The following is a 1,153,433-nucleotide window of genomic DNA, read 5'->3' on the forward strand; positions in this document are numbered from 1 at the left end:
ATTTCTACTTTTTAAGTGGTGTCTGGAATTACTATTTATAATAATCAATATACATTATGTCACTCCCCTATTAAAATACTTATTAAATTATGATCAGTACATATGCACATACAGAGTTGACTATAAAGCTTCTATGAGGAGTGGAAGTGCTAGAGAGTGGGCTGCCTACACTTAACGTTCTAGCAGGTACAGTGCTATGTAAAGTGTCTACCATTGAGCTGTATCTCAAGGCCAATACAGAAAATTCAAATATAAAAAAATAAGCCATTACAGTGGAAAAGCATTGAAAAGTCTTTATTTTCTCTGAAAATTCCCTGTTACAGTATGCAAATTATTATAGACTCATGCCTTTTTAAATACGTAAGAACTTTTACTGAGCAAAAGACAAATTATTCAATACCAGTAGCACATAAGTATTTGCAAGAAAATGTTTTTTTAAATTCCTTTAAATGATTGCTACTATTAGGAACTAGATAACAATACTAGGGCAGATAATTCTAGAAACAATCTTGCCAGAAGTTAATAATTATTAATTAACATTATAATTATAGATATTATGTTAGAAATGTCCACTAGTCTAGAAGTTACCCATGGCCATTTTATTATATAAAAATAGAAACTGACATTTATTATATATGCTTTCTTAGACAGGCACACCAACTAGAAAAATATACAAAAGCAACATAGGATTAGTTATTGGATCTTATCACTTAATGATATACCATTTTTCGTTTCCAGAAACAGGCATGCATATTTAAATACTTTCAACAAACAAATAAAAAAATTTTGATACCAGCAACTTCAAAATTTAAAATTACTGAAATGTTTGCATTGTGTAAAACAGCAAACATTGTGTTGTAAGGTTTTATAATACAACCTTAAGGTTTGTTGTTGGTATTGTTTTGACCTTAATACAGTAAAACCAAGTATTAAGCAATAATTAAGAAAACAAAAGAAAATGCTCTTCAAAGGTTTAGTATGACACTCTGAGGCAACAAGAAATAGGTCTGTCTACAATTTTGAAAACAATTTTGTGGTATTTCAGTCATTATTAATCATATTCAGGAGCTTTAAGCATTTTAATAATATACTCAGTAAATGACCTGGAAGAGAGTTTTTTTTTTTTTTTTTCTGATTGCACCAAAAGGATGAAAAAAAGATATTGTGTACGCTGGGCCATGAAATAAAAAATAGTTTCTGTGTTGTTCTACAATGTACAGAGCTGCAGTGTCCAAAGGTGTCTAGTTCTTCTAATTATTCTAACCCTATCTAGCTTAATAGTCTCCTTAGATAAATGTGCATTCTACATTTAGGAGGCCTTAACTCTAAGATTATAACAAAGTATAACACTTTTACTGGTGTGACATAACTGTGATTGTATTCCAACTTAACGTCCCCATCCAAGAGAAACTTTCATATTGCTGGTATGGAGAGGCAGGGCCAGTACCTGGTGCATTACAGGAGCGTACTTGGCATTTAGTGCATGCCCTAGGTGGGCTTCAGGAAACAACAGCTGACATAAGAGCTGAAGCTTTGTGACAAAGTAGGTTATAAAGTGATTCTGTCCCTGATTTGTGTGACATTATAAAAAGGATTGGATACCCCAGAGGAGAGAGCTGTACAGCGGGAGGTACAGGCAACCTGAGAGGAACAGCCTGGAAGTCTGGGAAATTTTTCCCATTTTCTCAATCCAACTCCTTCTTCAAGGGTCAGCAAGAGCTACATTCCTTGGATTTTTACATTTCTTATGAATCTGTGCTGGGAGCTTTAACATCGCTGAAACCTGGCCAGGTTAGGGAAGCAGCTGCACATGGAGAATTCTGTGCTTTTCCTTGGAGCCATGGCTCCCTGACAGGAAGCATTGCGTTTATTTATTGTTTATTTATTTATAGGCAGTTCTAGGTCTAAACTATTGCTCAAGAAAGTAGACCATCAGAGCTTAGAGACATTTAAATGTAGGCATTGCAAATAGGTTTTCTGTCAATGGATAGCCCTCATTTTTCTCATGTAAAATGTATATTACAGGTTATTAATTGCTACACTCTGTTCAGGTCTTGATGGTTTTGTTGCCAGAAGAGGAACGTTAATTTATAAAGTATTCCTAAGACTTCAAGAACTACCATTCCACCTGTTATTAATGAGTTTAGGAAACAGACTGGCATTAAAAATTTACTGCAATAAATATAACACTGTGATCATGAGGTTGGTTTGATATTTTTCCACAGATCAATGTCCAGAAGAACCATTCTAATGTTAGTGCTGCATTGATCTTCAAGACTGCTCTGTTATAGGAGGCATGTTTCACTTCATATCTGGAGAAACTGAAGATAAGTTTAACAATTTGCCTAATATTTTGAGTAACACAGCTATGATGAAATTAGTTCTGTGGATAAGGACTTAGTGCTTCCGTTGACTCAGTAGAATCATCCTATCAAATGTTTGCTTGTATTCTTCTATTTCTTAATCTTTGAAGTTTGGCCAATTGTGTATGTGATTTATATACAAATCACTAATTACTAAGAAATTAAAATTAGCAAAATGTCTAAACACCTTAGTATTAACATATTCAGCTTTTAACATAGGAAATAAAACCAACTTTTACTCCAAATATAGGCTCCTGGCCAGTTCATGATAGTTTAGCTTTATTCTACCGTATTTACACATGCTTTTATCTGTTATATCATGCTCAGATTGAAAATATAATTCAAATAACCAAAATAAGTATGTGAGCTGACTCTCCAGATGTGGCTTTCAACAACAACAACAACAAAAAGATCACAATTGGCGAACAAATTTCTGTGAACACCACATAATTGTTAACGAAGCATAGGACCCCTTTCCCATCATAACTACATTTCTGGGAATCAGTCCTTTCATATTTTTCACCTGCTAATCTCACAGGTTTGGTATGTTAAAACAGGTAAGTTAATGTGCTTTATAAGTGTTTTATGTTTCTGGAAATGCCCTTGTTGAAAAAATTCCTTTTTGGATTTCTGGAACCTGTTTCTCCTAATTTTTCCTAATAAATTGGTTGTTGCTTTTTGAAAGATTTCAAATATTCCTTCTATCAAGAAGACTGTGAAGGCGACAGGAATTTCCAAATAGAATGTTATGTCTGATGCACATCCACTATTCAGAGGGCTCTTCTGAGTCTCCTAGGACTGTACTTTCCTTGGGAGTTTCTGAGTTGGTTTCTGGTATGACACTGGATTCTGAAACTTCTTGTTGTGAGCTGTCTCCATCAAGAATAATATCTTCAGGATTTGGTGGGGCTGGACAGAAGTCTTCATTTGGGCAGATTTTCTGGAAAACTGTTTCCGCCTAGCGAAGGAGGTAAGGACAAATTAAGTTTTGGACATCAGCAGCTTAAATATATGTGCATTTTTAGTACTATCTAAAAAAATAGTATCCTTAAAAATTAATGTAATCAGGTTTTAACAAATACATGTGGCTGAGCTTAGCAGGACAGCATAAGAGAATAAAAAAGCAGACATGATGCTAATAATAAGCAAATAGATAGTGAATGTGGCGAGTGACAATAATCCACCTCACAGCTGTGTCACAATAGGGAACTTCTACTCTTGGCAACTGGTGAGAAAGTAAAATGATAAGGTAGCAAAAAACATAATGGTTTCCTACACTGCTTCAACTTACTTCATAATGCACATACAAGGTCCTCTATTTGGCCAAATGTCCAACCTAGGCCACCTCTTCCTTTTGTAAATAAAGGTTTATTGGAACACAGTTGACATTAGTTTACCTACTATCTATAGCTGTTTTTTCTCTTTTAAGGGCAGAGTTGAAGAGCTGCAATAAAGGGTACACAAGCTTTACAACCTGAATTATTCAGCATCTGGACACCTTCACCAGATGAGTTTGGTGGAAGGATAATAACAGAAACTTTGTCTGTAGAGGCTAGACAACAACTTCTAGGAGTTGGTTCTCTCCTTCTGACTTGGTTCCTAGGATTCAGATCAGGAGCTACAGATCAAGCATCACCAACAGAACACAAGAAATAGAAGAGAGAATCTCAGACGCAGAAGGTACCATAGAAAATACAAAATACTGACACTTCAGTCAAAGAAAACACAAAATGTAAAAAGCTCCTAACCCAAAATGTCCAGGAAATTAAGGACACAATGAAAAGATCAAACTGAAGAATAACAGGAATAGAAGAGGGTGAAAAATCCAACTCAAAGAGCTTTTTTGTCCAGGACTCCATTCTATTTGTAGGAGTTCTTCCTCCCCTTTACTCCCTCAGAAACAGTTGCCAAATCATGGGCGTGTCACTTTTTGTTTCTTAAACTCCATTCTTTTCCCACTGACAAAGTTCTAGCATGCATCATCTGTTAAGCTGGCATATTCTGGCTCGGACCATAGTCCCTTCAGTAGGGTTTATGGAAAAGAAAACTTTCTTTATGCCACTTGCCAGCTTAAAACCACCCTGTTACCGACACGAGAAGATGCACAGTTGTAACTATTTCATGATAAAATCCTCCAGGCCTACCTGCTTACCTGCTGTCACTTCTTCCAAACTCTAGCTCTCCCGTGGCTTGCTTCACTAAGAAGCGGTTATTTGGACTTTATAATGTTTATATCCTGTGCAGGGCAAGATGCTATTCTCTCCACTGGTACCGTCTGTCTATTTTTTATTTGAATGGGGCATGTTCCTCATCTATCGTGTTTCACCATAGGTTTTCATTACCACTACATGTATTTGACCTGGTGGCTTCTAAGGACAGATCAGGCAGGTAGCAAGATCAATGTGTGGGTCTTCTGTGTATTTTAAAATCATAAGCTGTCACATATGCATACAAGAAAGTGAAACTACATACTCAAGTCTCTATGCACTAACAAGAAAGAAAATGTGCAAAATTTCCAAGTGCTAAAATGTAAAATTTTATTTGAAAAAAGAAAAAAAAATACAACTCTTCAGGGGCCTGTATTTTCTACACAGACAGAGCCACAATAATATTTGGAGAGCTTTCATGACTATCCTTATTCTGAAAGCACAAATTGCCAATAGTTGATTGAGATAACCACATGATGATATACTGGAATTAGCTAAATTTTAGCTGAACAAACTGGCAACTTACAAATATTATTGATGTTTTTTAAAGAGAACATATTTTCCTCAAGTGATTATATGATGCAACATGTTAATGAGCAGACAAATGAAAATTAATGCTGATTTCTTTATTATATTTCATGTAGCATATGAAAGTTATCTTTTGTGATGCAAATTACTGCAAACGATTACCCATTAACTGTAATCTTCTAGTATGCAGGATATAGATCACAAAAGCTCTTGCATTACAACTCCTTTTGTTTACTCAGGAAAAAAAAATCTCACCCTAAGCTAATTGGTTAAAAGCCTTATTTGAAATTTTCATCTTTTAAGGAAACTGGGTTACCAAAGTATAAATGAAGTTATTAAGTTGCAAATGCAAATCCCCAGCCATGGACAAGAGTTGTCAATCCCTGCTCGTTTGACATCATTTAGAGCCTAGAATGATTTTCTAGGACGAATATTAGACTCTAAATATGAAATATAAAATATGACAAATTCCAGACATTGTTCATAGCAATGCTGCTGTGACTACAAAAACAAAAACAAACAAACAAAAACACTGTAAGAAACAAACAAAGTCACTTGGTACAAAACGATTCTAGCTACTGGTGGGAATACAACTGGATCCATGTCACCTGTGCTCTTAGAGTCATCCCCTCCCCATAAATCTCAGGGAATGCAGAAGACAGGGTGGAGAGAAGATGGGGCAAATGTCTGTGAAATCCTATCTTCCAAGTAAGAAAGACACAGTCATGACAACCACGAACTCACAGCAGCTGTGTTTACAGAAGTTGGGACCTCATAATTGTCAGGTATAGAAAGAGATGGGCCTCAAGGTGATCTACCACAGTGCTGAGCTACTAGAGGCAGAATATGTGCTTGTATAGCCAGTAGTCCATGCTCTCCACATTAGTTTCAAACTTGAGTCACATATTTGGCCCTAATAAAACTATGTAAGGGCATTAAGCCAAATAAAAACTAGTAAATAAGGGGATGAGATATAATGTGTGTGTGTGTGTGTGTGTGTGTGTGTGTGTGTGTGTGTGTGTGTGTGATTATTGACAGGATTGGCAAGGAAATTGCAATGAATAGATGAAGAGTAATCAGAATACACAATACACATACATGAAATTATTAAAGAACAGAACTTACTAAAAATACAAGAATAGTATTAAATTATCTACTTGTTGATTCAAACATGGATGTGCCAAAATGCATTTGAGAAAAGTATACATGTTTGTCTCAAAACACACCTTCTCTTCTTTTCTTCCTATCCAGGTAAAAAAGATGTGTATTCTACTGTGTCCTATTAATCTTCTGCTCAATGGAATCAAAGTGTGCTTTTGGCACCTAGAATTAGCATGTACCTCTTCACAGCTCTACCTAGGACTAGCCCACTTGAATTTCACATACTTCTTGCCAACTACAATGGCAGCCTTGAGTTTAGTTTGAAACTCAAACGAGCACTGGTTTGAGTCAAAACATTGATGGTGTTATGTTAGCTATGTAAAATAAGATTATTCATTTTTTCCAAGATTAAGAAATGCATCACACCACTGTAAAATTATATCTTATATACTTTACTAATTATATCCTTCTAGAAATGGCTAAGGTTGTTGGAGGACAACATCTATGTTTTCAAAAAATGCACCAATAATCTAACTGCTTATATTAGAAGTAATATTTAAAAATACTGGCACTTTAAATTCATTTTTAAGAACATATATATTTTTTTCAACTTCATTCTTTATTCTCACAGTACAACTCATAAATAAGTCTTTACAATTTCTTCTATAATTCAAGGAAGTGAAATATCTGGTAAAGTATATTTATAGTACCACTGCAGTTCACAGTAGTTCTTTTCCCTCCTCCTACAAGGACAACCCCCACCCCCATGTATCCCAGCACATCAATTTGTTAATACAAAACTGAGGAACACCAACACCTTACCTGTTGGACTGCATTATCATTTCCTAGATTACAGTCAGGGCCAGAGCACACATAGACATTGGACGGTAAATCATTATAACAATCTCTGCTGATATCCGAAGAGTCTCTCATATTGAAGTAGAGTGCCCATAGAATTCTTGGCTTTTCAACCTGTTCATTTTCTAATGGTAGAAATAAATTTTATTACATTGAAAAACATAATTTACTACACTATGTGACCAAATACCAAAAAGGCATAATTAGACGTTATAGTCAATAAGACATTTATATATAAGCATTTAGTGAATGTGAAAATAAAAACTCTAAGGTAAGTATATGGTATTTCAAACAATGAAAGCCTTTCAATCCAGCACTAGTTAGATTTTAAAAATTATTTTGAAAGGTTGGCAAGACGGCTCAGCAGATTAAGACATTGATTATCAAGCCTGAAGACTGGTATGCAATTGCTGGGACTCACATGATGGATGGAGAGAAACAACTGCTGAATTGTCCTCTGACCAAATGTGCAGTGTTGCATGCACATGAACACACAAACAAATAAATAAATGCAACAAAACATTAAAGTTCCTACAATCATACCCACCCCTAAATTATCTCCCAAGGTGAAAAGACAGCATAAATCATGTTTCACATAGAAAAACAACTTAATATGTATATAGTAACTTAATACATATGAGATGTTAATTATATTAAAAAGACATTATTTAGAATAAGCAAGCACACAGTGAATAGAGGGGATTAATGGTTACTCAGAGTTTAGAAACAGGGGTTGGGGACAAAGGTTAGGTGGCTGTTGATAGGTATGAGGTTTCTTTGGCAGAGGTCAGACATAGAAACATTTTATATTTCTTTCTAGAAATGTTTAGATGTTTCTCTGAATATACCTTTTAAAATTTGGAGTTTTCACCTGAAATGTGAATTTTTTTTCATATATGAATGATGTCTCTAAAATAGTATTTAAGATAGTGTACACAGAATTTAAAATGATATATTCTAACTCTCACTCTAATGCTGTATGTTATTGGATTATAAAATTAATGGGAACCAACAAACAAAAAACAATTAGCAAAAAATGAGGCCGGCAGATTGAATGTCATTTTGAGTACAAGCTCTGTCATTTAACAGCAGGCATCCATTATGTATGGTAGGTAACGACAGGTGTAGTAGACTTAGTTCTGATTCTCTTGTTTTTAAATTTTTTCTCCTGATACAGGGCTTGGTACACAAAAGACATTCACTAAGTAATTTATGAATTGATTTTAGTCCTATTCTCAATAACCAAAATATCAAGTATTTATAGAAAAGTCCAGTCTTGTTAGCCTCAATTCCTACAGCCTATTTCTTATTATAGTGATGATCATTTCTCTGCCTCTTTTCTTTTAAAATGTTATAATTAAATTATCATTCATTGAAGAAAATATTGCTGTTAATATATGTATTGACTATAGTTTTCTCCAGCTCAACCCTGCCTCAAATTCAAATTTTGCACAATCATAATACAAAAATGTTTACTACAATAGTCTGAACCTAAAGAAAATGCTAAAGGTATAATTATCCAATTACTGTTCATATCGAATTAGTAAATGATATAGAATGATTTTTAGCTAAATATGCTATTCAGTTAATCAGAATTCCCTAGTCTCCAGGATAAATAAATTTTATTTAATTTAAAATATCTATACTGCAGGAAGAGTAAATATGCCATTTCTCTTGTTTGTCCTGGACAATTGATAATTATTAGTGGGAAAAGATAAGAAATTGAGTAAAAGAAGTGATCTTCTAAGGAGTCTTATTTTTATTTAACTTTTTAAGATAATTATTTATTTTATGTGGATAAGTAGGTGTTTTGGCTGCATATATGTCTATGAACCATGTGCATGCATGTTACCTTAGGAAGCTAAAAGAGTGCATGCAATCTTCCAAGAACTGAGTCACAAACAACTGTGAGCTGACATGTGAGTGCTAGGAATTGAAGCTAGGTTCTTAGGAAGAGAGGTTATTCCTAACCACTGAGCCCCCTCTCCAGTTCCAAGGCGTCTCTTTCTGGTGCTAAGTGAGATTTGGGCCTGATGTACCACTAATTCATGTAAGCGTCACAAACTACTTAGGAACAAAAGAATGCAAGAAACGGATATGCTGCAGCTAAGATCACATGGTTATTATTAACTGACTAGTGAGTTTAGCTTCACTAAACTGTGAGAATGTGCTGGTAAACACCACCTACAAGTCATGCATCAAATATCACAGGAAAAGGCCACCTGATTGTGACTGCATCAAACACTGCAGCAAGGAAGTGAGCTAAGGTATGGAGGATCTTAATGGGGCCCAGGGCATGTCTAGGTGTATATTAGGTGAGCCTATCTTGTAGTTCATAAATGTTCTCTGTCTCAGAGGACAGCTTTCATTCAATACAAGATGGGGCAAATGAATAGTCCAACAGAGTTTAGGGAAGAGATTTCACAAAGGTTAAAGCTTTGACAAAAACTATGAGGAAAGAGAAAATTGACATAGCCACAAGATCAATGGTCTGGATACAAGGGAGCCATCAAGCTTTGACCTTAGAACCTTCCAAGATACAAGTAATTGCTTCATCTTTCCTGGGGGTCAGCTAGAGGCAGGGAGAGAGTAAGAGCTCGAAAAATAACATGCACTCTGAAGCTAATAATTGTCAAAACTATTAAAGCTGCCGAGCAATCGCTCATTTCTATCAGTTGGATGATATGATAGAAAAAGAAGTAATGGGTAAAACAAAGGAAGATTTTGTTAATTAGACAAGAATATCCACTGAATAAAGCATGGAACAGAAAAGTACTGAAGGCAAACTAAATAAAAGCAAGAAATGTCTCCAGGTGCATGCCACAAGTAGGGAGCAAATAAGGTAATTTAGTTACACTGCTTCAGCCCTGGAATATGTAAAAGGGAAAGAAAAAATAAGAAATTAAGATACGGCATTTGATTTCCTGATACAACAAGTATTTAATACCCCTAAAAGCCACCAAATGCACACATTATGAAGGAAATGTGTTTCTAGGAAGCACCGCTCTTAGAGAGAGAAATGACAATAGAATGAGAGGCAATGCAGATGAAGCTGTGATGATGCTACATGCTAGACACTTAAAAGTACTGGACTAACAAAATGCTGTTTTACCTTGTATTGAAAATTCTATTTCCGGGTAAAATAAGTAATCAGGGAAGTTCTGCCACAGAGACTCACATACCACTTCCATAAACACCTCTCTGAGTTTACAAGGCTATTCTAGACTCTACATAAGGAAATGAACTGTAAGTGATCATCTCATTTTCTAATGTACAGAATGAGGCTCATTAAGTATAAAACATCTGATATTTCTTTAGACTACAAAACAGAGAAGAATTTAGAGGCATTTGATGTGTTTAAAGGAGCCTGGTAGGTGGGGAAGCATACTGCATACTGTTATTTCTTTGGAGAGGACAGTTCTGAAGAGTTCTAGCTGATACCCATGAACTGAAACGGTAAGAAAGACAGGGGGTCTTAAGAAGCTTACTACAATTCTCCACATACATGCTCAATCAGTCTTATAGTGGTAGGAAGAATATGATCCTTTGCATGAAATGAACCTCCTTGTATGATGACTAGGCTGATTTTCATAAAGGCTGATGATGCATAACACCATGTAGAATGTAGAACTCAAATGGAAAAAAAAAATTAAACAAGGCCATACAGCATTATTCTGTGTTTCAGCAAAAATATAATACTTTAAACCACAAAGTTTCAGATGACGGTCAAATAATCAAAACACAATAAAAGCCTGTGAAAATGGAAGCTTTTGTTCGAGAAGACTGTGTTTTAATGTATTAAAAGTTCATATTGCTCATAAAGTTCTGTGTCCCTCATTTAGGCAGGAAGATGAATTGAGTTCTCCTCTGCAGGTGACTTTTCCTCTTTGACCTGCCATGGCCCAGTGCTCAGTTTATCTGGTGATTCATTTTCAATAACGCCAACAGTATTTGTTCTGACATTTTAATTAAAATATGACCACTACCTCATCCTGATGATAAAAAGGCCCATGTGTCAGTGAAAACTAGCTTTGTAGTGCCTCGGTGCACCTGAGGACCCCTCTGGCATAGTTCTTGCTAAAGGATTTCACTCAGGTTTCAAACAATACATCATTTCAAACTCGGATCACTTTCAACATTAAGATTAATCTTAAAAATCTAAAATGGCTAGTGTGGATGCCAGTTAACGAACATGTAATTTCCGTGAGCTTGATTTTGCAAACCAGAAAATTAAATGCATTTAGAAAGTGAAGAGTAATTATATGTTTAGTGTATTATTTGGCACAGTTACAAACTGAAATTATAACAGGGACACTATGAAATATTTCAGAAAGGAAAACAGTATTCATGGTTCTTATGAACAAGTTACAGATGCAATTAAAATCTAAACATAAAACTATGACTTTATATTAGGTTGAAGAATACAGCTGCTTATTCATTATAACATTGCAATCAAAGTCTTAATTCAAACATTTACATGATAGTTTCAAATAAAAAATGTAAACAAAAAAATAAATCTAAACCAAAGTGAAGTTTTTTAGATTGAAGGAATGTATTCACCTGTGGATTGTATGGAGAAATCACATTTACATTAACGCTATAAGTGGAACCCTTTGTCTTATATGTAAATGTTTATGTCCCACTATGTAACATCTCTGCATTAAGAAAGTAGACAAAATCCGGAGATTAAATAGAACCATTAGGGGTAAACTAATGGCTGGCTATCTGAATAAAGGATCATTTAAAGAAAATGTCAGTGTAAGAATAGAAGACAGTGAAAGGATTCAAGGGAAGCTGAAAATGCTTGAAATGAAAATGATCTTCAGTGCTCACACGTGGAGAGGGTCTCTCAGGCTGTATTTTTGATCACATCTATGAAGAAGACCTGCCAGGTTATATTCTTGACTGCTCATATGATATTTGTTTCAGAGATACTATTTACTTGTACCCTCTTTATGAGGGAGGGGGATGATTTTTAAAAATTCCAAGTGGAAAAACATTCTTTACCTATTAGTAAGAAACACATAATTTGTAGAGCTATGTATTTGGCATATAAGTAACATTTAAAGATAATTATTTAATCATTGGGACTTATATATGTGCCAATTAATATTGGCAATATTTATATCTTCAAAAAGTTAAATAAACTTATTTTATAAATAAAACTTGATAAAGGAAAATAGGATTCTTTCATAAAGATCCTGTAAAAAAAACACAATTATAAAAAAAGGGCCCATAATCCCAGCACTCGGGAGGCAGAGGCAGGTGGATTTCTGAGTTCGAGGCCAGCCTGGTCTACAGAGTGAGTTCCAGGACAGCCAGGGCTACACAGAGAAACCCTGTCTTGGGGAAAAAACAAAAAGACCCGTAATCCTACAAAAATTGAGAAATTTTCCAACAATCTTTCTTTTGCTCCCCTGGGCATGTAAGTCCACATGCATATAAATGCATATTTTGACAATTATGGGGGGTTGTCTATACCTGTGTTTATTTTCCTTAAAACTAAGAACATTAAAGAATAAACATTTCTCTTATGTATGCAGTGACTGTGCTCAAACTCCCTTTCAGTAATTAAGTATGTGAGAGTTATGTCTAAGTAGTATTCTTTAGTTCACCTTCAGTTCCGGTCAATATCTAAGGGGAATCCCATGTTACATTAACTTTCCAGCACAAACAATCCATTTTCTTACCTGCTTCGATTTCTGTATATGGAGTAAACAATTTCTGGACTACTCGTTCTAAATCTTCTCTTGCTGTTTTAGAAGACATGCAAGTCAAATGTACCAAGTCTGGAAAAGACAAAACAAGACCTTCTGACTTCCTGCTCGTTGTAACTGTTGTACTCATATTCAAAGCACTATTTTGGGTAGTAGTGATTAGGGAAATCATGGTTCCTCTGTTCAATGAATTTAGAATCTAGTAATGAGGGGACCGGTGAAACCACTATTATTATGTTATACAAAAATTAAATGTGTTTGAATGATAGTTATAAGAAAAATCACATTAAGACCCAAGTAGCAGCTAAATCTAATTTTGAAGCTTAAGAAATCATTTGTACATGCATGCCCATGTACACACACACACACACACACACACATACACACACACACACACACACACACACACACACACACGAGGATTTGGGAAGGAGTTAAATAGAGCACTTTTTAGCTCAAAGAAGAATCCATTATATACACTTGGTTGATAATCATCTATTCATTACAGTGATTTCATAAACCTTTTTGGAGGAAATTCTACTGCCTTAGTTTGAATCATAAAATGTGTACAGGGATAAAATAACAGCAAAAAACCCAATCTAATAGAGAAAAGAGAGTGCCAAGAATTTCTTTTTGTAATACACCACTAAAATGTATTTCTATTTCTTCTCTAAGAGTTAATTTCAAAATAGTAGAATTATTTAAAACCCTGGAAAGGTATTTCAAATTTTATAATGAAAGCCCAAATCAAAACTCATCATTAAAATTCATTCTGCATCCATAGATACAGAAAACATAGCATAGATGCACACTAGAACTTTATCCATCCACAAAGAAAGAACCAAGTCATGTGATCTATAGGAAAATGCATGGAGTTTGCTTTGCTAAAGTAAGTCACACTTAAAAGACAAACATCTGGAGGATTAAGCGCATCTTCCACTGAGGCCAGACTAGGCCTTCTTCTGTTATATATGTGCTGGGAGCCTCGGACCAGCCTGTGTATGCTGTATGGTTGGCGGCTCAGTCTCTGGGAGCTCCCTGGGATCCAGGTTAGTTGAGACTGCTGCTCTTGAGGCCACTCTCTCCTTCAGCTTAATCAATCCTTCGCCTCATTCAATTGCAGTGGTCCAACTTTAGTCCAATGGTTGGGTGTAAGTATCTGCTTCTGTCTCAGTCAGCTGCTGGTAGAGCCTCTTAGAAGAGGCCTCATGGGGGAAGGGCATCCTCTCAGAGGCACGGGGGGGGGGGGGGAGGAATGGGAGAAGGAACTGTGGTGGGGGGACAACAACTGGAATGTAAATAAATAAAATAATAATAAAAAAGCCAAACATCTCTTTTTGTCATAAGTGAAAGTTCAGGGGAAGGACATGAAAACTAAAGTGGGAGTGTTAGGCTGTAAGAAGGAAAGGGAGAGAGGAGCACTAAGAAGAGCAGTGAGTGTGTGTGTATGAATATTACCAAAGCACATGACATGAGTATATGCATGTCACAATGAAATCTGGTCCCTTGCATAATACTATATACTAAAAATCAGTTCCACATGCAAATGATATAAAATACCTATGAATAAAATGGGGGAACTCTGTGTGTATCTGTCTATGAGAGAATGTGTGAAATATACGTGTGGAAGAGGACCTGAGCTCCCCTGTGAGGATGGGTTGAGGCCAGAGGCTGACATCCAGATGTCCTCCTCAAAAGGACTTTAATTTCTGAGACAGTCTCTTTGAGGTTGGGGGCTCTCTGTTTCATCTAGAATGGATTGCCAACCAGCCCTAGGGATCTGGCTCTGGCTCTCAGCACTGAAGCATGGGGCCCCACTGGGCTTTCAAATTCAAGTCCTTGTTTTGTTTTGTTTTGTTTTGTTTTGAGACAGGGTTTCTTTGTGTAGCCCTGGCTGTCCTGAAACTCACTCTGTAGACCAGGCTGGCCTTGAACTCAGAAATCCGCCAGCCTCTCCCTCCTGAGTGCTGGGATTAAAGGCGTGTGCCACCACGCCCGGCTCTTCTTAAAACTTTTAATTAGTCAGTGTTTCATGAACATTTGTTGCTAGTAAAATTTTCTTGTCATGAGCAGGCATTAATCTTTACCACTGTTGAAGAGATGTGTGTACACATCAGTGCACCTGCATGTACACTTATGATATGAGTAAAATATAACTGGTTTCTATATGAAATGCAGGAAACTGATCTACCAAGACAGAAGGAAAAGTACAAAGAGATTTTACCATCCTCAAATTAAATCTGCCAAGAAATACTCAAAAAATTATTATACATTTTTAAAATTCTTTTTTTTTTGTTTTTTTTTTTGTTTGTTTTTTTTAAAGACAGGGTTTCTCTGTGTAGCCCTGGCTGGCCTTGAACTCACTCTGTAGACCAAGCTGGCCTTGAACTCAGATATCTGCCTGTCTCTGCCTCCCAAGTGCTGGGATTACAGGTGTGCGCCATCACTGCCCGGCCATTTTTAAAATTCTTAATGAATTTTAAACATCTTAGAACTGTCGTATTACAATTACTATATGCATGTTATAAATAATATTTTATACAACTCATATTACAACACTATGATTTTCTAATTGAGGAAACACATAGATGGTGAGATGAAACAGATTTCTCAAAGGTAGTAAAAAGCAGCAGGCTGCCTGTGCTAGATCTGATCAGACTATATACTGGTGGACCATCTGCCTTCTCTACTCTTATGAAAAGCTATAGCGTGACTGTCACCATCTATAGAAACTACACACAGCCATTAAGATCAGCGATGCTCCTCATAATAAGAAACACTTCATACAGTGTGGTAACTACATGGAAGTCACTATATAGATGCTCAACCCTTGCTTCTTATAAAACACCAAGTGATAGATTTCAGTAAGTCTTACTTTTCTGTTTATATTTTAAAAGTGTCATACAATAATGGCATTTGGATTGAGATGTAAAAATTATAGCATCTATTCAACCCAAAAGAAATTTAATTGTTTAAATAGTTAAAAGTTTACAACCCTGTGAAATTCTCAAAAATTCTATTCCATATGCTCTTATAATATATGCTTACTAATTAGATTCCAATGAATACATTTATAGGCTATTATAGTTGTGCTAGCATGAATAAATATTAATACTGTTAGAAATAACAGTATTTGAAATTATTTGAGCCTTATGAAAAACTGCATTTGTAAACATAGCTGTGTTCAAAGGATGCATAATGAAAAATATGTGACTGTGTTAACATGTAAAATATATTGTCATATTTCTCCTCTTCTCTATAAAACACTCACATTTCATGAGTTTAATTTTTCTCCAAGGAATTATCTCACTCAATAAATGTGAAGAAATTAAATCAGGCAGGGTAAACACTTTCCTAAAAGCATTATATTTAACTAGCTCCTATTGACAACTGTTACTAACATTATACAATATGTAATACATGTTGCAACATTCCCCACAGGCATCATGTGAAATTATTACTGTGAGATTTACAAACTATATTCCTCTTACTTTATTCACAAACTGGTTGAAGGTTTACTGGGCTAAAAAGAGAACTCAATGTATTTCATTCTTGTGATAATAATACATATAGACTTGTATTGACATTAAGAAATCATATTTTAAAATAACATTTAATTCTCAGGATGCAATAATAACCCTTCTAAAACCGGTTACTAATCCCAAGTTTTCACTGAAAAAAAAAAAAAGAAAAAGAAAAAGAAAACAAAACAAAACAAAAACCTAACATCTAAAGTCAAAGTTATTTCAACACAAAACCAGAAACAACTACTCATAAAATTTGTTTTGGAAAACTGCTATCACTCACAAGGTATTTAGGAACACATGGGGTTTCCACTAAGCAGTACACAGAAAGACACAGCTGATTGAGACAGTCTACCTGGACTCTTTCGTTTTTCTGCTTTCTATATGTGTAATGCGAAGGCAGTTTCTCTCTCAGGCCTCAGTGTCCTGATGACTACGCAGGGGAGTAGTGTTAGGTCATCTGCCCAAGCAGTGCTAAGTCTTAGGAAGCCAACCCCTACTTAAAACCATATTTAAAAATGATAGCAGGGGGACTGGAGAGATGGCTCAGCAGTTAAGAGGTCTTCTGGAGTTTCTGAGTTCAAATCTCACATGGTGGCTCACAACCATCTGTGATGAGATCTGATGCCCTCTTCTGGTTGAGTCTGAAGACAGCTACAGTGTACTTAGATATAATAATAAATAAATCTTTAAAAAATGATAATAGACGTTTCAACCAAAAATGGATAGCATTAATACCTGAATATTAACCATGAATAAGTAAATGGCTATTGAGAAAGGTTCTGAAGTTAGAATGCACTGAAGGTGGAATTAGGTCGAATTCACTACCTACAAGCCCACAAAGCTGTTCCAAAGATTTTTAAGGGATTTTGCATCATAGGCTAGTCAACAAAGTGTGTTTTGTTGTATAAGCAAAGAAATCATAATTTATATGTATAGGGGCTGATGTGGCTCATAACTTATCTTTCACATGTAGTCATAAAGCCAGCTGTAATTTATGTAAGATAGCACAAATAAGAATACATGGCTGTGTCCATAAAAGGGAAAGGGTCAGAAAACATATTTCCTTTATAGTGCCAAATGGGGAACTGAGTTTGACATATATCACACAATTTAGTTCCAAAATGCAACCTTGAAAAACTTGACCCAACTTGCACTTTCAGAGAAAGATTTCAGGTCAAAAAAAAATTCCAGAATGTTAACCTAAGATCAAAAAGAAAAAAAAAAGTTATGATTGCTGTAAAATAAAATCTGTGCTTTGTAACGATACTAATAAAAGCAATTTGAAATATCACATTTTCAAGCAGCAACTGAAAAATGAAAGAAGACACTGAAAACTTTTAAATTATCTAAACTCATTTTATAAAAGGTATGTAACATTTTCTCATTAGGGTTGTAAAAGCAGAAAGATGTATACAAACAAGACCCTACATAAAACTTTAGATTATTCATTATTATATGTGATATTCACAAATCTATAATCATATAACAGATAAATAACTTCCTGTAACATAAATTCCCAGAATAAAACAGCTGTTGCTGCCTGATTATTATGTATGGAAAAAATTTCAAACTGCATAGCATATGAATAACAACTATAAAAACATGAACTTGAATGTCAAACAGAAAGGTTACAGAAATGATGTTTGCTCATTCATAAGTGATCTTAGGGAAAAAACACCCTTCATTTAGTATATAATACAACTTGTTTGGTTTTACAAAATACAATGTCAAATTCTAAACTATCCCAGTAGCAGAAAATGAAATTAGCGAAGAGAACATGAATTTGAGTTAATGTAAGTATTTTTAGAAATGTAATATTACTCCTTTACAAACAATATATTAACTCCCTAATCAAGGCTATGAAATAGACAGCTTTAAGCACTGGTCTCTTGTTATCAATGCAAGTACAATACTGTGCCACTTATCCAAGGGATTTTTTTCACATAGTCGAAAACCAGGAAGTATAAGCACCTAAGACATTACAAAATTTACTGCCCAATTTCTTGCTAAAGACTTTCTTATGCTAATAGTAGAGGTATTATAGGCAAGTTTATTTATCATGTTTTCTGACCCTCTGCATATTATGAATAGCAGATAAGATATTTTGGGAGAGATACCAGTGTTCCAAACAAGTTTTGTGAACAGTTATTTCTGGTTTGTGCTGAGAAAATTTTAACTACTAAATGTTACATTTTTGTTTTCTTTTCTTTTTTATTCAGTACATTATGTGGACAGAAAGAGCTTGCTGACAGGTGCAGTGAGACAGCCTGACAAGAAGAAGGGAGACGCAGGAATGACAACAGCACAGTAGAGAAGCACGGGCCTAACCACCTCAGTAGCCTTCAAGGGCACTGATGACTTACAATGGACTGTAATAAACAATGATTGTGATACCTGTAAATTTTAATATAGCATAGCAAGCAAGTGGGAGATATGTGCTTAAAAGGTAATTAACGATAGTTAAAACAAAGTTTTAGTTCTAAAAGAAACTAGCCGAGGACACACACCACTGCATAGTAGAGTGTGCTGAATAAAGGACACGTGACTGAAGACATTTGTAACCAGTGGTTAACCTTTTCCTATGAGACCCCCTTCTAAAGTACTGAAAACGAATTCAATAAGATATCAAAAACATTTTTATTTTGAATGAAGGAATCTCTCGTTTCCTTAGGAGCTAAGTCAGCTTTAGTCTTGTTTTATAAAAGTTACTTTAATTTTACATATATATGTGGAATAATAGTACAGTAATTCAATAAAACATGCATGCAATGCATAATGACCAAACCAAGATAACTGGCATTTCCATCTCCTTCAGCATGGCTTTGTGTATGTGATTAATACATGATAATTTTATATATTTGTGAGGTACAATGGTATTTCAATACATGTAAAACAAATAAAGATTAATGGTTAGTTATATATATATATATATATATATTCTCTTCTCAACTACACATACAAACATACACACACACACACACACACAACTTTTAAAAGTCAGCATTATGGGAACACAAAATAAAAGTCATAACCAAGGGTAGAAGAGGAGAAAGACACAATCATCCAAGTGTGAAGAGTTTTGGTTGGACAGGAGCAACAGGCTTAATGATTAGTTTACATTTGGGGCACTACATTACAAAATTTACTGACTGTACTGCATGAACAATAGATTTTTCAAAGTGTGTGTATGTGTATGTATGTATGTGTGTGTGTGTATATATATATATATGTATATATGTATATGCAGTGATGGATATGTTAATCATTTCAACTATAGATTTTACAATGTATATAGATCATAATATCATATTTTGTTCTTATATAATTATTTTCAAAAATTTGAAAGGTAAAGACTACCATTAAAGTATAAAAAGATCTTTAATAAAGAGTTAACGGCTTTTTTTCTGAAAGCAGTAAGTTTGTATAACGCATATGTTAGAAGAACAAACAGATTTTATCTCAAAATCTTTCAACACTTAAATCTTTGCCCATCTTTACAATAAAAGTCATCATTTTGTATTAAGTGCATCTTACATACAACTTGATTGGCTCTTGGGTAAACTCTGGAATATTTAAAATGCATTTCTTTAACAACCATAACTTAAGTCACCAAAGTTCACAGAATTTACTTTCTATAAATCTCATTTTGTTTCCTCTGAGGAACGGATACAGTCCAGCCTCACTGGAATATATATGGATTACATCTGATTTCCTCTGGTATAACTACATTAGTTACAGTGCTTGCCAACATTTGTCAAGTGATTCTTCCAATAAGAAGAATGATGAGTTTCACTCAGGATTCCGTCATTACAGTCTGGTTTCAGGGCAAGTACAGGTGCTTTGTTCCATTTATCTGGCTGTGTGTGTGTGTATGTGTGTGTGTGTGTGTGTAAGTGTGTGGGTATAGATTATTATCATCTAGAAATGTGCTTTTCTACTAATCGTGCACAGGAAAAACAAGTCATTTCAAAATTCCTTTATAGTTAAATGCCTGAAAATACATCAAGTTTGCATGTATAGAATTATTTTGGGGTACTATTTTAGTTTTTGATAGCTATATATTACAAGCAAACTGGAATATCATTCACAGTTTACCATAATTAGAATATGGGAAATCCAGAAAAGAGAATCCAAAATGTGAGCTCTTAACACATAACATAGTTCTATTTAGCATTTTCTTGACAAGAGAAAGAATGAAAATGTTTCTGAATTAGACTGAAGAAATAATTATGTTAATTTTGAGAACACGTTCTATTGTGTCCATGATGTGCTTTATTCAGAGGTTTAGGAAGAAAGAGAAAACCTTCAGAAGACACTGGGCAGTAGTTTGGAAGACAGTGATGGTGGACATTCAGAATGAAGTAATATGCTTATCATTGGGAAGCTTCAAATGAGAAAAATAAATGAGGCAGAAGCAGGTTTGCATATGTAAAATAAAAGCACAGTATATTTGCCTGTGTTTTCCCCTGACTTGAAATAGATGTGAGAGAGAGAGAGAGAGAGAGAGAGAGAGAGAGAGAGAGAGAGAGAGAAAGAGAGAGAGAATGAGAATCAGACACATGGAAGCTTTCTGTGATATACTCAGACTAATTCTATTTTAGAAGACTGATGAAGAACAGAACAACTTGAAACTATATACAATTTGAAACTATATAGAACATCAATGCATCAATGACTCTTAAGTAAGGGAGCAACAGGAAATAAGCCATTAAAGACCTTTTAATATCTGAGCTATAAATTGCTCCTAAATGTCTGTGAACAGGCTAAAAGCATAAGAAAAGAAGAAAAATCAGAAGCCAAATATCAGTTAAGTAATAGTAAGTAAATGATAAATATATCAGTTTCTATCTCAGTATCTTTCTTGTCTTGTTATATAGTATGTCAAGCTATTAACTCTATTACCTTTAAATATAATACATACTGCATAATGAATGAAAAGATTTAAAGTGATCAAAAACTTCTCTTTTTCTCTGGTACAAGGCAAAGCATAAGTAATGAGCTCAAGCTTACGTCTTTCAGGCTAGGAGCAAGAGAAAAACAGCCAGGTTGTCTACATTCTCAGTATTAAATTGATATAAAGTCATCAAGCTATAGTAAAAACCACAGAGAAAATTGTATAAGGTAGAAACAAGTAAGGCAGCAAGGGATTCAGAAGCCAAATGACCCTGGCCACCAGTCTTCTTAAAAAATACAGCCAGGGCTATACAGAGAAACCCTGTCTCGAAAAAAACAAAACAAAACAAAACACCAAAAACATAAAACAAAACAAAAATCCTGTCATATATTACAAAACAAAAGTGCCTGCGTGACTCGGGGCTTCTGGAGGCTTGTGCAGCTCCATCTCTCTAAATATCATTTAGGCTAATTCCCAGGCTGAGTAGGGGATATTGCTAGGATGTAGCTCAATTGTTTTAAATACCCATTCCTATTACCACACATACACATCCACAAACAAAATTAAATAGCAGAATCTTCGAGTGAAGAAACAAGACACAGTAAGCTAAAAAATGGAACCAATCCGAAGGAACTAAATGGAGTTAATTCTGTAGAAGCTTGAACCAAAGTTCTTTTTATAATACTAGTGTTCTCTTTACATTTCCTATGGAGTCAAGAGAGAAACCCACCCCCAGAAGGTCAGGTATATGAGACCAAAACAGCTTACTTAAATACATTTTCCAGTTTCAATATTTTTCAGCTTCATTACTTATGAAGACACGGTTCTTTACAATTTTTCATTTTTCATTTGCTAAACCTAATGGGTACACTCCTTACAAACTGTAGAGATTGTCATTTTTAAAACAAGAATGATACCTGCTTACTGCATTAGAACAATTTAATAAAGCTGAGTAACAAACCCTTTATCACATGCTGTTACATTTTTATAAAAGTGTAACTATGTTTATTTTCATTTTTAATGGGGCTAAGCATGAGTATTACATGCTTAAGGAATATATAGATAGTAAGCCATAATTCTGTTCTTTCCATTTTGAAGAAAAACATCCCATCTATAGTCATGTTAGAATTTCTTTGAGAAGCAGTATAGCACAGTGATTAAAGTGTAGATTTAAAATGTTGTGCAAATTCTAAGTTCAAATCCTGCTTATTCTGTCTGTCACCCTTAAGACTATTTTGTTTTTGATGCTCCGTTTGTCTAGCTAAAACTATAGAATGTACATGGGGCTGTATCTATCTTAGAATTGATATAAATTGTAAAAAAAAATATAGTCAATCATGATACAAGCATATATCTGGTACTTAGTATATATCATTTATTATTATAATCACTAATGTGGAATAAACAGTAAATAATATGAAATTGCTAATCTATAGAGAAATGCAGGGCTCTATCTAAACAATGGTACAAATGTGTCACTGCAGGAATGAGCCACTAAAAGAAACACAGTACGATCTGAGTTACAATCTGAAGGATGAAGGATTTAAATAATTATCAAGGTCATTCTAGTTGAAAGGAATCATATACACAAAGGCATAAAGGCACAAGACAAAATAATCAGAGTAGTTACGTAACTCCTAAGGGAGAAGGGGAGAAGAGGAAATCTACCAAAGAGGAAAAAACAGTGCTGTGGAACATTAAATGGGAAACTTCTCTAGAAGGGGAAAGAGAAGGGGATGGGAGATCACGGTAAAGGAGGGAATATGGGAAGGGACAGCAGCTAATACTAAAGGCCTTTTGAAAAAGCACAAGGAAATTTATTAATGTAGAGGCTTGCTAAGATAATGGAGGAGACAGCATCCCAGCTAGACATTTTACGCTACCAAGTAAAAGCTCCAAGTGACAGGAATAAGTTACAGCTTACTGAATCATTGGCCAAAGAGGTTCCACAGATGCTCCCACCAAACATCAAAGCTTACTGCCATGGTTACTGGTTGTTCTCCACAACCTGATGGTAAAGTCCTATTTCTGAAGACAACACCTGTGCCATTGAACACTGAGATTTGGTGCCCAACTAGAAGCTGCACCCCAACTGATGAACGTTCATGGTGCTAAGAAGTAGGTCGTCTGTAGAGTACTGGAGGAGAGAACTAATATTAGTATCATCCATCTATACACCCTGTGGCCCCCTGTGACCTAGAATAGAGACTAGACTGCAATATATACTGATGTTATTGTGGCCCAAATGTTATGGGAGCGAGCAACCGCCTTTTGATTGGATTTGAGGTCTACTTCATGAGATGAAAACAATACCTAAATGTTCTTTAACTGACAATAAAAATGTGTTTCATATGAACTATGAAATACTATTCAGTTGAAAAGAAAAAGGAAATCATAAACTCTGCAGGGAAATGGATAGAACCAGAAAAGGTCACACTGAATTGAGGTAACCCAGGCTCAGAAAGACAAATGTCACAGTTCTCTCTGATCTATATTTGTTGAACTATGATAAAGAAAAAAAAAGTCACATGTCACAATCATGTAAAACATTTATACATCACAGAGATTTAAAAATAAATGCTCCACATGGTAAACTGAATCACATGTTATAGTTTGGACATGAAGTATGTGCCACAGTTCTGTGTACTGAACACTTGCTTCCAAGCTGTGGCGCAATTTTGCTACGGTCTGGAAACTTGAACTCGCACCTACCTAGAGAAAGTGAGACACAGAAGGGAAACCCACTTCTCCCTAGGGTACTGGGCAAATATTAAGCACTGTAAAAATCACTATTAAGGTTAATGTCAAGTTCTTTAAGTCCATACGGTTATCACTCTTGATGGTCATTTTCTGCAAATAAGCAAAGAAATTGTGTTAAAGTCAACAATGAATATGAAGGCTGAAGTTGTGGCTCTGCACTACATCACCCAGCGTACAAGAGGCTGCATGTTCAGTTCCCAGTATGATAGAAAGAAGGGAGAAGTATATCTTTAAAAAGATGCACATCCGCATTCATTGCTTCTATTCACCACACTGGTAGAAGTCCTAGCTAGAACAACTGGACAGGACACGATTTTAATAAAAGATATCCATACTGGTAAAAGCTGGAGTTCATCACTGTTTGCAGATGACAAGATTTTCTGCATAGAACCTTCCAACATTAAGTAATACATCATACAACGTATATATGTATCAAAACCTGTATTGTGTCTAATATAGATTTTCTGTATTATATAATCATTAGAAATTTTAATAACTAAGTTTTCAAAGAAGCACGTAGGGGAGAGAGAGAGAGAGAGAGAATGAGAACGAATGAATATGAGAATACTGTTCTTACATGTGCCTTTCATGCATGTCATTGTTGAAGAGCATAACTCAATGACTCGAACAGCAAAACTTCCTGACTCTTCTGCTGGCACTGTCAAAATGGAGACCTGAAAACCAGGAATACATAACAGAAATAACTGTTAGGTCTCTTCCATTTTGCTCTCTTGATACAGCTAACTTCCAAGTTCCCAAATATCCTTTGATATTTGAAAACAAATTTGGCTTATAATGATTTTATTTGGAGTAAAATATAAAAGATGCAACACACATGTCTCAATATCCAATTTCTTCATTATTTATTGTTTATATGATCCTCCTCAACCACAAATAATTCAAAATTTTAAGACTGATTTCATCCATCACATATCATATACTATTCAGAAAGGAATGCAACTGTAACATTACTGTCAAAATAAGAGCACTCTGCTCCTTGAAATCAGATTATATCCATAAGTGACCTTATCTACTATTTATGTTACATGGCTCAGATTATAAAGGCTTTACATGGCTACCAGACCAATGTTTCTCTGTAGAGTTAAGGTTTCAGTGTTTCTCCTCTATCAAGTCTTCAATCTGAGAAAATTATATCCTCTTAAAGAAATGCTAGCAAAAGAGAAAGCACCATCTTCCCTTTTCCCTACATGTACCGTGGTGACAATTTGATTAGGATGGCCATATTCATACCCCAAAAAGGAAGCAACTACAACACATTTTTAAAATAGAAATTGTTTTGATAGCAATACTGTCCTATTTGCTATCTATTTTGGGGCTTATGATATCTCAAAAACAGGTCTCCATGTTCCTTTTTACTCCCTCTGCTGCTATTAAGGATAGAAAATGTACTTTAGCATCAAAGAGAGAAACCACCAAGACATTGAACACTGTGAAATAATGAAATGACTAGGACTAAAAATATGGCCATAACTGAAAATGTTCCTTTAATTACTCAACCAACAGAGAAGAATTTCTTTTGGCTCCTGCAATTATCATGATTTATTACTGAGATACAATCAGTATTGTTCCACTGGAGCACCTCCCTCACCTGAAAGCTGAGATGTTGGCTGCCTGGTGTTTCACAGAGGAGATGTTAAGGGAGAACTAGTCAGCCCTCTACTATCACCATGAAGTGTGCCTGGACTGTCTTCTTGTTTTTCTCTGTTCTCTACGCTTCTTAGTTCTACCTTCGATTCAAAGTGAAGATATAAAGAGAAGTGGGAAGAGTGCAAGAAAAAGAGAGGAAGGGAGGAAGGGGCTGGGGGTAATAAAGGACTGTTAACTGTCTCAGATACATGGAGGGAAGACTGGTCTGAAAAAGACTGATGTGAAGCAGGGTGACCAGTTACAAGGAAGATGGTATACATGGGAACAGTAAATAAACCATGAGAAAAGGAAAGAACTGAGACAATATTTATGAAGTACATGGGTACTGTACTGGCTAGTTTTGTGTCAACTTGACACAGCTGGAGTTATCACAGAGAAAGGAGCTTCAGTTGAGGTAATGCCTCCAAGAGATCCAGCTGTGGGGTATTTTCTCAATTAGTGATTAAGGGGGAAAGGCCCCTTGTGGGTGGGACCATCTCTGGGCTGCTAGTCTTGGGTTCTATAAGAGAGCAGGCTGAGCAAGCCAGGGGAAGCAAGCCAGTAAAGAACATCCCTCCATGGCCTCTGCATCAGCTCCTGCTTTCTGACCTGCTTGAGTTCCAGTCCTGATTTCCTTGGTGATGAACAGCAGTATGGAAGTGTAAGCTGAATAAACCCTTTCCTCCCCAACTTGCTTCTTGGTCATGATGTTTGTGCAGGAATAGAAACCCTGACTAAGACAAAAAGGTAGAGGAGATGTCAGAGAGAAGGAAGTTTGTGAGGCTCGAACAGTATCAGGTCTATTCTCCGCAACAGTGAGCACAAGATGACAAGCAGTGGGACAACAGAAGACAGTGGCTTCACCTTTAAGTGAAGAAATCTCTTGACAGAAACCCAAAAAACCTTTGACATATGGTTCTGGTACCACTCAGGCCTCCAGGAGGTGGCCTCCAGCATTCATGTGAAGTTGAGACTATGGGGACACACAAAATTATTTGTTGTGTGTGCAGAGAGAAGTATAATGTAGATGGATGAAGGGAGAATTTTGATATTAAATGATAGGATAAAAAAGAGCTTCAGATATGCAGAGAAGAAACTGTCAGTGTTATGAGGAAGGCACAGGGCATGGAAGCCAAAGATAGCAAAAAAATATTGTCAAAATCATCAGGAAAGTTCTGGCAGAAAAATTAAAAAGTGTCAGAGCCTGACAAATCCAGAGGTGGATGCTCGCAGCAGGGATCAACAGTGTCAACAGGCTAGACCCCCTGGAGCTCTGGGAGACTGGACCACCAACCAAAGAATACACATGGAGGGACCCATGGCTCTGGTAGCCTATGTGGCAGTGGATGGCCTTGTTGAACATCAATGAGAGGAGAGGCCCTTGGGCCTGAAGGTGCTCAATGCCCCAGTGTAGGGGAATGCTGGGCTGAAAGTTGGAAGTGGGTGGGTGGGTGGGTGGGGTGAACACCCTCATAGAGGCAGGGGGAGGGGGAATGGGATAGGGAGTTTCCAAAGGGGAGACCTGGAAAGGGGAAAGCATTTGAAATGTAAATAAAGAAAATATCCAATAAAAAATATATAAAAAAAGATTTATTTGAAAGGAAAAAAGTTCTTCCTGACACTAACTATCATAGTTTTTAATATATTCAGTAAGAAAAATTTTAGTGGAAGTGTATGGGCAGAAGCCGCATCGTGGTTTAGAAATGACTGAATTTAGGAGCTGGAAGCAGCAAGAGTCTTGTACAGAAAATACTATTTAAAGGGGGAGAGAATGAGCACTCAATACAGATGGAGACAGAGTCAAGAGAACAGGTTGTTTTCTTTGTTTGTAATTTAAAAACTCAGTGGATGTGTCTGTATGTGTATATGAAAGAGTGAGTTTTATATATGTATGCTCACTCAATTGCTCATGTATGTATCAAAGGTACCTGTGAAGGAGGTTACTAAAAGACAAGGGAGAGACAGATTTCTCAGTCATGTTACACACATATCATGGAATGTAGGGCAGACATCCAAATTCCTTTGTGCATGGTGGGTATTTAATTTTACCCAGAGAAACAAGAAGATGAACAGAGCAGGTTAGAAAGTGAAGACGGGTACTAGCCATGGAGGTGAATGAGCAAGTGATCAAAAACCAATGGGAGAATTTGTAAGGCGAACAGGACCCAGCTCAGTTCAGCTGAAACTGCAACTATGTGGGAGGGCCAATCTGTTTGGTTACATAGTTTTCTTTCTTTCTTTCTTTTTTATTTTTTTTAGTTTTTCTAGACAGGGTTTCTCTGTATAGCCCTGGCTGTCCTGGAACTCACTTTGTAGACCAGGCTGGCCTCGAACTCAGATCCACCTGCCTCTGCCTCCCGAGTGCTAGGACTAAAGGCATGCGCCACCACGCCCGGCCATAGTTTTCTTAATTGGCCCTCACTGATACAGATACAATTAATAACCAGACATGGGAAAGAGGAGTTTCTCTGTTGCTGCAGAGGAAGGCTCTAGCAACATGGGAACTGCAGGTGTTAGGATACCCACCATTGCATCTATGGCAAAGGAAAGGAAGAAAGTAGAAGATAGATGATAATATTCAGAAGATATAGGGGGATAATGGTTTATATGTCTATGAACAGACAGAATGGTAATAAAAGATTAAAAGAGATGAGAGGGCTGGAGCAGATTCATGATCCTGTAAGTCTACAATCTTCAGACTTGACTGGACCATTGGTGCTGCTTAAGAAAACATACATAGAACAGTGCACTCCATGAAGTGATTAACGGCATGTTTTTCTTTGAAGTTTGAACTTGCTTGTAAGCATCATACTTGAGAGAGGACTTCACTTGTAATTTAAAGATCAGAATTCGTCAATTCCCAAACTTAGTCTCATTTTCATCCTCTTATTTCAATATAAGTCACATTTCTAAGGGCAGTCCTTTGCCTGGTTCATCTCTGATTTTGGTTGGACTTCAACACATAAATTACTCTTTCTTACCTGAGTAGGTCAACTCCTTTGCTGACTGTTTAAACAGATAAAATACAAAGCAACTTTCTAGAGATAGCCCTCGTCGCTTCCACATCACTCTTCAGAGGCTATATTTCACAGCCTAGCTTTTTCCAAAACTTGCCTCTACTTGCTCCCTTTGTAGTTCTGTCTCCCTGTCACCCTGGGATATATTCACAAACCCTATGGTTTAATGGAAGACCCAGACCTAGCAACCAACAGTGGCAGACCAATGTGCGAAGTGAAACATCAATTGCTATATTATTTCCTTAAACTATAGCACACGAATCCTTGTCACACTGAACTGCACTTCCTATTTGTCTGTATCTGTACCCCTAGGCTGTGTGGTATTTGAAGGCAGACATGCTCTCATAGGTATCAGTGTCTTTTCGGAGGCCAGGACTCGGGCTGCTGAGCAAAAGGCACTTGTTTGCCAAGTAATTAAATGAAAGCTCACTCTTACAGATTTAACACACAGCATAGGGGCTGTGGTTACAAATGCTATAATATGAATGTAAAATCTGCTAAGAGTGGGCTTTCACTGTTCTTGCCATAAAAATGCTATGTAAAGACAGACATGTTAATTAGTGCAGGAATAAATTCACATGTACATGCATTTCTTAAGATATACAGCTTTTATACTAAGAAGAAAAGCAAACAGGACTGAGTCACCTGTTGATCAGAATCGGGTTTTAGTACTGATCCATCTGTAATCAGGACTGCCCTGGAAATTTGCCTGTAATGCACAAAAGAGGAAAGCCATGATTGAGATTCCACGGATAAGTTTCATTTATTGTTATGTAACCAGCAGAAGGCATGTTTCAAAGATTTAAGTAAGGATAAAAGTGTCAAAACCCAGTCAAGTTCGGCTTTAATCTTTTCTTGGCTCAAGAAAGAAGGACGCATGACCTACAGACAAACTCCAGCTGAGGCAAAGGAGAAGAAATTCTGCTGGGCTCCCCTCAAAACAGAACCAAGTAGGGAAGGATGGTAAGAAATACGAGTATACCTTTGCTTTCGCAAACCTCTGCATAGTACTTGAAAAACAGAGTTCTCTGGTTTTATGTGGAGGTCCTTGATCCACTTGGACTTGAGCTTTGTACAAGGAGATAAGAATGGTTTGATCTGCATTTTTCTACATGCTGACCTCCAGTTGAACCAGCACCATTTGTTGAAGATTCTGTCTTTTTTTCACTGGATGATTTTAGGTCCTTTGTCAAATATCAAGTGGCTATAGGTGTGTGGGTTCATTTCTAGGTCTTCAATTCTATTCCACTGATCTTCTTGCCTGTCTCTGTACCAGTACCATATAGTTTTTAACCAATATTTCTCCGTAATACAGTTGAAACTTATAGAGGAGAAAACGGGGAAGTTGAACACATGGGCACAGGGGAAAATTTCCTGAACAAAACACCAATGGCTTGTGCTCTAAGATCAACAACTGACAAATGGGACCTCATAAAATTGCAAAGCTTATGTAAGGCAAAGGATACTGTCAATAGGAAAAAAACTGCAACCAACAGATTGGGAAAAGATCTTTACCAATCCTACATCTGATAGAGGGCTAATATCCAATATGTACAAAGAACTCAAGAAGTTAGACTCCAGAGAACCAAATATCCGTATTTTAAAAATGGGGTACAGAGCTAAACAAAGAATTCTCAACTAAGGAATACTGAATGGTTTAGAAGCACCTAAAGAAATGTTCAACATCCTTAGTCATCAGGGGAATGCAAATCAAAACAACCCTGAGATTCCACCTCACACTAATCAGAATGGTTAAGATCAAAAACTCAGGTGACAGCAGATGCTGGTGAGGATGTGGAGAAAGAGGAACACTCCTCCATTGTGGGTAGGATTGCAAGCTGGTACAACCACTCTGAAAATTAGTCTGGTGGTTCCTTAGAAAATTGGACATAGTGGTATAGCTTAGGACCCAGTTATACCACTCCTCAGCATATACCCAGAATAATCTCCAATATATAACAAGGACACATGCTCTACTATGTTCATAGCAGCCTTACTTATAATAGTCAGAAGCTGGAAAGAACCCAGATGTCCCTCAACAGAGGAATGGATACAGAAAATGTGGTACATTTACACAATGGAGTACTACTCAGCTATTAAAAACAGTGAATTTATGAAATTCTTAGGCAAATGGATGGAACTAGAAAATATCATCCTGAGTGAGGTAACCCAATCACAAAAGAACACACATGGTATGCACACACTGACAAGTCAATATTAGCCCAGAAACTTGGAATAGCTAAGATACAATTCATAGTCCACATGAAGCTCATGAAGGAGGAGGACCAAAGTTTGGGTGCTTTGGTTCTTAAGAAAGCCGAACAAAATACTCACAGGAGGAAATACGGAGACAAAGTGTAGAGCAGAGACTGAAGGAAAGGACATCCAGAGCCTGTCCCACCTAGGGATACATCCCATATACAGTCAAAACACTTTTGTGGATGCCAACAAGTGCTTGCTGACAGAAGCCTGATATAGCTGTCTCCTGAGAGGCTCTACCAGTGCCTAACAAATATAGAGGTGGATGCTCTCAGCCAAACATTGTGATGAGCACAGGGTTCCCAATGGAGGAGTTAGAGAAGGAGCAACCCCATAGGAAGAACATCAATATCAACCAACCAGAACCCACAGACCTCCCAGGGACGAAACCACCAACCATGAAGGGACACATGGCTCCAGCTGCAAATGCAGCAGAGGATAGCCTTGTCAGGCATCAATGGGAGGAGAGGCCCTTGGTCCTGTGAAGGATGGATGCCCCAGTGTAGGGCAATTTAAGGGCAGGGAGGCAGGAGTGGGTGGGTGGGGGAACACCCTCATAGAAGCAGGGGGAGGGGGATAGAATAGGAGCTTTTGGGGGGAGCGAGAAAGGGGATAACATTTGAAATATAAATAAAGAAAATATCTAATAAAAAAGAAAAACAGAACCATGAGGATGGACGGAAGTTTTCTCTTCCCTTGTGTAATGGGGTGTAGGACACCTTACCTGTACTGTACACCGGAACATGTATTCTCAGAAAGGTAACTGTCTTCAATAACGAAATGTTTAGAGATTATCCTTTGACCAAACTGATCTACAATTGCTTTACATCTATAAAGAAGATAAGCATAGAGAAAAGATCATATTAATGAAATAATTGAGAAAATTAAATAATGAACTGCTGGTTCTGAATTTGAAACCTTGTAAAGCTTAAAAAAATTGCCAACTCCTCTACATTTTCTGACACTGAACTAGACATATTCCGGCTGTTATTCTGACACTTTTTAAACTGTAAATAAATGTATTGCCATTAGTCTGTAAGTGTAAGTCCAGTAAAGCATCATTACATAATTCCAAGCTTTCCTCACATTTGGAAACATAGAAGCTGTTTCTTTGTTTAGAAAATCGGCTTTCTTTTTTACCACCTTTAACAGTTCTAAGAGGAAAAGAAAGCTGATTAAATACCGTGTTGTATCATTCACAGCCTGTAAAAGCCACTAAAGGCTTTTATTTTTCTGTTAAGTGTTGCTTTCTCTTTTGTTCAAGAATAGCTATCTGGTCATGCGTTTGATAATGTTTTAAACAGAAAAAAGGGGATAGAGCTTCTTTTAATATCTGTTTCCACTTTACTTCAAAGGATAATCATGGAAAGATTTCTTTCAAGTGCTCTTTCCAAATAAGGAAAACACTTATGCATGGACATTCTCAGGTCTCTGTCATCTGATATGTGTTGGGACAATGAATCATATAGAACCCTCCATTGACCTTCTTTCAATGTGTCTAGATAAAAGGATGAAAATTAGAATCCATCTCCTTGCAGTGCCACAAGTTATAAATGTACTTTATAGGGCTCATTATCCAAACTAATGGACTAAGGGCGACATCCTTGAAACGGACTTACCAGCACTGACAAAGCCTCTATGCAATATTTCAGGAACTATATGCAGATGACTGTTATGTTTGCTATATCTTTTTATTATGGAAATATCAATTTGCTTTTGTCACAGCTTCTTTTGGTACCAGAATTATTTTATTAAAAATAAACTTATATGCTGGTCCTCATAAAAATGTAAGCAAATGATTTCACATTCATATCATATATAAAATATTCTGCTATAAGCTAGGTCTTCATGTGGATCCCCCAACAAGTGGAGCAGGGGCTGTCCCTGAGACTGTTGCCTGCCTGCCTGCCTATGCATCTCACATCCCTAAATGGACCACCTTGTCTGGCCTCAGTGGGAGAGGATGATCCTGTAGAAACTTGATGTGCGTGGGGAGTTGTTTGGTGGAGGTGAGATCCAGAGGGGAGCTTTCCCTTCCCAAAAGTCTTCCCTTTTGGTAGAATGGGGCAAGAATTTGTGTGAGGGGTACTGGGAGGAGAGGAGGGGGTGATATTGGGTTGTAAAGTGAATAAAGTTAAAACTAAATAAAATATTCTGCTATAAATTGAAGTATCTTCAATTGCTCTAAATAAGCAAAATAAGGGATTTATTAACAGGCAGAATTAAAATTAAAATCAAGGAACTGAATTTGTATTTCATTGATACTATTGAGGAAATGGCATACCACTGCTGGCAGGTTAGACAATTATGTTTAGTGATGTTATATACATACATCTAAACATTTAAGCAATTTTAACATAAATCTGTGGTATTAATAATTACATGATTTCTCCATTTACCTACACTTCAAATCTCCTGCATTTCCTTAAACTAGAGCTCATTTTTTTTTTGGTTTTTTTTTTTTTTTTTTTTTTTTTTTTTTTTTTTTGAGACAGGGTTTCTCTGTATAGCCCTGGCTGTCCTGGAACTCACTCTGTAGACCAGGCTGTCCTCGAACTCAGGAATCCGCCTGCCTCTGCCTCCCAAGTGATGGGATCAAAGGCGTGCACCACCACTGCCCGGCTAACTAGAGCTCATCTTATCTACAAAATACTAAATTAGCACAAAGGACTTACATTAAATATTGGCCAAGATAACTTTTGAAAAGTGGAAAGATCAGTTTCTTAAGCATTCATAAACCTTTTAAAAATCAAAGGACTTGAAAAAAATGGAGAAGAGGTATCTGCTGAATTGTCATGGTACATTGATTATATTTGTCCTGTGTATTTCTCATTGGCAAGCATTTCTTACTTTAAGAAGTTACAGAAATTGAAGGGGGGATAATGCAGGCAGGAAAATAAATGGGAATATAACGTCCTGTGTATTGATAGGACTTGGGTATACATATTTGTCTTTTGTTTGACCTCAACTGGTGAGTACTTAAAATGGGATGCAACCATAATTATATTTCAAAAGACAATGGAAAACACTGATCTATAGATCAGGATGTTCATATTAAAATGTTAGGGTGAAATTTACTGATATCTGACAGTTACTATGGAACGCATAAAAGATGAATCAATAGATGGCTCAAGGAGTGGGGATCTGTGAAGATGTATGAAGAAGTAGGTAGATTGTGACATTCATTATAGAAATTGAGCAGAAGATATAACAGGTTTTACTTTAAACTCAATGTTGGCAAAGGCTTGAAACTTTTCATGTATAATGTTGGACTAAAACTGAGAAAAGAGTGTTCTTCATATAAATCTTGAACCTTAGTGCCTTTTCAAAGAACTCCCATTATCAAACATACAAACAAACAAAGCAACCCAGAAATGAACCTAGCCTTCAAGTCAAGTTTATGAAGTCTTTGCTGCTTTGTTTGCTTCCAAAGTCTAATAGAGATCCCTTGGTGACTGGCAGACACTGGTTTCAGGTGTTACAGCATTAGAAAGAATTGATGTAGATAATGCAGAGAGTAACTAATGCAAGCTCAACTAGGCAGGGATAAGATGCTAATGAATGTGCTTGTTTATGCAGAAGCTTCAGATGAAACTGATTTCCAAGGGAGGAGGAGGAGGAGCAGGAGAGGGAAACAAATCAGAATCACACCTGGGGGACTTTTCAAATACTAAGTACCCCTGGAGATTCTGATAAGCTTCCGAGTCCCAAGAAAGAATCATAGTGAAGCCTCTGCTACTCCTGCATCTTTATGTTGTGTGACAAAAGTAAAGAGCTACAGATCGAGAGAAATGATGCACATCTGTACAAAGGGAGGTGACAGTTATGGAGGCTCAGTCTTAGTCAGTCCGGTAACAAGATGACTCACCTGTTAGCCTCATTCTTGCCCTCAAGTACTGAGGCAGTAGGCCTAAGCAAAGCTCTGCAAACCAAGGCATGTTAAGCAAGTGGTAAGATTTGTTTTCCCTCAGATACTTGACTTATTGTCATATATTCAGCCTAATTGGGAGAACAATGAAGAACGGATATTGATTTGGGACCTACTCTTAATCTGTATTATAAAGATTAATATAAAAATTAGATGACATTCGCTTAATGGAAAACAACAAAATGAAACAGTGCTGCCAGACACATTAAAATACCCTCCTGCCTACTCCTCCCACATAAACCTGAGGAAGCCATTAAGATTAACAGCATTTCGGACTTAGCAGAGGGCCTTGCTGAGCCTCATAAATAGTAAATTGAGAAGGAGCATGATAGGAGTTCCTAGTTACAGGGACACAATGACCAAGCTGATCATAAGAATCAGTGAAGCCAGGCCGAACATTTCATGGGCAAGGCTTTCTAAATCAACAAACCACAGCACTTACTCAGCTCTTGGTTCACTCATATGAGAGCATTCATAGCAAACTGACAATAAGGGAGGGGAAAAAAAAAACCTCAGCAAGACTAACACAAAACATCTGGAACTCAGTCAAGAAGAGACGAAACAACAGTATTCCCAGGTATGCAATCCCTTTGAAATTAAAAATGAAATAATAAAAAAGAAAAATGTTAATTAAGGAAATGATAAGATTCCTAATCACGGAAAGAAACGAAACAGGTGTTCCTATTGGACACAGTTTGTGAGTGTTCTCAAAGGCATTAGGTTCCAGTTTTACATTTTTCAAAAAATGGTTTCAAAATATTCACAGTAGTTCTGGGCTGAACATCTACTACAGTCATTTCAACCCATTAACAAGATTGGAATCTTAGTTGTTGCTCTGACCTTTTCATAAGATGGCTATCATCTTTTAAATTATTCACTAATTTGTTCTTTCTTTATAGAGTCTACTTAATCTTTTAAGAATACCTAATTGGTAAATAAAAACTATATATACTCAAGGAATACAATGTGATAATTTGGTGTATTATACACTGCGTAACGAATAACAGAATCACATTAACATACCCAGTCACCACCCACAGTTACCACTGGGGAGCAAAGATGGTTAAAATCTGTTCTTATCATGTTTCAAGTACACAATTAAGTTATCATTACCTACTTCCTTTATATATCTAGCATGATATGTTCCAATGTGACTTTATCACAGCCCTGCATCTGTCTTCCTCCCTTGTAATCTCTCTATCAAGTACAGCTTTAACCAGCAATTATACTTTTTCCACCCAAATCTCTCTTCATAGCTAATCTGCTACTTTTGTAGATTCCACCTTAAAATATTTCTTGTAATTAGCCTCTTCTCTCTCACCCCACTGCTACTGCCTTAGACTCTAGTTGCATTTAATAAGGAAGTGGAAGGCTAATAAGCTGATACCTCATTTAATCAACATAAAAATATGGCAAGTACCTGTGCCAAGTTCTGTTCCTATAGGTAATAATGAAGATGCAGACACAGGCAATTTAAAAATAATAGTATTGCTCAGCGGTAAGGTGAGGAAAGGCCATTGCAGAGTACTAAGTGAGGTATCTAACTCAGCTTTGAACAAATTGGCAGAGTATCAGGGAATGTAGTTTGGTGGCAGTGCTACATTCACAATGTTTTTATGGATCAAACAGAGTTAAGCAAATAAATATGAGAATGTCTCAGGTACAGAAACACACAATCACTTCAGTGTTATCTGTCAAGGTGAAAAACAAAAAGGGGAAAGAAATGAGTGCCAGACAGTGGTCAACTGTCTCCTGGAAGACCTCCAAGTTTATCTGCAGATGATACAAAGCCATGAAGGCACTGGGCGTGGTGGAGTACGCCTTTAATCCCAGCACTTGGGAGGCAGAGGCAGGCGGATTTCTGAGTTCAAGGCCAGCCTGGTCTGCAGAGCGAGTTCCAGGACAGCCAGGACTACACAGAGAAACCCTGTCTCAAAAAACAAACAAACAAAAAAATGCCATGAAGGCTGTCTGTATTTCCTCTTCATAGAGGAAAGTTTGATCTGCAGGCCAAACAAAAATCCTGATTGTCTTGTTCTCATCTGCATTCCCAGTGCCTGGAACATAGAAAACAGCTAGTACTTGCATGAATTGGAGAGAGGATGGACAACTGAAGTATTCTGTGAGAGCAAACAGTATACAGACAAGAAAAGGGCACACAATGGTGATTCTGAAGGTAAAGAGTCTCTTCATTCTGTTCCTTCCAAATCATTGCTCAAATTACTGAACACTATTTAAAAATTCTAAGTCACATTTCTGGGCAAAACATAGAACACAACGGGCCTTCTTCTTTATGGCATGCCAAGGTGGTTCCAAGGTTCAAATTACATATACTACTAAACTACCTGTATGTGTAATCTATGGTTTTTTGATGTTTATCTGCTCTGGTAATATTACAACAACCATACAAGGTATGGCTTGTCAGCCACTCCACTTTTTGTAATAACATTGAGGCACAGAGGGGTTAAACCTCTTGCTTAGGTTCACAGAGATTGAAAAAATATCAATGTCAGAATTCAAATACAGTCTATGTGACATTGAAGGCCGCACTGTTCCCTTGAATCCCACATTACAAACAGAGGACCTATATTTTATTTACTTTTTGGCCATATCATATCATACCATAACAACTAGCATGGGAGTTGGTAAAGGGCAAGCATAAAAGAGGCACTGTGCTAGTTGCTTAAAAACAATAGACACAATAAAGTGTTCAATTTGTTTCTAATTTCTCAATGCCCAATAATGTGACAACTGACCCACACTTCAGAATATGAAACATTTTAAGATCACTTATTTCTACAGGTTAAAGAAGAGCCAGTTATATACTTTCCAGTATTTAATGTAACCAAATAATAGGTCAAATCTAAAAGAAGACTCAATGACTATTTCTGAATTCTTCTAAACTATCTTACAAATAACGGAATTTGCCATATAAAGGACTTGCTATCATTCACAGCACTAATATTATTCAATAACCCCTCTTATTGCAGGATTGGTTTTTGTTAATAAATATGGTGCTTCGGGACTTGTGTCGATGATACAAAAGACTTTAAACTAGAAGCAACTTGCCTACTACGTAAAGTTCATACTGCCAGTATATCAGACAAGTACATCTAGACAAAGCCTTAGAATAAATTAATATTAGGATTCCCAAGCTCATCATGGAATACAGTACTCTTGCCGAAATCTTTAAATTCACCCTACAGAGCACCGTTTCTCAATGCCATCGAAAACAATCTACATTAGCGCCTACTGGGATATTGCTTATAACTAGTTTTCCATCCAAAAGTGGTAACAAGCACCTGTGATCTGAGGTACACTGTGAAAACCTATCTCAAAACTGCAAACAAACCAACCCAACAGAAAATTAATTCCTGGTGATATTTAAAAGAATAGTCAATTTCCTTGTCACTTTATAGTTTTAAAATTGCCAGTCTGGAGGTTCTTATGATATCTAAGACCTTTAGTCTTCACCTATCTGTTCTAACTAGAATCAGTATAAGTTCATGAAAGTAGATCGTTTGTTTAGAATATTTCATAAATGTAAGTCAGAGGTAAGGTAAATGCATCCTTTATTTCAACAAATGCTATTACAGTACTAGCATACCTATTTTAAGAAAGCAAGCAAGCAAGCAAGCAAGAAAGAAAGAGCCAAGAAATATGATCCATGCAAATTCTTCATGTCACTGAGACTAACATGTGGTACTGGAATAGTGCCCAAAGATGATAAAAATGACCTAAGCAAATAAACACCAAACAAGCAAGTCGTTATCTGCCTTTCTGTCACAGGGAAGCCTTCTTGTTTCAAAGTCACTGTATGAGGAAAAACAAACTGTGAGGCATAAAGACAGCCGCTCCTTCATTACCTTACATGCCAAAATCTGAATATCTAAAGACTTTAGTGATAGTCCCTTGTATACTGTCACCTCTTTTACTTAGATAGTATGATTCTGTACTGTTGCTAATGATACTTTATAAGAAGTTAACATCATGTGTCAATTTTTACAGCATAAAGCTGGAAAGTTCCTCTGTATTACTTATTTCTAGAACTAAATCTTAGCTAAATTAACTCCTTATAACACTATAGTCCACTTATGAGAAATTAATGGCCAATTTATCCCATTTAGACTCTACAAAATTACTACATAAAGAAACAAGTCATTTAAGATTTTATATTATAATTTTAACAACACTTTTAATATAGTCCTAAAATAATTATCTATAAAATATAAGTCAACAGGTACTTGAGAATGTCTAAGGAAGAAGAAAAACAACAGTTTTAACAGCTCCTAAAACTATACAGTTGAGCCTTTTCTTTTTCAAGGTACTACTTAGAAATTGTAAAATGGTGTTTTACCTAAATTTAATTCAGACAAGAGTATGTATTAGTAAATAATAATAAGTTCTAGAAAAAATAATTAAATACAAAACATGTAAATAGATGGTGCTCAGCTATTGTAAGAAAGTGGGTAAACTCATACTTTAGCCCTCATCCAGCTTGTAGGCTGATTCTGTTGTAAAAGAATTTATCCTCAGATAACAGGGCAGCATAGTTTATGACAACAATCTACCTAAAAACTCATTAAAGTCTTTTCTCTTGAAGTGACATGCATTATCAGCAGAGATTAATCTGATGAGTCTTTAGGTGAGCTCCATTTTTAAAAATGCAATAACAGAGGGCTTTGTTGTCATCTGATGAAAATCAATTAGAGGAGGTAAGGCCACAAGGAAAACTAACATCACTCATCACCTACCCCCGGCAGCTGAAATGATTTGTCTTCCAAGCTTGAATGATCAGGAGCTATAGTCATATTGCAGGGGAATTAATTTAGTTTCTATATTCTGAACTCACTTTACTTGTTCTGGAAGACCTAAACACAAATTACTTTTAATCAAGGTTGATATGTTATTAATACCAAGGAGGATCTTTCAAGAATCACTTTTAAAAAAGCAACTTCTATATTTTTCACCGCTGTCTGGTGTTTAAACATAAGAAGGTTACTTATAGCATCCTTACTTTCTGGATTCTTTGTCCACTACAAGGCACTGTACTGAATGGCGAAGACAATAGATTCCACCAAACACAGCACACATTCTGGAAAGAGAACAGAAAAATGAGAATTAGGATAATTTGGTTGAAACTAAGGAAAAAATATTTAGGTATCTAACACATATTAATTGGCATTACAAAAAAAAAGAAATCTGATCATATATAATGTTCACTATCTATATTAAAATTTCTCAGATGTAATGTAATTACAATATTAGCAATTTCTTTATGCAACAAAGGAATCCCTATTAATAATATAATATTGATATCTAAAATTGTCACCAAGTGGAAAGTGTTCCTAAGCAAGAGTTAAATGTCCCCCTAAAATGAGCTCCTGCAATTTCTAAGGTGCATAAAGTACAACTATCCTTCAGAGGAGATACATGAGACACTCAGAGAAGGGGAAAGAAAGGCTGAGCAAGGAAGGCTTTGGAAGGTATCAGGTACTATAGAGGTAAGCAAATCTCTAGGAGCCAGAGCTAACTAGAAACTAAAACCTCAGAACACAGCATGAGCGAGTGCAGCAGATGCTGTAAGGAGTACACTGGGTCAGTTGGCTGTTCAACAGCCATTTAGGAAGAACAAGCTTGAAGATCTGGACAGGACACAGAGCAGAAAAGGAAATCATCTTTCATGACATTTGATTAGTTATAGAAATACACCTCTGTAAAATGACCGAGGAAAGACATGACCTCCCTACTGGGGCAGGGAGAGAAACAGAATGCTGATCTGTCTAAGCTCAGGGTAGAGGAAGCTTATACCTCTGTATTAGAATCAGGGTGCTACACTCACAGACGACATAAATTTGAAATTACACGCATTACCAAGAAAATATCAAGAAAAATGGCTCTGGGTAAATGATAATTCTGGATTTCAACTACTTTCACAGTTTAGAGTCCCACAGTGATGACTTTTAAACCCTACAATTACACAGCACAGAAAGAAACATACCAAGCCTTAAGTGAGAATTTGTAGACACAAGTTAAAGCAGGGCTCAAGGTCTGAGTCCTTATTTAGACAAAATAGAGGTTATAGGTATGCTTAAAATAAATTAATCAAAAATGTGAAAAAGAACAATGCAATATCAGGAAGTATGGTAGACTGAATATTTACACCAGTACATGTCCACACCCTAATTGTAGAGATTGCACGGCGTCAAGGACTTTGCAAGTACATAACATTGGGGTTCCTGCAATCAGATAATCCTGGTGAGCACAACACAATTACAAGGGCTTCAAAAGAAGAAACAAGAAGGTTAAAGTCAGACACATGGACGTGCAGATGATTGTAGAGGTCAGAGTGATGCTGTTTGTATAAGGTGGTCACATGCCAAAGAATGCAGGTGGCCTTTTTAAACTAGAAAAAGAAAGGAACAGAGCCTTCCTTCATGCCCTAAGAAGGAATGCAGCCCTGCTGGTCTCTTTCAGACTGCTGACCTCCAGGAATGTAAGATAATAAATTGGTGGTGTTTTATCCTATTGAGTCAGTTAGAGCAGACAAAGCAAGTTAACATATAGGTATATGTATACATGGAAATGATTGTGAAAGTAGTAGTACTATGAATCAGGGTAAAATGGGCCGTGGCAAAAAGATTTGGGGACAACGGGTTATATTTATCAGAAGAATCATCTCTGATTCACACTGTGTTCAGAATCAATTCCAGGAAAAGTACAAGTGTTAAGTATGAGAAGCAACACTAGACAAGAACATAGGAAGATATGAGTCAGAGACAGATTCTCCAATAAAACGTAAAACTCAGCCTACAATCGACAAAATATAGAACTTGAAACATTTAAACATGTAAAAAAAGAAAGGTAAAAGCTAAGTACTAGTTAAGAAAAGATGTATAGATGCAATAGAAGTTATTAAATCTTTCAGTAAGAATAAAAATTTGTTACAGTAAAATTGAAGATGAATACTTTTCAGAGTAGCAAATCTTACTGCTACTTAAATATGTAAGGTAATCCTAGTTATACGCATGGAAGAAGATATGTACAACTTTTTCTTTCTTCCTGCACATTTTAGGCATAGGGGTTAAGGGAGAATTTTGACTGCCTGGCTTCATATGCCAACTATGCCACATACCAGCTGTGTGACCATGGAAACAGGATAATGAGCTCCACACCAGCCCTATATTGCCACTTATTCACATAAGCTTCTTTTGAAGAATAAACAAAATAACATTTGTAAAGAAGATATAAAGTATATGATATGCGGAATTACACATAGGTTCATTTTAAAATAGTGGGTTTATGTACCAACATAAATCCAACATATCTAGAGGAGAATTCACAAACAAATGAACATTCATATGTGCAATAAATAATTTTAGTTTAACTAAAGAAGATCTAAGATCTAGCCATGGTCTCCACCTTCTGGGGGGGGGGGGGTCATCTCTATGCCCTCTAAATGTCAGGCCTGAAAGGAGTGGTTTTTTGTTTGTTTGTTTGTTTGTTTGTTTCCCTAGAGATACTGGTTCAAAAGATAGCTTTAAGTAACCAATTTAGGGACAGGACAGGGAGGACCAGATAGTTTTAGGATGGGAGTGGTCAGGTGTTTAGGATGGGAGTGGTCAGGTCAACAGTTTGATTTGGAGTGAGAACTTTGGGTCATTTGATAAATATCAACTAAACTCCAAATGGGTGGATATTGATCTCAGCTACAAGGGAAGGTGTGCCTAAGTTTTGAAGTTTCAGAAAAAAAAAGTTGAAAAAACTGATGGTCAAGTTGAGTTTTCTTGGTTGACCATACATATTGGCCATATACCTGCATTAGGAGAGATATAATATTCTCATCTTTCAGTGAGGAAACATGCTAGAAACTACAATTTGGAATTCCCCATAAGCCTTGCATAACTTAGTTCTATATCCATTCTCTCTAATGAACAAAACTATTATATACCAACTTTTAAGAAGTTCATCAAACTAAGTATTATACCTGAGGTCAACCTTGCAAAACTAACAACTATGCATTTGGCTTTAGAAGTGTGAATAGTTTGTGATGACTATAACCTATAAACATACAAACAACTGTCCAAATTCTCATATCATACAAGGGAATATCATAAATAATAAAAATTCATGAAAGCTAATCTCTTCTACTAGTTGTTGTATTTTTAAAATGCAAAAGCTGATTAATAACAGAAATTTTGGAAAGAACACTTCTGACTGGCATCACTTATTTAAAGAAAATCAACTTCATATGCAAAAATCTTGCTATACATCAAAATGACACACAAATATGTAATGTACAAAACACTTAAGAGGAAACTAGAAGTAAATACACTGGAGTAGTATCTAGGAAAGTACAGAATGAATGTTACAGTGAAGAAAATCAGTTGCTTAGTTTCTTTACTGTTCTTTCAGAGGTTTGGTTCTCAGCACCTACATCAGGAGGCTCAGAACCATTTATAACTCCAGTAGCAAGGCCATCTGATACCCTCTTTTAGTCTCCCCAGAAAACTACATGCACATGCTGCAAATATGGAGGCACACAGATATACATAGAAATAAAAATGAGTAAAGCTTTAAAAAGTAGTTAAAGTAAATGCAGCCACATTTTGAGATTTGGCAAATCTTGAGTATATTGATGTCATTTATTTTAGTCTGTGTTGAAAAGTAGTTCATAATCTATAGTAGTTCATAATCTATACATAATGAAAATTATCAATGGTGGAGGTAAACGACATTCATTGAATAGGATTTAATATTTTCCTGTCTTTCCAAATTGAATTCTTTTAGATGCACATAAGCAGTTAAGCCACAGTAGAGTAGGGGTTAGGTAATATTCTTCTGGTATACAACATCAGTGCACAAGAAAACCTGTATTTATTTTTACACTGAGAAAATTAGAATAATGCAATTAAGGGCATAATAGAGCCACTAAGCAAAATTCCACATGGTTAAGAACCTGTAGACTATACATTTTATGTAGGACAGTCTTTCTTCCTGTTAATTTTGCTCACCAATAGGATGACAAACTGTGCAGTAATATTTGTTAGTATATCTGATGTTAAGACATTATAATCTAACAGATTCTAATGAGATTTAGAAAAAATAATCTTCCTGGTGGTGGACTGTTTAGCTGCATTTGCCATGTGCTATTCAGCCTTCTGATTTTGGGAAGAGAGTACTGATACACAGGAAATCATAACCAAGGTGGCTGACACCATCTTCACTGTCGATTTCCTGCAAATAATCAAAGAGTTCACCACATGAAACATCACTGGTCTACTTCCCACAGATAAGCTGAACTAGACTCAAAGCCCAAATGAATGTTCTTCGTTTGGGGAAATTTAGGCTACAAGAGGCCTCCATATTTCATCAAAAATTACCTGGTTTTCAACATGGTATGATTTGTTAACTGTTGTTCTACATACTGTAAGAAAGAAACATAGAGAGTGCATGGGCTGTTCCAAGGCCCCCAGCACATATGTAGTAGAGGATTGCCTTTTCTGGCCTAGTGGGAGCCTCTAATCCTGTAGAGACGTGATGCCCTAGGGAGGGGGATGTGGGAGGGAACCCTCTCAGAGGTGAAGGTGAGGAGGAATGGGGAGAAGAACTCTGTGAGGGGGGACTGAAAAAAGGGGGCAACATATGGTTTTCTTTCTACATATGCTAAACTTATATATAACTTCAACTGAAGATAGCATAATTATAGTAGAAATGCTTGTCTTCAAAGTTCCTAACAAATAGTGAATACTTTGCAAAACATATTTTTAAAAAATGTTGTAAAGGACATTGGTTAAGTAGAAATTTTAAATATAGTACTCTGAGCAGAAACTGAACATTTTACAATGAGATATATTTGTAAGAAATATGGCTTAATGTTTGATTTTAGCGTATGAAATAGGAACCCAGTGATGTAAATGTTAATGCATTAATGCTGAACAGAAGCAGCAAGTATCAAGACTTCTTTTTGGTGCAACTTTATAGTTGCATTGTGAGGTCTAAAAGAACGTGTGGCTCTGCTATACCTACTTGCTGTAGTGTAGTAGATATTATAAGAACAGTAAGTGTATAGGTATTGAGGAACTAAAGGAAAAATCTACTGACATACTTTTTGGATCTTTTTACTCCTCCAAAAAAATTAAACTTTCCTTGTTGAACACATATCATGTCATTTGCAAAAAGGATAGAAGAGAAAACCCTAACCATTGATCACTGTCAGTGTACCTTAGCTACACCCAGATTGCATAGTACATTGATAAAACCACAATTCCCCTAAGTATGTCTCCTAAATATCATGATATATAATTCAGCACTGTGTCTGCACAACATTTGACAGTGTTTCTTCTAACTGCATGCATAGATAAACATGTATTAGAGCAATATATTTAAAACAACACACAGAGCTTTCTATCATGTTCACCGCATACAGGCCAGTCTGAAACATGAGTGTAGAAGAGAACTACATGGACGTGTGTCTACTTTATATACACGTACATAAGAGGACAAAAGTCTCAGTGCTTCTTATATTTACATACCTCTAGTCTTACTATATATTATACACCACATGGCACGTGTATGGATTATATACAACAATGTGTATGTATACAACTACATTGTGCTTACTGATTCAAATTATACTACTTATTGCAATCTCAATTATACCATGATTCTTAACTTCTTACCCTTTCCTGGCATTTAGTGTCCTTCCAGCTGGAAGGACAGCAGGTGTCGCAAATGAATGCTCCATATGTTTGTTGCTGTGGGTCTCTCTTCCAGAAAGGTAAAAATGGGTAAGATGAGAGGCACAGCACCATTTCTCCCCAAAATTCCATCTAATATTTAAGCCACTTTTCACCCAGCCCAACTTTGAACTTCCTATTGCCCTAGAATCAAATGTAATCCCGCAAGAAAAACAATCTCTAAAATCCTACCCTAGTCTCCATCTTTTACTGTCCATTATTGACTAAATTCAGCAGGATAAAAAATGAAAGCAAAAAGAAATAATGATGTCACCAACAAAAACATTCAACTATGTGTTCTATTCACAGCAATGTAGTATAGCAAAACTGACAAGCCACTCCTAATATTGATCAAACTGACAGAACCTGAAGGCAGCTGGTTTGTCAAGCAATAGTCATCATCATCAAAACTTTCAGGTCATCAGGAATCAAGTGTCCAACTGTAGTCACAATATGCAAATCACACAGAGATCAGCTTTTGGAGATGGCTATGGAATCAATACGGACATCAGCTATGGAGTCACAGTGTCTGTGTCCTCTTTGTTTCTCATTTACTGGTTCTGTGACTATGTTTCAGTTCTCGAGATAACAAAATGGCGATCATAACTTATCACACAGAGTTGTTTACAGAGTTGAATGCATTAAGGCAAAGTGGGGTGCCTTGAACATCCTAAGTGGCCACTATATTGCAGCTTGTTAGCTGCTACCTCCTGAAGTGAAGACAACAAAGTTTTCAGATTCCATGACCTATGGTGAATTGCTGGCCTCCATTGATCTAAGTGTGTAGAAATCTGCTTAAGTTGTTCATGGTCTGTATTTTCTCTCCTACTAGCATTTAAACAACATAGGCACCTGGTCAATGCAACCATCTTCCAGAAAGAGATATGTGATGGGTTGATGGGTACTGTTTGTGCTGATCACAACATGCACTGCCATTTGTCTCTTCATTCCCAAGTATTTATGGAATTAGGCCTACTGTCCAGTAGATATGATCCTAGTCAGTTAGGATACAAAACCAAAAACAAAGCTGTCCCTGATGGTATGTAACTTTTCAAGTGTACAAAACCGGCAATGAAACAACTAGATTCCTGACAGCATTGAAACAATTTAAGATGAATATGCTTTGGAAACGAGAGCATGAGACAAGCTGAACTGATATTTGAGCAAAGAATCAAATAAACAGAAGCATGTGACCATGTGAAGATGTGGAGGAAGACTATTTCAACCAGAGCAAATCGCCACCAGTGCTTGAGGTATAACATGGCTCAATGTATTTGAGAGAGCAAAAAATGACTAATAGGGCTACAATATAGGGGATAAAAATTATATAAAGTGATATCACAAAAGAAGCAAGGGATCTGATAATGCAAGGCCAGAATTGGGGCATTTTTTTCCTTCCTTATTGTCGCCACCCAAAAGTTATCCATGTTTCTACAGATTAACCCATCATTGATGTTTGTAAAAGCAAACCCAATTAAATCTACTGATTCCATTGTGTTAACCTTGGGAGGGGAGAGATTCATATTTCGGTCTGACATTGGTACCCTTTCTGGGGTAAACAGACAGTTGTTTATTTCTTCTCAGGAAAAAAATATTGGATTTCTAGTTAGTTTGTCTGCTTTTTAAAGATGGTCTTTGCTACTTAATGAAAAAAAAATCATCAAAAGGATGAGAGAAGGGGGAGAGGCTAGTGATGTCATCCATCAGTGGAATGAGTGATGAAGACAATCTGAAGCATAGTAGTGATGATGGAGACAAGGAAGTAGAGAGACCGGGGCCACAGATAAGTAAGATACATCTGCTGAAGAACTGGATATAGAATGTTGATTCCCAAAGAACAGTTCAAAGCAACGAATAAAGTTCTAAGCATAGTGTCTCCCTTGAAACATGTACTAATTAAATGCACCTTCTCAAGCTGATCACCCTCCTGCACAGGCACTGCTGTGAAGAAGCATCTAGGGACACTTACTCTAACCTTCTACCCAGCCATGAGCGATTACTAGAGAAAGTTAACGCCTACCATTACCAATAATTTATCAACATCAGTACTTAACACTGTACTTACACTCATTTCCAGATGGGGTATACACAGATTAGTTGATGTTCTTTGAAGAAGTCACCATGGGTTAGGAAGAATACAGAATTCTTGATAACTTAATAAATTATCAGGTACATGTATTTTGATCCAGTGGGGCTGCTCAGACAGATTTCAGTCCCAAGAAAATCAGGCCGTGGGCAAACAGGCTGCCCCTTAGTCACTGCAGTCACTCTTACAAGGCATAATCATCATGCTTAACTTAGAAAAAGCTGCCCAAAGAGAATGCAGAGCCTTCAAAAAACTCACTCCCAGAAACTGTCTTTATTTCATACATCTTAGCCATATATCTTGCGTCTTCTGTTCTTGGTGCCATTCTGTAGATGATATATTCACTTTTTGCCCAGCTTTTCCAGCTGTCCTTAAATTTAACCTTCTATAGGAAAGTCACAATAAAACTATGTATTGGATGACAGAAACAGATCTCTATTAATAACTGCACCAGGGGTTCAGAATAACTTAGCATAAATTATAGAACACTAGTCATCATTCAAGCCTTAAAAAATAAGGCCTTTCAAAAATTGGGGGTCAATTTGTATGCTTCGATCATAAGCTAGGCTACAGATCTTCAGTTCAGATGCTTGTACAAGTGCTCCAACTCTCACAACTTAGTAAACTCTCACAACTTAGTAAAGTCCTTAATATAGCTTATTATAGTGATACCAACAGGAGTAGAAATACTCTTAGTAATATTTAACCTATCAGTCAAAACACCTATCACTAACAGCATCATAGTTTTATAGTTGCAGATGTACTAAAAATTATTTTAAAGAACTTTTAAATTCAAGTTTATAAAAAAAAAACTCCACAGACTAATATTCAATTGCCTTTGGTCAGTATCTTCTCTCTGAGTCTTTCTCAGGTATGGCAGTGTACAGGATAAACCAGTACATTTCTGGTTTGAGTAATCCCTATGTGAAACTTTATTTTCCATTTTGCTAACTGGTGATCCAAATTTGAGTGCAGAAACAAAAATGACCTAAGCTATATGACAATTAAATTTCCCTGTATATATGCACCACATTTATTATCTGCTGATCTGCTGCTGGACATCTAAACCTATTTATTTCCTATTGTGAGCAGTACAATAAAAACAGGCATATGTAGGTAGCTCTGTGATATTTTAGTTTAATAGTCCTTCAATTATATATTCAAGGGTGTTAGAGTTGAATGATAGTTCTACTTTCAGTTTTTTTTTAATTTTTAAAATTTTGAGAACTTCATACATAAATACTATTAACATCATCCCCACCATTTTTCTCCCCCCCTCTACCTCTTTTATCCCCCCTGACTCTTTCTCAATTTCATTAGCTTTTATTACTGTGATGCCTGTATTCTCTCTCACTTATGATACTTTCTCTAATGATTACTACATATATACCCATGAGTGTGCATGCGCGTGTGTGCACACGACAGAGGGGGGGCATCTGTTTACTGTTACTCATATGCATATGATTTAACAGATAGCCACTTAGTACTGGTTAACCAATTAAGGGGCTCTTCCTAGAGAAGACTGGTTGTCTCTTTCTCAGCAGTCACTAACTGCCATATGTTCTTTTATGTTCAGTTTCTTAAGGAACCTCCATCCTGACTTACACAGTGGCAGTACATATACATTTCCACCAGCAATGCATATAGGTTATTCTTTCCTACATCCTCCCAGGCATTGTTTGTTATGTGCTTTGCTTATGGCAGCAGGAAAATGGGCAGTTTGAGATCATTTTGTTAAGTGTAGTTTGCCAGATGCAGAAAGATAAATATCAATACTTTTCCTTAGATAAATATAAATTTAATATTGTGTATGCATGCAGTTGTGTGCATGCATGTGCAGGACATACAAGTAAAAAGGAGGCTACGAGATCAGAGAAGAGCTAATGAAGTTGGGAGGGAAAGGCCAGGGTAAGGGAATCTATGTAACAGGAGAGCAGACATGGAACTCTATGGGTGACAAGGAATTAGCAGCAACAGAAGGCAGGGAGGGAGGCAGTGGGGAATGAAGAAAAATAAGTACAATGTATAATTCCATATTTTTCTTAAAATGCTACAACAAAATCATGATTTTGTATGTTAAGTTTAAACTCTTGATAAAAAAATTAAATAAAAATTTGGTGATTAGCCAAAACTCCAATCTTCTGGCCTGTATAATACCTTCCAGGTCCCTTTCACTATTCGGAGGGTGTACAGAGAGCTGTTCATGTTATTTTCCTACCTATTCCACATGGTACTTGCGAAATCATCTGTTAGTTAATATTCCTCAATTTTGAAATTTACTATGTCTATAATTAATCTCTATGTTTTGACTATAAACTGGGAAGCAGATAACCAGTTCAGTGGGAAGTTACGATGCTAACACCCTATCATTTAGAAAAATAGTTCATAATAAAAAAAAAAACAGTAAACATTGTTTCTATAAAAGGCTCACGGTGCAAGTAGTAATAGCTCAATTAAACCATCCCCCCCCCTCCCTCCCTCCCTCCCTCCCTCCCTCCCTCCCTCCCTCCCTCCCTCCTTCCTTCCTTCCCATGTCTAAACCAGATCTATATGCATGAACATTACCCCCAACCCCATGGTGAGAGAGCATTTATTTTTAAATGTGGTCTTTGATATAAAATGTTATCAAAGGTGTTTTGAAAATTCAAATGTTCACTGGCTCCCTGTTCGTCACACCTTATTTACCCATGTCAAAGAACTTTTGGAATGTTAAAGTATAATTCTCTCACAAAAACCTTTCCTCCTGTGGATTCTACATTCAAGAATTTCACTCTTCGGTTATTTATTAGAAAACTGACTCTCATGCTCAATTAATTGTTTTCCTTAATGCTCTATCATTCCTGGGCAATTTCTTGAAAGTATATACCTTGTATAACTTTTCTACCCATATGGCAACTCATTTCCTTTAACCGACCTCTCTCAAAGCAGGAGTTCAAAACAATGTTACCATATTAAACTGAGATGATTCAAAACTCCATCAGGACCCAGATGTTTGTTTGTGACCCCAGACACAGTATTTTCATGTTTTATCCTTTAATAGCATACATGAAGTTATATAGTCAAAGAAAAACAAAGAGTGTCCAGCTGTGTTAGGCAAATCCTAGTTAAGGCCTTCAGACCTCCTTAGCCAGGGACTGAAATGACAGAGGTCAGATACTATTCACCTATGGGTGGACATTTGTCTGAAAACAAATCAAGCAGTTACTCCTTACTACCCTGCCACAGTTTCTCAACTCTTCTAACTTTAGAATGAGTATAAAAATGAACCCACACACCTATGGTCACTTGATCTTCGACAAGGGAGCCAAAACCATCCAGTGGAAGAAAGACAGCATTTTCAACAATTGGTGCTGGCACAAATGGTTGTTATCATGTAGAAGAATGCGAATCGATCCATACTTATCTCCTTGTACTAAGGTCAAATCTAAGTGGATCAAGGAACTTCACATAAAACCAGAGACACTGAAACTTATAGAGGAGAAAGTGGGGAAAAGCCTTGAAGATATGGGCACAGGGGAAAAATTCCTGAACAGAACAGCAATGGCTTGTGCTGTAAGATCGAGAATTGACAAATGGGACCTAATGAAACTCCAAAGTTTCTGCAAGGCAAAAGACACTGTCTATAAGACAAAAAGACCACCAACAGACTGGGAAAGGATCTTTACCTATCCTAAATCAGATAGGGGACTAATATCCAACATATATAAAGAACTCAAGAAGGTGGACCTCAGAAAATCAAATAACCCCCTTAAAAAATGGGGCTCAGAACTGAACAAAGAATTCTCACCTGAGGAATACCGAATGGCAGAGAAGCACCTGAAAAAATGTTCAACATCCTTAATCATCAGGGAAATGCAAATCAAAACAACCCTGAGATTCCACCTCACACCAGTGAGAATGGCTAAGATCAAAAATTCAGGTGACAGCAGATGCTGGCGAGGATGTGGAGAAAGAGGAACACTCCTCCATTGTTGGTGGGATTGCAGGCTTGTACAACCACTCTGGAAATCAGTCTGGCGGTTCCTCAGAAAATTGGACATAGTACTACCGGAGGATCCAGCAATACCTCTCCTGGGCATATATCCAGAAGAAGCCCCAACTGGTAAGAAGGACACATGCTCCACTATGTTCATAGCAGCCTTATTTATAATAGCCAGAAACTGGAAAGAACCCAGATGCCCCTCAACAGAGGAATGGATACAGAAAATGTGGTACATCTACACAATGGAGTACTACTCAGCTATTAAAAAGAATGAATTTATGAAATTCCTAGCCAAATGGATGGACCTGGAGAGCATCATCCTGAGTGAGGTAACACAATCACAAAGGAACTCACACAATATGTACTCACTGATAAGTGGATACTAGCCCAAAACCTAGGATATCCACGATATAAGATACAATTTCCTAAACACATGAAACTCAAGAAAAATGAAGACTGAAGTGTGGACACTATGCCCCTCCTTAGAAGTGGGAACAAAACACCCATGGAAGGAGTTACAGAAACAAAGTATGGAGCTGAGATGAAAGGATGGACCATGTAGAGACTGCCATATCCAGGGATCCACCCCATAATCAGCTTCCAAATGCTGACACCATTGCATACACTAGCAAGATTTTACTGAAAGGACCCAGATGTAGCTGTCTCTTGTGAGACTATGCCGGGGCCTAGCAAACACAGAAGTGGATGCTCACAGTCAGCTAATGGATGGATCACAGGGCTCCCAATGGAGGAGCTAGAGAAAGTACCCAAGGAGCTAAAGGGATCTTCAACCCTATAGGTGGAACAACATTATGAACTAACCAGTACCCCTGAGCTCTTGACTCTAGCTGCATATGTACCAAAAGATGGCCTAGTCGGCCATCACTGGAAAGAGAGGCCCATTGGACACGCAGACTTTGTGTGCCCCGGTACAGGGGAACGCCAGGGCCAAAGGGGGGGAGTGGGTGGGTAGGGGAGTGGGGGTGGGTGGGTAAGGGGGACTTTTGGTATAGCATTGGAAATGTAAATGAGCTAAATACCTAATAAAAAAAATGATACCAGTTATTAAAAAAAAAATAAAAAAAAAAATAAAAAAAAAAATAAAAAAATAAACTTAAGACAGCATATCACCACCCATTGGTCTAGTGTCCAGTGGCTAATCTATAAAAAAAAAAAAAAAAAAAAAAAAAAAAAAAAGAATGAGTATAAAAGAATAATTCATAGGTTTAGCTTTCTGGTAAGCATAAGAAAGATGGTGTTCATGTAATAATTAGAGGAATACTAAAGACGAAACTCTCAGGACTTGTTGTATAGTCCTGATTACACAAGGCAGTTTAGAGAAAAAGGGAGTCAGTATGCATTCAGTAGAGGAGTTACAGAATTTAAGAAGAAAAGGAAACTTTTGAAAAGGTTCTCTATTATAGAGCCTGCAAGAGCTTAATCTGCTTGCCTAAAAAGTAGATTGTTTCTAATGGTCAGAGATTGTTGAAGACCTAAGAAGTAGAGGAATTTGAGACGAGAATTGATTCAGTAGAGGGACAGAGTTTGAAAAGCTGGAAAGGCCAGGCATGGTGTACGCCTTAATCCCAGCATTCAGGAAGCAGAGTTAGCATGGTCTCTGTGAGTGGGAGGACAGCCTGGTCTCCAGAGAGTTCCAGGACAATCAGGTCTGCATCATGCAGGGCCTGCCTCAAAGTCAAAAATAAAGAAGTAAAGGAAAATAAAATAAAAAGCAGAAAAACATAAGAAAAGGTGCAAGTGTTTTAGGCAAATGGATACTTGAATGATGCATGAACTGGGAAAAAAAATCAAAGAGATGACGTGTGTATTCACTTAACTATCTTTGAAAGACTTAGAAAGGGGGCTGGGAAGATGGTCCCAACTGCTTTCTGACTAGGTAACCATCATGTCCCAAGTTTGAGACTTGTCTCAAAAAATGAGGTGAACAGGGACACAGAAAGACACCAGATACAGACCTGGGCTCCCACCTGACCACCAACATATACATGATACAAATAAACTTAAAATATATAGAAATAGAAAAGTGTGCTTTATGCCCTGAAATGGCCATTTTTTTCTTTTTTTTAATGAAAAATCAATAGGGATTTTTCATATCCATTCTATTCTAGCAATAAAGGACTTTTAGAAACGTCCATGATTTCTGACTTAAATCATTTTTTCTTTAGATTAAAAAAAATCTAAGATTAATTAAAATTTAAACTTCATTATGAATCTATACCTATTTAGAATGTTCACACATTTCAAATTATCTTAAAGTTACTTTTTTAGTTACCTGCCAGTTAATATCAAAACACACTTTACATAAGTTTTACAGTTCTCAAATTAGCACAAAGCTACTGAAACAGAGAGCAGGATACTGAGATCTCTCAAATGTATGTTTCTCACTAAGGACAACAAAGTACAGAAATTCTTCTTCGCTTGTGAGCAGGGCTTTCTTTGTAAAAATTTCCATTTAAAAATGCCATTTTCGAGCATATACAACACTCATATCACACATTTACTCAAAAAAAAAAAAAAAAACAACAAAACCATTTGTTTTCTAGTTTCCCAAGCCTTGGCCTTTTTTCAAAACCAAATTCAGTTCATTTTAATAGATTCTGGCAGAACGTAATGCTTGACTGCACAGAAATATTACCAGGGCTAATTTTTCAGTATAATCAACTCTATGACAAGCGTGGTCAACATCTACTGTTCCATACGTGAAACAGACACAGCTCAGCCCCAAGAATTCTCAGTGAGAATTTCTCACTTCTCTCATTATAATAGAAGTTAAGAACGCAGAAATTGTTTCAGGAAAACAGGAAAAATTCAAATTTAGAGATTGGTTCAGTTATTAAGCTGCCACTACAATTAAGAGCTGAAAGAAAATACACAAAGCAACATAATATCCATCCAATATATTCTTCAGATGATTGTGTATATTTGGAGTACATCCGAACCCTTTGATGTTATTAACCCCAAAGAACGGACAGTAAAGTAATATAAGCTTAATTAGTAGAGTACAGTTCCAACAATGAGTCAGATTTTACTGAAACTGCCTACCAACATTGGACTGAATTTCAACTTTGCCCTGGTGACATCAAATAGTATTATAGATCAATTAAGAGTCATGAAACATTTTGGCTTGTAGCCCTCATCGTACATAGCCTTTAAAAAAGCAATTTCAGTTCCTATCAAGGTAGGAATCAGCAGTTGTAATTTTTTAATACAGCTGCAAAACAATAGGACCCATTAATAGCTGAACTTTTGACAGCACTATTCAAGATGATTTATGAGTTTGTATATAATTTGATTATTCTATTAATTCTGCTGATTACTGCTTCAGCTAATAAAGTGAAGGTCACTTCTAAAATAAATCTTCATTACATTTCACAGAAAGTAACTGCCTCCAACTAGTTGTTTTCTTTAATTAAAAACTAATGTAACAAGAAAGAAGATAGGCTTCAGGGTCATTCATCTGTTGTACTGTGTGGATATAATATACACAAGACAAGTCCAGTGTAATACAAAGTATCCCTTCATCAAATACCTTACTTACAAAAGCATTATATTTATTTATACTAATACTGAAATTATAAAACTCAACTGTATTAAGTGTTTTAAAATGAAAAACATACAAAGAATATCTGAAAATAGTCCCTAAACACATATTATAAAATGTAAAGTAGTGTTTTCACTTCTAAAACTATGTATGTGCGGTTCTGCACGGGGAGAAGGAACAGCGGGTCACTGCTTTAACCACATCTTTCCTGGAGGTAGAAAGAGACTGTCTATGCTCCATAAGATAAGTAATGGGCACAGGGCCCTGAGAGGTTGGAGAGAGATCAGAGGAAAAAATGGTCAGGGCTCATATTAATACATTATTCTTATTTAATCTATTTTTACACACAGAACATTCTGTGTCCTAGATTTAATGCTTCATTTTATTATTTTTTAAAGTTCCCCAGCCCTTCAGCTTGAGGTCTGATCATCAAAGCTGATGAATCATACAACCGCATCAAACCAATAAACAAATTAAATGATGCATATTTTCCCACAGAAGTAAAAAGCAATCCTCAAACTCAGGAAATAATATTTCAAAAGACTGAAAGTTTAAATATAATAAATTATAGAAGTGCAGTGATACCACAAAGAAGTAGGCAGCAACAACTTTCATGCAGCCTCCATTGGGCTTTTACCACATATTACACTAGTGTTTAACTACTCTGATGTGCTCTGACCCCGCCCCTGTGTATATGAAAAGATTTCTTAGCACATTTGTGTGTGTGTGTGTGTGTGTGTGTGTGTGTGTGTGTGTGTGTGAGAGAGAGAGATCAAGAGCATGTGCATGAGGGAAGCACAACTGAAAAGCATAAGTACTTGTTTTACTTCGATTGCCTCTGAATATCACCAGGGTTCAGTGAATTTACTGAAGCAAAAAAGGAATACCATAATTCCAAATTTACATGTCCCCCAGGAAAAATAATATCTACTTAAGTAACTATTTCAGAAATAGAACAAGATTTCTATGTAAGCTGTGGTGTCATTTGGCCTCTACTATAAAATAAAAACTATATCACTGTTAGGTGATGCGTTGTCTTTTACAGTAAACTATAAAACTAGAAGATCAAGCACGTCTGGCCATACTTGATTAATCCGTATGCTATAGGCCTTCCCTTAGTTTGCTGGTTTCAAGCATCAGCGCAATTATGTCGAAAAAATACAGTAAATAATACTTTACTGCTCCACTGGGGTTCCTGCCTGGCTATGGGAGGTAGCCTCGTCAGGTTCCATATTCCAAATGTAGCAAGTTACAGCTAAGGTTACCCCTATTGATTCTTAGGCACCTACCTTATTCCAGGTCTCTATCTCCTCCTGGAGAAACTCCCTATATCCTCACCCCTGTAAGTTACAGATTTCCATTCATTTTCATGGCCATCTAGCCATTTCTCCTATTCTTCTTCACACCTTATACTAAATGGCCCCATTCCCTTCCCCATCTCCCTCTTTCTCACTTCCCTTCCTATATCTGCCTCTTATGACTATTTTATTCCTTCTTCTAAGTGTGATCCAAGCTTCCTTGCTTGGGCCTTACTTCTTGTTTAGCTCCTTTGGGCCTGTGGACTGTAACATGGTGCCTGTATTTTATGGCTAATATCCACTTGTGATGGTTTGTATATCCTTGGACCAGGGAGTGGCACCATCTGGAGGTGTGGCCTTGTTGGAATAGGTGTGACCTGGTTGAGATGGGTGTGTCATTGTGGGTGGGGGCATAAGACCCTCACCCTATTTGCCTAGAAGTCAGTCTTCCACTAGCAGTCTTTGGATGAAGATATAGAACTCTCAGCTCCTCCTGTGCCATGCCTGCATGGATACGGCCATGCTCCCACCTTGATAATGGATTGAACCTCTGAACCTGTAAGCCAGCCCCAATTAAATGTTGTTTTTTATAAGACTTGCCTTGGTCATGGTGTCTGTTCACAGCAGTAAAACCCTAACTAAGACACCACTTATGAGTGAGTACATACCATGCATGTAATTGTGGGACTAGGTTATCTCAGGATATTCTCAAGCTCTACCATTTGCCTACAAAATTCATGATGTCCTTGTGTTTAATAGCTGGATAGCATTCCATTGTGTAGATGTACCACAGTAGAGCAAAAGGGACAGCAACTCACCCACAAAACTTTCAAGCCAAAGTTTATCCTGTGTGTAAGAAGTACAGGCATAGGAGATGAGATAGAGACTGGGGAAATTACCAACTAATCACCTGCCCTACACTTGTGACCCATCCCATGTGCAAGCACCAATCCCTGACACTATTAATGATATTGTTATGCTTGCATACAGGAACATGCTGTCCTCTGAGAGGATCCACCCAGCATCTGACTCGGACAGATTCAGACACCTACAGCCAAACAGTGGATGGAGCTTAGAAACTCTTATGTAAGGAGGAAAGATTACAGGCCCTGAAGCCAATAGAAACTCCACAGGAAGACCAAGAGTCAACTAACCTGGACCCTTTGGGCTCTCAGACTCTGACCTACCAATCAAAGAATATATAAGGGCTGGACCTAGGCCTCCCCGCACATACGTAGCTTGGCCTTCATGAGGGTTGCAAACAACTGGAACAGGTCTATCCCAAAAGCTGTTGCCTATAGGTGGGATATGTTCTACTATCTGGGCTACCCTGTCTGACATCAGTGGGAGAGGAAGTGCTCAGCCTCACAGAGATTAAATGTGGAGGGTGAGGGGGGAGACACCCTACCTGCCCAGAGGAAAAGGGGAGGGGGTATAGGGGAAGGGTTTTATGTGTGTGTGAGTGTGTGTGTGTGTGTGGGGGGGTAACGAGGAGGGTGGCAGTGAGTGGAATGTAAAGCGAATAAGTAAAAAAATAAAATTCAATAAAAAATAAAACAAAAAAATAATACTTTTGCTTTTGGCATGCAAAAAAGGTAATATTTTCACCTACATATACTAGCAAAAGAAGTACATGACGATACATATATGAACAAATTATGGGGAAGAATATAGTCCAACTTCACAAATGATAAGCAAAGAGTGCATTCCAATGAGAGGAAGAAGTACTTACTATAAGGAGATATGAGACTGCAGCAGCTCCAATCAAGGTACCTTAGAGCTACTGTGGTATGACTATTAAATATTCATTATGAAATATCAGGAAGGACAGAAACACTGCAGTCAGAATGTTGGCCCTTGAAACATTAGGCACTTTGGTCATTTCTATTTAAAAAATCAACATTCATACACCATCACCACAATATAACTTGGAGATTATTTGTATTAAAACTACTCAACATACAAGATACAATTTGCAAAACATATGAAAGTAAAGAAGAACGAAGACCAAAGTGTGGACACTTTGCCCTTCTTAGAATTGGAAACAATCACCCATGGAAGGAGTTACAGAGACAAAGTTTGGAACTGAGACAAAAGGATGGACCATTTAGAGACTGCCATATCCGGGGATCCATCCCATAACCAGCCTCCAAACGCTGACACCATTGCATACACTAGCAAGATTTTGCTGAAAGGACCCAGGTATAGCTGTCTCTTGTGAGACTATGCCGGGGCCTAGCAAACACAGAAGTGGATGCTCACTGTCAGCCATTGGATGGATCACAGGGCCCCCAATGGAGGAGCTAGAGAAAGTACCCAAGGAGCTGAAGGGATCTGCAACCCTATAGGTGGAACAACAATATGAACTAACCAGTACCCCCCCAGAGTTCGTGTCTCTAGCTGCATATGAAGATGGCCTAGCTGGCCATCAGTGGGAAGAGAGGCCCATTGGTCGTGCAAACTTTATATGCCCCAGTACAGGGGAACGCCAGGGCCAAGAAGTGGGAGTGGGTGGGTAGGGGAGTAGGGGGGAGGGTATGGGGGACTTTTGGGATAGCATTGGAAATGTAAATGAAGAAAATACCTAATTAAAATTTTTTTTAAAAGTACTTTGGTGTTTGGCTACTGTTGATTTGTGTGTCAGGTACATTGTAAGAGCTTTACAAATATCTGTTTCCTTAATCCTTTTAAAAAAAAACCTCTGTTAAGTACATAATTTAAAGCATAAGAACATAAGACTAGAGACAAAGTTAATCATTCACTAAACAAACAAGGTTATTTTAGAGATAATTTCCTCTAGATACATTTTAAGAATATCAGTATATGCATAAAAAAACCAAGATTACTGTAGGTTAAGAAAAGACTATTTTAAAATTCTATAAATTTATTTTAAAATAGTGACACTGTTGTTTAAAACAACAACAACAAAAGCACCCTAAAATGGCAATGCAAAAAGCTTGAAAGGTTCAGGTGTTTGCAGACATCTGTGCATCGGTAGAGTAAATCTAATCTTCATGAAGTCACTGAAGACCAGTTAAGTGCTCATTATAAAATCCTGCTTAACAACTTCCATGTGGTTTGTGTTACCACACAGAACATAACTCAAAGATGACAGGAATCACTTAGAAGTAATTCAAAGTAGTCTAATTTCTTAATAGGTTAAGATAGGAGATGGTTGTACGCCTTCCTGCTCATGTCTTTTATTTGTTTAGCAAACTGTTTACATACAGAGTATACAACAATACTATTTAAACTGTTATAAATGAACAAAAAAATTTGAATGATAAAATTCAAATCAGGCAAATTTTATGAGATAAAAGTATTTTGGGATTTTGTCTATGTTCAGAACTACTTACACTTGCATATATATGGAGGCCAGAGGTCAATTGTGGGTGCTGTTCTTCATTTCTTGATGTAGTGTCTCCCACTGAGATGTGCTGGCTACACTGACCTGCCAATGAACTCTGGTGATCCACCTACCTCTGCCCCTCCCCACTAAGGTTACAGGTACAGGAGACTATGTCCATATTTTTACAAGGATATTAGAGAATCTGAACTTGGGGTGTTCACACTTGACTGGCAGGCAGTTTCACTAGTAAACTATTTCTCAAACCCTACAAATAGCTTTTACATGTAGGTTCTTAGAATCAAACTCAGAGCCTAATATTTGCATGGAAACCACTCTACTGAGTTATCTTCCCAGTCAAGAACAAGTTTTTACTCTACTTCTTCATTATCATTCTATTTGCAGGAAGAAAAAGGGCTTAAAGAATTAAGAACAAGCTAAAAGCTACATTAACTATCTCAGCCTCAAGCGAGGTGTCTTATACCTATCTAATGAATAAAAGTAAAATAGTTTTTGTACTGCAGAATTTGTTTTTTATAATTTCTAGTCCAATTAAAATATTTAACTTGTTAAATATATACCCATTGTGTAACTGTTTTTTTTTTCAGAGACCAAAACATTCTATCCTGAGGGAAGCTCCTAAATAGGTAAACAATTCAAACCAGCTTTAGGAAATCCCTGAAACTGAGCAGATTCTTTAGGCCCATCCCCGCAGGAGTAAACAATAAAAGCTGACAGTCTCACTCAAAGAAGACAAGCTACAGAGATGACTCTCAGACAAGCCAAGCTGCAAAGACTCTCAAATGAGAAAAATCTATAAAGATTCAGACCAGAACAGCTGCCTGGAAGTTTAGACCGGAATTGTAAGGGATACTTCCCAACCTGTTTGCTGCTTGCAGGCTGTGCAGTGTACTCCAGGTTCTCAGATTTTATGAGATGTTGCCCATGCTGGGAGAAGGAGGTCTTGGTGGCTTTAAGTCATTCCTACTCCGATAAGTAACCCGGTAACTATATTCCCATAAGTGACCCCAACAAAATGCATTGGTTCACCAAGTTGAATTTTGGTGGAATCTGTGCTTTAGTGTGTTGTAGAATCCCCAACTGGGGTAAGTAGACATGTGTACTGTGTCGCCATAGGAAAAGTTTTGTCTCACAACATTACCAATGAGAGTTCTAACTGTAAAAACGTATGAGCAAAACATAAAAATTCAACAACAATAAAAACTGCTAGGGCATCCATTTTGTGATAGGAACTACATAGAGATAAAGATGACTGAGTTTTAACATACCAAGCATAGCTATCAACATATATAAATTACTGGGTTATTACATTATTGAATTTTAATGGCAGATCCAGTTTATATCACCTGAAAAAAAGGCTACTATATCTAAATTCATTGCACAGTAGTCACCAAAACATTCATAAGTACCAGGACTATAAATTTATACAACTCTGAAATAACAATAATCTATATTCACTTTATATAATACAGTTATGTTCTCTTATATCATTACATTTGAGTGTTAATATATCCAAGGGTAAGAGCTGGGGAGATGGTTCATTCATTAAGGATACTGGCTGTTCTTCTTAAGGACCAGGGTTCGATTCGCAGCACCCACATGGCAGTTCACAACTCTCTGTAACATCAGTTCCAGGAAATCCAATTCCCTCTCCATGGACTACATGGGCACCAAGCAAACACATACTGCAGGTATTCATGCAGGCAGAACAACCATACACATAACTTTTATTTGTTTATAATTTAAATAATCTAAAATTATTACCTTTGCCTTTTCCATAATATAAGGAAGGCTACTGAAGTATTTTGAATTTAAAAGAAAAGTTCAGTAATAAACAATTACAAATAATTTGAAAGATAGTCAGAACTGAATTTGGAGACTGTCTTTGTTTTTGGTTTCTTGTTTTACTTGTGTTTTGCTTCATGTTGAATGACAACCTCTAATTTATATTTAAAATAATCACACTTTATATACTATTTCTATCACACTTATAGGGAGATAGGGTTATTCCAAAGAGATGGTAAATGTGGTTTTGAATATTATTTTTAAAGACTTGTAGATTAATACTGTGTTACCTTCCAGTTCAATCAAATTAAAATTTTAGTTTCACACACTGGCCTTCTTTGAAATATCACCCTTACTCAGGAAGGAACCAGTTATATTTGATCCTAACATCTATTCCTGGAAGTATTTTAAGATCTGGAATATTATACCTATCTAATAATAAGAAGAAATGAGCTTGGGTAAGTTCTCATACCTACTATCAGTATAATCTATTACCTGAATCAGAATTGCAGTGGGCTATTTCTAAAAATAGAAGCTTACTGTATCACTTAGCCAATGAAGCACCAATAAACTCTTAAGGGTTATAATGGAGTCCCGTCTCCCCCCCCCCCCACAATATACTTAAATATTAGCAAGAGGTTATTCACATTAATTCTTTCCCTGTCAAAATCTGAAGAGTAATATAGGCAGGAATACAAAGCATTCCATTGCTTTATTAACAGCAATGCTCACTGATCTGTGAATAACCTGGAAAAAGAATGAAGATTATTGAGTTACTTTATCAATCTATCCATCCATCACTACAGAACAGGTTTCAGAATGATGGATTATCTCAGCACCCTGGTGTTGATCCCACACATTGTCTCCTCAAGGGAGAAACCCACAACCATTCAAACATAACCATGCTTACTCTATATCACTCCTATGACAATGTAAACTAGTAACTAGGAAGAAAGCTGTTCTTAAAATAATATACAACTGATTCAGAAAATTATGTATATTGCTGATTTATTTTATCTTCCAGAATTCTAGAGTCTATACTAATTCTTGAAATATAGCTCCTTAACTTTCCAGAAACTTTTTTTAAATAATCTATTCCACATTGTTCTTGTGATTTAATGAGAATAATTCTCAATTGAGTGTATCTTTGTAGTTTTTATCATTTGCACAGGGTGCAGACTGACAATCATAAAGATTTTTTAAGGCACTCAGAGATTTTGTAAATAAATACAGTTACATATATTATTCAGATAAAATTAGACATGCGATGTCGCAGTATCCCAAAATTTGTAAAAATTTAAGCAAATGATGACAAACTAGATTTGAAGTTACCAGTCGGTCAGGGATTTGGCAAATTCCTTTGCTCTATCAAGGCTTTTGCTATTTTTTATTTTAAACAGAGATTTGCTTTTTAAATGATGGCTTTAAGTTTGTGGTATAGTTGAAAGTCAAATACAAAAGAGTAAGAAAATTATAATCATATATATTCTTTTAGATTTACAGACTGAGCAGATAGAAAAGAAAATATACCAAAATATTTAATGTGATAATGATAATAGGTTACAGAAGCCATGCATCGCAGTTTATGATTATAATCGTAGCACTTAAGAAGCTCTGGCAGAAGTATCCGTAAGAATTTGAGGTCAGCTTTGGCTACATAGTAAGTTTAAAACAAGTCTGGGCTACACAGCAAAAAGAAACTAAAAAAGTAATGCAATTTGATTATTTCCTTTCTTTCTTATTTATTTTTTGTGGTGCTGGTAATGGAACCCAAAATTGTGTATAAAAACTATCATGTAGCTACAAGCAGAGGGTTCTAATTCTTTTAATAATAAATAATGGGTTTGTTCTTCTTTATGAAAAATTTCCCACAATATTATACTTCTTATATAGTAAAGACCATATTAGGATTTATTTGTTGGTGTCAACAAGGGGAATTACTAAATTATGGTGTATATATCCATATAGTAGGTTATTTCACCATTTAAAATTTAAAGTATATGTATATATACACCCATTTACACATCGGCATCCATACAAGCATAGAGTAGGTGAGAGATACACAATCACCTTATTCTATAGAAGATATGGAATTCAAGAATGGGGATAGTACTTCTTCATGAAGTCACAGATTTGTGTTCCTTTTGCGCCCTCAGATGTTTATTTTCCCCCTAAATATGAAGATCTTTTGTTGCCCAATAGTTCACTTTTTAATATATATTTAGAATCTCCTATGCTAAATGTCCTACTTAAATTGTTCTATTGATTTAAATGCTAAGGTATGTTAGACTGCTCTACTCCTTAAAGAAATTTTATATTGTTCCAAATTACATCATTGAAACAGTACAAAATGATTTTTAATACTGGACAGAAACTTTTAGTCTCACTCTTTCAACATGTAACTAGTACAGGGGCTCATTAGAGTGCTCATTTTGTTATATTATTGTGCTACTCAGAAAATTTAATACACCCTAAATTGGATGCATTTGCCTAAATGGAACATTCAAAAATATCTCAAGGCTTTTTTTTTAAAAAAAAAATCGATTTTGTCTGCTACAAATTAGTAGAGAAAAGTAGTAGTGGTGTTTAATGGGTAGAGATCAATGATGCTGTTAAAACTTCTGCAACACAGAGGACAGCTGCTCCCCAAACCAAAAGGATCATACTGACATCAATATCTCTAATTGGGAACCTGAAAAACTGTTCTATAAAACACTTTGTGTATTTTACATTTATATATCACAGTTAATTAAAACAGGTTCAGACAAGTCCACCTCACTTTTGTTCTGGGATCATTCAATAAAAGCAGTAGTAAAGGTCATTAATAACCATAGTAACAATAACAGCAACAGTAACAACAGCTAATATTTCCATAACACATAAATATATAGTACTATAAGAATTTCCCAGATATTAGCCATTGTAATACAACCCATGAGGTAGACACCATTATTATTCTAACTAGATAGCTGATCAAATATTCATAGCAAGTAAACAGCAGGGCCGTCATTTGACCTCAGGAGTCCCTGTCACCCAATTCACTATAATCACTTTTATCCACATGACCAGGGCATTAAGTAGCCATTTGTATCCAACTGGAGAAGCACATTCCGATTACTCTTCCAGTAGTAACACATTCCAAGTTTTCTGTGTCCTGACCCACATCATATATCTTAATAAATCTTGGAAGCACTCTCATAATTCACTCCTTGCGACCTTTTGCTTTTATGATCTCTCAACAAATATTAAATTATGAAAATACGTATCAGTGGCTCAATTCTTTTAAATCATAGCTGCCTTTGAAAATCTAATGAAACTATGGACTCCTTTTATAAGAAAACACATGTAGGATATATCATATATACAAATTCCAAGGATTAATGTACTGTAGATTAAGAAGCTTCGATATATCTCCTTTTCCAGAAAAAGATATTCTAACTATTGTCCAGTCAATGACCCACAAGAAATGCATTAGGAAATCTGTATTCAAGCCCCATATCCTTTCACTTGAATTCTCCTCATTTGTAAAATCAAACAACCAATCAAAACAATTTCTATGAACATTTCCCCCAGGTCTATTTTTCCCAGAATTACAGTTTGATCTTTTTCTTTTCTGTATAAAAAGAGATTAAGGATTAAGGGGATTTTGGTTAAAGGAAAAATCTAAGGCTTATTTGTCATTGGCAATACAAATGAGGCAGACATCAAAAACCTTTATTTCATTCTTTCTGATTTCTTATGCAACTGAAGTATATGTTCAGTTTCTCAAAAATTTAATCTCTGATCATTTAAGACTTTTCCCTGATTTTCAGATAGAGTCATCCAAATTAACAAGTGGCACCTATGATTCTAAAAATTACCTAGAGGGAAAAAGAAGTCCTGGCTATTAGAGAATGACACGAGTAGATTACTTTGGTCAAAAATGTGTTTTCAACTATGATTTTTCCAAAAGAAACTATAAAACATTAAGCAAAATGCATTGATGTACTGATCTAACATTGAACTCCAGACTGAAGAAGGCTTTAAAAGATAAAAATGATACAGCAACAGCAAATATCTCAGTCTATATTAAACCTTCAAACCAATGGTTACCATCAAATAACAGCAGCATTTGTGTGCCCCATTTGGGGTTCATTTCTGACATTACTAATTGAATGCATTCAATGGAAAAGTCCCTTTCCTTTCTGTTACTTTCTGTTACTGTTGCTCCAATAATCTCAAATAAAGTTGTTAAATATGTACATATCCATTCACATATTTTGTACATTTGGGTCTCACTCATGCTCTGTTTTAAAAATCATTAATTCAGAGATCAGCTTCAGGTCTGTAATTTTCCTGTAATAACAGGCAACTTTCCATACATATTATATTGAAATTACTTGATATTTTACATATAGCATGCAGGGAAATGCTGAGTCTGAACACTCAGCAAAAATATTTGCTGGTGATAATTTATTTGGGTGTTCCAAAAAAAAAAAAAAAAAATTTATTTGGGTGTGTGTGGTTATACACACACATATACATGTATATGTTTATGCCTATGTGCTAAAACTGAAACATTCCTATTCATCTTTAAATCGTTTTTCACATTGGAAAGACTGAATGACTGGATAAACTAACAGCTAATTACCCTCTTCTTATTTCCATTCTCCCCTCAAACAAAACTCCCTGGGAAGTCCCAGCCTAATTATGAAAACTGTGAAATCTGCTTGCTAATGCTGGTGAGAGGGCTCAACAGGTAAATCACTTGCTGCCAAGCATGATACAGAAATTTGATTCCTAAGACCTCATGGTGAAAGGAAAGAAGAGATCCCTGCACGTTGTTCTTTGACATGGACCAGCATGCAGCGGCACTTGTGTGACACATGCACATACACATACAATGAATTAATGAATGAATACATTAATTTTTTAAAAATTAAAATTTGTTTATACTGTGCTGCTCCATTTCTCAGATTGTAGACAACATGACAGAGTTTATAAAATTCATTCTGGACTAGAAAGTAGTTCCAAAACTTATTATATCACCAACTATACAGATGGCAGTAATAAATTACTAAAGTTAGAAGCAGAAAAAGAACTTACATTTAGAAAATAAACTGTTTAAAAATCTATATACTACACAAACATTCTGTCCATTCTGGCAGAAAAAAATATTAAGCAACTAATTATATTAAAAAAAATTTTGTAAGGCTTGCAAGACTTGAAAATACATAGGTTTCGAAGACTTTCTTTCCAATATGGTCCCAATTATATGCTCTGACATATTAATGTCTACTAGGTAGCGCAATAAATAAGCTTCATTTTCATTGCTAAAAAAATATACCTATTTAAAATGATAAAAGCCTCAAATGGCATTTATTCATGGAAGTTATCTCTAGTAGTTAACATGTTATACTGCTTACACAGAATTCATTTAGGATGCAAGGATATGACTTACAAATGTCTTTGAATCCTTCACATAAATATGCATGCACACCATTTATAACAGTAGCCTTGATGAGAACACGTTGTAACTGGCTGTGAGAAATGCTTAAGAGGCTTATATTAAACCAGAATACAGAATGGAGGTTAGAAATCACAGAACAGGTGACACCTTATTCTGATAACCTGGTGATAAAAAGCGTAGGCGATGATGTATAGATAGTGGTTGTGTGAGTAGTTTAGGATATAAACAGATCAATACTTACATGAAATCATAGTTCATTATGCAGTAAATCCATTAAAAACTTAGAAAATAGTATCCCCAAGCCAAGTTAATACACTTTTACCATAATTCACACAGTCCCATTATAAAATACAATTAAGAACTCAGTTGTGATAATTACCAAAGGACTACTTACAAGTTTGATATAATACTTCAAGCAAAAGAGTTATTTGTTGTTTCCAGTACGCATACATTTCATTGTACCAGTCCTGGAGAAACTAGTTCAAGTTGGAGATCAAGTATAATTTACATAAAAAATATCAAAGTTGAACCACAGGCATGATACTGATAACTCAGTAGAAGATTAAATAAATAAAGTTCTGATGACATTTTGGCCTTAAAAAGATCAACCACCAATGTAGAGAAAATGCTCCTGTTTGTCTAGGACATTATACATATATCTCTTTCTGAAATATTTTCATATTTTGGAATATTTGCAATACATAAAAAGTAACAAGGTATCTTAATGAAGAGATCAAAAATTTGAACATTAAATTCATTTGTGTTTAACATACACCTAATAAAACATCTGAAGATAACTTTATAGAATATGTTTGCTGCATGAGTTTTTGACTATGACCTACAAGAGGTCACATACAAAATTTCCTACTTGTGGTATTGTGACAGTCCTCACAAATTTCAGACTTGGGCATATAAATAAGATTTCAAATTTTTAGGAAAAGACTACTACGTTTTGTATGATTATTTTTAGAATCTCACTATGTAACCCAGGCTGGCCTCAAACTTAGGGTGATCCAAGATTGGAACTGTGTGACTTGACACTAGGTTGCTGCTTTCTATTTGTATAAAGTATCAATAAGGAAGTCAGTGAGCTGCAGATGACTTCACGGGGAACTTTTCATTCTATCCCTGGTCTTCACCTAGTGTGGGAAGAGCAAGTGTGGCAATATAAGAAAAGACAATATAGTTTCTGGAAAAAAAGGAAACAGCAACTAAAGGTGAATTTCCCTAATTTTTTTGAACACACATTTTATTTAGGGTTTTACTGCTGTAAAGACACTGTGACCAAGGCAACTCTTATAAGAACATTTAATTGGAGCTGGCTTACAGGTTCAGAGGTTCAGTCCATAATCATCAAGGCGGGAGCATGGCAGTGTCTAGGCAGGCATGGTGCAGGAGCAACTGAGAGTTCTAAATCTTCATCTGAAGGCTGCTAGCAGAATACTGGATTCCAGGCAGCTAGGATGAGGGTCTTAAAGCTTAAACCCACAGTGACACACCTATTCCAACAGGGCCACACTTTCTAGTAGTGCCACTCCCTGGTCCAAGTATATACAAACCATCATAGACACCAACTGAATATTGGTGATAGAAATTATTGTTAACTGTTTAGAGGTCTGAATGGTGTTGAATTATGATTTTTGGAAGAATTTCCCTATTTTTTAACCTTTATTTTTTTTTATTTTTGAGATTATATTTAATATGTTTCTCCTTTCCTTTTCCTCCGTCCAAGCCCTCCTATGCACCTCTTCTCATTCTCCTTCAAATTCATGGCCTTAATTTTTTTTTTTTTTTTACTAACTGTTACGGAATGCATATAAGTGTTTGTATATACATATATATATTCCTAAATATAATCAGGGTGGCACACGCCAGTAGGATATGCTAAAGAGGCAGACTTAGGAGGATCTCAAGTCCCTCTGTAATTTCAATTGATGCGACGAACTATGGTCTTAAGGATCCAACACTCTGTCATTCATCTCTATCTTTTTTCCCTATTCAGAAGGAAGAAAGAGACCTATAATATTCAGAAATTAGCTACTTCCATTCTTACACTGAAGGACTTAGGAGATATAAGTGTGAGAATACATGCTTCCATTGATACTGAAGGAAAGAACCCCTCAAACACATACAAGACTAGGGTTGAAATCAAAGCTTCAAGCAATAAGCACTTGGACAAAACAATAATGTGTTCAAATGTTTTGTGCCAGTATTACTATGGAGCTATATACTGGGGTCTATACCTAAGTGAAGGTACTGGAAAGGAAATACGAACACCTCAAGTGTGCAGTACCTTGACAAAACCAAGTAATTCCAGCAATATAAAGTATCTAAAATTCCGAGTGCTCAGGTCAAAGGAAGCACTCCAAAAGAAAATATGACGCTAAAATGAATCCACAGAACTAACACAAGGAACTAATCAACCACGTGAAAGTTAAATATTAGAGGAAACAGAACATATATACATATACATACACACACAGTAATATATAATATTTTAGGTTCAAAATCAGGCTAAATTGGATATACCACTTAGATGGAGAAGTAAACATTAAATCACTTACAAAAAATAAAATGAACTATGTGTGCATATACTCACTCTTCACCGGACTTATTTTAAGATAGGAGCGTCAATAACTCAGCCTAGCCTCAACATGCTATGTAGCCAAGAGCGGTCTTCACACCACATGGTAGGATTACAGGGATACATTACCCAGCTCCCTTCTGTCTTATTTTCATGTTATGTTTTCCATACAACTCTTTTAGAAGATATAAATCATAACTTACCTGCAAAAACACTGTGGAAGTTCTCCTTGGCCATATAAAGGAAACAGAAATGGAGTGTTGCCATACCGCCCAAGACACTGAAGAAACTTTTTAGTAGCTTTGAGACCATCTACAGTACTGCTTGTTGTCTCTGATGTCATTGCAATTGAGTGCAGGACAAAATATTGTAGGTTGGGGGTTAATTTTTGAGTTTTTAAGTATTCAGAAAATGTAGTTTCCTCGTATGCTATGAAAAGATGAAAATTTATCGATTAAAATCAAGTTTAATATCTATTTAAAAGCACCCTACATTACTAGAGCCAGGCCTGTTAAAGATTTCAAACAGGACACAAGTTGTCCTTATTACTACAGTTTGGAAATGAACTATTTATTGGTCTTAAGGACAAAATATGAAATAACTCCACTATCCTAAATGAATCAATAATAGTTTTTAAAGCTTTAAACAATGAATCTTTATTTAGTAATTTATTGATGTGAAAATCCACGGAGGTATTAAATAACTCAATGTGTTTCTGTGGATGCCAATAACCTCAATTCATTAGCATTTAAACTATACAGTAATGTCAACATTTATATCTAAAAATATTAAAGATAAAATGGAATGAAGTGATAAAATACATTAATAAAAATGTCACTTTTGTTACATTTTGCATCATACTTTCGTTCATCAAACGTAGGATAAAAAGTTTTACTAAATTAATGAAACTAATATGTCTGTGGCTGCTAGAATCTAACATACTGACAATCACACATCAAATAATAAGGAAGACCTATCAAACTAATTAATCCTTTCTGTTAGTAAGAGAGAACAAGTAAAACTAGTGGGAGGACCCAGTCCTGTGCCAGAAAACAGGCCTTTATGGAAATATTAAATGATAGAAACGAACTTCCTGAGAGTCTCTAAGTCCAGGTACTGCAAAGAAAAAGCTGGTATTCACTGCCTTAAAGCTATAATAGCAAGAATTAGAATCTCATAATTCCATCAAAACAAATCATGATGTAATTCTCAATGTAATTTTATATATTATCAACAAAGTACTTTAAGTTTGCACAATATTTCCATCCCAATGTACTTAGAAAATAGCTGACAATAAAATAATGAAATCAATTTTGAACAAGCTAAAATGGCTGGCCTTAAGAATACAGTAAGAAGACAAACCTCAGCTTCTCTAGATCTGGAGGTTTCCCTATACATGACACAGCACTTATGTCAATCAAATGAATAGCTCAATTTTCCAAGTAAAAGCAGTCTAGAAAAATGACATCTAGCAAGTTATTACTATAGTAGTAGTAATAGTAGTAGTAGTAGTAACAAAACAACAACATATTAAAGGTTAAATAACAAAAAAGGCATGTCATATCAAGAATCAAGTAATATACTATATCATGAGCCAAGTCTTCACTTCAATTACTAGTGCCATACATATAATGATTAAATAATCAGTTAACAGTATTTAATTTTTAAAAAATTATAAAGGGGAGATGGCATGACATTCTTGCAATGTTGAAAATATTTGCATTATAGCTACTACCTACATAGAGGTACTAAGTACTTGAAATATGTCTAGCATGACTGAGGAACAAATTTCTTCAGTATTTCATTTAAATGAATTCAAATAGCCTGCTTCTATAGCTTACTAGATCTAGGAGTTAAAATGCATTTTAGAATAATCAGTTGTTTTCCAACCTGAGGAAGCATATTAAAATTACAATCTCTAATAATCAGAAAATACAAGTTAATGGAAAGCAATACCTTTGTACTCATCGGGATGGTCTTCATATTCCACACAAAATGTAAGAAATTTCATAAGCATTCGCTTTTCTACCATAGTAAGTTGTTTGCTATTGAAGACATCTGCTCTGGAACAGGGGACCTGAAAGGCATTTGAAAGTGAAGGTTTCAAAGTACTTCCTATTGACACAAGTATTCCAGGATTCCACGTTTTAGTCCTTTCCTCATTACAAGGTTATCATTTCCATTCCATTCTCGCTGCTTCATGTCACCTTTCATCACTTCTAATAGCATCTCTCTTAACTACAGAGATAATTAACTTGAGAGCTCTGTTACTTAATTCTGCCAAGTTGTTCTTCATGCCTTTAAAAGGGCAATGGCACGTCACCCCTAATAGCAAAGAAATGACAATTCAAATATGGTACTGCTGACTGAAACTAGCATTTCCTCAACATTAAAATCAACCTGAGGAATAAATGTTCAAAAACAAAACAGAAGTTTTAATGGGGCTCATTTTGTATTTAGATTTATAAACCACCATGCAAAGTTGAAACTCAGCCTTACTAGGAAATAGTAAGTGTTGCTTATCCTTCCAACATGAGTAATAGTAACTTGTCTCAGAGAGTTGAGCAGCACAGTACCTGTTCCACAGTTCCTTCTCGAAATGCAAGAATCCTCGTAATGTTTTTAAACTCTGCATACCGACTAACATTTGATTTGATTAGAAGATCAATTAGTAATCCCCGAGAATAGAGAAGCTGTAGACAGAAAGTATTTTAGAGAATAACACCAAAAGCAAATCAAATAAAAATGGTAACTGACATGCATGTGCATGAACATGTGTGCGTGCACGTGCGCGCGCGCGCACACACACACACACACACACACACACACACACACACCTGTTAGAATTTAAGTTAAATATACATTTTAAAATGTAGAAATATTATATATAATATACTATAATATAAGACAATTCATTAAATGTTCACAATTCATTATGGAAATTCAAACCAAAAAATGTTTAATCTAATAGGTTTCTTTGTAACTCATTTTGGCAGTAAAACCAGATCCAAACTCCTACATAGTTCTGCTACTCTTGCCTAGACATATGAACATTTATGAATTTCATTAAAGAAATGTTAATGCATTTAGTTATGAAGTCTCTTCTCAGCGCTGGTAAGAATGTTTCACTGCACACAGTACATTAACAATTCCTTCGTATTTCCTCCTAAATTATCCTCGATATCTGAAAGATATGATAGCCTAGGATCCCAATGTCTAAGGTTGATACAAGATTTTGAACTGGAAACAGACTGTTGCTTATAAGAGATAAGTACAGTGGACCACCCCATGCCACCAATACAGACAAACGAAACTCAAAGAAAATAACCACTCATGACTTTGTGATACATTTGCAATACAGAATCAAATTCTCTCATAATCTAAGTTTATATGACATATGACCTTTTCAAGAAGTGAACAGTTTTATTATCAATATATCTGTGAAGGACTGATTTAATCTTTCAGCATATCTCGAAATTAATAGCAGAGATGAAAATAAGAAAAATTTAAACACTATTATCAAGGATGTTTGAAATTTAACCATATGGATGAATATTATACAATTTACTATTTCCTATGATCAGTATACTTATAATCTATAACTCAATATATTAAAATATAAAAGCTATATTTATAATAACTAGAGAAAATTAAATAAAATGTTTGACTACACAAATAATGGCATCCCTAATTTTTTCTCAATTATTAGTTTGAACACACAAGAAGATGATCTTTAAGTTAATAGAAATTATGTGCAATTTTATAACCTATCAGATTAGTTTACCATTGGGTCAACCAGAGTTAACACATTTTTAGAAATTAATCTAAATACTCTGACTAAATAAATATGCCATGTTATTTGATTACATCATTCCTAACAGAGTATACAACTGATACACCCTACTTTGTTTTTTTATTTACAAGTCTTAACTTTATAAAATAAAGTGGTATTTTATTTGTTTAAAATCATTTCTGATTTAATACTCTACCAACAGGTACAATTTTATAAATATTAATATATTTGTACCCAAAATTATTTCTTGTAAAGTCAAATAAACCTTAAAGCAAGTTAGTTTCAGTTATCACTAAAGAGTAAAACCAAACTTCAATTAAAATGATCTTAAGCTTAAGTTTTGAAAGCATGAAAATAATACAGGCACCATATGAAATCATAAGCCTTTTTTTTTTTACAGCGTCACCTACTTGATCTACCATAGTAATTTCATGCTGATGAGAGTTTTGAAACAAATCTGTAATTACATTAAAATAATAAGAAGCTGTTTTAAACATGTTTTGGTCTATGTGGCATACTGGCTCCATAGTTGAGGTATATAAGCTTACTTTAAATAGGTTTAAATTAGAACAACAACAAAAAAAGCCTTTATGTTGATTTTTTTCTAGTATTCTGAATAGTATAATCTTTTGTGTGGTAAAATATTCAAATTTCCATACACTAAATTCAAAGCAAATAGGGAACCACACATATCAGATTTCATCAACAAAATGTAAGCCACATGAATCCTTCCCTTTCTTTTATCACATCTTTTAAGGCAATGTCTGATTGGAATATTTTATTACTGTTTTAAACAAACATAGACTTACTTCTTTTTTTTAAATTATAATCTTTTTTATTATATATTTTTTATTACGTATTTTCCTCAATTACATTTCCAATGCTATCCCAAAAGTCCCCCATACCCCCCCCCACTCCCCTACTCAACCATTCCCACTTTTTGGCCCTGGCGTTCCCCTGTACTGGGGCATATAAAGTTTGCAAGTCCAATGGGCCTCTCTTTCCAGTGATGGCCGACTAGGACATCATTTGATACATATGCAGCTAGAGTCAAGAGCTCCGGGATACTGGTTAGTTCATAATGTTGTTCCACCTATAGGGTTGCAGATCCCTTTAGCTCCTTGGGTACTTTCTCTAGCTTCTCCATTAGGGGCCCTGTGATCCATCCAATAGCTGACTGTGAGCATCCACTTCTGTGTTTGCTAGGCCCCGGCCTAGTCTCACAAGAGACAGCTATATCAGGGTCCTTTCAGCAAACGCTTGCTAGTGTATGCAATGGTGTCATCGTTTGGAGGCTAATTATGGGATGGATCCCTGGATATGGCAGTCTCTAGATGGTCCATCCTTTTGTCTCAGCTCCAAACTTTGTCTCTAACTCCTTCCATGGGTGATTGGTTCCAATTCTAAGAAGGGGCAAAGTGTCCACACTTTGGTGTTCGTTCTTTAGTTTCATGTGTTTTGCAAATTATATCTTATATCTTGGGTATACTAAGTTTCTGGGCTAATATCCACTTATCAGTGAGTACATATCATTTGAGTTCTTTTGTGATTGTGTTACCTCACTCAGGATGATGCCCTCCAGGTCCAACCATTTGCCTAGGAATTTCATAAATTCATTCCTTTTAATAGCTTCTTAGGAACCCAGTTCAACTGTGAAGCTTCCTATGGTCCAGCATCAGATATTATAATGAGCTAATGTTAGAGTTAGTTATGGAAACTCCAGCAAAGACAAAAGAATTCTTCCTGTACTCTACCACCAGTAAGAAGGTATACTCCAATGTCCACAAACCTGACCATTAAAATTTCAAAAATGCATTGGTTTATTTAGGTTAAATTTTATGAGGGCTAAGGTATGTTTATATAAAACCTTTTGCAAAGAACATGAAGTTTGAACACAAATGTTGGATACAAATAGAATTTTTCTTCTAATGGATAGTGCCCATGCATTAGAATATTAGGATGCCTAATACCTACCCTAATACAATAGCATTCTTCACACACAAAACAATATTTAGTTGAGTTTAAAAGCACATTAAGTGTATTAATACTAACATCTTTATTTAACTTATATTTAAAGAAAGTATGTGGTTACCCAATTATATAACCTTGTTTACTATCATTATATAAAGCAAAATGCTCTACAACTCAGAAGCTAAAAGGAAAAAAGTATACTTAGAGGTCCAGATGCTTTTTTCAATGAATTAAAAATTATCGTTATTTTATGTTAAGATGCATAAAATTGGTACTTACTTTTGATACTAAATCAATGTTAAATCTTCGGCCTTCTTTAATAATCTGTGAGTAAGTAATTACATTTCTCTTTGGTGTCTCTGTGTTGTCTTGTACTTTAGGCAAAATTTCACTTGATTGTTCTGTTGAACTTTTTGCATCACTCTGAGTTTCTTTCTCTCCTACTTCAGCATCATTTACTTGTGGTGAACTCTCTGGCCCCGTGCACTGACTTTGTTCTGCAGGTAGTTCACAGCTCCTCGTGCTTAAGGACTCCTCTGCAGTAGGAAGGCAAGCGGCCTCTGCAGCCTCTGTGGCCTCTGCAGCCTCTGCGGCCTCTGCAGCCTCTGCGGCCTCTGTGGCCTGTGCGGACATCACTGAAGCAGGATTTTTCTGCAGTGCACCAGCTTCTTCAACATCTTTGTGCAAATCCTGACTAATAAGAAATTATGATAATAATTAATACCATGCTTCCAATAGTTCTAGCCTGCTGCAATTTACTCTTTTACAATTTTCACAGCAAAAGGAATTTTATTCCTATATCCTTTTTTGTCTTAAGTTCAGGGTACATATTGTCTCACGTGACCCATACATTAAACCACCATCTGTTAAAGTTTCAATGCAATATGAAACACTAAGATATGAAACCCATAAAAAATATTTTAACGTTAAAGAGACCATAAACACGAACTTTCAAAAGCATTTACAGAAGACAGAGGAATCTTATTTTAAAAGCAAACCAAGAGGGTAGCTGCCAGCGGACTGGCCCGACACCCGCACGGGCCCACACAGGATTCCCCACGGGATCCTAAGACCTCTGGTGAGTGGAACACAGCGCCTGCCCCAATCCAATCGCGCGGAACCTGAGACTGCAGGAAATAGGGAAGCAGACTACCCGGGCATGACCTGGGGCAGAAGCCCCTTCTGCTCCACTCGAGCCCCAGGGTTCCTTGCCAGCAGAGTCGCCTGACACCCACAAGGGCCCACACAGGATTCCGCACGGGATCCTAAGACCACTAGTGAGTGGAATACAACTTCTGCCAGGAGTCTGGTTCGAACACCAGATATCTGGGTACCCTCCCTGCAAGAAGAGAGCTTGCCTGCAGAGAATACTCTGCCCACTGAAACTAAGGAGAGAGCTACCCTCCCAGGTCTGCTTATAGAGGCTAACAGAGTCACCTGAAGAGCAAGCTCTTAACAGTGACAACTATAACAGCTAGCTTCAGAGATTACCAGATGGCGAAAGGCAAACATAAGAATCCTACTAACAGAAATCAAGACCACTCACCATCAACAGAACGCAGCACTCCCACCCCACCTAGTCCTGGGCACCCCAACACAACCAAAAATCTAAACCCATATTTGAAATCAATTCTCATGATGATGATAGAGGACATCAAGAAGCACCCCAACACAACCAAAAATCTAAACCCATATTTGAAATCAATTCTCATGATGATGATAGAGGACATCAAGAAGGACTTTCATTAGTCACTTAAAGAATTACAGGAGAGCACTGCTAAAGAGTTACAGGCCCTTAAAGAAAAGCAGGAAAACACAACCAAGCAGGTAGAAGTCCTTAAAGAAAAACAGGAAAACACATCCAAACAGATGATGGAAATGAACAAAACCATACTAGAACTAAAAGGGGAAGTTGACACAATAAAGAAAACCAAAAGCGAGGCAACGCTGGAGATAGAAACCCTAGGAAAGAGATCTGGAACCATAGATGCAAGCATCAGCAACAGAATACAAGAAATGGAAGAGAGAATCTCAGGTGCAGAAGATTCGATAGAGAACATCGACACAACAGTCAAAGAAAATACAAAATGCAAAAGGATGCTAACTCAAAACATCCAGGAAATCCAGGACACAATGAGAAGACCAAACCTACGGATAACAGGAATTGATGAGAATGAAGATTTTCAACTTAAAGGGCCAGCTAATATCTTCAACAAAATAATAGAAGAAAACTTCCCAAACATAAAGAAAGAAATGCCCATGATCATACAAGAAGCCTACAGAACTCCAAATAGACTGGACCAGAAAAGAAATTCCTCCCGACACATAATAATCAGAACAACAAATGCAGTAAATAAAGATAGAATATTAAAAGCAGTAAGGGAGAAAGGTCAAGTAACATATAAAGGAAGGCCTATCAGAATTACACCAGACTTTTCACCAGAGACTATGAAAGCCAGAAGAGCCTGGACAGATGTTATACAGACACTAAGAGAACACAAATGCCAGCCCAGGCTACTATACCCGGCCAAACTCACAATTATGATAGATGGAGAAACCAAAGTATTCCACGACAAAACCAAATTCACACAATATCTTTCCACGAATCCAGCCCTTCAAAGGATAATAACAGAAAAGAAGCAATACAAGGACAGAAATCACGCCCTAGAACAAGCAAGAAAGTAATCCCTCAACAAACCAAAAAGAAGACAGCCACAAGAACAGAATGCCAACTCTAACAACAAAAATAACAGGAAGCAACAATTACTTTTCCTTAATATCTCTTAACATCAATGGTCTCAACTCCCCAATAAAAAGACATAGACTAACAAACTGGCTACACAAACAAGACCCAACATTCTGCTGCTTACAGGAAACCCATCTCAGGGAAAAAGACAGACACTACCTCAGAGTGAAAGGCTGGAAAACAATTTTCCAAGCAAATGGTCTGAAGAAACAAGCTGGAGTAGCCATTCTAATATCGGATAAAATCGACTTCCAACCCAAAGTTATCAAAAAAGACAAGGAGGGACACTTCATACTCATCAAAGGTAAAATCCTCCAAGAGGAACTCTCAATTCTGAATATCTACGCTCCAAATGCAAGGGCAGTCAAATTCTTTAAAGACACTTTAGTAAAGCTCAAAGCACACATTGCACCTCACACAATAATAGTGGGAGACTTCAACACACCACTTTCATCAATGGACAGATCGTGGAAACAGAAACTAAACAGGGACACAGTGAAACTAACAGAAGTTATGAAACAAATGGACCTGACAGATATCTACAGAACATTTTATCCTAAAAAAAAAGGATATACCTTCTTCTCAGCAACTCACGGGACCTTCTCCAAAATTGACCATATAATTGGTCACAAAACAGGCCTCAACAGATACAAAAATATTGAAATTGTCCCATGTATCCTATCAGACCACCATGGCCTAAGGCTGATCTTCAATAACTATATAAATAATGGAAAGCCAACATTCACGTGGAAACTGAACAACACTCTTCTCAATGATACCTTGGTCAAGGAAGGAATAAAGAAAGCAATTAAAGACTTTTTAGAGTTTAATGAAAATGAAGCCACAATGTACCCAAACCTATGGGACACAATGAAAGCATTTCTAAGAGGGAAACTCATAGCTCTGAGTGCCTCCATGAAGAAACGGGAGAGAGCACATACTAGCAGCTTGACAACACATCTAAAAGCTCTAGAAAAAAAGGAAGCAAATTCACCCAAGAGGAGTAGACGGCAGGAAATAATCAAACTCAGGGGTGAAATCAACCAAGTGGAAACAAGAAGAACTATTCAAAGAATTAACCAAACGAGGAGTTGGTTCTTTGAGAAAATCAACAAAATAGATAAACCCTTAGCTAGACTCACTAGAGGGCACAGGGACAAAATCCTAATTAACAAAAGCAGAAATGAAAAGGGAGACATAACAACAGATCCTGAAGAAATCCAAAACACCATCAGATCCTTCTACAAAAGGCTATACTCAACAAAACTGGAAAACCTGGACGAAATGGACAAATTTCTGGACAGATACCAGGTACAAAAGTTAAATCAGGATCAAGTTGACCATCTAAACAGTCCCATATCCCCTAAAGAAATAGAAGCAGTTATTAATAGTCTCCCAGCCAAAAAAAGCCCAGGACCAGACGGGTTTAGTGCAGAGTTCTATCAGACCTTCAAAGAAGATCTAATTCCAGTTCTGCACAAACTATTTCACAAAATAGAAGTAGAAGGTACTCTACCCAACTTATTTTATGAAGCCACTATTACTCTGATACCTAAACCATAGAAAGATCCAAAAAAGATAGAGAACTTCAGACCAATTTCTCTTATGAATATCGATGCAAAAATCCTCAATAAAATTCTCGCTAACCGAATCCAAGAACACATTAAAGCAATCATCCATCCTGACCAAGTAGGTTTTATTCCAGGAATGCAGGGATGGTTTAATATACAAAAATCCATCAATGTAATCCATTATATAAACAAACTCAAAGACAAAAACCACATGATCATCTCGTTAGATGCAGGAAAAGCATTTGACAAGATCCAACACCCATTCATGATAAAAGTTTTGGAAAGATCAGGAATTCAAGGCCCATACCTAAACATAATAAAAGCAATCTACAGCAAACCAGTCAACATCAAAGTAAATGGAGAGAAGCTGGAAGCAATTTCATTAAAATCAGGGACTAGACAAGGCTGCCCACTTTCTCCCTACCTTTTCAACATAGTACTTGAAGTATTAGCCAGAGCAATTCGACAACAAAAGGAGATCAAGGGGATACAAATTGGAAAGGAGGAAGTCAAAATAACACTTTTTGCAGATGATATGATAGTATATATAAGTGACCCTAAAAATTCTACCAGAGAACTCCTAAACTTGATAAACAGCTTCAGTGAAGTAGCTGGATATAAAATTAACTCAAACAAGTCAATGGCCTTTCTCTACACAAAGAATAAACAGGCTGAGAAAGAAATTAGGGAAACAACACCCTTTTCAATAGTCACAAATAATATAAAATATCTTGGCGTGACTCTAACTAAGTTAGTGAAAGATCTGTATGATAAAAACTTCAAGTCCCTGAAGAAAGAAATTAAAGAAGATCTGAGAAGATGGAAAGATCTCCCATGCTAATGGATTGGCAGGATCAACATTGTAAAAAAGGCTATCTTGCCAAAAGCAATCTACACATTCAATGCAATCCCCATCAAAATTCCAACTCCATTCTTCAACGAATTAGAAGGAGAAATTTGCAAATTTATCTGGAATAACAAAAAACCTAGGATAGCAAAAACTCTTCTCAAGAATAAAAGAACCTCTGGTGGAATCACCATGCCTGACCTAAAGCTTTACTACAGAGCAATTGTGATAAAAACTGCATGGTACTGTTATAGAGACAGACAAGTAGACCAATGGAACAGAATTGAAGACCCAGAAATGAACCTACACACCTATGGTCACTTGATCTTCGACAAGGGAGCTAAAACCATCCAGTGGAAGAAAGACAGCATTTTCAACAATTGGTGCTGGCACAACTGGTTGTTATCATGTAGAAGAATGCAAATCGATCCATACTTATCTCCTTGTACTAAGGTCAAATCTAAGTGGATCAAAGAACTTCACATAAAACCAGAGACACTGAAACTTATAGAGGAGAATGTGGGGAAAAGCCTTGAAGATATGGGCACAAGGGAAAAATTCCTGAACAGAACAGCAATGGCTTGTGCTGTAAGATCGAGAATTGACAAATGGGACCGAATGAAACTCCAAAGTTTCTGCAAGGCAAAAGACACCGTCAGTAAGACAAAAAGACCACCAACAGATTGGGAAAGGATCTTTACCTATCCTAAATCAGATAGGGGACTAATATCCAACATATATAAAGAACTCAAGAAGGTGGACTTCAGAAAATCAAATAACCCCATTAAAAAATGGGGCTCAGAACTGAACAAAGAATTCTCACCTGAGGAATACCGAATGGCAGAGAAGCACCTGAAAAAATGTTCAACATCCTTAATCATCAGAGAAATGCAAATCAAAACAACCCTGAGATTCCACCTCATACCAGTCAGAATGGCTAAGATCAAAAATTCAGGTGACAGCAGATGCTGGCGTGGATGTGGAGAAAGAGGAACACTCCTCCATTGTTGGTGGGATTGCAGGCTTGTACAACCACTCTGGAAATCAGTCTGGCGGTTCCTCAGAAAATTGGACGTAGTACTACCGGAGGATCCAGCAATACCTCTCCTGGGCATATATCCAGAAGATGCCCCAACTGGTAAGAAAGACACATGCTCCACTATGTTCATAGCAGCCTTATTTATAATAGCCAGAAGCTGGAAAGAACCCAGATGCCCCTCAACAGAGGAATGGATACAGAAAATGTGGTACATCTACACAATGGAGTACTACTCAGCTATTAAAAAGAATGAATTTATGAAATTCCTAGCCAAATGGATGGACCTGGAGGGCATCATCCTGAGTGAGGTAACACATTCACAAAGGAACTCACACAATATGTACTCACTGATAAGTGGATATTAGCCCAGAAACTTAGAATACCCAAGATATAAGATACAATTTGCTAAACTCATGAAACTCAAGAAGGACGCAGACCAAAGTGTGGACACTTTGCCCCTTCTTAGAAATGGGAACAAAACACCCATGGAAGGAGTTACAGAGACAAAGTTTGGAACTGAGACGAAAGGATGGACCATCCAGAGACTGCCATATCCAGGGATCCATCCCATAATCAGCTTCCAAACGCTGACACCATTGCATACACTATCAAGATTTTGCTGAAAGGACCCAGATGTAGCTGTCTCTTGTGAGACTATGCCGGGGCCTAGCAAACACAGAAGTGGATGCTCACAATCAGCTAATGGATGAATCACAGGGCTCCCAATGGAGGAGCTAGAGAAAGTACCCAAGGAGCTAAAGGGATCTGCAACCCTATAGGTGGAACAACATTATGAACTAACCAGTACCTCGGAGATCTTGACTCTAGCTGCATATGTATCAAAAGATGGCCTAGTCGGCCATCACTGGAAAGAGAGGCCCATTGGACACACAAACTTTATATGCCCCAGAACAGGGGAACGCCAGGGCCAAAAAGGGGAAGTGGGTGGGTAGGGGAGTGGGGGTGGGTGGGTATGGGGGACTTTTGGTATAGCATTGGAAATGTAAATGAGCTAAATACCTAATAAAAAATGGCAAAAAAAGCAAACCAATACAGTGTAATCTTCAAAATGAAAAAGTAGGGCTATAAACCACAACACCACTTCTAATTAACTCTCTAGTCCTATAATATGCAGGGATAATAGAAGCTATCATCAATCTCGTCTAAAACTAAACTAACACGTTGCCTGCAAAGAGCCCAGCATTGTACCTGGAGCAGAGCAAATGCTCAATAGTGGTAATTATCAAAGAGGAGTAATATGAAGGTCTTTGGATTTAATAGTGTGACAGACTACCTTGAGTCCAGTGGAGAAAATCTTGCAGGAAAAGAAAACAATCAAACAAACAAACAAACAAACAAAAGTTTTCCTATTATTCTATGGTACCTACCAGGATCTTTTCACACTGTTTCTTATTTATTCTTGATATTTGTTACTCCACTGAAAGTTTCATTTCCAAAGTTATTACTATAACACGTAGTTTTAGTCTAATGTTATCTTGATGCAATAGACTCACATTTGGCTGGCCTATATTGTACATTTCTCTTCCAGAAAATGAACTCTTCTCACTGAGCTGCCTTTTTGTTCAACACCTGGGCCCAATGCCCTGTATTTGATCTGTCTGTTAAGTGAGAATATGCTAACTGGGTGTCAAAAGCTAACATTAGCCCTTCCACTATCAAAACTAAACCCTACTCCCCCGAAATATCTTCCTTCCAAAACAAATATCTATCTTCTTTACTAATACTTTCATCTCATTGAAAATGCTTTCTCACATAGCATCTCTACCATCCAATTAATCAACTCAAGTCCCCACATCCCCATATTCTTTTTTTGTTGTTTTCTTTGTTTTTTGTTTTGTTTTGGTTTTGTTTTTCGAGACAGGGTTTCTCTGTATAGCCCTGACTGTCCTGGAACTCACTCTGTAGACCAGCCTGGCCTTGAACTCAGAAATCTGCCTGCCTCTGCCTCCCAAGTGTTGGGACCATATTTTTCAGTTACTACATGTAGTTTAATATATGAATACAGTTTATTTTGCATGAATTTATCAATACCTTTCTAATTACCCATTGGTTGTTCAGTACAGATTGATCATACATACTTAAGCTACATGGTAGATATTAAACGTTATCAAATCCAAAACCTTAAACTCGGAAACAATCCTGAAGCCCTTCTGTTTCCAAGCATGGAGGTCTGAATGAAAAACATTTCCCTATGGCCTCAGGTATCTGATTATCTGATTTGCAGTTGGCTGAAGTCTGGGAAGTTTGGGAGGGGTGGTATTCTCTCACTGACAGTGGGCTTTGAGAGTTGAATGCCTCAGTCCCACTCCCTGTTTGCTCTGTCTGCTACATGGTTGTGGTTCAAGAGATGAGCTCTCCTAACTAAGGAAGTGAAAGATCTGTATGACAAGAACTTCAAGTCTCTGAAGAAAGAAATTAAAGAAGATCTCAGAAGATGGAAAGATCTCCCATGCTCATGGATTGGCAGGATTAATATAGTAAAAATGTCTATCCTGCTGAAAGCAATCTAGAGATTCAATGCAATCCCCATCAAAATCCCAATTCAATTCTTCAACAATTAGAAAGGGCAATTTGCAAATTCATCTGGAATAACAAAAAACCTAGGACAGCAAAAACTCTTCTCAAGGATAAAAGAACCTTTGGTGGAATCACCATGCCTGACCTAAAGCTGTACTACAGAGCAATTGTGATCAAAACTGCATGATACTGGTATAGTGACAGACAAGTAGACCAATGGAACAGAATTGAAGACCCAGAAATGAACCCACACACCTATGGTCACTTGATCTTCGACAAGGGAGCTAAAACCATCCAGTGGAAAAAAGACAGCATTTTCAACAAATGGTGCTGGCACAACTGGGGGTTATCATGTAGAAGAATGAGAATTGATCCATTCTTATCTCCTTGCACAAAGCTCAAGTCTAAGTGGATCAAAGAACTTCACATAAAACCAGAGACACTGAAACTTATAGAGGAGAATGTGGGGAAAAGCCTTGAAGATATGGGCACAAGGGAAAAATTCCTGAACAGAACAGCAATGGCTTGTGCTGTAAGATCGAGAATTGACAAATGGGACCGAATGAAACTCCAAAGTTTCTGCAAGGCAAAAGACACCGTCAGTAAGACAAAAAGACCACCAACAGATTGGGAAAGGATCTTTACCTATCCTAAATCAGATAGGGGACTAATATCCAACATATATAAAGAACTCAAGAAGGTGGACTTCAGAAAATCAAATAACCCCATTAAAAAATGGGGCTCAGAACTGAACAAAGAATTCTCACCTGAGGAATACCGAATGGCAGAGAAGCACCTGAAAAAATGTTCAACATCCTTAATCATCAGAGAAATGCAAATCAAAACAACCCTGAGATTCCACCTCATACCAGTCAGAATGGCTAAGATCAAAAATTCAGGTGACAGCAGATGCTGGCGTGGATGTGGAGAAAGAGGAACACTCCTCCATTGTTGGTGGGATTGCAGGCTTGTACAACCACTCTGGAAATCAGTCTGGCGGTTCCTCAGAAAATTGGACGTAGTACTACCGGAGGATCCAGCAATACCTCTCCTGGGCATATATCCAGAAGATGCCCCAACTGGTAAGAAAGACACATGCTCCACTATGTTCATAGCAGCCTTATTTATAATAGCCAGAAGCTGGAAAGAACCCAGATGCCCCTCAACAGAGGAATGGATACAGAAAATGTGGTACATCTACACAATGGAGTACTACTCAGCTATTAAAAAGAATGAATTTATGAAATTCCTAGCCAAATGGATGGACCTGGAGGGCATCATCCTGAGTGAGGTAACACATTCACAAAGGAACTCACACAATATGTACTCACTGATAAGTGGATATTAGCCCAGAAACTTAGAATACCCAAGATATAAGATACAATTTGCTAAACTCATGAAACTCAAGAAGGACGCAGACCAAAGTGTGGACACTTTGCCCCTTCTTAGAAATGGGAACAAAACACCCATGGAAGGAGTTACAGAGACAAAGTTTGGAACTGAGACGAAAGGATGGACCATCCAGAGACTGCCATATCCAGGGATCCATCCCATAATCAGCTTCCAAACGCTGACACCATTGCATACACTATCAAGATTTTGCTGAAAGGACCCAGATGTAGCTGTCTCTTGTGAGACTATGCCGGGGCCTAGCAAGCACAGAAGTGGATGCTCACAATCAGCTAATGGATGAATCACAGGGCTCCCAATGGAGGAGCTAGAGAAAGTACCCAAGGAGCTAAAGGGATCTGCAACCCTATAGGTGGAACAACATTATGAACTAACCAGTACCTCGGAGATCTTGACTCTAGCTGCATATGTATCAAAAGATGGCCTAGTCGGCCATCACTGGAAAGAGAGGCCCATTGGACACACAAACTTTATATGCCCCAGAACAGGGGAACGCCAGGGCCAAAAAGGGGAAGTGGGTGGGTAGGGGAGTGGGGGTGGGTGGGTATGGGGGACTTTTGGTATAGCATTGGAAATGTAAATGAGCTAAATACCTAATAAAAAATGGCAAAAAAAGCAAACCAATACAGTGTAATCTTCAAAATGAAAAAGTAGGGCTATAAACCACAACACCACTTCTAATTAACTCTCTAGTCCTATAATATGCAGGGATAATAGAAGCTATCATCAATCTCGTCTAAAACTAAACTAACACGTTGCCTGCAAAGAGCCCAGCATTGTACCTGGAGCAGAGCAAATGCTCAATAGTGGTAATTATCAAAGAGGAGTAATATGAAGGTCTTTGGATTTAATAGTGTGACAGACTACCTTGAGTCCAGTGGAGAAAATCTTGCAGGAAAAGAAAACAATCAAACAAACAAACAAACAAACAAAAGTTTTCCTATTATTCTATGGTACCTACCAGGATCTTTTCACACTGTTTCTTATTTATTCTTGATATTTGTTACTCCACTGAAAGTTTCATTTCCAAAGTTATTACTATAACACGTAGTTTTAGTCTAATGTTATCTTGATGCAATAGACTCACATTTGGCTGGCCTATATTGTACATTTCTCTTCCAGAAAATGAACTCTTCTCACTGAGCTGCCTTTTTGTTCAACACCTGGGCCCAATGCCCTGTATTTGATCTGTCTGTTAAGTGAGAATATGCTAACTGGGTGTCAAAAGCTAACATTAGCCCTTCCACTATCAAAACTAAACCCTACTCCCCCGAAATATCTTCCTTCCAAAACAAATATCTATCTTCTTTACTAATACTTTCATCTCATTGAAAATGCTTTCTCACATAGCATCTCTACCATCCAATTAATCAACTCAAGTCCCCACATCCCCATATTCTTTTTTTGTTGTTTTCTTTGTTTTTTGTTTTGTTTTGGTTTTGTTTTTCGAGACAGGGTTTCTCTGTATAGCCCTGACTGTCCTGGAACTCACTCTGTAGACCAGCCTGGCCTTGAACTCAGAAATCTGCCTGCCTCTGCCTCCCAAGTGTTGGGACCATATTTTTCAGTTACTACATGTAGTTTAATATATGAATACAGTTTATTTTGCATGAATTTATCAATACCTTTCTAATTACCCATTGGTTGTTCAGTACAGATTGATCATACATACTTAAGCTACATGGTAGATATTAAACGTTATCAAATCCAAAACCTTAAACTCGGAAACAATCCTGAAGCCCTTCTGTTTCCAAGCATGGAGGTCTGAATGAAAAACATTTCCCTATGGCCTCAGGTATCTGATTATCTGATTTGCAGTTGGCTGAAGTCTGGGAAGTTTGGGAGGGGTGGTATTCTCTCACTGACAGTGGGCTTTGAGAGTTGAATGCCTCAGTCCCACTCCCTGTTTGCTCTGTCTGCTACATGGTTGTGGTTCAAGAGATGAGCTCTCCTAACTAAGGAAGTGAAAGATCTGTATGACAAGAACTTCAAGTCTCTGAAGAAAGAAATTAAAGAAGATCTCAGAAGATGGAAAGATCTCCCATGCTCATGGATTGGCAGGATTAATATAGTAAAAATGTCTATCCTGCTGAAAGCAATCTAGAGATTCAATGCAATCCCCATCAAAATCCCAATTCAATTCTTCAACAATTAGAAAGGGCAATTTGCAAATTCATCTGGAATAACAAAAAACCTAGGACAGCAAAAACTCTTCTCAAGGATAAAAGAACCTTTGGTGGAATCACCATGCCTGACCTAAAGCTGTACTACAGAGCAATTGTGATCAAAACTGCATGATACTGGTATAGTGACAGACAAGTAGACCAATGGAACAGAATTGAAGACCCAGAAATGAACCCACACACCTATGGTCACTTGATCTTCGACAAGGGAGCTAAAACCATCCAGTGGAAAAAAGACAGCATTTTCAACAAATGGTGCTGGCACAACTGGGGGTTATCATGTAGAAGAATGAGAATTGATCCATTCTTATCTCCTTGCACAAAGCTCAAGTCTAAGTGGATCAAAGAACTTCACATAAAACCAGAGACACTGAAACTTATAGAGGAGAATGTGGGGAAAAGCCTTGAAGATATGGGCACAAGGGAAAAATTCCTGAACAGAACAGCAATGGCTTGTGCTGTAAGATCGAGAATTGACAAATGGGACCGAATGAAACTCCAAAGTTTCTGCAAGGCAAAAGACACCGTCAGTAAGACAAAAAGACCACCAACAGATTGGGAAAGGATCTTTACCTATCCTAAATCAGATAGGGGACTAATATCCAACATATATAAAGAACTCAAGAAGGTGGACTTCAGAAAATCAAATAACCCCATTAAAAAATGGGGCTCAGAACTGAACAAAGAATTCTCACCTGAGGAATACCGAATGGCAGAGAAGCACCTGAAAAAATGTTCAACATCCTTAATCATCAGAGAAATGCAAATCAAAACAACCCTGAGATTCCACCTCATACCAGTCAGAATGGCTAAGATCAAAAATTCAGGTGACAGCAGATGCTGGCGTGGATGTGGAGAAAGAGGAACACTCCTCCATTGTTGGTGGGATTGCAGGCTTGTACAACCACTCTGGAAATCAGTCTGGCGGTTCCTCAGAAAATTGGACGTAGTACTACCGGAGGATCCAGCAATACCTCTCCTGGGCATATATCCAGAAGATGCCCCAACTGGTAAGAAAGACACATGCTCCACTATGTTCATAGCAGCCTTATTTATAATAGCCAGAAGCTGGAAAGAACCCAGATGCCCCTCAACAGAGGAATGGATACAGAAAATGTGGTACATCTACACAATGGAGTACTACTCAGCTATTAAAAAGAATGAATTTATGAAATTCCTAGCCAAATGGATGGACCTGGAGGGCATCATCCTGAGTGAGGTAACACATTCACAAAGGAACTCACACAATATGTACTCACTGATAAGTGGATATTAGCCCAGAAACTTAGAATACCCAAGATATAAGATACAATTTGCTAAACTCATGAAACTCAAGAAGGACGCAGACCAAAGTGTGGACACTTTGCCCCTTCTTAGAAATGGGAACAAAACACCCATGGAAGGAGTTACAGAGACAAAGTTTGGAACTGAGACGAAAGGATGGACCATCCAGAGACTGCCATATCCAGGGATCCATCCCATAATCAGCTTCCAAACGCTGACACCATTGCATACACTATCAAGATTTTGCTGAAAGGACCCAGATGTAGCTGTCTCTTGTGAGACTATGCCGGGGCCTAGCAAACACAGAAGTGGATGCTCACAATCAGCTAATGGATGAATCACAGGGCTCCCAATGGAGGAGCTAGAGAAAGTACCCAAGGAGCTAAAGGGATCTGCAACCCTATAGGTGGAACAACATTATGAACTAACCAGTACCTCGGAGATCTTGACTCTAGCTGCATATGTATCAAAAGATGGCCTAGTCGGCCATCACTGGAAAGAGAGGCCCATTGGACACACAAACTTTATATGCCCCAGAACAGGGGAACGCCAGGGCCAAAAAGGGGAAGTGGGTGGGTAGGGGAGTGGGGGTGGGTGGGTATGGGGGACTTTTGGTATAGCATTGGAAATGTAAATGAGCTAAATACCTAATAAAAAATGGCAAAAAAAGCAAACCAATACAGTGTAATCTTCAAAATGAAAAAGTAGGGCTATAAACCACAACACCACTTCTAATTAACTCTCTAGTCCTATAATATGCAGGGATAATAGAAGCTATCATCAATCTCGTCTAAAACTAAACTAACACGTTGCCTGCAAAGAGCCCAGCATTGTACCTGGAGCAGAGCAAATGCTCAATAGTGGTAATTATCAAAGAGGAGTAATATGAAGGTCTTTGGATTTAATAGTGTGACAGACTACCTTGAGTCCAGTGGAGAAAATCTTGCAGGAAAAGAAAACAATCAAACAAACAAACAAACAAACAAAAGTTTTCCTATTATTCTATGGTACCTACCAGGATCTTTTCACACTGTTTCTTATTTATTCTTGATATTTGTTACTCCACTGAAAGTTTCATTTCCAAAGTTATTACTATAACACGTAGTTTTAGTCTAATGTTATCTTGATGCAATAGACTCACATTTGGCTGGCCTATATTGTACATTTCTCTTCCAGAAAATGAACTCTTCTCACTGAGCTGCCTTTTTGTTCAACACCTGGGCCCAATGCCCTGTATTTGATCTGTCTGTTAAGTGAGAATATGCTAACTGGGTGTCAAAAGCTAACATTAGCCCTTCCACTATCAAAACTAAACCCTACTCCCCCGAAATATCTTCCTTCCAAAACAAATATCTATCTTCTTTACTAATACTTTCATCTCATTGAAAATGCTTTCTCACATAGCATCTCTACCATCCAATTAATCAACTCAAGTCCCCACATCCCCATATTCTTTTTTTGTTGTTTTCTTTGTTTTTTGTTTTGTTTTGGTTTTGTTTTTCGAGACAGGGTTTCTCTGTATAGCCCTGACTGTCCTGGAACTCACTCTGTAGACCAGCCTGGCCTTGAACTCAGAAATCTGCCTGCCTCTGCCTCCCAAGTGTTGGGACCATATTTTTCAGTTACTACATGTAGTTTAATATATGAATACAGTTTATTTTGCATGAATTTATCAATACCTTTCTAATTACCCATTGGTTGTTCAGTACAGATTGATCATACATACTTAAGCTACATGGTAGATATTAAACGTTATCAAATCCAAAACCTTAAACTCGGAAACAATCCTGAAGCCCTTCTGTTTCCAAGCATGGAGGTCTGAATGAAAAACATTTCCCTATGGCCTCAGGTATCTGATTATCTGATTTGCAGTTGGCTGAAGTCTGGGAAGTTTGGGAGGGGTGGTATTCTCTCACTGACAGTGGGCTTTGAGAGTTGAATGCCTCAGTCCCACTCCCTGTTTGCTCTGTCTGCTACATGGTTGTGGTTCAAGAGATGAGCTCTCCTAACTAAGGAAGTGAAAGATCTGTATGACAAGAACTTCAAGTCTCTGAAGAAAGAAATTAAAGAAGATCTCAGAAGATGGAAAGATCTCCCATGCTCATGGATTGGCAGGATTAATATAGTAAAAATGTCTATCCTGCTGAAAGCAATCTAGAGATTCAATGCAATCCCCATCAAAATCCCAATTCAATTCTTCAACAATTAGAAAGGGCAATTTGCAAATTCATCTGGAATAACAAAAAACCTAGGACAGCAAAAACTCTTCTCAAGGATAAAAGAACCTTTGGTGGAATCACCATGCCTGACCTAAAGCTGTACTACAGAGCAATTGTGATCAAAACTGCATGATACTGGTATAGTGACAGACAAGTAGACCAATGGAACAGAATTGAAGACCCAGAAATGAACCCACACACCTATGGTCACTTGATCTTCGACAAGGGAGCTAAAACCATCCAGTGGAAAAAAGACAGCATTTTCAACAAATGGTGCTGGCACAACTGGCGGTTATCATGTAGAAGAATGAGAATTGATCCATTCTTATCTCCTTGCACAAAGCTCAAGTCTAAGTGGATCAAAGACCTCCACATAAAACCAGAAACACTGAAATATATAGAGGAGAAAGTGGGGAAAAGCCTCGAAGATATGGGCACAGGAGAAAAATTCCTAAACAGAACAGCAATGGCCTGTACTGTAAGATCAAGAATCGACAAATGGGACCTCATATAATTGTAGAGCTTCTGTAAGGCAAAAGACACTGTCAATAAGACAAAAAGGCCACCAACAGATTGGGAAAGAATTTTTACCAATCCTGAACCCAATGGGGGACTAATATCCAATATATAAAAAGAGCTCAAGAAGCTGAACTTCAGAAATTCAAATAATCCCAATAAAAATGGGGTACAGAGCTAAAAAAAAGAATTCTCAACTGAGGAATACAGAAGGGCTGAGAAGCACCTGAAAACATATTCAACATCCTTAATCATCAGGGAAATGCAAATCAAAACAACCGTGAGATTCCATCTCACGCAAGTCAGAATGGCTAGGATCAAAAATTCAGGTGACAGCAGATGCTGGCAAGGAAAGAGGAACACTCCTCCATTGTTGATGGGATTGCAAGCTTGTACAACCACTCTGGAAATCAGTCTGGTGGTTCCTCAGAAAACTGGACATAGTACTACCGGAGGATCCCACAATACCTCTCCTGGGCATATATTGTCAAAATGTATTGTCAAAATGTAATGATAACTTCAATGAAATTTAATTTAAATAGCAACTAATATCATTGATGATACAGCAACACTTTTCCTAAGTAGGTAACAATAGTGGAGAAAGGACTTAAGTTCTATTACCTCATATCTCATCACTTGAAAGATCTTAGGCAAGACACTTAATATCTCCTATGAAATAGGTGTAAGTCTATTTACAGTGCCTTTCCTAATAGTTATAAGATGAACTAACTTATGTGAAAAGTATTTAAGAAAGCTCAAGCTTCCGCCCAGTCCTTTCTGCTGGAGCAGACACTTGACTGGTCTGCTCCAGTGAAGACACCATATCCTGACCCATCCTAGAGATCTTGCTGCACGCAGAGCAGTTGAGGACCCGCTAAACTCAGAGCAGTTGAGGATCAGCTGCACTCAGAGCAGTTTGGACAACAGCTTGACAGCTCCACTAAAGACTCAACAGTTTGAAGGCCTCCCAGGAGATCTACTACAGCTGGGGCAACAGATCAGTAGCTTCTCTGATCCTCTGAAGAGCCCACAGTTGGAAGGCCAACAGGTGGTCTCAAATAGCCAGGGGCACAGGCCTACCTGGAGACCTGAAGCAACCCAGGGACAAAAGAGGCAGACTCCAATCACCCAGAACAACAAACACCAGGGATATCCATAAAGGCATAAACAACAGAAGCCAATATACATGTGCATCATCATCAGAACCCAGTTCTCCCACCACAGCAAGCCCTGAATACACCAATACACCTGAAAATCAGGAATCTGTCCTAAAATCCTATCTCATGAAGATAATAGAGCCCTTTACAGAAGATATACATAACTCACTGAAAGAAATGCAGGAAAACACAGGCAAACAGGTGAAGGAATCAAATAAAGTGATCCAAGACTGAAAAGAGGAAGTAGAAACAATAAAGAAAACACAAATGTAGGCAAACCTGGAAATGGAAAACCTAGGAAAGAGGTCAGGAAATACAGATGTTAAGTATCACCAACAGAATACAAGAGATAGAAGAGAGAATCTCAGGTGTAGAAGAGAGGGTAGAAGAGACTGACACAACTGTCAAAAGAAAATTCAAAACATAAAAACCACCTAAACAAAGCATCCAGGAAATTCAGGTCACAATGAAAAGAGCAAATCTAAGAATAATTGGAATAGAAGAGAACAAAGATTCCCAGGTCAAAGGACCTGAAAATGTCTTCAACAAAATTATGGAAGAAAACATCCCCAACCTTAAGAAAGAGATGGCCATAAAGGTATAGGAAGCCTATAGAACACCAAATAGATGGGACCAGAAAAGAAAATCCTCTCGTCACATAGTAATCAAAACACTAAACGCACAGAGCAAAGAAAGAATGTTCACATGTCTGAATTTGATTTCATTTTGAAAATCAATAAAACTAAGATGACAACTTTCATCAAAAGTTCCATGCCTAAAGATTAAGCTAAGAAGTGACAGGATAATTAATTACACTGCACAGATAAGATGGGATATGGCAACTTCTTTTATTACAGACTATGATGAGAACAGCATGAAAATTGAGCATAGCAACTGATTTACTCAGTAGCTATCTCGTACATTAAGTAAAAGAGGTATTCTGTAGTAAATGAAATCCATTATCCAGTTCTGGACAATCTGAAAGCTGAAAGTCAAAACATTTCATTAAAGGTATAATCAATGGTTAAGTAAATTTAATACTGTGGGGGATATGTAAAGAAAGAACTTCTCTTTTGGAAGTTATCCTACTTTGACAAAGTACTAAATACAATGTTTTCAATATCACCATTTGGTGAAGTTCCTAGTTCTATAGGAAACATAGAAGCGTAGTTCTAGCTAGCTGGTGAAATTCCTAGCTCTATAGAAGCATAAAAACATACTACTATTCCCAATTTTTGCTAAAAACCAAAGTATTTTTGGAGTTCCACCAAGTGTAAAGCTGATATTTAAAAGTAATCAAGAACTAGAAACTCCTAGATACCCACATAATTTCTCTGTAAAGAAAATTCTTTTAACCAAAAGGACAATATTCCCATGAAATTAAAACCTTATATTGTGGTTCATATATAAGCAGCATTTTGTAAAAAGATATTCCACTGCCAAATAAAACTTTAGAATAACAGTGCAATTTTAGTACCTCAAATGTATTTGAAAACCATGAAAATGTATCTGCTAGATAAAAGACATTAGTGGATTGTAAGCCCTCAAAAGAAGCTTTTAATTATAAAATACTAAAATGATTTTAACACATAAAGGAAAAATATCAGCATCAATAGTTTTTATAAAATGTTTACTATCAAAGTAGATTACACAAACTAAGTCTAATATCACTTATAGTGCTAATTTGGATTTCGAGGACCATTATAGATGGACTGTACTTTTCAAAAATGTATCCTAACTAAAAAATGCTGACTGCTTTGTATAAGTGCATTTGCTTTAATAATTGTCAAAATGTATCTGTAACTTAAAGAGCTTGCAGATGTTAATTCTATTATTATCTAATATCACTCATCAATTAATGGTAATAAACAGGGAGCATTTCCAAATGAATATGCCACATTAATACCCTGTAATCCTGCACATAAGTTAAAAAAACAAAACAACAACTGCCAACAGCTGGTTAAGTTATTCAGCACGGTGTTCACTATTTTTCACCTTTTGCACATTTTCTTCCCTAATATAGCATAGTACAGAAAGTGTGTTTTTACTTTTAGATATAATTTTGTTCTAAGCCCATCCATTTTAATTTGCATAGTATATTATACTTTCCAGATGTTTAAACCTAAAATACATAAATACTCCATGACTACTCAAAAGAATTATAGATCAGACTGCACAAACTGTTCCAGAAAATTATATTAACCTTGAATTTTCTGTAAAATATATTGTAGAAATGTCTCCAGTTGTGTCCAATTTAAATGTTTTTTGCACAGTATAGAATACAGCTGAAGTATCAGGATTTCCTTAAATCTATCCCAGAACAAAACTTCACATGGTTAGCAGCAGGTAATGCCAGCTCCCTACTCAACCATTTGGTCCTTCTTCCTTCCTATGAGATAAACTGAGTTCATGACAATTTATCAGACAGAAAGGTTCCCAGTCCTAGGAATGAATCACAACTGACCAAAAATTTTTGTTGTAACTGTATTTCATATTTGGTGTGATGAATTTAAAAGTGTGCACATACGTACTTTAGTTTTACCTAGTTAAGGCAAACTCCTTTGAAGACTCTTGGTAAAAACTGTCTATAATAATAATGGTTACAATAATGATCTCCCATTTCCTTTTCTGTACAGAGGTTTTTGGCACATGTGAGAACTTGGCTGGACTAATGCCAACTATCTAGATAGTAACCATCCAGCGACCCTGGATGGAAAACTAAAATACTCTAACATGCAGAAGCTAAACAAGCTACAAATCCTCTGTCGACCTGCCCAATTCACTCCTATCTACCAACTTGTTTCAACAACTTTTAATTGTCATGCTTTTACGCCTAAAACAAACCTACTCTACACCATGATAAACAACTTGCTAGAAACTGAAGGAATGTATCAGATGTATTTTTTATTTCTTTCTTCCTAGTGGACTAATGCCACTGATAATATTGTTCAAGAGGTTTATTGTTTGTTTTTAGAGTTCAAAATGCAGAAGTGGAATTTCAGATTCCTATCACAATAGAATATTCGGTTTTGGTATCATTATCAACCTACTAAAAAGTTTGTTCATTTAAATTTAAGAAACATTTTCATTCTAGTTTAACTGCATATCAAAAATGGGAAAATGATAGTCATTAATATTCAAAAATAGAGACAAAAATAACATGTTGTTGACATAGGTTTAGAATAATAAAATTCCTTCTTACTAGACTCAGTGAGCAAAGGCCACTTGCAGCTAGCCAATACTGACAACCTGAGTTTGATCCCTGGCACTATATGGTAAGAAAGAACGAACTGACTCACAAAAAGTTTTTCTCTGATTTCCACACATGTGCAGGCAATTACACACACACACACACACACACACACACACACACACACGCAAAGAGAGAGAGAATAAAAAGTTTATTTTCTTACTAAAGAAAAAAACGTGAGCCGGGTGTGGTGGCGCATGCCTTTAATCCCAGCACTTGGGAGGCAGAGGCAGGCGGATTTCTGAGTTCGAGGCCAGCCTGGTCTACAAAGTGAGTTCCAGGACAGTCAGAGCTACACAGAGAAACCCTGTCTCAAAAAACCAAAAAAAAAAAAAAAAAAGAAAAAAAAAAAAAAGAAAAAAAAAACGTGAGTATGAAATTAACATGCAATACTTTTTTATCTAAGAATTATCTGCATTTGTGTGACCTAAGTCTATACAAGATTTAAAGCTACATATAATGGCATCTTTACTTCCCTGGTATAAACTAAGAAATATTCCCGCGCATATAAACTACAATCACAACAAACCAAAGATACTGGAATTTCATCCGTTCTCATGAGTTCAAGCCACAGTGCTGGGTGGAATAGCAAGATCCTGTCTCACAAAACCAAAACTCAAACTGACAAGAGGTTCAGTGAGCAGAGCAGAGAACTCGGACTTAGAGGGCTATGAGTTCAATCACCCACACTATGACCTCCACCGCTCACTACAGTTCAGTTCATCCTCTTGTAATAACTCTTGCAGGTGAATGTAGCATTATAAAGAAAGGAAGGCTATAGCGAGTGCTACAAAAATAACAGCCAACAGCTGCATGGACGTTTTCTTCCTTCCCTTTCATTAGTTAGTTGTTAACTTCAAAAGATCATGTAAAGGAGAGACAACCTTTGAATAGCAAAAGCATTAGAAGGGTCCAAGAGGCAGGATGCAGAACAAACCTCTGACAAAGCAATCTCCAAACTTTCCTAGAGTCCTACGTTGACATGAATGATGTTCTGAGGAGTGAGAATATCAACCTAATCCTCGTATCTCACACAGAAAACACTCAAAATGGGGCATGGAAAAATATGCATAATTTGTAACTACAGGAAGCACTTTTCAACCAGAGAAGTCTCCTGGAAGAACACCCAAATGAAGATATCTCATACTCAATGCAAAAACATAATCCAAGAAGGGAAAATGAATAAATGGCACCTTATTCATATCTGTCAAACCTGTTGGGCAAAATATCCTGATTAAAGAGGACGAAAAGACAAGTTACAGATAGAGGAAAGCATTCTGAAACTATACTGACCAAAGAACACATATCTACAAAAACAATTCTGGGGCTGCAGAGGTGGCTCAGCGGTTAAGAGCACTGACTGCTCTTCCACAGGTCCTGAGTTCAAATCCCAGCAACCACATGGTGGCTCACAACCATCTGTAATGAGATCTGATGCCCTCTTCTGGGGTGTCTGAAGACAGCTACAGTGTACTTACATATAATGAATAAAATATTTAAAAAAAAAAGAATTCTGTAACCAACAAGAAAAAAAATCAATTCTTTAAAAAAATATGTAAAAGGCATCAAGAATTCAGCCAAAACACATATGAATGCCACATAACTACAGAAAATGATATACAAAAGAAGCCATCCGTGAAATACATCCTAACTTCAAAAAAGTGGGCTGAGATGTAGCTCACCTGGCAGAGTGTGATCCCTAGCATTGCATCAACACAGGAGGGATACACACCTGTAATCTCAGCTCTCTGGGAGGATGAGGCAGGAGGGCCGACAGGAGCTCAGGGCTAGCCTAAGCAAAATAAAAAGATCTAGTACAAAGTATTCAAAACTGAGTTAAAAATAAAAATCAACAGTGCTGTCCCATTGCTCTACCTCATGTCCAAAAAGAGTAAGAGACCGACCCCTTGCAATGGATAATGGGAACATAGAAAGCTAAAAAGCCTGTGTATAGCAAAGAAAACTGTCAATCAAGTGAAGAGGCAGCCCACAGAATAGAAGAAAACCTTAGCCAACTGTATTCCTGACAGTATTAGGATAGTGTACAAAACAAAGTCAAACAATTTAACATCAAGAAAACAAACCTAATTTTAAAATAAAGCATCTATTGCTAGTTTATTTGAGAAGCATCTATATTGACTTCCATAGTGGAACACACAACAGTATATAAAAATTGTTTTTTGTCTACATTCTTTGTATTTTTCTTAAGAACTTATTTATTGTACGTGTGTGAGTGTTTTGCCTGCATGTATATATCATGCACACCTGGTGTCCAAGGAGGTAAAAAGAAGACATCAGAAATCTTATAACTGGAGTTAGGGATGGTTGTGAGCCACCATGTTGATGCTGGGAATAAACCCTGGGTCCTCGTAAGAGCAGTGAGTGCTCTCAACAACTAAGGCACCTCTTCAGCAGTCAGCCTACTTTCTAATACCACTCAGGACCACCTGGCCAAGGATGGCACTGGCCCCTGTGAGCTGGTCCCTCCTAAATCAATCACTAAATAACAAAATGCCTGCATAGACTGGCCTACAGGCCTAGAGGCATTTTCCCAATTGAAGTTGGGAAACCCCTCTGGAGATTCCTATAGCTTGTGTGGAGCTGACAAACTAACAAAAACAGCCCTACTATAACACAGGATTGTTACAAAGAGAAAATGAAGTGCATGACATTGATGTTAGATGTTATTATAGCAAAACCAGAGAACACTGAGGGTTAGAGCTGAAAAAGGGGGGAAAGCCAATGTATCGATTTCACTATTTGCAGCATCCTTATTACTCAGGTCTCCTGAAGAAGTGTGAAAAGGGGGAAAATAATGCTACGTAAATGATTTTCATACCTGGCATAACAAAATACTTCTACATGTTGAATTGTTTTGTCCTTGCTACTAAGAAGAATAGCTTCTTCGTTTTCAAGTATCTGTTCTTGCCACATTGAATTTTCAGTCACAACATCACTATTTTCCTAAACAAAACACAGAAAAGGAGTTTTAACTAAATTGAAAGGTATGAACTAAAAATTCCCAAGAGAAATTGTATCCTGTCTTAAATTCATGTTTTTATTTGTAATCACATCAAAATTTAATAGCTTCCGAATAACTGAACTGACTCCAACAGTGTGCCAGCTTCAAAGGAGGCAGGAACAAAAAATGCATAAAATGAATCAAAAGCTAGCTTTGGTATACAGGTGTCTATGATGCCCTGCTGGGTCTGGAAAATGCTGTTCTCCTCAAGTTATTCACTACCTCTGGCTCTTACATTCTTTCCGTTCCCTCTTCTGCATAGATCCCCAAGCTTTGATGGGAGAGATGTGATATCATAAAGACATCCCACTTAGGGCTGAACACTTCATAGTCTCTAACTCTCTGAATGGTGTCCAGTAGGCCACACCCACTTCATGCAACAATATTTGATCTATAACCTCACTGCAACTTTATCACCCATACTTTTGTCTTCAGGAGAGCTACTGCTGAGATACTCTATTAAGTCAGTGAAAGCAAGCACCATGCTTATTAGACTAATTGAATGCTGTAAACAACAATTCTTAGCTAACTGAATAGTTTCCTGGAATACTAACATCTCTTTTCCCAACCTTCTCAACTTATTTGAGAGACAGCAGGTTCTAAGTTATGTAATATAGTCTCCGGAAAAGTTTCATTTCAAGCCACATATACCATTTACATAAAACAAGTCTTATATTAAACATTAAACTATATAAATAGCATGAATAAATCTCTACACTGTATAGCCAGATAGCTCTAAAACTCTTCTTTATAGTGGGTACTTAGCTGTAGTATTAAGAAGACACTTTAGAAATAAAATTTCTGAAAGTCAATTTTTTTTTCTCTTTCGCTTAAAAGATTCTGCCACATGATAGAAGTAAGCATACAAACCAGAGACTATTCCACAGTTTTCTTCTTCAAATAAATGATAGTATATATAACATCATAAAATATCATAATACAAAGAACAACTAATAAAAATTGAAATTTTGAGATTTTAGAACGGCTGGTGAAATTTCTGTGAATGATTTTGTAGAAAGTCTTTCCTTATATAACATTAGCTTAAGAAGTAATTGCATGTACTTTTGTCAAATAGGTGAATGAAAATAAGGTATCTATCTCACATGACAGAAACAGAAAATATTTCATCAATGAATGGACATTATATGACACAAAATATAACATAGCGATTTGCAGTATCCCATCACAACTTTACCTGGTATTCCTTTAGCCAGGACAACAGTCCTGAAAAGCTGAAACTGGCCCAGTTTCCTCCATAGTAGCTTCTTCTGTAACAATGCAAATAAAAAGAATGTAAAAATCAATTCACCGATCTCCATAAACTAAGCCATCATTAACCTTTCACCTCACATTATTTTCCAATATTGCTGTCCCAAGTATTCCAAAGAATATTGTTGAAATAAGAGGAAATGGTAAATGGGAGGAAATGGTTATTTTCAGATCTCAAAGGCAACTTTTTCTGATATAACAGCTTAAAAATTCCTTGCCTTCCAAAGAAATGAAAGTTGTTTTCTTCAGGAGTCATAGGAAAACTCAGTTTCAAATGACCAGCATAGTGAGTTCCAGTATTGATCCACTAGAATAGTTAAGAGTCACAATGCTGGGAACTGATGGGATGATATCTGAAGGTTGATAAACTTTCAAAAACATATGTCAGCTTCTTTTAAAATGATACAATTACCCTATGATCAGCACCTGTTTGCTTAAGCAATCACATAAGAGAAAAACATAATTTCAAAAAAATGTCTTTTCATCAAATTATTAGACCCAAAGTGATAATAGCATTAACAGGAAAATGTGTAAACAAGTTCAGCTATATCCACAGATCATATAATTTTTACCAACGTAAAAAGATAAAATGCTGACATGCACAACAACATAGGTCAATCTCAAAATTATTATTCTGAATGAAACCTTAAGCCACAAGGAATATATTCCATAATTCCATAAATGTGGCATTCAAGAACAAGCTAAATTAATCTATGATTAAAACAATACATGAGTGTTTGCCTCAGAGTGGGAATGTTAAGGTTTAAATTATATAAATAGATACATCTTAAAAACATTTCTAAATGATATACTAAAATCTGTACATTTCACACTATGTAGAATTTAACTTTGAAAAGAACCATAAGCAAATATTAAGTATTTATTAATAATGTGAATGCTAAAATTCTGAGTGAAATAGATTAGTAAAATATACAAATCACTAAGACTGAAAGATGTATGGACCTCAGAATGTGTATGTGGATCATTATGTGATGCAGAGCAATTACATCCAAATGGCAACCACAGAACCTCTGTAGTGGACTCATGGGTGCTCATAGTACACTGGCTTTGTTTTGTTTTTCAAGTTTTCTTACACTTGAAGCTTATTAGGGTAAAATATAGGAAAAACAGAAGCAATCTGAGTTTTTGAGCACTGACTACAATGTGTCAATTTCCGAAGTATTTTCACCTAATTATGAAGAGACTAAGAAAACTCTCAGTAGAGCCACTCTGGTGTCACTATTAAGTGACTTGAGGTCAGTTCCTGGTCAAAGCCTATTTTTCTCTCCTACACTTGCTCAAACGGTTTTTGACAGAGCTGTAACTGGCCCTCATATTTTTCCCTGAAGCTCCCATTTTCAACTTTTCCTGTTGATTTGTTCCTAACATCAACATCTGGTGATCTCATCCAATTATGTATGTAAAAGGGGAAGCATGGTTTCCATTACTGGGGTCTCTCTGACAAAACACGGCAAGACAAATATTAGAAAACTCACTATAAAACCAGAATATTCTGGCAAAACTCATTTTGATATCTCTATGGTTTTAAATATGATTTATGACATCTCTTAAAGATATTACATATCAATATCAAGAAGACCGAAAGAAATAGAAAAAAATCAATATGACATTCCAATATGATCTCTGGAGCAAACTACAATAGACATGATGGAAATTAAGGCCACTGGATGTTTTGTTTTACCTTCAAAGATATGGCTTTAGAACTGTGACATTTAAATCTAATTTATAAAATGTTTTTCCATTATGCTTAAAACTGATTCTACAGGGGGAAATAAGACTAGGTTACTAGTTTAGATTTTTAAGCCTCAGAGACATTATTTAAAGACAAAGTGAGGATGAGGGGAAAAATAGTACAGCATGTTTCTGCCAATTTTGTATCATTACTGCCTCTGCACATCATGTAAAGGAGAAAGCACTTGACAAGGGAAAACAAAGTATATTTCTGCTGTTAGGAACAGTTTCTGACGGTGAAAAAGACTCCCTAAAACTAGAGTCTCTGGAAAATCAGAACATATATATTCATGATATTGAAACAGGAAACAGAAAGCTAGATTCTAAAGTCCTCTAATGTCCCAATAAAATTAAGTGTCCTAAAAGTCTTTAGCAAAAATAAATAGACATAAAGGTATAAGACAGCCCCCTGCGTTATAGTACTATATGTGAAATGTTGATCTTAGAACTGTACAAAATATCATTTTAATTTTTCTATAGTTTCATACAGCCTACTCCAAATACCAGCTAAGTTTTTCTAGATAAAAATGAAAAGATCTCAATAACTGTATCAATTAATACCAATCAATAAATAAGAATGCTGATGACACAATAATTCAGGACATTTCTTCAACTTTCCATAGGTTTTATATTACTTTGCTTCATTTTATCCAACAGAAAATATATAACAAGCAGAGATGATGACCATTAAATACATTAGTTAGGCTTCATTAATTAAGCACCAACCCCTTTCTTTTCCATTTGCCATAATTATAATTCTTTACTGACTATTCAGTAGTAGAAACAACCACAGGACGCTATATTACAAACAGCTTCTATAAACAAACCCCAAAACACTGACAAAAGACAGAGCTACTGGCATTCAGACACATTCATCTGGGAATCATTTTACTTAAGAAACTCACTGTGGAAAATACATTCAGACAGGTAGGCAAGAGGTTTTAAGATTGCTCAGTGAGAAAGGGGGCCAGCCTAGCTCAACTCTAATAATATCCCTCTCTCTCCCAATATCTCACAACTCCTTTTCCTAGGGCAAGACTAATAGCACTTTCCTTTGACAGCATTTTATCTTTCCAGGTTTGTTTTCAGAAGTATTGTCTCTTGGATCTCCAGCACTTTATGAGAAAATACAAAATGCTTCTTCATTTTTATAGGTGAGCCCAATGAGACTTGCGACCAGTCAAGGCAGCACAGCCCCGAATGACAGAACTGATATTCAAACTCAGTTCTCCCAATTACTAAGCCTGTCCATACCAACACACAAATCAGCAACTTTTAGACAAGGAAACATTAGTTAGTCCTCAAGACAATGGAGCTAGGGTAAAGACTAACACTTACATACTGAAATGCAGCCTTCCTCTAATTCTAAATTCTACTTCTACAAAATGAAACACGGACTGGCTACTAATAGTTGTCTCAAAGGAAAAAGGCCTAATGACAAAATGAAAATGGAAAACACTAGGTTTCAAAACCTTAACAAGAAATGGTTTTCTAGTGCCATGGCTTCTCAACAGTATTCACTGTTACACTATCTGCTTTCCAAGAGAGAAGACAGCTCTATAGAGCATATCAAAGTGTAAAATGAACAATGAGCGCATTTTTTGAGAATTTTGAAGGAAGGGCATTTAACAACACATTTTGAGAAACATTAGCTGAATTCATATTAAGGGGAAGGAAAGCCCATATACATTGCACTTGGCATTGTATATTCACTCTTTCACTTAAGTGCTTTGTCTAATTCAGTCAGCTAAGAAATAGCAAAGTTGGAACTTGAGCCCATGGTATAACTATCCCAAAGCTTATCTCTGTCCCATAAATATTATCTACTATAAACTACAGGTTTCACATCTTTAAAATTACAAACATAAGTAAACCCTAGACTGTCTTACAAGGAAAAGCAATGGTATCTGTTTACAAACTTCCAGATGGCACAAAGTCTAGTTTTGTTTTGTTTTGCTTTGCTTCATAAAAACAGTATAATAATCTCAACACTGTCTATTTCTAATGTCAGAGCTGGGAGGACTATTTATTTATAGTACCCAAAATTTGATTTGGTCTCTCAAATTCAGAATGCACAAACAGAAAAAAAAAGCAATTTTTGCCAGCTAGTATTGGTTTGCTAGCTATTAATGAGTACAATGTGCCCTGTAAATTAAAAAATGGATCAAACCTCCCTCCTTAGAACAGTAGGCAGTGTCAGTCTCAGCAAAAAAGGCTCAGTTCCATTTAAATTTGTTGGAATCCTACAACATCATGGCATGCCAATATCATCCTGTAAACAAACGACATGCCATAATTCTAGGACATAGAAAATATATTGATCTTGATCCCTAATAACACAATACTTCATTTAGCAAAATTTCAACATACATGCCATACAGGGAAGTTGTCCTCCTTCCACCATTCCCTACATTCTTGGACAACTAGGTTGGACCTCCATGATAAACTGCAGATTAATTCTAATATTAGAAGATGTCCTGGCCTTTTCTTCATTGTTTGTGTTTGCAGAAACAAAAATTTTATGCACTTATCATATCACTTATCACTCCTCTACTGATGACTCATAAATTGGTACTCCAATCTGGGCCCCTCTGCTTATCTCCAAACTCAGATCTGAAAATGCAAACTATGAGCCATCAGCTTATTACACATCTCCCGTTCTTAAACTGCCAGCATATGCTTCAATTCGATAGATCCAAAGGGCAAAAATTATTTGTCAACAGCCCCAACTGAGTCTTTTTTCTTTCCTCATTTTAACAAACAAACAAATAAACAAACAGAAAACCAACAAAAACAATGGCACTATTATAGTTTTCGATGACAGAAAAAATAAACTTGAACTTCCAAAATATTTTTTCAAGTATCAACTGTAATTAGCTTGTGAAACGTCTTCTGTCCTTCCCAACCTTCCCTTCTAGTGTCTTACTCTAATACTCCAGGTATGCACTTACCTGTCTTAATGTATTAGTCTCACCAAAGCTTTTCCTACCTCTAGCTTCTTTCAATCCAACTTCAACACTAAGGCCACTGTGATCTGTCTGGAGAGACTCCATTGTGTCTTTCTCAGGTTTAAAGATGTCTGATGGCTCAGTAATGTTTATGGAACCAAGTACAAAATCATTGGGATAACAAAATGGTTCCCAAGGTAATAGCAACTTCACTCTATATGTATCAGTCACAAATTCATATTTAGCGCCAGCAATGCCTGACTGAGCCAATGCCTCCACGCTGCTTTTATTTGTAATATTGATTGCCTATACCCTGCCAATATTCTAGTCCATCACCATCACAGTACTAGCCAAGCTATTCTGAATTATCACCTCTTCTGTGCAGCCAGAAGTTCTCCAGCATAAATAATCACAAGAACTGTGTGCTCCCATAACTTTGCACTTACTTGTATAAGAGTTCTGTTACAGTGGTCTTTTATATATATAAATAACAGTTTTCTTCTTAATGTGGTAAAGTTTTCTCTATTTTCCTGGCTGTTTCTGGCATAATTTTATTCACAAAACCTTCAAAATATATAAATTTGTGCTATCAGAGTCAAATATCTCTATTTTGGTAGAGAAAATTGACTTATACTTTTCTATACTGTCTAATTTATCTATAGTAATGTTAAGACAGAAACTAATATGATCACTCCCATTGCAGTAGTCACTATAAGCAGTGGTTCTCACTGTTAATCCCCTTCCTTTTTTTTCTTTTATTTATTTTTTTGAAAATTTTTTTCATATAATTTATTCCGATTGCATTTTCTCCTCCTCCAAGCCCTCCTAGACCCCACCACCTCCCTACCACCCAAACCCATACCCTTTCTTATTCTTTCTCATTTGAAAACAAATAGGCATCTTTTAAATAAGGAAGGAAAATAATAAGGCAAAATAAAATAAAAACAAATGAACCTGCATAGGAAAAATAAAAACAAAAACAAAAGAAGAGAAAAATGCCAAAGAAAAACCACAAGAAAAACATAGACACAGGGACACACATATTCACAGAGAGAAAGCCCATAGAGACAAAAAAAAAAAAAAAAAAAAGGAAACCATAATATGTAGCAAAATGCTTTCAGAGAAGAAAAAATATGGACTTTGTTTCGGACATCTACTGCTGGGGTCTGAGCTTAAGTGTGTTTTGCATACCACAGTGAGACTCCTTAAAGAAACTAATTTTCCTTTGTGAGTGCTTATCAATAAAAGATACCTTCTAGGTTAGGGATAGGAGCACAAAAGCAAACAAGCTAACTTTGATTTCCACAGAGGAATGCTACTGCAACGAAACTTCACAGTAGAAGTAGGTTTTGAATCAATACTGCTTTCCTTTTTGACGAGTCAATAATCATTGACCACCTAGAGGATTCTTCTTCTTTCATTAGAGAAGTAACACATTATTTTATTTAACTCTGTTCATGTACAATTTAATTCCAGAGCAGAAAAATAAGCACAAAATTAATTTGACAGACAATTGCAGATGCAATATCTGAGGTGATTCAATGAAGTAAAATTATATTAACAAAACCTGTCTCTAGTAAGAAATCCACCATTTTCCATGAAAGGAGTAAGGCAGACCTGTCAATGCCATCTAGAGTGTCTTATATCCAAGGTAAAATAAAGTCAGTGGGGACTGGAATGACCAGCTCTACTCATTGAGCTCTCCAACCACAAAATCTAAATGATGTTATGTTTTATTATTCTGCAATAACTCTGATTTCTTCTTCATGGAGTATTATTAAATTTAAGATGTTTAAAATCCATATCTGCTTACTATGGTTAAAAGCCAATAATGAAGGCAGAAGTTCCCCTCATGGTTTCCAAGGACTGGAAATCTACATGATGAGTTAAGTTGGTTTTATAACCAGCTTCTTCTATGTATTTCTTGAGAAGCTGTAAGTCTTGACAAAGCAGAGGTGCTTTCTCACAGTGGTGCCACACCTACTAATAACTATGTTGAGAAGACATGCTGATTCAGTGATAAGGAAAGAATGAACACAAATGGCCACACTAGTATCTATCTCTCCTAGCCTTAGAAAGGTCTGGAGGTAAACATCCTAACTCGAGAGGTGGAGAAGTTATCAGAAATACTGATAATTTTACATGGCACAATGAAGATTGAAGCCGCACTCTGGTTTTTTGTTTGTTTGTTTGTTTTGCTGGTTTGCTTGTGTTTTCTTTCTTTTTAAAATTAAATTATTTTATTTACATTCCAAAAGTTACCTCCCTTCCTGGTCCACCATCCTGACTTCTTCACCCCATTCTCCATCCTCCCCCATGCCCTCTCTGCCTCTGCGACAGTGCTCCCCAACCAACCCACACACCCTCACCAGCATCCCTCTTCCCTGGGGCATCAAGTTTACACAGGACTAAGGGAATCCTCTCCCACTGAGGCCATAGAAGGGAGTCCTCTACTACACATGTGCCTGGGGCCATGAACCTGCCCATGTATAAAGACCAACTCTGAAATGACAAACGGCCAACATTGCATTAACTTCTAAGATATCAAGTGAGAGCAATTTTCCTTATAAGTCCCCACATGATCTCATTTAGTTGTATAGTTTGGGTCAAATATTTACCTATTTTAAAGGCTCCTTTTTATTGTTCCATCATTGTCAGTTTCCAGAATAATAGCACTATATATTCTGATATATATACTGTAACACTGCTAAATTTTATTCATTTATCAAACAGTCAGTGAAGAATTGCTATGTTCTAGATATTCTTAGGCTGTGAGGATGTATACATGAACAAAGAATGACCCCCTGAATACCTACAAATAATTATAACATGTGAAATTTTTATATTAGAAATGTTACAATCTAAGCATACAACATCCAGGAAATGTGGGACACTATAAAAACACAAAACCTATGAATAATAAAAAGAGCAGAAGAAACCCAGCTCAAGGAGATTGAATATATATATTTGGTCTTTTGAAGCAGGATTTCTCTGTGTAGCCCTGGCTGTCCTGGAACTCACTCTGTAGACCAGGCTGGCCTGGAACTCAGTAATCCATCTGCCTCTGCCTCCCAAATGCTGGGATTAAAGGCGTGCGCCACTACTGCCCGTAAAAATATTTTCAATGAAGTCATAGATGAAAATTTCCCTAACCTCAAAAAAGGAGATCCCTATCCAGGTATAAGAAGAAAACAGAACACCAAATGAACTGGAGCAGAAAAAAAAATCCCATGGATCCTGACCTAGCCCAGCCAACCAAGACAGCAGGAAAAAAGGTTCCAGAGAGATGGCCCTGATGAGTGTGGAATTGCTGACATAACCCCTCATATGCCATGTGGTGGAGTGGGGTGAAGGAGAGCTGCTCGCCCCTACGCCACCCATCATAGCACTTCAGGCAGAAGAGCTGGACCTGCCCCTTGCTGGCTCACAAGAGTGCTCCCTGTACCTTGCCTGAGCAGCATAGCAGAGTTGACCCTGGTGGCATGGAGGTGGGTGAGCAGGCCCTTAAGGGCATGAGAGTTAGAAAGTGCCAGCTATGACACTAGATGAGCTAGCAAGGGCAGAGCTGGAGAGCTTGCCCTGGTGTTGTGGGTATGGAACAGATGGTGGGCTGGCCAGCTCAGCTACCACCCAGACCCAGATCCAGATCCAGGGCTTTGAGTTGGCCCACCGTAACATCTAGCCCATCACTGAACTTCTGGAGCATATGAAGGTGCTGGACCTGCACAGCCAACGGGATCACCATAACACTGGGCAACAAGAGGCTATCCGAGGAGTCCTGTTGAAGATCCAGTATTGATAACGTTGCAGAAGCCAGATGCCTTGAACCAGACTGACAACTCCTTGCAATGAACATTTAAGTAAAGATGTGTGGACAAAAATGTATACTGTGTGACAAACTGTGACACACTACAGCTTCCGCAACAAGATGCTTTTTCTTTTGGGGGGAGGTTGTAAGAGTGAAGGGCAGCTATGGGGGGACAGAGAGATGAGTGGGATTGGGATACATGATGTGAAATTCACAAAACAGGAATAAAAAGTTAAAAAAGAAAAGAAAAAAGAAAACCCTTATGGTACATAATAATCAAAACATTAAATGCACAGAACAAAGAAAAGATATTCTAAGCACAAGGAAAAAAAGACCAAGTAACACATAAAGGCAGAACCATTAGAACAGCACTTCTCAAACTGTGGTCTAACATCAGAAAATACAGATATTTACATTATAATTCATAAAACTAGTAAATTACAATTATAAAGCAGCAACAAAGATAATGTTATGGTTAGGTTCCACAACATGAGGAACTAGATTACAGGGTCACAACATTAGGAATGTTGAGAACCACTACATTAGAGTAAAACTTGACTTCTCAAAGGAGACTCTTAAAAATCAGAAGGACCTGAATAGATATTCTATAAGCTATGAAAGATCACAGACACCAGCCCAGACTATTATACTCAGAAAATGCATTAATTGCAATCAGTGGGTTTAACCACTAACCAAGAAGCTATCTGCAGCTGATACTTGAAGGAAAAGGGAAACTGAGTTTTCTCCAATGGTAACTATCAACTGCACTTCAGGGCAGGCCCCACACCCAGGAATAGTTGGCTAACACAAAATGAATTCAATGGTATTTTTGTGGACATCATTTCACTTGGATTTCCTTAAGCGTTCACTTTATTTGCTTTTATTATTATTACTATTATTATTATTTTGATTTCCATTTTGTGGAAGTTTTTACATTTCTTGGTGTGTGTGTTTGTGTGTGTGTGTGGTGTGTCCATTTTTGTTTCTTGAAACACAGAGAGAAAGATAACAAGATGTTGGGTGGGGTGGGGTTGGAAGAATATGGGGAGAATTGGAGGAGAGAAAAAAATATAATCAAAATGTATTGCATGAAAAATTTTTCAATTAAAAAAGAATGAAAAATTCAACATTTATAATGAATGAAGGCATGTGACACTGAAAATGTCAGAGACATTAGACTCTCTATAAACTTTTTATAATATACATTTGTTTTAATGAAAGAATTGGAACTGGAGAGATGGCTCAGTAGGTAAGAATGCTTGAGTACAAATATGAGAACTTGAGTTTGAATTCCAGGGAACCCATAAACAAACAGGTATGCAGCACACAAGCACACACATACTCACTTATGACCCCAGTGCTTTGAGGGATAGAGAAAGGAGAATTTTCTCTTGTTGGTGACCAGTCTGAAAGAGCCTGCCTCCAAGGCAGAGACTAAGGAGAGTGGGTCTTCTGATGACCATCTCTACATATCTATGACCTCTATACATGTACAAACAGACAAAAGCACACAAACATATTATCATACATACACATATTCTCTCTGTGTATGCGTGTCTGTCTGTGCCCCACTTCTCTCTCAGAATCAAGGAAAGAAAATGAAAGCTTTTTTTTAAAAAAAAAAGAACCAAACTGGAAGCACTAAAGCTGACACAAGAGAAACACCAAGTTCAAAGCCAAATTGGGCTACTCAGTGACCCTGAGCCAAGCACTGGGATATCTAGTAAGACCTGCCTGGTTTCAAAAATAAACAAGCAGAATCCTCTCCAGAAGCGAGTGTCACTTTATAAAAATTGAAAGCTATATTATCTATAAAGATGCATCTTAAAAACTATTAAATTTAAAAAGATACCTGTAACATAATTTATGAAGTGCTAGACACTCATTATTATTGGCTCTGCAGGCCATGTGATCCCTACTACATGTGGCTACTTCGATTATGAAATGTGTAAACATGTATAAGCATATACAAAAATGGTCACATATACAATAATAACACTTAAAAGTAGCCAACCTATAGGCCACAGCTAGCTTGTAACTACAAAACAAGATAATAGGGAAGATATTATCCAAAATGTAACATTAAAAGGATAAAAATGAAAATAGAAAGATACTTTAAGAGGAGTGAAAACGATAGTATGAACCTGTATGTGAAATCAGTTCATGGCCCCACACCTCTGGCCTCCTCTGCAAATGGGCAGGCTGTACCCTGTTTCTACTTACCCCAGAGCTGTTCACCAACCTTTAAACAAGATCATGAAGCTACCACATAGCATTTCACAAGATAAACTATCACTTGGCTTCTACTTCCAACGATAGCACCCAAAGAAGTGCTAAGACCTGCAGTGATGCCACCTGCTACCGGATGAATTTTCACACAGCCTCCATGGTCACTGAGAAATGGAATTATTTCCCAGATTATCTACTCTTCCTTCATAGCAATATGAAATATTCCATTCCAGGACCAATAAAGGAGGCTGCAATAACCTTCCCCATACCACCAGCAGAATGATCAGCCTGACTCAGGAAGCGAACAGTAAGTCAGCCTGGCAAAGCCAATGCCAGACCTCCATCTTTAACTGAGTGGCCATAACCAACCCCAGGATACCAGCTGATAGGCATATAGGGATATAGCTCAACCATACCCCTCCCTGTCTACCCCACAAACTAGGCATCTAGAAGAATGAACAGAAGTAACATTGAATTCTTTCATATCCAGAGAGCAAATACCAAAAAAAAGATATCAAGAGTACCTACTCTTTGCCCTCTAAGCCACAGGCAAGTGTTTCTAATCTCTATTACTATTTCCCTTGTTCCAAGTAGAAAAAGAAACTACCATCAGCCAACACAAGATGGAAAGAAAGCATCCAGTGATTTGACAATATGCTTAGAGCTCTCTGGAAATGTAGTTTAAAGACAAAGGACCATACAGGGTACATCCCTGGAGGAATAGAACTCAGTAAATAAAATATAAATAAAACAAGTTAGATATTAGTACTTGCTATTCATAAACAGGACCAGTTCAGATATTGTCTGTTTGCCTGGAGTGCTTTAAAATACTGCCAGCCTAAAAGCAGGCTGTCATGTAATAAATGTGTTTGCTTTGGTGGAGACATTCTTTAGATTCTCTGAATTGGAGTTATAAGGCTGATATTAAAAATCAAATCTGTTCTATTTGTACTTTCTAATTCTGACTGAACTTGTAACTCTGGATAAGTAATGAAAAAAATCAAACCCATGTCTGGAGACAAAATGATATAATTTGTACTTCTTGGATAATCGCTAGTCTATCTTTGTTCTGTGAAACCAGTGTAAATAAAGAAGCAATCTGACTGCTAGTCAAACAGAGCTGCAAGATTTCCCTAACCATAGCAACTGACTCGCTTCTCTCTCTTGGACTCCTTATCTCCTCTAGAGAGACTATAACAATGGTCAGGGCTGGCCCCAAACAGAAAGAGGTCAACATTGAGTATATTCATTAAAAGGCTGAAATGATAAAAGATAGAAAAAAACAATGGCAAAGCTAAAAAATAACACTGCAGAAATATATCTGAATATTACTGAGTTACAACATAAAAATCAACAAGATGCAGTTTAAAGACAAATTGTCAAACGAAGGCAACAAACATCAGGACAGAAGTTGTAGCTTGCCAGTTGACCATGTGCCTATTATACATAAATCCCTTAATTAGATACAAAGCAATTTCCCTACCCCCCCCCCCACTCACACACATACACACAGGGGAGGAAGGGAGGGAAAAAGAGAAACATGTGTGCACACTGTGTGTGTCATCTACTGCTTTTTAAAAACGGTACACGGTTCTGCTTTCTTTTCTATGGTGATAAAACCCTGACCAAAAGCAACTTAAGGGCAGAAAAGGTTCATTTGGCTCCTATTTCCAGATCATAGTCCATCGGATAGGGAGGTTAGGACAGGAGCTCAAGGCAAGGACCTGAAGTCAGGCTAGCTTATGAGTCCATGCATTACCTAGTAATAGCAAAGGCACTCACAGACAAGGCAGTACAGCACAAACTAGAGAGGAATGCTGCTGGTTGACTCAACCACAGACCCATGTTTAGCTGGCTTTCTTAAATAACCCAGAACAACCCGCCCAGGGAATGGTTCGGCGCACAGTAGTCTGGTGCTCCTATCAAAGCAATCCCAATTCTGATCTGATCACTAGCCGTTACGGAAAAATGAATTAAAGCTATGATAAGTTGTCACTATACAACTACCAAAATCATTGAAAAAAGAAAAACAGTGGCATTACCAAATTCAACCAAAGACACAAATTGGATCGTTCATGCATTGTGAGGAAAAAATCTAAAATGGTATAGGTACTCAGAAATAGTTTCTCAATATTTCTAGAAAGCTAAACATGAAATTAATATATGGCCCAGAAAAGGCTATCCTGAGAAAAGACCTTGTATTCACATATTCTCTCTCTCTCCCCCTGTCTGTCTCTGTGTGTCTCTCTCTGTTTCTCTCTGTCTCTTTCTCTCTGTCTCTCTGTCTCTCTCTCTCTCTTTTGCTCTGTGTGTGTGTGTGTGTGTGTGTGTGTGTGTGTGTGTGTGTGCCTATGCATGTGCACATGCCTTCACACGGCAATTTTATCTGATCTCTGGAATCAGCTCAGATGCCCATCACCAAGTGGATATTTAAACAAGCGATTACACACACATAACAAAGAATACACTCTTAGTCACTGTTCAATTGCTGTGAAGAAACACCGTGACCAAGGCAACTCTTACAAAAGAAGTAATTTATTTGAGGCTGGTTTACAGTTTCAAAGTGTTAGTCCATGATCATCAAGGCAGGAAGCATAATGACAAGCAAACAGGCATGAAGCTGAGAGCTTACATCCTCATCTACAGAAAGGCAGAGAGGCGAGCAGGCAGACAAAGAGATTACCACTGGGCCTGGTGTAAGCTTTTGAAACATAAAAGTCCACCCCCAATAACACACCTCCTCCAGGACCACACTGACTCCAATAAGGCCACATATCCTAGCCATTCCTAAGCAATTTCACTACCTGAGCACTAAGCATTGAAACAGATGAGCCTAAGAGAGCCATTCTCATTCAAACAATCACAATTACTAAAAGATTTTTTTTAAAAAAACAAATTATTGGAAACATACAACATAATAAGATGCAGGGAATTATGCTGTCTAAAAAGGGGCAACATCCCGAATTTACCGCCAAAACCAGATTAGTGCTCTTTAACCACTACACATAGATAAATACAGTTTTTATTCAATAAAGTTCATTTAATAGTCTATGTAAGGACATAAAGCAGGTAACAGCAGTAAGCCAGATAGAATGGCATACATCTGAAATCCTAGTACTCCTTAGGATGAGGGGAGTGAAATCCAAGTTTGAGGCCTGTCTGAGCTATATAGCAAGATGCTGTCTCAAGCAAAAACAGAATAAAAGGTAATGGTAACTGCTTCTGAAAGGTGAGACTGGTGGGATACAGAGAGGAAAAACAGAAAGATGCACCAATACTTCCTTTACTTTTCTTTGATCTTTAGTCATGAGAGTTGTAAAAAAAAAAAACCTACCTCAACATGGTGAAGAATGGTGTGTGTGTGATTCTTAAACCACACCTCTAAGTAATCAATATAAAGAATGCTCATAACAGGTATTAGAGAACATTAAGAATTTATATACACAGTTAGTATGGATATGATAGAACTCTATGGTGGTGACTGAATATACTAAGGAAAAAGCATGGCATAAAATAAAGTTAAGCATTTAAATCAAGAAGTTATAAAAAAAGCTGGGCGTGGTGGTGCACGCCTTTAATCCCAGCACTCGGGAGGCAGAGGCAGGCGGATTTCTGAGTTCGAGGCCAGCCTGGTCTACAAAGTGAGTGCCAGGACAGCCAGGGCTACACAGAGAAACCCTGTCTTGAAAAACAAAACAAACAAAAAAAAGTTATATATATATATATATATATATATATATATATATATATATAAATAAATAAATAAATACTGGCTCCAAGCTTTAAAAAAGTCAAGGACAGAAAATATAAAGATAAAGGTAGATATTTGGTAGAAAAGAATATCACTGAACAAAGAAAAGGTTGTTTTATTTTTGAAGAATAATAAAGTAATTTACCGCAAGTAATATCAATTCAATCTTAGAGACTCCTATGGTGGAAAGAGAAAACCAATTTCCACAAGTTATCCTCTAACTTCCATATGCATACTATGGTACATATACAAATGCACAGACATACACATGCAAACATACATACATATCAGGAGGGAATCTATTCCCAATGTCTCAGACTGTAATTTTAAACAATTATTTAATTAAAATTTAACAATAACCTCAAATCATGAGCTGAACAGATTAAAACATAAGATCAAATTATTTGTTTCTCCAAGAAACTTAAGTTACTTATACAGAGAGATCTATAAACTTAATGGCTATAAATCAACTTACAAAGCAAATGGAAGCTGAAAACAAGCTGGTGTAGCTATTCTGGTACATGATAAGTCTTCAAACCAAAATTAGTCAGATTTAAAGAAGGCCAGTACATATATTTTAAAAATACAATTTATTAAGAAGAAATAACATTTTTAAACATATATGCTCAGAACATTAGAGTTCCTGATTTCATATAACAAATACTAATGAGCATAAACAGTCAGATTCTGAAACATTAATAACGGGTGAGTTTATAACCTTACTCTCACATTTACAAAGATAATCCAAAGTATACATCAACAACGACAACAACAACAAACTTCAAAATTAAATTACAACGTAAGTCAATGAGTCTTTAACCATGCCTATAGAGTATAACAGCCAAGTCACATCTTTCTCTGTTGAGACATCCTGCCTCATGGACTAGACATCTACCAGATTCTGGATCTCTAGAGTGTAAGGCAGCCATTGCTGGACTCCATGGGCCATATCTCATAAGCCACATTTATAAATCCCCTTTTAAAATACATATATTCATTGTATCCATCCTGTTCCTTTAGAGAACCCTGACTGAGACAAAGAGGTAACATTAATAATCAACAAAGTAGAATGAAACAGAAAGATAAAATATGATCAAGTTTGTTTTATAAGAATAGTAAGAAAACCACAACCTAATTTTGCTAATAAACTAGGATATTTACAAATCTCAATAAAATGCATGTAAACCAAAATTAAAAACAACTAAAAAGATACTATACCATGACTAAGATGGTTTCATCCCAGGGGTGTAAAACAGGATCAACACAGACCAATCAATAAATGCACCATATAAAACAGACCTAATGCCAAAAACCACATGACAGCTTCAGTACACTAAGAAGAGAGATTTGACAAACTTAAACATCCCTTCACGATGAAAGCTTTGGGAAAATTGTGACTACTGGAAACATATCTCAACATAAAGGAAACGTAGAGCCAATATTATCTATACTAAGTGGAAAAATGTCATGTCCTCTAAAATCTGGACCGAGAAAATGGTACATCTTTTTTCCACTCTTACCAATGTAGAACTCAAAATCCTAGCTATATCAATAAAAGCATGAAATGAAATGGACCCAAATTAAGAAAATGTCAAATTATTCTTACTTCATGATAACATGATTCTATATTTAAGAGATCAAAAGACGTCAGCAAAACCTCTCAGAGCCAATGAGCACTTACAGTACAGTACAGTACAGGATACAAAATCAACACAGGGAAGCCACTACCCTTTCTATAGCACAGTAACAGATTTGTAGAGGGAGAAATTAGAGGAAAATAAATTCACAATAGCTTCAAAATAGAAGACTTAGGAATATATTTTTTTGTTTTGTTTTTTTGAAACAAGATTCTTTTTGTATAGCCCTGGATATCCTGGAACTTAGTCTGTAGACCAGGCTGGCCTCAAAGTCACAGAGACCTGCCTGCCTCTACCTCTCAAGTACTAGGATTAAAGGCATGGCCTGCCACCACCCAGGTAGGAATAAAACTTTTAAAAGAAGCGAAAGATCACAAGGATTAGCCTGAAAACTAAAATTTAAAGCTGGGTGTCAGATGGCTCCTGTCTGCTAATCCCAGCCCTTGGGTAGCTACGGGAGGAGAATCAGAAGCTTAACCTGTGCTATGAGGCAGTGTCTCCAAAAATTAAATATAAATATACATTTTAACAGAAAAACTAAGAAGAGAGGGTAAAAAGACATCCCACCTACATGAAATGGCAAAATTCATATTGTAAAAATAGCTATATTACTGAAAATGATATGCAATAAATAAAATACATTTCATGCGAAATTCTCAATTACATTCTGAAGAATATATTTTAAAAGCATACAAAATTTCACATAAAAGCAAAAGCGACCCAAAATAGGCAAATAAATTTGTTTTAGTTTACTTTCTATTGTCAGGACAAAACCATCTTGGGAAGGAAAGAGTCTACTTCATTTTAAAGTGTACTTACTGTCCATCATTAAAGGAATCAGGGCAGGAACCTGAACACAGGAACTGGAGCAGAGACCATTGTAGGAATGACTACAGCTTACTGGCTTGCTCCCCATTGCTTGCATGGTCTCCATAATCCAGATCACCCGACATGAGCTAGCACTTCAATTATTAATCAAGAAAATGCCTCACAGACTTGCCTACACATAACCATCTGATATGGGCATTTTCTCAATTGATGTTCCCTCTCCCTAAATAACTCTCGTGTGTATTACGTTGATAAAAACTAACCAGCACACAATCTTAGAATGAAGATGGTCTGTGGAGAGAAAGAGATACAGAGAGACAGAATGTCATAAACTAGAAAGGAAGGCATAAAAGGGTAAGAAATTATCTGAAGGGAGGCAACAGAGCAGGTAAAGAAGATAGCTGAAAGGACAAAGACGGGACAGGGACACAGAAAGGGGTCACTGGAGGGAGGGACTCAGTAAGAAGTGGATTAATGGGTCAGGGGAGGAAAAGGAGCATGAATAAGAACAAGGTATAATGACATACATACATACATATATGAAAATGCAAACATAAATCATACTCATGTGACGACAAATAAATTATAAAATATTAAGTATGAATTAATGAATGCTACTTTTTACAGTATGAGGGAAGGGAGAAAGGGAGAAATGGGTAACCACTATACACTATATCTAGTGCTACTTTGTTCTCTAGCACTCTGGAAAACACTGTAGTTAATATCGTCTAGAAAACAGAATAAATTCACTCATACTCTTCTGAGTCATTGAGACACATTGAAAAAGAGTAAGCCGGGCGTGGTGGCACACGCCTTTGATCCCAGCACTTGGGGAGGCAGAGGCAGGCGAATTTCTGAGTTCGAGGCCAGCCTGGTCTACAAAGTGAGTTCGAGAAACCCTGTCTCAAAAAACCAAAAAAAAAAAAAAAAAAAAAAAAAAAAAGGTAAACATTTATTGTCACACTTAAGGTCTGTTTTCAAGAAGCATGGGAATTAAGATTTAAGTTATACATCAAGTTGTTTACCTTTTCCATTTTATTCATGCTTTTAAGAGAAAAGTATTCTAGATAGTTTTTTAATTAGATATTTTCTTTATTTACATTTCAAATGCTATCCCGAAAGTTTCCTATACCGCCCCCCCTCCCCCTGCCCTGCTCCCCTACCCACCCATTCCCACTTCTTGGCCCTAGCATTCCCCTGTACTGGGGCATATAAAGTTTGCAAGAGCAAGGGGCCTCTCTTCCTAATGATGGCCGACTAGGCCATCTTCTGTTACATATGCAGCTAGAGATATGAGCTCGGGGGATACTGGTCAGATCATATTGTTGTTCCACGTATAGGGTTGCAGAAGTTCAAATGTTGATATCCATCTATTCATATCTACTGGCTATATATTATAATAAAACATGGAGCCTAAAAAAAATACAGTACCAAATAAATGTGGTACACACTCACAGACACATATACATTTACATAACAAAAGGTACGCCTGAGGTTATCAAGCCTATTAAAGAATTACTTATTTTCAGAACAAGCTCACTCCTGAGGGGAAAAATAAATTAAATTCATTTAGTTTACTCTTATATGACAAAAATCCTTATTTAAAAGAATAGACTAAGAAACCTTATATTGCATGTTTTACAAATTATTGATGAAAATGAAAGTAATTCCAGTGCTTCTTCTATGCTATGAAATTTCACATGGCACATACATAAACACATAGACATATATGTGTGTTAAATGCTACTAGGGTTAAAACTTACGAATCAACATGCAGAACCCTCTGGCCACTCCTTGAACATGCAGCTGCAATGATGGATTCAGGCAGACCTACAAAAACACACACCTATATCATTTAGAATGTAGATAGATAGATATGTATTTTATAGAAAATGTTTAATTCATACTACTGCAGCAATTTTAAATAAAAGTATTTTCTTTTTTTAAGTATTTTCAATAAAATTTATAATTTTTGAAATTACAAATCTTATATTAATGATAGATATTTCCTAACCATGCAAAACTAAAACTGAGTTGGTTTAGGTAGAAGAGATACTTTTTAATAAGACAAGTCTTTGGAGTCTTTTCATCTGTAAATTATCATAAATGGACAACTGTTTGAAAAGGGAGGGGCTTTGTTATTCAGGAACTAAGTTAGCACACAAGCTAATCAGATCTTCCCAAAGGCACTGATAAGCATCTGCACCTGTGAAACAACAAAGACACTGACCTGAACTTACTCCTGACAAGCTCCAGAGTTGACATCTAAACTCAGATCTAACTCCAAAGTCACAAAGCCTCTAAGTGAGAACGAAAGACATTTTTTTAAGTTAAAAGTTATGTTACTGTTTGTAACATATGTATGTTATGTTTTGTTATGTTTGTTATGTTTGTTGGTCACTATAGCAGATTGGGAAGAATATATTATTCCTTTGGAATCAAATGTAATCATATCATAAAGTTGATTATGTTAAAATGAAATATAATTTACTACTAATAATATAAATAAAAAATTTAAATTACCAAACTCAATTGTTATACTAAAGACCAAGTTTTCTGCAACATTAATAAAATGTCTTGTTATACGGTCAAGACTCTGCCACAAGTTTCATCATTGGATTTATCACTTCAAAAGAGGTCAATTGGTCCTATATTATCAGTCATACAGATAAAGCGTATTTTAAAAGTTTAGTATGTGCCTGTAGAACCACCCCCACCATGATAAATCATGGTTGTTCAGCATTTTTATCTAGTAATATAGATAAGCACCTTTCTTTGATGAGCATTTAAAGTACTCACCAAGAATCAAAGATTTAAAACAAACCAAAAAAAAAAAAAAAAAAAAAAAAAAAGAGCAGTTAACTTCCTTATGTACAAATGAAGCAGAGAGCTGGGGCCCCACTAAAGGGGCCTGCTGCCAAGTCTGAGAACCGGAGTTTGACCTCCAGAACCCAGACTATAGACCAAAAGAAAATCAATTCTACAAAGCTATCCTCTGCCTCCCTCCACATACCCAGCAAGTAAACACACACACACACACACACACACACACACACACACACACAAAGTGGATTTTAAAAGCAGTTTCAAAGTAATACACACATGGAAGCAGTTGATATAATCAGTCTTCAGCTAAGAACCACATTAAACACAAGCACCAACCACCTTCATAAAGAACTATTTTTCTAGTGTTGAATATTTTGTGGGTATATAATGTCTGGTTCAAAAAAAGAAGTTGTGACCAAATGTACAGAATATAACCATTACATAACAATTATAGGAATCATGCCATCCTAAAATTTTAACCTTTCCTTTGAATATAACCAGAAAAATAATGAATTTTTTTCTTAGAATAGAGAGAAATGGAAGTTTCAAATACCTACACAAACTATATTCTTCTGTTAAAACTATTATTCTAATGTTTCTTACAATGATCTGAACTTTTTGCTATACCTAAATAACTCTCCTTGCTAAAGAAATGTAATCAATTTTAAAAGCTGATAAGCAAAGAAATATTACAAAATAGAATTATGTTTAAAAGTAGTTTTCTATATAATAATGATAGTATTAAAATGGTATGTAGTCAGTTTTATACTTAGTACCATATTTATACTTATAATCTCATTTATTTATCAGTGTCATCATGGACAATACTATCTAAGGGACACAACAAGCCAAGGGAATACAAGGGAATTTCACCTCTCTAGTTCAAATAACAGCAGTTGTTCACTACCTCCAACTTGACCTAAGCTGGAGAATAGGCTAGAAGGATAATATAGGTAATGCAATGAAATGAGGATCATCATGTTCACTGAGACCTGGACTGGATTCACTGGTTCACTTAGAGTGCAACTGCAGACAAGTCAGAGTTACTGTGCTGCTTTTTCCTTCTATCAGTGACAATAGTCATAGGATTATTTACTTATTAGCAAGACTACCAGTGTCGGCAATATTCTTCTTTTAATTATTTTTTTTGAGATTATGATAACTAAATCATTTCCCACTTCCCTTTCCTCCTTCTACAAACACCCCTTCACTGCACTCTTTCAATGCACTTATTTTCATTAATTGATATTACACACACATACACACAAGCACGCACGCATGCATGTATATATATATATATATATATATATATACACACACACACACACACACACACACATTCACACATTTGTGTTTATATATACTCATAAATATTCCTAAATACACAAACTATAACCTAGAAGAAAATATTCTTAGCATCCTTGAGGATTGTTTAGAAGCATCAAGCTTTCATTTGATATCACACTAAGCATACACCTCTTTACACCAAATGCCATCACCAATTGCAGACAATATCACTCTCCTCTATTTCACCCAAATTAACAATTCTTTTGGGTAGGCAGATATGTGTGTGGAAATGACTATGCCTGAAATCAACAATCAGAAGTCAAGACTGCTGACAATGGAAAGCCAAAATGGTTTTCAATATGGAATGTGATCTGAGTCCAAACTACATAAAACCAAAATAACTATTATTTATGATTTTCCTTAATTCTTCTATCCAGATATCACCACAAGTTTGTGAAATCCATAGGCTACTCCAATGTTAAATGCCAAGGGTCCATTATTTTATGCTTAGAATTATTAAAATAACAAGCTACAAAGACAGTTAGCAATGTCTTTGTGACCAAGGTTACATTTTTTGCTTCACCCAGACAATAAATAGTTTCTGAGGAAAGGGCAGAGCAAAAAGAAAATGTTAGGATATATATTATTTTAAACATTTTTACAATAAAGCATCATTTTTTTCAAAAAGAGTAGTTGGAGCCAAATTGGCAAATATGAATGCCATTCTTTGAGCAACACGGAGTTTGAAAATGATTTCAGTGAGAAAAGCAGTTCCTAAGTTAGTATTTAAAGTAATACTTCAACACGGAGCTGGAGAGATGGCTCTGTAGTTAAGGGCACTTCTTGCAGTGGACCCATGTTCAGTTCCTGGCACCGACATGGAAGCTCAGAACCACTTAGTCCCTGTTCCAATGGATCTGATGCCCTCCCTATCTGACCTTCATAGGTACCAGGAGTACAGGTGGTACACATAGATGCATACAGACAAAATGTTCATATGAATAAAATAAATGAATCTAAGAAGAAAATTAACTGTCGTTCTAGTCACAGCAGAAAATAAACTTTGATAAAGTGGGAGCTTTAAGTTTAAAAAGACTTAAAAGAAAAAGAAACACGATTAAAACTTTGTTTTCAATCACTTAATAAAATGGCTGCTTGCTTTAATATAGGGGGTAGGGAAAAAGACCCAGTGGAGCATGGCCTTGATAGGGACAGAGTTACAAGGTTCCTGCACCTGGGACAGGGTCCCAATGTAAGCCTCCACAAGTGTTGGTGGATGCTATGAGTGTAAGGCTTCTTTGTGTAATCATGTACATATTTTCTGGACCCACTAGCAGTGGAGGACTCTTTCCTTCTGAGGAATGTCCTCCCTGTTAATGACTTCATGATGACTAGAAACATCATGAATTCAGGAGTGGAGGGTGTGGTTATGTCTTAGCAAAAACACTGGGACCTTCAGGACGGCCCTTGAGGCTATAGGAAAGAGTTCTAAATACATGAGTTCGAAAATATATAATTTCTCAACTATGCAAAAATACAAGGTTGCAATATGAAATATGAATCTAAAAGAACACTATGAGCAAGCTTGTCAGAAAGATACAATGATAGGCAGATATAAATGCAGGTCAGCCTGGGACACAGCCAGTGCAGGCCCAGGTATGGTAGAAATGGTAATTTCAGGGCAAGGTTCCACCCAACTAGTTTATCTTCTGTGATTAACAAAGGCAGACAGATCTCTGAATTCTTTTTCAATACTATATATATATAGGCTTGCTGTCTCCTAACAATGAAAGGACTGAGATTACGGGATGCTGATTCATAAGATAATCAAAAGGAAACCTGGAGTACATGACTGGATTGATACATAAAATAAAAGACTGGACCAGTGCAGGAGATGAGCTTTCCAGAGAATTTTTTTTAGGATAAAAAGAGAGTAGAATAAGGAAACTGCCCCACCTAGAGATCCATCCCATCTGCAGACACCAAACCCAGACACTACTGCTGATGCCAAGAAGTACTTGCTGACAGGAGCTGTCTCTTGAGAGGCTCTGCCAGAGCCTGACAAATACAGAAGTAGATGCTTGCAGCCAACCATAGGATTGAGCCTTGGACCCCAATGGAAGAGTTAGGGCAAGGACTGAAGAAGCTGAAGAGATTTGCAACCCCATAGGAAGAACAATATCAATTAACCAGACCCCCCCCCCCCGCAAGAGTCCCCAGAGACTAAACCACCAAACCAAAGAGTATACATGGAGGGATCCATGGCTCCAGATACATATGTAGCAGAGGATGGCCTGATGTGGGAAACCACATGTGCCGTTGCAGGGTGGCGCTGGCTACCGCTGGACACCACGCACACATAGGCAGTAAAGTTTTTTTGCCAAGATGAGGTTTTGAGAATTAACCAATCAGATGAGAGACAAGTTAACCAATCAAATGAGAGACAAGTTAACCAATCAGATGAGAGACAAGTTAACCAATCAGATGAGAGACAAGTTAACCAATCAGATGTGAGACATGCAAATGAAGTGGTAAGCATAACCCATGCATAACCAATCCGGTTGTGAGACACGCCTCTCCTAGGCCTATATAAGCAGCACCAGTTCTAGGCTTGGGGTCTCTTTGCTTCTGCAATCAAGCTCTCCCAATAAACATGTGCAGAAGGATCCTGTTGCAGCGTCGTTCTTGCTGGCGAGCCAGGGCGCGTGCAAGAGCCTTATCTAACATCAGTGGGAGGGGAAGCCCTTGGACCTGTGGAGACTTGATGTCCCAGCGTAGGGGAATGCTAGAGCATGCTAGAGCAGTGAAGCGGAAGTGGATGAGTGGGTGAAGAAGCACCCTCATAGATGCAAAAGGGGAGGGGGAAGATGGTTTTTTCTCTGCTCCCAGACAACCATTCTCTCAGAACCCTCTCCAAGCCGAGGCTAGTCCTTGACAGGAAAATATGTGCCATGATGCACGTGTGAAGGTGGGAGGACAACTTGCTGCAGTAAGTTCTCTCCTTCCAACCTTGTGGTCCTGGGAATAGAATTCAGGTCGTCAGACTTAGCAGTAAGCACTTTACCCACCAAGCTACCTCTCCAGATTTTTTGTTTTTATTTTGTTTAAATATGGATCTACATGTGTGGTTTTCTGCGCGCGCGTGTGTGTGTGTGTGTGTGTGTACGTGTGTGTTCAGCCTTAATGTCACATCCCTACCCTGCTGGTGGGAGTGCAAACTATACAACCACCCTGGAAACCAATTTGGTGGGTTTTCACAAAATTAGGAATAGTTTTATCTCAAGACCCAGCTATACCTCTCCTGGGCATATACCCAAAAGATATTCCACCATACTGCAAGGATTACAGCTTTATTCATAATAGCCAGAAACTGGAAAAAACCTGGATGTTCCTCAACTGAAAAATGGGTAAAGAAAATGTGGTTTATTTACACAATGGAATACTCAGCAATTAAAAACAAGGACATCATAAAATTTTCAGGCAAATAGATAGAACTAGAAAATATCATCCTGAGTAAGGTAAGTCAAACCCAAAGAACATGCTTATTAGGCATCACTTATTACAAGATATTAGCCATACAATGCAGGATACTCACACTATAATCCACAGACCCAAAGAAGCTAAATAACAAGGGCCCAAGAGAGAAGGCTAGAATCTCACTCTAAAGGGAAAATAAAATAGATATAGGAGGTGGATGGAGGGGGGATATGGGAGAGAGAGGGGATGGGAAGAGAAGTGGGGGGGGGAGCGGCAATCAGGTATAGGAAGAAACGGAGAGAGGACCAGGAAAGTGAAGAGAAAATGGGGGGAGGGGCATTTCTAGGATGTGCCAGAGACCTGGGATGGGAGAAGATCCTGGAAGTCTTTGAGGCTGACTCTAGCTGAGACTCCTAGAGATGAGTGGGGGAGGGGGGCAGTATGGAGCCTGAAGTGGCCACCTCCTGTAGCCAGGCAGGACTCCCAGTGGAAGGATAAGGAAACCAACCCACCCACAAAACCTTTGACCTAAAATGTGCTTTGTGTATAAGATGTACAGAGACAAAGAACAGACACTGAGGGAATGGTCAAACAGTGACTGGCTCAATTTAAGGCCCATCCTATGAGCAGGCACCAATCTCTGACACTATTAATGATATTCTGTTATTCTTGCAAACAAGAGCCTTGCATAACCTCTGAGAAGCTCCACTGTACTGGCTAGTTTTGTGTCAACTTGACACAGCTGGAGTTATCACAGAGAATGGAGCTTCAGTTGAGGAAATGCCTCCCTGAGATCCAACTGTAAGGCATTTTCTCAATTAGTGATCAAGGGGGAAAGGCCCCTTGTGAGTAGGACCATCTCTGGGCTGGTAGTTTTGGTTCTATAAGAGAGCAGGCTGAGCAAGCCAGGAGAGGCAAGCTAGTAAAGAAAAACCCTCCATGGCCTCTGCATCAGCTCCTGCTTCCTGACCTGCTTGAGTTCCAGTCCTGACTTCCTTGGTGATGAACAGCAGTATGGAAGTGTAAGCTGAATAAACCCTTTCCTCCCCAACTTGCTTCTTGGTCATGATGTTTGTGCAGGAATAGAAACCCTGACTAAGACAAATTGGTACCAGCATAGTGGGGTATTCCTGTGACAACTTGACCATGTTTGGGGGAGAACTGTGGAAGGACTTTGGAACTTTAGGCCAGAAGATCCATTCGCTGTTAACTCTGTGGGATGTTGTGTAGGAGCTTGGAAGACAATGTTGACAACAGTGCAGAAGATGGAGGCCTGGCTTGTGAAATTTCAGAGGGAAGATTAAAGACTCTTTTCAGGGCATTGCTAGTTTGATTGTGAAGATTCTGTAGTTCTGGTTAGCTGGGGCTGAAGAATCAGCTGTGATTAACAAGATACCAGAACTACTAAAGCAAAAACTTTGCATTACTGGGGCTATTGATGCTGGTTAGCTGGAGCTAAGAAATTAGCAGTGATTAAGAAGAGACCAGCATCATTGAGGTGACATCTTCTGGGAAGTGTTTTCTGAAAGCACAAAGAGGCTGTGTTCCAGAGATAGCCAAGGTTGTACTCCTACTGCAGCGGGACTTGGTAATGTGTAAGGGTCACCCAGGTGGTACTGGTTTTGAAGGCATGAAGGGGTCATGAAGGACAGCTGAGGCTCGTCACTGTAAGAGGCCATGGAAGGCCATTGGTGAGGGTGCAGCCTCAGTTGCAATTGGCAGCCCAGGACTGAAGGGGTCATGCAGTGTTTTGGAGATGCCAGTACCATGAGATGACCACCAAGAGCAGCAGCAGTGGAGTACAGGCATCTGGAGCCTAGAGGACAACACGTGTGCTACAAAGGACATGGCTGGAGAAGTGACCCAAGCCCTTGGAGGAGCCCAGAAGATCGTGAGTTGGATCCCAGACATTGGATGGTTGGAGATTGATTTTTGCTTTTGATTGTGACTGTGCCCTGATATTTTCCCTCTTGAAGCAAGAAACTATTTTAGTGGAGCCCACAGTTAAAAGACTTTTAATTGTAAAAAGACTTTGGATTTTAAACGAGATGGATATTTTAAAGAGATTGAAATTTTAAGAATATGTAAGGAATGTGGGACATTTAAAGTTATTTAGACCTTGGGGATGAATAAGAATGTAAGGGTTGAGGCTTACTAGTGATGTGTTTGTGTGTCAAGTTGACAAGGGGTCAATTGTACAGGCTAGTTTTGTGTCAACTTGACACAGCTGGAGTTATCACAGAGAAAGGAGCTTCAGTTGAGTAAATGCCTCCATGAGATCCAACTGTAAGGCATTTTCTCAATTAGTGATCAAGGGGGAAAGGCCCCTTGTGGGTGGGACCATCTCTGGGATGGTAGTCTTGGTTCTATAAGAGAGCAGGCTGAGCAAGCCAGGGGAAGCAAGCCAGTAAGGAATATCCCTCCATGGCCTCTTCATCAGCTCCTGCTTCCTGACCTGCTTGAGTTCCAGTCCTGACTTCCTTGGTGATGAACAGCAGTATGGAAGTGTAAGCCAAATAAACCCTTTCCTCCCCAACTTGTTTCTTGGTCATGATGTTTGTGCAGGAATAGAAACCCTGACTAAGACATTGGGAATGGTCAAACAACTGCCTCAATTTAAGACCCATCCAATAGGCAGGCACCAATCTCTGACACTATTAATGATATTCTGTTATTCTTGCAAACAAGAGCCTAGCATTAACAGGTCCTCTGAGAAGCTCCACCTAGCAGCAGACCTAAACAGATGCAGAGACCCACAGCCAAAGATTAGACAGAGCTCCAGAAGTCTTGTGGAAGATTTGGGAGAAGGATTGGGGAACCCGGGGGAGATAGACATTCCACAGGAAGACCAACAGAGTCAACAATCCTGGACCCTTGGGGCTCTCAGAGCCTGAACCACCAACCAAAGAGCATATATGGGCTGGACCTAGGCTTCCCATTACATATCTAGCAGATGTACACCTTGGTCTTCATGTGGGTCCTGAACAAGTTGGGAAGGGGCGTGCACTATCCCAAAAGCTATTGCCTTCTGTGGGATGTGTTCTTCTGGATGGGATGCTTTGTCTGGCCTCACTGGGAGAGATAGCACCTAGTCTTGCAGAAACTTGATGTGATAGAGTTAGAGGATACCCAGAGGAGCCCACACCCACTCACAGGAGAAGGGAAGAAGGAATGGGGTAAGGAGTATAGGAGGGGGTGACTGAGAGGGGGCACTGTGTGGGATGTATATAAAGTGAAGAAACTTTAAAAATTTATAAATGTTTTAAAATGACATATAAATTGTATATGCAAATATATAAATATCTAAATACATATTTATAAATGTATTAAATATAAATAATATATTATATAATATATAGTTATACTTATTACATATAAAATATATAAATAAACTTAAGTGTTTAATATACTAAAAATTTTAAATATATGTATTTCATAATTATACAATGTTTTATTAGTTATTATTGAAGTTAACCTTGTTTATAAAAAGCAAATAAATATTTTTTATATTCTTCAGGAGATCCTCAAATATTTAATATAATTTAAATATTTCTCTTTACCTATAATTATTAATTAGTTGAGGCTGTTACAAAGAATCTGCTCTGCCATTCAACTATAGGAGATATGCATAATTCTTACATAAGAACAACTTTGACTGAAAAGACATTATTAAAAGCAGGTAAGTATAAGGTAAGAAAATTACTTTTCTTAAGTTGTAATGGAGAATCTGGAATGTTGGTCATCAGATCTTCTCAGTTAACATTCTACTACATAGATGCCAGCTAAAAAATTGTATCTGAGGAACTTCTGGATTGTTATCTGATCACACACTATCATAAATAGTCCCATCTTTTCCGATTTTTCAAACCCAATTAAATAAAGATATTTAATAATCAAATGAAGACTCAAGCTTAAAATTAGGGTCACAGTTATAAAGCGAATATTTTCAAAAATATTATCTTAAATATTTATAGGAATGAGAAAGTTATTGATTTGATGTCAAAATCATCTTTAATCTAAATCATCAATGTTTAAACTCATCCTTTAAAACTATAATATTTAGGTTAGTTCTCTATGATATGTTCTTAAAACCATATTTGTATTTGTAACTGATTTTTCCTAACAGTATCCTTACATAAGGAAAACATAAAATAAAGTACTTACACCAGTCCTAGTGAATCAAACAATAAATAATAGATTCCCCTGACAGGACTTTGATGACCTGGCAAAGCCCGAGTGCTTTCAGCCCAAATCATATGAAACCATAAATCACTCTTTATTTTATAGAACATTTCAAAATGGATTCCTGCTTTCTACCTTGAAAGTCATTTCATGTGTTATTTATAACTAGTGAAGACCAGAATGGAAAGAAAATTACATAGAACTAGAAAATTTACTGTGACTGCTTTTATGAAGAACAATTTCTTTCTTTTCTTTTTTTTTTCTTTTTTTTTTAGGAAAAGAAACAGGATGAATGGCAAGAAGCAACTTGTGAGTACAACAAGCTTTTAGTGGGCCATGGCTTTTTCTTTACTACTTAAACAACCCTATGTAGAGCCCTGCACTATCCCAAACAAAACAGAAGCAACATTAAGTACAGAAATGACTAGAAAGCAATGCAAGGGTCAGACTCTATACTTGAGTGGTTACAACCACTCAAAAAAGATGACCTAAATTAAGCAGAAACTCAATTCCAACTGAAGCTCAAGTCATTTTGTTTATTCCTAATTTAAGTTTTACGTTCAAAATACTTTTAGTGGATACTTTAAAATGAAAAGAGAAGAATGCCAGTGAAACAACCCACGGAACCACAAAAACAGATAAAAAATAGTGTTCATAAATTCAAAATTAATTCACATTAATCCCTCACAAAATATCAAGTACATTATTAATAAATTGTTTAAAATATAATGAATGTCTTTCTTGTAAAAATATTGTGTGTATAATTTTTCAGCATTTAAAAATTATACCACCTATTAAAATATTAATGCAAATCCCATATAATAGAAGGGTTTAGGACTGGCTAATAATAAGAACACTGTACCAGGACTCAGAGTGCTGAGTGCTGAACCAAGCACCAAGAGAACTGGTTTGTGTTCTTTTCAGGTTTATATTAAATAGCTTTGACATTGGGAAAGCAATTGCCATTCCCTCCCTGGAATTACCTCTTACACATACCCTTATTAGAAGAAAATGAAGGGCTTAGAAGGTTTATTTTAAACTGTAAAAAACATGAATGGTAATACTTATATAGGCCAATATTTTTAGACAAATGATTTGAAATGAAAAAGTAAAATAAAATAAAATTACTGGAAGACCACAGGAGCAAAAAAGTTGATGAATCTCCCTGAAGACCTCCAAAGTATCAAACCCTACAACAAAACCTGGCAATACATTATCATCATAAACCTCAAAATATAAGTGGGTCAATCTCAACAGCCAATAGCTATAAGAAAATGAGGGTAAGGCAAATCCATCACCTTAAGAATTAGAAGACCTCCAAATTGACATCATATACTGGCTAGAAGGTTTTCAGGGTATTCTGAGACTAGGGAGGAAAAGCAGGAGATGCTGAAGGTTTTAATGATGAGTAAATGGGTATATAAAAACGGGTCAGAATCCTGATAAACTGAGAAATCAAACTCTTCTGAATTGTGTGCTAGGGGGCTAAGTATACATAGAAAGAGGGATGAGAGACTAAGAAAAAGGGGTAGGTAGGGAAAGGTAAAACTAACACTAAGATGTTTGAAAAAAAAAACATATGGAAAACATTCCTCCCAGAAGCCAAAAGCTGTCAAATTAAGTCTAGTACTTTGGGGGTATGGAATACCTCCCTGTGACAGGACTTTCCCTGTCCAATCACATTAAAAATATTAGTGCAGCAGGACGCCTGTGATTGGACAGGGAAGAGGAGGTGGAGCTAAGAGTTGCAGCGTCAGAGAGCAGCTCGAAAGGAGGAGGAGGAGGAGGAGGAGGAGGAGGAGGAGGAGGAGGAGGAGGAGGAGGAGGAGGAGAGGGGGAAGAAGAAAGAAGAAGAAGAAGAAGAAAGAAGAAGAAGAAGAAGAAGAAGAAGAAGAAGAAGAAGAAGAAGAAGAAGAAGAAGAAGAAGAAGAAGAAAGAAGAAGAAGAACAAGAGGAGCAGCAGCCGCCGCCGCCGCCGCCACCGCCGCCGCCAAGATGGAGGCAGATGACCAAGAAGAACCCGAACCAGCATGGCTTTAAATAGCCACAGGTAGTTATGATATCATAAAGGTTAGAATAATTGGGATAATTTGTCTAATCTAGGTGGGCAGCTTGTACTATTATCAGTTAGTCCTAGAATTATTGTATTGGCATCTTGAGAATTGAGAATCTATTGATAAATAAATCTTACTTGTTAATTATAAGCTTCTAGAGTTTTGATTCTACCGGGTTGCTGGGTGTTATGGCGGCTGACCTTGGGGTGAACAGTGGTTGCGTGGGACTGGCATGGCAGCAAAGGGAACTTGGGAGTTCCTGTCCCGCTGGAGAGTTGGTAGGCAGAGAGTAGCCAGCACCATGACAGAGAGTGGCTGGCAGTAGCGCGGGAAGCCTGCCAGTCATTTTTAATATTTCCCGCAACACCTTCCTTCAAGTTTTTAATTAGGGGACAATCTCAGAGAACCCTACCCTAAAAAAAAAAAAAAAAACCCAGAATGCAGGCTACTGTCACTGTTTGGTGTTAAGACCTTACTGGTAAGATCCTACACAATTTTGACTCAGGACTTGGAGATATCACATTGATAATGATCCTACTTGCTGGCTTACTAGAAGGTGCTATACAGACTGCTAGGGGAGAAAAAAAAATCAGCACTTTTACCAATGTATGACCCTGTGAACTATAATAATGGCTGTTATGGCAAGATATGCAGCAAGATATGCCACAATGGTGTGAATGTTATTTGGGATAGCCAACCACTCTCAGGATGTCTTTAAGGCCCATCCTAGAGAAGGAAACTCATGCCTGGTACTGTAAAGCTGGCCAAGAAAACAGTGGCTGGAACTTGGGCCTTAGGGTTGAAACAACTTTCATTGTTCTAAATGGATATAGCTTCAAATTGTGTGTTCTCTCTTCCCCCATATATATGGAGGAAGTAACCTGAGAAGTTGAAGAGGGAAGTGGAGAGTGTGGTCAAATACTGTCACTGTGTAAATTTCCCAACGAATAAAACATACTAGATTAAGAGGAAGAAGTAACTGCAGTAAACATCTTCCAAATCCACCAAAATGGATAAAATAAGGGACAAGAAAGGGAAAGACAGGGCTGGAGAGATGGCTCAGAGGTTAAGAGCACTGACTGCTCTTCCAAAGGTCCTGAGTTCAATTCCCAGAAACCACATGGTGGCTCACAACCATTTGTAATGAGATCCAATGCCCTCTTCTGGTGTGTCTGAATACAGCTACAATGTACTCATATAAATAAAAATAAATTTTAACAAAGAGAAAAAGAAAAAAAAGAAAAGATAAAACTGGCCAAGGGAAATAGTCAACAGATCTCAGACCCCAGGATGTTTGCTCACTGTATGAATTCAGGCTGGACAAACAACAGGAACAAATGAGGAACAAACCAGTAAGCAGCACTTCTCCGTGACCTCTTTATCAGTTCTGACTTCAGCTTCCTGTCCTGAGTTCTGGCCCTGACTTGCCACAGTGATGGAGTGTAACCTGTAAGTTTTAAGAGCAAGTCAACCCTTTCCTCTCCAAGTTACTTTGGTCATGGGGTTTTATGACAACAGAAATCCTAAGACAGACTTAAATCAGTTAGAAAGGAAGTTAAAAAAAAAAAAAAACTCGTTTCAGAAATGAAAACTAAGCTAGATATTACACAAGGAAAGAAAATCAATGAAAAAACTGATAATGCAAAAGAGTATCAGATGACAGTACTACACTTGTAAAGAGAACCTTTATCTTTCAAATACTTGTTGAAATTGTATTTATAGATAAGATGATGTTCTATCTAGAAGTTCTTTCTAAGTCATCTGGAGTTGGATGGTGACATGAGAGAGAAGGTAGAGACTACAGAGAAAACAAAAGTAGCTATGATAACTTGATAACTGATACCTGGGAAGATAATTATAATGCTTCATTATTTTTATAATTCTTGATAATAAAACTGAGTCTACAATAGATGATGAAATAGACTGAGTGCTCATTTCAAGACCTATAAAATCAAAATCTGTTTTTATTTTTTACTTTAATTTTTGAGATTATAATTACATTTCTTCCTTCATTTTCCTCCTTCCAAACCCTCCCAATATACCTCTCCCTACTCTCTCTCCTTCAAAGATCGTGGTTTCTTTTTTCATAAATTTTTATTATGTATATGCATGTGCATATATATTCCTATAACATGTTCTGTCCATATGTTATTTGTATATACCTTTTCAAGGCTGACTGTTTGGCACTGGACAACCAAATGTGCTCTTCCCAGGAGACAGAGTTTTAACACAGACATATAGCAGGGTACCACAATGAATGAATGAATGAATGAATGAATCTCCTTACAAACTTTCTTTTTTAAAAAAAATACATATTTACTTATTATATGTAAGTACACTGTAGCTGTCTTCAGACACCCCGAAAAAGAGCATCAGATCTCATTACAGATGGTTGTGAGCCACCATGTGGTTGCTGGGATTTGAACTCGGGACCTCTAGAAGAGCAGTCAGTGTTCTTAACCGCTGAGCCATCTCTCCAGCCCCAAACTTTCTTTTTTAAGTGCAGGTTGAGCCAGAGTGATGGCTCAGTAGGGAATGATACAGCCTGACAATTTGAGTTCGATTCCTGGAACCTGTGATGGAATCAGAGAATGGACTTGTGAAAGTCTTCCTCTGTATGTGTTGTAACACATGCATGCTCATACACATATACAAAATAATCTTTTTAAAAATGAAACGAAAGTCCAGATTGAATACCCCTTATCCAAAAATCTTGGGAATAGAAATGTTTAAGATCTGGGATGGCTTTTTTTTTCAGATTTGGGAATACAGGTTGTCTATAATATGATATCTATGGATACAAAAGCCAAATATAAATACAAAAGAAATCATGTTCTACATATACCATATACCTATAATCTACAGGCAATTTAATTTTTGCTTTTGAGACAATGTCTCACCTGAGAGACTAGCCTGGTCTTATACTCATGGCAATCCTCCTGCCTTAGGTTCCAAAGTGCTAGTATTGTTAAATGTGAGCACCACACCCACCTATCTGCCTATGCTTGTCTAGCAAATACAAAACCCCGTTTTGACCTCCATCACTTCAACTAACTGATTATTTAAAATGTAAAACCATCAAATGATAAATTTTTGTCTAATTAAAATTAGCTTTAGTGCATTAACAACTTCATACTACATTTTCAAGAATGATACATCAAACTAGTATTTTTACCTACTCTGCAAATGCCAGAAACCAGAGAAGAAAATCTCTAATGGAGGGGCTGGAGAGATGGCTCAGTGGTTAAGAGCACTGACTGCTCTTCCAGAGGTCCTGAGTTCAATTCCCAGCAACCACATGGTGGCTCACAACCATCTGTAATGGGATCTGACGCCCTCTTCTGGTGTGTCTGAGGACAGCAACAATGTATTTACATGCATGATCTTTAAAAATAAAACTTATAAACTTATAAAAAAAAATCTCTGATAGACTAGAAATGTGAAACTTATACATCTCCACATGGGATATCTCCATAAACATAAGGCACGATTAAAAATCAAATATGGCAATTAAAAAACACACATACAAAATGCCAGTATTCCAACAAACCAAATTCAAGGACACAGTAAGTAAAACTATACAATCATCACTCACCAAGGAACCACTGGAACTAATTAATTATGAAACTCAGAAAAACTCAAAGACACAAAAACAACAGACAAGTATCAGTTAGTATCCTGAGACACTAATAGTGAATTATCTGAAAAAAAAGAAAAAGAAAACCTACAATCTCAATTACAATGCCTATAAAAATAACAGATCAAGGAGTAAGGAAATACAAATTCATAACATTTCCATATAAGACATTACCATAAAAATAAAAGACACACTTAGAAATTGAATATAACAAGAACACACACACACACAAGTCAATATCCTTAAAGAACAAAAGAAAAAGAGGTGAGAGATCTCTACAAATATCATTTAAAAAGATTAAAGAAACTGAAGAGGACATCAAAAAGAGGGCATGGAAGGATGGGTGGGTGTGGTTGGCCAACACCTGGGGGTGGCAGAGGCACAAACAGGAATAGCTCTGTGAATTGCAGACCAGCCTGGTCTACAAAGTAAGTTTCAGGCCAGCCAGGGCTAACTCGAGGAAGAAAAAGAGAAGGAAAGTAACAGAACACAATGGAAAGGAAAGGAAAGAGAGAAAAAAAAGATATCACATGTTTATTAGAAGAATTAATCTTGTTAAAATAACTATCCGACATCATCCACAGAGTCAATATAATCTCTATCAAAATTTCAATATTGTTCACAGATTCAGAAACAGAACCATAAAAGACCTCAAATATCCAAAGCCTAATAAGGCAAAAAGAATCAAGTTCTATCTTACTTTAACATCACAAACTAATATTAACTAAAACAGTATGATGTTAGCAAAAGCCAAAACTAGACAAACCAATGCAACAGAAGTGAGAGCAAAAATTCAAACCGCCAGCTCCAGTTACAGCTAACTGACTTTGACAAAAAGAGCCAAGAACACGGCAGGAAAGGGGCAGACTTCTCCGTAAGTTTCCAGGGAAAATAGTATCAATGTGCAGAAAAATGAAAGCAACCCCACAGCTCCCACTACTCCCAGCTATCAACCCAAAGGAAACTAAAGACATCTGAAAGGCCCAAGTCTGTGAGTTTGCAAAAGCAAACATGAAAACGACTCACAGGCACTGGTATCCGTAAAGAGTAGTTTGGAAATGACCCCAACTGTGCAAGCGACAAAAAACTGAAACTGAAAAATAAGTTCCTATCAACTTAGAAAGCTTCTCCACAACAAAAGACACCACCAAAACTGAAGAGCAAGGCTTGGTAACAGAGTGCTTACATAGCATACGTGATAGCATGGGATCAGTTGGCCTTCACTGGGAGTGGGGAATGACTGAAGAGACAGGTAATATAACTAATAGGACCGGAGAAAATATCTGCAAACTCTACATCTGACAAGCAGTTACATTAATAAACAGAATACACAAAGAACTGGACTTATTAGCAAAAAAGAAAATCCAATTAAAAAGAGACTAAAGAACAGATTAGGCATTTGTTTGCTTGCTTGCTTTTCGAGACAGGGTTTCTCTGTGTAGTCCTGGCTGTCCTAGAACTCTTGGAGTCCAGGGTATTCTGGAAGTCAAGAAATCCGCCTGCCTCTGGCTCCTGAGTACTGGGATTAAAGGTGTGCCCCACCACAGGCCAGCTTCAGATTGGGCATTTCTTAAAACAAATAGCCAAAAGATACGTCAGAAATCGCTCAACTAGGAAATGCAAATTTAAAAAAAGAGTTATAACTTTATCACAATAACTGAAAAGACCAAAAAAAAAAAAAAAAAAAGATGAGGATAGAGAAAAAAGAAACTTTTATACACTGTTAATAAAAATGTAAATTTGTACAGCCAGTAAAATAAAAGGTATGGGGGGGGGCTGGAGAGATGGCTCAGAGGTTAAGAGGTCCTGAGTTCAATTCCCAGCAACCACGTGGTGGCTCACAACCATCTGTAATGGGATCTGATGCCCTCTTCTGGTGTGTCTGAAGACAGCTAGAGTGTACTCATCATATATATCAAATAAATAAATAAAATCTTTTTTTAAAAAAAGAGGTATAACGATTTCTCAGAATACTAACAACAGAACTACTGTTATTTCTAGCCTTCCCACTACTGGGTATATACCAAAAGGAACCCATCTTCATGTTAAAGAGACAAGTACATTCTTTTTTGTCTTTGCTTGTTTTTTAATTCTTCTTTCATATATTGTGTCCTGACCACAGTTTCCCCTCCTCACCACATCCCAGTCCTCCCCACCTCCCCTGTCCCCCAGATCAACCTCTTCCCCACCTCCCCTCAGAAAATAAGCAGCCCCCCCGCAGGGACACCAACCAAGGAGCAAGTACATTCTTAACTGCAATTTAATTCACAACAGCCAAGGTACAGAAACTAAAATGTCTGTCATGTGATGAATGAATAAAGCGAATGTAATACACAGGCACAATGGAAGCATATTCTGCCATTAAAAACAGAAGAATGAAAACAGGGCTTGGAGATATAGCTCAGGGGTTAAAAGCACTTGTTGCTCTTCCAAAGGAACAGTGTTCAATTTCCAGCACGCACGTGGTGATTCACAGCCGTCCACACATAATGCCAGTTCTAATCCCCTCCCCAAGCTCCTTGAGTTTGCGCCTGGTACACATACACATATGCAAGCAAAATACTCATACATAAAATAAGTTTTCTATAAAAGAATGAAATCTTGCCCCCTGGAACAACATAGTATGTGAAGTGAAAGAAGTCCATGTGACCTTTATGGAATCCACAACATGAACTCACAGGAGTTAAGAGAACAGTGATATAACAGAAACTGGAGAAAGGTGAAAGAGGAATGGAGGGAGGTTGGTCATCAAGAAGAGTCAGTTCTGGTGACCTATGACATACCAAAATGAATAAACCATATTTTATATTAAGCAATAATAAGAAGTGATTTCAAGAATGTGGATAATAAACAAATAATAAAAGTCTAAAGTGATGGCGGATATTATAACAAGTATGCACATTATACAAGTATGTGCTACTCAAAATAACAATGGTACTTGAACACGTGAAAAAAAAATTAAAAGTTAATTAATCACTACATATTTATAATAAGACAGGTAATGATCTAATGAATAGGTTAAGGCAATTCACAAAAGAAATGTAGTGGCCAAATTACATAAATATTCAGACTTATTTATCATAAAATACAAATTCAAACAAGAAATATTATTTGTGTGTTAAGTATGTGGCCAAAATATAATATTTATCAAGTTTGTTGTTATACAGATAGCCTGTAAGGCTTTCATCAAGGACAAACCTGTGACTCAGTTAATCCTCCCCATGGGTGATCACATGTCTTTGCAGAAAACTGCATTGCCATCTGATAAACCAAGGAAAATGCCTTTAGGTGAACCATTTTGGAGAAGTCTGTTCACTAGTTCTGAGCCCTTATGGCCTGACTACCAGTAACCCTGTTCCATCCTTTCATTATACCAAACTGTAAAATAAAGTTGTTCCTTTTTTATTAGTAAAAGAAACCCAAAGAGCCTGTGTGTCTTTCTGTATGCATCATAGCTCTTCTCTTCCAAGAACACCAAGTTTTAGCATTTGCTGTAATGACTGCAACTGCAAAATACGTTGACAATAATGAAAAATAAGCCATGAACACCAATACTGAAAGATGAATCATTCTCAGAACCACATGTGATTGCAAATCGTGGAATGAATGAATTCAACTGAAACAACATGTATCCTAAAACATGACTAAATTTTCTGCTCTCATTGCTTTAGTGACTCTAATTCTCCGGCTTGGGGTTTGGGTTTTTTTTTTTGGGGTGGGGGGGGTGGGGGGGAGGGAATGAAACGTAACTAGGTCATCCTGTTTGCCTCAATGTAAAGGTTTACAAGCTGAATCCAATGTCATAATGTTGTCAATAATTAAGGACCAGACATGAAGCCATTGTTGGCATCAGTTAGAAAAAAAAGCCAACCACAAACCTAGAACGCGCTAATCTAATCTTCAGAGTATATGGTGTTTCTTTTCACTTGAAAAAAAATCAACAAGCTCAATTCAGTATTTCAACTTTAGTTGACAATGACTTGTCTAACCTATCCAACCTAGATCAAAGTTGGCTAAATCTAAGGTTTTACACTTATATGAGGTGAGATAATATTTACTCCAGACATGGTAGTACTAAGAAACCAAATATTATACCAAATTGGTGTGGACAAGCATAGTACTAGAAAACACTAGTGAGGGGAAAATAGATCCTAGAAAATCAAACCAGCCTACATGCTTTGTGAAATCTAATTTGAGATGAGATAAATTAAGTTGCCTCTGTCTCCTCCACTATTTGTAATCTGTTTAGGTTTTTTTTTAAGAGATTGCTGTTTGTTTTGTTTACTTGTTTTCCCTATCTGCCTCAATATGAAAACATGTCAACTCTTATTATCATGTTCCAATAAATCACTATGGTAAATTATTGTCTCGTTGTATATTAAACTATTAGGAAAACAAAAAGTAAATCTTTAGAAAAGTATCCCTATTTTACTAGCAACACGTCCTCCAAATTCCAAATCTTTCTATATTATGGATTATACACTGGGCATAGACATCAACTTTAAGGCTTTATACACATAACAGGCACAGCCTAACTTCTCAGTTTGCACTGAAACTGAATGGCAGATGATTTCACATGAGTTACAGGTCAATTATATGGAATTATAATTGTTTCTGTGCATTGGGATTTTATGTTAAACATGAGAATGTGAGGTTGAGCAACCACATTTGATTTTAATTGCTGTAGCCTGAGTTATCCAAAACATCATGAGAACACTGGAGAAAATGAGAAAATGACAAGCAGCACGGGAGATGAAAATGATGCTGTCCAGGGAACGCTAGTAACAGATGCGGCTCTCTCTCTGAGGGACCGGCTCAAATTTATGATTTACAGAGCAGCTCAGAGAATCCTCGGAATTAAATAAATCCTCCTTACTTTGTTAGGTCTCGAAAGAAGAAAAAATGATTTAAAAAAAAAAAGCTCAAAGAAGTACAAACTAAAACAGCAAGCTCTGTAGGCTTTCTTTAGCTCCTACAACATCTCTACGCAAAGAAAAGCACATCACACTAGGTTCCCAATTAAAATGAATAATAAATCTATTCAAAACAGATTATACATAATTGAAACTGGTGGAACAAGCTCAGAAATAAAAAAAGGAATATCTGTAAACTACCAACCAGATAAAAAAACTAATTAAAAAAAAAAAAAGTGGCAATAAGCAAAGGTCTTTCCAAGCAAGTAGCCAATGAGAAGAGGGAGATAATGGACCTTACATTACCATCCTTCCAGGACATTCCATGAAAGACATGAGCTCTTCCTTGGTGCCATTCAGGCAATACTAATGATAATAAAAAGCGCCTTAGTATGGCTTTTCAGGCCATAAAAAAAAATCACCCACATTATGTAAGCACTTTATAGGAATTATTTCTTCAATATTTAACACAGGTCATCGTATTTAGAAATAAGGTGAAACATAAGAAGGGCTGAGGATGTACCTAACATGGCACAGGAAGCATATGTGGGATTCAAATTCTACCAATCACCTTATTATACTGCTCAAATGAGATACGTGCATGTAAAAGTATACAAAATATATGGAAAGTGTCTTGGTTAAGGTTTTACTCCTATGAACAGACACCATGCCCAAGGCAACTCTTATAAGGACAGCACTTAATAGGGGCTGGCTTATAGGTTCAGAGGTTCAGTCCAGTATCAAGGCAGGAACATGGTGGCATCCAGGCAGGCATGGTACAGGAGGAGCTGAGAGTTCTACATCTTCATCTGAAGGCTGCTAGAATACTTGCTTCCAGGCAGCTAGGACAAGGCTCTTAAAGCTGCACTTCCTCCAACAAGGCTACACCTACTCCAAAAAGGCCACACCTCCAAATAGTACCACTCCCTGGGCCAAACATATTCAAACCACTACAGTCTAACACTGATGAATCTAAAGGACTTTTGAAATGCTACTTTCAAAGCTGGGTGTGGTGGCGCACACCTTTGATCCCAGCACTCTCGAGGCGGAGGCAGGTGGATCTCTGAGTTCAAGGCCAGCCTGGTCTACAAAGTGACAGTACAGCCAGGGCTACAGAGATACCCTGTCTCGAAAAAAAAAAATACTACTTTCAATTTTATATACTATTAATTAAGTTGCTTACTGTTTTCTAGGCATTATTTTTTGTGTGTATAAAGATAATATATTTATTATATGCATTTCATCGTTTATTATATGTATTATGATATACTCCATTTAAGGGCTAGCATACATTCATGAATTACAGAGAAGTACCAACTTGCAATTTAAAAACAAAAGCCATTCAGTAGGTATAAGAATGGAGATATAGGGAAGGAATATGTGCCCATTGTGATAACAGAACCACACACAAACATCCTAAATTGTAAGTATGGGAAGTCACTTGTATTGAGCCTAGCTTCCATGCAATTTAGCAAATATCAGTTTTTAACACCATTTCCTGCAAAATTATTATCCCTCAAGGTTTAGAAATGGTACCCTGTTGCTATCAGAAGTATTAAAAATCCTTGAATGAGAGGCCAGACAAAATTAACTACATCAATGTTGCAATTTGAAACATCAAGAATGGTACTGTACTGTCAACTGGCCAGATCCTCCCACCCCAAGCTCCAGGAAAATGGACTACCAACCAAAGAGTACACATGGAGGGACCCATAGCTCTGGCCGCATATGTGGCAGAGGATGGCCTTGTTGGACATCAGCGGGAGGAGAGGCCATTGGGCCTGAGGGTGTTCAATGTCCCATTGTAGGGCAAAGCCAGGGTAGGAAGACAGGAGTGGGGGGAGGTGGGTGAACACCCTCACAGAGGCAGGGGGAGGGGGATGGGATAGGAGATTTCCAAAGGGGAGACCTGGAAAGGGGAAAACATTTGAAATGTAAATAAAGAAACTATACAAGGAAAAAAAAGAATGGTATTGTACTATTTACATGAACATTCCTAAAAAGGCAGCTATATATAAATTATATATATAATTTATACACACACACACACATACACACACACACACACATATATATATATATATATATACATATATATATATATATATATATATAGTTTTACCTACATACAATTCTAACTCCTTTAGAGAAGCATTAGCTACACAGTTCTTCAATAAGGCTGGGGATGTAACTCAGTACAGGACATCCATAGCATATGCAAAGGCCCAGGTTCAAGGACCACTGGTACAAGACTGAAGGGAGGGAGTGGAAAAAGAGAACAGATCTATCTTCTTTAAGGAAATATCTAAGAAATTAAATAAGCTAGCTTACATAGTATCTTAGAGGTGGAATTTCTGTCCAAAGATAAAGCATCATAGTTAAGAAAGAATAACATGCAGACCAAATTCCTACATGGTGTGCTGAAAGCATAAATAACCAATGACATGAAATTTTCCATGGATTTAAGAAAAAATTTAGAATTTTAACTCTGAGAAAGTCCAAAAAGTTCCTAAGAAAAGACAATATGTTAAATATTACAACTACAACAAGAGTAGGTACTTGATAGCAGTCAAGTATCACAAATATTGATCATGTGTATTTGTGTGTGTTTACACTAATAAATGTCAAACTGTTACGCCACTTCATGTAGTCACTTTCTTATATAGACAGAAACTGTCAGTCAGTTGTACATCTAACAGCACCACCCAAACATATTCTTGATAACCATATATGCCTCCAAATGAGGTGGTTATAGTATATTCTAAGCATGCTAGAATTCTTTCTAAAATAATAATATATTCCAAGAGCTGAAGAATGCCCCTGTAGATGACATATATCAATATTATCATATAACCCACCCTTATAACGTAGATTCCTTGTGCACTTGTAACTTCTTGGCTTTGCTGGAGGTAATACAAGTTACCAGAAAATCACCTTCAGGATCTGTACCCAATGATAACTTTTCCACACCCCACAAAATTGTCACGAAAATTACACTTTAAATGCCAAGCTATTCTGAAATGACAATTATGTACCGAAGCCAAAGATCACATTCTCCGAATTTTATGTCCTTTTCCCTCCCCATTGAGATTCCAATTGGTTTTCCTCTAATCTATTTTCTTTTAATCTTCCCCACACAATTCAAGTACTGTATCTTAATTCTCTTCCTTTAGGTATTGTGATCTAATTTTCCCATAGTATCTTGAAAATATGACCTTAAAGGAAAGCTTTAAACAATGTCATGCAAAAAGTAAATATGTAATAAGGTTGACAAACTTAAAATGTTCTTGGATGATTCTACTTGATGAATGTCTTTTGATGACATTTTAACTAAAAATTGCTAACAGGGAGATACAACTCACAGCCTATGCCTTTACTCTTTCTTATAATGACATCCTTTCATTCTGCTTTTGATAACAGAACTGAAGTTATAAAATACTGCTTTTCCTATAAGTTACCTAAGTACTAATTTAATAAAGCCAATACATTTAAAGTCCATCCTCGATGATGTATTTGAGAAAGAAATCACAATGCTTTAAAAATGAAGTCAATTAAAAGCAATGATTGAAATCATAAGAATGATTCTTATTTTAAAAATGACTTTCAACAAATGTTTCCACTTTTAATGGATCTAAAAGAATTAAAATATTTAATAAAAATAACACACATCACCCAAATAAATATAGACTTCAAGTATAATTTTGAAAAGACTTATTCTAAAATGGATGGCATTTTCAGTTTTAGGCAAGCAGACTGGGGAGAGTGAGGGTTCTACTGAGTCTTTCAAGGTCTCCTTCAACATCTCCTCAATGCAGGTCCAACCAGGTTGGCTGCTGCAATGCAGCTATCTTCAGGCTGGGAGTACACCCCCCATCCCCACTGTTTTGAGAACTATTAGAGGGACATCTAGAATAGGAGAATTTGTGTTCTCAAGAACACCTTAAAGGCTATCAGATTTACCTTCCTTATATTCAAGATTGCGGACATTGAAAGGCTGTGTGTATCTGACTCTCCCATTGCATGATGTCTGGTATTTGTGATAATAGTTCAATTTTTAGTCAAAAAAAAAAAAAAAAACCCGAAATCCATTTCTTGGATTGTACTGGCCTTTGGACATTTACTAGCTGTGTGATTTTAGCAAGTTGAGACTTCCAGGCTGCTTCTCTTCTCTGTACTGAAAAGATTACCAATTTTAGCAAGGTTTTTGTCCGTATTATATTATGTGCTTAGTCCATTGAGTAGGGAATGGAAAGCATTCCAAAATGGGTTGCTATTATTTTTACTCTAAACCTGAAAATGTGGCTGTTCTTACTGTTTGGTAAGAAAGCAAACAGAGTTCATTAACACAATGGACAGGACCCCATTCACCAAAGCTTCTGTGGCCTACCACATTCTAAGACAGTAGACTCCCCGCCCTCCCCAAACTCTCTCTTTTATCCTATGCAAACTACATCCCTTATAGTTAAGAAAGAATTGCTAATTGTTGCCAAGTGTTATTAGGATAACTAGTCAACTAGAAGCTGAAAAGGATTTCTGGCTCCACCCAAAACATGGAGAGCTAATGATGGAAAAGCAAGGAGAAGCTGAGGTCAGACACGGAATGTGAAAAACTGGAGCTTACTCTCAGAACATCTAGTTGTGGTGTATGGATGGGTGACAGGAAACAAGATGCTTCCTGTCTGCATCATAAACTAGGATGCTTTAAACTTCGTAATGCAGGAATAGGGGCTACCTCAAGAAAAAAAATTAAGCTACCCAAGACGACAGAAAAGAATACGTTTCCTTTCCTTTAATAAAAATACACACGGATAACGACTGAGCATCATTCTTATAAAACTGTAAATTAAGCTTCATTTGAGCTGCAAAGTACCCTAGAATCATGTAAGTATATGGGGGCGGGGGTGTCCTAAGAAATGGCGACACGAAACGATAGGGAATATAACCTTGAAATCAACAAGGAGGGAAGGTGGTAATTATTTGTGCCGATGGCGTCTCCATTGATCAAATCCCGACCCTCCATTCTCATGACACTGCAAACCCACCCTCCTCTAAGGAAATTAACAGGAATCACCGCACCAACCAACCTCAGCAATCGGCATCGACCAGATCGACCCCTACTCAAAAGGCGCAAAACACCGCGGGTCCAAGCCCCTCCCTGGAGCTGCCAAGTCCTGCGCTGACTCCACACTACCTCACTTCCTTTCTGTCCTCCCTCCCAGGCTCGACCCCCGCCGTTTCTCGCCAACCCTCACCACTGACAGAGAAAATAAAAAGCGAGAATGATCTCCTATATTTTGTCCAGGAAAAATCAGGGCCACACATACCCGTCCCTATTACGATCACATCAAAGTCCGAAGGGAGATTATCCGCCATCTTGACAGGAAACGTGTCATGTGACTGTAGTTTGTAGATGTGAATTTCTAAGGCACTCCCTAGGTAGAAAGCGGAAGGAAAAACAGTGCATTCTGGGTGTTGTAGTTCTAGAGACGCGGGTGCAGGTAGGCGACAACAGAGTAGTTTTTAAAATGTTATTGCGAATGTTAAAAGTTCTATTTATTTCACAGACTTCAGTGAAACACCTTATTTATCCTAGAGGTTTGATATGGAAAAGAAATGTAAGTATTCGACTCCTCAAGCAAGGATGAATGAGGCAAGTCTGTATACCCCTTTGACAATTACCAAGCAAAAATTGGTCAGAGACGCTCAGTCAGTAATCAATTCAAAAGGGCTCACTTTGAACAAAGGAGTCATTCAGGCCAGGAAAACTGTTACCCTAGAGTGTGTTTGTATTTTTAGAGCCTGAGACCTCTCTTTTCATTTTATACCAGTACTGTCCAATTATTGTATTTGTGCCTTCTCAGTGAAAGAACCAAACCAAAAAAGAAAAGAAAAGAAAAAAAAAAGAAAAAAAGAAAGAAAAAAAAAAGAAAAGAAAAAAATCGTTGCCTAGTTTCCACAGAATGAAATTCCTCATGGAATTCCAAAGAGCCTCCTAGCAATGTAAGTTGCAACATTAACTTTGCTTTAGAGATGGAGGTGAGAGTGGGGGACTGGGAGTGTAAAGAGTATTAAAGAATAGTAGACGGTTAATAAATCTTTTGTTTCAGAATCTGACTTTCTGCCAAATTAAGAAAAACCCAAACAAGTTTCTCCTACGACGTTGCAGAGAAATGATTAAAATAAAATAGACTTAATATAGAAATGGGTATATTTGATAAGGGAGCTTAAGACTGTCTATGCCAAGCAGTTAATATAACTCTTATGAGCATTTTCAAGGTCTGTCAGCTCCCATTCTACCTTATTTAAAAAGTATGTTTGTCTGAAAATAGTAAAGCAAAAAAATAGGCAGAGGGGTACACTGGAGTAAGTAAAGTACTTTTTTTAATCTGAGGAATTATTCCTATAGTTATTTCCAAGAGTTTCAAAATAAATTTGAATGCAAGATGTGGTACTGTGACAATCCTTTAAACCATCTACTATCTGGGATGTCATCTACTTATCGTTCTCCATACACTGTTTTCTTCTCAATCTCTGTGACCTCCACACTCTAGCTTTTCCCTCAGCAAGGAATGATCTCCTCAACTTCTAGGTAATATGCTTAATAACAAGGAAGGGATACATTAAACATTATTAAAGCATTAGCTAATGTATATGTTTCAAAAGAACACATGATTCCACAGAATTATGCACAACTCTATGTATCAGTTAAAAATAATAAAATAAAGGAGAGTATAGAAATGTAGCCCAATAATTAAGATCACAGACTACACCCATATGGCAAGCTTACAACCTCCAATTCCAAGGGATCTACCATCCTCTCCTGGCCTCCCAAGGCACCATATGTACATACTACACAAACACACTGCACATTAGATAAACAAGCTTTTTAGAATAATAAACATAAAAAGAAAAGCAAAAAACTTTGGGGGCAAAGTAAACAAAATTTTAAGAGTTTCTTTTTTTTTTTTTTTTTTTTAGGACAAGGTATCATAAATGTAGGTTAGGGCAGCCTAGAATGCTCAGCTTTCTAAGTCCTGAAATTACAGATTTACAGCTAGCAAAGGCTTTGGGATACTATAAGAAAGGTTTAACTCAACTTCTATTTTATCTTTTACTTCTTCCTAATATTGTACTACTTCTACTTTATCATATCCTGTTACATTGCACTAAAGGTTATGTATGTTGGCTCCTATATAGTACTCATATCCCACACATACACACAAAAATGCACAGATATGTAGTTTTATAAAGTGTAAACTCTAGCCTGTCAGACATCATTATTACCCAGTGCACTTAATCGAGACTTGTTTTCACAGTAAGAATTCAACAAATATTTCCTGAACTAAAATTAATAATGACTTCTTTAACAGATAGTGAGATAAAGACAAACTATATCAATTTACCTTGATATCTACCTGCTACTTTAAAAGTCGTTTTTATTTGCCTGGTATAATTGTCATCTCTGAAGCTTACTGCTCAATAAGATTACCCTTTCTAGTTCTTTCTGAATCTGGCTGGCTGGTTCAACTCAGCTGTTCTCGCTCAAATTGCTCTCCAAGCTGACTGTTTCAATACGGTTTCTCTCAACTTCTCCTCACTGAATTGCTCTGTTTGGCCTCAAGCTAACACTGGCAATTTGTTCTAAGCTTTCTGGCTCCTTATGTTCTGGCTTCAACTGCTTCTGCTGACTTGCAGTGAATTGCACTAACTCATGAATGAACTCAACTGACATAACTGAACTCATCTGAACTCCCTGTGCTGCTCATAAATAGCTTCTCTTTACTGTACTGTTCTCATGAGAGTTGGGCATCTCCTACTTCTGATTCATTCTGTCAAATCTTTCTCTGATTCTTCATGACATTAGATAGACATCACTTTCAATCTTAGCTGTTTTATTCTACAAACTAATTTTACCTTAAAAATGTGTACTAAGTGTATGTCTGTATTCCAGCCAGAGGGATTAAACATGTGTGGCATGTCTGCATTCCAGCCGGATCACACTGACCTAAATCTTTGAATGTGATCCCTTGCCAGAGTAGCCATGTTGCTGGATTAAAATTCCTCTACATGCCATTTTTAAGATATTTGATAAATTTCTTAATTTTAAAAGTTCCATGAGAACTGTTTTAAAATAGATTTTTATAGATATATATTGTACTTTTGTACATTTTGGTACAATATCAACATTGTAGTTTTCTTAATTTTATTTATGGATTAACTTGTTATACTACAGCATTCTCTTGTGGTATGATTCAATAAGGAGTATGTATCTCTTGCAAAACAGATTGCTTAAAAGGTACAATATATTATTTGCTAAGTCTCTACATTATTTGCCTTGCCATGACAAGAAAGTTTTAAATATTATCAGAACTAAAATAGATGTTATCTGTGAAGTGCCCAATATACCAATAGATATGTAAATTAAAACAACCCAGAGAAAATACAGCAACCTTTTCAAAATCTCTGACAGTGAGAAACCACAGAAAGATAGAATACAAACAAACAACAGAATATAAGCAAACACCATTACGTTTCTCTTAGGTGATATATGGGTATACATTCATGCATGCACATAGTATGAGCACATTTTATTCTTTTAAATATGAATAACTTACTATGATTCAGAAAATGTTCTAACAATCACAGTGTGGAAACAGAAGTCACTAATAAAATTGTTCTTTAAAAATTAATTAATCTTCTAGTAAGTGGATGGGTTATAATCTAAAATGCTCTGATATAAACAAATAATAGACAAAGGTCATGTCTTCCGAAGGTTTATGTGTAGTTCTGCTGAATTTCTATTCTCTCTTGCCTCATATTTGAAGTTGTTTTTCCCCTTGAAGATCAAAGCATGGTTTTCATGAAGATAATATTACCAACATGTTTAGCTGTATAAAATAATTACTGTATTATAAAAACAAAAATATTCTTAGTGAAAATCTTTTAAAATAAGTATTGTTTACATTTTATGCAAATTGACAATGTCAGGAAATGGCATAAAGCAAAACAACTAGAAATTGCTGGCTGTTGTTCCAAGGACATCTATTTTTGAGAGCTGAAATATTTTGATAAATGACAGTTGGGGGTTGGAGAGATGGCTCATCTGTTAAGAGCACTGACTGCTTTTCCGAAGGTCCTGAGTTCAAATCCCAGCAACCACATGGTGGCTCTCAACCATCCTTAACGAGATATGACTCCCTCTTCTGGAGTGTCTGAAGACAGCTACAGTGTACTTACATATGATAAATAAATTTAAAAAATAACAGTACAATGAATTTTATCTAAGAAATAAGTACCTATTAAATCATAACACTAATTTTGTTCATAAATGTTTTCTGAATTGAAAGCAATACTTTCTTATATATTTATTGTGTTTAAAAGTACATTCTTCTATGAAAAGACTATCTTTTTACATTAATAATTTAATGGGTTTTCCTCTCTAGGATCTTTCTTCTCATCCCTAGAACTATATTAAACTCCTGACTCTCTTTTCATAATGTCCACTACTGATAATCTCTTACCTTAGATATAGTTCCACCTTCTACACACTTAAGTCAAAATTTCAAGAATCACCCTGAGCACATCTTTTTCTTCTACCCTTAAACCATGTCAACAACTCATACCAGATTTGCCTTTAAAATACACTGCAAGGGTTTGGGGTACACTTTACTGCACCAGATATTAGTTGCATCTTGTGAATCAGTGCCTAAATCCAATCAGAAAGTGGTTGGCTACTCCCAGAACATTCATGTCACTTTTGCACCAGATGCCATATCTTGACAAGACACTCATTATTGTAGTTCACGGGGTTCACAACAGAGTAAGTTGTTTTGTTTTTTGTTTGTTTGTTTGTTTGTTTGTTTTATGGCTGTTTCTCCTCTGGTAGCAGAAATAGAGCTCTTAGGCACTGGGAAACCTACTCAGAAGAGATAAAGTTACCATTGCAAATACCAGCTTTATTTCTCTGTGTCCTATAACTAATATGTGGCAAAGGTCTTAGGGGAGAACCCAATTCTGTTGTCATACTTAATAACATAATATTAAACTTTCCCCTAGATGCTTTATTGGTGCACCTCTCAACCCTCATCAAACAAACTTCTTTTTGTAGTATATAGCAATTAATACAGAGACCTACAGCTGATCAGTGTGCAGAAAAAAAAAAGAGTGTATGAAGTGTTCAACTCTAAATTTGAAATATATGTAACCCTCCCTGACCCCAGGCTCTATCATTGCAGAAGAAAGGGCAGAAAGATTGTAAGGGCCAGAAGTAGTAGACATCAACAGCCAGTATTATTTACTTGATTTGACAGGCCACTGCACATATGAACTCATAATAGCTGTGACTACATGCACAAGATCAAGCCACCCAAAATTCCAAAATGGACACTGAGGTGCTCATGACTTGCTACTCTTAGCTGAGAATCTGTTGACAGGTGATGGATGTAAAAAAAAAGAAGGGAGTCAATTTCTTCAGATATGTGGTCACTAAGAGGTTTCCCATGCTTCAGTAGATGGTCCTATATCCATGCATATAAAGGTAGAACAATGTCCATTCAGTAGGTTTGAGAAACAGTGGAAGAGGGAGAAGGAGAGGGGGAGGGGAAGGGAGGGGGGGGAAGGGAGGATAGGGAGTTAAAAATAAAAAATAATGGGTGATGGAGAGGAATTGAAAGTAAAGGACTGGGGTGGGTTTGATTGTAACATATTGTATACATGCATAAAATTCTCAATTAAAAATAAATGCATATATTTATTTCTCTTAATCTGGGTTACCACCATGGATTATGCCTGGAAAACTGAAGTAAGTCCTGTTTAAATGCATTATTCATACTTGCTTTTCTACAGCCCACTGTTCACAATATTAGTAAACATCTTAATTCAAATTTCACTATGTCTTTGTTTATCCTAAACCACTCATGAGTTTGCATTGCTCTCAAAATACACTCAATTTTCAGTCTTGAATCACTGTTTTTGCTTTCCCTCTGTAGGCTACAGTCATATTACACTTTCTTCATTTGCCAAATTGGTTGTGTTCTTTCTTGTTTCAGATTTTTCACTCATGGTCAGTCTTATGTGTGACTGAAGTATACCTCTGCCTTTTTCCTCCCACTTTCTTCTGTCATATGCCTACTCATCCTTTATGTTAATTCAAAAAATTCATGCATTCTGGCAAATCATTGTTGAGGACAGTTTTAGGTTTAAATTCTATCATTTTTTAGTTCCCCCTTGTTGAACATCATTGGAAATAGCTAAATAGTTACTGAATACCTTGTTTTATATGCTTAGAAGGTAAGATCTTCAGAGAAATGGTGTGTACGTTGTACTAATCTTTCATTCCCAGTACGTGCTGCAGTGCCCAGCACATAGTTATACAACACCAACTGCTGCTTGAACAGCTGAATAATAAAGTTCTTAAAGGCTTGAGGAACAGCATATGAGTTGCAATAATTAATATTAGGTAAAGAAAATATCATTTTTACTCAGTAATTTACTTACATTTTGGGGTTTCTGTGTGTTATTGAGCAAATATCAAATAGATAAGTAGTACAAAATCCAAGAAGCACCAAGGATGACTGATATGCTAATAATTCTTTCTACCCTTCTGCTTCCCCAAATTTTTCCCTATAAATAAACACTAGTGTTTGTAGTTTTTGTACACTGTGCTGGAGATTGTACGTGTGTATTATAAATCACATCATATTATAGACATTTATACTTTACACTTTTATTTACTATTGTCTTAACTTGGATATCTGCTCTTATATAAAGAGATTTTCATTTCTTTACAATAATTTCCTACAATTCTATGTATGGGTGTATCATAATTGATTTTACATTCATTTCATAATTGATATTCAATATTTTATGGTATATTTCTATGAAAAGTATACTATAATAAACATTTTGTGTAGAAATGCAGTATAAGATAATTATTATACATTAAGATTCATGTGAAGATTACCAAAACTTCATTCCAGTTCCATTACTATCAACTGAATGTCCTTGAGCAAGTTATTACAACTTTTTGCAACTTCAACTCCTTAGTCCTTAATTTAGCAATGAGAATATAACTTACTTCCAAGGTATAGATAAGAAGCAAAAAAGTTAAATAAGCTACTTAGATTATATTTCTACTAATGTGCATATTCAGTAATATTGTTGTTATTAATAGTGACAGTTTTCATGAAGATATAGGATATAACAATTTTAATCTATCAGATTATAAAGGTTGGAAGTATTTGAGAACACACAGTATGAATAAAAGAATATGCAAGCAGGCACAATGCGCATACTACCATTAGATGGTAGTTCCAAAATATCTGTCAACATGTTACATTTATGTACATGACAATTTACCACCTCATATTTGGAATTTATCCTACAGACTCCCAAATGTGATTTAGTGGTATTTGTAAAGATAGATACAACACTATTTATCATTTCAATATTTTCTGCTCTTAGGATTTTAAATCTCTGCTATCAAGAAATAATTTTTCATGTTGGTAGTTATTTTGACATTTAGTACCACAATGTAGACAATCTTTGTTTAAATCAAATATGAGTGCTTTACACACAAGATGGCCTAGATTTAAGCATATAAACATATCTTATCTGTTAAGCATATTTTAGAAAGTCTTATATTAACATAGGCATCTGAAAGAGTGCCTATAATAGAATATAATAGTAAGTAATTTCTTGAATGTGAAAGACAGAGACATATAGTACACTCTTGTGAAACCTTTTCTTACCACTGTGGTCACTTTTCTTTTCCCCCGAGCCATTTTTCTAAATGACTAGGCTACAAGAAAATAATACTGCAAGATAGTAGCAGGTGTTTCATAATCAAATACATTTTTGCAGCAATTAAAGAATAGGATTCTCTAAGAGTGTTTTATAATGAACATACATATGAGCCATGAGGGTTTCATAACTTGCTAACTGTAGGAAACTCTAGGCTGGACTATTAGGATGCTCAGGAAGTATATTTCTCAATTTTTAGTAAATGATGTCCTTGTCATATCAGTATGGCAGACACAAAGAAAATGTTTTTTGTGAGTGACACTAAACCAGATGGACCAGAATGATTGCACACTTTTCTCAGATGACAGCATTAGTAGAGTGATACAGTTTATGCTCCAGACCACCTAGTTTTCCTTCCATTTGCACACATCTATTAACCCCACCACCAGAGAACCCCATTGGCACTGCATTAAAACTACTAAGCTAACAAAACACTTCTTTCTGCATAAACAAAAGCACCAGTGTCAAATGAATCACTGTCTATCTGAGGTCTTCAAGTTAAAGAAAATGTGTTCAAAATTGGTTATGTGTATAGTAATGTGAGTCTCTTAACACCATGAACAATAAACACTGGCAATGCGAAGGGAAGCTTATTCAACATAATATTGGAAGTTACATATTTACAAAGGAAATTATAGTTAATGCAGAACTACTGTCATGGCTTCTTTGAATTGAAATCTTTCTGCTGTGAAGCCATTGTTAGTGGTGGTGATTAAAATCTTCAAACACAAATGTTCTGGGTAACTGAATATAGCTAAAAATAGAGAAAGTTCTGTCTACTGTAGAAAAATTTCATATTACATAAAGTTTGTGTAACTTGAATCAGCTTTAATCTTTTCATTTCAAATACATAGAAATACTAAGCCTTTATCTGTTTTCTGTTTATAAACCTCATTCTTGAAGTGCATGTACATTGCTGTTTTTACAAGATAATCAATGTCAAGGCAGCATTCATTACACCACATGAGAAATATGTTTTAAGTGCCAGTTTTAGTAACAAAATGATTATTTGTACTGTCATCTTTGTCAGTTTATTCAATACAGAAGTATTTAGAACACATTTGCATTTTCATGGTCCTTGCAAAGCAAACAAAACAGAAAACTACAAATAACTTTGTGGGAATTTTATGAACTTTTACTGAAAAGCTGGCTCTTCTTATTTTAGCTATTTAATTATAATGTCATATTAACAGAAAGCAGCATACCTGATTCTGCATGGATGAATAAGCACATTCAATAAGGAAGGATTGAACAGAGTAAATAAAACACGGGATTAAACGTTTTCTGCATAACAGACCACAAAATGGGCATTCATTTTACCAATGGATCCTTGGCATTAGAAGCAAAAAGAAGTGCATACCAACATAATTAAACAGAATGTTCGGTGGCCCAATTGCAAAATTCCTGATATTTTATCAAATTAACATCCATTTAATCAGAGTTTCCTAAATATAGTCAAGAGAACACACTGGAAAATTAAATAAAAAACATTCATTTTCATTTCATTGGTCAATAAATTGTTTCATTCTGTATTGTTGTCAATGTTTAAACCATGGTGTTTTCTGTATTTGGTTTCACAAAGTAAAAAAGCTCAAACACATAGCAGTTCTCCATAATTTTTGTTTATGATGCTGGGAATCAAACCCAGTATCTCATGCTTATGAACACTTATTCTTCAATAAACTACAACTGTAGCCTTTCTAATTTTTAGCATTAGGTTTGGAATTAAAGTGTTATATTTATATCAACATCACATTACATACAATTTCATCTACCATCTACAAATAATGATATCAATATAAGTATGGGATTATAAAGGCAAATAAGGGGTTTCCTTGGTCTTTTGAAGAAGGAAACAAAATGCTAATGTAAAAGCAAACACTATGGAATTATCCAATGCATATACTATTATCAAGCCATGAAAATACAGTAATGGAAACGTCAATCACACTTCAAACTGCCCTTCCTCAAAGTATGAATAAACTTTTTTTAATCAAAAAATATATGTAAAAACCTATGGCAGCCAGCTACCAAGATGGCCCTCATGGTCTTCATATCATGGGGTTGACACCCTTATATAGTTCCTTAACACATTATCACAGAGGACTATTCTTCAAATAAGATTTTGTGACAATAGCAGAATGTGACTGCATAAGACAGATCATCAATGTTATTATATTTTTACCCTGAGTTTATTTATTTATTTATTTATGTCCCAAATTTTGCCCTCCTTCCAGTCCCCCCTCACAGAGCTGTTCCTTCCATCTCCCTTCGCCATCTCCTCTGGAAGGGCAGCTTCCTGCCCCCATCCCGCCCTCAGCATTACCCCACCCTGGTGTGTCAAGTTTCTGCAGGATTAGGCACATGCTTTCCCACTGAAGCAGGACAAGGCAGTCCTCTGATACATATGTGTTATGGGACTCAGACCAGTCTATGTATGTTCTTTGGTTGGTAGCTCAGTCTCTGGGACCTTCTAGGAATCCAGGTTAGTTGACAATGTTGGTCTTCCTGTGAGGTGCCATCTCCTTAAGGGGCATCAATCCTTTCCCTAACTCTTCCACAGAAGTCCCCAAATTCCAACCAATATTTGTCTGTGGGTATCTGCATCTGTCTCAATTAGCTGCTGGGTAGAGACTTTCAGAGGACTGCTATGCTAAGCTCCTGTCTGCAAGCTCAGCATAGCATCATTATTAATGTTTTTTTTTTAAAATTGAGTGACAAATTTTATTTTTTTTCCATTTTTTATTAGGTATTTAGCTCATTTACATTTCCAATGCTATACCAAAAGTCCCCCATACCCACCCACCCCCACTCCCCTACCCACCCACTCCCCCTTTTTGGCCCTGGCGTTCCCCTGTACTGGGGCATATAAAGTTTGCAAGTCCAATGGGCCTCTCTTTCCAGTGATGGCCGACTAGGCCATCTTTTGATACATATGCAGCTAGAGTCAAGAACTCCGGGGTACTGGTTAGTTCATAATGTTGTTCCACCTATAGGGTTGCAGATCCCTTTAGCTCCTTGGCTACTTTCTCTAGCTCCTCCATTGGGAGGCCTGTGATCCATCCATTAGCTGACTGTGAGCATCCACTTCTGTGTTTGCTAGGCCCCGGCATAGTCTCACAAGAGACAGCTACATCTGGGTTCTTTCAATAAAATCTTGCTAGTGTATGCAATGGTGTCAGCGTTTGGATGCTGATTATGGGGTGGATCCCTGGCTATGGCAGTCTCTACATGGTCCATCCTTTCATCTCAGCTCCAAACTCCGTCTCTGTAACTCCTTCCATGGGTGTTTTGTTCCCAATTCTAAGGAGGGGCATAGTGTCCACACTTCAGTCTTAATTCTTCTTGAGTTTCATGTGTTTAGCAAATTGTATCTTATATCTTGGGTATCCTAGGTTTGGGGCTAATATCCACTTATCAGTGAGTACATATTGTGTGAGTTCCTTTGTGAATGTGTTACCTCACTCAGGATGATGCCCTCCAGGTCCATCCATTTGCCTAGGAATTTCATAAATTCATTCTTTTTAATAGCTGAGTAGTACTCCATTGTGTAGATGTACCACATTTTCTGTATCCATTCCTCTGTTGAGGGGCATCTGGGTTCTTTCCAGCTTCTGGCTATTATAAATAAGGCTGCTATGAACATAGTGGAGCATGTGTCCTTCTTACCAGTTGGGGCATCTTCTGGATATATGCCCAGGAGAGGTATTACTGGATCCTCCGGTAGTACTATGTCCAATTTTCTGAGGAACCGCCAGACTGATTTCCAGAGTGGTTGTACAAGCCTGCAATCCCACCAACAATGGAGGAGTGTTCCTCTTTCTCCACATCCACGCCAGCATCTGCTGTCACCTGAATTTTTGATCTTAGCCATTCTGACTGGTGTGAGGTGGAATCTCAGGGTTGTTTTGATTTGCATTTCCCTGATGATTAAGGATGTTGAACATTTTTTCAGGTGTTTCTCTGTCATTCGGTATTCCTCAGGTGAGAATTCTTTGTTCAGTTCTGAGCCCCATTTTTTAATGGGGTTATTTGATTCTCTGAAGTCCACCTTCTTGAGTTCTTTATATATGTTGGATATTAGTCCCCTATCTGATTTAGGATAGGTAAAGATCCTTTCCCAATCTGTTGGTGGTCTTTTTGTCTTACTGACGGTGTCTTTTGCCTTGCAGAAACTTTGGAGTTTCATTAGGTCCCATTTGTCAATTCTCGATCTTACAGTACAATCCATTGCTGTTCTGTTCAGGAATTTTTCCCCTGTGCCCATATCTTCAAGGCTTTTCCCCACTTTCTCCTCTATAAGTTTCAGTGTCTCTGGTTTTATGTGAAGTTCCTTGATCCACTTCGATTTGACCTTAGTACAAGGAGATAAGTATGGATCGATTCACATTCTTCTACACGATAACAACCAGTTGTGCCAGCACCAATTGTTGAAAATGCTGTCTTTCTTCCACTGGATGGTTTTAGCTCCCTTGTCGAAGATCAAGTGACCATAGGTGTGTGGGTTCATTTCTGAGTCTTCAATTCTATTCCATTGGTCTACTTGTCTGTCTCTATACCAGTACCATGAAGTTTTTATCACAATTGCTCTGTAGTAAAGCTTTAGGTCAGGCATGGTGATTCCACCAGAGGTTCTTTTATTCTTGAGATGAGTTTTTGCTATCCTAGGTTTTTTGTTATTCCAGATGAATTTGCAAATTGTTCCTTCTAATTCGTTGAAGAATTGAGTTGGAATTTTAATGGGGATTGCATTGAATCTGTAGATTGCTTTTGGCAAGATAGCCATTTTTACAATGTTGATCCTGCCAATCCATGAGCATGGGAGATCTTTCCATCTTCTGAGATCTTCTTTAATTTATTTCTTCAGAGATTTGAATTTTTTATCATACAGATCTTTTACTTCCTTAGTTAGAGTCACGCCAAGGTATTTTATATTATTTTTGACTATTGAGAAGGGTGTTGTTTCCATAATTTCTTTCTCAGCCTGTTTATTCTTTGTATAGAGAAAGGCCATTGACTTGTTTGAGTTTATTTTATATCCAGCTACTTCATCGAAGCTGTTTATCAGGTTTAGGAGTTCTCTGGTGGAATTTTTAGGGTCACTTATATATACTATCATATCATCTGCAAAAAGTGATATTTTGACTTCCTCTTTTCCAATTTGTATCCCCTTGATCTCCTTTTGTTGTCGAATTGCTCTGGCTAATACTTCAAGTACTATGTTGAAGAGGTAGGGAGAAAGTGGGCAGCCTTGTCTAGTCCCTGATTTTAGTGGGATTGCTTCCAGCTTCTCTCCATTTACTTTGATGTTGGCTACTGGTTTGCTATAGATTGCTTTTATCATGTTTAGGTATGGGCCTTGAATTCCTGATCTTTCCAAAACTTTTATCATGAATGGGTGTTGGATCTTGTCAAATGCTTTTTCTGCATCTAACGAGATGATCATGTGGTTTTTGTCTTTGAGTTTGTTTATATAATGGATTACATTGATGGATTTTCATATATTAAACCATCCCTGCATCCCTGGAATAAAACCTACTTGGTCAGGATGGATGATTGCTTTAATATGTTCTTAGATTCGGTTAGCGAGAATTTTATTGAGGATTTTTGCATCGATATTCATAAGAGAAATTGGTCTAAAGTTCTCTATCTTTGTTGTGTCTTTCTGTGTTTTAGGTATCAGAGTAATAGTGGCTTCATAAAATGAGTTGGGTAGAGTACCTTCTACTTCTATTTTGTGAAATAGTTTGTGCAGAACTGGAATTAGATCTTCTTTGAAGGTCTGATAGAACTCTGCACTAAACCCGTCTGGTCCTGGGCTTTTTTTGGCTGGGAGACTATTAATAACTGCTTCTATTTCTTTAGGTGATATGGGACTGTTTAGATGGTCAACTTGATCCTGATTCAACTTTGGTACCTGGTATCTGTCCAGAAATTTGTCCATTTCGTCCAGGTTGTCCAGTTTTGTTGAGTATAGCCTTTTGTAGAAGGATGTGATGGTGTTTTGGATTTCTTCAGGATCTGTTGTTATGTCTCCCTTTTCATTTCTGATTTTGTTAATTAGGATTTTGTCCCTGTGCCCTTTAGTGAGTCTAGCTAAGGGTTTATCTATCTTGTTGATTTTCTCAAAGAACCAACTCCTCGTTTGGTTAATTCTTTATATAGTTCTTCTTGTTTCCACTTGGTTGATTTCACCCCTGAGTTTGTTTATTTCCTGCCGTCTACTCCTCTTGGGTAAATTTGCTTCCTTTTTTTCTAGAGCTTTTACATGTGTTGTCAAGCTGCTAGTATGTGCTCTCTCCCGTTTCTTCTTGGAGGCACTCAGAGCTATGAGTTTCCCTCTTAGAAATGCTTTCATTGTGTCCCATAGGTTTGGGTACGTTGTGGCTTCATTTTCATTAAACTCTAAAAAGTCTTTAATTTCTTTCTTTATTCCTTCCTTGACCAAGGTATCATTGAGAAGAGTGTTGTTCAGTTTCCACGTGAATGTTGGCGTTCCATTTATGTTGTTATTTATGTTGTTATTGAAGATCAGTCTTAGGCCATGGTGATCTGATAGGATACATGGGACAATTTCAATATTTTTGTATCTGTTGAGGCCTGTTTTGTGACCAATTATATGGTCAATTTTGGAGAAGGTCCCATGAGGTGCTGAGAAGAATTTATATTTTTTTTTTGTTTTAGGATAAAATGTTCTGTAGATATCTCTCAGGTCCATTTGTTTCATAACTTCTGTTAGTTTCACTGTGTCCCTGTTTAGTTTCTGTTTCCACGATCTGTCCATTGATGAAAGTGGTGTGTTGAAGTCTCCCACTATTATTGTGTGAGGTGCAATGTGTGCTTTGAGCTTTACTAAGGTGTCTTTAATGAATGTGGCTGCCCTTGCATTTGGAGCTTAGATATTCAGAATTGTGAGTTCCTCTTGGAGGATTTTACCTTTGATGAGTATGAAGTGTCCCTCCTTGTCTTTTTTGATAACTTTGGGTTGGAAGTCGATTTTATCCGATATTAAAATGGCTACTCCAGCTTGTTTCTTCAGACCATTTGCTTGGAAAATTGTTTTCCAGCCTTTCACTCTGAGGTAGTGTCTGTCTTTTTCCCTGAGATGGGTTTCCTGTAAGCAGCAGAATGTTGGGTCCTGTTTGTGTAGCCAGTTTGTTAGTCTATGTCTTTTTATTGGGGAGTTGAGACCATTGATGTTAAGAGATATTAAGGAAAAGTAATTGTTGCTTCCTGTTATTTTTGTTGTTAAAGTTGGCATTCTGTTCTTGTGGCTGTCTTCTTTTAGGTTTGTTGAGGGATTACCTTCTTGTTTTTTCTAGGGCATTGTTCCCGTTCTTGTATTGGTTTTTTTTTGTTATTAGCCTTTGAAGGGCTGGATTCGTGCAGAGATAATGTGTGAATTTGGTTTTGTCGTGGAATACTTTGTTTTCTCCATCTATGGTAATTGAGAGTTTGGCTGGGTATAGTAGTCTGGGCTGGAATTTGTGTTCTCTTAGTGTCTGTATAACATCTGTCCAGGCTCTTCTGGCTTTCCTAGTCTCTGGTGAAATATCTGGTGTAATTCTGATAGGCTTGACTTTATATGTTACTTGACCTTTTTCCCTTACTGCTTTTAGTATTCTATCTTTATTTAGTGCATTTGTTGTTCTGATTATTATGTGTCGGGAGGAATTTCTTTTCTGGTCCAGTCTATTTGGAGTTCTGTAGGCTTCTTGTATGTTCACGGGCATTTCTTTCTTTAGATTTGGGAAGTTTTCTTCAATAATTTTTTTGAAGATGTTTGCTGGTCCTTTGAGTTGAAAATCTTCATTCTCATCCACTCCTATTATGCGTAGGTTTGGTCTTCTCATCGTGTCCTGGATTTCCTGGATGTTTTGAGTTAGGATCTTTTTGCATTTTCCATTTTCTTTGATTGTTGTGCCGATGTTCTCTATGGAATCTTCTGCACCTGAGATTCTCTCTTCCATCTCTTGTATTCTGTTGCTGATGCTGGCATCTATGGTTCCAGATTTCTTTCTTAGGGTTTCTATCTCCAGCTTTGCCTCACTTTGGGTTTTCTTTATTGTGTCTACTTCCCTTTTTAGGTCTAGTATGGTTTTGTTCATTTCTATCACCTGTTTGGATGTGTTTTCCTGTTTTTCTATAAGGACTTCTACCTGTTTGGTTGTGTTTTCCTGTTTTTCTTTAAGGACTTGTAACTCTTTAGCAGTGTTCTCCTGTATTTCTTTAAGTGAGTTATTAAATTCCTTCTTTATGTCCTCTACCATCATCATGAGAAATGCTTTTAAATCCAGGTCTACCTTTTCAGGTTTGTTAGGATGTCCTGGACTGGGCGAAGTGGGAGTGCTGGGTTCTGATGTTGGTGAGTGGTCTTGGTTCCTGTTAGTAGTATTCTTACGTTTACCTTTCGCCATCTGGCATCTCTGGAGTTAGTTTAGAGATTGTTCCTCTGTTGATTTTGTTACCCTCTATCAGCAGACGTGGGAGACTAGCTCTCTCCTCTGAGTTTCAATGGTCAGAGCAGTCTCTGCAGGCAAGCTCTCCTCTTTCAGGGAAGGTGCACAGTTATCTGGTGTTTGGACCTCCTCCTGGCTGAAGATGAAGGCCCAAAACAGGATCTTTCCCAGAAGCTGTGTTGCTTTGGCCAGGAAGGTGGCTGGTTGTCTGCAGCCGAAGGTGGCGCCGCCTCAGAAGCTCTCTGGCTCTCGTCTGTCCCAGAAACGGCTGGCCTCTGTATTCCACACTGTCACCCGTGCAGCCTGCCCTCCGCGGAGTCCTGGAGCCAAGGAGACTCCCGCCGCCGGGGCCTGAGGCACAAACTTCTTGGGGCCGGGCGGAGCCCTGTGCACTCACCAAGAAGGTGGCCTGTTGTCTGGAGCCTTCGCATCATTATTAATGTGAGCGAATGATGCCTACCTGCCCATGGTATGAGTCTCAAAAGGGACCTGTCACTAGTTGGTCATTCTATCAGTCTCTGCCCAATGTTTGTCCCTGCATTTCTTTTAGACAGGGCTAGTTTGCAGTCAAAGTTTTGTAGGTTGGTGCCCCCATCCCTTGACTGGGGGTCCTGTCAGACTGCTGGAGGTGGTCTTTTCAAGTTTCATATACCAACTGTTGGACTGTTCTGCTAAGGTCACCTGCATTGACTCCTGGGAGCCTCCCTTATCCTAGGTCTCTGGAACTTTCTAGAGAATCCCCCCCCCCAACCCCCTGATCCCAAACCCCTGGCAGCTGCATATTTCTATTTATTCTCCTGGCCTTCTGGGACTTTTGCCTGTGTCTCCCCATGCCTGATCCTAACCCCTATTCCTCTATCTCTCCTCTCAAGAGCCCTTTGTGATAAAATCTAGGAAAGAGCAGGGAAATGAGGGACATACTTAACCACAATAAAGACAATATACAGTAAGCCAATAGCCAACATCAAATTAAGTAAAGAGAAACCTAAAGCATTTCCACTAAAATTGAGGACAAGGCAAGGCTGTGCACTCTCCTCATATCTGTTCAGTATAGTACTTGAAGTTTTGGCTAGAGCAATAAGACAACTAAAGGAAATCAAGGGGATACAAATTGGAAAAGAAGAAGTCAGATTATTGCTGTTCACAGATGATATGTAGTATACATAAGTGACCCCAAAATTTCTACCTGAGAACTCCTACAACTGCTAATCAGCTGCCTCTCAGAAAACCCAAATCCCAGTTCATGAAAATTCGAAAACAACTTTTTGAAGACTTTTATGTGACCAAGCATGGATAGAAAGCCTCTTGCTAATAGACATTGGTGTGAGCTACCTTCAGAGGAATTATCAGAAACACAATGAAATTACTCTACATTTCCTCATAGAAATGTTGAGATAAAAATAAGACAGCATTTTCAACAAATGGTGCTGACACAACTGGCGGATATCATGTAGAAGAATGAGAATTGATCCATTCCTATCTCCTTGTACTAAGGTCAAATCTAAGTTGATTAAGGAACTCCACATAAAACCAGAGACACTGAAACTTATAGAGGAGGAAGTAGGGAAAACCCTTGAAGATATGGGTACAGGGGGAAAATTCCTGAATAGAACAGCAATAGCTTGTGCTGTAAGATCGAGAATCGACAAATGAGAACTCATAAAATTGCAAAGCTTCTGCAAGGCAAAAAAACAACATCAATAAGACAAAAAGGCCACCAACACATTGGGAAAGGATCTTTACCTATCCTAAATGAGATAGGGGACTAATATCCAATATATATAAAGACCTCAAGAAGGTGGACTCCAGAAAATCAAATAACCCCATTAAAAAATGGGGCTCAGAGCTAAACAAAGAATTCTCACCTGAGGAATACCGAATGGCAGAGAAGCACCTGAAATAAATGTTCAACATCCTTAATCATCAGGGAAATGCAAATTAAAACAACCCTGAGATTCCACCTCACACCAGTCAGAATGGCTAAGATCAAAAATTCAGGTGAGAGCAGATGCTGGCGTGGATGAGGAGAAAGAGGAACACTCCTCCATTGTTGGTGGGATTGCAAGCTTGTACAACCACTCTGGAAATTAGTCTGGCAGTTCCTCAGAAAGTTGGACATAGTACTCCCGGTTGATCCTGCAATACCTCTCCTGGGCATATATCCAGAAGATGTTCCAACCTGTAAGAAGGACACATGCTCCACTATGTTCACAGCAGCCTTATTTATAATAGCCAGAAGCTGGAAAGAACCCAGATGCCCCTCAACAGAGGAATGGATACAGAAAATGTGGTACATTTACACAATGGAGTACTACTCAGCTATTAAAAAGAATGAATTTTGAAATTCCTAGACAAATGGATGGACCTGGAGGGCATCATCCTGAGTGAGGTACCCCAATCACAAAAGAACTCACACATATGTACTCACTGATAAGTGGATGTTAGTCCAGAAACTTAAAATACCCAAGATATAAGATACAATTTGCAAAACACACAAAACTTAAAAAGAACAAAGACCAAAGTGTGGACAATTTGCCCCTTCTTAGAATTGGAAACAAAACACCCATGGAAGGAGTTACAGAGACAAAGTTTGGAGCTGAGACAAAAGGATGGACCATCTAGAAACTGCCATATCTGGGGATCCATCACATAATCAGCCTCCAAACGCTGACACCATTGCATACACTAGCAAGATTTTGCTGAAAGGACCCAGGTATGGCTGTCTCTTGTGAGACTATGCCGGGGCCTAGCAAACACAGAAGTGGATGCTCACAGTCAGCTATTGGATGGATCACAGGGCCCCCAGTGGAGGAGCTAGAGAAAGTACCCAAGGAGCTAAAGGGGTCTGCAATCCTCTAGGTAGTTCAACAATATAAACTACCCAGTACCCCCCGGAGCTCATGTCTCTAGCTGCATATGTATCAGAAGATGGCCTAGTAGTCCATTAGTGGAAAGAGAGGCCCTTTGGTCGTGCAAACTTTATATGCCTCAGTACAGGGGAATGCCAGGGCCAAGAAGTGGGAGTGGGTGGTGGAGCATGTGGGGGACTTTTGGTATAGCATTGGAAATGTAAATTAAATAAATACTTAATTAAAAAATTCATGATTTTATAGTGCTAAGTTTTAGATGATTTCTGTTTAGCAGTACACACCTTGAAAGGTTTTGCAAAAACATTAAAGCACAAGAGTGTTTTAGTAAAGTAAATCTGACTTTCAAGTTTCCAGCTCTACTTAGTTTTGCTACTTCTCTATGTTTACAGTACCGTTCAGCAAAGATGCTCTCTTCACTAATACCTAAATGCATATATGCCTTCATGTCTTTGTTCCAATTGTTTTCTCTGACTAAAAAGCATAATTTTTTCTTTCCTTTTTTACCATAACCTTGATGTAGAAAATCACATGAGTGGGAACAGAGAGATGATTTTGATAAGCAAATAAACAAACACATACATACATACATATGTACATACATACATATATACGTACATAACAAGACACACTTCTCACAAAAAGCCTAAAATATGAGTTTAATTTTTCAGACCCCAATTAAAATGACAGAATCAGCTCCCAAAAGTTGTCCCTGACTCCACAGACATGATATGGTGGAAATACACACACACACACACACACACACACACACACACACACACACACACACACACTTTTAAATAACCTTGTCTCCATCTCTCTCTTCCTCAATCTCTGTAGTTTGACAGAGTTGAAGAAAAATGAAGAATTAATCAGTCATAATGAAAGGAAGAGGGGCATGATTTTTACCCTGATGCAAGATAAAATAAACTGTATAAAAAGTTATATGCTCCTAGAGAGGACAACCATAGGGAGAAGGCCACCTGACTTCAGGATTTACTTATAGCCAAATTCATAGCAATCATGTATAGAAAAGAACTACAGGAGTAAATACACTTGCCTCTTGTTCCTTCCTTCCTTCCTTCCTTCCTTCCTTCCTTCCTTCCTTCCTTCCTTCCTTCCTTCTTTATCCATGGTCCCATTTTTATGAATTCTACAGAAGACAGAAAGGTATTACAGAGTTAAAAGGATGCTTAATGGCCCTAAACTTACAAATGAACAAATATTCAGTTCATTAACTTGGGCCAAGTGTCTAAATGTAGACCAATCTCTGTGGTCCAGGACATGATAGGATGATTGTCTAGCTTAGGTGATGTGATCACTGAAGGAGTGGAATTAAGTGGATATTGCACAATAATAAAGCCCTCCTGACTGAAAGTTCACATGAATGTTGCACAGCCAAAGAAATGATAATATATATGAACATATCCAATCCAATCATAATGCTGCACTAGATTCTTGGGAGCATTTACTGAATTAATACTGAAAATATATTTAGTTCCTACTGGACAAATTCTATTTTTATATTGAAAGTTCAAAAAAACAAAAATTTACTCATTTATATAAACAATCGTTTTTAATTTTAGTGTGACCACTAACATAGTTTTCAAAAATTTGCATAATCTCTTAAACAAACCATGTACCCTTTGTCTATTCTCTTTCTTCTGTCACTGTCCTCCAGTCCCAGACAATTACTAGCTTACATTTTAATCTTTTTATGTTTTCTCTTTTGGAAATTTTGTATTGGCTTCTTTTACATTAGCATTGTGTATTTAAGGTTTAGCCACTATTCTATTGTGTTGATGCACAACAGTTTGTTTGTCTATTTATCAATTAGTGAACTTTGAATTGTGTCATCTTTGGGCTATTAGGAATAATAGAACTACAAAAATTTCTGAAAAAAAAACTTTTTAGAAGGCCCACTTTCATTATTATTGGATATATATTAGCAATCAAAATGGGTTGGTTATGTATTAAATATATTTACTTGCTTGAAAAACTGACAGAATTTTCTACTAAGTGATGTTACCATTTATCATTGCTACAAGAATTGTGTGAGAGTTCTGGTTTCTCCTACCTGTTGTTTTAATTCTGACCAGGCTTGTGATGTGAAGCAATATCTCCTTGTATTATGGTTTCACACACTCCTAATGACTAGTTTTTGAAGCAAAATTTCAAAATTGGCGATATTCTTTGTTGATACTGCTGTGTTTTATTCTTAATGTCAGCTTACTTAAGATGTATCTACCATGCCTCTTTGATTATGTAAATGATATAGGAATGGTACATTGATAAGTGTACAGCTTATATGAAGTAAGAGCTACTATGCACAAGACACTAGCAGACGGTATAATGATGAATAAGAAATTGATGCATCTTTATCTGAAAGGAGGATGTATATGTAACTTATTTTGTTTGGTGTGTCATTTTATTGTTGTTTTGGGTTTGGGTTTGGGTTTCTTCCTTCCTTCCTTCCTTTCTTTCTTTCTTTCTTTCTTTCTTTCTTTCTTTCTTTCTTTCAATGGCTCACTATGTGCATTGGTTAGGGTTCTCTAGAGGAATAGAATTTGATAGAATGAATACATATTTGTAGGGAAATTTATTAAATTGTCTTTTATGCAGACTGCAGAAGCAACATAGCTTCTGGGACAGGCCCATTTTGAGCCATGATCTTCAGCCACAAAGCAGATCTGAACTCCAGCCCCCTGTGCTCCTTCCCAACCAGAGAAGAGATGGCTGCCAGGGACAGCTCTAACCACTGGAGCAGGTGAGAGAGCAATCTTGTATCCTGGGTCACCTTAGAGCCCAGTCTGCACAGGAAAGCCTGCTGACTGCAGAAGCAACATAGTTTCTGTTTCGGGCCTTCATCTTCAGCCAGGAAGCAGATCTGAACTCCAGACATCTGCGCTCCTCTCCTGTCAGAAGGTAGGTGGCCTGCAGAGAGTACTCTGACCACTGAGACTCAGGAGAGAGTTGGACTCCCAGGAGTGCTGACATAGAATCACATAGAGTGCTAACAGAATCACAGGAGGAACAAGCTCAACCAGAGACAGCTACAACAACTAACACCAGAGATTACCAGATGGCGAAAGGCAAACATAAGAATATTACTAACAGAGACCAAGTCCACTCACCATTATCAGAACCCAGCACTCCCACCTCAGCGAGTCCTGGATACCCCAGCACACCAGAAAAGCAAGACTCGGACTTAAAATCATATCTCATGATGGTGGTAGAGGATTTCAAGAAGGGCATTAATAACTCACGTAAAGAAATACAGTAGGGAGACGAAAGGATGGACAATCTAGAGACTGCCACACCTGGGGATCCATCCCATAATCAGCCTCCAAACGCTGACACCATTGCATACGCCAGCAAGATTTTACTGAAAGGACCCTGATATAGCTGTCTCTTGTGAGACTATGCTGGTGCCTGGCAAACACAGAAGTGGATGCCCACAGTCAGCTTTGGATGGATCACAGGGCCCCCAATGGAGGAGCTAGAGAAAGTACCCAAGGAGCTAAAGGGGTCTGCAACCCTATAGGTGGAACAACAATATGAACTAAGCAGTACCCGCAGAGCTCACATCTCTAGCTGCATATGTAGCAGAAGATGACCTAGCCGGCCATCATTGGGAAGAGAGGCCCCTTGGTCTAGCAAACTTTATATGCCTCAGTACAGGGGAACACCAGGGCCAAGAAGTGGGGGTGGGTGGGTAGGGGAGTGGAAGGGGAGGGTATGGGGGACTTTGGGGATAGCATTTGAAATGTAAATGGAGAAAATTCCTAATTAAAATATTGGAAATGAAAAAAAAAGAAATACATTAGAACACTGCTAAACAGGTGGAAGCTCTTAAAGAATTACAGAAAAACACTGCTAAACAAGTAGAAGCCCTTGAAGAAACACAAAAATCCCTTAAAGAATTACAGGAAAACACATACAAACAGGTGATGGAATTGAATAAAACCATCCAAGATCTAAAACTGGAAGAAGAAACAATAAAGAAAACCCAAAGGGAGACAACTCTAGAGATAGAAACCCTAGGAAAGAAATCAGGAACCATAGATGCGAGCATCAGCAACAGAATACAAGAGATGGAAGAGAGAATCTCAGGTGCAGAAGATTCCATAGAGAACCTGCACACAACAATCAAAGAAAATGCAAAATGCAAAAAGATCCTAACTCAAAACATCCAAGAAATCCAGGACACAATGAGAAGAACAAACCTATGGATAATAGGAGTAGAAGAAAATGAAATTTTCAACTTAACGGGCCAGCAAATAACTTCAACAAAATTATAGAAGAAAACTTCCCTAACCTAAAGAAAGAGATGCCCATGAACATACAAGAAGCCTACAGAACTCCAAATAGACTGGACCAGAAAAGAAATTCCTCCTGACACATAATAATCAGAACAACAAATGCACTAAATAAAGACAGACAGAATATTAAAAGCAGTAAGGGAAAAAGGTCAAGTGACATATACAGGCAGGCCTATTCGAATTACACCAGACTTCTCACCAGAGTCTATGAAAGCTAGAAGATCCTATACAGATGTTATACATACCCTAAGAGAACACAAATGCCAGCCCAGGCTAATATACCCAGAATAACTGTCAATAACCATAGATGGAGAAACCAAAGTATTCCATGATAAAACCAAATTCACACAATATCTTTCTATGAATCCAGCCCTTCAAAGGATAATAAAGGGAAAACACCAACACAAGGATGGAAACTACACCCTAGAAAGAGCAAGAAAGTAATCCATCAACAAACCGAAAAGAAGACAGCCACAAGAACAGAATCCCAAGTTTAATAACAAAAATAATAGGAAGCAACAATTGTTTTTCTTTAATATATCTTAATATCAATGGACTCAATTCCCCAATAAAAAGGCATAGACTAACAGACTGACTACACAAATAGGACCCAACATTTTGGTGCTTACAGGAAATCCACCTCAGGAAAAAAGACAGACACTATCTCAGAGTGAAAGACTGGAAAACAATTTTCCAAGCAAATGATCCGAAGAAACAAGCTGGAGTAGCCATTCTAATTTCGAATAAAATTGACTTCCAACACAAAGTTGTCAAAATAGACAAGGAGGGGCACTTCATACTCATCAAAGGTAAACTTTTCCAAGATGAATTCTCAATACTGAATAGTTATGCTTCAAATGCAAGGGCAGCCACATTCGTTAAAGAAACTTTAGTAAAGCTCCAAACACACAGTGCACCTCACACAATAATAGTGGGAGACTTCAATACCCCACTCTCATCAATGGACAGATCCTGGAAACAGAAACTAAACGGAGACACATTGAAACTAACAGAAGTTAATTGAAAGAAATGGATTTAACAGATATCTACAGAACATTTTATCCTAAAACAAAAGGATATACCTTCTTCTTAAAACCTCATAGTACCTCCTCATAAATTGACCTTATGATCAGTCACAAAACAGGCTTCAACAGATACAAAAATATTGAAATTATCCCATGCATCCTATCAGATCACCATGGACTAAGGCTGATCTTCAATAACAGCATAAATAATAGAAAGCCAACATTCACGTGAAAACTGAACAACACTCTACTCAATGATACTCAAGGAAGAAATAAAGAAAGAAATTAAAGACTTTTTAGAGTTTAATGAAAATGAAGCCACAACATACTCAAACTTATGGGACACAACGCAGGCAGTCCTAAGAGGAAAACTCATAGCTCTGAGTACCTCCAAAAAGAAACTAGAGAGAGCACACATTAGCAGCTTGACCACACACCTAAAAGCTCTAGAATGAAAGGAAGCAAATTCACCCAAGAGGAATAGACGACAGGAAATAATCAAACTTAGGGCTGAAACCAACCAAGTGGAAACAAAAAGAACTATTAAAAGAATCCACCAAACCAGGAGCTGGTTCTTTGAGAAAATCAACAAGATAGATAAAACTTTCGCCAGACTAACTAGAGGGCACAGGGACAGTATCCTAATTAACAAAATCAGAAATGAAAATGGAGACATAACAACAGAACCTGAGGAAACCCAAAGCATCATCAGATCCACCTACAAAAGGCTATACTCAACAAAACTGGAAAACCTGGATGAAATGGACAATTTTCTAGACAGATACCAGATACCAAAGTTAAATCAGGATCAGATTAATGATCTAAACATCCCCATATCCCCTAAAGAAATAGAAGCAGTCATTAATAGTCTCCCAAACAAAAGAAAAGCCCAAGGCCAGATGGGTTTAGTGCAGAATTCTATCAGACCTTCAAAGAAGACCTAATTCCAATTCTCCTCAAACTATTCCACAGAACAGAAACAAAAGGTACTCTACCCAACTCATTCTATGAAGCCACAATTACTCTGATTCCTAAATCACACAAAGACCAACAAAGAAAGAGAACTTCAGACGGATTTCCCTTGTGAATATCAATGCAAAAATACTCAATTAAATTCTCACAACCTGAATGCAAGACCACATCAAAATGATCATCCACCATGACCATTCCAGGGATGTAGGGATGGTTTAATATAAGGAAATCCGTCAACGTAATCCACTATATAAACAAACTCAGAGACAAAAAAAAAAAAAAAAACCAAAAACAAACAAAAAAAAACCCACATGATCATCTCGTTAGATTCGGAGAAAGCATTTGACAAAATCCAACACCCATTCATGATAAAAGTCTTGGAAAGATCAGGAATTCAAGGCCCATACCTAAACATGATAAAAGCAATCTACAGCAAACCAGTAGCCAACATCAAAGTAAATGGAGAAAAGCTTGAAGCAATCCCACTAAAATCAGGGACTAGACAAGACTGCCCATTTTCTCCCTACCTATTCAATATAGTACTGGAATTCCTAGCCAGAGCAATTCGACAACAAAAGGATATCAAGGGGATACAAATTGGAAAGGATGAAGTCAAAATATCACTATTTGAAGATATATGATAGCATATATATGTGACCCTAAAAATTCCACCAGAGAACTTCTAAACCTGATAAACAGCTTTAATGGAGTAGCTGGATATAAAATTAACTCAAACATATTAGTGAACTTTTTATACACAAAGGATAAAGAGGCTGAGAAAGAAATTAGAGAAACAACACCCTTCACAATAGTCACAAATAATATAAAATAGCTAGGTGTGATTCTAACTAAGGAGTGAAAGATCTTTATGATAAGACTTCAAGTCTCTGAAGAAAGAAATCAAAGAAGATCTCAGAAGATGGAAAGATCTCCCATGCTCATGGATTGGCAGGATCAATATAGTAAAAATGACTATCTTGCCGAAAGCAATCTACAGATTCAATGCAATCCCCATAAAAATTCCAACTCAATTCTTCACTGAGTTAGCAAGGACAATTTGCAAATTCATCTGGAAAAACAAAAATCCTAGGATAGCAAAAACTATTCTCAACAATAAAAGAACCTCTGGTGGAATCACCATACCTGATCTCAAGCTGTACTACAGAGCAATTGTGATAAAAACTGCATGGTACTGGTACAACGACAAACAGGTAGATCGATGAAATAGTATTGAAGACTCAGAAATGAACCCACACACCTGTGGTCACTTGATCTTTGACAACGGAGCTAAAACCACCCAGTGGTAAAAAGACAGCATTTTCAACAAATGGTGCTGGCTTTACTGGCGGTTATCATGTAGAAGAATGTAAATTGACCCATTCTTATCTCCTTGTACAAAGCTCAAGTCTGACTGGATCAAGGAATTCCACATAAAACTAGAGATTCTGAAACTTATAGAGGAGAAAATGAGGAAGAGCTTTGAAGACATAGGAACAGGGGAAAAATTCTTGAACAGAATAGCAATGGCTTGTGCTGTAAGATCAAGAATTGACAAATATGACCTTATAAAATTGCAAAGCTTCTGTAAGGCAAAAGACACTGTCAATAAGACAATAATGCCGCCAACATATTGGGAAAGGATCTTTACCAATCCTAAATCTGATAGGGGACTAATATCATATATATATATGCTCCACTATATATATATATATATATATATATATATATATATATATATATATATGTGTGTGTGTGTGTGTGTGTGTGTGTGTGTGTGTGTGTGTGTGTGTGTGTGTGTTGGACTCCAGAAAAACAAATAACCCTATTAAAAATGGGATCCAGAGCTAAACAAAGAATCTCAACTGAGGATTACCGAATGGCTGAGAAGCACCTGAAATAAATGTTCAACATCCTTAATCATCAGGGAAATGTAAACCATAAAATCCCTGAGATTCCACTTTACACAAGTCAGAATGGCTAAGATCAAAAATTCAGGTGACAAAAGATACTGGTGAGGATGTGCAGAAAGAGGAACACTCCATCATTGCTGGTGGGACTGCAAGCTGGTACAACCACTCTGGAAAGAAGATCCTGCAATACTACTCCAGGGCATATATCCAGAAGATGTTCCACAATAAAGAGGACACATGCTTCACTATGTTCATAGTAGCTTATTTATAATATCTAGAAGCTGGAAAGAACCCAGATGTCCCTCAACAGAGGAACTGATACAGAAAATGTGGTACATTTAAACAATGGAGTACTATACAGCTATTTAAAACAATGAATTTATGAAATTCTTAGACAAATGGATGAAGCTGGAGGATATCATCTTGAGTGAGGTAACCTAATCACAAAAGAACACACATGATATGCACTCACTGATAAGTGGATATTAGCCCAGAAGCTCAGAGGGAGCAAAATACCCATGAAAGGAATTACAGAGACAAGGTTCAGTGCAGAGCCTGAAGGAATGACCACCCAGAGACTGCCCCACTTGGGGATCCATCCCATAAACAACACCAAACCCAGACACCAGGCAGATCCCAACAAGAGCCTGCTGACAGGAGCCTGATATAGCTTTCTCCTGAGAGGCTTTGCCAGTGCCTGGCAAATACAGAAGTCTATGCTCACAGTCATCCATTAGATGGAGCACAAGGTACCCAATAAAGGAACCAGAAAAAGTACTCAGGGTGCTGAATGGGTCTGAAGCCCCATAGGATAAACATCAATATGAAGTAACCAGTACCTCTCCGAGCTTTTTGGAACTAATCCACCAATCAAAGAAAACACATGGTGGAACTTCTGGCTCTAGCTATATATGTAGCAGAGGATGGCCTAGTCAGTCATCAGTGGGAGGAGAGGCTCTTGGTCATGTGAAGGCTCTATACCTCAGTATAGTGGAATACCAGGACTAGGAAGTGGGAGTGGATGGGTTGGGGAGCGGGAGAAGGGGGGGAGGGGATAGGGGATTTTCAGAGGTGAAACTAGGAAAGGGGATAACATTTGAAATGTAAATAAAGAAAATATTTTTAAAAAATAAATAAAATATTAAGTACAGTATTAGAGAGATGACTCAGCCCTAAAAGCACCCGCCTTTTAAGCATGAAGACCTGAATTCAGATGCCCAGAACCCACAAAAAGGACTAGTGTGGTGGGAAGCACCTGTAATTATAGTAGTAGTGGGATGGAAAGTGGAGTTGGGCGAATCCTCAGAAGCTCGATAGACAGGTAGTCTATCATATATGGCTAAGTTCTGAGCCAAGGAGAGATCTTATCTCAACATAAGGTAGAAGACACTTGCAGAATGACATGTATGCACACACAGAAATAAAGATAAAACAAAACTACAACTTCAAAGTGTAATTAATGTTTCTAAAATGCAAACATAGGCTTCCTAAGTAATTTTTTAACTTCACAGAAATATTCTTCATTATTTACTAATAGGATCTCTTACTCATTTCAAATCCTTTCAAATGATTTGCTGATCAAAGAGGAGAACATTATGTACATAGTCTCCCACATTTTACCCCCAGACAAGTTGTTTTTTTTAACCTGCTCTTAGTGTCTTCTAGCTCCTAATTCTGTCAACTGATATGTTCAACTTGTCTTGGGTAAGCATTCTACTTTGCTCTAAGTACTTATATGCCTTTGAACTTTTCCAGGATTTTTTCTTCAGAACATTATGGTGACTAGAGTAAGGTACAAGTGGACAGAGCTCACAACTTATTATTCTTCACAAACTTAATGGTAATGCATTTTATCAGACAGAAAATCAAACTCCTTGAAGTCAAAAGGAGAATTTATTGCCTTGTGTAAATGAATATTAAGGAGGATGACTCTGAAATGCCTGTAGCATGTACATTCCCATCTTCAGCTCTGAGCTTTATAATGGCTACTCGCTTTCTCAGAAGGTGGTGGCCCTCAGTTACTCTAGGCTTTTTCTTTCTCCTGACAAGATAACTTTCAGTAGAAAAGATTACTTCCTGACTTCTCTGTTTCTGTCTCTGTCTTTGTCTCTGTTTCTCTCCTCCCTCTGTCTCTGTCTCTGTCTCTCTCTTTCTGTGTGTGTGTGTGTATGTGTGTGTGTGTGTGTGTGCCTGTGCATGTATGTGTGCCAACTTCTCACAAACTAGAGTTATCTGGAAAGAGCTACCTCAGCTGAGAAAATACCTCCATCAAAACTATAAGCAAGTCTGTAGGGTACTTTCTTGACTATTGGTTGATGTGCTCAGGCTGAGCTTGCTGAGCTGGCTGAGCTGATGAAGGACAGTACTACCTCTAAGCAAGAAGCCCTGAGCAGTGTGAAAAGGCAAGCTGAGCAAACCATGAGAAGCAAAACCAATAAGTATTCCTTCATGGCTTCTGCTTCCGTTCTTGCCTCCAGGTTCCTACTTTGAGTTCTTGCCCAGATTTTCCATCAAGATGGATTGTGATTCAGATGGGTAAGACAAATAAATACTTTCTTCCCTCATCTTCCTTTTGGTTATGGTGTTTATTATAGTAATAGAAACTGAACTAAAACACCTGCCTTTCAAAATTCATATCAGAGAAAGTCTCTCTATTTCAAGTGAGGCCATGTCTCCATCTTCCTCTGATTACATTAGTTGTAAAAAGTTGATGTTCTGGATGTAAAAATTAAGTGATATGTGTGTATTCTAGACTACAGAACTAAAATCAGAAGAGATACCAGTCATTACAAAACTATTATGGTATATTTGGTCATACAACTAGTGATGATTGAATTATTCATCAACAAAATAGATGAGCACTACAGAATGTACTTGGTTATGTTTTCTATTTTGTTGACATTTAAAATGGACATGTAATTTATTTTCTTTAAAGCCCTGATAGCCGCACACTTCAGAATTTATGTACTATACTAAACTAATTAACATTAATTTGTGGAATTTCTAGAGCTTTATAGTTTAAGATTTATTTTCTTCACTACTCAATATTCATGATACATGAACATGTATGCTATATTCTTGTGATATATTGGACAGGATAAGCTGAGTTAATTTGATATTACATGTATAAGTGAAATTGTGCAGTGAGTTTCTCATTCTAGGCTGGGTTTACTTCACGTAGTATCATTAATTTTTTTCTCCTCAGAAACCCCCTTTCAGATCCTCCCACCACCCAGCTTTTTTTAAAGTTAGTTTAATATACCTTTGGTACAAGACTTGGGAAGTATACTCCACAGCCATAGTGACTGCCGAGTAGAACCCTGAGGAGTCTTCCAAAAATGACCCTGGATTCCCTGAAGCTTTGGAAGCCTTGAAGGAGAGAGAGAGAGAGAGAGAGAGAGAGAGAGAGAGAGAGAGAGAGAGAGAGAGAGATAGTCTCACTTCTCTTCTAGGTATCAAAGCAGAGACGGCATGTCACAGGAATTCTGACTCCTTAGCATAGGCTCTTTTTGTTAATGTTCTTTCAACTTCCTTGTTGGGGCAGGGGGCTGTTGGGTTTTTATGTCTATCAATGGTACATTAATAATAAACCTAGGTATTCCCAAGGGAAAAAAAGACAAGTCTTCTAGACACCATAAATTTTCATGTCTTTATATTTATATATTCATCTCTAAAAAACATAGCTATTCTACAAAATCACAGTACTTGTATTATGTCTATACAAATGAAAAATAACTTATGTGGTGTCTAATGGTTTATATAAGTTATTTCTTGAGGTTAAAATGTGTGTTTACATAAGCATTTAACTAAAATCCATAAAATACATTTGATGGATATGCTTCTTGTTCTCTCTGAAACTACAGTACTATAATATTGCAATCTTTGTTTTCTCTACCAGTATCTTTTTGGAGATGCCACATTAATTGTTCCTATGGACTATGTTACTATATTAAATTTACTCATGTTTCCTTCCTAGAAATACCAATGCACTTGTCTTCTAATTTTTCATATTTCTCTGAATAAATGTTTACTCTGATGTCAGTTTCTAGATAACCCAACATTTTTGGTATTTCCTTTAAACCGGAAGTCTTACCCTTAAAACACATAGCCAAAGCTTGCACATAGATCCATTTGAATTTAAGGGTCAGTTATTTCTTGTTTCTTTACACAGTAATATTTCCTTTAGTAACTGAATGGGAAAAATGTTTCAGGGCTGTTATAAATCAGAGGTGGAAAAATAGGAGATCAAAATGCATCCTGTTTTAAGGGATATTTTCTTACACAAGATAGCTTTACTCATTTATATTACCCTTTTTGTCCCTGTAAAAGAAATTTTAAAAATATTTTTGAAATATAATTGCATAATTTCCCTATTCCCTTTCCTCATTCCAATCCCCTTCCATATACACTTCTCTGCTCTCTTTCAAATTCAAAGCCGCTTTTTTCACTAATTGTTAAATGTGTTTTGCATATGTATATAGAGATGTAATTCATACAGATACATGTATTCCTAAATACATAAATACTAAATGATTAGCTCTGAAAATGTACATACATGCAAGTGTTGTTTTATAATTCCTTATAAGCAGATATACCAAATCTCTACTATCAAACTGGCTCTGTGTAATCAGCTCAAATAGACTGAAACCATACACAGCTCAAATAGACTGAAACCATACACAATGTGTTTTGGTGTTCTTAAAGTTCTACATCAGAGCATAGCAAAGATATAATTTGAACCCTTGCTTTCCCCTCCACTAATAGCTCCAAATAACCATCCTGCAAAATGAAAGTAACCATGACAAAATGTTTGACATTGTCCAAAATTTGGAGCTGAAAATTTTGTTTTAGGAATTTTACTTTATATTTTATCACAAAACTAAAAGAGTTTAAGGTGGTCCATAAAACCTAAAGTCTTGATGGCTCCCACATGCGATATTTTAACTTGGACATTTTAAAGGGAATCCATAAACAAATGACCATAAAGATATCACATGAAATGATGTCTTAAAAACTCATATTTGTTGAGGAAGACACTCCAAATTCACAAGGGATAAAAACAAATATGAAACTTTAATACTCATAATGATGAAAAACATAAGTTACAGGTTAAATTTCATGTTTCGAGTTCTTTCAGAAACAATTTATTTATGTGGTGTCTAAATTGAGACAGAGGAAGTCAGAAGGAGAGGAGAATAACCAGAAGAACATGTTATAAGTATCCTCTTTGAGATTGTTTTCAAAAGCTTTTTAAACTGGGTGTGTAAGTTAAAGCTGCTTTTAGCACTTCTTTGAAAAATCACCTTAGATTTTCTTAAATTGGCAGCTTTATATGAGCTATATTTTTACATGGATGCACTCTTGCTGAACAGAATGCAGTTGACAGAAACAAGTTTTTCTTTTTACTCCATATACATGTGTGTTTTTTCTTTCTATAATAAACAGCAAGATAACACTCACTATTCTGGATTATCCTTCTAAAATTCCCACTTAGCTAGGAAACAAGTTTGTCTTTTTTTTTTCTTTTTTCTTTTCATGGTTTGGAGAAGTGTTTTTACCTTTTTAAGAGAATGCAACAATTTCCCCCCCCCACAGGAAGAATTTTACATTATCTGATTTGAATTATTCCCTCCCCCTCTCTCTCTTTCTCTCTCTCTCTTTCTTTCTTTCTGTCTTTCTTTCTTTCTTTCTTTCTTTCTTTCTTTCTTTCTTTCTTTCTTTCTATCTGTTTTTGCCTATCAAGTCTTTTTTTCTGTTTACTTGAATTATTAAGTGAGATTAGTAATATGTTTTACACAATTTAACATTTATTATAATTTTAACTTGCATTATTTTGTTTTATAGATTAAATCTGTTTGTATACCATAACCAGATCAGTAGAAGACTTTATTTTGTTGTTATGATATAGAAAAGAGTCTAGAAGGTACCAAGAATCAAAGTTTTGCCTGAAAGTCTTTCAAGAGTTTGTCTATTTTTATACTCTATCCTCTTCCAATGAACAGGTTGTCAAAAAGCAGAGACAAGTTATTGTAATAGGCTAAAATCTTAATAAAGTAAAGAAAACACATTTTCAGGCTACATTTAAACTATGTATTAAAATACACTATAAGCTTTATTCTAGTGGTGTATATATATATATACACAGATAAAATTTCATATCTTCCTCAGAGATTAAAGCATCTACTGAAAACTTTGGCACAGAATGAATTACTCTTCTCTTCCTCATTTTGGCAGAGGCATTTAGGAGAAAGCTAATAAAAACACCTGCTTGCTTTGAGATGGTTATATCTCTATTAGGAAGAGAAATCTGTTTTTTGTTTTTTTTTTGGTTTTTCGAGACAGGGTTTCTCTGTATAGCCCTGGCTGTCCTGGAACTCACTCTGTAGAACAGGCTGGCCTCAAACTCAGAAATCCGCCTGCCTTTGCTTCCCAAGTGCTGGGATTAAAGGAGTGTGCCACCACCGCCCGGCTGAGAAATGTGTTTTTATATTGATAAAGAAAATAAGTAAGTTACAATGTTATTTCAGCTTGATTACTGTTATCACACTAATCATTTCTTGGAAGCTTTAGTGACCAATTTATAATGTAGTGTTAATTAATTTTCTATTTTTTAATTCTTTACCATCATACTTTTCTTTAAGAAATTGTTTAACCTCTGAACTATTCAAAGATTCTCATCCTTTTTAATTCATATGCCTCTATTATTCACTATTAAAATATAAAATTGAGGCAGATATTTTATGCTAAAACATGTTACATTACTTACAAGGATTTATTTTAGATATATAAGCATTTTTACTACCTGAATGTATATCTAACATGAGTGTGCCTACTGTTAGCCAAGGTCAGAAGAGATCATCAAATCCCCAGTATTTACTACTCTAGTTGGTAGTGGGCCTGCAAGAGTGGGGCTGAAAAGTGAAGCAGGTTAAAGCCTCATGCAATAGCCAACTTTATTCAAAGCATCAGACCATTTATACTGTGATAGTTAAGAAGAGCCACACGGGCAAAGTATATAATCACAAGGGCAAGCTGCATGTGGCAGGCAAACCACAAGACTTGAAAAAATGTTTTTCTATAGAGGCATATAAACAAATAGCTATAGCCAGTTTTAATGAGTAATCTGAAGTAAACTCCTATCCACTACACCTAGGAGGGGCACAAAAGCTTAATCCAAGAACATTTTTTGTTGTTGTTTTTGAGGAAATTGAGGTCACAAGACTCTTGTCTGATTTTCATAGGATTTTTGTATAACTATTTTGATCATAAAAAGATAAAGAAATATAAGAATATGTTCTATGGAGGTGTGGTGAGGTGTGAGGGAAGGGGTTGCAAGGCAGGCCCATGCCAAGGCATCACTTTCCCCACTTAGGGTCCAGCCACATAGTATAGTACAGAATAGAGTTTATTTAGGGCATGTGGAAGGAAGTTAAGAGAGTAGTAGAGGCAGAAAGAAAGGCAGAAAAGAGGAGAGAGTAGAGAAGTAGAGGCTGGCCAAGACCCCATGGAGAGAGGGGAGAAGGGAATGGGGAGAGAGGGGACAAGAGGGAAGCAAGAGTAAAAGAGAGAAGAGAGTATGATCAAGAGGGAGGAGGGGTCAAGCAACCCCTTTTATAGTGGGCCAGGCCTACCTGGCTGTTGCCAGTTAATTGTGGGGAGGAGCATACCTTGCTGCTGCCTGGCAACTGTGGGGGTGGAGTCCAGACAGAATACCAACAATAACCACTTAGAATTCTCCTCAGAAAACTTGGGCTGCATTCTGTCACCTGAAGCACTGAGGTTAAAGATGGTGTCATGTGGGTGCTGGCAACCAAACCTGGGTCCTATTCAAGAAAAGTGCCCACAACCGTGGGAAAAACTGACTAATTAAGGTGGAAGTCTACCATGACTGGACAGTTGCTTTGAGCTCTGCACAAAACAGAGAATTTCCTTTACTGACAGGGCTTCCCTTTTCTGACCTTGTTTGTGGATTCCATCTCCCCACACTCTCTTTAGCTGGGGAAGGTTGAGTAGTCCTTGGCAAACCTACAAACTTCCTCTCCTCCCAACTTAAGGACCAGCCCCACAAATACCTGGGATTCCTGGAATACCTTTCCATACAAATGAGGCATTTTCAGAACTTTAAACTATATGATTATTTTCCTTTATCCTGAAAACTCCTTCCCATTTTCCAAGGTTCATATGTACCGGTTTTACCCTGAATAAAGTGTATGAATACAAGGCCACCCTGAATAAAAGTATGTGCACAAGTAAGGTCATATAAGAGAATGGTTTCATTGAAGACCATTGGAGAAGGCCACACTTCCCATCCCCCACCCTCACCCCCAATCTTCCATCCCATATCCAGACCGGATAATGCAAAACCCCACTCTTCACAGACTTCACTTCATCCTTCCAGTACAGTGTGCAGCAACATCTGGGTACCCTAAGAGGGAAGAAGCAGAGGATGCAGAACCACAGCTGGAGCCAAAACCGCATACCATAAAAGAGTATATTTTAACCACTGAGATGTTTTTCCAGCCACATTTTCATCATTTTTTGCTGGGAAAAGTATCTTCTTGAAAGAACTACAATGTGAGGACTCCCCCACATTCTGACTCAGGAGAGGCAACACCCCAAATCACTCACAAGAAAAAGTCTTGCTGCAAACTGCAAGAGGACTTTTATTCAAGCACGCTCTCGGGCCCACAGTCATACACCACACAGGGGTAGAGGACCATGGCGCCCCGAGTAGCTGGGTCAGGGGGTATTTAAAGGAAGAAACCACAACTCAAGGAGGTGGGGAGGGCGTTGTTGGAAAATACCAAATATACCAGTTAAGAGTTACAAGGATCCTGAACAGAACAGCAATGGCTTGTGCTGTAAGATCGAGAATTGACAAATGGGACCTAATGAAACTCCAAAGTTTCTGCAAGGCAAAAGACACCATCAATAAGACAAAAAGACCACCAACAGATTAGGAAAGGATCTTTACCTATCCTAAATCAGATAGGGGACTAATATCCAACATATATAAAGAACTCAAGAAGGTGGACTTCAGAAAATCAAATAACCCCATTAAAAAATGGGGCTCAGAACTGAACAAAGAATTCTCACCTGAGGAATACCGAATGGCAGAGAAGCACCTGAAAAAATGTTCAACATCCTTAATCATCAGGGAAATGCAAATCAAAACAACCCTGAGATTCCACCTCACACCAGTCAGAATGGCTAAGATCAAAAATTCAGGTGACAGCAGATGCTGGCATGGATGTGGAGAAAGAGGAACACTCCTCCATTTTTGGTGGGATTGCAGGCTTGTACAACCACTCTGGAAATCCGTCTGGCGGTTCCTCAGAAAATTGGACATAGTACTACCGGAGGATCCAGCAATACCTCTCCTGGGCATATATCCAGAAGATGCCCCAACTGGTAAGAAGGACACATGCTCCACTATGTTCATAGCAGCCTTATTTATAATAGCCAGAAGCTGGAAAGAACCCAGATGCCCCTCAACAGAGGAATGGATACAGAAAATGTGGTACATCTACACAATGGAGTACTACTCAGCTATTAAAAAGAATGAATTTATGAAATTCCTAGGCAAATGGATGGACCTGGAGGGCATCATCCTGAGTGAGGTAACACATTCACAAAGGAACTCACACAATATGTACTCACTGATAAGTGGCTATTAGCCCCAAACCTAGGATACCCAAGATATAAGATACAATTTGCTAAACACGTGAAACTCAAAAAGAATGAAGACTGAAGTGTGGACACTATGCCCCTCCTTAGAATTGGGAACAAAATACCCATGGAAGGAGTTACAAAGACAAAGTTTGGAGCTGAGATGAAAGGATGGACCATGTAGAGACTGCCATATCCAGGGATCCACCCCATAATCAGCATCCAAATGCTGACACCATTGCATATACTAGCAAGATTTTGCTGAAAGGACCCAGATGTAGCTGTCTCTTGTGAGACTATGCCGGGGCCTAGCAAACACAGAAGTGGATGCTCACAGTCAGCTAATGGATGGATCATAGGGCTCCCAATGGAGGAGCTAGAGAAAGTACCCAAGGAGCTAAAGGGATCTGCAACCCTATAGGTGGAACAACATTATGAACTAACCAGTACCCCGGAGCTCTTGACTCTAGCTGCATATGTATCAAAAGATGGCCTAGTTGGCCATCACTGGAAAGAGAGGCCCATTGGACACGCAAACTTTATATGCCCCAGTACAGGGGAACGCCAGGGCCAAAAAGGGGGAGTGGGTGGGTAGGGGAGTGGGGGTGGGTGGGTATGGGGGACTTTTGGTATAGCATTGGAAATGTAAGTGAGCTAAATACCTAATAAAAAATGGAAAAAAAAGAGTTACAAGGAAGTACAAAGTCACAAGAGTCACAAGGAATACCTGGTAATTGTGAGGGTTATTTCTCAAGACAGTTTCTAAGAGCCCCTAACAATAGCACATTTGCATAGCGGGTTCCAGCAATGGTCAGGGTAGGTCAGGGTGACTTTCTTTGAATGAACACCCCTTGAACCCAGGAAGCAGGTGACTGGAGGAATGTTGCTATCTGTTTTATGATTAGCATACCTTGGAGCATTGAGTCATAGAGGTCACATTCTCAAGCCTGGGCCTAAATGCCTAGAATTTTGCTTTTACGTTATATTTTTTCATTCTTACAGACAGAAACTTGGTATACTGAGATACCGATTGATGCTATAGTATATGAAAGTATTCTACACAAAGTGACATAGTAAAAAGTGTGAATACAACCGGGCATGGTGGCACACGCCTTTAATCCCAGCACTTGGCATGTAGAGGCAGGCGAATTTCTGAGTTCGAGGCCAGCCTGGTCTACAGAGTGAGTTCCAGAACAGCCAAAAATCCTGTCTTGAAAAAAAGAAAGAAAGAAAGAAAGGAAGGAAGGAAGGAAGGAAGGAAGGAAGGAAGAAAGAAAGAAAGAAAGAAAGAAAGAAAGAAAGAAAGAAAGAGAGAAAGAAAGAGTGAATACATATGAATATGTGATTTCAGACTTCTCGAAACCTATGAAAGAATAGTTTTATAGTGATTCTGAAAAAGTATAACATAAAATCGAAATTCTAGACCGTCTATTATCATTTATCTTTGGGCATTTTTATGTATTTGCTCTGATTCCTTAGATAATCTAATGTACATTAAAATGATCTGTTTCACCTCCAATTATTTTTGTGGTTTCTGTAGCTTCTATTATTGGTTTCTAGCTTTATTGCATCATTTTGTGATTAAAAAACAATAATTTTTCTCCTTTTTAAATTTGTTGACACTTGAGTCTTCTGAGGTCATCAGTTTTGAGATGGTTACACCTACTGCTGAGAAAAATGTCTGTCTGTTGAATGCAATATTCTGTATATATTTGTTAATTCCTATACATCCATAGTACATTTTTGCTCTGAAGATTTTTTTTTATTTTTTAAATTTTAGATTATCTAAATAAATTTGAGAGTGGAGTATTGAAGTTCCCCACTATTATTATGTCAGGGCCTATGTGTTCTTTTATGTCTTTTACAGTTTATTTTATAAAATTAGAGGCTCCAATAATTGGTGCTTAAAGGTTACACACACACACACACACACACACACACACACACAAATTAGTGAGTAGTGTCTGGGGTTTATCTCTTCTAACTCCTTTTAGTTTGAAGTTGCTTTTGTCTGATAGAAGGATTGCTACATTAGCATGTTTACATTTTCTGTTTGTTTGGCAGTCTGTTTTTTTTAAATCCTTTAATATTATAATATTGGATATCTTTAAGTTTTTGTATTTTTAGAGAGAACATAGAGTCGGTTCATACTTTTTTTCTTCCAGAAATATTTTAATAAAAATTGACCTTTTTCCAAGAAACACCACTGCATGTCCATCAGTAAAAATGAACCATAACAAAATAGAAAATTTACCATATGGCTATGATTTAAAGAAAAAAAAATGCAGACCCTAGAGCACGTTAGCCAAGTCCGATATTCAACCAATTTTTTTCTTCTCTCCCACCAGGAACCCTGACAGACAGCAGAGTAGAGCATGGCACACCAAGCCACTGAGGCCACAGGCCTCACAGAAGCACCTTCCTCAACAGCATCCCAGTTTGAGGCATGGTTTTAGGATAAAGCAGAACAATGTTAACATGACACATACATGTGGTCAAAAAAAAAAAAAACCTACAGTTACTCCACATACTCTGAAAACAAATTTAGAATGTTTATTACTTTTCTTTAAACAATTGAGAACCAGAATCAAAAATAAATAGAAGGCACAGTTTTGCTTGGTTTTGTTATCAGATTTGGGGGTTTGTTTTGTTGTGGAAATTTTTTGTCCTTTTTTCTCTATTTCCCTTATTTTATCTTAATTTTTACAAATTCAAATAAAACATGAAAAACTCTACCTCAAAAACAAATAAGCAAGCAAGCAAGCAAACAAACAAACAAAACAGTTCAACAAAAGTCCTTACTTGTGTTCTAGACACTGACAGGCTACATCACAGTTTAAAATCCAATGGTGAAAATGGAGGTTTAGAGTTGTTTTGTAGTCACATGTCAAAAGAACAAAGTTCTTGAGACACCTTTTATTCAGTTAGCCACACCAGCAGGGACCCAGTGGTAGTTGCCAAAAGGCAATTTTTCCACACCAGAAAGGAGTTGTGGCTTGATTTTTCCTGCTTCCAAAAATGTTTATCAAATCCTGTGTCTCACAACAAATGAAATGTCCGCTGTCAGTGAAATGGAGATGCTCGCCTCTGGGAAATGGCCATGAAACTCCAGCCTGTTTATGCAGCGTGATCAGGAAGGCCAGTCTTTCCTCTTCTTCTTTACAGATCTCTTCCTCCGAAACTATCATTCCAGAAAGCTGGAAATGAGGGGCTAAAAGGTGAAGGGAGGAAAGGGGGTTGGGAACATTCACCATGAACACAAGTCAAATTAATATTGTACAAACTCAAACAGTTTATAATGGTCTGTTCAGAGACTCCAAAGGCTGGTTGAAGGAATTCACCACTCTGCAGGAGCCGAGGTATATGCGGTGTGGAGATTTGGCCCAAGCAATTCACTGCCTTTCAGTTGTAATCCCTGTGCCCACGTCAAAGCCTGGTTTCTGCACCATGCCTCCAAGGGGAGGCCTTTCATCTCAAAGCTCAGTGCACTTTGGGGGCCTCCGGGTCCTCAAAGGTGGTTATTTCTGTGGTCACTTTTCCTGGCAGCTCAGTCTTCTTCTCTTACACATACAGAAAGGACCACATCTTGGATCATGATGGGTCTATTACTAAGCACCTTCTGAATAGGTTGACACAACTAATCTGAAATTGGGTAACTTCCCACCACTGTTGATGCACAGCTCTACCACATTCCCATAATTTTGAGGGGAAAAATCCTTCAGTTCCTCTTGTGGATTGCCCTGGAGCTAATTATATTTGATGTTAATTCCATTCTCCAGAGAGAATGGCTGTGTACAAGGAATGAGTCAGCACTTAGGTGATTTCCTGTAAACCTCTTCCCACCTTTATTTGTAAAATAAAGGAGAGCTGATGATTGGGCAGATAAAAGGGAAGGTGGAGTGGAAGGTGGGGAGAGAAGAAGGAGAAAATGGAAGAGGGAGAGGACACAAAGGAGGAGGAAGAAGAAGAAAAGCAGAGCAGAAGCCCATGGCCTGGAGAAACAGCAAGTTCTAAGGGGTCTCATTGATGTGGAAGATGGTAGTGTAGTGGTAGATCTGCCCAATCTAGGAGCATAACATGTATTCATATTAACTGAGTCATGTTTTCATTGCCAGGCCTTATTTGGGTTGGAGATTTACAGCAACAAGTTCCAACTTGTCAACCTCATGTGGCAGGTTCCCGATGAAAAGCTGGCGACTGTCAGGGTGCCTCCCCATCCTTAGAGGTTCCTAGTTCACCAGCCTCACAGATTGGCCAGGGTCCTCTCTGAGAATGGATATTGATCGCTTTCTCTCAAACTCTGATATCTCTGATGCCTTTGTGGTGGAATCTAAGAGTCAGGCTTAGAGTCTGGACAGGGCTTTGATGGTGGAACTTTGATTACATGAGATGGTATCCCCTCACTGGACAGCCCCACTGGGAGGAAGTCAGATGCCCAAGAAAATAACCCTAAGTCCTCCTGTGCTGGGGCCACGTCTGTCAGGGCAAGGGTAGCCCTCTTCTGCATGTCCTCAGGAGCAGGTTCCTCCAATGCTGGCTCAGTTTTGTCCTCTCAGGTGTCAGGCACAGGTTCCAGCTCTGACTCTGGCTCAGGCTCTGGTTCTGATACTACAACAGGCTCCTCTAAATGCTCCTCCAAGTCATTGCTGACAGTCTGACCATAGAGAGTTCCAGAGTCATCAGACATCACCTCTGGTGTCTGCTCTCTTTCTTCAGGTTCCTCTACTACTTCCTCGGATTCCTCTTGAGGATCTGTGACAAAGCCACCAAAGGCCTCATCTTGGTATCTGAAGATGTCGTTGTGAACATAGAATGTGTTGGCAACAGAGCCCTCAGGTGCAAGGACAAAGTTCTTCATGAACCTCCGCAGAGCCTGGTTGTTGTTGGACCATAGCCCCATCACTTGGAACACCACCCTGCCATTCAGAGTTGTGTGAGCATCCACAAGGCAGATCTTGGTGTAGCAGTTGGTGAAGTTTTGTGACATCACTTTCCTGTGGATTTCTTTCTGCCTGTAGACTGCTGCTGGCTTCCCATTGGAATCCAAGCCCTTGTGTGCATAGGAAGAGTTCATTCCATAAAATCTGTGCAGTGTGTCTGGGGCCTGGTTCAGCAGGGTGTAGCACTGCCACACAGACTCCCCTCAGACCAGCAGGGGACTAGGCTTCTCCATAGCGATCTCTTTGGTAGAGTCAACCTACTGAGCTGAGCAGGAGGACAGGGCTGCTGCGTGGGAGGAGGTGGAGGCTTCCTTTGCGTGATGGTTCATACTTCTTTTAAAAAATAATTTTATGTATATATGTATTTATTTATTTATTTACTTATTGGATCTTTTGTTTATTTACATTTCAAATGTTATTCCCATTCCTGTTTTCCCCTCCAGAACCCCCCTATTCCATCTCCCCTCCCCTGCTTCTATGAGGGTGCTACCCTACCCAACCAACAAATCCCCCCTACTCCTTGCTCCTACATTGGGGCAACGAGCCTTCCCCTGACCAAAGGCCTCTCCTCCCATTATACCAGATAAGGCCATCCTCTGCTACATATGCAGCTGGAGCCATGGGTCCCTCCATGTGTACTCTTTGGTTGGTGGTTTATTCCCTGGGAGCTGCAAGGGTGGGGCGCTGGGGGGGGGGTCTGGTTGATTGATACTGTTGCTCTTCCTGTTCCTTCAGTCCTTCCCCTAACTCCTCCATTGGGTCCCTCTGCTCAGTCTGATGAATGGCTGTGAGCATCTGCCTCTGTATTTGTCAGGCTCTGGCAGAGCCTCTCAGGAGACAGCTATATCAGACTCCTGTCAGCACGCACTTGTTGGCATCCACAATTGTGTCTGGGTTTGGTAACTGTATATGGGGTGGATCCCCCTGTGGGGCAGTCTCTGGATTCATACTTTTTTTTATTACATATTTTCCTCAATTACATTTCCAATGCTATCCCAAAAGTCCCACACACACCCCCCCCCACTCCCCTACCCACACTTTCCCATTTTTTTGGCCCTGGCGTTGCCCTGTACTGGGGCATATAAAGTTTGCCTGACCAATGGGCCTCTCTTTCCATTGATGGCCGACTAGGCCATCTTTTGATACATACTCAGCTAGAGTCAAGAGCTCTGGGGTACTGGTTAGTTCATACTGTTGTTTCACTTATAGGGTTGCATATCTCTTTAGCTCCTTGGATACTTTCTCTAGCTCCTCCATTGGGGGCCCTGTGATCCAGCCAATAGTTGACTGTGAGAATCCACTTCTGTGTTTGCTAGGCCCCGGCCTAGTCTCACAAGGGACAGCTATATCACGGTCCTTGTAACAAAGGCTTGCTAGTGTATGCCATGGTGTCAGCGTTTGGAGGCTAATTATGGGATGGATCCCTGGATACGGCAGTCTCTAGATGGTCTATCCTTTTGTCTCAGCTCGAAACTTTGTCTCTGTAACTCCTTCCATGGGTGATTGTTTCCAATTCTAAGAAGGAGCAAAGTGTCCACACTTTGATCTTCCTTCTTCTTCAGTTTCATGTGTTTTGCATCTTGTACCGTATATCTCGCTACACTAAGTGTCTGGGCTAATATCCACTTATCAGTGAGTACATTTCATTTGAGTTCTTTTGTGATTGGGTTACCTCACTCAGGATGATGCCCTCCGGGTCCATCCATTTGCCTAGGAATTTCCTAAATTCATTCTTTTTAATAGCTGAGTAGTACTCCATTGTGTAAATGTAACACATTTTTTGTATCCATTCCTCTGTTGAGGGGCATCTGGGTTCTTTACAGCTTCTGGCTATTATAAATAAGGCTGCTATGAACATAGTGGAGCATGTGTCCTTCTTACCGGTTGGGACATCTTCTGGATATATGCCCAGGAGAGGTATTGCGGGATCCTCCGGTAGTACTATGTCCAATTTTCTGAGGAACCGCTAGACTGATTTCCAGAGTGGTTGTACAAGCTTGCAATCCCACCAACAATGGAGGAGTGTTCCTCTTTCTCCACATCCTCGCCAGCATCTGCTGTCACCTGAATTTTTGATCTTAGCCATTCTGACTTGTGTGAGATGGAATCTCAGGGTTGTTTTGATTTGCATTTCTCTGATGATTAAGGATGTTGAACATTTTTTTCAGGTGTTTCTCAGCCTTTCGGTATTCCTCAGGTGAGAATTCTTTGTTCAGCTCTGAGCCCCATCTTTTAAGGGGGTTATTTAATTTTCTGGAGTCCACCCTCTTGAGTTCTTTATATATATTGGATATTAGTCCCCTATCTGATTTAAGATAGGTAAAGATCCTTTCCCAATCTGTTGGTGGTCTTTTTGTCTTATTGACGGTGTCTTTTGCCTTGCAGAAGCTTTGCAGTCTCATGAGGTCCCATTTGTCAATCCTCGATCTTAAAGCACAAGCCATTGCTGTTCTATTCAGGAATCTTTTCCCTGTGCCCATATCTTTGAGACTTTTCCCCACTTTCTCCTCTATAAGTTTCAGTGTCTCTGGTTTTATATGAAGTTCCTTGATCCACTTAGATTTGATCTTAGTACAAGAAGAGAGGAATGGGTCGATTAGAATTCTTCTACATGATAAAAACCAGTTATGCCAGCACCATTTGTTGAAAATGCTGTCTTTCTTCCACTGGATGGTTTTAGCTCCCTTGTCGAAGATCAAGTGACCATAGGTGTGTGTTCATTTCTGGGTCTTCAATTCTATTCCATTGGTCTACTTGTCTGTCTCTATACCAGTACCATGCAGTTTTTATAACAATTGCTCTGTAGTAAAGCTTTAGGTCAGGCATGGTGATTCCACCAGAGGTACTTTTATCCTTGAGAAGAGCTTTTGCTAGGTTTTGCTAGGTTTGCTAGGTTTTTTGTTATTCCAGATGAATTTGCAGATTGCTCTTTCTAATTCGTTGAAGAATTGAGTTGGAATTTTAATGGGGATTGCATTGAATCTGTAGATTGCTTTTGGCAAGATAGCCATTTTTACAATGTTGATCCTGCCAATCCATTAGCATGGGAAATCTTTCCATCTTCTGAGATCTTCTTTAATTTCTTTCTTCAGGGACTTGAAGTATTTATCATACAGATCTTTGACTTCCTTAGTTAGAGTCACACCAAGATATTTTATATTATTTGTGACTATTGAGAAGGGTGTTGTTTCCCTAATTTCTTTCTCAGCCTGTTTATTCTTTCTGTAGAGAAAGGCCATTGACTTGTTTGAGTTAATTTTATATCCAGCTACTTCACCGAAGCTGTTTATCAGGTTTAGGAGTTCTCTGGTGGAATTTTTAGGGTCACTTATATATACTATCATATCATCTGCAAAAAGTGATATTTTGACTTCATCTTTTCCAATTTGTATCGCCTTGATCTCCTTTTGTTGTCGAATTGCTCTGGCTAGGACTTCAAGTACTGTGTTGAAGAGGTAGGGAGAAAGTGGGCAGCCTTGTCTAGTCCCTGATTTTAGTGGGATTGCTTCAAGCTTCTCACCATTTACTTTGATGTTGGCTACGGGTTTGCTGTAGATTGCTTTTATCATGTTTAGGTATGGGCCTTGAATTCCTGATCTTTCCAAGACTTTTATCATGAATGGGTGTTGGATGTTGTCGAATGCTTTTTCCAATCTAATGAGATGATCATGTGGATGTTGTCTTTGAGTTTGTTTATATAATGGATTACATTGATGGATTTTCGTATATTAAACCATCCCTGCATCCCTGGAATAAAACCTTCTTGGTCAGGATGGATGATTGCTTTAATGTGTTCTTGGATTCAGTTAGCAAGAATTTTGTTGAGTATTTTTGTATCGATATTCATAAGGGAAATTGGTCTGAAGTTCTCTATCTTTGTTGGATCTTTCTGTGGTTTAGGTATCAGAGTAATTGTGGCTTCATAGAATGAGTTGGGTAGACTTCCCTCTACTTTTATTTTGTGGAATAGTTTGTGTAGAACTGGGATTAGATCTTCTTTGAAGGTCTGGTAGAACTCTGCACTAAACCCATCTGGTCCTGGGCTTTTTTTGGCTGGGAGACTATTAATGACTGCTTCTATTTCTTTAGGAGATATGGGACTTTTTAGATCGTTAACTTGATCCTGATTTAACTTTGGTACCTGCTATCTGTCTAGAAATTTGTCCATTTCTACAGGTTTTCCAGTTTTGTTGAGTATAGCCTATTGTAGAAGGGTCTGATGGTATGTTGGATTTCTTCAGCATCAGTTCTTATGTCTCCCTTTTCATTTTTGGTTTTGTTAATTATAATGTTGTCCCTGTGCCCTCTAGTGAGTCTAGCTAAGGGTTTATCTATCATGTTGATTTTCTCAAAGAACCAACTCCTTGTTTGGTTTATTCTTTGAATAGTTCTTCTTGTTTCCACTTGGTTGATTTCACCCCTGAGTTTGATCATTTCCTGCTGTCTACTCCTCTTGGGTGAATTTGCTTCCTTTTTTTCTAGAGCTTTTAGATGTGTTGACAAGCTGCTAGTATGTGCTCTCTCCTGTTTATTCTTGGAGGCACTCAGAGCTATGAGTTTCCCTCTTAGAAATGCTTTCATTGTGTCCCATAGGTTTGGGTATTTTGTGGCTTCATTTTCATTAAACTCTAAAATGTCTTTAATTTCTTTCTTTATTCCTTCCTTGACCAAGGTATCATTGAGAAGAGTGTTGTTCAGTTTCCACGTGAATGTTGGCTTTCCATTATTTATGTTATTATTGAAGATCAGTCTTAGGCCATGGTGGTCTGATAGGATACATGGGACAATTTCAATATTTTTGTATCTGTTGAGGCCTGTTTTGTGACCAATTATATGGTCAATTTTGGAGAAGGTCCCATGAGGTGCTGAGAAGAATTTATATTTTTTTTTTGTTTTAGGATAAAATGTTCTGTAGATATCTCTCAGGTCCATTTGTTTCATAACTTCTGTTAGTTTCACTGTGTCCCTGTTTAGTTTCTGTTTCCACGATCTGTGATCTGTCCATTGATGAAAGTGGTGTGTTGAAGTCTCCCACTATTATTGTGTGAGGTGCAATGTGTCCTTTGAGCTTTACTAAAGTGTCTTTAATGAATGTGGCTGCCCTTGCATTTGGAGCGTAGATATTCAGAATTGAGAGTTCCTCTTGGAGGATTTTACCTTTGATGAGTATGAAGTGTCCCTCCTTGTCTTTTTGATAACTTTGGGTTGGAAGTCGATTTTATCCGATATTAGAATGGCTACTCCAGCTTGTTTCTTCAGACCATTTTCTTGGAAAATTGTTTTCCAGCCTTTCACTCTGAGGTAGTGTCTGTCTTTTTCCCTGAGATGGGTTTCCTGTAAGCAGCAGAATGTTGGGTCCTGTTTGTTTAGCCAGTCTGTTAGTCTATGCCTTTTTAATGGGGAATTGAGTCCATTGATATTGAGAGATATTAAGGAAAAGTAATTGTTGCTTCCTTTCATTTTTGTTGTTGCAGTTGGCATTGCATAAAAGCAGTAAGGGAGAAAGGTCAAGTAACATATAAAGGCAGACCTATCATAATTACACGAGACTTTTCACCAGAGACTATGAAAGCCAGAAGAGCCTGGACAGATGTTATACAGACACTAAGAGAACACAAATGCCAGCCCAGGCTACTATACCCAGCCAAACTCTCAATTTCAATAGATGGAGAAACCAAAGTATTCCACGACAAAACCAAATTCACACATTATCTTTCCATGAATCCAGCCCTTCAAAGGATAATAACAGAAAAAAGCCAATACAAGGAAGGGAACCTCGCCCTAGAAAAAACAAGAAAGTAATCCCTCAACAAACCAAAAAGAAGACAGCCACAAGAACAGAATGCCAACTTTAACAACAAAAATAAAAGGAAGCAACAATTACTTTTCCTTAATATCTCTTAATATCAATGGACTCTATTCCCCAATAAAAAGACATAGACTAACAGACTGGCTACACAAACAGGATCCAACATTCTGCTGCTTACAGGAAACCCATCTCAGGGAAAAAGACAGACACTACCTCAGAGTGAAAGGCTGGAAAACAATTTTCCAAGCAAATGGTCTGAAGAAACAAGCTGGAGTAGCCATTCAATATCTAACAAAATCGACTTCCAACCCAAAGTTATAAAAAAAGACAAGGAGGGACACTTCATACTCATCAAAGGCAAAATCCTCCAAGAGGAACTCTCAATTCTGAATATCTACGCTCCAAATGCAAGGGCAGCCACATTCATTAAAGACACTTTAGTAAAGCTCAAAGGACACATTGCACCTCACACAATAATAGTGGGAGACTTCAACACACCACTTTCATCAATGGACAGATCATGGAAACAGAAACTAAACAAGGACATAGTGAAACTAACAGAAGTTATGAAACAAATGGACTTAACAGATATCTACAGAAAATTTTATCCTAAAACAAAAAGATTTACCTTCTTCTCAGCACCTCATGGGACCTTCTCCAAAATTGACCATATAATTGGTCACAAAACAGGCCTCAACAGACACAAAAATATTGAAATTATCCCATGCATTCTATCAGATCACCATGGACTAAGGCTGATGTTCAATAACAACATAAATAATGGAAAGGCAACATTCACGTGGAAATTGAACAACACTCTTCTCAATGATACCTTGGTCAAGGAAGGAATAAAGAAAGAAATTAAAGACATTTTAGAGTTTAATGAAAATGAAGCCAAAACATACCCAAACACTTATGAGACACAATGAATGCATTTCTAAGAGGGAAACTCATAGCTCTGAGTGTCTCCAAAAAGAAACTAGAGAGAGCACACACTAGCCACTTAACAACACACTTAAAAGCTCTAGAAAAAAAGGAAGAAAATTCACCCAAGAGGAGTAGACAGCAGGAAATAATCAAACTCAGCGGCGAAATCAACCAAGTGGAAACAAGAAGAACTATTCAAAGAATCAACCAAATGAGGAGCTGGTTCTTTGAGAAAATCAAGAAGATAGATAAACCCTTAGCTAGACACAGGGACAGCATCTTAATTAACAAAATCAGTAATGAAAAGGAAGACATAACAACAGATCCTGAAGAAATCCAAAACACCATCACATCCTTCTACAAAAGGCTATACTCAATAAACCTGGAAAACCTGGACGAAATGGACAAATTTCTAGACAGATAGCAGGTACCAAAGTTAAATCAGGATCCAGTTAACGATCTAAACAGTCCCATATCCCCTAAAGATATAGAAGCAGTCATTAATAGTCTCCCAGCCAAAAAAAGCCCAGGACCAGATGGGTTTAGTGCAGAGTTTTACCAGATCTTCAAAGAAAATCTAATTCCAGTTCTGCACAAACTATTCCACAAAATAAAAGCAGAAGGTACTTTACCCAACTCATTCTATGAAGCCACAATTACTCTGATACCTAAACCACAGAAAGATCCAACAAAGATAGAGAACCAAATACCAATTTCCCTTTTGAATATCGATACAAAAATACTCAATAAAATTCTCGCTAACTGAATCCAAGAACACATTAAAACAATCATCCATCCTGACCAAGTAGGTTTTATTCCAGGGGATGTAGGGAAGGTTTAATATACGGAAATCCATCAACGTAATCCATTATATAAACAAACTCAAAGACAAAAACCACATGATCATCTCCGTAGATGCGGAAAAAGCATTCAACAAGATCCAACACCCATTCATGATAAAAGTCTTGGAAAGATCAGGAATTCAAGGCTCATACCTAACCATGATAAAGGCAATCTACAGCAAACCAGTAGCCAACATCAAAGTAAATGGTGAGAAGCTTGAAGCAATCCCACTAAAATCAGGGACTAGACAAGGCTGCCCACTATTTCCCTACCTATTCAACATTGTACTTGAAGTCCTAGCCAGAGCAATTCGACAACAAAAGGAGATCAAGGGTATATAAATTGGAAAAGAAGAGTCAAAATATCACTTTTTGCAGATGACATGATAGTATATATAACTGACCCTAAAAAGAGGCCCATTGTACTTGCAAACTTTATATGCCCCAGTACAGGGGAATGCCAGGACCAAAAAGGGGGAGTGTGTGGGTAGGGGATTGGGGGGGTGGGTATGAGGGACCTTTGGTATAGCATTGAAAATGTAAAGGAGGAAAATACCTAATAAAAAAAAAATTCCACCAGAGAAGTCCTAAACCTGATAAACAGCTTCGGTGAATAAGCTGGATATACAATTAACTCAAACAAGTCAATGGCCTTTCTCTACACAAAGGATAAACAGGCTGAGAAAGAAATTAGGGAAACAACACCCTTCTCAATAGTCACAAATATTATAAAATATCTCGGCGTGACTCTAACTAAGGAAGTCAAATATCTGTATGATAAGAACTTCAAGTCTCTGAATAAAAAAATTAAAGAAGATCTCAGAAGATGGAAAGATCTCCCATGCTCATGGATTGGCATGATCAACATTGTAAAAATGGCTATCTTGCCAAAAGCAATCTACAGATTCAATGCAATCCCCATCAAAATTCCAACTCAATCCTTCAACGAATTAGAAAGAGCAATCTGCAAAATCATCTGGAATAACAAAAAACCTAGTATAGCAAAAACTCTTCTCAAGGATAAAAGAACCTCTGGTAGAATCACCATGCCTAACCTAAAGCTTTACTACAGAGCAATTGTGATAAAAACTGCATGGTACTGGTATAGTGACAGACAAGTAGACCAATGGAATAGAATTGAAGACCCAGAAATGAACCCACACACCTATGGTCACATGATCTTCGACAAGGGTGCTAAAATCATCCAGTGGATGAAAGACTGCATTTTCAACAAATGGTGCTGGCACAACTGGTGGTTATTATGTAGAAGAATGTGAATTGCTTCATTCCTATCTCCTTGTACTAAGGCCAAATCTAAGTTTATCAAGGAACTCAGCATAAAACCAGAGACACTGAAACTTATAGAGGAGAAAGTGGGGAAAAGCCTCGAAGATATGGACACATGGGAAAAATTCCTGAATAGAACAGCAATGTTTTGTGCTGTATGATCGATTATTGACAAATGGGACCTCATGAAACTGCAACACTTCTGTAAGGCAAAAGACACTGTCAATAAGACAAAAAGGCCACCAGGAGATTGGGAAAGGATCTTTACCTATCCTAAATCAGATAGGGGACTAATAGCCAATATATATAAAGAACTCAGGAAGGTGGACTCCAGAAAATCAAATGACCCCATTAAAAAATGGGGCTCAGAGGTAAACAAAGAATTCTCACCTGAGGAATACCAAATGGCTGAGAAGCACCTGAAAAAATGTTCAACATCCTTAATCATCAGAGAAATGCAAATCAAAACAACCCCGAGATTCCATCTCACACCAGTCAGAATGGCTAAGATGAAAAATTCAGGTGACAGCAGATGCTGGCGAGGATGTGGAGAAAGAGGAACACTCCTCCATTGTTGGTGGGATTGCAAGCTTGTACAATCACTCTGGAAATCAGTCTGGCGGTTCCTCAGAAAATTGGACATAGTACTACCAGAGAATCCAGCAATACCTCTCCTGGGTATATATCCAGAAGATGTTCCAACTGGTAAGAAGCACACATGCTCCACTATGTTTATATTAGCCTTATTTATAATAGCCAGAAGCTGGAAAGAACCCAGATGCCTCTCAACAGAGGAATGGATACAGAAAATGTGGTACATTTACACAATGGAGTACTACTCAGCTATTTAAAAGAATGAATTTATGAAATTCCTAGGCAAATGTTTGGACCTGGAGGGCACCATCCTGAGTTAGGTAACCCAATCACAAAAGAACTCAAAAGATATGTACTCACTGATAAGTGGATATTAGCCCAGAAACTTAGCAAACCCGAAATATAAGATACAATTTCTAAAACTCAGGAAAATAAAGATGAACAAATACCAAAGTGTGGACAATTTGCCCCTTCTTAGAATTGGGAACAAAACACCCATGGAAGGAGTTACAGAGACAAAGTTTGGAGCTGAGACAAAAGGATGGACCACCTAGACATTGCCATATCCAAGGATCCATCCCATAATCAGCCTCCAAACGATGACACCATTGCATACAGTAGCAAGAGTTTGTTGAAAGGACCCAGATATAGCTGTCTCTTGTGAGACAAGGCCGGGGTCTAGCAAGCACAGAAGTGGATGCTCACAGTCAGCTATTGGATGGATCATGGGGCCCCCAATGGAGGAGCTAGAGAAAGTATCCAAGGAGCTAAAGAGATCTGCAACCCTGTAGGTGCAACAACATTATGAACTAACCAGTACCCCGGAGCTCTTGACTCTAGCTGCATATGTATCAGAAGATGGCCTAGTCGGCCATCACTGCAAAGAGAGGTCCATTGGACATGCAAACTTTATATGTCCCAGTACGGGGAACGCCAGGACCAAAAAGGGGGAGTGGGTGGGTAGGGGAGTGGGGGGAGGGAGGGTATGGGGGACTTTTGGGATAGCATTGGAAATGTATTTGAGGAAAATACCTAATAAAAATATTAAAAAAAATAGAAGATAAAAATTGAAGATGTTGAAAGGGAAAACTATAGGAGATAACAGACATTATATATGCTCCTGGATTAGTATAATTAACATTCTAAACTGACTACAGTACCAAAATTTATTTACATATTTTATGCAGTATCTATCTAGGTTCCTTTATCACATTTCACAGATTTAGAAGAAGTAATACAGGCATTCAATTGGAACAAGGAAAAACCAAGAATGGTCAAAGCAACTGTCATGAGTAAGAGCACTGTGGGGAGAATTTCAGTGCCCTACCTAAAATTATACTACAGGCCTATAACTATAAGCAGAGCCTGGTACTGGCATAAGACAGACAAGACAATCAATGAAATAGAATTGAAGACACAAAAATAAAAAGGCTGTGCTCACTTAATTTTTGACAAAGGAAGTGAAAATATACATTGGATAAAAGATAACTTATTCAACAAATGGTGCTGGTAAAACTGGATTTTTACCTTCAGAAGAATAAAATTAGATTCTTACCTTTAATTTTGTACAAAAATCAATTCAAAATGGATCAAAGACCTCAGTGTAAAGCTTGAAACACTGCTATCTCTAGAAGAAAACAGGAGATAGCTTCAAGATACCAGAATAGCTAAGGTTTTTTTTTTTTTTAAATAGAACACCAAAAGTACACAAATTTTTCTTAAGTACCTATAGAAGGGACTACATGAAAATAAAAAAATGTTTCTCTATAACAAAGAGTAGAGTATAAAGAGAGGCCCCCAAAATTAAAAAAAAAATCTTTATTAACTATACTTTATCAGACAAGGAACTAATATCTACAGTTTACAAAGAATTTCAGAAATTAAATACCAAATGAAACAAAACTGTCAATCAACAACTTACAATAAATGCACAGATGGTTTTTAAAAAAGAAATATGAATTCCCTGCAATTAGTTTAAAAAATATTTAATGTCCCTTGCCTCAAGGAAATGCACTTTAAGATGACTTTGAGATAGATGACCCAGTTAGATTGTCAGTCATCAATAAATATGACATGAGTTAGAGAGAAAATGAACCATTTTTTTCACTGTTGGTCGAGGTGCAAATTAATATAGCCACTGTGGAAATCAGCTAAAAGATTTATTTAAAAAATAAAAATAGAACTACCATATTGACCCCTCTATTTCACTCTGTAAATATACTCCGAGAGTACTGGACCATAGAGATATTTACTCTTCCATATTTAATACTGTTTTACTCACTGTATCAAGGATTTGGAACAGTCAGTAATGGTGCATGCCTTTAATGCCAGAATTTAGAAGGCAGAGTCAGGCAGCTCTCTGTGAGTTTAAGGCCAGTCTGGTCTACAGAGTGAGTTCCAGGAAAGTAAAGGCTATACAGAGAAACCTATCTCTAAAAATAAAAACAAAACCAACCAATCAAAAGCAACAAAAAAAAGAAAATAGTTGGAATCAACCTAATTGTCCATGAATAGATGAATTGATAATGGACATTTGGAATGTAAGTGCAATGGAATCCTATTTGGATCTAAAGAAAAATGAAAGCACAATTTTATAGGAAAATTAATGGACTTAGAATATGAAATATTAAGTGAGTCACACAATCTCAGAAAGAAATACAAGAGATCTTTTCTCCTATTCCTCCGCATGTGTGATCTAGAAAATGGTCATATACACAAAACTCATACATGTGTGTACAGTATAATATGAAGAAAACAGAACAAGGCTAAGTACTAGGAGATAAGGAAGGGCTGAATGCAGGCAAAGAACATGAGTTATAAAAAGAGATTATAAAGCTAAGCTTTTTTCTAATTCTAACTCTATCATGGATTTTTGGGCTTAGTGGTATATAAGTATATAAAATTATATTTGGCCCTGGCATAGTCTCACAAGAGACAGCTATACCTGGGTCCTTTCAATAAAATCTTGCTAGTGTATGCAATGATGTCAGTGTTTGGAAGCTGATTATGGGATGGATCCCTGGATATGGCAGTCTCTACATGGTCCATCCTTTCATCTCAGCTCCAAACTTTGTCTCTGTAACTCCTTCCATGGGTGTTTTGTTTCCAATTCTAAGGAGGGTTACAGAAGTGGATGCTCACAGTCAGCTAATGGATGGATCACAGGGCTCCCAATGGAGGAGCTAGAGAAAGTACCCAAGGAGCTAAAGGGATCTGCAACCCTATAGGTGGAACAACATTATGAACTAACCAGTACCCCGGAGCTCTTGACTCTAGCTGCATATGTATCAAAAGATGGCCTAGTCGGCCATCACTGGAAAGAGAGGCCCATTGGACTTGCAAACTTTATATGCCCCAGTACAGGGGAACGCCAGGGCCAAAAAGGGGGAGTGGGTGGGTAGGGGAGTGGGGGTGGGTGGGTATGGGGGACTTTTGGTATAGCATTGGAAATGTAATTGAGCTAAATACCTAATAAAAAATAGAAAAAAATATATTTGGTAGTGACAGTATAAAATTCAATGTATGGCTCCATAGCTACTGTGCTGAGTACCTACTGTAACTATATAGAAGTCAACTGAGTTGCATAGAAATTGGATAAGGTTTCCACTTGTGCTATTTCTTCATTTGAAACTTTATAAATAATAAAGTTTAAAATAAAAATTTAAAACTAAAAAGGTTCTTGCTATCTATTTTCATCTAGCTGACTCATGATTATGCTTTAATGCCTAGGTCAAGATCTACTTTTCTCTTTCTTTCTTTCTTTCTTTCTTTCTTTCTTTCTTTCTTTCTTTCTTTCTTTCTTTCTTTCTTTCTTTCTTTCTTTCTTTTTAAAAGAAAACCTTTCCTAAAGCTTAATCTACACATCCATAAAATATTATGTCTAAACTATATCATATTTCTCAAAGTATATATTATAGCATAGTAATAATAATTTTACAAAAATATTGAAAAATAAAGTATACAAGTATTTGTCATATGCACATAAATGTATTATTTATAGTGTGTGCAGTGTTTACAACAATCAGATTAATTAGCACATTCATTACTACTCATGTTGTAAATTATAGCCACAGAATTTATTTATTCTTTTACTGAAAGTTTATATGCTCAGAGCAATATCTCTACCTTTTCTTCACAGGAACATCACTCTAGCCAATGGCAGCTATCATTCTACTCTCTTGCTTCTTAATTTCATCTTTTAAATAAATTATTTTATTTATTTACACTTTAAATGTTGTCCCCCCTCCTGGCCCCCCTCCATGATCTCCCACCACCTTTCTCTTCTCCATCACCTTTAAGAGGGTGTACCCCCAGTCACTTACCCACTCCTATCTCACCCCTCTAGTAACCCTCTTCTCTGGGTCATCATGCCTCCACAGGACCAAGCATATCACATCACACTGATACCAGACAAGGCAGTCCTCTGCTACACATGTAGCAGGGGCTACCCACGAGCCCATGTAAGCTCTTTGGTTGGTGGGTTTAGGCTCTGGGAAATCTGAGGGGTCCTGTTAGTTAACACTGTTGTTCAACCCTGGAGAAGCTTAATTATCCCTCTCTTCTCAGCCATTAATTCGCTACCAGACTTAATTTAGAGGTAGGGCCATGTGAGAATTCTTCCACCCACCCTGGAATGTCAACTGATATTGAACAGGTCTGATTTAGGTGACCATGTTGTTAAGATTTAATGAGTACAGCTCCCTAATATAAATAGAAGACACTATCTTTAAGCAGATGTCTTTGCCCTGTGGTTTTCACAATCTACAATCAACATTCGTTCTGCCTGCTCATTTGTGATGTTCTCCAAACTGTATGTGTATGTGTTGTGTTTTAGATGTATCAATTAGAGATGGGCACCCCATGGTGGGTTGCTCTCTGCATTTTGACTAGTATTGAATTTTATTTTCCTTTTGCTCAACTTAATTACATTAAAAACCCTTTTCAAACAAATAAAAACACATAGAGGAATTTTAATCTAGAAACATGACTACTCTGGCAAGCGATCACATGTAAAGACATCCACCTGGAATATAGATGTGCCCTTAATGCACACCTTTAACCCCAAACAATGACATTTATTTGAGGAGCAGGCAAAGTGATGAATCAGATAAACATTTGACAGATGAGTCAGAGAGTTAAGATATGCCCAACTCTCACCAGGATAGGAAACAAATGCTGTTTAAGAGCAGGGCACGGAGAGAAGTTAAGCTGAATTTAGTTAAGTTGGGCACAGTTCAGTTGGATGCAGTGGAGTTCAGTCAATTGAGGCAATGGAGTTGAGTTCAGTGAGTCAGTGCAGCAGAGTTGAGTTGGTGCAGTTCCATGCTGGTCAGCAGAAGCAATTGTAGCCAGAGTATAAGAAGGAGCCAGGAGATTAGAACAAATTGCCAGGGTTAGTTTGAGGCTAAGCAGAGAAACTCAGGAAGAAGCTGAGAAAAGCTAGATTGAATCAGTCATCTTAGAGAGGAGTTTGGCCAGAACAGCTGAGTTGAACCAGCCAGCCAGAGTCAGAATAAAATAGAAAGGTGAGCTTATTAAGCAGTAAGCTTTTGGGACAACAATTATATCTGGTGAATAAAAATTACATTTTCTTAAGACAGGAACAATTCTGGGTTAAAAATTTTGAAGATGGCTGAGTGGCCCCTGTCTCAATTGGAGGCCATGTTGATCTACTGGAGGTGGTCTCTTCCAGTTCCATCTTCCCATTGTTAGGCATTTTGGCTAATGTCATTCCCATTGAGTCCCAGGTCTCTGGGACTTTCTAGAGGTTCCCATTCCTCCTAATTCTCATTGCTCCATATTTATTCTTCTGGCCTTCTGGGTGTCTATCCTGTTTCTGCCCATACTTAATCCTGCCCCTCCATTTCCCATCCCTTCTCCCCTCTCCCACCCAGTTTCCTCCCTCCTTCTAACTCCCATGATTATTTTGTTCTCCGTCTGACTGGGTTTTAGGTATCCACACTTGGGTTTTCTTGTTAAGCTTCCTATGGTCATGGGTATTCTGAACTTTTTGGCTAATATCCACTTATCAGTGAGTACATGCAGAGACTGGAAGAAAGACCACCCAGTGACCGGCCCAACTTGGGATCCATCCCATGTACAATCACCAAATCCTGACACTATTACTGAGGCCATATTGTGCTTGCAGATAGGAGCCTGCCATGGCTATTCTCTGAGAGGCTCTACCAGCAACTGACTGAGAAAGATGCAAATACTTACAGCCAACTATTGGACTGAGGTTGGGGACCAGTATGGAAGAGTTAGAAGAAGGAGTGAAGGAGCTGAAGGGGATTGCAACCAACCCCATAGGAAGAGCAACAATGTCAATTAGCCTGGGCCCCTTAGAGCTCCCAGAGACTAAGCCAAAAAAACAAGGAACATACATGGGTTGGTAAATGTCCCCAGGCACATGTGTAGCAAAGGACTGCCTTGTATGGCTCAATGGGAGAGGATCTACTTAATCCTGTGGAAACTTGTTACCTCAAGGAAGAGGGATGCTGGTGGGGGTGAGGTGGGCGTGAGTGGGTGGGTGGGTGGGTGAGCACCGCTCAAAGAGAGGGTGGATGAGGTGAAGAAGTCAAAGAGGGAAGACCAAGGGGGGAAACTTTTGGAAAGTAAATAAATAATTTAATAAAAATTTATATTTTCAAAAACATCACACTAAAATTAATCAGATCAAATGTCTATATAACTAAAACAAATTCTATAGTTAGAATAGGGTTTTATAACTGATGTTTCACATTAAGTTTTAATCTTAATTATTGAATATATTTTATTCACCTTTATTCCATTAAGACAGGCAATTCCATCAAAGAATTATAATTATAAAGAATTAGCATTGTATTTTATTTCACAACTTATGTCCCTTACCTGTTTTCAATCTTTTGTCATCCCATAGTATTTAATCTTTCTTGTTATAGTTTCTTCATGTTATGTGGTACCCATATGTACATTTGTTTACACAGATGCACATATTACCATTTAGATTCCATGTATAGCAGAATGTTCATCTTTTTACTTTCTGAGGCTGTATGACCTTGCTTAATATTAGATGTTCTAAGTCTATTTTACTACAAATTTTATCACTGCAAATAGACATGATCATGGAAGAGACTCTCCACATGTATTATTATTAGGAAGTCAAAACTACAAAGTAAAGGAATAACCCTAAAAGCAGAATGAGAAAAATTACAACTAGAATAAAAAGGCAGAAATATCAGAATTATCTCAGACCTTTCATCAGCAACTATAAAAGCCAGAAAAGCATGGGTTGAAGTATTTCAAACTGGTTTCCCTAGCAACCTGAAAGCCATGCTGACCAGGAATGCAGGTAGGACCATTTCAGATCTTCAGCTTTCTCTTCACTTCTACAAATCCAATTTGGGGCAATTTCACCACTAGCCCTGTAGCATATTACATGCTGTGGCCTCCCCTTTCTCTCTGACCCCAGTTCCAATAAATCAACCAGAACTTATCCTCCAAACTTCCTGCCCACTCTTTCCATTTTCTCAGCCCCCCAAGACTAGCAAGCATTTCCTGGGATCCACCAGCCAAACCTATGAGAGAAGCAGGAAGTCTGGCTAGGCAGGCAGCTGAGCTTTAACGTTTACTCTCACTTTTCTTTTTTTTTTTCTTTCCATTTTTTATTAGGTATTTAGCTCATTTACATTTCCAATGCTATACCAAAAGTCCCCCATACCCACCCACCCCCACTCCCCTACCCGCCCACTCCCCCTTTTTGGCCCTGGCGTTCCCCTGTTCTGGGGCATATAAAGTTTGTGTGTCCAATGGGCCTCTCTTTCCAGTGATGGCCGACTAGGCCATCTTTTGATACATATGCAGCTAGAGTCAAGAGCTCAGGGGTACTGGTTAGTTCATAATGTTGTTCCACCTATAGGGTTGCAGATCCCTTTAGCTCCTTGGGTACTTTCTCTAGCTCCTCCATTGGGAGCCCTGTGATCCATCCATTAGCTGACTGTGGGCATCCACTTCTGTGTTTGCTAGGCCCTGGCATAGTCTCACAAGAGACAGCTACATCTGGGTCCTTTCAATAAAATCTTGCTAGTGTATGCAATGGTGTCAGCGTTTGGATGCTGATTATGGGGTGGATCCCTGGATATGGCAGTCTCTACATGGTCCATCCTTACATCTCAGCTCCAAACTTTGTCTCTGTAACTCCTTCCAAGGGTGTTTTGTTCCCACTTCTAAGGAGGGGCATAGTGTCCACACTTCAGTCTTCATTTTTCTTGAGTTTCATGTGTTTAGGAAATTGTATCTTATATCTTGGGTATCCTAGGTTTTGGGCTAATATCCACTTATCAGTGAGTACATATTGTGTGAGTTCCTTTGTGAATGTGTTACCTCACTCAGGATGATGCCCTCCAGGTCCATCCATTTGGCTAGGAATTTCATAAATTCATTCTTTTTAATAGCTGAGTAGTACTCCATTGTGTAGATGTACCACATTTTCTGTATCCATTCCTCTGTTGAGGGGCATCTGGGTTCTTTCCAGCTTCTGGCTATTATAAATAAGGCTGCTATGAACATAGTGGAGCATGTGTCCTTCTTACCAGTTGGGGCATCTTCTGGATATATGCCCAGGAGAGGTATTGCTGGATCCTCCGGTAGTACTATGTCCAATTTTCTGAGGAACCGCCAGACGGATTTCCAGAGTGGTTGTACAAGCCTGCAATCCCACCAACAATGGAGGAGTGTTCCTCTTTCTCCACATCCTCGCCAGCATCTGCTGTCACCTGAATTTTTGATCTTAGACATTCTGACTGGTGTGAGGTGGAATCTCAGGGTTGTTTTGATTTGCATTTCCCTGATGATTAAGGATGTTGAACATTTTTTCAGGTGCTTCTCTGCCATTCGGTATTACTCAGGTGAGAATTCTTTGTTCAGTTCTGAGCCCCATTTTTTAATGGGGTTATTTGATTTTCTGAAGTCCACCTTCTTGAGTTCTTTATATATGTTGGATATTAGTCCCCTATCTGATTTAGGATAGGTAAAGATCCTTTCCCAATCTGTTGGTGGTCTCTTTGTCTTATTGAAAGTGTCTTTTGCCTTGCAGAAACTTTGGAGTTTCATTAGGTCCCATTTGTCAATTCTCGATCTTACAGCACAAGCCATTGCTGTTCTGTTCAGGAATTTTCCCCTGTGCCCATATCTTCAAGGCTATTCCCCACTTTCTCCTCTATAAGTTTCAGTGTCTCTGGTTTTATGTGAAGTTCTTTGATCCATTTAGATTTGACCTTAGTACAAGGAGATAAGTATGGATCGATTCGCATTCTTCTACATGATAACAACCAGTTGTGCCAGCACCATTTGTTGAAAATGCTGTCTTCCACTGGATGGTTTTAGCTCCCTTGTCGAAGATCAAGTGACCATAGGTGTGTGGGTTCATTTCTGGGTCTTCAATTCTATTCCATTGGTCTACTTGTCTGTCTCTATACCAGTACCATGCAGTTTTTACCACAATTGCTCTGTAGTAAAGCTTTAGGTCAGGCATGGTGATTCCACCAGAGGTTCTTTTATCCTTGAGAAGAGTTTTTGCTATCCTAGGTTTTTTGTTATTCCAGATGAATTTGCAAATTGCTCCTTCTAATTCGTTGAAGAATTGAGTTGGAGTTTTGATGGGGATTGCATTGAATCTGTAGATTGCTTTTGGCAAGATAGCCATTTTTACAATATTGATCCTGCCAATCCATGAGCATGGGAGATCTTTCCATCTTCTGAGATCTTCTTTAATTTCTTTCTTCAGAGACTTGAAGTTTTTATCATACAGATCTTTCACTTCCTTAGTTAGAGTCACGCCGAGATATTTTATATTATTTGTGACTATTGAGAAGGGTGTTGTTTCCCTAATTTCTTTCTCAGCCTGTTTATTCTTTGTGTAGAGAAAGGCCATTGACTTGTTTGAGTTAATTTTATATCCAGCTACTTCACCGAAGCTGTTTATCAGGTTTAGGAGTTCTCTGGTGGAATTTTTAGGGTCACTTATATATACTATCATATCATCTGCAAAAAGTGATATTTTGACTTCCTCCTTTCCAATTTGTATCCCCTTGATCTCCTTTTGTTGTCGAATTGCTCTGGCTAATACTTCAAGTACTATGTTGAAAAGGTAGGGAGAAAGTGGGCAGCCTTGTCTAGTCCCTGATTTTAGTGGGATTGCTTCCAGCTTCTCTCCATTTACTTTGATGTTGGCTACTGGTTTGCTGTAGATTGCTTTTATCATGTTTAGGTATGGGCCTTGAATTCCTGATCTTTCCAGAACTTTTATCATGAATGGGTGTTGGATCTTGGCAAATGCTTTTTCTGCATCTAACAGGATGATCATGTGGTTTTTGTCTTTGAGTTTGTTTATATAGTGGATTACATTGATGGATTTTCGTATATTAAACCATCCCTGCATCCCTGGAATAAAACCTACTTGGTCAGGATGGATGATTGCTTTAATGTGTTCTTGGATTCGGTTAGCGAGAATTTTATTGAGGATTTTTGCATCGATATTCATAAGAGAAATTGGTCTGAAGTTCTCTATCTTTGTTGGATCTTTCTGTGGTTTAGGTATCAGAGTAATAGTGGCTTCATAAAATGAGTTGGGTAGAGTACTTTCTACTTCTATCTTGTGAAAAAGTTTGTGCAGAACTGGAATTAGATCTTCTTTGAAGGTCTGATAGAACTCTGCACTAAAACCGTCTGGTCCTGGGCTTTTTTTGGCTGGGAGACTATTTATAACTGCTTCTATTTCTTTAGGGGATATGGGACTGTTTAGAATGTCAACTTGATCCTGATTCAACTTTGGTACCTGGTATCTGTCCAGAAATTTGTCCATTTCGTCCAGGTTTTCCAGTTTTGTTGAGTATAGCCTTTTGTAGAGGATCTGATGGTGTTTTGGATTTCTTCAGGATCTGTTGTTATGTCTCCCTTTTCAGTTCTGATTTTGTTAATTAGGATTTTGTCTCTGTGCCCTCTAGTGAGTCTAGCTAAGGGTTTATCTATCTTGTTGATTTTCTCAAAGAACCAACTCCTCGTTTGGTTAATTCTTTGAATAGTTCTTCTTGTTTCCACTTGGTTGATTTCACCCCTGAGTTTGATTATTTCCTGCCGTCTACTCCTCTTGGGTGAATTTGCTTCCTTTTTTTCTAGAGCTTTTAGATGTGTTGTCAAGCTGCTAGTATGTGCTCTCTCCCGTTTCTTCATGGAGGCACTCAGAGCTATGAGTTTCCCTCTTAGAAATGCTTTCATTGTGTTCCAAAGGTTTGGGTATGTTGTGGCTTCATTTTCATTAAACTCTAAAAAGTCTTTAATTTCTTTCTTTATTCCTTCCTTGACCAAGGTATCATTGAGAAGAGTGTTGTTCAGTTTCCACGTGAGTGTTGGCTTTCTGTTATTTTTTTTGTTATTGAAGATCAGCCTTAGTGCATGGTGATCTGATAGGATACATGGGACAATTTCAATATTTTTGAATCCGTTGAGGCCTGTTTTGTGACCTATTATGTGGTCAATTTTGGAGAAGGTACCATGAGGTGCTGAGAAGAAGGTATATCCTTTTGTTTTAGGATAAAATGTTCTGTAGATATCTCTCAGATCCATTTGTTTCATCACTTCTGTTAGTTTCAGTGTGTCCCTGTTTAGTTTCTGTTTCCATGATCTGTCCATTGGTGAAAGTGGTGTGTTGAAGTTTCCCACTATTACTGTGTGAGGTGCAATGTGTGCTTTGAGCTTTACTAAAGTTTCTTTAATGAATGTGGCTGCCCTTGTATTTGGAGCATAGATATTCAGAATTGAGAATTCCTCTTGGAGGATTTTACCTTTGATGAGAACGAAGTGCCCCTCCTTGTCTTTTTTGATGACTTTGGGTTGGAGGTCAATCTTATCAGATATTAGGATGGCTACTCCAGCTTGTTTCTTCATACCATTTGCTTGGAAAATTGTTTTCCAGTCTTTTATTCTGAGGTAGTGTCTATCTTTTTCTCTGAGATGTGTCTCCTGTAAACAGGAAAATGTTGGGTCTTGTTTGTGTAGCCAGTTTGTTAGTCTATGTCTTTTTATTGGGGAGTTGAGACCATTGATGTTAAGAGATATTAAGGAAAAGTAATTGTTGCTTCCTGTTATTTTTGTTGTTAAAGTTGGCATTCTGTTCTTGTGGCTGTCTTCTTTTAGGTTTGTTGAGGTTTTACCTTCTTGTTTTTTCTAGGGCATTGTTCCCGTTCTTGTATTGGTTTTTTTCTGTTATTAGCCTTTGAAAGGCTGGATTCGTGCAGAGATAATGTGTGAATTTGGTTTTGTCGTGGAATACTTTGTTTTCTCCATCTATGGTAATTGAGAGTTTGGCTGGGTATAGTAGCCTGGGCTGGAATTTGTGTTCTCTTAGTGTCTGTATAACATCTGTCCAGGCTCTTCTGGCTTTCATAGTCTCTGGTGAAAAATCTGGTGTAATTCTGATAGGCTTGCCTTTGTATGTTACTTGACCTTTTTCCCTTACCGCTTTTAGTATTCTATCTTTATTTAGTGCATTTGTTGTTCTGATTATTATGTGTCGGAAGGAATTTCTTTTCTGGTCCAGTCTATTTGGAGTTCTGTAGGCTTCTTGTATGTTCATAGGTATCTCTTTCTTTATATTTGGGAAGTTTTCTTCAATAATTTTGTTGAAGATGTTTGCTGGTCCTTTGAGTTGAAAATCTTCATTCTCATCCACTCCTATCATCTGTAGGTTTGGTCTTCTCATTGTGTCCTGGATTTCCTGGATATTTTGAGTTAGGATCTTTTTGCATTTTCCATTTTCTTTGATTGTTGTGCCGATGTTCTCTATGGAATCTTCTGCACCTGAGATTCTCTCTCCCATCTCTTGTATTCTGTTGCTGATACTCAAATCTATGGTTCCAGATTTCTTTCCTAGGGTTTCTATCTCCAGTGTTGCCTCACTTTGAGTTTTCTTTATTGTTTCTACTTCCCTTTTTAGGTCTAGTATGGTTTTGTTCATTTCCATCACCTGTTTGAATGTTTTTTCCTCTTTTTCTGTAAGGACTTCTACCTGTTTGATTGTGTTTTCCTGTTTTTCTTTAAGGACTTGTAACTCTTTAGCAGTGTTCTCCTGTATTTCTTTAAGTGATTTATTAAAGTCCTTCTTGATGTCCTCTACCATCATCATGAGATATGCTTTTAAATCTAGGTCTAGGTTTTCGGGTGTGTTGGGGTGCCCTGGACTGGGCGAAGTGGGAGTGCTGGGTTCTGATGATGGTGAGTGGTCTTGGTTCCTGTTAGTAGGATTCCTACGTTTACCTTTCGCCATCTGGTAATCTCTGGAGTTAGTAGTTATAGTTGACTCTGTTTAGAGATTGTTCTTCTGGTGATTCTGTTACCGTCTCTCAGTCTCTCAGCAGACCTGGGAGACAGATTCTCTCCTCTGAGTTTCAGTGCTCAGAGCACTCTCTGCTGGCAAGCTCTCTTACAGGGAAGGTGCGCAGATATCTTGTTTTTGGACCTCCTCCTGTTCGAAGAAGAAGGCCCAAAACAGGGCCTCTCTCAGAAGCTGTGTTGCTTTGGCAGTTCCCAGAAGCTGTCAGCTTCTGTGGTGCAGACTCTCACCTGTGCAGACTAAATTCCTAAGTTCCAGGGAGTCCTGGAACCAAGATGGCGACCGCTGCTCCTGAGGCTGAGGCCGCCTCCTGAGCCAGGCGGACACCTGTCCTCTGGTCCGGATGGTGGCTGGCTGTCTGCAGCCTGCAAAGGGTACTGCCTCAGCGGCTCTGTGCTTCTGTCTGTCCCAGAAGCTGTCTGGTTCTCTGGCGCACCCTCTAACCTGTTCAGACTAATTTCCTAGGTCCCGTGGAGTCCTGGAACCCAGATGGCAACCGCTGCTTCTGAGGCTGAGGCCGCCTCCCAAGCCAGGCGGACACCTGTCCTCTGGTCCGGATGATGGCCGGCTGTCTGCGGCCCGCCAAGGGTGCTGCCTCAGCGGCTCTGTGCTTCTGCCCGTCCCAGAAGCTGTCCGGTTCTCTGGCGCACCCTCTAACCTGTTCAGACTAATTTCCTAAGTTCTGCTGAGTCCCGGAACCAAGCTACTCTCACTTTTCTAATAAAAATTCAATCCTGTCATCTGATGCCTGCTGAAAACCTCATGCTGCAGCCTCTCCAGGCTTTCAATCCCCTTTTCCAATTGACTAAGCAGATCCTGGTGGAGCATTCTGCTTTCCTTGTTCCTATGGACATCTCCAGTTTTCTCTACCTCTATTCCATTCTTAAGTGTCATCACCAAATACCTAAAAGCACATTTTACAATGGACCCACAGTGGTCAAATCTGGCAGTATACCAAAAGAATTTCCTATCAGGCAACACACAGCTATCTTAAGAATTTGAGAGGACAATAGAAACTATGGTAGGAAAAAATATCCGACAAAGAAAGGACAGGATATCAACCTATAATTATAACCATCCCAAATCCAATGCCTGGATGCCAATATAAAAACATAATCCATAAGAGGCAGAACAATATATCTTCACTACAGCCAGGCAACCCTAACAGCAGACCCAAGAAATGCAACATAGCTGAAGCACAAGACAAAGATCTTAAAATAACTTTTTTGAATATGATAGAGGCCCTTAAAGAGGAAATTAGTAAATTCCTTAAAGAATTCTATGGAAGCACAAACAAGCAGTAGAAGGACCTGCGCAAGACCTGAAAGTGGAAAAGTGGAAAAAGAATCTATAAAAAAATAGAAACAAACAAACAGGTAATTAAATCTGGCAATGAAAAATTTAGGAACTCAATCAGGAACTGCTGAGGCAAGTCTAGGCAATACAGTGCAAAAGATGGAAGAATTAATCTCAGATATTGAAGATAAGATAGAAGAAATGTATTCCTTGTTCAAAGAAAATGTTAACTTTTTAAAACTCCAGGTACAGAATATCCAAAAAATCTGCAACACTATAAAAAGACAAAAGTCAAAGAATAACAGGGACAGAGAAAGGATAAGAGATCCAGAACAAAGACACAGAAAGTATTTTCAACAAAATCATAGAAGAAAAATTTCTAACCTAAAGAAGGGGGTAACTATCAAGCTGCAAGAAGCATACACAACAACAATGAGACTGGACAAGAAAATAAACTTGCCTTGAAACATAATAATCAAACACTAAACACACACAAGAAGAAACACTATTAGAAGGTGCAAGGGAACTGGGTGGTGGTGGCGCATGCCTTTCATCCCAGCACTTGGGAGGCAGAGGCAGGCAAATCTCTGAGTTCCAGGCTAGCCTGGTCTACCAAAGTGAGTTGCAGCACAGCCAGAGCTACACAGAGAAACTCTGTCTTGAAAAACAAAACAAAACAAAACAAAACAAAACAAAACAAAACAAAACAAAACAAAACAAAACATTTACAAGAGGAAAAGACCAACATATAAAGACAGACCTATTAGAACACCTGACCTTTCTTTTTTCTTCTTTTTAGTTTTTTTTTTTTTTTCATTTTTTATTAGGTATTTAGCTCACTTACATTTCCAAGGCTATACCAAAAGTCCCCCATACCCACCCACCCCCACTCCCCTACCCACCCACTCCCACTTCTTGGCCCTGGCGTTCCCCTGTACTGGGGCATATAAAGTTTGCAAGTCCAATGGGCCTCTCTTTCCAGTGATGGCCGACTAGGCCATCTTTTGATACATATGCAGCTAGAGTCAAGAGCTCCGGGGTACTGGTTAGTTCATAATGTTGATCCACCTATAGGGTTGCAGATCCCTTTAGCTCCTTGGGTACTTTCTCTAGCTCCTCCATTGGGAGCCCTGTGATCCATCCATTAGCTGACTGTGAGCATCCACTTCTGTGTTTGCTAGGCCCTGGCATAGTCTCACAAGAGACAGCTACATCTGGGTCCTTTCAATAAAATCTTGCTAGTGTATGCAGTGGTGTCAGCGTTTGGATGCTGATTATGGGGTGGATCCCTGGATATGGCAGTCTCTACATGGTCCATCCTTTCATCTCAGCTCCAAACTTTGTCTCTGTAACTCCTTCCATGGAAACAACACCCTTCTCAATAGTCACAAATAATATAAAATATCTTGGCGTGACTTTTTAGTTTTTTATTGGTTATTTTATTCATTTACATTTCAAACATTATCCCCTTCCCAGTTTTTCCTTCACAAAACCCCTATCCCCTCCCCCTCCCCTGTCTCGATGAGGGAGCTCCCTCACCCACCCACCCTCTCCTTCCTTAGCACCCTAGCATTCCCCTACCCTGGGAGCTTCCATAGGACCAAGGAGATCCCTTGCCAGTGATGCTTGATAAGGCAATCCTTTGCTACATATCCAGCTGGAGCCATGTGTCCAGTCTAAGAGCAGAAGGATCTGGAGAGATAGATGTGTTGCAGACTCTAAGACACCACAGATACCAGCCTAGATTACTATACCCAGCAAACCTTTCAATCACAATAGATGGAAAAATATGTACTAGTATCTATCTATAAATCTAGCCTTATAGAAGATATTAGAAAGAAATCTCTAACCTAAAGAGTTTAACCACATCCCAAAAATACAAGGAATAAATAATTCCAGTCTAGAAAAGCTAAAGAGGAGCAAAAGCATACTAACGCACACACATACCCCTATGCATGCACACACATAAAATAACAGTAATCAAGCTGGGCCATGGTGGCATACGCCTTTAATCCCAGAACTTGGGAGGCAGAGGCAGGCAGATTTCTGAGTTCGAGGCCAGCCTGGTCTACAGAGTGATTTCCAGGACAGCCAGGGCTACACAGAGAAACCCTGTCTCGAAAAACAAAACAAAATAAAACACCAAACAAAAAACCAAACAACAAAAAAGGCTAGTAATCTACTGTAGCAATGAATTAGTTAACTGCTTTGGCTCTCTGTGGGTCTTATGTACTACACCTGCCAAGAGCTCTGGATTTGCAAATGAAAAGCAAACTCCCCCTCCCTTTCTCCCTCCCCCTCTTTCTTCCCCTCTCCCTCTCCCTCCCCCTGCCCCTTCTCTGTCTCTCTGTCTCTGTCTCTCTCTGCCTTTCTCTGTCTCTCTCCATCTCTGTCTCTCGGTCTCTCTATCTCTCTGTCTGTCTGTCTCTCTCTCTCTGTCACACACACACACACACACACACACACACACACACACACACACACTGGGCACTTCTAAACCTCCCTGTGGCTAACACACACTCCCTTCTGGTATTCCTGAGTTAATATGTTTTAAAATCTATATTTCACCTCTGCTACCTTGTTACCTTCTAGGGAGCTCCCCCTATCCCCAGGGCCACATTTTCTTTCCACTTAATATTGCTGGATGGTTCCTTCCCTCCAACTTTTAAATCTGCCTCTCTGCCTTGGAGTCATGGTGATTCTCCCTCTCCTTCCCTCCCTCTCAGTCCCTTGCTTGCTCCATCTAAAAGTCCCGCCCCCATCTCCTTGCCCAGCCATTGGCTGTATGACAATTCTTTATTATTAGTCAATGGCAGCTGGGGGCAGGGACCCTCTGGTCTGGAAGAGTAGCTTTTAGGAGTCAAAATAAGACAAAGCATTAGAACCAATTCCCAACAATCAGCAATCATTGTTTATTGATAACTGTCAAAATTAATGGTCTCAATTTGCCAATAAAAAGACTAACAAAATGGATGCAAAACAGATTCCATCTTTCTGCTGTATCCAAAAAAAACACATCTTATCATCAAGGATAGGAATCGCCTCAGGGTAAAAGGATAGAAAAAAATATTCCATGCAAATGGATCTAAGAAGTAAGCCCCTGTAACCACATTAATATATGACACAGTAGTCTACAAACCAAAGCTAATCAGAAGAGAAAGAGAAATATACTACATATTTATCAAAGGAAAAGTCCAGCAAGATGATATTGTAATTCTTAACATCTATGCACCAAACACAAGAGTATTCAAGCTTGTAAGAAACATTACTACAGTTTAAAAAGCACATAGCATCGCTAAGTGATAGTGGGAGACTTCTGGAGGTAACTGATGTTATGAATCAAATGAATTGAACAAATACTTACAGAACAATTCGCCCAAATACAAAATAATATGCTTTCTTCTCAGAATATGAAGGAAATTTCTCCAAAATTGATCACATACTTGGACCAAAGCAAGCCTCAACAAATACCAGAAAATTAAATAATAGACTGAATCCCATCTGACCAGAACAGATAAAAGCTGGATATCAGAAACAACAGAAAATAAACAAACAAACAAACAAACAAACAACAAAAAGTCCAGAAAGCTTATAAATAGTCAAACTCAGCTCTGAGATCAATAAAATTCACATATACCTTGCAAAAGCTTTTCAGTTTCATGAGGTTCCCATTCATTAATTGTTGATCATAGTCCCTGAGCTATTAGTGTTCTGTTCAGGAAATTGTTTCCTGTGCCAATGAATTCAAGGCAGTCCCTTACTTTCTCTTCTATTAGATTTAGTGTGACTGGTTTTATGTTGAGGTCTATGATCTACTTGGACTTGAGTTTTGTGCGGGGTGATAGATATGGATCTATTTGCACTTTTCTACATTCAGTTAGACCAGCACTATATGTTGAAGATGTATTCATTTTTCCATTGTATAGTTTTGACTTCTTTATCAAATATCTAGTGTTCGTAGCTGTGTGAGTTTATTTCAGGGCTTTTGATTAGATTCTGTTGACAGATTTGTCTTTTCCTATACCAATACCATGAAGTTTTTAAATTACTATTGCTCTGTTGTACAGCTTGAGATCAGGGATGGTGAGACCTCCAGAAATATCAGAATATTTTTAGCTATCCTGGGTTTTTTGTTTTTCCATATCAAGTTGAGAATTTTTCTCTCAAGGTCTGTAAAGAATTGCGTTGTAATTTTGATGATAATTGCATTGAATCTGTAGATTGCTTTTGATAAGATGATCATTTGAAATATATTAATCCTACTGATCCTGATGTTTGAAGGCAAATGGATGGAACTTGAGAATATCATTCTGAGTGAGGTAATAAAGACCCAGAAAGACACCTATTGTATTTATTTACTTATAATTGGATATTAGCCATAAAGTTCAGGATAACCATGTTACAATGCACAGATTCAAAGAAACTGGATAATAAGGAGGGCCCAAGGGAGGATTTGTGAACCTCATTCAGAAGGGGAAATAAAATAATCATCAGAGGTAGATGAAGAGAGGGAAGTGGATGGGAGATGGGCTGAGAAGGGGTATGGGAATGGTGATCAGGTGTATGAAAAGGGGCAGGGAGAGGGTGGGAGTGAGAAGAGAAATAGGTGGAGGTATCTCTGGGACTAGCTAGAGACCCGGGACAGGGGTGGCTACTGGGAGTCAATGGTGGTGACCATCTCTGAGATTCCTACCAGTGGGGGATATAGAGACTCAAGAAGTGTCCACCTTCTGTAGCCAGGCAGGACTTCCAGTGGAAGGACATGGACATCAATCCACCTCCAAAACCTTCAACCCAATTTTTTTTTTCTGCCTATAAGATGCAAAGGGATAAAGATGGAGCAGAGAGTGAGGGAATGGCCAACCAATCACTGGATCAACTTGAGTCCCATTCCAAGGGAGAGAGCCAACCCCTGACACTATTAATGATATTCTGTTATGCATGCAGACAGGAACTCAGCATAACTGTTTCCTGAGTGGTTCCATCCAGCAGTGGATGGAAACAGATGCAGAAACCCATAGCCAAATCTCAAGTGGAGCTCAGGGAGTCTTGCATAAGACTGGGGGATAGAATTGAGTCAGATGCAGGGATCAAGGACACCACAGGAAGACCTGCAGAGTTGACTGTTCTGGACCCAGGGTGCTTGAAGAGACTGAACCACCAACCAAAGAACATGTAGGGGCTGGACCTAGCTCCCCTACACACACATTTGTAGCAGAGGTGCAGCTTGGTTTTCATGTGGGTCCACAACAATTGGAGCAGGGGCTGTCTCTGACTCTGTCACTTGCCATTGAATCCCCTTCTCCTATGTGCACTGCCTAGTTGGGCTTCAGTGGGAGAAGAGGTGATTGGTCCTGCTGGGAATGGATGTCCAGGGTGTGGTGGTATCTGGCAGGGGAGGGTGGGCTTCCCTTTCTCTGAAGAGAGGGGGAGGGGTAGTGGGAAGAAGTATTTGTTGTAGAGGGACTGTGAAGAGAGGTGAGCTGCTATAGGGATGCAATGTGAAAAAATATGAGAAAAAGAAACACACACACACACCAAAAAGTCAGTAAAACCAAGAGTTGAGTTCATTGAGAAAAATAATAAGTTAAGTTAGCCAAACTGATTAAAAGACATTTGAAGGTCCAATAAAAAAAATAGAGATAAAAAGGAGGACATAGTAAGAGAAACTGAGGAAACCCAGAGAACCATTAGGACATAGTTAAAAAACGTGGCCTCCATCAAATTGGAAAACCTAAAAAGAAATAGAAAATTCCCCAATTCATTCTATTTACCAAGAACGTATCAGATAAGCAATTTAAACAGACTCATAACCCCTAGTTAAATAAAAGCAGTAATTAAAAGTCTCCCATGTGCTCCAACCCCCCAAAGAAAACCCAAGGCCAGATTGTTTTAATGCAGAAATCTACCAGAATTTCAATGTGGGTTAATACCATCAAAATTGTATAAAGAATGTTTTAAAAACTGAATATCAAGAAAACAACCCAATTATAAGTGGGATAGAGATCTAAACAAAATTATTTTTTTCTTTTTTCTTTTTATTTATTCTTCTGTCAGGCAATACATTATGACTGCAATTTTCCCTCCCTCCAATCCTCCCACTCCCATCCCCAACCGCACACTTCCTCTCCCTCAGATCCACTGCTTCACTTTCACTTCAGACAATAACCGGTTTCCCATGAATATCAAACAGAGCATAACAAGATACAACAAGGTTATGTACAAACCCTCATCTGAAGGTTGGGCAAGGCAATTCAGTAGGAGCAAAAAGGTCCCAAGAGCAGGCAAAAAGAGTCAGAGACAACCCCCACACTCACTATTAAGAGTTCTATAAAAACCCCAACCTAAACAACTATAATATATAAATAGAGGACCTAGTTCAGGTCCATGCATGGTCTGTGATTGTTGCTTCATTTTATGTGAGCTCCTATGAGCCTTGCTAATTAATCCTGTGAACCATGTTCTCCTGGTGTCCTTGACCTCTCTGGCTTCTGGAAGCTTTTGTTTCTCCATTCTGCAGGTTCCATCTGAGATGCATATATCTACCTAACAGTTGGCTCTGTGTTTTTATGTCTGCTTCTATCTGCAAATAGAGGAAGCCTCTGTGATGTCAACTGGGCTAGGCAGTGATCTATGAGTATAGCAGAATATCACTAGGAATCATTTCATTGATTTTTTCCCCCAATTGTATTTGTCTAGGTCTCTGGGATATCAAACCTCTGGTTCCTGGCCATCTAGGTAGTGTCAGGGGTAAACTCCCTCTCTTGGATTAACCCTCGAGTTGAACCAGTCATTGCTTGGCCAGTCCCACATGTTCTGAGCCAACATTGTCCCAGCATATCTTGCAGGCAAGACAGATTGTAGGTCAAAAGTCTGTGGTTGGCTTGGTGTCCTAGTCCCAACACTGGAAAACTTGTCTGATCACAAAAAAGGCCTGTTCCTGGATTTGGGGAGAACTTGGAGGAAGGTGATGTAAAAACCTAGTGCAGTGGAAACTTCCTGGAATCTATGCAGGTGATCCTAGTGAGAATTACTAGTAATGGAGGATAAAATCACCAAAAAAAAACCCCAAATAACCCAATCAAAAATGGGGTATAGAACTAAACTGAGATTTCACAATTGAGGAATGTTGAATGGCTGAGAAGCACCTAAAGAAATGTTCAAAGTCCTTAGTAATCAGAGAAATGCAAATCAACCTGACCCTGAGATTTTACCTTGCATCAATCAGAATGGCTAAGATCAAAACCTTGGGTGACAGCACATGTTGGAGAGGATGTGGAGAGAGAGGAATCTCATTCCTGATGGGATTGCAAACTGGTACAACCCCTATGGAAATCAATCTGGAGGGTCCTCAGAAAATTGGAAATAGATCTACCTGAAGACCCAGCAATAACACTCTTGGGAATATACCCAAAAGATGCCCCACCATGCTACAGGGGCACGTGTTCCACTATGTTCATAGCAGCCTTATTTGAGATAACCAGAAGCTGGAAACAACCTAGATGTCCCATGACAGAAGAATGGATACAGAAAATGTGGTTCATTTACACAATGGAATACTACTCAGCTTTTAAGAACAAGGACATCTTGAGTTTTGCAAACAAATGGATGGAACTAGGAAATATCATCCTGAGTGAGGTAACTCAAACCCAAAAGGACATGCATGGTATATACTCATTGATAAGTAGATATTACCTCCCCCCAAAAAAAGTACAGAATACCCAAGGTACAGTCCACAGAACTCAAAAAGGTCAAAAAGCTGAAGGGCCCAAGAGAGGATGCCTCAGTCCCACTTGGGAGGGAGAAGAAAGCAATCACAAGTGTGGAGGGAGAAAGGTACCTGGGAGGGAAAGTGGACAGGAGAGGGGAGTGAGGTGGTGGTGGTGGAAAACCTGATCTGGTATTGGGTGAGGGAAAAGGACTGAAGCCCTGAGGGCCAGCAGAAAGAATGGAAACAAGCAATCTAAGGAAATAGGAGGTTGGGCAAACCCCTAGAATGCACCAGAGATCTGGGAGGTGAGAGTCTCTCAGGAATCAAAGGGAGGGACCTTAGATGGAATACCTGATAGTACTGACAGTAGGGATAAGGAACTTATAGAGCCCATCTCCAGCAGGAAGACAGAACATCAAATGAAGGAGGGTGGGCCATCCCACAGTCACAACTCTGACCCATAATTGTTCCTGTCTAAAAGAATTATAGGGGTGGAAATGGAGAGGACCCTGAGGAAAAGAAGGTCCAGTGACAGGCCCAAAATGGGATCCAGCTCCAGGGTAGGTCTCAAGGCCTCACACTATTACTGAGGCTCTGGAACACTCACAAAAAGGGACCTATCAGGCATGGTGGCGCATGCCTTTAATCTCAGCACTTGGGAGGCAGAGGCAGGTGGATTTCTGAGTTCGAGGCCAGCCTGGTCTACAAAGTGAGTTACAGGACAGCCAGGGATAAAAAGAGAAACCCTATCTTGAAACAAAACAAAACAAAACAAAACAAAACAAAACAAAACAAAACAAAACAAAACAAAAAAAGGGACCTATCATGACCGCACTCTAGAAGACCCAACAAGCAGCTGAAAGAGTCAAACACAGATTATTTACACCCAGTCAATGGGCAGAAGCTTCTGACCCCTGTTGTTGAATTAGGGAAGGCTGAAAGAAGCTGAGGAGGAGTGTGACCCTGTAGGAGGACCAGCAGTCTCAATTAATCTGGACCCCTGAGATATCTCAAACACTGGACCACCAAAAAGACAGCATACACCAGCTGATATGAGGCCCCCAACACACATACAGCAGAGGACCGTCAGGTCTGTGTTCATTCTGAGATGATGCACCTAACCCTCGAGAGACTGGAGGCCCCAGGGAGTTTAGAGGTCAGGTGGGTTGGGGGTGGGGTGGGGACATTGATGTGGAGATAGGGGTATTGCATTTTTACCTGTCAGAATGTCTAACAGCAATAAGATAAATTACAGCTCATGTTGGTGAGGATGTTGAGCAAGGGAAACAGTCCTCCATTGTTGCTGGGTGTACAAAGTTGTACACCCACTGTGGAAATTGCATTGTTGGTTACTTAGGGGGATGAGAATAACATAAAGATTCAGCTATACCACTCTTATGTATATATACAAAGGATGCTCCATTCTCAACAGAGAAACTTGCTCAGCTCAACCATGTTCACATCCACTTTCTTCATAATATCCAGAAACTGGAAACAAACTAGATGTCCCTGAGCAGATGAATGGATAAAGAAAATGAGGTATATTTACAGTTTAGAGTACCACTTAACTATCAAAAAAATGAAATCATGAAATTCAAAGGCAAATTGGTAGAATTAGAAAAAGATCATCATTAGTGAGGTAACCCAGACACAAAAAGACAAAGATGGTATGCATTCACTTTTATGGAGATATTAACTGTTAAATCAATGATAAGCAAGCTATAATCCATATAACCACTGTGGTATTAACTGTGAAATCAATGATAAGCAAGATATAATCCATATAACCACTGTGGTTAGCTATAGTTTAAGGAGCTGAATGATTTGTGGGGAAAGAGAAATAGAATAGATAACTATTGACATATGATGGGAGGACCTGGAATAACTGGATAAGTCGGAAGGAGAGGCAAAAAGGGGACACAGGAGGGTGTATAGGAAAAGAAAGTTAAACTTAAGGGCCACTATGGGGGGTAATATGAAAATCTAGTACAGTAGCAGCTTCATGAAATATATACATACATGTACGAAGGTGATCTAAATGAAATTGCCAAACCATGAAGTGACAGATGTTCCAACTGGATATCTCTTGTCACCAAAATAAGCTTCTAATATTGGGATTGGGTTAAATCTAATTGAGTTGTTGGCCAAAGGGGGATCTCATACGAATCCCAAAACAACCCAGGCTGTTGACAAGACTATAGGCTGCTCTCCACAAAGTGACTACAAGGCTCTGTTGTTGAGAATACCCACACAACTCATTGAACATGGAGAAGTTGAGTTAGTGCCTACACAGAGCCTTCACATACAGAAAGGTATTTTGTACGCTACCCAAATAGAAATATAAACACTATGCCAGTCATAAACCCCTTCACCTGCAATGGTGCCCTCTGTGCAAGTAAACTTGTAAACTTGTAAACTTGTAGGAGTAACCAACCAATATCAGATTTGAATCACCACCCACTACACAAAATAGAACTATTGCAAGATATTTCTCTGGTGACCAAAACCTGAGACTAGATAGCCCAGGTACCAATGAAAAAACCAAATACGACTCCTCTACTAAAGAAATGTGACAATAAAATGACTTCTTGTGGCCTGGTAGCTATGGAGCCAAGGGGAGCAGGCCCAGAGCAAGAGTGAGACTGAGTCATATCCAAACCCAGGGAATCTTTTCCTGAGATCGGAAGGAGTAGGACCCCACCAGCACTGCCATGGGCCTGCATGTCCTGGTGCATATAGCCCTATGCCCCCACCTTTGCTCCGAGAGGAGGCCAAATAGCATAGTAGCCAGGTTAAACTTCCTCTCCCCTTATAAGATCATGTCCAACTACACCTGGAATTCCTCCTTATGCAAATAAAGCATTTCTGTACCCTGGTCCTCGCCAATGATGTTCACTTACTTAGAAAGCCCCTACGCACCTCCGCCAAAGGTTTAAATAGCCTTTGCTATTCTCATAAAACGAGTTTTCTCACTGAAGCTGCTTCCTGAGAGCCGCCAGAGGTCACTTAGCTCCTGGAAGTCCTGCCTTGTTTCCTCTCTCTGGATCTACCAGTTGTGATTCATAGGCCAATCAGGCTGTTATGAGTAGGGAAGTGGAACCTGAACATCGACTTCTAATGACATTCTGCTGTATCCATAGATCAGTGTTTATCTCAGCCATCATAAGAGAAGCTTCCTCCTTCAGCAGATGGGAACAGATGCAGAAACCCACAGCCAGACATTATGCAGAGAGTGAGAGACCTTGGAACACTCAGCCCTAAATGTGATGTCTTCACCAAATCTCTCCTTTCAGGGATCAGTAAAAAAAGACTGTTGAAGGGAGGCACAGAGTGTAAGAGCCAGAGGGGCTAGAGAACACAAAGAAAACAGGGTCTTCTTAGACTCAAGATGACAGATGAACATATGAACGCACAAAGACTGAGCTAGCATGCTCAGGGGCCTGCACAGGTCTGCACCGGAATGGGTCCTAGAGCTAAAAGGGAAAGTGAACACATGCTCCTATTCCTCACCCAGAAGCTATCTCTAATTGGCAACTACTTGCAAGTGAAAATTTAGTTTTCTTCTAGGGAGTCTCACTGGGGAAATGAACAGCTCTTAAGGATTAGGCTGTATGCTCAACAGTAGATGGCCAACAGAAAATGAACCCAGTGGCATCTTTTGAGGTTTCTCTTTCAGAATATTAAATCATGGCTTTAAAAAAATTAACTTATTTTTATATTATTTTATTTACTTTTTCTTTTCTTACCCTACAAATCTTTGATGTATATATTATGGGATTATGGGTTCCTAACTGTGCAAACAAGTGTTTGTTTCTGGTATCTTTTCTTGGGCTCTTTACCTTTTGCTTGTTAAGTTTCATTTTTTTTATTCAGTTGTGTTTGTCTTTGTTTTATTTCATTATATTTTATTATTGTCCCGTAGACACCTATTTGTTTTCTAATGAGAGACACAAAGTGGATGGATCTGGATGGGTGGGAAGGTGGGGAGGAACTGAGGGGGGGTAAAGGGAGAGAAAAGCATAATCAGGATATATTATATAAAAATATCTATTTTCAATGAAAGAAAGAAATACTTCAATCTATAAACAACTTTGGGTATAAACACAGGTATCTAAAATGCAATTGAGAATCATCCTAGTTTAAGAAACTGGCAGTAGTATGTTCTTCTGTTGGTCCATGACCAGTCACAGGTATGAGGCCAGGGCTATTACAATACTGAGTATGAATTCCATCTTACTGAGTGAAGCTTCTCCAGTTTGGCAGATCTAAGTTAGCCCTAAGATATATGTGCTACTTTTGTACACTTGAATATATCTTTTAAAAAGTAACCTACTGAGTCCTATTCATGCAGTCCAAATACTCATGTGTTGAGGACTATCAACTGGAACATGGTTAACTTACCAGATGCAACACCCTTAACAAATTCTATTTTGTTTCACTTTGGCCTTTTGTTGTCTGTCTTTTCCTTTGTCCCCGCCCCCCTCCCAGGGGAGTAGGTTGGGAAGTGGAAACATGAAAAATATGTAAATAAAAAGAGAAAAGAGCACTGATCCTGCTGTGTCCTAAAGACACTGCTTCAGTTTAGTCCTCCTCATCCTCTGTTCCTAGACCCTTCATTCCAAGAATAAATAGAGAACTCAGTTCCTGTAGGGGTTTGAAAAATGAATTTCAACTATTCTCTGAAGGCTTTTTTATTTTAAAAACTTGGTACTGGTAGTGAAAATAAACTTACAAATTGGGCTGGAGAGATGGCTCAGGGGTTAAGAGCACCGACTGCTCTCCAAGAGGTCTTGAGTTCAATTCCCAGCAACCACATGGTGGCTCACAACCAACTGTAATGGGATCTGATGCCCTCTCCTGGTGTGTCTGAAGACAGCTACAGTGTATTCACATACATGAAATAAATAAATCTTAAAAAAAAACTTGCAAATTATTTCCATCTTCAAATACTCCTGTACATGGTTCAATTAATATTTATCAAACTTTTATAATAATTGTAAACTAAACAAACATGTTTCATTGGTCTTTGGCACTGTAGCTAAATTGAGATGCACTGAAGGCACCCAACGTTTCAAGTCAGATTATCAAAATTTTGGTGGTTTTATTGGCATGATTTGATAAGGAAATTGCTTCTCATCTCAAGTTCTTTCCCCCTCTGTTTAGTTTACTTGCTGTTCTTGTTGTGTCAGGAGTAATTTCACATCCCTTTGCAGAATGAAACTTACTGAGCTTGTATTTCTTTTGCCAGATCTATAATTTCTATTTTTCCATCCTTGGGGATTGCCTGTTCACATTAGTGGGAGCTGAGTAAACATATCAAGCAAACAAAAACATTCCCTTTACTTGTGAACCAAGTAACATGGGTGCAGTTATCACTGCTAGTAATATTTTATCTCAAGGATAATTTAAAGGATTGCTTTTAATTATGACTAGAGGGCTAAGCTTGATAGCATATTACATATCTGAATCATTTATAAAATCGTAAGTCCCTTTGCAAACATTTGGGGAAGTTGATTTGTACATGGTAGTTTTATCATTAAGTGTATTTAAAATATTGTTAATCACATTTTGTCAACAATACTAAGAACTTGAAATCACTGTGATGAGAAAAAAGCCCTTGGCATGTATTCCTAAGAAGGCAACACAGCACTTTTTCACCTGGAATTTTAATTTGCAAGTCCAATATCTTTGTCTAAACAAATGCAATATAACTTCTTCCTATAGATAACATCACAGCTAGATGCTCCAAATTAGATCAAAATCCATCTCAGCCATCTATTAAATATTGCTTGAGGGCTGACAGGATTTCTTTGCAGTTTGGTATTTGACACTGTTGGCATTTACCAGCGATTTCAAATAATTCCTTAGATCTTAGATCTTCCTATTAGATCTAAACATTAAGCAAATTTCCATACTTCCCAAAGGCAGTGCTAGTCATTATTGAAAAGAAAAGCATTAAGATTTCTGTTTTGGATTTATTCCCTTTTATACATTTACTTTACACTTTTAATCCCCCTCCCCAAAGGATAGACTGTATCTACTACATAACAGGTACAGAGTGTAATTTAAGTGCTTCATCAGTCATTTCTTTTTGTGCATCATTACTAGAAACATTTTGATGGCTATTTAACAAGTGACCACAACCCAAGAAAGGTTATATTAGGGAAATATACTTAAATGGTCTAGTGGGAGAGGGACATGGCATATAAAGCCCCATGCAAATAAAATAATTTTATGATAACCAGTAGATACTCCTTTGAGACAAATAACCTTATACAAAGATTCATTTTCCAAGTGTTATCTGCCTAAATTGCTTTTGATGCTACCACAAGGGAACAATAAATAATTCCTTCATGCAAGAAGGCTATTGCTTCTCCTCTACTGAGAGTTTGCGTTGATAAACAGTTATTACTGATAAGAGTTTGGACTGCCAACTAGCAAAATTCTACTTAGGCTATGCGGTGAATACATATAAGGCTATTCTATGAATTATTAGATTTGAAATAAGATAGCTTTCACTGATTTTCCTCACCTCAATATGATTTCTCATAAGGTCAAAAGAGAGCTATAGGTGAATATTTGTAAGATTGCTTGCTGTGGCCAATGAAGGATATGCATACCATTGTTTTTCTGGTTCAACGAATCTCTGTATTTCATTGATATTATTAGTATCAGTTATAATTTTTAAGAATGTGTTATAACTTCTTAAATATTCTAAAAATGTCTTCATTTATTTATTACAAGTTTTATAATAAAAACCTCTAATTTCCTTACACACTTACAAAAAGATACAAAAGACAAATGTTTATGTAATAATTAGTTTCATACTTCAAAATAACTAGGAAAAGGTTTTGAATGTTTCTAACACAAAGAAATGACAAATAGTTTCACTATGGGTTATACTAATCACCCCAATATGGTCAGTCCTTGTCAGGTTGTGCCTGTTTTGGTTGAATGAGGCTTACTCCAGAGACCCAGTAGAAAATTCTACAAGGGATGGAACAGTAAGCCATATTCCCAGAGACAGGTGCCTGACACCACAGAGCCCTCAAATCCATAATTCTGTGACTATCAGTCACGCAGATAAAGCCCCAAGCTCCTGGAATTCTAGCTAGACTCCACCCACAGTTACCTGACAATAGCCAGATATGCTCCTCGCAACAGTTACCTGGCAACAACAAGGTAGCCCAGCCCATTATAAAAGGAGCTGCTTGACCCCTTCTCGCTCTCTTTAAGCTCTCATCTTTCTTTCTCTCATCTCTTGCTCTCCTTTCCCCCTCTTCTTCTGCCCTCTCCTCTCTTTGGCCCTGGGGATGATTGAGCCACTCTTGGGGCTCCCATTTTTTTCTCAGCTCTTCTGCGGTGTCCAGGGGGGCATCTAGGAAGACCGAGGCTGAGAACCTGTTTTTTCTGGCCTCCGTGAGGCCCAGAGACCTTGGACTGCCCCTTGTCCACCCCCCGACATGCTATGTTCCGTGACTTCCCACAGGCAGACACCCATGGGGGCAGTGTGGAACGTGTCGGGCAGTCCTCCCTTGTCCGTCCTCCCAGAGCACCAGAACTCTGGCGGGACATGGGTTTTCTTCCATTCCCTTTATTCAAACATACCCATTGCCCAACAAGTCCTCAGTGCACCTTTATTATAATGTCACCTTTACTCATAACCCTGTACAGCTATTAGGTAGAAATTAAAACATATTACATATGAAAGAATTGAGGGACAATAAATATTTCATTCTTCTTTTTTCTTTTTCTTTTTAAATTTACATCAAACACTTCTGTCCTGATTCCCCCCCCCCCCTCACAGAGACCCACCTCTCATCCTCCTTCCCATTCTATGAGAAGGTGGGGCTCTCCCTGGGGGTCCCCCTACCTTGGCATACCAAATTTCTGCTAAGGTATGTGTGTACTCTCTCACTGAGGCCAGACAAGGCAGCCAGGCTACAACTTTATGGAGAGCCTCCAGTTGTTTGGAAGCCCACATGGATACTGAGCTTCATGTCTGCTACATATGTGCCAGGGAACTCATTCAAGTCGACACTTTGGTTGCTGGCTTAGTCTCTGAGAGCTTCCAGAGGTCCAGGTTAGTTAGTCTGTTGGTCCTTTTGAACATACATGGTATGTACTCACTGATAAGTGGCATTAGCCCCAAAACTAGGAATACCCATGATACAGTTATAGACCACATGAAGCTCAAGAAGAAGGAAGACCAAAGTGTGGGTGCTTCAGTCCTTATTAGAACAGGAAACAAAATACTCAATTCAAAATACTCAAGGGAGGAAATACAGAGATAAAGTATGGACCAGAGTCTGAAGGAAAGGCCATCTAGAGACTGCCCCATCTGGGGATCCATCCCATTCACAGATACCAAATCCAGACACTATTGCAGATGGCAAGTAGTGCTTGTTGACAGGAGCCTGGCATAGCTGTCTCCTGAGAGACTAGTCCAGAGCCTGACAAATACAGAGGTGGATGCTCTCAGCCCATCATTGGACTAAGCATGGGGTCCCCAATAGAGGAGTTAGAGAAAGGGCTGAAGAAGCTGAAGAGATTTGCAACCCCATAGGAAGAAGCACATTATCAACTGACTAGACACCCGCAGATCTCACAGGGACTAAATCAAAGATTAGACATGGAGAGACCCATGGCTCCAGCTGCTATATAACAGAGGATGGCCTTGTGGGACATCAATGTAAAAAGAGGCCTTTGGTTCTGTGAAGGCTTGATGCCCCTGTCTAGGGGAATGCGAGGGAGTGGAGGTGTGAGTGAGTGGTTGGGTTGAGGAGCACCCTCATAAAAACAGGGAGAAAGAGGCTCAGATAGGGCATTTCTGAATGGGAAACCAGGAAAGGGGATAAGACACATGCTCCACTATGTTCATAGCAGCCTTATTTATAATAGCCAGAAGCTGGAAAGAACCCAGATGCCCCTCAACAGAGGAATGGATACAAAAAATGTGGTACATTTACACAATTGAGTACTACTCAGCTATTAAAAAGAATGAATTTATGAAATTCCTAGGCAAATGGTTGGACCTGGAGGGCATTATCCTGAGTGAGGTAACCCAATCACAAAAGAACTCAAATGATATGTACTCACTGATAAGTGGATATTAGCCCAGAAACTTAGAATACCCAAGATATGAGTTACAATTTTCAAAACACATGAAACTCAAGAAGAATGAAGACCAAAGTGTGGACACTTTGCCCCTCCTTAGAATTGGGAACAAAACACCCATGGAAGGAGCTACAGAGACAAAGTTTGGAGCTGAGACAAAAGGATGGACCATCTAGAGACTGCCATATCCAGTGATCCATCCCATAATCAGCCTACAAACGCTGACACCATTGCATACACTAGCAAGATTTTGCTGAAAGGACCCTGATATAGCTGTCTCTTGTGAGACTATGCCGGGGCCTAGCAAACACATAAGTGGATGCTCACAGTCAGCTATTGGATGAATCACAGGGCCTCCAATGGAGGAGCTAGAGAAAGTACCTAAGGAGCTAAAGGGATCTGCAACCCTATAGGTGGAACAACATTATGAACTAACCAGTACCTCGGAGCTCTTGACTCTAGCTGCATATGTATCAAAAGATGGCCTAGTTGGCCATCACTGGAAAGAGAGGCCCATTGGACTTGCAAACTTTATATGCCCCAGTACAGGGGAACGCCAGGGCCAAGAAGTGGGAGTGGGTGGGTAGGGGAGTGGGTGGGGGAGCGTGTGGGGGACTTTTGGGATAGCATTGGAAATGTAAATGAAATAAATACCCAATTAAAAAAAAGGAAAAAAAAAAGCAGTGAGGCCTAATGGAAGTTCAGTTGCTGACTCTGGTGGTTTGTAAGAGAAATGTTCTCTGTGGTCTTAGGAATTTGCAAAATTTGTACCTGGTTGGTTGTGTTGTTTTGGAATGTTTTGGTTGTGTTCCTGTGCTGGAGTAAGTATGTCACTGGGAACAGAATTTGTTATTAAAAGTCTTTTTCAATTTCTGGTTTGCTTTCTGTGTTTTGTGTTTTGGTCAGGTGAGTTCCCATGTTGTTCCCACTATTACGTACTCAAATTTTCTGAAACCACAAGTCAGTACGAACCCTTTTTTCTTTATGAAGACTTTGTCACTGTGGGTTTTCTGTTGTTGTTATTATTGTTTTTAAAACATTCATTTCTTTTTCTATTTTATTTTTCTTTTATATCCTTACTGCATTTCCCCCTTCCCCCGTCTCCCTTCTGTCCACCCTACCTCCCAGTTGAGCAATACTGCATCGTGTAAGTGTACCACATTTTCTTTATTCATTCTTTGGTTGAAGGACATCTAGGATGTGTAATTCTGATATGTTTGCCCTCATATGCTACTTCGTCTATTTTCCTTTCAGCTTTTAATATCCTTTCTTTATACATTTAGTGTTTTGACTATTATTTATTGGGGAAACATTTTTTTTCTGCTCTAGTATATATTTGGTGTTCTCTATGCTCCTTGTCCCTTTATAAGCATGCCCTTCTTTTTGAAATTCACTCTACATCCCAATCGCTGTCCCCCATCCTGTTTACCTCCTCCCACAGTCCCTCCTTCCATCCCCCTCCCCTTCTTTCTTGAGAGACTGAAGACCCTCCCTGTATATCCACCCACCCTAGCAATTAAGTCTTTGAGGGCTAGGTGCTTCTTCTCCTACCAAGGCAGACAAGACAGTAGATTTCGGGGGGGGGGGGCAGATTCCACAGACAGGCAAAGGCTTTAGGGAATGCTCTCTTTCCAGATGTTCATGGCGCACATGAAGACCAAGCTGTACATCTGCTACATATGTTTGGGAGGCCTATGTCCAGACCATGTATACTCTTTTATTCAGTCTCTGAGAGGCCTCAAGACTCCAGGTTAGTTGGCTCAGTGGGTCTTCCTGTGGAGTTCCTATCCCCTTCAAGCCCTTGATTCTTTCCCCAACTCTTCATTAAGAGTTCCCAAACCGGAGGTGGTGGTGCACACCTTTAATCCCAGCACTTGGGAGGCAGAAGCAGGCGGATTTCTGAGTTCAAGGCCAGCCTGGTCTACTGAGTGAGTTCCAGGACAGCCAGGGCTGCTCAGAGATACCCTGTCTCGAAAAACGAAAAAAAAAAAAAAGAGTTCCCAAACTCTGTCCAATGTTTGGGTGCAGGTCTTTGCATCCCTCTAAGTCAGCTGCTGGGTTGAGCCTCTCAAAGGACAGCAATGTTAGACTCCTGTCTGCAAGCATAAGAAAGTATCATTAGCAATGACAGTGACTGATACTTGCCCATGAGATGGATCTCTAGTTGGGTTGGTTGTTGCTTGACTATTCCCTCAGTCTCTGTTCTATCCACTGACCCTGCATTTCTTATAGGCAGGATAAATTTGGGGTTGAAACTTTTGTGGGTAGATTGGTGTCCCTATCACTGCACTGGTGTTCCTGCAAGCTATAAAAGGTGGCCTCTTCATGATACATATCCCCACTGCCATGAGGATCTGCTAAGGTCACCACCACTGATTCTTGGACTCTTCCTCTATACCATGTCTGTGGCAAGTGAGATTCCCTCCCCCTTTGCCCCATTCCTGCCAGCTGAAGGTTCCATCCAGTTTTATGGCCATCTGGCCATCTGCACTGTCTCTCCTCACACCTTATCTGGAAAACCCTGTCCCCCATTACCCATTCCATCCCTTCTCCCATCCAGTTCCTCTCTCCATCTGCTTCCTATGACCCCTTTCTAAATGAGATTCAAGGATCCTTGCTTGGATCTTTTTTCTTGTTTAGCTCTTTGGATCTATGGAGTATAGTATGGGTATCTTGCATTCTATGGCTATTAATCACTTATAAGTGAGTACTTATATGCATGTCCTTTGGATCTGGGTTACCTCACTCAGGATGATTTTCTCAAGTTCTATCCATTTGCCTGCAAATGAATATTTTTAGAAATGATAAAGCCCAAGGATATCTCAAACAAAAACAACAACAACAACAGCAACAACAAAACCAAACTGTATAGAAAATACTAAAACTAAAGTACTATAAATAAATCAAGACTCCAAAATAACGTAACAAGAACAAGTATTGACAGAGAAGCTGGGGGGTAGCTTAAAGGAATATAATACAGACTTTAGAACTAGATCCAGGCTGGAGAGATGGCTCAGTGGTTAAAAGCACCAACTGCTCTTCTGAAGGTCCAGAGTTCAAATCCCAGCAACCACATGGCGGTTCACAACTATCCATAACAAGATCTGATGCCCTCTTCTGGAGTGTCTGAAGACAGCTACAGTGTGCTTACATATAATAAATAAATAAATAAATAAATAAATTAATTAATTAATAAAATCTTTTTTAAAAAAAGGAAAAAAAAAAGAAGTAGGTCCATATACCGAGGGTCATATCATTTATGAAGAAGAACTACACAAAGGAGGAAGAAATGTTTTACCCCTGAGATCGTTATTGTATACTTGGCCCAGGGAGTAGCACTATTTGGAAGTGTGGCTTTAGAGTGGGCGTGTCACTGTGGGTGTAGGCCTTCAGACCCTACTCCTAGCTGCTTAGAAGCCGGTATTCTGCTAGCAACCTTCAGGTGAAGATGTAGAGCTCTCAGCTTCTTCTGCACCATACCTGCCTGGATGCTGCCATGTTCCTGTCTTGATGATAATAGACTGAACCTCTGAATCTGTAAGTCAGCCTCAGTTAAATGTTGTCCTTTATAAGACTTGCCTTGGTTGGTCATGGTGTCTATTCAGAGCAGTAAAACACCCAAAGTGAATCGTTTTGATATCTATCCCTAAAGGCATTTATAATAATACTATCAAAAGAAACCAATTCTTCAGTGCTAGAAAAGTGGATTAGTGTTTAGCAGTTAGAGTACTTGCTGTTTTTCTGGAGGATGTGAGTTTTGTTTCCACATTGTGCCTCACAGCCATCCGTAACTCTAGTCCCAGGGGATCCAACACCTTCTTCTGACATCCTCTGAAACCAGACTTGAGCATATTGCACATAAATACATGAAAGGAAAACACTCATAGACATAAAATATTAAAGAACAAAACAAAAAACAAACTGTCGTTCTAAATAAATGGAAATTTGTGTGTGAGAAAACAACCAGTCTCATAGAATAGAAGAAATATTTTTATGATAATGTGGATAAGTAACATTTCCTTACGCAAAACTCAAGAGGATACAGGCAGTGGTGGCATATGTCTTTAATCCCTTCCTGTTTATAATCCTTTCTATTCATTCCGTATCTGCATGGTCTCCTGTGGTTGGTTACACTAAACCTTGGGAACACTGGCCTATGTCTTCCAGTGTGGGATAGACACCAAGAGAATATAGGGCTGATTTGCCATTTTAATGTTTAAATTTGCAGAATCTGTTTTGTGCTCTGCAAAGTATTTTTAACATACTATGTCATTGTTTTACAGATGTTATTTGTCTCAGCATAGTATGTATTACTTTCAAAGTTTTATACTGAGCTATGTTTTTTCTACTTTAAATTCTTATGTTTAATTTGGCCTCTGTTTTTCTTATACCAGAGGCCTTCCTAAAATATTTGCTTTTGCATTCATTTAAAAGTGTCTTTTATTCATTATCCAGAAAGAGACTGGAGGATATGTTCTCACCAATACAAAGGAGTAAATCAGTAAAAAAAAAAAAAAAAAAAAAAAAAAAAAAAAAAAAAAAAAAAGATTAAAGGACCAGGGGAAACAGTGCAAGAAACTACCAGCACAACAGGTATTCAACAAGCCTGGGGATGCTTTCTTTATACACAGCTTTTTCAAAGGAATTTTTAATGGTTTGAATTTTTGACTTCATAGTTCTCATCATTTCCTTGTCATAGTTTTTCTTATAATACATAAATATGTGTATCTATGCCACTGAAAACACTTGTTTTTACAATGTTTGTGTTTTCATCCTTTGGGAAAATCCTTTTATAGTTTAAGATCATCCATGAATTGTCTATCTGGCCATATCTTCTTTAGATTTATTCTCCGTGTTCTGTACTTAGAGTGTATTTATTTATGTATGATTCATTCATTTATGCACTGACTTTCTTAGGTTGCTCTGGAATTTGCAATCCTTGGCTTCAGCCTCTAAGTACTGGTATTATTAGTGTTCACCACTACCCTTTGAATTTACAAATTCTTTGAGTTGTATATTGGGAATTTAATTTTTGAGAACTACTTCACACACACACACACACACACACACACACACACATTCATTTGTTTTAGGAGATGGGTTTACAATGTTTTCTTTGAACTTAATTGCTTAATATCACTTAGATTTTAAATTTTTGTCTTTGCCTTAAATGTGAAAATAATTTCTCATTCTTGATTTTGTCTCTCTTGTGATGACATAGAACACAATAATTTAGAGTCTCTTAGACTGTCTAGGAAGCCATGACAATATTCCTGTCTTCAGGGTTTCCACATAAGGGGTTTTTATCTAATGGATTACTATAACTGAACTTCTGCTCTACAAACTTAGATTAAATAAGAAATTTTGAATTAATCTACAGTCTCAGTGGGAAACATCTTTCCTTGACTTTTTTTGAGAAATAAATAATTTAATTACTACTCATTTAATTTTTATTATAAAATTCACATTTATGACTATTAAAGACCTCTAAACAAATGATTTATTTAGGTTGGTAAATGTAAGTGGTGTGTGTGTGTGTGTGTGTGTGTGTGTGTGTGTGTGTGTGTATGCCTATAGCTGGGAATTCATCTCAGAGTCTAGTACCTGCTAAACAAGAACTCTACTACTGATTGCATTACTCTTCTGAAACTTTATATTCTGGTATTACAGATGAAGAAATGGGCACAAAGAAATCAATTGAATGAAGTATACTAGTCTTTAAGGCATCGTGGTTACACTAAAATTGATGTTATTTCAATTTTTACATTCATCATAAAACTTTTAACTTTTTAAATATATAGGCAAGTTCATAACTCATGTTTTAAATTTTATGTACTTGAGAGGAATATTACACTGATGTTATGTCACTGATACTTAACTTCTTTTTTAATTAGGTATTTTCCTCATTTACATTTCCAATGCTATCCCAAAAGTCCTCCATACCCTCTCCCCCACTCAACTACGCACCCCTCCCACTTTTTGGGCCTGGCGTTCCCCTGTACTGGGGCATATAAAGTTTGCATGTCCAATGGGCCTCTCTTTCCAGTGATGGCCGACTAGGCCACCTTTTGATACATATGCAGCTAGAGTCAAGAGCTCCGGGGTACTGGTTAGTTCATAATGTTGTTCCACCTATAAGGTTGCAGATCCCTTTAGCTCCTTGGGTATTTTCTCTAGCTGCTCCATTGGGGACCCTGTGATCCATCCAATAGCTGACTGTGAGCATCCACTTATGTGTTTGCTAGGCCCCGGTATAGTCTCACAAGAGACAGCTATATCTGGGTCCTTTCAGCAAAACCTTGCTAGTGTATGCAATGGTGTCAGCATTTGGCGGCTGATTATGGGATGGATCACTGGATATGGCAGTCTCTAGATGGTCCATCCTTTTGTCTCAGCTCCAAACTTTGTCTCTGTAGCTCCTTCCATGGGTGTTTTGTTCCCAATTCTAAGAAGGAGCAAAGTGTCCACACTTTGGTCTTCATTCTTCTTGAGTTTCATGTGTTTTGCAAATTGTAAATCATATCTTGGTTATTCTAAGTTTCTGGGCTAATATCCACTTATCAGTGAGTACCTATCATTTGAGTTCTTTTGTGATTGGGTTACCTCACAAAGGATAATGCCCTCCAGGTCCAACCATTTGCCTAAGAATTTCATAAATTCATTCTTTTTAATGGCTGAGTAGTACTCCATTGTGTAAAGGTACCACATTTTCCATATCCATTGCTCTGTTGAGGGGCATCTGGGTTCTTTCCAGCTTCTGGCTATTATAAATAAGGCTGCTATGAACATAGTGGAGCATGTTTCTTTCTTACTAGGTGGAACATCTTCTGGATATATGCCCAGGAGAGGTATTTCGGGAATTCTCCAGTAGTACCATGTCCAATTTTCTGAGAAACTGTCAGACTGATTTCCAGAGTGGTTGTACAAGCTTGCAATCCCACCAACAATGGAGGAGTGTTCCTCTTTCTCCACATCCTCGCCAGCATCTGCTGTCACCTGAATTTTTGATGTTAGCCATTCTGACTGGTGTGAGATGGAATCTCAGGGTTGTTTTGATTTGCATTTCCCTGATGATTAAGGATGTTGAACATTTTTTCAGGTGTTGCTCATTCGGTATTCCTCAGGTGAGAATTCTTTGTTTAGCTCTGAGCCCCATTTTTTTAATGGGGTTATTTGATTTTCTGGAGTCCACCTTCCTGAGTTCTTTATATATATTGGATATTAGTCCTCTATCTGATTTAGGATAGGTAAAGATCCTTTCCCAATTTGTTGGTGGCCTTTTTGTTTTATTGATGGTGTCTTTTGCCTTACAGAAGCTTTGCAGTTTCATGAGGTCCCATTTGTCAATTCTTGATCTTACAGCACAAGCCATTGATGTTCTATTCAGGAATTTTTCCCCTGTGCCAATAACTTCGAGGCTTCTCCCCGCTTTCTCCTTTATAAGTTTCAGTGTCTCTGGTTTTATGTGGAGCTCTTTGATACACTTAGATTTGACTTTAGTACAAGGAGGTAGGAATGGATCAATTCACATTCTTCTACATGATAACCACCAGTTGTGCCAGCACCATTTGTTGAAAATGCTATCTTTTTTCCACTGGATGGTTTTAGCTCCCTTGTCGAAGATCAAGTGACCATAGGGTGTGGGTTCATTTCTGAGTCTTCAATTCTATTCCATTGGTCTACTTTTCTGTCACTATACCAGTACCATTCAGTTTTTATAACAATTGCTCTGTAGTAAAGCTTTAGGTCAGGCATGGTGATTCCACCAGAGGTACTTTTATCCTTGAGAAGAGCTTTTGCTAGGTTTTGCTAGGTTTCCTAGGTTTTTTGTTATTCCAGATGAATTTGCAGATTGCTCTTTCTAATTCGTTGAAGAATTGAGTTGGAATTTTAATGGGGATTGCATTGAATCTGTAGATTGCTTTTGGCAAGATAGCCATTTTTACAATGTTGATCCTGCCAATCGATGAGCATGAGAGATATTTCCATCTTCTGAGATCTTCTTTAATTTCTTTCTTTAGAGACTTGAAGTTCTTATCATATAGATTTTCCGCTTCCTTAGTTAGAGTCACGCCAAGGTATTTTATAATATTTGTGACTATTGAGAAGGGTGTTGTTTCCCTAATTTCTTTCTCAGCCTGTTTATTCTTTGTGTAGAGAATGGCCATTGACTTGTTTGAGTTAATTTTATATCCAGCTACTTCACCGAAGCTGTTTATCAGGTTTAGGAGTTCTCTGGTGGAATTTTTAGGGTCACTTATATATACTATCTTATCATCTGCAAAAAATAATATTTTGACTTCTTCTCTTTCAATTTGTATCCCCTTGATCTCCTTTTGTTGTCGAATTGCTCTAGCTAGGACTTCAAGTACAATATTGAATAGGTAGGGAGAAAGTGGGCAGCCTTGTCTAGTCCCTGATTTTAGTGGGATTGCTTCCAGCTTCTTACCATTTACTTTGATGTTGGCTACTGGTTTGCTGTAGATTGCTTTTATCATGTTTACATATGGGCCTTCAATTCCTGATCTTTCCAAGACTTTTATCATGAATTTGTGTTGGATTTTGTCAAATGCTTTCTCTGCATCTAACAAGATGATCATGTGGTTTTTGTCTTTGAGTTTGTTTATATAATAGATTACATTGATGGATTTTCGTACATTAAACCATCCCTGCATCCCTGGAATAAAACCTACTTGGTCAGGATGGATGATTGTTTTGATGTGTTCTTGGATTCGGTTAGCAAGAACTTTATTGAGGATTTTTGCATCGATATTCATAAGGGAAATTGGTCTGAAGTTCTCTATCTTTGTTGGATCTTTCTGTGATTTAGGTATCAGAGTAATTGTGGCTTCATAGAATGAGTTGGGTAGAGTACCTTCTACTTATATTTTGTGGAATAGTTTGTGCAGAACTGGAATTAGATCTTCTTTGAAGGTCTGATAGAACTCTTCACTAAACCCATCTGGTCCTGGGCTTTTTTTGGTTTGGAGACCATTAGTGACTGCTTCTCTTTCTTCATGGAATATGGGACTGTTTAGATCGTTAACTTGATCCTGGTTTAACTTTGGTACCTGGTATCTGTCTAGAAATATGTCCATTTCATCCAGGTTTTCCAGTTTTGTTGAGTATAGCCTTTTGTAGAAGGATCTGATGTTGATTTTGGATTTCTTCAGGGTTTGTTGTTATTTCTCCCTTTTCATTTCTGATTTTGTTAATTAGGATGCTGTCCCTGTGCCCTCTGGTGAGTCTGGATAAGGGTTTATCTATCTTGTTGATTTTCTCAAAGAACCAGCTCCTCCTTTGGTTGATTCTTTGAATACTTCTTCTTGTTTCCACTTGGTTGATTTTGCCCCTGAGTTTGATTATTTTTTGCTGTCTACTTCTCTTGGGTGATTTTGCTTCCTTTTTTTCTAGAGCTTTTAAGTGTGTTGTCAATCTGCTAGTGTGTGCTCTCTCTAGTTCCGTTTTGGAGGTACTCAGAGCTATGAGTTTCCCTCTTAGAAATGCTTTCATAATGTTCCATATGTTTGGGTATGTTGTGGCTTCATTTTCATTAAACTTTAAAAATTCTTTAATTTCTTCTTTATTCCTTCCTTGACCAAGGTATCATTGAGAAGAGTGTTGTTCATTTTCCACGTGAATGTTTGCTTTCCACTATTTATGTTGTTATTGAAGATCAGCCTCCGTCTATGGTGGTCTGATAGGATGCATGGGACAATTTCAATACTTTTGTATCTGTTGAGGCCTGTTTTGTGACCAATTATATGGTCAATTTTGGAGAAGGTACCATGAGGTGCTGAGAAGAAGGTATATCCTTTTGTTTTAGGATAAAATGTTCTGTAGATATCTCTTAGATCCATTTGTTTCATAACTTCTGTTAGTTTCACTGTGTCCCTGTTTAGTTTCTGTTTCCATGATCTGTCCATTGGTGAAAGTGGTGTGTTGAAGTCTCCCACTATTATTGTGTGAGGTTCAATATGTCCTTTGTGCTGTACTAAAGTTTCTTTAATGAATGTGGCTGCCCTTGCATTTGGAGCATAGATATTCAGAATTGAGATTTCCTCTTGGAGGATTTTACCTTTGATGAGTATGAAGTGTCCCTCCTTGTCTTTTTTGATAACTTTGGGTTGGAATTCGATTTTATTCAATATTACAATGGCTACTCCAGCTTGTTTCTTCAGACCATTTGCTTGGAAAATTGTTTTCCAGCCTTTTACTCTGAGGTATTGTTTGTCTTTTTCCCTGACATGGGTTTCCTGTAAGCAGAAGAATGTTGGGTCCTGTTTGTGTAGCCAGTATGTTAGTCTATGTCTTTTTATTGGGGAATTGATTCCATTGATATTAAGAGATATTAAGGAAAAGTAATTGTTGCTTCTTATTTTTGATTTTTGTGTTGGCATTCTGTTTTTGTGGCTGTCTTCTTTTTGGTTTGTTGAGGGATTATTTTTTTGCTTTTTGTAGGGCGTGGTTTCTGTCCTTTTATTTTATTTTTTTTGTCATTATCCTTTGAAGGGCTGGATTCATAGAAAGATAATGTGTGAATTTGGTTTTGTCATGGAAAACTTTGGTTTCTCCATCTATGGTAATTGAGAGTTTGGCTGGGTATATTAGCCTGGGCTGGCATTTGTGTTCTCTTAGGGTCTGTATAATGACTGTCCAGGATCTTCTGGGTTTCATAGTCTCTGGTGAAATGTCTGTTGTAATTCTGATAGGCCTGCCTTTATATGTTACTTGACCTTTCTCCCTTACTGCTTTTAATATTCTATCTTTATTTAGTGCATTTGTTGTTCTGATTATTCTGTGTCGGGAGGAATTTCTTTTCTTGTCCAGTCTATTTGGAGTTCTGTAGGCTTCTTGTATGTTCATGGGCATCTCTTTCTTTAGGTTTGGGAAGTTTTCTTCTATAATTTTGTTGAAGATATTTGCTGGCCCTTTAAGTTGAAAATCTTCATTCTCACCTACTCCTTTTATCCGTAGGTTTGGTCTTCTCATTGTGTCCTGGATTTCCTGGATGTTTTGAGTTAGGATCTTTTTGCATTTTGTATTTTCTTTGATTGTTGTGCCGATGTTCTCTATGGAATCTTCTGCACCTGAGATTCTCTCTTCCATCTCTTGTATTCTGTTGCTGATGCTTGCATCTATAGTTCCATATTTCTTTCCTAGGTTTTCTATCTCCAGTGTTGCCTCACTTTGGGTTTTCTTTATAGTGTCTACTTCCCTTTTTAGGTCTTGGATGGTTTTATTCAATTCCATCACCTGTTTGGTCGTGTTTTCTTGCAATACTTTAAGGGAGTTTTGTGCTTCCTGTTTAAGGTCTTTTACCTGTTTAGCAGTGTTCTCCTGTATTTCTTTAAGTGAGTTATTAAAGTCCTTCTTGATGTCCTCTACCATCATCATGAGATATGCTTTTAAATCCGGGTCTATTTTTTCAGGTGTGTTGAGGTGCCCAGGACTGGGTGGGGTGGGAGTGTTGCATTCTGAAGATGGTCAGTGTTCTTGGTTTCTGTTAGTAAGATTCTTACGTTTGCCTTTCGCCATCTGATAATCTCTGGAGTTAGTTGTTGTAGTTGTCTCTTGTTAGATCTTGTTTCTCAGATGTTTATTTTAGCCTCTATCAGCAGATCTGGGAGACTAGCTCTCTCCTGAGTTTCAGTGCTCAGAGTACTCTCTGCATGTAGGCTCTCCTCTTGCAGGGAAGGTGCCCAGATATCTGGTGTTTGAAACTGCCTCCTGGCAGAAGTTGTGATCCACTCACAGAGGTCTTAAGATCCCGTGGAGGGTCCTGTGTATACCTTACGGTTGTCTGCAGACTCCAAGCCCAAGGTACCCTTGTGCAGCGTGGGCCGGAAGTGACTTGCGCCCCTGCTTCCCTAACTAATGCAGTCTCAGGTCCCACGCGATTCGATTGGAGCAGAAGCTGTGTTCCTCTCACCAGAGGTCTTAAGATCCCTTGGGGGGTGTTGTGGGTAGCTTGCGGGTGTCAGCCAACTCTGTGCCCTAGCTACACTGGTGCTGGCTGGACCAGAAGGGCGATACTTAACTTCTTTTAACTTAGATTTCACTTCCAGACCTAAATAATATACAAGAGAATTAGCAGTATGATCAAGAACAAAAAGTATTTTATATTACTTTGAATGCTTTGCATGACATGAATATGTTAGCCTTTATAATTCTTCAATAACAGAATAATTGATGCAGCATTACATATATATAATTACAAGCTATTTAAAAGAAGATGACCAAGTTAGCCATCATCGGGAAGAGAGGCACATTGGTCTTGCAAACTTTATATGCCCCAGTACAGGGGAACGCCAGGGCCAAGAAGTGGGAGTGGGTGGTCAGGGGAGTGGGGGAGAGGGTATGGGGGACTTTTGGGATAGCATTGGAAATGTAAATGAAGAAAATACCTAATAAATAAAAAAAGAATAAAGAAAAAAAGAAGAATGTTGTAGTTTAAAAAAAAAAGCAAAAACCATAATCTAACCACAGACCAAATAGTCCTGCTGAATTGAATTCTAATGTTCCCAGTACTATGACTGAAATATCATTAAGGCACCTTTCAAATTTAAGCCTGATATTCAATTATGAAAAATCTAAACCTCAGAAGTCTATTAGGTTTGTTTTTCTTTCTAGCCCAGATATAGAAACTGTTGTTTGACACACAATTCAATGTGACCCCTATAACTTTTTACAAGACATAGATTAATGAGATTTAGTTCTAGTGACTCTGGGAATGATAAGTGGCTGCTAACCTAGAGACCCAGAACTTACCCATTCATATTTAAAGATTTTCCTAACTTGTAGACATAAAAGAATTAGCCCAAGCATCCAAGAAGTTCTTTAACTAGATGGATGATTAAATTGTCTGTTTGGCATGTTCAGTGTCTATGGTAGATGTTTTCATACTGTTCCTGTGGGAAATTTGAATGAAATCCAAACATTATGTATAACACATTGTATTTTTAAGTTGCAAAACATATGATATTTTTGGCAGTGCTAAGGATTGAATCCAGGTCTTCACACATGCTAGACAAATATCTTATCCTGTGGTACATATCTAGCCCTTAGATAATTTCAAATGAATACTATCTATTACTGAATAATAGGTCTTTAACAGACAAAACAAAACTGCAAATACTCCTGTGGATGTTTTCTTTTGAGGTGAGTAGGGCTCCATTTGATTCTTGAGAAAGCAAATTAAAACTTTTTAATTTCTGTTTTCTAGTTTAAATAAAAGGTCACTTTCCTTTCACACAGAGGTTACTATGTGTGTGACTCTGAAAGATGATAGCAGTTCACTGTTAAAAAAGTAAATAAACAACTCCTATCTTCTACAAAACTGGGATACACACACACACACACACACACACACACACACACACACACACCAGAGAGAGACAGAGATAACTAATTGAGTACATGATTTATGAAACAATGTAAAATATTTGACCAAATGTTAACATTTTTTCCTTCAAGACAATATTTATATAGTCATGAATACAAGGAAATCATTAATGAAAACATCTCAGGAACCTGCACACACAGAAACTTCTCAAGATAAGAGCCACAGATGTCAGTAAAATTTATAAAAATATAAAATTGTTATTATTGGCAACAATCAGTAAGCCAATAAAAAGAAAAATTGTTTTAGCATAGAGTTTCAGCTGTTTTCAAATACAAAGTACTATATAATCTGCATGTCTTAGATGTTCATCAGTAAATAAAATCTTAACATACAAGAAACCTAGACCTCCATTTTTTTGAAATCAGAAAGTTTTAAGTTATAGTCAAACAATGACCTAACAGATATTTTAGATTGATTATCTCTAATAGTTTTATCTTCTGGTTTTTACTTTTTTATTTTTCAAAATTGTATGCAATTTAGTTTTGAAAAATAGAATGATTAAATACATGATAAAAACATGTCAAAAACTTTCCACATGAAGGGAAGTAGGAAAATGGGGGTTGACTGAGATTTTGCTGGTGATACTAAATGAAGTACCTCTCTATGAAAAAAAAAAATGTGTGTCTGCTTGTGACTCTTCTGAGAAAATGAGTCTTCCCTCTTGGGTATTCCGCCAACCTGACACATCAAGTCTCTTCAGAGCTAGGCACATCTCTCCTTTGAGGTCAGATGAGTTAGCCCAGTTAGGGGAAAGGGATTTACAGACAGGCAACAGCTTTAGGACAGCCCTTGCTCCAGGTGTCGGGGAACCCACATAAAGACCAAGCTTCACATCTGCTACATATGTGCAAGGGTGCTAGGTCCAGTCGATGTATACTCTTTGGTTGGTTATTTAGACTCTGAGAGCCCGCAAGCGTCCATGTTAGTTAACTCTGTTTGTCTTACGTTGGAGTTCTATGGGGGTGACTTTAGCTGAGACTCCTAGCAGTGGGGGTATGGAAACAGAATTCCTGTGACATCTTTTGGGGATGAATTTAACTGAGACTCCTAGCAATAGAGATATGGAAGACCCATTCTTTGATTAGCACCAATCTCTGACACTATTAATGGTACTCTTTTATGCTTACAGACCAGAAACTAACATGACTGTCCTCTGAGAGTCTGCAACTAGCAGCTGACTCAGACAGATGCAGAAACCCACAGCCAAACATTGGATGGAGCTCATGGACTCTTATTATAAGAAATAAGAGTTAGGAGAAGGATTGAAGGTCCTGGTGAGGATAGGAAAATATATTCACAACTGAATGTGAATGAATCATGAGGCATAGTTTGTATGAATGTTCTTTATAAGACAACATAGAGAATGATGTAATAAAATAAAGGCTATATAATAAGAGATTTTAGTCAGTAGCACAATAAACAAATTATATTTAAAACAAAACATTTCAGCAGTCAAGAATGAAACAAGATAAAACCAACAGTTTACATTAAAATACATCTTATTCCCTCATCCAGTATCAGTGACACATTCCCAGTTACCACACTCAAATTTCCTATTTGATAGTGATAAAGTTACATTAAGATCAGACATCCTGAAACATGTAAACAGTTGCATAGAATGAAGAATGTGGTGCTTTTGAAGAAAAAAAAAGAAAATGAAATAATTCCTTAAGTTAAACAAACAAACAAACAAACAAATAAACAAAAAAACAAACCTAAAGGCATTAGCTTTCACTGTGCAAGAGGACATGTTTTGGACATCCTGAGAAATGAGGAAGAATTTTGTGTAGTACAGAGAGCTTTGTATGTTTTTATAAAGAACTGTTTTGAACAATTACTGCTGCTTTATTCTTGTTAGACCTTACTGTGAACTTGGAGACAAAGGTTGAAGACTCAAGTAACAGCACACCTCTTTGTCTGATTATCATTTTGAGATGTACTAGAAAATAAGCTGAAAGGCTCACAGGGCTCCCTGTGGATTGGCCATAGTTACTATTGTATTTCAAATTAGCAGTGAACAATATCCTGTCTTAAATATTGTACCATGAATTTTCATTTGCTAAATCCATTTTTACTTCCTTAGTCACTACAACTTCTAATTACTAGCCTATTGATGTGACAAAGAAATCTAAGAAGAATTATTTATTTGTGAAGAATGATTTTTTTCCTTAATATTGTTACTGAAAACTGAATGTGAGCTAAATGTAAGAAGGAACACCTAATCAATACTTCCATTAGGACACTTTGAAGATACAACTATGCTTGCCAATCTCTGAAAATATCTCTAGAAGTTCCTTGTTTTGCTTAATAACGGATATTTTATCTTTAAAACATTAAAACCAGATGTCACAGCATTATTACACTGGTGATGTATGCAATAGAAATTACACACTAATTAATTTAGTGCAGTATAAATGTACTGATTATTTATTATGGCTGACAATTGAATTATGAAAACATTCAATTATAATCAGTGGTAATTATGTTTATTGATTTCATATTATACACACATTAAAGCAAAACATTAAATTATTCAGAAAAGTAGATCTTTTTTTGTTGTTGTTGTTGATACATGGACATTTGAATTTTCAGTTTTCCTTTAAAAACAAACAAAATATTTGACCAGTAAGCATTGATCCAAACTAAAATAGAATATATTTTAAATATTTATATAAAGCTGACTTGGAGTCCCCTTTAAAAGACTGACTAAGAAACATGAGCTTCAGAGTAAAACTGTGTTAGTTAGTGTTTTTGAGACAGGATCAGCCCAAGCCTCCTGAGTGCTGGCCATCCAAGTGTGCATTGATGTACCTTGAAACGTTGTATTCATTTAAATATACTTCTGAATTTAAATACATCCCTGGAGTGGTAAGTAGTCCACATCATCCAAAATGAATGCACACATTGTGAAGCATCGCATCAAATGTTTTCTATGTAGTATAAATGTAACAAATATTTGCTGCTGAAAATCTCAACTCCCATCCAGATAAGAAAAGATAATATTCTAATGATGGGAATGTATTAGCTAGTTTTTTTTGCCAAGGTGTTTTTTGTTTGTTTGTTTGTTTGCCTATAACAGTCAGTAAAGAAGATTTAAGGCATACTAATAAATCTGCAAGATAGATTTTGTAAGATAAGAGAGAGAGATAGGAATAGAATGAGAGGGATAGAACTTTAGAAAGAGGATCGTAGGCAAAGGAACAGCATATGAAAAGGCTCAGGGGAGTAATGAAAAGAAAATATGATAATTCACTGAACCTGATGGAGGTACACACTGGAATCAGTCAAATATCTGGAGGAAGGTTGTTTTAAAGGAAACAAATTCTATTCTTTAGCAAAATATTCTATATAATCAATCCTTCAAACTTCTAATAGGCCTAGAGTAGTGATCAAATTGTTGTGTATAAATGAATTTTTAAAATCAAATCATTCTGTTTAATGTAGGTTGTTACATGTAGCTATGAGTTTGTTCCTTTTTTACAATTTAAGAAGATATTTCTCCTATGTTGATGGTTTCAATTAAACTGGGTAAGACATTACTATCAAATTGCTTTTTAACATAACAGGAAAAGCCACAGTTTTCTTTTTAGTTCTGGAAGGTGATTTTTTTCCCCACACTTTCTTTTAGTAACAAACAGTGGATTATCTCTAGGTATAAAGAAGATAGAAATATGCATTCTACTTGAAAAATGTAAGAGGAGAATTATATACTTACTTCAATTTTCTTTCACTTATTTGTGTGTACCTAAGTCTCATATAACTGTAAAAATACAAGAATCAAGTGCAATTATTTTAGTAACCTCTTTCTTTTTTCCTATATGCTTTACAATGTATCAATAACCTGGTATAGAACACTATCTACAGAAACATACCTACACACAGAAAATGCATACACATCAGGTTCTCATGAAGGATACTGAGTGGAGTACTAGTGAACTGGGGCAGTGAAAACTTTTGTGTAACCGGAACCTATACACTGTTTACTCTGCTGTATTTATGAAGTCAACATTACTCTAAGGTACAGACAATATGCTCTAAGGCTTCCTACATAGTAACAAATGTGAACAGATGGATTAAGGATGTAGCTTAGGAATAGAGTGCTTACTTATATAAAACATTGGGCTTAAGTGCCAATATTGAAAAACAAAATTAAGAAGTTAAAGCCTAAATGGGTAAGAGTAGGCCTAGTAAGCAACCCGGTAGTCAGGCACGGGATCTATGTAGGGTTCCTTTTTTATGGAATATTTTCCTGGGGAGTTATTTTTCAAGCTTTTTTGTTATTAAGTAAAATTCAAGCAGCAAATATACTTTATTTTGTGTGTATGAGTAGTAACTTCCATTGTCATATGATATTCTTTGAAATTATGGACATGAAGTAATAACAGGAAAGAAGTGAAATACATGGATTCTTCTTCACTGGTGAAACCAAAGTTCTCCAGCATTTTTTTTCCATTTTTTATTAGGTATTTAGCTCATTTACATTTCCAATGCTATACCAAAAGTCCCCATACTCCCCCCACTCCCCTACCCACCCACTCCCCCTTTTTGGCCCTGGCATTCCCCTGTACTGGGGAATAAAGTTTGCAAGTCCAATGGGCCTCTCTTTGCAGTGATGGCCGACTAGGCCATCTTTTGATACATATGCAGCTAGAGACAAGAGCTCCGGGGTACTGCTTAGTTCATATTGTTGTTCCACCTATAGGGTTGCAGTTCCCTTTAGTTCCTTGGGTGCTTTCTCTAGTTCCTCCATTGGGGGCCCTGTGGTCCATTCAATAGCTGACTGTGAGCATCCACTTCTGTGTTTGCTAGGTCCCGGCATAGTCTCACAAGAGACAGCTATATCTGGGTCCTTTCAGCAAAATCTTGCTAGTGTATGCAATGGTGTCAGCGTTTGGAAGCTGATCATGGGATGGATCTCTGGATATGGCAATCACTAGATGGTCCATCCTTTTGTCACAGCTCCAAACTTTGTCTCTGTAACTCCTTCCATGGGTGTTTTGTTCCCATTTATAAGGAGGGGCAAAGTGTCCACACTTTGGTCTTCGTTCTCTTGGGTTTGATGTTTTTAGCAAATTATATCTTATATCTTGGGTATCCTAAGTTTCTGGGCTAATATCTACTTATCAGTGAGTACATATTGTGAGAGTTCCTTTGTGATTGGGTTACCTCACTCAGGATGATGCCCTCCAGGTCCATCCATTTGGCTAGGAATTTCATAAATTCATTCTTTTTAATAGCTGAGTAGTACTCCAGCATTTTTAATAGAAGTCAGTTTTGAGCAACTCACAGTGCTAGATATCCAGAGTTAGAAAGACTGAATTCATGCCCACACCTACAAAGCTCTTAAAGACTTTGAGTGCGTAGCTTCTAATTGTCAGAGCGTACCCTATACAACCTCCTCTCTTTAAACTATGTTTTTAGAGAGTTCTAAGTGTATTGTACAAAGACGCTTTTGACCTATATTACCAATTTTCCTGGCCAGCCAGAATTTGTCAGCCATCTCTAAGTTTACTCTCTTCCAATTATACTGTTTGAATTTTCTTAGGGACGCCTCTGAGCAAGACACAATTGTGTTAGATTACAGATCAGAAAACTGAGGCACAAAATAGCTAAGTATTTTGCTTAAGATCACTCATGTAGTAAATTGGAGAAGCAGGCTTCGGATCCCTGAAGTCTGGTTGCAGATTTGACTTCTGGAAGCAATCTGCTAGACTGCATTCTCAGACAGAAATAGCTAAATTTGACCTGAAGGAATCTTGTAGTAGTGAAGAGATTGCTGTGCTCAATGAAGAAGCCAGTGAACTGTAAAGAAACAAAATGTACGAGTACTGCTCATGCTGCAATTGAGATAGCTTGTGTTTGTGTTCATTTTCATAAAGTGTTCCTCTTCACTGGTGGAGGAAAGACAAGCTTTGAATTTGTGAAACGTAAATAAAGTAACCAATAAAAAGTTTCTAACATACACACACACACAGAAGTTCTCAGTAATTTGGAACGTGTATATACAGTTTGGCACTATTTTCTTTTCAGAAGTTAAGGGTTAAAAAATGTAAACATTTAAAGTTGTTGTGTTAACATTTCAAAAAACCTTAAGCCTATAATTTATGTTTTGTGCCACATTATATAGAATGAGTTCATAATGGCTTAAAATTAAAGAATAAAATCTAGAATGCAAATTCAGAATACTTCTCTAATGCTTCAGCACTTCATTTATTGACACACTTTTCTACCTTATTTAATACATTTGGACTTAAATGTATTTTAGAAATTTACTATAGAACGATTTTTGTTTGTTTGTTTGGTTTTCGAGACAGGGTTTCTCTGTGTAGCCCTGGCTGTCCTGGAACTCACTCTGTAGACCAGGCTGGCCTCAAACTCAGAAATTTGCCTGCCTCTGCATCCCAAGTGCATACACCACCACGCCCGGCCAGAACAACATTTTTTTTTTTTTGAAATGAAGAAGTATATTGGAATGGTTAAGAATGATGCCTTAGGATAGCTCTCTAATTTGACTATAGGTCGTCTAACTTAAAATTGAGTGATCATAGACAAAGTAATCACTGTTCATCTGAGATATGGGGAAAATAATAGTATCAATTTCATAATGATGCTATGAAGATACAAAAAGGTCTCATATAAAGTTCTTAGCACATCCACAAAGATGCAATTTTTCAGTAAAAGCTAAGAAAGCAACTTCATTACATTAAAAAAAAATCACCCAGCTTTCTGGTTAGATCAGGTAGGAGGCACAGCTCCCAGTACTATTTGCATGAAATTAAACAAAAATGCTGCAGTTATTCTCTTCCAATGAGTCTTCATGCAGGTGTGAACTTATCTCTCTTGTTTCCCTTTGCAGAAGAAAAGCAACAAAAATGAAATACTATAACTCCTCTGATCTGCTGAGTATCTCCCCCTTCATCCCCCTGTTCACCCAATCAGATAAATGTACCTTTTTTTCCTCACCCAGTTATAAAGAAGATGGATAATCTTTTTCTCTTTTCTCAAATCTGAGCTGGGTATTTTACAAAAGGTAAATATAAATTTCTACTTTTGCTTTGTGCATTTTAACTTCTCTCAGCAGTGATTTTTAAATACTTACTCCATTGACATCACGTGGACGAACTTCCCGAGTTAATGTACTCTAATATAAAACATGAAAATAGATATATTTAATAAATTTCCAACAGATTTAAATACCTTTTATTAAAAATGTATCACGTAATTAAACTAAGTGTTTTTCTTTGGGGAAAGTAAGAAAGTATAATTTTATAACATACTCATTGCAGAGTTGTAAGAAATAAATTCCACAAGACTCAGGTAATAACAGCAATGCATCCTGGTAATCTTCCTCTATTCATGGTGATAGGGTGTAACTTTTGAAACACATGTGGCACAATATAAAACATTATAAGATTACTTATACATGCATGCATGAGTTTATAATTTACACTCAGTAACAGATGAATAACTACAATAATAAAACAGGAAAATTTAGAACAACGTACCATACTAAAATCCATGTTAGTGTGGTCTGTCTTGTATTTCTCAAACTTAAAAAATTCGTCTTAACTGCATCAGCTGACATCTTTTTTCTTTATTAAAATTTTTCACCTTTCCTTTTAAGGGTCTTATCTCTGGCATGTTCAATTTGCCAACATTATTGTGTTTGTACCTTGGGACTATTATTAAGGAAAATCAAGGTTATTTGAACACAAGCATTGCAATATTTTGGCAGTCAATATGAGAGCCAAGATGGCTGTTAAGTTACTAATGGGGTACTAGACTAGCATACAGCCTGAACGCACTAAACAACAGATGATTCAAATCCTAGGTGGGATCATATCGGATTGAGCAGAATGGCAGGAGATTTCATCATCTTACTGAGACGACAAGCAGTTTAATACTCATGAATTGCATGTTTCTGAAATTTTCCATTAATATTTTTGGATTCCAATTGACTGTGGGTAGCTGAGACTGCAAGAAGTGAAACCAGAGGGGAGGAGGAGTGCTATATAAATATATCATGCTTAAAATAACCATTTTGAGAAAATTAATGCTTAGGTAAAGAAAATTGAAATAATTCTTGAATAATCTGAAAGAGTAGTTATTACCAAGAGATCCTGAAAAATACTGGTTATTAAAATAATCATCCTCTTAATCATGAAAATTAAATTTTTGATATATGACAAACACATAGACTCTGCTTTAGAATTAGCAATAACAATCATTCATATAGCTTAACAGATCATATAAGGCAAAATTTATAAACAGAGCAGATTTGGTTCCAGACCACCACATACAGCAAATCTTGTGATTAAAAGAGTCATAGAAATATTTTTCATTTCCCAATACATATAAAAGTTATTTTTATGCTATAATGCACAATCAAGTGTGTAGTATTATATTTTCTAAAAGTAATACATAAAGTAAGCATGTGTTGCTAGGAAAACAACAGCAACAACAACAACAACAACAACAAAATTTACTTGATGCAAGGTTCCCACAAACATTTAGTTTCTGAAAATCACATGATAAAGCAAATTTACTAAATGAGATGCCATTGTATAATATTAATTAATTAATTTATTTAAGAAACATGAATTAAAAGCAACTATAGGCCAGGCAAAAGTAGTTGGCCCTTGAAGTATCATATAGATCAATATAAAAATGATCCCTAATCTGGTTTAACCTGATTCTAAGTCATGACCTAAGACTGTAAGTTACAATTCCACATGCTTTCAGAGAGTCACAAAATACCATGAAAGTTCAGAGAGAGTGGGGGTACATCCTATTTCTGACTGGGAATAAAAGGAATGAGATTGTATTTTATGGCAGTGTATTGGAATTTAGTTTTAAAGTATGGATAAGTTTCGGATAAATAGAAATGGGGAAGTGTGCAATAATGTACTCAACATAGAAAGATGATAGCTCCAAGCATTAGCACCAGGTTGGAAACATTGTAAGAAGCTTTATAATCGTGACTTGTGATACCAATCTATTTGTGTTCAATCCACATGTCACTGACTACTTGAGGAAATGACAGATTAAACAATTAACATAATTCTAAAGAATTGGACATTTATCTGATATTCAAATAGGGCAATAATGAAGATTTTTAATAAGATTACAGCAACATTTCATTAACAAATAGTGTGGTCTGGCATGGAGGCCTGTTTCTGTAATCCTAGTATTTGGGAGGCTGAGGCAGGAGGAATAGAACCTGAAATCACCTGAAAATGTTGGTAGATCTTGTCTGAAAAGAATATGACATCAAAAAGTAAAGAATGTAGACAAAAGAAAAATAAATTCATCTCATATCCTTTGCAAAACTGGAAAAGGAAGCACTGGAAGTAATAAGATTGAGAGGCAATTATTGTAATAATACAAAATATTATGGATTAGCAAAATTGTTGACATTGAAAATAGAAAGGTGTGGAAGAGGAAAATGCTGAGTATGACTTCACAGTGACTGATAAAGGAATGTATAATGGTCAGAGAGAAATCATAGGATTCTCTCCAGTAACTATGAAAGTTAGGTGCATCGAGACAGCTTTTTAATTTACTGGAAATGAACCCAATGTGGCTGTGGAGATGGCTCACTGGGTTAAAACACTTGTGAATGCACTTGCACACACACACACACACACACACACACACACACACACACACATTCACACATATCCATACACATGTGCACCAATGCACATTAAACACATATGCATATATTATACAACAGAAATCTAAATGAAGTTAGACATGGTGGCATACTCCTGTAGCCTTACTAATGAAGGCAAGGCAAGGAAATCACTAATTTGAGGCAAAACTGATTAGATAGATTGTTAGATAGACAGGCAGAGATCAGAAACGAAAAACAAAGAACAGATTCACAAGAACTATAGTAATTAATTCAGTTTTGGGCATTTTAAATTTGAGGATACCATAGGGTATTCTATTGGAGACATTTTTTTCATATTTCAAAATAAAAGATTTATGTTTTAATTATGTGCATCTCTGGGTGAATATGCGCACATAAGTGCAGATGCCTACAGGTGCCATGAGAGGGCATCAGAGCCACAGTAGCTGAAGTTGTGGGCTTTCATTAATTCCATTATATTAGAGGACTGCTCTATTAGAAGAGCTATATTAAAGGAGAGTTCTTTTTTAAAATGATAAAAATAAGAACTGGAGAAGTCCCTTCTGTTGGTGGTGTTGAAGCTAAGAAAACTGATGAAATTATGATTAGTAATGATAGTGTACACATAAAGAGCTTTATATCTCCAGTGTCAAGAACAAGGATATGAAAATGGGAACGATAAGAACTCTACTAGTGTCATATGCTTTAATTACTGAAGCATTCAAAGTTGTCTTCTCAGAAAAGAAGTTGTGAAATAATGTACACTTCAACTACTAGAGAGTAGTACAACAAAACTCCTGATCTATTGATTGTTCTATTAGGTGAGTTAATCTTTCATTATTGTAAAGCCATTGCAAAGGGCTGTACAACATTTCTCTTCATGCTGTTTTACTTGAGACTGAATAGTGAAGATATTATTTTGATGATTATTAAGAAAATGGTGATTTTAAAGATTCTCAAACTAAATGGAAAATATCTTCTTTTAGATTTAAAAAATATTTGGAAGAAGAAAAATATTTGGTTGTTGCAAAGTCAGAAAGCCAAGAGATAAGAATGATCATTATTTAAAGAGAGCAAAGATGGATATATGGGATGGTTTGGAGGGAGGATAGGGAAGGGGGAAGTGATGTAATTATATTGTAATCTCAGAAAATTAATGAAATATTAATAATTAAAAATATAGTACAGATAGATCCAGAATATTAAAGGATGAAGATTTAAGGAAACAAATTTGGGTTGTTATTTAACAACACATTGATCATGTTTGGTATAGTAATTTCAACTCTGTGTTATGAAGAATTTAATTGCAAAGGGTTAAATTCAAAAGTATAGTAAGGTGAAAAATGATTGTAAGAAGCTAAGATTTTCAAAAAGTTTGAAAAATCATCAGCGAATTTCAATAGTTTGCCTTCATCAGAATCATCTATAGGTTTTGTTAAATCTCAAATTTCTGAGCCCCATCTCTTAGAGATTCTGTTTTGTAGGTGTTGGCTATGGTAAAACACTTTATATTTCTGCAAAGTCCCCGGAGGATGCCGATGCCGGGAGTCAGGGGACAGTACTCTGAGAATTATTAGTGAATGTTTGGAGACTGTTTTTGTTTGTTTTCATTCAAAGCTTTGTGGTTTATTTTAATAATAAAAGAAATAAGATTAAGCAGAGAGGTATACACTACAGACTCAGAAGAGAGGGGACTAGGGAATAAAAGTGATTCATGGCCTGAGGGACAGTCAAAAATGTCAAGGAAGACAGTGGAAGAAGTTCTATATTTTCTGAAGGACCCTGGGAGTATAAGAAGATCAGAAACATTATGGAGAAAATCTGTTTCAGAATAAAGAAGGGAGGTTTGAAAGACTCTATTACTTTGTGGTAAAATTATACAGAAATGGAAGGCAGCAACTGATGAGAGTGTAGGGGACTGTGCCTTCTAAAGGTTGGAGCAGACACTTCAGTGAATTCTACAGGGAGTCAGCAAAATGAATTAAATCATATCTAGTACTGGTAGGAGTCCAGATGAAGTTCAAATGGCTCTAGCCCGAACAATCAAAAAACTACAGTTTTAAAAGGAAACATATATTGTGAAGTGTCAATGGAATTTAAATTTAAAGAAGACATATATCTTCTCCTAGACTGTGTAATATGGGGCCTTATATATTAAAAGGATGGAATTAGACATGTATTTTATGAGTACTTTAAAAGCTTACTTTTAATTTCAATTAGAGAACAATCCTTTAGGCCTCTAATATTTAGCTGTTAACTCTTTTTCTTCCTTCCTTCCTTCCTTCCTTCCTTCCTTCCTTCCTTCCTTCCTTCCTTCCTTCCTTCCTTCCTTCCTTTCTCTCTTTCTTTCTTTCTTTCTTTCTTTCTTTCTTTCTTTCTTTCTTTCTTTCTTTCTTTCTTTCTTTCTTTCTTTTTATTTTATGTATTCACCATTGATCTCTTCAGACACACCAGAAGAGGGAATCAGACTCCATTACAGATGGTTATGAGCCACCATGTAGTTGCTGGGAATTGAACACAGGACCTCTGGAAGAGCAGTCAGTGCTCTTAATCACTGAGCCATGTCTCCAGCCCTGTTAATTCTTTCAACTGACAAATTATTTTCTTGTCCTAAAAGCTCATATTTTCCATTTTTTCCATTCTTTAGAATTTGTCTTCAATGGAAAAAAAAGGCACATTGTATATAATCACTGTGTAGCCAGTTTTCTGGGAATAGATTAACCATGTCTGTGTTTCTGTGTATACGTGTGTGTGTGTGTGTGGGGGGGGGTACTCTTAGAGGGTTTCTCTGTGGGTTTCAAATAATTCCATTACCTTAGGATGTTCTTAAATGTCTCTTCTAAAAAAATTCCCTTCAAATATTTTTGGATATTTTGCAGTTCTAGTCAAGCTTGTGTGTGTGTGTGTGTGTGTGTGTGTTGTGTTGTGTGGTGTATGTGTGTATGCATATACAATGTGTGCATATATGTGTTTATATATGTATAAAATCATTGTATAGGGTATAGGGCTTCATGCTCCAGTCGACAGCCCTATATCATGGACATATATGGTGGTAATAGTAACTGGACTTATTGGGTTAAAAAAAGAAGATATGAAGCTGGCAGAAGGATGTGGTAGTGGTGGTCTGGGAAGACTTGGATGGAAAGCTAGATGGTAGATAGTCAAAATACATTGTACACGTGTATCAAATTCTCAAAGGATAAATAAAAATATTAAAAATATTAAAAATATAGATGACTTATAAGATGGCTCAGCAGGTAAAGGCACTTGTGCCTGAGGACTTGAGCTGGATTGCTAGGACTCACATGGTAGAAGGAAAGAACTGACTCTGAATGCACACACACACACACACACACACACACACAATAACATGTAATAACATTAGGAAAATTAGGGATGAAGAAATGGATTGACAGTTAAGAGCACCTGCAAAGTTCCCAAGTTTGATTTCCAAATCCCACATGGCTGCTTACAACTGTTTGTAAGTCTTGTTTGTGTGGAATCTAATGCCCCATTCTGGCTTCCATGAGTGTGCATATAGTGTACATACATGCAGAGACACACAAAATAAATCAACAAACCTTTTAAAAAATAATTTCTATTCATTAAGGTATCTTTTTATAGGCTATCGCAAAAAAGTGGAACATTTGCCTATGTTTATAAATGAGCACCCTACTCTTCTAATTGAATGTGAATTAGGATAAAATGTAAATTTCTAATTAAGGTCAGGAAGTTCTGTTTTAAGACTCAAATTATTGAATCATTCTATTAGAACTGGTGTCATCTACAACTTTTTCTTATAAGGTATGCTATCTTCTTACATCAATTTTATTCATATTTATTCCAGTGGCTAATTCCTATCTTATATTAATTCGCAAACCTAGATATTTCCCTATTGTTCATGCACTGCATCTCATCTACCAAAGGTGGTGTTGAAATTAGTGTTCTAAGAAGCCCATATAAAAGACACACATTCCAGATATTTTATTTAAAAGCCAAATGACTAGATTGGGCAGATCAATGGCTATTCTAACTTATTCCTTGTTATGAAGTCCCTTGCTACTTGCTGTTTTCTCCTGGCCACTCAGATCTGGTCCATGGAAGTTTTCTCTCAGTCAGTCCTCCTTTCTCACCCACCTCCAACCTCCTCTTGAACATCCAGTCCCACCTTATTCCCTCCACTGCCCAATATCAGGCTCTAGCTTTTTATTGACCAGTTAAATTGGGGAGAAGGTTCACATGGCGTCATTTGAGTACTTGAGCAACCACATTTGGAGGAACCAGTTTTAGCTATAGAATACAAGCAGCATCAGACTAACCCAGTACACATGGGCACTCTGTTTGCTACAGCCATTACAATTTTATACGCCTTCATAAAGTTCCAAAGTTACAGGGTATTGACATGTAAAGTTTCCTCCAGTCTTGCAGAAAGCCAGGCTTCTTTAGAAATATGTTTGTCTGACGGACGATATTCAAATCAAAAAGGAATAAATGTCTGTATGTGGAATCTGATAATGTCAGTCTCAAACCATAGATAGTAGTAATAGAAATACATTCATCAAAGCGTCAAGAAACCCAAGGACACAGTATCTGAAGTCTTGATCTAGATGTTTTTAAGTTGCAAGTATCACTTAAAATTAATTCACATGGTAATTTTCTACAGGAACACAATGGAAAGGAAGTCAAGTAATGAAACCAAAAGTATTTTCTATATTGAAGGCTTATAAGAGCTGTTAATCCTTCAATGATTACCAGTCAATTTGAGGTTTTATCAATTCTACTTGAATTTTAGCATTAATATTTGATAATTACAACATTGCTATAAACTTGATAGACACTTTAAATGTATAACATTTAATTTGTGTCTTTTCTAACACCAAAATGCATTTGTTTTTCTAATATAAGAAATGATTACAGTCTTAGTGAATGTTCTACCTGTTTCATTTTATATCATATTTTTAAAATATAAAACATCCAAACATCTGAGCCCATTTGTGAGAGAGAAAAAAGCCACCAAGTTCAGAGTGTTAAACTCTATTCTTATAAACTCTATACTGTTTTGAGTCTTTTGGTAATGTTAGGGCAAGACTAAGGTATGGTGGGCTCTCGTGTACCTGTACACACATCCTTATAGTATCTTATTGCTAAAAACCTCCAATTACTGTAAAAGGAAGCCTTTTATATTGTAGTTGCAGCCATACACAGGGAAGTGCTTGATCTTAGGATCATCAGTGTAGAGTTTTCTCAAATAAAACTCGGCATAAAATGTATTCTTTTGGAAGTTTTTATTGCAACAACACCAGAGGTACATTTCAACATATTGTTTAATAGACATCCCATTCAAACACCTCTTGTACAGATTTTAGGTTTCTTTTTGTTTTTTGTGTTTTTTTTTTAATAAAGGAACAATTAGTAAATACTAAAAAGTATGGTGGTGCTGTTATATTGTCTTTGCAAACCACTGCATTCTCTGGGAACCTTTTCTTTCTCTTTCTATCTTTTTGGTGCCCTTATTTCTTCTCATTTTTCTCCCAAGATCGTAGCAAGTAAGCAGAAACAATTTCATGCCTTTAAAAATGATTTGTGATTGAATGTATTCCAATCTATTATGTTAGAGTTGCTTATTCCTGTATTCCAAAAGCCACTGTCATCGTGAGATCTTCACATTTTGACCTCATTCAATTTGAAATAGAACACTATGAAGAAACTCAAAAGGAAATTTGTAATACTTGCTTAATGAAATGACAGAAGGAAAAAAACAAACAAATGGTAGAAAGAGAGACATATATACCTTCCATAGGACATTTTCAACTTAGGACGTGGGGAAAAAAACACACTCACTTGCCCTGCTCAGCATGTTTCTAAAAGTATTTATGCTCTGGAAGAATATCAGAGAAGTTATGTAGCTATGAGGGTGGTAGCTTTTGTAAATAAATGTAACCTGAATTTAATGCACTGTATAACTACCAGCTCCTCTAGAAGATAGTAAAGGAAATACCTTGCAGCTCATTAAAACCTTGACAAAGAATTTAAAACAACTTGGCTAAGGTGACTTAAATATGATATGTTGTATGGAAATGACTATGCTTTTCTTCAGGCAGGTACCCTATTCAGATATTTCCTTCAATGTGTATTATGTACTAAGTGTGGGAGGTTTGGTAGGTAGGGGAAGAAGAATCATGAGGAACCATTTAAGATATAAATAAAGCCTTTGGAATGCCTGGGCCATTCACTGGTTTAGGAGACCTTTGTGAGGGAGAAAAATATACAAGTTCAGAGTGTTAAACCCTATCCTTATAAATTATATACTGTTTTAAACCTTTTGGTAATGTTAGGGCAAGGCTAAGTAAGGTATGGTGCACTTTCGTGCACATGCACACACACACACACAGACACACACACACGCACACGCGCGCACGCGCGCGCGCGCGCGCGCACACACACACAACCCTAGTCTGTTTCAGAGAGTGGCGGAAGTGTTGTAAAACAATCCACCCATCTGTTACAGAGGCTTCCCACCGCGCTTCCTAAACCTCCTTGAGCAGTAACAGGATCTCAACCAGCAACTCTGATATGAATGCAAGAATTCTGGGGAGCGGTCCTGTGGACGCTGGATAAGGAAGATATTACAGCCAGTGATCTAAGTGGGTAAGAGAAAGGCCGAGTTGTTCACTTGTGAACTCTCTGGACTCTTTCTCCAGGATACTGGGAGAAGCCACCTTTTCTTTCCGCTGAGTTTAGGGGAAATGTGCAAGTTGAATTAGAGCTAAGTCACTTTCATGCGAGATGGCTCTGGGTGTGTGGTGAATGAAACACACTTGTGAGTCCCGTTTGTGACCCTTCTAATCCTCCACTTAGGAGAAGACAGGCTGGAAGCATGGTCCCCCTCAGAGACCTGACAATTGGACTCTCTGCTCTGATCTCCAGGCAGTGAGCAAGGCTGCACACCGCCCCCTTCTCCCTTCTTGTGTTCCACCTCCATTCACCGAAAGTCCCACACGGCTTCAGGTAGGCAGAGGCTGGCTAGGGAGTCTCCACCCCTAGCTGGCGGCAGCCATTCTGCGGGCTCGGGCGCTGAGGGGGTGGGGCCCATTGGCTGGGGGGCGCTGCCAGTCTCGGGAGGGGGTGTGGTGAGGGTGGGCTCTTGGGCCGCCGCGGGTCGAGGCTGCTCACAGTGTGTAGGGTGGTGGATGAGCTGGAGCCGGAGCCAGCGCGCTTCAGACTTGAGAACAGTTCAGAGAGTCAGAACGTGCCTGAAAGAGAGAGAGAGAGAGTCAGCGAGTGAGCGCAAGGGGACCTAAAGGAGTCAGGGAGAGAAAGCTAGGGCTCTAAGAGCTAGGCTCAAGACAGAGTGACCATGGCTGTCTCTGCACCTCCGGTGATCTCTGCAACTTCCAGCAGCGCCGGCGTCCCGGGGGGTTTATTCCGGGCTGAACCCCTGTATTCGTCTCCAGGAGAGCCCCCTCGCCTAACCCCTAACATGATCAACAGTTTCATGGCCAATAACCATAACGGCAGTGTCTTGGGTGGCGGGATTGGTGGTGGCAGCGGTGGCAGCAGCAACACCAACACAAACGAGTGCCGGATGGTCGACATGCACGGGGTGAAGGTAGCTTCATTCCTGATGGATGGCCAGGAACTGATCTGCCTGCCGCAAGTCTTTGACCTTTTCCTCAAGCACCTGGTGGGAGGGTTGCACACAGTGTACACTAAGCTGAAGAGACTCGACATATCTCCGGTGGTGTGCACTGTAGAGCAAGTTCGAATCCTCCGTGGGCTGGGGGCCATCCAGCCAGGGGTGAATCGTTGCAAGCTCATCACCAGGAAAGACTTTGAAACTTTGTTCACCGATTGCACCAACGCCAGGTGAGACACTCATTGCTTGCTTGCCTTTCTCTCTTTACCCCTTAGCCCTCTTCTGCATGTCTCATCCAACTTGGTCTGTAGAGGTTGAGTTCTGCTTCTTTGCATTGTAATCGGCGGGGTTGAGAGAACTAGGAGGGCTCATAAATTAATTGCCAGTCCTTTCTAGGCTGCTTTCAGTGGTAGGGCTTCAATTTGAAAAAGTCCCGCACAAACTTCAGTAGCAATCATCCACTGAAACTTTACAGCCGTTCGCCTACATTTTGCATGGCTTTTTGGCTGTTGTGGTAGTTATTTTCTTTATTTGCTTTTCTTTCCTGCTCTTTTGTGGCCATACGGGTCGGATAGTTTTTCTTCTGAACACGGGCATCAAGGGCTTTCTTGGGTATGGGGGCTGGCTGAGCTGTAACCTGGGCTCCTAAGCTGGCAACCGAGAAAAAGGCATTTAGGGGGTGCAAGGGAACGGAAGTCTAGAATCCATCCCAGAGGGTGATTCGATCCCCATCCTGTATGTTTGTTGTGAGAGTGTTTGGGATGTGTGTGCTGTGGTGGTGAAGGTGGTGTGTGTGTGTGTGTGTGTGTGTGTGTGTGTGTGTGTGTGTGTGTATGCTTGTACAAGTGCCTACAAGGACATATGCTCATGCCTGCTGCGCAAAGCTCCCTGGTGCATGGTAAAGTAGATGATGAGTCCTATTTAAAAACAAAAACCAAAAAACAAAACAAACGATGAGGACAGATGCCACTTTCCTGGAATCCTACCTCCTGGGCCACCTGCCGAGGTTAATGTGGGGCACGAAATGCTGAGGCTCAGGCTAGGCTGAGGCTTGGTGTAAAAGTTAGTAGGCTTTGTTGTTGTAGTAGTTGTTTTTTGTTTTTGTTTTTTTGTTTTTTGTTTTTTCTTTTTAGAGGATGAGCCAGCTCCTCCACCTCAGACAAACCAGTTAGTTGAAAGGATCCCATTTCCCCCAAGAGAGGATTGTTTAAATAATAATAGCCACCTTCCCAAGTCATAAGTGTACCTCCTTGATATCACAGTTTAAACGCGCATCAGACTCTGTTCATGTGCACTTAGAAGCAACTTGAGTTTGATGTTTTGAATAAAATTTTAGGAAAGGAAACCGTTGAGAATTATTTGACATTCAAAAATACGAATTAGTAATCTTAGTGTTTCATCTCCAGTCTGGTAATATCTCAGAAAAGGAATCATTTACAGACAAGATTAGTGTACAAATCAGGAAATTGCAATGAAAAAGGAGCAAAGAGCTTTGCTGTAAAGCAGCAGCATGGTTGATCATTTTATAAAGAACTTCTGAGGTCTAGTCTCATAATACAACTTTAAATGATGGCGTTTCTGGGTCTGAGGAATGAACCTGCAACTACAGGGTCATGTCTGTTGTAAAATCTAAATTGCTGTCTTTAGCGGAGATGTATTGACGATAACTAATAGGCAAACTGTTGCTTACTAGTGCAATAAGCAAAATATTGCTATAGAGCTTACAAGAGAACCTTTTCTTGTTCCTTCTGAGCAACTTTTGTGTTCAAGCAACTAAACAGAACCAGTTCAGAGGGAAACTCCTACCGGATTCCCATGTAAAGCTTAAAACCCTGGCTTATAAAGTGGAATTTCTTAAGGTAGATGCAGTAAAACACAAAGGGTAAGAGCCTCTCTCAATGCAAGACAAAATTATGGGTTTAAAAAAATAGAAATATTTTATAGAAAATAGAAAATTTTCACTTTGATTACAAAGAATATTACTAATACATGGACTCAGTGAGTTACCAGAACTTCTAATGGAAGCCATGTGATTCATTTATTGATATCAGATACACTGACTTAAAAATGATTGCAGAGAGAAAAAGCCATATTCATCTTTTCTCTCTCTTTCTCCCTCTCCCTCTCTTTGTTTTTTTTTCCTTCCCTTTTCTTCTTCATCATTCTCCTCCCCCAAACTGTTATTCCTAGTGTGAAAATTTTATACAGGGACCCTTCCCCCCTTTTTTCAATAATTAATATTCTCATTCTTGAGAAATATTTATAAGTTTCACTCTTAGAATAAACAGATTGTTATTTTATTATGAGTTTGATATTTAGTCTAGAAATAAGAACTTTAAAAATTTTTTAATGAGACATGCCAAAGAGATAAATAATAAATTATTTAGTTATATTGAGATAGGTTGTTCTATACTATTTTGGAATCCTGTTTTAATGTGTTTAGGTTCTTGTTTTAGTCTGATTAAGCTTTATTTATTCCTTTTCATTTGTATAGCTAACATTTCTATTTGATTTTTTTGTAAAATTGTGATAGAAAAGTATTAAATATAAAAATATATTTGTGGTACAATTTATAATGTATGTTTTGAATAATTGCCTTGTGAATATTGAAATATATAATTATAAAAATTATGAAACCTATTTTATGATTATAACACATAAAGAAGTGAGGAAAGCCACTAGACAGAAATAAACATAGTACATATATAGTAAAATTTAAATGGAGGAAAAGTACAATTACTTGAAAAATATAATTTGTGATAATATAACATTAGTAAATTCTCTTGCTGCAAACACTCTCATGAATATGTTAATAAAATTGCAAAATATCATTCTTATAAAAATGCTTCATTACTCTAGGTAACATTGTTTATAAAATCTGTGGTTTTAAATGCAATCTGAAGTTAGTGTTTAGGTCAACACTAGTTCTGTCACTCTTTAGTTCAGTAATAAGAGAAGTGAGAGGTATACAAAGGCACTAGGTTCAGGATGAAAGCATAAAGTAGGTGAGACAAACGGTAAGAAAAGTGAAATGCAGTAAAGAGCAGAATTTTGTCATAGGAGAAGAAGATGGAGGGGAAGATCCTATAAACATACCCAAGAAGATAGTGATGTTCTCAATGTAGACTTTCTTAAAGAGGTTTGTTCATAAAGATTCATGACTTACCTCTTTGAGCTAAAGGTGGGGGAGGAGAAAAGTACAAGATAAAGAGTGCACATTCAGTTGAGTGGAAACTCATTTTGATGGATAAAATTTTGTAAGATACTGTTGAAGTCCTATTTTTGTAATGGTACTATTGGCTATTATCTTTTTCTGATTTTCAAATATATTTCTCCTTCTTTGTCAAATGCATGGTGAAAAGTATGTGTCCTGACTAGAGTGTTTTTAATTTTTAATGTTTTCTATGTTATCTCATATAAAATGGATCATTTTCAAATTTCTTATTTTCACAAACCCTAATATATTGCTTGAGATAGCTTTTTGATATAGTTTAGTGCAATTCACACTGAAGAAATGTGATATACATATATGTATACATATATACATATCTATACATTCATACACACACATATATGTATAATCATTTCCTTCATAGTACTGAGTCATGATAAGAACGATAAGAACTCTATTAGTGTCATATGCTTTAATTACTGAAGCATTCAAAGTTGTCTTCTCAGAAAAGAAGTTGTGAAATAATGTACACTTCAACTACTAGAGAGTAGTACAACAAAACTTCTGATCTATTGATTGTTCTATTAGGTAAGTTAATCTTTCATTATTGTAAAGCCATTGCAAAGGGCTGTACAACACTTCTCTTCATGCTGTTTTACTTGAGACTGAATAGTGAAGATATTATTTTGATGATTATTAAGAAAATGGTGATTTTAAAGATTCTCAAACTAAATGGAAAATACCTTCTTTTAGATTTAAAAAAACATTTTTTGTTTCATCATTTTACAGGAAATCTTGGAAATTTTAATGCCAAAGAAAGGCAAATTCAGATAGCATATGTCTAAAGTCTTCATTCTGTGTACTGGATCTTCCTTACTAAATTGCCTCAAGTATACCAGCAGTCATACACTAAGTGAAAAATCATTCTTAGTAAATATGCAAATCAACCAATATATTTTAGTGATATCTCTTTTTAATCTACTTGCCTACATAAAAGTTACATTGTCAGGTTTCAGGATCAGCAGTTTGTTTCATTTCGGAAGCATTTAATTACATGCTATTCAGTCTCAAGTATAGTCAAATAGATGATTGTAGAAATAAGAGTGTATGATTAAGACAACATTGTAATAATTATTTGGAGACATGATTTAACATTATTCAAATATAAGTTTGCTTTTGCAATTAAAATTCACAAAGTTCACTTATATTTTATTTGACAGTATATAAAGTGAACATATAGGTGTTTTGATGTTTGAATAGTTTTATGTGAATTTATTGACACTTATAATATTTAAATTATTCTTAAACATGAGAAAGATGTTTATTATAAGCACTCAATGAATTTAGCTTTGCACTCAAGCTTGATGTATCCTTTAGAGTTCATGATCTGTATAGTAACATAGTTTACTTGAAACTGTTGCTTTGCATTTATAATAAAATTAAGCATCACCAAGTTTTTAAAGAGCTTGTATAACTTTACTATACTGGTACTCTATATTAAAGACACTTTCACAAATAATAAAATGTTATAGAAATAAATCTGGACAATGAATACATATCTTTTATTTCATAGAGTGGCGATGAGGCAGTTATATTGTCTCTTAAAAGCATCCAGATAACCAAAAATTCTCAGTGTTGTATTAGAAGAATGGTGCTAATATAAAAATTATAGCAATACAGTCATATATCAGTGTGCAAAACTTTAATGATTACCTTCACTTTAATCATACACTTCTGCTTATATTTTTTATTTAGCTAGATACTCCAGTAACTGATTGACTGCTCATGTTTACCTTAAAAACCTTTCTTTATCTTAGATGATGCTCATGATAGACTAGTACATATTTGGAGTTTTATGCATGATATTCTCAGTACACACATGGTACATGATTGATAATAGATTACTAGAATGTTATTGTCTTCTGACATTAATATTTTATATGCTTTTATGGAAGAAATTCTTAATACTTGAAGTAGAAGTTATCAAATTTGAGTTATTTGGTTATTTGGTTCTATTTCAAGTACTCTTATTTTGTGTAGATGCTTAAAAACAAAACTTCTTGCAGATGAGTATAATTGTGAGAATCCCTAATCACAATACATTTCAGTTGGCAATATACATCTCCATTTGCACTTTATCTTGTTTGCAAAGATACATATGATTTGGATTTATTCACTCTACATTATTTCAAATATCTTTAAAAATAACTCAGTTGATATAAAACTGACTATATTGTGTTTATGGCTAAAAGTAGTCCCCAAAGGAAAACAATTAGGTATTAATGATATTCTTGTTGCATATTCAAAAGGTCTCTAGTAGCATTTTTCCTTCCTTTTTTCTTTTTTTCATTTTACCAGCTCAACCTGCAAAACTCTTCACTGTCACTTCAGATCACACAATTCTACAAAGATAAAACAACATTTAAACACATTTGCTTTGGAAAGGAAATTGAACATTTGCACCCAATAAGCCTGATTGTGGAACTGAATGCAAATTGTGTTTTGATTTATCTCTTTTACACTTTTTTCCATTTGAATTGATCTTGCATTAATTTCACCAAGCGGCTCTGTGAGGCTGCAGATGTTGCCCCGTGTTTAATAAATCAATGAGACAGATCTGAATGAATCACTTCAGATGGATTCTCTGCTCGGTTTGATGTCTAGATGTTATTCTTAGCTTGTTATCATGACAGATGCATTAATGTTCCCATACACTGCCAGCAATGTCAAAGAGATTGAAGCTTTTAAAGTGGCGGCATCCCTTTTCCCATTTTCTGCTAGAACAACTACATTTATATTATTTTACTTAGAAATCAGAGTAAAACATCAAAGCAGCCATAAGATTTCTGTGAAAAGATTTTTAATTTTTATATTATATTTTAATAATTCTGAAATGGTGAAACCCAATATATTATAAACCCAAGTGAAGGGAAGCTGCTTAATAATGCCAGTCTATTAATATTTAATCATGAAACAAAAAAAGGAGAATTAGCAATATATGATTGGAACACATTGAAAATGCCATTATAAATAGAATAATACTGTATCCAAATTGATTATAGAAGGGTGTCAGTTTTTAAGACCTTACTAATAAGCTTTTTGTTGGCTTAATGCAGCTGCAATATAGCTTTACCAAGGGATTTGGAACCTTTCAGCATTTAATATTTTTTTAAGTAGGAAGGAGAAAGTCTGTCTATTGTATATTAATCATGTCATTAGCTTGTAATACTGAAAAATATTAGAAAAATGTTTTATCTTAGCATTTATAATTTATTTATATTCAAATTATGTGCAAACCATAAAATATTTTATAACCATAAGTGTCATCTCTATAACATAATTTTTAAACTGGAGAAGAACATATATGTAAACCTATAGGACCTTCATATAAATATAGTGACATTACTTGCCTTCATTAAGTAGTATACATCCCATACTTTTTTTACGTTTTATGTCTTGCCTTCTTATGTTGGTTTTCAGAGAAAAGCAACAATGTCAATTGACATGAAATATGTATGGTCTAATATTTTAATAGCTAGAGTTTTAAGTTAATATTAAACATATGAAAATGAAAACAATCAAAGAAGATTCAATCTTTAATTTGTTTATTTTATTTTTTTGAAGAACATATGTTTTAAGACAACAGCATTTATGGCTTGATATAGCTTGATGACATACCACTTCCCTAGCATGTGAAAGGGCCTATGTTTCATCAAAAGCATATAAAATGAATAGAGATTTAGAAGTAGTGTGTCTTTATAGAAATTTACAACATTCTTTAAGCACAATTCTATTGTTACTTAGATTAGGACATCAAGAAATACTCTTAAATGACAAGGTTCAGATTGTCAATATTTCAGAAAAAAATTATCTTCAGGTAGTCATTTTAGAAGCTCAAGATATGGCTTATCATGTGCAGTCAAGTATGAACAGAAAGTTATGCATTTGACTGAATTCAGTATAGTTAACTAGATTTTTATATAATTTTGTTTAAAACCTCTGCAGGTCTTCACAGTGAAGTCTCATCTCTTTTGTAATGCTAAATTTATATATATAATATAATAAGTAAAATATTATAACAAGATAGAGAATATAAGATTCAATACAAATTATTTCATATAAAATTGGATATGACATATCTACAAAGTAACTGAATTTATTACACACAATAAAAACTTAGATATATGTAAAATATGTGTATTTTTATTATATTGTCTTAGAAACCAATTTTAACATCAGTAATATTAATTATAAAACATCATAAACCTACTATTTTTATATGTTAGGTATCAAATTGAAATTGGCTGAGTGAATACAATCATACACACATTTATTGTTTTTACATAATTACATCGACTTCTGCTCCTTACATAACTGCTACATAATAGTTACATGAAGTGTGCAGTTGTTAGACTTAATCCTGAAATTTTAACTCTAGTGTTAAATCGTTTGTAATCATGCCATAAGCCTTTCAGAAATACATATACAAAGGTATCAAAACCTAATATGCTGAATTAGATTCTTTGACATGAATTATGTTCCGATATAAATTATGACTTCTTAGTGTTTACTTTTACTAAAAGCCCGGGGGAGATGTTGTAATGTTCTAAATAGGCAAGAATTAATAAGTGAAAGAAGACTAATGGCACAAAATTATTCTTAGTTATTTAGACTGGTACATCTGCATAATGCAAGTGGTATATGACTTGAGATCTTTTTTGCTGAACAGAAAAAATCTTTTCTAAAAGGACTTGATAAGAAGACAAGATTCCTTCATTTTTTCTAGAATGGAAGTAGAAATACACTAAGAAACACGATTCATTATTTTTCTGAGCAATCTGAAGTTTCAAAGAAATATTCAAACTCAAATTTACATGATGTATCTTCCACACTACCTAATTAAAAGAAGAATGTATTTTATCAGGTATAATTAATTTTGAAAAGTAAAAATTACTTTTATCTAGGAACTTTGAGGTTGAAATTATTTCTATCTATGCACTGTTTTGAGCCATTGTGTTTATTTAGTATAGTAGTGAAAACTGCAGTGAAAACTTTTTAATTGCACTACAAGAAAAATAGCATTGGAAAGTTCAAAAAATAACGACATACAGTGTTTTAATTGCTGTATGACCTTTTTGTTTTTTCACACATTTGTTGCTTAGTATATAATGTACTTTGTATGCTAAGGTATTAAACATTCAATTGCAATTGTGTCCAATGATCTTATCAGGTTGCTGGCAACTGTTAGCTGATAACAGTATTTAGGCTACATTTAGTCTATGCTAGTTATGTGATGGGTTAAAAAGAAAAAAATAATATTGATCTGTCTTTGGATTAAAGTTTGAAACGGGCAACAGCCCGAACACAAAGGGCACTTTTTTTTTTTATGATTTCTCAGCTTGCCATTGATCTTCTAGTTTTATTGCATTCATTATTTATTAAAAGAATTTGCAAGCTAAACATAACGTTAAGCTAGTTTGCACACAGGGACCGCACTTAGGAAATTGAATGGAAATTGCATTAGAGATGAACATCTGTGCTATTTTTCCACTCATGTGTTTATGGGTTTGTATAAAAGGTGTATTGGATTAACAGTTATACGCATTATAGCTTACAGCAATATGCTAGAGTTTGAACTTTCAGTTATTTTGGAAGAATTCTGTTTTCCACATTTGTCTAAATAACATCGTACTGTCATAGCGAACTGTGGATAAATTTAGGTTACTATAGCACTAGTGCATCATTTATATTCCCCTTTTGTGTGATCCTCTGTTGTACTAAAATATAAACATTAAACGTACCCCACAATTATTGAGTAAAACTGTATCATCATCATCTCTTCCTGGTCTTCAGTAGTACAGTAATAAATGCAATTGACATAATTCTTAGCTAAGAATCTTGAGTCAGTTTATTTCCTTTTTTTTTTTTCTCCCCAGTAGTAGTGTGGATTGACCTAAGAGTCTCATACTTGTGAGGCAAGTGCTCTACCTCTGAGCTCTACCCTCACTGGAAGAAACTGGAGTTTAATGCCATATTAGGTCATTCATAAGAAAGCTAAACTAAACACCCATAAGATGTTATTTTGCATGTATGCTATATCATGATCTATCTGAAAGTATATACATACATACATTGAATACTACTATCAATATTAAGGAAATCTGGCTTCTATACAATTCCTCTGAATGTTCAGTGCCAAGAAGTTTAGTTCCACTTAGTTGTTATCCCCTGAAAGTTCTTTTAAGGACATATGTCAGACCTCAGGGACTCTCGCTTTCAAATTATTGCCTTTAACTTGAAGGCATTTGTAAAATTAATCCCTTATTTAAGTTTTGTGTTTTCAATAAACAAAAAAATGCTTTCTCAATCACTTTGATCCATCATCATTGATCAAATTTATTATGTTGTGTGTTCAGCACTTATTATGTATCATGTGATTTTAAAGCATATACCATGTGATATATAAGCAAGAGCCACCATTCTTGTAGATGTATTTTGTACTCATCATATCTTTATCTCAGGTATATCAGATGTAATCACATTATGCCTCATTGTATCCACTAATTTAGTATTTGTGATAAGTGTTTTGCAATACCAGTTGTCAAATAGTCCCACATTTCCATAGACATATCTGAGTCATATGTATATGAGCAAACACTGGAATGCTTTGCAATCTTTAGAATTATATTAAAGAGGTCAAGCTAAAATAGTGGGAGTTACTAAACATATAATTATAGATGAAAATTTTGCTTTTATGTGGAGAAAATTCATTTTCAGATCTAGTTCAGACCTTTATTGCTGGCACATTGTCTTGTATAAGATTAGATTTCAAAAATTAAAATGAAATAAAAGCATAAATATACATGCAGCATATATATCACAGCTAACAAAAGGGGACTGGTTCAAATTGGTTAGTGAACCACTAACAGTGTATTTTTCTTGAATCTACTCTTATGTTGTCTGTGGAAAGATCTATGATCTTAAATGATATTGTACTCATCATAGACTGTTAGCATGCCATGAATTTGCCAAATTCAATGATGCCCATTGTTAATTTTAACATGTGTCCTGAGCTTAGAAACTCTAAATGGCAATCTTCTATATGTTAAACATTTGAGATTATTATGACTTACAGGTCAAAACACAATAGATGAATATAGCTTGAAATCAGAGTTTTAAGGAGTATTTTCACTCTATGGAAAGAATAATTAATTCTCAATTTGTAGTTCTTGAAAGAAACAATACGATCCCAATGTTGCTTATGGCCAGAAATATCAGTTATTTTAACATGAGCTTAAGTAGAATGTTATGACCTATGAAGAGTATAGTAACTGTTGCAGAGCTTAATTTTTTAAAGTACTTTTGATATAGATTTATTCTCATATTTGTAGTTGTTTTGGAATGGCCCTTGTCACAAGAGAGGACTCATGGGATTTTTTTTTGTTTGTTTGTTTTAGGAGCATTCCCTTTTCCATGAGTTTGTATATTTCTGTAATAGCAGAAGGGTTACTCTCCCAGAGCCTATGGCTCTATGTCTTTTGCAGTTATTTTAAATCAAATGATGTCTTTGCTGTGTACTCAGTTTGGTATTTTTGTTTTATATTGTTCTTTGGATTTTTGTTTATTTCTAAGTGCACTGTTAGTTTCTAAATACACATTAAAAATAAATTTCTCTGTTTAGGTCTCTTTTATGTTAGTGAGACAAATGTAAACGTGTTTGACATAAACAGATTCAAGAATAAGCAGTAGAATTCAACATTTTTATTCCAATTAGCCTCATGATGTCAAAGAAGGCTGGACTGTATTTGGCTCATGCTATTATTGTCATAGGTTTATTTGAACACAGGCAAAGGAATTGAGCTATTAATAAATAAGAGCATAGAGAACCTGATACAACAATTCTCATGCAAAAATAGTATAAAATAAGGTATAGACAGACAGAATAGAATGCATTGATGGAGGCTTTTTCATAGAGTTTCTGAATGAATCTCTCATGCCCATGGATTATTCCCAGTGTCTTATGCATGCTGAGTAAATGCTTTAACACTGAACTTTATATTGCCCCTGAATATCTTTTTAGGTTTTTGTCATTTTTTGTAGTGATGAGCTTAAACAGATTCATGTACTAGAAGTATAGGCATAAAAATACCAACTGTGAATGAATCTAGAAATTCTAATGGCAAAGTATTCAAATATTTTTATACCTGAAGCCAAATGGTGGTGAAGGAGTGACAATAGAACATTTGTATGACTGTTGTTATAAAAATCTACTATTCTAAGTGAATATTAGCCCAGAAACTTAGAATATCCAAGATACAATTTGCAAAACACATGAAACTCAAGAAGGAGGAAGACCAAAGTGTGGATACTTCGTTCCTTCTTAGAATGGGAAGCAAAATACCCATGGAAGGAGTTACAGAGACAAAGTTCGGAGCTGAGACGGAAGGAAGGACCATCCAGAGACTGCCCCACCCAGGGATCCATCCCATATACAACCACAAAACCCAGACACTATTGCATATGCCAGAAAGAGTTTGCTGACAGGACCCTGATATAGCTCTCTCTTGTGAGGCTAAGACAGTGCCTGGCAAATACAGAAGTGGATGCTCACAGCCATCTATTTGATTAAACACAAGGTCCCCAATGAAGGAACTAGAGAAAGTACCCAAGGAGCTAAAAGAATATGCAACCCTATAGGAGGGACAGCCCAGAGCTGTGTCTCTAGTTGCATATGTAGCAGAGGATGGCCTAGTCGGCCATCAATGGGAGGAGAGGCCCTTGGTCTTGTGAAAATCATATGCCCCAGTACAGTGGAATGCCAGGGCCAGGAAGTGGGAGTGGGTAGGTTGGGGAGCAGGGTGCAGGGAGGGTATAGGGGACTTTTGGGATAGCATTTGAAATGTAAATGAAGAAAAATATCTAATAAAATAGTACTATTCTTGTCATGTATGGTGACTGTCTTACACCTTTAATCCCACTTTAGGGAGGCAGAGGCAGGCAGGTCTGTATAAAGAATTTCAGGCATACATAGTAAGACCTTGTCTCAAAGAAATAAACACCCAAAACCAAAAGACAACAACAAAAACAGCTTAACATTCTTGAAAATGTCACTTTAAAAAAATGCTACAGTATTGATTTGTGTATCATTTTTTTAATTATTAGGTATTTATTTCATTTACATTTCCAATGCTATCCCAAAAGTCCCCCACACCCTCCCATACCCACTCCCCCCACACAACCACTCCTACCTCTTGGCCCTGGTGTTCCCCTGTACTGAGGCATATAAGGTCTGCACGACCAATGGGCCTCTCTTTCCAGTGATGGCCAACCAGGCCATCTTCTGATACATATACAGCTAGAGACACGGGCTCTGGGGAGGGTACTGGTTAGTTCATATTGTCGTTCCACCTATAGGGTTGCAAATGCAACCCTATAGATGTTATGGGCTGTGTAGTAGTAACAAATGGAGATAAACAAACTAGAAGCAGAAACACTACCCAAAAGCTTTACGATAATATCCTTAAGGTTTTTGCACTTATAGAAATACTGACATTTAATTATGTTGTTTTCAGAAATACAGTAACAAAATTCCTTTGGATGGATCTTCTTTCCATCTTTCCCTCCCTCCCTCCCTCCCTCCCTCCCTCCCTCCCTCCCTCCCTCCCTCCCTTCTTTCTTTCCTTCCTCCCATCCTTCCTTAGTTCTCTCATTCTTTCATTCTTTCTTTTAACAGGATTGCATTATGTAGCCTGGATAGGCATGGGAATTTGCTATATAAATCAGGGAAGCTTTGAAATCATAGAGATCAGCCTGGCTCTGTTTCCTCAGTACTGGAATTAAAAGAATGAGCCACATGCCTGGAAAGACTTATTTATTTATGCATTCATGAAAAGGCTGGAGAATCACCAAAATATTAAATTCTGACTTGAAAATAGAAAGGAGCAATAACCTAAGAAATTAATGTAATAATTCATCCAATAATAATATTGAATTTCTGAAATACAATAATTATCTTTTCTGTTTACATGCCATTATGTGATGTATGAGTGTCTTCAGAGAGCTTTGAATTCTACTATGGATAGAATGTATGAAAATATAGAGAAATTATTTCTGTTCTAGTTACCTTTCACTGTCTACTTGATACAGTCTAGAGTCAAATAAGAGGGGAGCCTAGTGTTGCCTAGATAAGAGTAGCTGTAGCCATGTCTTTGGGGAGTTATTTTGACTGAAGGTTGATGTAGGAGGGTATAGCCTTTGTAGGCTGTACTATCTCTAGGCAGGTGGGTCTGGGCCATACAAGAAAGTTATGAGCCAGATAGTGAACCAGAGAGACAGTGTTCCTCTATGGTTTTGAATTTAATTTTCTGCTTGAGTTCTTGAGTTGACTTGCCTCAATGATAGACTAAAACCTGGATATGTAAACTTAAGTTGCTTTTGGTCAGAGTGTTTTGCACAGCGATAGAGATTAAAACAGACTCCCACCCTTCCCTCGTTTCCTTCTTTCCTCCCCTTCTTCACTCCCTTCCTTTTTTCTTTCCATTCTTCTTTACCAAATAGACATGAGGTATTCTCTTCTGTTCAGTTTTCTTCCTTGTGTACATTTAAAAAATAAACAAGTGGAGTGTACCGCATCAAAGCAGATTATATTGCACGTTAGAAGGTAGTAAGCACTGTGGATAAAAACAGATCAGGGAAAGGAGAGTTAACACAAAAGAATTCAGGGAAAGAATGCCAAAGGTTGAGGAGATATTCTTGACCCAAAGTCTTAAAACAGCAGCATTTCCAGCACATTTGAAGAACATTAAAAATACTAGTATGGCTATAGTGGAGTAAGGGAAGAGAACTGGAAAGAGAACATACTGGTAATGAAGAAGTTTGTTTATACATATCCTTAGAGTCATCTTTAAGATTTTGCCATGAACTTATATAATGGAGAGAGATTCACATGTAGGGTTTTAAGAAGGGGTATAAAATGAGATAGATCATCACTTGAAAGTAAGGGTTAGAAAAAGAGGTCTGGAAAGGTGGCAACAGGAGGAAGGATTTATAGGGAAAATTTGAGATAGCCATTGGAGTAACTAGGAGAATCTACTACTGAAAGAAGGCAGTTGTCATTACAAGCCCATTGATACTTATGCTCATAAATTTAAAAAGATCAATGAGATTTTGTGTTTCTATTTTACCAGGTAGAACTGCCTGAATACTGATGCAAAGTCGTTAGACAATCTAATTTTACAAGAGCTGTGGTTTTGTCATCGAGGTGCTTTCATAACAAAGTAAAAGGCAAGACAGTTGAGTATAATTATCTTTGTAATAGATAATTATAACACAGGAAAATGTACTGTAAGTTGTTGGATAGCATGATGAGAGACAGTGAAAGATTAGAAATTGCAGGAAAGGTTCAAAGTGTTTTCAGCTTTGGAGTACTAGAATGAGCGAAATGTGATGGTCATGGAACTAGAGATAGTAAATGCAGTTATGTTTGTCACAATGTTGAAGGTCATGACGCATGGCTGAATGTGGCAAGGTTGCTGGAGAAGATGCTGAGAGGCACAAATACTGGCATGATGCTTTGTAACATGTCCATATGCATTTTTACTAAAGTTGGTAAGTATTAAGAAAGGAGTCAATATATACTACTTATAGTTTTCTATTATATATAGTTGTGCTATCTGGGTTAGTTTTGTTAAAAGAAATCACTCTTATTTCCTAAAATCTTAAACTTCTTGAAATTTAAAAGTATTTGAACTCAACCTGCTCAAAAATTGTTTTAAAAGCAAACCATATGCACTATATCATGAGAATTTGGATACTGAAACAAGTAACCCATGATTTCTCATGCATGTGTCATATTAAAACAATATTGTGAAATGTGACATTTTCTAAGTCATTGATATAGTGTTTGGTTTCTATTGTATAGTGTTAATGTTATCTGACAACGAAAGCTAAGATTAATTTTATTACAAACTGTTTCTCTAACAGAAATTCTATGTTCCACGGTGTGTATTTATTGAAGGTATTAGTGTACCGTCTATTCATGAAGATTAAATTAATACTTTCAATCAACACATTACTTTTTTTTTGAAAAATACTATACATAGCCCATCACAGTGCATAACTACAAAGTAGCCACCATTATTTACCTATGGTTAGGTCATAATGTATTCAAAGTGGCATAAGCCAGATAGATATCTACTTAACACCTGCTGTTTTGGACTCATGCATTAGAAACCTTGCAAGGAAGCTACTTAAGAAGCCCCTGCTCTAGTTACCATTTTTAAAAACTCCACATAGTCTCCTTTCAGGGGCTCTTTGACCTTGAATGTTTGATGATGAGCAAATAGTTAAGCTTTCAATCAGGTTCTCATGTAAAATCATTGCTGAGGAAAGCTAAGAAGTTGGTGACCTCTATCTTAATTCTTTGCTAATTACCTAGGAAACAAATTTGCTCTGGTGGGGCTTGTCCAGCCGTTCACCTGGCATCCTAACAGAGTAGTTGGGAAGAAGGATTTGGTCAGCATTTGCAAACTCCCATTAGGTCCTGTCATGGATTCTGAGTGAGTTTTAATTTCTGCAGATGGAGAATAACAAGGGAAGCCAGATGTAGTAACATCTGCTATTAAGACTCTTGTTTAAGGGTGAAAAGGCAATTCCATTGTTAGAATTTTATTTTAGCTCTGTTGGATTGGATTCAAAAAAAATCTTGTTTCCCCCTTTTATTTAGCATTGGAAAAAGATGTATGAATATACTAAAACTGGGCTATCTCAATTAGGAAAAACAATTCAAAACATCATAGTGAGAATATTTTTAGGTAAATGGACCTTAATATCTAATGCAAGAAAGAAAAGGAGAGAAACATGCCAACACACATCTAATGTTTCAAGTCTGAAGAAATGAAACCTTCAAATGAAGATTTTATTCAACATGAATCATTGGTAAGATGACACCAATAGATATGCAAAAGTGGGTAGGGAAAACATCCAAAAGGCCTTAACTCTATACAAAGAACTATGGGCATCTAAGGAATGCTAAGAGTTAGAGAAACAGTCTTTTTCTAGGGGAGAGAACCCAAATTGGTTGTCCAGTTAAAAAAGGCCAGTCCTTAAATTGTACGAGTAACCTACAGAATACTGAACATGTTATATTTAGAAATATATACGCACATATATATGCAATAGCAATAAAAGAAGCCATGAATTTGAGAAAGAGCAAGGGGAGGATGTGAGAGTGTTTGAGGGGAGGAAAGGTAAGGGAGAAATGATATATCCATATCATAATTTCCAAAAATAAAAATGAAATAAAAAGCTGAATGAAAGTACAATGATATAATATAAACACTTCAAGGAAACTGATATCAGAAAACAACAACGTTGAGATTCCTTCCTAAGAATAATTGCTCTATTCAAGATCTTGTTGAAAGCAGTGGTATTTTAAACATATACTTGAAGAGTTACCTCTGGAGAGAGAATTCTCTCACTCACGTTCAGTGATCTTTCTAAATTTATATTTGCAGGACATCTGTCTTCTCACAAGAATGCATGTGTGCATACGTGTGTGCATACGTGTGTGCATGCATGCGTGTGTGTGTGTGTGTGTGTGTGTGTGTGTGTGTGTGTGTGTGTGTTGGTGGGTGTGTATACAAATGCTCAAGTTTTAAGGTGTTCATGCTTTCTTTTTCCCCAAAGTAGCAGTAGCTTGTGAGGTACTCAACTTTAAAAACATTCTGATGTGTCGTTTTATGACTCAGAGTACCAAACACTTTATGTGGTTGTTTAAGTACTCAAAATGTTTTCAGTTTGTTGTTTCCTTGGTGCAACTATGAGTTATTATAATGAAATGTATTTACTTTTGGAAACGTTTGATTTTAGGGAGATTTATTGTTTTACTTTTTGAGTATATTATTATGACTTTGATTGACAGCTACTCTTGAAAAATGGACGCTCAGGGAATTTTCATTGTCTTGGACACTTCATCCTCTTTTGAGTACTTTATCTAGATGTACGACCTTCCAAGCCTCAGGTTTTCATATGAGAATATGCTAAATGTTAGTGACAGAACTCCCAGGATTTCTAACATTAATTGACATAGTGTATACCAAGTTCTTAGCACATTAAATAGCTTTGTAGATGTTAGCTCTTGACAGTACTAAAGTGGTGTTCATAGTAATAAATGTATGTATACTAACATATGTATATAATACTTTCTGAGTAGAAGCAAAAGATAAAAATTCATAGTAAGATGAAGCAGTTTCCAGTAACTTTTGTAATGAGGTCTCAATTAACTGGTTGACTGTGACTGACATAGTATGCAATTCAGTTTCTAAGAAATTCCTGTGTGCTGACTTCTTAGGCTGATATGGCAGCTGGTAGGTCATTTATTACTAGTTCTATTTTGGTGGAAAATTCAGCCTTGTGTGTCATTTAGAGTTTGTGACACATGTACCCTCCCAAGGCTTAATGAGTTGTCTGCAGATGGGCTGTTATTTATTACAGTCATGTAGAATAAAATTGATTGTCTTCTAAAATTAATTTTTCATTTGCCTCCAGCCTTGCTTTAATAGAGGACACACAGTTGCCTGTTTGCAGAAATACTGTTTAATCACATTAATATCTCAGCCCCCCAGGCTGAAGAAGATAATTGTACAAACGAACAGCAAAATCTGTATCTTTAACTTCTTTTTATGATTAAATTATGCAAATGACTTATCTCCTGCCCTTCCAAGCACTAATCATCTAATTAGGAATGATGTGTTAAAGGGACGGTTTTGAATCAAGAGAGGGACAAATGCAGGAAACAGAATGGGAGCTGACAGTGAAACCACTGAATATACAGGAATATGTAGTGGAGGAAATCTGTGTGGTTCACATGAAAAGAAACAGGAAGACATTACATACCTTCTATATACTTGACATGTTTGCTCTGTTGGCAGGAAAAAAAATAATTCTCAAGTTTTGGTGCGATATTCTCTAAGATTAAGTCACCAGTAAGGGTTTTCCATCATACCCAGTAAAGAGCTATCTTGTGATATGAATCCTTGTTAGATAACCTATATCAAAGTAGTTTAAAACACCATGATGTAAACTAAGATTTTTAGATTTCTCCTTTCAAAAAAACAATAATTTTCTCCTGAAAACTTGAAGAAAGTCTAGACATACAAGCCCATAATAAACATACTTTTCCCAATTCTCAGATGATAATTCAATATTAAATCATAAACCATATTAAAAAAATCTTACCATGATTCTGTACTTCAACCTTCAGAAATAATTGTAAAACCTTTTAAGTATCTAGGCATGGTGAAACCTGCTTGGACGCACTGGAAAGGCCAAGAAAGGAGGACTGCAGTGGATTCGAAGGCAATCTGGGCAATAAACTATGTCCTAGGCCAATCTGGCAACATGGAAAGATACTGGTGTCAATAAATGAAATCCAAGCGAACCAAATGAAACCAAAGAACTTTCAGCAACGGAGTCATATGTTTTTGTTATCACTCTAGTCCATGTAATATAGACGTTATTATTAAATAACAACAATGAATGAGTGTAGCAAGTTCAATAAATAGCATTATTATTTCTTAGAACCTTTGTCATTTGTGAATGAACATGGTTATTATAATAGTATAAAACAAATAATGAAAGTCATTGAATGAAGTTTATTATGGATACTATAGAATATCCTAGTCATACTTCTTTGAGGTATAACTTTATAAGACAGAGACCATGATGTTTGTATTTCATTGATTGCAGTGCTATGCTTTAGCTTTTTAACAGTCAGCTTCAGGATATTTGCTCTACATAATGCAAATAATTTCCTCAAGCATTTGACAACAAATGCTCAAGAAATCTATCCTAAATGTAGTACAAACAAAATTAGACTTCTCTTGCTATTTTAAGTTTAGGTTATTTTCCTTCATTTATAGTTCAAGTCACTGGTCATGTCTAGCCTCTATTTTCTGTTGAAATATATCAGATCCTACTGGATCTGCATGTTTATTCATCATCTTTGCTTGTTAAGAGAAGATATCAAGCTATGGTTTCTCTGCTTTTGATGGAAAAAATGATGAAGTTCTTTATTCAGACAATTGAAGCCAGTTATTTTAACTTATTAAAGCTTTTTTGTTAACTGTTTTGAACATTGTTCTGAATTTTGTATTCCTGAAGATTATTTATTTATTTATAAATTTAGAGAACACAACCTTAATATTATACAAAATTCATAATTTCCAAGTTAATTTGTGGATGTAAAGCTTGGGTTCTGAGAATCTATTCTATTGCTTTCTCCTTTTCTTTTGGAGAGTTAATTTTTTTCCAAACAAAAGCATAATATTACTGAATTATATGATTAAGAACATGCTTAAAATAACTGACTGAACCCCTGTTAATACATTTAATTTTAGAGGATTGAATATATTCTCAGAGAAATTTCTGTGGTTTTGTAGTCTAAATAAGTTAAAGATACATTCCTTTGGTATTAAAGGAGTCAACGAAGAATGATTTCAATATTTGCAAATAACAGTATGTGATTTTTAATCCCCAGGTTCTAATAAGTTTTCCACATAACATTTGTAGATGGAGTGGAACAAATTCCTATTATCTTCTTATAGTAAAATTAATGTTTTTATTAGTTATATAAATAACTTAAGCATATCTGCTTTCCTTGGCCGTGAGAGCTCCCAGATCTCTTAAGATGGAGACACACTATCAAGTGCTTTCCACATCTTTTGTGTTCTTAAAAAAATTTTATAGAATGCTAGGATTATGAGAAACAGATTTTAAATCACAGTATGGAGCAATTAAGTACTTTATGCCTGTCATCAGGAACACTGAAAAAAAAAAAAACACTGAACCTAAAGTTCCAGTATTTTTCTTCATTCAAATGCTAAAATGAGAATTTTAGAAACCAAGATGATTATCTATCAGGAGGGATAGAGGCATCCTCTACACAGCAAGCCTATATTCTCTGAGAAAAGAAGACACCTCAAAAAAGTTTAGTATTTGTTTTTTCTTCATAACCAGAATTATGATCTTGTTTTCTTCCAATTCTAAGTTGAAATGCTGTGGTTTTAATCACATTGAAGAAAAGAAAATATACAAGATTAAAGTTCCACTATCTTATTTTTCTCTCCATATCCACCAATTGGGATAAGTTAGTGATCTTCAGAAAAACTTCAAATTGATGTACATATATGGCAAATTGATACATATAAAAGCTGGATAAAAGATTTAGAGTCAATGGCCTATTTGCCTCTCGTAAACACTACCTGTATAGGCAATCCCAGTTTCTTCAAACTGTAGGGAAGCAAAGTCAATACCTTTCTTTAGTATCCCTGTCAGCTCTGTGATTTTCATTTCCTTTTCTCCATTTATTTATTCAGTGTGGTGAGAGAGAATCTTAATGAGACAGGACAGGGTCTGACCTGGGGCCATAATTTCTAGGTAATTAGTTCAAGAGGCAGAGGCAGCAGAAGAACATGGTTTTTAGTTTGCTAAAGGGCCTCATTCTTTCCCTAATACACGCTTTGCCTTCTGGCATGCTCAGTTCTCAAGCATCTTTCCCTTAGTTGATACCAGTTCACTGGAAGTAATTAATTTCTGTCTTCTCAGTAAGGGTCTTTGAAGTTTATTCACCCAACTCCATTAGAGTATCTAGAGTGACATTTATTAACTATAGATTATCTAGGCTTCTTTCATACATGTTCCATGTATTATGATCACTAAATAAATTTTCAATAACCTTCTAACTATACCAGTATTTACTGTCAAAACATGATGCGTTAAGTCATTCCTTACTGTGCAACTACACACACACACACACACACACACACACACACACACTACTACTAGTATAATAATGCAATTAAAATCTATAAAGTCATGGTATTAGTTTCTGTGTTTTGGTCATCATATATGATCCAGATACTATGATCATGATTTTTGTACATTATTTATTTTGATTCCTATAACTACATTAGAAGTTAGTCATTGTTAGTCTATTTTTATAGTGGATAGAATCAATGATCAAAGCAATTAGTTAAATTGTCAATAATAAAAAAATGTCAATAATAATAGCTCATCAATGGAGACACAGGAGTTCTTTGACAACAAACTTATAATTCTACTGTACAATTCTGAACTATCCAACACAATGTATTAACTAAAAATCTGCAAATTAAGGCATCATGGATTTAGGCTTTAGGTAAGGGTGTTCGAATCGGGAACAGAAAATTTCAATTAGCTCATATTTTTCTTAGTAAGATAGAAAACACATTTTGAACATTTTATATATAAACATATTTTCAGAGAGGTGGCAAATAAATGTTAATGAAAAATATGAAAGGACCCAGATATAGCTGTCTCTTGTGAGACTATACCGGGGCCTAGCAAACACAGAAGTGTATGCTCACAGTCAGCTACTGGATGGAACACAGGGCTCCCAATGGAGGAGCTAGAGAAAGTACCCAAGAAGCTAAAGGGAACTGCAACCCTATAGGTGGAACAACAATATGAACTAACCAGTACCCCGGAGCTCTTGTCTCTAGCTGCATATGTATCAAAAGATGGCCTAGTTGGCCATCACTGGAAAGAGAGGCCCATTGGACTTGCAAACTTTATATGCCCCAGTACAGGGGAACGCCAGGGCCAAAAAGGGGGAGTGGGTGGGTAGGGGAGTAGGGGTGGGTGGGTATGGGGGACTTTTAGTATAGCATTGGAAATGTAAATGAGCTAAATACCTAATAAAAATGGAAAAGAAAAAAATTTTTGAAAAGAAAAATATGATTATAAGATGGGACAACAATTTTCACCTTGAATAATGAATATAAGTTTATTTTAACAAGCAATTTATCCACTGAAATAATAAAATAATTATAATAAAAAGAATATATTTCAGGTTATACCAAAATTATTGAAGCTACCATTGTTCTCTTTCTTTTGTATATTGCCTTTTAAATGATAAAATTGTATTTTGAAGATAGGTAATAACAATCCCTTAAAAATAATTTTTGCTGTTGAATGTTAACTATGATGTTTATGGAGAGTTATAAAGTAAAAAAAGTCTTACATCTCTGAAGCATAGTATTTAATTATGCAATTTGCTGTGACTCTAAGGACAATGAGATCATGTTTCATATAATATCACAAGGGAAGTATATTGAGGAAAGTTGTAATCAGAATCAGCACAAATTCTGGTTCATACACCTGGCAAAGGTTCAAAGGCATAGAATATTTTAGTCATTTAATATTTCTTCTAATGATGCATAAGGATTCTTTTTTCTCTCTCTTTTACACACACACACACACACACACACACACACACACACACACACACACACACACACGCACACACACGCGCACACACACACAATTACCGCCACCTCTACCACCACAACCAAACAACAATGACAAAAAACAGAACCTAATTTAAGAAGAATTATGACTTATCTAAGATAAACTATAATGGTGGAAAAGAAGAGAGGTTTACTTATTTCAATTTTACTTTGAGTCTGCTATTCATTGGATACTGTTTTTTTTATATCATTTTATTATCATCTGGATTCATTTGGGGACCCTGAATTTGCTTATTAACAGTAGTTAATGAAGTGTTATAGTTATTCAGGATAACAATAAAATTTCATGAGCTGAGTGAGATATTTAACTGTATGTTGTATAACATGGTCAGAAGTCCCAGCTGCCTGTGTCAGAAGTCCCAGCTCCCTCTATCTTATAATGTACCGAACTAAAAGGAAATTCTTCTGCAATATTTGGTATGACATGTACTATTAGAATGCACAGAAATCATTCATATATGACACATATTTCTAGATGCTATCATGTACAGAAAAAAGTAAAATATTTAGTTGACATCAAACCCCTTTTATTAATAACCAATAATATGTCTTCTTATCTAATTTGGATCGAATATGAGAAACACATTCATAAAGCCATCTTTTTAATTCAAGACTACAAAAGTTTTGGGATGTATCTGAGTTTGAAATTCTCATACGAGAAAGAGGAAGTTTTACGACATATAATATCAAGTCTCATGGTAAGTGTTAGACAAAGATAGATTAAGTACAGAAGGTAGAGAGCCAGCAGAACCTTGTATTTGAGTAATTATCACCTATTACTATCACACTTTACACAGAACTACTGCCATACAATCCAGGGATAAATAACTAAGGCATGGTGCCCATGTAATGAAGTGAGCTAGTCTACTTATTAGGTAACCTACCTAACACAAAGAACACAAGCTTGCAAAATTTTATGTTGGCTGGCATATTTTATACTTTTATCTCTATAGTTAGTAAAAGAAACGGACCTCTTGAGTCCTTTCCCTTTCTATTAATGAAATGTTGACAAGCCCCATCTTATGAGGGTCTTGGGTGCAAAATCACAGCTTCAGTGAGTTTATGAGGGTAACAGCCATGCCATATCCAGAAGACATCTGTTTTGCAGCATACCTTCATATCCTTTCAGTCTTGCACTCTATATATCCCATCATCTGAAGTATTTACTGAATCTTTGAGGGACACATAGACCTATTTGGTGCCAAGGAGTCCACTACCCTTTATTCACAGCACTTTGACCAGTGACTCACTTTTATGTTACCCACTACTCACTTTAGGAGGAAGCTTCTCTGATGCTGCTGAGAGTAGCACTGATCTCTTCCCCTGTTTCTTTTGGAAGACAGTCAATTTAGTAAAACAAAAGCAGTAAACTGAGGGACCATCAACATCCCAACTGGGATTTTTTTAAACAGAATTTTCATGACCATGCATGCGTTCTCACCTGTTGAAATAAGTCTCAAATCCAGTCATTGGTTACCCCATAAAATATGTGATACTATTGCTCTAATGGGCCCATCTTGCTGTGCTCATAATCATTGTATTCTATTGTTTTAAAATTGTGTGTGTGTGTGTATGTTTGTATGTATATGTGTGCGTGTCTGTATGTGTGTTTTAACAACCACAGGAAGACTCAGTAATTAAATCCACTGCCTGTTCTTCTATAGGACCCAGGTTTGATTCCTAGCACCTAAAAGGGGGGGCTCATGTCCATCTGTGACTCTATTCACGGGGTATCTGATAATCTCTTCTGGCCTCTGTGAGCAGCAGGTATGAATGTGGTAGATAAGCATACATACATGCATGCAAAAGTCTTGTTCACATAAAATAAATAAAATAAAAAACCATATGTATTAAGTATTTGATTTTTTCACAAAATAATGACTTACTAATAAATACTAGGTATGAAATAAGTATTCAACTTAATTAAAACATCAAAATTACAACTTTATTATTAAACCACACACATAAGTGGTTTTAATTCTTACTATTTAATCTGTTTCTTACAAGCTTAGCATTAACAGTGGAAAATACTTTCCTGACACATGTCATAGTAAAATTTTGATATGTTTGCAAAGTGTGTGTGTGTGTGTGTGTGTGTGTACACTATCATAGGTCTTATTGCATATTGAATATTCACTGAACGGTACCTAACATTAACAGTATTTGCAAATGATCTAGCCTTTCATTATGGGTAATAGAATAGAAATTTAGTGCACTATTATTACTTTGTTAATTATGCAATCTTCTAATACAACATTCCACTACTAAGACTATATTTAGTATTAGGACAGGTATAGGACTCCCAAGAAAAAAATGGATTTTCCTGTTTGCTACCTTTAAGGAAGCCTAACAAAATGTACACGTGGTAGAAAACAGAAGTGTGCACTTCTAAAAGAATAGAAAAGTTAAAGATATACTGTAGAGTTTTCAGTTCTATAAAAGTTTAGAGAGGGGAGCTATCTTAATATTTTATGGAACTTGGTACCATATGGAGAATTGCAGCTTCCTTTGTCACAGCATATATACCATTCATAACAATTTTGATATTATTTTTCTTTTTTGAGGGGTGTGTCTTAGGATTTTTTAAAAGCCAGTAGAGCACAGATATTATTTTTCTATGCATTATGGTGCCCTCTGGTAAATGTACATTCTAGTAAAAGAATTTTGTTCTATTGGCTTTAAAAAAAGTGTTTATTTTGTGAAGTATTGCAACAAAATAAATTCTATTTACCCATAAATTTTGTAAAATTATGGCATATTCAATAAAATAAAAAAACAATATTCTTGTTTTTAATTAAAATTTTTAAATGATTGTAACTTAAGTCTGTGTAGATTTCTTTTAATCACTACATACATAAAAATTCATCTGTCCTCTTCAATTATCCTCATAGGTGAGAATTAAGTTAATCTGTTTGTATATTGGAAAGTTTATATGGTGCTGTTTGCCTTTTTAAAGATCCAGAAGTTGTTTGATGACACATCAGTGAAATAGAAACAAGCAAAGGACAGTATTATTCTACATGAGAAAACATTTGATTTATAGTCTCAAACACCATGTGTCAAACTACGTTGTACAATTTACCTCCTTTAAAACCACCTTTTACGTTAAACCATTTAAAAACATGCTTGCAATGGAACATTTATTTCATTATTTTCTGGACATGACTGGCAACTAGTTTGTGTTTAAAATGGTCCTGTAATAGTATAGCAAGTCAGGGTTAAATATATGTTAGATAGATATATTTTAACAAGCCTGGATATAGACCATTACCTTTCAGTTTAATTCTTGACCTTTCTCTAGGAGTGAAACCACAGTTAGTTCAAATAATAATGCAGCTAACTTTATTGAGCAGTCATTCTCACAATTTTGAGATGGCAGGTTTCACTGTATTGTTCAGACGTGCCTGGATCTCCTAGACTCAGTGAATACTCCTGCCTCAACCTCCTCAGTATCTTACATACAGGCACTGGGAATTTCAATGGCTTCTTACCATTATTCCCTTCAAATTCTAAGGACAAATATATCTTTCAGATAATTTAAAAAATATGATGACATATGTTCAGATAACTGTGGGCTTCATTCACTTATGGTATGATACTTTGTTATTAAAGAGACTTCATTTTGTCACTGAAAAGATATTTGTATCTTTTTTTTCTAAGTAAAAATTGAGTTTAAGAAAAATATATTGAGCATTTTGCTGTGTTTTTGTAAGCAAGCTTTCTTGTGCACGTCATTGTGATGTCATCTTTCTGCCCTACTGGTGCCTTCTTTGCATATCTCTTGAAACATTTTCTGAATTGTCATTTTGAAAAAATATGTTGAAAATTCTGTATGATGTAGAAATAAAGAAGGCTACTCCAATGAAGATAATTTTATTGAAGGACAATAAGTATCATCAAGATATCCTTTGCCTAGGTATCAACATATAGAATTTGATCCACAGTAATACTCATATGTAGGCATGTGCTACATTTTGCAAAATCACTTGCAAAATTTTCATGAGAAAATTCACAGGATTAACTAAGTAGAAAAGAGTCACAAATGTCATTTTATTGATTCAGCCAAAATCAATCATTTGTTTAACTGTGGTGTTCATTCTTTTAAAAGATTTATCTATCTATCTATCTATCTATCTATCTATCTATCTATCTATCTATCTATCTATCTATCTATCTATATGAGTATACTGTAGCTGTCTTCAGTCACTCCAGAGGAGGGCATCAGATCCCATTACAGATGGTTGTGAGCCACCATGTAGTTGCTGGGAATTGAACTCAGGACCTCTGGAAGGGCCTTCATTGCTCTTATCATCAGTGCTCTTAACCACTGAGCCATCTCGCCAGCCTCCTGGTATTCACTCTTATATACTTTGTTATTTAATCTATTATGCTACTTTTCAACAGAAAGTAGTTATAGACTGATAATGAGAAATTATATGGTACCAAATTATATATACATATATATGTACATATATATAAAACAGTAAAATTTTGCTTTACTAGATTATCTTTAATTTTATTTGAGTATGGTTTATATATCATTGTTCATGATCCCTATAAAATGCAGTGTAACCTCAAATTATTACTTGTTTCTTTTTTTCTAATATTTTGTGTGACATAAGACAAGTCATTATTATTTTCTCAGCTCTTTTTATCTATACTTTGCATATCTTCCTGATTAGTTGATGATTTGAATTAAAACGTGACAATATGTTTTTTGTGATTTATCAGTTAGATTTATATCAGAAAATTCTCAACCAACAAAATGCCAACACAATAAACTCAGAGCCCATAGGTACTGATATAAATGGTTCACCTTGATGAGTCAAATTGTCCTGTCATTATCCATCCCTTATATGACATAGCTACCTGTGGCTATTTAAAGCCACTAGGATCTCCCCCCCCCCATTTTATTAGGTATTTACTTCATTTACATTTCAAATGCTATCCCAAAAGTCCCCTATACCCTCCCCATGCCCTGCTTCCCTACCCACCCACTCCCACTTCTTGGCCCTGGTGTTCCCCTGTACTGGGGCATATGAAGTTTGCAAAACCAAGGGGTCTCTCTTCCCAATGATGGCTGACTAGGCCATCTTCTGATACATATGCAGCTAGAGACACGAGCTCTGGGGGTACTGGTTAGTTCATATTGTTGTTCCACCTATAGGGTTGCAGACCCCTTCAGCTCTTGGGTACTTTCTCTAGCTCCTCCATTGGGGGCCCTGTGTTCCATCCAATAGCTGACTGTGAGCATCCACTTCTGTATTTGGCAGGCACTGGCATAGCCTCACATGAGACAGCTATATCAAGGTCCTTTCAGCAAAATCTTGCTGGTGTATGCAATAGTGTCTGCGTTTGGAGGCTGATTATGGGATGGATCCCCCGGTGGGGCAGTTTGTGGATGGTCCACCCTTTCATCTCAGCTCCAAACTTTGTGTCTGTAACTTCTACCATGGGTGTTTTGTTCCCAATTCTAAGAGGAGGCAAAGTGTACACACTTTGGTCTTTGTTCTCCTTGAGTTTCATGTGCTTTGCAAATTGTATCTTGGGTATTCTAAGTTTCTGAGCTAATAGCCACTTATCAGTAAGTGCATATAATGTGAGTTCTTTTGTGATTGGGTTACCCCACTCAGGATGATACCCTACAGATCTATCCATTTGCCTAGGAATTTCATAAATTCATTCTTTTTAATAGCTGAGTAGTACTCCATTGTGTAACTGTACCACATTTTCTCTATCCATTCCTCTGTTGAGGGACATTTGGGTTCTTTCCAGCTTCTGGCTATTATAAATAAGGCTGCTATGAACATAGTGGAGCATGTGTTCTTATTACCAGTTGGAACATCTTCTGGATATATGCCCAGGAGAGGTATTGCTGGATCCTCCAGTAGTACTATGTCCAATTTTCTGAGGAACTGCCAGACTGATTTACAGAGTGGTTGTACAAGCTTGCAATCCCACCAACAATGGAGGAGCATTCCTCTTTCTCCACATCCTCGCCAGCATCTGCTGTCACATGAATTTTTGATCTTAGCCATTCTGACTGGTGTGAGGTGAAATCTCAGGGCTGTTTTGATTTGCATTTCCCTGATGATTAAGTATGTTTAACATTTTTTCAGATGCTTTTCAGCCATTCGATATTCCTCAGTTGAAAATTCTTTGTTTAGCTCTGTGCCCCATTTTTAAATGGGGTTATTTGATTTTCTGGAGTCCATCTGCTTGAGTTCTTTATATATATTGGATTTTAGTCCCCTATCTGATTTAGGATTGGTAAAGATCCTTTCCCAATCTGTTGGTGGCCTTTATGCCTTATTGACAGTGTCCTTTGCCTTACAGAAGCTTTGCAATTTTATGAGGTCCCAATGTGACAATATTTTCAAAACATCAATATGATATTTTTACCCCTCCTTCCACTAGGCTATAGGCTGCTTATGGTTAGAAACCACATCTTATTCTATTATCCAAATTTTAATGTATGAAATATGATGAGATGGTAGACCCTGATGCAGCTACATGAAATCAAAATGATTAGGACCAATTATTTGGGATAGAGGCAGTAACATGCCAAAAGTTCACAACTAGCTGGTTTATTTAGTCAATTTCAGGTTAGTCAGGATTATATAGCTAAATCCTGTATCAGAAAACAGTCTCAAAATTTGCAAGAATGTATACTTTCTGATATAGGAGTAGGGAATTGAAAGAGCAGAAGTTGTTGATTAATTGTGATTGTCAACTTGATAGGCTCTATAAACAAGTAGGAGACAAGCTTCCAGGCATGTCCATGCTTGTAAGAAATTATTTAGATTAAGTTAATCTTTGGGCAAGTGTATGAGAATGATAATTTCTATTACATTAAATGAGATAGGAACATGTGGTGTAAGAGTCGGGGCCAACATTCTCTTGCCTTGGATACTGGACTGCATTTAAAGAAAACTAGTTTAGCACCAGCATTTACCATTCTCTGCTTCCTGACTTTGGATACTAACTATGTAGTCAAGTGCCTCAGGCTGCTACTGCTGCAAAGACTTTACTACTATGTACTATACAGTTAAACAGGGATCTTAAATTTATCTTTTTTTTCCTCTTGTTGCTTTTCTCAGGGTGTCTTGTCACAAAATGAGACAAGTAGTTAATACACGAGTATTTATTCAAGAGCCAGAGGCATAGGAACAATAGAGAAAGTGCCACGGGAGTGGAGAGGGTGTAGTTAATGAACTTCCACAATTTCCCAGAGGTGATCATTTTAGAATGTGATTTTGAACCAAAGTTAGGGTGACAGGGAATCCTGAATAGGAATTAAGAACCCAAAGAAAATGCACACACATAGATATATTTTTTGTGTTCTGAAGAGACTGTGCAAGTTGCCATTATTAGGATATAATTTTAGGTACAGGGTGAACTGCCTATAAAAAAACTTAGAGAAAATATCTGAAGAAATATTGGAAGAAAAAGGAGACTAGATTATCTAAAAGACTAATGTGATGCTCTGAGGAAAAAAATGCTTGGAACTTGACAATGCCAATAGAATGAAGAAAGGTTTGTTTTAAAGTGGTATTGAAATGATTTAATGATTGAGTGTAAAATGTAAGAGGCCTCCTCTGGGTAAAGAAGATGAACATTTTTAGTGATTCTAGTGCCTTGTGCCTATTAGGAAGTCATTTAAATTTTGTCTAATTGTATTATTGGATTGATTAAAGCTTTTCACTAGTGAAAGATATTCATATTATTATTATAAAAATCAGTTTTTTTCTTTTTTCTAGTTTGTCACTTCAGTACACTTTAAGAGTGCTAAATTCACTGCAAAATGAAGATGGGAGTGGGTTGGTAGGTGGGGGAGCTCCTCATAGAGGCAGGGGAGGGGGATGGCATGGGGTTTTTTTGGGGGAAGGAAACTGGGAAGGAAGATATCATGTGAAATGTAAATTAATAAAAAATTCTCTAAGGGCAAGCAAACAATTCTATTTTTCTTTTCTTTACTTTTTATTTTTATTTTTTGGAGGTTGAGCAGTTTATCAAGATATGGTTTATCTGTGTAACCCTGGCTATTCTGGAACTTGGTTTATAGACTAGACTGGATTCAGACACAGAGATTTGCCTGCCGCTGCCTCCAAAGTGCTGGCATTGAAAGTGTGCACCACCATTGTGCCCAGTAACAATTCTATTTTTCAAGCAAAAGCATAGCAATTTTTTGGACTGGCTTTTTTGTCACTGAGGACAGAAGAAAATAGGTTTTGCTATTTAAAAATACTGCTACCATTATTTAAATAAAGTCAACCTTTTAATATAGCCCACTAGAGAGACAGGCAAACATTTATAATTTTTAATTGGATATTTTATTTGTTTATATTTCAAATGTTATCCCCTTTCCCTGTTTCCCCTCCCCTCTGCAAATTGCCTATCCCATTCCCCAATAACACTGCTTCTATGAGGGTGCTCCACCACCCACCCATCCACTCCTGCCTAACTGATCTAGCATTCCTCTACACTGGAGCATCAAGCCTTCACAGGACCAAGGGCCTCTCCTCCCACTGAAGCCAGATAAGGCCCCTTCAGCTCCTTCAGACCTTCCCCTAACTCCTCCATTGGGGTCCCTGTGCTCTGTCTGATAGTTGGTTGCAAGCATCCACATTTGTATTGGTCAGGATCTGGCTGAGCCTCTCATGAGACAGTTGGTATCAGGCTCCTGTCAACAAGAACTTCTTGGCATCAGTAATAGTGGGTTTGGTGTCTGCATGTGGAATGGATCCCCAGGTGGGGCAGTCTCTGGATGGCCTTTCCTTCAGTCTTTGCTTCACTCTTTGTCCCTGTATTTCCTTTAGACAAGGGAAATTCTGGGTTAAAATTTTGGAGATGGGTGGATGGCCCCTTCCCTCATGGTGGGGGGGGCATGCCTAACCTCTGGATATTATCTTGACAGGTTCTCCCTCTGCTTTGTGGTATATTTTAGCTAATGTCGTCCCCATGGTGTCCTGGGAGGCTCTTGCTTTCCTGGCATCTGGGACTTTCTAGTGGCTACCCCCAGTTACCCATCCCCCATTGAACACATTTCTGTTCAATTTCCTGACCCTTTGTAAATCTCCTCCATCTGATCCCATACCTGATTCTGCCCCTCTTTTCCCCCTCTTCCTCCTTTCTTCCTCCAAAGTCCCTCCCACCCTCTACTTCCCTTGATTATATTTTTTCCCCTTCTAAGTAGGACTGAAGCATCCACTCTTTGGTCTTCCTTCCTCTTGAGCTTCATGTGGTCTGTGAGTTGTATCATGGGTATTCCATGCTCTTTGCCTAATATCCACTTGTGGGTGCCCTTGCATTTGGAGCATAGATGTTCAGAATTGACAGTTCATATTGTCAGATATTTCCTTTGATAGTTATGAAGTGGCCTTCCTTATCTTTTGTGATAACTTTTAGTTGAAAGTTGATTTTATTTGATATTAGAATGGCTACTCCAACTTGTTTCTTGGAACCATTTGCTTGGAAAATTGTTTTCCAGCTTTTTACTCTGAGGTAGTGTCTGTCTTTGTTACTGAGATGTATTTCCCATATGCAGCAAAATGCTCAGTCCTGCTTATTCATCCAGTCTATGTCTTTTTATTGGGGGAATTGAGTCCATCGATGTTAAGAGATATTAAGGAATAGTGATTGTTGCTTCCTGTTATTTTTGTTGTTAGAGGTGTGCTAGGCTGTCGGTGTAGGGGAAGAGGGGGAAGGGAGAGAGCCCACATCCGGCCAGAATTCCTGTGCTCTGGACAGGTGGATGCGGGAGGACTGCCGGACTCTTTCCATGAGTGTGAAGCCACTGACCCCACATGGCGGGGGGAGGACAAGGGGCAACCCATTCTGGATACGGCAGAGGAGCTAAGAACAGAATAGGGGCCCCAGGGCAGCACCAGGCCCCAGAGATACAGGAAGAGGGCAGAGGTTCCCATGCAGGAGAGAGTCCTTAGTCCGGGCCTTGATTAACAGAGACAGTCTATGGTTTTAGAGCTTTATTATAGAAAGGCAGGAGGAAAGAGAAAAGGTAAAAGAGAAAAGAGAGAGAGACTGGCCATGGCCATGTGGAGAGAGGGAGAAATGGAAAGAGAGAGAGTTAGAGAGTAAGAAAGGTAAAGGCTGAGAGAGAGAGAGAGAGAGAGAGAGAGAGAGAGAGAGAGAGAGAGGTAAAAGCTTAGAGAGTAAGAGAGAGAGAGAGAGCAAGAGGGAGAGTAAGGAAAGTAAAAGCTTAAGAGAGTGAGGAGGGGCCAAGCAGCCCCTCTTATAGTGGGCTTGTTATGTTGCTGTTGCTAGGTAACTGGAAGAAGTCTAGCCTGAAGGTCAGAAGCTTGGGACATTGAGTATGTAACTGAAAGCCATTAGCCTCTCCTGTGGGGGCTGTGGGGCCTGTGGGGGTGGTAACTTCAAGAGGAGCCAGGGGTCCAGGAGACATGAGGGAATGTCTACGGTCCAATGTAGGTGGGAATTACCACCCATCCAGGTTCAGACCTCAACTCGACTGAAGACCAGCCTGTCTGTACATAGCCCATTGCCCCACAGAGATGGAAATATGTTTGTGTTTCTATCTTCTTTTGGGTTTGTTGAAAGAAGATTACTTTCTTGCTTTTTCTAGGGTGTAGTTTCCTCCTTGTGTTAGAGTTTTCTATCTATTATCTTTTGTAGGGCTGGATTTATGGAAAGACATTGTGTAAATTTGTTTTTGTCATGGAATATCTTGGTTTCTCCTATGATAATTGAGAGTTTTGCTGGGTATATTAGCATGGGCTGGCATTTGTGTTCTCTTAGGGTCTGCATGATGTCTGGCCAAGATCTTCTGGCTCTTAGAGTCTCTGCTGAGAAGTCTGGTATAATTCTGATAGGTCTGCCTTTATATGTTACTTGACCTTAAACACAGTGGCTAGATGCCATGAAGAAGTTGGCAATGCCTAAACAGTATGTGTGTTGTTAGGCCCAAGGGCCTCTTCCATCCCTGTCAAGGGGAGTGCTTACCTTTTATCCTTTCATACAACACCAGATTTACATTCTTAATGAATAGATTCTGTTTACACAACAGTTTGTGTAATAATTGTGTAATTATTTTTTTTAAAGACGTTCTCTGAAATTGCCAGAAAATAATATATCCATATTGTAGTGGAAGTCTTAAAGTCAAGTGCATAATGTTTAAAGTCAAGTGCACACATTTCAGCAAAGGAAAGATCACTTGATATGTTCACTGTTTTATTTTTAAGAACCTAGAAACATGTCTTGAACAGATATTGCAAAAGTCTCTGTTAAATTTATTCTTCTACAGTTGACCTATTCTAAATCTAAACCTTGGTTGCAGCTTTTCTAAAATTGGAAATATATTACCATTATCTATGTTTGATCCTATTGTGCAATAGTGTAGTAAAACTTGTTTCTAGAACCTCATAAAAACTGAGTGCTGGGCGTCAGTCCACAAGCTTTTCTCTTCATCTCTTTCCCTCTTCTGTCCTCAGTATCTGAGAAATACTATTTAAGTATTGATTTGTATGAAATGATTTTTTCATATTTCACATAAGTAAAATCAAGTATTCAATTCTTTTGTTGTTCTACCTATTTCATTTAGAATGATGTTTTGTTTTGTTTTTTGTTTTGTTTTGTTTTGTTTTGTTTTCTTGTTTTTTGAGACAGGGTTTCTCTGTGTAGTCCTGGCTGTCCTGGAACTCACTTTGTAGACCAGGCTGGCCTCGAACTCAGAAATCCACCTGCCTCTGCCTCCCGAGTGCTGGGATTAAAATCGTGCGCCACCACGCCCGGCAGAATGATGTATTTTTTTAAATCAAGTAATTGAATTATATTTCATATGAAATATACTTTTTTAGAGTGGCACAAGACTAATGATTTAGAATGAGTTGTTTCAATAGGCTTAAAGTATTGAAAAACAGCAAAATGACACCCAAAGGATAATTATACTATCTTAAATATGATTTCATCTTGACAATGTTTAATTTATGGAAAATTTCATATGATTGTTGTTAGGATCAATTCAAGAGCCTTGCAAATCCTAAGTATTTATCTTCTGAGCAATAATTTATCCCTATGTAGTAAAATTTTAAAGCAAAATAAATCCAGAAACATTTCTCACATTAAATCAAGACAGAATACTATTAATGGGGGTGGTGGCAATCTTCCTAATATCCTCACTCTAATAATAGATAACAGCAAAATTATTAAATATACTTAGAAAATATATCCCCATGCTTTATTTTACTGTTTTTTTAAAAATGATACATCCATTTATGTGTAAGAAAGTTGAAGCTGAAGAAAATAAGTTGAGTTATCCAGGGCTACATAGTAGGTAAGAGTTGTGTTCTATTTCTCTAAAGTATAATGTCTTCAGGCACACACCATAGAAAACAAGTTTTGAGAGTTTTACAAGATTTCTTTCCTTCTTTAAAATGAGACACTTTCCACTTTCAGTCTGTATATACTCAATTCAATATCTTTCCCCCACTTAATCTGGCCAATGGGAATTTCCCTTTCAGTTCATACTTCTTTCTGTACTGGGCTTTTCTTTGTTTCTCAGGTTGGTATCCTGTCCTCTTAGACTCTATCAGTTAGGCCTCTGTGTAGCTGAGACTGAGGGCCAGTAGCTGGGAGTTGAGGTATGCACCCAGATGCTCAATTCTACATTAATTCTTATCTATACTTCTGCTTTTGTTACCAAGAAGGAGCATTCAGCCTTTGTGTAATACTTTGTATCATATTATTTAGTACTGGTGGCAGAATTTTTTAGTAGATGTATTACATCTATAAGTTGCCAGTTTAATAGTAACAAATCTGTTTTGGCTGCTTCATTGAACAGGTATATTCTAAAACATTTGAATACTGAAATATTGATTCTTAGAGTTTTATTGCCCACACCATCATGACATGGGACACTAAGGAATCTGGAATGTTAAAGTCAATATCAAACCAGTATTTGCAAATAAAGCTACTGTTCATTGTGTGCTTCTGTAAATATAATGATAAAGCATATGGTTTGGTTTTGCTAATGTTAAACAAGGGGGCATATTGAAGGTAGATATGTGACCTAAAAGAGCTAGATTTTTCCTTTAATTGTTTTCTTACAAACTTAGAAAAGAAACAAAAATTTTTATTTCACAAAACATATAGTTTTTAGATAAAATGATCTATTTAAGATTTTATTTTGTTTTCACATAAAACACTTTTGATTATTTTGTAGAAGTCTTATAACTTACTGTGTTTGCTTCAGGCTAAAGAAACACAGACACCTCAGGCCTGTCTACAGGGCACTTCTCTAGGGCCATTTTCCCAATTGAGGTTCCCACTATTAAAAAATCCTCCAGTGTCAAGTTTACATAAAGGTAGCCAGGACAATTTCTTTGTGGTAAAAGTATTTATGATAAAAAGGTCATCACCCTTTATACTAGATCTGAATATGTATGTCATACTGTTTCTTGCTTGGAAATAGGACTTTTTTTTTAACTTCGAGTACTTTTTTGGGGTTTTGATAGTATGGTTTCTTATCTCTATCTATTTGTGGGTTGGTATTCCTGGCCAAGCAGTGTATTTGTATAGAATTTTGAACTGCTATCAGAGAATATATTTTGTTATCGTGGCATGATCAATAAAACTGGTGAAATGGCTTGTGTTAGGAATGGAGGATCAGGGTTCATGAATTATATTATTAGTTTCATCATAAACTTCCTATTTGACTTTTAACATCCAACTTCATACCTATTGTTCTTGAATTTACCTTCTGTAAAGTGTTATAATATTTAACTACCTCATAGAGAATGTTATGGAGCTTAGCTTTCCATTTTTGAGAGTCTCAAATACAAAGGACCATAACAGTTATTAGCATTACTTTATTCTGACTGGCATATTTGTGGGCAGTTTTAGCATAGCATGTATAAATAACTGAGGGCAGCTCCGTTTCTTCTCTGTAGTGTGTAGTTACATCATTTTGTCTGCCTTTTCCTCCTATTTCGCAGGGAAGACTCTTGAGGTGCTTGCTTTTATAAATGTGAGACTGTCATATAGGATGTGGAGATTTGTTTATTTTGACTGTATTCTTTAGACAGCTAAGATTGAGAAGACATGTTTTAGAGGAAAGATTTCCTAATATCCTTTAATAAACGACAACTTTTATAACATGTACAAATAGAGATAGTAAACTTGGTGATCTCATCTAGCCTACTGGAAAAAAAAAAACTTTTATACCAAGTGTGTTTTCTTCTTGGCTTATTCTTTTCTTTTTTTTTTCCATTTTTTATTAGGTATTTAGCTCATTTACATTTCCAATGCTATACCAAAAGTCCCCCATACCCACCCACTCCCACTCCCCTACTCACCCACTCCCCCTTTTTGGCCCTGGCGTTCCCCTGTACTGGGGCATATAAAGTTTGCAAGTCCAATGGGCCTCTCTTTCCAGTGATGGCCAACTAGGCCATCTTTTGATACATATGCAGCTAGAGTCAAGAGCTCCGGGGTACTGGTTAGTTCATAATGTTGTTCCACCTATAGGGTTGCAGATCCCTTTAGCTCCTTGGGTACTTTCTCTAGCTCCTCCATTGGGAGCCCTGTGATCCATCCATTAGCTGACTGTGAGCATCCACTTCTGTGTTTTCTAGGCCCCAGCATAGTCTCACAAGAGACAGCTACATCTGGGTCCTTTCGATAAAATCTTGCTAGTGTATGCAATGGTGTCAGCGTTTGGATGCTGATTATGGGGTGGATCCCTGGATATGGCAGTCTCTACATGGTCCATCCTTTCATCTCAGCTCCAAACTTTGTCTCTGTAACTCCTTCCATGGGTGTTTTGTTCCCACTTCTAAGGAGGGAACAAAAAAAAAAATAAAAGCTGTCGACCAAAGCGGTTTTTAGTATGTGATAATCTAGAGTGTTAAGTGAAGGCGAAAGTAAAACTTTTATTTTCAAATATCTGGCTTCTTGCGATCTACCACATCTTTCATAGGCAAATTTATGTTTCTCAGAATATTCCTATTGTTGGTACTCTACCACAGAGTCCTCAGAAAATACTTGCATAATTTCCATACAAGGCAGATTACACAGGCATCCTTAAAGTCTGAACTTTGAATGTGGTTTTTCTTTCTCCTTTCCACCTGAATGTGTGGCAAGAGGCTTGTGGACAAGGCAGGCATTCTACCCTCTGGGCATCATGGACCAACAACTGAATACTTTAGGCTAATATTCTAAAATCCAATTTACTCAAACGTTGGCCTCTGAGAGCAGGCGAATCAGTATACAATAATGACAGAGGGATAGATAAAGAATTTTCATTGAAGCAAAAACTATTGCAATTTTGAATGAATGCTCAGAAGATGATGTCAGCATTCATAATCCATTGCATGCTTTTTAGTTTTGTGGTTATTAAAAAAACAAAACAAAAGAAGTTAGCAGTGTTTAATTCAAATGTTATTGTGACATAAGGAAATACACTTACTTAGATGCTAGAATTAAGTTCCATGAAAATTGTGGCATTAATTTAATAAACCCCTCTTGAACCCACATACTTATCATTATAGGTAGTGCAAGTTAGTAGTGATCACTGCACAAAGCCATCCAAAATTTTACTGAGTAGAGTAATACAGTTGCTAGTTTTGCTTTTCTTCACAATATTACTTCACTGTGAACACAAAAAGTCTAATAATGTCAATTTTGTTTAAAAAATGTGATTACTATTAACCTTTTAAAATCATATGTATATAATGTATATATGTATGATATCTCAGATTTTACGTGGGAGTAGTGGGTGGGTGGGTAGGGGAGCACCCTCTTAGAGGTTAAGAGGAAAGGTATGGGATGGGGTGTCAGGAAAGGGGACATTTGAAATGTAAATAAATAAAATAATAAAAATATGTGTGTAGGTATGTTTATGCACATGTGAGTATTAACTACTGGTGTGTACATTTGAGGGTACATGTATGAAGGACAACAACCTCTGGGGGTAGCTAGTCCTTGCCTTCTACCTTGTTTGAGATAAGCATATCTTCTTTGTTTGCAGCTGCGTGCAGTTTCAAGGGAATCTTCTGTTTCTGCCTCCTGTCTTGTCATAGGAACACTATGTAGTAGATGCATACTACTGGATTTGAAATCAGGTCCTTTTCTTTGGATGGCAGGAGCTTTACCCAGGGAACCATCACCCCAGTCCACCATTAATATTTTTCTTGAATTGCATATTAAGCAGTAGTTACAAAAGCTAGTTTGGATTAAAATACAAGTATGATAACTGCTCCCCTCCAGTGTCTTCTGTTTCCCTGTATATTCATATAAAACCTGAAAGACAAGCGACAGCCTTAACCTTAGGAATGCTGTTTACCTTCTTTAAGATAGGGTCTGTTATTGGCCTGGAGCTCTACAATTAAGTTAGAGAGGTCCAACCTGTGAGCCACTGGGATACTGGGATTCTCTCTCTCTCTCTCTCTCTCTCTCTCTCTCTCTCTCTCTCTCTCTCTCTCTCTCTCTCTCTCTCTCTCTCCTGCTAGAATGACAAGTGCCCCTCCACTCTGTCTGGGATTTCTACATGGATCCTGGGCTTAATATCAGGTTCTTCTGCTTAAGAGGCAGGAACCTTACTGACAGAACCATTCCAAACTCTGAATGCATGGATTTTTCTGTTAACATATGTGTTACCTTCAAGTACAAGGTTCAAAGTTCTTTTTTAACAAGCCATAATTTATCATGAAAAAAAAATCTCAAAAATCAAAGGAATGTGTTACTAGTAGATTCATGTAAAGACTTGTGTTCTTTAAACATCTAACAATACATCAGTAGAGAATTGAGTTAAAAGTACATAAAAGACAGGAAATCCTGACATCAGCTCAAAAGTTTTTTTCCTGACTTAATTAACAAAGCTTTAAACGGCTACTAGTATTCCACCTGCAATCAAGGGTAATAAACCTTCACGGCAGAAGTCAAATTCTAGGGAAAAAGTTGGAAGCTCACACTTACACCATAAAACCTTGTTTATTGCAACCATTAGTCTTCTAAGATATGCCCCACAATGGGATTTGGTAAAGCCATTACAAGGTACCGTATGAGTTCCATTTGCCTACAGTAAATAGAATGTCAGAAGTGTCAGGGGGAAATAAATATCGGGCTGGTTAAAAGGGAGCAGAGATGGCTCAAAGCATCATTGAGAGGATTGATTTATCTGGCGTGCTGTAATGACTGCAGATGTGGATCTGTTATTCTAGATGAGCAATGAATTTGATGAGCTGATAACACAGGGCCAGAGAGGCCTGGTTTTAATTACTGATGAGGAATTTATTTGTGAAGCACTGTGATTTACTGAAGGTTTGTTCTGTTATTGACAGGTGACCTTGGAGCTTTCCTCTCCTGATGAATCCCCAAAAAGGAGCTTTTAAAAGAAATAATCAAACAAAAAGTATTTTATCTTTACTTAGAATACAATGAAGTCATTCGAGAGACATTGTTAGAGTTGAAGCTACATTCTTGCTCACATAAAACGTGTGCTGCTTTGGTTGTTTTCTGCTTGCAATTGAATGCTGATTTGTACTGCTAAGTATAGGTTATATTTTTCCTCTTAAGCCAACCTTACGTCTCTGACTAGATGTGTCATTTATCAGTCTCCTTTTGTGAACTGTATGAACTTTTGGGCCAGATCTGGATGGAGATTTGGGATGTCTAACACTGTTGCTTCATTAAGTTATAGCTAATTTGTGTAATATGAATTGGGAGTCATAGGGGACTTTGTGGCTCAAACACAGCTCTGATGATGAGTACCCTTTTCTTGTTTTTATGAATGATATAGAATATCTAAATTAAAGAACACAGTGTCAAAAGACCAGTATTCATTTGCATTCATTTGTATTTACTGTGTAACTCCTTTTTTATATGTTTCGGAATTGCCTCAAGTTAACAAAATGATAATTTTGAATATTTGTAATTCCATTAATACAGCTTTTTATCATGGCTGAGTAGAGTTGGTAAGGCAAGTCCTTGTTTTTTTTAATTTAAATAATACATGTAGACTTTGTTTTGCAATGTAAATTCAAAAGAGAGTTTCTAATTAACACTTGCCTATTTTATTTCAATTGGCTGCTGAGACACGTGATGCAGACTTTTGTGACAACCACACTAATGTCTGTATGTGCACACTGTTAAGAGTTAATAGCAAAAAGAATTGACCCTGTCCAGTTTATGGATACAGTTTATGTTTACAAGCTATTAAAGTCACTAAAGTAAGAAAATATCTGGACTTCAAAAGCTGTGAAAAAATGCATGCATTGCATTGGATGGCATTAATGTGCACTGAATTGCTACATGTTTGTTTGGCAAAAGCCAGGGATCTCGTCAGTTTTGAGAGAGTCAACAGATTTCCTTTTGTAGCTCTTACACTTTCTTGCAATTCTTTCTTATGTTGTTTTTGTTTCTAAGGAGCTACGAAGCAGTGACCCTGCACTTTCTTTGTGAGAACTGTAATGCTTTCTGCAAAATTATACAATCTAGTATGCTGGAAACCACAAAACTGTGTATGACAAAAATATTTTTTTGTATTTCATGCATGTAATAATTGATTATTTTATTTGCAGTGATATTTTTATTAATTTGCATCTTGAGTAGTTTAGACTGAGAAAAATATTTAACAAATATGAGTGTTTTATAATGAATTTATAATTTAATTATCTTTAATCGTATTATTTTACGATGTATCCAATATATATTTAGAAGTTGTGGTATTTTTGATGCATGAAACTAGTTGATTCTTTTTAAAGTTGAAGACTAAAAGTCATTCTATAATAGCAAATTATTTTCTTTTTATGGTTTTATAGTTTTAGTCTGAAAATATTCTTTTCATTTCTCACATTTTTTCCTGATTGTTTACAAATGTAAACTATGTATAGATTCTCATATAGTCTTATTAACTGGAAGCGTTACTTCTCATATTACTGACCCTGCATAAGTTATGAACCAATAAACTACTGTCAAATATGTCTCTAATACAGTAGCAAACTTCTATCAATCACAGTTCAACGATATTTATTTTGCCAATTTTAAATCATGGTACTTGATAGATCATGGATGAAATTAATTTTCATATCAAAACTTTTACCTAGCAGACACAGAAGCAGCAGTGCTCTCAAGGCATGCGGCTTATTTACTTTAATACATCCTTTAGACCCTTGAGGCCAATCTCCTAACAGAATTCTATTACTGATTTTTAAAAGAAATTCAAAGAGAAAAAATTAGTAAGAAGAGGTATAATATAATGCCTCCAGCTTACTTGGTGCCTGAGATTTACCAAGTAAATTAGTAACAGTGTTATACACACCAGTTCTCTCTCTTGTAGTGATATAGAGAGTCCAAAATTGTGTATTTTATGTAGCAAATATCCCATGACACCACTAGTATTTGTATGGGTGTACCCATCAGTAAAAATAAATTTGATTTCAAAAATTGAAAAATAAAGTTTATCTAGCGAAGGAATTGACACGAGCGAAAGTCCGTTGTTAGTTAAAAAATAAAGATGATTAAGTTGAAGAATGAGATCACTCGGCAATATGCTTGCCACACATGCTAAGAACCTATGTATAACACCGGCACATAAATAAAATACAGGAAGAACAATGCCATGTATTGGAAATGATAGAGGAAGGAGATATGAGAGGATCCTTGGTGTTCACTGACAAACTAGTCTTGCCAAATTGGTGAGCTCCAGGTTCAAAGAGAAATCTTCCTCAAAAACTGAGATAGAAATTGATAGAGGAAATGATTTGATTTTGATATTGATGCCTGGCTTCCATAAGCAAGCATGTGTGTATGTGTGGCATGCATGTACGTGTGCACCCACACACACAGTACATACACAAAAGACACACAAGCACACATACTCACACAAATACACAATATACCCTCCACACTGTGCACATACGTAAAAAAGTACACACACACACACACACATGTTAAAATATATTTAGTTTTTAATTGCTACATAAACACATGAGAAGTTACATGGTAAAATCATTCCAATGTGAAAATTGTTTTTATCTCTCTGGATAGGTATAAATGACAGATCAGTTTTCAACCTATACCCTTGTGGCTAGGTATTCCTTCTTTTCTTCCTTCCTTCTTTCCTTCCTTCCTTCCTTCCTTCCTTCCTTCCTTCCTTCCTTCCTTCCTTCCTTCCTTCTATAACAAAATAAAATATGAGAAAAACACAATTACATCAAAGTTGGACAAGACAAGCTTACTGAAACAAAATAATCCAAGAGAAGGCACACGATCATAGCCCCACTTGTTCAAGCACTGAGGAATCCGATAGAAACCCTAAACTGGAAACCATAAGTGCAGAGGATCTGGTGCAGCCCCAGGCAGGCCCTGTGCATGCTGCCCCACAGGTTTTGTGAGGTCATTATGAGCTTTGCTTATGTTTATTTAGAGGATCTTGTTTTCTTGGTATTTTTCATTCCTTCTTGCTCTTACACTCTCTCTGGCTCCTCTTCCATAGGGTGTGGCTTCCCTGAGCCCTGAGGGGGAAGGATTTGATAGAGACATCCTATTTAAGGCTGAGTGTTCGAACATCTCTTACTGTGTAATATCTGGCTATGGGTTTCTATATTTATTTCCATCTACTGCAAAAGAAAGCGTCTCTGGTGATGGATGAACAAGACACTAATCTATGAGTACAGCAGAATATTATTAGGAGTCTCTTTATCACCACATGTTTTAGACCAGTAGTATTTGATTTCACCCTACTTCCCTGGGCTATGTAGTCTCAGGCTCTTGGTCACCTTAGCAGTGTCAGGTATGGGTTCAATTTCATGTTCTGGTCCTTAAGTCAAATCAGATATTAATTACTCCCATAAGCTTTATGACACCACTCCCTAGCATTATGTCTAGGCAGAACACCATGTAGATCAAAGGGTTTGTGGCTGGATTGCCATTTATATCTCTCTTTTCATAGCAAGCTGAGTACATTCCTTCATATACCAAAGATGCCAGAACACAGACAGAAACTAAACAGGGACACAGTGAAACTAACAGAAGTTATGAAACAAATGGACCTGACAGATATCTACAGAACATTTTATCCTAAAACAAAAGGATATACCTTCTTCTCAGCACCTCATGGGACCTTCTCCAAAATTGACCATATAATTGGTCACAAAACAGGCCTCAATAGATACAAAAATATTGAAATTGTCCCATGTATCCTATCAGACCACCATGGCCTAAGACTGATCTTCAATAACAACATAAATAATGGAAAGCCAACATTCACGTGGAAACTGAATAACACTCTTCTCAATGATACCTTGGTCAAGGAAGGAATAAAGAAAGAAATTAAAGACTTTTTAGAGTTTAATGAAAATGAAGCCACAACGTACCCAAACCTATGGGACACAATGAAAGCATTTCTAAGAGGGAAACTCATAGCTCTGAGTGCCTCCAAGAAGAAACGGGAGACAGCACATACTAGCAGCTTGACAACACATCTAAAAGCCCTAGAAAAAAAGGAAGCAAATTCACCCAAGAGGAGTAGACGGCAGGAAATAATCAAACTCAGGGGTGAAATCAACCAAGTGGAAACAAGAAGAACTATTCAAAGAATTAACCAAACGAGGAGTTGGTTCTTTGAGAAAATCAAAAAGATAGATAAACCCTTAGCTAGACGCACTAAAGGGCACAGAGACAAAATCCTAATTAACAAAATCAGAACTGAAAAGGGAGACATAACAACAGATCCTGAAGAAATCCAAAACACCATCAGATCCTTCTACAAAAGGCTATACTCAACAAAACTGGAAAACCTGGATGAAATGGACAAATTTCTGGACAGATACCAGGTACCAAAGTTGAATCAGGATCAAGTTGACCATCTAAACAGTCCCATATCACCTAAAGAAATAGAAGCAGTTATTAATAGTCTCCCAACCAAAAAAAGCCCAGGACCAGATGGGTTTAGTGCAGAGTTCTATCAGACCTTCAAAGAAGATCTAATTCCAATTCTGCACAAACTATTTCACAAAATAGAAGTAGAAGGTACTCTACCCAACTCATTTTATGAAGCCACTATTACTCTGATACCTAAACCACAGAAAGATCCAACAAAGATAGAGAACTTCAGACCAATTTCTCTTATGAATATCGATGCAAAAATCCTCAATAAAATTCTCGCTAACCGAATCCAAGAACACATTAAAGCAATCATCCATCCTGACCAAGTAGGTTTTATTCCAGGGATGCAGGGATGGTTTAATATACGAAAATCCATCAATGTAATCCATTATATAAACAAACTCAAAGACAAAAACCACATGATCATCTCGTTAGATGCAGAAAAAGCATTTGACAAGATCCAACACCCATTCATGATAAAAGTTTTGGAAAGATCAGGAATTCAAGGCCCATACCTAAACATGATAAAAGCAATCTACAGCAAACCAGTAGCCAACATCAAAGTAAATGGAGAGAAGCTGGAAGCAATCCCACTAAAATCAGGGACTAGACAAGGCTGCCCACTTTCTCCCTACCTTTTCAACATAGTACTTGAAGTATTAGCCAGAGCAATTCGACAACAAAAGGAGATCAAGGGGATACAAATTGGAAAAGAGGAAGTCAAAATATCACTTTTTGCAGATGATATGATAGTATATATAAGTGACCCTAAAAATTCTACCAGAGAACTCCTAAACCTGATAAACAGCTTCGGTGAAGTAGCTGGATATAAAATAAACTCAAACAAGTCAATGGCCTTTCTCTATACAAAGAATAAACAGGCTGAGAAAGAAATTAGGGAAACAACACCCTTCTCAATAGTCACAAATAATATAAAATATCTTGGCGTGACTCTAACTAAGGAAGTGAAAGATCTGTATGATAAAAACTTCAAATCTCTGAAGAAAGAAATTAAGGAAGATCTCAGAAGATGGAAAGATCTCCCATGCTCATGGATTGGCAGGATCAACATTGTAAAAATGGCTATCTTGCCAAAAGCAATCTACAGATTAAATGCAATCCCCATCAAAATTCCAACTCAATTCTTCAACGAATTGGAAGGAGCAATTTGCAAATTTGTCTGGAATAACAAAAAACCTAGGATAGCAAAAAGTCTTCTCAAGGATAAAAGAACTTCTGGCGGAATCACCATGCCAGACCTAAAGCTTTACTACAGAGCAATTGTGATAAAAACTGCATGGTACTGGTATAGAGACAGACAAGTAGACCAATGGAATAGAATTGAAGACCCAGAAATGAACCCACACACCTATGGTCACTTGATCTTCGACAAGGGAGCTAAAACCATCCAGTGGAAGAAAGACAGCATTTTCAACAACTGGTGCTGGCACAACTGGTTGTTATCGTGTAGAAGAATGCGAATCGATCCATACTTATCTCCTTGTACTGAGGTCAAATCTAAGTGGATCAAGGAACTTCACATAAAACCAGAGACACTGAAACTTATAGAGGAGAAAGTGGGGAAAAGCCTTGAAGATATGGGCACAGGGGAAAAATTCCTGAACAGAACAGCAATGGCTTGTGCTGTAAGATCGAGAATTGACAAATGGGACCTAATGAAACTCCAAAGTTTCTGCAAGGCAAAAGACACCGTCAATAAGACAAAAAGACCACCAACAGATTGGGAAAGGATCTTTACCTATCCTAAATCAGATAGGGGACTAATATCCAACATATATAAAGAACTCAAGAAGGTGGACTTCAGAAAATCAAATAACCCCATTAAAAAATGGGGCTCAGAGCTGAACAAAGAATTCTCACCTGAGGAATACCGAATGGCAGAGAAGCACTTGAAAAAATGTTCAACATCCTTAATCATCAGGGAAATGCAAATCAAAACAACCCTGAGATTCCACCTCACACCAGTCAGAATGGCTAAGATCAAAAATTCAGGTGACAGCAGATGCTGGCGTGGATGTGGAGAAAGAGGAACACTCCTCCATTGTTGGTGGGAGTGCAGGCTTGTACAACCACTCTGGAAATCAGTCTGGCGGTTCCTCAGAAAACTGGACATAGTACTACCGGAGGATCCAGCAATACCTCTCCTGGGCATATATCCAGAAGATGCCCCAACAGGTAAGAAGGACACATGCTCCACTATGTTCATAGCAGCCTTATTTATAATAGCCAGAAGCTGGAAAGAACCTAGATGCCCCTCAACAGAGGAATGGATACAGAAAATGTGGTACATCTACACAATGGAGTACTACTCAGCTATTAAAAAGAATGAATTTATGAAATTCCTAGCCAAATGGATGGACCTGGAGGCCATCATCCTGAGTGAGGTAACACATTCACAAAGAAACTCACACAATATGTATTCACTGATAAGTGGATATTAGCCCCCAACCTAGGATACCCAAGATATAAGATATAATTTGCTAAACACATGAAACTCAAGAAGAATGAAGACTGAAGTGTGGACACTATGCCCCTCCTTAGATTTGGGAACAAAACACCCATGGGAGGAGTTACAGAGACAAAGTTTGGAGCTGAGATGAAAGGATGGACCATGTAGAGACTGCCATATCCAGGGATCCACCCCATAATCAGCATCCAAACGCTGACACCATTGCATACACTAGCAAGATTTTATTGAAAGGACCCAGATGTAGCTGTCTCTTGTGAGACTATGCTGGGGCCTAGCAAACACAGAAGTGGATGCTCACAGTCAGCTAATGGATGGATCATAGGGCTCCCAATGGAGGAGCTAGAGAAAGTACCCAAGGAGCTAAAGGGATCTGCAACCCTATAGGTGGAACAACATTATGAACTAACCAGTACCCCGGAGCTCTTGACTCTAGCTGCATATATATCAAAAGATGGCCTAGTCGGCCATCACTGGAAAGAGAGGCCCATTGGACTTGCAAACTTTATATGCCCCAGTACAGGGGAACACCAGGGCCAAAAAGGGGGAGTGGGTGGGCAGGGGAGTGGGGGTGGGTGGATATGGGGGACTTTTGGTATAGCATTGGAAATGTAAATGAGTTAAATACCTAATAAAAAATGGAAAAAAAAAGAAATAAAGGCTCTTTGTAGGCACTAGCTCTACTTCTCCAAGTTCAATGAGTTGTGTGGGTGATGTCTTAAGTAATGACTTGCTGTCAGTTTATGGCGAGAAAAGTATAGACTTGGCAACAACTTGAATTGTTCAGAGATTCCCGTGTGACCACTTTGGCCAATAACTCAATTTCATGTAACCCAATCCTCATATTGGAATCTTTATTTGGTTACAAGAGATGGCCAGTTGGGACTTTGTCTCCTGTAACATTTAGAGATTTCATTTAGATCACCTTAATGTACATGTGTATATTTTATGCAATTTTTACAGTATTAGGTTTTTTTTTTACCCCTTAAATGTCGCTTGGTTTTAGATGTCATTCCCTGTATTCCATTCCATAAACTTCTCTCCCCTCCCATGTAATCTTCCAATTCCAGCCCCCCAATAAATATCTCTCTATTCTATTTCCCTTTTATAATGAGATATGTTCCTTCTAGTCCTTTATTCTTCCTACCCTCTGTGGTTCTATGTACTGTAGCTTGGCTTTCATTGACTTAATTGCTAATACCCATCTATAAGGATATTTATACCATATTTGTCTTTCTGAGTCTAGGTTACCTCACTCGGGATGATTTTTCTAGTTCCATCCATTTGTCTGCAAATTGCATGATGTAGTTTTTAACAGCTGAGTAGATTGTGTAAACAACCTGAATATATTTTATCCATTCTTCTGTTGAGGGACATACAGATTGTTTCCAATTTCAGGCTCAAGAGATGGCTGAGCTGTTAAAGGCTAGGCTCACATCTCTGGGTCTATAGATTATAGCTTGGTTATCATTTACCTCATAGCTAATGTTCATATATAAGCAAATACATGCCATATTTGTTTTTCTGGGTACCTCACTCAGGATTATTTTTTTCTAGTTCTATATACTTGTCCTCAAGTTTAATTTTAGTGGTTGAGTAATACTTGATTGTGTGAATGTATCACATATTCTTTTATCAATTCATCTGTTGAGGGGCACCTAGGCTGTTTACAATTTCTGGCTATGATTTAGAAAGGAGAAATGAGCATAGTTTAGCAAGTGTTCCTGTGGTAGGATGAAGTGTCCTTTGGGTAAATAGCCAAGAACAATATAGCTGTTTTTTGAGGTAGGTCAATTCTCATCATCTTGATGAACTGCCTCACTAGTTTCCATAGTGACTGTATGAGTTTGTACTCCTACGAGCAATTCTTACTCCACATTTCGCCAACACTAGCTGTCACTTGTTTGGTTGATCTTATCCATACTGACCAGTGTAAAATGAATTCTCAAAGTGATTTTGAATTGTATTTCCCTGATGGGTAAGGATGCTGAACTTTTCTTTGTTTCTCAGTCATTTGTTTTTCCTCTAGTGAGAATTTTTGTTTATCTCTGTACCCTATTTTTAAATTGAGTTCTTTGTTTTCTTGATATTTAGTGTCTTATGTTCTTTATATATTTTGGATATTAGTCCCCCATTGACTGTGTAGTTGATAAAACATTTTCTCATTCTATAGGCTGATGATTTGTCTGAATGAAGTTGCTTTTCAGTTTCATGAGGTCCTATTGAAAGATTTTCTAATCATTTGGTTTTCTTCCTTTCCTCACCCTTCCATTCCCATTCCTTCCTACCTCTCCCTTCTCCCCCTTTCTTCTTTCCTTCCATTCTCTCAAACTCTCTCTGTTTTTTCCTCTTTTTATGTTTTATTATGTCTTTATGTAGCCAAGATGGATCTGGAACTTTTGATCCCCCTTTCTCAATATCCATACTCCTACCCATTGTGCTGCTATTACAGACAGGTAGCACCCTGGCCTACTTCTTTTCATTCCGTTTTCAAATATATATAGTGGTAGTGGCAGTCTGTCTTCTTTATGTTGGATTACATAACATCAAAAATTGGTGAAAATTTTATTTTAATTCATTCTTGATGCTTTTGAATTTCCTATAGCCTTTGAAAAAGTTTCAGAATCCTTTTTTACATTCACCTTCTGTGTCATTTTAATGTTCTATTTCTCTTTACTTCCTGAATCATCTGTGGGGTCTATTGGATCCCACACCTAAATCAAAACAAAAGTGTGTCCTTCATTTTCTATTATTCTTTTTCAATTCACTGTCCTGAAACATTTGTTATTAAGCATCACCACTTCAGAAATCAACTACAAACCCCAGAAACAATGGCTTTTTTCTTTAGCTCGCTCACTGATTCATTAGCATTTCCTCCAGATTTCTCACACTGAAGTTAAAGTATTCTTTAATACAGAGTTCATACTTGTACATTTTGACTGCACATAAAATAAATATATCCTTTCAAATTTTTGTATAATGTCTCTGTGGTTCCTATTTAAAAATCTTAAAGTTTTCATTTAGTTGAATTTGGATTCCATTTTATGAGTATTTACTTTATTTTACTCAGATTTTTCTTTCAATGTTTTAAAAACTATGTTTTCCCTTTTTCCTTCCCCTTGCCTAGTTTCTATTTCTGGCCAGTTCCCATCATACCCCTAGCATGTTTCAATAGCTTTCTAGCTCTTTTCCATGTATTATTAGGATTTATTACTTACATTGCTTTTGGATAAGCATTCTAAAATTTTCATACCATGCTATTGTTAAGAAACTCTAATGAACCCTGTTCTTCCTCTCAGATTGCTCTTAATATCAAGTTTGAAACTGCTGAACATTCAGTGCTTTAGTTCATTACTTTGTACTTATAAAGAATCATTTGACCTTCAGAATATTGATTCTCATAGCTTTGGGTAGAACAAATGGGCTTGGGTTTCCTTAATCAATATTTTCAGTTTCATATAGTAGAAGGAGAATAAAAAAGGTTAGTTGGTCAAATAAATTGGACAAATTAGAGCTTTCTATGGTTTATTTAAATGACAAATTCTAGAACAAAAATACTCTCTTTATATAAAACCATTTAGAAATAACTTGTTATTTCCATGGAAAAAATATATAGTGAAGTTCAGATAATTTAATAATTAGCCATGAATGCATTCATATTCAGTTGATTATAATATCATGTTCTCAAACTTGATTATAATATCATGTTCTCAAACTTTATACAAAAGTTGTTTGTTAAGACCAAGTCTCAGTAGAGTTAAAGGCTTATGTATTTCTAGACGTTATCTTGGTTTCTCTAAAATCATATTCTTGATTTATCCTTTCCTGTTTCATCTCATTTGACAAGTAATGATTGCATATACTTATTAGTTATAATGTGATACTTGGTATATGTATTTTTTGAAGCTTCAATCATGCTATACCTTTACTAAATTATTTTTGAAGTAGGAAAAATGAATTCCATTATTTTTAAATATGTTAAACATACTACACTATTGTTACCTGTGTTGCTTTAGTCTCTCTTTTTTGTTTGTAGCACAGCAAAAATACTCTTGGTGTCCCTCATATACGTGTATTTTTCAGATAAAAAAATCAACTGATAGCATATGATAGTACAAAACTCTTTCAGTACTTTCATGAATACAATAATTAGAAAGGATTCTCAGGGCCAATAGTTAGAGAGACAATTGTTTTAAATGCCCTGTCGACTGTTTAATGAAGGTGATAATTTTTTTCATTTTTTTCTATTTTATTTATTCATTGACAATTTAATATATACATATATTGTATATATATACATATATAATATACATATTATGATCTTGTCTACCTGTAATTTCCCCAATTCCAGCTCTCTCAACCCTCCTCCACTACGTTCTAAATCCTTCCAAACTGTAAGTTATCTTCTTTTTTTCTTTTTTTTCTTTTTACTAGATATTTTCTTCATTTACATTTCAAAAGCTATCCCCTTTCCTAGTTTCCTCTCTGAAAGTCCCCTATACCTTTCCCCCGTCCTGCTCCCCAACCCACCCACTCCTGCTTCTTGGTCCTGGCATTCCCCTGTACTGGGGCAGATAATCTTCACAAGACCAAGGGCCTCTCCTCCCATTGATGGCCGACTATGCCATCCTTTTGTACATATGCAACTAGAGACAGAAGCTCTGGAGGGTACTGGTTAGTTCATATTGTTGTTTTAGCTCCTTGGGTACTTTCTCTAGCTCCTCCATTGGGGGCCCTGTGTTCCATCCAATAGATGACTATGAGCATCCACTTCTGTATTTGCCAGGCACTGGCATAGCCTTACAAGAGATAGCTATATCAGGTTTCCTGTCATCAAAATCTTGCTGGCATATGCAATAGTGTCTGGGTTTGGTGGTTGTTTATGGGATGGATTATATGTTACCCAACCAAAAGTAAAATTTGATTTTGTTGAGGCAGAGGCCAGAATATTACTACTCTAGATTTAAGTATATGTAACCCATTCTTGAGTTATTAAAGCTGGTCAATACAGGTTCACAAATGGTTAGAGATTAATGCAGCCTAATTACATAAAGCAGCTTCATAAAAGTTAAAAACTATGTTCTTTGAGAGAAACTTTAATATGCTTCCTCTCAATGAAATCCATAGAACTATCTATAGATGAATTGCAATGGCAACCATGTTTGCAACCTATGTCTCAAACTATAGATGAGCACACAGGAATTTCATATGTCCTTGTCCTTCTCGTGCAAGTGTTCTTATGGGAGGCACTGTGGATGGCCACAAGTAGGGCCATGAAAGCATGAATTTAGCATTGATAGATAGGTTTGGAACAATATATAAATATTCAAAGAAAATTCTAGTGTTAGCAATAGGAAAATACTACAAAAACACATTCAAGTATATTGTTCATTGTGAATTTGATACATATTTGGACTAGCATATATGGACAGATTATGACCACTTAATTTTGCATGGAAAAAGCATGGGATGAAGGTAAATGGTTTTCATGTTATTTTTGGCAGTGGTGGTTTTATTTATTATAATATTGATTGGCATTAATGCTGGATTTAATATATGCTACTCCAAGACGTTTTCAAAATTATTTGGAAAACATCAATGATTAAAAAGAGGCAGAAATAGCAAAATGAGTAGCTATAGATATAAAGAGTTTAAAGTACCAAAAGGAAAATAGATATAATGGAACTATTAACTTCAGCATATTCTTAAAATGCAAGATTTTGCTTATGAACAATTTAACATTGAAAAATGCAAAAATGTAGTAGAAATAGCAAAGAGGTAAAAATTGAATACAGATATCAACTAAATGCCATATATGTATTATATGTATCCTGTTTCACATGATAATTTACACTAGTCTTAATCTAATACCAAAATCAAAATATTTCAAATAACATGATTATCTACTAGAAGAACAATTAATAAGTTATAAATTCACTACTAATAAGAAAAAGATCATATTTTCCTTATACATAGAGCCTAGTTTTAAAAACTTGTGTGTGTGCCTCTGTGGGGTGTGTGTGTATGTGTGTGTGTGTAGGTTAGAAAACAAGAAGGGGATAACAAGGGAGGAGGGAAGGATCTTATAGGAGATGGGAAAGATGAATTACGAGGGGTTGAATGGGGTAGAAAAGCAGAAGTGGAAGACCAGCTGGTGGAAGGAAGGGAATCAGCTGGAGAGAACTTACAGGAGGGCATTGGAAAGAAGAATAAGAAAGAACAAAGTACAATAACACATAAATGTGAAGACGTCATGCTGAGATTTATTAATTTGTGCACTAATCTAAAAAAAAAGAACGAAGAAAAAAGGTTTTGAGAGGTGAGAGGGTGCGCCAGAGAACCTGACAGCTTCTGGAACAGGCGGAAGCACAGAGGCGCTGAGGCAGCACCCTGCGTGGGCCGGGGACAGCCGGCCACCTTCCGGACCAGAGGACAGGTGCCCACCCGGCTGGGGAGGCGGCCTAAGCCACAGCAGCAGCGGTCGCCATCTTGGTCCGGGACCCGCTGAACTTAGGAAATTAGTCTGAACAGGTGAGAGGGTGCGCCAGAGAACCTGACAGCTTCTGGAACAGGCAGAAGCACAGAGGCGCTGAGGCAGCACCCTGTGTGGGCCGGGGACAGCCGGCCACCTTCCGGACCAGAGGACAGGTGCCCGCCCGGCTGGGGAGGCGACCTAAGCCACAGCAGCAGCGGTCGCCATCTTGGTCCCGGGACTCCAAGGAACTTAGGAATTTAGTCTGCTTAGGTGAGAGTCTGTACCACCTGGGAACTGCCAAAGCAACACAGTGTCTGAGAAAGGTCCTGTTTTGGGCCTTCTTCTTCGGCCAGGAGGAGGTCCAAATACAAGATATCTGCGCACCTTCCCTGTAAGAGAGCTTGCCAGCAGAGAGTGCTCTGAGCACTGAAACTCAGAGGAGAGAATCTGTCTCCCAGGTCTGCTGATAGACGGTAACAGAATCACCAGAAGAACAATCTCTAAACAGAGTCAACTATAACTACTAACTCCAGAGATTACCAGATGGCGAAAGGTAAACGGAGGAATCTTACTAACAGGAACCAAGACCACTCACCATCACCAGAACCCAGCACACCCACTTCGCCCAGTCCAGGGAACCCCAACACACCTGAGAACCTAGACCTAGATTTAAAAGCATATCTCATGATGATGGTAGAGGACATCAAGAAGGACTTTAATAAATCACTTAAAGAAATACAGGAGAACACTGCTAAAGAGTTACAAGTCCTTAAAGAAAAACAGGAAAACACAATCAAACAGGTAGAAGTCCTTACAGAAAAAGAGGAAAAAACATACAAACAGGTGATGGAAATGAACAAAACCATACTAGACCTAAAAAGGGAAGTAGACACAATAAAGAAAACTCAAAGCAAGGCAACACTAGAGATAGAAACCCTAGGAAAGAAATCTGGAACCATAGATTTGAGCATCAGCAACAGAATACAAGAGATGGAAGAGAGAATCTCAGGTGCAGAAGATTCCATAGAGAACATCGGCACAACAATCAAAGAAAATGGAAAATGCAAAAAGATCCTAACTCAAAATATCCAGGAAATCCAGGACACAATAAGAAGACCAAACGTACGGATAATAGGAGTGGATGAGAATGAAGATTTTCAACTCAAAGGTCCAGCAAACATCTTCAACAAAATTATTGAAGAAAACTTCCCAAATCTAAAGAATGAGATGCATATGAACATACAAGAAGCCTACAGAACTCCAAATAGACTGGACCAGAAAAGAAATTCCTCCCGACACATAATAATCAGAACATCAAATGCACTAAATAAAGATAGAATACTAAAAGCAGTAAGGGAAAAAGGTCAAGTAACATATAAAGGCAAGCCTATCAGAATTACACCAGATTTTTCACCAGAGACTATGAAAGCCAGAAGAGCCTGGACAGATGTTATACAGACACTAAGAGAACACAAACTGCAGCCCAGGCTACTATACCCAGCCAAACTCTCAATTATCATAGAGGGAGAAACCAAAGTATTCCACGACAAAACCAAATTCACGCATTATCTCTCCACGAATCCAGCCCTTCAAAGGATAATAACAGAAAAAAACCAATACAAGAACGGGAACAACGCCCTAGAAAAAACAAGAAGGTAATCCCTCAACAAACCTAAAAGAAGACAGCCACAAGAACAGAATGCCACCTTTAACAACTAAAATAACAGGAAGCAACAATTACTTTTCCTTAATATCTCTTAACATCAATGGTCTCAACTCGCCAATAAAAAGACATAGACTAACAAACTGGCTACACAAACAAGACCCAACATTTTGCTGCTTACAGGAAACTCATCTCAGAGAAAAAGATAGACACTACCTCAGAATGAAAGGCTGGAAAACAATTTTCCAAGCAAATGGTATGAAGAAACAAGCAGGAGTAGCCATCCTAATATCTGATAAGATTGACTTCCAACCCAAAGTCATCAAAAAAGACAAGGAGGGACACTTCATTCTCATCAAAGGTAAAATCCTCCAAGAGGAACTCTCAATTCTGAATATCTATGCTCCAAATACAAGAGCAGCCACATTCACTAAAGAAACTTTAGTAAAGCTCAAAGCACACATTGCGCCTCACACAATAATAGTGGGAGACTTCAACACACCACTTTCACCAATGGACAGATCATGGAAACAGAAACTAAACAGGGACACACTGAAACTAACAGAAGTGATGAAACAAATGGATCTGACAGATATCTACAGAACATTTTTCCCTAAAACAAAAGGATATACCTTCTTCTCAGCACCTCATGGTACCTTCTCCAAAATTGACCACATAATAGGTCACAAATCAGGCCTCAACAGATTCAAAAATATTGAAATTGTCCCATGTATCCTATCAGATCACCATGCACTAAGGCTGATCTTCAATAACAAAATAAATAACAGAAAGCCAACATTCACATGGAAACTGAACAACACTCTTCTCAATGATACCTTGGTCAAGGAAGGAATAAAGAAAGAAATTAAAGACTTTTTAGAGTTTAATGAAAATGAAGCCACAACGTACCCAAACCTTTGGGACACAATGAAAGCATTTCTAAGAGGGAAACTCATAGCTATGAGTGCCTTCAAGAAAAAACGGGAGAGAGCACATACTAGCAGCTTGACAACACATCTAAAAGCTCTAGAAAAAAAGGAAGCAAATTCACCCAAGAGGAGTAGACGGCAGGAAATAATCAAACTCAGGGGTGAAATCAACCAAGTGGAAACAAGAAGAACTATTCAAAGAATTAACCAAACGAGGAGTTGGTTCTTTGAGAAAATCAACAAGATAGATAAACCCTTAGCTAGACTCACTAAAGGGCACAGGGACAAAATCCTAATTAACAAAATCAGAAATGAAAAGGGAGACATAACAACAGATCCTGAAGAAATCCAAAACACCATCAGATCCTTCTACAAAAGGCTATACTCAACAAAACTGGAAAACCTGGACGAAATGGACAAATTTCTGGACAGATACCAGGTACCAAAGTTGAATCAGGATCAAGTTGACCTTCTAAACAGTCCCATATCCCCTAAAGAAATAGAAGCAGTTATTAATAGTCTCCCAGCCAAAAAAAGCCCAGGACCAGACGGGTTTAGTGCAGAGTTCTATCAGACCTTCAAAGAAGATCTAACTCCAGTTCTGCACAAACTTTTTCACAAGATAGAAGTAGAAGGTATTCTACCCAACTCATTTTATGAAGCCACTATTACTCTGATACCTAAACCACAGAAAGATCCAACAAAGATAGAGAACTTCAGACCAATTTCTCTTATGAACATCGATGCAAAAATCCTTAATAAAATTCTCGCTAACCGAATCCAAGAACACATTAAAGCAATCATCCATCCTGACCAAGTAGGTTTTATTCCAGGGATGCAGGGATGGTTTAATATACGAAAATCCATCAATGTAATCCATTATATAAACAAACTCAAAGACAAAAACCACATGATCATCTCGTTAGATGCAGAAAAAGCATTTGACAAGATCCAACACCCATTCATGATAAAAGTTCTGAAAAGATCAGGAATTCAAGGCCAATACCTAAACATGATAAAAGCAATCTACAGCAAACCAGTAGCCAACATCAAAGTAAATGGAGAGAAGCTGGAAGCAATCCCACTAAAATCAGGGACTAGACAAGGCTGCCCACTTTCTCCCTACCTTTTCAACATAGTACTTGAAGTATTAGCCAGAGCAATTCGACAACAAAAGGAGATCAAGGGAATACAAATTGGAAAAGAGGAAGTCAAAATATCACTTTTTGCAGATGATATGATAGTATATATAAGTGACCCTCAAAATTCCAACAGAGAACTCCTAAACCTGATAAACAGCTTCGGTGAAGTAGCTGGATATAAAATTAACTCAAACAAGTCAATGGCCTTTCTCTACACAAAGAATAAACAGGCTGAGAAAGAAATTAGGGAAACAACACCCTTCTCAATAGCCACAAATAATATAAAATATCTCGGCGTGACTCTAACGAAGGAAGTGAAAGATCTGTATGATAAAAACTTCAAGTCCCTGAAGAAAGAAATTAAAGAAGATCTCAGAAGATGGAAAGATCTCCCATGCTCATGGATTGGCAGGACCAACATTGTAAAAATGGCTATCTTGCCAAAAGCAATCTACAGATTCAATGCAATCCCCATTAAAATTCCAACTCAATTCTTCAACGAATTAGAAGGAGCAATTTGCAAATTCATCTGGAATAACAAAAAACCTAGGATAGCAAAAACTCTTCTCAAGGATAAAAGAACCTCTGGTGGAATCACCATGCCTGACCTAAAGCTTTACTACAGAGCAATTGTGATAAAAACTGCATGGTACTGGTATAGAGACAGACAAGTGGACCAATGGAATAGAATTGAAGACCCAGAAATGAACCCACACACCTATGGTCACTTGATCTTCGACAAGGGAGCCAAAACCATCCAGTGGAAGAAAGACAGCATTTTCAACAATTGGTGCTGGCACAACTGGTTGTTATCATGTAGAAGAATGCGAATCGATCCATACTTATCTCCTTGTACTAAGGTCAAATCTAAGTGGATCAAGGAACTTCACATAAAACCAGAGACACTGAAACTTATAGAGGAGAAAGTGGGGAAAAGCCTTGAAGATATGGGCACAGGGGAAAAATTCCTGAACAGAACAGCAATGGCTTGTGCTGTAAGATCGAGAATTGACAAATGGGACCTAATGAAACTCCAAAGTTTCTGCAAGGCAAAAGACACTGTCTATAAGACAAAAAGACCACCAACAGACTGGGAAAGGATCTTTACCTATCCTAAATCAGATAGGGGACTAATATCCAACATATATAAAGAACTCAAGAAGGTGGACCTCAGAAAATCAAATAACCCCCTTAAAAAATGGGGCTCAGAACTGAACAAAGAATTCTCACCTGAGGAATACAGAATGGCAGAGAAGCACCTGAAAAAATGTTCAACATCCTTAATCATCAGGGAAATGCAAATCAAAACAACCCTGAGATTCCACCTCACACCAGTGAGAATGGCTAAGATCAAAAATTCAGGTGACAGCAGATGCTGGCGAGGATGTGGAGAAAGAGGAACACTCCTCCATTGTTGGTGGAATTGCAGGCTTGTACAACCACTCTGGAAATCAGTCTGGCGGTTCCTCAGAAAATTGGACATAGTACTACCGGAGGATCCAGCAATACCTCTCCTGGGCATATATCCAGAAGAAGCCCCAACTGGTAAGAAGGACACATGCTCCACTATGTTCATAGCAGCCTTATTTATAATAGCCAGAAACTGGAAAGAACCCAGATGCCCCTCAACAGAGGAATGGATACAGAAAATGTGGTACATCTACACAATGGAGTACTACTCAGCTATTAAAAAGAATGAATTTATGAAATTCCTAGCCAAATGGATGGACCTGGAGAGCATCATCCTGAGTGAGGTAACACAATCACAAAGGAACTCACACAATATGTACTCACTGATAAGTGGATACTAGCCCAAAACCTAGGATACCCACGATATAAGATACAATTTCCTAAACACATGAAACTCAAGAAAAATGAAGACTGAAGTGTGGACACTATGCCCCTCCTTAGAAGTGGGAACAAAACACCCATGGAAGGAGTTACAGAAACAAAGTTTGGAGCTGAGATGAAAGGATGGACCATGTAGAGACTGCCATATCCAGGGATCCACCCCATAATCAGCATCCAAACGCTGACACCATTGCATATACTAGCAAGATTTTATCGAAAGGACCCAGATGTAGCTGTCTCTTGTGAGACTATGCCGGGGCCTAGCAAACACAGAAGTAGATGCTCACAGTCAGCTAATGGATGGATCACAGGGCTCCCAATGGAGGAGCTAGAGAAAGTACCCAAGGAGCTAAAGGGATCTTCAACCCTATAGGTGGAACAACATTATGAACTAACCAGTACCCCTGAGCTCTTGACTCTAGCTGCATATGTATCAAAAGATGGCCTAGTCGGCCATCACTGGAAAGAGAGGCCCATTGGACACGCAGACTTTGTGTGCCCCGGTACAGGGGAACGCCAGGGCCAAAGGGGGGGAGTGGGTGGGTAGGGGAGTGGGGGTGGGTGGGTAAGGGGGACTTTTGGTATAGCATTGGAAATGTAAATGAGCTAAATACCTAATAAAAAATGGAAAAAAAAAAAAAAGAAAATGACCAAATGACCAATGGGAAAACGGTAACAAAAGTTACTTCACGTAAAGAGAATCTCCAATTTCAGAAATATTTTAAAGTCCTTTACACATCCCTTCTGTTGCTAAAGAAAATATAAATAATACAGATTTAAAGAAGTTAAAAATAAGATTTTACTCAGTGTATGTACTACAGAAAACCAGAGTTTGTTAGTATAAAACAATGTAGTCTATTATGTTGCACATTTTGATATTTGGTCTTACTTCAGTCATTGGAATAAATTTAATTTTCATGACAAACATCTACAAAAAAAAAAAAAAGGTTTTGAAAAAGAAAACTACAGAAAATGTCATTTATCAGTGTAAATATTTACAATGATAGCTTAAGAAAGTGTTAAGTATTTAGAGAATAAAATGTGAAATTATTTAAAGAGTACAGGAATGGTTCAGTGAGCATATCAAGACACATACAAAATGCATAAATATTTGTTAAGCCAATACTTAAATCTGTCTATTAAATAGATGAGCCTGAATTTGAGAATAGCAGAGAAATCATCATAACTGCAGCATTAATAATGCAGAGATCCTTGGGAGATGTAAAAGTCTTAAAAATACTAGTGCTCTAGAAAACGAAATATGTTTATGATGAATAAATTTATAGAAGAAATGATATAGATGGAGAAAAACTCACAATAAAAGCATAAAAGTTATTCAAGTGTAAAATGATAGCAGAGGGAATACAAATTAAAAATCGGATCCCATGCGTGCATTGCTATTACACGTCTGTAACTGGATGTGGTCGTTCCTGAAGCTCACCATGTATAGCAGTTCTTTACATTCTGCTTCTCCAAGGAGAACTGTTGACATGGCTCCTCTGTGTTTCTTGTTTTCACACTTTGTTTAGATATCCTTATATTTTACATCACTTTCTAGATAGGTAAAATTAATAAAATAAAAACAAAAACAAACAAACAAAGGTTAGAGATTTCCTCGGGAATCATGTGCAGAGCCATGAACATTACAGCCATGAACATTACAGCCATGAACATTACAGCTATGAACATTACAGCCATGACCATTACAGCTATGAACATTACAGCTATGAACATTACAGCCATGAACATTGCAGCCATGGACATTACAGCCATGACCATTACAGCTATGAACATTACAGCTATGAACATTACAGCCATGAACATTACAGCCATGAACATTACAGCTATGAACATTACAGCTATGAACATTACAGCTATGAACATTACAGCCATGAACATTACAGCCATGAACATTACAGCCATGAGCATTACAGCTATGATAGTGGGTAAAGGAAAGCCTGTGAGAAAGATGAAGTCACCATACTTCAAAATTATTTAAGTATCAACTTTTTGTTTCTAAGTCTTTGATATTTTCATAAAAGAAATGTTACCGTAAATACCTCTCATTAAATAGTCTTTGGCAAATACTACTCAAATACTTAGAGAAAGTACCCAAGGAACTAAAGGGATCTGCAACCCTATAGGTGGAACAACATTATGAACTAACCAGCACCCCGGAGCTCTTGACTCTAGCTGCATATGTATCAAAAGATGGCCTAGTCGGCCATCACTGGAAAGAGAGGCCCATTGGACAGGCAAACTTTATATGCCCCAGTACAGGGGAACACCAGGGCCAAAAAGGGGGAGTGGGTGGGTAGGGGAGTGGGGGGGTTATGGGGGACTTTTGGGATAGCATTGGAAATGTAAATGAGGAAAATACCTAATAAAAATATTTAAAAAATAAGTTAAATTACGTATGAATTTTACTAATTTTGGAAATATTCATCTTAGGTTGATCAAGAGAAAAAGTTTCCCTGACATTGGTCATTGCATTAGTTGATTCTTAAGTAACTCATCAGCAGTATCATATTTCTTGTAAGGTGAAAGCTTTCCAATGATTGTTTGTGAGTAGATGTTCCAAGTGGAGTATACAACTGCAATAGATAATATATCACAATTCAATGAATCAAAAACTGCATTTGACTTGTGAAACTTTGATATTATTAAGGCCTTCCACTGCCCTATTAGTTTTTTCTTCTGATCAGTACAGTTTATAAAATAAACTAAGGACAATGGATTAATCATGTATTTATATTATTTGAATTCTATATACTATGAATAAAATTCCATTTACTAATTAGAGCCAAAATTTTTTAAGGGGAGTCAGTTCTGTGGTTCTGAAGTTTTATTAATCTAAGATTTTGCCTATAATATAATTAATGCAATGTGATAAAAAGTTATTTAAAGAAAAACCAAAAGGGCTAGGCTGTTTTCAAGTCTTCTGTGACATCCTGATATATTGTATAAATTAACTTCAATATTCATCAAATGTACAATAATAGAATTAAGATTTCTGATTTTTACATCTTTTATTTTTAATATGTGATTTTATTAATAACTATAATTATTGCAAAATGAATAAATATTAGCTTTATGTCTTACAAACTACAGTGCACAAAGACTGTGAGTTGATGTCTTTTGAATGTTAGGCCCATCTTCATGGTTTGTTTATTAATGGGAACATTTTGTAGGAAAAGGATTCTTGTGTTCTCAACTGCAGAGAAGAGGGGTTATTCTCCCTAAATTATTTTTATTGATGTAGTATTAGTCAAGATATAGAATTATATAGTACATTAAAATAAAAAATTAAATAACAATTCACTATTGTACTGAATTTCAGTTTTGTTTCTTAAGTTTTTCTGACAAAAGTATATGTGTGAATTTATCATTATGATTTTTGGTTAAATTTACAAGTAAAATGCTTATAGTGAAAAGACATCTGTATTTATGCATAGGGATACATAATAGTTTTGCCAAAGTCTATTTCTCATATAAAAATCTATATACATATTTGCATAAAATTAGAAAGATCTGAAAATCTGCATACACACATGAAATCATCACCCCAATCATATCTATAACAATTTTCCTCCTCCTGTTTTGTGTATGTTTGAAAATTTAACTAGAAGTCACACGCTTTAAGAAAAATTAAGGATATAGTACATAATGCTTATTATAGGCACTTTGTTGTACAGCAGATCTCTTAATCATCTTGTGCAACCAAAACACAGCCCACTGAAAAGCTGTTCATTTTCTTTCTCCTCAGAACATAGCAGCTAACATTTCCCTCACTACTTGTGTGCGTTGCTCTGGGTTATCACATAAATGGAATGTGTCATGTTTCTCTTCTGTGGCTAGCTTATTTTACTTAACTAATGTCTTCGAGTTTTCTCTATCTTCTGATATATGACAGAACTTTTGTCTGAATATTATTCCATTGTATATATGTGTATGTCCCACAGTTTTCTTATTTATGCATCCACTGATGAACTTTTGGATCACCTCCCTGGTTTGGCTAATGTGAAAAATTCTTCTATACACATAGGTATGTAGATAACTCTTCAAAATTATTATTCTGTACTTCTCAATATATAATAGTAAAGTGGTGACTATATCATGTGATAGCTTCATTTTTGTTTTTACTATATAAGCCTATTTTATTATTTTTTGAGAATTTTATGTATAGGTATTGTCCTTATATCATTTATACCCCCTCTTCTTCCTTTAACTCCTCCTGTGCTTCTGAAGGGAGAGAGATTTGTAGTCTCCTTTTCTTATACAGGCATTGGCCACATTAATTAGAGAATTATCCTTATGACCATATTTAATTTTAATTAGTTCTTTAAATAGAATATCTCCACATATATTCATATAAGAGGTTAAGAAATCAACATATTAATTTGGGGTAGACACAATTTAGTTCAATAAACTTGTAATGATATCATTTTTGTGTGGTAGTGCTATATTAACTTTGTTTAAAACATGTCAAAATAAGTTTTCTCAAACATTCGCAAGATTTGGAACCCTGAAAATTATTCCTTCAGATTTATATAGCCTGATATAACAGATCAATTCTAAATGATAGTATGATTCATAAAGTTATGAATTTTAAGCAATATTAGTAGAACATTCTGGAAGTCCAGAATGAGCAAGATCTAGCTTAACAGTACCTCATGGACTAATGACCTAAGTCTCCAGTACAAGGTGATGTTTATGATAGGTTGTGATTAGGTATTTTTAGAAATTTTATACAAAATAACCATACTGAGCATAGAGTTCCAGGTCCATGGAATTGTTCCTAGATGGTATTTCTCAGATTATTAGGGAATCTAGAACAGTGACCATAGTCCAGGGTGTGTTCTGCTGACAGTAGCATATTGGCTGAAGAACCTCAGAAGGAAGATTCAATTTCACATTTTATTCAGTGGTGTTAAAAAGAAGTCTAGTGAAGAGAATACATCACTAGTCAATTTGACAAAAAAGCTATTTATCCACCCAGAGATTACTCAAAGGAAACAACATCTACCAAGAGGTTTCTGGAGAAGAGGAATAATGTGAAAACTGCCAAAAGAATAAAAAGGGAAATTTCAATATCCCTGTCTGAGAGGGACCAGAGCTGAAAATGACAGATGGAGAAAATTTCCCAAAGCAAATGATAAAAAGGTGACATTTGGAAGAATATTCAGAGAAGATGATACAAACACCAAGTTATGATACAATGTAACCTTGTCAAAAAATTTGCAAGCCATATCCCTATAGTTTTCCTTACAAATTGATGGCTGTGCACACAAATGTGCATTATTGTTTGAAATGTAACTCATGGACAAGATAGTAATAAAAATAAAAATTCAGAATCATTTAAATGCTACTCAATCACAGGACTATAGGACAATAGAGGACTGAAGTATGGCCACACCATGAGCACCAAATACTGCATGTGTGCTCCTTTTTTAAATGTGAGATATCAAAGGAAAATTTCTTTCTTCTTTTAACTTATATCTTTTGATTTCTCTTATTTTCTGTATTTTTGTAAAACACTTTTCTGTGTTAATACTCCTGTAAGAGTTTGAAATCCCAGTAATGAACAAATTTTAATCATTGAATTCAAGGAAACTTTGCATTCTGGTGCTAAAAAATAACCTTGCATAATTATCTGTATTAAATAAATGTATGTTCCTTTTGTATGTTTACATAGTAAAGAGCACACCCTTTAAACTTTCCATCATTTATTTGATGTCAGATGAAAGAAATTCCTATTTTTCTTGTATTTGAAAATAGAGTTGGGAGATGTCTTTATAATGAGGAGCTTGCTATCAGTTCATAGATCATCCTGACAACTTTTGTTTTCCAGGAAAGGTGCAAACTATAAGGGACATCACAGTTTGTCTCTCTGCCAAAGGGACATATAGACCTTGGAGAAATAGCCCTTTGCTGTTCATTTGACTGTTGAAGTTGTAGTTATTTATTGTCTTTTGTGTACACATTCTAAAGTATTGAATGTCAGACTGATGTTCACATTTTGACATGCCTAGAAGTAAGGCCTTGAAAGAAGTGCATTCCTTTGCAGCTTGTATGTCTTCATGACACAGAAAGGTGGTTCTTCATTTATCAAGTGCATTTTCTTTGAAATTCTACTTGTGGACCTTTCTTGACTAGTCTCTTTCCTGAATTTGGAATGCCATTTCTGTTTTGCATTTGGGCTATTGACCTGATCTTTGCTCTTTCCAGAGGAAGGAAAGCTGTCACTCAGAAACAATAACGTGTTGCTAAATTAGTCACTGTTTTTCACTTAAAGGATGAACATGGATAGAGATGTTCACATTTATGTAGAAGTGGGTGCAACTTTAAGAATTTAGTCAAGAACATATGTATTTCTAAACTATATTTAACTCTTCTAATAAACAAAAATCTTGAGAAGTATATTAAGTTATTTGTTTATTGTGTTTGTATGCACCAGATTACTCACTGTTTCCTTGATGAGAATTCTCCTTCCATACTGAATTTCAACAATGGTAGCATATGATCCTGATTACATAGAAATATCAAATTAAAGTAACCATTCTTATTCTTTTAAAAGTGGCTGTTATCTCTTAAACATTGATATTGTATAGGGCTTTTTAGTAGTAGAGCTTTGTAATATTTCTTGGAAACAATTTTAGAAAATATAATTTATAGAATATCAACAAAGTACAAAGAATTATTTCAGATCCTGGGAAGAAAGGATTTTCAACTGTATTGGTTTTTTTGTCCATTACCACCTAAACTACTCAGAGAGTATGTTTCTGCCTATAGCAATAGTCTTCAGAGAGTTCGAAGTAATTGCTTAGAGCAGGAATGCTGATAATCTTGAGAAGGGTGTTGTTCTTTGTAATCAAAGTCAAAGTTAAATGGTTTCTTATTTCTTTGGCTTGCTAGTTCTCTATTCAAAACATTTTACATTCACATTCTTTTCCCTCCCTCCCTCCCTCCCTCCCTCCCTCCCTCCCTCCCTCCCTTCCTCCCTCCCTCCCTCCTTCCTCCCCCCCCTGTCTGTCTGTCTGTCTTGTTTTTTCCTTTCTTTTTTCTTTTTGTTTTTGTTCCCCTCCCAGTCAACCCTCCGACTCTTCCACATCACATACCTCCTTCCTGTCCCTCTGTCTCCCCAAGGATGTCCCCATTCCCCAACCTCCACCCCACCAGACCTCTAGACTCCCTGGGGCCTCCAGTCTCTTGAAGGGTAGGTGCATCTTCTCTGACTGAATCCAGACCCGGCTGTCTTCTGCTGTATATGTGTAGGGGGCCTCATATCAGCTGGTGTATGCTGCCTGGTTAGTGTTCCAGTGTCTGAGAGATCTCGAGGGTCCAGACTAATTGAGACTGCTGGTCCTCCTACAGGGTCGCCCTACTTTTCAGCTTCTTTCAGCTTTCCCCTAATTCAATCACAGGAGTCAGATGCTTCTGTCCATTAGTCGGGTGCAAATATTTGCATCTGACTCTTTTAGCTACTTGTTGGGTCTTTCAGAGGGCAGTCATGGTAGGTCCCTTTTTGTGAGTGCTGCATAGCCTCAGTAATAGTATCAGGTCTTGGGGCCTCCTCTTGAGCTGGATCCCACTTTGGGATTTCACTGAACTTTCTTTTCCTCAGGCTCCTCTGCATTTCCATCCCTGCAGTTACATTCACATTTTTAAAATTCATGATCATCTTTTTTTTTCTTCCATTTCAAAATTTACTTATTTATTTATTTATTTATTTATTTATTTAATTTATTACCACTCCTTGTCTTATTCCCCACTCCCATCTACCCTCAGACTGTTCCACATCCCATACCTCCTTCCCACGCCCCTGTCTCCACATGGATGTATCCACCCCACCTGACCTCTAAACTCCCTGGGGCCTCCAGTCTCTTTCTTCCTTCCTTCCTTCCTTCCTTCCTTCCTTCCTTCCTTCCTTCCTTCCTTTCTTTCTTTCTTTCTTTCTTTCTTTCTTTCTTTCTTTCTTTCTGTTATGTTAATTTTTTAGGTTAGGTGCATCTTCTCTGAATCAACACAGACCCGACAGTCCTCTACTGTATATGTGTTGGGAGCCTCATATCAGCTGGTGTATGCTGCCTGTTTGGTGGTCCAGTATTTGAGAGATGTCGGGATCCAGATTAATTGAGACTGCTGGTCCTCCTACAGGATCACTCTTCTTCTCAGCTTCTTTCAGCCTTCCCTAATTCAACAACAGGGTTCAGCTGCTTCTGTCCATTGGTTGGGTGCAAATAGCTGCATCTGAGTCTTCTGGCTGCTTTTTGGGTCTACCGGAGTGCGGTCATGCGAGGTCCCTTTCTTTGAGTGCTCCATAGCCTCAGTAATAGTGTCAGGCCCTGGGACCTCCCCTTGAGCTGGATCCCACTTGGGGCCTGTCAGTGGATCTTCTTTTCCTCAAGCTCTTCTCCACTTCCATCCCTGTAATTCTTTCAGACAGGAACAATTACTGAAATTAGACTTGAGTATGCGCTTCCGAATACAATAATCACCTGCCTTGAGAAGTTTAGTTAGCTTAAGTATATTCTGGATTCAAGTTCCATTACAATTTTATTGTGATTTTTGTTTCATTTCAAAATGGTAAAAGATTCAGTCCTACCACTAGGAACTAGGACTTCTGGGAAAAAAAAACAAACTTGAACTAGTATTTTCACATGAATCGTAAGATTAAAATATTGGCATGCTTTTATTTCCACTTCAGCCTAGAAATTGCCTAGTTTTAAGAATTTACCAAAGAGATTTTTTCCCATTACTTTTTTTTTTAACGTAAACTGAGCTCAGTTTATAAAATATTCTGAAACATTCTTCTAAGTGGAGAATGTTTTTATCCACTTACTTTTAAGTCTTTAAATATTATCTGCTAAGTCTTTTAGTTCATAATTTTTCTCCTTAAACAAAAACAAGTATCTTGATATAAACTAGCCAGTTTTTACTAAAACATATGCAAAGGAGGAAAAGGGTATCAGAACAATGGTTAACAACAACAAACATCCCTTTGAGGGTTTCATTCTAGGGTAATGGCTGCTAAAATTGTTTAGAGTAGTTGAAATGAAATAAGATCAATTAAAGAACATGAAGGAGAGCAAGCAGGACGTTTTATTGCTTTTTTTTTTTTGACGACACATAGCTGCACTCTGTCTCTTTTTGTGTAGAGGATATTTAAAGTCCTTATGCTGAATACCATACTAGCTAAATGGAGCTGTAAATCCAAAGGGATGGGGCAAAGTTCTACAGCTAAAGCAGTATGCCAACAATTCTACTTCTCATATTATTTTAACTGATAAATATTATAATTGATGAAACAAAAGAACCCACAAATTTTCCCCCACTTAGATAAATGTCACGTGGAACTGAAAGAAATCTTATCTTACTAAAAACATAGTAAAGATGGATATAAGACAAAGGATTATAGAAGTCACAACAGCCTTTTCTTTCTAGACTGTTAAAAGGTTTTGCTGAGAACTCTATAAAGATGATGGCAACCTGAATGTATGAAATAAATAAAAGATAGGCCTTGTGATAGATAGGTCTTGTGATTCAATTAAAGATATTCATATATGTATTTTTCAGTGAATTCAAATTTGACTGTTAAATGACTGCTGGCTTGCATCTATCATTGTAAAAATTTCATGGACTGTTATGTAGCTTATAAAACACTTGCTTTTATGGTGTTGTTACACAGCTGAAAAAATAAAGTGTCATATCAGTATGGGGCCACATTTATCCAAGGAAAACTAACATAAGGATATCTTTTGTCAACATAGGGGATGAGCTGTATGATAAAGGCAAATTTTACTCTCTGATCTACCCTTCTTTCATGTAAGTGACTGGAGATTAAAGCTTCAGTCTGGAGTCACATTACTATTATATATATTTCAAATAAAGGAATTTTTTAAAGAGAAAAATTCTGACAATAGGAGTTACAAGTATTTTCTTAAGGAATCTCAGGTCCATTTATAATTCTGTATTTTTCTTTCATAGAAATGGACTTATACATAAAAGAAAAGCCAAGTTTTACAAGAATTTGTGTATAGGTATAACATATGCTTTCAATATGCGTATATTCATGATACGATATGTGGGAGAATAATTTTAAGGTTAAATATACATAAATCCTTTTCCAAGCTTTTGGGGAATTGTCATTAATGTTTTTATTGTAGTTCTCATTTAGTCATTTAGTTTGGTGGGAAAACATCCCACCTAATCTTTAATATATTGACATAAGTACTCTTTCATCTGTGTACCTCAAAGGAAGTAGTTTAATGAGAGAAATGGTTGGATATTTAAAAATAACAGTCTTAATTTGTTAGACATACTTATTTTCTAAGAGACAATGTGTAGTTTAGATGCAAGCTCAATATTTGAAAATGATTTCATGATGTATGATACAGAATTATCTTTTCAGTATTTTTATTTTGCCACATCTATTTTTAACCTCTTGTTTTATACTAAATATTGTTTGTATGCATGAAAAAATCTCATGTTCATTTTTAAAGTTTTAGCTTCCTGCCTTTATTAACATATTTCTCCCATATCTTTACATATATTTCCTTAACTTCTTTTTTTATTAGATATTTTATTTATTTACATTTCAAATGTTAACCCTTTTCCCAGTATCCCCTCCAGAAACCACCTATCCCATCCTCCCCCGCCCAGCTTTCATGAGTGTGCTCCCCAGCCACTCACCCACTCCCAACTTCCCTCCCTGGCATTTCCCTACAGTGGGGCATCGAGCCTTCACAGGACCAAGGGCCTATTCTCCCATTGATATCCTACAAGGGCATCCTCTGCTACGTATGTACCTGGAGCCATAGCTTCCTCCATGTGTACTCTTTGGTTAGTGGTTTAGTCCCTGGGAGCTCGGGGGGATCTGGTTGGTTGACGTTGTTATTCTTCCTATGGGATTGCAAACCCTTTCAACTCCTTCAGTCCTTCTCTAACTCCTCCACTGGGGTCCCTGTTCTCTGTCCAATGGGTGGCTGTGAGCATCTGTCTCTATATTTGTCAGGCTCTGGCAGAACCTCTCAGGAGACAGCCATAGCAGGCTCCTGTCAGCAAGTACTTCTTGGCATCAGCAATAGGGTCTGGGTTTGGTGTGTGAATATGGAGTGGATCTCCAGGAAGGGCAGTGTCTGGATGGCCTTTCCTTCAGTCTCTGCTCCACACTTGGTCTCTGATTTTGCTCCCATGAGTATTTTGTTCCCTTTCTAGGGACTGAAGCATTCACACTTCTTTCTTTTGGTCTTCCTTCTTCTTGACCTTAATATGGTCTGTGAATTGTATCTTGGGTATTCTAAGTTTCTGGGCTAATATCCACTTATCAGTAAGTGCATATCATGTGAGTTCTTTTGTGATTGGGTTACCCCACTCAGGATGATACCCTCCAGATCTATCCATTTGCCTAGGAATTTCATAAATTCATTCTTTTTAATAGCTGAGTAGTACTCCATTGTGTAAATGTACCACATTTTCTGTATCCATTCCTCTGTTGAGGGACATTTGGGTTCTTTCCAGCTTCTGGCTATTATAAATAAGGCTGCTATGAACATAGTGGAGCATGTGTCCTTGGTATATATTGGATAATATTTTGGGTATATGCCCAGGAGTGTTATATCTGGCTCTTAAGGTCATACTATGTCCAGTTATCTGAGGAACCACCACACTGATTTCCAGAGTGACTGTATCAGTTTGCAATCCCACCAACAATGGAGGAGCGTTCCTCTTTCTCCACATCATTGTCAGTATCTGCTGTCACCTGAATGTTTGATCTTAGCCATTCTGACTGGTGTGAGGTGGAATCTCAGGATTGTTTTGATTTGCATTTCCCTGATGTCTAAAGATGTTGGGCATTTCTTTATGTACTTCTTGGCCATTCCTTTATGTACTTCTTGGCCATTCAATATTTCTCAGTTGAAAATTCTTTATTTAGTTCTGTACCCCATTTTAATCTCTGGAACCTAACTTCTTGAGTTCTTTGTATATATTAGATATTAGCTCTTTATCAGATGTAGGATTGGTAAGATCTTTTTCCAATCTATTGGTTTGCATTTTGTCTTATTGATAGTGACCTTTGCCTTACAGAAGCTTTGCAATTTTATGAGGTCCCATTTGTCAATTCTTGATCTTAGCACATAAGCCATTGGTGTTCTGTTCAGGAAATTTTCCTCTGTGCCTATGTGTTCTAGGTTCTTCCCCACTTTCACCTCTATAAGTCTTAGTGTGTCTGGTTTTATGTGAAGGTTGGTCCTTGATCCACTTGGACTTGAGCCTTATACAAGGAGATAGGAATGGATCAGAATTTTCATTCTTCTACATGCTGACCTCCAGTTGAACTAGCACCATCTGTTGAAAATGCTGTTCCCCCCCCCACCCCCACTGGATGGTTTTAGCTCCTTCATCATATATCCAGTGACCATAGGTGTGTGGGTTCATTTCTGTGTCTTCAATTCTATTCCACTGATCTTCCTTCCTGTGTCTGTACCAATACCATGCAGTTTTTAATCACTATTGCTTTGCAATACAGTTTGAGGTCAAGGATGGTGATTCCCCCAGAAGTTCTTTTATTGTTGAGAATAGTTTTTGCTATCCTGTGCTTTTTGTTATTTCAAATGAATTTGAAAATTGCTCTTTCTAACTCTATGAAGAATTGAGTTGGAATTTTGATGCGGATTTTTTAAAATCTTAATATAATTAATTATACTAGTGTCTTCCTTCCCTGTCATTCCTTCAACCATTCCTATGGTCTCCCTTCATATCCTCCTAGTTTTATGGCATATTTTATTACAATTTTTACATACACATACAAATACAAATGTGTAACTATATAAATACAATGAACTAAGTTCCTTTTTTTTTTAAGTTCCTTTAGTGTTACTTGTCTGTATATGACTTCAGATCTGACCACTTCATATCAGCTAACCAATTAGTGAGCAATTCCTGGAAAAGATTGATTCACTCTCTCTTAGCAATCATTACTTGCCTGTAGTTCTTTGTCTAGGAGTGGAACTTTATGAAATTTCCTTCTATGCTTGCATGTCTATTAATATTATCCATGTTCAGATTTTCTTTATCTGGCCATATTATGTTATTATGGATAAATGTACCCTATCAGTTCTAGGAGAAATGATCCAACAGATTACTTCCTGGTCTTCTAGACCTTACAGCCTTTCCTCTTACATGATGTTCTCTGAGTCTTAGGTGAGGGAGTTGTGTTGTATAAGTATAGATGCACCAGTTAAGGCTGGGTTTCCCATGATCTGTTGATCAATTAATTTGATCTGTGTGGTTTTCTGAATTGGTATGTGTTATAAAGAAAGGTTTCTTTGATAAGGGCTAAGAGTTACCCTTATCTGTGAGTAAAGGATGTATTTAGATTGCAATTATGAATTATGTTGGTTTAGTAAATTGATGCTAGTAGGCTCTCTTCTAAAATCTATGACTTCACTATTCCTAGGTTGTTGGTGATGTTTCTAGTACCAAACATGATTTTCCTTCTGTTGAATGGGTATTAATTCAATTAGACAGGTATGAGTTACTGCCCAGATATGAATGTTACTGTTGCACGATTGTGTATATCTTGTCATAGTGGTCATTGCTATAATACATTGATATAATAACTTTGTTGGAGGCTATTAATTGCTTCTCATCCTTGTCAAATTGCATAGTACTTCGGGTACTTTGAAATTTAGAAAACAGGAAGGACTCTTTCCTGTTAAAGCTAGCTTATATCTTCTGAAACCTGTGTCTTAAGTGTGCAGTGGCTTATCTTTTCCCTTATGGGCAACAAAGGACAACAGAAACAGTATTATTTTAGGGAGTTTGTTAGACTATCTTGACCAACAATTTCAATGGAAGATCTTCATGTTTAATTGTCGGGTATTTGTTAGATGGTTTAAAGATCTCATGGGAGCATTGCCAGTCCAAGTGACATAATTTCTTTCATATCTATCTATCTATCTATCTATCTATCTATCTATCTATCTATCTATCTATATCTATCTATCTTTGTGTGTGTGTGTGTGTGTGCATCTGCCCCACCTGGGGATCCATCCCATATACAACCACCAAACCCAGACACTATTGCATATGCCAGAAAGATTTTGCTGTCAGGACCCTGACATAGCTCTCTTTTGTGAGGCTATGCCAATGCCTGGCAAATACAGAAGTGGGTGCTCACAGTCATCTATTGGATGGAACACAGGGCCCCTAATGAGGAAGCTAGAAAAAGTACCCAAGGAGCTAAAGGGGCCTGCAACCCTATAGGAGGAACAACAATATCAACTAACTGGTACCCCCGAGAGCTGTGTCTCTAATTGCATATGTAGCAGAGGATGGCCTAGTCAGCCATCAGTGGGAAGAGAGGCCCTTGGTCTTGTGAAGATCATATGTCCCAGTAGAGGGGAGTGCCAGGGCCAGGAAGCAGGAGTGGGTGGGTTGGGGAGCAGGGCAAGGGGAGGGTATGGGGGGGGGGGCTTTGGGGATAGCATTTGAAATGTAAATGAAGAAACTATCTAATAAAAAATAAAAAAAATATATAAATAATTTTAGATAAGTATAAAATGATTCCTTGAGGATTGATCAAACATCCTTGGTATTATTTGTGAACATAAAATAATTTGTTTTATTTAAATATAAACAAAGTAAATAAGTGAATTATAAATTTAAAATACAACACTTGCATGTGTCTTACCCAGGTTCTCTGCGTATACATTATGGCTGTTAGCTTGTTGTTTATATGGGACCCATAACTATAGGAGTGGGTGTGTCTCTGACACTTTTGCCTACTCTTGGGACTTTTTGTCTCATTGGGTTGCCTTGTCCAGCATTGATACGAGGAGTTCTGCCTTGTTTTATTCTGTCTTATTTTGTTTTGTTTGGCTGTCATGTCTTGGAAGCCTGAACTTTTCTGAAGAGGAAAAGAAGGTGATGGGTGTCTAGAGGAGAAGGGAGGTGGGTGCAGCGCTGGGCAGAGTGGAGGGAGGGGGAACTCTCTTTGGGATGTATTGTATGAAAGAAGAATCTATTTTCAAAAATATAAATAAAATAAATATTTAAAAAATACAATTTCATTTAATTATTTTTCCCATAATTAACAACTAAAATTGAGGCTTGGGTTGGGGAGTACTTCAGTGGTGTAACACTTGCCTAGCATGTCTGACTGAAGTCCATGGTTCCATTCCTACCCTGTTTAAAAATAGTCATAAAGCATATTAACATGATATATTTAGACCTTTGGTGAAAACTGGAGGAAGTAACTTTGGTGACATTTCTTTAGGGTGCACATTCTCCCATTTTTCTCTAATTGTCATTAATATGCAGAAATATGACCTTGTGAATCTTGGGGTCCTGTGTTAATTTAAATTAATTTGGATAAAAATTTGAAACAAAAGCAATCAGCTTAATTATCAGGCATTCATATTTTGCTTACTCACAGTAGCCTATCTTGTCATCTATCTGGCTATGAAATTTTATTACATACTATGTGACAAAAACTTCAGTGAACTCAGAAAATAAAGATTAGTTTTCAGTCTTAACTATTTGTTCCTAATGAGTATTTTAGCTTTATTGACCTTATTGTTGTATATCTTTACATGCAACTGGGCAAGGTTTCTTTCTTAAATGTCATCACGGTATTCTTGGTATGAGAAACATACATTTATCTTCTGTTTATAGTAATCAGAGCAAAAATGTGACATTATTCTTCATTTAACAATGTCTTTTCTGGTCTGCCTAACTTTTAAATTTAGCTTTATTTATCCTTTTGAAGTCCATTAAATATTTTCACAGCATTAACAAATACTAAACAAAGAAGCAAATGCTACACTCCAGAGGAGGGCATCAGATCCCACTACACATGGTTGTGAGCCACTATGTGATTGCTGGGAATTGAACTCAGTACCTCTCTTACCCTGAGCCCAGAAGCAAATTCTAAACTAAGAAAAAAAAATGTTTAATGGTTATCAAACTTATTCTTTATATTTTATTTTTTTATTAGGTATTTATTTCATTTACATTTCCAATGCTATCCCAAAAGTCCCCCACCCGCTCTTCTACCCATTCCGGCACCCACCCACTCCCACTTCTTGGCCCTGGCTTTCCCCTGTACTGAGGCAGATAAAGTTTGCATGACCAATGGGCCTCTCTCTCCACTGATGGCCAACTAGGCCATCTTCTGATACATATGCAGCTAGAGACACGAGCTCTGGGGGGGGTACTGGTTAGTTCATAATGTTGTTCCACCTATAGGGTTGCAGATCCCTTTAGCTCCTTGGTTTCTTTCTCTAGCTCCTCCGTTGGGGGCCCTGTGATCCACCCAATAGCTGACTGTGGGGATCCACTTCTGTGTTTGCTAGGCCCCAGTATAATCTCACAAGAGACAGCTATATCAGGAAATTTCAGCAAATTCTTCTAGTGTATGCAATGGTGTCAGCATTTGGAGGCTGATTATGGGATGGATCCCTGGATATGGCAGTCTCTAGGTGGTCCATCCTTTTGTCTCAGCTCCAAACTTCTGTCTCTGTAACTCCTTCCATGGGTGTTTTGTTCCCAATTTTAAGAAGGGGCAAAGTGTGCACACTTTGGTCTTTGTTCTTCTTGAGTTTCATGTGTTTAGCAAATTGTATCTTATATCTTTGGTATTCTAAGTTTCTGGGCTAATATCCACTTATCAGTGAGTACATATTGTGTGAGTTCTTTTGTGATTGTGTTACCTCACTCAGGATGATGCCCTCCAGGTCCATCCATTTGCCTAGGAATTTCATAAATTTATTCTTTTTAATAGCTGAGTAGTACTCCATTGTGTAAATGTACCACATTTTCTGTATCCATTCCTCTGTTGAGGGGCATCTGGGTTCTTTACAGCTTCTGGCTATTATAAATAAGGCTGCTATGAACATAGTGGAGCATGTGTCCTTCTTACCAGTTGGAACATCTTCTGGATATATGGCCAGGAGAGGTATTGGGGTTCCTCTGGTAGTACTATGTCCAATTTTCTGAGGAACTGCCAGACTGATTTCCAGACTGGTTGTACAAGCTTGCAATCCCACCAACAATGGAGGAGTGTTCCTCTTTCTCCACATCCTCGCCAGCATCTGCTGACATCTGAATTTTTCATCTTAGCCATTCTGCCTGGTGTGAGGTGGAATCTCAGGGTTGTTTTGATTTGCATTTCCCTGATGATTAAGGATGCTGACCATTTTTTTCAGGTGCTCCTCTGCCATTCGGTATTCCTCAGGTGAGAATTCTTTGTTCAGCTCTGAGCCCCATTTTTTAATGGGGTTATTTGATTTTCTGAAGTCCACCTTCTTGAGTTCTTTCTATATATTGGATATTAGTCCCCTATCTGATTTAGGATAGGTAAAGATCCTTTCCCAATCTGTTGGTGGTCTTTTTGTCTTATTGATGGTGTCTTTTGCCTTGCAGAAGCTTTGCAATTTAATGAGGTCCCATTTGTTGATTCTTGATCTTACAGCGCAAGCCATTGCTGTTTTATTCTGGAATTTTTCCCCTGTACTCATATATTCAAGGCTTAATCTCATATGTTAGTAGAAATACTTATAATGTTCCAGTAAAAGTCATTGTCTGCTTATTAAACTATTATGACACTTACTTTATGTAATGAAAATTTGACATTTAGATTAGATTTACCATAGTAAAATTGTTCATTGCTTTTTTCTGATTATGTCCATACTCAGTCTCATGAGGAAGTCAGACACCATTATAATGTGGAAGACAGTGAATGGATGTGTGGCTTTATCAAAATATAGAATTATTTAAAACAAACCATGTAATTTTTCCTGTGTGTTTCTTTTTTTCCAGTATTGGTTGTATAATTTCTTCTTTGGTTTTTGTTGATTATTGGGATCATTCATACTAAAAGACTCTTTAATTCAATAAAAATTGTTTTCATGTAAAAATATCCACACTGTTTTTAAACAAAGCAAATGAATGGAAATCTTGATATTGTGAACAGGATGGCTTTAGTGTGTGTATAACTGCTAAAAACTGAGATGTACTAAAAGTCAAAGTGAAAGAAAGTTTCTTTCTTTTTTTTATTTAGCTAGTGAACCACTTCTTTACTAACAGAGGAACTGGTAAGGTCATACTGCCAAACCTTATCCTCTGGTTTACACCATCCTTGATGTAGGCCTGGCGAAGATAATGATAAACTCATATAATCACAACTTTTAGTGTTAGGTTTGAGGTAATTGATTTAGACCATTCATTTTCTTTTCAGTTTGTTTTAGCAAAATTATATACATCTAAGAGTGCATAAATCATAAGTATCCTATCTGATTATTTTTCACAATGTCCCTGACTTGTTATCAACCAAATCAAGAATCAGAACACTGTGGATATCATCAAAAGAAAACTTTGATTTGATTTGATTTGATTTGATGAGTCTTAGGCATCAGACAGCTTTGACTCCCAAGCCAGGCATCAACCTATGATGAATAAAGGATTGGCATCTTCTCTGCCTCTAACTGATACAAGAACACCAATACCAACAAGGTGTCTCTTTGACACTTACTGTGCATTAATATTTTTATCTTGTCCATTAAAATTAAAAAGCAAATACTCTTTAAAGCTGATTATATTTAGACCCCCATTCAAAGCCAGCTTATTAAGTTGTTAAGAAACATGCAATTTAAAATGGTATTTTAAAATTATCTTTGCCTAACCCAATTCATAATTGCAAAGATACATGCACTGCACCAGACAATTGAGTCGATTTTGAGAGATCAAAAATTGTACAAGGAGATAAGAATGGGTCAATTTGTCTTCTTCTACATACGGACCTCCACTTAAGCTAGCACCATTTGTTAAATATGCTCTCTTTTTTTTCCCACTGGATGGTTTTAGCTTCATTGTCAAAACCGTTCTTATCTTCTTGTACAAAGCTCAAGTCCAAGTGGATCAAGGATCTCCATATAAAACCAGATACACTGAATCTAGTAGAAGAGAAAGTGGGGAAGAGCCTCAAATACATGGACACAGGAAAATTTCCTCAACAGAAAACCAATGGCTTATGATCTAATATCAACAATCAACAAATTGGGACCTCTTAAATTTGAAAAGCTTCTGTAAGGCAAAGGACAATGTCAGTAGGACAAATGGCAACCAACAGATTGGGAAAAGATCTTTACCAAATCTACGTTAGATAGAGGGTTGATATCCAAAATATACAAAGAACTCAAGAAGTTAGACTCCAGAGATTAAAATAACCCTATTATAATGGGGTATAGAGATAAACAGAGAATTCTCAACAGAGGAATCTCACATGGCTGAGAAGCACTTAAAGAAATGTTCAACATCCTTAATCATCAGGGAAATGCAAATCAAAACAACCCTGAGATTCCACCTCACCCTAGCCAGAATGGCTAAGGTCAAAATCTCAGGTAGCAGCAGATGATGGCAAGGATGCAGAGAAAGAGGAATACTCCTCCATTGCTGATGGGATTGCAAGCTAATACAACCACTCTGAAAATCAGTCTGGTGGTTCCTCAGAAAATTGAACATAGTACTACCTGAGGTTATAGTTATACCATTCCTGGGTATATACCCAAAAGGTGCTACAACATGTAACAAGGAGACATTCTTCACTGTGTTCATAGCAGCCTTATTCATAATAGCCAGAATCTGGAAAGAACACAAATGTCCTTCAACAAAGCAATGTATATAGAAAATGTGGAACATGTACGCAATGGAATAGTACACAACTATTAAAAACAATGACTTCATGAAATTTGCAGGCAAATGAATGGAACTAGAAAATATCATCCTGAGTATGATAACCAAGTCACAAAAGAAGACACATAGTTTGTACTTACTGATAAGTGGATAGTAGGAAAAAAGCTCGTAATACCCATGATTCAACTTACAGACCATATGAAAGTCAAGAAGAAGGAAGACCAGTGTGTGAATACCTCAGTCCTACTTAGAAGGGAGAACACAATAGTCCTGGGAGGGAGATGGTAGACAGGACTTGGGAGGAGAGAGGAGGGAGAGGAAAAAAGGGGGGCCACAATCGGGTGTTGAAGGAAGAGGAGATGTATAGAGGATCAGGAAATTCAACAGAGGTGTGTAGCAATGGGGGATGGGGACCTGGAGAATAGCCAACAAAAAGTCCCAGATGCCAGGAAAGCAAGAGTCTCCAAGGTCTCCACGGGGATGACAGCTGAAATACCCAACAAAAGGGAAACAGAATCTGTAGAGACCATATCCAGAGGTTAAGCATGGCACTTGCTTGAAGGGTGGGACCACCCATCTCCAAATTTTAACCCAGAATTGCTCCTGTCTAAAGGAAATACAGGGACAAAGAGTGGAACAGAGACTGAAGGAAAGGCCATCTAGAGTCTGCCCCACCTGGGGATCCATCCCATCTGCAGACATCAAACCCAGACTCTTGCGCGCGCTCAACAGGCCAGGAAGAACGACGCTGCTACAGGATCCTTCTGCACACATTTATTCAGTCCTGTTTCTTCTTTCTCTATATCTCCCCTGTTTATATCTCCCCTGTTTTTATATCTCCCTTGTTTATATCTCCCCTGTTTATATCTCCCCTGTTTATATCTCCCTTGTTTTTATATCTCCCTTGTTTTTATATCTCCCCTGTTTTTATATCTCCCTTGTTTTTATATCTCCCCCGAACCCTGGGCCTCTCACTCCTTTTATACTCTCTCTCATCCACGCACTGCAGGCCACACCCCCTCGCCAGTCACGAGGCTTCAGCTAATCAGGGCAGCAGGGGCAAATCTCCACCAAATTGGATTCACCTGTATCCTGGTACACCTGCCCAGCACTCAAGATGTTTGTGTCTTATATGAGGAAGTCAGGTGCAAGTCATATGACTTAGCTGCAGTCCCTGGCGCCTTTGGGACTACCGCCACACCTGCTCCTCACACCAGACATTATTGCAGATGCCAAGAAGTGCTTGCTGACAGGAGCCTGATATGGATGTCTCCTGAGAGGCTCGGCCAGAGCCTTATGATACAGATGTGGATGCTTGCAGCCAACCATTGAACTGAGCATGGGGACCCCAGTGGAGGAGTTAGAGAAAGGACTAAAGGAGCTGAAGTGGTTTTCAACCCCAGAGGAAGAATAACAGCATCAACCAATCAGACCCCCCCCCCCCAGAGCTGGCAGGGACTTAATACCACATGGCTCCAGCTGCATATATAGCAGAGGATGGCCTGTTATCAATGGGAGGAAAAGCTCTTGGTCCTGTGAAGGCTTGATTCCCCAGTGTAGGGGAATGCTATGGCTGTGAGGCAGGAGTGGGTGAGAGGGTGGTGGAGTACCCTTGTGGAGGCAGGAAGGCATGAGATGGGAGCTTCTTGGAGAGGATACTGGGAAGAGGGATAACATTTGAATTATAAATAAACAAAATAACCAATAATTTTAAAAAATTGGTTGAATTTTGCAAAGCCATGATATTTCTGAAATGTTTAAGATTTTACCGTCAAATTAATTTCTGTGTTATAACACATGCAGTTGAATTCCAGAAAGAATATATTCATCACCATGACTATTACATTAGGGTATTATAGTAATATTTTTGATAATTTATATTTTCCAAAACTGTTTCTAAAACTATGTAACAATGGAGAGATTTTTTTTCTCTCAGTGATAGTTTTCTATTCATTACCTCTTGCAGAATAATTATTATTTTCTGATTTAAATAGGTTGTTCATTACTCAGAAAGAATTAAACAAGATCATTAGTTATTTCTAAAGTGGAGTTATTTTCAGAGTCATAGAAACAATCAATATTTTCTGTCTAAAATTGTCAAATTATACACATTTGTACTACATTACACTTATATTAGTAAATTGCCATTTTTATATTAAATACCTTAATATGTAATGTAACTTTTTGTGATTGTTTTGAATCATTTTTATTTTCCTGTAAATGTAACTTGTGTCTCAGATGTAATTGTCTTCTCAGAGGCTTACTGTTGAATAAATCAGTCCTTTCTAGTTCTTTCTGAACTTTGGCTGCCTGGTTCAACTCAGTTGTTCCGGCTCAAACTCCTTTCCATGCTGACTGCTGACTGATTTAAGCTGGTTTCTCTAAGCTTCTGATTGAATTGCTCTGCTTGGTCTCAAACTAATTCTGACAATCTGTTGTAATCCTCTGGCTCCTTCTCCTTCTCTGGCTTGTTCTGTCTTCACCTACAACGTAACCTGTCTGTGTAAAACTATCTTGGTAAAACTACCTCTGTTGACCTGCAGGGAACTGCAGGAACTCCACTGCACTGACTGAACAGAATTCAACTGTTCTTCACTCTGAAGAGCACCAAAGTGACTCCATTCTACCGTACTCTCAACTCAACTCTCTCCCTGAGATGTCCTTAAGTAGCCATTCTTTCCTTCCTTGTGAGAGTTGGGCATATCCTATCTCTCATTCTGTCAAATCATTCTCTGATTTGTCCCTTTGTCTGCCTTTCAATTAGATGTCACTTTCAAACATAGCTGCTTCCTTCTACAAACTAATTTTATCATCATTAATTAGGGATTAAAGATGTGAACTAAGGACATGTTTGTATTGCATCCAGAGGGATTAAAAGTGTGTGTCATGTCTGCATTCCAGTTGGATCACACTGTAATTCCAATGTGATCCCTTGCCAATGAAGGCATGTTGCTGGATTAATTTTTCCCATACATCTTTATTTGGTTATCTAGGAAACTCAGTGAATCTTTCAATCCACAAAGCCATAATTGCAGGTAATGATATAACTTCAATACTTTAAAATCTTGATTATTTTGTGGGATACTGAATCAATAGGATTGCTCCAACTATTAAGTTTGTCTTAGCTATGCTTCCTGTTTGTGGCAAAAATCAACAGCAAGTTCTTTATTCTACATTAATATGTGGGCTTATTATAAAAAGGCTTTTATGTGTTTTAGGGTTCTAAGTGAGGCTACATTGTAAAGTCAGACAAGAGCATTGATGGCATAAGTGTTTATTGAATATCTGCAATGATTTTGAATATATTATAGAAATGATTTTATTGTATAGTAAACCTCTGAATTGTTTTATTTTTCTTTTTTCTCTTTTTAAAGCTAGATTTTAAAATAAAGATTTATATATTTTATATAAATGAGTTCTCTATCTGCCTGTATAACTGCATGGCAGAAGAGAATATCAGATCACATTATAGATGGTGTGAGCCACCATGTGGTTGCTGGGAATTGAAGTCAGGACCTCTGGTAGATCAGCCAGTGCTCCACACTGATCCATCTCTCCAGGCCCAGTTTATTTTTCTCTTCTTCCAATACTGGTTAAAAATTCTGGGAAAAAACAATAATAAACTGCTGGAATAAGGTATGGTGTTGGACTGAATCGAGGTTGAAGCAGTGTCTTGTAACAATGGATTAGGCAACAGAAAAATTTTAGTTTTGTGTTGGGTTGACTGAGTCCTTTCTGTTATCATGCCAATCATTGAACTTCTCTAGAGCTTATGTTCCTCATGTTTAAAACATGGAGAAATACTCACTTTTGCCAGGTGTGGGTAGTACTTATGTGATCCTACCAATTTAGAAGCTGTGGTAAGATGGTATGTGTGAGTTTGGGACTAGCTTCATGGGTTTCAGGTTGCCCTGTTTGATTGTGATCCTGTGAGACTGTGGTCTTGTGTATTTAAAATCATTTCACATTTACCATTTTCTATGTCAAAAACAAGATTTAACATATTTTTAAAATTTGTAATGTTCTATAAATGTAAATGTTCTACAAATAATAAATATTATTAGGATGTCACATATCTAAGAAAAGTTGCCACCAAAGCTTATAACAGGAGGAAACAAAAATATGGCTCCAAATTATATGTCATATATAATCTCTGACAAAATTATTAAAAAACATAGAAAAATGCATTCATCAACTTATATTATACATAGATTACACTGTCTTGTTTAACAAGATTTTGTGCGCTCCTAATATATACTTTGATTAAGATTAGACTTTAAAATAAAAATAACTAACAACTCATAGAGAATAAAGGGGAGTATAATGTGATAAATATGTACTATAAATGTTAAACCACTGTGTGAGGTTTTTTTAAAGTAAATATATCCTGTGAATATTTTTGAACAGAGTGCCACTGTGGAACTAATCTTGGTCTCAAACTCATGATTCTCTTACTTCAGCCCCCAGTCTCTTGGGGATAGAAATATGGTCAATAACCTCCAGCTTAATACACTGTTTACATGTTCTTATTTTGAGTGAAAACCGAAAAAAGAAAGCTAACTAAATTTGTCATTAGTGGGGTCATTTTATATACAGTAGCTGTGCATAGTTGAGAATTCAGTCAATTATTCTGGTATAACAAGGCAATTATCAATATGTGTCAACCACTTGAAGATTTCTAACTTAATCAAAGAATTACTTATTTTTGGAAAATTTGTCCCTATTATTATACGGTTGTACATAAAATTAATTTCAGTTATAAAAACAAGCACTGATACCACATATTTCATGATATTTAATAGTACTTCAGAGTTCTTTTTATGTATCTTCTTATTCTCTTCATTAAATGGATTATAAATTTTTGGAATGCTGTCTGAGTTCTCTACTTTCCTATTACAAATTGCCTTTGTAGATTGCCACAAAATTCCAAGGGTAGAGAAAATAGGCTATATCATTCTAAATAATGTTTATTTGGTTTTTAAGTTAACACCATTGATAAAACTCTGCAATACAATTCAGTGAATCCATAATAATTGTACGGCAAATGCACAAAACCTTATAATATTGATCCTTTTGGTTTATTACAGCTGCCCTTAAGGTAAATAAGGCAGTAACACCTGAGACCACAGAATTGATCATAACATTTATTGTAAAAACAGTGCTGCCATCAATTTACTTTTAAGATTAAAAAAAAAGTTTGGGCTACCTTTAAGTCAATTGATCAACATACTGGGACTGAAGTGTCAGGTTTCAATTATTTTTCACAAAGCACATTTCCCTGTAGGCATACCTTACACCTAACTTGGCTAGACACTACAGGCATCACATGCTGGTTTGCATTAGTTTCCAGCACTGCAATATGACCATATCTCCTCTAAATAGTAAAAACTTAGGTAGTCATGATTGTGTGTCAAGATGTGAAAATACTTTAAATGATACTTTTGAAGTGGTCAGTCTCATGGAAATATCAAAGGTACAAAAGTAGCAAACCTATTTAGTTCATTATAATAAGAAGTGTTCCAGCCTGTTTGGAATCTTCTCTGTCATTCATTGACAATTCTCTCAATTATTTTTTAAAATTTTTTATTAGGTATTTTCCTCATTTACATTTCCAATGCTATCCCAAAAGTCCCCCATACCCTCCCCCCCACACACTCCCCTACCTACCCACTCCCACTTCTTGGCCCTGGCATTCCCCTGTACTGAGGCATATAAAGTTTGCACGACCAATGGGCCTCTCTTTCCAATGATGGCTGACTAGCCATCTTTTGATACATATGCAGCTAGAGAGATGAGCTCCAGGGGTTACTGGTTAGTTCCTACTGTTGTTCCACCTATAGGGTTGCAGATCCCTTTAGCTCCTTGGTTATTTTCTCTAGCTCTTCCATTGGGGGCCCTGTGATCCATCCAATAGCTGACTGTGAGAATCCACTTCTGTGTTTGCTAGGTCCTGGCATAGTCTCACAAAAGACAGCTATATCAGGGTCCTTTCAGAAAAATCTTGCTTGTGTATGCAATGGAGTCAGCGTTTGGAGGCTGATTATGGGATGGATCCCCGGAGGTGGCAGTCTCTAAATGGTCCATCCTTTTGTCTCAGCTCCAAACTTTGTCTCTGTAACTCCTTCTATGGGTGTTTTGTTCCCAATTCTAAGAAGGGGCAACTACCAGAGGATCCTGCAATATGTCTCCTGGGCATATATCCAGAAGATGTTCCAACTGGTAAGAAAGACACATGCTCCACTATGTTCATAGCAGCCTTATTTATAATAGCCAGAAGCTGGAAAGAACCCAGATGCCTCTCAACAGAGGAATGGATACAGAAAATGTGGTACATTTATACAATGGAATACTACTCAGCTATTAAAAAGAATGAATTTATGAAATTCCTAGGCAAATGGATGGACCTGGAGGGCATCATCCTGAGTGAGATAACCCAATCGCAAAAGAACTCACATGATATGTACTCACTGATAAGTGGATATTAGCCCAGAAACTTAGAATATCTAAGATATAAGTCTTGGAAAGATCAGGAATTCAAGGCCCATACCTAAACATGATAAAAGCAATCTACAGCAAACCAGTAGCCAACATCAAAGTAAATGGTGAGAAGCTTGAAGCGATCCCACTAAAATCAGGGACTAGACAAGGCTGTCTGCTCTCTCCATACCTATTCAACATTGTACTTGGTCCTAGCCAGAGCAATTCGACAACAAAAGGAGATCAAGGGGATACAAATTGGAAAGGAAGAAGTCAAAATATCACTTTTTTGCAGATGATATGATAGTATATATAAGTGACCCTAAAAATTCCACCAGAGAACTCCTAAACCTGATAAACAGCTTCAGTGGAGTAGCTGGATATAAAATTAACTCAAACAAGTCAATGGCCTTTCTCTACCCAAAGAATAAACAGGCTGAGAAAGAAATTAGGGAAACAACACCCTTCTCAATAGTCACAAATAATATAAAATACCTTGGCATGACTCTAACTAAGGAAGTGAAAGATCTGTATGATAAAAACTTCAAGTCTCTGAAGAAAGAAACTAAAGAAGATCTCAGAAGATGGAAAGATCTCCCATGCTCATGGATTGGCAGGATCAACATTGTACAAATGGCTATCTTGCCAAAAGCAATCTACAGATTCAATGCAATCCCCATCAAAATTCCAACTCAATTCTTCAACGAATTAGAAAGAGCAATCTGCAAATTCATCTGGAATAACAAAAAACCTAGGATAGCAAAAACTCTTCTCAAGAGTGGTTTCTTTTTTACAACAAAATTTTTTATTAAATATTTTGGAATTCCATACAATGTACTACCATCACACTCACTTTCCATTTCTCCCAGGTCTTATCAAGTCTGCTATCTATCTATCTATCTATCTATCTATCTATCTATCTATCTACCTACCTACCTACCTACCTATCTATCTATCTATCTATCTATCTATCTATCTATCTATCTACCTATCTATCTATCTATCTATATCTATCCACCCATCCACCTATCTATCTCTATCTACACGCTAATGTATGGATCCAATATTTTAAATCTCTTTTCAAACTTTGGTGAGATTCAAATGTAACATCTAACTAGCTCTGGCATATAGAATTCTAAGCCATTTTTGTCGGAAGAGGTAAATAATAGACTTTCATGGCTTAAGTTCAGAAATTCTTTAGGGAGCTTAGTATAAACATGCTACTCACTGACAGATGTGCTACTTGTCTGCATTTTTTCCCTTACACTCTATTTCTATTTGTTTTTAACTTAAGAACCAGATGGAACTTCGAAAACCAGATAGCTGTGGGATGGAGGGAAAAGTTAAAGATAAGCTTAATCTGTAAATACTCTATAAGCCACCTGGATATCTGATTGGATTCTACAAGTTTACTTCATGTTGGCTGAATGAAACTGGAAAGAAATTGACAAAGCTAACTGCATAGTATGCTATTTGTTCCTTTGATGCTGTGTTCACTGCGTTTCCCACATTTGTAGGAAAATGTTCCAAATCCTGAGAAACATCTTATAAGATTCACTGTATTTTAAGTGAGTTTTATGGATAACACAAAGCAGGGGGTTTAGTGTTAAAAGGAACCAGATCCTAAGACACACTTGCTATAGGGATGGGGGTGTCAATCCTTTTTGTAATACTTTTACTAAAATGTGTTTTACTTTCAGTACAGTATTTACATTTCAGAACAAGGAGAAATTGGCTTTTCTCATAATTGGCTATTTCAATCTCATGTTTCAATGAATTGGATCATGTTATAGTTGATCCTACAAAGAAGTGCAACAGTAGCACTTTAATATTTTTAATATTCTTGTTTCTTTTCCATACAAAAGTAAAAACAGTCTCCAGGATTGTTTTCCACTGCCTCAGAGTTACCATTAATCAATCACCCTTTCTATTATTTATTACTGTCAGAGGAACTTGAGGTTCTCTCTTTTCTTTTGCTTGCCCTTAATATTATTTGAAATAAAAAAGCCCATATCAGTAAATAGTTTACATTATATTCAAAAATCAAACATGACATCTAAATGAATTCAACTTTGGCAAGTAGGTTTATGTAACAAAAATGCCTTGTGTTTATGTTAGTGACTCCCCAAGATAATTAAGCCATATTTGCTTTGCTATTCCTCAAATATTCTAAAAATGATGCTTTTCTAGTAGCTTTTAGTTATACATCATCAGGACTGAAGAATCAGTTTTTAAAAAGTGAATGAAGATGAGCGAATACAAAGATAGTCTGTGAAGTGTATAATATGCCATTGAAATTTTTATTAATATATAAACACATATGCGTAGTATATGCATATGTATAGTAAAGGAAGTGTTCAGTAAAACAAAAGGAGGAGGTCTGTAAAAACAGAAACTGTTGGAAGTATGTTTTTGCAGTCTGCTTAAGGAACTGACAAAACAAGCTTTTTTTGAGATAAAGATGAAAAATGTCCATAGGGGCAGATGTTGCCATTTGCCCTCCTGTTGGGACTGACAGATCAGTGCTGAAGCAACATCAGGGCAAAGAGGCATCAGCTTCAGTAATGGAGAGTTGTCTAGGGGAAAGATTGCTCTATCACAGTGATGGGCTCCTGCATGTTATAAATCGAAGATTGTTCTTTCCTGCCACTGAGATGAGCAGCTCTTTCGCCTTTTCAGAATGAAATGTTGGAAGAGACAAGGAACGGATGAAAACAAAAAAAGTGGGAGAAAGTTTTATCTCTTCAACATAAATCTCCACTGGAAACAGACAGGATAGTGCCAATCTCTGGCTTAAACATGAGGTGAGGAAAATGCTTCCTTTTAGCAATTCCTTCTCAACCCAGCAAATAGAACAGGTAGATTATGATAATTCTTTGCATCTTTTGATCTAACTTGGTTCTAACTTTCTTTTCTAAATTAGTACTATACAGCTTTAAAAAAAATCAAATTCACACTCTGGGTTTCCAATGAAAAAGAAATTGAACTGTCTAAATATTCATTTACAGGGATTAGAGAAATCATGGAGAGCCCAAGATTTGGTATATGGAGAACCAGGTCTTCCAAATAAATAAAGCTTTGTTTTGTGACTAGACACCTTCTTTGAGGATAGGTCTGATAAATAGGCTCAGAAAAATAATACTTATCTCCCAAGTGAGCTGACAGTCCAGAAGAACATAGCACTATGATTTAAGTATAACACACTGTTTAAAAATGTTAGCATCCTTCCAAACTAGTCTGTGTTACTCTATGTATCCACTATTTGCCTTTTCTTAAAGCCTATTTAAAATGGTAAAACTTTTACAGATAAAAGTTTTCTGTAAAATATATTCAACTACATTTTTATATTAGTGAACATTTTTGAGGCACCATAAATAATCAGATGAATTGCATGTAAAGTAACAAAATACAAGGAAGCATACCTATTTTATAAAGACAAAAATTCCAGTTAAGAATCCATGGTAAATTAATTATACTGTGAGGGTTCCAAGTTTATCATCATCACTTAAGTCACAGATCAATTACATGACCTGCCTAAAGGCCCAGGGGAGTTTATTAGTAGAGGTAGAAATGAACAGTAAAACTCTTCTGTTAAGCATCCAAGCTTTTATTTTATATTGTTTGTTTCTGGGAGGATTACAGTCACATATAAATGTACTTTAAGTGGAAAAGAGTATAACATATAATAGTATGTGTAATTTGTCAGGGAAAGCATGTACTATTGAGTGAGATGTGTTTGTAGGGAAGTTTAGAACATTAGTGAAAATACTAATTGATCAAATTTATCAACATACTTGTCAGCAACTAATGCCAAATTATAACTTCCCAAAGAGCAGCATGGTTTTCCTTTGCCCATTTTATTTTGGTGAGAGAGAGAGGGGGGGAGAGGGAGAGGGAGAGAGGGAGAGGGAGAGGGAGAGGGAGAGGGAGAGGGAGAGAGGAGATGTTACTGATCTCCATCATAATATAATTATAGGGAAAATCCTCATAAGATAAGGAATTAAGGTAGTAATTTTCAAACTATCATTATTTAATGTGGTCCTGGAGTCCCCTAAAATGCATCCAATGGGAACCCATAACACCTTTTTTTTTTTTTACAAACACATATATGTAAGGATAGCTTTCTCAGTGAATATGGAACAAAAGAGCAAAATAATCCATCAGATTGAATGTAAAAACAGTTGTGAAAATCTAGGTGTCTTCTGGATATATATATAAATATAATTTATATATAATGCCAGCCTTTATAGATGGTGCAGCCATTAAACGTTAGGCTCACAACTTAAAAAGGCTCAAATATAACATATTGCCATTTATCTTGCTAAGTAATGTTGTTACTTGTTTTTCTAAAATTTATATTGCAATTATAAGTTTCTTTTTTAAAACAATTTTTATTAGATATTTTCATCATTTACATTTCAAATGCTATCCCGAAAGTCCCCTATACCCTCCCCATGCCCTGCTCACCATCTCACCCACTCCTGCTTCCTGGCCCTGGCATTCCCCTGTACTGGGGCATATAAAGTTTGCAAGACCAAGGGCCTCTCCTCCCAATGATGGCCAGCTAGGCCATCTTCTGCTACATATGCAGCTAGAGACACGAGCTCTGGGGGTACTGGTTAGTTCATATTGTTGTTCCTCCTATAGGGTTGCAGGCCCCTTCAGCTCCTTGGGTACTTTCACTAGCTCCTTCATTAGGGGCCCTGTGTTCCATCCAATAGATGACTGTGAGCACCCACTTCTGTATTTGCCAGGCACTGGCATAGCCTCACAAGAGATAGCTATATCCGGGTCCTGTCAGCAAAATCTTGCTGGCATATGTAATAGTGTCTGGGTTTGGTGGTTGTATATGGGATGGATCCCCAGGTGGGGCAGTCTCTGGATGGTCCATCCTATTGTCTCAGCTCCAAACTTTGTCTATGTAACTCCTTCCAGGAGTATTTTATTCCCTATTCTAGGGAGGAATGAAGTATCCACACGTTGGTCTTCCTTCTTTTTGATTTTCTTGTGTTTTGCAAATTGTATCTTGGGTAGTCTAGGTTTCTGGGCTAATATCCACTTATCAATGAGTGCATATCAAGTGAGTTCTTTTGTGATTGGGTTACCTCACTCAGTATGATATCCTCCAGATCCATTCATTTGCCTAAGAATTTCATAAATTCATTGTTTTTAATAGCTAAGTAGTTCTCCATTGTGTAAATGTACCCCATTTTCTGTATCCATTCCTCTGTTGCGGGACATCTGGGTTCTTGCCAGCTTCTGGATATTATTCTTAAGACTCCAATTATGCTGTACTCACTGTGCTAAATCCTTTATGCTTTATTATATTTAACCCATATTTGGAATTTCTAGGTATTTCTTCTGTAAAGATTCTCCCTATTAATTCCTATATCTTTCTTTTCTTGCCACCAGTTCTCGTTCTCATTGATTTACCATGTGTAAAAGGGAACAACATACATTGGTCCTCTTGCTCTTGACATGTAAGAAATAAAGGCAAGTCAGCTAATCTAATTACTGTATGGCAACACATTATAATGTACAATGCCTCTGTTAAGTATTGAGGATCTGGTTCTATGCTCTGATTTCTGTTCCTGTGCTTCTCTTTCCCCATGATTTCGATTCAGGATTCTTGGTATTTTGGAATGTGCTGTAGTTTGTTTCGAAATTCCACAGATACAGATTCAGATCTGATAGGGCCCAGATGCTTTTAAATATACACAATATCACAAATGCAAAATGCACCAATGCTGCCAGCTTTTTAAAAATTGTATATTTTATTTATTTACATTTAAAGTGTTATTCCCTTTTCCAGTTTCCCCTCCAGAAACCACCTATCCCATCTTCCCCCTCCCATTTTTATGAGTGTTCTCCCTCAGCCACTCACCCACTCCCACTTTCCCTCCCTGGCATTTTCCTACAGTGGGGCATCGAGCCTTCACAGGACCAAGGGCCTCTTCTCTCATTGATACCCTACAAGGCCATCCTCTGCTACATTTGAAGCTGGAGCCATGGGTCTCTCCATGTGTACTCCATTTATATAGATACATTATAAAAGGACCAAATAAGAGGAAACAGAAAGCATACATGTATTGATTTAGGTGTGACTCTCTGTGAGACAGTATTCTTTCTATGAATTTAAAATGTCTTATTTTACACTTTGAGTGATACTGGCCACCCAAATGAATTGGTTAGAGAATTCCAGATCTGTGATTTACTTCTCATCTGCAAGAGTCATTTCAATTGAAATGAGTGACAGTTTTCATTGTAATCTTGGTTATCAACTGTAAGTATGTTAATACTATTTTATATTGTAGGATATATAATAAACATTTTAAAATCTAGTGTTTTAATCTAGTGTTGTAGATAGAACAGCTAATGTAGAGACAGTGCTAATTTTAATTTTTTTTTACATCCCAACCACAGTAGTTTCTCCTTCCTGCTCTCTGCTCAATCTCTTCCCAGACCTCTCCTCTGCATCCCCCATTCACCCCTTCTCAACTTCCCTTCCAAAATGGGTAGGCCTCCCATGAATATCAACCAAACATGGCATATCAAGTTTGAGGAAGACAAAGCACCTCCCCACATATTAAGATTGGATGAGGCAACACAGTACTCAAAAAGAGTCAGCGGCAGACCCTGTTCCTACTGTTGGGAGTCCCACAAGAACTCTAAGCTACACAACTGTAACATATATGTAGAGGTCGTAGGTCAGTCTCATGCTAGCAGGCCCCCTCTTGTCAGTTCAGTCTCTCTAAGCACCTATGAGCCCATGCTGGTTGATTTTTGTGGGTTTCCTTGTGGTGTCTTTGATCCCTCTGGCTCCTACAATCCTTCCTTTCCTGTAGGTCTCCGCATGTTTCCATCAGTTGCTGGATGCAAGACCTCTCTGATGACAATTGGGTTAGGTTCCAATCTATGAGTATAGGAGAAAATCATAAAGAATCATTTCATTGACTTTTTTGGCCAGTTTTGTTCAGTTCTGTCCTAGGTCTCTGGGTCTTGTCCCTCCAGGCATTGTCAGGGGTGGCTAGTTCTCAGGCTGGACCAGTCATTGATTGGCCACTCCCACAATTTCTGTGTCACCTTTACATCTTTAGGCAATACAAATTGTAGTTCGAAGGTTTTTGTGGCTGAGTGGTGTCCTATTTTAAAAGGAATGCTATATATATATATATATACACACACACACACACACATATATACATGAAGGGACATTATTACTAAACATATTTTACTTGTATATTTTTACAGGTCAGCTTTATGTTCAAAGTAGTTTTTTGAATAACTTGCTATTTATAGAAAAATAATTTTTAATAGACAACCATATTGTTAGTGGAATGACTCATTAAACATCAAATAGTTTAAATCTGCATATCATTAAAATACTCATAAACTTGCTTTATCTTATTTATGAAGCTATGATATGTTGAGTGCGTTGAGAAGCTTTTTTTGTGTACTTTTTTAATGAGTTTGCTGTAATTTCACCTTTAGGGAATCTTTCACTTTTTCTTTCATGGAGGCACATTAAAAAGAACAGTATTTCTGTGGCTCGTCATGACAGAAACCTTTTAAGAAGGAAATGTTTAATGAAATCATGAATAAATGGAAACAGATTTGTCTGTCAAAATTAAACAGCAGTGTTCTTTGATTAATATAAAAATCTGATCTAAAGTAGTTTAAGCTGCTTCATACAGGTGACATCTGTGTTTAAATATAATTTTCTGTCCCTGCTCTGGCATGGCTGTTAATTATTTATTCAATGTAGTTCAACATTTAGTTAATAAATATGTCAAGCTTTTACCATGCTGTTCTTTTTGCAGAGTTGTGAATTTGCAATTAGTTTTAGATTTACAACATGGTGACAGACAGTGCTGTATAAATAGAGGTTAAACACACAATTTACATATTAATTTCATGATTCATTTATTCAATGATTTATGTGGATATAGATTGTATTTAATCTCTGTATTGTAGCTGTTTCAGGCTTGACGAAAGGAATCACTATGCTAGCAGAGAAGTAATGATGTCTGTATTGGGCTACAGGATCTTGAGGGGGAAATTTTTAAAATAAGATTTGGAAACACAGTGGTTTCTTGCATTTAATATTCTGAAATGCAATGGAAAAGCAATAGTGAGAGTTCCTAAAGGATGACATTTGGTAACTGAGAGTGAATGAGAGGCATTAACCAGCTAGCACAGTAACTTGAATGTGGTATACTGCTACTAAAATATTTGCTAAATTGGAATGACTTAAAGTTAAGGATCATAATAAAAATTTAAGAGTAAGTAAAATTTGAGGAGTTTTAAGCAAATTCCATCATCCAACTTCTATTACATTTCCAGAAGCTCAAATAACCTCTACACAATGTTATTTAAGAATTTCACATATGCACATAATGCATTTTTTGATTAACAAACACCCTCCAGATCAGCGAGCCCCTGAAACAAGTGTCTTTTCCTCACCAGTTCTGGGATTACAAGTATACTTATTCACCAGTTTCTTTCTCTCTCTCTCTCTCTCTCTCTCTCTCTCTCTCTCTCTCTCTCTCTCTCTCTCTGTGTGTGTGTGTGCGATCTCTCTGTGTGTGGTCTGTGTGTCTGTGTGGTATTTGTATGTACATATGCAAGTGGAGAGTCAATGACAACTATCAGGGGCTATTTTCCTTCCATTTTGTTGAGGCAAGATCTTTTGGTATTTTTTCTGTTGTGCTATATAATTGAGGTAGCTGGACTCTGAGGTTCCATGTGATTCTTTTGTCTCCATCTCCTGTCTCTCAGTAGGTATACTGGGATTGTTGATGTATGACAATATATTGTTTTTTTTTAATTGAAAAAGGCTTTCTTAAAATATATTTTATTGTGTTTTCCCCTCCCCCCAAGTCCTAGCAGATCCCCTAAACCTCCATATCCACCCAATCTTATGTTCATTATCATTCTATAAAACAGACAGACAAACGAACAAACACAAGAACCAAGCAAAACACCAAAAAGGCATAACAAAAAAGCCCAAACAAAGCAAAATGAAAAGAAAGTCTTGAACATTGGATTCACTTGTCAACTCCCAATGTTTTTACATGTGATCTAGGGATGGAGTTATCATTCAGCTTATGCATCTGGTACCTTCACTCATCAAATCATGTCCCTAGTCCAAGGTCCTTTTAGATACTCTAAGGAACTCATTTAAACCACACTTCCTCAATATTGTTATACCCATTTTGGGAATGTAAATATGAACAAGATTCAGAGTCATTTTATGAATATTTGAACCCAAAGATTTCTGCCTCCAAAGACTTACCCCTCATTTTATTTCCTCTTTTTTTTAGGGATTGAGGTAACATAATTGAAAGGCAAAATGAGTTATAATGTGCATTTTATGAAGAAAAGAATGGGTAACAATCTACTACAGGGCAATCAAACTTTATCTTGTACAAGATTAGTTTAACTATTATTTAATGATACTGTCTATCATCATCTATAATTCTGTTGATCTTTCTTGCTTTTCTTTACGGTCAGAATTGATTAGATTCATTGTCTTATTACCCTTTGTCATGGGTTTAAATCCAGATATTCTTTATATTCAGAGCTCTTGTACTTCAGTAAAGTTCTTCTAGCCAAGAAATTAAATACTAGTAAATAATGTTCAGGCATTTTTATACTGGTTTTCTTGAATCACATACTTTCTTATGATTTCAAAAGACATGACATCTTTTGTCCAGTTAAGGCAATATGTAAATATGTGATGTGTACTGAATCTCTGAGATAAGAGACAATCTGATAACATATCTAAGGGGATTTAGTGGAAAACAAAGCCATAGCATTAAAGCATTGTAAATGCAAACCATATTCTGTTGGTGAATCCTTTAGTTTCTCTTCTGCTAATGGTTCTAAGCTTTTTACTTCTTCATCCCATTTCCCACAATTTTGCTGCTTTCTAAAGAGGAAATTAGAGACTATGACTTGATCCAATCTAGAGAGAACATGTAACTTTTAAACTCACAGCAAAAAGGCTTTGCATATAAAATTATTGAAAGTGACTAGAGAGTGGAGGATGGAGAGGAATTTCTGGGAGGAAAATAGTTAATGGAGTACATTGTATTGAGGGGCACATACTTGAAATGATGGCTATCTCTTCTTGAGCATTTAGTAGGAACTTTTAAACGGGTTAATGAGGGTAGTTTTAATAAGCCCATTCACATTAAGAAAACTTAGCATATTATGGCTTTTTGTAATGTGAGCTGCCTTCTCAGACAATGAACAATACTATCTGCATATAGAGGAAAAATTTTTAAAAAATGTTTTCAACAGTAGATTACCTAGAAAAGGGCAATTCAATGAATTAAGAGGCCGGAATTTGTTTGCTACTTTTTAGCAAAGGTCTCAAAAATAAATTCATGGAAGATGGTGCAAAAAGAGATGCGGAAATTTGTGTATTTTTTTTTACTGCCATAAAACCCACGGAAGTGAGTCACTTATACTTTAACTTACTTAAATAATTGGCTTATATCAGCCACGTATTCCCCTTTTGAGTTGTATATGAGGTTTTTGCTTATTGGACATAGTCACATCTCACTTTTAAACCCCTTACACTTTTAATATGATGAGTATATGACTATAAGGAGCAGGTGTCAAACAATATTTAAATGACATCCTCAACAAAATAAATATTGAACCACCCTGTCACACTGGTGATAGAATATCAAAAAAATCCCCTTCATTGTCTGCTGCCTCTGACATTTGTTCTTCAGGAATTATTTGCAGTTTATCTTCTGAGCTGGAGCCTTTTTATCAGCACAGCAGTTGAACTACACTGTAAAAAAATGGTAATTGAGTATTTTATCAAATGCTTCTAACAAAACGGACTTTGCAAGTCGTAAATGAAGATTAAAACCATTGCTTGTGGGCATGAACAAATTGGAATGATTTATTATCTGAAACATCAATATGTCACTGTTCAGAAATAAAACGAAAAGAAACAAACAACCCAGCTCCCTTCCACAGCAGAACTTCCTCTGTCCCACCCCCTTACATTTGTACCCAGAGCATTCTTAGTTTCCGCAAAAGAAGTGGAAGGTAAGTACGTTTTAATTATTTGTGCTATGAAAACTACTGGAAAAAAGACTGGAGAAAAGCATGATAATAATAGGCCATCTGCTGCAGGACATTATGTAGGGAAAAGAGACAGTAATAAAAGAACCCTGTCAAAGGAAAGCAACTATGAATGTGTACTTCAGTGCTCCTGATTACAGAAGGAGAATTAAATATAATAAATGGGGGCAATTTAGAAAAGTGAATTTACTGTCTGTGTTTAACACCTAAGTAGCCAGTGCTCTTCAAATGGGCTCTAGCTCACTTGTCTAAAAATAGCATTGAAGAAAGATATTGGAATAATACGTATTGCAGAAAAATCCTAATTATTCTAATTTGAGGGTAATTTGTATTAAACTCATCATATGTGGATTTTCACAATGTAGCAATCAAGTAGAGTTAAAAACATAAACATTAAAAACTCCTTATAAGTAGCTTGATAAGATTTTCCCAATTTTATTGAATTTAATATTGTTATCTTAAAAGAAAACAGTGAAAGTGAACCAGTGTAGGACAAACTCTTCTTTTGATAATTCAAGCTGCTAAAAATGGTATATAACCTCACATGTTGTTGAATAAGAATGTTAGCTTCTTTCAGGTTGCCAGCAGAATGCCATTGTCTCCGCCGTTCATTCTCTGTGTGAATCTGAAAGCATGCTGCTCTCACCCATGACAACTCACTGAGTTCCAATCAAATGAGTTTGTAACAGGTAGAAATCCAAGCTGGGGCCTTTGAAAAACGAAACAATTAAGTACAGCTTCTTTTGGTTTGAATAAAAGGACCTTTATGTTCTTCTACAAGTGCTCCCCAATCTTCCATTTCTTTTAGTTCTATGGGACATAAAATTCAGGAGACAACTGACTATTCAACTTAGTGTCATTTTATAAAGATGTCATAGACCATTGAGTATTTAAAAATACAAATAATTTTCTTCCTTGGTTTTTAGTCATAAAGATACAAAGTTGTTTCGTGAACAACATTTAAGTATATAACATGTGCTTAAAATACTTGTTTTAGATACAATAAAATAGAAAACAAGAAATACATCTAAAAGGATATATCCAGGTTTGAGGAAAACTATCAAATTGTCTGAATACAAAACCAACAAGGAAACATCAGATTACTAATGTGTAAGAAGGATAAGCGATTATGACCTAGTGTAAAATGGGAGGTTGAATTTGATCATTACGTTCTGACTGAAAATACCAGAATGAGCACTATATATACACAATTACTAAATGCAAATAAAATGTATATAAAGACAAAATTGTTTGAGTTACAGGATATTTTAATGGAAATTTTAAAATCTAGTTTCATTAGCTTAAATTGACCTTTTCTGGTAGTCATATTTGCATCCACTTATTTTAGGCAAGTTCTCTCAGTTGAGTTAATTATTAAGCCAACTTCTGAATTGAAACAAAGGTGAGTTAAGCAATCTACCATGGATCTACATCTCTAGCCCCTGTGTTGCCAGGTTTTAATAGATATGGTTGCATTTATTTATGCGTGCAAAAAGGTGATGCTGTTATAAGGCAAGGGAAGTGTAAAAGTAGATTCTTCTAGTCTTCTTACGGCCGAGGAGGTTTCCTTTTAACTACTCAGGTTTATTTACCTTGAATAAACAGTATATTAACCATCTAGAAGACTAATGTCATGGTTTATATTTAAAAAAAAGTTGTGCCCATTTTCACCTATTAGTTACATCATTTCTCATAGAGTACAGGTGAAAAAGGAATATAATCAAAATTAGAAAACATTATTTATTATTTCCATTTGATAAACATTTTATTTTCAGTAGCTATTGTCAGCAAGATGGCTCAAAATGTGGATTCATTTGATACAAAGTGAATCTACAACCTATTTTTCTACCTTAGCAACCCACATGGAAAGAGACAACAAGTTCCCACAGGTAGTCTTCTGACTTGTCTATATACCCTGTGGTATGTGTGTCCATACATGTGCAAATACACACAGAAAACAAATACATGTTAAAAACTAAAAAACAAAATAGAATGATGTGATAGAAATATTATCTTGAAGTAAATTATGAATACTGATTGTATTGTGAAAACAGATAACAAATGAGTAAAGTTTTGATCTTTGCTTTCAAATACTTTTTAAAAAAATTTATTAAATTATTTTATTTATTTACATTCCAAAAGTTGTCCCCGTTTCTTCTGCCTCCTTACCTCTGAGATGGTACTCCCCCCACCTGCCTACCAATGCCCACCTCACTCTGCTAGCATCTTTTCTCCCTGAGACTCAAGTTTCTACAGGATTAAGTGCATCCTCTCTCACTGAGGCCATACAAGGCAGTCCTCTGCTGCACGTGCAGGGGCCACAAAGCAGCCCATGTGTATGTTCCTTGGATTTTGGCTTAGTCTCTGGGAGATCTGAGTGGTCCAGGTTAGTTAATACTGTTGTTCTTTCTATGGGGTTGCAATCCCCTTCAGGTCCTTCAGTCAGCTGCTGGTAAAGCCTTTCCAAGGACAGCCATGCTAGGCTCCTGTCTGCATGCAAATTTTGGCCTCAGTAATAATGTCAGGATTTGGTGATTGCACATGGGATGGATCTCAAGTTGGGGCAGTCACTGGGTGGCCTTTCTTTTTGTCTCTGCTCCTTTCCCCCCCTGCATTTTCTTTACACGGGAACAATTTTGGGTCAAAAATTTTGAAGGTAGGTTGGTGACATTATCTCTTCACTGGGGGCCTTGTCTATCAACTGGAGGTAGTTTCTTCAGGTTCCATCTCCCCACTGCTGGGCCTTTCAGGTAAGGTCATCCTCATTGAGCCCTGGGAGCCTCTTACATTCCAGGTCTCTGGGGCTTTATAGAGGTCCTCCCATCTCCCTAATTCCCATTGCTGCATATTTCAATTCATTCTCCTGGCCCTCTGGATATCTGTCTTAGTTAGGGTTTTATTGCTGTGAACAGATAACATGACCAAGGCAAGTCTTATAAAGGACAACATATATTTGGGGCTGGCTTAGAGGTTCAGTGGTTCAGTTCATTATCATCAAAGTGAGAGCATGGCAGAATCTAGGTAGGCATGGTACAAGCAGAGCTGAGAGTTCTACATCTTCATCTGAAGACTGCTATTGGAAGACTGGCTTCCAGGAAGCTAGTGTGATGGTCTTATAGCCCACATCCACAGTGACACGCCTACCCCAACAGGGCCACACCTTCTAATAGTGCCACTCTCTGATCCCAGCATATGCAAACCAGCACAGTATCTCTCCTGTCTCCCCCCATACCTTATCATTCCCCTCCTCCTCTTCATTTACCTCTCCCACCCAGTTTCTTCCCTCCTTCTGCCTCCCACGATTATTTTGTTCCCCTTACAAGAGGGTTTCATGTATCCACACTTGGGCCTTCATTCTTGTTAAGCTTCATACACTCTGTGAGTTGTATCATGGGTATGCTGAAATTTTTGATGAATATCCACTTATCAGTGAGTAAAAGCCATGCATGTCCTTTTGGGTCTGGGTTACCTCACTTAGGATGATATTTTCTAGTTCCTTCCATTTGCATGCAAATTCTATGATGTTTTCATTTTTAATAGCTGAATAGTACTCCATTGTGTAGATGAACATTTTCTGTATCCATTCTTCTGATGAAGAACATCTGTGTTGTTTCCAGCTTCTGGTTATTACAAATAAGGTTGCTAGGAACATTGTGGAGCATGTGTCCTTGTTATATGTTGGAACATCTTTTGGGTATATTTGCAGGAGTGGTATAGCTGGGCCTTCAAGTAGAGCTATATCCAATTATCTGAGGAACCACAAGATTGATTTTCATAGTGGTTGTACAATTTTGCAATTCCACGAGCAATGGAACAGTGTTTCTTTTCTCAATATCCCCACCAGCATGTGCTGTTGCTTGACTTTTTTTTTTTATCTTAACCATTCTTATTTTTAAATATTTTTATTAGGTATTTTCCTCATTTACATTTCCAATGCTATCCCAAAAGTCCCCCATACCCCCCACCACTCCCCTACCCACCCACTCCCACTTTTTGGCCCTGGCGTTCCCCTGTACTAGGGCATATAAAGTTTGCAAGTCCAATGGGCCTCTCTCACAAGCGATGGCCAACTAGGCCATCATTTGATACATATGCAGCTAGAGTCAAGAGCTCCGGGGTACTGGTTAGTTCATAATGCTGTTACACCTATAGGGTTGCAGATCCCTTTAGCTCCTTGGGTACTTTCTGTAGCTCCTCCATTGGGAGCCCTGTGATCCATCCAATAGCTGACTGTGAGCATCCACTTCTGTGTTTGCTAGGCCCAGGCATAGTCTCACAAGAGAGAGCTATACCAGGGTCCTTTCAGCAAATTCTTGATAGTGTGTGCAATGGTGTCAGCGTTTGGAAGCTGATTATGGGATGGATCCCCAGATATGGCAGTCTCTAGATGGTCCATTCTTTCATCACAGCTCCAAACTTTGTCTCTATAACTCTTTCCATGGGTGTTTTGTTCCCAATTCTAAGAAGGGGCAAAGTGTGCACACTTTGGTCTTCGTTCTTCTTGAGTTTCATGTGTTTAGCAAATTGTATCTTATATCTTGGGTATCCTAAGTTTCTGCGCTAATATCCACTGATCAGTGAGTACATATTGTGTGAGTTCCTTTGTGATTGGGATACCTCACTCAGGATGATGCCCTCCAGGTCCATCCATTTGCCTAGGAATTTCATAAATTCATTATTTTTAATAGCTGAGTAGTACTCCATTGTGTAAATGTACCACATTTTCTGTATCCATTCCTCTGTTGAGGGGCATCTGGGTTCTTTACAGCTTCTGGCTATTATAAATAAGGCTGCTATGAACATAGTGGAGCACCATGTGTCCTTCTTACCAGTTGGGACATCTTCTGGATATATGCCCAGGAGAGGTATTGTGGGATCCTCCGGTAGTACTATGTCCAATTTTCTGAGGAACCGCCAGACTGATTTCCAGAGTGGTTGTACAAGCTTGCAATCCCACCAACAATGGAGGAGTGTTCCTCTTTCTCCACATCCTTGCCAGCAGTTGCTGTCACCTAAATTTTTGATCTTAGCCATTCTGACTGGAGTGAAGTAGAATCTCAGGGTTGTTTTGATTTGCACTTCCCTGATGATTAAGGATGTTGAACATTTTTTCAGGTGCTCCTCTGCCATTCGGTATTCCTCAGGTGAGAATTCTTTGTTCAGTTCTGAGCCCCATTTTTTAATGGGGTTATTTGATTTTCTGAAGTCCACCTTCTTGAGTTCTTTATATATGTTGGATATTAGTCCCCTATCTGATTTAGGATAGGTAAAGATCCTTTCCCAATCTGTTGGTGGTCTTTTTGTCTTATTGACGGTGTCTTTTGCCTTGCAGAAACTTTGGAGTTTCATTAGGTCCCATTTGTCAATTCTCGATCTTACAGCACAAGCCATTGCTGTTCTGTTCAGGAATTTTTCCCCTGTGCCCATATCTTCAAGGCTTTTCCCCACTTTCTCCTCTATAAGTTTCAGTGTCTCTGGTTTTATGTGAAGTTCTTTGATCCATTTAGATTTGACCTTAGTACAAGGAGATAGAAATGGATCAATTCACATTCTTCTACATGATAACCGCCAGTTGTGCCAGCACCATTTGTTGAAAATGCTGTCTTTTTTCCACTGGATGGTTTTAGCTCCCTTGTCAAAGATCAGGTGACCATAGGTGTGTGGATTCATCTCTGGGTCTTTAATTCTGTTCCATTGGTCTACTTGTCTGTCACTATACCAGTACCATGCAGTTTTGATCAGAATTGTTCTCTAGTACAGTTTTAGGTCTGGCATGGTGATTCCACCAGAGGTTCTTTTATCCTTGAGAAGAGTTTTTGCTATCCTAGGTTTTTTGTTATTCCAGATGAATCTGCCTATTGCCCTTTCTAATTCGTTGAAGAATTGAGTTGGAATTTTGATGGGGATTGCATTGAATCTGCAGATTGCTTTTGGCAAGATAGCCATTTTTACAATGTTGATCCTGCCAATCCATGAACATGGTAGATCTTTCCATCTTCTGAGATCTTCTTTCATTTCTTTCTTCAGAGACTTTAAGTTCTTATCATACAGATCTTTTACTTCCTTAGAGTCATGCCAAGATATTTTATATTATTTGTGACTATTGAGAAGGGTGTTGTTTCCCTAATTTCTTTCTCAGCCTGTTTATCCTTTGTGTACAGAAAGGCCATTGACTTGTTTGAGTTAATTTTATATCCAGCTACTTCATTGAAGCTGTTTATTAGGCTTAGGAGTTCTCTGGTGGAATTTTTAGGGTCACTTATATATACTATCATATCATCTGCAAAAAGTGATATTTTGACTTCTTCCTTTCCAATTTGTATCCTCTTGATCTCCTTTTGTTGTCGAATTGCTCTGGCTAGGACTTCAAGTACAATGTTGAATAGGTAGGGAGAGAATGGACATGCTTGTCTAGTCCCTGATTTTAGTGGGATTGCTTCCAGCTTCTCACCATTTACTTTGATGTTGGCTACTGGTTTGCTGTAGATTGCTTTTATCATGTTTAGGTATGGGCCTTGGATTCCTGATCTTTCCAAGACTTTTATCATGAATGGGTGTTGGGTCTTGTAAAATGTTTTCTCCGTATCTAACAAGATGATCATGTGGTTTTTGTCTTTGAGTTTGTTTATATACTGGATTACGTTGATGGATTTCCATATATTGAACCATTCGTGGGATGAAACCTACTTGGTCAGGATGGATGATTGTTTTGGTGTATTCTTGGATTCAGTTAGCGAGAACTTTATTGAGGATTTTTGCATCTATATTCATAAGGGAAATTGGTCTGAAGTTCTCTATCTTTGTTGGGTCATTTTGTGGTTTAGGTATCAGAGTAATTGTGGCTTCATAGAATGAGTTAGGTATAGTACCTTCTGTTTCTATTTTGTGGAATAGTTTGTGAAGAACTGGGATTAGATCTTCTTTAAAGGTCTGATAGAACTCTGCACTAAACCCATCTGCTCCTGGGCTTTTTGTGGTTGGGAGACTATTAAAGACTGCTTCTATTTCTTTAGGGGATATAGGACTGTTTAGATCATTAACCTGATCCTGATTTAACTTTGTTACCTGGTATCTGTCTAGAAATTTGTTCATTTCATCCAGGTTTTACAAATCAATTTTTATTGACTAATAGGCTAAACATATTCAACTTATGGGCGATATGGTAGAAAAATATGTGGCTTTTAGGAAAATGAATAGGAATCAATTTTTCTTTAACTCTTTACATTGATGAATCAAGATAAAAATTTTAAAATAGTTAACTACCAACATGTGTCTTAAAAAAAATCCAATGATTCATCAGTTGGATTGTGTTAGCTTTAAATAGACGATATATGTAAGTTGTAGAAATTAATATTTTCCACATGGGTGTGATTTGGTCTTAATAAAGGTGAATAAATTACTGAAGTTTTACAGGATGCTATCAAAATTTAATTATGATTACTAATATAATTTTCTCCTTAGACTTTGACACACAAATAAATTTTTACATGTTAAAGCATGTATGTCAACTTTTACACAGAACATAGAAAAGAAATAAAAGCCTAGAATGATGGCTCAGCTATTAAAAGCACTGGCTATTTTTCTAGAAAGAAAATAAAAAATCTGTGTTTGATTCCCAGCACTCACATATTGGCTCACAACTGTCTGTAACTCCAGTTCCAAGGGATCTGACACTTTCTTCTGCCCCTTACGGATACTAAGCATACATGTTGTATGCAAACATAAATGCAGGTAGTATACACATATACATAAATTAAAAGTAAGTAAATATTTTTACAAAGTAAAGAAAAAAATGACATACCACTTTTTGAGACTCTTGCAAGGCAACTCTAAGAATGGAGCAAACTGGAAAGAAAAATGAGACAATAACCATTACTCATAGTTCTCTACATACTCACTTATGAATCTCTTGCTTTTTATGAAATGCTGGTGAAACAATTGCTACATGCCACCTCCTCCTGAAGTCACTTGGATTAGAAGACACAATTAATGAGAAATGGGATTAGTTTTATGTCTGATTTTCTAACATTTATATGTGTTAATTCTTCATTATTCATTTATTTCAATCATTCCAAGTTATTATATTCAGATAATAGAAAAGAGGGTGTAGCATATCAAAGACAGCAATATTTAAAATATACCTTCTCATTTTATTCATCACTGTGCTGATTTTTATCTCTATCAATAATGTTCAGATATAAATTTGGAGTACTTCAGTTTTTAAATTTACATAAATTTAGATTTATGAAATCTTCCCTTTGAATCCAGGGAACAGGTTTTTATCATGGCCTTTTATTATGTGCAGATTATAAAATAGACTGTATATTTGTATTTTACAGGAGATTTGTAAGAAATATATAATTTTTTGTACCTAGAAAGTTAATATTCTCTTATAGGAGCAATGATAAAATTTAGAGTCTAGAAGAACCATACAGCTAACGAATACAAATTGAACATTATAAAGACATGCTTGTTTGATCCTCTGAGCAAGTTGAAATTATTTCTTTTCATTATAAGTTATTTCTTTATAGGAATATTTCTTCCTTTAATGTTACTTGCTTAAATTTCTATTTGTAATATATCATTCAATTCAAACCTTTTCAAATTGGATTTTTCTTTTCAGTACACAGAATATTATAATATGGTAGTTTTGTCATTTTGTCTTGTGAGTCCATTATAATACTTTGATTTCTTTAAGACAGAGTCTCAAGAAGTATTTAATTTAGACACTGTTATTAAGAATGAAAATTTAAAAAAATATTTATGAAAGTTGAATAGGTTTATTCAGGTACCAGAGAAGTGAGAAACATAACCCTGAAGAGATGTGTGAGATGATGTGAAAACCACAGTGAAATGTACATTTGATTTGAATTTAAGTAGTTTCAAACCTTTAGCCCAACAACAAAGAGATTTTAATTTAGTAACTTAAAGGGGCTACCTTACATTTTGTCATAATCTTGCTAAGATGGTTTTATCAAACGACTGACTGCATTTTTACATATTTCTTCTTAAAATAATGCCCAATGTGTTAAATATGCTGTTTATCCAGATGATAAAAGTTGAAAAACTGAAGCAAATAATCAGGATGGCAATATTTAGATCAGATAGAATTGTATAGGCCTGACTGAAGTAGCTAACATTTTTGTGAATTTAAAGGGAGATAACAGCCACAACAACAACACAAAGAACTGTGACAACCCAAATGTGTTTGTGTTACTAAGATAATTGTAGATCAGATAGTTTTGAGATTCAATGAAAGGAATAGACAGGCCCTTAGTTTTCCCTCATGCAGGGGAACAGAGAGTACAACAGTGCCATTGATAAGCAACTAAGTTTAGACTTCTGTTAAATTGTACAAATCAGCATAGAAGTCAATCTAAATAAAGTGGCATATGTGGAAAGAACAAGTCTCTGTAAAGGTATACTGGATGAGTCTACACCATAAATTGAAAACCTTATTTGAAATAAAGTAACATTTCCATAACATTGTAAATACTGCCAGATTTCACAATGGGATAATGGATTCTTTTGTTTTCAATCAATATATCAGCAAGTCTGAAGCTCTCTTGGTTTCTGTTGTATCTGTTGACTGCATTGTAATCATTTTTTCAGGGGGAGAGAGGTCTAAAGATTTTTAATACTGACAGGCCCACAAAAGAGCTTCTCCTCCTTCCCACTTGGTTGTCTCTCTTTGTAACAAAGATGACATCCAAATGAGTCATGCAAATGACCCCATGCCACTCAAGAAACCAATTATTTGACAATAGGAAGGTTTTGCTTTTGTAAAAAAAAAAAAAAATCTATGCATTCATCTTTGGGTTACCATTCGCAGACTTTTCTGTAGTACTCTAGTTATCCATATGTATATTTCAGGACAAATTATAGAAATAAAAGAGTGCAGTTTCACCAATAATAATGTAGATCATATCTGCTTTCCAAAGATTTTAATTCTCTTTACCTTTTAATTAACCTATATAGTAATATCCTAATTGTTTACACAAAACATGGTATTTATTCTTTGCTGAAGCCTCCAAGTTTAATTTAATTTGTTTATTGAGGTTATACTGAGACAAATATTCAAAGCGATCTAGTGGATCCCAGAAATAATATGTGTGTTTTAAAAATCAATTTCAGTGGCAAGGATGTATTTTTTGATCATTCCAGAACATCTAATTTAGATCTCAGTGTCAAGGTATATATATATATTCATATTTTTCCTTTAGGGAATATTATTTTATGAGTACTGGGATAGACGGTTCAAGGTTAGTATTTCTTGCACAGTTGTAATGTTCCCAACAGAAAGATAGATATATATTGACTGAGGCTGGAGTTCTAGTTCTTTCTGTTGCTGAAGGTCAACAGCCCCTTAGAGGTCCTTTCTAACCTTCAGATGTCTATAGGCTAAATTACTGATGAATCACTGCACTTTTCTAAATGGAAGAAACTTACACTGTGCTGAGAAGCATCCCAGTGTAGTTTGCTTTCTGACTGATATAATTTTGAAAGAGATGGGAAGCAATTTCAATCCAGGCCCCATTCCAAAACTTTATGGAAATGACAATAAACCTGACCACTTGGGCTGAATGTACTTGCCAATAAGATTTAAGTGCACCATTCTCTCACACCCCAACCTGAATTGTAACATTGTGTAAGGATCGATTTAGAATGAGCTGACATTTTACATTATAAATCATTTAAACATTTCAACTATGTAGGTACTGAAGGAATACAGTATTGATAAGGTTGTGACACTTGTTCAAATAGGTAAAAACAAGAGTGTCATCTTCAATGAATAAAAAAGGGTTTGAAACCTTAGAGATGCAAAATGCTGAAGGCATTACAGAAGAATAGTAAAATACATTGAATGAGACACTCGACTTTGTATGTACCTACCAGCACATGTTAGAGCACATGACCACTGCAAGTCAGGGCTGAAAAACCTAAAGAAGCAGAACACAAAATATTACATTTGAGAAGTTACTTAATTCCTTCCCACTCTGATATATATTTAATAAAAAAATATAATTTGAGGGGTTTATAACTACAGACTTCATTATGGAATTTAATACTGTGAAATAAAATATTAATGTGATAATTGTGTTCTATCTTAGTCTTTCAAAATGATTTCATTTTGAGGACTTAAATTCCAATTGCAGTATTATATTAATACACAATAATCAACATTTTATATGGAATAATGATTTAAGTTACTAGAGTTTGAAAATAGGACTCTAACACTGAGCTGCCCCTTCTACCCAAGTTATCTGTTAAAGATATATATGAAGTACATGGAATTATTTCCAACACATATATAACTTGTGATATGTATACTTGTGACTTCAAACTATATGTCAAATTTAATGTCTACTCTCTGTAGATCCCATGTCTGAATTTATCTAGCTAGAGTCTTAAATAAACTTATTCAAAATGTGTCATTTAAAAAAATTAAGTTTCATATTGGATGGATCCCCAAGTGGGGCAGTCCTTGGATAGCCTTTCAGTGTCTGCTTCACTCTTTCTCACTGTATTTCCTTTAGATAGGAGCAATTCTGTGGTAAATTTTTGAGAATAGTGGATACTATTGCTGATGCCAAAAAGTGCTTGCTGACAGGAGCCTGGTTTAAATGTCTCCTGAGAGACTCTGCCAGAGCAGAGTGGTACAGTAGAGAGGTGGATGCTCACAGTCATCCATTGGACTGAGCAGGGGCAGGCCCCAATGAAAGAGTTAGAGAAAGGACTGAAGAAGCTGAAGGGGTTTGCAACCCTATAGGAAGAACAACAATATAAACCAAGCAGACCCCGCCCCCAGCTCCCAGGAACTAAGCCACCAACCAAGGAGTACACATGGCTCCATCCACGTATATAGCAGAGGATGGCCTTGCCGGGCATCAATGTGAGGAGGTCTTTGGTCCTGTGAAGGCTCAATAGATGCCCCAGTGTAGGGGAATCAAGGGCTGGGAGGTGGGAGTGGGTGGGTAAGTGGAGGTACACCCTCATAGAAGCAGGGGGAGGGGGATAGAGGAGGGGATAGGGTGTTTCCAAGTGTGAGAAAACAGGGTAAGGGGATAATATTTGAAATGTATATAAAGAAAATATACACTAAAAAAAAAAAAAGCTTTGAGATGGGTGGGTGGCCCCATCCCTCGACAAGGGGTCATGCCTATCTCCTGGATGAGGTCTATACAGGTTCTATCTCTTCTTCTCTGCTTAAATCATGCCCATTGGGTTCTGGGAGCCTCTTGCTTCCCTGGTATCTGAGATCCTCCCGTGGATCTCCCCATTACCTCATTTCCCCCTGCTACATATTTTTATTTGATTAAACAATCATATAATATAGTGAACGGTAGTTCAATTTTCAGAATACTATGAAGCTAAAGGTAAGAAAAAGAGGTTTGCCATTCCTAGCTATGTTCTTCCTAAATACCAAGGAATAAAAAAGACAAGAACTCACAGTCCTTAGTTCATATTTGTTTCCCAATATGCTTCCATACAACCTCTCTCATAAGTGCCTATAGAATTTTTTTTGTTTTGTTTTTGTTTTTGTTTTTTAATAATGTCAAATACTAATTTGATAGGTATGTTGTTTTATAAGCAACTTCCTTAATGCCAAAGCATATAGTAGCTGCATTAGTAGACATCAGTTATGGTGGAATAGATGGACTTGGGTTGTCTGATTTAATTTTATGTAGAACATTTCAGATAATTTTAAAATATCTTTTTTGACAAGAGTAGTGAAAAATTTATTGGAATTGAGTCACATTGTTTTGCTTATTTAATTACTATGAGTAATTCAGGGGCTAAATGTATTAAATGGTGCTACCGAATTGTGAGTAATAATGTCCAGTGGTTATTGCATATTAGGTTGGCTCTGAAACTGCTCCATGCTTTGTTCATACTTGTGTGAAGGATAATTGCTGGATAAAGAAGGAAGTAAGTTGTTTCTGCTAATAGATACTTGCAAGTATTTAATATGTAGTCAATGGGATAGATGTAATTCATAATCATTAGTGTATTAACTTATAATTAAATTAATGGAAATATAATTCTTTCCAAGTTGAATATCTGGGGATGAGAAGGATTTGATGAACACATACTATGTGAAATTTCAACAAAGACTGTTAATAATTACATTGGAGCTAGAGGTATATCCCAGGAAGCACGTTTTTACCAAAGTAGGCTATACATTCACTCTAAGAATAAGTTCTATAAGTATGCAGTGTAGTTTCTCAGAGAACTCCGACTTAGCTGATAATGAAACTTCTTGATATCTTCTCAAAAGCAATGAACTAATAATGATATGAATGATTACTTTGCTAGAATATCCCTTTTATGGAGGGATTATAGAGAATGGTTCCTTGCATAGTATTTATATGGGTTTTCCATTTGACTTTCCAAAGTTGAAAAAGTTATTTTGGTTCCCAGTTTGCTTGATGGAAGTGCTGGGTACAGGGGTTCACATTCAAAATGATACACTGAAGTAATTCATAATTTGCTCATGTATTCTGACCCTTCTCTTATTCCAGTTTCTGTTTCTTTTTTCAAACTTATGACAAATAATTTCTAATCTAGGAAAACATGTTCTATTTTACTTCTTGCTTCTTCAAACCTAGGTGTTTTTTTTTTTTCACCCAAGCAACACAAATATTGCTGTTTAAGGTGAAGTTTGAGAGATACCTGTGACTATTCTCTTTGGTGTTCTCAGAGCTTACTGTGAACTTCTTTCCTTCCTTCCTTTTTTTTTTTTTTTTTGTTATTTTAGTGGATTTAAGCTTTATCTCAGTAAAGCACACAGAAGTTATCTGTGGATTGTACATTTTGAAGGAAAATAAGAAATGCTGGGTACCTTTCAAAATTAGGTTACTATGGATTAACCTTTATGTGATAAATATACAAGAAATGATCTACATATGTATGTCAAACTGTGAAAAACTTCTCTGTATTTCTCATGACTCAACATGGGCATTTTTTCTAAGTCTCCTTTCTTATATTTAGTGATGTGTATGTACAGATCATTTGAGCAAAGTGGCTGCAAAAGTGATCAGTACTAAGCAGACATTTGGCACTTTGCTTATCCGTACAACCAGAGTATATAATTTATGTTTGTCTCTGAAAAAAGGAGCTCAAGATATGATTACTTAAGAAATAGTTAGAATAATTGGGAATTTTTTTTTACTTTTTTTAATTTATTTTTTAATTAGATATTTTCTTTATTTACATTTCAAATGTTATCCCTTTTCCTAGTTTCCTCTCTGAAAATCCCCTATCCCCTTCCCCCTCCTCCTGCCCCCCAACCCACCCATTCTCACTTCCTGGTCCTGGCATTCCCTTATACTGGAGCATAGAATCTTCACAGGACCAAGGGCTTCTTCTCCTATTGATGGCCGACTAGGCCATCCTCTGCTACAGATGCAGCTAGAGATATGAGTCCCACCATGTGTTTCCTTTGGTTAGTGGATTAGTCCCAGGTAATTCTGGGAGTACTGATTAGTTCATATTGTTGGTTCTCCTATAGGGCTGCAAACCCCTTCAGCTCCTAGGGTACTTTCTCTAGCTCCTTCATTGGGGACCCTGTGCTCTGTCCAATGGATGACTGTGCGCATCCACTTCTGTATTTGCCAGAATGGTTGCTTTAGACCAAGATTTGCTACTTGTACTGAGAGAAAAGGTAATCTACCTCCCAGAAATTTATTCTGTATTTTGAGAATCAGGCTATTCCAGAACGCAAAAAGCGAGTGGCGATGCTAATTCAAAATAGGGACTTGAACATTTCCCAAATAGCATGCATCACAAAAAGCTTGGCTTATAATAATGGCCATTTGTTCAATATCTCCCTTTTGGCTTTCTTTATCAGTAAGTTTTTGGAGATGTATGTATGCACTTGGATGGAACAATTCTTTCTGTAATGTTCATTTTTCTTTAAAAAATCTATTTAGAAATTATATATTTGTTTTTGTTGTTGTTGTTGTTGTTGTTGTTGGTGGTGGTGGTGGTGGTGGTGTGTGTGTGTGTGTGTGTGTTTGTAGGAGGATGGCTTTGGAAAAGAGTCCATTTTCAATTCTACAATATAGATTATAGGGACCATTCAGGTTTCCAGGTTTCAGCAGCAAGTTCCTGCACTTGCTGAGCCATCTTACTGACGCCAAAATTCAGTTTTCTTAGAAAAAATGTGTTTTTTAAAATATAGTTTTGTATATTTTATATATAAATATGCCATAGACTGAGTACTTAAAGAAAAAATCCTTGGAAGATTGTGAAATGATAAAAATAGTCTGTGAAAAATGTGTCTTGAATTTAGTATGATAATGTAGATTTTAGATGGGATTTTCTTTTGCTGGCAGAAATATTCACTTTATGGAAGGAAGTTTTATTTTGATCCTGAGAAGTCTACAGTTTTAAAATGTATCTTTTACAAGTTTAATATGTTTAACTTAAAAATACTTTTGCTACCTTCAATAAGAATCAACAAATTAAAATTAAGATAGAACTGAACAATTTAGTAGCTTTATAGTTAAACTTGACTATATAGCTTATAGGAATCTTAAGATATGACACATGAAATTTATATTTTTGCCAGTTTTGTGCTCATTCACTCTCCAGTGCTATATTTATTTATTAAATTTCAACTTATCAAAATTGAACAGATATTTAGACTCAGATAACAAAAGTTGTCTTTCAAGCTCAATGAAAATGCTCACATAAGTATTAAAGATGTAGTACAAAGTCATTGCTTTTAGTGGCCCATTTGTTATGGATAGTAACAGGAATAGGAAGAAGAAACACAGCGTGTGTATCTTATGTGACCTATATTGCTTTTACAATATTGAACTAACATGTTGGATTGGATGATGGCAAGAGGAATAATGATCATAAGCCATGTGCAAGCATCTATTATTTGTAGCTTCCAATTATTTCAGTCATAGAAAATTAGACTCGGCAGATAGAAGAGATAGGATTATTCTATATATTGTAGAAGGTTAATGATGAACATGATAAAATTTGTTAATATTTTTACTGTAACACAATGGGATATGCAATAGATGCAATTAATTTGGCAGAATATTCTTTGTTATAGATGTGTCAAATATAGGTTAATAAATGCAATTGTAAGCATTCTAATTTTTGTAAACCTTGTCTTTATGCTTCAGTGCTAAAATTGTTTTTGAAATATAAAAAAATTAGTCTGGAAATATAAAGAAACTATTTCGTGGTCAATGATAGTCTTAACTACTTGTCAATCAAAGGCAGAAGTTTGTTGAGACATTTAATTACAAGATAATGTAGTCATCAAAATGTCGTTGTGGTAACTGACAGCTCATTTTGGTCTGAAAGCATGCTACTACCTCCCTTGAGGTCAGAGATGTTCTGAGGTTAACTTAGTAATGACAAGTCCTTTATTATCATGTTATGACATTGAAAAAAATTGCAATTATACTAATAAATTAATAACAGTAATAAAATGACAGTCATAATTGCATAATATACAAGTTGTCAACTGCAGTTTTGTTACATGGTTGGAATTTTTATCTTATCAGTATATGTACATTATGTTAATGCACAGACAGAATGGTTTTTCAAACGACTTCTCTGCACATATGGGATGCTAGTGTATCGATATTTTGATCTCACCTTTTTTCTTCTAGTTTCTCTTCTGCTGCTTTACAGTGTCTTAAATGGAGAGAAATACTAATTATCACCTGATTAACTTAGTTTTAATGTGTAATTAACATCTTTATTACTTCATGAATCTTGCTTTTTTGTAATGCTAAGTAGAATTGTTTTAGTACATCTTTTTTTTTTTTTTTTTTTTTTTATTGGTAATGAATCCAGAAAAATATAAATGGAAGTTGCCAGGGCTTTATACTTTTATTTCACCATCCCTTTTACATTGAGGAAGATTGAGAACACTATATATATATATATATATTCAGATATTTTACATATATAATTTATAGAATGGATGCACTTACTGTAAAAGAAATGTTGGTAAATTATTCTAAATATCTATAGATATGAATTCAATATTTAGAGGAATATAAATGTGTTGACATAATTTTTGATTTCTTAGCATAAATATAAAAAATAGATTTCTTATGTATATGCCATATTCTAATGTGAAATTCTCCAAGTAACCCTAATTTAAGAATGAATAGGCACCTTTAGGAATTTGTTAGTAACAGATTTATGAGTGGAGTGATATAGGCCTGAGTTTGTAGAGAATTTATGAAGAAAATGGTTAGATAGCTGCTGCTTCTTTTTCTTATCTTTTATCTATCATTTATCTATCTATCTATCTATCTATGTATCTATCTATGTATCTATCTATCTATCTATCTATCTATCTATCTATCTATCTATCTATGTATGTATCTATGTATGTATCTATGTATGTATCTATGTATGTATGTATGTATGTATGTATGTATGTATGTATGTATCTATCTATCTATCTATCTATCTATCTATCTATCTATCCTCCAGATTTTATTCCCCACTCGGTCCACCCTATGATTGTTCCACAACCCATATCTCCTCCCAACCCCCCCTGTTTCCATGAGGATGTCCCCACCCCACCCCAAGCCCACTTGACCTCTAAACCCTAAGGCCTCAAGTATCATGAGGGTTAGGTGCATCTTCTCTGACTGAACCAGACCCGGCAGTCCTCTGCTGTATGTGTGTTGGGGACCTCATATCAGCTGGTGTATGCTGTCTGTTTGGTTGTTCAGGGTTTGAGAGATCTCAGGGGTCCGGATTAATTGAGACTGCTGGTCCTCCTAGAGGGTTGCCCTTTTCCTCAGCTTCTTTCAGCCTTCCCTAATTCAACAACAGGGATCAGCTGCTTCTGTCTATTTGTTGGGTGCAAATATCTGCATCGGACTCTTTCAGCTGCTTGTTGGGTCTTTCGGAGGGCAGACATGATATGCCCCTTTTTGTGAATACTTGATAGACTAGTAATAGTGTCAAGCCTTGGGGCCTCCCCTTGAGCTGGATCCCAATTTGGGCCTGTCACTGGACCTTCTTTTCTCAAGCCCCTCTCCATTTCCATCCCTGCAGTTCTTTCAGACAGGAACAATTATGGGTCAGAGTTGTGACTGTGGAATGGCAACTCGACCCTTCACTTGATGCCCTGTCTTTCTGCTGGAGCCGTCTCTACAAGTCACCTCTGTAGGGTATTTCATCTAAGGTCCTTCCTTCCCTTTGAGTTCTGAAAGTATCTTACCTTCCAGGTCTCTGGTATATTCTGAAGTGTACCCCTCCTCGCCAACCTCCTACCTCCTGAGGTTGTCTGTTTCCATTCTTTCTGCTGGCCCTCAGGGTTTCTGTCCTTTCCCCCCTCCCAATATTAGATAATATTCCCCTCTTCCTCCCCCGTGTCCAATTTCCTACCCAGGTTCTTCTCTCTCACCGTCCCAACCCCCTTGTGATTGCTTTATTCTTTCTACCAAGTGGGACTGAGTTGTCCTCACTTGCGCCCTTCAGGTTGTTGACCGTTTTGAGTTCTGTGAACTGTATCTTGGGTATTCTGTACGTTTTTATGGCTAATATCCACTAATTAGTGAGTACATACCATGCTTGTCCTTTTGGGTCTGCATTACCTCACTCAGGATATTTTTTAGTTCCATCCATTTGCCTGCAAAACTCAGGATGTCCTCATTCTTAATAGCTGAGTAGTATTCCATTGTGTAAATGAACCACATTTTCTGTATCCATTCTTCTGTGGTGGGACATCTTGGGTGTTTCAAACTTCTGGCTATCCCACACAAGGCTTCTATGAACATAGTGGAACACATGCCCCTGTGACATGATGGGGCATCTTTTGGGTATATTCCTAAGAGTGGTATTGCTGGGCCTTCAGGTAGATCTATTTTAAATTTTCTGAGAAACCTGCAGATTGATTTCCAGAATGGTTGTACCAGTTTACAATCTTACCTGCAATAGAGGAGTGTTCCTTATTCTCCACATCCTCTCCGACATGTGTTGTCACCTGAAGTTTTGACCTTAGACATTCTGATTGCTGTAAGGTGGAATCTCAGGATCTTTTGATTTGCATTTCTTTGATCACTAAGGATGTTGAACATATCTTTAAGTGCTTCTCAGCCATTCGAGATTCTCTGTTGTTAGTTCTCGGTTTAATTCTATACCCCATTTTTTGATTGGGTTGTTAAGGTTTTTTTGGTGGTTAGTTTCTTGAGTTCTTTATATATTTTGGATATTAGCCCTCTATCGAATGTGGGGTTAGTGAAGTTTTTTTCCCCAATGTATAGGTTGCCGATTTGTCTTATTCACTATGTCCTTGCCTTATAGAAGCTCTCAAGTTTCATGAGGTCCCATTTATCAGTTCTTGATCTTAGAGTGTGAGCCATTGGAGTTCTGTTTAGGAAATTTCCCCCTGTGCCAATGAGTTCAAGGATCTTTCCCACTTTCTCTTCTATTTAGATTCACTACATCTAGTTTTGTGTTGAACCACTTGGACTTGAGTTTTGTGCAAGGTGACAAATATGGGTCTATTTTCATTTCTCTACATACATACAGCCAGTTAGACCAGCACATTTTATTGAAGATGTTTTCTTTGTTCCATTGTATATTTTTGGAGTCTTTGTCAATGGTCAAGTGACTGGTAAGTGTGTGGTTTCATTTCTGGGTCTTCAGTTCTATTCCATTGATCAACATATCTGTCTCTATACCAGTACCATGCAGTTTTTATCACTATTGCTCTGTAGTACAGCTTGAGGTCAGGGATGGTGATTCTCCCAGCTGTACTTTTTTTTATTAGGTATTTTCCTCATTTACATTTCCAATGCTATCCCAAAAGTCCCCCATACCCCCCCCAATCCCCTACCCACCCACTCCCCCTTTTTGGCCCTGGGGCTGTACTTTTATTGTTAAAAATTGTTTTCACTATTCTGTTTTTTGTTTGTTTGTTTGTTTGTTTTTTTGCCTGTCCAGATGAATTCCTTTATCCATGTTTTTGAAGAATTGTGTTGGGATTTTGATGGGGAATGCATTGAATCTGTAGATTGCCTTTGGTAGGTTGGCCATTTTCACTATGTTAATTCTGCCAGTCCATGAGTGTGGGAGATCTCTCCATTTTCTGAGATCTTCTTGGATTTCTTTCTTGAGAGACTTGAAGTTATTGTTGTACAGATCTTTCACTTGTTTGGTTTGAGTTAGCCCAAGGTATTTTATATTATTTGTGGCTATTTTAAAGGGTGTTGTTTCCCTAATTTCTTTCTCAGCCTGTTTATCATTTGTATAAAGGAAGGCTACTGATTTATTTGAGTTAATTTTATATCCAGCCTCTTTGCTGAAGTTGTTTATCAGCTAGGAGAAGTTTTCTGGAAGAATTTTTGGGGGTCACTTATGTATACTTATCAAATCATCTGCAAATAGTGATATATTTCTTCTTTGCCAATATGTATCCCCTTGTTCTCTTTTTGTTGTCTTACTGTTGAATCAATCTCAACTAAATTTGGAGACAAGCAAGGATACCCAGTCTCCCCATATGTATTCAATATAGCTTCTGCTTCTTTACATAGGGCTAATCTAATGCTTTTGCAATTTTTCTTCTCAGGAGAATGGAAGCTTGTATGCTGTTTTTCTCCTTTTAATTTGTAATTACAACTCTTTATATCTCCTCCTTAGTATACTGAAAAACCTCTGGGTTTTAGAAGAATTAAATGTTTGCTCTTTGATAATTAATGGTACAAAATTTGCTCAAGCCTCTTTAGAGTTAAAACATAAATAAACTCTTTGAAGGGGGGAAACATGAAAGTAGTATGCAAAAGGTCACAAATCCTGTTTAATACATATAAGGTATACAAACTGGGAGTCTTACATTGTTTTATTTCCTTAATGTGTAGTTGCAAATTTTTGAACAATAATACTGATTACCGTAATAGTATTTTATTTGGTAGAGTTTGCTGTGTTTCTTGCACTTTGTTTTTTTTTTTTTTTTTCCTTCTTTTTCTGAGGGTGGCGATATTTTACATGGTAGCACATAAAACCTTCCTAAAATACATGAGAGATATACTATGAAATGATGACATTAAGGTGATGGGATAGATGGCAGAAATAATTCATTAAAATGTAGAGATGGAATTAAAATTTAGGTTATCTTTCTCAAGATTTTTTTTAAACTGCCAAGTTTATTTCATGACATGTATAGAGAGCTCTCTGTTAGGAAATAGGACGTGCAAAATTTAGCCTTTTCCATTTTTGGTCACACAGGACATAGAACATATGGCCTAACTCACACTAGTATGTACTATATCATTATGATAAAAATTTGGCCACAATCCTGTTTTATTGTTACTAAACGTGTCCTGTGACAGGGAACAATGTTCTTTCTTGCTTCGTGCTTCTTCCTTTAAAAAATAGGTAAATTTCTAATCTGTATTGTGGGAAATTCAAAAGGAAAGTAATTCTCTTAGTTTCTACTTTTTAACCATATAGGTTTTTTTTTGCATGAATATACAGCAATTTTAAGTTGACAATATAAAGTAAAATATATTTTGATCAAGTAGAGCTTCTTATTTTGAGGTATCTGTTGTTGAATAGACTGATTTACATAGGGTTACACTTACTGAGCATCAAGTGAAAATTTCTTAAGTATAGATCAACTGTGTACTGTGTGAAGTACTTAAGACAGCATGACTTAATGTCAGCTGGGCAATGGAAAGACTAGATAATTTTTATATTCTATTATACTTTGAGATTTTATGTTTCTACAAATATCACAGCCGTTTCTTTAATTTATTTAATAGAGTACACTTCCACTATGTGTAAACATACACACACACACACACGGGGAGGGAGGGAGGGAGAGAGAGAGAGAGAGAGAGAGAGAGAGAGAGAGAGAGAGAGAGAGAGAGAGAGAGAGAGAATTTGGCTTTAGATTGAGTGTTGCACACATTTTATTATCGATTAAAAAGCTTGTGACTATAGAAGGCACTTGTACATATTTTAATTAGACATGGCTACACTTGTACATACTTTAAACAGACATAATATGTAGTTTCTGGTTAGAAAGACTATGATTTATAACATCTTTGCTCAAGAAGGTTCAGATCCATGCTAGGCAGACGTTTTAGAATGTAGTAAATCCTACTAGATGAAACTGCATGAGGGATGGTTGCATAGAGGATTTTTGTTCCTCAAACAATTGGGTGCAATCAAATACAGACTCAAGAGAAAGCAAAAATAGTACTGGTTCTACTATTACTATATGCGAGAATTAGGAGGAAATTTAAATATCTGTGAACAATTGTAGGAAAAGGTCGTTAGTTTGTTTAGTGTTTATAAATCAGTATTGTTATGTGACTTTCCAGTGTACATGAGGTATCTATATTTTAAATATTTATCAGTGGCTCATCCATAAATGAACACTTTGCCATTTCTATAAAAAGTTTAAAAATGAGTGAGATGACAGAAAGATTGAACATCTAGTAATTACGATCTTTCAATACCATTTTAATAACAAGTTATATAACTCAAAACATAACTATAATACAGTATCTAAATATCCTTGCATATTCTACCACAGAATTGTGATTGAATTTTTGGTGAGGTCAGGTTTATTGAAAAGTGAACTAGTTTTAGTCATATGAATAATAAATTTGAATTCATTTTAATTAAACTTTTTTCCAATTAATTTTATTTTATCATTGCCATTTTATTACCTTCTTTCTTTCTTTCTTTCTTTCTTTCTTTTCTTTTTCTTTTTCTTTCTTTCTTTCTTTCTTTTTTTTTTTTGAGACAGAGTTTCTCTGTGTAGCCCTGGCTGTCCTGGAACTCACTTTGTAGACCAGGCTGGCCTTGAACTCAGAAATCCACCTGCCTCTGCCTCCCAAGTGCTTAAAGGTGTGTGCCACCACCACCCGGCTTATTACCTTCTTATTCAAGTTGTATCTTTACCATTTTATGTAAGAACGTTGTTTAGTCAAATTATTGCCATATTAGACAGTTATTTGCTATTTATATCCAGATTTTTATCATTTGCAAATTGAATTTTTTTCTTTTTACATTTCAAACATTGGGAGTAATATAATCTGATTTGGGAAAAGAACTTAGTTATAAAGACAGAATGCATTTGGATAAGTTATATCAGTATCAAAAGTAGACAATTTGGGGATTACTGGCTATTAGTATCTTAGTGGAACATTGGAAATAGAGATGACATAGATGTAATCCTTGATTTGAAACTCCCTAGATATTGTTTTAGGCAAATTACTTTGTTTCTGTAAGTTGTATGTTTTTTTTTAATTCTTCACTTGCATTGACAGTCTCTCTCTAAATGAGTTATTTGAATACTTCATATAAGATAACTACAAAGTGTTTGCATACAAATATCTATTTATTATTTTAATCATTTTATTCATTTATATATCTATTTGTAAAGAGTTTCAACTTGTCTCTCTGCCAGAATGTTCCTTTGAAAGATTTCTGTGTAATTTAAACACAATGCAGCATGAATGGGGCTTCTCAGAGGTGTGAAATTTGTGGCCCTTGTTAGCATTTAAACATTATACTTCCTTTATTTTATAGAGAAAAATATGATTGAATTTTAGATTGAATGTATACAGGACAATTCCAAATACCACCATTTTCTGTGAACAAGAGGGAAACAACCGTCAATTTATTTATCATTTACTCATTCATTCATTTACCAAATATTTTTCAGAAATGGGCTGTGTATATCATCATAGTCAATCATCTCTGTGTTAAGTGGATGCAAATAGAATATACGTTTAAAAAACAATCATAAATAAACCTATGCAGGAATGAATTTACCCAATTTTATTTTTATATGTACTTAATATCTTTAAATATTCCATACACGAGTACTATATTTGCACTATTTCTACGCTACTCTGTCCTCTGTTCAACTCCTCCCAAATCTTACCACTCCCTTTCAAATTCATGGCCCCTTCTTCTTTAATTGTTCTTGCTACATACACACATGTACATGTATGTATTGATATAGTTGCTGATTCCATTTAATGTTGTTCATATGCATAGATGTGAGTGGATGACTACTTGGGACTGGATAACTCATCAGAGGACTCATCCCCTGGAAAGGCCTATTCTCCTTTTCTTGATGGTCCTTAATTTCCAGTATTTCTTCATCTAGTGATAGGACCTTGTGAGATTTTCCCCATCTACACTGGCATATCAACTGGTACTATAATTATTTAGGTCTTGTTAAGGCAAAGGTATTGTTAAGATTTCATGGGTCTAGTTGATGTCATATATAGAACCCACATTTTGAAGCAGATGTCTCTCACAGTCTTCCTGTCCAGATTGCTTCATGTCTTATGTCCTCTGAGACTTAGTTGTATAAGTTGTGGTATATATTTATCTGTTGTGGTTGGGGACCATCCCCCAAAGATTCAATTGTTCACTTTAGTTTGATCAGTTGTGGCTTTATGTAATGGTCTCTGTCTGCTGCAAGCAGAAGCTACATTGATGAGGGAGAAGAACTACATTTTTCTCTGTAGGTACAAGTATAAGCATTCTGAATGAAATTAGGCATTGTATTGGCTTAGGCAAGTAGATGTAGTAGGTTCTCCTCTAGATTCCATGGACTCACCAGATACTAGTAGTTAACTAGGTTTCTAGGACCAGGAATGAACTCTTGTCTATTAAGTAGGCCTTAAGTACTATTAGATGGTCTCTGATTAAAGCTAGGATATAAGAGCTACTATTGCACCCTTGAGACAACTAGAGTTTTATTTATTTATTTATTTATTTATTTATCTATTTATTTATTCATTTATTCATTCATTTATTCATTTATTTATTTCTTATGTGTATGGGTGTTTAGCTTGTATGTATGTCCTGTGAACTATGTTTATGCTTAGTGCCCACAGAGGCCAGAAGAAGACATTGTACCTTGGAATTTGAGTTACAAGTTGTTTTGAGCTGCTATGTAGGTGATAAGAATTGAACCCAGATCCTTTATAAGGCAAAAAGTACTCTCAATAATGAAGCCATCTTATCAGCTCCTGAAGCAATTTTATTTTAAATACATTTCTTTATAGAAGATTCAAATCAGGTAATTGCATACCATATGGAAAGCCATTGACTTGAATAGTTTCATTCACTATCAACCATAAAGTCTTAGTTGGAGACAAAATATATGAAACTACTCACTTAAAATCAGATTTTCAAATAAGAATTCTGAGCCCAAAAGCTCAGAATACCTATGATACAACCCACAAACTGTATGGAGCTTAAGAAGAAGGAAGACCAAAGTGTGGATGCTTCAATTCTACATAGAAGGGGGAACAAAATAATCACAAGAGGCAGAGAAAAGGAGGGACCTGGGAAGGAGAAAGGAGGGGGAGGGAAAAAGAGGGGAACAGAATCAAGGGTTGGAAGGGACAAGAGAGAAGTACAGAGGGTCAGGAAATTGAACAGAGGTACACAGCAGTGGAGGATAGGGAACTGGGGGTAGCCACTAGGAAGTCTCCAAAGCCAGGGATGTGAGAGGCTCCCTCTAGGATGACTTTAGTCAAAATACCCAACAAAGGGGAGATAGAACCTGTAGAGACCATCCAGTAGATAGGCATGGCCCCCAGTTGATGAATGGGGCCACACAACCATCTCAAAATTTTTAACCCAGAGAAGTTCCTGTCTAAAGGAAAGATTGGGACAGAAAATAGAGCAAAGACTTAAAGAAAGGTCATCCAGAGATTGTCCCACTTAGGAATCCATCCCATCTGCAGACACCAAATCCAGACACAATTGGTGACACCAAGAAGCACTTGCTGATAGGAACCTGGTGTGGCTGTTTCCTGAGAGGTTCTACTAGCATCTGACCAATTCAGATGTAGATACTCACAGCCACACATTGTACTAAGCCCAGGGACCCCAATGGAGGAGGTAGGAGAAGGACTGAAGGAGCTGAAGGGGATTGTAACCCCATAGGAAGAACAATATCAACTAACTGGACCCACCCAAGAGCTCGCAGGGACTAAACCACCAACCAAAGACTATACTTGGAGGGATCCATGGTTCCAGATATATATGTAGCAATGGATGACCTTGGGCAGTGGGGCAGAAGTAGGTGAGTGGGTGGAGGCACACTTTCATAGATGCAAAGAGGGGGAGAGGGAAATAGTATGGGGAGTTTGTAGGGGGAAACCAGGAAGGGGTATATCATTTGAAATGTAAATAAATGAAATAATAAATAAAAATAATAAGTATTTTTGGACTTTTTATTTACCATGATGAACAAAATCATCTAAATATTTGTACTTAAGCAGAAATTAAGAAATGAAAATCAGAGAGAAAATGTCATTTGATTTTTGAGACCTGAAACTTGTCCTTTCCTTTGATTTACTAACCAGTAGGCTTAGTCCAATGATCTTGGAAAGATTTTCCCTATATTCATTTGGCTTTCAATTTGCTTTTTATTCCTAAGCTGCAATTTGAAACATAGCTTTCTGACTTGCTCTCATTTTCCTTCGTACATCTTAAGACAGCAATTAAAAAAGGTTGGGTGCATAGGTTACTATTTTATCTATCTCTATTACTCTGGCTGAGGGAGATATTTAATAAAGACAAAGTGTAATTTTTTTTATATCTGATGCCCTATTTATGCTCTTTGCCCTGGAGAAGAGCTTCATTCAATATCAGAGTGTTGTTTCAAATCACTGAAAAATAATAATTGGTTTGAGTAGTCCACAGTGATACAATTCCTTCACAAAACAGGTTTTTCTGTTTATATGTGAATGGGGAGGATTATTCATCTTGGAAGATTAAAGTGGCATGGTGGGGTGAAAGAACTATGCATAAATTACTGCTATAGCACAGTTGAGAAGCAGGAAGAGAAGCTGAGCATCTCTATGATAAACGCTCTTATAATTAGCAAGATCATTAGCATGGACAGAATATACTTTAGTAATCACAAAGAAGTCTTTAAGCAGTTAGCTTCACGATGTAGAGGGGAAAGAACAGAAATAAGCTATATCCAGCTGAATAGGCTTTTTAGAATCTCCAAGGAGGTGACTTGTCTGTTGATGGCCAGTGGGGGTGCAAGAGTGGAATAATTACTTAGCAGCCTGTAAACAATGTGAGATGTGAAGTATGTGTCCCCCTCCCCCACTTTTCATTGAGAGAGTTTCTTGTTGAGATGGCTCCACAGGGACAGGCAGCAGAGAAATTTGATTAAATGGATGCCTGGGGTCACGACCCTGTCTAAACATGGTGCAGCTCTCAGCATTAATCAAAGATTTTTTTTTTCTTACTTAAAAAAATATTCTGACCTTGTTCTATGTGAGTACGAGTGAACAGTGAATTTGGTTGTTGTTGAACAGGAGGCTGTCTAAGTTTGTGGACATTTTTGTTTACAGAAAGAGAACAGCAAGAGGAGACCGTCTTCTAGCAAAATAGTACTTCTAACCTTATTTTAGATCGGGTTATGGGACTCTAATTTGCTGATAACTTATCAACAGCTAGTGGAAATTTGAGTTCCATTAGAATTCATGAGGACTCGTTTATTACAGACCAATGTTGACAACGGTCTGAGTGTTCAGAAGTTTACAACATTGTGGTTAGTATGAGATTCCTATATTTTAGGAAATCTCTTAGATTGGCTTTACTTTGGGCTAGTGTTTTAGAACTGTTTTCAAATTATTTTTCAGGAAAATGTTGAAAACTATAGGGTTTTAGAATCACTAGAATAGAGTTCCCTGGTGACTCACATAAAGCCAGGAAAATTAGAATGTGCATGTGGCATTTTATTAAATTTGCTTATGGTGATATACTTTTCCATTAACATTTCTTTGAAGAAAGAAGCCAAATTGGATCCAGTTAGGTGGCTATTTTCTTTATAGGAGTGTAATTCCAAGAATATATACTTGATTCTAGAGCATCAAAATCCTTTTTGTTACTACAAATATGAATGCTTTTGTAGAATGTTGTCTGTTTACAGCAGAAGCCCTCTTTCTTTCCTCCTCTTTCGTTTTTGCTTTTGTTTTTGTTTTTGGTTTTTTTTTTGTTGTTTTTTTTTTTTTTGTTTTTTTTTGAGATAGGGTCTTACTATTTAGCTCTAGCTGTCCTGGAACTCACTATGTAGAGGACTCTGGCCTTAACCTCCCTTGCTTTACAAGTGCTGGAATTACAGGTATGCATTTTTAAGCCTGGTTTACAACAGAAATCTTAATAACAACTATAAAGTAAGGGTATTCTAACTGATTTAAGTTCAACAGATGCTTGTGTTGGTAATTTATATTAAAAAATCATTTCACAACATGTTGACTTATTTGATGATCTGACTTTGTGACCATGGAAAAAAACAAACAAACAAACAAACAACAAACAAACAAACAAAAACCCCAAAACCACTAATCAAAAGATTGATTCTAGTGATGATCTTTGATTATCGGTTATAATTTTTATCATATTTGATTCTATAGCAATGTGAATAAATTATAGGTTATGTGGAAGCATAGTTTTCCTGTGTACTATAATATGCTTGGAAGTCAGTAATGTGCTCCAAAAATGATCATAATAAAAATAATAAAGTTTTTGTTTTTGCTAACAGTATGTAGTTAAATAAATCCTGTTGACTGAATGTGGTGATCAATTATAGATCATAAAGACATTTTAAGTTTAGCATTCTTTGGATGGCTGTTTATAAAATACAGTTTGTACTTGGTTTTGTGAAGTAAGAAACATTGTTACAGTTCTGTTAGATGATAACTTATGGTAATTGAAGAAACATTGAACTGGAAAGCACTTTCCATTGAGGTCGAAGTATTATAAATGAAAGCAGATCATTTGAATTCATCCACAACCAAGTGGGTTTAATGTTTCATGCAATATTTCAGCACTAACAGAGAACATGATTTCTGTTTAAACAGTTTATTTCAATTATACATATGTTTAATGCTTGAAAATTTGCTTTTATAACCAAAAATGTAATGATATACTGAGAATACCCAAGGAAAGATATATTTTTACTACAGAATTGTGATTCCACCAAATTAGACTATAAAGAATAAAACATTGACCTTGAAAGTGAATATTCAAAGCCTTCACATTGCTCTATGGAGTTTGGGAATGTCAAAACAAGTTGATTTTGGTGTAAAGTTTCACTGGATGAAATGTTTAGCAAGTTTCTACAATTGAGACAGTTGTAGGAAGTGAAGATTTCTGTGTGAATAAATACAAGCCCTCATCAATAATAATGAACCAAATATAGTTATACTGTTTGATGCCAACTGGGCTTAAAAATATTAAATTTTCCAGAGTGATAGCTCTGTGTGCAACTGGGATTGCTGTCAACCTGATCACCTGACTTAGATCTTTGGTACGTACATAGTGGAAATAGGGAGTCAACTTCAGCAAGTTTTACTCTGACTTCCACATGTGCACTGTGACACACATACAGCACATGTATACACACACACAACACACAACATACACACACACAAATACATAAACAAAATTTAAAAAAATATGAAAGTTCCTTACAGAACATATGACAGAAAGTCTAGATTCTGATATTTTACTACCTTTTGCCTTAGAATAACAAATACTTTAAATTGCAATGTAAATCCATGAAGATATAAACACAAGTTTGTTTGTCTAATCATAGACAGGTGCTTGTCTTCCAGTCTGACATTAATATTATGGAGTTATTGTTAATTCTACTTCAATTTATGAGTAAGTAAAAGAAAATATGCATATCAAATCATTAGTGTGGAGCTATTCATACTTCTATTTATTGAACATGGTGTTATGCCATGAAATATCTACTCTCATTCACAGTTTAAACAATGTACTATTATTGATATAAACACTTGATTTGCAGTGTGTGCATGTTGTGGTTATAGTTGTAGAGAAAGAGAAGAGACATATCACAATTCCAGGGCCTTACTTTCTATAACAGAAAGCTGCTTGTATTAAGACTGATACATATGTAAACAAAGCAAAATTAAAGAAAAGTTAGAATTGAGTCGTTTTTATCTGAGCTTACAAGCTCCAGTTTGAAAGGCTTTTAGCAATATAGGAACTTTTGATTTAATGATTGGTTAAACTAAACATCAAGGTAAGTAAAGGACTGCATTTTCCTGAGTAGAATAGAGTGAAAGCAGCTTGTTGAGAGGCTGCAGAGGAGCAGGCAGAGGGAGGTCACTTGTTTGCAGTTTTGAAAGCTTGGAAGGACACTGTGTGCTGGGGTTAAGAAAAGGAAAGAGTTTCCAATTAATTTGTAGGTAGTGTTTTGTACTTATGGTATTAGAGTCACTAAATTTGGTAGCTAGAAAACAACGCAGATAGTTAGTAATGGTTTTATGGCATATTGTATAGCACCTTGCTAGTCTGACCTATTGATTTTTGTTTTACTTCTTTTTTTTGTTTGTTTGTTTTTTTTTTTTTTTTTTTGGATGCAAAAGCAAGAGGTTTATTTTCCATTGCATCAGGGTCAACCCTACATCAGTCCCTTAAGGCGAGTAACAAGAAGGTGATCCTGAATGGCTATTGCAAGCAGATTTTATACTTTTTAGGGGCACAGGTTATATCAGTAAGGTTATAGTTCAAACTTACTGGCTAAGCATATTTTTTCTTTCTTTCTTTCTTTCTTTCTTTCTTTCTTTCTTTCTTTCTTTCTTTCTTTCTTTCTTTCTTCTTTTTATTTGCTTTTTAAAAAATAGGTATTTACTTCATTTACATTTTCAATGCTATCCCAAAGGTCCCCCATACCCTCCCCCCCACACTCTCCTACCCACCCACTCCCACTTCTTGGACCTGGCATTCCCCTGTACTGAGGCATATAAAGTTTGCAAGACCGATGGGCCTCTCTTTCCACTGATGGACGACTAGGCCATCTTCTGATACATATGCAGCTAGAGACATGAGCTCCGGGGTACTGCTTAGTTCATATTGTTGTTCCACCTATAGGGTTGCAGACCCCTTTAGCTCCTTGGGTACTTTCTCTAGCTCCTCCATTGGGGGTCCCGTGTTTAAAAACATACAATGTTTCATTTTGAAAATGCCTCAATTAAAACAAATTTATGTACTTATTTTTGGATATATGTGTATTTGTCCATTGTGTGTGTGAGACATGTATTATTCTTGAAATGTGTGAAGGAGATTTATTACTCTTTATTTCCTATTGGCATAGTACTTCATATTTGGATGTATTAATACTGTTAATAGTTCATTTTAGAATATTTTAAAAGAAACTTTTCTTAAAATATTTATTTATTTTAAAAAATTAAGGCTTAAATCATTGTGATTTAATGCTTCTAGATGCAGATTTCTTCATTCAATTTTATTGCTTTATACATCTTAATTTACATTTGTGAAGCATTAGTTCTCAGCAATAACCATTTAATGCTATTTCCTGAATTCCCAAATAAATCAAAACTTTAAAAAGATGTAGTACTGCATTTTTAAAATATCATGTATAGATCTGTTCTCCCAAATTCTTTTGCTCTGATCACTTTTAAAAATCAGTACTATAAATAATAATTTATTGATTACTAAGTATTGTAATCGATTTTTAAGAAATAGTACCAGTTTTAAAGATATCCCCTGTTTAATGCTGTCATAAACTCTTAAAAGGGATGTTCCTGCTGGTTAATTTCTTAAGGCTGTGTCATTGAACACTTCCATTATATGGCAGGGAAGATGCAATAGAAGCTTACCCCGAATCTTTGTCTGAATTCTCCAGTGAGTCTGTTTAAAGGAATGACATTGTTGACCTTTTCACACTCCTGACAGTAGCAAGTGTGGTCATTTAGTCTGAACTGGAAGCAAGGGGGTTGTAAAGAGAGACCGAAAGCTAACAATGAGAATTAGTAACTACTGGACAAGCCTAAATGTAGGAGAAAAGTACTCTTAATTTACATCAAACAAGCTTGTCACTTCTTTATATAGCACTCTTTTAGCAATACTGATCAAAGAGCAATAGATAATTGGGAGAAAGCATGGAGATGTGAGATTTCATAGGATTAATCTAGATTAAAAATGTTAGCACTTTGATAATTAGTTCAAAAATAAATTGAAAAGAATATTAATCAACTTGTAATAGATGACATAAAAAAACAGGGGATGTCTTTAAAGCTGGTACTATTTCTCAAAGATCATTTATGATACTTAGTAACCACCAAATTATTCTTTATTGTACCTTTTAAGATTTTTTTTCTGTTTAGTCTCTGCTCAACCCTGTCCCCTTATTTCTAGGTTAAAAGTTTTAAGGGTGAGTGACCACATCCCTCAACAGGGGGCCATGCCTAACCTCTGGATATGGTCTTGACAGGTTCTTTCTCCAATTTATTGGGCATTTCAGCTAATGTCATCCCCATTGGGTCCTGGGATCCTCCTGCTTTCTTGGCATCTGGGACTTTCTGTTGGCTACCCCCAGTTCCCCATCCCCCATTACTATACACCTGTGTTCAATTTCCTGACCCTCTAAACATCTCCCCTGTCTCCTCCCATATCTGATCTGGTCCCCTCTTTTTTTCCTCTCCCCCTCCTCTCTTCCTCCCAAGTCCCTCCCACCCTATACCTCCTTTGATTATTTTATCCCCCTTTCTAAGTAGGACTGAAACATCTACACTTTGGTCTTCCTTCTTCTTGAGCTTCACATGGTTTGTGAATTGTATTGTGGCTATTCCAAGCTTTTTTGCCAATCCATTTATCAATTAGTGCATACCATGTGTGTTCATTTGTAACTGAGTTACCTCACTCAGGATGATATTTTCTAGATCCATCCATTTGCCTGTGAATATCTTTTTTTGTTTGTTTGTTTTTTTCGAGACAGGGTTTCTCTGTATAGCCCTGGCTGTCCTGGAACTCACTTTGTAGACCAGGCTGGTCTCGAACTCAGAAATCTGCCTGCCTCTGCATCCTGAATGCTGGGATTAAAGTCGTGCACCACCACCACTCAGCTTGAATTTCATGTTTTTAATAGCTGAGTGGTACTCCAATGTGTAAATATACCACATTTTCTGTATCCATTCTTCTGTTGAGGGACATTTGGGTTGTTTCCAGCTTCTAGCTATTATAAATAAGGCTGGTATGACCATAGTAGAGCATGTGTCCTTATTACATGTTGGAGCATCTTCTGGGTGCATCTTCTGGCTCAGGAGTGGTATAGGTATAGCTGGGTCTTCAGGTAATACTATCTCCAATTTTCTGAGGAACCTCCAGACTGACTTCCAGAGTGGTTGTACCAGCTTGCAATCCCACCAGTAATGGAGGAGCATTCCTCTTTCACCACATCCTCTCCAGCATCTGCTGTCACCTGAGTTTTTGATCTTAGCCATTCTGACTGGTGCGAGGTGGAATCTCAGGGTTGTTTTGATTTGCTTTTCCCTGATGACTAAGGATGTTGAACATTTCTTTAGGTGCTTCTCAGACATCAGTATTCTTCAGTTGAGAATCCATTTAATTATCTATCTATCTATCTATCTATCTATCTATCTATCTATCTATCTATCTATCTATCTATCTATTTTTAATCCAGATTTTGTCCCCCCCATGTCCACCCTCCTACTGTTCCACATCCCATACCTCCTCCCCACTGCACTGTTTCCAGGAGGATACCTCCAGCCCACAGCCCAATCCATGTGACCTGTAAACACCCTGGGGCCTCCAGTCTCTAGAGGGTTGTGTGCATTATCCCTAATTGAACCCGGACATGTTTCTGTTTAGCTCTGTACTTCATTTTTAGTAGGTTTATTTGGTTCTTTGGCATCTAACTTCTTGAGTTCTTTTTAACATTGGATATTAGCCCTCTATTGGGTATAAGATTGGTAAAAATCTTTTCCCAATCTGTTGGTTGTCATTTTGTCCTATTGACTGTGACTGTGTGTAAAATTGCTTTGCAATTTTATGAGGTCCCATTTGTCAATTCTTGATCTTTGAGCATAAGCCATTGGTGTTCTGTTTAGGAATTTCCCCTGTGCCCATGTGTTCGAGACTCTTCCTCATTTTCTCTCCTATTATATTCAGTGTATCTGGTTTTATGTGGAGGTCTTGGATCCACTTGGACTTCAGCTTTGTACAAGGAGATCACTTTGCATTCTTCTACATGCCAATCACCACTTGAGAGAGATCAGAACAAGAAAATTCTGTACACCAGATTTAAACTGTTTTTTGTAATTTCACATAAGAGATTGTATATTCTTTATGTCTATATGGCAAATGAAGCAAATTCATTTTCATGTTATTATAATGATAATTGATTTATCAAAATCTTTTTTTATTTTATTAGATATTTTCTTTATTTACATTTCAAATGTTATCCCTTTTCCTGGTCTCTTTCTGATAACTCCCTCCCCTTTTTCCCTCCCCCTTCCCCCTGCTCACCAACCCACCCACTCTGGCTTTCTGGCCCTGGCATTCCCCTACACTGAGGCATAGAGCCTTCACAGGACCAAGGACCTCTCTTCCCATTGATGACCAACTAGTCCATCCTCTTCTGCACATGTAGCTGGAGAGATCACTTCATGTGTCCTCTTTGGTTGGTGATTTCGTCTCTGGGAGCTCTGGGGGTACTGGTTAGTTCATTTTGTTGTTCCTTCTATGGAGCTGTAAACTCCTTCAACTCCTTGGAATTTATCAAATTCTTAATGATAACAATATTTGTGTCCCTTATTATTATAACTAAATTTTATTTCGGTATAAGATCTAATTATTTATATATAATGTTTACATATTATTTAGGTAAATAATATTATGCCTATTATTATACCCCAAATCCCTAAAATATGAATTATTATTACTATTATTATTATCATTATATACTAATAGTTATTACTACTACAATCATTGCCATTTTATACACCAATATACCAGGTCTGAACATGATTCTATTACTCAATTTATAAGATTTTGTGGTATCTTATAAATAAAGTCTTACCATCAAGTTTTGGAGAGTAATCAAGGGAAATTACAATAGTTTATAATACTTGGGGTTGAGGGGACTGACTGACCAACAACTAAAAATCAGTTAATCCTTTCCTGGCACTGTACTTTTTATTAGATAACTTATACTGTCTGGGAGATGAACTGACCATCTGTTATAGATTGAATCTATTCAATCTCTTTTTACACATGTATATATTTTACAAAGCTTCTAGAGTAGTAGATTTCCATATGGACTTTTTGAAGCTCTTCAACATTAGTTATCCTTCCTGATACAGCTTCCTCTACCTGACCTCTCATCTTCCACTTAACTTTCCTTGCCTGATTGATCACATTACCACTTCATATCAACAGTATCTTTTCTCACCACTCTTGAAAGATCCTCTCCTTCGAATCTTTTATAGTTTTCTGACTTGTATGGTTATTCAAATTTAATCACAAATATCTGCAAATTTAAAGATAACATACAGGTACAATAAAAAATGTGGCATTTGTTTTTCTGAATCTCTCTTACCCAAGAATGATTATTTTCAGCTCAATGCATTTACTTGCAAATCTAATTATTTCATGTATCTTAACAGCTTAATAATATTTTATTATGTAAATGTAGCATTTTTGCTATCTGTTCTTCTGTTGATGGATGTCTACGTGGTTTGCATTTTCTGGCTATTAATATATCAGTAAACATGGTGGTCAATTATCTCGGTACTTCTCCACAGTGTTTTTCATAGTGATTGAAATCAATTTTCATTTTCAATCTATTTTAATATTGTGTTAATTTTCTCTCCTACCAATAAAGAGCTTTTAGTGATACCTCTGCTTGTGGTTTTAGTGTTTGTTTTGGATATCATGTATTTCTTTGTTTCCATGTGAATTTAAAGATAATTTTCTCTCAATTTCCATGAAGAGTTATACTGGACTTTTGATGCGATTGCATTGACTCTGGAGCTGATTTTTATAGAATTCTTGTTTTGTTTTGGGTTTTTTTGTTTGTTTTTTTGTTTTTGTTTGTTTGTTTGTTTACCATATTAATCCCACTAATCCATGAGCAAAGTCTATATTTTTCTTGTTCTCTATTTGGTTTAGAGATCAGGATAGAGCTAGCTTGATGAGGATATTTTAAAAGTATCCTTTTCTGTTCTATTTTATAGAATAGTTTGATAAAAAATTGGTTATAGTTATTCCTTTAAGGCATGGCAGAATTTTGCAGTAAGTCCATCTGGATCTGGGTGTTCTTTTAAAAATTAGTAATTGTTTTATTGCTGATTCAGTCTTATTGCTTGGGGCAGATGGTATGTCATATGCATCTTTACATGGTTCCAATTTGGTGGAATAAAGGTTTTGGAAGTATATCTTTACATTTTTCTGCATTCCATTTTAAGTGTTATTTTGTGTTTACTTTTGCAATACTGTCTATTCAATTCCATTTTCAGATCTTGAATTGTTAGTTGTTTTTATTATTTCTTTCAGTTGTTTCTTTGCGGCATTTACTCTTCAGTACAGCATTTATTTATATTCTTTGTGTTTTTCAAACACAGTTATGATTGCTATTTTGAAAATATTGTCTTGTGTGTCATCTAAGTTGCTTTTCTCAGGAAAATTTTCTCTGAGATTTCTGGTTTTTGGTGGAGACACATTTTATGGTTTTTCCTGTTTATGGATTTTTGTGATGGCACCTAGACATCAAGAATTAACTCATATTGGTATTTTCAATATGGTTTTCTGTCCCACTTTTATTGCATGTTTTGATATTTGCTGCTATCCCAATTTCTTAGGTCTTTAGCTAAAAAAAATTTCATGTTTAGTCTTGAGGCCTCTCAGTGTTAAGATATGAAATAGAAGTAGTCTTTGCTCTGCAAGTGCTAAGTGCCACATTTGAGAACAAGAGCAAATTTTCGGTAGAGCTAGTTATTGTTACAGATCATTAGAAGACTGCAGAAGGTACTGAAGGTTTCATTTTGATGGGGTTAGGATCTGTGTGGGCAGGGTGGTGTTACCTGTGGGTAATCTATGATACCCTTGAGAGGTTCCTAGGTGGTAGGGTTGTCAAGAACCAGGAAGTAGGCTGTGCTACTTGGTGAAGATGTGAATAACCCACTTGGCAGGGCTGTGGTCCTCATGTGATTGAGTGGTGCTACCCATGGAAGTTGCCTGAGATTCTGTCATCCACAAAGTGCAGGGAGGTGGAATTGTGGTAAGAGTGGGAGGAAAGATGTGCTACATAGGTGATGTACACTGGGCAAGGAATTGTCATCAGGTGGGTGGGCTCAATATATGCTGTTTCTATTTCTGTGTCTATGAAGGCTAAAGGTCAGAACATTGTTTGTTATAATAAATACTTATTGGCAAAAATTTTGTGAGTTTGGTTGTGTTTCCCTATTCCTGATATCCACAGAAGAATTAACTTCCATATCTCATAACAAATATCAGAATCATTTATTTTACCATCATAATATAAACTGATGTAAATTACAGATGAGAGTATCATTTTACTGAACTAAACTTTAGAAAGAAGTCTTCTGATCATGTGGTTAGGAACAGTGTACATTTCTTCTTCTTTTTTGTGGGGGGCTTTGTTTGTTTGTTTGTTTGTTTTTTGAGGCAGGGTTTCTCTGTCTAGCCCTGGCTGTCCTGGAACTGACTCTGTAGACCTTGAACTCAGAAATCCACCTACCTCTGCCTCCCAAGTGCTGGGATTAAAGGCATGCACCACCACTGTCTGAATCATTTTTTTCTTCTTAAGATAAGCATCTACTAAAATCAAGTATCTGACTTCTTGTAGGATATTTTGCTCTCTCTCCTAAAAATTTGTTTCTTCTATTAAGTTATATGTGAAAGCTTAGTTCATGACAAATCTTTAAAAATTTCTTTCCCTCTCCACTAAAATAACATTACTTTCTTTTTTCTCTTCTTCCTCTTCTTCCTATTCCTCCTCCTCCTCCTCCTCCTCCTCTTCTTCTTCTTCTTTTCTTCTTCTTCTTCTTCTTCTTCTTCTTCTTCTTCTTCTTCTTCTTCTTCTTCTTCTTCTTCTTCTTCTTCTTCTCTCTTCTTCTTCGTCTTATTGTTCTTGTTCTTCTTGTTCTCATTATTCTTGTTCTCGTTCTTCTTCTCCTTCTTGTTCTTGTTCTTCTTGTTCTTGTTCTTCTTGTTCTTGTTCTTCTTGTTCTTGTTCTTCTTGTTCATGTTCTTCTTGTTCTTGTTCTTCTTGTTCTTGTTCTTCTTGTTCTTGTTCTTCTTGTTCATGTTCTTCTTGTTCTTGTTCTTCTTCTTGTTCTTGTTCTTGTTCTTCTTCTTCTTCTTCTTGTTCTTCTTCTTCTTCTTCTTCTTCTTCTTCTTCTTCTTCTTCTTGTTCTTCTTCTTCTTCTTCTTCTTGTTCTTCTTCTTCTTCTTCTTCTTCTTCTTCTTCTTCTTCTTCTTCTTCTTCTTCTTCTTCTTCTTCTTCTTGTTCTTCTTCTTCTTGTTCTTCGTCTTCTTCTTCTTCTTCTTCTTCTTCTTCTTCTTCTTCTTCTTCTTCTTCTTCTTCTTCTTCTTTTTGTTTTGTCTTGTTTTGTTTTCGAGACAGGGTTTCTCTGTGTAGCCCTGGCTGTCCTGGAACTCACTCTGTAGACCAGGCTGGCCTCCAACTCAGAAATCCACCTGCCTCTACCTCACAAGTGCTGGGATTAAAGGTGTGCACCACCACTTCCCAGCTATAGCATTACTTTCTAAAGATGAACAAATATTTGTATTTCTAATGTGCAACATACATATTTGTTGGTAGTTTTCTGCTCTGAGACCTTGTGGGAAAAATCTGACCAAGTAAAATCACCCAGACACAGACCATTTCATTTGAGAATCAAGGTTTCCTATTGTTTCTTTAAATAAGTAATCATGTCATTTACACAACATAATATAAAATTAGCAAAGAGAAAATGATTTTATATGCAATATTTTATATTTTGTTTTCAGTACTTAAAAGTTTACTGCTGTCCAGTTATAGTGTTTTTATAATATTTCTGAGATTGCCTTAATTCACTTAGTGTTGCTTATCATTAGCCACATAAATTTTTTTGCAAATGATTTTTCTGGGTATAAATAACTCTATTGTTTGTATATACCACATTTCCTCATCCATTATTCTGATGTTTGAGATATAGAATGGTTACATAATTTATTTATTTTACAATAATTTTGCCATGTATTTTCTGGCTGAACATTGTAATCCCAGTTGTCTCCTGACTCATGGAAATTCTTTAGTTCTTCTGTTAGTATCCTTAGTGCTGGGTTTATGGGTAAAGGTGGCTATACCTATGTTAATTTTATTCTTGCTCAAGACATTCTAGCTACTAAAATTGGTTAAAAATAAAATAAAAGAGTCAAGGGTGAGGGAAACCAACAATATGCACATCATCATTGCTCCTTAATATTTTTGTTGACTCTTTTGTGAAGGATTTTTCTCTGATTTAATTGATTTTAATTTCTCTTACAGTATGAAAGAAGCATCAACTCACCTATAATAGAACAGCTGAATTAGTCATTAAAGACCATATTACCTCAATCTCATGCCCTAATCCACATGGCTATATTCACACACACACTCGCGCGCGCACACACACACACACACACACACACACACACTTTATCTCTTTGGGCAAAGGTTCACTCCAGGAGATGTTTTTCCTTCTAATTAGATACACATTATCCACTCAGTCTGATTGTGAAGTTTATAAGTTGATTCCCTCTCACTTTTTCTCTTGTCTTCAGTGTCTTAAACCAGACAATGAAAACAAAGATACAGTAGAACTCATTTTCTCATTATTGATTTCATGCACCAGCTGCCAGCTGTTTTAGCTCGTTCATTTATATAACCCTCTGGGCAACTTTTTAAAAGTACTTTTCTTTGACCATCTGCTAAATACGATTGGTTTAATAATTAAAGACTCACCATCCCCTTTCAAAGAAACATAAATGTTGCTATTGAAGCTAAGATATCAGCATTTTGAATTAAAAGACAGAGGCAGCTTTCATTCTGTACATGGGCATTGAACACTTTGAGACACTAGTTTTTTGTGCTTTCTTTTTCTATCCTTCTCTGTACATAACATTAATGTGAAAAATATCCCAAATCTTACAAGATTTTTGCTTAAAAATTCCTATTCCATCTCTTTATATTTTGCCTTCAGTTAATAAGAGTTGATTCCTAAGCTTGATGAAACTACAATTTTATAAATACACAAGTGGCTTTGGATAAGGCACATTAGCTGGATTCATGGACAACATGACCCATTATAATGAATGCAGATATATTTCCAGAGAGATTCAAGTTCATGCATGCAATGTAGCAAAGCTGGAAATAAGTCAGTATCACTCATGTACAACAGCATCATGGTTTAAACTTTTGGCTTGGACTCTTCATTTTCTAAAATATTACTTTCACAAAAGCAGCAACATTAGTAGTGTCAGAAGCTACATGCATAAGTCTCACCAACATGATTGCCTAACAAAAGAGATGAATGAGCAAGTGTGGCTCTAATAGACATACCAAAAGTGGATGGGGTAAGTCCACAGGCTTCAACCCTACTTAAAGACCACAGGCAACTAAGGAAAGCTAAGAATGGGAGAAATAATCTTCCTCAAGAATGATTACAGCAATTAGTTATCCAATACAAAATGGTCATCACTAAAAATACACATACAGGATATATATGTAGAAAAAGCAGGCTGTATTTAGAAATATATAATATAATATAATATAATATAATATAATATAATATAATATATATCCATGTAATGATAATGTCAAAAAGCTACGATTATGAAAGAGAATGAGGAGGCATATATGGAGTATTTGGAGGGAAAAAGGGAAAGGAGAAGTGATGTAATTGTATTACAATCTCAAAATAAAAGTAACAAATCTATATCTATCTATCTATCTATCTATCTATCTATCTATCTATCTATCTATCTCTATGTGTGTGTGTTTTATCTATGTGTGTCTGTGTATATCTGTGCCACATGTGTGTGAGTGCCAGTGAAGACCAGGAAGAGGGTGGCATATACCTTGGACATGGTAGAGGCAATTGTGAGCCATTCAATGTGGGTTATGATAAGCAAACTAGGGTCAGCTTTCCAATACTTTGGAATGTTTCTAAAACTTACAGCTTATATCTCTAACTGAACTTTAATAAGTCAGTGGTTTTGCAATACATATAGTATTCTTTTGAAAATACTCCATCAACCATTGGACCAAACACAGGGTCCCCAATGTAGGAGGTAGAGAAAGGAGTGAAGGAGCTGATGGGGTTTGCAACCCTATAGGAGGAACAACAATATTAACCAACCAGATCTCCTAGAGCTCCCATGGATTAAACCACCAACCAGGGAGTACATGTGGAGGGACCCATGGCTCCAGCTGCATATATAGCAGATGATGGCCTTGTGGGACATCAATGGGAGGAGAGGTCCTTGGTCCAGTGAAGGCTAGATGCCCTAGTGTAGGGGAATGCCAGGACAGGGAAGCAGGAGTAGGTGGGTTGGTGAGCAAAGGGAGGGGGACCGAATAGAGGGTTTTTGGAGGGGAAACCAGAAAAGGGGATAACATTTGAAATGTAAATAAAGTAAATTTCTAAGAAAAAAGAAAATACTTTAAAAAATGAAATACATTGCACTTTATTTCAAGGATACAATGAGACTGACCTGTAAAATTATAGTTGTATATAATGAAAACTGTATTTCATTTTAATGACAATATTTTACTGTTATTAATTGAAGGACCAAGTAGCAAGTAGCATATGAGCTGAATTTGTGCAATTTGAAATTGTCTGGTCAGACATTTTTTGATCAGCTACCCTATTCTCCCTCAACCTCATCTCTTTGAGTTTTTTGTTTGGGTTGTTTTGTATTTCTTGAGGTTATTGTTTCATGATTGTCATCTGAAAAGACTTAAGTGTAGTGTATTTAATACTTGAATACAAATCTTTCCAGGATTAAAAGAAATCTCTTTAGAAATATTTCCATGTTTTAGCCAAGTTTCAAAACAGGAAAAATATTCTGAAAAATATCTATTCTTGCAAGTGGTCTTCTTCCTATTAGTACTCTTTGGTATATATATATATATATATATATATATATATATATATATATATATATGACTTTTGCTCCTTATTTTGTAATATTATTCAAAAGACATTAAATTGAGATAAAAATGTGTTTTCCAAACTATACCTTCCAATATTCTTGCACACACACCATTCCCAACTCCTCACACCACAGTTTGGCAGCAATAATATCTTAGCAAGGCCATTCTTACCTTGTTGCCAACTCATTATTCTCTTACAGCCTTATTACAATTGTGCTATCTGCAAATGCCACTGTGCAGGCTCTTCAGATAGAATGAATAGCCAGTGAAAATGACAACAGATAAAACTTTCTCCAATCTCATCTTTGATCATTCTTGATTGGTAAGAGAGAGGGAAAATACTAGTTGGATTTGTAAGTGAAGGGATGCTATAGATGTGCTACTTAGACTGATTTTCTCCACTCTCTGTTCTTTTCTCTTTCTTTTCTTTCCTCTCCCTTTCCTTTCCTTTCCTTTCCTTTCCTTTCCTCTCCCTTTCCTTTCCTTTCCTTTCCTTTCCTTTCCTTTCCTTTCCTTTCCTTTCCTTTCCTTTCCTTTCCTTTCCTTTCTTTCTTTCTTTCTTTCTTTCTTTCTTTCTTTCTTTCTTTCTTTCTTTCTTTCTTTCTTTCTTTCTTTTCTCCCTCCCTCCCCTTTTCTCTTTTTTCTTTTCTTTTTTCTTTTGGTTTTAAATACATCCCAACAGTAGTTTTGCCTCCCTCCACTCCTCCCCATTTCTGTCCCACCTCCTCTCTCCTCAAGATCCACTCCTCTGTTTCCCTTCAGAAAAGAGCAGGCCTCCCAGGAACATTAGCTGAACTGCTCTTAAGACTGTATTTTGTTGTTGTTGTTTTTGTTTTTTTGATGCAATGTCTATAGAAGGCTAGCTTTTCAGTATTATGTTTTTAAACATTTTTTGAGAACTTTAGACAGTATGCCTTGATAATACTTACTTGTACAACTTCCCATAATTGCTCTGAGGTACACCTCAGTTTCCTACCCCTTCCTAACTTCTTGTTCTCCACTTTTTTGTAATAGTCCATTGATACCAGTTTATATAGGAAGAGTCCTTTTATTGTTTTGTACTTAGCATATTCTGATAATATTACAATTAATGGAAGTTAACTGATCTTGAAATGTTCTGATAAGATAGACCTTTAAAACTGAAATTTTCATTAAAAGCTTAAATAGCATTCTACAATGATGGTTTAGTGTTATCTAAACAAGCATGGCTACTGGAAATTGAAATGTGTTAATGCATGTTTTATATTGGTTAAAAACAGGTTACTCTGAGAACAGGAAGAATTGTGTAGTGTGGTTGTATATATTGAATTAAAATTATGCATTTAGCTTCTTGGGGGGTATTTCTATATAGTTGACATTGATTTATATTTTTATGCTAAATATAAATGTTATTATCATAACTAAAATTATAGTAATACTTGAGAAATTATCAAAGCAAAGAAACATAGTTTCATGATAAGTTCTTGAAAAATATCGCAATATCGATTTATATGAAATGGTACCTGGGACAGGAGATATATTTCAGTACTATAAACTAAAAAAAAAAAAATCTGTAGCGTGAAATCTTTGACATTTCTGTTATGATAGAGTAAATGCATCGTTTTTTAACCCTATTTATAATGTAGATCAGAGAAAGAAAGCATACTGTTTTATTGTCATATAGAACAATAAAAGGAAGATTAAGAAAGGTTAAATTCTGATTTCAGCACACCAGAAGTGTAGATTCATTTGAGTCTTCTTTTTATTTTATAACTGTTGTTTGCTTAAGATAATTTTGTCTCAAATTAATTAATCAGCCTTACACACAGTGTGCTATAGATTTATCTTTTGTTCCTCTAGACAGTATAAATCTTGGCATGTCAATTACGTGAAATAGTACATTCCACATTATATTGCTGAAGGAAACTTTTTTGCGGTTTTGTTCATTGTATCACAAAGTTCCATACTGCTGATCACATTTCTGTGAAAACCCCTGAGAGTTATATATGGAGTATTAAGGTAAATACACACACATTCAAACACATAGCCTAAAATAGAAATTTATTATTAACTTTTTTCCTCTAATAAAACAAGGTCATTGAATATATGAATGTTTTAGAACATACAAATATTTATGGGGAAAATACAGCTGTAACATTTGTCATAACAACACAATGTGTGATTTCATTTAACTTTTAAAGTTCTATAGTGTTATGTTATAACATATCAGTCATTTGAAGCCTTATAGCTAATATGTGCATTCTTTTTTGATCTGAGTATATTTCCTTACTTTCCTGAGAAAAGACTGCATCTTTATTATCTCTTTGGTAAGAAAAATTTGCTATAAGTCAAATCTTAAATAATTTAAGAAGAAATTTTAAATTTAGAAATTAAATTAATAAATAACTTATTAAGATTTTTACTTTGATGACACCAAGGAATCAAACATGAGTTAAATAATAGCTTTGAAGTATTTTAGTGCTTAGCTTTGAGTAATGATGAAGAATGTACACTTATTGCTCCTGAGCATATAAGGGTGATGGTATATATTTTACTTCTTTTTCTGGGGGAACTATCTAATCCTGTCAACACAAATATTATTGAGCCTAAACACATAGAAAACCTTAAATAAACTTTCAGAAATAAATGAATGGCTTTCCTTTTATTCTGTCACATACAACTACCAGCTAAAACTTGGAAATTCTTTTACTGTTAAATATTTTAAGCAATTTTTAGTAAACATTACAGTGTATAATTACCTGGGGATTATGTTTTCCATATGATATGCTACCTTTTTCGTTTTGATTAATATAAACTACAGTATACTCATTTTATTAAGTCTTCAACAACAAACTATAACATTGTGAATGTATGAGTCTTTATTTTACACTTCCAAAAAGCAAATACCATAATCTTCTTACTATTTTATATGATTTAGTGCTTTTTTTAAAAGTGATTTTAGTGGTGGCAAAATAAAAAAAAATCATAATTAACTGTGTTATTTAGACTTTTGAAAATTTTCTTATACAGTATATTTTGGCTATGTGCTTTCCCCTTCCTAAACTCTTCCAAGTTCTTCCCACCTTTCTGACAAGCCAGCTCATGTTATTTAACTCTCAAAACAGAACCAAACAAAACAAGCCACCCCCACCAAAGCAACAACAAAAACAACATGTGTTAGCCAAATATTTCTGGGCATCAAGTCTGCCCAGCAGTATGACTAAAACTTCATTGGAGAAAACTGACTTTTCTTTGTCAGTGGGGATTAATTGCAAATAATGTCTTAGTTAAGGTAAGATAGGTTTAATCAAATAGGTGCTGCAAAAGCTGACTTTAAAAGTTTAATAAAAGGAAAAACGTTTAAACTATTACATTGATATAATTGTACTAAAAGATTTCTGGTTGAAAAGTTTAATAAAAGAAAAAACATTTAAACTATTACATTGATGTAATTGTAATAAAAGATTTCTAGGTGAAATCATTTAATGCAATATGCAGCTTGTGTTGAACATATCATTTGATTAATACCAAATGATTCAGTTGAACGGGAGGCAAATATATATATATATATATATGTGTGTGTGTGTGTGTGTGTGTGTGTGTGTGTGTGTGTGTGTGTGTGTATATATATTCAAAATAAATTCAAAATAAGAAAATTAAATTAAATTTAAAATAAGAAAATTACCTTGCCACACATTATCTTGAAGGTTACAATTTGTGGTAATTTTCAAAGACTAAGCAAACATCAAATCCATAGTAGTAAATCTTTAAAGTCTGTAATTGATCATACCTATAGCAAATCATACTGAGACTGTGTCAGAAAAATCCTGGGTTTATTTTTGCCTTAGGGTGGTAAAATGTGTGTATTAAGATGCTTTAACACATGCTCAGCTTTAGAACAGTATTCACATAAATTGCCAGTTAGAGATATTGTATAGAAGTCAGTATATCGCTGTGAAAAGATTCATGTGGGGTTTGGAATTCAGGATTCCTATTATACTTAGAAGTATGAATTCTAAAATAATTAGGAATGTTGCCTTCCAATTCCTTTTCACATTAGAAATTATTACAATTTACATGCCACATACAGTTCTCATTTTAATAAATATGCTTATTTTTAATTTTGATAATACTTCTGTTCCAGATAGCACAGACAAGAATATCAGCATTAACATTTCTCTGTTTCTGGTAATTTGACTACTTCCAATATAGGGATATAATCCTAGAATCTAAACTATATTATTGACCAAATTTCACCCAATTAAAATAGGTTTAAGGAACCAACCAGAACCCCCAGAGCTCCCAGAGACTAAACCACCAACCAAATAGTCCACATGGAGGGACTCGTGGCTCTAGCTGCATATGTAGCAGAGGATGGCCTTGCTGGGCATCAATGGGAGGAGAGGTCCTTGGTCCTGTGAAGGCTCTATGCCCCAGTATAGGGGAATGCCAAGACCAGAAAGTGGGAGTGGGTGGGTTGGTGAGCAGGGGAAGTGGGGAGGGAATAGTGGGGTTTCAGAGGTGAAACCAGGAAAGGGGATAACATTTGAAATGTAAATTTAAAAAATGTAGAAAGAAAGAGTAAAATAATATTTAGCAGGTGATTTAGATTGCATAGAATTTATTCCTATTAGTAGCATATTATATCTTTAATTTTTAGCTTAGTTATATATATTATATACTAAATTACATCTTAAGAAACTAAAAATATAATAAATAGAATAATTTACTTGATTTATTTAGGATCAGATGGTTATTAGTTAAAGAGATAGTTTAGAAGAAAGTGTCCTTAAGCCATGCTCTTTTTAAAAGGTGTTTTTGATAATTCATGTATAAGGAAAATATCATTTTCTTCTCAAGTGACTATCATTGATGTTTTCCCAAAATACTATATGATTAGCATTAAACAATTTCGATTACATCAATGATCATATTAATTTTTTATATGACAACACAGTGAAGTAAGTCATATAAGCTTAATGTTTTGGTGACATTGAACTGAATTTAGGGCCTTGTTCCACCTCCACTGAACAATATCCTCATCAATTTAGCCTTTAAACCATTGTCAAATATTTATTATACTGCATTTTCAACATGTCATCTACAAAAACTGCTTGTTTACACTCATGTATAAGTATACATGCGTTCCCTCATTTGTTTCTTTATTTTCCTTGTAGCGTGTATTGTGATAAATTAAAGCTAAAAACCTAATGTTTACAATGAATAATAAAATTGCATTTACCTCTGAAAAACTGTTGAGCAAAATCAAGGGGTCTATTTTTAACGTTTTGTTTCTCTACAGAGAACACATTGACACGTACTTATATGTAGATTTGCATATTGTGTTCAGCACATGAAAAGTCTATACCACATAGTAATTGCAGAAAACAGAAATGCTATTTGATTTCTAGTCTTATATAATTTACAGAACAATTTTCTTATGTATAGTAATTGTTCTTGTGCTACTACTATGACTCTATTCTATTTTATTTATTAATTGTTTTTAGTTTCAGCACCAAGAGACTATTGAAAGAGGATACGAATTACTTTTCTATTTAAAATTTGTAAAGGCAAAGATGATTTAAATAATAAAGTCAAGGCTTTCAACATCTTTTTTGAGTTCTTTGTTCCTATTCACTAAATGCTCTGTAATTTGTATCTAAAGAATTTAAGACCTATTTAGTGTCTCCTTGCTATTGATTTTTTTTTATTTTCATTTGTTCTGATTGTGGTGGGTAAATGGGGAGTGTGAGGTAATGGGGGCATGTTATTTGTCAGTATAGCCAAAATGTATTGTTTCCCACTACAAATGCACCTTCAGAAAGAACTGGGTGGTCTTTCATTGACACTTGATGTGTTTTATTTTAAAGGAGGGCATTCAAAAATACAAAGACATTCCTTAAGATGTGATCATTATACACCAACAGCCTAACAAATAAGCAGAGTAAAAGACCAAGAATCTCATATTGGATTTGAACAATAGGCAAGAAGGGGGGAAAAAGAAAGCCTAGTTGTCTTAGACAGATTTTCGGTGTGAAGATTGCTAAAATTTATTCTGTGTGGAAGACAAATAATGTAAGGTTGAGAGACATAAGGAATGCATGATGCGATGGGTAGGAAGGATCTATAAGTCATATCTGGAGAGTAATACCGTTCTCTCTATTAACAAGTATTTACTTTCACAACACGATCATGGGTGAGTTCTTTCTCTTTCATTTTCTTTTGATTTACAAAGAATTCTTTCCACAATTGGATGAATTAAAAAACAAAAACAAAAAAACCTAAACGATGGGAAGGATTTTCACCAAAAACATTTGAGATGACTTTTGGGAAATATTTAGGAAAAATCTATGGTGGTAGTATTTTAGGATGAAAATGACAAACATTAGAGATGATGTTATATACAGGGACATTTTTGAATAAAGAAATATTTACATATTACTAGAGAAGTAATCTAGCCATTATTATGAGATAAAGAGAAAAGAAGAGCTATGCAGTAGAAAAGTATCCACAATTTCTGCAAAGGAGAAAAACAGTAGCAGTTTAGACAGACAGAAAGGCCAAGAAGAAATCAGTCTTCAGATCTGAGCATTTAGTAATAATCATAACTTTGTCAAAGTTTTAGCTAGAGCTTTGGATAAGCTTCTGGATACACATATGATATTGGAAATTTTAATTGGAGACTTGGGTTTTTTGATTTTACTAAAACATTATTGTAGATATCTAAGATAGAACAAAATATTTATTTATTCTAACCAAGAGGAAATTGCTTTGCATTTCATTGGGAACAAGAGATAAAGGCAAGAGTAAAATTTTAGATGAGCAAAAGAGATTGTTTAGAAAGCAAAAAAAAAAAAAAGTTCACAAATTAAAAAAATAGGAATGGAAGGACCACAATATTCTTTAGCAGAGGTAATTTCAGTTTCAGTCAATTCTCTAATCCCAAAATTTTAATCTTGAAATGAAATAGTATTATTCATATAAGAAATTGTAAAATAACTCAAAAGTCTCATAATCAAATATCATGCATAAATCTGTGGGAGATAATACAAATAAAGTAATACCGACTTTAAACTTTTACTAAAATATATACATACATGTCAAACTATTCAGACTGAAGTTGTATTTATGTATTTATATGTAGAAAGGGAAGGGGATAAATAATATACTTTTGTTGTAACTTAAAAATAAAGAACTATTATAAAATACTTTATTTTAGTAAAACCTAGAAAGAAGACCTGGAACTAATGAGGTTTCATCTAGAAAATTTCCTTTGAATACAATTACTCCAAAGACTTGTTAGCCAACACCTCGCTTCTAAAGACTTTTCAACTGTCCTATAATGTTGGACAGTCTTGTTATCTCTGGGATGTTTTAATAGTAAGGTTTTGTTGTTTGTAAAGAATGTCAGCCTAGTGATTACAACAAGCCCATAATTGTACCCTAAAGGCACACAAAAAGTACCCATTGAACCGAGAGTAAGAAGGTAGAACTCGGGCTCTTTGCTTTCTTTAAGTGACCAGTGTTAATATTAATACAGTAATAATTATTATAAAAGAGTCTAGAGAAGAATGAAGTAGTTGGAAGACAGCAATTTTCACTAGACAATTGTTCTAACACTTTGTATATATTTATAGAAATTTTCCAATCTGAAAGTCCAAAGTAAAGCTAATTGTTTGGAGGAGAAGTGAAACTAAGAATGTCTTAAAAATAAAATTTAGCCTGATTTTTACCTACATGTATGGCTTTAAAAAACAACCCTATCTACAGGTATGTGATGATTGCCTCATTTTGTATATAATTCCACTTATATTATTATGTTTAGATCTAGTATATATGCATACATATGTGTATACAAAGTGTTACATTTATATATTATGACACATTTTATATTGATATATATCTACATATATATAATATTTGAATGCATCATTTAAAAGGAAGGATTGGATTGACTTTAACATTATAAAATATGAACTGTAAAGAAGACAGGATAGATTTCTGAGTTCTATCTTTTTTAAACAGTAAAGGTTGAAGAACATTTCATAGAAAATATACCAATTCAGTATACATATGAAGAGAGGATATCAATTACATTTCTTATAATACAAATATTGTGAGGCACACATTTCATGAGAAGAGAAACCTGCCAAAACAAACATCTGAGTTTCTTAGCTTTTCTACTTCATTTTTCTGTAGCAAGCAAAGAGATTAAACCTCTACCACTTTTTTTAGTTGGGAAAATATTTGAGTTTTTTTTGGTCAGTGTTTTCTGAAAGACAGAAAGGATATGCCTCTTAGCTAAATATTGCTAACAGCTATTGCGGTAACTCTTTATGTTTTAGAAGGGAAAGACTATGCCTCAGGTATGCTAATTCCTATCAATGCCAAAAACTTCTCAGAGGGATTTTAATTTGATATAAGTGAATGTTAGGTAGGTTTCAACAATTTAAGAAGAAGGCAATTAACATATTTTGTGGCTAAAGTGGTCAGCTTATATAGCTTGGTTTTACAAGTAAACATACTATGTTCTACAGGGAGAAAGCAATTTGCATATAGTCACATAGGCAGGTACTTGTTCCCTTTGAACAAGTAATTCAAAGTTGTAAGCCTTGTTCAACATCTTTTTCCTTTACCAGTGTTAGATGTTGTTTAAAGTAGACTTGTGACATTATTTCATGAACTTCAAATATAATATTTATCGGTAATAAAATAACATTACACTGATCCATGTTCCATTCTGTGCTGTTTCCAGGGTATGTTTTTACTTATGATCATGCTAGCTTGAGACTTTCAATGGAAAGTTTTTTTTTTCATTTTTTCTTTTATCTTCACTTGCTTTTGACAACATCCCCAGCCATCTCTTCCTCACCACATAGTCTTTCAATGCATTTTCTATACCTTGTCAGTTTTGTTTCCTAAAACATGGTTCTTTTTGAGTCTTTGTTCTTCAAAACTTACCTTTGAATATCCAAATCAAATTTACACTTAACAATTAATATATTACTGACCACTTCAAGTAAAGATGATAATGTTCATCAGAAAATTCTTATAGAATTTACTTCACTAATCTATTCATTATTAATAGCATATCTTTGGGTGAATACTGTATGTCAAGAAATCAAGTAACAGTTGTTACCTTTGGTTCTATATCTTTCTAGATTGTAATATTCATGATGCTAGACACTGTGTTTGAAGATATTTATTTTCTTCATAGTTCATAGCACATAGCTATTTGAACATAGCTGATGATCAGTAAGTACTTGTACAATAAATATTGACTCCAGAAGCAGTTGTGACAGTGTGAGGCCTCTATGGTATCCATATGCAGACTGTGGCATATCGAGTATGTTCGAAAAATTTTCCTCAATTCCTAAAGAAGTTTATTGTTTTCAAAACTTAAAAATCACAAACTTTACCAAGGCTAATACTATTTCAGTCCCATTCACATAGATAAATGTCAATTAGAAGTACAAGAGCACATTACACGCTAAAGCTTTGTTTATAAAAGCTCATTGATGATTCATACTCACATATGCTAAATTCGACAGTTGCATTATTTGATGTTTAGGCAATGCTCTATAAATGCAGAAGGAAGAATCAATACTATTTAGATATGAGATTGGTAAAGTGTAAAGCAGCTCTGTCTAGTTTCTCAAAAGTTAATACTTTGTAATTTGAAGTGCCTGACTCTATTTTTTAATTAGTAAAGAATATGCATTTTATTTATCTTTAAATAGTAGAGTGGTCCTTGTAAAGGATTAAGTCATGGGATGAGCATAAAGGATTTAACAGACTTTCAAAACAGTAATCCTCTTTATTCGTACTCGGGCCCCCACCCTCAGCGGTACAAGTACAATCCTGTCCAGGATTCCTTTGCTTTGACCCTGCTTGGTTTTCTTTATCTGCAGCTTGACTAACCCAGAGAGGATTACCAGAATAATTAATTGGCAAACGAATTTATTTTCTTAGGAACCACTCAGTTGAGTATTAGACAAATAAGACAAATGTGAGAAGAAAGTCTAATAATGAAATAATTCTGTGCTCATCAATAATCAATATATATTATTCCATTGAATTACATTTAGACATTTAGACTTAAAAGTTTTACATGGGCTTTGATTTCAAAGAATATTCACTCAACTTGCAAAGAGTGATGGTTGTTATATAAATCATGTTCTGCAACAATTGATGTGCATAGCAAAAATAGATTCTTAAAATATGTTTTATGAAAATGATATTGAAGGTGATGAAGTGATGATCTTAATAATTTAAAGTGTTCCTCCACATGAAAATATTAATTTATTTAATTTGATAAGTATTTCTTGATGATTGTTAAAAGGTGACATCTGCCTTAGGTATTAGGTATTATGTGATGATTAATAGTGAACAAAAAGCAAAATATGGTCTTTCATGAATTGATAGGTTTTTTAAAAGGAAAATATATTAAAAATAAAAATAATAATTGCACATCATGATGTTACATGATGAAGGATACACTTTAGTTATCAAATTCAAAGTTAAGTTTGGTTTTATAGTCCTCATATAGACACTATAATATTTACAAAGCAAACCAGTTTTCAGTTTCATATCATATTATGATCTTAGTACCAAGTAAAGGTCAATTAAGCAGCATTTGTATCCAAATACCTAAAGGAATTGAATAGCTTTAAGTCAGCTGCTACAGAACACATTGAGATATAAAGTGCATGAAAGAAGTTATGAGCCAAGTATGAAGAAAATCCCATATAAGATTCAAACAATGGTAATACAATAGGTAATGTGATCTGATCTCCACAGACAACTTTAAAAGATTTTTAATATATATTTCCTATTAATTTATCTTCTTTATCAATGACAATTGTTGGGATGGGAAGAAATTGCTTCATTCTATTTATTTACTATATTTTTCTGAGTAAAGATTAATATACTGTATTAGAGACACAAATGACAAAATTGGAAGACTTTAAGAAGCAGCCTATTTAAGCAGTTCCACCAAAATATAGATTTATTGTAAGTTGATAACTGAATCCCCCTTAAAAGTATAATGACCATTTTCACTGGAATTTAAATATATACTTATTATTTTAATTCAATATTATAATTTCTGTGAGCATAATCAAAGTTCTTTTTAGTGTCCTGGTTTGCTTCTTGGCTGTTGTGATAAAATGCTAACCAAAAAAAAAAAAAAAAAAAAAAAAAAAAACCAACTTGTGGGAAGACAGGTTGGTGTGGCTCAATTGTTAGAGTCTTTAATGGAAGGATACTAAAGTAGTAACTAAGTGCAGGAATCTGGATGTAGGAACTGAGACAGAGATCACAGAGAAACAATACTTATTGGCTTGCTCAGCAGGTATTCTCAGTGTTGCACATCCTAGCAAATAGATAGTACTCTATGCAGTGGGCTGGGCTCTCCTATGCCAATAGAACACCCTCATATAGGCAGGGGGAGGGGGTTGGGATAGGGGGGTTCCGGAGGGGAAACCTGGAAGGGGATAACATTTGAAATGTAAATAAAAAAAACTAACCAGTACCCCCCCAGAGCTGTGTCTCTAGTTGTATATGTAGCAGAGGATGGCCTAGTGGGCCATCAGTGGGAGGAGAGGCCCTTGGTAGTATGAAGATCATATGCCCCAGTACACGGGAATGCCAGAGCCAGGAAGTAAGAATGGGTGGGTTGGGGAGCAGGGTGGGGAGAGGGTATAGGGGGCTTTGGTGATAGCATTTGAAATGTAAATGAAGAAAAATCTAATAAAAAGAAGAAAAACCAAATAAAAGAAAAAAAAATAAAGAAATCAAGTAAATACCCTGGAAACATTCCCACAGGCCAATCTTATGAAAGCAATTCTTTCTTTTTTTTTAAAGTATAGAATAGTTTAATTAGTTCATGGGGAAGGGAGTTAAGAGGGTAGTTGAGGCAGAGAAAGGCAGAGAGAGGGAGAGAGTAGAGAAGTAGACACTAGGCATGGCCATGAGCACATAAAGAGAGGGTGTGAAGGGAATGGGAAGAGAAGGGGAGCAAGAGGGCAAGAGGGCAAGAGGTAAGAGAGAAAGACAAGAGCATGAAAGCAATTCTTTAATTTAGATTCCTTTTCCCAGATGTGTGTAAGTCTGTGCACCATTGACAGAATCTAATTATGATCTATGGAATCTGTCTTCATCTGAACAGCCTGCATTAAGTACACTTCTGTAAATGACAGTGGCAACTTCAAGGGTCAAAGGGGTGTCTTCCTTTATTACATAAAGATCATAGATTTTTTCTTTAATAGATAATCAATCTAGTACTTTTAAATGAATACCCCATCAATAATATACATATACTGGAATTTCCAGCTACCCTAAACTTCATATGAGAAAATTGTCTTATATTTGGGTATATCATACTTCAGAACTTTAAAATATTTTTTATACAACTCAAACTCAAATTTCTACTAATACTAGAGGGATAACATAAATTCTTCAGGAAGTCATAGTAGTAGATCATGGGTTATTGTAGGGAACAACATAATGCTGCTTATTGTTTGTTTATTTATCATTGACTGATTTAAAAAATTCCTTGTTAAAACATAACCTTAAAATTCAAATCTTATATAATTCAGCTCTTTATAATATAGTCAAAATATATTTCCCAAACTGGGTTTGCCACCTTACTGACAGTACAGAATTAGCAAGAGAATCTGGTCTCTTCTACTTTTTACTTACTCATGTAATGTTTGTTCACTATATTATATGACCTGAAGATAAAATACATTTCATAGTTTTGAGCAGAAAAATTTTAAATACAACAAATTTAGAATTAGCAGTCATTATGAATTAGATTAGCAGATTTCTAATACTGACTTATTCTTTGACCTAGGCCAAATAATCTCAGAGACTAATTTCTCCATGACATATATGGTGATGGTACTGAGGTAGTTCATACACTAAAGCTACCCTACTTATCCAAACATATTGTATAGGAAGAATTACATTAATTACAGGGATGAAAGGAATGGTTTCTTTTTGTCTTTCATTTCACTACACACCAAAAGTTTTACTAAACTTTAGAAGCCCAAAGTAGTTAATCCCGAAAAGTTAATTTTACCTTTAAAATATTATTAGGTACTTTTCACTGTTTGAAGTATTCGAACGGAATAGCTTCCTTAATTACACCTCTGAGGTTGGACTCAAATTTATATTAGTATCTTCAGTTTATCCTCAAAATGATTAAGATACTTTAGCTAAGTGAAATTGAGTTTTTAAAGTATATGTTTTTGTTGATTATCTGAGACTTCCATAAGACATATTTTTCATTGTATTCATCACTCTTTCCATTGGTTCTCAGATCCATTCTACTTCTCTATTCTTCAACCTCATATACTCTTTTTTGAAAGTAATCCGTAGAATCCATTTTGTCCACTAGAGCATGGTAAACCTACCAGGGACCACACCCTTATAAAATAAAACTGGCTCCCCTTCCAACTATCAACTGTCCAGAGCTCTTAGTTATGGATGGGAAGTAAAGAACTAGTTCTTCCATACTAGAATAGTGCCTGTCTTGATCATGGGTATGTCGATAAGCACAGATGTTGTGAGTTCAGAAGGGCAGTATTGCTATTACAATCAGAAGATACTGATTTGTTTCAGTACCCTCTGACTTCTGGCTCTTCCAATTTTTCACTCCTTCTTCTTACAATTTTTCACTCCTTCTTCCTTAGTCTTTGCAGTTTAATCAGTTGTGAATTTCTGCATTAACTACTACCCACTGCACAAAGAACCTTCTCTGACAAGTTGTGAGAGGTATGGATACAAAGATTAAAAATTTACAGGGATGTTTGCTACTGTGTCATTATAGCAGAATAGTAGTTGGTTTACTATTGGGACTTTTGAACTCCCCAAACATGGGTTCTTTTCCAGACTTACAGTATCAGGAAAGTGATTTTTCTATGGTCTAAGTATTAGGTTTCAAGAAGGAGAATTTCTATCTTTGAGAGTTCTATGAAACTCAATCCAGTTAAATTTGGATATTTCACAGCAATCAGTGGCTTTAATTTTGTTGAGCTTTGCATTCACAGCCCCAAAGCTGGAATAATAAATGCATGAAAATTTATTAATCAGTAAGGTACAATGTAAAATGGTCTCAATTGCAATGAAAATGTGCTGTTCATTATTATTATATTTTTTCCTGATTGATATGCTAAAATTGCATATACACTGTTGTAATGAAGTGCAGCAATGGTGATGGTTAGAGATGATCCATTACTATTATTACCACCAAATGTTAGGGACCTCTGTGATTAAAAAAAAAACTTAGTTTTGTACACAAAAGAAAGACAGGTCATTGATTAAATAGAGAAAAGCCCTAGAATCTAGTGATAGATTGCCTATTGGTTTAAGGAAGTGTACAGTAACAGTTATTTGATACTTAGTGTATTCTATTTACGAGAACATCTTTTCAAAAAGTGAAGTGACAGAATAGAAAGATAGATGCAAAGAGCTTATTTTATTCCTTTGTCTTCACCCTAGTAACCCTAGATATATGTTTGCATTTGTTATTTATTTATACACCCTTTCACAGATCTTTGAAATAAGGAAGCAGTGGCTAGAAAACAAAAACAAAAACAAAACAAACAAACAAACAAAAACACCCTGAAATGTATTAAGTAAGAAGGTCATTAGAAAAAAAAAGTGGCAATGAAGTGGCTTCTCTTTCATTTTAGTTTTGAGATGTATTTTTATTATGTTTCTCCTTTCCATTTTTTCCCTCCAAACTCTCCCATGTTCCCTTTCTCTGTATCCTTCAAATTCATGGGCCCTCTTTCCTCCAATTTTTATCACATTTGAATTGTATAATAATATATACCCTCCAATATAACCTGGTGAATCCATCTAATGTTACTTTATGTATCTTTTCAAGGCTGTTTGGTATGATTGTGTGTGTATGTATGCACATGTGTGCGCATGAATGTTACCCTTGTGAGGATAATATAAAAAAGTTCAGTCTTACTCCAGAAATAATTATATAGATAATTATATAATTAACGGCTCCATGTTTAGAAAATAAGTAAAATGTTTCATCTTCTGGTTGGTCATATAAAATAAGAAAAATCATAAGTCTCCCCCACCCCCAGAAAAGTGGTGGAATGAATACCCAATGGGATAGGAAAGAAAGTTTTTAGAGAACGGGAAAAGATATCACATTGCTGAATCTTTTTTTTTTTTTTTGAATTGTTATGACCCAAGGCCATTTTCTTTAGCAGAAACCTGTAACTTGACTTCCTTTCCTTCAAATAATAGAGGAGAGCCCTAAACCATGTGACATGTTCACATTATACACAGTGGGAATTAGACCAGAAACAAAACAAAATTTCCAAATATTTAAAGCACGATCTAGAAGAAATTCAGGCTTTCCTATCTTCCTTGTGGTCTTCCCTTCTTGTGTTTTATTGTGTGTAAACTATCTAAAATTTCTGCACAATTTAAGAGATATTTTGTGAAAATAATAAAGCCTTGAATAATTGGAATCTGACTAACTAAAATTCTCAATTAACCAGTTTTATTTATTTATTTTTTGCTACACTCTCCTTTTAGAAGGAAGAGGCAAATGACAAGGAAACAAGCTGTTAACAGGTATTTATGTATTTATTTTTTAAAAATCAACTCCCTGGGAATGTCTTGGAGCCTTTACAGATTCAGCCCAATTTCCATAATCTTGTTCTCTATATTATACTTGTGAAGACAGGAAAGGGAAGCCATTAAAAATCTCAGCATCAAGCCTGTAATTTTGCTTACTGATAAAAAAAAGTGAAATCCGGATGGTTAATTAGAACCGATCTATCCATATGACGTTTCTTGTCAATTGGGGTTTCCATGATTTCACTATTTCCTATTAGTGATCATTTATATTTATGAATTGGGATTGGATCATAAGATTGCACAGAATAGTGATAGAGTACAAAGTAACAAATGCCCTTCATGTGACTGAAAGTAGAAGTTAGAGAAAAGTCAAAAGTGGATGGAGATTGAATGAGAGTCAGTGCCATAAAATGTATGTGTAACATTTGTGTAAAATAATAGGATGGTAATTGAAGTGCCTACCTACATTTTGACTGTGGAATTCTTAGGAAGGTACACTCACTTTTGCAGGGCAACACAGGTTAATAAGTGTGCTATAGCAATATTAGAAGATAACCTCAGCTATTCTATCAGGCATGGGAATATGTTTGTATGATTAACAGTTCTTAAGTGCTTGAAATTCCTTCCTGTCTGATAAGAAATTTAAAAAAACATTTAATTGACAAGATATATCTGAAATTTCCTAAAACAGGTATGACAGTTTCATTTAAGTTGAAATGATCTGTAGCATGTTGGAGTCTCCCATGTTTTAGGGTTTATTGTAGGAAAGAGTAACAATGACAAAGCACGTTTTGATATTGCCTGGTAGTATTGTCTCTTCTTTACTTCCATGTGCACTGTTTAAGTGAAATTTATTTTTTGATGAGGTTTCCCTCCTTCCTTGTGGGCCCCATGTTTTCTATATGTGTTTTATAAGAAAAAGCATCCTAGGACATTGAGGGAGATATAGAAGACACTGTGTAATGTGCCCTATATTTTCAATACAGAAAATGAAAATTGCTTTGATTGTTTTTCTAATATCTGGAAAATTTTCTGTACTAAAAATTAGTTTTCAATGCCATACATATAAAATAATATCCACATGACCTGAAGCAGTGTGTGTACCTCCTTAAGCGTTAAACTTTGTTTTTGACTATGACATCCATGTAGAAAAGACTAGTACCAAATAGACTTTAAAAATGAATAATTTCGGGAAAGGGGATGAGATAGAGGATTTCAGAGGGGGAACCAGGAAAGGGGAAATATTTGACATGTAAATAAAGAAAATATCCAAAACAAACAAACAAACAAACAAACAAACAAAAAATGCCCAGAAGTACTGCATGTATTTTGTAGGTGATGTTTATTCTAAGAAATTTTCCTTTTGTCTTCCTATAAAGACACATTTACCTCCTACGGTATTTAAAGGTAAATGTCTATGGGAAATGTAAGAGTAACACATTTCTGGTTATTAGCACAGAGAGTAGCACGCAGGCATGTGCATTGTACTGTGATTTGAGTAGTGTCTATGTTAAAGTACTTTTCTTTCAGCTATAATAAATTGAACTGTGTAATGTGAAAAAATTTCTGTGAAAACACATAAAAGTAATGACATACAAAAATGAATAATTTTAACTGAAAAAAATGGATTAAGTTTTTCATTTGGGTTTGTTTCTTGAAGGTTCTGACTTTAAATTACTGGGAGAGAACTTAGGTATGAAAATCACTTTCATCTTTCAGTTTCTAGTAACTTGGCATGCAAATCATTCCAAAAATTTTAATTAAATTAATGATGGTTTATAACTATATCAACTTATTTATGGATAACAAAGTATCCCATTTTGGATGTTTGTGATAAAATTTTACGTTTACTGAAATCTGAGAAATATCTTGAATTGATTTTTGAAAGTGTATGTGTTGATTCAGCCATATAAACTATAGAGAAACTAAGAGGATCAAAACTAAAATGCTTATGGAAATGAGGATGGGAATATAAATGAAAGAGCATAAGCAATATGGAATAGTAAGGAGTAGAGTGACCTAGAAAGTATAGTTTTACTAATGGTAGTGGATACTATTTATGCCGGCAGATTGATACCGTATAAGGCTACATATAGGAGTTTATTTTTAAGGTTCTTAAGAGAGGCTGGGTGTCTATAATTTCATGTAACACTTTCCAACTATTAAAAGGTGCTTACAAATTCAATGTAAAAGGTGAAAAATTAGGATGTTTTTGCTAGCTGTTCTCTAATTTTAAATCCTCAATTACTTCACTTACCAAAGAAATCATAGTTTTACACTATGTCCTAGTAGTGATGATAGAAAATTGATGTAAATAAATGGAGTGCTTGTCATATTTTCAACATAGTAACTATGTACTTCATGATATTTTCACTTTGTAAATGTGGTCAATAGAGTTATTCTTCAAATAACTTGACAATTAAAATAAAATTATAATTTTCTCACTTTCATGTTAATTAATCAAGTGCACTTTTGGTTCAGCCCTACCATTTCCAAAAGAGAATATTTAAGCAGTGTTCTGTCACCTAATATAATCGAGATTTCATTTGGAAGCCCATTTGTTTTTTCTTTAATGAGACAAAAGACATGTGTATAACATATGCTGTTTTATTGAAAATTGGCTTGCCTTTAAATAAATTCCCAATCCCAACTAGTAAAGTAGTTTTGTTTTTACAAATAGTTGAAAAAAGAAATATAAGACATCTAAGTAGTTAACACAACATAACTCTTGCTTGGCATTGAAAGAGAAAAAACAAAAGTCAGTCCTCGGAGATTTTATTTGATGTTAACTGACTACTGTGAGGGTTTGCTTGTTTGTCTGTCCTGCCCTAGACCTAAGCACATGACCCCACTGTGTGCTAGTGTTTTGACATCATACATTTCTTTCATCACTGGTCATCCAAACTCATATTTGTTTTAAAAAGAAACAATCAAATCTCATTCTTTTGAGGAAAAAAAAAACAGTAAGAAAAATATCGAAGTATGCCTACTTTGCCAACCCTTATGATCGGCACCATAAATCCCCAATCAAGATATTACTAGTATCATTTCTCAGCGTACTTTACAAAGTAGAAAGAGGAAGAATAAGAATGTGCAATTTTAAGTCATTAGTACATGAGATAACATCATTTTGATGATAGAAATGAAGACTTAATATAGTCACTATGGAAGATAAACAATTTTTAAATGTATAAGATTAACATATAGGATAATATAGAAACAATGCTTATTTATCTTTCTATCAAACATTGAACTATTGGACTACATGTAAGATGTTGTGTGATAGGATTCAATGCATTTAAATATATTAATTGGTCAAATAAAATTGTCAACTAATATTTTATCAGATTTGACATAAACAAGATAATTCAAAGCAAAATTTTGAAGAGTAATGGACTCTTTTGTCATAAAAAATACATAACAAGTATCCAATGATCTAATGTGATTTTCTCTGTGTTAGTTCATCTTACCAGACTGGGAAGTAGGTGATATTAAAATCTTTATTTTACAGTGATGATGCTGAGGCCAGGAGAAGAATATATAACTTGTCTGAAAACATACCACCAATATTTTTCAGGGCCAGTATGTAAATGGTGTTAATTTTTAAAGTAAATGTGCTTTTGATCTATATTTTGTAACCTGTGACTTTTGAAATTAGTCTAATTATAACATTATATCTATATGTATATCTATATGACTATACATATAAGCTCATATTTATTACCCACAGAAAATAGTATCTCTATCTAGAAATCAGGTTTTGTGATATCACTTTAATTGTGTAAAATTAAGAAGAATAATTAAAATAAAGTTCAAATGGAGCAGGAAAAATGAGAAATACTAATTAAGACCCCATATTTTGGAAAAACCCCATTTGTCAAGCATTAATGCTATAAGTATCAAGAATCTCCTTTCTATATTGCATCAGATTCAAAGTTGTCCTAAAGTTTATATGCGTCATTGCTTTTCATTTAAAACTATTATTGTATTTATGCATATACAATATTCTGTGGATAGTGGGAGAGATATTAAATAATATCTCAGTGTTATAAAGGACAAGACAGTGGTACAACACCATTTTGAGACTATGTTCAGGTTTTACCACTCTAAACATTATATTGCAATGCTTGAATAGAGTGAATTGCCAACCATTATTCTTTATGACTGTGTCTGCTTTCTTGCATGTTTATATTTGGAAAAGAAATTACTCAAATATTTTTTTATTCTGCAAGTTATTTTAAGAGAATTCAGGTTGACTGCTCAGTAATTTAATTCACTGCTTCTTTTTAGATAAGGTAGTAATTGGATTTTGCGTTCTGGAAAGACTTGATTAGGATGATCGGGATCTTTACCTTAAGAATTAGTGCAGAACTATCAAGGTTTCCTATATTCAGTGTCCTAGAAAAATCCATTTGAAAGTGTCTAATATGGTAAGAGGCCAAACTAGAAAAGAGAAATAGTTAAAATTGATTTTATTTAATTTACCAGAGTTGCAAATGCATCAAATGTCCACAACCAGTAGCTATTCTCCCAGAAATATATCCTCTTGTAGAACAAAGGGCCTATTATTTTAAAAGACCTCATTGTCTAAATGTCACAAGAATCCCAGAGAATCCTTTTGAGAGTTTTTACTCATTTTGGCTTGATTGTGACCTAATTGAATGGCTCGGATTTAAGAACATTCATCCTGTTTTCAGTTAAAATCAATCCTAACAACCGTTACTATTATTTTTTTTTAATTTACCATTTGCACTAGTTTAGTAAAGAGAACTTATACCAGATGAATCTAGACTATTTTTGCTCAGCTCTTTTTTATACTATATGGTAGTTTAAACAAAGTATCCAACTTTTAAATTAAGCAGTGGACCAATCACTAGAAACATTGCATGTCAAAATTTGAGGTTAGAGTCACATAGATCAGAAAATATTCAATATTTCATTCATTAAACAGACAGTTCATTAACAGGGAGAAAAGACAATTAAAACTATATATGTTCTTTCATTTAAAAATATTGTAGTTGCTCTTATTTGTTATAAAAACCGAAAACCAGAAAGTGTAAACTGTGTTGTGTTGTATTTATCAAGCACATTTCCAAAAACAATACAATATATTTGAGATATTGTTTCCTTATTTACAAAACCAATTGCAATCATTCCATGGCATTCATATTTGTAAATCAAAAAAACTTTGACAAGCAACATTTATTCTCTTCTTTACCACAAAACTTCTATACCGTGTACACTTCCATTTGTAACAGTAGCTTCAAATATATTTATGTTCTTTGCTATAGACAGTATTTATACAGTAACACATTAATATTAGTACAGAAAATGCTGGATTTCTTTTCTTTTATTAAAAATTCAGTCTGAACCTTAAACAAGTCATTTACAAGTTGTTTCCTTGAGATTACCTACATTCTTGTCCATCTGACCTTGTAATTTTGCTCACAGTTGGAAATGTAATGCAGAGTGACTAAGATAATGTTGTTTACACAGACTTTAAGTGGAGTGACATTATAGTCAAGCAAGTGTCACATCACCCAAAGTGAAGGAAGACTTAATTACCATAATCCTGTGAATACTAAAATTTCTTTGCCATGTGTAGCATAATAATGTAATGTTCTGCGTGGTATATTTAATAATGCGAAGGGAAAAGGCACATTAGGCCACAGACTGTGATTCTTTAAAAGTGAACAGAGTAGAATTATTGAAAGACAGTAGAATTTTAAAGTAGGATGCTTGTCCTAATATTCAGGTGAAGTTTTTCTTTCTTTCAAACCCTGAAGAGTTGCCTAGTGATACGAAAATGAAAGGAGTGCTAAAATATCCATAAATCTAGACACCAGTGAGTAGGGTAAATTTCCTGGAGGGTGCAGGGTAGTGTTAACTAAATGACTAAGACAGGATAAAGAGGAAAGGCTGATAACAACCTATTATTGTGCAATGGGGAATATAATCATTAATTTACAAAGAGAGTGGTGACATTTTCTAAGATTGTATAGCCCCATTCTTAAAAGTTTGTCAGTGTAACTAATTAGTTGCTAAAATGGAGTTGATTCTAAGACTCAGCATGAATGCATTTAGAAAGGCAAGGCATTGTCCATAAATTGGTATGGTGTGTAATACATCTTGATGAATGGTGCAAAATAGTGTTAAGAAATGGGACTATTATGCCAAAATGGCCGTTCATTGGTTTGTAGTACTTGAAGGAATTATGTTCCATGGCAACGTGCTCTAAATTCCTACAGATAAACATGAAGTACCCCAAAGACATGTCCTGTTTTCTGTCTTTGATAACACTCAGTTTTCAATACAATGAATTCATTCTCTGTAATCTTTTTCACTGAATTATAACTATAAAACATACCATTACTATAGATTATTACTTGGATTTAATTGTTCTTAACTAATTTATTGTTTTCAGTAAGGAAAGTATAAAACCAATCAGCAGTAAAATGTAAAAGTAAGATTTAAAGGTCTTAGAAAGTTGATATATTGCAAATGTATTTCTCAATCAATAGATTCATGCTACTGGTGGGTTATTAACAATTTACCAATCATCATACTAGATCAGCTAATATGCACTGTGTTCCAGCATTTGTAAAAAATACATGTAAAACCATATATGCAAATATCATACAGAATCACACAAATATCAGCCTTGTTTTATAACTGGGAGAATGTGAAATGTCCATGAAAGTTATTATAAAATATGACAATATGTTATATAAAAACATATAGTTACTGTTAGATTTTCATCTAGATATTTTCAATTTATTTAGGATTCCCTTCACTTAGGTTTAGCGAAACAGCATGTTACTATTGGGAAACAGTGGACCAACAGATCTGAATTTCATGATGCTTTAAGAACAAATTTATTTTAAATTACAATATTTATTTTGTTAATAAATTTTACAAGTTCCCACTCAGTTTGCATATTGATTTAATTAACATGATATTTAAAAATTAATAAACAGCACAATAACATTTTTAACATGGATACCTACTGATAAAGCATACAGTATTAGCAAAATGTCATTATAGCAGATGCTCGCTTAAACTGATCCTAGTAAACTACATTATTATTTATTCATGAGTCATTATAGATTCGTTGTTTTTTTCCTCTTTAGAAAGGATTCTAGAAGTTAAATGAAATTGAAAAATAGGGAATTCATATAAAAACAAATAAGTACATGTTTCTCTAATGTAGTTTTTTTAAGTCCATAATTCGTTTTACAAATTTTTCCGTTAGTATCAAATAATTAAAAAAAATACAGGAACCTAATACTCGTTGAACATTTTAAATGTATGGTATTTTTATTCACCACTTTTAGAACTGTTTATTTAAATCTTCCTCAATTTTTTATTTACATTCCAAATGTTTCCCCCCTTCCTGGTTCTCCCTCCCTGAGTTCTTCACCCCATCTCCCCTCCTCACCACACCACTGAAAGGGTGATCCCTTCTTTACCTGTTCAACCCTCCCCCCACCACCATCAATGAACTTTTTTTTTTTTTAGGGTTTGCCCAACTACCACCAGAGGTTGCCTGTTTCCATTCTTTATGTTGGTCCTCATGGCTTCAGTCCTGTTTCCCCCTAATACCTGATCAGGTTCCTTTTTCCCTTCCCTGTCCTCTCTCCCACCCATGTCCCTCCCTCCCTCCCCCTTCCTGTGATTTCTTTCTTCTCCTCTGAAGTAGGATTGAGGCATCCTTACGTGGGCCTGCCCTTCTGCTTGTTAATCTTCTTGAGTTCTGAGGATTGTATCCTGGGTATTCTGTACTTTTTGTCTAATACCCATTTATGAGTGATAACATACCTTCATGTCCTCTTGGGTCTGAGTTATCTCACTCAGGATGATATTTTCTATTTCTGTCCATTTGCCTGCAAAACTCATGATGTCCTTGTTCTTTTTTTCTTTTTTAACTGTAATTTTTGTGGGATATTTTCTTTGTTTACATGTCAAATGTTATCAATTTCCTGGTCATCCCCGAAACCTTCTATCCCGTCTCCCCTCCCCCTGCTTCTATGAGAGTGTTCCCCCACACACCCATTCACTCCTTCCGCCCTACCCTGGCGTTCCACTACACTGGGACATCCAGTCTTCACAGGACCAAGGGCCTTTCTGCCCATTGATGCCCAACAAGGCCATCCTCTGCTACATATGCAGGGGGAGCCATGGGTACTCTTTGATTGGAGGTTTAGTCCCTAGGAGCTCTGGGGGATCTGGTTGTTTGATATTGTTGTTTTTCCTACTGGTTGAAAATCCCTTCAGCTCCTTCAGTCTCTAACTCCTCCATTGGGTACCCTGTGCTCAGTCCAATGGTTAGTTGCAAGCACCTGCCTCTGTATATGTCAGGCTCTGGCAAAGCCTTTCAGGAGACAGCTATATCAGCTCCTGTCAGCAAGCACTTCTTGATATCCACAATAGTGTCTGTGTTTGGTGACTGTATATGAGATAAATCCCCAGGTGGGGCAGTCTCTGGATGGCCTTTCCTTCAGTCTCTGCTCCATACTTTGTAACTCTATTAAAAATGGGGTACAGAGCTAAATAGAGAATTCTCAACAGAGGAATCTCGAATGGTCGAGAAGCACCTAAAGAAATGTTCAATATCCTTAGTCATCAGGGAAATGCAAATCAAAACAATCCTGAGATTCCACCTCACACCAGCCAGAATGGCAAAGATCAAAAACTCAGGTGACAGCAGATGTTGGTGAAGATGTGGAGAAAGAGGAATACTCTTCCGTTGTTGGTGGGATTACCAGTTGGTACAACCACTCTGGAAATCAGCCTGATGGTTCCTCAGAAAAATTCAACATAGTACTACCTGAGGACCTACTTAGACCACTCCTGGGCATATACCTAAAAGATTCTCCACTATGTTCACAGCAGATCTATCTAGATTTATAATATCCAGAAGCTGGAAAGAACCCAGATGTCCTTCAGCAGAGGATTAGTTACAGAAAACGTGGTACATTTACACAACAGAGAACTACTCAGCTGCTAAAAACAACGACTTCATGAAATTCTTAGACAAATGGATGGAAATTGAAAATATCATCCTGAGTCATGTAACCTAGTCACAAAAGAACATACATGGTATGCACTCACTGATAAGTGATATTAGCGCAAAAGCTCAGAATACCCAAGATACAATTCATAGACCTCATGAAGATCTAGAAGAGGGAGTTACCAATGTGCAGATGCTTTGGTTCTTCTTATATGGGGAAACAAAATACTCATGGGAGGAAATGTGGAGATAAACTGTGGAGCAGCGATGTTCTCATTCTTAATGGATGAATAGTATTCCATTGTGTAAATGAACCACATTTTCTATATCCATTCTTTTTTTGTTTTCTTTTTCTTTTTTTTGTTGTTGTTTTGTTTTGTTTTGTTTTTTGGTTTTTCGAGGCAGGGTTTCTCTGTATAGCCCTGGCTGTCCTGGAACTCACTTTGTAGACCAGGCTGGCCTCGAACTCAGAAACCCACTTGCCTCTGCCTCCCAAGTGCTGGGATTAAAGGAGTGCGCCACCACCACCCGGCCTATATCCATTCTTTGTTTGGGGGACAGCTGTGTTGTTTCCAGTTTCTGGCTATAACAAATAAGGCTACTATTAACATGGTGAAGCACATGCTCTTGTGGTGTGGTGGGGCATCTTTTGGGTATATTCCCAGGAGCAGTATAGCTGGGTCTTTAGGTAGATCTATTTCCAACATTCCGAGGAACCTCCAGATTGCTTTCTGGAGTGGTTGTACCAGTTTGCCATCCCAACAACAGTAGAAGAGTGTTTCTCTTCCTCCACATCCTCACCAACATGTGCTTCTCAGCCACTGGAGATTCCTCTGTTATGAATTCTCTGTTTAGTTCTATATCATTTATTGATTAGGTTGTTTGGGTTTTTTGGAGGTTAGCTTCTTGAGTTCTTTATATATTTTGGATATTGGCCCTCTATTGGATGTGGGGTTAGTGAAGTTTTTTTTTTCTTCCTAGTCTGTAGGTTGCCAATTTGTCTTATTGTCTATATCCTTTGCCTTACAGAAGCTTTTCAGTTTCATAAGGTCTCATTTATCAATTCTTGATCTTAAAGACTGAGCCATTAGAGTTCTGTTTAGGAAATTTCCCTCTGTTACAATGAGTTTGAGGCTCTTTCCCACTTTCTCCTCCTCCTCCTCCTCCTCTTCCTCCTCCTCCTTCTTCTTCTTCTTCTTCTTCTTCTTCTTCTTTTTGGTTTTTCGACACAGGGTTTCTCTGTGTAGCCTTGTCTGTCCTAGAACTCACTCTGTAGACCAGGCTAGCCTCGAACTCAGAAATCCACCTGCTTCTGCCTCCCAAGTGCTGGGATTAAAGGCATGCACCACCACTGCCCGGCCCACTTTCTCTTCTGTTAGATTCAGTGTATCTGGTTTTATATTGAGGTCTTTGATGCAGTTTTTATCACTATTTTTAATCAATGAACATTTTTTATAAATACTTTTATAGTGTTAATAGTCATAAATTTGTAGTTAGAAATCATGTGCTCAATCCTTTAGTTTCCCATTAACTAGTCTTATGATCACAGATAGGACACTTGACACCTACAAGTCTCTACTCCATAGAAGAGACCTAATATTAATTCTTGGAGGGAGAGTGTTGTAACAAGACAAACCAGCAAATGCAAAAGTTTGTAAAAACTCTGTGAAAATGTTCAGTGATTATTTTAGAACTGCCTTGAATGTGGTAATGATGTTTTGACTTTCTTTTTTTTTTTTTTAAAGATTTATTTATTTATTATATGTAAGTACACTGTAGCTGTCTTCAGACACTCCAGAAGAGGGAGTCAGATCTTGTTATGGATGGTTGTGAGCCACCATGTGGTTGCTGGGATTTGAACTCTGGACCTTCGGAAGAGCAGTCGGGTGCTCTTACCCACTGAGCCATCTCACCAGCCCATGTTTTGACTTTCTTAGTGTATTTCTAGAATTTAGTGTATTTCATGGTGTTAGTATTCAATAATCAATAAATACTGACAAATTGAATATATTATCACATTCTTTTCTTTTCTCCCCAAGTAAAGTATCATATGGTAGCTTATGATAACTTATAACATATTTTTGAAATAATATATCAAAAGATAGGAAGAATCATGTAGCCAAACTGGCTGTTATGTATATGCAAAAGGTACCTACTTTTTTTTTTTTTAATTTTAGCTTTTGTTTTGCTGGGATGTGCTTCTATTCAATGGCTGACTGCCTTCTGATTAGATTTCAATTTCTTTAAGCTGACCAGATTTTCCTTTGAAATAAGGGTACTGGAGCTTTCACCTCATCACTGTGGTGATGTGAAATCCCTGCTGCAGAGTCACTGAGCTAGTGCTAGAAGAAGAGGAGCACCTGTGAGCACAGGCTGTCAGAAGGCCCTCAGAGTCTTGGTTTCTTGAGGGTACAGCTGCTACACTGAGAAGTGGTTGGATGCACTTTGCCATTCCTTCTGCAACCACAGCAGACTGCCTAAAGGATCTCTACTTTTTTTTTATGTATAATGTGCATTGATTAACAATAGTTAAGAGAAGGGTCCATTTTAGACTACTGAAGACTAACTGGCTCTGCGAGGAAAGTGATATGGCAGACTCTGTTAAGTAAAAATATTTTGATGAGAAGAGTAGTGTGACCTCACAGCTTCCATTTTGTCTAAATCTCCATTCAATTATGTGTTCAGTAAGGGTTGCCAGAAGAAAGTGGGACTAGGTTGAAGCTTTTCTTTTCCAAAAATCAATTGGAGTTATTATATTAAAATTTGACATGTTTCCAGATTTCCTAGAAATGCTAGGAGAACATCTGAAATCTACGAGGTCCCCATCCAGCTTCGGATATTGGAAAATCATTTAAGCCAACTCTAGGCTTTAGGGTTTGTGAGACAGTGGGAAAGATCAGTTTCAGGGTCTTTTTTTTTTCCTTTGGGTTTTTTGAGACAGGGTTTCTCTGGCTGTCTTGAAACTCACTCTGTAGACCAGGCTGGCCTCAAATTCAGAAATCTGCCTGCCTCTGAGTGCTGGGATTAGAGGTGTGCACCACCACGCCTGTCAGGTTCTTTTTTAAACATGTAATAATAATGATGCATAATTTGGTCTGTCTGATAATTCATGAACTCTAAAATTGAGAAAGAATGTTTGAGTTAAACAAAACTTTCTGTGGATTAATGTTGTCCTGGTCATTTCTAAAAGGAGTTAATCAAAAATTTTCTGATGGCAGTTCAATCACATTTATAGTATTGCTTTTATTTACACTATGGAATAGTAGGGAATTCTTTTACCCGTTTTTTGTTCTGTTCAAAAGAAAGTGTAGAATTTAATAATTGGAAAATATATGTAGCGGATGGGAAAGAGAAGAGGGTTTAATATTAGATTATGTGTACTATGACTGAATACTTGTAACGATTACTATTTTTCTCCCAGAAACCACTACTTTCTCTCAAAACATGGAGTGTCCATTTAGAATTATCAATTTGAGATTTTATTGTATTAGCTATTTCAGCTTTTGTTCAAATATACAGGGTGTTATTTAATTGAATAAGAAGACTCTCATGTATTTTGAGGAGAATGAAGCTAATTTGTTATGTAGAATCTAATCATAATTTTTAAAAAATGAGCAATTACAGTGAGCTTTAAAACAGATCTTTCAACTTTATTCTGTAAGTTACATTTAAGACACTTTTCTTGTATAAACATACTGAGTTTACCAATCTTTAACCAATAAATTCCAGCACGGCAAAATAATTAGTGAAATTAAGTTGAAAATGTAAACAAATAAAGTTATTACTCATTCTGTACCAAACTACAAATGTGGGAGAATATTTTAAGTGATAAATTAAGCATGAACTGCTTGAATCTGTAAGCTGAACATGTTAGCAAATGGCTTGTGTTTGTAATTAGTATTTATGGCCACAGGAGAGTGCCTCTATTAAAAAGAGTGACAGGAAATTGATCAGTTTAGGTTGCCATAGAAACCAAAAAAGTTCCATTGCTTGTGTTGAGCTTAATCTATCAGGTTATATATCTACGCTTAGAAATATTTTTATTAACTGAAAAAATAAACTATTCAATAATGCAAAAGAGGTTAGGCTACTGAAATGATTAACAAAGTCCAGATGAACACTCGACTACTTAATAACAAGCTTAAGTGTTCTATGGTTGTCATGACATTTCTTCTACAAAGAAAATGATGTCTTCCAAAAAAAAATCTTAAAACTCGATGAAAATGCAAATCTCTTTATGACAGTATGTGGTTGTCACAATTATAATGAGAGACAATAATTGATGATTTATGAGATAATACCATGGCAACAAAGTCTTTCATCATTGGCACCCCTCGGTCACTCTTTTTAAATAGATGCTTGTGAGTGCCTCTGAAAAGTTTTCACCATGAAATACAAGAAGATCTAGTCAGATATGAATCTTTTAGATCTAATTTACAACGCAGAGGAGGTGTTGACAATCTGAGAATCAACAACATAAAAGCTGACAGTGCCTTATTAAGAAAAACTCCAATAAATTAGTAAACATGTTTAGTAGCTGAAAATGGACAGACTTGACTTTGTTACTTAACCTTTCAAGCAAGTCTTTACTGCGTCACCTAAATTTGGAGAGCAAGCTGTTAGTCTTTCAAAGTTATGTTGTCTGGTAATAACCTTTTATAATAGATGAGAGGAGAGGATTCTTGCTTTGAATTCATATGAAATAACTTTTTAAAACTTGACTTTAATATTTTTATTAATCTGAAATAAATGTGTTACTGGATATTTTATAATGGCTTTAGTATTTTGGTAGATCAAGAAATAAATTTTTGGCTTATTTAGAGGTGATTATGCATCAGTATTAATCTGTAATATTCTGTTCCAGATTACTAGTCATATTGGAAAGCTGTGAACTTTCCATATTAATTTTAATGATAGTTCATGAAAATGAGATCTTTAACATTTTTTATATTTAGGAAGATCCTTGAATTATTTAACTACTTGTGTAATTGAAAGAAAATATTAGCTAACGTTTTTAAGTCCTTTCCAGTGAAATATGACAAAGATTAATAAAGAGTTGTAGAATTAGCAACAATTGGAGATAATCTAATACACCAAAGGTATCAGATTTAAAGCCAAGAATATAATGGGATCCTAATATAAAACTAAATATAGGCTTCTGTATGTAACATTCATAAATATGTAGAACATTTTCAGTCCTTATTGCTTTTATGTGTCAAGAGTTTTACAGGATAAAATTCTGTAATACACATATCCTTCGGAAATTTATAGAAGCCAATAATACAAAATAGGATTTTTGGTTATTGTTTTTATTTATATATTTGTTGCAAAAGTTGTGCAACCCTACTCAGCTTGAGGTGACATGACTCTGAGAGGTTTGTGATTTTTTTTTCCCCAACTAAAATGTAAGAAAATGGAGTCTGTCCATGAACGTAATGACTTATCCCAGCTAATATGAAAATATAAATTAATTGTGATTCTGAATATTTTCCTTGATTGTTGAGAAACCTCATTAAAATATGATTATCTTGAAGGGAAACATATTATTTATTATTTATTTAAAAGGAGAGTATAATCTTCAGCATATATATATATATATGTGTGTGTGTGTGTGTGTGTGTGTGTGTGTGTGTCTGTGTGTGTGTGTGTGTGTGTGTGTGTCTGTGTGTGTGTGTGTCTGTGTGTAATGTATGTATACATTATTCCCAATGTTCTTTCCTTCTATTTATTTCTTTCTTTCTTTCTTTCTTTCTTTCTTTCTTTCTTTCTTTCTTTCTTTCTTTCTTTCTTTTTCTTTCTCTCTCTTTCTTTCTTTCCCTTCCTTCCTTCCTTTCTTTCCTCTTTCTTTCTTTCTTTCTTTCTTTCTTTCTTTCTTTCTTTCTTTCTTTCTTTCTTCGTCTACATTCCAATTGAAACCCCCTCAATCCTCTCCCCACAGCCCCACCCCCATACCCCTTCTCCCATTCCCCAATACCCTTCTCAGAGAAGAGTACCTCTGAGTACAAACCAGTACCAGCACATTGTCTCATCAGGAGTTCATCCACTCCAACTGAGTCACAGCAAAGCAGTCCAGCTAGGGGAACAAAATCCAAGGCAGACAACAGAGTCCAAGTCAGGGACAGTCCCCTCTCCAGTGGTTGGAGAACCCATATTAACCTATAATGCTAAGGTGCATCTGCTACATATGTGTAGGGATCCTGGGTCCATTCCATACATGCACTTTTGTTAGTGGTTCAGTTTCCCTGAATCTCCATGTGCCCAGGTCAGTTGACTCTGTAGATGTCCTTGTTGTTTCCTTGACTCCTTGGGCTTCCTCAATCCTTCCGCTGGCTCTTCCACAAGATTCCCTTAGTTCTGCCTAATGTTTGGCTATGGGTCTCTGCATCTGTTTTTATCAGCTGCTGAATGAAGCCTCTAAGACTCCATTTGTGCTAGGTTCCTGCCTGTAAGCATAGCAGAGTTACCATTAATTGTGTCAGGGGTTCATACTCTCCAATGGGGTGGGTCTCAAGTTGGGCTTGTAATAGGTGGTCATTTCCTCAACATCTGCTACATCTTCCTGCATATTTTGTAGGCAGGGCAAATTTGGGGCTAAAGTTTTTATGGGTGGGTAATTGTCCTCCTCTCTCCACTGGAAATTCTGACTGGCTACAGAAGATGGTCATTTCAGGCCCCATATCCCTGGCTGATAGGAATCTCAGCTAGGGTTACCCCCCATATCCTCTAAGGGACCTCCTCCATACCAAGTCTCTGAATTGTTCCAGAGATTCCCCCAACCAATTTTCTTTCTCTCTTTCAATTATCTCACCCTTCACCCCTGCTCTCTCCATACCTGATCCCCACTCTAGTCTCTTGAGGGGTAGGTACATCATCTCTGAATGAACACAGACCCGGAAGTCCTCTGCTGTATACGTGTTGGGGGACTCATATCAGCTGGTGTATGCTGTCTGTTTGGTGGTCCAGTGTTTGAGAGATCTTGGGGGTCCAGGTTAATTAAGACTGCTAGTCCTCCTACTGGGTTGCCATCCTCCTCAGCTCCTTTCAGCCTTCCCTAATTCAACAACAGGGGTTAGCTGCTTCTGTCCATTGGTTGGGTGCAAATATCTGCACCTGACTCTTCCAGCTGCTTATTGGGTCTTCTCTAGTATGATCATGCTAGGTCCATTTTTGTGAGTTCTCCATAGCCTCAGTAATAGTGTCAGGCCTTGGGAGCTCCCTTTGAGCTGGATCCCACTTTGGACCTGTTGCTGCACCTTCTTCTCCTCAGGCTCCTCTCCATATCCATCCCTGTAATTTTTTTCAGAAGGAACAATCATGCATCATAGTTGTCACTGTGCGATTGCAACCCCATCCCTCACTTGATATCCTGTCTTCTTGCTGGAGGTGGGCTCTATAGCTTCCCTCTCCCTACTGTCTAGCATTTCATCTAAGGTTCGTCCTTTTGAATCCTGAGAGTCACTCATATCCCAGGTCTCTAGTGCATTCTGGAGGGTCCCCACAACCTCCTATCTCTCGAGGTTGCCTCTTTCCATTATTTCTGCTGGCCTTCAGGGCTTCAGTCCATTTCCCTCACCCAATACCAGATCAGGTTCCCTTCTCACCAGCCACCTACTGTCCACTTTCCCTCTCAAGACACTCACTCCCTCCTCACTTATGATCAGTTTCTTCTCCCTCCCAAGTGGGACTGAGGAGTCCTCACTTGGGCCCTTCAGCTTGTTGACCTTTTTGAGTTCTGTGGACTGTATCTTGGGTATTCTGTACTTTTTTTTTTTTTTTTTTTTTTTTTTTTTTTTTTTTTTTTTTTTTTTTTGCTAACATCTCCTTTTGGGTCTGAGTTACCTCACTTAAGATGATATTTTCTAGATCCATCCATTTGCCTGCAAAACTCAGGATGTCCTCATTCTTAATTGCTGAGCAGTATTCCATCATGTAAATGAACCACATTTTCTGTATCCATTCTTATAATAGGGGACATCTAGGTTGTTTCCAGCTTCTGGCTATCACAAATAAGGCCACTATGAACATAGTAGAACACTTGCCCCTGTGGCATGGTGGGGCATTTTTTGGGTATGTATATTCTCAAGAGTGCTATAGCTGGGTCTTCAAGTAGATCTATTTTCAACTTTCTGAGGAACCTCCAGGTTGACTTCCAGAGTACCAGTTTGCAATCCCACCAGCAATGGATGAGTGTTCCTTATAGAGCATACAAAGTATTTATGAGTACTTGGTTAACAATGTGTATATAGCCATCAAAAATATATCAACTTAAAGCCAATACTGTTTATTATAAATTAGATTGATATTGACTTTAGAAGTAAAGACATTATTTTGGATCATGGACAGATATTTAGCTTTTGTTGATTGTTGAATTGAAATCAATTCCTTGTGATGGAAAGAGCTTCCAAATTAAAATAGTACAGATACAGTGATAAGCTGCAACATATGGATTTTTTTGCATTTGTGAGATACTTACATGTGTGGGTAATATGTGTGCATATATGAGTGCTCACGATTGTGGAGACTTGAAGTTGGCGTTGGATGCCTTCCTAGGTTATTCTCATCCAAATATATTGAAATAGGGTCTCTCACTCTGTCAAGATCTCCCTGCTTTGTCTATCTTTCTAGTCTGTTCCAGGGATGCCCTTCTCTCATTCTTTCAAGTACTGGGATTGTAGGTTGGGTGTGCCATACCATTTGACATTTATTCAGGTTCTAGGGATCTTAAATCTGTTTATCGAATCATGCTCTCATGCTGTTGTCAAAATATTATAGGTAAGTTGAGGCATTTTTTTTTTCAGGAACTTGTGGGCCAAATGTTTTGCGATCCCAAAAATTACAGGCAAAAGCATTACATAAAACATTAACTCTCAAATATCAACAATTATTTTGTCAGATTAGAACATTTCTTCAGAGCAATTTGGACTAATTTGTTAGTTCATTTATTATTTTCTATTAATCAATTTATTCATTTACGTTTGAAATGATATTCCCCCTTACAGGTTACCCCTCCTCAAACCTCCCCTCCTCTCCCCTTCCCTCCTCCTCCCCTTTACCTCTATGAGGGTGCTCCTCCACCCACTCACCTACTCCCATCTCACTGCTCTAGGATCCCCTTACCCTGGGTCATCAAGCCTCCCACCCCTCCCATTGATATTAGATAAGGCCATCCTCTGCTACATATATATTTGGAGCCATCGAACCCTCCATATATACTCTTTCGCTGGTGGTTTAGTCTCTGGGCTCTCTGGGTAGTCCAGTTAGCTGATATTTTTCCTTCTATGGGGTTGCAATACCCTTCAACTCCTTCAGTCCTTCCCCTAGCTCTTCCATTGGGGCCACTGGACTCAGTCAGATGGTTGGCTGTATCTCTGTCTGTATTGGTCAGATGCAGGTAGAACCTCTCAGAGAACAGCCATACTAGACTCTTGTCAGCAAGTGTTTCTTGGCATCAGCAATGGTGTCAAGTTTGGTGTTTGCAGATGGGATGGATCTCTAGGTGGTGCATCTCTGGATCGCCTTTCCTTCAATCTCTGCTCCAGTTTTTGTTCTGCATTTCCTTTAGATAGAAACAATTCTTGAGATGGGTGGGTGGCATATCATTCAACTGGGGGCCTTGCCTATTGACTGGATATGTTCTCTACAGGTTCTATCTCCCCTTGTTAGGTATTTTGGCTAATGTCATCCCTGTTGGGTCCTGGGAATCTCTTGCTTCACAGGCATCTGGGACTTTCTAGTGGCTACCATCTGTTCCCCATCCCCGACTGCAACATATTTTATCCAATTTCCTAACCTTCTGTACTTCTCTCCTGTCTCTTTCCATATTTGATCCTGTACCCTTTTTTCCTTCCCCCTCCCTTCTACCTCCCAGGTCCCTCCCTTCCTCTACCTCCTGTGATTATTTTGTTCCACCTTCTATGTAGGACTAAAACATCCACACTTTGGGCTTTCTTCTTCTTAAGGTTCATATGTTTTGTGGGTTGTATTGTTTAATAATAGTTATATACTTATTCTAAATTCTGTTCTACAATACATTTTGTTGTTCTCAAACCATCAGTTTCTAAAGATATCGCAGTTAAAAGGGGAGTGAAGTGATTTTCATACTTTTCTTACAGTTGAGAAAGTTTTGTAACCTACTAATGGCCCATCTGGGAATTCAATGCATATCATGTGACAGGATGTATAGTATTTCATTGCATTGCACAACTGAGTGCTATGTGGCCATAGTACACTAGGTTTAATAGTAATATAGTTAGTTTGAAGTGTATACTAGGAAATAGTGATGGACTCTAAACTATACCTATTAGAAACTAGAAATGTTAGTGTTATGGCTCTGGTACTGTAGAAACAAGAGATAGGTTTTCTTCCTATCTTAAAGCCAGGGGAAAAAAGCCTCAAACACAAATCCTTATAATTCTCATGGAAATATTATTGTGGTATAATTGTTTGCTTTGATACAAAGGATAGCAACTATGTCCTTTAGCTAAAATTAGGGGCGGAACCTGAGACTGCAGTACATAGGGAAGCAGACTACCCAGGCCTTACCTGAGGCACAAGCCCCTTCTGCTCCACTCGAGTCCAGGCTACCTTGCCAGCGGAGTCGCCTGACACCCGCAAGGGCCCACATAGGATTCCCCACGGGATCCTAAGACCTCTGGTGAGTGGAACACAACTTCTGCCAGGAGTCCGGTTCGAACACCAGATATCTGGGTACCTTCCCTGCAAGAAGAGAGCTTTCCTGCAGAGAATACTCTGCCCACTGAAACTAAGGAGAGTGCTACCCTCCCAGGTCTGCTTATAGAGGCTAACAGAGTCACCTGAAGAACAAGCTCTAACAGAGATAACTATAACAGCTAGCTTCAGAGATTACCAGATGGCGAAAGGCAAACGTAAGAATCCTACTAACAGAAATCAAGACCACTCACCATCATCAGAACTCAGCACTCCCACCCCACCTAGTCCTGGGCACCCCAACACAACCGAAAATCTAGACACAGATTTAAAAACATTTCTCATGATGATGATAGAGGACATCAAGAAGGACTTTCATAAGTCACTTAAAGAATTACAGGAGAGCACTGCTAAAGAGTTACAGGCTCTTAAAGAAAAGCAGGAAAACACAGCCAAACAGGTAGAAGTCCTTAAAGAAAAACTGGAAAACACATCCAAACAGGTAATGGAAATGAACAAAACCATACTAGAACTAAAAAGGGAAGTAGACACAGTAAAGAAAACCTAAAGCAAGGCAACGCTGGAGATAGAAACCCTAGGAAAGAGATCTGGAACCATAGATGTGAGCATAAGCAACAGAATACAAGAAATGGAAGAGAGAATCTCAGGTGCAGAAGATTCCATAGAGAACATCGACACAACAGTCAAAGAAAATACAAAATGCAAAAGGATCCTAACTCAAAACATCCAGGAAATCCAGGACACAATGAGAAGACCAAACCTACGGATAATAGGAATTGATGAGAATGAAGATTTTCAACTTAAAGGGCCAGCTAATATCTTCAACAAAATAATAGAAGAAAACTTCCCAAACATAAAGAAAGAGATGCCCATGATCATAAAAGAAGCCTACAGAACTCCAAATAGACTGGACCAGAAAAGAAATTCCTCCCGACACATAATAATCAGAACAACAAATGCATTAAATAACAATAGAATATTAAAAGCAGGAAGGGAGAAAGGTCAAGTAACATATAAAGGAAGGCCTATCAGAATTACACCAGACTTTTCACCAGAGACTATGAAAGCCAGAAGAGCCTGGACAGATGATATACAGACACTAAGAGAACACAAATGCCAGCCCAGGCTAATATACCTGGCCAAACTCTCAATTACCATAGATGGAGAAACCAAAGTATTCCACGACAAATCCAAATTCACACAATATCTTTCCACGAATCCAGCCCTTCAAAGGATAATAACAGAAAAGAAGCAATACAAGGACGGAAATCACGCCCTAGAACAAGCAAGAAAGTAATCCCTCAACAAACCAAAAAGAAGACAGCCACAAGAACAGAATGCCAACTCTAACAACAAAAATAAAAGGAAGCAACAATTACTTTTCCTTAATATCTCTTAATATCAATGGACTCTATTCCCCAATAAAAAGACATAGACTAACAGACTGGCTACACAAACAGGACCAAACATTCTGCTGCTTACAGGAAACCCATCTCAGGGAAAAAGACAGACACTACCTCAGAGTGAAAGGCTGGAAAACAATTTTCCAAGCAAATGGTCTGAAGAAACAAGCTGGAGTAGCCATTCTAATATCAGATAAAATCGACTTCCAACCCAAAGTTATCAAAAAAGAAAAGGAAGGACACTTCATACTCATCAAAGGTAAAATCCTCCAAGAGGAACTCTCAATTCTGAATATCTATGCTCCAAATGCAAGGGCAGCCACATTCATTAAAGACACTTTAGTAAAGCTCAAAGCACACATTGCACCTCACACAATAATAGTGGGAGACTTCAACACACCACTTTCATCAATGGACAGATCGTGGAAACAGAAACTAAACAGGGACACAGTGAAACTAACAGAAGTTATGAAACAAATGGACCTGACAGATATCTACAGAACATTTTATCCTAAAACAAAAGGATATACCTTCTTCTCAGCACCTCACGGGACCTTCTCCAAAATTGACCATATAATTGGTCACAAAACAGGCCTCAACAGATTCAAAAATATTGAAATTGTCCCATGTATCCTATCAGACCACCGTGGCCTAAGACTGATCTTCAATAACAACATAAATAATAGAAAGCCAACATTCACGTGGAAACTGAACAACACTCTTCTCAATGATACCTTGGTCAAGGAAGGAATAAAGAAAGAAATTAAAGACTTTTTAGAGTTTAATGAAAATGAAGCCGCAACGTACCCAAACCTTTGGGACACAATGAAAGCATTTCTAAGAGGGAAACTCATAGCTCTGAGTGCCTCCAAGAAGAAACTGGAGAGAGCACACATTAGCAGCTTGACAACACATCTAAAAGCTCTAGAAAAAAAGGAAGCAAATTCACCCAAGAGGAGTAGACGGCAGGAAATAATCAAACTCAGGGGTGAAATCAACCAAGTGGAAACAAGAAGAACTATTCAAAGAATGAACCAAACGAGGAGTTGGTTCTTTGAGAAAATCAACAAGATAGATAAACCCTTAGCTATACTCACTAAAGGGCACAGGGACAAAATCCTAAGTAACAAAATCAGAAATGAAAAGGGAGACATAACAACAGATCCTGAAGAAATCCAAAACACCATCAGATCCTTCTACAAAAGGTTATACTCAACAAAACTGGAAAACCTGGACGAAATGGACAAATTTCTGGACAGATACCAGGTACCAAAGTTGAATCAGGATCAAGTTGACCATCTAAACAGTCCCATATCACCTAAAGAAATAGAAGCAGTTATTAATAGTCTCCCAGCCAAAAAAAGCCCAGGACCAGATGGGTTTAGTGCAGAGTTCTATCAGACCTTCAAAGAAGATCTAATTCCAGTTCTGCACAAACTATTTCACAAAATAGAAGTAGAAGGTACTCTACCCAACTCATTTTATGAAGCCACTATTACTCTGATACCTAAACCACAGAAAGACCCAACAAAGATAGAGAACTTCAGACCAATTTCTCTTATGAATATCAATGCAAAAATCCTCAATAAAATTCTTGCTAACCGAATCCAAGAACACATTAAAGCAATCATCCATCCTGACCAAGTAGGTTTTATTCCAGGAATGCAGGGATGGTTTAATATACGAAAATCCATCAATGTAATCCATTATATAAACAAACTCAAAGACAAAAACCACATGATCATCTCTTTAGATGCAGAAAAAGCATTTGACAAGATTCAACACCCATTCATGATAAAAGTTTTGGAAAGATCAGGAATTCAAGGCCCATACCTAAACATGATAAAAGCAATGTACAGCAAACCAGTAGCCAACATCAAAGTAAATGGAGAGAAGCTGGAAGCAATCCCACTAAAATCAGGGACTAGACAAGGCTGCCCACTTTCTCCCTACCTTTTCAACATAGTACTTGAAGTATTAGCCAGAGCAATTCGACAACAAAAGGAGATCAAGGGGATACAAATTGGAAAAGAGGAAGTCAAAATATCACTTTTTGCAGATGATATGATAGTATATATAAGTGACCCTAAAAATTCTACCAGAGAACTCCTAAACCTGATAAACAGCTTCGGTGAAGTAGCTGGATATAAAATAAACTCAAACAAGTCAATGGCCTTTCTCTATACAAAGAATAAACAGGCTGAGAAAGAAATTAGGGAAACAACACCCTTCTCAATAGTCACAAATAACATAAAATATCTTGGCCTGACTCTAACTAAGGAGGTGAAAGATCTGTATGATAAAAACTTCAAATCTCTGAAGAATGAAATTAAAGAAGATCTCAGAAGATGGAAAGATCTCCCATGCTCATGGATTGGCAGGATCAACATTGTAAAAATGGCTATCTTGCCAAAAGCAATCTACAGATTCAATGCAATCCCCATCAAAATTCCAACTCAATTCTTCAACAAGATTAGAAGGAGCAATTTGCAAATTCATCTGGAATAACAAAAAACCTAGGATAGCAAAAACTCTTCTCAAGGATAAAAGAACCTCTGGTGGAATCACCATGCCTGACCTAAAGCTTTACTACAGAGCAATTGTGATAAAAACTTCATGGTACTGGTATAGAGACAGACAAGTAGACCAATGGAATAGAATTAAAGACCCAGAAATGAACCCACACACCTATGGTCACTTGATCTTTGACAAGGGAGCTAAAACCATCCAGTGGAAGAAAGACAGCATTTTCAACAATTGGTGCTGACACAACTGGTTGTTATCATGTAGAAGAATGCGAATCGATCCATACTTTTCTCCTTGTACTAAGATCAAATCTTAGTGGATTAAGGAACTTCACATAAAACCAGAGACACTGAAACTTATAGAGGAGAAAGTGGGGAAAAGCCTGGAAGATATGGGCACAGGGTAAAAATTCCTGAACAGAACAGCAATGGCTTGTGCTGTAAGATCAAGAATTGACAAATGGGACCTAATGAAACTCCAGAGTTTCTGCAAGGCAAAAGACACCGTCAATAAGACAAAAAGACCACCAACAGATTGGGAAAGGATCTTTACCTATCCTAAATCAGATAGGGAACTAATATCCAACATATATAAAGAACTCAAGAAGGTGGACTTCAGAAAATCAAATAATCCCATTAAAAAATGGGGCTCAGAACTGAACAAAGAATTCTCACCTGAGGAATACTGAATGGCAGAGAAGCACCTGAAAAAATGTTCAACATCCTTAATCATCAGGGAAATGCAAATCAAAACAACCCTGAGATTCCCCCTCACACCAGTCAGAATGGCTAAGATCAAAAATTCAGGTGACAGCAGATGCTGGCGTGGATGTGGAGAAAGAGGAACACTCCTCCATTGTTGGTGGGATTGCAGGCTTGTACAACCACTCTGGAAATCAGTCTGGAGGTTCCTCAGAAAATTGGACATAATACTACCGGAGGATCCAGCAGTACCTCTCCTGGGCATATATCCAGAAGATGCCCCAACTGGTAAGAAGGACACATGCTCCACTATGTTCATAGCAGCCTTATTTATAATAGCCAGAAGCTGGAAAGAACCCAGATGCCCCTCAACAGAGGAATGGATAGAGAAAATGTGGTACATTTACACAATGGAGTACTACTCAGCTATTAAAAAGAATGAATTTATGAAATTCCTAGCCAAATGGACGGACCTGGAGGGCATCATCCTGAGTGAGGTAACACATTCACAAAGGAACTCACACAATATGTACTCACTGATAAGTGGATATTAGCCCCAAACCTAGGATACCCAAGATATAAGATACAATTTGCTAAACACTTGAAACTCAAGAAGAATGAAGACTGAAGTGTGGACACTATGCCCCTCCTTAGATTTGGGAACAAAACACCCATGGAAGGAGTTACAGAGACAAAGTTTGGAGCTGAGATGAAAGGATGGACCATGTAGAGACTGCCATATCCAGGGATCCACCCCATAATCAGCATCCAAACGCTGACACCATTTCATACACTAGCAAGATTTTATCGAAAGGACCCAGATGTAGCTGTCTCTTGTGAGACTATGCCGGGGCCTAGCAAACACAGAAGTGGATGCTCACAGTCAGCTAATGGATGGATCACAGGGCTCCCAATGGAGGAGCTAGAGAAAGAACCCAAGGAGCTAAAGGGATCTGCAACCCTATATGTGGAACAACATTATGAACTAACCAGTACCCTGGAGCTCTTGCCTCTAGCTGCATATGTATCAAAAGATGGCCTAGTCGGCCATCACTGGAAAGAGAGGCCCATTGGATAAGCAAACTTTATATGCCCCAGTACAGGGGAATGCCAGGGCCAAAAAGGGGGAGTGGGTGAGTAGGTGAGTGGGGGTGGGTGGGTATGGGGGACTTTTGGTATAGCATTGGAAATGTAAATGATCTAAATACCTAATAAAAAATGGAAAAAATAAAATAAAATTAGGGCATATACTCCAATTGGAAAGTAGTTACAATAACGACAAAATATAAGGTAATTTTTGTATGTAAAATTAACTTTATTGATTTAGCCTGAATTTTTTTATCAACATAATAATGTGATGTGAAGATGAAATGGTAAAACTTGAGAATTAAGGCTTGGATTGAAATGGCATAGGAAAAAATCTAGGAGTACTCCTCTTTCTAGAATTCATCTTTTCTAGACAATCTGTTCAGTTCTTGTACCACCTGTAGTTTCATGTACCATATATGTTTTGTTTTCCTAACTATCCCATGACCTTTTAGACCAATAGGACCAATAGTGTCATTAATTTATTTTTATATATACCAAATATTGTTCTCATCATTAGGTGTTCAAATAATAATTGTAAAAAGACTTGTAAATTAGTGAGTAAGTAGGGATAATATAAAAATAATTTTCAACTACTACACAAAGTAATATTAAATAGAAATAGATAAAATATTTCTGGTTGCTCAGTAGTTTAACTTTGTCCCTTCAGAATTGCCTAGGGACATGGATTAATTTCTGATACTAATAAAGGGACTCTAACATTTGGACAGCTATTTATTGACTAGAGATGATTTGCCAAGTTCACCTTGCAAATATTAATATCTGTCTTATTTGTATGGCCCTTACACATTCCATGTTATTTTTCCAGGTTACATCAATTTAGTGTGTAGGACAACTGTTGAAGATACTGCTAAGAATCATTTATTAATTACTAAACATTTGGAATAGTGCATGGATACAGTGGCAATAAACAATGATATACAATAGTTAACAGGAAATGTTGGGACAGAAGTAAAACTGGCAGTTTTCAGTTGACCTATAGCCTATTTCAAAATGATAGCTTCCATCTGTCCAAACAACAACAATGCCTAACGAAAGCAAGTGAAACTAGCCCTTAAGCAAACAGGTGAACCATATGTAAGACAAAGCAGCACCCCAAAGGCATTTGTAGTACACAGTCATTATTTAACCCTTGACAAAATAAACAATGCTGACAGAATGTGTTGAACAGCTATGATGTATGAACAGTGTCAATTCAGTAGGCTGATAACCTATAGCTTGACATTCTTATCTATTAATTTCTGACAGAGTCATCATTTTGTTTTTGTTACTTTATTAACTTGCTCCTTTGATAGAAAAAGATAACATTTCTACTTTATAATGTAGAACTACATTACTAAGTGAGAGCTTTGGGGAAATACTGATGAAGATCTGGTTTTACTAATGAATGATCCTTCACACTTAGGTTTGTATTCTGTAGATGTTTCTCAGTATGAGATGACTTTGTTTGCATATCAACAGCAGACAATAAACTGTCATATCATTAAATTACTTATGCCAAATAATCATGATAACTTCCTTTTAAAAATAATACTTCGCTAGAAAGTGTACTATTTTTCCAAATTAAACATTGCTGCTTAATAAATTAATATTTTGGTCTTGTGAATTGTAATTGGAAAATAACAGCTGTTCCTGGTTGGAACCCAATATTTGCTTTTCTAATAGTTTCTCTTTCATTGTGAATATAGCAGGAATTTCACAAGCCTTCAAAAAAAGGGGGGAGTAAATTAGTCTCATTTCGTGTGCCTGGGAATTAGAAGAAACTAATGTTTTAGTGACAACTTTTCAAACAATTTGCTTTTACTTGGTAGATTGCTTTCCATTACTATGATTATGTTCACTCATAATAGATTAATTAACAGTGTCAACTTGAAATTCTTATCTCAGATCCCAAATTAAATGTTTTTGGAGCTAGTAAGCCAATACTGATTGTTCTTATTTCATTCATTGTTTTTGTTTTTGTTTTTTTTCCCCTTCTTTCCCAAGGGACAATCTCTTTTTACAATGTTTCCTCTAAAGAACAACCCCTCTATTCTGACCTCCACTGTGTCCTTGTTCTATTCTGTTTCTAGGATCTTAAATTAATTGTCCAGCCCATTTTTCTGCCACACTTGCTGTGTCTGTCTATCCATATTAATCATGCAGTTTATTGTCAAACTCGTGCTTCAGACTTGAGAATGATTTCATGAGCTCTCCGGCATTTGGCAGCTGTATCAAGTGTTAGGCACCAGGATGATTTTCTTGTGTAGATTTATTGCCAATATGCCCTGAGCACCTGTGTCTTATAAACTAAAATACCATTAATGAAAAAAAAGCCAGGACTTAAAAGCAGATTAGATCTTTTGGACTCTTATAGCTGGGATATTATCTTTCTTTTATTCAGTGCAGCGCTCACTTCTGGAGAAATAGTTAGATGTACTTGGTCAAGGTTGTCTACTTTCTTTACTCTTCTCTGTAGTGTGCATTAGTCAATAGAAACACAGCTCTCACAGAAATAACACTTTCTAATTAATTTTCTTTGCTTAATTCCATTTTCCTTCATCTTTTTCCTATAAGAAACAGATAAATAAGCTTTCCATTCATATTCTATATCACCCTAATTTCAAATAATATAAAGTCATCATTATGAATTAATTTTAAAAAATTATTTTATTTATTTACATTCCAGTCATTGTCCCCTCAGTCCTCGCTTCCACAGTTCCTCATCCCATTCCTTTTCCCCAGAGTTTTTAACATGTATTTAAAGAACTTCCTTAGAGGTCTGGATGGCTCTTAACTTTTCCCCGAGGTCTCTACTCATTCTCTCTTTTCCCTTTTCCCTGTTCTTGTGCAGACATTTACTTTTGGATCTTCTTAAAATTTCTTAAACACATTTCTCTAAATATTCATGTAACAAATGCAATATGTCACCTGAGTAGTTATTTTTTGTCTCCAAACTCTCTGAGGAGAAATAAAAATGATGTTGTACATTGTCTCTAGTTAACAATTTCTAGTCAGAGGGAAATTACTGTATATTCTCTAATCAAGCAGAAATACTAAGAAGTGAGAATGCTATATTTAGGAGTACATACATACATACATACATATCCATATAATAACAATTAGTGAAGAAAGAAGAGACCATGAAATTGAAAGAGAATGGGGAGAGATATTTTCAAGTATTTTGAGGGAAAAAAAGGAAAGAAGAAATGTAATTATAATCCCAAAAATAAAATAGAAAAGTAACAAAAAATAAGGAGTAAAGGGGGAATTCTGTGTCTAAGTCTGTGCAAAGAACCCTGCATGTACTAAGCATGTTGAAAGACATATGTTTAGAAATTCAATTAAATTGCACCCATTGAGAACTATATTTTGAATCCAAAAGGAAAATCCAGAGGGATAGCGATGAGACTTCTATTTTTTGAATAAGAGAATGGTCAGTATAACTTCTAAGAGCTTACATGTGCTATGTAGTGTAGGATGAATACAACTCAGCCAATTAACTTCAGTATTATCTGCAAGTCATTTGTCCTCTGGTTTTACTACCTTCAGTGCCGGGAGTTGCTTTTGCTGAATATATGCCTATATTCAATGTGTTCTTTCTTACAATTTTATATAGTATTTTTATTTTATTATTTTAAATTTTTCATATAATATATGTTGATTATCTTCATTCCCTCCCTTGCACTCCCCCCACATTCTCTCTCCTACTCATCTGATACCATATTAAGACTAGAATTATGCAAAGGATCTATCTATCTATACATATGCATGAATTTATCATAAATGATATTTATTTAATTGGTTGTTTTCAAGTTATATTTATTGGCAAAATTAGAGAGATGTTCTTTTCTGCTAAGAGTGAGCATAGTAAATTTACTTAATCTTTACAAAGAATATTATCTCACTCTAAGTCATTGTGCCAAGAGATGGAAATTCCTGAAAGTGTAGTTGTAGAGGGAAATTATGTAGGGTTATATCATCAAGAGATAGATCGGTTTTTTATAGGCAATCTCCTGATTCTTGAATTAAAAGTAGGTTACCATAAACTGCACAAATGATTACTGGCTTCAGTAGGCAGCATGTCTAGGAGAAATGTCCCAGTCTTTGTCATAACAGAAACTGTTGTTAAAATCCGAGTATTATTTCTTTAAGCTATTTTGACCTGGAACTACTGTCTGAAACTTTATGAACTCAGTATTCTTAGCTACAAAACTAAAATAAAATTATCTTGGAAGGCCATTTTAGAAATTAGAGACTTGACTGCACAGTGAATGGAAGACTCATCTGCAGTGATTATCACCAGTGAGGGATTTTTCTTTTGGCTTTAGGTCCCAATGGAGAAGAAAACCTGCTAAGGAATAAAGGAAACTGGCTAGTGAATCACAGGTACCTCAGTGATGGGAAGGCATGCCAGCAAAGGCACAGTGCCAGTACCATATGCCAATTAAATAAGCAAGTGCACTTTCTCTGTGTCTATATTTTAATATGCTCTAGGTCCCTGAATAAGATAGTTTTCTTTTGACCAGAAATAAACATCACTGATGACTTTATTGTCTTGTGATGCATAAATGAGTAGTCAGACTGTTAATAAATTTTTTGTGACAGACGCAGACATGCACACTTCCTTTTCCTTACAGAATTATAAATTAACATCTCTACCGAGGCCTCCCTTAAAATATTCCATGGAGTTTATGCCTTGTCTAATAAAATCACAAGTACTGTACATGTATTTGTGCCTAAGCATTTTTCTTTTTGTAACAGAACACATTTACATGAACAAAAAACAGAACCTGTCACATTCCCCAGAAGCTTATTTTTATGCTATAATTGTGTTTCAGAAAATTTACCCTCTGTGTAACCCTTAATCATATTCACATGCACCTAAAGTGTATTGCTTAATGTCACAAGTTAATAATAATAATAATAACATGCCTCATTTACATTTATGTAAAATTGAAAGAACACAAGGAATTGTAAATGTTTAAAATTATTTGCTTCATTAAGACATGAATTAATAAGGGTTTGTGCATATAAATTCTCTCACATTTTAATAATTTGGATCATATTTACTTATTCTTTACCCAGAGAACATGTTGAGAAATTTCAAAGATTAGTATATTGAATGCTGCTTTTTACAGCGTTTAAATAACTTTTTATATAATAAATCAAACCCAAAGGAAAATGTAAATAATTACATATTATGTATGAGCTTTAGAAACTGATAGTATAAAGCTAATTTTCATGCACTTATACAAGCATAAAACATCTTTCTGTTCTAGACTGTTCTTTTTATTTCTACTTATTATGCACAAAAGTACATAGTACTTTACAATGCATACTTGTACTCAGATTTTTTAGAATAATGGTAGATTATGAAGGCAAACTTTATGGCACTTCTTATGAAGCTTTAAAATAAAGAAACTATTTTATGGTTATGAGCAAATGCTTTCATTCTTGTACCAAACACGTATTTTAAGTGCTTACAATACCAGTTCACAGTTGTACACTGCTTCATAATCTCACATGAGCTTTAACTCATTTTATCTCATTGTGTTTCTCCTGTGTATCTCATGCAGCCTTAGGAAGTAGAGTCCCGTATGAATGGTTCAACAAGAATGTCAAGATTATTTGAGAAAGTAATATTTTCTTATTATTTGAGTCGGTTCTTGGAGAATGATATATTTGACTAGGTTTCGGCCAGGATTGAGGATATTCCAGATGGGGAAATGACACAAATAAAAAGTGAGAAAACATAGGTATGCCTGAGAATTTTGTAAAATTATATTTTACTAGAAATAAAAGAAATGGAATGAAGTGGTTTTTTTAATGACAAATAATAGAAAAAAATTTTTTAAACTTTCTGAATCTTTAGATTCAAAATCCCAGTGCTTGCTCTTATTATCTTAAAGAGCAAGATTTGGTTAGGGAAATTTTATTTGATTCACATAATTAGTTTATAAATTAACTAAAATTGCTATATAACAGCATTTGTATCAACTTTCCTTGATAAATCTACTTGTATTATAAAATCATTCTACTTTTGAAAAAATTTTTGAAGACATTTATGAAAGGAGAGAATTTTTAGATATGTGGAATACTTAACTCCTTGTTAGTTTAGCTGCCTTTATTAGCAACAAAGCTTGGCTTGTTATATAGTATACATTTCAAAATACTTAACAACAAAAATAAGTTTATAGTTTCATAGAGAGCACAAATGAGACAATGCTCCCCTGGAGAGTAAAAACCATGGGACAAAATATAGCTGCAAGAATTATGTTTGTGCCAATAATGTGCATATATGAATGACAATAGCAATTGAAAAAAATCTTCTTACAATGTAAATGTAGTTCATTGTTTGGTGGGGCTAAAGGACATGTCATCCTTCTAATTAGATGTTTTAGAAGTTCCCATAGAGCCAAAAGGAGCTGTATACAGAATACACTAGGAAATAAGGGAAATAGGTCTTCTACAAGAAGCAAAACTTCATATTTAAGTTCCTGTTCATTGTTGCTGTTGTTCCGAATCAATTGAAAGTAGATTTTAAAAACCTATTTTTTTTCTATTTAGATTTAATTATTTACTGCCATGATATAAACTGGTCAACATTTCAGCTATGATTTATTTATTTTTTAAATTTTTATATAATCTTTTTTTTCAGACCAGATTTTATCCCCCTCACGGTCCACCCTCTGACTGTTCCACATCCCATACTCACTCCCCTCAAACCATGTCTCCATGACGATGTCCCCCACCCACCCCACCAGACAAAATTTAATGATGTGAAAAATTATTTTTATCTCCCACTTATACTTTATATATCTTAGTTGTTAGAATTACTAGTAATTTTATCTGTTGCTGGAGGTGACATTATATATGAACAAGAGCAGCACCAATACCTTTCAAAGCTTTTATAGACTCAGTTAGAGCTATCTCTTTTGCTTCACTTCTGATGTGTGATGTGGATGCTTCTCCTACTTAGTAGCACAACAAATTTGAGTGTTCATATGCCTATGTTGTTTAGTGTTATTCTTAGATTTTTTTTTATTGTCAGGAATTTTGCAAACGTACCCACCCCACTCTCTTTCACTGTGTGTGTTCTAAATTCATGATTGTATACAGACAGAGAAGGCAGAGGATGGCCAGTATCCTGCCCCAAAACTTTCCCCAGTTTCTTTCCTGTAGCTGGACTAGATGGTCAGCCAGGAAACCCCGTTGACCCTCTTAACTTCAGCTCCTACAGATCTGAGGTTATAAGCATATGCTTGGCCATGACCAAATTTTTGCATAGATGCTAGAGATTTGAAATAAGGTTTGAACAGTTGTTCAATAAACACTCTTACCTGCTGATCCATTTCTCTAGCTCCTATCATCAGGGTTTATCTTTTTTTTAAATACATTTTTAATTGAAATAGAATTATGTCACTTCCTCTGCTCCCTCTCCTCCTTGCAGTCCCTCTGAGATACTTTCTCTTAAACCTCTCATATACCTCCCCACTCTCAAGTTGATGACCTATTTTCTTTGATTATTTTTGTTGCATCAATGTATATGAATGATAGCCTATATGATAAATACAATATTTGCAGTCTGTTATTGTTGTTTGTGTGTATATAGTTTCAAGACTGACCCATTCTGCATTTGATAATCAGTAAGGTAGCTCCTGCCAGGGAAAGGCTCTTTTCCCCATCAGTCATTGCTTGACTGAAGTTCTTTCTGTATAGATGGGGCCCTGTGAAAATTTCTCTCTTCTATGTTATCATGTCTATCACAGTGCCATTATTCCAGTTTTGTTTATGCAGCCAGTTCATGGAGAGACTCTTTTACCACACATGTCCTGGTATTCTAGATTTAAAAATCTTTCTTATTCCTTCTTTCTTAATGTTCCCTGAGACATAGATTTAGGAGATGTGATACAGATGTATGCATTACTGCTAGGTTCCCCATCATTATTCCTTGTTCTCTGCACTATGTCCAATTCTGGTTTTCTGTGATGATCTCCATTTGCTCTACAGAGAGATTTCTTTGATGTGGGATTATATCTATATTTATCTATGAATACAAGGATATGATTTCAAATATACTTAGAATTTATGAAGTTCTAGCAAACTGACAGTTAAGTAGGAGCTTTTCTAAAGAGTCCATGCACTCACTACTTTTTGAAAGCTTACTAGGATTCTGTGCTAGGAATGATTTCTCTTTTCTTGAGTGGGCCTTAAGTCCATCTTTATAGCAATTAGTTGCCACCAACAAGAAGAAATTTTAAATATTTATTTTTATTATTTTTAATTGTCTGTATCTGTTTGTGTCTGTGGGCCGTGCACATGTCCACAGAGGCCTGAGATATTAGGTTCACCAGAGATATAAGCAGTTGTCAGTAACCTCGCTTGGATGGTGGGGATGGAAATCAGAATCTGTGCAAGAACAGAATGCATTCTTAGGTGCTGAGCCATCTCCCAGCCTGTAGAAAGAACTTTTAAAAATGATTTAATTGTCAAAGGAAGTTTCAAAAGAACATCCATTAGAAAAATGTATGTGAATAATCTAGACTATGCTTGAGTAGTTTGGGTAAATAGAATCAGAAGTGTGCACTTGCCTTGGTTCTAGATGCTTAGTTGCAGAATATGAAGACATTGCACTTTTATTTGCCAGTCTGCCTCCAAACATTTATTTCAGAGAGAGAATATTTTTCTTTATTCCTTGTACTCCAATTCATTATGCTTAACAGAAGGTTTCCCTGTAGAACCAACTTCCTCATTCTTTCCTTTATTCTTCACTTGGCCCAAATGAAACAAAACAAAGGATCCTCCCTAAGCCACAATACATTTTCCACTTTCTGTTATATAGATTACATAATAGAAAAAGTTTAAATGTGTTTTAATCAGAAACAGTGGATATGTCTTGGTAGGTAGCTTGTTGTAGCATGCAAACACCTGCATGTTTGTGTATGATCTAAATGATCAAATGCAGGCAGATAAGTTGAGGACGGCCAATGTCCTGCTCTGTATCCTTCCACATAGGCTCTCAATAGTTTCTTACTGAACCTGGAATTAGACTATCAGATTATCACATAAACCACTATGATCCTCTTATCTTGAGCAAGTGGTAATAAAGCAAAGGGGAAATTGAAACAAATGTCTCAACTAGAAAGTTGTACTTAATGGAGTACTACTCAGATATTAAAAAGAATGAATTTATGAAATTCCTAGGCAAATGGATGGACCTGGAGGGTATCATCCTGAGTGAGGGAACCCAATCACAAAAGAACTCACATGATATGTACTCTCTGATAAGGGGATATTAGCCCAGAAACTTAGAATACCCAAGACACAAGATACAATTTGCTAAACGCATGAAACTCAAGACAAACAAAGACCAAAGTGTGGACACTTTGCCTCTTCTTAGAATTGGGAACAAAAAACCCATGGAAGGAGTTACAGAGACAAAGTTTGGAGCTGAGAGGAAAGGATGGACCATCTAGAGACTGCCATACCCAGGGATCCATCCATAATCCGCCTCCAAACGCTGATACCATTGCACACACTAGCAAGATTTTGCTGAAAAGACCCTGATATAGTTGTCTCTTGTGAGGCTATGCTGGGGCCTAGCAAGCACAGAATTGGATGCCCACACTCAGCTATTGGATGGATCACAGGGCCCCCAATGGAGGAGCTAGAGAAAGTACCCAAGGAGCTAAAGGGATCTGCAACCCTATAGTTGGAACAATATGAACTAACCAGTAACCTGGAGCTCTTGACTCTAGCTGCATATGTATCAGAAGATGGCCTAGTCGGCCATCATTGGAAAGAGAGGCCCATTGGTCTTGATTCAGTATAGGGGAACGCCACGGCCAAGAAGTGGGAGTAGGGCGAGGTAGGGGGTGGGGGGAAGGTATCGGGGACTTTTTGGGTAGCATTGGAAATGTAAATGAAGAAAATCCATAATTAAAATAAAATTTAAAAAAAGAAAAAGAAAAAGAATGAAACTGGGCATGGAGACAAAGTTACAGCACTTGGTAGCTGTGGTGTAAAACCTCAAATTCAAGGTCAGCCTGGAATTCTTGGTGAGACCTTGTCTCCAGAAAAGAAAGCATCTGTAATTGATGTCTTTTAAGACATTTTCTATTCAGCATCAAATTGCTGGGCTTATAATCCAGATGTCTCCCACTGTTCTCATCTATTATTACACTAACGAAATAAGAGGTGAAGCTGGGATTCAATGTCATGTGTATCCAATAAAAACTTTAGATGTTTTGAAAAAAAAAAAAGAAAAAGAAAGTTGTACATAAACTTTATATGCCCCAGTACAGGGAAATGCTAGGGCCAAGAAGCGGGAGTGGATGGGTAGGGGAGCAGGACGGAGGGAGGGTATATGGAACTTTCGGGATAGCATTTGAAATGTATATAAAGAAAATATCTAATAAAAAATAAATAAAAAGAATGAAATGTACTGAAGTTCAACAAAAAGAAAGAAAGAAAGTTGTGCTTAAAGAGATGTACTTACCACAATATTTGGCCTAATAGTCAATAATTTTAAGTGAGAGTGGTATAAATTTTTGAGAATGTGTATTAAACTGGAATTATGAAAGAACAAATGTAGTTTGTTAATAGGATTATTAGTGTAAATAATGATAGAAAGTAGTGATAGGGATAAAATTATTGATGAGCCTGAGTGCCATATACAGAATGATTCAGCTCTTCCATTATAACACATGAAGAAAACATAGGAGTAATAATGAATTAATACACCAATGTTGTAACAAGCATAGTATAAGTAGTTCCTATATACTCCTTTGAAATCTGAATGATTATATTTCTTAGTTAAGACAACAGTCGTTGGCTAATTTGCAATAGAAATATGGATTATTTTATTAATTTTATAATATTTATCTATTTATGCCCTTCTATAAATTCATTAATTTACACTTGTATATATAGTTTTGATTAGTATAATTATGTTAAATCTTGAAATATAACATTTTGGCGAAGACAGTGTTAAAGATGACCTTTTGATAGTATGAGTTCAATATGATGTCGGTGAAAAAGAAAATTTCTTCTTTCAGGGTGGCCAATATTGTAATTAGGAAGTTTTAAGTACCAGAGATAGTTATATATATATGTTTAGTAGCACGTACATCTCTTTGTAACATGGCATGTTTTCAGAAAATCTACAGATTATACAAACACAGCTGAAATGGTAAACAAGTGTAGCATAATATTGGAACACTGAATATCCAGAAAAAAAACAGGTTTTAAAATTTTAAATTTTTGTTTATAGGAATAAAAGGAATCTAGTGTATATTTATATTTTCCTATTTGTGCTGACATTTTTGAAAATAGATTGCAGAGTAAAATACTAAATTAATAGCATTAGATGAGCTTAGAATTCTCAATGTTCTCTTGCACAAAGTGACAGTAATCCTTTCTGACAAAAAGCGGGCTACTGCCAGTGCTTAATCCTGTTACAGAATTCTCTCTATAGTCTGTAGTATACATTCTTAAAAATGGATAAGTTCAGAAATGCTAGATGGGAAAAAAAGGTGTTCACCTTAAGCTTAGAGAACCACTCAAGTGTCCCAGATATTCACAGCAGATATTTTTGATATTAAACATGTTAGTTTTAGGGCCTAGGTTACATGTAATACCATACTGTGCATTATAGAATTAAAGTAGTATGTCTTATTTATATAATGGATTTTTTTACTTTAAAAAACAGTTTATTCATCATATGTGTGTGGAGATCAAAGGATAACTTTTTGGAGGCAGTCCTATCCTTTTACCATGTGAGTCCTGGGGATTGAACTCCTATTGTCAGGGTTGATGGCATATGCCTTTACTTGCTGAGCCATCTTATGAGTCTTTGTATGAACTTCTGTATAAGGCAGGCTGGTCTTGGGTCCAGATTCTAGATTTATCAATATAAAAAATCCCATTTATTAATTTTATTTAAATTTCAATTTATTTTTGAAATTAATTTAAAAATTTTAAAAAGCTCAGCTTTATTTGTTTTATTTTATGTGTTTGTGTTTTGCTTGCATGTATGTCCATGTAGCATGTGTGTTCCTAGTGCCCATGGAGGTCAGAAAAAGGAATCAGATCTTAGACTAGAGTTTGAGACTATTTTGAGTTGCCATGTAGAAGCTGGGAATTGAATCCCAGGTCATCTGGAAAAGCAGGCAGTATTCTTTGTTAAAGAGCCATCTCTCCAGCTTATTATGAAATTTCTTCCATCTGGAGATGATTCCTTGTTTATTTTTGAGAAACTCTTGATATGTGTCACATTACTGAGAATTATCTAGACCATATAGATTAGGCATAAAGAAGGGAGAGAGGCCGAGTCAATGTTCAGCACTAAAAAGCTAGAATATAAAAAGTTATTTTTTCCATTTATTGAGCTATGGATACCAAATGTCAATATATAAACATCTCCACACTTGAGTTATTTCAGACATCTAGCTGTCATATTGACTCCTTAAATATAATTACAATTATTTCACAGATGAGAAAATGAAGACAGAAAAGTATCAGCAAGTTTTCTGAAGTATCATGTCCTCTTTAAACCATTTTTTTTTTCAAAATTGAGCTTACTGGACTCAACCTATCAACAAATAATTGCTGCTAACTATAAATATTTAAATTTTATCCTTTCTGCTAGAACTCCCTGCTTGTGTAGAACAAATGTTCATTTGATTGTGATATGGAGTATTCATTTATTTATTCTTTCCCTTTTATTGAAATTAGATTTTTCTCATATAATATATACCTGTTCTACTGCTTCCAGTTTCTTCCCACCTCCTTTCCCCTCCAGACCCACTCCCTTTCTAACTCTCATTAGAAAATGCAAGTCCTAAGAGATAGCTACAAATAACAAAGTAAAATATAATAAGATAAAACAAAAAATTAGACAAGGGAAACCAAAAGAAGAAAAAAGGGCTCAAAAGAAGGCAGAGAAATCAGAGTCACAGTGATGCTCATGCTCAGTAGTTCCATAGAAATACTAAACCAAGATTAGCTGAGTGTAAGCTGAAAGCAAGAAAGCAGTATGAGGCATGCTCGTTTCTCTCAGTTGGGCTATGAGTGTGGCATAGCTGCATGAGTTCCTGCCTTGACTTCTTGGAAATGTTAGACTCTAAACTGACTATATTGCTTGTTGTCAGTATATTTGATCACTTATTCTCTCTCTCTCTCTCTCTCTCTCTCTCTCTCTCTCTCTCTCTCTCTCTCTCTCTCTCTGTCTCTCGGCTGGCAGTTGGTCTTTGTATTTGCCTCTATCTGCTATAGGATGAAGATTCTCTTCTCTGATGATGGCTAAGGAAGGCACTGATCTAGTAGTAGTTATTTTATCATTACTTTTCTTCTCTTTTTTGTATTATTTTTTACAATCCAGTCATTACCTCTCTTCCGGTTCTCCCTCCCGCAGTCCCTCAACCCATTCAACCCATTTTTCCCCCTACCTGTCTCCAAGAGGATGTTGCCCCCCACCAGGGGTTCCCACGCCCTGGGGCCTCAAGTCTCTCAAAGGTTAGGAGCCTCTTCTCCCACTGAGGCCACATCATGTATGAGCATGTCAGGGGACCTGGGAACAGCTCCTATATGCTGCCTATCTGGTGGCTCAATGTCAGAGAGAAATCAGGGGTCTGGGTAAGTTGAGACTGTTGGTCTTCCGATGGGATCTCCCTCCTCTTCAGCTTCTTCCAGCCTTTCTCTAATTTAACCACAGGGGTCTCCAACTTCAGTCCATTGGTTAGGTGTAAGTATCTGCTTCGGTCTCAGTCAGCTGCTTGTTGAGTATCTCAGAGGATAGTCATGCTAGGCTTCTGTCTATAAGCACACCATAGTATCAGTAATAGTGTTAGGCCTTGAAGCCTCTCCTTGAGATGGATCCCAATTTAGGCCTGTCACTGGATCTCCTTTCCCTAGGGCTCTTCTCCATTTTTGTCCCTGCAGTTCTTCTAGACAGGGACACTTTTGGGTCAGAGTTTTTGACTGTGGGATGGCAACCCCATCCCTCCACTTGATGCCCTGTCTTTCTACTGAAGGTGGACTCTACAAGTTCCCTCTCCCCACTGTAGAGCATTTCATCTAAGGTTCCTCCCTTTGAGTCCGGACAGTCTCTCACCTCCTAGGTCTGGTACTTTCTAGAGGGTCCCCCCACTTTCCACTCCACCAGGCTGCATATTTACATTCATTTTGCTGGCCCTCGGGGTTTCCCTCCTGTCCCTCATACTGATCATGTTCCCCCTTTCCCCTGTCCCTTCTCTCTCCCAAACAGGTCCAATCCCTCCCTCTGCCTCCCATGATTACTTTGTTCTCCCTCCTAAGTGGGATTGAAACACTTTTTCTTGGGCCCTTCAGCTTGTTAACTTTCTTTAGTTCTGTTGATTTTATTTTGGGAATTCTAGTTTGGGTTTAGTTTAATTCCATCAATTTGCCTGTAATTCTCATGATGTTCTAATACTTAATAGCTGAATAGTATTCCATTGTGTAAATGAATCAGAATTTTTGTATTCATTTCTCCTTTCTGGGACATCTAGGTTGTTTCCAGCTTCTGGCTATCACAGATAAGGCCCCAATGACCGTAGTCGAGTACATGCCCCTGTGGTATGATGGAGCATGTTTTGGGTATATTCCCAAGAGTGGTATTGCTGGGTCTTTAGGTAGATCTATTTCCAGTCTTCTGAGGAACCTCCAGATTTATTTCCTGAGTTATTGTATCAGTTTACAATTCCACCAGCAATGGAGGAGTGTTCCTCTTTCTCCACATCCTCGCCAACATGTGCTGTCACTTGAGTTTTTGATCTCAGCCATTTTGACTGGTGTAAGGTGGAATCTCAGGGTTGTTTTGATTTACATTTCCCTGATGACTAAGGACTTTGAACATTTCTTTAAGTGCTTCTTTTCAGCCATTTGAGATTCCTCTGTTGTGAATTCCTTGTTTAGCTCTATATCCCATTTTTTGGTTGGGTTGTTCATTTTTGGAGGTTAGCTTCTTGAGTTCTTTATATATTTTGGATATTAGCCCTCCATCAGATGTGGGGATAGTGAAGATCTTTACCCAATATGTAGGTTTCCAATTTGCCCTATTGACTATGTACTTTGCCTTACAGAAGCTTTCCAGTTTCATGAGGTCCCATTTATCAATTCTTGATCTTAGAGCCTGAGTTATTGAAGTTCTGTTTAGGAAATCTACCCCACATGTGCCAATGAGTTCACACTACTTTCTTTTAAAAGACCAGTAGCATTTGGTTTTACCATTGGTCTTTTGTTTTTGGTGACCCAAGTAGTATCAGGTATGTGTTCCATATTGTAATGTAAGCCTAAAGTCTAATCAGACATCTGTTAATTCCTGCTACAAGTTGCCCTAGCATAATTTACAGGCAGGACATCATTGTAGATTAGAGTTTCTGGTTAGTTTGTTGTTTACATTTCTCTTTTGGTAGCCTGCAGAGTACCTCTAGTACCAAAGACACTAAAACTTAGGGGTGAAGGTTCTATGTAGGCACCAACTCAACCTCTCTTTCTTTTGATGAATTATGTGGGTGTTATCAGCAAACAGATCTTGGTGTCAGATTGTGGATAACAACCTATTCTATTGTCTCTGCAACAGACTAGAATGTTTGGGGATTTCCATGGTATAGATTCATTTATTTACTTTGAATTTTATTTTATTCTTGATAATATTATACATTGTGTACTGAACATATTTATTTTCTTTCCAAAATCCACCCTCTGCCCTCCCCACAGTTACATCTTCTTTTTATTTTATTTTGTATAAGTCTGTAATGTCCAATTTGTGCTCCCTGTATATACTTGGATGTGTGACTTTCTACTGAAGCACGGTTAACTTACAAGTAAACCTCATTCTGTACATGGACAGTACATACATTGTAAGTGTCTTTTTACTTCATGACTGCCACTAGTGAATAGCAAACGCTAACTCTAATTCATGAATTCATAAGTTTCTGTTTCCTAAGCATCATCTACAAAAGCCTTGCTGAGGTGTCGAATTGTTTAAGTACGCAAACTTGGCTATAGTATTATTATTTCTATGATAATTTCACTGGTAGCTTCAAGTTACCTATTTTATATTTCTTAAGCTATTTGCAAATCAATAATATCTTGGTACAAAAAATGAGTAGGAAATTCTCTATTTTTTTAGTGATGATTTCCCATATTTGCAAGGTGCTTTTTGTTTTTTTTCTTGTCTCATCCACATTGTGTATACTAGCCTGTATGCAGAGCAGTTAGAACCTTCAGTAGAGTAGACATAAAGAACATGAAATGAAGCCAGACTCTAAAGTATAATACTATCAGATCTATCCATAAATTGAAAAAAATTGTGAAGTCAAGAAATAAAATCAACACTTTAAAATTAAATTTACACTCGGGTGTGGTGCTGTACGCCTTTAATCCCAGCACTTTGGAGGCAGAGGCAGGCGGATTTCTGAGTTCGAGGCCAGTCTGGTCTACAAAGTGAATTCCATGACAGCCAGGGCTACACAGAGAAACACTGTCTTGAAAAACAACAACAACAAAAATAAATAAATAAATAAATAAATAAATAAATAAATAAATAAATTTACAAATACCAATAAAGCTAGAGTTAAGGTGCTACAGAACTGTAATTCCAGAACTCAGAAGACTGAGGTATCAAAACCATGTTTATATAGTTTAGTCTAAACAATCCAGTCTTTCCGGTTAAAAAGAATAAATATTTGTCATACAGGTGAGATATTTGACAAGGTATCAGATACATGAGCAAATGCTGAGCTGTGGGCCAAATCACAGTCGCTAACAGACTCTACATGATTCACATGACTTAATTCTAGAATATTGAATAATGAATAATCTCTCTCTCTCTCTCTCTCTCTCTCTCTCTCTCTCTCTCTCTCTCTCTCTCTGTGTCTCTCTGTGTGTGTGTGTGTGTGTGTGTGTGTGTGTGTGTGTGTGTAGTGAATATTTTATATCATTCATTAAACTTTATGGATGCCAAGAATGCATGAATAATGATACATGTTGACATGCCAATAAGGATGGGGAACTCTCACAAGACTTTTCCCTTAGAGAAAAAACTGCTGAGAGAGAAATACTCTTCTTCAGATATTACCCTACTAATTAGTTATTTAATATCAAGTTGTGGTCCCTAAAATGTATACATGCAATCAATAATAAATGAACACAACAGATTATATTTATAAATTTCTAATATATATATATATATATATATATACACACACATATGTGTATATCTATCTGTGTCTACATATCATCTATCTATCTATCTATCTATCTATCTATCTATCTATCTATCTATCTATCATCTATCTATCAATTATCTATGTACCTACATATCAGTTACACAATGAGAAGTGACATGAAACAATATATTTCATGGGACTGTGACTAATTATAAGTAATTGAGAACTGATAGACAGTTGGGAATTATATCATATTTAAATAAGTTTTATGATCAAAAACATCAAAGCAGATATCAATAACTTTGGGACAGTTTTTCAATAGGGGTGGTCCATATAATGCCTCTCTAATAAGATGGACTTTGACCCTAAATAAAGTGGATAAGTAGCCTAAACAGTAAGCATTTTAGCCAGAGGAAATAGCAAGGGTTAAGTTTTAGAAGCTCCCATTTTAATGTTAAATCTTGTGGGAGACCAAAATGGTTTGTCTATTGATGTTTGTATACTGATTAGCAGATTTCACAATAGGGCTTATTTATAGGACTATTTACAAATGGCATCTATGAAATACAAACATTACATAGTTTAAATATAGTTCTTTTTAAATTTTTTATTAGGTATTTTCCTCATTTACATTTCCAATGCTATCCCAAAAGTCCCCCATACCCTCCCCACCACTCCCCTACCCACCCACTCCCACTTCTTGGCCCTGGCGTTCACCTGTACTGAGGCATATAAAGTTTGCACCACCAATGGGCCTCTCTTTTTAGTTAACTCTAGAGCATTTTGAGAAATGGGATTGACACATTTATTCATGGACTATCTTTGTTTTGGTTTTTTTTTTGAATCTAAATATAGAAATTATGTTTTTGATCTCTATTTTTAGGAAAATGATTGTACCACTTTTTGTATAATAAAGCCTTATTTTAATGAGTAAATGTTCATAAGAGCTCTAAGTCAAAATTGACTCCTAAATTTGTCATTCCTGATAGGAATGATAGGTTTGAAAACTGGACTAGATTAAGACACTCTTGTTAATGGGAAAATGGTAACGCACAATCTGGCAACAAAGTTGAGGCCTCAGCATCAGTGCCTGATAGAATCTAATTCCTAGAGATAATGGACTAAAGAAATAGAGCAACAGAAGACACTTGTCTTGACTGAAGTTACTTTTTGATGCAAGCTAAAAAAAGTTTTAATTATTAGGAAAATATAACAGTGGGTCATTTTAAAATTTCTGCTAGTGAATATATGGTATGAAACAATGTAGCATTCTGTTTGCAGTGAATACTCCATTTATATAAATATGACACATAATAGATTGTAGAATTTCTAATAGAAGCGACAAATAGAATATAAATAGAAACATTTATAAATATTTCTTAAAGGTGAAGGTTTTAAGTATGTTAATGTATAGTAGTAATAGCTTAAGACGTTAAACTATGTAAATGTAAAATCATCAACATGGGTTCTTTTGTAATAAATGACCAGTTTCAAGTTGTTTAACCATTCATAAAAGAAATAATTTGTTTTCATAACAGATAAAAATAATTTGTTTCTTCATTGTTTTATAGTATATACTTTACACATTAAGAACTTCCATGTAAAGCTTGAGTTGTAGCTTGAGAGAGTTGTTTACTGAAGCTATATCAAAGCTCAAAGACAAATCTGGGGTTTTGGCATGTGGGTTGAAAGCAGTCTTGTTTCACGTGCTTTATTTTTTTCACATGCAGAATCCTGGTTGGGAAAAAAAATAAAACCTCAAATTGATACTTCATTATGTATCTGGATCCATTTTCTTGGGTTCAACTGTTTGGAGAGTTGATTCATGGAGCTTCCTAAAAATTAGGGAAAATGCCTATGCACTTTAATTATAGCTTAAACTCAGCTTATAAGGGTCAAATCTTTAACTTTCTTTACTATTATTTAGCTTTCTTGACATATTAGATCTATTAATATAACAATAATTAAAAACAGCATAAACAGCTTAGATACATTAGTACTTGTTCAGTTGTATTGTGAAGTGCTTACTATTTCTTTTTTTTTTAAGTTGGATATATAATTATTTTTAATTAGGTATTTTCCTCGTTTACATTTTCAATGCTATCCCAAAAGTCCGCCATACCCATCCCCCCAATCCCCTACCCACCCACTCCCCCTTTTTGGCCCTGGGGTTCCCCTGTACTGGGGCATATACAGTTTGCAAATCCAATGGGCCTCTCTTTGCAGTGATGGCCAACTAGGCCATCTTTTGATACATATGCAGCTGGAGTCAAGAGCTCCGGGGTATTGGTTAGTTCATAATGTTGTTCCACCTATAGGGTTGCAGTTCCCTTTAGCTTCTTGGGTAATTTCTCTAGCTCGTCCATTGGGGGCCGTGTGACCCATCCAATAGCTGACTGGGATCATCCACTTCTGTGTTTGCTAGGCCCCGGCATAGTCTCACAAGAGACAGCTATATCTGGGTCCTTTCAGCAAAATCTTGCTAGTGTATGCAATGGTGTCAGCGTTTGGGAGCTGATTATTGGATGGATCCCTGCATATGGCAATCACTAGATGGTCCATCCTTTCGTCACAGCGCCAAATTTTGTCTCTGTAACTCCTTCAATGGGTGTTTTGTTCCCATTTCTAAGAAGGGGCAAAGTGTCCACACTTTGGTCTTCATTCTTCTTGAATTTCATGCGTTTAGCAAATTGTATCTTATATCTTGGGTATCCTAAGTTTCTGGGCTAATATCCACTTATCAGTGAGACATATTGTGCGAGTTCCTTTGTGTTTGGGTTACCTCACTCAGGATGATGCCCTCCAGGTCCATCCATTTGCCTAGGAATTTCATAAATTCATTTTTTAATAGCTGAGTAGTATTCCATTGTGTAAATGTACCACATTTTGTGTATCCATTCCTCTGTTGAAGGGCATCTGGGTTCTTTCCAGCTTCTGGCTATTATAAATAAGGCTGCTATGAACATAGTGGAGCATGTGTCCTTCTTACCGGTTGGGACATCTTCTGGATATATGCCCAGGAGAGGTATTGCTGGATCCTCCAGTAGTACTATGTCCAATTTTCTGAGGAACCGCCAGACTGATTTCCAGAGTGGTTGTACAAGCTTGCAATCCCACCAACAATGGAGGAGTGTTCCTCTTTCTCCATATCCTCGCCAGCATCTGCTGTCACCTGAATTTTTGATCTTAGCCATTCTGACTGGAGTGAAGTGGAATCTCAGGGTTGTTTTGATTTGTATTTCCCTGATGATTAAGGATGTTGAACATTTTTTCAGGTGCTCCTCAGCCATTCGGTATTCCTCAGGTGAGAATTCTTTGTTCAGCTCTGAGCCCCATTTTTTAATGGGGTTATTTGATTTTCTGGAGTCCACCTTCTTGAATTCTTTTTATATATTGGATATTAGTCCCCTATCCGATTTGGGATAGGTAAATATTCTTTCCCAATCTGTTGGTGGCCTTTTTGTCTTATTGACAGTGTCTTTTGCCTTGCAGAAGCTTTGCAATTTTATGAGGTCCCATTTATCGATTCTCGATCTTACAGCACAAGCCATTGCTGTTCTACTCAGGAATTTTTCCCCTGTACCCATATCTTCAAGGCTTTTCCCTACTTTCTCCTCTATAAGTTTCAGTGTCTCTAGTTTTATGTGGAGTTCCTTAATCCACTTAGATTTGACCTTAGTACAAGGAGATAGGAATGGATCATTTCGCATTTTTCTACATGATAACCGCCAGTTGTGCCAGCACCATTTGTTGAAAATGCTGTCTTTTTTCCACTGGATGGTTTTAGCTCCCTTGTCAAAGATCAAGTGACCATAGGTGTGTGGGTTTATCTCTGGGTCTTCAATTCTGTTCCATTGGTCTACTTGTCTGTCACTATACCAATACCTTGCAGTTTTTATCACAATTGCTCTGTAGTACAGCTTTAGGTCAGGCATGGTGATTCCACCAGAGGTTCTTTTATCCTTGAGAAGAGTTTTTGCTATCCTAGGTTTTTTGTTATTCCAGATGAATCTGCCGATTGCCCTTTCTAATTCGTTGAAGAATTGAGTTGGAATTTTGATGGGGATTGCATTGAATCTGTAGATTGCTTTTGGCAAGATAGCCATTTTTACAATGTTGATCCTGCCAATCCATGAGCATGGGAGATCTTTCCATCTTCTGAGATCTTCTTTAATTTCTTTCTTCAGAGACTTGAAATTCTTATCATACACATCTTTCACTTCCTTAGTTAGAGTCACGCCAAGGTATTTTATATTATTTGTGACTATTGAGAAGGGTGTTGTTTCCCTAATTTCTTTCTCAGCCTGTTTATCCTTTATGTACAGAAAGGCCATTGACTTGTTTGAGTTAATTTTATATCCAGCTACTTCATTGAAGCTGTTTATCGGGCTTAGGAGTTCTGTAGTGGAATTTTTAGGGTCACTTATATATACTATCATATCATCTGCAAAAAGTGATATTTTGACTTCATCCTTTCCAATTTTTATCCCCTTGATCTCCTTTTGTTGTCTAATTGCTCTGGCTAGGACTTCAAGTACAATGTTGAATAGGTAGGGCGAGAGTGGACAGCCTTGTCTAGTCCCTAATTTTAGTGGGATTGCTTCCAGAGGAATTTCTTTTCTGGTCCAGTCTATTTGGAGTTCTGTAGGCTTCTTGTATGTTCATAGGCATCTCTTTCTTTAGATTTGGGAAGTTTTCTTCAATAATTTTGTTGAAGATGTTTGCTGGTCCTTTGAGTTGAAAATCTTCATTCTCATCCACTCCTATTATCTGTAGGTTTGGTCTTCTCATTGTGTCCTGGATTTCCTGGATGTTTTGAGTTAGCATCTTTTTGCATTTTCCATTTTCTTTGATTGCTGTGCCGATGTTCTCCGGAATCTTCTGCACCTGAGATTCTCTCTTCCATCTCTTGTATTCTGTTGCTGATGCTTGCATCTATGGTTCCAGATTTCTTTCCTAGGGTTTCTATCTCCAGTGTTGCCTCACTTTGGGTTTTCTTTATTGTGTCTACTTCCCTTTTTATGTCGTGGATGGTTTTATTCAATTCCATCACCTGTTTGGTTGTGTTTTCCTGCAATTCTTTAAGGGATTTTTGTGTTTCCTCTTTAATGTCTTCTACCTGTTTGGTTATGTTTTCCTGCAATTCTTTAAGGGATTTTTGTGTTTCCTCTTTAATGTCTTCTACTTGTTTAGCAGTGTTCTCCTGTATTTCTTTAAGTGAGTTATTTAAGTCCTTCTTAATGTCCTCTACCATCATCATGAGATATGCTTTTAAATCGAGGTCTAGCTTTTCAGGTGTGTTGGGGTGCCCTGGACTGGGCGAAGTGGGAGTGCTGTGTTCTGATCATGGTATGTGGTCCTGGTTTCTGTTAGTAAGATTCTTACGTTTACCTTTCGCCATCTGGTAATCTCTGGAGTTAGTTTTTACAGTTGTCTCTGTTTAGAGATTGTTCCTCTGGTGATTTTGTTACCCTCTATCAGCAAACCAGGCAGACTTGCTCTCTTCCCTGAGTTTCAGTGGTCAGATCAGTCTCTGCAGGCAAGGTCTCCTCTTTCAGGGAGGTGCACAGTTATCTGGTGTTTGGACCTCCTCCTGGCCGAAGATGAAGGCCCAAAACAGGATCTTTCCCAGAAGCTGTGTTGTTTTGGCCTGTCACAGAAGCCGTTGTTTCAGTAGTCCACACTCTCACCTGTGTAGACTACTTTCCGTGGAGTCCCGGAACCAAGGTGGCTCCTGTGGAACGTGAGGCAGAAGCCTCTCGGGCCGGGTGGACACCTGTGCTCTGACCAGGAAGGTGGCTGTTTGTCTGGAGCAGAAAATGGTGCCCTCTCGGGCCGGGTGGACACCTGTGCTCTGACCAGGAAGGTGGCTGTTTGTCTGGAGCAGAAAATGGTGCCGCCTCAAAGGCTCTGCAGCCCTTGCCTGTCCCAGAAGCCGCCGGCCCCCGTGTTCCGCACTTTCACCTGCAGACTGCTCGCGGTGGAGTCCGTGCTTACTATTTCTATCATTAAATTATTTTTATTTCTAAAATTCTTTTATACTTTAAGTCATCACATGAAGCTCACTTTACTTAATTAATTTTACTTGCTATGTAATTTCTATAAGCATATCTAGATATGCTAAAAATGTGTTTCTGTAATCAAAATGGTCATAATGAGTTATTTTTGGATATCTAAATTTCTCCTCTTTTCATTTTTATTAATATACTTCTTAGCAACTTTTTATTTTCATAAGAGTTTATTGCTAAAAATTAAAACCATTCAAAAGTTGAAATTTTCAGCCTGTTATAACTAGATAAAAACATGATAAGCATAATTTTCTTTTCTTAAAGAAAGAAGCTGATTATGGGATGGATCCCTGGCTATGACAGTCTCTAGATGGTCCATCCTTTCCTCTCAGCTCCAAACTTTGTCTCTGCAACTCCTTCCATGGGTGTTTTGTTCCCAATTCTAAGAAGGGTCAAAGTGTCCACATTTTGGTCTTTGTTCCATCCCATAATCAGCTTCCAAATGCTGACACCATTGCACACACTAGCAAGATTTTGCTGAAAAGACCCAGATATAGCTGTTTCCTGTGAGGCTATGCTGGGGCCTAGCAAACACAGAAGTGGATGCTCAGTCTGCTATTGGATGGGACACACACAGTGCCCCCGATGGAGGAGCTAGAGAATGTACCCAAGAGCTAAAGGGATCTGCAACCCTATAGTTGGAACAACAATATGAACTAACCAGTACCCCTGCCCCCTCAGAGCTCGTGTTTCTAGCTGCATATGTATCAGAAGATGGGCTAGTCGGCCATCATTGGAAAGAGAAGCCCATCGGTCTTGCAAACTTTATATGCCTCAGTACAGGGGAACGCCAGGGCCAATAAGTGGGAGTGGGGGGAGGGGAATGGGGAGGGAGGGTATGGGGGAACTTTTGGGATAGCATTGGAAATGTAAATGAAGAAAATACCTAATTAAAAAAAAAAGAAAGAAAGACGCCTAATTAAAATGCATTCTAATATTTAAAGGGCCAGTGTAATGATTTAATAGTTACAGAGTGCATGATGTCAAGATTAACAATCTGAGTTGAATCTCCAGAAACCACATGGGGGAGGAGAGAATGACCTACTGAAAAATTTCCTAGGATATACAAAACATAAACACACACACACACACACACACACACACACAGAGAGAGAGAGAGAGAGACAGAGAGAGACAGAGAGACAGAGAGACAGAGAGACAGAGAGACAGAGAGACAGAGGGAGACAGAGAGAGACCAAATAAATATAATAATGGAACATTAATTTAATACATGTAATCAGAGGAGAAAATATTATTGTTTAGTACCTCTACTTTCCAAATTTAGACTTCTAAAGGTACTATTTTTTGTGTAGTATAATCAAACACGTGTTTTCTTTGATGAATTGATGTAATGTGACATAGAGTCTAAGGAATGTGTGACAAAAAGTTCTTACCATCTTTTTTTTAATCACACATACCAATTCAGAATACAAAGACTAAATGTGTATGAAGTACCTGTTGACATAAATACATTTGTCAGAATTATTTAGTTAGTATTTTCTGATTGAATTCTGAATAGAGGTAACATTCTGTAGAATTATTTTTTAAAAGGATCAATACGAAACCATTCAATTCAAAGCAAATTGATCTTGGAAAGGTTTCTCCTATTGTACTCCACTCTAATGTTTGGAGAAAAATGTGATGTAAATACAAGCATGAAGAGTAAAGGATTTTTTTCTTCCTTTAGTCATGGCCTGAAAAGTTTAATGGTGTTTTAGAAGTGATATTACACTTCAGAAAAAGGGTAATGCATCTTTAAAAGCTAAACTACATCTTCTTTACTTTTATCAAATTCTCTATAAATCTTTCATGACAGTTTATTTAACAAAGTGCCATTGAAACTGTATAGATGATTGATGTGACCCATGTAAGATCAACATGAAATGTTTGTAAATGTCAGCAAAATGTGACCATCTAAAAGCATATAAGGAGTTTCTATGAAAGTGAAAAACCAACAGAAAAAAAAATGTTTATCTTATTCTTTGCTTTCTGGCATGCAATTACAAATTCATAGAAGTCAAATTGTATTTGATTTTCCTTGGCACTCATGCGATCTGAGGACTAATTTACTTTTGACATTTACCCTCTCAAAGCTCTGGTTCATACTCATTGGATAAGTTTTCTCTATCATCTATGTGAACATAATACAGGCTCAGAATTTCTTAAAAATGATAATTATTTATGAAACCATTAGTAAAACCTTGAAAAGACTCTTTATGTAGAAATCTAGGATGTACCAACATTGAAATGTCATCATAGAGCAGGTATTATCCATATGTCTATGCAAAAAACCTCTTTGATCTTTATACATTTGAAAACATTAATGTTGTAAAAGCAAATACAATGGGAAAAGGGAAGGAAATAATAAGATAACAAATAAATACTTTGTTACAAAAGTAGAGTAGTGGCATACTCTAGAGTCTGAATGTTTCTTTTTAAAATTTCTCTTTGACTTTACTTTAGAATAAAATAAATATTATGTTTAGTGTAGAACATATTCTGCGCTTCAGGGTTATATTTTGATATATGTTTTCACTTATTGACCCTACAGCAGAATGTGTAAAGTGAAATCAATGCAGCTTATGAATGGACAATAAAGACTAAAGATACAAATTTGAAACTTGAAAATCAGTAGGAATTCCTACTGAAATGAAAATATTTTCAATGGAGGAGGGGTACTTATACAAACATCATTCATCTAAATACTACACTCTTCATTCTTACTTGCAAGGAATTTTGAAGAATCTACAAAGAATTTCACAATGCTAATACTTAGCAAATGCTATTTTCCATCCCAATGGATATGTATATTTACTCACAAAGAATGTTTTTAAATGGTGTCTTGATGCTTTATGGGTGGAAAATATTTGATAATTGTACAGCGAGGCCATAAATAACTAGAACACTATGTTAAGGCTCCCAACTAAATAAGCTCGTCTCGGGAGTCATACTTAGTTTTCAGGAGGATATGACAAGATGAAACAATTCAAGAAGCATCTTGAGACAAGAACATACTTCCTTTTATTTATTTATTTTTGCATCTCTAGTATGGCACAGTGGATTGCTATATTAGAGTGATTTGTCATCTGAGACAGTTTCCATTTAATTTAAGCTTGGACTTACACCAGTAGGAAATTACTATAATGAAGTTTGAGAAGATAATGAATTATAGGGACTTTGGTATAAATTTTCATTTTGAAGCAATTCTAGTGGCAAATCTATATATGACAGCTATTCAATACAGTATCCTCTTTTCATATTATTAAAGTTTTAAACGATTTTATTTTAAAAATGTGTATGTATGCTGTTTGTGAGTACTATCAAAATCCAGGAGAGGGTGTCAAAGTCCTGTTGTTGCCTTACTTGGATCCAGGGGAACAGAACTCAGGTCCTCAGGAAGGGCAGCAAATGCTGCTATCTGCTGAGTCATCCCTCTAGCTCCTTAGTCATTATAGTTTAAACAACATGTACATTTCAATGTATTTTTAAGAATGATTATGCTTTTACCCATAGAATAATATTTTAGAGAACTTTAGAGCCATTGTGAGAATATAGTAAATAGGGAAAGATAAATCCTTGTGTGATTCTTAAATATAATATGAAGCAGAGAAATAACTCATATAAGTATCTGTATCTGTCTCAGTCACCTGCTTGTAGAGCCTCTCAGGACAGTCATGCCAGGCTCCTGTTTGTAAGCACAACATAGCCTCAGTAATAGAGTCAGGCTTGGTGCCCACCCTTGAGATGGATCCCCAGTTGGGGCAGTCACTGGACTGCCTTTCCTTCAGTCTCTTCTCCATTTTCGTCCCTGCAGTTCCTTTAAGCAGGAACAACTCTCAGTCAAAAAAAATTGAAGGTAGCTGGGTGGCCCCATCTCTTCACTGGGGGGCCATGTTTATCTACTGGAGGTGGTCTCTTCAAGTTTTCTCTCCCCACCATTGGGCATTTCAGCCCAGGTCATTCCTTTGAGTCCTGGGAGCCTCTCACATCCCAAGAGGTCTCTGGAACTTTCTAGAGGTTTCCCCATATCCCCCTGCCCCCCGTGCAGCTGCATATTTCCACTCATTCTCCTGGCCCTCAGGGCTCTTCTTCTGTCTCCCCCATACCTGATCCTGCCCTCCCTTTCCCCCTCCCCTCTCCCCCACTACGTTCCTCCCTTTTCCTACCTCCCATAATTATTTTCTACAAATGTTAATACTACAAAATGTTATTTAAAAATTAGTTTGTTCTTATTGTTTGTATGAAAAAAACACTAGTGCTTTGCTTTAGATTTTTCTTTTCGTCCTGCATGTATGCATTCATATATGTATGTATTTGCTTTATACTTTGCTATGACAGCTTTAAATTCAGAGAGAACAAATTGCACAATATTGGATAATGCCATTATTTTCCAATAATCAAAAGCAGGAATGCTGACTTTTTATTGTATGTGGAATTAACTTCCATGTAAAGAAAAGATAGAAGAACAGACAGGTCCATAGACACTCCCATCAAAAAAAAATGGAAGAGTTGAACTATTCTTTTTCTTTAAGAACCCTAGGTATTCACAATCCCAGGCATCAAACTTGTGTGATTTCTTTAGTTTTGCTTTGACAGGAGCTACAATTTACATGTGATATTTAAATATTTGGGATAGTCATGATAATGGTGGTGGCATTCCTACAATGTGATAATCTTATCTACTTACCATAGCTTATGTCAGATACTTTGAAGTATAGGTTTCCAACTCTAACATCACTATCTACAATCTTTCGAGGACTGAAGAGATATGTTCAAAATACTGTGGAATGTCAAGTTGATGGCTATAATTTTATTTTGCCCTACTATGAGTGTTAATGTCACGTGCACGTGTATGTGTGTGAGTGTGAGATCATGCATTTGGGTGTGTGAATGTATATGCGGAGATGTGTTAGTCTTTGGCTTCCACTCTGTTTGAACCAAAGTTTCTTGTTAACTACTGTGTACTCTACGTTGTTTGGCTGACAAGTTTCCAGGGATTCTATTTTCTATTCCTGGACCTTATCTCTTAGAAACAGTGGCAAGATTATAAATACTTGTGTTACCACCTTAGCTTTTTATGTGTGTTCTGATGATTTGAACTCAGGTCCTCACACTTGCCCAGATGGAACAATTTAAACACATTTCTCTCATAGTCATCTTTTAAGCTATGAGACATAATAAAACTTTTTTTTTCTTACTCAGAACATAGAACCCCATCCTTTTATATCTAATAGAATGTTTATTTTGGTATATTGAAGACTTTGCAGATGGAATTCTACAAGATAATGTGTTTATTTTGACTAAATGTTATTGATATAATGACCACTGAAATCAACCCTGAAGAGCCTGGCATACTAATTTTAGTTTGTTACTTTTCTACAAGATGTTTTCAGAGATTCTTCACTATGGTGTGCTCAATTCCATAAGTGTGCTTTCTATACATATAACCATGTAGAGAAGATGTGTAGTAGGCTTTGTTGCTGAATTATGAGTAGTCTAGGTAGACAAGGTATCTCCACATTGATAGGGCTTAGATTCTATGCCTTCTTTAAACTCATAATTGTCCTGTTAATTTTTATGTGTTTTGGGGACTTGCTTCAAAAGCTTTATAGGAAATTTCAGAGAATAATCTAAAAAGTATAACCATGTAGCTGGTGAGGGTCACTCTAGACAGTATTTTAATGTAGAAAACTTTGGATAATGAAGCAAAAGAGAGCTTAAGTAAAACACTGTGAAATATAAAAGCCACTGGTTTTAATTTGGTATTAGAGTAGTGCCATCACAGTAATGTTCTACACCCTCTGCTCTTCCCTGAACAGTGCTAATCTTCCTTTAATTAATTAATTGTGGTGGAGAAAGTTAGTTTTCACTTTACTCATACAATCATTCTTTTGCTCTTATTTCTTGCTGTTCTGACTTCCATATATGTCCTTCCATGGATCATTCATTTATTTCATTCTAGTTGTATTTTTTAAGGTGTTAGGAACTCTGTCATTTTGATATCAGTTGAAAAGGTGGGCACACTTCCAATCACTTTTGTAACTTCTTGCTAAAACTATATACTTTTCCATTTTCATGAAGACATCCACAGAGAATTACTCTATTTGATAATTCCAAATGTGCTATTGCCAAAGGGTTATGTGCCATCAACATTAGGGGATAGATCTTAGCATATTAAAGCCTTGTATCCAAATTTTGAAATGCCTATTTGTACAATCATTATGGAAAACACTATGGGGCCCCCTCTAAACCTAACACATAATTCAGTAATTGTATATTGATGAATGGATAAAACATATGTAATAAGTATGAACAATAAAATAGTATCCAGTCTAACAAAGAAAGGAAAGTCTATCATTAACTATGAGGGTTTTATGTTACATAAAATAAACAAAGCATGAAAAATACCACATGATTTCCCTTTCATGCTGTGCAAGCAGTTGTACTTCTAGAAACAGAAGATAAAATGGTAGTTCCTAGTGGCTAGTGAGTATTAGGAATACAGCTAACTACTGTTCCCAGGACCCCAGAAATATTATTAGAAAGAATTACATATATAAAAACTGCAAACACATTTGATCTTAAGTGTTCTTACCACAAAACAGTATTTGAGATAAGCATATATGTTAAGTAACTTGATTTGAACATTCTATAGTATAAAATATATCAAACTGTTCTGTGGTATACCCTGTCTTTACACAATTTTATCTGTCACTATAAAAAGTTCAACAACTAAAAGCCACTTGTAATTAGCCTACTAGGCTATTCTGATAAACAAATATATATGTACAAATTATATATGATGTGTTTATCAAGTTTATGAATTCTTCTAGATGTATAATAAATGACTATCAACAGCAAATATTAGTAATTCAGTATTATCTCTGTCAAGCTGAACTGAGAGCATTAGTTTTTGCATTTTCCTTTAACCTTCAGACCTAAAAGTGCCCCTTTCTATCCTGACAGAGGCTCCTAGTCAGTTGCAGATATCATTGATATTCTGGTGTGGTACTGTTGATCTTATTTTGATTGAAACAGGGTTCTAGACAGCAAAATTGATGAGTGTTTTTTATGGTAAGAGTGTTGCAAAGAAAAGTGATAAAGGGCTTCATATTTAGGCATGCCTGGGGCAAGAATTATGACCTTCGTTAAACTCGTTATTTAGAAAATATTAAACATATCATGCTTCTTTTAGCACAACATAGGTTATCAACCTAATAACTTAAAGTCCTTCATTAACTACATTTTGATAGATATATCTCTGGTCATTTTCATTTTTTTTTCTATCTAAGTAGCGTATGATAGAGTTTCATGTAGGACAAGACATTTATCTTTCTTATTAGGTGAGGTCTTTTCTATCATAATAACAGCAAGTCAGTTATGTTATATAATGATGTCATCATGTTTATGGAGACAATTTACATGGGAGATACTTTTTATATAAATCAAGTTTAAGGACATTTAGTTAGATATGGATAATGTCAGAAATAAATTAAAAATTAATATGGTATGGAAGAATACTATATTTAAGGAAAATATACAGCAGATGTCAAAGATAAATTACATTTTTTGTAATGCAATAATTTAGTCACTAGTAAAGCACTTGGATTTTTTTAATTAGATATTTTCTTTATATAAATTTCAAATTTCAAATGGTATCCTGAACTTTCCCTATAACCTCCCCTGCCCTGCTCCCCTACCCACCCACTCCTGCTTCTTGGTCCTGGCATTCCCCTGTACTGAGACATATAAAGTTTGCTAGACCAACGGGCCTCTCTTCCCAGTGATGGCCGACTAGGCCATGTTCTGCTACATATGCAGCTAGAGACACGAGCTCTGAGGGTACTGATTAGTTCATATTGTTGCAGACCCCTTCAGCTCCTTGGGTGCTTTGTCTAGCCTCTCTATTGGGTTCCATCTTATAGATGACTGTGAGCATCCACTTCTGTATTTGCCAGGCTTTGGCATAGCCTCATACAAGACAGCTATACTAGGGGCCCTTCATCAAAATCTTGCTGGCATATGCAATAGTGTCTGGGTTTGGTGGCTGATTATGGAATGGATCCTCAGGTGGGGTAGTCTCTGGATAGTCCATCCTTTCTTCTTAGCTCCAAACTTTGTCTCTGTAAAACCTTTCACGGAGTACTTGGCTTTTATCTAAGTATTTTTTTTAAAGTAGCCAACAGATAAGATTTTGTTTATTTAGATTAATTAATTAAAGTATTTAATACCGGAAATGTATTTTTTTATTAAAAAGCTATTTCAAATATTTTCCTTTATTATATTATTTAAAACATCACCAAGAAGTTATATTTAGTCTTCTTGTATTCTAGATATTTTAAATGTGTTTTTTATAATTTACTTAATTTTTTTCCATTTTTATTAGGTATTTAGCTCATTTACATTTCCAATGCTATACCAAAAGTCCCCCATACCCACCCACCCCCACTCCCCTACCCACCCACTCCCCCTTTTGGCCCTGGCGTTTCCCTGTACTGGGGCATATAAAGTTGGGGTGTCCAATGGGCCTCTCTTTCCAGTGATGGCCGACTAGGCCATCTTTTGAGACATATGCAGCTAGAGTCAAGAGCTCCGGGGTACTGGTTAGTTCATAATGTTGTTCCACCTATAGGGTTGCAGATCCCTTTAGCTCCTTGGGTACTTTCTCTAGCTCCTCCACTGGGAGCCCTGTGATCCATCCATTAGCTGACTGTGAGCATCCACTTCTGTGTGTGCTAGGCCCCGGCATAGTCTCACAAGAGACAGCTACATCTGGGTCCTTTCGATAAAATCTTGCTAGTGTATGCAATGGTGTCAGCGTTTGGATGCTGATTATGGGGTGGATCCCTGGATATGGCAGTCTCTAGACGGTTTTATGTGAAGTTCCTTGATCCACTTAGATTTGACCTTAGTACAAGGAGATAAGTATGGATCGATTCACATTCTTCTACATGATAACAACCAGTTGTGCCAGCACCAATTGTTGAAAATGCTGTCTTTCTTCCACTGGATGGTTTTAGCTCCCTTGTCGAAGATCAAGTTACCATAGGTGTGTGGGTTCATTTCTGGGTCTTCAATTCTATTCCATTGGTCTACTTGTCTGTCACTATACCAGTACCATGCAGTTTTTATCACAATTGCTCTGTAGTAAAGCTTTAGGTCAGGCATGGTGATTCCACCAGAGGTACTTTTATCCTTGAGAAGAGTTTTTGCTATCCTAGGTTTTTTGTTATTCCAGATGAATTTGCAGATTGATCTTTCTAATTCGTTGAAGAATTGAGTTGGAATTTTGATGGGGATAGCATTGAATCTGTAGATTGCTTTTGGCAAGATAGCCATTTGTACAATGTTGATCCTGCCAATCCATGAGCATGGGAGATCTTTCCATCTTCTGAGATCTTCTTTAATTTCTTTCTTCAGAGACTTGAAGTTTTTATCATACAGATCTTTCACTTCCTTAGTTAGAGTCACACCAAGATATTTTATGTTATTTGTGACTATTGAGAAGAGTGTTGTTTTCCTAATTTCTTTCTCAGCCTGTTTATTCTTTTTGTAGAGAAAGGCCATTAACTTGTTTGAGTTAATTTTATATCCAGCTACTTCACCGAAGCTGTTTATCAGGTTAGGAGTTCTCTGTTGGAATTTTTAGGGTCACTTATATATACTATCATATCATCTGCAAAATGTGATATTTTGACTTCATCTTTTCCAATTTGTATCCCCTTGATCTCCTTTTGTTGTCAAATTTCTCTGGCTAGGACTTCAAATACAATGTTGAATAAGTAGGGAGAGAGTGGACAGCCTTGTCTAGTCCCTGATTTTAGTGGGATTGCTTCCAGCTTCTCACCATTTACTTTGATGTTGGCTACTGGTTTGCTGTACATTGCTTTTATCATGTTTAGGTATGGGCCTTGAATTCCTGATCTTCCAAGACTTTTATCACGAATGGGTGTTGGATCTTGTCGAATGCTTTTTCCACATCTAATGAGATGATCATTTGGTTTTTGTCTTTGAGTTTGTTTATATAATGGATTACATTGATGGGTTTTCGTATATTAAACCATCCCTGCATCACTGGAATAAAACCTACTTGGTCAGGATGGATGATTGCTTTAATGTGTTCTTGGATTCTGTTAGCGAGAATATTATTGAGTATTTTTCATCGATATTCATAAGGGAAATTGGTCTGAAGTTCTCTATCTTTGTTGGATCTTTCTGTGGTTTAGGTATCAGAGTAATTGTGGCTTCATAGAATGAGTTGGGTAGAGTTCCCTCTACTTCTATTTTTTGGAATAGTTTGTGCAGAACTGGAATTAGATCTTCTTTGAATGTCTGGTAGAACTCTGTCATAAACCCACCTGGTCCTGGGCTTTTTTTGGCTGGGAGACTATTAATGACTGCTTCTATTTCTTTAGGGGATATGGGACTGTTTAGATCATTAACTTGATCCTGATTTAACTTTGGTACCTGGTATCTGTCTAGAAATTTGTCCATTTTGTCCAGGTTTTCCAGTTTTGTTGAGTATAGCCTTTTGTAGAAGGATCTGATGGTGTTTTGGATATCTTCAGGATCTGTTGTTATGTCTCCCTTTTAATTTCTGATTTTGTTAATTAGGATGTTGTCCCTGTGCCCTCTACTGTGTTTAGCTAAGGGTTTATCTACCTTGTTGATTTTCTCAAAGAACCAACTCCTCATTTGGTTCATTCTTTGAATAGTTCTTCTTGTTTCCACTTGGTTGATTTCACCCTGAGGTTGATTATTTCCTGCCATCTACTCCTCTTGGGTGAATTTTCTTCCTTTTTTTCTAGAGAATTTAGATGTGTTGTCAAGCTGCTAGTGTGTGCTCTCTCCAGTTTCTTATTCGAGGCACTCAGAGCTATGAGTTTCCCTCTTAAAAATGTTTTCATTGTGTCCCATATGTTTGGGTACGTTGTGGCTTCATGTTCATTAAACTCTAAAAAGTCTTTAATTTCTTTCTTTATTCCTTGCTTGACCAAGGTATCATTGAGAAGAGTGTTGTTCAGTTTCCACGTGAATGTTGGCTTTCCCTTATTTATGTTGTTATTGAAGATCAGCCTTAGGCCATGGTGGTCTGATAGGATGCATGGGACCATTTCAATATTTTTGTATCTGTTGAGGCCTGTTTTGTGACCAATTATATGGTCAATTTTGGAGAAGGTCCCGTGAGGTGCTGAGAAGAAGGTATATCCTTTTGTTTTAGGATAAAATGTTCTGTAGATATCTGTCAGATCTATTTGTTTCATAACTTCTGTTAGTTTCACTGTGTCCCTGTTTAGCTTCTGTTTCCACGATCTGTCCATTGATGAAAGTAGTGTGTTGAAGTCTCCCACTATTATTGTGTGAGGTGCAATGTGTGCTTTGAGCTTTACTAAAGTTTCTTTAATGAATGTGGCTGCCCTTGCATTTGGAGCATAGATATTCAGAATTGAGAGTTCCTCTTGGAGGATTTTACCTTTGATGAGTATGAAGTGTCCCTCCTTGTCTTTTTTGATAACTTTGGGTTGGAAGTTGATTTTATCCGATATTAGAATGGCTACTCCAACTTGTTTCTTCAGACCATTTGCTTGGAAAATTGTTTTCCAGCCTTTCAATCTGAGGTAGTGTCTGTCTTTCCCCCTGAGATGGGTTTCCTGTAAGCAGCAGAATGCTGGGTCCTGTTTGTGTAGCCAGTCTGTTAGTCTATGTCTTTTTATTGGGGAATTGAGTCCATTGATATTAAGAGATATTAAGGAAAATTAATTGTTGCTTCCCTTTATTTTTGTTGTTTGAGTTGGAATTCTGTTCTTGTGGCTGTCTTCTTTTTGGTTTGTTTAGGGATTACTTTCTTGCTTTTTCTAGGGCGTGATTTCCGTCCTTTTATTGTTTTTTTTTTCTGTTATTATCCTTTGAAGCCCTGGATTCGTGGAAAGATAATGTGTGAATTTGGTTTTGTCGTGGAATACTTTGGTTTCTCCATCTAAGGTAATTGAGAGTTTGGTTGGGTATAGTAGCCTGGGCTGGCATTTGTGTTCTCTTAATGTCTGTATAACATCTGGGCAGGCTCTTCTGGCTTTCATAGTCTCTGGTGAAAAGTGTGGTGTAATTCTAATAGGCCTTCCTTTATATGTTACTTGACCTTTCTCCCTTACTGCTTTTAATATTCTATCTTTATTTAGTGCATTTGTTGTTTTGATTATTATGTGTTGGGAGGAATTTCTTTTCTGGTCCAGTCTATTTGGAGTTCTGTAGGCTTCTTGTATGTTCATGGGCATCTCTTTCTTTAGGTTTAGGAAGTTTTCTTCTATAATTTTGTTGAAGATATTTGCCGGCCTTTTAAGTTGAAAATCTTCATTCTTATCAACTCCTATTATCCGTAGGTTTGGTCTTCTCATTGTGTCCTGGATTTCCTGGATGTTTTGAATTAAGATCTTTCTGCGTTTTGTATTATCTTTGATTGTTGTGCTGATGTTCTCTATGGAATCTTCTGCACCTGAGATTCTCTCTTACATCTCTTGTATTCTGTTGCTGATGCTCGCATCTATGGTTCCAGATTTCTTTACTAATTTTTCTATCTCCAGCGTTGCCTCACTTTGGGTTTACTTTATTGTGTCTACTTCCCTTTTTAGGTCTAGTATGGTTTTGTTCATTTCCATCACCTGTTTGGATGTGTTTTCCTGTTTTTCTATAAGGACTTCTACCTGTTTGGTTGTGTTTTCCTGTTTTTCTTTAAGGACTTGTAACTCTTTAGCAGTGTTCTCCTGTATTTCTTTAAGTGAGTTATTAAAGTCCTTCTTGATGTCCTCTTCCATCATCATGAGATATGCTTTTAAATCCGGGTCTAGCTTTTCGGTTGTGTGTTGGGGTGCCCAGGACTAGGTAGGGTGGGAGTGCTGCGTTCTGATGATGGTGAGTGGTCTTGATTTCTGTTAGTAGGATTCTTACATTTGCCTTTTGCATCTAGCATTCTCTGGAGCTAGTTGTTATAGTTGTCTTTGGTTAGATCTTGTTCCTTAGGTTATGTTAGCCTTATGTTAGCCTCCTTATGTTAGCCTCTATCAGCAGACCTGGGAGACTAGCTCTATCCTTAGTTTCAGTGGTCAGAGTACTCTCTTTAGGCAAGCTCTCCTCTTGCAGGGAAGGTGCCCAGATATCTGGTGTTTGAACCTGACTCCTGGCAGAAGTTGTGTTCCACTCACCAGAGGTCTTAGGATCCCATGGCTGATCCTGTGTGGGTCCTTGCGGGTGTTCGGAGACTCCCTGGGCCAGGGATCCCGGTGCTGCAGTGGGCCGGAAGGGTTATCTAAGTATTTAAAATAAACAAAACAGACTAAAGCCTTAGCAAGGCCCAACCCTTCAAATGAATGTAACCATTTTTACATATATGTGACTAGGAAAGGCACCTTTTCAAAGTATCCTTTAACTTGAGATTCATATTTTAGTATACACATTTCTGATATGATATTTTATATTTTTATAATGTATTTAGCAGAAACATAAAACACTGTTATTAATTTTCCCAATCTGATTTCTATTTATAGTACCTTAGACAAATGCTATTTATTTTTTGACAATTTATTATATTAGTACTATAGTTAGATTATTTCCTTCTCTTCTTTCCTCTAACTCCTTCTCTGTCCCCCTTGTTACACAAATGAATGGTATCTCATTCTTTAATTATATATATATAATATATATATACATGCATATACTATAATGAATATAATTGACCGAGTCTATTGTTTTGCCTATATGTGTTCAGAGATGAACTTTTGAAATTGGCTAACTTATTAGGGAACCCATTCCTAGAGAAGACAGATTTTCCCTCTCTTAGCAGCCTTTAATTGCCCATTAGTACTGTCCTTTTGGGAGTCCTCTTTAGTCCATCATGTTATTGAAAGTTTATTGAGCTCAATATCCCTGTCATATGTAGAAGACATCTCAAAGCAGATATCCTGGTCTTCTGGACCATATTATAATCCTTATACCCTCTCTTCCATGATGTTCCATAAGCCTTAGCTCTAGGGATTGTATCAGTTGTATCAGTTGGGCCTAGAAACTCTACTCTTACTTGTTTTCTGAATTTGACCAGTTGTTACATTCTGTAATGATTGGTCTGCTGCAGCAAAAGGAAGCTTCTTGAGGCTGTGTGGGAGTTACATTTATCTGTAGTTAAAGTGGCAAGTTTTAGAATGCAATTCTAGTGGTTTAAGGAAGTGGCCATAGTCGATTTCTCTCCTAGTGTCCATGACCACATCATTTATTCTTAGCGGCCTAGTTTTACAGCACGTGGTATGAATTACCTTCTGTTGAGCAGGACTTCAGTCCAGTTACATAGCTATTGGTTCATACCAGAATATAAGTACCACTATTGCACTTTTGGGGGTTATCTTAGCATTCTGGTCTATTTTGATGTTCACAGACACTGCAACACAGTAGAACTACAGATTGCCTTTCTCTTTTGGCAGCTTACATAGTCCTTGTGACACTGCAAGCTAGGATTCTTCGAGTTCAGATCCAAATAAATTCTTCAATGGCTTCTGTCTGAAGTGTGTGCTGTTTTCACGAAGAGAAATTACAGTTTCTAAGAGTCAGCTAAGGAAAATGGCAATACTCATTTGAGGATCTCTTGGGATTCCTTGACTGTGTTTTTCCATGCATGGAACTCTGGGCTTTGTTAGATATCTATGGCTCTTGGAGGGAACATTGTCACTTAAGTGGCACAAGTTCAGACACACACACACACACACACACACACAATGTATGTAATTTTAAATAAATTCTTCTGTTTATTTAACTAAATAAACTCTTCTGTTTATTTATAAAAACAGAGCTCTTCTCCGTTTTTATCTCTGTAGTTCTTTTAGACAGAAACAATTTTGGGTAAGAGTTTTTAACTGTGAGATGACAACCCCATCCTTCCACTTGATGCCCTGTATTTTTACTGGAGGTGGACTCTACACATTCGTTTCCTTTGTAATGATATAGTCTCTCTTTATAGTACTAATAAGGGCTAACATACTACATGTTAGATCATTTCTAATGTCATTAGTGTCCAGAACAGCAAATGCAATAAATAAAGACAGAATATTAAAAACAGTAAGGGAAAAATGTCAAGAAACATATGAAGGTAGGCCTATTAGAATTACTCCAGACTTCTCACCAGAGACTATGAAAGCCAGAAGATCCTGGACAGATGTTATACAGACACTAGGAGAACACAAATGCCAGCCCAGTCTACTATACCCAGCAAAACTCTCAAGTACCATAGAGCGTGAAACCAAAGTATTCCATGACAGAACCAAATTCACACAATATCTTTCCATGAATCCAGCCCTTCAAATGATAATAAAAGGAAAACACTAACACAAAGATGGAAACTACACCCTAGAAAAAGCAAGAAAGTAATCCTTAAACAAAAATAAAATAAGAGCCACAAGAACAGATTTCCAACTTTAACAACAAAAATGACAAGAAACAATAATTACTTTTCTTTGATTTCTCTGAACATCAATGGAATCAATTCCCCAATAAAAAGACATAGACTAACAGACTGGCTACACAAACAGGACCCAATATTTTTCTGCTTACAGGAAACTCACCTCAGGGATAAAGACAGAGTGAAAGGCTACAAAGCAATTTTCCAAGAAAATGGTCCAAAGAAACAAGCTGGAGTAGCCATTCTAATATCGAAAAAAATTGACTTCCAACCTAAAGTTATCAAAAAAAGACAAGGAGGGACCCTTCATACTCATCAAAGGTAAAATCTACCAAGAGGAACTCTCAATTCTAAATATTTATGCTCCAAATGCAAGGGCAGCCACATTCAGTAAAGAAACTTTAGTAAAGCTCAAAGCACAGATTGCACCTCACACAATAATAGTGGGAGACTTCAACAACCCACTCTCACGAAAGGACAGATCCTGGAAAGAGAAACTAATCAGAGACACATGGACACTAACAGAAGTTATGAAACAAATGGATTTAACAGATAACTACAGAACATTTTATCCTTAAAAAAAAAAAAGGATATACTTTCGTCTCAGCACCTCATGGTACCTCCTCCAAAATTGACCACATAATCTCTCACAAAACAGGCCTCCAGATATATAAAAATATTGAAATTATCCCATGCATCTTATCAGATCACCAAGGACCAAGCCTCATCTTCAATAACAACATAAATAATAGAAAGCCAACTTTCACGTGGAAACTGATCAACACACTACTCAATGATATCTTCCTTGGTCAAGGAAGAAATAAAGAAAGAAATTAAAGACTTTTTAGAGTTTAATGAAAATGAAGCCACAACATACCCAAACTTATGGGACACAATGAAAGCAATCCTAAGAAGAAAACACATAGCCCTGTGTGCCTCCAAAAGAAACAAGAGAGAGTATACATTAGCTCTCTGACAGCACATCTAGATCAAAAGGAAGCAAATTCACCCTAGAGGAGTAGACAGCAGGAAATAACCAAACTGGGGGCTGAAATCAACCAAGTGGAAACAAGAAGAACTGTTCAAAGAATCAACCAAACCAGGAGCTGGTTCTTTGAGAAAATCAACAAAATTGATAAATACTTAGCCAGACTACCTAGAGGGCACAGGGACAGTATCCTAATTAAGAAAACCAGAAATGAAAAAGGAGACCTAAGAACAGAACCTGAGGAAATCCAAAACATCATCAGATCCTACTACAAAAGGCTATACTCAACCAAACTGGAAAACCTGGATGAAATTGACAACTTTCTAGACAGATACCTGGTACCAAGGTTAAATCAGGATCAGGTTAATAATCTAAACAGTTCTATATCCCCTAAAGAAATAGAAGCAGTCATTAATAGTCTCCCAACCAAAAAAAGTCCAGGACCAGATGAGTTTAGTGCAGAGTTCTATCACACCTTCAAAAAAGACATAATTCAAACTTTCCTCAAACTATTCCAGAAAATAGAAACAGAAGGTACTCTACCCAATTAATTCTATGAAGCCACAATTACTCTGATATCTAAACCACATAAAGTTCCAACAAAGAAAGAGAATTTCAGACCATTTTCCCTTATGAATATCAATGCAAAAATACTCAATAAAATCCTTGCAAACCAAATCCAAGAATACATCAAAATGATCATCCATCATGACCAAGTAGGCTTCATCCCAGGGATGCAGGAATGGTTTAATATTCAGAAATCCATCAATGTAATCCACTATATAAACAAACTCAAAGACAAAAACCACATGATCATCTCGTTAGATGCTGAGAAAGCATTTCACAAAATCTAACTATAGGTGGAACAACAATATGAACTAACCAGTACCCCGGAGCTCTTGTCTCTAGCTGCATATGTATCAAAAGATGGCCTAGTCCGCCATCACTGCAAAGAGAGGCCCATTGGACTTGCAAACTTTATATGCCCCAGTACAGGGGAACGCCAGGGCCAATAAGTGGGAGTGGGTGGGTAGGGGGGTGGGGGGTTGGGTATGGGGGACCTTTGGGATAGCATTGAAAGTGTAAAAGAGGAAAATACCTAATTAAAAAAAATAAATAAAACAGGGTCTTGTAAAAAAAAATTAATGAGCTAATATTAACATAGTTTTGGGAAATGTAGTGGTTTGAATATGCTTAAACCATGGGAAGCAGCACTATTAGGAAGTGTGGCCTTGTTGGGATAGGTACGGCTTTGTTGGAGGAAGTGTGTTGCTGTATAGCAAGCCTTGAGGTCTAGTGCTCAAACTCTCCCCAGTGCAGAAGAGAGCCTCCTCCTGACTGCATGGGGAAGAAAGGCTCCTTCTGGCTGCCTTCAGGTCAAGATGTAGAACTCTCAGTCTCTTCTTCAACAACATGTCTACCTGTATCACTGCCATGCTTCCTATCATGATGATAATGGACTGAAGTCTGAAAATGTAAGCCAGACCCAATTAAATGTTTTCTTTTATTAAAAAAAAAGTCATGGAAAAATCAGGAATTCAAGGCCCATGCCTAAACATAATATAAACATTCTAGAGCAAACTAGTAGCCAACATCAAAGTAAATGGAGAGAAGATGGAAGCAATCCCACTAAAATCAGGGACTAGACAAGGCTGCCCACTTTCTTCCTACCTATTCAATAAGGTACTTGAAGTCCTAGCCAGAGCAATTCGACAACAAAAGGAGATCAGGGGATACAAATTAGAAAGGAAGAAGTCAAAATATCACTAATTGTAAATAATATAATAGTATATATAAGTGATCCTAAAAATTCCACCAGAGAACTCTTAAACCTGATAAACAGCTTCAGCGCAGTAGCTAGATATAAAATTAAGTCAAACAAATCAGTGGCCTTTCTCTATACAAAAGATAAGCAGGATGAGAAAGAAATTAGGGAAACAACATCCTTCACAATAGTCACAAATAATATAAAATACCTTGGTTTGACTTTCTCTAAAGAAATGAAAGATCTGTATGACAAGAACTTCAAGTCTCTGAAGAAAGAAATTGAAGAAGATCTCAGAAGATGGAATGATCTCCCATGCTCATGGATTGATTGGCAGGATTAATATAGTAAAAACGGCTATCCTTCCAAAAGCAATCTACAGATTGAATGCAATCCCCATCAAAATTTCATCTCCATTCTTCATGGCCTTTCAAACCTTGAGTTAGAAAGGGCAATTTGCAAATTCATCTGGAATAACAACCTATGTTAGCAAAAAATATTCTCAACAATAAAAGAACCTCTAGGGAAATTACCATGCCTGACCTCATGCTGTACTATAAAGCAATTGTGATAAAAACTGCATGGTACTGGTACAGCAACAGACAGGTAGATAAATAAAATAGAATAGAAGTCCCAAAAATGAACCCACACACCCATGTTCACTTTATCTTTGACAACGGAGCTAAGACTCTCCAGTGGAAAAAATACAGCATTTTCAACAAATAGTGTTGGCACAACTGGCAGTTATCATGTAGAAGAATGAGAATTGATCCATACTTATCTCCTTGTACAAAGCTCAAGTCTAAGTGGATCAAATGACTCCACATAAAACCAGAGACACTGAAATTTATAGAGGAGAAAGTGGGGAAAACCCTTGAAGATATGGGCACAGGGGAAAAATTCCTAAATAGAACAGCAATGGCCTGTGCTGTAAGATTAAGAATTGATAAATGGGACATCATAAAATTGTAAAGCTTCTGTAGGGCAAAAGACACTGTTAATAAGACAAAAATGCCACCAACAAATTGGAAAAGGATCTTTACCAATCCTAAATCTGATAGGGGACTACTATCCAACATATACAAAGAACTCAAGAAGCTGAACTCCAGAAATTCAAATAACCCCATTAAAAAATGGGCTACAAAGCTAAAGAAGAATTCTCAACTGAGGAATAACAAAGGGCTGAGAAGCACTTGAAAAAAATGTTCAACATCCTTAATCATCAGGGAAATGTAAATCAAAAAGCCCCTGTGATTCCACCTCACACCAGTCGGAATGGCTAAAATCAAAAATTCAGTGACAGCAGATGCTGGCGAGGATGTGGAGAAAGAGGAATGAACACTCCTCCATTGCTGGTGGGATTGCAAGCTTGTACAACCACTCTGAAACTCAGTGTGGAAGTTCCTCAGAAAATTGGACATAGTACTAATGGTAGATCCAGCAATACCTCTCCTGGATATATACCCAGAAGATGGTCCAGCTAGTAAGAAGGACACATGCTCCACTATGTTCATAGCAGCTCTATTTATAATAGCCAGAAGCTGGAAAGAATCCAGATGTCCCTCAACAGAGGAATGGATACAGAAAATGTGGAACATTTACACAATGGAGCACTACTCATCTATTAAAAAACAATGAATTTATGAAATTCTTGGGTTAATGGATGGATCTGGAGGATATCATCCTGAGTGACATAACCCAATCACATAAGAAGTCACTTGATATGCACTTGCTGATAAGTGGATATTAGTCCAGAAACCTAGAATACCCAAGATACAACTTCCATAACCTAAGAAAATCAAGAAGGAAGACCAATGTGTGGCTACTTCATTCTTCCCTATGAAAAAAATATCCATGGAAGGAGTAGCAGAGACAAAGTTTGGAGCTAAGATGAAAGGATGGACCATCCAGGGACTGCCCCACCCAGGGGTCTATCCCATAATCAGCTACCAAACGCAGACACTATTGCATATGCCAGCAAGGTTTTGCTGAAAGGACCCTGATATAGCTATCTTGTGTGAGGCTATTCCAGTGCCTGGCAAATACAGAAGTGGATGCTCACAGTCATCGATAGGATGGAACACAGGGCCCCCCAATGTAGGAGCTAGAGAAAGTACCCAAGAGATGGAAGGATCTGGAACCCTATAGGAGGAACAACAATATGAAATAACCAGTACCCCCAGAGCTCATGCCTCTAGCTGCCAATGTAGCAGAAGATGGCCTAGTCAGCCATCATTGGGAAGAGAGGCCCCTTGGTCTAGCAAACTTTATATGCCCCAGTACAGGGGAACACCAGAGCTAAGAAGTGGGGTGAATGGGTACAGGAGCAGGGCATGGGGATGGTATAGGGGACTTTTGGGATAGCATTTGAAATGTAAATGAAGAAGATACCTAATAAAAATTTTAAAAAAGAAATATATATGTATGTACAAAATAACTGACTAAAGACTAAATACTCAATTTAATATGGGGAAAAATGTACCCCTGCTTCTGCTTGCTTGTAGAAATGTTAGTTTATATATGTACATACACATGAATTCAATCATTTTATGAAGCTGAGCCCCACTAATTTTCTATAGCTTATTCACACATGAAAAACTATCATTCATATATGTGTTTAAACTTATGTATACTGTGCAGTTAATCAACTTGGAAAGATGGAGATAATATTTTCATTTTAACCACTTCATAAATTTGAAGCTTATCAATAACTTCTTGTGTTTACTATAACTTTACAACTGGCCATGAATGAGAGACAAGCAGTTAAATTGCTATCTCTGTGCATTTGTTGTAATATTAAGTAAAATCCTAATCTTTGTCAAGCAGAGTAAGCCAAATTGAGTCTATCATAGTACAGTCACAATTTTTAAACATGCTTGGAATTCTGTGATGTGCTAAAGAAAGAACATATGGAAATGTCTTTCTCTAAGGTACCAGTGAGTATGGTATGTATATTGCAGTGTGCCTACTGGCACCATTGCAAGTTCAGCACCCTGGGAAAGGCAATGCTTTCAAACACGAATAATTGATGAATTGTATGTAATATGCAAATGTGAATGCATAAATCTCCTGAATGACAGCTTAATTTATGTGCGCTTTTAAGAATGTGGGATTAGATTTTAATTAAATATCTTCAAAGGCATCCTGACTTATTCTGGTTTTGGGCTTCTGTCTTTAGAAAGTAGCATGTGAAGGTTTAAATCATAATTTTTACATACACTGTCCATATTTTTTGTACAATCTGGCCATTGTTTTATAGTAAAATAAAGGTATTTAAAGGAAAAGACATTTGTATTTAATTATGTATACAATGATCTTTAATTACAATTGTTGAAGGTTGTCATATATGATAGATGGATATAGGAAAAATATGTAGTTTGAAAATAGATTACTTGCATTTTATGTATAATTTTTCATTTTTTAGCAATTACTCTAACTTTTATGTCAAATTAAATAATGGTAATTCCTCTAAGTATTTCTTAGTACACACTGTTAGTATGATAATCCTGCCTTCAATGTTCAAATTATTACTTTGCTATGAATTCAAATAGTCCCTGGAGATAGAACAGTTTCCCTGGTTCTTTCCCTTAGATGTATTTTGTGAATATATGTAGCTCTCTGTGTATACAATGGTATCTCAAATAACAAAGTGTGTAGATAAGAATAAAAAATTTTAAGTTTAGGATTATGAAATTTATAGCTACTCTGTTAATCATCATATTTATTCAAATAGTAGATTTAAAGCAAATGAATTTTAATTGACTATATAAAATATGTGGCTTATTATTTTTAAAACATTATTCACTCTACCTACAGTATATGATAGTCATATTTCCTATAAGTGTAATATAAAAGGATACTTTATTATTATGCATAATGCCAGGCTTATATACATTTGTTTTTTCCTCCATATTTATTTGCTCTTGGTTCAAGATTTTAATGTTGGCCTCAACAAAGTAACTATGTATATCTCTTTTCTTAAATATGTTTCTCCTGTGGTATATTTTTATAGTGGTTCTCTGCATGAATTCAGGACTCATCTTTCATCCACTTCACCAACTCCCAACTCTCTACTTACTATGTGACTTCACACAAACCATTTAAATGTGCCAATTTCTGGGTTATCTGAATTAAATAATTTAATATGAAGTGTTATGAAGAGTACCTTTTTCTTGAACCAAATTGTTCTCATTCATCTCTGTTGTATGTGTTTGTTAAGTGATTTTTCCTGGAAGAAATGAATAAAGGTCTGCTTTTTCCATATTGAAGACCCATGGCAGGCCAGAGAAACAATTCTACTGAAGTTTAGTGTTTATTAATATTATTTTCAGAAGAATGGGGGACCCTAAAACTGCTGAATTACAGAAATATCTACTTGAGCATGGATGATCTGTTATAAAAGTTTCATCACTGGAGGATCCTGCACAGTTTTCAAGAAGTTCAGCTGGTCAGAGAGTTTCTTCTCAGAAAATATTAGTTTATATGTATATGCATAGGGGCCTTGTCAGTCTTGTAAGCACCAGGAACTTCTTGAACTTTGTTAGTTTTATTCACTTTCTGAGTTTCATAAGAACCCCTTTCATCCCTCTGCAAAGAAATTTTAAGTAGAGATGAAATAGCTAAGCCGCCCCTTACCTCTCTGTCTTATATCTTTTTCTTCTCTCTCTCTCTCTCTCTCTCTCTCTCTCTCTCTCTCTCTCTCTCTCTCTCTCTCTCTCTCTCTCGGTTTTTTGAGACAGGGTTTCTCTGTATAGCCCTGGCTGTCCTGGAACTCACTTTGTAGACAGGCTGGCCTCGAACTTCGAAATCTGCCTCCGGAGTGCTGGGATTAAAGGTGTGTGCCACCACACCCAGCTTTCTACTTTCTCTTTGATCATGTTCCATGATTCATAGAGCAGGTGATGGAGATGTCTGATTGTTTTTCCATATATGGCTGAGCAATGGGAGAAAATGACACAGCAACATTTTTTTATTTTTTCCTGAGGAGCTTGACTTCTTATACATTGTTTCAGAACACCTTCCACTGGAAATAAGGGTGGCATCAGTAGTCATATATAGACATAAACAGAAATGTTTAGAAGTCAGTTTGATATGCATATCACATTCATTGCAAAAAAAAGTATCCTCCATGGACATTCCCAGTGCTTACAGTACCAAATGAGAGTTCTCTATTGTAGAGTGGGTCTTCAATTTTACTAAAAATCTATTAGGTATAGTTATAATAGTCATGCTACTGTGCACAAGTGTGCAGAACTTGCCTGTCATATTAATATTATAGCATGCATGTACCACAGCCAAGGAGGACTCTTAATGACAATTTTCCCCCTAACAACTCACATGACATCACATGAGCAAACAAACCCAACCAACAAGGAAGGAGTTTCCAGTTCAACTCAGCTTATAGTCAAAGTGTTCAGTGTTTTCAGCAGCAGGGTATGCAGCCACCAGCAGTGACAATAACCTTTATGATTCATATGTCAGGATTTTAAGGTATATCTGGCAGGACCAGATACTTTTTTTTTTGTCAACTTGACATTAATTTGTGTTATCTTGAAAGTGGGAACCCTTGGTTAAGAAAATGTTTTCTAAGTTTCTGGGCTAATGTCCATTTATCAGTTAGTACATATCATGTGAGTACTTTTGTGATTGTGTTACCTCACTCAGGATGATGCCCTCCAGGCCCATTCATTTGCCTAGGAATTTCATAAATTCATTATTTTTAATAGCTGAGTAGTATTCCATTGTGTAAATGTATCACATTTTCTGTATCCATTCCTCTGTTGAGGGAAATCTGGGTTCTTTCCAGCTTCTGGCTATTATAAATAAGGCTGCTATGAACATAGTGGAGCATGTGTCCTTCTTACCAGTTGGGACATCTTCTGGATATATGCCCAGGAGAAGTATTGCAGAATCCTCCAGCAGTACTATGTCCAATTTTCTGAGGAACTGCCATACTGATTTCCAGAGTGGTTATACAAGCTTGCAATCCCACCAGATACAATTTGCAAAACACATGAAACTCAAGAATGAAGACCAAAATGTGGACACTTTGCCCCTTCTTAGAACTGGGAACAGAATACCCATGGAAGGAGTTACAGAGACAAAGTTTGGAGCTGAGACAAAAGGATGGACTATCTAGAGACTGCCATACCCAGGGATCCATCCCATAATCAGCCTCCAAATGCTGACACCATTGCATAAACTAGCAAGATTTTGCTGAAAGGACCCAGATATAGCTGACTCTTGTGAGGCTATGCCAGGGCCTAGCAAACACAGAAGTGGATGCTCACAGTCAGCTATTGGATGGATCGCAGGGCCCCCAATGGAGGAGCTAGAGAAAATACCCAAGGACCTGAAGGGATCTGCAACCCTATAGGTGGAACAACAATATAAACTAACCAGTACCCCCGGAGCTTGTGTTTCTAGCTGCATACGTATCAGAAGATGGCCTAGTCGGCCATCATCGGAAAAAGAGGCCCATTGGTCTTGAAAACTTTATATGCCTCAGTAAAGGGGAATGCCAGGGCCAAGAAGTGGGAGTGGGTGGGTAGGGGAGTTGGGGGGAGGGTATGGGGGACTTTTGGGATAGCATTGGAAATGTAAATGAAGAAATTACCTAATTAAAAAAAAAAAGAAAATGTCTTCATGAAATTGTCCAGTAAGCAAATCAAGTTCTTTCTGAAATGACATCAGAAACTCAGTTGTATGTTTTCTGGCTCATGCCAAAGACCATGTAAGTAATGTTACAGCTCACTTAGGATCCCATGATATGTTTTGATTTCAGGGAATAGAATATATTGGGCGTCTTCTTCATACCCTTTATGGCAACCTCTATCAAGAAGGCATGGTATACCAACTATAGCAAGTAGGTGAAGATAAATAGTCACACTGGGACTCCCCTAAGGGTCCTACATTATCAGCCAGATCTGCTATGGTTCCATGTCCCATAACTCATGACAGAGAGCATGCATCAGTCACTTAAGGCAGGAAGTGAATTATCCCATATCACATTGAAAAAGGTAGCTACATAGAAGTTGGTCCTATGATCTTGCCATCATCACAAAACCTTAAAATACAGGTTTCAGTGTCCATTATGGTGACAGTGCGATGCACCCATTCAACTCCAATTCATTTTGATTCCTTAGGTCCCTGTTTAGTATTTAAAAAACAGTCTACTATGGATATGTAAATAAAATCTATTAATTCAAAGTAGGACACTGGCAACAGACCAAAGTAATGGACTCACTCAAGTCTAGCTTTATCAACTACTGGTTTTATTGGTGTTCTTTACAGGTGACTGAGAGGCACAGAAAAGCATACTATTTTACGAGTACCATGAAAACTGCATCCCTTGAGCTCACTGCATGACTTGCAGGCAGCTTCTTTGGTGAGATCCTCCTCTGCCTAGCAATTATTTCTGCTTACATACATTTAAAGTAGTAGTTAGCAATTTTGTAAGTTTCAGCAGCTTGCTGAGCCTTGCAAGTTTCCTTTGCTCTCTGCTTCTCATAAGCCTTGCTTCCAAATTGGAGGAAGGAATATCTGAATCTAGAAACAAGAAATATTTGAATCTAGAAACAAGAAATAGCTATAGGTTACTATCACAGCCTCAGTTTTGTTTAAAGGCCTGCTTTCCTACCTACTGGCTTCAGAATAATTTCATTTCCATCTGTATAGTTGTATGTCTATAAAACAAGCTCATGGTAGGTTACCTTGTACTTTATTTATTTATTTATTTATTTATTTATTTTACTTCACACTTAAGTAAGTGAAATTTATAGTTCACTTGCTTGGTTTCTTTCAAGTATGTTGATTAAAAAATTATTCCTAGTGTTGAATCCCTAGATCTCATATCTGTAACCTTGTCTAGGCTTGCTACATTACAGAGATGAAGGATAATACTTCAAGTGAGATAGCCATAAACCCCCCTTCCCTTTTCAATCTATGTTTATGCTGCTTGTTATAGTTGGGATTGTTTTCTCCATTCTGAAGAGATACTTTTCTGTTTGTCCGAACTTAAGTAAGATCATTTCTCTCCTGCAAAATAAATTAAGAAGATAGAGTTGGTAGGGTGAAACAAAAGAGAGCTACAATCCTGGATATGTACTGGCTAACTTTCAGAAAGTGAGCTTCTTTCATGCGTATTTTCTCATTTTAAAGACTGGATCATAATAATCATCTTAAGGAACTATTTAGAGAATTAAAGGATGATTATGTAAACCTAGCATTGTGTTTGACACACAGTAAGCATTAATCTACCCCTATATTTCCTTCTCTTTAATCATGCAGCAGCAGTAACAAAAGCCATAATAATGGACTATACAGTGGAATTAAAGCCCATCTTTCATTGAGATCTGAAAGTGGAGGAGAAATGAAAGTTTTTTTCCAGAAGTAGCATGGGACTAAGTTTCCTAATTTCTTCTCTGAATGGGCCAGGATATATAGACATCTAATTTTAACATATAATATTATTTTAAAGGAAATGAAAAGAACTGAAATCAGGATACATCTGTTTGCTTTTTTTTTTTCAAAAGCATAGAAAGTGTCTGAACATAAACTCTCAAGTTGTTCCTGATTTGATAGCAGAATACAAATTCCATTTAACTGGATACATTGAATTAGTCACTTTAATATTTTTTTAGCTATGGAGAGTTTAATTCTGACAACAGCCTTTGTCTCTTCAAAATGGGGAAGCAAGCATACTGTATTAAATGCTATAACAGAAAATGTAGTAGAATCAAAGGTGAAATCAGTAAGCCCTACACAGCAATGGACATGAGGATCAACATGGAGAGGAACTCTTATAGAGCAATTGGCTCACTATTTACAAAAATGTACATTAATATAAATATTTATTAGTTGTATTAATTTTAAAAATAGCCTTTTGTAGATGGAATTCATATACTCAAACTATTTTAGCTTCAGTAAATTCTACATATTTTACAAGTTGTACATTTTATATCCATTTTAGTGATAATTTATCCAAATTAATTCAATGACCAGTAATAAACACTATCATAATTATAGTCACACTTATTAACTGTATGTATTCCAGAAAATTACATTATTTATTTGTAAAGACAAAAGAAACAAAAAACCTTTCTCCATGGAATAAGTAATTACAAAGAAGTAAAACTTAAAAGAATTTATTTTTATAAATTTATTTTTTCATATTCATATTTATTGATTTTTTTCTAAGCAACAGAAATGCTTTAAAATATTTTTCAAGTCTCCATCGATAGAGTTAGTAAACATTCTGATATATTTTATAGAAAATACTATAGTGACAATCATGATTAGAAAATGTACTGTATTAAATGGGATAATAAATATTATATATAAGATGTTTTGAAGATCAGAGTTAATATAGTTAACCACAATGTGTTATGCATTTAAAGGTTTCTTAGTTTGTGAGGTAAGATATCAAATAGCTTGTTTAAAACATTCTCCAATATAAAAAAAGTAAAATCATTTGTTGTATTCCAAAAATTTAGACAATCATTATGTATCAAACTCAAGGAAATAAATCAGTAGATGTACATTATAGATTGCATCACTTTACCAGTTATATTTTAGCCTAAACTAATTTTGCTCTTATGCTTTTATTTTCTTCAAATAAATAGACTTCCTTCTATTATCTTCTAAATTTCCACTGCACCTTGCTTGTACTTTGAATTTTGAAAGCTACATTGTTGTTGACAGTACAAAGCTGCTTTTGTTGATAGAATTTTCGAGACTCTCTATGCCTGTTCTTTAAAATTATTTTGAATTTTTACTTACCATGAAGCCTTAAAGGAAATAGACTAGAAAATTACTAGAAAATAACCGCTTTGGACAACAAGACTATTTACTGTCATTAATGTTTATTTAAGAAAAATCCAGAAAGTCACAGTACCCTTTAGAGTGAACACTAACCTTGTCTTCCAGGGTTGAGTACCAAAAGCATCCACTTGTGTTTTTATTCATTTTGAAATATGCTTCATGTCTATATATTTTAATTTGTGAACTGATTATATTTTGCATGTTGCAAAATGGAGACAGGGTTGTTTTTTGTTCTTTTCTTCCATTTTAGAAGGAATATCAAGTATTGCTATCCTTTATTTGCATTTTGGGACATTTTAAAAGTAATTATAAGGAAAATGTGTTATGTGTCACTGCAAAAATAAAGCAAGTATAGGGTAATTTAATACAGTGTCACAATGAAGCCATGAGGATAATTTCTGCTACTGGGCTTTTCGCTTCAGGCTATTAGAGATTTTAGAAGTGTATACAGTCATTGCTCTTGTAACCTGGAATCAATTTAGTAAGTAGTACTCAAAAATAGAAACATGATAGTCAGGTAGTCTGATTTGACCTGGATAACAGTTCCAAGAAATGCATTTTTGGGTAGTAGAAACAGATGCTATTTAAGTTTGTTTTATTTTAGTAGAATCAGGCCAAACAGATATCTTAGTCTTATTGAGTTATTATCTAGATTTCATCAAGCTATGTTCTAGTTAGATTACTGTTTAGTAATTCACAGTTCTCTGTGGTTTAAAAGTTAGCCCCTTTAATTCAGAATGTCTAGTCTTTAATTCAGAATGCCTAGGTTAAGACATGGGAAGTTGACATTTTATTTTAAAAGCTTGACAGGAAATTCTGCTGTGTGGTTTGAGAATTTCCCAGTTACTTTTCTTTGTATAGCAATCTGTCTTTATTTCCCACAATCTGCAGGTTAAACCTAGCTTCCCAGTGTGAGACCACTAATTGAGTGGTGATATGTTGTAAACTTCAGAACACTATGCTTCAAAACTTTTGAAGAGTATTATAGTTCTCCTATGCAAGTAGGCAGCTCCTTTCAATAGATGTGTGTGTGGATTCATCAGTATTATTTTCTGTGACTGGATTTAATAAACCACTAGCAAAAGACATGAAAATTTACCTAGCTATCTGAAAAAAGATCCTGTGAATTTCTTTATATCATGCACCCTGTAATTAGAATTTTTTCAATTAATTGCACATTAAAATTAAACTATACTCTATAACAAGAAAGCCAATGTATCTTCTTGCTACTTGCTATATGTAATGCTTTTTAATATAGATGCTTTAGTTGCACAAAGCCACTGTATAAGACATTTCTTAATACAGTAGCTGAGTTTCTTAATTGTGTTTAGGTGTAGCACATTTACCATCTCAGGAAGCTAAATCTACTTATTTAAGGGAGTTTTCAGATGCAAAGAACCCCCAATACCTTTATATATCATCACCCATGCACAATGATGTTAGTAATACTGACTATAATCAATATTGAAATAAAATTAAAAATATTTGATTCAACAAAATATTTGCCTCTGTATGAAAAAGAAATTAACCTTTATTTTGGCAGCAAGCATTTCCAAAGGAAGCAAATGTTTAATCACTGTAGCCAAAATAAATGTTTTCTTTTAGGCTCTTAAGGCAGCCAAATGTTTTCATAGCATTTTAAAAATGTTTCCACCCTTTATTTTTTACACAGAAAATCTCTCTTCTTCCCACCTATCACCCTATGGAAATATTTTTGTGGACGTATTTGGCCATGAAAACAGCAAAAAAGTTTTAAAAGTGTTGCATTTATAAGTCGTGAAAGGATACTCTCAATGTTAAAACAAAAAAATGAGTCTTGATGGTGCAATTTGAAGAAAAATATAAGCAATAGAACTAAGTCCTATTCTTAATTGTAGATGATATTTTAAATGGTAACTTTACTTTTAAAAACATTTTTATTGTATTAATGAATAAGATGCAGTTATACTCAATGTCCTCTAATCTGTATTTTACATTTTCTTTGCATATAATAATACTTATATAATGAGTACATGACATTTAACATCAAAATATCCTCCTCTCCCTACACACACACATACATACACACCTGTGCATACACACTTACACACACATACACACACACAAGCAGTTTGGTATTGCATTTTGTTTTGGAACACAATCTTACTATGTAGTACAGAGCAGCCTAAAACTCTCTGTAGTCCTTTTGCTTCAAACTCTTGCATATGAGAATTTTAGACTGACTGAGACATAGCACCCCTATATTCTATATACTTTAACTTCTTGTTGTAGTAAGAACACTTAATTTCATGAATCTTTACTCGTGTGTATGTGGTATATGTGTTTTATGTCTGATGCATGACTGTATATCCACCCCTGCCTTTGTATCCAATGAATCTGTTGGATGTCTTTTCTATACTATTACGATCCTTAAGACAGGAGCTAAGACGAAATGATGGACCATCCAGAGACTTCCCCACCCAGGGGTCCATCCCATAATCAGACACTATTGCATATGCCAGCAAGATTTTGCTGAAAGGACCCTGATATAGCTGTCTCATGTGAGGCTATTCCAGGGCCTGTCAAATACAGAAGTGGATGCTCACAGTCATCTATTGTATGAAACACAGGGCCCCCAATGTAGGAGCTAGAGAGAGCACCCAAGGAGCTGAAAGGGTCTGCAACCCTATACATGGAACATCATCATTGGGAAGAGAGGCGCCCCTTGGTCTTGCAAACTTTATATGTCCCAGTACAGGGGAATGCCAGGGCCAAGAAGTGGGAGTGGGTGGTTAAGGGAGCAGGGCGTGGGGAGGGTATAGGGGACTTTTGGGATAGCATTTGAAATGTAAATGAAGAAAATATCTAATAAAAAAAATAATAAAAAAAGACAGGGTCTTTCCTTGAACCTGAAACTTACCATTTTGGCTAGGTTGGCTAATCTAAAGTTCTCATGTTCTACCTGTCTCTGTCTTCAAATTTTGGAGTTAGAGGCACACAATTGGCTTTTCATATGTTCCAGGAACATAACTAGCTTTTTATGTGGTAATGATAACTTAAATATAGATACTTATGTTTGCAAAGGGTTTGCAGTACCCCACACCTTCTCATGAAATTTCAAATAGGTATTATGCTAACCATGTATATATATATATGTATATATCCAGAGAGCTTAGTTAATTTATATAGCTAAAACTATCTCCTATTAAATAACTTTCCATTTCCTCTTATCCATAGCCTTTGTAAGTCACCATTCTACTCTACTCAGTGATTATTTCTTTGGTTATTTTGATAACTCATGGAAATGGAATAATAGAGTAAGTTTCTATAATGTGCTTAATGTTCATGCAAGGTGTTTTTATTCTAGATCAAAGGCAACTCATATCATAATTTTAGTTTTATTAATGACACATTCTCTTATTTGTGCTTTGTTTTAATATGAAGTGAAACACAAATGAAACAAAGATCTTTCTAAAATTGGGTTAGGTTTTGGCAGTAATACATATTTTCCAGCAGTTGTATATGGATCCAAACTTTTTTTTTAACTATAGCACAGTTACATCCAAAACTCATCTAAAGTCTTCCTTGTCTCAGTTTTCCATACTAAAGAATAAAGTATCCTGGAATGACTGAGTTGAATTTAAGAATGACAGAAAAAAAGCAAATATAATTAGCAATTCAAATATAAATGACATTCTTCTCCTCTACTTGCATTTACTGTTTCTAATTATTAGTTAGAATTAGGCTTTCTTAAGGAGCTTTACCCAAACTGCATTGATAAGATGTTGCAATAGAATGTGAAGCCCATTATGCACCATACCAACATGCAAGAAAAAAATCCTGAAACAGTGAAGACCTTCAGTTTAACTCTTCTGTAATTATGCTACTAACAATTGTTGCAATATTATTAATCATCATTATTAAAGATATCGTGCCAGGTGATTATGTTTCCCTCTTTATCTCTCACTTTCACCTTCACGATTATACAGTACCTGTGTGCATGTACATTTGCATATTTGTTCCTTTACAATTTAGATGTCAGTACTTCTAGTTTGTTGATTAGGAATCTGATATCTAGAATTTAAATGATTTCTGTAGTAACACAGTTGATACACTAGAAAATAATGGATTCAAAACTTTATCGTATACTAAAGATTTTGCAACTACTATGTATTATTTTTTCTTAAAAATTACATAAAGTAAAACCCTTTATGTTAGTAATACAAGAGATTGGTCAAGAGTATTAACTGAACATTTCTTCAGTTCCTAGATATCACTTAGACTGTTCAATTGGAGTAGAATAGAAGGAAACTTGATTGCCTTGATAAATTATTTATCCCAAATTGGGCCTTAAATTCTCATGGTCAATCTAAGAGATGGATTTGGAGACTGAGAAATTAGAAAGTCAAACGGTACAGGCAACTTACAAATGTGGCCTAAATGGAGAGTGCAGGATCTGTTTGGTTTGGATGTGATCATTTATCTCTGACTATTTAGAACACACTGGAACTTCTGTGGCTACTAGTGAGCATATAAGAAGTGGTCAGTAAAATACACCTAAGATAATCCACATACATGGAATAGAGTCAGAACCAAAGCAATCAGTTGTCAGACAGAGGCATTTGTTTGAATTTTAATTTGATCATAAGAACCACTCTTGATTTTTAATTTCTTTTAAATTAGAAGACTTCCTGTCTGAGGAAATTTTATAAGTAATAAATTATATGGACACTTTATAGGACCAAAATTATGTATTCTTAAATGTTTTCCTTTATTATGAATTTATAATATAATTACATCATCTCTCCCCTCCTTTTCATCCCTTCTTTCTTTCAAATTTGCACACTTTATATTCATTAATTGTTGTTAAATCCATATATATATATGTGTGTGTGTGTATGTATATATGTATGTATATATATGTATGTATGTATGTATGTATATTCCTAAATATAGTCTGCTCATTCTGTATAATATTACATGTATATACAATTCTAGCACTGATTATTTGGTATTGGATTACCAATTGGTATGCTCTAGGAAACTATTTCTTCCACTCTCCTTAGCTGTCTGTCTGTAGACTTTTTGTGTAGGGTTGAGGCTCAGGAAACATCAAGGCAGAGAGGGCTAAAAGACTAAGAGTTTGAATTCCTTTTAATCATCAATGGGTGATGTAAATAAATAGATTCAGTTATATTCAAAGAATTTGAAATAATGTTAGGAAAATGAAATAAAATTCTTATTTTGTTCTTTTTCTTCTCTCATAAATTATATCCTGACTGCAACTGCAATTTGCCCTCCTTACATTCCTTCTAGCCTGCTGACCTCTCCCCTACCCCAGATTCCCTCCTCCTCTGTTTTCCTTCAACAAACAAACAAACAAACAAAAACAAAGAAAAGGAAGAGGAAGAGGAGGAAGAGGAAAAATAAGAGGAGGAAGAAGAAAAAGGAGAGGAAGAGGAGGAGGAGGGGGGAGGGGGAGGGGAGGGGGAGGAGGAGGAGGAGGAGGAGGAGGAGGAGGAGGAGGAGGAGGAGGAGGAGAAGGAGAAGGAGAAGGAGGAGGAGGAGGAGAAGGAGAAGGAGAAGGAGAAGGAGAAGGAGAAGGAGAAGGAGAAGGAGAAGAAGGAGAAGGAGAAGGAGAAGGAGAAGGAGAAGGAGAAGGAGAAGGAGAAGGAGAAGGAGAAGGAGAAGGAGAAGGAGAAGGAGAAAGAGGAGGGTAGCTTTCTCACACCTAACAAAATACAAGCCTAGGCACAAACCCTGAGTAGTAATTCAAATATGTCAAATAAAATTATAATAAATATCACATTGTAGGTGAGTGAAGCATGCAAGAAACATGTTACTTCAGAACTGATTTGATACTGCAATTCCTTTTATTGAAAATAAAGTCAGATTTTATAGAGGCATTTTCTCAATTAAGATTTCCTTTTACAGATAACTTTAGGTTGAATATCAAGGTGATCTAAGACAGCAGAGTTGGTATAGATGTTTGCCTATGAGAGCACAAGGACTTCACCTTGGATCTTAGAATCTCAGAACACACATTCAAAATCTAGAGACAATTAGTAGTGTCTTTTTTTTTTCCCCCGGGACAAGGTTTTTCTGTGTAGCCCTGGCTGTCCTGGCCCTCACTCTGCAGACCAGGCTGGTCATGAACTCAGAAATCCTCCTGCCTCTGCCTCCTGAGTGCTTGGATTAAAGGTGAGCACCACCACACCCGGCTAATAGTAGTATCGTAATCACTAGGAAGTTTAAGACAGACACCTCCTTGGTCCTCACAGCCCGTCAATGTAGTCTATTTGGCAAGTTCTAGGTCAGTGAGATATTCTTTCTCAAAAGAAAATGGTTCATGGAACTTCTGGCCTACACACACACACATTAGTAAATATATCTAATTAGTAAATTATATATATATATATATATACATATATATATACATATACATATACATATATATGTGTATATATATATACATATACATATACATATATATGTATATATATACATATGTAAAACATCCACATAAGCATATGGACACATAAAAATGATAATAAAATGAGACAGTTTAAAATGTTTAGATCATTTGAAACATTAACTGCCAACATTGTGCATTAATTATGAATGTATATGCAGGAAGTTCATTTCTTCTGAATTCTACTTCTACTTGGATGCCAAAAAATGAAATTTTGGATCAAAAAATAGCCACTTTTTAAGTGGAAATGAAAGATTTAATTGCATAGCATGTAAATGATTTAGCATAGGATTTATTGACATTTGTGATATTTAATAATCTGAGAAGGAAAATTTATCATACTTTAGAAAGTAAATAAGTGAAAGATTCTGAAATGACAAGTTACAGCTAAATTCTTCATAAACTATTTCAAGTGGTTACCTACCCCAAGATACAAAAGACAGGAATAATTGACCCCTGTATAGGCAAATAACTCCACTATGATATAACCAAAATATCCTGTAATGGGCCTGGCAGGTGGTTCACCATGTGAGGTTACTTGGCGCCAACCTTGATGACTTGAGTTCAATCTCTGGTAAAAGGAGAGAACATACTTTATGAAGTGCACAGTGTGGTACAGGCAACATCTCCCACTTAATAACTGTAAGTTTTAAAAATGTTATAGTATTAAGTCATGAGAAAAATAAATCATTCAGAATAATATCTTCAGATAAACAAATATAGTTGTCCAGAAAGGTTAAATAATTTCTGAAAGATTGTAGAGATAATATGTTCCAAATTTGCTATAAAAATCTTATATCTGTGTGATCAATTTTATAACTTCTAAATGTTTTTCATATACTTTGCTACGTAGTCATTTTTCATAGCTAGATTATGTTAAAATGTGATGCTTTATAATATATCAGTAAACTTTTCACTGCAATATTTTATTATAATTTCATAAAAATGGAAATTAGTGAACTCTAAACAAGCACTTGTTTTCAGAAAACAGGACCGCATGATTTGCTGGTGATAGTAAATATTTGGTAATGGATGGAGATGGTGTATAGCCCTGATATGTAATGCTACTGGTTTCCATGGTGTCAATACTTTAACCTTAGCTAATTTCAAAATACCACTAAGAGGTTCTTAATATTTACATTGGGAAGGGATACACACAATTAGTGGTTGTAAATAGATATAACCTGACTCAAGTATGTTATAAATTCACAAAATAAATGATGCATAACCAGCTAAAGTGATGAGAATAAGAGACTGGATGCTCTGCTCTCAAGGAAATCTATATCACTCTAGCCAAAGCTCAGGGAAAATTGAAGAAGTGGAAAGAATCAGTGAGTTGGAAGATGGAAGGGGTGTTTTATGATCAGGACAATATAAATGCATACATGAAATTATGGCAGCCATGATTACCTACACACACACACACACACACACACACAAAGTTAGACAAAGTGCAAGCTTAGATGGAGTAGATATTGTCCAGGCCTCATTCTTACAGAGGAGCTTTTAACAGTGGATAGTTAGTAGGGAAGAAGAATCAATGTTTTGGAAGATGAGGCCAAATGTAGCTTCCCCATGCTCCAGTGGATAGCCCCATACTGATTCACACATAGGGAACATTTATTGGACTTAATAAGTTATCAAAATTTTTTAAAAAGTAGTTAAGAAGATGGGGTAGTCATGTAGGAAGATAGAGAGAAATTTATAGGTGATAAATATGGTATAGCAATGTCCTATTTCATTGTACACATGCTTGTAGTCCTCAAAAATAAAGGAATGTTTGTATGTTTCTGTATATGTAACCATTTTCTTCAAGCACTAAACTGCCACTTTGAATTATAGTTGTTTATTCAAAGGAGTATATATAGTTTTACACTAGTCAGTAGGAAAATAATCAAAACAAAAGAAAAGGAACTTCATGACAACACATTTAGCTAGCTTGAGACAAAATCCCCATGCTTTTGACTTTGATCTTAGATCCTAAGTAATACAGCACATCTCCTAAATGAATGTATTTACCCACACTCTACACTCCTAGTCCCTCCTTCAAGGAATAAAATTGTACAAAAGATTGCTGATTTAGGCAGAATTTTTGGAAAATAAACTATAGTCTTCTAGCATAATGTTTCAGAGGACAGAGGACGGAAACATCTTGTATTCATTGCAATTTATGTGGAACACAACTTACTTAGACTTTCTGTGGTACTCTTAGTCAGAGGTAATTAACCACCAATTTTAGAGCACCAACAATTGCCAATGTTAATGTTTAATTAGCGAAAGGGAAGCACCTGTAGTGTGGAGGAAGAGGCTCCAAGATTAGACTATACACATTCAGGTTGCAACAAAAAAGAAATTAAATGAGCGTACTTATCTTCGGGGGAATACAGTTACTAAATTATTAGATAGCGTCAACTTACAGGAAGTAAAATTAGTAAGCAACCTTTTGCATATATAATTCATTATTGGCTTTTTACCAATAAGCTTCAATAAGTGTTTGTTAGCTTTCCTGTCCATTTAGCACAAAGGGAAGTTAGTTGTTCTTGGGACAATTAAATAGATCTATGACAGATTTAGCTGAATATGTCATCCTTTCTACTTGACATGTTGCCTCTCAAAAAAAAAAAAAAACCTGGCCCATATTTTTATTTTTTCATATTTCCGAGTTCATCTGGGGAAGACTATTCTGAACGCTTTCTCACAACAGTAACTTTCCTGCCATTTTAACATTTATAATTATCTTTTTGTGAAAAGATAAAAAGATTTAAAATGATTGTTCTTGGCAGTGGGCCTAAGGTGAAACTCTGTTGTATTTAATGTGTAAATTATAATGTGTGCAGATGTGAAGAGGGATTTTGTGAAATGCTCATTTAACCACAAGAATTTAAAGGAAAATGTCAGAGAGTTTGTACTCTTTCGCAGTGAATAATCATTGCAAAGCACCTCATAATATGTTATATACAAAGGGTAAATGAATAGTTTAGGTTAAATTCAACCAATATCTTTCTAGAAGACAGGAAGATAAAGGGAACAGTAGCTTGTCAGCAAGAATTTAGCAAAAAGCAAACCCTTTCCTTTCTGATTGTTACTTTGGAAGATATTTGAAATAAATAATTTTCATGTATCTGAAGGTAAATTGAGAATTGTCTTGCTCATCAACGGGCCTCACATCCCCTTCTTTTCAAGCTGAATTCATTTAATGCTTTCCTGATCAAATGCATGTGTAGTAGAATCCTAGCATCTAACTAGGAAACTAAAAGAAGACATCTTTAAGTTTTTGCATCTTGTCAATTAAAAATAAATGTTCCTTTCCTAAATTTAGATTGTAAAAATATTCAGTGTGCTTCTCTTCTGTTGTACCGATTAATAACATTGCCACCTGCTTATTCTGCTCCTTTAAGCTAGTTAGGGGACAGTACTTAGCAGTCATTAAATTTGGCTTATATTATACATCTAGAACTCCAAAATGGGAGAAGATTATTCAGTTAAGAGAGCTGGCTGCTCTTCCAGAGGATCCAGGCTTTTATTCCTAGTGCCCACATGGCAACTCATAAACATCTGTAACAGGAAAAATAAGGGCTATGGTACCTTCTTCTGGCCTCTGTGGGCACTGCATGCATGTGATACACATTTATGCATGCAGGCAATACGCCCATACACATAAAATATAATAAATATTTAAAAAAAACCAAAAGGGGATTGGCAAAAGTGCTTCAACTAGAAAAGAACTAAGTATTTGGGGAAGAAAATTCAATAGTTTTCTTATCTTCTCTCCCTCCCTCCTTCCCTCCCTCCTTCCTTCTTCCTTACCTCAGCCTCTCCCTGCATTTCTCCATTCTCTCATTTTCTGGTGAGGTTTCATTTCTTCTAGGCAATAATTTGGGTAAAGCCACACAATAAGCAATGCTTAAATAGAAAGATACACCATCAGCAATACATTTATCCTCTGTGTAAGTAGCTGTACTCTACTGATTATATATATTGTAATAGGTAGGGTATTACAAACTATCCACTTTACTATGATGATGAGAGGAATTAATTACATTAAAATTATGACTGAAATGATGAAAGTGCTATAAAAATTCAGGAAAGCCCAGCAGCCCTGAAGATGGAAAGTGTTATTGTGAAGATTTTTACTGAGGAGGAGGGATCATTTCACCATCCATGTTATACTTTTCTAACATATTTTAGGGCCTAAATGCAATTTTCATTATAGTTATTTAAACTTACTTTTTCACACTTTCTGACTTTTACTCAACACCCTTGCCACCCCTCATTATCCCTTCTCTTTGATAATAACCATTCCAACCTGTGTGAAATAATATCTCATTCTAACTGTTTTTCCTCTGACTATTCAAGATCGGTAAGAATATTTTTCATATACTTATTAGAGAATTTCTTATTTTCTATTAAAATTTTTTTCTGTATAGAATCATATCTACTACAGTTGTCTTCTTGTTGTTTGATTGTTTGAGTTCCATATAAATCATATTCTATTTATATGATTCATAGTTTTAAAGAAATTTATCCAACTCTGTGGGTAATACATATATATCTCCTGATATATGTTTTGAGCATCTTTGTTAGTGTAAATATGTTTATATATTTCTTGGCTTTCTTTGTATTGGTAAAAGTGTCTGTATTTATGAAAGTACCCATAATACTTTGAATTCTGTAGATTCACAACACACTTTAAAGTAAAATAATGTGACACTCATTTTTTTTTTTGGCTTAAGACTTGTTTTCTTTAATTCATTGACATTATGATGGGGATTTCCTTGATCACAATAGGTACTGTGAACATTTTAAAACTGCTTTCAACTAATAGGTTTTATTCTCTGAATGTTTCATAAATGTAATCAATGTAGTTTACTATATATATTCCCACTTCCTTTCCTATCTCCCATTAATGCCTTCTATCTCATCTCCCACACATCTACATATTTTTTACTTTTTTAGCTTAAGAAATAAGAATTTATTGTGTAGCTCCAGAGAAGTCCAAAACTGAAGTATTGGTCAGGATTACAGTTAGATTCCTTTAGGGTGCTGGAAGGGAAGATCAGTTACAGGTCTTTCTCCATGCCTCATGGGTGGCAATATTCAATAGTACATAGTGTTTTTCCTTTATGTGCTGAGCATGTCCCCAGGTATTCTCCTTTTACAAGGATGCCATCCATATTGAAGTGGGGTCCATACTAGTGATTCGATCACCACTGTAAAGACGCCATCTCTAAGCACGGGCACATGCACAGGTTTTGAGATTCAGGACAGCAGCATCTGAATTTTGAGGGTTAAGCAGTGGGATCTACTACAATAAAGAAATTTATTATCAATTATTAGTATCAGAGTTAACAATGAGCTACTTGAAAAACACCAGAGAGGATCAATGGAACTGAACAAAAACATTGATTATGACATAAGTATGTCCTTGATGTTAACAAAGATGGCGAGGCAAACACATAGGGAAGGATAGTCGTTTTAGGGTTTATGGTAACATAATAATTGCACAAAATTGTTTTGTTTTATAATTTCTATAGATTAATATAATGTACTTTGATCATATCCACCACCCTATTAGCATCTCCTCCTCCAAAGTTGTCAACAAACAGACAAAAAAAAAAAACAGTTGAAAAAGAAACACAAAACCAGAAACTGCCTACTCTTTACCTAACTCACACATATATATAAGTTTATGTTAAATATAGTACCATCATAAATCTAAGCAATAAAGCCATAAGTGTTTTAGAAGTAAACATAGAGTGAAATACTAGATTTGACAAAGGCTTTAAAAAAAATATTTCATTTATTTACTTTTTTACACTCCAGATTTTATTCCCCCTTCCTGTCTACCCTCTGACTGTTCCACATCCCATACCTCATCCCCACCCCTGTCTCTATAAGGATGTTTCCACCCCTCCCCATCCAACCAGACCTCTAAACTCCCTAGGGCCTCCAGTCTCTTGATGGTTAGGTGCATCTTCTCTGATTGAACCCAGACCCAGCAGTCCTCTGCTGTATATGTGTTGGGGGCCTCGTATCAGCTGGTGTATGCTGCCTGGTTGGTGGTCTAGTGTTTGAGACTGCTGGTCCTCCTACAGGGTCACCTTCCTCCTTAGCTTCTTCCAGCCTTTCCCTAATTCAGCCACAGGGGTCAGCAGCTTCTGTCCATTGGTTGGATGCAAATATCTGCACCTGACTCTTTCAGCTGCTTGTTGGGTTTTCTGGGGTGCAGTCATGATAGTTCCCTTTTTGTGAACGCTCCACAGCCTCAGTGTTAGATCTTGGGACCACCCCTTGGGCTGGATTCTAATTTGGGCCTGTTGTTGGACCTTCTTTTCCTCAGGCTTCTCTCCATTTCTATCCCTGCAGTTCTGTCAGACAGGAACAAGTATGGATTACAGTTTTGACTGTGGGATGGCAACTCCCTTCCTCACTTGATGCCCTGTCTTCCTACTGGAGGTGGGCTCTATAAGTTCCCTCTCCCTACTGTTGAGCAGTTCATCCAAGGTCCCTCCCTTTGAGTCCTGAGAGTCTCTCACTGCTCAGGTCTCTGGTACACTCTGGAGGGTCTCCCTACCCTCTTCCCTCCCAAGATTTCTGCTCCCATTCTTTCTTCTGACCCTTAGGGATTCAGTCCTTTTACCTCACCAACATGTCTTTTACTTCTATTGTTAATAACTCCCTGTGTATAAAAGAGCTGCCTATGTGCTCATAAGTATACAGCCCCCCACCCCCATCTACTGGCCATAAGGAACCTACCTAGCATGGCTGTTCCAAGAGTCAACTTATAGCAGCTAAGGTTACCAGCATAAAATGAAGCCAGTCAAATCCTCCTAAGGATTGGGGAGGTTGCTCTCAAGGTCCTGCCCTTATCAGTGGAGAGTATGCTGCTAAAGGAAAGTTACCCAAGAAAAACTAAAGTACTTAAGAAAAACAACTTAGATTGGAAAGATACATTTTATTTCATAGTTTAATACATCTCAGATCACTGTAGTTTTGTTTGGCAAGGCATAACATCATAACAGGAGATGCCCCCCCAATGATAATCAGGAAGGAGAGAGGGAAATATAAGTGGGTTGGGGAGGGAAAGGTAAAATGAACAACATACTCCATTGTTCTGGGGGCACACTAACAATGGCATAATTTTTCCAAGAGTACTCTGCCTCCTCTGTTTCATAACTTCTTAATAGTGCCAGTGGCTGGAAATAAAGACATTATAGGCTCTTTGAAGGGACAACTAATGTACAAATTATAATGTGTTCTGTCTCTGATATTGTCCTGTTAGATTCTTGTGAAAGTCTTATGTCCTGGTGAGGCTCTGTTTCAGAGTTCTCTGATAGTAGCCTAAATATTTGGTATGCTTGTGGTTGTGGTTGCATACATGACAGGAAGTTCTCACACTGGATCATTGGATATTTCTCTGAGTTGGGTATTACTTATATATCATGACCATGATGGGCAGAAACGTTTTGGTTTTTGTTTGTTTGTTTGTTTTGAGACAGGGTTTCTCTGTATATCTCTGGCTGTCCTGAAACTCACTTTGTAGACCAGGCTGGCCTGGAACTCAGAAATCTGCCTGCCTCTGCCTCCCAAGTGCTGGGATTAAAGGTGTGCGCCACCAGCGTCCAGCAGATGGGCAGAAACTTAAAAACAAGTTTGTTTTGAGACCACCACTGAAACTGACATCCTCAGGTCAATCTCTGGGTTATAAATAGACAAAGCCACAGTGGTTTTATGGTTGAATAGATCATAGTATTCCATTGCAGTTGTGGAATGTAGTAGTTTGTTTTGAGGGATGTTTCAAGATCTACAATATGGTTGAGGTCAAGGATCTATAGGGAATTTTATGAAAGTACATGTCTCTAAATTTCTAGTAGGCAGAAATACTGTCCTCCTACAGGAAATATAGGCAGAACAAAAATAAAGTGATGTTAAGGATCTTCTGGAGATAGTGTTTGGTTTGTCTGACACTAGTTCCCAGGCCACAGCTGAGACATGCTTTAGCTGAACTTTTGGGTAACTTGTGGTAACCTGCTTAACCCATGTCAGTAAGAAGTCCTTGTGTACTAAGGTATCAATGTATAGGGCTGTTCCTTGATTTCTAGGTAAATGATATGTTTTCTGGGGTCAAGATTAAAGGAGGCTATTGTCAAGCTATTACTGGAGAAAAGGGCTATTTCTGGGTTGTATGCCTGATGCATAATTTGTAGGTCTATCACATAAATACTTTCAAAATGATATTTCTAGGCCATAGGTTCCACAGAGATGTTAAAACCTCTTATATGATCTCTAGGATTCTGAAGATAGTCTTTGTCTTTGTATGCAGGTGAAAGTGCTGTTGTGTGAGATGGGTCAAGAGAGTTATTTATAATTTTATGCATTGAACATCTTTAATGAAGTAAAATGGACATGTTTTAGAGGATAAAATCATAGTGTTGAACAATGGATACAGATAACCTGATAGCATTTTACTTCTATTTCAATACATAACTCGAAGAACTTCCTTGTTGAAATATAGTACATAATCATTTGAAATTAGGCTGTGTTAATGGTCCTTCAAAATTATGCATACATAAACATAAAACATGTATGGATGGGGAGCTGGTCTCACTTCTTTCTTTTAGTACTGGGCTTTTGTCTGGCTTGAAACTGCAAGCCCTGTGCACGCTTCCACAGTCTCTCTGTGTTAATTTGTGCATGGTCTTGTATCTGGAAGACACTGTATCTTGGATTCATTCATCTACACTGATCCTTAAAATCTTTCTACATATTCAGTATAGATCCTTGAGCCTTGTGAGGAGGGGTTTTATAAAGCCATACCATTTAGGACTGAGTGCTCCAAAGTCTCTCTCATATATATTGTTCATTTGTAGGCCTCTGTGTCAATTGCAATCTACTGCAAGAAACTTCTTGGATGTAAATTGAGTGATGCACTTATCTACAAGTATAGAAATATAATTGAATTCCTATCCATGGGCATCAATATAAAGAACTTAAATGTTTTCACTTTCCTAAACAACTAATTTACCTTCTTATGAACATCTTAAGCTGGACGTGGTGGCACATGCCTTTAATCCCAGAACTTGAGAGGCAGAGGCAGGCAAATTTCTGAGTTCAAGGCCAGCCTGGTCTACAGAGTGAGTTGCAGGACAGCCAGGACTGCACAGAGAAACCCTGTCTTGAAACCCCCCCAAAAAAACAAAAACAAAAAACAAAAACAAAAAAAAACACCTTAGGTTGGACATTAACATTATGCTGGCTGCTTTCTTTGATTAAATTTCATATTTGTTAAATATCTAGATCATTGGGGGATTACACAGAGAATGGAAATTGCTGAAGAGACTTTATATGCTCAGTATGTAAGACTATATTATCATTAGTTTTAATAGACTCTTTAGTGCTCATTTTAACATATCCTTTGGAATAACCATTAACTATGCCCTATATGTTGATATGGGCTAACAGGCAGAGGAAAAGCATGAAAGTAAACAAAACTTAAAATAGCAGTCAGCACAGTAGATTATATGAACGCTTCCCAAGGTAGCAGAGTTTAAAAACATTGGCCTCTGAAACTAAAATCACTATGGCATTTTGCATAGTGAAAGAGTTCTTCTATCAAATACTATAATTAACCGAGTAAATACGGTAGTCCAGCTGGCATGCTGCCACATACTTGTGATGCCAGAACTGATATTTACACTTTATTTTTATATGTCATAACTAAAAAAATTAGCTCTTGTAGAGCAGACAAAATCATGATGAAAGAAATATTTCATCACAGTTCTTGGAACACTTTGCTAGACTGTATTAAAAAACAATGAATCAACCTGTCATATGTAGTTAGAGCTTGATGAAGCAATGAAGTCTTGACCTAGAGTGTCAGAGGTAACTGAAAAGAGAAGTTAGAATAGCAATAAAATATGTAACAGTGAACTACAAATACTGGAGATTGGCAAGGAAAGACAACAAGAGAAGACTGGAGAGTGGAGTTTGGGGATGGATGTGTAGCTCATCAAATGTAATTGTTCAAACTCTTGCTAGATGTTTTCCACAGTTATGTACTTAGTGATGCCTTTATTTTTCCAAAGCTATCTGAAACCGATTTGATATACATTGGGGGAGTCATTTCTTTAATTTGAAACCTTCTGAAGTTTGCTAAGGAACATTGATTCTATTGATGTTACTAGTAGCTATTCAAGCGGAATCCGAAGTACCTCCAAAAATTTCCACTATATCTTTTGTTTTTTTATACTAAAACGTTATTACTATTAAGTAAATGTATGACAAAACGACAAACTCTTTGAAGGATATTAGGACCAGGCCTAGAATATATTTTGTTTAAGTAGAGAACAGTCTGGTAAATGAAGTATAAAATAACTTCACAGTTATACCTTATATTAAGTAATTAGTCAACCCTTGAGTTTTTAATGACATCTGATTTCTTCTTCAGCTAGGCTAAGAACAAATATTTAACATTAGCAAGGGGATGAAACATCTCAATAGTAAATAGTAACTATAAGCAATTCAATTCATTACACTTATAATATGAATGCATAAACATGAATTTGTCCCAAGAACCTTGATATTATATGCATTAGCCCTTCAAACTGTAGATTATCCTTTCTCTTTTCAGTATCTTTATGCTAAAAGTATTTTTCCAAAAGTTTCCAATGCTAAAATACAATATCCATTTACAAGTCCACATTTACCTTTTGGGTGTGCTTTAAAAATACCACAAATATAATGAACAAATAGTAATTGCTCCTTGTATTAATAGCTCTCAGAGATACTTAAGCTACCATGAACCAAGAACTGCTTGATGTCCAGTTTCACATAAACACCATTTTATAAGTTACCATAGTGACCCCTTTCTAGTTCTGTACTTGAACCATTTCATTTACGATAAATATTAAATATTCATTTTTCATGGAGTACTTTTTTCTTAATTGTTGAATAGGTTGCTGATTCCATTGATATAGACTGGAATAGAATCTAGTGGAATGATTAGACAACTGATTAGTTTGCTGTCACTGAGAAAGGATGAATTCAGGTTGCTGACAGAATTTGTTTTTCTTCATAAACACGGAAAGGTCAGGTAGAGTTTAACTACCATTGGTGTCTTTGATACATTGTAATAAATGTCAACCCCAAATATTAATTCATGATGCAATTAAAATTCTTAGTGTTCCAGCAAGAAATATCCTGACTTAGTTAAACATGCACATAGGTAATCGTTAACAGTGCTTTAATAGGCAGGCGGACATCTTCAGAGACATTGTCAGTTTTTATTTTGAACATTTACTATAAGATAAAACATTACACATTCATGACACTGTGATAAAGTTTTTTAAATATCAATAATTCTAAAAAGTGAAGACTGAGTCTTGCATTACTACAGACAGACCCCTTTTAAGGAATTTAGTTGAAGTGTTCTCACGTGCTGCTAGTAAATATACCCTTAACTGTCAGTAAGTAAATCTTTGGCTGTTTTTTTAAGTCTGTCACAGAATGTAGCCTTTTTTTTTTTTAAGGAATAGTACAAATAGTTGACTGACAAAGATGATCTAACCTTATTTATCATGAAATTAATTACTGCTCATAAAATTTATATTAAATAATGTAAAGGTTCAAGGCATCATAGATTTATAGTGTTTTCTTTATTTCAAACAATGAAACCACGTGCTCTCACATTACTCTTTGATTCATAAATGGATAGTTGTATGAAATAAAAAAGTTTGAAAGGGAAATTTCATAATCTCAGTAGGTAAAGAATCAGCTTCAATGAACATTACACTGGAGACAGATATGGCACAGAATGTCATATGTTGCTCCTAGAAGACTTATTGAACTTTCTTGGAGAGCTGCCAACTTACAAAGTTTATAAGGTGATAGTGACTCTAGTTCAATCACAGAAGTATGAAGTGCTGTTATTATTCATGTGATTTAAAAAAAAACTTACACATTAAGTTCTCCTAAACAGTTTTATCAAATGATGAAAAAAAAATCTGTATTAGGATAAATTACTTAAAAAGATAGACCTGAGTAAAATCAGGACACTGAAATAATTTAAACGTACATAATGTTTAGATGTTATAAGTGGCATTAATTCTATAAAACAGAATCTCATAGTTTAGCTAAATAATGTAGGAATATCATTGCTATGTTGTGGGCTTATCTGACATGTTTCTTAGCAACTTCTTTTTATGTAGTATATAAGGTTGACATACCAGCAGAGCTATTTGTGTAGGAACTTTAAAGGAGGGGGTGTTTCATTTTACACAGTACAAATAACCTTGTAATTAAACTGAAACAAATAATTGCCAAGAAGCAATTATCATTCAATTAAAGAGTAATTACATGGTTATTTGTGCCCTGTAACGTAAAGCATTACTGAGATCAGTAATGCAATCAATATTTTAGTGGAAACAGGATGTTGCAATGATGGACCTTTCAACCTATGCTGATTAAATTGTCATCCAAATAACAGTTTTCTAGTTAAATCGCCACATGTTTATTTGTCTTGATTAATATGTAAATATCTTCCTGATGATAATAAAGCTTTTTAAGATAAGAAGCATCACAGGATCATCTATCAAGATGTGTGATCTTTTCCAGCTTTTACAGAATTCTGCATACTCTTTCATCATTTTCTCAGAATTATCTTGGAAATGAAACATAGGAAGTTTAGAAGTACTAAAGTGTCACTCTATATTGTAATTCAGTCTGAAGTTATAAATAATATCAATATTCATATTCTATTGAATATTTAATAGAATTTTACAAATGATACATTAATTTTACTAACCTAATTTCAATAACTTTATTCTAAGGAACTTAAATCTTACAAAAATATTAAAGTTGATATCTGCATGGGATTTCTGTTCATATACTTTTAAATATGTCTATAAAGAGAAAGCACATCACCATCCTCATTAAATAGTGAATAAAAATTTAAATTATAGTCAAAGTATATATTTCTGTCACTAGAATATACATTTTTCAAAGACACAACTTGTTCTGTGTTTTCACATTATCCAAATAGTGAAATCATAACAAATAACCTTTTTATCAGCTTACATTTTAACCTATGAATAACACTACCATAGTCAGTGAATACCTAGTACTTATGTATTTACTGGATTACTGGACAAGTGATATGGTTACATATATATGTGATTGCAGGAGCAGTTAGCTGGTAGTCAGGTCTTTAAGCTTCTTGTGTCTCTCAAAGCATAATAAAGTAATATCTCCCATATACTTTTTGACAATATATGGTCAGATTTGAATAAATCATAGGCTCATGCTTATATAATTGCAGTAGAGTGCAGGATCTGAAATACAATAATTTCTGATGAATAAATTCATAGAAATGGCCCTCTGTTCATTTTATTAAGTAGAAAATAACATTCTAAGAATATTTGGAAACTGTAGAAACAGGGAAATAAATATTTTCCATCTGTCAACAAATACGTTTAAGCAACTATTTCCTGGGCTTCCTGCATGCTACGAACCATAGGAATTCTTAAAGATTTGGTGATCTATAGCACTAGCCATGCATATGTGCTCATGAAACTCATGCTCTAGTTTGAGTGACTCACATTCAATCATGTCAAAAGGATAAACTAGAAAATTAAAAGCATAAAAGAATGGAGGATTTAATCCCCTGTAATTTATATGTGTTAAATGTGACAAAAGCCATAGATTCTCCAGTATATATCCATCCAATTTTAGAAGTCAAAGTGCAACCTTTAAACCACGTGTTTTCTCAATTTGTTTGAAGAACACTGTTTCAAATAGGAAGAACACAGAGACAAAGAGAGACAGAGACAGACACACACCCCCACAAACACACACACACACACTGAAAAACAGTTAAGCTATATAGCTTTTAAAGTCTTTGTTAACAGTTGGCTGTCATATGGCTTAACTTTAGACCAATTTCCCTTACAAATATCGATGCAAAAATACTCAATAAAATTCTCGCTAACAGAATCCAAGAACACATCAAAACAATCATCCATCCTGACCAAGTAGGTTTTATTCCAGGGATGCAGGGATGGTTTAATATACGGAAATCCATCAACGAAATCCATTATATAAACAAACTCAAAGACAAAAACCACATGATCATTTCGTTAGACGCAGAGAAAGATTTTGACAAAATCCAACACCCATTCATGATAAAAGTCTTGGAAAGACCAGGAATTCAAGGCCCATACCTAAACATCATAAAAGCAATCTACAGCAAACCAGTAGCCAACATCAAAGTAAATGGTGAGAAGCTGGAAGCAATCCCACTAAAATCAGGGACTAGACAAAGCTGCCCACTTTCTCCCTACCTATTCAACATTGTACTTGAAGTTCTAGCCAGAGCAATTCAACAACAAAAGGAGATCAAGGGGATACAAATTGGAAAGGAAGAAGTCAAAATATCACTTTTTGCAGATGATATGATAGTTTATACAAGTGACCCTAAAATTTCCAACAGAGAACTCCTAAACCTGATAAACAGCTTCGGTGAAGTGGCTGGATATAAAATTAACTCAAACAAGTCAATGGCCTTTCTCCACACAAAGGATTAACAGGCTGAGAAGGAAATTAGGGAAACAACACCCTTCTCAATAGTCACAAATAATATAAAATACCTTGGAGTGACTCTAACTAAGGAAGTGAAAGAACTGTATGAAAAGAACTTCAAGTCTCTGAAAAAAGAAATTGAAGAAGATCTCAGAAGATGGAAAGATCTCCCATGCTCATGGATTGGCAGGATCAATATAGTAAAAATGGCTATCTTGCCAAAAGCAATCTACTGATTCAATGCAATTCCCATCAAAATTCCAATTCAATTCTTCAACAAATCAGAAAGAGCAATCTGCAAATTCATCTGGAATAACAAAAAAAAAAAACCCTAGGATAGCAAAAACTCTTCTCAAGGATAAAAGAACCTCTGGTGGAATCACCATGCCTGACCTAAAGCTGTACTACAGAGCAATTGTGATTAAAAACTGCATTGTACTGGTATAGCGACAGACAAGTAGACCAGTGGAATAGAATTGAAGACCCAGAAATGAACCCACACACCTATGGTCACTTGATCTTTGACAAGGGAGCTAAAACCATTCAGTGGAAAAAAGACAGCATTTTCAACAAATGGTGCTGGCACAACTGGCGGTTAACATGTAGAAGAATGCAAATGTATCCATTCCTATCTCCTTGTACTAAGGTCAAATCTAAGTGAATCAAGGAACTCCACATAAAATCAGAGACACTGAAACTTATAGAGGAGAAAGTGGGGAAAAGCCTTGAAGATATGGCACCGGGAAAAATTCCTGAATAGAACAGCAATGGCTTGTGCTGTAAGATCAAGAATTGACAAATGGGACCTCATAAAATTGCAAAGCTTCTGTAAGACAAAGGACACCGTCAATAAGACAAAAAGGCAACCAACAGACTGGAAAAGGATCTTTACCTATCCTAAATCAGATAGGGGACTTATATCTAATATATATAAAGAGCTGAAGAAGGTGGACTCCAGAAAATTAGATAACCCCATTAAAAAATGGGGCTCAGATCAAAACAAAGAATTCTCATCTGAGGAATACTGAATGGCTGAGAAGCACCTGAAAAAATGTTCAGCATCCTTAATCATGTAGTAAATGCAAATCAAAACAGCCCTGAGATTCCATCTCACACCAGTCAGAACGGTTAAGATCAAAAATTCAGGTGACAGCAGATGCTGGCAAGGATGTGAGAGAAAGAGGAACACTCCTTTATTGTTGGTGGGATTGCAAGCTTTTACAACCACTCTGGAAATCAGTCTGGCGGTTCCTCAGAAAATTGGACATAGTACTGCCAGAGGATCCACAATACCTCTCCTGGGCAGAGATGCCCCTCAACAATGGAATGGATACAGAAAATGTGGTATATTTACACAATGGAGTACTACTCAGCTATTAAAAAGAATGAATTTATGAAATTCCTAGACAAATGAATTGACCTGGAGGGCATCATCCTGAGTGAGGTAACCCAATCACAAAAGAACTCACATGGTATGTACTTACTGATAAGTGGATATTAGCCCAGAAACTTAGACTACCCAAGATACAAGATACAAAGCACATGAAACTCAAGAAGATCGAAGATCAAAGTGTGGACACTTTGTACATTCTTAGAATTGAGAACAATTCTGCCATTGGCAGGTGGATCCCTGTCATATCCAGGGATCCACCCATAATCAGCATCCAAACGCTGACACCATTGCATACACTAGCAAGATTTTATCGAAAGGACCCAGATGTAGCTGTCTCTTGTGAGACTATGCCGGGGCCTAGCAAACACAGAAGTGGATGCTCACAGTCAGCTAATGGATGGATCACAGGGCTCCCAATGGAGGAGCTAGAGAAAGTACCCAAGGAGCTAAAGGGATCTGCAACCCTATAGGTGGAACAGCATTATGAACTAACCAGTACCCCGGAGCTCTTGACTCTAGCTGCATATGTATCAAAAGATGGCCTAATCGGCCATCACTGGAAAGAGAGGCCCATTGGACTTGCAAACTTTATATGCCCCAGTACAGGGGAACGCCAGGGCCAAAAAGGGGGAGTGGGTGGGTAGGGGAGTGGGGGTGGGTGGGTATGGGGGACTTTTGGTATAGCATTGGAAATGTAAATGAGCTAAATACCTAATAAAAAATGGAAAAAACAAAGAATTGAGAACAAAACACCCATGGAAGGAGTTACAGAGACAAAGTTTTGAGCTGAGACAAAAGGATGGACCATCTAGAGACTGCCATATCCGGGGATCCATCCCATAATCAGCTTCCAAATGCTGACACCATTGCATACACTAGCAAGATTTTGCTGAAAGGACCCTGATATAGCTGTCTCTTGTGAGGCTATGCTGGGGTCTAACAAACACAGAAGTGGATGCTCACAGTCAGCTATTGGATGGATCACAGGGCCCCCAATGGAGGAGCTAGAGAAAATACCCAAGGAGCTAAAGGGATCTGCAACCCTATACGTGGTACAACAATATGAACTAACCAGTACCCCCCCCCCCCGAAGATCGTGTCTCTAGCTGCATATGTATCAGAAGAGAGGCCCATTGGTCTTGCAAACTTTATATGCCTCAATACAGGGCCAAGAAGTGGGAGTGGGTGGGTAGGGGATTGGGGGGGAGGGTATGTTAGACTTTCGGTATAGAATTGGAAATGTAAATGAGGAAAAATACCCAATAAAAAATTAAAAAAATAGAAGCATACTTTAGCTGACTGTGTGAGTAGTGATACAGGAACAAAGCACTGACTCAGGAGGAAAATACAAAGAATAAGTGTGTGAGTTTAAGTAGGAGGCTTGAGATCTGACAAAAACAAGACACAATGAAACATTTAGAATGTTTAGATATAGTGACTATTATTTAACAAAATATTTTATCTTCTCATTTTTCCTTTATTTTAAAATTAGATATTTTCTTTATTTACATTTCAAATGTTATCCACTTTCCTGGCTTCCCCTCAGGAAAAAAACAAAAACAAAAACAAAAAAAACTATCCCATCCCCCCTCCCTTTGCTCACCAACCCACCCACTCCAGCTTCCTGGTCCTGGCATTCCCTTACATTGGGGCATCCAGCCTTCACAGTACCAAGGGCCTCTTCTCCCATTGGTCCCTCCATGTGTACTCTTCGGTTGGTGGTTGAGTCCCTGGGAGCTCTTGGGGTACTAGTTGGTTCATATTTTTGTTCCTCCTATGAAGCTGCAAACCCCTTCAGCTCCTTGGGTCCTTTTTCTAGCTCCTCCATTGTGTACCCTGTGCTCAGTCAGTCCAATGGTTGCCTGAGAGCATCCACCTCTGTATTTATCAGGCATTGGTAGAGCCTCTCAAGAGACAGCTATATCAGGATGCTGTTAGCAAGCACTTGTGGGCATTCGAAATAGTGTCTGGGTTTGGTGATTGTATATAGGATGGATCCCCAGGTGGGAACAGTCTCTGGATGCTTCAGTCTCTGCTCCACATTTTGTCTCTATATCTCCTCCCATAGGTATTTTGATCCCACTTCTAAGAAGGGCCAAAGTATCCACACTTTGGTCTTTCTTCTTATTGAGCTTCATGTGGTCTGTGAATTGTATCTTGGGTATTCTGAACTTCTAGGCTAATATCCACTTATCAGTGAGTGCATACTGTGTGTGTTCTTTTGTGATTGGGTTACTTAAATCTGATAGAGGGCTAATATCCAATATATACAAAGAACTCCAGAGAAAGAAAGAAAGAAACAAATATTTATTTCTCTTCAGAGATATAAACAAATAATTCTCAACTAAGGAATACAGAATGGCTGAAAAGCACCTAAAGAAATGTTCAACATCCTTAATCATCAAAGAAATGCAAATCAAAACAACCCTGAGATTCTACCTCACACCAGTCAGAACTGCTAAGGTCAAAAGCTCAGGTGACAGCAGATGCTGGCAAGGATGTGAAAAAAGAGGAACACTCCTCCATTGCTGGTGGGATTGCAAGCTGGTACTCTGGAAATCAGTTTGATGGTTCCTCAGAAAATTGGACATAGGAGGATCCAGCAATTCCTCTCCTGGGCATATACCGGAGATGCTCCAACATGTAATAAAGACACACACTCCACTATGTTCACAGCAGCCTCATTTATAATAGCCAGAATCTGGAAAAAGCCCAGGTGTCCCTCAAGAAAAGAGTGGATACAAAAAATGTGGTATATTTACATAATGGAGTACTTCTCAGCTATTAAAAACAATGAATTTATGAAATTCTTAGGCAAATGGATGGAACTAGAAAATAATTTACCTTCAAGTGATAAATATTTTTCAATGATCTTGGGCACCTAAAGCATATTTGATGTAAAAAAAAAAAAACTCATTTCCTTTTCTGTACCCTTAAATGATCTAAGAAGATATAAAATAGGGCCAAGGTAAAAACATTTTTTTGCTAGATTGATACAGAATATTAATGTTTAATGGCAGAAAATAACACTAGCACAATTTGTGAAAAATGAGAGTGGTAATAGTACTACTGTGTAAAAATTTTTTCGACCTGTCCTTATTGGACAGCAGAGTTTCTTTTATATCGATAGAGTGAGTGCATCACTACTGCTAAGTTGATAGGATGTAGTTCAGCTTCTATGTCTTTGTGAACAAGAAGCCAATTTTGTGGAAATGTTGCCTATCTAAATGAACCACAGACTTTTTTTAATGCTCACTATATTTAACATAGTATTTTACAACTTTTGTATTAAGCAAAAGTCCTTTCTTTTTTTTTATAAAATACTTTTCTATTAAAAGGAAATAATGGCATCTTATTCAAGATTAAAAGTAGTATGTGAAATATTGGGCCTGCAAGATGGCTCAATGGATAAAGGTACTTGTTGATAAACCTAAGAGCCTAAGTCCAATCTCAAGGACCAACACTGTAAATGGAGAGAAGTGCTTCTCCCTAGTTCTCTGACATCGTTAAACATGATCTGACATGCAATACTGCCACAGAACTAAAAATAAATATAATAAAATATATAGTAACTTGAGAATAACTTTATTCTAATATTTTATTATTCATATGTATGCAATTTTGTCAACCTCCAAATTATGATTTTAGAATACTATATAAGGGCATGAAATGGTAAAAAACAGATACACACATTTGTATTTTATTACTGAAACTATCATTTATTTATTCCCCACCCCTTTGTACTCATGATTAAACTCAGGACTCTGTGCATTCAGAGCAAGCTTTCTACCACCCAAATATAAATGACAGTTTCTGAAAATATCTTTTTTGAACTTTGCACTAGAGCTAAGAATGTGTGAATGTAACAGTTTTCATAAATGCTTTAAGTGTTGATTCAACTAGAATATATGGGCAGCACAAGTTGCATTTGATGGGTTCAAACCAAAGATGATAAAACGTTGGGTGGATATGGAGAGAGGAAGAGATGGAGGAAGGGTGAATATGACACATTATACAAATTTCTCAGTGGTCCAATAAGATTGTGTGAAGAAATATTTGATCTGAGAAAAAGACAGCCTACATGGCAAATTTTCTTTGTGTGGTCACTCCAAAATAGGCAGAAAAAAATGTAACATACTAGGAATGAGTTTCCATTGTTTCTCATGGCTTTCCAGCAGCTGTGGAAATGCTAATGACCACTATGGTTTATTTCATTACTCACAGCTCTGTACCCATCTCCTCTGCTATGGCAAGTGGAGGCTTACACTGTCTGATTTTGTTCCATCTGAGTTCTGTGACTCATTAACTCAGACCTTAATAGCATATATTGATGTCAGGGATCACATGGCTTTAAGAACAGGATATAGTTTATAGATTCTTCACAACAGGTGGTTTGTTTTGCAAAGTACTGGCTTACAAATGAAATGAAAACCTAGAATAGAATTTGATTCTTGGCAACTTTAATATTAGCCATGACTAAGTTGTAAAATTTGTTGTAAACTGTTGGTTTTCCTTATTAACCTATGAAACTGCATAGTCTCTAATACAATGCTTTATTTATTCTTGACAATTACATAAGATACAGAAAGCAAATGTATCAAGTAATAGTATTTGAGCTTTATCTTTGTTTTCCAACAGTTCAAGGCCTGGCAGGCCCCCTAAGCGTTCTTTGGGAGTATTGCAAGATAATGCCCGACTTCTGCCCCATGCAGTCCCAGGCCTCTTATCACCAGGACTGATCACTCCAACAGGTAATGCAATCCATCAGTCTTGTCTCTTCTTACTGCCAAGAGTCTGAAACAAACTAATATTGATATAAGTGTCTTTTCCATCCAAGCTTTTCAAGCTCTACTAGAGGTTACATTATTGAATTTTTTGGAGTATTCATGCAAACACAATTTTTATTTTAACTTCAATTACTAAAATTAAAAGGATATGATTTTCTAAATGTCATATCCTAATGTGAAATCTCTTTCAATGTGTTTATTGAGGGCTGGGAGTAAAGATGTGGAATGAACAAGTTAGCGTTATCGGAAAGCTTCTTGTGAGGTGCTTACCTTATGCATCTCACCAATATTTGTTTATTCTGTTGTGAGTATCTCTGTATATTGTCAGATACTATACCAGCTTAAGAACCTGGAAAGAAAATACGCATCCTCTGATGAGCAGTAATATATTAGTAAGTAAACCTGTGGGTGGTAATTGTCCTGAATAATTTTTTTGGAACTGTGAAGTAAGTAATACTACCCATTTCATAGATTATCATAGAACTCTCTCAATACTCTAAAAGTGCTCATGGTTATACAAGAGTCTTGAAAAATTATCTTAATCGTTCTCTAGTAAAAAATAAGATCTTTAAAACTATTATATCAAGAAAAAATAATGAAAAGTCATTATCTATCATTAACACAAATTTATAAAATACACATCTTATTTTTTCCTTAGAAAAGGAACAAATATATGAGTACTCCTCTTGGTTGTCCTAGAATTAAGGACAAAAGATATAATAGTCATATTGGAGCATGGCAGCGGCCATAATACAACTAGATACACGGAGTCACAAGCTCTCAAAGGTGCAAGCAAATAAATTAATTTGTTAAATTAGGTAATGATCAGAAGATTGATTCTTTAGATCTATTTGTATTTTGTAGGCTTAGTGTCAGACATGTGGAGAATGAAGGGATGACACTCCAGGCACATAGAAGCACTGAAGGGATAAGAAAGTGCTTATTGTGACAGGGAAATAGCAATGAAATTAAAGAGACTAAAGCAGAGATTTGAGGTGGAAAATGTGTAACTGATGTGCTTTGAATAGAAAATGAAGGAAATAAATTGCAGCTTGTGAAACTAGCATTTGATTTACTAATTTAAACCGTAGGACCAGATACTTCCAAAATATATTTCAAAACTTTCTTTTTCTTTTCATTTTTTTTCTTTTTGTATGTAGCTCATATGAAATTGTGAAAATAGTTCAGGCTTCACATTTCTGTGGCAGAGACTCATGTGCTCTAATACATAGAATTTTACTTTTGTTGAATCACTTTATTTATTAGAGTAACCATTTACTGAAGAACTGAGTTAAGATTTTAAAATGAATGGCTGTAAAGGGTACATAAAAATGAAGCTAATAGTAGAAATTCTGAGCAGTTGGCTCTATTAGAAGTGAGAAATATGGGGTATCCGAACTAAGACATAATCAGTTCTGTGGAAAAGAAGTTCCAAAGTGATTTATTAATAAGAATTTGTTGTTAGATAATTGATTAGACGTAGATATGGAGCCAGTAAAGTCTAAGATAATTTGTGTTCTGTTTTAGTGTCATCAGCTATATATATACATATATATATATAGATTCAGGTTTTGGCGAAAGGACAATACTTTAATGACTTTAAATATTTATATGCCAATTCTTATATTACAAAGGTTGTCGTGTACATATAGCCACATGTAGATATATAATAGTTTCTGGACTGTATATTAATACTCAACAGATAATCTGTATCTGGACTTCTAGAAAACATCATGAAATGTTGTTCAATGTTGAGTAAACAGTAGTAGTTTATCTATTTTGGGGAAATCTCTAATGAGTATTATGGTCCTAGTATGTATGAGGCATTGGTGCTAAATGTTTCATATATACTTCATTTCATCTTTGTAGTAATCTCATAGAAAGTGCCTTCATTTTTCAAGTGATATGTGGCTCGGTGAGTTTAATTGTTTTAAGCCATAAAGTGAATGGTAGAGTTATGTTTAAACATAGCTGTTATTTTTCATTAATCCATTTGTGTATTCCAGTTACATCTCAATATTTAACAGCTCCTATTCCCAGTCCTTCCTCATAAAAAGCCCCCTCTCCCATTTACTTTACATCTCAATCACCATCCCTCCTGTCTCCTCTCCTCCCCTTCCCACTCTCACACCTGTCTCCCCCATCACCTTCCATTTCTCCCTGGCTATCAGCCTACCTTGGCATATTCAATCACTGCAGGACTAGTTGCATCCTCTCCCAAGGATACCAGACAAACCAACCCAGATATGCAAAACATGAAATTTACTGATAATAAAATGGAATCTTAATTCTGTAGCATTTGCCTTTCCTAGTGGAAGAGAAAATAGTTTGCATAGTTCAAAATAAGATATAATCTGCAAATTGTTCATACTTGACTTCATAAAACATTTTTTAACTTCAGCATATGAAATAATATATGCATGGTTTTGCCTACTTTCAGATATTGTAATTTTTATTATTTTTCCTTTAAATTTGTATAAAGTAGTTACTCAGTAAAAATACTAGCAAAATTAAGAAATTTCTAAGACATCATTGGTAGGTTTACTTAAAAATAGTCCTTGAACTTAGCTTGCCATGTAGATCTTAAAGATGGGCATGACATAATTTAAGCTTTACTTATATAATAGGAGGTAAATATTTTCTATTGTGTATGAATATCTTTGGTTTTTGTGATTTATACTTTTCCTTTAATTTCAAAGATGTTTATTCCTCTGGGTTAAATTTTCCCCCACAGGAATGTTGATTAATTTAAACTTTAACTTGCTCAGATTTTATACTCATTTAGGTAACAACTACACTGAGGTGTCTATTACTAATAAAAATACCTTGTTACCAAATTGAGTATTTAAACAGAAATTTTTGTGAGTGGGAGAGAATGTGTGTAGAGATATTACAGTACTTAGACTTCAGCTTGACACTAAAAAATATATCTGTAGTTTCCACATTTGTGAACTGGCGACAAATATCCTGATTTGAGGCTACAGAGTAACTTTCTTGCCACCTTAGGCTATTTAAATAGATTCTTTCTAAAACTGTACTTAAGTAAAATTATTAGCCTTTAATTACTAAAGTCTGGTCTTTGTTCATAAACAGAATCAAAGATCTATTCTTTACAATGATGTCATATATTTATTTCTATAATATAACTATAGCTACATAAACATAAAAGTATATATATATGTATATATATATAGAGAGAGAGAGAGAGAGAAAGAAAGAAAGAAAGAAAGAAAGAAAGAAAGAAAGAAAGAAAGAAAGAAAGAAAGAAAAATATATGCTTTTATTTCATTGAACATATGTTTATGGAATAATTTCTTCTGTAGTAAAACATTACAAGATAATATAACACTAAAATACATTTTGAGAATTATAATTTTCTCAAATTCCACCTAGATATATTCCCTAGTGATCTTTGAATGAAGATGTTAGATCATACTTTAGTTTCATGTAATTGAACTTATGATATTATCATACTGTATATATTTTATATGTTTTGTTAATTTTTAGTTTTTATCCACTTTACATCCTGATCACACTCCTCACTCCTCCTTTCCCAGTTCCCCCTTATACAAATCCCCAGCTATAGCTCCCTTTCTTTTCCTTCAGAGAACAGGGAGCCCTCCTTGTCTACTACCCAACTCTGGGACATCTAGTCTCAGCAGGACTAGGCACCTCCTTTCCTACTGAGGCCCAACCATAAAGTCCAAGTAGAGTAAGGGTATCTAATCTCATGTAACAGAACCTGAGACAGGCCCTGCTCCACTTTTTAGGGGAACCACATGAAGACCTAACTACAAGTTTGCTACAAATATGTAGGGGACCTATGTTCAGACACTGCAAGCTCCTTAGTTAGTGGCCCTGTCTCTGTGAGTGCACATGGACCCAGGTTAGTTGACTCTGCATCTTCTTGTGGTGACCTTGACCCCTTTGACTTGCTCACTTTTATCCCCTTCTCTTCTACAAGACTCCCTGAGCTCCCTGTGATGTTTGACTGTGGAACTCTGCATCTGCCTCCATCTTACTCTTCTGTGATCAATATCTTAGTCCCCAGACAAGAGTATTCATACAAGTAACTTTTTTTCTTGTAATATACAAGAGTGAAAAAGAAAAACAATCTCTTTTGCATCTCTTGATCTATGTAACTTGCAATTTACTGGAAGATGTCTACTCTCTTCTCCACAGATTATAAAGTCTTTCAAAAGGACCGATGTGGAAACAGGCCTGAGCGTGCTTTAAACTAGTAGATTACAAGGAAGTAATAAAATAATTCTGATGAAATCTTGTAGTATTCACTCCTGAAATGGTGGTCAAATCTTTAGTTTGCTTGATTGTTTTCCATCTTGGTATATTGTGACAAAGTATTTTTTGAATATCACCTGCCATCCAAATCCCCATGAAATTAATTCCACAAAAAAACCCCCAGACATTTGAATAATCAACTCAAGGCAGAAGAATTATGACTGGTTTTGATTGCATGGTGTCATTTTCATTTTCTAATTACATCATTGGGATGAATATTGCTCATTTTTAATGATGCATTGTATTTTTGCACTTAAGTTTAGAATCTAAGAATCAGTCATAAAGATATGTCTCATAGTATTCTGAATACTAAAAGACAAGTGTAAATAGAGTCTAGACAAACTAAGCCCATAATTGTGATGTGATGACTGATTTTTAAAACATATTTTGAAAAAATTGTATATTTATATTAGATTTTTCAATAAATGATATTATAAAACATTAAATACTTTCCCTTATCTAGCTGCAATTTCTTTATATGTTCTGTGTTTGAGAATAACTATTGGCCTAGCAAGAGGACTACCTCCAATTATTAATTTTTATTTTTTATTTTTGGTTTTTTGAGACAGAGTTTCTCTGTATAGCCCTGGTTGTCCTGGAACTCACTAATTAATTTTTAAATAGTAATTATATTAATTCTTTGACAATGTTATATGATGTATTTTGGACACAGTAGTTCCCTACATTAACCTATATAGATGGACTCCCACCGATTTACCTATCAAAGTTTATGCCCCCTCCTCCTTTTTTTTTTCCAAATGTATCAAGTCCATTTATATTAACCTGGGTATGAGAAATGCCCTGAAATGTAGTTAGCATTCCAAGTGTCCCATCATTGCAATTATCAGACACAGACAATTCTTCTCCTATCAGCAATCAATTGCTTGAAACTGCAGCTAGGAGTGGGAGTTTGTGTATACTTCTCATTCTTCATTCTGTGGTTTTTGTCTTGCTAGAGCTTGTGCATCTCTTATGCATACTGTCTCAATCACTGTAAATTCATGTGTCTATCTGCCTTATTTTGGCAGGAAATAGCCCCCTGGCAGTTATCCACTACTTCTAATCCTATATGATTGCACATTTTCCAGTTTCTTCTTTCTCTAAGATCCTTGAGCTTTGAGGAGAGGGGTGTGATGTAGCTGGTTCAGAGGTGATTCATGATTCGTCTGGTATTCCAAATGAAATAGTATTCTAAAAGTTTAAATTAGGAGAAACATGAAATGTTTGTCTTCTGTGGTTTGGGTGCCCTCACTAAGGATGTTTGTTTCCAGTTATATCCATTTTACTGTAAATTTTCTAATTTCATTTTTCTTAATAGCTTAAAATATTCAATAGTATAAATATACTATGTTTTATTGTACATTCATTAGTTTGCAGAATTTAGGTTGTTTCTGTTCCATGAATATTGTGAAGAGTGAAGCAACAACCATGGATAATCAAGTTTCTTTGTAGTAATGTGTAGAGTCTTTTGGGAAGATATCCAAAGGTAATATAACTGGTAGGTATATTTTCTGCCTTATGAGGAACAGCTAACACCAATGTGTGTGTGTGTGTGTGTGTGTGTGTGTGTGTGTGTGTGTGTGACTGTGTGTGTCATCTTGACTGAAGTAAGATGAAATCCTCAAGATAGTTTTTATTTGAATTTTCCTGATGGCTAAGGATGTTGAACATTTTAAAAATATTTATCAATTATTTATATAAACTCTTTCTAGTTCTATGCTCCATTTAAATTGCATTATTTGTTTTGTTGAATTCTTTGTATATTCTAGAGCCTAAGCCTCTGTCAGATATATAGTTGGCAGTTATTTTTTTTCCACATTCTACAGTCTATCTCTTCACTAGAATGAGAGTGTCCTTGGATGTACGGAAGCATTTCAGTTTCACAGATTCCCATTTGTCAATTCTTGATTCAGTGACTGTGTGCTCAGGGTCCTTTACTGGACCAGTGAAGTAAAGAGTACTCTTTGTTTTAAGGTTGTGTGTTTAATTGTGAATTTTAATTTACTGTAGGATGTTGGCAATAGGATGGGTTTCTAGTTTTTTTCTACTCAATAACAGGCTTAAATATCCCTGAATCATAGTAATGGATAGGCTGTTTTCTGTTTTGTTTCTCAATTTTCATTTTCTCTGTAATGGTTCAATGGATTTTTAAAATGGGTAGCATAGCATTTTAACCTAAAATAACAAATTTGAAGCTTTTGGCAATATTTTTGCCTATTTGTGGATAGCACATAGAACAAAAAACATAGTTTTTTTTAAAAGTATAGTGAACAGGAAATTAAATACAACTTACATTATGTTGTTGTAGATGATCATCAAGATTATTATAACAAGATTATGATGATTATGTGCTAACATATAACAATAATCTCTGTAGTACTTTATAAACATCCTCACATCTTTATGTTCCATTTTAAACACAGACAAGCACATAGATAAATTTTATCTTTCAAAAGAAGTGTTTTAAATTATTGTTTAATACTCTTCATGTAGGAGATTGGCATTATTGATTATTATTATTGATTATTATCACTGTGTTGCTGAAGATCTAGTCCAGGCCTTTGCACATAATTAGAAGGCAATCTACCAATATGTCCATCACATTTCTGCAGTTAACATTGTCATTATTTGTAAGTAATGAGCAAAGAAAATGAATTTTTATGAAGCTCATTAACATGCCCTAAATCACTGAAATTATAAGACATAGAGTAACTATTTAAAGCCTAGATTTATTCTGTTATAAGGTTGATGCCTTTTCAAATACCTTGAATGATCTCTTTAAAAAAAATCTTTACTTCAAAATTTTCAATTATAAAATCTAAGGGTCATACTAAAACAAGTTCCTCTTCCTCTTCCTCCTCCTCCTCCTCCTCCTCCTTCTCTTCTACTTACATACAAGTGATCTAATATCCTAGAAACAATATAGCTAATTAATTGCTGATGATCATATGTTCATTATACTAGAACATTGTCATTTGATTTTTGATGATCATTGAATTGGGTCACAGTGTTTGATAGCTTCTGTAAATTAGTTGATGACTAATACTACTGTATGTAGATATATTGTTTTTTCATGATGAATTTCTGCTTTTCTGAAATCTATTTATTTTACATAGAGAATATTAAAATGTATATTATTGTATATGACAGTATCTTGTATGAAATACTTCAGTATAGATGTTTAATGGATTAATATGATTAAGTTAATGAAAAATACAAACATTGCCAAAATCCAGTTCTCCCAATATCATCCTATAGAACCATTGCTTCTCCCTGTATTAAAATGATCCCTGATGCCTACACACTGTCATTGTGCTGGACATTTCACTGTCTATGATTTCCATCTAGATGATACTGTAGCCACATCCTAAGTGAGAGAGCACATAAAAAATCATAGTCATGTGCCAAGTCAATGGGAATATAAAAAGATGTTCTTATCTCTGAGTACCAACTTTTAACTACTTCCCCCTTCCATATACAACTTATACGAAGTGAAATACACAATTCTACTTTTTCTGTTATTCTTTCGGTATCTGTTTTTAAATTTTGGAGTTTTTTTTTCCTGTCAATAAGCAGGATGTTTAAAATGATAACAAAATTCCTGTCATACGAAACATCTGAGATAAGACAAGCTTCCTTGTTAGTACTTTGATTTATTGGGCATAAAGAATGACTGCACTGAAATAACTCAGTATAATAAAACATGCCACTTGGTTTGTTAAATTATATTGTACATAGATGTTATACAAAATACACTGTTAGTTATGCAATGAATTTTGCAGAACAAAATATATTTTATCATTTCATATCAAAAGGGCAAAAGGTAATAATATATAACATGTATGGCTATAGTCTGCATATTAGAAGAATCTTTAACATAAAAGCAGCTTTGATACTTAGAAAATCCCTCTTGGGGTGGCAGAAGCAGCATAGCTTCTGGGACAGGGTCACTTGTGGGCCTATATCTTCAGTCATGAGGCAGATCTGAGCTCCAGACCTCTGTGCATTTTCCCCACCAGAGGGGAGTTTGCCTCTAGGGAAGGCTCCTACCGCAGGACCAGGTGAGAGTGCCATCTTGTATCCCAGGTCTTTCAGAGACCAGGCTGGCAAGGATAGTGGGTGGCAGAAGCAACATGGCTTCTGGGACAGGGTCCCTTTCATGCCTTCATCTTCAGCCAGGAGGCAGAGCTGAGCTCCAGACCTCTGTGCACCTTCCCTGCAAGAGGACAGCTTGCCTGCAGAGAGTGCTCTGACCACTGGGACTCAAGAGAGAGTTGGACTCCCAGGAGTGCTGACAGAGGCTAACAGAATCACAGGAGGAACAAGCTCCAACCAGAGACAGCTATAACAACTAACACCAGAGATTACCAGATGGCAAAAGGCAAACATAACCATCTTACTAACAGAAACCAAGACCACTCAGCATCTTCAGAACCCAGTGCTCCCAACACAGCGAGTCCTGGATACCTCAACACACCCTAAAAGCAAGATCTGGATTTAAAATCATATCTCATGATGCTGGTAGAGGATTTTAGAAGGACATTAAAAACTCACTTACAGGAGAACGCGGCAAAACAGATAGAAGCCCTTAAAGAGGAAGCACAAAAATCCCTTAAAGAATTACAGGAAAACAAAACCAAACAGGTGATGGAATTGAACAAAACCATTCAAGATCTACAAAGGGAAGTAGACACAATAAAGAAAACCCAAAGTGAGGCAACACTGGAGATAGAAACCCTAGGAAAGAAATCTGGAACCATAGATGCAAGCATCAGCAACAGAATACAAGAGATGGAAGAGAGAATCTCAGGTGCAGAAGATTCCATAGAGAACATCGGCACAACAATCAAAGAAAATGCAAAATGCAAAAAGATCCTAACTCAAAACATCCAGGAAATCTAGGACACAATGAGAAGACCAAACCTATGGATAATAGGAGTAGATGAGAATGAAGATTTTCAACTTAAAGGGCCAGCAAATATCTTCAACCAAATTATAGAAGAAAACTTCCCAAACCTAAAGCAAGAGATGCCCATGAACATACACGAATCCTACAGAATTACAAATGGACTGGACCAGAAAAGAAATTCCTCCTGACACATAATAATCAGAACACCAAATGCACTAAATAAAGATAGAATATTAAAGCAGTAAGGAAAAAAGGTCAAGTAACATATAAAGGCAGGCCTATTAGAATTACACCAGACTTCTCACCAGAGACTATGAAAACCAGAAGATCCTGGAGAGATGTTATACAGACCGTAAGAGAACACAAGTGCCAGCCCAGGCTACTATACCCTGCAAATCTCTCAATTACCATAGATGGAGAGACCAAAGTATTCCATGACAAAACCAAATTCACACATTATCTTTCCACGAATCCAGCCCTTCAAAGGATAATAAAGGGAAAATACCAACACAAGGACAGAAACTACACCCTAGAAAGAGCAAGAAAGTAATCCTTCAACAAAACTAAAAGAAGAAAGCCCCAAGAACAGAATCCCAACTCTAACAACAAAAAATAACAGGAAGCAACAATTACTTTTCCTTAATATCTCTTTGTATCAATGGACTCATTTCCCCAATTAAAAGACATAGACTAACAGACTGGCTACACAAACAGGACCCAAAATTTTGCTGCTTACAGGAAACCCACATCAGGGAAAAAAACAAACACTACAACAAAGTGAAAGGCTACAAAACAATTTTCCAAGCAAATGGTCCAAAGAAACAAGCTGGAGTAGCCATTCTAATATCGAATAAAATCGACTTCCAACCAAAAGTTATCAAAAAAAGACAAGGAGTGGCACTTCATACTCATCAAAGGTTAAATCTTCCAAGATGAACTCTCAATTCTGAATATCTATGCTCCAAATGGATATCAATGCAGCCACATTCATTAAAGAAACTTAAGCTCAAAGCATACATTGCACCTCACACAATAATAGTGGGAGACTTCAATACCCCATTCTCATCACTGGACAGATCCTGCAAACAAACTAAACAGAGACAAAGTACTACTGGAAGATCCAACAATACCTTTCCTGGGCGTATACCCACACGATGTTACAACTTGTAATAAGGACACATGCTCCACTATGTTCATAGCAGCCTTATTTATAATAGCCAGCAGCTGGAAAGAACCCAGATGTCCCTCTACAGAGGAATGAATACAGAAAATGTGGTACATTTACACAATGGAGTACTATGCAGTTATTAAAAACAATGAATTTATGAGATTCTTAGGCAAACGGATGGATCTGGAGTATATCATCCTGAGTTATGTAACCTGATCACAAAAGAACACACATGATTTGCATTCACTGATAAGCAGATATTAACCCAGAGTACTCATGATAAAATTTGCAAAACAAATAAAACTCAAGAAGAAGGAAGACTAAAGTGTGGATACCTTGTTCCTTCTAGAATGGGGAACAAAATAACCATGGAGGGAGTTACAGAGACAACGTTTGGAGCTGAGACAGAAGAAAGACCATCCAGAGACTGCCCCACCTGAGGATCTATCCTATAAACAACCACCAAACCCAGACACTATTGCATATGCCAGCAAGATTTAGCTGACAGGACCCTGATATAGCTATCTCTTGAGAGGCTATGCCAGTGCCTGGCAAATACAGAAGTGGATGCTCACAGTCATCTATTGGATGGAACACAGGGCCCCTAATTAATGAGCTAGAAAAGTAGCCAAGGAGCTAAAGGGGTCTGCAACCCTATAGGAGGAACAACAATATGAACTAACAAGTACCCCCCAGAGCTGTGTCTCTAGTTGCATATATAGCAGAGGATGGCCTATTCGGCCATCAATGGGAGGAGAGGCCCTTGGTCTTGTGAAGATCATATGCCCCAGTACAGGGGAATGCCAGGGCCAAGAAGAGGGAGTGTTTGGGTTGGGGAGCAGGGTCGGGGGAGGATATAGGGGACTTCCTGGATAGTATTTAAAATGTAAATGAAGAAAATATCTGATAAAAGTGGGTAGGGGATTGGGGGGTGGATGTGGGGGACCTTTGGATAGCATTGAAAATGTAAACGAGGAAAATACCTAATAAAAAAATTTAAAAGCAAAAAAAAAAAAGAAGAAAAGGAATGAAAAAATCCCTCTTAAAAATCAGAAAACACTGTATATCCTGTCTTTTTTATTTATCCAAAGAAAGAGGTATAGGTGTGTTATTGTCATGGTAATGATAAAATGTTTGAAATGCCCTTTTTCATAAAGTGTATATTTTGAATAATATTTTGAACTCATTTAAATTCATATCCAGTATGGGCAAATTCTTAAGAGTTCTTATGATATAAATACTTATTGATCAAAAATTGATGTTTTTATAAAATATTCAAAATGATGCTCAAATGCTGACATTAAGTATTTTATGACTGAGCTGGCAGATTGCTTCCCATTCAAGTATGAGTATCTCAGGTCCATCCTTAAATAGGGATTTAAAAAAAGCCAAGTATGGTGATCTATTCCTGGAATTCCAGCATTGGTATAGTAGAGTGAAGAGAATCCTTTGATTTTCTAGCTAGCTTTAAGGGAGAGACCATGTCTCAAGCAATAGGGTCAAAAGTGGTTGAGCAAGACATCCAACATTGAACTGTGGCTTGGCTTCCACCTGTGAGTGTGAACTGAAGTTCAAACACATTAACAAGTACACATTCATACACACAAATGCCATTGATGCATGCTTCTTTTTTTTCTGAGAGTATTCTTTTTAATTGAGTATTCTCTCAATTTGTATTTGATTGTGCCACATTAGTGTTTATTTCATTAATCTAGATTAGTAAATTTTGCCTCTTGCATTATAATATAAAATAAAAGAGTTCTACTAGAATTCACCATGTAGCCCTAGCTAGCCCCAAACACAAAGCAAATTTTATACCTCAGCCAAACAAGGACAAGAATGATAAGAACGCACCACCTTTTTCAGCTATGTTTACTTAGTTTTTGTCTTATTGCAGATTAAAATCAGTGCCTATAGCATTCTTAGCAAGGCATCTGCCATGGAGCAACATTCCATACCCCACCCCTCTGGATTTATTATTACAAGAATCTTTAAATGGCAATTATGCTCTAGCTTATACCTTCTCTTTCTCTTCACAATAGATCCTCAACAGTGATTTTACCATTTTATAGTTTCATAGATAAGAATTATATTTACACCATTTCTACCCATTTCTCCCATGCCAACTCCTCCCATGTCCCCCGTTCCCTATTGAACTCTTAGTTTTTATTGCTACATATATATATATATATATATATATATATATATATATATATATATGGAATGAAGTCAGAAGTTTGAGTGTGTGTGTGTGCTCTCATGTCCATGTGCACGAACACATGCATGTGCCTGTGTTTAAAACGTACTACTTTGGATTTAACAACTTATCAGGAGGCTTATTCCTGGAAAACACTGAATCTCTCCTCTCTCTCTCTCTCTCTCTCTCTCTCTCTCCCTCCCTCCCTCCCTCCCCCTCTCTCTCTTCTCTTCTTCCTTCTTCTTCTTCTTCTTCTTCTTCTTCTTCTTCTTCTTCTTCTTCTTCTTCTTCTTCTTCTTCTCCTCCTCCTCCTCCTCCTCCTCCTCCTCCTCCTTCTCTCTCTCTCTCTCCCTCTCTCTCTCCCTCTCTCTCTCCCCCTCTTTCTCATGCACCATTGATACCTCATAGCTGCTCATATAGAGGGTGATTTTGTGAAATTTTCTCCATTCATATATGAATCAGAAAAGTGGGATACATGCTCCGAGAGTGCATCTTCTAAACAAGACAGGGAATGTATCATGAAATGTACACAATGTGATTTGATTACCTACAAGACCTGCACAATAGGAAAAGCAGTTGACATGCCAAAATGACTGATATATAAATGTATGTATAAACATATATAAGTATATATATCTATATCTACATATAAAAGCATGTATACAGATATAAGCATCTATACCTATATCTATATCTGTGTAATGTTTGTTACCTGTGCAACTCAAGGATTAACAGAAAATTTATATGAAAGAAAATCCAGAGCCATAGATGCAGTTCTATAAATTGGTTTGAGTAAAAATAGTAAATACAACTGAAATAAGCTATGTAAAATAGTGCTGAGTAGTAAATTTAAGTCAGGTAAGGAAGGAGGAGAAGGTTTCCATAGATTGGCAATACTATGAGAGAAAGCAGTTTGTAATAACATTTTGAACTAGATGGAAATTTGAAATTGTGATTGCCTATATATGATTATTTGAAAAAGATTGAGTATGTTGTTTCTGTCTTTTTGACAAAAATATGCAAGAACAAGCAAAGTGAAGAAAAAATATATTTTGGTTCATGGTTTCAGGGACTTTAATCCATGATTCTTTGGTATCATTGTATCCGAGACAATGAATGCTGAGGCAGAATATCCTGGTGGAACATTTCTACTTCAACATGGAGCAGGTCAATGTGGGAAAGGACCTGAGACTAGATACAACATTCAAAGGCACATACCTCAGGATCTCCTTATGTTTTTGCTATTTCTACAATACATTTCATCTATAATTTTTCTTCTCACAATTCAGCATATGTGGGAAAACAATTCTACAAGTGCCTTGACTGCTTTGCCATTTAAATATTTGTACTCTCAGTAATCTCAGACCATCACTTTCACATTCTGCCTTCCACCAGGGCCTTTGAGCAAGCAAATAGTTCATTAAACTGCTTTGCCATTTTGTAACAAATATCTTCTTTAATACACTTTCAAATAAATTACTTAACTTTCAAGTAAATTAAAATGGCCATATTTCAATTTGTTGACAGTTTCATGCATGCACAAAATTTCTTGTGTTTACTCTCTGTTATCTTCTTCTTGCTCCCTGTCTATGTTTCCTCTGCAGTATAAGGCTCTTTCGAACATTTCATGTCTTTTGTTTTGTGGTTAAGATGAACCAAAGCCATCTGTATGGCAATAGATTTTAAAACTATTCTTTAAGGGAATCAACTTTTCATTTTAAATATATAGCTTGAGACTCTTTGTCCTTCTATTTGTGGTGACATTTATGCTCTTAAATGTGTATAGCATTTTAGAGATCTTTATGAACTTTGGTGACTATTACCACATGAAATTTGAAAAGGTAGACTAAACAATCTAGCCAATATTTGGATGCAGAAAAACCAGAGACCTAGAAAGAAGTTAACTGTAAAGGTCTTATCAAAAATGTATGGTCAAGTAGAACCAAAATAAATATGTGACTTTTCTGACTTCATAGTAAATGTTCTTTCAATAGCAGCATGTTAAAAGATTTTTGTATTGACAAATGAGTACCTGTATATATGAGAGAGAAAAATGATTATACAACTAAGTACATGGTTCCAAACATATTAATTTTCCATTTTCTTCCTGGCTTTGCTCATATGTGAAATGAAGATGACAAAAATCAGTTTCTTAGATTTGTTGTATTGAGTGAGATTATCTTTTTAAATAGCATATTGGATGGCTTATAAAAGATAGCCATTTTTTATTCCTATTATTAAATACTTGTGAAGCCTTACTAATAGTAATAAATTTATAGTATACATACTTTGTGATAGTTGATTCTTTTCATGTCTCTATCTTATTTGATTTCAAAAGTTTAGAAAACACATAATTTATTTAAATTGTGAATAAATATCAAATCATAGTTTTAGGGAGTTTATTTCTCTCTAGCTCATAATGTTTTCAATGAATTTTATTGTTAGTTATAATAAACCAAATAGAATAGATCTTTGAATATCTTCATTTGAGTACAGAATAATTTCTGTAGAGTTTACATTTTCTTTTCATATGTTTATGAATATGTGCATTGGAGGGCTTGCACATGCCATGATGTGTATGCAGAAGTCAGAGGACATATTGTGCAAGTCAGCTCCCTCCTTCCATCATGTCTTATCCAGGGATCATTCTCAAATATTTATGCTTGGTGTCAACCTTTCCCTGCTGACTCATATCAATGCCCCATCATTTCACTTATTTTCATGAGAATTATGAAGAATTCATTTGAATTACCTTTTCCTGCTATGGATTAGTTATCTACCTTGTTCAAGTTAGTTTTTGAATACTTCCTCATTAGCCTTTATGTATTTTTGTAGAAAATAATGTAGGGTCTGCAAATCTGTATAGTGACCAGTCTATAATGGGCAAACTACAAAATATAAAATGCCAGGAAGTTTACAAAGATAAGACATTAAATATTAAGGAACCTGATCAATTATAATTCAACTATTATATGCTAATAGAATTTTTTCACATAGCTCACATGAGAGGCATTATCACACTCCGATCCATCTTTTTATCAACATTTGTATACATAGAAAGTTGTCCAATTGTCAGTTATGAAAAATGACAATGTGTGTCTTAATCCTTTATATGGGCACATTTAAGAAACTCACATCTTTTAGTAAATATCCAAATTGTGGTTACTGATCTAAGAAGTAAATTCCTGGATTGATAGCTGACTGTTAGTTGGAATACAGCAAGAGTTATTTATATATATTTTTAGCATAGCGCTGATTCACTTTGTCTCAAAATTATAAACTCCAAATTAGATAAATATTTCCTCTATGTTATAGTTTTTAGTATAATGATAGCTATAATTTTTTTGCTTCTATGGCAGACTTTGAAAGGATGTGGGTCTTCACTACATAAAAATGCAATAAATTAACAGAAACTACTGTGTTAGAGAAATAATAGTCCATATGTTTACGAATGCTGATGGGATGCCTGGTTGGCATCCAAGGATGTTAAGGCTAAACAAAGTTTCCATCTAATAATGAATATCATTTCTCACTTTTTGTCCTTATGAGCTGAGGGACTGAAATATTCATGACCAAATGCTTACCTGTGAAAAAAGCTGTGTGTTGCAAAACTGTGGGTGCTAATATAATGATTACAGTGTTTGGTTAAACCCATAAATCAGAAACATTGTGTGCAAAGCAAATTTTCTGACTTGCTTTAAAATTAGTGTTCACTAAAGCTTAAACTAGTTTTGTTTTTCTATGATATTGAATTTTGAAATTAGAGAAAATGCATGCTATATGATAGTTTTGGAAAAGTGTTCTGTATCACACAGTTTTGCTCTCTATGATGTTGTTTCTCTACATCTATACTGAAGTGATAGTTGCTTTACTCCTGTCTTCTTTAATATGTTCATTGTGGTCCAAGTCTGAATGTCTCCTACTGTTATATCCCATTTCTAAAATAGCACAATTTCTTTAAAATGTATTGAACATGTTACTATTAAACAAAAATGAGTATAAAAATAATGTGCAATCTACTGATGCCTTATGAAAAGGAACTAGAAATCAGTTAACTGTGAACTTTTTTTTTAATAGAGAAAAAAGTTTTCCTTGGACTAACATTTGTATACATTAGTTTCATAAATGGGAAATAGAAACTCCTGATTTTAATTTAATAATTGTTATAAAAGGTAAATGACCAAAATAAACTTGATTGATGTTTTATTTAATAAAACAATAACATGATAGTTAATTTTGATGATCAATTCAACTGGACGGAGATGCCCTAGAGACACTCCTCTTACTGAATGTGAGGATGGTTTCAGAAAGTTGCACCTAAAGAGAAAAAGCACACCCTGAGTCAGGGTGGTCCCAGCTCCTAAACTAGTATCTCAGACTGAATTAAAGGAGGGAGACAGCTGAGCATTAGAAGTCTTTGTTTTCAGATCCCTGACAATATGCCCAGCTGTAACATGTTCCTATTGCCATGATGAATTTTAACTTTAAACTTTTAAACTAAGAAGTTTAATGCCACCCTAAGCTACATGAATCTTGACTCAAAAAAAAAAAAAAAAAAAAACCCACATAGTACAAACAAGTCAGATACTGGCATGATTATTGCTATCAGTCAGACATACTGCATTAGAAAGCAGAAATATGCGGAGTGGGCAGTTTAGTGAAGACAAGACAGGTGAAGAAAATCCAGAAGTAAAAGTTAAAAATATTAACAAAACAAAGGAGAACCCTCAGCCTTGCCATTGAAACAATAGGAAAAAAAAAAAAAAAAAAAAAGGCCTGAAGGCAGTAACTCCACCCACCAAAAGATTCAACTTGTTAAAATGCAAATCCATTTGAAAGGACTGAGCTTGAGCTGAGAAAGCCCAGGTGGATAATATCTGCAGAAAGATGGGTGTTTTCACATTTAGATTACAAGGAACCCTGAAGACACCAAAACATTAGCCACATTAAGTTGGCAGAAGAGTTTGATAGCATTGTCTATGTAGTTGCACTCACAAAGGCATGGTTATTTGTGCCAAAATGCCAGAAAGCTGATGAGGTCAGAAAATTTGTGTATGGTAAGATTCGCTGCAACTGGGCTAGAGAGGCCATTGTGTGAAACTTGCTTTGTGATGCAAGTTTCACACAGAACAATAGTGGCTATATACTGAAGAACCTTAAAGTCAGCCAAAGAGACATGTTATTGGTACTGCAGGCAACAGGATTGAAAAGACAAGGCCTTCCCCACCATAGTGAAATAAAATTCTAAAATTTGTACATAAATTCTTCTTTTATGCTGTTTTTCACTATTTGATCACAGTAAAGATTATTAAATAATGCAGATAATATTAACAAAATTATATTATAGGCCCAAGAATGTAAATCATTATGTTATATATTCACAAGATTCATATGAAGTACATTTATATTTCTGAGTTTATAGAACAAATCAAATTATGGACCTATGTGTATAGATATAATATTGTTTTTTTCTAAGAATTTATTTTCATAAATCTTGTTTATGGGCTTTACAATTTATAAAGAGTTCGATAGCATTGTCTATGTAGTTTCACTCACAAAGGCATGGTTATTTGTGGCAAAATGCCAGAAAGCTGATGAGGCCAGAAAATTGTTCTAACAACAGAACTTGAACTATTATCCCAAAAATGATGTACAAGCTGAGCGTGGGGGCACACACCTTTAATCCCAGCACTTCGGAGGCAGAGGCAGGCAGATTTCTGAGTTCGAGGCCAGCCTGGTCTATGATGTGAGTTCCAGGACAGCCAGGACTATACAGAGAAACTTTGTCTCGAAAAACCAAAACCAAACCAAGCCAAAACAAAAAACACAAGAAAACAAAAAACAAAACAACAACAATAACAACAAAACCAACAACAACAACAACAAAAAAGATGTACAAAGAACTTTTTTGTGCTTATGAGAAAATCAATATCTGAACATTTTATGAGTATATTTTATAAAAACTTCATTATGAGTTCAATTATTGCACCATTATTTCATTACAAAATTTTGGGACTAGAAACATAACTAAGAGCACTTGAAGCACTTGTTTGTGACCTGGTTTTAGTTCCCCATGCCCACAATGAGTGGCTCAGAACTGCATGTAATATGCTTCACTGGGGTGGTGCTCAAGTGCATATAATATACCCACATGGGTGGCTAACAGCTGCATGTAATTCCTGTTTCATCGGAACCAATAACCCTTTCTTGCTTTTGAGTATACCTGTGCATATACAGAGCACATAAATTCATTCAAGCACATACACACAAATAAAAACAAATTTTAGGACAATTTGTTACTCTTCTGTATTATCTACCGTATCTATTCTTTATGTTTTTGTTTGTTTGTTTGTTTGTTTGTGTGTTTGCTTCTTGATCACACAAGAAAGGTAGAAAAAAAAAAGAATCCGATATTCCTGAAGCATTAATAACGTATTAAATTTATCTTAGTGATTCAATCACCTTCATTAAATAACACTGATACAATAGAGTTTAATATGATCATCATTTATCATTACAGTGTAACTCAAGGCTAGGGTTTTAAGCTGATTTAGAACCTTCTTTTTGGTAAATGGATTTTCTTCCCACTCTCAGTCTATTCTGAGAAAGTCTATGCATAATGTTTCTGTTAGCCCCCCATCTCCGTTTGTTTTAAATTTAATTTTATTGTAATTCATTTTTTACACTCCATATTCCATTTTCCGCTCCTCCCCATCCACCCTCTAACTGTTCCACATTCCACACCTCCTTCCCACCCCACCTTGTCTCCACGTGGATACCCACACCCACAACCCCACCTGACCTCTAAACACCCTGGGGCCTCCAGTCTCTTGAGGATTAGGTGCATCATCTCTGAATGAACAGAGACCCTGCATTTCTCTACTGTATGTGTGTTGGGGGCCTCATATCAGCTGGTGTATGCTGCCTGTTTGGTGGTCCAGTGTTTGAGAGATCTCAGGGGTCCAGATTAATTGAGACTACTCATCCTCCTACAGGGTTGCCCATCTCCTCAGCTTCTTTTAGCTTTTCCCTAATTAAACAACAGGGGTCAGCTGCTTCTGTCCATTGGTTGGGCACAAATATCTGCATCTGACTCTCTCAGCTAATTGTTGGGTCTTTCAGAGGGCAGTCATGATAGGTCCCTTCTTGTGAGTGCTCCATAGCCTCAGTAATAGTTTTAGGCCTTGGGACCTCCCACTTTGAGCCTGTGGCTGGACCTTCTTTTCCTCAGGCTCCTTTCCATTTCCATCCCTGTAATTCTTTCAGACAGGAATAATTATGGGTCAGAGTTGTGACTGTGGGATAGCAATCCCATCCCTCATTTGATGTCCAGTCTTCCTGCTGAAGGTGGGGATCTATAAATTCCCCCTCCCTATTGTCTGCAATTTCATCTAAGGTCCCCCTCCCTATGAGTCCTGGAAGTCTCTCACCTCCTAGGTCTCTGGTGCATTCTGGGGTGTCCCCCCCAACCTCCTATTTCCTGAGATAGCCTGTTTCCATTTTTTTTCTGCTGACCCTCAGGGCTTCAGTCCTTTTCCCTCACCCAATACCAGATCAGGTTCCCCTCTAACCCCCCACTGCCCCCCACCCCACCCACATTCCCTCCCAAGTCCCTCCCTCCCTCCCCACTTGTGATTGCTTTGTTCTCTCTCCCATCTCTGGTTTAAATTAGAAATAAGACATTCATTATGAAAAAAAGAGATGTACATATTGCATAATAATTTGTTGTATAATAAATAAAAGTTGATTAAACATGAATTGTGAGAGAAAAGAATAAAAATATAATCATATATTTTATAGGTTATCCATTGAAAGACTATTTCTACTTTGTCTTATTAAATTGAGCAAAGTAAACTTTGTATTTTACTAGCATATTTTTCCTAATTGTGTTTTCAAAATTTGCATGTAAAATGGGTGAATCATTTTGTAAAATTTGAATAAAATGGGATGAAAAATATTAAAACAAACATTGCATATGTACATGAATTTGTCAATGAATTCATAAAACATTTTTAAATGGGCTGATATAATGGTATAGAAAGTATTTGTTATCTTTACCTATTTGCATTAGAACATTTTCTATAAACAGTTAAATTAATTTGGTAATACTTTTTGCGTAGTTTGAGTAGCTATACTTTTAAGTCAAACTATTTGCTAAATTACACCAGTAGCAGTCCATCCCAAGTCTGCTAATATTCAGTGTTTAGTTTGATGAGCAGATCCTCTTGTATCTCAGGTCTTCTTACTGCCTACTTTACAAATTATGGATCATTGGGCAAATGTTACCGGACTTCTATTTTCTGTTGTCTACTCATTGCAGTTTATAAATCAATAGAAAAAAATTGATTTATAAACTTTAACTTACTTTAATGATTAGTTCTGCTTGGATTTATCCTTGCTGTGTGTGTGACTGTCACCTTCCAAAACTATTTACTTAGAACTATTGGACCTAAAGTGTGCAGAAAATTTTGTGCCTTAGACCTACAGAATGTGTGTGCTTGTTTTACTTAAGAAGTTAGAATAATGACAATTTCTCACATGCTCCAAACCAATTATTTTTTTCTGCTGTCCAATTAATTTTTGTCAAATCTCTATTATGTGAAGTATAAGTTCCACATTGGAGATAATATATATATGTATATGTATATGTATATTTGTTATATATCTACATAACATATATGTATAAACAAAATATGATACATGTATATGAAATAAAATTACTAAATATATACAATGCTCATTTCCTTAGTAATTGAAATTATATATATATATATATATATATATATATATATAATACATCTTGATAATAAATAGAGATGTATTTACAAAAGTCCTTTTGTGCATTAAAATGTGGATTTGAATTTAATTATTTTTCTCTTTTTTACTTTGCTTCAGCCTTGCCATTTGTTGTGTTGCTTTGCTCCATATATGTTAGAATGACAACATTTCAATTAAGTTTAAAATAAATGAAGCTTATTATAAATGGTACCATTTAGAAGGATACTTAGTAATTTCTTTAAAAATGCACAGTTAGTGTAGTTTTAGTCCATTTTCTATATATGTTGCAATCAGTTGGTAAAAGAAGAGAGCACACCATTACCATTGATTAGACTGGGAGGTAACTTGGGATAAGAGATGCAGATTATCGGACATTACATCATACCTGGTAAGGAAAGAACAAAGATGCATTAGGAAGTGCCTATTCCTGCTCTCACCAATACTCAGTAATTCAGCACACACATGCAGGATGCTGATCTTCTCCTTCCTGCACACAGTCAGTGCTCAGTAGAGTGCAATTAACTTGGCCACAACAATTGCTGAGCAGGTGACTTGATTACACTGAAATCAGGCAGAAAATGTCCTCTTCTGGCCACTCAAGTGAATCAGTAAAATTATGGAGCAGCAAAACTAATTCACTGCCTTGGGCCATCATAAATGCCACTTCCTGTAAGTCAAGCTTTCACTTAGTGTGAAATCGTTTTGTTTTATTGTCTTTCACATAATGCTTATTTGAGCTAATCCACTTAGGATATGTGAATTGGTGAGTGTGTTTGGATAGTTTAAGATACTCAAACTTTTCATCTACTAGTATTTAAATATTGCATCATTAGTTTTTGAGCGCTCTTTCATACATGAACTCTGTATTTAAATTATTTATGCCCCTCCTGCCCCCTTTACCTCCTTCCATACCTACTGACTTTTCTTAAAATTCAAGAGCTACTCTTTTTTAAAATAATTATTAAATGATAATATGTGTGTGTGTGTGTAGGGATTTGTTTTTGTGTTTCTATATGTAAGCTACTCAGTCTATTTAATGTTGCACATATCTGCATACATATACATATACATATACATATACATATACATATACATATACATATACATATACATATACATATATAATGTTTCTAGGGCTGACTACTTAAGACTGGGTAACTCATCAGGAAGCTAATCCTTCAGAATACCTGGCTCTCCCTCTCTCAGCAGCCATTAAATTACCTGAATCTCATCATCTATGAGCAATACCCTGTGAGTTTCTCCCATGCACACTGACATGTGACTTGGTGTTGTGATTGTGCAGGCCATTTATATGTGCTTATATTGTAATTATTTCGTGGGTTCAAGGTAGCACTATCAGCAGATAGCATGATCCTCAGCCTCTTACTATCTTTCTGTTTCTTCTACAGTGTCCCCAAAACCTTATATTTAGGGTTTGTTTTGTAGAAATATCAATTGGGTTGGACAATATTTGGACATTTGTTCTCTGAATTTTGATTTAATGTTACTTTCTGTAGATATCTCTGCTGCAAAAGTAACTTCCTTGATTAGTGGTAAGAGCTACACCTATCTGTGAGTATAAGTGTACTTGTTGAGAATACAATTAAGAATGATACTGGTTTCTGAAAGAGTCAGTGGTAGGCTTTCCTCTGGGTCAATGGCCTTTCTAGACAGAGGTGGGTTTACAGTGGCTGGCATGATTTCCCTTTGTTGTGTGAGCCTTAGTCTAATTAGACTGCTGTTGATTATCCCTATTGAACCTTTGTGGGTATATTCCCAGGCAGATCACTGTTGTGATTAATAAGGAACTAAAGGGGGTCTGCAACCCTATAGGAGGAACAACAATATGAACTAACCAGTACCCCCCAGAGCTTGTGTCTCTAGTTGAATATGTAGCAGAGTTTGGCCTAGTAGGTCATCAATGGGAGGAGAGGCCCTTGGTTTTGCAAAGATCACATGCCCCAGTACAGGGGAATGCCAGGGCCAGGAAGCGGGAGTGGGTGGGTTGGGGAGCAGGGTTGGGGGAGGGTATAGGGGACTTTTGGGATAGCATTTGAAATGTAAATGAAGAAAATATCTAATAAAAATAAAAATAAAAAAATAAGCTTTAAAGCAGAGTAGGACTATTGATTGTTTTTCTCCACTGGCAACTTGAATAATACCTTTACATACTATGAGAAATAATCTTCATGAAAGACTGTGAATTAGTTACAGCATGAATTTTCCAAAATGTGTTTTATCTGCAGCAATAGGGTCTTACCCTTGAATTCTGGGGGACAACCAGGGACAGCAACACTACTACTGTTTGGGAAGCCTCTTATACTTCCATTCCCAATGACTTGAAGGGGGTTTCTTATTCTTAGTACTAGGGGTTTTGGTTAGCATATATCTCCAATGGGTAATATAATTACCCCACAAGGCATGATTTTATTAGAGAAGTAAATACAGAGGAACAGTGAGGGAAGAAGAAAAACATCATTAATGATGTTTGGAAAATCCATTTGAAAATATATTTTTAACGTTTAACTCTTACACATTTGTAAAATGTGTTTAATTGTATAAACATCTTGATGTAGTACTGAAATATTATAAAATTTGAAATTCATTTGGGAAACATCCCAAATTTGTTACCGTACAAATTGCTAGTTGGTACAAAGTAGTTCCTGTGATGTAAAATTGATTCACAATGGGTAATAAAAGTTTAAATAAGTTCAAATGTAATAAAATTTTTCTTCTATTGCATTTGTCTTAATAGAAATTTAGACACCTAGACTCTATAAAATGAAACATAACTTTGGTTAAATAGAGATTTTTTTTTTAAGTGAGACATAACTTTCTGCTTATATTAGCTGTTCTTTTTTTTTATTTCTGGATAAAATCTCCATGTATTCTAGACTAGATTTAATATGATTAACAAAGTAATTTTATTTTTATTAGCAGAATGAGAGATTTTTATTTACTAGAACAGATGATACATTGAAACCATCTTTCTCAAATTTTGGAACAGTGAGGGATAAGATTTTTGTTCAGGTTTGTAACATATATTTGTTGATATTAAGAGTGTACATTAGAATCTTAATGTACATGATAATGTCTCTTAGTTGTCTCTTGAATGAGACAAAGTATTCAGGCCATGAATTTTAAAGTATTTCACAAAGAATTTGTAGTAGTCCAATTATATACCAATTTCTGCTTATTGAATACTCAAATATTCCTGTATTAGTTGACAATTTGTAATCATTAAAGTATTACAATTTCATATATATATATATATTCTAAATTATGTATATGCATGTATGTACTTTATTGAAAATTCTATTAAATAGGCTAAAATTCTATTTTAAAATAATGGCATTAAGAAATTTAAAACACTGATTATAAAAAATATATTGTGCTCTAAACCTGGTTATATCAAGTGAGAAAAGATAGCATTACAATCTTTATCAGACTATAGTGATTTTGTGCTATGTTGTTCCAAAGTAGAAGCATTCATATCACTGAATCTCAAATATAAAAATACATCATTAAAGTAAAAGAATATGTAAATATAAAATACAAGATTTTTGTTTCTGGCTGTCAAGCTAAAGAAATGTGATCTACATTATTGTAATCCAGTTTTGTAAGTATAATTTAATTTTGTCAGTATATAAAAGTTTAATTTCCATTCTCTGTTAAAAATATAAGAGAAAATCTATGTAGTGAAAATTTGCACAAAATTTACTATACTACTAATAAAGTACAGATTTGTTAAATGGTCTCCAATTAAATTTTGCTCTACCAAAAAAAAAAAAAAAAAAAAGACAGAACGAAGGAAAAAAAGAAAGAAAAAAGAAAATTTCAAATGGTTCTGTATAGGGTACAACTTATATTTTAGTAAATCTACATTTGACTTTGCTGACATAGGGTTAAGAATAGTTCATTGGAGTAAAATTTATTTGCATATTAAGATGTTCAGTTACTTTCAGATTTCACTTTTTAAGGTTAATATCTGTGAGTAACTTTTTGGTCAAAGAGTGCATTAAGCAGATATAGTTATCAACCCCAAATTACCTACTTTTAATAAGTTACTAGATTTATGCTGATAATATAATCATCTTCCTTATCTAATAACAAATATGAGGCTCATTTTCCTGGTTCCTAAATGTGAGTATTTATAAAAGATAATTGTATTAATCTTTGTCTTGATGATTAGAGTGTTTGGATACTAAATTATATTGCCTCTAAATACCAAATTGAATGCTCAATAAAGATATAATTTAAGTGTTAAGTTTTTGTAATATCTTTATCTTATTCATTTTTGAAGACACGAGCATACACACACACACACACACACACATATGTATTCCTCTGGGATTTTTGTACAATGTCTTTTGATCATATTCACCCCTTCCCTCAACTCTTCCCATATACATCCCTCCTTTTCTCCCTACCTAATTTGTATTGTTTTTGAGACAAGTTATTACAATGTAGCTCTGTAATCCTTGAGCTCATTATATATACTAGGCTAGTCTTAATCTCACAGAGATAGACCTGCTTCTGCCCCTCAAGTGCTGGGATTCAAAGCATGTGCCACTGTGTCTGACATGTATCTTCTTTTGTAAACCCATCAATACAAATATATACTGTCCAAATACTCTTGGGTGTGTGATCTTCCACTGAAGCTTGGTCAGCTTACCGACGACTACACTCTTAGAGACAATAGTCTGTCCTCCCAGCAGCTAACGACTTACTGCTAATATCTACATGGCTTCTGTTTGTTTCATGTTTCAAGCTCCCATCTCTGTGCTGAACCTTGGTCTGGCTTGGGCTTACACGGGTCTTGTTCATCCTGATGTGAGTTTATGTATTCAACTGCCCTGCTGTGAATAGAAGACACTGTGTCCCGATAGCCATATATTTCCTAGTTCTTACATTTCTACCCCTCCTCCACAATTATCCATGAAGAATATATATTGCACCCCTTCCTTTTGTACCCAGGGAGGCACAAAGGATTATTGTGTAGAATAAATGATCTTTTTCTGCAGTTTAACTTAGCAATTAAAATTCTATTAAATGACAAGTACAGGAACAGTCTTTTATTTTTCTTTTTCATATTTTTCAATGTTATGATGAACCTATATGAGGTTGTACCAGTGAAATATCATTGACCTTACAGGAGGTAAAAATCGTTCTTCCCAGACATTTTCATGAGTAAATGTTAGTCTGTGATTATAGCTGTATGCTGTCAATTCATCAGAGTCCTAAGGAGAATTCAATGATTCACAAATAGTCAGTGATGGACATCTTGATCAAATGCTTCGATTTTGCAAACATTGCACTAAAACTTAGAACACCGTGGTGGAAACTACTGAGCATAATATATAAAATGGTATAGTTTTTATACAACTGCTAAACTCGGTTGCTTAAAGATACATTTTACATGGGAAATATGACTTACAGAAAGCTCTCAAAATGAAAAGGAAAGGACCAAGGGGAGAAGTGTGGTTTCAGTGTCCCCTCAGTAGCAATAAATGAAAGATTTGTTCCTCATTAAATGATTTCTTGATGTTTCTCAATAGATTTTCAGCTAAACACTTGTTAATCCCAAAGCTCTGACAAGCGCGGCCAGCAGAATTAGGCCAACCACTGCTACAAATAGCTAGTGTACATGAAACAGTAATCATTGCTTTCCAGTCTATTATTAGATTAACTTCATAGGGATTGCTTTTTTCTCCTGTGAGTTGAGGCATAAATGACATGCTTTACCCTCCAATAAATCTAATAGCAGAGTGGCTATGACATGATGTTCATAGCCCTGCTCCCATGACAGATTATTTTTGATTGCTTCAGGAGTTTCTAGCAGCTTGAAACCATTAGAATTTAAGGCATCATTGAAATGTTACAGTGTATCTAACTCATACAGAATATTGCTGATTCTGAATTATATAGTCACAGCTTTTTGTCCTATGGTATTGACTGTCACTCTGTGACTAACTTTGGAAACCGAGTAGAAATAATCAATTGAGTTGACAAAAATTATACATAAGAATGATGTCTCTATAAGGATTTCTAGCATTTATAATTAACTGTGGGTAGGGGGCAGCTGTCATCTATATGTTGCATGTAACAACTTTGCTTTCTTCTTTTAAATTACATTATAAATGGATGCTAAGAGATACCAAACCTTACACAAAAGTAGCTGTAAATACATTTTTCTGCAACAAAGTAATTCTATTGTTTCAACAGATAAGTTGCTTGTGCTTTTGTGCATTTGGTTTACATTTCCTTTTATTTTAAAATATTTTTATGATAGGTTAAATAAAACATGTTTGCTACTTTTATGTCACTTCAGTATGACTTAAAATAATCGTTCGGTAGAAAATGTGTTTTCTCTTTGTTGTGAAACCTTGAGAACTAACAGAACTGGTTCCAATTGATTCTTGAACATAATTTAATTTTAGGTGTATCTTTTTGTGTTGAGATTAAGGTGACGCTTTTTCCTATTAACTTCTTTGTGTTATTGTAAATAGTGTAGATTGTATGTCTTATTCCTCCAATATATATCCTTCAGTATATCTTGTTTCAGAGATTATACAATCACCTTATTTGCTAAAACACATAATATTTTTTTAACTTTATTTTCTACTTATTCACTTTACATTCTACTAACTGGGCTCCTCCTGGTCACCCCTCTCAGAGTCCTTACCCCATTTTCCTCTCTACTTTTCCTCTGGGTGGGTGGGTCACACTGGGTATCTCCCCACTTTGGCACTTCACGTCTTTCACACTGAGGAAACTTCCTCTCCCACTGAGGCCAGACAAGGCAGCCAAGCTAGAACATATCCCACAGACAGGAAACATGTTTTGGATAGCCCACACTCCAGTTTTTTGGGAGGACCACATGAAGACCAAGCTGCACCTCTGCTACATATGAGCAGGGAGGCCTAGGGTCCAGCCTGTGTATGTTCTTTGATTGGTCCTTCAGTTTTGGAGAGCCCCAAGGGACCAGGTTATTTGACGCTGTTGGTCTAACTGTGGAGTTTCTATCTCCTCTGAACCTTCAATCCTTCCTCCTATTTTTCTATAAGAGTCCCCGAGCTCCATCCACTATTTGGCTGTGGGCATCTGCATCTGTTTCAGTCAGCTGCTGTGTGTAGCCTATCAAAGGACAATATTCTCCTCTCTGTAAGCATAACAGCGTATCATTTAATAATGTTAGGGATCAGTGCTTGTCCATGGGATGGGTCTCAGTTGGGCCAGTTATTGGCTGGCCATTCCCTCACTTTACTCCATTCCCAATGCCTGAATTTCTTGTAGAGAGGATAAATTTTGGGTTAAAAGTTTTGTAGGTGGGTTGGTATCCCTATCATTCCACTGGGGTTCCTGTCTGGCTACAAGAGGTTGCCTCTTCAGGTTCCATATCCCCAAAGATTGATTCTTGGATACCTCCCTTATCCCAGGCCTCTGTATTGTCCTGGAAATGCACTCCTTCCGCCCCTGTCAGATGCAGGTTTCTATTCATTTTCATGCCATCTTGCCACCTAATCTTAATGGATCTAAATTGATCTATGACTGTATTTTTGTGTTTAATATATCTAAAAATGACTTTTCACATTATTTCATATCCCAGACCTTTCAACTCAATACTTTTCTGACTTAAAAATAAAGCAATGCATTCTATATAGCAATCTTCTTCATTTCAGATATACTTATCTGGAAGAAATGGTAGTGCTAAGTTGCATCTAAAAATTTGAAAGCATCATACCAACCACTGGTATTCACCCATTCCTTTGGTAGTTATAAACTAGCACTCTATGTACTCTTTTTTTCCCTATGTCACCAAAATATAAAACACTATAACATATTTAATGATATGTTTCTTTCCACTGTATAAGGCAGTGACATTATTGCAAAGCACCCTAGGCATTACAACTAATGAGGGGGCTAAAGATGTGCCTTTTAAAAAAGAAATATTGAAATGCAAAAAAACTTAGAATTGCTTTAATCAGAAATTTGGGGTACTTAAAAAAATTGTAAGTAACAATGCAATTCATTCTAAGAAAATGCACAGTATGCTTGAGTATAGCTGCATATAGAATAGAATGTACTATAATTTGATTGAGAAAGGGTTTCATGAATTTTTATCAAGATATCTTAGACAAAAAAATCTACAACTAATGTCAATCTAATGTAATCTAGCAATTGTCAATTCTTTATTGTTTATAAGAGTCACTTACAGTGTGTACATGGTAGTAGTGACAGAAAATAAAGATAGTAAAGGACAATAGCAATGTTCCCCCAACATAATATTTATTATTTTACTAATGTATATTTTTTAACTAACCAAATAACTATCAGTTTTTGCACAGTGTAGTTTATAAGCAAGGTCCAAGCAGTAGCTACAGTTTGGGCACATAATTCAACTTAAAAATGTACATAATAAGAGGTAAAGCATTGTATTTAGATATTTAGTATGTATAAGTAGGTTGGAAATCTTAATATGTAGACATTTAGTGAGTATATGTAGGTAGGAAATTTTAACATACAAATACGTATGTCAAGCAGTCAAATGAATTGGATATCTTTGATTTGATACAGGCTAATATAAGGCCAGATATGTTAAACAACTGATTCTTATTTCTGCATCACTTAAGTTTCCCTGGTGGTGATATTTTCCCCTAAACATCAGTTACAAACTTTAAACATTTTTAACAAGTAAAATGATTCATGCATATATACATGTTAGTACTTTGACAAAGATACCCTAGTGATTCTTCAGGGCAGGTTTGGACATTGTACTTTTTTAAAAAATAAAACTCATTTATTGTGCTGTTAATTCAGTACAGAACATTGTTCAAGCTGATAGTATACTCTGTCAATGAACTACATCTCTAAATATATGTGTGGGGTTTTATTTTCTATTGAGGCTACTTTAGAAAAACTTTAATGCTACTGCATTATGTAGTTAGTAGAGATGTTGGGTATATTAGTGAGAACTTAGAATAGTTGATTTGCTATGAAGTATAACACGATAATTGTCCTACTCATAGGCTGTGTATAGCTAAAATCATCACCATCATCACCATGAACACCAGAACCACCACCATCTCCATCACTTCGCAAACAAAAACAAGTCTTTCATAAAAACTGCATTATATTAATTATAGTTTCTCCCTCATTAGAAATGTGATTTCTGTCTTATTCTTAGTTTTACATGCTTAATTCAATTTACTAGAAAGTTGTTACATATGAATGTACTGAAAATAGAAACAATGTGTCAAATAGAGTTTGTTAATACAAGTTTATACAGAAGTGTTATATAGCATGTAGTAACATGTGTTTTATTAATTCAGTTACAAGTGTTTGTAAATTACAACTTGGGAGAGAGCTGTACCAGAGAAAGCTATTAAGTTAGTTTCTATTATAACGTTTTAAGTTTGACAATATATCTTTTCTCACCTGTAATGCCGTCATGATATGATAGAAAAATGTTAATTTTGTTTTTATTTAATTGATTGTCATTTCTGATTTTCTGGTAAATCTTTTTCACATTCTCTAAGAAATATATTTTAGTCATGTTTGCCCTTTTTTTTCTTAAGTTGTTCTACACTGTACGAGAAAATGTGAATTGTATGCACTTTGATGATGCAAATTATTGTAGCTGGTGCAATTCTTATCATGATTTGAATTTATTTATTTTCCTGTCAGTTACTACTTTGATAGTGATGTACGCTACATTATAGGACTGGAACATATATAAATGAGAGATATATGATTTTGTGGGCATCAGAGATTTTTTTCTGATCTATGAAATATGTTTAATTATCTCAAAAATATTATTCATCCACTGTTTTGATCTCAAGTGGTTAATAACTTAAAATAAATCCACACACCGGAAGCATATATCTTATGTGGACTGAAGCATACTTCTAAAAACAGCAGTGCTATCCCAAATCACATGCATGCTGAAACACTTTATTGTTTATGGGTTTGGGTTTTGTATATATTAAATGTAAATGTAATGATTATAATATATATATATATATATATATATATATATTCTTCATTATGTAAGAAATAAATTTCAAGGCTCACATATGTTCTCAGGAATTAATATTCTCAATATTTACAACAGTAAGTCACTAGGGAATTCCAAATGCTCTCAGTTGGCCAAGCAGCCCCCATCTGAAGAAACTATTTCCTTATGTCTATCACCCTATCATTTACTTTAGTAAAACATAAAGCATAGTTTGTACCATTGAGGGGAAAATGGTAATTGAATTTAAGTAATAAATGTGCAATTTAGCAAGACTTAGGGTTTTTGGGTTTTTCTGTTTGTTTTGTTTTTACTATTTTATGCCTATTATTTTTAAAATTACTTGAGTATTAAAAAAAGCTGTAAAATTGTGCTGGGTGTCAGCACATTGCATCTTCAAACAATCTTTCATCTTCACTTCCCTTTGCTTGAATAGTAAAAAACTTTGTAAATTAGGACCTAAAATTAATTGAATAAACTTCAATGGAATGTTTTTATGTTTTTATATGCATTTTAAAAAGTGCATTGTAAACTTTTCAGTGCTAGAGACAGTGGCTAACATGTCCATCCCTATTGATTTTAGTGCAGTGCAAGGAAAAATAATGCTGATGTTGTGTGAAGCATCATTTATTTTCTGTTTTTAAACTCAATATGTTTACTAATTTAATATACACTTTAATGCCAGTATCTATGATATCTAAATTAGATTTGACTAGAGTGATTTCCCAGCCAATATAGCAACCATGATTTGTGCAGTAGCTATTTTGTTTCAGTCTCCTAAAATACCTTATGTGATAATGAATAATAAAAAAAAAGGAGAGGCATTTACCAGTTTAATGGCATTCTTTCTCTAAGTCTAGCATGCCTTTACTTGCTTGAATAATAGAATTTTCATAGTTCTAGAAATTAGGGGTTTTTCAAGTACCATGTGGCTTTAGTGTTCAACAGAAAGCCATACCCAGCAGTGGAGGACAAGGTGACAGAAGCCTACAATAGCTCTCCTTACTTTTACATACAAGGAAATCTCTCAAGAGGGAAATATAATGAAGGGAAAGCTAACTCTCATTTATGGCCTTGAAAGAAAATTGTCGCTTGTTCTGGAGTTAGAATAGGCAGTTTTTCTATAGTTCAAATATGATAACCTACTCATATTGTATAATATAAACTCTTTAACATGTGTTTACTATAGGACAAAAATGTTCTGCTAGGTACTGTCTGTATGCTTGATACTTAACCCTATCAGGTGTTTATGACCTAATGAACTGAGGTTCAGAGAAATAACACTTCTAGTGAAAAAACTTGCCAAGTCTATGTTTCTTAACCAATAGGGGTGAGTTGCTTAAAATTTTATTGCACAAGTTTTACCCATCACCTGAGAATGACAATCACAATCAGTGCCTAAAAGTTACTGGGAGAATAGATTAGATAATAGATTTCTATTAAGTTTTCTAGGGTCATTAAGATTTTATAGGTAAAAACTACAGGGAATATATTATGAGACCTGGTTCAAAGAAGTACAGTGATCAAGAAACTACACACAATGTTGTCTGTGGGCTCAAGAAAAAGGAAAACTGAGCTCCAGTGAGCTAACTCAGTTTCATTTCCAGGAGCTTAAATGTAGTGTAACTCAGGATATGGTCAAAGCTAGCAACAAAAGGGTCAGAAGCCTGAACATCCTCAAAAGCTTGGGTGCCTTAAGGTAGAAAGTGAATATTCTAACTTAAACAGAAGCACACTCACCTGCGCTCTGACATTTTGCTCTATCTGGTCCTTCATCAAGTTGGATAAAGATCATCACCATGGGTAAAGGTGGAACCTCTTATCTAATCATCATGCTAATCACCTCTGTAAAGATCTTTATAAATCAACCCAAAATAAATGTTTTGCCAGTTTATCTGGCTGGCCCTGAATATAATCATGCAAATTCCTAATATTAGCCATTACAACATTTGAGTGTGGTTTGAAAATATCTTTTCAGCAAGTCATGCAATTGATGGATATTCTGAATATAAGCCATCACTTTAATATGTACTTCCTTAATTTTCCTTATGTTTTAATATCTGGGAAGAAGATATTATTTTATTACTTTTCCTCACATAAAATTGACCATATAATCATATTTATTGTAGTGCTCCCTGACTGGTTGTTTGAATTTTCAAGAGACACTTCCCTTAATTTATTGAATTTATATTCTTCTTTTTGTCTTATCCCCCATTCCAAGTTGACCAATGCCAATGTAATTACATATTTCCTTGAAAGAAACAGTTGCTATGTTGGAAAGAATTCAGGGTAGTTTCCACTGTAATTTTTTTTAATTTAAGGATTTTTCTTTTGGAGAGTTTTACAAGTGGGAACTGTATTTACATAATTTCCACCCCTATCACTCCTCCCTCCAACTCTTCCTATGCTCACATTCACGAAATCTTCTTTAATAATTGTGTGTGGGTTGTGCAACATAGTGTGTCCTTTTATGTGCTTTAGTGTTCCTTGTATATATGTGTTATGAGATTATTATGAGTAATTTATAGTTTTTAAAAAAAGGATTAGGAAAGGTGGATAGAGTAAAATCTTTTTCATTATAGCAAGACAGTAAGATAGTCATATGAATATTGTTGATGCTCACTAACAAAAATGTCCTATACTTCATATGTGAAGCTGCCTATTCAGTTATGTAATACATACACATCCACTATATTCATACTGCATGAATCAAATAGATTTCTCTGTGTATAGAGAGATATTTTATGTATATTTATGAATAATACACAACTCAACATATATGTTTGATGGGGTTGTATACACAGTTCCTTGTTTTGTCTAATTTCTGTTCTAAGTCTTTGTAAAAGTGCTGTATTTTCTTGAGACTTCAAGTGGGTTTCTTTGCTGTCATCTTCCATCTTTGGCTCACCTCTGTTAAATACTCTTTAAGTATATTACATATTTATTATTGGTATCATAAGACAAACAGTACTATTGATATTATATTATAACCCACATGAAGTCCCAAAATATGTAAATAAAAATTTTCCATTTCCATCTTTTTATTAAGTTAAACAAATTTGTACCAGTTTACAATTAACTGTGTCAAATAATCTTCCATATGTATTATGCCAATACATACCTGTTATGGAAGACAGGGATATTTAGAAATACTCAGCCAACCTAAGATAATTGATGAAAACTTATGTGGTTTCCTACTTTCTTTCCTTAAATGTGGCACAGTATCCAAGCCAGTGTTGTATTGACATAGTTTTCTATTTGCTATCAGTTATAAATGCTGAGATTACCTGAGTGATTGTTTTCTCAGAAAGCCATAATGTAATCTCAAACCTAATACTTCAACAACCATGCACTAATTAAAACTCCAATTATATTTTTGCTCAAACAAAACGACTTAATAAACATTATCACAAACTGTTTACCCTTCCCAAAAACAATTTATGCTCACTAATACAATTTCCCATTAAAACTGCTGCCAGGTAAATTAAAAACTCTTGAAATAGTAAGTAAGTGGGAAATTAATTCAACAGTTTAATCTAGACCTAATAACAGTTGCAAGCTCAGAAAAAGATTGCTACAGCGGGGAGTTAATTAACAGCTTATTCCCCATTTGATAAAAGTAATCCACTCTAATTCCAGTGTAATTTACCTCAATGTAATATAAAACCACAAGCTGCTTCTGGTGCTAGTAATTATTAGCTTTGTCCTGTGGCCACATTGACAATAAAAGTCAGCAGTATCTTAATAATATGAGGCTGTCTGTTAAATGCCCACACTTAAAGATATAATATGAAATCTTCCAACAGCAGCAACCATGCATATTGCCATCCAAGCAGGGGATGCAGGTTAGATTTAAACTGCACTTAATTGCTCTATCTCATTCTAGAAAACAGGTGTGACAGGTGACAAGTAAGCATTCCATGGGCTTCATATGGGGAAGCAGAGGGAAGATAGATGTTACACCCAACAGCTATCATCTCTTCCTATTTAGAATATTGTACAAAACCATGTCTTTTCTCTCCCTTCCTTGCTATACAATTGACCACATACATAGTCAGATACACAAACCTCATTATGCAACCTGCATGGATATGAACTTTTTTGGGGGAGAGGTATGAACTTTTATATATTACATACAATCTGAAGTATGAAGTTTAAGTTCCTTAACATAATAAACATATAAATCCTTCTATGTTTTAGCTATAGTAAACCACCCAAATCCTTCTCATGAACTTTAAAATAAAGTAAGATGACTCAGTTTTCTGTTAAAGACCATTTCATTGCTTGTCTTGGTTTCCTGTTGAGTTTTGATATTCTTTATGAAATGTTATTATATATGACTGTGCACTTTGTCATCAATTCATAAAATACCTGCATGTTTGAAATTCATTTTGCATTTAATTTTTTCTTTCCAGTTTCATCACTAAAATTTAAATTTTGGGGAAACCCTTCATGATCCTTATTTTTCAGATGAGATAAAGACCGAAAATTATGAACATAGAATTAGAACCTAGTTTGCACAAACTCAATGGTCCTTTTTGTCATGCACTCAAAAGTATGACTTGAAGTATGGTACTATTTATATACTTACTAAGCCAAAAGCTACAATAACTATAAACAAATTAAAACATATATGGTTTACCAAGCCACAGCATGTGGCAAATGGGTGCTGGGTAAAAATTCACTTTGAAGAGAACAAGAAAGTGAAATTGTAAAATCAGTTTGGTATTAGAATGTCCTTTTCAAATTTGAATTTAGATTTGATTCTGTATTATATCTGAAAATAGTGGCACTCTTAAAAAAAAGAGGATGGTTGGGATCGAACTTATAGGGAGATTTTTCTGGAAGTTCTAAAAGTGGTTAAATTTGAATAGGGAGGTGGCAGTTAGGAGTGTCTACACATTTAGAGGTTGATGATCTCACGTTGAGAAGATAAAGTTTGAACAGTGACAAAAGAAAAGGTGATATGTTCATTGATAAATCTTTCCTTTCCATTTTAAAGAATATCTTTTCTAATGTATATTATGTTTATGTTGTGATTAAACTACACAAATACAGGTAAACTTTATTTGTGATGAGTTTTACAGTCATCCTCTTGATTTTACAGCATAGCCCCTTATTCATATTTCAAATAACTTGTTAGTTCTGAATTTAGTCATTCGATGAGTACATGCTTAAACAGCAAGCTCTTCATGATGAGAGGATCAGTAATAACTTCTCCTTATCTTCAAAGAACATATTTTATCATATCCCAAGCAGGACATAAAGGAGAGTATAATGAAATAGTATAAAATAGGACATTAAGTAGGGAGCAAGAGTGGTTGGTGATTCTGGGAGAAGATTTCTTATAAGAAATAAATGAGCTTCCCCACCCAGGGATACATACCATAATCAGCCACCAAACGCAGACACTATTGCATATGCCCCACTTGGGGATCCATCCCATAAACAACCACCAAACACAGACACTATTGCATATGCCAGCAAGATTTTGCTGACATGACCCTGATATAGCTGTCTCTCATGTGAGGCTATGCCAGTGCCTGGCAAATATAGAGGTGGATGCTCACAGTCATCTATTGGATGGAACACAGGGCCCCCAGTGGAGGAGCTGGAGAAAGTACTCAAGGAGCTGAAGGGGTCTGTAACCCTATAGGAGGAACAGCAATATGAACTAACCAGTACCCCCAGAGCTCATGTCTCTAGCTGCATATATAGCAGAAGATGGCTTATTCGGCTATCATTTGGAAGAGAGGCCCTTGGTCTTGCAAAGATTATATGCCCCAGTACAGGGGAATGCCAGGGCCAGGAAACAGGAGTGGGTAGGTTGGGGAGCAGGGCAGGGGGAGGGTATAGGGGACTTTTGGTATAGCATTTGAAATGTAAATGAAGAAAACATCTAATAAAAATTTAAAAAAGAAAGAAAAAGAAGTAGATGGGTTTTAAAAAAAAACATGGTATAAAACAACAGTTAACGGGAAAAAAGCTGTGGGTTTTCAAAGAGATGGAGGGGATATGTGGATGGACTTGAGGAAGAAAATGGAAGGAGGAAGTGATATAAGTATAATCTCAAAAATAAATGAAATAAATTCATTTTATATCTGCACTAATTTTAAAAGAGTAAATGTAAAACTTTTCTAAAACAGAAGTAAAAATGAGCATAAAAAATGGAAATTATTATTGTCTAAAGGTCTGTGATTTCTGAAGAATGATACCCCAGACTCAAACTGTATGCAGCAGCAAAGAGCAATTATTCTGCAGAGAACCTGCATGCAGGAGTCTACCATACATCAGGATGGAAGACAGAGGTGTGGACTTTGCAGGGTCAGTTTAAAGCCTGTTAGAGTAGTAGTGAGTGACTTTTACCTTTTTTCCTTTGATCGGTTGGTTCTAGCTCCAGGTTTATCTAGCTGCTTTTGTGATTGGTTAAGGCTCTGAGAGATTTGGAGAACTTTTGCTAATTAAAACTATACTTGGCTCAAGCTAGGTGGTAGGGTGGCTTCTACAGCTCCTTATGATTGGCTCAGGCCAGGTGTTGGGGCAGCTTTCTGATTAGCTACCCCTGAGGGGTAGGTTTGTCTTTTTTTTCTTTTTTTCTGGAATTGACTGCTTTGCACATTTCCACTTCTGTCAATCAGAAACTTAGGCCTAGACTTCCAAACTGCCATTTTGTAGCCTGTCACTGAGTCAGCCTGGCTCTGGCTAACTCAGTCCTCTCGGTTTTCCTTCAGCTCATATGTTCTGAATGTTCATACAACTCATGAAGGTTAGAAAAAGGTATTGTTCTCCTAGAACTGAAGTTATAGGTGGTTGTGAGCAATTATGTGGATTCTGGGAATTAAACCAAGAACCTGTGAAGGAACAATAAACACCCTTATTCCCTGAGCAATTTTTTCCACCCACTTTAAATTTGCTTCTAATTTGTACCCTCACTTATTTTTATTTATGTACAAAATATTTAATTTTCCTTTGTGGGCGTTAAATGTTATATTCATATACATTGTTCACTTTTACAAATGTAAAAGGAGAGGCCCTTGGTCTTGCGAAGATCATATGCCTCAGTACAGGGGAATGCCAGGGCCAGGAAGCAGGAGTGGGTGGGTTGGGGATCAGGGTGGGGGAGGGTATAGGGGGCTTTGGGGATAGCATTTGAAATGTAAATGGAGAAAATATCTAATAAAAATAAAGTCAATATAAAAATTGTATGTGTTTTAGATATAAAAATAAAATCATGTTTAATTAAATGAATTTTCTTGTTAGGTTAAGGAATATATTTTAATATGCTTTTATAACAGAAGATAAGTAAAGTTAGATTGAGTTCTCAAACATAATGTTGAAAACAATTAAGTACTTACATAGTAAACAGTGCATGTTGTAACTGTTGTGTCCTGAGTTCACAGGAAACCCAGAGGAGCCCAAGAATTGCAAAGTCTGCTACAGCTCACAAAAGAGTCTTTTTCTTTTCAAATTCCTCTAAAATTTTCTTATAGTTACTTTGTGAAAGTGAATTATTTGGAGGAACACAACAAGGAAAATATCTCATATCTGTTAAGAAATACTGCTCATTTTTGTTGTTGTTGTTGTTACAGGCACAAAAATACAAACATGTTTCAAGGCCAAAATTTTAATCAAACATTCAAAATCATTATTTCCTCCCTCCTATTTATTTCTACTCAGTGAGAATCTGACCCTTTAGCTGTTTCTAAATGAAAGTATCAAATATATGTTTAGAATTCTATTAGTTTCCAGAAATTTTGAGGAAAAAAAAAACAATCTACTTTGAAATACTAAGGAATATATGGTGTTGATTAGTGGAGGAAATCAAGAGGTGGGAGAGACTGACATTTCCCTCTACAATGTCTTTGAGAGTGGAAAATAGAAGCACAATCAATCCCATGTTAATAAAAATCTCATAATATAACAATATACCACATTGTTATTTGTTTACTAATATTTTATGATTAATACTTCACACTTGTTAGTGTATCTGGATGCAATTCAGGTAAGCAAAATTTTAATGGAAGGAGGGGGTGCTTTTATGGAAATGTGGGTCATTGGTTTGCTGATGTGCCATGTTGAATACTTTAGTGTAAAGAATTGTTTTCATTATAAACATAATTTTAGAGAGTTTAAAAATATAACCTATAAAGATAGATGCCAACTTTAAACTCTTTCTATAATAGATTTGGCACTTGAGAGCAATTTTTTCTTTACAAATTTTAATGACCAAAAAAATTGATCTGGCTTGCTTTTGAGTTACCGAGAATTGGAACAAATTGTTAATTATGTTCAGCTGCAATTTGAAGACTTAGAAAACCCCCAAACAATGACTATGATTTCAATAACAGTTGGCAAGTGATTAGTTCAGAGTTTAGTTGGGTTGTGTGTGCCATTTAACAGAAGAGGCATAAGATAGAAGATTTAACCTTGAAGTATTCTCTACCTAATTTTCAAATGAAATTTCTGTGGTGTTCCTAGTCTTTTCAGAAATTTCCTGGAAATTCTTAATAATATAATTGTTCATTATAAAAAAATCAGTAAAAAAGAATATAAAAATTATATATAGAAAGGAGTGACTAGCAATTGAAATAATAAAAGTCATCACATTACAAGAGGGATAAAAAACTATTCATAGAAACGGATGTAAAGTAAATGCATTGCATTATGAAACTGCACTGTATTTGACTGTGGGGTAGCTAAAAACACAGGCCATAACAACAGATTGTATGAAGTTGAGAGTAAATATTTCCATGGATATAGATTACTGTTTCCCTTCTACACGATTGATAGCCAAAAAATAATCTATCTTTACCGTTGCATAAAATCACGTGGTGCATACATGGTATATTCATACATCTACATGAACAAGAGCACTGTATACCTTCAATATGTCATATATGAACACATCTCTCTACCTACCCAGTTTTATGTTTCCTTCACTTCCTTAATTTTCTTTCTGTTACCCATCCCTCAAAAACTAAGCAAAACCAAATCCAAGCAAAAAATTACAATAAACACACAAACAAAACACCACAAAACCAGAAAGCAGAATAAATAATCAGAAGATCAATTTACAAATGCCCAAACAAAGCAAAATGAAACTAAAAGTCTACAGAAATACTGTTTCTTTGTTTTGAACAACTACTCCTCAGCACGAGGCCAGCACTGAAGTGCAGTTAATATACACATTGACACTTATAGGAGAAAACTAGTTGTTTTTTTCCCCTTAATAGCAGATATCAATTGCAGATAGCTTCTTGGTTTGTGGTGGGAGCCCACAATCACATAACCATTTCAGTGCTGCAAATCCATCTTTCTTAAACCTGTGGAGGGCTTGTGCGACCTTCCACAGTCTCTTTGAGTTCATAGATTCATCAGTACTTTTGTATCTAAAGGACAATGTTTCCTTGTAGTCAACCAATCCCTCTGGTTTTTATGATCTTTCCACATCCTGTTCTTGAGCTTTGAGGGGAGTACTTTAATGAAGATATCACATATGGTACCGACAGAGTATTTCAAAGTATCTTAGTACATTGTGGAGTTTTGGTTCTCTGGTTTCAATCCCAGCTGCTGTAAGAATAAACTTCTCTGATGAGTTTTGAACATGACCACAATCCATGAGTATAGCAGTATGCAATGAAAAGTCATTTTATTGCTATGTAGCCTCATGTTCAAGTTCTTGGCTACTTTAGAAATGTTAAACTAGAAAAGAAAAGAAAAGAAAAGAAAGGAAAGGAAAGGAAAAGAAAAGAAAAGGAAAGAAAAGAAAAGAAAAGGAAAGGAAAGGAAAGGAAAAAAAAGAAAGGAAAAGAAAAGAAATGTTAAACTTAGGTTCCATCTTATGCAGTAGGCTTTATCTCCAAACAGAAAGTAGTTTGTCACAGGCTTGTATCTGGAAGAAAATGAGTATTATCTTTCTTCACCAGTAGTGTTCACAGTACATTCCAGTACCATAGTTGCTAGTCAGTAGAGGTGAAACTTGTAGTTAGGCATCAACTTGATGACATATGTTAGTGCTCTCTCCAAAAATAGGGCTTTACCATCAAGTTGCAGAGAGTAATCTGTAGCCTTTGGCTATTGTGATGTGTAGGGGTTTTCATGGGGCTTTATTGGCCAATGATTCAACAAGATTTAACACATTTATGTCACTGGACAATTTATATGGTGCTATAATATGTCTAGTTGTGGCATTAACTAGTCCATTATTTGGTGACTACATTTAATTCTCTTTCATGTGTATATATATATATACACACATATGTATATATATGCACATTACATACATATATGTGTGTGTATGTATATATATATATATATATATATATATATATATATATATATATATATATATAATTTGAGGAAGCTTTTATATAGCTTACATATAGCTTAAAATGTCCCTTAGTGTTAGTTGTCACTCTCCCCATATCTTCTCTCTTACCATTCTTTTCTATCACCCTCCCTATTTAATCCCCACTCTCCTGTCTTCCCCTCTCCTATTTCTCCATTATAATATTCTGTTTCCCCTTCTTTGGGACACCCGCTCTTTCTCTAGTACCTTACTATGTACCTAACTTCTGTGTTCAAATGGGTTGTAGCATGCCAATAGATAGGAGTTATCATGCACATATAAGAAAAAACATATAGTATTTGTCTCTTTGCATCTAGATTACTTCATTTAGGGTGATTTTTTTCTAATTTTATCAATTTATCTGTAAATTTAATTTTTCCTAATAACTAAATAATATCCCATTATGTAAATGTACCATTTTTTCTTAATCTATTCCTCAGCTGATGGACATCTAGGCTGTTTCTAATTTCTGGGTATCATGAATAGAATAGTAATGAAGAGAGATGTGTGAGAATGTCTGTATCAAGATATAGAATCATTTGGGAATATGCCTTAGAGTGGTATATCACAATAAGAGAAAGAAACTAGGCCAGAAATCTGTACCAGAAGATGGGCTATCACTATGACAGACATGACAATGTTGCTTTGGGAAAGTTGTGTAAATGTCTGGAATTTGGGGGTTTGAAAATCCATTGATTGCTCAAATGGTCTTAATGGGGTGTTTTGTGGGAGCTTAGCAATAAGAATGTTAACAGAAATGAAGACAATAGGAGACCTGGCTTGTGAAGTTTACGAGGGATGCAAAAAGGGAAACAGGGCCATTCATGTGATATTTTGAACTAAGAATCTGTGGTTTCTGGTGAACAGGGGTTAAAGAATCAGCTGTTATTCCCAAGAGAATGGCACCTCAAAAATGAAACTTTTTTTTTTTTTTTTTTTTTTTTTTTTACTGTGACAGTTGATGCTGGGTAAGCTGGGTCAGAGAAATCAACTGTGAATGAGATATTTATGTATTATTGAGGTGAAAACTAGGTGATACCCTTCTGGATTAACATATAGAATTTGTGGTCCTGAAGGGCATTACATCTCCATTGAGAAGCTAAACATAGTTGTGACTCAGATCTCCTATGAAAGCAATGAAAACCTTAGGATCCAAGGGGTCATGGAAAACAGATGAGGCCTGGCATTGTGATAAGCTAAGAAAAGTTGTTGGTGAGGGGACATTCTCAATCACAATAGCAAGTCTAAATTTAAAGGGCTCATAGAGAGATTTGGACCATGGCACCATGTGAAACGTTGGGGTCTCTTAAGACAGGCCAACAGTTACTAGTGATAATGTAGCAACTGCATGTTGGAGAGGCCAGGGCCATGGGATGTCTGCCAAGGACAGTAGCACATGTGGATCAAAGCAGGATTCCTCATAGCAGACAACCTGTGTGTGTACTGTGGAGGGCAGAGCTTGAGAAGGAGAGCAGTGCAAACATTTTAGTGGCCAAAATATTGTGATTGCTAGATACCAGACAGTGATTTATTTTCACCTCTGGATCTGGGCTTTGAGTTTCTTTGACGGTGTTTGTTCCCTGGTTCTTTCTTTCGAATAGGGAAAATATTTAATTTGGTTTTGCTTTTGCGGTAACCTATAGAAAACTTAGACTTTAAGTTTACATTTTTTAAATTGTTGAAAAATGTAAAGACTGTGGGATTTTTAAAAGTTGGAATATGATTTATATTGTGATACTCCTATCAAAATGGCATCTTAGAGACAATCATGAAAGGAAATGCTACGTTCAATAGCTATATATTTGTATGTCAAGTTGACTAGGAGTGAATTGTGCTGATTAGTTTTGCCGACACAAATTAGAGCCGCGTGGAAAGAAACTCTACTGAAAGATTGCTTCTCTGATATTGTCCTGTGGACATGTCTGTGGGGTATTTCCCTGACTAATGTATGATATAGGAAGGCCTACCTCACTGTGTGGCATCTAATGACTAACCAGTTAGTACTGGGTAGTGAAAGAAAGCAAACCGAGTAAGCCATGAAGGACAAGCCAGTAGGCAGTCATTATCCCATGAGTTCGGTTTCAGTTCTTGTCATCATGTTTCTGCTTGGAGTTCCTGTCCTCACATCAGTGTTGAACTGTAACCTGGAAGTGTAAGATGAAATGAACCCTTTTCTCCTCAAGTTGATTCTGTTCAATGATGCTGTATCCCAGTAATAGAAAACTAGGACACAGCACTTGTTCTGCTTTCCCTAATAGTCTCTGTTACATATTTCCAATCAGCAGATTCTCCTTCCCTGACCCAATGCCATGAAGGAAACATATCTTATTCTTATTATGTGATCCTCTTACCTTTTCTAGAAGCAAAACCTCTAAAAGTTTTGGACTTTTATGAAAATTGTTTTTCCCGTAAAAAAATTAACTTTAATAGTAACATACAGAATGTTTGGCCACCTGCCATTTATAAATTTTCTAAGTTGATCATAGCTTTCAGTGCTTGGTTCCGTTCTTAGGCTTCTACTTCATCAAGTTATGATTCTATCTTTTCAAGCTACTTCTGTTTTCAGCATTGACTTTGAGGATTCACCATGTTACTTTAATTCTCCGATGAATCTAAGTAAAATCCTAATTTTTAAGCTTCCTAAGCTTTTCCTTGTTATTGAAAAGGGAATGATGAATTTTAGATTCCTAAGTAATCCTTCATTATGATTTTGATTTGCATTTCCTTAACATTTAATAATATAAAAATGTTTGAACTTACTTGCTGACCATTGACCTTCATCCATTGGATTGAAGTTTATTTAGATCCTTTGCTCATTTCTTATATTAAACTGTTTGAATTTTCAGTATTTTATTTTCATGACTGCACCATCACACTAGGTTTATATCTCAGTTTGCTAAATTTATTCCTAAATAATTTGGTTTTGATGGTACTATAAATGGATTGTTCCCCTACATTAATTTTCAGTTATCCCTTTGAAGATCACAGAAATATTACAATTATTTTTGTGTTGATTTTTTTTTTGTTGTGTAACATTTTAAGTTGATGTAAAAAAATCTGTTTCCTATTCATTGGTATTTTGTTTGGAATTTCTATTTTAGAAATCTAGATTTCTAAAATATGATTTTCTGTGCCTTTCTTATAATATTTATGGTTTTGATAAAATAATAATAACATCATAGAATGAGTTAAAAATTATTCCTCCTCTTTGGGGAGAAAATATTGATGGGCATGTGCTCATTAGCATGAAAATGGAGAGTTGAAGAGCCCAGGTAGATGCATCTATAAACTGACTCCTATGCCTAAGGCTCATGGATTAGTGTAGAAGTGGAGGGAAAATTGTAGGAGCCAGAGGATCAGAGAGTTTGCTGTGATACTATGTGTCTTGGGAATGCCAGAAGCTGTACATATATTCTCACCAGCATGTTTGCTTAATTTTTAAAAAAATTTTATTAAACTAATTGAATTTATTTTAAAATATACAACTCAGTAATGGCACTTTCTTAAGTCATCAAAATAAATTACAGTACTTAAATACCTCTTAAATATACATGATATCTTCTGAAGCTAAAAGTAATATGCACTCAACCAGTTTTTCTTTTTCGTCAATAAATTACTTTATTTATTTAAATCCTAAATTCCCCCCCCCCAGTCCTCCTCAGTGTTCTTTCCTGCATCCCCCCTTCCCTTCATTCTCTGAGAGGGTGCCCCTCCCCCAGATATCCCCCTTATCTAAAGTATCAAGTCTCTACAGGATTAAGTGCATCCTCTCTCACTGAGGAAGACTAGGCAGTCCTCTGTTACATATGTGCCCAGGCCTCGGACCAGCCCATGTATACTCTTTGGTTGGTAGTTTAGTCTATGGAAGTTCCCAGGAGTCCAGGTTAGTTGAAACTGTTAGTCTTTCTATAGGGTTGCCATCCCCTCCAGTTAAAGGACTAAAATGAATTCTCATTTGTAGACAACTTCTCACTTCTTTTTTTGTTTATTAGATAATTTCTTCATTTACATTTCAAATGCTATCCCAAAAGTCCACTATACACTCCCCCTGCCCTACTCCCCAAACTACAAACTCCCACTTCCTGGCCCTGGAGTTCCCCTATACTGGGGCAAATAATCTTCACAAGACAAAGGTCCTCTCCTCCCAATGATGGTCAACTAGGCCATCTTCTGCTACACAAGCAACTAGAGACACTAACTCTGGAGATGCTGGTTAGTTCTTATTGTTGTTCCTCCTATAGTGTTGCAGACCCATTTAGTTCCTTGGGTACTTTCTGTAGCTCCTTCATTGGGGTCCCTGTGTTCCATCTAATAGATGACTGTGAGCATCCACTTCTGTATTTTCCAGGCGCTGGCATAGCTTCACAAGAGACAGCTATATCAGGGTCCTGTCATCAAAATCTTGCTGGCATATGCAATAGTGTCTGGGTTTGGTGGTTGTTTATGGGATGGATCCCCAAGTGGGGCAGTCTCAGGATGGTCCTTTCCTTGGTCTCAGCTCCGAAATTTGTCTCTGTAACTCATTCCATGGGTATTTTCTTCCACATTCTAAGAAGGATTGAAGTATCCACACTATGGTCTTCATTCTTGAGTTTCACGTGTTTTGCAAATTATATGTTGGATAGTCTAAGTTTCTGGGCTAATATTCATTTATCAGTGAGTGCATATCATGTGTGTTCTTTTTTGATTAGGTTACCTCACTCAGGATGATATCCCCTGGATGCAATCTTTTGCCTAAGAAATTCATAAATTCATTCTTGTTAATTGCTGAGTAGTACTCCATTGTGGAAATGTACCAAATTTTTTGTATCCATTCTTCTGTTGGTTGAGGGACATCTGGGTTCTTTTCAGGTTCTGGCTATTATAAATGAATTTTATATGAACATAGTGGACTATGTTTCCTTATGACAAGTTGGAACATCTTCTGGGTATATGCCCAGGAGAGGAATTGGTGGATATTTCGCTAGTACTATGTCCAATTTTCTGAGGAACGGCCAGACTGATTTCCAGAGTGGTTGTACCAGCTTGCAATCCCACCAACAATGAAGGAGTGTTGCTCCTTATCCACATCCTAGCCAGCATCTGCTGTCACCTGAATTTTTGATCTTAGCCATTCTGACTGGTATGAGGTGGAATCTCAGGGTTGTTTTGATTTGCAGTTCCTTGATGATTAAGGATGTTGAACATTTTTTCAGGTGCTTCTCTGCCATTCGAAATTCCTCAGTTGTGAATTCTTTGTTTAGCTCTAAGCCCTATTTTTAATGGGGTTATTTGATTTTCTGGAGTCCACCTTCTTGAATTCTTTTTTTTTCCATTTTTTATTAGGTATTTAGCTCATTTACATTTCCAATGCTATACCAAAATTCCCCCATATCCACCCACCCTAACTCCCCTGGCCACCCACTCCCCCTTTTTGGCCCTGGTGTTCCCCTGTACTGGGGCATATAAAGTTTGCAAGTCCAATGGGCCTCTCTTTCCAGTGATGGCCAACTAGGCCATCTTTTGATATATATGCAGCTAGAGTCAAGAGCTCCGGGGTACTGGTTAGTTCATAATGTTGTTCCACCTATAGGGTTGCAGATCCCTTTAGCTCCTTGGCTACTTTCTCTAGCTCCTCCATTGGGAGCCCTATGATCCATCCATTAGCTGACTGTGAGCATCCACTTCTGTGTTTGCTAGGCCCCGGCATAGTCTCACAAGAGACAGCTACATCTTGGTCCTTTCAATAAAATCTTGCTAGTGTATGCAATGGTGTCAGCGTTTGGATGCTGATTATGGGGTGGATCCCTGGATATGGCAGTCTCTACATGGTCCATTCTTTCATCTCCAAACTTTGTCTCTGTAACTCCTTCCATGGGTGTTTTGTTCCCAAATCTAAGGAGGGGCATAGTGTCCACACTTCAGTCTTCATTCTTCTTGAGTTTCATGTGTTTAGCAAATTATATCTTATATCTTGGGTATCCTAGGTTTGGGGCTAATATCCACTTATCAGTGAGTACATATTGTGTGAGTTTCTTTGTGAATGTGTTACCTCACTCAGGATGATGCTCTCCAGGTCCATCCATTTGGCTAGGAATTTCATAAATTCATTCTTTTTAATAGCTGAGTAGTACTCCATTGTGTAGATGTACCACATTTTCTGTATCCATTCCTCTGTTGAGGGGCATCTGGGTTCTTTCCAGCTTCTGGCTATTATAAATAAGGCTGCTATGAACATAGTGGAGCATGTGTCCTTCTTACCAGTTGGGGCATCTTCTGGATATATGCCCAGGAGAGGTATTGCTGGATCCTCCGGTAGTACTATGTCCAGTTTTCTGAGGAACCGCCAGACTGATTTCCAGAGTGGTTGTACAAGCCTGCACTCCCACCAACAATGGAGGAGTGTTCCTCTTTCTCCACATCCATGCCAGCATCTGCTGTCACCTGAATTTTTGATCTTAGCCATTCTGATTGGTGTGAGGTGGAATCTCAGGGTTGTTTTGATTTGCATTTCCCTGATGATTAAGGATGTTGAACATTTTTTCAGGTGCTTCTCTGCCATTCGGTATTCCTCAGGTGAGAATTCTTTGTTCAGTTCTGAGCCCCATTTTTTAATGGGGTTATTTGATTTTCTGAAGTCCACCTTCTTGAGTTCTTTATATATGTTGGATATTAGTCCCCTATCTGATTTAGGATAGGTAAAGATCCTTTCCCAATCTGTTGGTGGTCTTTTTGTCTTATTGACGGTGTCTTTTGCCTTGCAGAAACTTTGGAGTTTCATTAGGTCCCATTTGTCAATTCTCGATCTTACAGCACAAGCCATTGCTGTTCTGTTCAGGAATTTTTCCCCTGTGCCCATATCTTCAAGGCTTTTCCCCACTTTCTCCTCTATAAGTTTCAGTGTCTCTGGTTTTATGTGAAGTTCCTTGATCCACTTAGATTTGACCTTAGTACAAGGAGATAAGTATGGATCGATTCGCATTCTTCTACACGATAACAACCAGTTGTGCCAGCACCAATTGTTGAAAATGCTGTCTTTCTTCCACTGGATGGTTTTAGCTCCCTTGTCGAAGATCAAGTGACCATAGGTGTGTGGGTTCATTTCTGGGTCTTGAATTCTATTCCATTGGTCTACTTGTCTGTCTCTATACCAGTACCGTGCAGTTTTTATCACAATTGCTCTGTAGTAAAGCTTTAGGTCTGGCATGGTGATTCCGCCAGAAGTTCTTTTATCCTTGAGAAGACTTTTTGCTATCCTAGGTTTTTTGTTATTCCAGACAAATTTGCAAATTGATCCTTCCAATTCGTTGAAGAATTGAGTTGGAATTTTGGTGGGGATTGCATTGAATCTGTAGATTGCTTTTGGCAAGATAGCCATTTTTACAATGTTGATCCTGCCAATCCATGAGCATGGGAGATCTTTCCATCTTCTGAGATCTTCCTTAATTTCTTTCTTCAGAGATTTGAAGTTTTTATCATACAGATCTTTCACTTCCTTAGTTAGAGTCACGCCAAGATATTTTATATTATTTGTGACTATTGAGAAGGGTGTTGTTTCCCTAATTTCTTTCTCAGCCTGTTTATTCTTTGTATAGAGAAAGGCCATTGACTTGTTTGAGTTTATTTTCTATCCAGCTACTTCACCGAAGCTGTTTATCAGGTTTAGGAGTTCTCTGGTAGAATTTTTAGGGTCACTTATATATACTATCATATCATCTGCAAAAAGTGATATTTTGACTTCCTCTTTTCCAATTTGTATCCCCTTGATCTTCTTTTGTTGTCGAATTGCTCTGGCTAATACTTCAAGTACTATGTTGAAAAGGTAGGGAGAAAGTGGGCAGCCTTGTCTAGTCCCTGATTTTAGTGGGATTGCTTCCAGCTTCTCTCCATTTACTTTGATGTTGGCTACTGGTTTGCTGTAGATTGCTTTTATCATGTTTAGGTATGGGCCTTGAATTCCTGATCTTTCCAAAACTTTTATCATGAATGGGTGTTGGATCTTGTCAAATGCTTTTTCTGCATCTAACGAGATGATCATGTGGTTTTTGTCTTTGAGTTTGTTTATATAATGGATTACATTGATGGATTTTCGTATATTAAACCATCCCTGCATCCCTGGAATAAAACCTACTTGGTCAGGATGGATGATTGCTTTAATGTGTTCTTGGATTCGGTTAGCGAGAATTTTATTGAGGATTTTTGCATCGATATTCATAAGAGAAATTGGTCTGAAGTTCTCTATCTTTGTTGGGTCTTTCTGTGGTTTAGGTATCAGAGTAATAGTGGCTTCATAAAATGAGTTGGGTAGAGTACCTTCTACTTCTATTTTGTGAAATAGTTTGTGCAGAACTGGAATTAGATCTTCTTTGAAGGTCTGATAGAACTCTGCACTAAACCCATCTGGTCCTGGGCTTTTTTTGGTTGGGAGACTATTAATAACTGCTTCTATTTCTTTAGGTGATATGGGACTGTTTAGATGATCAACTTGATCCTGATTCAACTTTGGTACCTGGTATCTGTCCAGAAATTTGTCCATTTCGTCCAGGTTTTCCAGTTTTGTTGAGTATAGCCTTTTGTAGAAGGATCTGATGGTGTTTTGGATTTCTTCAGGATCTATTGTTATGTCTCCCTTTTCATTTCTGATTTTGTTAATTAGGATTTTGTCCCTGTGCCCTTTAGTGAGTCTAGCTAAGGGTTTATCTATCTTGTTGATTTTCTCAAAGAACCAACTTCTCGTTTGGTTAATTCTTTGAATAGTTCTTCTTGTTTCCACTTGGTTGATTTCACCCCTGAGTTTGATTATTTCCTGCCGTCTACTCCTCTTGGGTGAATTTGCTTCCTTTTTTTCTAGGGCTTTTAGATGTGTTGTCAAGCTGCTAGTATGTGCTGTCTCCCGTTTCTTCTTGGAGGCACTCAGAGCTATGAGTTTCCCTCTTAGAAATGCTTTCATTGTGTCCCATAGGTTTGGGTACGTTGTGGCTTCATTTTCATTAAACTCTAAAAAGTCTTTAATTTCTTTCTTTATTCCTTCCTTGACCAAGGTATCATTGAGAAGAGTGTTATTCAGTTTCCACGTGAATGTTGGCTTTCCATTATTTATGTTGTTATTGAAGATCAGTCTTAGGCCATGGTGGTCTGATAGGATACATGGGACAATTTCAATATTTTTGTATCTATTGAGGCCTGTTTTGTGACCAATTATATGGTCAATTTTGGAGAAGGTCCCGTGAGGTGCTGAGAAGAAGGTATATCCTTTTGTTTTAGGATAAAATGTTCTGTAGATATCTGTCAGGTCCATTTGTTTCATAACTTCTGTTAGTTTCACTGTGTCCCTGTTTAGTTTCTGTTTCCACGATCTGTCCTTTGAAGAAAGTGGTGTGTTGAAGTCTCTCACTATTATTGTGTGAGGTGCAATGTATGCTTTGAGCTTTACTAAAGTGTCTCTAATGAATGTGGCTGCCCTTGCATTTGGTGCGTAGATATTCAGAATTGAGAGTTCCTCTTGGAGGATTTTACCTTTGATGAGTATGAAGTGTCCCTCCTTGTCTTTTTTGATAACTTTGGGTTGGAAGTTGATTTTATCCGATATTAAAATGGCTACTCCAGCTTGTTTCTTCAGTCCATTTGCTTGGAAAATTGTTTTCCAGCCTTTCACTCTGAGGTAGTGTCTGTCTTTTTCCCTGAGATGGGTTTCCTGTAAGCAGCAGAATGTTGGGTCCTGTTTGTGTAGCCAGTCTGTTAGTCTATGTCTTTTTATTGGGGAATTGAGTCCATTGATATTAAGAGATATTAAGGAAAAGTAATTGTTGCTTCCTTTTATTTTTGTTGTTAGAGTTGGCATTCTGTTCTTGTGGCTGTCTTCTTTTTGGTTTGTTGAATGATTACTTTCTTGGTTGTTCTAGGGCGTGATTTCCGTCCTTGTATTGCTTCTTTTCTGTTATTATCCTTTGAAGGGCTGGATTCGTGGAAAGATATTGTGTGAATTTGGTTTTGTCATGGAATACTTTGGTTTCTCCATCTATGGTAATTGAGAGTTTGGCCGGGTATAGTAGCCTGGGCTGGCATTTGTGTTCTCTTAGTGTCTGTATAACATCTGTCCAGGCTCTTCTGGCTTTCATAGTCTCTGGTGAAAAGTCTGGTGTAATTCTGATAGGCCTTCCTTTATATGTTACTTGACCTTTCTCCCTTACTGCTTTTAATATTCTATCTTTATTTAGTGCATTTGTTGTTCTGATTATTATGTGTCGGGAGGAATTTCTTTTCTGGTCCAGTCTATTTGGAGTTCTGTAGGCTTCTTGTATGATCATGGGCATCTCTTTTTTTATGTTTGGGAAGTTTTCTTCTATTATTTTGTTGAAGATATTAGCTGGCCCTTTAAGTTGAAAATCTTCATTCTCATCAATTCCTATTATCCGTAGGTTTGGTCTTCTCATTGTGTCCTGCATTACCTGGATGTTTTGAGTTAGGATCCTTTTGCATTTTGTATTTTCTTTGACTGTTGTGTCGATGTTCTCTATGGAATCTTCTGCACCTGAGATTCTCTCTTCCATTTCTTGTATTCTGTTGCTGATGCTCGCATCTATGGTTCCAGATCTCTTTCCTAGGGTTTCTATCTCCAGCGTTGCCTCGCTTTGGGTTTTCTTTATTGTGTCTACTTCCCCTTTTAGTTCTAGTATGGTTTTGTTCATTTCCATCACCTGTTTGGATGTGTTTTCCTGTTTTTCTTTAATGATTTCTATCTGTTTGGCTGTGTTTTCCTGCTTTTCTTTAAGGGCCTGTAACTCTTTAGCAGTGCTCTCCTGTAATTCTTTAAGTGACTTATGAAAGTCCTTCTTGATGTCCTCTATCATCATCATGAGAAATGTTTTTAAATCTCTGTCTAGATTTTCGGTTGTGTTGGGGTGCCCAGGACTAGGTGGGGTGGGAGTGCTGCGTTCTGATGATGGTGAGTGGTCTTGATTTCTGTTAGTAGGATTCTTACGTTTGCCTTTCGCCATCTGGTTATCTCTGAAGCTAGCTGTTTTAGTTGTCACTGTTAAGAGCTTGTTCTTCAGGTGACTCTGTTAGCCTCTATAAGCAGACCTGGAGGGTAGCACTCTCCTTAGTTTCAGTGGGCAGAGTGTTCTCTGCAGGCAAGCTCTCTTCTTGCAGGGAAGGTACCCAGATATCTGGTGTTCGAACCAGACTCCTGGCAGAAGTTGTGTTCCACTCACTAGAGGTCTTAGGATCTCGAGTGGAATCCTGTGTGGGCCCTTGCGGGTGTCAGGCGACTCTGCTGGCAAGGTAGCCCGAGGCTCGAGTGGAGTGGAAGGGGTTTGTGCCCCAGATCAAGCCCGGGTAGCCTGCTTCCCTATGTACCGCAGTCTCAGGTTCCGAGCGATTGGATTGGGTCAGGCGCTGTGTTCCACTCACCAGAGGTCTTAGGATCCCGTGGGGAGTCCCGTGTGGACCCTTGCGGGTGTTGGGCAAGACTCTGCTGGCAAGGTAGCCCAGGGCTCGTGTCGAGCGGAAGGGACTTGTGCCCCAGATCAGGCCTGGGTAGCCTGCTTCCCTATGTACCGCAGTCTCAGGTTCCGCGCGATTGGATTGGGGCAGGCGCTGTGTTCCACTCACCAGAGGTCTTAGGATCCCGTGGGGAGTCCCGTGTGGGCCCTTGCGGGTGTTGGGCAAGACTCTCGAATTCTTTATATATATTGGATATTAGTCCCCTGTCTGTTTTAGGATTGGTAAAGATTGTTTCCCAATCTGTTGGTGGCCTTTTGTCTTATTGACAATGTCTTCTGCCTTACAGAAGCTTTGCAATTTTATGAGGTCCCATTTGCTGATTCTTGATCTTACAGCACAAGCCATTGCTATTGTGTTCAGGAAATTTCCCCCTGTAACCAAATCTTTGAGGTTTTCCCCCACTTTCTCCTCTATAAGTTTCAGTGTCTCTGGTTTTATGTGAAGTACTTTGATCCACTTAAACTTCAGCTTTGTGCAAGGAAATAAGAATGGATCAGTTTGCATTCGTCTACATGATAAGTGCCAGTTGTGCCAGCACCATTTGTTGAAAATGCTGTCTTTTTTCCATTGGATGGTTTTAGCTCCCTTGTCAAAGATTAAGTGACCATAGGTGTTGTAGGTTCATTTCTGGGTCTTCAATTCTAGTCCATTGGTTGACTTGTCTGTTGCTGTACCAGTACCATGCAGTTTTTATCACAATTGCTCTGTAGTACAGCTTGAGGTTAGGCATGGTGATTCCACCAGAGGTTCTTTTATCCTTGAGAAGAGTTTTTGCTATCCTAGGTTTTTTGTTATTCCAGAAGAATTTGCAAATTGCCCTTTCTAATTCTGTGAAGAATGGAGTTGGAATTTTGATGGGGATTGCATCAATTCTGTAGATAGATTGCTTTCAGCAGGATTGCCATTTTTTACTATATTGATCCTGCCCATCCATGAGCATGAGGGATCTTTCCATCCTCTGAGATCTTCTTTGATTTATTTCTTCAGAGACTTGAAGTTCTTATCATTCAGATCTTTCACTTCCTTAGTTAGAGTCACACCATGGTATTTTATATTCCTTGTGACTACTGTGAAGGGTGTTGTTTCTCTAATTTCTTTCTCATCCTGTTTTTCCTTTGTGTAGAGAAAGGCCACTGATTTGTTTGAGTTAATTTTATATCCAGCTACTTCACTGAAGCTGTTTATCAGGTTTAGGAGTTGTCTGGTGGAATTTTTAGGGTCACTTATATATACTATCATATTATCTGCAAATAGTGATATTTTGACTTCTTCCTTTACAATTTGTATCCCTTTGATCTCCTTTTGTTGTCTAATTGCTCTGGCTAGGACTTTGAGTACTATATTGAATAGGTAGGGAGAAAGTAGGCAGCCTTATGTAGTCCCTGATTTAAGTGGGATTGGTTGGAGTTCCTCTCCATTTAGTTTGATGTTGGCTACTGGTTTGCTGTATATTGCTTTTATTATGTTTAGGTATGGGCCTTGAATTCCTGATCTTTCCATGACTTTTATAATGAACGGGTGTTGGATTTTGTCAAATGCTTTCTCAGCATCAAACAAGATGGTCATGTGGTTTTTGTCTTTGAATTTGTTTATATAGTGTGTTACTTTGATGGATTTCCATATATTAAATGGTCCCTGAATCCCTGGGATGAAGCCTACTTGGTCATCCTTTTGTTGTGTTCTTGGATTTGGTTTGCGAGGATTTTATTGAGTATTTTTGCATTGATATTCATAAGGGAAATTGGTCTGAAGTTCTTTCTTTGTTGGGTCTTTATGTGGTTTAGGTACCAGAGTAATTGTGGCTTCATAGAATGAACTGGGTAGAGTACATTCTGTCTGTCTCTATTTTGTGGAAGAGTTTGAGGAGAATTGGAATTAGGTCTTCTTTGAAGTTCTGGTAGAACTGTGCACTAAACCCATCTGGTCCTGAGCTATTTTTGTTTGGAAGACTATTAATGACTGCTTCAATTTCTTTAGGGTATATGGGACTATTTAGGTCATTAATCTGATCCTGAATTAACATTGGTACTTGGTATCTGTCTAGACATTTGTCCATTTCACCCAGGTTTTCCAGTTTTGTTGAGCATAGCCTTTTGTAGTAGGATCTGATGATGTTTTGGATTTCTTCAGGATCTATTGTTATGTATCCTTTTTCATTTCTGATTTTGTTAATTAGGATGCTGTTCTGAGCCCACCAGTTAGTCTGGCTAAGGGTTTAATCTATCTTGTTGATTTTTTCAAAGAACCAGCTCCTGGTTTGTTTGATTCTATGAATAGTTCTTTTGTTTCCACTGAGTTTGATTATTTCCTGGATTCTACTTCTCCTGGGTGAATTTGCTTCCTTTTATTCTAGAGCTTTTAGGTGTGCTGTCAAGCTGCTAGTGTATGCTCTCTCTAGTTTCTTTTTGGAGGCACTCAGAGCTATGAGTTTTCCCCTTAGGGATGCTTTCATTGTGTCCCATAATTTTGGTATGTTGTGGTTTCATTTTTATTAAACTCTAAAAAGTCTTTAATTTTTTTCTTTCTTTTTTCCTTAGCCAAGTTATCATTGAGTAGAGTGTTCTTCAGGTTCTACTTGCATGTGGACTTTCTATCATTATTATTATTATTATTATTATTATTATTATTATTATTATTATTATTAATTGAAGAAGAGCCTTAGTCTGTGATGATCTGATAGGATGAGTGGGATTATTTCAATCTTCTTGTATCTGTTGAGGCTTCTTTTGTGACCAATTATATGGTCATTGTTGTAAACAGTACTGTGTGTTTCTGAGAAAAAGGTATATTCTTTTGTTTTAGGATAAAATGGTCTATATACACATGTTAAATCCATTTGGTTCATAACTTGTTTTAGTTTCACTGTGTCTCTGTAATTTTTTCCCCATGATCCACCCATTGATGAGAGTGCAGTCTTGACATCTCCCACTATAATTGTATGAGGTACAATGTGTGCTTTGAGCTTTAACAAAGTTACTTTTATGAATGTGAATGCCCTTACATTTGGAGCATAGATGCTCATAATTGTGATTTCCTCTTGGTAGATTTTATCTTTGATGAGTATGAAGTGTCCCTCTGTACCTTTTTCGATAACTTCAGGTTGAAAGTTGATCTTATTCTATATTAGAATGGCTTCTCCTACTTTTTTCCTTGGGACCATTTGTTTGAAAAATTGTTTTCCAGCCTTTTACTCTGAGTAAGTGTCTATCTTTTTCACTGAGGTAGGTTTCCTGTATGCAGCAAAAGTTTGGAACCTCTTTACCATAGCCAGTCTATGTCTTTTTGTTGTGGAATTGAGTTCATTGATATTAAGAGATATTTAGGAAAAGTGATTGTTGCTTCCTGTTATTTTTGTTGTTAGAGGTGGAATTATGTTAATGTGGATATCTTTTTTTTTTGGTTTGTTAAAAGAATATTATTTTCTTGTTATTTCTAGGGTGTAGTTTCCCTCCTTGTGGTGGAGTTTTCCCTTTTATCATTTGAATGGCTGGATTTGTGGAAAGATATTGTGTAAATTTGGTCTTGTCATAGATTTATTTTTTTCTCCATCTATGGTAATTGAGAGTTTTTCTGTATATAGTAGTCTGGGCTGGCATTTGTGTTTTCTTAGAGTCTGTATGACATCTGCCCAGGATCTTCTGGCTTTCATAGTCTCTGGCGAGAAATCTCTTGTAATTCTAATAGGTCTGCCTTTATATGTTACTTGACCTTTTCCCCTTACTGCTTTTAATATTCTTTCTTTGTTTTGTGAATTTGGTGTTTTGATTATTATATGATAGAGAAATTTATTTTCTGGTCCAATCTATTTGGAGTTCTGTAGGCTTCTTATATGTTCATGGGCATCTCTTTCTTTTGGTTAGGGAAGTTTTCTTCTATTCCTTTGTTGAAGATATTTGCTAGCCCTTTAAGTTGGGGATCTTTGCTCTCATCTATATCTATTATCCTTATGTTTGTTCTTCTTGTTTCCTGGTTTTACTGGATGTTTTGGTTTAGGCTTTTTGCTTTTTATATTTTCTTTGACTGATGTGTCAAAGTTTTCCATGGTATCTTCTGCACCTGAGATTCTCTCTTCTATCTCTTGTATTCTGTTGGTGATGCTCGCATCTATGACTTCTGATCTCTTTCCTAGGTTTTCTGTCTTCAGAGTTGTTTCCCTTTGTGATTTCTTTATTGTTTCTACTTCCATTTTTCGATCTTGGATGATTTTGTTCAATTCCTTCAACTGCTTGTTTGTGTTTTCCTGTAATTCTTTATGGGATTATTTTTGTTTCCTCTTTAAGGGCTTCTACTTGTTTACCTGTGTTCTCCTGTATTTCTTTAAGGGAGTTATTTATGTCTTTCTTAAAGTCCTCTATCAGCATCATGAGATGTAATTTTAAATCCAAATCTTGCTTTTTCTGGTGTGTTTGTGTATCCAGGAATTGCTGTTGTGGGAGAACTGTGTTCTGATGATACCATGTAGCCTTGGTTTCGGTTGGTAAGTTTCTTGTGCTTGCCTTTTGCCTTGTGGGTATTAGTTGGCCTTGCTGTTTTTGGTTTGAGCTTGTCCCTTCTGTGGGCCTGTAAGCCTGTATCAGCACTCCCTGGAGACCAGCTCTTCCTTGGCAGGAACTGGGCACAAAGGGCTGTGGAACATCCCCAGCTCCTTCGTGCAGATGGAGGTCAGAAGGCCTGTCTCAGCTGCTCTACTGCTCCTGAGCTCTGTGAGCTCTTGGCTGGTCCTGCTTCAGACAGTCATTAGAACAAATGACCTAATCTATGCTTTCTTTGTGGTACAAAGTCTAGTTTTCTTTTTAGACTAAAGTCTTTCTAGTATTTTTAAACATCTTATTTTTCCTTATTGCTGGAAATTTTTAATTACCTTTCTTTTTCCTCTTTGTCTGCATATTTCCTGCCATTCTTCTGTGCTGACTATTTTGTCTGCTACTTTTCTGTTTTATTGCTTATATACTTTTTGCTTTCTTTATTATTTCAGTCTACTTAAATAAGTATCTTCTTTCAGCAAGTTTACTTGACAATATAGCATATTGTTTGGGGTCAGCAAGAATAATGATATCTCAATGGAGTATACTACCAATTATCTGGTGACTGACTCTTTAGATGGAAAGTACTGGAAATATCATATCAAATTTTCTATTTTGACCATCCAGGCAGAATTTCATATTTTTTCATAAAAATGTTTTAATCACTGAGTTATTTCAATTCTGTTTTTTACTAAGAATAAAGTACTATCATTGATGGCTTCTCACCAGATGGTGTGATCCCTTGATACCTCATATAAATATAATATATATGCATTCATACCAATAATTCAGGACCTGTGGCATAAATCAGTCTCCTGGCCTGTTACAACAGATGGAGAAAAATCTTTCCATTTTCATACTTTGTTCGAATTCCCAAGACATTATTGAGCTTATTCTGCATAACTCCCAAATAGCACATGAAGTAAAAGTTCAGAATATATTTTTGGTATAAACTAATGTTACCATTACTGACAAATCACTATGCACATATAGAAATGTAAAAGATTAGCTAGCTGTATGATATAGTTTATTATTTTATTAAGAGGAAAAACTATAGGACAAGAATAACAATTATTTAAAGAATGAAATGTCTGTATTTAGTCAAATGAGAAACCAGATCTGTGAGAAAATAATTTTTTATCTTTTTCAATGTTTATTTCATACTGACACAAATAGTTAAGTGAATATCAGTCACTATTAAGATATAATTATTTTAAAGTTTATTGTCATAGCTCAAACTTGATAGTGTTCTGAAAATATTTTTTAAAAGATTTATTTTCAATTTTATGTATGTATGATGATCTCTATAATAATATGTGCATGTGTCTAGAACAAAGGCCAGAAAAGGACCTTGGCTTCTTTGAACTAGAACTGTAATCTATTGGATATAGTTACTTGGAACAGTACTCAGGCCCTCGTCAAGACCATGTAACTGAAAATCATGAGACACTTCACCTTTGTCTTAAACAAATAAGCTTTTTTTAAGTGAAAAATAGAATTCATTTGCAACCTTGACTTAAAAATTTCAAAATTGCATTGGAAAAATAGAAAAGAGGAATATGATTTTGATATGATTTTAAAATCATGATGAAAGAAAGCACCCTATAATGAAAGCACCTTAAACCATATAATGGTTTAATAATTATGGCTGTTGTCTTGGGTACAGCTTATAGTAACTCAGCACAAATGTCTCCTGCTTAAAAGGAGAGCAGTTTACAACACTGTTTATTGACATTGTCTTGATCTTTGTACAATATCTTTTCTACCATCTTCAGAATGAACTATAATTAAGAGGATGATCTCAAGAAGTTCTAAGACTTCAACAGGGGGAATTCCATATATGATAAGCTTCATGTTGTTTATCCAAGTTCTGACCTAACCTTTGGCCAAAAATCTCAAGGTATTTTTTTTTAATTTTTCTGTTTCTTACAATATTGTACCCTTCATTCAGATAAAGGCCTCTCTGTAAGAGTAATAAAATAAAGTCTATGAAATATATTTCAATGAAAGTTCTATCATTGCCTATTGCCACCCACTCCTAATAGCACATTCTGAAAAACTATCATAAAGCAAAGCATAAATCTATACACTTGAAAAAAATGAACCGTACCGTTTACAGAATGTGAACTGAAGTCTCATGAAGGAATTGAACCATGATTTTGTATTTCTATTTTTTATTATGTATTTTCCTTAATTACATTTCCAATTCTATCCCAAAAGTCCCCCATACACTCCCCCCCCCACTCCCCTACCCACCCATTCCCACTTTTTAGCCCTGGTGTTCCCCTGTACTGAGGCATATAAAGTTTGTGTGTCCAATGGGCCTCTCTTTCCAGTGATGGCCGACTAGGCCATCATTTGATACATATACAGCTAGAGTCAAGAGCCCTGGGGTATTGGTTAGTTCATAATGTTGCTGCACCTACAGGGTTGCAGATCTCTTTAGCTCCTTGGATACTTTCTCTAGCTCCTCCAGTGGGGGCCCTGTGATCCATCTAATCGCTGACTGTGAGCATCCACTTATGTGTTTGTTTCTTATGTAATGTAGTGAATAAAATTTCAACTTGTTCTGTAACAAACTTAGTTGAAGAAAATCTTACATGATCAAATTACCTTCTTTTCTTCTTATTTCTCACTCTGCTATTACATAGTTTTTTTAATATGTGAGAGAGCTAGAGTTATGACAGATAAAGTTATTTGTATATGATTGATAGAAAAGAAAAAATAAAACCACATTAACATATCTATATCACTATGGTATCTTTATAAGAATTGAACATCATAATTCAAATATTACTATTACTGCTATTACTACTACTACTACTACTATATATAGTATATTTCATTATTCAGTATATGTAAAAGTTTCCTTTGTGATCTGCATTAAAACTCATAGCAGAACTATATGCTCTAAATTATCAATTAGTTTACGAACTGGAACAATGGGAGCTTACATAAGTTCATACATACAAACAGTGTCTTTTAAAATTTGATATTACATGAACACAATACATGTGTTAAAAATTTGGCCCCCAAATTTTACAGTAATTAAAGGTGTGGTGCTATTGTGATGAGAGGGATATAATTTCTTAAGAGATTTGGAGAATATGGTCACTTTTCTTTTACTCCCTGGTCAACACTTTAAGTGCTTTTGCTACATCATATGATTCTGCCTTGATGGGTACTTTAACAGAGGTCCAAGCAATGGTAATAGTCATCATGGACTGGGAACCTCCAAAACCATGGCAAAAGTCCTTTCTTTTGATAAGTTTCTGGGATATTTTGTTACATTAATCATAAGCTGACTGATGCAATGATGAACCTAGTATTTTAGAGCAAAAATTACTGCCATTTCACCCTTTACTCTGACCTCTAAGCACACTGATGTTATAGAGAACACATATCCATCTATATGTCTAAAATTCTTTAGAATAAAAATTGTTTCTACAAACATTGACACAAGTTTGTTTTTACAAAATGCCAGTGAAAACTATATGGACTCTCATAAGTCATATTTAAATATCTATGTGGTAACCATATGTTATTAGAAAATTTATACTTTACACATAAAATATATTTAAGATATTATTATAGTTAAAGGCTTGATTTGTCAATGCAAGTTAACGACTTTTTTTACTTAAAAAAAATCAAGGTAAGGCGAATACTCCTTCCTTTTAAATTTCTCCCTTACCTTCTTAATTTGTTGACTTTTGTGGCTACTTCAATTTACATGTACATAACAAAATATTCAATGTCAGCTCCTCCATATGAGAAAAAACTTGTATCATTTGGCTTTGGGGACTACAATTTCTCAATTAGGATGATAATTTCAAACTCTATTCATTTACTTGTGGATTTCATTTCTTAGGCTATTGTAAAAACTTTAAGCTACCATAGTGGCTGGCTTGGCAATATGTGCCCACTGCTGAAAAAAATGGCACAGATGCTATGGGAGTAACACTTTATGCTTGGATATAAAGCCTGCTGCACAGACTAAACTCATTCCTTGTACCATTAACTGGGCACAAATCCTTCCATAGTACCTAAAGGAGAAACAACTACTATTATTCCACTAAATGTGCATAGTAATAAAATAACCAACAGGTTCATATGTTTGTATACATAGATTAATGCCTCTCAAAACTATCATCAGAGAAACCACATTTTCTCACAGTAAATGGCAATGAATAAGAAAGATTCACAATTTTTTGACATGTAGAGAATAATAAACCATCGAGTACTAACTTTTACATGGGACATTTATGATGCTTTGTATATACTTGGCTCAGGGAGTGGCACTATTAGAAGGTATGGCCTTATTAGAGTAGGTATGGCCTTGTTGGAGTAGGTGTTTCACTGTGGGCATGGTCCCATGCCCACACTCACTCTAGCTGCTTGGAAGTCAGTATTCTGCTACCAGCTTTCTGATGAAGATGAAGATGAAGCTGAAGATGAAGATGTAGAATTCTCAGCTCTGCCTGCATTGTGCTTGATTTGATGCTGCCATGCTCTTACCTTGATGATAATGGACCGAAACTCTGAACCTGTAAGCCAGCCCCAGTTGTCTTGGTCATGGTGTCAGCAGTAAAACCCTAACTAAAACAAACATGTGTATCCTACATGGTTTAGTATTCATCATGGAAGAATTGACAGTAAGACTGCACAAGCCAGAGGCAGTATATGTCTTCAGTGAAACTGTATTTGTTGAAAATGACAGAACTGTTGAAGCCATGAACTCAGCAGTTGACACTGCTTTTACAAGATCTATACATGATCAAATCAGATAAAATGTCTATATGGGTGAAGAAGAGGCACAATCAAGTTATAATTCTTGCTGAGGAACAATTAGCAGTTGGTTGCTGTTAGAAAAGGGAGAGTCAGTTTCTTCAACATGAAGACACAGACCCATCTTCCAGTAAATATTCCTACACCCATGTAAACATTGACACTATAAGTAGATTTAGTGGGTTTGTCAATGAAAAAAAAAGTGCCTGGAGTTGTGTTGGAAAGCTTAAGGAGAAGGTATTAGAACTGACAAGATTTAACGTGAGGAGTTAGGAGTGAATATGATTAAAATATGTTGCGTGATATTTTGAGAAAATTAGTAAACATATCAAAAATAGAACCTGTAGAGTTGAAAGAGAAAATAGTAGAGGGTATGGGAAAAGAAACAGAAGGAAATGGATGTGTATTCGATTTTATCAGCACACATTATAAACATATATGAACTATTCAAACAGCATTTTAAAATTGAGGGTAGTGTATCCTGAAACTGACTTATGTGTCAATACTGTAGCTTATAGTGCAAATCATTACATTAAATTCTGGATGCTCCTCGACTTACTGTTATAAAAGAGACAGGTAGCTAATATTTCTTTGTCCCACATTTAAGATCTGTGATATATGATGACTTTTTGTTACTTTTCTTCTATTGGGGGACTGTATGTTAAAGATGCCCTCATATATAATTTTTGAGATAAATATATTTTAATGAGTCACTGAAAATATTCTATACAATTTTGAGTAACTAGTGAATTAATTTGCATATTTAACTCACAATTTAATAAGCAAAAAATATTTTTGTACTACTCTACATTAGAAGATAATCTCATACATAAATATAATATATTTGATCATATTCATCCACTTTCTTTAAAAGCAAGATTACTGTGTGTAGCATGTCATTTTATAAAACCCAGGCTTGGTCCAGCTAGACTCTGGGACCAGCAGTCACCAGCCCGCTCCTCCTAGCCACACCCCTCTCCCACAAATGCTGGCTTTGCCTCTCCAGAGCTACAAGATTGCTCTCTTGCCAGCTAACCACCGTGTGGCCAGCTCTGCCAGTGTCTGTCCTAGTCTGGCTCAGCTCCCTACCAGACCACTTTAATGCCGCGAATGGAAAATACCAGATACTTTTATACTTTAGAACTGACCAGATAACTCAAAGGCTGGATAAAGACTATCCTACCCCATCTTCCTTGGCCTCTGCAAGCTGTGGAGGCCACAAAACTACCAGTGCCCTGAGAAACCTACATGTCTGCCACTTCACCACCACCTGCCTAATCTGACCCTAATCCTCTCTCCTGTCCTGCCCAGAAAACCCTGCCTCCATATCTTCAACCAGTGATTACCTTCTACTGTCATTATTAACTAATCAACAATTAGGGAAAATAATTAGGAAAAGAATCAGGGAAACTCCCCCTATAACTTTCAAGTTACACTGGTGCATTCATGTGTTGAAATTTGAAACTATAAAACTATTTCAAAGAAATCAGAATTCAATTGTAATACATAAGCAAGAACAAACTATCTTTTTTTTAAGACTGTAGAGGTAGAAATGTAAAACAAATTAACATTAATCCAGTATGTATATTTAAGTAATGTTTTTTAATCACAAAATTTATCTTAATTTTAAAATTAAGCAATAAGTAAAATCAAAGAAAATTTATTTGGTTTTATCTATGTAGCTCCTGAACTACAGTTTAGTTGGTTGGTTGGTTGGTTGGTTTATTTTTTCATTTTGTTTTATACATATTGTAAGAAAGAATTTCTTCTCTGTGTAGCCCTGGCTTTCATTGAACTCATTATGCAAACCAGGCCACTTTTGAGCTCAGAGATAGGCATGCCTCTGCCTCTTGGGTGCTTGGAGTAAAGGCATGGAAGTTTTGTAATCACATCATCTATTGGAAAACATGAGAAACCTGAAGTATGTTGGTTCCTTTTCCTTTAACTGATTACTCTATTTAGGCCACAAACAGTATTTGGCAGTAAAGGTAAAATAATTACAGTTTGTTAGAACTTAATCCATATGGTAAGTAGAAAAACTGTCTTTAAGTGGCCTATAGAGAAAAGGCAAAATAGGATGGCATCTTCTTTTTCTTTTCTTTTCTTTTCTTTTCTTTTCTTTTCTTTTCTTTTCTTTTCTTTTCATTTCTTTTCATTTCTTTTCATTTCTTTTTTCCTCTTCTCTTCTCTTTTTCTTTTCTTTTCTATTTTTTATTTTTTAGATTAGAGGGATTTATTTGAAAGCAGTCCATGACCTTTAGCTCTTTACAAATGAAGTGGTTTTGTCTGGCTCCTGCTCCAGCTACAAGTCTGGATTTTTCAGCGTTTTGATTTAGGGCCATATTTATGAAGCAGCCTTTGGCCCTGCTGGCTTACTCTCTTGCTCTCACAGTGTCTCTTCGGGATCCTAAAGGCAAGGTCAGCTCACACTCGTGGGTTTCAGTCTCTGGGTTGTTACCTAGGCCACAGGAGTTCTTACTGCATCACAGTGGCCATTGTGCAAGGGCTCCTGTAGCTTGTATTCCTTGAAGTGGGGTTCTTTTCAGTGGTTGCTAGGATACATCTTCAGAATCTGCTCACCCTGTAAGCCCAGCTCTTGGAGGTGGAGGTTGGAAGATCAACAGCTCAAGATCATCATCAGCAATATATCCAGTTGGAGGCCATCCTGGGCTACAAGACACTTCTTAGACTAGTGTTTCAGTCTCTGGGAGCCCCCAGTGGTCCAAGTTAGTTGACTCTGCTGGTCTTTCTGTGGAGTCCCTAACCTCTTACTGACCTTCAATTCTTTACTCAACTCTCTCTTCTATAAGACTCCCTGAGCTTCATCTAATGTTTGAGTGTGGGTCTCTGCATCTGTTTCCATTGGCTGCTGTATGGAGCCTCTTAGTTATGCTAGGGTACTAGGCAAAGGCATCTTCTTTACAATCAGACAATTACTGAGACTCTCAGTTCTATTTGGTTCGAACACTTACAGCATTGGAATGAGCTATTTATCCTATATTGAGAATATTTTTCAACTCTTCTTTTTTTTTTCTCTCTCTAGGGAATGTGATAAGCACCATTTTCTAGTGTCTTTATACTTTCCACTGTGGGGGAAAACTCTTCAGAAAATCTTTAGTCTTTCTATATTTTGTTTCCCCTCACAAAGATTTTTATGTTGAAAGATAGAAAAACACCCTAGACAGTCTCCTGAAATATTGGTCTGTTTTCTCCTTGAAACTAGAATGCCAAACATATTGTAAATCCTTTGAGTCTCAAAAGAATTCTAATCTGAGCCTTGTGTCCTCAGGATATTTAAACTTTGATTTATTTCAGAGAAGAGTTAACACAGTTCTCTTATCATTTTCTCTACTATGCCTTCTGTTTATGATTGAGAAGGTCTTTACTAAGGGTTAGAATTGGGGACAGGAAAGTGGGAACCATGAAAGTGTAGTAAATGGCAGTAAATAATCTTTTGACAAGGACAGAAAGTAAGGGAAAGGTGAGAAAGAGGATGTTCTAATCTATTGTTTTCAAAGACAAGTAGATTTGAGTTGATTACCAATTCTGGATAGCTGTCACTTTTCAATCCAGAGAGTTCTTAGGTTTTTTTTTTTTAATTTTTAAATTTTTTTTATTGACAACCCATTATATAGAGATCAGTGAAACATAGTAACCATTGATATATATTTTAATAAAATTGTGATATTCAAGATAATATTTCTTTTGACATTTTCTATTTCCTTTTGATAACTTTTGATAATCCACATTTTCAATACAATTGAGCTTTGTGGTGATGATTTTGTTTAGAGAATATCTACCAAATAACAACCTTTGATAAATGATTTAACATAGCCATGGAATCTTTCTCACTCATAGAAAGTGTGCATCCAAATAATGGGTATTAGATCGAGGCCTTTGTAAATGTAAATATCAGTGACTCCAGTCTTGGTTTTCTGTGAATTAAATTTTATGTTTTATTTTACATTTGTATAAATATATAATGGTATCATATTAAAATGTTTGAATAAAATGAAAAACTCCTGTTTATAACTAACATTGCACTCTCAGATCACAGGGTAATAAGTGTTTTACTAAACTGTTAACTGCCAAAGTAATACATAGCTATAAAACTTTCAAGAAGAAAGCCAATTCATTTCAATCACGATATCACCTAAAACTGAAGTATTATATAAAAGCTAAACAATGCCAAATGGATTTGGCTGAGATCAAAAGCCAACCCTATTTCTTTTCTTTCATCTTCAGTGTTCCATTTCCTAGGAGTATGACCTTAGTCAAACATCTATTAAAGTTAGCTTTTGATCTCAACCCCCCTTTCGTTTTTTTTTAAGTCTATCTTTAAATTTTTCTTCTTGAGACAATCATTCTATTGTGTTTTAATGTTCCAGTAGTGTGTGAGTAAATAGGATTCTCTGATATATGTGATAGAAGACTGGTTAAATGGGACAATCATTTTTGTGTCAGAGACAAGAATCAAAGGAAGCATTCTTCAGATGCTATTAACTGTGGGGAAAATTCCCTGCAGGTCAGTGAAAACATGCTAACTGGTCATTTTGCTAGCTCTTTAGGTCTTTGAAGAAAATGCCTTGTAATTTGATAACATGTAGCTGCTCATTTGTAAAAGTAATTTTCTTCCCACCACTTAGAGCCACTCTGTGGTTTGTGAGGAGCAGATAGTTCTTTAAGCTTGTATATTAAAAAGCTGAAAATTTTGCTTAAAAACACTTTAATATATTTTAGAAAAATAATACATTTTATTGCTTGTGCCATTGAATAAATATGGCATAAAGCAATCTTCATGTTTGAATAAAAATACTAGAAAGATTACAACAAATGATAATTAATTGAATTTAAAAATAAATTGCATGTGTGCATTTGTAAGTACATTTTAGCCACTGTATGTCTACATGCTAAATACTGAGAACTTTATCTTCTTTTGGAGTACTTTGTTTTATAGACTAGTAATTTATTAATATTCTAACAATGCTATACCCTTGAAAAAGTATTCTAGATCCTTTTCAAAGCAAAAAAAAAAATAGTAACAATTAGTAAGTATTCAATAATAGTTGTCACAACCTTTGATTTCTGTGAGGTAAAGAAAGCATAAATGCAATCATAATAAAATTCAGAAGAGTAATAGATATCCATATATTTGTGTAGAGTACTCTATAAAAATGAAAGAATAAAATATTGTTTCAAGTTGTTAGAATAAAGCAAAATTTCAAGTTAAGATCTAAAGTGATACTTTAAAGATTGGTTAGATTAAAATTACATCTCAAGTTAAAAGTGACAAATGCACAGAAATAGGAAGATGAGTCCTAGCTAATGTGGGCAAAAGGGTTCATTCTATCTAGAGTAGTGAATGTGCGATAGAAATAAGTAGGAATTCTACATTAAAATGGGCACAGTAAGATTTCATGAGGTTATCAATACCACATTTTTAATTTAGAAAATCATTGCATAGAATGTTAGGAAGAGCTAGATACCTTTGAGGAATGTTAAAACATTTATTTGTGAGAATGTCACTAATTAAAGTATATAGCCTGTACTGAAGAAAAATTGGAGACTTAAAGATAATTCAGAAAGTTTTTTTTCCAATAGTCTGGTTGAAAAATAATATAGATATTTTAGAATAAAATGCCTCTTATATAGTCAGTGTGTTCTGTTTTACCCTTGTGTTAGTTGATTGTGAAGTAAAGGTACTTCTGATCAGCTTTGGAAAGATAATCAGTGTAGTTATTGGTAGCCACAACAATGGAAACTAAAAATCAAAATGTATCTTGTATGTAACTTTGTTGTTTTATGTACCCCTGTTAAAGTTCCTATATATTAGAATCAATTGCTGTAAAGCAGACAGAATGAAAAAAATATTTTAGAAAATATATTTGCATCATCTGTGACATATAACAGTTGTTTTAAAAATGTAAACTATAATTATGCATTAAAAATCTCAATAATAACTGGTTAAAAATCATAATTTGACAGAGCTATATATTTTTTATTACTGGCATCTTCAACAGAAGGAATGAAGCTATAACTCACTTTGAAATTATACATTTGACTTCAGACAGCCCATTATTTATGCCAACTGTTTGAAACTGTTACTATAATCTTTCTGGAAGCGCATTCTTTAAACAACATCAAAGACCCAACACAAAATGGCAAAAGGCACAAATCAAATGAAAGAAAAGAAACTAACAAAACAAAGTTTAATTATAATTCTTTCCACTAACATATGGGTTATGTATGTAAATGTATTGATGTGAAATAGTTTTAGAATTTGCAATCCACAAAAGACTGAATTCCTTATCTCAACTTCAAAACAGCATAGTATTTCTTACAGTGTATTAAGCCATTTCATCCTCATCTATGTCCCAGCTGTGTATTGTTTGATCATTTCTTGCTGTGGAAGTTTTGAGGTCAAATATATTATCACCAAAATGTTTGTAATTCTGACTGGAAAAATGGGGTTAAGAAAAGATGAATTTCTTTATGGCTTTTCTTTCACTTGATCGCTTTTTTTTCCCATTTTTTATTAGGTATTTAGCTCATTTACATTTCCAATGCTATACCAAAAGTCCCCCATACCCACCCACCCCCAATCCCCTACCCACCCACTCCACCTTTTTGGCCCTAGAGTTCCCCCGTACTGGGGCATATAAAGTTTGCGTGTCCAATGGGCCTCTCTTTCCAGTGATGGCCGACTAGGCCATCTTTTGATACATATGCAGCTAGAGTCAAGAGCTCCGGGGTACTGGTTAGTTCATAATATTGTTCCACCTAAGGGTTGCAGATCCCTTTAGCTCCTTGGGTACTTTCTCTAGCTCCTCCATTGGGAGCCCTGTGATCCATCCAATAGCTGACTGTGAGCATCCACTTCTGTGTTTGCTAGGCCCCGGCATAGTCTCACAAGAGACAGCTACATCTGGATCCTTTCGATAAAATCTTGCTAGTGTATGCAATGGTGTCAGCGTTTGGGTGCTGATTATGGGGTGGATTCCTGGATATGGCAATCACTAGATGGTCCATCCTTTCATCTCAGCTCCAAACTTTGTCTCTGTAACTCCTTCCATGGGTGTTTTGTTCCCAATTCTAAGGAGGGGCATAGTGTCCACACTTCAGTCTTCATTTTCCCTTAGCCACCTGAAGCTATTGGTCACAAGAAGAAAAACTGGTTTTTATCTCTTTCTGAATTTATTGTTAATAAGACTGACAGAATTGTGGGAAGCCAAAGAATGTGCCACATTATAAATCACCTAGTCATGTACTAACTGCACATAGTGTCCTTACTGCATGTGTATGTGTGAGTGTATGATTATGGTTCTTTGGTCTATTCTTTGGGCTAATCATAGTCTTTACACATATTTTTCTATTATTCTCAAGAAGAAATTCATGTCATTAGATACTTTGGGGCAACAAGGGAAGAGGTCAGTAATTTTTGCACCTTGTCATTATACTAGGGCACAAGAAATTGGTGGGTGCCTATAGTTCAAACACATACTATTGTTGCCCTAGTTGATGAGAATATTCTCCAGAAATTTTAGTAAAAAATAATCACTGTGCTTTCATATTTTTAGAGGCAATGACTCAGTGTCCCAAACCCCATCTATTCTAGAAATAATACTGCTCTGGTAATAGTAGTAACTCTAGTTAAAAGGTAATAAATAGGTGTTAGGGTGGTTTGGTACCTGGGCATGGGGGAACATCCCCCTTTTCAGAGGTGATCTGAAAGGGTGGTGTGGAGAAGGTTCATGTGAGAGGATGCTAGGAGGAGAGGGGGCTTCCTATTGAGATGTAAACTTAATAAATAAATTAATTAATGAAAAAAGAAAGAAAAGGGATGCTAATATGATACAGACTTCTAGGTCATCATAATAAAACGTCAAAGCAATTTTTTTTCTGGTCACAGAAACTCAGTGTAAAGTTTTAATACAAGAGTAGCATTATTAGTTTGTTATATTTAGCTGTTAAAGTAACTGAATGAGTTTCAAAGGTCCTCATGGATTCTAATTCATGTGGCAAAGTAAAATAGGCTTTAAAAGCTTCTCTTGTATCCATGAAAGACTCAAATACCAGATTAATATTTGTATTGTATCTGTTTGCTTTTCCATAGCACTCATGTGCAATTGATCATGTGGCTGTTTCTGGTATCTTCCTGTGCATCACTATATTATTTGATGTGGATATAGTTGACAAATCCATATTTATACTTTATCTATGTAATATATGTGTGCATGGCACATACTTACATTCTCCAAAATCTGTTTTTTTCTCTTTTAGTTAGAATATAAGTATTTAGAACACAAAGTGTTATAATGTTTAATGAAAATAGCAAAATATCAAAGTAGTTGTTTTTTGTTTTTTGGCTTTCAACATTTTTGAGAACAAATGTCACGAAGAGTGAAGACCCAACTACATGTTTGATTCTCTGGTACTTATCTGATATGTCTCAGGAAAGAGTGGTTCCTAAAAGATATTAGAGGAAGGAAGCCAATTGCCTTTCTGGAGTGTGGTGCATTACTGATTTTTCATATTTTCCTAGTAGCAGTTTGATACCCTTTGACAAACACAAATCACATTTGAATTATCTTTAGCTGCTACATGGTTAAAACTGCAGTTTAATTGTAGACAAGTTATATTTTGAATATGAGGGTAATTTCCCATTCATTTTGTTTCTATCAGGAAATAGACAGCTTTCCTCTTATTTTGCTTTCTAAATAAGAATGTATTTTACTTTAATTTGCTTTGGAAGGTAATCTTTATATTTAACAAAAGAAGAACTGATCTCCCAAAAATGAAGTAGATTGATGTGTATTTAGCCAGATGAATGGTGTGTAGACAATGAAATTTCACAGAAATTACCTCTGATTGTGAATGGTAATATAATAAAACATTTTATCTTAATATTATACCTGAAATAAAAATTGTTAAATGATATCCTAAACATTGTACTCCCTGAAATCTATATGGCAAAATACAGGTAAATAATTAAATATGCTTCTCTTTTGAGAACGATCTAGGCATGAGATGTATACGCATGCTTAATTTGAATTTGTCTAGGTCTTCTCTTTTCTTCCTTCATTTCCCTTGCTATGGCTAGTTTGCCCTCTTCCACTTGTCCCTGGAAGTCATAACTGCTACAAACAAACACTTGATTATGCAAATGTATTCATTATTTGAATTAATGACTGTTATTATTGTTCTTTACATGCAAAAATATCAGTAAATGAATTAGTCAAGTATGTTTGCTTTCAGCTTTCTTCCGATAATGTTATCTTTTTCTAGCAAGTTTATCCTTATAAAATGTTTCAGGGTCATATAACTGATTGCTTTGTTGTTATAATCCAGTACACTGCCAGTATATATTAATTTCAGTTTAAACATTAGATGTAAAACATAAATACCCTTAAGCAATTTTCAAAAAGCCAAGATTTGTACTTAGTATCAATGCTAATGATCCTTTGTTTCTATTTTATTGTTATTAGTATTTGATTATAGGTGATTGCTGATGGAACCAAATACACCTTTTATTCTTTTAAATATACAGTTTACCCATTTTAAATTATTCATACCAGTGTATTAAGTGTATTCAAACAGTTGTGCAGTCATTAAACAGAAACATTGGAGACATTCCCATGTTGTCTTTATATAAGAACCAAGCTAATTTTCTCTGTTTGCTTCCTAATTTTGCATTAATACTGAAGTTAGCATTCTAATTTGTTTTGGAAAGTTCTTCAAATATATATGTCTCTGTTTGTGTCTATAATAACGAATTTAAGCCCTGACTAATAGGAAATGTAAGTGTGTTACCAGGTATGCTTGTCCCTTTGAAGCAAGGCTGCAATGACCATTTGGAGATCTGTTCAGGAGTGTGAAGTTACTGTGTTACTGTTTTGGGTTTCTCAGCATTACAGGTTGTTTTTCAGTTTTTCTAAGCTAATTCTTTTTTTTAATAGTTATTTTCTTCATTTACATTTCAAATGCTAATTCTTAGAACCAGTTATTCACATTCCAATGACATAAATTGCAAGAGTTTTGTCATATCTACTCTCTATATAACGTACATTCTCAAACAGACTTACAATGGATCTACTAGAACTAGAACTTACAGTAAAAAGGTCATAAACCTATGGAGATTGCGACAGTAAGGTTATCAGAAATGATCTTTATGTGACTTGTAACACCATGGAAGAATGTTCAAATGAATTACCTTAGAATTTGTATAACATAATAGAAAGTATTCTATCTACTGTTCATAAGTCAATATTTATCATTTTTTTCTTAAAATATCCTTTGGTGTTATGAGCAAAGTAATTGACAACTTTTTTGTGATTAATTATAGATAGCTGGAATGTTTTCCATTTAAAATTATATCAGAACTTACAAGTGTAAATGATTATTATTCAAAGAAACATTCAAATGCAAAAAACAAAAGTACCCAAGAAGTTGAATTTGCATCCAAGTCAGAAGCCTCATTATACCTTTCTCAAATTAGTCTCCTTATAGTGTTATTATATTTAGAGCAGTTGTATTCTATGTTTAAGGTGATAAGCATTGCATCTAAAACACTGAATATCTGCAGTAAGAAACAGAGAAACTAAAAATAGCAGCTAGCAGTAGATATGCTGTGGGACTTGAGAGGCTGAGGCAAGAAGATTGCTGTAAAGGGAATTTAGCCTAGATTATAGGATGAAACCCTGTGTCAAAAGCCCCACAAAAAGTAAAGGAAGCAAAGAAGATACATGTCTTAATTGTCATTTTTCTCTCTGGCTCAATTCTGAAATTAAAATTCACTGTCTTATATATCTTCCAAGCTTTTCATTTTAAAAAGCAAGTTAAATATTAACATAAACTGATTGCATCCAGTTTTAATATCTAGCATACCTGGATGTAAACCCAAACTGAGATACTAGTTACTCTTTAAGATTCCAGGATTCAGGATCTGTGCCTCATTTTCCTCATTTGATCAATGTCAACTGTAAGGTTATTATGCATATAAAGTTAAAAAGTAGAAACCATTTAAACAAGTACCTGTTTCAGTAATGCCATACACAGTTTTCTCTTATGTACCTAGTATGGGCGAGTTTGGTCTTTGGATAACTTTATTTCCTTTCCAACCCTCCCCACTTTTGGAAAAAAGGAATAATACAATTTGTGTTGTAGAATTAATATTTATTTGTTTATAATAATTATTATTTTTAAATTTATTTTTATTAGGTATTTTCTTCATTTACATTTCCAATGCTATCCCAAAAGTCCCCCATACCCTCCCCCCCCCAATCCCCTACCCACCCACTCCCACTTCTTGGCCCTGGCGTTCCCCTGTACTGGGGCATATAAAGTTTGCAAGACCAATGGGCCTCTCTTCCTAATGATAGCCGACTAGGCCAAACACAGCTTATAAATGTTGTTTAAAAAAATAGTCTTGCTATGTTGTTACTTTCTTACTTATAATTATTGAGGAGCAGATGAAATGGTATTTGAGAAGATTTTTAGTTTTTTTAGATTGTTCAATGCCTATTACTTTGTTTAGACAAATCTGTATAAGAGAAATACATAGTTGCTTAGCAACTGAAAATTTTGTTAGGCACATAAAGCCACAGTAATTTGTTCAAAATTTCAGCCAGCCTTGTAAGTTGTGTTTTGGTTGCACTCTAAAATGCTTTGCCAATGGTTAATTGTCATTTCCCTCTCTGGCTCCATTCTGACATCAAAATTCACAGTCGTATTGTACATCTTCCAATCTCTCAATTACAAAGGTTAAGTTAAATATTAACATAGACTGATTTTATCCACTCTTAATATCTATCTTCAACTCACCTAAGTCTACAATAAAGTTTCTTTGTGTGTGTGTGTTTGATATCTAGTGACTATACTATTTCATGGCTAAATCTAAGATCTATCTGATATTGAGCGAACATGTAGTTTGTCAAGCTTTCCCTCATTCAAAAAATCTGCATTATTTTTTAATATTTTGTTTATTACTCCATGGTGATCAGAAGAGTCACTGTAATGTTGATTTATATTTCCTTATCAATGCCTTCTTTCCACTGTCATTATTGGCCGTTTTATTTAGTTACTTGCCTATACTTATTTTTACCATTTTTGACAATTTCATACATGAGTATTATACTTGCATCATTTTCACACTTCCCTCTCCCTACTCTAATTTGTTTCTTGTACCTACACTCTGAATTTCATGAATTTCATATATATATGTAGTTTTTATAATTAATTATTTTTTATTTACATCCCAAATGTTATCCATCCTTCTGGTCCCCGCTCTCAGAATTTTTCACCACATCTCCCATTCTCTTTGCCTCTGAGAGGGTGCTGCATCCTCAGCATCTCCCTTCCCTGGGACACCCAGTCTGTACAGGATTAGGCACATACTCTCACATTGATACCAGGCAAGGCAGTTTTCTGCTACACATATGCCTCGGGCCTTGGACCAGCCTATTTATGCTCTTTGGTTGGTGACTTAGTCACTGGGAACATGCAGGAGTCCAGATTAGTTGATACTGTTTGTCTCCCTATGGGGTTGCCATCATCTTCAGTTTCTTCAGTTCTTCCCTTAACTTTTCCTTAGGGATCCCTAACCTTAGTCCAATGGTTGGCTGTATCTGCATCTGTCCCAGTCAGTTGCTGGTAGAGCTTCTCAGAAGCCAGCATGCTAGGCACCTTTCTGCAAGCACAACATAGCATGGTTTGGTGCCTGCCCATGGGATGGATCTCAAGTAGGGTTGATCACTAGTAGGCCATCCCTTCAGTCTCTGATCCATTTTTGTCCCTGTATTTCTTTTAGACAGGAACAATTCTGGGTCAAATTTATATAAATACGTACATATACTTAGGCTTTGCCACTTGAGATTATATAATCTGTCATAGGACCCTTACTAGTGAAGTGTTATTCCTTTCTGTAGATTGCCATCTAAGTTTGAGGCTTTGTGAATTTTTCTCTATTCACATTTTCAGGTCAAGTATCGTTATTGTTCAGGTCTGTTTTAGGCAAGCATATTGAGATTTCTTGGGTACAGCTTTCCCTGTAATGCAAACATATACTATTTTGTAGTAGAGGACCAGTCCTCCTGGCTCTTATTCTATCTCCTCTTCTATTATACTCCCTGAACATTAAGATTAGGCATTGTATTGTAAGTATATCAAGTTGGTTTGGGCAACTCATAGTCAATTGATTTTTGTTAGTTTTTTTTTGTATTTATATTTTATCAGTTTTACATTTCTGTAATTGCTTCTAATTTTCAATTCTTACAGGTTTCCATTTATTGCATTCTGATGTTTTAAGGTAAAAGTGGTAGATTCTTTTTAGTATTTTTGTGTTTTTTTTGTGGGCTTTTTTGCATAGAGTTCAGAGAATTACCATCTTGTAACAAAGAACCTGAATACTATATCTATCTAGAAGATTTACATTTTCATAACTGACTTATAGGGAATTTCAAAGGTGTTTTAGTACATCATACTTGACCAAAAGCAACTTTAATTGCAAAGAACAAATAAGTCATTGCATGGTACTTGAAAGGTAGATTGAAATTATATGAACTGTTTTACATTTGGGAGGTATATTATTGGCAGAAAAGCTTTCAAAGTGTTATGAAGTGATGGTCACACTATAAACAACTAGGAAACTAAAATTTTCTTCCTTCTTTTCAAGTCACATCAAGAATCTATCGTAATTATCTTTTTTGGTAGTTTTGCCCTTATAATTTTAAAATCATTTTTCATAAAACATATTTTGATAAAGTTCTTTTCTTACCCAATTCCTCTTAGAACTCCCCCACATCCCTAATCACCCAAACTCGAGCTTTCTATCTCACAGCAAAACATAAATACATTTTCTCCTTCTTAATTTTGTTACAAGTTATAGATAACCTTATATTAATCTTGTAGTTTAATGGCTATAATTATAATATATTTGTAAATTTAATATTCTTTTCTAATGAAAAATATTGGGAGGAAAGTTTTCTGTAGGTATGTACATGGATAATAATAATGATAATGATTAATACAAACTACATGGGGTTTTCACAAAAGCATATAATAGAAAGAAAATGGTCAATGGATTAATTGTTTTATAAGGTCATTCTGAGAAAATTTAGTCTAGCTTTTTTCTGTATATATATTGATAACTGAAAGCACAGCAAAACTATATAATACAAATACCCCCAATAATCTGTTCAGTGACTGAGATGACAAAAATCCATTTTGGAGTTATTTGAGTTAAACAAGAATCAAGAACAGAGGATTAGTTGTTGAACCCTTGAAATAAGCAGGAGGCAAGAAAACTTCTGTACTACTTACTGGCCAGCTCCAAACTTAATACAAGTTCCATTCTGGGTTTCAGAGATCCTCATTTATAAAACCGGAATGCTAATTTAAGTATTTATGTAACTTCTTCCTCTGAAGACGATTCCTAGATTCTTTAATCCTAATATAGCATCACATGTACTTAATAGGATTATAGAGTTTAGAATATTCTTATGTTGAACTTAGGTTAAGTGGAAAGTGTAGAAAAATATACAACGGGGCAGTAATACCCTCCTCAATAGCATGTGTTTGAAAAAAACTGGGTATCTACAAGCAGAAATGGGAGACTGAGCTGTTGTCCAAATGAATTAAAAACTTAAACTATGTGATAAGAAATCGCACAACTTCCTGAACAAAGTACAGAAAAAGCTCTTGACACTTGCTGTGGAAGTGATTCCTTGGAGATGACACAAAATAGGTGATCAGGGGGAGAGGAGACAGGGGATTTTCGGAGGGTAAACTAGGAAGGGGGATAACATTTGAAAAGTACAAAAAGAAAATATCTAAAAAAAGTAAGATCAGCATACACACAAAATATAGACATGTGAAAAGCTCCTGAGCAGCAATTCCTTGTTGAAATAAAATAAAACAAAACAAACCTAATGAAATGAAAAAAAAAATTTCTGACCACTTATCCAAGAAAAAAGTTAATATTCTAACATATGCACAGAAGATTTAAAGCTCAATAACACTAAGAACAATGTCATCAACAACATAAATATATACTAGTTGTTACATGTAGGAAAATCAGAATCAGAACTACAAATCAATATTTTATTTCTCTTTTAAATGCACCATTCATGATAGCCAAAATATAACTTACATTTCTATGAACAGATGTGTACATTACGAACTTATTCATGTCGGGGGGTGGTGGTGCATGCCTTTAATCCCAGTACTTGGGAGGCAGAGGCAGGCAGATTTCTGAGTTTGAGGCCAGCCTGGTCTACAAAGTGAGTTTCAGGACAGCCAGGGCTATACAGAGAAACCCTGTCTCGAAAAACCAAAATAAAAAAAGAAAGAAAGAAAGAAAGAAAGAAAGGAAGGAAGGAAGGAAGGAAGGAAGGAAGGAAGAAAGAAAGAAAGAAAGAAAGAAAGAAAGAAAGAAAGAAAGAAAGAAAGAAATTATTCATTATCAATAGTATATCAATAGTATATACAGTGGAATATTTCTAAACTTAAAAATAGATTTTGTTATTTATTATTACTTGTGACATATAGATGAACATCAAGGTTATTATTGTAAGGGAGATAACCTAGACAGAAAAATCCATGGAATGTGTTATATAATGAATATAAAATTCTCAGAGTTGTAGATGCAAAGTGAATTTGCATGTAGGTTTGACAGTGCAGGGATCAGGAAAATACTAGTTAAAGGGTCTAACATAGGATGATCAAAGGTGTGCATATTTAAGATTTTGTTTCTCCTTGTGCATCTCCTCATGGATCCTCCACAATGATTCAATCCTGTTCATTCTTATTTTTTTCTTTTTCTTTATTTATTAGATATTTTCTTCATTTACATTTCAAATGCTATCCCAAAAGTCCCCTATACCCTCCCCCTGCTCTGCTCCCCTACCCACCCACTCCCACTTCTTGGCCCTGGCATTCCCCTGTACTGGGGCATATAAAGTTTGCAATACCAAGGGGTCTCTCTTCCCAATGATGGCTTACTAGGCCATCTTCTGATACATATGCAGCTAGAGACATGAGTTCTGGGGATACTGGTTAGTTCATATTGTTGTTCCACATATAGGGTTGCAGTTCCCTTTAGCTCCTTGGGTACTTTCTCTAGCTCCTCCATTGGGGGCCCTGTGTCTGTTCATTCTTTTTCTCTCTCTTTAGAAAACAAACAGTAAATCAAAAAGCAAACAAATGAATAAAAAAATTAAAAAAAAAGAAAATTCATGAGAAACACAGAGGGACACACAAATGAACAGAAACAAATTCCATCAAAACACAAAATCAGAAAACATAATATATAGAAAAACAAGCAGTAGGATTAAAATGTCCAGACCTCCTTGGAGAAAACTAATCTTTCTTTTGCAAGAGTTTTCAAGTGGAGATAGCTTTTTTGTTAAAGAAGGGGAATCCTTTCTGATTCATATGGACATTGTGCATGCTGCCCTTGTCTCTGTGAGTCCATATGTACCTCAGTCCTGCTGTGTCTAGAAGACCTTATTTCCTTCTTATCTTCCATCCCCACTGGTTCTTACAATACGTCTATCTCTCTTCCATAGAATTTCCCAAAACCTAACATGTGGGATTTGATGGACACATTTTGTTTAGAACCAAGAATTCCCACGTTGGGAGTGCAGGTTTTATTTTGGCTATTCTTATCCTAGCCTGTGCCCCAGAATTTACACTGCAGGAATCTTCATAAAGGATATTTATGACACAGATTTTAGTAATGGTTTAATTTATGTGTTTTTACCTACAAAGACATCATGTTATACACTATATAAGTGTAGCTTTTTATATGTACTTTGTTCTTTAATGAAACATGAAAGGAAGTAGATAGCAAATTAAATATTTTAAAAATATAATTACAAAGGATAAGGGTATAGACTGTTGTATATGCCGCATGCTATCATATAGTCTGTAGTCAGAGTAACTACAGTCTTTCTGTTTACTCTACTGTGCAGAGACATAGAGTGTGTTATGCAGAGGTCCCAATTATGACTGAGCATTCCAAAGAAACTTATTATCTGCACTTTGACAATTAATAAGTCTCTACATTCATTGTCATCCACTACATAAAGAAGCTTTTTGGATGAGGAATGAAAGCTACACTACTCTATGGTCATAGTGGTATATACTTAGAAACACTTGAATAATAATATATCAATTTAATATAATAATAGTAGTTGATCCTCCCCCTAAGATCTTCGAGCTTTCTTATCAGGTCTTCTTGGTTAGATTTACATCACCAGATAGTATTTTCCTCTTTAAGGGAGTGTCATAAATTTATTCAGACATCATTTTTTACCATCATAACAGTTATTTCACCTTTGTGTTTGTGGCTATATTCTTGCTAGACTGATTGATATTGTAGCCCTCAGGGTTCACAACTGGGTAAGAGTGTTGATTACTGTTTCCCTCATCAAGCTACATTGCAACTTCTGGCACTATGGAAGCTTGCCAAACGTGATAAAGCTTCTAGATCAGAAATAGCTCGATTTAATTTCCCATGTAGTGCTTTCAGCCATGGGGTCTTACTCTCAACTTTTGTTAGGAGAACAGGAACTATGAACACAACCAGTATTTTTAGGGATCTTTAAGTCTTCCAACCTAGCAGATTGATGGGACATATAACACTTCTGGCATTGAACTTTTTATTTGAAGGGACTCAAAGTTCATATGATGCAAAAGGTAAGCAGTAGTGGGGTAAAACAATATTTTGTTGATATGACTGTTATATTTATGGACTCACAGCAGCTGTGGTTGTCTACATAATGCCTGCACAAAATTAAGTCAGTTAGAATTCAAGCATAGATATGGAAGGGACTCAAGTGCTTACAATCCTAACTGAGGAGTTATTGATAATTAATGGGTACCATATATAAGAGTTGGTTTTTAGAGATGTGCCTTCTGGTAGGCAGACCATGCTTCAGTTGATGTACCTATAGCTATTCATAATACACCCATTATGAATAGCTCACTAATATGGCTGCCTTAATAAGACCTAAGCAATAAAAATACCAATAGACATGTTATCAGGAAACATACATGCAATGTGAAAGGGGCAAATCTCCTGATTTACCACCTGTAGATAAAGAGCTACACACAACTAAGGACTGTTGAGAAATGAGTAGCACTAAATAAATTTAGATGACTATGAAATAAATTTGGAGGGAAAATTTTGGAGAGAGGATTTGGAAGGAGTCAGAAGGAACTAATGAGATTGCATGAAATTGTCAATGAATTTAAAATGTTATAAATGTTAAAAATTACCATGACCAAATATTGGTCTGATAATGAAACAGGCACGTAAGAATAGAGGTTATAGAAGTAAATGTTCAAATATAAGTAAGTGTAATATATATGCATTTCCTTGAAACATGGGTATGTCTTCCATTCTAATTATATTTCAGTCCCTTAAATATAAATATTTTTCATTTTGTATTTTAATATAATTTTTATTTTTAAATTAGATATAATTACATTATTTTGTCCCTTCCCTTTCCTTTCTCTAACCTCTTCCATGTAACCTATTCTCTCTCCTTTCAAATCCATTTCTTCTTTTAGAAATGCTTATTATTGCATATATATATAAATACATCAATTTAGAAATATAGAAAATTGACTCCATTCAGTGTTACTAGTGAGCATATAATTTCAATGATTACCATTTGGTTTAGATATTCAGTTGAGGATTTTCATCCCTGCAGATGACTAAACCACATTCTCTCAGCAGTTTAGAGGTGGGAGCTCATGAAATTGACTCTTCCATGACAACATTTGTTATTGGTACTGTTCAGGTCTCATGACAGCCATATTCTTGAGCTATCATAGGTGTTTGTTGGAGACAAAGTCACATCTGATTTTCTGGTCTCAGAAAATTATTTTCCACTATGTACCTTGAGCATTAGATATGGGTGTTATACTATAAATGTATCCAGTGAGTCTGGGTACTACGCCTGAGATCAATTGTTCTCTGCATATTGATCAATTTTGTGGACTCTGTGAAGGTTTCTCTTCTGCATACAAAAGCATTCTTTGATGAAGAACTAGTGCCTCTCTTATCTATGGGTAGAAGGATAAGAATTTAAAATGCAGTTAGGACCTATGATAGCTTACTAAAATGGTAAAATGATCTTCTATAAGATCCAAAATATCAGAATCCCTGGAAACTTTGATAAACTCCAGTATCAGGTATGATTTTCATCCTGTTGAGTAGGTTTTAAGTCTAATTTATGTTGTTTACTAAACAGGTATAACTAACAATATTATGCTTGTAGGAATATCTTGCCAAGAAGATCATTATTGGGGTTCATAGGCTTCACAAATTGGCAAGATCTCTTGTTAGCAGTATAGTTAGTATTATGTGGTATTATCAAAGCTAATCCTCAAAAAGAAGGCTTTCAGGATAGATGCAGTTCAAATTCTCTGAGTCCTATGTCTAAAATGCATAGTATCTTTGATAATAGGAACTTCAACCTTTAGGATCAACCAAAGGCAATGAGAATAGCATGTATTGATTTTGGAATCTCTTGAATTCTCCTAACAACTTAAAATGGATTTTGTCATGCCTAGCAACAGGGTTCTTGTTAGTGATATGACAGTGTGTGTGTGTGTGTGTGTGGGGGGGTGTGTTTATGTTTATCCCATGTGTAAATGTGTAATGTTACATAAAACTAATATGATTCTTTACGGCTTTTTCAATCACACTCAGTATTTTTCTCTCTTCCACCCCCTCCTTCTTTATGGTAGTTGCCTCAACTAAAGCCTCAACCCCCATTTTTTTTTCAATTCTACCTTCATATTGCTTGTATCTTGCCACTGCCCTCTCTACCTCTCTAGTGCTTCCCCTCCTATAGTCCTTTTTTAAATTTACTTATCTCTCCTCCATCCCACATCCCGACTTCAGAGGGTGGACCCAACATTGAATATATCCATTCATCCTGACACATCAAATCACTGACAGATTAGGTGTATCCTCTTTCACTGAGGCCCGAGTAGGAAGCCATGGAGACTGAGCTGCACATCTGCTACATATGTGCTAGAGCCTCATTGCAGACCATGAATGTTCTTTGGTTGGTGTCTCAATCTCTGAGAGTTCTTAAGTGTCCAGGTTAGTTGACTATGTTGGTCTTCCTGTGGGGTTTCCTCCCCCTTTAGGGACTATAATCTTTCCCTCAACTCCTCCATAAGTGTTCCAACCTCCAGTCTAATATTTGCCTGTGGTTATCTGCATTTATTTCAGTCAGCTGCTGCATGGAGCCTCTCAGAGGACAGTTATGCCACCTGTCTGCTAGCATAACAGAGTATAATTAATAATGTCAGGGAATTGGCCATGGGATAGATTTCCAGGTTAGGTTGGTTATTGTTTGGCCTTTCCTTCAGTCTCTGCTCCATCCCTGCATTTCTTAGAGACAGGAAAAATTTTGGGTTGAAAGATTTGTGGGTGCATTATTGTCCGTATCTCTCCACTTTAGGCCCTGCCCTGGCTACAGGGGTGACCTCTTCAGGTTCCATGACCCCAATGTTTGGCATCTTGGCTATAGTCACTCACATTAACCTGGAAACCTCCAGTATTCAAGCTGTCTTAGACTTCATAGAGATTCCCCTCTCCCTCTCACCCCTAGCAGCTTTAGATTTCTGTTCATATATACACAGATTTTAAGTTTTTGCTGTTAATACTTTCTTTACTTAAATAATGAATAAAGTAAACAACTGTAATTTTTAATCTTTTTACTTGTTTCTCCGTGCTTTTAATTGGGGATAAGTTAACCCATAGTCTCATCTTTTAAAAATATATTTTCGTGATATTTGTTATCAGAAGTTATTATGAGTTGAAAATATAGTTTTCAAATATTCATTATTTTAATGCTTACTTATGTTTTACCTTTCTGCATGTCCATCGAGCACATTTCTTTTAAATAACTCCCCAGATTTTCCTGTCATTAAGGAATTATTCCCATTTTTAAATTGATGATTCTGTTTTAGGTATCACAGCTGCAGCGATGGCTGAGGCCATGAAGCTCCAGAAGATGAAGCTTATGGCAATGAATACTCTTCAGGGTAATGGAAGCCAAAATGGGACTGAGTCAGAGCCAGATGACCTTAATTCTACGACAGGTGAGTGATGTCGGCAGTTGCCCAATGGTGACACTTGCTGTTTTATCATATACTGGAAAAGAGAAGAAAAAAATGAGTGAGAATAGTTATTCTAGAGAGAGCTTTTAACTTTTTAAAAGCATGTACACTCAACTTAGAAAACTATTGCTGGTATAACTGTAAATTCCCATTTTATAGACATTTAGAACTCTCTGGGTTTTGTGTGTGTGTGTGTGTGTGTGTGTGTGTGTGTGTGTGTGTGTTTGACAAGAGGTTTCTCTACATAGCACAGATTGATCATAAATCCACACCTTTCTTCTTGCTTGGACCCTATGTCTGCCACCTTTCTACTGTTTTGTTGTGTAATTTCATTCTAATTGTTATAATATTAGCTATCACACTCCATATCTGAAAAACAGTGTCCTATTCTAGATGAAAGACATACTTCTTACCCCATCATTCTCAAAATGAAAGGCACAGCCCATATTCCAGGTTGACTGGATCAATCTTCTCAGTTGTAGAACTACCTGTTCAGGTAGATTCTGCTAGATTCAAACCATTATTGACCATGCCTACGTTAAAAAGCAGTACAAAAGAGAGCTAACAAAGAAGCAAAGACAGGAGAGAGAAAGAAACATACCTATAGTAATTCTATGACAATTGTAATGTGACCTTTATCATTTAATAGTGTTCTTATATTTCTGGAGTATGTGATCATAACTCTTAGCATATATGGATAAATAGATTAATAAATTAATGATTAAGATTTGATTTAAGAGAAAAATAACAATCAAGGCAACAAATATCTGTTGCAGAAGCTACAAGTTCCCAAGCTAAAATTAAACTCAAAATAGTGCAGCAAATAGATTGGTCGGCTTATTTCTTTACAACTAGGCTCTGAGAAAAAAGAATGCTACAACTTTATTTTGAAGGGAAATGGAAAACTGAATTAAGGAGGAAAAGTATTTAATCAAATCAAAATGTAAAATGACTGATTTTAATACACTGTGGATCTCTCTATGTATACTTGCTATGTTCCTGGTGAATTACAGACTTAGATCTTCTTTGAGCCAGTGGTATTTTTGTTGTATACTTCTGTATTAGTCAGGGTTCTCTAGAGTCACAGAATTTATGTATAGTCTCTCTATAGTAAAGGAATTTATTGCTGACTTACAGTCTGCAGTCCATTTCCCAACAATGGTTCAGTAGTAGCTGTGAATGGAAGTCCAAGGATCTAGCAGTTACTCAGTCCCACAAGGCAAGCATGCGAAGGAGCGGAGCAAGAGTGAGACTCCCTTCGTGAGACTCCCTTCTTCCAGTGTCCTTATATGGTCTTCAGCAGAAGGTGTAGCCCAGATTAAAGGTGTGTTCCATCACACCTTTAATCCCAGATGACCTTGAACTTGGAGATCTCCCTGTATTAATCATCTGGAATCCATAGCCACTATGCCTCAAGATCTCCATACCAAGATCCAGATCAGAAACTTCTATCTCCCAGCCTCCAGATTAAGGTCACTGGTGAGCCTTCCAGTTCTGGATTGTAGTTCATTCCAAATATAGTCAGGTTGACAACCAGGAATAGGAACTATAATATCTTTGGTACAATTTAACAGGAAATAAGTTGAAAATGCATGTCTTATGGATTTATAATATTTGGACTGCTGGCTTCTATAATTCCCACCAAAATACAGTGAAAGGGTTGTTCTAATATTTGTAGATTTTCAAATAAAAGAAACAGAGGCACACAGTAATATTCTTTGTCTAAGTCATAAAACTATTGAATTCTAGCCTTAAATATTGATCTCACATTTGACTCAGTCCAAAGGGTTGATATTTTTAGCATTCTGTCTAGTCACCAATGCTGTATTATAAAAAGACTGTGTCTTGATCTAATCACTGAACTAAGAAAATATCAAAATGAATATACAAGAAGAAAACTACCATCTTCTATCTCAAAAGGCCTATCAACTCAAGCTGAAATTCAGCCTTAAAGTGTCTTAAATGTGCCCAGAGTTAAACCAAGATCAGACAGGAGGCTAGTATGGCTGTCTTCTGAGAGGCTCTACCAGCAACTGGCTGAGACAGAGACAGATACTCACAGCCAACCATTGGACTGATGTCAGTGGCCCCTATGGAAGAGTTAGAGGAAGGACTGAAGGAGTTGAAGGAGATGACAACTCTGACCAACAAATGCCAATTATCCCGGACTCCTGGGGGCTCCCAGAGACTAAACCACCAAACAAAGAGCACAGATGGGCTGGTCCAGGTCCTCTAGCTTATGTAGCAGAGGGTTGCCTTGTCTGGCCTCAGTGGGAGAACATGTGCCTAATCCTCTAGAGACTTGGTGACCCAGAGATGGAGGATGCCCAAGGGGAGGTCACCCTCCCAGAGGTGAAGGGGAGTGAGGATAGGGGAAGAACTCTTCAAGGGAGGACTGAGAGGGAGGGCAACATTTGGGTTGTAAATAAATATAATAATTATCATTATTATTAATAAACCATTTTAATATGCAAAAATGTGATCAGTGTAAGAAAATAAAAACCTTTTGAAATTTAATGTTTTTATGAAGAAATAATTTACTCAGTATCCTACACTATATATATTTCAGGATATCACAAACAATTTTGAGCAACATACCAGTGCTCCAAAATCTGGCAGTAAATAATTATTGTTATTTTCTAGATACAATCTTCTTCTTAAGATGTAAATTACTACTGTAAAATTGATTTCCTACTGTATTTCATGCTATATGGGACACTATAGAAACAGAATACAGTAGTCTCTGTTATGGACCAGGCAACATTTATAACCCAATTTCCTCATTTTGATGTAGAAAGAAATTGTTTGTACCCTGTGTAGTGAAGGAAAGCAAACTGGAATATTCATACTGGTATTAATCTATTTAAGTTTCTGAGTTTTTAAAAGCCTGCATAATTAAAATCTTGATACACTACAAAATAATAAATTATAATTTTCAAAGTTTACATTAAAAATATAATCTTATTTTAAGAATTTTATGTGACATATTTTTCTTTATTTTTTAATTTTTTTATTACATATTTTCCTCAATTACATTTCCAATGCTATCCCAAAAGTCCCCCCCCCCACTCCCCTACCCACCCATTCCCATTTTTTTGGCCCTGGTGTTCCCCTGTACTGGGGCATATAAAGTTTGCAAGTCCAATGGGCCTCTCTTTCCAGTGATGGCTGACTAGGCCATCTTTTGATACATATGCAGCTAGAGACAAGAGCTCCGGGGTACTGGTTAGTTCATAATGTTGTTGCACCTACAGGGTTGCAGATCTCTTTAGCTCTTTGGATACTTTCTCTAGCTCCTCCATTGGGGGCCCTGTGATCCATCCAATAGCTGACTGTGAGCATCCACTTATGTGTTTGCTAGGCCCCGGCCTAGTCTCACAAGAGACAGCTATATCACCATTGCATACACTAGAAGCGTTTGATGCAAGGACCGTGACATATTTTTCTGAACCTGAGAGAGTAGTATGTCTTTGATGTCTTTAGGTTTCCTATCTCAGGATTTAAAATGAGATCAAAGACTGGGCCAGATTTCTCGTTTTTCAACTTCAGTTTATTTTAGTGCCTTCCAGGGAAAAAATGAAGTACAGGATCTTGACAAGGGAGATCAGAGTCAGCAAAATTTATGACCTAATTACTAGTTATGGGCATGATCTTCCTGAATGTTCATGGTTTAAACAGAACTGGGAAATTGCATGTATAATCCAAAGGAGAATAATTAAGACTATTTACATGGTAGATACTGGATAAGATCATGTAAACAAATTGTACTTACTATAGTAATAATATTCAATTAACTGCCTTATGAATTATCAGGAAAGAATTCATATTGAATTTTCATTTAAATGCTGACATAAAAGTGACCATTAAGTTATATGCTAATAGTCATTTTGTGTTTTGTTATATGGAATACTAATGACATGAAGCACTTAGGTAGTAACAGGCATTTCATACATGAAAAGTCTCTCTAGATATGCTAGTAATTTAATTCACTTGTTTAGGTTGGGGTAAATTTTTACATTAATTTTAGATTAATAATGTCTGATATTTAGCAATAAAAGGACAATATTTTGATCTCTAAAAGGAGAAAATAAAAATTGTTGAATTTTGATGATTATGATCTGAAACAGGTGTAAACAACCAAATCACTATAGAGGTAACTCTAATCTAAAGTAGATGGCAGTAAGGAAATAGGAAATATAAATTATTATGAAAATACTGAAAAAAAAGAGAAGAAATTTGTCATGGCAAAGAAAGACATAAAAAAGTTCCAATGAGGAGGCAGCATTTAAATTGCTATTTCAAAGATGTGATAGTGAAACTCACAGATGGAATGACTTTATTTGCTGAATTAAACTGCCTCTACTATCTCCGTGAATAATCGTTTACAAATGACTGGTGCCCAAGCCCTCAGGTCATATCTATATGTTTGGGAAGATTTGTGCTTAAGGATGGCAGAAATGTAGCATTTGTTCACTACAAAGTTACTTTTATTTTTGTTATTTTTTTTTTTACTTTTTGGTTTTTTTAAGGATAGCCCCACCACTCATCTGATGTGAGGTGCTGTGTGTGTGTGGGGTGGGGGGGTGGGGGTGGGGGTGTGAGTGTATATGCGTGCACGCGCCCTCGCATGTATGTGTATGTGGGTGATTCCCTCCCCACCTCTCAATACACCACCTGTTGCAGTCAGGAGAGCTGGCTCTGGAGTCATGAGAGTGGAAAAGCTGGCCCTGCACTTGTCTATTGTCATACTCTGAAGAGTGGGCTCCCCTGAGTAGCACAATAGAGCTTGTCCTGGTGTAGAGGGGCACAGTTGAACCCACCCTGAGGGTGAGATCATGGAAGAACTGGTCTGGCAGCTCCTCTGCCCTGAGGTGGCATGGGTGCAGGGGAGATGCCCCTACCACCACCTGCAGCAGATAAGAACTGCCTGTAGCATCCTGGAGAGCAGGCCCTTCACTTCACCTGGGCAAAAATTGGAGCTGGCCCTGATGGTGAAGGCCCAAGTGAGCCAGCCATGAGGGCATGAGAGTGAGAGAATTGCCTCAGCTCTTTGCAAGCTGTAGCACTGGGAGAGTGGGCCCTGAATTGCACAGAGGAGCTGTCCCTGGAGGCAAGGTTCCTGGAGAGTTGGCTTTGAGGGCATGAAATCAGGAGAGTTTACCCTGCCTCCTGCCTATGGAAGCATAGGGTGGCCTCGCCAGAGCAGTGGAGAGCTCTACTTAGTGGTGTTGATAGGGTGAAGCTGACCAGATCACCTACCATGTAGTCCCAGATTCAGGGCTCTGAGTTGTCCCAACCCCAAATCTATATCATCTGAGAACGGCTGGGATGTGTTAAAGGGCTTAGCCTGCTGATCCAAAGCTACAGGATCTCCATGACACAGGGCAACAACAGGATAATGGTGAAGAGACCCAGTGAGGATCTAATATTGATGGTGCCATAGAAGACAGAGACCTCAAACCAGACTAATGACTCATTGCAATAAACCTTTGCAAGTGAAGGTGTATGGACATATATACTGTGTGACACACTGTGACATACTAGTTTCTAAGATGAGATTTTTTTATGCTTCATTCTCTTTGGTGTGTGTGTGTGTGTGTGTTATTTGGGGGGGTGTTGCAAGGATGGAGAACAGATACAAGGGGATGGAGAGATGAGTGGACTGGAGTGTATGATGAGAAACCCACAGAGTTGGTCCCTGGAATGTGGTCCACAATTTAGTAGAAGAAGATACATCCAAGAATACCTGGGTATCACAAATTGGTCTCAATGAAGTAAAAAAATAAGACACAAATCCTGGTGGGTAAAAAAAGGGGGATAGATAGAAAAGATCTGGGTGAGACAGGTGAATGTGATCAAAACATATGACATTCTTTAATGTTTATTTATTCCCTATAGTCTGTACTGATCCCTGTGACTTGTGAGTAGAGGTGAGGTGTACATGTTACTGTAGGGCTGAAGATTTTGTTGTATCTTAGTGTCCCAACTTTGTCATCTGAGGGTCTTTTTGTTACTCATTTTATTAGTTGCTTTTCTATTGTAAGAAAATACCATGACCAACACAACTTATATTTAAAAGTATTTCTGTCTAGGGTTTAAAAGTGTTAGAGTTTGTGATAGCTGAACAAAGATATGATAGCAGGAACAGCTGAGAACTCAAACCTCCATCCACAAATATTAGGTAAAGAAAGCATACTTAAAATTGCATGAATCTTTTTTATCTCAAATCAGGTTCCCAGTGATACACCTCTACCAATAATGCCACAGTTCCTAACCCTTCCCAAAGAGTTTCACCAACTGAGGATCATGCACTCTAAAATATGAGTCTATGGGGCCATACCTGTTCCAGTACCCACATGCATCATTTTCTGCATCATTTCTCATCATTTGTGTAGCTTTTAAAATTAGGTTTAAGATATATTTGTCCATAGGTATAATGATAAACTATTTGGAATCACTTTAATTTTTTTTAACTTTCATTTTTTAATTACTTATTTATTTCATTTACATTTCCAAATGCTATCCCAAAATTCCCCACACACCTCCCCTACCCACCCACTCCAACTTCTTGGCCCGGGTGTTCCCCTGTACTGAGGCATATAAAGTTTGCATGACCAATGGGCCTCTCTTTCCACTGATGACCTACTAGGCCATCTTCTGATACATATGCAGCTAGAGAAACGAGCTCTGGGGGTACTGGTTAGTTCATATTATTGTTCTACCTATAGGGTTGCCTATCCCCCCAGCTAATTAGGTACTTTCTCTAGCTCCTCCATTGGGGGCCCTGTGATCCATCCACTAGCTGACTGTGAGCATCCACTTCTGTGTTTGCTAGGCCCAAGAATAGCCTCACAAGAGACAGCTATATCAGGGTCCTTTCAGCAAAACCTTGCTAGTGTGTGCAATGGTGTCAGCGTTTGGAGGCTGATTATGCGATGGATCCCTGGATATGGCAGTCTTTACTTGGTCCATCCTTTCATCTCAGCTCCAAACTTTGTCTCTGCAACTCCTTCCATGGGTGTTTTGTTCCCATTTCTAAGAAGGGGTAAAGTATCCACAGTTTGGTCTTCATTCTTCTTGAGTTTCATGTGTTTAGCAAATTGTATCTTGTATCTCGGGTGTTCTAAGTTTCTGGGCTAATATCCACTTATCAGTGAGTACATATTGAGTGAGTTCCTTCGTGATTGGGTTACCTCACTCAGGATGATGCCCTCCAGGTCCATCCATTTGCCTAGGAATTTCATAAATCCATTCTTTTTAATAGCTGAGTAGTACTCCATTGTGTAAATATACCACATTTTCTGTATCCATTCCTCTGTTGAGAGGCATCTGGGTTCTTTCCAGCTTCTGGCTATTATAAATAAGGCTGCTATGAACATAGTGGAGCATGTGTCCTTCGTAGCAGTTGGAACATCTTCTGGATATATGCTCAGGAGAGGTATTGAGGGATCCTCTGGTAGTATTATGTCCAATTTTCTGAGAAACTGCCAGACTGATTTCCAGAGTGGTTGTACAAGCTTGCAATCTCACCAACAATGGAGGAGTGTTCCTCTTTCTCCACATCCTTGACAGCATCTGCTGTCACCTGAATTTTTGATTAGCCATTCTGACTGGTGTGAGATGGAATCTCAGGGTTGTTTTGATTTGCATTTCCCTGATGATTAAGAATGCTGAACATTTTTTCAGGAGCTTTTCAGTCATTCGGTATTCCTCAGGTGAAAATTCTTTGTTTAGCTCTGAGCTCCATTTTTAATGGGGTCATTTGATTTTCTGGAGTCTACCTTCTTGAGTTCTTTATTTATATTGGATATTAGTCTTCTATCTGATTTAGGATAGGTAAAGATCCTTTCCCAATCTGTTGGTGGCCTTTTTGTCTTATTGACAATGTTTTTTGCCTTACAGAAGCTTTTCAGTTTCATGAGGTCCCATTTGTCTATTCTAGATCTTACAGCACAAGCCATTGCTGTTCTATTCATGAATTTTCCCCCTGTGCCCATATCTTTGAGGCTTTTCCCCACTTTCTCCTTTATAAGTTTTAGTGTCTCTGGTTTTACGTGGAGTTCCTTATTCCACTTAGATTTGACCTTAGTACAAGGAGATAGGAATGGATCAATTTGCATTCTTCTACATGATAACTGCCAGTTGTGCCAGCACCATTTGTTGAAAATGCTGTCTTTTTTCCACTGGATGGTTTTAGCTCCCTTGTCTAAGATCAACTGACAGTGTGTGGGTTCATTTCTGGGTCTTTAATTCTGTTCCATTGGTCTGCTTGTCTGTTGCTATACCAGTCACATGCCATTTTTATCACAATTGCTATGTAGTACAACTTTAGGTCAGGCATGGTAATTCCACCAGAGGTTCTTTTATCCTTGAGGAGAATTTTTGCTATCCTAGGTTTTTTGTTATTCCGGATGGATTTGCAGATTGCCCTTTCTAACTCAGTGAAGAATTGCGTTGGAATTTAATGGGGATTGCATTGAATCTGTAGATCGCTTTTGGCAAGATAGCCATTTTTACTATATTGATCCTGCCAATCCATGAGCATGGGAGATCTTTCCATCTTCTGAGATCTTTAATTTCTTTCTTTAGAGGCTTGAAGTTCCTCCTATAGTGCTGAAGAACCCTTCAGCTCCTTGATTACTTTCTGTAGTTCCTTCATTGGGGACTTTGTGTTCTATCCAATAGAGAACTGTGAGCATCCACTTATGTATTTTCCAGGCACTGGCATAGCCTCACAGGAGACAGCTATATCAGGGTCCTGTCAGCAAAATCTTGTTGACATATGCAATAGTGTCTGGGTTTGGTGGTTGTTTATAGGATGGATCCTAGGGAGGGGCAGTCTCTGGATGGTCCTTCCTTCAGTCTCAGCTCTGAACTTTGTCTGTAACTCCTTTCATTGGTATTTTGTTCCCCCTTCTAAGAAGAAACGAAGTATCCATACTTTGACCTTCCTTCTTCTAAGATGTTCCAAATTGTAAGAAGGACACATGCTCCACTATGTTTATTGCAGCCTTATTTATAACAGCCAGAAGTTGGAAAGAACCCAGATGTCTCTCAACAGAGGAATGGATTCAGAAAATGTGGTACATTTACACAATGGAGTACTACTCAGCTATTAAGAACAATGAATTTATGCAATTCTTTGGCAAATGGATTGATCATCCTTAGTGAGGTAACCCAATCACAAAAGAACACACATGATATGTACTCACTGATAAGTGGATATTAGCCCAGAAACTTAGAATACCCAAGCTACAATTTGCAAAACTGTGGTAGATTTCTTGGTATTAAATTAATTATGCTCTATTTTATTCCTAGAAAAACAAATGGTTCATTTGGAATTCTAAAACAATTTCTGAATAATATTTCATAAAAAATTTTCAGCACCCACAAAAAGCTCAAATGATTGAATAAGATTTTAAATTTTCTATACCCTTTAAGGTCAGGTTAATGATTTAGGCTCCAGCTTTGTTTTATTGACTTTTATTTTTTTAGATATTTTCTTCATTTATATTTGAAATACTATTTCCAAAGTCCCCTATACCCTCCCCCCACCCTGCTCCCCAACCCACCCACTCCTGTTTCCTGGCCCTGGCCCTCCCCTGTACTGGGGCATACGATTTGAAATTTAACTGAGTATTTACTTATTCTCTTTATAAGCACCATTTCCATTACGGAGAACTCTTGATAGTCCTATGAAGATATTAGATGAGAAATTTTGGGCTCATCAATCACTACTTTTACACTGGCCAGTGAATATAAAATTTACAGGATGATTTACAATTTAATCATTGTTATTAGTATTTTAAACTTCAGAAGAATATCAGCTACAAAAGCATAGAAAATATCCAGTTATAGTTTTTTTTTGTTGGCATTAATATATTTACTTGTCACTGAAAAATTGCTCACATTTTCTTCTTATTTTTCTTCTTCTTCTTCTTCTTCTTCTTCTTCTTCTTCTTCTTCTTCTTCTTCTTCTTCTTCTTCTTCTTCTACTTCTTCTTCTTCTTCTTCTTCTTCTTCTTTTTGTTTTTTCTTTTTTTATATATATTTTTTTTCCATTTTTTATTAGGTATTTAGCTCATTTACATTTCCAATGCTATACCAAAAGTCCCCCATATCCACCCACCCCCACTCCCCTGCCCACCCACTCCCCCTTTTTGGCCCTGGTGTTCCCCTGTACTGGGGCATATAAAGTTTGCAAGTCCAATGAGCCTCTCTTTCCAGTGATGGCCGACTAGGCCATCTTTTGATATATATGCAGCTAGAGTCAAGAGCTCCGGGGTACTGGTTAGTTCATAATGTTGTTCCACCTATAGGGTTGCAGATCCCTTTAGCTCCTTGGCTACTTTCTCTAGCTCCTCCATTGGGAGCCCTATGATCCATCCATTAGCTGACTGTGAGCATCCACTTCTGTGTTTGCTAGGCCCAGCATAGTCTCACAAGAGACAGCTACATCTGGGTCCTTTCAATAAAATCTTGCTAGGGTATGCAATGGTGTCAGCGTTTGGATGCTGATTATGGGGTGGATCCCTGGATATGGCAGCCTCTAGATGGTCCATCCTTTCATCTCAGCTCCAAACTTTGTCTCTGTAACTCCTTCCATGGGTGTTTTGTTCCCAAATCTAAGGAGGGGCATAGTGTCCACACTTCAGTCTTCATTCTTCTTGAGTTTCATGTGTTTAGCAAATTATATCTTGTATCTTGGGTATCCTAGGTTTGGGGCTAATATCCACTTATCAGTGAGTACATATTGTGTGAGTTTCTTTGTGAATGTGTTACCTCACTCAGGATGATGCCCTCCAGGTCCATCCATTTGGCTAGGAATTTCATAAATTCATTCTTTTTAATAGCTGAGTAGTGCTCCATTGTGTAGGTGTACCACATTTTCTGTATCCATTCCTCTGTTGAGGAGCATCTGGGTTCTTTCCAGCTTCTGGCTATTATAAATAAGGCTGCTATGAACATAGTGGAGCATGTGTCCTTCTTACCAGTTGGGGCATCTTCTGGATATATGCCCAGGAGAGGTATTGCTGGATCCTCCGGTAGTACTATGTCCAATTTTCTGAGGAACCGCCAGACTGATTTCCAGAGTGGTTGTACAAGCCTGCACTCCCACCAACAATGGAGGAGTGTTCCTCTTTCTCCACATCCACGCCAGCATCTGCTGTCACCTGAATTTTTGATCTTAGCCATTCTGACTGGTGTGAGGTGGAATCTCAGGGTTGTTTTGATTTGCATTTCCCTGATGATTAAGGATGTTGAACATTTTTTCAGGTGCTTCTCTGCCATTCGGTATTCCTCAGGTGAGAATTCTTTGTTCAGTTCTGAGCCCCATTTTTTAATGGGGTTATTTGATTTTCTGAAGTCCACCTTCTTGAGTTCTTTATATATGTTGGATATTATTCCCCTATCTGATTTAGGATAGGTAAAGATCCTTTCCCAATCTGTTGGTGGTCTTTTTGTCTTATTGACGGTGTCTTTTGCCTTGCAGAAACTTTGGAGTTTCATTAGGTCCCATTTGTCAATTCTCGATCTTACAGCACAAGCCATTGCTGTTCTGTTCAGGAATTTTTCCCCTGTGCCCTTATCTTCAAGACTTTTCCCCACTTTCTCCTCTATAAGTTTCAGTGTCTCTGGTTTTATGTGAAGTTCCTTGATCCACTTAGATTTGACCTTAGTACAAGGAGATAAGTATGGATCGATTCGCATTCTTCTACATGATAACAACCAGTTGTGCCAGCACCAATTGTTGAAAATGCTGTCTTTCTTCCACTGGATGGTTTTAGCTCCCTTGTCGAAGATCAAGTGACCATAGGTGTGTGGGTTCATTTCTGGGTCTTCAATTCTATTCCATTGGTCTACTTGTCTGTCTCTATACCAGTACCATGCAGTTTTTATCACAATTGCTCTGTAGTAAAGCTTTAGGTCTGGCATGGTGATTCCGCCAGAAGTTCTTTTATCCTTGAGAAGACTTTTTGCTATCCTAGGTTTTTTGTTATTCCAGACAAATTTGCAAATTGCTCCTTCCAATTCGTTGAAGAATTGAGTTGGAATTTTGATGGGGATTGCATTGAATCTGTAGATTGCTTTTGGCAAGATAGCCATTTTTACAATGTTGATCCTGCCAATCCATGAGCATGGGAGATCTTTCCATCTTCTGAGATCTTCTTTAATTTCTTTCTTCAGAGATTTGAAGTTTTTATCATACAGATCTTTCACTTCCTTAGTTAGAGTCACGCCAAGATATTTTATATTATTTGTGACTATTGAGAAGGGTGTTGTTTCCCTAATTTCTTTCTCAGCCTGTTTATTCTTTGTATAGAGAAAGGCCATTGACTTGTTTGAGTTTATTTTATGTCCAGCTACTTCACCGAAGCTGTTTATCAGGTTTAGGAGTTCTCTGGTAGAATTTTTAGGGTCACTTATATATACTATCATATCATCTGCAAAAAGTGATATTTTGACTTCCTCTTTTCCAATTTGTATCCCCTTGATCTCCTTTTGTTGTCGAATTGCTCTGGCTAATACTTCAAGTACTATGTTGAAAAGGTAGGGAGAAAGTGGGCAGCCTTGTCTAGTCCCTGATTTTAGTGGGATTGCTTCCAGCTTCTCTCCATTTACTTTGATGTTGGCTACTGGTTTGCTGTAGATTGCTTTTATCATGTTTAGGTATGGGCCTTGAATTCCTGATCTTTCCAACACTTTTATCATGAATGGGTGTTGGATCTTTTCAAATGCTTTTTCTGCATCTAACGAGATGATCATGTGGTTTTTGTCTTTGAGTTTGTTTATATAATGGATTACATTGATGGATTTTCATATATTAAACCATCCCTGCATCCCTGGAATAAAACCTACTTGGTCAGGATGGATGATTGCCTTAATGTGTTCTTGGATTCGGTTAGCGAGAATTTTATTGAGGATTTTTGCATCGATATTCATAAGAGAAATTGGTCTGAAGTTCTCTATCTTTGTTGGGTCTTTCTGTGGTTTAGGTATCAGAGTAATAGTGGCTTCATAAAATGAGTTGGGTAGAGTACCTTCTACTTCTATTTTGTGAAATAGTTTGTGCAGAACTGGAATTAGATCTTCTTTGAAGGTCTGATAGAACTCTGCACTAAACCCATCTGGTCCTGGGCTTTTTTTGGTTGGGAGACTATTAATAACTGCTTCTATTTCTTTAGGTGATATGGGACTGTTTAGATGATCAACTTGATCCTGATTCAACTTTGGTACCTGGTATCTGTCCAGAAATTTGTCCATTTCGTCCAGGTTTTCCAGTTTTGTTGAGTATAGCCTTTTGTAGAAGGATCTGATGTCTTTTTGGTTTTTCAAGACAGGGTTTCTCTGTGTAGTCCTGGCTGTCCTGGAACTCACTCTGTAGACTAGGCTGGTCTCGAACTCAGATTCACCTGCCTCTGCCTCCCAAGTGCTGGGATTAAAGACATATGCCACCATTGCCCAGCCTCCTCCTCCTCCTCTTCCTCTTCCTCCTCCTCCTTCTCCTCCTCCTCTCCTCCTCCTCCTCCTTCCTCTCTGTCTCTCTCTCTCTATGTATATATATATATCCTTATATGTATATGTATATATATACTTGGAGTTTTTTAATAAAAATATACTTTTTAAATATAATATACACCAACTCTTCCAAGAACCTCTCTATCTCTCATCCCATCCAAATCCAAAAATGTTCTGTCTCTGAATTTATGAAATTCCTAGCCAAATGGATGGACCTGGAGGGCATCATCCTGAGTGAGGTTACACAATCACAAAGGAACTCACATAATATGTACTCACTGATAAGTGGATATTAGCCCAAAACTTAGGATACCCAAGATATAAGATACAATTTGCTAAACACATGAAACTCAAGAAGAATGAAGACCAAAGTGTGGACACTGTGCCCCTTCTTAGAATTGGGAACAAAACACACATGGAAGGAGTTACTGAGACAAAGTTAGGAGCTGAGACGAAAGGATGGACCATCTAGAGACTGCCATATCTAGGGATCCACCCCATAATCAGCTTCCAAACGCTGACACCATTGCATACACTAGCAAGATTTTGCTGTAAGGACCCAGATATAGCTGTCTCTTTTGAGACTATGCTGGGGCCTAGCAAACACAAAAGTGGATGCTCACAGTCAGCTATTGGATGGATCACAGGGCTCCCAATGGAGGAGCTAGAGAAAGTACCCAAGGAGCTAAAGGGATCTGCAACCCTATAGGTGGAACAACATTATGAACTAACCAGTACCCCGGAGCTCTTGACTCTAGCTGCATATGTATCAAAAGATGGCCTAGTTGGCCATCACTGGAAAGAGAGGCCCATTGGACACACAAACTTTATATGCCCCAGTCCAGGGGAACGCCAGGGCCAAAAAAATGGGAATGGGTGGGTAGGGAAGTCGGGGGAGTGGAGGGTATGGGGGACTTTTGGGATAGCATTGGAAATGTAATTGAGGAAAATACGTAATAAAAAATATTAAAAATTAAAAAAAGAAAACAAATAGGCATCTAAAGAGTAATACTAAAACAAACAAAATAAAATAAGATAAACCAAAACAAAACAGAATAGGACAAAAGAAATAAACAGAAAACAAAAATATCTAAACAAAAGGCACAAGAAACACATATTGAAGCAGAGATACACATTTTTAGACAAACAGGTCACATAAAAGGAAATAACTAGAAGCTGTTATATATATATATATGTTCTAAGGACCTGTGGGGGAGGGAAAGCCATGGCAAAACATGTAACAAATAACCACTAATAATATCATTGAGTTTGGTGGCTGATTATGGGATGGAGCTAGAGAAAGTACCCAAGGAGTTGAAGGGGTCTGCAACCCTATAGGTGGAACAACAATATGAACTAACCAGTACCCCACCCCACCCCCAGAGCTCATGTCTCTAGCTGCATATGTATCAGAAGATGGCCTAGTCAGCCATCACTGGAAAGAGAGGCCCCTTGGTATTGCAAACTTTATATGCCCCAGTACAGGGGAATGCCAGGGTCAAGAATTGGAAGTGGGTGGGTAGGGGAGCAGGGAGGAGGAAGGGTATAGGGAGGAGGGAGGGTATAGGGAACTTTTGGGATAGCAGTTGAAATGTATATAAAGAAAATATCTAATAAAAAAAGAAATATAAAAAAAAATCATTGAATTCTTTTCATGTTGTTCATCTGCTGAACACAATGCCTGATCCTTAGAGTGGTTAGTATATCAGGTGAGACTCCTTTGAAGAGTACTTTCATTACTATGAACACTTCTCTGTAGGGGTGAAGGCCCTTGATAGACACTGAATTGACATTTCTGTGTTCAGTGTGTTCTATATGTGCTGTCTTTGACAATAGGGCCTTATAGTAAGTTTGTGGAAAGTCACCAATAGCCTTGGCAATAGCATGGGTTATTTGAGGATTCCCCTGGGTCCCTTTTTAAAAACAACTGGATTAGATGTACTTCATTCCTGGTACTGGAATTTTCATTTTTTTGACAAGTGGTATACAATTTGGACTTCATCTTTCCCATTATTTCGATCGTTTTATATGTCTATATTTTAGGGAGCTTCTATCACAATGCATTTTTTTACACTTTTTTAAAAATGTTTTTTATTATTACATATTTTCCTCAATTACATTTACAATGCTATCCCAAAAGTCCCCCATACCCCCCCCCCCACTTCCCTACCCACCCATTCCCATTTTTTGGCCCTGGCATTCCCCTGGACTGGGGCATATAAAGTTTGTGTGTCCAATGGGCCTCTCTTTCCAGTGATGGCCGACTAGGCCATCTTTTGATACATATGCAGCTAGAGTCAAGAGCTCCGGGGTACTGGTTAGTTCATAATGTTGTTGTACCTACAGGGTAGCAGATCTCTTTAGCTCCTTGGATACTTTCTCTAGTTCCTCCATTGGGGGCCCTGTGCTCCATCCATTAGCTGACTGTGAGCATCTACTTATGTGTTTGCTAGGCCCTGGCCTAGTCTCACAAGAGACAGCTATATCAGGGTCCTTTCAGCAAAGTCTTGCTAGTGTATGCAATGGTGTCATCATTTGGAGGCTAATTATGGGATGGATCTCTGGATATGGCAGTTTCTAGATGGTCCATCCTTTTGTCTCAGCTCCAACACAATGCATTTCTATATGGATATTCAAATAGCCATTAGTTTTTCGTTGTTGTTGTTCTTCCCTGTCTTTCCTCCCTTAATCCTTTGATCCAGGATTCTTCTCTGTCCTGCCCATTCATAATTATCTACTTGAATTCCCCTACCTATGGTGATAGAATATTCCCCATTATTCCATTATCTAAAATCAGTGGTTATATAGATTGTAGCTTGCTTAATTGAAAATTCATACCATATTTGTCTTTTGAGATCTGGGTTACTTTTCCAGCTCTTCCCCATGAATTTCATGATTTTCCTTTTTAAACAGATTAGTGATTAATACCTCATTGTGTAAATGTAACATATTTTTATTATACATTAATCTTTTGACATACATCTAGGCTGACTCTAGGTTCTGTCTGTTACAAATATTACAACAGTGAACATGGCTGAGAAAGAGTCTCTACGGTAGGATGAAATGTCTTCAGGGTATATGCACAGAGTTATAGCTAGGTCTTGAAGTAGATTCATTCTTCCTGAGGAACCACCATAGTGTGCAACCATAGTGTCATTCCCACCAGCAATACATAAGTTTTCTCCTTTCCCAACATACTAGTCAGCATTAATTCCCACTTGTTTTATTGAACTTTGCTATTCTTGTAGGTGAAAGATGAAATCTCAAAGTAGTTCTGATTTATATTTCGCAAGAAGACTAAGAATGTTGATCACTTATTTAGGTGCTTATGAGCCATTTGTCTGTCATATTTTGAGATTTCCATTAAGATATCTACATCATTTTTAAATTTGGCTTGTTATTTTATTGATACATACTTTTTTTAGTTCTTTATATGTTTTAGATATCAGTCCTCTATCAGATGTGTAGTTGGTAATTTCTTCTCCATTCAATAGCTTTCTACTTTGTTCAAATGATGTTGTCTTGTGACTTACAGATTTTTTTTTAGTTTCATGAGGTCCCATTTATTAATAATTGGTCTGATTGCCTGTGCTAATGTTGTATCTGTTCAGCAAGACTTACACATGATAATGAGTTCAAGGCTATTCCTCACTTTCTCCACATTCAGTGTATCTGGTTTTATGTTGAATACTTTGATCCATTTACAGTTGAGTATTGTGAAGGATGATGAGTATGGATCTAGTTACATTCATCTACATACAACAATCCAGATGGACCAGCATCTTTTGTTGATACTTGTAACTTTGTAGCTTTCACTTTTCATTGACCCTTGTCCTCTAATTGTGGAACTTCAGGATTATATTTAATTGTAATAATTTTAACAAAATATGACTTGAAATGTCATCTTCTCCATATAGACACAGAACAGCATACAGAAAATTATTATTTTCCTAAAGAGATTGAGGTTAAACATTCTGAATTTTTCTGTTCACACAAACCATCTAGACAATATCAGAATTCATACTCCATGACATGAAGAAATTTCTGAAACTTTTGACTCATCATAAAATAAAGACACTTTTGATCTAAAAATATATTTATATTTAGTTTATATTTAGTCTATATTTAGTTGAAATGTTTGAATAACTGTGGGAAAAAGACATTTTTCATTTTAGAAATTTTTATTTCATTTTAGTTAACCATTTTGAAACATTCTGTAAAACCAGAGGTAAGAGGGACAAATTTAAAATTAATAAATATAGACATTAAGGGGAAAAAGCAACTATAAATGCTTGAAGAATCATCAGGCAAGAAGAGCATTTTCTTTTGTGAAGACAAACTGATAGCTTCTCTGATTCATGGTATTTAATAGGTTCTGTAATGGCAGCACCATGACTCTGCATCAAGATTTCAGCACAAATAACAATCTGTTTTTGTTTCATTGGCTCCAAATGAGAAATTCTGGGGTTTTTTGTTGTTGTTTTAGGAAATTAGTCTGTGTATTATTGCTCCTGGAGCTTTGTAATTAATCACTAAAGATTGCTAATGTGGAGAGTTTGTGGGAAATAGATGCCTGAGTGATTATAACTGCAACTATCAAGTAACAAGTATACCTATATAGAAATGGGTCTCTTTAAATGACTATAATGAAGTCTTTGATACATTTCTATTTACTAGCAGAAATACATTGTTATTTCTTAACTCTGGTGCTTTTTTTTTTTTTTCAGGAAGATCTGTACCATGATTTCCTGTCTAAGATCATAATCATGTAAATCTTTTTTTAATTAGGTATTTTCCTCATTTACATTTCCAATGCTATCCCAAAAGTCCCCCAGACTATCCCCCCCCCCACTCCCCTACCCACCCACTCCCACTTCTTGGCCCTGGCGTTCCCCTGTACTGGGGCATATAAAGTTTGCAAGACCAATTGGGCTCTCTTCCCAATGATGGCCAGCTAGGCAATCTTCTGATACATATGCAGCTAGAGTCAAGAGCTCTGGGGTACTGGTTAGTTCATATGTTGTTCCACCTATAGGGTTGCCGATCCCTTTAGCTCCTTGGGTACTTTCTCTAGCTCCTCCATTGGGGGTCCTGTGATCCATCCAATAGCTGACTGTGAGCATCCACTTCTGTATTTGCTAGGCCCCGGCATAGCCTCACAAGAGACAGCTATATCAGGGTCCTTTCAGCAAAAACTTGCTAGTGTATGCAATGGTGTCAGGGTTTGGATGCTGATTGTGGGATGAATCTCCGGGTATGGCAGTCTCTAGATGGTTCATCCTTTAGTCTCAGCTCCAAACTTTGTCTCAGTAACTCCTTCCATGGGTGTTTTGTTCTCAATTCTAAGAAGGGGCAAAGTGTCCACACTTTGGTCTTTGTTCTTCTTGAGTTTCATGTGTTTTGCAAATTGTATCTTGTACCTTGGGTATTCTAAGATTCTGGGCTAATATCCACTTATCAGTGAGTGCATGTCAAGTGAGTTCTTTTGTGATTGGGTTACCTCACTCAGGATGATGCCCTCCAGGTCCATCCATTTGCCTAGGAATTTCATAAATTCATTCCTTTTAATAGCTGAGTAGTATTCCATTGTGTAAATGTACCACATTTTCTGTATCCATTCCTCTGTTGAGGGGCTATAATAGGCAGAAGCTAGAATCATGTAAATCTTTATTCTACTTATTTAGAGTTCTTTACTGGTTTAGCTTCTGTGGAGCAGATGTTGTATGTTTTGCTTTTTTTTTAAAGATGTTTTCTTCATTTCCATTTTAAATGCTATCACCTTTCCTAGTTTCTCTCCAAAGATACCCTATCCCCCTGCAGCCCTGCTCCCCAACCCACCCACTCCTGCTTCCTCTCCCTGGCATTCCCCTGTACTAGGGCATAGAATCTTCACAAGACCAAGGGCCTCTCCTCCCATTGATGGCCTAGTAGGCCATCCTCTGCTACACATGCAGCTAGAGACAAGAGCTCTGGGGATACTGGTTAGTTCATGTTGTTGTTCCTCCTATAGGGCTGCAGACCCCTTCAGCTCCTTGGGCACTTTCTCTAGCTCCTCCATTGGGTACTCTGTGTTTCATCCAATAGATGACTGTGTGCATCCACTTCTGTATTTATGCCAGACACTTGTATGGCCTCACAAGAGACAGCTATGTCAGGGTCCTATCACCAAAATCTTGCTGGCATATGTAATAGTGTCTGCATTTGGTGGTTGTTTATGGGATGGAACCCTGAGTGGGACCGTCTCTGGATGGTCCTTCCTTTAGTCTCTGCTCCAAACTTTGTGTCTGTAACTCCTTCCATTGGTATTTTGTTCCCCCTTCTAAGAAGGAACGAAGTCTCCACACTTTGGTCTTCCTTCTTCTTGAGTTTCCTAAGTTTTGCAAATTGTATTTTGGGTATTCTAAGTTTCTGAGCTAATATCTGCTTATCTGTGAGTACATATCATGTATGATCATTTGTGATTGGGTTACCTTACTCAGGATGATATCTTTCAGATCCTTCCATTTGCCTAAGAATTTCATAAATTCATTGTTCTTAATAGCTGAGTAGTATTCCATTGTGTAAATGTACCACATTTTCTGTATCCACTCCTCTGTTGAGGGACATAACTAAACATAAAAGAATCAATATACAGCAAACCAGTAGCCAACATCAAACTAAATGGAGAGAAACTTGAAGCAATCCCACTAAAATCAGGGACTAGATTAGGCTGTCAATTTCTCCCTACCTATTCAATATAGTATGATTTTACCTCTTTGAGCATCAGTTGATTGACTATAGCTCTCTATATAGGAGTGATGAGACCTTGTAAAATTTTCGCTATCTACATTGGCATGTTAACATATGTTATTGAAAAGTTCTTTTTGTTAATCATACTGTTCGCATTTTATAGGTATAACTTTCCTATCATGTTTAGTAGATATTATATACCTGTTTGTGTGTTGGTCTAGCTTTCCATTTTACTGTGCTCATTTCTTTAATCTTCCTAAACCTTAGATATAGGGATTATGTTACAGTTACTTGATTGAATTGGTTATGTACCAACTTGTGCCAAGTTGTTCTCTTCATTTTGACCAGTTATAGATCTCTGTTATAACTTTTATTTATTGTAGAAAGAAGCTTTTTGATGAGGGGTAAGAACTACATTTATCTTCTTTGTTCTTGCACGTTAGGACTGCTTGATAGGAAGGCAATTGTGACATGTAATATAAACCTAGCCACCTACAAATGTTATTGAAATCATGGCTTTCAGAGAACAACATACTATTGGCACATCTTTATACCAGAATAAAATTTTGCCTATTTTTAATACCTTAATAGGGAAATGGGAGCTTCTTTTCTGTGTATGTACTGTTAAGGTTCATTTGTATGGATGTTAATTTTAAGCATCACTATTTTTATCAGAATACTTATTTTAAATTAATGTTATTTTTCTCTACAAGTTTTCCCCCAGTCTCTAGTATTTATAACATTTCTTTACAATTGTTTACTTTTTTGTCACCAACTGCATATTATTACCAAATATAAAACTCTACGTATAAGAAAAGAGAAAATTATTGTTGCATCTACTCTGTCTCCTTATATTTTATATGCATTAAGTGCCCCTGAAATTTAACACTATGTATGTAAGTAACTTGAAAAAAAATTTACTGTGATTTTAAATAAGTGCCTCTTTCTTTTGGATTAGTTACAATTTAGCATTTAATGGTTAAAATATTAGGTATAAATTTTAATTTCCATTTTTTAATTTTTAACATCAATTGTCCTTGCCCAGTTCTGTTGGTTTTACATAGTAATCGAACATTATCCTGAATCTGATATTCTTAGTTCAAGATATTATGTTTACTGCTACTTCCAGATTCTGAACTCATTCTAAAATGTTTTATATTTATGTTTCCCTATTTAAATGTACCTCTGTCAATGTTTGGACACTGACAGAAACATGTAGCCTGTGTGGCCTGCTATGGATAGCCAAGAGAGTCTTTTTTAAAGCATAGCCCCAAATAGACATTGATCCATTGCGATCACCTTTGAATGCACATTTCTCTTTTTATGAACTTTCTACAGGTATGTGACTTGCCTGGATTTTCAGTTTATTGATGAGTCAATTGTTTAGACTGGTCTGAAAACCTTGATAAAGTCAACATAAATTGCATCTAATGTTGCTCTTCTATTTCTCAAACTGTCATTCTGTCATAGAAGCGAGATTAGATTGGCCAGACAGGACTTGATCTTTAGTAAGCCAGGCTGAGTTTTACCTAGTATAATATTCTCCTCAAGGCATTTGGAAATCGAGTTTGTAGTGTTTGCCAGGATGTCTGTGCTATCATTCAGACTAGATTTTTTAAACTATGAAAAATACCAGATATAACAATTCTTTTTAAAATGGTACAAATTCCTTGTACATGAAACTGAGTTTCCTAAAAACATTTTAATGCAAGTATAAAATTTACTTTAAAGGTGTTCTCCAAATCCCTCTGTGCTTTCCATCTTTCCCTTACACCTATTGTTTCTTTTCATTCCTCATAGGCAGTTTTACTATTACTTTCATGATAGAGAGAGAGAGAAAAAAAAAGAAAAAGAGAGAGAGACAGAAAGACAGAGAGAGACAGAGAATGTATGTTAATGCATATATATGAAATCTACGTAGGAAATACAAATAAGGGAAAGTATGCTATTTGTCTTTTTAAAGTGGTATCTATTTGCTAAATATGATAATTTGAAGTTTAAGCAATAGATCCCAAACCTGGGACAAGTAGTACAGAACTTTAATTCTGTATCTAACACTCATGAGGACATTATTGCTATTGAGTTACTTTATTAATATTAATTGTAGATTGTCTTCATCATCAGATTTTATAGCAAGCACCATGTTGTTTTTATCAGTTCAAAACCATTCTTCAATTGTCACTAGATAAAAAGTTAATACTTTTTTTTATTCCAAATTTCAAATTTCAAAGCCTATTATATAATAGAGCTTTCTATGCTTTCCCTAATGGTATCTGCCTTTGTTAGTATATAAAGAAAATTATATTTACTTTTTATGTAATATTTCAATTTACGTCTCATTTTGAGAAATCCACACATTTCAGAAGGATTTATTAATTTTTTCTTTAATTTCTAAGATATTTAATATCTATATTCTATTATACATGTTATCTATGTATTTTATTTTGGTCATATCCATATCCAGTTCCTCTATCTAACTCCAACCTGGCCCCCATGTCAATGTATCTTCTGTTTTCCTCTCTTGTTTATTTTCAGTTTTATAACCCACTAAGTTTGATTAGTTTCACCCATCTGTGAGGGTCAATTTCTTAGAAGTATGTAATGCATTCTGATTAGTCTTATATCTCTGTACTTTTATCACCCTTCCAAACCTACTAGCATTTCCTCTTTCCTACAAATCTCATTTCTATGTTCTTTATGTTCTTTTTGTTCGGTTTGCTTTGTAAACAACTCATGGAATCATGCCGATATGTGAGACCATGCCTTTGGAACTATCCCTTTGAGCCTGGTGAGCTCACCAATTGTTCCATATAAGAATAAATAATCATGTTATCATTTAAGGAAATCCTAGTGGAAAACTCAAAAATTTTAAAAATCATCCTCATGCAATACACTTTAAAGTCATATTATTTTTGATTATTACAAATCAAGACTTTGTTGTCATAGTTTTGTTTCTTTATGTCTATATATTCAGTTAAACATTGTAATTAAATTGTGTATTATATATGCTGAAATTATATTAGCTGATATATTTTAGACAATGCTCTTTAGCACTCTTTGGCATGATAGTATACACAGGAGAGTATTTACATGTTCTACAGTAAAAAGGTTTCAGGGATGTAAAGTGATAGAGCATAAGTTAGTGCTGCCACAAACAATTTTTGTGAACTACACATTTTATTTGAATTACTTTATTGATAGTTGTACATTCAAAAACCTCTACTGTTAGCATAGGTTTTATAAACACTGCATTTACTTATTTGATGCTGTATTAAATTATAATCCACAGTTTAACTATCTAGGCTCCATGTAATAATTAGTTTTTGAGGATTTGTTTCCTAATATACATATCAATAATTTAAACTAATATCTATGGTATATTGATATGCCATCATTATTCCTACTGCTTTTAGAAAAGGCTGTTGGGTTGATGTGTGAACACCATTCTCCCACATTCAGTGGCTTCTTCTTTATGGTAGATATAAGTTTGGCATATGAAAATAGTTACATTTAAAAAAATATGTTAGCATGTATTTTAGTTGAGTATCATCAGTGCTGCATTTAAGAATGTGGTCTATATTGACATGCAAGTGTGGGGTGATATCCATGGGGACTCTCACCTGTTCAGAGGAGAAGGAAAGGGGGGATGGAAAAAAGGATTGCGGGAAGGGGTAGCCACAAGGGGGCAGTGAGTAGAATGTAAAATAAATAAGTACAAAATTAAATAAGTAAAAATTTAAAAAGAATGTGATCTATACATGCAATGAACTTAGTACTCAGACTGAAGTTTAATAAATACTTACATCCCAATAGATATATGTGAAAAGTTCTGGCATTTAGAAATTTTATGCATTTTTATCAAGGTATCCCTGGGCTACCCATTAACTTTTTCTTTGCACTGAAAAATACAATTTAGTATCTCTGAAGTGGTACATTATTTTAATGTTTTGGAAACCGAATTTTGTGGATTGTATATTCATAGATTGATTTCAAAATTTATAGTCATCATGCATTTCCTAGATATTCCATATTCTATGTAATTGGCTGTTCAAAATTTGCATTTCTTTTACATTATAGTTGCCTTTTATAAGTGCAAATTAATCTTGCCAAGAACATCCCCAGTGTTCTTAGTAATATTATGACACACAAAGGTTATGACTTTAAAGATATATTAAGAACTGTAATATGATAACCGAGTTGATGAAGGAGGAGCCATGACCTCTGACTTATAAAGCTTGAAGTATACCCATAAAGATTGACAAAATAAGCCATCAAAGTGTTATTCATGTAAGTATTTTCATCAAAATCAATAGTTTAAATGAAACTCTCATAAAGTTAGTTTAGCTTTCTAACCCTTAACTGGTTAAAAATAAAGGCAGAAGGTGATTTACGATTGCATAGAGGGAAAAGCAGATAAGTAGAAAGATAACAGTTCAATCAAAGTTAGGTATATTTGGTCCTGAAGGTTAGAGTTAGAACTTATATTTTTTTCTGAAGAAATATCATGAGTCTCACCCTAGGATTTGTAAATTACAGGATATTTTTTCACTGACTGAACTATTAATTCAGGAAGGTTGTTTAGGAGTTACTATATCATGTTAGGATAATTATTTCTTGGCTTACCAAAAAGAATGCAGCTTGACTCTTATTCCTTACTAATTAAATTAGAAACACTTTAAATTGTTTTATGAAATATTTACACATGTATTTATATTATTTATATGTGTATAGTATATATTTTGCTCTGTACAATATGCCATATAACAATAAATGAGTAGTTATTCAACTTGTATTTACCATAACTCAATCTGAGTTGTTGGATTCTGATTCAATTGTATAAGTAAGGACTTATGCATTAAGATATAAACTACAGAGGGTAAATAGTCCCAGTATAGTAGTTAAAAAAAGTCTCTAGTGTTCTGGGAATATCATTGGATAATCATTGTAGGAGCCACTAATAAGGCCACTGGCTCTCTGTGTGAAAAATTAAGTATATAAAAAAAATGTTGGCACTTGTTGTAGGAAACATGTATTTCATTACTGCATTAGAATTTTGGTTTTTTTGAAATGCTTAAGAAATTTGATAAGATACAGCTTATCACACATTATGTGCATGTGCATGTTGATGTGTGTGTATGTGTAACTAGAATCGGATATAGTAATCCAGTACTATAAGGCACTTCCTCACAGCTGCCTTATCTATAACAGGATTTCATGGACGTTAAGAAATTTCACTGTTTATTTCAGCCTCAAGTTTCTTTGAATGAGTTTTGTGCAAAGTACAAAGCTTATTTCAACAAAATTTATAAATTTCTGACTTACCATAGTATAAATTTCAGACTTATTGTAGTTTACATCTTAATGTGGATGCACAAGGAATAATGCTGGAGAGAGAGCGTTCTCTGGGAAAAACCTAAAAGACAAGAGAACAGGGCACTGAAAAACAGAAGCAAACCCAATTTTTTGCTTAAGGTTATTCCATTCTTTTCTGAAGTTGAAACATTTTCTTAAAATATTTTTTATTAAATTTTATAAAAGATAATGCACTTATATTTCTAAGGTAAACATGAGATTGTCATTACACAGGGGACATGCCCATTGAGCTGAGTTTCCCCTTTCTAATGCATTTTCACAATAGATCTTCTTGTCTGTTTGAATTAAATTGTAGAGCTTTTCTAGTTAGGTCACAAACAGTTCCAAGTGCCTTCTCTCCAAGATCATCATAGTATCCTAATGTATATCTTACATGGCTTACAGAAATTAATAAAGAAACCCCCAGAAATACTTTAAGCTGCATCTAAATCATTTTTTACTGAGTCAAAATGTGTTTGTTTCTCCAGATCCCCAAAGTTTGCATTAAACAGCTGAAAAATATATACCTCATTATAAAAATAGACTATAACTGCCCTTCTATCTAACTCTCAGACTTCTTCCCTCTGCCAAGAAATAATCAGTGGATTATCACTACATTACCATAGCCAGAAAATCTGCTCCCATAGAAGACTGAGCAAAGAGATAAAAACACTCATTTCCTTATGCAGATTCTAAAGTAAACCTGCATGCTTTCTTGAAAGCATTTTTGCTTTCTCAGGAGGAATATAAAATACTTTGAAGTATTATATTCATATTTCTTAATCAAATTCAAATGCTTCAAGTACAGACATTTTTTTAAAGAGTAAGAATAATATATTAAAGGAAACTATTTAAAGAATAAAGGCCATATAGGAAAGTGTTTGTTTTATTTTGTTTTGTACAGCTATATTGTTTTGGAATTAATATTTTTCAAATTATACTACCATAGAGTTTTCTCATAACTACAAACATCTTGAGAATCTGTGGTTAAAAAAGTCACATGTATAACACTCAGAGGTACAGTTAAGGAACCATGAGGAGGGACAATTTTATTGGTTTAATGAAATACTGTCAAGAAAAATCACCATCATGAACAACACTGGGACAGAATTTATACTTCTGGACTGTCATGTTAAAAGAAAAAAACTATGTTTTATTTAGAACACTGGGCAATGTGTCAGCTGTATGATTACCAAGTTAGCAGAAGCAGGAGGATGCTGCTCAAATTGAAAAGAAATTCGTAGGCATATATATATATATATATATATATATATATATATATATATATAGTGACCTTTCAGATTCTATACTCACCATGAATACTGAGATATTATATGGTCAGCATTTTAAATTTCAAGTGTATAAAAATGCAAAAGGAATAGATCATTCATTCTACAAAGGAAAACAAAAAACTGTCTAACCTGTTATTTTAGTGTTATAGTAAAGATGATAAGATTGGAAAAAAATTATCTTTCATTTTTATGGTCCTATAAATGTTTCTGAAAAATTCTTTTATAGTTATTGGTGTATGTATTATGTTTGAATATTTAACCTACAAAGTTTTTTCTTAGCCACTCTGCCTTCAGCAAGCATAAGGAAACACTTTGTTTATTGCTTTAAGTATATTATGGTAGAAGGTTTTCATTACTAGTATGATATAAATAAGACAATAAATATGTGAACATTTTTAATCATGTTAGCAATTAAGAAAAAAAGTAAATGTGGAAAGTTTTCTTAAGATACTGAGTTTAATGTGTTATGCTTTGCTGTGTCCCCAAACGTTCAGTATCACTAAATTTATATGACTTGCCAGAGAACTTAGCTAAAGAATTTGCTGCATTTTAATTTATGCTATGACTGATAAAGAAAATATCATATATCCAGGCAATCAGGGGAAATCAATAGAAATTAGACTAAAAACAGAAAATCAGGTTTGGGGTGTCATCTCTGTCATAAGATTGGTGTGCAGATGGTGGTAGCTTGGGCACAGAGTCTGCAGACACCCGCAGGTTACCCACAAGACTCTCCAAGGGATCTTAAGACCTCTGGTGAGTGGAACACAGCAGCTGCTCCAATCCATCACGTGGGACCTGAGACTGCATTAGTTAGGGACGCAGAAAACCCGGCCTGATCAGGGGCACAAGTCCTTTCCGGTCCACGCTAGCACCAGAGTACATTGGGCATGGAGTTTGCAGACACCCACAAGGTATACACAGGACCCTCCACGGGATCTTAAGACCTCTGTGAGTGGATCACAACTTCTGCCAGGAGACAGATTCGAACACCAGATATCTGGGCACCTTCCCTGCAAGACGAGAGCTTGCCTGCAGATAGTACTCTGAACACTGAAACTCAGGAGAGATCTAGTCTCCCAGGTCTGCTGATAGAGGGTAACATAAATACCTGAGGAACAAGATCTAACCAGAGACAACTACAACAACTAACTCCAGAGATTACCAGATGGCGAAAGGCAAACATAAGAATCTTACTAAAAGAAACCAAGACCACTCACCATCATGAGAACTCAGCACTCCCACCTCACGCAGTCTTGGGCACCCCAACACACCCGAAAATATAGTCCCTGATTTAAAAGTGTATCTCATGATGATGGTAGAGGATATCAAGAAGGACTATAATAACTCACTTAAAGAAATACAGGAGAACAGTGCTAAAAAGGTAAAGGACCTTAAAGAGGAAGCACAAAAATCCCTTAAAGAATTGCAGGAAAACATGACCAAACAGGTGATAAAATTGAATAAAACCATCTAAGACCTAAAAAGGGAAGTAGACACAATAAAGAAAACCCAAAGTGAGGCAATGCTGGAGATAGAAACCCTAGGAAAGAAATCTGGAACCATAGATGCAAGCATCAGCAACAGAATACAAGAGATGGAAAAGAGAATCTAAGGTGCAGAAGATTCCATAGAGAACATCTGCACAACAATCAAAGAAAATACAAAATGCAAAAAGATCCTAACTCAAAACATCCAGGAAATCCAGGACACAATGAGAAGACCAAACCTATGGATAATAGGAGTAGATGAGAATGAAGATTTTCAACTCAAAGGGCCAGGAAATATATTTAACAAAATTATAGAAGAAAACATCCCAAACCTAAAGAAAGAGATGCCCATGAACATCCAAGAAGCCTACAGAACTCCAAATAGACTGGACCAGAAAAGAAATTCCTCCCGACACATAATAATCAGAACAACAAATGCACTAAATAAAGATAGAATATTAAAAGCAGTAAGGGAGAAAGGTCAAGTAACATATAAATGCAGGCCTATCAGAATTACACTAGACTTTTCACCAGAGACTTTGAAAGCCAGAAGATCCTGGACAGATGTTATACAGACCCTAAGAGAACACAAATGCCAGCCAAGGATACTATACCCAGCCAAACTCTCAATTACCATAGATGGAGAAACCAAAGTATTCCATGACAAAACCAAATTCACACATTATCTTTCCACGAATCCAACCCTTCAAAGGATAATAACAAAAAAACAATACAAGAACAGAAATCACGCCCTAGAAAAAGAAAGAAAGTAATCCCTCAACAAACCAAAAAGAAAACAGCCACAAGAACAGAATGCCAACTCTAAAAACAAAAATAATAAGAAGCAACAATTACTTTTCTTTAATATCTCTTAATATCAATGGACTTAATTGCCCAATAAAAAGACATAGACTAACAGACTGGCTACACAAACAGGACCCAACATTGTGCTGCTTACAGGAAACTCATCTCAGGGAAAAAGACAGACACGACCTCAGAGTGAAAGGCTGGAAAACAAATTTCCAAGCAAATGGTCTGAAGAAACAAGCTGGAGTAGCCATTCTAATATCGAATAAAATCAACTTCCAACCCAAAAGTATCAAAAAAGACAAGGAGGGACACTTCATTCATATCAAAACTAAAATCCTCCAAGAGGAACTCTCAATTCTGAATATCTATGCTCCAAATGCAAGGGCAGCTACATTCATTAAAGAAATTTTAGTAAAGCTCAAAGCACATATTGTACCTCACACAATAATAGTGGGAGACTTCAGCACACCACTTTCATCAATGAACAGATTGTGGAAACAGAAACTAAACAGGGACACAGTGAAACTAACAGAAGTTATGAAACAAATGGACTTAACAGATATCTACAGAACATTTTATCCTAAAACAAAAGGATATACCTTCTTCTCAGCACCTCATGGTACCTTCTCCAAAATTGTTCATAATTGGTCACAAAGCAGGCCTCAACAGATACAAAAATGTTGAAATCGTCCCATGCATCTTATCAGACCACCATGGACTAAGGCTGATATTCAATAACAACATAAATAATGGAAAGCCAACATTCACATAGAAAATAAACAACACTCTTCTCAATGATACCTTGGTCAAGGAAGGAATAAAGAAAGAAATTAAAGACTTTTTAGAGTTTAATGAAAATGAAGCCACAACATACCCAAAATTATGGGACATTATGAAAGCATTTCTAAGAGGGAAACTCATAGTTCTGAGTGCCTCCCAAAAGAAACTAGAGAGAGCACACACTAGCTGCTTGATAACACACCTAAAAGCTCTAGAAAAAAGGAAGCAAAATCACCCAAGAGGAGTGGACGGCAGGAAATAATCAAACTCAGGGGTGAAATCAACCAAGTGGAAACAAGAAGAATTATTCAAACAATCAACCAAAGGAGGAGCTGGTTCTTTTTAGAAAATCAACAAGATAGATAAACTCTTAGCCAGACTCACTAGATGGCACAGGGACAGCATCCTAATCAACAAAATCAGAAATGAAAAGGGAAACATTACAACAGATCCTGAAGAAATTCAAAACACCATCAGATCCATTTATAAAAGGCTATACTTAACAAAACTGGAAAACAAGGACGAAATGGACAAATTTCTAGAGAGATACCTGGTACTAAAGTTAAACCAGGATCAAGTTAACAATCTAAACAGTCCCATATCCCCTAAAGAAATAGAAGCAGTCATTAATAGTCTCCCAACCAAAAAAAGCCCAGGACCAGATGGGTTTAGTGCAGAGTTTTATCAGACCTTCAAAGAAGATCTAATTCCAGTTCTGCACAAACTATTTCTCAAAATAGAAGTAGAAGGTACTCTACCCAACTCATTCTATGAAGCCACAATTACTCTGATACCTAAACCACAGAAAAATCCAACAAAGATAGAGAACTTCAGACCAATTTCCCTTATGAATATCGATGAAAAAATACTCAATAAAATTCTCGCTAACCGAATCCAAAAAACATTAAAACAATCATCCATCCTGAACAAGTAGGTTTTATTCCAGTGATGCAGGGATGGTTTAATATACAGAAATCCATCAAAGTAATCCATTATATGAAAAAACTCAAAGACAAAAAACACATGATCATCTCGTTAGATGTGGAGAAAGCATTTGACAAAATCCAACAACCATTCATGATAAAAGTTTTGGAAAGATCAGGAATTCAAGGCCCATACCTAAACATGATAAAAGCAATCTACAGCAAACCAGTAGCCAACATCAAAGTAAATGGAGAGAAGCTGGAAGCAATCCCACTAAAATCAGGGACAAGAAAAGGCTGTCCACTCTCTCCATACCTATTCAACATTGTACTTGAAGTCCTAGCCAGAGCAATTCGACAACAAAAGGAGATCAAGGGGATACAAATTGGAAAGGAAGAAGTCAAAATATCACTTTTGCAGATGATATGATAGTATATATAAGTGACCCTAAAAATTCCACCAGAGAACTCCTAAACCTGATAAACAGCTTCGTGATGTAGCTGGATATAAAATTAACTCAAACAAGTCAATGGCCTTTCTCTACACAAAGAATAAACAGGCTGAGAAAGAAATTAGGGAAACAACACCCTTTTCAATAGTCACAAATAATATAAAATACCTTGGCATGACTCTAACTAAGGAAGTGAAATATCTGTATGATAAGAACTTCAAGTCTCTGAAGAAAGAAATTAAAGAAGATCTCAGAAGATGGAAAGATCTCCCATGCTCATGGGTTGGCAGGATCAATATTGTAAAAATTGCTATCTTGCAAAAGCAATCTACAGATTCAATGCAATCTACATAAAATTCCAACACAGTTCTTCAACGAATGAGAAAGAGCAATCTGCAAATTCACTTGGAATAACAAAAAAACCTAGGATAGCAAAAACTCTTCTCAAGGATTGAAAAAAAAAAAAAAAAAAAAAAAAAAAACCTCTGGTGGAATCACAATGCCTGACCTAAAGCTTTACTACAGAGCAATTGTGATAAAAACGGCATGGTACTGGTATAGGGACAGAAAATTAGACCAATGGAATAGATTTGAAGACCCAGAAATGAACCCACACACGTATGGTCACTTTATCTTTGACAAGGGAGCTAAAACCATCCAGTGGACAAAAGAGCATTTTTAACAAATGGTGCTGGCACAACTGGTGGTTATCATATAGAAGAATGCGAATTGATCCACTCCTATCTCCTTGTACTAAGGTCAAATCTAAATGGATCAAGGATCTCCACATAAAACCAGAGACACTGAAACATATAGAGGAGAAAGTGGGTAAAAGCCGGGATGATATGGGCACAGAGGAAGAATTCCTGAATAGAACAGCAATGGCTTTTGCTATAACATCGAGAATTGACAAATGGGACCTCATGAAACTGCAAAGCTTCTGTAAGGCAAAAGACACCGTCAATAAGACAAAAAGGCCACCAACAGATTGGGAAAGGATCTTTACCTATCCTAAATCAGATAGGGGACTAATATCCAATATATATAAAGAACTCAAGAAGGTGGACTCCAGAAAATCAAATAACCGCATCAAAAATGGGCTCAGAGCTAAAAAAGAATTCTCCCCTGAGGAATACCAAATGGCTGAGAAACACCTGAAAAAATGTTCAGCATCCTTAATCATCACCGAAATGCAAATCAAATCAACCTTGAGATTCCATCTCACACCAGTCAGAATGGCTAAGATCAAAAATTCAGGTGACAGCAGATGCTGGCAAGGATGTGGAGAAAGAGGAACACTCCTCCATTGTTGGTGAGATTGCAAGATTGTACAACCACTCTGGAAATCAGTCTGGCGGTTCCTCAGAAAATTGGACATGGTAGTACTGGAGGATCCCGCAATACCGCTACTGGGCATATACCCAGAAGATGTTCCAACTAGTAAGAAAGAAACATGTTCCACTATGTTCATAGCAGCCTTATTTATAATAGCCAGAAGCTGGAAAGAACCCAGATACCACTCAACAGAGGAATGGATACAAAAATTGTGGTACATTTACACAATGAAGTACTACTCAGCTATTAAAAGGAATGAATTTATGAAATTCATAGGCAAATGGTTGGACCTGGAGGGCATTATCCTGAGTGAGGTAACCCAATCATAAAAGAACTCAAATGATATGTACTCACTGATAAGTGGATATTAGCCCAGAAACTTAGAATACCCAACATATAAGGTATAATTTGCTAAACACATGAAACTCAAGAAATACGAAGACCAAAGTGTGGACACTTTGCCTCTTCTTAGAATTGGGCACAAAACACCCATGGGAGGAGTTAAAGAGACAAAGTTTGGAGCTGAGACCAAAGGATGGTCCATCTAGAGACTGCCATATCCAGGGATCCATCCCATAATCAGCCTCCAAACGCTGACACCATTGCATATTCTAGCAAGGTTTTGCTGAAAGGACCCTAATATGGCTGTCTCTTGTGAGACAATGCTGGGGCCTAGCAAATACATAAGTGGATGCTCACAGTCAGCTATTGGATGGATCACAGGGCCCCCAATGGAGGAGCTAGAGAAAATACCCAAGGCGCTAAAGGGATCTGCAATCCTATAGGTGGAACAACATTTTGAACTAACCAGTACCCCGGAGCTCTTGACTCTAGCTGCATATGTATCAAAAGATGGCCTAGTTGGCCATCACTGGAAAGAGGCCCATTGGACTTGCAAACTTTATATGCCCCAATACAGGGGAATGCCAGGGCCAAAAAGTGGGAGTGGGTAGGTAGGGGAGTGGGGGGGGGGATAGCCTTGTAAATGTAAATGAGGAAAATACCTCATTAAAAATAAGATTGGTGTGCAGAAGTTGAATTGCTTAAGAGTTGGGTTCAATCAATTTTGACTTTGAAGGAAAATTTACACCATTCTTGTGTGATTTTCATTGTAAATAATGAAAGGAGAAAGTTATAGAATAAATTTCATCTCTGATTTATAGGCCCCTTAACTTTCTCTGGAAAGAAATATACAAGTAGTTTGAGATGTAAAGTTTTAAATTTTCCTTTTTTAAGTTTTTGTCTATTGTGTATCATATATAATACTTACCTGGAGGTAATATCAGTTTATACTTTTTCAATAATAAAATTTATTGCTATTGTTACATGCTATATATGCTACCAAACCCACAATAAGTGAAAAACTGTTAATACCCTCCCCCAAATTAGATTTTTAGCCCACACATAAAATGACTTGGTTTTTTTGGGGGGGGGTGGTCTGTCACATTTATTTTATTATTTTATTTTATTTTTAACATCTTTTTTATTAGATATTTTCTTCATTTACATTTCAAATGCTATTCCAAAAGTCTCCTATACCCTCTCCCCTGCCCTGCTCCCCAACCCACCCACTTCCTGGCTCTTGTGTTCCCCTGTACTGGGATATATAATCTTTCCAAGACCAAGGGCCTCTCCTCCCATTGATGGCCGACTAAGGCATCCTCTGCTACATATGCAACTACAGACACAGACAGCTCTATCAGGGTCATGTCAGCAATATCTTGCTGGCATATGCATATGCAATAGTGTCTCAGTTTGTGTTCTAAAGTCTGACTTTTGCCTAATCCAATGTCTTTTGATATTGTTTTCTGAATTTGTATTCTCTTTCTTTCCATCAAGTTCCTTTCATTGCTTCATGGCAAATATCGCTTATTAGACTTCTCATGTTAATTAAGCATACTGATAAATTAATAAATACTTAATTTTATATACTTCTGTAATATGCTTAATGTTTCTGGAGGTTAGGAATGGAGGGAGGGATGGAAGGAGGGAGTGTGAAAGAGAAATAGACACACAGAGAGGGGGTTGGGTGTGGAAGAGAACTCACAGATATTTGAATTCAAAGGCATTTTACTTCCATAACTATCTTTACAATAGAGTCGGGGAAATATTTCTCTTTTTTTCTAGGCAAAATGTTCCTAATTAGCTCTTCTTTTAGATGGTGTCATCTATTCTTCATCTTACCTTCTGTGGTACTTGTGCTGGTTACAGATAACTTACTATAGACAACTGACTAGATGGAAGTACTGCCCTCTTAGGAGAACAAGAAGTTCCATGATGCTTTGATAAGTTATATCAAGGGAGTGCTTTCAAGTAAATTAGGGAATTGTTGAGACAGAAAGCAGGATCTAGATGGTAGGAGATCAAGAACCACATCACAAATACATAGATGTGAAGCTACAACCAGTGGGTATTGTAGCTTAAGTAATTCCATGTTGAAAGTATTGCTTTTGTATCACATGCATAAGAACAAGTTAATATATTAGTAAATATTCTTATTAAGTATACTTCTTAAATTTTAAGAAGTAGCATTGCTGATATGGTTTTATTGCCAATTATTAATTTTATTCCAGAAGTTTATTTTATTGGAAATAGACATATGATAGGAAACATTGAATTGATATGTGATGCTTCCTAAGAATAAAAATTTGGTATATACCACGGACACATGCTCCACTATGTTCATAGCAGCCTTATTTATAATAGCCAGAAGCTGGAAAGAACCCAGATGCCCCTCAACAGAGGAATGGATACAGAAAATGTGGTACATTTACACAATGGAGTACTACTCCGCTATTAAAAAGAATGAATTTATGAAATTCCTAGGCAAATGGATGGACCTGGAGGGCATCATCCTGAGTGAGGTAACCCAATCACAAAAGAACTCACACAATATAAGTGGATATTAGCCCAGAAACTTAGAATATCCAAGATGCAAGATGCAATTTGCTAAAGGCATGAAACTCAAGAAGAATGAAGACCAAAGCGTGGACACTTTGCCCCTTCTTAGAATTGGGAACAAAACACCCATGGAAGGAGTTACAGAGACAAAATTTGGAAGTGTAATGAAAGGATGGACCATCTAGTGATTGCCATATCCAGGGATCCATCCCATAATCAGCTTCCAAACACTGACACCATTGCATACACTAGCAAGATTTTGCTGAAAGGACCCAGATATAGCTGTCTCTTGTGAGACTATGCCAGGGCCTAGCAAACACAGAAGTGGATGCTCACAGTCAGCTATTGGATGGATCACAGGGCCCCCAATGGAGGAGCTAGAGAAAGTACCCAAGGAGCTAAAGGGAACTGCAACCCTATAGGTGGAACAACAATATGAACTAACCAGTAGCCCGGAGCTCTTGTCTCTAGCTGCATATGTATCAAAAGATGGCCTTGTCGGCCATCACTGGAAAGAGAGGCCCATTGGACTTGCAAAGTTTATATGCCCCAGTACAGGGGAACGCCAGGGCCAAAAAGGGGGAGTGGGTGGGTAGGGGGTGAGGGTGGGGTGGGTATGGGGGACTTTTGGGATAGCATTGGAAATGTAAATGAGGAAGATACCTAATAAAACATTAAAAAAAAAACATTTGGTATTGCGAAGATCATATGCCCCAGTTTAGGGGAATGCCAGGGCCAGGAAGTGGGAGTGGGTGGGTTGGGGAGTAGGGGGGGAGTATAGGGGGCTTTGGGGATAGAATTTGAAATGTAAATGAAGAAAATACCTAATAAAAAGAATAAACATTTAAAAAGAATAAACATTAAAGAAAAGGGTACTGGTTCTAAACTATTTTCTACAGGATACATTAATATATCGAACATATTAATATTTATGAAACAGTTAAAACTTAATTGAGTTTAGTACTTGTTTGGTCATAGAATGAGATGAATTACATTCATCTTTCTAAAGTTTACATGTACTTTAGTTTTTATGTTATATGAAATAGAGTAGTATGACTAGAAATTGTAAAACTTTTTCTGATTATATGAGTCTGACTTTCCATGAGAAAGGTAGAAATAATAAACTAGAAGAAAACAACAAAAGGAAAGGACCTCTGTAGTTCAGTCATTCACCAGTGCTTCAAGGTATAGTGTTGTTCAAATGCACTAATGTTAAAATTGTACACATTCAAGGAAACATATATTAATTTTATTTCAACCATTACAAATACTGCATGAACAAGTTTATTTATCTAGCTTGCAACCTTCCTTGCGTTCTAAAAGTAACACTGTACTTTAATGGCAAAAACATAGCATTGTCTCACGGAATCAGAATTACCTATTTGCACATGATCTATTTTTGTATGTAAGCTTTGTTGTGCCAAATTTAATTAGAAGTAAAAGAACATATTTTTGTATAGCACAGCCAAGTCATAGAGAATAACTTTGAAGGTTCCAGTTATGTTTATACAAGAACTAAGTGTAACATACAAAAAAATGACAAAGGAAACGTAACACACCCCAAACCACATAGAATGAAGCATTTTTTTTTTATTACATGTGTTTCACTTTGTTGATCTTTTGAAAATTTATAGTCTCTGAGTACAGAGGTCTAAACCTTCAAAGCTTAAAAGACATAGGGCAGCATGAACTAATCTTCATTTCCCCCATATCTTCTTACAGCAGCACTAATGGAAATGTATTTTGTTTAATGACTCTGAAATCCTGTTTGTAATTAGATGTGGGAATTGGTCTTACTTTGTAACAGATGATACTGGAATAATAATATGAGAGATGCTACACTGAGACCACTATCTTCCTAAATCTATATCATTTTTCATTTTATTGACAGGAGATGTGTGCAAAGAACAAAGAAGTTGTTTTTTTTTAAAGGAAAATAGGATCTAATAAAAAGAACTACAAAACCAACTATTTTAGCATCACTTCCAATATATTACAGTAGTAAAAGAAAGAGGATGAACCTTGGTTTTTAATCTTAGGAAACAAGGATTTTAATTTTGTTTCTTTATTTTGATAATGATCTTTAAATATTATTGCAAAGACTAGGTTGAAGTTTAATTAAGTGACAGAGATCATATCATTAAAAGATATTAGTATGGCTACACAAAATAATTAATACTGCCTTTTAAAGAAATAGTTTCTGTTCAAAGAGTTTAAAGAGTGGACAATTTAAACTCAACAGCTGTTCAATGTATCATGTTTCACATTCTTCATTATCAATAAACAGCACTGTCACACATTATTCTGGCTAACTGGATACTGACAACCTCTAGGGGCCACAAAAAGTAGAGTTTAAAGAACATATGAATCTCATGGATATGTTTTACACTCTGTTCCAAACACATGTGTTGTACCTTCAAGAGTAGGACTCTTGTTTTCATGGACAACCCCTGTGTGAAGATTATGATAATATGTACTCAATACCATTTCATTTCAAGTTAATTCACGTTTTAATTTAATGTGCGTGGGCGTTGTGCCTTAGTATATGACCATGCACCATGTATATGTCTAGTACCCATGGAAATTAGATGATAGCATCACATCACCTGGAACTGACCATTGTGAGAGTCCATATGGGTGCTGGGAATTGAACTTGGATACTCTGGAAGTTCAGCATATGGGGTATTCCTTCCAGCTTAGTATGTGAGATTTAATGCATTATTTCATATTCTTTTTCTTTTGGTTCTTTTTTATTATTATTAGGTATTTTCCTCATTTAGATATCCATTGATATCCCAAAAGTCCCCCATACCCTCTCCCCAACTCCCCTACCCACCCACTCCCACTTTTTGGCCCTGGCGTTCCCCTGTACTGGCTCATATAAACTTTGCAAGTCCAATGGGCCTCTTTCCAGTGATGGCCAACTAGGCCATCTTTTGATACATATGCAGCTAGAGTCAAGAGCTCCGGGCTACTGGTTAGTTCATAATGTTTTTCCACCTATAGGGTTGCAGATCCCTTTAGCTCCTTGGGTACTTTCTCTAGCTCCTCCATTGGGGGCCCTGTGATCCATCCAATAGCTGACTGTGAGCATCCACTTAAGCAACAGGCTTGGCTGGAGTTAGTAGACAGAAGACTTGACCAAAGAGAAAAATAATTTGTTGCTCATTTCCTTGATGTTTCCCATTTGTTTGTTCATTACTTTAATTTTCAAGCAGTTTCACATATACTTATATACTTTAATTAAGATCCTATATGGTAAGTAGAGCAAGTACTAACATGGTATACTTTGGGTAGTAGAAAAAATAACAGAAAAATTTAAGTAATTGATGAAATTATAGAAGTCACTGAGTACATAGTCAAGTGCATGGCATTTTACTACAAAGCCCACATACTTACATTATAACTTAAAACTCTTTGAGAAAAAATTAAATTGAGAATAGTTGTTTCTATTGATATTTAGGTTAACGGATTTTGCTAACATTTAAAGATATTAGAACATGCCATAGTTCTCAACTGCAGGTTCATGAAACTGTTCACTTTACAAAGCCATATGGTAGATCTCAATTTGATGATGGTGAATGGGTTCTTTCATTTGCAGTGATAATTAGCATTGTTATTTTTGTATTGCATTTTTATTAATTATGTTACTTATTTACTTTACATCCCAAAAGCAACTTCCCCTCCCTCCTTTCCTCCAAGTCCCTTCCTCTCACCTTCCTTCCTCCTTCATGAAAAAAAAAATGAGGCCATTGTAATTTCTCTACTTTTTCTTGTAAAACAAATTAAAAAATCTTATCAGTGATAAAGGAAAATTTAAAAAATTTTTGCTTCGTAAAAATTAAAACAAGACATGTAGTTTGTCTTACCTGTTTCATTATATTTCAAAATCAAACTACTTACTGTGGAGTGTTTCATTAGAATTTCTTTTATTTTTTCTAATAAATATCTTTAATCTTTGTGCACACAGTTTCTTAGCATTAAGTGCTAACAGAATGAGCTGAGGTAAGTGCTGATTTAGTGTAAAGTGCTAGGAAAAACATTTATAATTTAAAAAATCATGAGAGTTTTAAAAAATTTGCTTAGAATTATTAGTCTAGAGGAGTGTTTTACATCAAATTATCATAGTAAATATGTAAATTATATAGATCAACGTCAACAGAAAACTTGAGCACTTACACAGAATACTTATCATTAAAATTTTGTTGAATGTTGTTCGTGTTATGTGCCATGACATTGTATGCATCATGCTGACAAACATTCCATTTATTATATTGCATGACATATATACAATGTTTGCTGTGCCTTTTCGATTTACAAAGACTAAAAAAAAAAAGTTGAATCTTTATAAAGTTCAAAATATGTTATTTTCTAATTATTTTATATGTGATTATATGTAGTGATAAAGAGTCATAATGAAAAAAGATCTATGATAGTTTGACTTTAGAAACTAAGGGGAATATTCAGTGCATTACTTTGATTGTACTCTAGAGTCAGTCACAGCAGACATTACAAATGTGATCACTTTAAACTTGAATGGTAAATTATATCCAAAATGGGACTACTAGTATAGAGAAAGTTGCATACTCACAAAAAGGTTATGATGTCATACATTATTTGGATATATTTCAAACAACTGACATGGCTAAAGGGTAAAATATTTTCATTTACCACTGATAGTTTTCATAAGCAAGTGCCAGGCACAATGGAGAAAGGTAATATTGGGTACATTGACAATAATTACAAAGCCAGAAGGAATTGGAATAAATTCCAAATCAAGAAATTTTAAGAACAAAACGAGTAATGGCTGAATGAACTTGTTTGTTGTTTGAAATATCTAAAAAGTCATGACACTGAGTATAAAAGAATTCAAATAAAATTAAGAAGCATTTGAATATAATATTGAACATAGTAGAAGGCAAAGTGAAATGAACAATTGCAGACATAAATATTTAACTATCCACTTGTTTAACCACCGAGAAAATCTTATGTCTTAGTAGAACTCAGTACACGAAAATCATAAATTACAATAGACTAATGATAATGCAATATAAGTTAGAAATGAATCAGAACTAAAGCTATTCTAGTACCAAAGAAGAATATGAGCTGTATTTCAACTTAGGTATTACAATATCATTAAAATAATCATTTTATATGTTATTATCATTATATTGCTCAAATTAAACAAAATATGTGCTTCCATTTAAAAAAATTCTTGGCTATATACATATATATGTGTATATATATATATATATGCACATATATATAACATATATATATAAACATATATATATATATATATGTATGTGTGTATATATGTATGTGTTTGTGTATATGTGTGTGTGTGTATGTATGTGTGTCTGTGTTATTCAGTCTGTATGTCTGTATGATGTTACTTTTATGTATGATCTCAGATCTGACCATTTGGTATTTGACAACCATCCTTGCGGAAGACTGTATTTCCAGCCCTCAGCATTCTTTGCTTGTCTGCAGTTCTGTTTGCAGTTGAGGTCTACTTGGCTTTTTCCAATTCATTTTGGCAAAAATATTGGTGTTGACCGTGTTTATCTCAAGTTTAGGTAGTCATCTTTGTGAAAGTTTTAAATGTAGCTTCTGACATTGCTGAGAGACATAATCACATAACAAACTTGCTAATCTTCTGCCCCTTAAAATCATTCTGCATTCTTCTGCATTCTTAGGTACTAAAGTATTTTACAAACTTTTTCCATTAAACTGGACTCCAAACTTTACATTTTGATTGGTTTTGATTTTTTCAGTAGTGGTTTCCATATGCTGTAAAGATAATTTTCCTTGATCAAAGATGAAAACTACCATAAGTTGTGGGTGTAAGGAGAAACATTTAGGTTGTTGTTAGGGATTATGTGGATTTAGTAAAGTAGTAGCTAGAGGTTCTTCTCCAAGCCCCATGACTTCACTGGCACTGAAATGAAGTTTCCAGTAGTGGGCATGATTATCCTCTTGTTGAGGATATGCATGCCACTAATGTTTCAAGATGGTTAGTATGCATTGCTGATAGTTCATAGGCATCATAGCTGGACATGACTGTTGATGGCCTCCCTACTTTGGAAGCTTAATGTGCCTTGGGAACTGTGAAAGATAGTACTCAGAGAGGAGACATTCGGGTTATTTCCAGGTTTGGGGCTCCTGGGTCCCTATTTCTACAGTAAATAGTGTCTTCAACATAAAAGCTTACCTTCGAACACTGAGGACAAACGATTGCAATAGCAATAGGCTCTGTGTTTTGGGAGTCTTTTGGACTTTCCTAACCAACAAACAGCTCAAAAGAGGGCTTTTTTTTTTTAACACCTGCTGTTGCTGGTTTTGTTAGGTGGTCTTTGGTTCTTTAGGAAAGCACCATCAGCCTATATAAGGACAGTTTATTAAAGTTATGTATATGTATTTGTAAACAGAATTATATATACTATAATTTTTAAGTTAACTAGCTAATATAAGTATTACTTATGACATTTTAAATGTTATTTTTTTTAATCTAGAGAAAAACTGAGGACCTTGAAGAATCTAATTTAGATTCATTGTTCATATTTTCCTTTAGGTTCTACATCCATCCAGGAAAGGCCTAAACTTCCTCATCTTTTTGATTTATGAGCAGGAAAATGGTTCAGAGATAATTTCTCCGATAAGAGTGTCTTAGTTAGGGTTTTACTGCTGTGAACAGACACCATGACCAAGGCAAGTCTTATAAAAAACAATTACTTGGGGCTGGCTTACTGGTTCAGAGGTTCAGTCCATTATCATCAAGGTGGAAGCATGGCAGCCTCCAGGCAGGCTTGGCACAGGCAGAGCTGAGAGGTCTACGTCTTCATTCAAAGGCTGCTACTGGAAGACTGACTTCCAGGCAACTGGGGTGAGAGTCTTAAGCCCACACCCACAGTGACACATCTATTCCAATCAGATCACACCTATTCCATCAAGGCCACACCTCCAGATGGTGCCACTCCCTGGTCTAAGAATATACAAACCATCACAAAGAGCTAGCAGTATGACTTTCAGTTTCACCTGTGTGATTTTCAGGGGGTTTAGTTTTAAAATGGCAGTAGAAACTTTCCTTCCAGGCTAAATATACTATGGTACTATAAGTAACATGTGTAACTTAATAATTCTTAGTTATTTATTACATGAATGGATAAAGTAAAGATGATATAGCTACCATCAAAGTCACATTAGATCAGAGTCAGTGCTGTAGGTCAATTTTGTACACATAGAATTGTTGGTGAGATTAATAATGGGACAAGATATTTTAATGATATATTTTACAATCTAAATAATTTATGTACATTAGCTTTTATTTGAATTGTTTATCTTGGTGAAACAAGCGAATCCTATTTGCAGTAGTAAGAGAACTCTGTATTTTATCACTTCTGCACGAGTATTAAATGAACTAAACTAAGTCAAACGGGGCAGATATTGTCTAGTACTACTGTAGTCATCAATCCTCTTTTATGCATAGGATATATTCTATTTCTTTTTCCTTTCTTTCTTTCTTTCTTTCTTTCTTTCTTTCTTTCTTTCTTTCTTTCTTTCTTTCTCTCTCTCTCTCTCTCTCTCTCTCTCTCTCTCTCTCTCTCTCTCTCTCTCTCTTTTTTTAAATTTTTCGAGACAGGGTTTCTCTGTGTTCCCCTGGCTGTCCTGGAACTCACTCTGTAGACCAGGCTGGCCTCAAACTCAGAAATCTGCCTGTCTCTGCCTCCCAAGTGTTGGGATTAAAGGTGTGTACCACTATGCCCGGCTCTATTTCTGTTAGGACTTTGTATATCCCATACTAGCCTCTCCTGTTACAATCTATGTAGCATACCATAAAACAATGCCAATTAGCACAAGTGAAGTTATCTTAGTTCACCAAACTGGATACTGAAGTATTACAAAGCCAGTACCTGTGCATGACTTCTTTCCATACATAGATCATTAGAACTCTTAAGCCATTCTAAAACCCTCAGCTTTTCTGTATATTTTATTACTTCCTAATCCCCAAATGTACTATTGGTATATTTTGTCTGTACACAAAAAGGGTATCATTTATTAATCTGTACCAGAAGTCAATTTTAAATTAAATTTTATTATTTAAATTAGAGCTTCTCTGAAAAGAAATGTCTGTCTTCTACATAGCCATAGTCTCTCATTTAAAACTTTTGAAAGTCACAGTTCATTGGAATTGACTTGCCACTGGGTCTAAGAAGAATGCAGTGATTAGACTTTGGGATACAGTGTATGTTTAAATATTCTACCAGCAAAGAAATCTGTTCAGGCTCCATAGCCAAGTTTGATAAATCTTGAATTTATTTTTAACAATACGTACATACAGTTGATTTTGATTCATTACTGTTGAATGGCCAAAAGAAAAGAACAGGATCATACTTAAATGTAAATTGTGGCCCATTAAACTATAGAATTCATTGCATATAAGTAACATCATTGTGAATACAAATTTCTTGGGTATCTGTCTTTATATTTTCTGGCATACAAATGATTTATTGCACTAATTAAAAATCAGTTATCCCTCTGGATTTTGTTTCATATATGCGAGATCTGATAAAATCAAAATTAGTACTTTAAAAGGAAATGCCAGGTATTTCAAGTTAGTTTTGTGCTCACAAGAATACACATCTGGACACATAATTAATTTCTTAGTTAATCTTTGCTTACAAGATGTTTTGTCTTACACTTTGCTATAATATTTACAAACATGAAATGATTGAATTTATAGACCTAAAAGAGATAGCCAAAGGCTACTGTGTGTATATTCCCTTAAATTACCTTCAAAATATTTAAAAGAAAACAATATATAACATATGCATACTATAGAGCATAGTATAAATATTAATAACTCAGGACACAATTAAAAACAAAAATATTGTTCAAAGCTTGTGTTTACTTACATTTGTATTCCCTTTCCCATCTGTCTGCCTTTCTGTCAGAGGTAAACAGCCTGCACAGTTTTGCATTTATCATCTCATCTAGCAGTTTACATTGCTTCTTTTCAGAAATATGTATAGTTTCAAAAATGTGCAGAATCACTGAATGCCAGAAGAAGTCATCATTTAGTTCATCCAGCTAAATTCCATCATGACTCATGAAAAGAAACTGAAGCCCACAAGAGACAGAATGAGGAAGTTAATCATCCTTTGAGAGACTGGCTAATTAACAACACCTCATGATTCTATGATTCTTGGAGTGATACTGTTGCATAATCATAATATTGACGTGTCTAAAATATAAAAATGATATAGTTTTGAGTTAGAAATATTTATTATAAAACTTTAAAAATATATATCAAGTATTTATACTTCTATAATATTTTTTTTAAATATCCAATTATCAAACCTGTGTGTTATTATATATATTAGTCTCTAAATTGTTGCAGAAATCCTAAGCCAAGATCTCACTGAAAACATAAAACATAATTATTTCAAAGTATCATATCATATCAATGAGAATTATTTTCTGTAGAGATATTGTTTCATTTAATAAAATAGTATGGTGCTGGGCGTGGTGGCTCATGCCTTTAATCCCAGCACTCTGGAGGCAGAGGCAGGGAGATTTCTGAGTTCGAGGCCAGCCTGGTCTACAAAGTGAGTTCCAGGACAGCCGGGGCTATACAAAGAAACCCTGTCTCAAAAAAAACAAAAACAAACAAACAAGCAAAAAACAAACAAAAAAAAAAAAGAAAAGAAAAAATAGTATGGTAAGCTATTGAATTAATGTGATTGGTATAGTATTATGTACATGAGTATTTTTATCTGATTATGTGATATTTTCATTACTATTAATTTCTAAAGCAATACCTAAATACATAGTGTGTTCTTACTTTGGTTTGAAAGCTATAAAATCAATAATCCAGGACATATTTCTAATAGCTTTCTATTGCCATACCCAATACTGGTTTATTTAATATTATTGTGGGTAAAATGACAGGGATTCAGGTAAATGATACGTTTATCCTTATTAAACACATGCATGTTTTCAAGTTATTTGTCAGATGGAATTTTTAAAACTCAAATTCACTGCCTTCCCATTAAGGAAACCAAAGGAATGCTAAATTGTTTGCTAACAGGAGATTCAGCCTTTGATCTATTTATTCTTAGTTTCATAGTTTCTTTCAAGTTTAAATGTACTAATTTGTATCAATAGAAAAATAAACTGTAAAATAAAGATTTATGGAAGGGAGACCAGGAAGGGGGATGACATTTGAAATGTAAATAAAATGATTAATAAATAAAAATATATAGAATTTATTTGTACTAAAAAGAAAATAGAAAAAGGAGCTGTAAATGTAGATTTTTGTCGTCTAATAAAAAATTCTAAGATGAAAGGGATGTTTCTTCATGACATTTAAAATGGTAGTCACTGGCCACATATGTCTATATAACAATCTCAATGTGGCTAGTATAATTGGAAAAGTGAATTTGTAATTTCATTCAATTGAAATTTAAATAGTCACACATGTCTCATTACTACCATATTGCACAGTTCAGATAAAATACTATTAAAATGTTAATTTGGTAATTTTCAAGAAATAAAAGCGCAATCATAAAGTCATCGTAGTGGGCATGTTTGCCTAAGTTGATAAGCATTTGTAATTAGCTTAGTATTTGTTTTGAACTTTAGTTTTAGATTGCTTACTTATATGAGTCAAACAAATCTAAAATAGGAATAAAATTATTTGTCTTCTTGTCATGCCAATGTTCAGAGAAAGACCAGAGACACTCCTCACTCAACAGAACAGTTACATATTCTAAATACATTTAAAAACTTACCTTTATTCACAAGGATTTAGTGAAGGATACACACACACAACACTCATCTGAACAGCTTGCAAATAATTAGAGAAAAAGCTGCCAACTGGAGAAACTTAAACTAAAAATATTTTAAGTCTTAATATGATTAAACATGTAAGGTCAGAAAAAGCAATCTGAGACTTAAGTAACTTGGTAAACACAATAGAGAATAAATATTTACTTATGTGCTTCTTTCTTTAAGGAAGCACAATAATAATGAGCTTAGTATGAATTTGTACATTTTTCTTTAAAATACTGACTTTGCCAATCTTAAAAGATAAGCAAGAGCTTCTTTATAAATATGACCCTATATATTAATTGTAAACTATATAAAGGACTTGTGTTTGTAGAGTTAAAAGAAATGTTTCTTTTCATTGAATGGGATTCTTTTTTCCTAATCATGTAAGAATGAAAACATTTCCCATCTTTCCTGGACACTGAGCCACAATTACGGTTAAAAAAATAGATTTTGGCTCCTTAGCATGCTCATAGTGCAAACAGTAGCCTGCCATGAACTGAAAATGCAGCAATGGGCTAGGGGTTGAGGGCTAAGGGTAGAATTAGTCCTGAATTGGAGCAGGTGCTACAGCCCTGTGCCATAAGGGCCATTAGAAAATTATGGGGGAAAGAATCACTTTACCAAACAAGTACGTCAGTTATCAGAAATGAAAAGTGAATTCTCAAGTTTTACAAAGTACTAGAGCTTTGGGAAGTGTGTATTTGTCATTATGGTTAATTTGCACATATCTCACTGAAGAAAAGGCCAGGGGAGCTAGGCCGAGAACACAGCTGTACAGGCAGCTCAACTAATTGCCTCTCCATCCTCAACCTCATTTATCTTCATTTCTTCCCAATTATACCAAATTATCAATAGTCTCTGTTGCATCAGAGTCTTAATCCCCTTTATTCAGACAGCATTAGATAGTGGCAGATGAATTCTTGGAGGGAGTCAGGGTAAACAGCCATGAAATGCCACCTCTGGCAGATGGCATTGCTCACAAGAAATGTGACAAAACATTTGGAATTCGTAACTGGGCATTGGTATGAGGAAGCAAGCTGTTAAAATTTTTTTTAAAGATAAGGTGGTGCATGGTAAAAGTGTAGCCCATAATTTAAAGAAAATATGCAAAGTTACAGCTGTTCATATCAATGCAAAATTAATACATTTTATTTGTTATTTCTCAATGATCACTGTAGCATGCAATCTTTCAGGCCATTGTATTCTATGATAATAAGTAGCCTATTTACATTTGAAGTTAGGTACACGTTTTGTGGCCAGAGACAAAATATTATTACTTTTCTTTCCAATCAACTTCCAGATTGTACAATATTTTTATTTCTATGACAATTTGGAAATATGTCAAAATTAGAAAACAAACCAAATAGCATAAAGAAAACATATTAGTGAGAAAACATAATTTGAAAATATTTTAAAATAGTAACTTTTTTCTCAATGGAAACAGGCAGAACAATTATTCATTTTGTAAGATATCAACAATAAAATATATTCTAGTAGATTTAAACATTTGATAATTTTTTCAGAAATAACTTAAGTATAATATTATTTAATTTTACTTCCAGAGGCATATAGTCTATAGCTATGTTCATGTAAGTATAATATGTTGAATGAATAAAGAACAACTTTTTAAAAGACACACAAAATAAAAGGAAGTCAGCTTAGTGTATTTTACTATCAAACAAAGAATTTTTTGAATGAGCTAGTGGCTTTATATTTTGCCATTTCTATAGTAGAGAAAATTCTTCGTTGATGGTTGTATATATGTACTTAGTGCTGAATCCAGTTGCATTCTTTCACATTAGATTGTTGTGCTCAGTAACAGGGAAGGGAAAGGGTGATTTGTCTGTTGCCTGCACACCTGAGTCCCGCCTCATTTCCTTCTTGGGTTATACCTGGGTAACTTGGTCTTATATCATTATCCATCTTCTATACTCATACCTAAGTTACACCCTAGAATGTTCTTTCCTAACTTTCTACAATAATTTAAAAAATTGATACTTTTCTTTTTACAAAATATGCTTAAATTTATATTGATTGAATGAAGGAAATATATATGAATTGAATCCACAGTCAATACTGGAAAATAATACTTTTTTAAAATCTTTTATTCCAAATTTACTTTTAAGATTCTTTAATTGAAACTAGTAAATTATTCACTCTTAGAAAGCAAAATTTATTCATTTTTTAGGTATTTATTTTATTTACATTTCCAATGCTATCCCAAAAGTCCACCACACTCTCCCCAACCCACCCACTCCCACTTCTTGGCCCTGGCATTCCCCTGTACTGGGGCATATAAAGTTTGCAAGACCAAGGGGCCTCTCTTTCCACTGATGGCTGACTAGGCCATCTTCTGATACATATTAAGCTAGAGACAGGAGCTCCAGGGGGGTACTGGCTAGTTCATATTGTTGTTCCACCTATAGGGTCGCAGATCCCCGCAGCTCCTTGGGTACTTTCTCTAGCTCCTCCATTGGGGGCCCTGTGTCTGTTCATTCTTTTTCTCTCTCTTTAGAAAACAAACAGTAAATCAAAAAGCAAACAAATGAATAAAAAAATTAAAAAATATGTACTCACTGATAAGTGGATATTAGCCCAAAACCTAGGATACCCAAGATATAAGATACAATTTCCTAAACACATGAAACTCAAGAAAAATGAAGACTGAAGTGTGGACACTATGCCCCTCCTTAGAAGTGGGAACAAAACACCCTTGGAAGGAGTTACAGAGACAAAGTTTGGAGCTGAGATGAAAGGATGGACCATGTAGAGACTGCCTTATCCAGGGATCCACCCCATAATCAGCATCCAAACGCTGACACCATTGCATACACTAGCAAGATTTTATCGAAAGGACCCAGATGTAGCTGTCTCTTGTGAGACTATGCCGGGGCCTAGCAAACACAGAAGTGGATGCCCACAGTCAGCTAATGGATGGATCACAGGGCTCCCAATGGAGGAGCTAGAGAAAGTACCCAAGGAGCTAAAGGGATCTGCAACCCTATAGGTGGATCAACATTATGAACTAACCAGTACCCCGGAGCTCTTGACTCTAGCTGCATATGTATCAAAAGATGGCCTAGTCGGCCATCACTGGAAAGAGAGGCCCATTGGACACACAAACTTTATATGCCCCAGAACAGGGGAACGCCAGGGCCAAAAAGGGGGAGTGGGCGGGTAGGGGAGTGGGGTGGGTGGGTATGGGGGACTTTTGGTATAGCATTGGAAATGTAAATGAGCTAAATACCTAATAAAAAATGGAAAGAAAAAAAAATTACGCTTGAACCATAAAAAAAAAAAAAAAAAAAAAAAAAAAAAAAGAGCACCTCAGCAAGGCCCAGCGTGCATTGCAGAGGCGCAAGGGGGAAAAATAAATAAATAAATAAATAAATAAATAAATAAATAAATAAATAAATAAATAAATAAGGCTGCTATGAACATAGTGGAGCATGTGTCCTCCTTACCAGTTGGAACATCTTCTGGATATATGCCCAAGAGAGGTATTGCGGGATCCTCCGGTAGTACTATGTCCAATTTTCTGAGGAACCGCCAGACTGATTTCCAGAGTGGTTGTACAAGCTTGCAATCCCACCAACAATGGAGGAGTTTTTCTCTTTCTCCACATCCTCGCCAGCATCTGCTGTCACCTAAATTTTTGACTTAGCCATTCTGACTGGTCTGAGGTGGAATCTCAGGGTTGCTTTGATTTGCATTTCCCTGATGATTAAGGATGCTGAACATGTTTTCAGGTGCTTCTCAGCCATTCGGTATTCCTCAGGTAGGAATTCTTTGTTTAATTCTGAGCCCCATTTTTACATTCCAACTTTATATGTACAATGCTATGACAAGAATATTGAGAGAATAACAACCAAAGAGCATACATGGTTGTACTGAGGCTCCTGGCTCATAAGCAGCACACATACATCTCAGTCTCCATATGGGTCCTACAAAAAGTAGAGCTGGACTGTCCCTAAAACAGTAGCCTGACTGGAATTCGCTCCTCACAGGGCTGCCTTGCTTGGCCTCATTAGGAAACAATGATCCTAATCTTGCAGAGACTTGATGGGACAGGGTTGGGATATAAAGAGAGAGGTAAAACCCTCTCAGAGGAGAATGGCAGGATGGATGTGGAGGGGCTCAGTGAAGGGGACAGGGAGAAGGGGCAACATTTGGGATGTAAATAAATAAATAAATAAATAAATAAATAAATAAAACCAAATTTTTTTTTAAAAAAAAGAAAGAAAGCAAAATTTAGCAAATTTCTGTCAATGTGTAAATAAGTATTTTCCTCAAACATATCTATGAAGAGTCCATCCTTTCTTCTTATCTAAATCCTTTAAAATGATACATTTATGAAACATTTTGGTATAGTTGGTAGATTTTTTTTGAAAAATGTTTATAGAACATATTTACATCTTCTAAACCATTTGCCTATATAATTATCAGTAGGCATTCTCAAATCTACTGTGACAAGCATACTTTTTAAAGTATGACTGACTGACAGACAGATTGGGAATTGCTGACTTAATGGTCATATTTTGAATCTTTGTCAAGGATGGCTGTAATTACATCTTCTGAATCAACTGATAAATTGTTGGCAGTAGCCCTGTAAAGTCATAGATGATGTTCTAAATTTTCAGTGCTTTCACATATTTGACTATATAATTTTCTTTAAGACTAATATGTTAACATACATATATGGCCATTCAAGTAAAAATGTAAAATTAGAAAAAATCCTTATGAGAATTATTTATTTAGTTCTTGATATCTCTCATAGCCTCAATCCTGTGCTAATCCTAATGATAGTCTATTAGGATTAATAATGGAACCAACTTGATCTGTCTTTTGTGGTTTAAAGTATTTGGCTCTTATCTACCCTAGTAGTTACATTAAGTATTTTATATGTTCTATCTTATTTAATTGTTATAGTAATAGCAGGATAGGTAAACTGTCTTTATATGTGTAAGATACGGTTCAGAGGATTTAATACCCTTTCTAAAGCCCATAGATACCAAATGGGTAGGCCAGCATCTAGATTCAGGCCTGTTACTATACTTCTAGCTACTTTTCATTATGCTGTTATAACTGAGGAAAATATAACTTTATCTAACTTTATGTGCTACTTGGTCTTATAGACTGTAACTTATTAACAAGTGGTAGTCAAGTGATGTTACCCTAACTCCACTATTCAAAGACTAGTCTATAGGTAGGAGACTCAAAAAAAGTTACTATCTGGGCAATAATTATTTCTGAGCATTTGCTGTAAATGTTCAAATGGATTCATTTGGTCATTGTTACTACAAGAGTTTATGATTCCATTCAACTATATTCCCAATCATAAAAGGTTACTATTCTGATACAAAACTACCATGCTTTTAAGGATGATTTTAAGATATATGCATGATGAATTCTTAGGAGACAGAAAGACAAAAAAGTGAATTATGTGCCCCTATTCGGTGCAGCCAGTCTTGTCATTTGCTACTTACTCTAACTCATTGGCTTAAAATCCATGGCCTAGTTCATTAATTAATGTGGTAATAAAAACTATAAACCTATATAACTGATATATTTATATGTCATAAATCTTGTAAGATGAAATATTGAGGGAGGTAAAAAAATATCCAAGTAATGCATTTTGTACAATTTCAGATGGGGGGTGTGTAAGAATTTTAAATTTATCCTGTATATCGTATTTTTAAATTCAAGATAACTTTGTAAAACCTCACCCACCATATCATTTGAATAGTTTTTACTGAACTTTTAATCTTGGATTGTTATCTTTTGTCTGAGCCTGTGCTATATCATCCCAAGAGAAAATTTAATAAAAAATAATTAAATAAAATACTAATTAATTTTGCACTATAAAGCATTATAGTTTCATAGACTAAATGAAAGACTAGACTGCCAAGGCCAGATAGAACATTCAGTTATCTCTGGGCATTACTAACAGAATTTAAAAGCGACCAGTTGCTCTGTTACTTAAAATAAAAAATAGATGCTGTAATATTTTGTTCAGTCTTTTTTTTTTTTTTTGGATCAGAATTTTAGAATATAAATCACAAGCACGTATGTCACAGCTTATGAATTCTAGGAAATAGCTCTTTAGCATAAATCTTCAGTTTGTATTGTCTGCAGTTGATGTTCAGTATTTCAGAAACACTACAAAAGGAAAAAAAAGATATATGATGGTATTATATGATTATTTACGTTACAATGGACTGTATAATAGTTTGTCTTAAAGATACCACTTACTATTAAAGATGACAAAAGGAACTCAAAGTCAGGTAAGAAAATGCTGTCGCTGCTTTGAACTTTTATTATTTTTCAAGCATCTTTCAATATGTAATACAGTAGCAAGAAAGGAATTCAGTTTTTAAAATGTATGGTGTATTATAGAAATATTCTCTATTAGTCCCAGAGTATAGTTTATATAGACTTAAAGGCATTTAAAAATAATTCTGCTCCAGAAAAGACTTTAGAAGACATGTGTAAATAAAGTAAGTAAAGTCTGTTAAGTTCAAAAACGAGCATTAAGTTATATTTATCATTTGCAGTTTCAAAATAGCAAGTAAAACCTGTTTTTTTTTAAATTGGTAGTGCCAAATTAATTTTAAGTATAATCATCACACTATGCAAGATAGCAAGCATCTTTCCAACCCTGTGACCACACTCTGCAGGTCATATAGAAGGTCACTGTGCCTCTATTATATGTGATTTTATAGTCTACATACCTAAAATCTTTGAAACTCAATAATTGAATATTAAAGTTTTAGTCACGGTGCCTCATAAGTACATAGGGAATATTTACATCTTGCAGTAGTTTAATTTAGAAACAAATGCACTGGGATTTGGGGATTTACACTTATTTGATAAAGTACATCAGCATAATTCTTAGATGCCTGAGTCAAGTACAATACTTTGTAGTAAGCCTGGGCTGAATAATAGTTTTAATAGTACATATACTTTTAAACAAGAACTTCCTATTTGTTCCAAGAACAAACATTCTCATCAAATAGGTTTTGAATCTCATAGACTTCATTTCAGATTTTTAAAAGAAAATTGTGTGTGGGGTTATTTAATTAATATTTGACAATTCTTACAATATCTTTTGGTTGCATACAAGTCCTTCAACTCCTCCCGGGTAAATGTCCACTTCCACATCTTACCAATTGTTTAACTCAAACCCAAATACTTCCCAAATACTGGTGGCAATAGTCCTAACCCCTGGAGCTGTAGTTTTTGGTGGGGTCTTTAGTGCCTTTCTTATATAAAATCATATCATTTTCAAATAGTGATATTTTGACTGTTTTTAGTATTTTTATCCTCCTTATTACTTTTTCTGGCTAAGACTTCAAGCACTGTGTTGAATGTGAATGGTGGAAGTGGGCATCCTAGTTTTTTTTGTGAGTTTAGTCAACTGCTTTGACTTTCTTTCTCTTTAGAATGATATTGATTATGGGCTTTCTGTATAATTGCTTTTGTTATTTTAAGCTATGTCTCACATATCTTTGTACTTTGGGCTAGTGAGATTGCTCAGCAGGTAAAGCAACTTGCTGCCAAACTTGAATTCAATACTTAGGGCCATATGTTAGAAGGAGAGAACTGACCTCTACTACTTCATTTTCTGACTTCTAAAATTGGTTGTGGCATGACCTCTCTCCCTTAAAAGATTAAATAAAATATAAATGTCAACTTGAAAGCTTTAAAAGGGATTAGTATGTGTTGGGAATGATGGAGTGGGAAGAATGCCCAATGTGTGGTTGAATTAGATAGATCTACATTTTATTCATGTGTGGAAATGTGATGGACAATATTAATATAAGTTGGTATAAATATCTTTGGCATTTTTAAAATGCCACACACATTCTAAAAAAGGCTCTTTGCTTTAATGCCTCCTTCTGTTCATTCATATTTCCTATGAGAAATCAGGTAAGTAAATAATCTTCTGGGAACTCTAACATTTTAAAATAAGTTTTAATGAACATTTAAAACTTGTAAACTTAAGGTTTGTCAGTCCACTCTAAAAATTCTGTCTCCACAGTTCATCACTTTATCATTTAGACTGAGTCTAAGGATGTATATTTCTGCTAAATATCAGCTTACCAAAATTCATGTTTAGAGTAGGTGTCTCCTGGTAAGATAATGATTGAAATAACCAATCAACTGGAGTATTAATATGTTAATCATTTTGTCACATATGGTTTATCATCATTTTAATTTTAATAAATATTAAAATCATTACTCTCAAATGAGATTATTTGTAAATAGACCCTTTAAAGTGGAGGCTATGTTAAGTCAAAAGAAGGCCATGGGTGAATCACAAAGTCTATCCCTTCTTACTGGAGACTGTGCATAAAAAATTAACACACACATAAGAATTATGGGTAAGCTGATACAGAAACATGAAATTGTCAACATAAAGGAAGAAGGCAGTCATCTGCAAAGAGGTAGCTAGAGAAACCAAACATGACAAAACCACAGCTGAGGTAACAATATTTTGCTGCTTATGAAAGAAATTCTGTCTATGCTATCTAGCTAGGGAAGTTTCAACAAACTATTATATTTAAATGAATAAGTAGGCCTACATATTAAATGGATAAACAGGTAGATCAATAGATATCTAGTGACTGAACATAGATCATATTAATAAAATTTAAAATATTTAAAGTAAAGTAGATACTGTTACATTTTTACAAAGAGACATCACTAACACAAAGTTTAAGACCACCAAGCACTTTTGACTGAGTCTTAAGCTAATTTGTATTTATTTAAAAATGAAAAGAGATATCATTCAGATGTCATTGTGTCCAAACTGTTTACACAAAATCCACATATAGAGACTCCTCAATATTCCCCAGTCACCTACTTCATAGATATTGTCTGTACAAGAGGACAAAGTTTGTATTTATAATCAGAGAGGATAGAAAGAACAACAATCCAAACTATGATTGTCATGGTAGTTAATAAACATGAAAGTGGTTAGAAAGAAAATAAAGCTTCATCCAGTGTCCTCATAAAAGCAAATACAAATGCAAAACACTTTTAATGAAGCTTTAAAAATATTTTTATTCCACTTGGGAGGCAGAGGCAGATGGATTTCTGGGTTTGAGGCCAGCCTGGTCTACAAAGCGAGTTCCAGGACAGCCAGGGTTATACAGAGAAACCCTGTCTCAAAAAGACCAAAAAATATTTTTATTCAAGTTCATATAGTGTACATGATATGAAAACCAGTATCTTGGGGTACAGGTGGTATAGGATGTGGAAATGTCAGAGGGTGAACTGAGAACAGGATAAAATCTGGAGTATATAAAAAAGAATCAATAAAATAAAATAAAATAAGAAAAAAGAAAACTGGTAGCTCAATTCTAGATATGCTAGTTAATGTTTGATGTAGGCTACAGGTTGTTACAATGTAAATATTGACAATTTTTAAGCCTAGGATTGGTGTGTGTTTTTGCTGCTGTAATACAGCACTACCACATTAATATCATGTGGTATGATTTAGTGTCTTCTAAATTTATATTTCTTTGACAATGTTTGCTTAATCCTTTTACAGATTGCAATGCTGTAATGGTAAGGTAATTCATATCTTGAACACAGTGCTAAAATGGTAGAATACTTCCATTTTTTGCTTAATAATTGATCATTCAAATGTTTGTGTTTTCTTGCATTTATCATGTTTATAGGCCCAATGTTATTATAATGAATTCTCAGTATTGCAGTTTGGTTAGTTTCATCATTTATTAAGTATTACCCCCTCCAAATATACTTCTTCATACCATATAACAATTTCTTATTGATTTAATTGGAAATTTAAATTTGTACATGCCAAATTAATTGATTGCACCAAATCATAAATTATTTCCCTGCTCTTAGTCAGTGACAGTGCAGCATCAAACATCTGGATAAAATGAGAACAATTGGTACAGTCATAGAAGTTTTGAATTGTCTCAATGAGCAGACCAAACCTCAACATGATTAAAGGAATGATTTGGGAATTATTAATCAAGTCTAGCAAATTAAACCAAACTTCCTATCATAAATAACTTCAGAATAAGGTTAAATTTATGATTTTATTGGGTTGCGAACTGTCAGATACTTTTCTCCTTATTTGATTCAAAAACCTTATTAATATAGGTATGTACAGTAAATCCTCCATGCTTATGCAAATTATGAAAATATGGTGTGTCCTTGTCTTAATTCATGAACTCAGAGTGTAGTTAGAACTGTTGCATTTGAATCCCATATTAACTTTAACCACAAAAGAGCATTTATTGAAAATATTTACATCTTTGTTTGCCAGAATTATCTGTCTGTAGTGTTGGTGTTTTGTTGTATCTTTACCTGGAATGAGCATTAGAGTAATACTGGCTTCATAGAATGAGGTTTTGAGTCATCCTTCCTTTTCTAATTTTTGAAGGGTTTAAGAAGGAATTTTAGTTTTTGAATAGCCAAATGAATTCTGCTGTTAATTCATCTAAAAGTGGACTTTTCAGTAAGAAGGCTTTGCATTACTATATCAGCACCCTCCTTTGTTATGCATCTGCTTGGGTTGTTAATGTCTTCTTGGTTTAACTTTGGTAGTTTGGTTGAATCAAGAAATTCATCCATTTCTTTTAGCTTTGCTTAATGTATGACAGGTATTTAAAGTATTCTTTTGCAATATTCTGTATTTCTTTGGTGTCTATTGTAATATTTGTCAGATTATGTCTGATTTTGTTGTCATCTCTTTTTCCTCTCCTCTCCTCTCCCTCTCCTCTCCTCTCCTCTCCTCTCCTCTCCTCTCCTCTCCTCTCCTCTCCTCTACTCTCTTCTCTTCTCTTCTTTTCTTTTCCTTTACCTTGTTTTGAGATGTTATTTTTTTAACCTTTTTAATAAGCCAAGGGTGGGAAATTCCAAAGACCTGAGTTAGTGATGGCTAGCTGCCTTTTCTGGAAATCCAGTAGGTAGAGTGCCAAGGGAATGTCATGGGGCTGCACATCTGGAAAAGTTGTTCCCCCAAAATGTCCTGGATTTAAATTTAGGGCCATGTGAAAGAAGAGGAGGATTTTAGTCATGCATTGATGAAATCAATAATTACAACTATACATCCCAGTTTATATAAGTTCCTTCTTTTTCTGGATTATTTTTTAAAAAATAATTAATTGTTTTATTTATTTACATTCTGGACACTGCCTCCCTCCTAGTTCCCCCTCCTCCCACAGTTCCTCATCACATTCCTCCTCCCCTTGCCTCTGAGACAGAGTGACTCCCTCCCTGACCAGGCATCCCTCTTCCTTGGGACCTCAAGTCTCTGGAGGACTAGGCACATCTTCCACAAGAGAGGCCAGACCAGGCAGTCCTCTGCTACATATGTGCAGTATTGGGCAGGCTTTCCTTGGACCATCCACTGTATGCTGCCTGGTTGGTGGCTCAGTTTCTGAGAGTTCCCAGGGGTATGAGTTAGTTGAGACTTCTGGTCTTCCTATGGGGTCACCAACTTCTTCACCTTCTTCCATCCTTCCTTTAACTCAATCATAGGGGACCCCGACTTCAGTCCAATAGTTGGGTGTAATTATCTGCATCTGTCTCAGCTGCTGGCAGAGATGCTCAGAGGAGAGCCATCCTAGGCTCCTGTCTGCAAGTACAACATAGCATCAGTAATATTGCCAGGCTTCATGATATGGATCCCAAGTTGGGCCAGTCACTGAACCACCTTTCATTCATTCTTTTCTCCATTTTTGTCCCTGCAGTTCTTTTAGACAGGAACAATTCTGGGTCATATATTTTGATGGTGGGTTGGTAACATTGTCCCTTTTCTTAGGGCCCTGTCTTTCTACTGGAAGTGGTCTCTTCACTTTACCTTTCCCTACTGTTGAGTATTTTAGCTAGAGCCATCCCCATTGTTACCTGAGAGTCGCTCATATTTCAGGTCTCTAGGACTTTCTAGAGGGTTTCCCACCCACAGAATCTGCATATTTCCATTCATTTCTTTATTTTGATTAATTGGGCCAAGGGTCTGTTGATCTTGTTAGAGTTTCTATTTCATTAATTTCTGCTTTGATTTTTATTATTTCTTTCTGTTTAATAGCTTTGGTTTGTCTCCTACCCCAAATTCTTGAGTTGCATCATTAAGTCATATATTTGTCCTCTTTCTTTTGTTAATTTTATTTATTTTTATTAGATACTTTATTTACATTTCAAATGTCATCCTCTTTCCTAGTTTCTCCTCCAAAACCCCCCTATCCCATCCCCTGTGCCCCTGCTCACCAACCCACCCACTCCTGTTTCCCTGTCCTGGTATTCCACTATGGAATTTGTACTCTTTCTGAATATTATGTGAGCACTTAGGGGGTGCAATTTTTCCTCTTAGAATTCTTTTTTGTTTGTCCCAGAGGTTTTTGTTTCATTTTATTTTGGTGCTGTTTTCATGTTTATTTAGTTCTTGGAATACTTTATTGATTTATAATTTTCTATTATGCTTAATTTCTATTATTTTCAGTAGAGTTTTGTTAATTTTATACCTTATTGCATAAAGATCACATAGAAATCATGGATTTTTCAATATTTTTTCAAAATTTTTCTGTGTATTTGTTAAGTCTAACTTTGTATGTTAGCATATGATCCATTTTAGAGATGTGTCCATATGCTGCTGTGTACATTGTATACTTTTAGACATTTGGGTAGAAGAGTTTGTTGAGTTATTATCAAAAATTGTTTGTACATTTCAGACATTTTGATGTTTTCCTGAGCTAGTTCTTTTAGCTGTGAGTTATTTTTTATTAAATTATAGCTTCATTTGTTTTCTTTCTAGGGTCTCTTTAGTTCGAACATTTGCTTCTAGTATTGTTATTAGCATTTATTTTTGTTGGCTATAAAACATTTTAGGTTGTTTGGATGATGGAAAGTTTTTCTTTCACCTATGGTAGATATTTTTGCTGGGTACAGTATAATAGGTTGTGAATTGTGGTCTTTTAGAACTTGGAGTAGGCTCCAAGTTTTAGAACTTGTTCCAGAATCTCTCTCTGTCTCTGTCTCTGTTTCTGTCTCTCTGTCTCACTCTGTCTCTGTCTCTCTCTTTCTCTCTGTCTCTCTCTGTAATTTATTTATTTTATCTAATTTATTTTTAAATTTTATTACATTTGTTTATTTTAAAGTCTAGATTTTATTACCCTCCCAGCCTACCCTCCTGGTTCCACATCCCATACCTCCTGCCTGCCCTCTGTCTCCATGAGGATATCCCCATTCCTGACCCTCCACCCCACTAGACCTCTAAAACCCCTGGGGCCTCCAGTCTCTTGAGGGTTAGGTGCATCATCTCTGACTAAACTCAGGCCTGGCAGTCCTCTGTTGTAGATGTGTTGGGGACCTCATGTCAACTAGTGTATGCTGCCTGGTTGGTGGTTCAGTGCCTGAGAGATCTCAGGGGTCCAGGTTAACTGAGACTGCTGGCCCTCTTACAGGGTAACTCTTCTCCTCAGCTTCTTTCAGCCTTCCATAATTCAACAACAGGTGTCAGCTGCTTCTGTCAATTGGTTGGGTGTAAATATCTGCATCTGACTCTTTCAGCTGCTTGTTGGGTTTCCAGCTTCTGGCTACCACAAACAAGGCTGCTATGAACGTAGTAGAACATGTGACCCTGTGGAATTGCGGGGCATCTTTTGGTTATATGCCCAAGAGTGGTATTGCTGAGTCTTCAGGTAGAGCTATTTCCAATTTTCTGAGGAGCCTCTATATTGTTTTCCAGAGTGGTTGTACCAGCTTGCAATTCCACCAGCAATGGAGGAGTGTTCCTCTTTCTACAATTCTCTACAATATGTTTTGTCATCTGAGGCTTTGATCTTAGCCATTTTGATTCCTGTAAGGTGAAATCTTAGGGTGGTTTTGATTTGCATTTCTCTGATCACTAAGGACTTTGAACACTTCTTTAGGTGTTTCTCAGTCACTTGAGATTCCTCTGATATGAATTCTCGGTTTAGTTCTATACCACATTTTTTTTATTGGGTTGTTTGGTCTTTTTGGTGTTAGCTTTTTGAGTTCTTTAAATATTTTGGATATTAGACCTCTATTGAATGAGGGGTTAGTGAAGATTTTCCCAATCACGAGGTTGCCAAATTTTCTTATTGGCTATGTAATTTGTCTTACAGAAGCTTTCCAGTTTTATGAGGTTCCATTTATCAATTCTTGATCTTAGAGCATGAGCCATTGGAGTTCTCTTCAGGAAATTTCCCCCTATGCCAATGAGTTCAAGGCTCTTTCCCATTTGATCTTCTATTAGATTGAATGTATCAATTTTTATGTTGAGGTCCTTGATCCACTTGGTGAGGTGTTTGTGGTGTAGTGGTGAGTATATCTGCCTTCCAGAAGTTTCTGCTGAGAAATGTGCTTGATGGGTTTACCTTAATAAATGATTTGTGTCTATTCTCTTGCCACAATATCTTATTTGTTCTACATATTTAATGGTATGACTCTGATATCTCATGCAGATTTTCTTTTTAGTCTTGTCTATTTGAGTTTTTGTGTGCTTTTTGAATCTGCATGGATAGGTCTTTTCTTAGTTTGGGAAAGTTTCTTGTTAAGGATCTAGTTGGTGCCATTGGACTATTCTCCCTTTTCTATGTTAATATTTGAAGATATGGTCTTTTTGTGGTGTGCTGGCTAGCCATATATCAGTCAACGTCGTACAAAACAAAAGTTGGCTGAAAGGAAGGAATGTCAGTTGAGAAAATGCCTCCATAAGATCTAGCTGCGAAGCATTTTCTTAAGTAGTGATACATGGGTGAGGACCCACTCCCTTGGAAATCAGGACAAGCAAGCCAGTAAAAAGTACCCCTTTATGGCCTCTATTTCAGCTTCTGCCTCCAGGTTCTAACTCTGTTTGGATTCTTGCCCTGATTTCCTTCAGTGAAGAACAGTGATATGGAATTATAAGCCACATAAGCCCTTTCTTACCTAACTTGCTTTCTGTTTATGCCATTTTTGACAGCAATAGAAACCTTAATTAAGATAGGTGGTATCTCACATTGCTTGCATGTTCCTATCTTGAGCTTTAAAAAATATTACCTCTATTTTTTCACAGTATAATAAATTTCCATCATTTTTCCCTTTCCTTCTTCTAAACTCTCCCACATATCCCTCCTTGCTGTTTCAATTATTCATTATTTGTTTTGAGCGTGTATGTATGTGTGTCTATATGTGTATGTATGTTTGAATACCTACACACATATGCATAACTATATATATATACACACACACTAAGTGCACATATACAACTAGCTCAGTCTGTATATATGTTTTCAAGGTTCAACATTTAGTTTTTCCTGAGTGAGACTAGTTTTCCCATTCTTAGCATTCTGTAGTTGCCCATACACGTTACAGGAACAAACTCACACGGTTTTCTCTATCCATTTTAGCAAGCCTATTTATGTTGTCCTTGTTCAGCTCATGTTTAGGCAGTCAGTAATGCTGGTGATACTTTAAAGATGCCACTTCTGATATTATTAGGAAACATAATCTCAAAGAAAAATCTATAATACTTTGGCTCTTATAATATTTTTCTCCTTATTCGGCAGTGTTGCCTGACCTCTAAGTGTAAGAGTTATGTTGTAGATGTTTCAGTTGGTCCCTGGTTCCCCAACTGCATTTTTGATTGGTTGTGTTCTATAAATGTTCTCCATCTGTTGCAAAGAAAAGTTTCTTTGATAAAGGGTGAGAAACAGAATGCTGTGGGTATAAGCACAAATAATTTGAATGTAGTTAGCAATTATGTTGGTTTAATAAAGTAGTTAGTTATAGGCTGTCCTCAACAATCTTTAACTTAACAAGTTCTGGGGAGTTGGCTAGGTTTTCTTTACCAGTCTAGAATTTCTTGTTAAGTGGGTCGTTGCTGGCGGTTGGTTCTAATACTTTGATTTAATCAGGAATCTGTGTGTCCAAATGCTGAGGGTCCTTGTCCCAATTGGTTTTTGACCCATCAATAAAGAGCCAATGGCCAATGGCTGGGCAAAGGGTGATTGGGAGGGACCTTTAGATTTGCAAGGGCTAGGACAGGGGCAGGTGAGGAAAAGGAGGATTGCCATGATGTAGTAGGAGACAGATCAGATGTAGACCTGCAAGAGAGTCAAGGAACCATGTAAGAATTTGAGTAAGTGGTCATTGGGCCTGGGGTAGCAAGAGGAGGATTAGAACTGCCCAGCCTTTGAGCTAACCATGGCATTTCAAAAATAAACTAATGTGTCTGTGTCTTTCATTCATGGACCCAAGGAGTCCCTGGATGTGACTGGAGGTGCACCACCTGTTGGGAGCATAAAGCAGTGTAACTAAATCTCATCACTACAGGTCTTAAGTTGGTTATCACCCAAGTATGTATTCCATGAAAGTACCCTTAGTGATACTGAACCCTACTGATCACTGTTATGGTTCATAAGCATCAAAGCTTATGTAGGACTTTTGCTTGCTTCCATACTTTTGAAGCTTGAATAACAGTTAGCAGTTTTATAAAAACTAACCAGAAGGGAGACGCCTTTGAGGTCTGGCAGCTTGAAGTACCCCTATTCCTTGTATCAGAATATCATTTTATCTTCACACTAGGGATTAACCTTCCACTTCTAGAAGACAACCAAAAGCAATAACACTAGCCTACAATGGTTGTGTATCTCTTTGACAAAGACCAACAGCTTGAAACAGGACTTTTCATGCCTGGGATTGGATTTTTATTAAATGGTATTTTGTTTTTGGAAAGAACATTGTCAGCCTAGGAAATTTTCATTTAAACTATATATGTTTATTTATACACATACTTAGATGTATTATAGTTTATTTTAGATAGATACTTAATCATGTGATTCCTTATGAATTTTTCAGATGTCCTCATTTTTACCATCTTCTATCCTCCATATTTATCTCCTTCCTCTTACATGATTAGAGAATCCTACTTTTCCCATTTTCACAATCAGATAACCTATACCATACTATTCCTCTCTCCATTCCCCACATACACCAGAGCCCCGCCCTGCTCTCCATTTACTTTTTGCTTCTTTGTTTTGTTTTGTTTTGTTTTGTTTTGTATTGTTTTGTTTTTTCATTTTGCCATATGTACCCACATCTGAAGATTTGGAGATAGGAGCCTCAGATAAGAGAGGACATTCACACTTTCTCTTCCTAGGTCTGTCCTCACTCAAGTGATCTATCTTCCTCTTTTTACATTTTTAAATTTTCCTTTGCTTATTTCATATAAATTGTCTATTTTATGTTTGAGTTCTATTATCCTACCTTCTGCTTGATTCATTCTGGTTGTAAAGCTTTTTCCTGAATTTTCTAACTGGGATATGGAGTTTTTCAGTTCCATTTCTACTTCATCTTCTGTTATCTTTGATATTTTTATATCTTTATTGAATTCAGCTTTTAAATCCCAATTTATGTGTATTTTTCATTCAGTTGTGGATTTATATTTTCTTGACACTACTGTAGCATTTATTGATATTCTAATGAATTTAAATAAAATGTTTCTTTATGTCTTCTTAAAATTCCTGTATTCTTTTATTAAGTTTATGATTTTTTTTTAAATACTGTGTGTTCTGGCATTCATTTAGGTAATTTACACTAGAGAACACTTGCAGAATACTAGTAAGTTTTGTGTGAGACATGCTGTATTGGTCAAGGTTTTGTTGTTGCCATTGTTTTTGGTTTTGGTGGTGGTGATGTTGTTGTAGTCCCTGTTTTTATTTTTCTGATTTGACCTAGGCATGTGAACTTGTTTCTTTGGTTGTGTGTACGATACAATTATGTGCCCTTCCTTAGATGGGGCCAGAGGCAAGAAATGTGTCACCTAAGATCAGTTAGTTTGTTGATGGGTATGCTAAGTTAAACATGATATTGTTTAAAACCCATTTGTCAGGATCTAGGCTTGTGAGTTAGCATATACCATGTGTTGGAGAATGCAAAGACAAAGGGAAAAAGCTACTTACCTAAGGAAGGTAGCTCATATGTGGATGATGCAGGCTACAGGTCTGGAATGAGGCTTGTGGATTTGCAAATTGCAGTGAGTCTGAGAGAAAGGGAGAGAAAAGGAAGATATGACTTACCCAAGAAAGGTAGCTCCTAAGCAAGCAGTCTCTGTGGGCCATCATGTGTCTGAAAGTAGGATTGTGGGTTTGCAGATCAATAAAACATTTCTAAGAGATACTATTTATTACAGTTCTACAAGGAAGATTAAAAAAATTATGGTAAAGCCATCAACTTAAATGTTTTCATTTCAATTTCTTTTTAGGTGGAAGTGAATCCTCCTGGGATAAAGATAAGATACAATCTCCACTTGCTGCTTCTGGACCTCAACATGGAATTGCTCATGCAGCACTTGCTGGTCAGCCAGGCCTTGGAGGTGCTCCGACCCTTAATCCACTTCAGCAGAATCACCTGCTAAGCAATCGTACGTATACTATGCCAACAAAATTGGATGTGTTAAAAATATAAGGCAAGAATTTCTAGTTATCTTGGAATGGCAAAATTTAGTCTATTTCTCTTCAACAAGGTATAAAGAGTTCAAAATCATAGGAAGAAATAGTGATTCCTTTGGAAATATGAAATTTATATCGTATAGGTAACTGGGCAGGCAAAGCAGAAGAATAAAATAAAAGCATATTAGTATGTGTGAGGTGCTAAACAGGATATTGACTTGGATTTCAAATTCCATTTTTACAAAACTATGTAATTGTGTTACATTGGAGAAGTAATCAAGAGGGCATAAGTCTCAATTTCTATACCTATAAGATATCAGTGGAAATAGACCTATTTTGGATTATTATAAGTGCTACAAATTGACAAAGAAAAAGACACTAGTAATTAATTGCATAGAATAATTGTTCTGTAAATTATAATGATTAATAGTGCTTTGGATATTAATATAGATGATTCGTACGTGTTTCTATTTAGGTGATCTCTACAAGGAAGTAAAATATTCTTATATCCTTCTGCTGTAAAAAAAAAAGATCTTTCATTAATTTACTTAGGTAAAGTACTGCATTTCTTATAAACAAGATTTCCCAGAGAAGAGGCCCATTATTCCTTTTTCTAGGAGTTTTATTCCGTGTTGAACTCTGGGGTTGAAGCAATAGAAGATTTCTGAAACAGGTACCCCTCATAGTATACCATCACCAGAATAAGGACTTTTTATAATATAAGTTTGTTGAAGCAGTTACTATGTGTTTGAATTTCCAAGAGAGATAAACAAAATCTGGGGTTCAGAAAAAAAGAACACTGAAGGAAACAAGAGGAAAATTGAATACCACCTATTACACACTTAATTTAGTCTAACTCAAATCTTGTTCAACATAAAACATTTCCCTAAAGACATAGTGTTTTCATTCATTATGCAGCTGATAAATCATATGGGACTTTCAACCAGCAACCATAAAATGCAGCTCATGAAAAGATGATTCAAATACATCCCAAGGATTGATACAATGTCTCATGAGTTCTTGAGAACATAGGTCTACATGCTTAGATCACATGACAAACATGAGCACAGTAGTGGGTCTAGAATCTGAGCATTCCATGGGATGAGGCCAGAGGAATTTGGATCTCTGAACCTCAGCTGAAGCAAGTCTAACAGTATCAGTGAGGTCTAGGTTCAGTTAAAAAAAAAGAAGAAGAAGGAGGAGGAGGAGGAGGAGGAGGAGGAGGAGGAGGAGGAGGAGAAGAAGAAGAAGAAGAAGAAGAAGAAGAAGAAGAAGAAGAAGAAGAAGAAGAAGAAGAAGAAGAAGAAGAAGCAGAAGAAGCAGAAGAAGCAGAAGAAGAAGCAGAAGAAGCAGAAGAAGCAGAAGCAGAAGCAGAAGCAGAAGCAGAAGCAGAAGCAGAAGCAGAAGAAGAAGAAGAAGAAGAAGAAGAAGAAGAAGAAGAAGAAGAAGAAGAAGAAGAAGAAAGAAGATTTCAAAACCTAAGGTGAAGAGATATTGAAGAAGGCAGGATATTTTTACTTTTGGCCTGAAATATACATGTACAAGCACATCTGCACACACATACACAGAAAATAAGTGTAGTCTAAAGAGACAAAGGAAACACCAGCACCGATTCAAATACAGCATCTATTTTAGAATTACCTACTGACTATTTAAAGTGCCTGATGAATGTGCTGAAGTAATGGGAATGTGGCACAACATATAAAGCATGGATGATGTAAACAGAGATTAAAAACTCAAAAGGAGTCAATAGATACATTAGAAAAGAAAAAGGTCCTTGTTACATTATGATGAATAACTTTTATTGAATAATGTGTAATTTGTGATCCTGAAATTAGTCAATAGAAATTTCCCAAATGAAAGAAGAGCTCACGTCAATACTTTTCAAATTATTCCACAAAGGAGACAGAATATTGCCCAATTTGTTTTATGAGGCCCCAATGACCGATACTCAAAGCACATAAAGACCCATCAAAGAAAGAATTATAGCCCAATGTTTCTTATGAAAAAAGATACAAAATTTCCAATAAAATAAGTAAAAACCAAACCCAAGAAGGTATATAAAAGATTATCCATTATGATCACAAAGGCTTCATCCCAGAGGCAAATAAATGTAATCAAACATTAAAAACAAACTGAAAGTTGGGTGGTGGTGGCACACGCCTTTAATCCCAGCAATTGGGAGGCAGAGGTAGGCGAATTTCTGGGTTAGAAACCAGCCTGGTCTACAGAGTGAGTTCCAGGACAGCCAAGGCTACACAGAGAAACCCTGTCTCAAAAAATAAAAACTAAAAATAACAATAAAATGAAAATAACTGAAAGATGAAAACCACATGATTATCTAATAATTTCCATAAAAAGCCTTTGACAAAATCTACCACCCCATCATGAAAAAAGTCCTGGAGATATTAGGGATACAAGGGACATTCCTGGAGAAGATAAAGGCCCTATTTAGCAAGCTCAGAGACAATATTACCTTCAATGGAGAGAAACTTCAAAGAAATTTCTGTTAAATTAGGAACAAGACAAGACTGTCCACTTTCTCCTTATCTGTTTAATATAGTACTTGAAATCTCAGCTAGAGTAATAGGACAATTAAAAGAGATTAAGGAGATATGAATTGGAAAGGAAGAAGTCAAAATATCATTAGTTGCAGATGATATGGAGTATACATAAGTGACCCCGAAAATTCTACCTTCAGTGAAGTAGAAAAACAGTAACTTCCTTTATACAAATGACAAATTAACTGAGCAAGAAATAATAGAAACAACTTTCATAATAACCTCAAATAATATAAAATATCTTGTGATAACTTGTTTGATAGAAATATCTAGTTTTGAAGAATGAACTTGAAGAAGATATCAGAAGATAGAAAGATTTTCCATGCTCATGGATTGGTAGGATTAACATAAAAATTGGTCATCCTAACAAAAACAATCTTCATATTAGATGCAAACCCAATCAAAATATCAACAGAATTCTTTGTAGATCTTGAAATGATAATATTTAGGTTCTTATGCAAATATACACACTCAACAAGAATGGCTCCAATAATCCTAAATAATAAATAATAATAATAATTTTGGGACACCATCATTGACCTCAAATTGTACTGCAGTGCTATAATAATAAAACCAATGAAGGACTCACACAGAATCAGACACTTTTAGCAATGGAATCAAAATCAAGACCACAACATTAGTCCACATACCTTTGGACACCTGATTTCTGATAAACAAAACAAAAACACTACTCAAGTAGGATGGCCACATATAGAAAAATCTAGATAGGTCCATACTCATTATCCTGAATACACGTATAAACATAAAACCAGATAGACTAAATCTAACAGAAGAAAAAGTATAGAATAATCCCGAATTCACTGGCACAAAACAGACTTTCTGAACAGAAAACCATTACCAAGGAACTGTGATTAACAATTAATAAATGTGACCTCATGAAGTTGATAAACATTATTATTCAGACAAGGTGACAGCCTACAGAAGGAGAAATTATTTTATTACCAACTCCAAATCTGATAGAGAACTTAGTATCCAAAATATTGAAAGAACTCAAAGACCTCAAATAAAACAACTAAGAAAATTGAAAGTGGGGTACAAACATAAGCAGAAAATTCTCCAAAGAAGAAAGGTAAATGTCTATAAGATACTTAAAGAAATTAACATCAATCACAAAGGACTCATTGGTTCTGAAAGCATCATTTGGTGAAAAGAGAAAATCAGAATTGAGTTACATCTAATTGATTTGTAGTTAAAGGGTTCCATGAGAATCTCCAAACAATCAAAATGTTTACAAGACCACAGACTGTTCTCTGTCAGTTAATGGCAAAGCCCTATTACTGAAGAAAAGAAACAACTCAATGAACATGGAGAAATTGAGCTGGTGCCTACAGAGAGCCTTCACCCCTATGTGCTTATATCTTTGGTATAACAGGTACTCTACAAGTTACCAAAGGAGACATGTAAACATCAATGCAGCCATAAACCCTTTAGCTTACAATGTTGATCTGCAGATGTGTTAGGGCACTGGTGGTATAAAACTTGTGAGAGGAACTAACCACCAACCTATCTCTAATCTGACCTTAGTTCCACTCCACAAAATAGAACCTATACCTAACACTACTCAGGTAACCATGAACATGAGACTAGATAGCCTGCACCTAGAGTAAAACCAAGTATCACTGGTCTAAACAATGACAACAAAAATTATAGCAATGAAATGACTCCCAGTGACATTCTGCTATACTCATATATCAGTGCTTTGATCATCCATCATCAGAGAAGCTTTCTCATGTAGCAGACGGGAATGAACATAGACTCATAGGCAACATTATGCATATAATGAGAAACCTTGGAATACTCAGCTAATATCTCCATTAATCCTCCCCCTCAGGGCTCAGGGAACACTGTGGAAGAGGGAGCAAAAAGATTGTCCTTTGTGTATTTATTATGTCTTAGAATTTATTATTTTAGGGGGACCCCAGAGTATAAAAAATACGGGGTCTCTGCAACTGAATCTGTTTCTTGTACATTTTCTTAGACTCTTTTCTATTTGCTTTCTTTATTATTAGTAGTAGTTTTTGTTTTATCTTATCAAATTATATTTTATTTTATTATTCAAAAAAATCCAACTGAAAAAGAAAATTCACAGCTTATTTACCTAAGATGTAGTGTTCTAAAAATATATAAGGAAAATGTAAAAAAAAAATATGAACTGTAAACTATTTGAATTATCAGTGATTGTTGTTCTAGTTGGCTCTGTGAACTTGGAAAGGCGGGGCCTTAAAATGAGACAGAGTAAAATCTTATATAATAACCAACTTTATTTGGGGCATTAGATAACTTACATTCTAAGAATTCGGCAAAATCATATGAGCAAATTTCACTTGAGTTCAAGATGTACACACTCACAAATGCCAAGGCACATGAGTTTAAACTATATACAGTCATAAAAGACAATTTGTGCTTGGAAACATGATTCTGAATAATAATGGATGAGATAATGAGTAATCTAAAGTAAGCCCACCTTTGTTCATTATACCTGAGAGCAGCAGAATAGCACATTTCAAGAACAACCTATGTTATGGAGAAACAGAGGTTACAAGACTTTTTTCTTGTTATTGAACTTTTCTCACATGCACTCTGAAATATCCTCATGCAGCTTCATTCATGGATCACGTTCTATCAAGTGATAGAATTTTTCTAAAATCATTGAAAAAGAAAGAAAACATGTCAAAAGTTCACTAATATGTTAAATACCAAAGCATGCTACAAGCCTTCATATCATTCAAATTGAAAGGAAAAAAAAAAAAAAAACAAGGCAGAGAAAGTGCAAGAAAGAATATGGCACTATTGCCACAGACCTGATGCAAGAAATATAGTGTGGACAGTAATTCAGAAAGAAAAAAAATTATTCTGCTGAAATATTCTGAAATAAATACAATAATGTAAATGTTTTTCTTATTCTTAATTTAGCACAATAATATGTCCATAAAGTAGCCAACTGAGTGATTATTCCTTGTAGATAAGTAAATAAATTACACTAGGAGAGAAGATTTGAAAACTCTCTTCAAAATTTTTGATGCAGAATTATTCCTGTCTAAAGGAAAGGAAGGGACAAAAATGGAGAAGAGACTGAAAGAAAGGCCATCCAGTGACCGATACAACTTGGGATCCATCCCAAGTGCAGGCACCAAACCCTGACATTACTACTGATGCCTCGTTGGGCTTGCAGACAGGAGCCTGGTATGACTGTCCTCTGAATATCTGTACTAGCAGCTGACAGAAACAGCTGCAGATACTTACAGACAACCATTGGACTGAGGTCAGGGGATCTCTATGGAAGAGTTAGGGGAAGGGCGGAACTAGCTGAAGGAAATTGTAATCCCACTGGAAGAACAACACTATTAACTAACCCAGAATCCTCAGAGATTCCAGAGACTAAGCTACCAACCAAAGGACACACTCTGTGTTCCCCCACCCCTGCTACATATGCAATTGAGAATTGCCTTGTCTGGCCTCACTCAGAAAGGATGCACTTAATCCTGTAGAAACTTGGTGCCCCAGGAAAGAGGAATGCTAGCAGGGTGAGGTGAGAGTGGGTGGGTGAATGGCGGAGCACCCTCTCAGAAGCAACGGGGAGGGAGCATGGAGTGAAAAACTAGTGGATGAGGGACCAGAAAGGGGAGTAGCATTTGGAATGTAAATAAAGTAATTAATAAAAAAGAAAATACTCTTTTTATATGGCATTTGTACTGTCCATATATTTATGTAGTAATGTTTCCAACTATATGTAGATGAATTCTAAATCTACAGGAAAACCTCTCCAGAAATAGGCAAGTTTATCCAAACCCAAGCTATTAGCCATAAATTCATACACATATGAGCAATGTGAGCAACAGTAAATGTACTCAGAAGAATATATTTATCAGTGTGTGTGTGTGTGTGTGTATGTGTGTGAGTGTGTGTGTGTGTGTGTGTGTGTGTGTGTGTGTGTGTGTGTGTGTAATTAAAGAAATGGATTTGAGAAAGAATTGAGGTATATGGGAGGAGTTGTGGTTGAGAGGACTGGAAATGTTATAAATACAGAACTCATACATGAAGTTCCCCAAAATCATTAAATTTAAAGTAGGCCAAGCCAAATAATAAACTTATCTATAAGTGACATAAGAGGGAGGAAAGCGACTAGGGAAAGTAAGAAGTGAAATTGTTATAAATTGTTTATAAATTGTTCCTCTAAAACCTAAGAAGACAATAAAAGGAGGAAGATGGGGTAAAAGAGATTAAGAAAACATGAAAAACAACAAATAAAAATAAATGCAAAAACTACTTAAATTAGTTTAATAAACACTTTACAAGGAAATGGTCTGAATTGGCCAATTAAATGATATCAACTGGTGTGTGTATCCTAATAGCACCAAACATGAGAGGTTTTACTTGAAAGTGAACTTACTCCCTTTGAAATTCTCTCCTGACTCAGCAAAATGCAGCAAAACTAAGAGCAACCACAAAAAATATTATAAAAAAACAAAGATAATAAGAAAGGTTGATAAAAGAAGAAACAAATATATGCTTCCTAAGGGATATATCTATATCTATATATCTATCTATATGCATATAGGTAGATATAAATAATTACCATGCAGAAGAAATAAAAAGCTGGAGTAACTATATTAACTTTTAAAAGCCAACCTCAGAGGATCCAAAATTAAATTATCAATTTCATTTAAAATGGCATAATGTATCTTCAAGTACTTGCACCAGATAAGAGTGTTAAATTATGTGAGAAAAACTGAAAGGAAGTGAATGAATCTACTCTTGAATCCTTTGTCACCTTACCTAGAAGTAATTGACACATCTAGAAGATGGGCATAATTGAACTGAGCAGCACAATTAAACAGCTGAATTTAATAGACATTTTAAATTACTTTATACAATAGCATAATAACACATATTCTTAAATTCACAGGGGACATTACCAAGATAAACACATTGTGGTCCATAAAATTCATATTAAACAAATTTAAAGAAATAGAATCTTATAAAATGCATTGTTCAGGAAACAGTGTCTATTCTATCGCATGTGAACAGCTACTTATCACAGTGGAAGCCTATGGACTCAGATTGCTTACCACATTACCTCAGATTAGACACTGTGTGCTCTTACCATCAAGGTCTCTTTGCCAAAAAAAAAAAAAACATTAATGGAGACATGAGGGTGCAGATACATCAGCAGGTAAGCAGATATGGTACCAGCTACTCATGCTCTTCGGATTTTACTGTTCTGGGTTTTGGAAATATTTATAAGCATGGTATGTCACATTTCTTATTTGGAAACACACTGTGCCAGGTAGACTGACCACTAGGTTGTGCCTGAATTTTCTCCTACAAAAAGATAAATTAAGTGAATCTAAAGTAACTTCAAAAGAATTAATAAATAATTTTGTACCAATGAATGAAATTAAAAGCAGAACTTCAGTTTAAATGACTAGAAGTGAAAGCAGGTTCATAGACCAAGTCTTAGCAGGTTCAGAAAAAGAAGAGGGACATGTTTTTCTAATATTAGAAAAGAGGGTACTGATCTCATGTATGTTAATAAGGTAATAGAAAAATACTCTGGACTATTGTATATTTTTATATTGTAGATTAAAACTTCTTGAAAGATGTACTTTAGAAATTATATTAAATAATATCATTGGTATACATAATACATTAAATAAATTAAATATATAATTTGTAATTAGCTGTCTTCCAAAACATAGGTTGCCAGGTCAAGTTGTATTAACAGGAGAATATTAAAAATTAAGAATTTACAACAGGTTTCTATAAACTCTTCTACAACCTAGAACTGAAGGCACATTCTAACATATTCTCTGAGGTCAGCATTGGTCAGATGACAAAAATCAAATAACTTCCCAATAGAAAGGAACTATAGCTCAGTATCTATGAAAGCAATAAAAGAATCTTCAGTAATTTATAAAAATTTTATCTGGAAATATAAAAATTTTATTGATTGGGAAAGATGAACTTGTCTTTCCCAAAGTAATGTGTTTGTATATGGAAAAACAGACCAAAGATAATCATAATATGGGCTTTAGATTAAAAAGGCAAGATTTCAGCATTAAATATTAACATAAAATCTGTTGCTTTCCTATGTTATATCAATATAATACTTCAATTTGAAACAGCATTGAGTTATTTATTTATAAAGATAATAATATATATATATATATATGTATATATATATATATATATATAACCACAAATATTAAATGATTAATAAATTGGAGTTTTGTAAAATTGAAATCTCTGTAGGACACACATTTTTTTTTTCTTCTATGTTAAGGTCACCACATTGACATCCTGGAAGTGTCCCCTATCCCCGGCATCTGGGGTAGCTGCATAATTTTAATCATTACCAGGGCCTCTAGGCCTCTCTCCTGTGTCTCTCTGCACCTGCTCCTGCCTCCCCATTCTCCTTGCCCTCCTCACTCCTACCTACTTCTCTCCTGTTAGCTTAATCCTATGACTATTTTATTTCCCCTTCTAAGTGTGAAATTTGGGGCTTCCTGCTTATTTAACTTCTTTGGGTCTATGGATTATGTGTATTCTGTACTTTATGGCTAATATCCACTTATCAGTGGGTACATACCATGCATGTTCTTGTGGGAATGGCTTACCACACTTAGGATATTTTCTTGTTTTATCCATATTCCTACAAAATTCATGATGACCAAGTTTTCTTTTTATAAAATACTTTATTAGATATTTTCTTTATTTATATTTCAAATGTTATCCCATTTCCCCTCTGAAAACCCCTCTGTCCCATTCCTCCTCCTCCTGCTCACTAACCCACCCACTCTTGCTTCCCTGTCATGACATTCCCCTACACTGGGGAATTGATCCTTGACAGGACCAAGGTCCTCTCTTCTCATTGATGTCCCACAAGGCCATCCTCTGCAACATATGTGGCTGGGGATATGAGACCCTCTATGTATACTCTTTGGTTGGTGTTCTATTTCCTGGGAGCTCTGGGGGTTGTGGTTGTTTCATATTGCTTTTCCTCCTATGGGTCTGCAAACCCTTCAGCTCCTTGAGACCTTTCTCAAGCTCCTCCATTGGGAATCCTGTGTCCAATATTAACCTGAGAGCATCCACTTCTGTATTTATCAGGTACTGGCAGAGCCTTTCAGGAGACAGCTATATCAGGCGCCTGTCAGCAAGCACTTCTTGGCATCAGCAATAGTGTCTGGGTTTAGTAACTGTACATGGGATGGATTCCCAGGTGGGGCAGTCTTTAAATGGACTTTCCTACAGTTACTGTTCCACACTTGTCTTTGTATCTCCTCCAATGGGTATTTTGATCCTCCTTCTAAGGACTGAAGTGTCCACACTTTGGTCTGTCACCTTCTTGAGCATCATGTGATCTGTTCATGGTATCTTAAGTATTCCAAATTTCTGTGCTAATATCCACTTATCAGTGAGTGCATACCATGTGTATTCTTTTGTGATTGGGTTATCTCACTCAGGATAATATTTTCTAGTTCCATACATTTGCCTAAGAATATCATGAAGTCATTGTTTTTAATAGCTATGTAGTACTCCATTGTGTAAATGTACAACATTTTCTGTATCCATTCTTCTGTTGAGGGACATCTGGGTTCTTTCCATTTTCTGGCTATTATAAATAAGGCTGCTATGAACATAGTGGAGCATGTGTCCTTATTACAAGATGAAGCAGCTTCTGGGTATATGCCGAGGAGTGGTATTTCTGGAGCCTCCGGTAGTACTATGCTCTCAGGTTAATATTGGACACAGGATTCCCAATGGAGGAGCTTGAGAAAGATCTCAAGGAGCTGATTGATTTCCAGAGTATTTGTACCAACTTGCAATCTCACCAGCAATGGAGAAGTGTTTCTCTTTCCCCACATCCTCACTAGCATCTATGGTCACCTGAGTTTTTTAACTTAGCCATTCTGAATGCTGTGAGGTGAAATCTCAGGGTTGTTTTGATTTGCATTTCCCTGATGACTAAGGATGTTGAACATTTCTTTAGGTGCTTCTCAGCCATGCAGTATTCCTCAGGTGAGAATTCTATTTAGCTCTGTACCCCATTTTAAATAGGGTTATTGGTTCTCTGGAGTCTAACTTCTTGAATTCTTGTATATATTGGATATTAGCCCTGTATCAGATATGGGGTTGGTAAAGATCTTTTCCCCATCTGTTAATTGCTGTTTTGTCATATTGACAGTGTCCTTTGCCTTACAGAAGCTTTGTAATTGTAAAGGTCCCATTTGTCAATTCTTGATCTAAGAGCATAAGCTATTGGTGTTCTGTTCAGGAAAATTTCCCCTATGCCCATGTGCTCAAGGCTCTTCTTCACTTTCTTTTCTATTAGTTTCAGTTTATCTGGTTTTATGTGGAGGTCTTTGATCCATTTAGACTTGAGCTTTGTACAAGGAGATAAGAGTGGATCAGTTCACATTCTTCTACATGATAACTGCCAGTTTTGCCAGCACCACTTATTGAAAATGCTGTCTTTTTTTCCACTGGATGGTTTTAACTCCTTTGTCAAAGATCAAGTGACCATAGGTGTGTGGGTTCATTTCTGGGTCTTCAATTCTATTCCATGTATCTACTTGCCTGTCATGGTACAAATACCATGCAGTTTTTATCACAATTTCTCTGTAGTACTTGAGGACAGGGATGGTGGTTCCCCCAGAAATTCTTTTATTGATGAGAATAGTTTTAAGTATCCTGGGTTCTTTGTTATTTCAGATGAATTTGGAAATTCCTCTTTCCAACCCTGTGAAGAATTGAGTGGGAATGTTGATGGGGATTTCATTGAATATGTTGATTGCTTTACACAAGATAGCCATTTTTACTATATTAATCTTACCAATCCATTAGCATGGAAAATATTTCCATCTTCTGAAAGCTCTTCGATTTCTTTCTTCAGAGACTTGTTCTTGTCATACAGATCTTTCACTTGCTTAGAGTCACACCGTGGTATTTTATATTATTTGTGACTATTGTGAAGGACATTGTTTCCCTAATTTCTTTTTCAGCCTATTTATCCTTTGGAGAGAAAAGCCACTGATTTGTTTGAGTTAATTTTATATCCAGCCACTTTGCTGAAGTTATTTATCAGGTTTGGGAGTTCTCTGGTGGAATTTTTGGAGTCACTTAAATATACTATCATATCACTTGCAAATAGTGATATTTTAAATTCTTCCTTTCTAATTTGTATCCCTTTGACCTCCTTTTGTTTTCTAATTGCATTGGCCAGGACTTTGATTACTATATTGAACACACAGAGAGACACACACACACTCATTTGTATAAGTAAAACATAGACAGAAACTTGAACATAAACTTCAACAATATATGGGTAGAAAAATAAACTTATTAAAGGAATTTTTGCATCATATGTCATTAGGAATTTATAAATTCAAATGAGATTTCATTATAAAATATTATAATATATAACATTCAAAACTCTCTCAAACATATCCTGCTTACACAATCATCAATCATAAAGAAAATGCTTTGATACTGAGTAAAATTGAAACCAGCAGAGTCACTTCGATATAATGTTGGCCCATTTTACAAACCAAGTAAAGTTTTTCATATTTTACTAATTAATGTGAAACATGTGCCAACACAAACACCTATACATGAAAACTTAGGATAACTTTATAATTACTAGATATTGAAAGCAAACAGGGTGTATTTAAATAGGTAAATGGGTCAGAAACTACCATAATAAATGTTATAGGACAATGAAAGTAAAAATACACGACCTATTCTGAGTGCTTTAAGGTGGAATTCGACTTATATTTCTTTTTTTAAATTTATTTTTATTACATATTTTCCTCAATTACATTTCCAATGCTATCCCAAAAGTCCCCTGTACCCTCTCTCCCACTTCCCTACCCACTCATTCCCATTTTTTTGGCCCTGGCGTTCCCCTGTACTGGGGCATATACAGTTTGGATGTCCAATGGGCCACTCTTTCCAGTGATGGCCAACTAGGCCATCTTTTGATACATATGCAGCTAGAGTCAAGAGCTCCAGGGTACTGGTTAGTTCATAATGTTGTTCCACCTATAGGGTTGCAGATCCCTTTAGCTCCTTGGGTACTTTCTCTAGCTCCTCCATTGGGAGCCCTGTGATCCATCCAATAGCTGACTGTGAGCATCCACTTCTGTGTTTGCTAGGCCCCAGCATAGTCTCATAAGAGACAGCTACATCTGGGTCCTTTCGATAAAATCTTGCTAGTGTATGCAATGGTATCAGCATTTGGAAGCTGATTATGGGGTGGATCCCTGGATATGGCTGTCTCTACATGGTTCATCCTTTCGTCTCAGCTCCAAACTTTGTCTCTGTAACTCCTTCCATGGGTGTTTTATTCCCAATTCTAAGGAGGGGCATAGTGTCCACACTTCAGTCTTGATTCTTCTTGAGTTTCATGTGTTTAGCAAATTGTATCTTATATCTTGGGTATCCTAGGTTTTGGGCTAATATCCACTTATCATTGAGAACATATTGTGTGAGTTCCTTCGTGAATGTGTTACCACACTCAGGATGATGCCCTCCAGGTCCATCCATTTGGCTAGGAATTTCATAAATTCATTTTTTTAATAGCTGAGTAGTACTCCATTGTGTAAATGTACCACATTTTCTGTATCCATTCCTCTGTTGAGGGGCATCTGGGTTCTTTCCAGCTTCTGGCTATTATAAATAAGGCTGCTATGAACATAGTGGAGCATGTGTCCTTCTTACCGGTTGGGACATCTTCTGGATATATGCCCAGGAGAGGTATTGTGGGATCCTCCGGTAGTACTTACTATGTCCAATTTTCTGAGGAACTGCCAGACTGATTTCCAGAGTGGTTGTACAAGCCTGCAATCCCACCAACAATGGAGGAGTGTTCCTCTTTCTCCACATCCTCGCCAGCATCTGCTTTCACCTGAATTTTTGATCTTAGCCATTCTGACTGGTGTGAGGTGGAATCTCAGGGTTGTTTAGATTTGCATTTCCCTGATGATTAAGGATGTTGAACATTTTTTCAGGTGCTTCTCTGCCATTCAGTATTCCTCAGGTGAGAATTCTTTGTTCAGTTCTGAGCCCCATTTTTTAATGGGGTTATTTGATTTTCTGAAGTCAACCTTTTTGAGTTCTTTATATATGTTGGATATTAGTTCCCTATCTGATTTAGGATAGGTAAAGATCCTTTCCCAATCTGTTGGTGGTCTTTTTGTCTTATTAACGGTGTCTTTTGCCTTGCAGAAGCTTTGGAGTTTCATGAGGTCCCATTTGTCAATTCTCGATCTTACAGCACAAGCCATTGCTGTTCTGTTCAGGAATTTTTCCCCTGTACCCATATCTTCAAGGCTTTTCCCCACTTTCTCCTCTATAAGTTTCAGTGTCTCTGGTTTTATGTGAAGTTCCTTGATCCACTTAGATTTGACCTTAGTACAAGGAGATAGGTATGGATAGATTCACATTCTTCTACATGATAACAACCAGTTGTGCCAGCACCAATTGTTGAAAATGCTGTCTTTCTTCCACTGGATGATTTTAGCTCCCTTGTCGAAGATCAAGTGACCATAGCTGTGTGGGTTCATTTCTGGGTCTTCAATTCTATTCCATTGGTCTACTTGTCTGTCAGTATACCAGTACCATGCAGTTTTTATCACAATTGCTCTGTAGTAAAACTTTAGGTCAGGCATGGTGATTCCACCTCAACTTATATTTCTCTGTTGACTAAGGACTTTGAACATTTCTTTGATATGTGCTTCTCTGCCATTCAAGATTCCTCTGCTGTGAATTCTCCATTTAACTCTATACCCCAGGTTTGATTTGGTTGTTTGGTGAATGGAAACCTGAAACCTTGCAGAGTGTGATGTGGGGGGACCCTCTAGCAAGTACCAGAGACTTTAGAGATGAGAGACTCTCAGGACTCAAAGGGAAGGACCTTGGATGAAATGCTCTACAGTGGGGAGAGGGAACCTTTAGAGTTCACCTCCAGCAGAAAGATAGGGGCATCAAGTGGCTAGGTTGGGTGGCTATCCAACTGTCAAGAAGTCTGACCCAGAATTGTTCCTTTCTGAAAGAATTGCAGGGACAGAAATGGAGAGGAGCCTTAGGGAAAGGAGGTCCAGTGACAGGCCAAACTTGGGATCCATCTAAAGGCCTGGCACTATTACTGATGCTATGGTGTGCTTACAGGCAGGAGCCTAGCATCGCTATACTCAGTGAGGCCCTACAATCAGCTGACTAAGACAGATGTAGATACTTATACCCAACCAATGGACTGATGTCGGGGACCCTGTGGTTGAATTAGGGAAAAGCTGGAAGAAGCTGAGGAGGGCGACCACAAAAGAAGAGCAGCAGTCTCAACTTTTCTGGACCCTTGAGATCTTCCAGACACTGAGATATCAACCAGGCAGCATACATGAACTGGTCTGAGACCTCTGACACACACACACACACACACACACACACACACACACACACACATATATATATGTATATACACATATATACACACATACACATCCTAGCATTCCTCATATAAACTTGAATGAGTGTTATATGCACATTAGTAAGTGCAAAACAAAGCATCTGAAAAGGCTAGATAATGCATGAGTCTGACTATATGACACTAGAATAAAAGCAAATCTATAGAGATAGAATAAAGTTTAGTAGTTGCCAGAGGTTAATATTCTAATAGAAAGCTCAAGAGAAAAATCACAGTGTATTTTGATATAATGAAATCATTCTGTATGATAAATAAAATAATAGATCTAAGATATTATGCATTTTAATACTTGTGGAGGTATAATTCAAAGTTTGACTTCTAGTATAAACTAAGTAATTTGATGAATAATAATTTATAAGTATTGATATGCTTGTTAATAATATACTAAAGTAATTTAGGATACTAATAAAAAGGTTAGTTGTGTAGGGAGAGTGGAGGTACTGTATAGCAAAAAATTTTTGCTTATCTTTTCTACAAACCTAAAGGTGCAGATTGTCTTAATGTTTTAAATTGAGATAGAATTGCATCACTATCCCCCATCTATTTGTGTGTATGTATGTGTATGTTAGAGAACATAAATTCAACCTTCTTAGTCTGTTTTTATTGTTAATACATATATATGTTTCAATGAATGACTACTCTGCATTGAACAGCCAATAAGGGGATTCACCACTGGGAGAAGCAAAAAATTCCTTAATAAAATGAGATTTCATCTCTTTTAAAATTTGTTGTGTTGTTCTGTGTTATTCTGAGTTAGAGATACAGTTATTCTAACCGGTCATCCATGTGAGGTGATGCTATGGTGAGTTACAACTCTAGATAAATATAAATAGTACTGTAGGGCTAGACTGAAGAATTAGAAATTCAGTGACCAAACTAATTTTGTGTGTGTTATTCTAGTGTAGAAATTAATCATTAGAAATTTACAAATTGAAGTTAAGGGGTAACTGAAATGGCTTAAGAAGAAGAGCCAAAGACACTGGGAATTGTTACTGAAGGGAGTGCTGTCTGTTATCACTATAGAAATGAAAAGATTCGATAAAAATCAGTAAACAAATTGATGTCAGATTTAGATGGACAATTGGCGTATAACTGAAGTTTGTACCCTTCATGGTTAGGAAGAGGTGGTAGACGCATTCATATTAGAATGTTAGCAGTTACTAGAATACTAAGGTACAGCCGAAATAATGCTGATAATAGCTTGCATTAGGTCCTTGTAGTTCAGAGGAATGAGAAGACAAAACCCTAATGATTATTTTTTAAACTCAGATTTATCTTCATCACCATGATGTTAAAAGTCTATATACATATCTAGCATGTGAATTCAATAAACCACATTGATATCATGTTTTATACTGTTGATGGGTTTTAATTTAATGTTTCCAGCTTTAGCAAAGGGGTGACTTAAGTAATTCAATATTTGTATATGCTTTCCATGTGTAGCTGATGTTGTGATCACTTTTAAACTGGCATCCAATGTAAATATTAGCTTAGAGTCTGGGGAATTTTAGCCAATTGGCAATTAGGTACTGCAGGTTAGGATCTAAAATGTGACTCTTTTTTTTTCTTTTTTTTTTTCTTTCCATTTTTTATTAGGTATTTAGCTCATTTACATTTCCAATGCTATACCAAAAGTCCCCCATACCCACCCACCCCCACTCCCCTACCCGCCCACTCCCCCTTTTTGGCCCTGGCATTCCCCTGTTCTGGGGCATATAAAGTTTGTGTGTCCAATGGGCCTCTCTTTCCAGTGATGGCCGACTAGGCCATCTTTTGATACATATGCAGCTAGAGTCAAGAGCTCCGGGGTACTGGTTAGTTCATAATGTTGATCCACCTATAGGGTTGCAGATCCCTTTAGCTCCTTGGGTACTTTCTCTAGCTCCTCCATTGGGAGCCCTGTGATCCATCCATTAGCTGACTGTGGGCATCCACTTCTGTGTTTGCTAGGCCCCGGCATAGTCTCACAAGAGACAGCTTAAGTTTTTCATGGTTATTTGAAATATTTGGTGAATTATATTTTAAAACTACCAATGAACTGGTAAATTCTGTTTGTAGTTTGCATTTAGTTTGCGTGTCAATTGGATTTTAAGTAAGCATATTTCTTGATGTGGCCATATGTTGTCTGGGTGATGTTGAATATCATTTGAAAATGAGAATATATCATTACACAATTAAGGGAAATATAAATTACACTAAAACATATTAAAGGTTTTGAGAGTAAAAAGAGACATGGATAGCAACTTTTAATACACAGTTTAATTTTTAAGTAAAATATTGTGAATATAAACAACAATCATAGTTTAAAATTATTTTGAATTTGTGAAGAGAACCATGTAAGGTTATCAATGCTTATTATATGGAATAAGAGGTAAATATTTTTAGGACTAATGTGAATCTTAATAATAATCATATGTTACTATTCTGTCATATGAAGTGCATGATTAGTAAGTTATATAAATGCATAAAAATGCAAGTAATTTGGTAAGACTGACAAGAAATTTCTACTTTGAGAGTTTCCACATATATGAGAGATCATGTGATCTCTGTGTGTTTAGTTTATTTCACTTAGAACAGTACTCTTAGAATTTTAAGTATTTGAGATGAATATGTGCGTGTTTGTTAGCCACATTCAATCCATCATTATAATGTCACTTTGTACCCATAATTATACAAATATGTTTATATATCAATTCATAATTAATTCAGAAGGAATTTCAGAAACAATAACTTCCAATAGATTGTTGTAGATTGTATACAAATATATTAGGAAAACTTGTCCATTGAAATTAAGACATATTTTTGCTATTCCTTTGAGAAAAAACTAAATGCAATATAGTGGAAGTCAATGTTGTTATTCTTTGCTAGTAATAACTTAAAAGAGAAATCTTTGATAGCTAGTACATTGATGTCATAAATTGTTTCTAAAATGTACTTAAATGTTGAATGCTATAATATGGATAGGGACTTTTATTTAACACATAGTCATAAAGAGCATAAAACATTCCCTTTCTTGACTTTGATGCATTATTTAAATGTCTAGGCTTCTTTTAACCCTTGGGCAACTCTCATGACTGCATTTCATAGCTGTCCACCCCATAGACATTAAGGACAAGTGTATTTATTACTTAGGAAGTTTTAAAACTTCAATGGTCACTTAAATGTTGCAAGAGCCTACAATCTGGACTTATATTTTATTATCTTTTGTTCTCATTGTACTTCTCAACAGCTTTAAATTAACCATCACAATTGAATTCAGAAGGCACACCTCAAATGAATCCACTTTTTCCGTTCAACCTCTAAGTTGTATTTCATTTTAAATTTTATGTCAAACATACACATTCACAGAGTGGGAGACAAGTGCTACCTATATCATATGATTGAGTGATAGTATTACTTCTATTAATGGTTTGATAAATTGGACATCAGTGTCTGCTGAAAACACTCCTAAAACACTCTGAAAGTATGTCAGAGAGGAAAATAGACTACTTTTTGTTATTGTTGGTAGGATCAATATGAGTCCTGTCCATAGTATTTGCATAGCCCATTGTAAATCGTATAAAGTAGGTAATGCTGTTTTAGAACATGTTTAAAAACATTGTTTTACAGCACTGTCCAAAATGCCCACAATACTGTAGGAGAAAAATTCAAAATTCATTTTAAAATAATAATGTTTACATGGTTAATCTAACTTCATCTTGCATCTCTTCAAAGATACTTCTAAATTCTGACAACTTAATAAGTAGTAATTATTAAGTAGACAATTATTTTAGTTTGCAGCATATTTCCTAATAACATGTCTGTGACTATCACAAGTGGAATGCATAACAGTTTAGAGTTATGCCTTAGGATATCTAAAACACTTGAAAATTATTTCAACTTGTAAAAAAAAGTATTGAATTCCTGGTAATATAAACAACATTGACATTTGCTACTATAATTGAAAGCAGGTTAGGACTTTAACATGACACTTATTCTCTATTAACAAAGATATAAAGTTGGAGTTGTAAGCATTCCTTTTATTGACATATTTTCTTTAATAGTTTGAAACTTAGGCAATTTGTATTCTGCCTGACTGACTCACCTATTAACATCTGTTAAAGGAAGTGACATGCCAGAAACTATGTGAATATCAAAAGATTCTATTGATATTACTGATGGTCCAAAATGTTACTATTGTGCAATAAAACAATTTTTAAATGCTATAATAATGAACAAGGATGCTTTAGAAAATCTTCCTCATGCTATTATGTAAATATTTTAATGTGCACTGTCTCTTTTAGGTCTGGATCTCCCATTTATGATGATGCCTCATCCCCTACTTCCAGTCAGCTTACCTCCTGCATCAGTTGCCATGGCAATGAATCAGATGAATCATCTCAATACTATTGCCAACATGGCTGCTGCAGCCCAGATTCACAGTCCACTCTCCAGAGCTGGTGCCTCTGTTATAAAGGTAGGAATCACTATTTTGAAGAAGATGAGGGTATTGATTGTGTACAAATTTTGATAAATATCAGCAGTACCACTAAATCTTCAGTAATAACACATAGATCATTGACTCTATTATTATGCAGTGTTTTTGAGTCTGGTTTCTGACTAGGCCTGCTGGGTTTTGTTATTGTTCAGGTTTGTTGTCTTTTTACTGCCACAGATCTCTCTTTTACTCAAATCTTGTATCTTAAAATCAAGTGCACTGTATATAAGATATGCAGCCAAACTAATCACAGGGAGGACTGTAATGTAAAACACATTCCCATTTGTGGAATGAGATGATGCAACATTGTACATCTTTTTGAAATTTAAGTGAAAATTGTAAGGTAATCTTTACTGTCCAATATTTATACTCAAACAGGCTTTGGTCCCAGTTCTAGTTTGCCACCAATTGATTAAATGGCCTGAAAAATGATATGTCCCTCTCTTGAATACATTTCTTCACTTGTAAAATGAAAATCACAGTAATTCTCTATTCTACTTGACTGACTAGAGATAATATATGAACAAAATATCTGTTAAATCCAGTAGAGCATAGCTAGGAAATGGGTCAGTCATTGAAGCACTATTACCAAACCATGAAGGCCTGAGTTCAGATTGCCAACATAAAAAGCTAGCAATTGTCATGCAGTTCAGTAGCTCTAGCATTGACAGGATAGACCTAGCCAGATACATGTCCATTCATTCTAGCATGTCAAACTAGGAGAAGACCTTTTCTGATATCAGGAAATGCATTACAGTTGATGGACTTTAACTGGAAATGTGATCGTTTTTATACAGTCTCATATTTTTCAGTGTTCATGTAAAAAATATTCTACTTTTAAAAATATTTTCACACAGATTTAACTAAGAATTACAGTCGCCTTTGTGAACAAGTTGTCCAAAGATATTTCTTAAATCATGGACTAGGCTCCATGGTTTAGAGCACTTGTAATATTTGCAGAGGTGCAGAGGACCTGGGTTGAGTGCCCTGTACCCACAGTCAGGTTCATACCACCTTTGTGATCTTGGCAGTGGTGGCGTATGCCTTTAATCCCGGCATTTGGGAGGCAGAGGCAGGTGGATTTCTGAGTTCAAGGTCACATTTCTTCATTTACATTTGTAGGATAACTTTTGTTAAATAAACAGAATATATTTAAATAAATGTTATTCATTGTTTTACAGAACTTCTGAATTAAACTCATTATTTCTTCAAAACTATATAATCAAAAATTTTAGTACTTTTATACAGAAATAAATGTTCTAATTATGGTTTACTATTACAAATTTACTTTATATTAGGCAAAAATCTCAGTAGCTTATTTCATACAAACCTCCTGTTTATTGACTAATATAATTGATCTTTGAAAATCTATTCTTTTCTCATATATTACACCCTGACCCAAGTTTCCCTACCTTCTCTCTTTCCAGGCCCTCTCCCCTACTGCCTCTCTTCTATCCCAGATCCCCTTCTCAGTTTTCCTTCAGAAAAAGGGCATATATCAAACAACTATCAACCAAACATGGCATAAAAAGTTGCAATAAGATTAAGTGCATCCCCTCATCTTAAGGCTGGACAAGGCAACCCAGTAGGAGGAAAAATTTCCCCAAAGCAGGCAAAGTACTCAAGAAACAGCCTCCGCTACCAATATTAGGAGTCTCACCAAAACACCAAGCTGCATTCCAAACCCATACAGGCTCATGACTCTTGGTTTAATCTCTGTGAGTTCTGCCTGATTAGCGTCTTCTGTGGCATCTGCTCTTGTCATGTCCTTGACCCCTCTGGCTACTAAAATCCTTCTTCCCCTTCTTCCACAGAATCAATTTAAAACATAGATAGATATCAAAATTTCATATACAAAATAAGGGAGTAGGACAAGTTACAAAAATGCAATATGCTCAATTTTTCTAAAATTCATAAAATGTTTGCCAAATAAAATACTCAAAGTTTATTACCAAGTCTATGCTTATAATTTTACTAGAATTTTTCTTTGTCTCTGATTTTGAAATTTCTTAAAATAAATTTGTCTATGTGTTGAATAAAAAGTAATGAGAAAGTAAGCTATGAATTTGATAGTAATGAGGGTATATAGGATCACCGGGGAGGGTGACAGGGGAGGGAGCAATAATGATTATATTATAATCTCTAAAAGAGAACATTGAAACTTATGGGATGCAGACAATTGTGGCTGAGTCTTCCTAGAGTATATGTATTACTTTCTTTATTATTATTTTTATTAGGTATTTTCTTCATTTACATTTCCAATGCTATATCAAAATTCCCCCATACCCCCCCCCACTCCCCTACCCACCCACTCCCACTTCTTGGCCCTGGCATTCCCCTGTACTGAGGCAAGACCATTTCCCCTGTATTGTTTGAAAGACCAATGAGCCTCTCTTTCCATTGATGGCCGACTAGGCCCTCTTCTGATACATATGCAGCTAGAAACAGGAGCTCGGGAGGGGGGGGGGTACTGGTTAGTTCATATTGTTGTTCCACCTATAGGGTTGCAGATCCCTTTAGCTCCTTGGGTACTTTCTCTAGCTCCTCCATTGGGGGCCCAGTGGTCCATCCAATAGCTGACTGTGAGCCTCCACTTCTGTGTTTGCTAGGCCCTAGCATAGCCTCACAAGAGACAGCTATATCAGGGTCCTTTCAGCAAAATCTTGCTAGTGTATGCAATGGTGTCAGCGTTTGAAGGCTGATTATGGGATGGATCCCCGGGTATGGCAGTCTCTAAATGATCTATCCTTGCTGAGATGAAAGGATGTATTACTTTCATATTTTTCACTGTATATTTGGTTATTTGAATGCTTAAAGAATCAGATGGACATACCATTTAGTGTATTTATATGAATTTCCAACAAGCTTAGTCAAATTATGTTGACTATTACATACAAATCAAAAGGCTCAGATTACTGTTGGTAATTTACAAGTTCAGTTTTCAAGCTCTCTCATTTGAGCCATTATCCAATACTGTGCCTGGAAATTAGCTCTCAACACTGCCAGTGCCACCATCACCAGCAGCAGTAGCAGCAGAATAAAACAACAATAAACCAAAAGAACAATTTCACCGCAATATAGATCTAGATTTAAGTCGATTTCAGTAACACACAAGTATTCTCACCAACACTGATTCCATGCCCCTACAAGTACAATAAGTAAAATATAAAATAAAAAAAAAATAACATTGACCCTGGAGGTAGGCTTCAACAGAACACATTTATATTAAAGCCCTCCAAATAATATGAAAACTTTTGCAAACACCTCTATGTCACATTCCTGGATGTTAATTAAGCTAAACAAAAACAAATTTTCCAATCTATTTACTTATTTATTTGTTTTCAATGTATCAGGAAAACATAACAAACTAAAAGTTTGGAAAATTATCGAAAAAGTAATAAGGAGTTTGATTATCAATGTAATTATACCTGTGCTTTAATACAGAATGACCTCAAAATTAAAGATAGCTGGACAGAATTAGATTTGAACCATTTTCTTCAAATTACATAAATATTTTCACCACAGTTTTAAAATGTTCTTTTCCTCCCCAAAAAGGGATTAGATAGATTTTTGAGGTCTTAGACATATTAGAAAAATATATATATATTGTTTTTGATAGATTTCTTTATTTACATGGATGACTTTTTCTTCTTCTTTCTTCCTCTTCCTCTTCCTCTTCCTCTTCCTCTTCCTCTTCCTCTTCCTCCTCCTCCTCCTCCTCCTCCTCCTCCTCCTCCTCCTCCTCCTCCTCCTCCTCCTCCTCCTCCTCTTCTTCTTCTTCTTCTTCTTCTTCTTCTTCTTCTTCTTCTTCTTCTTCTTCTTCTTCTTCTTCTTCTTCTTTTCTTCTTCTTTTCTTCTTCTTTTCTTCTTCTATTTACATTCCCCTCCTTGTCAATTTCCTACACAATGCTTTTCCCATTCACCCTCCCCTTCTCCTGTGAGCAGGTAGAGGTTTCTAGGGCATTCCCCCATTCTAGTACTTCAAGTCTCAGCTTGCTTCCTCTCCCACTGAGGCCAGACAAGTCAGCCCAGCTGGAAGAAAATATTCCTCAGACAGGCAACAGCTTTTAATATAGGCCTGCTTTAGTTGTTTGGGACCCACATGAAGACCAAGATGCACATCTGCTACATGTGTGCAGGGAGGCTTAGGTGCAGCCCATGTATGTGCTTTGGTTGATGGTTCAAAACTCTGAAAGCCCCAAAGGTCCAGGTTAGTTGACTCTATTGGTCTTCTTGTGGATTTCTTATTTCCTTTGGGTCCCACAATCCTTCCTCCTATTCTTCTGTAAGAGTCTCCAAGCTCCATCCACTGTTTGGCTGTACGTGTAGTACTTACTTTTTTAAAATAATTTTTAGCTACATAGAATAATCCTACTGTAACTCAGATACTTGCAATAGTAGGTACTTGCTACATGTTATTATTTCAATTTTAATCAATTAAGCAAGATGAATTCCATGATTTCTTGGTTGTAATTAGTCACATTTCAATTATTCAATAACAACATGTTATGTGTGGCTAATACATTGGGCAATAAAAACAAGTAAGATTTCTTTTTTTAATATTTTTATTAGGTATTTTCCTCATTTACATTTCCAATGCTATGCCAAAAGTCCCCCATACCCTCCCCCACACTCCCCTACCCACCCACTCCCACTTTTTGGCCCTGCCATTCCCCTGTACTTGGGCATATAAAGTTTGCAAGTCCAATGGGCCTCTCTTCCAAGTGATGGCCGACTAGGCCATCTTTTGATACATATGCTACTAGAGCCAAGAGCTCCGGGGTACTGATTATTTCAAAATGTTTTTCCACCTATAGGGTTGCAGATCCCTTTAGCTCCTTGGGTACTTTCTCTAGCTCCTCCATTGGGGGCCCTGTGATCCATCCAATAGCTGACTGTGAGCATCCACTTCTGTGTTTGCTAGGCCCCAGCATAGTCCCACAAAAGACAGCTATATCAGGGTCCTTTCAGCAAAATCTTGCTAGTGTATGCAATGGTGTCAGCGTTTGGAAGCTGATTATGGGATGGATCCCCAGATATGGCAGTCTTTAGATGGTCCATCCTTTAGTCACAGCTGCAAACTTTGTCTCTGTAACTCCTTCCATGGGTGTTTTGTTACAAATTCTAAGAAGGGGCAAAGTGTCCACACTTTGGTCTTCATTCTTCTTGAGTTTCATGTGTTTAGCAAATTGTATCTTATATCTTGGGTATCCTAAGTTTCTGGGCTAATATCAAAGTATCAGTGAGAACATATAGTGTGAGTTCCTTTGTGATTGGGTTACCTCACTCAGGATGATGCCCTCCAGGTCCATCCATTTGCCTAGGAATTTCACAAATTCATTCTTTTTAATAGCTTAATAGTACTCCATTGTGTAAACGGACCACATTTTCTGTATCCATTCCTCGGTTGAGGGGCATCTGGGGTCTTTCCAGCTTCTGGCTATTATAAATAAGGCTGCTATGAACATAGTGGAGCATGTGTCCTTCTTACCTGTTGGAACATCTTCTGGATATATGCCCAGCAGTTGTATTGCGGGATCCTCCAGTAGTACTATGTCCAATTTTCTGAGGAACTGCCAGACTGATTTCCAGAGTGGTTTTACAAGCTTGCAATCCCACCAACAATGGAGGAGTGTTCCTCTTTCTCCATTTTTTTCTTTTTTTCTTTTTTTATTAGGTATTTATTTCATTTACATTTCCAGTGCTATCCTAAAAGTCCCCCACCTGCTCCCCCACCCACTCCCCTACCCACCCACTCCCACTTCTTGGCCCTGGCATTCCCCTGTACTGAGGCAGATAAAGTTTGCACAACCAAACATATGGTTAAAAAAAGTACATATCAACCTGTGTATTTCAATTAGCCTTGTTGTTTTTAAGAAAAGAGTCATTGTTATGTATTACTATTATTTTTGTTTTTGTAAATTTGAATGTAGAGTAAACAAAAATTTAATGATTTAGAAAAAAATTTAATGTGTTCAAATGAGTACATTTTTCCTTGTTTTGTTATAGTTCTTGAGAACCTGTGAACAAATGACTATTCATTAAATATAGGGACCCTGTTACCCAGCAAAGAAATACTTCCTCACAAGTCTCTGTTAATGAACCATTACATTTATTGGAGTTACTTCCAAGAGTATTGGTGGGGTTAGTTAGGTAACTCAGCATGGTTGAAGAATCACAGATGCCCCATTCCTAGTGTTCCCTGCATACTTTGCATACAGTTCAGTTGACTGGATGGTCTTTTCCTTGCAATTTCATTACTTATGCAACCTTAGGGAGAGGACTTATTAAGCTTATAGGATTCAGGAGCTTCCTGGACATTGTAGGTTTTACTTCCTGAGTTTTTGTTTGTTTGTTTGTTTGTTTTTATAAGCCCCTATCTCTAGGTGGGATATTTCAATTTGGGGAAAATAACCACACAACATCCTTCTCCTTTGTCTGGATTCTTAAATTCTTCCTTTCCTCTCTTTTGTGGTGTTTAATGAGCCTCAGATGGGGTTATATAGGTGTCTGATGATTTTCTTCCATCAAGCTATTATGTCACTGAAACAGTCATTTTTTTTTTCCTTAGGAGTATAACTAGATATGAGTCTCTGTTATGTCCCACAACTCACTGAAGAAAGTAATTGTTCCCCATACCTGACTGAAGCTGACAGCAATAGTAGTTTTTGGACATAAATGCAAATATCTAGAATTAAATTTGACAGACAGACAGCTTGCATTTAGTAGCAGTTATTTTCCACTGGGATCTATGACTACCCTACTCACAAGCCTTTGCTTTGCCTTACAGTAGCACTAGATTAGAGTTGTGCCCTGTTAGGGGATTATGAATCCAACTGGAATGGTATTGGCTAAATTTATGAATGTCCTACCAGTATTATAACAACAGGCACATATTGTCTAGCATTTTAACAGCATATCACATGGAGTTTCCATTAGAACTATTGAGAATAATTCTACAACAATATCATGGAAGAAATATCCTTGTAGTTTGTAAGGTAGCCAGCAGTGAGGAAGCTTAATATACCTATGTCCTGCATTCAAAGGATGTTTCATTTGAGCAGTAGACATTTATATCCTAATACTGGTATGAGTCCAACAACAGTGATAATAGTGTCAACTCTTTCCTTGGCCAATAAGTTTATTTTAATTTGTCTTTTAAGTGTCTTAGAATTTCATTTGGATATAGTTTGTGTGTGTCATATCTGTCTTCCATTTCTCCAACTCCTTCAAGACTCACTCAACCATGTACTCTTCCAATTACATGCCCTCTTTTGTTGAAAATAAATAAATCTTTGGAATATGATTAATTCTTTGTATAATTGAATGAATAGGATCATCTACTAGAGCAGGAACAAACTAGCAGAGACACATCACTAAAGAAAATTGACTCTCCTTTCCTCAGCAGCCATAGTTCCCAACATCTAGGCATTGGAGCTTCAAGAGATTTTCCTGTCTTTATGATGGCATTTTGATAGGCTCTGTTTTATGAAGACAAAGACTGCTGCTTCATTCCCATAAGGCAGCAGTCCTATCATTTCCAGAAGATACAGTTATTCAGCATTCTTCTCCAACTTATGGTCCTTTCAGTCTTTCTGCCCCAACTTCCATGATGATTCCTTAGTTTTGGGGGATATTGTTTATACAATATAAGTCCCATTTTGGCTGAGCACTCCAAAGACCCATATTTTCTGTTCTTTAAGCAGTTGTGAGTCATTAACCTCCCTCTACTCCAAGAAGCTTGTCTGCTGAGGAGCAAGAGCTATACCAATTTATAAATGTAAAGATAAATGTTCAGAGAAGAATCTAGTACTATATCCATTGAGCAAAATAGAGTTATTCTTAAGAATCCATCCCTCATTTAGTCTAACCGCTCTGTAGGTTCTGGAAGTGTGTTTTCCCACCCTTACAGAATACATTACTTTAAATACTTCAGCTTCTTATCTGTTCTGCCAGATGCTTTTTCATATCTCTTACACACTCAATGTTTTACTTTCCATGCAATGAAGCTTTTCACAGGAAGTATGGGCAAGCCTTAAGAAGAGTAACCACCTTTCAGTCCAAGCTAGCTCTACTTAATACCAGGGTTCAGCAAGTAAGGAGACACTAAATAAACATATCAGCATGGTCTAATACAGCATGAAAAGATTCCATGACTTATATGAATTGCTCATTAAAAGAACAATATTAAGTATAGCAGTATGAATGGCAGGTCTTATCATATTAAGCTCTCTATGATCTGTAATCATTTTTTATGAGCAATCCAGCTTCTTTATCCTGGGGTGCTACCTGGGGCCTCTTTTATATGCCTATGTCCAATCATGATGGGTTCAGTGGGGACTGCTCAAGCTGCTTAGCTTGGCACAAGGCCTAGAGGCAATGAACCAATTCTCTTGCCTGCTGTGGATGTCAGTCTGAAGAAATCTTGGGTATGACAGTGTGGTACTTTGAAGTGGCTCATACTGAAACCTTTCTCTTACATACAATTTCTAAGAGTTTCACATGCTGAATGAAAAATTCCAGTATACCTTTCTAAAGAAAAGAAATGAACAAAATTTTCTGAATGCATATGACTTATGTGGGACAAGATTCTTTTTTTAATTTTGCACTTTTCTATCATTTATCCCATTTATGAACTGCTATGTAGAAAAAAATCTTATTGAAGTTTAATATCACAGCTTTTTTCTTTCTGTAATCATTTCCCTAATTCCAAATCAACAAAAGTCATGACATACTTACTTTCAAAAGATCCAGAAAAAAAACTCTTGTTTAGATTTCAAGTTTACTTTCTTTTTTCAGATTGCCTAGCACAATATAAATCCAAATTTCATGTAAAACTAAGTCACACAGATTTACCAAATGGTCTCCTACCTAATAATGATCATTACCTACCATTGGGATCAAGAACAACACTAATCACCCAGTAGTCCATAGAATCCTGTTCAATTAAATTATTTCTTTTTAAACTTTTTATTGATTCTTTGCTGAGTTTCACATAATGTACCTCAGTCCTGCTAATCTCCCCACTCCTTCATATCAGCCCTTAGCTCCTGCAATACCCTCCCCAAATAAAACTTATAAGCAAACAAATAACAAAAAACAAAACATAGACAATATCTCACTGTAGAAGCTGTAGTATGTCACAGTATGCCCCTTTGTCCACATATCTTTACTTTCAAATGTTCATTTCAATGAGTCGTTAGTTTGGTTTGACTTCTTTGGCTTCTTTGACATCATCCATATTGAATCCTCATTGGGACTTCTCTAGGCTATTCTGTTGTTGTCCCATGTCATGGAGATCCTGCAGCTTTGGAACATCAGGATTGGTCCTTTCACAAGTTCCAATGATTTTCATAGGATATAGACCCAATTCAGAGTCCTGGATCTGTGCCTGGGTGATAGTTGAGGTAGTCAGCCTGCCTGTTTTTCCTCATCTGTATCACCATGATGTGCTCTTCAGCTCTGTTACTGCTAGGCCACCCAAAGCTGCCAATGATAGGAGTCAAGGTCAGCACTCCTGCTCTCATACCTCAGGGACAGCTCACTTTGACTGTGCTGCCAAGTCCAGGACCCACTCTTACAAGTGTTATAGTTCTCTAGTACCTTTGCCATTAGGGACAGCTCCATTATATTGCCCAGGTTTGGTGCAGGGTCCTCTCCCCAGAGTGCTAGAGCAAGTGAAGGGGTCAGAGCTAGTACTCTTTCTCTCATAAATCCAGGGTCAGCACTCCTGGCTACCGCAGGCAGCAAGAGAGGGAGAGGGAGGCATCACCCCTGTACCCACATCACCTCAGATAAGTGGGGGTGGCTAGCTTTCCCATGCATCTAGGCCAGCTCACCGGATCTCCCTCCATCAGGATCAGCTTTACTGGGATGCCCAGGCAAGTTTTAGGGCTTGTCCTCTCTCGAGTACTGCAGGTTGGTGAAGCACAGGGCCAACACACCAACTCTTATCACTCCAAGGCCAGTTCTCCATACTGCCACAAGTGGAGGGGGGTGAAGGGGAAGGGCATGGCCTTTGCACCCACCCCACCTCCTGGCAGATCATTGGTGGGGTCAGCTCTCACTCACCATGTCCTGAGGACTGGCTGACCCACTACCCCATGCCCAGGGTCAGCACTACTGTGCTGCCCAGGCAAGATGCAGGACCTACTCTCCTGCATGCTGCAGCTGCAGAGGGGCAGGGCCAGTTACCCTGCTTTCATGTTCCCCGGGGGCAACCCTCCCAAATGCTGCAGGTCTTAAGGAGCAAGGTGTGTGTAGGGGGCATGGTAGGAGGGAAGGACTATTATACACAGTCGCTGGATATCCATGTGGTCCCTGAAAGCAGCCCTAACCAGGGACATCCCCATGTTTTTTTAATGGTAAAAGAACCATGGACATCATCATTGACCGCTGTTGCTGCATAGCCATGGGCTCAGAAATGGGCCTCAGTGGCAGCTTGGGATAGGACTTCCCCATGGTCCTAGCTGGCAGGGGTGGCCACTCACAGTGTGCTATTCCTTTCCACCCTCAAGTCTCAAGTTCCATCTCTCTTCATACAGCTCAAGCTGTTCCACTTCTCTTTCCAATCTTGCTTTAGTAACTTCAGGAGTTTTGTTTCCTATAAGCCTCAATACTCCAGGATGGACTGTTTTAATCCATGGGAAAGAGCTACCTATAGCTTGAAAAAATATGACACAGATACAGGAGATAAAAACTGTTTGCATATTTTCATGCCATTTGTGAGTTTAGTCATTATACTTTGCAGCTAATTAAGACTAAAGCATGAATAGAAATGGTAAGACACTATTTGTGTAGATGATAATCCTGTTATCACCCATTGGTACCATGTTACTTGAGACAAATAGGTTAATCTCCTTGTGACATAGTGTATTCCTTTTGATCTAGCATCTAGTATCCAAACTTGAGTTCCCTGAAAACAAAATTATATGCTGCTCTTAACTATTGAGCCATCTCTCCAGTCTAAGTACTGCCTGCCACGCCAAATTCAGAGATATCTACGGCCTCTGCTCTCTGTAGGCACCTGCACATATATCTACACAGCCACAAATACACATAGGTGCTCGTGCCCGTGTGTGTGCGTGCACGCGCACACACACACACACACACACACACACACACACACACACCAATGTGAAAGTTGATTTCCACCCTCCCCTGAGAGATTACTGGCAGTTTCTTCAGTGACATAATCACTGGAAAGTTGACATTGTTCCCATAAATAATCACCTTGTCCATGCCTAGACAAGAACCTAATTCAACTTTATGGGACACACACACACACACACACACACACACACACACACACACATACACACACACACATGGCTTGAAATTAGGAAAGATAGAAGGGTTTTCAGTGAGAGAGGAAGGGTGATAAGAAAGGAAAATGTGGGTCAAAACTACTAAAATTTATTATATAAATGTATGAAATGTCCAACTAAAAAGGAACAAAAACATTTATGTGAGTTCTAATTTACCTTAATTAATTAATGAATGTTTTCATTTTGGGCTATTTAGGCTTTACCTTGGAAGTTAAGCATCTATATGCCATATAGCAAACACTGGCCTTCCATCTATCCGTAACATGAATAATTAGGAACTCAAAAATATCTGTATTAAGGTTAAGAATTTAATGTTTATTAATTTGGAGAATAGTATTTAATGTAAACTACCAGCAATACAAGCTTGAACTTCAAAAGTGGAAAAGATAATACTTTGGGACACATGTTTGCTTTACCTGTTCTTGTTATTTTATCAGAACCTACTTTGGTGATGTTGCTATGCCAAGCACATAGTAGATTTTAGTTCTGGCTCAGATCCTTTTAGTGTCAGCTCAGCTATTAGCATTTGTAGTTAATAAGTAATATAACCATAACATGAATTGGAAATAGCATTATGATCATTAGGCTGGCAAGTGTTACATATCATTTTATGTGGCAAGATTCTGAAAGAAAAAACCCAGGACTGATACATAGGTATATTTCATGTTGAGACTCTGATATGTTGTATATTATTTTCTGCATTTTTTCAGAAGCTTTGAAATGCCTTTGTGCCATAGTTTTCTCTGATAAATCTAAGGATTTTAAGTTGGAAACAGTTATCTGGCTGTTTACCAATATCATCTGCTTAGCTATGTTTCTTGTTTGGCTGAGCAGCTGGCAATTAATGAATTGATAGGAAATGGTCACAAGGCAGTGGCATTAGCATGTGAACATCTGGTATTAAAATTAGTCAGCACAGGGTTTTTGATGATTGTTTGAATTTACTGAAAATCACTACTTAAATCTTCCTCTAAGTGTTCTATAGCAAAACAAAGCTATTACTATCTTTTAGGACATGAGAGGGAAATACACTGGATCTAAATGGTGGGTTGTTTGTCTTTGTTTGTTTATTTGTTTGGGTGGATGGCAGAGTTCCAAGTCCACAACATAATTTAGACGCTGTGCAGATTCCACTGAATATACATTCTGCCACTTGAGTCCATTTACATGCTATGAACAGATATTGCAGCTGATTCCCTTAATCTGTCATCCTCTTCCATGATAAGTTGTTCACACTGGAGAGGTGAGAGGGTCCTTTATCTAAACATCACATAGGTTACACATTTAGACTATGCATAACATTTTACCTTTTTTTGTAATTGTATGTTCCAGCTGCACCCCAAATCTGGCATAATTTCTAATGTGCCATATTATGTTGTCTTTTCCAATGAATAACATATGGAATTGTATATAACCAAATGATGGAGGTTTCTAATTCAAACACATTAGTACTATCTAAGTACTCCATAAAATGATTAATTTGATCCTAACAAAGTAAAGATCACAAAATTTTACTGTTAAATCCTGTAAAATTGAATCTTCTAAGTAGTCCTCCTTCTTTGTCTGAAGAATCAATATAATTTCAACTTTTTAGTATGATATACTTCTCGTTTGACCATTTGTGATGCACCTCTAAATGAAAGGAAATAGTATGGTATTTCTCATAGTGATGCATTCACTTTTTGTTCTTTCTTTCTTTTTTTAACTTATCTACCCACTCACCCCCTCATGCAATCCTTCCTCTCTCCCCTGCTGTCCTTTTCCTTTGATCCCCATGGGTAACCTGCACCCACCCTGGCACTTCAAGTCTCTGTGAGGCTAGGCACTTCCTTTCCCAGAAAAGGCAGTCCAGCTGGAAGAACATGTCCCACAGACAGGCAAAAGGTTTTGGGACAGCCCCAACTCCAGTTTTTCTAGATCCACATGAAGACCAAGCTGCACACCTGCTACATATGTGTTTGGTGGTCTAGGTCCAGCCCTTTTATGTTCTTTGGTTGATGGTTCAGACTCTAAGAGGTACAAGGGTCCAGGTTAGCTTACAATGTTGGGTTTCCTGTGTAGTTCTATCCCCTTTGGGACATGAAATTCTTCCTCCTATTCTTCCATAACAGTCCCAGAGCCCCATCCACTGTTTGACTGTGGGTGTCTGCATCTGTCTGAGTCAGCTGCTGGGTGGATCCTTTCAGAAGACAGACATGCCAGACTCCTGTCTGTAAGCATAACAGAGTATCAATATAGTGTTAAGGATTTGTGCTTGCCCATGGGATAGGTATCAATTTGGGTGGGTTATTGGTTAGCCATTCCTCAATCTCTATTCCAATCCCCTAGTGCCTGCATTTCTTGTAAACAAGAAAAGTTTGGAGGGAAAGTTTTGTGCATAGATTGGTGTCTCTATCACTCCACTGGGGTTCTTGCCTGGCTACAGGAAGTGGCCTCCTCAGGTTCCATATCCCCAATATTATGAGTCACAGCCAACTTCATTCACATTGATTCTTTGGCACTTCTCTAATCCTAGGTCTCTGTCTAGTCCTGGACATGCCCCACCTCTTCACTCCCATAAATTGCAGATTTCCTTTAATTTTAATGGCCATGTAGCTATCGCTCCTGTCCTTGCCACACCTGATCCTAGACACCCAAATTCCTCTCCCCATACCACCTCTCTCCGTGCCCGTCCTCCATCTGCATTTTTATGACTATTTTATTCCCTCTTCTGAGATCCAACCGTCCTACCTTTTGCCTTCCATCTCCTTTACCTTTTTGGGTCTGTAGAGTATAGCATTGGGTATTCTGCATTTTATGGATAATATCCACTTATAAATGAATACATTCCATGCATGTCCTTTTGGGAATGAGTTACCTCACTCAGGATGATATTCTCAAGTTCCATCTATTTGCCTGCAAAATTCATGATGTCTTTGTTTTAAAGAGCTGAATAGAATTCCATTGTATAGATGTACCACATTTTCTTTATCCATTCCTTAGCTGGGGGACATCTAAGTTGTTCCCAGTTCTGTGTTATTATGAATAAAGCTGCTATGAACGTACTGGAGCAAATGTCTTTGTGGGATATTGGAGCATCTTTTGGGTATATGCCCAGGAGCGTATAGCTGAGTCCTGAGGTAGGAGTATTGCCAGTTTTCTGAGAAACTGCCAAATTCATTTCCATCCTTTTATTTTTATTCATAAAACTGTATAATTACATGTTAGAAATGCAGGTATAGTTAAAGATAATTTTACTAATTGTAGAAAAATAAGAATTTAATGATGTGCTAATGTGCTGATTCCATAAATTCTTCTTTGCTGTTTTGAATCTGGAAAACTATGAAATGCTTTGCAGGAGCTACAGCTATTTTTGATGGATTATGAATGAAACACATGAAGAGGAAAAGGGTTGTAAAAGTCATAAATGACATATAAAATGAAATCATCAATGAGTAAAAATGATTGGGGTTTTATAAAATGAAATCATCAATGAGTAAAAATGATTGGGGTTTTATAATTTACAATTTTCCTTTTAAATGCCCTTATTGATTTGTTACAAATACTGTTAACCCTGTATTTGGCAAATGGTGAGGACACTATCACTTGCATTCTCATTTGTAACACAACAGATTAACTTGCTGTGAAATTTTAAGTAGACTGAGACACAACAGTAACCACCTAATGAACCAGAGCACATTGCAGTTAAGTATCTAAATAGATGCATACTGATTACAGGGCTGAAAAATGGTTGTGTTTACTTGCAAAGAAGAAATTGTTCATAGAACTATCATTATTTGGGGAAAAATTAACCTTCTAATATCATAAAAGCAGTGTTTTTGAAACACTCCTAACTGTAAATTGATATATGACATTGAATTTCTCTAAGGTGATTTGCAATACAAATATAAAAAGCAGAAGAAAAACATAACAAAACCAAGCAAAGCAAAACAAAAGAACTCCTGCAACTTTCAGAATACCTTTGAAATTTTCTTACTACTTTTTTATAAATTTTACTAATTTTGATCTTTAACAAATTTATATATTTGTATAGTGCATTCTGATTTTTCTCAGGCAGTCCCTTCTTATCTGTGTCCCATGTTGTTAAGCCCCCTCCTGTCTAATTGTCCCTCTCATACATTTGTGTAGTTTTGTGAGCCACTGAATGATCACAACAACCACCTGTGTAGTTATGAGTTTAGAACTATCCAATGGACATAGTGAGGAATGTTGGAATAGTGAATACTTTGGTCAGCTAGCCTTGGGCACAACATAGCAACACTGAAGTAGTACCATCATGGGTCTACTATGATGGTAATTGAGATATTGACTTTTTTTTTTGGTTAAAGTAAGTGCAAGGACATGGCACAAACTTTGACCTGCTACAAAGTGAAAGGGTAAATGAAAGACTGATAGCATTATATAGGTTTCATGATGTCAGTATCCACCATGGAGTATGTCATTGCAGTGATGGGGTAAGGCAACAGTTTGAAGGTCACCTACATTCCTGTGAGTAACCCCTCCCCCACTTTCTGTAAGACAGCTCCAAAATTTCATTTGTTTAGTACACTGGAATTTGGAGGAAACTCCCCACCTTGTTTTTGTCTCCTGTGCCTTAACTTTAGTGAGTCCCTGTTTGTATATTACTGGGAAAAGCTAAAGCAAAAAATTGTCAAGTATGGTGTGTGGAATAAGCAAAAGTAGACTTGGAAGGAATGATTGTGTGTCCCTTGCATGGATGGCAAAAGCATGCAATTGAGGCTGTACTGTCTGAGGTAGATATATTTTTGGAGGCAATCATAATGTGATAGTTATATATGGTATATCATAGTGCATCTTCTTGCTACAGTGGGTCTTGCTCTGGGCCTTAAGACATGTAACTAAGATTGTGTTATCATGAGGTGGAGTATCTCAGGGTGACCATCTTCTTTCATGTGGTATGAAGTAGAATTCCTACTTGATGACTTTTTCTTCCATGTGAATATGAGCATATCCTCAAAATAGTTGAATTATAGTATATACCATTGAAGTCTCTGAGAATATCTCAAACATGAAAAGATTGTCAGCAAGTAATCTCAGAAGTTACATGGCTATTGTTATATGTAATGAGCCTTTCAATATTGAATCAGAGTTGACTGCCCAGTTGAAACCTGCTTGTGTTTCAGAAGAATTACAGAGCAGGAATGCTAGCATCCACCACTTATTCTCTGATTTGGCAGGTAAATTGTAGAACAGAGAGAATAAGATTGGAGGGGCTGGCTTGCCATTTATTATATGTAATGATTCTACGTGGAAAGGGAACTCAAATATATGCTCAATGATAATGATCCCATGCTGAGCTACCAAAACCTGGAACCTATTGCAAGAGTAAGAGAGTGAAGGGAAAGGAAAGGCAGTGGAAGTGATAGAAGATACTGCTAAGTGTATCTTTCCTCTGATACAAAGGAAAGAAAACATGTCTCGGGATAGAGACAAGCCTTAATAATGCACTGACAAAAGATAAAATTGATACAGGTAATGGATGTAATATTTTAGTTCTGTTATTTTTATTATCATTTAATTTAGTATTCCCTTAGTTTTTGACACCTGAGATCATTATGTGTTCCAAGAAAGGGCCAGTAGATCTCAGGATCAACACGTTTCAAACAATTAAAAAGGAAACAAACAAATGGAAAAGAAGCTTCACCAACTTTCATCTGAGTTAGGATTAGTGTCTAGAATATTACAAACAAACGAAAAATATAGACATTAAGGAAACAACAATAATCAAAGTGAAAACAAAGTGAGCTGTGGAACTTAAGAGTTATTAAGAGAAGTACAAGTGGCTAGAAATCACCTAAAAATGATCAGTATCACTAGCCATCAGATCAATGTATATTAAAGCTACATTTAGATACCATGTCACTCCAGTGAGGATGACCATCATCAAGTATACAAGTAACAACATAAACTACTGTTGATGATGTGAAGGAAGAACACTTATATACTGTTAGTGAGAATAAAAAAATAACTTAGCCACTCTGGAAACCATCTAGAAGTCTCTCTGAAAAACTAAAATAGATCTACTATATTACCCAGGTATTCTGCTCCTGGGCATATATTCAGAGGACTCAATACTCTACCCCAGAGACACTTGCACATCTAGTCCAATACTAATCTCTTCAGAATAGCTTGGAAAGGACTTCAGCTTGGGTCTCCATCAATGAGTGAACAGATAAGGCAAAAGTAATACATATACAGAGTGGAATATTAGTTTCCACACAAAGAAAAATAAATAAAAAAATTTGGAGGGAAATGTATAGAAATTTGAAAGAACATTATACTGAATGAGATTACACATTACCTTAAAAACATATCTCATGTTCTCTCCCATGTGTGGATCCTATCCTCAATGTTTTCTGTGTATAATGTTTGGGTAAATGGATGCCAGGAACCTAGAATAGAGCTATAGGAGAGACATACATTAAAGGAGAAGGGGCAGTAGATCATTGGATTTGTGATGATTTCTATTGTATTCATCCTTTAAAGTAGGCTTTCCAAATTTGTTAACTGTTTCACATACTTCACATAATAAAGCAAACAAGAATTGGGAAAATAAATTATTCAAGTGCAAGTTTTCTTATCAAATGATATTTTTTAATATGTCAGGCACATTGCTTTTTATAGTATTATATATTTTCTCACTATTTATATTATTTGTGTGGATGTTCCTCCAATCTTCCTTTATTCATTATGAGTCATAATTTTTTACAACGTAGTGGAAAATGTTAATACCATTGTCAGTTGTTCTGTTTTTTCCCAAATAAACAATATCAATTACTAAAAACAATCCACTTATATTATCGTAGGATATAAGGGTGTGTGTGCTTGTGTATGCCTCTGTGTGTGATTCCTTGTGACACTGATGTTTCTCTTTCAGTTAAAATTTTCCTAGCAACTACTGTATTTTCTTTTTATTCATTCACTTATAATTCCATTGACAGATATAAGTAATTAAATTAATATTTTTACCAAATTTTCAGTATTAGAGTTCAAAGACAATTATGGAATTCTTTTGCATTTTATGTATATATTCTGCCCTAAGCCCATTGATATTATATTATAATAAAACCAAAAATGGTCTCACATTTGGAATCATTGCTATTATTAAATTTGTTTGTTGTTTATGTGTATGGATGTTTTCCCCACATGTATGTCTATGTATAATGTGTGTGTTTGCTGTTCAGGGAGACAGAAAGAAGTTGTCAAACTCCATGGGTCTGGAGTTATAGATAGTAGTGAACTGCAATTTGGGTGTGGGGGTAATTGAACTTATATCCTCTGAAGGAGTAGCCTGTGCCCCCAACTGAAAATAATTCCATACATGAGGATGTATGGAATTATTTTATGTTTCTGATATTCTTCTCAGTTTCTGAGATATATGTTTGTGTGCATAGGTGTGTGTTCATGCATACTTACTCTGTGGAAAAAAAATTTCAAAGATGACCAATCAAGTTGGATTTTTGACTTATAAACTTCCAGTCTTGAAAGGGTTTGTGGTTTAAAGCCTCTATATAGATCTTTCTGAATTTTCTCATACATCCCTCCGAACTACAAAAAAGAGGCTGTTTTGTAAATTTTCTATCTGCTTTGCTTTATACATTTCTTTAGATTGTGTCTTATGTGCACTGATAAAACTACAAATTTTGCTGTATATTACACACCTTAGAATTTTATTGTTTTAAGATTTGGAAATAACAGTGAAGGATTAAAAATGTACTTTCTATTTACAATTTCCTATTTTAGTAAAAATATTATAGCTGATATACTAAGTATCTACTGCTCAGTTCTGTAAACTTATTTAGTGATACCTAAAGGCTGTTATAACTCAAAATGTAACTTTAAAATCAACATGGTACCATGTAAGTCAATTAGAATTTGTCCTGCTTTGCATTTTATCCCCTTGGGAAACACCCTAAGCAAAGGCAACTTGGGAGGGGTGACATTTCTTTTTAACCATTAATCAAGAAAATGCCCCTCAGATGTGCTGACAAGCTAATTTAATATGTGTAATTTCACAATTGTTTCTCAGTTTGTGTCAAATGGACAAAAACCTAACCAGCACATGTTCCCAATATTGCTATAACCAACTATCACAATTTTAGTGACTTCAGACAATGCAAATTTGTCATGTTATATTTTGTAGGTCAAAAACAAGAAAGAAGTTTAATGTGACCAAAATTAAGGTGCTAGCAAGCCCATGGTCCTTTTTCTAGGTCCAAAAGTGAATATGTTTCTTTGTATTTTTCAGCGTCTACAAGCCATTTTGCTTCTTGATTCATGGCCTGTTTTACCTCCAATGCCAACAATATTGCACTTTTTTTTAATCTTTAAAATTTTTAGAAAACCTCGTGATAAAATAGGCCTCACTGAAAATAATATGATAAGCCTAACGTAATATTTTCTTTTTTTTTTTTTTTTTTTTTTTTTTTTTTTTTCCGACTAGGCCATCTTTTTTTTTTTTTTTTTTTTTTTTCTTTTTTTTTTTTTTTCCATTTTTTATTAGGTATTTCGCTCATTTACATTTGCAATGCTATACCAAAAGTCCCCCATAGCCACCCACCCCCTCTCCCCTACCCACCCACTCCCCTTTTATGGCCCTGGCGTTCCCCTGTACTGGGGCATATAAAGTTTGCGTGTCCAATGGGCCTCTCTTTCCAGTGATGGCCGACTAGGCCATCTTTTGATGCATATGCAGCTAGAGTCAAGAGCTCCGGGGTACTGGTTAGTTCATAATGTTGTTCCACCTATAGGGTTGCAGATCCCTTTAGCTTCTTTGGTACTTTCTCTAGCTCCTTCATTGGGGGCCATGTGATCCATCCAATAGCCGACTGTGAGCATCCACTTCTATGTTTGCTAGGCCCAGGCATACTCTGACAAGAGACAGCTATATCAGGGTCCTTTCAGCATAATCTTGCTAGTGTATGCAATGGTGTCAGCATTTGGAAGCTGATTATGGGATGGATCCCCGGATATGGTAGTGTCTACATGGTCCATCCTTTTATCTCAACTCCAAACTTTGTCTCTGTAACTCCTTCCAAGGGTGTTTTGCTCCCACTTCTAAGGAGGGGCATAGTGTTCACACTTCAGTCTTCATTTTTCTTGAGTTTCATGTGTTTAGGAAATTGTATCTTATATCTTGGGTATCTTAGGTTTTGGGCTAATATCCACTTATCAGTGAGTACATATTGTGTGAGTTCCTTTGTGAATGTGTTACCTCACTCAGGATGATGCCCTCCAGGTCCATCCATTTGGCCAGGAATTTCATAAATTCATTCTTTTTAATAGCTGAGTAGTACTCCATTGTGTAGATGTACCACATCTTCTGTATCCATTCCTCTGTTGAGGGGCATCTGGGTTCCTTCCAGCTTCTGGCTATTATAAATAAGGCTGCTATGAACATAGTGGAGCATGTGTCCTTCTTACCAGTTGGGGCATCTTCTGGATATATGCCCAGGAGAGGTATTGCTGGATCCTCCGGTAGTACTATATCCAGTTTTCTGAGGAACCGCCAGACTGATCTCCAGAGTGGTTGTACAAGCCTGCAATCCCACCAACAATGGAGGAGTGTTCCTCTTTCTCCACATCCACGCCAGCATCTGCTGTCACCTGGATTTTTGATCTTAGCCATTCTGACTGGTGTGAGGTGGAATCTCAGGGTTGTTTTGATTTGCATTTCCCTGATGATTAAGGATGTTGAGCATTTTTTCAGGTGCTTCTCTGCCATTCGGTATTCCTCAGGTGAGAATTCTTTGTTCAGTTCTGAGCCCCATTTTTTAATGGGGTGATTTGATTTTCTGAAGTCCACCTTCTTGAGTTCTTTATATATGTTGGATATTAGTCCCCTATCTGATTTAGGATAGGTAAAGATCCTTTCCCAATCTGTTGGTGGTCTTTTTGTCCTATTGACGGTGTCTTTTGCCTTGCAGAAACTTTGGAGTTTCATTAGGTCCCATTTGTCAATTCTCGATCTTACAGAGCAAGCCATTGCTGTTCTGTTCAGGAATCTTTCCCCTGTACCCATATCTTCAAGGCTTTTCCCCACTTTCTCCTCTATAAGTTTCAGTGTCTCTGGTTTTATGTGAAGTTCCTTGATCCACTTAGATTTGACCTTAGTACAAGGAGATAAGTATGGATCGATTCGCATTCTTCTACATGATAACAACCAGTCAATCACACCTGGGTAGTCCCTTTGGCTATGTAATTTAATGTGTAATATGTATTCAGTTTCCTGGCAAATGCCATAGAAGATGGACATCTTTTGCAGGAAAGTGGCAACATTCTGCCTGCTGAAATGACATATATTGCAGAATATTAACTTCTACAAATGAAGTAATAACTTTTAATTATCATTTCATTATTTTAAATTAAAATTTTTCTTTAGGTGATTTACAAATTTGGAGGTCATCATGTAAAATCAATATGAAAATGTACAAGCACAAACTTGATAAATTAGTTCTTAACATTGTGAGGATTGGATTGTTGATGTAATTACAGAAAATTAGATGGAGCATTTAGTGTAAGGAATTTATTATGGATGAAGTAAATACTTAATAGAATGTTTACTATCTCTGGATTTATATTGGTGAATCATATTTCTTCTATATGTACATTAACACTAAAAATTAGTTTTCACATTGATCACATTAACTTAATATTCAGATTAGTTTTAAAAAATTCAAAAAGATATTGAATAGTTTTAGTCTTTAATAGATTTTACACCTGGATACAGGAGGTGGCCTCTTCACATTTCCAAGTCTCCTATGTTAGGCATCTCAACTAAGGTCACCTGTATTGACCTTTTCTATCCTAGGTCTCTGGGAGATTTCCCCCACCAACTACCCACTTCAGCTATAGATTTCCATCCATTCTCCTGACCCTCTGAATCTCTCTACTGTTTCTCACCACAGCCGATCCTGTCAGTAAATTCCCATCCTTTCCCCTCCCATCCAATTTCCTTCTCCTTCTGTCTCCTATGACTATTGTGTTGCCCCTTCTAAGTGTGATTCTATTATCCTCACTTGGGCCTTCCTTTTGTATTTCTATTTATACAGTATTTTATTCAAGGTATTTTATTGGATTTTGACACATTTGTAATATATAAAAGAAAAGGCAGAGCTGACAGGGTGGTTCAGCAGGTAAAAGAATTTACCAACAAGTCTGATGACCAGAGTTCAGTCCTTTGGACCTAAACAGTAGAAGGATGGAATAAATTCTCCATCAGTTGGTACATGACCCCACATATGTGCACATGCGCACACACACACACACACACACACACACACACACACACACACACTAAATGAATTTTTTAAAAAAAAATTAAACAAAAAAAGCACATTTGATGGCAGAAGCCTAAATCCAAATATTGACTCTATTCCTTGGTCTGTTTCCCTGAGTAATTTTTCTCATCTTTCCATCCTTCCTGTTCTCTGCCTTGTCAAGTGGTGAAACAGTCTCTGTTAAGCACTGCTGAGTATAGGATCCATCCTTGGCTTCTCTTTGTGTCCACACAAATGCTAGGCAAGGCAAGCTTCTGCTGAGTCATCATTTTTGTGAAGAATTATCCAGTTGGACCTTCCTTCTTGTTTAACTTCTTTGAGTCTGTGGGGTGTATCATGGGTATCCTTTATGGCTAATATCCACTTATAAGCAAATGCATAGCATGCATGTCCTTTTTGGTCTGAGTTACTTCACTCAGGATGGTATTTTCTAGTTCCATCCATTTGCCTGCAAATTTCATGATGTCTTTTTTTTTTTTAATAGCTGAGTAGTACTCCATTGTGTAAATGAACCACATTTTCTGTATCCATTCTTCTGTTGAGGGACACCTGGGTTGCTTCCAATTTCTGGCTATTATGAATAAGGCTGCTGTGAACATAGTAGAGTCCATGTGGTATGGTGGAACATCTTTGGGGTATGTGCCCAGGAGCATTATGATTGGGTCTTCAGTTAGAACTATTTCCAATTTTTTGAGAAACCTCCAGATTGATTTCCAGAGGGGTTTTACAAATTTGCAATTCAACTAGCAATGGAGGCGTGTTTGTCTTTCTCCACATCCTTGCCAGCATCTGCTGTCACCTGAGTTTTTTATCTTAGCCATTCTTATTTGTGTAAGGTGAAATCTCAGGGTTGATTTGATTTGCATTTTCCTGATGTCTGAAGACTTTGAACATTTCTTTAAGCGCTTCTCTGCCATTTGACATTCCTCTGTTGAGAGTTTCTGTTTAGCTCTTTGGTTGGTTGCTCAGTCTCTGTGAGCTCTAAGGGGTCCAGGTTAATTGACTCTGTTGGTCTATCCCCAGTTTTTAATGGGGATATTTTATTTCTTGGAGTCTGACTTCTTTAGTTCTTTATATATTTTGTATACTAGCCCTCTGTTGGATGTAGTGAAGACCTTTTTCCAATGTGTAGGCTGCCATTTTGACCTGTTGACAGTGTCTTACAGAAGCTTTTCAGTTTCATGATGTCACATTTATCAATTGTTGATCTTAGAACCTAAGCCATTGGTGTTTTATTCAGAAAATTGTATCATATACCAATACATTCAAAGCTATTTCCCACTTTCTCTTCTATTAAATGTAGTGTAACCGGTTTTATGTTGACATCCTTGATCCACTTGGACTTGAGTTTTGTGCAGGGTAATAAATATGGATATATCCATATTCTTCTACAGGCAGACATTCAGTTAGACCAGCACCATTTGTTGAAGATGCTTTTGTTATTCCATTGTATGGTTTTGGTTTCCTTTTAGAAAAGAGGCTACCTCCTATAGCCAGGCAGGACCCTCTGTGGAGAGATCAGGACTCCAATCTGCCCACAAAACTTTCAACCTAAAATTTGTCCTGTCTAAAAGAAAATCAGGGACATAGAGGGAACAGAAACAGAATGGATGCCCAACCAATAACTGGCCCAATTTGAAACACATCTCATGGGCAAGCACCAGTCTCTGACATTATTAACGGTACCCTGTTATACTTACAGACAGGAGCCTAGCCTAAGTGTCCTCTGAGGGGTTCTACCCAGCATCAGACTGAAACAGATGCAGATACCCACAGCCAAACATTGGCTGTAGGTCTAGGACCCTTGTGGAATAGTTGAGGATAAGGATTGAAGTCCCTGAAGAGGATAGGAACTTCACAGATAGACCAAGAGAGTCAATTAACGTGGACCCCTTAGAGCTCACAGATACTGAGCAACCAACCAAAGAACGAGGCCCCAGCACATATGAGGCATACATCTAGCTCTGTCTCCGTGGCTGCCTTGTCTGGCCTCTGTGGGAAAGAATGTGCCTAATCTGGCAGAGACTTTATATACCAGGGTAGGGAGGATACCCACGGGAGAGCTTACCCTCTTAGAGAAGGGGTTGGGGTATGGGGCAAGTGGTTCAGCAAGGGGAATACTGGGAGGGGGAACAGCATTTGCACTATAAATAAATAAAAAATTAGATTGTATAAAGATGAATCCTAAAAGTCATGCCAGATACTTTGAAAACATAAAATATTTGATCTTTATTAAGATTCATTATTTAAAATATAAAATTCTAAGCAACAAAATACTAAAGGATTGACAATGGTAGACTATACTGTCAGTTTGTATAATGCAATATTGCGTTCTATGATTTTTCAAAAGATTTTGTTGGTAGAAATCAGCATATGCCTGTTACAAATTACAATACTTCAAAGCATATTGTTTCCAAATATTCTTGCATTAACAAAAAAAAACTACCCATCTAAGAAATAAAATATTTGACATGTTTTACAGGGCTCTTATGGATCTGTATTTGTAAATTCTCTTTAATTACATAATAATGTTACTCTTCAGACTCTGCATGGGTTTTTATCAGTCTAGACATTTGTGATATTAATAACCATTACCCACACCTACATTTATAATCATTTATAACTTCTGTCTCCCTGTCTCTGTCTCTCTTTCTGACTGTCTGTCTTTCTCCCCTACATGTACCCATTTCAAGACCAATTGTTTACATTGCATGACTTTCTCAACTGCTGCTCTCTATCTTTTTTTTTTTTTTTTTTTTTTTTAGTTAGAATCTCTCACTGAACCTAGAGCTTAGTGTTTTAGCCAGCCTAGCTGGTCAGTGATGTCTGAAGATGCTCTGGTAGCTGCCTCTTTCAATGCTGAGGGGTACATCCACTTCTTTGTGAGGAGTCTTTGAATCTGACCTCAGGTCTTATGCATACACATAGCACTTGACCAACTAAGGTATCTCTCTTTGCTCCCGTTTATGCAATTTTAGAAAGGAAACAACATAACTTCAATTTAGCCATATGCAACCTTCCATTATTTAATTGTAATGGCATGCCATTTATTTCTCCAAAGGTATCTTGAAGTGTTCCAGTTCACATAGTTTGGTGTGTATACTTTCAGGATAAGTGCAAGGTGACTATTTCCAATGCTATTGCCACAACCTTCATGAAAATTTCAGCACACATGTGAATCATTTTCTCTTTCATTTTGTGTCAGGAACGGATCCCAGAGAGTCCTTCTCCTGCTCCCTCTCTGGAAGAGAGTCATCGTCCTGGGAGCCAGACCTCCTCCCACCCAAGCAGCAGTGTGTCCAGCTCTCCCTCGCAGATGGATCATCATTCAGAGAGAATGGGTGAGTGATTGCCCTGAAGAAAATAATTGGAAGATATGTTTTTAGGCAATTCCATATTACTCAACTAAGACAGGAAGACCCTGGAAGAACTGTCATTTTCTTTTAATATAAAATGCCTTTTGAAGTAATCACGGTTTGTGAAGCAATACAGGAAACAGTAGAAACTGTAAGACTTTTCATACCCACCAAGGCCTTTCTTTAATATATTTCTTAATCTCTTGGGACTGATACCATGAGATACTTATTGGTACACTATAGGTCTTAGATGAATGTGTTGCTATGTACCACTTACTAAAAGACAATATAGTTGTAACATGCACAGCATCTCTGGGATATTTGATATAACATATACTTTAGAAAATTAGGCATTTAAAGAAAATTTAAACGCCAAACAACATACACTATGCCACAATATTGGAAAATGCATTTCTCTACATTTTTTGTCTCACAAGACTTACCTCTTAGAAATTGTAATAGAGCCTATATGACACCTGAATTTGTCCATATGATCGTTACTTTAGCTATCTTTAAATTTTTAGGTAAACCATTTAACCATTATTAATTTCAGTGTCTATAATATGGAAATATTTACTTTCATGCCTGTTGTACTGAAATATTGTGAGATGTAACCTTGACTATCTGTGGGATAAAAACATTTCAGGATGTCAAAGTGCTAAAAACATTAAGAAAATAAATGTATTTTGCTGTTTTTATTTTTACTTTGCTTAACATTTCATTTTCTATGATCTTACTCATCTATACAGAAATTGTCAGGAACATTCAGCTAAATAAATTCTCAGTATAAAATAATTATGGGTTAATTTTTTACTTGGTAAAATGTTCATAACTCTTCTATTTTTACACAATCCAGTGTCCTATGGATATATTTTCTTTTAGAAATATGATCTCCGCTTTTTGGCCAGCAATCAATGTCCAGGCATGTTTTATGTGCTTTAGATTTTCACTGCTCATAGTAGTGCTTATTTTAGGCTCTCCAAAATAATTGGGTGTTGAAGGAGGAGAGGAATTCAGGAGATTAGGATCTATATTCTCTTCTAAATTTGTGCTATGAAAAGATAGAGATAATTTCTTCTTCATGGAACTTTATCCACATCTAACTTTATCACCATTATATATTGTCTGTGTTCCCAGTTTTGTACATAGCTCTCAGTGATTCTTAAACAAAGCCGTACATTATAATAACCTGTGGAGCTTTTTGAATACAGTGTGAATTTAATTCACTTGATCTAGGACATGGTTTGCTTTTCAATATCGCCTTGGAAGTCCCTAATGCACAGTGAGGTTAAAGACACGATGAACAACAGCTTGAGGATTCTGTTCTTTAGTGACCAAGTTTAATTTCCAGAAAGAAATATTTGACCTTTCCTCTAGTTGATGGACAGGGATTACCTAGCTGTTACAAACTTGAGTACAAATAATTATAGGAAATCTGAACAAGACAAGAAGCTATAACTGAATAAATGTAATGAATCAAAAACTAAATAAAGCATATATTATTCTGTTGGGTTATTGAAAGAAAATATGGAAGCTATTTATTTCTATGTGATCTATCTATGCAGGAGAGAGAATCAATTATTGAGTGCTGGATGAAAGGTGAATGTATAGGAAAATATACTTGTCAAATGTTATGGCATAGACTAATGGGTAATATATTTTAACATAAAATAAAATATTTCATACAAAATGGAATATCTTAGAAAATCATTGACAAATAGTGCATATGCAATTCCACAGACACTGATTTTCACTATATGCACATTTTACAACTGCCCAACCATGATAGAAATGTTATCTACAGTTGAATAGAAAGGTGTAATAGATTTTAGCTGTAAAAATGTGGTATCTTATTCATGGAGCTGTAATGTTTCAATAAAATATAACTGCAGAGAATGAAATGATAAATTGCAAATTAGTATGTTTTTTTTCTGTAAATGTCAATGTTTTACAAAGACTCATAGTAAGTACCAGAAAATTTATTCTACTTTGAATTTTATATAAATTTAGGAAAGTTTCCACAGTAAGTTAAAGGCGAAATTATTTTAACCTAATGAATGATTAACTGATGAATTCTCTTTTGAAATATTTTGAGTTTATTATTTATATAGCTAAACCCTAAATTTCATAATCATTTTAAGGAAGGAATACATACATGATTCAAATAGTATATATTAACATATTGCTAGTACTAAGTATCAATGATACTACAAAATTCATATGATTTGTCATCTTAGTGATTTTCATGATTTTGGCCATCATAGCAAATCTTTCTTATGTAACAGAAGTTTATAAAATAAATATAAGTTGTTGGAATATGTTAGTCATTTATGTACTTTTATGCATTTCTTTAGGTATTTTGCATGAAACTATACCCAGTTCCCTTTTTCATTTTTAGTTATGATGCCCAACAATCGAGAAGAGCTTATTGTTGACCAAGATAATGGACAAAGCATAAAAAAATTCCAGAGGGATAATAAAGGTAAAATGATTTTGGCTTATTTGATATGTGTGTGAATATTAGACACTAATTCAGTACTGCAGTAGTGTATATCTTATTGGTGTTTATCCAAGTCAGAATAGATTAATCCTGGCTTTGGATAAATTCTTTTGCCCATGAAAATAGTTTGTACAGATTTTTGTTTGGTGTTGTAGATTTGAAACCAATCTTAAATTTGTTAATGCATGTGGTTAAAAATTATCACTCTGTTTTCACTGTGCCTTCTCAAGATTTATGTAATATATATGTAACAATTTTAAAATATAGTTATATGACTCACTATTTAAAATTTACATTCACAGAATCAGAGTTGTTGTGATGACAATTGCTGCTCTTTTATGTATTTCAAACATTTTAAAGGCATATGTTAATTTGAGCATTTAAATTAAATCTTACCAAGAAATCAATTGAATACTTATTTAGGTACTGATTAAAATGGCCTCAAACTTACTTATTATTTGCTCAAGCATGTATCTTAACATATATCTTTGTAGAAAATAAGAAGTAAAGAAATTTCAAGTGATTCTTCCCTGAACTGAAAGCTAAGACATAAAATAAAGAGGATATTTTGTTATAAGCTGTGCATTATTGCTGTTACACTGCATTGTATAGTAGCTTACACACACACACACACACACACACACACACACACACACACACACATACACACACACATTTGATAAAGATCTCTTTTTACTTTATACAAGAATACATTTTATATCTCCATTAAAATGTTCACATTATTCAGACTACAAGATTCAGTGTGATGAAGTGTTAATGGAGAATTGTCTCTTACTTCTTGAGGCTGAACTTGCTTCATTATTACCTAGATGAGCATTTTAACTGTAATTTGGAAAAATGTATGATTTTAATTTCAGTGATCCATGGTTGGTTTCCTTGCCACATGTTTAGTATTTTCATAGCCAGATACTGAAAGACCATACCCTCTGGGACTTCACCATGCAAATGATTGATTACAGAATAGTTGTCAGAATGAAACAAGTCTGGTTCAGTATATTAGAGTGCTTAAACTTTTCGCAGGTAATGAAATTCCAGTTAAAAATAAAATTTCATTGATAATCCAACAATTTGTTCCTGAGACCACTTTTTTTAAAAATGCCAAATCTGACCTCTTTGAATACTGCTGGAACATGAGGATATAGGCATAATCAACTTTTTTGATAAAACAAAATTGATTGTATTTCTTTGTTACTTTGGAAAGATGCAGTAAACTCATTTTACTCAAATAGTTTTTTGCCATATACTGATAAAGTAATTGATAGACAGTAGCAAACATGTTAAACTACATTTAAATTATAATGGACAGGTTTCTTTAAGAAAAAAATTACTTCATTTCAACTTCTGCCTATTCTTTTTGTGATAGTAAGGTAAAAATGTATTTTTTCAACTAGACTTCAATTACTGAAAGGCAATAAGATACAGTGTAAGCCTCAACATTTATTAAGTATGACAAATAAGCAGTTTATACAACTGGAGCAAACATATGCTTTCACATCTGCTTTGAATAATATCATCATAATTTTAAAGATGATTTATATCTTTGCAAACTATAAAATGCCAACATTGCCATTATTAACAAAATTCTGAAAATAAAGAAATGCTGCTATTTTTCATATAGCCTAATGATTCCTGAACTTTAAAAAACTATAATACACATTTTAAATAATTATTTGAACTTTGCATTGAACTTGAATATGTGAGCATGTAAAATTTATATGTACTAGGATTTCTTCACACTGAAGTCTTTCAGACTGATTCCAAAATGACTCACCAAATGACAGCTTATTTGAATTAAATATTCCAACTAAACTGACTAGTCATTTAAGTTGGGTGTTTGATTTTATCTTTCTGTAAACTTTGCCAAATAAATTAAGCAAGTCGATTGTGTATTATAATATTGTGTCACATGGTCCCTTGGGTGCTGACCTCATTGTCTTTTCATCTCTAAGACCCCCATATTAAAGAAAACCAGGGGGATTAATCTAAAAATAATTCCAAACAATTTTTCTTCACATAATTAGTGCTTTGATATAGTCTTAAACTGTTGAAAAAGTTGGTAATATGTAGTACTATTCACTTCTATTTGGTCTATTTATATTGTATAATGTAATGTTGTAATGTTCATTGTTTGTGAAGACACATTTAGGTGGTGACATCATAAAAATTCTCCAGGTTATTAAAATTACTGAACATAAAGCAAAAATAGAACTGGGGTTCTATGTAGTATAGCAACATTATCATAACATACTAATAATAAGGCTAGTCACATGTAGAAATAGTGGAAAAAATGAATGAGTAGTACAAAAAACATGGTATGGGCAAGGTACAAGCAATACTTAACAAAGGTCATTGTGCCAGAGATTTACAAGGGAAAAACTCGTTTTACTGACCCAAAAGTCCTTAGTACTAAAAGCAGAGGCTAGTAAGCTATAGCCACATGTTGCTTGCAAGAATAATGGTGGATATTTGTTGTATATGGTTGCTTATAACATTTGGCTGCTTTCAGTAAATGATTCTCAAAACACATATAGATTATTTTGAGTTAACGTAATGGAAGAGTGCATAACTTAAGATTAAAGCTTTAAATTAATGGGAGGATTGTTTTTGTGAATATTTTAAACATTTTAAATTTTATATATTTTACTTTTTATTTGTCCTCTTATATTCCATCCCAACTGCAATTTTCCATCCCTCCTCTCCTCCCAGTTTCTCCTCCCAATATCCCCTCATCCCCAAACTACTCCTCCTCAGGTTACCTTCAGAAAAGGTCAGGCCTCCCATGGATAGCAATCAAAAATGGCATGGCATGTTCCAGTAAGATTAGGTGTCTCCCCTCATATTAAGGCTGGACAGGGAAACCCAGAAGGAGAAAAAGAGGTCCCCAAATCAGGCAAAAAAAAAAAAAAAGTCAGATATCCTGATTTCAGCTGTGAGTCATAACACAAGAACATCAATCCATCCAAGCACAAAATATATGACAGGGTCAGGTCAGACGTAGGGAGGCTCTCCGATTATGTATTCAATTTTTGTAAGCCCATATTAGCTCAGGTTACTTGATTCTATGGTTTTTCTTATGGTGTCTTTGGCCCATCTTGTTCCTACAATCTTTCCTGCCTTCTTCAACAGGATTCCTCAGGCTCAGTCTAGGTGTTTGGCTGTGGGTCTATGCATCTGCTTCTATCAGTTGCTAGATAAGCTTCTCTGATAGTGATTATGCCCTTCTTCTGTCTACATGTATAGCAGTGTTTCATGAGGAATCATTTTATTGACTTAATTTTTGTCCAGGTGTGCTTGGTTCCATCCTAGGTCTCTGAGATCTCCAGCTTCTGGTAGCTGCTGCTCCAGGCAGTTTCAGGACTGAATTCCCTCTTATGGCATGGGTCTAAGGCTGGACCACTCCCACAACTTCTGTGCCACCTTTACCCCGTCACTTCTTGCAGGCAGGACAAATTGTAGGTTGAAGGTTTCATTCCTGGGTTGGTGCTCCAATTACTCCACTGGAAGTGATATAAGGTTACAGGAAATGGCCCATTCAGGCTCCACATATCCCTTTACTAGGAGTCTTTTTTGTGTGTGAGGGGGGTTGTTTGTTTGTTTGTTTTTGTTTTGTTTTGTTTTGTAGGTTTCTTTTTTTAACGATTTTTATTAGATTTTTTTCATTTACATTTAAAATGTTAACCCAAAACTCCCCTATACCCTCCCCCCACCCTGCTCCCCAACCCACTCACTCCTGCTTTCTGGCCCTGGCGTTCCCCTGTACTGGAGCATATAAAGTTTGCAAGACCAAGGGGCCTCTCTTCCGAATGATGGCCGACTAGGCCATCTTCTGCTACATATGCAGCTAAAGACACGAACTCTGGGGGTACTGGTTAGTTCATATTGTTGTTCCCTCTATAGAGTTGCAGACCCCTTCAGCTCCTTGGGTACTTTCTCTAGCTCCTACATTAGGGGACCTGTGTTCCATCCAATAGATAATTGTGAGCATCCACTTCTATATTTGCCAGGCAATGGCATAGCCTCACAAGAGACAGCTATATCAGGGTCCTGTCAGCAAAATCTTGGGGCATATGCGATAGTGTCTGCATTTGGTGGCTGATTATGGAATGGATTCCCCGGGTGGGGCAGTCTCTGGATGGTCCATCCTTCCATCTCAGCTCAGTCTCTGTAACTCCTTCCATGGGTGTTGTACTGGCTAGTTTTGTGTCAACTTGACACAGCTGGAGATATCACAGAGAAAGGAGCTTCAGTTGAGGAAATGCCTCCAAGAGAGGTATTTTCTCAATTAGTGATCAAGGGCGAAAGGCCCCTTGTGGGTGGTGCCATCTCTTGGATTCTATAAGAGAGCAGGCTGAGCAAGCCAGGGGAGGCAAGCCAGTAAAGAACATCCCTCCATGGCCTCTGCATCAGCTCCTGCCTTCTGACCTGCTTGAGTTCCAGTCCTGACTTTCTTGGTGATGAACAGCAGTATGGAGGTGTAAGCCGAATAAACCCTTTCCTCCCCAACTTGCTTCTTGGTCATGATGTTTGTGCAGGAATAGAAACCCTAACTAAGACAGGTGTTTTGTTCCCCCTTCTGAGAAGTATCAAAGTATCCACACTTGTATTAGTGTCACCATAGGTATCTGGGCAATTCATAGAACTAGGTTTCTACTTTTCCCCCAAACTGTGATTCAATTCCAGTTGTCTCTTCCAGTATTCTCTCCCTTTCCCGTATACTATCTGTTTCATCCTATCCCCATTCTATCATGCCCCCAGTCCACCCAAACTATTTTGTTTCTTCTTCCCAGGGAACTTCATGCATTCCCCCCACCCCGTGAACTTTCCTCATTATTTAGCCTCTCTGGGTCTGTGGATTGTAGCATGATTAAATTTATAGCTAATATCAAATTATAAGTGGGTACAACGCATATTTGTCTTTTTTAGTCTGAGTTATATCACCCAGGTTGTTTTTTTCTAGTTGTATATACTTGCATGCAAATTTCATAATGCTCTTTCTTTCCTTCTTTTTTAACAGCGGAATAATACTACTTTGTGTAAATATACCATATTCTGCTTATCCACTGCTCGGTGAAGGGATATCTAGATTATTTCCAGTTTCTGTATATTATGACTATAGGTGAACAAGTGTCCTTGTAGTGCATAGAGCATTCTTTGAGTACATGGCAAGGACTGGGACAGCTGGTTCTTGAGGTAGGTTGATTCCCAGTTTTCTAAGAAATGACCAACTGATTTTCAAAGTGGCTGTACAATTTTTCATTCTTAAAAACATGGAGGAGTGTCCTCCTTGCTACATATCCTTAACAACATGAGTTGTCACTTGTGGTTTTGATCTTAGCCATTTTTACTGGTGTAAGTTGGAATCTCAGAGTCATTTTGATTTGCATTTCCCTTATGGCTAAGGATATTGAACATTTCTTTATGTGTTCCTTGGCCATTTGATATTACACTGTTGAGAATTCTCTGTTTAGATCTCAACTTCAATTTTTAATTGGATTATTTGTTTTGTTGATGTCTAGTTTCTTGAGCTTTTTATATATTTTAGAAATTATCCCTAGGTCAAATGTAGTATTGGTGAAAATATTTTCTCGTTCTGTAGGCTGACATTTTTTTCTATTGAAAGTGTCATTTGCTTTATAGATGCTTCTCAGTTTCAGGAAATCCCATTTATTGATTGTTGATCTTAGTGCGTGGTCCATTGGTGTTCCATTTAGGAAGTTATCTCCAGTACAATTCTAGGCTAGTTCACATTTTCTCTTCTGTCAGGTTCAGTGTATCTGGTTTTACGTTGAGGTCTTTTATCCACTTGGACTTGAATTTTGTGTAGGGAAATAGATACTGATTTATTTGCATTCTTCTGTGTGTAGACTGCCAGTTAGTCCAGCACCATTTTGGAAGTTACTTTCTTTTCCCCATTGTATAATTTTGACCTTTTTACCAAAAATCGTGTGTCCATAAGTGTGTGGATATATGTCTTCAGTTGGATTCCACTGATTGACCTGACTGTTGCTATACCAATGCCATGCAGTTTTGATTACTCTTGTTCTGTAGTACAACTTGATACCAGGGATGATGATACCTCCAGAAGTTTTTATTGTACAGGATTGTTTTAGCTATCCTGTATCTTTTTGGTTTTTTTTCATGAGACTTTCCATTTTTAGACCTTGAACAGTTTTATTCATTTCCTTCCATTGTTTATTTGTGTTTTCCTGGATTTCTTTAAGGTATTTTATCCAGTTCCTCTTTAAGGACTTCTAACATTATCACAAAATTGGTTTTAAGAGGTCATCTTCCTGAATATCCAGGGCTTGCTGAAGTAGAATAACTGGGCTCTGGTTGTGCCATAATGACCTGAGTCTAGTTAATTATGTTTGTACGCGGCCATTAGTCATCTGGGTTTGGACTAATTATAGTTTAATGTCCTGATTTTTTAGCTTATGGATGGATGGGTTTTATTTAACCTTTGCTACTGTATCTTCTCTGTACTTCTGGCCTGAGTGGTCTGTGGTTTTGGCTACTGATGATTCCTCTGGTTCAATAGAGTATATCTGCTCAGAGTTTGCTGGCCTAAATGACCTTTGGAGGTTTGGGTGCTGGTATTGCTTTTGGGGTTCTAGAGTTTTGGGGCTCTGAGAACTGGCATGACCTCTAGGGTTCTGAGTACTGGTGTTGCCTCTGTGGTTCCAGGTACCCCTGTGGCCTCTGGTAGAACAGAAGGCTTCAGGGTTCTGGGTACCAGCATGGCCTCTGAGGTACTAGATCCTGGTTTAGCCTCCAGTATCAGATATTGTCCTCTGCTGGATTTGAGGGCCTGGAGTTCTGGATACCTAAATGTCCTCTGGAAATGAAGGGGGCTTCTGCCAGAGTTGTGGTCTGGGATATGAAAACGAGGGGACAATGTACTGTTGCATACAGCTGAGCCAGCTCAAAGGTGTGTTGACAGTCAGTAGGCAGGAATTTTACTGGGGCTCTGGGTACTGGCAATGCATTCAGTAGAGTAAGGGGCTTCTGCCATAGTTCTTGTCAAAGATATGGAGTCAAGGGAGGGATGCCTTTCTGCATATTTTAGCATAGCATATCTCACTGGCATATTAATATGAATTATATCATACCTATAGACAAATTTAGGGATATATCTATATTATATTATATAATAATTAATGAACACTTTTTCTGTTTAATATTTCACTGATTTCTTTCATTCAGCAAAATATGTTTTGGCATTCATATTAGTTTTGAACAGTTAAACATGTTATTTTATTTTCAAACATCAAACTTGGGTTTTACTCTTTATTATAAGATAAAAAATGTTAAGCTAGTATATTGACCTTATAAACTGCTAGTTTACTGAGCTTTCCTTACTAGGTATATCTACCAAAGAGAGAATGTTTTGTGACTTATAATTTGTATGTGTCTACTTTCTTTTATGCTTATAATATACTGTGTGGGATTTTGCTTTATTCACTGTATTTAACTGGAAAGAAAGGGTTCTCTAATGAAAGTACAAAGTGGCGTTCATCCATGGCAAACATATGTTTAGAGAACAGCTCAATGCTATGTCAGCTTACATAACTAACAGAATTAAGTACTTACTTTGGACCTATGATCTCTCCGACCACGCTCTTTTTTAGAAGATTTACAGTACTAGAGAGAATCTCGATCTCTGGAATGAGTCTTAAATCCAATCACAGAACAGATAGCTATTCTCATTAAAGCTCTCTCACTATTGCATATAACTGGGCATGTTTCTGTGGCTGGTTGGTACTGCAGTTCATAAGGTTCCTGGCAATGCATGGTTGTTGATGTCTTTTCTCACCAGCAATCTGAGTAGCAGTTTCTAGCACGATAAAGCAGAAAGAAGCTTTAACCCAGTTAAGTGCCAGCTTAATAACATGCAAGCAAAATATGAAGTATCCTAAGCAACATAAACTTTCTGTTTTATTTTGTTCAGCAACCATGAGGAATGACTTTATCACATAACATTCAGAGAGCCTCTAGGACCTTTCTGTTGAGCAACTTATAAGGTCATGTGTATCCAGAATTAAAATTTTCTATAACTTACCCATAATTCATAGGAGGAGATTTTTTCCAACCACACAGGGTATCGCCTTACTCATTTTAAATATACATTGCTATTGAACTTTGGTTTTAAGATGGTAGGTTTCCCTATGTCTTTTACATAGTGTTTTCATTTTAGAAAACTTCTACACCCTTTCATCTTTGTTATTCACCCACTCGCTCCATGCTTAAAACTTTCAGCTCCTAGTATTTCCTCTCACTAATTTCATTTTACCTATATTTTGCTATATTCTACTTCCTTACGGCAGTCATCTACTAAATGACCCCTTTCTATATATATGGACATTATAGTGACCTTAGAGTGAACACACAAAATTAAATATTTAAGTCTATGATCCTCATATGCAATTTGATATAGCCACTATGGAAATCCTTTTGAAGCTAGAAATAGAACCACCACTACCAATTTTAAATACCTGATATACCCAAAGAACTTTATTTTACACTACTGAGATACTCAGAGATTCATGTTTATTGGTAATCTATTCACAAAAGCTAGAAATAGAATCATCTGTGGTAGAATTGATAATGAAAATGTGGTATGTCTACACAAGGAAATGCTATTACACAAAGAAAAAAAATAAAATTATGAATTTTATGTGTGAATGAATGGAACTAAAAAACAAAAACACAGAATGTGGTAGCATAGGTTACAAAATTATTCATGTTCTTCCTTAATGTATGGTTTGCTAATATTTTATTTGTAATTTCGTAGTTATAAAATGTAGGGTTGTTGGCCTGCAGTATTATCTTATATGCCATAAATTTTTGTATTTAGTAGAAAGAGATGCATTTCAAAAACACAAATTGAAATTATTTATGCATATATTTCATTTATTAATTGTTAATTTTTGGAATTATATATCTGATATCTTTTAGCCATGGTTTTCTTATATTTAAGTTTTAATGATGTTTTATTTGAAATATATTTATATTAATTTCCCCCTTCCTTTCATCCCTCAAGATCCTCCCAGAGACTGTTGAATCCCTTACATATTTTCTTATTCCCAAGTTCATAGATTCTTTTCCTTCGATTATATTATATACATATATACACATATATATTTATGCATGCACAAATATAAAAATATAACCTGATGAGTCTATTTTTTTGTTGTTTTTTTTCAGACTTATGCTTTTTATTAATTATTTTTTCCATTTTTTATTAGGTATTTAGCTCATTTACATTTCCAATGCTATACCAAAAGTCCCCCATACCCACCCACCCCCACTTCCCTACCCACCCACTTCCCCTTTTTGGCCCTGGCATTCCCCTGTACTGGGGCATATAAAGTTTGCGTGTCCAATGGGCCTCTCTTTCCAGTGATGGCAGACTAGGCCATCTTTTGATACATATGCAGCTAGAGTCAAGAGCTCCGGGGCACTGGTTAGTTCATAATGTTGTTCCACCTATAGGGTTGCAGATCCCTTTAGCTCCTTGGGTACTTTCTCTAGCTCCTCCATTGGGAGCCCTGTGATCCATCCATTAGCTGATTGTGAGCATCCACTTCTGTGTTTGCTAGGCCCCGGCATAGTCTCACAAGAGACAGCTACATCTGGGTCCTTTCGATAAAATCTTGTTAGTGTATGCAATGGTGTCAGCGTTTGGATGCTGATTATGGGGTGGATCCCTGGATATGGCAGTCTCTACATGGTCCATCCTTTCATCTCAGCTTCAAACTTTGTAACTCCTTCCATGGGTGTTTTGTTCCCACTTCTAAGGAGGGGCATAGTGTCCACACTTCAGTCTTCATTTTTCTTGAGTTTCATGTGTTTAGGAAATTGTATCTTATATCTTGGGTATCCTAGGTTTTGGGCTAATATCCACTTATCAGTGAGTACATATTGTGTGAGTTCCTTTGTGAATGTGTTACCTCACTCAGGATGATGCCCTCCAGGTCCATCTATGTTGTGTATATTTGGCTTCAAGTCTGACCACTCTGTGTTGGACAACTTATAAGGGCTCTTGTCCCTGGGAGAGGGTAGTACTTCTTCCAGCAGTTATTTGTTGCCTGTACTTCATTGACTAGTGGTGGGCCAAAGGTGAGGGCTTGGTATGGAAATAGCATGATAAAAGTGATAAGAAGTGGGAAACAGAATGGTAGGGAGAGAGGGAGATCCAAACAAAGAAGGATGGGGAACAAATAACACCAACATTGTTTGATAAAGCTAAAAGAGTTATGTTATCTTATATTTACCTAACTTGTACATACTACATATAAGTGTGTGTGTGTGTGTGTGTGTGTGTGTGTGTGTGTGTTCAGGTGTGTATTAAAATAAGATACTTGGGCTATCAATGCTCCCCTGAAAAGAACCATAGACTATCATAATCTTTGGTAGCAGTCATGATAAACCTCCATTCAAAGAGATGTTTAGGGTAATCAGAAATGACTCTCAAAACAATGGACAATATTGTTGTAGACATTACTGCTTTTTACAGGTTGAGGTTGGGCCCCTCTTGCTAAATATGACACCCACTTAGAATAAAAGACTCAGATAGCTCGAGCTGGATATGACTGAAAGACTCCTGTGGTCTAGCATTCATAGTTCTAGACAATACTATGCAAATTGTCCTAAATAGTTGTATCCAGCTGCAGTACCTATGAATCACAATTACTGGCATGGCAAGTATGCATAAATGTAGAAGGAGTGACACTCATATGTCAGTGTATCTGTAGACATTTTATCTAGGGACATTTTTTAAACCTTAAGTTCATGTTTTATTAACTATAGAAGCATTCTGATTAATTTTCATATTTTACAACTCTTAATAGCATGTAACTTTGAAAGAATTACTCTATTTACATCAAGCTCCTTGAATTGATGTGGTTGTCAGGATTTCCAATATTCTCATCTTGCTCTTAGTAGATCAATAACCTTTAGTAGTGATCAAGTTTAGAGGATGATATTGTTTGAGTTTTTCTTTTTCTTTTTGATCAATATAGAAGAAGCTTTTAATTTTTTGATTATTTTCATAGAAGCACCTTTGAAATATTTTCCTGAATAAAATATCATTGATTTCTATCCTTATCCTAATTTTTTTTCTTTCTATTTGATTTGTTTTTGTAGTACCATTTACTTGACTTACCTATGGTGGGAAACAAAAACCAAAAACCAACCAAACAAAAAAACCCAAAATTTTAAAAAAATTGAAAAATAGGAAATAATTATGGATGTATTGGGCCAAATCAATAATGCAATGACTAAATCCTTTAGCTTCATGACTGTATCCCAAGCATGCGATAGGATTATGCGAGAACTAAAACTTTGGAGTAGCAATACCTACATCCTGACTACAGCTTTTCTGGCATATCACTTATGTGGGATTAACATACTCTCTGCAGATTTTTGACAGATTGTTTTTGTTCTAGCATCTCAAGCCTACCTTAATGCTTGGTACATCCACACATTAGCTAGCATCTCAATTTTTCCTTCAATATATCAGTATATATTTCTCATGTGTATGATTTTTAGATTCTGCATGTCCCTAAGCCAAATATCATGTATACAATACCAAGATCTACCACGGCATACTTCAATAGCTGGGTTCCCTTGGGACATGGCTACAGTAGCTTATTTTCTATCCTTGTAAACATAGGAAAACATTTTTGTGGATGCTGTTCCATATTGTCCTGTGCAGGCTCTATTCTCAAAAATTTCACAATTTTAAACACTTGACCTTTTGATAGATGATGCCTTCCCACTTGATGAGATAACATCAAAACACATTTACTGTTCCCTGGTACTATGTAACTTAGTTTTGCAATAATGCTAATTTCGTTGCCAACTGCACCTACCTTGGCCTGAATTGTATATTTATGAATTGTCTTTTCTAGCCAAGTTGAAATTACTTATTAATCATTATAATATGTCTTTTGCTCTAAATTTTCAGCATAAATTTGGTTAAAAGCAGCCAGCACTGTTCATGCCACTGTATAAATGTTACGCTGTTTTGAAACTTGTAGTGGCTGAATGATAATTTATTACATGGATGTACCATATTTCCTTCTCTACCCAATACTTCTTAGCTATTACATGTAATGTTGTCTTGAGTATTTGTGTAGAATTTTTGTGTTGAATTATACTTTAACATATCTTATACATACACCTGGGAATGGAATTAATGGGTCTTATAGTAACTCAACAAGATAATTACCTGAAACACTTCCACATTGGGGATTTTTGACATTTTTTATTAGAAATCTACGCAAATTCTAAATTTTGGCCATTCTTGTCAACTCTTACTATTGCCTATTATTTATAATTTTATTAATAACAGTTGGGTGTATTGAGCTTATCTTATTGGAGTTTTGACTTGGAATGCCTGATAAAGATTGGAGTATCATTTCTTGTACTTTCGGTACTCCTGCACATCTTTAGAGAGAGATTTACTTAAGTTTTTTTATTTTTAAATTTGGATGGATTTATTTCAAGTGTTAGATGTTAAAGTTATTTACATAGTATTTTTAGTTATAAGGCTCTGAGTTTTTCTGTAATTTTAAAATATCTCATCTCACTTTATTTTTTATTTTTTCAAGGTATTATTTAATGAAAAAAATAAGCTGATAGAGATCACTACTTCTGTGAAGTATCAGAGTTCTCTTTTAAGAAACCATTCCAAAATATATATCACTCCCTTTTCTCTAAGTGTTATAACTCTTTTCTCCAAGTGTTATAACTTTAAGTCTCACACTTAGATTTAAGATCCTCTTTGAATTATTGTATTTTCTGATGGCTAGTCTACTGATTTCATTCTTTTGCATACAGATATCCAATTGTCCCAGCACCATTTGTTGAACACTTTTCTTCACTGGATTGAGTTGGCACCATTATCAAAAAAATCACTTCACCATCAAAGTAAGGGTTGATTTCTTGACTGAATTTTATCCTAAGGTCTATATCTATTCTTATACTAGTTTTATCATGTCTTGAACACTGTATCTTTATACAAAGATTTGTAATTGGAAAATGTGAATCCATTTTTAAACCAAGCTTGTTTTGGATAACTTGGATCTTATATATTTCTATGAGAATTCTAGAATCAGTTTCAACACCAATTTATGCTGAAAGGCCCACTAGAATTTCAATAAGGGTAATTTTGTTAATGAAAATAGTTTTGGTGAGTTTTTCCATCTTAATATTACATACTGTGCTTCATGAATACAAGATGTCTCTTTAGAATCTCCTTAGACCCTCTTAATAGTATTTTCTGGATTTCAGTACATATTTTAGACATGACTATAGTTGATTCACAATTCTGAACTGATTCTTAGTCAATTGTAAATGGAGTGATTTATTAATTTAAATTTCAGATTGTTCACTGTTACTGTGTAGAAATACAATTTTTTTTTTCAAACTGATCTTGTTTTCTTCATCTTTTGGAACATTAAATCTCTAATGGTCATCTATAGATTACCTAATGATTTTCTTGTTTGTCTTTAATATATATATATATATATATATATATATATATATATATATATATGTGTGTGTGTGTGTGTGTGTGTGTGTGTGTGTGTAATTTTATGTACCAATATAGAAATGTTTACCTGTCTATTGATATCTGTTTTTTAATTGCTCTCTGTGAGTGAGATTTCAGTAGATGGAGAGAAGTGGTGAGGTAACCATCTTTGCTTTATTCCTAATATTCTGAAAGGAATCTTTTATTATCCCCTGCTTAATTATGCAACTATGCGGAATGTTTTTCATAGATTCTATTCCTAAGATTGGCAGTTTCTTTCTTCATCTACTTTGCCTTGTCTTCATGTAATGCAAGTGTATTAGTTTTGGTCAATTTCTTTTCTTTTCTTTTCTCTTTTCTTTTCTTTTTTTTTTTGTTTTGATTCAATGGATATGATTCTATTGGTTTGACTGTTTACACTATTATCATGCAGGATTAATTGATAAACCTTAAAGTAAACTCCATTCTTATATTTTATGGTAAGAAAATAATGAGATATATTCTTCTAACGATCTTTAAGTTGAGAATATTACTAGTATTTCTACTGCACAATTGTATAGAGCTGCTTTCTAGAACTTTTAGTTTTTATGTAACTGAAGTTTTATATGCAGTAAGGTGCAATCCCAGATTTCCTATACAACTCTTTTCTGAAATCAGCCGCTTTCTCTGATACTGTATATTTGAAAACTACCTTAAATACACACGAAGAAAGTAGCATGAGATCCTTTCCCACTGTCTAGCTTACTTAGCTCAAACGTCATTTCTTCCAGGTTTATACATTTCATAGAATGTGACTGGGTGTTTTACTTATTTAAAATTGATTGAAATTTAAATAGTTGTCCATTATACTTTATTCCTATATTTTCCATTGGTAGATATTTCAAGAGTTTCTTTGTCTTGGCCATTTTGGATAAATAGCTATGACCATTAGTACACAAGTATCATCTTTGATTCTTTTGAACCTTTGCCTACATGTAGAAGTACTAGATTCTATGGTTCTTATTTTGAGAAACACCAATACTCATTCCTCAGAGTGGCTCCATAATTTTACATTCCTACCAGCAGTGTATAGGATTTTTGATAATCCTACATAGTTTCTGTATCAGTAACTTTTTTTCATCGTTACCAAAATACCTGACAGAAACAGCTTTAGTGAGGTTTATTTTAGTTTATTTTGGGCCATGATGGAAGAAAATTTGAAAAAAACAGATTTTAGACTGTCTGCCAGATTATGTGGCATCAAATGACATAGTGGCAACTAACTAGGATACATAGGATAGGACCATAATTGTAAGTGAGTATAATTTTCAAGGGATTATCTTTACAGGCTTGTATTTTCCGGAAAAGCCCAATGTCCCAAAAGTTCTGTAACCTCACAAAACTGTGACACTAACTGAGAACTGAGTACTCAAAACATGAACCTGTGTGGCATATTCCAGATTCAAATCATAATACTGTCAACATTTAGTATTTTTAATTATAAATATTCAAGTAAGTATGATATGCTCACATTTTATATTTCAATGTTTAGTGATGCAGAATATAATTTTATTTATCCACTATTCATTTATGTCTTCTCTGTAAAAATTTCTATTTGGTTTCTTGTCTTTAAATCTAGTTTTTGCTTTATTTTTTCTATTGTGTTATAAGTCTTACTTAATATATTATGGAAAGCAAAACCTTATCAGGTTTTAAAATAAATTCTATTTAATTACTCTGTTGATTGGCTATTTTATTTTTATGTTTTAAATTAATTTTTTTGCACTCCATATTTTATCCCCCATGCCTGCCCATCCACCATCTGACTGTTCCACCCTGTGTCCTCCACAGGGATGTCTCCAACCGCCCCCCTGCCCCCCCACCTAACCTCTTAACTCTCTGGGGCCTACAGTCTCTTGATGGTCTTGCATCTTCTCTGACTGAACCCAAACCCTGAAGTCCTCTACTGGATGTGTGTTGGGAGCCTCATATCAGCTGGTATATGCTTTCTGTTTGGTGGTCCAGTGTTTGAGAGACCTCGGGGGTCCAGATTAATTGAGACTGCTGATCCTCCTACAAGATAGCCCTTCTCCTCAGCTTCTTTCAGCCTTTCCTAATTCAACAACAGGTTTCAGCAGCTTTTGACCACTGATTAGGTGCAAGTAACTGCATCTGACACTTTCAGCTGCTTGTTGGATCTTTTGGAGTATGGTCATGCTAATTCCCTTTTTGTGAGCTCTCCATAGCCTCAGTAATAGCATCGGGTTTTGGGGCCTTCCCTTGAGCTGGATCCCACTTTGGGCCTGTCACTGGACCTTTTTTTCCTCAGGCTTCTCTCCATTTCCATCCCTGTAGTTCTTTCAGAAAGGAACAATTATGAGTCAGAGTTGTGACTGTGTGATGGTCCCCCTCTCCCTCATTTGAGGGATTGGCTATTTTTTTTTATAAAAAAAATCATATTCCTTCTATTTTTTTTTACAATCCAGTCATTACTGTCCTCCTGATCTGCCCTCCCACAGTTCCCCATCTCATTCCTCCTCTCCTGTCTTCAAGAGGATGTCCCCAATCCCCTCCAGGCCTCCCCACTGCCTGGGACCTCAAGTCTCTCAAGGGTTAGAACACTCATCTTCTCTTACTGAGGCCAGACCAGGCAGACCTCTGCTGTATATGTGTCTGGGGCCTCAGACAGCTCCTGTGTGCTACCTGGTTGCTGGCTCAGTATCTGAGAGATCTCAGGGGTCTAGGTTTGTTGACACTGATGGTCTTCCTCTGGCGTTGCCCTCCTCCTCACCTTCTTCCAGTCTTTGCCTAAATTCAACCACAAGGGTCCCAGACTAAAGTCCATCGGATTGATAAAAGCATCTGCACATCTCAGTCAACTGCTGATAAAGCCTCTCAGAGGACAGCCATGCTAGGCTCTTGTCTGTAAGCACACCATAGCATCAGTAATAGTGTCAGGCCTTGGATCCTCCCCTTGAGATGGATCCCAAATTTGGACCTGTCACTGGACCTCCTATCCCTCAGTCTCTTCTCCACTTTTGTCCTTGCAGTTCTTTTAGACAGGAACAATTCTGGGTCAGAGTTTTGACTGTGGGGTGGCAGCCCCATCCCTCCACTTGATTCCCTGACTTTCTACTATAGATTGACACTATGAGTTCCCTCTCCCTACTGTTGGACATTTCATCTAAGGTCCCTCCCTTTGAGTTAAGTCCTGAGAGTCTTGTCTCCCAGGTCTCAAGTACTTTCTAGAGGGTCCTACCTCCTACCCCCCTCCAAGGTTGCATATTTCCATTCATTTTTCTGGGTTCTCTCCCGCCTCCCCATGCCCATACCTGTTCATGTTCCTCTTTCCCGCCCCCTCTCCCCCCTTCCATCCAAATCACTCTCTCCCCCTGCCTCCCATGATTACTTTCTTCTCCCTCCCACGTGGGATTGAAGCATTCTCACTTTGTCCTTTCTGCTTGTTACCTTCTTGAGTTCTATGGGTTGTATCTTAGTATTCTGTACATTTTTGGCTAATATCCACTTATTAGTGAGTAAATACCAAGTAATTTCCTTTATCTTTACTTGGTTGTTTAAACTTTTGATGTTATATTTGAGAAATATTGCCAAGACTGATGTCATGGAGATTTTCTCCATATTCTTTCAAGAAAGTTCGTAGACATTGTATTTGAGTTTTGAATCTATTATTTTTGTTTTTGTACATATAGTAGTCCTTCTCTTGTAAGTATTCAGTTTTGTCATTCTTCCCATTGAGGGAACTATTATTTCCCATTGTCTTTTTTTTCTTGAAACCCTTCTGAAGATCACTTGAATATATACTCATCAATGATTGTCTGGACTCTTAATTTCTTTTTTTAATTAATTAATTAATTACATTTCCTCAATTACATTTCCAATGCTATCCCAAAAGTCCCCCACACACCCCTACCCACCCATTCCCATTTTTTGGCCCTGGCGTTCCCCTGTACTGGGGCATATAAAGTTTGCCAGTCCAATGGGCCTCTCTTTCCAGTGATGGCAGACTAGGCCATCTTTTAATACTCATGCAGCTAGAGTCAAGAGCTCCGGGTACTGGTTAGTTCATAATGTTGCACCTACAGCGTTGCAGATCTCTTTAGCTCCTTGGATACATTCTCTAGCTCCTCCATTGGGGGCCCTGTGATCCATCCAATAGTTGACTGTGAGCATCCACTTCTGTGTTTGCTAGGCCCCGGCCTAGTCTCACAAGAGACATCTATATCACGGTCCTTGCAACAAACACTTGCTAGTGTATGCAATGGTGTCATCGTTTGGAGGCTAGTTATGGGATGGATCCCTGGATATGGCAGTCTCTAGATGGTCCATCCTGTTGTCTTAGCTCCAAACTTTGTCTCTGTAACTCCTTCCATGGAGATTTTCTCCATATTCTTTCAAGAAAGTTCGTAGACATTGTATTTGAGTTTTGAATCTATTATTTTTGTTTTTGTACATATAGTAGTCCTTCTCTTGTGTGTAAGTATTCAGTTTTGTCATTCTTCCCATTGAGGGAACTATTATTTCCCATTGTCTTTTTTTTTCTTAAAACCCTTCTGAAGATCACTTGAATATATACCCATCAATGATCGTCTGGACTCTTAATTTCATTTGCCTGTATTCTGATTGTTATGGAAGCGCCTTTATAATTTTTGAATTTATGATTATATAGTCTATATTTTTTTCTTTCTTAGGATTGCTTCTAGCTATTTGGAATCCGTGTGATTCCATATGAATAAGGTGATTGCTTACATCTTTTTTTTTTTTTTTTTTTGTAAAAACTGCCATGAGAATTTACAGACAGGTTTCACTGAATCTCTAGGTCTTTGCAAATGATACGCACATTATCAGAACCATAAGCCTTCCAATCACTTACACCATGGTACCTTTCCTCTTATTTAAGTAATTAAGTTTTCATCTATTTTTTTAGCTTTCAGTGTTCAAGAATTTTATGACAATGGATTGATTTCTAAGTTTTAAATTGTTTTTGATGCTATACTAAATAGGATTATTTTATTGCTACTCTGTTCAGAAAGTCCAGACTAATTTTTTAATCCTCTTACTTTGATGGATTAATTTCTTAATTCTGCTAATATTATAATGGGATTTTTAAAAGTTTGCTCCATAAAAATTAGGATATATGCAACAAATATAATTTTACTATTCTGTATCTTTGAAATGACTTATATTCCTTAGGTAAAATAACTGTTAGTCATGATGTGTAATAAGTTTACATATTAATGAATTTTTATTATTTTTCTGTTTTCAATTATTCTTATTTTGATAAGCACATTTTATTACATATTCATAGTGGGTATAGATGCATATTTTTCTTGTAATATCATTTGTTTTGCTATCCTGGAAATGTAGAAATCATAAAATGAACTAAGGTAATAGAATTAGCTCTGGTGTTTTCTCTACCTTCATTGTGAGGCAAGAGGTCATCAGATGTCCTGGATTTTAAGCCACATTTGATTTTTAGCAATCATGTGGTTTCTGGGAATCAAAAATAGATTGTCTGGAAGAGCAGCCAGTACTCTTAATTGCTGAGCTATCCCCTCCAGGCCCTAAAAATTATTTTTATCTCATGTAAAGTTTTGTAATTCTCAAGTGATATTATTTGGATCATTAGCTTATAAACCAGTAATAATTTCTACAACCAACTGGAAGTACGTATAGTATATTTGTCTTTTTTTTATCTAGGATATTTTTGAAAGTGGGTAAAACAGAATTTGTATATATCTAGTTATAAGGAAACTAAATATATTTTCTTTTTAATGATATTTCTATATATCCATCAATATATTATTATTTTCTATTATATATATATATATATATACAAATATATAATAATATATATATAATTCACAATGTTAAGCAAATTAATTCAAGGTAATTTTATTTAAATGAATAATTACAATCATGTTGATTATGAAAGTTTTATCATTATATCATTTGCTCACTAATGTGTATGTTTATAGCATAATATCATATAATGGTTATTACAGTCACAAAACCTCAAAATTTTGCTTCATTTCCTCTTCTAAGAAAAAGTTTATCAAAGATTTAATTCTTGTGTTTGTGTGTTTTATTTTTAAATTTATTTATTTTATTTATACGAGTACACTGTAGCTATCTTCAGACACACTGGAAGAAGGCATTGGACCCCATTACAAATGGTTGTGAGCCACCAAATGCTTGTTAGTAATTGAACTCCAGACCTCTGAAAGAGAGTGGTTTTAAACACTCAGCCATCTTTCTAGGTCTAAATATTTAATTCTTAACTTAATCCAAATTTCTTTCTAACAACTATATTAGTTATTAGCAGAAATTAATGAAAACTTGTATTTATAATTCTTAGTGAAGAAAGTGTAAATATATTTGTTGTTTAAATTATAATCAATAATCAATAAAGTATTTATGATGTAATAGATCAAAGATAATATAAGTAATATAGTAATGCTAAATCCTCAAATCAATAATTTATGTGGAAATCATGAAATAAAATTTAAAAAACTCAGTTTTCACATAGATAAAGGATTATAACTTGTATCATTATTATTAATTACAACAAACATTTTTATAAACTAGTTTTAATTGTCTTGTGCTTTCATGTTCTGGGAGTTTAATGTTGTAAGAAATTTTAGAGCCTTCCCTCAGGATTGGCATTGATAGTAAGAGAATATTAAGAAATAAATTATTACATTCTTCAAATAGGGATTTTTTCCTTGAATTTACTGTACTGTGTAATTTAATATATATCTAATAAGTATTTGTTTTTTTAATTAGGTATTTTCTTCATTTACATTTCCAATGCTATCCCAAAATTCCCTCATACCCTCCCCCCTCACTCCCTTCCCCTCACCACTCCCACTTTTGGCTCTGGTGTTCCCTGTACTGAGGCATATAAAGATTGCAAAACTGATGGGCCTCTCTTTCCAATGATGGCCGATTAGGCCATCTTCTGATACATTTGCAGCTAGAAACACGAGCTCCGGGAATTACTGATTAGTTCATATTGTTGTTCCACCTGTAGGGTTGCAGGACCCTTTAGCTCCTTGGGTACTTTCTCTAGCTCCTCCATTGGGGGCCCTGTGACCCATCCAATAGCTGACTGTGAGCTTCCACTTATGTGTTTGCTAGGCCCCAGCATAGTCTCACAAGAGACAGCTATATCAGAGTCCTTTCAGCAAAATCTTGCTAGTGTATGCAATGGTGTCAACATTTGGAGGCTGATAATGGGATGGATCCCCTGATATGGCAGTCTCTAGATGGTCTATCCTTTCATCTCAGCTCCAAATGCTGTCTCTGTAACTCCTTCCATGGGTGTTTTGTTCCCAATTCTAAGAAGGGGCAAAGTGTCCACATTTTGGTCTTCATTCTTCTTGAGTTTCAAGTGATTTGCAGACTGTATCTTGTATCTTGGGTAATCTAAGTTTCTGGGCTAATATCCACTTACCAGTGAGTGCATATCATGTGAGTTCTTTTGTGATTGGGTTACCTCACTCAGGATGATGCCCTCCAGGTCCATCCATTTGGCTAGGAATTTCATAAATTCATTCTTTTTAATAGCTGAGTAGTACTCCACTGTGTAAATGTACGAAATTTTCTGTATCCATTCCTCTGTTGAGGGACATCTGGGTTCTTTCCATCTTCTACCTATTATAAATAAGGCTTCTATGAACATAGTGGATCATGTGTCCTTCTTACCAGTTGGAACATCTTCTGGATATATGCCCAGGAGAGGTATTGCTGGATCCTCCGGTAGTACTAATGTCCAATTTTCTGAGGAACCACCAGACTGATTTACAGAGTGATTGTACAAGCCTGCAATCCCACCAACAATGGAGGAGTGTTCCTCTTTCTCCACATTCTCACCAACATGTGCTGTCACATGAGTTTTTGATATTAACCATTCTGACTGGTGTGAGGTGGAATCTCAGGGTTGCTTTGATTTGCATTTCCCTGATGATTAAGGATGCTGAACATTTTTTCAGGTGTTTCTCAGCCATTCAATATTCTTCAGTTGAGAATTCTTTGTTTATCTCTGTGTGTGCTGGTAGTGTGTGCTCTCTCTAGTTTCTTTTTGGAGGCACTCAGAGCTATGAGTTTCCCTCTTAGAAATGTTTTTATCTGTCCCATGAGTTTGGGTGTGTTGTGGCTTCATTTTCATTAATCTCTAAAAAGTCCTTAATTTCTTTCTTTATTCCTTCCTTGACCAAGGTATCATTGAGAAGAGTGTTGTTCATTTTCTACGTGAATGTTAGCTTTCCATTATTTATGTTGTTAGTGAAGATCAGCCTTATTCCATAGTGATCTGATAGGATGCATATGACAATTTCAATATTTTTGTGTCTGTTGAGGCCTGTTGTGTGACCAAGTGTATGGTCAGTTTTGGAGAAGGTACCATGAGGTGCTTGGAAGGTATATCCTTTTGTTTTAGTATAAAATGCTCTGTAGTTATCTGTTAAATCCATTTGTTTCATAACTTTTGTTAGTTTCACTGTGTCCCTGTTTAGTTTCTGTTTCCATGATTTGTCCATTGACGAAAGTGGTGTGCTGAAGTCTCCCACCATTATTGTGTAAGGTGCAATGTGTGCTTTGAACTTTACTAAAGTTTCTTTAATGAATGTGGGTGTCCTTGCATTTGGAGCATAGATATTCAGAATTGAGAGATTCTCTTGGAGGATTTTACCTTTGATGAGTATGAAGTGTCCCTCCTTGTCTTTTTTGATAACTTTGGGTTGGAAGTCGATTTTATTAGATATTAGAACGGCTACTCCAGCTTCTTTCTTCAATCTATTTTCTTGGAAAATTGTTTTCCAGCTGTTCATTCTGAGGTAGTGTCTGTATTTTACCCTGAGATGTGTTTCCTGTAAGCAGGAAAATGTTGGATCCTATTTGTCTAGCCAGTCTGTTAGTCTATGTCTTTTTATTGGGGAATTGAGTCCATTGACATTATGAGATTTTAAGGAAAAGTAATTGTTATTTCCTATTATTTTTGTTGTTAGAGTTTGCATTCTGTTATTGTGGCCGTCTTCTTTTAGGTTTGTTGAAGGATTACTTTCTTGCTTTTTTTAGGATGTGGTTTCTGTCCTTGTATTTTTTTTTCTGTTATTATCCTTTGAAGGGCTGGATTCATGGAAAGATAATGTAAGAATTTGGTTTTTTCGTGGAATACTTTGGTTTCTCCATCTATGGTAATTGAAAGTTTGGCTGGTTATAGTAACCTGGGCTGGCATTTGTGTTCTCTTAGTGTCTGTATAACATCTGTCCAGGATCTTCTGGCTTTCATAGTCCCTGGTGAAAAGTCTGCTGTAGTTCTGAAAGGCCTGCCTTTATATGTTACTTGACCCTTTTCCTTTACTGCTTTTAATATTCTATCTTTATTTAGTGCATTTGTTGTTCTCATTATTATGTGTTGTGAGGAATTTCTTTTCTGGTCCAGTATATTTGGAGTTCTGTAGGCTTATTGTATGTTCATGAGCATCTCTTTCTTTAGGTTTGGGAAGTTTTCTTCTATAATTATCTTGAATATATTTGCTGGCCCTTTAAGTTGAAAATCTTCATTCTCATCTATTCCTATTATCCTTAGGTTTCGTCTTCTCATTGTGTCCTGGATTTCCTGGATGTTTTGAGTTAGGATCTTTTTGCGTTTTGTATTTTCTTTAATTGTTGTGCCGATGTTCTCTATGGAATCTTCTGCACCTGAGATTCTCTCTTCCATCTCTTTTATTCTGTTGCTAATGCTCGCATCTATGGTTCCAGTTTTCTTTCTAGGGTTTCTATCTCCAGCATTGCCTCACTTTGGGTTTTCTTTATTGTGTCTACTTCCATTTTTAGGTCTAGTATTGTTTTATTCATTTCCATCACCTGTTTGGATGTGTTTTCCTGTTTTTCCTTAAGGACTTCTACCTGTTTGGTTGTGTTTTCCTGTTTTTCTTTAAGGAATTGTAACTCTTTAGCAGTGTTCTCCTGTATTTATTTAAGTGAGTTATTAAAGTCCTTCTTGATGTCCTCTACCATCATCATGAGATATGCTTTTAAATCCGGGTATAGTTTTTTTGGGTGTTTTGGGGTGCCCAGGACTGGGCGAGTTCGGAGTCCTGCTTTCTGATGATGGTGAGTGGTCTTGGTTTCTGTTAGTAAGATTCTTACGTTTGCCTTTTGCCATCTGGTAATCTCTGGAGCTAGTTGTTATAGTTGTCTCTGGTTAGAGATTGTTCCTCTTGTGATTCTGTTAGCCTCTATCAGTAGACCTGAGAGACTAGATCTCTCCTTAGTTTTCCTCTCTCAGTAGATCTGAGAGACTAGCTCTCTCCTCTGAGTTTCAGTTGTCAGAGCACTCTCTGCAGGCAAGCTCTCCTCTTACAGGGAAGGTGCACAGATATCTGGTGTTTTGATCTCCCTCCTGGCAGAAGTTGAAGGCCAGAAACAGGACCTGTCCCAGAAGCTGTGTTGCCTTGGCCTGTCACAGAAGCTATAAGCTTCTGTAGTCCACACTCTCACCTACACAGACTAGTCTTGGAGGAATCATGGAAACAAAATGGCTCCCCCAGGTGCTCCAGCAAAACCCTCCCGGGCAGGGCAGACCCCTCTCCTCTTGCAGGGAAGGTGCCTGGATGTCTGGAGCCCGAAATGGGGTCTGTCTCAGAATCTGTTTTCTAAGGACCTTGGGGGTGTCCACCAACTCTGCGCCCAGATGATTCAGTGCTGACACCTACTGGAAGGGACTTGTGACCCTGGTCAGGCTGTGTTTCCTGCTTCTCTAATGCTGTCTCAGGTCCCGAGTGATTGGATTGGAACAGAAGTTGTGTTCCACTCACTGGTGGTCCTAAGATCCCGTGGAGAGTCCTCTAGGGGAACTTGGGTGTGTCCGCCAACTCTGTGTCCAAGGTGACCTGGTGCTGGAGCCGACTGGAAGGGACTTGTGAGCCTCCTAATAAGTATTTGTAATTGACATGACTAGTACTATTTAGAATGTTTGAATCTAATACACCAACAGTTGGCAAATGGCTCCTAAAGTTTGAAGAGAAATACTAAAATGTCTTATAGGAGGAAAGAAAGAGATATGGGGAAAGAATTAGCAGGGGCCTTCCTCAGGCTGTGGACTGAGTGGCCTGTGAATATAGAGGTAAGAAGCTGTCAATAGAGGCAATTCTCTAAGCAATGTGTAGAATATAAAACATAGTTCTGTATGTAAGGTAGATAAATGACTAAATCTGCAGTTGGCTTCTTGACTACCTTGTGGTAGTTTGAGTCCATTCATGTTCAAAAATGCTTTTCCCTTGTAAGATGGGATCAAATTAGGCAAATCATAATTTAACTGTGCTCATGATCATCCCAAGATTCTAAGACCATACTTTTATTTAAAAAATAATTGGAAATATCTTTCATGGATTGGTAGAATTAATGTTGCAAAAAGGCCAGTCTATCAAAAACTATTCAGTTTAATCCCCATCAAAATACTGAGAACATTCTTCACAGAAATAAAAAAAAAAATCCTAAAATTCTTATAGAGTTACAAAGGACTCTGGATGTCCAAGGTAATTGTGAACACAAAGAACAAGGCTAAAGAAATTTGTCCTTCTATATTTCAAGTTATATTATGCAGCTTCATTTTTCAAGTATAATACTGTCACAAAAATTGACTTGTAGACCAATGGGACAAGGCTGAAGACCTTACTGAGTACATGTAATTATAATCATGTGATATTTGACAAATATGTCAAAAACATACATTGGATAACAGACATTTTCTCCAACAAATGGTGCCAGGAAACCTGGATAGCCACATATGGAAGAATAAAATTTGAATAGCTTAACACTTATACAAAACTTAATCCCAAGTAGAGCAAAGATGTCAATTTGAAATTTGAAATGCTGAAGGTGTTTAGATAGATAGATAGATAGATAGATAGATAGATAATAGTATCCTACAACATATGTTTCAGAAGTAACTTTCTAAATAGGAGTCCATTTTTCTAGGAATTAAGGCCAACAATTGTCAAATAGAAACACTGGATTAAAAAGGAAGCCAGCAAAGTAGAAAAGAACCTTTGCCAGCTATATACAAATGATAGAGAATTAGTATCCAGGATATAAAAAAACTTTATCTAAAACCAGTTGAAGGAAAAATGACCCAATTAAACTGGTCTACAAATCGGTACGGAGAAGTCTCAAAGGAAGAAATAAAAATGGCTAAAAAAAAAATCTAAGAATACATTTTATCTGCAAACATCAAACCCAGACACTATTGCTGATGCCAAGAAGTTCTTGCTGACAGGAGCATGGTATTGCTATCCCCTGAGAGGCTCTGCCAGCACCTGGCCAATACAGATGCTGATATTCACAGTCAACCATTGCACTGAGCCCGGTGTCCCCAATGGAAGAACTAGGGGAAGGACTGAAGATTAGCATGATGGCAAATGACTTAATTCCAGATCAAAGATGTAGAACTAAGAAGGTGGGGGTAGGAAGATCAGGAGATTGAGGTTATCCTTGGTTACATATGGATTTCATACCATTGTAGTTTATGTATGTCTTTGTTGCAACCAACCAAACCACCACCACTACCTCCACCAACACCACCACCACCAAACAACAACAACAATAAGCATTAAGCATTAAATGGATATGTAAAACAGTGAAAAACAAGATAAAAAGAGGGAAGAGTTAGCAAAATTGTCAGGCTGATCTCTTAAGTCCAATTCCAAGAAGTAAACCAATGTAAGCTTTGGAACTTAAAGCTCGATGAATACATAAACTCCCCAATTGGGAAGAATTAAAAAGATATAGAATATTAGAATTTAGAATCAGAAACATTTATCTAAGCAATGGAATGTATATAATTGATGGTGCAGGATCAATAAGAATTTGGAAAAATCATCAATGAGAGTGAGTCAAGAAGTTCCAACATATCTCAAAGTGAGATACACGAAGAAATAAACAATAACGGATAAATGTTAAACTTAGAGAAAATGGATGATATTTTCTAGAACTTTTGGTTTCTCTTATAAATTATGGTATTGTTTGCCAGTGGAAACAGCATGTTTGATGTTTATGGGAAGAAATAAGAGGAGACATGAGACACTACTAAACTTCAGAAAATTCTTTTTGTTTATTTTTAAGTGGAAAAGATAACTTTTTATGTTGTGACGTAAAAATGATTGTGCAGAAATACTATGGCACTTAGTGAGTGCACTTGTGCCCAGTAAATGCATGCTGTGCCCAGATGGTAGATTGAAAATAAGCTTAAAATTTTCCTTTAATGTAACTTGATTGGCCTATATAAAATATAAATGCTATACTTTCTTATCAGTAGTTTGACTGTGCTATGAATTTGAAACTCTTAGCATGGATGGATTTTGTAAAAATCTTAGCAAATAGTGTACCTCTATGAAAACATACTATTAGACTGCTATTAAGTTGAATATGTTTCTTAAAATCACCACAAAGTGGATCAATACAGAGGCAGAGGCCAAAATAAAATACTTTTCTGAGAAAGATGAAAAAATGGAGATCTCCTGAAGAGAGAAACTAAAGTGCTAGTTACAGGTTCTACTTCTGTAATCGCTAGCATGCTCTTTGATCAAATTTGTACACCACATGCTGCTATGGAAGCACTATCAATTTGTTTTCTTCTTTTGCTACTTTAGTCTGTACAGGATTTAAGCATCAATATTCTGTTTGACAGAGTGCACTTCTTTTCATGAAAAACACTCAGTAGCATAATAAATGAATGCTTCCTGAAGACATGAAAAGCTTTAAACATGGCTTTCTAATATTTGACATTTAAAGATATATTTTCAGAAGAACTTCATATGTATGCATTTTTAGATACATAGTATAAAAACATTCAGTAAATCTTATCTTTATGTCTTTATCTGTATATTTAATTGTCTGTCTTCTACACAAAAGAAAAGTAATTACACATAGAAAAAATTAAAAAATGAAACATCGTAACACACAGTTATATAGCTCTGTACTAGCTATATAAAAAGAAATTTGAGCTAGCTGGATCTGGTTACACAGACCTCTAATTTCAGCTAAACCACTGTGGATGCTAAAGCAGATAGAGCTAAATACAATGTAAAATGGAGGCTGGGGATATAGCTCAGTGGCAAAACACTTACCTAGCATGTGAGACAACTTATGATCAAACTCCTGTACTAAAAAATAAAAACAGCAATCAAAACCAAGCAGGTTAAATGATCATAGCACAGCATTTGTTCATAATTTCTCAAGTTATCTTAGTGGTTCCTGAAAACTAATGTGTTATCACTGGCACTTTATTCTTTAAATTTCGTTTATTGCTCTAGAGCTTTTTTCCCATTAATTCTTATTGTCAACTTGACACAACTCAGAGTCACTTTGAAAGAAAGAACATCAATTAAAGAACTACTTTAATCAGTCTAGTTTTTGGGGCATTTTCTTGATTGATAATTAAGGTAGCATGGTCAAACCCACTATGGGTGGTATCATCACCAGGCAACTGACCTGGGCATGTATAAGAAAGCCATATAAATATAGTTCAGAGACTAAGCAAGCAGCATTTCTTCATAATTTCTGCTTCATTTCCTGCTCTGTCTGCTCTCAATGATGGATTGTAAACTAAGAATGTCAGCCAAATAAGCCATTTTCTCCTGTTTTGTTCACGTTTCATCACAACAGAACAAAACTAGAACAGACCTTGATTCCTTTTATGTCTATCCTACTTTACAGTTATTTTTTAAATTTTAATTTATAGGTTTATTTCTTCACTCACCCGTCTACTTGTACTGAAATTTATTTCCTCAAAGCTCTTCTGTACCTTAAATAGCTTTTCTCTTTAAAATCCTACTTATACTCTATCATTTTTTCTTAGCTCTAACTGGATGCCTCCCCAATCATATAATTTGTCTAGTAAAAGTTCCTTATTGGCTCATTGTTTTTCCTTGAGCTGTTTTTTTTTTTTTAATACGTTAGAACTCATGCCTAGCATTCCACTTTTTAAGGACAACGATCTGCTTAAAACACTTACAAAGCAGTTGTTTTCCTGCCCCAGAAAAAAAAAAATCATAAAGCTCTGTGTAGCATTTGCTTATTTTTTTCATTTATTTCCTCCTACTATGGCCAATGGCAAACTTCTACTAAACACACATATGGGAATATACTAAGTGTCAACCCTTGCAAACTGGCTCAAGAAAATTCTGACACATTAGCAACTTTACTATATAGCTTTAAATTGTACATCCAGATTAGTCTTTCTTTTCTATACCAATCTAGATATAAAACTGTTTAATGTGCACTACACTAAAAATGCTTTATACAATTTATTTTGTTCTTGACAGTTATTAAATTAGAAAAACATGTCCGTGTTCATTTATTGATAATCTATCAGTTTTTGAAAATCCACATACATGGAGATTTTTCTGATATTCCTACTAACTTAAAGGGCACAATAATGTTATGTGAGCTATCTTTATTGAGTCCAAATATCCCCCATTTTTCTCTGAAGTAAATTTCTGCTTTCTTTGTTTAATTATTTCGAAGGCCAGTATTTTTCTTTAAATTGGGATACAAGTTAATAGTTATTATTAGGGAATTTTTATGTATATGTGTCGATCCTCCTAGTCCAGTCCTTTAATTTTTAGAAAGCTCGGTGTGAATATGCAAATAGCTCATAAAAATAGGACACCATGAGAAGAAAAAGGGAATTTTAAGAAAGGGAGAAAGGATAGTGGAATGCCTTGTCCATGGAAGAGAAAGATGAACTACTGGAGACAAGAGAAATTTGTAGAAGTATGGGTGAGAAGGTACTTTAAGAATCTATTTGTTGGGACTGTAGAGATGGTTCAGAGATGAAGACTACTGAACTGAATTTCAGGAAGATCTGGGGTTGATTTCCAGAACCCACATGAATTCTCAAAACATGTCTCCAGTTCTAGAGAATCTGACGCTCTCTACCACCCTCCATGGGCACCAAGCATGTACATGATGCACAGGCATATAGGCATGTAAGGCACTTGTGTATACACACAAAAATAAAGATTTAAAAATAATATATTTATATAAATAGATTATAGAATTTTATGGGGTTTTTTTTTAGGTACTGTGAACTGAGTTATACTGCTCTTTAAAAGTTGACTATGGGCCTATTGATTTTTAAACTTAAATGTAATTACATAACATTGCCCTTCCTTTTTCTCTCCACTTCTCCCATATTCCCTCCCTCTAACTCTTTACATTCCAATCCCTTATTTCCTCTCAGATAGATGGCATCTTTTTCTTTATTATTGATGCACATATATAAAGAATAATATATTTATTGTTGATGCATATATGTATATATACTGTTTAGTCTATTTAGTGAAGTTGTGTACATATGACTTCAGAGTTAATTATTTTGTATTGAATAACCAACTACTGGACTCATCCCTGGGAGAGGGTAATGTTTTCTCTCTCAGAAGTCATTAGTTATCTAAAATTCTATTAGGGTGAGACCCCAGGAAATTGTGCCATTCCAGGATAGTATGTCTATTGGTGGTGTCATTGTCCTGGTCCTTTTTAGATAACATTACTGTTGAGGCATCATCAGTGGGATGGCGCTTCCCTGTCATTTCTAAGAGGCACACTCTCACAGCAGTGGTTCTCTGACTCTAGTTATCTTTCCATTTATTTATTTATTTATTTATTTATTTATTTATTTATTTAATGTTCCCTGAGCATTAGGTGCAGGAGGAGAGTTCTAAATGTATCTGTTGGTGCTGGGAATCCCAGCATCAATTGATCTCTGGAGGATAACTGGTTGGGGTTTTCTGTAATGGCCTGTTTGCTAAAAAGAGAATCTCCAATGAAGGATGATAACTACACTTGTGGTTATAAGGTTGTTTTAGAATGCAGTTAGGAATTATGATGATATAGTAAGGAAACAGCAGTGCATTCTTTTCTAAAATGCTTACCTTCACTAGCCCCAAGTACTCAGACTTATAGTACCAGACATGTTTTAGTCCCCTTGTGTTGAGTGTACCTTTGTTCCAATTATATGGTTTTTAATTACTGCCAAGATTTGAAGACCACTACTCCATCTTTAGGAAACCCTTTGTGTCTTGGTCATTGCTGTGGTTCATAGACATCACATCTGCAAAGTTTCATTGATTGTTTCCCTGTCTAGTAGCTTTCACATCACCACTAAGCATTGTACACTGTTTGCTAGATACTGGACATTTGGTGGCATTTACACATGCAGACTGATTTTGAAGTTCAACTATATGAGTAAAGGACTGTAATTATCACTTTCTAGTGGATAAGATTTAGGCTTAGGGAGGGTAAAAATCTGCCCAAAGTCAGGTGATAAGTAGGACAACCAGACCTGCATGATTCATGATTCCAAAGCCAAGTACTGTGCTATAATGACGACCATGGTTGATACGTAAAGACATCCTGCAAGAAGAGAATGAGAGCAAGTCCCAGGAAGGAGGAGAGCTGGTTGCAGAGCTGGTTGCAATCCTTTTTTTTTTTTTTTTTTTTTTCTGTTCTCAAGATCATTCTTTCAAGAGCTGCTATTCTACTAAGAGGATTAGGACAATAACATATTGCTCCTTATCTATGAATGCCTTCCAAGCCTGATGCAGCTCAGCTGTACATTTTATGTCCTTATCTACTCTCTAAATATAGTACAACTATAAGGTACCATGAATACTAGAAAATCCAAGTTCTGTGTCCTAAATGTGCAATATCCTCAATAATAGGGACTTACACTCAACTTCTGGGAGGCAACCAAATACAGTAGTAGTATCCTATATGAGAATCACTTAGGTTGCCCTGACAAGAAACTTGAACGTGGTTTCTCATTTGTGGTCCTGGCATTTTTGTTAAGATAGTTGATAGATTTTGTGGAGAGCAATACAAACCTGAGTGGCATAACTTTACTTAAGATATGTATATGTATACACACATTCATTTATATGTATTACATGTAATTTTAGGTCAATATAGAATAATATAATTGCTTTAATTTTTATTACACAACATTGGTGTTATTTAACAATCCACCCTGTGTCTCCTTCTATATTGACCTCTTTCTCCTATCCCAATTAGAGTCCCCAGTCCTAATTTGACCCTTTATGCTATTTCACACTCTGTGAATTCTCCTTTTTCAAATTTAAATCTTAGGCAATTTCAGGTGGCCCAAGTTATCTTTATTAAATGAATTAAGCACTCAAAATGCTTGTAAAATATTAAGTAGTTTGTCTTATTCCAAGAATTAGTTAGTAAATAGAAAAGAGAAAGTTTAGGAAATTTGTTCAGTTTAGCACACCTATTAAGCCGAATACCTGAATGATAACTCAGGTGTGATTCAGGTGCTAGATTGCCTGAGAGACTTCACACTCAAAATATATATTTTAGACAGAAAATCTCATATTTTTCTTTGTTTCTCTTAGTTAAAAGAATCCATTCTCATTAATATCTTATGAATGAAGTGACAGGAAATTTCAAATCAGTTCTCATATTCAGTTAACATTAAAGGTTAATATTTTACATTTTACATCTTTTTTCCCTTTTTTTCTTTATCTAATTTTTTTAAAGTCCAGATTTTATACTCCTCCTGGTCTACCATCTGACTGTTCCATATCTCTTACCTCCTTCCCCCATCTCAACGAGGATGTCTCAAGCCTCCCAACCCCCACCCTGCCAGACCTCCCCACTCCTTGTGGCCTCAAGGCTCTTGAGGTTTAGGTGCATCTTCTCCAAATGAGTCCAGATCCCGCAGTCCTCTGCTGTATCTGTGTCCAGGGCCTTGGACACATTTATGCTACCTTTTTGGTGGCTCAGTGTCTGAGATATCTCTGGGGTCCAGGTTAATTGAGACTGCTGGTCTTCCTATGGGGTCGCTCTCTTCCTCAGGTTCCAGCTTTTCCCTAATTCAACCACAGGGGTCAGCAGCTTCCTTCCATTGGCTGGGTGTAAGTATCTGTATCTGACTCAGCTGCTTGTTGGGTCTTTCAGGGAGCAGTCATGATAGGCCCGTGTTTGCAAGCACTCCGTAGCCTCTGTATTATCGTCAGCTCTTGGGGCCTCCCCTTGAGCTGGATCCCAATTTGGGCCTGTCGCTGGACCTCGGGTACTTCCTTTTCCTCGGGTACTTCTCCATTTTTGTCCCTGCAGTTTCTTTCAGACAGGAACAATTATGGGTCAGAGTTTTGACTGTGGGATGGCAACCCCATCCCTCACTTGATGCCCTTTCTCTTGGAGGTGGGCTCTATAACTTCCCTTTACCCACTAAAGGGCATTGAGTGAGGTAACTCAGACTCAAAAGGACATAGATGGTATGTACTCGTTTATAAGTTGATATTAGACCAAAAAAAAAAAGTACAAAATAGTTAGGATACAATAAACAGAGCTCAAAAAGGTTAACAAGCTAAAGAGCCCAAGTGAGAATGTCTCAGTCCCACTTGGGACAGAGAAGAAAGCAATTGCAGGAAGGGGGAGAGAGGGTGGGAGGGACCTGGGTAGGAAAGGAGACAGGGAGCGGAAGAGGGGAACATGATCAGGAATTGGCTGGGGGAACAGGACGATAGTCTTGAGGGCAGAAAGAATGGAAATAGTCAACCTCAGGAGGTAGGATGTGGGAGGACCCTCGAGAATGTACCAGAGACCTGGAAAGTGAGAGACTCTCAGTACACAATGGGAGGGACCTTAGATGAAATGCCCTACAGTTTGGATCTTAAGAAAAATATGTCTATACAATGTTTTGTGATATTAATCTATTGGCCAATTATGGGATTAGATTTTTAAAAAGGGTAAAGATAAGTCTGTATTTGCTGAAAATATAAAGATTTGAAGGCATGCTATAGTTTAAAAAATGAAATGACAAATATTCTCTTAAAATCATCTAGTATATTTCATAATCAAAGTAGTTCACTGCTTTAGATTGCACTTACATTGGCTTCCCCCCCCCTTGGGCATATTTATATACATGATTAAGAAATGGCTTTGTATAATAAAAATGTTTCTTCATAAATTAGTATGTTGAATAGTATTCTTAAATAATAGAGACTTGATGGTTTCCAGGAAAACATAAATATGAATTTTTAACACATTTAGTATTTCAAAAAGAATTAATGGCTTTGTTAAAGAACCCCAAATTGAACAATACAACAGTCAAGAGAACCAGCTTGTGCTCAGTAGAATTTCATGGTTACTCAAGTCAACTTTCCAAAAATTTTTGCCTACATATTCTTTGTGAATTTGTAGTCTTTGGATATAGAAACTGTATGCTGTATGTTAGAAGGTTCCTGCAGTTGAAGATGCAGTAGTTTTATGATTAAATTGAGCTGAGTGATAACCTATAAATCATATCATTGTTTGGAATATTTCCAACTACCTTTAGACAGAAGAAGCTTTCTTACTAGCTTTTTGAAATAAATTATAATGTTATACTATTGCTTTATCATATTTTTAATTCTAGGAGCATGTTTTTAATTTAATAATCATTTGGGAATCAAAGATATAAGCAGTCTCATATTGTTGGGGTTTCAAAATTTGTGGAGGTAAAATTATTTCACCTGAAAGGTCATATTTATTATTTTAATGACAGGATGCTTTTATTGACTTTGACATGCAAAATGATACCAGAAGCTCCATGAGACTCCTCTGCTTTTCCAATAGCTGAAAATGATAATTGCAATGACCCTTTAGTCTGCCCTCATTTTGTATGGAAAATGCCCCATGAAGTTATCAGGAATTTTAAAGCCCTCAAACACACATGCTCAATGACTAAATGTGAACCACTCTTATTTTCTGTATTTTCACTCAGGCACAGATGTGTCTGAATGTTCTTATAAGCAGCTATATTTTCACAGCAAAAATACAGTAGTTATCTATTTTTTACTAAGGAACTGTGGCACTTGGAGGAGGGCTGTAAATTCAAGATGATAAGCCATAGTCAATTCCAGCCCGTGAACTTCTGAACATCTTTTGAAGAAGCATCTACGGCTCTTAGCTGATTTGTACTAATGTTACTTGTAGACAATTTACCTGGATTTCCTTTGTTTCCTTCATGTAAATTGAAAGCATAAAATACACTTCTGACTTTTCTTCTTGTTGAATGCACAGCATTCAATAGTTTGCACAAATGACATTCTCAAAATATACATAATACACTGTAAGTCCATTAATAACGTCATTCAGAGCTACCCACAGTGTGTGCCTCAACTGGCAGTTTCTATTCACACTTGACCAGCTGAGAAGAACAAATTCTGAAAAAGACCTATGTACTTTATTTCCAAAGAAGGATAACATAGTCTTTGAACAGTTTGATTGTACTGGGGTAGGGAAGCAATCCAACATTATCTTTTTAGTTCCTAAATGTTTTGATATCTTACCAACAGTAAAAATGTAACAAGATTCTTGAAGGCTATATCCCCTTCTTTAGTTGATGTAATTACCACTGGTCTGATATCACTCTAGTTAAGGTATTCACATAAAGCTAGATAATATGTAAAGAAACTTTTTTCAAAAGTACCCAGTGAATAACATATTGCATACTATCAGTTCTTTTTCACTTTCAATATTTTACACATATTTCTTGTAGATTTGGGGTTTATTATGACATTTGGGAGGTCATAGTTTGGACAATCAGGACAAAAATTCACAGCCTTTTTATATGAGCATCAAAAAAATGACATGTGAGATTTGTGATTAAAGAGAACCCATGATTTAGACATTGTTTTCCTTATAAGTTAGCTTGACATTGGCCCTGAACATTTTATTTGCACTGATTTTATTTGCCGAATGTCTTGACTAAAGTATACCATTTGTTAATTTTATTAGCCATGGCTGTAAAGGAAAAATGACATTAATAGTATCCCACATTCATCTGTAATACCTGTTATTGTTAAACACAATATACAAAATATTTAATGACCAACACTCAAAATGATTTAACCTATTATCATGTTAAAACGTAAAGTTAAACTAGTATTTTGAAAATGCTCAAAGTAGATCTAGATATTACAGTTTCTGTGAGCACAGATATACTAAATTTTCTACTACTTTGTTTGCTTTGAAAAAAAGTTTTGAAGTTAATATTGATGTTGAAGTATGAAAGTGTCTAAGTGGGACAATAATGTTAACTCAGCAGTATCATCACTTTGATCTTTGTTTAAAGTCTAACAAAACTAGATTGCTATTTGATTGACAAGCTTGTCAAAGAGTGAATGAAGACTGACACCTTGATATTGAAAATGCTGTGTCTACAAAAAAAAAAGAAAGCTCAAGTTTTCTCATGACATTGCTTCTTTTGTGGAAAAATGCCATTTTTTATTGTTTTGAAATAAATGTATAAACGGATAAATTCAGCTAAACATGAGGTTTCTTTTTTTCTTCCTGGTTTGTTGAAGTCCATGCATGTCTTTATGGACATAATTTAGGTGTCTTTGTATTAGAAAATTTCTCTGAAAATCCTTGCTGCATTAAAATCATAAAACTAGATTATTATCCATCAGAATATTACTGAAAGTGTTAATTTATTAGTTTGGTGGCCCACATGGTAATAAACAGTTGTCAGAAACTCAAAATCTCAAGTTATATTGAACTAGATTCAATTCTGAGTTTAATAGTGTGATTTGGGAAAGTGTTTTTAACCTCTGTAGCATATTTTATATCTGGAAGAAGAAAGATAAAGAGGTCAAAGATGGTTTGGCTAAATAAAACTTTATTTCAATATATATTTATTTAAATATATTTAATCTATCTCTCTATATTATATATTATTTATATATAGGATATACATACATGTATATACATGCATGTATACATAGCTAATCTAATATATATATACATATACACATATACATACATAATACATACACACATTTATATAAACATATATATGTGTGTGTGTGTGTATATAAAGCATATTTTCTCAATCAGAAAGTGAATGTGGGAGACAGGCATTTGACTCATAATATTTACTGTTGCAATGGAAATTAAATGAGATACTGAATATAAAGTATATTACTGAAAGTGTTAATTTATTAGTTTGGTGGCCCACATGGTAATAAACAGTTGTCAGAAACTCAAAATCTCAAGTTATATTGAACTAGATTTAATTCTGAGTTTAATAGTGTGATTTGGGAAAGTGTTTTTAACCTCTGTAGCATATTTTATATTTGGAAGAAGAAAGATATTTCTTTCACAAGACTGATTCCATAACTGGCTAAATATTGCTGTTATGACACTGCCCTATGAAATATCATTCACCACACTATAACAAACAGAGATGCTTGAAGACTTAATTAGCATAATAAGTTAGCATTTGTCTTAAGCCCTCTCAATTATTTTCAAACAAAAATTTAGAAATTTGTACTTTTTGCTAATTTTACATAATTTATTTTTCTTTTCTCTAAATTTAGCACTATAGATATATTGATGCCATCAAAGCATAATGTAAAATATTAATTAATCATTATTATATATAACTAATAATATCATAAAACATGACAATTGTAAATTCCTTAAAATATGTCATGGCTCTTTTTCTACACATCTGGTAATGATGCCAATATTCTTCCCATTAAATTGAAATCTCAGAAAGCTAAACTTTTCTCCAGAAACCTATTATTCAATTATTCATAATTATGATAATGATTCTTTTAAACCCAGATAACTGCTGCCACTGGGATTAGTTCATTTCATTTTTTTGTTTCTTAAAATACTGTAATCAATTTAACACTTCAAAAATAAGGTCTTTAAGTGACAACTTAGCAGAATCTGAAAAAGATTCTCATGGTGTTTTAAAGAAAAATTTAAATTTATTTAGTGCTACAAATCCCCTGGAGACAGAAACTTCTAGTTGTTAGTGAATTTTCCATTGTTTTTCATTCTTTATAGAATTTTAAAATTAAATTTGGAAAATGGAGGGAAAAGCTTTTAATAGGATGAAATGCTGACTTTTTTCATTTGTATGTAGTGCATCTTCTTTAGACTTGGGTGACTTCCAAACTGATTTGAAACATTTCATTAGCATAAAATTATTTACATTTTCAAGTATATTCAATAACATGATTTCATTATGTTTTGTTTGTTTGTTTGTTTGGTGAGTGAAGGACTGTTTTTGATACCAGCTTTCACAGCCCAGGCTGACTAGAAGCATGTCACCTTCCTGGTTCAGATGTTCATTATTTATTTCACACCTTTATTATTTAACTTGCAACTTGATTTTGTAATATCAAAAGAACAGTAATAAGAGTAAATCTAAAACTCTAATTTTCAATATTTGCATTATTTATCTAATTTGTACTTTAGTGCAGTCTCTGAGGTGTCAGTTGGTTCATGTTGGAAATCAATAACAAAAATAATTGTACCTACAATTCACAAATAGCACCTTTATGAGCAGGTCATCACATGTCAACACACTTTAGAGCAGAATGGCTTTTTCCTTTCTTCTCAAACACACTTATCTCTATTCTTTGTTCCCATTTTTCATCACTATAGAAAGTGGCTAACTAGACTAGGCACTTGGAAACTAAATAAATTCCGTTTTTAAAGCAAGTAGTACTATGAAGCCTTACTTAAAACTCAAGTTCATAAAGCTGTTAATTTCCTCCCTAAGAGTCTGCGTTTGAGAATGAATATAATTCCTATATAAACAACAGCTTAAATGTCTTCATGGTGTTGTAAGCTCAGAATATTTCCTTCAAAGGAGATACGTTATAGTCCCCTTTTAAAAACGTGAGCTGCATTTATTGTTTCCTTTCATCTGTTGAAATAATTACTTTTCTTTTTGCCTTCAATAGTTTGTTCTGGTCATTAACATTTCTGTAAAATTAACTTTGAAAGGTGCTTTTAATGCTCAGATAGACTGCAGTGCACATTTGGCTGTTAAATTCAGCCTGCTTAAGGCTGAACTAATGTTTAACATTCACAGCTATTTGAAGTAGCTCAGTGCCCAGTTTAATGGTGCTGCCAAGGGCAATGATCATATTACTTGTTATTATATTTGGGGGGATTGTTATTCCAGTAATAAAGGCAATCAATGGAATTTCTGAACACAGTGGCTTGAATCTGTTAAAGGGTGCTTTCCTGCTAACAAGCTACAAAATATATTTTGAGCATAAATGTTAGGTGGGAGGCATTTTATTTCATACAAGTACATTGAGAGAAGCAGCTACATTGAAGTGTGTGTATTTTTATATTGATAAGCACACATATAATTGTGAGCATGTTTGTCTATGATAAATGTAAACTCATGAGACAGTTGCCTTATTCTTTTTATAAGAGTCTTTTATAAAATTCATATTATTTTTATTATTAAAAGTTAATGAAGTAAAATAAAATGAATGAATGATCATAGTGAGTCTACTGTGTTGCAAAGCAATTTTCTAGATACTATTAAAATGTAAATTGGCTCTTCTTTTGGGAAACATATAATTCATTTATGAACAATAAAGTCTCAAGAAAAGAGAATCACAAAGTAGTAAAAAAAGTATATGGTAATGAGAGATATGGGCAAGGAATGTTTTGGTGTATCTGAAATGGATTGGTTAGTCTTCAAATGCCTTAAAGACTTGCATTAATCATTGAAAAATAAGTATCTTTTGGTTCTAAAAGGAAAATCTGAGTTATACTATGTGATATTAATAAATGAAAAACAATGTTACATACTATTTATGTTGCTATAGATCACAACAGAAAAGTAGAAATTAAGTCTACATTAAGTTGCTTTGCTACTTGTGAAATGTTTAGATTTTATCATTTATATAGTATTCCATCCAAAATAGTTTCAAAATTATTTGTAGCAATTATAATGCAGTAAGATCTTACACAGAACAAGTATCACTCTACTTGTTTTGTAAATATTAACTGTTTTATAAAGTTATCTTGAGAAGTCAATCCTATTTGTCAATCATTTTTCTCAACATTGCCTTGGAGTTAACTAGTTGAGAGCACTGGCTGCTCTTCTCACATGCCAGGTCAAAACCATCTGTAATGTCAATTCTGGAATATCCAATGCCCTCTTCTGGTCACCATGGGTATCGACCATACAAGTGGTTCACAAACACATTAAATAAAATAAAAAATAAAACTTCCTAAATAAAACCTTACATATTGAAACTTAGATATCTGAGTTTCTCTGTTTCAATACTACAAAAAGGGAGTGGTGGAGGGTGGGACAGTTCCAGAGATGGACAGAGGCAGAGAGACAGACAGACAGTGCTATCTTGGGGGCTCTAGAGAGGTGATCTCATCTTATCCTATTTACTTTCTAGAAAACCCTCATCAGAATATCAATTGGTGACTAACACTTCAATCTATGAATTTAGTAAGATGAAACCATTTAGCATGTAATACAGCACGTAACTTAAGATGACTGAGATTGCGACATGACTGCTTTACCAGGAACAAGTGTATGAAAGGAGATTTGGTAAAAGATCTTAAGGATGATATAGAAGTCACTTCACCTTATAAAATTGTAGAAAAGCATGTTGTTAGTGGTCTCAGATAATAGTCATTTCAGTAAGTTTTCAGACATTACTGAAAGAATCACGTTTTGATATTAAAAATTCTATATTTTATTTCATAGTATCTTCTATGTTTTAATGCAATATAAACTGTAAGCATAGATATGTATTCCACTTCTTTTATAATGGTGTTTGTATCTTATGTATAACTTAAAAATAAACTTGTAAGCTTTTGGAGTCCTGTCCCTAAACAGAAATGGCATATTTAAATGTGCTACTTAGAGCATCTCCAGTTTTCATTTCTGTAATAAATAGCTTGTCAATGCTACGTTCTGCCGTCAGAACTTGCCACTAGTTTGAGTAGCCAGACTGTTCAGCAGTAACTTTAATGACAATAATGCCTACTTTATTATGCAGATAAATGGAAAATATCTATAAGATGCTTCAGAAGAATATAGAAATGCCATTCAAAATACAAGAGAAGAATAAAAATAAAACACATGGATTCAAGTCACTGTTTATTATATGTAGCATCAAATATTCATTACATATACCATGCAAAATGACTGAATGTATAATATAGAAAAGTACAATATATGTTTTACCATTAAATGTATAGCTTTTTAAATAAATACAATGAATGTTAACAAATAATGACAAAAATTGACTACTGGTTATTATCATAGTAGAAATCACATCCAAGCATTTGGATTATTAAATGAATATTATAAATGTGTATATAGTTAAAGTTTAGGTAAAATAAATGGCCAGTATAATTTGAGGCAAGTTCTAGATTCTCAATTAAAATACTGAGGAAACCATTGGATAAACTTTCTGGGAATTATTAGTAATGTGTTGTCTGAACATACAGATGTGAGAAAAGGCCAGTAATTGATGTTATTTGAAGTTTTGGAAGGACAGAAGTGTCAAAACATTGACTGAAGGTAAAGGGGAATCCCTATGATTGATCCTTAGGTGTTTCACAATAAAGCTAGAACCCGAAGAGGAAATTGTAAAGAAAATACATAAGAGCTAAGAAATAAAGGAGAAAACTAAGAAAATGGGATGTCGTAGAATCAAAGGAAGGAAGTATTTTAAGATGTTAGTCATAATATGCTAGTGGAAGATGCTGAGAGTCTAGTAACATTGGGACTAAAATATGAGAATTTCACTTATCTTTAGCCACCTTTATAAGATACTTTGTCATAACTGCTGTTGTTATTATTGTTGTTGTTGTTTGAAAACCAGGGCCAAAGGTTTAGCTTAGTAGTATTTAGTTTAATCAACTACAAACATCTCTTTCGAGATGTTTTGCTACATAGGTTGGAAAGAGACTGACACAGTAGACATGAAAGTTATGGCCTATAATACGAAGATGTTTTTAATATATAAACATTTCAAAGATGTTATTAAAAAACAATGGAAAACAATAGAATGGTGAAGATAGAGTATTAAATACTAATAATTCCCCAAAACATTCTCAGTAAAAAACATGTATATACAATATTTATTTCATATATACTTCTCAAAACTATTATTTAGAGAATGAACTCAACATTTATGAGAAAAGAGCCAAGATAATGAACTCTCCATCATGACAATGATTTCTGTGTCAGAATCTTGTAATCATATCAGAGATATAAATTGTTATAGGAATATGGAGTGAATCTCAGAATAAATACAAATGAATCTAAAAGGAAAGGAAATTTAAACTTTGTTCCTTTCTTCCATAATACCAAATCAAGACTACGTCTACTCTGTAACAATTCCCCTACCACATTTGCCCCGAGGAAAGGTGAGAGACATGAATGAAACTGGAAACATGGCAGATAAACATTTTAAAAACATGATGACAATATTAAAATGACTCAATATGCATATTGAACCTATTTCCTCTCCCTTAAAAGAAGAGCAGGGATATCAGTACCAGAAGTCCTAGAATTGTAAGAATGGATATGCACATGCACGAATGACCTAAAGAGCAAGGTGCTGCCCATTAAGTCTTGAATCCTTGGTAATGATTATATCACAGCTGATGATGCATCTGCAACCTGTGAGGACCAAGCCATGAGCAGTCAGAGCTTGTGTCATGGTTATCATCATAATAAGGAGGCAGCCAAACTAATTACTCTAAATGATGGATGAGGATGTGGTTAGAAACGCCATGTCCAAATTGATATGATGAAAATTGTTACTGACTCTCTAATGAAAGAAATAGGAAATTGTGAGTTCTCAAATATTCACAGTACTGTTTACTACAGGTTTAAAGTAATGCTTTCAACTTAGAATTTCATATGCCATTTCCTAATATTTTATTGGGATTTTAGAGTGGGTGTTTTTAATCTAATGAACAGGAGCTGTGAACAAATTTAAGACTAATGAGGTAAGCAATATTTTCTTCCAAAACTAATTTTCTTTCATCATTGCCTTTAATGAGGAGTTGAAAAATAAATCTAACAATGCCACCAAACTCTTGTACTGGGAGACAAACATGTCTTCAAGGGCTTAACTAGAAAATATAATTTTGGATTCTGAAACTTTTGTATGAAAACTAAAATATTCATTTCACCCTGTCCAGGCTAGAAAAATTATGATGTTTATATAACAAAACTATATGCAAATGAATATGATACAATGAAATACATAATAAGAGTGTGTTTTTTTACTGCTATTGATACAACCCATATATCTGACATAAATGATACTATTTGAGAGTCAAGTCAACATAATTAAATTTCCTATGCATATGTTATATCTTAAATGTTCAGCTACAAATGACATGTAAAATATAACTGTGACGCTTAACCATGGCAAATTATTTTCTGCTGTTGATGATTCTCATATTTCTTTTTTTAATTGATAATTTATTTATTTATTTTAGAATTTTGGACTAACATCAAGTGAAGGAATACACACTAAGTTTGTTACGAAAATATGTGAACTCAAAATTATGAAAAAAGCCAATGGAAAAATCAGTCATGAGGGTAGCATGTAAGGGGCAGTCAGAATACAGCCAAGGTGTCCAGAGCTTTTCCACACTGCTGAAAGCAACAGTTTTTCTCTTACAGTTTATTCCCATTGTCCAAGGGTGACTCAGATGATCTGAAAGACCCTTCTGTGTGGGAGCAGCTTGCTGTGTGCACTTAATATCTTCTTGTAGCATGGAGTCCTAGATCAGTGTCTTCACTATCTTGGATAGAAACTTTGAAGTACTTCCTGGACATTTCAAGAAGGTTTAAGATACTCAGTGCTAGAGAAAAATAATTGGAATGTTGACATATTGCAATTACCATCTGAGGATAGTATTTAATTTTTTCATGTGCAGTTTATCTATATTGATAGAGCAATATTTCAAATTGTAGTAAATCCCTTTTCTCTGTAATTGATGGAAAGTTCCCATATACACATGTTTGAATTAAAGATCTGAGAGAAAAAAAAAAACAGTAGCTCAAAAAACAACCATAATGACTATTAAGATAAACATTTATATTCACATTACCAAGAAGCCACATATAAGTTTGTATTGGGGACTTCCTTTGCTATTGCTTTTGGTTGGGGAGTTTTGTATTATTTTTTCCTTTTAATAAAATGTTAATTTATACTATGGCTCTAAGAACACAGAACATACATGCTTTTGAACTTAGATCAGTTGTAGGCTGAATTGACATGTAATTTACTTTCTCCTTTATAATTTGTCTTTCCATTTGTGGCTTGGATTTCAAGATGTATTGGGCTTTTAAAAAATAATGAGATGAATCTGTGTTTTAACATTGATATCACAACCCAGGCCAATATTTTATTCTTAATTTGTATTAGTTTAGATCATTTTATCATACATATAAATAAATGTTAACTATTATTAATAATTCATGAAACAACAAATTTCTTACTGCTATTTCACATGATAAAATTATAGAGATTCCCTGTGGTTTTACTTATGTAAAAGGATAATGACTCCCATGAGATTTTTGTCTGTTATTAATCTCTGTTATGAAAGGGGAGAATTATGCTTGTGTCTGACATATATTCATGTGACGATGAAGATTTCACAATTTTAGACATTTAGTTACAGTTTAGATTTTTAAGAAATGATTGACTTGTCACATTGTGTTTTATTTGCATGGCTAATCAAGGTATGTAATTCTAATTTTTAAGCTGTTACAACCCCTTGAAAACCACTGAGATCCAGAAGGTTATATTTGGTACCAATAATTCTTTTTAAAAATGTTTTATTTATGTTTTGAGAATTTTATTATTTTATACCCAAATCACATAAATAGATGGAGCTTGTGGCTTGACCAGTTGGCCAACAATGCTTAAGGATGCTCCTTTCACTACCTCTTCAGAGCTGGAGTTATAGACATGGTTTACTGTGCATGGCATTTATATGTGTACTGAGGATTTGAAGCCTTGTCATCAACACTTGAGCAGCAGACATTTTGCTGACTCTGCTATCTTCTCAACCCTACTATATACATTTTTGAAAACATATTCTTAACGTTTAATTATTTTTACTTAAATGCTAAAATGACTCAATTTTCAAATGGTGACAAAGTTATTTCATGTATATGAAAGTTTAAGTAACCACATTCATCTTCATACTTCTTCTATGTAAATTTGGTGTGCAGCTCAAGATGTTTCTATATTAATACCATGGAACTAATATAAAATTTTGTAGAATGCAATCCAGTTATGTATAAATGCATTGTTTATTGAGACAGGTATGATTTTTTAATCCAAGTAATATACAATGCTGAAAAAGTCAAAGTGTATTTTTCATAAGGTAGCAGAAGTAGCTATCATATAGTTTTTAAATAATAAGAAAATTGACAAAAATCAAAAGTTAGGAGCAAACACTAAATACCTGAATTTGTTAGTCCTTAACTAACACCTCTGTGATTTATACATTCTTTGATTGATTTCAAAGGCAAAATTCCATATTTACTCTAAGCTTTGGTGAAAAATGAACTGGATTTAGAATTTTATGTGCACTAGACTTTAAGCTATGGAACCACACACAGAACATTTTGTCATTATTGTACAACTAATTCAATCTGAAACCATAAAATTCAAAAGATAGCTGATCTGTTTCCTTTGTCACTAAATTCATTATATAAGTACAAACGTATGTTCAGCCCACAGTTTATCACTACTGTGATTCATCCTTATTTGTTTTATTAAAACGGGCTTTCAGTCAGCTGCCTTCAAACTCATGTCATCCAAGTTAGGTTCAGATCAATGATCCTTCACCATTAACTTATCCTGTGCTGTGAAACAAGTAAATGCCACCAAGTCCAACCTGACAGGTCTTCTAAGTGGATTACTGAATATTATGTTAGATTTATTGTTCACAATCAGGAAACAAACTCAAAACAGTAGAATCTATAAGTTTATGATTCACCTTGTTATATCTAGTCTATTGTTACTAAGGGCAAATAGTTGAAAACTGACCCTCAAAGAACAATAATATAGCTTACACCAAAATAAAAAAAGGGAATTTTAAGGAAATGTTTTCAAATGATTCTCTCTCTGTGTGTGTGTGTGTGTGTGTGTGTGTGTCTGCATGTACGCGTGCCGCATGCGCGCATGTTTGTGAGTGAGCAAGAGAGAGAAAGAGAGGGAGAGAGAGAAGAGACAGAGGTGGGAAGGGAGAAGGAGAGGAAGAGGGAGACAGAGAGTCTATACTTTAAAACTATATGGACCTATTCATTTTCTATTTAGAGAACTGGTGTTTGATGAAGGGAAAAGCAATACCTTGCAATCTTCTTATTCCTGACTTTCTAAGCACCCACCATATTCACAATTTGTAACAATTGCATTCCAACCATAGAATTAAAGTTTATCAGTTAAGTGCTTTCTTTAAATTAGAGATCATGGATAATTTGTTTTTGAGTCTAAGATCTACTTAAATTTTTGGTCCTTTTATAGGCCATTTTAAAATGTTAGTGTGGTCTTCTGTGAAAGGCAGAATGGTAGTTCCTACAGAAACAAAATCAAAGACTAAACCTAGGGCCTCCATCTTCATACAGTTTAATGTCTAGTGAGAGATGAATAGTTGACAAATAGAAAATAATTACTAATAACAGATGTAAGTAACATTGTACAAAACATACCTGTTAGTAGGTAGTACAAAATGGTGTATAAATTGTATTCTGTATAGGATTTCAGGGAGAAATGGCCTGTTATGTGCAGAAGTAGTCAAAATATTTACTCAAAAACATAATTTGTGATATAAATGGAATAAAAATTATCTTAAAACCCCGAAGCATTAATTTAAGATCTTAAAAACAATTAAATTATGTTTTAAGCATTTGTGTTGGAGAAATGAAGAAGTTTATGACAGAGTCAAACTGACTGTAGTTGAAAATTGTATAGTGTTTAGAGCCTAAAATGTGTAAAGACTAAAGGCTCTTTAGGATCTATTGACTGGGTTAAAGGAGATGACATTGGGATCAGGCAACTTTATTTAGTACCAGTGTTCAAAATAACATGTTGTAGATTATTTGTTGCAGTCTAATCCTCTTGGATGTAGTTTCTTCTTTTTGTTCTAGAGCTTTCAGATGTGCTGTCAAGCTGCTAATGTATGTTCCCTCCAGCTTCCTTTTGAAGGCACTCAGCAGAGCTATGAGTTTTCCTTTTAGCACTGCTTTCATTGTGCCCCATAAGTTTGGGTATGTTGTACCGTTATTTTCATTAAATTCTAAAAAACGTCTTTACTTTTTTTATTTCTTCCTTGACCAAGTTATCATTAAGTAGAATGTTGTTCAACTTCCATGTGTAAGAGGGCTTTCTGTTGCTTTTCTTGTTATTGCAGACTAGCCTTAGTCCATAGTGATCTGATGGGATGAATGGGGTTATTTCAATCTTCTTATATCTGTTGAGGCTTGTTTTGTGACAGATTATATGGTCAATTTTAGAGAAGGTACCATGACATGCTGAGAAAAAAGGTGTATTCTTTTGTTTTAGGATGAAATGTTCTATAGATATCTGTTAAATACATTTGGTTCATAACTTCTGTTAGTTTCACTGCCTCTCTGTTTTGTTTTGTTTTTTTTTTTCCATGATCTCTCTTGCTGAGAGTGGGATCTCAGAGTCTCCCACTATTATTCTGTGAGGTACAATGTGTGCTTTCAGCTTTAGTAAAGTTTCTTTTATGAATGTTGGTGCCCTTGCAGTTGGATCATAGATGTTCATAATTGAGAGTTCATCTTGGTTCCTTTGATGAGTATAAAGTGTCCTTTCTTAACTTTTTTGAATAACTTTTGGTTGAAAATCGATTTTATTCGATATTAAAATGGCTACTCCAGCTTGTTTCTTGAGACCACTTGCTTGGAAAATTTTTGCCAGGGTTTACTCTGAGGTAGTGTCTGTCTTTGTCACTGAAGAGGGTTTCCTTTATGCAGCAAAATACTGGGTCCTGTTTATGCATCCATTCTGTTAGTCTGTGTATTTTTATTCGGGAATTGAGTTTATTAATATTAAAACATATTAAGGAAAAGTGATTGTTGCTTCCTGTTATTTTTGTTGTTAGAGGTGGTATTAAGTGTGTGTGACTATCTTCTTTTGGGTTTGTCGAAAGAAGACTAATTTCTTGCTTAGAAAAAGCATATACTTTCCCTCCTTGTATTGGAGTTTTCCATTTATTATCCTTTGCAGGGATGGATTTGTGGAAAGCTATTGTATAAATTTGGATTTTCATGGAATATCTTGGTTTCTTCAGCTATACTAATTGAGAAGTTTGCTGGGTATTATAACCTGGGCTGGCATTTATGCTCTCTTAGAGTCCGTATGATATCTGCCCAGGATCTTCTGGCTTTTAGAGTCTCATGAAAAATCTGGTATAATTCTGATAGGTCTGACTTTATATATTACTTGACCTTTTTCCCATACTGATTTTAATATTCTTTTGTTGTTTTTTACATTTGGTGTTTTGATTATTATGTGATGGGAGGAATTTCTTTTCTGATCTAGTCTATTTGGAGTACTGTAGCCTTCTCCTTTGTTCATCGACATCTCTTTAGGTTACAGAAGTTTTCTTCTATAATTTTATTGAAGATATTCCCTGGCATCTTAAGTTGGGAGTCTTCACTGTTGTCTATACCTATTATCTTTAGGTTTGGTCTTCTCAAGGTGTCCTGGATTTTCTGGATTTTAGGTTAAGATCTTTTTGCATTTTGCATTTTCTTTGACTGTTGTGTCAATGTTTTCTATGGTATCATCTGCCCCTAAGATTCTCTCTTTTATCTCTTGTATTCTGTTGGTGATGCTTGCATCCATGTCTTATGATCTCTTTCCTAGGTTTTCTCTCTCCAGAGTTGTCTCCCTTTGTGATTTCTTTATTGTTTCTATTTTCATTTTTATATCATGGATGGTTTTGTTCGACACCTTCACCTTTTTAGTTGTGTTTTCCTGTAATTTTTTAAGGTATTTCTGTGTTTCCTCTTGAAGGGCTTCTTGTACCTATTTACCTGTTTTATCCTCTATTTCTTTAAGGGAGTTATTTATGAACTTCTTAAAGTACTCTATCATCATCATGAGATGTGATTTTTTTTAAATCCAAATCTTGATTTTCAGTGTGTTGGGGTATCCATGATGTGCTGTGATGGGAGAACTGGGTTCTGTTGATGCCAAGTAGTCCTGGTTTCTGCTGTTTATATTTTTGTGCTTTCCTTTAACCATCTGGTTACCTCTGTTGTTAGTTGGTCTTGTTCTCTCTGACTGGAACTTTTCCCTTCTGTGGGCCTGTGAGCCTGTGATCTTAGTTGTACCAGCCCCTCCTAGGGAAACTAACTCTCTCCTAAGCAGGATTTGGGTGTGGAGAGCTATGGGACAGCCTCAGCTCTTGGGGGCAGATTGAGAATGGAAGGATTCTATCCCAAGCTGCTCCACTGTTTCTATGCGCTGTATGCTCCTGGCTGGTCTCTCTTTGGGTAATTATTGGAGCAAAAGTCTGTAACCTAATTTTTAAAAGGCTGGACAGTCTTTGCATAAGCTGTTGTTAGAAGTTTTAACATTAATTATTGTAACTGTATTACTAAGTAAGACAATTGGAAAATGTTATCAAATTTTTGGACACCATCTAGTAAATAAAATTGATTAGTATTATGAGTTCAAGAAAGTTACCTTTTGGAATAACTAAAATATTTTCAAGTGACCTTTTTCCACCATCTTTTTTTCTTTCTTTCTTTATTTTTTATTAGGTATTTTCTTCATTTACATTTCCAGTGCTATCCCAAAAGCCCCCCTTACCCTCCCACCCCACTCCCCTACCCACCTACTCCCACTTCTTGGCCCTGGTGTTCCCCTATACTGAGGCATATAAAGTTTGCATGACCAATGGGCCTCTCTTTCCACTGATGGCTGACTAAGCCATCTTCTGATACCCATGGAAGGAGTTAAAGAGACAAAGTTTGGAGCTGAGATGAAAGGACAGACCATTTAGTGACTGCCATATCCGGGAATACATCCCATAATCAGTCTCCAAACGCTGACACCATTGCATACACTAGCAAGATTTTGCTGAAAGGACCCTGATATAGCTGTCTCTTGTGAGACTATGCAGGGGCCTAGCAAACACAGATGTGGATACTCACAGTTAGCTATTGGATGGATCACAGGGCCCCCAATGGAGGAGCTAGAGAAAGTAGCCAAGGAGCTAAAGGGATCTGCAACCCTATAGGTGGAACAACAATATGAACTAACCAGTAACCCCCGGAGCTCGTGTCTCTAGCTGCATATGTATCAGAAGATTTGGTAAGAGAGGTGAACACACATATTATTGTGCAACTATAGAATTTCTATAAAACACTATATGTATCATAATAGTGTTTTGATGCAAGATGCTTTGAGTTCTATCTTTATCAATATATAGGATGAGCTTGGTGGTACATTCCTTGTAATTCTAACCTTCAGGAAATGGAAGAAAGAAGATTAGAAATTCTAGGTGATGTTTGGCTTCATAGTGAGTCTGAGGCCCGCCTGGGTTACATGAAACTCTTTCTCATAAATGTTCATTATCATAGTCATGACACATATATTTTATTTCACTTACATTTTATAGAAATTTTCTTTTTTTTTAAATAAAAGTTTTATTTTCTTAGTCCTCAGGGAGAAGGCCTATTTCATAGATGTTTTTAAAGGATGGAAGCATAAAGCAAGGGGGGGGAGCTGCAGTGTTAGCTAAATGTATTATTTATTTATTTTCTTATTTATTTATTTTCACTTATTCACTTTACATCTACTCACTGCTCCCCTCCAGTTCAGCCCTCCCATAATCCTTACCCTATCCTACCTCCCCTTCTCCTCTGACCGAGTAGAGGTATCACTGGATATTCCCCTTCCCTGGCACATCAAGTCTCTGCAGGTCTAGGTGCATCCCTTTCCACTAAGTCCAGACAAGGTAACTGAGCTAGAAGAATACATTCCACAAGCAGGCAAAAGCTTTTAGGATAGCCCCAACTCCAAGATGCATATCTGCTACATATGTGTGGGGAGGCCTAGGTTCCGCCTATATATGTTCTTTGGTTGATGGTTTAGTCTTTGAGAGCCCCAGGGTTCCAGGTTAGTTGACACTGTTGATCTTCCTGTTGAATTCCTATCTTTTTTAAGGCCGCAATCCTTATTCCTACTCTTCCATAAAAGTCCTAGGTGAGACCCATACAGGCTGCTTGATTGTTGGTTCAATGTCTGTGGGCTCCTATTACCGCGGACTGTCCTCAGTCACCCCCCCCTCAATCTGCAGGAGAAATCAGGTTTCTGGTACAGGTGGGCAGGAGTCAGCGAAAAGGGTGACAAATAGATATGGAGTGTGGTATCTGAATATAATTTCTCAAAAGCAAGCACTGGACTTGTAATACAGAAGAAAAACAAGAAAGCTAGGTGAATACATCCACCAAGGTACATTGATGCATAATTTTTTTTTACACAAAACAAAAAAATGCATACATAAAAAGCTAGGGGGAGCCAGGCAGTGTTTACAATTGAGATAGGAACAACCCTTAATTAAGATCAGCTAAACACAGGAGCCAGGTGAATGTTCTGATGCAATGCAAGTCTATTGTTAAACCCACCACTAGGGGTCCTTTAGTAAATACCTGATTATGCTATTCCTCTGGGCCTAGTAAAAAACATGCACCAGGGGAATTCCATTCTACTAACCCTTTCATGAATAATACTTCAATTCCTCCTAAAACTACAACCCACTTTCTTCCTAGGCCATTGTAAATTCCTGTGTGTGGGACTGGCTCGACTATTGTTCTAAGTAATAACCAGGTAGATTAGCCCTGAGCTTTCTAGCCCTATTTAAGTAAATTGTAATGCCTGATTACTTTCACTGTCTCTACTAGAGGTAATTTTGAATGTTACTGAATAGGTAACGTTCTTACAGAATTCCAAGCTCAGGGTCAGCTCAAGGACTGCCTAGGATATTGGAACACTGGTGGAGGCTAATCTAACTTAGCTCTATGTCAAAATCAATCCTTAAAGGCACTTATAATAAAGCAATACTGAAGGAGAGCACATGGATCCATACACCCAACTAACTAGGGGACAGGTGTGGAGCATATGTGCTATGGGAATACCAAGGTTCCAGGAGGCTAAGTTTCTGAGAAACTCTTTGCCTCAGGACTGCTTCTAGGCTTTTAGGCCTGTCATGCAGACTTCAATGGAGTGGGTGTGGCACCCTATGAGCCCATGTTGGTTGATTCTGTGGATTTTCTTGTGGTGTTCTTGACCTCTCTAGCTCCTCCTATAAGCCTTCCTTGCCATCTTCAGTAGTATTACCAAGAACTGCCTAGCATTTGGCTGTGGGGCTCTGCATTGGTTTCTACTGGTTGCTGTGTGAAGCTTCTCTGATGACAATTATACTTGGCACCAATCTATGGGTATAACAAAATATTATTAGAAATCATTTTCTGTCCTAGGTCTTTGGGCTACCCAGCATTCCAGACAGAGTTTGAGATGGGCTACTTCTCATGACATGGATCTCATGCTGGACCAGTAATTAATTTGCCACTCCAGCAATATCTGTGCTACCTTTACCCTATTAAATCTTGCAGACAGGAAAAGTTGTGGGTTGAAGTTTCTGTGACTCAGTTGATACCCAAATCCCTCCACTCTAAGCCTTGTCTGATTACAAGAGTTGGTCACATCAGACTCGGTGTCCCCATTGCTTAACTAGGGTTACCCCATATATTCTTGAGAGTTTCTGGTGCACTAGTTTTCTAACTCATTTTAGAGATGCACCCTCCTCCATTTAAGTTCTATTTCTCCTGTTCTATAACCTCCCACCCCTAACCAGATACCACCTCTTCCAATTCACCTGTGATGTCTATTCTATTTCCCCAGTGAACCATTTCTTTTTCTGAGACAAATTTTCAACTGAATGCAGATAGGCCCCAAACAAAAATTCATGGTCTTCCTATGTACTACCATTATCTTCCCATGTGAAGGAATTATGGGTGTACAATATGTCCAGTTTTACCTTTGTTTCAGATTCTGAAATATATCGAGTATGCTTTAAAATATATTAAAAATAAATAGGATTGGGGCTGGAGAGATGGCTCAGTGGTTAAGAGCACTGACTGCTCTTCCAGAGGTCCTGAGTTCAATTCCCAGTGACTACATGGTAACTCACAACCATCTGTAATGGGATCCGATGCACTCTTCTGGTGTGTCTGAAGACAGCTATAGTGTACTCCTATAAATAAAAATAAGCAAATCCTTAAAAAATAAAATAAATAGGATTATGCGTATAGGCTAATGAACCATGAAATCTATACTCTCTGCACAGACAGGACTTGATAATAATTCCACCTGTTATATTCGCTGAACATTTAAGAGTTTTTTTTTTTCAAAGTAATGCCCTTCTCATTGAAGATGAGGAAAAAAGAACTCAAGTAAAAAGTTGTTAGTGAATATAAAATATTTCTGCAGTATCTTTGCTTCAGCATTTGTTGTTCCATATGGACCCATAAATATTTGTAACAAATAGTGAGTAAAGGAATTTCAACATCAATATGTCCACATATGCCAAGAAAAAAATTAAGGTATGTTTCCTACATTCTTAATGGAAATAATCTTATCTCAAACTTGGAAGTCTCCTTGAGCAGGAAAACACAATCTAAATAAAGTTTAATGGAAAATGCAGCTCAACTACTATGGCTTTAAAATCATCCATCTGCTTATGTGGTCATCTGAAAGATATTATTTTAAAATTACATGTTTTTGTCTTATGAAGATAATGAAACACAATGATCTAAAACTTCAATGAGTTGTTGTTATGTTAGTGAATAGCTGCACTCAATTTACTAGATATTGAGACTTCATAGGCAAATCCTGTAATCAGTGCCTATCCAATGCAAGTCTTCTTGAACATTCTCTATCAAGGAGGTTAGCAAAGCTTCAAATTCTATCAATACTGAGGGATTACTATATCCTAATTGCCATAGTAAGTGCTCAACCTGGGAGTTTTCACTAAAATCTTCCATATACACTCTGAAGTAGTGCTTCTAGTTCTGCAAATAGGGGCACAAAGAGAAAAAGTCCATTTTTTAAAATCACTTATAACTATGGTAAAATAATAATAATAATAATAATAATAATAATAATATGTGTATATACTGATATGTAATTGCAAAACTTCAGGTAAACATTTATGAAAATTAAAAATTACTTTTCCTTTCTCCTTATGCATTTATAAGGGGCAACAAATGATAATGTGTTCATTGAATGAATTGTTTCTCCTAAGTTTTACGTGTACAAATTTCTTCCTGGGTTTGAATTGACTTTGGTTTTTAAACTCACACTCAATAAAATAGTCTCTTTATTCACTCTTAGATAAAAGTAAATAACATCTAACAATAAATCTATAGAACTCTTATTTCAGTTACTGAATGATCATTTGTTTAATAAAGAAAACATTTCCTTTATTTGTGTACTGCTATTTTAGTGTTCACTTTTATAATTCTGTGTTACAAATTAGTCCATTTTATATTTATTGTACAATTAACATATATTTTCTATGTGTTTGCTAATGTGTATCTTTTTAATTTTGTACAATTTCTTGAAGCATTAACAATTCCTTCTCAAAGTTAATTATCATTTTATTTATATATCCAAACCTAAAATACAAATAGTTAAAAAAAAGTCAATTGTGTATGAGATAATATGAATCACTTTTTAGGTTTATTTTTGTTATTTTTAAATTATTTGGTATGTGTCTTTGTGGTTCCTTAAGAACCAGGCATTTTTCCCTAATTGAGGAAATGGCTGAACATGTCTGGTAGAGATGCAAAATAAAAAACCTTTACAGCTTCTACAGGCAGACAGATTACTGAACTCCCATTAAGGCTAAAAGCAAGTCTAGATTGCAGCCCTAGGCCATTTTACACATAAGCAAGAATGGCACAACACTATGACTGGAAAGGTCAATTAACTGATAGGGTACTTATCCTGCTCATCATCTAGCCTAAATATATTTTTTTAAATGACTATTTTTACCTTACTTACCTTCAGTCTAATTCTGTCTCATTTTTTCAGCTTATGATGTAGGTCATTATAGTTTTACTTCTCCAGTCATGAAATAGCCTCCTCTGCAATATTTTACACATGGAAGAGCATCTGTTTTTTCTGGAAAAGGAACTTAAATATCTTTAATATGCTGTTTTCTTGATTATATGAATATGTGTGCCTTTCCTGAAACTGCAGTTCAATTCCCAGCCTTTATTTGAAACTTCATTATGTTCTGTAACTTATATGTTTTTTTCTAGGCTTTATAAAATCTATAGGTGTTAGAAAACAAATTTTTCAGATTTTCCTTCTTTGTGAAATAATAAAATATCATCTAAGAAACAGTGATAAAGTACATTTGTGGGCCAGAAAAATATTTTACTTCATATTCTGCTTGGTTGTTATTCAAAGAGAGAAATATGTTGTATAAGTCCAAGTTGGAGTGGATGGGTGGGGGAGTGGGTGGGGGAGCGAGTCAGGGACTTTTGGGATAGCATTGGAAATGTAAATGAAATAAATACCTAATAAAAAAAAACAACAACAAAAAAGTAAGTCCAATAAATGTAAGTTAATGAAAGTTCTTTTTCAAACTCCCAACTGTCACTATAGTTATTTAATTATTGTCTTTGGGGAAAAGGACAATATTAGACCAGAAGCACTTTATGTCTATCCCATCCCGCTTCCTCTGTCCACATATCTTCAATGCACTTTTCAACTTATATATTTATAAACAAATGGGGTTTTTTTTTGAGTGGATTTGAACTGATGATGGCTTTAAGATAGCCAGTGCACATATTAGCCTCTACAAGGAAGCAGTATAGTAATGATTCTACATACTAAGGGAAGCAATGGTAATAATACTATAAAATAACAATAATAATTAAAAATAATAATAAATAAAAGTTACAGGATCTCTGGTCTCATAAACACTACATTTTGGTTAGAGAAAATAAAAATCACATAAATTCACACTATGGTAAGTAGCAACAAACAGTACCCAAAGGAAAAAAAATATTAAGGAGATGGTGATAAAGGGAGTATTTTGCAACATTAAGTAGAGTGTCAACAATACCTGTGACATGCAAGGTAATGTTGATCAAAGAATGAAGGCTACTACCATAAATTAAATGCATAATCAGCCCAAAACCTACTTTGTAAAGGACTTCATTAGTCCTACCTCATCAATTTGACATTATTTTTTCTATTAAGATTATTAAACTTTAGTACATATTTGAGGAAGAAAAGAAGATGTGCATAACTTTCATTCATTGAATTTTCCCCCATATAATTCTAGAAGATTGACTCTCAACCAGTATTCATGTTTGGCCACATAATTCTTATTTATTTTTAATTTTCATATAAAGAAATGGCTTTCATTCTGACATTTTTATCACATTGAATTTTATTCATTCCCCCTCTTAAATAACACTTTATTTGGGATGATATATGTGTGGATATAAAAGTGTTGTCCACTATGCTTTATGAGTCACTTCTGTGTATCCTTGGGCTCTATGACTAGATGACAATAGAAAGCTCCTGTACTCTCCACTCTCTTGTCTCCAAGAAATTGTTGTCAAATATCTTCTGGGATGCAAAATGGCCCTGGTTAAGGACCACTGAACCATGCATGCTCAAACACTCACAATGGAAGATGAAACAAAGGCAGTCTCATGTAGTCATATTCTAGAAAATTTATTTGTAGATAGGATGCGAGACAAGTTGTAGATCTGAAGATGGCCAAATGTCTTAATATGCTCTCTTATACAACTTTTGGAAATAGTCCATGGTTATTTCTCTTTTTAAAAAAGAATTCACGTTTCATTTATTTAGAGTCATGCACTGGTCAAAAATTTATAAACAGGATTTCACTAGCCTGGAAAACAATTATAGTAGGGAACCAGTACTATTTCCTAACATTACAGTTGAGGTGACAGAGACACACACAGATTTCTCACAGTCTTTTACATGATAAAGGTGAGGTTCAACTCTGTATAGTTTGCAAGACTAGATCACGTTAGTTCCCCAATCTTTCCTTCTTCAGTATGTACTATTTTCCCTATCTCAGCATGTAACATATGTTAATATTTAGAATTATATTTTTAAAAATTTTACCTGACACGTAATTACTATACATATTCAGAGTATACATTAGGATATTTTAAAATTTGTACAATTGTAACAATCAATGTAGTATTTTAAAGGCTTCGAATAGTCCTGTTCTAATTTATTTAATCAATGAAGAAGGAAATTGGCTCACCCTCTGAAATTTGAATTTTGAATACAAGACTATGGGTTTAGTAAAAGGGTCTTCCACAGACCATTTTTGGGCATATTTACTTTTAAATTATATTCTATGAAAATCTTATTTTATAAGAAACTTTGCAGTGCATCTCACAACCCTGATAAGAAAAAAGAGAAGGAAGATAAAGAAAGCTGTATTTTCACCATTTTGCCCAATGTTTTACAATACCAATATGCACAAGAAATATTTTTATGTTTCCACACCTAATCTACTGTGAAGCATAATTCTAAGGACAGAAAGTGTGAACTCTTTTCTGTTAGAACAGACATGGGTTTTTCTCATGCTTACCTCACAATACCAATCTCTCCTCTCCCCCTCCCCTCTTCATGACAGTGCCCTGATCGTACTCAGTTTTCACTTCTAACATACACTCTTTTCATTCCAAAATAATATGTTAGCTCTTTAATGGCAAGGACTGATGATCATAATTCTTTTTTCTGATACTTAACATTAGGCATAATATCTGTTCTTGCATATTGTTTTATCTGCAAGAGGGTTTATTTCTAATTCCTTGTTTGGAAGGCCAATTTTCTAATCTAAAGATCTAAAATGTACCTGGTTTATACAGTTATTACATCTCTGTTTCATGGACTGCTGGCTCTTCGTTCCTTTGCTTCTGACTTCCTGTTTTCACTTGTCTGAAATATTTTATTTTCTATATATAAAGAAATGTAACAATTTTGAGATCAATTTTTTTTCTTCCACATTCAATAATGGCAACACTTGAGTCATTGTTCAGCAGAGATTATGAATACCTCTTTATATTCATGCAGGTCACATCATTACACAGCAGTTGGTCATTTTGTTGTTATTGTTCTCCAGTTTGGAAAAGGGAAGCAGGTGCCTTGCTTGTGCTGATTGTAACACTAATGATAGCAACAAAGAAGAGTCCCTAGGGCCAGCTGTATTTAGGGAAAAGCTCTCAAATCAAATAATGGAGTATAATTTGTTAAGGAATAAAACTGATGACCTGGTAGGTATCTGCATTTTTCCAGTGCTCAGTGAGTCAGCTGTGTTCAGTTTCTATTCCTGTGTCACAATTCTCAATTCCCAGAGGAAAGGCTTAACTATGTGAAAGACAGAGAGAATAAACATTGGTGTCATATAAAACAGCTGTAGCAGCCTTGACTTTAATTTTCAATGGGATATTTCCATTCAGAGCATTTACCATATATTCCTTTTTATTCTACAAATAACTTTCTTGTCAACTTTTACATCTATTCATCTGGACTCTAGAGAAGAAATTAAAATAAAGAGCTTGTTCTCTAAGGTGATTCCCAAGTGCTATTTCAAAGTATTGCAGGTTTAACAAACAGGCTCAATAAAAGCAGTCTCCACTTTGCTTCAATAAATGGAGAGTTTACCCATGTCCTTGACTAGAAACTGTTGTCCTGTCTTTATGCTTTCAGTTTTTATCACTTTGTTATGTGTGCTGATAAAGGCTTTTTGTTTGTTTGATTGTTTGTTTTTAATCTATACATTTTGATGGCAGTCCTTTTAAATGAAAATACTCAATCCCAACCCTTTCTAGGACTTACAGAGAGATAATCTTAAGTGCCATTTTATGTTTCCAGCGCTTATCTGTTTTTTTTTAATTTCATTGCCAATTAGGATTACTTACGCTCACCTAGTAAATTTCTATACAAGTGTATTTATCTAACTCTGAGCAAAATGTAGTTGCCATTCAGACGCTAAAGATTATTATTTACTGAAACCAATACTCAATGTATTCCTTAATCATTCTTTTAACATATGATTGAATTTTTAAAAATCACAAAGAATAGTTTGACAGTTTTCACTCACATATACTAAAACATAATATACTTCTACTAGATTTGGGCTATTACAGACCTTAACATGCATTGTGACCTTGATCTGAAAAGCATGTTTGGTTAGCCCAGAAACTTAATCATAAGAAGCCATAAGTAGAATCCTTCTTCTTTACTGCCCTTTTTCTAGGGCCAGAAAATTTATTGCTCATGGGACAGGTAGGATATGAACAATGGTCCAAACAGAGTCCAGGGTTATCTCATCTGTGTGAAAACTGCTGCTGAAAATCGATGTGACCTCTGCTACACTGTCATCTCAGTTCCCACCCTCTGTGTCCTATTTGTCTTTTGGTAGAAGCTTAGATCTGTGTGCTGTCTCTATGTGTCTCTCTTGGGCCAGATTATCAAAATGAATCATTGCCTGCATACCTCTTATATTTCTATTTATTTTCCTGGAGTTGACTAGGTCTGATGAAATATGATTCTTTTTGCATTTGATCTTCACTGCAGCAAGCAGCACCTAATTCAGCTGTGTCTATCTCTTTAAAGAAGAGTAATACTATTTTGAAACTTCAATCTACTGTACAGTAACATTACAAACTATAGACCACACAACCTGTCTTCATAATCAATAGCAATTTTCCTCTCAGCCAATTTAATGGTATTTCTTTCATCTTCAAATAGACTTCTAGTGATTTTAACATACTTATAATTTTGTTTTATGCATGCTGAATATATCACTTTTCTTTTCACAAAGAATGCCTCTCCTATACTCACTTCTGAGGTTATCTGTTTGTATTGAGTGATATATGACAAGAAATCCATTAATTGTAAATTCTATCACTGGCAAAAACATTTATTCAGAGAATTTTATATTGTCTCAATAAGCAAGAAGTCAATGTTTTGTTTGTAGCAATTGATTCTGAAAAAAATGAATGTGGCATAAATAAATTTGCACTTTGATTTGTAATCATTAATGTAAAGATGTAGCACTTCTCTAATTGCCGTACATATTGTACAATACTTGTGAAGTTTTTCCTTTCATTGTGCCCACATGGGGAAGATGAATATATAGTTAACAAAGAAAGAAAAGCATTTCTTACACAGTTGTGAAGTTTATTTAAAATCATTAGTGATGTTTGCTGAGACAGGTTTCAAGGTTTAGGCATTTTCTTTTTCTTAGACATTATTTGAAATAAAAAAAATGTTTATGAATGAAACATACAACATTCATAGTGTGCTGATTACTACCTGAATAATTGTTTACAAGTTTCATACCTACCATCAGAGGATGGAAGAGACTAGGAGGGGAGAGAGGGGGAAAGGGGCAGAAGTAAGGCAAGTAGAGGGGAGGGAGAGATTGAGATTCAATAAGCAGTTTAAGTTTGTTGGGCATTTTTGTGCATGCCTACAGTTACACAAGTCTTCAACACACATGAGACCAAAGTAGGAAGACCATCCTGAGTTACATAGCCAAACCCTGGATCAAAAATCTGTAAAGAGATTTAGGTTAATTTTAATGACTCATGTTGAAATAATTAAATGCTATGGGAACACAACTAAAAGTTTCTGTAGAATATATGCAGTGGGAGAGATGGCTCAGCAGTTAAGAGCACTGACTGCTCTTAACTTTCAGAGGTCCTGAGTTCAATTCCCTGCAACCACATGGTGGCTCACCAACCATCTCTAATGTGATCTGATGTTCTCTTATGTGTCTGAAGACAGCTACAGTATGCTCATATACATAAAATAATAAATAAATAATTTAAAAAGGAAAATATACAACATATAACTGTGAACAAAATGATCCTTTTAGTGTTTTTTAAACATACTCTTTGAGGAAATAATATTTATAACTTTCTGTCAAAAATAGTATTAATAACAATTTTGGTTATTGAAACCTTTAAGGCTTCTTTTTATATTAGAATTAAAATAATTGAAAAATTATTTTTATTTTCATGTTATATTTTCATATACTTGAGGAACATTTTTGAATGTTAATATGTCATTACAGTTGATTTTTATATACCTAGAAAATAGGTTCTTCTCCCATATCCTGACCACATTTGCCCCTTCTTCCACTCATCCCAGCTCTTTGATACCTCCCCACTCTCCCAGGTCCTCCCCCCCTCAGTTTCCTCTTCAGAAAAGAACAGGACTACAAGAGATGAAAGTTAAATATATATATACATATTTTTTTTTCAAGACAGGGTTTCTCTGTATAGTCCTGGCTGTCCTGGAACTCACTTTGTAGACCAGGCTGGCCTTGAACTCAGAAATCCGCCTGCCTCTGCCTCCCGAGTGCTGGGATTAAAGGCGTGCGCCACCATGCCCGGCTAAATATATATATTTTAAGTTTTTGTTATTACATTACTGAAATTCAGAAACTATAATGAATAGATTAAATGAACTCTTATGAGTCATCTCTGTATGAGTACTGAAATAGTAGTCAAGTTTGTTTGCATTGCAAGATTATCTCCCTAGGAAATTTTACTTGATATTATATAAAGTGTTCCCATTCCCAGATACAGAATAAACTATTACATAGTTTATGCAAGTCTCATAACATATTGTTTATATATATATATATATATATATATATATATATATATACACACACACAATAAATAAGCTTCAAAATTGAAATTAACACTGAAAATGCCCAAATTCTGAGCAAATAGATAAGATCTAAATTCAAGTTAGTATATTCACTCCAAGACGTCTTACCAAGCAATAATGGAAAAAATAGCCACACATGTATTTTGAGATTTTAGATTGATGACTATTTGCAAATATTTATGAAGATTATGTGGATAAATTTAGATGTTCTGAAAGGCATCAGTGGAAAGAGAGGCCCATTGGTCTTACAAACTTTATATGCCTCAGTACAGAGGAACTCCAGGGCCAAGAAGTGGGAGTGGGTGGGTAGGGGAATGGGGGGGGCATGGTATGGGGGACTTTTGTGATAGCATTGGAAATGTAAATGAAGAAAATACCTAATAAAAATAATAATAAAAAACAATGTAAAGTTATATAAAATTAATATTATATTTAATATATTAATTTATTTTATGTAAATTATACATCAATGCAGCTATTAAAAATAATGACAATGAGTAGGTAAGAAGATTCATACACAGACAAACATATCTGAAAGATCAGATGCCAACATATAGATATATTGGTGGCAATTTGATTCTCTCGTTTACAAACATGACATCATTTGAGTACCCATGATTTAGTTTTAAGAAGAAAAATGTTATATATGTCTGTTACAAATAACTTGGTAAAACATTTGAGTTGTTAATTTGTGAACCTTCTGACTTTAATTTTATGTTTACAGAAGAAGTACCAGCTCAAATCCCAGTCATGAAGTCACCCTTGGATAAGATCCAGTTGGCTCCTGGACAGGCATTGCATCCTGGATTCCCTGGACCATTCATTTTTGCAGATAGTCTATCTTCTGTGGAGACTCTGTTGACCAACATTCAGGTCAACAATATTTCTATAAACAAAATAAATGTAATACAAAACATTAGCACCTACATGAATTATTTCCTATTTGAGAATTTAAAACAGATAAAATGAACTGGGTGCCATTTGCTGTACTTTGACAGGGTCTACTGAAAGTGGCTTTGGATAATGCTCGTATCCAGGAGAAGCAGATTCAGCAGGAAAAGAAGGAACTGCGAATAGAGCTCTTCAGAGAAAGAGAAATTAGAGAAAACCTGGAGCGACAACTTGCAGTTGAGCTTCAAAGCAGAAGTAAGTTTAACAAATTCAATTAGATTGTGAATATTATGTAGCAACTCATTTTCTTTTTTTAAGTAGGAATTTATTTCATTTACATTTCCAATGCTATGCCAAAAGTCCCCCATATGCTCCCCCACCCACTCCCCCATCCACCCACTCCCACTTCTTGGCCCTGGCGTTCTCCCGTATTGAGGCATATAAAGTTTGCACGACCAATGGGTCTCTCATTCCACTGATGGCCAACTAGGCTATCTTCTGATACATATGCAGCTAGAGACACGAGCTCTGGGGCATACTGGTTAGTTCATAGTGTTGTTTCACCTATAGGGTTGCAAATCCCCCCAGCAACTCGCTTTCTTGCTAATAGAAACACTTCCAGGGATAGCAGATAACTGTTAAAGGTGAATAACTAAAACCAAATACTAGTGACTAAGTCACATAGTAGTAATAAATTATTCCCTAAATGATAGTGTATAAAACTTGTATTTTAAGCCATTTACATATTTGAAAACATACATTGTTATTGTCCCTTTATATTCCAACAAAATGTATATGGGTATACATATTGTCCCTTGGTCTTACATAAAAAAAAAAAAAATTACCTTTCCTAAAGCAGAGAGCTGTATTCTGGAATTATAAATAAAACTTAGTTTCTCTCCTTGAGGGATTTACATTGTATAAGCCTAACACATCCAGAAAATTTCAAAGCAAAGTGAATAATCAAATATGATTTGCATGAATGTGATTAGTTAGTTTAGCTTATTAAAGTCGTACAGTGTTAAAAGCATATCCTCTGAAGTTGATGCCTGAGTCTGAGCCCTAAAGAATCAATATTCCAAAGTTAAAAGGAAATGCCAGCATTCATTTTAAGTATTGTGCACTAGTCAGGGAAACAACAACAACAAAAACTTCATTCACAGATGCGTGAATACAGTTTTATTTTTGAGTGGCTTTGAGTATATCAAATTGTATGGTGAAAGATTATACAAAGAGATGGGAGTAGAAGTGACATTATCAGGAAAAGTTTTAACTGTGTAAATGATGAACTTGGATTTTACCTTGTAAACAATGGAAAATATCAGAAACTAAGCAAGGGAAAATGTGGTTTCATTTTTTTTTGCATAGTTCATGTTAATGAGGTGGTAATTTTTTCAACTTCTTTTTTGAGAATAGAATTACACTATTTTTCTAAAGCCTCCCATATAACCCTCCTGACTTTCCTTCTAATACACGTGATCTTTCTTCCTTAATTGTTATCATATGCATATAAGTATAGGTGTATACATATATATTCCTAAATATAGTCTTCCAGCCCATATCTTGTTACTTGTTGGTATGCTCTTTTTAAGGCACTGAATAACAAATTTATGTGCTCTTCCATAGGGAAGACTATCTCTCCACTTTCTGCTTTCTTTAGTTTCATACTTATTTAAAGCCTTGGAGGCTTTCTCCCCATCCACATCAGCATATTCACTCATGTTGTCCTCATTCAAGTCATGTTTAGGCAGCCATGTTGCTGTGACAAGGATGCTTATTCTTATATTACTACTAGACACAGTCTTACAGCAAGTCCCTGGTTCTCTGATTAAGATTGGTATGAGACTGGGAGCAAGAAAAAGATTCCAAATGGATTGCTTGCTCTCATTACAAACAGTATTAAAGCAGACTGAGTTATCATAAGAGAACTTTTGGAGACAAAAGAGAAATTAGAGAAACACTGAATTGTTTAAAGTTGAATTATTTTTAACAGTGTAAGTTCAAGTGTACACAGTATAGTATATAAACTGGACTAATTCTCCTGAACACCTCACAAAACTTTCAAATTCACTTTTATAAAAGTCCCACATCTTTACATTCTCCACAAAACACTAAAGAGGAGCAAAATACATAATGCTGACTTCAGTTTCTTTCTATTGACTCATTCCCCTTCTTATGGAGGAATCACAAAGCCTAAAGTAAGTAGTCAGGTTGAAGTATGAAGGCAGTGGTACAAATCAGAGAGAAAATCCAGAAACTTCACACTTCACCAAAAACCAAAGGATGCCTCCTGTTCATTAAAAATCACTAACATAATAATTTGAAGTATTAAACCATAACATAAAATTTGTCTTGGAAGATGTTCCTATAGTTTTGGAATCATTTGTTGAAATTAAATGTATTTATACTAGAGAGCATACATTTTAGAAATATGAAAAAAAATAAGTTATCCAACTACAGTCAACAAAACAACAAATGGATGAGATCTGAGACCAAAGGAAGCTAATAATACATGAACTGATATATTTATGACTTCTCTGCTACATTACTCATCAAACTCAGCAGTAGTAATATATTAAGCATACATATGCAAACTACTTCTCCATGTTTTAGGTACAATGCAAAAGCGTCTGAAAAAAGAGAAAAAGGCTAAGAGAAAACTTCAGGAAGCCTTGGAATTTGAATCAAAGCGCCGCGAGCAAGTGGAGCAAGCACTTAAACAAGCTACATCTGGTGACAGTGGACTGAGAATGTTAAAAGGTAATGTCTAATCAATTAGGACTTCCATTTGTGAAAACAAAAAAGAAAACCTGTAGTGTGTGTGTGTGTGTGTGTGTGTGTGTGTGTGTGTGTGTGTGTGTGTGTGTTTGAGAGAGAGAGAGAGAGAGAGAGAGAGAGAGAGAGAGAGAGAGAGAGAGAGAAAGAGAAAGAGAGAGAGAGGGAGGGAGAGAGGGAGAGAGAGAGAGAGAAGAGAGAGAGAGGTTTTATCAAGGAATATAATAATTTTCGGTCAAGTATTTTAAGTCATTAATCAAACAAAAATAGTCCTTTTCTCTGAATAATTCTCAAGGAGAATCGGTTTGAAAAGTAATTCTAAATAAATTCTTTTTATAAATTAATATATTTACTCCTCTGTATATCAACCTGATCTCACATACCTGATCCTGCCCCCTTTTTCCCATCCCGCTCCTCTCTTCCTCCCAAGTCCCTCCCACCCTCTGTCTCTCATGAGTATTTTGTTCCACCTTCTAAGAAAGACTGAAGCATCCATATTTTGCTCTTCCTTCTTCTTGAACTTCATGTGGTCTCTGAATTGTATCGTGGGTATTCCGAACTTTTGGGCTAATATCCACTTACCAGTGAGTGCATATCATATGAGTTCTTTTGTGACGGGGTTACCTCACTCAGGATGATATCCTCCAGATCCATCCGTTTGTCTAAGAATTTCATAAATTCATTGTTTTTAATTGCTGAGTAGTGCTCCATTGTGTAAATGTGCCACATTTTCTGTATCCATTCCTCTGTTGAGGGACATCTGGGTTCTTTCCAGCTTCTGGCTATTGTAAATAAGGCTGCTATGAACAGAGTGAAGCATGTGCCCTTCTTACCAGTTGGAACATCTTCTGGATATATGCCCAGTAGAGGTATTGATGGATCTAGCGGTAGTTCTATGTCCAGTTTTCTGAGGAACCGCCAGACTGATTTCCAGAGTGGTTGTACAAGCTTGCAATCCCACCAGCAATGGAGGAGTGTTCCTCTTTCTCCCCATTCTCACCAACATGTACTGTCACATGAGTTTTTGATATTAGCCATTCTGACTGGTGTGAGGTAGAATCTCAGGGTTGTTTTGATTTGCATTTACCTGATGACTAAAGATGTTGGATATTTCTGTAGGTGCTTCTCAGCGGTTCAATATTCCTCAGTTGAGAACTCTTTGTTTAGCTCTGTACGCCATTTTTAAATAGGGTTATTTGATTCTCTGTAGTCTACCTTCTTGAGTTACTTTTATATTGAATATTGGCACTCTACTGGATATAAGACTTCAAAAGTCTTCTAGTTTTATTTTAAGCTTGTAATCACCTAAGATTGTTTCAGTTGATTCAGACAGTGTGAAGTGAATTTTCAAGTAAGCCCTCCCAATACAACCTGTTTCCAACATAATCAATAGCTTGTGTAAATTATCTGAGCACAAGCATAACACATTTGTTCCTCCACTCATATAAAACTATAAATCATCATGTGCATACTGGTTTTACTTGCACTTACCAGAAACCAGTATCACCCGCTATCATATCTTATGAGGGGAATCATAATGATGTATAACTTCAGTTTTCTTAATTGTATCTGTCATATTTTGTTGTTTTGTCATCAGAACATGTTGACTGAACCTTTGTAGAGGTTTTAGTTTCTTATTTTATATAGACAGTTATTTTCCTAGAATATATCTTTAGTTTATCAAATGATGAAAAAAAAACATATATACCATGTACCTGGAAATACATTCTTAACTGCATAACTTACTTATGGTATATGAACTTCCTTTTTACATTAACAATAGAAATTCCAAGGGGAAAGAAAAGAAATGGAGGGAAATTAAACAAGACAAAAAGTATTTATGTGTTTAGCAATGTGTGTGTATGTGATGTATATAAGTGTGTATACATACATAAGCACATAACACACTCACTCACATAATATACCAACAATTAAGGAAACAGACAGAATTTCGAGGATTTAAAGAGAGGTCCTAGAGGAGATCTTGGAAGTACAAATGGGAAGGGGTCAATGATTTAATAATTATAATATAAAGAAAGAATATAAGAAATAATTTAGAGAGCGAAAGACGTTTGCAGACCAGAAAAAATAAAATTTTGCTCAGAATCAGATGGAATCAGGAAACACAGATTTGTACCTTAATTCTGGATATCAATTCTTTCAGATTCTGGAATTCCAGATATTGAAATAGAAAACAGTGGAACGCCGCATGACAGTGCTGCTATGCAAGGTACTACAAACAACACTCTCCTTCCTATAAGTGCATAATGTGTGATCCCTGGAGGCAGGGTAGAGCATGAAAAAGTTCCTACATTGCCAGATTTCATACCCTTAAAATATGTCAGCTTTTCATACTCTGACCTATGAAGCAATCTATAGTGAACTTTACTAGAGAAATACATATATGATATATGATACGACTTTGAAAACTCCTAATAATGCAATTACTTAGCTATTTTATACATACAATGAGAGTAAAGTTGTTTCCTGGTTAGCTACTAAAAGAATATATCGTTACATGTTATTCACTTTCGAAAAGTGGAGAAATATGTAAGAAATCTTTCGTAAGCGTGCTGTGCATGTGACTTATAGACTTCACATCTTTAGTGTTTATAAGTGGCAAAAATACAATAATCACAACCTATGGATATTTAAAATGTTTTCTAGACATTCTTGCTAATCTTCAAATTTTGATAGTGATTTTAGAAAACTTATATAGAAATAAGAGGATGATTTGTAATTTTCAACTTACATGATTTACATAAATAGGTATATCTTTCACAATATTGTAAAAAATTCACCATAATTAAATGGATGAAAAGTATCAATATAGCATTATATCACACTACACAAGCCTCTAAAGTAAGAATAACATTTAATCAGTGGAAAGTTTCCCATGCAATACTATTGTAGATTTTATTTATTTTTCTATAAATTGTATTTATATTCACATTTATTGTATAAAATTAAAACTGGATATACTAAAAATATATCTCTAAGATAGTTTCCAAACTTTCCAATACAAAGAAAGATACTAACATCTTTTTCACTGAAAGATAAATGGATGCTTTTCTGATTTTAGTTTACATCCATGTGAAGGCAACGGAAAGGGAGTGATCATGTGATCATGTACTAACTGAGCAGCTTCATAAAATTTAAAAGCTGCTATTTCTATAGTTCTTAAAGTCTTTTTATATCACAGGGCCCCCAATGGAGGAGCTAGGGAAAGTACTCAAGGAGCTGAAGGGATCTGCAATCCTATAGGTGGAACAACAATATGAACTAACCAATACCACCCCTGGAGCTCCTGTCTCTAGCTGCATATGAATCAGAAGATGGCCTAGTAGGCCATCAGTGGAAAGAGAGGCCCATTGGTCGTGCAAACTTTATATACCTCAGTACAGGGGAACACTAGGGCCAAGAAGTGGGAGTGGGTGGGTAGGGGAGTGGGTGGGAGAGCATGTGGGATAGCATTGGAAATGTAATTGAAATAATTACCCAATAAAAATATAGAAAAAAATCAAAAACATCAGATCTCATGAACCTTCTGATAATGCTTAACATTGAGGCATCTTAAGAACTTAAATAAATTACTCTCATTAATTGTGAAAAACATACATGCTGAGCATGTTCAAAAGTGTTTGGGATGTTTCTTAGGCCTTTTTGTTGCCAGCTTGCCTTCCTCCCACACTTTAACATTTTAAACTATTGCATCCCATGACATTCATAATGTGGAAAACAGTGGAAAGTAGACATTTTCCCCTCCTTTTGTTCAATATTTAAGCAGAGTACACAATAAAATTCCTGTCGTTACATTTTGGAAAACTAAAGTGAATGTCTTATGTTAAAACGATAGTAGAATTACAAATCATATATATATATATATATATATGCAAAGTGAATTAAGATAAAATTAACTGTTTAGACAGTTCGTTTACCACAGCTAAATTCATAAAGTGCCACTATTAGTGAGGAGCCTGGCAACTAAGGTTCCTGTTATATGCAGGAATAATAGCCTGGAGTGTTTATTTGCTCACTTCTCAAACAGTAATACACAAATACAGGCACAATCATTAAAAAGTCCAAGGTTTAGCTGTGCCCCTAATTTGAATAGAATGTGAGATTAGTGTTGGAACTGAAAGGAAAATCTAAACACAGTACCAGTAGATTTTACCTACATTACAATTTATTCCCATATCCTTATGCAAGTCATTATAGTTTCTATAATTTATATGATGCCTTTAGTCGATAGAAATAATATTTTTCTCAACTCCAAGATAAATGAGTGTTCAGTTGTCATAAATTTCCCTTATCACTTAGTTTCTTTGGGTCTGTGGATTGTAGCTTGGTTATCCTGTACTTTAAAGCTAATGTCCATTTAGAACTGAGTATATACCATGTGTGTCTTTCTGGGTCCGAATTATCTCACTCAGGATAATATTTTCTAATTCCATCCATTTTGCCTATAAAATTCATGATGTCTTTGGTTTTTTGTTTGTTTGTTTGTTTGGTTTGGGTTTTTTTGTTTTTTGTTTGTTTGTTTGTTTGTTTTTGGATTTTCGAGACAGGGTTTCTCTGTGTAGCCCTGGCTATCCTGGAACTCACTCTGTAGACAAGGCTGGCTTTGAACTCAGAAATCCACCTGCCTCTGCCTCCCAAGTGCTGGGATTAAAGGTGTGCGACACCATGCCCGGCTAGATGTCTTTGTATTTAATAGCTAAATAGTATTATATTGTGTAAATGAAACACATTTTCTTTATCCACTCTTCAGTGAGGGACATCTAGGTTGTTTCCAGTTTCTTGCTTGAATATATACTTTTAAACTATTGCATCCCATGACATTCATAATGTGGAAAACAGTGGAAAGTACACATTTTCCCCTCTTTGTGTTCAACATTTAAGCAGAGTATGCAATAAAATTCCCGTCGTTACTTTTTGGAAAACTAAAGTGAATGTCTTATTGTTAAAACGATAGTAAAATCACAAATCAAAAAGAAATTTTTAGAGCATATGTAGTGGCATACATCTTTAATGCGAGCATGCAGGAGATAAAGTCAGGTGGGTATCTGTGATTTTTCCATATCAGCCTACTTTATATTTTGAGTTCCAAGGCATCTAGAACTACATAGTAAGATGCTAACTTCAAAAACAAAAAGGTTTTGTCAACAAAAATAATTTGTATTGTCAGATGAATAGATATCTGAAAATATGACCAGAATTAATTATAATTGTGCAGAAAATAAGATGAGTCTAGTAATTACATAAACACTTAACATTAACCTCTCATTTTAAATATTCATAATTTAAAGATGTATTTTATCTTCATTCATATTCTTCAGAAAACACATAGTGCCTGAAAACATGAAATACAAGCTTAGCTATAATTTTTCTATTCTTGCTAACAGTTGTTTTGATATGCTCTATTTTCAATTTTATTTACCTTGAGCTGTTTAAACATTTTTCACCTCCCTACCTTGCTCATTTTTGTAGGTTGAAAGATTTCTTCCTTTCTTTGTTTGTGAGAATCAATTCATGCGTGCCAATATAAGACCATTGCCAAAACTCATCTGCATCACAGGATACAGTTCAGGCTTCATTGATGTCCTTTCTCTTCCTATTGTCGATATAGCTCTGCTGGATAGAAATCTATCATTAACCTAGTGCTCTTTCTTTGAAATTCAATTAGTTCCACTGTGACATCATCTTAAGAAGATATAAAGGGTACTTGGTAAAATGTTGTACCACCACTCTTAGAAGCAAAATAATCATAACCAGTTTTATCACATGTCCACATAAATTTAAATACAGATAAACTACTCTGGATTATGGTATCTTTTAGGAGGCTCATCGATTTGTTTCCTTTCTAATGTGCTTTTAATGTTGTTTGACAAAAAAAAAAAAAAGATAACACACATAGACACCCTTAATTAAAATAATTTCGCATTTCAGAAGTCTATGATTATGTCTCCACGTAAAGGTTTTCATGTGGTCAACAGTGTACTTACTAGGGTGATTATGTCCACAACCTCAGGAGCAGAATATTTCAAAGGAACACATTGTGGTCCAATTCAAATTCCTCTAACTCAGCTGGGGACCTGCAAGACAGCACATCAACCATCTTATCAGCCAATCTCTGCTTCCCATAAAATAAACATACCAGGTGTCATTAAGTGTACCTTCAGATCAATGATTTTTGCAAATGACCTTTAAGTGGCATTTGTGTGGTACATTTTTGCTGATAAAAGCAAATTAAATTAGCACAACTACAAGTAAGCTGATAAAAACTAAAACCGAACAGCAGTCCCATTAGCTAACAAAGTAATATTTTCTCTTTACTGCATTCTGCCATTTAGTTATTATCCTATTGGAAATCTAATTATAATCCTTTTACTCCCCAGTCAAACTTCACAGTTTTTGCAAGCTTAGCACTGACAAGTGATTTCATTACATTTGATTGCCCATGCCCAGATTGACTTAACTTCACTTGGAGACCTAAAAGCCCTCTCAGTTTCTCAGATTCCCTGTTTGCACATTACTGCAACAGCTCCTTTAATTAATTAGCATGAACAGCAGTAACATGAACTGCTGAACAGAAAATAACATCGTTTTATGATCGCAGGGAGAGTTCTCCTTTTGCATGTTTATACCTTAGTTAACTTTTGTATGACTATATTTTGTTGTTAAGAGTGTTGTAGAGTTGACAGTACAAATTTCTTAAATTTAAAAAAGTGACATCATTATCATCTTAATAAAAATAAGCAAACATGGGAAATGAAGCTCCTACATTTTAGGTAAAATTCAGCAGGGTGTATGAACTATCTAGTCATAAAATAAAACAATAAAAATGAATACATAAACTACAAGGGCATTGTGACTAACTATGCATGACACTCTGTTGGTCTGCATATAAGGAAATAAAATAATGCTAAGAACTTGGGTTTTGTTTTTGTTTGTTTGTTATAAGTGAAAAACATTTATGAATAATTTTTACATTTACTTACTTCTCAATAATTTTGGTTAATATACAGCTACTGAATACCTGATATCTTTCTTTAAAAGTAAAGCAATTTCCAATAATTTCCCTTCATTTGTGACCAACACTATCAGTAGAGATTGAATTCAGCATATTTACCAAAGTTAAAAAATGTGTAAAATTAAGCTTACTAGATTATTTACTTTTTCTAAATAGTTTTAGTTCAAAAACATGAAACCTAAAAGCTTCCTGGAATGGAGAATGATCAACGTAAGATATAAAATTTATGATTTCTTCGAAATAGTATACCCTAAATATGTCAATGAAAAATTGAAAACAAAATGTCATTTGAAAAAAGTGAAAGATATAATTTTAACCTTTACATATTAAAATATTTTGTTCACAATATATTTAATGCATGCATATTATACAGTACCTAATATAAATTCAATATGAACTGTATATAAATATGTACTTTTTCTAATTGTACATTTTATATATTTTTATCATCCCCAAATCAACAGAAACAGTATTTATGTTTCTGAAATTTTAATATATCTCCTCTTTGCTCTTCACATACTAACTCAAAGCAAACATACTCCAGATGGCTAACAATAAATCTGATAATTGCTAGAAGAACTACCCACATTATAGAACTGTGGTTGCACAGTTTAGTACAATGGTAAGAAATTTTCTAGTGTGACTACAAAATATGATAAGAAAAGATATATTTATATGAATTCTCATTATGGATATATGATTTTTTTTAAATCAGTAGAATTTCTCTACTATAGGTCTTTATTTTAAAGCCTGGGACAGTGTGTTCTCAAGCTGTCTTTAGAGATTCCACTGACTGCTTCTTGCCCTAGCCCTTTCAATTGTTAATTCCCTTCATGTGATGCTTTTCCTGTGTTGGAAAGTATGCATAGTCTCTCTAATGCTCTTCTTGAACAATGAAAACATCATATCATTTTATAAAGATGCTTAACATCTCAGGGAATAAAGAGATTATTGAAATGTGAGTCAGCTTATGGACTTTCTCTAAAATGTTTTCTTTAATACTAGAGTGCTGCACTACTATCTCAGTCAGTGTTCCAATCCTACGGACAGACACCATGGCCAAGGCAACTCTTATAAAAAGCCATTATCATAATGGTAAATGGCCAGGAGTATATGGCAGCAGGTAGGCAGGTGCTGGATAAGTAGCTGAGAGCTGCATCCTGATTGTCAAGCAGGGAGAGGGGGAAGTGGGGAGGAGTGAAGGAAGGATGGTGGGAGGAAGAGAGAGACACAGAGACAGAGTGAGTTAGCGACTAGTTTGGGCTTTTTGAAACTTCAAATCCAGCCTTAGTGACACACTTACTCCGAAAAGGCCACACCTACTCCTCATTTTTTTTTTCAAACCACTACAACTGCATATTACTGTAATAGTACTGCATCTGTCATCACAGATAGAGAAAAGGTTACACTAGAAGCCCTATAAAGTAGGTCCCAGTGATTTTCTATAAATTGGCAAATATGGACGGTATTTTATTTTTCTCTAAGTTTCATTAGATGTCTTGAGTATTTTTTTGTTGTTGTCATTATTACTCTCAGGATGACTATCTCTTAAATTTTTTGACTCTCTGGATTTTTATCTTGGTCAGTCATGTCTTCCAGATTATATTCTGCCTCTCTGCTATGAAATACCTGTTACACTATGATCCAGATCATGTTTCTAGATCCTTCCTTAGGAAGATGTGAAACTGCTTGATTATTTATGGCTTAGTTGTCATAAATAGCTTGCACCATATCATTTCTGTGTTAACAAAAATCATTTGTCCTGACCCCAAAACGTCAGTGCTTATCATGATACTGTTAAATTTCTTGCACTGATCTGAGGCTCCCATACTTAAAATTCCAGCTATATTTCACGTATGTAACAGATGAAATTAAAGTGATAGAAAGATAATGAGAATTGAAAACTGAGACCCATTCTTCTCCCAGCATTTGCAGTCTACACAAGTTTCTTCTTTCATTACCAGTGAGGGAGACTTGATTAGCATCTCTCTAGTGGCTATTATCTTAAGACCCATTTTTATAAATACAATATATTTTTAAAGATTTATTTTTTAATATTTTGTAATTGTGGGTATATGTCTATTTCTGTGTGGGTATGTATACATGAGTGTGGGTGACCACAAAGAATACTTGAGTTACCTACAGTCGTGAACCATTAGAATTTGGTTCTGGGAACTGGTCTTCAGTTCTTTGAAAAAAAACAGGAAGTGTTCTTAACCACTTAGTGTCTCTAGACCCTATTTTTAAAAACTAGTATCCACTCTACCATACATTAAAAAAAAAGCAAGTAGTCTTTGTTAAAAAGTTTTTAATGTTCATTTTCATTCTTAAAACACTAAATATGAAATGTAAATGAAATAAATATCCAATGTAAAAAAACACTAAATATGTAGTGTTTTCATAGAGTTCTATTCATACTACCATTTACTTACTGATTTCAAATATTAAAATTATTATGTGATTGCCACTTGAATATACAGTAGTTCTGTGCCAACATTTTTATTATTTTTGAATAACTTTATACTTTAAATTTTGAATACTGTAAAAATGAAAGTCAATTCATAATATATGCCCAGTGATGTGATACTTTGTGCCAATTTCTGACAACAATTTGCCCTAACAATAATATCCTTATTTCATTGTTTTAAAATGTGTAATTAGCTCAATTTGAAAGTATGGAGCTAACCCAAGAGAACTTAGTTTGCTTGCTATAGACAATGGAAGTGAACACTAGCCCTGTGACTAATTTCCCTCTTTATATATTACTATTGACCAATGCTTGTAATGATTAGTTAGCTCGATAGGGGATTTACTAGAACTCCAATATTAAACTATTCAGAGAAGCATATAGTTGGCTTTCTTCAGTTTGTAGTTTACATTATCTAAAACTAACAACAATTTAATAAGCACATGCAAGTTAGATTTTTAAATCCTAGTAAACTAGCTGCAGATGGAGACAAATGTGATACCTTTTTCTACTTAAGGCTGTGAAGTGTGGCAAAATAGTAATAGAATTGTTTGATTTTCACACTAACAACAGTACTTTAGTTATGTAATCATGGATTCTGATTTCCTTGCTGTATGGTTTTAATTTAAAATTTGTGTCTGTTTGATCTAGTAAGCTTTTTCTTGTTTATAAGAGACACATAACAATTTATTTTGGAAAGGAAACTGACATTAAAAAAAAGTAGTTTAGAATTTGATGAACATTCTTCTTGTTCCACCAAGCTTATATTTTACATTTTAAATATTTGAAAATCAACTTTGGCATTCAACCTTATAGAATGCTGTGATATTTGTTAGCAATGTAAATGATTACCAAGGCAATATTTTCTCCAGTTTCTCACCTTCACAGAAAGCATAAATGTACAGGAAAACATTTCTTCTTTATATCTCTATTTTTGAAAAGATATTTAACTGTTTCATTGTTTCTTAAATTATTACAATATTTTAATTAGATGCAGATCTTAGCAGCTTTAAACAATTATTTGATGAGTGAAGGAAAACCTAAATTGGAGCTAATAATCAACTCTTACCATCTCCTATTAACTGAAGTTTAATTTTCCATTAGGAATGTTTTTACAAATCTTTTTTACAAATTAATCTTTTTCTATTACTTCAAGTTTTCATTCTTTCCCATATTTTAAGTCAATTCATTTACAATTATTTTAATTTTTCTTATCATTTTAGTAAACAAAAGTAGTAGCAAAGCTAACCATACTCTGAAATATATTAAAATGTTTCCATATATCTCTATATAAAGAGCAAATAAATTTAATTGTTATAAAATATTTTATAAATAAAACATATATAAAATGTTTTATAATTTACATCTTGGTAAAAAGTTAAATATATTTATACCTTTAGATTATTTAGGTTAACATGCTAGGAAAAATAAGCATAAGATTTCAAGCTTGATTTCTACAGGAAAATTGTAAAAGAATATGACATTCTGCAAGTGACATGTGTGTTTTAAGTGGCTCCTGACCTAGTTCAGTAGCTCAAACAAACCAGCTTTTACTTGTTCACCTTCCCTTTCCCTGCTGGAGAGCAGAACTCAAAGGCTTTTAAAATTTTTGATATGATTAAAAAATTACCAGTGTCTCCTTAGCACATAAGTTTTATTGCCATTTTAAAAGAGATGTGTTGTGTAGGAAGTAAAACAGAATTACTTAAAGAGCACCGATAGCCAGGTTTTCTCAATTAACTAACTTGTCAGTCCAATGCTAATCATTAGAAGTCTCCATCTTACTTTCTCATCAAGATATCTGATCCAATCTCTGACACTCATGACAAGGTAAAGTTGTCATTATTGCTATATTCTTTTAAATACACATGAAGTAAGCATTTGGGTTTACATAGGTAGTTTTCAGTAGAGTTGAAATATTTGCCATATAGTTATCATTTAAAGCATTCTGTCAACCCTTTACTTCTTATTATGTAGTTATAGTACCCATAGTCCTGTACATTGCCTTTGGCAAGAACAGAAAGCTTTTCATAACCTTGTTTGTAAAATAAATCATGCAATAAATTGGGGAAAGTGTGTAGTTTATCACTAATTCAGAAAATTAGGACAACTAAAAATATAAATATAAATAATCACAAGTAGACTGAGCAGGTAGTATTTATGTATTCAGGAATATATGTATATACATATGCATAGATATATGTAACAACAATAATGAAAAAGAAACCATGAATTTGAAGAAGCACAAGGAGGGTTAACGATGGGGAGAGTTTACAGGCAGGAAAAGGAAGGGAGAAATGATGTAATTATATTATAATCTCAATAAATAAATTCGTATTTTGAAGAGGGAGCAAGAGATGCTTAAACTCTGTTCTCTTATCATTTCCAAAAAAAGGAAAAAAAAAAAAGAAAAGAAAAAGACAAAGAAATAGGTGACCTGTAACTTGTGCTAGGTTTGATTCTAACATAAATCTCTCTTTTTTTTTTTTTTTTTGCAAATAAGAACGTGAAGTGGTTATTATTTTTTTAAAAAATTAATTAACATTCTAACAAGCACCATGCAATATCTGAAAAGATGATGTCATATGCTTTTTCTCCATAGACATAGAATAAATCAGCTCCTATAGCATTTTATTATTTGAATTGTCTTGCAGTAGTATGCTTTCTCTACTTTCAAATAAGTAGGGCCATATTTATACAAAGATATTACTTAATTACAACAAAAGCTACCCTCATTACTGTTGTTTAGTGAGAATAACAAATATCGAGTTTTTTCTACAATTGAAATAAAGTTCATGCAATTCATTTTACATATAATTTGAATTTAACGGCTTCAAGACAAAATTATGTTGATTGTACCCCCATATGAATTCATCTTTCTTTTATGTAAGTTAGAGAACCATGACCCATCTCTGGTCATTCTTATTTCAAATAATATAATCCTTACTTGAAATTCATAAATATATGAATAATACAGCAACTTAAAAACACACTGAACTTACTAAGTGAACTCATTTGTTTAAAAAAAAAATGTTACAAAATAAGGTAGCCACTACAAAAGACAGATCTGGTAACCTAGGTTTTCTGTGATGAAGCTTATTAGCACTTAATGACTCATTTTTGTTTATATAAGTGAGCAAGTGATAAGTTTCCACTTGAAAGGAAACATTAGAACAGTGGAGGAAAAATTCATAACAGCATTTTGCTCAACACATAAATTAAACTTCTGAAGACATTATAGATATCTATTTGGCAATGTTCTACACGAGCAGTTTTTAAATAAACATCCTTCCAGGGAAGGGAATATCATCTAGAAGTAACACTGTGAAATTGACCAAAGATTTTTGCCACAATAGAAAAATAGTATGTATCTTTACTGATATTTTCAATAGGAACAGAAAACAAAAAACATCATAAATGCTTATTTTGTTTATTCAGCTCGCCATGCATATCACTTCAGAGTGTAAAGCAGCAGAGAAGGCTCAAAGAACTCATAAGCATACTGTGACTGAGGGCTACCATTCAGACCACTTTCATATTGTTAATATCATGCGTAGAGAATCAAATGAAGTTTTAAAATTACTACACATCTGAAATTTGGTAAATTTTATTTTTTAAGAATAAAAGCTTCCACTAAAAATTAAAGCTGATCAAAATGTAATTTATACAATTAATTATCCAAATGCTGACTATTTTTATGTCTATCGATCATAGGAAATAATATAGAAATTGAGTTTTGGGTAAAATCTGGATTCTCTTTGTTGGATGACATTTTGACAAGGTCTTATTGTTTTTCTGTGCAGCCTGAACACTGATGCCGGAACTCCAAGTGATCATAGACACGGATAGGGTGCTGTAGCAGTTACCTGCTTACTTAGTGTTGTGATTCTTTAGAATTCATGCTCAGATTCTTTTAAAATATGGAACACACAATTACTATTTGTTCATAATTGTTGACTAGAACCTTGAACACATAGGAAAAATGTATTAGAGAATGGTCTTTGCAAGATTTTAAGGGGCAATTATGATGACCGAACGTGATATTTTATAGTTTCTTTACCCATTTCTTCCAACAAGCTACTAGTGCTTCACAAACATTATCACATTTATCCACACAGCAGGTTTGTAGTGGGTAAGTAGGTGGCACAATTTTGAAGATGGATAAAATGATATTTCTAGAATTGTATGTAAGAAAATAAAATATAGAAAAATCTACTTTGAGCTGTGCCTATTATGGAATAACTTTCTAATTCTCCAATACATTATTTAACAGTACCTTTATTAGCAGACAATTTATTGGTACAAATATTGTAGTGGCCTGTGAACTCACTTTGTAGAAGAAAGTGTGCCTGATTTGTTCTCCTTTAAAAAAAAATCATAGAGAGCTTTAATACTTAAATAATGCCACACCAACATTTTCCTTTTATTTGGTAAGGTAGAGCAAGTTATCTACTCTCTTTCTACTAGCACATACCTTATCTATAAAGAAGACAATGATAAAAACTGATCCCAGCCTACTAAATTTGCCTTCTTTACTCTTTTTTCTTCATTTTGATCACGAACTCTGCTTCTTTTTTATAATGGTACCAACAGAAAAAAATTGTATGAATAAAACCCACAGATACAAGAAAAAATAAAGAAAGATATTATAGTTCATTTTCAATGTGAACATTTATACTATTCATCCTCTGATCTAAAACTAATCAGGTAACTCGCATTTCAAAAAATATATAAATGGCCTGAATTGTTCAGGAAATGTTTTAGAATATTTTTTGACAGTTTACTTATTAAAGACCTAGCCACAAACAGGCGATATTAATTATGCCCATTTTCACACCTCCTAAGAATCTACTACATCAGTATTTGAGTCATTTAATGACACTTCTCAAGCATTTAGATTGCACCAGCAAAATCTTATTCATTGTGTAGTATCTACCCTAGTATCAAATTCTGTTGTGACAAAAGTTCTACTCATGTAAAATACCAACTGATATTTTATTCATTTTTCTAATAATTAATTCCCTGTAGTCATATATGTAATTTCTTTTGGAATGACCAATAAACTTAAATAATTTTTAAAATAATACATTAATTCATATCAATATGATATATTACTTGTTTCACATCCTGAAAATTTTTTCGAAGTTATAAAGAATTTTGCTTTTGGTACTTTCTATGATGCACACATGATTTACTTGTACACAATCTATAATGTTTCATCTGATTGCATCAAAATAATGCAAACTTAGAAATAATTGATGAACAATGAAATATAATTGGCAAAATCAAATATATGAATGAATTAACAATGACTTATGACAAATGGTACAACATACATAGTCACCTTTTCATTATATAGACAAAGAACATGTACTGAATAGTACATAAAATTTAATAAAATTTTCAAGTCAGGTCACTTAAACGTACAGTAGTGTCTTTTTCACTATTTTAAGTGAAAAGTAAGAATCCTGTTTTTCTGGCATTTTCCCACTTGTTTGGCCTTTTTAATGGTGCCTGATGCTAGGTGTTCTTTTATTATGAGCTTTAGATGTATAATACAGAAGGCCAGTATCAGACTTACTGGATCTGAAACAGTCAATTTTGGTTCTTGATGGGCTCAACCTATCATCAGAGGGTATCCTGATAGAGAAGATCACCTGATAGAGAAGAGCTTCCTATGCCGTCCCAAGTTAGGCATTTCTGCATTAAGGAAAGCATTGCACAAACCTATATTTTTACTTAAAATACTGTCATATCTGTAAATACATAATTCCCCATTTTGCCCTTTGGATAAATATTGAAGCAGTATACTTATTGCCAGCTTTCCACAAGTATCAAAGTATGTCGCTCCTTATGAGTTGCAAAGAGCCTAACATTCTGCTGGAGAGGAGCTTGTCATTACTTTTCCTTATCTACAATCATGTTTACATACAGAATGCATATGAGATCATATCTGTTTGATGTTCAAGTATAAACCCTCTTAAAACTATGAAGGAGTCAACTACTAATTAGCTGTTTCCTATTCCTAATGATGTGAGCATGGCAGATTTGGATTAAAATTCAGCTACAGCTCTCTTCTGTTTATGGTTCCAGATGTTTTTGTTTTATCTAGGAGTTTACTTTGACAGCTACTACTAAATGATAAATCACTCATATTATAGCAGAAATGCATTTTGAAATTGAAACATGGCAAACTTTGCGATTGTTCCAAGGAACAGCATCGATTACTAGGTTATTACTTGTTCCTTCCTTATAATCAGTCTGTATTGGAATACTCAGAGCAGTAACAGAAGATGTCTCAATATTATAGAACGGGCCATGCTGTTTAGTTACTACTATCCTTAAAATTTGGGGCAGTTTTACTAATAGCATCTCAACTTATTGTATTTTGAGCAAAACAATTGATTTACATCTTAATGTTGTCTTCTTGGTGGCTTAGTATGTCTCTTGATTTGCAAGTTGTTGTGCAAACTATTTCTAATAAGCTTTGTAAGTGGGCACATTTAATGAAAGTTGTGGCCAAAAATGTTTGTCTCTTGTAACAAAGATAAGAATTAAACAAAATAAAGTGAAAGATTTTTTTTTTCAAAAACTGCATTTTTCCAAAAGACAGTGATTGTGTTTTCCATTCATTGCTGTGTTTATATGAGTTTTTAGGTGACATTGTTTGTTTTACTCTTGCTTTCAAATTTGTAATGTTCACATTTTGTCCTGCATGACTCAAGCTTTATTATTATTGTATAAATTCAAATCCTAGTAAAAATGAATGGCATTTGACGTTGAAGAGCTTTTTACTGATTTGGGGACTGTGTGTACAGAGGATGAGGTAGCTGGTAGAACGGAGTACCTAGTTGGTCAATATCATCACAGAAATTTGAACTATGTAGAGGCTAGGACCTCATTACAGAGCTCAGACTGCATGTCCAAAAGATTAATCTAAGCAGTTTTCTGGGGTTAAAGATTACCAAACTATTAAAAACAAAAAAAAAATTTTATGTTCTGGTTTCTGAAACATTCAAGTTAGTTCCATGGCTTTCTTGTACAAATGTCTATTTACCTGCTAATGAAGCCCTATTCCAGCTTTTCTGATTAACACATAATACAAGTTTTTCTTCTATTACCTTGTATCTCCTTTATTTTTGGTTTTGAAATAATTGCCACGAAATTCCATTGATTTTTTTAATATGCAATATTCTCCAAAAATATATTGTAGAGATTTTTTCCTTATAACTCAAAACCTTTTCCCATATGTGTTAATATTTTAAACAAGGAATATCAGTCAAGCATGATAATACATGCATCCTTATATGTAAAGAGGGCACATTTGTTTTACAAAAATGTAATTTTAGGTGTTTATTGAACATAAGTAATAGATTTGTGCTGATTTATGAACACATTCTTTTCTGCTTCCTGTTCTGTAACCAAAGGATAATTTTTGTTATTTAGCTAGTGAAACAAACAGGTCATAAGCCATTATAATAGAAAAGAGCAATTTTAAGCCCAAAGAGGCAGATTATAATTTCTTTTTCATTTTCAATAATAAAAGTTAACTATATCTATGAGTTGGTATCTAACTAGCAAATAATATATAGATTGTATTACAAATGTTTAAATGAATATTGGTTTTGCCACTTAAAATTCAAATGATATTGAAAACTAGTCTCCATATGGTGTGCACGGTCTTAGAATTAACCTGGGCAATAAAAATTCTAAATGTACAAAGTTGTTATTATTTTAGAGCCAAACCAGGCAATATCTTTCCTTCTGATTTTGGTAAAGCACAGGAACTTCAAGTGTAATATTATGTACAAAAGTAAAAAAAAAATATAAATCTTTACAGACATTATAAAATAGTTTATGAAGAAAGTCTTTATCAGTTTCCAGGTCTTCAATGCTGTGCAAAGGAGAGGAGCTGTTGCATGACATTTACTTGAAGGAACTTTGAAATTTGACTCATTAACCTACAGACATGTTAAATTAAAATTGACCGATATTAAACCATTCCTGTTACATTAAACCACTTTAGGTTCCTGAAGACTGACCTTTTAGTCCTTTCATACCTATGTTTCAACTATGGTCCACAGAAGAACTAACATGTTTTCTTTTTTTTTAAGGAGGTAACTATTACTGTTTAGCAATGGCACAGCAGTTGTGTTCAGCCTGAAAGGTCCTCGCTGGCTTTACATTAAAGAAGATACTTGTGATTCCAGTATATCTCTGAAAATATCCATCATGGAGTTATTTCAGTTGTGTTTATCAGCAAAGCTCTGTGACTGAATCATAATTTCTATGTTACATTAAGAAAAAAAAAAGGAATACGTGTATATTTAAAAAGCAATGATGTGATAATCTTTGTCCTGGTATTAGATTCACCAATTTAAAAACATGAGCTAAACCCTGATGACTTAAGTATATTGACCATATTTGATGATTTTTTATGCTCATTTCTGCTTGGCTTTTTGTCCTTCAAAAAAAAACATAGTAGTATCTTAGAGACTAGAAACTTATATGTATGGTTTCTCTGTTCTACAATATGTTAAGTTAAAGTACACTTTGTTTAAAATGTACTTGCTAAATTTCAGTATGAATAAAAGCATTTTGAATTTGTCAGTCATTTCTCTGAGTTTTTATTTCCATATTGCCAAATGCAATCATTGAAGTACAAAGCAAAAACATTACAAATCAAAATCTAGATACTACAATGATGCTTGCATAACTTTCTTTAGTGTTGCTCTGTTGAGAGAATATGAATACAAATTACATTCCATTTCACGTGTTTAGAATAACCAACATTCTTGTTTTCAGTTGTTTTAGTGACTTATACTAAATAAACTCTTCCAAAGAATACATGCTTACTGATTCTGCTTCCATGATGGTGTATTGTAGTCAGAAGTAAAAACTTCATTAATGAAGAACTAGAAAATCTTCTATGTATATCTATTACCAAAAGTTTCTTCTAGACCCACTTCCTTATGGAAACCTATCTGAATATATATGTTTATGTACATATCTAGGGAATATTTTGTTCCAAAATACAAAAACATAAAAACTTAAATCTAGTTGAGTTCCAATAAATTTTGGTTGCCAGACTGGTATTGTCTCACACAAGATGTTTGCAGTTATTCCTATGTACTATCAGTGTCCAGCTGGTCATTATTTTGGGTTGGTATCACATGTGTTTTGAAGCTTCCTTTATGCATTTTCAATGTTCCTGAGGATTATATATTTGGGGTTGAGGGCTTCATTACAGCTTTGACTGAACCTTCTAGTTCCAAATATCATCACTGCTAGTGTAGCTTATGAAAGTTTTATGTTGCAATATATGGCCTACTCTTCCAGGCCTTTCTTTGAAACTCTGATATGGACCTATAACTCTTTCATTCTCTATGTCTTCAAAGCTTAAACCACGTAGATAAACCCAAGTTTGTCTACCAGTGTGAACTGTACCTGCTCTATTTTAAACCAGGTTTGTAGAGGCTTCTGAACACTTTGATAGCCAAAAAAATAACCAAAGAAAACTATTTCTGGGAAATATGGGCTACATCGAAGGTGGAGCTATCCTGTCAAGTTAAAGCATTTGAAACAAATTTGCATCTTTGAACTTGTTATGTGTTAAATGTCCTTGTAGATGATTTAGATGACCTTCAGACCCTTCCTATTGCCCTGATACAAGGCACTTGGCCCTTTTTAATAGCACTATTTTCTAGCAACTGCAGTCTTCTTGGCCATATTATTTATGAGTTCTGATAAAACTGTAATTATTCCAAATAATTGTGATATTTTGCATTGTTCTTGATGTTTACTGCAAATTTCACTACCGTTGATGAAACCATATTACAACTTGAATATCATACTCCCTTAAAATTTCTACTTCCACATAAATTTACCCACCATCTTTAATTTGATCTCACAAAGTCTCAGAGCCCAGGTAGAGTATCTAGGTTCTTTATCATAGCATGAAAAGTTTGGCCTTTTTAGTTCAGATTTCAATTTTATTCTTATATACATCTGATATTTCAACACATTCTTTAATATCTACATTCTTACCAGCACTCTGGTGTACTGGCATGTACAAATTAAACTTTACCTCATTTACCTATGCATTCTTTAACTTTTCTTGAAACTTTAGTAAACTTTATTAGTAAAATCAAATATAAAATATTTCAATATGGTGTATAGTAATATATGATAATAGAAAAAACCTTACTTTTCATAGTAACTTTCTGGTTTCTTCGGTTTTCTATCTTAATCTTAAGTACAAATAACTGAAACAGAACCTATAAAGTTAAAATGTTCACTTTGACTCATAGTTTAGAGTCTTGTAGTGGTTGGCCACATTATTGTTAGTTGTTCATGCATTGTATCTCAGTAAGAGTGTGTTGCAAAGCAAAACTCCTCACCTTATGAATAGGTTTCAATAATGTAAAAAGCCTAGACTCTTCTTTTCCCCTCCAAGTTATTGATTCCCAGTAATCCAAAGACTTCTCACTAGGTCCTAACTTTTAATAGTTATATAGACTAGGAAATAAACCATTAATATGGAACTGGTTTGGAATCTGTATCTAGACCACATAGTATCTGGATAATGTTATTAATGTTTTATTGAGCTATAGTGAGTTTTGATATGAAGATATTTTCTTCCAGTTAACATAAGTCATGTGATGTTTCATTCAGATGTCTCTATCATATTGTTCCAAAGTTAACTTATTTTAAAAAGTGAGATTCTTAAGTGAATTGGAAGAATATCTGTAGGACATCAAAATTCAAAAGAATCAGTGTCAATCAAGTAATATTTATTTGAGTAATTATAATGAGAATGGATTAGCTTTTTTTAACACTTAGTTCTTAAGATTCCAAACATAAAGCTGTTATTTTAATAAGATGTTCACTTAAACTTTTAGAAAAATTATCTTCAGTCATACATATAGTTAAGTTTCTTCCTCATTCAAAATTTTGCAACTATCAAATGTTAGAATATAAAGTGAATAAGAAGTTATAGTTTGTCTTCTCTTGAGTTGTGATGCCAGGTAGGAGATAGTGTAATATGAAGCTATTAGATGTTCTTGAGTCATGTGAGCACACTTGAAAGTACATCATTATTAATCTAATAGGGCCACTTAAAGTTTATAATTGATAGATAAACTTCAGTGGCTGGCATAAAAAATACTTTATATAGTAATAAATTCCAAAGGAATCAAAGTAGTATCATTTACATATGAATAATTCATATATTTAGGTAATTACATTTGAATGTTTATGGTTCAAATATAAGAAAGACTAGATTGCAAATTAGAATAACTAACACAGTTTGTGAAATTGGAGCAGAGTACTAAAGATTACCAAAACTAAAAGGGTGGCAAACATGAGAAACTACCTAAGTCCTAGTATAAGAATGTAAGGAATCGATTATGAAAATGTATGATTCTTGTTTAGATTTGGTAGGAGACAAACATTCTTGGTTATTATAGACCTATGTTCTAGAGCATGGTGAATAAGCAGCAAGACATGTATTTGGAGAAACTAGTTGGAAAATAAATCTTCAAGTAGTATCAGATTAAATAAATAAGATGAAGATAATTATTCACCACAAAATACCAAGTTAATATTTCCCCATACATTTCTAATTTAGAAGAAAGATATATGTTAGCATGGTATGCATATTATTAATTTTCATAGAGGCTTACAATGTTATGAGAATATAATGTATTTCAGGATCAGTCACACATATAAAATTAATTTAGCAAAGTTTAATATTTGTATTTGTGATTTTACAAATATCAATAAAATTTTATTGCACAGGGTAAGTAACAATACAAAGTTTCATTTACATATTCGATTAACCTAATTCTTTCATCTTACGTATTACAGGAAACCCTTGAATTCTAACTGGAATAAAAGAAGAATACTTTTTATTCATGAACTGGTATTCCAATTGACCTCATATGTCTTCTAACCTTCAAACTTTCACTGCTTTTACTCTTTCAGATATACCTTAATAAGCACTTTGTTATACTAACTGAGAAAATAAGTTCAGTTGAACCAATCCCCACAGCCTCCCACCTATAGTTCCCTGCACCTACTGACAACAAAGTCAGCACTCCCACTCTCACTCCCACCAATATTTGTCACCACATCACATTAGAAGACTAATGAAGACTAGAAGACTAAAATTAAGAAGAAATCATTTCACACCATGTTCACAAATATTCATTGGCTATAATAGCTCTTCTAGAGAACCGAGAATAAGATAGATTATTTTTTTCATTGACAAGAGTTATAGGTTTGATAGGTGGGATTTTGACAACACAGATGTTTGTATAAACACATTCCTTTTGGGTACAATGGTAGTTCTGCTTTTTTATGTAAGTAAACATTTTAAGTGTTACATTTTACATTGCAAATTGTTCTTCTTATTCTAATCAACTAAACCTATACTAAAATCATTTAACACATCCCAGGTTAAATTCTTGTTTGACAGGGAATAAGGTGAGTCATAAAATTAATTTTATAAATGACTAAAATTATTCCTTGGATTACAAAAATATGGGGAGAAATACTGTTTGAAGTTTAAAATCAACCAAATATGCACCACATATTCACTACCTCTATACTATTTTGCATAATTTACATTTGTCTTATGATTCAAGATGCTTATTGTAATATTTGCTTTATGGACTACCATGTTTAAAGTCTAGATTTTCATTCTATCTCATTCCTTTTTCTGTTTCTAATCCAAAACTCCATTTTTTTATGTTTATGACTGCTTAAAATGATATCTGTACTTCCCAACCTATTTTTATGCTATTTGTGTTTACTTATTGACTTCAGATGTTCTTTTCTTTTTTTAGTATTTTTATTGGTTATTTTGTTTATTTACATTTCAAATTATCCCCTTCCCAGTTTCCCCTCCGAGAACATCCCATCCCATCCCCTCTCCACCTCCCTCTATGAGGGTGCTCTCACACCCACACAACCACTCTTGCCTCACCATCTTAGAATCCCCCTATTCTAGGGCATCAAGCCTTATCAGGACCAAGGGCCTCTCCTCTCATTGATGTTCCACAAGGCCATCCTCTGCTAAATATGCAGCTGGAGCCATGGGTCTCTCCATGTGTACTCTTTGGTTGGTGGTTTAGTCCCTGGGAGCTCTGAGGGTACTGATTGGTTCATGTTGTTCTTCCTATGGGGTTGGAAAGCCCTTCAGCTCCTTCAGTCCTTCTCCCAACTCTTCCATTGGGGTCCCCATGCTCAGTCTAATTGTTGGCTGCAAGCATCCACATCTTCATTGTTCAGGCTCTGTCAGAGCCTCTCAGGAGACAGGAAATATCAGGTTCCTGTCAGCCATCACTTCTTAGCATCAGCAATAGTGTTTGGGTTTGGTGTCTGCAGATGAGATAAATCCTTAGGTTGGGGTGGTGTCTGTATGGCTATTCCTTCAGTCTCTGTCTCACTCTTAGTCCCTGCATTTCCTTTAAATAGGAACAATTCTGGGATAAAATAAATGCATTTATTTATTTATCTCTTTATTTATTTACTCTTCAGATATATTCCCTCCCCTGCCCACTTTCCAAATATTCCACATCCCATGCCTCCTCCACAAACCCCTGTCTCCACGAGGATGTCCCCTACCCCCACCTCACCTGACCTCTAAACTCCCTGAGTCCTCCAGTCCATTAAGGGTTAGGTATATCATCTCTGATTGAACCCAGACACAGCAGTCCTCTGCTGTATATGTGTTGGGAGCCCCATATCAGCTGGTGTACACTGCCTGGTTGGTGGTCAAGTGTTTGGGAGATCTCAGGGGTCCAGGTTAATTGAGACTGTTGGTCCTCCTACAGGACGACCCTATTCCTCAGCTTCTTTCAGCCATTCCCTAATTCAACCACAGGGATCAGCAGCTTCTGTTCATTGGTTGGGTGCAAATATCTGCATCTGACTCTTTGAGCTGCTTGTTTCGTCTTGCAGAGTGCAGTCATGCTAGGTTGCTTTTTGTGAGTGCTCTATAGCCTCAGTCAGGCCTTGGGACCTCCCCTTGAGCTGGATCCCACTTTGGGCCTGTCGCTATATGTTCTTTTTCTCAGGCTCTTCTCCATTCCTATCCCTGCAGTTCTTTCAGACAGGAACAATTATGGGTCAGAGTTTTGACTATGAGTTAGCAACTCCATCCCTCCCTTGATGCCCTGTCTTCCTGCTGGAGGTGGGCTCTATAAGTCCCATCTCCCTACTGTCAGGCATTTCATTCAAGGTATCTCACTTTGAGTCCTGAGAGTTTCTCACCTCCCAGATCTCTGGTGCATTCTGGGGGTTTTCCCCAACCTCCTACCTCCTAAAGTTTCCTGTTCCCATTCTTTCTTCTGGCCCTCAGGGCTTCAGTCCTTTTCCTTCATCCAATACCAGATCAAGTTCCCCTCTCCACTCCCACCCCAGTCCACTTTCCCTCCCAGGTCCTTCCCTCTCTCCTCCCTTGTGATTGCTTTTTTCTCCTTCCCAAGTGGAACTGAGGTGTCCTTACTTGGACCCTTCACCCTGTTGACCTTTGTAAGTTCTGTGGATTGTATCTTGAGTACTCTGTACTTTGGGGGGGGGGGGAGGAGGGGGGAGTAATATCCACTTATTAGTGAGTACATACCATGCATGTCCTCTTGTGTCTGAGTAGATCTATTTCCAATTTTCTGAGGAACCTCCAGATTGATTTCCAGAGTGGAGTGGTTGTACCTGTTTGCAATCCCACCAGCAATGGAGGAGTGTTCCTCTTTCTCCACACCCTTGCCAACATGTGCTGTCACCTGAGGTTTTGATCTTAGCCATTCTGTTTGATGTAAGGTGGAATCTCAGGGTCGTTTTGATTTGCATTTCTCTGACCACTAAGGACTTTGAACATTTCTTTAGGTACTTCTCAGACATTTGATATTCCTCTGTTGTGAATTCTCTGTTAATTCTATACCCCATTCTTTTTTATTTGGGTTATTGGAATTTTTGGTGGTTAACTTCTTGAGTTCTTTTGGATATTAGCCCTCTATCATATGTGGGGTTAGTGAAGATTTTTTCCCCCCGCAATGTGTAGGTTGCTAATTTGTCTTATTGATTATGCCCTTTGTCTTATAGAACCTTTTCAGTTTCATGTGGTCCTATTTATCAATTATTTTAGAGCTGAGCCATTTTCTGTTTAGGAAATTTCACCCTGTGCCATTGAGTTCAAGGCTCTTTCCCACTTTCTCTTCTATTAGATTCAGTGTCTCTGGTTTTATGTGGAGTTCCTTGATCCACTTGGACTTGAGCTTTGTGCAAGGTAACGAATAGGGTCTATTTTTCATTTTTCTACATACAGACAGCCAGTTAGACTAGTACCGTTTATTGAAGATGCTTTCTTTTCTCCATTGTATATTTTTGGCATCTTTGTCAAAGATCAAGTGACAGTAAATGTGTGATTTTAGTTTTGGGTCTTCAATTCTATTCCATTGATCAACATGTCTGTCTCTGTACCAAAACCATGTAGTTTTTATCACTGTTGCCAGCTGTTCTTTTATTGTCAAGTATTGTTTTGGCTATTCTGGGTTTTTTTTTTTTTTCTTGAGTTTTTTTTTTTTTTTTTTTTTTTTTTTTTTTTTTTTTTTTTTGCCTTTTCAGATGAATTTGAGAGTTGCTCTTTCCATGTCTTTGAAGAGATGAGTGGGTAACTCAATTCCTCAAACAAGGACCATGCCTATCCTGTGGATATGGTCTGTACAGGTTCTTTCCCCCTTTTGTTGGGTATTTCAGCTAATGTCATCCCCAGTGGGTCCTTTCTCTTTCTCTCTTTCTCTCTTTCTCTTGTTCTCTCTTGCTTTCCTAGCATCTGGAACTTTCTAGTGGCTACCCTAGCTTCCTGGCTGCTATACACCTCTGTTCAATTTCTTGAGTACTTCTCCCTTGTCCCCTCCCATACCTTATCCTGCCCCCCTGTTTTCCCTCCTCCTCCTCCTCTCTTCCTCCCAGATCCCTCCCTCCCTTTACCTCTCATCAAGTAGATCGCTGCCTAGATCAGTTTTATGTTGTTATAACAAAAAAACCTGGGGAAAAACAGTTAAACATTAAAATGAAATTGTATTTCAGTTCTGAATTCTGGGAGGTCCACATACATAGTACAATTGTGAAACTTCTGCTGAGCATGTCATTTTTCCAGATCCAATAGAAAAAAAAATGGAACAGCAATTTGAATTGCTTTATATCAACTTACTTTCACTTTAACTAATTAGGGTTTCTTAAAATAAGAGCATACTCTTATGAAAAAGACATTAGTTTCTATTAATGAACACCTCAAAATGTAATAATACATTGTAGCCAATACCAAAATGATAGATTTCCATTTTTGTAATAAATTGTAGAAGGAACATGCCATATTCAAATATAACATTAACCCCTTAATACACTCACTTGGACAGTATCAGAGTTCCTCAAAATTGAACATTTACTCATTAATTTCTGGCATTTATCTCTTCATTTGTTGAGATGACATGTGACTTTTGTGTAAACTTTGTTTTGGTTACATATTCAACTCCACATTGCTACCCACACCCAGCACATCTCCCCTTTTGCCCTTCCCCACTCACTGCTTATATCATCGGTCTTATAGTAGTCTCCTTTGAACCTTCTTATCACATGTCCCATTTCAGTATTTAAATGAACAAAAACTAAAGACAGGCAATTCCCTACAAAAAGTTTCTAGGTATTATTATTTGTTACATTGAAGATATTATTGTTTTATACAGATTTTCTGACTTAGAACATTATTTATAAATAGCAAATTATCAGGTGCTCTGTGAAAGGTTTTGTTTGTTCTTTTGTTGAAACTGGTTCTTCACAGTTCCACAGTAAAATACACTGTGTAAACAATCATTTTGGACTCCAAGTTATCAGTATCTTTGCTCTATTCTTGTAGAAAAAGAAAGTGTTGATGAAATGACATTTGATGCTCTGCCACAGTATAATCACCTTTTCAGTGGGTTTAGAATGCCAGTTCAGGCTGTCTTCATTATTTTTCTATAATAGTCAGAGCCTCTGGGAAACAATATATCAAGTCTCACAGTGCTGGTATTTAGAAAATGCATTAGTAACCTATGACTAAACTGAAAGAGAAATAATAGTGCTGAAATGAAAAGATTAAAATAAAAATTTAAGTTTGGTATAATGACATACAGCTATAATCCAAGAATTCCAAGGTGAAGTAGGAATGTCAAGAATGTTAGGCCGGCCAGGTTTACATAGAATGTTCTATGCCATCCTGTCTCCACTGTGAGATCTTGGCTTATCTTTGAAGTACAAGAACATTTTTATTAGCATTTAAATGAAAGCACCTATGGTAGACAATCTGTTAATCTGAGCAGCTACCAGCAAATGGAGAATGGAAGAAAGAGGTTAAAAAATGTCAGATGTAAAAAGACAGACAGGTTGCTTCATGGCAGAGATGGGAGATTTAAAAAAAAAAGTGTGACAGATCCCAATATACTGCTGAAACACCAAATATTAAGAGAAACATGTTTAGAAAAACAATAAAAAGAATAAAAGACAAGATACTCTTTTGTGAGTATTATTTGGCAGGTAGATGAACCTGTATGGCTGCAGTCCCTTTAACTACTGAAGACAGGGGGATTGTGGGAAGAAAACATACATTATCTCATTAAAGAACTATTCTGTCTATGTGGTCAGCATGGATTCAGATGAGTCTACCTTTTTAGGGTAATTCCTTGGCCAGACACTTGAACTTGTTCAAGAGCAGTGTTAGGTCTCCACCTAGGCATTTCTACTGTGCCTTTACTACTAATCTAACATCCCACTGAAGAGAAAACCTACAAATAATTTAAGAACTGGATAAGGAACAAGAGCCTTCATATATTTCTGACATCTCTGACCTCTGGTAAAAATGTTGCGAAGAGTCCCAAGTATACTTGCAGTTTTCAGCCAAAAACGTAAATAGCAATCTTCTTTGGGATGATTAATTGCCCAGCTAATTTTTGCTTCCCTTTTTCATTATTCCTTACAGTAAAGAGGTGACCCTTATGACCATTAAAAATTCAGTTTGTGTCTCCTCCCTCCTCTCATTCCAGTTCTGCCCTTACAAATCCATCACACCACTATCCGTACCCCTTCTCTTCTTAGGTACCACTCCACCCTGGGAAATCCTGTCCCTCCAGTACTAAGCACCTTCTCTCTCACCAAGAAGTCCAATTAGGGGAGGGGCATACAATGGCAGACAACTGAGTCAAAGACAGTCCCTGCTCCAAACAGAGCTATAAGACACTGTGATAATATATAATGGAAGCAATAAATCATCACATATAATTTTTCTATGTATGATTTCATATTTATCACCAAAGGGAACCATGGGATAAACAACTGCAATATCCACTTTTGTTGTGAAATGCTAAGAAATTATCTGGGTTTGGTCAGACTAGGTACCCACTCGGAAATTAATTGGGAAATCTTTTGCAAAATCAAAAGGAAAGCAAAGCTCGATCCCCAGTTGAGGTATTAATATATGACATGAGTATGCGATAGAGATAGCTGAAAATATCCTACAATTTCTATCATGGCCAAATATAATGCAATAAAATTCATTACCAGTGGCAAATTTCCTCTAAGCTTCAAGTTACAAAACTAGCATACATCACCATGATGTCATGAAACATTAAGAAATGAAGATATAACTTAAAGACGACAGTGTACCTAATAAAGAATAACACTGTGAACCTCAAAAAATGTTGCTAAGTGATTGTTTTGGCTTCTCATAGCTGAATGGGTGCGTAGGACGTGGCAGTTACCATAGTTTTCAGAGGACCTATTGAAAAGAACCCAAAAGTATATCTACATCAGTGATTTTGGATTTATAACTGCTAGGGAGGAAAGGATATGAGGGAGACATAAAGTTAAGTGTTATTGACATTATTAGTCCTAGTCAGGGAACCAGAAGAAGTCATAACAGAGAATATTTTTAAATGTCCAAATCAAAGCCAATTAGAATCTCTTGATGGGCTCACAAGAGCATATCTACATTGAGATCCTCCTCATTTGCTTCCTTGAAGATATTGTCTTTTGAGAATAAAAAATTATAGTCACTTGTGATTACAAACATTCACAAAGAAGTTTGAGAGTCATATATTTTAAATTTTATTTTCATTTCACAACTTTTAACTTCCCTTCCCCTTATTTTTTCCCTCAAATCTGCTTCACATTTTAAAAACCTGTAATAAGTATTATATGTATATTGTCATTCCTAATTTGACCATCCAAGATGAATTTTAGATTCCAACCTATTGGAAAATAAAACATAAAGAATGATGAGTTTTGTTTTGTTTTGTTTTTTAATTAGGAATTTTCCTTGTTTACATTTTCAATGCTATCCCAAAGGTCCCCCATACCCACCCCCCCAATCCCCTACCCACCCACTCCCCCTTTTTGGCCCTGGCATTCCCCTGTACTGGGGCATATAAAGTTTGCAAGTCCAATGGGCCTCTCTTTGCAGTGATGGCCGACTAGGCCATCTTTTGATACATATGCAGCTAAAGTCAAGAGCTCCGGGGTACTAGTTAGTTCATAATGTTGTTCCACCTATAGGGTTGCAGTTCCCTTTAGCTCCTTGGGTAATTTCTCTAGCTCCTCCATTGGGGGCCGTGTGACCCATCCAATAGCTGACTGTGATCATCCACTTGGAGATCCCACTTCACTCCAGTCAGAATGGCTAAGATCAAAAACTCAGGTGACAGCAGATGCTGGCGAGGATGTGGAGAAAGGGGAACACTCCTCCATTGTTGGTGGGATTGCAAGCTTGTACAACCACTCTGGAAATCAGTCTGGCGGTTCCTCAGAAAATTGGACATAGTATTACCAGAGGAACCCGCAATACCTCTCCTGGGTATATATCCAGACAATGTCCCAACCGGTAAGAAGGACACATGCTCCACTATGTTCATAGCAGCCTTATTTATAATAGCCAGAAGCTGGAAAGAACCCAGATGCCCCTCAACAGAGGAATGGATACAGAAAATGTGGTACATTTACACAATGGAATACTACTCAGCTATTAAAAAAATGAATTTATGAAATTCCTAGGCAAATGGATGAACCTGGAGGGTATCATCCTGAGTGAAGTAACCCAATCACAAAGGAACTCGCACAATATGTACTCACTGATAAGTGGATATTAGCCCAGAAACTTAGGATACCCAAGATATAACATACAACTTGCCAAACGCATGAAATTCAAGAAGAACGAAGACCAGTGTGGACACTTTACCCTTTCTTAGAAATGGGAACAAAACACCCATGGAAGGAGGTACAGAGACAAAATTTGGAGCTGTGATGAAAGGATGGACCATCTAGTGATTGCCATATGCAGGGATCCATTCCATAATCAGCTTCCAAATGCTGACACCATTGCATACACTAGCAAGATTTTGCTGAAAGGACCCAGATATAGCTCTCTCTTGTGAGACTATGCCGGGGCCTAGAATGATGAGTTTTACAGAAGATATATGCTTATAAATTCATATTAAGTAACTACTGAGAAGTATTGACAAGCAAAGAAGGCCAAATATCTTTTGACTTCCAGCAAAAGGAGAATAAGCCTATTCCAGGGGAGAGGTCACAGGGTTAAAATTGTCCAATACAAAATGGTCAGCAGCCCTAAAACCATATACACACAAGCCTCAAAAATATGCTCATAATTATGTAGTTATTATTTGTACGTACATACAGTCTCTTACTCATAATCTCTGTATAATGTCTGGGTGGTGGTCTCTGTTTTTCTCATCTGCTGCTAGAGGAAGCTTCTCTCATGATCACTGGGCAAAGCACTGATCTATGAGTACAGCTGAATGATATGATAAGCCATTTTCTTGTTATTATTTTTGTTTAAGAACAGTAGTTTTTAGCTTTACTCTAGGTCCCTGAGCTATTTAGTTTCTAATTCTTGGACATTGCAGTGTCAAGTAGTGTTCAAACGTGTAGATCAGGCATTAAGTCAAATTAGACATTGGATAGGCATTTCCACAAACTATGTGCAACTATTAATCATATCTTACAGGCAGGATATCATTATTCTTTTAAGAAACAAGTCCTAAAGTGCCATTGTGTCTTTGCAGAAACTGAATACTTTACCAGTGGCCAGTTATCTGTGATGCAAGATGACCTGTGCTTAAAGAACTGTGTATTAATCTAATTCATCAAATCATATTGTCTGAATATATTACAACACCTCATCATCAAATAGAATCCCTGTGTGTGTGTGTGTGTGTGTGTGTGTGTGTGTATGTGACTGTGTGTGCATGTGTAATTCATCTGTAGATTGGTTCATATATATGATTAGACTTATACATGTTAAAATATATATGTAAATTACATGATGAAACTCACATTTGCATGCCCCCTGTGATAGTTATTTCTAATTTTCAACTTGGAAAAAAATGGAATCACCTGAGAAATAAGTCTCAATGAGGTATTCTATATATTAGGTTGGTCTGTGGGCATGTTTATGGAGTCTTTTATTAGGGTTAATTGGAGTGTAATGGCTCACCCTTAATATAGCCAACCCCATTTCAGGGCCTGGGTCTTGAACTGAACAAAAAGCAGAACAGCTTGTCACATTCATGTGGTGATTTCTACTTCCTGACTATGGATACAATGTCGCATACCTTGTATCAGGTGTGTGCTTCTGTGACTTCCCTATAAGCATGGACTATAACCTAGGACTGTGAACCCTTTCTCTAATAAGTTACTTTTGTTATAATATTTTATCACAGCAACATAAAAAGAAACTGAGACAATTTCTTTTCTCTCACTATGGGAAAAATCTTATGATTATTTGGCAAAAAAAATATTACTCTTAGTTTGTTATGCTTTCATTTCATACGTGTGTGGGCAAGGAGAATGAATGCAGGAGATCCTCAAAAAAGGCTATCTACCTAATTCTTTGCAACACCGAGCTCCATTGACCTGGAGTTCATCGATTGGGTTTATTAATAACCTCCAGATATCCCTTTGTCCCTGCCTCTCCAGCACTGGAATTATAGGAACACACAACCACAGCCAACACTTTGATGGATTTTGGATATCAAAGTCAGATCCTTGTTTGGTCTCAGGAGATGGTTCAATGACAAAGAATGTTTGCTCTTTTACCAAAGGACACGGATATTTTTTCTAGCATCCACATTTGCAGCTCACAACAGTATAAAACTACAGCTTCAGGGAGCCTGATGAGTCCTATAGGCTGCTACAGACACTCAAACACATGAAAATATACACATGCACTTAACAAAACTAAAATATTTTAAAAGTTATTTTACTTTTTGTCGTGGATTGAATATGCTTGGCCCATAGGAAGTGGCACTATTAAGAAGTCTTGCATTTTTGGAGGAGGTGTGACCTTGTTAGAGAAAGTGTATCACTGTGAGAGTGGCTTTGAGTTCTCTATGCTCAAGCTCTGTCCAGTGTGGAGAGAGCTTCCTCCTGTAGACCTTTGGACAAAGATATAGAACTCTTGGCTCTTTCAGCACCATATCTTCCTGGATGCTGCCATGCTTCTCACTATGATGGTAATAGACTGAACCTCTGACACTGTATGTGAAGCCCAATGAGATGTTTTCTTTTGAATTGCTGTAGTCACTAAGTGTCTCTTCACAGCAATGAAACCCTAACACAGAAATTGGTACCTGGGACTGAGGTCCTGCTGTATTAGGCCTGACCATGCCTTTGCTCAAAGGAATTTGGGGACATTGGAAAACAGTGGAATGCTTTAAGTGGAGCTTAATGGGTCATACTAGAAGCATGAAAGTAAATTGTGCTGAGGGTGATTTAAAATGTGGGGGGTCTTATCCAGAGGTTTCAGAGGAGAATTTTAGTATGTGGTCTTCTTTGGATATTTTACTGAAGAATGTGGCTGCCTTTTGCCTTTCTTTGAAGAATCTGCCTAAGGCTAATATGAAGAAGTTCAGATTCATTACATTGAAAAAGAAAGTCTCAAGCCCACCACAGACTTTGTCTTCTAGCTTACTCTCATGAAGAGTGTTTTGATCAGGATTAGCAAACTAAGAAAAAGAAACCTAAAATGTATGTTTCGAAGAGTAAAAGAGAAACAGGAAGTTGAATGAAGCTAAATCCTATGTTCAAGCATATTAAGTAGAATTAAAAAACTGGTGACCTGAGTGATCCTACCCAGCTAAGCTTATTGTTTATGTTGTTACAGTTGAACAAGGGATAGTTATATCCGGTAGGCTTTGTTATGACCTGGTTATTGTCTTCAATTGTACTTTTAATCTGTGATAAACTATAATCCAGAAATGAAAGGTACACCTGTGATCTAGATAGTGAGGCTTAGAGACCATGCTTATAAAGATTTTGTGAAAAGGAATTAAAGAAAAGCTTAGGTCCAGGCATGGTGGTACATGCCTTTAATTCCAAGAGAAAGAGACAAGCAGATATCTGAGTTCAAGGCCAGCCTGGTATACACCATGTTCTAGGTAAAGAAAAGCTTAGGTTCAGGTATGGTGGTACACATCTTAATCCTAGCACTTAAGAGATAGAGGCAGGCAGATCGCTGAGTTCAAGGTCAGTCTACAGATTAAGTTCAAGGACAGCCAAGCTTAGGCAGGGAAGGTGTTGGAAAACAAAAAGCTGGAAATGGATTTTATAACAAGGGAAGGGGTATGTTCCAGACCTAGCAAACAGCATAACTCAGCAGCTTCAGCCATGTGTCTCTGTCTTTAGAGTCATAAGAACAAAGGGTTACTGGAATAGCTGATGCTGGTTAGTTGGAGCTAAGAAATTAGCAATGATTAAGAAGAGATCAGTATCACTGAGGTAAAATCCTCTGGTCATTGTTTTCTGAGAGCATAAATAAGCTGTGTGCCAGAGATAGACATTGTGCTGACAACTAGACTTGGTAACATATGAGAATTACCCAGGTAGTACTGGTTTTGAAGGCATGAAAGAGTCATGGAGAACAGCTGAGGATTGGCAGTGTGAGAGGCCAGGAAAAGCCACTGGTGAAAGCACAGCTGCAATTGCATGGGCCCAGACTGAAGGAGTAATACAACAAAGTTGAGGCTTGACACCATGAAGGAAGCCTATGAGAGGCTATTGGTGAATCCTAGTTGCAGCAGAAGACCCCAGCATAGTGGAGATGGATGACCACCAAGAACAACAACAGCCATGGAACAGTCAACCAGACACTAAGTGCTCTCCTTCCACACTGGGTGGAGCTTGAGCATAGAGACCTCAAAGCCCGTCTCCACAGTGACTCACTTCTTCTAACAAGGCCACACTTCTTCCAATAATGCCACCTCCTAGTAGGGCCACTTCCCATTACTGGGCAATCTTCTTCAAACCACCACATTCCACTCTCTGTCCCATATAGGCTTATTCAAACACGTGAGCCTATACCATTCCATAGCATAATGCAAAATACATTTAGTCCAACTTCAAAAGTCTATCACAGTCTCAATAATGTTTAAAATTCCAAAGTCCAAAGTCTTTTCTGAGATTTGTCCACTCACTTAACTGTAAACCACTATAAAATAAAAATAAAGAACCATATCATACACTTATAACACCACTTGGCAGTATAATAGTTTTCACAGACATCCCTAAAAACAGGAAAATTTTTCCAATGAGCATAACTTGTAATTTTACTTAGTTTTGTGTTTTGAATGGAAATAAAATGATTATATATAGAATTATATATCAATTGATGGTATATAGTATGGTATATAGTCAGTAATTTGGTCAGATGGTCGAGACGTTGGATCAGGCAATGGAGCAAGCCAATGAGAAAGAGTTAGCCCTACCATCTGGCTACTTGAGAACCAATAAGATTCTAGGAGGGTGATATAAATGTTTGTCCAGTTTCTGCAATAAATGAGTCTGCTTTTGCCACTTGTCTGACTCCCAGAGTCTGTGTAGTTGACGCTGTGCCTTCTTACCCCGACCCCAAAGGGTCTTAGTTGACTTATCAAACAACAAAAACTAATTATAAAAATAATTCTATTTGTCTCCATTAGGGTTTCTTTGTTTTTTTGTTTTTTGTTTTTGTTTTTTGTTTTGTTTTTGTTTGTTTGTTTGTTTGTTTGTTTTGTTTTTCGAGACAGGGTTTCTCTGTATAGCCCTGACTGTCCTAGAACTCACTTTGTAGACCAGGCTGGCCTCGAACTCAGAAATCCCCTGCCTCTGCCTCCTGAGTGCTGGGATTAAAGGTGTGTGCCACCATGCCCGGCTTGATATCCCAGTGTAGGGGAATATGAGTGCATGGAGATGGGAGTGGATGGTTGGGTGGTGGAACACCCTCATAGAAGCAGGGGAAGTAGAATAGGATGGGGGATTTCTTGTGGGGATACCGGGAAAGGGGATAAAATTTGAAATGTAAATAAATAAAATACTCCAATAAAAAGGAAATTAATTTTATTCATAATTTTTCCAGTTTCATAATAGTGATTAAAATTTGCAAATGAACTTTTGTTTTAGGGAAAGGGCCACTGTGAGGTTTACACAGTGTTGCTGTATTTCAAAAGGGAGTACTGTGACTAAATTTCCCTTACTTGGAGATGTTTTTAATAATTGTTTTAATTAATTACTTTATTTATTTACAACATCCTAAAAGTTGCCACTCGCCCCAGTACCCCCTCCCAGAGTCCTTTCCCCATCCCCCTCCTCTTTGCTCCTGAGAGGGTGCACCCCAGAATCCCCCTTCCCTGGAGCATCAACTCTCTATAGGATTAGGCACATCCTTTCTCACTGAGGCCAAACAAGGCAGTCCTCTGCTATATATGTGCCAGAGGCCTCAGACCAGCCCATGTACACTCTTTGGTTGGTGGATTAGTCTCAGGGAGCTCCCAGGGGTTCAAGTTAGTTGACACTGTTGGTCTTCCTGGGGGGTTGCCATCCTCTTCAGCTCCTTCAATTCTTCCCCTAACTCATAAGAACTCCTGACCTCACTCTAATGCTTGGCTCTAAGTATATGCATCTTTGTCAGTCAGCTGCAAGTATAACCTCTCAGAGTACAGCAATACTAGGATTCTGTTTGCAAACTCAACATAGCATCAGTAATAGTTTCAGGGATCCACAGCATGGATCCCAAGTTGGACTGGTCACTGGTTGGCTATTCCTTCAGTCTCTGCTATTTTTCTGTCCCTGTATTTCTTTTATTCAGGAATAATTTTGGGTAGAAAATTTGAAGGTGGATTTTTGTCCCCATCCCTCTATAATGATGGGAGGTTGTCTTTTTCAGGTTCCATCTCCCCACTACTGGGCATTTCTGATGAGGTCATGCACACTGAGTTCTGGGAACCTCCTGGGTTTTGAGGACAGTTTATAGAGAATTCCCTTACTCCTGCCCTTGGAATCTGCATATTTCCATTCATTCCCCTGGTTCTCTGGGCTTCTCTCCTGTTCCCCCCACCCCATACCTGATTTTGTCGGCATTTTCCTCCCATGATTATTTTGTTTCCCCCTCTAAGTGGGATTGAAACATCCTCAATTGGGCCTTCCTTCTTGGTTAATTTCTGATAATCTGTGGGGTGTATCATGGGTATTCTGTACTTTTTGGCTAATGTCTACTTATCAGTGAGTACATATCATGCATGTTCTTTGGTTCTGGGTTACTTCACTCAGGATGATATTTTCTAGCTCCATCCATTTGCATGCAAAAATTCATGATATTGTCATTTAAAATAGTTGACTAATATTCCTTTGTGAAAATAAAAATACCACATTTTCTGTACCCATTCTTCGGTTGAGGGGCATCTGTGTGGCTTCCAGTTTATAACTATTACAAATTGGCTGTTATAAACATCATGAAGTACATGTCCTTGTGGTATGGTGAAGCATCTTTTGGGTGTATGCCTAGGAGTGGTATATCTGGGTATTCAGGTAGAACTATTTTCAATTTTCTGAGGAACCACCACATTGATTTCCAGAGTGTTTGTACAAGTTTGCAATCCCACCAGCAATGGAGGATTAACATAGTGAAATTGGCCATCTTGCCAAAGGCAATCTACAGATTCAATGCAATTCCCATCTAAATTGCAACACAATTCTTCACAGACATGGAAAGAACAATTCTCAAATTCATATGGAAAAACAAAAAACCCAGGATATCCGAAATAATTATGAACAATAAAAGAACTTCTGGGGGAATCACCATCCTTGACCTCAACCTGTATTACAGAGCAATAGTGATAAAAACTGCATGGTATTGGTACAGAGGCAGACAGATTGATCAGTCAAATAGAATCAAAGACCCAGAAATAAATCCACGCACCTATGAATATTTAATATTTGACAAAGAAACCAAAAGTATACAGTGAAAAAAAAAAGCATCTTCAAAAAATGGTGCTTGTTTATCTGGTAGTCTGCATTTAGAAGAATGCAAATTGATCTATATTTATGACCTTCAGAAAACCTCAAGTCCAAGGAGATCAAGGACTTTAACATAAAGTCATATATACTAAATCTAATAGAAAAGAAATTGGGAAATAACTCCAAACACATTGGCCCAAGGGAAAATTTCCTGAACAGAACACCAATGGTTCAGGCACTAAAATCAACAACTGATAAATGGGATCTGTTGAAACTGCAAAGGTTCTGTAAGAAGAAGGACACCATGAGTCGGACAAAACAGCAACCTATAGATTGTGAAAATGTCTTTACTAAACGTACATCTCATAGAGGGTTTAGGAAGTGGATGCTCACAGTCATCTATTGGATGGAACACGGGGAACCCAATGAAGGAGCTAGAGAAGGAACCCAAGGAGCTAAAGGGATCTGCAATCCTGTAAGAGAACAACAATATGAACTAACCGGTACTTCCCAGAGTTCGTGTCTCTAGTTGCATATGTAGCAGAGGATGGCCTAGTAGGCCATCAATGAGAGGAGAAGCCCTTGGTCTTGCGAAGATTATATGCCCCAATACAGGGGAATGCCAGGGCCAGGAAGCAGGAGTAGGTGGGTTGGGGAGCAGGGCGGGGGAGGGTATAGGGGACTTTCGGGATAGCATTTGAAATGTAAATGAAGAAAATATCTAATAAAAAATGGAAAAAAAGAATACATGCATAATAGTTAATATATATGTATGCATACACACACACACACACACACACACACACACACATATATCCAAAAATATAAAGAACTCAAGAAGTTAAAATCCAAAAAAAAAAAAAAAGATCGATTTTAAAATATGGCGTAGAGTGCTAAACAGAGTTCTCAACAAAGGAATCTTGAATGGCTGAGAAGCTATTAAAGAAATGTTCATCGTCCTTAGTCATCAGGGAAATACAAATCAAAATGATCCTGAGATTCCACCTTATACCATTCAGAATGGCTAAGAAAAACAAAACAAAACAAAACAACCTCAAACAGCAGCACATGTTGGTGAGGATGTGGAGAAAGTGGAACACTCTTCCTTAGCTGGTGGGACTGGGGGTGCTTTAAAGAGATGCGTGACTTAAAACATATAAAAGAGTCATATTGTTATAGTTACTTTTGTGTCAACATGTTTGAGTAATGAGATAATTGGATATCTATTTACTCATTTTTTTCTGTGTGTCCTACTAGCCAAACATCCATCCCGGGACATTCATCTGCACCCTCTTGTAAAAGATCCATGTAGCTTGCTTTGTTAACTGTTTATACATCCTCATGGAGGCATAGAGAGTGTCAGAAGACCCTAGCCTAAGAGCTGAGCTGCTCTCTGTAACCTCTTGTGTATAACTCTGCCTTAATGGCACTGGCCTCAAGGAGGAGATGAGTAATTTGTTCAGGGGAAGACTAAAGAAGCAACATCTTCATGGTCCATCCTTTCATCTCAGTTCCAAACTTTGTCTCTGTAACTCCTTCCAAGGGTGTTTTGTTCCCACTTCTAAGGAGGGGCATAGTGTTCACACTTCAGTCTTCATTTTTCTTGAGTTTCATGTGTTTAGCAAATTTTATCTTATATCTTGGGTATCCTAGGTTTTGGGCTAATATCCACTTATCAGTGAGTACATATTGTGTGAGTTCCTTTGTGAATGTGTTACCTCACTCAGGATGATGCCCTCCAGGTCCATCCATTTGGCTAGGAATTTCATAAATTCATTCTTTTTAATAGCTGAGTAGTACTCAGGGATCCACCCCATAATCAGCATCCAAACGCTGACACCATTGCATACACTAGCAAGATTTTATTGAAAGGACCCAGATGTAGCTGTCTCTTGTGAGACTATGCCGGGGCCTAGCAAACACAGAAGTGGATGCTCACAGTCAGCTAATGGATGGATCACAGGGCTCCCAATGGAGGAGCTAGAGAAAGTACCCAAGGAGCTAAAGGGATCTGCAACCCTATAGGTGGATCAACATTATGAACTAATCAGTACCCCGGAGCTCTTGACTCTAGCTGCATATGTATCAAAAGATGGCCTAGTCGGCCATCACTGGAAAGAGAGGCCCATTGGACACGCAAACTTTATATGCCCCAGAACAGGGGAACGCCAGGGCCAAAAAGGGGGAGTGGGCGGGTAGGGGAGTGGGGGTGGGTGGGTATGGGGGACTTTTGGTATAGCATTGGAAATATAAATGAGCTAAATACCTAATAAAAAATGGAAAGAAAAAAAAAAAGAAGCAACATCTTTCTATGCGGCTAGAGAGAAGCTTCCATTCTTCCTGGGTAACTTGTTTAGGTGTATCCTGTTGTAGAGGCATATCTACACCCCTGGAAATTATTCCTGTGGTTTCCCAGAGTAAACACTGGCAGAGTCATGTTTCAATTTGTCATTAGTACCTTGGCTAAAGGGGCAAACATGGCACATGTCTACCGTTGTGATGGAATTTTGGCAGTACTTGGCATAATTGGGAGGATTTCATAAAACTGAAGATGAGTTGGGGAAGAGTAATTGTACTCATGATGCAGGGAAGGAGATAAGAGGATGCAGAGAAGTTTGTTGAGGTGGGGTGGTATTTGCAGAAGAAATTTGACCTCGTAGTTTGTTTTTCTAGGGCTTGTGGGGGCAATGGCCACAGCATGGGCCAGGGAGAAAGTAGTGTGGTGCCTAACTAAGGTGTGGCCATTAAGGCAGAAACCACTGGAGAATTCCCAGGTGCTATGGCATGTCAAGCTTGATGGATAAGATCTGGTAGATGCTTTGAGAACTGCCAACAGGCTACATCAGATATTACAGACAGTATACGTAACACAACAGGGATTTATGTGTTAGCAAGCAATTTCAGAGGCTATGTGTCATAGGAAATCTCTCTGAGGATGACAGAAGAGACCAATGGGACATTGTGGGTATAACAGAAGAACTAAAGTGGGAAAGGGATATATGGGTATGAGCTTTAGCATTTGCCTCTGACTGGCCAGGTAAAGCGTATAAAAGATTTAGAGAATAGACATGTTGGCCTGTCCTGTTTTTCTTAAATCTAGGGGTCAAAAGGAGAAGAGGGCCCAGATCATACCAGTAATACAGAGCCCTTCTCAGGACCAACAAATCTGGAACCTTGTGTGGAGAGTCAAGGAGGTAGGAGGAAACATATAACCTAAAAGTGACTGCATTTGTCTTTCTTGTACAACCATAGTAAAGAAAAAAACCTATGATACAGCATGCTGATGGAGGTCTCAATACTATTTTAGTTCAGAAAACCATGGTAATAAAATATTCAAATTTGTAACTATGAGCTAGTGTAGGAAACCATGGTAACTAGAGAATGTTTAAAAAAAAATCAGAACTTTGGAGCTAGGGAAGACTTTCAAACAAGCAATGAAGGAATCCTTTGCTACCTGGCTTGAGGGTTTATGAGACATGAAAGCAGATAGAATAAGCCTCAATAAAGCCTCCTGCTGCAGAAGCAGAAAAAATTGATCAATACAACTATCCCTCTCTGAGACAAAGACTTCATAATATAAGGCAGAACAAGATGACTCAGTCACCAATGTTTGGCTCATGTAAACCTTGCTATCTCCAGCTGAGGTACCTCCAAATATTAAGGAATGGAAAACAATAGAAGAAGGGCAGGCCCTCTTTGGGACACTGGGGATGCAGGAATCAATATTTGATGTTCAGTTCTCAGACCCAGACAGGACTGTGATAACAGAACTAAGAAAGAAACTGATTCAGTAAAGACCACAAGACTTGTATGGAGCATTGCAGGCAGAGCCACATGGCATGACAAAACCTGTATTAATTAGGAAAGGCTTTGACCAATCTATACTAGCATATAAATGTGTGAGTAATGTGCTAAGCCAAGAGTGAATGAAGGGGAAGGGGGTCAGGAAAAAAGGCCTTTCTATGCCAACCAAACATGTAGGTATGGGTAGACTTAGGCTGCTCACAAGTTTCTAGGAACAAAACTAATGGAGCATTCAATGCTCTGGGGTTAGCCTGTCGGGATCCTTAAGCCTAAGCCTGCAAATAACCACCAGAATAAGAGGATCAGTAGGAATAGGTAATTTATACTGCCCAGATCTGCTGTGGAGGAAGGCCTCACCAGTCCCTCCTTTGATAGAGTAGCCAAGTTTGCCACAGCTGAGGGCCATACAAGGGGAAACAAGACTCACATTTTGCTTCCTTACCATTATGCAGAATACTTGAGTCTCAGTGCTTACATTGAGACCTGGTAGCCTTCAAAGCCATTGAGCCAATGGTTGGTAGTGGATGGGTATTGGGAGACACAGGTGACTCAGACTGAAGTAATTCTGTGGGTAGGTAATTACAGAGAGAGAGAGAGAGAGAGAGAGAGAGAGAGAGAGAGAGAGAGAGAGAGAGAGAGAGAAAGAGAGAGAGAGAGAGAGAGAGAGAAGAGGAGAGGGGAGGGGGAGGGGAGGGGAGAGGAGGGGAGAGGAGTATAATGTGTATCTTGCTTCTACAAGAGGATATTCTGATGTCACATGTCCTACTATGATATATCCTGATGACTACATTTGGAGAAAAGTCAACTGAAGGGGTGAAAGGTAAAAGCAACTATTATGTGGATGGTAAGTTGATAACCTATAAATTTACCCCCTACATACACACAAAGTGCAGTAAGAATCAAAGAGAATCCCTAGGGATTAAGATGGAATTACTAAAATCATTCAAGAACTCTAAAAATTAGAGGTCATCCACCAAACTCACAGCCCTTTTGAAAGTAGGGTGTGGCAATTAGAAACCCTGATGGCACCTGTAGAATAAGAGTTCATTGCAGGAAGCTGAAGAAGCTAGTGTCTTCAATTTATGCAGCTGTGCTCAAAATTGCTTTCAAACTGAACAGTTGGTGCAGGTTTCATAAGTTCATGTACCTATGGAGTTTGATAAACAATGGTTTTCAGGATCCCCTTAACTACTGAGTCCCAAGACTAGTTTGCACTCACATGAAACAAAATGATGATGGACCTTCAGAGTACTTCAACAAGGTTATCTCCATAGATTCACCATTTGTTGTGGGATAGTGACCTAGGATCTAGCCTTACCACCTGGTGTAAAAGTGTATTCTACAAAGAGCTTTCATTATAAAAATGGTATAATGCTAATGTCTTGGTGTTCTGAAGGCTTGGAAGCCTGTTTGGAAGACTTATAAATGCATCTGATAGGACATGGATGAGAAGTCAGTCCCCATAGGTACAAGAACTCAGGACAAAAGTATCAAGTTTTAGGAAGTGCAGTAGTCAGGTAGGACATACATGACAAAGCTATTGAAAAAAATTGCAATAACCTGTGCCTATGAGTACAAAACAGCTTCATGTGTTATTGAGTATTCAAAGATATATTGGTTAGATTTTTGTACACGACCACATGCAGGTCATCAAACCTCAGTATAACCTCTTTAATAAAGTTGATATGTGGGATTGGGATGGGAAGACTTAAGAAGCCTTTTAGTAATTTAAGATACTTGTAGAACATGTTAAGCATCTATGTATCCAAATCCACCAATGCTCCTTCCTACTAGAAATCACTAGCAGCCCAGAGTTTGTGATATCTGACAACCATGATCAGGAAAAAAAATATCCCCAAAGGGTCATGAAAGGTGAAGAAGATCAGAATACAGCCTTAGAATAGCAGTTGTTGATGTTATATATGTTATATATGTCACTGCAATAGGACAAGTCCATTATTGGCTCTGCCTCAATTATCATGAAAACTTCATATTTCATAAAAAGGTAGATCAGAGGTCTTTGTGGCTTCTGGGAAAAAAATACACTACAAAGGTGATATATGTATTTACAGAAACTAGAAGTGGTATAAAAAACCCCATCCACTAATGTCATGCAAGCAGTTGTTAGCCAGCATTGTTTCAAGCCATGCAGCCTCCCTACTTGCCTCCTATTACTGACCCTCCTATCAAGTTCTAGAAGGAACACACCTAATTCTTGCTGATATCCAGTACATGAATAATATCAGAAAGGACTTCAAACAAGAATGAGTAGTGGTAGAGACATAAATGAATACAGATACTATGTGTCTAGAAAGTAGCCAATGGGCTTAACTTTGACCTGTATTGCTAGTAATAACACACGACCAGTAACCCATGACCAACTGTACTGACAATCATGTGGTATTCAAATGTTTTACTATGTTGATGGAACAGTGGAACAGGGGAAAGTGGCAAGTAGTGAAAGATCACTGTGGGGACAACAAAAATAGAAAAAAAAATGTAGGGAAGACCACTGAGGGAACAACAGGAAATGGAAAAAACATATACAGAAAACTCCAACAGGAGCCCCAAACCATAAGTGTTTTTGTATCAGTCTGCCACTCTCTGAGTCCCTTCAGGAATAAGGAAAGTGATGGCCTTACCAAGGTGAGGGCCACCTATCCCCAGGTGACCCTAGAAGCAGATTACCAGATTCATTTATAGCCTTGGGAGCAGCATAGATGGAAAATAGCCAAAGCTGCTGGCATTCAGTAAAGTACTCTATTCATGTACCATACTATCTAGTCCCATTGGGTTTATTCTAATTAGTAGAACTGCTAAATGGATGCTGTTGTAGCTTGAGCAAAAATAGTACCCATACACTTATAGGGAGTGGTATTTTTGGGAGTGTGGCCTTGTTGGAGTAGGTGTCGCTTTTTTCCAGGAAGTATATCACTGGCAGGTAGACTTTAACATTTCCATGTTATGTATGGGTGCCTATGTACAACTAATAATGACAGAGGCATTCATTTCAAGAACACTGATGTGTAAGCATAGGATGAGAACACTCACATATAAAGGCACTTAGAGACACGAGCTCCAGGGGGGTACTGGTTAGTTCATATTGTTGTTGCACCTACAGGGTTGCAGATCCCTTTAGCTCCTTGGGTACTTTCTCTAGCTCCTCCATTGGGGGCCCTGTGTTCCACCCAATAGCTGACTGTGAGCATCCACTTCTGTGTTTGCTAGGCCCAGGCATAGTCTCATAAGAGACAGATATATCAGGGTCCTTTCAGCAAAATCTTGCTAGTGTGTGCAATGGTGTCAGCGTTTGGAGGCTGATTATGGGATGGATCCCCGGATATGGCAGTCTCTAGATGGTCCATCCTGAATCAGAAGATGGCCTAGTAGGCCATCAGTGAAAGAGAGGCCCATTGGACGTGCAAACTTTATATGCCTCAGTACAGGGGAATGGCAGGGCCAAGGAGTGGGAGTGGCTGGGTGGGGGAGTGGGTGGGGGACTTTTGGGATAGCATTGGAAATCTAAATGAAATAAATACCCCCCAAAAAAAGAACATTAAAAAAATAAATAAAGGCACTTACATCTCCCCTACAAACTTACAGTGGCAGGATAAATTGAGAGAAAAACTGTGTTGTTAAATCAAAAATGCATGAATAGAAGAAAGCCCTCCAATAAGTTATATGATTGATAAATGAGGACCCCAATGCCAGGGATGGGATTATATCATGGGTACTATGAATATCAGTCTTTATTATTGTGGGAGCCTCTGTAGCCTCCATTGCTACTAATATTGGTTACATGTCAGAACTAGCCAGAGAAGATACTACATGCTATGAACATGGATGAGAAAGAAAATATACCCCATCTATCCCATATTGACTGATATTCATAGTACTTGAAGGTGTTTCACAAACTGCTGGAGAACTCTTGTCAAAAATCCAGTCCAGTGATGTTCCCAGAATGCTGCACTGTAGACATGCTAACCAAGACATCCATGCTTATGCAATGGAAGCTCAACTCAAGGATGGATGAACAGCTTTTCAATTGGATTTAAGGCCCATTCTAGGGGAGGAGGAGGCCTATCTTGTATTGTTGGCTATGACAACCCCTTATTGGCAGGATAAATTATAGGCTTCAATGGGGAATCCACAGCAGTTGTTTGGTGGAAAAATGTGGTACACCAACCAAGGCTCCTTCTGAGAATTTGTATTTAATGTTACTTCAGTAAGGGTTGTAAGGATATTTTTCTGTTTCCTGTTTTCTCCTCTTTTGTGTTTTTACAATTAAAGAGACATCACCAAAGTATAAAAACTGCCACATTCTCAAAATGGAGGAACGAATAAAACAGCATGATGTTCTGTCCCCTCATTGGAATGGTGGAAATGTAGCCACTTTTCTATATCACCTTCTCTGAGACTAGGGAAACATTTTGGAAAAGAAGAGCAAAGAGAATCTAAGAATGAGAAGAAGTGGAAATGAGTGTCATGGCTGTCCTCTGAACCAAATGACTGACCTCTTGAGGCATTAATCTGTGCTATATTGTAAAAGATCATGTCAGCTGCTCCTCACTACCTGTTATATGCAATTCTGCCCTAGTTTGGGGAAAAGTATGGAAAAGGACTCCATATATATGACTATGAAAAAAACCCTCACTTCTGCTTGGTTAAGCTTTTCAGGTGTAGCCTGTTTGGGAAGGAGCACCCACACCCTGTAAGTAACCCCTTTCCTATGCTCTGTAAGGAAGCACAATAAACACATCGCTTTACCAGAACAAACTGGCAGAATTGTACCTCGGTTTGGCATTGGAACCTTTTTAGACAAGGCAGATATTGCATGTATCCCCTGGGGAAGGAATTTTTGCAATAGTGTATCTCACTTATAATTTTATGTTTTGTGTATTATAGTGTCATGACACCTAAGACATTTTTGGCTGGGGAGTTATTCGCAAAGCACTTTGTATGTTCTGATGACATATAATAATAAAAATTCCAACTGTGACAATCTAAAATTTTGGCTTATTTTCACATATTTTGGAAATGCTAATGAATCAAGATAATTTCACTGTCATATACTTGCAAAAATAGAGATTGTTCCTGTCTGAAAGAATTACAGGAATGAAAATGGAGAGGAGACTGAGGAAAAGAAGGTCCAGCGACAGGCCCAAAGTGGGATTCAGCTCAAGGGGAGGTCCCAAGGCCTGACACTCTTACTGAGGCTATGGTGTGTTCACAAAAATAGGACCTATCATGACTGCCCTCCGAGAGATGCAACAAAGAGTTGAAAGAGTCAGATGCAGATATTTACACCCAACCAATGGACAGAAACTACTGAACCCTGTGGTTGAATTATGGAAGGCTGAAAGAAGCTGAGGAGATGGGCGACCCTGTAGAAGGACCAAAAGTCTCAATCAATCTGGACCCCTGAGGACTCTCAAACACTGGACTATGGGGCTGTGTACCAGAGGCTTTCCATGGAAATCTGTGGCCTGGCCTGGTGGGAGAGTTCCAGTGAAGGGAAGTGAGTGCAGACAGGGATGGCAAGTCACTTCTGCTGCTGCAGTTGGCTCCACCTCCATCTCTGCTGTGCCTTCCAGGTTACTCAGTTACTCCACACTGCCCTGCACTGAATCGGATTGCACTGGGCTGATGAGAGACCAACTGAGTGAAGAGTGAGGAGGCACTTCAGGCAGCATTTTTCAAGAGCAGACCTCTTCCTAAGTGTTACAGCTCTTAGGACATAAGGCTCAGACCATGGAGTAGTTCTCGCATAAATTTCATCCTTCCAGATAAGATTCTTATATACAGTTTTGAGGTGGGTAAGGGTTTGAAAACAAGTACTTCTCATTGGTCTTGTTTGAGAGCTTTGGAGAAACCTTATTTGCTGTGGGAAGGCTTGGTGCTGCTCCTACACGACTGATGTCCACATACCCCTGGAGGGGGGGGGGTGTGGGAGGCTGTAGCTGTCACAGGAGCCTGGGGCTCAGGAGGTATGGCCCAACACATGCCAAATAAGCACCTACTGGGTCACTGGGGTTCCAGACATTTGCTTGACCAGGGACCAGGCTGTCTGAGCACAGCCTACCGCTCCACACTGGACCACCAAACAGACAACATACACCAACTGATATGAGGCTCCCAACATACATACAGTAGAGGACTTTCGGGTCTGTGTTCATTCAGAGATGATGCACCTAACCCTCAAGAGTGTGGAGGCTCCAAGTTGTTTAGAGGTCAGGTGAACTGGGGGTGGGGGTATCCATGTGGAGACAGGGTGGGGGGGTTGGGGTGGGGAGGAGGTATAGGATGTGGAGCAGTCTGAGGGTGGATGGGTGGCTGGGGAATGGACTATGTAATGTAAAAAACTAATTTAAAAACCAAATATTTTAAATATGCAAACTAATTTGGATGAAATTAACATTTAAATAAAGTAAAATAAAGATAATCTAAATAAACCATATCTAAAAATACTATATGCAAGAAATGCAGTTATTTGGTACATAATAGTTGGCAAATGTCCAGAAGGCAATTTTATACTATTAGAAATTTCATGGCACTGCTTGACAATCAACAATTTTTGTGGGAGGTAAAAATAAAGATTTTTTTTCAAGTGTATATGTAATTTATATATGAAAGTAAACTGTACAAAATAATGTTACTCATAAAATGTGCTTTTCAGATTTAATATTTTTAAAATATATTATGATATTATGAGATTGTATGTCTATGGTATCAGAATTAAAATATATTAAATCCAAGGTAAAAAGTCTGACTTCAAACATTATTCATACCAGATTTAGCCTGAGGTAAAATATAGAATATGTGAAGCTTGCTTGTAGTCTTTCTGTATCCTACTAGATAAGCAGTTGACTAACTGGGATTCGAAGTAAGCTGAAAAGAAAGTATATCCTTTGCTTCCTAATTATGTCCATTTTATTACGCAAATTGCCTTTTATAGTTGATTAGCAAATGCCAAATTTTGTTTGCCTAGCCTGTCCAAACTTGCCTCAATGGAAGGCAAATGAGTTTTGATACTTATGTACTTTTATATATTCTGGTATGTCTAACTAGTAACTTTTTTATAAATTCCTTAAAGGTAGGAATTTTCTGTTTCTATAATTAGCTTCTCAGAAAAAAATTATATTAGAGTAGACTTGTAATAAGCATCATAATTTTTAATTCTAAATCATTTAATTCAATGTATAATTTACTTGATGCCATGATAATAAAGAATTTTCTTTATGCCTTGGAGTTTTAATAAACATAGTTGAAAAGGGAAAGTGCAAATAAATAATCTAAATATACAGAGAATGGGGTATTGCCCTGACAAGATAATGTTAATGCTTCATAAAGGTAGTGTATATATTATGTTTATTGAGCCTTAAATTATTACTAACCGTTAATAGTGTGAAGAAAATATTACTAAAGATTTCAAATACAGACTCTAAGAAGGTATCTTGAGCTAAAACACAGAAAGAAGCAAAAAACAACAACAACAACAAAAAAAAACAACTTTTTTTTTCTAGGTGAGACACAAATATGGAAAATTCCAGAAAAACACAAAATAAAGGATAACCCTTGATTGTACTAGATATGACTAAAAATTGAATACCAAAAATTGTTGAAGAATGCTGTCCTGGAGGAAATTCTTTTGAATTGATATAGACCATTCTTTTTTTTAAAAATTTTTTTATTTTTATTTTTTAAAAAATCTTTATTTTTTTCCATTTTTTATTAGATATTTAGCTCATTTACATTTCCAATGCTATACCAAAAGTCCCCCATACCCACCCCACCACCCACTCCCCCTTTTTGGCCCTGGCGTTCCCCTGTACTGGGGCATATAAAGTTTGCAAGTCCAATGGGCCTCTCTTTGCAGTGATGGCCGACTAGGCCAACTATTGATACATATGCAGCTAGACACAGGAAGTGAACAACAAGAACATCCTGAAACTTGTAAGCTTCAAAATGTTCTTCCTGAGGTTTATATAAGCAGTAATGGCTTCTAGGGAAAGGTGATTGACTGTCCAAGCTGTAGATAATTTTTAGTTGAAATTTTGTTATTCAGCACTCATGCTGGAATGGATTTTTTTGGTCACATGTCCAATTTGAGTTACCCATGTGCCTATAAGCAACACCTTTCTCATATTCATAAAAATAAATTCAGTAAAGTCAATGGCTCACCAGAGCAGTTTGGGTGGAGTTATTACTTTCTTCTCTCATTGTTTCTTTAGCTGGACAGAGGAGACATTTGTTCATATTTGTGCAGAAAAAGACACACAACACAAATGACTTGTTTTGTTTGCTCTCTTCCTTTTTAACTTATTGTGTGTATTTTGATTTATGTTAACAGTTTTTAAAAGGCATACTTCATTATTGAGAAATTTTGCCGGGCTGTGGAAATGGTTGAGTTGGCAATGCATGATAATCTGAGCTTGAGTCCCTAGCATCCATATGAAAAGATTGTCACTCAGCTCTGGGGATGTGGAGTACAGAGACAAACAGATTCTAAGAGCTCACGGCCTATCACATTTAATTGAATTGGTGAGATCTGTTGAGAGACCCTGACTCAAAAATTAACATAATGAGCAACTGATAAAGATATCAGTGTCAAACATTTGCCTAAACACACACACACACACACACACACACACACATACACACAAACTACACATTCTAGTTACAAGCTTTATTTTTATTATACACACAAAGAGTCTGGTATGTGTCTAAAATAAAATACAATGATCTTTACAACACTAACCAGTTTCATAATATGTAGTTTTCTATCTAGTGCTATGTGTGAGTATGTGTTTGTGCATGTGCTCACTTATGTGTGAAAAAAGTTGGAAGAAAAACTTTATAATTGCTAAGGTTGTTCAAGGACCATCATTATCTCCGCTGACAATTATCACACTGATCTAGGTTTAAAAACTGAATTCTGAAACCTTTTAAGTTGTTGGACTTACCTCTGATCTCCACATATAATTGTCACATGGTTGCTTCTCAGACACTAAAGATATGCATATGAAACAGGAGACTAATCCTTTATTGTAATGATTAAAGAGGACCATGAAATTATTAAAAAAAAAAGTGAGTAAAGAAAAATTTGGATTTAAAGGAATTTATAGTTGTTGATGTCTCTTCACTTAAAATTTTTATTCTATGTTATACATTTCTTTTTCAGTATCTGTGATAATTTTATGTGTGACTACAACTACTAATATTATTCATGTTTTTTAATCTCTTGCTTAGTTATTATTATGAAGATACCATTTTTTTTTACATGCAACTAAGCATTTAACTTGGTAGACTTTAGGTGTAGTAGATCATTCTTCATATTGTGTGTGGAACTCATTCATTTATACAGTGGCTTTAAGAGAAATCATTAAGGTCTTCTGTAGAATAAGCTGTGTCTTAATATCTTTTGGAATGAAAACCTCAGAGTAAATCCTTTCTGGAACTGTTAGCTGTACAACATGCTCAGATATAGGTCTTGTGTAGTTCCACATACATACTCACGAATATATTAATTTCCTATTCTCTGTGTTTGGAAAATCGTGACTAATACAAATACAAAGTTTGGTACTGAGAGTGGCTCTAGAGGAAGTGAAACCACAAGCACTTGCACTGTGTAACTTCCTGAGTAGCTGGGGCTGTAAGCAAGTGCTGCTGCAGCTGCAAGGAAGTTGATCTTAAAAATAACTTCTTTGATCTTGGACTGGGGTTTCAGAAATTGATTCTCTATGGTTGCTGTGTAAGTTACACATTAAAGTGGGCCATATTACTACTGAATTAGAAAGCATAAATAAAATGAATAATTACATATTAAGGAGGTAGGAGTCCAGTGATGATAAATGTGGAAGTAACACAGTGTAGTGGACAGTATACTCCAAATGGCCATCAGCAGAGAATAAAAGGAGAGAAGGATAGTGATGACTAGTTGAATGTGACATCCTTAAGACTGAAACAGATGTGACAGTTAATTTCTTACTTGACACTTATGAGTGTCAAAATCAAATGAGTAAAGGTTATGATTTGGGTAGAAATAAAATGCCACAGTTTTTCAAGTTCATAGACTTAGGCCACTTTAGACATTCAGAATCTCTTGGATGAAAACGATGAGGCCACTAGCAGATAGACACTGCTACAATGCCAACAGTTAACCTTTTCCCAGACTGCCTAAAGGATTACACATGGCTTTTCGTGTGTATGATTATAGATTGAGGGAAAGAAGATCATTAGAATTTTCAGTAATGACCCAATGATGGTTCTGGATTGAAATTAATACCAGGGGAACACAGATGTCATTGTGATCTGTCATTCAGAGCAGGAAGTTACATAGATTATGCAAAACATAGAAATTGAGATCTGATATATTACACTGTATGTACAATGGAAAACTAAATCTGTGATGTTACTGACACAGTTCTGATATAACTGAGTAGACATACATATATTGACTTATTTGGAGAATATACATGAGTTACTAAGAGGCCTTTGGATGCCAGGTGGACAAATGTACATAAGTAAGTTAAGGTCAAATTTAAGACATCTGGACGGATCGTAACAGATATTTGTTCAAACATTATTTAAGGTTTATACTTTGAGAGTGCTTTGCGGGTTTTGTTTGTTTTTATTTCTTTTTATTGAAAATAGACCTTTCTCCTGACACTGTTTCCTCTCCCTTTATACCCCTCCCAATTTCCTCTCACCTCACCTCCCATCCAGATGCAGTCCTGTTTCTCATTAGAAAACAACAGGAGTCTAATGGATAATAATGAAATAAAATGTGGTAAAATAAAATATGACAAAATAAAAACTAACTCATCAGAATTGGATAAAAGAAGCAAACAAACAAAAGAAAAAGCCCAAGAACCAGACACCCCATTCTTGGGAAACCTATAAGAACAATAAATTGGAAGTCATAATATAGATAGAGACGACATGGTACAGAACCTTGCTGGCCGTGTGCAGGCTGCTTCAGTGTTTATAAATCTCTACAAAATTTGCATATGTTATTTTTGAGGGTCTTGATTTATTGTCCTGCATCCTCTCTGTCTCTTAAACTTTTTTGCCTACTGTTCTAAGGCATTCCCTGAGCACTAAGGAGAGGGATTCAATGGAGATATGCCACTTAGGGCTGAAAGTTCTAAAGTCGCTCACTCTCTATGCAATGTCTGTTTGAGAATATCTGTATTTGTTGCCATCTGATGCAAGATTACAAGGTTCTGATCCATGAGTATAATGAAATGGCCTAAGGAGTCATGTTATCACTGCTGTTTTTAGACTAGTATTATTTCATTTTACTCCAGGTCCCTGGGCTATCGATTCTCAGGTTCTTGGTCACTGGAGGTTTGTCAGGTATGTTCTCCAAGTTGTGGAATGGGCCTTCAGTTAAATGCGATGCTTGATTATGCCAACCAGCTTTATGCTATCATTGCACCAGCAAGAATTGAAGGCAGGACACGATTGTAGATCAAAAGGTTTGTGGCTGGGTTGGTGTTCACATTTCTTTTTTGATAGCCTGCATAATATATCTCTGTAACAAAGACACTAGAACATAAGAGTATGGATCCATGGAAGGCCCCAGATCAATTTTTCTATGTTCAGTTGGTTATGTAGATGTTGTCTTTCAACAATGGGACATTGTTTGTTTCTGATGAGATTATCTTTGAAAATACAGGTCGTGTTTGGGAGATAGAATTAACTTTATTCCATCTATTCTGGTCATTTAGCTCAGGAGGAGGGTGACCCTGAAGGAGTAACACCAGTCTCATTTAACCTGGACCTCTGAGATCTCTCAGACACTGGACCACCAACCAGGCAGCATATACCAGCTAGTATGAGGTCTCCAACACATATACAGTAGAGGACAGCTAGGTCTGGGTTCAGTCAGAGAAGATGCACCTAAACCTCAAGAGGCTAGAGGTTCCATAGAGTTTAAAGGTCTGGTGGGATGGAGGGTGGGGGCATCCTCATGGAGAGAAGAGCAGGGGAGGAGGTATGGGATGTGGAATAGGCAAAAGGTGGACTGGATGGGGAATAAAATTTGGAGTTTAAATAAATAAATAAATAAATAAATAAATAAATAAATAAATATGAAGACATCAAGAGAAAAAAATTACTTTTCTCTGAAAAAGAATTAATTCTTCCATGCAAATCCACCCATTCTTATCTCCTTGTAAAAAGCTCAAGTCCAAGTGGATCACGGACCTCCACATAGAACCAGATACAATGAATGTAATAGAAGAAAAAGTGGGAAGAATGTTGAGTACATGGCCACAGGGGAAATTTTCCTGAACAGAACACCAGTAGTCTATGCTCTAAGATCAAGAATTGAAAAATGGGACCTCAAAATTACAAAACTTTTGTAAGGCAATGGGCACTGAAAATAGATCAAAACAGCAACCAACAGATTGGTAAAAGATCTTTACCAATCCTATTTCCAATAGAGGCCTAATATCCAATATATACAAAGAAATCAAGAAGTTAGACTCCAAAGAACCAAATAACCCTATTAAAAAATGGGGCACAGAGCTAAACAAAGAATTCTCAACTGAAGAATCCTGAATGGCCAAGAAGCACCTGAAGAAATGTTCAACATCCTTAGTCATCAGGGAAATGCAAATAAAAACAACCCTTGTTGTGTCTGGCCAGCAGACCACAACCTGGGTTCTAGCCTGGAAAGGCAATTTGGAAACCTGGAAGAGAAGAGGGGCTAGGTGGCGAGAGAAAGAAATGTAGCCAAGACAGTCATTCTGATCAAAGCTCAAATTTTACTGTTGCGACACTAGTTATGAAGGAAGGGGGAGGGGACCCGATTCCCACCGAATAATCTCAGGTCCAGTAGTAGGGTGAGCACGTGATGGCTTCAGAACAGCAAAGCGGCAGGTTCCAGCAGTGGGCGTGGCAGAATGAATGAGCAGGAAGCTCCACCCCTGAGTAAGCAGGTTTCAGGCTGGGGGAGGGGAGACTACAAACCCTGAGGAGGGGAACAAAATACCCATGTAAGGAGTTACAGAGACAAAGTTTGGAGCTGAGGCAGAAGGAAGGACTATGCAGAGACTGCCCCATCCAAGGATCCATACCATAATCAGCCACCAAATGCAGACACTATTGCATATGCCAGCAAGATTTTGCTGACATGACCCTGATATAGCTCTCTCTCTTGTGAGATTATGCCAATGCCTGGCAAATACAGAAGTGGATGCTCACAGTCATCTATTGGATGGAACACAGGGCCCCCAATGGAGGAGCTAGAGAAAGTACCCAAGGAGCTGAAGGGGTCTATAACTCTATAGGAGGAACAACAATATGAACAAACCAGTACCTCCTGAGCTCCTGTGTCTAGCTGCATATGTAACAGAAGATGGCCTAATTGGCCATCATTGGGAGGAGAGGCCCTTGGTCTTGGAAAGATTATATGCCCCAATACATGGGAATGCCAGGGACAGGAAGTGGGAGTGGATGGGTTGGGGAGCAGGGCAGGGGGAGGGTATAAGGGACTTTCCGGATAGCACTTGAATTTTAAATGAAGAAAATATCTAATAAAAACTAGTTTAAGATGGCCTAGTCGGCCATCAGTGGAAAGAGAGGCCCATTGGTCATGCAAACTTTATATGCCTCAATGCAGAGGAAGGCCAGGGCCAAGAAGTGGGAGTGGGTAGGTAGGGGAGTAGGTGGGAGAGCATGTGGGGGACTTTTGGGATAGCATTGGAAATGTAAATTAAATAAATACCCAATTAAAAATGTAACAAAAAAAAACTAGTTTAAAAAAAAATACAATAGCAAAGAATGGCTTCTAAAAAAACCCACAAAAAACAAAACAAAACAAACAAACAAACAAGCAAACAAACAAAAACAACCCTGAGATTCCACCTCACACCACTCAGAATGGCTAAGATCAAAAATTCAGGGGACAGAAGATTCTCGTGAGGATGTGGAGAAAGAGGAAAGCTCCTCCATTGCTGGTGGGATTGCAAGCTGATTCATCCACTCTGGAAATCAGTTTGGTGGTTCCTCAGAAAATTCGACATAGTACTACAAGCTATACCACTGCTGGTCATATACCCAGAAGATGCTCCAACTTGTAATAAGGACACATGCTCCACTATGTTCATAGCAGTCTTATTTATAATAGGTAGGAGCTGGAAAGAACCCAGATGTCCCTCAACAGAGGAATGGATACAGAAACTGTGGTACATTTACACAATGGAGTACTACTCAGCTATTAAAAAACAATAAATTTATGAAATTCTTAGGCAAACGGATGGAACTAGAAAATATCATCCAATTAGTGAGGTAACCCAATCTCTAAAAAACGCACATAGTATACACTCACTGATAAGAAGATATTAGCCTAAAAGCTCAGAATCCCCAAGATACAATTCACAAACCACATAAAACTCAAGGAAGAACAATGTGTGGATCATTCGATCCTTCTTAGAAGGAGGAACAAAATACCAATGGAAGGAGTTAAAGATAAAAAGTATGGAGCAGAGAATGAAGGAAAACCATCCAGAGACTGTTCCACGTGGGGATCTATCCCATAAACAACCACCAAACCCAGACACTATTGTAGATGTCAACAAGTGCTTGTTGACAGAAGCCTGGTATAGCTGTCTCCTAAGAGGCTCCACCAGTGCCTGACAAATACATAAGTGGATGCTCACAGCCTACCATTGGACTGAGCAAGGGTCCCCAATGTAGGAGCTGGAGAAAGGATCCAAGGAGCTGAAGGGGTTTGCAGCCTCATAGGAGGAACAACAATATAAACTAACCAGTACCCCCAGAGCTCCCAGAGACTAAATCTCCAACCAAAGTGTACACATGGTGGGACTCATGGCTCCAGCTTCAAATGTAGCAGAGGATGGCCTAGTTGTTCATCAATGGGAGTAGAGGCTTTTGGTCCTGTGAAGGCTTTATGCCCCAATGTAGGGGAATGCCAGGGCCAGGAAGAAGGTGTGGGTGGTTTGATGGGCGGGGTGATAGGGGGTTTTTGGAGGGGAAACCAGGAAAGGAGACAGCATTTGAAATGCTAATAAAGTAAATATCTAATACAAAATAAAAAAAATAATTCTTCCATATTAGATTGTCTTCATTCTGGAATATTAGTTCTTCCTGATTCTCAAGCCAATGGACTTCAGTTAGTAACTATTCTGCTTGCCCTTTTTTGTTCTCGGTCTTGAGATATGGATCAATATGAAAATTGTCAGTTTCCCTGCATTTCCCTTGTGCTATATCTCACCCTTAATTCTTGGAAAAGTTTCATACCTATAAAAAAATGCCAACAACTTTATAATAAATCATGTGTACATATTCCATATAAATCATCTTCTATATTTTTATTAGATATTTTCTTCATTTACATTTCAAATGTTATCCCAAAAGTCCCCTCTACCCTTCCCCGGCTCTGCTCCCCAACCCACCCACTCCCACCTCCTGGCCCTGGTTTTCCCTGTACTGGGGCATATAATCCTTGCAAGACCAAGGGCCTCTCCTCCCAATGATGGCTGACTAGGCCATCCTCTTCTACATATGCAGCTAGAAACATGAGCTCTGGGGGTACTGGCTAGTTCATATTAAGTTCAGGACACTTTTAAGTAATATTGTAAATGACTTCCAAGAATGGATTTCTTTACTTAACATGACTTTAATTATCCATTCTTTTTTTTCAGGTTATATGATATAGTCTTTTTTTCATATCTCAAACTCTATAACCCCTTCCAATCCCCACCTCCCAAAGCCCTCCCCCCCCTTATGCAGCTCCTTACCTTGCATATTCCTTCTTGGATCATCAAGACTCTGTAGGGTTAGGTACATCCTCTCATAGTGCTGCCAGAAAAGGCAGCCTCAAGTGCTGGGGAGGTCAGTCCAGTCCATGTATGTGCTTTGCTTTCTGGCTCTGTTTCTGAGTGCTGCCAAGGGTCCAGGTGAGTTGACTCTGTTTGTCTTCCTGTAGAGTTCCCATTTCCTTCAGGACCCTCAATTCTTCCTCCTGTTCTCCCATAAGAGTCCTCAAGCTACATCCACTCTTTGGCTGTATGTATCTGAGTCAGCTGCTGGTTGGAGCCTCTTAGAAGACAGCATGCTCCTTTCTAACAAGCATTAGAGTGGCACTAATAGTGTCCAGGATTGGTGTTTGCCAATGGGATGGGTCTCAAGATGGGCCGGTTATTGGATAGTCTCCTCCAGTCTCTGCTCCATCTTTGTCCCTGTATTTCTTTTAGACAGGACAAAGTTTGTGTTGAAAGTTTTGTAGATGGGTTGGTGTCCTTATCTCTCCACTGAGGGTCTTACCTGGCTAAAGGAGGTGGCCTCTTCTGGTTTCCTGCCCCCACTGCTAGGCTTCTACACTAAAGTCATCACATTGACTGCTAGGAGCTTCCTGCATCCCAGATCTCTGGGGCTTCCTAGAGATTCCTACACACACACACACACACACACACACACACACACACACACACACACACACCCTAACACACACATCCTGGAAGCTGCAGATTTCCATTCATTCTCTGGTCCTTCTGTCCTTCTCTCCTGTCTCTCTCCATACCTGATTCTGATGCTCCCTAATTCCCACCCTCATCCCCTCTTCCACACAATTCCATTCCTCTCTCTACTTCCTATGACCCTCTTCTAAGTGAAATCCAAGCATCCTTGCTTTGATCTTCCTTTTTGTTTAACTTCTGGTATCTGTTGGTTGTATCATGTGTATCCTGTACTTTAAGATTAATCTCCACTTATCAGTGAGTGCATACCATACATGCCCCTTTGGGTCTGGATTGTACTATCATTTGGTATTGTTAAATTTATACATAGAAGAGTTCACACAGCATTCTTTCATTATTGTATTCATTGAATTTGTGTGCCTATTTGACATTTTATTTTCTGGTAAATTGCTTGAAGTTCTTTGTCATTTTCACTTTGATTACTTAAAAATATTGTTTTGTTTTATTTGCTTCCTCTTCATGTCAGGGAAAGTACACTTGCCAGGGAACATAAATGGAGGTCAAAGGATATCTTATAGGAGTCAGCTCTCTTTTCAGCCACATGAATACTGTGGAGTGAACTCAGACTTACAGGATTCCTGAGAAGTCATCTCACTTACTGCAAATCTGTGACATTTTACTGCTGAATTCTGAACCTTCTTCTGGTTTTTCTTGTTTATGCATAATTTATTGTTGTATTTCCTTTTCTTTCCTCCAAACCCTTACATATAACTCTCCACACTCTCCTTCAAATTTATGGGTTTTTTTTCATTAATTGTTATTGCATGTACACACACACACAGACGTAAACACACACACAACTTGTTGAAGGTTGGGTGAAGACTTGTTGAGTTAATATAATGTTACATACATGTATTATTTCAGGGCTGATTGTTTGACATTGGACAGCCAATCCATAGCTCTCCTGCTCCCACCTTTGCTCAGCTGCCTCAGGTTCCACACACAGGCTTGAGGACCCCTGTTCTTTTCCCAGTCAAGTTTGGCATGTTGCTCTATTTAGGATAATGAAGTTTATGTGTGTCTATTATTATCTTTCTTAGTTATTGTTCTTTTGCTATGACAGAACACCATGAGCAAGGCAACTCGTAAAGCAAAACATTCAATTAGTGGTTTGCTTACAGTTTCAGAGAATGAGTCGCTGATCATCATGGTGGAAAATGTGTTGGTGATCAGGCAGGAATGGCACTGGAGCAATTGCAGATCACATCTGATCTGCATGCTGCAGGCAAAGAGAGATACTAGGCTCTTGGAACCTTAAAGTGCACATACAGCAACACACCTCCAATAAGGTCATACCTCTTAATTGTTCTTGAACAGTTCCAACAACTGGGCACCAATGATGCAAATACAGGGCCTGTGGAGGCTATTCTCATTCAAACCATCAAATCATCTATCTTTTTATTGTATTTTCTATTAATCATATAAACATTTAAATTTCTATTTTTCTATTTTAACTTTTTGTTGGTTGTTTGTGGATTTCATGTCATGTACCTCAATCCCACTTATCTCCCCATCCTCTTGTACCCACCCTCTACCCTTGCAACATCCCTTACAACAGGGAAAAAAGATCTCATCAAGAAAGCTGTAGTGTCCCATAGAATACCTCCTATAATATGTCCCATAGTATACCTTTTTGTATATACTTCTTTACTTGCAAAATGTTCATGACAATGATTTAGTCTGGCAAGAAGCCTCTGGCCTCTGCTACTCTATTAATACTGGAACCTCACTGAGACTCTTGAATACTCTGTTGTTGCCCTGTGTCATGGAGATCCTGTACTTTTGGATCTGTAGGACTGTCCCCTTCATGCACTCTAGCAATTTACTGATAGGGTGGATGTTGGGATGGGTCAATTCAAAGCCCTATATCTGGGCTTGAGAGGTATCTCGACTGGTCAGCCCACCAGCATTCCTACTCTTATGTCCTAAAGGCTAGCTCATCAGCAACCCCCACTACCTGAACCATTTCTATCCTGCTGTCAAGGTGAGAGGTATTGCCTGCTCTCTCAAATTTTGGAACTGGTGAGGGACCTGCTGTCTTGATCTGAAGACTTTGGAGTCATCTCTCCTGCCTGGCATTTGTGACAGGTGGTGAGAGCTGAGAGATATCTCTCCCTCTCCCATGTTACTACAAAACCTGATAAATGGTGGGGCCATTTCTGCCATACTCACACCCTTAATACTGGCTCACCTGCACACACACTACCAATTAGGGTCAGCTCTACTGTGTTGCCCAGGGCCTGCTCTCCTGAGAGCTGCAGCACTTGAGGGGCAGGACCAGCTCTCTTGAACTCTTGAACCCATCGAGGACAACTCTCTTGCCAGCTATTGGTGTTGAGGGCAAAAGGAAGGGCATTTCACTTTCCCAGATGCCTCTACATAGCAGACAAGAGGCAGGGCTGACTCTCCCATGCTCTTGCTTTAAGGGCTGGGTCACCCACAACCACATCCAGGGCTAGCTCTACTATGCTGTCCTGGCGAGGTATAGGGCCCACTTTTCTGAGTGTTGTAGCTGGTAAAGGACAGGGGCATCTCTCCTGCTCCCACGACCCCAGATCCAGTTTTCCTGCTTGACACAGGTGGTTAGGGGCTATGCAGTGGAGGGTACCTCTACCTGTTCCACCCCACTATAGGTGATACAAGTAGTAGAGCCAGGTTTCCAGGGGTTATAATATTGGCAGGGGGCAGAGAACAGGGTGTAATTCACCTGTAACATGAAGTGACACTCTACAGAGTACTGCAGCTAGCTAGGAATGGGGTCAGTTCTCCTGCTTTCATGTCTCCAGGGCTAGCTCTCTTACAAAGCCCAGGTGAAGGGTGAGGCCATTTCTGCACAGCTATCAGACTTCAACATACCCATGGGTAGAAGCCTAGACCAGAGACATCAGCCTGGCCTTTGGTGTCAACAAACCCCTGGTGCTTCAGGGCCACATACTGAAATGTGACCCCCTGTAGCAGCATCAGCCAGGACTCCACCATGTTCATGGGTAGCATCACCAACTACTCACATCAGGCTGTTCCTCACTACCTTTGAATCTCCAGTTCTGGAGTGGTCTCAGGAATACCTCACCTTGCTCAGGTCATATTGGCACGGTCTCTCCACCACCCCCCACCCCAGTCCCGGACCCCCCTGGTAGTTGTCTCAGGTTATCTCCCTGTCCAGGCTAGAGCTTGTCTAGTTGTCATATCAGACTTATTGCTCACTGGGCCCACCCAAATGGCCCCATGTTAGAGTCATTTGTCTTGTGCTCACTTCTGCCGAAGGCCTTCAGTCCCATGCACAGTTCTAGTCTCTTGCTTGTTCCTGGTCCTGGGAGCTGTTCTAGCATATGTGTCACTGGACCGCTAGTCCAGGCCAGGCTTGTTTTTGTTTGTTTGTTTGTCTGTTTGTTTGTTTGTTTGTTTTTTCAGGAAATTATAGGTTACTAATCATTCAGATGTTCATAGATCAGGACACTAAGCTAGACATAACCTCTCCCCTCTCTGGCACCTACTGAATTGACACAGCTGACACACCTGGAATACTTCTAGAACATTTAATTGTCAGCCTTTGGTGAGAGGTGAAATCCTTAAAATTTGGAATAGTGCCTGCCTGGCTTTATTATTTATTTGTTTTTCTGAGAAAGAATGTTGACATGGCAATTTCCAAAGATAAAAAATTGATTCTTTTTCTTCTTGGATTTAAAGTTATTTGATATATACTCTGTCCTTAAGGAGCATAATTTAGTTTTTATGCTGATTAACATTAAGAGGCAGTGATTTCTTTTTACTTTGTATTTCATACAAAAAAAAAAGTAAAAAAGAGGTTTGTATTTTGCACAGTTCTTAATATAAATAGAATAATTTCTTAGCTTGTATTCTCTCTGAAGTATAGCCTGAGGCAAAAACATTATTTGTAGTACATATAGGAAATGGAATTTTGTAGGACTGAACTTTCAAGCCACAGAAACATGTGAAATAAACTTACAACTATACTACTGAGTGAAAGAATATAGTTGAAGAATCTATGAGTTTAACCATATGTATGCTTTCTAGGAAAAGGAAAATTGGAGAAATAGTAAAAGGATAAATGGCGATTCAGGTTCAAGAGAAAATGAAGGTTAAATAAACAGAACCCCAAATATTTGTAAGGTAATGAAATTATTTTGTTGATATTTTATGATATATTAATCATTTGATTAATATCATTTTATATTTATTCAATCCCATACAGTGAGAGATACATATAACAAGAGGTGATGATATGTAAGAACAAGAATTACACAGCATTTGTCCTTTCTGTTCAATTTTGCTTTGAATATTAAACTATTCTAAAAAAACAATAAAACAGTAAAAGTAATAAAAATAATAAAGATGCTTAAATGCAAGCAATAGGAAACATGTTCTATGTCTTTTTTAAGTGCTGTCTTCTTAAGAACAAGCATTGTGGACTGGAGAGATGGCTCAGTGGTTAAAAGCACTTACTGCTCTTGCAGAGGCCCTGAATTCAATTCCCAACAAACACATGGTGGCTCACAAATATCTGTAATATGATCAGATGCCCTTTTATGGTGTGGCTGAAGATAGGGACAATGTACTCATTATTGGGTACTCTTATAAATGAATAGGAGGATTGCAGGCTCCAAAGGGGGTAGGAACTCCACAGGAGGACCAACAGAGTCAACTAGCCTAGATCCTTGGGGATCCCAAGTCTGAACTACCAATGAAAGAACAAAGAAGTGGGTGGCTTGGGGAGCAGGGCGGGTATAGGGGATTTTGGGGATAGCATTTGAAATGTAAATGAAGAAAATATCTAATAAAAAACACTAAAAAGGAAAAAAAGAAAAAATATAGAGGCTGGACCTAGGCCTCTCTGCACATATGTATTAGATGTGCAATTTGGTCTTCATGTGGTTCCCAAACAACTGGAGCAGAGATTATACCCCCCCAAAAAACTGTTGGCTACTCATGGGATATGTTCTGGTTGAGCTGCCTTGTCAGGTCTCAGTGGGAGAGGAAGTGCCTAGCCTCCCAAAGACTTCAAGGGCTGGGGAAGGGGTCACCTACTCAGAGAAGAAGGAAATTGGGGCATGGGAAAAGTATCATGAAAGGGGGTGACTAGGAAGGGGGCAGTGAATAGGATGTAAACTGAATACATAAAAGAAAGTATTTTTAAAAAAATCAACAGGAATACAATAAGAACTGAAGACAATCTACGAAGAAACTACAATTTTACATTTTATTCTCATTGAAAATATTTTATGAGTTATCAAGCTATAAAATAATGAAGTCATGATCACTAATGAGTTGGTGTAAATGGTATATAATAAGAAGATTTTTGAGTAATAATAACAAAGTTACTTCTGTCAATGTATTTCTTCAGCAATTGAAATGATTTTTTAAAGATTTATTTAATTTATGTTTATGTGTACCCACATGTATATATGCTTACCTCATGCATTACTGCTACCCATGGAGAAAAGAGAAGAATGTTGCATCTCCTGAAACTAAAGTTGCAATCAGTTGTAGCTAGGAATGGAAATGAGATCCTTGGCAAGAGAAACAAGTGCTCTTAACTTCTACACCATCTTTCCAGTTCCCTAATGATGTTTTAAAATATTTCCCTGGCACTGCTAATTGCTATTATTTTAAATATCATTCTTCTATTAAATGAATTACAAACTGTACTAGGGAAAACAAGCATATATATTGGCTCTCTAGACATTCATGATGGTGGTTGAGAAGGTATTTAAAAAGGGAAACAAAGCCCTACTTCCTTCTACTCCATTCTCCTTAGAAAATCATTCGTATAATGAAGCCTCCAGTTAATCTCTAAATATTTCCATATTTCATTCAAGTTTCAAGGAAAATAAGCAAATAGTCATTCATAACTAAGTGGAGCACAACTTGTTCTCTAATTTCTTAACAGAATTTTATCAGCTTCTAGTGTTCGAAAACTGATGATTACTACATTCTATGAATAATAGTGAAAACCTACTAAAATTTACTCTCATGCGGAAACCATGAGCATAATATTCTATTCATTGTGAAAATCATTTTATATTTTTTCTAAGAATTTATATTAAAATGATATATGAGAATCCAGGCATGTTGAGTCACACTTGGAATTCCAGCACTATGGGATCAGAGACAAGAGATCTTTTAGTTTACTGCTATCATGGGCTAGATAGTTAGTTCAAAAATTATCCTATGTTTTTTGAACAAACAATATCTATAAAATCATCATCATAATCATCAACATTAACAACAACAACAACAAAATGCAGACATATGACATGCCTTGGTAAAATTTAGATAGCATTGAGATGAATTTCTTTTTTTTTAATATTTTTATTAGGTATTTTCCTCATTTACATTTCAAATGCTATCCCAAAAGTACCCCATACCCTCCCCCCCACTCCCCTACCCACCCACTCCCACTTTTCGGCCCTGGTGTTCCCCTGTACTGGGGCATATAAAGTTTGCATGTCCAATGGGCCTCTCTTTCCAGTGATGGCCGACTAGGCCATCTTTTGATACATATGCAGCTAGAGTCAAGAGCTCTGGGGTACTGGTTAGTTCATAATGTTGTTCCACCTAAAGGGTTGCAGATCCTTTTAGCACCTTGGGTACTTTCTCTTGCTCCTCCATGGGAGCCCTGTGATCCATCCAATAGCTGACTGTGAGTATCCACTTATGTGTTTGCTAGACCCCAGTATAGTCTCACAAGAGACAGCTATATCAGGGTCCTTTCAGCGAAATCTTGCTAGTGTGTGCAATGGTGTCAGCATTTGGAAGCTGATTATGGGATGGATCCCTGGATATGGCAGTCTCTACATGGTCCATCCTTTCATCACAGCTCCAAATTTTGTCTCTGTAACTCCTTCCATGGGTGTTTTGTTCCCAATTCTAAGAAGAGGCAAAGTGTCCACACTTTGGTCTTCGTTCTTCTTGAGTTTCATGCATTTACCAAATTGTATCTTATACCTTGGGTATCCTAAGTTTCTGGGCTAATATCCACTTATCAGTGAGTACATATTGTGTGAGTTCCTTTGTGATTGGGTTACCTCACTCAGGATGATGCCCTCCAGGTCCATCCATTTGGCTAGGAATTTCATAAATTCATTCTTTTTAATAGCTGAGTAGTACTCCATTGTGTAAATGTACCACATTTTCTGTATCCATTCCTCTGTTGAGGGGCATCTGGGTTCTTTCCAGCTTCGGGCTATTATAAATAAGGCTGCTATGAACATAGTGGAGCATGTGTCCTTCTTACCGGTTGGGAGATCTTCTGGACATATGCCCAGGAGAGGTATTGCGAGATCTTCTGGTAGTTCTATGTCCAATTTTCTGAGGAACCGCCAGACTGATTTCCAGAGTGGCAGATGGATTTCTTATCCACCGGTTTTTTTATTGTCCATAATGTTTCCTTTACTATTGGTTAATACAAATAGGAAGACCCACTGCTTGGCATTGATAGACCATTACTACATATCTGTGGTCTGTGACTGATGTTTTGAAGATCAATTACAACATTAAAATATGATAAAATATAGTAAACATCCAGTATGATAAACACACAATAATAGAAAATGAGATAAATGAGTTAATATGCAATGAGGAAGCTTCACTATATTAGAAAATAAGTTCTTTTATAAAAGAACATAATATCAAGAGTCTTCCAAATGCATGCATAATTAAATAAGTAACTTGTTTTTCACATGGCATATTTTGAATTAACCAACACTGGAAGATACATTATTTATCTGTTTTCCTAATGCCATTTAGGTAAAGTTTGAATTTCTTTTTATTTCTGAATTCTTCAACTTCTCTCTGGTCATTTAGGTGGAGGAAGGCAAATAAAAGTGTACAGAAAAAAGGGAGGACATTTTGGTACTTAAAAATAAAAGTGATGGAATCAGAAAAAAAAAAATCTGAGTGAAGTGTCCCAGATCATATATGTGGTATGTATTTATTTATATGTGGCTATTAGCTGTTATATTAAAATAAACCCAGGTACAATCTGTAGAAAAACAGAGAGTAAGTATAGGATAAGGGACTAGAGAGGGTACAGAGAGATCTTGTTAGGAAAGATAAATAGAATAGATAATTGTAGATGGATTGACTAGAAGTATCAAGAAGGAATGGGAGAATGAGTTGAGGGAGGGAACACAGGTAGAGAGAACAAAAATAAAGCGTCATTTTCAGAATAGCATGCAAACTTAGTACAACAGAAAATTTTAATTTATGCATACATGAAAGTGATCTAAATGAAACTGCCAAAAAATGGCAGTTGCATCTGTCCATCTCTTATAATCAAAGTTTCCAGTGCTGGGCTTAGGTTGCATCTAATTGAGCTCTTGGCCAGAGGAGTCCCACAGGAATTCCCAAACAAGTCATCCTGCTGACAAGACTTTAGGTTGTTCTCCACAAAATGACAACAGAGCCCTATTGCTGAAGACAATACCTATATAACTCATAGAACATGGAAAGGTGCCCACATACATCCTTGCCCTCCACATTCTAATATCATTTGTATTCTACAAGCAACCAAAAGAGAAACTTAATCTCCAAGCCAGCCACATTTGATCAACGATGGCATCTTGCATCCAAGTATGCTAGAGCAATGGTGGCACAAAGCTGGTGGGAGTAATGAACCAATAACTGATTTGACTTAAGGCCTACTCCATGAGATGGAACCTATTCCTGACACAGCATGGATAAGCAAGAATCTGAGACTAGATAACCCAGAGACCTAGAATAAAACTCATTGGCATAGGAGGAAATTTCCTAAACAGAACTCCAATAGCTTAGGCTCTAAGATTAAGAACTGATAAATGGGACCTCATGAAACTGGAAAGCTTCTGTAAGGCAAAGGACATAGTCAAGAGGAAAAACTGGTAACCTTCAGATTGGGGAAAAAAAACCCCTTCATTAAACCCACATGCAACAGAGGGCTAATATATAAAATATATAAAGAACTCAAGAAGCTAACTTCCAAAAAAAACCAAACAATCCAATAAAAAAGTGGGGTATAGAACTAAACAGAGAATTCTCAGCAGAGGAATATCGATTAGCTGAGATGTCCCTCCATGCCACATGTTCCACTAGGTCCATAGTGGCCTTATTTGTGATAGCCAGAAGCTGAAAATAAGCCAAATGTCCCATGATAGAAGAATGGATAAGGAAAATGTGGTTCATTTACACAATACTACTCAGTTATTAAGAACTAGGATACCATGACTTTTGCAGGCAAATGGATGGAACTAGAAAATATCTTGAATGAGGTAAGTCAGACCCAAAGGGACATGCATGGTATATAGTCACGAATAAGTGGATAGTAGACAAAAATGTACAGAATACCCAGGACACAACCCACAGAAATCAAGAAGGATAACGACTCTAAGGGCCCAAGTGAGGATGCCTCAATCTGACTTGAAAGGCAGAAGAAAGAAATCAAGGGGGCAGAGGGAGGGAGGACCTGGGTGGGAGAGGGTACAGGGAGGGGAAGGGGATAAAATGATCAGTTATTGTGGTTGGGGAAGACAGGACTGAAGCCCTGAAAGCCAGCAGAAACAATGGGAACAGGCAACCTCAGGAGGTAGGAGGTGAGGGGACCGACACTCTAGAATGCAGCAGAGACATGGGCGGTGAGAGACTCTCGGGACTGAAAAGGAGGGACCTTGGATAAAGTGCTCTACTGTGGGGAGGGAGAACTTGTAGAGTCCATCTCCTTGGAGGGACAGGACATGAAGTGTTGGTGTCCCACAGTCTAAAAGTCTAACCCAGAATTTTTCCTGTCTGAGGGAAGTGTAGAGACAAAAATGGAGAAGAACATGAGAGAAAGGATGTCCAGTGACAGGACCAAATTGGGATACAGCTCAAGGGGAGGCCCCATGGGCAGACACTGTTACTGATGCTGTGGTGTGCTTGCAGACAGGAGCCTAGCATGGCTGCCCTCTAAGAGGCCCACCAAGCAGCTGAAAGAGTAAGATGCAGATATTTATACCCAACCAATGGACAGAAGCTGTTGACATGTGATTGAATTAGGGGAAAACAAAGCTGGAAGAAGCTGAGGAGGAGGCCAAGCCTGTAGGAGAACCAGCAGTCTCAGTTAACCTGGAGCCCTGAGATCTCTCAGACACTGGACCACCAACCAGGCAGCATATACCAGCTGATATGAGACCCAGAACACACATATGCAGCAGAGGACTGCCTGATCTGGCCTCAGTGAGAGAAGATGCACCTAACCCTTGAGAGATTTGAAGTCTCAGGATGTGGGGAGGTATGGGAGGTGGCAGTGGCAGGTGGGGAGATCCTCTTGGAGACTGGAGGGAGGGTGTCGAGGAGGTATGGGATAGGCAGCAAAGGCGAGGGCAGACCAGGAAGGAGATGAATACTGGACTGTAAAAAAGGATTAAAGGAAAAAAAATACTGTCCCAAAAAACAAAAATGATAAAAATGACTTCTAATGACATTCTGATATAATCAGTGCCTTCTTTATCCATCATCAGAGAAGTTTCCTCCTGTAGCACATAGGAACATATATTCCCACAGACAGACATTGTACAGAGAGTACATGGCCTTGTGACACACAGCCCTAAATGGGATATCTCCTCAAAGTTCAGGAAACCCCTTGGAAAAGGAGACAGAAATTGATTAGAGCCAGAGTGAATGCAGAACATCAAAACAACAAGGCCCTCTAAATCAACATTTGCACACCTCTTAGAAATTCACAAGAAACTGAATCGGTATGCATAGGGTTTACATGAGTTTGTGCCCGGTCTTTTCCATGCATATTGTGGCTTCCAGTTTAATGTTTTAAAGGGATTCTTGAGTGGCTCTCTAATTCTTGTGCCTCCTCTTGGACTCTTTTTCTCCTGTTGGTTTTTCTTCTCCACCTTCTTTGATGTGATAGTTTTTTATTTTATTTTATTATATTTTGTTATATTTTATTACTATCTCTTAGAATCCTGTTCTTTTCCAACACACACACACACACACACACACACACACACACTGTTTAAATCACCTAAAATTATTATTCTAGAATGAAAAAAATTAATTGTAAATAACTAAAGGACAATTAAACCTTGGTTCTGATGGGTAATGCAAATCTTTTATATTTTTGTTTCAGTTAACTGCCTCATTAATGATTTATAGATGTATATATAGCTGTGGGAAAAAGCATTATCTAATGCACTCAGAGAATAATTACATATGAAAGAACTATGTGGCTCAAGGGAAAAATCTCTGAAATTACTTACTGCCTTAACTTCAACCATATTAAATTGTAAAGCATTTAGAAAGAGACTCATCACATTTTGAGCTCATAATGCTGCCAACTTTTAGAAGAAAACTTTGTATTCTCAGTCATATTCTTGCATATATATCCAGAGTGCAACATTCAGAAACATCCTGGCTCATCAAACATGTAAAGAAACAGATTTTTTTAAAAAAATTTAGAACCTAAATCATAAAATCATTCTTCTTCATGTCTGTTTTTCATGTGTGAAGAGAAATATTTGCACAGTAAGATAACATAAGCAAAATGTACATTTATTATCATTTTTGATATTGTATTAGAACATGAAGAATTTTAAGATAAAATTTTTACTTAACACCAGTTTTTACAAGTTACATATTTCACTAGCTCCATAAACTATTATTACAACATCATGATTTATTTTCCTCCAGAAATATTTTCAACTCTGCTTTGATGTTATTTTTCTAATTTTTTAATCCATTTTTCCTTAATCTTTTCCACTTCAAGATGACTGATTCTCCTTCTCTCATCAACCATTAATTGCCTGTAGTTCTTTATCTAGTGGGAAAGATCTGTGAGATTTTCCTCATCAATATTGTCATGTAAACTGGATATTGTTTTGCCAGTCTTGTAATGTCATTGAAATTTCATGAATTTAACTTCCCTGTTGTAATTATTTGAGTCAAAACTTCCCACATGGGCTCATATGTTTGAATACTTGGTCTTCAGTTGATAGAACTGTTGAAGAGCATTACCACTCCATATAGTAAAATAAATATGTTTCCTCTTACATGGGTATTGGGATTGAACACTGGCTGCTTTTGCAGTAGACTTTGGTACAATTCCTGTGTATTTAACCACTCAGCAATCCCTCTAATCCCTCAAATATTTTCTTGATATTAGTCATTATGACTAGAATAAGAAATCTCAAAGTAATTTTGACTTATATACCCCTAATTGATAAGGGTGTTTGACACTTTTGAGATGTTTCTTAGTTATTTTTATTTCTTCATTTGAGAATTCTGTTCAGATCTGTACACTAGTTATTAATTGGGACATTTATTTTCCTGATTCTTCGATTTTTTTTTTAGTTCTTTGTATATTCTGGTTATTAATCCTCAACCAGATGTACATCTAGAAAAAATTTCTGTCATACTCTGTGAGCTTCCTCTTCACATCATTGATTTTGACATTACTAAAAAGAGGGACCTTTCCTTCCTGTTCACGCCAGCTCCGGGCCACCTTGGGCTCAAACTCAGAGGACAGTCTCACAGTCTCCAGAGGACTCTCCACGCTGCAGGTACCCTAGCATGTCCAGGATCTTAGGATCACTGGTAGATGGAACACAACTTCTGTTTCAAACCAATTGTGACAGGTCTATGCCAGCAGCAGGGATGCAGGAAACCCACATGACCAGCGGCTCAGGTCCCTTCAGGTCAGAGCCAGCTCCAGGTCACCTTAAGTGCGAACTCAGTGGGCAGTCCCACGTTCCCCAGTGGAATCTCCACATCTCAGGTGCCCTAGCATACCCAGGATCTTAGGATCAGTGGTGAGCCCCATGGTCCCCAGAGGAGACACCACTTCCAGGAGCTGTAAAACGCCTAGGATCTTAGGATTCCAGGAAACCAGGATACCAGGAGCTTGGTCACATAAGGATCTCAGGGTCTCAGAGGAAGCCTGACTGCCAGGAACTCTGACACACCCAGAATTTCAGGTTCAGAGGATCCTGGAATTACATGATCACAGAAAAAGCTGGACCCTGAGGAGTCCTGAATCAACTGCAATTACAGGAAGGACAGGCTCCAATCAGATATATTGAGGGCAGCAAACACTTGAGATAATCAGATGGCAGAAGATAAGCATAAGAACAGAAGCAAAAGAAACCAAGGTTACTTGACATCGTCAGAACCAAACTCCCACCATAGTAAGTCCTGGATACACCATCACATCAGAAAAGGAAGATATGTATCTAAAGTCACTTCTCATGACTGATGGAGGACTGCTACATCCACTCCAGTAGTGACTCCAGTGACAGTCCTAGAAACCTGGACACAGTTCTGAGGCAAAAAGTTCATGGATACTTAGTCTCCTGGAACCATGGTATCCCATATAATGAATGCTCTAAACTTGTCCCTGTGAATGGATCTGTGTGCTTTCTTTCAGTATTGTTTTATTATAGGTGCCTCCAGGCAATGACTTGCGAAATACCTAAGCAAAATTGAACTTTGCTTCCTGGCCTTCTCTAATGCCCTAGGTAGTTATTGAGCCAAACCTGGGCTTGGAATTCAGTAAGAATGTTGCCTATTCAGTGACATTCAGAACGGCCTCTAGTATTGTAAAAGAGATAGTGAAAGAAATCAGGCATTACTATCTACTATATAGAGTTAGAAATCTCAGGGCAAGCTTAGCAAAGTATACATAGAATCTTCATTACAGTCAGGTATGGTAGATTACATTGCATATTAGAAAAAAGTTGGTGAGTTCTTCTAACTAATGGAGATTCCCTACAGTTATTTAAAAGAGAAGCCAAGTTAATCCCATATGCAGGAATTTACAATGACCTAGAAAGAAGGAATGTTGTGGTCTGAGAAGGAACAAGAGTAAATACTTAGAACTATAGATACCTGAATTACACCCATACACAGAAATTTACAATTGCCTAGGAGGAAGGTGGACTTTATAATAGACTAGAATTGGAACTATGGCAAAGGCATAAAGCCCTTGACCCTGGCTTCTAAGATTAAGCTGACCTTAGGTGGGGCTGCTTTGGATCCCAGTTGTTAACAATGATTTTATCCCAGTTGGTTCCTGTTAGCTTTTAGTATGCATTTTTCTGTTTTGTTGTAAAAGTAATTTTGCATCAGATAACTTCACGCCTTAATGTATCACTTAATTTATTTGTTTCCTGAAACATAAAAGACTGATGCTCACTTTGACAAAAAGACATTCAAATACACACTCTTTCTGTGTCCGTGTCTGTTTGTCATCTGCTCCAACTCCTTCCTCACCTGTAACCACCAGAACCTGAGTTTCACCTATGGATCGAGAACACAAGGAGGTCCGTCTGCAGCAAAGGACATTAAGAAGGAAATAAAAACTCCCCTAAAGAATACAGGAGAACACAGGTAAACAGCTAGAAGCCCTTAAAGAGGAAACACAAAAATCCCTTAATGAGTTACAGGAAAACACTACCAAACAGGTGAAAGAATTGAACAAAATCATCCAGGATCTAAAAATGGAAGTAGAAACAATGGAGAAATCACAAAGGGAGACAACTCTGGAGATAGAAATCCTAGGAAAGAAGTCAGGAACCATAGATGTGAGCATCAGCCAGAGAATACAAGAGATGGAAGAGAGAATTTCAGGTGCAGAGGATTCCATAGAAAACATGGACACAACAAAGAAAATGAAAAATGCAAAAACATCCCAACTCAAACCATCCAGGAAATCCAGGACACAATGAGAAGACCAAACCTAAGGATAATAGGTATAGATGAGAATGAAAACTTTTAACTTAAAGGGTCATGTTGGTAACTAAAAAGGGGGCCCTGGGGAAGAGGGGGAGGAAAGACCTACACCCCGCCAGAGTTTCACCTATACTCTGGTCAGGCGGATGTGGGAGGGCTGCCATATGCTCTCCTCTCAGCCCCAGGTAGGCATTCAAGCTTTTGACCCACTCTTTGGGGGTGAGCAAGGGGCAGCCCGACCTGGGAGCCCTGGTGCTACTTTCCTAAAGCCCCAGGGTTATAGGAGAGAGGGATGAGGGAAGAGAGGTTCTTGACATCTGCTAGAGTGAGAACAGTGGATCTTGACTGATGCACAGAAAGGCCTTCCTTTGGGAGATTAGAAACGGCTCATTAGGAGAAAGCATATCCCATCCTCCAAGCACAGTGGGCCTTGATGAGCAGAGACATTTTATAGTTTTAGAGCTTTATTATAGAAAGGCAGGGGGAAGGAGAGAAGGGAGAGAGACGGGGGGGGGGGGAGAAAGGCTAGAGGAAAGAGTAAGAGGGAGAGAGAAGAGGAGAAGGGAGAGGAATGGAGAGGAGAGGAGAGGAGAGGAGAGGAGAGGAGAGGAGAGGAGAGGAGAGGAGAGGAGAGGACAAAGAGAGAAGAGAGAGGAGTGAGAGAGGAGAAAATACAAAGAGAGAAGTGAGAGGGTGAGAGTGAGGAGTAAGAGAGATGAGTAAGAGAGCTAGAGGGGCTAAGCAGCCCTTTTTAAAGTATGCTGTCTTATCTTACCGTTGCTAGGAAACTGGGGAGAAGTTTTGCCTGAAGGTCAGAAGCTAGGGGCATTGCCTAAGTGACTTCTAGCCATGCTTCTCTTGTGGGAGCTGTGGGGGATGGTCATTTAGGCAGGAGCCAGAGTTCCAGGAGAATGAGGGAATGCATACCATGTCATGTAGGTGAATTATCACCATTCTGGGGTTCAGACCTCTGCTCAACTGAGGACCAGCCTGTCTGTGCATAGCCCAATGCCCCACAGGGCCAGTAAATAACTTGAACAAAATTATAGAGGAACACTTCCCTAAATTAAAGAGAGAGATGCCCATGAACATACAAGAAGCCTACAGAACTCCATAGAGTCTGGACCAGAAAATAAATTTCTCCCGACACATAATAATCAGAACAACAAATGCACTAAATAAAGATAGATTATTAAAAACAGTAAGGGAAAAAGGTCAAGTAACATATAAAGGCAGAAATATCAGAATTCCACCAGAATTCTCACCAGAGACCATGAAAGCGAGAATATCCTGGACAGATGTTATACAGACCCTAAGAGAACACAAATGCCAGCTCAGGGTACTATACCTAGCAAAACTCTCAACTACCATAGGTGGAGAAATCAAAGTATTAAATGAAAAAAACCAAACAAACAAATTAACACAATATCTTTCCATGAATCCAGTCCTTCAAAGGATAATAAAGGGAAAACTCCAAAAAAAGGATGGAAATTAACCCTAGAAAAAGCAAGAAAGTAATCCCTCAACAAACCTAAAAGAAGATAACCACAAGAACAGAATTCCAACTTTAACAACTAAAATCACAGAAAGAAACAATTACTGTTCCATAATATCTCTTAATATCAATAGACTCAATTCCACAATAAAAAGACATAGACTGGCCACGTAAACAGGACCCAAAATTTTTCTGCATAAAGGAAAACAACTTCAGGGACAATGACAGACACTGCCTCAAAGTAAAAGCTGGAAAACAATTTTCCAAGCAAATGGTACAAAGAGACAAGCTGGAGTAGCAATTCTCTTATCAAATAAAATCCACTTCCAACCCAAAATTATCAAAAAGACAAGGAGGGGCACTTCATATTAATCAATGGTAAAATCTTAAAAGATGAACTCTCTATTCTGAGTACCTATTCTCCAAATGCAAGGGAAGCCACATTCATTAAGGAAACATTAGTAAAGCTCAAAGCACACATTGCACCCCACACAATAAGGGTGAGAGAATTTAATACACCACTCTCATCAATGGACAGATCCTGGAAACAGAAACTAAACAGAGACACACTGAAACTAACAGAAGTTATGAAATGAATGGATTTAAGAGATATCTACAGAATATTTTATCCTAAAACAAAAGGATATACCGTCTTCTCAGTAGCTCATGGTACCTTCTCCAAAACTGACCATATAATTGGTCACAAAACAGGCCTCAACAGATACAAAAATATGGAAATTATCCCATGCATCCTATCAGATCACCATAGACTAAGGCTGGTATTCAATGACAACATAAAAAATAGAAAACCAACATTCACATAAAAGCTGAATAACATGCCACTCAATGATGACTTGATCAAGGAAGAAATAATGAAAGAAATTAAAGACTTTTTAGAGTTTAATGAAAATGAAGCCACAACATACCCAAACTTATGGGACACAATTATAGCATTCCTAAGAGAAAAACTCATATATCTGTGTGCTGCCAAAAAGAAACTAGAGAGAGCACACACTAGCAGCTTAACAGCACACCTAAAAGCTCTAGAAAAAAAGGAAGCAAATTGACCCAAGAGGAGTAGACAGCAGGAAATAATCAAACTCAGGGCTGAATTCATCCAAGTAGAAACAAAAAAGAACTATACAAAGAATCAACAAAACCAGTAAATGTTTTGTTTTTGTTGTTTTTCTTTTCTTTTCTTTTCTTTTCTTTTCTTTTCTTTTCTTTTCTTTTCTTTTCTTTCCTTTCCTTTCCTTTCCTTTCCTTTCCTTTCCTTTTCTTTTCTTTTCTTGCCTTGCCTTGCCTTGCCTTGCCTTCTTTTCTTTTCTTTTCTTTTCTTTTCTTTCCTTTCCTTTCCTTTCCTTTCCTTTCCTTTCCTTTCCTTTCCTTTCCTTTCCTTTCCTTCTTTTCTTTTCTTTTCTTGCCTTGCCTTCTTTTCTTTTCTTTTCTTTTCTTTTCTTTTCTTTTTTTTCCTTTCCTTTCCTTTCCTTCTTTTCTTTTCTTTTCTTTTCTTTTCTTGCCTTGCCTTGCCTTGCCTTCTTTTCTTTTCTTTTCTTTTCTTTTCTTTCCTTTCCTTTCCTTTCCTTCTTTTCTTTTCTTTTCTTTTCTTTTCTTTTCTTTTCTTTTCTTTTCTTTTCTTTTCTTGCCTTGCCTTGCCTTGCCTTGCCTTGCCTTGCCTTGCCTTGCCTTGCCTTGCCTTGCCTTCCCTTCCCTTCCCTTCCCTTCCCTTTCCTTTCCTTTCCTTTCCTTTCCTTTTTTCTTTTCTTTCCTTTCCTTCCCTTCCCTTTCCTTTCCTTTCTTTTCCTTTCTTTTCTTTTCTTTCCTTTTCTTTTCTTTTCTTTTCTTTGGGAAAATCAACAAGATTGATAAAACCTTAGCCAGACTACTTAGAGGGTACAGGGACAGCATCCTAATTAACAAAATTAAAAATGAAAAGGGAGACATAACAACAGAACCTGAGGAAATCCAAAGCATCATCAGATCCTGCTACAAAAGGCTATACTCAACACAACAGGGAAACCTGGATGAAATGGACAATTTTCTAGACAGATACTTGCCACCAAAGTTAAATCGGGATCAGATTAACAAGCTAAACTGCCCCATATCCCTTAAAGAGATAGAAGCAGTCATTAACAGTCTCCCAACCAAAAAAAGCTCAGGATCAGATGGGTTTAGTGCAGAGCTCTATCAGACCTTCATAGAAGACCTAATTCCAATTCTCCTCAAATTATTTCATAAAATACAAACAGAAGGTACTCTACCCAATTCATTACATGAGGCCACATTACTCTGATACCAAAATCACACAAACACCGAACAAAGAAAGAGATCTTCAGACCAATTTCCCTTATGAATATCAATTCAAAAATACTAAATAAAATTTTTGCAAACCGAATCCAAGAACACATCAAAACGATCATTCATCATGATCAAGTAGGCTTTATCACAGGGATGCATAAATGGCTTAATATACAGAAATCCATCAATGTAATCCACTGTATAAAGAAACACAAAGGGAAACCGTATGATTATTTCATTACATGCTGAGAAAGCATTTGACAAAATCCAAAACCCATTCATTATAAAAGTCTTGGAAAGATCAGGAATGCAAAACCCATACCTGAACATGATAAAAGTAATCTACAACAGGAGAAACGTAATCATTAATTATACAAAGCAGTGAATTCTGTAAGATACAGCAATGATTGCTCTGCCAAAGCAACACTTCTCGAGTAATACTGGCCTGAAAATAATGTGGGTAGCTGACCACTTTCTAATTGCATTTAAGTCCTGTTCCACAAGAGAAAACCAATACCTGCATACGTATTGGACTATAACCTATGACTAGGCAGGTCATAGACCCTAGAGGAGAACCTATCATTACACTGTTAAGTGGACATAATATTAAACTAACTTCTAATGACTTCTCATAATATCCAAAGATCAGTGAGCCCCTCAGTCCTTATGTTAGGAGCTTCTATTTGCAGCAGGGGGTGATTAACCCATTGACCCAGACTAGCCAAGGTATAGAGAAGAAAAGACTGCAGAATCTTCAGCACTTAAGGGTATATGTACACCATAGCTTACCTCTCAAGGCTAATGGATCATTGTGAAATATGGAGACGAAAGAGTATAAGAGCCAGACAGTAAATGAATGCAATTAAACATTATCTCCTAGACACAGCAAAGCAGTTGCACACAAAAACTCACTCAATGTTGCAACAGAATTCTCACAAATCCTGTGCAAGCACAAGCCATGTCAAATACACAGTCGAAAAGAAATTTCGACACAGTCCCATCTCTTATTTTGGACCTATTGTCAAGGAGAGAAAGAGACTTTCCTCTAAGCTTGTAGCCTGTGGGAAGTCAAACATATTCCTAGCAAAGAAAATACATTCAAAAGTATTTGGAAAACAACAATTGGTCTTGAAGTATTTGAACAGTGGTTAAAAATAAAGGTTTAAGAGGAAGAGAACCTGGATGAAATGGACAAGTTTCCAGACAGATACCAGGTACCAAAGTTAAATCAAGATCAGATTAATAATCTAAACAGTCCTATATCCCCTAAAGAAATAGAAGCAGTCATTAATAGTCTCCCAACCAAAAAAAGCCCAGGACCAGATGGGTTTAGTGCAGAGTTCTATCAGACCTTCAAAGAAGATCTAATCCCAGTTCTTCACAAACTATTCCACAAAATAGAAACAGAAAGTACTCTACCCAATTCACTTCATGAAGCCACAATTACTCTGATACCTAAACCACTTAAAGACCCAACAAAGAAAGAGAACTTCAGACCAATTTCCCTTATGAATATAGATGCAAAAATCCTCAATAAAATTCTCGCTAACTGAATCCAAGAACACATTAAAGTAATCATCCATCCTGACCAAGTAGGTTTTATTCCAGGGATGCAGGGATGGTTTAATATACGGAAATCCATCAACGTAATCCATTATATAAACAAACTCAAAGACAAAAACCACATGATCATCTCGTTAGATGCGGAAAAAGCATTCGACAAGATCCAACACCCATTCATGATAAAAGTCTTGGAAAGATCAGGAATTCAAGTCCCATACCTAACCATGATAAAAGCAATCTACATCAAACCAGTAGCCAACATCAAAGTAAATGGTGAGAAGCTGGAAGCAATCCCACTAAAATCAGGGACTAGATAAGGCTGTCGACTCTCTCCATACCTATTCAACATTGTACTTGAAGTCCTAGCCAGAGCAATTCGACAACAAAAGGAGATCACGGGGATACAAATTGGAAAGGAAGAAGTCAAAATATCACTATTTGCAGATGATATGATAGTATATATATGTGACCCTAAAAATTCCACCAGAGAACTCCTAAACCTGATAAACTGCTTCAGTGCAGAAGCTGGATATAAAATTAACTCAAATCAGTGGCCTTTCTCTACACAAAGGATAAACAGGCTGAGAAAGAAATTAGGGAAACAACACCCTTCACAATAGTCAAAAATAATATAAAATAGCTTGGTGTAACTCTAACTAAGGAAGTGAAAGATCTGTATGATAAGAACTTCAAGTCTCTGAAGAAAGAAATCAAAGAAGATCTTACAAGATGGAAGGATCTCCCATGCTCATGGATTGTCAGGATTAATATAGTAAAAATGGCTATCTTGCTGAAAGCAATCTACGGATTCAATGCAATGCACATCAAATTCCAACCTCAAATCTTCACAGAGTTAGAAAGGGCAATTTGCAAATTCATCTGGAATAACAAAAAACCTAGGATAGCAAAAAATATTACCAACAATAAAAGAACCTCTGGTGGAATCTCCATGCTTGAACTCAAGCTGTACTACAGAGCAATTGTGATAAGAACTGCATGGTACTAGTACAGCTACAGACATGTAGATCAATGGAATAGAATTGAAGGCCCAGAAATGAAACCCACACCTATGATAACTTGATCTTTGACAAAGGAGCTAAAACTATCCAGTGGAAAAGAGACAGCATTTTCAACAAATGGTTCTGGCTTAACTGTTGTTATCATGTAGAAGAATGTGAATTGATCCATTCTTATCTTCTTATAGAAAGCTCAAGTCTAAGTGGATCAAGGAACTCCACATTAAACTAGAGAAACTAAAACTTATAGAGGAGAAAGTTGGGAAAATCCTCAAAGATATGGGCATACAGGGAATATTCCTGAACAGAACACCAATGGCTTGTGCTGTAAGATCATGAATCGACAAATTGAACCTCATAAAAGTGCAAAGATACTATAAGGCAAAAGACACTCTCAATAAGACGAAAAGGCCACCAATATATTGGGAAAGGATTTTGCCAATCTTAAGTCCGATACGGGATTAATATTAATATATACAAATAACTCAAGAAGCTGGACTCCAGAAAACCAAATAACCCTATTAATAATGGGGTACAGAGCTAAACAAAGAATTGTCAATTGGGGAATATAAAATGGCTGAAAAGCACCTGAAAAAAATGTTCAACATCCTTACTCATCAGGGAAATACAAATCAAAACAACCCTGAAATTCCACCTTACACCAGTCAGAATGACTAGGATCAAAAATTCAGGTGACAGCAGATTTTAGTGAGGATGTGGAGAAAGAGGAACACTCCTCCATTGCTGGTTGGATTGCAAGCTTGTATAACAACTCTGGAAATATTTTAGGCAGTTCTTCAGAAAATTGGTCATAGTTCTACTGGAACATCGATCAATACTTCTGCTGGGCATATACTCAGAAGATGTTCCAACTGGTAATAAGGACACATGTTCCACTATGTTCATAGCAGCTTTATTTATAATAGCCTGAAGCTGGATAGAACACAGATATCCCTCAACAGAAGAATGGATAAAGAACATGTGATACATTTAAACAATGGAGTACTACTTATATATTAAAAACAAAGAATGTATGAAATTCTTAGGCAAATGGATGGATCTGGAGGATATCATCCTGAGTGAGGTAACACAATCAGAAAAGAACTCACATGATATGCACCTACTGTTAAGTGGATATTAGCCCAGAAACTTAGAATACCCAAGATATAATTTGCAAAACACATGAAACTCAAGAAGAAGGAAGACCAAAGTGTGGATACTTCATTCCTACTTAGAATGGGAAACAAAAATACACATGGAAGAAGTTACAGAGACAAAGTTTGGAGTTGAGACAGAAGGAAGGACCATCCAGAGACTGCCCCACCCTGGGATTCATCACATAATCAGCCACCAAATGCAGACACTATTTCATATGCCAGAAAGATTTTTCTCACAGGACCCTGATATAGCTGTCTCTTGTGAGGCTATGTCAGTGCCTGGCCAATACAGAAGCAGATGCTCACTGCTATCTATTGGATGAAACACAGGTCCCCCAATGGAGGAGCTAGAGAAAGCACACAAGGACCTGAAGGGGTTTGCAACCCTATAGGTGGAACAACAATATGAATTAACCAGTACCCACAGAGCTCCTGTCTCTAGCTTCATATGTAGTAGAAGATGGCCTAGTTGACCATCAATGGGTTGAGAGTCCCTTGGTCTTGCAAAGATTATATGCCCCAGTACAGTGGAATGCAAGGGCTGGGAAGTGCTAATGGGTGGTTTGGAGAGCAGGGCATAGGGAGTTTATAGTGGACTTCTGTGATAGCATTTGAAATGTAAATGAAGAAAATATCTAATAAAAATTGTTTAAAAGAAAGTTTTGGTAGGAGGAAGAGATGATTTAGGGGCAAATTCCCAACTTATTTCATGAAATTCTCAAAGAAATATATATATGTATATATATATATGTATATGTATATGTATATGTATATATATATATATGTGTGTGTGTGTGTATGTATGTATGTGTATATATATATATATATCATATTACCAACAACATAATATATAATAGAGTATACATTTCAGCATTATTTACAAAATGTTCTGTCAGTTATTCATTATTTTTCGTCATTTTGTTGTCAGTGAGTTAGCTGTACTTATTTCTATTTATTTCTCCTCCTTTTTATATTTGCCTCTTTTTATGTCAGTGTCATGATGTTTTCCTTTCTGTATCAATGTAACATATTTTGAAGTAAAATTATGTAATATAATTTTTGCTTCATTTGCTCAGGATTGCTTTGGTTCTTAAGATTTTCTTGTGATTTTATTCATGTATTTAATTAGTGTTATTTAATTTCTAGAACAATTGTGCACATGTGTATCATGCTTACTGAGCAATCTCACACCCTATTTCTCTACTTCCCTTGTTCATACCCCATCCTCCTTGCAAATCTCACTCTCATGTTCATTTCTATGTATTTTACTTGGGGATCTTCTAAGATTAAATAGGGATTCTATGTGAGCATCAGTTTAGAGCTACCTATACATTGAAGCTTGGTAGGCTCAATATTGACTATACAAATAAGAATGGATTTGCCACCCTTAGACTATCAATAGACATTAATTTAGAGACAAAGGCTAGGACTCTGTAAACTATTCTTTTTTTCCTCAAATCAAGGTCAGTGTGGACTTCTGTGTGTTTGTGAACCATAGAAATATATTTGGTCTATAATATTTTTGTTAGTTTAATGCAGATATTGCTGAATATATAGATATAGATATATATATCGATAGATATCTATATCAATAGATATCTATATCGATAGATATCTATATCAATAGATAGATAGATAGATAGATAGATAGATAGATAGATAGATGATAGATAGATAGATAGATAGATAGATAGATAGATAGATAGATAGATAGATAGATAGATAGAATAAGCAAGGCCAGAATATTATTTTCTTTCAATTTGTAAATAGAAGACAATTCTTAGTTTTGTGTACTTCACTTATTTCACTGATGTTGATAATTTTTAACAGAGTAAACTTGATCATCCTTAAGTTTATTATATTTTTTCTTGGTAGCTATTATCAATATGACTTGTTCTTTATTAGCTCTTCATTGGTATATAAAAATACCATGGTTTTTTTAATGTTATTAATTAGGTTTTTGTTTTGAAGGTTTTTTTCCTGTGGGGTCTACGATTATACATTCTATGTTCATGTAACTGGTGTAGAATTTCAATACTATGTAGAATGTTGGTTGATAATAGGCTTTTTTCAGAGCTCAAAATACTTTAATGTTTCCCTTTACATCTTCATGTTAGCTGTTGTTTTGTTATACATATGTGTCTTTACTTTGAGCGATACATTTCTACAATGTCTAATTAATTGGGATCCAGTTCAAGGGGAGGCTTCAAGGTCTGTGCTATGGTACGCTTACAGACATGGCTGCCCTCTGAGAGGTCCAAGAAGCAGCTGAAAGAGTCAGATGCAGATACTTACACTCAACCAATGGACAGAAGCCGGGGAACCCTGTGGTTGAATTAGGGAAAGGCTGGAAGAAATTGAGGAGGAGGGTGACCTCACAAGAAAATCAGCAGTCTCAACTAACCTGGACCTCTAAAAACTCTCAGGCACTCAGCCACCAACCAGGCAATATACAGTAACTGATATGAGACCCTCAACACATAGACTGCCTGGTCTGGCCTCAGTGAGAGAAGATGCACCTAACCATAGAGAGATTTGAGCCCCCAGGGAGTAGTGAAGTCTGGTGGGGTGAAGGTGAGGGGACAACCTTTTGGAGACAAGGTGAGTGAAGAGGAATGAGATGAGGAGGGTAGACCAGTAGGGGGAATAAAGACTGGACTGTAAAAAAAAATGTTAAAGAATAATAATTTTTATTTATTTTTATTTATTTACATCCCAAATGCCCCCTCCAGGTCCAACCTCTCAGAGTTCCCCCTGCCATCCCTCTTCCCCTTCTTCTGTGAGAGGACAACCCCCCCCATATCCTCCCACTCCAGGGCACCAAGTCTCTTCAGGATTAGGCACATCCTCTGCCACTGAGGTCAGACAAGGCAACCCTATTACATATGTGTTGGGGGGCCTGTATGCTATTTGGGTGGTGGTTCAGTCTCTGGAAATTCCCAGGGTTCCAGGTTAGTTGACACTGTTGGTCTTCCTATGGGTTTGCTATCCCCTTAAGTTGCTTCAATCCTTCCCCCAACTCTTCCACTGGGATCCCAGACCTTTCTGTCCAATGATTGGCTGTGGGTATCTGTATCTGTTTCAGTCAGCTATTGGGTAGGACCTCTTAGAGGACAGGCATGCTAGGCTCCTGTCTTCAAAAAAGAATATTGCATCAGTAATTATGTCCCGGATTGGTTCCTGCCCATGAGATGATTCTCAAAATGGGCCTGTTGGTTGGCTATTCCTCTGCTCTATCTTTATCCCTGCAATTCTTTTAAACAGGACCAATTTTGGCTCAAAAGTTTTTTAGCTTGGCTGGTGTCCCCATCCCTCCACTAGAGATCCTGTCTGATTACTGGAAATGGTATACTTATGGGTATTGGATTTTATGAAATGTCTTCCCGGTCCCTTCCAATATAATCTTATGAGTAATTTTTTTAGCTTATATGTTTAATTTTAGATATTGAGTAGTATGTATCTATATCATATCATATATTATAAAATGATTTATAAATCTCCAATAGTCAACACCAATTACAAACTTATTTTTACATGAAAAATTTTTATTCTGATCAAAGGTGTGCACACCAGAATTCCCAAATTTGGTGTGATGTATATTTTCAAATTGTAATAAAATCTCTAAGAAAAAATTTTTTCTTTCACCTCCACCATCATCTGGTAGTATAATTGTTTGAAGATTCATTTCAGATAGTTTTCTTGTAGTTTTAAGAGAGATAGTATTTTACCAGTAGAATGGCATAAGTGACTAGTCTGTATCCAAAGGAGCATGGACCACATATAGATAGAACCAATGGATACTCTGCAGGAATTACACCATTTCCACTTAATTTCCTTTTCATTTCATATTCTATACTCTTCCTTTAGCAAATGATTCAAAGTCTTTAATTCAACAGAAGTGGGTCAGAGCAGGGACATTTACCAATTTGTCATTTAGTTCACTCTCAACATATAAACCTTGATTATAAGAAATTTCAATTTTGTCAGAACACTGAAAATTTGATTCTTATATTTTGACATTTAAGTCACAATATTTTAAGGGTTATAAAATATAGAACAACATAGTATATGCGTAAGTCATTGAAAGAAATGTATGTGTGTAAAAATGAACAAAAAGTGGTTAAATAGATAATCTACCAAGTCCGGTTTAAACCCCAATATTAAATAAAAACCTTTATTGACTTGGCAAATCATCCTTAACTACAGTTCTTACTCCTAAATATTACAAATTTCATAAATAAAACATTAGTCAATTCTAATATTTATAATAATGCTTTAGACTATTTCCAAAATGATTTTATTTATTGAAAGACAAAATATTGTTATATAACTTTTACCACAAATCAGTATAGTTGAAACTATTTTGGATTATATTCACCAATAAATTGTTTTTATATGCATGAATGTTGCATTCTCAGGTCTTATAAAGAGTCTTATATTAAGCTTTTGTATGAAACACTTTTTTCAGTAAATCATTGAAGTCCTTTCTTCCTGTCTTACAATGCTACTGACAGTGTCCTATAGACACTTTCACTTCTTTGTACTAATTAGAAATTAGTCATTCTCAGTATGTGAAAGTTAATAATATGTGTCATTTTACTATAATGTAATTAAGTACCACTTTATATATCTGATATTTCTTTATATACACTCTGATATACATTATCTTATATATACTCTAATGTATAATCTGAAATTTCTTTAGTTCTTTAAATCAACATTATCTGATTATGTCTCTAGAACTTCAGAATTTCTTTATAATTTATTTATTGTTTCCCACTTTCTTTCAATTTCCCATAATCGCAATGAAGAACTGACACTGTCAATAAATAAAGACAGAGATGTCTCATGTCTTGCCTATCTTAGTTTCTGCTGGCAGTATTTTTAAACACAGTGACTCTTAGAATCTAGAGTCTCACTTTGTTTCATTTTGTCAGATAATTGAATGAATTGAATTAACAAAACACCAAACTCAACTCAAACAAAAATTTCTCACTATATCAGGCCGTTTTGACTTTTCTTGACTCAACTATTCTTATTGAACCTTTACTACTGTTATTTAAAACTTGTTTAATACCTACATGTACATATTTAATTCTGTATGTGAACATTGATAAACAGCTTACAGCAACCTTATATGTGCCATTATCTAATGGATATTATGTGAAACAATATATTCTGTCAAGTAATACATTATAGGGTATATGTAAGTAACAATGTAATATTAGAATAATCTCTACACCTTAGAAAATACTTAAATGCTTTATCAATTCTTATATATAATATCTTGCTAATTTAGAAATTTATGAAAGAAAAAACTATGGAAAATGAAGCCATACAAAAATGGAGGGTATTATTCACAGTATATAAACCTCATTTAAGCATGATAGTTATGTTTTAATGCTCCTAAAAGAAACCACAGACACTTGGATGAATTTTCATAATAATATTCATTCCATAGTTCTTACAAATCAATCTCTTAAAATTATGTGAACAAATAAAATAGTTGGTTAGGAATCCCAACTTACTATGGATCAACACTTTATAAAGTACTTCAAGCAAATACATTTATGGAAAATCATCATATTTCAACTGAATATAAAAAGTTTATTTTTAATAAGAATACTGTCATTTTTACATGAACCTCACCATGAATCAATGAACAATGTGTTGCACTCAAATGATATTGTACTGAAGGACTATTTTAGCAGCTAGATTTGATTGAAAACTTTCAGCATTAGTTTTAGGGCCCAAAAGACATAGAAAAGTCCTGGAGCACAAAAAAAAAAAAAAAAAAAAAAAAAAAAAAAAAAAAAAGTATATTGAAGTTATCTTCAGTTATTTACTGAAATCAGCCATTCAGCTTAAATGAAAAGGGAATGCACTCTGCTAACTTCTTAAAATGAATTAACAAGCCTTCCCTGAAATTGTTATTAACCTCATGACAGGTAGTTAATTAGCCCCATACCAAGGGGGGCTGATAATAACTGATGCAGCAGAATTTCTTGAAGGGATTTTTACTGGAAGAGAAACAAAAATACAGCAATTATTTGCTTGTTAGCAATTATCATAATGTAACCTCAAGTTGCAAGATGAAAGAAGGTAGATTTTCAACAAAGCTCTTTTCTCCCACCAGAATTTATTGACAGCAATTGGGAGTCTGTTTAGGAAAAGGGCTTGGCCCAAGAGCCTCCAAAGCAATTTCCAATTTCTGTGGCAAGTTTAAATAAAAGGAAACATGTTTTGAATGTGAGCGTTGGGAGTTAAAATAAAAACATAGAAATACCTACTTGTCTGCGTGTGTTGTAAAAAAAAAATCATATATAAGATGTGAATTAATCTCACAAAAGAAAACTTATAAACTTGTCTCATCTCATTTTGGAACCATATTTAATATAACTGGTAAAAGAAATTATATTTTATTTGTCCTAATAATATAACCAAAAGAGAAAGGAATTTTAGATTATCTCTATTTTGTAAAATATATTTTCTTTATCAGGCTAAATAAGTTCACTAAGATTTTCTTAAATTAGAAGATATATTAGAATTTGTCAAATAGTTTCCTGGGGTGATCCTCTAGTTCTTGACCTCAATTTTATTTTTCAAATTATGTTTACAAATATTTTTATTTTGAGCTGGACTTTATATTCCTGATATAATCCTCAAAGGATCACAACATAATTGTCTTTCTATACATGCCATATACAGGTTGTGTGTGTGTTTGTGTGGTAGCAAGAGTATTTACGTATATATTCACAAATGCTATAGACCTGTGGTGCCATTTTTATGACATTAATTTTTTGAAATTAAAATGTAATTATATAATTTTCCCTTTCAACCCTCTAGTTCCTACCATCTATACCCCTTGTTATATCTCAAATTCATGGAATTCTATTCTTTAATTGTTGTTATAATATACAAAATAAATAAATATAATGTCATTTGTACTTATATAATTTCACAGCTGACCACTTTCTCTTGCAAAACCATATATGGATGCAAAGATATACACAATATATATATGTACATATATATATTTGCATATGTATACATATATGTATATATTTAACTTCCTGTCTCTATTATTGTTATTGTGTGTGTATGGTTTGAGGGCTGATGACTTGACTCTGTTGGTCAACCTATAAGGTGCTCATTCCTGTGAGAAGATATTTTTTTCTTTTCCCAGCAGGTTTTATTTTCCTACAGTTCTTTATCTAGAAGTGTGATGTTGTAAAATTTTCTCCCATCAATATTGCCATGTACATTGATATTGCTATTGTTCCAGTTTTGTTTATTCAACCATTCTATAGGAGACCATTTCAGGATGAACTCCCTAATGTTCAACCTCTTACAAACTTTCTAGACTCTCTTCTGTCAGAGTTCCCTGAGCCATAGCTAAAGGAGCTGTGCTGTACATCTATCCATTGAGGATAGGTTATACAAAATCTCTTGATATCTGGATTGTGTTTAGTTGTGATTTTCTGAGGTGTTCTCTATTTGCTGTAAAAAGAGGCTTCTTTGATAAGAGGTAGTAGCTATACTTATTTATGAGTATAAAGATGAGCTTTGGAATGTAATAAGGAATTATTCTAGTCTAACAAAAATGATAATAGTGGATTCTTTTCTAAGGTTCATGACCTCGTAAGCTCTGGGAAACTGGACCTTATAATCTTTGGGAAACTGGCTAGATTTCTAATACCAGGTATTCTTTATCTCTTCTTGATTGGGCCTTAAATCTAATTAGACAGCTGTTGGTTACCAGAAACATGAGTACCACTTTGTGTATCTTTACAATTATCTTTCCATGTTGACAATTTTCATGGATCATAGTTGTTGCAGCTATGTAGGACAGTTTAATTGCTTCTATCCCTTGGCAAAGTACATAGCATTTTATGGTACCATAGAAGCTAGTCAATAGGAACGGGATTTTCAAGTAACACCAAGCATGAAACCTTGAGTTCTTATTTAACAAATTCATAATTCAATAATGAGGTACTTAATCTCCCTGTGCTCCTGCACTTACTAGAGATTTGGTTGTTGTCAATTGTAAGTTGTCTTGCATTATGATCAGATAGGATAGTTATTTCAATTTTTCTGAATTGGTTAACATTTGATTATAGATCACAGAATGTGATCTATTTTAGAGAAGCTTCTGTAGGCTGATGAGTTGATACACACACACACACACACACACACACACACGCGCGCACACACACACACACACACACACACACACACACACACACATATATATGCCTGGGCACAATATTCTGTAAATATCTCTTGTCTGTTTTATGCAGGATATTTATTTTGGGGTATTTTCTGATTCTTTTTGTCCAGATGATCAGATGATCTGTTGGAAAAAGCAAGGCACCAAACTTAGCTGCTTTTAACAGGTTGATATTAATCTGCATCTTTAATTTCAGTAGTATACTTTTTATGAAATTGCGTGATTATATATATATATATTGAATGATAGTAATACTGTCTTGGTTAATTTTCCCTTGATTGCAGTGAGGTATCCTTCTTAATTTCTTTTGATTATGTATAGTTTTAGGTATATTTTCTTAGATATTAGAATAACAAAGTTTCCTTGGCTCCTGGTACCATTGAGCTGAAGTAATTTTGTCTGTCTTCACTCTCAGTTCTTACCTTTAAAGATGTTTTCATTACTTGTGTATTGATATGATAAGACACCATAACTAAGGCAACTTATATAAGAAAGAGTTTTAGAGGGGTTTATAGTTTTGAAGTGTTAGAAATCATGACCTTTATGTTGAGGGACTTGGTATGAGGCAGTCAGTCATGAATCTGGAGCAGTATCTGAAAGTTTACATCTTATCCACCAATTGAGTCGAAAGCAGAGACCTCATATTCAATTTTCAATTTTAATTTCAATTTTGTATTCAGTATTCAATTTATGTTTGCATTTTACTATCTGCTGGCATGAATTGTGGTTTCAGTTAATAATGTGTTATTTTTGTTATTGAGCTCAGTTTGCAAGAGCAGCCAGCAAAAAGAAGCACAAAAGCATAGAGGCAGTAGACTTAAGACAAAAATAAACGTTATCAAGAATACTGTGAAAAAAAGAAAAAGATAAAGTTTACATCTTAATCTATAAGCATGAGGCAGAGAGCTAACTGGGAGAGAAAAGGGCTTTTTAATCATTACTTTTAAATTAATTTATTTTTTACACTCCGTATTCCATTCCCTGACCCCCCCCCCCATCCACCCTCTGATTGTTCCACATCCCACAAATCCTTTGCAACCCCCCTGTCTCCACGTAGATGCCCCCACACCCACACCAGATGATCTCTAAGCTCCCGGAGCCATACAGTCTCTTAAGGCCTAAGTGCATCATCTCAGACTGAACACAGACCCGGAAGTCCTCTACTGTATGTGTGTTGGCGGCTTCATGTCAGCTGGTGTGTGTTGTCTGGTGGTGCAGAATTTGAGAGATCTTGGGGGTGGTCCAGATTAATTGAGACTGCTTGTTCTCCTACAGGATCGCCGTCCTCCTCAGCTTCTTGCATCTTTCCATAATTCAACAACAGGGGTCAAGGGCTTCTGTCCATTGGTTGAGTGCAAATATTTGCATCTGACTCCTTCAGCTGCTTTTTGGGTCTTTCGGATGATAGAGTCATGATAGGTCCCTTTTTGTGAGCTCTCCATAGCCTCAGTAATAGAGTCAGGCCTTGGGACCTCCCCTTCAGCTGGATCCCACTTTGGGCCTGTTGCTGGACCTTCTTTTCTTCAGGCTCCTCTCCATTTCCATCCCTGTAATTCTTTCAGACAGGAACAATTATGGGTCAGAGATGTGACTGTGGGTAGTAATGCCATCCCTCACTTGATGGCGGCATGGGCTTTTAAATTCTCAAAGCCCATCCCTAGTGAAAACCATCCTTTAACAAGGCCACAGTTCTTAATCCTTTCCAAACAGTTCCAAGCATTTGAAACTGGTTACCAAGTATTCAACTATACACATGTAAATCTCTATAAACCATAGGCCTATGAATTCATTATCATTCAAGCCTTGACATTATGTTTCCTAAGTTCTGAGATTAAAAGCATATACCAATGAATATGTATGATTTTAATAATCATAACTCCATGGTTAATACTAGTTTCAGGTATGCTACCTTTTGCCTCTTGCTCAAGAGTCCTATGAAATTCATGACATGTTCTTTTTATAGATTTAGTATAAAATCAAAACATCAAGACCAACTATGATAATGTTTTAATCAGGTTCTTATATCAGATGATAACTTCAGATAAGAAAGAAAGATAAGAAAGTTACATGGAAATTTCTAGAATCAAGGGCAATGATGATCCAATATTAGTGAGGGAGTGACTAAATATTTGTCAAGAGATAATATAAAATAATGATATAAAATAAAACATAGGTCCTAAATTTATTTCCCAAAATAATGTTGGTACTATATTTTAGATACATTTTTATAGATAGCTGTGAAGAAAAGCAAAGTCACCACTTGAGGTAATGTCTTGACAGGAAAGTATTTTTAAAGCAAACTTGCAGTATATTTCTTTCTCTTTTTAGGCAAATGTTAAAGACACTGTAAGCCAGGCAGTGGTGGTGCACACCTTTTTCTTTCTTTCTTTCTTTCTTTCTTTCTTTCTTTCTTTCTTTCTTTCTTTCTTTCTTTCTTGATTTTTCGAGATAGGGTTTCTCTGTATAGCCCTGGCTGTCCTCGAAGTCAGAAATATGCCTTTCTCTGCCTCCCAAGTGCTGGGATTAAAGACATGTACCACCACTGCCCAGCCATTAATTCTAGCACTTGGGAGGCAGAGGCAGGCAGATTTCTGAGTTTGAGGCCAGTCTGGTCTACAGAGTGAGTTCCAGGACAGCCAAGGCTATACAGAGAAACCCTGTCTCAAAATAAATAAATAAATAAATAAATAAATAAATACATAAATAAATAAATAAATAAAGACACTCTAAAGAAGGAATTGTGTATTCTTGTAAAAGAGAAATAAGGTAAGGTTTTGTTTTAGGTGAAATATTTTCTCAAGGAAATGAAATTATCACTATACTGGCAATGATGGTTAGTTAATATAGACAAAAATTATCTACATATTTTATGTGTAAGTAACCTAAGCATAATAAACATTCAATTTCTTTAACCTACATAACTCTATCCATTAAATATTTATTATTTCAGTTCATTATTGAAGAACATGGCATAGAAACTATGAAGTCATAGGATACCTGTTTGGATATAAGGTTCTGAATCTGGTTTGGAAAATAAATGTAATAGCAATAAAAAAATCTCTCATCAAAGAGGGAGGAAACTAGAAAAAATGATAATGTTACAAAATGACAAGTTTTAAAATAGCTAGCTATCTTAGAATAAATGCTTAATGGAGACATGAGATGAACATGAGATGAATTTGTTTGCTTTATTAAAAGTCTATGTGAAGGATATGACCATGAATTTAAAATGCATCCATCTGTTATGTGATGTTTAACCTTAAGTGAGTGATAGAATTAGTTGAAGTTATCAGATGGTCTCTAGATTTTATAAAACTCAAGCAAGTGAATTTTCAAAGCAAAGTTTAAGGATGTAAAATATTGATAAATATACACAATTCTGGGCTCCCATGAGCACCAATCATTAGCAACAGCTATACATAGTTGCATTGTAAAACATAAAAAAGAGAAAGTGGTAAAGGATCTTTAAATCTGTCTTTCTCAGAAAATGTTAGCATTCTGATTTGTTATAGACAGTGATTTCTCTAAGGAAAAAGCTTAACAAAGACCTATTTCTGTGGCAATGGTTTTAGTGATTAACTTCAATGAGAAGTATTTCCTTGATCCAGTTAGGTTTCTGAGTCATAAAGAGCTGTTTCACTCAAAACATGAGGAATGCTATATTGCAGTGATGAAAACTGTAAAACAATAATCAATGTATTAATATATTAATGCTGACTATATGAATTAAAAAGAAAAAGTTGAAATATTTTTGCAAATATTTAAATTAAATCCAAATAGAAATCTTGATAATCTAAGTGTGTCTAATAAATCTATAAGTTAAAATAATAAATTAAAGCTAAATGTAAGGTGATTACATAAGTAAGATGTGATTGCAATTCAATAAATACTTTTACATAGATAAATGAAAATGTATATTTAAGTAATAATTGGAAAACTTACGATAAAATGTAAATAGAAAATACCACATTTGAGGAGGGATTTCTTCTTGCATTGTAGGATTATGGAAACTGTAATTTGGTTATATCACACACAGAAGAAAAATGGAGGTCAACCTCTCTCATTTAATATCTAGCTCACATCTATGATAATCACATCAATTTAAGATATTTGGACTAGTCACTTTCTATAAGCCTGTCTTAGTTACATTTCTAATGTTGTGTCATCACAACATTAGAGACATCATAACCTTGACAATTCTTATAAAAGAAACATTTAATTGGGCTCTTGTATAGTTTGAAAGGTTCAGTCCATTATCATAATGGCAGAAAACATGGAGGAGCGCAAGTAGTCCTGGTGCTGGAGAAGGAGCTGAGAATTCTATATCTTGATGTGCAGGCCACACTGTGAGTATCTTGAGCATAGGAGACCTCAAAGCCTGACCCACAGTAACAAATTTCCTCCAATTAGGCTACACCTACTACAACAAGTCCAGACCTCTTAATAGTGCCACTCCCTATAGGCTAAAGATTTAAACACAAGAGTCTATGTGGCCATACATATTCAAACCACCACAATGTCCAACATTTAATTCTATCAAAATGTCAACTAAACTACAATGTGCATTTTGGAAGAGACATTCAGACCCTGGCATTATGATATTTTTAGAAAATAATTTTATTATTTTTTGAGAATTTCATGCGTGAATACTATATTTACATCATTTCTACCACTACATTTCCCACGTCAAACTCCTTCACTGTTCACCCTCTCAAATTCATGATTTTTTTTCTCTCTAATTTTTAGTGGAACAAACACACACACACACACACAACTTACTGATCCAATTTAGTGTTGCTGGTATGTGTATATGTTTACATAATAGATATTTTATTGCTATGGTTTTTCTTTATCTTTCTTAATGTCTTGTGTGTGTATATATATATATGTATGAAGAAATTGACTAAATTTTGCTGAAGAGAATAAATATTTAAATGTAGAATTGTTATATGCTGCATATCCTAATATTCTATATCATAGATCTCAATATTACATTCTCATCTGTTGGGAGCCGCCCCCACATTCGCCGTTACAAGATGGCGCTGACATCCTGTGTTCTAAGTGGTAAACAAATAATCTGCGCATGTGCCAAGGGTATCTTATGACTACTTGTGCTCTGCCTTCCCCGTGACGTCAACTCGGCCGATGGGCTGCAGCCAATCAAGGAGTGACACGTCCGAGGCGAAGGAGAATGCTCCTTAAGAGGGACGGGTTTTCGTTCTCTCTCTCTCTTGCTTCGCTCTCTCTTGCTTCTTACACTCTGGCCCCAAAAAGATGTAAGCAATAAAGCTTTGCCGTAGAAGATTCTGGTTGTTGTGTTCTTCCTGGCCGGTCGTGAGAACGCGTCGAATAACAATTGGTGCCGAATTCCGGGACGAGAAAATCCGGGACGAGAAAAAACTCCGGACTGGCGCAGGAGGGATACTTCATTCCAGAACCAGAACTGCGAATCAAGGTTATAAGGTTCCCGTAACACAGACTGTTGAGAAGGATTCAACTGCCGAATTCAGAACTCATCAGCTGGGGAACGACGGTGATAAAGGTTCCCGTAAAGCAGACTGTTGAGAAGGATTCAACTGCCGAATTCAGAACTCATCAGCTGGGGAACGGAAGTGAGAAATGGCTTTACCAGGTATGTTTGGCCTTGAACTTTTTCTAGTGTTAGGAGCCCTTTTGTTCTTTTTCACATGCTATCAAGTGATTAAGATAGGGCTGAAAATTCTAGAGGAAATTCAGGACAGTCTATCAGAAGTAAAGCGGGGAGAGAGAGTAGGAGCAAGGAGAAACGGTAAGTATACAGGCCTTTCCAAGGGTCTTGAACCCGAGGAAAAGTTAAGGTCAGGTAGGAATACCTGGGGAGAGATTAGAAGGAAGAAAAAGAAAAAAGAAAAGAAAAAAGATCAATTAGCGGAGGTCTCTAGGAGAAGGAGCCTGTGCTCTGAAGAAACAGACTGGGAGAAAAAAGCGGCTCATTATGAAAGAAAAGGATACCAGCCGCCAAGTAAAGTGCTAACTAGTCATTTAAGGAAAAAGCCAAAAGCGGCTGGCGAAGGCCAGTTTGCTAATTGGCCTCAGGGCAATCGGCTACCAGGTGCACTCCCGCCCTATGCGGAGTCCCCGCCCTGCGTAGTGCGTCAGCCCGTAGTGCGTCAGCAATGCGCAGAGAGGCAGTGCGCAGAGAGGCAGTGCGCAGACTCATTCATTCCCCGAGAGGAACAAAGGAAAATACAACAGGCATTTCCAGTCTTTGAAGGAGCCGAGGGTGGGCGTGTCCACGCTCCGGTAGAATACGTACAGATTAAGGAAATTGCCGAGTCGGTCCGTAAATGTGGAATCAGTGCTGGTTTTACCTTGGCGCAGTTAGACAGGCTCGCTGGCATGGCACTAACTCCTGCCGATTGGCAGACGGTTGTAAAAGCCGCTCTCCCTAGTATGGGCAAATATATGGAATGGAAAGCGCTTTGGCACGAAGCTGCACAGGCGCAGGCCCGAGCAAACGCAGCTGCTTTAACTCCAGAGCAGAGAGATTGGACTTTTGACTTGTTAACGGGTCAGAGAGCTTATTCTGCTAAACCTGATAAGAGGTATCAATGGAAGGTCTTACCACAGGGGATGTCCAATAGTCCTACAATGTGCCAGCTTTATGTGCAAAAAGCTCTTTTGCCAATGAGGGAACAATTCCCCTCTTTAATTTTGCTCCTTTACATGGATGACATCCTCCTGTGCCATAAAGACCTTACCATGCTACAAAAGGCATATCCTTTTCTACTTAAAACTTTAAGTCAGTGGGGTTTACAGATAGCCACAGAAAAGGTCCAAATTTCTGATACAGGACAATTCTTGGGCTCTGTGGTGTCCCCAGATAAGATTGTGCCCCAAAAGGTAGAGATAAGAAGAGATCACCTCCATACCTTAAATGATTTTCAAAAGCTGTTGGGAGATATTAATTGGCTCAGACCTTTTTTAAAGATTCCTTCCGCTGAGTTAAGGCCTTTGTTTAGTATTTTAGAAGGAGATCCTCATATCTCCTCCCCTAGGACTCTTACTCTAGCTGCTAACCAGGCCTTACAAAAAGTGGAAAAGGCCTTACAGAATGCACAATTACAACGTATTGAGGATTCGCAGCCTTTCAGTTTGTGTGTCTTTAAGACAGCACAATTGCCAACTGCAGTTTTGTGGCAGAATGGGCCATTGTTGTGGATCCATCCAAACGTATCCCCAGCTAAAATAATAGATTGGTATCCTGATGCAATTGCACAGCTTGCCCTTAAAGGCCTAAAAGCAGCAATCACCCACTTTGGGCAAAGTCCATATCTTTTAATTGTACCTTATACCGCTGCACAGGTTCAAACCTTGGCAGCCGCATCTAATGATTGGGCAGTTTTAGTTACCTCCTTTTCAGGAAAAATAGATAACCATTATCCAAAACATCCAATCTTACAGTTTGCCCAAAATCAATCTGTTGTGTTTCCACAAATAACAGTAAGAAACCCACTTAAAAATGGGATTGTGGTATATACTGATGGATCAAAAACTGGCATAGGTGCCTATGTGGCTAATGGTAAAGTGGTATCCAAACAATATAATGAAAATTCACCTCAAGTGGTAGAATGTTTAGTGGTCTTAGAAGTTTTAAAAACCTTTTTAGAACCCCTTAATATTGTGTCAGATTCCTGTTATGTGGTAAATGCAGTAAATCTTTTAGAAGTGGCTGGAGTGATTAAGCCTTCCAGTAGAGTTGCCAATATTTTTCAGCAGATACAATTAGTTTTGTTATCTAGAAGATCTCCTGTTTATATTACTCATGTTAGAGCCCATTCAGGCCTACCTGGCCCCATGGCTCTGGGAAATGATTTGGCAGATAAGGCCACTAAAGTGGTGGCTGCTGCCCTATCATCCCCGGTAGAGGCTGCAAGAAATTTTCATAACAATTTTCATGTGACGGCTGAAACATTACGCAGTCGTTTCTCCTTGACAAGAAAAGAAGCCCGTGACATTGTTACTCAATGTCAAAGCTGCTGTGAGTTCTTGCCAGTTCCTCATGTGGGAATTAACCCACGCGGTATTCGACCTCTACAGGTCTGGCAAATGGATGTTACACATGTTTCTTCCTTTGGAAAACTTCAATATCTCCATGTGTCCATTGACACATGTTCTGGCATCATGTTTGCTTCTCCGTTAACCGGAGAAAAAGCCTCACATGTGATTCAACATTGTCTTGAGGCATGGAGTGCTTGGGGGAAACCCAGACTCCTTAAGACTGATAATGGACCAGCTTATACGTCTCAAAAATTCCAGCAGTTCTGCCGTCAGATGGACGTAACCCACCTGACTGGACTTCCGTACAACCCTCAAGGACAGGGTATTGTTGAGCGTGCGCATCGCACCCTCAAAGCCTATCTTATAAAACAGAAGAGGGGAACTTTTGAGGAGACTGTACCCCGAGCACCAAGAGTGTCGGTGTCTTTGGCACTCTTTACACTCAATTTTTTAAATATTGATGCTCATGGCCATACTGCGGCTGAACGTCATTGTTCAGAGCCAGATAGGCCCAATGAGATGGTTAAATGGAAAAATGTCCTTGATAATAAATGGTATGGCCCGGATCCTATTTTGATAAGATCCAGGGGAGCTATCTGTGTTTTCCCACAGAATGAAGACAACCCATTTTGGGTACCAGAAAGACTCACCCGAAAAATCCAGACTGACCAAGGGAATACTAATGTCCCTCGTCTTGGTGATGTCCAGGGCGTCAATAATAAAGAGAGAGCAGCGTTGGGGGATAATGTCGACATTTCCACTCCCAATGACGGTGATGTATAATGCTCAAGTATTCTCCTGCTTTTTTACCACTAACTAGGAACTGGGTTTGGCCTTAATTCAGACAGCCTTGGCTCTGTCTGGACAGGTCCAGATGACTGACACCATTAACACTTTGTCAGCCTCAGTGACTACAGTCATAGATGAACAGGCCTCAGTTAATGTCAAGATACAGAGAGGTCTCATGCTGGTTAATCAACTCATAGATCTTGTCCAGATACAACTAGATGTATTATGACAAATAACTCAGCAGGGATGTGAACAAAAGTTTCCGGGATTGTGTGTTATTTCCATTCAGTATGTTAAATTTACTAGGGCAGCTAATTTGTCAAAAAGTCTTTTTCAGTATATGTTACAGAATTGGATGGCTGAATTTGAACAGACCCTTCGAGGCTTGCCATCATTCAGGTCAACTCCACGCGCTTGGACCTGTCCCTGACCAAAGGATTACCCAATTGGATCTCCTCAGCATTTTCTTTCTTTAAAAAATGGGTGGGATTAATATTATTTGGAGATACACTTTGCTGTGGATTAGTGTTGCTTCTTTGATTGGTCTGTAAGCTTAAGGCCTAAACTAGGAGAGACAAGGTGGTTATTGCCCAGGCGCTTGCAGGACTAGAACATGGAGCTTCCCCTGATATATCTATGCTTAGGCAATAGGTCGCTGGCCACTCAGCTCTTATATCTCACGAGGCTAGTCTCATTGCACGAGATAGAGTGAGTGTGCTTCAGCAGCCCGAGAGAGTTGCAAGGCTAAGCACTGCAATGGAAAGGCTCTGCGGCATATATGAGCCTATTCTAGGGAGACATGTCATCTTTCATGAAGGTTCAGTGTCCTAGTTCCCTTCCCCCAGGCAAAACGACACGGGAGCAGGTCAGGGTTGCTCTGGGTAAAAGCCTGTAAGCCTAAGAGCTAATCCTGTACATGGCTCCTTTACCTACACACTGGGGATTTGACCTCTATCTCCACTCTCATTAATATGGGTGGCCTATTTGCTCTTATTAAAAGAAAAAGGGGGAGATGTTGGGAGCCGCCCCCACATTCGCCGTTACAAGATGGCGCTGACATCCTGTGTTCTAAGTGGTAAACAAATAATCTGCGCATGTGCCAAGGGTATCTTATGACTACTTGTGCTCTGCCTTCCCCGTGACGTCAACTCGGCCGATGGGCTGCAGCCAATCAAGGAGTGACACGTCCGAGGCGAAGGAGAATGCTCCTTAAGAGGGACGGGTTTTCGTTCTCTCTCTCTCTTGCTTCGCTCTCTCTTGCTTCTTACACTCTGGCCCCAAAAAGATGTAAGCAATAAAGCTTTGCCGTAGAAGATTCTGGTTGTTGTGTTCTTCCTGGCCGGTCGTGAGAACGCGTCGAATAACACTCATCTTTAGTTAAATTTGTAAATTTTTCTTTGTATAAATTAAAAAGTCAGAAAAAGCAAACCTTTTGATATTTTATCAACTTTTGACATGAATTTTCCTATAGAATACTAATTAATTTTGATTTCTACCTTTGTCTTTGTTCAAACCTGTCATAACACAGCAGTTATTGGTGCTGTGATATGAAGCTTGTTTTGTTTTGTTTTTTTGTTTTGTTTTTGTTTTTTGCAAAAATCCACTGTGGCTTCCTTTTGTAGAGTAAGCTTCAAGGGGTTAGAGACTTTACATGGTCTAATCTATCATAGCCTGCCTCAAATGTTACTTTTAATGTCACCCTCTCAGGACTATACAAACATCCTTGTTTCTCAGAAACTTTAGAAACATTTGTATTTTTAATATCTTTCTGGACTTGTATTTTTATTTTCATATGCTTAACTCCATTTGGCATTTCTATTACCTTTTATTTCAAATGTTACATCCTTTCTAAAAATTTAATTAAACTTTTAAAAGAACAGACCAAGGCATCTCTTGTAAGGAAAACTTTTAATTGGGGCTGGTTTATAGATTCTAAGGTTCAGTCCATTGTCATCAAGGCAGGAACATGGCAGCATCCATTGTGCAGAAGGAGCTGAGAGATCTACACCTTCATCTGAAGGCTTCTAGTGAAAGACTGGCTTCCAGGCAGTTAGGAGTAGGGTCTTAAAGCTCATGCCCACAGTGACACACCTACTCCAGCAAGGCCATACCTCCAAACAGTGCCACTCCTTGGGCCAAGCATATACAAACCATCACACCCATGAACTACTATTCTCTGAATTTTGACCAGTTGTGGTTTTCTATAATGATCTCTGTCTATGGCTAAGAAAAGCTGCCTTGATGAATGGTAAGAATTGTATTTATATCTGTGTACATGGATAGGAACTTAGAATAAATTTAGGAATTATGCTAGTACAATAAATTGGCAGTAGTAGGTTCCTACAATAATCCATGACCTCACTAGCCCCAGTTAATTGTCTATGCTTCCAGGACCAAGCATGATTTTCATACAGTTAATTGGGCCTTAAGTTCAGGTATTGGTTACCACCAAGATAGTAGTATCACCATTGCACCTATAGGAATATCTTGCAGATAGGTCAATGGTATAGCTCATAATTATGAAAGATAAGATTAATTGATGTTCTTCTTTCATATATTATATCACAATCAATATTCCTCTCTCTATTTTCTCCCTAGTCTCTTTTCCCACCTCCCTTCACCCCTTCCATTCACTCTTCATCCCTTTATCTTCAGGAAAGAGTAGGCCTCCCATGGATACCATCCAAACCTGGCATATCAAGTTGTGGTAAGACTGAGCATCTCGGCTTATATTAAGGCTGGACAAGGCAATGCATTTGGAGGAAAAAGGTCTCCAAAGCAGGCAAAAGAATAAGAGACGGAGCTTGAACTCACTATTAGGAGTCCCACAATACTACCAAGCTATATAACCATAACATATATGCAAAAGGTCTAGACCAGACCCATGTAGACTTCCTGCTTCCCATTAGGTCTCTCTGAACTCCTATCATGATTCTGTGATGTTTCTTATAGTATCCTTGACCTTCTGGCACCTACAATGCTTCTTCCATATCTTCCACAGAATTTCCCAAGCTCCACCTAAAGCTTGGCTGTGGGTCTCTCTGAATGAAGCCTCTCTGATGATGATTATGCTAGTCTCTGGACTAAGAATATAACAGAGTATCATTAGGAGCCATTCTATTGACTTTTTTTTTTTTTTGCCAGTTGTGTTTAGCTCTATCTTTGGTCTCTGAGCCATCCAGCCTCTGAATCCTGGCGCTCCATGCACTGTCAGGAGTAGGCAGTCTCTCATGACATGAATCTCAAGATGAAACAATCATTGGTTGGCCACCCCCATAATTTCTGTGCTACCTTTATCCAAGTACATATTTCAGGCAGGAAAAAATATAGGTCGAAGGTTTAGTGGCTGGATTGGTGTCTCAGTCCCAGCATTAGAAGTCTTGCCTGGTCACAGGAGAAAGCACATTCAGATTCCATATCCTCCCTTACTAGTAATTTTAGCTAGGGTGTCCGTTATAGATTCTTGGGAGTTTCCATTGTAATGGCTTTCTACTGTGCCCCTGAAATACTGCCCAATTTCAGTTGTCTCACTCCCTCCATGCTCCTCTTACTTGATCCCTCATATCCCCATTCCCACCCACCATCAGTCAAGCCTCAATATCTATTCTATTTTCCCTTCCCAGGGAGATTCATGTGTCATGTTGAACCCTCCTTGTTACTTAGCTCCTCTGGGTCTGTGGATTATGGCATGATTACCCTTTACGTTGTATCTAATATTCATTTATAAGTGAATACAAACCATGTGTTTCTGTATCTGAATCACCTCACACAGGATGATTGTTCTCTAGTTCCATCCAATTGCCTACAAATTCCATGATTGTTTAAAACTGCTGAATATTACTCCGTGTTGTAAATGTACCACATTATGTTTGCCTGTTACTCATTTGAGAAATATCTAGATTGTTTCCTGCTTCTGGCTATTAAAAATAAAAATAAAGTAGCTATAAACATAATTGAGCAAGTGTCATTGTGGGAGGATGAAGCATTCTTTTGGTATATTCCCCAGAAGAGATATAATTGGATCTTGAGGTATATAGATTTCCAATTTTCTGTGAAATCACCATACTGATTTCCAAAGAGGCTGGACAAGTTTGCACTCATACCAGTAATGGAGGAATGTTTTCCTTACTGCATATCCTCCCTAGCATGAGCTGTCACTAGAGTTTTTGATCTTAGCCATGCTGACAGGTGTAAGATTGAATCTCAGAGTCATTTTGATTTTCATTTCCCTGATGGCTAAGAATGATGAACATTTGTCTAAGTGCTCCTCCACCATGTGAGATTTCTCTGTTGAGAAGTCTCTGTTTAGATCTATACTTCAATTTTTAATTGGATTATTTGGTTTGTTGAGGTCTAGTTGTTTGAATTCATTATATATTGTGGAAATTATCTGTCAGATGAGGAATTAGTGAAAATATTTTCTCATTCTATAGGCTGCTATTTTGCCTTATTGACAGTGTACTTTGACTTACAGATAATTTTTAGGCTAATGAGATTTCATTTTTAATTGTTAAATTCATTGTGCCAATGTGTTTAAGGCTATTTCCTACTTTTTCTTCTATCAGGTTTAGAGTATCTTGTTTTATATAAGGTCTCTCATCCATGTGAACTTGAGTTTTATGCAATGTGATTAGATTAATAAGCATCTATTTGCAATCTTCTACATCCAAATGTCCAGTTAGACCAACATCATTTGTTGAAGATGCTTTCTTTTTTCATTGTATAATTGTGGTTTCTTTGTTAAAAATTAGTATTCATATATTTGTTGGTTTATTTCTTTCTTTGATTCCATTGATCAGTCTGTCTGTTTTTATGCCAAAACCATGAGGTTTTTATTATTATGGCTCTGTAGTATAACTTGAAATGGGGGGTGGTGATACCTCCAGATGTTCTTTTAATGTTCATCTTTGTTTATACTTCCTAGATACTTTTTGTTTACCATATAAATTTAGGAGTTTTTCTTTTAAGGCCTGTAAAGAATTGTGTTGAAATTTAGATGGGGATTGCATTGAATCTTTAGATTGCTTTTGGTAAGATGGCCATTTTTACTGTTAATCCTACTGATCCACGAACATGGGAGATCTTTCCATCTTCTGATATATTCTTTGATTTTTTTATTAAAAAAGTTAAGTTCTTGTAATACAGGAATTTTGTTTGCTTGGTTAAAGTTATATCACAATAGTTTATATTGTTTGTGGCTCTTGTGAAGGGTGTTATTTCCCTGACTTCTTCCTCAGCCAGATTGTTGTTGTTTGTGTGTAGGAGGCCTACAAAACTTTTGTTGTTGTTGTTGTTGTTGTTGTTTTTGTTTTTGTTTGTTTTTTGTTTGTTTTTTTTTGTTTTTTGTTTTGTTTTGTTAATGTAACCAGCCACTTCACTCAAGGTGTCAACGTGTTTGTCAGCTGTAGCAATTCCCTTGTGGAATCTCTGGAGTCACTTATGTTTACTCTTATGTCATGTGTAAACAGCAAATTTTGAATTCTTCCTTTCCATTTTTTATCCCTTTGATATACTTTAGTTCTCTTATTACTCTAGTTAGAACTTCAAGAACTATGTTGAAGAAATAGGGAGAGACTGGTTAGCCTTGTCTTATCCCTGATTTTAGTGAATTGTTTTGTGTTTCTTTCCATTTTATTTGATGTTGGCTATTGGATTGCTATATTTTGCCTTTATTGTGTTTATGTATGTGACTTGTCTCCCTGATCTAGCCAACACTTTTATCATGAAATGATCATATCAAGTACTTTTTTCAGCATCTAATGATCATGCATGTTTTTTCTTCTAGTTTGTTTATTTCATGGATTACACTGACAGACTTTCAAATATTGACATGTGATATAAGCTTTAGTAATGTTTCTTTTACAGATGTGAATGCCCTTGCATTTAGGGCATAATGTTCTGAATTGAGATGTCATATTGGTAGGTTTTGCTATGTTGAGTATAAAGTATCCTTTCTAATTTCTTTTAATTATTTGTGGGTGGAAGTCTAGTTTTAAATATTAGAATGGATATCTTTGATGTTGATATATGTTTCCTGTATGAAGTAGAAGGATGAATCCCCTTTTTGTGTCCATTCTTTTAGCCTGTGTCTTTTTAATGGGGATAATTAAATCCATTGATATTGAGAGGTATTAATAACCAATGGTTGTTATTTTGTTGGTGGTGGTAGTAGTTAATTGATAAAACTCCTACACATACTGAGAAAGTGGGGAGGGGAGAGAGCAAAAGAAGAGAGAGAGAGGGACAGAGACAGACAGACAGACACACACACACACACAGAGTTATTTATCTAGAAATGAGGCCTCACGAGATTTCTCTTATCCATTTTTGGATGTCAACTAGTAATGTCATTGTTAAGTACTTTATTAGAGGTGACTTTGGGTTCCCAACTTGTGTTATCATTGTGAAGTTATTTATTAAATGATCATATTATTTTATTAATGAACCTCTTTGTCATAAATAGAAGAAACTGCCATAGTGAATGTTCTGCTACTCTAGTCCTTATAGTCTTTCTGTCACCACTTCTACTATAATCCTTGAGTCTTAGGTTTACTGGATATATTATAGTTGTATTAGTCAAGGATGGGCACCCCCTTGGTTAATTTGGCACCCATGGTTAATTGTTCTCTGCCTTTGACCAGTTCTAAACTACTGTGAAGATCTCAAAAAAAAAAAAAAAAAGCTTCTTTGATAAGGGTTGGGAACTGCACATATCTATGGATATATAAGTAGATACTGAGAATGCAGTTGAGAGTTTATAGTGCCAGGTATAAATTTAATCCTACTGAGTAGGCCTTAATAACAATGCCACCAGGGCTAGAGAAATGGCTCAGCAGTTAAGAGAACTGACTGCTTTTCCAAAGGTTATGAGTTCAAATCCCAGCAACCTCATAGTGGCTCACAACCATCCATAATGAGATCTGACATTCTCTTCTGGTATATCTGAAGACAGCTACAGTGTACCCAAGTATAATAATAAATAAATCTTAAAAAACAAACAAACATGATTTAAAAACAACAAGAACAAAAGATCAATGCCACCAGTATGGATGATTCGTAAATATAAGTGCTACCATTACACCATTGATATCTTGTTATGATGGCTACTGCTGTGGTTTGAAGGTTTTATACTGAGTTAAAAGCATTTATGTTTTGTTTCCTTGGAAGTTTGAATAAAACCTTCAGAAACTATGAGAGTTAGTACTCAAGGAAAGTTATCAGGTCAGTTCTTGCTCCATTACTCCAAGTCTTGTGTTAAAAGTATGTGGAATCTTTAGCTTTTTCTTACCTTCAAGCTTGGGAGGTAACCAAGGTTAAAGGTGTTTTATGTTTTATGAGTCTTTGACACCCTTTATCAAAAAAATCATAATGAGGTTTCCCATACTTGGCACTGGAATTTTTTGTAAGACTATGGCTCTTGTGGAGAAAATTATTACCCCAAAGAATATAACTTAATGTAACATATTTATATATGCAAATATACACATTAAATATATTGCATGTATCTTTTATGTAAGATAAAATAACATATGTTCCTTCATGCCTTTTCATCCTTACTTCTCTTTATCCATAATCTATCCTCTCTCTCCATTGCCCTTTCTCCAGATGAAATCCCCTTGATTTCTATTTTCCTTTTCATAAACTTGTTTCATATTATCCTGTTCTTAGAGCTCCTTCTCCCTCTCCCCTTACTTTCCTTATTTATGTAGATACTCTAGGTAACATTCACCTGGTACTGTCTTTAGAGGAATCATCAATTATTCAAGTTTGGCCAAAAGCCCAGAGAGACCTGGGAGACTCTGAACCAATGGGATCCTTGAGCCCAGAGCAAGGAATGCTGCAAGAGCCTCTGAGACAGAAAATCACAGTAAGTCACCCCAAAAGGCAATTTTAATTATATAAGCAGATTATTCCTGCATTAAAAATGAGAACCTCTGTTTCAGATCACTTGAGAGCAGGGATCAGGTATGAGGGGAAAGAAATGTTGATTGAAAGGCATAGCAGTATTCATCGAAATGGTGATCACCTGCGTAAACCCCTCCCTACATTTAAATTGTAATTTTTATATATTTCTTTTTGAAAAGATTTAAAAATAACTGTACAACAGCATCAAAAATTATCTATGATATTAGAAATGCTTGAGAGACAAGAGACAAAGGAAGTAAAAGAACAGGAAGTGCTTAATAGTGAACCTGTGTTATCTAATGAAATTGGGGATCAAGACAGACAAACCATTGAACATACAGAATGACCTCTTACTGAAATTGAGAAAAGGTGACAGGCCATACTGGCTTTCCCAGTACTCAGGAACAAAGCAAGAAAATGGTGAAAATTTAAAAACTGAACAACTACTCTGGAATCCTGCTAAAATACAGGGCTAAAACATTTTAAAGAATCAATAATAATTTATGGAATGCACTCACCCTATGTTAGACAGATGTTAAATTCCTGGGATACTCAAAACAGGATTATCCTCTAAGACTAGAAAGGCTAGCAGCAGCTGTTCCATAAGCTGGTTATCAATTACAATGACTGACATTGTGATGAAAAGAAACTACAATTATGGAAAATTGTAATAAGCCTTAAAGTCTTAATATAGTGAAAGATCAATCATTATATGTCATAAGGTTTCCATTGCTGTGAAAAGACACCATGACCAAGGTAACTCTTTTAAAGGAAAATATTTAATTGGGACTGGCTTACAGATTTAGATGTTCAATCCATTGATCATCAAGGCAGAAAGCATGGCAGCATATATGCAGGCATGGCACTAAAGAAGGATCTGAGAGTTCTACATCTTGTTCTGAAGGGAACCACCCCCATAGTGACACACTTCATCCAACAAGATTTCACCCACTTCAACAAGGCCACACCACCTAATAGTGTCACTCCCTGGGTCAAGCATATTCTTACCACCACTTTTCACTCCCTACCCCCATAAGCTTGTTCAAACATATAAGTCTATGATGGGGGCAAGCATATGCTACATATGCTTGATAGCATGATGACACAAAATACATTTAGTTCAACTTCAAAAGTCCCATAGTCTATAATAGTTTCAGCAATGTTAAAAGTTCAAAGTTCAAAATCTCTTCTGAGATTCATCCAATCACTTAATTGTAATCCCCTATAAAATAAAAATAAAAAAGCAGATACATACCTCTAATATCACAGGCTATGTATTACCATTCTAAAATATCATCGTGAGGAAATAGTGGACCATTGCAAGACCAATATCCAGCTGGGCAAATTTCAGACTCAGCATCTCCATGTCTGATGTCAAAGCTCTCTTCAGTTCTCCAACTCCTTTCATCTTTGTTGACTACAACACAATTCCTTCTTTTTGGCTGATTCTATTCTCTGTTAGCAGCTTTCCTTGGCAGGTATCCCACAGTTCTGACATGTCCAAGGTAACTTCAACTTCACAGTTTCTTGTTCCAATGTCTAGGATCCACACATGATCTTCTGGGCTCCTTTAAAGGGCTTTTGTCAGTTCTCCAGCTCTGTACTTTATAGAACTCTTGGCTCTGGTTGTTTCTATTCCACTGTTTCAGGCCTTGGTGGCCATTCCATGGTACTGGCATTTAAAATACATGTAAATCTTCTGCTGCAAGTGGACTTTACCAATAACCTCCCACAGGCTTCCTTCATGGTGCCATGTCTCAACTTCTTTGCATGACCCCTTCAGTCCTGGGCTACCAACCACAACCGAGGCTGCATCTTCACCAATAGCCTTCCCTGTCCTCTCACATTTCCAAGCCTCAGCTGCTCTCCATGACTCCTTCATGCCTTGGATGATTCTTACATATTACTAAGTCCAGCTGTAGCACAAGGTACAACCTTGGCACTATCTGGAACACAGCTTTTTTGTGCTGTCAGAAATACTTCCTAAAAGATTTCACTTCAGTGATGCTGATCTCTTCTTAGGCATTGCTAATTTGTTAGCTCCAGCTAACCAGCATCACTTGTCCAAAAAGCCCTTTGTATTCTTAACTCTAAATCCAGAGCTACATGGCTGTTCTATTGTTTGCTGGGGCTGGAAACCCTGCCCCCTGCAGCCCCATTCTGTTACATCATCATCAGCTTATGGGTTTCTCACTCCTTCACTGCCTAAACTAGGCTGTTATCGAACTTGCTCTGTAGAATGACCTTGAACTCAGAGCTCTTCATACTTCTGCCTCTTGAATGGTAGGATTAAAGGCATACATTTCCACACCTGGACCTAAGGTTTGCTCTACTTGTAACTTGCTCTGTTCCAGGCTGACCTTGAACTCAATAGTTCTGCTTGCCTCTGTCTCCTGGGATTAAAGGCCTATAAGCTTTTCTAGTCCAGTATTCCTCAAGATCCAGATCAAAAGCCTATGTCTTTCATTTCTGGATTATAGTTCATTCTTGATTAAAAGTCCAAATGAAACTATTCCTTGTTCAACTACAAACACAAACAATAAATTTAACTATGTCCTTGTCAGGGATCTTGCCCTGAGGTTACCACTCCCTTAATTCCAATTAATATCCTTGAACATGGGATTTAGCTCCATTCCACTTCTTGGTGTACCTTTACTACTTGAATCCTACTGCTCAGGCCTGTGTCCCCTACCCACATCATAGCTGTATCCATTTAATTCAATGCCTGACAGATATTTCATATTGTTCTGTAATATGCATGCCAGTCATGTATGAGTTTTGGTAACCCTAAGAAATCCCACAAAGCTTTATGTAAGACCCATCAAATTAAAGGTCTGTGGGAATTGTTATGTCTAAAATGGCTTGAGTCAGAGCCAATCACAGGGCAGCAATTCCTGTACCTGCTTATGAACTCACTGTGTTTTTTTGTTTGTTTGTTTGTTTTTTGAGATTTTTAGCCTTTATAAGCTGACAGAGAAAGATATTTAAGGCCATAGATTCAGCCCCAAATTCTGAGCTGTGGCCCTGATAAATCAGTCTTAGGGTATGCATTCGATAAACCATCACTGTCTGATTGAGAACTGAGTTTATGTGATTTGTGGGTGTCTCCTGAACCCTCAACACATATATTTTGTATTTTTGCTTTCTAAGTTTGCTACGTTAGTTCAAAATGTTCCTCATAAGAGTGAACCACAGAACAGAGTCTAAACTTGTTTGATTTGAAACTTCCTTTGCCAATGCAATTAATCTGATGACTCTCTTTGCCTTAGCCTCAGGCACACCATTCAGACAAGGGCAAAAGGCAGCACAATCCTCACCAAAATATCACAAGTATGATCTTTAGGTAGCATACTAAAATTCTTGTCCTCTGAAACCTTTAGAGCCAGTAGACCTGCACAATTCATATTACCCTCAACATCACTACCTTCCATATTCCCACTAAGATGGCCCAAAGGACCAGCAGTCTCAACTAACGTGGCCCCCAGATCTCTCAGACACTGCACCAACAAACAGACAGCATACACCAGCTGACATGAGGCTCCCAACACATATACAGCAGAGGACTACCAGGCCTGTGTTCATTCAGAGATGATGTACCTATACCTAAAGAGATTGGAGGCCCCAGGGAGTCAGGAGGTCTGGTGCAATAAGGGGATTGGTGGGTGGAGACATCCTTGTAGAGATGGGGGAGGGAGAGTGAAGGTTATGGAATGTGGAACAGTCAGAGGGTGATCAGGAGTTGGATATAATAAGGACTGTAAAAAAAGATTAAATAAAAAGAAATAAACATGAAAGAAAGAGAAAAAAGCTCCACTTAAAGCATTCCACTGCTTCCATAATTCAAAGTCCTCAAATGCACATTCCTCCAAACAAAACTTGGTCAAACCTATCAGGGCAATACTCTAGTCCCTGGTACCAACTCCTGTCTTACGGTTTCCTTTGCTGTGTTATGGTTTCCATTGATGTGAAGAGACATCATGACCAAGGCAACTCTTATAAAGGACAACATTTATTTGGATTTGGTTTACAGATTCAGATATTTAGTCCATTATCATCAGTAAGAAGCATGGCAGCATCCAGGCACTGTGGCACTAGAAAAGGAGCTGAAAGTTCTATATCTTGTTCTGAAGGGAGAAGAAAGGATTCAGGAAGCTAGGAGGAGGGTCTTAAAACCCACCCCCATAGTGACACACTTCATGTAACAAGACTTCAGCCACTTCAACAAGGCCACACCACTTAATAGTGTCATTCCCTGGGTCAAGCTTTTTCACACCACCACATCAGGTAAAGGTCTTTTTTTTTTGTTGTTTTTTTTGTTGTTGTTGTTGTTGTTGTTGTTTTTTTTCTTGATTTAAGAGAGCAAATGCAATTTGATGACTGTATTAATATACAACACACTTTTGCTTTAAAAGCCTGGGAAAAGGTAGAGGAACCAGGAAAATCTATGCCATTCACAAAGATTATGCAAAGCACCAGAGAGACTTTTACTGACTTCATACATAGATTAATATCTCTATAAGCAGGGTAATATCCGATCCAGAAGCAAATAGGTGTTAATTGAAGCTTTAGCAAATGCAGAATATAAAATAGTTCTTAGACCTTTAAAAGCTCAAACAACACCCATGGATAAATAAATTAGAACTACTGCTGATATTGACCCCAATGACTATGTAATTGAACCAGCAATGGTCAATAATCATAGATATCAAAATGTCCATTGTTTTTGCTGTGGGAGATAAAGTTGTTTGAAAAGGGATTATAGACACAGTGTTCCTAGAGACTTCTCTAGAATACCTTGGCTTTCCTGCCTTTGTAGAAGGTGTGGTAAAGCTAGAAATTGTATTGATGAATATAGATCTGCAAGAGATAGTTCAGGTAATCCCTTACTGATGGGAAACTTCCCAAGGGCAACAAATAAGACCCAGGTATTTGCTGCCAGGAATCCACAAAGCAACTAGAGAAAACTAAACTAGGCATTGGAGATCTAGTGTGTACTACAGAAGAAAGAGCTGTGTTACACTTAGGCATAGGTAAACATTTGACACTCTCACTAAAAATTCAGTGCTATAAAATACCCACTGGAGTTCCTGGACCTATACACCCAGAGGCCATAGAAATTATTTCAGGAAAAATTAGCCAAACATCTCAAGGATTCATTGAGCATCCAGAAATTATAATTAAAGATGTATGTGGCAGTTATAGCCATGAATGTATGGGGAAGAGATCTACTACAAACATTCAGAGCTCAGATTAATATTCCTTAATATTCACGGAAACTCACCTCCTGAAGCTTTGGTGTTCTCATTAACCCATATACTCATACTCTATAACCGTGTTAGTCTGGTGTATGGATCCACATGCTCTCTTTTAGTATTATATAAGTGCCCTTTAAGATTGAATTCTGACATAACCAGAGCCTTTGCCAGTCTTCCATGGTCCCAGAAGCTGAAGAGCTTGGAATCTGGAAGGAATGCAGTAAGGAAGTTACCTATTCTGTAACTAATTAAGCATTACAAAAGACAGAGCCAGTAGCTCAGAGCTGGTATGGAAAGTATTTACTAAGGACAGCAGCAAATCACACCCAAACAAGGGAATACCATAACAGAGCTAGGGAATCCCACTGAGACAGAGATCTTCTCTACAGCTAGGTATAGCAAGCTTCATATTAGAAGCAAGTTGGTAAATTCTTCTGGACCCAGGAAATAAGGAGGTTTGGGTATTGCAGTATTCATGAAAAGGTCTGCTAGTGCAGAACCCTTGGTGGTGGGTTTAACAATAGACTAGTTTACACCTGGCTCCCTTCTTTGTGGCAGCAGCCTGGTCCCTGCCTTCTTTTGATGTATACATTCCTTTTGTATTGCATCACTGTAACTTGGTGGATTGTATTTTGCCTGGTTTCTTGTTATTTCTTCGGTATAAAAAGTCTGGTGTTCGACCTGACATCATACATTCAGATTCTAAACAATCTTACGTGTTGATCTATCTGTCACCCTCCGACTCCTTGCCCATCTGCACCCAGAGACCCATTCAAGGTGGACAAAGGGACTCAGAGGGTCTGCAGCAGATTTCCAGGTGGAACAGTCACTGGATGGTCATTCCTTCAATCTCTGCTCCAAGCTTTATTTCTCCTTCCATGGGTATTTTGTTCCCCCTTCTTAGAAGGATCAAAGTGCCCACACTTTGGTCTTCCTTCTTGAGTTTCATGTATTTTTCAAATTGTATCTTGGGTAGTCTAAGTTTCTGGGCTAATATCCACTTATCAGTGAGTGCATATCATGTGTTGTCTTTTGTGATTGGGTTATGTGACTTAGGATGATATCCTCCAGATCCATCCATTTGTCTAAGAATTTCATAAATTCATTGTTTTTAGTAGCAGAATAGTACTCCATTGTGTAAATGTGCCACATTTTCTGTATCCATTCCTCTGTTGAGGGATTTCTGGGTTCTTTCCAGTTTCTGGCTATTATAAATAAGGCTGCTATGAACATAGTGGAGCATATGTCCTTATTACAAGTTGGAGAATCTTCTGGTTATATGCCCAGGAGTGGTATTGCTGGATCTTCTGGTAAAACTATGTCCAATTTTCTGAAGACACTTCAAACTGATTTCCAGAGTGGTTGTACCAGCTTGCAATCCCATCAGCCATGGAGGAGGGTTCCTTATGCTCTACATCCTCCCCAGCATCTGCTGTCACCTGAGTTTTTGATCTTAGCCATTCTGACTGGTGTGAGGTGGAATTTCAGGGTTGTTTTGATTTGCATTTCCCTGATGATTAAGGATGTTGAACATTTTTTTTTTTTTAGCTGCTTCCCAGTCATTCGATATCCCTCAGTTGAAAATTCTTTGTTTAACTCTGTACTCCATTTTTTAATAGGGCTATTTGTTTTTCTGGAGCCCAACTTCTTTTGTTCTTTATATATTCTTTGCTTATTAGCCCCCTATTGGATTTAGGATTGTAAAGATATGATTGTGTTTTTGTCTTCTTGACAGTGTCCTTTGCCTTACAGAATCTTTCCAATTTTACGAGGTCCCATTTGTCAATTCTCAATCTTAAAGCACAAGCCATTGCTCTTCTGTTCAGGAATTTTTCCCCCATGTCCATATCTTCGAGGCTCTTCAACACCTTACTCTCATCAATGGACAGATCCTAGAAACAGAAACTAAACAGAGATATAGTGAAACTAACAGAAGTTATGAAACAAATGGATTTAACTAATATCTATATACTATTTTATCCTAAAACAAAAGGATATACATTTTTCTCAGCACCTCATGGTACCTTTTCCAAAATTGACCATATAATCCGTCACAAAACAGGTCTCAACTGATACCAGAAGATTGAAATAATCCCATGCATCCTATTAGAAGTCTCCCACTATTATTTTGTGTGATACAATGTGTGCTTTGAGCTTTACTAAAGATTCGTTAATGAATGTGGATGCCCTTGCGTTTGGAGCATAGATGTTCAGAATTGTGAGTTTATCTTGATAAATGTTATTTTTGATGAGTAAGAAGTGTCCCTCCTTATGTTTTTTGATAAGTTTAGTTTGAAAGTCGATTTTATTTGATATTAGAATGGCTACTTCACTGATAAGTGGATATTAGCCCAGAAACTTAGTATAGCGAGATATAAGATACAATTTGCAAAACACATGAAACTGAAGAAGAACGAAGACCAAAGTGTGGACACTTTGCCCCTTCTTAGAATTAGAAACAATCACCCATGGAAGGAGTTACAGAGACAAAGTTTGGAGCTGAGACAAAAGGATGGACCATCTAGAGACTGCCATATCCAGGGATCCATCCCATAATTAGCCTCCAAACGATGACACCATTGCATACACTAGCAAGATTTTGCTGAAAGGACCCAGATATAGCTGTCTCTTTTGAGACTAGGCCGGGGCCTAGCAAACACAGAAGTGGATGCTCACAGTCAGCTATTGGATGGATCACAGGGCCCCCAATGTAGGAGCTAGAGAAAGTATCCAAGGAGCTAAAGAGATCTGCAACCCTGTAGGTGCAACAACATTATGAACTAACCAGTACCCCGTAGCTCTTGACTCTAGCTGCATATGTATCAAAAGATGGCCTAGTCGGCCATCACTGGAAAGAGAGGCCCATTGGTCAGGCAAACTTTATATGCCCCAGTACAGGGGAACGCCAGGGCCAAAAAAAAAAAAAAAAAAAAAAATGGGAATGGGTGGGTAGGGAAGTGGGGGGGAGGGTATTCGGGACTTTTGGGATAGCATTGGAAATGTAACTGAGGAAAATACGTAATAAAAAATAAAAAAAAGAATGGCTACTGTATCAGTTCTGCTTTCTCTCTGGAGATGTCTCTGTGTACATTTTGCTTGCTTGCTATTCTAAGAGGTTTTACTGTCCTTGTCCTGCCTGCTTGTTTGTGAGTGTGTGTGTGTGTATGTGTGCGTGTGTGTGGGGGGGTGAGTATGTGTCGGTTTTCCAAGTAATCCTCTTTTTTTAACCTAAAAAGTTTTCTGGATAGCTCATCTCCTGTAGAACAAAGGTTCAATCTTTTGTTTTACATATCAATCCAGTCATTTACTCCAGGTTTCCTTTTGATTATCTTATGAATCCGCATGGCAAGACAAAAGCCCTTTGATTGTTAGGAGATAACAAGGTGATATATATATATATATATATATATATATATATATATATATATATATATTCTTTACATTGCAAAAAAATTCAGAGATTCATCTGCTTTTGTCGGGCACAGATGATAAGCTGAGTGGGACCCTGCCCTATAATTACTATTTCCACTATGCCTGGACCTAACCTTGCTCTGTCTGTCCTAGGCTGATGCTAAATTTAGAAATCTGTTTGCCTTTGTAAGAATAATCAAACAAACAAATAAGCGAACAAAATTTAGCTGGGTGGGATCTCCTTCAATCACCACTCCCTAAATCTCTTTATCTCCTTCTTTAGTAACTTTCTAGCATGGTTGCTCACAGCTGCTTTTGTTCCTTTAGATTCATGAAGCCCCTCATATAATTTATATTGCAGCCTTACTCTTGCATAGCTAAGAAATTATATATTTTCTTCTTTTTTTCAATTTTTATTAGATATTTTCTTCATTTGCATATCAAATGCAATCCCAAAAGTCCCCCATACCCTCCCCCCCCACCATTCCCTGCTCCCCTACCACCCACTCCCACTTTTGGCCCTGGTGTTCCCTGTACTGGGGCATATCAAACCCATGCATTAAGAGCTCTTTCCCATAGCCTTAAGGGCTGTCCTGGAGGTTCCAGTGTTTAGCATTTTGCTAAGATATTAGCCACACCTGGAATCCTGCTGCCTTATTATCATGTAGTCATTAAGTTAACAGGGAGGATGTTCGTTGGAAAGAATGTGAAATATGTACATTATTATGCAAACAAGCCTTATGCCCACAGTAGCCATTCACACTCCTGGAGGCTTACACAGAGTCCCTGTCCCAGGACCAGGAACCATATCACTCTGTCCCCACCAGGACCATGCAGGGCTTGGCATACTTGCTATTGTAAGAGATCTCTCTGTCCATGTCTCCTTGATTGTGTGTCAGTTCTCCAAGCTGTTCTCTTTTTATTCTAAAAAATTCTCTGGATAGCTCATCTCCTACAGAACACAGGTCCAATCTTTATTTTACATATCAATCCAGTCATTTATTACAGGTTTTCCTTTTGATTATATTGTGAATCAGCATCCTATGACCCCAGCTTCTTGATTTTTAGGAGACAGCAAGCATACTTTTTTTTTTTCTTAACATTGCAAAAGCATTCAGAGTTCTAGCTGTTTTTGTTAAGCATAGATGATAAACTAGTTGGGCTGGACAGTGCCCTAATCTTACCATCTCCACTACCATCACACGTATTATTATTATCATGGAATCATTTGCATTAACAGGGAACAGAACATTGCTTTCAAGGAAAGAGTCCTCCATTTCTAGTGGATCCAGAAAATATATACACTACTAAACAAACAAGTTGTATGTCTGTGGGGAGCGGGTGTGGCGGTAGTCCCAAAGGCGCCAGGGACTGTAGCTAAGTCATATGACTTGCACCTGACTTCCTCATATAAGACACAAACATCTTGAGTGCTGCGCAGGTGTACCAGGATATAGGTGAATCCAATTTGGTGGAGATTTGCCCCTGCTGCCCTGATTAGCTGAAGCCTCGTGACTGGCGAGGGGGCGTGGCCTGCGGTGCGTGGATGGGAACTGAGAGTATATAAGAGTGAGAGGCCCGGGTTAGAGGGAGGATTATTATTCGAGAGAGGATTACTATTAGGGGGGAGATATAAACAGGGGAGATATAAACAGGGGAGATATAAAAACAAGGGAGATATAAAAACAAGGGAGATATAAAAACAAGGGAGATATAAAAACAAGGGAGATATAAAAACAAGGGAGATATAAACAAGAGAGATAAAAACAAGGGAGATATAAAAACAAGGGAGATATAAAAACAAGGGAGATATAAACAAGGGGGGCGATATATAAACAAGGGAGATATAAACAAGGGAGATATAGAGGAAGAAGAAACAGGACTGAATAAATGTGTGCAGAAGGATCCTGTAGCAGCGTCGTTCTTCCTGGCCAGTTGAGCGCACGCAAGAAGTGGTGCCGAAACCCGGGACAAGAAGACCCGGGACGAGAAGACCTGGGACGAGAAGATCTGAGACGAGAAAACCCGGGAAAAGAAACATCTTCAGGCAAGAGCGAAGACCCCCTGCTACAGGGAGGATTCAGAACTGCATCACGGGGAAGGAGTGGTTAATAAAGGTTCCCGTAAAACAGACTGTTGAGAAGGATCCAGCGTGGATTCAGAACTCTTCAGCTGGGGAACGGTACTGATGAAGAGAAAGAAGAAAGATGAGGACGGAATAAACTGCTGTTAGAAGGACTGGTGGTCGCGTCGTTCTTGCTGGTCGAGAGCGGGCGCGACAATTGGTGGCCCGTACGGGGAACCGACTCCCCCACCGAGTTCAGAACTTTCAGCAGTCAGTGGTTGCTGGCAGGGTAAGTTCACGGTGAGTGAAACTTGCGACCCCAGGAGTTTGGGAAGGACCTCGGTTAAAATAGAGGGGAATATAAAGTTGCCAGGAAGCAGGTACAAGGTAACTAAAGGTTCATGGTTTTGGGACAAGTTAAGGTTCCCGGTTTGGGGACAAGTTAAGGAACTATGATAACCTCAGTGTAGTGATCAATAGATCCTCGCTGTGTAGTTATGCTTTTTTCTCCCATTGACCCTTTGTGGGTAGGTCTGATAGTTTTGGTCTTGTTTGTTCTGATATATGGACTCTGTTACTGTTTGAAACTGTGTGTAGAGGCAGTCAAGACAGGTCAGAAAATCCTTATAGAGCAACAAGAAAGTATGTCGGAAAAGGAGAAGGGCTTAAAAAGAAAAAGGAAAAAGAAAGAAGACACAGTAAAATCAGGTGAACAGAAAGGACGAAACAAAAGAGCCGAGGCGGAGGAGGAAGGCGAATTAGCTTCTGTGCCTCCTCCCTATGCCTCCTCAGCATCCACCTGTAGGTGGACCTTCTGTCTGGAGATTTGGAGAGGATCGAGTAGATCAGGTGTTGACGTGGGCGAGAGGGTCTGTTTGTGTGTTTCCACAGGACCAGACGGAACCTCTTTGGGTGCCGGAGAGATTGGTGAGACGCTGCAAGAATGAGGCTCCTGATCCAGTTGCCCCTGTGGATGTGGTGGATGGTCCCACAAACACAAACAATGGAGCCGAGATGGGAGATCCTTTCGGTATTCCAGAAGCTGATACCAGCTCGACATGATATTCTTTCCACGCTTTTTGATCCCTGAATTCCCCTTAAAGAGATAGCCCCTCTGGCCATCTATCCCTTGCTTCAGGGAAGATGAGCGGGGATGAGAGCCCTGGGATGTATGCTTGTTATAGTGTGTGTGTTTTTTGTGTTTGGCACATGTGTTAGGTGCAGAGTGTGCGGCCCGCACTTTCGCCATGGTAGCGTAGGCTTTTGCTGCAGTGGAGACGGGACAATCTCCTCAGATTCGGTTTGCCGCTCTAAAAGAAATTATGCTGCGTTATGCCGTGGGGTGCGAGGCTAAGCACTGCACAGAGGATAGCTTGCTGTTGGCATCCTGTGGAAGGCACGTCTGATTGCATGAAGGTTCAGTGTCCTAGTTCCCTTCCCCCAGGAAAAATGACACGGGAGCTGGCCAAGACCTCTCTGGGTGATGAGCCTAAGGGATGGTTTTGTGTAGGGCCCCTATGCTTGCACACTGGGGATCAGACCTCTACCTTCACCCATGAGGCTTGCTTGCAGCAATTAAGATCTGGCCATAGGTTAATTAACATCCTGGCCTTTTGATGCACCTGCCGCAAGCAAAACACAATCTCCCCAGGTGTGGCTTGGCATGATAGAGAGGTAGTCAGTGATAAGACTCCCTGGGCATGTCACCAACCTAAGACAGGGATCAAACCAATGCTGTTTGTCACCCAAAGACGGGTAAGGGGCATGGCTGCGAGGGGCTATCTACAGACATTCTCTCTGCCAAAAAAGAAAAAAGGGGGAATTGTGGGGAGCGGGTGTGGCGGTAGTCCCAAAGGCGCCAGGGACTGTAGCTAAGTCATATGACTTGCACCTGACTTCCTCATATAAGACACAAACATCTTGAGTGCTGCGCAGGTGTACCAGGATATAGGTGAATCCAATTTGGTGGAGATTTGCCCCTGCTGCCCTGATTAGCTGAAGCCTCGTGACTGGCGAGGGGGCGTGGCCTGCGGTGCGTGGATGGGAACTGAGAGTATATAAGAGTGAGAGGCCCGGGTTAGAGGGAGGATTATTATTCGAGAGAGGATTACTATTAGGGGGGAGATATAAACAGGGGAGATATAAACAGGGGAGATATAAAAACAAGGGAGATATAAAAACAAGGGAGATATAAAAACAAGGGAGATATAAAAACAAGGGAGATATAAAAACAAGGGAGATATAAACAAGAGAGATAAAAACAAGGGAGATATAAAAACAAGGGAGATATAAAAACAAGGGAGATATAAACAAGGGGGGCGATATATAAACAAGGGAGATATAAACAAGGGAGATATAGAGGAAGAAGAAACAGGACTGAATAAATGTGTGCAGAAGGATCCTGTAGCAGCGTCGTTCTTCCTGGCCAGTTGAGCGCGTGCAAGATATGTCCACAGCAGCCACCAACACTCATGGAGGCTCACATTGAGGCCCTATCCCAGGGGCAGGAACCCTGTCACTTTGACCCAACCAAGGTCAATTCAGACTCTGCAACATATGTTGAACCATCCTTATATTTGTCAGGTAAATCCAACTAAACTGTGGTAGATGATTATTCTGACATATAGCCATACATAATTTATAAATATTTTGTTGAAGATTTTGAATCTACCTTCATCAAGAATATTGGTGCCTTTTTCAATTTCTCTCTCTCTCTCTCTCTTTCTCTTTTTCTTTCCCTTCCTTCCTTCCTTCCTTCCTTACTTCCTTCCTTCCTTCCTTCCTTTCTTCCTTTCTTCCTTCCTTCCCCCTTCCTTCCTTCCTTCCTTCCTTCCTTCCTTCATTCCTTCCTTCCTTCCTTTGTGTTTTTAATCTGTTATTTTTTTCACATTAAAGTGATGCTAATGAAAGAACCTAGTGGGGAAACCCCCACTCTGTTCCCGATAATGCGTGCACCCAAAAATCACAAACAGACCGTCCTGATGTAAATACACGAGACAGTTTAATGGTGGAGCTCCAGGACAAACATATCTCATGCAGGAGACAGTGGATTCGACCACGAGGCTTGGAAGCTAGGGGTTTTTATAGTAAAGGGGCTGGGGCTGGGGGAAGAACTGGCACGGTTTCACATGATTGGTTCATTTAAACATCAGCAGACTGTACATGCTGATAACATTTAACTTAAGTCAGAAGGGCGGGAGATAGGGAGGTGCCAGGCCAGTCCGGACATGCCATTCTCTTTATCTTTATGGCCAAGAAGCCTCAGAAATGTCTTAACGACGGGCCTGCCTAGGCATGTCCTGGCCTGTTCTGCTATGTTCTCAGCCCCAGGTTTCAAAGCTCACAAAAAACTCTTTGGGCTATTTGATATAAATTACATGAATCACAGCTATCAAGTTTTATTTTCTTTCACTAGCTTTGTAGAGGAATCTGTAGTTGTCTTTGGCTAGAATTACTCCCTAGCAACTTCCTAGCAACAGTTAATCAAAGATTTGTCTGTTTGTTTCAGATGTACTTTCAGAAGACTTGTTTTTGTATACAATCTTGCTTTAGAGCAAGCACCTGTCACTTAACAATAGCCATTCAATTAGATACTTTCCAGGCTTTAGAACACCCCCCTCACTTACTCCCATTCCCTATAAAACCTTGTCCTGCTGAGGGTTTGGAGCTGCTCAGCCTTCCAGTCCTTTTGTGTCAGGGTTAGATTAGAGAAGAGCACAATCTTGAGTTTACAATAAAGAGACCCTAATATAATTACATCGGAAATGGTTTCTTGGTGGTCTTTTGAGGTTCAGGAATGCTTCCTGGCATAATAGTTAGACCTAAGGTTTGCCTGAGAAAAAGCACTACCACCATCTTGGGCCAAATTTGAAGCAAGCTTTATTAAATATTGAATGTTTTATGTAGCAGATGCCATCTCAGCCTTAATGTGGGTCCCAAATAACTGGAGTGGGGGAGGGGTAGCTATCCCTAAAGCTGTTGCCTATCTGTGGAATATGTTCTTCATCCTGGGCTGTCTTGTTTGGCTTCTGTGGGAGAAGATATGCCTAACCCTGCAGAGACTTGATGTGCCAGGTTAGGGGGATACCCGAGGGGCCTTTACCCTCTCAGAGAAGGGGTGTTGGGGATGGAGGGAGACACTGTGGGAGGAGGGACCAGGAGAGGGGGCAGCAATTGGGATATAAAGTAAATTAGTAAGTAAATAAATAAACAAATATTAAAAAGTAACAAAGAGATGAAGTTTGGTCAGAACCACTCCCTAGAATTTCCCAGATGAGTGAAAAAAAAAAAAAACCCAACAACAACAACAAAAACCAAACCAAACCAAACCAAACCAAACCAAACCAAACCACCACCACCACCACCACCACCACCACCACCAACAACAACAACAACACCCAGCCAAACAAACAAAAATACATGTTGCATTGGTTTGTAAAGATAAACCTATAGGCCACTGTACTTTCACATGAGGCTTTTATTTTATTCCAAGAAGTATAACTACCTGCATTTCAGGAGATTATCTGGTCCTTGAGAAGGTGGGAATGTACAAATTAATTTTGGTTATTTCACTATAAACAGGGAAACATTATAATAAGCACAAAACATATTCAGAGTATTGTAAGGGAATACATTAAAAATATATTCTACAAAGTTGAAAAAAAATCTAAGAAAAAAGGAACAATTTCTAAGACTCATCCAAACTTCCTAAGGTAAATTGAATTAATTTTAAAAACACCCAATGAGCTTCATTTGTTACATCATTGTAGATTTTCAAGTAAAACAAACAAGAAAATATCAAAAAATATACCACTCTGAGTTGGAGATCTTTTAAACTATCTAATAATAGTTAACTTATTTATATATCACGTTCATAGCCAAATACTTTTTGTGATTTATTTCTACAAAATTCTTTTAAAAATCTGAAATAGTTGTAATGAACATTCCAATACATCCTTTTGAATACTCTTCATACCCAAATTAGGAAAATGCAGCTCTGAACATTTAAGAATTCATTTTCTGCCAGGAAAAAATGCACTTTTTAATTGCACACATAAATAACTCTTGCATGTATACATTGAGTGCTAGATCTGAGAAACTATAAAGGCTGACATCTGTAGAATGTGCTTGCTTAACACATATCTGTGGTTTATTAGTCAGCCTGTTCTCTGTTTATAGTAGCTACATTGTTACATAAGCAGCTGCAATTTATGCTATAGAACACCTGTGCTTCAGTGAATTCCTGAGATAATTATTTTACACACACACTTAAATGCACGTAATTACCTGTGCTCATGCACATCCATACACAAGTTTACATGTATTCCACAAGAGCAATAACTATACAAATATGCATAATTAAATTATGTCAGTGTATTTCGAAAGTCAGAGAAAATAAGATTAATATAAACAAAATAATTAGGTTTAGTATAATTTTTGCATGGATATAATATAAACCGTTTTAGTCTTTGAAATTAAATTTATAGTTTGTTTTTCATTCTTATATAGCTTGAAAATATAATAAAGCCATCTTCAAACTTTAAATAGACTAGGAAATTTCTCACATAAATTCCAGTACATAATGAAAACAATGTCATTTAATGGCTTAATATTAAGGACAAAATCAACTTATTTAATAAAAAATCAACTGTTTTGTTTATAATACTAATTGTCTTACAAAATCTGTATGACATATACACAGTTTAGAAATTAATCCTAGTGGTCATTCCTGAGTGTGTATATGTACTGAGCTTTACTAGTATGGGTTTACTGCATATAAATTAAAAAATTGTGTACTGGGGGATGATGAGATGACTTAGCAGTTAAGAGCACTTGTTGCTTGACTAGAGGACCTGAGTTTGATTGTAAGAAGGCATCTCTGAACCATGCAACTCCAGTTCCAGAAATCACACATTCTTCTGGCATGTGTGGCCACCTGCTCTTATGTGGTGTATGGTACAAACACACACCACCCATTCACTCACACATGATTTTTTCAAAATTTTAATACAGATAATACTAACGATATTTAGCAAAAATTTTAGGCAATAGGCTTCTATTACTCACCCTGCAAACCATTTGGAAGACTAAATTGTTAACAGGTATCTCAAAGTATTACTATAACCTATTGATCATTTCATACAATTTGATCATAAAACTCCTAATAGAATATTAATGAAGTTTACAATAGAAACATACTAATAATTACTATCATAACATCTCATTTGTAACAATGAGGGTATCTCTATCTTATCGTCAGTAGCTTAGTTAGTGATGTTTAGTATATTCCAAACTCCACGTAACAAATATAACCTATTTGCTTCCTGAGATGTTAATATCAATATGGCAATATCTTACTTACTTGTACTTTTCTGTGGTATTATAATCGTATTTACTAGGAGTGCAGAAATTGTCCAGTTTTACATTTTGTAAAAAAAAAAAAATCTCTGTTGACATTTAAAACCTTAGGAAAATTAGGCATGGAGAAGAACAAAGTCAGATTGTACAGAATGTGATACACAACTCAATAATATTCAAGAATATAGTTTAACGCTTTCCTCTTAATTGAGATATTCCTCCCTGGAAGAAGGTCATAAGATTACAGAAATCTAGTAAAACCTATAAGATCCAGGGAGTTCATTAGGTCACAAGATTCTCAAGAACCTATTTTATGGCTATAAAAGAAGCTAAAAATTGATTGAGAAAGAAGGATCTATTTTTGGAGTTGCCTGCAGTTTACTCAGGAAGCTCTAAGAGTGCAGCTTTCACAAATCAACATTTATGCTAGGGTTGGAGCAGGCTTTGAGCCATCCATATATTGTAATTTTCCCCTCGTCTATTCTCCTATAAGCCACCCTAATAAAATTACTAGTTCTTGAAGTAGATGGAATTGTTTCTTTGGTTTATTTTGGTGCCTTGTTTGGGTTCAATGGTTGTTGCTCATGATTTTCTAGGAAAATCCACACAGTGTATGTATTAAGACCAAACTGATATTCCATTTTAGATAATAATATAAGTTCAATGTTGAGGTTTGGTCTTTTGCTATGTATTTGTAATTCTAAGTACTGGACTCCAAGTTCTGGTTACCCATAGAGACAAGAGAATCAACATAATACTATGTAAGCTTGCCTCCCAAGGTATCCCTGATTGGTAAATAAAGATGCCTACGACCTATAGCTGGACAGAAGAGAAAGAGATAGAGTTTTTGGTTCCCTGGAAGAGAAAGACAAGATGGAGAGAGGGAAAGATGGCTTGGGATAAGAATCATGAAACCATGGTCAAAAGAGCTGGCCAGTTGAAGGTAAGAGCTACACAGATGGAACATAGCAAGTTTTAACCACTAAATAATTCCTCAGAATTATCATTGTGATGTTCAATGACTACTGCTTCATAGTCTTCAATGAAGCCAAAGTTATTCATGACTTTTAAAAATGAACAATGAAATTTATGTTGTTTCATTATATTTTTTTCAAATATGAAGTCCATAAAGCTCATTGCAGCTACTACATTGCTGTAAGCTATTACAGTACTACCCACAAGAGAATATTATTTATATTTTTTATAAATAATTTGTGTGGCTTTTCCTGTGGTAACAATTACTGTTAACCTTATCTGAGGGAATATTGTAAAATTTAACCAAGCAAGTATATAAGGTTTCATAATATCCTCAGTGATTTCAAAGAAGAGTATTACGCAGAAATGCTAAAAAGTCTTTAAATTATCTATGGTAGATTGAAAAAGAATAGCCCCTCCCAACATAGGCTCATATATTAGAATACTTAGGGTAAAACACTATTTGAAATGATTAGGGGGTGTGGCCTTGTTGGAGTAGGTGTGGCTTTCTTGGAAGAAGTATGTCACTGGAGATGGGCTTTATTTAATGTTTCAAAATTGCATGGAAGTTCCAGTGTCTGTCCCTCTCTCCCTGAGAATCCAGATGTAGAACTCACAATTCCAATGTCTGTCAGCATACCATGTTCCCCAGCAGATGACAATGTACTAAACCCCTGAAACTAATTAAATTCTCTCCTTTATAAATAGTTTTGTGCTCGTGGTGTCTCTTAACAGCAATAAAACAGTGACTAAGACATTAGTCAACACACAGGTGCTGTTTGTTATATTTATATGCATTTTATTTGATTAACTTTACTACTCTCTTTTAATATAAAACTTTAATTCTCTAAAAATTAGAGTTAGCTTGGGCACAGCTCTCCCTACCCAGATCTTACTGGGAAAGAGTAGGTTTCCCAGGAGTGCTGACATACCTGAGAGCACAGGTAGGACCAGAAATTCTGTTCAAATACCTGGCCCAAGAGGGACCTGCCCAGAGACCTCAGGACACAGGAACCAAGGAGCATCCTGGGATAGTATCCTTCCAGTCTCCATCTGTGACCAGAGCTGACCCTGGGGGATAGCTCTCCATACCTGGCTCCCACCAAGAGAGAGCTGGTTTCACAGGGGTGGTGACACACTTGTGAACACCACTTCTTCTTTGAGGGACCTTCTCAGAGTCCACAAAAGATAGGAACCAAGGAGCAGCCTGGGATAGGATTCTTCCAGTTTCCATCTGCACCTAGAACTGACCCTGTGCCACAGCTATCCATATTCCTGGGAGTGAGATGGTCTTTCAAGAATGTTGACACATTTGAGAGCACAAGTGAGACCACCTCTTCTGCTCAAATTTCTGGCCCAAGAAGGACTTGCTCAGAGCCATCTGGACATGGGAACCAAGGAACAGCCAGGGACAAGATTATTCCAGTTTCCATCTGAGCCTGGGAGCTGACACTGTGCCAAAGAACTCCATATCCAAACCCTATCAGGAGAAAACTGATCTCCCAGGGGTGCTGACACACAGGCTTACAGGAGGAACAAGTGACATACAGAGACAGCAAGACCAACTAACACCAGAGATAACCAGATGTGGAGAGGCAACACAAACCAAGACTACTTGGCATCATCAGAACCCAATCCTCCCACTACAAAATGTCCTAGATACCTCAAACACACCAGGAAAGCAAAATTCAGGTTTACAATCACATCTAATGATGATGATAGAGGACTTTAAGAAGAATATAAATAACTCCTGTAGAGAAATACAGGAGAACACAGGTAAAGAGGTAGAAGTCCTTAAGGACGAAACACAAAAAATCCTTCATAGAATCACAGGAAAACAAAACCAAACAGGCCAAGGAATAGTGTAAAACCATTGATGATCTAAAAATGGAAATAGAAACAATAAAGAAATCACAAATGGAGACAAACCTGGAGATAGAAAACCTAGGAAATATATCAGGAGTTATGGACACAAGTATCACCAACAGAATAAAAGAGATAGAAGAGAGAATCTCAGGCGCAGAAGATACCATAGAAAATATTGACATAGCAGTCAAAGAAAATGCAAACAGCAAAAATCTCCTAATCCAAAAACATCCAGGAAATCCTGGACAAAATGAGAAGACTAAACCTAAGAATAATAGGTTTAGAAGAGAGCAAAGATTTACAACTTAAAGGGCCAGTTAAATAGCTTCAAAAATTATAGAAATCTTCCCTAACCTAAAGAGAGAGAGAGAGAGAGAGAGAGAGAGAGAGAGAGAGAGAGAGAGATGCCCATAAACAAGAAGCCTACAGAACTCCAAATAGATTGTATCAGAAAAGAAATTCTTCCCATCAGATAATAATCAAAACACCAAAAGCACAAATCAAAGAAAGAATATTAAAAGCAGTAAGGGGAGGGCAGCTGGCTACTTTCCAGGCCAGAGGATAGGGATCTGCCCAGCGTTGGAGCGCTTTGCCTGATCATCGGCAGCAGACATCTTGGTTCCGGGAGCCCGCCAAGTGTATCCTGCACAGGCCCCAGACATCTTGCCCCTTTCCCGGGCAGAGGAAAGGAGTATGCCCGACACAGGAGCGCTTTGCCTGAGCATTGGCAGCAGACATCTTGGTTCTGGGACCCCACCGAGTGTATCCTGCACAGGCGAGAGTACAGTATACAGAAGCTAAAAGCTTCTGGGACAGGCTGGAAACACAGAGCTTCTAAGGCAGCCCCCTTTTCGGGCCCCAGACAGCTGGCCACTTTCCTGGCCAGATAGGGATCTGTCCGGCACGGGAGCACTTTGCCTGAGCATCAGCTGCAGACATCTTGGTTCCAGGACTTCTCTGAGAATATTCTGCACAGGTTAGAGTGTAGAATAAAGAAGCTAACAGCTTCTGGGACAGGCCAAAGCAACTCAGCTTCGGGACAGGTCCTGTTTTGGGCTTTCATCTTCAGACAGGAGGGAGGTCCTAAGGCCCGATATCTGTGCACCATTCCTGTAAGAGGAGAGCTTGCCTGCAGAGAGTGCTCTGACCACTGAAAATCAGAAGAGAAATCTAGTCTCCCAGGTCTGCTGATAGAGGCTAACAGAATCACCTGAAGAAAATGCTCTAACCAGAGACAACTATAACAACTAGCTCCAGAGAATACCAGATGGCAAAAGGCAAACGTAAGAATCCTACTAACAGAAATAAAGACCACTCACCATCATCAGAATGCAGCACTACCACCCCACCTAGTCCTGGGCACCCCAACACAACCGAAAAGCTAGACCTGGATTTAAAAGCTTATCCCATGATGATGGTAGAGGACATCAAGAAGGACTTTAATAACTCACTTAAAGAAATACAGGAGAACACTGCTAAAGAGTTACAAATCCTTAAAGAAAAACAGGAAAACACAACCAAACAGGTAGAAGTCCTTAAAGAAAAACAGGAAAACACATCCAAACAGGTGATGGAAATGAACAAAACCATACTAGAACTAAAAAGGGAAGTAGACACAATAAAGAAAACCCAAAGTGAGGCAACGCTGGAGATAGAAACCCTAGGAAAGAAATCTGGAACCATAGATGAAAGCATCAGCAACAGAATACAAGAGATGGAAGAGAGAATCTCAGCTGCAGAAGATTTCATAGAGAACATAGGCACAACAATCAAAGAAAATACAAAAAGCAAAAGGATCCTAACTCAAAACATCCAGGAAATACAGGACACAATGAGAAGACCAAACCTATGGATAATAGGAGTTGATGAGAATGAAGATTTTCCACTTAAAGAGCCGGCAAATATCTTCAACAAAATTATAGAAGAGAACTTCCCAAACCTAAAGAAAGAGATGCCTATGAACATACAAGAAGCCTACAGAACTCCAAATAGACTGGACCAGAAAAGAAATTCTTCCTGACACATAATAATCAGAACAACAAATGCACTAAATAAAGATAGAATATTAAAAGCAGTAAGGGAGAAAGGTCAAGTAACATATAAAGGAAGGACTATCAGAATTACATCAGACTTTTCACCAGAGACTATGAAAGGCAGAAGAGCCTGGACAGATGTTATACAGACACTAAGAGAACACAAATGCCAGCCCAGGCTACTATACCCAGCCAAACTCTCAATTACCATAGATGGAGAAACCAAAGTATTCCACGACAAAACCAAATTCACATATTATCTTTCCACGAATCCAGCCCTTCAAAGGATAATAACAGAAAAAAAAAAAAAAAAAACAATACAAGGATGGAAATCACGCCCTAAAAAAAGCGTCTAAACAGCCCTAAAAAAATGTGTCGGGAGGAATTTCTTTTCTGGTCCAGTCTATTTGGAGTTCTGTAGGCTTCTTGTATGTTCACAGGCATCTCTTTCGTTAGGTTTGGGAAGTTCTCTTCTATATTTTGTTGAATGTAATCCCTCAACAAACCAAAAAGAAGACAGCCAGAAGAACAGAATGCCAACTCTAAAAACAAAAATAAAAGGAAGCAACAATTACTTTTCCTTAATATCTCTTAATATCAATGGACTCAATTCCCCAATAAAAAGACATAGATAGACTAACATACTGGCTACACAAACAGGATCCAACATTCTGCTGCTTACAGGAAACCCATCTCAAGGAAAAAGACAGACACTACCTCAGAGTGAAAGGCTGGAAAACAATTTTCCGAGCAAATGGTCTGAAGAAACAACCTGGAGTAGCCATTCTAATATTGAATAAAATCGACTTCCAACCCAAGTTATCAAAAAAGACAAGGAGGGATACTTCATACTCATCAAAGATAAAATCCTCCAAGAGGAACTCTCAATTCTTAATATCTATGCTCCAAATACAAGGGCAGCCACATTCATTAAAGACACTTTAGTAAAGCTTAAAGTACACATTGCACCTCACATAATAATAGTGGGAGACTTCAACACACCACTTTCATCAATGGACAGATCGTGGAAACAGAAACTAAACAGGGACACAGTGAAACTAACAGAAGTTATGAAACAAATGGACTTAACAGATATCTACAGAATATTTTATCCTAAAACAAAAGGATATACCTTCTTCTCAGCACCTCACGGGACCTTCTCCAAAATTGACCATATAATTGGTCACAAAACAGGCCTCAACAGATACAAAAATATTGAAATTGTCCCATGCATCCTATCCGACCATCATGGACTAAGGGTGATCTTTAATAACAACATGAATAATGGAAAGCCAACATTCACGTGGAAACTGAACAACACTTTTCTCAATGATACCTAGGTCAAGGAAGGAATAAAGAAAGAAATTAAAGACTTATTAGAGTTCAATGAAAATGAAGCCACAACATACCCAAACCTATGGGACAAAATGAAAGCATTCCTAAGAGGGCAATTCATAGGTCTGAGTGCCTCCAAAAAGAAACTGGAGAAAGCACACACTAGCAGCTTGACAACACATCTAAAAGCTCTAGAAAAAAAGGAAGAAAATTCACCCAAGAGGAGTAGAGGGCGGGAAATAATTAAACTCAGTGGTGAAATCAACCAAGTGGAAACAAGAAGAAATATTCAAAGAATTAACCAAACAAGGAGTTGGTTCTTTGAGAAAATCAACAAGATAGATAAACCCTTAGCCAGACTCACTAAAGGGCACAGGGACAACATCCTAATTAACAGAATCATAAATGAAAAGGGAGACATAACAACAGATCCTGAAGAAATCCAAAACACAATCATATCCTTCTACAAAAGGCTATACTCAACAAAACTGGAAAACCTGGATGAAATGGACAAATTTCTAGACAGATGCCAAGTACCAAAGTTAAATCATGATCAATTTAATGATCTAAACAGTCCCATATCCCCTAAAGAAATAGAAGCAGTCATTAATAGTCTCACAGCCAAAAAAAGCACAGGACCAGATGGGTTTAGTGCATAGTTCTACCAGACCTTCAAAGAAGATCTAATTCCAGTTCTGCACAACCTATACCACAAAATAGAAGTAGAAGGAACTCTACCCAACTCATTTTATGAAGCCACAATTACTCTGATACCTAAACCACAGAAAGATCCGACAAAGATAGAGAACTTCAGACCAATTTCCCTTATGAATATCGATGCAAAAATCCTCAATAAAGTTCTTGCTAACTGAATCCATGAACACATTAAAGCAATCATCCATCCTGACCAAGTAGGTTTTATTCCAGGGATGCAGGGATGGTTTAATATACTGAAATCCATCAACATAATCCATTATATAAACAAACTCAAAGACAAAAACCACATGATCATCTTGTTAGATGCGGAAAGAGCATTCGACAAGATCCAACACCCATTTTTGATAAAAGTCTTGGAAAGATCAGGAATTCAAGGCCCATTCCTAACCATGATAAAAGCAATCTACAGCAAATCAGTAGCCAACATCAAAGTAAATGGTGAGAAGCTGGAAGCAATCCCACTAAAATCAGGGACTAGAAAAGGCTGTCCACTCTCTCCATACCTATTCAACATTGTATTTGAAGTCCTAGCCAGAGCAATTCAACAACAAAAGGGGATCAAGTGGATACAAATCGGAAAATATGAAGTCAAAATATCACTTTTTGCAGATGATATGATAGTATATATAAGTGACCCTAAAAATTCTACCAGAGAACTCCTAAACCTGATAAACAGCTTCAGTGAAGTTACTGGATATAAAATTAACTCAAACAAGTCAATGTCCTTTCTCTACACAAAGAATAAACAGGCTGAGAAAGAAATTAGGGAAACAACACCCTTCTCAATAGTCACAAATAATATAAAATATCTTGGTGTGACACTAACTAAGGAAGTGAAAGATCTGTATGATAAGAACTTCAAGTCTCTGAAGAAAGAAATTAAAGAAGATCTCAGAAGATGGAAAGATCTTCCATGCTCATAGATTGGCAGGATCAACATTGTAAAAATGGCTATCTTGCCAAAAGCAATCTACAGATTCAATGCAATATCCATCAAAATTTCAACTCAATTCTTCAGCAAATTAGAAAGAGCAATCTGCAAATTCATCTGGAATAACAAAAAACCTAGGATAGCAAAACCTCTTCTCAAGGATAAAATAACCTCTGGTGGAATCACCATCCCTGACCTAAAGCTTTACTACAGAGCAATTGTGATAAAAACTGCATGGTACTGGTATAGTGACAGACAAGTAGACCAATGGAATAGAGTTAAGACCCAGAAATGAACCCACACACCTATGGTCACTTGATCTTCGACAAGAGAGTTAAAACCATCTAGTGGAAGAAAGACAGCATTTTCAACAAATGGTGCTGGCAAAACTGTTTGTTATCATGTAGAAGAATGTAAATCGATCCATTCCTATCTCCTTGTACTAAGGTCAAATCTAAGTGGATCAAGGAACTTCACATAAAACCAGAGACACTGAAACTTATAGAGGAGAAAGTGGGGAAAAGCCTTGAAGATATGGGCACAGGGGAAAAATTTCTGAATAGAACAGCAATGGCTTGTGCTGTAAGATTGAGAATCGATAAATGGGACCTCATAAAATTGCAAAGCTTCTGTAAGGCAAAAGACACCGTCAATAAGACAAAAAGGCCACCAACAGATTGGGAAAGGATCTTTACCGATCCTAAATCAGATAGGGGACTAATATCCAATATATATAAAGAACTCAAGAAGGTGGACTCCAGAAAATCCAATAACCCCATTAAAAATGGGGCTCAGAGCTAAACAGGAATTCTCACCTGAGGAATACCGAGTGGCAGAGAAGCACCTGAAAAAATGCTCAGCATCCTTAATCATCAGAGAAATGCAAATCAAAACAACCCTGAGATTCCATCTCACACCAGTCAGAATGGCTAAGATCAAAAATTCAAGTGACAGGAGATGTTGGTGAGGATGTGGAGAAAGAGGAACACTCCTCCATTGTTGGTGGGATTGCAAGCTTTTACAACCATTCTGGAAATCTGTCTGGCGGTTCCTCAGAAAATTGGACATAGTACTACCGGAAGATCCAGCAATACCTCTTCTGGGCATATATCCAGAAGATGCCCCAACCGGTAAGAAGGACAAATGCTCCACTATGTTCATAGCAGCCTTATTTATAATAGCCAGAAGCTGGAAAGAACCCAGATGCCCCTCAACAGAGGAATGGATACAGAAAATGTGGTACATTTACACAATGGAGTGCTACACAGCTATTAAAAAGTATGAATTTATGAAATTCCTAGGCAAATGGATGGACCTGGAGGGGATCATCCTGAGTGAGGTAACACAATCACAAAGGAACTCACACAATATGTACTCACTGATAAGTGGATATTAGCCCAAAACTTAGGATACCCAAGATATAAGATACAATTTGCTGAATGCATGAAACTCAAAAAGAATGAAGACCAAATTGTGGACATTGGGCCCCTTCTTAGAATTGGGAACAAAACACCCATGGAAGGAGTTACAGAGACAAAGTTTGGATCTGTGACGAAAGGATGGACCATCTAGAGACTGCCATATCCAGGGATCCATCCCATAATCAGTTTCCAAACGCTGACACCATTGTATTCACTAACAAGATTTTGCTGAAAGGACCCAGATATAGCTGTCTCTTGTGAGACGATGCTGGGGCCTAACAAACATAGAAGTGGATGCTCACAGTCAGCTATTGGATGGATCACAGGGCTCCCAGTGGAGGAGCTAGAGAAAGTATCCAAGGATCTAAGGGATCTGCAACCCTATAAGTGGAACAACATTATGAAATAACCAGTACCCTGTAGCTTTTTAATCTAGCTGAATATGTATCAAAAGATGGCCTAGTCGGCCATCACTGGAAAGAGAGTCCCATTGGACATGCAAACTTTATATGCTCCAGTACAGGGGAACGCCAGGGCCAAAAAAAAAAAAAATGGGAATGGGTGGGGAGGGAAGTAGGGTAGGGAGGAGGGTATAAGGGACTTTTGGGATAGCATTGGAAATGTAATTGAGGAAAATATGTAATAAAAAATATATAAAAAAGAAGAGAATCAACTCTTGAAAGTTGATCTCCAATCTTCATACATATTCTCACATACATGTGCTCAAGCACATACATAAATTTTACAAATTAGCATTCTTCTAATAGTGAAAATTATCAAAATAGCTAATTTTAAATGATCACAAAGTTTTCATATTGCTTTTAATAAATTTTAAGTAACTCAAAAAAAAAGCAGTAAGGGGAAAAGGTCAAGTAACATATAAATGCCTATCAGAATTGCATGTGAATTCTCATAAGAGACTATGAAATCTAGAAGATCCTGGGCAGATTTCATACAGATCCTAAGAGAACACAAATGCTAGTCCAGGTTAATATACCCAGCAAAACTCTCAATTACCATGAATGTAGAAACCAAATAAATCCATGACAAAACCAAATTTACACAATATCTTTCCACAAATCCAGCCCTAGAAAGGACAATAGATGGAAAACTTCAACATAAGGAGGGAAACAGCACCATGGGGGTGGGGACAAGAAAGTAATCTTTTAACAAACCAAAGAGAAGATAACCACAAAACCACAAACCCACCTCTAACATCAAAAATAACAGGAAGCAACAATCATTTTTCCTTAATATCTCTTAATATCAATGGACTCATTTAAAGACACAGACTAACAGCCTGGATATGTTAACAGAACTCAACATTTTGCTTCATACAGGAAACCCACATCAGTGACAAAGACAAACACTACCTCAGAGTAAAAGGCTGGAAAACAATTTTCCAAGCAAATGGTCCCAAGAAACAAGCTGGAGCAGCCATTCTAATATCGAATAAAATTGACTTTTAACCAAAATGTATAAGAAAAAATAATAAGGATACCGGACTGTTGGGGCCCAAAAGCACCTGACATCTCAGTCTCAATCTTGTCCCTCAGCCATCATCTAATAACAAACACTGTTTTGTTTCTTCCACTATCTTTCTACCTTTCCCACAATTGATTTGGGACATTTTATGATAGGGGGCTTTCTGCACCTTTTACAATAAGCACATTCCTTTCTGGACATTTTACAATGGGGACATTCCATTTACATTATTGTGTAACCAAGCAATAACAGCAGTTTGGCCCCTGCAACTAGGCCGATACCTTTTGTGGTTTTCAGCTTTATAAACCCTGTTTCCCAAAAGCAAACTGAAACTTGAACAGAATTTTTGTCTTGTCTCTTTTTGTCATGTCTTCTGATCCCAATTTTGCCATTGTTGTTCCCTTCTCGAAGACTCCTGCTGCTCAAGTCCCACAGGTCAGGTCAGCTGGTACCCATTAGTGAGGCTCAAATATGAAGGGACCAATGGAAATCACAGCAGTGCTTTTGGTTGGCTGAGGAATTTTCTGTGGAAGACATCTTGCACAGAAACCTGCCTCCTCTACTAGGGATCCTGATAAGTTTGCAGTGATCATCGGACAGGCTTTGAGTAGCCGTTTGATTTAGGCTTAGTTCTAAGGAGCTCTGGGGTTACTGGTTAGTTCATATTGATGTTCCTCTTATGGGGATTCAGTCCCCTTCAACTCCCTGGGTATTTCTCTGGTTCCTTCATTGGGGAGCTTGTGCTCCATCCAATGGATGACTATGAGCATCCACTTCTGTATTTGCCAGGCACTGGCATAGCCTCACAGGAGACAGCTATATCAGGCTCCTGTCAGCAGGCTTTTCTTGGCATCTGCCTGGTGCCTAGGTTTGGTGGTTGTTTATGGGGAGGATCAGTGAAGTGAAGCAGTATCTACATGGTCATTACTTCAGGCTCTGCTCCTAACTTTGTTTCTGTAACTCTTTCCATGGGTAGGGTATGTTGTTCCCCATTCTAAGAAGGAACAAAGTATCCACACTTTGGTCTTCCTTCTTCTTGAGTTTCATGTATTTTAAAAATTGTATCTTGGGTAAACTAAGTTTCTGGGCTAATATGCAATTATCATTGAGTGCATATCATGTGTGTTCTTTTGTGATTGGGTTAACTCACTGTCTTAGTCAGGGTTTCTATTCCTGGACAAAACATCATGACCAAGAAGCAAGTTGGGGAGAAAAAGGTTTATTCGGCTTACACTTCCACATTGCTGTTCATCACTGAAGGAAGTCAGGACTGGAACTCAAGCAGGTCAGGAAGCAGAAGCTGATACAGAAGCCATGGAGGGATGTTCTTTACTGGCTTGCTTCCCTTGGCTTGCTCAGCCTGCTCTCTTATACAACCAAGACTATCAGCCCAGAGATGATACCACCCACAAGATCACTAATTGAGAAAATGCCTTGCAGCTGGATCTCCTGGAGGCATTTCCCTAACTGAAGCTCCTTTCTCTGTGATAACTCCAACCTGTGTCAAGTTGGCACAAATCTAGCCAGTACACTCACTCAGGATGATATCCTCCACATCCATCCATTTGCCTAAGAATTTCATAAATTCATTTTTTCATAGCAGAGTAGTACTCCATTGTGTAAATGTAACACATTTTCTGTATCCATTCTTCTGTTGAGGGGCATCTGGTTTCTTTCCAGGTTCAGGCTATTATAAATAAGGCTTCTATGAACATAGTGGAACATTTTTCCTTATTACAAGTTGGAATATTTTTTGGGTATATGCCCAGGAGAGGTATTGCTGGATTTACTGGCAGTACTATAGCCAATTTTCTGAGGAATCATCAAACTGATTTCTAGAGTAGTTGTACCAGCTTGCAATCCTACCAGCAATGGAGGATGGTTCATATTTCTCCACATACTCGCCAGCATCTGCTGTCACCTGAGTTTTTGATCTTAGCCATTCTGACAGGTGTGAGGTGGAATCTCAGGGATGTTTTGATCATCATTTCCCTGATGATTAAGGATGTTGGACAATTTTTCAGGTGCTTCTCAGTTATTCAGTATTCTTCAGTTGAGAATTCTTTGTTTAGCTCTGTAACCAATTTTTAATAGGGTTATTTAATTTTTTGGAGTCCAGCTTTTTGAGTTCTTTGTGTATATTGAATATTAGTCCCCTATTAGATTTAGGATTGGTAAAGATCCTTTCCCAATCTTTTGGTGGCCTTTTTGTCTTATTGACAGTGTCTTTTGCCTTATAAAAGCTTTGCAATTTTATGAGGTCTCATTTGTTGATTCTAGATCTTACAGCACAAGCCATTGATGTTTTGTCAGGAATTTTTCCCCTGTGCCAATATCTTTGAGGCTTTCCCCCACTTTCTCCTTCGTAAGTTTCAGTGTCTCTGGTTTTATGTGGAGTTCCTTGATCCACTTAGACTTGAACTTTGTTCAGGGACATAAAAATGGATCAATTCACATTCTTCTACATGCTAACTGCCAGTTGAGCAAGCACCATTTGTTAAAAATGCTATCTTTTTTCCATTGGATGGTTTTAGCTCCCTTGTCAAAGATCAAGTGACCATAGGTTTGGTGGTTCATTTCTGGGTCTTCAATTCTATTCCATTGATCTACCTGTCTGTTACTATAACAGTACCTTTCAGTTTTTATCACAATTGCTCTGTAGTACAGCTTGATGTCAGGCATGGTGATTCCACCAGAGGTTCTTTTTCATTGAGAATAGTTTTTGCTCTCATAGGTTTTTTTGTTATTCATAATGAATTAGCAAATTGCCTATTCTAACTCTATGAAGAATTGATTTGGAATTTTGATGGTGATTGCATTGAATGTGTAGATTGCTTTTAGCAAAATAGCCATTTTTACTATATTAATCTTTCCAATCTATGAGCATGGGAGATCTTTCCATCTTCTGAGATCATCCTTGATTTCTTTCTTTAGAGACTTGAAGTTATCATACAGATCTTTCACTTCCTTCTTTAGAGTCATACCAAAGTATTTTATATTCTTTGTGTCTATTATGAAGGATGTTGTTTCCCTAATTTCTTTCTCAGCCTGTTTATCCTTTGTGTAAAGAAAAGCCACTGATTTGTTTGAGTTAATTTTATATCCAGCTACTGCACTGAAGCTGTTTATCACTATTTAGGAGTACTGTGGTGGAATTTTAAGGATCCCTTATATATACTATTATATCATCTGCAAATAGTGATATTTTGACTTCTTCCTTTCCAATTTATATCCATTTGATATCCATTTGTTGTCTAATTGCTCTGGCTAGGACTTCAAATACTGTATTGAATAGATATTGAGAAAGTGGCCAACCTTGTCTATTTCTTGATTTTAATGGGATTGCTTCAAGTTTCTCTCTATTTACTTTGTTGTTGGCTACTGGTTTGAAGTATATTGCTTTTACTATGTTTAGGTATGGGCCTTGTACACCTGATCTTTCCAAGATTTTTATCATGAATTGGTGTTGGATTTTATCAAATGCTTTCTTAGCATCTAATGATATGATCATGTGGTTTTTTTCTTCAAGTTTGTTTATATATTGGATTACATTGATGGACTTCCATATATTGAACCATCCCTGCATCCCTGGGATGAAGCCTACTTGATCATGATGGATGATAGTTTTGCTATGTTCTTGGATTCGGTTTGTGAGAACTTTTTGAGTATTTTTGCATGGATATTCTTAAGGGAAATTGGTCTGAAGTTCTCTTTGTTGGGTTTTTGTGTCATTTAGATATCAGAGTAATTGTGGCTACATAGAATGAATTGTGAAGAGTACCTTCTGTTTCTATTTTGTGGAGTAGTTTGAGGAGAATTGGAATTAGGTCTTCTTTGAAGGTCTGATAGAATTCTGCACTAAACCCATGTGGTCCTGGGCTTTTTTTTTTTTTTTTTTTTTTTTGGTTGGGAGACTACTTATGACTGCTTCTATTCCTTTAGGGGATATGGGGTGGTTTAGATCATTAACCTGATCCTGATTTAACTTTGGTATCTTGTATCAGTCTAGAAAATTGTCCATTTCATCCAGGTTTTCCAGTTTTGTTGAGTACAGGGTTTTGTAGTAGGATCTGATGTTGTTTTGGATTTCTTCAGGTTCTTTTGTTATTTCTCCCTTTTCTTTTCTGATTTTGTTAATTAGGATACTGTCCCTGTGCCCTCTAGTTAGTCTGGCTAAGGGTTTATCTGTCGTGATGATTTTTTTCAAAAAATCAGGTCCTGGTTTTGTTGATTCTTTTTATAGTTCTTTTTTATTTCTACTTGGTTGATTTCAGTCCTGAGTTTTATTATTTCCTTCTGTCTACTCTTCTTGGGTGAATTTGCTTCCTTTTGTTATAGAGGTTTTAGGTGTACTGTCAAGCTGCTAGTATGCTCTCTCTAGTTTCTTTTTAGCTGCACTCAGTGCTATTAGTTTTCCTTTTAGGACTGCTTTCATTGTGTCCCATAAGTTTGGGTGTGTTTTAGCTTCATTTGAATTAAACTCTAAAACGTCTTTAATTTCCTTATTTCTTCCTTAACAAAGTTATCATTTAGGAGAATGTTGTGTAGCTTCCAAGTCAACATTGGCTTTCTATTATTTACGTTGTTATTTAAGATTAGCCTTAGTTTTTGGTGATCTGATAGGATGTATTGGATAATTTCAATATGATATCTGATGAGGCCTGTTTTGTGACAATTTGGAGAAGGTACCATAAGGTGCTGAGAAGAAGTTATATAGTTTTGTTTTAGGATAAAATGTTCTGTAGATATCTGTTAAATCCATTTGTTTCATAACTTCTGTTAGTTTTACTCTGTCTCTGTTTTGTTTCAGTTTCCATGATCTGTCCATTGATGAGAGTGGGGTTAAAGTCTCCCACTGTTATTGTTTGTGGTGCAATGTATGCTTTGAGCATTACTAAAGTTTTTTGGTTTTTTTTAATGAATGTGGATGCCCTTACATTTGAGCATAGATATTCAGAATTGAGAGTTCATCTTGGAAGATTTTACCTTTGATGAGTATGACGTGCCCCTCCTTGTCTTTTTTGATAACTTTGGGTTGGATGTCAATTTTATTCAATGTTTGAATGGCTTTTCCAGCTTGTTTCATAGACCATTTGTTGGGAAAATTATTTTCCAGCCTTTTACTCTGAGATACTGTGTCATTGTCCCTGAGTTGGGTTTCTTGTATGCAGCAAAATGTTGGGTCCTGTTTATTTAGCCAGTCTGTTAGTCTGTATCTTTTTATTGGGTAATTGAGTCTATTGATATTAAGAGATATTAAGTAAAAATAATTGTTACTTCCTTTTGTTGTTGTTGTTGTTGTTAGAGATGGAATTATTCTGTTCTTGTGGCTATGTTCTTTTAGGTTTGTTGAAGGATTACTTTCTTGCCTTTTCTAGGGTGTATTTTCCATCTTTGTGTTGGTGTTTTCCTTTTATTATCCTTTTGAAGGGCTGGATTTGTGGAAAGATATTGCGTGAATTTGGCTTTGTCATGGAATACTTTGGTTTCTCCATCTATGGTAATTGAGAATTTTGCTGAGTATAGTAGCCTACACTGGTATTTTTGTTCTCTTATGGTCTGTATAACATCTGTCCAGGATCTTCTGGCTTTTATGAAAGCCACTTCTCTGGTGAGAAGTCTGGTGTCATTCTGATAAGTCTGCCTTCATATGTTACTTGACCTTTTTTCCTTACTGCTTTTAATATTCTATCCTTATTTAGTGTATTTGTTGTTCTGATTATTATGTGTCGGGAGGATTTTTTTTTTCTGGTCCAGTCTATTTGGGGTTCTTAGGATTCTTATATGTTCATAGGCATCTCTCTCTTTAGGTTAAGGAATTTTTTTCTTCTATAATCAGGGTTTGGCTTTTGGCGCCGCTTTGTAAGGGACTGCTGTACAAGCAATGTTCTCGCAGAAACGAGGGAATAATGCATGTTTTAAGTGTGGAAGTTTGGGTCATTTTAAAAGTGATTGTCCTAAGGACAAAGGTGCCGAGAGTGGGCAAGCAGGCTGTGCCCCAGGAATTTGTCCCCAGTGCAGGAGGGTCAACCATTGGGTTAAGGTGTGCAAATCCAACCCAGGTACCTTTGCTGGGAAACAAGAGGATGGGCCAGCCCCAGGCCCCGACTTACTCACAGAAAACAGCTTATGGGGCCATGAACCTGTTGCCCAGCCAAAGAGATCAGTTTTTGACCTTGTCTGGGCAAAACCAGGAGGTGCAGGATTGGACTTCTGTTCCACCATCCACGCAATATTAATCCCAGAAATGGGAGCCCAAACTCTGCCTACTGGAGTCTTTGGACCTCTACCTGTAGAAACTTGTGGATTTCTTTTAGGATGAAGCATTTCTATTGTAAAAGGCCTGCAGATTTATCCAGGTGTTATAAATAATGATTATGAGGGGGAAATTAAAATCATAGCTGCTTCCCCTCATGGTGTTATAACTGTACCCACTAATCAAAGAATTGCTCAACTTGTTTTAATTCCTCTACATCCATCACCGTCCAGATTAGTTAAGAATGAGAGAGGACAGGGTGGTTTTGACTCTTCTGGTGTGAATTGGGTTCAATCTATTACTAATCAGAGACCTAACCTTAAATTGACATTTGATGGAAAAAGCTTTGAAGGATTGATAGATACTGGAGCTGATGTAACAGTTATTAGAGGACAGGATTGGCCCTCAACTTGGCCTTTGACTGATACACTTACCTTCAAGGAATTGGTTACGCTAGTAACCCAAAACGAAGCTCCAAATTGCTAACCTGGAGAGATGGGGAAAGCAAATCAGGACAAATTCAGCCGTATGTTATGTCAAATTTGCCTGTAACTCGATGGTAAAGAGATCTCTTGTCACAGATGGGCATTGTAATATACAGTCCTAATGAGCTGTTGACTAAGCAGATGCTCAGAGAGTGACTTTTGCCTGGTCATGAGCTAAAAAAGAAGGGACAAGGAATTAAGACTTTTGAAGATCCTAAACCTCACTGTAACACAAAAAGTTTGGAGTATTTTCGGTAATGGCCACTATCTTGCCTGCATCCAATGCCGGTAAAATTCAATGGCTTAATGATATTCCAGTGTGGGTGGATCAGTGGTCATTACCTAAAGAAAAAATAGAAGCTATTTCTTCGCTAGTGCAGGAGAAACTAGAAGCAGGATATTTAGTAGAATCTCAGTCCCCTTGGAATACACCAATTTTCATTATCAAGAAAAAAATCTGGTAAATGGAGATTGTTACAAGATTTAAGAAAAGTTAATGAGACCATGGTATCTATGGGATCCTTACAACCTGGGCTTCCATCCCCAGAAGCCATTCCTAAAGGATATTATAAAATTGTGGTAGATAAGAAGGATTGTTTCTTTACTATTCCTTTGCATCCTAAGGATTGTGAAAGATTTGCTTTTAGTGTTCCTTCTATAAATTTTAAGGAACCTATGAAGAGATATGTTGGGAGCCGCCCTCACATTTGCCATTATAAGATGGAGCTGACAGCTGTGTTCTAAGTGGTAAACATAATCTGCACACGTGCAGGGGCAGTTTTCCCGCCATGTGTTCTGCCTTTCTCGTGATGACAACTGAGCCGATGGGCTGCAGCCAATCAGGGAGTAATACGTCCTAGGCAGAGGATAATTCTCCTTAAAAGGGACGGGGTTTTGCCATGCTTTCTCTCTCTCTCTTGTTCTTGCTTTTTCTCTCTCTTGTTCTTGCTTTTTCTCTCTCTTGTTCTTGCTTTTTCTCTCTCTTCTCTTGCTTTCTTGTTCTTGTTCTTTTTCTTGCTCTTGCTCTTGCTCTCTTGCTCTCTGGCTCCTGAAGATGTAAGCAATAAAGCTTTTGCCGCAGAAGATTCTGGTTTGTTGCGTTCTTCCTGGCCGGTCGCGTGAACGCGGGTAAGAGTTGGTGCCGAAACCCGGGACGAGAAGACCTGGGACGAGAAATCCTGGGACGAGAAAACCTGGGACGGTTACCATCACCGGCGCAGGGAAGATTCCTCATTCCGGAACCAGAACTGCGGGTCACGGTCATAAAGGTTCCCGTAAAACAGACTGTTGAGAAGGATTCAACTGCGTGAATTCAGAACTCTTCAGCTGGGGAACGGTGGTAATGAAGTGTTCCCGCATCACAGACTGTTGAGAAGGATTCAACTGTGTGAATTCAGAACTCTTCAGCTGGGGAACGGTGGTAATGAAGTGTTCCCGTAAAACAGACTGTTTTTTTTTTTTTTTTTTTTTTCTGCTTACATCTTCAGGAGCAAGCGTGCAAGCCCCAAGCCCCTTTTAAGGAGAATTATCCTCCGCCTAGGACGTATTACTCCCTGATTGGCTGCAGCCCATCGGCTCAGTTGTCATCATGAGAAAGGCAGAACACATGGCGGGAAAACTGCCCCTGCACGTGTGCAGATTATGTTTACCACTTAGAACACAGCTGTCAGCTCCATCTTATAATGGCAAATGTGAGGGCGGCTCCCAACATCTCCCCCTTTTCTTTTAATAAGAGCAATAGGCCACCCATATTAATGAGAGTGGAGATAGAGGTCAAATCCCCAGTGTGCAGGTAAAGGAGCCATGTACAGGACTAGCTCTTAGGCTCACAGGCTTTTACCCAGAGCAACCCTGACCTGCTCCCGTGTTGTTTTTCCTGGGGAGAAGGACACTTGGACACTCAACCTTCTTGAAAGATGACATGTCTCCCTAGAATAGGCTCATATATGCCGCAGAGCCCTTCTATTGCAGTGCTTAGCCGTGCAACTCTCTCTCGGGCTGCTGAAGCACACTCACTCTATCCCGTGCAATGAGACTAGCCTCGTGGGGTGCAAGAGCTGAATGGCCAGCGACCTATTGCTTAAGCATAGATATATCAGGGGAAGCACCATGTTCTAGAGCTGCAAGTGCCTGGGCAATAACCACCTTGTCTCTCCTAGTTTGGGCCTTAAGCTTACAGACCAACCAAAGAAGCAACACTAATCCACAGCAAAGTGTATCTCCAAATAATATCAATCCCACCCATTCTTTAACGAAGGAAAATGCTGAGGAGATCCAATTGGGTAATCCTTTGATCAGGGACAGGTCCAAGTGCGTGGAGTTGACCTGAATGATGGCAAGTCTCAATTCCCGAAGTGTCTGTTCAAATTCAGCCGTCCATTTCTGTAACATATACTGAGAAAGACTTTTTAACAAATTAGCTGCCCTAGTAAATTTCTCATACTGAATGGAAGTAACGCATAATGAGGGGTCCCCCAAGCTCCCGACAAACCCTAAGCCAGTCTTGTAAACCTTTGTTCTTTCTTGGGGCTATGGCCGCTCGGCACTCCTGTGTGGCTTGCTCATAAATGAGCTATTCTACCAGAGGTGCGGCTTGCTCCAAATCTGCAAAAATACGCTCTGCTGCCTCTGTCATTCTGGCCACAAAATCTGAGAAGGACTCCTGAGGTCCCTGGACGATCTTTGTTAGTTGTCCAGTGGCTTCACCTGCTCGGGAGAGCGCCTTCCAGGCCCTAATAGCCTTTTCATCTGATTCAGAACTATTAAGAACTGGCTCCTTGAGCTCATCTAGTGATGAGTATAGGCTCCTTCTCCTAGAGACCTTCGCTGATTGATCTTTTTTCTTTTCTTTTTCCTTCTCCTTCCTTCTAATCTCTCCCCAGGTATTCTTACCTGACCTAAACTTTTCCTCGGGTTCAAGACCCTTGAAAAGGCCTGTATACTTATTTTGTGTACCATATTTCCTCTTTGCTCCTACTCTCTCCCCGCTTTACTTCTGATAGATTGTCTCGAATTTCGTCCAGAATCCGCCCTGCCTTAACCACTTGATAACATGTGAAAAGGAACAAAAGGGCTTCTAACACTAGAGAAAGTTCAAGGCCAAACATACCTTGTAAAGCTATTTCCCACTTTACTTCTGATAGACTGTCTTGAATTTTGTTAGAAAGTTCAAGACCAGACTTACCTTGTAAAGCTATTTCCCACTTTACTTCTGAGGAAAAGTTTAGGCCTGTGAGACAATGGCCTATGATTTACATCATTCATTTCACAGGTGATGTTTTGATGGTGGGAAACGACCCCCAGGATTTGCTTTTGTGTCATAGAGATTTACAAAAAGCTTTATCTGAAAAATGATTACAGATAGCTCCTGAAAAGATACAAACTCAGGATCCTTATTATTATTTGGGCTTTAGACTTACTGATCAAGCTGTTTTTCCCCAGAAGATAGTTATTGGCAGAGACAACTTTAGGACTTTGAATGATTTTCAAAAATTGTTAGGTGATATTAATTGGCTTCGCCCCTATTTAAAGCTTACTACAGGGGAGTTGAAACCTTTATTTGATATTCTTAAAGGGAGTTCTGATTCAACCTCCCCTAGATCTTTAACCTCAGAAGGATTGCTGGCATTACAACAAGTGGATAAAGCTATTGAAGAGCAATTTGTCACTTATATAGATTATTCTTTGCCTTTACATCTGTTAATTTTAATACGATTCATGTGCCTCCAGGATTGTTATGGCAAAAGTCTACTCTAATGTGGATACATTCGAGGATTTCTACTAAACGTAACATCTTGCCATATTATGAAGCAGTAGCTCAGATGATTATCCTTGCAAGGAAGCAGGCACGAACTTATTTTGGCAAAGAGCCAGATATTATTGTCCAGCTTTACAGCGTAAGTCAAGATACTTGGCTGAAACAGCACAGTACAGATTTGTTGCTTGCTCAAATAGGGTTTAAAGGAACTATAGACAGCCACTACCTTCAAGATAGGTTGTTAAAATTTTTGAATGTACATGAGGTGATATTTCCTAATATGACCTCTTTACAACCCTTATACAATGCTTTTCTGGTGTTTACTTATGGCTCCTCTAAAGGGCGAGCTGGATATCTTATTAATAATCAACAGGTAATCATAAAGACTCCTGGACTCTCAACTCAATTAGCAGAATTAACAGCAATACTGAATGTCTTTCAGTCTGTGAATGAGGATTTTAATATTTTTACTGATAGTTTATATGTTGCACAATCGGTACCCTTATTGGAGACCTGTGGTACGTTTAACTTTAATACGCCAGCAGGATCCCTGTTTTCACAAAACATCATTCTTGCCCAAAAACACCTGTTCTATATTGGCCACATATGATCTCATTCTGGTCTTCCTGAACCTTTAGCTGAAGGCAATGATTGCATCAACAGAGCTCTAATAGGGAAGCCTTAATTTCAGATCCTGTTGTTTTGGCCAAACGTGATCATGAAAAAATTCATCTCTCTAGCCATACCTTAAGGCTCTGATATAAGATCACTAAGGAGCAGGCAAGAATGATTGTAAAACAATGTCCTAAATGTATTACATTATCTCCAGTGCCACATTTAGGAGTTAATCCATGAGGTCTTATGCCTAATCATATTTGGCAAATGGATGTAACTCATTATGCAAAATTTGGAAAATTAAAATATATACATGTTTGTATTGACACTTGTTCAGGATTTCTTTTTGGTTCTCTTCATACTGGAGAAGCCTCCAAAAATGTAATTGATCATTGCCTACAAGCCTTTAATGCCATGGGATTGCTTAAATTTATTAAGACAGATAACAAGCCATCCTGTTCTAGCAAAAATTTTACTTCATTTTGCAAAGAATTTGGCACCAAACATAAAACTGGAATTCCTTATAACCCCATGGGACAAGGAATAGTTGAAAATCTTCATCACACTTTTAAAAATTGGCTTTTAAAAACAAAACAAGGGCAGTTATATCCCCCAAGGTCACCAAAATCACATCTTGCTTTTGCTTTATTTGTTCTAATTTTTTTGCAAACTGATGTTAAAAGTCAGTCTGCAGCATACCGCCACTGGCATCCAGTTACTTCTAGTTCTTATGCCATGGTAAAGTGGCAGAATCCATTAGCTCTTGAATGAAAGGGTCCAGACCTGGTCCTAATCTGGGGAAGGGGCTCAGTCTGTGTTTTTTTTACAAAAAGAAGACGGAGAGCGATGGCTGCCTGAGAAATTAGTTCGTCAACTGGACACCGATCCTGGATCTTCTACTAAGTTTGACTCTAACCTTAATTATGGCTAAAATTCCTCTTTAGCCTAAAAGTTAATTTGGAGCACAGCCTCCACTTCCAGAGAAGCTGCAGCCTTTCTGCAATTGTCAAAGTTACCTCCCCCACACCGGGAGCTCTAGGTCTAGCCTGATTATAGCTAATTTTCAACTGAAGGGACTTCCTCGACTTTCCCAAAGAAGCTTTTGTACTGTCACTTTTCACTGTCTCGACTTTGTTTTTCAAGTAGGTCAGTCAACGCCCTTCAGCTTGACTGCAGCAGGTGTGCATCCCCACCTCCAACAGCGTAGGTGGCAGTTATTAATCTTCATTCAAGAAGCATTCTAAGTACATATTTTGGCTTTGGTCTGAAATGGGAATAAGGTTTGCTATGAGGGTTGGACAGTCTAAGACAGGCACCCAGTTCTCAGAATCATATCAATCTAGATAGAGGTACATGCCAAGAGGCTGTGGTTTATTAATAACACACCACAGAGCCATGTAAAAGATTGGAGGCAAAGGTTAATGTCTTAGAAGTAGTAGTCTTAACAATAGGGCAGGACATAGCATATATTAAGGCTAGAAAGAGAAATTTCAGATATTAGCAATAGTCACTTGGACACTTGGAACACTGATGAATTGGCCAGAGATAAAAACAAAACAAAACAAAACAAAAAAACAAAAAAAAACCTAAGTGCTTTGAATACCCTGGATTTGGCTCAATATACATTCCTACTTGCTATTATTATTGGCACTATTTTATTAGAAAATCATTGTGTTTCCACTCATCTTTAGAGCACTCCTGAGATCTGTAGCTATGACAAGGCAGAACATTCTGGAACTTCAGCAGAAATATATAAAAAAAGGGGGGGAACGCTATGCACAGTCCAGTGAAGTTTGCTTGGTAGGCCGAAAGACCTGGAAGCACTCACGAGGCAGAGTTTCACGGAAACTCACCTCCTGGAACTTTGGTGTTCTCATAACCCAAATATTCTTACCCTATCCCCGAGTTAGTCTGGTGTATGGATCCACATGCTCTCTTTTAGTATTATCTTATTATAAGTGCCTTTTAAGATTGGTGGGAATGGGCCTCCCCTCCCCCCTTTATGAGCGCAGTAACAATGTTACCTATTTAGTAACTAATTAAGCATTACAAAGGACCAAGCCAGAATAGCTCTGTGCTAGTCTGCAGAGTGTTTACTTGAGGCAGTAACCAGTCTTACCCAAACACAATGGCCTAGCGAATAGGTGGGTTTACCATGAGAAAAGTTAGGGATTCCCACTGAGACAGGTTTCTTCACTAGGCCCAAAGAAATCAGGAAGAACTATAGAGCATAAATAAATTTTGTGCCTCGGTCCAGCTTTTTTAAAAAATATTAATAACAGGGAGGAAATTGTAACCTCCACCCAGCCTGAAGCTGGCTGAGCCAGAACTCAACCTTGCTTCCACTAAGCAGATTATCTAGGGTGGAGCCTCTCTAGATCACTCTATTGTTCAGGCACTGTTGCTGTTCCTCTTCAAGATACTGGTACCTGCTGGGAGGCCGCCTAGCTATTCAGGAGACTACACCCTATCCTGCCCATGGTCACCTGCAGCTGGGCTCCAAGAATGAATTGGTGGGAATGGGCCTCCCCTCCCCCCTTAATAAGCGCAGTCATCATTAAACATTTGGGCCTTGATCAGAACATTGTCTTGGCTCCATTTCTCTCTCGTCCTCCTAGTTTCCCTTTCTTTCAGTGCCACCCTGCCACTCAGGTGTACCCCATCCATGTGAGCCATTGGATGGCTCGCAACACCTCTCCAACTATTTGGGAATGTTTTGGCAAAAGAGAAGGAAAATGAACGTAAGCTGTTTCAGAGCTCTCCTAGGGACAGGAGGAAGTGAGGAGATGTCCTGCCTCCTCTCTGGCTCCTACTGGAGGAATGCTTGGTTCTGGGTCTCTTAGGTAGGATATCTGAGTCCCTTTGGGACATCTAATTCTCTTCCCTCTCTGTCTGTTGTTTGTGCTTGGCATGCCAATCTGTCCATGTCTATCAAATCTGACTGTTATATGTTAAGTCTGTATTTTCAGTTTGTGGTTTGATTGTTTGTTGTTCTGTTTCATGTTCAAAAGATAAAAACGGATAAAAATTTATCTGCTGGTTGATTAGACCCTGATTTCATTTTAACTCATTTCAAAAGAAGAGAAAAAGAAAAAAATGCAAAACAGTCTCAAACTGGCCTTTGGAGTTCTGTACCTGTAGTTAGGAGTATAGCATAGCTGGAGAAGCCCTGCCAGGAGCTACTCTGAAAAGCTAATGTTGAAGGAGCTAGCAGCTTCTCAAGTTCTATGTTAAGGGAACTGATGATTGTTTTTCCTAGAAAATCTCTGTGTTTGTAATTATTGAGTTCAGTAGGTTACAAGGAGCTCCTCTCTTGAAATTACAGCTTGAAATTTTAAGAATTTTGACTGGTTTAAAGAAATAAATGTATGCAGCCACTTCATTTTTGTTTCTGACTGGCTTTAAAAGTATAAATATGTTCTACATGTCTTAGTTACAGGCTTATAAGTTATTGGGTATAATTAAAAATTTGTAACATTGGTAACAGAAAGTTGGCTTAAAACTGGTAATGAAGGAAGATGAAATATTGTAACTTGTTGAGGAGCCCACAGCCCTGATCTGGGACTGAGAACAAAGCAGAACAAGCCCCCAGGCATGCCAAGGCAGGGCTGTTGATAAGGCATTCCTAAGAACGTCTTGGCCGTAAAGATGAAAAGGTATTCAAGGACAAATGGGGCTACATTATTTAAGCTAACACCATCTGACCGGAATCTCCCCTCAATCTGAGGAAAGGCAGGGTCATCTTATCTAAAGTTCACACCATCTGGCCGGAATCTCCTTTCTGTTACCCCTTGGCGCCGAGTAAAGTCATATACATCAACTGGTTGTTATATGAACAAAGATAAGCCCCAAGCCCACCGGAACAAAGCTCTGATGCCCCTTTTTGCTGACATGTAATCTTTCTGTTAATGAATCAATCCCGTGTCTTTGTCAAATTCCTTTGCTTCTTTAAAAACCCCTAGCTTATGAGCCTCAGGGCCGACTCCCCTGCCTCCTGCACGAGGTACGTGTCGGCCCAGAGCTCTGCCAATAAAACCTCGTGCATCTTGCAACAAGAGAGGATTCTTGTGTTCGTGGGTGCTTCCTGTTCCTGGACTAGAGTGGGGGTCTCTAAATTTGGGATCCTACATTTTGGGGGCTCGTCCTGGATTTTGGGGGCACCCAGAACCCCAAGAATACCCCTTGGAGGTATGTCTGTGTGAGTTTGGTGTGTCTGAGTGCGGCGCCACTGAATCTGTGTCTCGGTTTCCCAGTTCTAGTATTCTGGCAGCTGCCGCTGAGATCCGTGAGGATCCAGTGTGTGTGCGCGGAAGGAGACATCCTGAGCCCGCAAAGCTGCAGCCCTGGGGAGACGTTCCTAGGGCGATCCTAGAGGAGGAAGTGCCCAGGGTTAGAGACAGTCGGGAAGACCTGGCTGTCCTTTGGCAGAGTGAGGGAGATAAGGTACTTTTTCTGCCAGAGCGGGAGTGGACGTGGAATCCCACCCCGTCAGAGGCAGCGTTTGGCTGGTTGTACAAGTCCAGGCAGGGACGAGTGTGCTTGAACGTTCTGGTGTCCCTTGTCTCTGTTTTCGTTTTGTCTCTGTTTCTGTTTCTTGTCATGGGACAGACTGTCTCAACTCCGTTATCCTTGACTGAGGACCATTGGACGGACGTTAGGGCAAGAGGACAAAACTTATCAATAGTAGTTAAAAAGAAACCCTGGCAGTCCTACTGCACCTTGGAATGGCCCACCTTCAGAGTGGGATGGCCTCCGGGAGGGACGTTTCATCTCCCCACCATTAGGGCCGTAAAGGCCATGGTCTTTCAGGAAGGCTCCGGATAGTATCCAGATCAGTAGCCTTATATCACAGTGTGGGAAGATTTAGCGCGATTTCTGCCTGCCTGGGTTCGCCCATTTCTCCCGCCCCCACGTCCAGGTACCAAGGTCTTGACGGTTCAAGAGAATGCTGAGAAGGAGAAATTAAAGCTACTACTTGAAGGAGCCAGTGAGAAATCCACCCCTTCGCAACCAGCAGCCGTTTTTAAAATCTATCCAGAAATAGAGGAACCTCCCGAATGGCCCAATTCTCTACCTCCACCTTATCCCCCAGTCCTTCAACATGTCCCCCTCCCCAGCTCCGCTGCCCAACCCTCAGCTCCTGCTGTGGCTCCACCTTTGGTTCTGGGGAGTGGGGAGGGAGGTTCATCAGCAGGCGGGGAGTGCTCTCAGAGGGGCCAGCCCATTCCACAGTGGCGCTTCCACTTAGGGCTGTTGGAGCTCCCCCTACTGGCCAGAATGACCTACAGCTTCTGCAATACTGGCCATTTTTGTCCGCTGACCTTTACAACTGGAAATTAAACCATTCTTCTTTCTCAGAAAATCCTACAGAGCTTACAGGGTTGATAGAGTCTCTGATGTACTCACACCAGCCCACCTGAAATGATTGCCAACAGCTCCTACAAACCCTGTTTACCACCGAGGAGAGAGAGAGAATTCTCCTCGAGGCACGGAAGAACATCCAAGATGGAGCCGGTTGGCCGGTCCAGACCTCGGTCGAGATAGACGAAGGATTTCCCTTAACTCGCCCCCAGTGGGATTATAACACAGCACAAGGTAGGGAACAGCTGTCCAATTGCAGCTCTCAGAGGGGCTGCTCGAAGGCCCACAAATTTGGCAAAGGTAAGAGAAGTTATGCAGGGGCCAGCTGAGCCCCCCTCAGTTTTTTTAGAAAGACTCATGGAGGCTTATAGGAGGTATACCCTATTTGACCCTACGTCAGAGGGGCAGCGGGCTTCAGTAATTATGGCCTACATAGGGCAGTCAGCTCCTGATATTAGAAGGAAGCTGCAGCGGATTGAAGGATTGCAAGATTATACTATAAGGGATGTGGTTAGGGATGCTGAGAAAGTGTATCACAAGAGAGAAACAGAGGAGGAGAAGTTAGAGAGAGAAAAGAAAGAGAGAAGAGAAGATGAAGATAAGAGAGACAGGAGGCAGGAGAGAGCTCTGACTCGAATTCTGGCCACAGTGGTAGATAGAGAAAGGGATAGGACTAGACAGACAGGGGACCTGAGAGATGAAAAGAGGCAGGGGCCAAGGAGACCCCGAAGAGACCGACCATGCCTAGAAAAAGACCAGTGTGCATACTGCAAGGAGAGAGGCCACTGGGCCAGCGAGTGTCCTAAGAAGCAAGGGACCCAAGTATTGTCTCTCGGGCAAGAAGAAGACTAGGGGAGACGGGGCTTGGCTCCCCTCCCCGAGCCTAGGGTAACCTTAGAAGTGGAGGGGACCCCTATCAATTTTCTGGTCGATACAGGCGCAGAATTCTCAGTGCTTAAAACCCCGCTAGGCAAATTAAGAAAGAATGAGAAAACCTTAGTAATTGGGGCTACAGGACAAAAGTCATACCCGTGGACTACGACCAGGACAGTAGACCTAGGACAGAATCAGGTGACTCACTCGTTCCTGGTTATTTCGGAGTGCCCTATGCCCCTGTTAGGAAGAGACTTATTGACTAAATTAAAGGCACAAATAACCTTTTCCCCTCCTGGGCCGATAGTATCATGGGGAATAAAACAGCCTCAGACTTTAACACTATCTCTGCAAATGGGAGAAGAATACCGGATTTATCAAAGCAAGTCAAAACCCCCTGAGGGGCTACAGGACTGGCTTGATCAATTTCCCCAGGCATGGGCCGAGACAGGAGGAATGGGGTTGGCAAGACAAGTTCCCCCAGTAGTGGTTGAGCTTAAGTCGGGGGCGACCCCCATTGGTGTCCGACTGTACCCTATGAGCAAAGAGGCACGGGAAGGTATACGTCCTCATATCACCAGATTACTACAGCAGGGGATCCTAGTTCCCTGCAAATCCCCTTGGAATACCCCACTGCTCCCAGTAAAGAAGCCAGGAACAAGCGACTACCGCCCAGTCCAAGACCTTAGAGAAGTAAACAAGAGAGTACAAGACATCCACCCTACGGTGTCCAACCCTTATAGCCTGCTTAGCACATTGCCACCTGAGCAAACTTGGTACACTGTTTTAGATCTCAAAGATGCCTTCTTCTGTCTGAGGTTGCATCCCAATAGCCAGCCACTGTTCGCCTTCGAGTGGCGAGATCCGGAGAGCGGAAGGGCAGGACAGCTCACCTGGACGAGGCTGCCCCAAGGGTTCAAAAATTTGCCCACTCTGTTTGATGAAGCCTTACACCGGGACTTGGCCTCTTTTCGAGTCAATAATCCGCAAGTGACTCTGGTGCAGTTTGCTGATGACCTTTTGCTAGCTGCAGGGACCCTCGAGGAGTGCAAACTGGGAACTCGGAATCTCCTGGTTGAGTTAGGTGAGTTGGGATATCGAGCCTCAGCCAAGAAGGCACAGCTATGCAGGACCCAGGTGACCTATCTGGGATACGTCCTGAAAGATGGGCAACGATGGCTGACTGATGCCAGAAAACAAACAGTGATGCGTATTCCAACTCCAACCACTCCCCAGCAGGTAAGAGAGTTCCTGGGAGCAGCAGGATTCTGCAGACTGTGGGTACCGGGATTTGCCACCCTAGCAGCCCCTTTGTACCCCCTAACGAAAGAAAAAGGGGAATTTACTTGGACCCAAGACCATCATTCAGCCTTCGAGACTCTGAAAAAGGCTTTGCTACAGGCCCCAGCCCTAGCACTGCCAAATTTAAATAAACCGTTTACCCTATACATCGATGAAAGGAACGGAATAGCACGAGGGGTCCTCACTCAGACTCTGGGACCCTGGAAGCGTCCCGTGGCTTATCTATCAAAGGAACTGGACCCCGTGGCTAGCGGATGGCCTTCTTGCCTGCGTGCGGTAGCGGCTACGGCAGTGATGGTGAAGGATGCTGATAAATTAATCATGGGCCAGAATGTCACTGTGGTGGCTCCACACTCTCTCTCGAGAGCATTATCAGGCAGCCACCAGACCGATGGATGACCAACGCTCGAATGACCCACTATCAGAGCCTGCTCCTCACAGAGAGGGTGACTTTCGCTGCTCCTACCTCTCTCAACCCTGCCATCTTGCTACCCGAAATGGACGAGACTCCGGTGCACAACTGTGAAGAAATATTGGCAGAAGAAACTGGAACTCGACCAGACCTTACAGATCAGTCATGGCCGGGAGTAGCGAATTGGTACACTGACGGAAGTAGTTTCGTGGTAGGAGGTAAGCAAAAAGCGGGTGCTGTGGTAGTAGATGGAAAATCTGTTATATGGTCCAGCAGTTTGCCTGAAGGAACATCAGCTCAAAAAGCTGAGCTTATTGCTTTGACACAAGCCTTAAGACTGGCTGAGGGCAAGGTTATCAACATTTACACCGATAGCCGATATGCGTTTGCCACGGCTCATGTCCATGGGGCAATCTACAGACAGCGTGGCCTATTAACTTCTGCAGGGAGAGACATCAAAAATAGAGAAGAGATTCTTAGCCTGCTAGAGGCTGTCCACCTGCCTCTCAAGGTGGCGATCATCCACTGCCCAGGACATCAAAAGGGAAATGGACCAATAGAGAGAGGAAACCAGATGGCAGACCAAGTGGCTAAGGAGGCGGCCCAGGGCCCAATGACTTTAGTGATCAAAAACGTGCCCCAGACGGTTGAAGGGAGGACTGAGAAAAGAGTTCTCATAGAAGAAGAGGGGCTAAAATATTTAGCTGACATTCATCTCCTGACTCACTTACGAGTTAAAAAGATGATAAGGCTGGTCAGTAGGTCCCCTTATCGCATCCCTGGAATACAACAGGCTGCAGAGGGCTTAGTGAGAAACTGTCGAGCCTGTGCACTCACCAATGCTGGATCCAGTAAGCTCTATGGTGGGAAACGTCTAAGGGGGGATAGACCGGGGACCTACTGGGAAGTCGATTTTACAGAGGTAAAGCCAGCCCGATATGGAAATAAGTATCTGTTAGTCTTTATAGATACCTTTTCAGGGTGGGTTGAAGCGTTCCCCACCAAGAAAGAAACAGCTACTGTAGTAGCCAAGAAGATACTTGAAGAAATTCTTCCTCGCTTTGGAGTACCCAAGGTAATCAGGTCAGACAATGGGCCTGCCTTCGTCTCTCAGGTAAGCCAGGGATTGGCCAGACAGCTGGGGACAAATTGGAAATTACATTGTGCTTACAGACCCCAAAGTTCAGGACAGGTAGAGAGGATGAATAGAACTTTAAAGGAGACCTTAACTAAATTAGCGTTAGAGTCCGTCGGGAATGATTGGACAGCCCTTCTCCCTTATGCTCTATTCCGGGTCCGGAACACCCCCGGAGCCCTAGGTCTAACACCTTTTGAATTATTATATGGGGCGCCTCCGCCCATCTATCTGACTGTAGAAAGTAAGACTTGCCCAGACATTTCCTTTGTTCCTTCTACTTGCCTTTTAGCCCGTCTCAAGGCTCTTGAAACAGTGAGGAAAGAAGTCTGGGAACAATTAAAAGAAACCTATGTCGCTGGTGATATTCAGGTGCCGCACCAGTTTGAAGTGGGAGATGCTGTCCTGGTGAGGAGACATCGAGCAGGGAACCTCGAGCCACGGTGGAAAGGACCCTAACTGGTGCTGCTGACAACACCCCCTGCTGTCAAAGTAGAAGGAATCCCTGCCTGGGCTCATGCGTCCCACATCAAAAAGGCTCCCCCAGAGGCTGACCCAGATGAGTGGACCTTGGAAAGAACTGCTAATCCTCTTAAGCTACGCCTGCTGCGCAGAGGCGGCCCCACCAGACTTTAACCCTTACACTCCAATTCAGCAGTCTTGGGAAGTGCTTAATGAAGAGGGAAACATTGTATGGACGGCCACCGCAGTGCATCCCCCTTGGACTTGGTGGCCTGATCTCACACCAGACATCTGTAAGTTAGCGGCAGGATCTCTCACTTGGGACCTCCCTGATCATACCGATCTTAGTGACCCACCCCCTGAAGAGCAGTGTGTCCCAAATGGGATAGGGAGCACGTATGGCTGCTCGGGGCAGTTTTACTGAGCTAACCTTAGAGCCGCAGATTTCTATGTTTACCCTGGTCAGGGTCAGAGCAGAAGGCTCCGACAGGAGTGTGGAGGGGCATCAAGTTTTTTTTTGTGGTAAATGGGGATGCGAAACAACAGGAGATGCCTACTGGAATCCTTTCTCTGCCTGGGACCTAATCATGGTAAAACAGGGTGGAGGCCATGATGGGTCAAACCAAGGAGAAAGGGACCCCTCTAAGTATCTGGAAAATGGGTGTGCTCTTAAAAACAGCCCCCCAGGACCATGCAAAGGTAAATACTGCAACCCCCTGCTTATAAAATTCACCGAGAAAGGGAGACAAGATCGTCAGAGTTGGCTTAAGGGAAATAGGTGGGGCTGGCGAGTATACACTCCATCAAAAGACCCTGGGTTCATTTTAAAGATCAGACTGACAGTGGGGGACCCGGCAGTGGCTCTCATAGGGCCCAACAAGGTCCTTATGGAACAGGGCCCTCCAGTCAAATCCAAACTCCCGACTCAAATGCCAGCCTTGCCCATGGGCCCCTCTTATACTGCCACTCTCACTCCCACCGCCGCCTTACAAAACCCACTAGCTGTGGCCCCAACAAACCCTACGACGGGACAGAGAATATTTAATTTAGTGAGAGGAGCTTTCTATGCCCTCAATAGAACAAACCCAGATGCCAACGAGAACTGTTGGCTATGCTTGTCCTCGGGCCCCCCCTATTATGAAGGAATTGCCTTTGATGGAGATTTCAATAAAACTAGCAGCCATACCTCCTGCTCATGGGGGACAGGGCAGAAACTGACTCTGACCGAGGTATTGGCAAGTAACCCAGGTCTCTGTATAGGTACCCCCCCTCCTACCCACAAACATTTGTGTGGCCGAATTCAGTCTGTATCCAGAACAGAAACTAATTATTATCTTGTGCCATCTCCAGTTGGCTGGTGGGCCTGTAACTCGGGACTTACCCCCTGTGTATCAACTAAGGTTTTTGAATCTTCCCAAGATTTCTGTGTTATGATCCAACTGTTACCTCGAGTGTATTACCATTCTGCATCTAGCCTAGAAGAAATGTACGCTGGTATAAGATTTAAGAGAGAACCTGTTACTTTAACCTTAGCCACCTTTTTGGGCATTGGGATGGCAGTAGGAGTGGGAACGGGAGTATCGGCCATAATTGAAGGGAGACAAGGGATCCAATCCTTAAGAGATGCTGTTAACGAAGATCTAGAGATGTTAGAAAAATTAATTGATGCTTTGAAAAAATCTTTATCCTCACTATCAGAAGTAGTGTTACAGAATAGGAGAGGTCTTGATCTGCTCTTCCTAAAAGAGGGAGGATTGTGTGCAGCCCTGAAAGAAGAATGCTGTTTTTATGCAGATCACACTGGGATAGTCAGGGATTCAATGCAGAAGCTGAGAGAAAGACTCGAACGGCGAAAGCAAGAATGGGAGGCACAGCAGGGATGGTTAGAGTCATGGTATTCTCGGTCACCGTGGATGACATCTTTATTTTCTGCCCTAGCTGGACCCGTTATTTTCATATGTCTAATTCTGATCTTTGGTCCCTGCATAATTAATAAGGGAATGGCTTTTATCCAGAGTAGGATAGATGCAGTCAAACTCCTGGTTTTACAACGACAATATCAACCCATAATTCAGATAGAAGAAGAATTAGGAGACACAGGGTTTTAAATTCTAGGATTAGAATTATTTAATAGAAGAAGAGGGGAATGAAGGAAGATGAAATATTGTAACTTGTTTAGGAGCCCACAGCCCTGATCTGGGACTGAGAACAAAGCAGAACAAGCCCCCAGGTATGCCAAGGCAGGGCTGTTGATAAGGCATTCCTAAGAACGGCTTGGCCGTAAAGATGAAAAGGTATTCAAGGACAAATGGGACTACATTATCTAAGCTAACACCATCTGACCGGAATCTCCCCTCAATCTGAGGAAAGGCAGGGTCATCTTATCTAAAGTTCACACCATCTGGCCGGAATCTCCTTTCTGTTACCCCTTGGCGCCGAGTAAAGTCATATACATCAACTGGTTGTTATATGAACAAAGATAAGCCCCAAGCCCACCGGAACAAAGCTCTGATGCCCCTTTTTGCTGACATGTAATCATTCTGTTAATGAATCAATCCCGTGCCTTTGTCAAATTCCTTTGCTTCTTTAAAAACCCCTAGCTTACGAGCCTCAGGGCCGACTCCCCTGCCTCCTGCACGAGGTACGTGTCGGCCCAGAGCTCTGCCAATAAAACCTCTTGCGTCTTGCAACAAGAGAGGATTCTTGTGTTCGTGGGTGCTTCCTGTTCCTGGACTAGAGTGGGGGTCTCTAAATTTGGGATCCTACAGTAACTCTGGTTGGAGTAATTTAGAACTACAACAGGTAGCATGAGCCAACCCAAGGAAACAGGTCTCTAAAGATATATTTAAATTTGGTAACATTCTATGCAATTCTTATTCTAAAAACCAGACTTATAAAAGATAGGATTTAGGGCAGTGTCTCTTTCAGGTATTAGAGGCTGCACCATTTTGCATTCTTCTTCAGGAACAGGCAGCCAAACTTAGTAGTTACTGGCTGATTCACTTGGTGGTTTTGGAGAGACTGTATTGTTGGAGGCTGAATTTTGCTTTTCAGGGTTGTGGTTGTATTCTGGTGTTACAATAGAAACTTAACAAAAATATAGGTGAACTGCCAGTGTTTCATTGGGTGCAGTTTGTAGTTCGATCACAGGATCATAATTTTTGGGTTGAAAAGGTCAGCTCAAGAACTTTCTGAAGGTCATAAAACACTTGTCTCTACAGAAAGGAGAGACTAATTAACATTCTTCAGACCACAGAGCAGGAACAAAACTGCAGGTGAGGATACATTCTGCAGGACAGACTGTTGCCCATCTTCAGACAAGGGAAGTCCTTCTTACCTCATTCCCTAAAAACGAATCAGTTTAAAGGGTGTACTGTTCCTCCATTCATATCGTGCCTAGTTGCTGATGCTGTATTCTATCCCTGGAAACCATAAAAAAACAAACAAACAAACAAACAAACAAAAAACTTGCTGAATGGGCACTGGGGGTTGCCACCTCTCCTTCAGATCTGGGACAACCCCAGTACACTGGAACAATAAATTCGTCTTGATTTTGCATCGATCCTGAATTCAAGTGGTTCACTCCGGGGGTCCCCTGGTAAGCTAAGGCTCCCTGGAGTCTTACAAGATCACCCATGTTTGTAATTAAGATGATTGCTAGAATGATAAGAGGTTAATAAAAATTAGTTGTGGCCAGTATGGGCCTGCTGCCCCTGTTTTACACAAACTTTATTGGATATAGTGGTAGAAGCAAATTTAACAACCCCAAGATTGGAAAGGAGATTTTACTGGGAATTTATCTGGTATCAAACAAGTTCTTGATGAACTGTTTCAGAAATTTGTATCAACAAAAAAAGCAGTTGTTGAATTTTTGAAGACCCTCAAGCAGGAATACCTTTTGTTACACAATTGTCTTAGTGAGAATGGTAAACTGTCATCCAGCCATCTGACCATACAAAGCAAAACCAGAGTAATCTGCATATATTCATCTTTGTGTAGAAATTGGACCCTCATATAATCAGGGTCTGGCTATCAATGCTGCCTTACAGGGGATTACAGTATAACAATGCTTTCACAGTGCTGAGGTGATAAGGAATGTTTTAAGTATGGGAGCATAAATCTTTTTAGAAAAGAATGTCCAAAAATTAGAGGCATAGACAACCAATAGAATCACTCTCATGGAATCTGTCCTCACTGCTGGAGGGGTAGTCATTGGGCCTGGCCTTAGACAATAGGCTCAGATTAAGAAATATTTACATTTTAGTTAATGCAAAGTTTAGAGCAGCCTCATTGAGGTTTGTATGACAATGCCTTTGTCTTGCAAACCCCACCTAAAAAGTTTCAGGCCAGAACAACATTTTTAACAGATCTATCTTGTTTTTCAGAACAAAGTTCAAATTTAAGATTTATGAAAGGTTAATGAGGCTATGGAACTTGTAGAGGCATTGCAATCTGGCCTGCCTACTCCATATAGAACTATTATGGATTTTATTTTCAAAAGCTCCCAGGAGATGTTTTTTTTTGGCTAAGACCTCACTTTAAGCTCACTACAGGACATAAGCCTCTGTTGGATGTTATCAAGGGAGATTCAAATTAACTGGTGAGAGATAAATAGCTTTGCAGAAAGTAGAGGAAGCTATTAATCAACAACAGATACATTATATAGACCAATCAATTGTTGGCTGCTTGCATTATTGCTACAACTCATGCACCCACAGCAGTCCTTTGGGAAAAGAAACCATTAATGTGGATTCATATTTCTTCATCTCCAAAGAAAAATTTAACACCTTATTATAAAGCTGTTTCTGTGTTAATATAGAATTACAGGATAAAATCATGGAAGTATTTGGGAATGAACCTGATGAAATATTTATTCCTTATTCCAAACAGCAATTTCATTGGTTACTGCAAAACACTGATATTTGGCCTATTGCATATGTAAAATATTAAGGCAAAATTGATAACCATTATCCAAAAGACAAGTTGTTAAATCTGCTTCTATGCATGCTTTTGTATTTCCTGGTAAACTTATGCATGGATTGTCCAAGCCCTCTCAGTTAGTCTGCAGGTTCTCCAGCACAGGAGTGAGAATTGAAGAGAGGGGGGACAGTTGGGCAGCATTTTGGAATGACCCTAGTCAATTCTGAGACTGAAGGCAAACTTAATCTTCCCAAACTGCTTTTTGTGCCACTTTGATTGCATGCAGGTATTGAGGGTGAGCAGTATAATAAGGAACTAGCAAGGTAGTAGATAAAGTCCCATGATTACTCCCATGACAGTTGTTTAAAAAGTCTTGTCATAAAGACCAAGATATTTGAGCCTACTTCCTTGTTCAGGCCCGAGAACTTGCCTAAAGTCTACTTCTTTTATTCTACCCTGGGATTGAAGTTCCTGCATTGGCCTGCTAACCTATTATAGCCTAAAGATGGAAGCTTATTTCCTTGTCCTTGGCCAATGTCAGATTCCTGTCAAGTGTCACCCCAAAAGGCTCGCCACAATGCATCCCATTAAGACTATATCTACTATATTTATAAGCAGCCCTTCTATGGGAAAGAAGTATATGTGATTGGATCACATGCTAATTCTTTTGAGTTTCCTCCTGCTTGAGAAAAGATAATTGAACCATGTGCTGTAGCCACTATTTTTGAAATGTTAAAAAAATCAATTTGTGTACTGATACCACTAATTCCCAAATTTTGCAATTGTTTATACCTATACAACTCAAGAGAAAATACTTTTCCTTTAAAGGACTGTCCTTAGACATTTAAGAACTCATCCTATCATCCTAGACTGCCTGGACAAGACCCCTTAAGGCAGTGCCACAGCAGACTTTTATCCCAGGCAGATTATAGGCCTTACACAAGTACAGTTGGCCATATAATCTTACTCTTTCCATCATCAAAATAGTAATGGCCTGAGATAATAATTTGGTAATTTTAGAGAATTTTCATGTCAAATTTGAAAAACTTGTTCTCAGTGTCCTCAATTTCTACCTGTTTCACATAATGGTGTTAATTCTTGAGGACTTATAGTTAATCAATTATTGGAAATGAATATTCATATTTCTGATTTTAGAAATGCACATGTGTCTATTGACACCTTTTCAGGCTTTCTAGGTGCAACTACTTTAACAAGAGAAGCAAATAAAAATGTAATTAGTCATTGCCTGCGTTATTTTTTTTATATATATATGTGCTTAGTGTTCCAAATCAGACTAAAACAGATAATGGAACTGGCTATTACAGTTGAGTATTTGAGATGTTTTGTCAACAATCTAACATTACACATATTACTGGGATTTCTTATAATCCTTAAGGACAAAGTATTGAGAAACAAAAGTATTGTGGAATTATCTTCATAAAATAAAAAGGGGAGTTATATCCCCATACACCACAAATTTATTTAAATCCTGCTCTTTTTGTTTTATTTTTTTAAAAGTTCAGATGCCAAGGAACTCTGAGTGTCTATGGCACCCTACAAGCAAGCATGCTCAAGCCTAGGTTAGATGGAAGGATCCAAAAACTGACACATGACATGATCTTGATCAGGTATTTAATATGGGGAAGAGAGCAGGTTTCTGGGTTTTTCCCCCAGGATGCTGAAGAAGCATGCTAGCTTCCAGAGTGATTGGGGAGACATGCTGATGCTGGGACAAACAATGATGCTGACATGAGCTTTCAGCGTACTCTGAAAACGGTGACTGGGAAGCTGTTTGGATATATGTTCCTGACCCACATTTGCTTGCCTATACCCCAGGTTGGACAAGCTGCCTTGCTTCAAGCTTTTAGACCTTGTGGGACAGATAACATGGAGACTGGAAACCACATTCAAAATCATAGTCAAAAAGAGTTATACTGACTCTTCTCTTTTCTTTAATGTGACCGGTTATTCTGACTCAGTCATGGACTGGTCTAGAAATTAATCCAATATTGGAAATAATAGTCTTCATTTGAAAGGCTGGATCTAGACATTTTTAGAGATATTACAAAGTTAGCTGCAGTTCTCTATGATGATATGTTAGCAATAGATAAAATTGGGACAGGATCTGGATTTCAAACAAACATTAGTGTATGTGTTAAGGCTCCAAATCTGTTATTGTTTGGCCATGTTGAAATCACTTTGTTTCTTCTGTAGTATTTAATGGAAGATGTATTGATTGTACTCTTTGTAACTGTGTTAATGTATTGAAATATGGCATATCTGTTATGGTGGTCTATCAACCAGCATCTGTTTTATTGTCTGTGATTATTAAAGGACCTTGGTATTCTCAAAGAAGCTTGCAGATACTGGAAGAAAAGATGTCAGGAACTCTTCATTAACCCAACGTGGAGCTCCTAGAATGAAATACTGCCCTACCTTCCTTGACCCAGTGCTTGGCTTTCTAATTCTACACTAGCTAGGACCTTTTTCTTTTTAATAAAATCTTGGCCTTTATTAGGGGACAAATAGATGCAATTAAGGCCTAACCCTTGCAGATTCATTACCATCAGCTAGCAATGTCAGATCTGGGAGATGGCTTTAATGACATTCTTCCAAACAGCCCTTAAAATAACCCAGCTCATGATTGGCCCTTCACCTTTCCAGTGTAATGGACTGGTTAACCCGTGACAGGCAACTGAGAGGAGGAAGATGCCCTTAGTATGAATGGCAAACTAATACAAGGAATCCTGCTAAGTTGATGGGGTCCCTCCTATAATGGGTAAGACCATTCTTTGCATGACTGTCCTTGCAACCTTTCTGACCAAGTCAGGCACAGTCCCCTTGGAGTCTCTATGTCAAGATGATGAAGACATTGCCATCTTAAGTGTGCCTTGTTTCTGTATACAAAGAAGGGGACCTGTCGGTGCTCAATAGCCCCTGGCATCTCAGTCTCCATCTTGTCTATCAGTCATCATCTATTAACTAACACTCTTTTGTTTCTTCTACTGTCTTACTTCCATTCCTACAATAGACTTGGGACATTTTACAATAGGGGACTTTCCGGATGTTTTACAATGAGCACATTCCTTTCTGGACATTTTACAATGGGGACATTTAATTTACATTATTGTGTAACCAAGCAATAATATTAGTTTGGCTTTCTCCTCTATAAGTTTCAGTGTCTCTGGTTTTATGTGGAATTCCTTGATCAACTTAGGCTTGCGCTTAGTACAAGGAGATAAGAATGGATCAATTCACATTTCTTCTACATGATGACCACCAGTTATGCCAGCACCATTTGTTGAAAATGCTGTCTTTTTTTCCATTGGATGATTTTAGCTCCCTTGTCAAAGCTCAAGTAATCATAGGTCTGTGGATTCATTTCTGGGTCTTCAATTCTATTTTATTGGTTTACCTATCTATTGCTGTACCAGTACAATGCAGTTTTTATCACAATTGTTCTGTAGTATAGCTTGAGGTCAGGAATGGTGATTCCACCAGAGGTTCTTTTATCATTGAGAATAGCTTTTGCTATCCTAGGTTTTTTGTTATTCCAAATGAATTTGCAAATTGCCCTTTCTAATTCATTGAAGAATTGAGTTGGAATTTTGATGGGGATTGCATTGAATCTATAGATTGCTTTCAGCAAGATAGCCATTTTTACTATATTGACCCTGCCAATCCATGAGAATGGGAGATATTTCCATCTTCTGAGATCTTCTTTGATTTCTTTCTTCAGAGACTTGAAGTTCTTATCATACAGATCTTTCACTTCCTTAGTTAGAGTCTTACCAAGGTATTTTATATTCTTTGTGACTATTGTGAGGGGTGTTGTTTCCCTAATTTCTTTCTCAGCCTGTTTATCCTTTGTGTAGAGAAAGGAGGAGTTACAGAGACAAAGTTCAGAGTTGAGATGGAAGGAAGGACCATCCAGAGATCCCCCTACCCGGGGATCCATCCCATATACAACCACCAAACCCAGGCACTATTGCATATGCCAGAAAAATTTTGCTGACAGAACCCTGACATAGCTCTCTCTTGTGAGACTATACAAGTGCCTGGCAAATACAGAAGTGGATGCTCCCAGTCATCTATTGGATGGATCACAGGGCCTCTAATGAAGGAGCTAGAGAAAGAACCCAAAGAACTAAAGGGGACTGCAACCCTATAGAGGAACAACAATATGAACTAACCAGTACCCCCCAGAGCTGTGTCTCTAGTTTCATATGTAGCAGAGGATGACCTAGTCAGCCATCAATGGGAGGAGAGGCCCTTGGTCTTGCAAACTTTATATGTCCCAGTACAGGGGAATGCCAGGGCTAGGAAGAGGGAGTGGGTGGGTTGGGAAGCAAGGTGGGGAGAGGGCATAGGGGGCTTTGGGGATAGCATTTGAAATGTAGATGAAGAAAATATCTAATAAAAAAGAAAAAAGAAAAGAAACTTTACTAAAGCTCAATGAATGGATTGTACCTCACACAATAATAGTGTGAGACTTCAACACCCCACTTTCATTAATGGCCAGATCATGGAAACAGAAACTAAACAGAGGCAAAGTGAAACTAACATAAGTTATGAAACAAGTGGATTTTACAGATATCTATAAGACATTTCATTAGAAAACAAAAGAACATATCTTTTTCTGAGCACCTCAATGTACCTTCTTCAAAATTGACCATATAATCAGTCACAAAACAGGTCTCAACAGATACACATGGATTGAAATTATCCCATGCATCCTATCAGATCACCACAGATGAAGGCTGGTCTTCAATAACAACAAAAACAACAGAAAACCCACATACACATGGAAGCAAAACAACACTCTACTCAATGATAACTTGGTCAAGGAAGAAAGAAAGAAAGAAAGAAAGAAAGAAAGAAAGAAAGAAAGAAAGAAAGAAATTAAAGACTTTTTAGAATTTAATAAAAATGAAGAAACAAGATAACCGAACTTATGGGACACAATGAAAGCAGTGCTAAGAAAAAAACTCATAGCTCTGGGTGCCTCCAAAAGAAACCGGAGAAAGCATATACCTGAAAGCTCTACAATAGAAAGAACCAAATACATTGAAGAGGAGTAAACAGCAAGAAATAATCAGACTCAGGGCTGAAATTAATCACATAGAAGCAAAAATAACTATACAAAGGATCAACAAAACCAAAGAACTATACAAAGGATCAACAAAACCAAAGATCTATACAAAGAATCAACAAAACCAGGAGCTGATCCAGGCAGTGGTGGTGCCTGCCTTTAATCCCAACAGAGGCAGAGGCAGGTGGATTTCTGAGTTTGAGGCCAGTCTGGTCTACAGAGTGAATTCCAGGACAGCCAGGGCTACACAGAGAAACCCTGTCTTGAAAAACCAAACTAAACCAAACCAAACCAAACCAAGACAAAACAAAACAAACAAACAAACAGACAAAATAAACAAACAAACAAAAAACAAAACAAAACAAAAAAACAGATGCTGGTTCTTTGAGAAAATCAACAAGATAGAAAAATCCTTAGCCAGACCAACCAGTGGGCACAGAGACGGTATCCGGTTTAGCAAAATCAGAAATTAAAAGGGAAATATAACCACAGAAGCTGAAGAAATTTAAAAAAATGATCCTGCTACAAAAACCTATACTCAACAAAACTGGACAATCTGGATGAAATGGACAATTTTCTAGACAGATACCATGTACCAAAGTTAAATCAGTATCAGATAAACCATGCAAACAGTCCTATAACCCCGAAAGAAAGAGAACCAATCATTAAATTGTCTCCCCCAAACAAACAAACAAAACCCCAGGACTAGATGGGTTTAGTGCACAATTCTATCAGAAGACCTAATACCAATACTCTTCAAACTATTACACACACACACACACACACACACACACACACACACACAAAAAAAAAACCAAAAAAAAACAACACAACACAACACATAAAAAAACATTATCCAATTCATTCCAAGAAGCCACAATTATGCTCATACCTCAACCACACAGAGATCCAACAAAGAAAGAGAACTTCAGACCAATTTCCCTTATGAATATTGATGCAAAAATACTCAATATAATTCTAGCAAACTGAATCCAGGAACACATAAAAATGATCATTGACCACGAACAAGTAGGCTACATACCAGGGATGCAAGGCTGAATAAATATAAGCAAATTCATCAATGTAATTCACTACATAAAGAAACTCAAAGGAAAAATAAAACAAACAAACAACAACAAAACAACCACAACAACAACAAAGCCCAAAACATGATCATTACATTAGATCCTGAAAAAGCGTTTGACAAAATTCAACATCACTTTATGTTAAAAGACTTGGAAATATCATGAATTCAAGGCCCATACATGAACATAGTAAAAGCAATATACAGCAAATCAATGGCTAACATCATACTAAATAGATGGAAACATGGATCAATCCCACTAAAATGATCGGATAGACAAGGTTGCCACTCTCTCCCTATCTATTGAATATAGTACTTGAAGTTATAGCTAGGGCAATTAGACAACAAAATGATGTCAAAGGGAAAGAAGTTGGAAAGGAAAAAGTCAAAATATCCTTATTTGCAGATGATATGATTGTATACTTATGTAACTCTAAAACTCCTACCAGAGAACTCCTCATCCTGATGCTTCAGTGCAGTAGCTGAATATAAAATTAACTCAAACAAATCTGTAGTCTTCCTCTACTCAAAGGATAAACAGGCTGAGAAAGAAATTAAGGAAACCTCACCCTTCACAACAATCACAAATAATATAAAACACCTTGTTGTGACTCTAACCAAGCAAGTGTAAGATCTGTATGACAAGAATTTCAAGTCTCTGAAGAAAGAAATCAAAGAAGACCTCAGAAGATGGAAAGACCTCCCATGCTCATGGATTGGCAGGATTAATATAGTAAAAATGGCCATCTTGTGTGGGGCAGTGGGCATGGGGGATTAAAGGGAGTCAGAGAAAACCTACATCCCTCCCCTCCCCGAGTTCCAGTGATCTGGGCAGGCAGATGTGGAAGGACTGCCACATGCTTTCCGTGCAGCCTTGGGTGGGTGTGTGACTGTAGGAAGCTACAAACACAGCCTGAGGGGTGGACAAAGGGCAGTCTGAGGTCTCTGGGCTTCACGAAGGCCAGAGATAACAGGTTCTCAGTCTCAGGCATCCCAGACACCCCTGGATAACTCGGAAGATCTGAGAACACAATGGGGGCCAAGGATAGTGGCTTGGTCATCCCAAGGGCCAAAGGGAGGACAGAGCAGGGAGAAATGGGGCACTGGGTGGTTCCCACATGGGCAAGGGAGAGAGGGAGAGAGTTTGGCCATGGCCACATGGGGGAAAGGAGAGAGGGATGGAGGGCTAGAGATGAGATTAAGAAAGGTAAGAGCTTAAAAAGAGAGAAAAGGAGCCAAGCAGCTCCTTTTATAGTGGGCTGGGCTACCTTGCTGTTGCCAGGTAACTATGGGGAGGAGCATACCAGGCTTTAGTCAGGGAACTGTGTGAGTGGAGTCTAGCTCAAATGCCAGAAGCTTGGGATATTGTCTTGTGACTTATAGTCACAGAATTATGGAGTTGGGGGCTCTGTGGTATCAGGCACCTGTCTCTGGGAACATAGGTAACTCTACTGTCCTTTGTACAGTTTCCTACTGGGTCTGTACTGTGTCTCCAGAGCAAACCTCATTGAACCAAAACAGGCTGCCTTTCGTGGCCCCACACTATTGCCAAAAGCAATCTACAGATTCAATTCAATACACATCAAATTTCTAACTCAACTCTTGATAGAGTTAGAAAGAGCAATTTTCAAATTCATTTGGAATTACAATAAACCCTGGATAGCAAAAACTATTCTCAACACTTAAAGAATATATGGCAGAATCAACATCCCTGACTTCAAGCTGTAGTACAGGGAAATAGTGATAAAAATTGCATGGTATTGGTACAGTGACAGGCAGATAGATCAATGGAATAGAATTGAAGACCAAGAAATGAACCCACATACCTATGGTCACTTGATCTTTGACAAAGTAGCTAAAACCATCCTGTGGGAAAAAGTCAGCATTTTCAACAAATGGTGCTTGTTTAATTGGAGGTCAGCATGTAGAAGAATGCATATTTATCCATTCTAATCTTCCTGTAAAAAGCTCGAGTCCAAGTGGAATAAGGACCTCCATATAAAACCAGATACACTGAATCTAATAGAAGAGAAAGTGGGGAAGAGTCTGGAACACATGGACACAGGGGAAAGTTTCCCAAACCAAACAACAATGACTTAATCTCTAAGATCAAGAATTGACAAATGGGACCTCATAAAATTCCAAAGCTTCTGCATGGCAAAGGACACTGTCATTAGGAGAAAATGGGAACCAACAGATTGGGAAAAGATTTATACCAACCCTATAACTCATTAGAGGGCTAATATCCAATATATACAAAGAAGTTAAGAACTTAGATTCTAGAGATCCAAATAACCCCATTAAAAGATGGGAAAGGGAGCTAAACAGAATTCTCAACTGAGGAAACTCTAATGGCTGAGAAGCACCTAAACATCTTTAGTCCTTGGGCAAATGCAAATCAAAACAACTCTGAGATCCCACATCACACCACTCAGAATGGCTAAGATCAAAAACTCAGGAGACAACAAACGCTGGCAAGGATGTGAAGAAAAAGGAACACTCCTCCATTGCTGGTGGGATTGCAAATGGGTACAACCAAACTGGAAATCAGTCTTGCTGTTCCTTAGAAATTTGGACAGATTATTACCCGAGGACCCAGCAATACCACTCCTGGGCATATACCCAAAAGTTTCTCATAGCAGCCTTAATTATAATAGTCAGAAGCTAGAAACAAACCATATGTCCCTTAATAGACAAATGGATACAGAAATTGTGGTACCTTTACACAATGGAATACTCCTCAGCTATTTAAAACAATGACTTCATAAACTTTGCAGGCAAATCGATGGATTTAGAAAATACCATCATGGGTGAGGTAACTCAGTCACAAAAGACCACATGTGGTATGTACTCACTGATAAGTGTATATTAGGCAAAGAGCGTGGAATACCTAAGATACAACTTAGAGACCACATGAAGCTCAAGAAGAAGGAAGACCAAAGAGTGGATGCTTCAGTCCTACTTAGAAGGTGGAACACAATAGTCAATGAAATTAGAGGGTGGGAAGGACTTGGGAGGAAGAGAAGAGGGAGATAGGAAAAAGAGGGTAAGAATCAGGTATGGTAGGAGATGCACAGAGGGTCAGGAAATTGAACAGAGGTGTTTAGCCATGGGGAATGAGGAAATGGGGGGAGCAACCGTGGAGCACTGATCATGGGGAAATAAAAGGGATGGGTGAGATAATCTGTGTCCTGCCAGAGCTCTTGGGCTCTGGGCAGGAGGACATGGGGGGACTGCAGCAGAACCCCACAGAATCTCACCGGGTCATGTTAGGCCTCTGAACCCCACTATCCTTTAAGGTCTATAAAATTAGAAGCAGGCTAAGGGGGGAGGGGATAGGGTTTTGCAGAGAGGAAACTGGGAAAGGGGATAACATTTGAAATGTAAATAAATAAAATATCTAATAAAACAAAACAAATTGTGTTAGAATTTTGAAGGGGATGGCATTGAATCTGTAGATTGCTTTTGATAAGTTTGCCATTTTCACTATGTTAATCTTACTTAGCCATGAGCATGGGAGATCTTTCCATCTTCTGAGGTCTTCTTCAATTTCAGGAAAATCAATTCTTACAAGTTGTCCCCTGACTTCTAACATATTAGCATGAAATATGCATGCAAGTACATTCACCCTCCACACACATATAAACATACACAATTAAACAAGTTCAATCAAAATTAATGACAGAGCTAATGGGACTATTGTCTTCAAAATGTAAGACATGTTCATATTTAATATTTAAATGTTTTACAATTTACAAAATATATCCAATGAATCCAAGATGGTGAAATTAGTCATCGAAACCCAAATACTATGAAGGAATAAAGATTCAAATGGGACAAATATATGTATATAAGATATATATAGTCTGAAAAGAAAATGAAGTTTAATGTATAATTTATTATCAAGAAAATATGCTTAAAATGATGTCAGTTTCCCCCCTATATATTTTTCATTATAAAAATATAGAATGAATAAAATTGTATTAGAAGGGATCTTGAAATTATACTTCAGGTTGAGATAATATGAGAGCCATGGAAAAACTGAAACTTTAGTTCAACTGATGAATTAAAAAAAAAACACTTTAGTATATATCCACACCATGTTTCTCTTTTAAACAATGGATATTGCACTCATAAATTCCTAGAAGCTATGGTTACCTACACAATATATACACAAGGTTAAGTTAATAAAACTCTGGAACATAAGAGAAAGGTAATCCTGACGCCCCACCCCCTACCAGAGAAATTGATCGTCATCCAGGAAATGAAAGTATCTTCTCCTCTAATGATATTGAATAAGTTCTGTAAGGTATATGACAATATTAAGAAGACAATGTGGCAATCTACGTAATGGGAAACTTTTTCTCCATCTTCACATAAGATATAGGACTAATATCTAAAATGTATAGAGAACTGAAGGAACTAGATATAAAAAACATCAAATAATCCAGTTTTAAAATGTGGTACTAACAGGAAATTCTCAATAGAAAAAGCACAAATGGCTGATAAACACTTAAAACTTTTCAACATCCTCAGTTGAAAATTCTTTGTTTAGCACTGTACTCCATTTTTTAATAGGTATATTTGGTTTTAAGGGGTCTAACTTCTTAAGTTCTTTGTATATATTGGCTACTAGTCCTCTATCTGATGTAGGATTGGTAAAGATGTTTTCCAGATCTGTTAGTTGCCATTTTGCCCTATTGACAGTGTCCTTTGCCTTACATAAGCTTTGCAATATTATGAGGTCCTATTTGTAAATTCTTTATATTACAGCACAAGCCATTGCTATTCTGTTAAGGAATTTGTTCCCCTTTGCCCATATCTTCGAGGCTCTTCCCCACTTTCTGTTCTACAAGTTTCAGTGTCTCTGGTTTTATGTGGAGTTACTTGATCCTCTTAGAGTTGAGCTTTGTACAAGGAGATAAGAATGGCTCAATTGGCATTCTTCTACATGCTAACCACCAGTTGAGCAAACACCATTTGTTGAGAACGTTGTCTTCTTTCCACTGGATGGTTTTAGCTCCTTTATCAAACATCAAGGTACCATAGGTGTGTGGGTTCATTCCTGGGTCTTCAATTCTATTCCAGTGATCTACCTGTCTGTCACTGTACCAATATAATGCAGATTTTATCATTAAAGCTCTGTAATATAACTCTCTTCCTCTCTTGCTCCTGAGTAAGCAATAAAGCTTTGCCGCAGAAGATTCTGGCTTGTTGCGTCTTTCCTGGCCGGTCGCGAACGCGCGTAAGAATAGCAGATTCTGGCAAGGATGTAGAGAAAGAGGAACACTCCTCCATTGTTGGTAGGATTGCAAGCTGGTACAACTACTCTGGAAATCAGTTTGCTGGTTCCACAGAAAATTAGACATAGTATTACCTGAGGACCTGGCTATACCACTCCTGGGCATATACCCAGAAGATATTCCTACATGTAATAAGGACACATGTTCCACTATGTTAATTGCAGCCATTATAATAGCCAGAAACTGGAAAGAATCCAGATGTCCTTCAACAGAGGAATGGATACAGAAAATGTGGTACATTTATATAAAGGAGTTCTATTCAGCTATTAAAAACAATGACTTCTTGAAATTCTTAGGCAAATGGATGTAACTAGAAAATATCATCATGAATGAGGTAACCCAATCTCAAAAGAACACACATGGAATGCACTCACTGACAAGTGGATAGTAGCCCAAAAGCTTGGAGTGCCCAAGATACAATTCACAGATCTCATGAAGCTCATGATGAAGGAAGACCAAAGTGTGGATACTTTGGTTTTTCTTATTATGTTGAAACAAAATACCCAGTGGAGGAAATACAAAAGTGTGGAGCAGAGACCGTAGGAAAGGCCATACAGAGACTACTCCAAATAGGGACTCATCCCAAATACAGTCACCAAACCCAGATACTATTGTGGATGCCAATAAGTGCTTGCTGACAGAAGCAATCTTCTGAGAGGCTATTTGAGAGCCTGAAAAATTCAGAGGCAGATGCTCTCAGCCAACCATTGGACTGAGCACAGGATACCCAATGGAGGAGTTAGATAAAGATCTGCAGAAGCTGAAGAGGTTTGCAACTCCATAGGAAGAACAACAATATCAACCAACCAAACCCTATAGAGCTCAATGGGACTAAACCACTAACCAAAGAGTACACATGGAGGGACCCATGGCTCCAGCAGCATATGTAGCAGAGGATAACTTTGTTGGATGTCAATGGGAAGAGAGTCCCTTGGTTCTATGAAGGTTCAGTGTAGGGGCATGCCAGGTTGGGGAAGTGGGAGTGGGTGGATAGGTGGGAGAACACGGCCATAGAAGCAGGGGGAGAGGGGATTGGATAGGGACATTCTGAAAGGGAAACCAGGAAAGGGGGTAATATTTGGAATGTAAATAAAGAACATATCTATTAAAAAGGAAAAAATATAAATTAAAAAAATAAAAGTTGATGTTAAAAAAAAGAAGAAAGATTACCTTATCACAATCCATCCAATTGTCCATCAACTAGCGAATATAAAAACAAAATGTGGTATTTCTGTACAATGTAATATTACTTTGTTATTTAAATGTACTTTGCAAGACACATATAAGAACTGTTCAACATCCTTAGCCATTAGGGAAATTCAAGTCAAAATAATTCTGAGAATCTATTTTACACCAGTCAGAATGGCAAGATCAATAAACCCAGTGACAGCTTATGCTGATGGAGATATGGACCAAGGAAAACATTCCTTCACTGTTGCTGGGGATACAAAATTATACAACCACTTTGGAAATCAATATGGGAGTTTCTCAGATAATTGGGAATTGATCTACCTCAAGACCCAGCCTTATTACTACTAGGTACTCCAAATGACACTCCATTCTATCACAAGAGCACTTGCTCAACCATGCGTATATCAGTTTTATTCATGGCAGCCAGAAACTGGAAACAATTACTAGATGTTCCTCAACCAAAGAATGGATAAAGAAAATGTGACTTAAGTACCGAATGGAGTATTACTCAGCTGGTAAAAAATGATATCATGAAAATCATCCTGAGTGACACCCTCAGAACCAATAAGATAAATATGGTATGCATTTACTTATAAGTAGATATTAGTCAATAAATAAATAATAATCAAGCTATAATCCACAGACTCAAACTGGTTAGGTAAAGAGAATGGGAGAGCACTAGAGGACAAATAAGGGTCTCACTGGTAGGGGAAATATAATAGAATTTGAAGGTAGACTTGGCATTGCTGAAGATGGAAGGCGGAGAGAATATCTAGGGAAGGATAGAGGGAGAGAGTACAGGAAGAGATGGCTGGAATCTAGGAGCATTTGGGCGGGCAGAAACCTAGTACTATAGAAAATTCCTAGAATCCTTGAGGCTGACTCTATTGAGGATTCCAACTAATGGAGCATACCGAGTATAAAATGGCCACCTTTTCTTTCTTTTTTCGTTATTTTTTACTAGATATTTTCTTTACATTTCAAATGATGTCCCCTTTCCTAGTTTCCACTCCAAAAATTCCCTATCCCCTATCCCCCTCTCCCTGCTCCTCAACCCACCCATTCCCACTTCCTGGCCCTGGCATTCCCCTATACTGTGGCATAGAACCTTCACAGGACCAAGGGCCTCTCCTCCCATTGATGACCAACTAGGCCATCCTCTGCTACTTATGTGGCTAGAGCCATGAGTCTCACTATGTGTTTTCTTTGGTTGGTGGTTTAGTCCGAGGGAGCTCTGGGGGTACTGGTTAGTTCATATTGTTGTTCCTCCTATGGGGCTGCAAACCCCTTCAGCTCCTAGTGTACTTTCTCCAGATCCTTCATTGCAGACCCTGTGCTCCATCTAATGGATGGCTGTGAGCATCCACTTCTGTATTTGTCAGGCACTAGAATTGCCTCTCAGGAGACAGATTTATCGGGCTCCTGTTAGCAAACTCTTGTTGACATACACAATAGTGTCTGGTTTTGGTGGTTGTTTATGGGATGGATCTCCAAGTGGGGCAGTCTATGGATGTCCAGGGGAAAAATTCCTGAACAGAACACCAATGGCTTGTGCTGTAAGATCAAGAATTGACAAATGGGACCTCATAAAATTGCAAAGCTTCTGTAAGGCAAAGGACACTGTCAATAAGACAAAAGGGCAACCAACAGATTGGGAAAAGATCTTTATCAATCCTAAATCTGATAGGTGGGTAACATCCAATGTATATAAAGAACTCAAGCAGTTGGACTCCAGAAAACCAAATAACCCTATTAAAAATGGGGTAGAGAGCTAAACAAAGAATTCTCAACTGAGGAATACCAAATGGTGGAGAAGTACCTAAAGAGATGTTCAACATCCTTAATCATCAAGGAAATGCAAATCAAAACAACCCTGAGATTCCACTTCACACCAGTCAGAATGTCCATATTTTTAGCCAGACAAGTCTTCCAGTAATAAGCCTAGTTGCATTTTGTCAAATTGTTGGCTGATATAGTCTGGTAGAGATCCCCAAAGAGCCCAGGCTGGTGCTAGGACAGAAAGCTGCTCCCTGAAAACTAAGAGTGATACCCTATTACTGAGAACAATATACACAGAGCTTACTGAATGTAGAGAGGTTGAGCTGGTTTGTACATGGAGCCTTTATCCCTACTTTCTAGAATCTTTGGTGTAGGAAGGTACTCTACTGCCTACCAAAAGAGAAACCTGGATACCAACCCATCCACAAAACCCTCAACTTACAATCAGTCCTGCCTGCAAGAGATGCTAGGTCAATGATGGCACAGAACTTATGGTGGTAGTTATCCAATGTCTGCTTTAACTTGAGACCTGTGCCATAAACTGCCAAAAGATGGCCAATACCAGAGATAGAATACCTCAGAGAGACCTAGGTTAAAACCAAATGTAACTGGCATAATGAATAAATAAATAAATAAATAAATAAATAAATAAATATCCAATCAATGATGTCTAATGATATTCTGCTATACTCACAGAGTGATGCCTTGTCCAGTTGTCAACAGTTAGGCTTCCTCCACCAGCATATAGGAGCTGGGGCAGAGACCCACAGCTAGACATTATGCAGGGAGAGTCTAAACTGTAGAGCTCCATCGGGCTCCTCTTCTTGGAGCACAGGGAACACCATGGAAGATATGAGGGAGAAGAGAGCTTGTAGAAGTCAAAGGGGATGGAAGATAATAGGGGAACAGGAGCCACTGAATAAACTAATCAGGCCTCATAGCAACTCACAGAGACTGAAGAAGCAAACAAGGGGCCTACTTGGGTCTGCACCAGGTCTTCTGCATAATTCTTAGCTTGTTGGTTTTGTAAGACTCCTACCAATGCAAATGTGTATGTCTTTGACTCTTGCCTGCTCTTGGGATTCTTATTCCTTTGATTTGCCTCGGCCGGTATCAATATGAGGGACCTTTGCCTTATTCTATTGTATCTTGTCAAAGAAGAAATTGATGTCCTGTCCTTTCCTTTCCTTTCCTTTCCTTCCCTTCCCTTCCCTTCCCTTCCCTTCCCTTCCCTTCCCTTCCCTTCCCTTCCCTTCCCTTCCCTTCCCTTTTTTCTTTTCTTTTCTTTTCTTTTCTTTTCTTTTCTTTTCTTTTCTTTTCTTTTCTTTTCTTTTCTTTTCTTTCTTTTCTTTTCTTTTCTTTTCTTTTTTCTTTCTTTTCTTTTTTTATTAGGTATTTTCTTCATTTACATTTCCAATGCTATCCCAAAAGTCCCCCATGCCCTCCCCCCACCACTCCCCTACCCACCCACTCCCACTTCTTGGCCCTGGCGTTCCCCTGTACTGAGGCATATAAAGTTTGCAAGACCAATGGGCCTCTCTTTCCACTGATGGTCGACTAGGCCATCTTCTGATACATATGCAGCTAGAGACACGAGCTCTGGGGGTTACTAGTTAGTTTATATTGTTGTTCCACCTATAGGGTTGCAGATCCCTTTAGCTCCTTGGGTACTTTCTCTAGTTCCTCCATTCGGGGGGGGTTGTATAACATATTTTAACCAATTTTCAACTCCCCCATGATCTACCTCTCTTCCCTATTCACCTACAGTTCTTTTTCTTTTCTTTTTCTATTTTTTTAAACAACATTTAAGACCAATTTTGGGTCCCTAGATGTTAGATGTATGATCTTCCACTGGAGCATGAATAACTTAATAGGGACTCTCCTAGCAGCTAGCAATGTTCAATCTTCAGTGCCAGAGTTGTATACTCAACATCTCTCTCCATGTTATGATTCAGTCTGACTTCATTTTGCATATGTTTCATGCATCTTTCTCAACCACTATACTGGCTGGTTTTGTGTATCAACTTGGCACAAGCTGGAGATATCACAGAAAAAGGAGATTCGGTTGAGAAAAAGCCTCCATGAGATCCAGCTAGAAGGCATTTTGTTAATTAGTGATCAAGGATGGAAGGCATTGTGAATGGTGCCATCCCTGGGATGGTAGTCTTGGGTTCTAGAAGAAAGCAAGATGAACAAGCCAGGGAAATCGAGCCAGCAAGTAATATCCCCCTATGGCCTCTGCATCAGCTCCTGCATCCTGACCTGCTTGAGTTCCAGTCCTGACTTCCTTTGGTGATGGACAACAATGTGGAAGTATAAGCTGAATAACTGCTTTCCTCCCCGACTTGTGTCTTGGTCATGCTATTTAGTGCAGGAATACCAACTCTGACTAAGACAATCACTGTGAATAAGTATATTCTGTTGTCATGCTATATCCAAACCATCAATTTCTTTGTAGTCTTCTACCATATCTAGCATTTACATTCTTTGCAGTGGTCACTGATTCATTATCAATAGCCTTTATTAGATAAAAGTGACAAAGTGTTAAGTAACCATGTTCTGAGAATATTTCAGAGCAAGTCTAGTGAATGAAAGTGAAATACACTTAGTTAAATGAAGTCCTCTAAAACAAATTTATTTTAAGGCTGACCATTACATAAAATAAACGCAAATGGGCACATGGTATTCTATGTGCCATTTTCCTTATTTATAACATGAAGAAAGTAAATTACATTAATTCTGATGTTTCAAAGACAACAAAGAGACTCAGAATAGCTTAACTAGATACTTAGGCAATAGTACTTATATAAAAGAACAAAAAATGAAGATATTGTTAGAATTCTGAGAAGAGGAAGCAGTCAGAGGGGATGAAAATAGACTACCGTAGCTTTAATTGAAGTGTATTTGTTTCCCATGGTAAACCACAAGAAAAGAAAAATGTGACTTATTACCACATACTAGAACCTTGTAACCTCTACTTAATTCATTCTAGCAAGCAAAATTCATTTATATTCATTAAATCATATACGATTTTAGATTAAAATATGTATTTCTAATATACCTGGCTTGTTTAGCTGGGTAAGCTGAAGCTGTATATTCATTGTCCAGTTCACAGCCCAGGTACTCTCAATGTGATCTGGTATGGGGCTAGAAAGCCTTGCAACTCTTGGAGCCAGTTCAGAGAAAGAGTAAGGTTGAGAGGGGTCAGACCCGCAAAAATCTCATGCTGAGACTGGCAGAGTAGAGCCGGTTTCCACCTTACTCTGAAACTGCATTTTCCAGCTCACATAACTCCCTTGAGGTAGTCACATAGCCTGGTGACCAAATTACAGGTTTTACTTCCTTTTTCCCTATACAGCCATGTCCAGCAAGCACCTGCAATTCTTCTCTAAGCAAATGAAGCTTTCCTAGCACCTCAGCACCAAGCAAGAAGGTACAATGACCTCGAAATCCCTACCCACTCCTCAAGGTATATAGTCTTTATTACCACCCAATAAAGGAAAGCTGTTTCACTGAAAACCATCTCAGAGAAAGTGGTTTCTCCCCTGTATTTACTGACCTATCAAGATTAAGCCTAACAACCTGGCTGGAAAAACTTATTACTTAGATGGCCTAGTTGGCCATCACTGGAAAGAGAGGCCCATTGGACACACAAACTTTATATGCCCCAGAACAGGGGAACGCCAGGGCCAAAAAGGGGGAGTGGGCGGGTAGGGGAGTGGGGGTGGGTGGGTATGGGGGACTTTTGGTATAGCATTGGAAATGTAAATGAGCTAAATACCTAATAAAAAATGGAAAGAAAAAAAAACTTATTACTTAAAAAATTACTTACAGCCTATCCTGGTGTGCAACTCTGACTGGATATCCTTAGGCAGAAGTAACCCAGGCTGACAATGTTGTACCATATTCCTTTCATCAGTGGGCTTCTGCAATTTATCTTCATGTAATATTAAAATACATATTAGATAAATTTTAATAATTAACTAATTTTAGTTGTGTGCATGTACACATGTGATAAAGAAATGTGTATGATGATCAGAGGACAATGTGTAGGATTTTCATTGAAATGAATTGCTTAGATTATAACTTCTTTTTTTAAATTAGGTATTTTCTTCATTTACATTTCCAATGCTATCCCAAAAGTCCCCCATACCCTCCCCCCCACTCTCCTACCCACCCACTCCCACTTCTTGACCCTGGTGTTCCCCTGTACTGGGGCATATAAAGTTTGCAAGACCAAGGGGCCTCTCTTCCCAATGATGGCCGACTAGGCCATCTTCTGCTACATATGCGGCTAGAGACATGAGCTCTGGGGGTACGGGTTAGTTCATATTGTTGTTCCACCTATAGGGTTGCAGACCCCTTTAGCTCCTTGGGTACTTTCTCTAGCTCCTCCATTGGGGGCCCTGTGTTCCATCTATGTTCATTATTGTGGAAATATTTTAAAAAGAAAAATATTTATTTTAATACCAAGACAAATATTGTCTGTGCCCAATTTTACAGGAGATAATTAAGACAAATTTGAGACTCTAGAAGTATAATTACCTAAAGTTTTAGAGGATGGTATATGTAGATAAAGAAAAGTCAGTTTTAGTGCATGCTGGTTAAAAGATCAATAGGTAGGTATGTAGATAGATAATTAGATAGATAGATAGAGATAGATAGATAGATAGATAGATAGATAGATAGATAGATAGATAGATAGATAGATAGAGAATGCTCCCAATTATATGTAGTCAGTACACATTAGTTTAATTTTTTAAATTATGAAGAAAATGAAAGAAATTAAAGAAAAATGCTCAAGACAAATACTGGATGGTATGGTCTCTCTGACACTCTTAAGTAGTACTAGTTTCTTCACATATAGCACATGAATAGAAGATACAGAATCAACTTCCTTATCCTTCCATCTTCTGAGATATATTTTTATTCCCTTTTATTTTAAAATAAGACCTCATTATGTACTCTAAGATGCCTATAATTTACCTTAGTGTGAGCCCAGACTGTCCTCAAACTTGTGGATATTTTGTGGCCATGAGTTCAAATTAAAAGGCTTGTGCTACCACATTTAGCTCTAAGATATTTTGATTATATACTCCTTGGTTTACTTTTGTGGGGGATTTTATCAATATAATGAATTGACTAGAACTATTAGAAAATAACATTCCCCATAAATTTTTATAGTTTGGTATTGTGAACATCAACCTTAATACTCTTTTAAAGAAGTATAGTGTGAAAGTAATATGCTGGAGTTATGACAAGCTGTGAGTTGACATATAAGGATTGTAGTTTATTTTGCTCAGTTGAGAGAAACACACAGGCTACTGTAGAAAAAGATGTTAGTGTGTTTGCTGGCCAGGTTTTAGATACTTGCCTGGAAGAAAGCTAACATATACTGAGGGGGAAAACAGTGTAAAACAATCTTTAGGAGAGAATAATGCCTATTATTTGACTTTGACTACACTTTTAAGTCACATTTCCCTTTGATTGGTTTTATTTTTCTTTTGATGCTCCAAGAACTTATTCGTATTAAAATTTGATGTTTATTAACTGATAGTGAAATTATGTTTTATCCAATTCTTTGAAAAACATTTCTTGTTATTCACACACAAGTTGTATGGCTGCTTCAGTGACAGAAAAGTCATTCATCCTGAGATTTATTGTGTTTCACCCCACATTAGAATGCTTTGTGGAGTAGTTCAACACAAACATCTTTTTTCCCCACTGTGAACCAGATTAGGAAGATTAGAAGACAATACTGTCCTGAAAGTAGGATGCTAGACATTTCTTCAAGGATATTATAATGTGGCATTTGATGTTCTACTGGGATTTTAACAAGTTTTGCATGGTCAAATTCCATTAAGAACCTGGCCTTCTTCCAAGAATATGTTTGTCCCTCTCATCTGCCACGGTATCATCACTGTAAGAAAGCCTCACCTCACCTGTTCAATCATAGCAGAACATTTTTAAATTGCTTTCATTTTGGTCATTAGCATGAAAGTGTTTTGGACAAAACCAGAACTTTAGGCAGAACAATGTTAATCAGAAATATGACAGTTAAAAGAAGAAACACATATTTCTATATTCCTTATAAAAATGATAAACTTAATAATTAAATTTGGTACTACTTATACCATCTTTCCAACTAATATGTCATGCTTAAAGAGTCAACACACTTTATTCTGAGTACCTTGCCAAACTTGTTACACACTGATATTTACAAGTTTTTTGGGGGGGATTGATGTTTAAGAGTAAATTAATTATTAACTGGGTGATTAGAAAATAATAATTTATTTTTATTTATTTATTCATTTGACATCCAAATTTCAGCCCTTCCCCTTCCTCTCCTTCCAGTCCCACCCTCATGTAACCCTCCTCCATTACCACCTCTGCTTATCTTCTGAGAAGGGGAAGCCCCTACCCACCACCACCACCATGGGTACCAACCATCCCTGGGACATCAAGTCATAGCAGGACTAAGTACATCCTTTCCAACTGAAGCCCAACCAGGAAGCCCAGCTTAGGGGATGGGGATCCACAGACAGGCAGGCAACAGAGTCAGAGACAGCCCTGATTCAATTATTAGGGAACTCACAAGAAGACCAAACTTCACATCTGCTACATACAAATGTGCAAGGGGTCTCTGCCCAGCCTATGTATACTCTTTGGTTTGTGGTTTAGTCTCTGTGAGGGCCCATGGGCCCAGGTTAGTTGACTCTGTAGGTCTTCTAGAAATATCCTTTACCACTACAGCTTTTTCAATCTTTCCCCCAACTCTTCCACAAGTCTCCTCAAGCTCTTCTTAATGTTTGACTGTGGGTCTCTGCATCTCTTTCTATCAGCTTCTGGATGGTCTCAGGAAACAATTATGCTAGATTTCTTCTGCAAACATGGTAAAATATCATTAATAGTGTGAGGGGTTGGTTCTTTCCCATGGGGTGTGTCTCAAGTTGGGCAAGTCATTGGTTAGCCAGTCCTTCAACCTCTGCTACATTCTTATCCTTGTACATTGTATAGTCAGGAGCAATTTGGGGTTGAAGGTTTTGTGGATGGGTTGCCCTCCCTCTACTAGAAATCACCCTCCCTCTTTGATACAGGACGTGGCCAGTGCAGTCTCCACGTCCCCCGCTGCTAGGAGACTGACCTAGGGTCACAACCATAAACTCTCAGGATCCTCCCCTGTTCTATATCCATTCCAGATATGAAACCCCAATGATTTCTGTTCTCTCTTCCATCTCTCCCCCTCTTTCCTTCCCCACAACTTATCCCCACTCCTGTTCCCCTCCACATCCCCAAACCCTCTCCCACCTAGTTCCCTTCCTCTATCCACCTCTGATGTCTATTTTACATGGTTTACTGAGTGAGATTCAAGCATCCTCCCTTGGGCTACCCTGTGTCTGGATTGTAACATGGTTATTCTGCACTTTATGCCTAATACCCACTTATAAGTGAGTACAAACCATTCATGCCCTTTGGGGTCTCACTCAAAATAATATTCTCAAGTTCCATCCATTTACCTGCAAAATTCATGAAATTTTTGTATCTAATAGCTGTGTAGTGTTGCATTATGTAAATATACCAGATTTTTCTTTATCCATTCAGTTAAGGTTGTTTCCATTTTCCAGTTTGGGGCTAATAAAAATAATAAATAAAGTGTATTCTATGTGTATTCTATGTGTATTCTGGGCTAGCAATGAATTATTGGTAAATGTCATTTACTATTATTTCCTCAAAATTAGAGGCCTGTATTAAAAGAGTCTCTATAAGCTGAAACCCTAGTTCAGTTAAGCTCCTGTGTATTTGTTTTGTATCTGGTTCACATATATTTTTATTGTTTTAGTTGTTCTAAAATCTAAGTGTCTGACTTGTGACCAGAAGACTTTCTTATTTTGGAGCTGTACTAATATGTGGGTATAGAAGTATTAATTTAGAGCTCATTTGACTATAAACATTTTGCAAAATAATAGTATTACCTTCAACCCTGAAACAAATGGCCTCCCCAATTACCTCACCCTTTGTTCATCTACAGGGTTTATAGTTCCAGCGATGGATTCCTTGTGCAACAGGCCTTAACATCAATCAGACAATTGCTAGTTATCTTCTAACATTCATGATACTATTGCCTCATTGGACTTTTCTTGCTAGGCACATCAATATCATATCCTACAAGATTTACATGCAGTAAGAGAGTTAATGACTTTTCTCCCATAATAACCTGCATAGTACATTCTGGAGATAGCTAGAATTGAAGACAACTCTAAGTCAGTATCAGCTTGATTTGCCCATATCTTTTGACCAATGTGTGCTGTGTCTTCAGCAATAATGTCACTGTCATGTTCTGGTGGGTATGCAATAAGAATAGAGATAGCCTGTGTTGCCTGGGGGCACTTTCAGAGTCCTTTGACCAACAACTTGAAGGGAGGTATTTTATACCTTTGGGCATTTTGTTTGGTAACTTGTTTTCTAGGAAGAGCATTTCCTTCTTGTGCAGGGTAATTCCTATTAAATTAAATTTTTACACACATATATAATGTGTTTTGATCAAATCTTTCTTTCACTTCCTCTCCTCAAACTCCTTCTATATCACTACTGTTATTTTTTCCTCATACTGTCATGCAAAATTTAAAGCTACCGGGTCTACTTAGTGATGATATGTTCATAGGACCATCCTCTAGATCATGGAAAACCTATTTCTGGTCTCATTTCTGAAGCAAATGGATACTCTTACCACTTCTGGCAGCTACCACTTGACAATAATCCTTCAATTAGAGGTGGGATATTCTAAGCCCCTCTCCCATCTATGATAAAATTTGGTTGGTTTAGTCTACTGAAGATCTTATGCATCAGATCAAAGCTTCTGTGAGTCCATGTGCTCAACAGCACTATGCTGCCAAAAAATGTGTTTTTTTTTTTGTTGTTTTTTGTTTTTGTTTTTTTGTTGTTGTTTGTTTTTTTTTTTTTTTTACATGACTGGAAAATGCAGCCCTCTACTGCCTCTGGAGATTACAATCTTTTCAATCCTCTTACACAATCTTTGAAAAAGCCACATGAAATCCGACTATTTTAGAATCTTTCTAAAAGATATACATATATAAAAAGAGTTTAATCAGAAATTATAGTGCCTCTCCATTTATAATGATTACCAGGCTAGAGATTTATGACCATTGGTTCAATAGCCCAAATGTTAATGGGATTTACCATACACTTTTTGACTGAATTTAAGGCCTGCTTCTCAAGAGGCAAGTCTTCTTTGACCTTAGAGAAGAACTTATTATTATTCTGCTAAATAGACATAGTATTAAACATCCCCTAAGTATATCTTTGTAACTATAGATGAGTGGATCTCTCAACCTTATCAGAGAAGTCTCTTTGCAGCAAATATATAATTTTTAGGAAGCTTATAAGATTCTGTCTTTTCACATAACTTTTGACTTTTTCAAGCACCTTTAGTGTCATCGACCCTCCTCCTTCCCCTTTCAACTGTGCCCTCCCATCACTTCCCCACTTACACATCCATTCCTATCCCCCCCCATTGCCTGGATACCACCTCTATTCTACTATCCTCTTCACTTAATCTCCTCCAATGGCCTCGTTCTAATTTTCTTCCTAGTGCACATACATCAAGTTAAACACCAAAATCCACATAGGAGAGAGAATATTTAGTGTTTATATATCTGTTTAAGTTGTCACAATCAGTATATTTCTCCAATCCTACACACTTAGTGCAAACTTAAGGATATCAATTTTTCTTACCTCTTAATAAAATTTCCTTATGTATATGTACCACATTTTCATTACCTATTAGTTACTGTCTCTTTCAAATTTCCTTTGAAGTAAAGTGTGGGCTAGTGAGCATGGTCCAATTTTGGCTAATAGATTTTGTTGGTTTTTGCATTTATTCATTTGTTTAATGTGTGTAAGTGTGGCGAGATGCAGCAAGCATGTAGACTTCACAGGATGACTTGGTTGAGTTAGCTCTCTTCTTCTACCATGTGGTTGCTTGGGATTTGTACCAAACACCCTCACCAATTAAGACACTCTTTCTGGCCTAGAGGTATTTGTAAATTTAAAATTTAAGATTTTAATTTAACCATTTAAAATTGCCATGCAATAATTGTGCATATTTTGTATAGATTGTGATATATTGGTAAATATATAAAATGTACATAGGCCAAATCAGAATAATTGCGTGTGTCTACTTATCATTTTTGAAAACGTATGTTTCTTTTTTTTTTTGGAAAAGTATGTCACTTTTTCAGTTCTTTACATTTGGAACCTTGAAACCATTTTAGTTTGTCAAAAATCTCATGATGAGTTTTATGAATCATTGCTGTCCCACTGTGTCATGGGACATAAAATATTTCTCCTAGCTGACAATGTCTAGTACCTTTATCAATCTATACCTCTTTAAGCCCTAGTGGTTCTAGCAATCATTGTTCTAACAGTGTTTCTAACAGTGTATTGTATGTTCACTTGTTAATCCAATGGTTTTATCGAGTTTTTTTTATTAGTCTTCATTCTCTGATTTTTTGTTTTTATATAGAACTATTTTATCAATAAACCAGAACACTTTTCCCTTTCTTCATATTTTTATTCCTTTAATCTCTTCCTCTTTCTTAATTGTCCTGACTAAGGCTATTATTACTGTGATGAACTATAGCAGTGTGAAAGGACACAGTTTCCTTGTTCCACAATTTAGATAAAATATTTTAAGACTTTTATTTTTCATTAAAATATTAGCAAGGGGCTTTCGATATATAGTCATTATTATTCTGAATTTTTTGTCTATACCTAATTTGGTCAGTTAGCCCTTATTCTGCTTATGTGATATATATTTGATTATAGAATGTGTATTACATATCATACCATGTTTTGATTCTTTAATAAATGTCAGCTCAACATTATTAATGATATTTCAAGCAAGTTGTTAAATTTTTTGCCTGTAATTTATTGAGTAATTTTCAGCTATATTCATCACTAATATTGGTACATGGTTTTTTAGTTAGATCTTCCAAACAGTTATCTCTAAACATTTTTTGAATTGCTTCAAAAGATTTCATTAGTTTTATTGTATATTTAGTTTAGAAACTTTTACTTAAAACAAAATCCATAGAAAGTAAAATAATAGGTCATCATTTGTTTTATTATATAATGAACTGGTTTAAGTAAGTAAGCATTCTCTGAGTCCTGTGCAGGCACCAGTTAAGTCATTGAAGCTTAGAGGGTATTGGAAACTCAATTCTTAAGGAGATTAGGAAGCAAATTCCTAAACATTGATTGATACAAACTGAAATTGTTTTGGAAATGGTGATAAAGGGGTGTTTCTCTGAGTTATATTTTACCTACCTAATTATAATAAGCTAAGAGGAACCCACTTGGCATGGATCTCCTCCCAGGAGATCTCATCAAGTTGTGAAGATTAACAGATCACAGATGGAAAGCTGGAGTTTTCTACCTTCCAGAGCCTGTTACCATTCTGGGCAAGACAAAACTTTGGATAAGTCTTCTTGAAACACAACAAGAGAGCCTTCATTCATCAAACATTTCTCTTCTCACATTGACACAACCTCTGTTACCACCCCATACTCTGACAGCTATAACCTCAAATTTCATAGATTATGATGATATATAAGCTTCAAACACCTGACTCTCCATTTAGTCTCCTGATTATATGACATTATATTCCTTGAATGTACTGTTTCTCTGATTGACCATGAAGTTGTGGTGACTTTTCTGAATCAGCATCCCAAGTGCTGAGATCATAGTCCATATATAATTATATAAGATGTCCTTCCTGATATGAGAGTATACACATGAGTATACATGTAGTTTAATTATAAATTGTAATATAAGTAATTGTACAATTTTAACTGCGTACCATAGTACATTATTATCTTCTGTGAATCGTAGGTCTATGCATGAAATAATTTGGTACACTTTATTTGATCTGACTAGTAGTCATTGAGATTTTGGAAGAAACTGGTTTTACCAAGGTCTTAGAGAAAACTTCAGTGATCCCTGGTTTACATCAGTAGTAAGGCTGTTGTGATGATCTTAACACTTAGGGACACCCTATTGTGCCTTACCATATGACTTTCTCAAATATGACATTGTTCTTCAAAGCCTAGCGAAAACATCTGCTGTTCCTTCTGTCTTTTATGGAATCACCTGGTTAGTCCAGGCCTATTCAAAATGATTTTTATTCATTCAACATCAACTCATTAGAGATCATTATAACATGTCCTGTTCAATATAATGTAGTTAAATTATTGGAGTGATATTCTCTATACATATTTGAGCACAAGAGAGAGGAAGGCATCCAGGGGTTCATTTTAAAATTATTCATATCAGAATTTTTTGCATATTTGTGATTTGTGTGTGTGTGTGTGTTTGTATGTGTCTGTGTGCATACATGTGTGTGGGTGGGTTAGACACTAATGTGTGGGGAATGGTAAACAGTAGATTATGTTGACATTATTTTTTGCAGATATTCTAGATTTTTTTGTCAGCTCATTTGAGCTTTATCAGCACTAATTAATTTTTCATGTCAACCATTATTTTCTCCATGCACAATTTCAGATTGGCACATATACAACTCCATAGTGCACATAATAAAACATGTAGCATTTTTGATACATTAATGCTCTGAGAGTATTAATCGGGAAGTCTTTAACTGTAGTTACAATAATTTGTACATAATAATTTCTCTTCAATTCCCAGTAGAAAATGTTTGCTGTGTGAAGGGGAGAAAGTTTAGTTGTTAGTGGTGAAATTTTTATTCAATAGGACATTTAGGGCATTGGATAAAGAAATGTGTGAAGCAGTTATGAAACTATCAACTAGGAACTCTTTTCACACTCCTGATGGCCTCTGGTGGCTAAAATGATTAATGGCCTTTTGAAAAGCTCTCTTCCAAAGATTTGAATTTGGACTCAGTTATATAGATTATTGAAAATTCTTACAAAAGATGGAAGTGTCACTGATCAATATACAAATGTATTATCATACCTTCAGTGTGATCTTCATCTACTTAAATGTATAATGTGTTTTAAAATAAAATTTAAGGCATATAAATATAGAAGAGGAAAATATAATGTCAGCACAAATTTATTTTGCTTTTTTATGTTGAATATGCAACATTTTATTAACTTCAATGCAATGATGTGGCATTTCAAAGCACATATGGACAAGATTTTTTCACTTGAAATTTTAATTGTCACAGTAATAAGAAAACAATGGGAAATGGAAAAGCTAGAGATTTCTCATGTGATTCATTATGTAACTAATGATTGTAGTCTAATTTAAACAATTCTGTGCACAATTTTATAGCAGATGACCTTTAATTAGTGTGAAGATATTCTATCCATATTACATTTGTTCACTTGTCTTACTGGGTAGTGGACGTCTGCTGTGAAGCATAAAAGGATTTTTTTTGTCCTAATCCCTGTGATATGACATGATTAATGAGAGAAAATTCCCATTTGGAGTTTCCTACCAATCAATAGGCAGATGGGCAATAGTGGATGTCAAACAACAAGACAGCAGGGGATGCTTAAGCTCTTGTTTCTTTCATGAATAAAAAAATATTTTGAGAAATATTATTTAAAGCTATACTCAACATTTCCTGTATCTTTCATTTATATCAGACTTTTTTTTCTCTTAATAAGCTTGTTCTCTGAATTGTAAATATTAAATTGAAATTTAAAGTTTATGTACTCATTTACTGTTCTAAAGAACAGGAAAACAAACAAGAGAATTTCTAAATATTTTGCCTTTACTAATGATCCTACAGGTTTTAATACGTGGGTGAATAGTGTGATCCATACAATACTCTATTATATTCTTGTATATTAAAATAGATACTGGTGGGAATTAGCAGGTATTCTCTTTCTTCTATCTTCTTCTTCTATTAGGCCACACATTTTAGTTTAGAAAATTTTCTAGTAATAAATTGTTTTAAATTGTACAAAGCCTGCATAATGCAGACATATTTGCAAAGCTCTTTATCATTTTTAAAATTTTACCCTTAAAGTGTTATACCAGAGAAACATTAACATATTTAGTGAAAGCTACAGCACTAGGAATTTCAAAAATTGACTGAAATTTACATAGTAGTTCTACTCAAGAATAAAAATATCCATGCAATCAGTCTAAAATTTGACTTGAAATAGAAAAAAAATGATGCTGTATGCATATTAAAAAAGATTTCAAGTCTAACTTGGCACTTTTGATCTCTTTTGTTATTAACAACCTTGCTTATCTTCGAGGATGACCATTCCAATTTGTTCAGTATAAAAGATGATTAAGAACCTTTTGCTTCTGTACTCATGTTTATTGAGCTTATGTTTTCACTAACAAAAAAATGTGACAAATGATTTTACCCTTTTACCTGTTTGACCAATATCTCCTTTGATGATGAAATAATAACTAATTAGCCCTACAATGAACATTGATCTAGATGGCTTAGAACTCCTAATCCTTGTACCTTAACTTAATAAGTTCTGTTTTGATAAGTATGTGATAACATGTCTGGCTGTATAATAAAACATCTAAATACATAATTTTAAATTAAAGAAAAATGCATTTTATTTAGACTATCCTCTCCATTTTCCTTTTCCTTTAATGCATGGATAAATGATCAATAACTTCCTTATTACTTTATAGATTTCTGTTATTTCTCCAAGGAAAAAATGATTTACTCGTATAGTGTTATTTGAGAGTAGATCTTTCCTGTTGGGAGCCATTAAGGCAACGCTATTGTCCTGATCTCTGAATTGGGCCTCTCCCCCCAAGAAGAAAAGAGGGTCAAAAGCGGGCCACCGACACATGGATTCCGAGAACCATGGGAGGTTCCAGCCCTAGGTCATCACCGATGTCCTGACCACACCCTGATACCACCAAGTTCCTGCTTCCCCGTGTAACTGCCTAAGAATGTGCAATTCTATTGCCCCCCTCCCACTGATAATTACTTCCCCTTTTGCTTGTATTGCCCTACCCCTCCCACTGATAAGTATCTGTACTTCCCCCTTTGCTTGTGCATTTAAACCTTGGACCTTTCTCAATACATTGGGGTCTTGATACAACTTCAGAACGGTTTCCGTGTCGTTATTCGTACAAGACCCTCGTCTCTCTCTACCCCCCATTTGGTTATTAGGAGGAGGTCCCCTCGAGATCCTCGAATAACTGGACCTGCTGGACGGGTCACTTTCCTTAACATAACAGAGGTAATTGCATAGTAGACTTGCATATTGTGATGACTAATTTCTCCCTTTACTCTGTTTCCATTTTTTTTACTTACACAGTATTCTTTTTAAGTTCACTACAAGTTTAAGCAAGGTTTTATTTTATCTTTCTTGCTCCTACATTCTTACATAAAACAGAACATTATGACATTTTATAGAAGATGCTACATACATATATATGCATACATATGCTATGCACTTGCCTTGGAAGAACTCACAATGTGAATTAGCTAGTTAACTCTTTTGAATGACTTGATACAGTATATTTGAAATTTGATATATGCAATTTTTTCATATTACAGTTTTAAAATATAATTATGGTTTGTGTACATTTAGCCCATAGAGTGGCACTATTAGGAAGTGTGGCCTTATTTGAGTAGGTGTGTTACTGTGGGAATGAGCTTTAATACCCTTGTCCTAGCTGCCTGAAAGTTAGTATTCTACTGGCAGCCTTCAGATGAAGATCTAGAACTCTCAGCTCCTCCTGCACCATGACTTCCTGTATGCTACCATTATCTCCTTGACGATAATGGACTGAACCTGTAAGCCAGCCCCAATTAAATGTTGTCTTTATAAGAGTTGCCTTGGTCATGAAAACTGTTCACAGCAGTAAATACCTAAGATACACATTAAATTAATTTTCATCAAAATTAAGTTGAAGTAAAATAATATAAAGTAATATTTTTGTAAAGATAAGTTTAAAGAAAACCATGGCAATTTACTGAACAGAACACCAATCGCCAAATATTAATAAGTAGGACCTCATGATACAGCAAAGCTTCTATAAGGCAAAGGACACTGGCAATAGACAAAGTGACAGCTTAGAGATTGGGAAAGTATCTTCACCAACCTTACATCTGACAGAGAGATATTATCAAAAATTTACATAGAACTCAAAAAATTAGACAACAACCCATCCAAAAAAAAAAAAAAACAATTAAAAATGGCTTACAGAATTAAATAGAGAACTCTCAACAGAAGAATTTCAAATGGCTGAGAAACACTTAAAGAAATGTTTAAAGTCCTTAGTCATCTAGGAAATGCAAATGAAAACAACTCTGATGTTCCTTCTTATATCCATTAGAATAGCTAAGATGAAAAACTGGAGAGATAGCACTTGCTAGAAAGGATGTTGAGCAAGGGGAACACTCTTCATTGCTGGTCAAGTGCAAACTTGCACAATCACTTTGGAAATAAATTTGGTGGTTTCTCAGGAAACTGGGAGTAGTTTTACTTCAAGACCGAGCTATACCAATTCTGGGAATATACCCTAAAAATGCCCCAACATTTGACAAATACACTTGCTCAGGCATGTTCATAGTAGTTTTATGCATAATAGACAGAAACTGGAAAGAACCTAGATGTCCCTCAACTGAAGAATGAATAAAGAAAATGTAGTATATGTTCAAAATGGAATACTATTCAGCTATTAAAAATAAAGACATCATGAATTTTGGAGGCAAATGTATAGAACTTGAGAATATCATCCTAATTGAGGTAACCCATTTACAAAAGGACATGTATGGTATATACTCACTTATAAGTGGATATTAGTCATAAAATACAGGTACTATGCTATAATCCACAGACCCAAAGAAGCTAAACAAGGAAGGTCCAAGCGAGGAAGCTTGAATTTCACTTAGAAAGTGGAATAAAATAGTCTTAAGGGACAGATGGAGGGAGGAAACAAGAATGGAGGGGAATGGGAAAAGGAATGGGGAGTACAAGAACAGTTGTGGGAAAGGAGAGATGGTAGATGGCCTTGAAAATGAATGTAAATCTGCAATTGATGGGGGTGAGGAGGTGGGGTCATCTCCAGTACTAGACAGAGACCTGGGATAAAGGAAGCACCCAAGAATCAATGGAAGTGAAATCAGTAGTGACTCACTACATTGGGGGTATGAGACCTAAATATGCTACCTCCTGTAGCCATGCAGGAATGCCAGTGGAGCAATAGAGACACCAACCCACCCATAAGACTTTTAACCCAAAATTTATCCTGTCTACAAGAAATGCAGGCACAACAGGATGGATCAGAGACTGAGGGAATGGCCAAACAATAACTGGTTCAACTTGAGACCCATCCCATGGGCAAGCACCATACTCTAACACTATTAAATGATACCCTTTTATACTTGCAGACAGGAGTATGTTGTCCTCTGAGAGGTTCCACCCATTAACTGACTCCGGCACATGCAGATACCCACAGCCAAACAGTGGATGGAGCTAGGAGACTCTTATGGAAGAATAGGAGGAATGATTTCTGGCCCCAAAGGGGATAAGAACTCCACAGAAAAACCAGAGTCAACCAACTTGGACCTTCGGGGCTCTCAGATTCTGAACCACCAAACAAACAACATACACAGGCTGGACTTAGGCCTCTCTGCACATATGTAGCAGATGTGCAGTTTGGTCTTCATGTGGGTCCCAAATAGTTGGACAGGGGGCAATCACAAAAGCTGTTGCCTCTTTGTAGGATATACTCTTCTAGCTGGGCTGCATTGTCTAGACTCAGTGAGAGAAGAAGCATCTAGTTTAGCAGAGACTTGAAGTGCCAGGGTAGGGGGATACCCAGGAAACTCCCACTGGTGTGGAGGAGAAGGGGTGAGGGGTTGGTCAAGGATTGTTGGAGCCAGTGAGCAAGTTAAAAAATAAATAAGTAAAAAAAAAATAATGAATTAAATTCAAAATAATAAAAAGAAAACCATAGCTACAATAGAATGCAACAATGAAAATAGTCACTTTCTAAAGTTAAAGTTTAACATACTTTAACATATTACTGATATAATGATGACCTACTTATTCTTTCATGCATTTGTTCTCTAAAAATTATAGTCTATAAGGTAAATATCACCGTGTTGTTCATACTTACATATAATATATTTGGGAAGATGATCAATCATTTTCAAATGTTTATGGTCCTTTCAGACTGCTGTAGGAGCTGTGTTATGACAAATATTGCCTAAACCACAAAGAAAGTGATATCAATTATCTGTCAAATAATGGAAAATCTTTAGTAAACTCTATACTATAAGTTCTGTGATCTAGCAAAAATAGTGAGAGTGTATGTGTCAATATACTGGACTGTATTCTTTGTGTAATATGTCAATAACAGAGCAACAAACACCACACGATTTCACTTATATGTAAAATATAATTTTAAAATACTAATATAACCTAGAATAGCTGGATTGATGATTGAGATGGATAAAGAATGGGTATATGTTGGCATAGCAGTCCAAAGTGTCAACTGGGAAAGTACACTTTGGCAACATATTTCAAAGATTGATAACTACAATAAATTATAGTATATCACATATTTCAAAAACTGGATATCAACTCTGATCAAAGTTAATAAAAATTTTAATTTTAAATGTTAATACCACAAACAGATGATCAAAATTTGTTAATTACCTTGATTTAGTCATTGTGCAATATATATACATTATAAAATTGTATCTTGTGATGAATATAATACATGTAATACTATTTTTTCTTTTTAAATCTTTATTGAAGAAGGGTTCTTTTTCATACAATATATCTTGACCACAGATTCCCCTCTCTCCACTCCTCTCAGCCCAGCTTTTACCTTCCATCTTTCCCAGATCTACTCCTCCTTTTCCTCTTTAATAAAGAGTAAGCTTCCAAGAGGCAACAGCCACATATGAAAAACAAGATACAATAAGATAACTCAAAAGCCCTCATAGTGAGGTTGGACAAGGAAACATCACAGAAGGAAAAGAATCAAAGGATCAGCTGCTTTCACTGTTAGGATTCTTATAAAACACCAAGGTAGCAGTCATAACGTATATTCAGAGGAAACATTTGCAGGTCCCTTGTTGATTCAGTAGGCCATGTTCTCCTGGTATCCTCCATCTCCTCTGACTGCTACAATCTTTCCTCCTTCTCTTCTGTGGGGTTTCTTGATCTCTGAGGGGAGGGACCAGATGACACCTTGAAATTTAGACTCTCTCTTTACATAATGTCTGATTGTGTGTCTCTGCATCTGCTCCCATCTGCTGTTGGAAGAAGCCTCTCTGATGACAACTGGGCAAGGCACTGATCTGTGAGTATAGATAGCGTTTCATTGATATTTTTCTTTTTTATCCAGCTCTGTTTGGTTCTACCCTAGAAATCTGGGCTATCAAATCTGCAGTTCTTGACCATAGAGGCAGCATAGGGTGCCAGCTCCTTCTAGTGCAGTAGGCCTAAAGTTAAACCGAACGTTGATTGGCCACTCCTATAACTCCTCTACCACTTTGTTATTGTGGTTTTGTTCATAATAGCCAGAAACTGGAAACAACTTAGATGTCCCTCAACTGAAAAGTGTAAGAAGAAAATATGGTACATTTATGTTGGGAACAAAAAGTGGGGGGGGGAATGGGAAATGAAGGGGGAGGATATGGCCCACATCAAGGCAGAGTTCCTGTGTTCTGAGCAGGCAGACACAGGTGTGGGAGGGCTGCTGGACGCTTTCCACTCAGCCATGGGTGGGCATCCAAGCCTCTGGCTGACTCGGTGGGGGTTGAACAAAGGACAGCCCCCAACAAGGGGGCTCCCAGGGCCACACCCTGTAGCCCCAGTGTTATGGGAGAGAGAGATAAGGGAAGAGGTTCCCAACACTGACCTGAGTGCACAGCAGATCTTGATGGAGCAGAGACTCTCTATGGTTTAAGAGCTTTATTATAGAAATGCAGGGAGAAAGAAAGAAAGAAGAGAGAGAGAGAGAGAGAGAGAGAGAGAGAGAGAGAGAGAGAGAGAGAGAGAGAGAGAGAGAGAGAGAGAAGGAGAGAGGAGAGGAGAAAACAAAGACAAAGGAAAGAAGAGAGATGAGTGAGAGAAGTGAGAGGTAAGGGAACAAAGGAGTGAGAGACCAAGGTGGGGGCCTAACAGCCCCTTTTATGGTCTTTACTGTTGCTAGGTAACTGGGGAGGAGTTTAGCCTGAAGGTCAGAAGCTTGGGCCATTGTCTATGTTGACTACTGACCATGCTTCTTTTTTGGGGTTTTTGGGGGCAGTAACTTAGGCAGGAGCCAGAGTTCCAGGAGCATGATGGAATGCCTACTGTGTCATGAAGGTGAATTATGACCATCAGGATTCATACCTCAGCTCAACTGGAGACCAGCCTGCAATTCCCCACACATTTACACAATGGAGTATTACTCATCTGTTTTTTAAAAATAACATTATGAAATTTGTATGCAAATGAATGGAACTAGAAAAAAATCATCTGGAGTGAGGTAACCTAGACCCAAAAAGACAAATATAATATTCACTTATAAGAGGATATTAGTAGTCAAGGAAATGCTAATCAAGTTACAATCCACAGTCCCCAAGAGGTTAGGTAAAGAGAGGGCTCTAGGATGCTTTCATAGCCCTCTCTGGGAAGGAAAAATGAAATAAAATTTATAGAAAGAATGAGGGTGAGTAGGGCAGGAGCAGGAAGGATCAGACAAGGAAGGGATGGAGAAAGAGAATGGAAGGAGAAGCTGCTGGAACTAGAGGACATTTGGGATGTATTGTGAAAACCTAGTAAAACTGATAGAGGGGCCCCATTGCGAAGGATAACATCCACAGAGCTCATTGAAGCTAGAGTGGTCAAGCTGGTGTTGGCATGGAGACTTCACCCCTATGTTCTAGACTCTTGGTTAAAGAAATATGGATGCCAATCCATCCAAAAAGCTCTCCACTTACAATCTGTCCTGCCTGAAAGAAATCTATTTTTCAATTAATAAAAATTATGTAAATATGAGAAAATGAAAAATAAAATTTCAAAAGTAGATTGCCTAAACTAGACTTGCACAACTACAACAGGAGTTGACACATCAATATGGGGAGAGGAAATCTGACGTAGTCAAGAACTACAGGTAATCAACTGCTAGCTACTAAAGCGGGAAAAAGTGTTCTCCTGGGATAAAACCTGAATAGTTGTCCAATTCCATGCTGTCAGCAATAAACAAATATACATAGGAGCAACACTTACTGGACTTACCAGGCTATACACACACACACACACACACACACACACACACACACAAATGTCAGTGCATACATAAAATACTTTATTATTATTATTATTATTATTATTATTATTATTATTATTGTCATTTTCATCACCTTTATTCTATTGTTTTTAGAGAGAGGATTTCTTTGCATAGCTCTGACTGTCCTACAACTTTCTTGGTAGACCAAACTAGCCTCCAAATCACAAAGATCCTCCTGATTCTGCCTCCTAGTGCTGGGCTTAAAGGTTTGGCCACAACTGCCAGACTTAGATCATTTTAAAAGAGGTTATGAGTTTGAAAAGATTTGCAAGAGACATGGGTGGAGCTGGAAGGAGGAGAAAGGGAATGGAAATTAAGTAAATACAGTACTTAGGTATTAAATTTTGAAAAATAATAAAATTTAATGCTTTAGTCATTCATTTTCTTTTTTATAAACATAACATTTTAAATTAGATATTTTCCTTATTTACAATTCAAATGCTATCCACTTTCCTAGTTTCCTTTCCAAAAATCACCTATACCCTCCTTCCTCCCCCTGCTCCCCAACCCACCCCCACCTGCTTCCTGTCCCTGGCTTTCCCCTATACTGGGGCATAGAATCTTCCCAAGGCCAAGGGCCTCTCCTCCAATTGATGGCCAACTAGGACATCCTCTGCTACATATACAGCTAGACACAAGTCCCACTATGTGTTTTCTTTGATTGGTAGTTCAGTCCCAGGGAGATCTGGGGGTATTGGTTAGTTCATATTGTTGTTCCTCCTAAAGGGTTGCAGACCCCTTTAGCTCCTTGGGTACTTTCTCTAGCTCCTTCATTGGGGACCCTGTGCTCCATCTAATGGATGACTGTGAGCATCCACTTCTGTGTTTTCCAGGCACAGACAAAGCTTCACAGGAGACAGCTATATCAGGCTCCTTTCAGCAGGCTCTTATTGACATCTGCCATAGTGTCTGGGTTTGGTGGCTGTTTATGGGATGGATCCCCAGGTGGGACAGTGTCTGGATGGTCATTCCTTCAGTCTCTGCTCTGAACATTGTTTCTGTAACTCCTTCCATGGGTATTTTGTTCCCCCTTCTAGGAAGGATCGAGGTATCCACACTTTGGTCTTCCTTCTTTTTGAGTTTCTTGTGTTTTGCAAATTGTATCTTGGATATTCTGAGCTTCTAGGCTAATAAGCACTTATCAGTGAGTGCATATCATGTGTGTTCTTTTGTGATTTGGTTACCTCACTCAGGATGATATCCTCTAGATCCATCCATTTGCCTAAGAATTCCATAAACTCATTGTTTTTCATAGCTGAGTAGTACTCCATTGTGTAAATGTATCACATTTTTTCTATCCATTCCTTTGTTGAGGGACATTTGGGTTCTTTCCAGTTTCTGGCTATTATAAATAAGGCAGCTATGAACATAGTGGAGCATGTGTCTTATTACAAGTTGGAGCATCTTCTGGGTATATGCCCAGGAGTGATATTTCTGGAACTTCCAGTAGAACTATGTCCAATTTTCTGAGGAACGGCCAAACTGATTTCCAGAGTGGTTGTACCAGTTTGAAATCCCATCAGCAATGGAAAAGTGTTATTCTTTCTCCTCATCCTCTCCAGCATCTGCTGTCACCTGAATATTTGATATTAGCTATTCTGACTGTTGTAAGGTGGAATCTCAGGGTTGTTTTGATTTGCATTTGCTTGATGATTAAGGATGTTGAACATTTCTTTAGGTGCTTCTCATCCATTCTGTATTCTTCAGTTGAGTATTTTTTGTTTAGCTCTGTAACCCATATTTTAATAGGGTTGTTTGGTTTTCTGGAGTTCAATTTCTTGAGTTTTTTTTTAAATATATATATTGGCTATTAGCCCCCTATCAAATTTAGGGTTGGTAAAGATCTTTTTCCAATTTTTTGGTTGTGTTTTTGTCTTATTGACAGTGTCCTTTGCCATATAGAAGCTTTGTAATTTTATGAGGTCCCATTTGTTGATTCTTGATCTTATAGCACAAGCCATTGCTGTTCTATTCAGCATTTTTTTCCCTGTGTCCATATCTTTGAGGCTCTTCCTCCCTTTTTCCTCTATAAGTTTCAGTGTCTCTGGTTTTATGTGGAGTTCCTTGATCCAATTAGATGTAAGCCTTCTAAAAGGAGATAAGAATGGATCAATTTGCAATCTACATGCTAATGACCAGTTGAGCCAGCACCATTTTTTGAAAATGCTGTCTTTTTTCCACTGAATGGTTTTAGCTCTTTTGTCAAAGATCAAGTGACCATAGGTGTGTGCATTCATTACTTGGTCTTCTATTCTATTCCACTTAATTACCTGTCTGTTGTTGTACCAGTACCATGCAGTTTTTATCAAAATTGCTCTGTAGTACAGTTTGAAGTCAGGGGTTTTGATTCTACCAGAGATTCTTTTATTGTTGAGAATAGGTTTTGCTATCCTAGGTTTTTTGTTATTCCAGATGAATTTACAAATTACTCTTTCTAACTCTGTGAAGAATTCAGTTGGAATTTTGATAGGAATTGCATTGAATCTGCAGATTGCTTTCTTCAAGATAGCCATTTTTACTCTATTAATCCTGCCAATTCATGAGCATGGGAGATCTTTCCATCTTCTTTATTCACAAACTTGACATCTGTATCATTCAGATCTTTCACTTCCTTAGTTAGAGTCACACCAAAATAATTTATATTATTTGTGACTATTTTTTTGTGTTGTTTCCCTAATTTCTTTCACAGTCTGTTTATCCTTTGTGTAGAGAAAGTCCTCTTATTTGTTGGAGTTAATTTTATATCCAGCTACTGCCCCGAAGTTGTTTATCAGGTTTAGGAGTAGTCTGGTGGAATTTTGGGGGTCATTTATACATATGATCATATTATCTGCAAATAGTGATATTTTGACTTTTTCCTTTCCAATTTGTATACTTTTGATCTCCTTTTGTTGTCTTATTGTTCTGGCTAGGATTTCAAGTTCTATATTGAATAGGTAGGCAAAGAGTGGGCAGCCTTGTCTAGTTCCTGGTTTTAGTGGGACTGCTTCATGTTTTACCTCCATTTAGTTTGATGTTGGCTACTGGTTTGCTGTATATTGCTTTTATTATGTTTAGATCTTTCCAAGACGTTTATCATGAATGGGTGTTGATTTTGTCAAATGATTTCTCAGCATCTAATGTGATGATCATGTGGTTTTTGTCTTTGAGTTTGTTTATATAGTGGAGTATGTTGATGGATTTCCCTATATTAAAACATTGCTGCATCCCTGGGATGAAGCCTATTTGATTGTGAAGGATGATAATTTTGATGTGTTTTTGGATTCGGTTTACGAGAATTTTATTGAGTATTTTTGCATCGATATTCATAAGGAAAATTGTTAAGTTCTCTTTCTTTACTGGGTCTTTGTGTGGTTTAGGTATTAAAGTAATTGTGGTCTCATAAAATTAATTACCTTCTGTTTCTATTTTGTGGAATAGATTGAGGGAAATTGGAATTAGGTCTTCTTTGAAGGTCTGATAGAAGACCTGTGCACTAACCCCTTCTGGTCCTGGGTTTGGTTGGGAGACTATTAATGGCTGTTTCTATTTCTTTAGGGGATATAGGACTGTTTAGATTGTTTATCTGATACTGATTTAACATTTGTACCTGTTATCTGTCTAGAAAAATTTCCATTTCATCCAGGTTTTCCATTTCGTTTTGAGTATAGGCTTTTGTAGTAGGATCTGATGATTTTTTGGATTTCCTAGGATTCTGTTGTTATCTCTCCCTTTTCATTTCTAATTTTGTTAATTAGGATGCTGTCCCTGTGCCCTCTAGTGAGTATGGCTAAGGGTTTATCTATCTTGTTGATTTTCTCAAAGAAACAGCTCTTGGTTTGGTTGATTCTTTGAATAGTTCTTTTTGTTTCCACTTGGTTGATTTCAGCCCTGAGTTTGATTATTTCCTGCCATCTACTCCTCTTTGGTGAATTTGCTTCATTTTGCTCTCGAGCTTTTAGGTAGGCTGTCAAGCTGGGAGTGTATGCTCCCTTCATTTTTTTTTTTTTTTTTTTTTTTTTTTGAAGGCACTCAGAGCTGTGAGTTAGTTTTCCTCTTAGAAATGCTTTCACTGTGTCCCATACCTTTGTGTATGTTGTGGATTCATTTTCATTAAACTCTAAAAAGTCTTTAATTTCTTTATTTCTTCCTTGACCAAGTTATCATTGAGTATTGTTTTGTTCAGCTTCCACATGTATGTTGGTTTTCTATTATTCATGTTGTCATTGAAGATCAGCCTCAGTCCGATGTGATCTGATAGGATGCATGGGATTATTTCAATATTTTTGTATCTGTTGAGGCCTATTTTGCGACCAATTATATGGTCCGTTTTGGAAAAAGTACCATGATGTGCTGAGAAGAAGCTATATCCTTTTGTTTTAGGATATAATGTTCTGTGGATATCTGTTAAATCCTTTTGTTTCATAACTTCTGTTAGTTTCGCTGTGTCTCTGTTCAGTTTCTGTTTCCATGATCTGTCCATTGCTGAGAATGGTGTGTAAGTCTCTCACTATTAGTTTAAGGTGCAATGTATGCTTTTAACATTAGTAAAATTTCTTTTATGAATGTGGTTGCCCTTGTGTTAGGAGCATAGATATTTAGAATTGAGAGTTCTTCTTGGTAGACTTTTCCTTTGATGAATATGAAGTGTCCTTCCTTATAGTTTTCGATAACTTTAGGTTGAAAGTCAATTTTATTCAATATTAGAATGGCTATTCCAGATTGCTTCTTGAGACCATTTGCTTGGAAAATTGTTTTCCTGCCTTTTACTCTAAGGTATTGTCTGTCTTTGTCACTGAGGTAGGTTTCCTATATGTAGAAAAATGTTGGGTCTTGTTTACTTAAACGGTCTGTTAGTCTATGTCTTTTTTGGGGGGAATTGAGTCCATTGATATTAAGAGATATTGGAAAATTATTGTTGCTTCCTGTTATTTTTGTTGTTAGAGGTGGAATGTTTATGTGGCTATCTTCCTCTTGTTTGTTAAAAGAATATTACTTTCTTATTTTTCCTAGGGTGTAGGTTCCCTCTTTATATGGGAGTTTTCCATTGATTATTCTTTGTAGTCCTAGATTTGTTGAAAGATACTGTGTAAATTTGGTTTTGTCATGGATTAATTTGGTTTCTACACGTATGGTAATTGAGATTTTTGCTTGGTATAGTAGCCTGGATTGGCATTTGTGTTCCCTTAGGATCTGTATGACTTCTGCCCAGGATCTTCTAGTTTTCATAGTCTCTAATGAGAACTCTGGTGTAATTTTGATAGGCCTGCCTTTATATGTTACTTGACTTTTTCCCTTACTGCTTTAAATAGTCTTTCTTTGTGTTGTGCTTTTGATGTTTTGACTATTATATGATGGCTGGAATTTCTTTTATGGTCAATTCTATTTGGTGTTCTTTTGGCTTCTTGTATGTTCATGGGTATCTCTTTCTTAAGGTTAGGGAAGTTTTCTTCTACAATTTTGTTGAAGATATTTACTGGCCCATTATGTTGGGAATATTTACTTTTTTCTATTTCTATTATCCTTATGTTTGGTCTTCTCATTGTGTCCAAGATTTCATGGATTTTTTTAGGGGTTAGGATCTTCTTGAACTTGCATTCTCTTTGACTCTTGTGTCAATGTTTTCTATGGTATCTTGTGTGTCTGAGATTCTCTCTTCCATCTCTTGTATTCTCTTGGTAATGCTTGAATCTCTGACTCCTGATCTCTTTCCTAGGTTTTCTGTCTCCAGGGTTGTCTCCCTTTGTGATTTCTTTATTGTTCCTATTTTCATTTTTAGATCCTGAATGGTTTTGTTCAATTCCTTCACCTGTTTGGATGTGTTTTCCTGTAATTCTTTAAGGGACTTTGGGTTTCCTCTTTGAGGGCTTCTACCTGTTTACATGTGTTTTCCTTCATGTCTTTAAGTTATTTATGTATTTCTTAAAATCCTCTATCAGTATCATGAGAAGTGATTTTAAATCCACATCTTGCATTTCTGGTCTGTTCGAGTATCCAGTGTTTGCTGTGGTGAGAGAACTGGGTTCTAATGATGCCAAGTAGCTTTGGTTTCTGCATTTGCCTTTCACCATCTGGTTATCTCTGGTGTTAGGTGGTCTTGCTTTCTCTGACTGCAGCTTGTTCCTCCTGTGGGTCTGTAAGCCTGTGTCAGCACTCCCGAGAGACCAGCTCTCTCCTGGCAGAACTTGTGTACAGAGGGCTCTGGAACAGCCCAAAGCTCTGGGTGTAGATAGTGGACAGGATGGAACCTGTCTCAGCTGCTCCACTGTTCCTGCACCCTGTGTGCTTGCTCCTTGCCATCCTGCTCCAGACAGTTATTGGAGACAAAGTGGTTATCTCACCTCTGAGCCCAGGACTGAAAGCACTCTTGGGAGAAGAGCTCTCTCCTGGCAGGACCAGTGCATGGGTGTGGATCAGCCTCAGTTCCTGGGTCCAGATTGATGACAGAAGGATTCTGTTCCAGCTGCTCCAATTCCATTGTGTTTCTTAAGAATGGGTTTGTGACATATATGTCACCAATGCCACCAATTCCAGAAACAGTTCCATGATCTGTTGAGGACGACAAAAAAAAAATATATTTTGTATCTATTGGTTAGATTTTTTTTATATAAATCTGTTATTCCTATTGATCTTTGATGTGAGTTCAGCCTGACACTTCTTTATTTATTTTTGTTTGTGTAGAAAATTTCATAAAAGATGAAGGTAGGATTCTTTTTTTTTCCATTTTTATTAGGTATTTAGCTCATTTACATTTCCAATGCTATACCAAAAGTCCCCCATACCCACCCATCCCCATTCCCCTACCCACCCACTCCCCCTTTTTGGCCCTGGCGTTCCCCTGTACTGGGGCATATAAAGTTTGCGTGTCCAATGGGCCTCTCTTTCCAGTGATGACCGACTAGGCCATCTTTTGATACATATGCAGCTAGAGTCAAGAGCTCCGGGGTATTCTTAAGGCACCTTTTATTAGTGTCAGGACCCACTTGAACATTCATGTCTTTTAATTTTTGACATCAAGATGATCAAAATGATTCATATATAATTTTATTAGGTTTATATTACTGAGAAACTGTTCCTACTGTTAATACATAGTGGTGTTTATTTTCTCCTTTGACTATTTTGGCTTGATGTCTACTTTGCCACACATCAGAATTACTATCCCACCTTGAGTTCCATTTTCCATTTGATTGATAGCTCATCTTCCTTCTTGTGATCCTCATTTTGTGTGTTTCCTTGCTCATCATATGCTTCTTGATATGATTTTCTATTCATTCCATGTTATTTTATTTTAATGAATGTTTAGCCTGCACTGTATGTATGTATACTTCCGGCATGACAGAAGACATTTTTAGATACCCCTAGAGCTAGCATAAATATGGTTTTGAATTACCATGTGGATGCTGGAAATTGAATTTGGGTCATGTGCAAAAGCAACAAGTGCTCTTTACCAGAGCTAGATCTAGATTTAGCTGCAGTCTAGATCTTAGTTTTATTAAGACAGTGAGCTAGTTTGTGTGTATCAAGTGATGAAATGAAGCTGTTTTCATATAAGATGTTATGGAGATGGATACTTAAAATTATTGTTTCTTGTTATAGTTAGTTGTAGTATTGGGAGTTCTTTTCTTTGTCTTGTATTAATATTAATGGCTTGTTTTAAGTTTCTGTTTATTATACTTGATTATCTAGATTTGTTTTTCTTTTCTATTTCTCTCATGAAATTTGTTATTTACTGTGATACTTATTACAGATGAGTTTGTCTTTTATTTCCTCTGTCTATAGTATCCCTTTAAGTATGTTCTTATCACTTTAGCTTGATTATCACTAATTGCTTCAGCCAGGGGTTGTCCTAAAATGTCACATTTCTCCATAAATTTTACAGGCTAGATTGCCTTTTAGAAAAGTCTTGGTTGGTAGTTATTTACCTTCAGGCTTGAAATAAATCATCATATGCTTTCCTGGACTTGGGGATTAAAAAGATAATGTTAGTCAAATGTGATTGCCTTTGAAGGTCAACTAACATTTTCCCTGTATGGTTTATTTTAATATTGCATCTTTGCTTGATATTTTTTTCATATTTTGATCATGCTCTATTATAGATCAATTCTAACTGGGATTTTCAGTTCCATGTAAGTTTGTGTTTCCATTTATTTTTCTAGATCTAAGAAATTTTCTCTTATACTTTTATTGAATAAATTTTCCATGCATTTGCAATTTATCTCAGTTCCTTCTTGTCACTATAGTCTCTGAGTTTTATATCTATTGGGTATTTTGGTCATGTTCAATTTTTTTCCTTCATATATATATATAAATGTACTATTGTCTTCTTGTTGTCCTCCATTTCTGTTACTGCTTTTTCCTCCCTTTTCTGGTCAGTTGATTATGCATTCTCCTGTGACTTTTATTTGCACTATTCTTATATTTCTAAGATTCTATTTAGTTGTTTTTTGGCCTCTCAAATTCTTTGTTCAAGTTTTACTCTAGGCTTTGAAATTGTCTTCCAAATTGTTCAGTATTTCATGTACTTTGGTCAGATTGTAATATAGCTCCTAAATTTGTTTCCTTATTTCTTTGATCTGTTCACGAGTCCTCTATCTGGTTTTTGATACTTTTTAAGAGCAGGGCTGCACTTTTTTTTTTCCAACCATTTCAACTGTCTCATTATCTTTGTTTCCTGGTATTTGGGAGTTTTGAAGTTTAGATGTGTAATAGTGTATTGTTTTATCATAGCTTTTTTTCTTATATTTTGTGTATCTATTGACAGGAATGGAACCTGTGGCTTTTATTTTTCCTTGTGTTCTATTTGTTTTATTTTATGTTAGTCCTGTTGAGTTTTCTTCACTTATGTTTATGTACCCCTGTACTGTTTAGAAAATAACTAACAACAATAGTAAATACAATAATTTGGTAGCATCTTTGTGTTAATGTTCAGTAGAAGAAAATTATGCTTACAAGAAGATGCAAGTGTATTGTTATGATACTAATTGTGGTAATGTCTTTAAGTGCTAAGAGTCATAATAATTAAGAAGTAAGCAAGTATAACATTCTTCAGAATAAGGTAAAACAAACAACATTTTAAAAGGGATAAAGAGAAAAAAATGTGAAAAGGGGGAGAGGAAATAATGAATGGTTAGAAAGTATATGAGTTAGAAGTCTGAGACATGCTAGATAAAACTGTATTGAACCAATATAGAAACATGACAATTCATATCTGAATTGAAATAATTACCGTAAAAAGGTAAATAAGAATTTTGGAATAAAATGAGTTGAAAGGCATGATAAACACCTTTCAGGGTTTCCTTGTCCTTAGATTAATGTGATTTCACCTATGCTCTTGGATATTTTTGTAGAGTAGACTCTCGAGGCATGGGAGAATGAGAGGTAGGCACAGAGTCGGGCCTCAGCAATTCAAATGTGTCACATGGGCACTTTCTTCCTTTGATTTAAGGAAATACTGTGTGCATCTCTGCTTTCTGCATAAATTCTCCAGTCCCAGATGTTCTACATGCCAGTTCCAACTGTTCCTCTGTCTACTGGTGATGATAAAGTTTTCTTGGAAATTTCTGTTGAGCCCTGACAAAGCTTTTGTTTACTTTTGCTGCTGAACATTCTTTTCCTGGATAGATCTCAGATTTATTTTTTCCACTCACTAGGGTAGGGTATATTGTCAGGTTATTCACTTTAAGTTGCTTCTGCCTATCCAAGCCTAATGCTCCTTCAGTACACCCTTTTTTTTTCCTTTCCATAGCCAGATCTCCATTCTGAAGTTCTCTCCGTCTACTATGTATATAGTACCAGGGCATGCCACTACAGTTTGGTCAGCTTTTCATTCATTCATGAGGTCACATTGCTCAGGAGAGGGTAAAACTAGGCTGCCATCTGCTGCTGACCCAAACACAACTATAATAATGGTTTGGTTAAGTATCAGCTAGTAGCCATTCTTGGTGCCTTTTCAGTTGAAAATTTCATAGATCTCACTTTGGCTTTTTTTTTTTTTTTAATTTTCCCTTAGAGTATTTCTCCTATAAGAATAATGTATTTTTTTTTAAGAATTCTGGTTCTTCTCCTTCATTGAGTCATAAAGTTTCAGTTACTAATCTATCATCTTACATGTAAGTTCAACCAGCTTGGCTTGACTTATTTCTTGGTATATTATAAGACAAGGTTCCATGTAGCCTGAGATGACCTCAAGCATACTATGCAGTCAAAGGTGGCATTAATCTCCTTAGCCTCTTGCTTCCTTTTCCCACTTAAGATTAGAAGTGTTTACTAACAAAATCTGTCACAACTTGACTCCTTAAAACAAAACAAAACAAAACAAAACAAAACAAAACAAAACAAAACAAAATGATAAAGACCTAGTCACAGCAAACAAAGGAAGGATAGACGAGACTCAGTTAGAAATTTAGAGGTAAAATATGAAATATTGTCTTAAAAATGCCAGAAGACTCTAGAAACATTGTAGAAGAGGAAATTGAAACCCTGTAAGAGCCAGGGGATCTGAGAGTTTTTCTGATAGTGTCTCTCTAGTAATAGCAGAAGCTACATTAACAACATTTAACCAAAATGAGTTCTTAAACTTGATCTGAACAAGGACAATAACATTAGTTTTGCTGGCATAGTAACATTAGATATGCTGGCACAGCAGTAACATCTTCTGCGTCTACAGACAGCCGCTTTAGGTATTGCAACAGTATCCTAAGTATGCCCTAGGACCTAAGGAACCTCAGGAATCATGCCGAAGCCACACAGCAAAGCAGGGACTGCCTTCATTCAGACTCAGCAGATCCATGCAGCCATTATTGACACCTTCCTGGAACATATGTGCCACCTGAACATTGACTCGGCACCCATCACAGCCTGCAACACTGACATCATTTGTACTGTTGGTCCTGATTTCTGATCTGTGGAGATGCTGAAGGAGATTATTAAGACTGGAATGATTGTGGCTCAACTGAATTTCTCTCATGGAACCCATGAGTACCATGAAGAGACCATCAAGAATGTCTGTGCAGCCACAGAAAGTTTTACATCTGATACCATTCTCTACTATCGCATTGCTGTGGCTCTGGACACAAAAGGACCTGAGATCCTGACTAGACTCATCAAGGGAAGCAGCACTGCAGAGATAGAGCTGAGGAAGGGAGCCACTCTGAAGATCATCCTGGACAATGCCTATATGGAAATGTGTGACAAGAGCATCCTGCGGCTGGACTATAAGAACATTTGCAAGGTGATGGAGGTGGGCAGCAAGGTCTATGTGGATGATGGGCTCATCTCTCTGCAGGTGAAGGAGAAAGGTGCTGACTACTTGGTGACATTGATTGAAAATCGTGGCTCCTTTTGTAGCAAGAAGGGCATGAACCTGTCCGGAGCTGCTGTGGACCTCCCTACCATGTTAGAAAAGGACATCCAGGATTTGAAGTTTGGGGTGGAGGAGGATGTAGACATGGTGTTTGCAAGTTTCATCTACAAGGCAGCAGACATGCATGAAGTTAGAAAGGCCCTGGGAGAGAAGAGCAAGAACATCAAGATCATCAGCAAAATCGAGAACTATGAAGGCACCTGCAGGTTTGATGGAATTTTGGAGGCCAGTGATGGGATCATGTGACCTGGGCATTGAGATTCTTGCAGAGAAGGTCTTCCTAGCTCAGAAGATGATGATCAGATGTTGCAACTGAGCTGGGAAACCTGTCATCTGTGTCACACAGATGCTGAAGAGCATGCTCAAGAAGCCATGCCTCACACATACTGAAGGCAGTAATGTGGTCAGTGAAGTCCTAGATGGAGCAGACTGCATCATACTTTCCAGAGAAACAGTCAAAGGGGACTATCCTTTGAAGACTGTTCACATGCAGCGTCAGATTGCCTGAGAGAGGAAAAGGCTGCCATCTACCACTTGCTCTGCTGCCTGGCGCTCATTTACCAGCAACCCCACAGAAGCTGCAGCAGTGGGAGTCTTGGAGGCCTCCATCAAGTGTTGCAGTGGAGCCATTATCGTGCTCATCAAGACTGGTAGGAGTGCTTACCAGGTGGCCAGGTTCTGCCCTCATGTTCCTATCATTGCTGTGATTCAAAATCCCCAGACTGCTCACCAGGCCTTTCTGTATCGTGGCATTTTTTCTGTGCTGTGTAGGATGTGGTCCAGGATGCCTGGGCTGAGGTTTTTGACCTTCATGTAAACCTGGCCATGAATGTTGGCAAGGCTCAAGGCTTCTTCAAAAAGGGCGACATCATTGTGCTGATGGGGTGGTGCCGTGGCTCTGGCTTCACCAAAACCATACTTGTAGTGTCTGTACCTTGATGGTCCCCTGCAACCTCTCTTCAAGCCCCTGTTCCTTCCCATCTCCTATCCTACCCACTAGGCCAGCAATGCTTGTAGTGTTCACTCTGGGCCATAATGTGGTGCTGGTAGGCTGGGGCACCAGAGAAAATTAGTACCTTTGAAATATGCAATAGAGCCCAGTTATTTTTCAGGGTGCTACCTGAGCCAGGGGTGAAGGATAAATGCAAGGTTGGAAACCCTCTGACTTTATCACAAAATGGCAGTGCCATCTCTGTGTACTTTGCTCTTGTGGAAAATTGTCCAGAGAATTCCCAGCCCTTGCCTGGAGTCAGGAGATATCAAGAATAGGGCCTGCAGGCATGGAGCCCAGGTTCCAATGAAAATGACTTTTGGCCCAGGCCCTGACTTGCTTTCCCAACAGCTTTGGTTTTCCCACTCCTCCTTGTGCACTCCACTGTTGTCACTGTAGACACTCCAACTCCACCTCTCCACTTTGTATTCTGCAGTGTCTCCAGGCCTGTTTCTATAGTGCCCACCTGAATGTCAATAAACAGCAGATGAAGAAAAAAGAGATATGCTAAAGAAGACAGGGAAAGAACCAGAACTAGAGGTAACTAAGAAATTCAGAGAGTAGGAAATATCTTTCCCCCAGGAAGAACATACCAGTTGATTTACTCAATATCAAATGATCAGCCTGGAAACACACATACTAGGAGCACTGTATAGGCTGAGCAGATTTTGTATAAATACATATGGATATAATAACAATTAATGAAAATAGAATCCATGAATTTGAAAGAGAGCAAATAGGGCTACATCGGATGATTTGAAAGGCGGAAAGAAAAAGGGAAAATGTAACTATACTATAATTTTAGTAATAAAATGAATAAAAACAAAAAGTTATGTATACACCTAGCTACACTAGCCAAAAGAAAGATAAGATACCTTTTAAAAATTAGATGTGAAAATAAAATATTACTATAAACATTAATACATTCCAAAGGTTCATTGTAGGATATTATAGAAAATTATATTGCAAGAATTTGAGAAATCTGAAAGTAATATAGATGATTCTAGAAACATATGTCATCCCCACATTGAACCAGTGTAGCAAAACCAATATAACTGAATCTAAAATGAAAAATAGATTGAAATAGAAATAATCACCCAAAAAGCCCAATACAGATATATTTTCACTGCTGAATTTTATAAGAAGTTTATAGGAGTATTAATATCAGTATCCTATTTTTTTCTATAAGATAGAACAGAAAGTGCTAGCAATTTCCATTATATGAGGAAATTATTAACTTTATAGCAATAATAAGTGAGGCCCAAACAACAACTATAATACAGCAACATATTAATTTCCTTCATAAAGACACAGAAAATAAACAGAAATCAGATTTAACAGCACATTCAGAAGATCAAACTAGATGTTGAGATTGATTACATTAAAAGATTCAAAGATAGCTCAATATATCCTAATCAATGCATGTAATCCATCCCAGAAACAGAATCAAGAACCAAAATTCACATAAACAGCTTAATAGATGTAGAAAACATTTTGACAGTATTAAACATCCATTCATCATAAGAAAATATAAAGAGGTGAAGCACATATAATTATAAAAATATATGCAACTGACAAAATTGTATACATTATAGTAAATGAGAAAAACCAATCTTTAAAAAAAATCAAGAATAATACAAGACTGTCAAAATATTTGCTATAATTTTAGGCATATCATAAGTCAGGAAAAAAAAGTGTTGTAACTAGAAAAGAGAAATATAAAAGTATTCCCATTTGCAGATGGTATGAACCTATACTAAAACATATGCTAATGACTTCACTAGAAATAATACAAATCTGATTAATATTTTTATCAAACTATGAGGATATATAATTAAGAATAAATATGAGTAACTTTTCTGGATGCCAGTAGCAAACATGCTGAGAACTAAATGAGGAAAACAATCATATTCATCATACCCTTAGCAAATAAAATACCTAGGAACAAACATAACCAACTCTTGAATGAAAACTATAAAACAAATGAAAGAGATTGAACAAGGGAGTAAAAGATTGAGTAACTTCCCATATTAATAGAGCAACAGATAATTGAGTATTATAAAATAAACAACCTATGCAAACAATCAATATGAGACTGTAATATGTAAGTAAACTAAAATGTTTTGTAAACATAGGAACTGAATGCATAAAATAACATATGACAATGCTTTTCATGTTTTATTCACAACTGAAATTTTATTTTGGAGAAAGCAAATTGAAAATTAATTATTTGTTCCATGTGAACCTAGCATTCTCAGAAAAGAGAAGATTGTTTTTTTTGTTGTTGAACTCCTATAAATTGTATTTGTCACCAATTGGTGAGATAAACAAGAAAAACCAATATTGCCATGAGTTCTGCATTTTAAAATGTCTTAACAGCTTGAGACTACTTTGGTATAAGTGGACTAACTGAGTAAGCCAACAAAAATTCTAGAAATAAAACATGTTCAAATAATTAAATCATGGTCTGTGAGCTAAATAATTAAAACAGATTAAATGTGTATCAATGTTATTAGGAGTTGAACACATACTCAAGTAATTATGAAGAATGCTACCATGAAAGCTGGACACAATTAAGAAGTTTTACAGGATCACTATTCTTAGTGTTTCACTGAGATTTGTTTTTGAATCATATTTTTTTCCAACTCTCAATACAGAAAATCGTTAGATCAGTTCATTACCATTCTTTGCTTATAGCTGAGCTAATGGCTCACGGATTTTAAGAAATGTATTAGTAAATAAAAATGTCATTTATTTAATGCATCATGTCATCTTGATTCTTTTGATGCCATCGTCTGAGCATGTTTCATACTTTGGACTCAAAGTACTAACATGTGTCTTGATTTACAATCTTGCTAGATGGTAAAAACCTAAGTCAAAAGTTTTAATTATAGCATTTCAAATAATCACTTTTAGGTGTAAAGTAAGTCACATGTATGCTTTTATAAGTGATTTGGGATGGAATTTATGTTGAATTCATAGATCAATTTTGGTAGTATGGATGTTCTCATAATATTAATCCTACCAATCCATATGCATGTGAGGTCTTTCCATCTTCTTGTATCTTTTCCAATTTATTTTTCAAGTAGTTTACCATTTTTATTTTGCAGGTCTTTCATTTCCTTGGCTATATTTCTACCTAGAGCAGTTAGTTACCTGTGCATATAAAATGGATGCCTAGCTAAAGATATTGAGAATGGTATTGTTTCCCAATTTATTTCTCATTATTATCTTCATTTGTATACTCAAAGTCTACTGAATTTTGTGAACTAATTTTATATCTTGTTTCCGTGTTAAACAGAGTATTTTATAGAGAGAATTAAATCCCATGTAAAAATGATATATTGATTTCTTCCTTTTCTATTTGTATATCTTTTACTCGTCTTTCTACTCTAAGACTACAGATGCTATATTGAACAAAAGTGGGAAGGAAGCACAGAATGGACATTTTTGCCTTGTTTCTGACTTTAGTGCAAATACTTTTAGCAAGTATGTTGGATTTTTTTCAAAGCTCTTTCCATATCTAATGAGAAAATTATGTTCTTTCTGTTCTTGGGTCTTTTGTGAGGTAGATTATTTTTATTGATTTATCTTTGGTTAACCACACCTTCATCTCTGGGTTCATTCATACAATAACATATTACTGAGCTGTAAAGGCAAGAGAAAACTATAAAATTTGCATGTAAATAAATGGACCTGGGAACATTCCTACTGAGTGAGGAAATCAAACTCAAGAAAACAAACACTGCACATTTTTATTATATGTTGATATTCTGATTTAAGTGTTCAGATAAATGTGTTTCATTTGGAATAGCATTGGAAGTCTGGAAATTAGTAAAGTGCTGTGGAGGGAAGTGAGCTTTTAAAGGCAGGGAGATATAACATGATGATTTAAAGTGGGAGGAGGTAGTTAAATTGGAATGATGGAACAGGAATGATTAAATTAGATGGAGAATGGAAGGAGAGAGAACAGATAAGGAGATGTATAAGTGATACTAAGTATATACATATATGGAGAGAGAGAATCAAAATGGAGATACTTTATTCTGTTGGTGATGCTTGCATCGGTAGTCCCTGTTCTCTTACCTAGATGGTTCATCTCCAGGATCCCCCCCCCCATTTTGTATTTTCTTTATTGTTTCTATTTCCATTTTCTGGTCTTGAACAGTTTTATTAATCTACTTCATCTGTTTTTTGTTTGTTTGTTTGTTTGTTTTTGTGTGTGTGTGTTTTACAGGATTTATTTAAGGGAGTTATTCATTTCCTCTATAAGGACCTATATCAACTTCATATGATTGGTGTTAAGGTTATTTTCTTGTGCTTCAGCTGTGTTGGAATATCCAGAACTTTCTGAAGGAGGATAGCTGGACTCTAGTTGTTCTTGACTGTGCTCTTATTCTGGCTTCTCATCATCTGGATTTGGAGTAGGTACAGGTTAGGTTGTAGATTTTTGAGTTTTTTTCCTTTGGTTTCTGTTTTCCCTTTAGTTTTCTGGCCTGAGTGGCCTGAGGTCCTGGAGACCACAGAGTCTTCAGGTCCAGTAGGGTTTCTCTTCTGGGTTTTTGGGTGCTGACTTGCATTTGAGGTTTTTGGTTTCTGGGAACTGGAATGGCCTGTGATGTTCTTGATACCAGCTTGGCATCTGATGTTCCAGGTACTCATGGGGCCTCTGAGGCTGGGTACCAGCTTGGTCTCTGTAGTACTTAGTACTGGCTTGACTTCCATAAGAACAAGGGACCTTAGTTGGAGTTGTGGGCCTGGGGTTCCTAGTACCAGCAAAGCTTCCAATAGAGCAAGGACCCGTTGCCTGATTTGTGGGCCAGGATATAAAGCTAAAAAGAGGTAATGCTGTTGAATATAACTGGGTGGCTCTAAACAGTGTTAGTCAGAGGAAGGCTGTGTTGTACCTCATGTTTTTAGTACCAGTGTGACCTCTGGTAGAGCAGGAGTCTTCTACCAGAGTTTTGGGATGGAATTACTTTATTATGTGGAAAGAATGTCTCTATTAGATACTACACCCTAAGAAAATGCTTAAATTCATAGATGTGTTACTTCTTTTGTAGTTGTTGCCTAGTGAGAAATGAAATCATAGGCCCACCAAAGAGTGCAGGCTATCGCTATTTCTCTTGGTTACCCTCCAGAAATTGATAGTAAAACCCTATTTATGAAACTGACAATACCATATAACCAAGTTATAGAACATGGATCAATCAAGCTACTCACCCTAAAGAGTTATCTCTATAGACTACATTTCATAGTACTATAGAATCTATCAGAAAAAGAAAATAATCATCCATTTTAATCAGATGTGAATCCTAGAAGATAAGACTTGCAAGGCATGACCCCTGTGTAAGTGTAAAATGGATATCTCAGGATTGAAGGTCTTCTGGTCTGCTAGAAGTCAGTTGCAGCAAATGAAACTCATGGCTGGCAAAAGTGCCTGGAAAAGAACAGGCCCCAGAGTAGAAACTACCACTGTTTTTTCTTCTAAATGGACATGGCAGTAAACCAACTACTAATCTTTTGATACTCATACTTTAATCTAACTCTTAACCTTTCAGAGAAATTTCTAAGTGTAATGGATTGCAATCAATACAAAGTCATACAACTGGACAAATGGAAGAGAATAAGATTCTGCAATGCTTAGCTGTAAATGATATACCTATATCATACCCTCTGCTCCATAAGCTCAGGGATGGATGAAGAAGAGAGGGCAGCATATTTCAAGAGCAAAGGTTGGTGGATAGTTTTAATAAACTGTATCCCTGACATAACAGGCCAGGTGAAAATATTAACTCAGAGCTTCAATAAGCCCTGTTGAAGTTCAAGACATATGAAATTCCATCAAGGAGATGGTAGGTGGTCATGAAGTTCCACCTCTTAACTGAGGAGCTATTGGCAATTTTCTGGGACATGGCAAATCAATGTTAAGAGGGTAGCTTTTGGTAAGTCAACCATACTCTAATGGAATGCCACAAACACAAGAGTATATAAGCAACACAAATTGGAGCCACTGTGTTTTTAATTAAAGAACTGATATTTGAGGGTGTAGGCAAGGGGGAAATGGATCTTGGAGGAATTGAAAAAGGCGAGAATATAGTAAATAACCATGGTTTGAAGTTCTCAAAGAAGTTATGAAAAGTAGGTAAAATTCTTTTGGAAACCAAAGATGGAACCATGTTTTTGCACTCTTAGAATATACAGGGGTATGGTAATGTGACAATTTATTCAATGTGTACATATCATGTCATTGCAATGTCCATAAAAAGTAAACCACTGGGATGATACATCACGCTGTAATAAGTTAACTTCATATCCTCACATCCTAAATACCTAAAGTAGTTGAAAGTATAAAACAAATTATCCATCAAGATCATTCAGGAATATATATTTTATAAACTATGACTTCTGTAAAGTTTTAAATCAACATTAACAAAGGTCTTATGAATTCTATAATAAAAAAGCTATTTATTTTTGATTATTTTATTATTTTCAAACATATTTGACCCAGAAGTCATTTTCTTGTAGAATACTGATTAATAACCAAAGAAATTTTTGTGTCTTGTTATTGACTTACAGAAATTGTGTGCAAGATTAGCATTTACTAAAACCATATTTCTATAAAACTGAAATTTCCTAGAGAAAGAAAACCTTACATTCTAGCTTATTTTACATTGCTTTGTTTTTTTTTAAAGCCAAAAGAAAAGTGTGGAGGAAAATATTCAATCTATTTTACATATTATAATCCTTGAATGATTGAAGTCAGATCAGAAACTCAAGTGAAAGCTTGAAGCAGAAACCATAGAGGAAACTGCTAGGAGATTTTTGCTCTGATTCATACTTAGAATACACACACACACACACACACACACACACACACACACACACACACATCCTGTATATTTTTCCACAGTAGCATGGACTCTTTTTTTATTGAAGAAATGGCAAATATCCAGGGAATCCACCATAGACATGATGACAGGCTAACTGAATCTAGGAAATCATCAACTGAGGCTTTTCTTTCAGCTGACTGTAGGGCATGAGATGTTGACAATACTAGGTAGGACACTGCAATCCTTGACAATGTGACACACAAACACATCACTTTTAAATAATAAATTGTCAATTCCTTGTTTCCATAAGTTCATGTTAATTCTATACTATAAAACACACCACAAGTTTAGAAGTATCTCACAGTCTTTAAATAATTTTTACATTTTAAAAGCCTTTAAAAAGACTTTAATATCTTTAAAAAGCCAATCTCTTAAGTATAAATTCATTTAAGAAAAAAAAAGTTATATATTTTCTTATTTATAAAGGAAAATACTAAAACGTCAAAAAACAATCAAAGAAAAGCAAAACAAAACTCTAGGAGTAAAACCTAAATCCTGTAGGTCAGCGTCATATAAGAAACCAAATTCACACATTATCTCTCCACGAATCCAGCCCTTCAAAGGATAATAACAGAAATAAACCAATACAAGAACGGGAACAATGCCCTAGAAAAAACAAGAAGGTAATCCCTCAACAAACCTAAAAGAAGACAGCCACAAGAACAGAATGCCAACTTTAACAACAAAAATAACAGGAAGCAACAATTACTTTTCGTTAATATCTCTTAACATCAATGGTCTCAACTCCCCAATAAAAAGACATTGACTAACAAACTGGCTACACAAACAACACAACATTTTGCTGCTTACAGGAAACACATCTCAGAGAAAAAGATAGACACTACCTCAGAATGAAAGGCTGGAAAACAATTTTCCAAGCAAATGGTATGAAGAAACAAGCTGGAGTAGCCATCCTAATATCTAATAAGATTGACTTCCCACCCAAATTCATCAAAAAAGACAAGGAGGGGCACTTCATTCTCATCAAAGGTAAAATCCTCCAAGAGGAACTCTCAATTCTGAATATCTATGCTCCAAATACAAGGGCAGCCACATTCATTAAAGAAACTTTAGTAAAGCTCAAAGCACACATTACACCTCACACAATAATAGTGGGAGACTTCGACACACCACTTTCACCAATGGACAGATCATGGAAACAGAAACTAAACAGGGACACACTGAAACTAACAGAAGTGATGAAACAAATGGACCTGACAGATATCTACAGAACATTTTATCCTAAAAGAAAAGGATATACCTTCTTCTCAGCACCTCATGGTACCTTCTCCAAAATTGACCACATAATAGGTCACAAAACAGGCCTCAACAGATTCAAAAATATTGAAATTGTCCCATGTATCCTATCAGATCACCATGCACTAAGGCTGATCTTCAATAAAAAAAAAAAAATAGAACACCAACACTCACGTGGAAACTGAATAACACTCTTCTCAATGATACCTTGGTCAAGGAAGGAATAAAGAAAGAAATTAAAGACTTTTTAGAGTTTAATGAAAATGAAGCCACAACGTACCCAAACCTTTGGGACACAATGAAAGCATTTCTAAGAGGGAAACTCATAGCTCTGAGTGCCTCCAAGAAGAAATGGGAGAGATCACATACTAGCAGCTTGACAACACACCTAAAAGCTCTAGAAAAAAAGGAAGCAAATTCACCCAAGAGGAGTAGACGGCAGGAAATAATCAAACTCAGGGGTGAAATCAACCAAGGGGAAACAAGAAGAACTATTCAAAGAATTAACCAAACGAGGAGTTGGTTCTTTGAGAAAATCAACAAGATAGATAAACCCTTAGCTAGACTCACTAGAGGGCACAGGGACAAAATCCTAATTAACAAAATCAGAACTGAAAAGGGAGACATAAAAACAGATCCTGAAGAAATCCAAAACACCATCAGATCCTTCTACAAAAGGCTATACTCAACAAAACTGGAAAACCTGGACGAAATGGACAAATTTCTGGACAGATACCAGGTACCAAAGTTGAATCAGGATCAAGTTGACCTTCTAAACAGTCCCATATCCCCTAAAGAAATAGAAGCAGTTATAAATAGTCTCCCAACCAAAAAAAGCCCAGGACCAGACGGGTTTAGTGCAGAGTTCTATCAGACCTTCAAAGAAGATCTAATTCCAGTTCTGCACAAACTTTTTCACAAGATAGAAGTAGAAGGTACTCTACCCAACTCATTTTATGAAGCCACCATTACTCTGATACCTAAACCACAGAAAGACCCAACAAAGATAGAGAACTTCAGACCAATTTCTCTTATGAATATCTATGCAAAAATCCTCAATAAAATTCTCGCTAACCGAATCCAAGAACACATTAAAGCAATCATCCATCCTGACCAAGTAGGTTTTATTCCAGGGATGCAGGGATGGTTTAATATACGAAAATCCATCAATGTAATCCATTATATAAACAAACTCAAAGACAAAAACCACATGATCATCTCGTTAGATGCAGAAAAAGCATTTGACAAGATCCAATACCCATTCATGATAAAAGTTCTGGAAAGATCAGGAATTCAAGGCCCATACCTAAACATCATAAAAGCAATCTACAGCAAACCAGTAGCCAACATCAAAGTAAATGGAGAGAAGCTGGAAGCAATCCCACTAAAATCAGGGACTAGACAAGGCTGCCCACTTTCTCCCTACCTTTTCAACATAGTACTTGAAGTATTAGCCAGAGCAATTCGACAACAAAAGGAGATCAAGGGGATACAAATTGGAAAAGAGGAAGTCAAAATATCACTTTTGGCAGATGATATGATAGTATATATAAGTGACCCTAAAAATTCCACCAGAGAACTCCTAAACCTGATAAACAGCTTCGGTGAAGTAGCTGGATATAAAATGAACTCAAACAAGTCAATGGCCTTTCTCTACACAAAGAATAACCAGGGTGAGAAAGAAATTAGGGAAACAACACCCTTCTCAATAGTCACAAATAATATGAAATATCTCGGCGTGACTCTAACTAAAGAAGTGAAAGATCTGTATGATAAAAACTTCAAGTCTCTGAATAAAGAAATTAAAGAAGATCTCAGAAGATGGAAAGATCTCCCATGCTCATGGATTGGCAGGATCAACATTGTAAAAATGGCTATCTTGCCAAAAGCAATCTACAGATTCAATGCAATCCCCATCAAAATTCCAACTCAATTCTTCAACGAATTAGAAGGAGCAATTTGCAAATTCATCTGGAATAACAAAAAACCTAGGATAGCAAAAACTCTTCTCAAGGATAAAAGAACCTCTGGTGGAATCACCATGCCTGACCTAAAGCTTTACTACAGAGCAATTGTGATAAAAACTGCATGGTACTGGTATAGAGACAGACAAGTAGACTAATGGAATAGAATTGAAGACCCAGAAATGAACTCACACACCTATGGTCACTTGATCTTTGACAAGGGAGCTAAAACCATCCATTGGAAGAAAGACAGCATTTTCAACAATTGGTGCTGGCACAACTGGTTGTTATCATGTAGAAGAATGCGAATCGATCCATACTTATCTCCTTGAACTAAGGTCAAATCTAAGTGGATCAAGGAACTTCACATAAAACCAGAGATACTGAAACTTATAGAGGAGAAAGTGGGGAAAAGCCTTGAAGATATGGGCACAGGGGAAAAATTCCTGAACAGAACAGCAATGGCTTGTGCTGTATGATCGAGAATTGACAAATGGGACCTAATGAAACTCCAAAGTTTCTGCAAGGCAAAAGACACCGTCAATAAGACAAAAAGACCACCAACAGATTGGGAAAGAATTTTTACCTATCCTAAATCAGATAGGGGACTAATATCCAACATATATAAAGAACTCAAGAAGGTGGACTTCAGAAAATCAAATAACCCCATTAAAAAATGGGGCTCAGAACTGAACAAAGAATTCTCACCTATGGAATACCGAATGGCAGAGAAGCACCTGAAAAAATGTTCAACATCCTTAATCATAAGGGAAATGCAAATCAAAACAACCCTGAGATTCCACCTCACACCAGTCAGAATGGCTAAGATCAAAAATTCAGGTGACAGCAGATGCTGGCGTGGATGTTGAGAAAGAGGAACACTCCTCCATTGTTGGTGGGATTGCAGACTTGTACAACCACTCTGGAAATCAGTCTGGCGGTTCCTCAGAAAATTGGACATAGTACTACCGGAGGATCCAGCAATACCTCTCCTGGGCATATATCCAGAAGATGCCCCAACTCGTAAGAAGGACACATGCTCCACTATGTTCATAGCAGCCTTATTTATAATAGTCAGAAGCTGGAAAGAACCCAGATGCCCCTCAACAGAGGAATGGATACAGAAAATGTGGTACATCTACACAATGGAGTACTACTCAGCTATTAAAAAGAATGAATTTATGAAATTCCTAGGCAAATGGATGGACCTGGAGGGCATCATCCTGAGTGAGGTAACACATTCACAAAGGAACTCACACAATATGTACTCACTGATAAGTGGATATTAGCCCAAAACCTAGGATACCCAAGATATAAGATACAATTTGCTAAACACCTGAAACTCAAGAAAAATGAAGATTGAAGTGTGGACACTATGCCCCTCATTAGAAGTGGGAACAAAACACCCTTGGAAAGAGTTACAGAGACAAAGTTTGGAGCTGAGATGAAAGGATGGACCATGTAGAGACTGCCATATCCAGGGATCCACCCCATAATCAGCATCCAAACGCTGACACCATTGCGTACACTAGCAAGATTTTATCGAAAGGACCCAGATGTAGCTGTCTCTTGTGAGACTCTGCCGGGGCCTAGCAAACACAGAAGTGGATGCTCACAGTCAGCTAATGGATGGATCACAGGGCTCCCAATGGAGGAGCTAGAGAAAGTACCCAAGGAGCTAAAGGGATCTGCAACCCTATTGGTGGAACAACATTATGAACTAACCAGTACCCCGGACCTCTTGACTCTAGCTGCATATGTATCAAAAGATGGTCTAGTCGGCCATCACTGAAAAGAGAGGCCCATTGGACACGCAAACTTTATATGCCCCAGTACAGGGGAACGCCAGGGCCAAAAAGGGGGAGTGGGTGGGTAGGGGAGTGGGGGTGGGTGGGTATGGGGGACTTTTGGTATAGCATTGGAAATGTAAATGAGCTAAATACCTAATAAAAATGGAAAAGGAAAAAAAAAAGAAGTACATAAATAAAACCTGCTGTGCATGTTCAGTGTTGATTGCATATACATGATTTCAGGGATAACCACTTGCTTTTGGATAACCATTTAGGTGACTCCTGCTTGGGGAAATACTATGTATGCCTCCTACTCTAAGAAACTTTTAGTTGCCTACAAGCTTTTTTTTTTTTTTTTTTTTTTTTTTTTTTTTTTTTTTTTTTTTTGTCTAGTTGTGGGACTCAGTGATATTTCTCTTTCCCACATTACCAATTAACATTTATATTGATTTTGTTATTTTCAGGTCTTCTTAGTAATATTGTTGAGGCATCATGGTTGTAGCTTTCTTGTCATTTCTAGCAGATATGATCTCACAGCAAATTTTCTGGTCCTCTGGATTTTATGATTTTTTTTCTCCTTTTTTTTTGTGATGTTCCTTAAGCCTTGGATTCAGGAATGGTATTGTAGTTATATCATTTAAGTGTGGACCCCTATGATCAGTTGATCTGTGCATTTTGACCAAATTTGGTTTTCTGTAATGGTCTCTTACTGTTGCAAAGAAAAGCTTCTTTGAAGAGTGTTGAGAGTTACACTTACTAGTAGGAATGAGAGTAAGTTTTAGAATATAGTGAGGAATTAAGCCGGTCTGGTAAATTGGTTGTACTAAGTTCTCCTTTAAGACCTCACCAGCATGATTAGTTGGCTAATTTTTCAGTACTAGGCCTGATTATTTCTCACCTGTTGAACAGGCTATGTATCTATCTAGGTATCAAGTGATTGCACGAGGGACACCACCACCTCTGCCCACACAGTAGTCAGCTGGGTAGGTTGAGTAGACCAAAGTTATGGTCATGAAGAAGCCTAGTCCCCTGGTACTCTGATGGGAGTTTGTGTGACATTGCTACACCCTGCTGAACCAGGCCCCAGACACGCTGCACAGATTTTATGGAAAGAACTCTTCTTATGCCCATGGGGGCTTGGATTCCAATGGGAAGCCAGCAGCAGTCTACAGGCAGAAGGAAATCCACAGGAGTGACATCATAAAACTTCACCAACTGCTACCACCATGTGGATGCTCACACAACTCTGAATGATGGGTTGGTGGTCTAAGTGATGGGGCTACAGTCCAACAACAACCAGGCTCTGCAGAGATTCATGTAGATCTTTGTCCTTGATCCTGAGGGCTCTGTTGCCAACAAATTCTATGTTCACAACGACATCTTCAGACACCAAGATGAGGTCTTCAGTGGCTTTGTCATAGATCCTCAAGAGGAATCTGAGGAAGTAGTAGAGGAACCTGAAGAAAGAGAGCAGACACCAGAGGTGGTGTCTGATGACTCTGGAACTCTCTATGATCAGATTGTCAACCATGACTTGGAGGAGCATTTAGAGGAGCCTGTTGTAGAATCAGAACCAGAGCCAGAGCCAGAGTCAGAGCCGGAATCTGTGCCCCACACTTGACTGACCCAGCATTGGAGGAAGCTGCTTCTGAGGAAATGCAGAAGAGAGCTTGCCTGGCCCTGGCAGATGTGGCCACAACACAGGAGGACTTAAAGACATTTTCTTGGGCACCTGTGACTTCCTCCATTGGGGCTGTTCCAGTGAAGGGATAATACCTCATGTGTTCAAAGTTCCACGGTCAAAGCCCCATCCAGATTCTAAGCCTGACTCTTAGATCCAACCACAAAGGCATCAGAGAGTTCAGAGATCTAGAGCAAGGGATCAATATCCCTCCTTAGAGAAGATCCATGTCCAATCTGTGAGGCTGGTGAACTAGGAACCTCTAAGGAGGGTGAGGCACCCTGACAGTCACCAGCTGTTCATCGGGAACCTGCCACATGAGGTTGACAAGTTGGAACTGAAAGATTTTTTCCCCTCAGAATTATGGGAATGTGGTGGAGCTGAAAATCAATAGTGGTGGGAAGTTACCAAATTTCAGATTAGTTGTGCTTGATGATTCTCAACCTATTCAGAAGGTACTTAGCAATAGGCCCATCATGTTCTGAGATGTGGTCCATCTGAATGTATAAAAGAAGACTCCAGCTTCCAGGAAAGGCAACCACAGAAATAACCACCTTTGGGCCGGAGGCCCCCATGGTGGGCAGAGTGGTGGGATGAGAGGCCTCCCCTCAGAGGCATGATATAGAGAAACCAGGCTTTGGCATGGGCACAGGGATTACAACTCAAAGGCAGTGAATTGTTTGGCCCAGAACTCCACACCACATATAGCCCCGGCTCCCACAGAATGGTGAATTCCTCCAACCAGATTTCTGTTGGAGTCTCTGAACAGTCTATTATAAACTGTTTGAGTTTGTACAATATTAGTTTTGCTTGTGTTCATGGTGAGTGATCCCCAACCTCCTTTCCTCCCTTCATCTTTTAGCCCCTTATTTCCAGCTTTCTGGAATGATAGTTTCAGAGGAAGAGATCTGTAAAGAAGAGGAAAGACTGGCCTTCCTGATCACGCTGCATAAACAGGCTGGAGTTTCATGGCCATTTCCCAGAGGCGTGCATCTCCATTTCACTGACAGCAGATGTTTCATTTGTTGTGAGACACAGGATTTGATAAACATTTTTGGAAGCAGGAAAAATCAAGCCCCAACTCCTTTCTGGTGTGGAAAAATTGCCTTTTGGCAACTGCCACTAGGTCCCTGCTGGTATGGCTAACTGAATAAAAGGTGTTTCAAGAACTTTGTTCTTTTGACATGTGACTACAAAACAACTCTAAACCTCCATTTTCACCATTGGATTTTAAACAGTGATGTAGCCTGTCAGTGTCTAGAACACAGGTAAGGACTTTTGTCGAACTGTTAGATTTTCTTTTTTTTGAAGTAAAGTTTTTCATGTTGTACTTGTATTTGAAAAAAAAAAAAAAAAGAAAAAGAAAAAGGACTAAAAAAAAAAAAAAACCCATAAGAAAACAAATCCCCAAATCTGATAGCAAAACTGTACCTTCTATTTATCTTTTATTTGGCTCGTGGCAATTGTTTAAAAGAAAAGAAATAAAGATTCTAGATTTATTTTTTTTTTTAAATAAAGGTATGCAACTTAGACTGAAAATATTCCTCACAAGATCCATAAACTAACACCAAAACACAATACCAGGCATGAGAAATGACCATTTGAGTTTCTGGTCAGGGTTGTCCAAAAGATTCCCCAAAACAGTATAGGTTATTGCTCTTGCCATTTGGTGCCTCTTAGTGATTGAAAGTAAGTCACTATTGCTGAAGACACCATCAGCAGGTATAGAACTTGGAGAAATAGAGCTGGATCTGGACTGAAAGCTTCCTTTCTGAGGTATAGCTATTATAATACCAGAAGTTGCTCTGGAAACTGCCAATAGAGGGAAGCAGTGCATAGACCTACTACAAACTTGTGAAACCCAAAAAGCACAATAATAATCAGCATTTCATAGTACCCTTAAATGTGCAGTAGTGCAGTCTTACTCCTTGGTGATGACTATATTTTTATATATTAAAACAAATTGATGGCCTAATCTGTTATACTTTTTACAGTAGTAGATATGTATATCACCAGCTGTAATCCTCCCAAAAATATTTTTATATATTATTACTATTCAGTCATATGGGGCGAAGTTCATGCAGAGAGGTGTATATTTTAGAGTCTTGAAATGGTCAGTGAAATTACTTAGGCTAAGTAGATAGATTGATATTGTCTAGTTATAATTTCTAAAATGATAAAGAATTTTCTATCATTATATATTTCATATATAAGAGTTAGTCATTAATACAGTTTTAGACAATTTGAAATAGCACCAATATAAATAAAAGGTTTATACATCTAATTTTATTATTTCTAAATTAATGTAAAATCTTTTTAAGTAAATACTGTGGCAAGGAGCTGCTGTTTCAGACACTACAGTGAAAATGAGAAAGAAAGTGTATCCAGGTAAAATTTGAAGGATGCATAGGAATAAGAATTTAAATGTTAACACAAAAGCACATAGTGAACATTTTTGCTATGTAAACTTTAATCTCCTAACAGCTACATTAATTTTTAGATACAGTTGAGCATATGCTATTATCTATTATCTTCCTGTGTACATGAAACTATAATCAATCACATTATTGTTACTAAATCTTATATATGGCATTTGTTTTAAAAACAAGCTCTATTTAGTGTATAATGCACTCTCTATAATGTAAAAATCATTACTAAAAGATTGATTTTTTTTATAATGATATGTTGGGAATCACATTTTGCAAGCTATTTAGGTTTTATATATTGACATCCTACTGCTCAAATAAGGAAACTTGATCTTAATGTAGTACATAAATCAGATTTAAGGGAAATAAACACTGGTGGGATACAGAAGGGTATTTATACTGCTAACTTTTTTGAAAGCTCAATTTTTTGAGTGATGTACATAAAAATACAATCATTAAAAAAACTGATATACTACATTTTTATAGATTAAGTTAACATAGGAATTACTACATAGTAAACCAAAACTATGATTTTTGATGTGAAATTTTCCTCTTGACACTTGTTTATTTCTAATTTGTAGCGATTCACAAAAACAAACCCATGCCTCACTTCTTTGCAGGAATTTCTGTCATTCAACTGATAAAGAACAAATCTTCACCAGTATTTTAACCTTAGAGGTCCTGCAAAGGCACTGCTATCTCTAAGATAAACATAAAAAAAATCAAACTGTCTAGGTTGCAATATTAATTCAGAACGTATATTGTGGGGTCTCCGATTTCAAGAACATAAAATTGAAAAGGAGATATACAGATTTTTCACTGAGACTAAATTATAAGTTGACAGCAGCCAAAATGTATCAAAGTTCAAATACTATTATCCAGCCCTATATGAGTGAGAGTATGTACAGACTGTGTTTTGAAAATGAGAAATAATTCTTACAATAAAATGCAGACAACTATATTTAAATTAATATTTTAGTTTCATTTATACTAATTGGAAGATGTGAACACATTTCAAATATGCCTTTTGAAACCCAACTATGACCTCCTTCATTACTATGTAAGAGCAAATTGAACTTACTTTGGAAGGTAAATTACATCTTTCTGCCTATTACTACATAGCACTGGGAAAACATATTTAAGGCTTAGCAGATAGATATGTCAAATATACAGCTATTTGAACAAATTAAGATAGGTGATTTGTTTTCTTAGTTTGAAGTTATTTGAGGTCATAACATGAATTTCAAATATCAAGATTATCAAAATATCTGAATGGAGATTGAAAGCAGTTAAACACTAGTATAAGTTTTGTAGGAAACTGACTATGTAAATATAGTAATTCTTGTAAATATGCTGAGTCTCTAATATATTCAGGAGTTAGGCTATAATGTCATTTTTTAAATTATTTCTGACATCATGAGTGTATCAGCAAATTTGTCAGAGATCAGCAATAAATTTCCATTTATTGAAATATGCCAGAAGCTTTTCTATATACAATATGTCATGTGATAAATACAAGACATATTATCCTGTTGGATACTACATATATGGGCTCTAAAAACTGGAATAATAAATTTGTCTCTGATTTAAAACATGGTCAAAGCTAGTTTTAAACAAATATTTAATTTTCTTTCTTGTATTAATAATTGACAAACCAGAGGCATTAATTGATATAGAACTTTAATTTAATGATTTTCATTCATGTTTATGCAGTTAAAACCAAAGGTTAACAGAAATTAAGAATAATATTTCTTTCCTTTAGATCTTAGCGCTAAAGCAAAACTTTTAAAAGAAAGATATCTGAACTTCAAAGCTCCATGTCAATACTACACATAAGAATGTTGCTGCACTGCCACTTAGTGGTAGCCTTATAAAACTTAATTAGGTTAGGATGATCAGTAAGTCCTTTAGGAAAACACATTATCTCTTATTTTCTTTAATACATGAATGTAGTAGTCTGCTATTGAACATAATTATGTCAAAGTTAAAATGTGATTTTACACTGTTTGATTTATAAAACTAAATCTATGTCCTCATGGAAAGTCTCTGGCAAGTGAACATCATAGCATAATTACTAAAAGTAAAGCATAATGGACATATTACAAAGGAAAACAATAAATGACAAAGAATTCAAGAAGTAGTTTTCTACTCAAAAGTCACAATAGAGGAATGATGAAAACACCATGTAAAACAAAATTTCATTTTGAAACACAAAAAGGTTATTTGTATCAGTTAAATAATTATCTCTAAAACAAAGACACTTGAAAACATACATGTTGGCACCTTTACCTCATTTCAATAACTGTTGCTGGGAAAGGAAAACCACGTGTAAATAAATTAGAACTATGTATCTCTTACTCTGCTCAATATTTAATCAAAATGGTTAAAGATCTTATTATAAGAAAAGTTTGAAACTCCTAAGAGGAAACATAGGACGACTACCTCAGGCTATTGGCATAAGTAATGATTACCCGAGTGTGACTATAATGGCTGACCTAGGAAACTAAAAATGTACATATTGAACTTCATTATATTAAATGGTTCTGCATCCCGAAGAGCATACATTACAAATAAAATAAGCATCTTACTTATTAGGAGAAAATATTTGGTATCTATTCATCCTACTAGGGATTAATAGCTGTAACATGTGAAGAATTCAAATAAGTTAAATATATTTGAATTGGCATATGGTGTGAGAATATGAATAGCCTCCTTTCAAAAGAGTAAGCTCAGGTGGCCAATAAATATATGGACAAATATTCAACATCCTTAGTCATCTGGGAAATATAAGTTAATACTTCACCAAGATACCGTATCATACCTGTCAGTACAGCTATAATGAAATATAAGTGAATCCTTCACTGAGATACCATATCATACCTGTCAGCACAGCTATAATCAAAATAAAACAAATAAAAGAGAAATTCACAAATGCTGGTGTGTAGTTGTGTGGAAAAGGGATCAAGTGTGTATTGTTATAGAGACTCTAATTACTCTGCCTACTATTTGTAAAGTATGGAGATTTCTTCACAATAAAAATGTCTCTAATATTACATCCAGTTGTAACATACTAGAGAACATGCTTAAAAATAAAGTCAATGGACACATGTCATGTGATACCTGAATGCTCACATTTATTCCTTCAATGCTTACAGTAATATGTCCAGATGAAGAAAAACTCTCTCTCTCTCTCTCTCTCTCTCTCTGTGTGTGTGTGTGTGTATATATATATATATATATATATATATATATATATATATATATATATATATATATTCACATGTGGAATAAGGCAAATATATAAGAAAATTGTTCACCAGAAAATCTTGGAAGTGGAATGAGATTGTGGTAAGAAGAGAAAGGACAAAAGAGATATGTATATATGATGTACTTGTGACACATACCTATTGCAATTGACCTTAGCCAAAAGGTTGAGAAGCAATACCTACTGACTTTGCTTGCACATAACAGTTGACCCTATTGTATTTTAAAGTTAGTTATGATACTGAATATACTGATACAACAAGACCTTTTAAGACACACAGCTAAAAGTTTTTTGTTTTGTTTTGGTGTTAATTCAGAAGGTAGAGTATTCAGTTATACTTTATAGTGATCAGCCTTAACCCCTTGACATGTATAATAAATAAGAGAAGAGTAGTTAATACTTAACAAAATATATTAAGTGGAAAATGATGGTTTCTAAGTAATCATTTGAAGTTGTGTTATATAAAACTATTTTATACAAATAATGCAGAAATTCAGTGTGATAATTTTTATTACAAAAGTTTTGATAATCACATATGAAAAAAATTGAAGGCTTTCTGCCATTTCCCCTAACTTCTACTTTTCCAATCAAAGGGAACAATATTTGACATTTAAGGACATTTTATTTCACTTAATTTTGTAACCGTTTTTAATCATATGAAGGTACCTACCTTCATATATATGAACGATACTTTGCTTCATTTTGCATGTACTTTCTCACTGGCAAGACTTAATTTAGTGTATTTAGCTGTGACAAACCTGAGTCTCCTCAAATGAAAGAATATTTCTGAATGTAAGTAGTTCTTTAAATTATTTGTTCTTGACAAATTGATATATACAGATACACACACACACACACACACACACACACACACACACACACACTTTCAGGTGTGTCAAATTAAATATTCCATTTCAAGTTTATTCTGGAGTAAAAAGGTAAGACATTGACAGTGCTTTTCTGTTTGTTTGTTTGTTTATTTTGCATGTGGTTTAGTGGGAATGTAGGTGTATAGGAAAAGAGGTACTCAGATCATTCAAGTAATTTCTTGTTCACTACTGAAATTTACTTTCAGTTTGGAACTGTCTTATACTGTTTCATGACCTAACAACATTGATTCTTTTATAAAGTGTTTAAAGCCTCCACATAAAAAAATTTTTTTTTGTATTGGGGAGTTGAAAATCTGACAAAACTGGTCAATTGCAACAGGGTGTAAACTGGAAAACAATTTGTCTGTGGCAAACACACATACATGCACATGAATGTTTGTACTTAAACACCCATATGACAGTTTTTCTTTTAAACACTTTCAGTAAGACATGATGAAATTTGGAAAATGTTTTCAAGTTAATAAACATTTCAAGGTTCGTGAGATCTAACAAGGTCATTGTTAGAAATAAATGTATAGCATTAAATTGATATATAATGAAAGAAGAAAATTTAAAATTTAATAATCTGTATATTCATCTCATTAATTTTGAAACAAGAAAATCCACTAAAATAAGAAGTAATACAATCAGAAATTACTAAATGGGTAACAATAGGATAAAATTTGGGAAAAATAACTTACTACTTTGAAAAAAATTAATGATCACCCGTTAAGATTACTTTATATAAAACACAATCTGGTAATATTAAATATGATTTATTATGAAGTATGTAATGAAAGGGTAATATGAACATTTTCAATACATTCAAACAGGTATACAAACACAAGTAAATGTATGTAAATACACATTATTAATCCAAACAAGTGACAAAACCTTTGATTTACAGTGGTATACAGCCTAAAAATTATGATTGGGTAATGATGGTACAAAGCTGTGGGAGTAGCCAACCAATATCTGAATTGACTTAATTTTCACTCCATGAAATAGAAGACACTAACCTTTCTATTTAGTATTGCATTTAATATTCTAGTCTCTGCAACAAAATAAGAATGAAAAAATAAAAAAAAAATCCCTTCAGCTCCTTGGGTACTTTCTCTAGCTCCTCCATTGGGGGCCCTGTGATCTATCCAATAGCTAACTGTGAGCATCCACTTCTGTGTTTGCTAGGCCCCCGCATAGTCTCACAAGAGACAAGCTATATCTGGGTACATTCAACAAAATCTTGCTAGTGTATGCAATGGTGTCAGCGTTTGAAAGCTAGGCAAATGGATGGACCTGGAGGGCATCATACTGAATGAGGTAACCCAATCACAAAAGAACTCACACAATCTGTACTCACTGATAAGTGGATATTAGCCCTGAAACTTAGAATACCCAAGATATAAGATACAATTTGCAAAACACATAAAACTCAAGAAGAACGAAGACCAAAGTGTGGACACTTTGCCCCTTCGTAGAATTGGGAACAAAACACATGGAAGGAGTTACAGAGACAAAGTTTGGAGCTGAGACCATCTAGAGACTGCCATACCGGGGATCCATCCCATAATCAGCTTCCAAACGCTGACACAACATGCTCTTGAAAGCCAAATCAAAATAATATTAGGTTGGGTTAAATTTAACATGATTATTTTAGAATATTCATAAAATACAAAAGAAACAGAAGTAACAATCTTGAAGGATCTTCTAACAGAAAACAGCAACAGTGATTATTTAGTCAAAGTTTAAGCAAATATCTTAGAGCTGTTAAGAACAAACCTATAAACTATGGAATCAGTCAATACATAAAACATGAGCTTTTCATTAAATGCAATTATTTGATATATTACATGTTCTGGATATTTATTGAGAAAAACTGAAATTTGCATTCCAAGGTGATATTAATTTTTTTTATGTTACAGTATTGTACATATTGATCTGAGAAGAGTTGGGTGAAGGAGTAAGTATGTTCAAAACATCTCATATGAAATAATCAAAGAATTAATAATTTTAAAAATCACATTATATATATTTGTACATTAAATTTACAAATAATAATAAAGGAAAAATATTGCTGAAAATGCCTAAATGTCTACCAGTGGAAAACAAATAATAAAAATATGATATATATTACAATATATATATATATATATACCTGAGAGCAGTTGATCAAAGTGTAAAAAGTCATAATTATACACATTAAATAAGTTTAGGAGATTATTATGAAACATAAGGCCTATGAATATGAAACATTTTATATATTAAAATTCTGCTATGGAGAAGCACATGTACATTCCTATCATAAAAGAAAAAATAATTAAAATTAGACAAGAAAATAGTTTGGGAGATAATTGGTAAGTTTACTGAATTAACTAAGCTTAAAATTTTACATGAGTATCCTTTTCTCTAAATGTAGCAACTTGTATGCATGGCTTTAAAATATGCATATTTAATTATCACTTACTACACAAAAAAAGTAATGTTATAAATACACTAAATCAAAAGTTAAAATCAATGAAAATTCTAAGTGATGAGAGTAGCCAGCATATCTTCTTAGGTATGGAGGCAATGGAAAGATATGTAGCAGAGACCAAAGGCATTTTATGTTTACATGCACTGAGTTCTAATTAACTTTTGTTAAATTCCATCTCTCTGTGGAAAACCTGTCAATGGAATAGAAACTTCAGTTTCATTAATTGTGTTTTCAAGTAATAAAGATTTTTGTAATCTCAATACTGTAGAAATAGGAAGAAGTATTGATCACTCTAGAATCTTAAAATATCTGTTATTGGAGTATAGAATTTCATGTTTTCGGAAGACAAAATTTATATATATATATGAATGAGATCTGGATTACAAAAACATATCACTGGTATTTTGAAAATAAGATATTTCATAAGCATAAGATAGAGTGTACATCCAACAGTGTATTATATGTCTGAGTGTAAGTTAATTTAATTAGAAACATTGCAAGGTTTTTAAGTTTGACACCACCATCAGTTAGGCTTTGTTTCCCTTCATAGCATGCTTCATCTGAATCATTAAAAGAGAAAATAATGATGAAGCATCAATGATAGCAACAAGCTTTTAGTGCATATTATTTGCCTGGTAACATGCAATAAATTATACATGTATGCATATAGTATTATTAATTATTATGAAAGCTTGTGGTAATGCATTATTATTCTTTACTATACAAAAAGAAAAATATTTGAAACCAATGAAAATTCTACAAAATAACACAATAGAAAAGACTTTCATGGGGGAGGGTTTATAAATAGATTTTTCAAATATGATGAAATAATGCTAACCTTAAAGAACAAATGCTTAATTAGGACAATATGGATACCAAAAATTCTCTTCAACAAATGATACATTATCAAGGAGAGGAGAGATTTAAACAATACTGCACTCATCCAGGATGTATAGATTTGGTTTTCTATAGCTGAGATAAAACAACATAATCAAGGTAACCTGTAGAAGAAGTTATTTAGTTGGGTTTACCAATCCAAAGGTCTGAGTCCATAATTTTGGAGCAGAGGAAGCACTCGGGTCCTAGTGTCCATACAATCTCCATGGCCTACAACTCACAAGGAGAAGGTATCTCATTTTTGGCACTAGGAATTTGGTTTGAAACTTAAGAACTTCTGAGAGCAGCAAACCTGTCAAACTATTTCAAGTTTCAATTTTTAAAAAAATATATATTTTAAGTTAGCTTATAAAGAAGTCCCTGTAAGATCTCTTCATACATCATTTTGTGTGACCCTTCTACCCATCTCCATCTTTTCTTTAACTATACCACTAAATGCTTTATCACTAGCATTTTCACCTTTACATTCATATTACATGTATTTTCTTATGTAATCCTCATCATTTTTCCTCCTCCTATCACCTTTATTGCAGGACTTCTTTCTTTATTGTTGTCATCTATAGACATCCCTTCTATCTTCAACAGAGAAATAAAAAATTGAATCTAGCAATTGCATATAGGAAAGAAGACATAGCATTTGGTAACCTGATTCTATGTTACTTCATTCACTATTTTATTTTATTTTCTTCCCTTTTCGAATAATATGACTTTCTTTTCCTTTTTTAATTGGATAATTAATTGCTCCCCAACCCATATACCCACTCCTACTTCACCAGCCTAGCATTCCTCTATACTGGGACATCAAGCCATGACAAGACCAAGAGCCTCCCCTCACGTTGATGCCAGATAAGGCTCTTTCAGCTCCACAGTACTTCCTCAAACTCCTCCATTGTGGTTCCTGTGCTCAGTCCGATGCTTGGTTGCAAGCATCTGGATCTTTTTTTGGTCAGGAACTGGCAAAGCCTCTCAGGATACAGCTGTATCAGGCTCCTGTTCCATCAATTTTCCTGAATTTTTTTTACATTTAATTTCTTCCTACTGCTGAATAGAATTCTAATATGTAAATATTCCAGATTTTCAGTGTCTACCCGCAAACTGATAGGCATCTAGGGTGATTCATGTCTCAACTCTTGTAAATAGGGCATCATATCATGGATGTGTAAGTATTTCTGTTATCAAAAGAACTTCAATAGCTCATGCTGTAAGATCAAGAATTGATAAGCAGGATCTCATGAAGCTGGAATGCATCTTTAAGGCAAAGGGCATAGTCAACCGGACAAATAGGCAACCTACATACTGGGGGAAAAAAAGTCTCTAACACCACATCTGATATAGGGATAAAATCCAAAATATATGAAGAACTCAAGAAGCTAACCACCAAAACCCCAAAAAATCCAATAAAAAATGGGGTATAGAATTAAGTAAAGAATTCACAACAGAGGAATCTCAGATGGCTGAGAAGCACTTAAATAAATGTTCAAAGTTCTTAGTTATCTGCAAAATACAAATTAAAATGACCCTGAGATTCCACCTTATACCAATCAGAATGGCTAAGATCAAAACTCAGGTGACAACACATGCTGGTGAGGCTCCTCCATTGCTGGTGGGAATGCAAGCTGGTACAACCACTCTGGAAAACAATCTGGAGGTTTCTCAGAAAATTGATAAGTATAGCTACCTGAAGACCCAGCTATACGACTCTTGGGTATATACCCAAAAGATGCCCCAGCATGCCACAGGGGCACTGGTTCCACTATGTTCATAGTAGCCTTATTTGTGACAGCCAGAAGCTGGGAACAACCAAGATATCCCACAATGGAAGAATGGATACAGAAAATGTGATTCATTTACACAATGAAATACTACTCAGCTATTAAGAATAAAGGCATTATGAATTTTGCAGACAAGTGGATGGAACTAGGAAATATTATCCTGAGTGAGGTAACTCAGACCCAAAAGGACATGCATAGTATGTACTCATGAATAAGTGGATATTAGCCAAAATCATACAGAATATCCAGGACACACCCCACAGCACTCAAGAAGAATAACAAGCTGAAGGATCCAAGTGAGGATGTTTTAATCCCATTTGGGAAGAAGAAGAAAGCCATCACAAGGGGCCTGAAGCGGGAGGGGTCTGGATGGGAGAGGCTATAGGTTGGGGACGGGGGAAACAGGACTGAAGCCCTGAGAGCCAGCAGAAAGAATGGAAACAGACAACCTCGGGAGGTAGGAGGTGGATGGACCCTCTAGAATATACAGGAGTCCTGGTTGGTGAGAGACTTTCAGAACTTGAAGTGAGGGACCTTGGATGAAGTACTGTACAGTGGAGGGGTGACTTGTAGAGTCCCTCTCCAGAAGGACAGGACAAGTGGAGGTTGCCCTTCCACAGTTAAAAGCTCTGACCCAGAATTTTTCCTGTCTGAAGGAAATTTTTCTTGTCTGAAGGGACAAAAATGGAGAAGAGACTGAGCAAAAGGAGGTACTGAGACCAGCCCAAATTGAGATCCAGCTCAAGGGGAGGTCCAGAGTCCTGACACTGTTACTGATGATATAGTGTACTTGCAGCCTAGCATGGCTGCCCTCTGAGAGACCCAACAGCTGCTTAAAAGAGTCAGATGCAGATAACAGCACCCAACCAATGGACAGAAGCTGTGGAACCCTGTGATTGAATTGGGAAAAATCTGAAAGAAGTTGAGAAGGAGGGCAGCTCCATGGGAAAACCAACTTTCCTGGAACTCTGAGATCTCTCAGACACTGAGACACAAACCAGGTAGCATACACCACCTGATGTGAGGACCTTGACACATAAATAGCAAAGGACTGCCTTGTCTGGCCCCAGTGAGAGAAAATGTACCTAACTCTTGAGAGACTTGAGGCCCCAGGGAGTAGGGAGGCCTGATGGAGTTTGGGGTAGGGATGGGAACATCCCCCTTGGAGCTGGCTGGAGTTGTAGAGGTAGGGAGTACGGGATGGGGAGCAGTTTGGGGATAAACCAGGAGGGGAATGAAGTCTGGACAGTAAAGAAAAAAAATGACTAAAGAATAAATGAATCTATCAATCAGTTAATCAACCAAAGAGTCTTTTGGCTATAAGCTCTGAACAATTAAATCTGGAATTTGATAGCTCAGTTTCTGTTTTGAGGCCTCAATATTAACTTCCAACTTGTCTATATACAACCTTGATGGTGTATAAGGATTCCCCTCCCCCATATCCTGGCTGTCATTATCTGTTTTCTTGATAATAGCATGAAGAAAAGATAGAATTATCCACAAATTGTGATAGGAAAACTTTATAACTATATGTAGAATGAGAAAAGAATATATATCTCATATCAAACACAACAAGAACAACTTCAAATTGCATCAAGGTTATTGACTTAAAACCTGAAGCTCTTAAACAGTTAGAAGAGTACATCATAAAACACACTCATAGGAAGGACATTGCAAACAGAAGAGAGGGAGATGCTGAGGAAATAAGGCATGTGACAAATGGGCATTGCAAAGTGGAAAAAAAACTTTTGTACAATAGAATAAATGGTCAATTGAGTAAAGAGGCAGCCTATACAATGGAAGAAAATCTTTGCCAGGCTTATGTTTGGGTTTGACAGAATATTAATATGTAGAATACAGAAAGAACAAAAAAGAAAAAAAAAGTAACTTGAACAACCTAATAAAAATTGATCACTGATCTATCTGTACAGAGATTTTAACAAAGAATATATACAAATGGCTAGCAAAACATTTTTCAATACATTTATCATCCTTATCCATTACTGAATTATTTTAGTACAAAATTATATACTTGATTATTATTTTCTGCAGGGTTCTGATGCTTCTTATTACATATTTTTAAAAACTGTAGTCCACCAGCAGTGTTTGTCATGAATCAGAACTTATTTTCAAAGGGAATCTATTTGTCACTTAAGAGTTTGGGCATAGAGATTCAGAAATAATGAACAATAACACCAATGATTCTTGTCATGTATGCCTGCTTCTATTCTTTTAGTCATGTAAACACACTAAGTTCATGCAATATTATTATAGTTCCAGCTGTAATAAAAAGTAAAATTGGTTGCTAAACTACATATATTTCCCATCATTCTGGAAGCTAGAAGTCTGAGATGAATATGCCCCATTTTGGGAATTTGAAAATTTGATAATACTACATTTTGGGGAAGGTAGTTATATTGGTTATACACTGCCTGCCTTCTCACTGTGTTCTTAAATGGCATTTCCTTGGTTCATGCATGTAGAACTCCTTATCAGGACACCAATCTCATCTGTCTCATCTGAATAAAGATGCATGCATTTAATATTAATTATCTTCTCAAGTTTCTGCTTATGAATATACTCACATTTAAAAATTTTATATATTGATTCCTAGGAAATCTCTTTCTTTAAGAAGAATAAAATTTAGCATAAAATAGCTTACTTATAAATACTCAATATTATTCTAGGACTGTTTATGTTAAAATCTTCTATATTGATTCTATAAAAATAAAAGCTTATGTATAAAGAATAAAATTCAGATGATACTTTCCTGTATAACTCTTTTTTTTTTCATACATTCCATCTACATTTCCTTCACTAAACATTTTTCAAAATGTCAAATCCATGGTTATTTATGGCTGTTTTCATACATGGTTACACTTTATTTGTATACACTAATTTTATTGCCATGATCCAATCAGAACTGTTAATTGATGGCTACTCTAAAATAATATGACAATGAATTATAATTTTCAACATTAGCTAGTTGCTAGATTTAAAAGCATGGGACATGATGTGGCTGACAACAAAGCAGGGGTGTGCCATAAAATTTCAAGGATTGAAAAATTTAAAAAAATAATTGTATTACTTGCATACCTGCATTTTTAATATTTAAGTAAGTAGTTTTGATTTCGTTAAACCAAAGTGTATATATATATACACACACACACATTCTCAGATCTAAAAATGTCTTTATTTTTTAGAAAATGGATTCCAGAAAGGTTGGTTAAAAAGCAATATCAGAGGGCATAGGTGCAGAACTGGATGTATATTGGATATAGTCATTTAAAGCATCCAAGTAAGAATATGGCAATATAAATATCCTAAAAGCATCTCCTAGGTCTTCAAAACAAAATGTGTAAGTAATTCCTAACTAGTTAGCAGTACAGCATTTCCTAGAGAGAAGAAACAGTTAACATTAAAGTCTTGAAAGCCTTTTCTTGGTTAATTACATGTAGAGAGTTTGCCATTGATTAAACTCCTTAAACATGGATAAAGGCATTACACAGGTTCCCTGTTCAAACAGACAACATGTTGCAAATTGTAGCATAATATGTTCCAACAAAGCTTAGACAATAAAGACATTGAGTTGGCTTTGGACTAAGTTTAATAGTCATCTCCTCTGCTGACAACGTCTTTACAGGTTGGATGTAACAGTATGCTATGTTCAAACTGTGCTGTGTATGATCCTTTAATGTTACACAGTTGTGGGTATGGATCTACAATGCCCAAGTCATACAGATTCTTCAGAGCCATTAAGTATTTACTTTCTCCCAAGTGATCCAGTCACCTTAGGCAGAAGGCAAGGGTTTTTGTTGATGAAATTTAACAAATGTTTTGTTCTTGGAAACCTTATTGGCACATGTCCCACCTCCAAAGCTCGCTTGGACTAATCCAGCAACCAAAGAAAACACATGGTGGCGCTCATGACTATAGCTGCATATGTAGCAGAGGATGGCCTAGTCGGTCATCAATGGGAGGAGAAGCCCTTGGTCCTTTGAAGGTTCAATGCCCCAGTATAGGGAAATGCCTAGGCCAGGAAGCAGGAGTGGAAGGGTTGGTGACCAGGGGGAGGGGAAGATATAGGGGATTTTCAGAGCAGAAACTAGGAAAGGGGATAGCATTTCAAATGTAAATAAAGAAAATAGCTAATAAAAATAAATTAACAAGTTAAAAAATATTTTCATGTAGTATGAACATTCCATGTCATCCCTGTGTTCCCAAAAGTCTCAGTGGCATACACCTCTCCTTCCTCCATTCTTGTAGATTGCCCTTCTTTCACAATGGGCACTGTTCTTCCATTGTGAATTCTATATGGTCCAATTAAATGTCCATTTAAGTTATGCATGGGTTTTACTTGAAATGTCTTCCCATATATTTCTACTTCATAGGAGCCTATAACTTCATGAATCACCTCACTGACATCACAGAGGTGAATGTCAATCCCAGCACACTTTATTGCAGTATTAGTGGCATCTTTTATAGCTTTTAATAATGTGCCATATTTGGGATTAAAAGTAGCAGTAAAAGCACAATGAGTATTCTAACACTTACATGTAATCCAAAGTCTATTTTACAAATATCATCATACTGTAAGAATATCTTGTCACCAGCATTGGGAGTGTAATGTTCAGCACAGTTAAGAGAACACCCAATAGGAAACACCAGGCCTGCATTTAACCCATTTTCTTTTATTAGCTTTTGGGAACAGTCTTCCAACTTCTCACAGATTTCTATCATTGTCATTCCAGGCTTGATCCAGCTCATGACATATTTCCTAACTGGCTGAAGTGCTTTCACAGCTCCTTGGAAGTCGTTCCAAATATCATTAGCCTGGTCTAGGGCCTTTTATTCTTCACTTCTGGTTCTCCAGACAGGTGTTTGCCCATCTTGTGGGGGTGGGTATTCACATTCTTGTCCTTTGGGAAAAACACCATTAGGATACAGGTTATATATTGTTACTGAGTGTTTATTTGAACTTTTGGTCCGTTCTTCTCCTTCTCCTTCCCCTTCCCCTTCCCCTTCCCCTTCCCCTTCCCCTTCCCCTTCCCCTTCCCCTTCCCCTTCCCCTTCCCCTTCCCCTTCCCCTTCCCCTTCCCCTTCCCCTTCCCCTTCCCCTTCCCCTTCCCCTTCCCCTCCTCCTCCTCCTCCTCCTCCTCCTCCTCCTCCTCCTCCTCCTCCTCCTCCTCCTCCTCCTCCTCCTCTTCTTCTTCTTCTTCTTCTTCTTCTTCTTCTTCTTCTTCTTCTTCTTCTTCTTCTTCTTCTTCTTCTTCTTCTTCTTCTTCTTCCTCCATCTTTTCTTCTTGGAGGATTCCTTGGCCATGCTGGAGGTTTCCTCTTCCCTGTCATCTGAATCCAGGTCACCATACAGGTGGCCCTGAAGAATACTGCCTCCTCCATGAGGGAGAGAGAGAGAGAGAGAGCACTATTACATATTTTTGAGAAGGAAATTCATGCTTAATTACAAGAAGTTTCTTCTCTTCTCAAATACATATGTTGCCAAAACACACTTGCTGAGACAGAAACTCATATCTGTACATTTACTAGCAAATGTTTATGAAGTTGTTCTATTTCATATGCTAGAGAAATCATTATATATTGGAGATAAAAAGACAGTTACCACATCATGAAAGAATTTAATACTTTGTTCCTTCTTAGAATGGGGAACAAAATACCCAATGGAAGGAGTTACAGAGACAAAGTTTGGAGCATAGACTGAAGGAATGACCATCCAGAGACTGCCCCACCTGGGGTTCCATCCCATAATCAGCCACTAAACGCAGACACTATTGCATATGCAGCAAGATTTTGCTGACAGGACCCTGATATAGCTGTCTCTTGTGAGGCTATGCCAGTGCCTGGCAAATACAGAAGTGGATGCTCACAGTCATCTATTGTATGAAGGAGCTAGAGAAAGTACCCAAAGAGCTAAAGGGGTCTGCAACCCTGTAAGAGAACAACAATATGAACTAACCAGTATCTCCCAGAGCTTATGTCTCTAGTTGCATATGTAGGAGAGGATGGCCTAGTAGGCCATCAATGGGAGGAGAGGCCCTTAGTCTTGCAAAGATTATATGCCCCAGTACAGGGGAATACCAGGGCCAGGAAGGAGGAGTGGGTGGGTTGGGGAGCAGGGGGTAGGGTATGGGGGACTTTTGGGATAGCAGTTGAATTGTAAATGAAGAAAATATCTAATAAAAATTTTAAAAAATTAAAAAACAATTTAATATATTTATGTGCAGAATAAATTTATAGAAATATTCTATATTTTATACTGTACAGGGTAAAATTCTTGAAATAGTAATGTACACATGTTCTTCTTTTACATAGTTTTATTCCCAAGATACTTTACATTACAAAACTAATTCTCTCCTTTTCATACAAAGCATGGAATATTTATTTTAAATTTTGTACAGCTGTATTTTATATTGTTATGAAAATGAATTTTAAATACAGATAAAATCTTTGTGAAATACTGCAAGCTCCTTAATTTTAGCATATAAAGAAGTATTAGTCCATAGATAAGACATCATTGGTTAAATGTGATATAAATGACAAATAAGAAGCTAACATTACAATGAATTTCCTAAATCTCACTTGAAGTGCTTCACCCTAGTAACAGCTTCCAGTTTAAAAATCAGATTAGAAGGCTCTTATAATTTCCAAGAACAACATCATACACTGATTATTTTAAATACAGGAAAAGAATATAAAAGTCTCCTAGGAGAACGGAAAAAATTAAATTGAGGGCAGGTGGCAGAGACATCAGTAAGAGACATAATGGATTTTTGTGTTCTTTCCTGCTAACGTGATATAAATAAATAAATAAATAATAATAATAATACAGATTGCTTGTCAGCCTACTTAAAAATGAGCAGTAACAAAGTGAATGAAAATCTCAACAATTTAGTAAGGTGTAACCTCTTCCTGGAACCATAGATTTTATGGACTAGCATAAGATGAGGCATTGTTTCAATCAATACATGGTGAATGCTTACTTTCATGTGTATATGTATTAGGAAGTTTCTTCAACAGTAGGTTTGCATATGGCTTTTCTAACTCTTTAGTGTAAGTTGTCCCTCTCCCTATTCTCACTTTTATCCTGTTCTCCAATTCTACTCCTTGTTTAATATTCCTATTCATTTCTCCTTTATAAGATTATATTCTATTTCTTCTTCTTTAGAAGGTCCAACCTTCCTACTGGTTCTTCATGAGCTACCTAACCTCAATGGGTATTCAGATTGAAACACACATATCTAATGTTTAAAAGCTATCATCCATATATAAAAGAAAAACAGGCAATCTTTGTCTTTCTGGGCCTGGATTGCTTCACTCATGATTGTGGCTTCATTAATTTACCTGCAAATTTCATTTTTCTTAACAGCCGAATAATGATCTACTGTATAAATGTACCATACTTTCATTATTTATTCATTAGTATTGAAAAGCTATGTTGTTTCCAATTTCTGGCTATTAAGAATAGTATGGAATCAGGCTCCTGGCAGCAAGCTCTTGTTGACATCCATCTGCAATAGTGTCTGGGTTTGGTAGTTATTTGTGGGATAGATCCTCAGGTGGGGCAGTTTTTGGATGGTTGTTAATTCAATCTCTGCTCTGAACTTGTAGCTGTCTCCTGAGAGGCTCTGCTAATGCCTGACTAATACAGAAGTGGATGATCACAGTCATCCATTAGATGGAGCACAGGTTCCCCAATGAAGGAGGTAGAGAAAGTACCCAAGGAGCTGAAGTGGCTTGCAGCTTTCTAGGAGGAACAACAATATGAACAAATCAGTAACCCCAGAGCTCCCTAGGACTAAACCACCAATTAAAGAAAGCACATGGAGGGACTTGTGGCTGTAGCTGCATATGTAGCAGAGGATGGCCTAGTTAGTCATTAATGGGAGGGGATGCCCTTGGTCCTGTGAAGGTTATATGCCCCAGTATAGGGGAATACCAGGGCCTGGAGGAGTGAGTGGGTGGGTTGGGGATCAGGTTAAGGGGGAGAGTATAGGGAATTTTCGGAGGGGAAACCAGGAAAGCAGATAACACTTCAAATGTAAATAAAGAAAATATCTATTAAAAAATAGAATAGTATGGAAGGAACATTGTTGATCAAATATATTTGTAGCAAGATATAGAGTCTTCTGGGTAAATATTCAATAGTAGTTTAGATGGATATTCCACTAAATCATTTTATAGCCTTTCCAGGAAACTTTACACTGACTTTTCTAGAATGGGAAAAAGTTTATACCTCATCAGCAATGAAAAAGTGTTCCTCTTTCCCTCACTTCTTACCAGGATTAATAATTTTGATTTATTAATGTGCTCATTCTGACTGGGGTAAGATACAATCTTGTATAAATTTATTTTGCTTTTCCTAATAGCTAAGGATTTCAAAATTTTAAAAATATATGTCTCAGCAATTTGTGGTTCATCTTTTGAAAACTTCCTGTTTAATACTATACCCCATTTTAAATTGGGTTATTTGTTTCCTTGATTTCAGCTTTTGATGTTTTTTATATATTCTAGATACTAGTATTCTGTCAGATATATAATTAGTAAAGACCTTTTTTGTACCCTGAAGGTTGCCACTTTGTTTGAATGATTGTGTCCTTTGCTATACAAAAGCTTCCTAACTTCATGAGATCCCATATATTCATTGTTGATCATAATGTCTGCACAACAGTTGTGGTACACAGAAAGTCATTTACTGTGACAATGAGGTCAATCCTATTCCTTACTTTCTATTGTATCATCTTCAGTGTATCTAGTTTTATGTGGAGGCTTTTGATGCATTTGAGTTTGAGTTTTGTGCTGGGTGATGGATATGTCTATTTTTCCCATATCTAGTTCAACTTGTACTATTTGTTGCATATGCTATCTTTTCTCCATTGTATATTATTTTTATTATTTCTAAAAATCAGGAGTTTGAAGATTTGTGGAGTCATGTTCATGTCTTCAATGCTATTTCATTGACAAATGTGCCTATTTGTAGGTCAACACCATGCTTTTTGGTATTACTATAGCTTTGTAATACTACTTAAAATCTGGGGTGTTAATACCTCCAGCAGTTCTTTTATTATTCAGAATTGTTTTAGCTATTCTGGATTATTTGTTTTTCCATGTGAAATTTAAGATTATATTTTAATTTTGTGAAAAAATTGCCTTGTATATTGATGGTGGTTACATTTAATCTTTAGAATGCTTTTGCTAGGATAGTTATTTTCACAACATTAGTCATATTGAACCATGAAAATGGGATAGTATTCCATTTTCAGATGTTTCCTTGACTTTTTCTAAGTGTCTTAAGTTTTTGTTGTAGAAATTTTTATTTGGCCTGTAAGAATGATTCCAAGATACTCTGAGACTTTTGTACAACATTATAGGCTATTTCCAAGACTATATGTTATCCTTCAGATAAGACCCTGGTACTGAAGACACCACTTATATCATTGATCATAGAGAGACTGAACATGTGCAATCCTAGAGGTACCCCTGATGACTAGCATTTATGGTTCTGGAAGGTAATACATCCACTACTGAAGAGAAAAGTAATTATCAGTATCACTCAGCTTCAAACCCTGCAACCTACAATAGTGATCTTCCTGTATTATATTCGCATCAGTAGCTTCAATGCTATGGGAGTGACCAACCACAATTTTATTGTACTGGGGGCATACTCCCTTAGATGCAACCCATACCTAGTAGTACTCCAGTGGCTAAGAGCACAAGGCTATGTAGGTCATGAAGTATAGAGGAACATCTGGTAATATTCTGTTAAAATGATGACATTTCAGTAAAGGGATTCCTAATGACAGACTGCTATGCCCATATGTCTTAGTTATGGTTACGATTGTTGTGTTATAAAAACAAAACCAAAAGCACCTTGAAAAGGAAAGGGATTATTTGGCTTATACTTCCATATCACTTTTCATCACTGAAAGAAATCAGTACAAGAAGGGGCAAAGTGTCCACACGTTGGTCTTCGTTCTTCTTGAGTTTCATGCATTTAGCAAATTGTATCTTATATATTGGGTATTCTAAGTTTCTGGGCTAGTATCCACTTGTCAGTGAGTACATATTGTGTGAGTTCTTTGGTGATTGGGTTACCTCACTCAAGATGATGCCCTCCAGGTCCATCCATTTGCCTAGGAATTTCATACATTCATTCTTTTTAATAGGTGAGTAGTACTCCATTGTGTGAATGTACCACATTTTCTGTATCCATTGCTCTGTTGAGGGGCATCTGGGTTCTTTCCCTTTGCCCCTTCTTAGAATTGGGAACAAAACACCCATGGAAGGAGTTACAGAGACAAAGTTTGGAGCTGAGACGAAAGGATGGACCATCTAGACTGCCATATCCGGGGATCGATACCATAATCAGCTTCCAAACGCTGACACCATTGCATACACTAGCAAGATTTTGCTGAAAGGATCCTGTTATAGCTGTCTCTTGTGAGACTATGCCGGGACCTAGCAAATACAGAAGTGGATGCTCACAGTCAGCTATTGGATGGATCAAAACGCCCCCAATGGAGGAGCTAGAGAAAGTATCCAAGGAGCTAAAGGGATCTGCAACCCTATTTGTGGAACAACAATATTTACTAACCAGTACCCCCCACCCCCCGGGAGCTCGTGTCTCTAGCTGCATATGTATCAAAAGATGGCCTAGTCAGCCATCAGTGGAAAGAGAGGCCCCATTGGTTGTGCAAACTTTATCTGCCTCAGTACAGGAGAACGCCAGGGCCAAGAAGTGGGAGTGGGTGGGTAGGGTAGTGGGTGGGGGAGTGTGTGGGGGACTTTTGGGATAGCATTGGGAATGTAAATGAAATAAATACCTATGGAAAAAAAAAGAAAAAAAAAGAAATAAGTACAAGAACTCAGGCCCAGCAGGAACCTTGTGGCAGGAAATGATGCAGAGGTCATGACAATGTGGTGGTTACTATTTTTCTTCTCATAACATTCTAAAACTTCTTTCTTATCACACCCAGGACTGCCAGCCTTGGGTGTATTAGGTCCTATCCATAGTGGGTTAGGACCTCTCACATTAACCACAAATTAAGAAAATGCACCCCAAATCCAGACTTGCCTGTAGCTTGATTTTATGGAGACATTTCCTCTCTCCTCTCAGATAATGTTAGCTTATGTCAAGTGGATAAAAATTTATTTGGCCCATTAGCCAGTGCTCACCTCTCACTAGAGTAGCATTTTCCTTTAGATGATAATTGACCTAGCAACTCACAATTGGACAATGTGGAGAGAGCAGGAGGATGGACTTTGAAACATATCATTGAACAGGGATTGCTTTATCAAACCCCACTCCCCCAGGACTCATTGATCAATGTGAAAGAGAAGATAGAAATATTGTAAGAGCCAGAGGTGGCATATGACTCCAAGAAAGCAGTGTCTTCCAAAGATGATAGGACTGGTGAACATGTAAGCAGACAGAGCTTCACACGTTTAAGCCAGATGCAATTCTGACACAGAAAAAGGAACGGTGGACATAGAGTACCACCACTAACCAGGAAACTATTTGCAACTAATACCTTTGAGAGAGGAAAAATAATTTTTCTCCAATTAAGTGACACAGGGTATATCAAACCCACTTCAAAAGATGCCTCATGCTCTGAAGTAGTTGACCAACACAAAACAGATTCAGGGGTCATTTTGTGTATGTGTGTGTGCTTTTTATATTTGTTTGTTTGCTTAGTTAGTTTGGTTTACTTTGTCGTTATTTGTCCTTTTGGTTTGTTTAGTTTGATTATTTTTTTAAGAGAGAGGAAAAAAACAAAAAGTTAAGATGGTAGCAGGGTAAGGGATGGCTTATGAGGAACTTGGCAAGGGGAAAAAGTATGATCAAAACATGTCTTATGAAAAAATATAAAAAACAATAAATATAAAAAGAAAACAAACAGTGAAGTATAACTACATAAGAAGGGTAAGAATATCACTTACATTTTGTTTCCATTATCATTGAAACATGAGCCATTTACAAGGGAAAGGAAAGTCTGTGAATAATAAGCATTTCCAGACATTGGGGAACTGGTTAAAACAAAATTTTTTCTTAAATTACGAATTGCACCTGAATGAATTTCTATCATAAAAAAATTATCCAATGGATATCCAGTTTTGTCCAGCATGGTGATGAAAGAGAACCAATCAATTGTTCACTGTGAATTAAATGTATTTTTGATAGAGATAACAACATAATTTCTGTGTAAAATATTAAAATAGAACTGCCTTATAATCCAGCTATCTTATATCCTTAATAAATCAAAGAAAGTTTACATTAAAAAGTTTACTGCACGCTCTTGTTTAAGACAACATTATTTTTAAAAATTCAAGTAAGAAACAGCCTACAGTATGAGAAAAATACCTTTAGCAGCTATTTATCTGGGAGATGATAAATATCTAGAGTATATAAGGAATTAAAAATGTAAAGGAGAGAAAATAATACAATTAAAATATGTGATATAAAACTAATAGAAATTACTCAAAATATAAAATGCAAAAGGCTGAAACAATTTTTACAGGTGTTCAACATCTAAACCATTAATTAAATTAATGCAAATTAAAGCATCTCTAAGATTTCACCTTACTTCAGTCAGTGTGGCTAAGATTTGGAAAAAGGCTTTTGTCAATGTGGGGAAAGGGGAACACTATTCAATGTTTGCAAGAATTCAAATCTTTGCAGCCATTATAGTAATAAGTATAGATGTTCATAAAAAGCTAAAAGTAGATCTACCATATTATACAGTTAGATTAGTCCTAGGCATATATCCAAATGACTGCCTATTCTACTCTAGAAATACCTGATCATTTATATTATTTAGTGTTTTACTCAAACTAGTCAGGAAATGGAAACAGTATAGATATCCAATAATTGATGAAAGGATAATGAAACCATGGTATATGTGCATAATAGAGTATAATTCCATTATTAAGAAATCAAATTCATTGGTCACTAGATTGAGCTGGAAACAGTATTTCTGAGTGAGATAACCCTTTCCTAGAAAGACAAATTTCACGTTTTCTCTTATCTGTGGACGTTAGAGTTGAGTCTTGAGATCTACAGGTTATCTTGAAGTAAATATGCCTAAAGATCAGGGTTTTTCTAAGGCCATGAGAAAGAGCCGTTGTGGGAGGGAAGACAAACACATTGGTAAAATTATTTTAAAGGAATAATTAAATAGGAAGCATTATACTGAAGTATGAGATTGAAGGATAGGGTAGAGAAGGAAGAAGAGTTAGGAGGAAATAATATAAAGACCTTTCCAAAAAATATATTGGCACATAGTATTTCATAAGCTTCCTTAAGAGACTTTTATAAATAGTAAGTTTAAATAAATTTACTTTTTAATAGGGCAACAATGTCCATATAAGAAAAATGACGGCTTCCCAGCCAGAGGACAGGGGTCCGCCTGGCCTGGGAGGTTTTTGCCTCAGGATCTGTGGGAGCCATCTTGGCTCCGGGACTCTGCAGAAAGTTGTCTGCACAGACGAGAGTGTGGACCACAGAAGCTAACAGCTTCTGGAACAGGCGAGAGCCACAGAGTTTCTGAGGCAGCTCCGTTTTTGGACTCTAGACATCCGGCCACCTTCCCGGCCAGAGAACAGGGGCCCGCCCAGCCTGGGAGGCTAGGATTTTGACTCAGGAGCAGCGGGAGCCACCTTGGATCCCAGACTCAGCAGAAAGCAGCCTGCACAGGTGAAAGTGTGGACTACAGAAGCTATCACCTTCTGGGACAGGCAAGAGCTAGAGAGCTTCTGAGGCAGCGTCATTTTCGGGCTTCAGACATCTGGCCACCTTCCCGGCCAGAGGTCAGGTGTCTGCCCGGCCAGGGAGGCCCTAGCCTCAGGATCGGCGGGAGCCATTTTGGTTCTGGAACTCCGCAGAAAGTAGTATGCACAGGTGAGAGTATGGACTACTGAAATTAACAGCTTCTGGGACAGGCGAAAGCAACACAGCTTCTGGGAAAGGTTCTGTTTTGTCCCTTCATCTTCGGCCAGGAGGAGGTCAAAACGCCAGATAACTGTGCACCTTCCCTGTAAGAGGTGAGCTTGCTTGAAGAGACTGCTCTGACCACTGAAACTCAGACGAGAGAAATAGTCCCCCAGGTCTGCTGATAGAGGGTAACAGAATCACCAGAGGAACAATCTCTAAACAGAGACAACTATAACAACTAACTCCAGGGATTACCAGATGGCGAAAGGTAAACGTAAGAATCTTACTAACAGCAACCAAGACCACTCACCATCATGAGAACCCAGCACTCCCACTTTGCCCAATCCAGGGCACCCCAACACACCCGAAAAGCTAGACCCAGATTTAAAAGCATATCTCATGATTATGGTAGAGGACATCAAGAAGGACTTTAATAACTCACTTAAAGAAATACAGGAGAACACTGCTAAAGAGTTACAAGTCCTTAAAGAAAAACAGGAAAACACAACCAAACAAGTAGAAGTCCTTAAAGAAAAACAGGAAAACACATCTGAAACAGGTGATGGAAATGAACAAAATCATACTAGACCTAAAAAGGGAAGTAGACACAATAAAGAAAACCCAAAGTGAGGCAAGACTGGAGATAGAAACCCTAGGAAAGAAATCTGGAACCATAGATGGGAGCATCATCAACAGAATACAAGAGATGGAAGAGAGAATCTCAGGTGCAGAAGATTCCATAGAGAACATAGGCACAACAATCAAAGATAATACAAAACGCAAAAAGATCCTAACTCAACCAGGAAATCCAGGACACAATGAGAAGACCAAACCTACGGATAATAGGAGTGGATGAGAATGAAGATTTTCAACTCAAAGGACCAGCAAACATCTTCAACAAAATTATTGAAGAAAACTTCCCAAATCTCAAGAAAGAGATGCCCATGAACATACAAGAAGCCTACAGAACTCCAAATAGACTGGACCAGAAAAGAAATTCCTCCCGACACATAATAATCAGAACAACAAATGCACTAAATAAAGATAGAATACTAAAAGCAGTAAGGGAAAAATGTCAAGTAACATATAAAGGCAAGCCTATCAGAATTACACCAGATTTTTCACCATAGACTATGAAAGCCAGAAGAGCCTAGACAGATGTTATACAGACACTAAGAGAACACAAATTCCAGCCCAGGCTACTATACCCAGCCAAACTCTCAATTACCATAGATGGAGAAACCAAAGGATTCCACAACAAAACCAAATTCATGCATTATCTTTCCACGAATCCAGCCCTTCAAAGGAAAATAAGAAAAAAAAAAAAAAAAGAAAGAAAAAGGAAAGGAACCATGCCCTAGAAAAAACAAGAAGGTAATCACTCAACAAACCTAAAAGAAGACAGCCACAAGAACAGAATGCCAACTTTAGCAACAAAAATAACAGGAAGCAACAATTACTTTTCCTTAATATCTCTTAATATCAATGGACTCAACTCCCCAATAAAAAGACATAGACTAACAAACTGGCTACACACACAAGACCCAACATTTTGCTGCTTACAGGAAACTCATCTCAGAGAAAAAGACAGACACTACCTCAGAATGAAAGGCTGGAAAACAATTTTCCAAGGAAATGTTATGAAGAAACAAGCTGGAGTAGCCATTCTAATATTTAATAAAATTGACTTCCAACCCAAAGTCATCAAAAAAGACAAGGAGGGAAACTTCATACTCATCAAAGTTAAAATCCTCCAAGAGGAACTATCGATTCTGAATATCTATGCTCCAAATACAAGGGCAGTCACATTCATTAAAAACACCTTAGTAAAGCTCAAAGCACACATTGCATCTCACAAAATAATAGTGGGAGATTTCAACACACCACTTTCACCAATGGACAGATCACAGAAACAGAAACTAAAGAGGGACACAGTGAAACTAACAGAAGATATGAAACAAATGGATCTGACAGATATCTACAGAACATTTTATCCTAAAACAAAAGGATATACCTTCTTCTCAGCACCTCATGGTACCTTCTCCAAAATTGACCACATAATTGGTCAAAAAACAAGCCTCAACATACACAAAAATATTGAAATTGTCCCAGGCATCCTATCAGATCACCATAGACTAAGGTTGATCTTCAATAACAACATAAATAATAGAAAGCCAACATTCATGTGGAAACTGAACAACACTCTTCTCAATGATACTTTGGTCAAGGAAGGAATAAAGAAAGAAATTAAGGACTTTTTAGAGTTCAAGGAAAATGAAGCCACAACATACCCAAACTTATGGGATACAATGAAAGCATTTCTAAGAGGAAAACTCATAGCTCTGAGTACCTCCAAAAAGAAACTAGAGAGAGCACACATTAACAGGTTGACAACACACCTAAAAGCTCTAGAACAAAAGGAAGCAAATTCACCCAAGAAGAGTACACGGCAGGAAATAATCAAACTCAGGGGCGAAATCAACCACGTGGACACATGAAGAACTATTCAAAGAATCAACCAATCGGGGAGCTGGTTCTTTGAGAAAATCAGCAAGATAGACAAACCCTTAGCCAGATTCACTAGAGGGCACAGGGAAAGAATTCTAATTAATAAAATCAGAAACGAAAAAGGAGGCATAACATCAGATCCTGAAGAAATTCAAAACACCATCAGATCCTTCTACAAAAGGCTATATTCAACAAAACTGGAGAACCTGGATGAAATGGACAAGTTTCTAGACAGATACCAGGTTCTGATCAAGATCAGGTTAATGATCTAAAGAGCCCTATATCCCCCAAAGAAATAGAAGCAGACATTAATAGTCTCCCAACCAAAAAAAGCCCAGGACCAGATGGGTTTAGTGCAGAGTTCTACCAGTCCTTCAAAGAATATCTAATCCCAGTTCTTCTCAAACTATTCCACAAAATAGAAACAGAAGGTACTCTACCTAATTATTTCTATGAAGCCACAATTACTCTGATACCTAAACCATAAAAAGACCGAACAAAGATAGAGAACTTCAGACCAATTTCCCTTATGAATATTGATGCAAAAATCCTCAATAAAGTTCTTGCTAACCGAATTCAAGAACACATCAAAACAATCATTCATCCTGACCAAGTAGATTTCATCCCAGGGATGCAGGGATGGTTCAATTTACAGAAATCCATCAACGTAACCGATTATATAAACAAACTCAAAGACAAAAAACACATGATCGTCTCGTTAGATGCTGAGAAAGCATTTGACAAAAATCCAACACCCATTCATGATAAAAGTCTTGGAAAGATCAGAAATTCAAGGCCCATACCTAAACATGATAAAAGCAATCTACAGCAAACCAGTAGCCAACATCAAAGTAAATGGTGAGAAGCTAGAAGCAATCCCACTAAAATCAGGGACTAGACAAGGCTGTCCACTCTCTCCCTACCTATTCAACATTGTACTTGAAGTCCTAGCCAGAGCAATTAGACAACAAAATGAGATCAAGGGGATACAAATTGGAAAGGAAGAAGTCAAAATATCACTTATTGCAGATGATATGATCGTATATATCAGTGACCCTAAAAATTCCACCAGAGAACTCCTAAACCTGATAAACAGCTTCAATGAAATAGCTGGATATAAAATTAACTCAAACAACTCAATGGCATTTTGTACACAAAGGATAAACAGGCTGAGAAAGAAATTTGGGAAACGACACCCTTCTCAATAGTCACAAATAATATAAAATACCTTGGCGTGACTCTAACTAAGGGAGTGAAAGATCTGTATGATAAGAACTTCATGTCTCTAAAGAAAGAAATTAAAGAAGATCTCAGAAGATGGAAAGATCTCCCATGTTCATGGATTGGCAGGATCAATATAGTAAAAATGGATATCTTGCCAAAAGCAATCTACAGATTCAATGCAATCCCCATCAAAATTCCAACTCAATTCTTCAACGAATTAGAAAGGGCAATCGGCAGATTCATCTGGAATAACAAAAAACCTAGGATAGCAAAAAGTCTTCTCAAGGATAAAAGAACCTCTGGTGGAATCACCATGCCTGACCTAAAGCTTTACCACAGAGCAATTGTGATAAAAACTGCATGGTACTGGTATAGAGACAGACAAGTAGACCAATGGAATAGAATTGAAGACCCAGAAATGAACCCACACACCTATGGTCACTTGATCTTCGACAAGGGAGCTAAAACCATCCAGTGGAAGAAAGACAGCATTTTCAATAATTGGTGCTGGCACAACTGTTTGTTATCATGTAGAAGAATGCGAATCGATCCATACATATCTCCTTGTACTAAGGTCAAATCTAAGTGGATCAAGGAACTTCACATAAAACCAGAGACACTGAAACTTATAGAGGAGAAAGTGGGGAAAAGCCTTGAAGATATGGGCACAGGGGGAAAATTCCTGAACAGAACAGCAATGGCTTGTGCTGTAAGATCGAGAATTGACAAATGGGACCTAATGAAACTCCAAAGTTTCTGCAAGGCAAAAGACACTGTCAATAAGACAAAAAGACCACCAACAGATTGGGAAAGGATCTTTACCTATCTTAAATCAGATAGGGGACTAATATCCAACATATATAAAGAACTCAAGAAGGTGGACTTCAGAAAATTCGAATAACCCCATTAAAAAATGGGGCTCAGAACTGAACAAAGAATTCTCACCTGAGGAATACCGAATGGCAGAGAAGCACCTGAAAAAATGTTCAACATCCTTAATCATCAGGGAAATGCAAATCAAAACAACCCTGAGATTCCACCTCACACCAGTCAGAATCGCTAAGATCAAAAATTCAGGTGACAGCAGATGCTGGCATGGATGTGGAGAAAGAGGAACACTCCTCCATTGTTGGTGGGATTGCAGGCTTGTACAACCACTCTGGAAATCAGTCTGGCGGTTCCTCAGAAAATTGGACATAGTACTACCGGAGGATCCAGCAATACCTCTCCTGGGCATATATCCAGAAGATGCCCCAACTGGTAAGAAGGACACATGATCCACTAGGTTCATAGCAGCCTTATTTATAATATCCAGAAGCTGGAAAGAACCCAGATGCCCCTCAACAGAGGAATGGATACAGAAAATGTGGTACATCTACACAATGGAGTACTACTCAGCTATTAAAAAGAATGAATTTATGAAATTCCTAGCCAAATGGATGGACCTGGAGGGCATCATCCTGAGTGAGGTAACACATTCACAAAGAAACTCACACAATATGTACTCACTGATAAGTGGATATTAGCCCCAAACCTCGGATTCCCAAGATATAAGATACAATTTGCTAAACACATGAAACTCAAGAAAAATGAAGACTGAAGTGTGGCCACTATGCCCCTCCTTAGAAGTGGGAACAAAACACCCATGGAAGGAGTTACAGAGACAAAGTTTGGAGCTGAGATGAAAGGATGGACCATGTAGAGACTGCCATATCCAGGGATCCACCCCATAATCAGCATCCAAACGCTGACACCATTGCATACACTAGCAAGATTTTATTGAAAGGACCCAGATGTAGCTGTCTCTTGTGAGACTATGCCGGGGCCTAGCAAACACAGAAGTGGATGCTCACAGTCAGCTAATGGATGGATCACAGGGCTCCCAATGGAGGAGCTAGATAAAGAACCCAAGTAGCTAAAGGGATCTGCAACCCTATAGGTGGAACAACATTATGAACTAACCGGTACCCGGGATCTCTTGACTCTAGCTGCATATGTATCAAAAGATGGCCTAGTCAGCCATCACTGGAAAGAGAGGCCCATTGGACACGCAAACTTTATATGCCCCAGTACAGGGGAATGCCAGGGCCAAAAAGGGGAAGTGGGTGGGTAGGGGAGTGGAGGTGAGTGGGTATGGGGGACTTTTGGTATAGCATTGGAAATGTAAATGAGCTAAATACCTAAATGTAAATTATGAACTAATAAAAAATGGGAAAAAAAAACAAAAACAAAAACAAAACAAACAAACAAACAAACAAAAAAAAAGACTCAGAAATAATACATTGTCCAACAAATTACCAAGGTAACAATGATAACATATAAATAAGGAGAGGGCCTGGTGCATAACCATGCAGGCCCCATGCTTGCTGCTCCACTCTCTGTAAGCCAATATGAGTCCTGCTTATTTGATTCAGTGGTCCATATTCTCCTTGTGTCTCCCATGCCTCTGGCTTGTGCATTCTTTCCTCCCCCACTTCCATGAGATGAAATTTACTTTTCCATCTTTTATTCTTATTTTTGAATACATTGTCCTTTCATTTTAATTTGGCATGAATACTTTGGAGAGATATTCTTTAGCTTACAAATCTTTGTCTCATTTTAACATAATGTACCTATTGAAATTCTGGCCACTTAGAATGAGTTGAAATGTATGCTTTCATTTTTAGTTATACTCAGGTGTTGGAACAGACATTTGTGAGTTTCTTCATCAAATGTATGGTAAATTTTGCTAGCGAGAGACCAGTACTTCTGGGTACTTTGTGGAAGGAATTTTAGCCAAAATAATTTATTTAAATCATACTAGTCGATTTAAGTTATCTGTTTATTCTAAAGTAAGTTTCCTTCACATTTAAATTCTTAAATTACTCTACAGCTATAGCTGTTAATATTGTTGATTGTCCCTTTCATATGTTAAAATATGCAAATATAGAATTTCTTTATTATGTGATGTTGTGTCCTAAAAGAATATTAAATAACCAAAATGACACATTTTTTTTTGTTCTTTGTTTGTTTCTTTGCTTCTTTCTTTGATTTTTTTCTTTCTCATGATGTCAACAGTCATATTTTTATTATAGTCATTTTTGTTGTTGAGACATTCTTTTCTAAGTTTCACACTTACTTTGAGATTTTTATACATGAATAGTATATTTGCATAATTTCCACCAAACTCCCATCTAACTCCTCCTCTTAATTCTTATTATTATGTATATAATTATGCTTCTTTTAAAGGTATTGATTGATATTCTTTATCTACTTTCTCATAATAGAGGCGGATGCAATTGATTTCAGCTATGTATATTTCATTCTCAATTATAAGAATGTTGTAATTTTCCTCTTTTCTCCATTTTCCATGAAATGTTAATACACCATCTTCTAATATATTCTGAATGTGTTTTCAGTTTTCTTTCAAAATTCATAAAGTTCCATAATAGTTTTTTTGACTAATGCGTTTTTAAAAGTGTTATTTGTTGGTTGATTTCTATTGTTTCATTTGTTTACATTCCAAATATTGCCCCCTTCCCAGTAACTCCTCTATGAGTTCTTCTCACCATCCCTCTCCTCTTTGCCTTTGCTTGGTGACTTACTCTCAGAGATCTCCCAGGGCTCCAGGTTAGTTGATACTCTTAGTCTTGCTATGTGGTTGCCACTCCCTTCACCTCTTTTAATCCTTCCTCTAACTCTTACATAGGGGTCCCGGACCCAAGTCCCATTGTTGGCTGTAAGTATCTGCATCTGTCTCAGTCAGCTGCTGGTCGAGCTTCTCAGAGGACAGCCATGCTAGACTCCTGTCTGCAAGCACAACATGGTACTGGTAATAGTGTCAGGGTTTGGTGTCCTCCAATGGAATAAATTCCAGGTTGTGCGTGTCATTGGATGACCTTTCCTTCAATCTCTGCTTGGTTTTAGTCCCTAAATTTCTTTTTGTCAGGAACAATTCTGGGTCAAAAACTTTCAGGGGAAGTTGGTGAACCCTTCCCTTCACTGGGCTCCCTGTCTATCTACTGGAGGTGGTCTCTTCTGGTTCCATCTCCTCACTCAGGATATTTCAGCTGAGCTTATCCCCATTGAGTTCTGGGATCCTCTCACATTCCACTTCTCTGGGACTTTCTAGAGGTTCCCCTTGCCCCCCGCCTCCGGCAGCAGTATATTTCCATTCATTATTCTGAGCTTTCTGGGGATTCTCTCCTGTCTTCACTCCATACCTGATCCTGCTCCCATTTTCCCTCTGCCTTTCCCACCTAGATCCTTCCCTTCCAGTGCCTACCATGACTATTTTGTTTCCCCTTCTAAGTGGGATTCAAGCATCCTCACTTGTTCCTTCTTATTTGTTGTTTAACTTCTTTTGTGCCTGTGAGGTATTCTGTACTATTTTGCTAATAGTACAGAATACTATTTTGCTTATCAGTGTGTACATATCATGAATGTCATTTTGGGTCTGAGTTACCTCACTTAGGATAATATTTTATTGTTTTATCCATTTGCTTACAAAATTCATGACTTCCTCCTCTTAATAACTAAATAGTATTCCATTGTGTAAATGAACCACATTTTCTGTATCCATTCTTCAGTTGAGGGGCTTCCAGCTTCTGGCTATTATAAATAAGGCTGCTATAAACATAGTGGAGCACGTGTCTTTGTGGTATGGTGGAGCATCTTTTGGGTATATGCGCAAGAGCAGTATAGCTGGGTCTTTAGGTAGAATTGTTTACAATTTATGTGGAACTATCAGATCTAGATTGACTTCCAGAGTGCTTGTACCAATTTGAAATCCCAACAGAAATGGATCCCTTTTCTCCAAATACTCCACAGCATGTGCTGTCACTTAAGTTTTTATCTTAACCATTCTGGTTGGTGTAAGGTAGAATCTCAGGGTAGTTTTCATTTGCATTTCCCTGATGACTAAGGATTTTGAACATTTCTTTAAGTGCTTCTAAACCATTCAAGATTCCTCTGTTGAGAATTCTTTGTTTAGCTCTGCACCCCATTTTTTCATTGCTTTACTTTTTTTTTTGGAGTCTAACTTTTTGAGTTCTTCATTTACTTTTATTATTATTTTTTAATAGTTCAGTCATTGCCTACCTCCTGGTCCACCCTCCGACAGTTCCATATCCCCTCCCTCCTCCACCCTGTATCTAAGATGATGTTCCTACCGCTGTTGCCAGGCCTTTCCCTACCTGAAGCTTCAAGTCTCTCAAGGGTTAGGAGCATCTTCTCCCACTGTGGCCAGACCAGGCAGTCCTCTGCTCTTTATGTGTTAGGTAGCACCTAAGACCAGCTTGTATGTGCTGCCTGGTTGGTGGCTCATTGTCTGAGAGATCTCAGGGTTCTGGGTTAGCTAAAACTTCTGGTTTTCCTATAGGATTGCCCTCCTCCTTAGCTTCTTCCAGCCTTTCCCTAACACACGCACAGAGGCCCCCAACTTCTGTCCATTGGTTGAGTGTAAAATTCTAGCTGTTACAGATAAGGCTGATATGAACATGTTGGAGCATATGTTCCTGAGGTATGGTGAGGCCCCTTTTGGGTATATGCCCAAGAGTGGTAAAGCTGGGTCTTCAGTTATATCTATTTCCAATTTTCTGAGGAAACTCCAGATTGATGTACAGAGTGGTTGTACCAGTTTGAAATTCCACCAGCAGTGGAGGAGTGTTTCTCTTTCAACACATCCTCACCAACATGTGCTGTCATTTAAGTTTTGTTCTTAGTGATTCTGATTGGTGTAAGGTGGAATCTCAGGGTTGTTTTAATTTACATTTTCTTGATCACTAAGGATGTTGAACATTTCCTTAGATGCTTTCCATTGTTGTGAATTCTCGGTTTTGTTCTATACCCCATTTTTGATTGGGTTCTATATCAGATATGTGGTTAGTGAAGGTTTTTTTTTTTTTCCCAATCTGCGCGTTGCCAAATTTTCCTATTGATTATGTCCTTTGGCTTACAGAAGCTTTTCAGTTTCATGAGGTCCAATTTATCAATTATTGCTCTTAGAGCCTAAGCTAACCATCATTCACTACAATCATGTAGGCTTTATTCCAGTGATTCACGATTGGTTCAGTGTATGAAATTACATTAATATAATCCACTATAGAAATAAACTCAAAGAAAAAAAAAATCACATGACCATCTCATTAGAAACTGAAAAAGCATTTCACAAAATACAACACCCCTTCATGCTAAAATTCTTGGAAAGTTGAGGAATTCAAGGACCATACCTAAACATAATAACAGTGGTGAGAAACCTGAATCCCACTAAAATCAGGGACAAGGATGACAGTTCGCCCAGTACCTATCCAATATAGTACTCATTCTAGCTATAGCAATAAGTCATCCAATATAGTACTCATTCTAGCTATAGCAATAAGTCAATAAAAGGAGATCAAGGGGATAAAAATTGGCAAAGAAGTCAAGGTATCACTATTTGCAGATGATAAGATAGTATACATACATAAAAGCAACCTCCAAATTCTACCAGAGAACTTCTACAGCTGTAAACAGTTTCAGCACAGTGTCTGGATATAAACTTAACTCAAATTAGTAGCCTTCTTTTATAAAAATGATAAATGGGCAGAGAAAAACAATAGGGAAACAACACCATTCAAAATAGTCACAACTAATATATAATATAAAATATCTTGGGATAACTCGAACAACGCAAGTGAAAGATCTGTATGACAAGAACTTCAAGTCTCTCAAGAAAGAAAGTGAAGAAGACCTCAGAAAATGGAAGGAACTCCAATGTTTATGGATTGATAGGATTAACATAGTAAAAATGTCCCTCCCACCAAAAGCAAGCTATAGATTCAACACAGTCCCAATCAAAATTCCAATACAATTCTTCACAGACATGGAAAGAACAATTCTCAATTTCATATGGAAAAACGAAGAGCCCAGGAGAGTGAAAAACATTCTTACCAATAAAAGAACTTCTGGTGGAATCACCATCCCTCACCTCATGCTGTACTACAGAGCAAGAGTGATTTAAAAACTGCATGGTATTTGTACAGAGACAGACAGGTTAATCAATGGAATAGAACTGAAGCCCCAGAAATAACCCCCCCACACACTTATGAACACTAGATCTTTGACAAAGAAGCCAAAACCATACGTAGAAAAAAAAGAAAGAAAGCATCTTCAATAAATGGTACTGGTCTAACTGGCAGTCTGTATGTAGAAAAAAAAAATGAAAATAGATCCATACTTGTTACCTTGCACAAAGCTCAGGTTCAAGTGGGTCAAGGACCTCAACATAAAACCAGATACACTGAATCTAATAGAAGAGAAGGTGAGCAGGAGCTTCAAACTCATTGGCATAGGGGCAGTTTCCTAAACAGAACTCCAATGGCTTAGGCCCTAAGGACAAGAATTGAATTCTTTATGTATTTTGGATATTAGCCCTCTATCGGATTTAGGGTTAGTGGAGATCTTTTCCCAATCTGTAGGTTGCAGTTTTGTCCTATTGACAGTGTCCTTTGCCACTTTAGTTTCATGAGATTCTATTTGACCAGCCTCAGTGCCTGTGTTTTACCTTGTCTTATTGTATCTTTTTTGTTGTGCTTGGTTGTTGTTTCTTGGAGGACTCCTTATTTCAGAAGAGAGACAGAAGAGGAGCAGATCTGGGGAAGAGGGGAGGTAGTGGAAAGCTGGGAAGTAGAGGGAGGGGAAAATGCGGTTGCAATGCATTGTATGAGAAAAAAATCTATTTTCAATTAAAAATACAAAAAAAGGCGTTATTTGGTTCACATATACTTGAGAATTTGGCATATGTTTTTTTCATTTCCTTATTATGTGTTGTTTTACTTTTATTTTAAAATATTTTCATACAATGTGTTTTAATTATATTCTTCCCTGACCCAAGTCCTTCAAGATTCTCCCTTCCTCTCTACCCAAGAACTTTAATTATTTTTCATTTTCTTGTGTCTCTGTCTCTCTGTCTCTGTCTGTATCTTTCTTTCTGAAATAAACCTAAATAAAAAGTAGAGTAAAATTTAAAAATAAAATCAATTTAAAAAATCATAAATGCTTTGAGTTTGTCTTGTATTGATCAATTTCTCCTGGGCAGAGTACTTGCCCTAGAATGTGGTTGATATACCCAAAACCACCTATTGGAGAAAACTTATTTTCCTTTTCCCAGCATATACCAACTACACATATCTTCTTGCTCAGGTGTGTGCTTTGTGTCTTTTTAACCATTCCCAGTGCTGGGACTTTTATCTGATTTGAACCAATGCATGCTGTCATGATCTCTCTGAGATTATATGTGTATCACTACTGTCATGTCTAAAAGTCACTGTTTCCTTATGTCTACCACCACCTATAATTGTAATTGAGTACAAATTGTTAATTGGCCACATTTTCAAATATCATCACTAACATCTTTCAATTCATAAAAGTAAATCATTCTCATATATTTATTCTAGAAGTTATAAAGAGAGGAAAATTTAAATCTCTGCACTTGAGTAGTTGATCCCTTCTAATGTTGTTATTTATATAACTCAATATAATTTTATTATATAGACTATCTAAAGTAGATACTATATTTTCACTCAAAAATGCCTTCTTTTTACTTAATATCTATCATTTTCTACTTCAGTAGCACTAGCAAATTGACATGATGTTTTTCATGGGAAAATAAATCTAGAGATCTGAGATATCCTGTCTTGTATTTCGGTTTAACAGCAGCCAGTACATATATATTAGAAAACTACCCCATTCCAAAAAACCTATTGAACATGATAGAAGCAGGACTTTATTCTGAACTCTCACCATTCTGGCTTATATAAACTCCTAGCACTCTGTATTCTCATTTCAGAAATATTCAAAGTTTTGGCTATTTTTCATCATTGTAATATACTGAAACATTTTCAATCTAGTAATATGGTAGATTCATACTTTTATGATCTTAATTTGTAGTGCTTTGTGTATGTTAGACTTTTACTCCAGTTTGATCATGAATAGAAAAATATTTACGAAACTGTTCTATGCTTTTCTTTTCTTTTCTTTTCTTTTCTTTTCTTTTCTTTTCTTTTCTTTTCTTTTCTTTCCTTTCCTTTCCTTTCCTTTCCTTTCCTTTCCTTTCCTTTTCTTTTCTTTCTTTTCCTTTTTTGTTTTGTTTTGTTTTTGAGACAGGGTTTCTCTGTATAGTCCTGGCTGTCCTAGAACTCACTCTGTTGACCAGGCTGGCCTCGAACTCAGAAATCTACCTGCCTCTGCCTCCCAAAATGACTAAATCTATAGCTGGTACCTAAGTTAAAATTCATGGTAACAAAAATTTTATATATGAAGTTGATGAAACAATGAAAGAAATTAAAATCAAGACAATTGAAGCAAAAATGATGAAAAATAATTTTCAACTCTTTATATTTTACTTTCTTCTTAACTTTTGCCTATGTGAAATATGTAACTGAGGTAGACTAACTTCATAAGTAATGACAAATCATTATGAAATGTTAGTAAAATTATGTTAGTAAAAGTAGTGGGTAGTATTATTTTATGTATTGTTAATTACCTGACAACATTTATTACTGAATGTTCTATGTCAATATTTCAAATAAGTACTGTATATGAAAAGATATCTGTACTAGTAGTTTGTGGTCAATGTGTCACAAGTTAGAGTCATTTGGGAAGAGATCCTTTCAGCTGAGATAATTCAATATTTTAGAGGTATTTTCTTATCTAGCCATTGCCCAGTCCATAGTGCCTCTTCTGGGCAGGTAGAGGTTCCAGAGTGTATAAGAAAGCAGGCTGAGCATGCCAAGAACAAATCAGTAAGCCTCAGTCCTCTATGGCAGTGTTTGTTACTGCCTCCAGGTTCCTGTTCTTTTGAGTTTCTGTACTGACTTCCTTTAATGAAGGACTGTGATATGGAAGCATACACTGAAATATAGCCTTTCCTCTCCAAATTGCTTTTGGTAAATGTGTTTTAGCACAAAAAATAGAAAGTCCAACAATGTCAAAGCCTTTGTCAATATTTATTTCTAACGTTTATATGTAAGTGTTACACATTCTGAATTAGTTCTCTCCTATAGACAATTATTTTAGTGAAGGTCTTCAGTCATCTAAAATTCTGTACAACAAATATAAAAATGAAGGAACATCTAAGCACTCTGATTTTTTAAAGAGTAAGCTTTTCTAAATACCCAGCAAGCATGGAACCTTTTAAGCAGAAGTGATACTGAAATCCATTTTTAATTAAGTCCTCAAAGACCCAGTAAAGGATTGTCTTCGTTATGACTAATTTTTTGTCAAATTCAATTTAAAACTTTCCCCAACAAATATGACATTTCATACTGCTCTGCAGAAAGCATGTAAAATGAGCCGATGTTTTCAAACAGCAGGGAAGCTTCCACTACAACAATTAACTGGTAACATATGCCACTGCTGCCAAGAGGATTTTTTAATCCCGTTAAACATTAATGTAGCATTTTTGCTTCTGTCACAATAAGGCAGCCATCTGTGTTTTAACCTGCTGGGAAACTGGGGATATGTTTACAGAAAGAGGAAAGAGAAAACAATGTAGATAGACAGGACATTCAGATTTAGAGTCCTGGTGTCTAATGTCAATAACATATAAAAACTCTGAGAAATTTGGTTGGCTACATGAATTCTTTTGATCCTGAACAACTCATTTGCAGAAACTTCTCTTTAAATTTTTATAAAAGCAACTTCCATTTTCTTATACTAAAGAGCTTTTTATCCATCTGCCTCTAAAAAAGAAAAAAAGGCATGCAATTTTGTGTAAAAACACTTGTTACAATTTTCAAAGCTATGCTTTGAAATTGTGTGATACAAGAGCTATTGTTATTCAAAGACCATGGAAACACATTTAGTGAGCTATCTCACAAATCTCTGGATCTGTGAGACAGGGTGGAAAAACAGAAAAGCAAAGATACAAGCATTTGCCAGTAAAATCAATTTGCGTTTTCCATGCTCAACTGGCAGTTTTTGGACTGTTAGAAACCTGCCTACCTGTAATGTTGATGAAATATAATTAATGTGTATTTCCTTTTGGTTTCTGCCCTTTTACTACACACACACACACACATAGGTGTGTGTGTCCCTTTTCTAAATTAATGCAATAAAGCATGATTTCATTTTTTTAAAAAAAAACAATTCTATAGATTTACACAGTAATTTTAGGTCTTTGTCTAAAATTTTGGTTCATACTTATAAGGTTATAAAGCAATGGCTCAAATGTATGACTTTGTGTTTGCTTCTTTTCTCATTGTTATTTGCTGAAGATTCTATACTAAGTGAGATTTGTGTCTTTGTTGAAAACTATTTCCATGAGTAGGATTTTATTTGGAGGGTTCATGATTTTATTTTACATATTTATTTGTCTGTGAACAGGATAACATCACATTTTATTTATTACTATGAACTGTCTTAAAAAAGTTTTGTTTGTCAGAAAATCTTGTTGGTATATGCAACAGCAGATGGGTTTGGTGATTGTATATGGGATGGATTCCAAAGTGGAGCAGTTTTTGCATGGTCCTTCCTTCAGTCTCAGTTCCAAACTTTGTCTCTGTAACTCCTTCCATGGGTATTTTGTTTCCCCTTCTAAGAAGGAATGAAGTATCTACACTTTGGTCTTCCTCCTTCTTGATTTTCATATGTTTTGCAAATTGTATCTTGGGTATTCTAAGTTTTTGGGCTAATAACCACTTATCAGTGAGGGCATAGCATGTGTGTTCTTTTGTGACTGGGTTACCTCACTCAGCATGATATTCTCCAGATCCATCTATTTGCCTATGAAATTCATAAATTCATTGTTTTTAATAGCTGAGTCATACTCCATTGTGAAAATGTATCACATTTTCTGTATCCATTCCTCTGTTGAGGGACATTTGGGTTTTTTCCAGCTCCTGGCTATTATAAATAAGGCTGATATGAACATAGTGGAGCATGTGTCCTTATGACAAGTTGGAACAAGATTTTGCTGACAGGACCCTGATTTAGCTGTCTCGTGTGAGGCTATGCCAGTGCCTGGCAAATACAGAAATTGATGCTCACAGTCATCTATTGGATGAAACACAGGGTCCCCAATGAAGAAGCTAGAGAAAGTACCCAAGGAGCTGAAGGGATCTGCAGCCCAATAGGAGGAACAACAATATAAATTAACCAGTACCTCTACAGCCCATGTCTCTAGTTGCATATGTAGCAGAGGATGGCCTAGTCAGCCATCAATGAGAGGAGAGGCCCTTGATCTTGAGAAGATTATATGCCCAAGTATAGAGGAATGCTAGGACCAGGAAGCAGGAGTGGGAGGGTTGGGGAGCAGGGGGGGGTGCGGAGGGTATAGGGGATTTTCAGAGAGCAAACTAGGAAAGGGGATAGCATTTAAAATGTAAATAAAGAAAACAGCTAATAAAAATAAATAAATAAATAAAAGTTTTGTTTGTTTTCATTGTTGTTGTCTGTTATCAATACAGGGACACACCCTGAGGAACCTTCTATTTAGACTAGGCTTTATTTAAATTCCAAGAGATCTGCCAGTTTCCTTGGTTGCCAAGTCCTGTGCTTGAAGGTATGTGCTGTGCTACCATACATAGCCATAGTAAAACTTGAAACTCAAAGGTATAAGACTTATACTTTCTTCTTGTTTAACAATATCTAATCTACTTGTGATGTGCTTATATTTCACAGAAATTGTAGGAGTTAATCTTCTCTGGGCAAAGAGAGAGTATGACAATTTATTGATTTTAGTCTGTACATGCTGACATCTTAATATTAAGCCCTGTAGTCAATGGACAGTAGACAGCCATTTCTTGGTGAATTACTTTTGAAGAAAATATATGACATATAAGAATTATCGATAGTTATGTGGTAATTTGATAGATATATAAAATTAGTAATAAAGCAAGATAATTGTACTTTAATCTCCACATACATTATCATTAATGTGTATACCTTCAAATTTATCTTTTCAAATGTTTTTGTAGAATAAACAAAACATGATTTAATTACTTGTAGCAACTTTAGTATACCAGCCTTTAGTCTTCATGGTTAAGTTTTTGGTTAAGATATTATTTTCATGATTTATAAGCAAGATTATTTTCTTCAGATAATTTTCAAAGTATTCATTGTCATTTTTTTAAAATTTTAACTTATGTTTCTTCTTTCGAGCAAATGTGATAAATTTATAAACATTATTTTTTGGTATAAAATAGTACTATTCTAAAATATTTGATGCCATCTAAAAAGAGACTTTAAATTCTTTTGCTCATATCAATATCTTACATATTTTTTACTAGTCTACTTACCCAGCCTAAGACCTCTAACAACAGTTAAACTAAATAGCCAAAGTAAGCATCCTTAGTTTGTTCCTAGGAAAAATAATAAATCTTTCAACAGTAAGTCCATTAAACATAGATTTATCATATTTTGCCTTTAGTCTACTAAAGTTGTTTTTAGTCTAGTTTGTTGAGTATTTTATTGTGAAATAATACATAATATTTTCAAATTCAAATGCCTTTTGGTAGACTAAATATGGTTATCATGTTTTCTCTTTTTATTCTGTGTAAAATGGTTGTGTTTTGGTATTGGGAGATGTCTTTTAATTCCAGGACTAAATGTTCCTCGTTCATGATATATAATCCTTTCATCATGTCAAATTTGGTTAAATGACATATTTTTTTGCAAATTTACATTATTCATCTTAGTTCATATTTTTCCACTCCTCATTGTCTTTTCCTAACTTTTCATGCTGGTTTTATACACTATTTTAATATGTTCCCTACTTACTTCATTATGATTGTTGATTATTTCTTTCAAATGTTTGGTAGGCATATTGAGAGAAACCATATATCTCATTATTGGGTTTTTATTGGATATTTTATTTATATACATTTCAGATGTTATCCCTTTTCCCAGTATCCCCCCCTGGAACCCCTCTATTGCATCCCCCTGCTTCTATGAGGGTGCTCCCCAAATTGTTGAGATATTTGTTACAAGTTTGATGTCTTACGAGTTGTAATTCTGTTCATGTTTCCTTGTTATACAAAATTTTATCTTGATTGATAGGTTTTCTAAATATTAACACTATTCATTTCTTTCAAGGTTTTCATTGTTTGCATATAATTATTCAGAGTATTGTTATATAATTATTTTTTATTTCTATAAGCATATTGCAAATTATACTGTTTTATCATTACCATCTTAGCTATTGTGCTGGTTAGTTTTTAATACTAACTTGACATGACCAGATGTCACCTAGTAGGAGGGAAACTCAACTAAATTATTGCTCAAATCATATTGGCCTATGTTTGTGAAAAATTGTCTTGATTGAAGAGTAATGTGGAGGGCTCTAACACAGGGTGGGTAGCACCATACCTAAGCATGTGGGCCTGGGCTCTCTATGAAAGCTATCTGAGCACAAGGCATAGGTCAAGCCAGCCAGCTGTATTTTCCCATGGTTTTGTTCCCATGTTCTTAAATTGAGTTCTTTACCTCATTTCCCTCAATGATGGTCTATGATCTGGTAATATAAGGGGACATTAATATTTTCACGGTAGCTTAGGGTGGCAGAAGACACCCAAATACTTCCCTGGGCTACCATGACTCTAAGAAAGTCAGTAAATAAATAAATAAATAGACAAACACACATATATATATAAATAAATAAATTGTGACCTCTTATTTGGAATATTTTATCAAAGCAATAGAAAAACAAACAAACAAACAAAACAAAACAGCTATCAGCTGTACTAGTCCACCAAAAGTAAATCAGCATTTCCTGTTTTACTCATCCTTTTTTAAAGTACACTATATGAATTTATTGGCCTCAACCACCCTATGATGACATCTTACAAGTATAGAAACAGGAGTACAAAAATGTTAATTAATTTGTTCCAGGTCACATGGTTAAAAGTAGACAAACTGGATTCTATTTAACCTGGGAACTTGACTCTTTTTTTTTTCTTTTTTTTTTCTTTACAATTTTTTATTATATATTTTTGATTTACATTTCAAATGCTATCCCGAAAGTTCCCTATACCCTCCCCCTCGCTGCTCCCCTACGCACCCACTCCCACTCTTGGCCCTGGAGTTCCCCTGTACTGGGGCATATAAACTTTGCAATACCAAGGGGCCTCTCTTCCCAGTGATGACCGACTAGGCCATCTTCTGCTACATATGCAGCTAGAGACACAAGCTCTGTGGGTACTGGTTCCCTATAGGTGGAACAACAATATGAACTAACCTGTTTCACTTATCTTTTATTGTCAGTTGCTTTCTTTTTTAAAAATTTTTATTTCTTAGATATTTTCTTTATTTACATTTCAATGTCTCTTTGGTTGTTGTTGATTTTTGTTTTTTGTTTATTGCTTTTTGGTTTTTGGTTTTGGTTTCTGGTTTTTTTTTTTTTTGTTTTTTTTGTTTTTTTTGTTTTTTTTTTTTTTTAAGACAGGGTTTCTCTGTCCCTGGCTGTCCTGGAACTCACTTTGTAGAGCAGGCTGGCCTCAAACCCAGAAATCTGCCTGTCTCTGCGTCCCAAGTGCTGAGATTAAAGGCGTTCGCCACCTTCCTGGTTTCCCTTCCTAAAACCCCTTATCCTATGGTCCCTGCCCTTGCTTCTGTGAGGGTGTTCCCCCATCCACCCATCCACTCCTGCTTCCAGAACCTGACATTCTCCTGCACTAGCACATCCAGCCTTCATAGGACCAAGGGCCTCTACTCCCATTGATTTTCAACAAGGCCATCCTCTGCTACATATGTGGCTGGAGCCATGGGTCGTTCCATATGTACTCTGGTTGGTTGTTTAGTCCCTGGGAGCTGGGAGGAGGAGAGTCTGCTTGGTTGATATTGTTCCTCCTATGGGGCTGCAAACCTCTTAACTCCTTCAATCCATTCTTTAACTACTCCACTGGGGACCCTAGAGTCAGTCCAATGATTGAGTGTGAGAAGATCTGCCTCTGTATTTGTTAGTCTCTGGCAGAGCCTCTCAGAAGACAGCTATATCAAGTTTCTGTCAGCAAGAACTTCTTGGCATCCATAATAGTGTCTGGGTTTAGTAATTGTATATGGGATGGATCTCCAGGGGGAACGGTCTCTGGAAGGCCTTTCCTTCAGTCTCTGCTGCACACTTTGTCACTGTATCTCCTCTAGTGGATATATTGCCCCCCCTTCTAAGGACCAAAGCACCCACACTTTGGTCTTTCTTCTTCCTGAGCTTCATGTGGTCTGTGAATTGTATCTTGGATATTCCGAGCTTCTGGGCTAATATGTACTTCTCACAGTGAGTACATACCATAAGTGTTCTTTTGTGATTGGGTTACCTCATTCAGGATGATATTTTCTAGCTCTATTCATTTGCCTAAGAATTTCATGAATTCATTGTTTTTAATAGCTGAGTGGTACTCTATTGTGTAAATGTACCACATTTTCTGTATCCATTCTTCTGTTGAGGGGCATCTGGGTTTTTTCCAGCTTCTGGCTATTATAAATAAGGCTGCTATGAATATAGTGGAACATGGGTCCTTGTTATATGTTGGAGTATCTTTTGGGTGTATGCCAAAGAGTGGTATATCTGGGTCCTCAGGTAGAACTATGTCCAATTTTCTGACGAACCGCCAGGTTGATTTCCAGAGTGTACCAGCCTGCAATCCCACCAGAAATGGAGGGGTGTTCCTCTTTCTCCATAACCTCACCAGCATCTGCTGTCACCTGAGGTTTTGATCTTAGCCATTCTGACTGCTGTGAGGTGGAATCTCAGGGTTGTTTTGATTTGCATTTCCCTGATGACTAAGGATGCTGAACATTTATTTAGGTGCTTCTCAGCCATTCTAAATTCCTCAGTTGAGAATTCTTTGTTTAGCTCTGTAACCCATTTTTCATAGGGTTATTTGGTTTTTGAGAGTCTAACTCCTTGAGTTCTTTGTATGTATTAGATATTAGCCATCTATCAGATGTAGAATTGCTAAAGATCTTTTTCCAATCTGTTGGTTGCCGTTTTGTCCTATTGACAGTGTTATTTGCCTTAGAGAAGCTTTTCAATTTTATTGGGTCCCATTTGTTGATTGTTGATCTTAGAGCACAAGCCATTGGTGTTCTGTTCAGGAAATTTTGATAAAACATGCCAACTCATGATAAAACTTGCAAAAAATTCAGAAACATGACCTGATCAAAGGATAAAAGAAAAATCAAATCAAATCAAATTCTAGAAACTAACAGTGAATAGAGTCAAATCAATGAACTTTAAATGAACCAAAATGTCATAAAATTGACTGATAAGACAAAGAATTGTTAGGCAATAACATAGAAACAGGAAAATAATATACAATTTAAAACTCAACCATAATAAAATTATAAAATAGGATGACACAGATATTCAGAATTTTGATGTGTACCTAAAATGAAGAACTCCCAAAGAGTATTGAAGAATAAACATCATCAGCTACAAAATTGAATCAATGAGTTTAAAGCAATAATTTAAAATTATTAGTCAGAAAAAAACCTGAATAAAATATGTCCAAAGCATAGTAACTTAAATAACATTACTAGGTAGACAAATATACTCACAGCAATATGCATAGAAGAAGGAAAGGACAAAAAAGCTTTTTTCCAGAAAATAGTCATTGAAAGATTTTCTGATCTCAGAGGGAATGTAATATATACATTCAAAAACCTCAAATAATTTTGTTGCTACTCCAATTGTTCTGTAAGAAATATTCAGAAAAGTCTTGGTATATTTTGCATAAATACATAAATTCCTTTCCATCTATTACTGATACTATGGTGTATTTGCAGACAGGAGCCTAGCATGGTTGCCTTCTGAGAGGCCCAAAAAGTATCTGACTGAGACAGAAGTAGATACTTAAACCTAACTAATGGACTGAAGTTAGTGACCCCTGTGGTTGAATTAAGAAAAGGCTGGAACAAGTTGAGGAGGAGGGTGACCCCATAGTAAGACCATCAATCTCAATCAACTTGGACCCCTGAGATCTCTCAGACACTGAGCAACCAACCAGGCAGCATACACGAGCTGATATGAGGCCTCCAATCCATATACAGCAAAGGACTGCCAGGTCTGGGTTCAGTCGGAGAAGATGCACCTAACAGTCAAGAGACTAGAGGGCCCAGGGTATGAGGAGGTCTGATGGGGTGTGGGGGTGTTGTGGGGATATCCTCGTGGAAACAGTGGTAAGGGGGATGAGGTATGGCATGTAGAACAGTTGGAGGGTAGACCAGGAGAGGAATAAAATCTGAGGTGTAAAAAAGTACATAAATAAATAAAAGATTAAAAAAGTAAGTAAAATGCAATTCCAAATACTCAGAACGCTATCAGAGCAATGCCCACTATAGAAACTTTCTTCTACATTAAATATAATTAATTTTGGAGGATTTATAATAAATGGAATAAAAAATATGTTGACAAAAGACTGTAATCTCTTTCCGTCTTTATAAATTGATTTCAAAAAAGGAAAGCCTTTACCAGTCAGTTCAATTAGATGTTCTAAGATAGTGTCTCATATCAATTTTTAGGTTATGTTACTCATACTTTATGTATGTATGACTGTAATAACGTGTGTCTGATTTTAATTATCTCAATTCTTCTACATGTTCCGTTCCCTTTTTTCATAGAAGTATAGCTCCCAACGCAGTATATTTTGAATAAATAATGTTCTATTATGTTCTTTTTTTCTTCTTCTTTTTTTTCTTCTTTTTTTTCTTCTTCTTTTTTTTCTTCTTTTTTTTCTTCTTTTTCTTCTTCTTTTTTTTTTCTTTTTTTATTACGTATTTTCCTCAATTACATTTCCAATGCTATCACAATAGTCCCCCACACCCTTCCCCCCCACTCCCCTACCCATCCATTCCCATTTTTTGGCCCTGGCATTCCCCTGTACTGGGGCATATAAAGTTTGCCTGACCAATGGGCCTCTCTTTCCAGTGATGGCCGACTAGGCCATCTTTTGATACATATGTAGCTAGTCAAGAGCTCTGGGGTACTGATTAGTTCATAATGTTGTTCCACCGGTAGGGTTGCAGATCTCTTTAGCTCCTTGGATACTTTCTCTAGCTCCTCCATTGGGGGCCCTGTGATTCATCCAATAGTTGACTGTGAGCATCCACTTCTGTGTTTGCTAGGCCCCTGCCTAGTCTCACAAGGGACAGCTATATCACGGTCCTTGCAACAAAGTCTTGCTAGTGTCTGCAATGGTGTCATCGTTTGGAGGCTAATTATGGGATGGATCCCTGGATATGGATGGCAGTCTCTAGATGGTCCATCCTTTTGTCTCAGCTCCAAACTTTGTCTCTGTAACTCCTCCCATGGGTGATTGTTTCCAATTCTAAGAAGGGCAAAGTGTCCACACTTTGTTCTTCGTTCTTCTTCAGTTTCATGTGTTTTGCATCTTGTACTCGCTATACTAAGTTTCTGGGCTAATATCTACTTATCAGTGAGTACATTTCATTTGAATTCTTTTGTGATTGTGTTACCTCACTCAGGATGATGCCCTCCAGGTCCAGGTTTTTTTTGTATCCATTCCTCTGTTGAGGGGCATCTGGGTTCTTTCCAGCTTCTGGATATTATAAATAAGGCTGCTCTGGACATAGTAGCGCATGTGTCCTTCTTACCGGTTGGGACATTTTCTGGATATATGCCCAGGAGAGGTATTGCTGGATCCTCCGATAGTACTATGTCCAATTTTCTGAGGAACTGCCAGACTGATTTCCAGAGTGGTTGTACAAGCTTGCGATCCCACCAACAATGGAGGAGTCTTTCTCCACATCCTCGCCAGCATCTTCTGTCACCTGAATTTTTGATCTTAGCCATTCTCAGTGGTGTGAGATGGAATTTCAGGGTTGTTTTGATTTGCATTTCTCTGATGATTAAGGATGTTGAACATTTTTTCAGGTGTTTCTCAGCCTTTCAGTATTCCTCGGGTGAGAATTCTTTGTTCAGTTCTGAGTCCCATCATTTAAGGGGGTTATTTGATTTTCTGGAGTCCACCGTCTTGAGTTCTTTATATATATTGGATATTAGTCCTCAATCTGATTTAAGATAGGTAAAGATCCTTTCCCAATCTGTTGGTGGTCTTTTTGTCTTATTGACGGTGTCTTTTGCCTTGAAGAAGCTTTGCAGTTTCATGAGGTCCCATTTGTCAATCCTTGATCTTACAGCACAAGCCATTGCTGTAAGATCGCTGGAATTTTTTCCCTGTTCCCATATCTTCGAGACTTTTCCCCACTTTCTCCTCTATAAGTTTCAGTGTCTCTGGTTTTATGTGAAGTTCCTTGATCCACTTAGATTTGACCTTAGTACAAGGAGAGAGGAATGGGTCAATTCACATTCTTCTACATGATAACAACCAGTTGTACCAGCACCATTTGTTGAAAATGCTGTCTTTCTTCCACCGGATGGTTTTAGCTCCCTTGTTGAAGATCAAGTGACCTTAGGTGTGTGGGTTCATTTCTGGGTCTTTAATTCTATTCCATTGGTCTACTTATTATGTTCGTGTGGCCCCCACCCCATAATTCTTTCAAGTGGTTTCCACATAAACAGCAATCGAGCAAGTGTTCCAAAAAATGAATGACATCAAGACCTTAGTCACTCTTCACTTCCTGTCTGCATCCTGGGATAGTCCCATGGATATGAATAGATTACTTCTGATATTACAGTGCAATATTTGATATTAGAAAATGAGTGGAAAGGCACACATTAGATGATAGATACCCCTTGTACTTTTCCTATAACATAATTTTACACTTTTCATGGATTATAAATACTTATGATTAATTCTGAGTTAACAATAATGTATTAGTATTCCATTAAGCAAAAGAAAAAAAGCACTTCTCCTTGTAGTTATTTAACTAGGTCTACATTTTAATTCTGCATTTTATTTCATGCTCCCTGTATATTATGTTTTCTATCCGTTGTGTGAATCTGAATCTGTCCCTATGTTTGTGTCTTCTTTCAGAATATTTGTCATGTGACAGTGTGCATGTGTGTTTGCCTCTAACAAAAATCTTTACCGGAATTTATTGAAAATCATAGGAAGCACCACAAGGAGAAGAAATGAGATCCTTTACAGAAATCTTTTAACAGAATTTTGTACAGAAATAAGTCACTGGCTCCTATTGATCTTCACTCACCCAGATAACAAACATCATTGTTTCACAACCAATATCCATAAATGGCTGCTTTCATCATTTGTACTAGATTTTAGTAAGTTACATTCACTCTGTGTTTGCCGCTTTCAGCAAATGATACAAATGCAATATCTGGGTCAGGGACATGAGGAAGTACATAATTTAAGATTACAGAAAAAAAAAAAGATTACAGCTATGCATTAGCTTCGGTTGTAAAAGCTGATTACTAGGGAAAACTAAGGTAAGTAAGGTTTATTGCTACAGTTTTCTGTTCAAAGCAAGTTAAACAAACAGTTTGAGTAAACAGCAGGCTAACATTATTAAGTGCCCTAATGTATATTATTGACTTTGGCTGTGAGGTCAGCAAAAATTCCAGTCTCTTAGAATGTAACAAATATTTTCACAATATTTCATCATTATACAATTTTAATACTGCTTTGGTTTATAAAGCTACTATAGATTTACAAGAATTCCCAAATTATCTGGTGTATAAATCGTTGTTAATTTAGTGATATCATAGATTAATGGAGGATTGCAACTCCATAGCCCAAAGTATTCCTGATGTTTTCCTCAGGTTTTTATTTTATAAAGTTGAAGCTACAAATTGTTTCAGATATATCCCATAAGAATTGGTATACATCTTGGTTCCCAGAACCCTCGGAGACTAGTCTGCTCAGGTGAGAGTGTGGATACAGAAGCTGACAGTTTCTGGGATTGGCGGAGGCCACACAGCTTCTGGGGCAGACCCCATTTCGGGCACCTTCCCTGCCAGAGGGGAGGTGTCCACTTCACCCGGGAAGGCTTTGCTGGAGCACCTGAGGGAGCCATCTCTGGTCCAGGATCTCTCAGAGACTAGACTGTGTAGGTGAGAGTGCCGACTACAGAAGCTGCACAGCTTCTCTGACAGGCAAAAGTGGCACGGCTTCTGGGACAGGCCCTGTTTCAGGCCTTCATCTTCTGCCAGAAGGCAGGTCCGAAGGCCAGATATCTGTGCTCCTTCCCTGCAAGTGGAGAGCTTGTGGGCAGAGAGTAATACTCTCACCACTGAAACTCAGGAAAGTTCTAGTCTCCCAGGTCTGCTGATAGAGGCTAACAGAGTCACAGGAGGAACAAGCTCTAACCAGAAACAACTATAACAACTAACTCCAGAGATTACCAGATGGCTAAAGGCAAACGTAAGAATCTTACTAACAGAAACCAAGACCACTGACCATCATCAGAAACCAGCACTCCCACCTCAGCCAGTCCTGGATACCCCAACACAACCGAAAAGCTAGCCTGGGATTTAAAAGCATATCTCAAGATGATGGGTGAGGACATCAAGAGGGACTTTAATAACTCACTTAAAGAAATACAGGAGAACACTGCTAAAGAGTTATAAGTCCTTAAAGAAAAATGGGAAAACACAACCAAACAGGTGATGGAATTGAACAAAATCATACTAGACCTAAAAAGGGAAGTAGAAAAAATAAAGAAAACCCAAAATGAGACAACGCTGGAGATAGAAACCCTAGGAAAGAAATCTGGAATCATAGATGCAAGCATCAGCAGCAGAATACAAGAGATGGAAGAGAGAATCTCAGGTGCAGAAGATTCCATAGAGAACATCATCTGCACAACAATCAAAGAAAATGCAAAATGCAAAAAGATCCTAACTGAAAACATCCAGGAAATCCAGGACACAATGAGAAGACCAAACCTACGGATAATAGGAGTGAATGAGAATGAAGATTTTCAACTTAAAGGACCAGCAAATATCTTCAACAAAAAATTTCACTAACCTAAAGAAAGAGATGCCCATGAACATACAAGAAGCCTACAGAACTCCAAATAGACTGGACCAGAAAAGAAATTCCTCCCGACACATAATAATCAGAACAAGAAATGCACTAAATAAAGATAGAATATTAAAAGCAGTAAGGGAAAAGAGTCAAGTAACATATAAAAGCAGGCCTATAAGAAATACACCAGTTTTCATCAGAGACTATGAAAGCCAGAAGAGCCTGGACAGATGGTATACAGACACTAAGACAACACAAATGACAGCCCAGGCTACTATACCCAGCCAAACTTTCAATTACCATAGATGGAGAAACCAAAGTATTCCACAACAAAACCAAATTCACACAATATCTTTCCACGAATCCAGCCCTTCAAAGGATAATAACAGGGAAAAAATACGAGGAATGAAACTATTTTCTAGAAAAAGCAAGAAAGTAATCCTTCAACAAATCTAAAAGATGACAGCCACAAGAACAGAATGCCAACTCTAACAACAAAAATAATAGGAAGCAACAATTACTTTAACTTAATATTTCTTAATATCAATGGACTGAATTCCCCAATAAAAAGACAAAGACTAACAGACTGGCTACACAAACAGAATCCAACATTTTGTTGCTTACAGGAAACCCATCTCAGGGAAAAAGACAGATACTATCTCAGAGTGAAAGGCTGGAAAACAAATTTCCAAGCAAATGGTCTGAAGAAACAAGCTGGAGTAGCCATTTTTTTTTCCATTTTTTATTAGGTATTTAACTCATTTACATTTCCAATGCTATACCAAAAGTCCCCCATATCCACCCACCCCCACTCCCCTGCCCACCCACTCCCCCTTTTTGGCCCTGGTGGAGTAGCCATTTTAATATCAAATAAAATCTACTTCCAACTCAAAGTTATCAAAAAAAAAAAAAAAAAGACAAGGAGGGGCACTTCATACTCATCAAAGGCAAAATCTTCCAAGAGGAACTCTCAGTTCTGAATATCTATACTCCAAATGCAAGGGGAGCCACATTCATGAAAGAAACTTTAGTAAAGCTCAAAGCATGCATTGCACCTCACACAATAATAGTGAGAGACTTCAACACACCATATTCATCAATGGATAGATTGTGGAAACAGAAACTAAACAGGGACACAGTGAAACTAACAGAAGTTATAAAATAAATGTATTTAACAGGTATCTACAGAACATTTTATCCTAAAACAAAGTGATATACCTTCTTCTCAGCACCTAACGGTACCTTCTCCAAAACTGACCATATAATTGGTCACAAAACAGGCCTCAACAGATACAAAAATATTGAAATTATCCCATGCATCTTATCAGATCAGCATGGATTAAGGCTGATCTTCAGTAACAACTTAAATATTAGAAAGCCAACATTCATGTGGAAACTGAACAAAACTCTACTCAATGATAACTTGGTCAAGGCAGGAATAAAGAAAGAAATTAAAGACTTTTTAGAGTTTAATGAAAATGAAGCCACAACATACCCAAACTTATGGGACACAATGAAAGCATTTCTAAGAGGAAAATTCATAGCTCTGAGTGCCTCCAAAAAGAAAATAGAGAGAGCACACACTAGCAGCTTGACAACATACCTAAAAGCTCTAGAACAAAAAGAAGCAAATTCACCCAAGATGAGTAGACAGCAGGAAATAATCAAACTCAGGGGCAAAATCAACCAAGTGGAAGCAAGATAAACTATTCAAAGAATTCAACCAAAGGAGGAGCTGGTTCTTTGAGAAAAACAACAAGATAAATAAACCCTTAGCCAGACTGACTAGGGGGCACAGAAATAGCATCCTAATTAACAAAATCAGAAAGGAAAAGGGAGACATGACAACAGATCCTTAAGAAATCCAAAACACCATCAGATCCTTCTGCAAAAGGCTATACTCAACAAAACTGGAGAACCTGAATGAAATGGACAAATTTCTAGACAGATACCAGGTACCAAAGTTGAGTCAGGATCAGATTAATGATCTAAAGAGTTCTATCCCCTAAAGAAATAGAAGCAGTCATTAATAGTCTCTCAACCAAAAAAAAAAAAAAAAAGCCCAGGACCAGATGGGTTTAGTGCAGAGTTATATCAGACCTTCAAAGAAGATCTAATCCCGGTTCTTCACAAACTATTCCACAAAATAGAAACAGAAGAAGGTACTCTACCCAACTCATTCTATGAAGCCACAATTTCTCTGAAACCTAAACCACAAAAAGACCCAACGAAGATAGCAAATTTCAGACCAATTTCCCTTATGAATATCGATGCCAAAATTCTCAATAAAGTTCTTGCTAACCGAATCCAAGAACACATCAAAACAATCATCCATCCTGACCAAGTACGTTTCATCCCAGAGATGCAAGGATGGTTCAATATACGGAAATCCATCAACGTAATCCAGTATATAAACAAACTCAAAGACAAAACCCACATGATCATCTTGTTAGATGCAGAGTAAGCACTTGACAAAATCCAGCACCCATTCATGACAAAAGTCTTGGAAAGATCAGGAATTCAAGGACCATACCTAAACATGATAAAAGCAATCTACAGCAAACCAGTATCCAACATCAAAGGAAATTGTGAGAAGATGGAAGCAATCCCACTAAAATCAGGGACTAGACAAGGTTGTCCACTATCTCCATACCTATTCAACATTGTACTTAAAGTCCTAGCCAGAGCAATTCGACAGCAAAAGGAGATCAAAGGGATACAAATTGGAAAGGAAAAAGTCAAAATATCACTTTTGGCAGATGATATGATAGTATATATAAGTGACCCTAAAAATTCAACCAGAGAACTCCTAAGCCTGATAAACAGCTTCAGTGAAGTAGCTGGATATAAAATAAACTCAAACAAGTCAATGGCATTTCTGTACACAAAGGATAAACAGGCTGAGAAAGAAATTAGGGAAACAACACCCTTCTCAATAGTCACAAATAATATACAATACCTTGGCGTGACTCTAACTAATGAAGTGAAACATCTGTATGATAAGAACTTCAAGTCTCTGAAGAAAGAAATTAAAGAAGATCTCAAAAGATGGAAAGATCTCCCATGCTCATGGATTGGCAGGATCAGTATAGTAAAAATGGCTATCTTTCCAAAAGCAATCTACAGAATCAATGCAATCCCCATCAAAATTCCAACTCAATTCTTCAATGAATTAGAAAGGGCAACCTGCAGATTCATATGGAATAACAAAAAACCTAGGATAGCAAAAACTCTTCTCAAGGATAAAAGAACCTCTGGAAATCACCATGCCTGACCTAAAGCTGTACTACAGAGCAATTGTGATAAAAACTGCATGGTACTGGTATAGTGACAGACAAGTAGACCAATGGAACAGTATTGAAGACCCTGAGATGAATGCACACACCTATGGTCACTTGATCTTTGACAAGGGAGCTGTCTGTGTAAAAAAGACAGCATTTTCAACAAATAGTGCTGAAACAACTGTTGGTTATCATGTAGAAGAATGCGAATTGATCCATTCCTATCTCCTTGTACTAAGGTCAAATCTAAGTGGATTAAGGAACTCCACATAAAACCAGAGACACTGAAACTTATAGAGGAGAAAGTAGGAAAAAGCCTGGAAGATATGGGTACAGGGGGAAAATTGCTGAATAGAACAGCAATGGCTTGTGCTGTAAGATCAAGAATCAACAAATGGGACCTCATAATGTTGCAAAGCTTCTGCAAGGCAAAAGACACCATCAATAAGACAAAAAGATCACCAACAGATTGGGAAAGGATCTTTACCTATCCTAAATCAGATAGGGGACTAATATCCAATATATATAAAGAACTCAAGAAGGTGGACTCCAGAAAATCAAATAACCCCATTAAAAAATGGGACTAAGTTCTGAAGAAATAATTCTCACCTGAGGAATACCGAATGGCAGAGAAGCACCTGAAAAAATGTTCAACATCCTTAATCATCAGGGAAATGCAAATTAAAACAACCCTGAGATTCCACCTCACACCAGTCAGAATGGCTAAGATCACTGCATACACTAGCAAGATTTTGCTGAAAGGACCCAGATAGCTGTCTCTTTTGAGACTATGGAACAACATTATGAACTAACCAGTACCCCAGAGCTCTTGACTCTAGCTGCATATGTATCAAAAGATGGCCTAGTCGGCCATCACTGTTAAGAGAGGCCCATTGGACTTGCAAACTTTATATGCCCCAGTACAGGGGAACGCCAGGGTCAAATAGTGGGGGTGGTTGGGTGGGAGGGTATGGGGGACTTTTGGAATAGTATTGGAAATGTAAATGAGGAAAATACCTAATCAAAAAAATAATAATAAAGTATAAAGTAGACACAACTTAGACCTTCTTCAGCTGAAGAATGTATAATGAAAATGTGATACAGTTACACAATGGAGTATTATTCAGATGTTAAAAATATGTCATCATAAAATTTTCAGGTACATCCATTTGCCTAGGAATTTCATAAATTCATTCTTTTAAATAGCTGAGTAGTACTCCATTGTGTAAATGCACCATATTTCCTGTATCCATTCCTCTGTTGAGGGACATATGGGTTCTTTCCAGCTTCTGGCTATTATAAATAAGGCTGCTATGAACATAGTGGAGCATGTGTCCTTCTTACTGTTTGGAACATCTTCTGGATATATGCCCAGGAGTGGTATTGTGGGATCCTCTGGTAGTACTATGCCCAATTTTTTGAGGAATTGCCAGACTGATTTCCAGAGTGGTTGTATAATCTTGCAATCCCACCAACAATGGAGGAGTGTTCCTCTTTCTCCACATCCTCGCCAGCATCTGCTGTCACCTGAATTTTTGATCTTAGTCATTCTGACTGGTGTGAAGTGAATCTCAGGGTTGTTTTGATTTTGCATTTCCTTGATGATTGAATTTATGAAATTCCTAGGCAAATGGATGGACTTGGAGTACATCATCCTGAGTGAGGTAACTCAATCATAAAAGAACTCACCTGATATGTACTAACTGATAAGTGGATATTAGCCCAGAAACCTAGAATACCCAAGATATAAGATACAATTTGTGAAACAGATGAAACTCAGGAAGAACAAAGACCAAGGTGTGGATACTTTGCCCCTTCTTGGAAATCGGAGCAAGGCACCCATGGAAGGAACAGAGACAGAATTTGGAGCTGAGACGAAAGGATGGACCATATAGATACTGCCATACCCGGGGATCCATCCCTTAATCAGCCTCCAAACACTGACACCATTGCATACTCTAGCAAGACTTTGCTGAAAGGACCCTAATATAGCTGTCTCTTGTGAGACTATGCCCGGGCCTAGCAAACACAGAAGTGGATGCTCACTGTCAGCTATTGGATGGATCACAGGGCCCCCAATGGAGTAGCTGGAGGAAGTCCCCAAGGAGCTGGGTGGATCTGCAACCCTATAGGTGGAACAACAATATGAACTAACCAGTACCCCCCGGAGCTCGTGTCTCTAGCTGCATATGCATCAGAAGATGGCCTGGTGGGCCATCAGCGGAAAGAGAGGCCCATTGGTCGTGCAGACTTTATATGCCTCATTACAGGGGAACGCCAGGGCCAAGAAGTGGGAGTGGGAGGGTGGAGGAGTCGGTGTGGGAGGGTGTGGGGGACTTTTGGGATAGCATTGGAAATGTAAATGAAATAAATACCTAATAATAATAAGAAAAGAAAAAATTTCCAGTAAATGAATGAAACTAGACAAAAATCATCCTAAGTGAGGTAACCCAGATTTAGAAAGACAAGCATGATACGAACTCACTTATAAGTGGATATTATCTATTAAGTAAATGATAATCATGTTACAACCCATGGACCTAGACAGGCCAAGTAACAATGAGAGCTATCAGATGGATACACACATCTCCCTGGAAAAGTAAAATAGAATAGATTTTGCGGGTAGACTTGGGGTAAGTGCTGATATGGGAACAGGATGCATCAGGTGTGCAGGTGGTAATGAAAGCAGAAAGTACAGGGAGAGGTATTTGGAGGACAACCTAGTGCAGTTAGAACTCACAGAATTCAATGAGGGTGACCCTAGCAAGGGTTCCTAGAAGTGGAGGATATGGAGCCTTAACATACCATGTTCTGTAACCAGAAAAAAGCTCTCAGTGATGAGACTAGGACACCAACTCAGCCATAAAATCTTTGATCTCAAACCTATCCTGCCTGCAAGATATGCTGGCACAATGGAGGCACAAAATTTGTAGGAATGACCAGCCAAAAACTGGACTAATTTCACACTCATGCCAGAGAGGGAGCCCATTATGACACTGTTTACATGACCAGGAACAGGAGGCTTAATAGCCCAAAGACCTAGAATAGAAAAAAAAATCAACAAAAATGATTCCTAATGATATTCTGCTATACTCAAGATCAGTGCTTGTCAATTGTCAATCAATTGTCATCTGAGCGGCTTCTTTCCAAAGCTGATGAGAGCAAGATGCAGAGACCCAAAGCCAAACATTAGGTGCAGAGAGAGTCCAAATTGGAACATTTCCGATGGGTCTTTCCACTTGGAGCTTAGGGAACCCTGACAAAAAGGGAAAGGGATTATTTTAGTTGAGGCCTCCCGGAGAACGTGGTGTGCAGAGTCAACAAGGCAGGGACCATAGGAGCTGAGAGAACCTGAAGCAGCAGTAATGCAACATGTGTGGGTATACACTAGGTCCTGTGCGCATACACACACACACACACACACACACACACACACACACACATATATATATATATATATAATATATATATATATATATATATATATATATATATATATATATATATATATATATATATCCATGTTAACTTGTTGGTTTTATGGGTCTTCTAACAGTGGGAGTGGAGGTATCTCTTTCACCTGCTCTTGGAAACTTTCCCTGTCCTGCCCCCAACTTTCTGGGTGGTCTTGCCCAGTCTTTATATGAAGATTTGTACCTAGTCTTATTGTGTCTTATGCCATGTTAGGTTTGTATCCCTCGGAGGCCTGCTCTTTTCTGAAGGGAAATAGAGAAGGGAAATGGCTGGTGGCATGGAGATGGGAGGTGTAGAGGGAGGGGATACTCCACTTGGTATATATTGTTTGGGAGAATAAAATAGTTCTGGAGAGATTAGGCAGACAAAGAGTCATATCTCAACATAATATAGGCAATTTACCACAAGTGCAAAGCCAACATCAGCTTGGTGGCAGCAGTGGCTGCAGCAGCAGGAGCCACTGCTGCGGTGGAGAAGCTAGTTTCCAGAAGTTTCGGGCAGGCCACAGACTTTGCCAGGCAGTCTTTCCCGAGACAAGGCAGATCCTCTGTGTTCTTTTTCTACCTCAACCCACTCTATAATTGTACCTCATCACCGATGGCCACCAAAGGACTCTGAACTAATGAACTGTGTCACTGGATCACCCCCACTGCTGGGCTTAGGGACCTTTGTGTAGGAAATGGGAATCATGTTGCAAGCTTGAAGTAGCAGAGCTAGCTCATAGGTAGCAGGAAATGTACAAAAAAGCACCCAGCCCCGTTTTAAAATTCACTGAAGGCTAGAGATGTAACTCAGTAGTAGAGTATATGCTTAGTGTGCTTGAGGTCCTGGGTTTGGTCCCTAGTATTTCAAAGGGAGGAAAATAGCTACTTAGATTAAAAATTGCTGGAAATACTTATGGTTTTTGCTTAGCCAGCCAGATGATTTCTAGGCATTAGATGCCCATGTGCCTGCATTTTTATTTGTTTCTAGAAGGCTTTCACACTTGAAGAACTAACTACCTTGCATAATGCCTCTGGATTGCAGTCCAGTCCTGCTTTGCTCTGAGATTGGCATTCAACCTGACAGCTGGTATATATGTTCTGACTGGCTTCTGGTTCCTTTTATTTAGTCACCATTAGATAACTGAGCTGTGGGCAGCCAAGGAGCAGTGTACCACAGCAGGACTCATCAGTGGCAGGCCCTCTAGCTTTATCTACTGGATACAGGAAATTGGACACCCAGAAGCTGCAGCCACTGGTGTTTGGTGTCACAGAAGTGGAACACATTATTGTGTGTGTCTTGAGACAAAGGCCACATCTTGTCATTAGCTCCAGTCCCCAGTGACCGTTGATTTGATACCTCAATAAAGCTTCTCCAGGCAATGAAAGACTATATGTTATATCACAGAGGACAATGGCAAGGTAGTGACTGTTGGAGGGTAGAGCTCTATGCTCACTGAGCTAGAGCCTCGTCTTCTCATATGCAGAAGTCTGCATCCATTATAATCATCTGGGTAGATTTGTGAGGGTTAAAAATGCATTTTCCATAAATTGTTGATTTTATTTTCTGTCTACAACAGAAAAACAGCTTTTCCATTGAATGAAAAAAAAAAAAAAAAGACAACATCAATGTACATGGGGAGAAACTCAAAGCAATTGTACTAAAATCAGTGACAAGACAAGGTTGTCCACATTCTCCCTGTCTTTTCAGGATAGAACTATTAGTTTTAGCTAGAATAATAAAGACACTCAAGGAGATCCAGTGCATACAAATTGGAAAGGAAAAAGACACAGCATTTTTTTTCAGTATTTGCAGATGATCCAATACATAAGTGACCTTAAAAATTCCACCTGCAAAATACCTCAGCTGACAAATACTTTCAGCAAAGTATTTGGAATCATTGAAGAAGATATGAGATAGAAAGATCTCCTATGGCCATGAATTGGTAGGATTACCTCAGTAAAGATGGCCATTCTAACAAAAGTTATTTACAGTTCATTGGAAATCTCCATTATAATTCCAACACTATTCTTCCCAGATCTTGAAATTACAATTTTCAACTTCAAATGGAAACCCTGGATAGTTGTAAAAAAATTCCAGAATAATAATTAAAAAAAAAAAACTGTTGGCAGTATCTCCATTCTCAATTTTAAGTTGTACTACAGATATCAGATATATAGAAATGAAAACTGGATTGAACAGGCACAAAAACAGACATATCAATCAATGGAACTGAATTGAAGACAAAGATATAAATCCATATACCCATGGGCACATGAAATTTTATAAGTAAGCCAGAGTTACTCACTGGAATAAACCAGCAACTTCAACAAATCAAGTTGGTCAACCTGATAACTGAATGTAGATTAATCTGTATTATCACCCTACACAAAACTCAAAAAGGTCAAGAAATAGAGCATAAAACCAACAGCACTGAACTTAATAGAAAGGAAAGTGAGCAATAGTCTTGAACTCATTGGAAAAGGAAGACTTCCTGAACAGAACAGCATCAAAAAATGCACTAAAATCAACAGTTGATAAATGAGACTTCATGAAACTGAAAAGCTTCTGTATAACAAAGAACACTTTCATTGGAAAAGCAGCAGCCAAAGAATGGAAAAAGATTTTTATAAACTCCACATCTGATACATGTCTAATATCCAAAACATATAAAGAACAGAATACCTTAGATATCAAGAAAATATATAACCCATTCAAAAATGCAGTACAGATATAAATAGAATTCTTCAAAGAGGAAATACAAATAGTTGTTTATGGATGGATGGGATAATTGGAATTGGAGGATTAAGTGTGGAAAGACAGAGGAAAAGAAGATAAGGGAGGGACTGTGAGGAGAGACAGTTAAAATTGAAGGTCTTTTCAGGGTTATTATTGAAATGTGATACAGTAGAATTTACTGTGAATACATACATACATACATGAAAGCAATCAAAATGAAACCACCAAATCATAAGAGAGACAGAGTACCAACTGACTACCTCTTGTCATCAAAAGATGCTTCGAATCCAGGGGTTGAGTACATCTAATTGAGTTGCTGGCTGCAAGGCTTCCATAGTAATCCCTGAACAATCAAACATTGGTTGTCAAGACTTCAGGTTTCTCTGCACAAACTGACAGTAAGGCTTCATTGCTTAAAATAACACCCACACAAACCATTGAACATGTAACTGTCAAACTGGTACCTATATAGAGTACCTTTCCCTACAGTCAAACTTTTTTGGTACATAAAATTACCCTGAACATTGTGTGCCAAAACAGAAATATATAGAGCAACCCAGCCGTGAGTCCTTTGATCTGCTATGTTGTCCTCCCTGCAAGACATGCTAGTACAATTATGTCAGAAAATTTGTGGCCAACTAACATCTGATTTGATTTCAGGGCTACACCATGAGATGAAAACAATATTGGACTCTGCTTAGGTGACTAATTACCTGAGACTAGATAGTACAGGGACCTAGGGGAAAACCAAATACTACTATTCTAAAGAAAAAAAAAAGTTGCAATCAAATGAATCCAAGTGGAAATCTGATTCCATATGAGCTGTCTTAGTTTGGACTTCTAAGACTGTGAACAGACAGCACAACCACAGTAGCTCTTATAAAGGCAAACATTTAATTGGGGCTGGCTTAAGAACTCAGAATTTTAATCCATTATGACAAAAAGCATGGTAGCACACAGGTAGACCTGTTGCTGAAGAAGAAACGGAGAGTTATACATGCAACAGGAAGAGAGACAGGAAGAGGAATTGGACTGGCTTGACCATTAAAAACATGAAAGCTCACCTCCATTAACACACTTCTGCCAAAAAGGCTATAGCTACTCCAACAATGTCATCTATCCTAACAATTCCACTTCCTGATGACTTAAAATTCCAATCCATGAGCCTATGTGTACCATTGTTATTCACACCATCTCACAAAGTAAAACTCACCTTTTGCTGTTAAATGATTGGTGAATTTAATTATTCTGATATATAGGAAAAGAAGACAAATTTTTAGAAAACTTGAGATGAATTTTCATTTAAATAATGTACCTTCTAATTGCAAGCATTTTCAAACAACATAAGGTCAATATGGTATTAATAGCTTGGGAAGTCAGCAATTATTTCTTTAAGAGTTCTTAGGAAGGACATCTGTTTCCTCATTTTGTTTTCTGTCCTCTTTTTGGCAGTGAAATGAATAACGTGTGAAATAAGCCTTTGAATTTAGTGTCTTAAGTCTGCCCTACCAATTTTGCCTGTAACTATAGACAAACAGCTGGAGGCATGGCTTGTTTAATTAAGGTTTAATTTTATTTAAAACACTGTTTTCAAATTTAGTTTTTCTATCTTACTCTCTCTTTTGTTTCTTAGTGTCTTTTTTATTTTACTAATGAGATTTATTTCAGGGTTTATATCTACTAGATTTTTAGAGATTGAAGAAAAATTTGAACCATTTCCAAAAAGAACATATTTGAAATTGGAAAGCCAGATAATAGTTCTCAGTTTGGTCTGGATGCATTGTAAGATGAAAGTATACTGTTACAATGTACTTATTTTTACAAAGATTTATATTTATTATTTTTATATAAGTGTATGCATGTATACCTATGTGAGTGAATGCTACATGCCCTGGAATCCAAAAAAAAAAAAAAAGTATGGTTTCTCCCTAGAGCTGGAGTTGAAGGTGGGGGTGAACCACTTGATATGGATGATAGGAATCAAAACTTGATTCTTGTTGAGAACAGCACCTACCTTTAATTGCTGAGACATTTCTCCAGTGCCAATATATACTTCTCAATTATAAATTATACAATTTTTAAAAATTTAGTCGTTAAAATAGATTGTTAAGACCTAAGAGATATCACTTTCAAATTTACTACATTTCTTTTGTTATTTCTACTAATGCTCTAATATAAATAAGTAACATATTCAAATATACATACAGACACACACACACACACACACACATATGGAGAGAGAGAGAGAGAGAGAGAGAGAGAGAGAGAGAGAGAGAGAGAGAGAGAGAGAGAGAGAGAGAAAGAGAGAGAGAGATGCAAGTAATAACTATTTAATGTCATTGATAAATTGCTCAAGGCCTGGAGCCATCTCCCAGGAGGAAAAACACTTATAATGGAAGCATGAAGAATGTAGCTCAAATTCCCAGCACCTGTTTAAAAGCTGGGCATAGACGGTCACCAGATGTAATTACAGAACTAGGGAGGCAGAAACAGAGAATCACAGGGCTGCGGGTGGATGAGGAGCCACACTGGGAAACTAGACTAGCTGAAAATGAAGTGTTCCAGGTTTGGCAAGATACTATGCCTCAGTAACTGAAATGGACATCAATTCAGGAAGGCATCTGATGTAAATGTGAAGCCTCCAAACACTCATACACACTTGTGTATATATACTGGCACAAACACACATGTACCCCCCCCCCCACACACACACACAGACACACACACACACCATCACCAAAAATATATGGTGCTTTTAGATGTTTGAATGATGTATTCTAAATAGTCTCAGACCCTTGACTGTTTCGTCTTAAGTTGGTGAGTCTTTGAGAAAGCTCAGGAGGTATAGTCCTGCTGGAGGAGGTATGTCACTGAGTCAGTTCTAAGGTTTCCAAAGACTGTCACCATTTTGAGTTCACACTCTCTGTTTCCTGCTTATGGTTCAAGATAGGAGCTTTCAGCTTTTCTTGCCACTCTGTCTGCCTTCTGTTGTCATATTTCCCCAACAGTATGGAGTCCTTTTCTTTTGGAAGTGTGAGGCTAAATAAATCCTTCTTTCTATACGTTGCCTTGCCTTGATCTTTATCATAGCAAAATTAAAGTAACTAATACAGTGTTTTAAAATAAATTCCGACGAGCCCCGGGCTACCTTGCCAGCAGAGTCTTGCCCAACACCAGCAAGGGCCCACAAGGGACTCCCCACGGGATCCTAAGACCTCTGGTGAGTGGAACATAGCGCCTGCCCCAATCCAATCGCGCGGAACCTGAGACTGCTGTACATAGGGAAGCAGGCTACCCGGGCTTGATCTGGGGCACAAACCCCTTCCGCTCCACTCGAGCCCCGGGCTACCTTGCCAGCGGAGTCGCCTGACACCCGCAAGGGCCCACACAGGATTCCACACGAGATCCTAAGACCTCTAGTGAGTGGAACACAACTTCTGCCAGGAGTCTGGTTCAAACACCAGATATCTGGGTACCTGCCCTGCAAGAAGAGAGCTTGCCTGCAGAGAATACTCTGCCCACTGAAACTAAGGAGAGTGCTACCCTCCAGGTCTGCTTATAGAGGCTAACAGAGTCACCTGAAGAACAAGCTCTTAACAGTGACAACTAAAACAGCCAGCTTCGGAGATTACCAGATGGCGAAAGGCAAAAGTAAGAATCCTACTAACAAAAATCAAGACCACTCACCATCATCAGAACGCAGCACTCCCACCCCACCTAGTCCTGGGCACCCCAACACAACCGAAAATCTAGACCCAGATTTAAAAACATTTCTCATGATGATGATAGAGGACATCAAGAAGGACTTTCATAAGTCACTTAAAGAATTACAGGAGAGCACTGCTAAAGAGTTACAGGCCCTTAAAGAAAAGCAGGAAAACACAGCCAAACAGGTAGAAATCCTTAAAGAAAAACAGGAAAACACATCCAAACAGGTGATGGAAATGAACAAAACCATACTAGAACTAAAAGGGGAAGTAGACACAATAAAGAAAACACAAAGCGAGGCAACGCTGGAGATAGAAACCCTAGGAAAGAGATCTGGAACCATAGATGCGAGCATCAGCAACAGAATACAAGAAATGGAAGAGAGAATCTCAGGTGCAGAAGATTCCATAGAGAACATCGACACAACAGTCAAAGAAAATACAAAATGCAAAAGGATCCTAACTCAAAACATCCAGGAAATTCAGGACACAATGAGAAGACCAAACCTACGGATAATAGGAATTGATGAGAATGAAGATTTTCAACTTAAAGGGCCAGCTAATATCTTCAACAAAATAATAGAAGAAAAATTCCCAAACATAAAAACAGAGATGCCCATGATCATACAAGAAGCCTACGGAACTCCAAATAGACTGGACCAGAAAAGAAATTCCTCCCGACACATAATAATCAGAACAACAAATGCACTAAATAAAGATAGAATATTAAAAGCAGTAAGGGAGAAAGGTCAAGTAACATATAAAGGAAGGCCTATCAGAATTACACCAGACTTTTCACCAGAGACTATGAAAGCCAGAAGAGCCTGGACAGATGTTATACAGACACTAAGAGAACACAAATGCCAGCCCAGGCTACTATACCCGGCCAAACTCTCAATTACCATAGATGGAGAAACCAAAGTATTCCAGGACAAAAACAAATTCACACAATATCTTTCCAGGAATCCAGCCCTTCAAAAGATAATAACAGAAAAGAAGGAATACAAGGACGGAAATCACGCCCTAGAACAACCAAGAAAGTAATCATTCAACAAACCAAAAAGAAGACAGCCACAAGAACAGAATGCCAACTCTAACAACAAAAATAAAAGTAAGCTACAATTACTTTTCCTTAATATCTCTTAATATCAATGGACTCAATTCCCCAATAAAAAGACATAGACTAACAGACTGGCTACACAAACAGGACCCAACATTCTGCTGCTTACAGGAAACCCATCTCAGGGAAAAAGACAGATACTATCTCAGAGTGAAAGGCTGGAAAACAATTTTCCAAGCAAATGGACTGAAGAAACAAGCTGGAGTAGCCATTTTAATATCGGATAAAATCGACTTCCAACCCAAAGTTATCAAAAAAGACAAGGAGGGACACTTCATACTCATCAAAGGTAAAATCCTCCAAGAGGAACTCTCAATTCTGAATATCTACGCACCAAATGCAAGGGCAGCCACATTCATTAGAGACACTTTAGTAAAGCTCAAAGCATACATTGCACCTCACACAATAATAGTGGGAGACTTCAACACACCACTTTCATCAAAGGACAGATCGTGGAAACAGAAACTAAACAGGGACACAGTGAAACTAACAGAAGTTATGAAACAAATGGACCTGACAGATATCTACAGAACATTTTATCCTAAAACAAAAGGATATACCTTCTTCTCAGCACCTCACGGGACCTTCTCCAAAATTGACCATATAATTGGTCACAAAACAGGCCTCAAAAGATACAAAAATATTGAAATTGTCCCATGTATCCTATCAGACCACCATGGCCGAAGACTGATCTTCAATAACAACATAAATAATGGAAAGCCAACATTACGTGGAAACTGAATAACACTCTTCTCAATGATACCTTTGTCAAGGAAGGAATAAAGAAAGAAATTAAAGACTTTTTAGAGTTTAATGAAAATGAAGCCACAACGTACCCAAACCTATGGGACACAATGAAAGCATTTCTAAGAGGGAAACTCATAGCTCTGAGTGCCTCCAAGAAGAAACTGGAGAGAGCACATACTAGCAGCTTGACAACACATCTAAAAGCCCTAGAAAAAAAGGAAGCAAATTCACCCAAGAGGAGTAGACGGCAGGAAATAATCAAACTCAGGGGTGAAATCAACCAAGTGGAAACAAGAAGAACTATTCAAAGAATTAACCAAACGAAGAGTAGGTTCTTTGAGAAAATCAACAAGATAGATAAACCCTTAGCTAGACTCACTAAAGGGCACAGGGACAAAATCCTAATTAACAAAATCAGAAATGAAAACGGAGACATAACAACAGATCCTGAAGAAATCCAAAACACCATCAGATCCTTCTACAAAAGGCTATACTCAACAAAACTGGAAAACCTGTAAGAAATGGACAAATTTCTGGACAGATACCAGGTACCAAAGTTGAATCAGGATCCAGTTGACCATCTAAACAGTCCCATATCACCTAAAGAAATAGAAGCAGTTATTAATAGTCTCCCAACCAAAAAAAGCCCAGGACCAGATGGGTTTAGTGCAGAGTTCTATCAGACCTTCAAAGAAGATCTAATTCCAGTTCTGCACAAACTATTTCACAAAATAGAAGTAGAAGGTACTCTACCCAACTCATTTTATGAAGCCACTATTACTCTGATACCTAAACCACAGAAAGACCCAACAAAGATAGAGAACTTCAGACCAATTTCTCTTGTGAATATCGATGCAAAAATCCTCAATAAAATTCTTGCTAACCGAATCCAAGAACACATTAAAGCAATCATCCATCCTGACCAAGTAGGTTTTATTCCAGGGATGCAGGGATGGTTTAATATACGAAAGTCCATCAATGTAATCCATTATATAAACAAACTCAAAGACAAAAACCACATGATCATCTCGTTAGATGCAGAAAAATCATTTGACAAGATCCAACACCCATTCATGATAAAAGTCTTAGAAAGATCAGGAATTCAAGGCCCATACCTAAACATGATAAAAGCAATCTACAGCAAACCAGTAGCCAACATCAAAGTAAATGGAGAGAAGCTGGAAGCAATCCCACTAAAATCAGGGACTAGACAAGGCTGCCCACTTTCTCCCTACCTTTTCAACATAGTACTTGAAGTATTAGCCAGAGCAATTCGACAACAAAAGGAGATCAAGGGGATACAAATTGGAAAAGAGGAAGTCAAAATATCACTTTTGGCAGATGATATGATAGTATATATAAGTGACCCTAAAAATTCAACCAGAGAACTCCTAAGCCTGATAAACAGCTTCAGTGAAGTAGCTGGATATAAAATAAACTCAAACAAGTCAATGGCCTTTCTCTATACAAAGAATAAACAGGCTGAGAAAGAAATTAGGGAAACAACACCCTTCTCAATAGTCACAAATAATATAAAATATCTTGGCGTGACTCTAACTAAGGAAGTGAAAGATCTGTATGATAAAAACTTCAAATCTCTGAAGAAAGAAATTAAGGAAGATCTCAGAAGATGGAAAGATCTCCTATGCTCATGGATTGGCAGGATCAACATTGTAAAAATGGCTATCTTGCCAAAAGCAATCTACAGATTCAATGCAATCCCCATCAAAATTCCAACTCAATTCTTCAACGAATTGGAAGGAGCAATTTGCAAATTTGTCTGGAATAACAAAAAACCTAGGATAGCAAAAAGTCTTCTCAAGGATAAAAGAACTTCTGTCGGAATCACCATGCCAGACCTAAAGCTTTACTACAGAGCAATTGTGATAAAAACTGCATGGTACTGGTATAGAGACAGACAAGTAGACCAATGGAATAGAATTGAAGACCCAGAAACGAACCCACACACCTATGGTCACTTGATCTTCTACAAGGGAGCTAAAACCATCCAGTGGAAGAAAGACAGCATTTTCAACAAATGGTGCTGGCACAACTGGTTGTTATTGTGTAGAAGAATGCGAATCGATCCATACTTATCTCCTTGTACTAAGGTCAAATCTAAGTGGATCAAGGAACTTCACATAAAACCATAGACACTGAAACTTATAGAGGAGAAAGTGGGGAAAAGCCTTGAAGATATGGGCACAGGGGAAAAATTCCTGAACAGAACAGCAATGGCTTGTGCTGTAAGATCGAGAATCGACAAATGGGACCTAATGAAACTCCAAAGTTTCTGCAAGGCAAAAGACACCGTCAATAAGACAAAAAGACCACCAACAGATTGGGAAAGTATCTTTACCTATCCTAAACCAGATAGGGGACTAATATCCAACATATATAAAGAACTCAAGAAGGTGGACTTCAGAAAATCAAATAACCCCATTAAAAAATGGGGCTCAGAACTGAAGAAAGAATTCTCACCTGAGGAATACCGAATGGCAGAGAAACACCTGAAAAAATGTTTAACATCCTTAATCATCAGGGAAATGCAAATCAAAACAACCCTGAGATTCCACCTCACACCAGTCAGAATGGCTAAGATCAAAAATTCAGGTGACAGCAGATGCTGGCGTGGATGTGGAGAAAGAAGAACACTCCTCCATTGTTGGTGGGAGTGCAGGCTTGTACAACCACTCTGGAAATCAGTCTGGCGGTTCCTCAGAAAATTGGACATAGTACTACCGGAGGATCCAGCAATACCTCTCCTGGGCATATATCCAGAAGATGCCCCAAATGGTAAGAAGGACACATGCTCCACTATGTTCATAGCAGCCTTATTTATAATAGCCAGAAGCTGGAAAGAACCTAGATGCCCCTCAACAGAGGAATGGATACAGAAAATGTGGTACATCTACACAATGGAGTACTACTCAGCTATTAAAAAGAATGAATTTATGAAATTCCTAGGCAAATGGATGGACCTGGAGGGCATCATCCTGAGTGAGGTAACACATTCACAAAGAAACTCACACAATATGTACTCACTGATAAGTGGATATTAGCCCCAAACCTAGGATACCCAAGATATAAGATATAATTTGCTAAACACATGAAACTCAAGAAGAATGAAGACTGAAGTGTGGACACTATGCCCCTCCTTAGATTTGGGAACAAAACACCCATGGAAGGAGTTACAGAGACAAAGTTTGGAGCTGAGATGAAAGGATGGACCATATAGAGACTGCCATATCAAGGGATCCACCCCATAATCAGCATCCAAACGCTGACACCATTGCATACACTAGCAAGATTTTATTGAAAGGACCCAGATGTAGCTGTCTCTTGTGAGACTATGCCGGGGCCTAGCAAACACAGAAGTGGATGCTCACAGTCAGCTAATGGATGGATCACAGGGCTCCCAATGGAGGAGCTAGAGAAAGTAGCCAAGGAGCTAAAGGGATCTGCAACCCTATAGGTGCAACAACATTATGAACTAACCAGTACCCCGGAGCTCTTGACTCTAGCTGCATATATATCAAAAGATGGCCTAGTCGGCCATCACTGGAAAGAGAGGTCCATTGGACTTGCAAACTTTATATGCCCCAGTACAGGGGAACACCAGGGCCAAAAAGGGGGAGTGGGTGGGCAGGGGAGTGGGGGTGGGAGGTTATGGGGGACTTTGGTATAGCATTGGAAATGTAAATGAGCTAAATACCTAATAAAAAATGGAAAAAAAAAAGCTAGAGAAAGCACCCAAGGAGCTGAAGGGGTCCGCAACCCTATAGGTGGAACAACAATATGAACTACCCAGTACCCCCTGGAGCTCATGTCTCTAGCTGCATATGTATCAGAAGATGGCCTATTCGGCCATCATTGGGAAAAGAGGCCCCTTGGTATTGCAAACTTTATATGCCTCAGTACAGGGGAACACCAGGGCCAAGAAGTGGGAGTGGGTGGGTAGAAGGGCAGGGCAGGGGGAGGGTATAGGGGACCTTCGGGATAGCATTTGAAATGTAAATGAAGAAAATATCTAATAAAAATTGAAAAATAAAAAAAGAATAAATTCCAATCCACTGCTCCTGATTTATTTATTCATGGCACTAATAAGTGAGGCAAAAAAGGAGTAGTCTACTTATATAAAATGAGACAGAAAACATATAAACTATGGTGTTTAATTTTTTTTAATTAAACAATAATATCATAGCACAACAACATCAACATAAACAAAACTGTTTACCACAATGATTAATTACAAAATGTTATTGATTAAAGAGATGATTATCTGAAAATACAATACTGAACTGTTCACTGTTCAAATAAATTAACTATTTTTTATGGTATTTGTAATGTTGACAGTTTAAAAATATTTCTACATTAATGACATTGTACTGATAACATATATTTGTAATATCCTTACCATATTATACAAAGATGGAAATATATTAGGATAAAGTGCTATATATAGTTCACAGAATATTTTCTACAGGAATTTAATCTTTTTGATGTGAGATCTTGTTGATTTATAGAAACCAATAGGAAAGATATATAGACAAGATTCTGAAAGCCAAAACTTCATTTAGGAATTGTTTCCATGATTTTTTTTTATAAGAAAAGCAACTCAGAAAGAAAGCAGTGATGTTACTCAAGCAATTTATAATGAAGGGTAAATGGAATTTATCATTCTGGAAAACTCAGAGATAGTGCAGAATACCAACTTCAAATTATCTCGTTCAGGAGAGGGCCTTTCTTTCAGGCTGTCTTTGTTTATCTGGGAAGGTAAATTTCACTGGAAATGAAACACTGACGCCAGTTGTTAGAAATCAAGCTAGAGTTCAGTGAAATGTTTTTTAAAAGGTTAATGAAATAGTAGGTGATATTCTTTTCCTTGCTCCATACAAAAGTTTGCCTTCTTTGAGTCATAAACATGTTTTTGTTCTTTTTTAGCTCTTTGTAGCTATAAATTATAATTATCTATTGTTTACAGACTATGTCTACAGAAGAAGTTATATTACAGAAGAAATATGCTTTGTTTTCCTCTGATGTATGTCCAATATTTAGGAAGCTGCTTGTCACTGATTAAGTTCTCCATAAATATTACTTTAGTGAATTAACAAACGAATAGTGGTAATTGCACCTTCTGACTAAATTTTCAATAGATATGGAAGAAACAACTTACAATCTGTTAAAATAATCAAGAACAGATGTGGTTTTGTGACATATCAGACTTCATGAATCCATCTGTCTCTTCCACTAATCAAAAAAAATTAATTAGAACTTTTACCTCTATACTTTAGTAAAAACACCTGGCTTGATCCTGAAAGTCCTTCAGTGAAAGAAGCTGAATATATGAAAGATCCCATAGGCTCAATAAAGAATTTTTAATGAATTCAATAAATGTCAAATTTAAAAGTTCATTTATTCTTTGAAAATTTCATGCATCCGTGAAGTGTATCATGATCATACCCGCCCTCATTTTTCTCTTTCCTTTTCCCAAAAGGAACCTGTTATCACATTTCCCTCCCAATTTCTTATCCTGCTATCATAATTTTATACATGTATTTTTAACTCATTGAGTATGAGTTAAAAATACATGTATAAAATTATGCACATGGGGGTAGGGTAATCCATTTGAGGTATGAGAAGTCTACTAGTAGTCAAAATCCCTAAAGAACATTGTCTATCCCTCCTCTCAGCAGCCACCAATGACTAATAGTTCCTCAGATATAGGAGCCTCAGGAAAGCCTCTATAACACCTGCTGAAAGTTTTAACTGGATTGATCTTGTTAAGAAATCCATTTGGTAGCTAAAACTTCAGTGAGTTTAAATGTGGAACAGCAATGTCATGTCCAGAGACTAGAAACTTTACCATGCCTCCCTTTCTCTATTCCTTACAATTTGTTGCACCCTCTCCAGGAATGTTCCCTAAGCTTTGAAGGCACTGATATTGATGTCTCATCTATGGCTGAGCATTTATAATCATTTACTTTCAGCATAGCTTCATTAATGACTTCCCACCATAAGAAGCTTCTCTGAATTTCATATAGAATACTGGTTAGATGTTGGACTCTAAAATTATGCACTCATTTCCTTCTGTTACTATTTCAGTGATTTGGGGGTGGCTGTTGACTTTTAGTAATAGAAGATGGTAATTTTACTTTAATTAATTTATGTACTTTAAAATATGTAGTGAAAAAATTAATTTAGAATGTTGACATGAGCATTTATTGTATGGGGTAATTAATACATTTGTATTAATGCCTGTCTTATATTTGTATAGTTCATTTTTTAGAATGAATAAATACCTTTCTCAAGTTTTGTACATTTGCAGCTAAGTTTCTTAGTGGTGACAAATAAAATGAAAAATGCAGACTAAAAGAAGAATGAAAATCATCATAAAATGCTTTCATTTTTAAGTGATAAGTCTAACTCTGAAAATGGTCAAGGAAAACACACTTTCAGGATTTACTAGAACTAAATTCAAGAACAATACTATGATAAACTCTGGCCACTACATGACTGTCCTATCATCTGTGCTGCTTTATCTGTCAGATGGACTTTTTCCACAAAAGAACACCATGACTCTCATACCTTCACATTTGTGTTACTGTGGTTCAGTAGACCCAGTGGAAAAAGAACTTTCACATCCCAGGAATTTCTGTAGGCATGGCACATTTGCTTCTGAGTAGTTGATCCTGATTCACATGTTCATTCCTGGTAAAAACATTGTACCAGAAAGATTGAATTTGTTGATTGAATGAACCTGGTCCATATAAAATATATGTTGAGTCTGGGAAGGAAAATAAATTATTCACACTAAACTTTAATAAATAAAGTTAAAAGTAATAGCTTAAGTTGCATAGGCTCTAAACTATATGATAGTCATTTTTCAACAAGCCTTAGAGATAAAAAAATAATGTAATACTCACCAAACTTCTGTAAGATACAAAATAACCACTGTATAGAGGTGAAAATGTCTTTCTGGAATGGTAAAATAATGATTATTATAGTTATGTAGTTGCTAAGAGATGAGGCAAAATTTTGAACATAGAAAGTATTAAAAATGGCCTGCCTTAAGTTGAAGTAAGGTTCATATACTGGGGTGACCACTAATTACATCCATTAAATAGAATACTAACAGAATAGAACACTAACAGAATAACTATTTCTGTGAGGTGATGAAAATGAATCAAAATGATTTGCATTACATTATTTCTCCCTGTGTATCTGCACATGCATGTAGATTTCGCAGAGTTCAGAAAAAGGTTTCAGATTCCAATGTGGATTCTTGAAATTAAACTTGAATCCTCTGCAAGAGCAACAAGTACTGTTAATTGCAACGCCATGTCTCCAGATCCCAGAGATATATTTTATCTGTTTCTAGTACACTATTTGGTTTTTTTTCCATTTTTATTAGGTATTTAGCTCATTTACATTTCCAATGCTATACCAAAAGTCCCCCATAGCCACCCACCCCCACTCCCCTACCCACCCACTTCCCCTTTTTGGCCCTGGCGTTCCCCTGTACTGGGGCATATAAAGTTTGCATGTCCAATGGGACTCTCTTTCCAGTGATGGCCGACTAGGCCATCTTTTGATACATATGCAGCTAGAGTCAAGAGCTCCGGGGTACTGGTTAGTTCATAATGTTGTTCCACCTATAGGGTTGCAGATCCCTTTAGCTCCTTGGGTACTTTCTCTAGCTCCTCCATTGGGAGCCCTGTGATCCATCCATTAGCTGACTGTGAGCATCCACTTCTGTGTTTGCTCAAGAAAATTCTTGTATGTGCCTTCACCATTCATACATTTTTATGAAAATCCCTTTCATTGTGTTAGAAAAATCTTAATATGTCTATGTCCATATCCATCACCTACCACCCACATACATATTGTATTTTAATAAAGAGGTTTGCATTGAATTCCATTTTTATTGTAAGAGAGAATGACAAATGAATATTAAAAATTTGATTACATGAAAGACATTCATGAGCATTTTCCTTCAAGGAAAAAAAAGGTCATTTGCTTTTTTTAATTTATGTATGTATTTATTTGTTAAAATCTACTGTTTTGTCATCAGTGTGTATGTTTATATCAAGAACTATTTCCCTAAGGAAAAAATAGTGCCAAGAAATTTAAACTTGAAAAAATAATCTTATGTTTTTTGAAATTATTATTAATCAGAAACAGGAAATTCAGCAGCATGAGGTTTATTATTTTAGAAAACAAAGTTACTGGATGAGAATTTTAGCATGACTTCCTAAGTTCTCTACACTATCCCATTTCTCACCCCAGAGCACAAATCTGATACAACCAACTCTAATAATATATGCTTGTTTTACATATATTCCTTGACCTATTGTTTACAGAAATTTCTCTTAGCCCTAAAGGGAAAAAATATCTTCGGCACGTATATAAGTATTTGAGATTTTTAAAACATCTCTAGATCCAAATACCTCATATACAGAAAGTGAAAATTCTGAACTTATTTTGTTTAAGTAGAGAGTCATATATTTACAGTCTGAAGATAATAGTTGATTACAAGTACTATGATCCTTATGCAGAATTTTTAAAAAAATATATTGTATGTAATGTTCAGTAGAGAACCATTTAAATGATTTGGTTTACATCAGTTGCTTTTATGTTTCTGTAATAAAACATCACTACCAAAAGGCTTTATTTCATCTTTCAATTATCATTCATTACAGAAGGAAGTCTAGGCAGGAACCATTGAGGCTGAAACCAATGTAGGGACCAGGAAGGAATGCTAGCACCTTTGGTTTGCTCAGCTTCTTTTCTTATACAGCCCAAAAACACCTGATTAGGGATGGAACCATTAACTTTGGGCTGGGCTGGATCCTTGAACATCAATATTCAGTCAAGGAGCTTCCCCTCAGACATATCTACAGCTAAAATTCTGTCTTCCTGGGTATAGCTAGGTTTTTATCAAGATTACAAAAACTATAATTTAGTTCTATATAGTAAAACAGAACTGTTTTGACTTTAAAGTACATGTAATTCATCTTTCAACTCACGTCTCCTCTATATGTAAAGTTTTGAACAACTTTAGGTCTTGAAAAACAATTTTTTAATAACTCAAAATAAAAAATGTATTTCAACACTGTGTCCTATTTCCCCAAATACTGTGAAAGACACTGCATAGATTTTGAATTTAAGAATTATGTTCCTAGCCGGATGTGGTGGCAACATGCCTTTAATCCCAGTACTTGGGAGGCAGAGGCAGGCAGATTTCTGAGTTCGAGGCCAGCTTGGTCTACAGAGTGAGTTCCAGGACAGCCAGGGTTGAGAAACCCTGTCTCAATGCCCACCCCCCAAAAGAATCATGTACCTGTTCCTGCATATAACATATAGTTTGATAACTAACATTAACCTAATACATAAAATATAAGCTAAAAGATATTATCAAACATATCATTTCTAGATAGTACTATAGACATGATTTCTCTTGAAAAAGCTCGAATCTGTCTTGTTTTCAGGCTCTTTATGTTTTTCTTGACATAGTTAGATACTGTGGTGGTTTGAATGAAAATTGCCCCATAGTCTTATAAAGAACAGTACTATTAGAAGGTGTACCCTAGTTAAAGTAGGTATGGCCTTGTTGGAGGAAATGTGTCATTGGCAGGAGGCTCTGGAATTTGAGAAGCTCAAGTGTTGAGAGCTTTTAGTGCTGCTTCTAGGAATTTGGCACTTGTCACTGGGCCCAGACAAGGAGGTAGGCTCAGATAAGAATATTAGAAACAGTGACCATAGCACTTTGTTTACTACATTGCTGAATTAATACCTTATGAGATCTCTTTTCTTACTACTTTACTTATTACCTTGTGTGATCCTTTTGCTTGATACTTTACTTAATTACTATCTTGAGTGATCTCCTTGTTTACAACTTCTCTTGATTATGTTGTCTTTGATCTAAGAACTGACCATGATTTTTGGATGTAGCTAGAATGATATAAAAGCAGACTGGGGAAGAATAAATCTGCTTTAGCCTTAGTAGGGACTGGAGTCATTATACATTTGTCTAACTGTTTTTCTTCGTTTTCAATCCTCACTCTCTCTCTTGAGACCCTGTTGACTGACTGAGCTGGCTTGATCACTAAAGCCAGGCCTACTGTGTCTGTCTTTCTGCTGTTTTCCATCCAATAATAAAACTCTTGGCTCCTTTTCCAGCACCATGTCTGCCAGTGTGTAGCCATGCTTCCCATCATGGTTCCTGCCATTATGACAATGAACTGAACCTCTGAAATGTTAGCCACTGTCAATTATTTGCTTTTCTTTAGAAGAGTTGCTGTGGTTATGGGGTTTCTTCATAGCAATAAAACCCTAAGAGAGGTATTTTCTTCTTGAAGCAGTGTTACTTCACAGCTCATTCCTATCTTCAACACTGGAAGTTAACACCTTTGCTTCCCATGTTCTGCGATTATAGGTATGTGTCACCACACCTAAGGAAGCATAAACATTTCCTACAAATGGTTTTCTTCCCATCTTTCATATGTTTGACAATTTTCTACTCAGAATTGTCACTTTAAATTCAAATGATAATGTCTTATGTATATTTTCCTAATATACATTAGTGATACTTAAGTGATACTCCAGGAGACTATGCTAATGAAGATAAAGAAAGGGATTAGCTATAAATTCTCTCCTCCACTAAACCACGGAGAAAATAGACAAAACATGATGGAAGATTTATTTACACTATTAAATGCAGATACAAGGAATTGAAGTAATTTGGTAAAGAGTTATTAAAGTTATTGAAGACAAAATCTAATAACAGTAAAATACTATCATTACAGGGACATCCTCTTAGAAGACAGCAATGCCCATGGGTCATTAAAGGGAACAAAGAAGAACCACTCTCTCCAGAAATCTTCAGGGACCAGCATCTGTTTTATTGTACATGAACTGGTACTTATATAGTAGGAGCCTATTGATTGTGATTGAATAGTACATTATCTCAGATTGCCCAGTGATTGTGCATATCCCCAGAGTCTCTATGTGGGAGAAACACATACAAGGAGACATGGAGTATGTAAATTCCTCAGCAGGCCAGTTACTACCTACTCATAATACTTCAGATTTCAGTGTTCTGATTATTGAGGATATTCAGAAAATATGTGTCATGCTTATTTAGAAGTGAAATGTGCCAGGTAGGCTGGCCATCAGGTGATGTCTACACTTTCTCCTATAGTAGACAGAGATTTCTGACATAATTTGTTGGGAGAGACCTTGTTTGAACATTTACCACCTTAAGTGCTTGCTTGCATAAAGTCTTGGCCTCTATGGAAAAGTACCAGCCAAGGTGACTACAAATAGACATAGATCCTGAAGTCAGCAGAGAAGCAATAGCTATAAATCTTGTGGATAGGTGCCTAATAACCCATTCTGTCCTGATCTTCCTGCTGAACTGTTTACCCAGTCAATATCCTGTTCCTGCAATTCCCATCAAACATTCAACATAATTCTCTACAGATTCAGAAAGTACAATCTTCCACTTCATATGGAAATACCAAAATCCCAGGATAACTACAACAATAGTGAATAATGAAATAACTTCTGGAGGTGTCACCATCCCTGATCTCAAATAGTACTACAGAAGTATAGTAATTAAAGCAGATTGTCATAAAAAGAGACATGTTGCTCAGTAGAACCAGTCCAAAGAATCAAACAAAAGTCTACATACTTATGGTCACTTGTTTTTGATAAAATATTCAGAAATATACATTGAAGTTAACTTCAACACATAGTGCTAGTCAAACTTGATGGCTGCATGTAGAGAAATCCAAATAGCTCCATGCTTATTACCCTGCACAAAACTCAACCGAATTCTACATAGATCAATGACCTTAAAATAAAGCCAGAAACACTGAACCTGATAGATAAGTAAGTGGGGAATTTCTTTGAATGAATTGGCATGGAAGACAACTGCATGAACAGAACATATCAGCAAAGACACCAGAGAACAACAATTAATAAATGGAACCTCATGAAATTGAAAAGTGTATTATGAAAAACAAAAAGAAAAAGTATTATACCTATGGCAAAGAACACACTATCATTTAGACTAAATGATAGCCTACAGAATGAGAAAATAATTTTAATAATAATACACCTGATAGAGGTTTAATATCTAACGTATATAAAAAGCCCCCAAGACTGGAATCAATAAAACAATCTTATTAAAAATGAGTTATGACAAACAGAGATTTGTAAAAAGAGGAAACTCAGTGTCTGAGAAACATGTAAAATGATCAATATTCTTAGTCAATATGAAAATATAAGCATAAACTACTTTGAGATTTCACTTTGGACCAGTCACAATGGGCATGCTCAATAAGGCAAATGACAGCTCATGCTGCCAAGGATGTAGTTTAAGAGGAACACTCATCCTTTTCTGGTGGAAGGGCAAACTTGAGCAGTCACTATGAAAATCAGTGTGGTAGTTTCTCAGGAATATTGAAATATATCTATCCCAAGATATAAATACCATTCATGGAAATATACCAAAAAACTATATCTTGCTACAGAAACAATCATTCAATTATGTTCATTGTTGCTCTATTCATAATAGCAAGAAACTGAAAAAATCCTAAGCATCCACCAATGAATGAATCAATAATAAAATAGATTTAAAATTACTATAGTTCTATAATGAAGTATTACTTAGATGTTAACATAAACAAAAAGGAAATCTTGATATTTGCAGGTAAATTTGAGGACCTAGAATAAAATTATCTTGAGTGAGGTCACTCAAACCCCAAAAGGCAAATATACTATGTATTTGATTATGTGTGAATGTTCATTGTTAAGTTTTTGATAAGGAGGCTACAATCTATATAACTACATATTTTTCATAGAGTAAAGGACTATGAGGGAAGGAAGTGTCTCCCTAGGAAGGGGAAATAGAACAGATACTAAAGCATGGGTGAAAGCTTGGGTACTAGGATGAGAGTATCAAATGGTGAGGGGGTGAAGAGAAAAGCAAGGGGGGAGGAATATAGTGAGAAACAGCTAAAACTAAAGACAATTTTTGTAAGTGGCACAAAATTTGTGTGTCTATCCAACCACTCTCAGTTTAGATTTAAGGCCTGTTCCATGAGATAAAAATATATCTGACACTGTTTGGGTGGCCAAGAACCAGAAACTAGATAGGCCATGTACCTAGTGGGCAAACAAATATTATCTTAAAGAATCTTATCCATAAAATGATTCCTAATGACATTTTTCTATACCCATAGATTAGTATCTTGCTCATCCATCATCTGAGAAGTTCCATTCTGTAGTAGATGGGAACAAACACAGAGAATTATAACTGCAGAAAATGGGAGACTTTGGAGCATTTTGCCTGAAGTAAGTTGTTTCCATCAAATCCATTCCCTTTGGATCAAGTAACTCTGTGAAAGGGGCTGCCAAAAGAGAAACTAGGTCATCTAGACACAACAGAACTGATAAATATGTGAAGTCACAGAGACTGTAGTGGCATATACAATGCCTGCATAGTTCTAAGCCAGATGAGTTCCCAGTGCTGAGAAAGAAGTGAACACCAACTCCCTTCCTCATCCAGAAACTATCTCCAATTGAAAACTGCTCATCAAGGAAGAATTTCTTCAATGTAATTTCACTGAGTGTACAAAACAAACTTAATGGTAGGCCCATTCCCACAAGTAGATAGCCAACATAAAATGGACTCAATAGTACTTTTGTAGGTTATTTTGTCTCATAATGATTTATCTGGGAAATTTTATATTATGAATTCTGATTTGTACTTTTATGTGATTTCTATGTGTGCAAATGTGTATGACTCTGTGTCTATATGTGTTTCTTGTGTTTTTTCCTTTGGTACTTTCCTGTTTGTTCTTTTTCTTTGTTTTGTCCTATTCTAGTTTGTTTCTATTTAATTTACCTTATTTTCTTTTATCACTATTATTATTTCTAGATGACTATTTTTATTGGATATTTTATTTATGTTTCAAATGTTATCCCGTTTCCTGGTTTCCCATTCAGAAACCCCCTATCCCATCTCTCCCCCCTGCTTCTTTGAGGGTGCTCCCCCACCCACTGACCCACTCCTTCCTCCCTGAACTGGGTGTCTTTACACTGGGACATATAGCCTTCACTGGACCAAGGGCCTCTCCTCCCACTGATGTCTAACAAGGCTATCCTTTGCTACATATGCAGCTGGAGCCATGGGTTGCTCCATGTATACTCTTTGGTTGGTTGTTTAGTCCTTGGGAGTTCTATTGGTCTGGTTAGTTGATATAGCTCTTCTTCCTTTAGGGTTTCAAACCATTTCAGCTCATTCAGTCCTTTCTCTCACTCCTCCATTGGAGACCCCATGCTCAGTCTAATGAGAGAAAAATAAAGAGTATAGAATGGAGGTTGGAAGAATCTTTGGGGGAGGGGAAATCACAATCAGAATAATTTGCCTGAAAAAAATATTTTCAATAAAGATGTATCTAAACGGTAAATGGTCCCTAGATAATTGTTAGAAGTATTAAATGATGAGGGAGAGGTAGCTCTTTCTGAGTGAATTTAGGAATGGTATGTATGAAGTAAAAGTGGTTGGTGGAAAGACAAATATAGAGGAGCTTGTTCTAAGAAAAATTATGGAGTGAAATAATATGGTAGTCATAAATATAGTCTAGCTAAACCCTGGTTACAGAAATGTGTTTCTATAAGCAAAACAAAACAAACAGAACAAACTAAACAGCAAACTAAACAGAACAACAACTACAATGAAAAAAAAATCTAAAAAATTGGAGTATCAAGACTTTGATCTCATGTTGAGCCCTCAGCTAGAACCCTACTAGAACTACATTAGACCTTGACTCAAAATACTGAAAGGGAAGTCATATCATTCTGGTTTATGGTCTGTATATGTACCTCAGTGGTAAAATGCTTGTATAGTATATGGAAGTTGCCAGGTCTGAGTCAAATAACACTCAAAAAATTAACCGATTAAAACTATTCAAAGAAACCACAAAATGTCATCATAGTAATCAGACCAAATTAGTCAACAGTGAATACATAATTCAAAACATCATAAAAAACAAGGTAAATGGATATCTTTCATGTATCAATAAAGCAATACAAAAACTCAATATAAATACAACCTCAAAGATGAATGTTTGATAAGTATCAGTTTTATCATGACTGTGGTAACTTAGGTTACAGATGATGATAGTTAAACCAAGATTATAAAATAATGTACTGACAATTGATTAGTTTTTTGTTATTGTTTAAGTTAGATAAATGAATACTCATGAATCAATTGGAACTGTGTGTAAAGATAAACTGCTTCTTCAAAAAATATTGAAGGGGATAGGACCTGAAAGATAGTCCAGTCTCTGAAAGCACATATTTCTCTTATGGAGAACCAATGTTTAGTTCCTAGCACCAATATAATAGCTCCTAACCATCTGTAGCTTTAATTCAAGAGATTCTAATGCCCTATTCTGAATTACAAAAGTATCAAGCACACATGTGGTATGCACATATCTGGCAAAACTCTTACACATAAAATAAAATAATCTTTAAAAAATATTCCTTAAGCTGTTCATCGTGGTGAACACCTTTAATCTCAGCACACTTAGAAGCAGAGACAAGCAGATCGGAGACTGAGGTCAGTCTGTTCTACAGAATATGTCTGAGGACAGCTAGGCCTAGCCCCCTCCCCCCAAAAGACAGTGAAACAAACAAACACAAAAAACACAAACAAACAAGTTTAAAATCAACTCCAAAGGGAGGCTGGAATTATGACAAAATATGTAAATATACTTTCCAAGTCTGATGATTTGAGTTCAATACCTAAAACCCACATAGTTGATGAAGAGACCTGATTTTCTGCAACTGGTCTTCTGACCACCACATGAACTGCATGAGTGCATGCAATGCACACAGTGAAATATATAAATAAAAATGCAAAGGAAATCTAAAACTATGGAGTCATCTGCTTCTTAGAAGATAGATCTTCTGCTTAAAGGACAAACAGAAACACACAAACACACACATTTACAAATGGATGAGTGATAGACTCTGAGCAGTTTTCTGTCATTTCTGCTTTCAGCTGTATTTATAAAAATTTCACAAGTGGATATGCATTTTCAAATTCACAGAGTAAGTGTTAGAAATATTGATAAAAAAGAGGCACTTTAAAAAATATTCAAATTGAGGGAAGATGGCCTTTGGGAGTTCAAGACTAGCCTCATCTACTGAGCCAGTTCCAGAACAGCCAAATCTACACACATACACACACACACACACACACACACACACACACACACACACACACACACACACACACACACATATATATATATGTATATATATATATATATATATATATATATATATATATACCACAGACAAAAAACTGTCTCAAAAACAAACAAACAAACAAACAAACAAACCAGATAATTTGACAGGTTAGTGATAATATAATAATCCCAAATTGCTTGCTAATTCTGCTAAACACTTACTTTCTTCCAAACAAGTTCTATGCATTTATCTGTCAATTACTTAATATGTTTCAAATTCTCTGTGTTGTGTTCTAACTAGCTTAGACACTGACATTTTAATGGTCTTGTTTGATACTTCCCTTATGGCAATATTGGTTAAAAAAAAACTGGCAGAAATAAAGAAACCTTTAAATAATATCTCCGTTAACTTACAACTTGGTCTCTCCTGACCATTTTTACTGGAAAAAGTAAATCAGTCCACACTATCAGTTGACTGCACAAATAGTTGTGTGAAATAAGTGTCCCAATAGGGATGTTTCCATTTTATTTATATTATCATAAAAGCACGCCATTTATTAAGGAAAATTCCCATTTGAGTTGCACACAGAAAGAACAAACAGTTATCATTGGCCATAGGTCTTTGAAAGGCAAGTTGTATACTGATGTTTATGTTTATATGGAACATTATTCTACTATCTAATGAAATTTCATTTTTATTTCTGTTATCACCTGCATTTGTTTTGTCCATTATGTACCATGTTTTATTGCCATAAACTATACACATTAATTTTAGCTGTGAGCATCTTTCATATGAGACTGCTGCTATTCTTTCATGTGTCAATATCAAATGGGTACTGCTCAAGTGATCATTTATAATATAAAAGGGAAGAAAGTTTTCACATAAAACTTTCTGCCTTACTATTACTCAAAAAAAATTATCACCATGTTAACTAGGAGTTTCAGTTCAATTCCATATATAACACAATTTGGTAAAAACTCAAGATGACAAATATGAGTGTTCTTTCTCTGTGACATACCATTCTGAAATTGAAAAGTGAGAGTGAAAGATCTATAAGGGTCAAACTCATACATTATATCAGGGACCTACTAAAACAGCTGTCTTAGTCAATGTTCTATTGATGTAAAGAGACACTATAACCATATCAAGTCATAAATGAAACTATTCAACTGGGGGCTTGGTTACAGTTTCAGTTTCATCCTTTTTATGGACCATAGAAGGGGGCAAGAGGGGAACATGATCTGGGATTGGGTTGTGTAAAGGACTGAAGCCCAGCAAAAATAATGGAAACAGGCAACCTCAGGAGGTGGGAGGTTGGGAGGACCTTCCAAAATGTACCAGAGACCTGGGAGGTGAGAGACTCTCAGGACTCAAAGGGAGGGACCTTAGATGAAATGCCCAATAGTGGGGAGAGGTAACTTGTAGAGCCCACCTTCAGCAGAAAGACAGGGCATCAAGTGACTTTTAGGGTTGTCATCCTACAGTCAAACTCTCACCCATAATTGTTCCTGTCTAAAAGAACTGCAGGGATGGAAATGGAGAGGAGCCTGAGTAAAGAAGGTCCAGTGACAGGAATAAAGTGGGATCCAGCTCAAGGAGAGGTCCCAAGGCCTGACACTATTACTGAGGCTATGAAATGCTCACATAAAGAGACCTATTATGACTGCCTTCCAAAAGACCCAACAAGCAACTGAAAGAGGCAGATACAGATATTTGCACCCAACCAATGGAAGCTGACCCCTGTTATTGAATTAGGGAAGGCTGAAAGAAGCTGAGGAGGAGGGTGATCTGAGGAGGGCCAGCAGTCTCAATTTACCTGGATTCTGAGATCTCTCAAACACTGGATCACCAAACAGGCAGGATAAACCAGCTGATATAAGGCCACCAACACATACACTTTGTAGGTGAAGTGCCCAATTGAGGTATTTGACCTGGTCATATGGTAGATTTATTTAGAGCTTTTTTTGAGAATTGGTCATTCTGATTTTCAGAGTGGCTGTAACTGTTTATAATAACAAAAGTGTCAGTAAGGATTTCTCTTTCTCCACATCTGTGTAAGCTTTTGTTGCAAGTTGTTTTCTTGATCTAAGTCATGCCTACTGGCACAAGATGAAATATCAAAGTAGTTGGAATTTGCATTGTCCTAATTGGTAAGGGTGCCAAAGCATTTCAGAAGTGTCTCCTTGCAGTTTTTATATCTTCTTTTGAGAATACTGTTTTCAATACTCCATTTAAATTGTTTCAATTATTTTTTGAGAATTTCACACAATATATTTTCTTTATATTCTATCATATCTCCAAACCTCTTCAGATCTTCCACGTCCCTAAACACTTATCTTAGAATTTCTATTGATGTGATAAAATGCCATGACCAGCAAACTTGGTTAGAAAATATTCACTTCATGATGTGCTTGCAGATACCAGCCCAACACTGAGGGAGTTCAGGTCAGGAACTCAGGGCAGAAACCCAGAACCAGGAATCAAAGCAGAGGCCTTAGAGGAATTATTCTTACTAGCTTGCAACTCGTGATATACTCAGCCTGCTTTCTTTTGAAAGCCTGGATCACCTGTCCAGGGTCCCATCACCCAAAGTGAGCTATGCTTTCCCATGTCATTCATTAACCAAGGAAATACCCCCAAAGACTAGCCTACAGGCAATCTGATGCAGGCTTTTTTTTTCAATTGATATTTCATGTTCCAGATAACTCTAGCTTCTGTCAAACTGACAACAAAAGAACAAAAAATAACAACAAAACATGAGCAAGAAAAAACTTGTTACCTTCTAAAGACATCACTGTTAAGCAATAACTAACCTTTCTCTATTGTCGTCACCAAGATGTCATGTTAATATTAATATGGCAGTATTATACTCTCATTTTTTAAAAGTTCCACAGCTTTTTAAAATATCAATACTTAGAAGTCCAAAGTATCTTCAAAATATTCAAAGTCTTTCTATAAACTCCAAAGTCTCGTAACTTTGGGTTTTTATAAAATCAAAAATATATTGAATGCTTTGTTATTTGAAGAGGATATAACAAAAACAAACTTATATTCAGATCAAAGCAAAATCAAACTTAAACAACGTAAAGAGCAGTGTTAGACTTTTGGGACACAAAAGCTTCTGAGCTCAAAGGGACTTGAAGCAGCTCTACTTCCCTGCCCCTCGCACCCACAGCACACATAGCTTGTCTCATAGGCTCAAGCCATCTCTGCTCCATAGCTGCTGCTATCTTATGATGATTATGGTGATGGTGGTGGTGGTGGTGGTGGTGGTGTGTGTGTGTGTGTGTGTGTGTGTGTGTGTGTGTGTGTACATGTACTTTTATCTATATTAACTCTCCCATATAGTCTGGTAGAGTACCCACTAAGGCCCATGTGTTAAAAACCTGTCTTTCAGCAAATGATACTTATAGAAAGTCATACAAACCCTAAGAGCTGATTGGCATGTTTTATCTCCTTTGACTGAATTCCAAAATCATCAAATCATTTCATGTCTTAGCAAATATTTAGAATGCTAGGACATCTTTCAAGTGTGAGAGAAGACAGGACTTAATATGACTAGCACAGATAACAATAGTCTTGGAGAGTTCTAATAATTTTTAGTTTCTTGCCACTGCCTCAATTCTCAACATTTCTTAATATTCTTGAGCTTTTACTTTGACTTTTCTTATATGAAACCCATATTTAATTTGCATACATTAAATTTAGTATAAAAAGTAATATAATATTCTTAAAACTATTAAAGCAAGACAAACAAATCTACAACTGTAATGCAACATGACTATTAGGTAGACACTACTATACTATAATAACTTAAATTTAACTATGGATAAATCACAGCTTCTTATTGAGACTATTTGTACTGGCCACCAAAAAGGACTTTTGTTCTAGTGTAAATTCTTCAAATTATGGCTATATTATAATAATAACATAATTTTAAAATAAGCTTTTTTATAGGAAATAGAGTAAGTAGTATTAGGTAAATAATCATATATATGTATATATATGTATATACATATATATATATATTCACAATTTCATATGCTTGTTCTCTTTACATTTTTTGATAGTTGAATATCAATATTTTTATTAGGTATTTTCTTCATTTACATTTCCAATGCTATTCCAAAAGTCCCCCCATAAACTTCCCCCCACTATACCCCCACTACCAATTCTTGGCCCTGGCGTTCCCCTGTATTGAGGCTAATAAAGTTTGCAAGACCAATGGGCCTCTCTTTCCAATGATGGAGGACTGGGCCATCTTATGATACATATGCAGCTAGAAACATGAGATCTGGGGGTTACTGGTTAGTTCATAATGTTGCTCCACCTATAGGGTTGCAGAATCCTTTAGCTCCTTGGGTATTTTCTCTAGCTCCTCCATTGGCGCCCTGTGGTCCATCTAATAGCTGACTGTGAGCAACCACTTATGTGTTTGCTAGGCCCCAGCATAGCCTCACAAGAGTCAGCTATATCTGGGTCCTTTCAGCAAAATCTTGCTAGTGTTTGCAATGGTGTCAGCATTTGGAGGCAGATTATGGGATGGATCCCTGGGTATGGCAGTCTCTAGATGGTCCATCCTTTCGTTTCAGTGCCAAACTTTGTCTCTGTAACTCCTTCCATGGGTGTTTTGTTCCCAATTATAAGAAGGGGCAAAGTGTCTACATTTTGGTCTTTGTTCTTCTTGAGTTTCATGTGTTTTGCAGATTGAATCTTATATCTTGGGTATTCTAAATTTCTGGGCTAATATCCACTTATCAGTGAGTACATATCATGTGAGTTCTTTTGTGATTGGGTTACCTCACTCAGGATGATACCCTCCAGGTCCATCCATTTCCCTAGGAATTTCATAAAGTCATTCTTTTTAATAGCTGAGTGTAAATGTGCCATATTTTCTATATCCATTCCTCTGTTGAGGGACATCTAGGTTCTTTCCAGCTTCTGGCTATTATAAATAAGGCTGCTATGAACATAGTGGAGTATGTGTCCTTCTTACCAGTTGGAAAATCTTCTGGATATATATGCCCAGGAGATGTATTGCTGGATGTTCCGGTAGTACTATATCCAATTTTCTGAGGAACCACCAGGTTAGCAAGAGCAGAATCCCCTAGGGCAAGCTTTAACAAGGCTCAGAGGAATAGCATAAATTCTGACTAATGTCTGAAATCCTCATCTGGTTTCCTAATGGCTAACTTTAGAAAGGGCCGCCTTTTATCTCAGTTGTAACCACTGCCAAGTTCCTGCTAGTCTTTATGTATACATTTCTCTGTTCTGTGTCAGATAACTTCAGTGTAACTTGGCTGATGTGTCACCTAATTTCTTTGTTTTCTTCTATTATATAAGTCTGATGCTTGCTTTGAAAAATTACATTCAGATAGAACATTCTCTCTGTGTCAGTGTCTGTTTGTAATTTTATTTATTTACTTATTTATTGCAAAAAAATCATCAGCCTTTAATAATGGTGACAATGAGGAAAATCAATTTTAACTTTGGCATATAATGAATGACTTTTTTCTTTTTCTTTTTTTAAAGGCAAATTTTTATTAGATCTTTTCTTCAGTTACATTTCAAATGCTATCCCCAAAGACCCCTGTGCCCTCCCCACGCCCTGTTCCCCAACCCACCCACTCCTGCTTCCTGACTCTGGCATTCCACTGTACTGGGATCATATGATCTCTGGAAGACCAAGGACCTCTACTCCCATTGATGGCCGACTATGCCATCCTCTGCTACATATGTAACTATAGACACAGCTCTGGGGGTGGGGTACTAGTTAGTTCATATTTTTGTTTCTTCTATAGTGTTGGACATCCCTTTAGGTCATTGAGTACTTTCTCTAGGGAAACTGTGTTCCATCCAATAGATGACTGTGAGCATAAACTTCTGTATTTTCCAGGCATTGGCATAGCCTCATAAGAGAGAGCTATATCAGGGTCCTGTCAGCAAAATCTTGCTGGCATATGCAATACTGTCTGAGTTTGGTGGATGTATATGGGATGGATCCCTGGGTGTGGCAGTCTCTGGATGGGCCTTCCTTCTGTCTCAGCTCTAAAATTTATCTCTATAATTCTTTCCATGGGTATTTTGTTCACCATTCTAAGAAGGAGCAAAGTATCCACACTTTGGTCTTCCTTCTTCTTGAGTTTCAAGTGTTTTGCAAATTGTATCTTGGGTATTCTAAGTTTCTGGGCTAATATATGCTTATCAGTGTGTGCATATCATATGTGTGCTCTTATGATTGGGTTACCTCATATAGGATGATATCTTCCAGATCCATCCTTTTGCCTAAGAATTTCATGAATTCAATGTTTTTAATTGCTGAGTAGTACTCCATTGCGTAAATGTACCACACTTTCTGTATCCATTCCTCTGTTGAGGGACATCTGGGTTCTTTCCAGCTTCTGGCTATTATAAATAAGGCTGCTATGAACATAGTGGAGCATGTGTCCTTATTACAAGTGGGAACATCTTCTTGGTATATGCGTAGGAGAGGTATTGCTGGATCTTCCATTAGTATTATGTCCAATTTTCTGAGGAGCTGCCAGACTGATTTCCAGAGTGGCTGAACCAACTTGTAATCCCACCAATGGGATAAGTGATCCTCTTTCTCCACATCCTTTCTAGCATTTGATGTTGAAGAATAAAAATTTTTACTGAACTCTTCTTCACCCCAGAGCCCAACCCCTCCCATCTAGAGATTGTTCCCGGAACACTCCTGAACTCTTCACCCCAAAATGCATTCCTGAACTCCTCACCCTAGAGTTCGAACCCTCCCAACTAAAGACTGTTCCAAGAACATTCTTGAGATAAGGGCCTCCTGGAACAACCTCAAAATAAACCGGGTACAATGCCAAATGATAGGACATGACCCCTTAGTTACGTAGATTCCCTTGGCAGAACCCCTTGTCCCTTGGCAGAACCCCCTAGTGATGTAAACTTGTACTTTCCCTGCCCAGCTCTCCCCCCTTGAGTTTTACTATATAAGCCTGTGAAAAATTTGGCTGGTCGTCGATTCTCCTCTACACCACTAGGTGTATGAGTTTCGACCCCAGAGCTCTGGTCAATGTGCTTTCATGTTGCTGCTTTATTAAATCTTGCCTTCTACATTTTATGTATGGTCTCAGTGTCTTCTTGGGTCCACGGCTGTCCCGGGGCTTGAGTGCTTGAGTGAGGGTTTCCCTTCGGGGGTCTTTCATTTTGGTGCATTGGCCGGGAATCAGCGCGACCACCCAGAGGTCCTAGACCCACTTAGAGGTAAGATTCTTTGTTCTGTTTTGGTCTGATGTCTGTGTTCTGTTTCTAAGTTTGGTGCGATTGCAGTTTCGGTTTTGCGGACGCTCAGTGAGACCGCGCTCCGAGAGGGAACGCGGGGTGGATAAGGATAGATGTGTCCAGGTGTCCACCGTCCGTTCACCCTGGGAGACGTCCCAGGAGGAACAGGGGAGGACCAGGGACGCCTGGTGGACCCCTTTGGAGGCCAAGAGACCATTTGGGGTTGCGAGATCGTGGGTTTGAGTCCCACCTCGTGCCCAGTTGCGAGATCGTGGGTTCGAGTCCCACCTCGCGTTTTGTTGCGAGATCGTGGGTTCGAGTCCCACCTCGCGCCTTGTTGCGAGACCGTGGGTTCGAGTCCCGCCTCGCGTTTGGTCACGGGATCATGGGTTCGAGTCCCACCTCGTGCAGAGGGTCTCAATCGGCCGGCCTTAGAAAGGCCATCTGATTCTTTGAGTTGCTTGTGGTCGACGCAGAGTCGCCGCCGTTTCTGGTTTCTTTTTTGTCTTAGTCTCGTGTCCGCTCTTGTAGTGTCTACTGTTTTTCTAGAAATGGGACAATCGGTGTCCACTCCCCTTTCTCTGACTCTGGAGCATTGGAAGGAGGTGCGGGTCAGAGCCCACAACCAGTCGGTGGAGGTCAGAAAGGGTCCGTGGCAGACCTTTTGTGCCTCCGAGTGGCCGACGTTTAGAGTGGGCTGGCCACCAGAAGGTGCTTTTGACTTGTCACTAATTGCTGCCGTTAGGCGAATTGTTTTTCAGGAGGAAGGGGGTCACCCTGATCAGATCCCCTACATTGTGACCTGGCAGAATCTCGTCCAATTCCCACCTCCGTGGGTCAAGCCTTGGACCCCAAACTCTTCGAAACTGACGGTCGCGGTTGCCCAGTCTGATGCAGCCGGAAAGTCCGGCCCATCAGCACCCCCCAAGATCTATCCAGAGATTGACGACCTCCTCTGGATGGACTCCCAACCTCCCCCTTACCCCCTGCCCCAACAGCCACCTGCAGCTGCCCCACCACAGGGACCAATAGTGAGAGGGGCTCAGGGACCGGCAGGGGGGACTCGGAGTCGCCGAGGCCGAAGCCCTGGGGAGGAAGGGGGGCCAGACTCAACAGTTGCCTTGCCAATCAGAGCACATGTGGGAGGGCCAGCACCAGGACCTAATGATCTCATTCCTTTACAGTACTGGCCTTTTTCCTCTTCTGATTTATATAATTGGAAAACTAACCACCCTCCCTTCTCAGAGAAACCCTCTGGACTTACTGGGCTCCTTGAGTCACTTATGTTCTCCCATCAACCCACTTGGGATGATTGTCAGCAGCTTTTGCAGGTTCTTTTTACAACAGAAGAAAGAGAAAGAATCCTCATGGAGGCGAGAAAAAATGTTCTGGGAGAGGACGACACACCCACTGCCCTCCCTAACCTTGTGGATGAAGCTTTCCCCTTGAACCGCCCCAACTGGGACTACAACACCGCGGAAGGTAGGGGACACCTCCTTGTCTATCGCCGGACTCTAGTGGCAGGTCTCAGAGGAGCCGCTAGACGGCCCACCAATTTGGCTAAGGTAAGAGAGGTCTTGCAGGGGCAGACTGAACCACCTTCAGTCTTCCTTGAGCGTCTAATGGAGGCATATAGGAGATACACCCCTTTTGACCCCTTGTCAGAGGGGCAGAGAGCCGCTGTAGCCATGGCCTTCATTGGTCAGTCCGCTCCCGACATTAAGAAAAAGCTGCAGAGGCTGGAGGGGCTCCAAGATCATATGCTCCAAGATTTAGTAAAAGAAGCAGAGAAAGTCTATCATAAGAGGGAAACAGAAGAAGAGAGGCAAGAGAGAGAGAAGAAAGAAATGGAGGAGAGGGAAAATAGACGGGATCGCCGTCAGGAGAGAAATCTGAGTAAAATTTTGGCCGCAGTTGTGAATGATAGACAGTCAGGAAAAGGTAAAATAGGGCTCCTGGGCAACAGGGCAGTAAAACCGCCAGGTGGCAGAAAGATACCACTGGAAAAAGACCAATGTGCCTATTGCAAAGAGAAAGGACACTGGGCTAGAGATTGCCCTAAAAAACGGGAGCGATCCAAGGTCCTGACCCTAGAAGATGATTAGGGAAGTCGGGGCTCAGACCCCCTCCCTGAGCCTAGGGTAACTTTGTCCGTGGAGGGGACTCCCGTCAATTTCCTGATAGACACCGGAGCAGAGCATTCAGTACTCACTAACCCCCTAGGCAAGCTAGGCTCCAAAAAGACCATGGTAATTGGAGCCACTGGTAGTACATTTTACCCCTGGACGACCAAACGAGCTCTTCAGATAGACAAGAACATAGTGACCCACTCCTTCCTGGTGATACCTGAGTGTCCTGCCCCCCTCTTGGGGCGCGATCTGCTAACCAAACTAAAGACTCAAGTCCAATTTACCTCAGAAGGCCCACAAGTAAGCTGGGAAAAAGCCCCTGTTGCCTGCCTTGTCCTCAACACAGAGGAAGAGTATCGGTTGCATGAAGAACAACCCAAAAATGCAGTCTCTTCAGGTTGGCTAACTGCGTTCCCCAATGTCTGGGCAGAACAAGCAGGAATGGGGTTGGCTAAACAAGTGCCTCCGGTTGTGGTAGAACTTAAAGCTGATGCCACCCCCATTTCGGTAAAACAATACCCCATGAGCAAGGAAGCTAGAGAAGGCATCCGGCCTCATATCCAGAGGTTGCTAGGCCAAGGAGTTTTAGTGGCCTGTCAGTCCCCCTGGAATACACCACTTCTGCCGGTTCGAAAACCAGGGACCAATGACTATCGCCCGGTGCAAGACCTCCGGGAGGTTAACAAAAGGGTCCTGGACATTCACCCCACCGTCCTGAACCCATACAATTTATTGAGCTCTCTCCCACCTGAGAGAACATGGTATACAGTTCTGGACTTAAAAGATGCCTTCTTTTGCCTGCGTTTACACCCTAAGAGTCAGCTCCTGTTTGCTTTTGAATGGAGGGACCCAGAGGGCGGACAGACTGGTCAACTAACTTGGACTAGGCTACCACAGGGGTTCAAAAATTCCCCCACCCTGTTTGACGAGGCCCTCCATCGAGATCTCGCGCCTTTTCGCGCTCGAAACCCTCAGCTTACCCTACTACAGTATGTGGATGATCTCTTGGTCGCGGCGGCCTCGAAGGAGCTGTGTCACCAGGGAACTGAGAGGCTCCTCGCAGAACTGAGTGACTTGGGGTATCGAGTTTTGGCTAAAAAGGCACAAATCTGTCAAACTGAGGTAACCTACCTGGGGTATACCCTCCGAGGAGGTAAAAGATGGCTCACAGAAGCACGGAAGAAGACTGTGATGATGATCCCATCACCAACCACCCCACGGCAGGTACGTGAGTTTCTGGGGACTGCTGGCTTTTGTAGACTCTGGATTCCAGGCTTTGCAACCCTAGCGGCACCTCTATATCCTTTGACTAAGGAAGGGGTTCCTTTCGAGTGGAAAGAAGAACACCAAAGAGCTTTTGAGGCTATCAAGTCGTCTCTAATGACTGCCCCCACGCTAGCATTACCAGACTTGACTAAGCCTTTCGTCCTATATGTGGACGAGAGAGCGGGTGTAGCCAGGGGAGTATTGACACAAGCACTGGGACCCTGAAAGAGACCTGTAGCCTATTTGTCAAAAAAATTAGATCCTGTTGCTAGTGAATGGCCCACATGTCTGAAAGCTATTGCAGCAGTAGCCCTGCTGATCAAAGATGCTGACAAACTGACAATGGGACAGCAGGTGACCGTTGTAGCCCCTCATGCCTTAGAAAGTATCGTGCGGCAGCCACCTGACAGATGGATGACAAATGCCCGAATGACACACTATCAGAGCCTGCTGCTAAATGAGCGTGTAACCTTTGCGCCCCCTGCCATCCTCAACCCAGCTACCCTTCTCCCTCTAACAAATGATTCCGTCCCAGTACATCAATGTATGGACATCCTCGCTGAAGAAACTGGGACCAAAAGTGACCTGACTGACCGACCCTGGCCTGGAGCTCCCAGTTGGTACACGGACGGCAGCAGTTTCCTGATAGAGGGGAAGCGAAAGGCTGGAGCTGCGGTGGTAGACGGGAAAAAGGTAATTTGGGCAAGTGCTTTGCCTGAAGGAACATCGGCACAAAAGGCTGAACTTATAGCGCTTATACAAGCCCTCCAAGAGGCTAAAGGTAAGATCGTTAATATCTACACTGACAGCCGATATGCTTTTGCTACCGCACACATCCATGGGGCCATCTACAGGCAGCGAGGGCTATTGACTTCGGCTGGTAAAGACATTAAAAACAAAGAAGAAATTCTGGCCCTGTTGGAAGCCATACATGTACCTAAGAAGGTAGCCATCATCCACTGCCCCAGCCACCAAAGAGGAGAAGACTTGGTGGCCAAGGGCAACCGAATGGCAGACTTAGTGACAAAACAAGTTGCTCAAGGGGCCATGATCTTAACTGAAAAAGGTGATCCGCCCAAAAGCACTGAGGATGAGAGGTATAACATAAAAGAACTATGGTGGACCAGTGATCCCCTCCCATATTTTTTTGAAGGGAAAATAGAATTGACTCCCAAAGAAGGAATAAAATTTGTGAAAGGACTACACCAATTCACCCACCTGGGAGTTGAAAAAATGATGAGACTAATTAAAAATTCCCGATACCAAGTCCCCAACCTGAAGTCAGTGGCTCAAAAGATTATAGACTCCTGCAAACCATGTGCATTCACTAATGCGACTAAAGCCTACAGAGAACCTGGAAAGAGACAACGGGGAGACCATCCTGGAGTGTATTGGGAGGTAGACTTTACTGAAGTTAAACCTGGAATGTATGATAACAAGTATCTGTTAGTATTTGTAGACACCTTTTCAGGATGGGTTGAGGCATTTCCCACTAAAACAGAGACTGCCCAGATAGTGGCCAAGAAGATCCTTGAAAAAAATCCTGCCAAGATTTGGAATCCCTAAGGTAATCGGGTCCGACAATGGACCAGCCTTTGTTGCCCAGGTAAGTCAGGGCTTGGCCACTCAGTTGGGCATCGATTGGAAATTACACTGTGCTTACCGCCCTCAAAGCTCAGGACAGGTAGAGAGGATGAATAGGACCTTAAAAGAGACCTTGACTAAATTAGCCATTGAGACCAGCGGAAAAGACTGGGTGGCTCTCCTTCCTCTTGCGCTCTTCTGAGCCCGAAACACCCCTGGTCGTTTCGGGCTCACTCCTTTTAAAGTTCTGTATAGAAGACCTCCCCCCTTAATGGAAGCTGGTGGAACATTAGTTTCCGACTCTGACCCTGTCTTACCCTCCTCTTTGCTTATTCATTTAAAGGCCCTAGAAGTGATTAGGACCCAGATTTGGGACCAACTGAAGGCAGCCTATACCCCAGGGACCACCGCAGTACCCCACGGGTTCTGAGTTGGAGACAAAGTCTTGGTCAGACGGCATCGAACCGGCAGCCTCGAGCCACGGTGGAAGGGACCCTATTTGGTGTTACTGACAACCCCTACTGCGGTAAAAGTTGACGGAATCGCCTCCTGGATCCACGCCTCCCACGTCAAGAGGGCCGCCAGTCAAGATAAAGAAAACCACGACGACAATTGGACAGTGGCAGCCACTGACAATCCTCTTAAGCTTCGTCTGCGCCGCAGGCGCCACTCTAGACCTAGGGAACCTTAACCCTCATGCTCCAATTCAACAGTCCTGGGAGGTGCTTAATGAAAAGGGAAACATTGTATGGGCAACCACTGCAGTCCATCCCCTCTGGACTTGGTGGCCTGATCTCATGCCTGACATCTGTAAGTTAGTGGCAGGATCCCCCAATTGGGACCTCTCAGATCATACTGATCTTAGCAACCCACCCCCTGAGGAGCGGTGTGTCCCAAATGGGATAGGGAGCACATATGGGTGTTCGGGGCAGTTCTACCGAGCTAATCTTAGAGCTGCACATTTTTATGTTTGCCCTGGTCAGGGTCAGAGCAAAAGGTTTCAACAAGAATGCGGGGGGGCATCAGATTACTTTTGTGGTAAATGGACATGTGAAACGACAGGGGATGCTTACTGGAAGCCCTCCTCTAAATGGGACCTAATCACGGTAAAACGAGGTAGTGGCTATGATAAGTCAAACGAAGGAGAAAGAAACCCCTATAAATATCAAGAGAGTGGTTGCACTTTTAAAAACAGAGCACCCTCAGGACCATGCAAAGATAAATACTGCAACCCCCTACGTATAAGGTTCACCGAGAACGGAAAACAACACCGTCTAAGTTGGCTTAAAGGAAATAGGTGGGGTTGGCGAGTATACATTCCACTAAGAGATCCTGGGTTCATTTTCACGATCAGACTGACAGTGAGAGACCCAGCAGTGACACTCGTAGGGCCCAACAAGGTCCTTATAGAACAGGGCCCCCCAGTCGTACTGGCTCCCCCAAAGGTCCCGACTGTACCAGCTCCACCAACTCCACAGCCCAACACAGTGGTACCCTCCCTAGGAACTCATACTCCCCTCATAAAGCCTACCTTGGCTTCCCCACCGTCCCTAGGAACAGAGGACCGTCTGGTCAGTCTAGTCCAAGGAGCTTTTTTAGTTCTAAATAGAACTAACCCTAATATGACTCAATCATGCTGGTTATGCTATGCCTCTAGCCCCCCTTATTATAAAGGAATAGCTCAGATCAGGACTTATAATACTACTTCAGATCATTCTCAATGCCTTTGGGGAAAAAACAGAAAGTTGACCCTAACAGCAGTTTCAGGAAGAGGGCTTTGTCTGGGCCGGGTACCTCAGGATAAAGGGCACCTCTGTAATCAGACCCAGGACATTCAGTCTAGCAAAAGTGGTCAGTATCTAGTGCCTCCCCTAGACACAGTGTGGGCTTACAATACCGGTCTCACTCCTTGTGTGTCTATGTCTGTTTTTAATAGTTCCAAAGATTTCTGCATTTTGGTTCAGCTTATTCCCAGACTCTTGTATCATGATGATAGCTCTTTTTTAGATAAATTTGAACATCGGGTCCGCTGGAAAAGAGAACCCGTTACCTTAACTTTGGCAGTTCTATTAAGATTGGGAGTAGCAGCTGTAGTAGGTACAGGAACCGCTGCCTTAATTAAAACCCCCCAATACTATGAAGAACTACATGCAGCTATGGATGTTGATCTTAGAACTATAGAACAGTCTATAACCAAATTAGAAGAATCTTTAACTTCCCTATCCGAAGTGGTGCTGCAAAATAGAAGGGGATTAGACTTATTATTCCTTAAAAAAGGAGGACTCTGTGCTGCCTTAAAAGAAGAATGTTGTTTTTATGTTGACCATTCAGGAGTAATCAAAGATTCTATGGCTAAACTTAGAGAACGCCTAGATATACATAAAAGAGAAAGAAAAAGCCAACAAGGATGGTTTAAAAGCTGGTTTAATAAGTCCCCTTGGCTCACCACTCTCCTCTCCACTATAGCAGGACCTTTAATTACACTTATGCTTTTGCTTACTTTTGGCCCATGCATCCTTAATAAGTTAGTAGCTTTTATTAGAGAAAGGATAAACGCAGTCCAAGTTATGGTACTAAGGCAACAATATCGGGTCCTTCAGGAGGTTGAAAACTCGCTCTAAGATTAGAGCTATCTCCTAAAAGAAGTGGGGAATGAAGAATAAAAATTTTTACTGAACTCTTCTTCACCCCAGAGCCCGACCCCTCCCATCTAGAGATTGTTCCCGGAACACTCCTGAACTCTTCACCCCAAAATGCATTCCTGAACTCCTCACCCTAGAGTTCGAACCCTCCCAACTAAAGACTGTTCCAAGAACATTCTTGAGATAAGGGCCTCCTGGAACAACCTCAAAATAAACCGGGTACAATGCCAAATGATAGGACATGACCCCTTAGTTACGTAGATTCCCTTGGCAGAACCCCTTGTCCCTTGGCAGAACCCCCTAGTGATGTAAACTTGTACTTTCCCTGCCCAGCTCTCCCCCCTTGAGTTTTACTATATAAGCCTGTGAAAAATTTGGCTGGTCGTCGATTCTCCTCTACACCACTAGGTGTATGAGTTTCGACCCCAGAGCTCTGGTCTATGTGCTTTCATGTTGCTGCTTTATTAAATCTTGCCTTCTACATTTTATGTATGGTCTCAGTGTCTTCTTGGGTCCGCGGCTGTCCCGGGGCTTGAGTGCTTGAGTGAGGGTCTCCCTTCGGGGGTCTTTCAATGTCACCTGAATTTTTGATCTTAAGCCATTCTGACTGGTGTGAGGTGCAATCTCAGGGTTGTTTTGATTTGCATTTCCCTGATGGTTAAGGATGTTGAACATTTTTTCAGGTGCTTCCCAGCCATTTAGTATTCCTCAGTTGAGAATTCTTTGTTTAGCTTTATACCCCAATTTTAGTGGGGTTATTTGATTTTGTGGAGTCCATATTCTTGAGTTCTTTATATATATTGGATATTAGTACCCTATCTGATTTAGGATTGGTAAAGATCCTTTCCCAATATGTTGGTGGCTTTTTTGTCTTATTGACAGTGTGTTTTGCTTTACAAAAGCTTTGCAATTTTATGAGGTCCCATTTGCCAATTCTCATCCTAACAGCACAAGCCATTGCTGTTTTGTTCAGGAATTTTCCCCCTGTGCCCATATCTTCGAGGCTTTTCCCCACTTTCTCCTCTATAAGTGTCACTGTCTCTGGTTTTATGTGGAGTTCCTTGATCCACTTAGACTTGTGCTTTGTACAAGGAGATAAGAATATATCAATTCGAATTCTTCTACATGATAAAGATCAGTTGTGCCAGCACCATTTGTTGAAAATGCAGTCTTTTTTCCACTTGATGGTTTTAGCTCCCTTGTGGGTGTGTGGGTTCATGGATTGGCAGGATCAATATAGTAAAAATGGCTATCTTGGCAAAAGCAATCTACAAATTCAATGCAATCCCCATCAAAATTCAAACTCAATTCTTCACTGAGTTAGAAAGGGCATTTTGAAAATTCATCTGGAATAACAAAAAAACCTAGGATAGCAAAAACTATTCTCAATGATAAAAGAATTTCTGGTGGAATCACCACGCCTTACCTCAAGCTGTGTACTAGAGAGCAATTGTGATAAAAACTGCATGGTACTGGTACAGCATCAGACCAGTAGACCAATGGAATAGAATTGAAGACTGTCATTTTTTTCACCGACTCCTTGCCCACCTGCGTACTGGGAACCTGATTCTCTGGAGGGTTGAGGGACAGACTGAGTCCAGTCTGTGGCAATAAAATGACTTGCCATGTTCCTTTAGCAGATCAGTAGTATTTGGCTTTACTAGGTCATTGACCTATCTATTATCAGCAGGGATGCCTTCATCAAATCCCTCCCCACAGGTTCACAGAACCCTGTAGAAAAGGAAGAAGAAAGAAAATAAGAGACAGAGGGTAGGAAGAACATCAAGAAACTAGAGCCATCTAAATAAACATGAACAACTACCTATGAACTCACAAAGACTGGGACACCATGAACATAGCTTGCACTGGTCTGTAACAGATGGGGTCCAAAGTTGAAAGGAGTGGAGCCAAGCCCCTATCCCTAAATTAGAAGTTATAGCAAATTAATAGCTACGTGTAATGAAAATTTGTTTTCTTCCAAAGGAGTCTCACTTGTGAAATAACTATTGTTATTTTTTTAATGTTTGATCACATGACCTTACAGAGAAGTGGAAGCTCAGTGTTTCAACTTTACTGGATTCTTCAGTATGTTTCTGTTGTATTCTAGATAAAAGTTTTATGAAACATAACAACAAATTTGTTCAATCTCATAATGTTTGTACAAATTACAGTAGAAATAGTGTACCCAAGTTATATTTTGTCTTTCCATATATATAATACAGAAAGTAGAATTCTAAATATAAGGCATTGGCACTTTTCAGAATGCCAGAATGTATCTCAATATACAATATGTAGCTGTAAAACCCAAAATAATACTTTTTATTTCTCAACATCTTTTAATTTTGCCTTGAAATCAAAGTATTTTGAGAGCTCATAGCTAATGAATCTGTCAATAATATCATTAAAAATTTTAATGTTCATTACACATGCCATTTTTATTTTCCAAAGACAATACATTTTTTACAATGTCATTTTTATTTGGAAAAAATACAGCAAGATGTACAGGAATTATTCTGTTTTCCCACAACCCCATAGATATTCTGTAGCTTCCTTTGAGAATGTGCTGCTGATAGGTCAATTGTTATTATATGGTGTTTGTGTGGGGGAGGGGCTTAAGGGGGATTCAAAAATCGTTTCCAATAATATTTTTAGGTAATTTTTTTCATACAGTATATTTTGATCATATTTTCCCCACTCCAACTCCTCACATTTTCATATGTCCCAAGTCATGCTCTCCCCACTCTCTCAAACACAGACACACAAAGAGATACACATAGAATCACACAGACAGACAGATAGACAGACAGACAGACACACTCACACAGAGACATACACAGAGCCACACACACACAAACACATACACACACAGATATAGACACACACACAGACACACATATAGACACACACACAGACACACATATAGACACACACACACATATAGACACACACACAGACACACATATAGACACACACACACACACATATAGACACACACATACACACACACACACACATACACACACACACACACACACACACACACACACACACGCGAGCACATGTGTCTTTCTAGTCTTCTATCTCCAGTCCCATTTTCTGCATGTTTTAGCTGGCAGCAATAAAGCATATACATTTTTTTTGTAATTCATTCAGTTTCTTTTATCCAAGGCACATACAAACAAAATATTTTAATGAATCCAATGAGTGAAAAAGAGGTCAATGCCAGGTTAATCAGAGCCATGTTAATATCAGCAGGGAAAGTACATAATTAGCATAGAATGGAGAAAAGAACTGACTGAAAACTACAGCTAAGCTTTTGTCTTCCAGAGGCAGAAAGAGTTTGAAGTGTTTTGCAAATAAAATGGAAAAACACCCTTGGTCCTGTGAAGTCTCTGTGCCCCAATGTAGGGGAATGCCAGGGCCAGGAAGTGGGAATGGGTGGGTTGGTGAGCAAGGTGTGGGTGATTGGGATTTTTGGAAGGGAACCAGGAAAGGGCATAACATTTGAAATGTAAATAAAGAAAATTAAAAAAAAAAAAAAGAACTGTATATTCACTGCCCTTTAAGCAGCTTCCCTTGCTCTCTGTTCTCATGAGAGTTTGGTATCCTATTCAGTGAAATCTTTCTTTGATTTTTCACTTTATCTGTCACTCAATTAGACATCCTTTTCAAAAATGTGTGATTCCTTCAACAAATAGCCTTTACCTTCATAGTCTAGGATTAAAAATGTTTGCTATAGGCAAGTCTGTATTCCAGCCAGAGGGGTTAAAGGTATGTACTAAGGGCTAAGCCACACAACTAGAAAGAGTTTTTCTTTTCCTTTTTCTTTTTCTTTCAGTAACTAACAGAGTGTTAACAGTTGTCATTGTGATCAAATATCCTACAACATGTTGGGAACTCTGTAACAGCATTGAGGAGGGATGAGATGGCTTCATTTGCTGATGAGAGATTTTCATTTGGAGCCTCATACATTTAAATGCAGTACTAGTTCTGTGCAAGCTTCATATTTATTCCTCTGGTTGGAAGTCTACTTGATATACATTTTGAGATGGAGTATATTTGGGAAGTGAGAGAAACAATTGTTTGATGTCCTGTGTAGGCCCTTGATCTTCATCTTTAATCACAAGATCACCAGGGGACTTCTGTAAGCAAAGTTGTGCTTCTAAGAGAATGTTAAAGGGTGTTAAGCCTGATGCTTTGAATCCATGCAATGGTTGTAAATAAAAGAAACTACTAAAATAACCTTAATTATATTTTAGTGTGAGGTCATTTTTTTTTTATTTTGAAATCTGAAGATATTCAACCCTCTAGCTAAAACAAAAACACCCCAAGATAAAAACAATACTGTGAGGATTGTAGAGATTTTACATACCAATCATGCTAAAAGTTAATCATATTCTATATTCTAAGCTTTATAAAATTTAGTGTTTACCTTCATTTACTTTTCCTAGTTTGTTTACCTTACTTATATTTTACTTACTCTACCATGTGTACCTGTAATCGTCTATAACTTCTTTGGCTTAAAAAATGTGTCAAGAAAAATATTCTCGAGCAGCAGCGGTCGCCATCTTGGTCCGGGACCCGCCGAACTTAGGAAATTAGTCTGAACAGGTGAGAGGGTGCGCCAGAGAACCTGACAGCCTCTGGAACAGGCAGAAGCACAGAGGGGCTGAGGCAGCACCCTGTGTGGGCCGGGGACAGCCAGCCACCTTCCGGACCGGAGGACAGGTGCCCGCCCGGCTGGGGAGGCGACCTAAGCCACAGCAGCAGCGGTCGCCATCTTGGTCCGGGACCCGCCGAACTTGGGAAATTGGTCTGAACAGGTGAGAGGGTGCGCCAGAGAACCTGACAGCTTCTGGAACAGGCGGAGGCACAGAGGCGCTGAGGCAGCACCCTTTGTGGGCCGGGGACAGCAGGCCACCGTCCGGACCGGAGGACAGGTGCCCGCCCGGCTGGGGAGGCGGCCTAAGCCACAGCAGCAGCGGTCGCCATCTTGGTCCCGGGACTCCAAGGAACTTAGGAATTTAGTCTGCTTAGGTGAGAGTCTGTACCACCTGGGAACTGCCAAAGCAACACAGTGTCTGAGAAAGGTCCTGTTTTGGGCCTTCTTCTTCGGCCAGGAGGAGGTCCAAATACAAGATATCTGCGCACCTTCCCTGTAAGAGAGCTTGCCAGCAGAGAGTGCTCTGAGCACTGAAACTCAGAGGAGAGAATCTGTCTCCCAGGTCTGCTGATAGACGGTAACAGAATCACCAGAAGAACAATCTCTAAACAGAGTCAACTATAACTACTAACTCCAGAGATTACCAGATGGCGAAAGGTAAACGGAGGAATCTTACTAACAGGAACCAAGACCACTCACCATCACCAGAACCCAGCACACCCACTTCGCCCAGTCCAGGGAACCCCAACACACCTGAGAACCTAGACCTAGATTTAAAAGCATATCTCATGATGATGGTAGAGGACATCAAGAAGGACTTTAATAAATCACTTAAAGAAATACAGGAGAACACTGCTAAAGAGTTACAAGTCCTTAAAGAAAAACAGGAAAACACAATCAAACAGGTAGAAGTCCTTACAGAAAAAGAGGAAAAAACATACAAACAGGTGATGGAAATGAACAAAACCATACTAGACCTAAAAAGGGAAGTAGACACAATAAAGAAAACTCAAAGCGAGGCAACACTAGAGATAGAAACCCTAGGAAAGAAATCTGGAACCATAGATTTGAGCATCAGCAACAGAATACAAGAGATGGAAGAGAGAATCTCAGGTGCAGAAGATTCCATAGAGAACATTGGCACAACAATCAAAGAAAATGGAAAATGCAAAAAGATCCTAACTCAAAATATCCAGGAAATCCAGGACACAATAAGAAGACCAAACGTACGGATAATAGGAGTGGATGAGAATGAAGATTTTCAACTCAAAGGTCCAGCAAACATCTTCAACAAAATTATTGAAGAAAACTTCCCAAATCTAAAGAATGAGATGCATATGAACATACAAGAAGCCTACAGAACTCCAAATAGACTGGACCAGAAAAGAAATTCCTCCCGACACATAATAATCAGAACATCAAATGCACTAAATAAAGATAGAATACTAAAAGCAGTAAGGGAAAAAGGTCAAGTAACATATAAAGGCAAGCCTATCAGAATTACACCAGATTTTTCACCAGAGACTATGAAAGCCAGAAGAGCCTGGACAGATGTTATACAGACACTAAGAGAACACAAACTGCAGCCCAGGCTACTATACCCAGCCAAACTCTCAATTATCATAGAGGGAGAAACCAAAGTATTCCACGACAAAACCAAATTCACGCATTATCTCTCCACGAATCCAGCCCTTCAAAGGATAATAACAGAAAAAAACCAATACAAGAACGGGAACAACGCCCTAGAAAAAACAAGAAGGTAATCCCTCAACAAACCTAAAAGAAGACAGCCACAAGAACAGAATGCCACCTTTAACAACTAAAATAACAGGAAGCAACAATTACTTTTCCTTAATATCTCTTAACATCAATGGTCTCAACTCACCAATAAAAAGACATAGACTAACAAACTGGCTACACAAACAAGACCCAACATTTTGCTGCTTACAGGAAACTCATCTCAGAGAAAAAGATAGACACTACCTCAGAATGAAAGGCTGGAAAACAATTTTCCAAGCAAATGGTATGAAGAAACAAGCAGGAGTAGCCATCCTAATATCTGATAAGATTGACTTCCAACCCAAAGTCATCAAAAAAGACAAGGAGGGACACTTCATTCTCATCAAAGGTAAAATCCTCCAAGAGGAACTCTCAATTCTGAATATCTATGCTCCAAATACAAGAGCAGCCACATTCACTAAAGAAACTTTAGTAAAGCTCAAAGCACACATTGCACCTCACACAATAATAGTGGGAGACTTCAACACACCACTTTCACCAATGGACAGATCATGGAAACAGAAACTAAACAGGGACACACTGAAACTAACAGAAGTGATGAAACAAATGGATCTGACAGATATCTACAGAACATTTTATCCTAAAACAAAAGGATATACCTTCTTCTCAGCACCTCATGGTACCTTCTCCAAAATTGACCACATAATAGGTCACAAATCAGGCCTCAACAGATTCAAAAATATTGAAATTGTCCCATGTATCCTATCAGATCACCATGCACTAAGGCTGATCTTCAATAACAAAATAAATAACAGAAAGCCAACATTCACATGGAAACTGAACAACACTCTTCTCAATGATACCTTGGTCAAGGAAGGAATAAAGAAAGAAATTAAAGACTTTTTAGAGTTTAATGACAATGAAGCCACAACGTACCCAAACCTTTGGGACACAATGAAAGCATTTCTAAGAGGGAAACTCATAGCTATGAGTGCCTTCAAGAAAAAACGGGAGAGAGCACATACTAGCAGCTTGACAACACATCTAAAAGCTCTAGAAAAAAAGGAAGCAAATTCACCCAAGAGGAGTAGACAGCAGGAAATAATCAAACTCAGGGGTGAAATCAACCAAGTGGAAACAAGAAGAACTATTCAAAGAATTAACCAAACGAGGAGTTGGTTCTTTGAGAAAATCAACAAGATAGATAAACCCTTAGCTAGACTCGCTAAAGGGCACAGGGACAAAATCCTAATTAACAAAATCAGAAATGAAAAGGGAGACATAACAACAGATCCTGAAGAAATCCAAAACACCATCAGATCCTTCTACAAAAGGCTATACTCAACAAAACTGGAAAACCTGGACGAAATGGACAAATTTCTGGACAGATACCAGGTACCAAAGTTGAATCAGGATCAAGTTGACCTTCTAAACAGTCCCATATCCCCTAAAGAAATAGAAGCAGTTATAAATAGTCTCCCAGCCAAAAAAAGCCCAGGACCAGACGGGTTTAGTGCAGAGTTCTATCAGACCTTCAAAGAAGATCTAACTCCAGTTCTGCACAAACTTTTTCACAAGATAGAAGTAGAAGGTATTCTACCCAACTCATTTTATGAAGCCACTATTACTCTGATACCTAAACCACAGAAAGATCCAACAAAGATAGAGAACTTCAGACCAATTTCTCTTATGAACATCGATGCAAAAATTCTTAATAAAATTCTCGCTAACCGAATCCAAGAACACATTAAAGCAATCATCCATCCTGACCAAGTAGGTTTTATTCCAGGGATGCAGGGATGGTTTAATATACGAAAATCCATCAATGTAATCCATTATATAAACAAACTCAAAGACAAAAACCACATGATCATCTCGTTAGATGCAGAAAAAGCATTTGACAAGATCCAACACCCATTCATGATAAAAGTTCTGGAAAGATCAGGAATTCAAGGCCAATACCTAAACATGATAAAAGCAATCTACAGCAAACCAGTAGCCAACATCAAAGTAAATGGAGAGAAGCTGGAAGCAATCCCACTAAAATCAGGGACTAGACAAGGCTGCCCACTTTCTCCCTACCTTTTCAACATAGTACTTGAAGTATTAGCCAGAGCAATTCGACAACAAAAGGAGATCAAGGGGATACAAATTGGAAAAGAGGAAGTCAAAATATCACTTTTTGCAGATGATATGATAGTATATATAAGTGACCCTAAAAATTCCAACAGAGAACTCCTAAACCTGATAAACAGCTTCGGTGAAGTAGCTGGATATAAAATTAACTCAAACAAGTCAATGGCCTTTCTCTACACAAAGAATAAACAGGCTGAGAAAGAAATTAGGGAAACAACACCCTTCTCAATAGCCACAAATAATATAAAATATCTCGGCGTGACTCTAACGAAAGAAGTGAAAGATCTGTATGATAAAAACTTCAAGTCCCTGAAGAAAGAAATTAAAGAAGATCTCAGAAGATGGAAAGATCTCCCATGCTCATGGATTGGCAGGACCAACATTGTAAAAATGGCTATCTTGCCAAAAGCAATCTACAGATTCAATGCAATCCCCATTAAAATTCCAACTCAATTCTTCAACGAATTAGAAGGAGCAATTTGCAAATTCATCTGGAATAACAAAAAACCGAGGATAGCAAAAACTCTTCTCAAGGATAAAAGAACCTCTGGTGGAATCACCATGCCTGACCTAAAGCTTTACTACAGAGCAATTGTGATAAAAACTGCATGGTACTGGTATAGAGACAGACAAGTGGACCAATGGAATAGAATTGAAGACCCAGAAATGAACCCACACACCTATGGTCACTTGATCTTCGACAAGGGAGCCAAAACCATCCAGTGGAAGAAAGACAGCATTTTCAACAATTGGTGCTGGCACAACTTTTTGTTATCATGTAGAAGAATGCGAATCGATCCATACTTATCTCCTTGTACTAAGGTCAAATCTAAGTGGATCAAGGAACTTCACATAAAACCAGAGACACTGAAACTTATAGAGGAGAAAGTGGGGAAAAGCCTTGAAGATATGGGCACAGGGGAAAAATTCCTGAACAGAACAGCAATGGCTTGTACTGTAAGATCGAGAATTGACAAATGGGACCTAATGAAACTCCAAAGTTTCTGCAAGGCAAAAGACACTGTCTATAAGACAAAAAGACCACCAACAGACTGGGAAAGGATCTTTACCTATCCTAAATCAGATAGGGGACTAATATCCAACATATATAAAGAACTCAAGAAGGTGGACCTCAGAAAATCAAATAACCCCCTTAAAAAATGGGGCTCAGAACTGAACAAAGAATTCTCACCTGAGGAATACCGAATGGCAGAGAAGCACCTGAAAAAATGTTCAACATCCTTAATCATCAGGGAAATGCAAATCAAAACAACCCTGAGATTCCACCTCACACCAGTGAGAATGGCTAAGATCAAAAATTCAGGTGACAGCAGATGCTGGCGAGGATGTGGAGAAAGAGGAACACTCCTCCATTGTTGGTGGGATTGCAGGCTTGTACAACCACTCTGGAAATCAGTCTGGCGGTTCCTCAGAAAATTGGACATAGTACTACCGGAGGATCCAGCAATACCTCTCCTGGGCATATATCCAGAAGAAGCCCCAACTGGTAAGAAGGACACATGCTCCACTATGTTCATAGCAGCCTTATTTATAATAGCCAGAAACTGGAAAGAACCCAGATGCCCCTCAACAGAGGAATGGATACAGAAAATGTGGTACATCTACACAATGGAGTACTACTCAGCTATTAAAAAGAATGAATTTATGAAATTCCTAGCCAAATGGATGGACCTGGAGAGCATCATCCTGAGTGAGGTAACACAATCACAAAGGAACTCACACAATATGTACTCACTGATAAGTGGATACTAGCCCAAAACCTAGTATACCCACGATATAAGATACAATTTCCTAAACACATGAAACTCAAGAAAAATGAAGACTGAAGTGTGGACACTATGCCCCTCCTTAGAAGTGGGAACAAAACACCCATGGAAGGAGTTACAGAAACAAAGTATGGAGCTGAGATGAAAGGATGGACCATGTAGAGACTGCCATATCCAGGGATCCACCCCATAATCAGCTTCCAAATGCTGACACCATTGCATACACTAGCAAGATTTTACTGAAAGGACCCAGATGTAGCTGTCTCTTGTGAGACTATGCCGGGGCCTAGCAAACACAGAAGTGGATGCTCACAGTCAGCTAATGGATGGATCACAGGGCTCCCAATGGAGGAGCTAGAGAAAGTACCCAAGGAGCTAAAGGGATCTTCAACCCTATAGGTGGAACAACATTATGAACTAACCAGTACCCCTGAGCTCTTGACTCTAGCTGCATATGTATCAAAAGATGGCCTAGTCGGCCATCACTGGAAAGAGAGGCCCATTGGACACGCAGACTTTGTGTGCCCCGGTACAGGGGAACGCCAGGGCCAAAGGGGGGGAGTGGGTGGGTAGGGGAGTGGGGGTGGGTGGGTAAGGGGGACTTTTGGTATAGCATTGGAAATGTAAATGAGCTAAATACCTAATAAAAAATGGAAAAAAAAAAAAAAAAAAAAAAAAGAAAAATATTCTCTTCATCCAAACAAAACACACAACCATAATCCTACTTAATTAACTTGGGCTTTTGAATAAAAAATAATTAATGTAAGGCAACATCTTTATTTATTCTCCAGACTGTAACAGAAGAATGAAAACTAAGAGTAACTCCAACGTTTTAAAAACTGGTCTTGATTATTGTGTTCTAGTAAAGGCATTCAGATAAAGAAAACATACTATTTGAACTTTAAATGCTTTCCCACAAATATTGATGGAGATTTGTTCAAGCAAGTAAATTTAGAAAAACAGAATTGTCACTATCATTTATTTTTCTAGTATCTGAAATAACTATTCTTAAGAGCAGGCAGTATGCCCAGCAGCAGATGGCAAAGTGAAAGTGAACTAAATGGCATCACTGGTAGGATCTTGCCTTGGAATATGATGCCAGGACTCTTCATTTAAAAAAAATTAATGTTATTATTTCTATTTTTAGATTTTTATAATGATGGCTACAGTTTTATTTTCCACAAATTGAACTCTGTTGCTGCTAAAGAGATTATTCTCTTATAGGGCACACTGAGGAGCATTTAGACTGGTTATTTATATCTGGAGCTACTCAATTTAATCATTGAACTAATTGTCATTTGTGGCTATGTACTGGGATGCTAAAATGCGATTAATTTTATTATGGAGCTCATTCTTTTCTTTTCTTTTTCTTAAACATGAGAAGTATATATATATAATTTATTTATGTTGGTGTTTCTAGACATGTTTGTTAATTATTAGATATTTCTCTATTTACATTTCAGATGTTATCTTCTTTCCTAGTTTCCCCTCCAAGAATCCCCTATCCCCTCTCCCTCTCCCTGCTCCCCAACCCACCCACTCCCATTCCTGGTCCTGGCATTCCCCTATGCTGGGGAATAGAACATTCACAGGACCTAGGGACTCTCCTCCCATTGATGACCGACTAGGGCTTACATAGCTAGAGCCACATGTTCCATCATTTTTTTTTTTTGATTGGTGGTTTAGTTCCAAGGAGTTCTGGGGGTACTGGTTCTTTCATATTGATGTTGCTCCTATGGGGCTTCAAACCCATTCAGCTCTGTGGGTACTTTCTCTAGCTCCTTTATTTGGGGACCTTGTGCTCCATCCAAAGGATGATTGTTAGCATCCACTTTTGTATTTGCCAGGCCTTGGCAGAGGCCCTCAGGAGAGAGCTATATTGGGCTCCTGTCAGCAAGCTCTTGTTGGCAACTAAGATGGAGTCTGGGTTTGGTGGTAGTTTATGGGATGGATTCCAAAATGGAGCAGTCTCTGGATGGGTGTTCCTTCAGTCTGCTCTGAACGTTATATTTGTAACTCCTTCCATGGGTATTTAGTTCCCCCTTCTAAGAAGGATTCTGAGCTTCTGGGCTAATATCCACTTATCAGTGAATGCATATAATGTGTGTTCTTTTGTGATAGGGGTACCTCACTTAGGATGATATCCTCCAGATTCAGCCATTTGTCTAAGAATTTCATAAATTCATTGGTTTAAATAGCAGCATAGTACTCCATTGTATAAATGTACCACATTTTCTGTATCCATTCCTCTGTTGAGGGACATCTGGTATCTTTCCAGCTTCTGGCTATTATAAATAAGGCTGCTATGAACATAGTGGAGCATGTGTCCTTATTACATGTTGGAGCACCTTTTGGGTATATGCCCAGGAGTGGTATTGGTGGATATTCCAGTAGTATTATGTCCAATTTTCTGAGGAACCGCAAAACTGATTTCCAGAGTGGTTGTACCAGCTTGCAGTCCTACCAGCAATGGAGGAGTGTTCCTCTTTCTCCACATCCTCACCAACATCTGCTGTCACCTGAGTTTGGATCTTAGCCATTCTGACTGTTATGAGATACAATCTCAGGGTTGTTTTGACTTGCATTTCCCTGATGATTAAGGATGTTAAACAATTTTTAAAGTATTTCTCAGCCATTCAGTATTCCTCAGTTGAGAATTATTTGTTTACCTCTGTACCCCATTTTTTTTTAATTGGGTTGGTTGGTTTTCTGGAGTTCAACTTCTTTATCTTTTTATATAAATTGGATATTAGCTACCTATCGGATTTAGGATTGGTAAAGGTCTTTTTTTTCCAATATGTTGGGTGCCTTTTGGTCTTATTGACAGTGTCCTTTGCCTTAAAGAAGCTTTGCAATTTTATGAGGTCTCATTTGTCAATTTTTGATCTTACAGCTCAAGCCATTGGTATTCTGTTCAGGAATCTTACACCTATGCCCATATCTTTGAAGTTCTTCCCCACTTTCTCCTCAGATTAATGATCTAAACAGTTCTAGATCCCCTAAAGATATAGAAATAGTCATTAATAGTCTCCCAAACAACAACAACAAAAAAAGGCCTGGACCACATGGGTTTAATACAGAGTTCTATAAGACCTTCAAAGAAGACCTAATTCCAATACTCCTCAAACTATTCCACAAAATAGAAACAGAAGGTATCCTACCCAATTCATTCTATGAAGCCATAATGACTCAGATACACAAACCACAGAAGGATCCAACAAAGAAAGAGAACTTCAGACCAATTTCCCTTATGAATATGCCAAAAAAACTCAATAAAACTCATGCAAAAAAATCCAAGAACAAATCAAAACAATCATCCATCATGATCAAGTAAGCTTCATCCTAGGGATGTAAGGATTATTCAATATATGGAAATCCATCAACATAATCCACTAAATAAACAAACTCAAAGGCCACATGATCATCTCATTAGATGCTGAGAAAGCATTCAACAAAGTCTAACACTTCTTCATGATAAAAGTCTTGGAAAGATTAGGAATTCAAGGCCCATACCTGAACATAATAAAAACAAACCAGTAGCCAACATTAAACTAAATGGTGAGAAACTGGAAGCAATCCCACTAAAATCAGGGACTAGTAAAGGCTGCCCATTGTCTCCCTACCTATTCAATATAGTGCTTGAAGTCCTAGCCAGAGCAATTAGACAACAAAGTAAGATCAAGGGAATACAAATTGGAAAGGAAGAAGTCAAAGTAGAACTATTTGCAGATGATATAATAGTATATATGAGTAACCCCAAAAATTCCACCAGAGAACTTATAATCCTGATAATAAACAATTTCAGTGAAGTAGCTGGATATAAAATTAACTGAAAAAAACAGTAGCCATTCTCAACACAAAGGAAAACAGGCTGAGGAAGAAATTAGGGAAACAACAACCTTCAAAATAGTCACAAATAAAATAACATCCCTTGGTGTGACTCTAACTCAGGAATTGAAAAATTTATATAATAAGAACTTCAAGTCTCTGAAGAAAGAAATCAAAGAAAATCTCAGAAGATTGAAATATCTCCCATGCTCATGGATTGGTATATCCTTTTGTTTTAGTATAAAATGTTCTGTAGATATCTGTTAAATCCATTTGTTTCATAACTTCTGTTAGTTTCACTGTGTCTCTGTTTAGTTTCTGTTTCCAGGACCTGTCCATTGATAAGAGTGGGGTGTTAATGTCTCTCATTATTTTTGTCTGAGGTGTAACGTGTGCTTTGAAATTTATGAAAGTTTCTTTAATGAATGGGGATTCCCTTGCATTTGAAACATTGATGTTCAGAATTGATAGTTCATCTTGGTAAATTATATCATTGATGAGTAAAAACTGTCCTTAACTTTTTTTGAGAACTTAGGTTGAAAGTTGATTTTATTTGATTCTAGAATGGCTACTCCAGCTTGTTTCTTTGGATCATTTGCTTGGAAAATTGTTTTCCAGCCTTTTACTCTAAAGTAGTATCTGTCTTTGTCCCTCAGGTGGGTTTCATGTATGCAGCAAAAAGTTGGGTCCTGTTTATGTAACCAGTCAGTTATTCTGTCTTTTTATTGGAGAATTGAGTCCATTGATATTAAGAGATATTAAGGAAATGTTGTTGTTCCTTCCTGTTACTTTTGTTGTTAGAGTTGGAATTCTGTTCATGTGGCTATTTTCTTTAGGTTTGTTGAAAGATTACTTTCTTGGGTTTTTTTGAGAGCTTAGTTTCCCTCTTTGTATTGGAGTTTTCCCTTTATTATCCTTTGAAGGGCTGGATTTGTGGGAAGATATTGTGTGAATTTGGTTTTGTCATGTAATACTTTTGTTTCTCCATTCATGGTAATTGAGAGTTTTGCTGGGAATAGTAGCCTGGGCTGGCATTTGTGTTCTCTTAGTGTCTGTATAACATCTGTTCAGGATCTTCTGGCTTTCATAGTCTCTGGGGAGAAGTCAGGTGTAAGTCTTATAGGTCTGCCTTTATATGTTACTTGACCTTTTTCTCTTACTGCTTTTAATATTCTTTCTTTATTTTGTTTATTTGGTATTTTGATTATTATGTGGAGGGAGGAATTTCTTTTCTGGTACAAACTATTTGTGGTTCTGTAGGCTTCTTGCATGTTCATGGACATCTCTTTCTTTAGGTTGGGGAAGTAGTTGTCTTCTATAATTTTGTTGAAGATATTTATTGGCCCTTTAAGTTGGAAATCTTCATTCTCATCTATACCTATTATCCTTAGGTTTGGTCTTCTCATTTTGTCCTGGAACTCCTGGATATTTTGGGTTAGGATCTTTTTGCATTTCATATTTTCTTTGATTGTGGTGTCAATGTTTTCTATGGTATCTTCTGTGCTGAGATTCTCTCTTCTATCTCTTGTCTTCTCCTGGTTATTTTGGCTCCTGACTTCTTTCCTAGGTTTCCTATTTCCAGAGTGGTCTCCCTTTGTGATTTATTTATTGTTTCTACTTCCATTTTTAGGTCCTGAATGGTTTTGTTCCATTCTTTCACATGTTTGGATGTGTTCTCAAAGGTCCTTATGGTTGGTGCCATCTCCAGGCGAACTTGGTGGACAGTCCCATGGTCCTCAGAGGACTCTCCATGCTCCAGACACCCTAGCATTTCCAGGAACTTAGAATCACTGGTGAATGGAATCCTCATTCTTTTCCTTCTTCAATTTATCCCGAGATACTAGCAGTAACCAATCAGCACCCTTATTTTCCTTATTTTTCCACAATTTGTCAAAAGTTTTATATACAAAATCACCACATTCTTTCCTGGGTGAATCAAGATAAACAAATGAATTTATCTTGACAAGTTTAAAGAATAGTTCATAACACAGAATTTCTGTATTCTGGAAATCAGAAAATGTACTCCCATCCCCACTCCCTAGAATATTGGCTTTTCCAGATTTAAGTGATGAAATTAATGCTTCATTGTCTGCAGAACCAGCAGTGTGTGGGGCTGTGGGTATGGGGGAAAGAGGGGAGTGGGAGAGAACCTGCATCCCGCCAGAGTTCCAGTGCTCTGGGTGGGTGGGCATGTGAGGACTGCTCACGCTTTTCCCCCACAATTAACAATAAAATTCAAATAAACAGCCATGTGGCTGAAGACGGAAATGTTTCAGATAAAGAGTAAGAAAACAGAGTCCTGGGAAAGCGTGTCAAGGTTTTGGCCGGAGTCTGAAAGAGATAAAAGAAGACAAAGAAAAGTTACATTTGAGGCAGTGGTTGTGGGGGAGAGAGGGAGTAGGGGAAAAACCTGCATCCTGCCAGAGTTTTGGTGCTCTGGGCGGGCAGCAGACAAGGGGCAGTTCTAGATAACAGGTTCTCAGACTCTAGCATCCCACTCTGGATAGAGCAGAGAAGCTGAGAACAAATGGGGGCACTAGGTGCAGCTTGCTTAGCCCTGGGGCCCAAGGGAGGAAAGGGCAGGGAGAGAGGGAGGCACTGTGTGATTCCCAAGAGGGTGAGTGTCCTTGGTCTAGTCCATGGCTGGAACATATGAAAGCCTTCTCACAGGAGGTTAGATGTGGCTCCTTAAGAGAAAGCCCATCCAATCGTTCAAGCATGGTGGGCCTTGATGATCAGAGACAGTCTGGTTTTAGAGCTTTATTGTAAAAAGGCAGGGAGAAAGGGGAGAAGGTAGAAAGAGAGAGAGAGAGAGAGAGAGAGAGAGAGAGAGAGAGAGAGAGAGAGAGAGAGACCATCCATGGTCATGTGGAGAGAGGGGGGAGGAAAAGAGAGAGAAGGAGGTCTAGAGAGTAAGAACAGTGAGAGCTTATGAATGTGAGGAGGGGCCAAGTAGCCCCTCTTATACTGGCCTGTTCTATCAGTTACTCCCCAGGTAACTTTGGGGAGGAGCATACCTGGCTTTAGTCAGGTAACTGTTGGGGCGGAGTCTAACCAGAATGTCAGAAGCTTGGGACATTGTCTGCATGACTGATAATCACAGAATTATGGACAGGCACCTGATTCTGGGAACATGGCTCGCCTTTCTGTCCCTTGTAGGTTTTTCTATTGTGTCACTAGAGCTAGCCATATTCAACCAAAATAGGCTGCCTATCACAGTCCCACAGCAGTGCATGACTTTCTCTGAAGGAAAAGCCAGGTAAGACAATACTGATGCCCCTTAGGGCTCACTATAGTTGCTTCTAGACCTATAACCAGACTTAATGCAAAGCAGGCTTACAGAGTGGACATTGAAAACATAGTCCATCAGAAGGCTCTACACCACTAAAGAGTTTAAATGAGTTTGCTAATGCTTTTAAGCAGAAATCTAGAGAATATATGTGGGAATAGAGTTTAAGAGTGTGGGATAGCAGTGGAAGGAAGAAACATAAAATTGGATTAGGCTGAACTTATTGATATGGTCCTACTGAGTACATATTCTAGGTTTAATATGGAAGCTCACACAGTTTGAAATATATGAAAAGTTTGGTTAAATAGTTAGCTGAAGCTTTTATAGAAATATGGCCTGTTGAAGAGGAGTGGAAGATGCTTGATATTCCTCCGTTTAGTTGATAAAGAATTTTAGGGCTCAGTGAAATTGTGATGCTAGATGGGTACTACCTACTTCTTGTAATGCTAATGGGTGCACTGTAAAACACAATGCTCCACATTTGGAAGACCCATAAGACCTCCTTGTCACCAATTCTATAAGTGGAATTATCCATTATCAAATCAAAGAAGTGTATATGTGATTGGGTTTCAGCAATTTCTGAAGGAACAAATTATGTGAAGAAATTGCCCAAATATCTATGGTTTCTACTGCTATTAGAATGATGTGTGCACCCAATAATGCACCTACAGCTTCATAGGGTATGCACTATAATGGGCTGACTGATAAAGGGAAAACCAGTACCTGGTTTATTCATTGTTCTACAAGTTTTGCAGGCACCACCCAGAAGTGGAGAACTACTACATTACAATACCTTTGTGGAACATCCCTGAAAAAAAACTGGTGAAAAGTTTTAGAGTATCCAGAACTTTGGATAGCACACACAGTCATACATTTTGTTTAGAAATCGCCAGATGTGTGAATGTTAACTTATTTAGACACTTGAAAAGGGCATGACTGGAAAATTGGTCAGAAAGACATCTGGGGAATAAGAATGCGGATAGATCATTTTTAGTGAATGATGAGAAGATACTTTCATCTCATACAAATGTTCATCAAAAAGTATCTTCAGTAGAGTAGTTCAATATCAAAATCAATAGGATGGCCCATTCTATGTACATTCAACATGTTTCCCCAGCAATCTTTGTCATTGCCCATTAGGCCATAAACAAAATGGCCATAATCACAAAACAGCCAAGTTTCAAAACAGTTCCATCACTATCAAAATGATGCAACTTCTCAGTGAATGCATTGATCTCAGTGTGCTGGCAGCTTCACTTAGTTTTATTGCTAATGATGCCAAAACTTATTTATGATTTGCAGTTTTGATATCTCCGAACATGGTTTCATTTTTACCAACTTTTCAATGTTCAGAAAAGGGGGAAGCAAACATGGGTGGGCATGCATCATCTTGTTTTAGGGGTTCTGGCTTGAGTTAGATATTTAGTAGTATTAGCACACTTTTGTTAAGACAACAACAGCAACAAAAAGGAAAATCTACGGAAGAGTGGGGAAGGGTGTTTCTATCTCTGTATAGCCCTTGGTATTCTAGAACTCAATATGTAGGCTAGGCTAGCTTGAAAACTCAGAGATCCACCTTCCTCTGACTCCCAAGTACTGGGATTAAAGGTGTGAACCACATGGCCAGCAACAACCAGAATTTTAACGAGTGATACCAAGGGTCCTATAGCGGGCTCACTGTTCTATCATCGGGGCTTATTTTAGAGGTGGAAGCAAGAAGGAGTAGTGATGAAGAAACATACAGTGACTAGACTGATGTCCCATAATAGGCATATATTAAGATTTTGAGGTTATAGAATAGGCATATATTGATACTGTGTTTTGATTCATGTTGTTTTAAAACTTGCCCCACGTGTGTCATATTTGAGCGCTTCGGACAGCTTTATTCTTAAATGCTGAATAATGGATACATTTTTTCTTATAAAAATTTTATAAACCTAATTTCTTGCTAATTCAGAACAGTTGATTTATCATTGGGGATATGACTGTGTAGCAAGTATAAATTATTTTAATATTGAAAAAATGGCCATAGTCTTAAATATAAACGTTATGCATAGGCAGGCTAACATGAACTACCAGTTACTAAGGATGACTGTGATGCAGGAGTGACTGAGTACCAGATCTGACAACAGCAAAGACCAGTAATGAGCACAAGATATGGCACCATTCCGTAGAGTGACCAGCCATTGACCTAGTGGCATATTCACAGTGTTGTACCACTATCTCCATGGAAAGAGCAGCACTGTCCTTCCATGAATAGATTTATTTCTTGTTATGGATTCACCTTTGATACATGTAATGTTTCCTCGCAGTATTGCTTATGATCAAGGAACTATTGAGAAGGGTGTTGTTTCCCTAATTTCTTTCTCAGCCTGTTTATCCTTTATGTACAGAAATGCCATTGACATGTTTGAGTTACTTTTATATCCAGCTACTTCACTGAAGCTGTTTATCTGGCTTAGGAGTTCTCTGGTGGAATTTTTAGGGTCACTTATATATACTATCATATCATCTGCAAAAAGTGATATTTTGACTTCTTCCTTTCCAATTTGTATCCCCTTGATTTCCTTTTGTTGTCTAATTGCTCTGGCTAGGACTTCAAGTACAATGTTAAATAGGTATGGAGAGAGTGGACAGCCTTGTCTAGTCCCTGATTTTAGTGGGATTGCTTCCAGCTTCTCACCATTTACTTTGATGTTGGCTACTGGTTTGCTGTAGATTGCTTTTATAATGTTTAGGTATGGGCCTTGAATTCCTGATCTTTCCAAGACTTTTATCATGAATGGGTGTTGGATCTTGTCAAATGCTTTTTCCACATCTAACGAGATGATCATGTGGTTTTTGTCTTTGAGTTTGTTTATATACTGGATTACGTTGATGGATTTCTCTTTATTGAACCATCCTTGCATCCCTGGGATGAAACCTACTTGGTCAGGATGGATGATTGTTTTGATGTGTTCTTGGATTCCATTATAAAGAACTTTATTGAGGATTTTTGCATCAATATTCATAAGGGAAATTGGTCTGAGGTTCTCTATCTTTGTTGGGTCTTTGTGGTTTAAGTATCAGAGTAATCGTGGCTTCATAGAATGAGTTGGGTAGAGTACCTTCTGTTTCTACTTTGTGGAATAGTTTGTGAAGAACCGGGATTAGATCTTCTTTGAAGGTCTGATAGCACTTTGCACTAAACCCATCTGGTCCTGGGCTTTTTTTTTTTTTTTTTGGTTGGGAGACTATTAATGACTGCTTCTATTTCTTTGGGGGATATAGGGCTGTTTAGATCATTAACCTGATCTTGATTCAACTTTGGTACCTGGTATCTGTCTAGAAACTTCTCCATTTCATCCAGGTTCTCCAGTTTTGTTAAGTATAGCCTTTTGTAGAAGGATCTGATGGTGTTTTGGATTTCTTCAGGATCTGTTGTTATGTATCCCTTTTCATTTCTGATTTAGTTAATTAGGATGCTTTCCCTGTGCCCTCTAGTGAGTCTGGCTAAGGGTTTGTCTATCTTGTTGATTTTCTCAAAGAACCAGCTCCTCAATTGGTTGATTCTTTGAATAGTTCTTCTTGTTTCCATTTGGTTGATTTTGTCCCTGAGTTTGATCATTTCCTGCTGTCTACTCCTCTTGGGTGAATTTGCTTCCTTTTGTTCTAGAGCTTTTAGGTGTGTTGTCAAGCTGCTAGTGTGTGCTCTCTCTAGTTTCTTTTTGGAGGCACTCAGAGCTATGAGTTTTCCTCTTAGAAATGCTTTCATTGTGTTCCATAAATTTGGGTATGTTTTGGCTTCATTTTCATTAAACTCTAAAAAGTCTTTAATTTCTTTCTTTATTCCTTCCTTGACCAAGGTATCATTGAGAAGAGTGTTATTCAGTTTCCACATGAATATGGCTTTCTTTTATTTATGTTGGTATTGAAGATCAGCCTTAGACCATGGTGGTCTGACAGGATACATGGGACAATTTCAGTGTTTTTGTATCTGTTGAGACCTGTTTTGTGACCAATTATATGGTCAATTTTGGAGAATGTACCATGAGGTGCTGAGAAGAAGGTATATTTTATCCTTTTGTTTTAGGATAAAATGTTCTGTAGATATCTGTTAAATGCCTTTTAAGTTTTGACTTTCATTTCATTTCTTTGATAACTTACATCATTTTCATTTTACTCCCCCCCCTCCAAACTTCTCTCATGTCTTTCAGAATTCTTTCACAAATTCATGGTCTCTTGTTAAAATTTTGTTCTATTCTTAGTACTCAGATATTTCTAGAGTAGACTTTGGTGGAAATGCTATGGACTAAGTACTGGGTCTTGTTCATTCTAGACAAGTAGTTGGTTATAAATTACAGTGACTGTTAACAATGAAATATTTGAATCACACTGGGAATGTTTGAAAATCTATTCTGTAATTCAGGGGGAAAATGTCTGAAATAACAACCTTTAACCATATACAGCTGTGTGACAACATTATTAAGCACAGTAGTTTTGCTATCATTTAATCCACCAACATTATTAAGCATAATTGTTTTGCTATCATTTAAACCTTAAACCAATGAAAACAACAAGTAAATCCCATCATGCTGTACATTCCACTATTGTAAACCTATTAATTTCATTTCAGTTGGTTAGAAGGCCTTTTTGTAATAGAATTGTTTTTGTCTTTGGGGAAATTTTTTTCCATTTATTTTTCACATTACTCAGAAGTGATGAATTTTCTAGTCTTTAATCATTGTTTAATTTTGAAGCCTTACAAAATTACAACTACCACTGATCTTCAAAGCAAGAAAAAAATAAAACTCTTAATATGCCTTATTCTCTGACAAGTTAAAACTAAGATTTGCTTTTTAATCCTTTTGATTAGTCTTGCGCGCGCCCAACTGGCCAGGAAGAATGACGCTGCAACAGGATCCTTCTGCACATGTTTATTCAGTCCTGTTTCTTCTTGTTTATATCTCCCTTGTTTATATCTCCCCCGAACCCTGGGCCTCTCACTCTTTTATACTCAGTTCCCATCCACACACAGCAGGCCACACCACCTTACCAGGCACGCAGCTTCAGCTAATCAGGGCAGCAGGGGCATATCTCCATCAAAATGGATTCACCGGTATCCTGGTACACCTGCGCAGCTCTCAAGATGTTTGTGGCTTATATGAGGAAGTCAGGTGCAAGTCATACGACTTAGCTGCAGTCCCTGGCGCCACATCAGCTCCTCACAGATTAGTACAAATATAATGTTAAAAATGTATGATGCTATTTCCAGTCACACTTAATAAGGGTTTTGTTGTAATTATAAATACCTAACATCATTTATAGATATGTCAGAAAAAAATTTTATAAGAAAACATAAATCAATCACCTGACCATTTATTTACCATTCTATGCTATTCATATTACTTCATTTCACACACAGTATTTCTTAGAATAACGAATTTTATACCAGACTTTAATATGAGAGAAAAGAATTAAGAAAAACAAGTTATGATTTTCATGTCATTCTTAAGAGTCTCTTGATTTTTAAGCAACTCATATTTAGTTATTCAATGGAATTTATACCTTGCTGATTGCAATATTTACATATGTTTCTCTGTATCCACCCATACTTTGTCCATAGACTTAATAAACCTTGAATCAAAATCAATTTTTAAAACTTGCATCTAAACTGGCACAGTTTTAGACTTTTGCCACGATTTTCTAAATAATACACTATAGTAACTATTTTGACTAAAGAACAGTTTATTTAAAATATATAGAATACTTTGCTTAGGTCAGGTATTTTGCAAGTACCATGCCATTATACATAATGAATGTATACTTTTGCAAATATTAGTATGTATAAAACACCCTTGAATCAATCAATCATTGTAGAAACTGAAAGATGATTGCATATCCTGTGATGCCTAAACTATGTTAATTATTATAAAGGTTACTTTATATACATATTTTATGATGAGAACAAAATCATCTATCTTAATTCAGGAGACTTTAGATTTGCCAACTTTTCTTACTAGTTGTCTAAATTCAGCCCCAAAGCTAACTTTGCTTACTAACTTCATTAATGATGCATATTGATAAGGCCCCAAAATAGAAAGTGCAACTTTCAAACTTATCCTATTGTAGAGATTTGGTTTGTATTTACTTCTCAAACTTCACTTCGATATTTCTGTGCTGTTAATACCTGCTGACATTACTCCCTCACTGACCATATCTTCAATGATAAATGTTTCAGAGAAACTCCAAGAAAACTTTCCATGGTTTCATTTATGCATAAACTTGCAGTTTCATCAGTTCAAATCCTAACATAAAGTAACAGTTTAACAATCATGTATTGGGTTATCTACATCTATATCTATCTAATCATTCATTTTTAAATTAATTAATTTACTTTATGTCATGATCTCAGCTTTCCCTCCATATTTCTTACCCTCCCCTCCACTTCCAGTTCTCCCACTCTACTAAGAAAAAGTGAAGTCTCCCATAGATATCAGCACACCTTGGCATATCAAATTGAACTAGGTGTATCTTCTTCTATTCTGCTTAGACAAGGCAGGCCAGTTAGGGGAATGCCAAATACATACACATGCACACACACACACACACACACACACACACACACACACAATTGGGTTGCAAGAGAGTAAGTTTTCATATTGCTGTTTCATATATCCTTATTTTACATTAATTATCTTCCTTTCCATATGATTTCTCCTACCATTTAATAGCCCTCTCAACCTAGTTCTTTCACTCCTAGTATTTTAAATCTCAATTTTAATTTTTTTTCTTAAATCTATTATCCCATTTCTCTTAAGATATCACCCACAATGACTCCTTTCTATTTCCCTGTCTTCCAAATTAAATACAAAAGAACAAAAGATCCTCTCATAGAGAATTTGTCTTTTTTTGTGACCTCTCTTTTCATATATTGTTTTTTTCTTCTTTTTTTTTTACTGGATATTGCTCTTAGACTCACCCACCCACCCAATCCTGTCTTCCTGTCCTGGTATTCCCCTACACTGGGCCATTGACTCCTCTCAGGCCCAAGCGCCTCTCATCCATTGTAGAGCATTTGTCTAAGTCTTAATTATGTTAAATAGTATATTTTTAACCCATTCCATCCACTTACCTTAGAATTTTTTGATTTGAATTTTTCTTACAGCTGAATTATATTCCATTGTGTGTATGTACTACATATTCCTTATCTATTCATCTGTTTATTCCATTTCTTACCAACTCTGGACAGGGTTACTTTGAACATGGATATTCAAATATCTTTGCAATAGAAGGTAAAACCATTTAGGCACGTGTCTAGGTAGTATAACTGCTTCATATGACAAATATTTTTAATTGATTTTGACAAATGTCCAGATTAGTGTCCAAAGAGGCTACACCTGTTTAGACTCCAAGTAAATAAAAGTTTTCTCATAATAGCAATATGTCAGGCAAAATGTACACACTGTTGCAACAATGTCACAACTGTTTTGGAGTAACCAAGTTCTTTCTAATTGAATTTGAGGCCTTCCATACAGTAGAGAATTCATGCTTGGCAATTTAAACCTAATCCCAAATGCATGCTTAGAGAGTATAGGTCCTAGGGTGTAACCAAATAATGTGATTTTTGTCAAATGGTCATGTTGAAAAGTTTCTTTATTAATCTGTATCTTTATATCAGAAGAGGTCAGCAGCTTTCTTTTTCTGCCATAGACAGCTGATTGATTATGCAGAGATTCACAATAGGTCAAAGTGTTAAGAATAAGTGTCTATTGGCACTCAGCTCTAAATAAAACATCTTCATAAATCCACTACCACCATATATCATGAATATCCTGGATAAAGAGGTAGAACAAATGTAAGATCCAGAGGATAGGGAGGAGTGATGTGCAATGCTGTTTTCTGGTCATCTATTGCTTTCCTACACAAGATCAACCTAACCAAAATATCAGCAAAGACAGACTCTAAGTATTTCACTAGAAACCTCTTAGGGCATATAAGTGATTCTAGTAAAGGAACATGATACAACACCAACACATAACATTACTAACTTTTCTATATACAAATAATAGGTATCCTGAGAAATAAATCAGGAAAATATATTTATTCCTAATTGCTTTCAAATTCCTAGGAAAAAGATTAATCAAGTAGCTTAAATACTTATATAAATAATGTTTTTAAACACTGAACAAAGTAATTGAACAACATAGAATGAGAATCCTTCTCATGTCCATTGGAATTTAATTTATATTATTAAAATTGTCATAGTACCTAAATTGACATTGATTTCACGAAGTTTTCATCAAAATTCCAATGACATTTCTTTATAAAACTAAAGGAAATGTCCTTAAATTCATATGAGATTCACACAGAAGCACAAAGTTTCATAAATCACTAGTCAATTCTAAGGAAAGGTGAGGAACGGTACTGGAGGTATAATGTGATAATTCATTACAAAGTATATTCATAACAAAACCAGATTACTCAAATAATACAGTACTTGCACAACTCAGTCATATAGACCAATGAGTTAAAATATATAAAGTATAAATAATTACATGGGTGTATTCATACATTTTTCCTCTAAGTATCAAAACATATAGTAGAAATATGAAAGCCTTTTAAACCAGTTGTGATTGGAAAGCTGGATATATATAAATGAATTTGTTCAGATTAGAAAATTTAAAATGATAACGTTTTGCTTGAGAGCTTCCAAAAGAGACTCAGAGGAGTCTTGGGGTAGTTTGGCCCACAAACATTTTTACACATTTGATTATTTTAGGCTTGAAAAAAACAAACTAATGCCTTCCGATCTGTACCAGCACCGGGTCACCTAGAGTACAGAGTCGGCTGACACCCCCATGGTCCCTAGAAGACATTCCACCCGATCTTAGGATCACTAGTGAGTGGAACACATCATCTGTTCCAATCCAATCATGCAGGACATGAGACAGCAGAAGGGAAGCAGAAAGCCAGCCTGACGAGGGGCACAAGTCCCTTCCAGTTGGCACCAGCACCGGGTCACCTTGGGCATGGAATCAGCAGACACCCCCACAGTCTCCAGAGGACTCTCCACTAGATCTTAGGATCACTGACCAGACAGCTTTACGGTCCTCAAAGGAGACACTACTCCAGGCACTGTAACACACCCAGGATCTTAGGACAACAGGATCCCAGGATAACAGAAACTGAGTCACACCAGTATTTCAGGGTCTCAAAGGAAGCTTGACTGCCAAAATCTCTGATACACCCAGAATCTCAGGTTCACAGGAGCCCACAGTCAAAGGATCACAGAGAAAGCTGGACTCTGAGGAGTCCTGAATCAACTGGTATTATAGGAAGGACAGGCTCCAATCATATATATTGAGATCAGCAAGCACTTGAGATTATCAGATATCAGGAGGCAAGTGTAAGAACAGAAGCAACAGAAACCAAGGTTACTTGGCTTCATCAGAACTAAGCTCTCCCACCTTAGCAAGTCCTGGATACACCATCAGAAAAACAAGACATGGATCTAAAGTCACTCCTAATGATGAGGATGGAGGACTTTAAGAGGGAAATGAAGGAAAACACAGGTAAACAGCTATAAGCTTTTAAAGAGGAAACACAAAAATCCCTTAGAGAGTTACGGGAAAACACTACCAAACAAGTAATGAAATTGAACAAACCCATCCAGGATCTAAGAATGTAAGTAGAAACAATAAAGAAAACCAAAGGGAGACAACTCTGGAGATAGAAACCCTAGGGAAAAAATCAGGAACCATAGATGCTAGCATCAGCAACGTAATACAAGATGTAAGAGATGGAAGGGAGAATCTCCGGTGCAGAAGATTCCATAGAGAACATGGACACAGCAATCAAAGAAAATGAAAAATGCAAAAAGACCCTAACTTAAAACATCCAGGAAATCCAGGACACAATGAGAAGACCAAACCTACTGATAATAGAAGTACATGAGAATGAAGGTTTTCAACTTAAAGGGCCAGTAAATATCTTGATCAAAAGTATATAAAAAGACTTCCCATACATTAAAAAAAACAGATGACCATCAACATACAAGAAGCCTACAGAACTCCAAATAGACTGGACCAGAAAAAAAAAATCCTCCTGACACATAATAATCAGAACAACAAATGCACTAAATAAAGACAGAATATTAAAAGAAGTAAGGGAAAAATGTTAAATAACTTTTAAAAGGCAAGCCTATTAGAATTACACCAGACTTCTCCCCAGAGACTATGAATGCCAGAAGATCCTGGACAGATGTTATGCAGACCCTAAGAGAACACAAATGCCAGCCCAGGCTACTATACCCAGCAAAACTCTCAATTACCATGAATGGAGAAACAAAAGTATTACATGACAAAACCAAATTCACATAATATTTTTCCCCAAATCCAGCCCTTCAAAGGATAATAACGGGAAAACACCCATACAAGGACGGAAACCACATCCTAGAAAAAGCAAGAAAGTAATCCTTCAACAAAATTAAAAGAAGACAGACACAAGAACAGAATCCTAAAACTAATAACAAAAATAATAGGAAGCAACAATTACTTTTCCTTAATATCTCTTGATATCAATGGATTCAATTCCCCAATAAAAAGACATAGACTAACAGACTGGCTACATAAACAGGGCCCAACATTTTGTTGCTTACAGGAAACCCATCTCAGGGAAAAAGACACACACTATCTCAGAGTGAAAGGCTGGAAAACAATTTTCCAAGCAAACAGTCTGAAGAAACAAGCTGGAGTAGCCATTCTAATATTGAATAAAATTGACTTCCTATCCAAAGTTATCAAAAAAGACAAGAAGGGACACTTCATACTCATCAATGGTAAAATCTTCCAAGATGAACTCTCAATTCTGAATATCTATGCTCCAAATACAAGGGTAGCCACGTTCATTAAAGACACTTTAGTAAAGCTCAAAGCACACATTGCACCTCACACAAAATAGTGGGAGACTTCAGCACACCATTTTCATCAATGGACAGATCGTGGAAACAGAAACTAAACAGGGACATAGTGAAACTATCAGAAGTTATGAAACAAATGGATCTAACAGATATCTACAGAACATTTTATCCTAAAAAAAAAAGAATATACCTTCTTCTCAGCACCCCATGGTACCTTCTTCAAAATTGACCACATAATTGGTCACAAAACAAGCCTCAACATATACACAAATATTGAAATTTTTCCAGGCATCCAATCAGATCACCATGGACTAAGGCTGATCTTCAATAACAAAATAAATAATAGAAAGCCAACATTCACGTGAAAACTGAACAACACTTTTCTCAATGATACCTTGGTCAAGGAAGGAATAAAGAAAGAAATTAAGGACTTTTTGGAGTTTAATGAAAATGAAGCCACAACATACCCAAACTTATGGGACACATCTCTAAGAGGAAAACTCATAGCTCTGAGTGCCTCCAAAAAGAAACAAGAGAGAACACACATTAGCAGCTTGACAACACACCTAAAAGCTCTAGAACAAAAGGAAGCAAATTCACCCAAGAGGAGTAGACAGCAGGAAATAATCAAACTCAGGGCCAAAATCAATCAAGAGGAAACAACAAGAACTATTCAAAGAATCGACAAAACCAGGAGATAGTTATTTGAGAACATCAACAAGATAGATAAACCCTTTGCCAGACTCACTAGAAGACAGAGGGACAGCATCCTAATTAACAAAATCAGAAATGAAAGGAGAGACATAACAACAGTTTCTGAGGAAATCCAAAACACCATCAGATCCTTCTACAAAAGGCTCTACTCAACATAACTGGAAAACCTGGGTAAGATGGACAAATTTCTAGACAGATACCAGGTACAAAAGTTAAAACAGGATCAGATTAATGACCTAAACAGTCCCACATCCCCTAAAGAAATAGAAGCAGTCATTAATAGTCTCAAAACCAAAAAAAAAAAAAAAAAAAAAAAAAAAAAGCCCAGAAGCAGATGGGTTTAGTGAAGAGTTCTATCAGACCTTCAAAGAAGATCTAAGTACAGTTCTTCTCAAACCGTTCCACAAAATAGAAACAGAAGGTACTCTACCCAATTCATTCAATGAAGCAACTATTACTTTGATACCTAAACCACATAAAGACTCAAAAAAGATTGAGAAATTCAGACCAATTTCCCTCATGAATATAAATTAAAAAATACTGAATAAAATCTATCGCAAACCAAATCCAAGAACATACCAAAATCTTCATCCATCATGACAAAGTAGGCTTCATGCCAGAGATGCAGGGATGTTGTAATATACAGAAATTCATTAATGTAATCCACTCAAAGACAAAAAATCAAAGACATAAACCACATGATCATTTCGTTAGATGCAGAGAAAGAACTTAACAAAATCCAACACCCATTCATGATAAAAGTCTTGGAAAGATCAGGAATTCCAGGGCCATACCCGAACATAATAAAAGCAATCTACAGCAAAACAGTAGCCAATATCAACGTAAATGGAGAGAAGCTGGAAGTAAACCCATTAAAATCAGAGACTAGACAAGACTGTCAACTTTCTTCCTACCTCTTCAGTATAGTACTTGAAGTCCTAGCCAGAGCAATTAGGCAACAAAAGGAGGACAAGGGGATATAAATTGGAAAGGAAGAAGTCAAAATATCACTATTTGCAGATGATATGATACTATATATAAGTGACCCTAAAAATTCCACCATAAAACTCCTAAACCTGATAAACAGCGTCAGTGCAGTAGCTGGATATAATATTAACTCATACAAATCAGTGGCCTTTCTCTGCACAAAGAATAAACAGGCAGAGAAAGATATTAGGGAAACAACACCTTTCACAATAGTCACAAATAATATAAAATACATTGTTGTGACTCTAACTAAGAAAGTGAAAGATCTGTATGATAAGAACTTCAAGTCTCTGAAGATAGAAATCAAAGAAGATCTCAGAAGATGGAAGGATCTTCCATGCTCATGGATTGGCAGGATCAATATTGTGAAAATGGCTATCTTGCTGAAAGCAATCTACAGATTCAATGCAATTCCCATCAAAATTCAAACTCAATTGTTCACTGAGTTAAAAAGGGCAATTTGCAAATTCATCTGGAATAACAAAAAACCTAGGATAGCAAAACTCTTCTAAATGATAAAAGAATCTGGTGGAATCACCATGCTGACCTAAAGCTGTACTACAGAGCGATTGTGATAAAAACTGCATGATACTGGTATAGCAACAGACAAGTAGACCAATGGAATAGAAGTGAAAATGCAGAAATGGACCCACACAACTATATTCACCTGATATTTGACAAGGAAGCTAAAACCATTCAGTGGGAAAAAAAGACAGCATTTTCCACAAATGGTGCTTGCACAACTGGTGGTTATCATGTAGAAGAATGTGAATTGATCCATTCTTATCTCCTTGTACTAAGGTCAAGTCTAAGTGGATCAAGGAACTCCACATAAAACCAGAGACACTGAAACTTATAGAGCAGAAAGTGGGGATAAGCCTCAAAGATATGGACATAGCAAAAATTCCTGATTAGAAGAACAATGGCTTGTGCTGTAAGACCAAGAATTGATAAATGGGACCCCATAAAATTGCAAAGCTTCTGTAATGCAAAAGACACTGTCAATAAGACAAAAAGGCCACCAACAGATTGAGAAATTATCTTTACCAATCCTAAATCAGAAAGGGGATGAATATCCAACATATATAAAGAATTCAAGAAGATGGAGTCCAGAAAACCCAATAACTCTATTAAAAATGGGGCAGAGAGCTAAACAAAGAATTCTTAACTGAGAAATATCAAATGGCTGCGAAGCACCTGAAAAATTTTTCAACATCCTTAATCATCAGGGAAATGCAAATCAAAACAACACTGAGATTCCACCTCACACCAGTCAGAATGGCTAAGATCAAAAATTCATGTGGCAGCAGATGGTTGTACGGATGTGGAGAAAGAGGAACACTCCTCCATTGCTGGTGGGATTGCAAGCTGATACAACCACTCTGGAAATCAGTCTGGTGGTTCCTCAGATAAGTGGACATAGTACTACTAGAATATGCAGCAATATCTTTCTTGGGTATATACCAAGATGATGTTCAAACTCTTAATAAGGAACCATGCTCCACTATGTTCTTAGCAGCTTTATTTATAATAGCCAGAAGCTGGAAAGAACCCAGATGTCCCTCAACAGAGGAATGGATACAGAAAAATGTGGTACATTTAAACAATGGAGTACTACTCAGCTATTAAAAACAATGAATTTATGAAATTCCTAGGCAAATGGATGGATCTGGAGGATATCATCCTGATTGAGGTAACCCATTCACTAAAGAACTCACATGATATGCACTCACTGATGAGTGGATTTTTTATCCCAGAAATTTAGAATACCCAAGATATAACTTGCAAAACACATGAAACTCAAGAAGAAGGAAGAGCAGAGTGTGGACAATTCGCCCTTTCTTAGAATTGGGAACAAAACACCCATGGAAAGAGTTACAGAGACAAAGTTTGGAGCTGAGACGAAAGGATGGACCATCCAGACACTGCCCCACCTGGGGGTCTCTCCCATAATCAGCCACCAAACACAGGCACTATTTCATATGCCAGCAAGATTTTGCTGAAGGGACCTTGATATAGCTGGCTCTTGTGAGGCTAAGTCAGTGCCTGGCAAACACAGAAGTAGGTGCGCACAGTCAGCTATTGGATGGAACACAGGGCCCTCAATGGAGGAGCTAGAGAAAGTACCCAAGGAGCTGAATGTGTCTGCAACCCTATAGGTGGGACAACAATATGAACTAACCAGCACCCTCAGAGCTTGTGTCTCTAGCTGCATTTTTAGCAGAAGATGGCCTAGTCAGCCATCATTGGGAAGAGAGGCCCCTTGGTATTGCAAACTTTATATGCCCCAGTACAGGGGAAACACCAGGGTTAAGAAGTGGGAGTGGGTGGGTAAGGGTGCGGCAGGGGGGGTATAGGGGACTTTCGGGATAGCATTTGAAATGTAAATGAAGTAAATACCTAAAAAATTTGGAAAAATTAAATAAAATATATTCACAATTTTAACAAACAACAACAAAAAAACCCACACAGACTAACTTAAGATTCTATTCTTCAGCCACCACATCCATTGGCATTACAGGGAGCTGGAAAGGAGGGTAATATGAACATAGTCAGAAGACTCTGGGATCACATCAAGAATGAACAATATTTATTTTCCCCACTGCTGTTTATATACTTTATAACTTTCTAAGAGAAATAACACTAATGTTTGCAGAACATGGTTAAATATTATCTTGGACCCATTATCTGAGTTCTTCCATCTTCAGTTCCCTGGTCCTGTTTCTTTTTCTTTTTTCTTTTTTCCTTTTTCTTTTTTCCTTTTTCTCTTCTTTTCTTTTCTTTTCTTTTATTTTTTTTCTCTTTTGTTTTTTCATGGAATTCCTTCTGTGGTTTATTGCATGCCTGAAGTTTTCTGCAGTCCTGGGGCCACAGCTGAATTAGTGTTTGTGCCAGAAAACATAATTGCAGACTGTCTGGACCCCAAGATTCCTAGAATGTCATTTCTTATTATTATATTGGTGGGTCCTAAATACCAATAACCAGAAGACTTATTATTTGTTGCTATCAGTCATATTTTTTCATAAGAATGAGTACAGTTACACTGTCTATTGATATTTTCATCAATACAAAATCCAATTGCTATTGTTTTATTGTTTTCTCTCTCTCTCCTCTCTCTCTCTCTCTCCCGTCTCTCTCTCTCTCTCTCCCTTCTCAAAATTTGTCATTTCTTAAAACTGTGAAGAAGTAAATTGTTCTGTATTTTCAACTTCAGTATTACTTCATATTTACCCTACTCTTAAACCAACTACTTATACATACCATGCAACATTATCTTAACTGTGCTACTTACTTTTCTGTTCCTGTGATAAAACACCATAACCAGGACAACCTACAGAAGGAAGGGTTTACTTGCCTTGCAGTTTCAGAGAGATCAGAATCCATCATGGTTGGAAAGTGAATCACAAATGGATACTGAAGCAAGGTGTTAAGAGCTTTTAACTCAAGCTAAATGAGAGAGAGAGAGAGAGAGAGAGAGAGAGAGAGAGAGAGAGAGAGAGAGAGAGAGAGAGAGAGAGAGAGAGAAACAAAAGAGTACTAGAGCACCAGGAAAGTCATAAAAATTTGAACCTTCAAAACCTCCCTTTAGTAATATATTTCCTTCAATAAGACTATAACTCCCATGCCTCTGGAAACAGTACCACTAACTGTCGACAAATTGTACAAATGCATTAGCCTATGTGTGACATTCTTATTCAAATTCTCATAGTTATAAATAATGTTATTGAATAACTGAGAACATTTTCTGGAAATGCTATTCAATTTTTCTTTTTATCAGTGATACAATACTAGATAATTATATACCTATTATATGTGTTAAGAGTTTTGGTATTGAGTGTATGTGACTTTTGTAATTAAAAAAGGGAAATTTATTCCTTTAAAATATTGTGTTTATGGCAGTAAAAAAGTATTTATCTGCATTTTACCAATTATTGTCTCCTAAATTTTACCTAAAGTAAAATGTTTTGTTTTGTTTAAATTATTTAAGTATGCAAGATTTAGTTAAGAGAAAAATAACATTTCTTATGTTAAGAAGCACAGTTTGTATTTTAATGTAATAAGTTAACAACTTGTGGTAATTCAAATAAGCTGAAGACAAATACTTTCAATGCAGAGCATTCATAGTGAACTCTCTTTTCAAAAAATTAGATTTGTAGCTCTTTTACACCTTTGTTGGAAGTTTTTTTTTAAAATCTGTACCTCTTGTTTTTGATATTCTATATGTAAATCTATTTAATTTAATAAGGTTGTACTCAGTGTCAAACAAGTGAAGATGTCCACCTTATCCCTACACTACTATCAGTTTTGGTATTTTACTATGCAGTATTAAATGTAAACATTCATATTTTAAATCAGTATTTTAAATTGTGTCTATATTTTAGTACTGTCTTTCTCATGGTAGTTTTACTGACAGTTAAATATCACTTCAACTTTTCAAATAGTCAGTTTTATTATTTCAATATTTTTTAATTTTTATATTTTGAGACAGTCTAGCTGGCATGGAACTTAGGCTATGCAAACTAAGCTGAACTCAAACTCATAAAGATTCACTTGCCTCTGCCTCCCAAGTGTTGAGAGTAAAAGTATTCCATACCTTGCTTAATTATATTCTCATTTTTTAATACATTTCTGTTATGGCTATGGACTTGCTACATGAGTTTAATTGTAGTTAATTCATGATCTTTTAAGTATTCTATTTTGTTTCATACATCCATTATATGCCATATGTAGCTTTCTAGAAATTAAAAAATGTGTTTCAAACATTTACAATATAATATATTGAAGCGATATATAGTCAACAGCATAAGAGTGCTGCTTTGGTTGTTTATAAAATACACAATGGTACACACACAAGAAATACACATGCATAACTGAGCATACCCATGTACTACCTTTTCTAGTAGAATTAAATTAATATTCTTTCTGTTGGGATAAAATGTTTATGCAAAATTACACAGCAGTATTTTGTTTGGTACTCTCAGATACTAAAATATGAATAAGAGAATATGTGTTGTGGACAAAGGGAACGCCGATGTATCTGTAAGTTTTCTCTATTTAGAAGCCTTTGAAAATCAAAACATTTAGTGAACCTAAGTAATTGGGCCCTAGGAACATACCTGTGATGCAAAATAATAAAGTACATACTTTAGTACCTTAGTACATACTTGAATCTGTATGTTATTAAGAGTCAATGTGATAGTTATATTATTTGTAAATTATTGATACAGATTGCTTTAACATTGGTCAGATACCACATACATGTATTCATTCTGATCACAAGTGAACCAGAGAGGAGAATTGATATTTCAGTCCATCTCACCTTCCTCACTGAATAAAGTGAATTAATGCTGCACAAATTGCCTCCTTTGTTCATGAAAAACATTATACAAAATGATTAATCCCAGAAAATATGGCTTAGGGTTCCAGAGAACCATTTTTTTTTGTTTTTGTATAGAAAAGTCTACAATTTGTAGCACAGCATTGAAGCACCACTTTACAATAAAACAGCAAAATAATTGCTAACAGCTTGTGATGTTAATAATGCAGGAAATACCATCAACTCTAGCTGTTTTTTTTTTTTTGTAGCCATTCATTATAATGGGAAAAGTTCCCATTTCAATAATAGACATACAAAATAATTTCATGTATTGAACAATGTGCTTAGTGTTTTTAAAAAATATTTAAAACCTGTTATGCTATTCAATTATATGGTTTTATTTAATATTAAGAATTCTAATAATGCTCTAACATATGCCTCCTTATTTTCTCCTCTGTTGGTGACTGCATTCACTCTGTACCGATTTTCCTTGCTTTAAATTGAGCTGATGATTATTTGGCATGCCTGGTTATAGAGAAACAGACTTTCAGCATAGTTGGGTGTCCTCATCAGTTTAACTAATTAACAGTAGCTCTTCCTGAATTCCTCAATTAGAGCTGTAATCCTGTTGTTAAAGAAAAAAATGTAGAATGCTATTTAAAAATAATCTCTTTAATCATGTATGAATGTCTTTTAGGAAGGAATTTTGGATAATTTTGATATATTTTTGATATATTAATATTTTAGAATAGCTAAGGTAGGTATACTATAAATAGGAACAGAGAATACAAATGTTTAATGGGGAAAGTAACATGTTTTTAACAACAACATTCTTTTGTTTCTTAAATTACTAGATTGCCCAAGGATATACTAGAAAATTAATAGGATAACAGAATTGCTGTGCTAAGAGACAATTATACAATTTTAGATTATGTGCTTGCTCATATCTTCATAAGATATTTAAGACTTTTCCTTCAGTATAATTTTAAGTCCTTTGAAAGGGGCCTTTAGATATTTTATTGAACATATTCAGTAATGAGTTACCTAGAAAAAATTGTTATAGTTACAGCATATCAAATCAATGCCCTACTTTTTGACATTAATTGCCATTTATCTCCCTCATTTCGGGTAGAAAATGTGAAAAATAAACAGAATTTTCCTTCAAATTAATAGTTTACTATATAAATTTGAAAGCATGCTGTATTATACTCACTGATTAATGACTCTCTCAAATGATGCCATTTGTCATTGTAATTCTACATTAAAGAAAAATAGAATTGGTGGTGAAAGGAAATGAACTTTCATAACTTAACATAAAATTAATCTAATATTTACCCTAAAAGCATGAAAATGAAACTTCTCATGTACAGGTAGAAAAAGAAAAATATTGTTTCATAAAATATGAACAAATACAGAGGTTTTCCAAGGTGGTATTATATAATGGTTATTAAATTTATGCTCAGAATTCCTTGTAAAAGTGACATCGAATAAACATTTGATTACTTATCAAATTTCTACTTCTTTGTATCACATTCAAAACATTAAGAGAAGGTTTAACTGTGATATATCATAAAGACACTTATAACTCTATATGTATAAAACAATATATATATATATATATATATATATATATATATATATATATATATATATGATATTTAAGACACATAACTTTGCAGTAAAACTAAATTTGTCTTTGTATACTAATTTTAATTGTTTGAAGAGAAATTATAATAATGAAGTAGTTACAACATTATAGCTTCCCTACAATACTTACAAGTTGTCTTCAGACCATGTATATATAGCTATGAATTTGAGTCCTTGCTACATTGTTCTCCCATGGCCATATGTTTAAGCCTTGTCTCTGACTGTGGAGGGAACCTTGCTTCATACTTCAGTAATTTCAAGAAAAATTTCATAGCAATTGAGAGAAGCTCCTGGAAAGAAGAAATTGCACCTTATACTGAAGAATATACAAAGTTTGCTTAGCTGGTTAGAACTTCAGTGACTGTGGAGATATTGAAATGTTGCAAGTACAGAACATAGTTATATTTTATTATGGGCTAACTTTAGACCCCTTAATAGTCATAACTTGCCTGACTCTGTGTGTGATTTAAGAGAAACTGTTGTCCAAAGAAATGTGTGGTAGGGAAAGTCAATTGATGGCCCAAAACACAATATTTTTCAAGCTTACTAATTTTCCATATTAGTAACACAAGGGTCATGGTTGCAATTTTTAGAACAATTATTTTTATCAATATTTGTGGAATAAACCTGATATAGCATGTGGAGGCAGATCTGCAGTGTATTTTGGTGTTTATTTTATTCTAAACCATGTAGCATGAAAATGTATTAAAATAGTGTAATTTGGCAAAAATAATAAAGTAGGAGACATGGCAGAGTATTGTAGGAAGCACAATATGAATATTTTTTAGAATCTTCAGATTTTGTAAGTACAGAAAATAGTTTACAGTTTGTATATGTACAAAAAAATAGTTTACAGTTTACACTGTGTTAAAAACCACAATGAAACAGGTATGGTGGTACATTTTTTTTTAATCCCAGGATGTGGAAGGTGGCAGAGGCAGGTGGATCTCTGTGAGTTGGAGACCAACCTAGTCTAAGTATTGAGGTCCCTAACAGACAGGGCTATATATATATTTAAAAAAAAATTCTGTCTTCAACCTAAGAAAAGGCCACCCAGAGACTGTCCTACCTGGGAATCCATCCCATATATAGTTACCAAACCCAAACACTATTGTGGATGCCAAGAAGTGCTTGCTGACAGGAGCCTGGTATAGCTGTCTCCTGAGAGGCCCTGGCAGAGTCTTACAATTACAGAGGCAGATGTTAGCAGCCAACCATTGGACAGAGCATGGGGTCCCTAATATAGGACTTAGAGAAACGAGTGAAGAAGTTGAAGGGGTTTGCAACCCCATAGGAAGAACAACAATATCAACCAAGCAGACAACCCCACCCCCAAAATTCCCAGGAAATAAGCCATCAAGAAAGGAGTACACTAAGGTCAAATCTAAGTGGATTAAGGAACTCCACATAAAACCAGAGACACTGAAACTTATAGAGGAGAAAGTAGGAAAAAGCCTCGAAGATATGGGTACAGGAGGAAAATTCATGAATAGAACAGCAATGGCTTGTGCTGTAAGATGAAGAATCGATAGATGGGACCTCATAAAGTCGCAAAGCTTCTGCAAGGCAAAAGACACTGTCAATAAGACAAAAAGACCACCAACAGATTGGGAAAGGATCTTTACCTATCCTAAATCAGATAGGGGACTAATATCCAATATATATAAAGAACTCAAGAAGGTGGACTCCAGAAAATCAAATAACCCCATTAAAAAATGGGGCTCAGAACTGAACAAAGAATTCTCACCTGAGGAATACCGAATGGCAGAGAAGCACCTGAAAAAATGTTCAACATCCATAATCATCAGGGAAATGCAACTCAAAACAACCCTGAGATTCCACCTCACACCAGTCAGAATGGCTAAGGTCAAAAATTCAGGTGACAGCAGATGCAGGCGAGGATGAGGATAAAGAGGAACACTCCTCCATTGTTGATGGGATTGCAAGCTTGTACAACCACTCTGGAAATCAGTTTGGCGGTTCCTCAGAAAATTGGACATAATACTACCAGAGGATCCAGCAATACCTCTCCTGGGCATATATCCAGAAGATGTTCCAACCAGTAAGAAGGACACATGCTCCACTATGTTCATAGCAGCCTTATTTATAATAGCCAGAAGCTGGAAAGAACCCAGATGCCCCTCAACAGAGGAATGGATACAGAAAATGTGGTACATTTACACAATGGAGTACTACTCAGCTATTAAAACGAATGAATTTATGAAATTCCTAGGCAAATGGAGGGACCTGGAGGGCATCATCCTGAGTGAGGTAACACAATCACAAAAGAACTCACACAATATGTACTCACTGATAAGTGGATATTAGCCCAAAAACTTAGGATACCCAAGATATAAGACACAATTTTTTAAACGCATGAAACTCAAGAAGAACGAAGACCAAAGTGTGGACACTGTGCCCCTTTTTAGAATTGGGAACAAAACACCCATGGAAAGAGTTACAGAGATAAAGTTTGGAGCTGTGAAGAAAAGATGGACCATCTAAAGACTGCCATATCCAGTGATCCATTCCATAATCAGCGTCCAAACGCTGACACCATTGCATACACTAGCAAGATTTTGCTGAAAGGACCCAGATATAGCTGTCTTTTGTGAGACAATGCCGGGGCCTAGCAAACACAGAAGTGGATGCTCACAGTCAGCTATTGGATGGATCACAGGGCTCCCAATGGAGGAGCTAGAGAAAGTACCCAAGGAGCTAAAGGGATCTGCAACCCTATAGGTGGAACAACATTATGAACTAACCAGTACCCCAGAGCTCTTGACTCTAGCTGCATATGTATCAAAAGATGGCCTAGTTGGCCATCACTGGAAAGGGAGGCCCATTGGACTTGCAAACTTTATATGCCCCAGTACAGGGGAACGCCAGGGTCAAAAAGTGGGAGTGGGTGGGTAGGGGAGTAGGGGGGAGGAGTGTATTGAGGACTTTTGGGATAGCATTGGAAATGTAAATGAGGAAAATACCTAATAAAAAAATTTAAAAAAAAAAAAGAGAAAGGAGTGCACATGGCTCCAGCTGCATATGTAGCAGAGGATGGACTTGTCATGCATCAATGGGAGGAGAGGTCCTTGGTCCTATGAAGGCTCGATAGATCCCCCAGTGTAGGGGAATTGAGGGTTGGGATATGGGAGTGGGTGGGTGGGTGGGTGGGTGGGTGGAGGAACACCCTCATTGAATCTGGGGGTGGGGGGATGTGATGTGATAGGGTGTTTCTGGATTGGAGGGAAACAGGGAAAGGGAATAACATTTGAAATGTAAATAAAGAAAATAATATAATGAAACTCTGATGGCTGGGCAGGGGTGGTACATGCCTGTAATCCAAGCACTTGAGAGGCAGAGGCAGGTGGATTTCTGAGTTCGAGGCTAGCCTGATCTACAGAATTCCAGAACAGCCAGGACTGCACAGAGAAACCCTGTCTCGAAAAACAAAAAATAAAAACAAAAAACAAAAAAAACAAACAACAAAAAAAGAAAGAAAATAAAAGAAAAGAAAAGAAAGAAACTGTCTTCAAATCAAAAGTAAATAAATAAACAAACATAAACAATAAAAAAATCTCAAATGTCTGAACACTGTTTAGATCACTTGACTATGAAAAATAAATATTTTTATAAAGACTATAAGATGCAGATTTGTTCTACACAAAAATAAAGATAAAATTAAAATACTAACAAAAAGTAAGTGAATTGCCTTTCTTATTACTTACTGTAACATTTTAATGTGTCTTAAGATCAAAAATTTAAAATGTGGTGTATATATATATATATGTGTATATATATATATATATATATATATATGTGTGTGTGTGTGTGTGTGTATTATTATTTCATCCTATCATAACAAATTCTGAAGCTTTGACTTCTTCTATTCCAATTTGTAGCTTTTATTTTTCTATAGTTGTCTTATTGCTCTAGCTAGAAGTTCAGATACTATATTGAATAGATAGGAAGAGAACTGATAGCCTGTTTTGCCCCGAATTTTAGTGGAATTGCTTTAAGTTTCTGTCTATTTAATTTGACATTGGCTATTGACTTTCTGTATATCACTTTTATTATGTTTAGGTGTGAGTATTAGTCAGGGTTCTCCAAAGTCAGAAAACTTATGGAATGTTTCCCTATATTGAGTGAATTTATTGTGATGACTTACACTCTGTAGTCCAACTAACCCAAAAATAGGCAGCTGTGGATGGGAAGTCCAAGAATCTAGTAGTTGTTCAGTCCCATGAGAATAGTTTCAGCTGGTCTTCTGTAGAAGAAGGTTCTAACAAATATGCTGGCAAGTAAACACATGCAGTAGAGGAAGAGGTAATCTTCCTTTTTCTAATGTCCTTATGTAGGCCTCCAGTAGAATGTGTGGCCCAGATTAGAGGTGTGTACCACCACGCCTGGATCTGGGACTTGCTTTGTCTCAGGATGGCCTTGAACTCAGAGATCTCCTTACCTCAGTCTCCTGGGATTAAAAAAATGTACTACCTTGCCTGAGTCTAAGCCTTTCATGGCTACTATGCTTCAAGATCTCCATGCCAAAATCCAGATCAGAAACTAGTGTTTTTCATCCTCAAGATCTGGATCACAGGTGTGCCCTCCAATTCTGGATTGTAGTTCAGCCAGATATAGTCAAGTTGACAACCAGAAAGATCCATTACAGTGTGTGCCTTGTATCCCTAATCTCTCTAAGATTTAACATGAAGGTGTGTTGGAACTTGTCAAAGGATTTTTCAGCATTTATTGAAATGGTCATGTGATTTTTTTTTTAACTTTCAGTTTGTTTATATGGTGGATTACATTGATTTTTGTGTATTGAACCATCCCTGCATCTTTGGGATGAAGCCTAGTCAATCATGTTGGTGATGTTTTTGATGTGTTTTTGGATTCATTTTGTGAGTATTTTATTGAGCATATATGCACCAATATTTATAAGAAAAAATAATCTGAAATTCTCTTTCTTTATTGAATCTTTGTGTGGTTTAGGTATCAGGGTGACTGTGACTCGAAAAAAGAGTTTGGCAGTTTTTCCTCTGTTTCTATTTTGTTGAAAGTCTGATTGAACTCTATATTAAAACCATCTGGCCACAGGCTTTTTTTTTTTTTTTTTTTTTTTTTTGGTTGGGAGACTGCTTCTATTTCTTTAGGGGTTTTAGGCTACTTAAATCATTTACTTAACCTTGATGTAGCTTTGGTAAGTGGTAACTTGTCTAGAGAGTAGTCCATTTCATTAAGATTTTCTAATTTTGACTTGAGCACTGGGGTGCCTTGCCAGCAGTCTCCTGACACCCGCAAGGACCCACACAGGATTCCCCAAGGGATCCTAAGACCTTTGGTGTGTGGAACACAACTTCTGCCAGGAGGCAGGTTCGAACACCAGATATCTGGGCACCTTCCCTGCAAGAAGTGAGCTTTCCTGCAGAGAATACTCTGACCACTGATACTAAGGAGAGAGCTAGCCTCCCAGGTCTGCTTATAGAGGCTAACAGAGTCACCTGAGGAACAAGCTCTAACCAGAGACGAATAAAACAGCTAGCTTCAGAGATTACCAAATGGCGAAAGGCAAACGTAACAATCCTACTAACAGAAATCAAGACCACTCACCATCATCAGAACGCAGCACTACCACCCCACCTAGTCCTGGGCACCTCAACACAACCGAAAATCTAGACCCAGATTTAAAAACATTTCTCATGATGATGGTAGAGGACATCAAGAAGGACTATCATAACTCACTTAAAGAAATACAGGAGAGGGCTGGTGAGATGGCTCAGTGGGTAAGAGCACCCGACTGCTCTTCCGAAGGTCCGGAGTTCAAATCCCAGCAACCACATGGTGGCTCACAACCATCCGTAACGAGATCTGACTCCCTCTTCTGGAGTGTCTGAAGACAGCTACAGTGTACTTACATATAACCAATAAATAAATCTTAAAAAAAAAAAAAAAGAAATACAGGAGAGCACTGCTAAAGAATCACAGGTCCTTAAAGAAAAAGAGGAAAACACAACCAAACAGTTAGAAGTCCTTAAAGAAAAACAGGAAAACACATCCAAACAGGTGATGGAAATGAACAAAACCATACTAGAACTAAAAAGGGAAGTAGACACAATAAAGAAAACCCAAAGAGAGGCAACGCTGGAGATAGAAACCCTAGGAAAGAGATCTGGAACCATAGATGCGAGCATCAGCAACAGAATACAAGAGATGGAAGAGAGAAAATCAGGTGCAGAAGATTCCATTGAGAACATCAGCACAACAATCAAAGAAAATACAAAAAGCAAAAGGATCCTAACTCAAAACATCCAGGAAATCCAGGACACAATGAGAAGACCAAACCTATGGATAATAGGAGTTGACGAGAATGAAGATTTTCAACTTAAAGAGCCAGCAAATATCTTCAACAAAATTTTAGAAGAAAACTTCCCAAACCTAAAGAAAGAGATGCCCATGAACATACAAGAAGCCTACAGAACTCCAAATAGACTGGATCAGAAAAGAAATTCCTCCCGACACATAATAATCAGAACAACAAATGCACTAAATAAAGAGAAAGTATTAAAAGCAGTAAGGGAGAAAGGTCAAGTAACATATAAAGGCAGGCCTGTCAGAATTACACTGACCTTTCATCAGAGACTATGAAAGCCAGAAGAGCCTGGACAGATGTTATACAGACACTAAGAGATCACAAATGCCAGCCCAGGGTACTATACCCGGCCAAACTCTCAATTACCATAGATGGAGAAACCAAAGTATTCCATAACAAAACCAAATTCACACATTATCTCTCCACCAATCCAGCCCTTCAAAGGATAATAACAGAAAAAAAAACAATACAAGGACACAAATCACGCCCTAGAAAAAGCAAGAAATTAATCCCTCAACGAACCAAAAAGAAGACAGCCACAGGAAAAGAATGCCAACTCTAACAACAAAAATAAAAGGAAGCAACAATTACTTTTCCTTAATATCTCTTAATATCAATGGACTCAATTCCCCAATAAAAAGACAAAGACTAACAGAATGGCTACACAAACAGGACCCAACATTCTGCTGCATACAGGAAACCCATCTCAGGGAAAAAGACAGACACTACTTCAGAGTGAAAGGCTGGAAAACAATTTTCCAAGCAAATGGTCTGAAGAAACAAGCTGGAGTAGCCATTATGATATCGAATAAAATCGACTTCCAACCCAAAGTTATCAAAAAAGACAAGGAGGGACACTTCATACTCATCAAAGGTAAAATTCTCCAAGAGGAACTCTCAATTCTGAATATCTATGCCCCAAATGCAAGGGCAGCCACATTCATTAAAGACACCTTAGTAAAGCTCAAAGCACACATTGCACCACACACAATAATAATGGGAGACTTCAACACGCCACTTTCATCAATAGACAGATCGTGGAAACAGAAACTAAACAGGGACACAGTGAAACTAACAGAAGTGATGAAACAAAAGGACTTATCAGATATCTACAGAACATTTTATCCTAAAACAAAAGGATATACCTTCTTCTCAGCACCTCACGGGACATTTTCCAAAATTGACCAAATAATTGGTCATAAAACAGGCCTCAACAGATACAAAAATATTGAAATTGCCCCATGCATCCTATCAGACCACCATGGACTAAGGCTGATCTTCAATAACAACATAAATAATGGAAAGCCAACTTTCACATGGAAACTGAACAACACTCTTCTCAATGATATCTTGGTCAAGGATAGAATAAAGAAAGAAATTAAAGACTTTTTAGAGTTTAATGAAAATGAAGTCACAACATTCTCAAACCTATGGGACACAATGAAAACATTTCTAAGAGGGAAACTCATAGCTCTGAGTGCCTCCAAGAAGAAACTGGAGAGAGCACACACTAGCAGCTTGACAACACATCTAAAAGCTCTAGAAAAAAAGGAAGAAAATTCACCCAAGAGGAGTAGATGCCAGGAAATAATCAAACTCAGGGGTGAAATCAACCAAGTGGAAACAAGAAGAACTATTCAAAGAATTAACTAAACGAGGAGTTGGTTCTTTGAGAAAATCAACAAGATAGATAAGCCCTTAGCTTGACTCACTAGAGGGCACAGGGACAAAATCCTAATTAACAAAATCAAAAATGAAAAGGGAGACATAACAACAGATCCTGAAGAAATCCAAAACACCATCAGATCCTTCTAAAAAAGGCTATAATCAACAAAACTGGAAAACCTGGACGAAATGGACAAATTTCTGGACAGATACCAGGTACCAAAGTTGAATCAGGATCAAGTTGACCATCTAAACAGTCCCATATCCCCTAAAGAAATAGAAGCAGTTATTAATAGTCTCCCAGCCAAAAAAAAGCCCAGGACCAGACAGGTTTAGTGCAGAGTTCTATCAGACCTTCAAAGAAGATCTAATTCTAGTTCTGCACAAACTATTTCACAAAATAGAAGTAGAAGGTACTCTACCCAATTCAGTTTATGAAGCCATAATTACTGTGATACCTAAACCACAGAAAGATCCAACAAAGATAGAGAACTTCAGACCAATTTCTCTTATGAATATCGATGCAAAAATACTCAATAAAATTCTCGCTAATCGAATCCAAGAACACATTAAAGCAATCAACCATCCTGACCAAGTAGGTTTTATTCCAGGGATGCAGGGATGGTTTAATATACGAAAATCCATCAATGTAATCCATTATATAAACAAACTCAAAGACAAAAACCACATGATCATCTCGTTAGATGCAGAAAAAGCATTTGACAAGATCCAACACCCATTCATGATAAAAGTCTTAGAAAGATCAGGAATTCAAGGCCCATACCTAAACATCATAAAAGCAATCTACAGCAAACCAGTAGCCAACATCAAAGTAAATGGAGAGAAGCTGGAAGCAATCCCACTAAAATCAGGGACTAGAAAAGGCTGCCCACTTTCTCCCTACCTTTTCAACATAGTACTTGAAGTATTAGCCAGAGCAATTCGACAACAAAAGGAGATCAAGGGGATACAAATTGGAAAAGAGGAACTCAAAATATCACTTTTTGCAGATGATATGATAGTATATATAAGTGACCCTAAAAATTCCACCAGAGAACTCCTAAACCTGATAAACAGCTTCGGTGAAGTAGCTGGATATAAAATTAACTCAAACAAGTCAATGGCCTTTCTCTACACAAAGAATAAACAGGCTGAGAAAGAAATTAGGGAAACAGCACCTTTCTTAATAGTCACAAATAATATAAAATATCTTGGCGTGACTCTAACTAAGGAAGTGAAAGATCTGTATGATAAAAACTTCCAGTCTCTGAAGAAAGAAATTAAAGAAGATCTCAGAAGATGGAAAGATCTCCCATGCTAATGGATTGGCAGGATCAACATTGTAAAAATGGCTATCTTGCCAAAAGCAATCTACAGATTCAATGAAATCCCCATCAAAATTCCAACTCAATTCTTCAACGAATTAGAAAGAGCAATCTGCAAATTCTTCTGGAATAACAAAAAACCTAGGATAGCAAAAACTCTTCTCAAGGATAAAAGAACCTCTGGTAGAATCACCATGCCTGACCTAAAGCTTTACTACAGAGCAATTGTGATAAAAACTGCATGGTACTGGTATACTGAAAGACAAGTAGACCAATGGAGTAGAATTGAAGACCCAGAAATGAACCCACACACCTATGGTCACTTGACCTTTGACAATGGAGCTAAAACCATCCAGTGGAAGAAAGACAGCATTTTCAACAAATGGTGCTGGCACAACTGGTTGTTATCATGTAGAAGAATGCGAATCTATCCATACCTATCTCCTTGCACTAAGATCAAATCTAAGTGGATCAAGGAACTTCACATAAAACCAGAGACACTGAAACTTATAGAGGATAAAGTGGGGAAAACCCTTGAAGATATGGGCACAGGGGAAAATTTCCTGAATAGAACAGCAATGGCTTTTGCTGTTAAGATCGAGAATTGACAAATGGGACCTCATGAAACTCCAAAGCTTCTGCAAGGCAAAAGACACCGTCAATAAGACAAAAAGACCACCAACAGATTGGGAAAGGATCTTTACCTATCCTAAAACAGATAGGGAAGTAATATCCAACATTTATAAAGAACTCAAGAAGGTGGACTTCAGAAAATCAAATAACCCCATTAACAAATGGGGCTCAGAACTGAACAAAGAATTCTCACTTGAGGAATATTGAATGGCAGAGAAGCACCTGAAAAAATGTTCAACATCCTTAATCATCAGGGAAATGCAAATCAAAACAACCCTGAGATTCCACTTCACACCAGTCAGAATGGCTAAGGTCAAAAATTCAGGTGATAGCAGATGCTGGCAAGGATGTGGAGAAAGAGGAACACTCCTCCATTTTTGGTGGGATTGCAAGCTTATACAACCACTCTGGAAATCAGTCTGGCAGTTCCTGAGAAAATTGGACACAGTACTATCGGAGGATCCAGCAATACCTCTCCTGGGCATATATCCAGAAGATGTCCCAACAGGTAAGAAGGACACATGCTCCACTATGTTCATAGCAGCCTTATTTATAATAGCCAGATGCTGGAAAGAACCCAGATGCCCCTCAACAGAGGAATGGATACAGAAAATGTGGTACATTTAAACAATGGAGTACTACTCAGCTATTAAAAACAATGAATTTATGAAATTCCTAGGCAAATGGATGGACCTGGAGGGCATCATCCTGAGTGAGGTAACACATTCACAAAGGAACTCACACAATATGTACTCACTGACAAGTGAATATTAGCCCAAAACGTAGGATACCCAAGATATAAGATACAATTTGCTAAACACATGAAAATCAAGAAGAATGAAGACTGAAGTGTGGACACTATGCCCCTCCTTAGAAGTGGGAACAAAACACCCATGGAAGGAGTTACAGAGACAAAGTTTGGAGCTGAGATGAAAGGATGGACCATCTAGAGACTGCCATATCCAGGGATACACCCCATAATCAGCATCCAAACGCTGACACCATTGCATACACTAGCAAGATATTGTTGAAAGGACCCAGATGTAGCTGTCTCTTGTGAGACTATGCTGGGGCCTAGCAAACACAGAAGTGGATGCTCACAGTCAGCTAATGGATGGATCACAGGGCTCCCAATGGAGGAGCTAGAGAAAGTTCCCAAGGAGCTAAAGGTATATGCAACCCTATAGGTGGAACAACATTATGAACTAACCAGTACCCCAGAGCTCTTGACTCTAGCTGCATATGTATCAAAAGATGGCCTAGTTGGCCATCACTGGAAAGAGGGGCCCATTGGACACGCAAACTTTATATGCCCCAGTACAGGGGAACACCAGGGCCAAAAAAATGGAAATGGGTGTGTAGGGATGTGGGGAGGGCAGGGTATGGGGTACTTTTTGGATAGCATTGGAAATGTAATTGAGGAAAATATGTAATAAAAATATTAAAAAAAAAGATTTTCCAATTTTATGAAATACAGGCTTTTTGAAGTAAGACCTAATGAGTCTAATTTCCTCATTGTTGTTCTTTTCATTTCTGATTTTATTTATTTGGATATTGTCTTTCTGACTTTTAGTTGATTTAGATAGGGGTTTGTCTATCTTCTTTTTTTTTTCAAACATTTTATTTTTTTAAGTTATTTAATTTATTTACATTCTAGTCATTGTACTCCCTCACTCTCCCCTTCCACACTTCCTCATCCCATTCCTTCTCCCCCTTGCCTCCAAGAGGGTACTCTGGCCCCAGCAGGCTTCCCACTTCCCTGGGGCTACAAGGCTCTCAAGGATTAAGCCCATTTTCTCCCACTGAGACTAGACTAGGCAGACCTCTGATATAGGGGCCACAGACTAGCCTGTGTATGGTGCTGGTTGGTGGTTATGTCTCTGGGATCTCCCTAGGGTTTGGGTTAGTTGAAATTGTTGTTCTTTCTATGGGATCAATCTCCCTTTCAGGTTCTTCACTCCTTCCCCTAATTCAAACATAAGAGTCCCTGACTTAAGTCCATTAGTTGAGTGTAAGTATCTGCTTCTGCTTAAGTCAGCTGCCTCTCAGAGGACAGCCATACCAGGCTCCAGTATGTAAGCACATCATAACATAGTAGTATTAGGCCTTGGTGTGTCTGCCCATGAAATGGTCCCAAGTTGTACTAATCATTGTTACACCTTTCTTCAGTCTCTTTTTCCATTTTTGTCCCTGTAGTTCTTTTAGACAGAAACAATTCTGGGTCAGAAATCTTGACTCCGTGTTGGTAACCCCTTCCCTTCACTTGATGCCTTACCTACTGGAGGTGGACTCTTGGAGTTCCCTGTCCCCATTATTGGGGATTTTGTCTAAGGTCATGACCAATGAAGCCTGAGAGTGTCTAACCTCCCCATTCTCTGCTCTTTGGTACTTTACAGAGCATCCCCCCACCTTCCGCTCCCAGAGGCTTCTAATTTTCATTCATTCTCTTGGCCCTCTGGGCTTCTGTCTGGCTCCCCCTCCCATCTAATCATGTTCACGTTTTCCCTTCCCCCTCCCCTCTCCCCTCCAGGTTCTTCCCTCCCTTTGCCTCCCTTGATTATTTCCTTCCCCCTTCTAAGTGGGATTGTCCCTTATAAGTGGCATCGTCTCTTAGGCATTTATGCTTGTTGTACTTCTTATGGTCTGTAGGTCATATCCTAAATATTCTGTATTTTTTGGCTAATATCCACTTATTAGTGAGTACATACCTTACAAGCATTTTTGGGTCTGAGTTACCTCACTCAGAATGATATTTTCTACTTCCATCCATTTGCTTACAAAATTCATGATGTCCTCATTTTTAATAGCTGAATAGTATTCCACTGTGTAAATGAGCCACATTTTCTGTATCTATTCTTTAGGTTGAGGGACATCTGGTTTGCTTCCAGCTTCAGAGTATTACAAACAAGGCTGCTATGAACATAGTAGAGCACATGCCTTTTTGGTATGGTGGGGCATCTTTTGGGTATATGCTCAAGCATGGTATACCTGGGTTTTCAGGTAGAAATACTTCTAATTTTCTGGGGAACTTCTAGGTTAATTTCCGGAGTGTTTTTACCAGTTTGCAATCCCACCAGCAATGGTAGAGTACTCCTCTTTTTCCGCATGCTTGCCAGCATGTGCTGTCACTTGAGTTTTTGATCTTAGCCATTCTGATTTGTGTGAGGTAGAATCTCATGGTCATTTTGATTTGTGTTTCTCTTATGATTAAGGACTTTGAACATTTCTTTAAGTGTTTCTGTAACATTTAAGATTCTTCTGTTGTGAATTCTCTGTTTAGCTCTGTACCCCAATTTTTAATTGGGTTATTTTGGATTTTTTTTTTGGAGGTTAGATTCTTGAATTCTTTATATATTTTGAATATTAGCCTTCTGCAGGATATGGGGTTACTGAAGAGGTTTTTCTCCAATCTATTGCTGATTTGTCCTGCTGACAGTGTCTTCTCACTTACCGAAGCATTTCAGTTTTGTGAGATCCCATTTATCAATTGTTGAACAGAAGAGCCTCAGCCAGTGCTCTTCTGTTCAGGAAATTTCCCCCTGTGCCAATGAGTTTGAGACACTTTTCCACTTTCCTTTCTATTAGACTCAGTGTATCTGGGTTTATATTGAGGTCCTTGATCCACTTGGACTTAAACTTTGTGCAAGGTGATAAATATGGATCCATTTTCATTCTTCTACATACAGACTGCCAGTTAAACCAACCCCCTTTATTGAAGAGGCTTTCTTTTTTCCACTGTAGTTTATTTTTTTTGTTTTGTTTTGTTTTGTTTTGTTTTTTTTTTTTTTTTTGCTTCTTTGTCAATGATTGAATGTTTATAGGTGTAAGAGTTTACGTCTGGGTCTTTGATCGTATTCCATTGATAGAGTAGTCTGTTGGAAAGTGGAGTTTGTTGGCAGGAGCAGGGGTAGTTCCTGAATCAGCTGGGCTGTTTGAGTATTCTAGCTGGTGTGGGTATTTGAAGGAAATTCTTGCCTGTGTCCTTAGTCACTGAGGACCTTCAGGGAAACACACAGGCTTTTGGGTGGGCATTGGCCACGCTGTTGATCTGGCCTAGGTGGGGAAGTGGGCCAGAAGAAAGGTCCCATAACAATTTTTTAAAGCACTGAAAATTTAACTTAATTTAAAAGATAAAATTATATGATAATGTGTATGGAAAATATACAGATATATTTGTAACATCATTAACATACAAGTGGGAGGAAAACATTTAAAGAAGAAAAGAAAATTTAAATATTTCAAGCAGAAATTGCAGCACTTATTAATCACCAGGAAGAAAAAACATGGCCAAAGCCACTATGGAAAATATTGTAATAGTTTTTTTAATATATTTTTTTATTACGTATTTTCCTCAATTACATTTCCAATGCTCTCCCAAAAGTCCCCCTTACCCTCTCCCCCACTTCCCTACCCAAGCATTCCCATTTTTTTTTTTTTTTTTTTTTTGGCCCTGGCGTTCCCCTGTACTGGGGCATATAAAGTTTGTGTGTCCAATGGGCCTCTCTTTCCAGTGATGGCCAACTAGGCCATCTTTTGATACATATGCAGCTAGAGTCAAGAGCTCTGGGGTACTGTGTTGCGCGCACTCAACAGGCCAGGAAGAACGACGCTGCTACAGGATCCTTCTGCACACATTTATTCAGTCCTGTTTCTTCTTTCTCCATATATCTCCCTTGTTTATATCTCCCTTGTTTATATCTCCCCTGTTTATATCTCCCCTGTTTATATCTCCCTTGTTTTTATATCTCCCCCGAACCCTGGGCCTCTCCTTTTATACACTCTCTCATCCACGCACCGCAGGCCATGCCCCCTCGCCAGTCACGAGGCTTCAGCTAATCAGGGCAGCAGGGGCAAATCTCCACCAAATTGGATTCACCTGTATCCTGGTACACCTGCGCAGCACTCAAGATGTTTGTGTCTTATATGAGGAAGTCAGGTGCAAGTCATATGACTTAGCTGCAGTCCCTGGCGCCTTTGGGACTGCCGCCACACCCGCTCCTAACATCTCCCCCTTTTTTCTTTTCTGGCAGAGAGAATGTCTGTAGATAGCCCCCCGCAGCCATGCCCCTTACCCGTCCTTGGGTGACAAACAGCATTGGTTTGATCCCTGTCTTAGGTTGGTGACATGCCCAGGGAGTCTTATCACTGACTACCTCTCTATTATGCCAAGCCACACCTGGGGAGATTGTGTTTTGCTTGCGGCAGGTGCATCAAAGGGCCAGGATGTTGATTAATCTATGGCCAGATCTTAATTGCTGCAAGCAAGCCTCATGGGTGAAGGTAGAGGTCTGATCCCCAGTGTGCAAGCATAGGGGCCTTACACAAAACCATCTCTTAGGCTCATCACCCAGAGAGGTCTTGGCCAGCTCCCGTGTCGTTTTTCCTGGGGGAAGGGAACTAGGACACTGAACCTTCATGCAATCAGATGTGCCTTCCACAGGATGCCAACAGCAAGCTATCCTCTGTGCAGTGCTTAGCCTCGCACCCCACGGCATAACGCAGCATAATTTCTTTTAGAGCGGCAAACCGAATCTGAGGAGATTGTCCCGCCTCCACTGCAGCAAAAGCCTACGCTACCATGGCGAAAGTGCGGGCCGCACACTCTGCACCTAACACATGTGCCAAACACAAAACACACACACACTATAACAAGCATACATCCCAGGGCTCTCATCCCCGCTCATCTTCCCTGAAGCAAGGGATAGATAGCCAGCGGGGCTATCTCTTTAAGGGGAATTCAGGGATCAAAAAGCGTGGAAAAATTTGAATGTCATGTCGAGCTGGTATCGGCTTCTGGAATACCGAAAGGATCTCTCATCTCGGCTCCATCCTTTGTGCTTGTGGGATCATCCACCACATCCACAGGGGCAACTGGATCAGGAGCCTCATTCTTGTAGCGTCTCACCAATCTCTCTGGCACCCAAAGAGGTTCCGTCTGGTCCTGTGGAAACACACAAACAGACCCTCTCCCCCACGTCAACACCAGATCTGGTCGATCCTCTCCAAATCTCCGGACAGAAGGTCCACCTACAGGTGGCTGCTGAGGAGGCATAGGGAAAGGACGCAGAAGCTAATTCGCCTTCCTCCTCCGCCTCAGCTCTTTTATTTTGTCCTTTCTGTCCACCTGATAACACTGTGTCTCCTTTCTTTTTCCTTTTTCTTTTTAAGCCCTTCTCTTCCGACATACTTTCTTGTTGCTCTATAAGGATTTTCTGACCTGTCTTGACTGCCTCTACACACAGTTTCAAACAGTAACAGAGTCCATATATCAGAACAAACAAGACCAAAACTATCAGACCAACCCACAAAGGGTCAATGGGAGAAAAAAGCATAACTACTCAGCGAGGATCTATTGATCACTACACTGAGGTTATCATAGTTCCTTAACTTGTCCCCAAACCATGAACCTTATCTTGTCCCAAAGCCAGGAACCTTAACTTGTCCCAAAGCCTGCTTCCTGGCAACTTTATATTTGCCTCTATTTTATCCGAGGTCCTTCCCAAACTCCTGGGGTCGAAAGTTTCACTCACCGTGAACTTACCCTGCCGGCAACCACTGACTGCTGAAAGTTCTGAACTCGGTGGGGGAGTCGGTTCCCCGTACGGGCCACCAATTGTCGCGCCCACTCTCGACCAGCAAGAACCACCACCAGTCCTTCTAACAGCAGTTTATTCAGTCTTCATCTCTCTTCTTTCTCTTCATCAGTACCTTTCCCCAGCTGAAGAGTTCTGAATCCACGCCGGATCCTTCTCAACAGTCTGTTTTATGGGAACCTTTATTAACCCCTTCTTCCCTGTGATGCAGTTCTGAATCCTCCCTGTAGCAGGGGGTCTTCGCTCATGCCTGAAGATGTTTCTTTTCCCGGGTTTCTCGTCCCAGGTCTTCTCGTCCCGTCCCGGGTCTTCTCGTCCCGTCCCGGGTCTCAGCACCACTTGTTGCGCGCACTCAACAGGCCAGGAAGAACGACGCTGCTACAGGATCCTTCTGCACACATTTATTCAGTCCTGTTTCTTCTTTCTCCATATATCTCCCTTGTTTATATCTCCCTTGTTTATATCTCCCCTGTTTATATCTCCCCTGTTTATATCTCCCTTGTTTTTATATCTCCCCCGAACCCTGGGCCTCTCCTTTTATACACTCTCTCATCCACGCACCGCAGGCCATGCCCCCTCGCCAGTCACGAGGCTTCAGCTAATCAGGGCAGCAGGGGCAAATCTCCACCAAATTGGATTCACCTGTATCCTGGTACACCTGCGCAGCACTCAAGATGTTTGTGTCTTATATGAGGAAGTCAGGTGCAAGTCATATGACTTAGCTGCAGTCCCTGGCGCCTTTGGGACTGCCGCCACACCCGCTCCTAACAGTACTGGTTAGTTCATAATGTTGTTCCACCTATAGGGTTGCAGATCCCTTTAGCTCCTTGGGTACTTTCTCTAGCTCCTCCATTGGGAGCCCTGTGATCCATCCAATAGCTGACTGTGAGCATCCACTTCTGTGTTTGCTGGCCCCAGCATAGTCTCACTAGAGACTGCTATATCTGGGACCTTTCTGCAAAATCTTGCTAGTGTATCCAATGGTGTCAGCATTTGGAAGCTGATTATGGGGTGGATCCCTGGATATGGCAGTCTCTAGATGGTCCATTCTTTGTCACAGCTCCAAACTTTGTCTCTGTAATTCTTTCCACGGGTGCTTTGTTCCCCATTCTAAAAAGGGGCACAGTGTCCACACTTTTGTCTTCATTCTTCTTGAGTTTCATGTGTTTAGCAAATTGTATCTTATATCTTGGGTGTCCTAAGTTTTGGGCTAATATCCACTTGTCAGTGAGTACATATTGTGTGAGTTCTTTTGTGATTGTGTTACCTCACTCAGGATGATGCCCTCCAGGTCCATCCCTTTGGCTAGGAATTTCATAAATTCATTCTTTTTAATAGCTGAGTAGTACTCTATTGTGTAAATGTACCATATTTTCTGTATTCATTCCTCTGTTAGGGGCATCTGGGTTCTTTCCAGCTTCTGGCTATTATAAATAAGTCTGCTATGAATATAGTGGAGCATGTGTCCTTCTTACCGGTTGGAACATCTTCTGGATATATGCCCAGGAGAAGTATTACTGGATCCTCCGGTAGTACTATGTCCAATTTTCTAAGGAACCACCAGACTGATTTCCAGAGTGGTTGTACAAGCCTGCAATCCCACCAACAATGGAGGAGTGTTCCTCTTTCTCCACATCCTCACCAGCATCTGTTGTCACCTGAATTTTTTATCTTAGCCATTCTGACTGGTGTGAGATGGAATCTCAGTGTTGTTTTGATTTGCGTTTCCCTGATGATTAAGGATGTTGAACATTTTTTCAGGTGCATCTCATGGCCCAGAAATTCTTCTTCTGATTATATATTCCAAAGAATTTTAAACAAGTTCAAATCAATTTTTCACAATCACTTTTGCTTATAATTCACAATAATTAGAAAGTAAAACAAAAACAAAAACAAAAACAAAAAAACAGAAAAAACTTGAAAGTACAGAAGTAGTTGAATGGATTAATGTAAAAATGACAAACATTTACAATTAGATATTATTTACCAATAGAACATAAAATAATTGAGACACAATTACAACATCAAAGGACTGAACTTTGAAGACAATACACTGTGCAATTTTAGCTATATGGACAAATACAAATGTTTTTATGCTACTTGTATTATGGCCTCTACTGCTGTGATAAAACATCATGAGAAAGAAAACTTGGAGAATAAAGAATTTATCTCAGTTTCAGGTCCATATCGAAATCCATCTTTGAAAATGGTTAGGGCAGGAACTCCAGGCAGGAATTTGTAGTCAAGAACTGAATCAGAGGCTATAGAAGAATTTGCTTGATTGCTTTGTCCTCATGATCTCATGATTTGTTCAGCCTGCCTTCTTCAGCACCCATACCACCAATCTAGAGTGGCATTCCCCACAGGGAAAAGGTCCTTCCATATCAATTATCATTTAAAGAAAATCACTTCCCCACAAGCCAATCTATTGGGGTCATTTTCTCAATGGAGGTTCCATTTTCTCAAATGAATCAAGCTTGTGTTAAGTTGACATAAAACTAGACAGAATTCTACTTATATGCAACACATAAAGGACATGATTCAAAGAAAGGGAAGATAGAAATATAGTTATGAGTTTCTAGATGAAGTGGGGCCTGTCTTACAGTTTAATGCGTACAAATTATAGTTTTGCATGATTAACTTCTGGAGACACAAGCAATAACTGTCTTATAAACTTTTTAATGTGCTAATGTCATTTCATCATAGAATTCAAAACATTTATTATACATTTTATTGTACATGCATTTTACTACATTAAAAATAAGCTAGCATGCCAGGTATGGTGGAATATGCTTTTAATGCCAACATTCAGGAGACAGAGGCAGGTGAATCTCTGTTTGTTCTGGGTTACCCTCTTATATACAGCGAGTTCTAGACCATCCAGGGTGACAAAGTGATACTCAACCTAAAGAAAATACATAATGTTGTGATAACTATTTCCACATGTTTACTTGACTACATTTGAAATGAACTATATTCCTGAAATCAAAGGTACACCTGTGATCCAGATCTTGGGGCTGGAAGACGCAGGCTTTTGATCCAGATATTGACATAGGATGATATACCTCTGTTGTCAGGATCTTTAGGCATAATGGACATGAAGAGCTTAGGCTCAGTCAAGGTGGTACATACTTTTAATGGAGGAGGTAGAGGCAAACATATCTTTGAGGTCAAGTCCAGCCTGGGAAAGAGAAATTTCAAGTAAATAACTGCTTAGGCCCAGGGGGATTGGTACTTTCCTTTTACCTTGACCATGCCTTCTGCTGCAGAGCTACATAAGAACAATGGAGGAAGGAAGGCATGTTTCTCTTTGCCTGCTTGTACTTACTTCCCAGCTGTTGGAAATGAATTCTTCAGAATTCCAGCTTATACAGATCTGCTGAAGACCTGCTGAAACACCTAGCTTTGTAGGACTGTCTTGGTCAGGGTTTCTATTCCTGTACAAACATCATGACCAAGAGGCAAGTTGGGGAGGAAAGGGTTTATTCAGCTTACACTTCCATACTGCTGTTCATCACCAAAGGAAGTCAGGACTGGAACGCAAGCAGGCCAGGAAGCAGGAGCTGATGCAGAGGCCATGGAGGAATGTTCTTTACTGGCTTGCTTCCCCTGGCTTGCTCAGCCTGCTCTCTTATAAAACCCAAGACGACAAGCCCAGAGATGGTCCCACCCACAAGGGGCCATTCCCTCCTTGATCACTAATTGAGAAAATGCCTTACAGTTGGATCTCATGGAGGCATTTCCTCAACTGAAGTTCCTTTCTCTGTGATAACTCCAGCTGTGTCAAGTTGACACAAAACTAGCCAGTACATAGGATTGAGCAACTACTAGATTCTTGGACTTCCCATTCACAGCTGCCCGTTGTTGGGTTAGTTGGACTGCAGAGTGTAAGTTATTACAATAATTTCCTTTAATATATAGAGACAATCCATAACTTCTGTAATTCTAGAGATCCCCAACTAAGACAATTGACAAAAAAATTATAAGCCTACATGTAAGCAGACAATAAATAGTAATAAAATATCATACAAAGATCAATGCTTGTTTATTTTGACAATGGGAAAATTGCATTTTCATTTTTTAAAATATTTTATTAGGTATTTTCCTCATTTACATTTCCAATGCTATCCCAAAAGTCCCTCATACCCTCCTCCCCACTCCCCTACCCACCCACTCCTACTTTTTGGCCCTGGCGTTCCCTTGTCCTGGGGCATATAAAGTTTGCATGACCAATAGGCCTCTCTTTCCAGTGATGGCTGACTAGGCCATCTTTTGATACATATGCAGCTAGAGACAAAAACTCCGGGGTACTGGTTAGTTCATAATGTTGTTCCACCTATAGGGTTGCAGTTCCCTTTAGCTCCTTTGGTACTTTCTCTAGCTCCTCCATTGGGGGCGTTTTGATCCATCCAATAGCTGACTGTGAGCATCTACTTCTGTGTTTGCTAGGCCCTGGCATAGTCTCACAAGAGACAGCTATATCAGGGTCCTTTCAGCAAAA

At 36.9% G+C, this 1,153,433-nt stretch overlaps 2 protein-coding genes, 2 non-coding genes and 5 pseudogenes across 33 annotated transcripts; 3 read left to right on the forward strand and 6 right to left on the reverse strand.

Annotated features, from left to right (window-relative positions):
- Positions 1 to 277: 277 nt before the first annotated feature.
- Chm (choroidermia (RAB escort protein 1)) lies at positions 278 to 145,225 on the reverse strand. Of its 11 annotated transcripts, none has more exons than NM_001370788.1 (15): positions 145,127 to 145,201; positions 119,190 to 119,256; positions 100,400 to 100,469; positions 99,022 to 99,146; positions 75,702 to 76,116; positions 72,235 to 72,351; positions 71,615 to 71,735; positions 69,862 to 70,087; positions 39,824 to 39,901; positions 31,603 to 31,707; positions 29,265 to 29,328; positions 24,533 to 24,629; positions 12,748 to 12,846; positions 7,022 to 7,182; positions 278 to 3,321 (listed from the first exon to the last, which is right to left on the reverse strand). In NM_001370788.1, the coding sequence occupies exons 1-15, from the start codon at positions 145,173 to 145,175 to the stop codon at positions 3,130 to 3,132; spliced, it is 1,986 nt and encodes a 661-aa protein (NP_001357717.1). In that variant the 5' UTR covers positions 145,176 to 145,201; the 3' UTR covers positions 278 to 3,129. The 11 variants fall into 11 exon arrangements, 9 of the variants coding, with proteins under 9 accessions (NP_001357717.1, NP_061288.2, XP_006528445.1 ...); NM_018818.2 differs by having other exon boundaries at positions 100,400 to 100,472; XM_006528382.4 differs by lacking the exon at positions 145,127 to 145,201 and adding an exon at positions 144,887 to 145,097 and having other exon boundaries at positions 100,400 to 100,472.
- On the reverse strand, positions 34,510 to 34,579 carry Mir361 (microRNA 361). The gene has a single exon (NR_029849.1). It is a non-coding gene; the product is annotated as a microRNA 361 (primary transcript).
- Positions 185,973 to 187,006, reverse strand: Gm7405 (predicted gene 7405; annotated as a pseudogene).
- On the forward strand, positions 257,182 to 796,072 carry Dach2 (dachshund family transcription factor 2). 20 transcript variants are annotated; one of them, XM_011247714.2, is made up of 16 exons: positions 257,182 to 257,403; positions 257,614 to 257,763; positions 258,210 to 258,621; positions 412,144 to 412,182; positions 515,934 to 516,046; positions 599,580 to 599,711; positions 664,395 to 664,553; positions 683,931 to 684,103; positions 709,957 to 710,092; positions 712,506 to 712,589; positions 725,472 to 725,561; positions 774,529 to 774,707; positions 774,803 to 774,950; positions 777,309 to 777,455; positions 779,635 to 779,700; positions 795,085 to 795,580. In XM_011247714.2, exons 3-16 carry the CDS (start codon positions 258,236 to 258,238, stop codon positions 795,132 to 795,134), a joined length of 1,902 nt encoding a protein of 633 aa, XP_011246016.1. In that variant the 5' UTR covers positions 257,182 to 257,403; positions 257,614 to 257,763; positions 258,210 to 258,235; the 3' UTR covers positions 795,135 to 795,580. The 20 variants fall into 20 exon arrangements, with proteins under 20 accessions (XP_011246016.1, XP_030107387.1, NP_001276663.1 ...); XM_030251527.1 differs by having other exon boundaries at positions 774,529 to 774,677; NM_001289734.1 differs by lacking the exons at positions 258,210 to 258,621; positions 412,144 to 412,182 and adding exons at positions 262,070 to 262,151; positions 273,063 to 273,170 and having other exon boundaries at positions 257,196 to 257,403; positions 795,085 to 796,072.
- On the reverse strand, positions 291,786 to 291,911 carry Gm24831. The gene has a single exon (XR_003953224.1). It is a non-coding gene; the product is annotated as a U6atac minor spliceosomal RNA (small nuclear RNA).
- A 41,944-nt stretch (positions 796,073 to 838,016) lies between the features above and the next one.
- Gm23985 lies at positions 838,017 to 838,140 on the reverse strand (annotated as a pseudogene).
- Positions 981,683 to 983,248, forward strand: Gm4915 (predicted gene 4915; annotated as a pseudogene).
- Positions 996,183 to 997,759, forward strand: Gm14896 (predicted gene 14896; annotated as a pseudogene).
- Positions 1,012,200 to 1,013,964, reverse strand: Gm7416 (predicted gene 7416; annotated as a pseudogene).

This window comes from Mus musculus, chromosome X (assembly GCF_000001635.26).
Source record: "Mus musculus strain C57BL/6J chromosome X, GRCm38.p6 C57BL/6J".
Lineage (NCBI taxonomy): Eukaryota > Metazoa > Chordata > Mammalia > Rodentia > Muridae > Mus > Mus musculus.

Coding starts and splice junctions, on each gene's coding strand:
- Chm (NM_018818.2), bottom strand. CDS start 145,175: ATGGCGGATAATCTCCCTTCGGACTTTGATGTGATCGTAATAGGGACG. Junction 71,736..72,234: donor GAGAAGGAACTGTGGAACAG/GTACTGTGCTGC, acceptor AATGCCTTTCAG/GTCCCCTGTTCCAGAGCAGA. Junction 24,630..29,264: donor AACCCGATTCTGATCAACAG/GTGACTCAGTCC, acceptor CCTGGTTTTCAG/GTCTCCATTTTGACAGTGCC.
- Dach2 (XM_030251523.1), top strand. CDS start 258,113: ATGGCTGTCTCTGCACCTCCGGTGATCTCTGCAACTTCCAGCAGCGCC. Junction 516,047..599,579: donor AGGACTGATCACTCCAACAG/GTAATGCAATCC, acceptor ATTCTGTTTTAG/GTATCACAGCTGCAGCGATG. Junction 599,712..664,394: donor TGACCTTAATTCTACGACAG/GTGAGTGATGTC, acceptor ATTTCTTTTTAG/GTGGAAGTGAATCCTCCTGG.